The 1,153,433-nt window shown below is 41.2% G+C and overlaps 2 protein-coding genes across 5 annotated transcripts; both read right to left on the bottom strand.

Annotated features, from left to right (window-relative positions):
* Nucleotides 1–97,793: 97,793 nt before the first annotated feature.
* Nucleotides 97,794–199,245, bottom strand: NRP2 (neuropilin 2). 4 transcript variants are annotated; one of them, XM_075284282.1, is made up of 17 exons: nt 198,815–199,245; nt 170,693–170,870; nt 162,318–162,499; nt 157,730–157,960; nt 156,951–157,106; nt 155,519–155,688; nt 152,288–152,443; nt 139,359–139,503; nt 138,809–139,152; nt 137,957–138,101; nt 129,441–129,545; nt 126,933–127,073; nt 123,941–124,206; nt 119,134–119,230; nt 117,259–117,297; nt 99,972–100,028; nt 97,794–99,867 (listed from the first exon to the last, which is right to left on the bottom strand). In XM_075284282.1, the coding sequence occupies exons 1-17, from the start codon at nt 198,885–198,887 to the stop codon at nt 99,572–99,574; spliced, it is 2,781 nt and encodes a 926-aa protein (XP_075140383.1). In that variant the 5' UTR covers nt 198,888–199,245; the 3' UTR covers nt 97,794–99,571. The 4 variants fall into 4 exon arrangements, with proteins under 4 accessions (XP_075140383.1, XP_075140384.1, XP_075140385.1 ...); XM_075284283.1 differs by having other exon boundaries at nt 99,972–100,025; XM_075284284.1 differs by lacking the exons at nt 97,794–99,867; nt 99,972–100,028 and adding an exon at nt 102,204–108,457.
* A 93,079-nt stretch (nt 199,246–292,324) lies between these two features.
* PARD3B (par-3 family cell polarity regulator beta) lies at nt 292,325–1,092,270 on the bottom strand. Its single transcript, XM_075284374.1, has 23 exons — nt 1,091,629–1,092,270; nt 1,042,672–1,042,773; nt 943,798–943,957; nt 913,501–913,610; nt 867,706–867,794; nt 865,136–865,222; nt 846,469–846,594; nt 845,191–845,549; nt 844,929–845,068; nt 842,435–842,563; nt 822,772–822,960; nt 801,640–801,810; nt 782,519–782,600; nt 773,209–773,308; nt 770,036–770,103; nt 747,437–747,481; nt 709,291–709,494; nt 707,914–708,148; nt 645,547–645,666; nt 582,920–583,210; nt 458,504–458,639; nt 366,383–366,459; nt 292,325–292,678 (listed from the first exon to the last, which is right to left on the bottom strand). The coding sequence occupies exons 1-23, from the start codon at nt 1,091,746–1,091,748 to the stop codon at nt 292,354–292,356; spliced, it is 3,465 nt and encodes a 1,154-aa protein (XP_075140475.1). The 5' UTR covers nt 1,091,749–1,092,270; the 3' UTR covers nt 292,325–292,353.
* Between the last annotated feature and the right edge of the window lie 61,163 nt (nt 1,092,271–1,153,433).

The raw sequence follows: 1,153,433 nt of genomic DNA, 5'->3' as shown, positions 1-1,153,433 counted from the left end.
ATTTCCGGTCATATGCTGCCAGTGGCTATTTTTTCTTTTTTCTTTATAATCTTCTATGGCTATGGACAATATGCTATAACATTAATGTGCTGTGTGTGATATTCAGGAACCCATGGACTAAAATGGTGCTCTGTGCTCTGCAAAACAGACTATATAGAGTATCCTTTTGTTCCATAGAAAAAAAAGAATGGATGTCTGCATGATCCTATTAAAATGAATGCATGAGCATGCAAGCTGTGAATAACATATCATAGACATCACATGTCCATATAAAATGGATGTTTGAATGAGGCCTAGGGCTAAAAACAAACTGGATACCTATGCTGCTGGATTTTTGTAGTGGACATCTAGCTATGATCGAGAGGTTTTTCACCCTGAAACGCGTCAGATAGTATGTGCATCCAAGCTGTATAGTACTTTTTCTTTATGAAGCATTAAAAGTTAATTTTTAGTATTTATTCTTTTGTTGGTTGCTGGAATTTTTTATTTATTTTTTTTCTGGAGTTTTTCTTGTATTGTATTTGTCTGTGGCAAAAATTAGCTGAAATAATCTGATTCCTGGTGGTTGGCTCAGCTTTTAACCTTTGCAAATACTGTGCCAGAATTAGGGATGAGTGATCTGATTCAGACTGAACTGGATTTGACCCAAGTTTTTCAAAACTCAAAACTTTTGAGGTTCATTATCCATAAAACACTCTCTTCAGACCCCAGAATATAATAAATGGATGCCTAAGCAAGATGAGTAAACATAATAGATAGTTATACTTACCTTGACTCTCTTCTCGTGGACACTAGTGTGCATTATAATGGTTCCTGGGATTCTTTTTTTCAGTCTTTGAGTGACATCATGCACCCTGCGGTCACTGCTGAGGCCTGTAATTGAGTCTCAGTGGTCATATGGGGTGTAACAACATCATGATGCAGGGGCAAAGCAAGGATGACCAGTAAGGGTGAAACAAGGTAGGTAGAGGTCCAGGGGAGGCAAGCAAAAATAACAAACCATTATACTCACCTCTCCAGGACATCCTGTAGTCCTCTACTACTCTCTTCATGCCTCTTATAGCCTTTGTCTCATATCACATGCCCTGCAGTCTGCAAATGGGCCTCAGCAGTAACGTGGGTGATAGTGGGCCATATTGCCATGACGTCAGAGTGTCCCGGGTGACTGTTGAGGCCAATCGTACATTTGACAGCTATATTGACCCTGATATATTGATGATTTCTTTTTCTTTTATGTACCGCATATACTTGAGTATAAGCTGAATTTTTCAGCACAATTTTTGTGCTGAAAAAGCCCCCCTCTGCTTATACTCGAGTCTATGACCAGCCGCAATAGTAATGTATAGAATCTCCCATAAAATAGTGAAAAAAAGAAGCTTTAAAAAAAATTAATAAAAAAATAAAGTAAATAAAAGTTCTAAATCACTCCTTTCCCTAGAATACATGTAAAAGTTGAAAATGACTGTGAAATACATACACATAGGTATCCCTGTGTCTGAAAGTGCTCAGTCTACTGAATATAGGGTATCTGCAGTGCTCCTGTTCCAGGAAGGGGTTAATAGGAGCACTGCAAATACCCTATATTCAACCAGGCTGAATTCCAAGTGGGGGTAAAAAACCCAGTCCTCAAGCTCAGGGAAGGGGCAGACAGACAACCAAAACACCCCCTCCCCTTCCCCAGCAACTACTGCACCCAAAATCTCTGACCATTTTAATTTTTGAAATTTTCCAGTAGCTGCTGCATTTCCCCCCTCGGCTTATACTTGAGTCAATAAGTTTTCCCAGTTTTTTGTGGTAAAATTAGGGGCCTCGGCTTATATTCGGGTCGGCTTATACTTGAGTATATACGGTAATTATAAAATGTAGAGATTGCATATTCCGATGTACAGTGTATCTGTCATATATGTTCTATCAAATATCCATGAAGTATAAATGAAGGCTCCTTATATTGTATGGAAAGCCATATATGGAGACAACAGACACAGGATTTATCCTCTGCAGTTATCCACCATTTCTAGTTACGAGTAGCTTTCTTTTTTTATGTGAATGTACTAAAGACTGGCACTTAGGGAATAGGAAATCCATTAATTAATTAGCATAAAACCTTTGTCCACATCCATGACCACTGATGAAAAGCGGTTTAGTAGAATTCTCAGTTGTTTTCCACTTTTGCATTGTTCCCATTTCATTTACTGTGTCAGTTTATTAGGTTTTTTTTCCTGCTGCAATAACACTGTTACTCTGTGTGATGTGGTATAGGTGTTTGTTATGAGATAGGGGTGATGATTTATTCATTCAGTTGCTCCTTTTCATCTGAGTAAGAAGGGGGGGGGGGATTTCATTCTATGCATATAATTCTTGGTGCATCTCAAACGTTGGAGTAATAAATGTTCTATCTACCAGCTACTCCAATAAGATTGTCACCACTGTGAGGTGTAGTCTTATACATATTAGGCGCTTTTCATGCTGTGTCTGCTGTGCCTATTAAACAGATACCTCTATCAGATGCCTATTAATAGGATTCATTATCTAAAACTTTCTACTTGGTGCCTATATATGGAAACGTACAGCCTAACATACAGTTCGTAAAACAGAACCCATGGCAGGTAACCCCTAACTGAGGTTGACAAAGAATGCTCTTTTATCATTCATGGGTAGAATGGGGGCCTATGGGTTAATTTAGCATTGGTATCACCACAAGCTTTCCTGGTGCATAACATAAATGTGCACTGCAGATGAAGTGTGAAAAGACCCTTACTGGGTTTTTACAGAGCATGCATTAATATTATTAATCTTGAAATATTCATAAGACTCATCCTCATCTTCCACTAGACCATTAGGACTGACTTATAGTAAATTATGTCAAGCTGAGGGTGCTGCCACATGTTACTTCCGGTCACATGCACTATGCAGTACTTGCTGGGATGCAGCCGTACTTTCCAATTTTAAGCAATGGCAAGTACAGGTGCAGTCCATGTGTAAGGGTAACTGCCACATACTCCCATTTGTTGCTATGCTGTAACTGTACTTGGCATTTTTTAAAAATTTTTAAAATTTTTTAATGGTAAAGTATATGTCCCAGCAATAACTGTATAGCTCTTGCAATCCGGAGCATCATATGGAAGTACCCTTACGAGTAGCGTAACTACCGGGGTAGCAGTGGTAGCAGCTGCCACAGGGCCCGGGACATTACGGGCCCCACGACAGCCGCTACTGCTGCATTTTTTTTTTCTTAATAGGCCGTTACCGGCTGGACTTACTCCAGCCAGTAACGGGCCCTATTTACTTACCGATCCTGGCAGTAGCCGGGATCGGTAAGTGATGCCACGGAACCCACAGACATCATTATTATACTCAGGGGTCTTTTCAGACCCCCGAGTATAATGATCGGAGATCCAGGGGAGGTAAGGTAACATGAAGAACTATGTTACCTCTCCGAGCAGGTTCAGGCCTACTTCTGTGACTCTCCCTGACGTCTGTTACCGGCTGGAGTTACTTACCAATCCTGGCAGGGGCTGGGATAGGTAAGTGACGCCGCAGACCCCACAAACACTATTATTATACTCAGGGGTCTCGTCAGACCCCCAAGTATAATGATTGGGACCCGGAAGAGGTAACAGAACATAAAAAACACAGTTACTTACCTCTCCACACTCCAAACAGGCATCAGGCCTAGTTGTGTGACATTCCTGACGTCACTTGACTGGGATCTGTGTGACGGGTCATGTGACGTCCTGACGTCATTGAAGATGGCTGACACCACGGAGGACAGCAGTGGAGATGAGGATAGGTAAGTGACAATGTTTTTTTTTTGTTTGTATCCCCCTCGGTCTCCGATTATTATACTCTGGGGTCTAAAAAAGACCCCAGAGTATAATTGTTCATGTGTGTTCATTATGGGGCAATAATAGTGTGTGCAGGGGCCACTATGAGGCAATAATAGTGTGTGCAGGGGCCACTATGGGGCAATAATAGTGTGTGCATGTGCCACAAGGGGGCATAATACTATGTGTAGGGGTCACTATGGACATAATACGGTGTGAAGGGGCCACTCTGGGGCATAATACTGTGTGCAGGGGCCACTATGGGGTATAATAGAGCGTGCAGGAATGCGGGGGAGGAAATCGGTTAGACGGTGTCGGTCGGAGGGGGCCATGTCAAAAGTTTGCCACGGGGCCCCGCCACTCCTAGTTACGCCACTGATCCTTACCAAACTTGCCTCAAGATCTGTCACTCTTTATGAAGCTGAAAACTGTAAAGAGGCAACCAAATATCCAGATTTCATGCTTCCCATACAACATGTGATCATAGAAGTAAGGTGTCCTGTCTTAAAAATCCGATTTCGTACCCCGTAAGACTTCAGTCTTCCAATCCTGTGACTTGTAAAGTGGTGTTGACAGTATAAATATATGTGTGTATGATTTTCAAGTATTACTGTTAATCAGTGTTGATGATTAGGCAGATTGTGTTAGCTGTAATTAATAAAGCATAGCATGAACATAAACAAGGCACGGCATGGATTCCTACTAATAGTAAATGAATGCTGATGGAGACCTCTTGTCTCTCCACCTATCATATGACACATAATTATTTCCTGCCTCGGTAATTTAGTCAGTATCACTCTGAAAGTGCCTTCTCCAAGTATTTAAATAAGAATTGTTGCGTTGACTGTGGAAAGCTTTGGAAAGCAATGACAACATTGGTAAATAACATAATCCTCTTTGGGTCAATTTACAGACTCCTTCACAGTGGAGAAATTGGGTTATTAGGTTCTGATAAACGAGAGTGGGAAAAAAAGTGACTGAGAGCTAAGCATGCAATGGAGAGGAAAAGTGTGTGTTTACCAGACGGAAATGTGATGTTCAAGCAATCCGAGGTTATGCTGACAATGTGAATCAGGGTAGACATATTATATGTGCAACCAGGGACAGGGAAGGCCCAATGCAACCATAATTGCTGAGTGTCACCGTCTGTCAGATTGCAGGTAAAGACCTGAGCTAAGGAATTTCATGGCTTACAATTATTGGTGGATTTTTAGCACCAACATTTGGTGGCATGGTCCCAGGAGAAGGATGCACATTGCGTGCCTTGAAAACTTTCAGAAAAGATACCCCAAATGTGTGGTCAGGCCTCCTTTTGCTATGTGACTGGAACATGAAGGGCTAAGGTCACATAGGAAATGACAGAGAGCATTTTGCTGAGCCTGGGAGATCTGCCCCCAGTTTTGGGACTCCACGTGGTCACCACTTTTATTAGGAGACTCTCAGGCATTCCAAAAAGAGTCGGCAAGTATGAAGACAATGGAGAAGATTTATGAAACTGTCTAAAAGAAAAACTGTCTTTGTTGCCCACAGTAACCAGTCACAGAGCAGCTTTCATTTTGTATTCTGCTTTTGAAAAGTGAAAGCTGTTCTATGATTGGTTGCTATGGAGGACATAGGTAGTTTCATATATCTGCCCTATTGTCTCTCTAGGACTCCATGATAATTCATTACTAAGCAGGTGGCTATTATACTCTTGCTGTACTGTATCCATTGGTAGAGTACAGGACAGCAAACCTCTTACATAAGGACACAAACTTAATGTGGATCCTGCCATCTTGTAAAGTGGGGAAATTAATTGTTCCATCTCCATCAGGCAGCGCTGAGGTCACTGTGTGTCACAACCCCATTTCGCTGTTATGCCTGACTGACACTTGATAGGGACAACTAGTTGTACAGCAATGAACCTGGCTGCGGCATTATATAATAATAATAATAATAATAATAATAATAATAATAATACATTTTATTTATATAGTGCCAACATATTCTGCAGCGCTGGACAATTTGTAGGATTCAAGTACAGACAAAAAGATACATTACAAAGAAATAGTCACTTCACACAATGGGACTGAGGGCCCTGCTCACAAGAGCTTACAATCTATGAGTTAGAGGGGGTGACACAAGAGGTAGCAGGGGTGGCATCAGAGGTAACATTCTGGTCTTGTGATCTCCCCAACCTGGTCCAGACATTATTTATAAGACATACCGATGTAATATACTGATAACACATGCATACATACTATATTCACTAATGATATATACATGAACAATATAATTCAGTCATGATATATACAGAAGTGAACTTTCATCACATTGCTCACACCTCTTGTAACCAGACAGGTAAACCTTTCTCTGCCTACTAGTGATTGTAAAGTAATTTCTGTATCTATAACCTGAGTTTTATTACATTTTCCAATGATATGTGCCATCAATCTTCATGTATGCAAAGAACAATTCTACTCTTATTGAGCTGAACAATTCACTAGGAGGAAATGAAAACTCAAAAGATTTTAAATAATTCAGATATTGTGAAATGATCTACATTCTTTACAGTAATACTTGCAATTTGTTATACTATGTCTGGATTTACTGCTAAGTTTGATTTCTGCCGTTACCAGAATTGTGAGATTATTTTTGTTTTAGGTTCTGTTCACATCTCTTACCATGGCCGGCTAGCCACTTCAGTCATGTAATGGACACCAATGACATCTAACTGACCTTAGCAACTTACAATGGGGTCCACTGAGCCCTGCCATGTCATGGATAAAAGCAGTACTGCAATGTAATGCAGTACTATTACTGTTTTGTCTGATAAATATGTCACCAACTGCAGTAAAGGCTCCAAATGAAATGCATATGTGTACAAAACTCTTCCAAAAATGAAGTGGAGTTATACACAGTGGCGTAACTACCGCCGTAGTAGCAGAGGCAGCTGCCACAGGGCCCAGGACATTAGGGGCCCGATGACAGCCTCTACCGCTGCTATCATTATACTCAGGGGTCTTTTCGGACCCCCGAGTATAATGATAGGCGGCCTGGGAGAGGTAAGAAACATAAAAAACACTTTTACTTACCTCTGCACGATCTGGGCAGGCTTCAACCTAGTCGTCTGACGTCTCATGACCCCAGCCTGCGTCCCGGGTCATGTGAAGTCTGACGTCATTGAAGATGGACTACTTCAGAGGCCAACAGCGTAGGAGCTGGAAAATAGGTGAGTAACAGAGGGGTTTTTTATGTTTTTCTCCCCCTGGGTCTCCGATTATTATACTCTGGGGTCTGAAAAGAGTATAATAATTGTTTATGGGTGTCCACAGTGGGACATAATACTGTGTACTGGGGCCAGTATGGGGGATAATACTGTGTGCAGGGGCCAGTATGGGGGATAATACTGTGTGCAGGGGCCACTATTGGGGATAATACTGTGTGCAGGGGCCACTATGGGGGATAATACTGTGTGCAGGGGCCACTAAGGGACATAATACTGTGTGCAGGGGCCACTATGGGGGATAATACTGTGTGCAGGGGCCACTGTGGGGGATAATACTGTGTGCAGGGGCCACTGAGGGACATGATAGTGTGTGCAGGGGCCATTATGGGGTATAATAGAGCATGCAGGAATGCGTAGGAGGGGGTCGGTCAAGGTCTTCTTCATTGGTCAGGGGGGGGGGCCATTGTCAAAAGTTCGCCACGGGGCCCCGCCATTGCTAGTTACGCCACTGGTTATACACACCATACAAGCTGAGCAGCTGAAAGCAGTTTTGTAGGGATATGGCTGAATAGGGAACATAGAATGAGCAGATACAGTGGTACAGATTTACTAATGACAATATGGCAGAATTTTGCGCCAAAAACTGGTGCATATGCTTCGTACCACATGTTTTAGACACTTTTTATGAGTTGTCTGTCATTGGGATGTGTCTTACTGACAAGTGGAAGTTACCTACTGTGAAAGGCCGTGGCTTATGATGGGACAATGTATGCCAAAATTTTACATTACATGTCACATTTTCTGGTGCAAACGTTTATTATTCATATTTGTATATCTGTTCCCGTGTATACTATAGTTGTTGCTGCTTGTAAAAAAACAATAACAAAATCAGCTCTGTCCTAAAGCCATGAGCATAGACATGTGTATATACTAAGCTTCTGTGAACTCCAAAAGAGTGTCAACCTGAGGCATATCCAGTGGCAGATTCTTCCAGTGCTTATCTTTTAGACATGCTGAATCCATTTAAATTTTGCATGCAGGTGACTCTTAAAATCGCATTAAATTGCATAAATCCAAAGTGGGCCACACACAAGCAAATGTTTTTGTCAAACTGTGCCCTGTCTAATATATATATATATATATATATATATATATATATATATATATATATATATCCAGATCACCATAATCAAATAGAACATAAGCTCCCACTCACAACCATTGCTGGCTCTGTTTCCTTGTTGCTGTGCACCCTATAAACAGTCCTATAAGTTGTGTAAGATTCTTGTGTTTCAAGATGTGTTAAGTGATAGAATGCATATCCAAGTCAGTGAAGGAAGACATGAAAGTGAAAAAAAAAGCTCTTCACTTCAAGATGCATGTTTCCTGTTTTCTAGTATTCTACTTATCGGCCATCATACTTCTTAGTTAGATATTATCACCTACCTGCAGTAACATGTTCCCTGTTGTACTTTCTTCTGTGATGCTCTACCCCCTTGTAATATTCCCCTTGACTCTGGCACATTACTGTTACTATGTGAGCTTGTATGGCATGCTTTGCTCATCAATGAGCCTATTTAAACCCAGTCTTGACGCTTATTCTTTCCCAGAGCAAAGACTTAACGTTTCTGATGTTGCTTTCTGGATTGACCTTGACTCGACCTTTAGATCCCGATTGTTGCTCATTGCTTAGAACCTTGTTTGTGCCTCTGTCTGTATAAAAGTGACCTAAAACCTTGACCCATGGGTTTACTTACTTTATTCCATAATTAAGGAGAAAGTGTTTGGCTGGTATAAAGCGAGAATCAGCAATTTCCCATTGGCACTGTAACTTTTGTGCATGTAAGCTGTGGTGTATCACTAGTTTCCTGTGTGGTGGAGGAGGGGAATCAGCGGCTCATCACTGGAGAATAGTTAGTAAGTTGTCATCTTTGTAGTGTAGTGTAGAGCACAAAATAAGCCCCTGTCACCAGTGCACATGAAAGCTGGAGATTTTTACATTAAGCATGCATTGTATTGTATCATTTTTCATGTGACTGGAGTCTCAGATGTTATATTGCAGTGTGTTTTATAGCTGCTTTTATTTATTACTTGTTATTTCTGTATTTCATTTTTATTCATTTTTATTTTTTCGAATCAACACGTTGGAGCATACAAAATACAGAATACAGCAAAATAATATGCATATAATAATGTGAATATAAAAACCAGTGGGACTTTTATATACCATCCATCCGTATTTATTTAGGGCAGACCAAGTGATATTTTGACTTGCACAGAATGTTTTTTTATGCAGTGTAAATGGATAGTGTGCCAACAATGAATACCAAAAACAGGCAAGTATATGAAGCTCACAAATTAGTATAATTAGAACAATTAGCAATGTGCAAAAACGATATTCATATCCATTGTATGTCAAAGTAACAACATTAATATATGAATATATACCATACGAAGTCTATACTATCTTAATTGTAGTTTAGTGTGTGAACTGGATTCCATCCAAATTTTCAAAGGTTTCCGGATCTACCGGAAAGTAAAGGATTTCGGGTTTCTCACCCATGAACCACTTTTCTCTTCTGGGTCTTTTCAGGACTCTGTGATGTCAGGCAGTAAACCAGAATAGGGACCATCAGAAACAGTGAAGGAGCCCAGTAGAGTAAGGAGTAGTGAAGGAATACCATGCAAGGTGAGTAAGGTGAGTATAGGTGTTTATTATTTTCATGAAATGAATCTTGTGAGGTTCTCCCATATGTAATGGTAGAGAATGATCTGTACATGTTCCTAGCTCTATAGTTATCATAGTATGCATGTCTGGCACCCTAGTACACATACTGTGTATGTCTTGGTGGGGTGTATTTGGGGTTGCTTTAACTATAGGAAAAATGGTGCACCTTCACTGGGCTATAGGCAGTGTAGACCCCTAACAGCCATTCTAGATCCACCAGATTTTGAGGACTGCCCCACTATCCCTGGAGGTAAGCAGCATGTCCTGAGTTAACGCTATCTGCATCCTCAGTATGGCGTTGAATAAATTGATGGATAAGGAGACATCACCTTTCTGCTCTACGATTGAATTTATAATACCTCCAGACTGTAACTTGGCACAGTAGACATGATGCTATGAAGACGCCTGTTAATACAAGCCAGAGACTACACAGACAGGAGGAGTCCTGCTCAGCTGGAATAATACTAGGTGTTGTTTTTTTGCTATGGTTTTTGTGTGTGGGTCACTAATAGGACATTATACTGTGTGGAATCACATTAAGAGATTATGCTGTATGGGAACACTTTAGGTGGCATTGTGCTGTGTGGGGATCAATTTAGGGAGCATTTTAATGCATTGGGCACTATAGGTAATATTCTACATTGAGAGAGCACTAAGGGGGCATTATACGGTTTAAGGTATATATGGAGTCCACACTGTGTGGGAGAACTAAAGGGATACTGTTACACAAAGAAGGGCACTTTTATTGCGCAGGAGCACAAAGTGACTGAGCAGGAATTGACAGGGTGCAAGTAGAGAAGGACAGAAATAGACAGGATTAGGTGTAAGTACTAACAGTGTGGTTCCTCCTTTTATAGCTGGGATTGGTATGCCGAAGTGGTGGGAAGTTGTGCAGGCAATTCTTAAATCTTTGTGCTGGATCCACAAATGTGTTAAAACTGCTTTGAGTGTATTATAGGGGTCATCGATGTGTTTAAACATATCATTCTGCCAGCAATACTGCCAAGCCAAAAAACATTTTTAAAATGAATAACCCAAAAAACTGCCATACAAACCTACTATTAACCCGGTAAAGCTGTTATGTCTGATTTGATGTAACTCTGTGTAACTTTATGTGGCTTTGTGCTAGAATTTGTCAGTTATCCAATTCCTCTTGAAGTACGCTTGAAGTGCTGAATCAGAGTATATAGCGGCACAAACAAGCAGCAGCGAGTTGACTGATCACATCCCAAACTGTAGTGAAAGTTATTGCTTTGAAGAGATGTCTGAGGCACTTTTCCAACAAACATTCACATACTTCATCCATAAGAAACTTAGTGGAATGCCATGGCATTCCTCCAGATGACAATGAAAGGGTTCATTTACATTACACTTACTGAGCCTACATTTACTTAAAAACATTTCTTGATCAATACACTAGATTACAAAGCAGAAACTTCCTTGCAATAGATCTGGATCATAACAACATTTATATAAACTCTTGTCCAAACACAATGAATGTTGTGAATTCCTTCCCTGGTTCTTTAAAAATATGATCAAAGAATGAATTTTGTAACCTATCCAAACAACATACAACCTCATATAAAATATACTGGTCAAAATGGTCAACTTCAAAGTCAATACATAAAAGTTTAACCCCTGTCTTTGTATGGCATGGATAGCTGTAGTTTCTGCATCACATTTAGCAACGGTTCCTGTTTGTTGGTTGTGATACACAGCGTGCACTTTGCTGCACGTCCTGGGATCCCAGAGAACTTTGTTCCTGGCCATTTAGTCCCTTAGAAGTCACCTCAATAGCAACAAAACCACCTAAGTGGTATTGCAAAGAGGGGGGCTCCCTTTGTGATCCTAGCCTCATCTCTCACATAGGCTGCCTGGATTGCCTAAGGCGAGGTCTAATAGGCTGCCTGGCAGTGTAACACATTCAGGCATAATGCAGAGAAGTACAGAAGTATTGAAGTTTATTTTCTAAATGATAAAATAATTACAATTGTTCAAGCCCTAGAGTAAAATTTGAAAAAAAAAAAATCAATAAACTTTTCACAGAAATCCAGAGCAAAATATTATTATGTTATCGGGATATGATGCTACAAAATCTCTTTAATGTCAGGTTCGGTTTACATTTGTTTCAAACACAACACCAAATATATATCCAGAGATGATTGTACAGCAAATCATGTAGTTCACATATAGTATAAAGTCTTTAAAGGGATTCTACTATTAAACTACTTTTTTTTTCTAATTACCACGCCGGAATAGCCTTAATAAAGGCTATTCGTCTCCTACCTTTAGACGTGGTCTCTGCCGCGCCGTTCCGTAGAAATACCGGTTTTAACCGGTATGCAAATGAGCTCTCCGCAGCAATGAGGGCGGGCCCCAGTGCTGAAAGGCCGATGAGCGCATCCCCATTGCTGCCCGAGAGCTCTTTCCTGTGCCGTCTCCTTCTTCTGCAGCAACTCCGCCTCTTCTGGCTTCTCTTGCTCTTGTAGTTCGATACAGGAGCATAGGGAGGCCACCCCAAAATGGCCGCCGGCCAGCTCCTGTATTGAACTGCAAGAGCGGCTACCCCAAAGTGGCCTCTCTATGCTCCTGTATCGAACTACAAGAGCAAGAGAAGCCAGAAGAGCGGAGTTGCTGCAGAAGAAGGAGACGGCACAGGAAAGAGCTCTCGGGCAGCAATGGGGATGCGCTCATCGGCCTTTCAGCGCTGGGGCCCGCCCTCATTGCTGCGGAGAGCTCATTTGCATTCCGGTTAAAACCGGTATTTCTACGGAACGGCGCGGCGGAGACCACGTCTAAAGGTAGGAGATGAATAGCCTTTCTTAAGGCTATTCCGACGTGTTCATTAGAAAAAAAGGTAGTTTAATGGTAGAATCCCTTTAAGGGGGTTATCCAGAGACTTATCTATACCTGGTCTATGTATTTGTTGAAGCTGAATCTGGGGGTCCCAGGCTGGTTAAAATTTCTGGTCACTTCACCTCCTCCCTCTTCTCCTGTTTGCACAAGTAGTTACCTATAGGTGGGAGGTGGAATGACCCAGAGGACAGGAGCTGGTTCTGATCATGTGATCAGGAGTCAGAACAACTCTAAGGTCAAGCTTTAACAATACATCATATTCAACAATATAAACCGAACACCTGGTATCTCTCTGTGAGGCCCTAAACAGGAGATTTATAGAGGTTGTCCAGTTAATTTTCATTGATGACTCATTCTCAGGATAGGTCATCAATAAGAGATCAGTTCAACACCCAGGAACATGTTGATCAGCTGTATAAAGAAACCTCACAGCATGTGTTAACATTGCACATTGTGTGATAGCAGCCATGTGATATAATTACAGCTTCAACACATTCAATTCAAGCTGTAATTACATCATCATTAAAACTGAAATTTACTACCCCTTTAAAGGGAGACTATCACTGCCCCCAGCAGCATTAAATTACTCCGATAGTGCTGTAAATGCTGTTATTAGAATAAAAAAATATCTTTCTTATGTTTCAGAGCCCCGGGGATGCGTAGAAAAAGCACTTTGATTCTTCATTCAAATGAGGATATTGGAGCACAGAGGGAATTTTCTTCAGGCAATGAGCACTGCTGCATCATCATTAAACACACCCATCCTACGTTCAGTTTATCCCCCTGGGCAGTGTGAGTTGATCCTCCCTCTACCCAGGGGGAGGAACTGAATGCAGGGTGGGCATGTTTAGTGATGATGCAACCGTGCTCAGTAATAGAAGAAAACGCCCCCTGTGCTCCAAGTCCTCATTGGAATAAAGAATAAAAGTGCTTTTTCTATACATCCCTGGGGCTCTGAAACATATGAAAGGTATTGTTTTTATTATACTAACAACATCTACAGCCCTATGGGTGCAGTTTAAAGTAGCTGAGGGCAGTGACAAACTCCCTTTAATGTGACTGTGTAGGAACAAACATGGATACATCATGTCTATCCAGTAAAGAACTCTAGCACTGATGACTTATCGTTAATATAGGTCATTATATTTTACTTAGCAGGTATCCCACACCTATGATCAGAACAATTAAGGGGCAGAGATGCTCCTGCTCACACTGTGTGCCTGTTACTCTTTACACAGGCACAAGGGCTTATGTTTGGTGTTGTCTAATCAATCTTTTTATCCTATAGAGGCACTTCCTTAGGATAGGTTATCAACATCAGATCAATGTTTATCCAAAACCTCTCACTCCACTGGTCAGCTGTTTGAAAATACCATCACACTCATATGAATGCTGCCACTTCTTTACCAGGCTCAGTGCCAAACATTTATATAGACTTTGCTTGAAATTGCAGCTCAGACCCATTCACTTGAATGAAACTTAGCTGCATACAGGCCATGTGATGAATGAACATGACATCCCTGAAGTGTGAAGAGGGAAATAGCTATCACTAGAGCATGACTTTGGGTATCCCATTTGTTGGACCCCCACCTATCGGGTATTGATGACCTATCATAAACGTTTACAAGGCATACAAGTTCTTAAAAGTTTTACATGACCCGAGTTTTTTATAACTCTTAAGTTGCAGATGTATTTTTTATGGTATTCTTCATGAAGATACTTGAAGAACACTGTTATGTGTCTAAAATGTATAAAGGGATAAAGTAATACAAAACAAGGTGATACAAATGGTGGTTTCAAAAGCCAAATTAGGTGCAGTCCATGTAAGTTTGGTTTGTACCACTTACGTAGAACCTACACTGGAAAAGACATGAACTGAGTTGAATGTTGAGGTTAATATAGAGGTTATTGTAAATTCACAGTTTTCATAAGCGTCTGGTCATCCAAATTTGTCAACCTGTTATTGAATAGGAGTTAAGTTTTTTTTTATTTTTATCTCTGTTAACTTTGAGTTTTTGATTTAAAAAGTTGTCTAGGATTTGGGGTTTTATGGAATATACTTAGGATAGACCATAAATATCTGATTGGTGTGGGGCCAATAGGTGGCTTCCGCACCAATCAGCTGTATGGGGCAACTTCTGATACTATGCACAACATGGGGCTGGAAGCAGACAGTCCAAGAATGGACAGATGCCGACAATATAGATCAGCTCCAATTGCAGCTAATAAGAGCTGAGCTGCAGTCGCAGTGCCCGGTCACATTACAGGGCCTGGAGCTAACTGGTCTGGCCCCAAGTTTTGTATAGTATGTTCTTTGAAAGTAGCCTCATCAAGCTGATCCATGGGGGGCTGCCTGTTGGTTCCCCACTGATCGGATAGATATGGCCTACCCATTAAAACCTAGACCCTGGGTGACCCCATTAAGACATTTGGAAAGATATAAATGTTTTGTGACATGTTTCGTTTGTGGCTCACTGAATGCTAATTCTACATGTATTGCAATCAGATAAAAGATTAGGTTTTGCATACTACATTAATAAAGCATAAGAAAGGAGTAAAATAATTGCAAAAATATAATTCATTAAGACTCCTTAGAAGAAAGTACACGATTGAATCAGATCAAGTCGAAATTATTTGAATAGCTGTTGCAAAGCTGGTTAATTCCAGCATATCCTTAGAAGTTTCTTTCAAGGTATTTTGTATGCATGTGCCATGTTAAAGTGATATTTTGTAGCTTTTAGAGCCTTATACAAAGGATTGATTTGAACTAAGATTTGACTCAACAATGTTACTTAGGCTAGAAATGTTAAATTATCCTTCGGCTCAGCTGGTTTCCAGCTTAATTAGGGTATAGCAGAGAAGAAGCAATGGAATTCAAAGAAAACCACCTTATGTCATAACAGAAAAGGACATCAAGATTCTGAAATAAAATAAGAAGGAAGGCCGGCGGGATTCTGCGTGTTTTGTGGTTAATACACTATGATCGGCAGAACAGTATCAGACATTTTTAAAGAAAAAGACCAAGATATACAGATAAAATAGGACTTACTATATTCTTCTAAGACATCTCTATTCAGACAATGATCTGTTTGTTCCATATATATTTTAAAGGGAGTCTGTCGGGTACAAGTGTCTTGCAAACCGATAATAGTGCCATGTAGGGGCCTTTAATAGGAGCGGAAATATACCTTTGTGACCACAATCCAACAGAACAATGTAAAGATAACCATGTTTTTTATGGATATGTAAATCACCCTCCAAATGCATTGGGGGTGGGTCCACTTTGCCGGATTCTCCTACAGACAGCATAACGGAGAACTTCAGGTTGTTGGTACACAAATCTGGCAAATAAGCTCAACCACTGGAGATATGTACAGCTTGAAGAATATCTTTAAAGTGATATGAAACACCACCATAGACTAGAAACTATATATCAATGCAGTGCTCAATTAATATAGTAATACCCTGTTCAATTAATACCGCCATACGCTACTAAAATGATGATTCAGTATTCAGATAAGGTTACTATACAGAGGTAAAATATTACTGTCATAATGAACCACTATCTCTACACAAAGACATAAATATTTCTATATATTCCTCATGTATATTAGTAATACTTTGTATTGTATATTGGCATTATTTGAGCATTGTATAACGGCAGAAATTATGTAAGGTATGGTACCACTAAGAGGCTCACTATGAAGTGAAATGCAGTGGGGTGCTTAGATGCTGAAAAGGCAAATTACTTGGTCAATGTCAATGCAAATAAAATAAGCTAAATACACTATTCATTTGTTTTACCTGGCTCTTAAACAATACACTGTAGAGCATTGCTATCAGTTACAGTCCACATAGCCACTGAGGCCCAATCACAGGCCTCAGAGGTGACCCGGGCACATGACATCACTGAGGAGGCCGAGAGAGAGTGCCGGAGCCAATAAGGAGTTCCAATAGAGGTGAAGGAAGGTGAATGTTTTTAGTTTTTTAATACTCTATTATAAAAAAAATACTCTTTTATAATACTCTATTATACTCTGGGGTCTGTAGGGAAATTTGATACAGTGTTAGCCAAACATATTGGCACCCCTGCAATTCTGTCAGATGATACTCATTTTCTTCCAGGACAGAGGTTGAGTCAACTTTAATCCATTTAAACTGGCTGCAAGTGTGATTTAGTTATTGCCACCACCTGTTAGGTGCCTCAGGTAAGTAACAGGTGCCGTTAATTACACAAATTAGAGAAGCATCACATGATTTTTCAAATGGTGCCAATACTTTTGTCCACCTCCTTTTTTATGTTTGCTGTGGAATTATATCCAATTTGGCTTTTTGACAATTCTTTTTGTGGTTTTCCATTGAAGACAAATTAAATGAAGATAATAATACCAAAGAATTTGTGATTGCAATAATTTTCTGGAAGAAAATGAGTATTATCTGACAGAATTGCAGGGGTGCCACTGAAATGAAGTGCTGGGATATTTTATTTTTATGTTCTGTGTTTAGTTTTATTTTAACATGGTGTTCCGTCCTCTCACACTCATAATTACCTGCTCTTGTCATTCTGTGTTGGCACTGTTAGAGTTAACCTTTGTGTTCTTGTGATTCACAGCTTATCTACCAATCAAGCCTGATGTGGGTTTTGGGCTTCCTTAGACTGGCCATCAGCCCACACATGGTTGCTGGCTATTGTGTCTCTGACTTTGCTCTTGTATGGTATTTACTAACTCTGCATTTTGGCTTTTTGATTTGTGGAAAATAGGTAGGAGCATGGGGTGGGCCTAGGTTTAGGGCTCACTGTCTTTGTCTTCCCTTTCCTTGCAGATGTTACTGGGAATTAGCTTCGGGCAATTTTAACACATGGACTATAAACTTTTTTATCTTTTTCTCAGAACAATCTCTTCAGTAATAGGACTCCTAGATCTATGATAATTAAAGGGGTATTCCCATGACGCTTGTTCACTAACCTGCAGGCTGTTGTGCTCTCTTCACTTCCTGCTTTTCTCGGCAGATAGGTGGGCGGGGTTTCACTTGCACGGGATTGGTTGTAAATGAATTACCACAGTGTGAAGCTGATGTAGCAGAGCTGAATTTGAGTCAGCTTGCATTACATACAGAGGTAATGGACTCCCTATCTCAGCCCCTATCAGCCAAATTCAATTAAACTGACTGATAAGAGCTCAGAAATCCCGGAGCTCTCACCTTGCCTATCTGAGAAGCTCGGCTACTTAAAAGACACAAAAAGCTCAGAGCTGCTCCAAGCCCCTCCCTCCCCCATCTGAGAGCAGGCAGCTACATCACTTGACAAATGAGCAGATAATTCCAAGGGCCATAGAAACGGAGTGTAAATAATGAAGTGAATAAATTAAGATAGCAGCCAAACAAATCAGTTTTGATAAAGCAATGCATTTAGGAAAAGTCTTAAATCCACATAAACTAGCAGTATAGATAGGATCCTTGTGATGGGACAACTCCTTTAATATGCAATGGTGTAAAATCAACTATAATCCCTAGGAGCCAGGTTAGCCTTCAAACAATTCAATAAAGTCCCTCTCTGTTACGAGAACATCCTTGCTGTAGATAGCTGGCATAGGCCCAGTTCCAAAAGGTGCTTGGTTGTGGTAGGTAGCAGCATATGAATGTGAAAAGAGGAATATTTAAACATATAAAATGTTAAAAAGTGATATATCTAATATACATTCTTTTGAAGTACAGTGCATTTTGTGGACTGTTTATGGGCCACCAAGGTCCTACCTATTGGAATACCAGCAAGACTAACTAAACCTGAGGGTTTTCCTGGAAGGGGTAGGTCGATATGTCATTTACTACCCCCTAAAGTAAAAAAAAAGTCACCTCTTATACTGAATATATCATACCTTATGGGACCCTCCTTTTCCACTGTTCTTGTTCTCAGAGGGAGCTCATAGATGATGCTGAATACATTAGCAATCACCATGTATAACCACATCTACTGGATTGGCCCATGTATTGGCACTCCAGTCTCTGCACAGTTACTAGTTAAACACTTCTCTTATACTTAAATGTCTCTAGTTTTCTGCTTGTTTATATACACTGGTTGCAATCTATATTTTCATCTACCTTGTTTTGATACTTGGCTACCCCTGACTATGTCTCCTTGGTGGATGTGAGCTTGATATTGAGAACAGATATTGATTTGATTTTGCTGCCAGCATATTAATGTTCAGTGTTATAGAAACCAGAGAAAACTTAGCAGTTGCCGTATATGACAGATGTTTCAACATTTAGTTGGTTAGCAAATATTAACCTGTAACAGGAGCAAACAAGAGCAATCCTTATTCAGTATTCACAGTTGTCATGTAAGCCAATCACTATAAGATACTACATTAATGCTGCATATGATGATCACTCTATGGCTAGGTTCACACAAGACAGTTAAGGGTAGTTATATGGATTCATTTCAAAGCTTCTTATATCTATAAAAACTTTTCACATTTTACTATCATGTATGTTGAGATATGTATATAAAGAAAACAGATGGAAGTGTCATACATAACAAATAAGAATAAACGGTTATAGCACAAATCTGAGCTGTGCACGGTGTTTTATTGTGTGTGTGGTTTTATCTGGGTTATATCTTTCATTTTATGACAGTTTGAACACCAACTAACAGGAAATCTTCACACATTTTCTGTCTTTGCTAGAGAAACCTAAAGCGTGTTACACCCTGAAAAATATTGGTTTCTGTGATGTTGCTAATCAGAATATGTTATGGTAATGAATTTGTATGAGGCTTAAAGGGAACCTGTAACATTAAATAGGGTGCTCAGGCTATGGACGTAATGTCATAGAGCAAGAGGAGCTGAGAAGACTGATATGTAGATTTTTAAGAAATGATTCAGAATAACTTGTATTTTACTCATTCAACTCTCTGCTAAGGAGTCCAGAGCGAGGGTCAACCAATGATTGACAGACTTCTATGTATGTGTGTGCCCATTGCCAGGGGCGGATCCAGGGCCGGGCGAGCCGGGCAACCGCCCAGGGCCCTGCGCTTAGCGGGTCCCCGCAGCGCGGCCAGGACCTAACAAAATGGTCCCGGTCGGCATGTCCCGATTTCAACTCATCGCCGATGAGCTGAATACATAGCCGTTTAAAGCAGGAGCTGTCACAGCTCAGCTCCTGCTTTAACGCTGAGCTCCGGCATTTGTAGCCGCGATGTGATGATGTCATCACATCGCGGCTACAATATGTATATGAGTGAGAGAGCTGCGAGGGAACGAGGAAAGGTGAGTGTGAGAACGGCATGACACTGGGGCAGATGGAGAAGGGAGAATGGCATGACACTGGGGCAGATGAAGGGGGGGAGAACGGCATGACACTGAGGCAGATGAAGGGGGGAGAATGGCATGACACTGGGGCAGATGAAGGGGGGAGAATGGCATGACACTGGGGCAGATACAGGGGGGGAGAACGGCATGACACTGGGGCAGATAGAGGGGGGGAGAACAGCATGACACTGGGGCAGATGAAGGGGGGAGAACGGCATGACACTGGGGCAGATGGAGGGGGGAGAACTGCATGACACTGGGGCAGATGAAGGGGGGAGAATGGCATGACACTGGGGCAGATAGAGGGGGGAGAACAGCATGACACTGGGGCAGATGAAGGGGGGGGAACGGCATGACACTGGGGCAGATGAAGTGGGAGAATGGCATGACACTGGGGCAGATGAAGGGGGGAGAATGGCATGACACTGGGGCAAATGAAGGGGGGGAGAACGGCATGACACTGGGGCAGATGAAGGGGGGAGAACGGCATGACACTGGGGCAGATGAAGGAGGAGAGAACAGCATGACACTGGGGCAAATGAAGGGGGGGAGAACGGCATGACACTGAGGCAGATGAAGGGGGAGAATGGCATGACACTGGGGCAGATGGAGGGGAGAGAACAGTATGACACTGGGGCAGATGAAGGGGGGGAGAACGGCATGACACTGGGGCAAATGAAGGGGGAGAGAACGGCATGACACTAGGGCAAATGAAGGGGGGGAGAACGGCATGACACTGAGGCAGATGAAGGGGGAAGAATGGCATGACATTGGGGCAGATGAAGGGGGGGGAGAACGGCATGACACTGGGGCAGATGAAGGGGGGAGAATGGCATGAAACTGGGGACAGAGATAGAGGGGGGACATGAAACTAGGGGTAGATGAAGGATGTATATGAAAATGGGGGAGAGACGGAGGGGGTCATATAATTTACGGGTGACTGTAGGAGGATTATACTGTGTGGAATCACATGAAAAATGAATGAGAATGGGCGGAGTCAACATAAAAGTGGGCGGGGCCTAATTTGCTGCGGCGCGCTGCACGCGCCGCACATTTTGTTCCCTCTTTCTAGTCTTCAACAGTTGGGAAGTACAGGTTAGAAGTGCAAAATCCCCCAGTAAGTAGGGCCCTGCCAAAGTCAATTGCCCAGGGCCCCGCAAACCCTGGATCCACCACTGCCCATTACAGTCCTAAGCCGAGAAAGAGCAGAGATTTATATACAATACAATACAGTTATGTGCTGATACATAAGTGACAACAGTCTTTATTTTCCCTGAATAAGGCCAAGCCCCAAGGAATAGGAAATATAAAGGAAGTATGTCAAATGCACTCCTTGGGGCTAGTTCACACGGGGGCAAGGAGGCGGATTTTGACAGCGGATTTCGCCTCAAAATCAGCCTCCATACAATGGTGGTCTGTGGAGACCACTAGCGTTCTTTTTTCCGCTAGTGGCATGTTGCTAATAGTGGAAAATAGAAGCGAGCTGCCCTTTCTTCAGGCGGATTCTGCGGCTTGCTGAGCCATGACTTCCGCCTGGCGGCCGCAACCTCTACAGTTGGCCAATTATTTGAGCCGACAACGGAAGGGGAAGCTGTGACCGCGATGATCATGGCAGGCAGGTTTTGACCCGAGAGTTATGCGGCTCACCCCATCACTGTCGCTGCCAAAATCCGCCCAACCGCCCCCATGTGAACGAGCCTTTTCTTTAGTTCAAAAAACCGCAGCAATAAAAAAACACTGCTTTTCCGTAGTGTTGGGCCCAGGGCCACACCTCTACCTTACGTGGCATGTTGCAGAGGGCGGCAGCCACAGCAATGTGATTTTTTTTTCTAAAATAGTACAGGAGAGGGCCGCTCTGAAAACAAACCGAGTGGTCCTCTCCAGTGCTGGTTTAGACCTCTGCGTCTCAGCGCAGAGGCATCATTACGCCTCCTTTGCTGAGATGCAGACATCTTATTCCCAGGTGAAAGGAGGAGGAAGCAGCAGCAGGAGCAGCGACGAGGTAGGTAAGTAACATACTTTTGTTTTTTAATAATATGGTGCTACCTACTGGAGTATCCCTAGCAGGTAGCGGCCTATTTACCTACCTCCTTGTGCCTGCTCATTGCTGCCCCCCGCTTTCCCTTCTGCTATAGGATGTGGGGGGCAGCTATACCCACTACCGCTATTTTCAGACCTCCGAGTATAATAATCGGGCCCCATGGGAGATGAGGAACATAATAAACAGTGTTACTCACCTCTCCGGAATACGATGTTAATCCTAGCAGGCTTCTGGCCTGTATGGTAATGTCCCAGACGTCACGTGGTCTGGGGCACTGCCATATAGGCCCGAAGCCAAGTGCTACCAGTAATAGCCAGTTGCTGCTAGCACAGGCTTCAGGCCTATATGGTAATGTGCTAGAAGTAACAGGCTAGGGGGGATGAGGACGTCTTTTGATTGTCCGCCTCAGGCAGCAGAGAGGCTAGGTTCCCCACTGGTGGGGCCTTAGCCTAAATTAGATTTTCTTACCTAAATCCCATAATGCTGCTGACCAGGGCAATAACCCATTCAGTCCTGGTAACTTCACATATGATTCCATGTACTTCCTCTAACAAAAACAATTGCTCAAATACGTGTCTGCAGAACAGGTTTCACTATGCCAAGTATACACGGGTGTAACTTGAACCTTCTGGGCCCCAGTGACATATCTATAAAGGGGCCCCATTGACTATGTGCTCCTGCGATATGTTTTTTTTCTTATACTATAAAGAGGTCTTTCAGCTCCCTTAAGGCATAGGCCTATGTATATTTTTTATCTGGACATGGTATACACTATTTCTGCATGCCCTTTACAATTGAGCTTAATGCCACATACACTATTTATTTAGGTACACTATATAGAAGTCATTATTTGGATATTTAATGGAATTTTTGGTCTGCTGACTGTATGGTACTATTAATCTGGCGACTGATCTTGTGGTCATATATAGAGATGAGCGAACAGTGTTCTATCGAACTCATGTTCAATCGGATATTAGGCTGTTCGGCATGTTCGAATCGAATCGAACACCGCGTGGTAAAGTGCGCCATTACTCGATTCCCCTCCCACCTTCCCTGGCGCCTTTTTTGCTCCAATAACAGCGCAGGGTAGGTGGGACAGGAACTACGACACCGGTGACGTTGAAAAAAGTAGGCAAAACCCATTGGCTGCCGAAAACATGTGACCTCTAATTTAAAAGAACAGCGCCGCCCAGGTTCGCGTCATTCTGAGCTTGCAATTCACCGAGGACGGAGGTTTCCGTCCAGCTAGCTAGGGCTTAGATTCTGGGTAGGCAGGGACAGGCTAGGATAGGAAGGAGAAGACAACCAACAGCTCTTGTAAGAGCTAAATTCCAGGGAGAAGCTTGTCAGTGTAACGTGGCACTGACGGGCTCAATCGCCGCAACCCAGCTTTCCCAGGATCCTGAATGGAATACACTGTCAGTGTATTCCCGTATACCCGATATATACCCCGATACCCGTTCCAACGGTGTGCCCCCCCACCTTCACCCCAGAAATACCCTGCAAGTCCCCTAGCAATAGAATTGGGGCTATATACACCCACAATTTTTACTACTGGTATACAGTGCCATTGTCTGACTGGGAATTCAAAGAATATATTGGGAATACAAATACCCTCATTTCTTGCTACTGCCATATAGTGCCAGTGTCTGACTGGGAATTCAAAGAATATATTGGGGTTACGTGCACCCACAATTTTTACTACTGGTATACAGTGCCATTGTCTGACTGGGAATTCAAAGAATATATTGGGAATACAAATACCCTCATTTCTTGCTACTGCCATATAGTGCCAGTTTCTGACTGGTAATTCAAAGAATATATTGGGGTTACGTGCACCCACAATTTTTACTACTGGTATACAGTGCCATTGTCTGACTGGGAATTCAAAGAATATATTGGGAATACAAATACCCTCATTTCTTGCTACTGCCATATAGTGCCAGTGTCTGACTGGGAATTCAAAGAATATATTGGGGTTACGTGCACCCACAATTTTTACTACTGGTATACAGTGCCATTGTCTGACTGGGAATTCAAAGAATATATTGGGAATACAAATACCCTCATTTCTTGCTACTGCCATATAGTGCCAGTGTCTGACTGGTAATTCAAAGAATATATTGGGGTTACGTGCACCCACAATTTTTACTACTGGTATACAGTGCCATTGTCTGACTGGGAATTCAAAGAATATATTGGGAATACAAATACCCTCATTTCTTGCTACTGCCATATAGTGCCAGTGTCTGACTGGGAATTCAAAGAATATATTGGGGTTACGTGCACCCACAATTTTTACTACTGGTATACAGTGCCATTGTCTGACTGGGAATTCAAAGAATATATTGGGGTTATAAATACCCTCATTTCTTGCTACTGCCATATAGTGCCAGTTTCTGACTGGTAATTCAAAGAATATATTGGGGTTACGTGCACCCACAATTTTTACTACTGGTATACAGTGCCATTGTCTGACTGGGAATTCAAAGAGTATATTGGGAATACAAATACCCTCATTTCTTGCTACTGCCATATAGTGCCAGTTTCTGACTGGTAATTCAAAGAATATATTGGGGTTACGTGCACCCACAATTTTTACTACTGGTATACAGTGCCATTGTCTGACTGGGAATTCAAAGAATATATTGGGGTTATAAATACCCTCATTTCTTGCTACTGCCATATAGTGCCAGTTTCTGACTGGTAATTCAAAGAATATATTGGGGTTACGTGCACCCACAATTTTTACTACTGGTATACAGTGCCATTGTCTGACTGGGAATTCAAAGAGTATATTGGGAATACAAATACCCTCATTTCTTGCTACTGCCATATAGTGCCAGTTTCTGACTGGTAATTCAAAGAATATATTGGGGTTACGTGCACCCACAATTTTTACTACTGGTATACAGTGCCATTGTCTGACTGGGAATTCAAAGAATATATTGGGGTTATAAATACCCTCATTTCTTGCTACTGCCATATAGTGCCAGATTCTGACTGGTAATTCAAAGAATATATTGGGGTTACGTGCACCCACAATTTTTACTACTGGTATACAGTGCCATTGTCTGACTGGGAATTCAAAGAATATATTGGGAATACAAATACCCTCATTTCTTGCTACTGCCATATAGTGCCAGTGTCTGACTGGTAATTCAAAGAATATATTGGGGTTACGTGCACCCACAATTTTTACTACTGGTATACAGTGCCATTGTCTGACTGGGAATTCAAAGAGTATATTGGGAATACAAATACCCTCATTTCTTGCTACTGCCATATAGTGCCAGTTTCTGACTGGGAATTCAAAGAATATATTGGGGTTACGTGCACCCACAATTTTTACTACTGGTATACAGTGCCATTGTCTGACTGGGAATTCAAAGAATATATTGGGGTTATAAATACCCTCATTTCTTGCTACTGCCATATAGTGCCAGTTTCTGACTGGTAATTCAAAGAATATATTGGGGTTACGTGCACCCACAATTTTTACTACTGGTATACAGTGCCATTGTCTGACTGGGAATTCAAAGAGTATATTGGGAATACAAATACCCTCATTTCTTGCTACTGCCATATAGTGCCAGTTTCTGACTGGGAATTCAAAGAATATATTGGGGTTACGTGCACCCACAATTTTTACTACTGGTATACAGTGCCATTGTCTGACTGGGAATTCAAAGAGTATATTGGGAATACAAATACCCTCATTTCTTGCTACTGCCATATAGTGCCAGTGTCTGACTGGGAATTCAAAGAATATATTGGGGTTACGTGCACCCACAATTTTTACTACTGGTATACAGTGCCATTGTCTGACTGGGAATTCAAAGAATATATTGGGGTTATAAATACCCTCATTTCTTGCTACTGCCATATAGTGCCAGTTTCTGACTGGTAATTCAAAGAATATATTGGGGTTACGTGCACCCACAATTTTTACTACTGGTATACAGTGCCATTGTCTGACTGGGAATTCAAAGAGTATATTGGGAATACAAATACCCTCATTTCTTGCTACTGCCATATAGTGCCAGTGTCTGACTGGGAATTCAAAGAATATATTGGGGTTACGTGCACCCACAATTTTTACTACTGGTATACAGTGCCAATTTCTAACTAGGAATTCAAAATGCGCAAGGCTCCCGGAAAGGGACGTGGACGAGGCCGTGGGCGAGGTCGGGGGAATGGTTCTGGGGAGCAAGGTAGCAGTGAAGCCACAGGGCGTCCCGTGCCTACTCCTGTGGGGCAGCAAGCATTGCGCCACTCCACAGTGCCAGGGTTGCTTGCCACATTAACTAAACTGCAGGGTACAAACCTTAGTAGGCCCGAGAACCAGGAACAGGTCTTGCAATGGCTGTCAGAGAACGCTTACAGCACATTGTCCAGCAGCCAGTCAGACTCTGCCTCCTCTCCTCCTATTACCCAACAGTCTTGTCTTCCTTCCTCCCAAAATTCCGAAGCTTTACAGAACAATAACCCAAACTGTCCCTGCTCCCCAGAGCTGTTCTCCGCTCCTTTCATTGTCCCTCAACCTGCCTCTCCACGTCACGATTCCACGAACCTAACAGAGGAGCATCTGTGTCCAGATGCTCAAACACTAGAGTCTCCTCCATCTCCGTTCGATTTGGTGGTGGATGACCAGCAACCCACCCTCATCGACGATGATGTGACGCAGTTGCCGTCAGGGCATCCAGTTGACCGGCGCATTGTGCGGGAGGAGGAGATGAGACAGGAGTTGGAAGAGGAAGTGGTGGATGATGAGGACACTGACCCGACCTGGACAGGGGGGATGTCAAGCGGGGAAAGTAGTGTGGATGTTGAGGCAGGTGCAGCACCAAAAAGGGTAGCTAGAGGCAGAGGCAGAGGTCAGCAGCTTAGGCGAAGCCAGGCCACACCCGGAATCTCCCAAGATGTTCCAGTTCGTACCCAGCCCCGAAAAACTCCCACCTCGAGGGCACGTTTCTCGAAGGTGTGGAGTTTTTTCAAGGAATACGCCGAGGACAGATATAGTGTTGTCTGCACAATTTGCCTCTCGAAATTGATTAGGGGCTCTGAGAAGAGCAACCTGTCCACCACTTCAATGCGCCGTCATTTGGAATCCAAGCACTGGAATCAGTGGCAGGCAGCAACGGCAGGACAAAGGCCGCCTGCCGTTCACGCCACTGCCACTGCCTCTGCCACTGCCTCTGCCACTGCCACTGCTGACTGTGCTGGCGATGCACTCCAGAGGACGAGCCAGGACACCACTTCATCTGCCTCCGCCACTTTGTTGACTTCTACCTCATCCTCCCCTGGTCCTGTCTTATCTCCTTCTCCTGCACCATCAAAGGCACCATCAGGCGTTTCTTTACAACAACCCACCATCTCTCAGACATTGGAGCGGCGGCAGAAATACACTGCTAACCACCCACACGCGCAAGCCTTGAACGCCAACATCGCTAAACTGCTGGCCCAGGAGATGTTGGCGTTCCGGCTTGTTGAAACTCCCGCCTTCCTGGACCTGATGGCAACTGCGGCACCTCGCTATGCCGTCCCTAGCCGTCACTACTTCTCCCGGTGTGCCGTCCCCGCCTTGCACCAGCACGTGTCACTCAACATCAGGCGGGCCCTTAGTTCCGCGCTTTGCACAAAGGTCCACTTGACCACCGACGCGTGGACAAGTGCATGCGGACAGGGACGCTACATTTCACTGACGGCACACTGGGTGAATGTAGTTGAGGCTGGGACTGCTTCCCAAACTGGCCCGGTGTACCTCGTCTCCCCGCCTAACATTCCTGGCAGGGACACGAGAAGAACACCCCCCTCCTCCTCCTCCTCTACCGCCTCCTCCTCCGCCACCGCCTCCTCCTCCGCCACCGCCTCCTCCTCCGCTGTTAGATTGACCCCAGCTACGAGTTGGAAACGTTGCAGCACTGGCGTTGGTAGACGTCAGCAGGCTGTGCTGAAGCTGATCAGCTTGGGGGACAGACAGCACACTGCCTCCGAGGTGAGGGATGCCCTCCTCGATGAGACGGCAATATGGTTTGAGCCGCTGCACCTGGGCCCAGGCATGGTTGTTTGTGATAACGGCCGGAACCTGGTAGCAGCTCTGGAGCTTGCCGGACTCCAACATGTTCCATGCCTGGCCCACGTCTTCAACCTAGTGGTGCAACGTTTCCTAAAGAGCTACCCCAATGTTCCAGAGCTACTGGTGAAAGTGCGGCGCATGTGCGCCCACTTTCGCAAGTCGACAGTAGCCGCTGCTAGCTTAAAATCTCTCCAGCAACGCCTGCATGTGCCACAACACCGGCTTTTGTGCGACGTCCCCACACGCTGGAACTCAACGTTTCAGATGTTGAATAGAGTGGTTGAGCAGCAGAGACCTTTGATGGAATACCAGCTACAAAACCCTAGGGTGCCACAAAGTCAGCTGCCTCAGTTTCACATCCATGAGTGGCCATGGATGAGAGACCTTTGTGACATCCTACGGGTCTTTGAGGAGTCCACAAGGAGGGTGAGCTCTGAGGATGCGATGGTGAGCCTTACAATCCCGCTCTTGTGTGTTCTGAGAGAATCCCTGATTGACATCAGGGATAACTCAGATCACACAGAGGAGTTAGGGATAGCATCCGATCCGTCACAGCTGGAGAGTAGGTCCACACATCTGTCCGCTTCACTGCGTTTAATGGAGGAGGAGGAGGAGGAGGAGGAGGAAGAAGAGTTGTCCGATGATGTGATGGTGATACAGGAGGCTTCCGGGCAACTTCGAATCGTCCCATTGTTGCAGCGCGGATGGGTAGACATGGAGGATGAGGAGGAAATGGAGATTGAACTTTCCGGTGGGGCCAGAGGAGTCATGCCAACTAACACTGTGGCAGACATGGCTGAGTTCATGTTGGGGTGCTTTACAACCGACAAGCGTATTGTCAAAATCATGGAGGACAACCAGTACTGGATCTTTGCTATCCTTGACCCCCGGTATAAAAACAACATCTCGTCTTTTATTCCGGTAGAGGGGAGGGCCAATCGCATCAATGCTTGCCACAGGCAATTGGTGCAGAATATGATGGAGATGTTTCCAGCATGTGACGTTGGCGGCAGGGAGGGCAGTTCCTCCAGTAGGCAACCAAGTTCTCACCGGTCCACACAAACGAGGGGCACACTGTCTAAGGTCTGGGACACCTTGATGGCACCCCCTCGCCAAAGTGCCGCCACGGAGGGTCCTAGTGTCACCAGGCGTGAGAAGTATAGGCGCATGTTGCGGGAATACCTTTCCGACCACAGCCCTGTCCTCTCCGACCCCTCTGCGCCCTACACCTATTGGGTGTCGAAGTTGGACCTGTGGCTTGAACTTGCCCTATATGCCTTGGAGGTGCTGTCCTGTCCTGCCGCCAGCGTCCTATCTGAGAGGGTGTTCAGTGCAGCCGGTGGCATCATCACTGACAAGCGCACCCGTCTGTCAGCTGAGAGTGCCGACCGGCTCACTTTGATAAAAATGAACCACCACTGGATAGAGCCTTCATTTTTGTGCCCACCTGTGTAAAGCACCCCAACATGAAACTCCATGTCTGTACTCAACCTCTCCAATTCCTCCGCATCCTCATACTCATCCACCATAAGCGTTGCACAATTCTGCTAATACTAGGCTCCCTCCAACATGATTTCCCCCAACTCTGCTGGTTAGAGGCTCCCTCCACCCTGATTTCCACCAACTCTGCTGGTTAGAGGCTCCCTCCACCCTGCTTTCCCACAACTCTGCTGGTTAGAGGCTCCTTCCACCATGAATTTGCCCAAACTGGGCTGTTTAGAGGCTCCCTCCACCATGAATTGGTCCAAACTGGGCTGGTTAGAGGCTCCCTCCACCATTAATTGGTCCAAACTGGGCTGGTTAGAGGCTCCCTCCACCATGAATTTGCCCAAACTGGGCTGTTTAGAGGCTCCCTCCACCATGAATTTGCCCAAACTGGGCTGTTTAGAGGCTCCCTCCACCATGAATTGGTCCAAACTGGGTTTTTTAGAGGCTCCCTCCACCATGAATTGGTCCAAACTGGGCTGGTTAGAGGCTCCCTCCACCATGAATTGGTCCAAACTGGGGTGGTTAGAGGCTCCCTCCACCATTAATTGGTCCAAACTGGGCTGGTTAGAGGCTCCCTCCACCATTAATTGGTCCAAACTGGGCTGGTTAGAGGCTCCCTCCACCATTAATTGGTCCAAACTGGGCTGGTTAGAGGCTCCCTCCACCATGAATTTGCCCAAACTGGGCTGTTTAGAGGCTCCCTCCACCATGAATTTGCCCAAACTGGGCTGGTTAGAGGCTCCCTCCACCATGAATTGGTCCAAACTGGGGTTTTTAGAGGCTCCCTCCACCATGAATTGGTCCAAACTTGGCTGTTTAGAGGCTCCCTCCACCATGAATTGGTCCAAACTGGGGTGGTTAGAGGCTCCCTCCACCATTAATTGGTCCAAACTGGGCTGGTTAGAGGCTCCCTCCACCATTAATTGGTCCAAACTGGGCTGGTTAGAGGCTCCCTCCACCATGAATTGGTCCAAACTGGGTTTTTTAGAGGCTCCCTCCACCATGAATTTGCCCAAACTGGGCTGTTTAGAGGCTCCCTCCACCATGAATTGGTCCAAACTGGGCTGGTTAGAGGCTCCCTCCACCATGAATTTCCCAAAACTTGGCTGTTTAGAGGCTCCCTCCACCATTAATTGGTCCAAACTGGGCTGGTTAGAGGCTCCCTCCACCATGAATTGGTCCAAACTGGGGTTTTTAGAGGCTCCCTCCACCATGAATTGGTCCAAACTTGGCTGTTTAGAGGCTCCCTCCACCATGAATTGGTCCAAACTGGGGTGGTTAGAGGCTCCCTCCACCATTAATTGGTCCAAACTGGGCTGGTTAGAGGCTCCCTCCACCATTAATTGGTCCAAACTGGGCTGGTTAGAGGCTCCCTCCACCATGAATTTGCCCAAACTGGGCTGTTTAGAGGCTCCCTCCACCATGAATTTGCCCAAACTGGGCTGGTTAGAGGCTCCCTCCACCATGAATTGGTCCAAACGGGTTTTTAGAGGCTCCCTTCACCATGAATTGGTCCAAACTTGGCTGTTTAGAGGCTCCCTCCACCATGAATTGGTCCAAACTGGGGTGGTTAGAGGCTCCCTCCACCATTAATTGGTCCAAACTGGGCTGGTTAGAGGCTCCCTCCACCATTAATTGGTCCAAACTGGGCTGGTTAGAGGCTCCCTCCACCATGAATTGGTCCAAACTGGGGTTTTTAGAGGCTCCCTCCACCATGAATTGGTCCAAACTTGGCTGTTTAGAGGCTCCCTCCACCATTAATTGGTCCAAACTGGGCTGGTTAGAGGCTCCCTCCACCATGAATTGGTCCAAACTGGGTTTTTTAGAGGCTCCCTCCACCATGAATTTGCCCAAACTGGGCTGTTTAGAGGCTCCCTCCACCATGAATTTGCCCAAACTGGGCTGGTTAGAGGCTCCCTCCAACATGAATTGGTCCAAACTGGGGTTTTTAGAGGCTCCCTCCACCATGAATTGGTCCAAACTTGGCTGTTTAGAGGCTCCCTCCACCATTAATTGGTCCAAACTGGGCTGGTTAGAGGCTCCCTCCACCATGAATTGGTCCAAACTGGGTTTTTTAGAGGCTCCCTCCACCATGAATTTGCCCAAACTGGGCTGTTTAGAGGCTCCCTCCACCATGAATTGGTCCAAACTGGGGTGGTTAGAGGCTCCCTCCACCATTAATTGGTCCAAACTGGGCTGGTTAGAGGCTCCCTCCACCATGAATTGGTCCAAACTGGGGTTTTTAGAGGCTCCCTCCACCATGAATTGGTCCAAACTTGGCTGTTTAGAGGCTCCCTCCACCATGAATTGGTCCAAACTGGGGTGGTTAGAGGCTCCCTCCACCATTAATTGGTCCAAACTGGGCTGGTTAGAGGCTCCCTCCACCATTAATTGGTCCAAACTGGGCTGGTTAGAGGCTCCCTCCACCATGAATTTGCCCAAACTGGGCTGTTTAGAGGCTCCCTCCACCATGAATTTGCCCAAACTGGGCTGGTTAGAGGCTCCCTCCACCATGAATTGGTCCAAACGGGTTTTTAGAGGCTCCCTTCACCATGAATTGGTCCAAACTTGGCTGTTTAGAGGCTCCCTCCACCATGAATTGGTCCAAACTGGGGTGGTTAGAGGCTCCCTCCACCATTAATTGGTCCAAACTGGGCTGGTTAGAGGCTCCCTCCACCATTAATTGGTCCAAACTGGGCTGGTTAGAGGCTCCCTCCACCATGAATTGGTCCAAACTGGGGTTTTTAGAGGCTCCCTCCACCATGAATTGGTCCAAACTTGGCTGTTTAGAGGCTCCCTCCACCATGAATTGGTCCAAACTGGGGTGGTTAGAGGCTCCCTCCACCATTAATTGGTCCAAACTGGGCTGGTTAGAGGCTCCCTCCACCATTAATTGGTCCAAACTGGGCTGGTTAGAGGCTCCCTCCACCATGAATTTGCCCAAACTGGGCTGTTTAGAGGCTCCCTCCACCATGAATTTGCCCAAACTGGGCTGGTTAGAGGCTCCCTCCACCATGAATTGGTCCAAACTGGGTTTTTTAGAGGCTCCCTCCACCATGAATTGGTCCAAACTGGGCTGGTTAGAGGCTCCCTCCACCATGAATTGGTCCAAACTGGGGTGGTTAGAGGCTCCCTCCACCATTAATTGGTCCAAACTGGGCTGGTTAGAGGCTCCCTCCACCATTAATTGGTCCAAACTGGGCTGGTTAGAGGCTCCCTCCACCATTAATTGGTCCAAACTGGGCTGGTTAGAGGCTCCCTCCACCATGAATTTGCCCAAACTGGGCTGTTTAGAGGCTCCCTCCACCATGAATTTGCCCAAACTGGGCTGGTTAGAGGCTCCCTCCACCATGAATTGGTCCAAACTGGGGTTTTTAGAGGCTCCCTCCACCATGAATTGGTCCAAACTTGGCTGTTTAGAGGCTCCCTCCACCATTAATTGGTCCAAACTGGGCTGGTTAGAGGCTCCCTCCACCATGAATTGGTCCAAACTGGGTTTTTTAGAGGCTCCCTCCACCATGAATTTGCCCAAACTGGGCTGTTTAGAGGCTCCCTCCACCATGAATTGGTCCAAACTGGGGTGGTTAGAGGCTCCCTCCACCATTAATTGGTCCAAACTGGGCTGGTTAGAGGCTCCCTCCACCATTAATTGGTCCAAACTGGGCTGGTTAGAGGCTCCCTCCACCATGAATTTGCCCAAACTGGGCTGGTTAGAGGCTCCCTCCACCATGAATTGGTCCAAACTGGGTTTTTTAGAGGCTCCCTCCACCATGAATTTGCCCAAACTGGGCTGGTTAGAGGCTCCCTCCACCATGAATTGGTCCAAACTGGGTTTTTTAGAGTCTCCCTCCACCATGAATTTGCCCAAACTGGGCTGGTTAGAGGCTCCCTCCACCATGAATTGGTCCAAACTGGGTTTTTTAGAGGCTCCCTCCACCATGAATTTGCCCACACTGGGCTGGTTAGAGGCTCCCTCCACCATGAATTGGTCCAAACTGGGGTTTTTAGAGGCTCCCTCCACCATGAATTTGCCCAAACTGGGGTGTTTAGAGGCTCCCTCCACCATGAATTTGCCCAAACTCTGCTGGTTAGAGGCTCAATCCACCCTGATTTTCAAAACAAATGTTGGTGCCAACCTCAACTTACTACAAGGGCCAAATTCACTGCTGGTGACAAGCTCTCCTCACTGCAAGTGCCAAATACACATGTTTCAAGGTGTTTTCCTACTGTCAGAGAGGTGGTATTGAGTGTGTAAAGTGTGTAGTTGTTAGGCTGTGATGTTGGGGTAATAGAGGGTCTTTGGTGTGTTAGATGCCCCCAGACATGCTTCCCCTGCTGTCCCAGTGTCATTCCAGAGGTGTTGGCATCATTTCCTGGGGTGTCATAGTGGACTTGGTGACCCTCCAGACACGGATTTGGGTTTCCCCCTTAACGAGTATCTGTTCCCCATAGACTATAATGGGGTTCGAAACCCGTTCGAAGACACGAACATTGAGCGGCTGTTCGAATCGAATTTCGAACCTCGAACATTTTAGTGTTCGCTCATCTCTAGTCATATAGTACTATTGGTCAGATATTGTATGGAATTTATTGGTCTGGGCACTGTATAAGACTACATATGGCCCATGTATGATACTATGTAACATAGTTGCTTACATGGACATTATATATAGGTACTATATATTTATTTCAGTTTATATAATATGCTATTCATTGTGAGGATGGGCAGGATGACTTTGAGAGAGAAATGTATTACAGCGTTCTGCTCTTTACTCATCTTTGATATTTCTTCTCAATAAAGTACCTGAAAATCTAATCTGAATTTTGGCAACTAAGTCTGATGAATGAGTGGCCAAATATCCTGCCCAGTTCTGATGACTCTTCTCATCAACAAGTTGGACTCAAGTTCTACAATCAATAATGCTAATTAACATTTTAATAATTAAAATATAACTAAAACTTCTTATTGGTCCAATATTTATCGACTGGCACTGGTGCTCTTAGAAAATGTCCACCTCTTAAATATTTCATAAATGTGAATAATGTGACCTAAATAATAGAGGTGAAGGGAAAATGAAATGCTAAAAATGAATTAATAATAAGATGAAATAATAACTAGATGTTTGTGTTTTCATATGTTTAGGCTAAAATAGCTTTTTCCTTGCATGTTACATACATGTTTAAATAGTAATATAGCTAACTGAATAAATAAACTAAAGGAACACCTCTGCAACATTGGACTGGTCCACTAAGGGAATGGAGAATCATTCAGTGGGCCCCAGCCCTGGCACTAAATTTTTTTTAGTTTTTTTTCCCCTATCAGTATATCTTGGGGGTGTGGGAGGAAACCCACACAAACATGGAGAGAGCATGCTAATTTCTTGCAGATGTTGCCCTGGGCCAGGAGTCGAACCAGGGACTTCAATCACTACAAGGCTGCAGTACTAACCACTGAGCCACCAAGCTGCCCCCTTGGCACTAAATTTTCATCAGGGCATCACTGTGTGGTGGGCCCCTTGGAACAGGACTCAGGAGCTGTAGTAACTTACATGGAGTTACCCGACCTGGAGTTGTGCCGGCTGCCTACAATACACCATGCAGTCATGCCATCTCATGGGGGCTGCTGTGTTCTCTAGTCTGGATTACAATAACGGAGACCCAGAGAGTGGTTTTAAAAAAAAGTTACTGGGGTTTAGCCAGTGCTATTTCCATGTGCTGCAGACATAGCAACTGAGATGACAGCCAGCTCAGTGCGGCAATGGAGGAGAAGAGCAGGTAAATATGAATTCATGTTCCCAGACAACCCCTTTAAGGGAGCTCTCTGCATCACCCATAGATGAATAAGATCCTCCACCTTCCCTAACATATACTTACTTACTGACAGGAATGGGAGAGAGGCCCCTTTCACTAAGTCATGGGTGATGTAGAGCTACCTTCTTAGGTATGGATGGAGGCCCATCTCACTGACCATGGTCCATCCCTGCTATTTTGCATTTATAAAAGATCATTTATAGTACTTGGGTACTTAAACAGAAAGATGCCTGACCTAGTCACAGCACAGGGCAGGGGATGGGTGCAGTTGTGTGTTGTCCTGCTTCTATGATAGCCCGATTTGGAGCAGTGACTTCCCTAGCACATGACAGTAGCTCAGTGTAAGGTTTATTCTAGAACCACTCTCTGGCTCTTGGTTATTCTAATCCAGACTAGATAACATAGCAGCCCCATTAGTCCCACCTAATGGCACGGATGCACAGTGCACTGAAGACAGCCAACAGTGGTAAAACTCCAGGTCGGCTGTTTCTGGTAAGGGTTAGTATAGACGGCAGAAACCTTTTCCGCCATGTAGCTTTTTCACGCAGCTAGCCACGACGGGATGCTAATGAAGAGCATCGGCATCCTGTCGTGACATCCCACTCCTGATTGGGCCTGGATGCATGGGCCTAAGCAGGAGCAGCGGAGGCCGCAGAATCCGCGTAAAGATAGGACATGTCAATTTTTTTTTACACTACCTGAAAAAAAATCGCTAGCAGAAAAAAACTGCAAGTGACTGTCATTAAAATGAATGGGAGGCATTTTTGTAGGCAGATTTTGAGGCGGATTCTGCCTCAAAATCTGCCTGCAAAAAACTCTGTGTGAACATACCCTTCGTCCTGCTCCAGGGGGCCTAGTGATATCCTGATGAAAAGTCAGTGCTGGGGCTTCTCCAGTCCTGTTAGGCTGGTCTTACACGACCGTAGTTTAAGTCCGCAAATGGTCCGCAATTGAGGGTTTTCAATTGCGGACCATTTGCGGACACATTATACTCAATGATATTTTATCCGTGGTGTGCTGGGCCGCAACCGAGGTCTGCACTTTTTAAAACATGTCCATAATGGCCGCAATTCACGGCACTGCACGGACTCGTCCATAGAACTCTATCGGCGAGTGCGGCAGGTCACGGACATCTGTGGAGTGTAAGTTGATGATCAGCAACTAGTGTAACAAGTGTGCTAAAGCATTACGGTCGTGTAAGACCAGCCTTAATGGTCCAATCTAATATGGCTGCATTGTGACTATATATAGTTACCAGTTTAACATATAACATATAGTTACTAGTTTAACAGTTACCACACTTCCCACCATTACTAAATGCTGCAGGAGCATGTTCCATAATTTCACAGTTCGGCCAGTAAGGTAATGTTTCTGAACTTTGTGATAAAATTGCTCATTATATTGAATTTTTGTAAGGGCCATTTACATATTTCTATAAAGCTATCATATCTTCCCTAAGTATTCTCTTCTCTAGACTGAATAAATTTAGTTTTGATAACCTATCTTCATTTGTGAGATCTTCCATACAGAATATTAATTTGGTCACCCATAGTAATACTTTATTCACTACAAGTTATTCCTTTCCTAATACAGGCCAATATCTTGTTGGCATTGGGTGTAGCACACTGGCACAGCATACTATAATTTAGTTTATTAGCAACATTCACTCACAAATTCTTTTCCATTGTAGACTCGCCCAATCTTAATCCATCCGAAGTGTATAACCTCACACTTAGTAACATTAAATTACATCTGCCATTTTACTGTCCAATTGTCCAGTTCATCCAGGTCACCCCATAGAGATTAGCCATTCTATACTGTATCTACAGCACTACAGGGCTTTGTGTCATCTGTGAATGTATAATTTAGAAACAGAGAAGGTCCCAGTACAGACCCCAAGGGAGCTTCACTTACAACATTTGTCCAGTTTGTGTATGATTCACTTATTATTTTGCATATGGTCTTTTAGCCTATGGATTTTTCTTCTTTCAGATTCATAAAGAGGTTTGATCAGATGCTATATTATGAACATTTTCTGTCCTTTAAGCATTGTACACATCATGTTTACTATGGGACTGGAAAATACATTAAAAAACACGTTAAAAATGTATAAAATAAAAATACCACCCAAAAAGTGCTTGTAAAACACGTGAAATTCATGCCAATTTTTACAAGCCAAAAAAAGGAACCATAAACTGTGTAAGGAGGAAGCTGTAATGCAGGACATTATAACTACACTGCAGTTTAATTGGATGTAGTTTGCATTTGAGAAAATATACAAGGACTTGAGTATGTCCAAAAAGGCCATTTGTTGTAATGTTTTGCTCCCAATTGACAGAGTGACCATTACAAGGAGGAAATCAGTCTGACTACCACACCCCAATACATGTCTTTATTTCAGATTTTGGAACTGCCTCTGAGCAACATTTTAAGGTCCAGCTGGAAACATATACACAGTGGAAACAGTAAAAACTCAAGAGTTCATCTTAAAACCACAAGACCGCGCCCTTAATTATCTGTTACTTCCAATTTAGCCTCATTTATGTCGCACATCAGCCACAAGTAATGTCTTCATGTATCACTTTTGTGTATTGTAAACTCTTGGGTGTTGGTTGCTCCTTCCAAATTTGCTTTTCTGCTAACTTAAGCAATCTACTTTTTGCAGACATAAAAGTGATTTAATACTTGATAAATTAGACAATGTTTCTTTAGTTCTTCCCCCCAAATGTTAAAATAATCAAACCCTCAATACATTTACCTTTAGAATTCCTTACTGTTCAGTTGCTGCTGTAGTTTGAGTCTCAGGATTACTCCAAGGTTTACATAGATCAACATGAGTGATCTAGTGTCTGATCAATGTATACATAAGAGCTTTATTCCCTGGGATTCACTGAAATTTAGTATAGTCAATGTTAAAGTCAACATCTGGTGCTCTATGATCATGAGATGGTGCCAATGTACAAGGATAGAAGGGAACAATCTTTTTGCAGTGTAGTTTTTTCACAAAATAATCCAGGAAGTCTGTAGGCATTGGGGATATTGGGGAGGGTAGGAGGTGCATTGGGTGCCTGATTGGACTTTTCCCTGTATACAGTCCATCCTACAGGAAGTCAGGTCCCTACAGGAAGTTAAGGACCAATGTATTAAGTCCAGCAGATTTTTTTATGGTCAGAGTAAGAGTCACATGACCTTACTGAAGAGAAGGATTCAAATAGAAATTAATAAGCTGAATTCCCCTCATTGTCCCTTCCTGCTTGCCAGTCCTATCCTAAGCAATAGGTAGTAACTGGTCGATGGGCCCTTCCTATATATGTGACAAAACAGAATGCATACAAGACAAACAACAACAAAGGGAGGTCAGCTACCCAAGGGTCCGGTAACAGTCAAGCAATTCAGTACAGAATCAAAATCCAAGAGAGTAGTCAAAGGTAAGCCAGAGATCAGAGGTCAGTAATACAAAAGAAGCAGAAAGAGGAACTAGCAGGGACAAATTCTAAGGACAGAGTCTCAATAGCCAGCCAGTCAGTGAGGGCCGATCTCCTGTATATAGAAAGCCCAAGGCCCGCCCTAGGCTTGATTGGTAGACAGGTTGTCAGTCACACTGGCAAGGCTAGAATTAACCATTTAATGAACAGAGGGAAACAAGGTGCAGGAGATGGGTGTGGTGGAAATTCAATTACAGAGCTAGAGCAGTGTTCACACAGTGCAAACAAAAACACTAAGCAAAGACCCAAACTGGATACACCTCCTGCGCCACAGCGTGCCAGCAGAGGGTGGCGCAGAGACCAGATCAGGCATAGACATTACAGTAATGTCAGGATTCTTACTAATTCTCAAAACATAGCGGCTACAGTGCTGTTGATTTGGATGCATAACCAAAATCAGATTGCAGTGGCAGAACATATCATTAAGCCATAATATTATAATATGAAATTACCCCTTAAAAAGTCCATTACTGTTCTGTGTAGGGGAGTTAGTGCTAATAAAAGCAACACCAACAATTATAATAATAATTCTAAATGGCGTAATCTACACAGACTACATGATGTCACTATTGCTAACTATTGAAAAAGTAATGAATAATTTAGCCAAGCTCACCACTATCCCTTAGAAGTTAATAATTTATGTCAATGGCCTACAATCAGCAGGGAAGGTGTCTGTCCTTACAGATTTTCTGGTTAGAAAATGCATTACCATCTGTGCAGTCCACTAGTTACTTACATTATTAAAGGAAAACTCTCCTTCCCCTAAAATGTCCTGTATAGCACATAAAAATCTGTCAGATGCTGATGAAAAAGACACAAACATAAACCGGCACTGTGTAAGGAACAAGTAAAAGTGGAGTAAAACTCGCAATTAAAGGAGTTGTGCTGAAAAACAGAATACTAAAATAAAACTATTCTGCAGGAGGTGAGAAGGTTATTGGTAACTGTGATTTCTGTGATCCTCAGCTATTTTATCTGTGTCTGTTAAGATGGATGCTCAAAAGAATTTGTTAGGAGTTCAGAAAACATCCCTTAGCAGCTTATTCTAGGAGCTGACAGCTAATTGACCTTTCATGTGATCCCCTCATTCACTTCTGTGCACCAGTGAATGTGATTGATCATAGCCACCACTAAAGCGCCTACTTTTTATCTAATGGAATCCGCAAATATTAAAAAGAAAATACATTTTCATTAAAAATTGTGAAAAAATATATGCTTAATTCTAAACTCCAACCTAAACATTAAACAATAAAAAATACTTGCCAACACTCCCGGTGTGTCTGCGAGGTCCCTGAAATAAGGGGTTATCTCCTGTAGTCCTAAAAGAGCTGGAAAATCTCCTAGGTTTGGCTTCCTTATATGCTGGGCTCTCCAATGAGTGAAGAGTTTAGGTGCCGTCTACAGATGAGTGAACCTCTCAAGATTTGTTTCGGGTTTGGGTGGCTTGGGTCCCAGATTGGTTTTGGAGAAGAACAAGTTTGGTACGAACCACAACTTAAATTGCCTTAAAACACAGGGTATAACACTACCAGGGCTCCTATGAACCTATCTATCCAATTTCTAGCTCTCTAAGGGTCCATTCACATGGAGTAACGTGCCGCGTGACCTGGCACGTATATGGCGTGTGAGATTTTGAGCGCCGTAAAAGCTCCCAATGATTTCAATGGAAGCCTGGATCGTATACGCCGCGTTATTTTGCGGCCGTGATTTTGAGCCCACAAAATCACGGCCGCAAAATAACGCGGTGTATACGATCCAGGGTCCCACTGAAATCAATAGGAGCGTATACGGCGCTCAAAGTCTCACACGCCATATACGTGCCACATCACGCGGCACGTTACTCCGTGTGAATGGACCCTGCGGCAAATACAGCTGAGATTATGTCAAAGTGAACGTACATGTATGTCTATGGAAAATGAATGATAAGCAGTGGAGACAATTTCAAGAGTTTAATCAGACAATTCACTGACATTTGCTTTTACACATTTTAACATTTAAAACACTCCAAAAATTACTTGCCCATGTTTATTTAGACACCAATGGCGGTTATATTGCAAAAAACATAAGTGTTTTAATAGAAAAGTTTGCCTGTTTTGTTAACTTGAAAGCACTACCGGCTTATTGTTATTTTGGAGACAAGTTTGTGGCTGTGTGCTGAAGAATTGACTTTCCAGAAAAAAAGAAAAAATCCACCAAATATTATCCCTTCGTGGGAACAGATGTGAAATCAGAATGGTCAACACTGTGGCACCAAGAGTGTGCTATGGAATGTGATGGACCAGGCCACAGGACATGTCTAGTTGAGAGATGTAGCGGTGGCAACATGAGTGGCAGTACAGTATGGAATAATATGATGGACCAGGCTGAATGGTGACAGTGTTAGTAGCTATGGCAACATGAGTGGCATGTGCGACTGTAGCAGGCAGCATCATCAGTGCAGTAAATGGAACATGATGGAGACAGTGGCAGCTCTATATGGAGGCATCAACTGGAGGTGTGTGAAAACCTTCAAGAATCCATGCCTGATTAATTTTGACAAAAGTAATTTTTGTTCCATACTAGAAGAGGACAGTTTTGTCCATCTAGGTGTCCCAACACCACCGACAGCATTGAGCACCCTCTCGGAAATTATGCTTAAGGCCGGAGAAGATAAACTGCCATGGCAAACTAGACCAGCTCCTTCCACTGCTCTAACCTACTGGCGGTCACACTGGGATACTGTACCTCTGGTGCAGCCATCAGTTGCCTTAAATAACTGATATTTTTTCAGATTAGCAGCTTGGACACTGTTTATTAGGTGAGCAACAAAAAAATGCTTAACCCCTTTAAAGTCACCCCCTTCCACTAGAATACATATAAAAGTAAAGCCGAAGTCAGGAGTGGCTTGAAAAGGAATGACAAATATAAAAGAAAGCTCTTAGATGTTTCCCTTCTGTTAAATCTACTCCTGACTTTGTCTCAAAAAAACCATAGCAAAATCTGCAACAAAATCATTGTGTTTCGACAATGTAGGCACAATAGCCTTAAGGCTAAGGCCTCACGTTGCGGAAATGCAGATTTTTTTTGTTGCGGGTTTTTGAGCCAAAACCAGGGATGAACTGAGCAGAAGAAGTATAAGAACTTCTTAGCTCAAAAAACCACAGCAAAATCTGCAACAAAAAGCTGCGTTTACACAACGTATAAGGGGTATTCTCAAAAAGACGTAATGACATATAGCTAGGTTCTACTATTGCTTCATGATAGGGTCTGACCTCTGGGACTTGCTCCTTCGGTTTATCCCTTCATAGCGGTACGCCTGTCCAACCAGGTAGGTAACAAGGATACATAAATATTGTTTGACATGATTTTCACGAGCTATCAAAACGTATTTGCGGTCTCTCTAGTTTTGTCTACAGAGAGCAGTTTATAACAGTTTGGACTCTAAATGTGATATTAGTCATAACCCAGAAGCCCATAAGCCTATCTCATATTCACCACACTATAGAGCCTATATGCTGGCAAATACCAGGCCTAAATGTTACTCCCAGGCCAGTCATTTATGTAAGTGTATCTTACATAAAATAAAGATATAAAATGATTCTCTCCTCTCAATTGTTCTATCTGTATTGTATTGAATGCCTTATGCATTGAGTCTATTTTAACATTGTCAGCATTGCTTCTTATTGCGCTTCTTCTAGGCGCACACTAATGTAAATATCTGCCCAGATAATTATAAGATTCTGGTACTGGGTGTGTCCCACTTTCTAGCTAATGTGTCTGAAGTATCTCTGAAAAGGATTGAAATCCCAAATGCATAAAATCCCTAAGCATTTATTTATTGAAAACCATCATAGACAATTTGCCGTGACAAGGTGCCACTCACAAAGCAGCCTTTGTAGTCTCAGAAGCCCATGGGATATTACAGCCGTCTGTTGAAATGGAACAAAAAATTGGATTTGGCTGGGCCTTTAATCAATTAGGTAAAAAAAAAATCTGTTATCAAAGCATAGGATATGTTATTCAGCTCTGACCAAATCAAAGAGCTTTAGAGAGCTCTTCTGTTAGGGAATTGTTAAGTAACCAGAAGGGTTGTCATCTGCTCGCTGCTCCAGCATTTACTAGGTAATAAACCTATATCACAATACTGGATGCTATGCTATGACACAGCTTCTTTTCTCAAACACATTTTCGTTAGGACTTGGCGCAAGTCCAGCAAAGCTTTCTCATCTTTTACCAATCAATGTGTGCCAATTAACCCCACGTCTGCCAACCGGAGCTCGGGAGGCTCCAAATTTAACTAAACTTAGCAAAATATATGAATTATTAAATCCATTACTATAGGATTTGAACTGTAGTCATCTAAGGCATTTCCTCATCATCACGCCGCTGAATTATTAATGTAATTTGACATAAACTTCATTAAAGAACAATATAAATTATATTTTGTCAATTTGACTTTGAAAAGCGCATGTCATACTTTATTTGTCATAAGATAAATTTGTATAGGAAATGTAAAGGGGTTTTCCAGGATTGTCAAAAATGAGGTCAAAGGGAGGAAAAAGTGCTTAATATAAAAATAGAAGCTTTACAGATACGTTTTCTGCCACTCAAGATGTGCTGCTTCAGGGGTCCCTGACATTCATTCCTGCAGCCATGATGTGCCCCACCTGTCCACAGCATCAACCTACAGCCACAACAGCCATTCCTGCAGCATTCACATCAGTAGGCACTATATGGCCTGAGGCCTTGTAGTCACTCCAGGTGGGAAAGTTACATTGTTTGACACTATATGGCCTGATGCTTTGTAGTCGCTCCGGATGGGAAAGTCTCCCATAGGCTAAGGCCTCACATAGTGAGACGCAGCCAAAAATCCACATCACCAGCATTTTCATAGGTATAATTGACATGCTGCGAATTGCAAAAAGGCAGCATTTATGATGGGAATATTTTTCAGCAATGTGTGTGTTTACACTACGTAAACACAGTTAACAAGGCTTTAAACAAAAATATTATAATTGCAGAATGTAGGCCTGTATGGGGCTTTTTTTTGCCATAGGTCTTTGCATTTTCTTTCAGGCCAGGGCACCACGTAGAGGAAAAGTTACAACAAAGTTGGATGGGATTCTAGCAAATCACAGCATTTTAATTACAGCCGATGAACTTGCTGTGCAAAGCTCTGCAGGAAAATCCGCAATGCATTTCCCCACGCATTTTTTCCCGCAGTGGTTTCTTGCTGCGGAGTCTCCCTGATGCCTTAACCTTAGGTTTCTTGCAGACAACCGTGGCTGTGATCAGTGTGCTATCCATGTATTTCTGACCCAATAATTTTTATGGACCGGTACACATGACCATGAATTACGTGGTCACATGTGTGGGCCAACAGTCCGGGCTACAAAATATACAACAGGTCCTATTACTGTCCTGTTTTGTGGTCCTTAGTTCCTTGGCTCAAATTCATTTAATGAATGGGGCTGCGGAAGCAAACTCGTGCACAGGCGGCAGATGGGGTACATCCGTGTTCTCTCCCTGTGCCTTTAATTTATGGCCAGACGCACATGAACGTGTGCAATCAGCCTAAGTCTCAGAATATGACCACTGGACCTGCACTGCGAAAAGTCTGCAACCAGGTGGAGTCTGAATGGAGAAGTGGACAAGTCTGTACCTTGCTTAATATGCAAAGGCTATGAGACTATTGGAAACAGCTGAGCATGTTTGGTGGATAAACCCATGAATGGAACTCCCAATCTATTATTTATCTAATATCCACTTTATAGGTGATAAATGCTTTTGGCTGAATTTCACTTTTAGGCAGAAGCCCCATCTTCCAAAAATGCAGCGTTTTACAGAACCTTCTGCTAATCCCATCTGCAAATTGCAAAAAAAAATCTACATAAATGCAATTAACTGAACTATTGTCCTGCCAGCACTGAGGAAGTGACATCATTTGTCCTATCTCCCAGGTCGTGGTTATAGCAACGCAGTGTAAACAATGGGAGGAATAAGGTCACCTAGCAGGCAAACAAAGCAGAATTTCTAAAGCAATATATTTAGAAAAAGTCTTCAGTTTACATAAGCTACCAGTATAGATCAGATCCTTGAGATGGGACAACACCTTTAAGAAGAGTTTTTCTATTTGCACAATGTACTTTTGAGACTTTAAAATCTACATAAAACCGATGATTTTTTCCAAACAAGAGCACACTCAGTGTTCTCCAGGTCATCCATCGTAGACATGGACAGAATTTCGTTTGATAATCCCAGAGCAGAAAAACATTTCTAAACTTAAATAAACATTTTCCTATTTCTAGCTTGTACATTATAAATTGTGTTTCTACTCCTTGTCATTACGTTGGTCATATACTCCTCCGTTAATCCCTGGTACTACTCAGTACACTTTTTTTTGCTGTCATATATTCTTTCTAGAAGGAAAACTAGCTAAATATTTATACTTTTAGTAAGAGTTTCCTAAGGCTAAAGGCTCTGATAACACAGATCTCCAGACCACACATCTATTCACCATTCCTGTAAATCCATAGTGAAGGGATGATTGTTTTACCGGGCCTTTTACTAAATCTTCATAGATTAACATAAACACTGTCTTTTAATAATATACTAAGCCTAAAATCTACAATAAGGTAATGAAATCTCATATTGGAATAGCTGAGTAATATGAAAGTGTTGTTAACGTGAAGAAAATTAAAACATATGACAAGTTTACCTCTCACTTTCCTTACAAGGTAGACTATGGTACAATGCACAAAAACCTTTTAACAGAGTAAGGATTTATTTGTTGCATTTTTTTTAATAGCAATGAGAGTGGATGGGTTATATTCACATCTCCTTTGTTTTATTGGACTGTATTTCACTATTGTGAAAAAACCTGACATGTTCTATCTTGGTCATTTTGATGGACACAAGGACATAGTATGAATTAATGGCTCGACTTTTAGTGGACATAAAGTATAAGTTGCATCCATTAAACACAGATCAATTGGTTGAGTCAAAAATAATGCAAAATGGATGACACTCGACCACTAAACTATTGTGTGACTAAGGCTTTAGGCTTCCTTCACATGACTGTACTTTTGATCCGCAATTGCAGTTCCACATACATTTCATCCTATGGTACAAAATTGCACGTGGACTGACTGGGAGGCCAAATAGATACAGTAATTGCGGCTTTGGTATGACCGTAGGAAATGGGAAGATAAAAACAGAATGTGTCTGCGCTTCCTTTGGGTGTGGAATAGTCACCAGTGGATAATGAGTGAGTTTTGTAGCCTAACTTCTGAAGCACTGGCCACTTACTTGAGCCTTTACAGGTATTGGGATGGAAATTTGGCCAGGCAGAGGGGTCGCCACACTTTGGATGACAGCTGCCACTTTGGGCCAAGCTGTTTGAACACTCGCAGACCTGTGGGATCAGGAAGGATCCACAAAACACCAAAAAAGTAATAACAATTGTCATTTACAAAATAACTTCCCATGGTGTATAGAGCTGTAAGCCATAAATAGGTATAGAGAGTTATAAGCCAGAAATAGGAGTACAATAAGATGTTACCTTTGTCACTCTGGCTGATAAACATGCAGTATGATGGCAGGGACCCTGCATGAGGTTTTCATAGTGTAACAAGCTACGCGTTTCTAGAGTTCCTCGTCTCCAGCCTCTCAACCACAGCCTCTCTTGATCAGCTATATTATGGATATTCTACTGATTTCTTGTTTTAAAAATTTTATTTTAACCAGATCTGATGAAGAGGTGGTGTTCATGCTTGACACCAAAATCCTCAAAATGCGTAATCTCATCTGTCCTTCAATGAAGGATACAATACCTGCCATTCCAGCCTCAGTGTTGGTCTATAAGGGAGCAAGCGCCCACCAGGAATCCTTTTTTGGTGTTTGATATGAATGTGGGATGCAAAAACTTTGCTGTAAAAAAAAGATGATGAAGAAAACACAATAAAAATTATGACCTCAAGAAAATTGATTTTCTGCCTTTAGAGTCTGGCCATTCTCACTTGATGGATTTTGGTCTACATATCACGGCTGGCTGCTGCTAATTTCTATAATATATAATATTACATATGCAGATAGAAGGCTGGAAAGGGGTCTAATATATTCTGATCAGGTTCAAGAGACCAAATAGTCCATAAGGGACCATGTGGGAAGACAAATACTACATACATATCAAACTACTATATAGAAAATCGATACAGTGAAAATTGCTTTTTACGCCAGAGGTCACAATGTTGTAATTCAATAAAATGATGTATATATTTAACATATCTCTGTGTGTGTGTGTGTGTGTGTGTGTGTGTGTGTGTGTGTAGGAACCTCCAACAAATGGAAATCCAACATGGCAATGCATTTATACATATACATAGTAAAGGGTAGCAAAAGGTGTATATATACCATAATAGTCAGATAAAGCAAATCTCCAAAAAACCAAATGTAGGTGCACATCCTGGAGCTTGGCCCGTAATGTAAATAATATGCATAGGTACATACAAGATACAGGATGATACAGGAGGGGTAAATAATAAGAGAATCCTCAGATCAGCCCCCCACTATTTATAGATCACAGATACTAATAATAAAATTAACTCAGGCTACCTCCACACTAGATGACTTCAGACCCCATACAATATGCAGACTCACCAATGGTGTCATGCAATACCATAAAAAACCCCAATTCTAATCTGGCCCCATTAAAATGTTTAACGTATAATAAAAAAAAAACCAATATAATTTATTTGAATATTGCTTCCAGCCGTCATATATTTGTGCAGAAATTACTTTTTTTTTTTTTTTTACAACTGGAACCATTGTCATAACTACTTGACACCTAGTTGCAGCTCTAGGGAAAGGGCAAGAGATAGATGGCGGTATGGCAATATCTATACAATATTTACATGGTGTAAGAAGTAGCCTAAAGGATCTCAGTGACATATGGTCACACAAGACAGTGAAGGTCTGCTGTCATCTGATGTGTACATGAATTGTGTAACAAAGCAGACAAATGACTCCAACTCTTATAATAAGAACAGTACTGACTTAGGATGTCATGATTTAGGTAAGAGCTCATGTCGGGGTCTCTAGTAATAACACAGAAGTAATGATCTCAGTGTAAGAAATAGGATTTTAAGAATTAAACAAAAAGCTAATGATCTCGCTATAAATCTAGAGAGCGAAACAGTCTTAGTGCATTTTATTACTTCAGCAGATGCTTGGACCAATATCAAAATAAGGTCTACCATAAAAATAAAGCAGCACAGTGTTAGATGAGCAGACAGAACGGGCACGACTGAAGCTTGCTGTTATACAATGTACATTTCTAATTAGTTGTACTTTCCTTCCACCTACTACAGCATATATTACTGTGTTTTTAATATTTAGTGGTTTGTGGGCAGACAAATAATGTGTCACTCGAATGTTCCTGTAAGTGGCCAGAGACATTCCAGTAATAGCAATAGTCAACACTCTGTATGATATTATCAGCAGCGTCCCCTCCAGCAAACCTGTCTCTGCAATCTGGCATCTCTTCTCTCCATCTGCTACCATCTCAGGCCTCAGCGTCGCTGTATTTGGTCCTAGTTTCTATTTCTAGTATTTTAAGTAATTTGGGGGCTGGAGACCTGGGAGCATACAAGCTTTACCCAAACACATTGCTCCCTTCCTACAGCGAATGTCCAGTCCTGAGGCTACGCTCACAGGCTGTGTTCTACAGATAGTTTTGCTTCAGGCTGGGCATTTATAAGCAGCTGGGTGACATTTTACATAACTTAATATTATCCCTGTACAATAGCAGAATTTTTCTATAATAAATGGCTGTTTATTGATACACAGAGAATAATTTAACTGTGCAGCTTTATGACAAATCCTCCTAAACTATTCATATTCAGTGAAAATATGGCAACCATCACTGTAATATCAATGCAGTATATTACATTTCAAGAATTTATGGTTTGTACGAAGGAAGTAAAACTACAAACGCTGATGTAGTAAGAGATGAGACAGTGGTCACATTTATATCCATGAATGTCACAGAAGGGTTGCATCAAAGGGGTTGTCACTGATAGTATTCAGTAGTAAGAAGGAGCTGCCTATGCATCATTGATGGGTGATACAGGGAACTTGTGCTTCTTTACTGCTTCTTATTGCAGACACAGTCACAAATTTCAATGATGACAACTAGCTCTAGGTACCTATTCTTCAGAAATATAGATAGGTAATGGTTATACACAGCCGAGTGACCAAATTTAGCAGTTTTGACCCCACAAAATTGATGAGAGCTCTAGATAGATGGCAGCGAAATCAATTAAGACATACTTGTTGTGGTTCTAGTAGCTGTGTAAGCTGGAAATATAAGTTTTATTATACAGTACTTTACACTGTAAGTGCCCTCTGGGTAGCCACTTTATGTCCACTTCTTAGAACACTCTACCTTAAAGGCTTCTGTACCCCCTGTCAGACTTTTACATTAAAGGGGTTTGCCAGGCTAACATTTTTGATGACCTAGTCTTAAGTTCAGATGTGTGAGGGTCTGACATTGGACATCCCCATTCATTAGTTACACTCAGCAGCTGTTTGTTAAATATTATGATATTACAATATTCCTGGCATATATAGGGTTAACCTTCTAGTCTGCTGACTTCATGCTACATGGGTGTGGTTAGGGTACACCATTTTAGAGTTATCCTAAGATAGACACAAGGAAACTTCAGAATGAAGGACAACAGCCACTCTCAGGAACATAAATGAGTGACAGACACATCTGAGCAGCCATTGTCGTGGTCATCCTTAGGCGAATCCATGGGGGATCTATGGCGGGTCTGCCTGCTATCTCTTCTCTGTCATCTTGGACAAGATGTCATGACCATCCCAGAGTTCCACCAATCAGATGATCAAGCATGAACCAAGCTGGAACGCCTCAAGATATCCAGATGAAGAAACCTAACTATGAGCTTCTCTGATGACGTAAGCTAATTGACTGATATTTCTGTTATTCTTGAAGCTTTCACTGTTCCTGTTTTTCATTGAAGACATTAATAAATCTCCATGTTTTTTATAATCTGACTCTTCCTATCATGTTACCTTATGAGTCCTATCTCGTAAGGCCTCTCTACACATGAGTAAGGCTTACTAAATATAGTATATTTTACACTGATCCACAGAGAATGGAGCAGGAAGCAAACAGCTCTGTTCTCTGTGGTGAAACTGAGTTACTGCAGCTTAACAGAAAAACAGAAGCTGGTCTGCAGTACCTGTTCTGACCACTTCACAGAGAAGAGAGTTGTCTGCATCCTTCTTCATTTTCTCTGTATCAGTTGCTGAGAACAGGTAATGGGGGGAGGCAAGTGTTGGACTCCACTAACCTGATACTGATGACAATTCCTTACTATAGGATAGAAATATTTTCACCCCAGAAAATCCCTATAAACCATGAGCATGTTGCTATAGCACTTTATATCAATCTATACTTGGTTATAATGCCAGTTCTAGACTGAAAATTTTGGCTTCCAGTCATCCAGTTTTCGTAAAAGTAGCAATTTCAAAAATACATGTCAGGAATAGTTTATAACATGCAGTTCACTTAAACCTAATAATATATCTGCCATATTTGTAATCCCGACAGAACTGATATACTGTATTTACCTGGCTTGCTTCACTATGCCATAATGCACACTACACCCAGTTTTTCCGGGCTTATACTCCTCCCATTTCTGGATCTGCTGCTACACATACTACAAGATTATATGTCAGCCATTCTACAATTGCTAAGATACCACAGCTACTATCTATCAGTGAAATCTAAACTGTTACCGTCACCTGTCCAAAGTATTTTGCCAATTCTTTTTCCCAGGTCCGTTTATATAGCCTAACACACATTTTATCCGTAATAATCAGCGAGCGCCCATGCCCTGTATTTTTCCCCAGAACTCAGGCTTTTGCTGCCTCATTTACAATAAACCCATCATTTATTTGGTATTTGGTCCACTGCAAGGTCTAATTATGAAGAATGGCCAAAGCGCTTTAGAATTCTTAGCAATCTTGTCTTATCTGAATCCAAAAGAAGAGACATCTTTTTATTATTTCCGTGTCCCTGAAATGATAGTTTTCACAGCAGCAGAAAAAAATGATCATGCCGGCCCATTCAGTAGCGCAGAAGTCTTATATTATCTCATACAAATTGACACGAGATATCACTCAAAATCCGCCATGCAGCGTATATGATTTCCACCGAAATAATGCTTAATTACATTATACGGTATCATTGTATGTTTTGACTGCCTGCTCAACAGATGTGCAATGAGCAATATCTTGTTTCTTCCCCACAATGCTTTGGTTCCAGCCCAAGTAAAGTACAATCTAGGCAATGTATTTATTTGGAAAACATCAGTTGTCTGGGTAAAATGATTCCCTGGGTGCTCTGTGCATCATAAGTGGAATGTATTACAGCTCTCTCCATCTCTCTCTTTTTAACACCTTTCATCTCCTGTTTAAAATGTTGTGATCGCCCTCTCCAGAGCGAAACTCAATTTCCTCTCTGCGTCCTATTTTATGGTCGTTGTCAGGAATTTCAGACATTTGTCTAGGTATATGACAGATCTGCTTCAGATTCATTGCTCTTCTTATGTACCTTAAGATTGCAATACCAAGTCCATAAATTTCGTTTTTTCTCTCCTGCCAGCTCTCAGTTGTTTGAGATCATGCCCTGAAGGCTATTATAGCAGCTCATATTTGATATGGATTTGCTCAGTGCTTGGGATAAGCAGATAGCTGGGCTTTGTTGGTCAGAAATCTGGTTTGTTTTCCATAATCCCAAACTTTACGTTTCTCCTTTGTGATTTATCAAATCTTTGCACAAGCTGAAGGGCTCAGACGCTTTGTCATTAGAGTTCAACTCCATTCTTGTAGTTTTCCAATTTCTTTCAGATTTCTGTGCAGTATCTGGCTATATCATTTATCTAGAGTGATGGCACAAAACAGATATTATTTTTTAGGTGGAGAGGTTTGATATTTAACTAAATCACATGTAAAACTATATCTAGTGAAAGAATCTAGGAGCCTGAAAGTACTGGCAAGCAGAATTTATACCTTGCTCACATAGGCAGATTGACAGCATTCCCCGCACACTCATTGAACAGGGAAAGCTGTGTATCAGTCCAGGTAGGAGGGGTAAGTAGGACTCTCAATGTCTCTCCTAAGGGTCCTGCCAGGATTTACTCTGCTGATTACTAAGAATTTATGCTTCATATAACCTATATAGAGATGAGCGAACACTATTCGAAACAGCCGTTTCGAATAGCACGCTCCCATAGAAATGAATGGATGTAGCCGACACGCGGGGGGTTAAGTGGCCGGCCGCCGGCAAAGTCTGTGTGTCGGCCGCTTCCATTCATTTCTATGGGAGCGTGCTATTCGAAACGGCTGTTTCGAATAGTGTTCGCTCATCTCTAAACCTATATATCATAAAACTTAGCATTCGCCCACATATTCCGATCTCAGATATGGTAAGAGAAATCTGGCAAGTTTGCTTTAAATTTTTTTAACCAAATGCATAGTGCATCATTGTACATATATTCCAGATTATCAACAGCATATTATAGCAGTCTATTATTGGTGGGTTTTTTTTTAAATATTTTTTTTTTAATGTCTCTTTTATTAAAAAAAAAAAAAAGAAAAGAAAAAGAAAAGTATTGGACGATAATAAGAAGGAAAGGGTATGATTTTTCTTACATTAATAATGCAGATATTCCTAAAGATGTTGTCAAGAGCAGGGCAAGAGCCTCGGCAGCGCTGTGCGGAGGTTGCTGGCCCTCTCCTGTTTGGCCTCCTGAGTCCCCTGTTTCTGCATCTCAGGAGACAGGCTGGAACCTCCACAGCATTGTGGGGGATTCGCCGGATCTCCTCCTGAGCAGGATGGGGGACTTCCGGTTTTCGATCTGGCGGTGGGCCGGAGCCTATTTAAGGAAGGTTCTGGTCCCGGACTGCTGCTGGCTATTCAGTTGTACTCTTTGTCCTGATAGTAAGCGTTCCTCCTATTCTGTTGACGGTGCTCTGACCCTCTTGCCTTGACCTCTGACCCTGCCTTTGCCTCCTGATTTGTGTACTTTGCCTGTTTCTGTTTATGACCCAAGCTTGCCTTTAGACGTCTGCTTCCTGAACACCGTTTTGTACTGCTCCACTGCTCCTGGTACTGACTTGGACGTTCCCTTTCGATTCCCCACTGTACTGCATGGCCTTCTTGTTGACGACTTGGACCATATGACTACGATTTGACTCTCTGTTGCCATCTTCTGACCACTCACCACAGCCTTTTGGATTCTTGGACCTACACCGCAACCCAAAAAAATCTGTTGGTAAGGGTAAGGGTAAGTGTTTGGTTTACTGTGATTTGTGGTACATTGTGTGTTTGGCATTTCCCAACCTGTATCGCTCTTCCCAGCAGTGCAGCCAAGACCATTCCCACCATCTGGGACTTGGGTGAATACCATTGTGGGGTTGGGGTAGTTGCGACCTGGGGGGTGTTGGACACACAGCACCGTGTTAACCATTTTGATCAGTGTATCTAGTACTGGTTCTCACTTTTGGCTCACATCTGCATCTGTTATCTTAAAGACTATACACATGACTGATGAAAAATTGGTGAACAAATATATTATGTATGGGGAGCAGAATATTCAGAAACAGAATCTGGAGCAGCATGGTACCTTGTACGATTGAAAAGACTGGTGTGAGAACACTACAGTCTCACCCATTATAAATAGGGTTACCTGTACAGTGGGTACACCACCAGCAGAAGTTTGAGATGTAAGGAAAAAAACGTATGAATCTGGTCATGGGTGCTGAACCAACAAGACAAATGTTTACATCTAGGTAGTCTGTGAGAGTCTGTAGAGTGAGAAGTCTGATAAGGTAATCCCTAGTTCATGTATCCAGTTGACTTTTTCTGCTTTCAATCTTCTATACTTCTACATAGCAAGGTCTTCATGAAAGAGAGGTCTGTAACTGCAGCCATGTATCAATGTTTGCTGGGAGGTGAAGGGAGTATTTGGTACAAGCGGATGATAGTGTAAACACTATCCTCCATGTTAACCAAAGGAAAAATTCTACATGTAAAAGGAAACATTGTCAAGACAAATACATTTTTACCTAAGGAACCACATATGCCTTGGAATTATTAAAGGGATTCTGTATCAGAGTCCAACATGTCAACCCAACCCTGCACATTGGTTAGGGTCACCCATTTCCACCTGTGGTTGCCAGTCAGCACTGTCCCCTAGAAAAATAAATTGATAGACTCTAATTTTCAGGAACCAAAGGGAATATGAGGTATAGCCATAACAGAAAATAAAAACAAGGGTAAGATACTAAGTTATTAAAGGGGAAGCAGCATCAATAATATTAACGGGACTGATCTGAATAACAGCAACAAAGTAAATGAACTATGTCAGGTCGTAGACTTTCCATGCTTGTCTTAATTCTTAGGTATATGGTATGTAATGACATCATAGTAATGGCATAATAGAGTTTGTCTACATTCATTGGCTTTGTTGTATTGCTATTAGATTTGACCTGAATTTTCCAAAAGTTTTGGGTTGAGACCCCATAGTCCCAGGGGAAGTTATGCTCACCTTCCCTCATCTCTTTTAGGCATCCTCATATCGTTTGGTGCTCCCTCGTGGTCCACTTGGTAACACAACTCGCCCTAGGGTCACTGACCCAATCACAGTGGTTCTCCAACTTTATAAGACTTGTGAGCCTTAGCTGTGACTCAGGAAGAGAACCCTGAGAGAGTATTTTATGCCGTTAGGGTGCCCAGGAGAGGTAGGGGAAGGTGCATGTAACTGTTTATCAAGTTTCCATACCTCCCCTGGGTCTCCACTTATTGTACTGTGAGGTCTGAAGAGAATGAAGACATCACGGTACATAGTATCTTTGTTCCTAGGAAAAGTCCCATTAATAAGAGGTTACAATAGTGGGTTGTCGTGATTTCTTTATTGTGTTTCATTTCGGCTGTCACAATACTCTGTGTATTTAATCCTTTGCATAGTCCATAGTTACGGAGTCAGGTGGAGTCAGGTCACAGACATCTTCCGTAATTCTAAAATTGTCTTCTAGAAATCTGCTGTGCTTTCGTTGTGGCATTGTGTATCGTTTCTTTGCTTTTGGCAGCAGGTCCCCCCTGTTATTTTAATCTATGTTTGCCTTTTATAAACCAAAATGAGATGGCAGATGTCACTGCAGACTGTCTCCCTGTCATCTTCATCTAAAAACCGCCAGTCACTTTTCACCTATTACTTGTCCTTTCTACCACACCCTCTGGGCACCCTCGCAGAAATGTGTCAAATATTTCAATTGCCCACCTTCCCTTTAATGTCCCACTGCGTAGCTGGCTCTCAGTCAGTTAATACTCCCTCTTCTTCCTGACAGTAGAGCAATAATCTAGTAAGTGCTTTGAGACAATTAGAAATTAAATATGGTGACAGTCACACAGTCATTGAGGCTGAAAGAAAGATGCTTGGCTGTAAAGTTCAACTATTTATATCTGTAATAACTGAAACTTAACCAGACATTTTAGAACTCCTGTTACTACCGCTCTAGATATACAGTATAATATATTTTCGCTCCAGAGCAGCCATTGTAAATTTTCATTTTAATAACTTGAACCACAGTATATTAAACGGACTAGTCTGCTAATTCTAGTTATTAAAGGAGTTTTCCAGGACTATGAAAATGTGACTAGAGGCAGGAAATACTTCTTATATAAATGAACTAACATGTACTTTTATGTATATTTGGACAACTTTTACCATTCCTCATATTTTCAGACTCATGCCATTCTTTTTTGGTTTACAGTTCCTGGTTGTGGGACTCTCAGTGCTTTTCCAGGCAGCCTTCCTTAGCATACGCCCACTGCACCTCCTAGCACCAGTACACCCTCTGATGATATAGGCCGGGTTCACATCTGCGTCCCGGCCTTCGTTATGCAGGGTTCCGTTTCCTGCCCGAAACTGGAGAGGAGACGGAAACCTGCAGGCATTTTTCAAACCCATTCATTTGAATGGGTTTGAAAAGTGTCTGGCAGTGAGTGCCCATGAGCATTTTGTGCTCGCCGCGGCGAAACCGTTTTTTTTAAACCAGACACAAAGTTGGACATGCAGGACTTTGTGTCCAGTTAAAAAAAAAAAACGGTGTCGCTGCAGAGAGCACAAAATGGTCACGGGCGCTCACGGCCAGACACTGTCTGTCGGGTTTCCGTCTTCTGTCTGCAAAGGCGGAAAACCGACAGATGGAGATCGGGCGCAGATGTGAACGAGCGGATACGGTACCTTGCGAAAGTATTCGGCCCCCTTGAACTTTTCAACCTTTTGCCACATTTCAGGCTTCAAACATAAAGATATCAAATTTTTATTTTTGGGGAAGAATCAACAAGTGGGACACAATTGTGAAGTGGGACGAAATTTATTGGATATTTTAAAAAATTTTAACAAATAAAAAACTGAAAAATTGAGCGTACAAAATTATTAGAAAATGCATGCAGTTTTTCAAAAGACTATATCTGGTATATTTGTGATGCCTATTTGATAACTGCTATGAAAAGTTCATTTTACCCCTCCTCATCCTTACTCCTATTTCTATTACAATAATGATATTAATATTTTTTTAATGATACATTTTGTTACTAGTGTAAGCTGATGGCTGGTCAGGTAATGGAGGGGGTGCACATCTCACCCAGACTACTAAGGTGGGTGAGATGAGAAAACTCCAGAGAGAATGTTTCTCAGCAGATAATTCTGTCTGCTGAGTGTTATTTCAAAGTTCCGGTTACTAGGCTGGATTTTTAGGAATGGCAGGTAGGTTGGTAGTGGGACCTGTCATTCCACCCCCCTCCAGTCCACACTTTGGGGATGTTCCGGCAGCGACTCAGCTGTTGAGAGTCTCCTCGTCAAGGAGGCTTAAGAAGCCAGCTCCAGCAGTAGACTTTGGCAGAGCTTGACTGGAGAGCCAAAGAAAGAGGTCCTATTTTTGGAGCTGTGTCCTGAGTGATTCTACTGGCTTTTGATTTATGTTATCCTAGGTGAGGTAACCTATTCTCATGTTTAGTTAGAGCCTAGCCGGGCAGGTATTTATTTTTGTATTGTTTCCTTTTGTTGCTGCACTACCTTTTTGAGTGAAAATAAACTCTACCTTTGTTTTGGACTAAAAGAAACTGGACCTTTGTGTCTATGCCACCCCACCTAGCAACCCCAGACCCTGACACTAGATATATTATTTATTGCTTTAGATACTGCATTGGTGAACCTGTGCTATCTTAAAGAAATCTGTCATATCAAAAATGCCGTAAGATTATAGAGCAGGAGTAGCTATATACAAATTGATGTATAGATTTGTAGGAAAACATTTTGTATAATCTGTCATTTATCTGTTGAAATGTCTGTTCTTTTTATGTCGAGAAGTCGAGGAGGCGGACCTATCAGTGACTGACAGCCTCCCCTCTACGACTGTGTATACAGAGATGGCTGTCAATCACTGATAGGACCGCCTCTGTAACTTCTCAATATAGAGCAGAAATTTCAGTGGCTAAATGAAAAATTAGGTCTTATTTACAGGTCTACATTTGACGTATGTTGGCTGTCTTCATTATTCGCGGACGGCCAGCTCCATACCTCTAATGAGGCGACGTGAGGCAATTGCCTCAGGCGGCGCTATGTTGGGGGTGGCATTTTTACTGACCTAAGCCAGTCCAGGACAAGCTGTGTGCAAACTGTCCTGGACTGGCTTAGCATCACGGCAGCCGGGCAGGGGAAGCGACCGGTGGTTTGGAGTGGCCCTGTGGACGCAGCGCTGCTTTAACTCTCACCTATTAGCAGCAGCACTGCTCCAGCAGCCGCCCCTCATTCTTAGCAGAGAGCAGATCGTCTCCCTGCCTGCTCTCTGCATGTTAACACCACCCCCTCCTCCCCCTCTTTCCCCTCCTCCCCACACGCCAGGTGACGTGGCCACGTAATCAAGCCCGCACCCGACGTGTGCCTGTGCTCCTACGCAGTCTCCAGTGACAAGATCGCTGCACAGGCAAAAGAGCAGAAGCAGGTAAGCTTCTGCTGAAAAAAGTGAAGTGATTTTTCAAGTATTTATCCCCTATCCTACGGATAGGGGATAAATACTAGATTGATGATGATGATGGGGGGGTTGGAGTGCTGGGGTAGGGTGCTGGGGAAGGGGGGGGGTTGGAGTGCTGGGGGGGTTGGAGTGCTGGGGGACGGGGAGGGGGGCTTTTGGATGTCTGTCTGGCCCTTCCTTGGACTTGAGGACTGTTTTTTTCTCACCCACTTGTAATTCTTGCACTTGGGGGTTAATAGGAGCACTACAGAGTGTAGTCCCTAGAACACATATAAAAGTATGTAAATAATGTGAAATACATACATATTAGGTACCCCTGTGTCCTAAATCGCCCGCTCTACAAATCTGTAACAATATTTTTCTCGTATGGTATACACCGTAGCAGGAAAAAAAGTCAATGATGCCCTATGCAAGGAAGTATAAAAAAGTTACAGGTGTCAGAATATGGCGACTTTATATAGGGACTATTAGGGGCATTATTAATATAAGGGGGTATTATTAATAAGGGGCACTATTTAAAGAGGACCTTTCATGGGTTTGGGCAAAGGCAGTTTTACATACCACTGGAAAACCGGCTTTCATGATCTGTGCCCCAGGTGAAGAGCTAGCGGTGCCGATACCGTGGTTCTTCACAGTCAAAAGGGCATTCCTGACAGTCGTAGTGTAGGAGAGGACAATATGGGTTGGGTGCTTGGAGAAGTGAGGAGTCAAAGACGTCTGTGTTGCAAACCTTACAGAGACAAATCACAGCTGGAAGAAGTGGTCACGGCGGTCCAGAGGAACGATTAGTCAGGGACGTCTCCGATAAGTCACCACAAAATGGTATTCACTGTAGTCACTGTTAATGTTATCACTAGCAACCCCCTCCCCTGGTATTCAGTCCGGCGGTTGGGGGGGAGCCGCCTTTCTGTCGTCCGCCTCAGGCAGCAGAAAGGCTAGGTTCACCACTGTGGACGGCATAATGAAAGTCTATGGCTGTATGTCATCTGTTTTCACAAACCTAGAGGCATAAAAAAAAGTTGATCTGCTATTCACACGCATGAAAAATGGATTAACCATGGACAGTACAGCATCCGCAAATAGGCAGGGTGGGGGGCTGTCCATGAATAGCACAGACATCACATGTCCACAAGATGCAGATATGGGAATATGGTCTTGTACTGAATCTTTTCATATAAAATTATATATTGTTCTATTCAGCAATTTCTGCTCTACAACAGAATTTTCCATGTGACAGGTTTCCCTTACCAACCTTTCCTTTACTGTTTGTATAAAATTGTTCCTTTGGCTCTTCTCATCTTGACACACTACATTGCAGCATATTGTTTTTATACAGCAAATTACTGTTAAAAAGAAAAACTTATTTTTCCATAAAAAAGTAATAAGTATGAGGTCCTGCTTGGTACATGGTTTATTTGGTAATATGGAGAAACATAATGGATCATAATGGATCATCTTTGGAAGCCCATCAGACTCTGCTGTCCATTGGCATTGTTATACACCGCTATTACCCTCACATTGGACGGTGCTGCTGCCTCTATACTGCACCTGTGAGGTTGGGGGGAGGTGAATGCACTATTTCCACTATTTCCATATTCTGTGTTATTCCTTGTATAACCTATATGTAAATCAACACTTTCTGTTGAATGCTTTGACTGTTCAGTTTACAATGAAAACTTGTTCAGCAGCTACTGAGTTATTGAATTGTTACTCATGGAGAGGAACTGTCAGCACACAAAACTGAAATTGATATCAAATAGTGTTTTCTTACACTGAGGGAATACTCATTTCACTTATGAAGCTGACTACTGACTTGAGAAATAATGAAATTCCAACATCTATAAAAGAGTATGTGCTGGGAACTGTGCATGCAAGAAGATTACAGGTGGATAGGGAATCAACCTGTTGTCTAGGTCATGACTCTTCAGGCAGGGGCAATGGTTTCCACTGGCCATAATCCTTAGTTTTTGGCAGGGGAAGGAGTATGTGTGTTTGTATATGTGTGTGTGGGGGGGGGAGGGGTCTGTTGAGTTCCATTTACAACTGCTGGACACAAACTAAGCCTGTTTTATGTCCATTTAGAGAATTCAGTTGTCATAAACTGCACCCATATTCTGCTGAGAGCGCTGAGAGTAAAAGCTGCAGGGAATTTGTGTTCCCTTCTCCTGCCCCATTCACCTCCATTATCCAGATTACTGCCAAATGTACAAAGATCAATTAGCTTTCAATGGTAATGAATGTGCTTTATATCATTTGCTTTCTTCATTCCATTGCTGGTATATTCTTGTTGTTTTCTTCTATTGTTATTTTTATTATCTGTGTTAAATACCTTTTACAGATCAGATCACTATGGACATAAATCATTTTGCTGGGGAAAGTTCTTTTGTGCTTTTAAATTTATTTTTTAAAAAACATTTATTTACATGTTTTTGGTCCCATGAGGACACTTGGGATCTTCTAATTACTCATATAATACACTGCAATATTTTCTATAATACAGCATGTGTGCAAAGTATGGCTCATCACCCTCCAAAAGATCCCTATGTAGTCTCACTAAATAATGGGGCTCTACCATAGGAAGAAATATGAGGTTCATGAGAAGACGGCACAGAGAATAACTGATGGGGATTGTTCCTATTTCCCAATACTGCCACGGCCCGATCAATCAGCTTAGTAGTATTACCGCTGCTGATCTAACATTGATGACTTAATCCAAGGTTCGTTATGAAAGTCTTGGTAAACCCCTTTTAGGCTGAGGCTCCACGTTGCGGAAGCCCAGCTTCTTTTGTTGCAGATTTTGCTGCAGTTTTTTGAGCCAAAGCCAGAAGTGATCACAAAAGGAATGAGTAATATATAGGAAGCTCTTACACTTCTACCTTCTGCTCAATCCACTCCTGGCTTTGGCTCAAAAAAACGCAACAAAATCTGCAACAAAAAAAGCTGCGTTTCTGCAATGTGGGGCCTCAGCCTTAAGCTAGGGCCCCACGTTGCAAAAACGCATCAGAAGAAAAGGGCTACGTTTTACATTACCAGTGAATAAAATTTTGGTTAATCCCATCCACATATTATAGTATAAAAAAAGGCTGCGGAAAAAGTCTACGTTTTTCAAAAATGCAACATGTTATTTTTTGGGTAAAACCCCACAATGTGGAAACACAGCATTTTATGTTACAGATTTTGCTGCAATTTTCTGAGCCAAAGTCAAGAGAGGCTACAAAAGAATTGGGAAATATATAGGAAGGTCTTGAACTTCTACCTTCTGCTTAATTCATTCCTACCATTGGCTCTAAAAAACGCAGTAAAATCTACAAAAAAAATTCTGCGTTTCTGTTATGTGGATACTTAGCCTAAGGTTGCAGTCCCATGTGGAAATCCCATTCACACATTGCGGAAAAATACGCGCAGTAAACACGCTGCTATTTCTAAAACCGTTGCGGTTTTGGAAATCGCAGTATGTCAATTATACCTATGAAATGCTGGTGGTTTCCCTATAAATATAATTGAAGCAGAAGGGAATTCTCTGTGGACTTTCTGTGAAAAGCAAAGTGGGAAAAACCACAATGCAATGCCTTTGCGTTTTTTTCCGCAGCGCTTATTTTCCGCGGTCCATTATCCCATATGAGGGCAAACTTATGATCATACTTAAAGGGGTTTCCTAAATTACATCATGTGCTCCATTCAGAGCAAATTTTCTCAACACACTTGGGACCCACATCTATGGGATATCTATGGTGTATGTTGTGTATATGTTATAAATGTCCCAGATGGGAAAAATCCCTTAACTGCCTTAAATGTCAAATGTCTTCCTTTGTCAGGATAGCAATGAGAAAAAGGCTGTAGGAATTCTCCACTTCTTTACATGGGATCTTTAAACCAGAATGGCCAAAGACATGGAAAGCACAAACAGCAATAAGAGGCGGTGTCCAGCCAGCACTACAGTGAGCCACATGCTAACGTCAGAATAAATATGTGAAGCACTTGGAAGCATAAGCTGAGGCTTTCTGGATAGTCATCCTGTGGGTGATAAAAGATAAGGAGGATTTTCAGTTCCTGCAATCAATTCATTGACTCTTGTGCAGCTGTGAAATGTTAAGGCGGCCGTTGTTTGGATATGTTTGGAATTTATAATAAACAGACCACATACCAACTGTAACGCTGTACTGTAGATTCTGCTCCGGAGAAGGCGTGCTCAGAGCTGAGCAGACACTTCTGACCTCTTGCACGGTCATGGAAAAAATACTATGAATCTAGAAAAGTTTGACATTCGCTCCATTTTCTGCCAAAACAAACAGAGAACATTAAAGAAGACACATCGTAGAGTTTGGTGGAATTTGGAATTCGCATTTTGTTCATTGCTGAGAACGTAGTTTCTTCATAAATTATGTGGGAAAGCAAAACTCTGCTTTTTCATTCTTAGCTCCATAGTCACTAATCTATAATGGTGGTCCTTTGTGTTATTCCTGTGCATCATGTTTTAACAACTGCATTATACTAGGTTCACACTAGTCATGTGACCAGAATGACAGACACGTGGACTGCTAATAGGAGCAACGCACGGACTCTGATGGGTCCCATTGACTATATTGAGTTCTATTGGGTGTTCACCATTTTAAAACAGAAACTGGGAGAAAAAAACGTCCTCCATTCAGGAATTTTTCCTCCACTGGTTTTCAGAGGAAAATTGAACGTAGCCTTATGCAGTCATGGCCAGAAGTGTTGACACCTCTGAAATTTTTTCAGAAAAATTAAGTCTTTCTCCCAGAAAATGATTGCAATTAAACATGCTTTTGTTATAGCCATGTTTATTTTTGTGTGTATTGGAACAACACAAAAAGGGGGGGGGGGAGCCAACATAGAGCTTTTAGTTGAAGGACATCAGTCTACTGTTTACTGAAAATGGAATGAGGCCTATAAAGAAAAGAAAACAGTACCAAGCGTCAAATATGATGGAGGTTCAAAGACATTTTGGGGTTGTTTTGCTGCCTCTGACACTGAGTGCCTTGACTATGTACAAAGCATCATAAAATCTGAAGATTACCAAAGGATTTTGGATCACAATGTAGGTCCCAGTGTCAGAAAGCTGGGTTTGCGTCCTAGGTCATGGGTCTTCCAGCAAGACAATGACCCCAAACCCAAACTTCAAAAAGCTCCTAGAAATGGATGGAAACAAAGCCCTGGAGAGTTCTGAAGTGGCCAGCAATGAGTCTGGATACAAATCCCATAAAACATGTGGAGAGAGCTTAAACTTGCTGTTGAGAAAAGGCACCCTTCAAATATGAGAGACCTGGAGAAGTTTGCAAAAGCAGAGTGGTCCAAAATTCCAGTTGAGAGATGTAAGAAGCTTGTAGATACAAGCAGATGCTTGCAGAGACAAGCTTACTCCCTTATACCTGCCCCCCCTTTTTTTTTTCTTAACCTTGCATATCGTCATTTTTATTTTTCAAGTCTATTACGGATTTTGCTGCCTTTAGCGCTCTGTCAGTTCCCGGTTTTCCTATATATCCTTTCCATTTTTCTGCTGCAATTGGCCTGGTGGGCTCCTGACTGGAGTCCACTATTTCCACCAGACGGGCGCCAGGTCACCCTTTTTTAACTTCTCTAAGCTTATAGATAGTTATTAGAGATGAGCGAACACTAAAATGTTCGAGGTTCGAAATTCGATTCGAACAGCCGCTCACTGTTCGAGTGTTCGAATGGGTTTCGAACCCCATTATAGTCTATGGGGAACATATACTCGTTAAGGGGGAAACCCAAATCCGTGTCTGGAGGGTCACCAAGTCTACTATGACACCCCAGGAAATGATACCAACACCCTGGAATGACACTGGGACAGCAGGGGAAGCATGTCTGGGGGCATAAAAGTCACTTTATTTCATGGAAATCCCTGTCAGTTTGCGATTTTCGCAAGCTAACTTTTCCCCATAGAAATGCATTGGCCAGTGCTGATTGGCCAGAGTACGGAATTCGACCAATCAGCGCTGGCTCTGCTGGAGGAGGCGGAGTCTAAGATCGCTCCACACCAGTCTCCATTCAGGTCCGACCTTAGACTCCGCCTCCTCCGGCAGAGCTAGTGCTGATTAGCCGAAGGCTGGCCAATGCATTCCTATGCGAATGCAGAGACTTAGCAGTGCTGAGCCAGTTCTGCTCAACTACACATCTGATGCACACTCGGCTCTGCTACATCTGATGCACACTCGGCTCTGCTACATCAGATGATGTAGCAATCTGATGTAGCAGAGCCGAGGGTGCACTAGAACCCCTGTGCAAACTCAGCTCACGCTAATAGAATGCATTGGCCAGCGCTGATTGGCCTATGCATTCTATTAGCCCGATGAAGTAGAGCTGAATGTGTGTGCTAAGCACACACATTCAGCTCTACTTCATCGGGCTAATAGAATGCATTGGCCAGCGCTGATTGGCCAGAGTACGGAACTCGACCAATCAGCGCTGGCTCTGCCGGAGGAGGCGGAGTCTAAGGTCAGACCTGAATGGAGACTGGTGTGGAGCGATCTTAGACTCCGCCTCCTCCAGCAGAGCCAGCGCTGATTGGTCGAGTTCCGTACTCTGGCCAATCAGCGCTGGCCAATGCATTCTATTAGCCCGATGAAGTAGAGCTGAATGTGTGTGCTTAACACACACATTCAGCTCTACTTCATCGGGCTAATAGAATGCATTGGCCAATCAGCGCTGGCCAATGCATTCTATTAGCGTGAGCTGAGTTTGCACAGGGGTTCTAGTGCACCCTCGGCTCTGCTACATCAGATGTACATCATCTGATGTAGCAGAGCCGAGTGTGCATCAGATGTAGCAGAGCCGAGTGTGCATCAGATGTGTAGTTGAGCAGAACTGGCTCAGCACTGCTAAGTCTCTGCATTCACATAGGAATGCATTGGCCAGCCTTCGGCCAATCAGCGCTGGCTCTGCCGGAGGAGGCGGAGTCTAAGGTCGGACCTGAATGGAGACTGGTGTGGAGCGATCTTAGACTCCGCCTCCTCCAGCAGAGCCAGCGCTGATTGGTCGAGTTCCGTACTCTGGCCAATCAGCGCTGGCCAATGCATTCCTATTGGAAAAAGTTTATGTCACAAAAATCACAATTACACACCCGATAGAGCCCCAAAAAGTTATTTTTAATAACATTCCCCCCTAAATAAAGGATATCCCTAGCTATCCCTGCCTGTACAGCTATCCCTGTCTCTTAGTCACAAAGTTCACATTCTCATATGACCCGGATTTGAAATCCACTATTCGTCTAAAATGGAGGTCACCTGATTTCGGCAGCCAATGACTTTTTCCGATTTTTTTCGATGCCTCCAGTGTCGTAGTTCCTGTCCCACCTCCCCTGCGCTGTTATTGGTGCAAAAAAAGCGCCAGGGAAGGTGGGAGGGGAATCAAATTTTTTTGGAGTTTGCCACGTGATGTTCGATTCGAATCGAACACATCGAACAGCCTGATATCCGATCGAACATGTGTTCGATAGAACACTGTTCGCTCATCTCTAATAGTTATAGAAAGAGGTTGATTTTAATTATTTTTTCCAAAGGGTTTGCAACCAAATATTAAGTTGGGGGTGCCCGTAATTTTGTTTAGCTCATTTTTGGAGTTTTGCGTGAAATTATATTATTTTTGGCTTTTTTTTTAAAAAATTTTTTTGTCTTGTTCCAATACACATAAAGGAAATATACATATATTTATATATATATATATATATATATATATATATATATATATATATATATATATATATATATACAAAACATGTGTAATTGCAAGCATTTTCTGTGAGAAATACATCATTTCCTGGCAAAATTTCAGGGGTGCCAACATTTACGACCATAACTGTATGTATATGTTCACACATAGCAGATTTTTTTGCAAAAATGTTAGCAAATGTTTCAGACTGAGGCCCCATATATGGAATTTCTGGAAAAATATGTGCCCTTGCCTAAATCCAAGTATAGGCCTTGTTCAGGCTTTTATTTTCTGGGCAGTATTTTGCATCAGTTTCTGTAAGCCAAAACCAGGAATGGGTCCAAAACACACAACATGTAGAAGTCTCTCCATTATACTTTTGGTCTCTTTATGTTCCATTCCTGTATTTGAACTAGAACTACAGACAAAACACTAACTTCAGTACATAAGTGTGAATGAGGTGTAATTCTGTGTCCTCAGTATCCCTAAATTTATGAAGTGCATAGGGATATGTAACAGATGTTAAAGTAGTTTCCCACATTGGCCCACATTAAATACTTGATGATAATGTAGATAGTTATAGCTGAGACTGAGCTGTAACCACATACATTGTTCACCTTGTAAATTATAAATGATCAGACGCAGAGCTTTATGATCCGTGATAATAGTATTATAATTATAGATAAGAGTGCTGCAGTTATCATCTATATTAGCTTCTGTTCATTCATATATGGACGCTAACAAAGAAGTATCCGAATGTCCATGTAACTGTGTGCTGTACACTCATCTTCACCAAGGGCAACATCAGGATTACTGTCGCTTTCTAATGGCCATTTGTAATAGTAAGAATGCATAAATGCAATAATTTTAGCATATATTGTACGCTTTAGCTACCGAAACTACCTCATAACACAAAGGACATACCGTTTTTCCTTGAAGCACAAACATAAATTTATTTTCCCATCTTTGAAACTTTCTTCCCTCTGAATCAGTTTTCTCTTTTGGGATTATTTAACTACCCTTGTCTGAATCCTGCTTTATGCTGATGTGAAAATATTGTAATCTGTATCCTTCTGCGCGGCCAAATCAACCCTACATCTCTGTTCTGGTGTCGCCCCCTTGCCACGTGTAGCACCCGTAGAAGGGATTCCCATCATTATAGATGACTAGGATGCATTGAGGCCAATGTACACTGGATTTTCCAGCTTCATCCTTTTTTAATTTAGCTGTATAGAAACACTGATGAGCAAAAGGGCAATGTTTTGAACTTTTGACTTTCAGGCTCCATATCTCACCATCCATTGCAGCTAATAGATAATCATCATGGCTATCTCATACGTAAATTTGACTTTGTCTTTCAACACTGCTTGAATCTTTCTGGGAATGTTCTTGATCAGATTCAGGCATTTCTTGACTAAAATCTGATCCCAGATCACATTCCCAAAGTTGGTGCATACTGGTCGACTCACTTGGGAACGAATATAGTGTTTTCTACAACTCTACCCACAACTGTTTGATTGGGTTGAGGCCTGAGAACTTTGGTGGCCAATCCAGCACCTCAATTTACTGTCATCAACTATTTATTCAGTAATCTGATATATTGATATATACTTTGGGTTGTTGTTCTTTTCCTACCCATAGTACTGAAATGTACGAAGCAACTTGTCTTGTAGGATATTCCTATATAGCTCATCATTGAAACCACCGTCAATCCTGGTCAAGTATCTAATGCCTTTGGCTGTGAAACAAACTCCATATCATCAGGCTTCCTCCACCAAACTTGACAGTTCCTTCAATTTCTTGATCTCCCTTTTCCCTTGTTTCTTCTATATCCATGTGCACCCATCAGAGCCCAGTCTATTGACTTTTGTTTCATTGCTCCAAATCGCTTGTTTCCAAACTTCTACTGTCCACTTTTCATACTTTTTTTACAAACTTGAGACAATACTTCTCATGACAAAATTGAAGTCAAGGCTACTTCGCCGTTTTTTGGGCCACCATTCCAGACTTGCGTAACACACGTCACTTGCATGGTTGTCTGTGATCTCACTATTACGAAGAATATGAGCCACCTCCATTGCTGTGCTTGTCACGCCAGAACTGATAGACCTTGTGATGAGCCGACTTGTTGATTCCGATACTTTGCCTGGATATCCACCTTTTGGCCAGACGGACTTCATTTTGCATTCTCCCAGCTATCATGGCACTTACATAATGCAGTTTGGAAATTTCTTGGCTGAGAGACCGCTATTGAGGAGCTGGATGTGTTATTTCTCTTTTCTTGGGAAATCGTCTTCATGGCTTGATTTGAACCAGTGACCTTTAGCTTTGAAATCAACCTAATAATACACTTTCTTTTTCAAGAAAATAAAGAGTAGGAGTAAAACAGTAACAATGCATGTACATGACAAGAATCTGCATAACTAACCATATGCGAAATAGTTGTCAAATTATGTATGAGATAACCAAGATGATTGTCTATAAAATGATGGTAGTCTCTCATTTGAAGCTGTAGAGGATGGTGAGATATGGAGCCTGAAAGTCACAAGTTCAAAACATTGTTACCCTTTTGCCCGTCAGTGTATAGATATATAGGCCGAAAACAATAAGTATCCATCTGTTATAGCATAATAAGCGTGCATGTTATATGTATTTTGAAATAATATACTGATATATGAAAGTTTTTTTCATGGACATGTGTTCCTTCAAGTTCACTTTAAGAATAGTCTAAGCTCAGTTGAATGTTTTGAACTTTTATTTTAGTAAAACTAAGAAAGAATCCCATAAAGTGTCCTTTGATCTACCCTCCTTTCTGCGATCTAATCCCTTTTTACCTAATAAAAAAGTGAGAAGCTTGTATTCATTATATTTGTTGACTATTAATTCTTTTCTCCCTGGAGCACTCTGCGCTTCCCTACAGCCCATGCAACCTAGGCAGCCCGCAGCAATGAAACGGTGAATAATGGGAGGGCAGGCTAGACTAGGATCACGTCATATGTGGTCAGGAATCCTTACAATTAAACAAAACTGTAAGAAAGTCACCAAATTGTTGCCATCTGGTTAATAAATCTCTGTTACATTTCTTTTTTTCAAAATTGATTCTTATCTTGTAGAGATGAGCGAACACTAAAATGTTCGAGGTTCGAAATTCGATTCGAACAGCCGCTCACTGTTCGAGTGTTCGAATGGGTTTCGAACCCCATTATAGTCTATGGGGAACATAAACTCGTTAAGGGGGAAACCCAAATTCGTGTCTGGAGGGTCACCAAGTCCACTATGACACCCCAGGAAATGATACCAACACCCTGGAATGACACTGGGACAGCAGGGGAAGCATGTCTGGGGGCATAAAAGTCACTTTATTTCATGGAAATCCCTGTCAGTTTGCGATTTTCGCAAGCTAACTTTTCCCCATAGAAATGCATTGGCCAGTGCTGATTGGCCAGAGTACGGAACTCGACCAATCAGCGCTGGCTCTGCTGGAGGAGGCGGAGTCTAAGATCGCTCCACACCAGTCTCCATTCAGGTCCGACCTTAGACTCCGCCTCCTCCCGCAGAGCCAGCGCTGATTGGCCGAAGGCTGGCCTATGCATTCCTATGCGAATGCAGAGACTTAGCAGTGCTGAGTCAGTTTTGCTCAACTACACATCTGATGCACACTCGGCACTGCTACATCAGATGTAGCAATCTGATGTAGCAGAGCCGAGGGTGCACTAGAACCCCTGTGCAATCTCAGTTCACGCTAATAGAATGCATTGGCCAGCGCTGATTGGCCAATGCATTCTATTAGCCCGATGAAGTAGAGCTGAATGTGTGTGCTAAGCACACACATTCAGCACTGCTTCATCACGCCAATACAATGCATTAGCCAGTGCTGATTGGCCAGAGTACGGAATTCGGCCAATCAGCGCTGGCTCTGCTGGAGGAGGCGGAGTCTAAGGTCGGACCTGAATGGAGACTGGTGTGGAGCGATCTTAGACTCCGCCTCCTCCAGCAGAGCCAGCGCTGATTGGCCGAATTCCGTACTCTGGCCAATCAGCGCTGGCCAATGCATTCTATTAGCCCGATGAAGTAGAGCTGAATGTGTGTGCTTAGCACACACATTCAGCTCTACTTCATCAGGCTAATAGAATGCATTGGCCAATCAGCGCTGGCCAATGCATTCTATTAGCTTGATGAAGCAGAGTGTGCACAAGGGTTCAAGCGCACCCTCGGCTCTGATGTAGCAGAGCCGAGGGTGCACAAGGGTTCAAGTGCACCCTCGGCTCTCCTACATCAGAGCCGAGGGTGCGCTTGAACCCTTGTGCAGCCTCGGCTCTGCTACATCAGAGCCGAGGGTGCGCTTGAACCCTTGTGCACACTCTGCTTCATCAAGCTAATAGAGTGCATTGGCCAGCGCTGATTGGCCAGAGTACGGAATTCGGCCAATCAGCGCTGGCCAATGCATCCCTATGGGAAAAAGTTTATCTCACAAAAATCATAATTACACACCCGATAGAGCCCCAAAAAGTTATTTTTAATAACATTCCCCCCTAAATAAAGGTTATCCCTAGCTATCCCTGCCTGTACAGCTATCCCTGTCTCATAGTCACAAAGTTCACATTCTCATATGACCCGGATTTGAAATCCACTATTCGTCTAAAATGGAGGTCACCTGATTTCAGCAGCCAATGACTTTTTCCAATTTTTTTCAATGCCCCCGGTGTCGTAGTTCCTGTCCCACCTCCCCTGCGCTGTTATTGGTGCAAAAAAGGCGCCAGGGAAGGTGGGAGGGGAATCGAATTTTGGCGCACTTTACCACGCGGTGTTCGATTCGATTCGAACATGGCGAACACCCTGATATCCGATCGAACATGTGTTCGATAGAACACTGTTCGCTCATCTCTATTATCTTGGCTTTAGATATGAAAGTGAATACACATAATTCTTGATACAGTATATCCGCATTGACTATAAAATTTAAACTATATATATATATATATATATATATATATATATTCAGTATATATATATATATATATATATATATATATATATACATAGTGATTAACCATAACATTAAAAACATCTGCTTAATAATTTGTAAATCACCCTTACAATCCCAATACAACTGTGACCCATCAAGACATGGGCACCATAAGACCTTTACAAGAGTTCTCTATAATCTGACACCAAGCACTTAGTATCAGATCCTTTAAGTCATGTATATTGGATGGGGCCATGAATCAAACTTTCTGTATTTTTTTTCCAGCATATCCCAAAGATGCTTAATCATATCTGGTAAATTATAACACTGAGTCAACTTCTTGAATTCTTTACATGTTCCTTCAAACTTTTAATGTGTAGTATAGCACATTATACTGATGAAAAAAATTCACTGCCATAGGAAAATGCAGATGCAGTGTAGATGCAGTCACATACAGAAAGGGTTTTCTAAGTTTGTATTCACCAGATTCCAACACTTCGGCTTCGTTCACCTCTAAGTCAGAGTCTCGGTAAGAGATGCTGTTTTAGCAGGTGGGCTTTCTGTGATTCGGGTCCCATTACGTATATGAACGATGGACTGTAGGATGTAAGTGTGGCCTTATTGCCAATCGATCATTTATGGGACCAACTTCTGCACCCTACAAGTGTACAGCCTCTGCTGCAAGATATGTGGGCAAATGTTCCACAGGATATCATATGAAACCTGTAGGCCTACCTGAGCAGAAATATCTCCTCTTGTAGCCAGGATATAGGCAGCCTAACAGGATACTAGAGTCTCCTTTTAGTTGTACAGTTTTACCCAATAAATGTAATCTAATCTCTAATACTGTTACATTACATTCACACATATAAAGTTTTATTCGATTTCAAGAACTCCTCCTTGTTTTTGTCATATAGTGTATATTACTACCAAAGACATATCAGTATTCCTGAAATAAATGAAGATGAAGGCTGCTTTTGCAGGTGCTCATGCCGCAGCTACAGCATTCACCTCTATCTGATGGCATATTCCATAGACATGTCATGATGCTAGTGTCTCTAGTGCTCACTACTTTACATAGAGATAGGTATCAGTTAATATTCTCCTGAATTTCAGAATATTAGTCTCATTTATTATGTTTTTACTCCCTTACTAGCTGCATATTTAATAGGATCTACTGTACTGTAGCTATGGATCACTCTGATTGAAGTGGTTTATTCATTGCTGAATAAGAATGCGGCAGGGGAGAAACACTACTGATTGATTACATTGGGGTTATAGATTTCCCTTCACCTTTAGGCCTTTGGATAGTTAATGACCAAAGCCATTAATGTTTTAGAGTCACATGGAATGACTATGCAAAATTAGTTCATTAATTCACCAAACTCCCTATGGGTGAGCATCAAATAATTGACCTATTTATTTCAGGATTGCTGTCGGCTGTTCCTTATCAAACCTTTACATACGTACTGAATAGGCTAATATTAGGGCAAGAGTTCATTCAAAGGAGCCAGCATTTTAACATCCAATATATTACACCCAGTCAGCTAAAGGTGTTTCCCAATCCCATGAATCTTTTACAGATGGCAACGGTATACAATGACAAACGAAGAGATACCTTACCAATTCCTTGATATTCTTATGGCAATACTTTCTGGTCTTCGTCTAGTCTTTGTTTAGCGGGCTCCAGTTACGACGTGGCTTTCAGGACATGACTACTGCTGCCAATTGCTTCACTGAGATAAGAGCAGTGGTTAGTTGTTAGTCGCAGAAGACACATGTATAAGTAACATGACATTACAGTAGACAGGGGTTAATATCTACACTTAAAGGGGTTGTCCCATCTCGAGGATCCTATCTATACTGCTTGTTAATGTGGATGTAAGACTTTTCCTAAATACATTGCTTCAGCAAAACTGCTTTGTTTGTCCGCTATCTTACTTTATTCATTTCTCTGTTGACACAGCCCTTGACTTATCTGCTCAAAAGTCAAGTGATGTATCTGCCTGCTCTCAGGGGGGAGGGAGGAGGGGCTAAGTGCATGGGAGCGAGCCTGGAGGGGAGGGGGGGTAGTTTATACTTTGGGGGGGGGGGAAGGGGCCGCCAATACAGACCCGGCATCCGCTGTAATAGAGAGGCGGATGCGGGGAGTGTAGACACTGGCACAGGTGCCTGCAACATCGCTACGCTCCTGCCCTGCATGAAGCCAGCAGCGGCAGGAGCGATGCTGCTATTCTGGAGGGGAGGGGGGGAGGAGCAGAATAGCAGCATCGCTCCTGCCGCTGCTGGCTTCATGCAGGGCAGGAGTGTAGCGATGTTGCAGGCACCTGTGCCGGCACCTACACTCTCCGGCATCCGCCTCTCTATTACAGCGGGTCTGTATTCGCATTGTGAAGGCTGTACGTCCGATGCCTAGCTGCATCGGCAGTGCACACGCAGGGCCAGCGGCATAGGAGCGACGACTTCTCATATGTAACCCCGCCCACCAATGACGCAACAAAGCCGGAAGAAAGCATCGAAGACTGGTGAGTATGCGACGTGGGAATACCCCTTTAAGGTTCATGCACATGGCCATATAATGGCTTTGATTGGTTATGCATAGAAGTGTATAGAGGTGTAACTCTATGCTGTGTGCCTCGGACTTCCTACAGAGGTACATCAAAATTTTTCTGCCATTTTTGTCATATGTGTGGAAATATTCTTCCCTTAAAAGCATTACTTCTAAGAGCATACATGAAAGGAGACTGCTAAGAAAATTTAAAGGGAATATTAAAAAGGGAATCCTTTGGAATTACCTGGATTGGTTACTAATGAGATGTCGTTTAATCTAAATCACAATTCTAGACAAACAAAATGAAAATGACATAGTTGCATTGTTTAGAATGGTTGAAAAAACACCTACGTCCATGAAGTACAACCAAGGAATGGGAAAGGGATGAATAAATCAAATAAGCATTCTATACATTTCCATAGGCATCAATACCATTTTGCTCTAAAAAGGTAACTAATCCTTGTCTGAAGCTGTTCGCTGTGACAGCTCCTGGGGTAGGTTTAGGGTAGAGATTAAACCTTTTTTTGGCCAGACAGTGGGAGTTTACTCTTTCTTTTCCTCAGGAACAGCTTTTCCCCAAATTTCTTCTATGGATCATTTATATATTTATGCAGGTTTATTATATCTCTCCTTAAATGCCCCTTCTCAAGACTAAACAGATTTAACACCTTTAATCTCTATTTATAACTGAGGTCCTCCGTCCCCTTTATCAATTTTGTGCCCCAAAATTTAACCCTTTCCAACTCTTAGACATTAGTTGTGCATGGCGGGCAATACACTTCTGAAATATCGCTTTCTGGGCCACTGCCAAGACCATATATAACAATCTCCTCAATCCCCAGCTACAGTTTCACCAGAAACATAAAAGGGGATTCTTCACAGTAAGAACAGCGAGGCTATGGAACTTTCTGCCCCATGAAGTGGTGATGGTGGAGTCATTAAATAAATTCAAAGAGGGCCTGGATGCCTTTCTTGGAGAGAAAAAATATAACAGGTTATGGACTCTAGATTTTAAGGACATGTTGATCTAGGGTTTTTATACTGACTGCCAGGTTGGAATCGGGAAGGAATTTTTTCCCCTGAAATGGGGCAACTGGCATGAGCCAGGGTTTTTTTGCCTTCTCCTGGATTAACACTGTAGGGAATTGTAGGTTTATAGATTGGACTTGATGGACTTATGTCTTCATCCAACCTCATCTACTATGTAACTATATGTAACTATGTATATTTACATATTTTGGTCAATCCAAACAAATAGATCAGAACAGATGCCAAAGCTGTCAGTGTTTTTGTGAAGTATTCTACATGCTTCCATACAGACTGGATCACTCCGCAGGTCTACAGGTAGTGAGCCAAGTCCCCTTTAAGTTTTTTTATGTCTGTAACAAGCACCCGTAGGAAATTTCTCCATTCTGTGACCTTGCATTGGCAATATGTAACATCTGTGTAGGATCTGTGGGGTCATCTCCATGTATTTATCAGAGGGAAGGGTTTTGATTTAGTATTCTGATATATTAATTAATTCTTATATAGTAGGGCCTGGGGACATCTTGGAGTCATGCCACCATGCAAACTGTAGGGGATGTCTATTTGTATAAAAAGGTCAATATTTCACCATTAGAGTTTGTACGCAGGTTAAAGGCAAGATTAAAGGTGATGTCCCATTCCTTGGGGAGAGGGTTCATAAATAAGAAACTACTCACCTGTATATTGGTAATGTGGGGGAAGGAATTTATGTTTTAAAGTTCTGGGGCTATGTGGGGATTTATCTACAGGGTTCACTATACATGGGTCCAGGCAGTACCAAGAGTTAAAGATAGTAAGAAGCCACCTGCAATTCAGGGTAGGAGGGTAAAATGACATGTAAGGATTACATTGAGTTGATCTCTTTGATCTTGTTGAGCCTGATACATGTTTTCCTTAAAGAGCTCAAAAGTAGGTTATCTATTATGGTGACAGGAAAGTCACAATATGAAGTGTGAAGACGATTATGGAGAGACAGGGTTTAGAACAACTGCTGGTCAAGGTAAGTGTCTGTATGGAACTTGGAGAATTGGATCCTATTGCAGATATTTCACATCTGTGTGGCAATGTTTAATGTACAAATGTCTGGAAAATAGAAATCCCCATGTAGTTTGGTCTATTTCAAGTAAAGGAGAACATAGATTTTTTTATTGACCCCTATCAGGGCTCTGTACAGGTAGTTGATATATTATTTGCCTTACGGCTGTATAGAGGAGCATAGAGGCTCTGTGTGTTTAATAGAAATGCTTCACCTTCAATCTTAAGGAGATGCTCCTGATGTCTGTGTATGCCAAAGGCCTCCAGAAAGTGTCTGTCTCACAGTGTCATTAAAGTGTTGGATGAATATGCGGTTATTTTTATTTCTTTGTTGTCCATTGAGATAGCAGGGTATAAGAGTGATGTCATATGTGGCATAGGAATGGACTGATCGAGATATGAAAAAGTATTGATAAGAGGGGGCATCCCTGTTTTTTACCTTAAAACTAGTCAATGGGGTTGGTGTTTCTACCATTAATGGTTAGGACTGTGGTTGACTGCTCACAAAGGTTTTTTCAGAAGAATATAAATGAATGGCCAAAGTTACATTTTTGTAGAGTAAGGTACTGGAAGGGCCAAGAGGCGTCATCAAATGTTTTGTCTTCATCCAAACTAAGAAGCATTGACAGTGGCTGTTATCACTTTAAGGAGGATTTGGAGAGACCGTCTATTTGTTAGGAAGCCTTATTGAGATTCTGATTAAATTGAAAGAACCATCAAACTGAAGATATGTAGCCTGGGTTTTGGTCTGTATTTTATTGTCACAATTTAGTAAAACAATGGGTCCATACAACTGAGGGTTTGGATTTGCTTTGTTGTTACCAGATATTAATTCCCGAGGTGAGGGGCAAGATCTAGGGACAGTAAGACAAAGGTGTGATCAGAAGTGGCTATGGGGAGTGTAACCAAACATTATATAATCGATATAGGATTAAGTGTCATGACTATGGGAGTAACACATGTATTTCCTGCTATCCAGGTGGAGGAGACACCATTGATCACAGCCAAATGATTCAGAAGGAAGTCTAAAGCAGAAGGGGAGGGTAACATTCCGGCTAGTCAACCCTGGTTTGTCTAGGTGAGGTTGTAATGTTGTATTTAAAGGAGGGTGTAAGATTCCCAAGTGATGAACGCATTCACGCATAAAAAAACTCCCTTCCAGGTCTGCATATACATTTTCAATGGAATCTGGCAGTCTCAACAATATTACTATTCCTCTTTGTTTAGAGGAATAAGATTCCTTCAGGCATTTTGTTATTCATGGTGCCCTCAGGGTAAGGTGAGTGTCAGATTTCCAGTAGATTTCCTGAAGGAAAACCATGTCAGTTTCTAACACTTAAAGGGGCTTTCCAATTTTAGCAAATAAATGTTTATTGTTTTCATGAATAATAATAATAATAATACATTTTATTTATATAGCGCCAACATATTCCGCAGCACTGTACAATTTATAGGGTTCAGATACAGACATACATAACAAAGAACGTCATTTCACACAATGGGACTGAGGGCCCTGCTCAAAAGAGCTTACAATCTATGAGGTAGAGGGGGTGACACAAGAGGTAGCAGGGGCGGCATTGCTTATACAGTGTTCAGACAATTTTGTGCATTAGGAATTGTGATAGGCCTGTCTGAAAAGATGCGTCTTTAGTTTGAAGAAAAGTTACACAGTTTTCCAATATACTTTCTGTATCAATTCCTCATGGTTTTCTAGATCTCTGTTTCTTGTCATTAATTCTGCAGTGGATAAAGATCAGACCATGGTCATGTGATATACGGTCCAGGGTCATGTGACGGACACATTGGTGCACAGCTCATTACAGTCACAGCACAGTAATCAGACATCTGCCTGTTAATGAGCACCACATCACATGACCATGGACTGTACATCACATGACCATGGACTGTACATCACATGACCATGGACTGAACATCACATAACCATGGACTGAACTTTATCCACTGCAGAATGAATGACAACAAGCAGAGATTTAGAAAACCACGAGGAATTGATAAAGAAAGTATATTGGAAAAGTGTATACCTTTTCATTCTACAAACAATAACATTTATTTGCCGAAACTGCACAGCCCCTTTAAGGGTTAAGATTTTGCTTTTCCATTTTATTGGAGTATTTAAGCCTGCCACAACAAATAGCATTACTAAAACCTCATCCCAATCGGAAAGTATGAATGAAAGAGCAGCATGGTGCATGATGCATGATGGTTCAGTGTGTTTTGCATAGGAAATTGTAAGGATTAAGTCTAATCAACTTCAAGAGACTTTATGTGATTCAACAAGACAACAACCCAAAGTACATAAGTAAATCAACTAAGTTATAACTGAGAATATTGAATGAATTGAATATTTGTGCTTGGGAATTACCAAGTCAGGATCCTAATTTTAACCCTATCAAGACGCTGAGTGCATGAAGTGAAGGTTGTGTACACAACGCATCCCAGAATTGGTTAAACACATTTGTAGGAATGGTCCACAATTTCTATTTTAACTTTGTGAAAAACTTATTTGCAGCTACATGAAATATTTGTTAAAGATGATGTTGCTAAAGAAGGATTTGCAAGTTATTAAATTCAAGCTTTCAGTTACTTTTTCTTCCTGCAGTGTGAATATTTACTCGATGCGCTCAATAAAAGTCATGAGCAGTACAACTATGTGTGTGGTATTAGATTAGTTAGTGTTAGTAATTGTGAGTTAGATAACAATCAGACCTTAGTAATGAATACAGAAAAACAGGTAGGTCAAGGGGCAACTTGGTGGCTCAGTGGTTAGCATTGCAGCACTGGAGTCCTGGGTTCAAATCCCGTCAAGAACAACACCTGTAAGGAGTTTGTATGTTCTCCCCATGTTTGCGTGGATTTCCTCCCACACTCCAAAGACATACTGATAGGAGAAAAAAGAAAGACAAAAAAAATGTACATTGTGATCCCTATATGGGGTTCACAATCTACATTGAAAAAAAACAAAAAACAGGTAGGTCCAAAGAGCGCCTCATGAAGACTGCGGAATATGTTGTTGCTATATAAATAAAGATATGTTTATTAAAGATTTTTCAAATACAATAGAAAAGGGACATGAGCAATGTAAACAAACAAATGGCGCAATGGTGCAAAGGCACACAGGCCTGTATAAAAAAGGCTAGCGGAGAGCCCTGACCAACGCTTTGGGACACAGTACATTAACAAAGCGACAGAGGGTCCAGGTATATGAGACCATAAAAACGACACCTTCAGATAAATGGGAGTCAAACAGGTAAAGCATAAATAATAATAATAATTATTATTATTATTATTATTATTATTAACAACAACAACTCAGTATTATTTTGTGAGATGTGATGCCACTACTCTGCACACCTTACTATAACTTATGCTATGTTTATGCAGTATTGTGGTACTATCCACAATTCTTCCAGGCATCATGTAGAAAGACACATTAAGTGATATATAGGTCTCCTAAGCAATTGTTAAGTGATTGCTCGCGACTACATCATAGAATCAATGCTACAGTCAGGTGTGCCCTTTATTTAGGACTTGACCCAATCAATTATATAGCTGACTGGTGGTCTAGTCAGCACAGTTTTAGCCATCACAAGTCTGCAGTAAAAGTTTCTCCATCACAAGGGAGAATAAGGACACTGAGCTGAATGCTGAATGTTGATTTACATTGAGTGTATAGATTTTCTTCTGTCTTTAAACCTCTGGTCTGACTCCATCACAGGTTGCATAATGATCAAAGTCATTATCTCCAGACATTTTCATGGTTATGTGATACTAGTAATGTAATTTGTCTAATGGTGGATTAACTCTCTCCATGCAATGCTGTCATGTTACAGTACTTACAGTTAACTTAACCTTCTAACAGGCCTAGATAAATACCCAATACTTACATACTGCCACATTGCTATATCTGGAACACAAAGCAATCAATACATTGTTCAGACAATTCATTCTCTCATTCAAAGAAATTTAAAACGAACTAAAAAAACAGGTTTTAGGCCCAATATACATGTTGTGTATTTGCAGTGGCTAACCTGCTGTAAAGGACAGTATTAGTGCAGTGGATGGAATCTAAAGAAATCAAATCCACAAACCTGGCGGTTTTCAGACATGTAACCTGTCAACTTATCCTGTGGGTATGTCCATGTTCACAATGCAGTACTTGAAAGCCAAGACCAGCTGTCTGGGGATTGTGGCTGCCCAAAGCAGCTGTTTTTGGCAGTTTTTTGCTGTGGGCAGGTCCGCTGCTGACCCAGCACATGGAACTTTAGCCTTAAAAGGAGTCTGTCAGCAATAAAATCGATATCAGACTAATGACCATACTTTGTAGAGTGGCTTCTCCAAAGATATCTTTCTTATTCTAATAATACTATTCTGTTGACTCCAGGTTCACACTTGCACTTGGGTTTCCATGCTTTGGGTCCGCTTAGGGACCTGAAAAACAGAAACCCAATCCACTTACCATTTTCTGTGTCTTTTCTCTCTGCAATGTGTCGGAAGGCAGGGACAAGGCTTAAGATTGACAGGGGGCGTTAATCCAAACAGGGATGGAGGGATAGATGGAGGTATTTGTGCTCCTTAGCATATCAGGAAACAGAAATTGGGAAGCAGAAAAAAAAAACCTTTTATTCATGGTTTATATATAGTTACATAGTTACTAGAGATGAGCGAACACTAAAATGTTCGAGGTTCGAAATTCGATTCGAACAGCCGCTCACTGTTCGAGTGTTCGAATGGGTTTCGAACCCCATTATAGTCTATGGGGAACATAAACTCGTTAAGGGGGAAACCCAAATTCGTGTCTGGAGGGTCACCAAGTCCACTATGACACCCCAGGAAATGATACCAACACCCTGGAATGACACTGGGACAGCAGGGGAAGCATGTCTGGGGGCATAAAAGTCACTTTATTTCATGGAAATCCCTGTCAGTTTGCGATTTTCGCAAGCTAACTTTTCCCCATAGAAATGCATTGGCCAGTGCTGATTGGCCAGAGTACGGAACTCGACCAATCAGCGCTGGCTCTGCTGGAGGAGGCGGAGTCTAAGATAGCTCCACACCAGTCTCCATTCAGGTCCGACCTTAGACTCCGCCTCCTCCGGCAGAGCCAGCGCTGATTGGCCGAAGGCTGGCCAATGCATTCCTATGCGAATGCAGACTTAGCAGTGCTGAGTCAGTTTTGCTCAACTACACATCTGATGCACACTCGGCACTGCTACATCAGATGTAGCAATCTGATGTAGCAGAGCCGAGGGTGCACTAGAACCCCTGTGCAAACTCAGTTCACGCTAATAGAATGCATTGGCCAGCGCTGATTGGCCAATGCATTCTATTAGCCCGATGAAGTAGAGCTGAATGTGTGTGCTAAGCACACACATTCAGCACTGCTTCATCAAGCCAATACAATGCATTAGCCAGTGCTGATTGGCCAGAGTACGGAATTCGGCCAATCAGCGCTGGCTCTGCTGGAGGAGGCGGAGTCTAAGGTCGGACCTGAATGGAGACTGGTGTGGAGCGATCTTAGACTCCGCCTCCTCCAGCAGAGCCAGCGCTGATTGGCCGAATTCCGTACTCTGGCCAATCAGCACTGGCTAATGCATTGTATTGGCGTGATGAAGCAGTGCTGAATGTGTGTGCTTAGCACACACATTCAGCTCTACTTCATCGGGCTAATAGAATGCATTGGCCAGCGCTGATTGGCCGAATTCCGTACTCTGGCCAATCAGTGCTGGCCAATGCATTCTATTAGCTTGATGAAGCAGAGTGTGCACAAGGGTTCAAGCGCACCCTCGGCTCTGATGTAGCAGAGCCGAGGCTGCACAAGGGTTCAAGCGCACCCTCGGCTCTGATGTAGGAGAGCCGAGGGTGCACTTGAACCCTTGTGCAGCCTCGGCTCTGCTACATCAGAGCCGAGGGTGCGCTTGAACCCTTGTGCACACTCTGCTTCATCAAGCTAATAGAATGCATTGGCCAGCGCTGATTGGCCAATGTATTCTATTAGCCTGATGAAGTAGAGCTGAATGTGTGTGCTAAGCACACACATTCAGCTCTACTTCATCGGGCTAATAGAATGCATTGGCCAGCGCTGATTGGCCAGAGTACGGAACTCGACCAATCAGCGCTGGCTCTGCTGGAGGAGGCGGAGTCTAAGATCGCTCCACACCAGTCTCCATTCAGGTCCGACCTTAGACTCCGCCTCCTCCAGCAGAGCCAGCGCTGATTGGCCGAATTCCGTACTCTGGCCAATCAGCACTGGCTAATGCATTGTATTGGCGTGATGAAGCAGTGCTGAATGTGTGTGCTTAGCACACACATTCAGCTCTACTTCATCGGGCTAATAGAATGCATTGGCCAATCAGCGCTGGCCAATGCATTCTATTAGCGTGAACTGAGTTTGCACAGGGGTTCTAGTGCACCCTCGGCTCTGCTACATCAGATTGCTACATCTGATGTAGCAGTGCCGAGTGTGCATCAGATGTGTAGTTGAGCAAAACTGACTCAGCACTGCTAAGTCTCTGCATTCGCATAGGAATGCATTGGCCAGCCTTCGGCCAATCAGCGCTGGCTCTGCCGGAGGAGGCGGAGTCTAAGGTCGGACCTGAATGGAGACTGGTGTGGAGCGATCTTAGACTCCGCCTCCTCCAGCAGAGCCAGCGCTGATTGGTCGAGTTCCGTACTCTGGCCAATCAGCGCTGGCCAATGCATTCTATTAGCCCGATGAAGTAGAGCTGAATGTGTGTGCTTAGCACACACATTCAGCTCTACTTCATCAGGCTAATAGAATACATTGGCCAATCAGCGCTGGCCAATGCATTCTATTAGCTTGATGAAGCAGAGTGTGCACAAGGGTTCAAGCGCACCCTCGGCTCTGATGTAGCAGAGCCGAGGCTGCACAAGGGTTCAAGTGCACCCTCGGCTCTCCTACATCAGAGCCGAGGGTGCGCTTGAACCCTTGTGCAGCCTCGGCTCTGCTACATCAGAGCCGAGGGTGCGCTTGAACCCTTGTGCACACTCTGCTTCATCAAGCTAATAGAATGCATTGGCCAGCACTGATTGGCCAGAGTACGGAATTCGGCCAATCAGCGCTGGCCAATGCATCCCTATGGGAAAAAGTTTATCTCACAAAAATCACAATTACACACCCGATAGAGCCCCAAAAAGTTATTTTTAATAACATTCCCCCCTAAATAAAGGTTATCCCTAGCTATCCCTGCCTGTACAGCTATCCCTGTCTCATAGTCACAAAGTTCACATTCTCATATGACCCGGATTTGAAATCCACTATTCGTCTAAAATGGAGGTCACCTGATTTCGGCAGCCAATGACTTTTTCCAATTTTTTTCAATGCCCCCGGTGTCGTAGTTCCTGTCCCACCTCCCCTGCGCTGTTATTGGTGCAAAAAAGGCGCCAGGGAAGGTGGGAGGGGAATCGAATTTTGGCGCACTTTACCACGTGGTGTTCGATTCGATTCGAACATGGCGAACACCCTGATATCCGATCGAACATGTGTTCGATAGAACACTGTTCGCTCATCTCTAATAGTTACATAGTAGATTGGATCAAGACATCAGTCCATCAAGTCCAACCTATATCCTTACAATCCCATACAGTGTTGATTCAGAGGAAGGCAAAAAAAAGCCCCATGAGGCTTATGCCAATTGCCCCATTTCAGGGGGAAAAAATTCCTTCTCGACTTCATATTATGAACCCTGGCTATCTGACTGTGCCTATAGTTCAATAGGAACTGTTCTGGTGACACTTTTAACTAACTTTACCTTCTATTCTCAATTTCCTGATAAAATACAAACTATTCACACAAAATATATTCATTAATACAATAAAATTAGATATTGGTGTATTTGGCTTTATCATGTAGGCTATAATTCTGTGTTAGTACATTAGTAATAGTCACTGCTCAGTAAGTCAGGAGCTACAGCATAGGTCATATATCTGTTTATAACTCTGCATTTATAATAATTGCATATGGATTACAAATGGATATAAATATGTCTCATCTATCAAAAAACCATTACATTTATTTACATCCCAAAGCTGACCCTATAGATTCCTTCACCCTTTGGCACCAGTACAGGTTGGAACATGTCCAGATCAATACTGGCCCTTAGTCTCTGAAAGCATATAGAGCTGCCTGCTGAAATGAGAGGAGTTACTTACTCTTTTCCCAGTGGACATAGAAGCTACAAAACACATTTAGCAAATAGCGCTATGGTCTATGGTAGCACTTACTGTAGTCAAAACATGTTTGCTTGATTTTTTAATTAGCATATTATCTTTATCAAATCATCTTTGTTACATCATCCTCTCGAAAGTTCTGATCTTCGTATACTGGTAATGGTATTTTTCAATACTTCATCTGGGATGGCATTGATGTAACTTTGATAAATGTCATCCATTATCAAGTTTACCTTATTTTTGAATAAGAAAATTGTTGGCTGCAAAAAATGGGAAAAATACATTCAATACATTAAAAAAGGGGGAAAACATTGGAAATAATCCATAAATCTATTAAAGATGAAGTCATTTATGAGAATTACATGGAGTGTCCAGGTTAACTGAACACATCTGATTTCTCTTAAACTAACCTGTTTGTTTATGAGAAAGTTTACTGTACTTATAGAATTATATAGTGTGTGAATATGTACAAAGGTTAGTCGGCAATATGTTCCAAGTATGTTGTCTTTTGGAGAGGATTCACTGAAACCTCAATGTTTCTAGACTGCATGTACTGTAATTCTCTTCTCAATTTTTAATAATGTTCTGATCCTAAAGGGCTTCTCCCATCTCAGCCAGGCTGTATATAGTGTCTGCTTCTCATTTCCTGTATTTCTCTCCCCCTCCCTCCTGCTGAACGGGACAAACAAAACTTCTGCAGGTCATATAATCTGCAGATTCTTGTACAGAACAGGCTCAGAGTTATCTGTGTGTTTACTTAGAGAGATAACAGGCTCAGCTTTATCAGCACAGCTCAATTATCTGAAGTTGGCAAGAGTGGACTCACATCACTTGTCCTATCTCACAGGTCCGTGGTTATAGCAACACAGTGTAAACAATAGGAAGAATAAACTCACATACCAGGCAAACAAAGCAGAATTTCTAAACCAATATATTTAGAAAAAGTCTTCAAGTTACATTAGCTACCAGTATCGATAGGATCCTTGAGATGAGATAACCCCTTTAATCTTGCTGTAGTATGCGCTGTAGTAATGGTATTCTCAAATCAGTAGCCTTTCACTTCAACCTCAATATTTCCAGACTCCATCTAATCCTCCTCTCAACATTGAATAAATGGGAAAATTTATCAAAACTACCATTTCATACGCCGGTGTTGATCTTAAGTAGACTGAAATGGTGGTATTCTGAAATAGGTAATCTTTGGAGAAGCTTCACTCCAACGTCAAGAATCTGGATTGCTCACTATTGAATGATGGGGGAATTTATCAAGTCAACCTCAATCCTCTAATGTACTGGAGAGAAATGCTCCTGATTACATGGCCCATCTTTAGCCCTCCGGGCATCAGAAAGTCCAATCTTCTCCATGTAAGAGCTGGTCAAATTGAGCTGTAGAAACCCTATAAAAATAAAAACCGTAAAATTGCCAGGTACCAGAAAGTCACGTCCCCTTCCCTTTTTGGAAAAGAACCAAATTGGGATCAAAACAGTAAAGAGAATGGCAACAGCAGTTTAATAAATTCTCTCTGAAAAAAAGACTTTTTTCAGTCCTGGGTATAACAGACAAGTTAGAGTGGAGGAAAGGAAGTTTCTTGAAAAGTAATGTCTAAACAGGGATCAGTGATTCCAGTGACAGCCACATTCTGATGTCCATTTGTGCACATGGATCTTTAGGTCGTTCACCCCAAGATTTGCTAATTGAATGTAATGTATTGTTTTTTGGATGACCACTATAAAAAGGAAGTATTTTGTTACTTTTCAGATTATAAAGTATACACATAAACTGGAACTTGTAAACACTTCTCTTCCGTGTGCTCCATCGCTCTTTCTTTTCTTCTCTGTATGAATAATAACCATTTTTTGTTTATAATGTGATCATACAAAAGAAAGCGCATGAGGAGAACAAGAATAAAGAAAGATGGCAGAAAAACAATAGCACATAATCTGCAAATGAACAGGCTGAGGTGCAAAGTATGGTAAAACAATATAAGATTACAGTATACAGTATCCTTATGAAATGGATTCTAAAAAAATTGACTGATTCTTCACATTTCTAGCTGCAACAAAAAACTAGGAAATACATACTGAATTGATCCATGCTAAATTGCGTTTGAGAGCTAATGCACAAAATAAGCCTTATACATACTTAGAAAGATCATACAGTATTATGTCTAAAAGGAATGTATACTCTATATTTAATTGTAATTTCTCCTAGCTCGAAGACTTCGGAAAATGCCATACATCTGAACAACTAAATTACTGGGATCTACGCCAGCCAGTCTCACCACAAAATTGTACCTTTTGCTGATGACTTTCTTTTATTTAAGTCAAAACACCATATAATGTTCAAATTCTTACAAAAGGGGTAGAATTATATAAACTATATATATAACTTTTAGCTTCAAGATGTAACTTCAATGTTAGGCCTCATGTACGTGGCAGAGCCATTTTCAGAAGGCCTGACTGGCAGCAAATAGGAGTTCCTATGGTTCACTAATGCAGAGCTATAGTTACTTCATGTGCTACCATATGGTGCTCTTACACATACAGCATGCAATACAGCATTTAATGACACATGAGGCTCTTTTATATTGTACCTCCATGCAGTATGCAGATATGAGTATGACCATGGCGCTAAATATGTCAGCTATCAGCATGCTTGCACTGGCCGCCGGGGTGAAAAGGTGAAGCCCCTGCACATAGCGTGGTATAATAGACTCATTTTACTTCATACAGATACTACATCTCAACCAGACTGTGCATCAGTATAATATACTGGATAGATAATTTAAGAAACTACGTTTTTCTTTCTACATCTACGTCTAAATTTACGGTTCTCAGCCCTCACAACATATTTATGAACAGTGAACGCCAGAAAGAATATAAAAAAACAACTGGCTCACGTGACATTACACCTGCACAACTACAGAACAGAACTACTACATATCACCAGTGACTGTCGCTCTGCTGCCTCCAACATCATGTTTTCTCTTCATTTGAAATTAAATCTTTCAAAAACTGAACTTCTTGTGTTCCCTCCATCTTCTAACCCTGACACCTCCAATTCTGTCTGTGGTCTTACTATTACACTGAAGCAGTATGACTGCTTTCTCTGGGTTGTATTTGACTTAGACCCCCAGAGTATAGTGATCAGAGAGCTAGGAGAGGTGAGGGAACATAAAAACCAGTTACTTACTTCTCCTGGGCTCCAGAAGGCTTCAGACCTATTTGGTGACGTCCCTGACGTCACGTGGACCAGACTTGTGTCCTTATGCATCTCAATGCCAGCCTGGGTCAGGTAACCGTTGAAGATGGTCGACATCAGTGGGGAGTGCGCCAGAGCCCAGGAGAGGTAAGTAACAGTGTTTTTTATGTTTGTATTCTTCCCTGGGTCTCTGATCATTATACTCTTTTCAGACCTCAGAGTATGACAATTGTTCATGGATGGTCCGCAATGGAGCATAATACTGTGTGCAAGGGCCACTATAGAGCATAATACTTTGTGCAGGGGACACTATGGGGCATAATACTGTGTGCAGGGGCCACTTTTGGGGAGTAATACTGTGGGTTGAGGCCACTTTGGGGGATAATAGTGTATGTAGGGGCCACTATGGGGCATAATAGTTTGTGCAGGAATGCGGTTTGTGCATACAAGTCTGTCGGCCAGGGAGGGGGTGCATGTCAAATGTTCACCTTGGGGCCCTGTCATACCTAGTTCTGCCACTGTATAACATCTAGGTGCACAGTTAGGCAACCAGTATCCTTCCTACCTTGGCCCCATCTTCTCCATCACACTGTAGGCAGCTGGCTACTGATAGGACCCCAGACCAAAACAATTTGAGGCAAGGGCTTTGTGACATTTTAGGAATTTGCTAACAAGTGTTCCCATTTGGTCACTATGTAGAGATAGCAAATGCCTCTTGTGCAGCTGGACTGTTGACCATTATATGCGGTAATGAAAGTGTCAACTGGTAGGGGGAAATTGCATTAACTTCTGCTTTATATAAAATGTGTCCTTCCTAAAGATCTTTCGGAAATGCTGTCCTTTAGTCCAAGTAAGGTATAATATTGTAATATCTCAAGGAACTTTCTCTTTAACTCAGTTTTCAAGTTAGCTATTTTTAAGTTACACTAAATCTGTTGCAATTTCATTCCTTAGACAGCAAAAAATGAATTTGTAGAAAATGTTTTTTATAGCAATAGCAGAAGTCACCTTGACAAGCTCCAAGTAATATGAGTTTAGCTTCCTCATCCTACAATGCCAGCATGGAAAGTATAGCTTATTCCAGCGTAATGCACATTTTTCCACTTTTAATGTTTCCGTTTTAATAATACACAGCAAAATACTATTTTATCCTCTCTATAATTCTTCTTCATATTGATACGTACGGACACTTTTCTTACTGTGACTGTAAAATGCAAAAAACTGTGTAAAAATCCTGACCTTGAAAATGTTGATGCTATTCATAAAGCTCCCAACCCCACCTGGAAAAGCTGAGTAAATATGTCCACACGCTGATAAGATAAGGTGATCTATTGCAGACTGCAGGTCACAGGACATTGGAATGCATCACAGGCAGTATTAATAAAATCTCAGAACCCACAGTAAGATCGGGGGAGGGGAGGCTATATGGGACCATCTTTCGAATCATATTTCTCCTTAGCACAAATATTTAGTCAGAGCTGACATCCATTTATATTGAGAAGTAAAATAAATGCAGGACTGCAAAAATGTGAAATTTCCCTCTAGCCTGCAATGGTCCTTTATCATAGTGGAAAATAGTGATTCTGATTTTGCTATCTTGAAGTCTATGAACTAAATCTTATTTCACAAGGTGACTCATTGGAGTAAACACACTGGTGGAGAAAGTAAGTTTTGCTGCAGTCTGCATTGTGTAAATCGTGCCAAATTTATCAAATGTCACACAATGTTTAATAAGTCGAACACACTTCTGTCCTGAGATGTTACTCCACTTTCTGCGCCATTCACTCACTAGAGTGAGATTTCATTAACTGTTGGGATTGATAAATCTGGAGTACAGACATCTAGACAGTCTAGCCAGGCCCATGCAAAAAGTTGTAAAGGTTTTGTGCAAATAAGTTAAAAAAAGTTGCAAATCCTTTTTACGGAAAACAAGGATTAATAAATCTCTCTCCCCCCCACAAACACATTGAAGCGAGATGCTCATTCTTCAGGCCGTTTCGCCTTGCGATTCGGCCTGAAGACACTCCCTCCTCTCGACTAGGCCCATTCATTTGAGCCTAATCCAGAGCAGAGTGCGCAACTGGATGCTGGTGCACTGCACCGTCATCCAGTCACAGCTGCCGTATTTTGGACCGGAACCTTAGGTGGCCTCCGACTCAGGTTCTGGTCCAAAAATCCCCGTCTGAACACACCTTAATATATTTTATCAGAGGTAAATATTTCTGTCCCCTGTTATCAGCTACTCTCCTGTCTGCTAAACTGCTCAATTCACTGAGAGATCTGCCCAGTGGTGTAAAAATCGCGGTTGCTCCCCCTGCAAGGCCCAGAGGGATAAGGGGTTTGAGGAGACCACAGAGTATAATAATAGCACCAGCTCTGAAAGGGGGCTGTTGGGAGGATATAATACTGTGTGAGGACCACTGCAGAGCATATAATACTGTATGGGGGCCACTCTGGAGAACATATTGCTGTGTGGGGGCCACTGTGGATCATATTATACTGTCTCAGTATTGTTTATATGCCGGGTGCTGCTCTCTCACCATATTCTTGATCACTGCAGTTGTGGGTCCTAAAGCTGTACCCCTTTCAAGTGGGGACCCAGTCTGCTAGCTCAGCCTTTTCTAGTTACACCCCTGCACCATACTATGTGATTGTGCTGTAAAACTGAAGACTCCAAACATATTACAGAAAATTTGGCTAAACCTGGTTATTTTGGTGTAAGCTGGTAACTATTATTTATAAGGGAGCCTAAGAACTCTACCCAACAGATGAATCCTATCATGCCTGATCCTTTGTTCCATGGAATATATGCTGCTAACAAAATGGTCTGACAGAGGAAGTATTTTCCAGTCCCCATCAAAAACCAAATGAATCCTTGGTAGAGCTATGTATTTATGTGTATTGGGGACATGGGAGCACGTATGAAGGACAGCTATTGAAGGTGTATGGCCACTTTCTTTTGTTCAGGGGAATGTCAGGGGTTGTACCCTATCAGTCTGATATTGATGACCTATCCTAAAGGTGGGTTATCGATAAAAAAAATTTTCATAGTACCCCTTTAACACACCACAAAAGTCACAAAATCTTTTCTTATCACTTGATATCACACAAACCATCCTCATGTTTGGTCCAGTATCTCAGTATAAATAAATCTGAATGATCACAGCCTCCGGAATAAAACCCTATCTTCTCCTTAGTTTTTGAGGTTTTTATCCACACTAAATCCTCTTTCACTTACGCTTCTTCATGCATTTTGTGGTTATACTCGTGTAGGATGATATATGGGTAGTGGTAATGGAGCAGTTAAGAGCTTTTTCAGGCAGGAGTAACACGTGGAGTCCTGCAATATTACGGAAAGCTTTTTATGTCAGCGGCCCTACTGTAGTAAGGAGATAGGATTTGATGTGGTTGATTCTGAAAGGTGTCACCTATAATTTGCCATCCTTTATATCTTAGGAAATTCATTTGATTGATCTTTTTGAGATATTGTCTAGTCTGTAATAAGCTATTACATCAATGTTACATATAGAATATATTCACCCATTCCAAAAACGCTTCTGAAGTTAGTAGGATGGAACATAACACTGTATTACAAGTGCATTGTGCTATAGATTGTGCATGTAGGTGACAAAACCTCATCTGCAGTTCTACATAACATATAATAGGCTACCAATGATGATCTGGGAAAGCAGCTGCCCTTTGGTTGCTTAGCCTAATGGAGACCTTTAGTAGATGCTACAGCTGCAGTACCTGATGAAGAGACCACAGACTGTATTGAAATGGGTTGTAAGCCGACAATAAAAGCCGCAATTCCCTGGTCCCTGATGAGAGTATTTTCATTATCATTTCTACAAGTCTGGCAATGGCTCTGCACATTGGACGGCCCCTCCCTCGATTCCTTTTATTTGGCTTAAACCTTTCTGAATGGGCTTTTTTGTAAAATGTCCATTTAATGATTGCAGACACGTTTTCCATACTGTGTCCTAATTGTTGGACCATTGCTGCTTATAACCGCATGTGGGTAAAGGGCACAAAACACAGAGAACGGGTGCTGTTAACCCTAGCCGTGACAAGTGTGCATGTGCATCTTAAATGGCCGTCAAAGACATATAAAAGACAAACAATCTCCATAGAGTCTTATTTTCCATGAAGTAGAATTTAGCTCACATGAACAATAGAACAAGCAGAGGAGTAGAACTGTATCAGACTACAATAAAGGGTGTAGAGAAATCTGCATCAGATCTGATCAGAAAGTAAGAAAAATTCTAGAAGCATTCTGGTAATATTAAATTATCCACTGGCCACGTGATAAGAGAAATGTCCGACCACAAGAACTGGCTCTGTTTGCTCTGTAAAAATGGAGATGCAGGTCAAACATGTGAAACCTCAGCAATGGCTAACTGCAGTGGGCAAGGGGGACAATCTCCTCATCACTGGCACTGAGAATGGAAGACTGTTCCATAGATTCAGGGAGCAGCAGATAGGAAAGTGGGCCAAGGTCAGGTGGGTGCTTTCTTCCCTTAATTCTGTTTGGGCAAGAAAATCACTTTGAGGCCAAAGCTACATGTAGTGACATGAATGTTAAATATTATATATTTACAATATTCTCTAGCAGACATGGGGTTAACACTCTGCTGACATCATAGTCTTATATTCTGGGGACATGGGTGCGGTTAGAGTACACCATAGTAGAAATCTCCTTACATAGCAGCAAGATGGAAGGTAACACCCACTCTCATGAACATAAATGAGTGACAGACACACACGTCGGGGTCGTCATCCATGAGGGGAATCCATGGGGAATCTATGGCAGGTCTGTCTGCTATCCCTCTCTGTCATCCTGGACAAGATGTCGTGAATATCCCAGATGACCAGACCAGATAATCAAGCATGAACCAAGATGTAACTACAAGATATCCAGATGATTTAACTTATCTGAAGATGTAAGCTATTGACAATTGACTGATATTTGTGTTATTTGGACATTTTCCCTGTTCCTGTGTTTTCCTTCAAGATATTAATAAACCTCTACACTGATTTATAACAAGCTGACTTCTTCCTGTCGTGGATAAGGCCTACAACACGTGACACAAGTCTATCCCACAATTTCAAGGATATTTAACAGTGGACACAAGTCTCACCGGCAAATACAAGATATTTAACAATGAGTGACATGTGGTGTACACAGCTGACATGAGGAGACGTGATACACAGCTGACATGAGGAGACATGCGGTGTACACAGCTGACATAAGGTGACATGTGGTACACAGCTGACATGAGGTGACGTGGTACACAGCTGACATGAGGAGACATGTGGTGTACACAGCTGACATGAGGTGACATGTGGTACACAGCTGACATGGAGACGTGGTACACAGCTGACATGAGGTGACGTGCTACACAGCTGACATGAGGTGACATGTTGTACACTCAGGTGACATGAGGTGACATGTTGTACACTCAGGTGACATGAGATGATATGTGGTACACAGCTGACATGAGGTGACATGTGATACACAGCTGACATGAGGTGACATGTGATACACAGCTGACATGAGGTGACATGGTACACAGCTGACAAAAGGAGACATGTGATACACAGCGGACATAAGGTGACGTGGTACACAGCTGACATGAGGTGACATGTGGTACACGTAGGTGACATGAGGTGACGTGGTACCTGATATGGTTTTCCTCTGTACATGCTAATATCACTGCTGAGCCTAGTGACTGGTTGCTTCAGTCATGGCCAGAGTTACAACATGTCACTGACTTCATCATAATGTATTCTTTGTTCTCATAAAAGATATGACGTCATAGGATTTGTCAGCAGCCTATTACCCTGTCCCCAATAAGAACATAGGCACCCCATTTTGCAAAACTCAGCATGCATGTGTATGAGGGAGGTTGGCGGGTATAGCAGAACTATGGTTCTGCGGACATACAGGTGTATATGGCCACCTTTAGATGTTGAAGTTATTTAAGTTCTCTCTCACCATCTTCTACATATGACATCAGCATGGAAGAAGTATAGAGCTGCGGGAAATAAAGAACTGCCTTGTATCTGGATAATAGCAGTGTGCAGCTTACCGCTGGATTTTCTTATAGTCTCAAAAACTTTACTGTCCCTCTATAAGGAAACAATAAAATCGGTGGTAAAATCTCAGAAACAGCATAAATAAAGAAAACCCAACAATGCAAATGTCTGGCTTATTATTTTATTAAATAGTTATTTAAAAAAATGTTTATACAAATTACATAACACAGTTTACATTGTATCTCTAATTCTTTACATAAAGAATCACAGTAAAGCTCTTAAATCCATTCATTCTGGCTCAGCCAGCAAATGGAATGATGTCATTTAACCCCTATGCGACCAAAGGAGCATGCAAGGCCAAGCTATTCCAAGCCCCTTCGTGAAAGGATTAAAAAAAAGAAAGCAGCAGGTGCCAAAATGGTCAAGGCAAATTTCATATTTACATACAGATCTAAAAGAATGGAGGGAAATATAAATAGAGCGGGAGGTACAGAAATGTCTAATATAAATTATTTACATATTAGAAATCATCTTGGACTGACTACATTTGTGAAAACACAGTCGATAAGTTAGAATCGCTTATTCCCAAATACTTAGAGGCCCCTAAACATTTAAGACTGACAGAGTGACTTCTCTTCCTGAAAAGAAAATATGAAATTTGCTGAGCATATTACATTGCTGCTTTACATTACACATAAATAAACAGAACATAACATGTTACGTTATGGATGCAAGAGCAGACCCTTCGATTCTACAAAAACATTCGGACTGTCCTCAATGGAGTTGTAGCTGTTGTACTGAAGTCGATGAACCAATTACCCTGATCACATTCATATCACTAAGACGCTCATTCCATAGGAAAGCAAAAATTTTAAAACCTACTTTGTTGATTTATTTTACTCTATTAAAAAAGAACATTCCAGACATAACTGATAGATGGTATTTAGTCTAATATAAGGTCTAATGTAGTCAATATCTGATGTACTGCCCCCTTGTGTCCTACAATAGGCACAACACAACACGGCAGTTTTTGTAGAGTGTTCCTTTAAATTCTGAACAAACATGCTTAATAATAAATGTTTACGATTGCAAAATTTGATATGAAGATCAAAATCTTTTTGCGCTATCATATGATGCTTTTTTTGTGCGTTTGGAGGATGTTACCTAAAACCGATATTTTACAGACAACAATGTAGGTAGGCCATACGAAAAACAGCTGAATCAGATAAAGAAATGTACCCAATGCCAAGTGAGGTGGTTGTTAGATACAATGAACCAGTCGAATCTGGTAGAATGGAGAGATACTGACTCAATGGCATGGTGTCACTGGTACATTATCAATAACTTGGTTATACATTTTATACATTTGCTCAGTAAATGCCTGAATCCTCACAGTTGCTGTTTGTTCCATTTTTAATTTGGAATGATTTGCAATGTTATACATGCTCTGGGTGGTAAATTGGACATTAATATTGGTTAAAATACTTTCCGCATTACATCCTGATTCATCCATTATACAAATCCATAGGCATACTGTATATCATAAACCGGTTCCTTCATTTTTCTTGTAACAGTATCCATTATAATTGACTTTTGCACCTACGGATTAATATTATAGGTCTTTTGCATTTTATACTATATACCTTTTATACTCTTCTTTCTGTTTTATTTATATCTACCATAGAGTACTGTGGTTTCCCATGGAACTCATCCGAACAAACAACGCTTATTTTTCCATGTAACAATTTAAGAAAACCTGTTAAAAAGTGCCCCAGACGTGTAGACTTGAAAGATACCATTCTAGCAGCGGGGTAATTCTGCAGTGACATGGTTCAAAGATATTATTGTCTTCATAAAAGAAGAACTATGTATTGGCTTCATCAGTTCTACGACATGGGATACATTCAGAGATGGTAGCCTGGTCCTGAAGGGCAAGTAAGAGGTCTGAGTACATTCTCAAAAAGCAGTTTAACTGATCATCAGGGCATAGTAAACTGCCCTGCTGGCATAGAGGTCACATTTGTACAAAAAATCAAACAAACAAAAGAAAAAATTCCAAGCTAATCCTTACACGTCAAAACGTTGCACTTTCCACTACAGTAATGAAATTCTGTCCTGCTGCATTAGGTATAAACTTTAACCTTAAAGAGGCACTGAACAGTTGGCAACTGCAATACAACATTCACTTTTCCTTCCACTGTGGTGCAAAGTATGGGAAATGCTTCATTTCTATAAGCTTTAGCGACTGTATGGCAGTAAAGCATGTGACTGGTCTGTAACCATACTGGTGAGCGTATGCATCATTAATATACAAGTAAATGAACCTTCTACATGTACTAAGTGGAAGTCTTTAGCGTAAATAGGGACATAACTGGAACAAGCAAAAACAATGACCCTATATCCTGTATGAATAATCACCCAATGGCTCTATCTATCCATACTTTGGCAACAGGAACTACACACTTACTACATTAGTTTCCCAAACCAAGTCCTAAACATGTAGATCACATTCACATTTGAAAGGGCCCTCCGGAAATCATGGCATTAAATAATAAATTCCATCTTTGAATATCCAAGGCACTTAAGTAGGAAACAGGACTATGTCTAAAGAAAAAGTTATGAATGTAGCTGCTTCTGATATGTAAACAGCCCCTATTTCCTTAATCAAAATTACAACAAGAAAACAGCTTCCCGTAGGTATAAGACACTAGTATCAGCTATTTTACCAAAGAACAGTCATACACGGTACAATGAACTGGGCATTACAATCCATAAATATAAACCAACAAACAAAAGTCAACAATTAGGCACCAAAGTAACCGAAAAATGTCAGGTACTGCCCCTTATAAAAGCTGTAAGTGCCAGTTAATGTGAGTCTCCATCTACGGATACCTAGTGCGTGTGTATTCAGCTAATATACGGTTCTCTTTGTTAGACCAAACTCTTGTTCGGAACTGGACATTAGTGACTAGAGATGAGCGAACAGTGTTCTATCGAACACATGTTCGATCGGATATCAGGGTGTTCGCCATGTTCGAATCGAATCGAACACCACGTGGTAAAGTGCGCCAAAATTCGATTCCCCTCCCACCTTCCCTGGCGCCTTTTTTGCACCAATAACAGCGCAGGGGAGGTGGGACAGGAACTACGACACTGGGGGCATTGAAAAAAATTGGAAAAAGTCATTGGCTGCCGAAATCAGGTGACCTCCATTTTAGACGAATAGTGGATTTCAAATCCGGGTCATATGAGAATGTGAACTTTGTGACTATGAGACAGGGATAGCTGTACAGGCAGGGATAGCTAGGGATAACCTTTATTTAGGGGGGAATGTTATTAAAAATAACTTTTTGGGGCTCTATCGGGTGTGTAATTGTGATTTTTGTGAGATAAACTTTTTCCCATAGGGATGCATTGGCCAGCGCTGATTGGCCGAATTCCGTACTCTGGCCAATCAGTGCTGGCCAATGCATTCTATTAGCTTGATGAAGCAGAGTGTGCACAAGGGTTCAAGCGCACCCTCGGCTCTGATGTAGCAGAGCCGAGGCTGCACAAGGGTTCAAGCGCACCCTCGGCTCTGATGTAGGAGAGCCGAGGGTGCACTTGAACCCTTGTGCACCCTCAGCTCTGCTACATCAGAGCCGAGGGTGCGCTTGAACCCTTGTGCACACTCTGCTTCATCAAGCTAATAGAATGCATTGGCCAGCGCTGATTGGCCAATGTATTCTATTAGCCTGATGAAGTAGAGCTGAATGTGTGTGCTAAGCACACACATTCAGCTCTACTTCATCGGGCTAATAGAATGCATTGGCCAGCGCTGATTGGCCAGAGTACGGAACTCGACCAATCAGCGCTGGCTCTGCTGGAGGAGGCGGAGTCTAAGATCGCTCCACACCAGTCTCCATTCAGGTCCGACCTTAGACTCCGCCTCCTCCGGCAGAGCCAGCGCTGATTGGCCGAATTCCGTACTCTGGCCAATCAGCACTGGCTAATGCATTGTATTGGCTTGATGAAGCAGTGCTGAATGTGTGTGCTTAGCACACACATTCAGCTCTACTTCATCGGGCTAATAGAATGCATTGGCCAATCAGCGCTGGCCAATGCATTCTATTAGCGTGAACTGAGTTTGCACAGGGGTTCTAGTGCACCCTCGGCTCTGCTACATCAGATTGCTACATCTGATGTAGCAGTGCCGAGTGTGCATCAGATGTGTAGTTGAGCAAAACTGACTCAGCACTGCTAAGTCTGCATTCGCATAGGAATGCATTGGCCAGCCTTCGGCCAATCAGCGCTGGCTCTGCCGGAGGAGGCGGAGTCTAAGGTCGGACCTGAATGGAGACTGGTGTGGAGCGATCTTAGACTCCGCCTCCTCCAGCAGAGCCAGCGCTGATTGGCCGAATTCCGTACTCTGGCCAATCAGCACTGGCTAATGCATTGTATTGGCTTGATGAAGCAGTGCTGAATGTGTGTGCTTAGCACACACATTCAGCTCTACTTCATCGGGCTAATAGAATGCATTGGCCAGCGCTGATTGGCCGAATTCCGTACTCTGGCCAATCAGCACTGGCTAATGCATTGTATTGGCTTGATGAAGCAGTGCTGAATGTGTGTGCTTAGCACACACATTCAGCTCTACTTCATCGGGCTAATAGAATGCATTGGCCAATCAGCGCTGGCCAATGCATTCTATTAGCGTGAACTGAGTTTGCACAGGGGTTCTAGTGCACCCTCGGCTCTGCTACATCAGATTGCTACATCAGATGTAGCAGTGCCGAGTGTGCATCAGATGTGTAGTTGAGCAAAACTGACTCAGCACTGCTAAGTCTGCATTCGCATAGGAATGCATTGGCCAGCCTTCGGCCAATCAGCGCTGGCTCTGCCGGAGGAGGCGGAGTCTAAGGTCGGACCTGAATGGAGACTGGTGTGGAGCTATCTTAGACTCCGCCTCCTCCAGCAGAGCCAGCGCTGATTGGTCGAGTTCCGTACTCTGGCCAATCAGCACTGGCCAATGCATTTCTATGGGGAAAAGTTAGCTTGCGAAAATCGCAAACTGACAGGGATTTCCATGAAATAAAGTGACTTTTATGCCCCCAGACATGCTTCCCCTGCTGTCCCAGTGTCATTCCAGGGTGTTGGTATCATTTCCTGGGGTGTCATAGTGGACTTGGTGACCCTCCAGACACGAATTTGGGTTTCCCCCTTAACGAGTTTATGTTCCCCATAGACTATAATGGGGTTCGAAACCCATTCGAACACTCGAACAGTGAGCGGCTGTTCGAATCGAATTTCGAACCTCGAACATTTTAGTGTTCGCTCATCTCTATTAGTGACGCAAGATGACCCAAAACTAATACTGGATCCTAAGGATAGGAGAAAGGGATGGCAGAAACCTTTACACTTTAAACATGTCCCATGGGTTGGGGATAAAATTTACAAGTACATGCCATTAACCCTTATATGAACTTATGCTACATGACCACTACATGTAAACACATTGCTGATGAGTTATGCTACATATAGTTAAGGCAGGCACAGCTAAGAAGTGGTTCTTAGTTTACTCCCAGCATGCTTTGCTACCCAGTTGGTTATGCATGATTTAAGGCTGTTCATATTTAGGGGGCATGCTTTGAATGAACAGATTTTGGGCCTGGGTCAGATGGGATATGTGATCTGCAGTAGTATGGAAAATATCTATTGAGAAAATATTTCATATGACCTAAATGTATCAAAACTAATAGTTTTCTACTTTGTCTATTTTAGCAGAATGACTTTTCTATTCACCTTATCATTGTAGTAAAATCTACGAGGGCAGTGAATGCCCTATTAGGGACTCACCCAATAAATATACATTTTGGAGTCGCACTAGTAAAGGCTCAGTAAGGAAACTGAAATAATAAGAGGGCACTGTGAATATGCATGAGACATTGATCAGTGGTCAAAATGATCTTATCAGAATGTCTATAATCCATTGCACTCTGTCTGTAATTTACCTGGAAAATAAAGAACTAGATACTTTCTGAAAGTGTTTCTTTCACTTTCATTTCAAAAGGGCAGCCATTTTGAACCAGTGCTAAAGGGAAAGCAACACAGAATGTCACTGGGTCTACATAATTGATCATCCCTCTAAATAAGTGTGTCTAATTTTTGTCGGAGGCAGGTTCACTTTAATAAATCTGTCTACGGTACATTAATAGCAAATGCAGTTTAGGGGTCAAATGTAACTTGAAGAGGCTTCACCAGAAAACAATACATGAACTGTAATCATCCCAACCCACCCAAACATACAATACATAAAAGGTACAATCAAAGCCAGCTCTGAATATAAAACCTTTAAAAATGTGTCCTTTGTTCTAGGCATTTTGAAAAAAACAAAAAAACAAAAACAAAACTGTAAATAGACCGCATGAAGAAGACGGCCACATTTCCATTAGAGACCTGGCTGTAGAAAATGGCTCTGAATCACAAGTAATCTTAAGGCTCTTCTACTCATGTCTAGATGCTGTCGTGCAACTCTTCACTTGGGGCTGGGAGAAGTTGATCTCGTCCTTCTAAAAGTGCTGTTGTTCCCATAGGTCCAAGTGGTATCACTAACAGCACTGATACGAGATTTTAATGCACATCGCTCCTCCATGGAGTGATATGTCATATGTAGGAAAGTCCAAAAAGTTAGACATCAGGTCTGTAAAACTGGGAGGCAATGGAGTTTTGGGAGGTATTGGTGGAAAGTGAGAATTGTCCTTTCTTCTCAAACAATTTCCATTAGTTTTTTTTTTTTTTTTGTAGTCTGTCGAAACACAGTTTCAGTGTCTTATTGAAGAAAAGCAGCTGAAACAGCTAATTCATTGCCACCACATTTGATGGCTAAGAGACCTTTAAATGGGAATCACCAAGTGTTCAAAATCACTAAGCTGGATCATACCGTCATGCCTCAGAACAACATTTCTGTGGATTCATTTTTACCTTATGTTTTATTCCATCATAAAGCTCAAAATTGTAGTTTTCCAAAGTGGTAGAACTGCGAGAGGAGAGGCCTGTGTAGGAGCAAGTGCAATAGAGCAGCAAACCGGCACATATAGCCCCAAGGAGGACTCCGAGAGAACTCATAGCAATAATGGTTACCAAAATGGGATCCAAAGTATAAAGCCAACTTTCTTCTTTGTCAGATCTAGGAGTTACGACATTACTTGTTGGGAACGTCGTGTGGGATTCAAAGTTAACTAGAATAGAGAAAACATTTATTAGGAATTAAATTCTGTAATGAAATAGAATAAAAGAGATTTAGAACAGAGAGAGAAATAAAGAGTAGAAAATAGTTTCTTACTTATTTTAACTCCGTAGCTACCTATGTCGTGATTATTTCTTATAACTGGAACATCTACTAAAAAGAAGCACAAAATAAAATCTTTTTAGATGGCATGTAAACAAGTTGGAATATTTTAGAGCAGATTCAGAAATAAAATGCATACATTATATAACAGTCACTGTAAGTTATAGCTCAAATAACAGGGTTTTATTACTAAACAACTTAAAGGCTTTCATTTTCCTGTATCCTTGTGCAAACATTATTAATTTGCTCTCGGCATGTGTATTAATAGGCATTATTATTCTGCTCCTATCAAGTCTACTGTCCATATAACAACCGCTACTGACAATTTAACAAATTACTATTACTAGGGGTATTAAATTACATTTACATGTTGTAGGACTAATGTAGATGAAAGCAAATATGCAGCTTGAGGCAAGCAAACCAAGTCCAGAGTTTTTATAGGTAGGGCGCAAACAGAGTGACTGGTTACTATAGGCAGTAGATTAAGTTTTTTGTTGGTTCAGCACAGTTCTCTAATACATTATAAACAAGACAGACATGATCTAAAATAGTCATAAGTGGCATTTTTAAGCTGGCACCATCTTCATCATCATTCACACCACAAAAGTAGTATAAATTACGTCAAAATCTACGCCAGTAAGGGTAGTAATAGCAAAAGCCCAACCCATTGTTTATATGTCTATAATAACTTGCCTAGCCAAGGAATCTCTTAGTCATTTATGCCACATAATGGCACCAATAGATTAGTTTAGTAAAGCTATTGACGTAAAGTCAGCCATGTCGTGTCTTGCTTACATCACTCCAGTTAAAGAGGTTATCCATCTTAAATAAAATGTGAAATCAGCTGTAAATGGCATAAAAAAAAAAAATCAAAAAAAATCAGCACTCTCCATTACCCTGGTGAACCAGCACTGGACTGCTGCAGTGGTCACGTGCTGTACCCATCACTATGTTAATAATACAGCATTACGGGGGGGCCCCCACAATTACACAGTACCTACTCCGGGACAGACCCGAAACACAAACATCGTGAATGATGGAATAAATGATGCACTCCAAATCATTAATACAGCATTACCAACATAGTGATGAATATGGCACATGACCACTGGTTGGTGGCAGCAGTTACGGTACATGCATTTGGCGTACAGAGTTCAGGACTACCTTGGGATAGATAGCGCTGGATCTCCCAGGAAATAGCTCATTTCCGACTTACTTTTATAGTTTCATGCTATTTACAGCTGTTTTTTTGTTTCATAAACATGAATACCTTATTATATAGATACATGATACAGTAGTGGGTATTCACACTGCTCCTATGACAGGTGCTTATGCTACAGTTGGGAATATTATATATCTATATGTACAGGCTTTCATTTTTTTTCGACATTTTGGTCATGTATACACGTGTGTGAATGATGTGGCTGACTATAAGCATAGAACACCGTCATCCATCAGAATCATATTATAGGAGTACAGGTAGACACAATTTTCCATATTGCACCAGATAGTGTTTTCAGTTGTCTAAAAATGTTTAAAAAAAAAAAAATGGAATAACGTGTTACAGAATTAATGACATTTTAAATGTATGTGGTTTTAATCCTATAAACCATTGGCGTCCCCTCCTATTGCCTAATCTCATATAAGATGACGGAGCTGATCAGGGGTTAGAGGTCACACGTGGATCCTAGAGAAAGATAGCTATACCCCATCCGAGGAAACAACTTCCAGTATTCTTTTCCATATGACTTTCTACTCTTTTTCCACCGACCGTACCACTTTTCACAAAATACCGGATGAACATTGCACCGGCTGGGAAAGTAAATCTGGTGAGATCATCATGATAAATTTCTACTAAGCTGCTGATGTGCACCAGCGTGATTGTGTTGCTTATTTCTGCCCTTTAGGGAAAGGGAAAATGATGTCCCATTTTGTTGATTACCCCAGAGAGAGGACAATCTTCATTATAATCACATTCGGGCAATTTAGCACTTAGCAACTTTAGTAAAATCCCGGAACTACCATCATTGTTGTCTCAGGTGACAGACTGATTGAAATTTCAAGATAGTAAGTAAAATGCTGATACCATAAAAAAGAGAGGATGATGTGGAACACAAAAAGCTGCGAATTTGTTTAAGTGCTTGAAAGCCGGCATCAGTTATCGGAGCCATTTTCAGTGGTAAAGTAAAGAGAAACAGATGTTTGTACAAAAATATTATCCTTTAATTACATTCCACACATCACATGATCAAATAAGTTTCAAATTTCCTTAAGTTTTTTTTTTTTCTTTCATTCTCAGGCAGAGGACAAAGCAAGAAATGCGCAATTGTAAGGGAGGAGGGAGAAAATGATTGGATATCATCGTTTCCAATAAAGATTTTCCAGGGTTTTCATAGAAAAGAACATTATACAGCATATAGATAAGGAACAGCATTCTCCATGCCCAATTGTTTGCAAATTATTAACATGTAGAAACATGGATAACATTTATGGTGTGGTTTTATATTAAAGGGATGTATCTTCAATTAAAGCGCTTCGAATCAGATCAATATGAAAAAGCTCAAAGAAGGACCCATCTGGGCCAATGTGAAGTGCACTTGGCTGACGAACCAATACTTATAAGATGTCTACTATGGTTATAAACCAATTAATATTGTTTCAAGAGTTGTTGCTTCTATTACAAGACATGGGTGTTGGTAAACCAAATGTAGATGTTGGGCAACTAACCATTACAGAAGATTAGTTGTCCATTGGTTCAGATATAGTCTTTCCTATAGCTCGACTTTAATGTGATCATCCCTTTAATATAATACCATAACATCTCCCCCTTGCCATACGGCAACTATTTATCGAACAGTTTATGCATTTTCTACAAAGAAACTGCAGTTGACCAAATAGTTTGATTCATATTATAGGCTTCGAAAATTGTATTTATAATGTAACTTAAAGCAACCCCTTCAGAACCAGACAGCAACACGACAAACATCGAAAAGAAAAAAAGACGTTACATTGCTGGGGAAAGACAACATACATTTCATGATATTTGTCTTTTCTGCACTTTTTTGGATTTGATCATCAACAACAAGAACAACACAAGCATCTAAAAAGGCAGCAAAGATGTAGAAGAAATACACATTAATGAGGAACAGTTTCCAAAAGAAAATAGGAAACCGAGGGCCAAAAGGTGCTTTGTTGTATTTGTTCCTTTTGTTTAATCTTTTCATTTGTGCACAATGCAGCTGGTTACTTCTTTTTGTATATATATATTATTTTTCATTTGAGTCAAACAGTAAATGCTATTTACAATCATGGAACTTTGTTCTAAGCATGTGGCAACAGATGGTAAGCCTTAGATACTGCTGTTAGATTAAACAGACAAGAGAAAATTCGCAGCGTAATTACACTTACACTTTAGGACTGATGTGAGTTTTACAACAGTTACAATAAATTTCCTCCTGTAATTAGGCTCGATGAAAAAAAAACTTCGTACAAAAAAACCTCGTTCCGGAAGGAAGCCATTTTGTAAGAACCACTTTCATGCTAAATGGGTTTATAATGCATTGTGCAGCAAGTTGGCGTGACAGCAGACTAAGTGGATCACGAGAATTAATCTTGCAACATAGATCCCTGAAGAATACTGGTTATCTCTGTACATAGACTTAACAAACGGGCTTACATGCACTGCTATGTTGTCCAAGTGTTTTTTGTCATAAGACCTACATAGATCTTAAGATCCCCACATACAGTCAGATAAACTTGAAGATTTCGGTTGGGCTGGTTGACCATCTTCTGTGCATGGGGGTCTTTGAAATGTCCCTGACACAATGGGGAAAGGAGGACAGGGCATGTCAAATTTCAACGCCTGATCCTTTTAATCTCAGGGGAAAGAAGTGACTACCAATGGTGTCATGGCTTTAAGTGGTTTACTCCCCTCTACCTATTTAAAACACACGTTCGACCGAAGCAATGGGTCAAATTGAATAGTTTTAGATTGAACAAGTGTTTGATTGACAACTATTAGGCTGCCTTCACACGGAGTAACGCCATTCACAGCCGTACACGTGAGTGTAAAGCCGGCGTTACGAGTGCTCCCATTGAAGTGAATGGGAAGTGTTCAGGAGCCTTCCACAGCGCTCGCATGTACGGCTGTGAATGGCATCCGGCATTACTCCGTGTGAAGGCAGCCTTAGAGGTGTAACACCACCCATAGGTTATATCAAACAGGATAGACTAGAGCTATAAAATGACATTGAGGACCCCATCTATGGGGCACCAGTTGGACAACAGTGACATACATAATATAGAACTCTTCTTGGGAAAAATAAAGGATCCCCCAATAAAACAAAAACACAACAAGAAACAGTGAACAATAGGTTGCCTTAAATAAATAAATGCTTTTGTTTCGTGTAAATTAGATGAAATATGGGATATTTAAAGCTGGTAGAATTTAGTCTCAGGTTTCTCTCACTACACTGCCTGGTTTGCCTCCTGGTATACAGGTATTTTACAATGTACAAAATATTTCAACTTCTAGGCACATACGTATGTGCGCATTACATCACAGAAAAATAAGTAGCAGTAATGCCAAATGGACAAAACCAATCTAATACAAAAAGGCTCAAAATTATTATACACAGCAGTGAACTGTATACTAGCATTTCTGTGAGAAATACATTCAAACACCCAAAGAACAGCATGGATACAAAAAAAATATACATTTCTATGTCACTTTAGCATATAAGGCCACCCATTTGCTACCTAAAAAAATAAGTAAAACTTATTGTTCTTAAGCTCCACTAACACTGAAACTGCCAAATGTGTGAGCCACAATTGTTATGTACATTACAAAAAATAAATAAAAACACATGACAAAGGTGCATGTGTCTCATCAATTATAGATGTGTCATATAATCTGGACCAGAAAGAACGGTCAGGTGATGAGGTTTTTCCCCTGAAATGTATGACCAAAACCAAAGAGTTGTAGTACCGCAATTTTTTGGCTTATTGTGTAAGTACAGTAAACAAATGCTGCCACAATGGGTAATATTAGCTGTAGTGAGGCAGCGGTAACCTCAATAGAATAATGCAGGTACAGTTTATGGTACTGAAGAAATGTGTGGGATAAGATTAGAAGATGGGGTCTGCTTTTTCACCCCAAAAAAGTGTTATTTGGGTCCAGGGTCAGGTATTCCAGCTCAACCACATTTACTAGAATGGCGCTGAACTGAACTAGCAGACAGGGTCCATGAGCAAAAGTGGTGCAATCCCTGGAAAAAAGCACATCTTTTTATCTAGTTCAGCTTAAGGCTGAGGCCCCACGTGGCAGAAAAACAGATTTGCTGATTTTCTTGCGTTTTTTTAAGCCAAAACCAGGAGTTGATTGAGCAGAAGGGAGAAGTGCCGCCATTGTTAGCTTTGGCTGAAAAAAAAAAAAAAAATCTGCAACAAGAAAAACTGCGTTTCCGCAACATGGGGCCCTAGCCTTACCTAGGTTAAAATTAGAACCTAACTAATAAATTTGTTTTAGCATTTGCATATATACATGTGTATGTTTACGTGCTATACAGGGCCTCTTGGCATGTCCATCTTAGTAAATACATGTATGCACAATGATATAACAATTCTGGTTAATCTTTTTCTTAAAATTCTGCGCTGTGTGGTTCTTTCGTTACTCCAACTTAAACCTTATGACCTAATTGACAACTGGATGTTAGCATAGCCTTGTCAAAGAGGTGTGTCTAATTTGGTAGCATCAGAATGCATTTGGATGCACCCTCAACTGGTAACACCATGTTAGTTAATTTTTTAATATTTTTTTTTATATCAATTTCAAAATAATTTTTGAAAGGAATAATAGAAAAATTGGTGCAAAATTGAACTATATGAAAAGATGTTCCAGAATTGTTATTTTGTGGGATATATATTTACTAAAGCATATGTCAGCTCTTCATGTTTACTTGGACAGTGATATCCGATACCAATCATTTCTGACTACCAGACATGTAAACACCATATGCAGTATTTTATGCTCTGAAAAAGTGTAAAAAAAACCTTTAACATATTCATGTACTTATTGTATATTTAGGTGAGGTTGGTTACAATTAAAAGTGGCACAAACCCATTGGCTCATGTCATTTGTAGTAACCACCAAGTCTGAAATAAGCCCCTCTCTCTTTTATATAATAAATTTTATGATAGGTCTGCTGGATAATTTTTTTTAATCTGTTCCTCTATGTCATTTTTTTTTTTACAATACATCTATTATTTTTTGTCATTTTTTTCATTGAAAAATGACCCAAAAGAGTGGGGAAAAAAATGTTTGCGTCTAGTTTGCCCGCTGTGTTTGAGCAAATTCTGCCCTGCTGGTACTGTCCATTGCAGGTCACCAATGGAGCAATGACTGTTGACTGCTTTCCAAAGCCCAGATAAATAAAAAAAACTAGTTTGTCTTCCATGTAGCAATTTTACTTTTACCTCGGTACCTACTGTAGATATTGCTTTACAGCAGTGTTAACACAAATTTAGTTGCACTCTACTAATGATACAAAGCAACGACTAGATAAGGCAGTAATAATTATATCATGAAGTGATATACAATGGCTAGAAATACATTAAGCAGAAATCACTTCATTCATAGACTGGGCAAAAAGTGCCAATCAAAGATGGCTGTGAGGTAAGAATCAAATGGATCGATAGTGTAATGAAGGAAATCGTTCAGTATTCCAGTAGTAGTTCAGTACTAAGATGCATGCCCAATGACCATGAAGATCTAGACATGTAGGGGCAGCTCCTCTGACTAGGACCAAGAATAGTAAAGATAAGTAAGAAAATTATTCTTTTTTTTAATGTAGATTGTGAGCCCCATACAAGGATCACAATGTACATTTTTCCTTACAATATGTCTTTGGAGTATGGGAGGAAATCCACCCAAACACAGGGAGAACATACAAACTCCTTGCAGATGTTGTCCTTGGCAGGATTCAAACCCAGGACTCCAGCGCTACAAGGCTGCAGTGCTAACCACTGAGCCACCGTGTTGCCCCTAGTATGAATATTATTCCTAGGAAAATGTATATAAACTAGTGCAGAGAAGTAATAGTTGAGTTCCTCAATCCGATGGCATGCTTTCATTGGGTAACCTTCACTTTCTTATGGGATGCTATTGCTTTTCTTTGCATTCATTTGTACGCTATACCCCAATTATGTTCTAGTCATTTGCCAACCACTCTTGAAAACCGGCCCAATGAGAATTATTCTGTATGGTATGATGCCATAAAAATAGTTGTTTTTTTTAAGCAAAATGGATATACAAAAAGAACAGTTTCCAAGAAATAAAAAATAATTCTTATGTTTTTGTAATTGCATATATGTACTATAAGCTGTCTAAAAATGTACTGCAGTGAGCTCCACAGTATTGACAGATCTTCCCATTACTCCTTTGGTAACATTACATTTCTTAATCTGACTACCATGTTTTAAAGATATTTTCATCCAAGCACAAGCTGAAAAAATTGGCACAATCATTTAGGTGAATTAACTCATGCTTAGAAAATTCTATCCTCAAATGGTAGTGTGTAAGAGTGTGGGGAAAGAAGGATCCAGAAGTAGCAAAATAACATTACCTAGGCATTAGAGTAAATGTACATTAACATTCACAAATATAGATTTACCCATCATTTTTTACATCTTGGGTTTCACCACGGATTGTACTGAATGGCATCAGTCACGTGACTTGGCAAACAGTGTCCGAGAGCTCACTGGAATACATTTGTTTCAACTGCCTAGTTCCATTAGTGGTTTCCACCACTACTTACGTGCTATTTCATACACACAAGGGATATAGATATGTATGTATGTATACTCTTACAAACTTCCCATCATGTTTTCAGGCAATGTTTGTTTTCCACTGGGGGAAAATTCCAAAAAAAAAAAAAATTTGAAAAATAATTGTCTTTGAAAATAAAATAAAGAGCATTCAGGTTCTAAAAGGCATTGCCCCTTCATCTCAAACATTTTCCAAGATGCAGCATTAGATTTTTAGAGACAGTCAATAGGGGTCGAGATGTCTATGAGATCAAAAATATGCAGAACAAAGTTTTGTCAGGTTTATAAGGAGAGGGAGAATAAAAGTGCAAATTGAGCCAACAGTTCTTGAGTCTTTTAAGTCTAGATCCAGCGTCCATATCGCCCTCAGCAACGTGAACTGTGATCGGGATCGTCTTGCTCTAGTTTTATAGTTAAGGTAGGCTCCACTGCCAGAGGTGCCCCATTAGCGTAGTGTGAGGTTTTGTAGGTGATGGCTGGGTCGCTCTTCTTGGCCGCATAGCGGAAGCGGTGGTAGTGGAGCACCAAGGCTAGTGCGACGGAGACCAGCACCAGAACAGCGCCTCCTGCTGCCATAACGTAATACCAGTAGACTGGGATGGGCTGCACTGACACCGTATCCACTGTGGGCTCGCTCCCTGGTAGAAGGGTGCCCCCTGGTGGAGAGACACAGAAGAGCGTTGCTAGGTGGGATGTAGGAGGACTAAGATCAAGAGAAATCACACATGCTTTTAAATGCTTTTCCATTTCTATGTATAAAATACACTCCCACTAATCTATTAGATTGTAATAAAGCGAAGCTCCACCTTATAAATTCCCACAGCCACACATGTTATTATCGAAAAGCCTCCATGTTTAAAGAGAGCATTTTCTATAAGAACATCATAATATTAAGGTGGAGCTTCACTATAACGAAAGTCAATCATTTTAAGATTATACAAGCTGAGCCCAACCTCTTAAATGAAAGCAGAATGTCATAGAGTCATACACAAATCTAGGGATTTTACATCTGAGCTACGGTCCATGAACTGAACTATTTCAATGGTGGCCTTACATGGTTCTTACCAGTCATTACAACACACATATACCAGACAACACATCTAAATTACACCGTGATCTTGTTCCTATACTATTACAACCTCTCTCTCTCTCATATATACAGTGTGTGTGTGTGTATGTATATATATATATATATATATATATATATATACCGTGTGTGTATGTATGTATATATATATATATATATGTGTGTGTGTATATATATATATATATATATATGTGTGTGTGTGTGTGAGTGTGTATGCCAAACGTATAACTAACATTCAATAGATATGGGTGGTTGGATACTGTGATTTCATGATGTACTACTCGTCCTTCGCAGATTTTTGTTTTATTCAGCTAAACAAATCAGCCGCGTACTAAAGATTTTATCTCGTAACACGCTGAGCTGCTTGGGATTAATGACCACACAAACCTCCATAAAAAAACATCTTTACTTCTCTTAAGCACCTCATAAGCAGGAACCATTAATATGTTCCAAGATTGCACAAGTTCAAGCAGCCGAAGATCTCAAAAAGAATTTTGAACCAACTTTATCTACAACTATGTGGTCCGTTAATGCCTGCCAGAATTTTATGATGTGCATTAACTGAGATAGAAATGTTGACTTGTTGTGCAAGACTATTCGCAATGAGAAATGTACAAAGAGAAGGCTGCCTTTAAATCTACTTGACTAAAACAAGTACGAGTTCCCAAACTTTTGGGAAATTGCTTGTCTCTGAACTAGACCGGCCTTGGCTGCATCTAAATTTATGTTGAGCGAAAGACATCCCGTTAAATTCTTGGAGGTGAATGAAATACCACAGAATCTTAGCTGGACCTTGAAGAAATATACAGTTTCCAATAACACGGGGTCAGCCAAATCCCTTATCATGTAGATTTGTCTATATGTTGCCTGCTCAGCAATACTGTTCTCTTTCTTAATTTGTCAACTTAACTTGAACAGGCAATTCACTTTTTTTTCCTTCTCAAGGGTAAGTCAACCTCTCTGTAACTATTCATATGTCAGAGGCTGAGAGGAGCGTTGCAGACTGCATAGAATAAGATGGAAAATGTACTGCGCTTTGCACTCACCTCCGTCAAAATATGAGCTTTATTAATATTAATTACATGCAATGTAATTAAATACAAAAAAATAGGATTAGGGGAATATGAGACTATAGTAGCAGCAGAAAATATGTGCAGCCAGTTTATGAAGCAGTCGGAGGCACAAAAAATGACCTTTATCGTACAATAAATTTCTCCAACTATTTTATCGCCACTGGCAGCTTGTAACAGAAAATGCCTTACATGCTGCATGGTCTGGCTGTCAATGTCTTGTCGATATTGGCCAATGTTTTGTGAATTTAGCTCCATAGCCAGCTTACCTTGGGGGAATATTGACAGGCTTTGCTGTCAATTAATTACATTTTACCCCAGAAGGCCCAAATCGCAGCTGTTCATCTTATAGACAAGACTTTCTTATCACCAGTTAATATGGTGGTTTGGAGTGGCGTTAATATTGTCTAAGAAGTCAGCAAATCTTTTCAATATAGTTTTATTACCTTTCTTCACATTTTATGTATTAACAGTATAGAAAAATACTAAGGTGGTGGCTGGAAACCATCAACATGTTACTGTTGACAGGTCTGTTATTCCTAAATGTATTTCTTTCGTACTTTTTGTACATTCTCTTGCAGCAGATTTCTTTCTGGGACTGAAAAAGTTCGGAATTCTAAGTTCTTTCTGCAGAATGGATAAGGATTTCACTTCTACAACAAATGCGGCCTGTGTATATATCCCCTAACAATATACTGCTGTGAATGTATTGTGCGATCTGAGAGTCACTGACTCCTGAATATTATCTGTAGATATGTATAATTTTAATATCTGTCACATCATAGTGACAAGTCAGAAGTTTTGATTGTTGAGGGTCTAGGTGTGAAAACCCTTAACATTCACTAAAATAAGGGGGCAGAAGCTGAGATTCCTGGAAAGTCCATATATCTCCGTGTGCTCACATGAGATCTATGCTATTTAGTATCAGCTCCCCAAGAAAGCAGTGTATAGATTCGCTTCTCTCTCCGAACACTAAACACTTCTGCCTCTTTCTCTTAGCAATTGGTGGGATTTTTAGCACTTGACCCTTCATAAATCAAAACTTCTGTCATGGTGAGAAGCTTGATAAAATTATAGATACTTATCAGCAAGGTTAAGGGTGTTTTCACATGTGCCATTTTTTTAGGCTAATGGCAAGAGTGGTTCGTAAGTGACCTCCATCTAGAATATTCAACTGCAATCGCTGTATTAAAGAGCACATTATAGTGACAAACAGCATACCTTTGTTGTAATACGTCACTTTGGTAGATTTGCACAATCACAACTATAAGTCTTGTGCAAATGAGGCATTTGGTGCACAGAGGCCGGGCCATCAGTCCTGGGAGCTCTGATCTTGTTGCTCAGGTAGGACGGGTGATGTCATAGTAATGGGAGGTTCACCGCTCACTGCAAGGGGTGGCGCAGGAGGGAGTGGCAAGAGCAGTGCTCCAAGGGCTAAAGATCCACTGCCTTATTTGTATAAGACTTTGATGTTGTTTGGCTCCAAAACTACAAAAGTGGCACATAACAAAGGTATGGTGTTTATCACTGTAATGAGATATGTAACGCCATGGTCAGAGAAGGGTAGGTGATAAGACTCCCTTTAAACCAGATATTAAAGAAACAAAATCTGTTTTCTCTAATCATGTTCTGGTTCTGCCTTACAACTGCACATGTGAAAGTACCCTTAGCATTTTGGATGCCCATGTGTTTAGAAACGGTGCAGGATGTATAAGGATATAAAGCCAAATTCCCTGGTTTTGATAAACTTCAATGTGATTTTATCTTGAAGTGACAATGTTTTTGAAGAGTTAAAGAATGTAGCCTAAAGTGAAAAAGCAAGGCTTACATATTCACAGAACTTTACTATTATAGGAAAGAATCTGGATATAATGAAGTGCTGAAGATGTGTACTTGCACAACAGATTCATGACTATGACAATTTCCTGGCCTTGCAGTTCATTGTTCATTATTTGCAGCAATGAATGTGTCACACTGAAAGTTTCTCAGTGCCCGGCCCCCAAATATAAATTCAAAATCTGGTAACAAATAGCACCCTGTTCCTTTGTCACCTCTCCTGCATCTACCAGACATTCACTGCCATTGAAAGAGGTGTACTCAGTACAGATAATGGGTTGATAACAAGGAACAATCACTTAGAAGCAAGGTGTGGAACACAGATCCAAGGACTTTCATGTGTAACGTTCACATTTCATATTGTCTGACAAAAAACCCAAAAAACAAAGGACGGGACGCTAATTTTTTATACAAACACATCTGTTCTATGGAGCTATGAACAAAGGAATTTGAACACATAGATAAAAAACCACTTTACTCTAAATGGTTAAATTTGCTAAAAGTGTATCTAACCTTCCGGATAACATTTCAGAATAAGCTGCCATATGTGTACGTAAGGAGTAACAGTATTTCTGGACATTACATGAGTTGTATTTGGCACTGTGAGGGTGGGTTCACACCTGCGCCCGGTCTCTGCTTTGTGGGTTTCCATCTTCTGCTCGAGAACCTGGACAGGAGACGGAAATCCTGCAGTCAGTGTCCGTCCGTGAGCGTCTTCTGGTCTCCGCAGCAAAACCGTATTTTTTTTAACCGGACACAAAATCCTGCATGTCCAATTTTCTGTCCGGTTAAAAAAAAAAAAAAAAAAAAAACGGTTTCACCGCAGAGACCAGAAGTTGCTCACGGGCGGACACTTTGCAAACCCATTCAAATGAATGCGTTTGAAAACTGACTGCCAATTTCTGTCTCCTATCCAGTTTCTCGGGCAGAAGACAGAAACCTGCAAAGCGGAGACCGGGCGCAGGTGTGAACCTGCCCTAACATCTACCTTTAATGCTCAGTTTTCTCTGAGCTAGTGGCTAAAGCCCCATGTAGTGGGCCATAGCAAGAAAGCGCTGCAGGAAAATCTGTGGTCAAAACGTTTCGAGATTTTTCAGGCAGCTCTTTTTACAGAAAGCCTGCAGAGTTTTCTTCTGTGGACTTTCTACTTCAATTATACCTATAGGTAAACTGCTGGCGTTTCCGTAGGTGTAATTGGCATACTGTGATCTCCAAAATCTCAACGGTTTTTAAAATCTCTGTATTTCTGTTGCACATAATTTTCTGCAATGTGTGGATGGGATTCTCACTAGAGAATCTGCAGGGACTGTAAAACGCGCGGTTGAGAACATGGAGAAAGTAGAAGAGACTGCTCTCTAACTCTCCCACTCACTCAGGAGTGGCAGCAGACCAATTTAGGGAATTATAAAGAAATACTGAACAGTACTGATGTGAATGAAACACTTGATGTGAGATAGAACACTTTCTATTATCTGCAGCTGCCTCTGTTTGCCTGTGTCACTGCTTTCCTCTGACTAGACTCCCATTACCACTCACCTTTCCCAAGGCCATGCCTTAGTGACCTGACAGTCCATCTTGTGAAGCCAAGATGGATTCAGCAGCAATGTCAGAGTGAATCTCAGTTTAGAAGGAAAGAAGATGAATAGTCTAATAAATGGAGAAAGAGGCATTTTTCTCCAATAAAATATATTGCAAAGTTCAGTAGGAAAAGCTTTGGGCTGCATATTCTTGAGAGTATTATGGCTCTGAGTTATACAGCGCAGTAATAAAGCATCTATTGCATCTCCATATTTCTAATTTCATACTAAGGTATTGCCTGTAGGATTCTGTATCCTAGGGCACAATACCATGTAGAGGAACTGTATCTTCTTACAGCCATCACACATGCAGTCTCAAGGAAAGGGATTTCAATAACACAGATCTAGCCAATAAAGATACTATTATTATAGACCTAAATGATTATTAATCGTTACTGATATTTGGGTAATTTCTAGTTTAGTGTAACTTTATGACAAAACAGGCCATATTATGATGAATAATTCATGATTTTTAGAATAACTGTGGGAGAACGAGTTATTCTCTAACACCCAGTCAAACCGTTGCTATGTTTTCACTGGCTCTACTTTAGGTTTCAGAATTTCACTGATAAATATGGAAAAAAAAAAAAAAAAAAAAATATTTCAGACATGTATAAATGGAAAGTATCAGGGAACAGGCAGACTTAAAATAGCTAAATAAGGTGCCAGACTGCAAAGTAAAGAACTCCAAAGCAGGATTTGTCCATAACTGAGCTTTTAGGCTGATCCTCGGCAGCCGTGGCGACAAATCAAATATCGTAGATATACACAATGTCCAGTGGAAAGACCGGACAACTGAATACAAAGGCGTGAGGCTGTTGTTGCACAACTCATGATTATTCCAATCCTGCAGCACGAGTAAATATTCAACAACGGTCTTGGCACAACATTGCATTTTTTCGTGTTTGGTTATAGAAGTAACTGAAGGAGAAAAACAACATGCCAGCGAGGCCGAGGGAGGTGGAGATGTCAGTGTTAACTTAGCATATTTGTAGGACTGCATATTTACAGCAGTCTACATAGAAGGAGCTACTGCAGCTTGCTTCAAGCCGCGGCTTTGACATGAAAGCGATAGCACTCCTTCAGTAGTCTGCATTACTTAACTTGCTAGGCTTGTAAGAGTCCAAAATCAGCAACTGATCTGGGCATTGCCAGTCTATGCAACACATCTATTCCCTATTATTTTATAGCGTGAACCTACACAGAGAATAATTTTAGTATGTGAAAATAGGCTATCAGTTAGAGCTTTCCCTAATATTGTTGTGTTTTTATATGTTTAGAGTGTTCTATTTCATTGTCCCGGCAAGGTTACATTTTAACCTGTTGCCTTGCAGTCCCTTAAAAAGCAAAGGACTAGTGAGAGTCCTGCCTACCCCACCCACAAAGTGACTTACTCAGGAAAGGCTGTCAATCATCCTGTTTTGGAGGGATGAGCAGGACTCTTAGGTCTCTCTTAGGAGTCTTGCTGGGATTTAGGCTGAGTTCACACGGAAAAAAGAAGCGACATGTCTATTCTTCAGGTAAGTTCACACAGCGTTTTTTGGACCGGAACCCGAGGCGGAGGCCATTTCAGGTTCCAGTCCAAAAAATGGGTAGCCGCAACTGAATGCCAGTGCACTGCAGGTGCATCCAGTCGCACAAGCCGCTCTGGATTAGGTCCAATGAATGCGCCTAATCGAGAGGAGGGAGTGTCTTCAGGCTGAATCGCAAGGTGAAACGGCCTGAAAAATGAGCACCTCGCTTCTTTTTCCGGGAGCTGGTACAAGCCGGCTCCCATTGATTTCTATGGGAGCCGTCTTTTTGGTCAGGATTTTATTTTTCTAAACCTATTGTTTCACATTCACTAGATATTAAAGAGGGTAAAGGGATGGGAAATAAAGCAAGGAAGATGTGATTGTGAGGCGTACTAGTTCACTACAACTTCTCTTGCAATATATAAAAGTGGGACAGATAAATTGTATAGTGATGTGAAACATAAAATTATTTAGCGAATGTTGAAGCGGACAATGAAATATAAGCTATAGAGGAACTAAATAAGAGCAAAAAACTTTAGTAGAGTTACAGACAAAAACTGTATACAACTATTAAACCCCTTAAACACAGATCCTGTTTCCCAGACACAGTCTCCATCTAACCCATTGCTGTGGAGCATGGCACCGCCTGATGTTATAGATGACAAGAACAATCCCAGATTATCTCTGCCTTTAATGGACAATTTACAATGAAGTCATCTATTATTTTTCTATTAATGCTGAGATAAGGTCTAAAACCAAAAATCATATGGCTGATAGATTACGTACATTACATTGATGACTTATCTCTTACTGACATACAATTCTGAGGTCAGCCATGGTCAAGAAAATCCCTTGTATTACTACGTGAGTGCTAATATTTCATAGCGTACATGTGTAATAGCGGTATAGTAATAGCTCAGTAGTAATATAGGACTCTTTCACCTACCTATATGTTTCCCATACAATAATAATAAGTAATTGATTTACAAGAAGTAACCAACAATACGGTAACTGGTAGAACTAAAGTCAGATCAAAAATCTCTTCTATGTAATGTAGAACAAAAATAGCTTCATAGTTGAGATATATCAAGTGTTAATGACAAACAACAAGTAACACTTTTCACAAGGAACTTACACATATCTGACTCACCAGACACACATAAGACTGGTGATGAGATCTGCTTATGACCATAGCGTAACCCACCCACTCAAGAGCTAACATTTTAAGTAAATTTCAATCATTCTAAAGAAAAATATATTATATGTATGTCATTTTTTTCTATTAACATCAATCTTAACCAGTGTTCAGTCACTTACCTGCATTCACTTACAGAGACCAACCAGTATAAAATTAAAGCCAAACTTCACTCAAAACTTGAAAATTCAGGTGTGACTGAAAGTTATTGTAAAATCCAATTTCTATAAAGCATTCTCACTGCGATTCAGAAAGCTAAGATATGGGGGTTGTTAAGGGGCTTTCACAGGCGAGGCTTTGTAAAGGGTTTTTCAATGTATGGATCATAAAAGAAAAGTATAGAGAACAGTTACTGCTCCATCTGCTCTTATTCCACTGGTTGTACAAAACCTGATCAAATCCTACACTGGTAAAAGCACCCCAAGATAGATAATCCAATAGCAATTCCTCTATACCATAGAAGGTAGCTATCACTTATGATGTGTCACATGGACATGCTGTAATGTGGTCACTGGTGGTTTTATGGTTCTGGAGACACCTACCAGTTACTGGAACAAGGGGGTAAAATCGGCCACTATTAAATGAGTCATAGAATCAAGAAACAATAGTGACTGATATAGGGGGAAAAATCAGGGCTTATAATTTTCCAGTGCGAGGACCCAATCATATAAAGCCACATATCTCAGCTACCTGGACCACTGTGAGTGAATTTTCAGGTTGTGAATGCAGTGAAGCCTTTCATTAAACCTGTCAGATAATATACGCTGTCATATCTATGGCAGTGGGAGATAAGCTAAGCTCTGTGATCTATAGGGCTATATGATTTTGAAATAAAAGGCAAAGTTAATCCTGCCTGGACTCTTAGCGATAGTGAGAGTCCTGCCTACCCCACCCATACAGTGACTTACTCAGGATAGGCTGTCAATCATCCTGTGTGGGAGGGGTGAGCAGGACTCTTAGGTCTCTCCTAGGAGTCTCTTGGTCCAAATAACATACACCTATATATCATACAGCTCAGCTTCTCTCCCTTTTTCATATTCTGTGCTCAGAAGTATATATCACCCAACAGGTTCTCTTACAATCCCATTATTTATAATCCACATTGTATACCTTTATACGACTGAACAGTTTGTGAATCGCTTATGAATAAAAGTTATACATTATGGTAAAATGCTTACCTGGATATGCAGTTGGTTTGGGGAAAGCAGAAATTGGTTCTAGAATAGAAAAAAAAAGGAGGTGCAATTCAATAAAACAAATGGATCAACATTACATATGCATGACATCATTTTACACTTCTGTATTAGAAGCACTGATGCTCCTGTAAGTTAGTAAGCATCGCTCATAGATACCGTGCCGTAAACCACATTAGTGAGTTAATTTCAGATACAAGCACAAACCTCCCTCTGGATTCATTACATTTCATTTAATATGCAATGTCGATGCAAAGCATGTGTGCTAGAGATGCGTATTGATCAGCGGTTCGGTCTATATTCCATGAACAATATGCTCACTGCTGTGTCATCTTAAATGGGATAAGACAATTATGATCTCATGCCTACCGGTAATTATATCGGCACAATAGTCAGCGTAAGCATTTACAGAACTACATTTCCCATGATTCTCAGCTTGATACCGCATACAATGGACAATTTTAAGGAATTTGACATAGAGCCTAAAAGCAATTGGCAAGATTTGGAGAAAAAAAAAACTGTAGTCAATAAACTACCCTTGACTAAAGAGACAATTTTCCTGAATTGGGATTTTCAGGTCGAGAATTACACTTATCTATGTGACTGACATAGTAAAATAACAGGGGGTCCATGATGGAAATTTACTGTATAGCATGTTGTACTATACGTTATTCCCTATTCTAAACCTGATTTACAAAGGCCTTCAACATTATACCCATTATTACAATTTGCCCTTGGACCCAAAATCAATAGGCGGGAGTCTTATTATAGATAATGACAATTTGAAATATTAATAGAGTTATTCTGATTCCATATTTAGCATTGTAGGTCATGGAGGATGTGTGTAAGTACCGCTGGTTAACCAACAATCACTGCTGCCAATGCCTATAATTAGAAAAGGGTCCCATCAACCTTTACACGTGAAGACTGTGTCTGGGTCTATCTCTTGGGGGCAGGATATGACAGTGAACACGACTGAGAACTTCATGACGATACATAAGATTTTACATCTTATTGCTTGTGCGTAGCCTAATGATGCATTTTCTCCTCCTCACCAGAAGCCATTGCTTGATACTGTATGTGCCAAAAGTGATAGCATAGAAACCTCAATGGTGGGCTCAATGCTTGAAAGCTTTAAAAGCTTTCTTCAATTTACAACACTCAAGTTGACTGTAAAATTTTACATTCAATGTAGAATACATTTCCCATATTCAGCCCCCACCCTCATGTCAGACTTAATATGGTGTAATTTTTTTTATTGTGGTGTGCTCAATGTCATACCATATGATACAGGTTTAGCAGCCACCAAATAAATGCTCATCACAATAATGAACATTTGTTTTGCGTTTTCATGTTTTGTGTTGCTCAATTTGTGTCGCATAGCCAATTCCTATTCAAAGTGAATGGCGACTGCACTATAAAAGTTGCATATGTACAAAGATAAAGTTCTGTAGCACAGTCTGAATGTTCATTAGATGCCTGCTATATCTATGCTGAAAGTCCAGATTATTAGAGTCTATAAACCAGTTGGTCCAAGAGAGGAGCCAAGAGATATGCAGGGCAAAGGAAATCCCTTAACCAAGAAAAGGAGAATGGTGTTTTTAACAGATGCAAAGGCTTGACGGAACCAGATAAAGAAGTATCAGCTCTAAGATCATTACCTCATGGGCCCTTGATAAAGCTCCATATACATAAACTTATTTCCTATGTGATAGTGCACCATACACCGATAGCTGCACCGTGGACAAGTTACACCAGGCTTCACCAGCAACCTGCTATACATCTATACCATAGAACAATCATACTGTTACTAGGACAGCTTGGGTCAAGTTATGGCCCATCCAGTCCTAATCCTCTTACCCATGCAGTTTTCCGGGGGGATTTCATCAGCTATCCGAATGTCATCCACAGCAATCTCTCCAGGTTGACCTTTGCCAACAATTCCTTCGATGACAACCTACAAGATAAACAAGAAATATAAAGATATGATATCTACTTATGATCCAGCTATCTACTTACGGTTCTATAAAATACATACCTAAAATTATTTGTGTAAATTTGTTACTAGGGTAATATTATGTTGTCCATACACTAGCTGTTCAGTTAGTTGTCATTCTCCCTATACTTATGGCTGCTTAGCTCAACCATGTATGAACATGTGCTACATAGGGTAAGGGGAAGAAGGCACTGCCAGACACCTCTCTGTCATCATGGTATAGCCAAAATCACTATTTATACTCAATAAATACATAAAATGCAAAAAAAGGATTCATCCTAGGTATTTTTAATATGATCTGACTGAGCCCAGCCAGTATTACTGAGTACAATGCATTATGTCTACTGTGTCGTGGTTTAGTAAACCATCAGTGTAACGTCCATTTAATCCTTTGCCACAACAGGACAGATAGCGAATTGAAGGATTGGATCTCTGCTCTTAACGTCAATGACTTTTCTCTACCTGTTTGCATTTAACTGAGACAAAACAGATTGGAAAGGACAACTCTCCCCCTCCCGGCACGCTACAACTTGGCTCACGGTCAGTGTACTGGCTGTTTTGTTAAATCTAGTTCTGCAGGGACAGCGCTATGTACATAATTTATACTCAGGACTCATTTTTGACTATGTGCTCAGTACAACCGTGTTGCTACTGGCTACCAAGAAAAGCACAAGGAAGCCTGCTGCTCCACATTAGCTGCCGGTCCCTCTGACGGAGGACTAAACAATTAGAATTTAAAATGCAATTTCTTTCCAGCGCGGCGGCACTTCCTCACTCAGAGCTGATTAATACCGTCGCTTCCCTCTTCAATAATCAATGCAATCATGTCTGTCTTTAAAGGAACAGCGCGGGGAAAATTGACAGCTTAGCCTTCTAATAGTAAATGATAAGAAATGCTTTCAACTCTGAACTGTGCCCTATACTGAAAAGTGTCCTTAGCATGAACAGGGAGAGGATTGGTTAATTAGATGTCACATACGGACACCCATGAATTTCCTCCTAGAATCCTTCTTTCTACAGCAAGTCAGGAACCTGTGCCTGCTGCACAAATGATACTAAATTACAACATGTAATACTGAAGACGAGGCAATTGTCGCTGCAGAAAGACATGTTTTTCACTCTTTATTTACACAATGATTTGTGACATGTGACCATGTCTATATATATATATATACCCTGTTTCCCCGAAAATAAGACAGTGTCTTATTTTAAATTATCTTCTGAAATATATGACCTGTCTTATCTTCGGGGGATGTCTTATGCAGCGGCTGGAGCGGGGGACAATCGGCAGTCATGCTGGCTCTTCCTTAGCGGAGTGCCACCATGACTACCGGTTGTGGGTACACGCATGCCAAGAACGTACCAAAAACACCATAGATGTCAACATGATCATCACAGTATGTGTGTCACTTCCAAGAGCATTTTACATCATCTTCCCACCTTATTAACACTTGCTGACATTACCCATATTAGACTGATAGGGCATCTCAGGATTGTAACTGTATATGTGTGACAGACATCGAGAAACACACAGGAAGTCATTGAGTATAATTTTGCCATTTGTACCTCTCCTCCATCTTCTCTCCTTCACATTCAGCCCTAGATGTGTTAATTTCCACAATAATTAGTAGTCACACCTTCTTCATATCTGCCGCATAATTTGCATCACTTGTATTTGCTGAACTTGGTTCTTCCATTATCATGTAAATGTGTCGAAGAATGTTGGAAAAGCCTTATTTTTCTGAAGCTTCAGAGATTGTACTGCACATAGTAAGGAATACATGCAGCATACTAAGTTAGGCAAAGGGCTGCGCTGAGCCCTTGTATAGACATCCAGTGTCACCAATATAAATGAGATATTTGCGACAAATAAAATAATTGCCCAAAGTCAGAAGAGTAGTAAAATAACAAAATAAATGACATAAGTCCCAGCTGCTTTGCTGCCTCCTCTCTGGTGTCCTCAGTCAAGTATGAGTCTGTCCATACGCCTCATGTCACTACCGCAGCCAATCGCTGGTCTTACTGGTATCGGGCACAATACTGCTGGCACATCATACTATACGTGGACATTTTTTTAATTTCATTACATATCATTTTATTTATTTATATTTTTACAAATTGCAGTTTTAGATGTTAAAGTAGCTTTTCTGGGGATTAGTAATCCACCGGTCATGTGTTTCCTGCACTGGATGTATTGGAAATGACTGTACACTCATATGTATTGTCTTCATTGGAAATGACTATTTGTCGTTGCGCTGGTGAGACACTGGACTGATCAAATACAGAAGAAGTTGCAGTCAGAGCCTTCCCAGCGTCCTGAGAGTATACACAATACATGCCTTATGATGACTAATATACCACTATACTGAGGTCTGCTTAAAATGCATTCCCTTCCAGATGAATACAGAGAAAGCAGAGAGTACGTATTCACTGAAAACAAATACATTCCTGAATATCCACAGAAAGCAAGGACAAATTACAGAAATAATCCAGATATTGTGATTGCAAATACCAATTAATATGTAACATACATTATTAAAATCTGATCTGTTCACAGGGGGCGCTGTTTGACCAAAAAGTGCAGCTTTTATACATTTATCAAGTGGATACTTTTGGAGGGACATAAACATATAGATTAGATTGGATTCTTTGTTAGAATTGAATAAAAGTATCTGGTATTCCATAGTAATTTGCTGCGGAATCTGCCTCAAAATCTGCCTCAAAAAACGCCTCCCATTCATTTCAATGGGAGTCACTAGCAGTTTAGCAGGTTTTTTTTTGTTTTTTTTTGTACAAGTGATTTTTTTAAGTTAGCGGGGAAAGAAAAGCAACTTGACCAATCTTCATGCAGATTCCACTTCCAAGTCATTCATGGCGGCTTAATCAGGAGCAGGATGCTATGACAGAATGCCGATACACTGCATCGGCATACCATCGCAGCTAGCCGGGCAAAAAAGCTGGCAGCGGAAACGGAAGAGGAATTTCGTTTGAATGGGGCCTTAGGCTGGCCACACATAATTAGTCAAATCGAAAGATATTATGCCCGATACCCCCACACATGACATGGCCGAGTATTCATGTGATCTACTCTATTAGCAGAAGGGATAAACATGCCACGTTGTTTTCACAAATGTCTACAGTCAGGCGAGTACTCGGAGGCCCCATACACATAAGCTTGTTGGCTGGTCCTGCTGAAGGGTGCAACTAACATTCATCTTATATGCATGCCCCGCTAAGTGCATTAGTTTTGCTAACTAGCAGTGACTACATACTATAAGGCAGCAATTCACATGAAGTAACAGAATAACTGCGCCTGTATCAAAGTTTGACTGGATGGCATTAGTGGCACTCAGTAGAATATACACATTTTTCCTAGAGAGTGATAAGAATACTTGAAAACTCCTGCAATATCTAAGTATCATATCATAAAAAAATCACCTCTTGTAACACACTGGATAATATTCATGTAGTCTTCAAAGATTGTCTTTATACCACTTGAACTGCCTGTTTGTGCCTAGGTGTCATCTCTATTAGATTACAATCACACTTGGAAGAGAGAGCTGATACCTACACGTCGAAGCTACGGGGAGTGGAGAACACTTTTTTTTCTTAGCAAGACAAGACTTTAACATTCTGCCGAATACATCAAAAGCCTAATGCCATCCACAAAGACCCAAATGCTGCTATAGATCAGTGCTTTCTGCATAACAAGCAGCGTACCATTTAGTTGCTATAACAACACGAGAAACAGAATGAAAACAACTCTGCTTAACTGAAGTCTCCGATGGGAGCCATCCAGATTCTCCTGTAATATTAAAATAAACACTATAAATCCTCTTAATACAAATCTCTTATTGCATATCTGCCAGAACTGTCCCTTTAATTCAAATCTCCTGGAAGTTGGATTGTCTCCTCGAGCCCGTTGACAATTTATTAACCTCATGATATATGCACGCTGCAGAGCATCAGGGCTTGCAAGATCTGTCTAATGGCGCCGCGAACAAATTTAGGTCTCTTTGTAATGAAGAACCCTTTGATATATCCAGGTGACACGTGAACTAATTGCTATGATGATGAGGGGCACAACTGGGAGAAGAGATGTATCAAGAACCAAAACATTAGTTAAGACAAACCAACACAATAAAGCCTTCTTTTCTTCATTCGACGCTCAGGACAGCTTATGTAGATTTGCCGTATTAAGGCTGATAACAGTAAGCTGAGATTTCAGGCAAATTCACTAAATTAGTTCAGCCCCAGAAAGTTGATCTTGACGTAGTAAGAATTTGGCTACTCATTAGTTCTCAGATACACATAGAAGGATCTAAATAAATATTCTATATCCATAGATGTCTATATGGAAGCAAGCCATTCCACCATACAACTTCAAGCCCATCCTTCACATTTACATTATGGCTTCTATTGACAACAGAAACCACAATGAAGTGATGAACCCATCATCTACATAATCATGATGGACACCGACAGTCCTAGATGGGTTCCCCTGTAGGTTCCATCATGGTGGCCATCATTTTAACGTAGAAAATTGGAGCTGCATGTTGTGTTATTTTGCCATCTAGTGTGGAAACTCTTATTGTCTCTGCTACCCAAACCTTTTTTCAAATATGTGACAAAATGTAAGACAAGTTTACCCTAAATTACACTTCTGTATACCTGGTAATCTCCCTCATAGCTTGTTAGGAGGATTCTGCCATCTTTCCATTCACTTCCCAGTTCTTCTCTTATTTTCCACAGCAATCTGTTCTCCTGGCTGGAATTCCTTAGCACCCGTAACGTGGCACCACTGGTTCCTGTTGCTCTATAACGGAACGCCAAGCAAAAGGCACACCTAGGCTGATCAATTCTGGGGCTCAGAAAACGGGCATGTTGGCCTTCTCTTCTTCCACTGCTGGGCAGTCTCAGATATTTTTTGCTGCTGGCTATTAAGAAAGCATACATAATGCCAATGTTAATGATTTAAGAAGTTTTTTGAAAAACCAAAAGCAACATGTAAGTCTTCTTACGCTATGGCCATCACCGTGGATAAAACTTGAGGATAGCCCTTGCTTTTCAAAAACTGTGGAAGTCACAAAGTTAAACTAACAAAAAAGACATGTATTTGTTTAACGCTAAGCGACTCCCGGTCTAAACACTGATAAAACTCCTGCTTTCCATGCCCAGAGAACCAAAAACAGCTGTTTCTCCCTCTTACACGGCTGTTGTCTTTCATCAAAGAACAAGACCACCCTGAGCTGAAAGCATCTCAAGCCCCTTTACTTGTGTCTGGATCCTAAAAATAAGGTTTGAAAGTATCTCCAACTGGCAGTAAAATGTATTTCTAGAAAAAAAACAAAAAAATGTGCTCAGCATGTTCAGTTTGCAAACAGTGCGAAACAGTTAAAAAAAACTTGTTCCAAAAATCAGCTGATCTCATATCTGTACATACACGGACATGACAGCTGATCTAGAGCAAGGGAACACTGATGCACCATGCTATATATTATATATGCCCCACGTAAACTGTCTGGTGGAAGAAATTACATGACTTGGAAACTAAAACGTCCTTTAGTCATTAAGAACTGGATTGTGGAACTAAAGAGACGGTGTGTCCTAGTCACCCGAAAGTCACAAATTCTCAATGCCAATGTTGTGTGCACCCTGCTTTGTTGTAGACACACAGATGTCTCCTCTGTCCACTGTCAGATGTGGCCATTGTGGGAATTCTTGGTCCTCAAGCATAAAAGGCATTAACAGGGCCTGTAACAAATCTCTCTTTAAAGGAAGAGGCATGACAGAAGCGTCTGTAAGGGGCCAAGAACAGTAAGGGCTTTCTGTTCATATGCAATGATATCCTATATTCGATATTTCTTAACATGGCTGCAAAGATAAAAAAGTAAACTACAAAGAGCAATACAATATTAAGCACTTTAGCCTTATGACCTTATGACTCTTCACTAAACAGTAATATAGGACAGTAAAGAACTATTGCTTTGGGATAAAGTTAGTAGCATAACATATCATTTATACTATTCAACATAATAATGCAGTACAGTGAAACAAATAGGTATACAGATAGATTAACTGTAGGTGTACCTACAACTGTACCAGCAATTTCTGTACATAGAAACTCTGCAGCAGTATACAGTAGAAGCAAAGTTGATCAGATTTTCCCAAATAATTGTAAAATTTCCCCGCATAAATTGACACGTGGCACATGTTTTACATCTCTAGCATGTTAGATTTACCCCTTTACACTGCATAGAATAGTCTCGAGCACATTTACAACAAAATCTTATTACAAGTTTTTGCTCCAATTCCATTACAAAAGCCACAATGGATTTTGTATGTCCGGTGTGAATGCACCCAATTCTTAAAGCCATACAGAATGGGTTGTATAAAAGGGCGCCTGTCTTGTTTATAGGCTGTATCTGGTACTGCAGTTCATCCCTAATCACTTAGTAATGAACAATAAAGGAATGGCAGTACGTGTAACATCTTACCCACCATTCTATTGCACCCTGCATTGTTATAGAGAGAGAAATATATGTGTGTGTATGTATATATATGTACATATATGCATATATATTGTATATACATATTAAACAGGTTTCTCTCTGATATTTGAGCCAAAAGCTGCCTTCCTGAATGTACACAAAAGGTTAACAAAATAACAGGCAATTATAATATCCCAGGGGAGAGGAAATGAAAAGCGAAATCCAGCATAGGTTATAAAAATAGGTCCTTCCCTTCATGCAAAAGGCTCATTATATTAATTAAACATTATTAGGCTGATGGAGATGGGCAGGCAGTGATTTCTATCGAGACCTTTGGTAAGTAGTCGTTCTGTTGCTGAAAGAACATATTTTCTGCCTGAGGGGTCCAAAATGGATTACCGACCCCTGTAGGCAAAGGTAAAACACATCCAAACCCAAGATGCCTAGAAATACAATGTATGTTCTTGAATATGATTTATAGTTTGCTAAGATGTAACAATTTTGTGTATTTTGGGACCTAGCAGCTGCGAATGAGTAACCTCTGCTATACCGGTGCCTATGGAGGAATTGTGGGATACATAGTCCTTTACAGATGCGGCATGGAAGGTTGCCGATTCCCATGTGGAGGGTTAGTGTTAATAAATGGAAACTGTAATAAAGGCTGGATTTTATATAGAGAAGGGAAAATCTCTTCAACAAAACAGAAGAATGAGGTAAGTCATTAAAACGGGTCATGCTGAGGAGTGAGGTGTAACCGTACCTTTTCTATAAACTGTGTGTAAAGGAAAACCTTGTAGGTGGATGAAAATAAGATTTTCAGCATCATTATACAATGCAACAAATTCCAATAAAATAGAATGAGCTGTTGGAGTTTGGAGGCATATTAAAAACCTCTATATCATTATTCTCTATGAGTATTTTACACAGTGGGCGCCAGGGAATAATGGAGTGCTCTACCGAAGATTCATCACTTTGGTGTTCTAAAATTACAAGTATAGTTGTGGTTATGTAGTGGACTCATCAGTTACATTATGGATGGTCTAGGATAGACCATATATAGATGGAGGGTATCTTTTATGCACATGTAGCATTTCACAAAATGGTAGGTACATTTATATAACACCCCACATGTTTACTTTATGAACAGAGAACATGACATACAACAAACTTACTAGGAATGGAACCAAAATGTCCCATCCAGGTGCTATTGGGATGAAAATACCACGTGAAGTTAGCTTTAATATCGTGTGTCCAGCTGCAAACATCTTCAGAATGGTCAAAATTGCAATTGAATCCAGGTGGAGCCACGCAATCTTTAAGAAAAAAAGAATAAAAAATATTTTGAGTTTCTTTAGTTTACTCTACACTTAGCTAAGCCTTATTTTTCCATTGTTAAACTGCTGGAGTGTTGTGCTCTGTCTTCTGGGATCCTTTTAGTTGGCTCACATGTCTTAAACTTGACGTTAGTTTTGATAGACTGAAGCCCATCCAATCCCACCAACAAAACAAAGACAGAAAAACAATACAAAGAAGCCTTGGGGCAAATGATCAGCCAACGTCCACCATACAAAACTATACCTCCTGAAAGCTGTACTGGGATCTCGTGGAGATGGCGCTACCTACAGCACCTTTATATACGGTTATAATGATAACTGGAGCATCTGATAAGTTTTCACCTACATCTGAACTCAAAAGAAATGAAATAGTATAGACAGCGATGAAGAGGAGTTAAATAAATTGATTTGCTGAACATCTGTTTCTCAACATACTGCTTTTGTCAAGATTATCACCCATATCAGGCCAGATTTATTAATTATACTTATTTATGACATATTTATAAGTTATACAATAAATGTCTGATATGTCAAGGTGCAAACTCTGGATGGTCATCTATCAGGAGAAAGAAGGTCAAACACCTCATGTATCAATGGAAGAACAAAAGGACGGCGCTCTCAGGTCCAAAGGAATTTATTCAAAAAGAAGATTGCACAACGCAAAAACAGTTGCCGCGTTTCGGGTCGGAACCCTTTATCAAGTGCGTAACTAGTTAAAAACAATAAATATAGTATATGTATAAAAAACATGAATATACAAAGACATAATTTAAAAAACAGATTAGCTTGTCAAAGAAAAAAACAACAGACCACGACGTTATTAGGCAAGAAAATCATTTACCTATAAACCCAGAACCTATAAACAAATCCAAGGTATATTATATGAATTCTGAATTAAGCTCAGGTGATGTATTACACATCATTAGTCATAGACAAACTATTATATATTGATCATATTATTCATACTCGAGATAACTATAGATCCTTAACATCCCATATGTTCAGTGACTATTATTATATTTCATTAGAACAAGATTCCAGCAATAATATTGTCTTACCTTCACTAATCGAGCTTCACTCAAGCTAGGAAGAAATAAACTCTATCCGGAGCGCCTCGGCCTATTTAACCGTACCGCTCCATGTGCCACTTCCGGAGGAAAAAGATGCGGTCCAAGCTGGAACGCATGCTCATTAGCTAGATGTTACGAGCCTTTGTGCAAATTTTTTCGGCGGAATATTCTATCACCACAAGAGCACGGGCACTCCGCCCGCACCAGAGAAACCAACAGTACGGGCGGACGGAGTGCCCGTGCTCTTGTGGTGATAGAATATTCCGCCGAAAAAATTTGCACAAAGGCTCGTAACATCTAGCTAATGAGCATGCGTTCCAGCTTGGACCGCATCTTTTTCCTCCGGAAGTGGCACATGGAGCGGTACGGTTAAATAGGCCGAGGCGCTCCGGATAGAGTTTATTTCTTCCTAGCTTGAGTGAAGCTCGATTAGTGAAGGTAAGACAATATTATTGCTGGAATCTTGTTCTAATGAAATATAATAATAGTCACTGAACATATGGGATGTTAAGGATCTATAGTTATCTCGAGTATGAATAATATGATCAATATATAATAGTTTGTCTATGACTAATGATGTGTAATACATCACCTGAGCTTAATTCAGAATTCATATAATATACCTTGGATTTGTTTATAGGTTCTGGGTTTATAGGTAAATGATTTTCTTGCCTAATAACGTCGTGGTCTGTTGTTTTTTTCTTTGACAAGCTAATCTGTTTTTTAAATTATGTCTTTGTATATTCATGTTTTTTATACATATACTATATTTATTGTTTTTAACTAGTTACGCACTTGATAAAGGGTTCCGACCCGAAACGCGGCAACTGTTTTTGCGTTGTGCAATCTTCTTTTTGAATAAATTCCTTTGGACCTGAGAGCGCCGTCCTTTTGTTCTTCCATTGATGCATCCTCCTGGTTTTTGACCAGTGTTATAGAGACGTGCTGCCACTCTCACTCTGACGAAGCCTAATATTGCTGAAAACGGAGTTGTGAACGGAGTCACAACCCGATCAGGTGAGAGGCCACCAGGTCCTGAGTTCTTTTCATAAACACCAGATAATTCATCTATATATTTATAATAGACCATCTACACTATAAGTGTGCTCGGTATCTCTCTATTCTCTAAACACCTCATGTAGGCAGAAATAGAATATCTATGACTGTCTCGCTTAAAACCGGAGATGGTTATGGAAACTGGGAAGCCCCTTTAAGCTTATATATGTCTAAACAGTAAATGAATCATCCATGTGGTAACAGATGGGTGCAATACTACCTTCATTATTGGTGGGGTCACTGGTATCCTCTTCAAGTGCTACCGGTGTAGTCGTCTCTTCGATCTTTATGGTTGGTTTTACAGTCTCTGAGGTAGGTGCCATTTCTGAAAAAAAGTACGCAAGTTTCATTAAGCAAAATTGACAAACATGTAAAAAAGTTAATACAAAGTGAAATACTATGAGCTCCCCATTGATATGTTATGAAGCTAGGTGCAATGTTACATAGAAGATGCTGGCCTTGCCGATTTATTTCTCTCTCTGGGTCAAAAAACTCTTCAAAGATTCTTAGCAAGTAGAAGTTTTATTACTATGATTCTGACAATCTGAGGGGGTCCAAAGGACGCTCTTCATCATAGGTGAACAGTGAACACCAGTATTATAAACAGGATGTGGTAAGTGGGCGCCCTATTACAGAATTTGTATTGGGACCCAGGAACTTCAAGTTAGAACTCTACTCTGTAGTACTGGATAGAGGACTGTTATACCCCCTATTCACCCATTCATCCCCGGACATTTTTCTCCCCCCCCCTCCCAACTACCCACTCCCACAAGTCCGAACGCAATAAAGCTCTCCTGACTTGTCCAACTCTGATTGGATGATTAGAAGAGGACACTCTACATCCTACTGGGAGAAGAGGAGTTGACTGTGAAGATCGCTGCCCAATAGGTGTCCACCTGCCACCAACTAAGAGGAAGATGAAACCCCAAAGACTATTATACCGCAAATCACCAACCATACCCCCCCCATACCCACTATTCTCCCCCCAATCCCAACTCTCCCCCCCCCCCCCACTTTACTTGCTTTGGCAATGACATATCTATTCAGACATGCCAATAAAGCTTCTTTGATTTGATTTTGATTTGATTGTAGTAACTCACAATTGGTTCTTGTTCTCATTAGGCTCACGATCTAAATTAGCTGATACGTATGCCCTTGGAGTGTAGGAGAAAACAGGGGTACCCATAAAAACTGTCACATATAGGGGAAGAACATACAAACTCTATGCAGATGTTGACCTTGGTCTTGCTTAAAACTAGTACCCCGAGCTACAAGGCAAGAGTGGTAACACTGAGCCACCATTAATATTACACTGTAGTATTGCTGCCATATAAGGTAAAAGGGGAAAAGAAAAAAATATTCACTACTATTTTCAACAGAAAGAATAAAAATAACACCACAATTTAGTAAAATGTAAAATTCTAAAACAAAGTTTTTAATAAGCAGAACTTTCACTATGGAAATGTTAAGTCTTTCCCTTATCAAGAATGAGATAGACTTGAGCGGTCCTGAAAAAGTTAACGGACGACTGTATTATTACGCCCATGTGTTGTACATTGAGGAAGTTGAAAGCGAATGGAACAAAAAGCAGCCAAAATCTGTGATGTGAGGATAATTTCCCTCTTGAGTTTAAAAAAAAAGAGGAAAAAAAACAGCATCCTTTGATCTGAGCTCTTTCTTTGGTCAGATTCTTTATTTTCAGCTAACGGTAGTTCTCATTCTTTGTTCTAGTAAGCAGGTCTGAAGTTTGCAGTGAATTTGAAAGACTGAAGCAATACTATAAAAGGTAATGTATTTATAGAGTACTTAGGATTAGCAGATGGCTCACTATTTAATGCCAGGTTGTTGATTTTGAAGGCAGCAATGTCTCTTCCAGATGCTTATATAAGTTAAACTGGAACGATGTCTGTTCTGTGTCTTAAGCATATACCGGTCTTATTAATATCAACAATCAGTGGAGCTTCCAGAGAAGAGATTACTTGGACAATACACGTATATCCCTGATAAAGCATGCACTGTATAATAATGACACTATACTCCAGCTGCCTGAGAACACAGCCCCGTGGAATTGTTGGACAATGGACTTATAAAAGGAATTTTTGTTCCGTTGGTGGGATGGATTTAAGGTCCTGCACAGTAGAAGAAAACATTAGATGAGTATACTTCTCCAGACACTCAGATATTACTCATATGGGAAAACTCGAGTAAGACTACCAGTCCCTGCAATGTGTTTCTTGTAAACTCCAGGATGGGGTCTTCCGTGCTACACACCCATGTAACGGATCCTATATCTCCAACTAGGGAATTTTAAAAATGTTCAAACAGCTTTCATGTCTCCACGCCAATCAGTTTGACTAGTTTTCCCAACCAAGTCAGTTCTTAGCAAGTATTAAAGCTGACGGCTAAAACAATTACCCATACTCTTGTGGCAACTATATTTTCAGATTGTTATACAATATGTTGGCTAGTTGATCCCAGTCTCCTCGAGGGACCTATGGAGACTGTTAAGGTTAAAATGGTAAGCAAACACAAACCATGGTGAAGTATCCAGTCACAGGTACAAGAACCACCTGGTCCGTGTTATTATTAGAAAATTAATATAGATCTTTGAAACATTCAGTGAATAAGTCAAGAATGATTTCATACTTATAGTTCTTAATTTTATACTATACTATACATACTGGATGTTAAAGGCAGCTATTCCTCCCAACTTTCCCATACACATGCATATACAGTATGGCTAAGTTTGCTATTTCTCTGAAAGGTGATGAGTAAGTTGCTGCCAGGTACTTAGAACTAAAGAAGTCACAGTGGTCACCGTTGCAACAGGAGCCTTGTGGGCCCGCAGGTCATCTTCAAAACACTAGGGCTGGTTAAAATTCTCTGATCTCCCTTCTGATTTACTCTGATGGCTGTCAGTCTGTACATTCTAACTTCATTACCCTTGCCCTCTGGTGTGAAGATTTATGATACACAACCTTCCACTGTCAGCAAGGAGTAGATTACCACTTTAATGGGGGGAGGAGGGGTGATAAGCAGTATATAGTACAGGAGGGTATTCTGTGGGGCTAGACTGTGGCACTAAAGGTGGTATGATTATCGTGTGAACAACTCTGACAAGGGATGGGAATGATGGGAAGTTTTTGTGCACAGAAATGTGAACAACATATGGAGAAGAAAATGGAAATATTGGCAAAATGTACAAATGAAACGTGGGTGATGGTTCTAAGAAACAGTTATACAGGGGGCCCAAAACTGAGATTTTGCACCAGTGCCTGTAAACCTTTAGTAATGACCTTTCAATGTACATGTTCAATCACTCCATGAACTCTCGACCAAGTGAAAGTCATCAATGAATATCCAAATCGGTTTTGGAGAAACATATCTGAAATTTAACACAACTAGTACAGTAGAGAAGTTTTCAACAAGTGCATTAAAACTAAAGTACTGAGAAACCTCCGACTTCATAATGCAATTCCTGATGTCTATGCAAGATGAAGTATCAAGGTAGTCAACAAGTTGAGTTCCATAGGAAGGCTGGCAAGTGTTTAACCTCAGTACTTTGTAGTTCTGGTCATGGTGTTTGGCACAGGTTATAATGTTTCATACACAGCATGAATCTGCGTTGAGTAATAAGAGTCAGAGGTGGTTGGTGTGAATGGGAAGTAACTGAGAATAGCTGCTAATTAACAAGCGGAAGACGTTGGAGACATTTCCTTTCAGAGAAGTTCCATCTTACTTATAAATAACTGCTGTGAAAGGAAACTTGCCAACCACATGCCTAGAGGCCTCATAACTACACAACGTGGTAAAAAAGTAGAGGACATGTGGAGGAGGGCTGACATACAATGGTGTGAAAGCTCTTCAAGATTCGCAATATCATTGACTTCTACATATGGAAGATAAATGAGACAATGCCAAAATGTCTTCAATTAGACATTCTAGATTACTGGGCAGTCGCATAAAAGTGAATAGGGAACATTCAGGCCTAAATCTTCTAATATCATCTTTCTAATCAGGACTTCCGCTTAGATTATCTTTGCTCAGCAATTATGGAACCCAGGCTAGAAGTAATTCCATATATGAATTTTATTCGTTTTTAATGTATTTCCTTTGTCTAGTCTGGATCCTACATAATAGCCAGTTGGTATGCCTCTAATAACTTCCTAACATCGTCCTAATACCCCAATTACAGACAATTATACTTCTTTGCTTATAAAAACCTTGACACGCAAAAGTCCATGCAGAAGTTCACTAGGCAGATAATTATATGACCATTATATAGATATACACTATGTCTAAGGCTGAAAGACTGAATAGTCTACAAATGGCGCGCCGCATAACTCCATTTAATAATGACTCCCGCTTGTGTTTATTCGACCCCCTACATTGTTAACACAGTCCTCTATATGCAATTAGCAAGGAACTTTCTACATTTGCTACTTCAATATGCCATAGACGATGAAAATGACATCGGGGCACGTCCAAGACAAAGTAAACATATTTATTTCATGAGAAGATTCTAAAGTAATTCCTATGACAATGTTGTATAAGATTTTACTGCTGTTTACCAGCAACACTGACACCCTGAGGAATACCACAGGAGAAACAGAAGAGACTCTATTTTGTGCCATGGTATATTAAGAACCAGGCATATTTGTGGCTTTCTTCATGCTGAGAATACTAAGGATACACCCATGTCTGGAAGACATGCAGTTCAAGGGCTTTGTAATGTATATAAAGACACCTAAACAAACCTAGCCTTAAAAGAATAACATATGACAAATCCATAATGTATATAATGTGAGGCTAAAAACATATTTTTCTACAACTCCTTTTCTTTAGTGTAATCTTCAAGCACAAAAAATACGGGTAAAAGGAAACGATAAATTACATGACCACCCAAGCTGAGCGATTTTAGGGTTTGGCAATTTTTGTAACAATTGCTATAAATTGTTCACATCATAAAGTTAATCTTTTACATTAAGAGAACCTCAAGGTTGGGGCTTTTCCTTTCGATACATATAACTACTGATAAATGTTCAGAATAATGTATCAGACTAGGATGCGATATAGGTTCACAAAGAAGGCAGGAGCCCTGGCAGGAAATGTGACATTACAAAATTGGATGGGATTCTAGCTAATCCCATCTATACATTGCAGAAAAGCCACCACCTTCTTATAAATCACAGTATGTCAATAATGCCTACGGAAACACCAGCGATTTCCGTATAGGTGTAATAGAGACACAAATTCTGCAGTGGAAAATTCTGTGGGCTTTCTGTGAAAGACGCTGCGGAGAAAAAAGTGATGCGTTTCTGGAGTACTTTTCGCTGTGGCTCACTACGTGGGACCTTAGCCTAAGAGAGAAGGGGCGTAACTACTGGGGTAGCAGTGGTAGCAGCTGCCACAGGGCTCGGGACATTAGGGGCCCGGCGACATTGTGCTTTTTATTTTTTTTCTTAATAGGCCGTTACTGGCTGGAGTTACTCCAGCCAGTAATGGGCCCTATTTACTTACTGATCCTGGCCCCTGACGCCGCGGGCCCTACAAACACTATTATTATACCCGGGGGTCTTTTAGACCTCCATGTCAAAAGTTCGCCACAGGGCCCCGCCATTCCTAGTTACGCCATGGAAGAGCGTAAACTGGTAGTAGCCCATAGACTCTTACCAGTATGTGAACTAAGCTTGAAAGACTCCATCAAGGGTTCTATTGGCCCTCCTGATATTATTGACAACAAGAATAGAACAAACTGCACCGAGAGTCTGGTAGGTAAAAAAAAAACAAAAAAAAAAAACAATAACAAATTAAAGTTATTAAAATTTATGGGACTTGTCTGTGTCTATTTAATATAGTGGAGAAAAGATGTGCACCATGGAATATGCGAAACGACAGAACACAAATTTATAGATTGGTAAATGGATCAAATGATTTTATAAGCCCATCTGTCCACACTCCCCAATATTCATGTGGCTTCAATAGCAAGTCAGTTTGCCTTTACTTCTCTAATACCACCAACAAGCAGGTCATAAAAATACCCGCTTACAGCGGCAGAAGCATGTCACTGGCGGGTGACGTCAGAATTGTTTGTGTATCTCATTATTCTACTACAGCGCCAAACATTTGTCTGAGATAATGGAAAAGAAACGATCAGACACTGTGGTGTGCGAAATAGAAAGTGAAGAGGAGAAAGCCCCCCTTCTGAGCACAGACCGGCAGCAAAAAGAAATTCCAGATTGAGACGCCCAACAGTGCAGTAATTGAAAGCAGACGCTCGGAACTTCAAAAAAAGATCCATAGCAGATGCAGGGCATGGCTCAGAGCAGCGGAACACATCAGAAGGAAGCTGGACCTGGGAAGGAGTTGTCAGGTGTTCAGTACTTGGGCTGTTGCCAGTTACTCTCTTGCCTGGCAGTTATGTACCATCCTAGTCTGAAGTGATACTTCCAGGATGTATCAGCAGTTACTGACTTACAGAAAATGTCCAAGCCTAAAGGTCCGTTTACTCAGAAAATCGATTGTTACAATGTAATCAAGTTGTTACAGTTTTTACAATATTTGAAATTATCAATCTTCCATAAAAATTAATAGTCCCTTGATATGTCCCTAATGTACTATATAAGATTTATTCAGCACCATATGCTGTGAGTAGCAAATCTGCGAATCTGATCCTGAAAAAATATCTTATTTTTGAAAATAATATGAAATATCAAAAATGGACACATAACAAAAGATGCATAATAGAAAGAATACATCTTCTATGTAATTTCAGCTCTCAGATAAGGCAATGTGCAGGCAGATGGCACATCTTTAACCCTTGTTCGTTGCCTGCTAGATCCGTGATTCGGAAGTTTAATTGAAGAATCCGTCACTTCATTTAGTTCTTCTTATTTACATTAATTACATGTTACATGTTATAACAATCCATCACACAGTATACTGACAAGAAAAGTGACAGCCTCCACTGGGCATTACACGGCTTTAGAAAGGGCCAAGTCATCTGGAGTCATTAGTGTTTAGCTAAGCAGAGTTATGTGAAAGCTACAGTCTCTGGTCATGGTTTTTACCTCCCCAGTGAGCTGCCATCTGATGTTCCACCAGAGTGCCTCTTCCTTTAGTGACCCAAAGACATATGATATGTTCAACCTTTAGTAAGCCGTAACCTCAGCCTAGAGCTGGCCGGCTATTAACCCCAGGCAGCCAGTCCTATGGTATCTGAGACTGGCGGAAAAGGAAGGAACATAGAGGTGCCAGCTGTCATCCTCACTCACATAGCTTAGATCACGAATGTAATATTGAAGAGGAGAGATTTGTTTTCAAAGTTTTTTTGAAAGTAGGAATAAGGTGAGGACAGGCGGGATTAAGAAGTGAGCACTCATATTCCATATCCAAGATTCCTCAGGCCATGATGAAGTGATTCTATCATAGCCACAAATAGCGCACATCATATGTACAATGGAAAATCCCATGGTCATAAAAAAGAATAAATAAATTGTTCCAAAACAGTCGGTTTTACCACAATCATGTGGGACTTATTTAGTAATATGGTGCAAGTATGTGCTATTACTACGGCAATGGGTCCGCTTCATAAATCTACCATGTAGATGGGTATAGCGACTTGACTGTTTTGCCCAAGGACCTGCGATACGGTTCATAGTTTTGGAAATGTAAATCCTTATGAAGGAAAACAAAAGATAGGGGTGAATTATGTTTTAAGGTTGACCATTTAGAAGTCGTATATTAAGGATCAATCTTTTCTACATCCTGCAATGACAAGTAAGTGAGATGTGTTTCCCAGATGTGGTTAGTATAACTCCAGGGTCTGTCACCAAACACATCTGGTGAACAGAGATAGGTTTTCAATGTTTCATAACAAGCTTCCTTCAGAATACAATATCAAAGACCTTACTTTCAGCCACATATTTAGAAGCTGGATGGTAGAGTCTTGGTGTTTCCTTTGGTTTTCCCTTTTTGCAAAGTGTGCCTGAAAACATATCTACGGATAATCATTGGAGGTCTATGCCTACGCTTCTTTCAATCGCTGGTGTCTAGATATACACGTCTTGGCAAATGTCTAGAGGGCTGCCCCTACAGATAAACCTGTCCAAAAGATAATGTTATGAAAATAACCCGTGGATAATTCCTTTAAGATTTATTTTATTTTTATGCATCGTTTTACTTCTCAAGCCCAAGGGCGAACAGATTCCCATAACATAAATTCTATAGATATATTATGCAATGTATTTGAACATCACAGTTTCCTTTGTTTAGAAATGTAGCAGTCTCCAAATGGTTAAAATTTAATATGTATGTATATATTACCAAACTCTTAGAGAAACTGTAAAATTATAGTATGACCCTAGTTACGCTTTGAGTATAATTGGGATCAGTCTTGGTCCATAGAGATAGAGCAATTTTACAACCATGAATACCCTTAGTATACCTCGTTGAGGCAACCACCCAAAATTACAATGATAAATGGTCTTCCATAATAAGTTTTTGTCTTGTTACCATCAATGTCAAGAATTGTAAGAAAGTTTTTAAAGGTAGTCAGAAGATGACCACTAGTTCACTTTAGTAAAAAAAAAAAAAATACTGGGTATGAAAGAAAATATATTGATTTGTGAAGGTATGTTAGTAAGAAAATGTGCAGAAAAGTATGCAATCATTCATGGAATAGAAATGTGTACAACTAAGACTATGTAAGAATGTGTACAAGTAAGACCATCTTACCTGTCCTATCACAACCAAGAATCTCCATCCTCATACCCATGCCAGCAGGAGACCACCTTTCTGGATAAACTCGTACAAACTGTGCAGCAACAGCATCGAATCTGCGTACTTCAGGGGTATCATAATGCATATTTCCCTCAAACACCTGAAATGCAGATGACAGCAGACATTCAGGTTATTTCTGGATCACATCGACCTTCATTGTCAAATATAGAGTAAGCAAAGGAACTATAGATTTCTTAAGTATCACTGAAAGAAGAGGGGCATGAAGAATATTGACATTCTCAAAATGTTAAATCCCAAATAATACATGTTCAAGAAGTAAAAACACGTAATAGAAGTTTATTATGAACTTAGAATAAACTAAGAATAAATTAGCATATGAATACTGAAGATATGTGAAACTGTCTGCAAATGACTTGGCATGAAGCAAGCCAATATCTAGTCTCAAGGTCACAATAACTTTGACTTCCCAGCTAACACAGAAAAGGGCCCAAGCTCTTAGTTTTTGACAGCTTATGAAAATACCATCTTTTTAAAATTTATCAAAAATATTTCGAAATTTTTTCTTCTATGTTCCCACAATTACTTGTGATAGATAGATAGATAGATAGATAGATAGGATAGATATACCTATATCTATATATAAATATGTGTGTGTTTTAAGATAGGTCATCAATATTACACCTGCGGAAGTCCAACACCCAGGACCCCTGCAGATCACTGGCACTGAGGCAACTCTACAAGCTTTAGTAGCGTGTGTAGGTACTGCAGCACTGAAGATTGATGTCAATATTAGATATAGATAACCCCTTTAAATCTTTATTTAAAAAAAATATATATTTTCTATACCTTGGCCTGCTCTGTTTTAGAATCTTGAACATACTCAAAATTGAATCCATCCAAACTGTATGCCACTTTAAACTTCCGCACAAATGCTCTGTTCTCAGTGCTGGTATCTCCTCCTCGAGCACCTTGTATAATGATTCCTTTCACAGTCTTAAGAGTCCCAAGATCAACCTGCAACCACTCCTTTCCAGCTTGCTCAGAAGACATACGGGAATACCAGCCTGATCGACTGCTGACCAAGCGTGCCCCACCAGAAGGCCACAGATAATCCCTGGTAGAAGACGCTATGATCTGGGAGTCTGAAATAAGACCAGACATCATTCCCAGCATGTTGGAGCATGGACCATCTGAAAAAAGAAAAGAAAGATGACAGTCAAAATACAGTATATCTTCAAGTGTATACTATACGTAGTTTAATAAACCAAATTTTAAATAAATTATTTAGTAATCTTATATTATAAAACACCATGTAGACATAATAACAAATATTCTGCCTTGTGTTATAAGCTAGAACTAAGTTATATGCTAAGTATAACAAATATGTAACGCAGACCTGTGATCTGGCAGCCATAAAGCTCCACCCTCATTGCTATTCCCACATTCCATGTCTGAGGGCGGAATCGGACAAATCGAGTCAACACTGGCTGAGGGAACTTGTTCAATACCACCTCTGAGGTATCATTGTTTCCGGGGAAAATCTAGAAAATAACAGAATATGTAAATAAAGTTGTTAATTGGAAATTATTTTTTTATTATTATCATTATTTGCCTTTATTTTATTGATCTTGGGGAAAAAAAAACATTCTGTATTTGAAAAAAATGCAGTAAATTATGGTTGGCACAATAGGTTGAAGAGCTGGGAAGGCCTGGCACGCCATACAGGATATCTGTAAATGTTGTGTCGCATGAGAGCCCTGTCATACTACACCCATGGTAATCAATAACATTTGTATATGTAAAATAACCCAAAAAACATTGAATGATGGTTTATGGGAAAACACTATTTTCCCTCTCCACAAATGAGCATACACGGTTGTAGCAGCCAGAACGCTTATTTTAATTGGAAGAATTATTGAAATATCCAAACCACTAAGCAAATCCAGAAACAGAAAAAATAATGACAAGAAGGAATGCGAGATGCCCACTTGAGACTTGAACATATGCCATTCAAGCTTCATCCCTAATAGATGCAGACATAAGAAATCTCTTTAATGTAGATCAGTAAACAGAGCTCATTTTCTTGATGTAGTTAATGCTTACTGCCCTATAGTACCAGATCTAAAATTGTAAACAATCCCATCAAGCTTTCCCAAATGGAGATTGTAATGTTTCCATGAGCTTAACGTGATCAGAGAGTAGATATGCTTTCCACATACAAATGAGATGCAAAATAAATTACAAGCGACTTGATGGGAAAAGCAAGGAAAGGGTTTGGGATTCCTGGCATTAATTAGACTTAATAAGTTGAAAAGACTTCCTTTGGAGATTCAGTAAAATACCATAGCTTTGTATAAGTGGGAAAACATCCTGTCCAGTAGGACAACATACATTCTTCTATGTTGGTGTTCTATGATGTGGTAATTGTTCTCAAGAGCAATAATCCTCAATGGCTCTAATTAACGTAAATGGATCTAATTCTTTAACACAAGTGCATAGACCATTCCATTGGACCATACATTGTCTATATGTATTCATGTACCTTAAAAATATATCTATACGACTGCAATACAGCTTTATAGGTTGTATGGTATAGTGTAGTACCCATAAACTAAGACTTTTATGTGATTCTCATTTGGATGCCCCAGTTATTCTCCTCTAGAAGCATTGCTTCCAAAGGAAAATGCTTAAAATGTATGTTGCAACGTTTTATCAGCATCCTATGGGCGAACAACCATAGTCTAAGGCTTGTAGTAGGGAGCCTCAGGGACCTAGGCTAGCCATACATATGAAACAGCTATCCCTCCTAATCCCCCATACACATGTATGCTGAAATTGTAAAAGGAGAGGAGAGTAAGTCACTATAATGTTCACACGGCAAAGTTTGCATTCTGCGTAAGCATTCCGCGTGACGGATGCCAGTGTCGTCTACCAGCATCCCGACGTGGCATTCCACTCCGGATTAGGCCCGAATGAATGGGTCTAATCAAGAGGGAGTCTCACGCTGAGTCAGCCGCGGAATCCGTGGGAAGAAGGGGCATGTCGCTTCTTTATTCCACTACTAGTTAGCGGGAAAAAAAAGCGAGCAGCTCCCATTGAAGTCAATGGGAGCCCTTTTTGGCAGCGGATTTTGATGAGGACTCCATGTGAATGAGCCCTTAGGACAGCTCTGGAGAGGACGTTTTTTTTCTAGAATGAAAGATCGGGTATTGTGAAATACAAAATGGCCTAGCCTCCTCTTTCCCCAAATGCACCATCAGGTGAGAGGTGGTAGACCAACATGGTTAGTCAATTCTGCCAAAATCAGCAGATTTACCAGTCATGTTTTAATGTTAATGTGTATCCTTAGGGTGCTGTTGCACCCTATACACAGTTCTACATGTATAAATATATTATATTCCATCTCATGCTTTTTTTACTGTCTGCCAAATTACTTGAACTGATTATTTTTGGTAAGGGGGGATTTTGTTGTATATTTTAGAACTATAGTTCCTTTTTCCCCCCCATCTTCAAGATCAAAGCACTTAGAAATGATCAGACTAATAATGTCCATATCAAGATAGAGCCATACTATATTCACATTAATCAAGTCAATATGATATGATAAGAATCCAATTTACTGTCACCAAAACAGAGTGGTGTATATGATCTAACCACAAATCACAAGCTCCATCATTTACATCACTCGAGTAAAATAGAAATCTAAACTTCCAATCTTTGCACAGCAGAGAGATGAACACAGAGAAGCCAATAAGATAGATGAGCGGCACATTAAAGACTTAATCACACTTGTACTATTCAAATGTTGTGCTAACAAATTGCCCTTCCTTCTTTCCACTTACATTTTTCATTGTGAAAAGCCTCTGAGCTATTTCCATGAAGATCCTAAATCTAGCGAATGTATAATTTCTATACACCTGGCTCTAGCTGAAAGTGATTCTCAAGGTGAAGATCATAGAGGTCCGTCTGTTCTGAAACTAATATATTTTTTTACTGCATTTTTAAAGGGGTTATCTAACTTCTGAAAAAATCTAACTAGGTTATGGTCACACAGAGTAAAAGGTTGCGGAAACCTTTCCCACCTTGTGAAATCCGCGTGGCTAGCCGCATGCAGCATCGGCATTCAGTCGTGGCATACCACTTCTGATTAGGCCCGAATGAATGCGCCTTAATAGGAGCGTATCTCAAGCCGCTGATGTTACAGCTGATTCATCTGAGGAATCCACAGCAAGATAGGTCATCTCAAAAGTGAGTGGCTCCCATTGAAGTCAATGGCAGCCACTTTTGCAGAAGGATTTTCAGGTGGATTCAAAATCCACTTGGGAAAAACTCCATGTGAACTGGCCCTAATTAAAAATCACAGCAAATGTTATGTTATTACCAGTACAGTCAATCTAGTGGTCTCCAATAGTGGCACGTAACCTTTGCGGGCCAATCATTGGCTTAGATATTTACATGCTGGCAGCTCAAAAACAAAGGACGGAAAACCAATTTAGGCCGGTGTAAATGCTGCAGCTAGGCCACGGTGGAAAGGCCGCAGAAAAACCATAGCGTTTTACAGTCCCTGCATGTGGATGGGATTCTAGCACATCCCAACCACACATTGCAGAAAAATATGCACAGCGGAAACGCTGCAATTTCCAAAACTGTTGCGATTTTGGAAATCCCAGCATGTCAATTATACCTACAGAAATGCTGCCTGTATCCCAATAGGTATAACTGAAGCAGAAAGACCACAGAGGAAACCTCTGTGGACTTTCTGTGAAAAGCTCTGCGGGAAAAATTGCAGTACATTCCCGCCAGGTTTTGTTGCGTCCCTCTATGTGGGGCCTTAAGCCTTTTTCACTAAAACAAAAAATACAATTTCTGTTATCTGGTCCGGTTGAAATCAGCCTTATTCTTTGCTCCACTCCAGCCCATTTTTGTTAGAAAAGCGGTATAAAACTAGCAAAAAGTCACAATTTTGGGCATCAGATGGTATGTACCAAAAACAGTGACTTTCCCACAATGATAACTTCCTCCTTATTGGGTCTGATTTATAAAACAGATTAAAAGAAAACCTGTCTTTGTTGCCCATACCAACCAATTACAACACAGTTACTATTTTTCAAGAGCAATATAACAAAAAAAAAAACTGCGATGTGTTTCTATGGGCAACAAAGACTATTCTTCCTTTTAGATGGTTTCAGAAACCTGCTCCTTTGTATTTTCTGTATTTCTCCACATTTCCTTCTATAGGTTGCAGATAATTTCCGTTTTTCTTCAAAAGTTGTATTCATTTCAGGCCGCTTAGAAAACCTATTAATTTACGGTAACAATAAAACCCTGTTGAATCCAAACTCAATTTACGGCTTTGAACTTCCTCTCCTTTCTTTTATGCTTTGGCTATCATTATGCGGCACACTTAAAGGGTGCAGACATTTCTGATCGTTGACTTGTGGCTCTCTCCGCCATCTGTGCATTTGTACTGCACCTGTAGGCCCTTTGTAGGATTAACTGCCCCCTCCCTCCATAAATATATATAGCGAAGGGGGTGAGGAAAGTGCTTCAGAAGTCTGTGTACTAACAGGATTAGGATTTCAAAACTTCATCCGTGTGGAATTTGGGGATTGTAGGAGAGAAATTCAGATAAGAAATGGCTTCAACTGGAGGAACGAAGTAAAATGAGTAGGGTATTATTATCACGCCAGTGCTACCTGCGCGTTATTTGGTGGAGGCGTCTTATTAACACCTCTCCCGATCTGACAGAGCGAGCGTGTGTTCTTGTACTATAGTTTACGTTGGATCCTCGCTCTACATAAATTATCACCTATTAGGCCTGACTCTTTATGGTCTAATGGACATTCATTACACACGTGGGTTGTGTCAGCTCAAAGTCACAATCTGGGATGAGAATTCACTTTATTATAAGGTTTTTTGCTTTATTTTACGAGGCGTCGATTGTCAAAAGGAAGATGGCCCCTTTAATCTTATTATGACAGGAATCCTTATATAAGGTAGATGTTGTGTAAGGTGCTCACAAACACATCCTCTTAGTGCTCCCGCTGACTAAACCAGGATATCAGCTCAAGGTCCCTTTGTGTAGATAGTATGATTAAAGGAAAATATCGTTTGGGAAAAATCTATCTGCTAAAACACACAGAACTGCTTTGCTTTTTACATGAGATCTGTTTGAGGACATGATCAAAGGAGCAGATATTGCCTTGTCTGAAGGCATCCTCCACTTGATTCCATGCTTGCTAAATATTCAGTAATGTTGCAATTGCCATGGAAACACCCTGGCCCTCATGCATAAGAGAACAGTTTCAGCACAAGATGTCAGAGCTTCCCACAGCAACCAATCACATCACTGCTTTCATTTTCAAACTGTGCTGGAAAAAAAGAAAGCTAAACTCTCATTGGTTGTTATGTTAGACGTAAGACACATAGGTTTCTTATGTCTAAGATATACAAAGCTGGAATTTCTCATGTTGTAAATGTAGACCAATCTGCCGGTAGCGTGTTCTAGGGCAGATACATGGATAAGTTTGTGGAAAAAAAAAATTCAACGAGACATGTATTTTATTGGTTCCATTTATCTGAGCTTAGGAGTCCAGTGGGCGGTGCTACTCGGTGAGTGACAGTTTGACTGTCAATAAACAACCGCCCACTGGACTCCTAAGCTCAGATAAATGGAACCAATAAAATACATGTCTCGTTGAATTTTTTTTCTACAAACTTATCCATGTATCTGCTCTAGAACACGTTACCGGCAGATTGGTCTACATTTACAACATGGACTCCTAAGCATAGAAAGAGCAGAAAATCCGATCAATTAATCTTAAGGTTCAGCGAATTTTCTTTTTCCATAAAACTATATATTATTCTACTCCGCTCCTCCTGTTCTATAACATGAGGCCTATGCCCTAAACGTTTTCTAGCATACAAGGAATGTAAAAAGTCACAACTTTGTTGAGGGGCATGATATGGGTGAGGCCACCAGTCCTGCCAGGTTTATCATCTTATATGCCAGTTTATAGGCATAATCTACGCCAGCGCCAAGTGACACGCCAGAAGCTGCAACTGATTTATGCGGAAACATGTCCCTGTAAAAATTGAATATACATAGTGCGGGGCTTTGAGGGATGATAGGCAAGATGCAAGGATTTAAAGAATACCTCCAAGCATTGTACAAGGTATAATATAATGTATTCATTTTTCCTAATACTCCTTTCATTCATTACATATAAACAGAGACATGCAAAAACACAATATTCTATATAACAAACAAAGGGTGGCATAATATGGGCACTCTTGCCTATGACCCCTATAACATAACAGCAGTGCAGAAGTGACACCATATACCATACTAATGACGTAGTCACACAAGGCAGTGCTCATATATATATATATATATATATATGTTGCACACCTAATGAACTAACACTGGTGTGGTTGGGGGGGTTTATATTCTTTATTCACCTTATCTGTAATCATAAGGGACATGCATCAATATGGAGAGTAGGACCTCCCTTCTTCTTGCTATCTGAGGTGCACTACAATAAGTGTCCTTACATACTATCTAGTAGTTATACATTAGCATCAAGTTCTCAGTCATTCCTAACATCAGTGACTGTATCAACATATACTGAACAATACAATATGAGAATATAACAACAACATGGCTGCAGCAATTAATCACTGTACCTGTAATCATAAGGGACATGCATCAATATGGAGAGTAGGACCTCCCTTCTTCTTGCTATCTGAGGTGCACTACAATAAGTGTCCCACCAGAAACACACCTCTGAGACACATGGTCCCACTCTAGTGTCAGATTACAGGACCTGTAAACTGCTAGTCTGACACTAGGTAATATCCAAATTTTTGTGTGGTGGATCTTTCTGTATATATCTCACATTCTTCCCCACTAAATTAATGTCGTCCTCGACATTCCGCATTTCCACAATTATGTGGGTTGTCTTAAGGTACTTTAGTAATTGAGAACAATCAATTGGTGGTGATATCTCCAATAGAGGTCAATGCCTCATTGTAACATATGTTCCTATAAAATGTCACAAGTTACTTCTAGGTCCGTTGCTAGCTAAGAGACCTAGAAGAGCCAATGTTAGCACTGGTTCTCAGTAGTATTGGACCACCATGCATAACAATGCTACTACAATATCTGAACCTCATTTTATGAGGTGGAGATTGGTCAGGTCTAATTTTTGCATTAAATACGACCATATGACCTTGTAACCTCACAGTTTCTATCGCTAAACAACTAGAAATATTGCCAAATAAACAAACTAATTGTAAACGTAACAGTGCAATTGCTTTGAAGGTAAATAGTCTTTATATCTGCTCACAGTTCTCCAGAAAATATGCTGGTGGTAGGTACCATTCAGGTTGTTTCTCTTGGCCAATGGTGTTCACTACCTGTTTAGCATGAAAACTTCTTGGTACCCTACTTGGTTCTCCCATGGTATCATAAGTAAGTGTAACCGGCCTTCGCCTTTCTCTCGCAACAGAAGATCTTTTCAAAGTCTGTTGTCCTGAAGTTTCTGTTTCTTCATCTGTTTCTGGGTCTGTTGATTCAGATTTCTCCATCCATACTTCTTCCTCTGGAGTTGTTGCAGATTCCTCTGATGACTTTTCTGACTCTGACAGTAGACCTTCAGGTGATGCCAAGATCTCTGATGAATTTTGTGGTTCAAATTCTGCTGCGTCAGGATTAAGTTTACTGCCTTGTGCTGTATAGTTATCTGTTGTAGGTGAACTTAATGAACACATTTCATCTTCTTCATCAACACTATCAGTTTCATATCCTACATGTGATGTTGGTTTTGGTCGCTTTGCTTTGGAGGATCTCTCTTGGCCTAACAATTCAGCAGTCTGCTGTACATCTGGAAGATAGTCACAAGATAATAACAGATTACGGTGCAAAATCCTTGATCTGTTGCCACCTGACTCTGGTTTTACCTCATACACTGGACTGTTTTCGTGTTTTCTTCTCACGACAACATAAATCTTATCTTCCCAATAGGAGCGAAGTTTTCCTGGTCCTCCTTTCTCATGTAAGTTCTTCACTAGAACTCGACTTCCTGGAGTAAGTTCAGCACCATGACTTTTTTGATCATAGTATTCCTTGCTTTTACATGCTGACTTCTTTGCTGTTTCTGAAGCTATTTTATAAGCTTCTGCCATTCTCTTTTTCCAGACTGTAACATAATCTGCGTAAGTTTTGTATTTCTCTGATACTGGAGTGTCAAACATTATGTCAATTGGAAGTCTTGGTGATCGACCATACAATAGGTAGAAAGGGGAATACCCTGTTGCTTCACTTTTAGTACAATTGTAAGCGTGGACAACTTTTGACAAAGAATTCTTCCAGTCTTGCTTTTCTTCCTCTGTAAGAGTTCTCAACATTGACAACAATGTACGATTAAAACGTTCAACCTGTCCATTACCCTCTGGGTGATATGGAGTTGTATGAGAATTCTGAATTCTGCAGTATTTCCCAAGTCTTGCAAATAACTGATTTTCAAATTCTCTTCCCAGATCATGGTGTAATTTTGTTGGAAAGCCAAACTTTAGAGCAAAATCATTAAATATCTTGTCTACTGCAGTCTTACCAGACTTGTTTGTGGTAGCATATGCCTGTGCAAACCTTGTAAAGTGATCCATTACAACAAGGATGTACTCATATCCTCCTTTGCATTTTTCCAGATGCAGAAAATCAATCGATACCATTTCAAAAGGATAGGTGGAGACAATGTTGCTCAATGGTGCTCTGGTTGGTTTATTGGGACGTTTGTCTTTTAGACACTTGCATTCTCTGGTGACATAATGCTCAATATCCTTCTGCATGTATGGCCAGAAAAAGCGTTCTCTAACAAGATTGACAGTTCTTTCTACTCCAGTTTTTTCATAGTTATTTTTTTCACTTAGCAGTTCTGTATATATCTGTAGAGGAGAAATCTTAGACATTGCCTATTTCATCTGCCTTTAGGTAGAACAATGTATCAAGGCGAAAAAAAATGTTTTTGTCTTCTCCTTAGTAATTGAGAAGCATATTGGACGTGATGTATTTCACCTGATTTCTACAAACGTGTAGACATACAGTCCTTCTTGCTGCCAAATTACATCCCAGAAGCAAAGGCACCCGTTCTAAGGCTTCTCTCTTGCTATCTGCACGTACAGTCATGAGAACTCATTAAGCAGGCTTCCCCTCTCTATCCTTTTCCATTTAGTATGCTGTATTAGTGCCGTTGACAGCGGGAAGGGAATTCATTTCTGGTTTTTGCATTCAGTATCAGGCATCACTACCTCCCCGTCCATAGGCCATACAAGTAAAACGGAGTGAGAGAAGGATTTTCAGGCAATTCTTTTATTATGGCCTGTGTCTCACTCTGTAAGGAAAAAAGTACACGGGTACTATAATGTAATAACACCCCAACTCAGGGCTATTTAATGCTATTACTCATAGCAGGAGCTCCGCACACTAAATATGGTGGTTATAGAAACTGCTGAGACCATCTCCTTGGTAAATTAGGAGTTTAATTCTCTACAGCCATTTTAGATGGTACATTAAGGCACACATTCATTGCCCATGCCGTAAGATAAAACTGTAGAAGGTGTTTTCCATTCCTACATGCCTGGCACTTTCCATGCTGCGGATATAAATTTTGAGACATTCCATGGAAAATTGAAGTAGTGGAGAGTAATCAGAACGCCGAAAATATTTAGTGAACGTCAGGAAAAGAGATTATATAGAAAGTAAGCTTCAGTTTAGACTCATCAATGCGCCATTTTATGCCTTGCAAGGGATATTTTACTACAAAAAATAAATATAGTTAAACGGATGAGCAAACTATTAACAAATGACTTTATTCGTTTGCTCAACTCTTTCGGAAGCTCTAGCACATCAGAAAGAATTGGACATTCATAGACTACATGTTAAGGAAGATATTCACATTATTAAGTTACGTATAAAGCACGCAAATATTTCAAAGTCAGATCGTAAGCCCTAAAATCAAGGCTTTATATGTTCTACGTGCAAATGCTACATGATGTAAGCTTTTGTTTCGAATATATTTGCACCGCTGGATGGCGCCGTCTTATTTCTGATTTCTCAGAGCAGTTAATATGGCAGATTTGTTGTTACAGTGCAATAGTTTTTTTAAGATTTGAAAATCGCCTCAGAGGACACAATGTTCTACCCATAGCAAACATAGTTCATCTTTCAGTATCCCAAAAAAGGTAACAGTATTCTGGTAGGTACAAGTTATCCCCAAGCCATGAGATAAGGGAATAATTGTCTTATAGTTGGAAGATGGCTGTTGAAGTCCCACGTGACCCGTAAGAATGGAGCTGCATGCATGCTGCCATTACTAAGTTCTATGGGACTGCAGGAGATAGATGAGCACGGTCATTGGCCTCTCAAACAGTCTCAGACATATTAATGGAGCAGGGAATCCCTTTCCCATGTTTAGTAGGGGTTCTAGTGGATAACTTGTCACCAGGTTTGTGGGCCCTAAAAACCAGCGGTTCCATCTGCTGCTCTGTTTGCCTGTTCTCAAACATTTGAGTCTGCTGGAAAGGAGTCCTAACTCATCTCCGGCAGCTCCTGAAGTATCTGCCATGCACAGTTGAAGACGTTGAGTAAACACTTTATTCCACTACATATGTGTGAAGTAGCAAGGTGTGCATCCAATGGCGTATTTACTATGACCTGCTGGGCGGAGTCAGACTCCTGTCTGGCAGAATAAATCTTGTTAAAATGGGAGGATGGAGTGGTTGGATGGACTGGGGTCACCAGGTTTGGGGTCCTGAACCCCAAAAACATAAGGACATGCTTGTTATAGGTGAAGGTTCCCTTTCATAAATGAGAGGCAACAAATTTAGAAAGACAATAATGCTTGTAGCAACCAGACACTTAAGCATTGCAGCTTCTAAGAGTAGTCCGGACTCGGGCAGCCATGGGCAACAAGGACTTTATTTTTCTTCAAATCTGTTATCATAGAGTATCTGTACATTAGGGCAGAAAGCTATTTCAACCTTATACTTAACACGTTGGCTTTAAAATAATCCTATAAAATAAAGATATTAATATAAATTCTAGCAGCACATTAATAAATCTGTATTAATCTAAAGGATTGGGGACTATGAAATACATCACTTTGCAAGCACCCGAGATCGTGCACACGGGAAGGATTACTTACTCATTTTTTTCCCTCATCAGAGACATATTTTCACTTTTTCTATTTCTCTCTGCTAAGAAAGTACATTTAAGCTCCGATTTCTTGTTCCAGCTGGCAATGAGCCCACCCATCAGGCAGCAGGGAGTAATTCAGAGATGCCTTTAATGGCCTGACACGTATATAGACTTGTATACATTTATTTAAACGCCTGCCTCTTTCGTGGCGCTGAGTCAAGATGCGGCAGTTATGACAAATCTACTTGGCATGACTGCACAGATCATAATACTGCAGTGATCCGCCATGATGCCCTGCTCAAAGGTCCCTTGCATAAATAATCCTTCGCTTCCTTCAAGTGTATTTGATCAGCATTTTCACTTTCTGCTGAGGAAGCTTTCTTTTATCTCCTGTCACTATAGGTGTTTTATATGACTCTATAGTCTACAATGCCTGGCATAATAATATAGATAATTCATTTAGAATTTGCAAACTCATTTTGAGAGGTCAGCATCAACTCCAATTAGATATCTATTTATAAGAAGTAGAATAGTGAATAGAACCCTATAGCAAAATCTGCAGTTATATCTGCAACAATGCACAAGTCGGTAAGAAACAGGACTAATGTTTTAGTGAGGAAGGTGCATTTATCATTACACTCTGGAATAATACGTGTGTAACATGTCCAATAGGAAATGGGGTGTCATGACCCAGAACCACTACCTCATTCCTTTTAAATGTTTGTGTTCTACTGCTGGTAGAAAAACAGGGGTTAACACTCCCTTGGGAACATGCTATGCACACAGAACATAGTACACTTCCTTCCAAAATTTGCAGATGGTGGTAGCAGACGGAAGACTCAATACATCTCTGCCAAACGTGATTGCTATAACAGATCCTATTTCCCTGACAGTCTGCATCCCTTATACTCTGTACTGATCACCCTTGCAAATTTCTTGGATGAAGTACGGATGAATTAAGGCGATCCACGAATTGGAATATGGTGGCCAATATTATCACATTTGATCACACATGAAACATCTGCTCATAGTGGGAGATGTGACTAATAGGAAGCCATTGCTAGGAATTAGTACATGGCCTATAGACATGTAAAGTTTATATATTTTGCGGGCCCAGTACAAGATGGCTGCCACTACATCATCCTGGTTATTGGTCAAAGTTGGTTAGACTATAGAAAGAAGTTAAGCTTATTACATGGGACAGGCCTAGTGTAAAATAACACGCCTATTACCCGTAACCTGGTTCTTATAAGAGGGACATGCCTGTTACCCATAATCTTCTTTTTATAAGAGGGGCATGCCTATTAAGTGTGCATTCAGCTTGGGTTAGTGAAATTGTTTGCAGAAGGTCTTGCTCTCTAAGTTTTAGGCCTCGCTAGTTCCTGAACAGGCGCTTCATGTGGCTTTGTGATTGTTTTCACAGCATGTGGAGGGAAGGAGCATAAATTCTCCACAAATTCCAACCAGGGGAAGAGACTCAACTATGGGAAAAGGTTTTCCCCTTGACTTGCCGACAAGTCATGTACATCAGTTCAGAAGCACAAGGTCTGTCTGCGGCGCTGACAAGCCCTAGAAATCCATAAAGTCGGCCTTTCTATTAATATGTCTTTTTGCTGCCAGAAGAGATTGGTGACACACAGCACAGCAAATGGTTTCATTCGAGTCAATTGGAAACAGCTGCCCTAAATATCGTTTGATAGAAGGATTCGAGTGTGATGAAACATTGTAATAAAAGAGTCAGTGCCAAGAATCTAGTGGCCAGGCAGACTGTCAGAGTTACATATCAAGTCTTTATTGGTTGAGCTCAATGTCCACGTGGGCAAACAGATATGGCTGGCGTATTCCCACTATATGCCACTCAGCAGGGGTTGCTGCATTCCTCCACTGGGACAACGCTGAGCTGATGTGAGAGCTCAATCTGTCATCGCCTCTGTCAGCATCACTGAGCACACTGGTAAGATCGTGCACTTATTTATTTTTCTCGAGGGACTTCCAAACACGTTCATCCAATCACAAACCCCAATGATGCCAACCTCAACTCCCTCCTGGCTTTCCTGCCATAATATTTTGATTTGCCATTGAGTTCTATACAAAGACACATGATTAGCTGTTAGGGAATGTCGCCTTACCTTGTGATTTTTGCCATTCCGAAACATCATCCAGTCCTCACCATTGGTACTGACTTCCAGCTTGTATGATTTGACATAATAAGAAACTCCAGTATCTTTTGATACGGCGCCTTGAGTTGCCACTGCTTTTAGCAATGTCAAGAAGCGAAGATCAATCTGTGAATATATTAATGATGACATGGTGAGATACATCCAGGATATTTTCTGCAAAGACTTATTTTCCCAGCTATATTTACAGACCAAAAGCATGAAAACATTGACCAAAATACTGCCATGTGAACACAGCCTTAGTCTAACCATATATGTGTAAGCTGATAAGTCAACAATCTCCATTTTTTTTCCTATAGTTGCATTTAACATCAGCTCCTGGATGTTATGGACATGGTCCAGGGTAATGACCAAGTATACCAACATTTGGCAACTGTATTAATACAATGAAAAGGTCACCATTTCTATATGTAATACATAACGTGCTATAAACAGCAATATTTGTCATTTTACAAGATCCTTCTTATTCTCAGATGACAGAACCTAAAGAGGCCGCTGTCTTGTCCCAATAAGATTTCATACCGCAGTCAAGAGAAGAACTGTCAACTAATATGCTGACCCTAGACTAATGCTTGGTTCACATCTGCGTTGGTATTCCGTCCGGGGGAGTCTGCATGGGGAACCCCCAAACGGAATATCAAACGCAATTGCAAGCGCTGTGCAGTATTATGGGGTCTGTGTGCTTGCCGCACGCTGCCCACACAAATCATGCAGGCAGGAAAGTAGATTGTGAACTACTTTCCTGTCCGCATGATTCCTGCAGAGATCTGGCAGCAAGCACACGGAGCCCATTATAGTCTATGGGGTCCGTGTGCTTTCACTGGCACACCACTTGCAGTTGTATTCGATATTCCGTTCAGGGGGGTCCTCATGCAGAATACCAATGCAGATGTGAATGAGGCCTCACGTTCTTTTTATGCTCTGACTTGCAGACCATTTGTTTTATGAAAATATTTGGCCATTTTGGATCTTGTAAGTTTTTCTGCTCTAGTCAAACAATGGTGGAAATGTCCAGTAGAGTTTTGACCCTCTTTTTTGCTGGATGCCAAGCATGTTAATATTGGAAGTGGGGTTTATAGTTGCCAGCCAGGCAACTCTTGGCCAGAAATTGGCTAGCAAATGGCTATTACCATATTTATACTCTTATTGTCTTACTTAAGCTCCAACATCGTAAACATGACTAATAACCAGTGAAAACAGTTCCGTCTTGTACATTGTGGCGGGAGCCTTTCTTATAAACAGAATCGACTGGTTAAATAACTTTTGTAATGTTGATTAAAGCTCTTTTATCGGCAAAAAGTGAGCAGCAGGAATCAGGCTACGGCGTCTTGGCATTTTTCTTAGAAAAAAAATTTCAATGCAGTAACTGTCCAAGACACTTTGCATTTTGCTTGGTGGCTTCTTTTTCCTGCCAGATTACTAATGTGGAATAAATTATCTGAGTATTTGGCAGTGGGACACAGCCCTGCTGAGACAATGTCCTTCCCCTTAGAACTATAGGTGGGACTATGAAATATCTCAACATTTATAGCCTGACCTTCATTAAACAGGGGTGGAGAGGTTGGCAGAGAGGTCCAGACATTATCCCGTAGTCTCTTGCAGCATTCACAGAGTTAAAGCACTATCCTGTTGCTGTTGAGGAACCTCTGAAGGTTGATGTTTTGAGCTGATGTTTCGATATATAGTAGTTATGAGTATCTTATGTTATTATCATACCATATCCCCCTAAGATTAGGCTTGTATTAGTTCATTGTAGTTAGTGTATATTGTATAACTGGAAAGTACAAAAGCTACAAAGAGAGACGTGGTTATCTAGACTGTTTAAGCTAACATCTCTCACTTGTGGTAAGTCATATATATATATTATTCATATCCTGTTCTGGGAAGCTTTGAGACAGTGACACACAGTCAGTATTCACAGATATAATGCTTTTTTTTTGGTTTTTATAGGTAGTACTATATAGATAGTATAACAACCCTATTCACGACATGACGCCTTGTTCCTGTTTAGCAGAGTAACAAGTGTTTATTAACCTGCTCCTTCACGCCGTGCCATGTAGGCTGGCTCAGAAGGAGTTAGACTTTTCTGTTGTACACTAAATCCCGGTTATACTTGGCTCGCATCCTGAGGGAGCTGACTGGTGACGGGGTGATTTAAAGCGCCGCAGCCTGTTTCTGCAGAGGATCAATTCATTACGGCACTCCCACCAGCCTTAGCATTATGCCTCCTGACTAACAATTAATCCTGAGCATGGTGCAGTGAGATCCACTTAAGAGGGCTACCTTCCCAATGCAAAGCAACCGCTTCCAAAGCACTATGTTGTAAGGGATTCAAATGAGCCCTTGACAGGCGCCCAGCGTGATGCATCAATATACCTGATTTCAACCAGTTCACTAGACATTGCAGCATAAGCTCCTTCTCTCATCTATTGGCATTACTTTGCAAATGATTCTTACAGTAGCATTGCAGGTGTGTAATACAGCCTAGACACAGATTTTCAGATGTTCAATAGAATAGCTAAGGTAGGCTGAAAAGGATAACACCAATGCTTTTATGAGAACTACAAGTTAATAAAGTCTCCTCACTCAAAGTCTTGGTGGGAGACAAGGTCTTTCCTGCTGATCCTCCCATCCATTCACTACTTCTAACTGCACAATATAAATGCTAATAATATTAAAGCAACCCTCCAGTCTGGCAAAGTTCCTCTGATTTCCTCCTCATTTCTGTAAAATGGCCACCAGTTTCTCAGATTACACTATACGCACTGTGCTTTGGTAGTCTGAGATACTCCCCTTGCTCTTGAATGACCAGTCGAGCACTTGGGGACAGTTTTTCTGACAACCAAAGCACAGTGTGAAAAGAGTAGACTGAGATACTCCCCTCTGTTCTTAAAAGAACTGCTCAAAAGCAAGGGGCGTGCCTCAGACTACCATAGAACAGCATACCTAGAGTAGTCTGAGAAGCTGGTGGCCATTTTACAGAAATGAAAAGGAGCCTGGAAATTAAAAGATCAGCTGCAGAAAAACTAAATGGTGAGATCCAGATATTATCTATGAATTGTGCACGTATTGTGAAATTTTCATTGTGCAAACTACATTATAATTGCATTATATCATCTGTACCACTCAGTACAACTACAATTTGACCAACTTTTAACCTGGTTCTTTGAGAAGTAAACACACCTGCAGATATTCCCTAGTGTTGTCATGATTCGGAGCCCAAGCATTGTCATCGCTGTTCAGTCTCGCTTGTTGGGGGGTCCACCCGCCATCTGTATATGTAGAAGACGCAGAGATCTGCTCATTGGATATCCGTCTAGATTCCATTCCCAGTGGAAAATTGCACTGAAAATCTGCAGAAACACAAGGTTGGTAAAATGCATAAGCCCAGACAGAATTATTGTTCATCAGGTAATACTTTGCAGATTTTTTTTTAATGCCCTTTAATACGGTGACTAAAATGAAATTCACATTTGAGGAACATCCTCTGCAATTTGTGAATCCCCTTGAATCATTCTCTTCCTGAGCTTTCTAATGGCTAAAGACAAGCTTCACTATCTTGTGTGCCTTAATTGTGAAAATTTGCAATAGCAGAACAAATTAGGGGAGGCAGAACACCGGCTTATCACAAAGAATACCGCTAATCTTCCACATTTTAAACCTTAGCAGATTAGTAGAAATACGTATTTATGGGTCTGATCCGCAAACAAGCCTCTAGAGATGGGCACATTTGGGCCTACATCCTATCATAAGCGAATACAGTGCATGCATCTAGCTAATACATAATTATTTAGGACAACTCTGCATATTATAGTCAGATGTCTCTGCTTCTGCTTCCATCCCAGAGGTGCCTGTATTAAGTTTCAAGACTATAACTGGCACTAATGATATAAAAATGATAATTAATAATGTTGGAGAGTTGTTCCTGCCGCATACAACAGTACTGGAGAAGTTTTGCAGACAATAAGGTGCTACTGAAACAATAAGCAGAATGCATAATAAGTGGAAAATGCAGGAACAAGCTAATTAAAAAAACATCAACATCAATGTACGATTGTGTTCAATTTCATAACCTATAAACATTACAGTTTGCTTCCAAAAGATGTTCTTTAATTAAAGTTACTCTGCGGGAAAACTATTCCCAGGGCATTGTGGGAATTGGCCTGCAAATGAGGAAGCCTCGTGTTTGCACCTCCTACAAGTTTTTGTAGTTTTCCACTATAACCAAGAGTAACAAATAAATATGCAACTTGGGTAAAACTTGTATTAATGAAGACGCATGTTTGCAGAAGGAAGAATAATAATGATGATGCAGAGTGTAGCGAGACAAACATGTCAGACAATTATGCACTGAGGGGATAGCAGTGACTGACGGTGAGCTTATTGTACTGTCGAAAACGGCAACGGCTTCAATAACGTTTGACTGATACAAAACATGTAATCACAATCCAAGCTGAGCGACCTAGGACATAGCAATAATATAAAAGACACACTAAACCTAGAATAATGCAGGTATTACAAGGCAGAGATACGACAGGTGTTTGGCAGGTATACTGACAGATGAAAACAAAGGCTGCCAAGGCCTGTCAGCCAGGCAGGAAGACATTCAACTCACTTTCAGGGACCTCCTGTGGGGCAAGGTAATAGCGAGCAGAAAACCCATCTTTAGCCACCGCCATGTCAGTGTGAAAGGTGAGGGAGAGGATGCCAGTTGAAGACCGGATCTCGGAGGGGGTCTTCGTACCACAGTACCTGCCAATCAAAGGTCCCACTACAGAGAGAGAAGAACATCAGTGTTATCAGCTGAAGGCATTAGGCGCTGTCATTTCCTTCCATGTTTTACTAATAGCACTCTCGTGCTTTCTTATCACCTATGCAGGCTACCAGCTGTAATGGTATATGGAGGAGACCGCTGAAAATTCCCGTAATCTAACAAAATACATTGCAGTCCTAAATCTAGTGATTTGATTGCTTAGTATCTTGAAGAGATGAGACAGGGGAAGAGGTAGAAAGTCTAACTTAAGTGAAATACTGAACCACATTACGACCATGCTATTGAACTTGTAGAAGCACAAAGTGATAAAACATGCTATCACATGCAACTTTATTCTTTCTATGTTACGGAACCCTGACATCAAATCTCTATCTATCTATCTATCTATCTATCTATCTATCTATCTATCTATCTATCATTATCTGTATATGTGTAAAGCCAATGCTTGCACTGCAATCTATCTGTAGTGTATTTAATCTAATCTATCTGAGAAATCCATCTATACGTCCATCCACCTATTATTCTATTCCATATAAGCTTGCTGATTACTATGTGTTCATCTCTTCAAATAAGAGCCCACAGCTGGTATATGTCTTATACATTATTCCATTAGATCTTACCATTCGGAATGCCATCCCAGATGTCAAGCCAATCATATTTGCAATCTCCTTCAGCAACTTGGAGGGGGTCATGCTCTAGGTCGAAGGTCAAGAACTGCAGGATGATCTCCATCTTTGGCTTGGCCAGGATAGTAAATACACAGTCCAGGTTGTGTGGGTATTTGTCTGGATAGCCGGGAGACTCAATGGTGCCATTAGTATTGGTGAAATTCCTTGAACAATCTTCAGAGCCTACAATAATACAAACAGGAAGTGCTGACACAATGCTGGATGACCTCCATGACCTCCAGAAATCAAGGCACGTCATGATGTAAAGAAGGAGTGTACGACATTATACACAAAATCTGCAATGGTTTGGGAAATAGCTGCGGATAACGCCATGGGAAACTGATGAATCTCAAATGTAATTTTAGGACAATAAAAATACAATCCAGAATAAAAACTATAAAATAAATTCTACAAGCAAAATAATTCTTAATGACAGCAAACTGAGGATATATCTCACAAACGGCTGACATTTCACTGCCTCATTTATTCCTACTGTATAATGTCAGTAAAGTTGTCACTAATATGTCATCTCTTCTTTAATAAATGAAATCTCCAGAGATCACATGCAAAATGTTTTTCAAAAGGTGACAAACATGAAAGAGACAGAACTAGACAGTAGGAATGGCTGTTACACTGCTAAGGATTAAAGAAGGCTTTCTGCTGGCCACTAGGCCAAAGACTATTAATACAGCCTTCAACAATGGTGCCCATTGTATTGAATGTGCAGAGCATCCTGCTGTGTGTCCTATATCTCTGATGTGCCTTAAAGGGATGAGTTAGAGACTGAAATAGGGGGCATGAATCCCATTCGCATGCTCAAACTAAAATGTCAAAGAAGTGTGCGATTCACAATTAGAAATCTGTTCAGGCGCTTTCTGCAATTTCCAAAGTATTGCACTGACAAGATAGTCTGAAGAGGCTTAAAGGGGACACTTTCTTAGGGATTACATCCACTTGTTTCAGAACTATAGAAGATACATACTTCTATTTCTTGACTACATAACTTGACTGTATGAGATTTACCATTTCATTCTATCATCATTTCTTCGATGCACAGATTGAATTCTACTACCTAGTGTATTCTAAGTCCAGATTTCTTGAGTGCCAATAGATTTAAAGGGATTTTCCAGGCTGAAAATACTGATGACTATGTAAAGGTCTTCAATATAAGATCAGTGGGGGTCAGCAGTCTGATACCCGTCACAACACCCCCATTTATCAGATGTACATAACAGCTGATACCCAGCAAATGGAGCAGAAAGCAATCAGCTCTGTGCAGTTGACTGAACTAGGTCCCCGCAGTTTAGATCCCCTTCTGGTGAATAGAAGCTGATCTGCAGTATCCAGATCTGACTACAACACAGAGAATGGCGCTATCTGCTTCCTGCGCCATTAGCTGCTGAGAACTGATGATCGGTGGAGTTTAATATTTAATCCAAAAGTCCCCTGTAATCACAATATGATAAAAATAAAAAACTCCCCGCATGTGACGTGGTCTTTAAAGCAGCAGTAAATGAATCTAGAATGGTGCCTGCGGTACTTGAGTCTTGTAGCATAGCGTTCAATTAACAGAGAAAGGTGAAGTATGATGGCAGTATTACTGCATGACTATTAGAGCTGCCAACAATCCATGAAAGCTTTAATACTCTGCAACCTAAGAACTGCTGAATCAAGACCTACACCTGTACAGGAGTCAGAAACGGTTAAAGGCTTGAGCCCCATATAATGTGGCATTGTTCTAGCTGCTCTTTTCTTGACACCTCCCTCCACAATCCTCATTTACTGTGCTATCAAAATGCTACCAGAAAGCCTTCTTGAATATATTTGCGCAGTAACCTTCAACCTTCAGCTTACTATTCAATTATCCCAAGATCTTGCTTGTCTTCTATATTATGTGCATAAATATTTCACTCTGATACACACCGATACTGCCGCAAGCTGGGATATATGCAGAACCTGCTCGAAGATTCTGTTCACACACACAAGCGAATACAGAACCTAAGACCCAAGACAAAAGCTAGATCACTGATACAGCACACATCCGAAAACCTCTGGAACCGCCACGCATATCTCTAGTCTTTCACAAATGGTCCTTTTTCACTTCCATATCTTGATGAGACGGTACATTTCTACAATTCTAGCGCAATACAAATGAGACAAAGTTAACTGATATTTTCAGGATCTGCCAACAACTCAGACATTAAAAATGCATAAGGGAGAGGATGTTTCTCGTATGTACAAGACGCACGGACAATACAAATTCATGGAGTATGCAGGATCACATTTTGCTTCCACTAGAAAAGGCGTAAAGAGGCGTAAACCGATCACTTTATTTAAGGCTTGAGATTCTTAATTCTTTATGCTCTATGTACAATGTGTTCTCCTTTCATTGGGAATGGTCGTGGCCCCAGAAAGTACTGAATAGCTTTCTTTAAAGCACAGCAGAAACAGTCTTTGTCACTTCCTTCTTGACCCCTTTGCTGCCACCAATACACAGTAAAGCCCCCGGGCACAGTGACCTGTTGGCTTACCAAAAGAATACTGTCACTGATGATCTTAAATTGTGTATGCACAAAAAGGGCTGTTGACAGGCACACAAGCGCCACTTAACCCTATAGCCCTTACAACCCTCTGCATAATAAATGTATGGGAGGAAGTGGGAGTTTGTTTACATACAATGCCTCCCTTTAATTTCCCCAAAATATGTTAAGACACGTCAATTGTTCTGTATACTCTTCTATTTCATGTTTTGGCCAATATAATTTTGTCTGTATCCCATTCATGACATGGAATGGGGGACATTTAATGCCAAGTTGTAAATGTAATGATATAGATGCCACATCATGTCTTTCATCTGCTCCAAACTGCAGACATAAATGGTAGACACAAATGGCATTCTAACATGTACCATGGAATTGTACTAGAAAGGATCATGTGTCCTTAGTGCAAATGATCGCGTCAATTTTTATACTGACTGCCAGATTTGGAGTCGGGAAGGAATTTTTTTCCCCTGAAATAGGGCAATTGGCATGAGTCTCATGGGGTTTTTTGCCTTCCCCTGGATCAACACTGTAGGGATTGTAGGGTTATAGGTTGGACTTGATGGACTAATGTCTTTATCCAACCTCATCTAATATGTAAGTTATAACATCTATCAAGAGATGGCAATACGCATGGTCACTATGTAAGGTAACACAATGAATTTCCCCATGGTGGGACTATTAAAGGATTATCTTATCTTATGTCCTTACATTAGTCTACAAATCTCATATTCCTCCAAATACAGTAAACTGATCTACCAACTATTCCAATTCCCTTTTTTATTTTTATGGAGAAGATTAATAATGTTGAACTACTTGGGTTGAGGCTAGTCAATTTTTTTAGCAAGTTTTTCCAATTTTAACTATTGAGTCTGTGTTTAGCCCTTGCCTAACAATATCCATACAGCTTCAATAGCTAGCAGCTATTCCTTCCAACTGTGCCATACACTTACACAGTTGGTTGGGCCAAAAATTCATGTATTTTCAATAGGAGGAGAGGAATAACTGCTGTAAACCACCCATGACAGTGGTTTATTAACCGTGAGAACAATAGTTTGGGGTATTGAAATCTAACATGCGGCTCTTTCTTTCCCCTGACATCATCTTTCAGGGTGATTTAAGAAACCCCATACACATTAGATAGTAGGCTGATCCCACTAAAGTCAGCAGGTCCAGTGCACCTTTATGGTGGGCCTTTAGCGTATGTACAGTGCACATATCTTCGATTATTCCAATGAATGTTATCCATGATAAGATCATCAGCATCATATCTACTAGTAATAGCCATGGTCGGTCATATCTGCTAACCAACACCTTTAGATGTCTAACAATATTTCATAGACGGAATACAAGTAATTACATTTTCATCTGCAATGATTCACAGGCTGAGTAACCAAAGAGATGAGGTTGTGGGTCTAGAGGTTGTAAAACTCAATTGACCTTCAACACTTTGCCCTTGACTTCAATGCATCACCAGAATCATCACCCGATTGGAAAAGCAATAAAAGGGAATGTCCTAATGATTTGCACTGATCTAAGCGAATCCTCCGCTGATCAGCGGGAGACTTATTTAAAGCTGACTGCGAGGTAGGCATCAAAAGTCATAAACAGATATCGATTAAACATAGCATCAATGTAAATCAAAGTAGTCTTTGGGAAGAGTGATGCACGCTTCGGATAACAAGAGAAGATGCACACTTTACTAAATGATGCATTGGTTAGGTAATAACAATAACCTGCAATAGAAGATAGCATTTCTTTTTTTAACCCCTTTCAGGCACAAACCTATCGATAAATAGACAAGAGTGTATTCATTGTATGGTACCGACAAGGATAGCAACTTTTTAAGCTATAGTAGATGTTTGCAAAGTGATCTATATGTGAGGGACTGCATTTATGAGTGTACTGGTATAGACTGGGCCCCTTCCTTACTGTGGCTGCTGGATACAGATTGGTTTTACTAAAACCTATTGCAGAGTGTTCAGCTTTTCAAAACTGACCTGTCCTGAAGATCTCATAGCGCAGTGAAAATCCGGCACCCTGGCGAGCATAATCTGAGATAAAGCGGATATAGATGTGTGAGCCAGATGACGTGATTGTAGACGGTGCAATGCTTCCACAGTGTTTCCCAAGCAGATCTGCCGATTCACTGTCGCCATCCCGGATCTCAATGAAGTCATACCTGGAAGATCAAAGAGGCTAGCATTAAACCCAAATCAGGCTAGCTGCAAATAAAGCAGCCTGAAAAAATGTAAATGTTACCAAAGACAATGCATTCTACATGTAGCATGGTACATTCCCAGATAATAATTATGTGGAGCACTGCGCTGTTCTTCTTCCTGGGAATGTATAGCTAAACGGGGAGTTACCATTCCCCTGTCAAAAACGGGTGTCCCTTTACAATCTGACCATCTCTACCATGTGATATTGTCCAATTAAGTCTGAGCGGAAGGATAACCGAGGAAGGGTACAATACAGAGTATAATAAAAGATGGCACAGCTTTGTTTCATAGGTGATGCAAGTATTTCCTAAAACATAAGACTTTTTAATTTTACATGCACATACGGTATATACAAAGTTGAATCCAGTAGACAGGCTTTATCTTGTTAGCTTAAAAAGTCACACGGCTTTCCTTAACATATCTAAAATGCCTTGTGCTGTACTTCTGGAGTAACATCACCAACTCAAAATTCCCCTTGTGAAGTCCCTCTCCTAAATGTTTACACTGCTCTAAGACGAGTGCTGGAACGGTTCACTTAGATCCGTCCAAAGCCATGTGTTTTACATTGAGTATCATGTTGGAACCAGTGCAGGAAAGTACTGTACAAACTGCTGCATTTTTGTCTTTGATATCCGTTTGGATGTCTTCACTTTTATCAGCGTTCCCGAGCATGCCTTTAACCTAACTAATAACATCCCCTTCTATTGGATACATTGTGTCTGCCGATTCTGAGGAAGGCAGAAGAGGTCACATCAGGACTGGCAAAAACAAAAAGGATATAAAGACAGTATCTGGGGGCTGGCAATGCTGTGCATGTCAGTAAGGGACAGGTTATTCCATCTTGTGTTGCTATATAAACTAACCTCTGCTTTACTGCTAGAACCACAGGGAGATCCAAGGAGACTTTAAGGAGACAGGATGGTGATTAGGAGATTACATGGTGTAAATGTTCTGCTGCAAATACTGTGCATTCATTTTCTACTGCTAGCCTGGTGACATTTCACTTCTCTCCATAGTTCATATGAGACTGAGTACACATTGGCTATGCAGAGAATACATCCAGACCAAAAATGTTTAATGAATAATATATATGTAGACCTCTATGTGCAATAATCTGTAGATTTAATTAGATATTGAATGCTCTGCTAAATATTTACTTTGTACTCACAAAGAAAATGATCTATAGACGTTCTCCAGCGCTGAATAATACATGAAGTGTTGTACAGCAGAGGCAGAAATGTACTGCACTGGAGGTAACCACACAATCTATTTCCGTGCTGAAGGCAGCAAGGGTTAAACCTACTGACAGCTGTCTATGGCCACATCTCTCCCTACATCACCACTGCTGAGAGTGACACAGTAACACCTTGTAAAGTGTCTTTCTCAATCACTCCTTGGCCTCCCTGTTTGTTTACAGTGACACTGTCTTGTAAGACAACTGCACAGATCTTCATCACCGATGGTGGGCAAGGGGAAGCGCTACACCCAGGAAGGCTCTGCTCCTCTGCATGGGAATGGAGATGTGACTATAGCCGTATTGCAGATGACAGAGCTGTACTGTGTCCTGTGTCTGTGAGTTCCTTTCACTCAGCAGCTATCTTCTAAGCAATCTCCTGGAAGATGAGTGATCTGCTAGACAGCTCAAGCAGTGTGGGAATATTTCCTCTCCCCACTCATACGTACGCCTCGGGCATGAAAATAAGATGTTAAGCTCCACAGTGTATCCATCCATGGCACTTTTAAATGTTATTTTACAGTCTGCAAGTGAACATGCGCATAAATGTATAAGAAATATGTCATGGTTATTATCCACTGTACTGACACACAGTGTTTCCCCGCATGACTTTACTGCATGCAAGCACTTGAACTTGAAATGCGACTTCAGAATTTGACCCTGTAAATATGTATGCCAAATTTAGAGCGCTGACTGCAGAACGCTGGGTTTTTCTCTATAGAGAAACATCTACCGGCGTCGCAGGGCTGAGATTGGACACATTACAACTGTAAACTCTTCATTTTAAAGGGCCCATTTTGGTTACATCACGAAAGGGCTCCTTTAAAACATAAACCACCTTTAATAAATAAATAATTACTGTGTGTTTTTATGTAAAGAACTGTATAAACTTGCAGAACTTCATATAAATAATACCGCACATGTATAATAAACACTCTGATGTCTAATGATAACATTGCGGTTAAAGTTCTAAAAAGCAGAAGTTGAATCAATTAAAAACTGAACTGAAGTAACTGGAAAGATCTTTTCCACCAACACAATATTAGTACATAGATGGCCCACCCTATGATACATTGTGAGTCACCTGACACCCTACAAAGTCAGGGGTATGATATTCTCTATAATCTAATAGCAACAGCTATGGTACGTGAGATATAACTCGGCACATCCAGGACTGTAGCTATGGAGACTATAGAGGTAGCCCTCTGGTAATATTTAATGGTACATGGTAAGTGGTGGCCCTGTTACACATGTTACAAGTTAGTGGATACTGCAGATGGAATGAGGGGAGGGGCTAAGCCAGGGAGGAGTGGCTTAATCTTTTTGTCCTACTGCAGACAAGGCAGAGGAGGAGGCTCCTGCTCCAGCCAGTTGTCTTATAGCCAGACATAGCACAGTGATAAGGAGAAAGGGGTCCTGGGTCTATGCAGTTCAACTAGAGAGACTTTATTGAAATTCACATATTCAAAATCCCACAACCTGTAGTAGTTATTGTCCAAAGTTAGGATATAAGATATATATACTATGGGTTGATATCTTGGCAGGTTAATCCTTATTGTAAAACAGTATTATTGTGCCAAGATATCAACCCATAGTATCTCTTCTATCCTAACTTTAGACAATGACTACTACAAGTTGTAGGATTTCGGATATGCGAGTTTCAGTAAAGTCTCTCTAGTGGAACTGCAGAGACCCTCTGACCCCCTTCCTCCTTATCACTGTGCTATGGCTGGCTATAAGACAACTGGCTGGAGCAGGAGCCTCCTCCTCTGCCTTGTCTGCAGTAGGACAAAAAGATTAGGCCACTCCTACCTGACTTAGCCCCTCCCCTCATTCCATCTCAGTGTGCTCTGTGTTTTTTTTTCAGGAGAGCGGTTTGGTTGAGGAACATGTAGAAAATGCTACATACTGATGTATGGAAGGTAAGATTATCTCCTGTATAATCTGTATACTTATAGCATTCATCAATGAGGATATACCTTAATATCCGCCATCTATACAGGGATAGCCTACCAGGCATACACACAAAATAGAAAAGGGAAAGACTATCCCCTCTACACCCTATGTACAATTCCTTGCTAGGTTCCAGCAAGGGGAAATTGATAGCAGTTACAACCTTGTAGGCCACTGCTAAAGGCATTAGGGAAGGAGGAGACATTACCAAAAATCCACCACAATTCCTGACAGTTATTACGAGGCCTTCTGCATCCGACTGCCATTATTACACAAAGGGGAGCACATGAGCGATATTGGATCCCTGTCTCCCAGCATTTGATATGCTCTTTCATAATCTTAAGTAGGAGTTTTCTTTTAAGCGACACTCACAGAGAGCTGATAAAAAACCCATTCCAATCACAAGCAGGCAGATGTAATAGTTATAGCGAAATTTAACCTATAGACATATTGATTCCATACATATCAGCTGAATGAAAGTGGGACACGTACAGACAGGCTGACTTTTTCCTGTTTCAGCTGTTAAAAACAGGGCTCTGATATTATTTCTTATCAGTCGGTGCCAGAGACAGGGAGGAAGGGAGATAAAGAGAGGAAAACTCCTCACTGAAACACATTGCACATGACAAGCTTGGATGTAGGAATGATGGTATCAGTAAATAATCAGCTATCATATGAGCGCGTTATTTAACTGTTATATGGCGAGCATCACTGCAAGCTATTACACTGTGACCGCTGTGAGCTGGATCCGTACATTGCATGCGCCAAGGGTATATTTCTGCAATCAAGACATTCCATATCTATGTCATGCCGTATGTCTGAGATGATTGTAATGTATGGGCCAACAAAAGGAAGACTTCTTAAATGCTGTCAGCTGCTAAGAGAATGAAGCCTGTGTTTAATTTCGGGTTTTCTGCAAACTGTCATTCAGACATTATACACTTTAATTAAAGCTTATTTCTGTCCCTAAAATCATTTCTATAAATATGCTTAAACTGGAGTTTAATTACAGTTTTTAATCCAGAGCACCAGCTCCGGAACATCCTTCTGCATCAAAGGAGAGGGCATTAAATCAGCCAAAAGATGATTAATGGAAGTAGTGCCACTTTCTTCAGTGTATTTGGAAAAGCGACGGAACATATTGGTGATTTTTACATACATTATACCTCTGCCTAATAATGGTTTACGTATCTAAGAGACTATATATACGTAAATCCATAAATTTTGTATTTACACTTACAGAAAAATGCTGAAATCCCCAGATATTCCAGGAATAATATTAGAACAGTGCCACCTGCTGTTTCTATGAATAGCCTTTATTGTGCCCATCTTACCTAATGCGCCGAGGTGGACGCGCATGCTAAATCTTGCTGCAGAGGGATCCCTGGTATGGTGAACTGGCTGCTCTGACGCTACATCATCTTCTTTGCTTTTTAGAGGAGATGTTGAGCAAATACTAATAAACTTAGACAGCATTATTGCAATTGCCCTTGTTCAGCATGTCCTCTGACAAGCAGAGAGGACACAACGCTGCATCAGCATCTTGTTCACCACATCAGGGATCCCTCTGCACAATGAGAGAGTAAAAACAGAGAAGTGTCCACCTTGGCAAATTTACAGAAGTGGACAAAGCAACCTCTACTCATGGAAACACCATGTGGCGCTATTCTAATGTTAGCTGTAGAAAATCTATATACACTAGACATTTATTTTAGTAAAACATATTTCTAATTATGAATTGGAGTTCCCCATAAACAATATTTTTCATGGGATAACCCCTTTAAATCCTTGGATCAAGGGTCAATTCAAGATAATATACATCCTGGCTGGGTCATAGTTCTGTCTAGAGAAGCTAGGTGGCGTCCAAGTGGCTTTCACTGTAGATTGCCCAATGGTCTTCAAAGAAATTTACTAAACTTCTGAGTGGCAAATTTGCCTTAAAGTTATAGAATAGTTATCAGCTAGGAATTTGAAAAGCTGGATGCCAGACCCTGAAGGAACTGTAATGGCATATCCTTGATAGGAGTATGGAATGGTTGGTTGAGCAGAATTATTATTAACTTGACATAAGAGTGCAATGAATAGACTTTAATGTGACCAAAGAAGGATTACGAGACCCAGTCCACAACTATATGTAGTTTTTAGTGGAACAACAATCCCACTCCTCAGTAATAATTCCAAGGAATCTACGGACTGAAGAGAGTGATAATAAAATGTCATTTTCTTCCGTCCACCCGTGTCACTCCAGTGTGAAGTTAATGCCACTCCGACTTTAGTTGCTTAGCCTGTCATCCAATCCAGGTGTATTTAGAGGCAATTCTCACCTTCCATTGCTTTCTGTTCAGCCTCAATGACCCTCAAGGCAGGAGAATTCTCAGAGTGTAAGGAATCAATTACTTCCTGAGATACTTTATTAGAAGTCCACACTCCTCCTAGCATTCAGTGAAAGAGTGAGGGTGAACAGACAGGGAGGGGGGAAGCTCCAGGGCTTTGAGCCTTTGATATAAGCTCAGCCTGGACAATGGCGTAAATGTCAGTGTCCATACCTACTCACAGGCAAACAGTGCCCATTAACTCACTCATCCAGCAGCCTCCGTTGAGATCAAATATCACAGGTAACCTGACAGACGTGATGACATTCAATCACAGACCAATAACATTTCCAATGGAAAGAAACCTTTATTTCTTCATTTCTACCGAGAGGCTTTATCTGCCTTGTCTGGATGTGAACTGCCCTGAAAGCAATAGATCTTAAAGTGCGAGCGATGCAGTGACAGCCCTCAGCAGGAAAAGGGTTAACTACATTTATAATAAAGAATTGATGGGAGTTCTGATAATGTAGTTTATAGAGTCTCTGCCATGAGTAGGATCAGCCAGGGATGACTAGATAACACGCATCTCTACAGATTTCCCTAAAAGCTAAGTGTAATTTAGAGGATGTGAGCTACCAAAACCCTAGAGACGTACACTGACATTCCATAAATATACAGGAAGGGTCAATTTAATCCTAAATGCTGCGCGTACATGGTGCCGCCAACCTGGCAGCCAGCCATCAGACTCAAAGCCCAGTGGATTTCGCTTAAATGTATTTTTGACTTTCGCTTGGTGTGAGAGACATGTAGGAACAAACTGCTTGTTCTGCGATAGGGGTTGTCATAGATTTGTATACATGCCTTTGTAGATAAGCGTGTCCTAGACATGATATCTTGTGCACCATCATACATTTCCATGCATAATATTGTGGTTGAGATCAACCAATTACTTCCGGCAAAATGAGTTTACTTGTTTGCTATAGTTTTATACATTTCACCAGTTTGAGTGAAGATGGCGCCCATGGTTAGGACACTGTTATTCCACATATAGACATCTGATTAAAAGTTAAAGGAATACTCTAGGGAAAAGTATGCTGTCCTATGCCTAGAGTAGCGCCTGGGGAGGGGGGTACATAGCACAAGGATTAGACAACGTTCAAAGAGAATCCTTGTGCCATGTATCGCCCCTTCAGGCCTTTCACAAGGCAAATTACATTGTGACCTGGAGCTTTCTTTTAATGTTAGATATATATATACACACACACACATTTACTAGGTGATAATATTTAGATTATTCTGCCCTATATATGTATATTTGCTGGATCTATGCTCGGCCTAGGGTAAGAGGACATTGAAAGGTTCCTTGGTGTTAACCATACAAGTGCACAGATCTAAGATAACATTTTTGCAATATGGATTTTTGTTCTTTGCACCTCTCCGTGTTGCGATTCTCACTAATTAATTCGGCGACTTGATTATCACCTTTCTCATCAGAGTTGCGTAAAATAGCAATTTGCACCTAGATTTTAGCCTCACTTGGTAGCTTCAACACTTCACACCTAAAACTGATATGGATCTTACATATACTGTACATCATAGTATCAAAGGTGTATTTTACACTGTTTTATGCATTTCATTATTCTATGCATTTACAGGCCAGCAAAACTTAATGCCAAAGGCCATTAGTGGATAACACGGCAACCATAACTAACAGAGTTAACCAAGTAATTGCCAAGATGACAATCGAGTGGGCACAGATGAAGGGAATACCCTGAAGCCTTTAACCAGTTAAGTGGTAAACCATATACATGGCTCAAACATATTATTTTCCTATTAAAGGCACACATTACATAATGGAAAAATATAAACACAACTAAGCGCCAGTTTGAGATATAAAGATTTCTTTACAAAAGTACTATTTTTGACTGTATCCCACATCTACCACTACTTAGTAACCATGGGCCTTGGCATTTCAGCAAAACGTACAGATGCAAACTGGCATATATGGGTCAAAGCATCAATTATTTAAGATTTACGGTATTCTAACATGGGAACTCATTTACAGAAGACAGTGAAGTTTACCCATTGCCTGCCAAAAAAAAGAGGTCTTCCCAGGCTTGTTCGTGTTATAATGTTCACTGCGACCAAGATGCACTGCTTCTTTGTTTCTCGTAAATGCAGATGTAAGAAGACCTTATGCAGTAGGTTCCATAACTACTTTATGGCAGCAATAAAAAAAAATGTCATGAAGGGGTTAAGTCATTTATATCGGAAAGTTTCATACCCCTTCAGTGCCTTTAAAAGGTGGATTTGTGCGATGACTTCATCTGCGTATTGGGGATTGGAAAAATGCACATGCTTTAAATAGTGCATTGTGAGTAGTGGGATTGACATTCTCATGCTGGGCCAGAAACTCTCCAGTGTGCACGAGAGATCAATACTGATCAATAACTTAGTGCAGGGACCAGAGAATCCTCTGCCCAGGGGGTCATACAAGGCTTCTGGTTAATCTATAGAGTAATGACATCATGGTGCCTATGCCAAATATTAGAGTCGTCCTGGCTGAAACACTACTCTGTATTGTGTGTGTGTGTGTGTGTGTGTGTGTGTGTGTGTGTATTCCCCATACAGTTAAGCAGAAAACAATTTCTTACTTGCAATCATGTTTTTCTATTTCAAAGTGAGGATTGAAGTTGAGCACTATCTTCTGGTTTGGCTCCGGCGCGCTGACCACCCACACGCAGTTCTGATGAGAAGGATAGTCATTCGGATAACCCGGTGAGGTAATGTAACCTGCAACTTTGGCATTTAACCGTCCTCCACATGTATTCACTGGAAGAAATAAAAAGAAAAATTATACTTTTAATATAAATTATAATATAACCATAATGTCATAACACAATAAAATAAAAATCTTAAGTAATATCCAAAGCTTGCGCCAGCTACTATACACTAAGCACCTATACAAATCCATTGCTTTTCTCTGGTAAATCTGGCCATACACATAAGAGTTTGTCAGATGCCCATGGGATGGTTTGTATGAATGATCCCATTAACAACATACCGAATCAAATATAGAAAAGTGCAATGGCAAATGGTCAAGTCAATCCTGCCATACACAGATCAACCATGGTCAAAATTTCCCAACCAAACATCATTTTTTGCCACAGGTCTGCCATCCATCCATGTTTCGTAACATTTTCAAATGACAATAGGCTGAAGAAGGAAAATCAACCTAATGTTAGAAAATTTGGGGTAGAATCACATTTTATTAATCCATTGCAGACCTCGGTATTCTTCATTACCACTTTTGAAATTATCTTAACTAGAGATGAGCAAGTAGTACTGGATCGAGTAGGTATTCGATCGAATACTACAGTATTCGAAATACACTCGCTATTCGAATGTAAAAGTTTGATGCAGAACCAGCATTGATTGGCCGAATGCTATACAGTCGGCCAATCGACGCTGGTTCTTCTCCTACCTTTAGAAGTCTTCTCCGTGCAGCTTCCCCACGGCGTCTTCTGGCTCTGAATTCACTCTGCCAGGCATCGGGCCTGGGCAGAGCCGACTGCGCATGTCCGCTTGTAGTGCGGGCATGCGCAGTCGGCTCTGCCCAGGCCCGATGCCTGACAGAGTGAATTCAGAGCCAGAAGATGCCACGGGAACGCTGCACGGAGAAGACTTCTCGGAGGATCCAGCCCGATCCTCACTCGTGGACTTGGTAAGTACAATTTGATCGAATGTTGCCTACCCCTGAAACGAGCATTTTCCCCCATAGACTATAATAGGGTTCGATAATCGATTCGAGTAGTCGAATATTGAGGGGCTACTTGAAACGAATATCGAACCTCGAACATTTTACTGTTCGCTCATCTGTAATCTTAACTAGAGATGAGCGAACACTAAAATGTTCGAGGTTCGAAATTCGATTCGAACAGCCGCTCACTGTTCGAGTGTTCGAATGGGTTTCGAACCCCATTATAGTCTATGGGGAACATAAACTCGTTAAGGGGGAAACCCAAATTCGTGTCTGGAGGGTCACCAAGTCCACTATGACACCCCAGGAAATGATACCAACACCCTGGAATGACACTGGGACAGCAGGGGAAGCATGTCTGGGGGCATAAAAGTCACTTTATTTCATGGAAATCCCTGTCAGTTTGCGATTTTCGCAAGCTAACTTTTCCCCATAGAAATGCATTGGCCAGTGCTGATTGGCCAGAGTACGGAACTCGACCAATCAGCGCTGGCTCTGCTGGAGGAGGCGGAGTCTAAGATAGCTCCACACCAGTCTCCATTCAGGTCCGACCTTAGACTCCGCCTCCTCCGGCAGAGCCAGCGCTGATTGGCCGAAGGCTGGCCAATGCATTCCTATGCGAATGCAGACTTAGCAGTGCTGAGTCAGTTTTGCTCAACTACACATCTGATGCACACTCGGCACTGCTACATCAGATGTAGCAATCTGATGTAGCAGAGCCGAGGGTGCACTAGAACCCCTGTGCAAACTCAGTTCACGCTAATAGAATGCATTGGCCAGCGCTGATTGGCCAATGCATTCTATTAGCCCGATGAAGTAGAGCTGAATGTGTGTGCTAAGCACACTCATTCAGCACTGCTTCATCACGCCAATACAATGCATTAGCCAGTGCTGATTGGCCAGAGTACGGAATTCGGCCAATCAGCGCTGGCCAATGCATTCTATTAGCCCGATGAAGTAGAGCTGAATGTGTGTGCTAAGCACACACATTCAGCACTGCTTCATCACGCCAATACAATGCATTAGCCAGTGCTGATTGGCCAGAGTACGGAATTCGGCCAATCAGCGCTGGCCAATGCATTCTATTAGCCCGATGAAGTAGAGCTGAATGTGTGTGCTAAGCACACACATTCAGCACTGCTTCATCACGCCAATACAATGCATTAGCCAGTGCTGATTGGCCAGAGTACGGAATTCGGCCAATCAGCGCTGGCTCTGCTGGAGGAGGCGGAGTCTAAGATCGCTCCACACCAGTCTCCATTCAGGTCCGACCTTAGACTCCGCCTCCTCCAGCAGAGCCAGCGCTGATTGGCCGAATTCCGTACTCTGGCCAATCAGCACTGGCTAATGCATTGTATTGGCGTGATGAAGCAGTGCTGAATGTGTGTGCTTAGCACACACATTCAGCTCTACTTCATCGGGCTAATAGAATGCATTGGCCAGCGCTGATTGGCCGAATTCCGTACTCTGGCCAATCAGCACTGGCTAATGCATTGTATTGGCGTGATGAAGCAGTGCTGAATGAGTGTGCTTAGCACACACATTCAGCTCTACTTCATCGGGCTAATAGAATGCATTGGCCAATCAGCGCTGGCCAATGCATTCTATTAGCGTGAACTGAGTTTGCACAGGGGTTCTAGTGCACCCTCGGCTCTGCTACATCAGATTGCTACATCTGATGTAGCAGTGCCGAGTGTGCATCAGATGTGTAGTTGAGCAAAACTGACTCAGCACTGCTAAGTCTGCATTCGCATAGGAATGCATTGGCCAGCCTTCGGCCAATCAGCGCTGGCTCTGCCGGAGGAGGCGGAGTCTAAGGTCGGACCTGAATGGAGACTGGTGTGGAGCGATCTTAGACTCCGCCTCCTCCAGCAGAGCCAGCGCTGATTGGCCGAATTCCGTACTCTGGCCAATCAGCACTGGCTAATGCATTGTATTGGCGTGATGAAGCAGTGCTGAATGTGTGTGCTTAGCACACACATTCAGCTCTACTTCATCGGGCTAATAGAATGCATTGGCCAATCAGCGCTGGCCAATGCATTCTATTAGCGTGAACTGAGTTTGCACAGGGGTTCTAGTGCACCCTCGGCTCTGCTACATCAGATTGCTACATCTGATGTAGCAGTGCCGAGTGTGCATCAGATGTGTAGTTGAGCAAAACTGACTCAGCACTGCTAAGTCTGCATTCGCATAGGAATGCATTGGCCAGCCTTCGGCCAATCAGCGCTGGCTCTGCCGGAGGAGGCGGAGTCTAAGGTCGGACCTGAATGGAGACTGGTGTGGAGCGATCTTAGACTCCGCCTCCTCCAGCAGAGCCAGCGCTGATTGGTCGAGTTCCGTACTCTGGCCAATCAGCGCTGGCCAATGCATTCTATTAGCCCGATGAAGTAGAGCTGAATGTGTGTGCTTAGCACACACATTCAGCTCTACTTCATCAGGCTAATAGAATACATTGGCCAATCAGCGCTGGCCAATGCATTCTATTAGCTTGATGAAGCAGAGTGTGCACAAGGGTTCAAGCGCACCCTCGGCTCTGATGTAGCAGAGCTGAGGGTGCACAAGGGTTCAAGTGCACCCTCGGCTCTCCTACATCAGAGCCGAGGGTGCGCTTGAACCCTTGTGCAGCCTCGGCTCTGCTACATCAGAGCCGAGGGTGCGCTTGAACCCTTGTGCACACTCTGCTTCATCAAGCTAATAGAATGCATTGGCCAGCACTGATTGGCCAGAGTACGGAATTCGGCCAATCAGCGCTGGCCAATGCATCCCTATGGGAAAAAGTTTATCTCACAAAAATCACAATTACACACCCGATAGAGCCCCAAAAAGTTATTTTTAATAACATTCCCCCCTAAATAAAGGTTATCCCTAGCTATCCCTGCCTGTACAGCTATCCCTGTCTCATAGTCACAAAGTTCACATTCTCATATGACCCGGATTTGAAATCCACTATTCGTCTAAAATGGAGGTCACCTGATTTCGGCAGCCAATGACTTTTTCCAATTTTTTTCAATGCCCCCGGTGTCGTAGTTCCTGTCCCACCTCCCCTGCGCTGTTATTGGTGCAAAAAAGGCGCCAGGGAAGGTGGGAGGGGAATCGAATTTTGGCGCACTTTACCACGTGGTGTTCGATTCGATTCGAACATGGCGAACACCCTGATATCCGATCGAACATGTGTTCGATAGAACACTGTTCGCTCATCTCTAATCTTAACCAAGCTTCGGGCTTACTAGACAGAGTTTCCATGTAGATGTGTGTACAACACCTCCTATAACAAAATGCTACTCCATTATAGCCTACTGAGGCATTATTAACAGTACAGTGACAATTGAAAGCACCAGGGAACTACAAATTAAAAAAAACACTTTTCCATTTAAACCACCAGGGACATTAACAGTGAAACACACCTATCCGTAATTGTATATGCAGCGCATACGACTTCTGCAACAAAGCAACATTCGCTGCAAGCTGCGCTCTTTACCATATGCATCTACTTTATTTTTATAGATTCATGATTGTTTAGGCTTTTGTAAGATTTTTCCAACTTTCCTCCAACTTACATATTTTCCATATCATGGCGCATATTCCTCAGTCCCTTAGATTTAGGAGCCATCCTATTTGTAAAGGCTTAGGGAAGGGGAGTCACTTTTATTCCAGCAATAGGCATTAGGGGATATGTATTGTATGGCACTGTGCCCACTAGATTAGCTTTCAGTCATCTTCATATAAAAGAAATTAAAGAATTGACTCAGTCACCATTGAAGTAGAATTGTCACTTTAATATGCTGATATACTGTATATAAGGGCAATATATTATGATTACAGGTACGGACACAAAATGTTGTTCCATTTGCCTGCTAACAGTTCCCACAATATACATCAGACTCCTTTAGTCTGTATATGCTGTGTTATAAATCTGCATCTATTCCAGTCCTAAATACTGACAGTACATAAGTTTTACTACCCCAGCCCCTTAGAAGTGGTGTACTGTCACGCTATCCAAAATATTCGAGACATAGGTTCCATAAAACCAAGATCTCTCCAGTAAATGGTTTTACAACTAGGTAGCCCATAAAGCCCCCTGTAATTCCAGATGGAGCATATATTGCAGGTTGTATTGTTTGGTTGTGATAAAAGACACTTCCTTTCGAGTATTTACCGGCGAGCAGAGAGTGAGATTTCACTAGACTGCACATTCATTTCCTGTTGGATTCCATACATATTACAGAGCTGAAGTTCAATGCCAAACATACAAGAGGATCAGAAAGTCGCAGTGACTTTGCTGAGCTCTACAGAAAAAATGACTGTGTAAGAGCAGCAGGTACTTACTGAAACTTCGTGCCCTATCTCGGTACTTTTATTTTATAAGGGTTTATTTTGTATATTAATAAGTATCCCAATAAATGCTGATTCAAAAACAAAGAGAAGGGTCTGCACTCTTTGCGTTCTTCATATAAAATATAATTTTTAATCCATTACTTTAAAAAATAGACAGAAAACATACAGAAAATGTGAAAAAGTTAGAAAAAACAACGGAATAGTGATATAAAAAAACGCACATCTCTGACGCATTTCAGGACCTCTCACGTCTCTTACTTATAGCGCGATTAGTGTTCCTTTATCCCAATAAATGTGCACCTCTGATGGTGCCTGGTCTCCCCTGACAACAAAAGGAGCAGCATTGAAATTCAACAAGCCCAATCTGTTGTGGAAAAGTCGGGAGGGCTCTATAAAGTTGGCCGCTCCTGCCTAAATAAGTGGGTTTGGGGGATTTTGCTCTACTACATATGGCATCTGTATATCTTCCAGATGGGACTGACTCTAGAGCATTCCCATGGGTCTGGACCAACTCGGTATTATTATCTCTTTCATTCAGGCCTGCGTTCTTTAACATGCAAGGAATACGCCAATATATGCTACCATGCACCATATAGGCCTGACTTATCATATAATATCTTGCAAAACAAATCTCCCTTCCCCATAATCTATCGGTTTGATAGACATAACCATCTTTCAACTTTGTATTTTCTTTTAATCCATTTTTCTTCCCACAGAGTAATAGAAAGAAAAGCCCATAGACTTTCTCCTAAACTAGAAGTACAATTCAGCGAGACACACCATGCCTACATGTGCCTTAAGAAGACGCGTATTAATCTGACTTTTCTCTGTTACAGCAAACTGTACACTGTATTTTAGGAAATCACTATTAATAAGCTATTGTCTTCTTAGAAAATCAGGAGAATGTGATTCTGTTCACACATTGCCTTTAGAATGAGCAGTCTGGGTGAGCCGCGCACTTCTTATCTGCTGTCAAACGCGCTTTGGCTAAGCGATAACGAGTGTCGATGCTTGTTATATATATAGCCCTGATTGACAAGTCCGGCTTCTTCCAAAGATCCTGAAGAAATACAATTGAATGTGAAGAAATGAAGCACGGCTGAGCACCAGGTTAGCTTATGGGAGCTAATTACATTGTTAGATTGTGGACACGAGGTGGCTGCTGTTTCCTGATTGACTGACGTATCCAAGCCATGAAATGACAGGTGCCGCTGTACACTGGGCCTCAGAATATCTGAACAGATATGGTAGCTGGACACTGAAAAAATAAAACTGCTGCCGGTCTATTTCACTAAATATGTCTGGCAGTGCTTCCAACTGGCTGGGTCTCACCTGTTTGCACTAGACAAAAGACCAAATCATATCCTCACCCATTTATTCGGATCACATATACTGTATATGTAGCAGAGCTGAGCCCTTATCACAACGCGTTCCCATGAAAACCACACACAACACATTTTCATATCGTAATAGGGTCAGTACGAAAATGGCGACTATTTATATATTCCTGCAAAGAACATACAAGATCAGGAATGAAGATACTGGTCAATGTTGGCAAACCCTTGGTAGAGCCTTATGATTTTTTGCACTTCCTTGAGGGTAAGGGATGGGCATGAAGGCTTGAATTGTTTGCGAGCAGATGAATTGGCAGTGAGTTGTCTGTGAACTCTCCTTCCAGTCATATGTGTTTGTGACAGAACAGGAAATCTCTGTATATATTTCCAGATCCTGAGAGGCGTACAGCACTTTCTCGCTATAGTCCAAGTTATCTCAAGTAAACTTTCTTTTATCGATGCCAGTGGATGGAGGAATATACCATTGGTGCCCTATGTGCAGCTGCATACAACCCATGAAGTCAAGGGCCCAATAACCTTAACCACAGATTTCTACTACCACGACCGTAGTGGTTTTTGCGGTCCACAATTTGCGGATCCGCAACACAAATTTCACTCTAAAAATTCATTCCGCAGACGTCTGTGCCCAACCGTAAGTTGCATCAGTATTATGCGGATCCACAAAAAAACAAAACACACCACAAAACACACATGTTGACATCCGCAATTGCGGATATACACTAATGTATGTTCAGTGTATATCCGCATAACTGCATGCACCCATAGACTTGTATGGGACAGTCCGTGCCGTAAAAACACGGCCATTACGGACATGCGGTATACTGTCCGAACCATGGTTAAGGCACACCACACCATGGACAAAATCTAAGGTGGTGTAAGAGGCTGCATAGAAAACAGTGGGTCCGCAAATGGCCCGCAATTGCGGACCATTTGTGGTTTAAACTATAGTCGTGTAAGACCAGCCTAAGGGTAAGTTCAGACAGGGTTTTTTGGACTGGAACCTGAAGTGGAGGCCGCCTCAGGTTCCAGTCCAAAAGACGGGTATCTGCAACTGAAATCCGGTGCACTGCACCAGCATCCAGTCGCGCACTCCGCTCCAGATTAAGCCCAATAAATAGGCCTAGTCCAGAGGAGGGAGTGTCTTTAGGCCAAATAGCGATGCGAAACGGCCTGAAGAATGAGCACCTCACTTCTTTTACCGGGGGCCGGAACAAGTCGGCTCCTGGAAAAAACTCCTGAGCGGCTCCCATTGATTTCAATGGGAGACGTCTTTTTGGTCATGATTTTGAGGCAGATACGGCCTCAAAATCCTGACCAAAAAACTCTGTGTGAACTTACCCTAAGGCTAGTTTCACATCCGTGTTGGAGACTCTGCCACAGATTACACCTAAAATCACCATAGAGAAATGCAATGAGGTCTGTGTTATTTGTCGGTTTCAGTATAAAATCGGCGGAAACCTGATGGACCCCATTATAGTCTAGGGGGTCCATGGGGGTGCTCGGGTAACCACTTTTTAAGCAGACAGGCTATCCAAGGAACATAAGTAGAATGCTCTATACTGAGATGTTGGAAAACAAGGGACCAATGACCGTTGGGCGGACCAAGAAAACTGAGGGACCCTTTGCACAATTGATGCATCTTGAGGGGTTGGCCACATTTACCCAATTTTATGGATTTAGGAATCCCCCTCCCTAACAAGACTGGGTGTTGTCACTTGCACTGCACATAAATGTGAAATCTGGAAAATTCCCTAGTAGAACTAATGGGGAATTTGGTAGTGTCAACACGAAACCAGCACTTTGATGAAATGATCACAGTATCCATGTTACATATGAACTGACATAGCTACGGGAAGATCTGCAGATAAGCTGATTCACATGAGTAGCACAGGCCAGCGAAGAACATAAAAAATCAACAGGATATTCCATTACAGCATTTCTTTCAGTTCCCATATACCAGAGCCAAGAGTCTTTACTTCCATAACCTATTTTCAGTCTTTTTTCATGAAACATGCTAGTTTACTGTATTAACTCCTTCAGTGCCACAAGACTGTGTTAACAGAGCCATGACGCTCATGTCTTAGAATTGATTTCCACTGCCATAATTCCCTTGTATAGTGTCAATTCTGTGTCTCAGACCTTTTCCAATGTAATTTTCACGTATGACAAACTCATGATTCACTGACACGGCTTCAAAAGGATGTTTTATGACTCTACTTACTATGGGGCCATATGCTGCAATGTGGCATGTAGATTTGACACAGGGCAATAGATGACGGTTTTGTATAGTAATGTATACGAAACTCATGTAAGAAAACTGCATCTTATACATGTAGTATGCGAGTACAAAGTTTATGTCTTACGTAAAAGAATTATCTAGAACAAGTGACTTCAACAAAAACAATAATAATAATAATAATAATAATGTGGAGTTTAGACACAAACTGAATGAGGAGGGGGCTCTGAGACCTACAATGTTTTCTTAGTTATAAAGTTTAGAACTCAAATTACACAAGGGGACTGTCGAGAGAAAAACACACAAAAGAAGTTCTGAAAACATCTGGTCTGGTTCCTATGGGAAATCGTGCAGAGTCTGCCAAACATTAACAAACCAATCTCTTTGCACAAAACAACTTTCCGTAGCAGAATACAATGAGTTTGGTCTATGAAATGTTCTCTCACAACATCTCACCTGAGCGTGTAGACAGGTTGGAGTCTTTACAGAGTTGCACTTTGCTCACCTACAGCTAATCCCTCGCTGAAATGTTAATCTCATCTCCTCCAATTGCATTTTACACGCTGCGGCAAACTTTACTGTAATGAAATTCTGGGACTTTTTAGTGCAATGAGTAAAGACTTTCACACCTCGTACAAAGCGCCTTCTCCAATTGCGGTATTTCATGAAACTTCTGAGACATACTCAGCATAATATTGTTTTGTCAGCTAAACAACAGGCGATTCTGATAACCGCTATCTGGACCTGTGGTCTTAGTCACAACCTCTCTGTTCTTTGGATGAATTGTGTTATTGTTGCGTCCCATGTATACAGTATGTGGTTTTGTTCCAAGGCCCTGATAACATGCTGAAATGGTCTGTCTGATGTTCTGCGCATGATGCACCAGCTGTTGTTCATTTCCACAAAGTATTTTAACTCCTTTGTGGCTGTTAAGACAAAAGCAGGGCAATCCTCTGGAGATCCCTATAAGCTAAAGAGTAGAAGAATTATTTATAAAGTAGGGCTCATGTTCATTCCCATTTTAAGGGTTAGTTTACCATATGGATGACTTAGCTGTTAAATCTTACAGAAATACCTCCCAAAAAAAATCTATTTTCTAAACCTAACCGGTTTATAATCCCAAATCATGCATGTAAGGCCTGGTTCAGATCTGTGTTCAGCATTCTGTTCAGGAAGTCCGCTTCGGAGCCCCTGAATGGAAACCTATAGGGCTCGTTCACATGGGCACCAAGGGGGCGGATTATGGCCAAATGGAAACCAAACAGACCCCATTATAGTCTATGGGGTTCGTGTGTTTTCCCAGGTAGCCACATTTCTATGCATACAGATTTCCGTTCGGGGGGTCCCCAAGTGGACTCCCTGAGTGGAATCCCAACAACAGATGTAAACCAGGCCTAAGAGCTTTTCTTCTAGATTGGTTCTCAGCTTTTGAGTAAGGGGATCTAAACATATTACCTGATATGTTAGTTAGTCCAAGACACTATTCCTCCAATGACTTTTCCTATAATGATTTCTGTTCTTACTTTGCTAGGCAAAGCAACTTAGTAATAGCTGAAAAGTTGTCAATAGCACCATGGCGGCCATCCAAGTAGCTCCATTGACATAAGGCTAGCACACTCAAACTAAACCCAGCATACTCCAACATGGTCAAAGAATTTGTTACAAAGTGAGTACTGACCATGCTCTTGTTGGGGAGCCACTTGTACGACTGGCTGGAATAGCCAATGACAAGACGTTTTGTGAGATTCTTCATTAGAGGCCTGAATTTATGACGTAACCTTTGGCCAACGCAGATATAGACAGATATAGACAGCCTGCCATAAGCCCATCTATATTACTTTAAATCCAGGTCATATGATAATTCTCATTTCTTATTTTCATGCACCAGAATTATTTGGCCTCAAGTATCACTCAGAAAACAAAACAAGTCTACAAAGATTTCCTATAGCAGGATAATATGTCCAATATGGTACTGTATACAAATACAGCCGAGTAACACGACAGTATTTCTCACAGTGCTTTGCAGTGGTAGGTCTTGATTCACGATAGTCTTATACAAATATTTACATTGTGGGGTTCTTAATGAGACTACTATTTCCTTGTACATTAAAACGCTGGATGTAGAGAATATGGATAACAGTGTGTGTGAACTCTCTAAATAAACTAGTACAACTTAGTGAGGGTCCTGCATTTTTAGCAGACTTAGTACCGTTATAAAGACAGTAGATACCACTGCAGATATATTTGAGCATAAAAGCACTGAGCAATGGAATATAGTCAGAGCTGGCACATGCTTTGAATGGGTCCTGCAAGAGTAACAAACCTTGGCCACGCCATTTACTATTTAGTTAACTAAGTCTTTTCCCCCAGGTATAAAAGAGATTCTAATAGAGAGCCCAACCTCATTGAGAAGACCACCTCAAAAATTGCCTTGAAATGTGGTCTTCTACCGATGTTGGTCTTGATAACGGTCAGTATACATCATATGTTGGGAAACAGAAAATCTGTCCCAGGAATAAGGGAGAGGCCTTCATAAAAGGTGGTCTTTTAGAGAGAGTTTTCTGTCTCAGCAAGCACAATGTGCTTCCAAATGAGGAGAACATGTAAATGATGGCCCAGGTACAAAACAGCATGGCATAAGTGTGGGCAGGCTATGGAAACAACATGCCCATTCCTTTGTGATCCCTAGAGAGAACGCCTTCTCTCTCTCTCGGATATAATCTGCACCCATCGGAGAAGTAAGTATATAGAAGATCTAGATAAAGCCGTGGACAATTATAACTATCTTGCAAGTATGGCGGACATAAGTTTGGTCGATGCTAACAAAGGGTTAAACTCATGAATCTGATCTGAGTTTTGACCTGTGTGAAGCAAAGTGGATAAATATTGACCCGTTTCATACAGATAAAAGCCACTGAATTCTGTACACATAATGGTGAAGTGTGAATGCCTCACTTGACAAGGCTAAGAGACGGAACAGGCTACTGATGTGAATTTGCATTAACTCAATTGCAGTCAGCTTTGGCTCAAAATGACATTAGAAATATATATTAAAAATTAATGTCCCTAATAGGTTACGACTTGGAAAGAATTTTGCCTGAAAAGATGTCATCTTCCCTAAAGCCACCTTGTTCTGCCTCCATTGTTTTGTATCTAATTGCATGTCATAGTAACTGAATAATTGGAGCACAAAGATAATTATACTTGATGCACTTTTAATTCATTTCAGCTTTCTTCCCCACCAGCTTGTGTGCAGCATGACTCTGAGCAACCGAATGTAAAAAGATGACATCGGACAGACTGTAAAAGGCATTCATTTAGTGACATGATAATTTATCCTCCCCCCGCATGTGAGAACTGTGGTGGATGATTTCCTAGCACTTCATCAAACAATATGAAAATTCCTGGAAATTATAGAAAATGGTTTCAAAGTTGCTGAATTGGAAGCTTGGTAAAAGTATACACTATACAATGCTGAGTATGAGTGGAGGAGTTCAGACGTGCAAATGAAACTAAATGCAATTTAACGTTTCATTTTTCTTTGCAAAAAAAAAATAGATTTATGACAGTTTACACCATAATCATCATTTCTGTCTATAATGGAGACATAGCTGATGTGATCGTTCCATTTTGTAGTGAATCCAAATACTAATGGTGTCCTATAAAGGGGTCTGTATTCCCGTATTGTTAAACACCAAGGATAATGCAGTGGAATTAGGCTACAGCTACAAGTAACCAACGTTTGCAACACTGTTGCCTTCATTCAGGGTAATGAAAGTGAATGTGGTTGCGATGAAACGTGACAGTTTCAACAAAATAAGTGCTATACTGTGATCTTCAGCCACTTGATGTGTGTCATTCTAAAGTAGCCATATACCCTATTCTCACTGCTGTGAAAATTACTTGAAATTTGATGGAAACTTTGATGGTGTGCCATCTCCACTTCACGGGCCATGTCCAAAGGACAGGTCATTAATCTTAGAAGGCTGGAAAACCCCTTTGTAGGTTAAGGCCCCACCGCAGAAACAGCAGTAAAAAAAAAAAAAAAAAAACTGCATTTTACAGTACCAGCAAAATGAGTGAGATTCTGTCTAATCTCATCCACACATTGCGGGGGGAAAAAAAGAGCGGAAAAGCTGCAGCAAGTTAATGTTAGCAGCAGAATCGTATGAGTTGTCGCGGGGGTAAAAAAAAAAAAACAACTGAGAAATACAAAGCAAATATTCAATGAAATAGGATGTAGGAACAAAAAAAAAAATGTATATTTTTTTTCCCAGAATTTGTTAGTTGTGTTTCGCTGTGTTGAATACTTTAGCCTTAAAGTATTTTGTTTTTGGGTGGGGCAGTATGGAATCCTAAGGCCTGGCTGACATATGCGTCGGTAATCCGTTCAGGGGAGTTTGCATGGGGACCCTCCGAACGCATTGGCAAGCGGTGTGCAGTGAAAGCACACGGACCCCATAGACTATAATGGGGTCCATGCGCTTTCCGCACGGAACATGTGGACAGAAAAGTAGTTCACGGTCTACTTTCCTCTCCTCATGGCTCGTGTGGAGACCGTGCGGAAAAATACACGGACCCCATTATAGTCATCTATGGGGTCCATGTGCTTTCATTGCACACTGCTTGCCAATGCGTTTGGTAGTCTATTTGGTGGGATCCCCATGCAGACTTCCCCGAACGGTTTACCGACGCAGATGTGAACGAGGCCTTAGGCAGAAACAAGGTTCTATATTGAAAGCTACCAGGTAAGTAAGATGTCTGGGGGCAAGAGACCTTTCAAATAGAGGTCATGGTTACTTCTATAGCTTTACCATGGTTTGCGATTGTTATAGATGGTCCGGTGGTATACAATACTTTTTCCAATAAACCTATTGCCGTGAATGTGAGTTTAAATGGCTTAAAATGTTCATTTAATTTTTTCTAAACTAAAGCTTTGATGAAATATTCTTCTTCATGTAATTTCATCTGGTGAGAATCAAAGTTTTTCTAATCTCATAAGACAGACAAATGTAATTTTGTTAGGACAGAATAGATGATATAATGGTGTTAGGGAATGTTTATATCCTGCTTTCTCCGGACAGAACGGCTAATATAATTGTCCCAGCAATAATGATGGGTCTGGCATTTCAATCCATGGTCATCCCTTGTAGTCATTAATTTATTGGTTGAGATATATCAGTCCAGTCAGCACAGCAGACAAATGACTCTCTCAGACAAGCACCTTACGAGCCGTGAGCATAGAAATGATGGCATAATGGCTGGTAAGGCGGGGGTGCAGAGCTGGGGTTGGGGGGAATACTTTTTATAAAAGTCACTTATGCATATAACATGTGGCATCCAATGTGACCCTCACCGTCATCTTTTTCTTAAACTGGTAAGTAAAGCAGTGGTCAGTAACAGTAACTCAATGTTAAGACCGTTGCAGACGACTGTGGGGTAGGTCGGTGTGCAATCCCTGTTTTTCCCAGATAGCACACAGACCCATTCATTTCTATGTGCCCATGTATATGAGCAATGTGTGGGCCACAAAATATAGAGCAGGCCCTATACTGTTCAGAGTTTGCAGCACGGATTCATCCATAGAAGCCTACGAGAGATTAAAGACCATGGACGGCACACGGACGTACTCCGTGTGTCGTCAGTGTGCCGTCCATATTTGCTGTCAAGCTAAGGATATCAATAGATGGCTCCTGTGATTTTGTTTTTTGCAGATCTCTGATCACACCCTGATACACTGTCCGTTTTTGTTGATATATGGCACTAATGCTGAATACACAATGATGACACACAGTCCACAAAAAACGAACATGGATTAATAGTTTGGGGACCACAAAATACACATGGTCTTCTGCAACTAGGCTTAATGTATGGTGCATAAGTGATCAGAAACTAAAATAGGCCTGGCCACAAGTACATTCCTATGAACACAGTGTGAAAGCTAGGCACCAGGCAGTATACAGCTTAGGAAACTATGGATCTAGAAGTCGTATAGGTGGGAGCGCTGACTTAAAGTGGAACTGTGTCAGTAAAGCCCAATGACCTATCTGATAGGTGATGTCATCCTGGGCATTTTGGTGCTTTGGCTATCCAAAACTGTTCAACTATTCCAAAGCTATAAGCCTTTTGTTTTGTTTTTTGTTGACATAAATGATGGTATACTATCTAAAAGGGTGGTAACATTGCATGACATATAGCGCCCAGAGAGCTCACCCCTAGGGATACCACAGAATTACCGCCCACTTGGCTAGCATACCCTAATTTACATCAACACTAAAAGGGCTTATATCTTTGGAATGGCTGAATGGATTTGAATAAACAGAACACCAAAAGGTTTAGGGTGACAGCACCTATCAGGTGTGTATGTCATTGATGTCATTGAGTGTGTTAGTGAACTTTTCAGACCTGCTGACGTGTCTTTTTTAACTCTTCATGGGCATATGAATACCCATAGTTAAAATGCCATGTTAAGGCAGGTGTATATTTAAGTCTATATCTAAAATAATTATTGTCACCGCAAAGCTAATGCTACTGCATATAATAGACAAGGTGTGAAGTGGTAGAGTGCTTTCCACATAGCTTAAGTGGTACTGAATATACTATGAATGCTCACGAGCAGCTCTAATGGATTAGGGCTTAGGGGAGAGAACAAGGTGGGTTTTTATTCCCTAAAGAGAGGAGCATCTTCCACGGCCATTAATTGCTCATTAGAAAGACTTTGCAGCGTCCTATAAGGATTTCTATTTCAGATGGTTAATATAACAAACCATGTTCCACCAAAACTCATTTTGAAATCAGTATTACACCTCTATGCACGATATTCCAAAAACTAGATAGACTCATTTTCTTTCTCCCTGACTTATACATTTCTTGGCCTACTCCCTCAGACACGCCAACTCAGACCACAGTAATCCAAGCGTCTGTTCCTTCAACTGTGCGCCTTGCAATGAATGTTTCATTCCCCTGGAGAGTCTCGGAGAAGCTAAGGAAAGGCAGGAATAGATTTCTTGAAGTCATTGTTGGGGATTGTGACCTCCCTTGGGTGACTGCTTATTACTGTAAAAAGCGCCGTGTGACATCATGAGCTACTGCAAGGAGTCCGACTGACAGCAACCTTACTGACATAATTCAATGAATCAAAACTTCAAGCAGCCGAATCATCCATAATAATGGAGCAATCTAGATGCATTTTTTTCAACTAGCTCACAATATGTTTTCCAGACAATTTCTGCAAACACGCAGAGGTTTAGAGAGAAATGGGTATAGAGTAAAGGAAAACTGGAAAATGTTTTACAAAATCAACACAAACAAGTTGTTAAAGTACAATGTTCCTGTTTGCACTGCAAGGATAAACCTACATATCACATATACGGCACAATATCCACTGCCACATATCTGCAACATATACAGTGGCCACACTGCTCTCCATAAGAGCCCTGGAATTCAGTCTGGTCAGCTCTTGTGGACAGTCCTTGCAAGTTCAGAGTTTCCAGGGCTTTATCTGTACAAGTAGTCGCTTAGATCTTGGGGGTACAGTTTTTACTTGAGGAAACCACCAGATGGTGTAATGAGTCTTATAGGACAGGCAATGCTTTCTGGGGGGGAAAAATGCAGATTAGCTTTGTTGCAGTGTTGCAACATGACTAAGGATACTGAATGGTTTATAGAAACGTACCTACCATGTAAGCAAACCACACAGCTGCTATGGGGCCCATGGGGTGGGGTGGCCAGAACTCCCCCTGCAGCTTCCCTACATCCACTGTATTGTCTTGCAACTGCCACTAGGGGGAGTTCAGTGCAACAAGATTTTTGCAGCTTCCATTCAGTTCAATGTAAAATGTATTCATGCCAGTATCTGTTGTAAAGTCATTGAACATTACTGGGGGCAGAAGGAGAACCGGTCGCCAAATTTATAAAGCACCTGTTCCATTTTTTCTAACACGGGGGGGTTGGGTCCATGCTTAGTTTTGCTAGGAGTCCTTTGATATCTGTACATGCTCCTGGTCATGTACAGAAGGGTAAGTAACCCATGTGCAGACAGCGGATTTTCTTGCCCCCTCATCAGTACAGAGTAGGGTGCTGGCTTGATAGGTGAGAGGCCTTATGTGGAATTTGGGGCATACCTTTGGTCTGACTACTATCCTCAGTCACGGTAAAAGGCATTTTAAAGGGCTGAACATTGATTCATTGTGTAGGGACTTCCAATACTCTAGGTGGCACTAGAGACAGTTTTCTTCCCCCATGATTAGAAATAATGTGCGTAGACCACATAACTAATAAAGTGACTGCAAAGCTGGAGCCCTAATGTTAAGAATGATTAAATATTCTTAAGGTGGCTGCAAATGGTTAATTCTTACTTACAATACAGCATGTTATACATTTAAATGACCTAAAAATATAACAAATTCCCTAACTATGCAAATGAATAGTTTTACAATACCACAGCTCAATAAGGGTATACACAAGCATGCATGTGGGATACTAATGTATACATGATACTGCACATTGGTGACCTACATGAAGGTCAGTCTTTACGGGCATGCCAGAATAGTCATTAAACAGTCATACCTCTGGTATCCATAAAATGGAGGGATCAGAAGTCTACTATGAAAAGGAAATGCAGGAGATTTTGCAGGGGAACAGTTAAGAAGCAGAATGAGAGTCATCACAAATCCATATTTTATTAATTGGAATTAACTAAGTGACCACTCCGTACTTTCCTGGCAGGAGAATGTAAAAATCCATATCACATGGCTGGTGGATGAAGCAATAGAGACATTACATCACATCACATTTTCCCCACAATGAGATTCTTTTCTTTATTCTATCTGATATCCAGAAAAAAAAAGCCTTTCTAGGGAGATCCGAACCTCAGGAGAGACACTTAACACTGTTAAGCCTCCATTCTCTGTACATTCGGCAGCCGGGCTCTCTCCCGCACAGGACACACAGGGGGATATGGTGTCTAGCTCGGTGTGTCTGTTTTGTTTTAGCTCTGTAGTAGATATTACAGATTCTGAACAATGCTCTGCACAGGCTGCTGAAATACTACTGCAAATCATCATATGCCGCCTGACTCACTGCAAAATCCCCAGAATCATAAAAAACCATGACAGTAAAAATATAAGATGACACATACAACAAAGCAAAATCTCTAAAATTATATGATGAATCTAGGCAGGCAACACAAAATCTAAGCAACCAAGGGTCAACCTAACAACACAATGGCCAATGTAATGATGCAGAGGCAGATCTACACATATACAGGTCAATGCAACCACACAGGGACCAATCTAACCAGGCAAAGACTAAAATATCCATACAAAGGCCTATCTAACCAAAAATAATGTGTCTACCAATACAAGGCTCAATCTAGCAATATTGTGACCAGCGTAGAGGCCCATATAGAAAACAATTTAACTATAGAAAGAGCAGACCAATACTGTATAACTACATAATAGTCAATGATAGCCACATAAGAGCCAATGGGACCACAAAAGCCAGTACCAACCTATTAATACAAGGATCAATTGACAATTAACAATATTCTCACCTCCATAATAATAGTGCCCACAGAAATACTAATCTAGCTATATAAAGAACAATCTAGCAAACCATAAGGCCAATATAACCATAGTATTACTACAACCAATACCATTTATGTATCCATGTGATGACCAATACTAACACAAAGGGCCAATCTGGACAGATTTAGTCCAGAGCTTAGATCATATTTTCGGTAGGGTTGGCCATCACTGGTAAAGGGTGTGTGACTTACGGTCGGTATGTTTTCTTAGTTATTTTGTCATACCCAAATTAATATAAAGCTATTTTATCTGGCCTCATGCCAGTCTCAGAAAGCCAGTTGAGCGAGCCCTATGTACACACAGGTAGGCAAGTACATGGACATGTTTGTTCAGAGGCCATGCTGAGGAGCCGGATCACAGCAACATTCCTTCTGACACTTCAGATGATTAAAGAGGGACACTTAGGACTTGATGAAGGATACTCTAATGTGTCCGGGACTCCACGGTAAACCCCAGCAGTCTCTCACTTACCCTTTGTGACTCCATAGGTGACTGCTACTTGTAGAAAACTTATACTATAGAGAGTCAAATGTTAAATCATTAAGAAATATTTCAGCCAGTCTTAAGAAATCAGCAAATAAGTAGTTATTTCCGGTGTTGTGCTGGAATAAAATGACTATCCATAACATATGTCCAGCCCTATAGAAAAATAGTTATTTACGCCAATAAAAGCATTTGATAGATTGACCTGTTAATAAATGGTATTTCCACATGTTTCTCGAAATAGCTTATATCGTGCCGAATGCATACTGACACATACACGCTGTGACATTATGTCACCGTTCACATATCTATCTTTTCTAGAAAGCCTTCCAGTGTTGTAGACAATGTGTAATTATATATCTTATGTTACAATGTGTCATTGTGAGAACAAGGAACTGTAGGATATTCTACAGCAAAGCTCAGCCCACCCTTCCCTAGAGGAAAAGGAGACTTAAACACGCTCTGTTCTTGCTATCGACTCTGGTGGGATTCACAGATTTCACTTATCGAAGGTTTATTTTTACACTGCAGCTGCACCGTTGTAAGGTCACATAATTTGGCAGCCATCCCAGTAGTTAGAAATTAATTTTTTCCTTTTTAATACAAACTGGTATCCCCCAAGGGATTCGATCAAGAGCCTTATCTGTACTTGACAGTTTCCTAAACCCCCAGTAAGAAGCGTTTTATTCTGCGAGGGTCTCTATAGCACAAGACCACAATGCTTTGCGACACTGTGTTGTCCAGAGCTCTGCATTATGGGGCCATCCCATAGGCCTCCTGTTCTTGAGGCCGACACATTGTAATCAAGTGTTCGCAGCTCTATAATAACCTGTAACTGGATATTCACATCCCAAAGCCTAATAATAACCTCATAAAACTCTATTGCATTGTTTTCTTCCCTAATCTAATTGTGCTTTATATTCACAACTTGCCAGCTGTTCCCTCCATTTTCACATTAGCACTGGCTTGGTTTTCCTTGCTTTACTCTTTAATAGCTATTAACATGTAGTTTACAAATTTGGTTATGTATTTATTATGTCAAACAATCTTTTAGTGTTTTATGTGCTGTCACTTCCATTCACACAGCTCGTCTTTAGGGTGGTTTTACATGAAATACCGGGGAACAGCACAGATGATAATTACCTACGATATTGTAGTTTCAGGATCTAGAGGAGCGAGTCAAAAATAGGATCGGGCTACAACTGGGAATTCCAAATTCCTTGCATCTCTTCTGGCGTCCCATCAGTAGGCTACAGCAGGTTTATGGCAGTCTACAGTCTGTCTCATTAGCAGGGTATGGATGAGGACAAAGGGGAATCTAGGCAACTGTGGATAGGATTCCCTCTATCCAGGTTTCCACTGTGAAATCAGTGATGGCCATCTCCATATTTAATGTTAGGGAAGCAAAATCATTTCAGAGAGCTGTCCATGTGATGGCCTACTGTCAGAGTTTGACCCATGGACCCCTTGGACCAGTAGACCGCTAGGGTCCTATTCCATGCTGGAGTTCTGTGGCCCATTTGTCACCGAGGCACAGCACACAGTTCTACAGTTCAGCTTACTCAAGCAAAGGAACATACATGAAGTTGAGTTGCAGTTCCGTGCACAGCCTCAGTCATGTGTATGTCAGTATACTCAGAAAAACAATGAAGGGTGGTGGTAGAGCTCAAGTCAACTTAGCCCTTCCAATTATCAGAGTCCTGGAAGTCGGACACCAAAAACTTGCCTATGAAAATGTAAAGTAAAACCGGGATGCGAGAAAGGAAAGTCAATACATTTTTACTATATAGACCACCTTAGACCACCTCTGTGTGGCCTCACACAGTTTGATTTAAAGGGTTGTGTCATCAACACAAGCCCTTTCCATATGAGGGCGCATAGTATATAGGGGACTTGCCCGCTAGCAAAGAAGTATATTCATTTTCATGAATGTATCAGCTTCTCCGGCAACAACAGCTAACCTCTAGGTGTTTCTGGAATTGGATCCATGACTATTAACTGGGTTGCTTTCAATCTGAAAAAAGCCTCTTGAGAAAACAATCCCTTTATCACCGAGAACCCCCAAATTATTCCAGAAGTCAGATTCCAATTTGTCTTATATACAGCTCTCCTACACGTCAGCGCCATTGGCATTGCCCCTGCACTTTAGTGCTCTCAGTAAAAGTGATATCATACTTGTGTGAATAGGAGTCTATAGTCAGATACTGCTGAATACACCAAATTCTATTCTTCTAAATAATATTTTCATTTCTTTTTTTTAATGTCTCCAAATCAAACAGGAAGCTGGGGAAGGAACGGGAGGCTTTCATTATTTCACAGAGACGACTCAAGTTCTTTGTGCCAGTAAATGTATCAGCATTGTCTCTAGACTTTGACTCTCTAACTTTCATCTCACAGGATCTATAGGGGAAAAACTACGGATCACAAAGCTGAACACCCCAGAGCTGGTTTTCATTATTTGCTCTCATATATTCATATCTGAACATTTTGCTATCAATTAAATATGGAAAGTAGACTATCAGGACTGACATGTAAAACTCTTTTCTAGGAGTTGGCAGATAGTGGGTTAATCTTTAAGAACAACACCTGAGCCACTTAAGTGACATAATGGGCAGAACCCACAAGGTGCAATTATAATTAATTCTCCCTGATGCAATACACATGCGAATTACAGTATCTATAAGGACACGGTGGGCACTTTATTATCAAACCCGTGTATCTCCCACCTGAGGATAAAGGGTTAATCAGTAGGATTGTGGCCTCAGTCTTAAAACAGGGTATTCGTTCTGTCAAGTTAGGTCTGGAAAAGAAAATCCAGGCCCGAAAGGGTGTACCCTGAATAAAACATACACAGCAGTGTCACCCACTCATGTTATAAAGCCATATGCTGATCCCACATAGTGAGTGTCGTGCCCGGCCTCATAGGTATATGTTCTGTATGGCAAACTCTAAGATACTGAAGTACCCTAATCATAGGCGCACATAGAAGCAATGCCACCTGCAGGATATGCTAAGTTACTGCGGTCAAATGTAAAAATGTGAATTTACACCAAGTCATGTTCCATTTAAAAGAGGATGTGAAAAAAGTTACATTTTTAACTAACAAACCCTCCATATACCGTAATAGCGCTATAGTCAAGGAAACTGCATTGTAGGCAACTTATAATGCAGATATGAAGCAACAGTTTTATACCAGGAAACAATTCAATAGCTGAATTTCCTACAAAGTCAGTTGTGCTCTACTAGGAAAAAAGCAAGTCACCGGATAGGGCAATATCCTGTAAACACGGCTATCCTCAAGTACAATGTGATATGTAATATATTGTTAGACCCAGTTACAGGCACAGTCTGAGGATGAGGCCTAAAACAGAAGAGATTACCCAAAATCTAGGTGATCAGACTTCACTATTACTACCATATTATACCTAGATATGGAATTAGTCATCAGAATCGGACAACATTAAGTAAACAGCGTTTTATTTCCATAGCTAGCGCAAGGTTCGTATGACAAATACTATATAGAAATGATTTTACTATAGGTACGGAGTATCGTGTGAATGCAAACACTAAATTCAGACAAGCTGAAGAACATAAAAGGTAGCTGAGGACAATAGATCTCCTGAACTCACAATCTCTCATAACTTAGAGCCCAGCAACATATGTATTCTGCTTCTAAGGGTATGAATCACCTATCAACTTGTGAACATACGGCTTCAATCTGGTGAATACATCACTGCCATCAGGATGCGGCTTCCTTATGGAAAACACATTGAGATTGATGGGATGTGACGGGTGCATGCACGCCACACTGAGATGTGCCTCTGATAATTTGAGGCCAGGTGGGGAAAGCTGTTCATTGTGGTTGTAGTGACCACCTGCTGCCGAACGTCAAGAACAAGGTCAGAGAGTAGGGACATACTTTACATATCGATACAGCAGCGCTGACATCTAGCTCAATGATACCGCCGCTTAGTTAGGGCCAACCATTACTTTCCCTCATTCTTCTCACATAGATATAAGGTTCATTTTAGTAACGGAAATGATCAGTCGTGAGCGGTGGAGGGAATATAAGGGACCAAGGTGACGGTAATCCGTATTATAAGCATCACATGTCATATGTGTCAGCTGTCATCCATTGCCCATGACGTCTCCTCAGTGTCGAAATACAGATCTTATTATTGTGGTTTTATGTAGAAAAATAAAATTCACCAAAATTATCTTTTTAATCAAAAAAAAGGGGGAAACCAACCAGCACAAATTGGCCATAATGAGTTGCCGCCCCCAGCATTGAAACAGTAACTGTTTCCAGGCCTAGGTGGCGCTGTGACTTAAACTAAGCGTTTGCCTCCCTTTATCCGAAGATCTTATAAGTTCTGAAACCGCTGACTGTTCACCCACATAAGGTTGTCGCTCCTACATATATCAATACGACCAAAGCGGAGATGGACAATAGACTAAGACACTACATCTCGTGAACGTTACAGATCTCAAGTCGGCTCATACTTATTATTTATTTGAGACCCTTAGTTTTTGAAGCTATTTATAGGCTTATATGGCAATTTTGGGTATTATCATTTATTACATGTATTATACTTTAACGCTGACTTTAGAAGTTTATAGCCTGAGCAGGGACACGAGGTGATGGCAACCACCAAAAACATAGATCCGATCACAAAAATTATTACCAAGGAACTAAACAGTCCTAAACACAAGACAAGACATTCGGAGGAAATGTCTTGTCTCTGTTGCTATCATATTGGCAGCGATTCTGCTCGATCGGAATGTGCCTTAAATCCTTGCCATGAATTCTTTTCTTCGGCAATCGGAAAGGTCTCCTCCTATTTTGTGTCTCCCAAAGGGATCTTTAAATGGTTTACCCCAGATGTCCCCTAGCCAGTTTTTTCCATGGTAATAAATGGGTTAACCAGGACACAGCTGTCATTCCTAATGAGAAGAGATAAGTGTGAAAACTAAATCTGGCCAAGATGACACAGTGAGGAGGGTCTCCACATGGTATGGATAGAGCGGCTCTATTTCTGGAGCTTCATTACAGGACTGATCAGTAAACGGCATAAGGGATGTCCCTTGAGTAACACAATGGAAAGCCGTCTATACTGTACCATACCCGTAGCCAATATACTTTACAACAGAGCAAAGCGAGAAACCAATACGATGTCCACAACATGCATTCAAGACAATAACTGAAGAAAACGAAAAAGACATTCCAAGAAACGAGTACCGACCAAGGAAAAAGTTCATTGCACAAATTGGTATAACCCAATTCTTCAAAAATCTTTCTGCCCTCTCAAGAGTTGCTTTTAGTCATTTGATAAATGGATAGTTAGGGTTAAGCACGGGTCTCATATGTTAACATCCCTGAGATAACCAGTTTGTTTGCCAAACCATTCAGTGGCCCAGGACGCCCTCACCAGTATCAGTCTTTCTGACATGGCTGAAGAAGAAACCTCTACCAGATGAACTCTGCCTATCTATGGGCATTAAGTAATGGGACTCTGACACCGTGCATGACCTTAAAGTATTCAAAGAGGGTCAATAAAGTGATAACAATATAAATGATGGAGAGGGACATTAAAATGAGGCACTAAATCTGCTGCCCAGAAATGAGCTTTCCAAGCCTGCAGCCCACTCAAGTAGAAATCATTTGCCTACATAGCAGATGCAGCGGTATTGCCAGTATATCACGGCACAAGGGGAATAACCTTTTGTATGACATGCTATATCATTCCCATACTGGCCCCAGTAATAGCTACATGGTGGCATCATGAGAATATTGTGCTGAAGAATTGAGCGGGTTACTCTAGGTGAAACCAGAGGGCTTGTCGAAATCAGGCCAGTTTATGCATAAGCTAGTGCTATAGAAAGCCAGGTGGCCAGCCTTTGATCAAATAAGAATCTTACATGGCTTTATGATCCAATTATTCCACAACATAATTCAGCCAGCCAAAGGAAAATGGGCTGCTTGTCCCTGTGCGAAGATGTGGAGAGAGCAGACAAGATGGGTATTTATGGCTCAGGCACCCCCCAGGCGTGTTTTCCACCCTTTAAAGTTTTTAATCACATGGGGATCGTCAAAGAAGGATGATTGCCAAAGCCACTTAGCTAGCCAGGGATCATAAGATGCCACTGCCTTGTGAAATCCCCTTCCTACACCGAGATGGATAATCCTCTTTCTGAAATCACAGGGCTCATTTTCTCTTCTGCCAGTTCTGCAGTTTGCCGTTTCATGTCATTGCTGAGCCCTATGTGTTGTCATTTAAATGGCTAAGTTACCGGAGTCCCTGATGCCTGCGCTATAACCCTGCTCCGCTCAGTCGGGTATTGCCCCTTTCTACGCCAGTCGCAACGCGCGCAGCCTGCTATATAATTGTTCTCCTTAGGCCTTCTATAGAGGGCCATACATCAACCAGTTGTATGGAGAACTAGATAGATACAGACTTGACTACGCTGATCATTTACTGCATATCTGTAGAAATGATTTACCAATATGCTATAAAATCAGATATAAGAAAATAATGACAAAAAAAAATGGGGAAAAAAGCTACAAGGAGATTAAAGTGACAACCGCACCGCACACCACACATAATAATTTCCATCACTGGAAATGATTTCATCTTTGTCAGCTCTTCAAGAACATTTGCGCCATGTATGGGAGGAAGGAATCCTTTAAGAAGGGTTAGCTCACCACCATTATTAATATTTGATTCCTCCCATGTTACACTGGAAGCTAGCTGGAAGGGAGACGTGTAGCGTGTGTGAGGGGGAGGCGAGCAAGAAAGGAAGATCTGATATTAGGCTCCTAACCATCCAACGCCTACCATGTATTCAACCAGTGTTACAAGTCTCTGCAAAACACTACGTACACCCACTAGAATCAGTATGACACTGAGAGAGTGGGACCCAGCTCCATGTTACATCCAGCCAGTGCAGTCCTAAACGCTATGCTGTCATGTACCCAACACTACAGGTCCCTGGCACTGACACACTAAACAGTGCCATGTAGTAAACAATGCAGTGCAGTAATATAACATGTAGATGAGCCTTGTCAACCATTGATTTGCAAATCCCATTTTATCTGTGTGGAGTGTCAATTACAGATTAACAATACCCCAAAAGACCTGGTGTGCATTGTTACATTGTATCATCCCACCAGATAGTGACACAGTGTACTCTAATACAATGGGGTCTAATCTTATTTACAACTTCTATTGAGGTGAAAGAAGATTTCAGTGTGGATTGCAGCCCATGAATTCACTGAATGGAGATGTGACATTCTGTACTGTGTGTCACACTACATAATGGGGATCAATACTTCATTGCAGGATATACATGTGACCAGTCCCTGCTACAGCCTTGGAATTAACAGCATAGCATTAGCCGTGGCGGTATGTATACAGGGGAACTTTATTAGCCTGTCCTATGAGCTCCTGGACTGATGGCTCCGAATTGTACACGTCTTCTGGTACAGATACACCCCAATGTTCTCCTGTACTATCATCACTGTATCATGTCTGCTGATACAATCCTATGGTCTCACTCTCTCCTGGTGCAGATGCACTCCTATATTCTCTTGTACTATCATTATTACATCTCTGTCCTGGTGCAGATACATTATGTTGTTTTCCAGTATTCTCATTATAGCATCTCTACTTTGTTCTACAGCTTTTCTAGTGCAGAACACTATACTCTCCTATACCGCCATTATTACATCTCTCCTAGTGCCAATTGCAGATACAGTCCTATGTTCTATAACGCTCTCCTGGTTAAGATAAACTCCGATATTCTCCTTTACAGCCATTACTATACCTCTCTCCTGGTGCAGATACACTACTATCATTACTAGACTTCTCTCCTGGTGCAGACACACTATACTATCCTATACTGTCATTATTATACCTCTCCTGTTGAAGATACACTACTATGTTCTACAGCTCTCTTCTGATGTAGATAAACTCCTATATTCTCATGTAATACTATTACTACACCTCTCTCCTGGTGCAGATACCTTTCGGTCACTACTACACCTCTCTCCTGGTGCAGATACACTACAGTCACTACTACCTCTCTCTCTCCTGGTGCAGATACACTACAGTCACTACTACAGCTCTCTTCTGGTGCAAACATACTACAGTCACTACTACCTCTCTCTCCTGGTGCAGATACCCTACGGTCACTACCACACTTCTTTCCTGGTGCAGACATGCTACAGTCACTACTACCCCTCTCTACTGGTGCAGATAAGTTATCACTACACCTCTCTCCTGGTGCAGATACTCTACTGTCACTACTAACCCCTCTCTACTGGTGCAGATACTCTATTGTCACTACTACCCCTCTCTCTTGGTGCAGATACACTACAGTCACATCTACACTTCTCTACTGTCCTACAAGTTTCTGGAGTGTTAGTCTATGTGTGTGTATCTCAGTACAGATCGCTACAGTACAGTGCCATATAATATAGGGATGCTATTGTACCTCCCAGATTTTGGTTTACAATATTTGTAGTACTATCACATCTCTTTTTACCTGCCTTGGAGTTATACTGATACGTACAGAACACTGTGCCCTGGGCAGTTGTATAAAGAGCATATAGCATCTTGTGGCTGAGCCCTGCCTCCCTCCTCTGTGCCATGTATCTCCAGCACACGAAGAGTTGCAGCCACTTCACAGGGCGCTCTGATCACCCGACTTGCCCGGCAGGGTACACACATTCGCCAAGTTGGCAGGCAAAGGGCACTGCTGCCAGTCCCCACACATGCCACCCTGCCCGGCATGACAGCCAGATGTGAGTGCTGGAACTGTGGCTGAACTCCCGGGAGAGCCCTCCGTGCAGACATGAAGAGCCGCACCAGGCTTTGTAGTCTTTCTAAACCTGCTTTGATTTCCTCCAGATGTGACATCCAGCCGGAGCCTGGCTCCATACACAGAGCAGGGCACAGGGTCTGCACTACCACCATCATCATCATCATCACATAGACTAGCTGGTCTGGGGACTGCCTTACCTTCTTGTCCTGTCACTGTGCATCCTGAAAAGTGCAGATAAATAACTCCAAACACCAGCACAAGGATATCCATTGTGAACAAGCACCAATCTGTCTTCACTGCCCCTGTCAATGAGTCATGGAGATGGGACAAGGCTTGTCTTCTGCATGTGCAAAATGCCAGTAAGGTCCTGGGTGACGATGAGGATGATATTCCTGGTATAGGGGGTAATATCCACACTTGCAGAGGGATACAGAAGAGTTTCCTACCCACAGACACAGGGGATGAGGCAGAAGTGTCCAGTGGATAGAGGCTCCAATGTCCAGTGTGGTAGAGCAGTCCCTGGCTTGTCTTTGGCTGGGGTCAGGCACTTGGACTGCTGGCTAGCTTGTGAGGATGAGCGGAGTGTGAGCTGTGAGCCTGGCTCCTGCTGTCTGCGCCCTCCCAGCTACTCTGTGCTGCCTTATACAGAGAGAGCAGCATGTGCAGGGAGCGGAGGGAGGCAGAGCCATAGACACACACAGCCCGCCCCTCTGCCTGTCACTGAGCTCAGCCCTGACAAATCCTATCTATCTGCCCCCATCTACCTGCTGCACCCAGCACAGCCCTGACACATCCTATCTACTGTATCTTCCCCATCTACCTGCTGCATCCAGCACACATCTGACAAATCTCATCTACCTGCTGCACCCAGTACAGTCCCGACAAATCCCATCTATCTGCCCCCCATCTACCTGCTGCACCCAGCACAGCCCTGACACATCCTATCTATCTGCCCCATCTACCTGCTGCACCCAGCACACATCTGACAAATCTCATCTACCTGCTGCACCCAGCACAGTCCCGACAAATCCCATCTATCTTCCTCCCCATCTACCTGCTGCACCCAGCACAAACCTGAAAAATCCCAACTACCTGCTGCACCCAGCACAGTCCCGACAAATCCCATCTATCTCCCCCCCCCCATCTACCTGCTGCACCCAGCACAAACCTGAAAAATCCCATCTACCTGCTGCACCCAGCACAGTCCCGACAAATCCCATCTACCTGCTGCACCCAGCACAGCCCTGACAAATCCCATCTATCTGCTCCCCATCTATCTGCTGCACCCAGCACAACCCTGACAAATCCCATCTACCTGCTACACCCAGCATAGCCCTGAAAAATCCCATCTATCTGCCCCCCATCTACCTGTTGCACACAGCACAACCCTGTCAAATCACAACTATCTGCCCCCCATCTACCTGCTGCACCCAGCACAGCCCTGACAAATCACATCTATCTGCCCCCCATCTACCTATTGCTCCCAGCTCAGCCCTGACAAATCCCATCTGCCCCCCATCTACCTACTGCACCCAGTAAAGCCCTGACATATCCCATCTATCTGCCACCATCTACCTGCTGCACCCAGCACAGCCCCAGGCAACAAGTTGCAGCAGCTGCAGGGGATTCTCACTGCCTGTGGGGATCACAACTCCCAGCAGACTGGGTACAAATGGAAATTATTAATCTAAAGGCAATGCCTCTAGCTGTAGACCATTGGATAGACGATTCAGATTGCTGACTCCATGAAGAAATTCCTGTGAATATGTGGTGATCACAACTCCCAGCAGACTGGTGATTGTAATTGTACATTATTAATACAAAACAAGTACCACTAGATACAGACTATACAGATACATAGAGAAAGTGTGGCTATATATCTATATATATTCACTGTACAGGCTGCTGAGAAGAGTTTTGCAGAACAACCACTACATCTATTATCCTGTGATTTTCAGTGCTTTGACCTGACTATTTGTCTCAGGAACAGAAGTGCTGGCCATCTCTCATGTTCTCCAGTGTTAGATGCTGGGGAATGCAATACTCAGAGAGGATTTGTGATATTGACATAAAGATTTGGAAAATCCAATACCCAATAAATAACCTGAAATTGGTTCCTTTTCTACCACTGCAAACTATCCAGACAGAAATAGGCAGGACTGCTCTGTGCACACAATAGACGTCCATTTGATGGCATTTCTGAGTCAACTCCAGAGCCTTTCATCAATGAAAGCGTTCCGATCTTTTTCAGAATAAAATATCCTGTGAGTTATAGCTTTGTTACACATTTATGGCACAGAATATGGCCCTTGTGCAGTCATTCTAGCAGTGATAGCCTGGTTTCTGTGCATGCTATTTGTCCTGTATGATGGAGCTTCACTGAGACTGCCCAGAAAAGTAGGTTTTGAGGTGTAATTTACTTTTAGCCATAGTACAGATAGTATTTCATATACAGTTGAATGGATCTCAGTTTTCTTTGTTCACATGTAGCTGGCCTTTGTAGTTCAGGTATATGAATTCACATAGCGGAATAAACCTATACATTTTAGAATAATCAATCTTTATTAACAGCAAAGATACATTGGGATAAACAATCTGAACACCATCTTCTATATGTGCATGTCTACCTTTACTTACCTTGTAAGACTGGGGTTACATCTGAACCATTCATCCAGTTTTTCTGTGTGACCATATGCAGCAATGGATCCATAGGAAAACAGCACAGACGGCACATGGATGATATCTGTGTACTGCTCCAGCCTCCAGGGACCCATTGGTTTCCTGCTGTGAGTCCAGGATGCAAAATGACCAGGAATAGGATCCGTCCTGAGTTTTGCACCCAGGTTCAGTGCCCCTACATGGACCTGTGATAATAGTGTGAAAAACTCAGCTAGCATATTGACAAAGTATATGATCATGTATATTAGCCAAATGCTACCAACAAAGTAATAAACTTCAGCATTTAGTGATCCACTTCAGCTCTTGATAGAATATTTTGTCCTTGGAACTGATGTCTGAGCTTCATTACCACATTATAAATGGGTGGAGTCTGTCAGTTTTGGGTAGATCAGAGTCAGAGTTGGTAGAAATACTTGTTGGGGTATAGAGAAGAAAAGGAGTCCAAGCTGCAGTCGAATGTTTATCATACAAACTCCACAGCCAGATCAGCTCCCATTAACTTAAAGGGGTATTCCCACGTCGCTTGTTCAATAACCTGCAGGCTGTTGTGCTCTCTTCACTTCCTTCTTTTCTCGGCACATAGGTGGGCGGGGTTTCACTTGCACGGGATTGGTTGTAAATGAATTACCACAGTGTAAAGCTGATGTAGCAGAGCTGAATTTGAGTCAGCTTGCATTACATACAGAGGTAATGGACTCCCTATCTCAGCTCTTATCAGCCAAATTCAATTAAACTGACTGATAAGAGCTCAGAAATCTCTGAGAAGCTCAGCTACTTATCAGACACAAACAGCTCAGAGCTGCTCCCAGCCCCTCCCTCCCCCTTTGAGAGCAGGCAGCTACATCACTTGACAAATGAGCAGATAATCCCAAGGGTCATAGAAACGGAGTGTAAACAATGAAGTGAATAAATTAAGATAGCGGCCAAACAAAGCAGTTTTGATAAAGCAATGCATTTAGGAAAAATCTTAAATCCACATAAACTAGCAGTATAGATAGAATCATTGTGATGGGACCCCTTTAAGTATCAACTAAACTGCAGTGAGTTCAATCACTGCACAGAGAACAGCGCTGTCTGCTTCCTGTTGCATTCTCTGTGCATCAGCTGCTGAGAACAGTTCATAGGTGGGGGTCCAGGTGTCGGATCCTCAACAAGATATTGATATTGATGTTAGGGTAAGGATAGGACATTAGACTGGAAAACCGCTTTAAGGGTAAGTTCACACGGCAGAATCTGCATTCCGTGCATGAACATTATGCACGGCTAGCCGCGATGGGATGCAGATGCATTGCATCGGCATTCCGGCGCGGCATTCCACTCCGGATTATGCCCAAATGAATGGGCCTAGTCGGGAGCGAGTCTCACGGGGCAGCTGAGTCAACCGCAGAATCTGTTGCAAGAAGGGTCATGCTGCTTCTTTTTTCCGGTACTAGGTAGTGGAAAAAAGAAGCGAGCGGCTCCCATTGAAGTCAATGCGAGCCGGTTTTGGCAGCGGATTTTGACACTGATTCTGCGTCAAAATCTGCTGCCAAAAACCTCTGTGTGAACTCAGAATAAGGTGGATGCCTTCATAGTCACCATATGTCCAGGCAGTATTCCCCTAGCTACACACAGAGATAAGCATATTAAGATGGATGTACATAAACCTGGCCAAGCGTCTAAGTGTATGTTGACATGGCAGAAAATGAAAACGTATTTTCGCCAGTGGTAAAGCCACAATGTAATGCTGATGCAGGGCACTGACATTCCGTCTTAGCACTGCTGAGTCTTGAGCTGCAGACCCAGCCACGGAATATGCGTCCGGGACGCATATTTTTTTCCGTGTCTTGCTGCAATCACTGCCTCCCATTGAAAACAATGAAAACTATGCCCCCAAATCTGTGGCAACTTCCGCTGTGTGAATATACCGTAAACATTCAAATGTCTCAGAGTTAACCTAATCTTTTGCAATTGGTTAAACTGCTTCAGCATATCTTATCACAAATAAGCAATGAAAAGTCAGTGGAAACCCTATTTCAATGACTTTGCATTGGTTTTTGTTGTCTTTCTTGATAAGATCTCATGCTGCAGCAGTTTAACCTATTTCAGAAGTACAGGTTAACTCTGCTACATTGGTATATGTAAACAGGGCCAAGCATCACATTCCCATTTTACACTCTTCTGTTCGTTTCCAGTTTTTTCTCTTCTACATAATACATAAAGCTGTGTATATATCTGCATATGGTGGTTGACAGTTCCCCTTTAAGATTTGGGTGAGCAATTCAACTGTGTGGCTTTTTTCTTTCTAACACTAAGACCAGCGATCAGAATCACATTAGCTGCAGCATTGTGAACTAAGTGCAAGCGAGAGATTATATGAAGCAAATTCCTCATGGCGTGAGATAATCCAGTTGTTTCATGAGTTAAGGATGGCAGCTGTTCGTGGCAGTGCTGGTGTCACATATAATGTTTATATCTTTCATTTTTACTTTGTGACCTCTGGACTCCTGACATAGTTTTTCTGAGGCCGAGGTCACGCTGCAGCTTCCCTTACAGAGAATAGTTTATGTTACACTATACAACCCACACACGTATTGTGCCCAGTCTTGGCTCCATGCCGTCATGTCATGCTTTTCACTTTCTTCCACTTTCCATGCAGATAGTGCATATATGGCATTGATGTGTTGTTGTATATCAGGGTGTGGCGGTCACAACGGTGACTGATGATTGAGAATACAGAGCTGTATGTAATTTACCTACAAGCTGTACAGATACTTGAGGTTTGTCAAAAATAAGCCAAAACTCTTCTGGTCATACTCTGCTATAGTGATCTAGTGTCATACTTTCTATTAAGACTATATATACAAAGAGCATTAGCATAGAGGGTATACAGTATCTTCATATACTTGCCTCTACACATACCGTATGTCTCGCACTATATTTATACTTAGTAAAACTCTGTGCATGATGTCATCACCCCGTATAGGATACAGTATATACACAATATGAAGAACGGCAATATATAGTGCACAAGTCTTGAGAAGTAAGCATCGAGTGAGAAGAGGAGGTATCTGCATAGACAGGTGAGGTGCAGCATGGTGTACAGACCCAAATACAGCTGCTAAACTCACCCAAATAGTTTTCAGAGAAAAGTAGAGAGAATATTGTGTCAGGGTCCATGATATTTGTACTATATTACGATATTTTTACTAATTGAAGACATCTTTATGTAAAATTCTGGAAAAACCTGCTCTTTTTCTAAAGGTTGTCAAGAGATATCCATAAAGGGAGTCTGTCAGCAGTAAATTGTCTACAAACCTAATCCTACAGTTTCCAAACATACCTCTGTGATTCATGGTTGGCTCCCCATTTCCATGTAATTAACCGTTTATTGATATCCACATGAGGGAAAGTACTTGTGGGTTGCATCTTAACTTGTCTGGACTTTGGTCTCAGCTGTAGATTCCCTTGCAAAGTAATTTTCCCCCTCATTTGCTTATGAGCAAAACCGCACTTTACAAGAAAATGGGGCTCCCTATAGCCGGATAACAGATATATTTGGAAACTGTAGAATCACCTCTATAAGGTACCGGGATTAGGATTATAACCATTTTGACTCCCCTTAACAAAACTGGACTTGAAAAATTCTTGGTGCAAATCACTGATCTCAATTGTGAGATATTTATAACTGTGAGAACATATGGGCATGGATATATAGATCTGATATTACACATTTTGACATCTCTGGTATCATGGAAATGTCATAATAACCATTATTTGTCTATGATTAATATTTTAGTTTTTGTAAATTGGAGAAGATCTTCAGGACAGAGGTGAAGGGTAAACCTGATCATACAAGTTACATCATAATTTGCAAAGTCCTGCGGAAACACTGTAGGGATTGTAGGGCTATAGGTTGGACTTGACAGACTAATGTCTTTATCCAACCTCATCTACTATGTAACTATGTATAGGCTGGCGCTGTATAAATAAAATGTATTATTAATTATTATTGTTCCCAAAACGAATGCTTACATTTGTGGACAATGCATTTGCTATTCAGGTCTTTAGTATCATTGGATGATAAGGTAATTGTATTCTAAGATGTCTAGGTAGAGCCACAATGTAGTAAAAATATTAATAACCATTATTTCTGTAAATGCTTTCTTTGGATCTATTTACAGTTGTATGTTACTTGGTACATTGTTCTTAAGAACCGGCTCAAAACTAAGTGAAACATTACATATCTGATATACCCCATTAACAGTAAAATGGTTCATCCAAGTACAGATCTGTATTTCTTCTGTATCTAAGCAGTTCTGTGCAAGCTTTAAACAATACAATGATACAGGAACAAAAAAGCTGTAAGATGTGAGAGGCCTATTGCCACTAATTTAACTGTGACATTAAGAAAAGGCATTAAGTACAAGAAAAAGGAATGTCCTCTGCTGACCTCCCAGCATTGAAGACACCAGAGGGATGGGTGCCTTTACACCCACTGAAGTCATTAGTTTTCAAACCTGCCTATTTTTCACACCCACTCCGTTTGCTTGGCTGCCAATCATGTGCCATAGTGTGTTTAAGGGGCATTTATTTTCCTGCTTAGATGATGGTCTAGAGAAAAACGCCATGGGAGCTCCGGCAGAAAGATTATCGGCACTTAACAGAAGAACGCTATTAGCTGGAAAACATCTTTCATATTTTGCTGAATACATTTATGTATAAATGTGTATATTATATTAGGATTTGTTTTATGGTACTCAGGACGCAGTTGTCACATCTTAATTATTTCATATAGGCAAAATGCACTATATTCATTACTAGATTTTTTGTTTTTTAGGAAATGACCAATAACCAAAAGTGCAATATTGGAACGCATTTATTCCGTTATGCCATTTATATATATGACAGCCTGCCTGTCATACCTGTTGTTCGCAAATAAATCATGAATATCAAGTTATACAGCCTTTTAAAACCAGATTTTCTGATTATATCTGTTATCAGGAGACCCAAAATAAAGTGGTTCAGGCTCGGTTCACATCTGCGCCCGGTCTCCATATGGTAAGCAGCGCCTATCTCTTCACATTTTTCACCCTTTTTGGGCGGAAACCACGTCGACCCCATTATTGTCTATGGGGTCCTCGGGTTTCCTAACGTAACTGCTTTTTATGCGGATTAGGTTTCCATTTGGGGGGGTCTGCAAGGTTTGAAACCTGCGCATAGATGATATATTTTGTTGTTGTATAAATAACATAAAAATTTATATTTATTTATCTTAAAAAATAAATATATTGTTTTGCTAAAATACCAATTTGAATTCAAATCCACTAAGTAAAAACTTTCCGTATTTCCCTTTCTTAGATTCTGGGATTCTAGCAGTTCATTGACTATGAAGGAGCATTTTATGATCTGTTTGTTTTCCAAATAAAATGTCCTTATCCTGAGATCTGATGAGACCTCTTCCTTGTCTTCAGAGCAGAGTTTTGACAATGTTATTAGATGTAATACATGGAAATTGCCAGTAGGGGGAGCCTGTGACCAATAAAGAGCGAAGCATAGGGAATAAACTTATGAAATGCCACATCAAATTAAATTGCAGCAGAAAAAAAAAAAAAGGATAGAAAAAGTCTCGGTAACAGGTAAAATAAACAGAACTTAGCGGCAGAAAGTACTTCAGGGTGAACATAGCACTTTGCAGTGCTAAAGGACTTCTCTGTACAATTACTCATTGAATGTTTATCAGCATGGACTGAAATGAGCATAAATTAATAGCACTTAGCTACATAACAAAATATGGTAATGTGAGCGGAAATGAGTTCACATTAAATAACGTATTCTTATAGACACCTCTACTTGTATGTTACTTCTGCTCAAACAGATCTCAGTATATAGTATGAGGGAAACTGTGATTTGGCCCTTTAAAAACTGATGTGGCAGGGGCATAACTACCGTGGTAGCAGTGGAGGCAGCTGCCACAGGGCCCAGGACCCTAGGGGGCCCGGTGACAGCTGCTACCGCTGCAGATTTTTTTTTTTTTTTTTTTTAAATAGGCCGTTACCTGCAATTGCTGCCTTTACTACTGCGCCCAAGCAGGGGCCGCCTGCCGTCCGGGCCCTTGCATAGTGACAGCGGGCAGGAGAAACTTCTGTCTCCTGCCCACTGTCCCCAGGCCCTGTTCCGGCATCTATACTAGTAGATTGAAGGACCTGAGACATGACGTCATCAAAGGTTCTTTAATCTACTAACATAGACTCGGTGTCTTTTGTGGGCGGAGCTTCCCGGATTGTACAGGTCAGTGTACAATGGGGGGAATGGGTTATAGGCTGTGAGGAAGAGGGGTACATGGGTGTGCAGGCTGTGTGAGAAAGTCTGCACCCCCTTCCCTTCCTTTCTCACATACAGCCTGCACACCTATGTACCCCTCCTACTCACAGTCTGCACCCCCCATTCTGCCCTATGTGAGCAAGAGGAGGGAATGGGTGGTGTAGGCTGTGTGTGAGCAAGAGGAGTACATGGACGTGCAGGCTGTATATGACCAAAGAGGGTGACCTGGGGGCACTGGCTGTGTGTGAGAAAGAAGGGGGAATGGGGGGTGCAGGCTGTGGGTGAGCAAGAGTGTGGTGGAATAGGGGGTTCCACCACACAGCTTGCACCCCCATTTCCCCTCTTGCTTATACACACCCTGCACCCCACGTCACCCTCTTATTCACAAACAGCCTGCACGTCCATGTACCCCTCTTGGAGGGGGGCCCCATGTCAGAAGTTTGCCACGGGGCCCCGCCATTCCTAGTTACGCCACTGTGATGTGGTTATGATATATTGCATTATTCATGTTCAAGTAATAATAATAATACAGACAAATGCTAGGGCTACATGACAATTTCTGGCCATGCCCCATTAAGATTGCAAATGTCATAATGCCAGTTCAGTGGTAAAAGCGGTCAACTAAAAATCCATCAGGTTTGGATTTCTGATGGCTGTCATGACTTGCAATTCACAAGAATGACTCCATACACTATGACTAAGTGCAATGTGAACAACATTGTGATCTTATGTTGTACAATCACAAGTTGCCATGTAGTCTTAGTCTAGTCTATTGTTTGAGACTGGCCTTATTTTATTTACTCCTGGTATAAAGAGTGTGCCAGACACTGAATGCAAATAAATATCTGAGGAAATAGTGACTTGCTATGTTGGATTTTGGAAAGTTGTTTGTGCCTGATCTGCATCCCATTACTAAAAGTCCAGGACAGGTCATAGAAAGGGACAGAGATAAATCTACCAAGGATAGAGGATTTACATGGTCCAGACAATAGGGAGGTTAATACCTCACTGTGAACGTAGTCCCGGGAAACCAACAGAATTCCCTGGTGGATGCAAATGTGGCCTCGCTTCCATTCACTTCAAGTGAAGTATTGTACCTGGTTATCTCCAGCACTCTCATTGTAGTGAATGGAGGCAGCGTCACATCTGCATCTACCAAGGGGTTTGGTTGAATCTCCCATAGTTGCCTTCACAACAGGCGTAATACTCAGGATTGGTGGAGGTCTCAGTGGACTGACCCCTCTCACCGACCACATCTGTAGGATAGAGGACAAATTGTTGAACATGCCATCACATAGATTGCGAAGCTGACCCACAAGGGTCTTGGGTGTCCAACCTCTGCTGATCTTCAATGATGACCTATACCAGTGATGGCGAACCTTTTAGAGACTGAGTGCCCAAACTGCAACCCGAAACCCACAAATTATCACAAAGTGCCAACATGGGAATTTAACGTTAATAATGTGTGGATCCACAATTACAGACATCTACGGACCTGAAAAATATGGTCATGTGAATGGGGCTTTATAGAGCTTTCTGCTCCACTGTGACCCCCACACAGTCCAAATTGCTTCCCAGTGACCCCTACACAGTACAATCAGCTGCACAGTGGCCCCCACACAGAATAACCTGGTCCAAAGATGGGTGCCCAAAGAGAGGGCTCTGAGTGCCACCTCTGGCACCTGTGCCATAGGTTTGCCATCACGGACCTATATTTAGGACAAAATCTAAAAAAAATCTTTTAAGACAATGCATCTTTTTTGTTGCAGATTTTGTTGTGGGTTGTTTTTTTTAGCCAAAGCCAAAAATTGCTACAAGGGGAATGGGATATGTATAAACTACTTATACTTCTACCTTTGCTCAATCCACTTCCACCATTTAGCTCAAAAAAACGCACCAAAATCTGCTACAAAATAAGCTGCATTTCCGCAACGTGGGGCCTCAGCCTAAGGAATAAGATCACATTAAGCTCGGAAGACAAGAAAGAAGAAAATGTGTGTTAGGTAACTGCATCATACTGTATCATTTTCTGGTTTACAGTAAAAAAAAAAATTGACAATAGATAATCCCTTGAGATTTTAGTTATTTGAATTTTTCGTATTTTTTCAACCCATAGGGGATTTGAACTTGAACAACCCTTACAATGCATTGCTGTACATTGTATAAGGCACTGAGTTCCATTACAGGCAGCCAATCACAGTAATAACAGGCCTTCAAGCCTTTGATAGGTTCCCAGCAACCGATACCCAACCCTAGATCCTGCTTTATGTGATGGTGATCAGAGTCAACTTGTGTGCAACACTGAATCTCAGATGCTTTGGTTGCACTTGACTGAGGCATCAAAAAATAGCCAAAATCAGACAGTTTTTTTGTAAAATTCCCAACATCCATCATACATGTACGGCAGAAGTCAGGTAGGGGTTAAACTGACTGCTGTGGTTCTACCGAATCGCAAATACTTTACCTAAGAAAATTATCTTGAACTACCTCCAAGGCTTTACATACAACATTACGTACCATTTATATTTGTGGCCAGATGTTACTTTAAAGCATAGAGTGGAAAATAAAACATACTATATACAAAGCACTTTAGTGTGCGGTACGGTAATTTTCTGATGGTTTGGGGGCCGTGGCATTTTCATAATGCACCATGTTCTAATTTAGTGCCTAGGTTTGTCTGTTGCAAAAAATATATATATATTTTATAAATAAACGAAAAAAAAATTGTTCTTTTGTACAAATGTTGCAAAACACTGTAAAAAAGAATCATCTTGTATAAAGAATCATTATAATCAGACATTACATCACCAACATTTCTAGAGTTTCCATGTAGCAAGCAGAGGAACACGGGAATCCTGTAAGGACACAAAGACATAAAAACATTGCAGTATTAACCATGCATATGCTGTAATTGTACAGGAGAAGTTATAGCTTAAAAAAGGTTATAAAACAGAGGCAATACACAAGATATTTAAGAAGATGTGGTATGATAAAGATTAAGAAATGGGCACAACGGACTGGACATTAGAGAAGATGTGACATAATAAAGATTATAGGATAAATTCTATATACTAGATAAGGCGGGTTCACATCTGCGCCCTGATCTCCACTTTGCAAGTTTCCGTCTTCTGCCTGAGAAACTGGATAGGAGACGGAAACCAGCAGTCAGTTTTCAAACCCATTCACTTGAATGGGTTTGCAAAGTGTCCGCCCATGAGTGTCTTCTGCCTCTCCGCGGTGAAACCGTTTTTTTTTAACTGGACACATAGTCCTGCATGTCTGACTTTGTGTCCGGCTAAAGAAAACGGTTTCGCCGGGGAGAGACAGAAGATGCTCATGGGTGGTCACTTTGCAAACCCATTCCAGTGAATGGGAAAGTGGAGACTGGGCGCAGGTGTGAACCAGCCCATACTAGAGATGTCATATAGTGAAGGTTAAAAAATAGACCCAATACACAAGTTATTAGAGAGAATATGGTATAGTAAAAATTATAAGATGGATCCAATGCACTAGACCAGTAGTTCTCAAACTGAGGTACACGTACCCCTGGGGTTAGTCCTCGTTATCCGCATGGGTACGCACAGCAGTGAAAGTCCACCCCCTCCCCCTTAATGGTAGCTCATGAGGTTCGCCACCCATAAACTACTATTTCAGACCCTCAGGCTCAGGAAAGGAGAGCAAACATAACATACAGTGTTACTCACCTCCTGCACAAGTCCGCCCTCTTCTGGCCTCCTAATTGATGTCAGGGACCATAGGTCATGTGGTGTAGTGATGCTATGAGTCATTCTGACACATAACTCACGGGACCACTGAGACCCAATCACAGGCCTCAATGGCTGCTGACGTCAATTTGAAGTCTGGAAGAGGTCCAAAGAGTAACATTGTTATGTTTACTCACCTTCCCTGAGCCTACACTAAGAGACCCCAGAGTATAGTAACAGTTTGTGGGTGGTAAACCCCCAAACCTTCGGTTTCGGCTGAACTCAAAATCATTAGAAAATCAGAATGTATGTGGGATTTTTAAAAATGTTATTAAGGTACGGGCCACTCTAGGACATTACACAGTGTAGAGGGGCCGCTATGAGACATTATACTGTGTGGAGGGTCTGCTATGAGACATTATACTGAATGGAAGGCCGCTGTGGGACATTATATTGCATGGAGGGTAGTAATGGGATGTTAGAAAACATGGGACAATAAAGATTATAAGATAGACCCAATACTAGAATGAAATCATAAATCAGCAGTCACAAGACTAATCCAGAAAAGCAGAGCCATCTCAGATTCTCAATGCATCCGCCTGTAGGTTATCTGTACTGAATAGCTATATATAATACAGAGTAGAGAAAGCTGTAGAACAGCCTACTGTGTATCCTGTACAGTGGGGTCAACTGCAGGGAAATTCTGAATGAATTACCAAGCTACAGTAATACGTCATTGATATGTACAATAGTGTTGGCAAATATCCCCAAATATAAGTAAGCCAGCTCCACACAGCACAGCTGGGTATAGATACTTTTATTTTAAACCAAAACAGAATGGCAAATGGATGGCAAGTAGAGTTCTGGCACACTGGCATGAACAAATCCTTTAAGACATGAGCAGCCTATGCAGATGTACAGGTTCTGTATGTGCAAGCTCTGTTGGCTGATACATGTATAGAGATTTGTGCAGAAGATCAAATTCTGTATGATCATGTGCGTGAGCCCTATAGAAGAAGTCTTTTTTTACTCTAATCCTGCTTTGTGTACAATCCCTTTAACTCTCTAAAATAATAAAATGATAGTATAGTATTTTTTCCATGTAGAACATTTAAATCTCCCATTTTACCATAGTGGTGTAGGTGTAGTCGACGGATGTGAGGTCTTGTCACTATATTAAAAGGTCTAAGTCTCCAGCACTGCACAAGCAGAAGTAAGACTGCTATGGAGCACGCTTGCTGTTTGAAGGTATATGCTTTTTCTTCCCAGACTCTGTGCAAGGATATAACAGGTCTCCAGCTGCCTAAATTTAGCAGCATATAAATGTAGCGGTCATAAAAGAAGAGAATGGATTTCTTTGAACAGCTTACACTTCCTACAAGCTCGCTGCTCGTTTCAGCAGGTTAACTTCATTAAATCCTTTATCTGTAGATTTAATGCTTCCCAGGTCCCTCTGGGTGCATTAGCTATAAACCCAACTTGCATTTGTATAGCGGTGCTTTGGATCTTTGTAGGGGTAATGATATAAGGGAGAATCCTGAAATTCTTCATTGCTATATTATTTATTAAAATAGTGTGAGAAGTGTGTGCCCATGCTGATAATGAAGGCTGCCGTCACACATTGGTGGGCTCAGTGAAAAGGTTTCATGGCTGCCCCCATCCCCAATGTATCTTCACATACTATGAAATATCATGAGAAGATTTCTAACTATTTAGTGGCAATTACTAGACACGTAAAAAGACAGGTTAGGACTCACAGGGGCATCTTCTCTAAAGATAAGACACCCTTCTCATTTTTATCTGGCCCAGACTGCCACATTGACTTCTGCCACACACAACTCGATAGAGCCTCTGAAACAATAGTACCAGATAGTGACTGAAACAGGTACTAAAAGAAGCGAGCTGCCCTTTCTTCAGGCGGAAGCCGCGGCGTGCTGCGGGAACAACCGCGGTGTGAACGCATTGCGGTTATTCCTGCAGTGCTTTGAACAGAAAGGTCACAGAGTTTTCCTCCGCGTACTTTCTGTTACAATTATATCTATGGGAAAGCCGCCAGCGTTTCTGTAGATATAATTGAAATTCTGCGATTTTTAAAACCACAACAGCTTTGTAAATCGCAGTGTGTCCGCAATGCGATTTTGTTCCGCAAAGTGGGCATGGGATTCGCATGAATCCCATCCACTTTGCAAGTACTGTAAAACGCTGCGATTTTCCGGCCCGTGAGGCCCCGGCCTAAATAGCAAACGACCATAATTCCTTAGGATTTTCAACATAGCCTTTCAATTACCTTTATTGCACATGAGAAACTCGAGTAAAAACGCGATGCAAAACTCAATAGAAAACTCATATGAATTTCAGCAGCACAAATCTGAAAAATGCGATGAAAAATGCATGTACATGCACTTTTTTTCCACAACAAAAAAAGCGTATCCTCTGTTTTTTTTACGCAGCATTTTTTTGCTGGGTTTCTGCCCAGTGGGGCCTTAGCCTAACTGTGCTGCAATGGAGGCTCCAGGTGTGCGACTTTCTTATGGGCTTCTTTTTTACAGCGTTCCCTGTGCAGCCAAAATGACATTTCTCCTGTATACTATGATTCAGTACGATTCCGAGGATACCCAATTTATATGGTTTTATTTACATTTTAACTCCTTAACAAAAATCCAAAACTGTGACAAAATATTTTTTTTCTAAAAGTCGCCATATTTTGACAAGTAACTTTTTCATACTTCCATATACGGGAATGTATGGGGCGTATTTTTTTTGCTGGGCCGGGTGTACTTTTTAGTTATACCATTTTGGGGAATTGCTATTGCTTTGATCAATTTTTATAAAAAAGCAGCCTACAAAAAAAAAATCACTGCAGACAGGCCAGGGAGCCTTTACAAGGCTCCTGGCTGTCATGCAATGTGACGTCGGCCCTGGAGCTTGCTCCAGGCGCCACCGATCACCGGCAAAATGGTGGCAACCATATGCCACCGGCAAAATGGCGCCTCGGTCAGCTTTGACCGAGGTGCCAGAAGGGTTAATGCCCATGGCTGGTGTGGGCACCAACTGTGGGCATTAGCGCATGGTGTCTGCTATATGATAGTTAAACACCGGGCATCCGCCATACTGGTACAGCCGATGTCAGGAAGGGGTTAAGGGCACCAACGACCCTACAGAAGCTCCTTCTGTGCCTAACCACTGTAATATGTTACTATTACGACATACTTCAGGATGGCCATTTACAAACTTCAGCCTGTTCACCACCATGAGGTTTAACCTGCTCTATTAGTTAAAATAAGTCCACAATAACTTGCCTGCAACTTCCGCCTGACTCCTCAACCACCACAGAAGAGGCCATTTGACACCTTAAATGGAATCGACCGCCAGCAAGCTGATTAGCAATGCACTAGCCTCTAGAAACCTTATATTTTTAAGCTAGATCAACTCATGGTGGGTTCAGGTTTCCGTCTTCTGTCCGAAAAACTGGACTGGAGACGGAAACCGGCAGACAGTTTTCAAAGTGTTTTCAAAGTTTGCAAAGTGTCTGCCCGTGAGCCTTTTCTGCCCTCTGCGGCGAAACCGTTTTGTTTTTTTGTTTTTTTTAACCAGAAACAAATTCTGTACTTTGTGTCCCGTTAAAAAAACCCAAAACACAGTTTCGCTGCAGAAATCAAAAGACGCTCACGGGCGGACACTGAATGATGGGCAGAAGATGGAAACCCACAAAGCGGAGACCGGGCGCAGGTGTGAACTGCCCTCAGCTATGAATCAGGGGCGGATCCAGGGCTGGGCGAGCCGGGCAACCGCCCGGGGCCCCGTGCTTAGCGGGGCCCCGCGGCCCGGCCCTAACAAAATGGTCCCGGTCAGCTCGGCAGTCGGGCAAGTGCCGGGGCCCACAGAGCCTCAGGGGGCCCCCCGGCACTTGCCTGTCACGATTTCAGCTCATCGGCGTCCGTCCGCTGATGAGCTGGAATACATACGCGATTAAAGCAGGAGCTGTGACCTCAGCTCCTGCTTTAAAGCTCCGGCCCGGCTTGCGTGTGTAGGCGCGATGACGTAATCACATCGCGCCTACACACGCAAGTCGGGCCGTAGCTAAGCAGGAGCTGAGGTCACAGCTCCTGCATCACGTATGTGACTGGAGTGAGAGAGAGGAGCGTCGGGGGAACGATGGAAGGTGAGTGTAAGTGTTTGTTTTGTATTAAATATTAAGGTGGAACATAATGAAGGGGGCCCATGAAACTGGGGGGCAAATGAAGGGGAGGGGGGGGGGACGGCATGACACTGGGGAAGATGAAGGGGGGGGACGGCATGAAACTGGGGACAGAGATGGAGGGGGCCCAATGAAACTGGGGGGCAAATGAAGGGGAGGGGGGGGAAACGGCATGACAATGGGGAAGATGAAGGGGGGGGACGGCATGAAACTGGGGACAGAGATGGAGGGGGCCCAATGAAACTGGGGGGCAAATGAAGGTGGAGGGGGGATCGGCATGACACTGGGGCAGAGACTGGGGACATTAAACTGTGGGCAGATGAAGGGGGAGAATGTGATGAAACTGGGGACAGAGATGGAAGGGGGGACATGAAACTGGGGACAGAGGAAGGGTGTATATGAAACTGGGGGAGAGATGGAGGGGGGACATATAATTTACGGGTGACTGTAGGAGGATTATACTGTGTGGGAGCACATGATAAATGAATGAGAATGGGTGGAATCAACATAAAAGTGGGTGGAGCCAAATTTGCCGCGGCACGCAGAGCGCGCCGCACATTTTACCCCTCTTTCTACTCATTAAAAATTAGGAGGTATGGCGTCCTACGGACGCCGATGAGCTGAATACATAGGCGTTTAAAGCAGGAGGTGTCACAGCTCAGCTCCTGTTTTAACGCTGAGCTCCGGCATTTGTAGTCGCGATCTGATGATGTCACATCGCGCCTACAATATGTGTATGAGGGAGAGAGCTGCGGGGGAACGAGGGAAGGTGAGTGTGTGTGAGAACAGTATGACGCTGGGGCAGATGAACGGAGGGAGAACGGCATGACACTGAGGCAGATAGAGGGGGGGAGAACAGCATGACACTGGGGCAGATGAAGGGGGGAGAACGGCATGACACTGGGGCAGAGACGGGGGGGGGACATGAAACTGTGGGCAGATAAAGGGGGAGAATGGCATGAAACTAGGGACAGAGATAGATTGGGGGGAGATGAAACTAGGGGTAGATGAAGGGTGTATATGAAAATGGGGAGAGATGGAGGGGGGGACATATAATTTACGGGTGACTGTAGGAGGATTATACTGTGTGGAATCACATGAAAAATGAATGAGAATGGGTGGAGTCAACAAAAAAGTGGGCGGGGCCAAATTTGCTGCGGCGCGCTGCGCGTAGGGCCCCGCCAAAGTCAATTGCCCAGGGCCCCGCAAACCCTGGATCCGCCACTGCTATGAATGTTGCTGAAAATACATCTAAAGTAATAAGGCTGCTCTTGGAAACTAAGAGAAATAGACTATAATACTGAAATTACCATAAATCTGTATACATGGGGGATTCTGCCATACCACAAATAGGTAATGGTTAACCATTTACATATAGAAGTATATACTCCCCACCAGGGGTGAACATTCCCCTTTCGCCGCCCGAGGCGACTACAGAAAGCCGCCCCCCCCCCCCCCGGTCTGGGAGGAGGGGCGTGGCCGAGCGGAGGGGCGGGGCTGAGCAGAGGGGCGGGGCTTATCACCGTTCGCCGGCAGAGATTCAGGCCCGGAGACTGCCTGATCTCTGCCTGAGCATGAGGGGAGGCTGCTGGAGCAGCGCTGCTCCAGTGGCCTCCCCAAACCACCGCTCGGTGCTAAGCCAGTCCAGGACAGCTTGTCCTGGACTGGCTTAGGGAAGCAAAAATGCTGCCCTCCCTGATGCCCTGACATAGCGCCGCCTGAAGCGCTCGCTTCAGGTCGCCTCATGGGAGGTCCGGCGCTGCTCCCCACTTATGTAGAGTGGGGTCCTACTTATGGTGGTAACTGTGTACACAGGATATAGATGTATATACTATGTATGAGTTAACATGTCTTCAAGGAATACCATTAAAAAACTAGCACTGTCCATTTATATCCAAGGACATATACAGGCCATATATATATCAGTGCAGTCTCCATTAACATCACCACACTGTATATCTGATATCATGCTGTCCCTCTCATCACAGGGTCTCTATTACATGTCACCTCCCAGCTCCGCCACAGAGAGACCCTCAGTCCCCAGTACTTATGAACAATCTGCATTATACAGCAGTAATTTATGATAGATCAGCCATGTCTGCAGTGTGTGAGGTAAATACATGAGGGGACTCTGTGTCTGTATATATCCTGAGGTAATACTGCAGTATATATGATATATCAGTCATGGCTTCACTGTATGAGGTAAATACATGACAGGACTCTGTGACTGTATACATCTTGAGGTAATACTGCGTCATATACAGTTGTTATAGTTGGTGATACTAAACTAGTAGTGCTGTCTAATGTGAATGTGGTCACACAGTGTCCTTGTGATGAGAGAAAGGGGATGAAGATGGATGAGACAGTAAATGACATCTATTCCTAAACTTCTCCCTCCAGTAACACACTAGGCACTATATACTCCCAAGGCTGGATATATACACATATACTCATAAAGCTGAACCAGCCTCTATAAATCTACACATCTGCACCAAGAAGAAACTGCAGAAGTTATTGGTTCCCCCATCCCAAAGTCATGTCCCCCTTTGCTGCTGGCTCCGGGGGTGTCTTACCTCTATAAAGCACCTCACAGCTCCTTGAGTAAAAGAATGCCATGAAAATCCTTCCAGAGTATAGTAAATAGACAATATCAGTGGTGTAACTACCGCCGTAGCACCAGAGGCAGCTGCCACAGTGCCCGGGGCATTAGGACCCCGGCGACAGCCACTACTGCTGCTATCATTATACTCGAGGGTCTTTTCGGACCCCCAAGTATAATGATTGGCAGACCGGGAGAGGTAAGAAACATAAAAACCACTGTTACTTACCTCTTCACGATCCATGCAGACTTCGGCCTAGTCGTCTGACGTCTCATGACCCCGGCCTGTGTCCCGGGTCATGTTACGTCTGACGTAATTGAAGATGGACTACTTCGGAGGCCGACCGCGTAGGAGACGGGAGATAGGCGAGTAAGAGGGTTTTTTTTATGTTTTTCTCCCGCTGGATCTCCGATTATTATACTCTGGGGTCAGAGTATAATAATTGTTTATGGGTGTCCACAGTGGGACATAATACTGTGTGCAGGGGCCACTATTGGGGATAATAATGTGTGCAGGGGCCACTAAGGGACATAATACTGTGTGCAGGAGCCACTATGGGGGATAATACTGTGTGCAGGAGCCACTATGGGGGATAATACTGTGTGCAGAGCCACTAAGGGACATAATACTGTGTGCAGGGGCCACTATGGGACATAATATTGTGTGCAGGGGCCACTAAGGGACATAATACTGTGTGCAGGGGCCACTATGGGACATAATACTGTATGCAGGGACCACTATGGGGGATAATACTGTATGCAGGAGCAAATATGGGGGATAATACTGTGTGCAGGGGCCACTATGTTGGATAATACTGTGTGCAGGGGCCACTATTGGGGATAATACTGTGTGAAGGGGCCACTATGGGCATAATAGAGCCTGGCACAGGTGGTGCAGAGCAGTGACGTCATTGTGCCGCCTGCACTGGGGTGCTATAGTCTTGTGCTGTCACAGGCTTGGTGCAGGCGACTGGTCTGATGGCTCTCAGCTCTGCTACTTTTCAGCTGTTAAAGTGATGGCGCTGCCAGGGGGCTCATCTGCCAGAAGGCCCAGTGCAGGTGCCCTATTTGCTGTATGGTTAAACAGCCCTATTGATAGAATCCCGTAAACAAAGCAAACTCCTATGCTGGGCATAGACATTAGGTAAATGATAATGAAAGGTTTGGGACTAATGTTAGCAATGACATTCTCTGTACAGCGCTGTGGAATATGTTTGTACTATTCAAGAAACCAGAAATAAAATACACCTGATATTTTCAGAAAGCCCCTGTGAACATGGCAGAGATTGCTAACAACAATGTAATCTCTATGAGCGACTTGAGAATAGCGTTTTCATTCAATATACATTGATCTCGCTCAGTCTCTTGTGCTCTGTCTTTCACAGCACTTCTCTGCCTTGTTCTCTTGCTTTCTCCATATCACTGTTTCTTTTGTATCATTCTATCACTCTTCATTCTTATATATTAGATCATTTAGTCAGGAAATTAAAGATGCGTGATCCCATTGGTGAGGCCACTAAGTGCACCTAAACTTCTTTTGGGGGTATACAACGCGTTAGCTGGCATGGATACCGCTCGGGTTGCTATGGAGTTAGGCTGGAGCTTTAGGATTGGGATTTGGTAATGGCATTACAGACAGTCATTACCGCTACTAATTGGACAATCATCTGACAAGCACCTTATTATTTAACTAGAGGAGAGAAATGCAGTAAACAAGCAGATACCATTAAACAAGCCTTTATGACGGGAGACGCTGCCTTCTCCATTCAATGCAGAGCATTTGCAGCCTTTTCTAGATGAAACTATATGAGCATTTGGCCTTGACAGTGAGACTGATAAAATGGTATTTTATTCTGCGCATACCAGCTTGTTATAGGATCACATAAAGGAATGAATGTTCACTGTATATAAAGGTTTATGCCGGTATCCAGGGCATGGTGTCTGCACGACTAAACGTTAAGAGCCAATTAAGACGTCTGTGTGCGGTCGGGGTACGGGCTGTATTTCTTAAGTGCCCATGACTTGGCTGAACCAAACTCACTGCATCATGGCATCATACTGATCAGCTCCGCACCTCCCATGAGGTGACCTGAAGCGACCGCTTCAGGCGGCGCTATGCCAGGGCCCCAGGGAGGGCAGCATTTTTGCTTACCTAAGGGCAGCTTTCTGTCGTTCGCCTTGGGCGGCAAAAGGGGTAGGTTCACCCCTGATAGTGATCTACGAGACAGTGAGTTAACGTCAGACCTTGGGTCTACTGTCCTGTACCGAAATGATGCTGTAAGAATGGGATAGTCTGCGAAATGTGCCCATCATACAGTCCCCAAGCTGTAGTCCCGGTTCCGTGAAGTGCATACACTTTTATTTTGAGTTCCCTGAACTCTAGTACCATAACTACAGAGGAAAACATAGGAAAAATGCTTTGTGGTTTCTATATTGATCTTTCAATGCCACAGTTTTCCCCATGAGAGCTCAAGTATACAGGTTTTTCCCAAATTCTACGCAATATAAAAGCCTTAAAACACCACATCTAGAGATCACGGCAATATAAAAACATAAAAACACATATAAAAACTGCTAAAAATGCAACAGAAACGCTACGTGTGAATCTGGCACGAAGGTAAGACATAAAACCCGTCACAAAGCGGAGGACTGACAGAACGCAGAACGCCATTAACCAGTTGTGCTAGAAGGGAATAATAGACGGCTCATGTTAAATCACGCAATTATCTGTATTTCAGAAAGAATAGTTTGATATATTATAACGCTTTAAATATTTTGTGTTCATAAAACAAATATTCCCGAATTGCACGTCTCACGCAGGTCGTCCATTGTGAATAGTCTTTGTTGCTTTACATTGTATTTTTCCCTCAGGTGTGATATTTTTTGGTGAAATGACTGTTTAATGGGGACATATGTGGTCCACGAGTCACATAAAACTAAGTCCTCAGCTGCCAGTGGCAACAAAAGACGACCAGCTGGCCGCTAAATAGGGCCGTACAATTGCCATGGCAACGGAGATGGCAGCCTCGCTAGTCCTCCGCTGTTAATTAGCAGGGTGCTTTTGTGAAGAAAATCGGGGTAGTTTCCTAGAGCTGACAATGATTAGATGACGTCTTTTCTTCATGTGACTGGCCCTAGGAAAGGAAGACTGGCAGAATAAAGGCACAGAACAGGCAGTAAGTGCTGACAATTCACTTCAGCCGCTCTGTCTGTAGGGATTCTCTCCAGAGAACTGCAGAATAGGGGTTTGATGGCAGATGAGAAGTGCCTGGCGACCTCCGCCACTTGTCTCTTACTTACTTTTATACTCAAAAACACAGTTTGATCCCGGCATTCTCTTATCTTCATTGTTGTTCTTTCTTTTCAGAGCATTTACATACATGTGTACTCAGGGACCTCTGTCACAGATAACTTCTGCACAACTCACATTTCTTCTGTCTTTTTTTGTACTAAGCATCTATCTATCTATCTATCTATCTATCTATCTATCTATCTATCTATCTATCTAGGGGGAAAGTAGCTCAGTAGAAGCAGTGGTGCGATCCCAACCAGTCAGAGACACAAATCTTGCAGAAAAGCAGTTTACCGTATTTTTCGGACTATAAGACGCACCCTTCTTTTCCCCCAAAAAGGGAAAAGAAGGGTGCGTCTTATAGTCCGAATGTGGCGCCCGGCATCCGCTGTAATAGAGAGGCGGATACCGGTGAGGGATAGACACCGGGACAGGTGCCAGGGCCTGAGACATCGCTGCGCTCCTCTGCCCTGCATGAAGCCAGCAGCGGCTGGCTTCATGCAGGGCAGAGGAGCGCAGCGATGTCTCAGGCCCCGGCACCAGTGCCAGCATCTATCCCTCGCCGGCATCAGCCTCTCTAGTACAGCGGATGCAGTGTCTGTAGTCTGTATTGGCGGCCCCTTCTCCCCCGGGGCCGGTCCCCACCGGCCCCGTACCCATACCTCCCAACCGTCCCGATTTCCGCGGGACATTCACGATTTGGGTGACATGTCCCGCGGCCCGGTTGGAGGGAGGTATGTCCCGATTTCAACTCAGATCTGCGTCCAGAGGACGCAGGTCTGAGTTGAACACATACGCGGCTGAAGCAAGGAGCTGACCTGTGTCAGCTCCTCGCTTCGCCGCTGCGCGCCTCTCTCACTGACACATGCGGCTGAAGGAAGGAGCTGACACACGTCAGCTCCTCGCTTCACCGCTGCGTGTCTCTCTCGCTGACACATATGCGGCTGAAGCGAGGAGCTGACCTGTGTCAGCTCCTCGCTTCGCCGCTGCCGCCGGCTCCTGGCTTGTAGCCGCATATGTGTCAGCGAGAGAGACACGCAGCGGCGAAGCGAGGAGCTGACCTGTGTCAGCTCCTTCCTTTAGCCGCATGTGTCAGCGAGAGAGGTGCGCAGAGAGCGGCGAGGGAGCGGAGGAGAAGGTAAGTTTAATGTGGAGGTGGAACGTGAATCTGGGGGCAGATGAAGGAGAGGACGGCATGACACTGGGGGCAGAGATGGAGAGGACGGCATGACACTGGGGGCAGATGAAGGAGAGGACGGCATGACACTGGGGGCAGATGAAGGAGGGGACGGCATGACACTGGGGGCAGAGATGTGGGGACATGAATCTGGGGGCAGAGATGGAGAGGACATGAATCTGGGGGCAGAGATGTGGAGACATGAATCTGGGGGCGAAATGGGGGACATGAATCTGGGGGCAGAGATGGGGGGACATGAATCTGAGGGCAGAGATGGGGGCATATGAATCTGGGGGCAGAGACGGGGGACATGAATCTGGGGGCAGAGATGGAGGGGGGACATGAATCTGGGGGCAGAGATGGAGGGGGGACATGAATCTGGGGGCAGAGATGGAAGGGGGACATGAAACTGGGGGCAGATGAAGGGTGTATATGAAACTGGGGGAGAGATAGAGGGGGAACATATAATTTACGGGTGACTGTAGGAGGATTATACTGTGTGTGGGCACATGAAAAATTAATGAGTGGGCGGAGTCAACACAAAAGTGGGCGGGGATAAATTTGCCGCGGCGCGCGTAGCGCGCCACACATTTTGTCCCTCTTTCAGTTCTTCAAAAGTTGGGAGGTATGCCTGTACCTGTAAAGTTGCAGGCCGGCTCCTGCGCGGCGATATCGCCGGAGCCGACCTGTTCGGGTGACAGCCTGTAGCCTAATGAAGGCCCCCAGGCCTGTCACTGCTATATTAGTATTACGGCTGGGTCTATGACCAGCCGTAATAGTAATATACAGAATGTCCCATAGACGGCAATACAGTTGTATTGCCGTCTATGGGACTTGCAATAAAGCTTTAAAAGCATATTAAAAAAAAAGAAATAAAAGTTCTAAATCACCTCCTTTCCCTAGAATATATATAAAAGTGGAAAATCATATATCATAAACCGCCGGGTTTTTTTTTCAATACAAGGCGATCTAAGCAATAGATATTCCCCAAAATGGTATAACTAAAAAGTACATCTGGCTCCGCAAAAAAAAAAACACTCTATGCAAAACGTACAGCTGCAGGGTCACCTGTCAATGTGGCCTTGCAGCTGTTGCAAAACTACAACTCCCATATATTAAATATTTTACCATTTTTTGCTTCAAAATTTTTTTTCCCTATTTTCCTCCTCTAAAACCTAGGTGCGTCTTATAGTCCAGTGCGTCTTACAGTCCGAAAAATACGGTAAGTAAAACAGCAAAATAAATAAACCTTTACCCCAGGCACAGGATAAGCAAAATAAAATTTAGCCTTAACTTCAGGGAAAATAACAAACAAAATCCTGCTCGTTTGAGTACTAACTAAACAGTAAATACTAACTGTACATATGGCTTACTACCGCCAACACGAATCAACCCCAAAAAAAACACTGTACCATATCCTGCAGCGTCTTTGTTTCTTTCTTTTTAGTTGCCACTAAGGGACATAATACTGTGTGCAGAGGCCATTAAGGGACATGATAGAGCGCGCAGGAATACGGAGGAGGGGGCGGTCGGGGTCTTTGACATCGGTCGCGGGGGGGGGGGAGAGGGGGTATGTAAAAAGTTGGCCACGGGGCCCCGCCATTCCTAGTTACGCCACTGGGTCCGTGTGTTGTCCGCACGAGTCATGCAGTAAGGAAAGTAGTTCATGAAGTACTTTTCTCACCATATGATTTGTGTGGACACCGTGTGGAAAACATACTGACCCCATTATAGTCTATGGGGTCCATGTGCTTTCATAAGCTCACCGCTTGTCAATGCATTCGGTATTCTGTTCAGGGGGTCTCCATATGGACTCCCCAAACGGAATACCGAATGCAGATGTGAACCAGGCCTAAGGCCTTATTCACACATCAGTGTTTGTAAACCAAATCCAAGAGTGAAATCTTAAAGAGGACCTGGTACTATTCCGTTATCGGGCCAGCAGCAGCGCATTTCAGCACCAGCTTTCGGGACAGCAGTTCAGTTCAGCAGCGGGAATTACAATGACATCCGAGGACTGCTGGCCCGATGCTTGTGCCCAGTAGCCAGTACATCAATGACCCCCCCTCCATCTCCTCCTCCTTCCAGTGCTGCCCCCCAGCTCTCCTTACATCTACCCCGTACCCTCTCCCCGCCACATGACTAAGCCGATGCTGGCCCGATGATAGAGGCCGTGCTTGTGTGTAGTAGGCAGTACATCGATCGATGCCCTCATCCTCCTCTTCCTTCCAGTGCTGCCCCCCAGCTCTTCTTACATCTGCCCCGTACCCTCTCCCTGTAATAGGCCTCACCGTAAATCTTGAGCAATGAATGCTACTAGATAGCCGCCGGACGCTGCAGAAAGTTTGTCCCTCCGGCTCGCTGTAGCTCACCGTTCCTATAGTCGGCGTGTTTCTTGTCAGGGCCTGGATTGAGCCCCGGTGTCTTTCCTTTCGGTCTCGGTACTAGCGCTGAGGTGAGGCCTAGTCGTGTGGCGGGGAGAGGGTACGGGGAAGATGTAAGGAGAGCTGGGGGGCAGCACTGGCAGGAGGAGAAGGATGGGGGAGGGGGGTCATCGATGTACTGGTTACTGGGCACAAGCATCGGGCCAGCAGTCCTCGGATGTCATTGTAATTCCCGCTGCTGAACTGCTGTCCCGAAAGCTGCTGCTGAACTGCGCTGCTGCTGGCCCGATAACGGAATAGTACCGAGGACCTTTCATGAGTTTGGGCACAGGCAGTTCTATATACTGCTGGAAAGCCCCAGAACTGCCTGTGCCCAAACCATGAAAGGTCCTCTTTAAAGATAAGATAGACGAGAAAGATATGAACCTGATGCAAAACACTGACCAAAACATGTGTGAATAAGGCCAATAGGGTAACTATGCACAAGGCAGATACTGAAAAGCAGCTCAATTCATCTGAATAGGGTGATATTTTCAGTTGGGACTTTACTGTTTCTGTCAGTTTCTTTGCATTTTTTGTTAAAAACACAATGATTTCTTTCTTAATTTTAAAATTAAAGATGTAAAAATGTGAAGCCACCAGAAAACCTTTGTACACCTACCTTTACCACTCAGTAGGTTTGAGGCAGCTGAAAGGCCCAGGTGTTCCAGGATTATGGGGGAGGGTCTTCACACTCAGACCTGTACAATGTGTTTGCCATTAATGATACAGGGACTGCTAGTAATGGACTCTGGCTCTGTGGTACTACAAGTACCATACTGTTGAGAAAGCTCAGGCTCCCAATCCTGCTATCATTCTAGTGAAGATTACATTTCATGGAGGACTGTAGGAGCCATACTGTTGTGAGTAGATTCACATTTGGTCTTTAGTGTTAACATAAGATTTGAGGCACATTTCTAAGTACTGACAGGAATTTGGAGTAGGTATGAGGCATGGCAGGCTGTGACTACATGTGGTGAGAAAAATGTATATTTTTTGTTGCAGATTGTGCTGCAGGTTTTTTTTTTTTTTATCCCAAATCAGGAGCTTCAAAATGAATGGGAAATCTAAAGGAAACTCTTAGGGCCTGTTCACACAGAGTAAACGTGTGTGCATTTTGGCAAAATACACGTGTGAAAATAAGACTCCCATTGACTTCAATAACATTTTACACATGTATTTTGACATGTTTTTTTACATGTGTAAGAAAATGTCATTGCAGTCAATGGGAGTCTTATTTTTACACGTGTATTTTGCCAAAATACACGTGCGTTTACTCCATGTGAACAGGCCCTTATACTTCTCCACACAATTCACTCTTAGCGTTAGCTCAAAAACTGCAGCAAAATCTGTAACACAAAACAGAAGCCGGGCCCCTGTGGCGCAAACACTGCAAATTTGCTGTGGTAGAAATACTGTGGAAAAAAACATATTGTTTTACAGTCCCTGCATAGTAGATGGAATTCTAGCAAATCCCATCCACATGAGGCGGAAAAATACGCACAGCGGAAACGGCAGATTTCCATTATAGCTATAGGAAATCCACCAGCATTTCTGACATGCTGCAGCCTTGCAGCGCTGGAGTCCTGGGTTCAAGTCCTGACAAGGGCAACATCTGCAAGGAGTTTGTATGTTCTCCCCATGTTTGCGTGGGTTTCCTCCGGGTACTCCGGTTTCCTCCCACACTCCAAAGACATACTGATAGGGAATGTAGATTGTGAGCCCTATATGGGACAGTGACTGACAATATCTGTAAAGCGCTGCGGAATATAATGGCGCTATATAAGTAAGCATAATAAATAAATAATTAGAATCCTATTCATTTTGCAGGTATGCAGTGTTATCATATCATTGTGGAAACGCAGCTTTTTTAGTTGCAGATTTTGCTGCGTTATTTTTAGCCAAAGCTAAGTATGGCTACAAAAGGAATAGGAAAGATATTGTAAGGTTTTGTACTTCTACCTTCCGAGCAATCCACTCCTGGCTTTGGCTCATAAAAATGAAGCAAAATATGCAACAATAAAAGCTGCATTTCTGTAACAAGGGGCCTTAGGCTGAGGCTCCACATTGCGAAAATGCAGTGGTTTTCCTGCTGCACTTTACTCTACCAGCAAAGTGAATGAGATTCTGGCTTATATCACCCACACATTGATTGTCCATTCCATTCTGCTAGCAGAAAACGGAAACCATTGACGTCAACGGGAGGCTTTTTTTCAGCGCTGAAATTCCACACCAAATTCCTCACCATTTTCCTCCGTGTGAATAGACCCTTAAGACAAAAAAAAAAAAAAGCAGCATGTCAATTTTCCTTTTAATTTGGCATTTTCCTTATAGATTTAGTAAGGGAAGAAAAAATGCAAAGAAAATAACAGCCAAACTGCAATGAAAAACGCTGTGGAAAAAAACATGATCTGTTTGGCTGAGTTTTTTCCACAATGTGTGGGATTTTTTTTTAAGCTGCATTTCACAACGTACGGCCTTAGTATGTTCTCCTTCTTTTGGATAGTTTGGGAGGTTTGTCTCCATTTGCTACAAAAGTGCACTAAATATCAAAATATTGCAGTAAAGCCATGTTGGAATTTTTGTGTAAGTTGTAAAGTACCATAGAGAATAACTGGCACTTTCTGACTGTGAACTCGCTGCAACTGTCGCAACCGTATCATTTGTTTTCATCTTGTAGAGGAGTCTTTCTGACAAACATCAGACAGAATGCCATACCTAGAACATGCGCGAAAAAGCCGCTGACCCCAAAAATGCTTGATAGATGCCAAAAACAAAATGCTGCGCATGTAGTCTTCTCAATATTTTGCTATAGATTTGAATGTAACATTGCAGTATTTTTAAACTTTAAGCAGCAAAACAAGTTCAATGAATCCTCACGAAAAAACTTGTTATAGCACTGTGTGAACCCAGCCGAAAGGTCCACATACTGACTTTGTTTTTTTGTTTTTTTTCCTTTACAGTTACTATTGAAATTATTCCAATAGATAATAGATGTACTATGTTATACTCAGCAATAACTGATTTTTTATTTTTTTTTTCCTCCTCAGGCCAGTCTCCTGGAAATATTGTAACTGTATTGAAATATTACATCTGCTGAGCAATATCAGGACGTATCATCCTATTAAGGTCAGTGTCTTGACATAAAGTGTGACACTCCTTGGAGTTGGATGGAATCTAATAGATAATGCCCAATTGATTGTCAGTCTGCGGGGGCATTACACTATGGGTGCCCAGTAAGGGGCCATTTTACTGTGTAGAACAGTCCTATATAAAATCTAGAGGTATAGGCATAACTATCAGGGTAGGAAACCTGGACCCCCAGGTACCAAAGCTAAATTAGTCCAAGAGACCTAGGATGCAACTGGATGATGAAAGGGGATGTGGAAAATTAAACGGACCTCTATTATTTTGCTGGGAAAATATTACAAATTCATACCTCCCAACTGTCCCGATTTCCGCGGGACACTCACAATTTCAGTTTCCTGTCCTGCGGCCCCGGTTGGTGGGAGGTATGTCCCGATTTTAACTCATCGGCATCCGTAGGACGCCAATGAACTGAATACATAGGCGTTTAAAGCAGGAGCTGTCACAGCTCAGCTCCTGCTTTAACGCTAAGCTCCGGCATTTGTAGCCGCGATGTGATGACGTCACATCGCGCCTACAACTATGTGTATGAGTGAGAGAGCGGCGGGGGAGAAATGTAAGGTGAGTGTAAGTGTTTGTTTGGGTTAAACATTAAGGTGGAACATAATGTAGGGGGTCCATGAAACTGGGGGCAGATGGGGGGGGGGGGGGGAGAGAACGGCATGACACTGGGGCAGATGTAGGGGGGAGAACGGCATGACACTAGGGCAGATGATGAGGGGGGAAACGGCATGACACTGGGGCAGATGAAGAGGGGGGAGAAGGCATGACACTGGGGCAGATGAAGAGGGGGGAGAAGGCATGACACTGGGGCAGATGAAGAGGGGGGAGAAGGCATGACACTGGGGCAGATGAAGAGGGGGGAGAACGGCATGACACTGGGGCAGATGAAGAGGGGGGAGAACGGCATGACACTGGGGCAGGTGAAGGAGGGGGAGAACGGAATGACACTGGGGCAGATGGAGGGGGGAGAACGGCATGACACTGGGGCAGATGAAGGGGGAGGAAGAACGGCATCACACTGGGGCAGAGACGGGGGGACACGAAACTGTGGGATAGTGGGAATTTTTACATCACTATATACATTACGTATGTGCTGTTAAAGCATTGCATGCATTATTTGTGAGCTGTGACATCACCGTGTGCATTATTTGTGTGCGTTTTCCTGGTACTGTGGCATCGCTATGTGTATACCCCTGTCTATAAAGAAGACAGAAATAATCTTACACTTTTCAAGTTCTGAACTTGCTCCTTAAATGGATTATGGTAGAATGGCTCCATTTACAAAATCTGCTGTGGTCCCATTTTGTCCAGATATATTTCTTTTACCTAAATAAACAGGATGGTTCCTGAAACAGGGGGTGTGAAGTGTAAAGGGGAACATGGCCTGAAAATTGTGATTGGGGGGGGGGGGGGCAGTCAATTAAGCTTATCTGATATCAGTGACAAACCTAAGTGAAGCCACTTTCACATCAAAAGCCACTGCAGCTGTGTCATTGCTTGCTGTATGTACCAGAGATCAGGGCTCCCTGAGTTCGGACCCTCACAGATCAGACCCTTATCACCCATCCTATGAAGCATTTCAATCTTGGAACAACCTCTTTAAATCAAGAAGAGGTTCTCGTGGGCTGCATTTCCCTACAGAAAGCTCTTTAGTGTAATTTTCCAGAAGAGGAGAATCTCAGCTAGCCTTTCTATGTTATGTGATCGGGAACACGCTACCAATAGATGAAAGGTCTTGTTTTTTCCAGATTTTTGGAAGAGCTTTTATTTCAAAATATTTTATGTTATGAGTAATGTGATTCTGAAGTGTGAAAAGAGCTATGCGGTCGGGTCACTCAGTGCAAACATCTGGCCCCTATAGAAGAAATACCATCTGTGAGGCTGTTAGTTTGGGTATTAAGACCAGCATTTGGACAGGAACTTGAGGCCATAACATGGGCACAATATTGCCCCTATATTATGCTCCATGTTAGAGATAAGATAAGATAATAAGAGGCTAAGGCATTGAGTTTGATACTGTGTGTTGTTATAAACTATGTCCTTGCACATGTCAGTTGTGAAGTCATTGCGGCTTAGGCTACAACTGTCGCAATGTCCACCTGAAAACGGCAAAAGAAAAAGTTCTGTATGTACTTTACTATCCGAGACGTATATTGTGTATTATTGATACTGGTGGGATTTATGTTATATGTTTTCGGTAGTTGTTTGTGTAGTAGTAATAATAATTCTTCCCTGTATAGTGGTATTATATCATATAGTGGTATCAGGGTTGGACTGGGGTGTCTAGGACCCACAAGTGGAATTGTTTCTAGGGTCTCACCGTTAGGACCCTGCAGATCATTGGTACTGAGACACGACAGCTAAAGGTAAACTAATAACATGTCGTGAGCTATTCTGCTCACCCACTATACCATGTGCACTACCTAAACCTACTGCTACACCTTGTATGGCAAGTGAACAGCATGGCTCCTAGAAATGTTACAGCTGCTCTGTCCTGGAAAAGCTGATCTACAGAGGTCCTGGCTGTTGTACCATCGCAGATGTAATATTGAAAGCCTATCCTAAGGACAGGCCACCAATATTACAAACCTGGATAAATCCTTTAAGTGGTTGTCCAGGAATTGGAGCAACTCATGTGCTGGGCGGGCGGTATAAATAAAAAACAAATAAATAAAAAAGAATACTCCTCTGTCCCCAGCGCTCCATTGTGCCCCGCCAATGTCCATTCAGTTTCGTGCTGGCACCTTCTTGCTGGGAGTCCTGCACCTCCTGTGACCACTGAGACCATTTAGGTGCAGGATTTCCACAAATGAGGCCATGAGACTGAACAGACATATGCGGGGGACAACAGGGTGCTGGGGACAGGTGAGGATACTTTTTAATTTTTTTTTTTACACCTCCCTGACGGCCACCACAGTGATCACTCCAGTTTCTAGACAACCTGTTTTAAGGGGTTGTCTGGGCCAAATATTTTATGGCCACTTCTCTGATTCCCCCCCCCCCCCATACAGTGGCTTCTTCACTGGTCCCCCATAATGTATGGGGAACAGTGACGGGGCCATTATATTGTGTGGAGCAGTAATGGGATAACATCCTGTGCAGAAGGGGGACGTTAAACTGTGTGGGGCATATTAAAGCGGTTGTCCAGGGTTAATCTTTTTTATGGCCTATGCTCAGGATGGGCCATAAATACCTGAAACCTCACATTGCAGAAACACATCTTTGGCTACTACAGAAAAATAAAATTATGTATTTTGAGGTGGATTCCTGACCAAATAACTCCATGTGATCTTAGTCTTTGTAGTCCGTTCGATTAGGCCCATTCGTCTGGGAATAATCAGCAGAGATGACCTGCGATGGGATACTGATGTTCTGCATGTGCATTCTGTCCTGGGGAATCCTGCATCTGAATATAGTAGCGGAAAAAGGAAAAGGAATTTTTTTTATTTTTCTCCATATGAACTTGCAGAGTCTGACAGAGCAATGCTGTGTGAAGAGCAATGCTGTCTGACAGAGCAATGCTGTGTGAAGAGTTGTAGGCCTCATTCTCAGAAAAGCTGTGTACATAGCGTCATTATGGATATTTTTTTTTTTGTAGACTCCTATAGTCATAAAATATGAATGTCACAGGTGCCATATTATTGTTTTGTACAGCCTTGTATAAGTTACACTACAGTAGTGTATATGAAGCGTTATCACCAGCTTGATGTTGCAGTAAATGTATTGTTGTATTACGGAAATGTTCTTCGGTTCACGACACAAGAAAATGGTGATACAATTATAGGATGCATCTGACTGCATTAAACACATGACATATCTCTGAGGAAACATTACTTCTTTCTGATTCTTGGAAATCAAGGCGGATAACTTGCTATGTAATCATAAAGGACAGATGACTCATAGTACTGTACATTATTTCCATATATTCACATGACATTACCTACAGATTCTCTAACTGTACTTGCGAGATTCAGACAAAGAAAATGTCTTGTGTTTTTCGTGCCTGTCAGGCTGGATTCATACACCTATAATATGACCGTATGATATGGACCATATTACCAGTACAAATTCTATCCCAATTGCAGGTCTAATGACCCAAATTGTCAGTATAACAGGGATCTATGTTGCTTCAATTTCTCGTCATTAGACCTTTGAACAGGTCAGGATTTGTGTCCGTAATATGGTCCATGTAATAATCCTATTATAGCAGCATGGACCCCACCTAAAATCCAAATCTTCATGTCAATACTATTATACTTGCAGTTTAGAGGAGTTTCTCACACTATGACAATGATGTGCTATCCTTAGAATAGGTCGTCATTATCAGATCGTTGGGGTTGACACTCCAATCTCCCATGTTTAGCTTCTTGAAGTGGTGCTGCGGCCTCTTCACTGCTTTCCAAATGTACCATATATTGCATTGTACTTGTGCTTCATATTGGCCATTTGACCAATGAATGTAATTCCACTGGTCTGGAAAACACTTTTATGCTGAGGCCTCAAGTTGCAGAAAAACTGCATTTTTTTGCAGATTTTGCTGCAGTTTTTTGAGCCAAAGCCAAGTGGCTTCACCATTAAAGGAAATCTAATTGAAGAACTTAAACCATATTCAGGAAACCGAGACATTTTTCATGGATCTAAAGACTATTGTAAAACCAATTACATAGAGCACGTCATTTTATTTTATGGCTGTGAAACCTGACATGTGAATGGATCCATAGGCATTCATGGGTTTTTAAAATGGCCGTTATCCACCCTTTGACTAAAAAAAAACAAAACTCATAGCAAAGTCTACAACAAAAATGCAGTCTTTCGGCAATATATGATGTGGGGGGTATCTGCCATGAGGCAACTTGAGGCAACCCTTTGTAAAGTCTCCTCCTTACATTTCATACAGTCCCACATCTTATTTGATTCTAGTACTTGCGGAGCAATTGACTGTAAACAACCCCAATTTCTCACATACACAGATATATGATATATGCTCAAAATATACCTCTATTCAACATGACACAAGTTATAGGATTTTGTAAGGGACCGAGGAACTTAAAGCTACACCTCCAACTCAGATGGTTCATTTGGAGACGAAATTAGACATGAGAATACCAAACTGGTGCACAATAATAGTGAAACCTTCCTCACAAGAGCTTACAATGTGTAACATTGTGTTGAACTGGTATCTGACCACTATATGGTCACTCTATGGCAGTGATGGCGAACCTTTTTGAGACCGAGTGCCCAAACTGTAACCCAAAACCCAATAAATTATCGCGGAGTGCCAACACGGCAATTTAACCTTAAAACTCTTTGGATCCACAATTGTGGACCCACAAATTACAGTCGTGTGAATGGAGCTTTACAGAGCTTGTACTGAAAGGTCTGTACACAGTACAATCTGCCCCCAGTGGCCCCACACACACAGTACAATCTGCCCTGCAGTGGCCCCCCCACACACAGTACAATCTGCCCTGCAGTGGCCCCCCCACACACAGTACAATCTGCCCTGCAGTGGCCCCCCCACACACAGTACAATCTGCCCTGCAGTGGCCCCCCCACACACAGTACAATCTGTCCCGCAGTGGCCCCCACACACAGTACAATCTGCCCTGCAGTGGCCCCCACAGACAGTACAATCTGCCAGGGGGCCACACGGTGGCTCAGTGGTTAGCACTGCAGCTTTGCAGCGCTGGAATCCTGGTGTTCGAATCCCAAGGGCATAAAACCATCTGCAAGGAGTTTGTATGTTCTCCCGGTGTTTGCATGGATTTCCATCCCATATTCCAAAGACATACTGATAGGGAAAAATGTACATTGTGAGCTCTATGTGGGGCTCACAATCTATATAAAAAAAAAAAAAAAAAAAAAAAAAAAAGACAGTACAATCTGCCCTGCAGTGGCCCCCACAGACACAGGACAATCTGCCCCGCAGTGGCCCCCACACACACTACAATCTGCCCTGCAGTGGCCCCCACAGACAGTACAATCTGCCCCGCGATGGCCCCCCCATGGGATTATACCTCCACAGTAGCCCCCTCCCCACACAGCATGAAATGGTCCACAGTAGCCCCCTCCCCACACAGCATGAAGTGGTCCACAGTAGCCCCCTCCCCACACAGCATGAAGTGGTCCACAGTAGCCCCCTCCCCACACAGCATGAAATGGTCCACAGTAGCCCCCTCCCCACACAGCATGAAATATTCCACAGTAGCCCCCTCCCCACACAGCATGAGATGGTCCTCAGTAGCCCCCTGCCCAGACAGCATGAAATATTCCACAGTAGCCCCCTCCCCACACAGCATGAGATGGTTCACAGTAGCCCCTTCCCCACACAGCATAAAATATTCCACAGTAGTTCCCCCTCCCTAACAGCACAAAATGGTCCAGAGCAGCCCCCTCCCCAGACAATACACATATACACTAACCTGAAGGGCCGCCGGGCGTCCTCTCTTTCTCCTATACACTACGGGCGCTGATGACTTACGTCATCATGTCCGCGCCGGTGCAGAGGTCACACTCTGTATAGTCAATGTAGGCCGTGCGTACCGCGCGGCCTACACTGAAAGCTTTCAGCTGGATGTGCATTTGCACATCCAGCTGAAAGCAGCGATCGCTCGCTAACGGGGAATCCTGTACCGGATTCCCCGTTACTGAGCGATCCGGGCGACCGCAACCGTGCCAGCATAGAGGGCTCTGCGTGCCCTCTCTGGCACGCGTGCCATAGGTTCGCCATCACTGCTCTATGGCTTTACTATTGGTTGATTCTTTATTTGCCATCATTCAATTTTCTTTATTTTGGCATTCCTTCAACTGGCGAGCACTAGACACGTCTTGTAAGGAAATAATATAGTGTTGAACCCTTCATTGTAGACTACAGATTGAATAGAGTTAGTGTGATATTTTCAATCATTATGATATTTTTGGGCAAAATACAAATAACATTAGAAATATCAAGCACATAAAATAAAATACAACATGGTCTTTCTCATTATACATGTGACTCACGAATCATCTATCTGTGCAGTATATTGCTGGGAAAGTTATCATTGTGCAATAAATAACAGTAAATGAAATTATCTCTGGTCAATATGTGGCTGCAGATTAAAGTATCGCTGTAAAACTAAGGAGTGATGACTCTATTGACAGGAAGCAAAAGTGCTGAGCACCCTGAACTACGTGAGCTAGAAGGCATTCCTCTTTAGACCACAGAGTCTTGGGGTTGGAAACTTCTATCTGAAGACATTCATTCACAGATCCAGCTGATTTATTAGCATTTTAATAAGTGAAATAAGGCTTAGATTTTTATCAGCCGGTATCTGTCTTGTTTGGTTAAACGCAAAGTCCTGCAAAAATGTTTGTTTGATTCTGTGTGGTCAGGGGTGTAACTACCAGGGTAACAGTGGTAGCAGCTTCCACAGGGCCTGGGACGTTAGGGTCCTGGCGACAGCCGCTACCGCTGCATTTAAAAAAAAAAAAATAGGCCGTTACCGGAGTTACTCCAGATGGTAACAGGCCCTATTTGCTTACCGATCCTGGCAGGGGCTGGGAACAGTAAGTGACACCGCGGGCCCCACAAACACTATTATCACCTCCGAGTATAATGATCGGAGGCTCAGGAGAAGTAAGGGAACATAAAAAAACCCCAAAAACTGTGTTACTTACCTCTCCGGGCTCCAGACTAGCTTCAGGCCTACTTGTATGATGTCCCTGCCGTCACATGACCAGGGCATGCGTCCTTATGCGTTGCGACGCAGGCTCTCGGGTAACGTGACGTCCCAGATGTCATTTAAGATGGCTGCCATCATCCGGAAGTGTAGGGAGTCAGGGATAGGTAAATAACAGGGTTTTGTTTTTGTTTTTTGTTTTTAATGTTTGCATCCCCCCCCCCCCCCAGGTCTCTGAAAAGACCCCAGAGTATAATAATTGTTCATGGGTGTCCACAAAGGGGTATAATACTGGATAAAGGGCCCACAATGGGGTATAATACTGGATAAAGGGGCCACTATGGGTCATAATACTGTGTACATGGGCCACTATGTAGAATAACAGTGTGTGCAGGGGTCATTATAGATAATACTGTGCGGAGGGGCCACTATGGGGATAATACTCTGTGCATGGGCCATAATATTGCGTGCAGGAATGTGTGTGGGGGGGGGGCATTGGTTGGTCGGGATCTTCGACGTTGGTCGGGGGGGGGGGGTTTCCATATCAAAAGCTCACCATGGGGCCCTGCCATTCCTAGTCACGCCACTGTGTGTTACTGTGATAAAATATGGGGAATATTTGTTGTTCATGGTCCTCCATAGATACATTTTCTTTCCTGAATGGTGGCACGATCTGCCATCATAGACTCCTTATGAACAAAGAAGTTCTACTGGGGAAAAATATAGTTTGTAGTTGGATTGGAAACTGGCTAACAGACATGTCCAGAGAGTTGTGGTGAATGCCTGACTGTAACCTGGACTGGCCCCCAATCATAAGAAAAACATAAATAAATCCTAATGCATTTGGTTATTAGTGGCTCAGTGGTTATTACTCAGGCTTATGTTGCTGGCATAGTGGCTTAGTGATTAGTACTGTATCCTTGCAGTACTGGGGTCATGGGTTCAAAATTCGCCAAGGGCAACATCTACCTGGTGTTTGTATGTTCTCCCAATGTTTGCATCTTGGGTACTCTGGTTTCCTCACACATGCTGAAAATATACCGATGGGTAAAATTGACTTCCTGTAAAACAACTGACCCTTTGGGGTGCTGGGGATGAGCACCTATACAGTAGCCACTAACTCCTCTACTCAACAACGCTCCCTTATGTGAGAAAAGCCATTACAAATGTTTGTCATTGGCCTCTACTCTATACTGAAGCTTATTTTCTTTTGCTATAAGATATATGTATAAAATACAGAACTTTTTATGCAGAAATTCAGAGGAAGTGACAGAATAAATCAGATTTGACCTGCCTCAGCACCTTAATCCTGATTAAAAATGATCCTTATCACACCTCATTTCACAATTATATTACTTTGGTGGAATAAGATTTCTAAAATTAATAAGGCTTTAAAATAGCCGGGTACATGTATGAAGGTTCGATGTAAATTGAATACACAAATCTTGCTATAATCAACTTATGCGGAAAAAAAGAACAAGTAGCAAAGATTATATGGACGCCAGGCCACATGTCAATGAATTGGATAATTTCACTGTTCATAATCTTTGCTGAAATACCAGGATCCAATGACCATTTTGAAGTACTATGCATTTGCTTTATCAAGAGCTCAGCAAAGAATACAAATGAATGTAATGAATCATAAAACTTATTACATGCCTGAGAGGTTAATCTCAAAGCGGGCGGCTCTTTTCATACTAAGAGGGGAGTTTGTCTTAAAAATCTTCCTAAACATTGACAGTAGAAACCCCAGGTGTCTCATTTATAGTCAAACCTCAAACCGGCGAGAAGAAGCCTGCCGAGTATTAAATGTAAACCTATCTGTATTAGTTACATATAGGAATAGGGGACCAGATTTACATCTTAAGACCCCGTGCGCACATAATGTCTAATACCATAGACTATACACATCAAGTAAGCTACACCACTAAGTTATGTATGGTTTGGATAGTTCTGCCTGAACATTGCATCTTCCCCTTCCTCCCTGGATGTCATCCTCTTATCAATGTTCAACTTTCTCCTGTTACCACCTGTTGGCAGAAGACCACTTTGTCCTCACATGTTAAAAAGATTTTTTGTTTATTAGCCATACTATATTTTTTACTAGTATATTTTTCAGATTTTGATGTTTCCCGGGGTGGGAGTTCTGCTGTTGACTGGTGCATAGTACGGCATTACTTCTTAAAGGTTGAAATCTCACCTTTTATATTCCTTCTTATTTTTATTTGAGCCTAAGATTTGAAGTGGACCCTTCCTTTTGCACTGTATCTGGGATAGCTTCAGTCATACGATGAGTATGTAACAATCAAGCATGTAGTAAAGACATAACAGATGGGTTTCTTTTTTGTTTGTTTGTTTGTTTTTTTATTAATATATACATGAATTTCTAGATCCACAAAAATTTCCACACCCCAAAATTCCACTTTCTGTATCACAGACCTCATGATTTTTACATTGTTTGTGAGTAATTTTTATGAATTCAATCAATTGTAAATTAGAACTTTGCCAACTTAAAATCAAATTCTCATCAATGATTCTTAGCCAGCACTATACATGGTTCATGATGTGACCCCTTTCTCAGCAGGACTAATAATAATAAATTTTATTTCTATAGCACCAACATATTCCGCAGCACTGTACAATTTGTAGCGTTCAAGTACAGACAAAAAGATACATTACAAAGAAATAGTCACTTTACAACAATGGGACTGAGGGACCTGCTTACAAGAGCTTACAATCTATGAGGTAGAGGGGGTGACACAAGAGGTAGCAGGGGCGGCATTGCTTATACAGTGGTCAGACAATTTTGTAATAGAGGTTACTGTCATTACACAAACATAAAACTGTATGAGCCGTCAGAAGTCGTGTCCTTTAACATGTGGATGGTGCCTGAAACCACATCATATCATGTGGGGTAATGTGGGAGCGGGGACAGAGGAGGGTTAAATTTTGGGGATTCTAATGATGATACGGAAGGGATTACATTAGGACTTGCGATAGGCATGTCTGAAAAGATGTGTCTTTAGTTTGCACTTGAAGCTGTAGAAATTGGGCGTTAACCTGATTGTCTGGGATAGAGCATTCCAGAGAAGTGGTGCAGCTTGGGAGAAGTCTTGTATATGAGGGAGGTTCTTATAAGACTATACAAATCAAACGTATAAATAATACCAGGAGCCGCGATGTCCCCAAAGAGCAGATCTTCAGGGGTTTTAGCTGTCAGATCCTCACAGGTTTAATATTTATGACCATCAAGGATAAACCATTAATATTACAAATGGTATATCCCATTTAAGGTATGGAAGGGATTACGTGTACCTAAAAGATGAACATACAGAGTCCATGTAGATGCTTGTGTGCACAGATAACCAAGTGCTCCAGGGTAAATATATGAACAAATAAAGGCCCCATAGGGTGGTCCTTGGACTACTGGTGTGTTCATCTCCTTGTAAGTGAAAAGACCAATAATTTTAGTTGTGTATCATTACTGGCCATGTGGTAACAGAAAAACTGCACTGCCAGTAGTCAAATGTAGCTGCATTTAGTCTGTCCTTTCACTTATAGAGTAGTGAAAGCAATGGAAGCCCAGGGACTGGATTTATCTACTGCTGCCGCATGTTTCATGTGGAACCTGAGCAGTAAACCACACGGATCTCATTATAGTCTATGGCATCCGCATGTTTTCCCAGGTAACCACTTTGCTGTGCCCCAAGCGGACTCCCCGAATGGAATCCCGAATGCAGATGTGAACTGGGACTCACTTAAACATTGCTCATGGATATGACTTGTAATAGTGATATAATGTAATATTAAATAACCATTCAATGGCTTCTTGTATCCAATTAAATTATTACATCTACATAATATCAAAAGATTGTAGAAATAGAGGCAGAGCATATTAGGTGTATATAGCTCACACCAGAGAATTCGCACTATCACTCTGGGACTTTTAATAAGCTGTCTAATAATAGGCAGCGGCTCTATAGATTATATGGTATAATAGGTTATTAGGGGATGTCAAACCTAATTATACAATGCACTGTATGTGTAGAGGTTAATGTGTCTAAATTGTTCACCTCCTTATGCATTTATAAGAATCTAGAATGTATTCAATCCTTTATTCCTTACTCTCTCTAAGATATTATTATAACAGGTCTGCTGTTTATGAGCAAAATGTCTTCCTGCCATTACCAGATTAACATAATTGCTTCTTCGTATGCGCTGCAGTTTGTTCCTAAGGGACTCCTTGTGCAAATAATTTTTTTAAGACGAGTTTCAACATGTCTGCACTTGTTCTGTAAGGACAAGTCATAACCTGACCTGCAAGTAAGGTGCAAAAATACATCACTACTGGAGAAGGAACAAAGTGAATTACTAGACTCCGGACTGGTGTAGTCTGGACGTTTTCCTTGGCTATATGGATAGATGATTGGATCCACACATGGATATGCCACAATGACACCAGTCACAATGATTTCACAATTTTCCATTGCTGAGCTGTGAACATTATTTTGCAGTTTGAAAAAAAAAAAAAGTTTGAAAAAAAAAAGTTATTGCATGTTCTCCATCAGAGCTGCCTTCACATCCTACTGGCATCTGAAATCTTAACACCCAGTGGTTGGGCAATCTTTACACCAGGCATTGCACGGAAAATGAATTGTCCCAAAATATAACACCATGGAGATCCCTTCTCTGTTTGTGCCATATCATTTGACATGGAAGTGTCTGTCAACACGCCACTGACTGATTCCAGTAGCAATCTATATGCATTTATAGCCAGTGGCGTAACTACCGCCATTGCAGCCGAGGCAGCTGCCACAGGGCCCGGGACATTGGGGGCCCGGTGACAGCCGCTACCGCTGCTGTGATTATACTCGGGGGGGGGGGGGGAAGGGGGGGGGTGTCTTTTCGGACCCCCAAATATAATGATTGGCGGATCGGGAGAGGTAAGACACATAAAAAACACTGTTAATTACCTCTCCACGATCCTGCCAGGCCTCCTTCCTGACATCTCTGACATCACATGAAGCCGGCCTGCGTCCCGGGTCATGTGACGTGCGACGTCATTGAACAAGGACAGCAGCGGAGAAGACCGCGTAGGAGCCGGGGGACAGGTAAGTAACCGTAGTTTTTTATGTTTTTATTCCCCTGGGTCTCCGATTATTATACTCTGGAGTCTTAATAATTGTTTATGGGTGTCCACAGTGGGACATAATACTGTGTGCAGGGGCCACTAAGGGACATAATACTGTATGGAGGGGCCACTATTGGGGATAATACTGTGTGTAGGGGCCACTAAGGGACATAATACTGTGTGCAGGGGCCACTATGGGGGATAATACTGTCTTAAGGGCCACTATGGGGATAATACTGTGTGCAGGGGCCACTATGGGGGATAATACTGTCTTAAGGGCCACTATGGGGCATTATAGAATGTGCAGGAATGCGTAGGAGGGGGTCGGTCGAGGTCTTCGGCGTCGGTTGGGGGGGCCCATGTCAAAAGTTCACCACGGAGCCCCGCCATTCCTAGTTACGCCACTGTTTATAGCGCTGTGGGGCTTTCTATTCTCAGGACCTGTGAAGTCTATTTACAAAGTTTTTTTTTTTAACCTCTTCTGTAGATAACCTCTCTGTAGATTCCTAACTATGAATTTAGTTCAGAAAAATGATACAATCATAACTGTAACTTTAAGATAATGGTGCGTAATTCTCAAAGTACAAATACAAAATGTATGGCACTCGTCAAATATGACATATTTATCAATAAAGTGTACCAGAAACCCCCCAGAAATGTGAGACTGGCTAGATACTTTTCATATTTGGGCACGGCTAAGTTTTATGTAACTATTACATATATTTATGGACTTGAAAAGCCCAATTATGAATATCTGAAGTATATTTTCTGGTGCAGGGTGAGACCAAATATAAAATGATGTAAAACTGGGGAAGATTCACTTACTGTAGAAAATTATTATTATTATTATTATTAATTATTATTTTATATAGCACCATTAATTCCATGGTGCTTTACATTTGGGGGTTTACATACAATACACAAAATATACAGGTAGATATAATACGAACAGTGACCGACCTATAATGTACTATGCTAGCAATAATTCAGAAATCATATTGTAAATATTGAGATCCATACTCTGGTTAGGGTGATAATTATCATAGATGATAATGGGGTCCGTGTGTTTTCTGTACAAGTCATGCAGAGAGAGAACTACTTCAAGAACTATTTTCCTCTCTGCATGATTCGTGCAGAAAACACACTAACCCCCATTATAGTCTATGGGGTCTGTGTGCTGTCATTGCTCACCACTTTTTAAGGTGTTCGGTATTCCGTTCGGAGGTCCCCAAGCGGACTTCCCAAGTGGAATACCGAACGTAGATGTGAACCAGGTGAGGCACAATTTTGGTGCATTGGAAAGTGCACCCAATTTAAGAATGTTGGTACGAGAGAATACGTCTAAAGCTATTAATGGGATTTGTAGTTTTAGACTGTTCCAAGATAGATCGTATTGATAAACTTGGGCTAATGTTTGCTATTTAGGACCATTTGGTGGATCCTCAGCAAGGTTTACATGTATAACCTCCAGATTACCGATTTTTTGGGGGGTAAAAAAAATTGAAATTGACATGCATTTAAAATGTGCACAAAACAATTTCTATAACATGTAGATAACATTTTGCTAAATATAATCTTATTTCTGGTACTTTACTGTGTTGCAGATTTTCAATTGGAAAATCTGCAGCTAAAATGCAACATGTCCAGGCAGCTTTACAAAGACACTATAAGATGCATTAGTTGAGTAGCTGAATAATAGCTGAGACGCTTCATCTAAACCATGATACAATGCAATAAGGGGAATATAGATCTGAAGTATAATAATGACTAATAGCCATCTTAAATAAATATAATAAGTCATGTAAGCAATTGCATTTTATTATTGCTGCGCCATGGAATATAATGTATTGAATACATAATACGCAGCGTCTCTTCTGACATATTGCACTGTAGTTGTATCCCTGGGTGAATGGCAGGGATAATTTGCATGTCTATTCCATAGGCTTCTCAGACTGCAGAGGTCTGTTAATCTCAGATAAAGAGATCTCTGCTGTCTGTCTGCTTCTATTTCCCTTTTTATGGCTTGTCGTCCTTGCAGAGTGAAATGAGACTTATCCTGCTGTCATCTGTTAACAATGACCAGAGTAAGCCAGGCTTCAGAGCAGAAACAAAGCAGTAAGAGAGGAGTTTCCATGTCCTGCTTGCCTAGGTTTGCTTCTCTTGCTACATCTCTATTAAGAGTCCAACACAAGACTTTTTATTTTTCTTATTGGAATTTCAAAAGGCTTATTGTTGTGATTGTTTCTACTTTGTGTCCTGACAAGAACCTCTACTTTAGACAGTGAGTCTTTCTATGTCCTTTCTCCGACCTGGCCCTTTTCAAGACGTTTACTGTGAGATCACCCGATTATCAGACTATGGATCTCCCTTGTATTAAAATCAAGTTTTATTAAAGCGGGTTTAGCAGGAAGATCTGTTCCCTTTCTGGTGAGAATGATAGCTGTTCATAGACATTTTATTATATTATTAGACAATGTAAAATGAATGGAATGGGGATTTCTAACATCAAACCGCTCTTATACCTGTTTGATCTTTCATGCTTTATATGTAGTCCTGTCTGTGGGCAGCACAATCAGGTAGAACTGAGCAGATTGATATATAATTTTATGGGAAAAGATTCATTATATCTTGCATTTTATTTGTTTAAATGCCATTGCCTTCTATGCTTAAAGGGGTTTTCTGGATAGGTTCTCAATATCTGGTCAGAGGGGGTTGGACTCCCAGGACTTTCACATGTCCGCTATATGAAGGGGACACAGCATTTGGGCGAGTGCCGTCTCCTCGTCACTGAAAAAGAAGCACAGCAACATACATTGCGCAGGGCTGTGCTTGGTTATTACAACATTGACTTAAATGGAACTGTGCTGCGAACAGGTCACGTGATAAATCAACATGATATCACTGTCTTGTGAAGGAGAAACTTCTTTAAAGGGGTTGTCCAGGCAAAGATGGACGCCCCTTTTAACATTTAATTCAACTGGGGGCAGTAAAAATAAATAAATAAATAACATACTCACCTGTCCCTCATGCTCTGGTGTCCTCCTGCTCGTCCAGGTTTTTCTGCTCCAGTGGCGTCTTCTGGAATTCTGCTGAGGCCATTGATTGACCTCAATGGAATACTGGAAGAGACCTGAGAGACGCCGCCGGAGCAGAAGACCCGGGACCCGCGGAAGGACACCGCAGCATCAGGGACAGGTGAGTATGTTTTTTTTATTGTTTTTTTATTTACCATTGCACCCCCCCTCCTTTTTGTTTTTTTGTGATTCTTTGATCTATTCTGTGGCAGTATCAATTTACCTTACTGCACCCTATCATGGGTGAGTGTCATCTTGGGGGTATTTGAGGGTAGAAATGTATATTAAACAGGCTCTAAAGTTCTCCCTAGCAACGTTCTGTTGGAAGTTCTTCCTAGCAAGTGCTGTTAGAGTGGTAAATCCCACATTCAGCTAGTATTGCCAGAAGATGCAGATGTAGGAGACACTAAAGAGGAAGTCACTTCACTTCAAATCGACATTTCTCTGGTTTTATACCAGCTACAAAGCTGAGACTCTGCTTTCATATGCTATTAATATTGCAACTCTATTTTGATGATTTTTCTATGCTGCAGCATAGAAAAATCACATTCCTGGCTTTCTTTTAACTACTGCTTTCTCAGTTTCAGTCGGGGTCTTCAGTAAGGCGGAGGTCAGTCAGGGTCAGGAGAGGGGCCATTCCTAGTTATGCCGAGTTTGCTTTTTGCATATTGGTTAAGTAGTTCACCAAGGGTGTGCCCAAACCTCCTAGTGCATTGTCCTACACACCAATGCTTACAGCTGCGTGTGGACAAATCTGGTAGTAGACTCCCTTTAAAAACCCCCACACTGTCTTTTCCTGTACCTTTAAGGTTATACAAAACAATGTGTATACTACATGTGTGTGTATATATAGGGTGATTCAAACATTATGCAAAAGCAGTAGTCGCTGGTCTCTGTTAAAGCAAATAAATTATATATTTTCCAGTATATTCTCAATCAATTATTTCAGTTTTCTAGATCTCCGCTTGCTGTCATTCATTTTACTTATTTCCAGTGAGTAAAAATGAGTTCATGGTCATGTGACCTACAGTGTCCATGGTCATGTGATGAGCACACATGTGCACTGCAGATGTCTGATTACATCACATGACCATTTACTAAATGTAATACAGTGAGGAAAAAAACCCAAGAATGCTAGAAATCTGTGAAATGGGAAGAATATGCAAATCTGACTTCCATGATGTAATTAGGATGCCAGTGCCTCAAGTATGCACACCAATAGAGGGCGCTGACTGAGAATGTGCAAGTCCATCTTCCATGATGATGTAATTAGGAAGACAGGGTCTCAGTCAAGACATCCTTCTCAGAGGCCTTTGTTTGCAATGATGTCGGGATTATACCAGATACAGTCTCTCAGCCAAGGACAGCTGTTTCAATGTATTTGCATCTCATCAGCTTGGCGCAGAGAGGACTGATCTGGCAGAGGTGAGAGACTTAGACAGGGTTGAGGGGATATAGTCACTCCATAGGGAATTGATACAGAAAGTATGTAAGAAAATGGCACAACCTTTTGTCACACAAACAGTAACATTTATTTTCTGAAACTGGACGACTCTTTTGAAGTTAAATCAGTGTTAAATGGTCAGTGAGTGAAAATCAAAGCAAAATCAACTTGGTCACCTACAGCAACCAATCACAGCATAGTTTCATTATTCAAGATCCAAATGTGACATATTGTTATGTAGTGTGCTATAAGATGGTGATTTCTTACAAGAAAAAGCTTTTTGTGTATTGGAATTTGTAAGAAGGGGATCTGATGTAATAGTACCGTTCTGAAACTTTCAGAATAAAGTCGTCTTCATCGTTTGAAACCAGATGACAAACCGAAATGTCATTACTTTTGCAATAACATGCAGGGTCGTTCACAATGAATTTGACGGGCTAGTGTTCGGTGGTGAGGCTACCTTTCTCAGTGGGAAGGTTAATTACCACAATGGGGATTACATTAAAGACTTGGGTTATTTAGATCCTGTGGATGCGGGTGCAGATACCCCGAGACAATGCATAACTAAAAGGGTGAAGTTCAAATCTTAAATATATGCTGGTATGTGTCTGGAGAGATCTGGACTAGTGCCAACACCCCTGTCCTGTTACTAATACAATCACATAGAACAGTACAGTCTAGATAGAACTTGGATAGTTTCATAGATTTGTGCTTTATTCCCTTGGTTAAGCATATCAAAGTCTACATAATTTAGCGCTATTCTTTGAATCCCCCTGTAGGTATATCAGTGTATGTAGCCCTGTTCACAGCCAAATGTTTCCTTCTCCTAACTACTTGACAATCCCTCCTATCTTTAGCCAAGTTCTGTGTAGATAGCTGTATACTGCACCTGTGTAGCCATTACATAGCTAATGTTCCTAAATATACTTTAATCAGTTTAATGGTTCTTCCTTCCAAGTCTTACAAAGTCATCCTAAGCTTATATACATCCTTGCCAAAAAAAAAACAAAAAAAAAACTTACAAGATTTCATTTCTATATAGGAAGAATACTCTTTGACAATTTGCAGAGACAATTAGCTGTCTTGGAGAGCTCATAATGATAGAAAAGTAATCTTGGCAATGCAGATAAAACATGTAAAGAAACAGACTTTCTTATACAACCCAGGACACCTGGATGCGGGAATACATGATTAGAGTTATGCTTTTCTTCAAGAAAGTTGGACACTTGTTGTCGATTTGCTGTTGCAAAAATAACCATTATGTATAATTACTGCTTTAGTCTGTAAGAAGAAGAAGAATACTGAGAAAATAATCTCTTGTATGACTTTGTTCCAGTGAAGAACCAAGGAGCTCTGCCTATTTGCATATATTTAGGTCCTTAAGAATTCTGGCAATGTTTTCGTGCATGAGTTGCTCCTAACAGGTGAAAGGTCAGGGAGGAAGAATCAATTTAATGGAACCAATTTGGCAGTAATATCCTTTAGCACAAAGACCAATGGACTGTAGGAAGCGCCACTGCCTGAATGATCAAAGGGACGTCTCCAAAGATGATCATGTCTTACATTCCTTCAAGTCATCACATCATATGTTTCCACCATGTCCAAAATAAAGGGTAAATACACAAACAAATGTGTACATCATCTAGAGGATAACATCACAGAGAACACTGACTTGTGCCTTGTACCTTACTTTCACAGTTCACTGCTCACAATTGATGCTGTGCAGACTTTATGTGAGCATAAAACTGACTGACACAAGTAAATAATACTTTTATTGGACCTGGCACCTTGGACTTCTTGCTTTATACAGGATTGTGGCATTAAGGTGGAGGCTGCACCAGGCAGTGAACCGAGACTCTCCTCCATTTGGAATCTAGTCATTAAAGGGGTTATACATCTTTCAGAAATGTATGGCGTATCACTAATATAGGCCTTTCATTTTTTTTGACCAGTGGGGGTGTGACTGTCAGTACCGCAAATCCTGGCACTTTCTTACTTGTATTTTATATAGCAACGAATGTGGGTACTACAATGCTGTCCCATAGACTTGAACACTCTCAATCACCGTTATCAAGAATGCAGCAAGTGAGTAGCTCCCAACATGTAAACGATGGCAAGAGCTGCGGGCCCAGGGGAATAGCTGATCTGCAGGTGTCTCAGCCCAAAGTTTTGTAATCCTAGTACCCAAATGCATGCAGTGTTAGGTTACTGCTAGAGATGAGCGAACAGTGTTCTATCGAACTCATGTTCGATCGGATATTAGGCTGTTCGGCATGTTCGAATCGAATCGAACACCGCGTGGTAAAGTGCGCCATTACTCGATTCCCCTCCCACCTTCCCTGGCGCCTTTTTTGCTCCAATAACAGCGCAGGGTAGGTGGGACAGGAACTACGACACCGGTGACGTTGAGAAAAGTAGGCAAAACCCATTGGCTGCCGAAAACATGTGACCTCTAATTTAAAAGAACAGCGACGCCCAGCTTCGCGTCATTCTGAGCTTGCAATTCACCGAGGACGGAGGACAGTGCCATTGTCTGACTGGGAATTCAAAGAATATATTGGGGTTATAAATACCCTCATTTCTTGCTACTGCCATATAGTGCCAGTTTCTGACTGGGAATTCAAAGAATATATTGGGGTTACGTGCACCCACAATTTTTACTACTGGTATACAGTGCCAGTTTCTGACTGGGAATTCAAAGAATATATTGGGGTTACAAATACCCTCATTTCTTGCTACTGCCATATAGTGCCAGTTTCTGACTGGTAATTCAAAGAATATATTGGGGTTATAAATACCCTCATTTCTTGCTACTGGTATATAGTGCCATTGTCTGACTGGGAATTCAAAGAATATATTGGGGTTACGTGCACCCACAATTTTTACTACTGGTATACAGTGCCAGTTTCTGACTGGGAATTCAAAGAATATATTGGGGTTACAAATACCCTCATTTCTTGCTACTGCCATATAGTGCCAGTTTCTGACTGGTAATTCAAAGAATATATTGGGGTTACGTGCACCCACAATTTTTACTACTGGTATACAGTGCCAGTTTCTGACTGGGAATTCAAAGAATATATTGGGGTTACAAATGCCCTCATTTCTTGCTACTGCCATATAGTGCCAGTTTCTGACTGGTAATTCAAAGAATATATTGGGGTTATAAATACCCTCATTTCTTGCTACTGGTATATAGTGCCATTGTCTGACTGGGAATTCAAAGAATATATTGGGGTTACGTGCACCCACAATTTTTACTACTGGTATACAGTGCCAGTTTCTGACTGGGAATTCAAAGAATATATTGGGGTTACAAATACCCTCATTTCTTGCTACTGCCATATAGTGCCAGTTTCTGACTGGTAATTCAAAGAATATATTGGGGTTACGTGCACCCACAATTTTTACTACTGGTATACAGTGCCATTGTCTGACTGGGAATTCAAAGAATATATTGGGGTTATAAATACCCTCATTTCTTGCTACTGGTATATAGTGCCATTGTCTGACTGGGAATTCAAAGAATATATTGGGGTTACGTGCACCCACAATTTTTACTACTGGTATACAGTGCCATTGTCTGACTGGGAATTCAAAGAATATATTGGGGTTATAAATACCCTCATTTCTTGCTACTGGTATATAGTGCCAATTTCTAACTGGGAATTCAAAATGCGCAAGGTCGGGGGAATGGTTCTGGGGAGCAAGGTAGCAGTGAAGCCACAGGGCGTCCCGTGCCTACTCCTGTGGGGCAGCAAGCATTGCGCCACTCCACAGTGCCAGGGTTGCTTGCCACATTAACTAAACTGCAGGGTACAAACCTTAGTAGGCCCGAGAACCAGGAACAGGTCTTGCAATGGCTGTCAGAGAACGCTTATAGCACATTGTCCAGCAGCCAGTCAGACTCTGCCTCCTCTCCTCCTATTACCCAACAGTCTTGTCCTCCTTCCTCCCAAAATTCCCAAGCTTCACAGAACAATAACCCCAACTGTCCCTGCTCCCCAGAGCTGTTCTCCGCTCCTTTCATTGTCCCTCAACCTGCCTCTCCACGTCACGATTCCACGAACCTAACAGAGGAGCATCTGTGTCTAGATGCTCAAACACTAGAGTCTCCTCCATCTCCGTTCGATTTGGTGGTGGATGACCAGCAACCCACCCTCATCGACGATGATGTGACGCAGTTGCCGTCAGGGCATCCAGTTGACCGGCGCATTGTGCGGGAGGAGGAGATGAGACAGGAGTTGGAAGAGGAAGTGGTGGATGATGAGGACACTGACCCGACCTGGACAGGGGGGATGTCAAGCGGGGAAAGTAGTGTGGATGTTGAGGCAAGTGCAGCACCAAAAAGGGTAGCTAGAGGCAGAGGCAGAGGTCAGCAGCTTAGGCGAAGCCAGGCCACACCCGGAATCTCCCAAGATGTTCCAGTTCGTACCCAGCCCCGAAAAACTCCCACCTCGAGGGCACGTTTCTCGAAGGTGTGGAGTTTTTTCAAGGAATGCGCCGAGGACAGATATAGTGTTGTCTGCACAATTTGCCTCTCGAAATTGATTAGGGGCTCTGAGAAGAGCAACCTGTCCACCACTTCAATGCGCCGTCATTTGGAATCCAAGCACTGGAATCAGTGGCAGGCAGCAACGGCAGGACAAAGGCCGCCTGCCGTTCATGCCACTGCCTCTGCCACTGCCTCTGCCTCTGCCACTGCCACTGCTGACTGTGCTGGCGATGCACTCCAGAGGACGAGCCAGGACACCACTTCATCTGCCTCCGCCACTTTGTTGACTTCTCCCTCATCCTCCCCTGTTCCTGTCTTATCTCCTTCTCCTGCACCATCAAAGGCACCATCAGGCGCTTCTTTACAACAACCCACCATCTCTCAGACATTGGAGCGGCGGCAGAAATACACTGCTAACCACCCACACGCGCAAGCCTTGAACGCCAACATCGCTAAACTGCTGGCCCAGGAGATGTTGGCGTTCCGGCTTGTTGAAACTCCCGCCTTCCTGGACCTGATGGCAACTGCGGCACCTCGCTATGCCGTCCCTAGCCGTCACTACTTCTCCCGGTGTGCCGTCCCCGCCTTGCACCAGCACGTGTCACTCAACATCAGGCGGGCCCTTAGTTCCGCGCTTTGCACAAAGGTCCACTTGACCACCGACGCGTGGACAAGTGCATGCGGACAGGGACGCTACATTTCACTGACGGCACACTGGGTGAATGTAGTTGAGGCTGGGACTGCTTCCCAAACTGGCCCGGTGTACCTCGTCTCCCCGCCTAACATTCCTGGCAGGGACACGAGAAGAACACCCCCCTCCTCCTCCTCCTCTACCGCCTCCTCCTCCGCCACCGCCTCCTCCTCCGCTGTTAGATTGACCCCAGCTACGAGTTGGAAACGTTGAAGCACTGGCGTTGGTAGACGTCAGCAGGCTGTGCTGAAGCTGATCAGCTTGGGGGACAGACAGCACACTGCCTCTGAGGTGAGGGATGCCCTCCTCGATGAGACGGCAATATGGTTTGAGCCGCTGCACCTGGGCCCAGGCATGGTCGTTTGTGATAACGGCCGGAACCTGGTAGCAGCTCTGGAGCTTGCCGGACTCCAACATGTTCCATGCCTGGCCCACGTCTTCAACCTAGTGGTGCAACGTTTCCTAAAGAGCTACCCCAATGTTCCAGAGCTACTGGTGAAAGTGCGGCGCATGTGCGCCCACTTTCGCAAGTCGACAGTAGCCGCTGCTAGCTTAAAATCTCTCCAGCAACGCCTGCATGTGCCACAACACCGGCTTTTGTGCGACGTCCCCACACGCTGGAACTCAACGTTTCAGATGTTGAATAGAGTGGTTGAGCAGCAGAGACCTTTGATGGAATACCAGCTACAAAACCCTAGGGTGCCACAAAGTCAGCTGCCTCAGTTTCTCATCCATGAGTGGCCATGGATGAGAGACCTTTGTGACATCCTACGGGTGTTTGAGGAGTCCACAAGGAGGGTGAGCTCTGAGGATGCGATGGTGAGCCTTACAATTCCGCTCTTGTGTGTTCTGAGAGAATCCCTGATTGACATCAGGGGTAACTCAGATCACACAGAGGAGTCAGGGATAGCATCCGATCCGTCACAGCTGGAGAGTAGGTCCACACATCTGTCCGCTTCATCGCGTTTAATGGAGGAGGAGGAGGAGGAGGAGGAGGAGGAAGAAGAGTTGTCCGATGATGTGATGGTGATACAGGAGGCTTCCGGGCAACTTCGAATCGTCCCATTGTTGCAGCGCGGATGGGTAGACATGGAGGATGAGGAGGAAATGGAGATTGAACTTTCCGGTGGGGCCAGAGGAGTCATGCCAACTAACACTGTGGCAGACATGGCTGAGTTCATGTTGGGGTGCTTTACAACCAACAAGCGTATTGTCAAAATCATGGAGGACAACCAGTACTGGATCTTTGCTTTCCTTGACCCCCGGTATAAAAACAACATCTCGTCTTTTATTCCGGTAGAGGGGAGGGCCAATCGCATCAATGCTTGCCACAGGCAATTGGTGCAGAATATGATGGAGATGTTTCCAGCATGTGACGTTGGCGGCAGGGAGGACAGTTCCTCCAGTAGGCGACCAAGTTCTCACCGGTCCACACAAACGAGGGGCACACTGTCTAAGGTCTGGGACACCTTGATGGCACCCCCTCGCCAAAGTGCCGCCACAGAGGGTCCTAGTGTCACCAGGCGTGAGAAGTATAGGCGCATGTTGCGGGAATACCTTTCCGACCACAGCCCTGTCCTCTCCGACCCCTCTGCGCCCTACACGTATTGGGTGTCGAAGTTGGACCTGTGGCTTGAATATGCCTTGGAGGTGCTGTCCTGTCCTGCCGCCAGCGTCCTATCTGAGAGGGTGTTCAGTGCAGCCGGTGGCATCATCACTGACAAGCGCACCCGTCTGTCAGCTGAGAGTGCCGACCGGCTCACTTTGATAAAAATGAACCACCACTGGATAGAGCCTTCATTTTTGTGCCCACCTGTGTAAAGCACCCCAACATGAAACTCCATGTCTGTACTCAACCTCTCCAATTCCTCCGCATCCTCATACTCATCCACCATAAGCGTTGCACAATTCTGCTAATACTAGGCTCCCTCCAACATGATTTCCCCCAACTCTGCTGGTTAGAGGCTCCCTCCACCCTGATTTCCACCAACTCTGCTGGTTAGAGGCTCCCTCCACCCTGCTTTCCCACAACTCTGCTGGTTAGAGGCTCCCTCCACCATGAATTTGCCCAAACTGGGCTGGTTAGAGGCTCCCTCCACCATGAATTGGTCCAAATTGGGGTTTTTAGAGGCTCCCTCCACCATGAATTTGCCAAAACTGGGCTGTTTAGAGGCTCCCTCCACCATGAATTGGTCCAAATTGGGGTTTTTAGAGGCTCCCTCCACCATGAATTTGCCCAAACTGGGCTGGTTAGAGGCTCCCTCCACCATGAATTGGTCCAAACTGGGCTGGTTAGAGGCTCCCTCCACCATGAATTGGTCCAAATTGGGGTTTTTAGAGGCTCCCTCCACCATGAATTGGTCTAAACTGGGGTTTTTAGAGGCTCCCTCCACCATGAATTGGTCCAAACTGGGCTGGTTAGAGGCTCCCTCCACCATGAATTGGTCCAAACTGGGTTTTTTAGAGGCTCCCTCCACCATGAATTGGTCCAAACTGGGGTTTTTAGAGGCTCCCTCCACCATGAATTGGTCCAAACTGGGGTTTTTAGAGGCTCCCTCCACCATGAATTGGTCCAAACTGGGGTTTTTAGAGGCTCCCTCCACCATGAATTTGCCCAAACTGGGCTGTTTAGAGGCTCCCTCCACCATGAATTGGTCCAAATTGGGGTTTTTAGAGGCTCCCTCCACCATGAATTGGTCCAAACTGGGGTTTTTAGAGGCTCCCTCCACCATGAATTTGCCCAAACTGGGCTGTTTAGAGGCTCCCTCCAGCATGAATTGGTCCAAACAGGGGTTTTTAGAGGCTCCCTCCACCATGAATTGGTCCAAACTGGGGTTTTTAGAGGCTCCCTCCACCATGAATTGGTCCAAACTGGGCTGGTTAGAGGCTCCCTCCACCATGAATTTGCCCAAACTGGGCTGTTTAGAGGCTCCCTCCACCATGAATTGGTCCAAACTGGGCTGGTTAGAGGCTCCCTCCACCATGAATTGGTCCAAACTGGGTTTTTTAGAGGCTCCCTCCACCATGAATTGGTCCAAACTGGGGTTTTTAGAGGCTCCCTCCACCATGAATTGGTCCAAACTGGGGTTTTTAGAGGCTCCCTCCACCATGAATTGGTCCAAACTGGGGTTTTTAGAGGCTCCCTCCACCATGAATTTGCCCAAACTGGGCTGTTTAGAGGCTCCCTCCACCATGAATTGGTCCAAACTGGGTTTTTTAGAGGCTCCCTCCACCATGAATTGGTCCAAACTGGGGTTTTTAGAGGCTCCCTCCACCATGAATTGGTCCAAACTGGGGTTTTTAGAGGCTCCCTCCACCATGAATTTGCCCAAACTGGGCTGTTTAGAGGCTCCCTCCACCATGAATTGGTCCAAATTGGGGTTTTTAGAGGCTCCCTCCACCATGAATTTGCCCAAACTGGGCTGGTTAGAGGCTCCCTCCACCATGAATTGGTCCAAACTGGGGTTTTTAGAGGCTCCCTCCACCATGAATTTGCCCAAACTGGGCTGGTTAGAGGCTCCCTCCACCATGAATTGGTCCAAACTGGGCTGGTTAGAGGCTCCCTCCACCATGAATTGGTCCAAATTAGGGTTTTTAGAGGCTCCCTCCACCATGAATTGGTCCAAACTGGGCTGTTTAGAGGCTCCCTCCACCATGAATTGGTCCAAACTGGGGTTTTTAGAGGCTCCCTCCACCATGAATTGGTCCAAACTGGGCTGGTTAGAGGCTCCCTCCACCATGAATTGGTCCAAACTGGGTTTTTTTAGAGGCTCCCTCCACCATGAATTGGTCCAAACTGGGCTGTTTAGAGGCTCCCTCCACCATGAATTGGTCCAAACTGGGATTTTTAGAGGCTCCCTCCACCATGAATTGGTCCAAACTGGGCTGGTTAGAGGCTCCCTCCACCATGAATTGGTCCAAACTGGGTTTTTTAGAGGCTCCCTCCACCATGAATTGGTCCAAACTGGGGTTTTTAGAGGCTCCCTCCACCATGAATTGGTCCAAACTGGGGTTTTTAGAGGCTCCCTCCACCATGAATTGGTCCAAACTGGGGTTTTTAGAGGCTCCCTCCACCATGAATTTGCCCAAACTGGGCTGTTTAGAGGCTCCCTCCACCATGAATTGGTCCAAACTGGGTTTTTTAGAGGCTCCCTCCACCATGAATTGGTTCAAACTGGGGTTTTTAGAGGCTCCCTCCACCATGAATTGGTCCAAATTGGGGTTTTTAGAGGCTCCCTCCACCATGAATTGGTCCAAACTGGGCTGTTTAGAGGCTCCCTCCACCATGAATTGGTCCAAACTGGGGTTTTTAGAGGCTCCCTCCACCATGAATTGGTCCAAACTGGGCTGGTTAGAGGCTCCCTCCACCATGAATTGGTCCAAACTGGGTTTTTTTAGAGGCTCCCTCCACCATGAATTGGTCCAAACTGGGCTGTTTAGAGGCTCCCTCCACCATGAATTGGTCCAAACTGGGGTTTTTAGAGGCTCCCTCCACCATGAATTGGTCCAAACTGGGTTTTTTAGAGGCTCCCTCCACCATGAATTGGTCCAAACTGGGCTGGTTAGAGGCTCCCTCCACCATGAATTGGTCCAAACTGGGTTTTTTAGAGGCTCCCTCCACCATGAATTGGTCCAAACTGGGGTTTTTAGAGGCTCCCTCCACCATGAATTGGTCCAAACTGGGGTTTTTAGAGGCTCCCTCCACCATGAATTGGTCCAAACTGGGGTTTTTAGAGGCTCCCTCCACCATGAATTTGCCCAAACTGGGCTGTTTAGAGGCTCCCTCCACCATGAATTGGTCCAAACTGGGTTTTTTTAGAGGCTCCCTCCACCATGAATTGGTCCAAACTGGGGTTTTTAGAGGCTCCCTCCACCATGAATTTGCCCAAACTGGGGTTTTTAGAGGCTCCCTCCACCATGAATTGGTCCAAATTGGGGTTTTTAGAGGCTCCCTACACCATGAATTTGCCCAAACTGGGCTGGTTAGAGGCTCCCTCCACCATGAATTGGTCCAAACTGGGCTGGTTAGAGGCTCCCTCCACCATGAATTGGTCCAAACTGGGGTTTTTAGAGGCTCCCTCCACCATGAATTTGCCCAAACTGGGCTGTTTAGAGGCTCCCTCCAGCATGAATTGGTCCAAACTGGGGTTTTTAGAGGCTCCCTCCACCATGAATTGGTCCAAACTGGGGTTTTTAGAGGCTCCCTCCACCATGAATTGGTCCAAACGGGGGTTTTTAGAGGCTCCCTCCACCATGAATTGGTCCAAACTGGGCTGTTTAGAGGCTCCCTCCACCATGAATTGGTCCAAACTGGGCTGTTTAGAGGCTCCCTCCACCATGAATTGGTCCAAACTGGGTTTTTTAGAGGCTCCCTCCACCATGAATTGGTCCAAACTGGGGTTTTTAGAGGCTCCCTCCACCATGAATTGGTCCAAACTGGGGTTTTTAGAGGCTCCCTCCACCATGAATTGGTCCAAATTGGGGTTTTTAGAGGCTCCCTCCACCATGAATTGGTCCAAACTGGGCTGTTTAGAGGCTCCCTCCACCATGAATTGGTCCAAACTGGGGTTTTTAGAGGCTCCCTCCACCATGAATTGGTCCAAACTGGGTTTTTTTAGAGGCTCCCTCCACCATGAATTGGTCCAAACTGGGCTGTTTAGAGGCTCCCTCCACCATGAATTGGTCCAAACTGGGGTTTTTAGAGGCTCCCTCCACCATGAATTGGTCCAAACTGGGCTGGTTAGAGGCTCCCTCCACCATGAATTGGTCCAAACTGGGTTTTTTTAGAGGCTCCCTCCACCATGAATTGGTCCAAACTGGGCTGTTTAGAGGCTCCCTCCACCATGAATTGGTCCAAACTGGGGTTTTTAGAGGCTCCCTCCACCATGAATTGGTCCAAACTGGGCTGGTTAGAGGCTCCCTCCACCATGAATTGGTCCAAACTGGGTTTTTTAGAGGCTCCCTCCACCATGAATTGGTCCAAACTGGGGTTTTTAGAGGCTCCCTCCACCATGAATTGGTCCAAACTGGGGTTTTTAGAGGCTCCCTCCACCATGAATTGGTCCAAACTGGGGTTTTTAGAGGCTCCCTCCACCATGAATTTGCCCAAACTGGGCTGTTTAGAGGCTCCCTCCACCATGAATTGGTCCAAACTGGGTTTTTTAGAGGCTCCCTCCACCATGAATTGGTTCAAACTGGGGTTTTTAGAGGCTCCCTCCACCATGAATTGGTCCAAATTGGGGTTTTTAGAGGCTCCCTCCACCATGAATTGGTCCAGACTGGGCTGTTTAGAGGCTCCCTCCACCATGAATTGGTCCAAACTGGGGTTTTTAGAGGCTCCCTCCACCATGAATTGGTCCAAACTGGGCTGGTTAGAGGCTCCCTCCACCATGAATTGGTCCAAACTGGGTTTTTTTAGAGGCTCCCTCCACCATGAATTGGTCCAAACTGGGCTGTTTAGAGGCTCCCTCCACCATGAATTGGTCCAAACTGGGGTTTTTAGAGGCTCCCTCCACCATGAATTGGTCCAAACTGGGTTTTTTAGAGGCTCCCTCCACCATGAATTGGTCCAAACTGGGCTGGTTAGAGGCTCCCTCCACCATGAATTGGTCCAAACTGGGTTTTTTAGAGGCTCCCTCCACCATGAATTGGTCCAAACTGGGGTTTTTAGAGGCTCCCTCCACCATGAATTGGTCCAAACTGGGGTTTTTAGAGGCTCCCTCCACCATGAATTGGTCCAAACTGGGGTTTTTAGAGGCTCCCTCCACCATGAATTTGCCCAAACTGGGCTGTTTAGAGGCTCCCTCCACCATGAATTGGTCCAAACTGGGTTTTTTTAGAGGCTCCCTCCACCATGAATTGGTCCAAACTGGGGTTTTTAGAGGCTCCCTCCACCATGAATTTGCCCAAACTGGGCTGTTTAGAGGCTCCCTCCACCATGAATTGGTCCAAATTGGGGTTTTTAGAGGCTCCCTACACCATGAATTTGCCCAAACTGGGCTGGTTAGAGGCTCCCTCCACCATGAATTGGTCCAAACTGGGCTGGTTAGAGGCTCCCTCCACCATGAATTGGTCCAAACTGGGGTTTTTAGAGGCTCCCTCCACCATGAATTTGCCCAAACTGGGCTGTTTAGAGGCTCCCTCCAGCATGAATTGGTCCAAACTGGGGTTTTTAGAGGCTCCCTCCACCATGAATTGGTCCAAACTGGGGTTTTTAGAGGCTCCCTCCACCATGAATTGGTCCAAACGGGGGTTTTTAGAGGCTCCCTCCACCATGAATTGGTCCAAACTGGGCTGTTTAGAGGCTCCCTCCACCATGAATTGGTCCAAACTGGGCTGTTTAGAGGCTCCCTCCACCATGAATTGGTCCAAACTGGGTTTTTTAGAGGCTCCCTCCACCATGAATTGGTCCAAACTGGGGTTTTTAGAGGCTCCCTCCACCATGAATTGGTCCAAACTGGGGTTTTTAGAGGCTCCCTCCACCATGAATTGGTCCAAATTGGGGTTTTTAGAGGCTCCCTCCACCATGAATTGGTCCAAACTGGGCTGTTTAGAGGCTCCCTCCACCATGAATTGGTCCAAACTGGGGTTTTTAGAGGCTCCCTCCACCATGAATTGGTCCAAACTGGGTTTTTTTAGAGGCTCCCTCCACCATGAATTGGTCCAAACTGGGCTGTTTAGAGGCTCCCTCCACCATGAATTGGTCCAAACTGGGGTTTTTAGAGGCTCCCTCCACCATGAATTGGTCCAAACTGGGCTGGTTAGAGGCTCCCTCCACCATGAATTGGTCCAAACTGGGTTTTTTAGAGGCTCCCTCCACCATGAATTGGTCCAAACTGGGGTTTTTAGAGGCTCCCTCCACCATGAATTGGTCCAAACTGGGGTTTTTAGAGGCTCCCTCCACCATGAATTTGCCCAAACTGGGCTGTTTAGAGGCTCCCTCCACCATGAATTGGTCCAAACTGGGTTTTTTAGAGGCTCCCTCCACCATGAATTGGTCCAAACTGGGGTTTTTAGAGGCTCCCTCCACCATGAATTGGTCCAAACTGGGGTTTTTAGAGGCTCCCTCCACCATGAATTTGCCCAAACTGGGCTGTTTAGAGGCTCCCTCCACCATGAATTTGTTCAAACTGGGGTTTTTAGAGGCTCCCTCCACCATGAATTGGTCCAAACTGGGCTGTTTAGAGGCTCCCTCCACCATGAATTGGTCCAAACTGGGCTGTTTAGAGGCTCCCTCCACCATGAATTGGTCCAAACTGGGTTTTTTAGAGGCTCCCTCCACCATGAATTGGTCCAAACTGGGGTTTTTAGAGGCTCCCTCCACCATGAATTGGTCCAAACTGGGGTTTTTAGAGGCTCCCTCCACCATGAATTTGCCCAAACTGGGCTGTTTAGAGGCTCCCTCCACCATGAATTGGTCCAAACTGGGTTTTTTAGAGGCTCCCTCCACCATGAATTGGTCCAAACTGGGGTTTTTAGAGGCTCCCTCCACCATGAATTGGTCCAAACTGGGGTTTTTAGAGGCTCCCTCCACCATGAATTTGCCCAAACTGGGCTGTTTAGAGGCTCCCTCCACCATGAATTGGTCCAAATTGGGCTGTTTAGAGGCTCCCTCCAGCATGAATTGGTCCAAACTGGGGTTTTTAGAGGCTCCCTCCACCATGAATTGGTCCAAACTGGGGTTTTTAGAGGCTCCCTCCACCATGAATTGGTCCAAACGGGGGTTTTTAGAGGCTCCCTCCACCATGAATTGGTCCAAACTGGGCTGTTTAGAGGCTCCCTCCACCATGAATTGGTTCAAACTGGGCTGTTTAGAGGCTCCCTCCACCATGAATTGGTCCAAACTGGGTTTTTTAGAGGCTCCCTCCACCATGAATTGGTCCAAACTGGGGTTTTTAGAGGCTCCCTCCACCATGAATTGGTCCAAACTGGGGTTTTTAGAGGCTCCCTCCACCATGAATTTGCCCAAACTCTGCTGGTTAGAGGCTCAATCCACCCTGATTTTCAAAACAAATGTTGGTGCCAACCTCAACTTACTACAAGGGCCAAATTCACTGCTGGTGACAAGCTCTCCTCACTGCAAGTGCCAAATACACATGTTTCAAGGTGTTTTCCTACTGTCAGAGAGGTGGTATTGAGTGTGTAAAGTGTGTAGTTGTTAGGCTGTGATGTTGGGGTAATAGAGGGTCTTTGGTGTGTTAGATGCCCCCAGACATGCTTCCCCTGCTGTCCCAGTGTCATTCCAGAGGTGTTGGCATCATTTCCTGTGGTGTCATAGTGGACTTGGTGACCCTCCAGACACGGATTTGGGTTTCCCCCTTAACGAGTATATGTTCCCCATAGACTATAATGGGGTTCGAAACCCGTTCGAACACACGAACAGTGAGCGGCTGTTCGATTCGAATTTCGAACCTCGAACATTTTAGTGTTCGCTCATCTCTAGTTACTGCAGGTTCATCACATTGAAAACTATCTTTCTAGCATAGGTTTATGGATCATCCGCACGAGCCCTTGTTCTGTTGTATAGTCTGTGTGTCTATGGCAGAGACAAATAAGGCAATGCAATGGTTAAAGCTCCAGGTCCTTGGTGTACATGTATATACCACTTATCTTTCATCAGAGTATCTGTAGCGCTGTATGTGTGGTTATACATACGTATTCGTACATACATCCCCATTACCCTCTTTTTCCAGTCTTGCGTAAACAGCTTTGATCGTTGTAAAGCTCAGTTGGGTGTTAGTAATGGTATTTTATAGTGAACAGACGTTTAATCGGTGCAGTTTTATGTAGAGTCATTAACTAGAGTCAGTGATAAGTTCAATAAGTCGAAACTTAGTTCATCAAAACTGTTGAAAATGCCAAAAGTGACATTTTTTGATTCAGTTTACATTGGAGATCTGAGTAAATGAAAATGCTGATATAAAGAACAAAAATTACTACATATAGCTATAAACTAGCATACATAGAGCTGCTATAAAGATCAGTTGTAATTCAGGTAAGTCTAGTTCTAGAGCCACCGAAAATGGTCATATAGGGTAGTAATAATTGTCTGTCATGCAGCCAATTGATGAAGTTGGGACAGATGTTGTGGGCCCAGGTGGAAACTACCCCCACCTTCCCCCAGCAGCAGCCACCACCACATACCCACCCACACACACACACACTTGTATGCCCAGCAGTGTGTCCCCCCCCCCCCCCCACACGCACACACAGTATTGTATTGTCACCCACACACGTTATTATATGCCCAGCCACGAGAAGGTGAATATAAATAATACTCTCCTTGCTTCACCTTTTCTGTCCATCCTGGCTCCGGCAGTCTTCAGCAACTTCAGCCATTTTCCTGACTTCTCTGCTGAGGCATGTGATTGGTCCTCAGCGTTCACATGGGGGTGCATTGACATCATTATGCCGCTGTGCCCCATGTGACAGCTGGGGCCTAATAACAGGCCTCAGTGATTTGACGGAAGACACCAGAGAGGACGCTGAGCCCAGGAGACTTGAGTATTTATTATTTTAAGTCACCTGTGTTAGTAGCTATTGGAAAGGGACTCGGCAGCAACATCCCAGGGCCCCATTACATTTATAGGAGATATACAGTCCTATGAAAAAGTTTGGGCACCCCTATTAATCTTAATCATTTTTAGTTCTAAATATTTTGGTGTTTATAACAGCCATTTCAGTTTGATATATCTAATAACTGATGGACACAGTAATATTTCAGGATTGAAATGAGGTTTATTGTACTAACAGAAAATGCGCAATATGCATTAAACCAAAATTTGACCGGTGCAAAAGTATGGGCACCTCAACAGAAAAGTGACATTAATATTTAGTAGATCCTCCTTTTGCAAAGATAACAGCCTCTAGTCGCTTCCTGTAGCTTTTAATCAGTTCCTGGATCCTAGATAAAGGTATTTTGGACAAACAATTCAAGTTCAGTTAAGTTAGATGGTCGCCGAGCATGGACAGCCCGCTTCAAATCATCCCACAGATGTTCAATGATATTCAGGTCTGGGGACTGGGATGGCCATTCCAGAACATTGTAATTGTTCCTCTGCATGAATGCCTGAGGATTTGGAGCGGTGTTTTGGATCATTGTCTTGCTGAAATATCCATCCCCGGCATAACTTCAACTTCGTCACTGATTCTTGAACATTATTCTCAAGAATCTGCTGATACTGAGTGGAATCCATGCGACTCTCAACTTTAACAAGATTCCCGATGCCGGCATTGGCCACACAGCCCCAAAGCATGATGGAACCTCCACCAAATTTTACAGTGGGTAGCATGTGTTTTTCTTGGAATGCTGTTTCTTTTTGGACGCCATGCATAACGCCTTTTTTTATAACCAAACAACTCAATTTTTGTTTCCAAAATGAAGCTGCCTTGTCCAAATGTGCTTTTTCATACCTCAGGCAACTCTATTTGTGGCGTACGTGCAGAAACGGCTTCTTTCTCATCACTCTCCCATACAGCTTCTATTTGTGCAAAGTGCGCTGTATAGTTGACCGATGCACAGTGACACCATCTGCAGCAAGATGATGCTGCAGCTCTTTGGAGGTGGTCTGTGGATTGTCCTTGACTGTTCTCACCATTCTTCTTCTCTGCCTTTCTGATATTTTTCTTGGCCTGCCACTTCTGGGCTTAACAAGAACTGTCCCTGTGGTCTTCCATTTCCTTACTATGTTCCTCACAGTGGAAACTGACAGGTTAAATCTCTGAGACAACTTTTTGTATCCTTCCCCTGAACAACTATGTTGAACAATCTTTGTTTTCAGATCATTTGAGAGTTGTTTTGAGTAGCCCATGATGCCACTCTTCAGAGGAGATTCAAATAGGAGATCAACTTGCAATTGGCCACCTTAAATACCTTTTCTTATGATTGGATACATCTGGCTATGAAGTTCAAAGCTCACTGAGGTTACAAAACCAATTTTGTGCTTCAGTAAGTCAGTAAAAAGTAGTTAGGGGAATTCAAATCAATAAAATAAGGGTGCCCATACTTTTGCACCGGTCAAATTTTGGTTTAATGCATATTGCACATTTTCTGTTAGTACAATAAACCTCATTTCAATCCTGAAATATTACTGTGTCCATCAGTTATTAGATATATCAAACTGAAATGGCTGCTGCAAACACCAAAATATTTAGAACTAAAAATGATTAAGATTAATAGGGGTGCCCAAACTTTTTCATAGGACTGTATATATATGTATTAGTGGTCAGGGAACCAGGCTTTCCCCATCTCCAACCGGCCGCGGGCCCTGCACCTCACTGGGCCTGGGCACGGTCACACTACCTGTGACCACGATCGTTAAGCCCCTGGTAGTGGCCAGCGTTGAGCTTTTGTGAGATCTATTCTTCCATATGTCTTTTTATCTCAAAATGATGATCTGGTCGTGGTACTACACAAGTTAGAGAGAAAACATTATCTTACATGTTACTCTGAAGTGTTTGTCTCCCGGGGTACAAGATCCAACCAATGTAGGCTAATCTTTCAAACCTAAATAGGAAGTGAAAGGAGACTGCTTAATTGATCAGTGACAAAGACGTTGTCCTGTCTAAGTGTATAAATTCCTTTTTGGCCCAGCCTTCCACTCCTGCCTTCAGGGCATAAGATCAAGCAATTCCCCTCTCCAACAGTCAGGGTATTGTTCCTAATGTGGTATCATGCTCACCCCACTGGATGGTGTCTCAAGATGAAGCTCCTGAAGCCCAATGTAGAAAGCTACAATAAGATCCCCTGCAAGAGATCCTTTATAATACTGGTGTGTTAGGGGGCGTTCACACTACCGTTGGTGTCCGCTCAGCAGGACTTTTCTGTCGTCTTTTTGTTTTTTTGTTTTTTTAAATTGAGCTCTATAGGCAACAGACATATTATGGACAGTAACTGATAGCCAGATACAGTAACTTAAGGTCACACAGTGTATGGAGTGTGTGTTTTGTTTGGTTTTTTGCATACTTTTTACTAACCATTTAAGCGGAGTAATATATTTTTGCTATCTGAGTAAATCAGAGGTTTACAATTTAATGTCCATTATCTTACAGCAGAAATTAATAATAACATGCTACTCATTACACAATGAAAAAAAAAACAAAAAAACATGCAGTTCTTATTTAAAAAGCCCCATGTGAACTCGGCCATTAGAATCCTTCTCTATTTTTATTTAATGGGGACGCAAACATTTTAGAAATCGCTTTTAGGCGCAATATACCCTAGCCATGAAGTAGTTAAACCACTGCACAGGGAAACTGAGGATACATTAATATTACATTAGTAATAAGTGAACTATATAAAATCTTTTATTGGTCACCAGCAGCCACAGGGTTCTGTGGAGTGTTCCTAACAGAACTGTATTATTTACATAGGGTTCTGTACGTTGATTTCCCCGTATAGCTCGGAGAGGTCTGGCTAATGTGCTTCGCTGATTTCATGTTTCCCTACAGACTGTATGGTTTGTTTGTTTTTCTGACATTTTTACATTTTCATTTTTAGTTCTGAGAAGGATTGAACATTGTAACAATGACTTCCTATATATAGAATACCAGCGCTATCTAGTAATTGTAATATCTTGTCAGTCTGAACACATCCTACTTGTCTTGGACTTATCCTGTATTTACAGCTGCTCCCTACAGTGTGACAAATATTAATCACCCTGACACGTAGCGTTCCAAATGCCTAGGTTAATAAAGCTTGCAGTGGGGTATAATGAATATAACACAGGCCCAGTCAGTCGTAAAAATGTCACTTCTCATCCGAGCAATCATACACACAAATCATACACAGCCGGCTATATGCACTCGGGGACAGGCAGAGGTCAGGCAATCATACACTCTGCTTGCAGGATACATTCCCAACTTTTCTGCTATAAGCGTGATACTTTTTGTTACATACCGATACTAGCTCACTGCGTGCTGATTACTTTTATTTGTCTCGTAAGGCTTATATAATTGAGAGGATAGTGTCTTTAGGTCTGCAAGTTATTTTATGTGTAACTCAATAACTTTTCAAAATTGTACCTCCTTTTGTAGACTTTTATAGACCCATACTGTGCCTGTATAACCTCATGGATGGCTCTGCTAAAAGTATATAAGGCTTGATTTAGAGGAAAAGATTCCCTTACACATTGATGGTTGGTATTGTTGTCAGAGGTATTTCCATAACCTCTTGTTTGGTCCTCTGACTCCGCACATACTGTTCCAGGACTCACCTTGGCCCTAGACTCCTCTTTTGCCTCTTCCCTAGGTGGTATATATCTCTTTAGCTGCCTGGGTCAGTCATCACCTATATCGGGACTAGTTCTAGAAGTAGCAAACAAGTGGCCCCTTCAAGAATACTAGGTTCCGGTGTAGGGGTTAAAGGGTAAAAACCAGAGGACCACTTAGACAGTGCCCTCAGGAGTAGTTCATGTGAAAGGGACTGAGCTATAATTCCAGATACAGCTGCTACAGACTGCAAATTCATCATTGCCTCTATACTAAAAAACTGATTTAAGCTAAGGCCCCCACGCAGTGAACGCTCCAAAATAACACTGTGGAAAAGACTGTGGTGGAAAGCATCGCATTGGCATTTTGCAATTTACAAAAAATGCAAGGATTTTTTAAATCGCCAAATTTCTTTTTCAGATATTTTTTAATGCAATGTATGGATGGAATTAGCCAGAATCCAATCCACTTTGCAGGTACTGTGAAATGCAGCATTTTTTGGCCGCAGCATTTTGAAATGTTGGACATCATAGGGATTATATTGACATTGGCACAATGCAGTAGACAACGGCAGACTTGGGAGGGCCAAGACCTCAGTGCCTCGATTTATTATACAATAGAAATCTAAGCCAAATACCTAGTTCCTAAATACCGTAGCATAGAGTTCCATTCTGGCATGGGGACGGCAGACAATGAAGCACCCCAAGGCCCTTTCAGTCAGCAGATTGGTGAGTGTCTTGGAAGTTGTACCCCACCAATCTGACATTGTTGACCTATCCTAGGATAAGTTATCACAATTTAAAGGGGTTAGCCACTTTCAGACCAATATTGACAAACAAATGTACAATAAAAAGATATACAATTTTCCAATATAATTTCTGTATCAATTCCTCACGGTTTTCTAGATCTCTGCTTGCTGTCATTCATTCTGTTACTTCTAGAGGATAAAACTCTGACCATGGTCATGTGACTTATGGTCCATGGTCATGTGATGTACACACAGGTGCACAGCTGATTACCAGGCAGATGTCTGATTACTGTGCTGTGACTGTCAGGAGCGGCACCTGTGTGCTCATCACATGACCATGGTCAGAATTTTATCCTCTAGAAGTAACAGAATGAATGACGGCAAGCAGAGATCTAGAAAACCATGAGGAATTGATACAGAAAGTATATTGGAAAATTGTATACTTTCTGTATCAATCAGTCACAGCACAGTAATCAGACATCTGCCTGGTAATCAGCTGTGCACCTGTGTGTACATCACATGACCATGGACCATAAGTCACATGACCATGGTCAGAGTTTTATCCTCTAGAAGTAACAGAATGAATGACAGCAAGCAGAGATCTAGAAAACCGTGAGGAATTGATACAGAAATTATATTGGAAAATTGTATATCTTTTTATTGTACATTTGTTTGTCAATATTGGTCTGAAAGTGGCCAATATCTTTAAGTCTTGGATGCCCGTTTGGATGATTTATGGTCTCAATAAAGTACATACATTTAGAAAATACTTGTAATATCTTGTAGGAAAAGTTAAAAACAGTTACAAATAAATATATACAAGGTCACCACATAGGGATGACCCATCAGTCAGTACCAAATCCATGAGAAGATAAGGGTTACACCTATAACACAAACCCTAAAAAAAGGGACTCTACCCAAACCAAAAATATAAACTAATGAAAACTGATTTGCATCCTATTATAAAGAATATGGATGGGTGGAGACAACAAAGAAATGTGACCTAATAAGGTAGAAAATTTATAGGTGTCAGAATACGATGACGCCTATAAAGAAAATATGAAAAGTCACCGAGCATTTGCAATAAAACTACCCTGCATCCTTAAAGGGTTAAACGATCACTGGGAAGAAATGGGGTGAGTTAAAAGGACTTTGTATGGCTGCTAATCCAATGGCTGAATGAGACCATTGTATCTTCAATGGATGTATTCTATGCATATACATCTCTGGAGACGCAGTTGTTCAGGTTTTCACCAGTATTTTCAGGACTAGGACAACTTTCGAAAACTCCACCAATAGCCGGGCACCTAATATTGTTCAGACAGATTAAAGCGGAGTCAAGGTCACTGATAACAAACACTTACATAGATTAGTAACAATGCTTCTATATTTCTGTAGACACTTTCTATGTATTGGTTCTCTTTAGTAAAGCAAAGTAGTACAAATGGTGCATAAAGACATTTCATGACTATTCAAAGGCACAAAACACGAACTCTCATCGCACACAGAAATCTGAGATGTGCATTAAAAATTGTATTGGATTTCTAAAGCGGTTAAAATATTTGTGTATTCTTTGCAGGATTTTAGACTTATTGTTACGCCTATGTCTGTTGTAGTTTATAAAGTCTTTTTTATCTTTCCAATCGTTCTTTCATAAGTCTGTCAAGCTGTATTTTATTTCACATGAACAACAACTGTCATGGAGAATGGGACTTGATTTTGGTGTGTTGGCGTGATATCCTTTTCACTGATGCTGAGGTTAAATGTAAATTTGTGCAACATGTTTCTGCTAGTAGTCAAACATGGGGAAAGATGGCTGTAATAGGCGACATGTCAGATTACCGTTTTAGATCAGTAGTATATCCTTACAGTTCAAGGATCACAGATTGTGGATTTGGTTTGGAGTAATGCATTGTAAATTTTAAATATTTTTTTTAAATTTTTTCAGAAACTCTTTAGAGATGGTTGTGTAAGTTTATCAGTACAAAAGGCAACAACAACTCTTCTGAGGTCCTCAGAAAGCTCCTTTTTTCATGCAATGATACTCCTCTACAAACATGTTGTGATGATCAGACTTTGATGGACTCTTTAATGAGTATATTTCACTATCTCCACCAACTCCCTCTTTGTTGCTGTACTGATTCTAATGCAGGTTTTATTTTTATTTTTTTTGTTAATTCTATTCAATCTCCCTAATGTCAGATAGGCAGTCCTTAAATGTCTACTCCAGGACAAGACTGCCAACCTGTCAATGTTGAGGGGATATCGTCACTCTATAAGGAGAGAACCACCATTTAGGTGTGTGGAGTCATAGCCATGAGCGCTCCACTGTGCAAAAGAATATGGGAAGAATATGCAAATCTGACTTCCATGATGTAATTAGGATGCCAGTGCCTCAAGTATGCACACCAATAGAGGGCGCTGACTGAGAATGTGCAGGTCTATCTTCCATGATGTAATTAGGTAGGCAGAGTCTCAGTCAAGACATCCAATAGAGAGCGCTCCCTTTAACATCATGCCGACCTTCTCAGAGGCCTTTGGATGTCTTGACTGAGACTCTGTCTTCCTAATTACATCATGGAAGATAGACCTGCACATTCTCAGTCAGCGCCCTCTATTGGTGTGCATACTTGAGGCACTGGCATCCTAATTACATCATGGAAGTCAGTTGCATATTCTTCCCATGTTCCTTTGCACAGTGGAGCGCTCATGGCTTAATAAGACTCCACACACCTAAATGGTGGTTCTCTCTCTATGGAGTGACGATATCCTATTAACCCTGTCTAAGCCTCTCACCTCTGCCAGATCAGTCCTCTCTGCACCAAGCTGATGAGATGCAACACATTGAAACAGCGGTCCTTGGCTGAGAGACTGTATCTGGTAAAATCCCAACATCATTGCAAACGAAGGCCTCTGAAAAGGTCGGCATGATGTTAAAGGGAGCGCCCTCTATTGGTTTGCTTGACTGAGACTCTGTCTTCCTAATTACTTCATGGAAGACAGACTTGCACATTCTCAGTCAGCGCCTTCTATTGGTGTGCATACTTGAGGCACTGGCATCCTAATTACATCATGGAAGTCAGATTTGCATATTCTTCCCATGAACCTGTCAATGTGGAGCAACAGTAGCATATTGAGTTCTGAAGATATCTGTTCTGAGATATATTTGTCACTCATAGATATGTGATATTGGATCTTTTTTTTTTCTACAAATAAATGATCGTCAATTATTTTTTACGATTTGTTTTAGTTGTCTTATCTATTTTTCAGAAATTTACAATTCCTAAGGGTTCACAAACTTTCAAGCTCCACCGTATAAGGAATGATGCTTTTATAGCAGATTGTAGAGCCATCGCCAGATTTGATTTATCTGAAAATAATATATCATTTATTTATTTAAAATCTTAAAGCAACAATGAAGGCTGATCTTTCAGTAAATCTTCCTCTGTGTTTTGGGCACTTTAACAGACGCAGCAGATACAGCGAATCACAAAATACATTCTTTCAGAGCCATTGCACAACACCTGTTTTCAACCAGGTCTTATCTTGGCAGGGTGCTGTCTGTAATTCTTATTATTTTGGAGGCATAGTGGTTAGCTTTCTTCCACGTTATGGAGTGTCCTGTGAAGTTTCTTGTAGACACAAAGAATTTTGATCTCATTTTCCCTTCTGTATGTGAAGTATTCTAGATCAAGATATCTTTTGTACCTTTTAATTTGGATTGTTTATTGTGCAGAGTGTGGCGGCGCTGCAGCCAGTCTGTGTATGGAAAGCTATAGCATTGCATTGGAAACTTTATGGCTCAGGCAATGCACCTACACTCATGTGTGGGGGGGTTTAGGCAGGAATCAAACGTGACGTTTCTGTTGCATTTTTTGATGCAGTATTTTAGCCAAAGCTGTTAGTGGATCCATTTAAAAAAGGCAAAAATCTGAAGCAACCTCTTTTTATTTGTCTTTTTGTAGGCCCTCTTATGTTTGGCTCAACAAATCTACATTAAAAAAAATCAGGATTTTTGATAGGAGCCTCTGGCTAAGGCCATATGTAGTAAAAAGAAGATAAAAAGATACAAATTTTTGCAAGTAAAATTAATATGTTGAGTTATGCAATAAGGCAAGTGTGTTATTTTTGTTTCCCCACAATGTGGGGCTCAGATTAAATAAAATTTCAATCACTTTATGAGGATTGTAAAACGCAGCATTTTTCCCTCTGTTTTTCCGCAAAGGTCAAAAACATTGCCGTTCTACCTTGCGCTGCTTTCACACCGTCAGTGTTTGGTCAGCGATATTCATCAGTGATTTTGGGCTAAAATTAGGAGTGGGTTAGAAACACAGAACAGGTACAAATATTTCTATTATACCTGATGTCTGTATAGTCTCCACTCCTAATTTTGGCTCACAGTCAAAATCACTGACCAAACAATGACCGTGTAAAAGCAGTCTTACAGAAATATTTGAAGCACACGAGGATATTTTTCTGGTGGATTTACAAGACTAACTTTATACATCTGTAGATTTCAATAGGTGCATATTGTATTATCCTGCATGGTACAGTGTGACCATACTGATGAATGGTCCGACAACTACCAGCTGTCATTCCCCTAATAACAAAACTAGGGAGTAGGGTTAAAGGTCCGTAAGATACGGCACTGGTTAATAGAGATGATCGATTCCCCCCAATTTGTGTAGGGTCACATTTAATTAAAAAGTAACCTGATTGCTATTAAAAGTGGCATAATATAAGCATTTGGCAGAGAGATATTGGATAACCACCAATGGTGCACAATGAAGCCCAGGTTGACTTTTTGTGTTACTTTTTGTTTTTGGGACCACTGGAAGTTAGAACTCTGTATTAAAGGGATTAGCCATTTTCTAATATTGAAATATTCATAACCTATGCTTGGGAAATGCCATCCATAAATATTATATCTGCAAGGGTCTTTTAGCTTGGACCCCCACAGATTAGCTTCCTGGGACAGTTTGGCCCCGGTAATGTTTATATGCTGGGTGCCGCATTGCTGATTCACATACAATCTGAAGCAATGTCTTAAGGTACTTCAGAGATTCCCAATTGAAATCTATAGGTGAAAATACTCCAGTGCTGCTCCGAAAGCGCCTTCTATCATGCCAGGCCTTACCACTTCCATATTGTGTTTTGCAGACCCCTTATTTGGGACCCCAGGATTAGCCAAGCTGTTTCCTTCATGTAATTGCATTAACAGAAATGTGTTCCATTCACATTCTGCCTTCAGTTCTTTTCACAGAGAAACCTTTATGTATCATGTTGTATTTCCATTGTGCTATAAGCTGTAAGCGTTGCGAGCCTCTGCCGCGGTGAGGGTGCCAGAATCTTTGTGTGCCATGTCTAATGCATCATTCATTCAGAACGCTGCATGTTTTATTAGTGTGGTTAACATTTTCCACTGATAGGTGTTTTCTTGGCTGTAAAACCTCGATCTGTTTTGTTTCTGTGCCGCTGGAAATTAGGGGAGAAGGGGAGAGAATAGCACACATGGTTTCAATATAAACACACTTCAGGACTGTAAAAGGTATATCACAGACAATATACTTGTGTGTTCTCAGACATTTCCCTTATACCTTAGCACGACACCTGGTCATCTCCTGCGGCTCTATCTATGGCGGAGTTATATTTGCTCCTAATAACCTGGTTATATATGTTACGGCACCGCTCTTTCTCAGGCCCAGGCGCTCTAATACAACCCAAAATGTTACTTTGGGTCAAGCTTTCTTACTACTTTTTCTTTTTAATTGACTTTTTTTTGCTCTAGAAGCCCAGTAAAGAAAATGGAACATGAAACGTCTTCTGTAAAAACCTAAAAGGGGTTTTCTGGTTTGGTATTGCAGGTCACTATTATTTAAAGGCATTCGATCATTAGAATCCTTTTTCTAAATAAGCACACATTGGAACATCCTTAAGAAAAGCTATTCTTCTCTTACCTTTATTATTCTGAACCACATCACCATCGCATCTTCATCCAAAAGCGCTGATTGCGCGTCCATTGCAAATTTTCCTGTGGCTGAACGAGAAAGGCCGACAGACATGTGCAGTCGGTGTTTTTGGATGAAAATGTGACAGTGACGCGGAAGAAGATGGAGGCGTCCTGGAGAGTTTTCAGACAGCACAGGGGCGCCTCTTGTGTTGTCTGAAAACTCCTTTACATATGAAGGAAAGAAGAAATTTCTCAGGAACAGCGGTGCAGATCAGAATAATAAAGGTAAGAGAAGAATAGGCTTTATTAAGGCTATTCCGACAGGATTATAATTAAAGAATCCCTTTAATGGGGTTGACCAGTGAAAGAAAAAAAACTATTCAGTAGTTTATATCTATAAAATGATGGAATTTAGTAATATGTCTTGGCAACTTTATCAATGACTAAGTTTTATTCCATCACTATGAGAGGAGGCTGGTTTACAGTAGGTTGACACTAGCATTATCGTCTCTGATGGAGTCAGACCACTTTAATAGCTGTCACACAAGGACACTGACGGACCCCCTTGACTATAATGGGATCCACCTTGAGCCCGCCATTTTCAAACTGAATGCGGTGAGAGAAAAGTCCTCTATGTAGGTCCTCTATGGTTTCTATGATGGTGCAGATGTGAACCTAGCCTTAGAGTATGAACTTGGTCAGATATACGGCTCCTTCTTAGAAAGAAAAGGAATGAAACTGAGCTACCCATAAAGTTTTAAAACACTGAAAATACATTTCTGTTGGAGGACTCTTTTAAGTGAATGGCGCTGAGCTGCATTACCAAGCACGTTTACTCCTGCGTAGTTGTGTAAGCTATAAAGAGTACAAAGCGCCTGCTGGAGAATTGTAGCCCCATCATTGTATTGAAACTGGTGAGAATTTTACAGGTCAAGCCACCACTAATAGGCCCCCAATGTATAATCTTGTGACTAAGCCATCAAGGTTGAATTCTTTGAAAACTCCTTAAAGAGGCCAGGTTTTTAAAATGTTATAAAAAGCAAAACCTATATTTATACAGGTGTTTTTTTTTTTTTACTTCTCTACTAACCTACAGTGCTAACAACAAGTCAACATACCTGCAATGAGGAAATTGGTGGGAATGGAATATCCAGAAATGTCCATGAAGAACAGGCGGAAACTTTACCATATGACTTCTCCTGAGCAAAGTAAGCAACTTAAAAACATCACACTTAGTGAACATGCTTAAGTCTCCTTCAAACTGTTCCTTTGTAGAAAATCTGGACCTACAAGTGAACCTACATGATTATTTTCCATCTGCCGTATAAATGGGATATGTGTAGCTTTACAGGATACATATCCACATATGATACAGATATTTACAGTATGTATGGTTATGAATTATATAGGGATGCAATGAGATCCCACATACGCCAGAACACGGGGAACAAAATGTCAGATTGTACAGCATTTAAACCACGAGATTGGAATTGTATCACCTCGGCACCTAAAGGCGCATTCACAGAGCAGAGCTTTACAAATGTCAGGTTTACAATCCCTCGCTTTCATTATGAAATGTTTTCTTATTTTATTACATAACATCTGCTAGAATACTCAGGCAGATTCATTCTGTCATAAAGGAAAAGATAAAGAGCCCTGGATCTCGCCTATATCAAGTTTCAGGAGCTGAATGTAATATGCTGGCAGTCCTGGACTAGCCAATTTATCCGAGGATCAGACTAGTGAACAGACTTCCTATATGTATTCATTGGTCAGATTTTATGGCGAGCTTGTGCTCGTGATAGTAGTCTCATCACTTCCCGAATCTGTCCTCATCCATTTTATCATACATACATTTTTTTTTTATTTTTTAAATCCAGTCACTGGGAGACGATTGAACAAAACTGTTCAGAATTCACGTGACATCTTTACTTGAATGGGACAACCTCTGCAGTACTCTCTATGGCTGAAATCAAAAGTACTGCGAGTGAGAACTGCTGCTAGCATTGGCATGGAGAACCAGCTGGTCTGCATGGGTCACAGAAGTCAGTCCCCCGCCCATCTAAAATTGATTTCCTATTCTATTGATAGGACATCAATTATAAAACCTGGATGACCCCTTTAAAGCAAACTTGTCACACTGAAATACAGTCCAATGTCGAGACAGCGTGTTATAGAGCAGGAAGAGCTGAACAGATTCATGTATAACTTGTCATTTAACTCTCCACTTATCCTGAACTTAGGAGTCAAGTAGGCGGCCCTAATTTTTGGTTGATTGCTATCACCTTATAGTCAGCCACATGACCATAGTGAGACCACCCACTGGACTCCTAATCCTTAGAACGCGCAGAGTTTTAGAATATAATATACAGTACAGACCAAAAGTTTGGACACACCTTCTCATTCAAAGAGTTTTCTATATTTTCATGACTATGAAAATTGTAGATTCACTGAAGGCATCAAAACTATGAATTAACACATGTGGAATTATATACTTAACAAAAAAGTGTGAAACTACTGGAAATATGTCTTATATTCTAGGTTCTTCAAAGTAACCACCTTTTGCTTTGATTCCTGCTTTGCACACTCTTGGTATTCTCTTGATGAGCTTCAAGAGGTAGTCACCTGAAATGGTCTTCCAACAGTCTTGAAGGAGTTCCCAGAGATGCTTAGCACTTGTTGGCCCTTTTTCCATTACTCTGCGGTCCAGCTCACCCCAAACCATCTCGATTGGGTTCAGGTCTGGTGACTGTGGAGGCCAGGTCATCTGGCGTAGCACCCCATCACTCTCCTTCTTGGTCAAATAGCCCTTACACAGCCTGGAGATGTGTTTGGGGTCATTGTCCTGATTGAAAAATAAATGATGGTCCAACTAAATGCAAATTTGGACTCATCAGACCAAAGCACAGATTTCCACTGGTCTAATGTCCATTCCTTGTGTTCTTTAGCCCAAACAAGTCTCTTCTGCTTGTTTCCTGTCCTTAGCAGTGGTTTTCTAGCAGCTATTTTACCATGAAGGCCTGCTGCACAAAGTCTCCTCTTATCATTTGTTGTAGAGATGTGTCTGCTGCTAGAACTCTGTGTGGCATTGACCTGGTCTCTAATCTGAGCTGCTGTTAACCTGCGATTTCTGAGGCTGGTGACTCAGATGAACTTATCCTCCGCAGCAGAGGTGACTCTTGGTCTTCCTTTCCTGGGCGGTCCTCATGTGAGCCAGTTTTTTTGTAGCGCTTGATGGTTTTTGCAACTTCACCTGGGGACACTTTCAAAGTTTTCCCAATTTTTCGGACTGACTGACCTTCGTTTCTTAAAGTAGTTATGGCCACTACTCGTTTTTCTTTGCTTAGCTTTTTTCTTTGTATAATGCAAAGTCTAACAGTCTATTCAGTAGGACTATCAGCTGTGTATCCACCTGACTTCTGCACAACACAACTGATGGCCCCAACCCCATTTATAAGGCAAGAAATCCCACTTATTAAACCTTATCAAACAGGGCAACCTGTGAAGTGAAAACCATTTCCGGTGACTACCTCTTGAAGCTCATCAAGAGAATGCCAAGAGTGTGCAAAGCAGTAATCAAAGCAAAAGGTGGCTACTTTGAAGAACCTAGAATATAAGACAGATTTTCAATTGTGTCACACATTTTTGTTAAGTATATAATTCAGCATGTGTTACTTCATAGTTTTGATGCCTTCAGTGTGAATCTACAATTTTCATAGTCATGAAAATACAGAAAACTCTTTTGAATGAGGTGTGTCCAAACTTTTGGTCTGTACTGTATAACAAGATATACTGAATCTTTTCTGCGAAAGTTATATATAAATTTGCTCAGCTCCTCCTATTCTATATAGGAAATGTTCCCATTTAAGTGTGTTTTTTTTTTTTTTTTTTATAGCAAAATAACAACTTATCTGACTTGTTGGAAATTTGTGGCCATTGGCTGAATTTTCAGCCAATCATTTGCCATTTTGCGTGCCCTCTCATTGGGTAGTTTGGTTGTTTATTTTGCTGTGGATTAATTCGTCCTGACATCAATCAGTCAAGTTATCCGATGTGTATGGCAAGTGTAAAGGTATGCAGCCAGGACTTATTGTGAAACCAAGCAGGAGGGATTTACTGATCGTTTTGTAGTCATTAAAGTTGTATGATAGGACTAGCAAGTTCACAATCTCATAAATCAGTAGTCTTGAAAATTCTTGTGGTCTGCTTAACAATTGTTCACCTAAAAGCTATCTCACCTGATCTCCTCATACACATGCATGCTTGGTTTGGACAAGCATGACACTTTTGCTGAAGAGGGGGGGAGCTGCAGATATCTCCAGCATGTCTTCCTTAGATCAAAAGGATTGGGAGATTAAATCCAATTTCCTGATCCTTATCTCCATCAACATCTGCCTTACGGAGAGGCAGGAGGCCTCCATATCCATGATTAGATGGTCTATTCCCAATGAAATTGGTGGGTTGGGTGGATAATTGTCTAAAAAAACGTAAAGTTTCAGTATTTTTTATCATTAAGTGGCTTCAGAGATTTCACATACCGGTAATTGGTGAACAATGCCAATATAATCTATTCCAGTTGAAACATTTGCGCTTGCTGTATTACATATGGATATACTATTTTTAGACTTTTTTGCGACTCTCCGAAGCAGCATCTTTATGTATCACAAACAGAATCAAGACTGTGAGCAGGAACAGCTCCATGTACATGTTGGCCCTTGGATGACATTTGTAGTAAGCGTGGTTACTCAAATCTCTATAGACTCGCTAAACCCTATGAGGTCCTAATATTTGCTTGGTTGACCTGTTACAAGACCGCGGCATGCTGATGTTTTTCTGGTTTGAGTCTTTGAGCACAGATTGTACATATGTCTTCAATGAATCCCCCTCCACCAATCACAAAGGTGACCCTGCATTGCACTCAAATATATATATCTCTGCCTTCATGGAAATAATATAATAAGGTCTTATTAAATCTAGGAGCGTAGGATGATGATATTAGTTCTAGTTGCAGATAATACTTCTATCCCTAGGGGTATAATAACAAGCAGGTAATGAGCAGAGAAGTTTGGATCTGTGCGGATAAGGAGGGAAAAAAGCAGGATTATGGGATTATTTGGGGTGTTTATTTTTAATAATTCATAGTCTACATCACAAATCTTTATATTAAAAATATATAATCTCATCTGAAGTAGTCAAAGGATATTTGTACCGCAAACTCCCAGATTTTGGGGGCGTTACTTTAAGACTGTTCATCATTTAGGAATTAAAATAATTTCAGAAATGGACAAAACATTAAATCTACTGGTATTGTATAGATTCTCCTCTTACCTGCAAAATATCTCTGGTCCTACAGGGCATGGAGTCTGCAAGACCTCTGAAGGAGTCCTGTGGAATCTGGTACCAGATCCTTTAAGGGGTTTTTTGGGCTTCACAGTTAATGACTTGGCAACTTCTGGCACCTTATTCTCCAGGAGCTAGAGTATGTCAGAACTAACCCACTCCATATATTGTGTAGGGGACTGGAAAGATGGTGGCCTGAACCATCATGATGGCAGTCAGGGAAAGCCTGGTTTACTGATTGCTATATATACATCACCTTAATGGGAAGGGGCCTGGCATTATGTGATCTACATGTTGCTGGGCCCCTTTCCAATAGTCGCCTGCCCAGGGGTGTTGATTTTAAAAATAACAAATACTTATTCTCTCCTCTCCTGAGCGTCTGATGGACTCCAGCATCCTCTTTAGGGGTTCCAACCTGTGACTGAGGTCACACGCCCAGATGTTAATGCTGGGGCCTACGATTGACCCTTGGGCCTGCCAGCAAAGGAGGGAGAATGTCCATGAGAGGTGATGTGAGTAGAAGTCGTTGTTATTTTCAATCACTTCCCCTGGGCCTCTACTTATCATACTCTGGGGTCTGAGGACACCCCCAGAGTATAATATTAGCATCGAAATGGAGGGCTAAACCTCACAAATATTCATTGAATTTTATAGGGTTCTCCAAAAACGGCTCTTGGGAGCAGATCAGCTGTTTCCCACAACATGAAGCTCCTATCTAAAATAGATATAGTGCTGGATTATTATCATTATTATTATTATTATTATTATTATTATTCATTTCCTTTTAGTGTTTGTCGACATGACATGACCAATGAGATGATTCTTTAAACTGAAAGATTTTATGAAAAGTTGTATTGCAGCCCCTGAGCAGTAACTATAGGTAAAGGTCTGCAGCTTTAATGCAAATGTCACATGACACAATATTGCCCCTTCTATATACAGCAGGAATATATTACTTCCTCATGTACTCGGGACTTGAGATTTGATCCGGCCTACTGTGCAATTTTCCATGGCTGTTTTCATGGAATTGTATCCTAAAACACTTCACCACAATGCTAGTAATCAACCTTTGTCATGCAGAGAGCCACTTCAGCAATGAGCCTCAGAGCGGCATGCAATTGTTCTTTTGTTTTACGCTTGTCATTTCAGCTTTGCTCCATTTTCTTTTAACCAGTGCCGTGCTGAATTGCCCTGTTGTCAGGTATGCAGTCACAGCAGGAGGAGGGATATTGGCGGAGGCTATTTAACAATAATGCAGACTATTGCTTCCATCTGCCACTTCACATCATCATGCAGATTTACGTGATTAATCCGAAGGATAATAAGGATGATTTCTAGAAATAGTAGAATTTTTCCACGTGGCAATTGTGGGAGACTATGCTACAATTGCCTATTTGGCTTGCACTATGAATATGTAGTAATTGTAAGGCAGTGCATGCTGGGAGATAGCTGCATATGAACAATAGAACCGTAGACTATGCGTCTGATCAAACGTCGTCTTATTTTTCGTATTTATCGTGCCACTACTGTTGTGACTTCCTCTTGTTTATGGCTCTCTTTCTATAGATGTGTTTGATCTTTTTTCTAAAAAAAAAAGAAAAGAAGAAAAAAAACAAGCTCTTTTTACAAACTGTTTTTCATCTTCTGAATGGTTCTTATTAGGAAAACAAGTCTTAGACATGGAGGCCGAAATAATGATGAGAAAAATAATGATACTTTAAGAAAAGCTGATCGCTGAAAACCGCGAGAGAGATTTATCTGAAACAAGCTGCGGGTGTCTTCCATTAGCCGAACACTTCTAAGTCCTGCTCGTTCCCTCTGAGATTTGGAAATCTTTCACTTGGAGGGTTTGTGGCACAAACTGTCCATATTCATCTACATTTCTGTAAATGGTTATTCATTTAGCTAATGCTCCAGTCTTAAGGCATCACTATAAAACTTACCAAATGTGATATTTTTACATGTAACACTTAAATACACCATAGAGAGAACTGTAATGGGAAACCTCAAGCTGTATGGTGTGTTACTGATTCTGTAAATATTCACCCAGATGAGAAGCTTTCTGCAGGTTCTATATCCTACATGTATCTTGTGAGAAGGTAGATGGCAAAGTGCTGGAGTCCCGCTATATCAGCCCCAGATTCCTGACTTATGTGTGGTCCAGGGCAGGTCTGCAATAGGTTTCAGCCCCAGGTGTGGGTCCTAAGGCCCCATAAAAGGCTGCAGAGCCTGCACTTCCGGGCAGATCCTTGGAGGAGAGGAAGTGCCTGGGTCTGTCCGGACACTGAGAACCTTGTGATACGGTACAGTGTTTTTTTTTTTTTTATTATTGATTCATGAGACTGGTAGTAAGCCAAATGCACAGTTAGTATTTTCTGTTTAGTTATTGCTCAGACGAGCAGGATTTTGTTTGACGTTCTTTTGCCTGAAGTTAAGGCTATATTTTATTTTGCTCATTTTTGTGCCTGACGTAAAGGTTTGTTTATTTTGCTGTTTTTCATAAATAAACCACTCTGTTACAAGATTTGTGTCCCTATCCCTGACTGGCTGGGTCCGCACCACTGCTTCTACCAAGCTACCTTCCCCACAATCTATATTTCATACAACAATAACCCCTCCAAGTGCTGGGGATGTTCAGGCCAATGCCATATGATCTGTGGTCTATGGTGCCTGTATGCAGTGATTCTTGAGCAGAAGACTTAGGTTAACAAGTGTTTGTTAGCAAGAAGTAGGGGACAGATGGACTTGAGTATGACTGCAGATACAAACTGTCTAGATTTGTCATCTATCACCCTGGAGAACCTGCAGCCTCAAAATGGCATAATATCTAAATAAGATGCTTTCAGAGGGGTAACTTGAAGTTCCTGGGCCCCAATTCAAAATTTGTAATGGGGCCGCTACCCACCTTGTGCCATTTAGAATACTGGTACATTTTAGGTGGCAGACAGATTCTTGGTCCAGGGCGTGCTACAGCTGCATCCCCTATAGCTGTGCCTATGGATGCTTTGCAGATTTTTCTTGTAGATCATTGACGTAACAAGCTATGTACTCTTTGTATTTCACTCAGACAAGTGAGTTACCAGTTATATATAGATAAATCTCTGCCACTGTTCTGTAACTCTTATATATACACGGTAGTGTTTATTACAACTCCATACTACTGTATCCTCAAAATCAGTTGCCCTCAGTGTGTGAACACATACTTATTTACATTCATACGTAAACCCAGTAACTGCTAGTTTTTGGGGTTTTTTCACCTCTCCTGGCATAAATTAAAAAAAAAAAAAAAAATATATAACAAAACCTGTAAGCATGGACAACCTCCTTAACTGTACCGTATATAAGATTTTCTACACAGCTGACTGCCGCTGTATGTGGGGCTTTGGACAAAACTCCAGGGCTGGGTCTAAATGTGTACAAAATTTATCCCAGAAACTTAATCTTAAACAGCTAGTGTAGATTTAATTTTCTTTCACATGGTCAGGCAAAGATAATATTAAAAAACCAATACTGTTCTCTGCATCCATTCCCAAGCATGGTGTCAGCCGCCGTAACAATCTGGTGTATTTTAAGACTATTAGTAAATGTGAGCCTATATGTGACCTCTAGACAGGAGGACGACATCCTTACTAGTTTGACTCGTACGTTTTGTTCAGTGTTCAATGCTAAAGGGAACAGAATATTTCATTAAAAACCCTTTTTCAATGACTTTTTCAGTTTACCAAAACACAGGTTATTGTTAATAGTCTGCAGATGAATACAGAGTATGGCGGATTCCTATCATACAACCACAGATTAATATCTCTGGAAATATGCTGTTTCATTGAGACGCACTAAATACAGCACTTTATTTGCATTGCTTTGGATACGAAGCCTCTACTCATAGATAAGAGTGTTCACTTCTGCAATGTCAGACCTTGCTGAGAGGAAGTTTCCGTGGTTGGTTTTCAAAGAAGAGCAGGAATACTTTTATGATAACAATTTGCTTTGACTGTGTAATGTGCTGTGGGGTATTGTAGCTTGTGCTGAATACACACATTGCAGGGACAACCACAATGCCAGATAGTGGACCTTATCAAAAGGCACTGAGATCATTAGAAGACAAGTATCAGCGGCTGCTTGGTTGTCTGTATGTATTAATTCAATAACTAGAAGAAGCCAGAAAGTCTTTACCTTTATGTATCATATAGGATACTGACTGCATGCATCTGCCTATAAATACTAGGGTATGACCGGCTATGATGGATAACCCCTTTGCCGATCATTCATTCACTCAATAAACCCACATACAATTTGTTCATGAACGTCATTCAAATTAACCTTCAAACAACCTTGAATACTTAAGGACCAGACAAATAAGTAATAGCTTTATTCATTTTTGCTTTCCACCCAAAAAAGCGGGCTCCATGTTCCTATTTTACTAATGGTTGTACACACTTGGTTGGTAGTAGGTACTTGCCCGGGACATCTGTGCACATCACTTGACACCATCAGCACCGGGTTCTGGAACACAAATGTGATCCCACTTCGGAAGAACTCAGGCCAGGCTTGCAATGTATTGAAAGAATTTAGTATTTCCTCTAGGCCAGCAAACTGCTATAGATAGGAACAGTTGGGGCACTTCTCTGGCATGCCGTCCTTTAAGGCTCCATAGATGCAACACCTTTTTTCTGTGCCCCGATCAACACTTTTTACAAAAGTGAGCAAGTGTTATACTACACTTGTACATCTGCATTGGCGAGTTTAAGAAGTTTAGTTGCCCCCTGACCCTGGTGAGTGCACTGGCACTAGCAGCTATGGTAATATATTTATTTGTGGCCCTTCTGGGCATCAGGTGTCTGTTCATTTTTATTTTTTTGTGTATCCTTATGGGTACATCCTAAAAAAACCTACAACTGGCTGCCCCTATTGCAGCCCTATGTTCACTGACTGATTGTAATAGAATGGGAAAGGCTACACGAATAACAAATAGTTGGGACAATATTTTCTGGTGTCTGAAGACGATTATTTTTTTCTAGGTGGTGTCGCATATCCCAGAAGATAACATTTTTCCTGTTTTTAGCTGTCATTTACAGTAGTATAACAAATTGTACAAGTGCCTAGGCCAGTAGTGTTTAATGGGACAGCCATAAAATAGGATTATTCTAATTCTTCATGCTTTCTTTTTCTATTTGATCTTGGCTTGTTGCACAAAATAATATTAAACCCACAAACATCTTAATGGGTCAAGGCCTACGTGTTTTCTGATGTCTAAAAAAAGATGGTTTCCCAGGATCCTTGGATTCATCCTGATCTTTATCATTTTTATGTTCTTTGTCTCACAGTATGCAAATGCCATGGCAGTCATGCCGAGCTCTCCATTTTATAGGCAATGAAAAGAGAATGGAATCAATATTACAATAGTATTGCAGAATAGATATAATGAAGTCACTTAGCAGCTGAAGAAAAAGAAACCACACAAGCAAAACCTTTTGCAATTTTGTTGCTTTTATTTCAATGCAAAGTAGAAATGTGCCATTTGTGCAGTAATACAAAACAGTAGCGATAAGTAGTATAAAAAAAACAAACCTCTTTTCTGCTGGTTCAGCATGATTTCCAGGGATTATTTTTTACAGTAGTTATATATTTATATAAACAATACATTATGTAGTATACAAAAAGAAGTAGATAGAAAACCTAGACTACACGTTCTGCTTCACACGCACCACGCTCAGCCCTCTAATCGCTGCAATTTGGCTATAAACGTTTCCTTTGCAGTAAGTCCAGAGGAGTAATCAGAAGTAATTCACTAGATTCTTGGAAGACGAATGTGCGCCAAGCAGGAGGCAACACCTTGCCTATACACGAGAACAATTAGGCACTTCATGCAATGCCGAACAGCACCTAGGGTACTAATCTTAGAAGAGAATGTGAGCCGTGAATACTTGCTACCCTTTCCCCTACTGTACATGGAAAATACTCTACACTCTTTACATTGATCTACACCGTTCCGGCACATACTATGTGAAACCTAAGTAAGCAAACATGAAGCCATAGCCCTTTTATTACACGATACGGGATATTTCAGACAAAGGATTACAGGAACGGGAAAGACATATTAACTGTTCCCATTTAGGATTCAATTTCCTCCCAAAGAAGTGCCAAAAAGGCAATAATTAGCCCCGTCTTACATAGATTATATAGCTAAGGCCATGATATGAGTGTAAATCCTATGGAATCAGTGTGTGGCCTTTACTGTGCCCACAGAAATGTTTATCCATTCTAAATAGAAGATGGATCTGGTTTCTGTGTCAGTCACGTCTGGCCAGACCTTAGTATACACAGTGTAATATAAATGTAATGGATATTTAACAGTTACAAACAAGTCCTTTTTTTCTTTTTAAGGTCCACAAATGTCAAGTGTAAAATTGTGAGAGATTGACTTACACGACTAAACCGCAAGAAACCAAGTTAAATAAAGCTGGTCGAAGGTATAAGATTTTAGTCGGCAGTATCCAGTATCTCGAGGAATGTTAGACCATTTACCAGCATCTGTGGTTGGGGAGGGGGTGACCTACATCATATGGTTATATCATATCTATTCAATACCTCCGGCTGCTTATTACAAGTAAAATACATGTAAGGGGTGGTCGATAACAGTTGGTTGCCAAAAAAACAGTTAATAGTGGTTACGGCAAACTATCACTACTAAGGCCTGGTTCACATCTGCGTTTGGTATTAAGTTGGGGGAGTCCAATTGGGGACCCCCCAAACGGAATACTGAACGCATTGACAAGTGATGAGCAATGAAAGCACATGGACCTCATAGACTAATAATGGGGTCCGTGTGGTTTCCGCACGGTGTCCACATGGTATATGCGGAGAGAAAATTACTTCAAGAACTACTTTCCACTCCACATGACTCGTGCGGGAAAACACACGGACCCCCACAAACCCCGTTTTTTAGTTTATGGGGTTCATGTGCTTTCATTGCTCACCGCTTGTCAATGCGTTCAGTATTCTGTTCCAGGGGTCTCCAAGCGGACTCCCCGAAAGGAATACTGAACGCAGATGTGAACCAGGCCTAAGTGTTATTTGTATATCTTTCCAAGCAGCATGGATAAAGGACAGATGCACAGATTGTTTTTTCCTGCATAGGACATACAGCATAGCCCAAAAACCCTGATATATAAATGATATAAAGCAGAAATGTACAATACACAGTCAAAACCTGCAGCTAAAGGGCACATGTAAAACTGGCCAAAACCGCACATGACTAATGCCAAGTATCAATGACCATTCCTAAATCCCTCTTCACTAACATAACACATCACATCTGGCTCCTACAGAAAAACTCCACTTTTTCTCTATGTGAATGTAACCTTCTGTAAAGTTTCTAAAAAAAAATCAAATGAACCTTTGCTCGGACTGATCCCTTTTCTGTTATAGAAGAAAAGTCTGTAATGGATTAAATAGACTCTAATGGATGTCTGAAATGAGTAAAATCTGGGCTTGTTCAGCTGGCCACACACTTGGCATGGCAGGATTTGCCTCATTACTACAGCATGGAGAGCCCCGAAAATGAGGCCAATTTGTAATTATCATCCTAACAAAGTCTAAGCTAATTTATTGAGCATGTCAGAAAGTGCATTAGGAAGTCGCCCATCCTAACCACCTCCACAGTTGTTCGGACAGATTACAGAGAGTTTCTCATTATTTACCCCTTGGCCAGACTAGCTAGTGCCATAAGGGTAGGAAGATTTGGTTTGGTTTCGTTTCCTTTAAAGAGACCCTGAAACCTCCTGATTTCTTTTTACTTAAAGGGATCCTATCATTTAAACACTTTTTTTTTTTTTTCTAGCTGACACATCGGAATAGCCTTAAGAAAGGCTATTCGTCTCCTACCTTTATCAGTCGCCTCCGGCCCGTAGTTCGGTAGAAATACTGTTTTTTACCGGTATGCAAATGAGTTATTTCGCAGCACTGGGGGCGGGCTCCAGCGCTCAGAAAACTATAGGGCGTACTGCGCATGCACGCAAGAGCGGAGTGTGACCCCAGCCGGAAGAAGACGCGGTTGCTGTTGAAGATGGAGGCGTCGCTGGAGAGAGTTCTCTGGCTACATTGGAGACGCCCCCAGTTCTGCGAAAGAACTCATTTGCATACCGGTAAAAACCGGTATTTCTACCGAACGGCGGGCCGGAGGTGACTGATAAAGGTAGGAGACTAATAGCCTTTCTTAAGGCTATTCCGACGTGTCGGCTAGAAAAAAATAAAGTGTTTAAATGATAGGATCCCTTTAACTTGCTTAGTAACATTTTCTTGTGATCGCATTTGGCACCAAACAAACAAATATGGCGGGTGCTGCCATTATGAATACTTTAAAACTGAACAAGTTCTGTAGAAAAAAGCTCTGGTCCTGTTTAGCTGCTTCTTTAGGGCACTGTCCATAAGATCTATCTGCTGCATGTTCTAGGAGGAGGCAAAATATATATACATTAAACTTGTGATATACTTATTTATATCTCTGCTTCTTCTAAGCCTAGGAGTCCAGTGGGCGGTCCTCCTCGGTGACAACTGTTTGAACTGTCAGTAGGACCTCCTACTGGACTCCTAAGCCTAAAAAGAGCAGGGATGTCAATAAGTAAAAACACAGACACATCCATCTGATCTGCAGCTCCTTTTCTATAACTTTCTGCTTGTAGTTCAGGCACCATGTTCAAAGTGACAAACAGCGGCACATGCACACTCGGGCTCAGGGGATTAGTGTGTCTGTCCTTCTTTGTTTAGTAGACACAGGAGAGGAGGGAATCCTTACTGAACACTTTTTCTTTTAAGGGCTCGTTCACACCTGCGCCCGGGAGTCCGGTCTGCAGGTTTCCTTTTCCTGCACAATACAGGGCAGGAACCGTTTTTTTTTTTTTTTTTTTTAAACCGGACACAGAGTCAGACATGCAGTACTCTGTGTCCGGTTTTAAAAAAAAAAAACTGTTTCGACGCGGAGAGCATAAAACACTCACCAGCGCTCACGGCCGGACCCGGAATGACAGGTTTCCGTCTTCTGGAAACCTGAGAACGGAGTGCCGAACGCTGGTGTGAACACAGCGTAACTTCCCTTTTCTATCCTACGGTATAAATCTTTATATTAAAAAAACAACCAGTCCTAGAATCTTCACTTTGGCAAATAGCCAAACGTACCATCTTAAAAATTCTTGTGCCTATTCTCAGTACACAGGGTAAGATTAAATGAGTTTTTTTAGGGGTTTTTGTTTTTTTGCTAAGTCTGTGAATGCCTACACTCAATGTTCCTATCTAGGCCTTTCTTGTACCCCAACAAAGGTAGCGGTCGTGCGGGTAGATTAGTTTTCTCTCCAATGATCACTTTAGACACTGAAGGGGGTGTCTCTACCGCAGTGTCCTTTCCTGTTATATGCACTACATGTACCATTCTTATTGAAGTTGAAAATTTGAAGTTTTCACCAAAGTCCTCTTTTCTGTATGTGAAAGATGCACAAACGCAAAATCTCATCCAAAACAGCGCCAAAGTCATATGTAGATTGTAAATTAGGATTATCAACATTTCAAGGGTCAAAAACAAATGTTTCTTTCCATCATATGAGCTGGAGATTGGTATCGGCCGGGGCTCTGTGCTGGCCTGGAGGGCAAGTGTCCAAACATAAGTGACTCATGCCAGAGCAATGAATACACCGCCTGATACAACCACTGAAGTTGTTTTTGGATATAAAGTGGAATGTACAAGGAGAATATTTATTTCTGTCGAAAGTTTGTTAAAATGTAACTGTTGATTCACTTTTTTTTCTATTGTACAGGGAGGGGTCTGCTGAACACTTTATTATAGACTTATATTAACTTATTAAACCTTCTTATAGTAAAAGCAAATTCTATAGTTCTCACGCTAGCAATGCTGCATCTGTATATTGGCAAGACAGGGTGACTATGAGATGGATCTTTCCCATAGGGAGGGCTTTACAACAGTGGAAAAAAAGGTGAAATGACATTAAGGAGTCACAGATTTCGGTGTATCTGCTGCGTCTAGTCCTGGAGCGCACTGTAGTGTCAGCAATGGGACAATTTACTGCCAAGTCTCTTTCAGCTGAAGATTGTGCATTGAGATATGTGCAATTTAGAAAAATATTGCAATGTTTGTGAAACCTTCTGTGATAAAATTGACTTCATCATTTTTTTTATTTTTTTTTACAATTATATTAGTTTTCTAAGTAGAACAGGCGTATACTGATCTCGTGTTTGCTTATTGGAGCTTGTACGCTCGGAGTGAGAGGAGAGCATGTAATGCTTGTGTAAGCTGAGCTAACCTGACAACTGGGTCACCGGAGAAGAGGACGGGGGCAGCCAATTATCTTCATTTAGGGATCCCTATTACTATATTTATAGGAGATTTGATTAATAAAAAATCTTATATTGTTCCAAAGTGACTGGACTGTGTATAGGAAGCTATTACAATTTAGTAATGAAATTAAGAACCCCACTCAATAATAATTTTTGTGCTACTTGCTGAGCTGTAGGATTGTTTCTGCTTTGGGCTATGGTATAAAGTAATATTTTATATATCCATATAAAACCAGATAGTAAAATAATATACAGATAATGGTGCAAGATGGCTGTTTTACGCAGTTTGTCATCCGCTACAGAACCACAGTCTCCGTCAGTTTTATGGAAGCCATTACTAGTCACTGACGGGTCCTTCATAATAAAACATATTGAAAAAAATGTCATTGTGCACCTTGGTTATTTGTGCTGCATAGATGATTATCACTAAGACTATGTTCACACTACTACTCTCTTTTCGGAGACTGCATAGAGAATATGCTTGTTATTGCAGCTCAGCCTTATTCATTTTAATGTGATAAATGAACATGACTTTAGTGAGCTGCAATGGCATAACTAAATTCTTTCGGGCCCCAGTGCAATCTTTTGTCCGGGGCCCCCTACCTCATCCCTGCAGCGAATTCTTGATAGTGATGGATACGGGTGTTAAGGAGTTTAATCCACCTTAGTGTGGTTAGGGGTAATCTGTGGGTCTCCTTGGCGTATGGGCCAGATGGAAGCTGAAATCTCAATACTGATGCCAGAGCTTATGAGCCCCCTAAGGCTCCTGGGCCCCGATGCGTCTGCACCCCCTCAAGTTACATGCCTGGTGGCCTGTAAAGTGGAAATGTTTCTTTTAGCAGCAGATCCGTAGGGATCTTCATTTTAACTGACCAGATAAAGATAGGCCTTCAATATTTACTATTCAGAAAACCCCATTCACAGCGATTGGCTGTGCTGTGAAGAAGGACGTCTCTGGCTAACTGTCAGAAACGCCCTTCTGACCATTGAAGACCTACGGTACCGGACCGTAAGCTCTTCACACCGGGCACAGATCGGGAAAGCCGACAGTGTGCTGAACTCAGCGCACTGTCAGCTTTCTGGCAGTATATAGAACTGCCTGTGGGAAAAATGGTGAAAGGTCCTCTTTAAGGTTACACACCATGAAAAGTCCTTCCATTCAGCATTGTTATAGGACAAACAATATTGAGGTAGGACACACATATTTCATACTTGTTTTAATGTTTATCATGTTTCTAAAAGACCAGATAAAGCATGCCAAAATAGGGGAAAATGGAAACCCCTATAGGCTGAAACTCATACCTATAGAAAGAGAGTCAGTGTATAGTCAGTCCACAATAAACAATATTGCCTCATAGATTGGCTAAGAATGGACTGTTATGTTCTGTTTTCCCCAAAGGCATCCACATTGCCGCTTAGTAATGTAGATCAACTGATTTGGATGAAGGGTGTCTCATGAGAGGAAGAGGTCAGAACAGCAAAGGCAAGGCGGACATGGATGTAAAGAACTGGGCCACTTCCTTAATCTATGCATATTTGCTCATCAAGTTATCAGAAGTTAAATATAAGTGAAAGTCATTGGAATTATTCATTCTGACAACCACAGAGGTCGTAGATACAAACCAAATCAGTTTTTACTTGGGAAGAGGATGTAGACACAAGCAGGCCCATGAGGACCCATGGACTAAAGTATAGTGTTTCGGATGTAGTGAGACACAATGATTCACTATATGGAATCGGACTATACAAATGCGCATTGTACTTGTTGTTATGATGTTTCTAAACCCCAAACACTTACACTATAATTACTGGTTTGGTGGTGGGTGCAGGTACCACATTTGTATTGGGCCCAAGAACTTTAAGGCATAAGTCATAACTCCAAGTGCTGACAATTTTATGACTGTATTGCATATATAATGTGTATTATAATGGGGAGGGGTATATGAAAATCATCACAGTTCTCTGCTGGTGACAGGTTAAGTTGTATACATAGGTGCCAGATGTATTTCAGGTTCCGTTAAAAGTCTGAGACAGACTTGTAGAAATATTTTCTTAAAACACGAAGTCCCAAAAGACAAAAAAAAAATCTTTAGTTTAATGACTTTTTGCCTAATTCTTTCATTTTTTTTTTTAATATATTCGCCAAGTTTTAGTGTGAAGAATGGTGATGTGTGTCTGAAGGTGTGGAGTGATATAGTTAATTGCTGCTAAGAGTTCTAGCTATAGGCCCCTGATGAGCAATCCACATTAATACGGGGGGTTTTATGTAGCCAAATAAAGCTGGTGTATAGAGAGGTAGAGAAAAAGTTGGTCTTATTATTGTAATAAAAATTGACATGGCTCATGCTGTTATTCTTGGCTGCCCTGCCTGGTGTCTGACTCAGTCAAATTCTTCTAGTGACATTCCTTGTTTTTGGCTGGCCCTTCACCAGACCATAAAGCTGACCATCCACAGAGAGAAGAAAAACCCACCCAGGGGCATCTCTTTTTTTTTTTTTTTTTTTCCTCTCTCTCTTATTAATGGCCATACTGTTTAACATCCCATGTGTGCTACTAAAAGAACAGCGGGGGAAGTTTCAGCTGAAAAACGAAGAAAAAAAACCAAACTAAAAAGCATAGCCAGGGGTTTGCAATGTTCTATTGCTGTGATACATTTTTCACAGTAAAAAGCATGCAGTGACAGAAAGTATTGATTGTACACTTAGTACGGGATCAATACATTCTGCAGGCTCAACTCGCTTTGAACATGAACTATACTTGTACCTTTCAGCTCACTCCCGTTTTGTTTTTGTAGTTATTACGTTCCTGTTTAAAAAAAATTTTTTGTCTGGTATTAACTAGTTCTGTTACCGGCGCTCATTGCAATGACCGAATAACATATTGATATATTGATTAACCCTTCCAAAAATAGAAAAGCAAGAATTCAGCTACATTGGGAATTTCAGTTACCAGCTGTGTTTTTTTAGGCTGTGTAAGTACAGAATGGACAAGGTCTCTTCTGTGTTACAGACGTGTGACTTGGAATCGTTCCTTATACTACGGCAGTGTATAATAATGTAATAAGACAATGTTTTCTATCAGAGTTCTTTATAGCCCTTTATGTCATGCATCATGGTTATGTTCACAATACCCCCCCACCCCCCCGGTCCACCCTGAGGTTTCCATCCTACATGTAGGGCTTTGTGTCCGTGCAAAAAAAACCCCCTGGTTTCCAGGTGGAGAGGCCACATATGGACACTGACGGTCACCTTTAAAGACTAGAGATGAGTGAACACTGTTCCGAACAGCACGCTCCCATAGAAATGGAAGGAAGCGACTGGCCGCCGGCAAAGTCTGCGTGCCAGGTGCTTCCATTCATTTCTATGGGAGCGTGCTGTTCGGATCGGCTGATCCGAACAGTGTTCGCTCATCTCTATTAAAGACCCATTTAAATGAATAGGTTTTAAAGCTGGCTGCCAGCAAGCCGTCCCCTGTCTAGTTTCCCCAGAGTTTACGGCGGTGGTAGTGTGAACCCAGCCAAAGGCTCGGTGCAATGTTGGAGTCTTGGTGTATGTTCACATGGCAGAATTTGCCACAGAATTTGGTTCAGATTCTGTGTCCCATTGTGGGAGGTAGTTTGCAGCAGGATGCTTTAATATAAATATATGTACACACACACCACCCTACTCGATCTTGTCGCTGATTCAGCCACAAAGTCCAGGGCTCAGAACTCCCGGCAATATAGGCCCATTCATCTACCGGCTATTCACATCAAATTCCTCCTCATTTTCCCTATGCAGAGGTAGACCATGTCTGCTACACTCTCCTAAAGAATATGCATGGGATAAATGCTACACAAATAGAGGCCACAAGGACCCTTTGTTAGGTGATTGGAGCATAAGCTTTTCCTGCCATATACCTAAAATATAGTGCCCTGGGACAATGCGCACTCAGCCTTAGAAGTCTAGGCCATCAGAGTATATATGGAGTTCTGTATCCAGGTTTTCAGTGTAATAGAAGTAAATTTGCTATGATAGTAAGATTGTCTTAGAATAGGAAAATGGTCTTCAGGGATCAACTTGACTTATATTATAGTAATATGTTGAGAATTACAGCATACTTGATTTTAATGGAATTACTTTATAGAATAGTTAAAGCAGCACTAAACTGGAGCGTCACTACAGATATATCAATGTGCTCTATTGTTAATAAAATCCCTTTATATAAGTTTTGATCTAAGTTACCGATCTCCTATTATGGAGGTAAATCATTTACGCATCAAAGGAGGAAAATACACAAATTGATCCAGCCCAACATGTACCAGGGCGAACTAAGGCAAGAAACAAAAATATCAACCTATTTATATACCTATATATAGTGGTCAGCGTAAAATAAAAATCCACTTGGGAGTCAGGGTGTGTCGCCCTCAGCATACTCCAGTGAACGTTGTGCTATATCTCAGAGGTAGTCTACAATACATGGTAAGATATGAGTGGTCTTCTGGGTTCCATAGGAAAGTGGTAATGTGACCACAGACGTATGCAAACCCTACAAAACAAAAATATGCTACACCAACAATGACCTATGGACACTTCAGATTACACATTGTTGATGTAGATCTGTCTGGAGAAGACAGTAGACGGATTATGTTTAGAATTAAATCCAATATAAAAATATAGAATATAAATGTAAAAAGTAGAAATATTTCTTCTAGGAGAACATCTATTGCTGTCACTGAAAAATCGCGGATGTGGAATATATAATGCAAACATGATGCTTGTTCCTGTATCTCCAGACAGTCGTATTACTCAGTTTCCAGTTCCGTTCCATTCCTGAACTGATACCTCAATAGGGGTGTTATGGATGCCACACAACCAAACGTAAAAGAAATACCAAAAATTCCTTCATATTCAGGAAATGGAAAACCTGAGAACTGTGCATGTGGTTCTAATCTATATTCATATAAACCTGAAGACTTAATAAACGTCTGGAATGGTTATTGCTTGAGAGAAGGTTCTGGGAACATCTTATCTATCCCATAGGGTACCGCTCAATTGTTTAAGAACTTATACATTCAGCAGCGTAACATTGTTCATACATGTGACCGTTCTGGTTTTCTCTTCAGGCATATAGATTTGTATTCAGTCTATACAGCTGCAGTCATGGGGTTTTTCTGCCTTGGATCTTGGGTTCTATACTGGTATCGATCCTGGCCTGACCTTCCTCCAGTACCATAGCCTGGTAATCTGTGTGCTTGCGGTGGAGATGGTGGCACATCTTGTCGTAGAGGACCCTTGGCTGTCGGAGGATGATATGGAGGGAATCTATAGTTCTCTTCTTGATGGGACTGGGATCTGGGATAGGTACCTTTTGTGCCTGGAGATGTCACATCATAGTAGTAAGGTGGTTCTCTCTCTTTGTACATGGTGCGTGGACTAGTCATGTACTCTACAGGCTCCACTGGTCCAGGTCTGAAAAATAAAAGCAGTGCGTTACCTTTAAGATTTGTGTAATACACATTCTGACTGACGGTACTGTATGATTTGTAATACCCTGTCATGCGCACACTTTTTTACAATTTTACGGTTATTCTATAGATCTATATAGCGTTAAAGGGGTTGTCCGGTTTCAGACTAATATTGAGTGACAAATCTTATTTTTATAATAAAATGTTCTAATATTATCCGATATACTTTCTATACCAATTCCTCATGCTGTCATTCATTCTACTTACTGCCAATGGATGGAAATCGGTCCATGGTCATGTGATATATTGTCTATGGTCATGTGATATATTGTCTATGGTCATGTGATATATTGTCTATGGTCATGTGATGTACACACAGGTCCACAATTTGTTATAGTCACAGCACAGTAATCGTACATCTCCACCACATGACCATGGACTGACTTATAGCCACTAGAGCTAAACAGAACGAATGACAACAAGCAGAGATCTAGAATAACAGTAAAAGTACAACTCGAGAAATAGACCAACAAAGAGGTGATGTTTATAAAAATCCTTATTCATTATGAGTTAATGTTGATGGATTAAAGTTACAGTGACCAAATAAATTCTTAGGGAGCCTTCACACGGAGTAAATGCGCGTGTATTTTTGCAAAATACACGTGTAAAAATAAGACTCCCATTGGCTTCAAGAAGTGAGTAGCTCCCATTGAAGTCAGTGGGAGCAGGTTTTGGCAGCGGATTTTGAGGCAGATTCCACGTCAAAATACGCTGCCAAAAAACCATGTGAACTGACCCTTAATGGGAAGAGAGGAGTAGGCCACTGCCCAGCATTTCTGGATTATATCTCCTAAGAACAAAAGGATCAGACATGTTGAATTCCAACTTCTGTCTTTCAAGGTAAAGAAAGATGTAAATGATCTCCCACCATACCCATTGGATGGCTGGTCCTGTTGGTATTGCTGGGTTACCCCACAGTACTTTGATGTGTGTGACCATCTTTGTCTCTTTTGGTCCACTAAACCAAATACATTTGTTATAATACGAGCAGATTGACCACTGAAGGAAATATCTGTATGATATTTCTTATATTGAATAGTAATATAGTATTCGGAGTGCTTGTTTTGTTTTTTGTTTTTTTTATACAATTAAAGAAACTTTTATTAGAATGAAACCTAAATCTCAGTGTGATACAGTTGTCATTTACCAATTTATGCGGACACAAACAATGCCAACTGCACTCTGCCAACATGACAGGTGTTACAAAATATGGCCGTATTGGGGGGGGGGGGGAATTAATATTCACACAACCTCAGAACAGCAAGTGAATTTCTTATAACCTGAAAATAATAAACCACATTACCGAAACGGCTGTGTGTATCATCAAGTGAATGTAAATGTTAACTAGGAAATATATTAAGCAGTGGGCGAATGACTTCTCCACCATGGGGAGCTGCTTGTACAAGCAGAATAAGCTACAGGATACCAAAGTGTTTGTAGACTTTCAATAGCCCCTTCCCTTCAGTTTACATTGTGTGAGAGAAGTCCAGAAACTACAGAAGAGTCTCCAAGGACTTGACATGTAATATGTAGAAAACTCGAATGTTGGATCGCTGGTTGGAGGTCATTCTGTACAGGGCCATTGACTGCATTATGTCACTACCAGGTGTTAAATAGACTATTGACAGGCAACATACGCTTTATAAAGTGCAGGAGGATATGTAAAATGCTGCAAGCTTACTGGAATACAACTGGACAGAACACAAAATTAATACATTAGTCTATATTCTCCCCATCCAGATGTCTCTCATTTAGCACACAATAATAGAATACATTTCACTTTATGGGCTATGAGATCTTGGCAAGAAGACGATGTTCAGGTTGTAAAATGAACATTAAGAACGCTCAGCATTTCCTCTGTCTGGACGTTGCCTGCAATAGTGCAGAGATTTCTACTTTGTGGAGATAGGAAGAAAGATCGGTACTATTCCGTTATCGGGCCAGCAGCAGCGCAGTTCAGCAGCAGCTTTCGGGACAGCAGTTCAGCAGCGGGAATTACAATGACATCCGAGGACTGCTGGCCCGATGCTTGTGCCCAGTAACCAGTACATCGATGACCCCCCTCCCCCATCCTTCTCCTCCTGCCAGTGCTGCCCCCCAGCTCTCCTTACATCTTCCCCGTACCCTCTCCCCGCCACACGACTAGGCCTCACCTCAGCGCTAGTACCGAGACCGAAAGGAAAGACACCGGGGCTCAATCCAGGCCCTGACAAGAAACACGCCGACTATAGGAACGGTGAGCTACAGCGAGCCGGAGGGACAAACTTTCTGCAGCGTCCGGCGGCTATCTAGTAGCATTCATTGCTCAAGATTTACGGTGAGGCCTATTACAGGGAGAGGGTACGGGGCAGATGTAAGAAGAGCTGGGGGGCAGCACTGGAAGGAAGAGGAGGATGAGGGCATCGATCGATGTACTGCCTACTACACACAAGCACGGCCTCTATCATCGGGCCAGCATCGGCTTAGTCATGTGGCGGGGAGAGGGTACGGGGTAGATGTAAGGAGAGCTGGGGGGCAGCACTGGAAGGAGGAGGAGATGGAGGGGGGGTCATTGATGTACTGGCTACTGGGCACAAGCATCGGGCCAGCAGTCCTCGGATGTCATTGTAATTCCCGCTGCTGAACTGAACTGCTGTCCCGAAAGCTGGTGCTGAAATGCGCTGCTGCTGGCCCGATAACGGAATAGTACCGAAAGATCTTCCCAAATCCTCTGACATGGGTTTTCTATCGCCTGTCACAAATTTTTTTTTTTTTTTTTTTTTTTTTTTATATAGATGTCTGTTAAAAACTGACATATCTGTCCTACACATTGCAGCAGTGATGACTGATTTAATACTCATGAATATCTATGGGTCTATTCATATGGATTTTAGAAAGCATGTCAGTTTTTTCTTGTTTGTTTTTTTCTGCAGCCATGAAAAATAGTTCATTAACGGACATGTGAATAGACCCATAGACATTCATGGGCTTTAAAAAGGCCATCACATTGCTGTTTTTCACTGTTGTTTTTAATGTGTATTAGAAAACGTAAGTACTTTAGTGAGAAATTGGCCCGAAACTAATTCTGTTCTAACAAATTGTAACCATAACTGATGTAAATAACATAAACTATCAATGGGGAACTATATATCATATGTACGAGTATAATATAGTTCATCAATGATATCACACATCAGAATCTACAACATATGCTGGAAGAATAATTCTTCCTCTTGTTGAGTGTGACCTGAATCCTATTGCTACTGGTGATATTGATGATCACTACATGAAACAGGTCAGCAGTTCTTCACTTTAACATCACAGGATGTTTTGTGACCTCTCCATTAGTGTTAGTGTGACGACACATGACCCAGTATTGCTCTTCATAGTGTGATAGAATTAACCGGGAGGATAATCCATTTCATTTCATTTTTAATATAATCAAAAACATCAAAGGAGCTGTAATAGACTCCATAGCAGTGTCCACAATTGCTGCTTTTATGTATTTTTCATGGTCATTTATAGGACCGAGTGGAATGAATAGTTGACCTAGATTTATGGAAAGATTAAATACTGTATGTTTAGGCCAAGGGTTTCCAAAGTGAATGGTTCATTTTCTGGTCACTGCAGTGTTTATCATTTTTTGATTTTATTTTTCTTTTATAATGGTCTGCTGGTCTTAGTACATCTAGACAGTCTTGATATAGTAAATCCTAACAATTTTGCGATGCACTTATTTTATACCAATACGATACAGGTTAGATTAAGACAATGACTGTGGGACTCATAACCATCTATGTACATAGACAATGTTTTTACTAAAAAAAAGAGGGATGTTTCCAGTGGCGTAACTAGGAACGGTGGGGCCACATGGCGAACTTTTGACACGGGGTTTCCCCCTGACCGACGCCTGCTGAAGATTCCGATCGACCCCCCCCCCCCCCCCCCCGCATTCCTGTGCTCTCTATTATGCCCCATGGTGGCCCCTGCACACAGTATTATGCCCCATGGTGGCCCCTACACACACTATGATGCCCCATGGTGGCCCCTGCACACAGTATTATGCCCCATAGTGGCCCCTGCACACAGTATTATGCCCCATGGTGGCCCCTGCACACAGTATTATGCCCCACTGTGGACACCCATGAACAATTATTACACTCTGGGGTCTTTTTAAGGTCCATTCGCTGTGCTGGAGGGAAAAACCGCCTCACTGACAAAAAACAGCTTCCTAATCCTGCGGGGCCACACGGTGGCTCAGTGGTTAGCACTGCAGCCTTGCAGCGCTAGAGTCCTGGTGTTCAAATCCCACCAAGGGCATAAAACCATCTGCAAGGAGTTTGTATGTTCTCCCTGTGTTTGCATGGATTTCCATCCCATATTCCAAAGACATACTGATAGGGAAAAATGTACATTGAGCTCTTGGGGCTCACAATCTACAAAGAAAAAAAAAACAAAAAACAGCTTCCTAATCCCTGAAGCGTTTTTTTTCCGGACCAAATTCCGCCACACCCTATTCATGTGTGAACTAGCCCTTAGGGTCTGGATGTCAGACCTTACTGATCAGATACTGGTGACCTATCCTGATAACCCCTTTAAGGCTCCAGGACCAATGGAATCTCTTAGTATCCGTTTGACAATGAATGATCTATAGCCGTCATGATTACATTATAAACTGAAGCAATGCTATAAATGTGAATGGAGACGTTAGGGTATGTTCACACGGCAGAAAATGTTTGTCTCAGTGTCAACTTCTGAGCGGCTAGCTGTAACAGGATGCCGATACAGTGCATCAGCAAAACTCTGTGTGAACATAGCCTAAACATCTTTTTTTTTTTTTTCTTTTTAAACCAACATATATGTAGGTCAAATCCTTTTGTTCAGTATATAGCCCGAGTCTAAATATCCCACTTGTCACCTTTACGTCTTCTCCCTTTACTTTTCCCGCTTGTTGGTAAGCCATCTATATTGCACATAGAATAGAATATGTGGATTTTTTTTTGTTGTTGCCATGACAACTGCATCCAAATTCCTAGAGAGGCTCAGATGTAGAGCGTTGAGGAGTTGGCCATCACTTTGATATCGCTTACTTTTTTAAAGGTCATTTTAAATTCCATCGGGCAATATTGTCTTCTTGAATAATACACGACATCTGAGGGGGACTGTTACCAGCCATAGAAGGGAATTAGATGGCCTTTAACAAAATACAATAATATTGGTTCACTCTCCGTGTTAGCAAATAGGAATAATAACCAGGCAGAGCCAACGCTATGCTAAGATATGGGAAATAAGCTGTGTTCTCATCATAGGGCAATACTGAATAATTTGAAGGTTTTGATACAAAGCTGATGATTGTTTTCCGGATATATGATTCCTTCTAATACTTATTGCCATGTGTGTTTGTGATTCTTCCCGCGCTGTCACTATCTCTTTCACATGGTCCCACCTGGCCAAGGATAGGCGCCTTCCTCAAGATTCAAAGACACATTCAAGGACGCACGCTATCTGCCTTAGAATGATTTAGTAATTGTCCCATTGGAATCACTTAGTGCAAATGTTTCCTGTCTAAAGTAAAATGAGGTACAGAAGGGAGAGCAGGCTGAGCTGTGTCTGGAAATCCTGGTTACCCTCTGGGATCTGATACGGGATGAGTGCGGGGCTGGATCAGACAAGCACTCATAGTCCTCACTGAGATAGTCCAGACTAGGTGTTGAAGGAAGAGACAAAAGCTGCCCCCGACACACAAAAATGGTTCCTAAATGGCACAAGCCGCAGGACAACTGGTATCTTTACACTCACACCTACTCTTTATTCAGTCATTCCACTCATCACGTCTCTGGAAATGATTTCCTATTGCTATTGAAGTGCAGAGGATTCGACTAGGAACAACCCAAGGATCCTCCCTGCTCAACGTACGTTCAGATGAACCTGGGACTGGAACAATTCTGTATAATGAATAGAACAAGGCATCAATGTGTTATTCTGCTAAACTCATTACGACCGAGCCGTATGTTTGCATTTGCTAAAGCAGGGAGGTGAACCAAAAATGAAATGGATGAAAATAACATCCAAGATGCACGGCGTTGGCATATTACTGTTCTCTATTACGCAGTGCAAATCCTGACCTACATATTTATAAGAAGGATGGATTACGCTGTCATGATGTGAATGGGCGTCTTTTTAAGTGCTGGATTAGTTTGTCTGTAGAAGAAAAACAAGTGGCAATCCTGAACAAGTCTGTAATTGTGTCTGATTGGTCCTCGCTAATGAGAAATGTGAGCAAAATTAGAATAAGACGCAGACAAGTGTAATGCAATTTATATGTAACTGTATATGTGGAAATGTTCGCCATATAGAGTTACATTAATATCGCCAAAGTAAGTGATTGGGCATTTCACATGTTAAGTATTCCAAATGTAATTATGCTAATTAAGAATCAATCCCAGCAATTCCCGATTCCGGCCTAGGCAATATTCTGTCATCTGCATACATCAACAGCACAAGTTCTCTCCTTCCCTCATAGTTTGATGTAATGTATCCACAGGCAGAGCTATAGGGGTTGCAGAGGTAGTAGTTACGACCAGGCCCTGGACCCTGAGGTGGCCCCAAAGGTCCCTCTGACCCATAAATATTCCACTATTCTATCTTGATATAATGTAGGGGCCTATCAAAGATTTCACATTGGGGTTCAGGTGCTTCAAGTTGCATCACTGAATGTATCACTATAGCCCAGGCTGTCTTACCCACACAGGATTGTCTTGGTTATTACATTTGTATATATAAAGTGCTGACTGTGAGAAGAGATCTTTAACCCCCTTAAAGGGATCCTATCATTAGAATCCCTTTTTTTCTAACTAACACGTAGGAATAGCCTTAAGAAAGGCTGCTATTCTCCTACCTTGTAGATGTCTTCTCCGCGCCGCCGTTCAGTAGATATTCCGTTTTCCGTCTTTATGCAAATGTGTTCTCTTGGAGAACTGAAGATGGGCCCAATGCTGCCAGAGAACTCTCTCCAGTGCCACCTCCATCTTCTTCAGGAGCCAGCCGCTTGCCTTCTTGCAGTTTTCCGCAGCTGCACGAAACCGTGCAGCGGCTGAAACGGGGAGCCGGCTGTAACTACCGCTGGAGCTCCCATAGAGGAGGCAGGATGTTGAGCCTTTAAACAATGGCGCCGCTCAAGTGGTTATTTTCACTTTCTGTGCTATTTCCAGCAACTGAACAGCGGTTTGGTTACCAGTGCAACAGGAAACTTCCAAAGGCTCCCGAGTCTTCCAATACTAGGTTTGCTTTAAACCCTCCCTGCAATCCCTTCCAATATACTATTATAGGACATTGACCAAAAGTAAATGCAGGAGATAAAGTGAAGACTAACATTCCGTATGCCAGGCTTGATCTCCCCTAAGGTGGAATAATACACATCATTTATTAACAGGTTCCTGGTCTCCATGTGCCAAAATCTGAAATCTATAGTAAATCTGCCGGCCTGTACTGTATTGTGCCCTTCCCTTTACGCCACCTTTTTGGAAAAATTACGCAAATGCACTAAAAGTCTCAAATTGTGATGCAAAAACAGAAACTTGCAACTTTATCATTCATGTGTAATTCATGATGAAGCAGAGAGTCCGCTGGCGCAGGAGACTGGTCACGACTGGAGTAAAATATGCAGGTCTTCATGTATCCCCCCCCCCCCCCAATGTGTTACTACAATACTACGAAACCTTTCACTTACTATATACATATACTGCATATGTGCATGACAATATAATGATACTTTTTTTTTTCCACTTCTCATGAAAAAGGAACAAAAACAGCCCTGAACTGATTGCGGAAGACTCTTATACCGAAGGAAATGGCTTTGCTTTTTAAGTCTAAGTTTTTTAGTGCTGATTATAATTACTATCCTCTGACCTGCACTACATCTCACCAGATGTCTGGGCTCATGCAACCCATCTATACACACTCCCAATGTAATAGATTGTTCAACCTCACCTCTTCACTGCAACATATGGATTGGGGGGGGGGTGCTATACTGCAATACAAATGCCCAAACACATAATAAAGATAATCATACATAACCAAATGATACTCAAAGTGAATACTCTTTATATGAGACTCCTTGTTCTATAAAGAAAACAATCTATAGCAGAGGATCTCCCATTGAGAATGCAAACAAGGAGATTGTAAAGACAACATTCTATGTCTTGCTCACTTTGTATGCAAATACAAGAGGCAGAGAAAGCAAGTGATGGCGCTGATAAGAGGATCTAACACATCTTATGTGAACACAACAAAGGTGTTCGGCTGCATTGAGGATTAGATCAAAGAAAAGAAAGTAAGAGTTTCACTCTGAAACAAAGGGTTTTGTGGATCTATTAAGTCAGACTGTGTGCAGGTGAAAGGAGGTGACAAGTACTTGTGAAAATTATTAGGCCCTAACTTAGTATCACCAATGAACAGCCAAGGTAGACTGCCGAATATACGGACGCATTAACCCCTTGCACACCCTCCAATGAGTAAATAAAGAATAGACTTCTAAACCGTTATTTCCTTAGGCTACAGAAACTCTTCAGTCCGTACAATATTTCCATCTGAGCAACTTAAAAATATGAGCTGCATCTTACACAATGATCCTTGGTATTGGACACGTGGATGAAATTTTACACTTCTTTCTCACCAAGTAAGGAACAGAAAATCCAGTTAATTATATAAAAAGGTGAAAACAGCAAAGAGGTTGTGTAACCTTGTGAAGCCATAACAATCAATTTACATCAAGCTGCTGCCGGGCAAAGTCCAGGTGAATGGAAAGTATAAAGTGGACATGTACAGATGAGATTACATTGGAGGGCCTAAAATTCTGTCTGAGACCACTTTTTGCTGACAGCAGTTTGATGTTCACCAAAGGCTTGGGTGTTGTCGGGTTTTCAGACCGTCATGCAAACAAAATAAAGGATCTTTATCACATAACTCAAAGCCCAGACCCAGCTACAGATTCCAGCAGAGATTGACCCGCCATTTTCTTATAAATTATGGCTCTGCCAGGAATCAAAATGGCAACTTTATAAATCAACCATGGAAGATCAGGAAACGGCCATCTTAAATGTCTGCTTTATGCTTAAAAGGCCTGTCCAGGATTAGAAAAAACATGGCTGCCTTCTTCCAAAAACCGTATCACACCTGTCTACTGGTTGTGTGTTGTGATACTTCAGCTTAGCCCCACTTACTATCATTAAGCTAAGCTTTAAGGCCCAATGTACACGTGAGAATCTGGGACTGAAAATCTTCCCATCCCGAACCAAGTCAGGAGACCAGGACTCCTGGCATTAAGGTGATATATCATAGGGAAAGTTCCTGCCTGCAAGCGGCTTCACTGTCCCATACTGTATATAGTACAGACAGTATAGCCATGGGGAGGAAGGAACTCTCAGAATCATAGATCACTATGATGCAAGGAGTCCTGGCCTCCTGATTGGGTTTCCCTGTGTGTGGGGGGCTTTAGGAAACCTTACCAGGAGGCACAGGAGTTAGGGACTACCATTCTTGAGGTAGGCATGGATCCCAAAGGTGGCCACTAGTTTCTCACCATACCAAACATCAGCATTAAGTACTCTATTATAGCAAATGTCAATATGGATGATATTGGGTGGCTGACTGTGCAAAACATTCAGATGAAACCCAATTTAAGGGTGTCCTTGAATGTTTTGTCCATTTCTTTAATGTAAGCATCATATGCATTGTTGGATGGAATGGGAATGGATGTCCCTTCAAACTCATAAGCCTTTCTTCATGTGTATCCAGCCGGTGGGCCGCCAGTGCTTTTACTTCTCAATAAGTGAAACTCCAACTGATTTCAGCTTTATTATATTACTGACCATGCGGTAACACTGAAAAACACAGAAAAACAGCGCGGCCAGAAATGATATACAGATGAAATTAATTGGTGTTACTGAGAAGTAAAATCAGTGGCAGCCCCGATACTGAATATGGCAATAGCAACATCCAGGTACACAGATTGGCACTTTGATTGAAAAAGCAACAGAAATGCAACAGAGCTGCACTGTGTGAACCAGCCATGAAAGTATAGTTGTATGTTATAAATTTTGTTTGTTAGATAGGACAATCAATAACGTGGGATGAACCCCAAGTTAAGTAACCTTTCCAAGTACTCCAATCCATCCTTAACTTCTTCAGTTACTTTCTCTGAATCTGGTCCAGTTGTTCCTCTTATACACAGATGATTCCATGTATGATCGGACTACTCATATGTGTTGTTACTTACATCTATGCATATTTCCTTCATCCTGAGATTGCATTTGCCTTGGCACAGTGGCCTGGCACTGATGTTTCCAGTCAATGTTTCATGTGGTACGTCTTAGCCAGGCATCTCAATAAAATTATAGCCAGCTAAACCATAATATATAGTAAGTTGGAGTGGGGAATCCCTAGTAGCCACCTTGCAGATCTATGACCTTGTATAAATACTTAGCCTTTGCCTGGAAATACTTTCATTTAGCTATATATTTTCCATGTGCATAGAAGAGGACCTTTGGCCCATCTTCATTCAATCCTGAATGGAGACCTTCTCTCTTCGCAAAACGAGTCTGTTTTTTGCAAACAAAATATAGTCCTTAAAACGGTTCATAAACCGCCAGGTCTCCAGAATCTTGCTCTCGCTGTGGGTTACAGGAACCAGTCCATATATTATAGAATAGCACCAAAATAGCGTCCAACAGAGAGGTAACTGAGCACAATTGTTTGGTGAAGTCTTATTTTAGGACAGCCGTTCTTCCTACATCCTCCACAGTAATTGCTCTTCCAGGGCGACCATGTCCTGCAGATAAGAGACTTGTACCTACTGTTACAGATCTGTGGAAAGTAGGACTGGGTGTGTAAATAATTGCAGTCAGGTTGTAGAGATTTGATGATGTGTGAACTAAACACAGAGGTGTTTTCTTTATTTACACTGGCCATGCTGCGCTCTAGAGTTTCAAGATACCATGCTGTGTTTATCCAATTAGTCTAGAGTTAAGCAGGCCGCAGAAGAAGGGGCCCTTCACATACGCCAATGTGATGGAAACCTGAGAGCCCTGTTTAAAATACTTGTACTTAAACTGTAAGCTCCTAGGCACACCAATTCCCTTTCTTAAATGTTTACTTAAAGACGTGGCATTCCAATCAGCGCTAGCTTTTTAATTAATCCATAGGGAGTTGGGGAAGTGCGCCCACTTTCCAGTCCACCCACCACAACATCAAATCTCTGGTCAAGTAAACTGTCCACGACTTCTACCTGCTCCAGATCCGACGCCGCCTCACATTTAGCCACGGCTGCTATTCTACCTAGAGTGCGAGCGCTATCCTTTATTATGTCTATATGTCTCTAGTCAAAGGTAATGTCTAGTTGTATCTAGTGATCATGATGGATAAGAGATGTTTCGCCCACAATAATCGTGCGGCTGAATGTTAATGGCTGAGCGGTGTTGCATGTTAAACAGCTGTTTTCCATGTTATACGGCCACATAAACATCCATTATAAAACTGCATCCAAGTTACTTGGTGTCGTTCATACCCAATGCAATGCCGGTCCATGAGGTCTCATCCTAAAGCCATACATGTTACATTTTTGTCACTAAAAAAGGCAAAGAACAAGTAATTTGGCCAATTTGCACAGACTCGCTGCATTTTTTTTTTTTTTTTTAAATGTTTTTCTATAGATGATGGAACTGTTTGTATGAACAATCTTATCCATCATTTCATCCATCTGAAATGTAATGTGTATGGACAGCTTTAGGCAACATGGATTCTGTCTACTCATAAAAGCCCTGTAATCTGCTGATGGGACCTTTATAACAGCGATGGGAAATCTGAAATTACCTGAGCCCTGTGGGGCTAATATGCCTTAAGTATCTCCCACTGTTTATATAGCATTAAACATAGCTCGCAGTGCTGTATACACAGCAATATCACTTTGACACATAGAAGACACCATCTTGGAACCTAAAGTACATATGATACCAACAATTCTGGATACCATACAATTTTCATGTATGAATAAATAACAGTTTTATATTTAATAATTTAGTGAAATTCATCCACACAATACTTGTAGCAACCAAATTGTCCCAATAATTGCTACGTCATACAATATGGTGGACACGGGTGAGGTAATTGGAGAACCAAGAGGAAACTACACAAACTTCAACAGACTATGTAAACTCTATTCAGATGTTACCTTAAGGTGCCTATATGAGGTAACGAGAATTCAGCCAACAGTTAATCCTCCCAACCCCCCTATACATATACAGTATACTGTCAGTTCAGCTGAGGATGCACGTTTTCAGTGTGTAGAGTAGAGAAGGTCCATGGCAGATATTTTGTGGCAACTTATCTCCTGGGATAAGGCAAGATTCATTATGCCTCATCCTCTCTTCCCTGGAAATATGACAAATGTAACCACATCACACCCATTATATGGTTGACCGGTCTTGCAAAAATCATTGCATTTGAGTGACCCAAGTCTAATATTAATAGTCACGTTTCACTGTATCCAAATCTAGAACCCCAGGTCTGCAAGACAACAGTGCTGACCATTGACCACTCCTGCTCTAAAGTAGTCCTGGTACTAAATAAATACTAGAGCCCCCTATTAAGCGCTGCACATCGCAGAATAAAAGTAATACAAGATCAAATCAATCAATGAAATCCCCAAAAAGTAAAAAAAAAAAAGAAAAAGTTAAACACAAATAAGAAACTTCTTTTTTGATTCCTATATGAACTTCCTTGAGTTTGGAGTCTTGCCCATGCATACATTGACCTTGCACTACTCAAGACATGTTTGTCTGCCCTATTATTATGTTTTAGTCAACAGAGTTTATTTTCGATTTTTGGAACGAAGTATTACGCAGGCGTCCCAGAACACATTTATTTCCATTACTTTGATTTATAAAGAGCTTGCAAAGCTATAATTTTTTTTGTGGCTTATGGGAGCTCCAAGTGGTTAACAACATTGGCCTTCACTTCCCACGCCTACACAGCGCTGTGTGATTGTAGCAAATCACTTAATGGCCCAGTGTGCGCATTTATCTGAGCGTAATTGTCCTCCTATCACCTCCTGAGCATTGCCATCCCACTAATTTGTTCTGTTGCCATTCTGGAAGTGTGAGGCAGCTTCATTCTTTCTGGGGTGTGTAAAAAGACAAAGATCCAGTTGTGTCAATTTGTGCCACACTGACGCCTACATACCACACACTGCAGCTTTGTTATTGTACATTTGATATGGGTTTTTAACAGTGGAGAATAATTTATGAATTAGAAAACAATAAATGCCGGTTGAAGTGCCATTGTGTATCCGTGACGCCAAATGTGCAATCCTTTACAGAAGCCATATAACGTACAATACTAAGCTTCCATGTGAATGCTGCCATTCAGAACAGACCATAAATCATTTAATCTATTTTTGTAGTTGTTTTTGTTACTAACAAATGTCCATTTTAATGCATGTTTGATCCACCAATTGCAAAAATTAAGATCTTATGGATGGATTCTGCCAAACTTGGATATTTGGAAAGGTGCCCAATTATTTGATGAATGTAAAGTGACTGAAGATGTAATAGTGACTAAATACATCAGACACATAGAAGACGTCATTTTTGCAGTCAGTAAGCTTTGTTTTTCAGTTGCATCACAGGAGCACAAAAATAGAAGAATGAAGACAGACCTATAACATACCAGCAGCACCCAATGGACTTTTAATGGGATCTGTTAGGTTCTGCTGCCGTGTCATGATGGAGTCCTCTAATACAGGCTCCAAATCGAAATGTGAACCGTGCCTAATTAGCATGATGAACATTTTTATAAGGCTATGAGATATATGGATGTTTTACAAGTTATGCAAGTGGATGCACAAATAGATGATATATGAGGAGCAGATCTGAACAACAGCCAGATTATTTGCCCAGGTCCGGTGTGTAGTTGTATTTTCTATAGTCAGAATTAATTGATTCCTGCACGTACCACAAGAAATGACCGATTTTACAGGGGGCTCTGAGACTTTTAAATATGCAAATATACCTGAGATCAATGACAAAAATCGATACTTTCCATGTCAGTTGTGCTGAGATCCTTGTCGTATCCAGGAGCACTTAATGCCTAATTTACATAGTCGCACATCAATATTTGTAGGTGACCTATAGTATATAACCTGAAGGAAACTGAAATGCACTTATGTGAAACAAAGGTAACTGACTTGGACCAATACCCTAAGGTGTCATGAAAAAATGTAAATGAAGTGCACCCTTATGAAGCAGAGTCTCCTGTACAAGGAAGTACCAGCATTGTGAGAGTGGTAAGACCGGGGCAATTCAGAGATCCAAATAAATACAAATGCAAATAACAGTTATTGTTGATCAATCTCATTGTGTATGCAGTCCGGAGCAGGAGGAGCGGAGCACATTCACACTTAGCCTCAAGGGGAACATTCAAGAAAACTTTAAATCCCTGCTGTTTCTATGCTTAGGAGTCCATAGGTTGGTCCTATCCGTGACTGACAGTCCTGCCTACATGACTGTACATTGAGCATCGACTGATGGCTAATACTGAGTAGGACTTGGGGAGGGCACGTTTCGTACAGTTCCATTCTGCAGACATATATTGTGTGCAGGCTAGGTTAATCTTTTTTTTTTTTTTTCCTTTTTAATTAATTTGAAAATAATTTACATATCTAGGTTAGCATCCAATGTCTTATGTAATGGTTATAGCTAAAGAAGTCCTTTGAAGGGTTGGTAGTAGTAGTGCTACAGATTTTTATTTTAACACCTGTTTTTTGAGAAAATGCTGTTTACGCCCCAGACCGCACATGTGCAACCCATTCATACAGGGCATATGGGACCTCAGTTCTCATGACTGGGGCTCAGGGTCAGACTGATTTTTCCTATAGAAAATGACTTTGTAGTAACTGGAATACCCTTTTAAGCGCAGAAAGGACAGAGATTATAACACAGATTATACTGAATACTCTCCCTCAACACTATATATCAGAGGTCCTCAAACTTTTTAAATAGGGGGCCAAGTCACTATCCCTCAGGCCATTGGAGGGCCGAAATATAGTTAAAAAAAAAAAAGTAAGATTATATGCTGCACAGAAGCTCCCCCCACAGTATTATATGCTCCTCAGTACACCCCCCACACTGTATTATGGGCTCTTCAGTACGCTCCCCATACACATGGTATTATATGCTCCTGAAAACGCCGCCCCCCCCCCCCCCCCGAGTATTATATGCTTCTCATTACGCCCCCACCCCCGCACACACACAGTATTATATGATCCTCAGTACACCCCCCCACACTGTATTATGGGCTCTTCAGTATGCCCCCCCATACACACGGTATTATATGGTCCCGAATATGCCACCCCCCAGAGTATTATATGCTTCTCATTACCCCCCCCTGCACACATAAAGTATAATATGGTCCTCAGTACACCCCCATACTGTATTATATGCTCCGCAGTACACACACGTGCACACACACACTATTATACTTACCCATGAAGAGCCGCTAGGTGTCCTCCTTCTGACTGCAGGAGCTGATGACTTATGTCATCGCGCCTATATCAGGGCAGAGGCCACATTCTGCAGTCCGTGTAGGGCGCGGACTACGGCCTACACTGACTGCTTTCAGCATTTGCACCTACAACTGAAAGCAGCGATCGCTCACTAACTGGTAATCCTGTACCAGATTCCACATTAGTGAGCGATCTGGGCAACAGCGCAAACGACATGCGGCGGGCCATAAAAATGGCCTGCGGCCTGTAGTTTGAGGACCCCTGCTATAGATCAACTCCCCCTGCTTTATAACACCATTTTCAATGTGACAGATTCCCCTTAAGGCCGATGCCCCACGTGGTGTAAATGCTGTTGCGCAAACGCTGTGGCAAAAAATGCTGCGTTTACTTTCCCTGAAAAGTCGATAGGATTCTAGTGAATCCTGTCCACACATTGCAGGAAAATACCTCCAGCAGAAATGCTGTGTTTTTCAAAACCATTGCATTTTTGCAAATTGCAGCATGTCAATTATACCTACGGAAACATTGGCGGCTTTTCGATGCAGCCTGCTGCATGAGGCCTTAGCATAGATTTAGCAAAGAAAGGCAATGATATACTTTATCAATTTCTGTTTGCAACCTCATCATAGACCGTCATTGCTTACTTCCATGTGATAAGTTGGTCTCAGCTAAGGGCTTGTTCACATCTGCGCCTGGTCTTCGTTATGCAGGTTTCCGTTTCCTGCATAAAACAGAGCAGGATACGGAAACCTGCAGGAGTCTCTATCACCCATTCATTTGAATGGGTGAGAAAGCTGTCCGGCCGTGAGCGGTGGTGAGCATTTTACGCTCTCTGCTGCGAAACCAGGTTTTTTAATCCGGACACAGAGTCGGACATGCAGTACTCTGTGTCCGGATTAAAAAAAACGGTTTCGCGGCGGAGAGCATAAGACGCTCACCGGCGCTCACGGCCGGACCCGGTCTGTGCTTTCCGTCCTCTTGCATGTAGAAGACGGAAAGCACAGAACGGAGTGCTGAACGCAGGTGTGAACCTAGCGTCAGAGATGAATATATACAGTAGGTCATCTATATTCACATCATCCTTTACAAGTAATAATGGTTTGTGTCTGACAGTCGCTGTGTTGTTCACAGTACTGCCACATAGCAATGGGGTCCTGGATGCAGATTCAATCTACATGGAGTTTGTAAGTTTTCCTTGTGTGTTCATGTGTTTCCCAACTTACTCCAAAAACATGCTGATAGGTTTTTGTTATCCTGTAATATTTAACCAGTGTAAGTCTATGTGTTAGAGTTAAATTGTACTACAGATTATATACACGCTATATATATATATATATATATATATATATATATATAAATATATGCAATGTCAGTAAGTAGACAAGAGATAACCCAGTGCATCTTTTACAGATACTACAATGTACATAATGATGAGATAACTCTGCCATGTCAACACTGAGATTTCTGGACAATTCAGAATGCACAGGCAGAATATGTCAATTTCACCTCCCAGACCTTGCAGCCAAGCTAGTGTGAGATGTCACCTAAATGTGATAGCACTTATCTCTGACAGCAATTAACCATGGCTCCTTACACGGTGCACAGTGAGGGGAAACAGCTGGGATACACTCTGATACCAGGGAAAGAAGCTTCTCACCTTCCCTTAGGGACAAAAACACTGGGATTCCAGACATGCTGCAGAATTCCAAAGAAGATTCCGCATGTAACATGATAGTGAAGGGCGATAGTTGTTTTCTGCACAATGGACGAGCAATGATTTTTAGGATACGGTCGCTATATTTTGCACAAAAAAAATGACATAAATGCTACAACTGCTGCATACAGCTATAACCTCTAACACATATACCATTGTTATAGAGTGTTATCAAAGTCATAAGTTTACATGTATGCAGACCTCCCTTGACCTAGTCGTGCAACACCATGTCAAGTCTCATGAGTCAGACGGTCCTGCTGAAATTGGTGGCTTCAATGACATTCATCGAATATATATGGCAACTGTAATAGAAGAAATGGTTAGCCCTGCACTCAGGCTTAATAGTAGAAAAGGAGTACGAGATGTTATACCAAGGATATATTATACACTAGACAAAAAGAATGACTCTAGAATAAGTTTTACTCATTCCTTTATTTTTCTGAACATTTTGCTGTAGATCATCTGGGGAAAAAAGAATTTTCTCACCATATGGCTGCAACGTCTATACTTACAATGAATAATTTAATATAGCACAAGCAATGACTGGCTCAGAGAACAGTAGACCTAGCCGAAGTGCTAAAATTATTGCACTGGATTATTGAACTGTGAAACAATTGAAACATGGCCACTTCGGCCAACTAAAGGTTTAACTGCTGTAAACAATGAAAGATCTACATACAGATGTTACATAACTGTGAATGCAAAAAGAACTATTCACACAATGTGGGAAACTTGTCCTTCAACTCACATCCAAGCCGTTAACACCTCCCACCGACTCCAACTCAAAACATTTATCACATCGGCTCCTTCCTCCACCTTGAATCTAAAAAATTGCTAGTCCATGCCCTCATCATCGTCCGCTTAGACTACAACACCTCCCTTTTCTGTGGCCTCCCAACAAATGCTTTAGCTCCCCTCCAGTCCAACCTCAACTATGCCGCTTGTTTAATCCTCTCCTTGTTTTTCACCATCCTCCCCCATTGTTAATCCCTCCATTGGCTACCCATTGCCCAGCGAAAAGAGTTTAAAATAAAAATGGCATAGATAGCCATCCACAACCTGTCCCCTCCATACAACTGCGACCTATGCTACCTACCCAAATGTAATCTCTGACCCCCTCACGGCTTCCTTCTTTGCTCTTCACATCCGACTCCAAGACTTTCTCCTGTGAATCCATCATACTCTACAAGTCACTACCACGATACAGAAGACTGTCTCGCATATTCACTACCGTCAAGAAACCATGAAAACTCATCTATTCAAGAAAGTCTACAACCTTCAATAATTGTATTACAACTCTTTAGGCCAGGAGCTTCTAGAAACTCTACAGCTATTCCTTGGAAATACTTTGAACATTAATAGGGCTGGGAGATTATGACCTGAATCAAATTTGCAAGTAATTGGACATTTTACCTCAATTATATTTAATGGTGATTATTTTAGGCCTTGCCCCCAGGAGCAGATTATAATAACGGAGAAATAAGTTGTAGCCAGGACCCAGCAACAAGTGATTGTCTATTTGCCACCATTATAATCTGAACTTATCAACTGTATTGGTCTCCTTTTCCCTACTTAGATATTCACATGTATTTACAGCACCCCTGTTCCTTCTATTCAGCCCCAAGCCACTTAAACAACTTTCAATGCACCTGACAGCTCACCAATGGGCTCCTCAAAATTGATGGAAGTTCTGCCAGCTCTGTGACACTGACCAAGGAGCACCACCACTGTCTGATGAGGAATGAGCTCATTGGCCATTTGTCACCGCCGTGATTCTCTGCATCTGGTCCCTTCTGAATAACATTGAGCGGAGGAGGCGCCCTACACGGTTGTCTACCTCTATGTGGCCATTGTCCTAGCACCAACACACATTTGAACAAAGTCTAATCTGCTTGCTGACAAGCTTGGCCGGCTCTAAAAATGACACTGCCATTCTGCGTAGCTGGTGTAACTGCTAATCTGACATGGGACTGTCACACAGATTCCCTATACTAGGGTAAAGGAAATGAATATATAGGAGGTGAAGTCCAGCAACTGTAGTCGCTGTAAGCAGAGGAAAAGCCAAGTAATAACATGGCTCTGAGTGTTCTCCCCCTCAGTCGCTTGCTGTTAGGTCTGCAATTAACCTTCATTTGCAGGTGCGTGGCGGGCTGTCTAATGAACTCCGCTATAGGGCGAACTCTTCCTATCTTGGTCCCATTGAAGTCAATTAGATTTGTTTTAATGACTAAAAGCCATTACACTTAACCCTAAACCTTATCAGCGTATATTATACCACTGTTATGTCAGGAAGATGAAATACTGTATGAAAGCAGTAACAGTCGCATTAACATTTGATATTAGAATTTCACTATACCTTGAACCATGCTGCAAAGATTTAATAGGAGGGATAGGGGTAGTGACAGCAAACCAGACCAGAGACACATCCATACAGATCATCGATGAAACCTGTGTGTGCCACCGTTTGCAGAGGTATCCTTAAAGAGGACCTTTCATCACTTGGGGCACATGCGGTTTTATATACCACTAGAAAGCCGACAGTGCGCTGAATGAGCTATAGGCGCTGCTGTGAGGAAGGGCGATCCTGACTGAATGTCAGGAACACCCTTCTGACGATGAAGGGCTATGGTATCGGCACCGATAGCTCTTCACCTGGGGCACAGATCATGAAAGCTGACACTGTGCTGAATTCAGTGCACTGTCAACTTTCTAGCGGTATATAAAACCGCATGTGCCCCAAGTGATGAAAGGTCCTCTTTAAAGGTAATGTGACCTGCCATGAACATGACTGCTTAGTCTCCTCTCTTGCAGTATTGAGGATGGGCCAGCAAATTGGAAATTGCTCTATAGCATACACATCTTATATGGACATACATACCCTAATAGGGTACCCATAGACTTCTATGGAGCAATAATGCATATTGATATAGCTCTGATTATATACAGTGGCAGGTTATTGTGATTAGAATTGCAAGAAATTTCTCCTATAGAAAAAACAAGAGGCCTTAAAGGGATTTTCTGGGTCCCAGACAAAAATTAGGGTAATGAAGTCCTATTAATCTGTCCTCTTTGTCATCTCCAGTCCTAGCTGCAGCATCAGCTTTACCTGTACAATCATTGGTGGCCACATATGGGCCATGTTATGTCCACTACCGGCTGCTGTTGTGTTGAAACGTGACCTAAACCTGCTGCACTGCGGACAATTTTAGCAATGCTATCCCCCAGTGAGTTTTGGCTCCTCTCAGTGACCTTGATGGGGTGTCACAATTAACCAGTTGTTTTTGCCCATATGTTCTACACCCAACACCCCCAGTTTAACAAATTGCATTTTCTACAAATGTAAAAAAAAAAAAAAAAAAGTTATTTTTGTTAGTCCCATAAAAGGCAACGTGCCTGGAATGGACCTTCATCTGACTGCACTAAGTACATCATACGTTTCTAATGTGCTGTAGGAAAAGAGACATACATGTCTGTATATTTAATCCCTCATAGTTGTGAACTCAAAGCATATGTTGACAATTCAATGTATGGATTACATTACGGTTAGGATTCCAATGTGTTTTCGTTTAACACAGCAGAACGCTAAATTAGTCATTAAAGAATGGCAATGCCAAAAGTTGGCGGTTTAGGGATTCCTAGCAAGTGAAATGAAAACATTTATAGAAGTCTTAAATGTATATGTATTCCAGCGGAGTGATAGATGTGCCCCGGGATGCACATTCAGATAGAGAGTTCGTGCTACACCCAGTTCACTCTCACCCACAAAGGCCTGACATGACTTAGAGTAGTGTGCGTGCCGAGTTTTATAAGTTCTACAGCCCTGATAAATGACGCCCTGAATGTTGTGAGTTTCACGCCGCCATTACAGATCCCTGGTGTCGTATATGTTTTAAACTGAGCTTAACTTTGTCTGCCAATACTAGATCAACAAAATAAAGAAGAAAGAAAAGAAATCTGAAAAATAGATATATAAAAAAAAACAATGGCAAGAAGTGGTGAAAACACCCAAAATTTTCCTTACCACAGCACTTCATCAAAGGTATGAAATATGTTCTTCAAGTCTTTTGTTTCACAAATGTTTTCCAGCTTTCACTATGGAAATCATTTATGAGAACGTGAGTCTATTTTGATCATCTCCGTCATGGTTCTCTGAATACAAGACTGTGCACACCAGCCATTTTGGAATGATGAACTTCAGAAAATGATTCCGAGGTTCCAACTATAAGGATTCATAATACGGGCGGGCTGTCCAGTAGATCTATATCACCTTTCTCTAACCTACACCAAGGCTACGATTAAGAGGACCAGCATGTCCTCGAAACGCGTCAGCTAGATGCTTTTCTCAATATGAAGACGTCATTTTGTCGATAACCTCATATGGAATTTTGGATTTTAAGTTGATGCTAATAAAGGCTAAATTTTAAGGATTTTGTTGCGGTGCTGGATCTTTCCTCATTATACTTTCTCTAACCTACACAGGGTCACCCCTCTCCATGTTAATGGCAAACAAAGCAAGGTAGAGGCACAAACTTCTTCTAGGTACACTTGCAATGGTTTTTGAAGGGACTTGGCAGGGAGGTTTTTCCAAACATCTTCAAGAATTAAGCACAGATCCTCCATGGATGTAGGCTTACTCTGTCTCTTCATGTATTTCCAGACAGAATGGATGATGTTAAGATCAGGGCTTTGTGGGGACCATATGATCACTTCCAGGACCTTCTCCAGAGGGCTCACACACCAAATATTGATTTGATTTAGAGGTTTCTCTTTTGTTTGTTAACTTAATTTTCCTTTGTGCCATTTTTTCACATATGCCTAAAACTTATACACAGCACTGTATTAAAACTCTAAAACCCTGCTGTAAGGTTTCCTCATGTATAGTGAAGTCTGCAGCTCAAATATAGTAAGTGAAGTGCTCAGATGTAAAGGCTTTCTTCTACAGCGCCATCCAGGCACTGTCATTCTCATGTCAAAAAAAAAAAAAAAAAAAAAAAGGAGCAACTGCAACGTAAAAGCAAACATGAAGATGCAGCACTTTGTGTATGAACTATTCTCAGCTTATTCTCCACAATAGCTCATGGTGTGTACCCCTTTGGCATACCATTTGCCATACCCCAGGCAGACCCCTCCCTACAAATACCTCTGCATACAGATTTTTTTTCCCCCTTTTTTTTTTTTTTTTTTTTTTTTTGCTGAATCAGGAGCGAGTCCTAAAGAAAGATGAGTATATTAAAATAAAGTTTAAGCTTGCTATTTTTGTATTGAATCCTTGGCACTAAAACATGTATGCACAACTAGTATGACTTTGATGATGTGGCGTGGTCTGGAAGAAAACTTCTCTCCGCGTATACTGTCATTTACTGCAAGGACTGACTGCTCAGAATACACACGCGTCATTCTACACTCCATCATTTCCATGCCGGGTGGTAAGGCCTTGGCCACCCATGCGTAGCAATATACCAGAAAAATCCTCCTCTTTGGTTAAACATTATTCTTTCACGGGATCTAATCCTACCATCGCTGTACTTAGTCAAATCTAATGTAATTGTACATTTAGTAGAATGAAACCACATGTGAATCATGATGGAAAATATGGCCGCTCACACACAAAGAGACTGACAGCCTTGTGCTTTGGCCAGCTCATTGGCAAGATTTAAGCTGGTATTTGGCGAGTGCGATTTATATCTGCAGTTGGAGAAATCCTGTGTTGAAGTGGTAATTCCCCTCAATCGCTCCCAGCTTTCTTTCCCTGCCTCCACTATGAAGGTTATATGTACCACACTACTGAAAATCTTCTGGAACTCCTCCAAGCAGGTTGTAATGAAGTATAATGAGGTTTAAGATGGCTGCTACAGTCTGTTACTATAACCTTCAAAATAATTTAGCGCTTTACAATATCCCTTGTTTATACTGGACCCGTGGCTTATTTATTCCATATTACCATGATTGGTGTTTGTTGGGAGAATGTCTGCCCATTTTCTTTACATCTTGTCACAATTAGACTCTATTCACATCTGCGTTGTGGCTTCTGGATACATCACAAATGCTGCTTTACAGTATAACGGAGTCTGTCTGCTTATAGTAGGGTGGATAGTGTAAGACCAGATAATGACAAAGTTGTTGCAATTTATTTTTTTACTGTAAATTTGCCAGATTAGTAGTAGAAAGTTCTCAAAGGCGATAAATACGTAGATAAAAGCTCGTTTTTCTCTGCACTGTCATATTGTGACTGGGTGGGCAGCAGTGTGGTTAGCTGACCACAACATATGTGCACAGATACTAATGTTTGCCTGTGGTCTTGTGCCAAATGTTCACTGGTCTTTAATTTTAGCATTCTTCCCCATTTAGATATGAGGTCACAACCCAAAGAGGCACAGCATGGTGGTAACAAGTTGCAACATTTGTGTTTCAGTCTGAAATGTAACAATGTTAGAGGAAAACTTCATTTAATGACAGCAAAGCTTCTATTTGTATCTAGTCAATGGACACATAAATTCCAGCCTACTGGATCACATTCTAGTCCTGGTCTCACAGTTACATTGTGGCCAAACTTAAACCTAGGGCAATGATTTATAGCTCATGGACCCTAATAGAATATTAATTCCTTGATGCCTCAGCACAACATCCCATGGGTAGCTATTCTCCTAAATAATAATAATTCTCCAAATGTCCTTGCTGCGAAAAGCCAGTGTGATGACTATTGTGATGGCAACCCCCTTTAGAGAACAGAAAGACAAGTAAATACCGGGAGGTGGGGGGGTTACCATGAGATCACATGACTGAATTGAAGAGATATAGCTAATAAATTTTCAGATAAAAAGGAATAACTAGGCAATACAAGATGGAGAGTAACCAGAATGGTGAAAGCAGGGGTATATGACTACATTACCAAGATGGCTGGCTAAGTGTTCTATCTTTTCTAGAGGTACTCTGAACACATACTCGCCATCCTGTGAACAGAGGAGAATTATCTGATAGCCAGGAGACTCACTACTTGGACTACATAAATCAAGAGAATGGGGGTCCTTGAGCCCCCCATGAGAAAGAAGCAGTAGTGAGCAGGACTATTGCCCCTTTCACTTCTACTGGCTTATCTATATCAATCTCCCATAAAAGTGGGTTGAAGAAGTGCTGGGGTTCCAACCATTTGGGATAAATGTTTTTAGTGGGAAAATCCTTTTAACTAGGCATTTCCATATTACATAGTGATGGCATAACATCCAAAATCAAAATTGGAAATAAAGGAGTCTCAACAATGGTGTAACATATAACCCTGCAGCACTCCTGATTATTTCACTTGGCTTAGATGGAACTGCTCCAACATGGTGGGAGGCTGGAACTCTGCTCTATGGAGAACTATAGGGAAGGGTTCATTCCCTATAGGAATGGAAGGGGTCCCAAAGACCAGACCTCCACTGATTATAAAGTGATGGTATTTCTTAGTGATATGTCATCATTTTATAACATAGGAATACCTTAAAAAGTCATGGTGAAATGTTCTCAGACCATCCTCTGTATCATACCATAAGGACAATACAATTCTCTACCATGACATACAATTCTTCACATACATGATATGTATAATTCTTGCTCCAAATTATTTTTTTTATTACAATACTGAATTTTGTGTAGCCAATATATATATATTTCAGCTCATCCTACAAGTAAATGTATATGTATATATATACACACATCTCGCAGCTAAAGCAATGCTTCTTTGATGAAGATGAAACATGTTGTCCATGGCTTCTACCATTCATTATAAATGTTGTTCCCCACTGTGAATTCTGATGTCCTTTAACCTTTTCCTGACACAAGCAGAGAAAAACGGCTACAGAAAACCAGCTCTGGTCACAGCTGTTAGCAACAGAGCCGCAGAGCAATTCTGAACAAAGAACTTAAATTCTGTGGCTGCAGAATTTTTTTTATATGGTTATTAAAGACATAGAAGATTAATCTGTCACATATATGTCTGAATCAGAGTGCCTCTATACAGTGCTGGCCAAAAGTATTGGCACCCCTGCAATTCTGTCAAATAATATTCATTTTCTTCCAGAAAATGATTCCAATCACAAATTCTTTGGTATTATTATCTTCATTTAATTTGTCTTCAATGGAAAACCACAAAAAGAATTGTCAAAAAGACAAATTGGATATAATTCCACAGCAAACATAAAAAAGGGGGTGGACAAAAGTGTTGGCACTGTTTGAAAAATCATGTGATGCTTCTCTAATTTGTGTAATTAACAGCACTTGTTACTTACCTGAGGCACCTAACAGGTGGTGGCAATAACTAAATCACACTTGCAGCCAGTTGAAATGGATTAAAGTTGACTCAACCTCTGTCCTGTGTCCTTGTGTGTACCACATTGAGCATGGAGAAAACAAAGAAGACCAAAGAACTGTCTGAGAACTTGAGAAGCAAAATTGTGAGGAAGTATGAGCAATCTCAAGGCTACAAGTCCATCTCTAAAGACCTGAATGTTCCTGTGTCTACCGTGCGCAGTGTCATCAAGAAGTTTAAAGCCCATGGCACTGTGGCTAACCTCCCTAGCTGTGGACGGAAAAGAAAAATTGACGAGAGATTTCAACGCAGGATTGTGCGGATGGTGGATAAAGAACCTCAACTAACATCCAAACAAGTTCAAGCTGTCCTGCAGTCCGAGGGTACAACAGTGTCAGCCCGTACTATCTGTCGGCGTCTGAATGAAAAGGGACTGTATGGTAGGAGACCCAGGAAGACCCCACTTCTTACCCAGAGACATAAAAAAGCCAGGCTGGAGTTTGCCAAAACTTACCTGAGAAAGCCAAAAACATTTTGGAAGAATGTTCTCTGGTCAGATGAGACAAAAGTAGAGCTTTTTGGGAAAAGGCATCAACATAGAGTTTACAGGAAAAAAAAGAGGCCTTCAAAGAAAAGAACACGGTCCCTAAAGTCAAACATGGCGGAGGTTCCCTGATGTTTTGGGGTTGCTTTGCTGCCTCTGGCACTGGACTGCTTGACCGTGTGCATGGCATTATAAAGTCGGAACACTACCAACAAATTGTGCAGCATAATGTAGGGCCCAGTGTGAGAAAGCTGGGTCTCCCTCAGAGGTCAGGGGTCTTCCAGCAGGACAATGACCCAAAACACACTTCAAAAAGCACTAGAAAATGGTTTGAGAGAAAGCACTGGAGACTTCTAAAGTGGCCAGCAATGAGTCCAGGCCTGAATCCCATAGAACACCTTTGGAGAGATCTCAAAATGGCAGTTTGGAGAAGGCCCCCTTCACATCTCAGGGACCTGGAGCAGTTTGCCAAAGAAGAATGGTCTAAAATTCCAGCAGAGCATTGAAGGTTGTGCTACCAAGTATTAGGCTAAGGGTGCCAATACTTTTGTCCGGCCCATTTTTGGAGTTTTGTGTAAAATGATCAATGATTTGACTTTTTTTAAATTCTCTTTTGTGTTTTTTTTCATTGCAAGCAAAATAAATGAAGATATTAATACCAAAGAGTTTGTGCTTGCAATCATTTTCTGGAAGACAATGAGTATTATCTGACAGAATTACAAATAGTAGAAATACTTTTGGCCAACACTGTATATATATCCTTCTATCAAGAACCACATTCAGCTCTAATAATCCATTTACCAACAGAGTCCACCAATGGGGTCCCTAAAGGGTATGTAGATAAAAATTTCTTACAAAAGACTCAGAATAGCTTAAAGAAACAAAATAAGCAATATTAACCTCACCAATCCCCCTGCCATTGTGGCTGTGATCATGCCCCAGATCCCCACCAACTCCCGATGCCTCTCATTCACACCAAACATCCCATAGCAGTGATCGCCAGTGCTTGCTGAGAGATTGTGTATACAGTGGGATCAAGAAATAGATTGCTACGCAAATGGTCACTCTGGGCTAGGCTCGCCTCCCCTTACCTCAACCTTTCTAAGGATAGGGCAGCCAGGTCTCCCATTCTTATTAGTGTGTTGGTGCAGCAGCCAAGAATACATTCTATTCATACAGGCATGTTATCACCAGTGTTGATGATATTCAGCATAACACAGGTTAATGTTAGTTGCTCTTCCATAGGAAACAGTCAGGATCAACTTCAGTAATCCAACATGACAGGAACAAAACAAGAATAATGGTCCCATGGCGCACACAGCAAGTGCCCAGTTCTCAGCAACACTAAACACTTACATATCACATAGTGATTCATTGTGGTTCTCCAGCTCACAATTTATTCAACACACCAGCTATTCAAAACAACAGACTTCATAACTGCAATGCATGGAAGGAATGCTGAGGCCTGGATGGAAGACCCTTTGTTTGTGTGGCTTTCCTCTGGGCACTCCAGTTTCCTCCCACACTTTAAAGCCATCCTGATAGGGAATTTAGATTGTGAGCCTTATGTGGGTCAATGACTGTCAATGTTTGTAAAGAGTGTGGCATATGTTTGCTATACCAATCAGAAAAAAAAAATTAAAAGAAAATTAGTTAAAACCAAGACCATTAAATTAAGCCAATTTTGGAAAGTGGTGTCTCTTTCCACCTTACAAGAACACAACATGGAAGGAGACCATGAGACTATTTCCAGAAAAAATGGGCTACATTGCTCTACAAAATCAGCTACACCCTTTTGACTCCACTCAGAGCTTTCTGTTACTGGCAATACACAATGTTGTAACCAAAGTACCATTCATATGAATTGTCCCTTGTTTAAAATGTTGTGTCTAGGACTTCCAGCGACAGGAATCTGTGTGTGGCTCCCTTTTATTTTGGAAATCTGTACAATAGTTTATTGGGTGAGACTGCAGAAATGGGAATGAGTAAGAATAGGGTGTGAGAAAAAGCAAAACTAGATAGTATAGGAACAAGGACAATTGAATGCATATTCTGTGTTCCAGTTACATGGTTTTTCTATTTGTATAGGTTGTAATACCACGTTTACAGGTCTTACAAGCTACACAGTGCTGCCACGATCTTAAATGGAAGGTAGTTGAGCGCTTCCAATGTGTGGTCAGTCTGACCTTCTCACGTAAGAGCTGGGATCTTGAGGAAAGTAATGTTTTTTCAGCTGTTTCAGCTATCCATTACATAGACCTGTGGGCTGCCAAGCAACTCTCAATAATCATTACTTTTCAACTCACTTTATCTGAATTAATACACTTTGGAATAATCCGCAGCTCACTGGACGACAAGAGATAGTTCGGGAAACTTCCACAGTGACTGCTTGCCCTCTACCACAAATATATACTTCTTATTCTAGAAATTTCATTCTGATCCTGAGAGAAAAGATTCTCCTCCAAGTTCCGCCTTCTTCTGTACCAAGCTGATTGATCTCTAAAGAAACTCTCCCATCAGCAATATTCCTCCTCGCCAAGACAGTTCCTCTGCCCAGGATATTTAATTCTGTATTTTTTGGCTCTGGAGAAGGCGGTCTAATTTTCTGGATGAAGTCCACAGTGTAAATATACTGTCCAGAAAGGCCAGGGTGATAAAAGAAAAAAATGAATGTTCACTGCAGTGGAATCTGAAAGTTTTATTGTTCTCTTTACACCTCTTTTGGATGTACAGTAGAGATCAGAATCCGAAATTTACCCTTCTCGCTGTCATGGAAGTCTGCTCCACATTATGATGCTAATGTGCTTGTACTTTATGGCTCAGAATAGCCAAAGGCAATGACAACAAAAAGAAAAAGCCTTATTTTTCCTTAATTAGTTAATTGTGATTCCCAGGGGAGGGCAGAGGTCACGCTGCTTACCAGTCAATCAAAATTAGAGCAGAGATAAGAGGACTTGTGCGCTGCAGCGTAAGGCCTGCTATGGGAAGTTCACAGTCTGCAGATGCTTGCATTGATGCACACCATTCTTCATGGTGATGAAGCCAGAGAAGTATTTTACTGGACCGGAGAAGGCAGAAATAATAGCACTAGATGGATTAAAGATACAAATTAATTCCCAAGGAATATGCAGGTTTGGCTCATCAATCGCACACATTAATCTACGCCACTTATATCAGGGGTTAAACAATACTCATGGCCATGCATATGAAATATCTAATGATTTTAAAGGAACTGACCAACCATCTAATGTGTATGGGGGGTTTCACTGTGCCCCATTTTTTGGAGGAAGAGGTATCTGATAGTGGGTTTAGTCTTCTTCCTCCAGAAGCTTAAGAAATGGCCCAGAAACAAAACCTGAACAATATGTATTCCCTGACACCAAATGTCCTGATGTGTCATAGACATTCATTTCATTGTCTATAGTCAGGGCTAGCTGTCCACATAACCTTCTGCGACCAGCTCAAGACTGGCAGCCATGCTGTACATACACTGTCATTTGTGACACAGAGCTGTATATTTACACAGAGCAACAATGCTCCACCTGTCCCCAGCACAATAAAGCTAATGGATGCCTTTGTACTGAGTCAGGGGCCACATCTGAGGCCCTAAAACATGGTTGATCACCACTGCACTACAGTGAATGTCTATTGAGCTGAATATGCATATAATACGGTAATTGGAGGAACTGGGAACAATAACTGCTGGATGAATAATCTTTATGGCCGTCTTGCTCTGTATGTTGTAAAAAGTTAAAAGAACATTTTAGCAGGACTCCACCCGGAATAACCACTTCCAGGGCCTGCAGGACTGAATGCTTAATATTCTTATTACTAGACAGGACAGCTTACATGGAGGAATGCCCCAATTTACCTTTGCATCTGTTTCTGATTTCACTGAAGAGTTCATGAGATCCACCATAACTCGCAGTGATGATATCAGCGGTCTCCGCACTGGCTGCTGAGCATCTAAGTAGTAATAATCTTATTCCTGAGCGGTAACAATATAGATGTGATTTACAAGAGATCACAACTACAAAGTTCCAGCCTCAGGCTAATATTGAATAGCCTGCAAGGTTCGCTTTCCCTGAATATGGCAGGCCATGCATTTTTATAAAGGTGAGAGATAAATCCTGGTTCAGACAACAGCTCTCTTCTGTCTCCTTCATATACATGCATGCATCCTTGGCTGAGCATGCATGTCCTGTAAATAGAGAGAGGAGACTAAGCTACAGCCAGACACCTTGGACTGTCAGCTGACGCTGCCATAACAGGTTAGTCCAGTATTAATCTAATGTGGATGCCCAGTGTTAGATATCACCCTAATATTACCTATAATTGGTGGACATGAGCTATGTCCATATCTTCTGTTTTTACAAGGCATTGCTTCCTTCCATATAGAACAATTAGCGATTTATCTGAATACAAGATCAGACCAATATTTCATCTTTAAAGGATAACCTCTTGGGTGCATTCACACTACAGATACGGTGACTGATTCTGAATGTTAAAACACGTTCAGAATCAGCGCGTATAAAGCACATCCCATTCATTTCAATGGGAGCCGGCATACGAGCACTCCCCATTGAAATGAATGGGCTGCTTTTTACTCTATGAGCGCTCCCATTGAAGTGAATGGGAAGCGCTCGCGTGTACGGCTCGCCGTGTGAAGGGGCCCGGCTCAGTCCAAGCCGTACACGCGAGCACTTCCCATTTACTTCAATGGGAGCGCTCATAGAGTAAAAAGCAGCCCATTCATTTCAATGGGGAGTGCTCGTATGCCGGCTCCCATAGAAATGAATGGGATCTGCTTTATACGCGCTGATTCTGAATGTGTTTTAACGTTCAGAATCAGTCACCGTATCAGTAGTGTGAATGCACCCTTACTGCATTTTCCTTGTTACCTTAGTTTAAGCAAAGCTTTAGAGAATAGATAAACTCATACAGAACTTATGGAGTCGTCCACTTTCAGGTCTTCTTTTGCTCTACTAGAAATAAAAAATATTTTCAGGTGCAAATAGTTCTTCCTTTTTCTGTCCCTATTCTATTAGGTGCTTGGCAACTATGTGGCTTAGTAGATACACGTCCAGAATTTCTAGGTGGGGAGGGATGGAGGTCTCCGGCAGATGTGCCTAAATTAGCTAATTGTTCCATGCATAACAAACAAGAGATTACATGGTGCCTGTCAATCATTCTAACAAAAGATCTAACGCTTCATGGATTCCTCACAACTGCCACTTGGAATCCACCACCAAAGCCCCTCATTTCTCCTCATCGCTGCTGACATGTATTCATGTAGAGAACCTGGAAATGATCTTGGAACTTTAGAAAGTCTGTGCCTGGGAAATCTTAGTCTATACCCATGTGTATGGTTGTCCTCTGAACGGAAAATCACTTACACTAGATAGTCCGAGCATTCTGCAAGGTTTTCTGAATTTATGGCTCTTTAACTTCGTTTCAGGCACAGATCATTTTAAAAAAAATGAACGTGACTTTCTTATGACATATTGGAGAGTGTGGAAGTGAAGAGCTATGTCAGATAATGAATTAGAAGAACCAAAGGTGAGGCCACCAAACATAGCACTTCAAAGCTTCGTAGCTCCTCATCCCATCACAGTGCTTCAATCTTAGTTCACCTGAACCCTTCACCTTCCTAAAGCCCCTAGAGTTCAACTTCAATGGCTCTGACAGTAAAACAAATTACATGTTCCGTCCCAAAAATCTGATGATTTATCAACTGTAATGCAGATAAAAGCGTGCCGAGAAACATCTTCAGAGAATTATGTCATTACAACATGTGATAGAATGTATATATCTCCGCAGAACTAACTTCACCAACTTCTTAAAGGTCATAAGGGCCCAAGCGAAGGAAAAGAACAGATTGTCGTCACTTTTATCAGCACTAATATCTTTTATTACAATAAATTGTCGAGTTTTATTTTTAAATATTCAGACTTTCATCTATGTTTTGGACTTATGATGTAGTAATTAAAGGAAGGAATATGTGGTCAATATAATTTAGGGCACGAAATAATGGAAGAGGAAACTATGCCCAAACAATATAGCTATATTTATGAACTTATTGGTATACTAATGGCAGGGCCACAACGTCTGGAGCAACCCAAACCAGAAAGACTGACATGTGCCTTAGATGGTGATTTGTAGCAACCACAAAAATGGTGCTCCAGCAGGTGTGACCCCACGATGAGTGCACCAAACAGCTGAATATTTCAGCAGCAGGACTAGACTTGAGAAAACTATAACCATTTTGCCATTAACTGGCACTACAACATCATATAAGTGATTTAGGAGCGATTTTGGTGGCGGTAGACGCCCTTTATATTAGTGTGTATGATTGCTTAAGACAAGAGAAAAGTGCACATGTCGCTGCCAAATTCCTGGAAGGGCAAAAAATGAGGCCTGTAGAAATTAACATGCCAAGTTACCCCAAAGACACTGACAATGTGGAGTAAGTAAAGGTTCAGGTCTTGTTGCAAAAACTCAGTTTGGCCCCCTCCACAGCTTCTCACGACTGTCGGCCCATGTCCATCATTTTAGCAGCATTTCCATTGCCCTTTTCTTCTCTGTCTGGGCCCAGACCACAATGAAGACTTATTCACAACTTTTCTGTGCACACAAGCTTCCCATTATTTGCTTCCTCTACAGTAATTTTCTCCGTTTTGTGCTACAATTTCCCCCACAGACTCTGTTCTTGACTATATGCTGTTGCTCCTTTTGGCATGACAAGGTTCATTTTCCTTGGCGAAGTGTCATACATTCTCTCAGTCCAGTGCAACAGAGGGAAGGTGTAAAATTATGTTGCACAAACTGCTGGCCATCAAAGGAAATCAGAAAGGAGATCAAAATACTTTAATCATTCTTGATGGTGAGGATGACTTATGGACCCCACTGGTTTGTGGACCCAGTGGCATGTGTGACCACCGAAAATGCTTTAGGTTAAGCCAGTGCTTCTGGGCCCCCTAAGATTTCTGGGTCCATGTGCAATTGCACCCTCTGCACCCCCTTAAGTTATACCCCTGTTGATAATTGTTCAATCAATACTTCTTAAATTGTCTGGTTAACATTACTCTAATATGCAGGGATGGATTGGAGGTAGCAGAGGTACCTCCGGTGGCCCCGTGTTCTGGCTTAAAAACAAGTTCCAAAAATGTAAAGAATGGCAACCGTATTTGGTCTAGCTTTTGTTGCCAATTACTTGTCATTAGGGTCCATTTCTTATAGCTCATTACAAATACTGTATCAGACCTATTGATATGTCATGTATTATGCGCCATTAAAAGGACAAGAGATGATCTGTATTGATGGACAGTGGGCCCAAGGAAACCCAGTCCAATGCTGCCGATGTGTATATATTATAAATTAAAACTTTACTGACGTTCCAGGGAACTTTTCAGGATAGGCTGTCATACGTATGTGCAAGTAAGCGTAAGCCCTTATGGACTAGGGGTTTAGTGTTCCAAATAGCCCTATGGTAAAGCTGTTTGTTTCACGTTAAACATATCCAAATCTATATAGTTATCTGTAGACGAGTCCAGTGAGTCCAGCTGTACCCATTTCTGGTTCTGCCAAGCTCTTCAGTGACACCTCGGCACAAATTGTGTTACGATAGGGTTATTTGGAACACTAAACCCCAATCCATAAGGACCTGTGATTTGTTTAGTGTCCCTATTCGCTGTGACATGCTCCATTTAAATTCTATAATATACTAATATTTCACTGTTTTTTTTTTTTTTAATTAAAAAAAAATTCCAGAAACATCATGTCACAAATGTAAAAAAAAAAAAAAAAAATGGCACCTACATATCTGTCAAAAGGTAGTGTTTATAATTGAACAAGAATATGTGTGAAGGAGTCCTATATCACTAGTAAATGTGTGTTTACCACAATTCACACCATTGCCTTTTGGGAAAGATGTATATATTGCTGTAAGCAGGAATATTAGATGGCTTGTTAATGCTGCAGTGTTAACGATAACAATTAGCGACTGTGGATAATTTTTTTTAGCAGGTTTGATCCATTTTTAAATAGATTTCCATCAATTGGAACTAATTGTTTTGTCACTGGAGGAGCAGAGGATATTGCACCAACTGTTTATAATGTGCCGCGTCCATTCAATTATGAGCATGACTAGGACGACTCTGAGAGGACAATGACTAAGCATACGTCCCCTAGCAGAGAACGCTTCTGACCCCCAAAAATCACCTAAAGTGCGGGTATTAGATTCTAAAACACATCAGTGATGGCCAGCATGATGGATATGGGGGTCTTAGAGGGGGCCTTTAAGGACTATACATCAAGGTTAGGTATACCGGCCAATCCATACTTCTATCTAGCATTTCATCACTTAAAGCTCAGTGTGACCTTTCTCCTAGGCCTTCCTAATGCTGCTTACTTAATAATTTGGTTTATTGTGATACATAAACCGTATACACTGCTCTTTCTTTACGACCCTTTTTAAAGCAATATATACATTTATTATAATTACTGTTATTTTTTGCTACCTCTTTGCCACACTGCTTTATCCTCTGTTTACTGCCACTAAAAAATAAATCTAACAAAAGTTACCATAATGTTACATTTCAGGAACGCATTTGTTCCATTTTACACTGAAAATAAATTCAATTTAATAAACAATGAAAACAATAAAGGACGCTTTTAATTAAGCTACAAAGTAATTTTTATAAATCTCTTCTAAATAGCTGGCTCACAGTACAGCATAAAATAAGAAAAATTATTTTTCCATGGTACGAGTGCAGTAAAGGTTGTAACTGCTATAGAAATGATATTATCAGGATTTAATATATGCAGTGCTGTTGCAGAAACCTTTCCTAAGGCTGGATTCACACCTGTGCTTGGTTTCCGTTGGGGGATTCCGTTTTTCATTCTGTTTGAAGAATGTGGAGAGAAAATCCTGCTTCCAGGACTTCTCTCTCCATATTGACAGGGTGGACCCCATTATAGTCTATTTGAGCAGATTGGGTTTCCATTTTTCAGGTCCCCAGGCACATACGAAGAAAGAAAACCCAAGCGCAGGTCTGAACCTACTGTAAGATGTATCAATGATGTTAAGGAGATATCCCCCCGATTTAAGATATACAGTGTCCACCTGATTTAAAGGGAGTCTATCACTCGGAAACTCAACATCAAACCAGCCACATTACATTGTAGAGGACATTATGATGAGCAACATCAAACCTTTAGATTGCCCAATACATGCACCAAAAAAAAACTATTTAAAGAGAGTTTGTCACAAAAGACCCAGTCCAGCAAATAGATCGATTAGAGTCCCCAGATTGAACAGTGTTTACCCACTTGTAAATCATTGACTCGGATGCCAAGATCAGGTCTTTTTTGTCAATATGAAAATGGCTCTTTAGAGCCTTGCCATTGGCAATTGCCATTACCATTGCTCCAAACAACTCATTTGCATATTGATGACAATATCTTAGCAATGAGGCACTAATTCACAAGGGTACAACAGTGTTTGGTACATGTGACCCTAGTCTATTTATTTGCACTGCTGGGTTCTGGTAACAGACTTGCTTCAAAAGCCACCTGAGTTTTCAGGAAAAGTTGAAATATTTACAGGTCTTGCTGTGCAGTCTGTTCTGACTGTGTAAGCCTTCATACATAGTGTCCTATCAGTTTTCCTGCTGCTAAAATTCTCATTATAGCTACAGCACATTTTACATGTATAATAAGAATGTCTGCCCACCTCCACCATCCATGATAACTACTACTGGTTTATTTACATATAATTATGCCAGCAGTAACTGTACAATAGAGAAAAAATAGCAGAGAAAATCAATGTGACCATAATATAGGAGATTCAGGAACACTGAACTGCAAATATGGGGCAAATACACACAGGCATGATGCAGTTAAATGGATCCCTGACAAAGGAAAAGAGTAAGACTAAAGACTATCAAGTTTTTTGTTTTTTTATATTTTCTACCCACTGGCTAACACGGTACGAGAACAAACATTTTCCTTTAAAGGAAAAGAGCAGAGTCAGGAAAAGCTGTTTACTGTCTATGAATAATATCCCATCTGTTTCCACACAAACAGACTGAAGGAGATACAAGTACATGGAAAAAGTTTTTTACATTGTAAGCTGTGAAATGTGCAGAATGCCCAGTGCACAAAGAAAGTTGCAGAGGTGCTGTGAGGAAAAACAGTCCATCTCCTCTGCATTCACCCTTCCCCAGTAACAGAGAGTGAACTACAGATCAGCAGAAAACAATATTTTTCATTAATTTACATTTTGCTCACCTGTTCTATTAATTGAGACTATGTTGTCTGAAAAGTTAGTTATCAATATGCAAATGAGGTTCAACTGCATGGGGAGGGGTTGTCAGAGCATTAAAGTGGCCCTATCATTGGGAAACATCATTTTTAGCTAAGCACATCCTTGCAGAGCCTTTAGAAAGGCTATTTCACACATACCTTTTGTATCTAAATTGCCTCAGTAGTTTTTGAATAAGTCTGTTTTTATTCATATGCTGATTAGCCTTCTCTGTGCAGCGGAAGTCTCACCGTGCACCCTCTCTGCTGTTCTCTGTGTATGTATAGCAGAGGCTGCTGTGCTGATGACTCATCTCTGCTGTACATACACATAGAGAAGACGTGCACAGAGACACTTCCGGATGCTTGGAGAAGCTAATCAGCATACGAATAAAACTGACATTCAAAATCTACTGAGGCAATTTACATACACAAGGTATGTCTGGAATAGCCTTTCTAAAGGCTATGCAAGGGTGTGCTTATCTAAAAATGACTTTTCTCAATGATAGAGCCCCTTTAAGGTGTTCAAACCTGAATACAAGGCTCCTCCACACCCTCCTGACAATTGAACTTTGGGAACATTTGCAGGTAAGATTTCTAAAACACCTTGAGATGATTTATTAAGACTCGTATTTCACTTAATTCCCTGAGCACCAGCGTGAATATACAACTCAATGAACTAGCCACCTCCATGTACAAAATTACATGGGAGTAACTTATACTAAATCTGTAGGGCTGCAGTGATCCCACTAAAAATGTAGATTGGAATCCTTGAGCAAAAAAAAAAAAAAAAGTCCAAAATAAACTACCAATACAAAATAAGAACCGAACGTTCAGGATTTTTTTTTAATCATGAATGTCTTGTAATTTGTTCAGTCTCTTGCTTCTGGCATTGTGAAAGTCGACATTATCATAAAATTCTGGTTTGTAAACATACAACTTGGTTGACTTGACCCTACATGTTTCCTCTCCGTTTATGCTGCGTGATGATGATGATGATGATATATTGTGGTGAGGGTTCTTAACATGGTGGCCAAGTTGTTTCGGATGGTACTGTGATCTAATTATTTTATTCAGTTGTTTTGTCTGCTTGTGATTGGCTTGTACAACTTTTGTTACTTTCCCTTCCCCTATACATCAGCTATGTATGTTGAAATGATGATGTACGTACAGTACTTTATACTTAGTATACTTTGCTGGGCTTGATGTATTGAATGTATGTGGGTTTGGAAGGTACCATGATCCGCAGTGGGTGTTGTTTGTCCTAGAAAGGTTGTGACAGGTGTCTAGCAGAAGCTTGTTGCGCTCTTCCCAATGAAACCACATGCATACTTGGCTGAACGTGTGTGTGTGTGTGTGTGTGTATTGGGGTGAGGGGGGTTAGTCAGTGGGAATAGATGTCAAGTAATTAAACATGCAGCCGACCGCTATTGAGGGTGTATGATCATGTTTAGTGTGGTGTGAATTGGCTTCATAATCGGCACTCTTTTACACAAGTCTCTACACACATTGCATGATGTCAGATTAGAAGCTTTAAAATGTTCTGATGTCCATAAAATATAGCTTTTATATGCAGCGCTTTAGTGCATACATTTTTCAAATCACTGACTCCACTTATCCCTATATACTGTACACTGTATATTCATATAGTGATATAACTCTGTCCAGCAAGATTACATTACAATACATTCTATTCACTGGTAGGGCTGGGAAATCTATTGGCTCCCACATTAATGTATCCAGGATGCACCGGCTATATCTCCACCACCTTGTATATAACCCTCTTTATAAACACATGTAAAGCAATTATATAGTAGAGTAAACCAGAATAAACCAAGCATGACATTGTTTACTGGACACTTCAATGCTAAAAGTGCAAACAAGTGAGATGGCCAACCCGATGTTGCCAGAGTAATATGCTTAGTATGTAAAGGAGGACAATGGGACACACAATGACTGGGGGAGCAGAAAGGCTTTATTACATCAAATATATGTCCTGATGAATTTCTGGTGTTATATTTCACCTACACATTAAGATGGAATCATGTTAAAGGTTGTATATAATACATTGAGGAAAAGAGCAGATGACATGGACTAAAATGCTCTTATCTGCAGTGAAATTCTGTCCAGTCGGAGCCTGAAAACGCTGATCAATCACACTAATTGATAAGGAGAGTGTGGAATTAGGATCAGTAAAGACTTTCTGGAACTAAATTTCCCTACAACCCAGCATGTCGATGATAAATGGGGACAAAGTGGTTTCTTGTGGCCACCTGCCCGGCGCCTATTAAAATAATCAGTGCAGTAGGTTTTTTTTTTTTTTTACCTTTAACAATAGCAACATGAAGAAATATACACAGAATCCATTTAATGAATTATATAGAACGCAACAGCATCTGTCCCCCTATTGTAATCATTTTAATTCACTTATCTATCCCAGTGCATTAGTTAGACTAGTAGCATGTGGATATTTCTGGGATGTGTCTGCTCCATTTATTTGCTGTAAAAATAAAGTCAGAATCCAGGTTTGCTATGACTTTGACTGTCTCATCCACCTTTTTCATAGTTTTTTTTGTTAAAATTAGAAGCATACTAGAGATATCTGGACCTCCTAGAATTAAAATTGTGTTTGAGAAAAACTTTAAGGAGTGTAACCGGCTAAGGATAGGTTCACATCTCTGTTGGGAAACTCTGCCACAGATTCCTTCCTGCACAGAGTATAAAAGCCAAAGAAACCATGTAGACCCGATTATAGTCTATGGGGTCTGCGGGTAACCACTTTCTTAGCTCTCCATTAGATATGAGCGAGTACTGTTCGGATCAGCTGATCCGAACAGCACGCTCCATAGAAATGAATGGATGCACCTGGTACTTCCGCTTTGACGGCGGCCGGCCACTTAACCCCCCCGCGTGCCGGCTACATCCATTCATTTCTATGCGAGCGTGCTGTTCGGATCGGCTGATCCGAACAGTACTCGCTCATCTCCACTCTCCATCTTTCGGGTCCCCAAACAATGGAGAGCCAAACGCTATTGTGAACCTAGCATCAGAAGTCATAGTCCTCCTAAAGCTACAAGTACTCAGGCATTACATTGATGTTTGAACAATTTGTGCAATGCAGGTCACAGATCAATTTTCTTTGTGTACAGTTGGAAATGTGTAGAGAAAAAAAACCCTTTAATATCCTCAGACCCCTTAAGTGTTTTGTAACTTTAGACTGCTGCTTCTCCGCTGAATCCAACTACATTGGGGAAAACTAGTATTTGATACACTGTAGGTGGGAAAAATTGACAAAGAATGACGAGGTCTGTAATTTTTATCGTAGATACACTCTAATATCTGGTACAGAAACCTTTGTCAGATGTTCCTTGTAGTTCTTGACCAAATTTTCACACACTGCAGCAGGGATTTTAGAACTCTCCCCATTCAGATCTTCTCCAGATCTTTCAGGTATCGGGGCTGTCACTGGCCTACATCGAGTTTCAGCTCCCTCAAAAGATTTTCAATTGGGTTCAGGCCTGGAGACTGTCTAGGCCACTCCAGCACCTTGAAATGTTTCTTACGGAGGCACTCCCTTGTTGCCCTGGCTGTGTGTTTCGGGTCGTTCTCATGCTGGAAGACCCAGCCATAACCCATTTCAATGCTCTTACTGAGGGAAGGAGGATGTTGGCCAAAATCTTGTGATACATGACCATCCATCCTCCCTTTAATACTGTGCAGTCGTCTTTTCCCCTTTGCAGAAAAGCACCCCCAAAGTATGTTGTTTCCACCCCCATGTTTCATGGTTAGGACAGTGTTTTTGGGGTTGTAAATATCCTTCTTCTTCCTCAAAACACGGTGAGTGGTGTTAATACCAAAAAGTTCTATTTTGGTCTGACCTTCTTACTTGCCTACTCTGAATTATCCAGATGGTCATTGGTGAACTTCAAATGGGCCTGGACATGTCTGGCATGAGCAAAGGGACCTTGCATGTCCTGCAGGATTTTAATCCATGATGGCATAGTGTGTTACTAATGGTAATCTTGAAGACTGTGGTCCCAGCTCTCTTCAGGTCATTGACTAGGTCCATCCCTGTAGTTCTGGCGGATTCCTGACCTTTCTCATAGTCATCCTTATTTCACGAGGTGCAATCTTGCATGGAGCACCAGACTGAGAAAGATTGACAGTCATCATGTGTCTTCCATTTTCTAATAAATGCGCCAGTAGTTGTTGCCTTCTCACCAAGCTGCTAGCCTATTGTCCACTACCTCATCCCAGCCTTGTGCAGGTCTACAATTTTGTCCCTGGTGTCCTTAGACAGCTCTTTGGTCTGGAGAGGTTGGAGTGTGATTGAGTATGTGGACAGGTGTCTTTTATATAAGTAATGAGCTCTGGGTAGGAAAAACTAACAGGTCTGTGAGAGCCAGAATTCTTGCTGGTTGGAAGGAGAGCAAATACTTATTTCATGCAATAAAATGCAAAAGAATTATTTCAAAATAATACAATGTGATTTTCTGGATTTCTTTTGGATTCTGTCTGCCACAGTTGAAGTGTGCCCAAGATAAAAAAAAAATACAGATTTCTTTATTCTTTGTAGGGGTATCAAATACTTATTTTCTCCATTGAATGTATTTTCTGGTAGTGGCTCCTGTTGGATATTAGTGCCATTAGTTTGGCTACTGATATCATCCTATTGCCAAATGAGCAGGTGCTGAGCAGTGAAGAATACCCCCTTGGCAGGAGAAGACCATAAATGTGTACTGTTAAGGAGGGTTTCTCCATTGCCCAGCACCAGCCCACTCCACAATACAGTGATATCAGTAGCCAATGGATTCAGCAGAGGAGCAGCTGTCGGAAGATACTGAACACTTAAAGGGGGTTTCCAGGATTAGGATATTGATTGCTGGGGCCTCTTAACTACTTAGCAAGCACAGTACACAGCACGCTGTACATGTTATGAATTGCTGTGCTTGGTATTGCCGCCCAGCCACCTTCATTTCAATGTTATTGAGCTGCTGCACGACATATGACCAATGGAGGTAATTTCACTGGTCTGAAAAGAGGAAGGAAAACTCAATATCATATCCTGGAAAACCCCTTTAATGGGTTTGAAAACATTAAAAGTCTTCAATAAAGAATGTAGCTGCAAATACTCAGTTAGGGTGCATTCACACTGAGTAAACGCTAGCTTATTTTGTAGAGTAAAATTACACTTGTAAATTTTGCTATCTCATTGACTTCAATGATATTTTTTTACAAGTGTAAAAAATACGCCTGTAAAAAATACGCCTGTAAAAATACGCCTGTAAAATGTCATTGAAGTCAATGGGATAGCAAAATTTACAAGTGTAATTTTACTCTACAAAATAAGCTAGCGTTTACTCAGTGTGAATTCACCCTTAGGGTGCATTCACACTGAGTAAACGCTAGCTTATTCTGAACGTAAAACACGTTCAGAATAAGCGGCGTCTAAAGCAGCTCCATTCATTTCTATGGGAGCGGGGATACGAGCGCTCCCCATAGAAATGAATGGGCTGCTTCTTTCACTCCGTGCAGTCCCACTGAAGTGAATGGGGAGTGCCGGCGTATACGGCAAGCTCTGCTCATGCCGGAGCGTACACGCCGGCACTCCCCATTCACTTCAATGGGACTGCACGGAGTGAAAGAAGCAGCCCATTCATTTCTATGGGGAGCGCTCGTATCCCCGCTCCCATAGAAATGAATGGAGCTGCTTTAGACGCCGCTTATTCTGAACGTGTTTTACGTTCAGAATAAGCTAGTGTTTACTCAGTGTGAATGCCCCCTTAGGGTGCATGCACACTACGTAACGCCGGGCGTGTATGAGAGCCGTACACGCCGGCATTACAGCAGGGCTGCCGAACACTTCCCATTCACTTCAATGGGAGCGCTCGTAAACGCCGCTGTTACGAGCGCTCCCATTGAAGTGAATGGGAAGTGTTCGGCAGTCTGCTGTAATGCCGGCGTGTACGGCTCTCATACACACCCGGCGTTACGTAGTGTGCATGCACCCTTAGTTGAGATTTGTGCACATATACAGTACTAAAGACCTTGGTTCCTATGAGGAATTGGTTCCACAAATACCGGAAATCAAATTCTACTCCACACAGTGTTCAAAGCTGGAAACAGACAACTGCGGGAACTGTGCAGTGGTCAGCCCACACTATGGCAGGCCCAGTCACGACACAGTATAAGGAACCATCGGCTTCTGGCTCCATACCAGAACAGAACAGCTGATCAGTGCAGGGCCCAAGTACTGAATTGGATAGGCCATAAATGTAAAGTCTTGGATGACTCCATGCCGCTAACCTTGGTTAAGTGAAACCATGGATGCTGGGGACTCTCTGTATATAACCCTTTTTGCGAGTTTTCACAATAGTATATTCAGGTTTAGCACACCAAAATATTTCTAATTTACTGCAAATACAAGAGTGGACATTAACCCTTCGATGATGAACACTGACAGAGCTGTCGCAGTGGCGCTATTCTATTGTCCACAGTCAGAGATGGATCACAGATTACGATTTGGAGTTGCTACTATATTTTTAGAACAGCGACACTTACGAAGGAAGTGAATCTCATGGTGAAAATCTATAACGGCTTGTTGTTAAAAACAATCACTTACATTATTCTATAAATCCAAACAAATACAGGTGTAGCAGACTTAACCCGAACTTCTGCGCGTGGTTAAACTGCTGTAGTATGATATCTTATCACATAGGACAACAAAAACCAAGGGAAACACTTTCAAAATTTTTTTCCAATGACTTTTCATTGTTTTTTGTTGTATTCTGTGATATGATATCACACTACAGCAGTTTACCAGTTGCAGAAGTTTGGGTTAACTCTTCTACATCTACATATTTCCAATTACCTTTTATAACCCTACATGTAAGTAAACAATAAGGTTATGTTCACAAGACAGAATCTGACTGAGTATGAAAATATTAATACTGATTCTTCTGATCTTACTGAAGATAATCCACCATCAGAGGTATCTAGGAGTAGTTTAATCCCCAGTTTCTACAGAGAACACATGACTAATTTGGGAGGAATAGCGGTCAGCTAACAGATATGGAATCTGTATGAACACCTTAAATCATTGTTTTACCCTATATTATTTTCTTTAATTAAATGTGCGGCCCTGAAACGGGTGGAAGCTTGTCCTAGTGAAAAATCCCCCAAAACTCTGATCCCTATTGTGTCTTCCAACATGTTTTCTCAACACAAATCTGGTCTGTCTCGTAAAAATACAGTATAATGGTATATAGTTGTAGAGCTGTGTGCTTATTATGCTAGGTTCACACTTGCGTTTGGGTTTCCATTCCTCAGGACCGCATATGGACCCAAAAGACAGAGACCTTGTTCACTTTAAAAAGAAGTTACCTGCAGAAACCCGCAGACCCGATAGACCAGGGGTACTCACACTTTTTCAACATGTGAGCTACTTTATAAACTGACCAAGGGATAAGATCTACTACCAACTTCTTGTGGGCGGGGCCTGTAGGCAGGGCGGAGCGTGAGAGCAGGAGACAGCTCTCCAGTGTCTGCTTGTTCACAGCGCAGGCTGAGAATCATCTCTGGACACTGGCAGGACGGGGCCTTGCACTCGTTCGCAGTCAGGGCTGCAGCGGCCCCGCCTGCAAGTGTCCGGAGATGACTCTCAGCCTGCGCTGTGAACAAGCAGCACCCTGGCTCCCTTCATCCCTAAGAGCGGGGAGCGCGTCATCCCCCAGAGCTGCGGCTGCCCGGCCTGCAAGTGTCCAGAGATGATTCTCAGCCTGTGCTGTGAACAAGCAGACACCGGGGATCCCTGGCTGCATCCCACGATCGACCCATACGTCCTTCGCGATCGACTGGTAGATCGCGATCAACGTATTGGGCACCCCTGCGATAGACTATAATGGGGTCTGCCCGTGTTCCGCCGGTTTTATAGTGAAAATGGCGGAGGGAAAAGTCCTCCAATTTTAGGCAGATTCTGCAGCAGTCTCCTACGGAGACTCCAATGAAAGTGTGAATCCAGTCTTACTGTCTAGTAATATGGATCATTAATAGGCAACCCACAAGCTTCTCCTATCCAGAAACGGGCGTATTTCATGAATAAGTTACTAAAAGTTGGTGGGATCTGCTATCCAAATTCCTTCTGTAATTTTATTTCATGAATATTAAAGTACCTGAAATATATAGGATTAGAATTTTTGCTCAGATATTCTTAAGAAGTATAACTATCAGACAATGTCTCAACAACGACTTGTAGGAGAAGCCTCTTTAGAACTTATGAGCTCGACAGAAAACATAGGAGGTGAGCAGGTGTCCGAACAAGAGAGTAAGTAGTTTAACAGATGTTACTACACATTTATGCAGATAAGCATTTCCATTAGGACGGCGTCATGACATAAACATGTAAAGTGAGTCTGAATGAGTCTTTCACAGCACAAAAAGCTAGCCAACGTCAACCTCACAGTGACAAAGTGCAGAGAATGGAGTGCAGAGGCAACATGGAGTCACCATTGATCAATGACATCATCAGGCCATGGCCACATTACTTTAATTAAATGTCACGGTATAATAGTAGGATGTATGTAACACTGTGCATTAACCACAAGGATACTTAGAGAAAAGAAGAAATATTTCACTTGACAAAACAAAGGAGTCTGTGATACAAAGGCAAAGAGGCAGCGCCTGCTGAAAACACCATGTCACAGGGTTTTATTTGTGAGCTCTGGATCAACACAGATAGAACAGGTTGGGATTTGCTGGACTCTTATCTTATTCACACTTACAAATTATTTCGCTTTGTCCTACTTATACAATACAATGTAATGGAAACTGTCATGGAGCAGAATTGTTCACACTTTGCCAGTTTCTAAAGACCATAGGAAGGTGTTGACCGTTGTAACATGACTTGCTGCCCATAAATGTTGCTTAGGATTTACTCAAGATTGTGATTACCATTAATTGTTACATCTATGGTACACACAGGGCTTGTCCCATAAAGAATAGGATCCCCAACCACCATGGTTCATGACTACAGTGGGGGGGTGTTTGAGAAAATATCAGGACACTTGTCCGACCGTAAGATCATCTTTCAGTCTTTGATCAGCTTTACTTAGAAGGGCCACATTTCCAATTACAAGACACCAGAGGCGATCCTGCAGGATAGAACACTTTTTCAGACCTGAATTACATATTTAGAGAGGGCTGGTGCAAAATGTGAAATATATATGTACCTATATACATGTAATGTAGCTCTGCTGGTAAACCCACCCAAATCTAGAATGAAGGGGGTGTAGAGCACTGCTGAAAATCTCTTTGTGCACCATCTTGGTTGCTCATCGGACAAGTAAATGCATAACTTAATGACATGGCTGGGATAATCCTTTGGCTTTATTTCTAGTGGGACTGTAAATTTGGTTTCCTTTGTGTAGATGTGCCCACAGATATTACTTGAACATTGACTGAAGCTAGATATGGGATAATCGGGAAGAATGGCTGGCATCCAATGAGTGCTTGGCTGATAGGAATCTAATATGTATGCGGGCTGGTACCTTATTTACAGATATGTAAACCCTGCACTGCTGAAAGTGTATATGGCATTACATGGGAGAACATGTAAAACTACCAGGGCGCACGCACATTCTGGCATGTATACACGTGTCAGAATGTGAGCGCTCAAAACAGATCCCATTCATTTCAATGTATCGTTACGGGCGGCTGCAAAATTACGCACGCTATACGCCCGTACCGATACATTGAAATGAATGGGATCTGTTTTGAGCGCTCACATTCTGACACGTGTATACACGCGTTAACTCCGTGTGAACTCTCCCTATAGTTCTCAGAAGATCTCCTAGTTCTTAGTTCTCTATCATGCCAGAAATGCTGAGATCTGAATCTGCCAACTTTGAACAATACTGTACTAGAACCATTAAAGAATTTTTTCCCCTAACATGGGGCAATTGGTATCCACCTTATTAGAGGGGGGGAGGGGTTGCCTTCCGCTGAATCAATATGGTAGGTGCATAGATTGGACAAATTTCTTTATTCAACCTCATGAAGTACAGTATGTTACTGTGTTACCAAATGCTATTTGTCACACGTGCTCAATAGCTACTGATACATGTCTGATCAGGAAGAAGAAACGTACAGTAAAGTATAATGTCACCCGTGACTACGGTATGTGCTTTGTATTTCTGTCACCATTAGTATCAATACGCTCTTTGCTGGTTTTATATATTTCTAGCATTTGATTTGGGTAGGTTATTCACCTTGTGGCGCTTGGCATTTACATTTAATGCTATAACGACATATATGTCATGTGGAGCCGATGCCATCCTCCCGTGTTGTAGATGTCATTATCTGTAGCATGCGGTACATAGAAGAGCCATCTGAATGCAGAATGTTTCCTCTGTTCTTTGTCTGCTTTAGCATGTCTTTCTTCTGACTGTTTCTCCCAGTCATATGGCCAATTGGGCTAATGTTATGTATTTTTCTCCTGATTTCCAAAGGTCAAAGAGCAGATTACAAGGATATGTGCCTTATGTGCTTGCAGATTAAAGCTCTTTGTGATGACTGAATACAATGTAAAGAGCTCTTATTTGTAGAAGTGAATATGTATATAATGCAAACCATATAGCTTTATGTAATCCCTAGTTAATACTTACCAGACCGTGTACAATGTAGTCTTCTACTTATAGAAAGTAGGAACCATTTATGAAGTGTTTACATTTGCAGTAATAATGGTTATATGGAAATGATATGTGGTCGTAGTCAGAAACTTAGAAAGAGACAAAGTTCCTTCGGTTTCCTATTATTCTTCTGTTTCCAGCACTACTGACCCATCCTATTCCGAGCCGTAATTCAGCTAGCAATTTATATTTACAAGGAAAGGTCTCTGGACAATGTGCCAGTGAGAGTCCCATCTCTATATTACCTTTGTGCGCTGGCCATCCGCTTCACGGTTTAACCATTGCCGTGTAGGATATTTTTATATGGTTACGGTAGTTGTTACTTCAATACTGGTCATAAAATCTCTTTGCTTATATCTTGTGTAAGTATTGACAATGTTATTCATAACTGTATAGTGAGGTCTTAATGTTTGCAGGACAAATTGTTCTTCATGATGCTATCATTTATTATACTGTAAAAAAATTATTATACTGAAAATTTTTTAGATTGGGGTGGATTTGAAGAAAAAGTGCATTTGTGCTACTTTCTTATGGGCTTTGTTTTTACAGCGTTCACTCTGCAGTCAATGATATGTCACCTGTATGTTTCAGTATGATTCCAGGGACACCAAATTTATATGGTTTTATATACATTTTAACCCCTTAACAAAAATTTTAAACTTTTTCTAAAAATTGCCATATTCTTATACCCGTAACTTTTTTTTAATACTTCTGTGGGTGTTTTATTGGGGGGGGAGGGGGCAGGTGCAATTTTAGTTATACCATTTTGGGGAATGCCTATTGCTTTGACAACTTTTTCTTAAACTTTTTTAATAAAACAGTAAAAAAAATGGCAGTTTGGCACTCCCCCCCCCCCCCCCCCCCTGCTATGGTGTTTACTGTATGGGAAAAATATTTTAATAGATTGGGTGTTTTGGACACAGGGATACCTAATGTGTATGTGTTTTACTGTATTTAAGTATTTTTAGATATGTTCTAGGGAAAGGCGGGGGCGAATTGAATTTTTTTATATACCGTATATACTCGAGTATAAGCCAAATTTTTCAGCACAGTTTTTGTGCTGAAAAAGCCCCCCATTGCTTATATTCAAGGCAGCAAAAAAAAAAATTATTTTTTTAATTTTTTTTAAGGAGGGGATGGGGGGGTCTGTGACCAGCCGCAATATCAATGTATAGAATCTCCCATAAAATAGTGAAAAAAAAAAAGCTTTAAATTTTTTTTTTTTAAAAAAAGTTCTATATCCCTCCTTTTCCTGAGGGGTCTAATAAATGCAAAAAAAAAATAAAAAAAAATTATATATATATATATATATATAGAAAAAATAATATATATATATATATATATATATATATATATATATATATATATAGTATTTTTTCTGCGCATATATATACACACATATATATATATATATATAGTATTTTTTCTATATATATATATATATATATATATATATATATATATATATATATAATTTTTTTTTTTTTTTTGCATTTATTAGACTAGTCTGGTATTACATTGTGAGCCCATGGGGGGAAGGGATTGATATGGTCAGAACCTCTGTATGGGGCTGTAGAATACAATATAGTATAAGGAACAGCGACATCTTGTGGACTCATAAACATGAAAATTCCCTCAAGCTTTGTTCACATAAACTATGAAAGACGTTAAAATAGACTTTGCTTCAGAGCAATGTTCTTTTAATATTCTGTATTCACAGTCTTGCAAATGCAGAATAAATACTAGGAATATCTCGCACAAAGGCTTTGTTGCAGTTAACTGATTAATTGCGGGAAAAAGTGGCCGGACTGCTTTATGGGCAGAACGCAGTCAGGTGTAAAATAGACCAGTAAATTCTCCATCCCCATAAGATTTATAGCATTTTCAAAATGTCTTGTAATGCACTTGTAAATTAGGGGAAGAAGGGCGTCCTTGCTTATAGTTTTTCGATCTTCTATACTCCGCCGGGCTGACATCTATCAGCAGGGTAACTCAGTCCATAGATCATTACTGAGGAATATATGGATCACTTGCTCATATACCCTGCCGGGCTATTTGTAGGTCACCATTCAATTAGCCTAAGCCACAGTCGCTGGCTGAAAAAAGTGTGCCCATTGTTAAAAATCCAAGTTACTGCCATCTGTGTTGATAGTTTTAGAAAAAGAGCCATTGTTGAGTTCTAGTCGGGGTAACACCATAAATAAGACTATTTTGACACCTAATATCCTATTTAGAAATATTTCCATCTCTGCTTATGATATAAATACTGCTGCCATATAGACTTCAAACTACATTAACCCAGCTTGCCCTTTCCAAAAACTTCATAAGAAAGGAACACATGTAATTTCTCATTATTTTCCATCTTATAAATGTAAGCCATTGGAGCAGCTATAGGTTACATTGTGTCAGTAAGTTATTTACTGGTTAGGTACTGGACGGTGTAATGTGATTGAGGATTACATAGCACAGAAGGCTGCCCTGTTCTCTGTAAATGAACACAAGACAATATGGCTGTTGGTTATTTTATACTGATACTGTGTACATAAACATAATGCCTTGTGGGATTGTACCATGGTGTGCGGACCTGTATTATATTATCATACTATCGTATCTCACATGGTATTGTTGTGAGCATGTATTGCAGATGGAAGAAGGTCTTATAAAATGATAAACTGTTCACACATAGCAGTCAGCAAGAGTGGTTCCAATATGGCCATAAATCTACGTAAAACCAATTGGCCATATCGTAAAATTATATGGTGGCACCGGAAAATTGAAAAACAATCCAGGTCCAAGCTAAGATTTCCAGTGTGGGTTAATAAAATGTAGAAAGAAGCCTTTCTCAGGAAGATGTCACATGGAAGAGGAAGCCATTTCGTATACCCAAATCATAATTATAAGAATTAAAGATGTCACAATAACGTAAGTAAAAAGTGACTATCATACGGTCTCTATCCCACTTCCCTCATAGATTATAAGCCTTTGCAGGCTCTCTCTACCACTGTACCAGTTATTCACAGTATTCTAAAACCTGGTTCTGGATACCCTCTTGATATGTTCACAGGCCAGGATATATTAACAATAGATTATTTTTCTCTTAGTACTTAGGCTCGCTATATAGATGAATGATCATTGGACTGGCAATTATTCCTCTGAACCTCATCACATGCATGCATGCGTTCTCAATATGTAATAATCGCTTGTAGACACCTCTGGTGGTGGTTTATCTACTCTAAAGTTCAGGTGTGTTGAAATCCAACTTAGAGATGAGCGAGTAGTATTCGATCGAATACTACGGTATTCAAAATACTCGTACTCGATTGAGTACCACTCGCTATTCAAATGGAAAAGTTCGATGCAGAACCAGCATTGATTGGCCGAATGCTATACAGTCGGCCAATCAACGCTGGTTCTTCTCCTACCTTTAGAAGTCTTCTCCGTGCAGCTTTCCCGCGGCGTCTTCCGGCTCTGAATTCACTCTGCCAGGCATCGGGCCTGGGCAGAGCCGACTGCGCATACTTATAGGCCCTGACTATCTCAATGCATGTTCCTTGGATCTCCACCGGGGTCGAAGCACTTCTCCGGTTACTAAAGTCCACCACCATCTCCTTGGTCTTTCCAGCATTCAACAAAATCCCGGTTTAAGTCTCTGTATTCCCTATTGTTGCCATGTGATAAGGTCTACTATTGCAGAGTCATCGGAGTACGTCTGTAAGTAACAGCTGGAAGAGTTGTGCCTAAATTTAGCAGTGTACAGTGTGAAGAGAAATGGGGCAAGAATTGTACCTTGTGGTGCCCTGGTACTACAGATCACAGTGTGAGACACACAGTCCTGGGCTCTCACATACTGAGGGCAGTTTGTCAGGTAGTCTAGTATCCAGCTGAACAGGTGATGGTCCACACCACCAAAGTTCAGCTTCTCCCTCAGTAGCCCTGGCTGGATGGTGTTAAACGCACTGGAGAAATCAAAAACCATTATCCTCACAGTGTTCCCGGGTTTCTCCAGGTGAGAGAGCTCTTTGAAGAAGGTGAATGATGGTGTCATCTACCCCAAAGCCCGGCTGATAGGCAAACTGGAGGGGGTCCAGAGCGGAGCTCACTAGGGGGCGTAGGTGTGTCAGGACCAGTCTTTCTAGGACCTTCATCAGGTGGGATGTCAGTGCTACAGGTCGGTAGGCATTGTAGCCCATCAGGTTGGGTTTCTTTGGGACTGGTACCACACAAGATGATTTCCACAGTTGAGGTACCACTCCCAGCTTTAGACTCATATTGTACATGTGTGTAATAATGCCACCCAGCTGGTCACTGAAAATTTTAAGAACCCTTGTCTGCTTTAATCCTCTTGATTTCTCTACACACTTGAGACTCCTTGAGGATCAGATAGTCAGATTGCAGTTGACTGCAGGTCGGTGGGGGTTGGGTCTTGGTGTGTGAGGGGAGGTTTGGGTTTAGTACCTTTCCTATTCATCAGTTTGCACTTCTCTACTTCATTTGTACATAGAGATAGAGTCAATGACAAAAAATAATTTTGGCATGCAATGATCACTACTTATAGCTGCCCCCAAACTGAATGTCTCTTACTACTAGCTATGCTAAAACAATGATAAAATGGACATGTGGGGTGAACCAGGTACTCCTCTCTTATACAAAAGTGTTTGTCTGAGACTGTCCTAGAATGTGACGTGGGTGAGACCGTCAGGGGTTAATGTACTCCAATCACTCAGTCTGGATTCGCCCTTAACTCAGACTAAAAATTGGGTATAAATCCCACTCCAAGTACCCCATATACTGTTGCCATCTACTGATTTGGAGGTAGTAGGAACCCAACCCACACATGCACATGTTGATTAAAAGTCAATGGATCCATAGTGCATACAGGGCTATTATTATACTAAAACATTCACATTAATGAAGGTTCAATGCTAACAAAAATTGACAAACAAGCAAATGGTTATAAAAATATATAAGGGAGAAAAAATAAATGAAAAACTTTCCCTTATGTCTCCTTTCACCTTTTGGTATACATGTACAATGACAACAATGGACATTTTATAGGGGAAGACACCCCAATCACAAATATACCAAACTACACCCAACTAACTTTTAATGTATACCAAATATACAATGTTACTTGCACAAATCTATTCCGAACACATTTGCTACAAATAATCAGGCTGATTTGTAAGATCTCATTAGTACTGTTGTTTACCTCTTTTATTTTTAGCATTCAAAATCTGGAAATATGCATAAAAATAACAAATATATGAAGGCACAGAAAATTCTTATTTGATTCTCACTCAATGGATTTTAACTATATCTTGTCAAGTAAATACATAAAAATTTGTTTTGAACTGAACAACTTTTCAGTACATGGGTAAGTTCACTCCTGAGTTGTTTGGGGGCCGGATTTTGACGTGGAATCCGTGTCAGAATCTGGCTCAAAAAAACACCTCCCATTGAAATCAATGGGAGCTGATCATTTCCTTTTTCCACGAGCGGGTTGTTCCTGCTTTCAGGGAAAAAAGAAGCGACCTGCCCTTTCTTCAGGCAGATTGCCGCGGACGTCCACCTCGCGACACCTCCCTCCCAACTAGGCCCATTCATTTGGGCCTAATCCGGAGCGGAATGCCGCGACTGGATGCCGGTGCAAAAAACTCACGTGTGAACGTACCCTAAGGAGTATAAGGGGTAGTAAACTGGATAACTGCAATTTACTTGAGGAGGCCCAGACAGTGGGAGCCTTAGGAACAAAATAATTATCATTTTGCTTGTATGGTGGTATTGGAAAATTGGATTGACTTATTGCGTGAGCTTTTCAGCATTGTTTGAATACAGCATAGTATTTGGGCACTAAATGGTGATATCATGTAGGGTGCGTATGACTGTATCATTCTGTAACTATATGGTGTACGTATACTTAAAAGACAAATTGTCAAATGATGAAGATGAGCCACACTTTGGTGCCCAGGATCCAATTTTTTATAAAAACCAATCCAGCACTCACATAAATAATCTTACTACCACGGATATAGCTGACGAATAAACCATTGGTACAGGTATATAACTGTATGTTCACGTGGCAGAAATGAAAGAGGAGGAATATGAGGTGGTCTTCTGCCTCAAATTCCTTTTCCATTTCACCTCTCTGACTTCCTGTGCTGGAAACGACCAAGATTGAGTAGAATACTTATTGTTTTCAATGCGAGGGCACAATTTCGGGCTGAGTTTGAGACTGAATAAGCCTTAAAATCAGTACGAAACTCCGCCGGATAAACATAGCTCACTGTCGCATATAAATATAGTTAAGGCAATTATTTTAAAGAATATGAAATTATATTTTATGGTTCTGGGTGTGTCCCGATCTGCAGCCTAGGGTAAACCAATAGGTGTAGAACCTTCTTAGCTCGGTTAAATTTGTGCCAGCCTATGATAACTTCCTTTCCCTTTAATTTTACATGTTAGAATAGAAGCGACAACCCCCAAGGGCACTTTGAGGCTAAGGCCCCATGTAGTGGTCTGCAGCAAAAAAGTGCGGTATCAAAGCATTGCGGTTTTCCCTGAGCATTTTTCACAAAAAGTCCACAGAGGTTTCCTCTTCTGACTTTCTGCTTCCATTATACTTATAAGGAAACCGCCGGGGATTCGCAATGATTATGCAAATCGCATTGCAATCGTATTTTTCCGCAAGGTGTGGATGGGAGTTGCTATAATCCCATCCACCTTGCAGTGACTGTAAATCACCGCGTGAAGCGATGGCTATATTGTGGTTTCTAAGTAAATGGTTACTTGAACTCAATATGAACTCTTCCTAGTAGTAGAAGTTTGGGACTGATTATAGACTATTTTTACATATCGTTTTCCCATTCTAAATTGCTAAAGATATCCAGAGCCAGGCTGTTTATCCATTTAATTTGTATCTGTATATGAAGTATTTATTTTTTATGAGTTTTCTTCATTTTTCTATTTGCCTGGTTCTTCACCCCTTCTCTGGACTTTATTAATAGTAATTACACGAGCGCTGAATCTCTGTACTATCCTCGGCATTACAGGCCCTCCGAGCAACCCCAGCATTAATACTGCAGGTGATGTAGGTAGAAGCGTTTGATCTGAAACTACAATTAATGTTGTAAAAAATATCAGAGTTTGTCTTCAGCGAGACAATTTAATTGGAAGAAAATAGAGCAAGGACTGCCACCTTTTAGCATGAGAGCAGGGAAGTGGCCTTTTGAACATGCATATAAATTAGCATGCGTGTGTGTCTCCAGCGGGGAAGCAGTGCTGGCCTGACAGAATCCTTCTCCGCCAATAACGCCATCTTTCATTAACATTCTAAGTGGCGCTGTTATTATAGCAGTGGCTCTCTGCCCTGTAGCAATATTTTTCTATCTTCCCCGAGGCTTCTGAAGAGTTTAATTTAACACACAAGTTCTTTTTCTGGTAGTTAAGCTACTCGTGCTGTAGATCTCACAAGTATACGACAAAATGGTCACACCAAACTGGAGGGGTACAGTAGGAATCAGTCTGGACATACCAAGGAGATTTAGAGGGCAGCATGGTGATGACAGCCAAAAAATAAGATGGCGTATATACACACACCTGTTATAGAAACGTATACCCTGATACAACTGCCTATACACATGTGGCAACATTACAAACACGAATCTTGCTTTTACTATGTTGGAAGCCCTGTTAGCAGCAGCAGCTTATCTTTTGGGATCACAATTGTGACTCATAAGACAGGCTTTATTACACTGGTGGGGTGCATTTATTTATTTTTTACTTGTATAGCACCAACCTGCTCGGCGGTCAGTGTATCATATAGGTTCTCACAATCTAAATTCCCTATGTCATAGTAATGTGGGTGGAAACCCGAGTACCTGGAGGTACCTTCAGATTCGATCCTAGGACTTCAGCGCTGCAAGGCTATCATGCTAGCCACTGAGACAATCTTTTAAGACCCTGACCATGAACCTGACTGCAAGTGCTGGAACGATGGGTCACTTATGAGGCCTAGTAATGCTGCAGAAAGGTATGGCAGATATGAGGAGACATTGCACGGGGTGCAAGCTGAACGTTTGCCCCTGGACTACAGGTCTTAAGCTATGCCCCTGGTTAGTGGTTTTTTTTTTTTTTTTTTTTTTTTACAAATTTTGTCACTTTTATGCATGCTGTTAAATTTTTGTTGCCAAAAAAATGTCACTTTAGTGGGGCACAACCCATTGCATTGGACGTTCCTCAGGCACTATTGGTGTTTATCATGTGGTAAACCTGGCACTGCCTCATGGTTAGTGTTATAAATGTAAACCATGGTAAAAGATGTGAACAGAGATTTAGAAACATTTCTCTAGCCTGATGTCAACGTATCTGTTGCTTCTATGGCACTAACCTATTCTGTAGCTCTGTACACATCTCTGGCACACTCTAGGGTTGGCAAATGTGGAAGGAAACCATTAAATCCAAACTATACCACCTGCAGATGTTATTGGTCAGAACCCAGACGTGAAAGGTAACCAATAGTTCTTAGACAATACACAAATCTATCATGTCTGTTTTTTCACAAACTCTACAAGACTGGAAGTTATTTTATAAGCATTGCCCATATTGGAGTTTTATAAGACTAGTCATTGGAAACGTATCCTTAATATTTAGAGGCTGTGGATGTTACGGGCACTAAATCAGGATGTGGATCCAAGTGCCATCTAGTCTTTGGCACATAGTAATGGATGCCCACCTGTCAGCCTGCTGCAGTTAATGGCCAAGGATATATCCTGCAGTAAATCTAATGCTTTCCTACCAGATGTGGCCTCCAGCAGGGAAGCAGCAGTGTGCTGACAGGTGCTCCGATGTGCCATGGCTGAATTTACAGCGATGATAAATCCATGTGTCTATGTGAGCACCTTCCCACCATGGCCATAGTGGCTGCTGGGCCAGGAAAATGGTTGGCATTATTTCTCTTTAGTATCTAGGATTTTGTTGCATTCTGTACATGTGTGTAAAGAAATAGTCATATCTACTGTTAAAACAGGTTAATATGGACTGAGCTTTCCATGCCATGACTCCAGTCTGGCTGCTCAGATATGTTCAGAGATGTAGATTAAAGTTCCTGGGCTTCAGTGGAAAATCTGTCATATAACGCCCCACATAGCATATGTCATTTATAATACTGGTATCCTATGTAGTAGGCACTCTCTATACCTATGGCCCTGAACATATATAACCATCGGCTTGTGTAGGGCTCCACATTAAATATGGATTAGGTACAGGCAATATACTAAAGCAAAAAACTACATTTATTTAACACAATATCTGAAAAAGCAATAAATATAACTTGACCAAGCAAAAAAAAAAAAAAAAAAAAATCATAAAACACCCAATTCAATGATGGTTTCAGGATCTGATTAACTATATCAGGAGCGAGGAGAAAAATCTTTCTTGTGATATTGTATTTGATAGACAGGAAAAAGCATATATTAAATATGCAGCAAATAACCTTTTACACCACACAAAACTCTGAGGCCATTCATATATTCAGTCCCACAAGGCTTCACATACAGTACTGTTTGCATTCATAGAACGTAGGGCCGCCAAGTTCTACATTACTATGTACTTTTAATATTTGCTTAACAAAAGGTTTTTTGTTCAAAAGCAACTTATATATAAAATAAAAATAACATTATAAAGGTTATACAGAAAAATCACTTCTGACAGCCCTGAAATATCAAATATATGCTATGTAGAGAATTGTAAGCTCTGTAGAGGACAATCTTTGCTGCCTTACATATGGATATCAGACGAGTAACTCGGCCATGGAAATCTGTCAGCTTGGGGACCCTATATTTATTTAGTTTGTCTGCTTTTTGGTAAAAACTGGAAAGGATGAACAATATGTAGGGTAGGAAGGAGGAGAAGCTATGGATGTTATGAAGTCTAAAAATAATTCTGTAAATTACTGCAATCCTATTGATCTAGAAGATGATAAAATCCCCTATATGTTTAACATCCATTTAGCATATCCATTTAACAGATGCAAAAAACAGGGACGCAAAAACACAGTAAACATTGAACTCCCTGTAAACAGATGCAAAAAAAAACCCGGCACAAAATAATGGGCATCTGTTAACAGACGCAAAAAACAGATGGAAAAAAACGAGATGTGAATAGTCCCCAAGTCAGATGTCAACTGATACATGGGAAATTCGTTTGTGACTCTGGATACAGCAATCAAAATAAATTCAAAGATTAAAGTTACATTTATTGTCCCCTAGTATGTGATCTGTCAGGTTTTGACACCGGGACCCTGCACATATTATCTGTTCTAGTAGCCTCCGGGGGCCGGAAACTGCCAGTAGATGGAACAGCTGATATGTGCGGGTATAGGTCATCATCAATATGAATGTTTGATCAAGGTCAGGAAAATCCCTTTAACTTAATAGCAGACTTATTCACCCTCCCCCCAGTCTATGAAGGAATCCACTGGGAATCTGATCTCCAACTTTCAGGTGCTGACCTATTACAGCTTTCTATACTGTAGTCAGATACAGAGACTGCCATGGAGGTGTTTATTGGATACAATAAGGCAATAAGTTTCAGCAACAGAAAAGCCAAGTGGAAGTTCACACTACCATTTTTACAATCTGTTGCTCTCATCCGAATGAGAGTAGTGGACAGTAATGGTAGCAGAGGGATGGATGCAGACGGAGACCCTTACTTCCATCATGTTTACCTTTGTAAAGGAAGGAAAGAAAATCCTACATGCACAATGGAACATGATGGAAGAAAGTTTCAGTCATCTTATTTACATGGTGGTGAATGCAGACGGACACTAGATGGAGGGAGCTCCATATGCATCTGTTGTTAATGTCCATTGCTTTCATCTTATGATGGATGAGAGCAACAGACATGAAATAACAGTAGTGTGAATCCACTCTTACAGCACATCTGTATCTACTAAAGCACAATTCCAAAATTAGATACCAATGTTTACCTTAGAAATCCTGCAGTAGGAAGTGCCTATTTTCTCTTGTATTTCACGCCTGATTCATTGTCTTCCCTGTCTAGGCATTCTCATTTTATATACCATCCATTTATCTGCCATGTACCTCCTAACAGAAGTTGATCAGATTACTTTAATAGGACTGATCACTCATAAACCTATTAACCTCATTAAATAACATATCTAATGTCATCATCTCATCCATCTGCACCAGCCAAAGCACTACGCCCTGCTGAACCATCGGACACAATTATGCTTACAAGATGGCACCAAGGCATTTTATGGGGTCAGTAATATCATTCAAAGACCTCATAACTCCTTACAAACATGACAGAGGAGAGGGACATATGGGACGGGCTTTACTCTTAGCCCACTTATTGGCATTTTGAGAGGATGTATAATGGGTGCAGTAACATGCTATAACTCAGTGTTATTAGAGCTCTTGGAAGATGACCAAATGAATAGGGCCGTCTTCTGGTATAAGGTTCATTGTAAACTGCATGCATAGCCACAATACCCAGAAGTTACTTGTCTAGCTAGAAGACCCATTATATGTATAGCGCCAACATATTCTGCAGCACTATACAGATTTGGATTGACATAAAAAGGTAAGTGTCAATTCTTTCTTTCCACTGAAGTCTTGCCCTGCCTTTCTTCCAAGGTGAATGAAAATGAAGACGACCTCTTAGTCATTTTCTCAAAGCTAAAGCAAATTTTTGGGCACTTTTCTTTATTTTTTTAATCATACTTCGCTAACATAAAAAGATGATTCCACAAACCTGGATTGTACGGCCTCTTTATTAGTAAAGGTTGTACTATTAGTGGTCTTCTTAGTTATATGTAGTTTTCGATTTAATGTCGTAAACTTTCCCACCAAGACTCCGTAATCTCTTAATGTCGAGGTGAAGAATGCAGAATGATAAACAAATTCAGCAATGAAAGGGTTCCTGAGCTCAGTGTTTGATCGCTGGGTTATACCGCTTGGAGGAATAAATCTAAATTTCACTGACTTATTACCTTCCCAAAGGATGAAGCCGGCTGAGATTAACATCCAAAGGAGCATGGTCCACCGCTGTGTTTACTCTAAATGCTCTCCAGACAGAGATACCCATAGTTATTTTGTGCCCCACGGCTATGAAAGAATGCTGAGCTGTAGTGTATTATTAAGCAATGGTGAATCCTATCTAAACTAACCAGTGTTAAACAGACTTCGTTTTCCGGCTGTCAATCCCTTGCAGGCCTGTGTCATGGAATCAAGGGACCGGCCAATAACAGAGAAATGCGCTCATCTCAAGTGTACGGATTTCATGCAGCGAAATATTCTCATGGAAACCTAGCGAGACAGACAAGGTTCAGCGGTGGCCCAGTCCATATTCCAGACAAGTAGTTTCTAAACAGCTACTTGAACTGAAACTCTAATTGGATAAAATAAGAATTGGCCTTGAGAGATTTTATCTTATTGTTATTAAAACAAGACAGCTGTGAGTCAGCAGTTACGCTATCCCCGATCACAGAGCCAGGGAGTGAATACTAAACCTGGAAATGAATTCTACAAAAGTTAACAAGATATGGAGTTACAGTCACAGTTTGTCAGGCTGCAGCATTTTCATTACAGTACTAATACAGTATTGTACAAATCTTGCAGACAACACAGGGTTAATCTCCTGCACATCATTTACGTCTGTGACTGGTGGGGTGGCTAGAGGGGGGGGGGGGTTACAAAGGGTGGAGACTTGATGATATATTGTCCTAGCGAATACGGGCAGTACGGGGTGGCCGCTGCTCCAGCCAGTTGTCTTTAGTTGGGCACACATACTAACCTTTAGTCAGCCAGACATGGCCAATCTGATGACAGTACACGACGGACAACTTTTGTTGTTCAAAAAAAAAAAAAGTTGGCGGAAGTAAAAGTGAATAGTATGATTGTTTAATATGGCAAACTATTTTTCACTTTGCATAGACTTGATCATTTTTTTTCTACACTGCTCCTCCTGATTGGGCACTTTAGTTATTTATGTTGATGGTTCTGAACATCGCCAACATCAGTGGATGGGCCAATTGTTATGAGATGTGTATGGCTAGCCTTATAGTCATATACAGAGAACTGTGTGGCATGGCTAAACTCCCAAGATACAGATTTATTTATACAGTTCTTGATTTCAATTATAACTTGGAGCTCAACAAGATCCAGATTATAAGGGCATGGATACCACTCCCCTCCACAAAATAAGTGGGAGACTTTGAAAAGTCCTTATGTGTACAACATATGCCTGTGCTTTGTACATCTTATCGTGCACTGTATGATGTGTAATATGCAGTTTATTACTCTCTCTCTCTCTCTCTCTCTCTCTCTATATATATATATATATATATATATATATACTGATGACTTATTGCAATGTATACTATAACACTGTCACTTTGATTCTGTTTGCTGTGCCTTCTTCGGTTTCACACTTTCAGGACAGCGGGTGATGCGATGATTCTAACTAAACAGATAGAACCCAGTTCCGCATATTGGTTGCGCTGTAGGTGGTGCCCTGTTTGCACCATCTGTGGCACAGCCTTTGCATTATACAACCTGACACTTTTTACTCATGAGGGCTGGGGAAAGTATATAATATAAAAAGCCTTTGGGTCTGGAGCATCATTGCAGTCGCTGAATATAGAGTCCTTCTCCTGTAGCTGAGAATATGATAATACAGCAAATTGTACCTGTATATGCCAATATTTATGGTTATTATACTGGAGCCGCCTTACCAGTCAACAGGACACTTGTCTAAATCAGGGCTGTGTAGTAAGTGAATATACCCAACCGCTTTGTGAGGCTTGGTTCACATCTGCACACGGTATTCCATTTGGGGAGTCTGATTGGGGACTATAGACTACAATGGGGTCCTTGTGTTTTCCGTGCAGTGTCCGCACGAGTCATGTGTAGAGAAAAGTACTTCAAGAACTACTTTCCTCTCTGCATGATTCGTGCGCGGAAAACACACAGACCCCATTATAGTCTATGAGGTCTGTGTGCTTTCATTGCTCACAGCTTTTTAATGTGTTTGGTATTCCGTTCAGGGGGTCCCCAATTGGAATGCAGATGTGAACAAGACCTTATCTGATTTTCTGATGATGTCAGGTACATAACACTCATACTTGAGGAGGAAAAATTTATAAAATTCCTCGATCGTCTCAATGAAAACAAATGTTAATACTAAACCAGGAAACATAGTTAATATAAAGAGGCATACATGTAGATTTGACCTATGTCCATGTGTAAAGGTAACCTATGTAACTTTATTACTCTTTAATTAAGAAATGTTGGTATAACCTTTATTTAGGGAGACTACAAGGTAAGGTAATAATGAAGGTCCTTGCATGTGTTCCACTTGTTTGATGCAAGGGCTCTTTGTGACAAAAATGGAAGGTGCCAGACACTTGTGGGATTTATGATATGGTGACTTGTGTGGCATGGCCTTAGTAATATTGTTTATGATAGATTTGGTGTATTTATTGAAAGTCCCTGAAGTGTGGAATGTGTTAAGCTCAGCAGCGGTTTCCAGACGCTCGCCACACAACGCAGCTGCTGTAGGCAGAGTCCCAACCACTCCATCTATGCAGACAGACAATGAATACACCACCACAAAGCTGAACACCAAGCACTAGATAAAATAAACCTAAATAGAACAACAACCTCCTGCTAGGCCGCAAACACAGGAAAGAGAAATCCAGTGAAAGGCTTTCACATCAGCCAATAAACTAATTAAACTCAAGGAAAGCCGAGCAAGTAAGTGATGGAGAGCTAGCAACAGCATGTAAAGGAACTGTAATTGGGAAAATAAATTAACAGTTCCTTTAACCTAATGCCTACCTAAAGTGAACCCTGTTTAAGAACCAGAACACTTAATAGAGATGTTTTGAATGCCAATTTTAGATCAGAAAGTCACCTTCTTTTCTTCTGAATTAATGAAAACAATTTGTCTTTGTTACACCGAATCTTCTTAAAATTAATGGCACTAATAAGTAATGCTCGAGTGGTATATGCTCACTGTCCAAATTAGCGTTCCCTTGCTTAACATGGGGTTTTATGGTTGCTACCATCAAAGAATGTAAGCAACGAGTGGATGATCCAGGTTTACATTCTCCGCTACGAAGGTGAACGTGGCACCGTATGAAACAATAACTATTTCACTTAGAAAATCCATCCTGATTTCATTTCTCACCTAAGGCTCTGCTCACCTTAGCAAGATGGATTCTGTTTGCAGCGGATCCAGGACTGCTTTGATAGATCCAAACAGATACTGACGGTCCCCATTATATTTTTGCTTACTTATATAGCACCAATCCCATTACGCAGCACTTTATAGATATTGTCAAAACTGTCCCATATAGGGATCACAATCTAAGGTGCCTATCTGAATATCTTCAGCGTGTCAGAGGATACTGGATTACCCGGAGGAAACCCACGCAAGTACGGATATACAGAGGTGGTTCTTGGCTAGGACTCCAGTGCTGCAAGGCAATAGTGGGTTTGATATGTACGATGTCAAGACTAGCACTGTATACAGTATGAGGTATATAACAACCCCTTGCCGGTTTATGTTTTGGGCCCTCTGCTGAACATGTCACTGTATATTGTGTGGTGAATGTGTTAGATGCAGGACATGTGTAAATACTTGGAGCTGTAGTTCTACTGGGGACACTGGATATATGGTATATAGGAAGAGTTGATTAGCAGGAGTGGATGTATATATCTATTGTTTGCAGAGGTCTGCACCCCCAGTCTCTGGTTCTTTAAAAGAAAAATCTGAGTTTTCTAGGGGACTGTTAAAAGGAAAGCTCTACATTCATGGACCACTGCGAGTATGACATAGCATAGAGGATTCTAGCAAGTCTTATAAACCACTTTGTAATATAACTAACAAAATCCAGTAACCTTCCTAGGTTTCAGTACACCTTATACTCTATCATACAGTACAGTGCAAATGTTTTAGGCAGGTGTGGAAAAAAAATACTTTTGTGATTAGCAAATTATTGAAATTTATGGTGTAGATCTAGTTAAAAGGACCATATACAATATTTAAAGGGGTTGTTCAGGAAATATTTTTTTTCTGGAGGTTGAAGAAGGGGAAACCAAAGAAAACCCAAAACCATACTTAACTGTCTCCATTTCTCTGGTGCCTAAGGAAAAGACCTGGGATGTCACTCACATGTCACCTGTGGCATCTTGGTCTTTTCCTTATAGGCCGCTGATAAGCCTCAGCAGTCACGTGCAGCCAAGACTTCTACTGGAAGAAGCTCTGGGGCACTTTGTTTTTTTTCCTGGAGGCTGGGGAAGATTTAAAAAAAAACAAAACTATTTAATAGTCATTAGCTGTCACCAAAGTAGTGTACAAGAACGTACAGAACTGTACAAGTGCAGAAACAAATCTGCAAATCTGTAAGAATGATTTCAATAATAAAATTGCTAATAGTTTATTTTTGTCAATTAACAAAATTAAGCAAAAGATCACTCTAAATCTCATCAATATTTGGTGCGACCACTCTTTTAGGAAGAGTCCTGGAAGTGATGATATGGTCCCCACAGAGCCCTGTTCACAACATCATCCAGTCTGTATGGGATTAAATGAGGAGACAAAAGGATTCCATATCTTACCAAGTACACAATGTCAGACCTGACGTATTATATGATATAATAGCTTTCCATTACAAATCATAGCTGCTCATCCTATGTGTATACGTTTCCAGCTACAATGACCCCTACACAAGACATGTGAGATGGCTGTTGTATGACTTGTGTTGTATATGCTACACTGCATGGCAATTATATTCTACATCATTCCCATTTCCGCTGCTAGATCCTACAAGCACAAGTCTAATAGCCACATCTTATTACACCAAACATTCACAGCTCAGAGGTAGCCGTAGGGTTATGTTCACACTGTACCATATGGCATGTTAACACCGTACCCTGACGCACTTTGTGAAAAGTTATTTTGTGCAGCCTAAGAGAAAAGAATGGACAAAATGCCAGAACTAGTAGCCTCCAGCACTATATGATATAAAAGCTTAGTATATTGTGCTAGTCGCTTTTGTTACAATGCTTGAAGCCAGTGGCAACTAGAAGATTCCAGCAGAGGAGGGCAGAGGGCACGAGAGCTTCACAATATATATAGTTATGTCTTTCACCAGCGTATACACATCTTACTTGTCTTGCAGTGGTTTTAGGCTATACAATGTAAATACAATTCTGTAGGTCTTTTCTTGGGGTATTCAGGGCACATGGATGCTCAGCCTGGGCAGAGTATGTAGAACGTGTAACCAGATGTGTTAACTGTCTTGTACGTATGGCTAGCATTAGATTTCATACATATGGCTAGTCCACGTGAACAGACTCACACATTGGAGCAAACCAATGGCAGTAGCATAGAGTCAGACTAAAGAGGTGTATATTGTTAAAGGGGTCTCCCAATCCAAAAGGATTTTTTATACTGATGACCTATGCACGAGTCTCAAAATCCTTTTTACATAGTGATGGCCTATCTACCAGACAGGTAATTGATGATCTATGGCGGTCCGATATTCAGACCTCTCATACATGAGCTGTTCTGGTAGCGTTCAGGGCAGTGGATAGGGATAGCGTGGGACCCGTTCACCGCATAGTGGTGGTTCCAGGGAACTGCAGTGTGGCACCCCTCCCCCCCATTCACTGTGCTAGCTTGCTACTCTGGATGTCAGACCCTGATACATCATCAATCTATTTGGGGTTGGAGAACCCCAGTAAATAAAATCTAGCATATTTGCAGTAAGTGATAACATTGCTATATAATGACATGCACTTACACTACAATTACCAGCATATAATTAACTCAGTTACTATTTCCATGTCACATGATTATTGTATCCCAGCCACTTGACTATATAGCAATTAGTACATTTCCATAGCTAGTTAGCATAACTATTTTTCAATCTAATTAGCATTCATTAATATTAATTACATAGCAGAGATTCTCTTGTAATTTATTTAGGGCCAATAACATGGATTATACCATGAAGTTCATTTGGGGTATATACATCAGCTATATCTGCGGTCACTCAGTATCTGCTCAGAAGGAAATCTCTTATTTCTACAGACCACATACCTGTCATCATTCATGTAATTCTACAGCTGAAGCAATCCTTTCCATTGTACATGTAGAAGCGTGTATTACTGAGCCCGCTCTAACTATGTATATACACGGCTCAGTAGCCATCAGCTCTCAACTCATCCTATGTATACCTGTAGTCTGAATAAAGAGAGAGGACAAGTGCTACTTATCTCATGAAGACAAAGTATTGGGCATGTAATATTTAACATGTCCAATCCTTCCGTCCACTGGCATTACTGAATAGTTGTTGAATGTTCCTAATTAATATTCATGGGATTTTGTGGATTACTTTGTGGCTTATTTAGGAACACCCAATAACTAATCACTTTGTAATGAATTACAGGACCAAACCGTGTGATTGTACTCCAATACACAGCCAATAGCCACCCCACCAATTGACTTATGCAGCCAACATTAATAATGTTTACGGGCACCTCTACAATAGTGTCTATTCTATCATGTATATATTATATATATCTACGTACTGACCCACCACACTATAGACATTCTTCCAGACAGTTCAGCACTCTCTGGACTCTTTGGGATGGTCACCATGTTTATTACTGAAGTCATAGCATTGTAACTTGGAGACCATGCCATATTGCCTTAGAGATCTAGCCTATTGGTAGTCTGAATAGAGGCCTATATCCATGTACCTGCCCATAGCATTGCACACAAAAACAGTAATATCCATGAATACTCCCTAATATAACGTTAACCCCCTAACTCCTATAACTATTTGCTAAATTCTCCCATGTATGCAGTACCTTCTAAGAACTGGCCACTTGTATGTGTGTGTGTGTGTGTGTGTGTGTGTGTGTGTGTATATATATATATATATATATATATATATATATATATATATATATAAAGAACTTGGCTTTTGGGTTTTACTCTTAGGATTTAGTCACACTGGTTTGTTAATGCATAGGGGTAAGTCACTGAGCGGAGAATGCTTTGCTTTGAGATAGTCCAGCTATACCTGTAGCCCTATCATGTGTTTAAGGCTCTGTGTGAGTCTTTAGCTGGGGGTACATATCAGGGGGACTTCACAAAGTATACCTCAGATGGAAGGCTCCAACATATTCCCCCGTATGGGCATATACAGGATCACGCATTGGCCCGAATTGGAAAAATAAAGGTTTTTTCGCAGTGTTTTTCCGAATAAGAAACATAGCCTGCTTCATTTTTGTTTATAGTAGAAAAAAATTTAAAGTAAAACCCCGGTATCCACGCAGAATAGGTTCTAAGTCTACCCACAGATAGCAGAAACTGTGGATAGCAGCTATAGATATTCAGCACAATATATAGAAGCAGATGGCTCAGTGCAGTGTCCAGGCCATGCTGTTACAATCCATGTCACTGCACAAGGTATGAAGCCATCTGTTTCTGGCTCTATAGACTACTCAGAGAACAGCTTATCAGTGGGGGACAGGTATCAGCCCCCCAACAACCTTATAATGAATGACCTATCCAAAGGATAGGTCATGAATATAAAGCCTCGAAAAACCCCTGCTGCTAACCATGGCCTAATATGGGCCAAAGGAGACTTTATTTGGACTATATTGTGTGAATGGAGCCCTATGGATTCATTTGTCGTGTACCTAGAGCTCAGACACAGTATGCACAGAGTCTACCATAACATATATATTACTATGCATTGAGCCATGTGTATGTAGATGATTAAGAAATGACTGACATTCTTGCTACATCATAACCAAGGTTTTGCAAACATTTCAATTCCAGTAATTTCGACTAAATGCTGTATACAGAAAAATTACTTTTATGGATTATACCCTGTTTAGCCTTTTTGGCCATTAGATAGATTGAAGAACTCAACTATAATGTCCTGTCATTTCTACTCAAGGATCCCTATAAAACCCCTCTGTATTCTTGTATCAGTAACAGAGTAAGATGTAATCTTTTAATGTACTGTATTACAGAATACACTGAGTTCGAGTCTTTGCTAGGAAGTTGGCAAGGAGAAGGAGGTAAGTGAATGGACTGCTATGGCTTGCTCATGAACATGCCAAAAATCTGTTCGAAACCAATTGCTGTGAAGAGTCCATGTGAGATGCAAATGGCATAAACACAGCTCTCATCTTTTTTGGCAGGATCACAAATAAAATAATGGCCTTTGCCAGCAGCTGTAGTATATGAATTCAGGGATCATACAGCTTCTGTTCTGTTTATTGAGAACTTACAGCAATAGAACAAATCCATCTACAAATACAGTATATATCCAAAGTGGAAAGTATAGATGCAGAGAGACTATAGATGTTACAAATCACTTCATTCTTGCCATCCATAGCTATAGACTGTATACTTTGTTCACCATCAGAAATGAATTCCTTTTTTTTGTCTACATTTGGCAAGGTCATGCAGAATTTTGCCATCTATAAGACATTTGTATCAGTTTCTTGTGTTTCTGTTCCATGATAGGAGCAGGACATTCCCAGTGGTAGCCATCTTCCCCGCGTTGCACCATTTTGGCGGTGGATCGCCAGCTCCGAGAGTGATATCCGGGACCAGCCATCCGTACTGTGAGTGCCTATTTAAGTCTCCCAAGCTTGTCAAGCTTCTAAGACATCTATAGAAGTACTGCGATTTTACAATGTATTGTAATGCTTTAGCATTGTAATGCATTGTATTAGTGATCAGACCCCCTGGGATTCTAGACACATAGGGGTCTAGAAATAAAAGTTTAAAAAAATTAAAAATTCAAATAACCTTTATTATTCTAGAAGACATATAAAAGTACATAAAGTGAAAAATATACATATTAGGTATTCCTATGTCCAAAAACACTTTGTCCACAAACTTATCGTATATACTCGAGTATAAGCCTAGTTTTTCAGCAGTTTTTGTGCTGAAAGAGCCCCCTCGGCTTATACTCGAGTCAGGCAAAAAAAAAATAAAAAAAAATAAATATATATATATACACTTTTTTTTTTTTTTTGGGGGGGGGGGGGGGGAAGGAGAGGGGGTCTGTGACCAGCCGCAATCATAACTTATAGAATTTCCCATAAAATAGTGGGGAAAAAAAACTTTAAAAAAAATAAAAGTTCTAAATCACTCCTTTCCCTAGAATACATAAATGAGAAAATTACTGTGAAACACACATTAGGTCTGAAAGTGCCCGGTCTACTGAATATAGGGTATCTGCAGTGCTCCTGTTCCGTCGGGAAGAGGTTAATAGCACTGCAGATACCTTATATTCAGCCAGACTGAATTCCAAGTGGGGGAAGAAAAATCAGTCCTCAAGCTCAGGTAAGGGGCAGACAGACAACCAAAACACCCCCTCCCCTTTCCCAGCACCTACTGCACCCAAAAACTCCGACCATTTTAATTTTTGAAATTTTCCAGTAGCTGCTGCATTTCCCCCCCTCGGCGTATACTCGAGTCAATAAGTTTTCTCAGTTTTTTGTGGTAAAATTAGGGGCCTCGGCTTATATTCAGGTCGGCTTATACTCGAGTATATATGGTAAATAAGAAGTACATCTGGCCCAGCAAAAAAGGACACCTTATGCAACCCTGTACACAGAAATATAAAAAATTTACAGGTGTGAGAATACGGCAACTCCAAGTTTTTTAGATTTTTTTAAGGGGTTAACACATAAAAGCCCCCCCATAAATCTGTTATTCCTGGAATTGTATGGACCCGCAGAATACAGGTGATGTGTCCTTTTTTTGGTACAGTGAACACTACATAAAGTACAGAAAAAAGTACAAATTGTCCACCAAAACGTTCTGTGAACGGAAAAATAAAAAAAAGTTATGTCTTTTAGAAGGCAGGGAGTGAAAAAACGAAAATCAATAAGTCTGTGAATGGTAGGAAGGAATTAAAATGGTTTTCAGGGACTTAATGCTCAAAGTGGATGGACTTCTAGATACAGTCATTGCACAAAGCACAGTGCTGTGTCTGGTATACAAAGAAAGGCCACAACACTCAACCAAGCTCCACTGTCCTTTTAAACAGCTGAACAGCAGGGGTGCCAGTAATCTGATCCCCACCGATCTAATGTTAGTGACTAGAGATGAGCGAGTACTATTCGAAACTCCAGTTTCGAATAGCACGCACCCATAGGAATGAATGGACATAGCCAGCACGTAGGGGGTTAAACGGCCGGCCACCGGCAAAGTCTTCGTGCCAGCTGCTTCCATTCATTCCTATGGGTGCGTGCTATTCGAAACTGGAGTTTCGAATAGTACTCGCTCATCACTATTAGTGACCTATCCAAAGGATACGTCATCATTATTTAAGACCTATAAAAACACTGTAAGGCTAAGGCCCCATGTAGAGGGCCGTAGCGAAAAAGTGCTGCAGGAAAATCGTGTTAGAACACATCATGGTTTTTCCTGTATTGCTTTTCACATAAAGTCTGCAAAGTTTTCCTCTGCAGACTTTGTTTCAATTATACCTATAGGGAAACCACCAACATTTCAGCAGGTCTAATTGACATGCTGCGATTTCCAAAAATTAGATTTTTTTTTTGAAAACACAGCATTTCCGCTGTGGGAATTTTTGTGCAATGTGAGGATGGAATTTTCTATAATTCCATCCACTTTGTAGGGGCTGTAAAATGGTGTGGTTTACGCCACATGGGTCCCCAGCCTTACAGACTGTCTTAACTGAGTTCACACGGGGTTTTTGTGACCAGATTTTGACTCAGAATCCGGATCCAAAAAACACCTCCCATTGACTTCAATGGGAGCCATTCACTTCTTTTTTTTCGCTAGCGTTTTTTTCCCCGCTCGTGGATAAAAGAAGCAAGTTGCCCTTTCTTGGGCCTAATCTGGAGTGGAATGCTAGCCGCAGGAAGCGTTGTTTCTACTGGATTCTAAGGTGGCTGCCGCAACAAAATCCGGTCCGAAACATCCTCTATTCACCTTGTTTTATAGCACAGAGAACATACGGTAATAATATTGAGGAGGGCAGTACTTTGTGTACTTTACTTTTTAACAGTATTATTGATATTTCACATAATTATTACAGAGTGAATACAATCATACAGTGGGGGTCTAATGGGATTTAATATTCATTATTTAAGGATATAGTTTCTGTAGGCCATTGCCGATATCCTGTACATTTCTTTATAATTACTATTACTTTTATTTCTCTCTTTATTTGCAGGTTTTGTAGCCGAACAGATTGCTGACAATAAAGTGGAAGATAATAACTCCCCTTTGGTGCCAAGATAAAATTGTTACAACCATATTAGCCCGGTTAATAAAAAGGATTTTAGTGGAATTTTCATGTGCTGCAGTGTATCATATATTGATATTTTCACTCAACAATCCACACTTGGATAAAATTGGATTTTTCCCGGGATTTATTGTATATAAAATAAAATTGCAAAGAAGATATTTAATATTTACACTGCAAAATCAGTACAAATTTATCATATGTAAATGCTGAAATAATCTGTAAAAATGCATACTTATACTATACTGTGTAAAAGAAGACTAAGTTTATCTTATGTAGAATAATGCTTTCCTTCCTTTATGATTTGCTACATGCCAGTTACAAATATGTTGTCTGTGTCTAAAATCTAAAGATTACCCAGCAGCAGTCAAGGAGCAACTAAGGCCAGCAGCAAATTTCAGCAAAAGGAAGGAGTACCCTAGACCAGACTATGAATACACAGCAGGAGTAGATATTGATGGTTTATCTGTAGGTCAGATCACCAATTGTGGTGGGGGTATGAAACCTCGCACCATCACCCATCTGAAGTGATTCTGAAACTGCACAGTGTATGGAGGAGGCGGCAGACAGTGCCATAGACTGTGTAGTGGTCATGCATTGATATAAATAGAAGCTGTGCAGGAGCACCCCACTATGGCCACTGCACAATCGATAGAGCCATCTGCATTCAATTCTGAATAATCTGATATTGCTGCCTGTCCTAAGGATAGGCCATTAATATCTACACCTTTGGTATTCCAAAAAGATGACTACTACAAAAAATTCCAATATATATTCAGCTGCAGTGTTAAATATGCATGCAACCCCTTTATATGCAGTGAGAGGAATTTATCAACCCTTCTCCACATTAGTTTTCTGTTGTAGATGGGGAACACTATGCAACACAAAAGGCCCTTTCTTGCGCCAAAAGTGTAGGCATCCCCCAATTCTATAAATGTGAGTGGAATGAGGTTAGCTAGGCTGGAGAAGCGTCGGTCCATCATATTTTATTAGAAATAACACTCATTAGTTATATATGAAATCTATCCCAGTCCCTAGATCTCCATTCTGGCGCATGCGCGTGTGCCTTATTTATTAAGCCTCTTGATAATTCAGTCCGCACCTTGTACCAGTTGGGACCTTTATTAAGACTGACATACAAAATGCCATCCTTAATAAATCTTCAAAATGATCAACCTCCAGGAGAACAAACTAAGTGGCTAATTCCATTTTTAGGTAACAATATAGCATAATGAGACAAAAGACAGGTGCCTGATATACAGAGCAGCAATGGCCGTATCCCACCAAATACCATTGTATCACAATTACATTAAAGGGGCTTTTCATCAGCGATAGTTATTCACAAAAAAAGCAGTATTCAACCTGGCAATCCCTCGTGACTTTCTGTGCTTGCTGGGTTCACACTGGTTTCTACTTCCTGTTCTTGTCAGCCAGTCACCGACCTCAGTGATTGGCTGAGCAGGCACTTCCTGTGTGTTGGAACAGGACTAGGAAGTCGAGTCCAATTGGGACCTGGTAAGCACTGAAGAAGTTGATATTTTTTATGATATGAAGAACCATTTTACGCCTCATCTCTGCTACGGCAGTGCACAAGTTCTACAATAAGAAACCCTCTGCCATAAATAAATAAAATAACTGGGTAATAACTTGTGACCTGGCAATACATTTCCTGTCCTCAGTTGTTGCTTCTGAAATGATAGCTAAAACATTATTCCTTGCTCCTGAACATTCGTATGAACTACTCAGAGGCCATAACCGTTCAGAGAACATACCACTAAGAGACATAAGGCAACAAGCATGGTGTCAGGATGGATGAGTATTACTCGGCTGTCAGCAAACACATTCATCAAATGACTGCTTAGCCGTTTATGCTCCATTCCGACACTTGTTCTAACCTCACACACAAAAAAGTAGATCTTGCTTTTTGACCGAATCTAAGAGACACATTTCTGAGTTTTCTCTTGGCGAAGGAAGAAACCAGAGCTGTCTTGTAAACGTTAAAGGGGATGTGTCACCAGAAAATGACCTTTGTATTAAACCACGTTTTCATGTTAACGTATTTTTTCAGGCTTTTTGATATTTTTGACTTGTTACTATCTATATGTCAATTCACCTTTGTAGGGGTTTGCAGCTGCTTCGTAGCAGTCACCTGATCTACATCAGAGACAAGACCGCTAGTATTACGATAGAAGATAACGCCTCTGAAGAGAGTACCACTTAATACCCATAATTGCTTCCACAGCTGACAATAGATAATGTCACAGTCTATGACCCGCTCTTCCTGCCCCAACATGGACCTCCCCATTGATGACAAGAATGCAGGAGTTTTGTAGCCCAGTCTGAATAGACCGGTGACTTGGGAGATGGGTAAATTCCTTTAACTTGTTAAGTTAAACTTTGTACCATCTCTATAGTATCATAAATTTATTGGAGAAGATCAATTCTAAGACGTCTGAGCGCTTGGACCACATCATGTCTCCTACAAGTCTGATAAATGTGGACTGCAGGAATATCCATTTAACAATTGTCTTGTTCATAACTACACACTGTATATAAAATGTCTTATAGATTGTAAACCTTTCCTACTTGTATCTGGCTAGCCAGGTAGTTCTTTTGTTAAATTTTGTACTAGTTGTTATAATTGTATTATGTATGTAAATCCCTCCCCAAATGTACAGAATAAATGGTGCTGTATAAATAATTCTAGAAAGAAACCAAAATGAACTGGTGCAGAGTAATGTCTAACATTGTTCTCTTACATAATGAAATTCTCATAAGGACATCTCTATAGAAGATACAAGAAGCAAAGTTTTCCTTTTCAAATATAGACTGAAAATTCCTGTCCATCCCATGATCCTTTATTAATATGTGATCTAAGTAACAGGAACCTTTACTATTGTAGGACTCTAAGAAGGTTCCATGTCATCTCTGCTGTAAGACTCCATGTACATGACCAAGTGTGCATACGATGGCCGTACATATGATCAGAATGTGCAGTAATCCAAGTGTCATCCGAGTGTATTCTATGACGCATTCACATCTATGGAGGATTCTGATTCATTCTGTTCTGATGACATGGAGCAGGATAGGACCTTTTCTATAACCGTCCAGGTCATCGGAATGGAATACATTCGGATTTCACAACGAGTGTCATCCAAGTGCATCCGCTGCAAACTCAGCCCCACATCAGATATACACTCGCATGGGGTTTAAACGTGTATAATGTAGATTAATAGGACCTACCTAGGTAATGAGGCATACTGTCGCTCAATTCCCTCAAAACTGAGGTTGCGGGATCCAACTGGCCCTCTTGCAGGCACCTGCAAAGATATAGATAATAATAATAATAATAATACATTTTATTTATATATTTATATAGATAATATAATGAAACTTATGGTGCAATTTTGGCCATTGACTTGCAAAACATCAGTATGGTCTGTGCAGAATGTAAAGCAAAAATACACAAGACAACAGAGCAAACCTGGATTCCCTAGCCCTTAGATAGGACTTCTTGCTATTATAGCTTTTTTTTTTCTCAGAGGCATTACTAAGCAGAGCTGGCAGATCGATGCAGCAATTTCAGTTTTTCTTCTCCTTTTTTAACAATGTGAACTGATAAAATGAAGTGCACCCAAAGGTGATGGCCCAAATAGCAAGCAGGAATGCATTAGAAAGAACAGCAGCTGGCAGACATCTTAACTCCTCTGCAAGTAGATTAAATTGCTCCACCATAATATTATATGGCTTGACTCTTTCCATAACACCCATAGAAACGAATAGAGTGTGCTGTGCACATGCATGGCAGGGCTGGCAGCTATATCACAGGTAAGATAGGTGGGTGGCTAGTCCAGATCCATCCAATCCATCAGCATTCTCTTACAAAGCTATATTGATTTATTCAATTAAAATATACATAGGCAGCCATAACACTGGAGCTTTACTCCAATTTCCATGTGCATAAATGTACCAGAATTGAGTGGGTCATTTGGATGAAAGTGGCATGAAAGAACAATATATACTTGGATTCTTGAGACGCTGTAGTAGTTCATATAAAGGTTTATAATGTTTCACAACAAAGTAAAAGGTTATCTAAGGGTCTGTTCACACGGTGGAGATGGAAGATCGAGTAGGATGCTTACTTTGTCCTGTATCCGTCTCTCCCTCTCACTGAAAATCGAAGCAGATTCAGGGCAGAATTTGGTGCTTATTTTGAGGCTGAATGAGCACCAAAGTCCGCCATATGTACACACCATTCCAAATTCAGCTCTGCTACATTTCTATATTCCGATCTATAGCACTAAACTCTATGCAGGTGAATGAAAAGCTGATATGCCTTTTGCCTTATTGTTCAATTGGCAGCATAGCTTCCTTATATAAGAAAATGATGCTACTCTATATCCTCAGATGATACAGACAGCCAAGAAAGAGAAGTCAGGGTGAAAGCACTTCAGCTATTAACACTCAGCTAGAACACTAGATCCGCACTCCAGTTTGTTTTCCAAGGGGTAACCTTCGCTGGCAGATGCATAAAGCACTATGAAAAGCCTCACGCAGGGAGGGCAAACAGCACGACTACAGATGCTTTTAGGCCACTTTTAGCTCTGTTCCCGGTTTCACCTGCACAACTAGTGCTGAAGCTTTGAGTGCCTTGTTAAAAGGACGCTATTAGTCTTTTTTTTTTTTCCTTCTCTCTCTCGGTAAAAGCAGAAGTCTCACTGAGGCAATTTCAGTGTCCCTGCATTAAGAAATGTTCCTGTGTCTTGGCATTGCTAGACCCAGCAGCTTTTGTGAGGGAATATGTTAAAAGACCTCTCAGCCGCCTCCCTATCCCCAGATTAAAGCTCCAGCCTCAATCAGCCCTGTATATGGAGGTGCATTAAGGCATAAGTACTCCAAAGTAACTGCTTTTTAAAGGCTGGTTTCTAATTGTCGATAACCTTAATAGCTTTTCGCATGTGGGCATGAAAGGCCTAAGCCGGTGGCATCCATAACTGATGTGTGCATTTCATGTATTACTCTGAATCCCCAAAAATACATTTTTATTCTTTAGAAAAGCAAATGGAACAAATGGAATACATCTACAACTCAATAACCTCAAGTCTCAGCACCTGGCTAGAAAAAACGTAGTCTCCAATACATAGACAAGGGCGACTGCGGTGCGAATTTAATCTCAAACTAATATCTATTATATATGTCAATTATAGACTGATTTTAATAACATTATATATTACATGATCGTGGAAATTTCGTTTTGGCATAATATTTCTATAAAGATCACATAATGATGGCGGATCCTGACAAATATACGGAGATGACTGACACCTTTATCTTTTCCAGCAGAATGTCACAGATTTTATAGGATGTTCACGGATTGATGGGCACATAGTATTCCCTACAGCTATCTTGCCCGACTCGCCCACACACACATACAGTCTTGGCTCAGCCGAGCAGTACATGTTCACTGATCCGATAAAGGGGACACAGCCACTGCCAGACGTCTCTGGTAGCAAATGATGAGCAAAAGGACTGCGGAGCTGAAATGCAGCTGCCTGATCCTCATCTCCCCGGACATCAGTCATCTGAGGATTGCACATATAAGATACACAAGATGGTCAGACAAACTCATTTGTCCTATACCACACCAGACCAATGTGTATGGTCGGCTTGAGCATTAAAATGTTTGCTACTACTGACAAACATCAAAAACAGTTTTACATGAAGTGTAAGAGAAAAATTAACTCTACTTGCAGGTAACCCTGTACTTACAGATAACCCTATAAATGATCATTCAGATGTTGCAACGCAAGAGGAGAGCCAATATTGATATACAGTACATCTTTTTTTGTATTATAGAAACCCAAGGACCACTAGTAAATAAGTCAGAGCTGGAGAAGAAGGGTTACCATTGAAAACGATAGGCCATCCATCAGAGCAAACATTGAAAAAAATATCACAGTTTAGGGGTTTTCAGCCCCTGGTCATTTTATATATTGACTAGCTGGTACCCGCGACTTCGTCTGCGGTGATTGTAGAAGTGGGTATATACAGGCGTGGGTAAGGTTTTCGTAGTGCGTATAAGGTCTGGGATATGAAATGTAAGTTTGTATCTTGGTTTTGCTGTAATTCAGAGAATACGTGAGACTTTTGTGTTGAAGTTAATTTGTATTAGAGCTGCTATATACAGTCCTATGAAAAAGTTTGGGCACCCCTATTAATCTTAATCATTTTTAGTTCTAAATATTTTGGTGTTTATAACAGCCATTTCAGTTTGATATATCTAATAACTGATGGACACAGTAATATTTCAGGATTGAAATGAGGTTTATTGTACTAACAGAAAATGCGCAATATGCATTAAACCAAAATTTGACCGGTGCAAAAGTATGGGCACCTCAACAGAAAAGTGACATTAATATTTAGTACATCCTCCTTTTGCAAAGATAACAGCCTCTAGTCGCTTCCTGTAGCTTTTAATCAGTTCCTGGATCCTGGATAAAGGTATTTTGGACAAACAATTCAAGTTCAGTTAAGTTAGATGGTCGCCGAGCATGGACAGCCCGCTTCAAATCATCCCACAGATGTTCAATGATATTCAGGTCTGGGGACTGGGATGGCCATTCCAGAACATTGTAATTGTTCCTCTGCATGAATGCCTGAGGATTTGGAGCGGTGTTTTGGATCATTGTCTTGCTGAAATATCCATCCCCGGCGTAACTTCAACTTCGTCACTGATTCTTGAACATTATTCTCAAGAATCTGCTGATACTGAGTGGAATCCATGCGACTCTCAACTTTAACAAGATTCCCGATGCCGGCATTGGCCACACAGCCCCAAAGCATGATGGAACCTCCACCAAATTTTACAGTGGGTAGCATGTGTTTTTCTTGGAATGCTGTTTCTTTTTGGACGCCATGCATAACGCCTTTTTTTATAACCAAACAACTCAATTTTTGTTTCCAAAATGAAGCTGCCTTGTCCAAATGTGCTTTTTTCATACCTCAGGCAACTCTATTTGTGGCGTACGTGCAGAAACGGCTTCTTTCTCATCACTCTCCCATACAGCTTCTATTTGTGCAAAGTGCGCTGTATAGTTGACCGATGCACAGTGACACCATCTGCAGCAAGATGATGCTGCAGCTCTTTGGAGGTGGTCTGTGGATTGTCCTTCACTGTTCTCACCATTCTTCTTCTCTGCCTTTCTGATATTTTTCTTGGCCTGCCACTTCTGGGCTTAACAAGAACTGTCCCTGTGGTCTTCCATTTCCTTACTATGTTCCTCACAGTGGAAACTGACAGGTTAAATCTCTGAGAACTTTTTGTATCCTTCCCCTGAACAACTATGTTGAACAATCTTTGTTTTCAGATCATTTGAGAGTTGTTTTGAGTAGCCCATGATGCCACTCTTCAGAGGAGATTCAAATAGGAGATCACCTTGCAATTGGCCACCTTAAATACCTTTTCTTATGATTGGATACATCTGGCTATGAAGTTCAAAGCTCACTGAGGTTACAAAACCAATTTTGTGCTTCAGTAAGTCAGTAAAAGGTAGTTAGGGGAATTCAAATCAATAAAATGATAAGGGTGCCCATACTTTTGCACCGGTCAAATTTTGGTTTAATGCATATTGCACATTTTCTGTTAGTACAATAAACCTCATTTCAATCCTGAAATATTACTGTGTCCATCAGTTATTAGATATATCAAACTGAAATGGCTGTTGCAAACACCAAAATATTTAGAACAAAAAATGATTAAGATTAATAGGGGTGCCCAAACTTTTTCATAGGACTGTATACGGTGTTGTGAGAAACTTTACATAGTGACTTTGGGACAGAAGTATTTGAAGTTAACCCTTTCCCGCCGATGGCATTTTTTGATTTTCTTTTTTGACTCCCCTCCTTCTAAACCCCATAACTTTTTTATTTCTCCGCTCCCAGAGCCATATGAGGTCTTAATTTTTGCAGGATAAATTTTTCTTCATGATGCCACCATTAATTATTCTATATAATGTACTGGGAAGCAGGGAAAAAATTCAAAATGGGGTGGATTTCAAGAAAAAATGCATTTCTGCGACTTTCTTACGGGCTTTGGTTTTACGGCGTTCACTGTGCAGCCAAAATGACATGTCCCCTGTATTCTGTGTTTCGTTACGATTCCGGGGATACCAAATTTATATGGTTTTAGTTACATTTTGACCCCTTAAAAACAAATCCAAAACTGTTAATAAATTTTTTTTTGAAAAGTCGCCATATTCCGACAGCTGTAACTTTTTTATACGTGCGTGTACGGGGATGCATAGGGCGTCTTTTTTTGCGGGACTGGGTGTACTTTGTAGTTCTACCATCTTCAGGAAATGTTATTGCTTTGATCACTTTTTATTCAAATTTTTATCAGAATCAAAACAGTGAAAAAAACGGCGGTTTGGCACTTTTGACCATTTTTCCCGCTACGGCGTTCACCGAACAGGAAAAATATTTGCATAGCTTTGTAGAGCGGGCGATTTTGGACACGGGGATACCTAACATGTATGTGTTTCACAGTTTTTAACTACTTTTATATGTGTTCTAGGGAAAGGGGGGGTGATTTGAATTTTTAATCCTTTTTTTTTTGTTTTTAATATTTTTTTTTACTTTTTTTTTTAATTTTTTTTTGCATTTATTAGACCGCCTAGGGGTATTGACATGGGTGGGTGGTGTCGCGGATTGTCAGAGCGGTGGGGGTCGGCAAACATGGCTGCTGCGGAGCGTTAACGAGAACCTCCTGGAGTATCGTTAAGGTGAGGGGCAAAGTGGTAAAGTATATGTATATGAGATTGTGTGGGGTTAGGGGCGAGGCTGCAGAGGGCAATATGAATTTTGTGGCTTGCTATGGTCCAAAGTGTGTGAGATTGCAGAGATGGTGATGTGAGTTTGGGGTTTGTGGGGGTCCTGTGAAAAACGTATGTGCGCTATTGTGACGAAAAGTAGCCTATTGTGCAATGGGGTGTATTAACTATGTTTGTGGACAATTTCAGCCAAATCGGTGGAGCGGGTTTTGCGTGATTGACTAACAAACATCCGAACACACAAACCCACAAACATCCAAACTCACAAACTTTCACATTTATAATATTAACTAGCTGGTACCCGTGACTTTGTCTGCGGTGATTGTAGCAGTGGGTATATACAGGCGCGGGTAAGGTTTTCGTACTGTGTATAAGGTCTGGGATATGAAATGTAACTTTGTATCTTGTTTTTGCTGTAATTCTGAGAGTACATGAGACTTTTGTGGTGAAGTTACTTTGTATTAGAGCTGCTATATATACGGTGTTGTGAGAAACTTTACATAGTGACTTTGGGACAGAAGTATTTGAAGTTAACCCTTTCCCGCCGATGGCATTTTTTGATTTTCGTTTTTGACTCCCCTCCTTCTAAACCCCATAACTTTTTTATTTCTCCGCTCCCAGAACCATATGAGGTCTTAATTTTTGCGGGACAAATTTTTCTTCATGATGCCACCATTAATTATTCTATATAATGTACTGGGAAGCAGGGAAAAAATTCTGAATGGGGTGGATTTCAAGAAAAAATGCATTTCTGCGACTTTCTTACGGGCTTTGGTTTTACGGCGTTCACTGTGCAACCAAAATGACATGTCCCCTGCATTCTGTGTTTCGTTACGATTCCGGGGATACCAAATTTATATGGTTTTAGTTACATTTTGACCCCTTAAAAACAAATCCAAAACTGTTAAAATTTTTTTTTTTTTTTTAAAGTTGCCATATTCCGACAGCCGTAACTTTTTTATACGTGCGTGTCCGGGGATGTATATGGCGTCTTTTTTTGCGGGACTGGGTGTACTTTGTAGTTCTACCATTTTCAGGAAATGTTATTGCTTTGATCACTTTTTATTCAAATTTTTATCAGAATCAAAACAGTGAAAAAACGGCGGTTTGGCACTTTTGACCATTTTTCCCGCTACGGCGTTTACCGAACAGGAACAATATTTGTATAGCTTTGTAGAGCGGGCGATTTTGGACGCGGGGATACCTAACATGTATGTGTTTCACAGTTTTTAACTACTTTTATATGTGTTCTAGGGAAAGGGGGGTGATTTGAATTTTTAATCCTTTTTTTTGTGTTTTTAATATTTTTTTTTACTTTTTTTAAACTTTTTTTTTTTTTTTTTTTTTTGCATTTATTAGACCGCCTAGGGGTATTGACATGGGTGGGCGGTGTCGCGGATTGTCAGAGCGGTGGGGGTTGGCAAACATGGCTGCTCCGGAGCGTTAAAGAGAGCCTCCTGGAGTATCGTTAAGGGGAGGGGCAAAGTGGTAAAGTATATGTATATGAGATTGTGTGGGGTTAGGGGCGAGGCTGCAGAGGGCAATATGAATTTTGTGGCTTGCTATGGTCCAAAGTGTGTGAGATTGCAGAGATGGTGATGTGAGTTTGGGGTTTGTGGGGGTCCTGGGAAAAACGTATGTGCGCTATTGTGACGAAAAGTAGCCTATTGCGCAATGGGGTGTATTAACTATGTTTGTGGAAAATTTCAGCCAAATCGGTCGAGCGGGTTTTGCGTGATTGACTAACAAACATCCGAACACACAAACCCACAAACATCCAAACTCACAAACTTTCACATTTATAATATTAATAGGATAGGATGACTTATCCATACTTGAATCCCACAACATCCGACCCAACTGCCTTCAGGCACCGGAAGCAGCTCTGCTCCTATTCAACTAATAGGGCCAGAGTTACATCCAATGTACAGCAGTAGGCGCGGGATACTGCCGCTATGTGCCTATTACTTGGAGCAGAGATGTGTCCAGCCCTGGCCTTCTTTGTAGCTTCTGGCACCCGGAGGGGGATGGATCTGCCGATTTATGCCACAGAACAAAGGTCTAAACATCAGAACAGATTCTATTGTGGACCATGGTGAGATGAGGCGAATGTTCCAGAAATGGGATTCCTGTCTTTCCGTCCTCCAGCACTCTCATATACATTGGCTGTTTACTACACAATCATTTTTGAGATATCCAGACAAAATACCATACACAAAAACAACAGAAGGGAATAAAAGCACAATGTCTTCCTCCTACATCTGTGTGTGATTTGATAGACCAGCTGCCGCTTCTCCTAGCGTTTATGGGCAAGTTAAACCTTGGAATATATGAATACATTTTTTTTTTTGGACGGTATGTCTTATTAACCCCTGCTGTGTAATTGGGTAAAATCTTGAATAAGGTTTTTAGTAAGAATTGCATTTGCACTTTATTAAAAGATCTTGAGAATTTTCTTAAATGAACATTACAAACACATTAGCAATATTTGAATGAGGCAAAGGAGGCCCCAAAGCACGGATATCCCTCTTATATCCAGGCAGCACACGTAATCTGTATTCTATATTCACCCAAAAACTACAATAACAATGTACTGAATACGGTTATAATAAAATTAAATTACTTCTGTAAGTTTTCTTTGTATCGTATTGGCTGTATAAGACACAGATCCACCAGATGTTCCCGCTAGTCCAGTATAATAACAATATACACTTTCTAATATTACCGCTACCTTTTAATGTGCCTAAAAATCAAGACATATCCAAAGTACAGTAATACCTTGCGAATACCTATTATCATACATAGCACAACTACAGTCAATGAAGATAACAGTAATACTCAGAGGCTTAGCCTTCTGGGATGTGACCATATACCCTGATCCCGTATGGTGTCACCGCTGCTGATGCTATCCACACTCAATGATCCATCTACAGTGCTTATGGCGGGGCTAAACATTGCACTGGAGCTGCCAGGAATCTGTTGACCAGGGCAAAGATTCACGGATTTACAGAATTTGAAGGTATTAGTAGCAAGAAACATATTATTTCTGACTACATACATATTCTATACTAGTACTTATTTCTCCTGTCTAGGTCACTATCTATCCACCCTGTACAAGGCTGATTTTACACAATGCTTTTTTACTGAAGAACAGTGACGCTAGGTTCACACTAGCACCCGGAGTCCGTTCTCAGCTTTCCGTCTTCTGCATGCGTTTTATGCTCTCTGCTGGGAAACCGTTTTTTAAAAATCGGACACAGAGTACTGCATGTCAGACTCTGTGTCCGATTTAAAAAAAACGGTTTCGCGGCGGAGAAAATAAAACGCTCACTGGCGCTCACGGCCAGACATCTTTCAAACCCATTCAAATGAATGGGTATGAAAGAGTCCTGCAGGTTTCCGTCTCCTGCTCAGTTTTGTGCAGGAAACGGAGACCTTCATGAACGGAGACCGGTTGTGACCGATGTGAACAAGCCCTAAACAGTTTTTAATGGCAGCACATGTTGCTATGCACTTCACTTGTATGCTAAAGACCAGTAAACCAGAAGATTTATATACTGCAAGAGAGTCGAAAGTGCGCTGAATTCAGCACACAGTCAGCTTTCCCATTATGTGCCGTGGGACTGGAGATATCCGTGCCATTATAACAGTACTGCCCACTGTCAGAAGGGCGTTCCTGACAGTTTACATGGGCTGTGAGAAACTCCCCCCCCCTCCCCCCGCGACAGTACTCATCCTTAGCTCTGCACTGTCAGAGTGGTTATTGCTTACTGCCCAGCGATGAGGATAAGCTGTGAGGAACGCCCCCCCATGACTGTACTCATCCATAGATTAGTATTGGGGGGGCGCTCAGTGCTATGGACGAGTACAGTCAGGGGGTGTTCTTCACAGCCCAGCTAGATTATCAGAAACTCCCATCTGACAGTGGGCAGACATCGGTAACAGCATGGATATCTCCAGTCCTGGGGAACATAATGGAAAAGCTGATCGAGCGCTGAATTCAGTGCACTGTCGGCTTTCTAGCAGTATATACACTCACCGGCCACTTTATTAGGTACACCTGTCCAACTGCTCGTTAACACTTAATTTCTAATCAGCCAATCACATGGCGGCAACTCAGTGCATTTAGGCATGTAGACATGGTCAAGACAATCTCCTGCAGTTCAAACCGAGCATCAGTATGGGGAAGAAAGGTGATTTGAGTGCCTTTGAACGTGGCATGGTTGTTGGTGCCAGAAGGGCTGGTCTGAGTATTTCAGAAACTGCTGATCTACTGGGATTTTCACGCACAACCATCTCTAGGGTTTACAGAGAATGGTCCGAAAAAGAAAAAACATCCAGTGAGCGGCAGTTCTGTGGGCGGAAATGCGTTGTTGATGCCAGAGGTCAGAGGAGAATGGCCAGACTGGTTCGAGCTGATAGAAAGGCAACAGTGACTCAAATAGCCACCCGTTACATCCAAGGTAGCCAGAAGAGCATCTCTGAACGCACAGTACGTCGAACTTTGAGGCAGATGGGCTACTGCAGCAGAAGACCACACCGGGTGACACTCCTTTCAGCTAAGAACAGGAAACTGAGGCTACAATTTGCACAAGCTCATCGAAATTGGACAATTGAAGATTGGAAAAACGTTGCCTGGTCTGATGAGTCTCAATTTCTGCTGCGACATTCGGATGGTAGGGTCAGAATTTGGCGTCAACAACATGAAAGCATGGATCCATCCTGCCTTGTATCAACGGTTCAGGCTGGTGGTGGTGGTGTCATGGTGTGGGGAATATTTTCTTGGCACTCTTTGGGCCCCTTGGTACCAATTGAGCATCGTTGCAACGCCAAAGCCTACCTGAGTATTGTTGCTGACCATGTCCATCCCTTTATGACCACAATGTACCCAACATCTGATGGCTACTTTCAGCAGGATAATGCGCCATGTCATAAAGCTGGAATCATCTCAGACTGGTTTCTTGAACATGACAATGAGTTCACTGTACTCCAATGGCCTCCACAGTCACCAGATCTCAATCCAATAGAGCATCTTTGGGATGTGGTGGAACGGGAGATTCGCATCATGGATGTGCAGCCGACAAATCTGCGGCAACTGTGTGATGCCATCATGTCAATATGGACCAAAATCTCTGAGGAATGCTTCCAGCACCTTGTTGAATCTATGCCACGAAGAATTGAGGCAGTTCTGAAGGCAAAAGGGGGTCCAACCCGTTACTAGCATGGTGTACCTAATAAAGTGGCCGGTGAGTGTAAAGCCACATGTACCCGAGGACATAAAAGGTCCTCTTTAAGCATGGAGGTGGAGGGTAAACTTTAACCCGTGCCCATTCCTAACACAGTGGACTCAATAATACACATAAATAATATTAATAAGTAAATTAATACTATGCTTTGAGCACCACTGTTGTAGATACAGCTCGTAATACCTAATTTAGCGGTATCAATTCTCTTCAATTTGTCTTTCTATTTTATGTGACGATACTTTAATAAAGCCATTTATTGCCTCACAATTGCAATTCAGCCACAGTTAACACACACAGTTGTGCGGTGAAGTCTGCTCTACTAATCCAAATTAATTTGACTTTAATCTGCTTTAAGCTTAGTCAGACCTCAAAACATGTTTCTGTGTTGTAACATCTGTGCTAAAACATTTTATTATATTTTCAGCCTTCGTTGGAAGAACAAATACTCAATAATGAAACCCAATTGTGTGCAGCACCTGTTTACACTCTGAAACAGATGAAATGACTAAAGGATAGAGCTCTCGAAATGTTGTGCGGCTCTTCTTCAAGACTATTGTAGCAGTACTTATGAAAAGTATTGTCCTAAGAAGCGTTACTCTCTGAATTCCCCCCACTGCGCACTCCACTTCCACTCATACAGCACAGATGACAATCTGACCTTTCTCTATGCAAGTCCTCCATGGACACTTTTTCACCATTCTAATTCTAATTGTTCAGGTGTACACTTCAGATCCACAAGTGCTGGAAATGACAATGGTCCTTATGAGAAATCTGGAATAAAGCAGGACTGCCTCTGTGTTCTCTAGATCAACGCAAGTCAATCTGTGTTACAAATACAAGCCACAATAAGATAGGGAAAATTGCTTCTTATGGTTGATTCTTGCTCTCTTTAACATGCGATTTGACTTCCTACAGAAATGCATTTTTATTAAAGGGAGTTATCCAGTTTCTCACACTGGTGGCCTATCCTATATCTAGGATATCCCCATAAGTTTCATTCGCCAAGATAGGTAAAACAAACCAGACACATTAGTATCAGTTAGTGACCATTAATGTCCGTTTTTTTTGTGTTTTTTTTATTTTATTTTTTGTTGTGCTTTCTAAGCAGACATGTGGGCAGAAATAACGGACAGCATAATGGACGACCGTCCATTACCATTTGTCACAAGGCGATTAGCCTTAACAAAAAATAAGAACAGTTCACATCGGTCATAAGTTTGTTATTTTCAACGTCGCAAAAAGTCCTGCACCCTTTGTTATTCTCTTCGACAAAATAACAGGTCTGTGACAGATTTGGTGAAAATGGACACAAACAGGTTGAATCCCATTGAAATCCACAAGATTTTTAACAGATTTGTTAGTGTCCGTTGTTAACAGATGCCAGCAACGGACGCTAACAATGGCAGTGTGAATGTTCTCTTAGCCCTCCTATGGCTATGCTAACAGAAAAATAAACGTTTGATGAATTTTGTAAGCCAGAGATGGAAATTTAAAAAAAAATAAATAAAAATCACCAAGCCTTAGTGCCCAAACAACCTTGTGCCCTGAAAGGGTTATAGGACACGTGCTATAGAGCGACATGACCATTATATTTTTATCTCTATATACAAATCTTTCCCCTACTAAGTCCCTGCAGATGAGCTGATGAAACTCACTGGTCTCTCTTTGAAAGACGACATACACATTTAGAAAAGTTCCACGGAGAAGCAGACCTGCCCTGGAATATCTATTTTTATTGCTTTGAAAAAATAATAAAATAAAATAAAAAAGGCATCTCCTGCTGACTTGGTAAAGAAATGGAGTCACTATAGAAACAGTGATTATGATCCAATTTTTCATGTAGTCAAATTCATGCCGTACATCTGACAAGCTCTCTGTAGTATTGGTCTGGATTCTAGATAGTGCTAATGATGCATTAGTAGGTCTGGAAATGCTATTAGAAAAACATAGGAAACCTCCGTTACAACCCTATAACAGTGATAAATGATGGGGGTTCACATTTTACTATGCAAATGAGCATGTGGAGAGATGGATGTTAAGGAAATGTTGGTTTTTACGCTCTTAAAAACACATCACTCATGTGGACAGCTTACCGTTTACTTGCCCTCTAGCAAATATCCATCTTTATTGCTCACCTCTGGATTTTATGCCTTTAGTCCATATTTAAGAGAAACTATATTTTGTGTATTACAGTAGTAACTGATCCACATATAAGAGACACATCACGGCAGCGATAGGACTCCATGTTGTCTGCCAAGCTTAACTTTACTTTATCAATCACTAATATGATGACTCTCCATGGGTAAGACATTAAGGTTTTATGTCGTATGGTTTAATGCTATGCTTTAGGCACATGAACATTACATTTTTGTCTTTGTTCATTGAACAAACCAAAAGAAAAAGTGACAGTGTCTAATATGGCTACAAGAACGTTGATCAGGGGTTTGTATACTGACTGCTAGATTGGAGTCGGGAAGAAATTTTCTCCCCTGTAATGGGGCAATTGGCATAAGCCTTATGGGGTTTTCTGCCTTAATCTGGATCAACACTGTAGGGGACTTTAGGGTTATAGGTTGGACTTGATGGAGTGATGTCTTCAACCTCATCTACTATGTAACACCTCTATTTTGGTGATTGACATCCCCCCGCCTACTGATGTCACTGGGTAACAGCTGTAAAACCCATGCATGACAATGTCAATCACCAAGTAGGTCAAGTGCTTATTGCGCGACCTGCACTACCATCCTGGTGACAGGTATAGTATTTGCCCAAGCAGAAGATTTTTACAAGACCATGGTTGGAATACTTGTTAAAAGTTCAACAGCACAAACCATCTGTTTCATACCCTAAAAGCCAATGACAAGTTCCCATTAAATTTTATTAGTATCCTCCAGAGGTTCTCAGGTCCTGAAGGCCATGATGCTTGGCCTGGTGTCACACTCAATTCAGAAGATGTGGTGTAATAGACAGATCGCCAAACTGTACAGAAAAACTTCAACCATGTTCTTGATCTAGCGTATGAAGAGTAGGAGCACCTTAGATATCTCCACCTCCTCATGTCCATCTCCTACTTATATGTAGACGGGAGAAGCAGATACTGTAGGTAGTATATTCCTTCTGAACTTTATAGTAATAGTATTATAATGTAATGTCTAATAAATCCAAGGCCACTGTCAGTAACAAAAAACCTCAAGGTGCGTATATGGGCCTTTAGTCTTGTTGGACTGCAGGATGTCCTCAGTCCATCGGTATTGCTACAGCTAACTAATACAAGGAATAGATACAAACAAAATTTATGTAATTCATAAAATTATAACATATGCAGATTTGGTTTTGTTCTTTTTTAGAAAGTACGAAAATTCATAACTGTAGCTGGTAAGTATGTTGGAGCTCTAGATTGTAAAGTGGAGGACAACGTGACAATATGATCACAAGGAACCAATGTTTTGTTTCTAGACCACACGGTCTAGTCTTACAGGTTTCTCTGCCGCAATGTGCTATCTCTTCCTTCCCATCTAATCACTTCTAACCTCATACAAAGCTATTCCGATACCAATTTTCACCTAGCAGGCTGGAGTTATGCCTTTACACCATTTAATCAAAGGAATGACAACCAACAGCCAAGTGTGAGAGAGTTGGCAGCTTTTCCTAATCACATTTCTCAATCTTTCATTTATGGGAAATGATGACAAATAAATGGACATGGAAATCTACACTTTGAAGAAGAACAGATGAAAAAAAAATGGCCAGAAAAACTCATGATGAGGGGTTGGGAATGTAACATGGGCGAGGGAGACAGACACAGAGATGGTGATCAAGAAGCACAAGCACATGCAAATGTAATGAGATGTTCCTGTCAAATATGATAATTGCGTGGTATGATGAGAGAGGCTTTTAACGAGAAGAGGTGATAGACTGGCTGCAAATAATCCTTCAATTCCGTCACTTCTCACTGTATGTATTACAATGTTACAGTCTGGAAACCTATTAGACAATATAGCTGTTTAAATACCGTATAACATTACAGGCATTTTCTGCAACTAATCAGATTGTGAGAAAAAAATAAATGAATCTCGCACCGTGTACGGGCAGCTGGACCGCCAGTCATGTGTTGGTAACAAATACTCATGGAAAAGCTCCAGTGTTCACATCTACCCATAGATGAAACTGTATTCTAACTATATCTGTACGCAGCCACATCCACAGCACTGCCCTAGTGCACAATGTTACTAAGAACCTGGACATGTGCCTCAAATTCATCACATCGGACAATATTTTAACTTGAACAACATCATGATTTGGTAAATCTTCACGAGGGAGGTATCAAGTCATAGACATCAGATCTACCCTCAGACATGCTGATTAATAGTACAGGTCCAGATAAGACTGATACCCCAAATGTACAATCAAGCATCATCAGATTTCTTAATAAATATACCATCCAGCAACCCAAGTAACACATCTATTGTAAGAAACTACAGATTTCCAGAAATTAGGTTTTGGCCAACAGACAAACACAGTATAAGAAATTACTAACAAGCTAGAAATATAAGGGGTATGGACATGACAAATATGCTGACTGCGTACAGGGGATTTCCAAGAGTTATCTTAAAGATAACCAGAGCCGGCTCCAGGTTTATATGGGCCCAACTCTCATGGCCACAGTGTGTTTCTGTGAATGCTGCCACAGCAATATACCTGGCATTGGGTGGCTTTTATTGTTCCTAACCTTCTGTAATCATTATAGATCTTTCCACACACAATATAAAGTCCCTCTATACCCCCACACAGTACAATGGCCCCCCTTTTGTTCTCACACATTCTACAAAGCCCCCCATATGCCTCATACTGCATAATGGTATCCATATTCCCCCTACAATATAATGGCCCCCAATTGCTCCAACACACAATATAATGGCTCCCTTGTAGCTCCACATACATAATGATGTATTCCCCCACACAATATTATGGTCTCATTGTGTCCCAGGTAAAGCATAATGATACCCTTCTACCACCATACAATATTATGTTGGTTGTTTTTTTTTGCCCCCATTAATGGTCCCTTCCCTCCCTCCTGGCTCCATATGCCCAGGTAGCAAGAGGTACCTACAGAGTTCAACAGCACAACTCCTTGGACTCTCCACTCCTTCCTGGCGTCTGCACATAAGTCTGAGAGTGCTAAAACAAGGGGCAGACAGTACCTGGAACTGTGAGTGGTAAGTACTATTGTCTGCAAGCACTGTGCACTCCCCTACCAATTACAAAGATTGAAGCCCATCTGTATTGATGTAGGTGCTCATTGCAGACCCACGGTGGGCATCGATAACCACGATACAAGGTTACAAAAACTAGATAATTTCACACAAGAAACTATTTGCACACAATGCATTGAAACACCCAATGTTCGTCCTCCAAAGATGATCTTCTGCATAAGATTCCCTTCCTATTCTATGGACACATGCCTTCTCTGCATATAGAGATAGCACAACATTTTTATCATTATAGTATATAAGTAATGTAATATGCCCTTCTATATTCTGCCTGGTTATTTTTGGCACTTTCACCATCTTTTTGGGTTGAAATAACAAATCGTAAAACCACCAATAGTCTACTTTAAACTGTATTCTCAGCTGGATCAGGGTCATAGCATTTAGGCTGCTGCCCACGGAGAACTAGACAGGAAAAGGCCACTAATAGTGATGCGGGACATTCGCGTTTATGAGCATGCACTTTATTTACAAGCCGAACCCTCGTGGGAGGAAATAAGATGTCTGTAACATATGAGAAGACATGGTTTCTTGGCACTTGTGGAGCCGGGTCTGTTCTATATCGATGATCAGGAAACAATATGGTTTTATTTCTCGTAAACAAAACAATATTTACTTAATAGAATTAAAAAGTAATAGCAGAAAGCTATCTCATGGGGACATAGCAGGAATGGACACATGCATGTTTTTCCTTCCATAGTCCCTATGGAGGGGAAGGAAGACTGTTCACAGGAGTTAGCTAAAGAAATATAGTAAGAATGATGCTGGAGCTTACAGCTTGGAATACAGTGCTGTAAAGACAAGGCCAAAAGTTGCATAAAAATAAGATTTTAATATCCGTTCCAAATTGGAGCATGTGTTGGATAGATTGTTATTATTACTTATTAGAATAAATATTCCACTAATACATTGTAAATTACATGTAAGCTCCCCATGATGTTTGGAGATGAAAACAACGCAGCCAAGCCAGCATACTTTAGCAGGCCATCTACTTACTAAATAGATAGTGGGACTGGTTGTCTCAGGTCTGAGGTCAGACGCTGGCCATACACTTCAGCTGACTGTCTACCAGATGCTTGTTTGGAAGGCAGCTTACTTCATCAATCCCCCAGGCTTCCAAGCCAAGTATTCATATGTTCTCAATGGGAAGAAGGGAGAAAGCCAGTGCCAGGACCTATGCACATAAGTCACCAAAACCAACAGAAATAGGCAGTTTCAGCACACATTAAGGTGTATGGTCAGACAAATTCCTTTCAGTCCAAGCATGGCTTGCTGGTTTCTCAGCGGCTTTGAGATCCATTCTAGTATACCTAGTCAAGTACTAGAAATATTCCCATTTACTATACACGAGAGTTCACCTTCTAACCATTATTTAATTACCCAGTACATCCCTTCTCTATCCCTCAAACCATGTGTAGATTGGTGGGGTGGACAAAGGGAGCCTTGGACCCACAGGCCCTATATCAATGTCAGTCCCAAAGTTGCATAAAACTCAAGCACCAAATAGAACTATACCAAGGATACCAAGCCTCCTCAGCTCCAAGGACGACTACCCATTCCTACTGATACATGTAGGTACAAACGACACGGCCAAAAATGATTTACCAACTATCTATAAAGACTTTGAAAATTTGGGGAAGACAGTGAAGGAACTGGATGCGCAGGTAGTATTCTCATCAATCCTCCCAGTTGATGGTCATGGCATCAGGAGATGGAATAGGATACTAGAGGTAAACACCTGGCTTCGACGGTGGTGCCGAGAGCAAGGATTTGGATTTTTGGACCATGGCGTGAATTACCTCTACGATGGACTCCTTGCTAGAGACGGGATACATCTCACAAAACCTGGGAAAAACATATTTGCCAGAAGACTTGCCACACTCATCAGAAGGGCTTTAAACTAGAAGAAGAGGGGATGGGAAGAAAAAAGAAAGACAAGAACATGCAGCTAAAAGACATACTAAACAAGGTTACTAGATGTGGTAAAGAGGACCCAAGACAGGATACTCAGAAGGAAATTTCGAAAAAGGATACAACAGAGCATAATCTGAAATGTTTTTACACAAACGCACAAAGTATGGGAAACAAACAAGGAGAACTAGAGCTGATGATACACAAGGAAAACTATGACGTCATCGGCATCACAGAAACCTGGTGGAATGACATGCATGATTGGAACATACAGATGGAAGGATACAACTTATTCAAAAAGAATAGAACTAATAAAAGAGGGGGTGGAGTTGCATTGTATGTTAAAAAAGAACACATCTCCACAGAAATTACAGTTTTACAGAATGATAATCTACTGGAAATTATTTGGGTAGTAACTCAAGGGAAAAAACAATGATAAGGACATCATACTAGGCGTTTATTACAGACCACCAGGACAGACAGAAGACATGGATGAGATTTTTTCACAGCAAATGACCACGCTCTCAAAGAAACATGAAATAGTGATCATGGGAGACTTCAATTACCCTGACATTCATTGGGAAACCCACACAGCCAAGAGTAAAGGCTCCATCAAATTTTTATCCTCTCTAGCAGACAACTTCATTGCCCAGCTAGTAGAAGAAAACATGAGAGGAACATCCATTTTGGACCTAGTCCTAACCAACAAAGAGCACATGGTTAAGGGACTACGGGTAGCAGGGACACTGGGATTCAGCGATCATGCTATGCTTGAGTTTGGGGTTGCAAGAAGAAGAAGACCTGAGAAGACACAGACTTCAAGGCTCGACTTTAGCAGGGCAGACTTCAAGAGCCTGAAGGCAAGGGTTAGCAGAATTCCATGGTGCAAAATTCTTAAGCACAAAAATGCACATGAAGGGTGGGAAATCTTCCGTAGGGAAATCATTAAAGCACAGGAACTAACAATACCTAGAAGGAAGAAAAATGGGAAGCACCTAAAAATATCAGGATGGATGACCAAAAAATTACATAACCTGCTAAAAAGGAAAAAGGAAACATACAAAAAGTGGAAGATGGGAACTATACCTAAGGAAGAGTACACAGCAGTCTGCAGACTCTGCAAGACAAGCATCAAAGGAGCTAAGGCTGAACACGAATTGAAGCTTGCAAAAGAGGTAAAGAGTACGGTAAAAGGATTTTGGGGATATGTTAAAAGCAAAAGAAAAGTGAAGGAGACCATTGGAGTCCTGAAGAATGACAAAGGAGAAACAGTTAACATGATGGAACAGCAGGTGGAGCTACTAAATTCATATTTTGTATCTGTCTTCTCCCAAGAAACTAATGGAAATATCGACATTAATGGTTATGGAGATGAGGGGAAGGAGGACTCCAAGCTGACTATAAGCGAAGGTCTGGTAAGAGAGCACTTAGCCAAGTTACAGGAAACCAAGTCCCCAGGACCAGATGATTTACACCCTAGAGTCCTGAAAGAGATAGCAGAGGAAATAACAGAACCCCTTGCTATAATCTTCGGTAAGTCATGGGAAACAGGAGTGGTCCCTTTAGATTGGAAAAGGGCAAATGTTGTCCCCATCTACAAAAAGGGGAAAAGGGACGATCCAGGAAATTACAGGCCGGTAAGTCTGACCTCGATAGCAGGAAAAATCTTTGAGCAAATTGTCAAGGAACATTTACTTCGGTACCTGGATGGGAAGGCATTAATTAACCAGAGCCAGTACGGCTTTATGACCAATAAATCTTGTCAGACTAACCTGATTTCCTTCTACAACAAAATCACTGAATGGTTGGACCAAGGGAATGCCGTGGACATAGTATATCTTGACTTCAGTAAGGCATTTGATAAAGTATCACATAACCTTCTTATTGAAAAAATGATTAAGTATGGCTTTGACAAAAAATCAGTTAGGTGGATTCACAACTGGCTTAATGATCGGGCACAACGAGTAATACTAAATGGCTACACATCGAACTGGAAGAAAGTCAAAAGCGGGGTGCCGCAGGGCTCTGTTCTGGGCCCAGTACTTTTTAATATCTTTATAAATGATCTGGACGATGGAATTATTGGGGAACTCATAAAATTTGCAGATGATACGAAGATAGGAGGAATAGCCAACACTAGAGAGGAGAGAGAGTGTATTCAAAAGGACTTAGACACACTGGAACAATGGGCTGAGGCGAACAAAATGGTATTTAACAGGGACAAATGCAAAGTTCTACATCTGGGTAACAGAAATGTAAAAAACATATATAGTATGGGAGGAATAGAACTAAGTGATAGCATAGGGGAAAAGGACTTGGGCATAATAGTAGATCACAAATTCAACATGAGCCAACAGTGCGGTGCTGCTGCAAAAAAGGCTAATAAAATTCTGGGATGTATTAAGACGAGCATTGAATCTAGATCAAGAGAGGTCATTATTCCGCTGTACTCTTCCCTGGTCAGACCACACCTGGAATACTGTGTACAGTTCTGGGCGCCTCAATTCAAGAAAGACATCGATATATTGGAGCAAGTCCAGAGAAGAGCAACCAAAATGGTGGAAGGTCTGCAAACCATGTCCTATGAGGAGCGGCTAAAAGAATTGGGATTGTTTAGTTTGCACAAGAGAAGGCTGAGGGGAGATTTAATAGCAGTCTACAAATATCTGAAAGGTAGTCACAGTGCAGAGGGATCTACCCTATTCTCATTAGCACAAGGAAGTACAAGAAGCAATGGGATGAAACTAAAGGGAAAGAGATACAGATTAGACATTAGGAAAAACTTTCTGACAGTGAGGGTAGTGAGAGAGTGGAATAGGCTGCCACGGGAGGTTGTGAGCGCTCCATCAATGGAAATCTTGGCCCTTGAGGTCCTTTCCAACTCTACCAAAAAAGTTAAAAAAAAAAAAAAAAAAGTTAAAAGTTAAGAACTTCAATATCCATTCATAGGGTTATGGCTATGACTAAAAGGCGTTCAGCTTCGAAATGTGAAAGAATGTTCTGACCGCAACTCTATGGATGGATTTTAAATGAAGATTAAAAGTTATATTTTATTATAACAACATTATTTGGTGCCAGAGTTTTACACAACATTGGGACTGACGCTGATATAGACCCTTTGGGTCCGAGGCTTCCTTTGTCCACCGAACCAATCTACACATGGTTCGGTGGTGATATCTATTAGAGATGAGCGAACACTAAAATGTTCGAGGTTCGAAATTCGATTCGAACAGCCGCTCACTGTTCGAGTGTTCGAATGGGTTTCGAACCCCATTATAGTCTATGGGGAACATAAACTCGTTAAGGGGGAAACCCAAATTCGTGTCTGGAGGGTCACCAAGTCCACTATGACACCCCAGGAAATGATACCAACACCCTGGAATGACACTGGGACAGCAGGGGAAGCATGTCTGAGGGCATAAAAGTCACTTTATTTCATGGAAATCCCTGTCAGTTTGCGATTTTCGCAAGCTAACTTTTCCCCATAGAAATGCATTGGCCAGTGCTGATTGGCCAGAGTACGGAACTCGACCAATCAGCGCTGGCTCTGCTGGAGGAGGCGGAGTCTAAGATCGCTCCACACCAGTCTCCATTCAGGTCCGACCTTAGACTCCGCCTCCTCCGGCAGAGCCAGCGCTGATTGGCCAAAGGCTGGCCAATGCATTCCTATGCGAATGCAGAGACTTAGCAGTGCTGAGTCAGTTTTGCTCAACTACACATCTGATGCACACTCGGCACTGCTACATCAGATGTAGCAATCTGATGTAGCAGAGCCGAGGGTGCACTAGAACCCCTGTGCAAACTCAGTTCACGCTAATAGAATGCATTGGCCAGCGCTGATTGGCCAATGCATTCTATTAGCCCGATGAAGTAGAGCTGAATGTGTGTGCTAAGCACACACATTCAGCTCTACTTCATCGGGCTAATAGAATGCATTGGCCAGCGCTGATTGGCCAGAGTACGGAACTCGACCAATCAGCGCTGGCTCTGCTGGAGGAGGCGGAGTCTAAGATCGCTCCACACCAGTCTCCATTCTGGTCCGACCTTAGACTCCGCCTCCTCCAGCAGAGCCAGCGCTGATTGGCCAAATTCCGTACTCTGGCCAATCAGTGCTGGCCAATGCATTCTATTGGCGTGATGAAGCAGTGCTGAATGTGTGTGTTTAGCTCAACTACACCGGTGGAGTAGTTGAGCTAAGCACACAGATTCAGCTCTGCTTCAATCAGCGCTGGCCAATGCATTCTATTAGCTTGATGAAGCAGAGTGTGCACAAGGGTTCAAGCGCACCCTCGGCTCTGATGTAGCAGAGCCGAGGGTGCACAAGGGTTCAAGCGCACCCTCGGCTCTGATGTAGCAGAGCCGAGGCTGCACAAGGGTTCAAGCGCACCCTCGGCTCTGATGTAGCAGAGCCGAGGGTGCACAAGGGTTCAAGCGCACCCTCGGCTCTGATGTAGCAGAGCCGAGGGTGCACAAGGGTTCAAGTGCACCCTCGGCTCTGCTACATCAGAGCCGAGGGTGCGCTTGAACACTTGTGCAGCCTCGGCTCTGCTACATCAGAGCCGAGGGTGCGCTTGAACCCTTGTGCACACTCTGCTTCATCAAGCTAATAGAATGCATTGGCCAGCGCTGATTGGCCAATGCATTCTATTAGCCCGATGAAGTAGAGCTGAATGTGTGTGCTAAGCACACACATTCAGCACTGCTTCATCACGCCAATACAATGCATTAGCCAGTGCTGATTGGCCAGAGTACGGAATTCGGCCAATCAGCGCTGGCTCTGCTGGAGGAGGCGGAGTCTAAGGTTGGACCTGAATGGAGACTGGTGTGGAGCGATCTTAGTCTCCGCCTCCTCCAGCAGAGCCAGCGCTGATTGGTCGAGTTCCGTACTCTGGCCAATCAGCGCTGGCCAATGCATCCCTATGGGAAAAAGTTTATCTCACAAAAATCACAATTACACACCCGATAGAGCCCCAAAAAGTTATTTTTAATAACATTCCCCCCTAAATAAAGGTTATCCCTAGCTATCCCTGCCTGTACAGCTATCCCTGTCTCATAGTCACAAAGTTCACATTCTCATATGACCCGGATTTGAAATCCACTATTCGTCTAAAATGGAGGTCACCTGATTTCGGCAGCCAATGACTTTTTCCAATTTTTTTCAATGCCCCCGGTGTCGTAGTTCCTGTCTCACCTCCCCTGCGCTGTTATTGGTGCAAAAAAGGCGCCAGGGAAGGTGGGAGGGGAATCGAATTTCGGCGCACTTTACCACGCGGTGTTCGATTCGATTTGAACATGGCGAACACCCTGATATCCGATCGAACATGTGTACGATAGAACACTGTTCGCTCATCTCTAATATCTATACAATTTGTTCTCTCATATTCATGGTTAGCACAGTTTGAGCGTGTGCTACAGAATGTGAGCCAAGAGCCTCACAGAAGGGTAGACTCACATGAGGGGCATACTAGTTACATGATGTGTGGCCAAAAGGTTTTGGCTGGTGCAGTCATGAAGGTCAGACAGATGGCTGGGCACCATCCATCTGTTGATAACTAGATGTACCAGTGGAACCCCAGAGGTCCCCGAGGTATTCCATATACCCCTGTCCCCTACCCTTCGCTCAGTGAGTGCACAGCTGCAATTAGAAATTTTCACCACAATGCACACTATTTGATATGAATTTGTCACTGTGGATTTCCCTACAGAAACTTCATCTTCATCTGTGGATCCATCACAAATTTCGGACTGGAACTAATCAATGAACGCTCCGAATGACTACAAGCAGAGATCTTAAAAAAATATGTGAGGAATTGCTACAGGAAGTATATTAGAAAAACGTCTAACAACAGTGATACTCCATTAAAACGCTCTAGACATAGACAACCCTTGGTTAACTTGATGAATCCCATCCCCATGTCAGTATAAAATCTGCGTTCCCAAGAATACCGTGAGCCCCACATCAATATGGACAATCCTATAAAACACTGCATACCCAGTAGTACCATATAACGCGGAGCTGTATTTATGACGCATCTGAACCATATGTACGACTGTTTCTCACAAATGAAATTGTTATTTTTTTTTCCCAAAGCCCCAATAAAATGTTGACGCCACAATTTTATATCACTAATCAATTCTCTGTCTGATTCTGACGGTTTTTAATAAAGCTTCATTGATTCCAGTGAATGAAATTGCTCCTGGCAAAAGAAGAACACACACGCTGATTGCTAAATATGCAGCAATTATCATATTCAGCGGCGCACTTTAATATATATTTATAGATGGATCTATCTATAATTTGGTTTAATTAAGTTGCATTGATTTTAATGACAGAAACAGTCCTGAAAAAAAGGACAAGTGTTATGTGAGCACATCAATGCTTCTCCGGTGGCTGGCATACCGCAAAAGCACTTCAATAGCTCTTTGTCCTATTTGATGTGAGGCTTTTCTTTCCCAAACACACTAAGATGCGTGCGATGACAAATGTAACTATAATCCTATGAAAGGCAAAATCTTGAAATGACTGTTGTTTCTGTTATAAGCTGGTTCCATACCTTTCACAAACCAGCCAGATTCTTTCATGGGTGCGTAATTGTGTAGCATAGGCGCCCCGTCTTTGGGCGTCCTAATTAAGCTTTGAGCATAAAACCTTGTAATTATTCAATTTCAATGTATTTCACAGGAACTAAATGTTCTCTTTTCTTCTGTAAATATGTATTGTTGGAGTGCTGTGCCTTCCCATTAGATCCAGCTATATGTCTACCTTTTATTATATGTCTAGTCTATTATACAGATTGCAGCTTGAAAGAAATTGGCATTTTCATGTGACAAGATGATAAAGCGAATCCTCTTTCATTTACATGGAGTTTACGGTATATTTTCAGAACAACAACAAATACAAGAGAACAGAGTAAAAAAAATCATTCATCTCACAGACTACAGGTGGCAGTTCCAATGGGATAGGGCTGGAACTTTAACTTTGGCTATATCCAGCTTTTCAATCCCCCCAATGGTCACGAAAATGGGAGTCCTTTGTTCTGCTCCTATCATTTCTTTCAGTTCCCAAAAATAGCCAAGAGCTGTACGCTGCTCCTCTACAATCTCAAAGAGGTGAATCCAGTACATGCAAAACCTGCCTATACATTCATACTGGATAGGAGACCCAGAAATAAAGCAGGTATCCCCCCCCATTCCATATACCTTGCAGTAACCAGCATCCCCTAAGTTCAGATGACCATTTCAATGATTGTTCAATTGTCAGCTATCTCTCCCGACTTTCCCATACACATGCATGCTCAGTTCAGCCAAGTGTACATGAACGAGGAGAAGGGAGTAAGCTACTGCCTGGCACCTCTAGTGGCAGCTTATCTAATGAATATATAATGAAGTATGGTATATTGTATGGAATGACAGTATAATGCCTCCTGATTGTCAACATGGTGGTTATTGACACTTGTTGAGAACTGGGGACGACAAAATCCTTGAACCACCAATCCAGCAGATCACTAGCTCATCTGAGTCAAGAACAGCTCATAGTGATTCATTCTAAACTACAAATGAAATCAGATGTCATGTCATGACATTAGAACACGAGCAAGACATCCAACTACTTGTGTTCTATTGACCTCCCACCACCACTCTCAGACATCAGTCACACGACAGCAATTTTACCCACCATGGCAGATAAAAGTCCAGGCCCATACATATCAATGGCAGCTGGAATGCAGGTCTAACATCTTCAGTGAGTTGAGTCCTGCTTTTGTCTGGAGATTGGTCTGGAGGCCATGTGGGTAATGCCATGAATTCACAAAGGAACTTCACATGGTTTCTATTTCCAAGATTATGGAGTGGGATGGCATAACATACTGTAGCGGATCCCTTTTAGTCTTATTTTCAGGTACACTAACATATTGGCATTCTATAGATTTGGTCTTGGAACCAGTGGTACAGGCATTTCTCCAGAGTATCCAACAGGACAGCACAAGGCCGTAATGTGCTTGTGCTACTGTAAGCAGCCTAAACCTATTACCGTGGCTTGTAGAGTCTCTCACCAAGCATGTCTGGGATGACTTTAGTCAGCAATTGTGATGGGAGCTCCAGCAGCCAAACTTGATTTGTGTGCCCAAATACATTGTAAAACATTCCTCAGACAACCATTGATGGCATGCCAAGATGCATAAGTGTGTGTATTTCTGCACACGCTGCTTAAACTCGATACTGAATAAACTAAGAAGTTTTAAATAGTTTGTTTCCATTTTTGTATCATTTGCATATCATTAACTCATCTATCATCTGTAATTTCCCTAATTTCAAGAATTCTTAGTTTTGCTATTTCAGTATTGAGTATAACTTTATGATGTCTGTGTCTAAACCCCAAAGACGCAACAACCAGCTTTGCATTTAATACTGTCATTTAGGGTGCAACAGTCTTGCTGGGTTGTTCGGTGGCTCTAAGGTCATGAAGATACGCAAAGAAAAATGGAGAACTGATGCTACCCCTTTCTTGTAGCGGCAGTGGATAAAATACATCCGGATTTCTGCTGTTACTTTGACACAAGGGTATTTCCAGCCCTGTATCATTTCTGCCTATCTTCCAGGTAAAGGAGAACTGGCTTAAAGGGAGTCTAGCACCTCCCCCAAGTATATTCAAATGGCTCCACCATGTTACAGAGCACATTACACTAATAAATGACATAACATTCTTATTACATCTCTTTTGTAGATTTGGAGAAAAAAACAACAACTTTGAAGTCTTGTGCAAATGTTGTGGTGCATTAGGTGAGATCCTTCAGCCCTGCTCTTCTTGTTCAAGTAGGATGGGTGATGCCATAACAGTAAGAGGATGAACTCTCACAACACAGGGTGACCCAGAGGGTATGAGCGCAAAGAGCAGTTCTCCAGAGAGCTGAAGGTCCGCCCCCAGTGCACTAACTACCTAATTTGCATAAGACTTCAACGATGTTTTCCAAGTCTACAAAAGTGATATACTGTACATAACAAAGGTACTATGTTTATCCCTATAATGTCCTCAGTAACATGGTGATGAGAGCCGAGTATGGTTGGGGGATTTGCACCTCGCATTGCTCAACATAAATCACATACTTTTTTGATAAATCTGCAATTGTCATTTCTAGTCAGAACATACTGTAAGTCACTTCAGCCATATGCTAACAGTATGAAACATCTTTATTTTTTTGTCTTGAGGTATTTTCAAATGAAACAACATTAAAATAAACTACATCCAATTTTGAGTAATTCCTTTATTTCCTATGGGGGCAACTTGGAACTTTGACTTCTAGCCAAGGCTTCAGCTTGTGATGCTGTCATCCCAGTGTCCTGTTGCTTTACACATATGTATACTAATAAGATAGCACTACATGAGAAGTGATCATGCCACACAACGTGCCATATAGCATAAAACTAAAATTACTAGAAGAAATGTAAATTGTTTTATAATTAAACAGAAATGTATGGCTTGTTATTCTATTCTATACTCTATATAGCACCAGCTTGGTTCAGAGAATAAGATCACGGTGCTACTACCATTGAATTCCTCTATCACCGATTTAAATAGCTTTTCGAGTAATGAGTAAAGAAGACGACGATTTAGGATTCTCATATCTATTCTTAGACTAGGTCATCAATAGCAGATTGGAGGGGTAAAGGTCCCAGCATCCCCACCAGTCAGTCAAATTGAAGGGCCTCTGATTGAAGGGTTGTCAAATTAAAGGGGTTCTACCATCGGGACGCAGGCAGAGCCGAGTGCACAGGCCGACTAGTGGCCACTTTTTGGCGGCCACTTACGCATGCATGTGCAGTACGCTCCTGTAGTTCTATGGAGAACAGGAGCGTACTGCGCATGCGCGTAAGCGGCCTCCAAAAAATGTCCACTGGCTGGCTTGTGCACTTGGCTCTGCCTGGGTCCCGATGGCAGAGCCGACTGTGCAGTTGCACAAGTCTGACCCCAGCCGGAAGAAGAAGATGAAGAGGCGGTTGCTGGAGAAGATGGAGGCGTCACTGGAGAGAGTTCTCTCGCAGCATTGGGGATGCCCCCAGTGCTGTTGAGCGCTAAGGCCTGCCCCCAGTGCTGCGAGAGAACTCATTTGCATACCGTCAAAAAATGGATTTTTCACCGAATAGCAGGCCGGAGACGACTTCTAAAGGTAGGAGACAAATAGTCTTTCTTAAGGCTATTCCGACATGTGAACGAGAAAAAAAAGTGTTTAAATGGTAGAATCCCTTTAATGTGACAACCCTTCAATCAGAGGCCCTTCAATTTGACTGACTGGTGGGGATGCTGAGACCTTTACCCTCCAATCTGCTATTGATGACCTAGTCTAAGAATAGATATGAGAATCCTAAATCGTCGTCTTCCCTTTAATACCGCCATACACCATCTACATGATACCCCTGTAGACATAGCGGAAGACTGTACTATCACTGCTGCTGGGGGATGGTGGAATTATCCTTTACTTCACATACTCTCCCAAATAATCAAAGTGACCAAAATATACAGCCCGGGAGGCTGGAGGTGATCGCCTCCATTATAGGTGTGTGATACGAGCGGTCTCATATCAGCACTAGCTAGTGATACCAGATTATGTCTCCCCATGGACAGCCTGTGTGGTACAATACATGTTGTTTGAACAAAACAGTAAGGTCTGTTGTCTCTAGAGATGGGAACTTTGGCTCTTTTTAGTGATTTGGATCCATTCACTAAAAAGAGATGGCTCTTTAGCCTCCAAAACTGCCCCTCACAAATTATTACTGTCTATCATATGAAGATACTCACAAACCCCCATCCACTCCTCTTTTTAACCTAACGGTATGACATTTGGGTGCTGTCAGTTATAATAGGTTATATTGAGATTGAATGACCCACTTGGAGGCGGGGTTAACCAAATATGGGGGGGGGGGGGGGTAAGCCGACTCCCATAGTTGACTTCAATGAGTCGGCTCATAGAGCTCGCTCGTTCGTGAACAACACATCACCTGTTGCCTAAGATGGTGAACCCATTGACAGAATAAAAAAGCCATTCTCAAGGATCACCCTGAGATTAGAAGTCCCAAATAGAAAGATGATGATCCTGCATTTTCATACAGAAAGGAATAACAAAAAGTAATACTAGCTGAGTTATATACATTAGGGATATAGGTACATAATGAGTAATAAAAATTCTGTAGAGATTCTTTAAGAGACACATAACCTCTATAGGATCACCTATGGACACCATGACAAAGCTAGTAATAACACGGATTGACTGGAGTCATATCTAGCTACTCTGTTCTTATACACAAAACATCCCATTAACCTTCCAGCACAAACAAACATCTCCGTTTCCACTTTTACCTTCATAAGTCTGGAGTAGGTAAATATCACCCAACATCGCAAAGGCCAAGATATGACTGCTTGGTATTTAACTTGAATACACACTGAGAATAAGCTCATCTACGACGTGGAATGTTTTTCTCAGCTTTGACTGGTCTTGGAGATTTGATAAAATCGCTAGAGAAAAATATACATCATATGACGACGCCGTGAACACATGCTTATAGAGATTGAACAAAGGCCTTTGACTCTGTGACCATGTAACACGACACACAATAAAGTCTACACAACTCCCAATTGCCAGATATTGTTTATTTATTTGCATGGAATAAGTGACCCTTAATAAATCAATTTCCTTAGAGTCACGCATTGGATCTCCCACCCAGAGCAGCCCTAGTGACACAAGCGTCACCTTTGTATTTGTCTGTGATTCTGCGCGGCATCACATTTCACATAGCTGGAACACTTCATTGACTTTTGGGCTTGCCACTCAGGGCTGAGGCGCAGCCAACCCTACAAAAGCCAAGTCATAGACAGAGCCGCACACATGGTAAATGATTTAGCAGTCATCCATCTTCAGGAATACAACGACAGCTGTTTAAAGTCCTCAGAATAACCTTTAAAGAGCTAAAGGACACACAAAGGTCTCCAAAAAGAATGAACTCTGAAAGGGTCAGATGAAATCTTGGATAGGAGGTCCTTCAAGAAACACCAGGTGCTGCTCAAACATGTAAGAAAAGCGCAGGAAGCGATCTATTTCTAGATGGAAACAACTGAAGCCACCAGAAGCCATAAATATAAGGACTAATGGGGCATTACTATGTGGAAAGTAGTAATGTGGCAAAAATAGCATTTCTAAGCTTAATTGTAACATTATAAAGTCAATTACAAATTGCCAGACTAAGCATCATATACTCTAGTCACCATCTATGAAATATACTTAGGCTCAGCCATAAACTTTTGGTAGTGGTTCCAGCCTTCAGTTTAATTTGATTTTTACAGGGTCCCCACCTATATGTGCTACTTATATTAGTGCTACATTCCAGTGGGCCCCGGTGCAATCTTGTGTCCAGGGCCCCTACCTCATCCCTACAGCAAATTCTTGATAGTGATGGTTACGGTTGCTAGGGGGTTTAATCCACCTTAGTGTGGTTAGGGGTAATCTGTGGGTCTCCTTGGCTTACGGGCCAGATGGAAGCTGAAATCTAAATAATGATGCCAGTGCTTATGGGCCCCCTAAGGCTCCTGGGCCCCTATGTGACTGCACCCTATGCACCCCCTCGAGTTAAGCCCCTGCTACCTTCTAATGTAGCAGTTAGGCCTGTGTGTCCTTTTAGGTAGCAAAGCATAGGTGCAACTGCTGCACCCTGGTCGATTTCCGGTACCATTGCAGATCAGTGAAACCAATAACACCATGCAGGGACTTATTATAGGAGCAGAAACAGTCCTTTGTGGCCACAAACCATTGAAGCAATACAGGATAAAAATGTCATTGTCAGATAAAGTGGTGATGTAAGTTAGGGATTCTCAGAGCACCTATAGCATATGGCACCAGTCTGGCATATTGGGCCTCAATGCACATGCATGATTATTATCATATCCATAAAAAGATGATTATCTGTTCCTTTCTTTATCATGAATGTTTCTGCTCCTATTAAAGGCCCCAACATGACAGTATTTTTGGTTTGGGAGGCATTTTGGACATGACTGGCTCCCAAAATTTAAAGCTGACCACAGGGACCCTTCTAGACATTGTCACTGGTCCTTTATAGAGATGAGCGAACACTGTTCGGATCAGCCGTTCCGAACAGCACGCTCCCATAGAAATGAATGGAAGCACCTGGCACGTACAATTTGCCGGTGTCCGGCCGGCGTCACAGGTGCTTTCATTCATTTCTATGGGAACGTGCTGTTCGGAACGGCTGATCCGAACAGTGTTCGGACTCTCCATTTACCAAATCTTCACTTTCATGTATAAGGCTGTAATGATACTGGCGCCGGCTCAGGTCCGAATCACATCTACGTTCAGTATTCCGTTCGGGACGTCCGCTTGGTGACCCCCCTAACAGAAACCTATACGCATTAAATAGCGGTTGGCTAAGAAACCACACGGACCCCATAGACTATAATGGTTTCCTTGTGGTTTCCACTCGTTTCTCCGCACATAACATACAGAGAGAAAAGTGGTGCTTGCCGTACTTTTCTCTCTGCATGATTCATATGGAGACCAAATGGAAACGACATGGACTATTATTATTATTATAGTCTATGGGGTCCGTGTGGTTTCTTAGCTAACTGCTATTTAATGCGTATAGGTTTCTGTTCGGGGGGTCACCAAGCGGACTTCCCGAACAGAATACCGAACACATATGTGAACCAGGCATCAGAATACAGCATTATAATAATTTTACTATTATTTTGCTGTTAGTGTTTGCTAGTCATTATTCAACACCAAGATACTGCCTGTGTTATGCGGAAAATGTATTCATTCACTTTATTTGTTGAGCTTTACAATTTCCTTACAAAAGATTTCCACCCAGAAGGATCCTATCAATTCAGATTATTCTGGCACATGCAAAGATGTAAATTCCACATTCTTCATACCATTTTATGTCTAAGTGCCACATGACCTGAAATTATAGTCACTTTGATGGTAAGGAAAGCAAATACAACAAACACATTACAAATCATTAGAAACAATATAGTCCTCTGAGCATCGGGTGAAGCTCTGTTCACATTCCACCATGAGGAGTAAAAGATCTCCTATTAAACAATGCAAAGTAGGATGCCTGGCATATTTGTGATCACTATGACATAACTGTCAGCTGTGTTATTATCTCCGTTACAGCCAGTGAACTCCGCACTGTAAGGGTTAGAATAATATAGTCACAATTAATCACTTCTTGGCACCTAAGAAGTAAACAGACACCTTGAGCTATATACGGATGGAAACCAGCAATTTGCAATCCATTTCTGGGGGCTTCTTAAAGTGACAGTGAATGATTAGAAAATGTACAAGTTTAGAAAAACTATTTCATGATGAGAAAGAAATACTTTTACACTAGATGATGCTCTGCAAGGGGATTTATCAAGACCAGCGTCTGGTACACCCTGCACCGTATTCATGGCGAGGTGCACGCTCAGCTGAGGTGACCTGATGATGGAGGGGGGGCCGCATTTGTACTGACCTAAGCCAGGATGCTGTCCTGGACTGGCTTAGCGTTACCGTCTCGGCAGCCCGGCAGGGGAAGCGTGCGGTGGATTGGGGCGGTCCTGTGGATGCAGCACTGCTTTAACTCACCTATTAGCAGCGCTGCTCCAGCGGCCGCCCCTCACGCTTAGCAGAGAGCAGGTCCTCTCCCTGCCTGCTAACTCCACCCCCTCCTCCCACACACCGGGTGACGTGGCCACGTAATCAGGCCTGCACCCAATGGGGCGTTGGGGGTGGTGGTGGGGATGGGACGTTGCGGGGGGCGGTGCGGGCAGCTTTCTGTCGTCCGCCTCAGGCGGCAAAATGCCTAGGTTCACCCCTGCGCACGCTAACTCTCGGGCACTGAGCTGTTTATAACAAATGGTATGGACTTCCTAAACCAAAATAGGTTAAAGAGAACTGCATGGACCTTTTGTCCTAATGGAGGAAAAAAATTCAGGTTGCAATAAAAAGAAACACTACAGCACCTAACTCTATACTGGGTAACCAGGGGGCGCCTGCGCTGGAATGGCCAGGGCTCATTATATACTGGATAGATACGGCAGCACCCAGTATATAATGTGATGACACAACATACGGAGCTGCACTTAACAACATAACATAACGTTTCCTTTCTCTTTTATTCTTTTTGCTCCATAGTTTTACAGCTCCATTTGCAGACTTTTAAAGAGGTTGTAAAACAGTCTATTTCAGATATTGTTAAACTTTCTCTCAACTGTTGTGCAAAGTTTTAGAAGACAAAACTGTTAGTAATATAAAAGGAACATTATTAAAAATGTGCATGCAAAATGGAAGAATTAATTAAAAAATGCTAATTTCCTGGCTGCAAACTGAAGAAATTATGAGTTTCTGTCCTGTTGCTAGAATAATGAATGCAGAGGTGTTATTTGTGTTTTAGAATATAGACTACACCAATAAGCAGGAGGGTACGACAAGTATCAGGACTAGACAATATGGTGCTCATGCACACTGGACAGATTTGGATTTCTATTGGTTATCTCTTTTTACGTTATTATAGACTTGGGCTTTCAAGGTATAATAATGGGGCTGCAGAAGAAAAAAAATACAAAGCTAAATGACTCAACTTTATCGATTTTGCCCAATTCTTCAGCTCAAAATGCGTCTCTTGACCGCTCTCGTTGTAATCAGGGAATCAGCGTGAAGTCACAAAGTCAAGAAGGTGAAGTGAATATATTATTAAGTAAGGCCATATATCATTTGCCAGTCCTATGCAGGTAAAGCCAAATGCAGCTAAAACCCAAAGTTGGGCAATTCCCAACAAAATTGTGCTCTATGAGTGGGTGCAGTTTGACCAGAATACAACTCTGGACCATGCGGTCTTACCCGGACAGAAAATAGCAGTGTCCACAATAGATATTATACTCTGGCTGCTATGTATCGTAGATGTCTCAACTGCAATTACATTTCTTTCATTTTTTTCTATTTTATTTTCGTTTCTTTTTAACAAACCAATATCTGTGTGTTTGATAAACTTTGTAACGATCCTGTTGTATATTGATGTATAGAATAAAGAAGTAAATGTACTTACATATATAGATACATATATCTTGGCTGTGTTTAGATAACTGGAAACCAATTACAAGGCTGCTTTTATATCATGTAATGACTAGACAGCTTTATCTATACAAAGTGAGACGCCCCTTTAATTTAGATAGCATTGAAGGGAATATAATCTTTTCTCAAACACTATCTGGGTGAATAAATAAGAAACTAAAACATAAATGCATTGAAAACAGATGGATAATCTGGAGCTCTGCTGTCTCATCTATTGTTTATCCATTTGTGAATTTTCCTTTCAGGTTTGATGTGTGAATATCTATTCTATCTGCAGCCAGCTGTATTTGTAGCAAATATCTGTCACTCAGCTTCACTGATAGGCAGCGTCATACTACAGAAACCTAGTCTGTCTAAGGGGGCGTCACACTAGCGTCGGTGTCCGATAACTAGTGTCCGCTGAAGATTTTAGCCTTGGACACTAGCGGTGTCCGTTTGCAATTTGCATGATTTTAAATGGGACTCCATGTAGTGTCCTTTATTGTCCATGGGTGTCCTTAAATGTCCGTTTGCAAAGATGTCCGATTTTTCAAGCGGACAGAAAAATCCTACAAAATCCTTATTGATAACGCATCATTCAGGATTGTTGTGGACTTTTTCTATAATTCTATGGGGACAATACCTAATTCTGGATGGGCACCCACCCTAATTGGGATCCAAATATTGGAGGAAGTGCATACATTTTATTCTTTGACTAGAATGGGTCAGGAATGATCACCATAGCTGTGTAATACGCCAACCCAAACAAGTGGAAATCAACATCATCACCATCATCAGCGCTTGTTCTATACTTACACCTGTAAATAGAAGTAGGCTGATGGTGAACAAATTAATTGTCTGATAAACAACCATTTTTTTGATACAATCATACACATTTTAGTACGTCCTAGCCATTACAGTTGTTGTATTATAGCTTTATCAGCTGTGGCAGCAGCCTATGAATGCTGGAATCTGGTAGTGGATGGGAAACACGCTTAAGTACCATGGCAGCTAAGTGGTTCTACAGAGAGCAGATGATGCCAATGGATTAGGAGGGCAGCAGGTGCCCAATAATGGCCTCCGAATATTACCTTTACATAAGCCTATATGGCCCTGCCACTTGCAGGACCTAATAGGCTGCCTGTTTGTCTAACACTGAAAGGCTTAATACATCGTACTCACAGTCTATATGGCAGTGCACAGGTATCATATAGCCCCCTGTATAGAGCTGCACAGCCTCTGCACTGCTGTACCTCTGCTATTGCATAAAATTAGAAACATATAAAAGGTGTGGTAGGGACCCTAAGCACCTCTGTGAAAGCCCAGTTATGGCTCCATATACTGTAAGATGGAACCATAATATGACTGTGTGCATGAGTCCTAAGAAGACATGTTACAAAATGTGTATGTTTGTATATATAGGCCCAGTAGCTACAAATTATCTAAAATCTGATTCTATCACTTCTAATTTTGTCTAAGGCCTGGTTCACATCTATGTTCAGTATTCCGTTCAGGAAGTCCGCTTGGGGAGCCCCCGTACAGAATATTGGACGCATTAAAAAGCAGTTAGCAAAGAAACCACACGGACCCCATAGACTACAATGGGGTCCGTGTGTTTTCCATGCAGTGTCTGCACAAATCATGCAGAGAGAAAAGTTCTGCTTATAGTAATTTTCTATTCGAAAAACACAAGGAACCCATTATTGTCTATGGGGTCCATGTGGTTTCCTAACTAAACGCTTTTTAATGCGTTTGGTATTCCGTTTGGGAGGGTCCACAAGCGGACTTCCTGAATGGAATACCGAATGCAGATGTGAACCGGGCCTGAGAGAGTATAGACTGACCAGTCACCTAGATGTCATAGCTGATGACCATTGTTTTACCCATCGATAAGTGGCACTTAAGCAGTTTTTGCTCTGCACCCTCTGAAGACTGAATCAACCATGCATGTAAATGGTGGTGTTACTGCTGACCAAAAGAACTTGCCGAAGCAGTTTAATATATAAAGAAATCCATCTGAATAAATAGATCTGTCATTTTCCATAGATAGCATTCAGAACAGTTTTTTTGTACAGGGTGACAACAAAGTAAACACATTATGAACACAAAGAAACAGCTGAATATCAGATGTTCTTCAATGACGTTCAGCATTACAAGAATTCTGCATTAGTAATGGTAAACTTCTAGATGTTTTGGCAATTTGTAACCATAGATTTTGTGACGTTTTGCCTCATTTGGAAAACATGTATTGGATAAGCGCTCCATAAATAGTTTGTCTTTTTAGCACATGGCACAAGCGCAGAGCTTCATGGATTCACTAGATTACTGCGATTAGCATGAAAATTCTTTTCCAGTGTTATTGATGGGACACAGATCTTCTCATTCATCAGTTAGAAGTTGTCCATTAGACATACAAGCTATGGATATAGCGCCGCTCTCCATACCTATGATAAGACATGCATCTCTGTACAAAAAGACACTTTGTAATGGAACAAACAATGTCGCAATATAAAATAGATGCAAACAGAAAAATTCTAGCAACAAGTATAACAAAACAACTGATGTAACAATCTCCTAATACAACAGCCTACATGGACACAATGCTCAAGGGACTGACACATAAGGGTACATGTATACATACTTTTATCACTACATTTTCTTTTTTTTTTTATTGCTATAGTTACTATTTCTATGTAAGACTACAAGAGCTTGGATTTAGCACTCTCATTGACATCCAAAGAAACCTTGGGACGTCCAGCTGCCATGTAAATTGGCAGGTCGGTCTACTGATCACATGACCAGCCAAGGGACACAGTGACAGGATAAAATGGAGAATGTGGTCTATGACTGTGCTGTTCACACATCACTATGCCCTATGCTGTAGGACTAAAGATTACAATAACATCTCCAGACTATAACTTTAAGCAGGACAGTCCTGGCAAACGTAAGACTGTTAATGCCTTTGTATATTCTAGTAAACCAGGTCTCAATATCTGAGTAATAGTTGGAAGGTCCCCATACATATATCTCTCCAGAGTAGAGCTTTAAAGGGCAATTCCAGCAAATATTTGTCCTGGGCACAGTCCCATGATGCAGATGCAGTTTTTATGTAAATTAGCGATTAACTATCATATTAATACCTAATAGACGTTCACTTTTAATGCCCCACCTCTTCTCACTCCTGTATCTTGCTATTCAGGACCAACTCCCCGTTGACTCTGCGTGGCACTGCGTGACATTGGTCAGGACCAGGGTGTCACATGTAGTGGCATAGGTCAGTGCTTCTCAACCTTTTCATCTAAAGTCCCAATGGTCTACTCCCAAAGAACTCCATCTCTTAGCCGACGTCCAGTGGTTATTAGCCAAAGTGCATACCCCTCAGGACTGCAGGCCGTACCCCCTGAGTTACACATACCGCAGGTTGAGAACCACTGGTATAGACATTGTATGTCTATTCCTGAAGCCTAAGCGTAGCCTGGCCTGCTAAAGAGAAGCTAGGAGCAAACAGAATTCAATGATTAAAGGGGTGCGACTTGGGAACTCAAATCTGAGAACTGTAGTATGTATTACAGGGTCTCATCTGAGTGGTATATGGTCTGAGGTCTGAATACTGCAGTCTGACGTATAAAGTTTTTTCTAAGGTCTGAATTACGGGGTCTGGAATAATTTAGGTGTCTGATCCACATTAAAGGGTCTGCCCATACTTTATGAAAACTGAGATCTGAGATCAACATCTATTGTTAGAAACCCCCTCCTCTTATACTGTCCTCACTTTAAAGTGTATTCCAGCAAGTCCCACTGCAAGCAACGTCCTGTCCAAGATGAAGGGTCCACAGAACAATGTTGGCAACTAGATTTATTGTAAACTAAACTGTTGCTGCCATCAATGCACAGATGAAGCGATTCACACTTTTACGGTTACCCTTTTATTGTGACTTTTGAAACCAGGAGATGCAACGTTGGGGCAACATGCCAAGATTTCCTTACTTATTTCTATTGGATATGGGAAAAGTTCAGAGAATGAACAACCTTTGATTTTTGGACAGCATTTGTGTGGTTAATAAAGTTTATAATCCTTATTTGTTCCCCACCTTCTCACTGTGTATGGTATACAGGCTTGTGTGTGTAATGAGGAGAAAAAAAGAGGAGGTGTGGGGAGTCATATTAAGTAGTTATATCTCAGATATAAAACAAAGCATTGAAATATAGAGAAATATAAAATAAAAATACAGGAACTTGCAGAACATTTTTTAATAAAGTATATCAGAAATGTATTAATGATACAAATATTACCCCAAAAAAGTCAAAGTAGATTGAGAGTTTAGTTCCGCTTGAAGCAACAGACCAGAATTTCAGTATGACAACTTCTGTGCATTGGGTATCCGCCTATCATTAGCTTTACATGATTTTATCAGCTGTCCGACCTCATCAGCCCTATCACTGTTCATCCCCATTACCAGACCCTCAATGGAGGATCCTCTGGGCTTCTCTTAATATCTGTAATAAGTTTATCAATCATATTACATTGCAAACCTGTATTGTAATACACTGTAGAGCCAACTACACAGGTATTTAAATCAACCCAAAGGACACAAGGGCCAAACATGATCTATTGCTATCTGTACAGTGCAGAAACATCCCTTTTATTTACAGTTAAGGCAGTTTTTAGATAATGTGAAACCCGAATTGGCTTGTGCACCGGTCGTCTTTTTGCATTATGCATTAAGCAAGCAGCACAATAAGATTAATGTAAGCGCAGATATAATGAATATAATGTAATGGATGTTAGCTAAATTAATTCTGATACAAAGCTCTGTAGTGAGATTTTGCAAATAGTATGGCTGTATATCTTGAGAAGGCAGGAGTGGAGTTAAGGCTGCAAATACTTTTATATAGCTTTTAAATACTTCAGTAGTATGGTTTATTATGTCATAACCTGTGAATGCCAGAGGCTGCTAATGTGCGCCCTGGGACACTTTATATTACTCAGAAATACTGGCTTAGCATATGAGATTAGTTCATAAGAACGGCAAATCATACAACACAAGGTGCACCGACATCTGCATGAATAGTCTGTGTCTGGACTATCTCAAGTCAGATATGATGTCTTGATCAGCTCGAGGCTCAGTACTCTGGCTCTATGATTATAGCAGTCAACATACTTTCATGTGAAGCTTTGAAGTTAAGTAACATCACAAAATCTTCATTTACATTAAGATTTCAAGGAGGACTGACTTCTTTTATTCCTTTAAACAAGACTAAGAATGTTGAACATCATACTTTTGTTCTGTGTTTGTATACTAGGCTGGCATAAACACTGCAGACAGTGCGCCTGGAAAGTCTTAACGTCTTAAAATAATAGGTGTTTCAGGATAGAGGCGAATTAGCCCATAATCCAGGAGGGTTAGTTAGCATTCCAAGTGAAAGATAAGTAGCTTTGGGCTGCTTCCCGGACTCTAAGAACCTAGAGGGTCTAGTTGGACTCATTGTCCTTAGCTATGTGAGTCCCGTTTCCTGGCCAGATTTTCTTTTTCCCGTCTCGGTGGGTGGTTTCTCATTCTTTTAATCCTGTAATGTGATTTTCTTAATTCCATTTCTTAATTGCTTCTAATGAGCACCAGATTGGGAACTCCTCCTTCTAATACAACGCCATTCGGGATCTCAGCAGGCTTCACATGCAGGAACCCTGGAGGTTGAAAAGGCCCTTTTAAACAATAGGGGACGTCACTGATATAATTGGGCCAACTAACAACAAGCATGTAGTAGCAGCTGGATGCTACCCGAAGAATAATCTTGTGATTCCATGTGCATTTATTCTATTGATTCACCCTCTTTTTTTAGTTTTTGCTAAATTGTTAAACTTTTTTTTCGTCTAATTTTTTTTTAAAAAAAGCTTATGGGAAAAAATACTAGACCTTCAGCAGCCCAAATAAGAACACAACTGACCCCCAAAAATGCTACCAACACTTTTTAGGTGTGTTGTTCCAACCTGCCAGTTTGGCTAAAGTTTCCACATTTTAGAAAGAAAAGTGTTCCATACAAAGGGAATAATTCCGTTACCCTGGCAGCTTTGACATCCGAATAACAGACCTAAAAATGGTAGTGTGTAAAAGTACAGTGTGTGAAAGAAGCCTAATAGCGCCACACAATGGACTTTGTGTGTATGTGAAGGCACCAGACCATTGGCTGACTAGTATAATGCACACTCCCCATCACAAATAGTGTACGCCTGTGTGACCAGAGCTCTCTATAATGCATCTATCTAGTGCTGGGTTTATAGAGTTCGGATCAGTTAGAAAATATAATATATCCATAAGGTTTGTGTCCGGTGGTTGTTAATGCACAGATATGGAATGGCATATAACCAATACTTGCTTTTCTCATCTCCTTTTCACTTCTGTAAAAGGAAACCTCCTTATAATAATCTTAATATTTCAGAAACTGCTGTATGTGAATAATCACAGTACGGTCCTGATATTACTAGTAGTAAATTCTCTACTTTGTTCCTCAGGTATGTCATCCATCCTCCGCTGAGGAAAATTCTAACAATCCCATAACTAATAAGCTACGCTAGACTCCAATATAAGGCCGGGTTCACATCTGCATCTCTGTTTATCTGTTCTGTCATAGTACAGAAAATCGGAAATGATGGCAATGCCAGATCCATCACATGACTGACACCGACAGTACCAAACGACACAACCGAAATAAATGGGGCTTTTCAGGGTTCTGCTATGGCGTCTATCACTTTAGCAGAAATATAGTGCAGTATGTTACATTATATGCGCTGGCAATAAAACCTGAGACAACAGAGACTCCAAATTTATGAAAGAAGAACAGAAGAGTGGGCTATAGTGCTATCTATCATAAAGCTAATATGAACAGCACCTTACACAGCATTTGTTCTCCTGTAGTATTATTTGTAAGATACAATGTTTCCCTGATGGATTTTAAGATATTGTTCTTGTTCTACAAGATCTAGTATGATAGAAACTTAAGGCATTGTACAAATTATTATTACTAATAACATACTGCCCTGAACATGTAACACGTGGCCATTGTGAGTTTCTGGGCCATGTGCTGCTTGCGTCTCTGCTCCGGTAAGTATTGATCATCAGGATTTGTGGATATTACAGATTCTTAGAAGACAGATATTCTGTAGTCACATAACAACAGTCAGACTGTATACTAGTACACACATCATGACAGTAGAGCATATTTGCCGCTAGGGTTCTGTAGGCCTCACCAATATAAAGATATGGCACAGACGTGTAAACCAAATTCACTCAGTGACCCCCTGGCACCTAGTGGGTTAATGGCTCATCCTCAGCACTGTATACTAGTACGCACATCATGACAGTAGAGTGTATCAGCCGCTAGGTCTTCTGTAGGCCTCACAGGGATACAGATATGACACAGACGTGTAAACTAAATTCACTCAGTGACCCCCTAGCACCTAGTGGGTTATTGGCTCATCCTCAGCACTGTATACTAGTATGCACATCATGACAGTAGAGTGTATCAGTCGCTAGGGTTCTGTAGGCCTCACAGGGATACAGATAGGGCACAGACGTGTAAACCAAATTCACTCAGTGACCCCCCTAGCACCTAGTGGGTTAGCGGCTTATCCTCAGCACCTTAAGCTGCTCTGCTAATTCTCCTTCTCTAAGTAAGGAGGAAAAACTGTAGTGACAGCTCCCTGGGCTGTAATTTCACCCTGCCCAAGCAAGAAGTAACATTTCAATCTGATAGATGGCCCTTTCCAGTGATATCTGCTGCTGAGGATGGAGGATTTCTTTTTACTGGAGAGTCAGGATATAGTGGAACAATGTAACTAATGAAAACAGACAATGAAAAGGCTTCCCAGAGGCAGACTGGCTGACAGCGGAGAGTCTGCTTTATTATCTATTACAACCCCTACCAGTTAGAGGTCACTGCAAGCAAAGGGGACTGCCTAAAAGGCACTAAATCTTCTTAACAGGTTTTCCTTTTACAAAGACAAAGGCTACTTCTCAGCTGTCACCCCTTGTCCCCTCTTCTTTCTTTTTCCAGGGCCATGAAATAACCGATCAGAGGAATTGTATAATCCAATTTCCAGGCCACTTAAAGCAGCCTCCCACGTGTAATCTGTCTGAATCACAGCACATGAGGCTATGGACCATGGCTTCTACACACATGAAGTGAGATAATGACTAAATATATGACTATATATAATACATGTGTGAAATTAATTAGTTCACAAACATCTGGCTCCTGTCTTCATCTATGAGCTTTACCAAGATGACACCAACAAGATGGGTGACATATGTAAAAATAGAAGCACATTCACACCTCAACCATGTTATCTGCTCACGCCTACATATGCATTTATGATGATCCATATAACATAAGGCCACACACCTTCAGCATGGTAAACAACATATTTTCCCTTACAATTATACAATATATTATTGTTATGTAGTGGTCTACTGGAGTATGGAAGTTCTGCTTGACTTATAGTTCTGCACAATAAAAGTTAGACATATTTTGCAAAATTATATCTTAATATTGCTTAAGTGAATCTCCATCTCTAAAAGCCATTTCCCGAAATTCTGATTAATTTAATTTTTTTTCCATATCTCTTTATAGCAAAATAATTTTTTTACATGATGACTTTTTGTGGTCACCAGTAGGGGTAGCTTAGTAATTTACTGTATAACGATTTATTATAGGGAACTGTATACATCCTGATATAGAAAATTCCTCCTAGATTCATATTTTCCTTCCCCACTTTACAAAATTCATAACCTATTTCATTTTCTGCCTACATATCTATGTGAGGGCTTATTTTTGCATGATGAGTTGTACTTTTCATTGGCACTATGTTGGCGTACACATACATTATACATATGTTTTGATTAGCATTTAACAACTTTTTTTGGGGGGTGAAAAAAACAAATTCTCAAATTTTTTGCATTTGTTTTTACGGCATTCACTCTGCAATATAAATGACATGGCAACGTTTTCTGGCGGGTCATTACAATTACAGCAATAACATATTTATATTGGTACTATTATGGTTTTATTTCTTGAAAATTAACGCTTTTCCTAGGGTTACCATATTCTGAAGCCTATAACTTTTTTTTTACTGTTTTGTTAACTGAGATCTACAAAGGTTCACAATTTACGAGGCAACTAGTTATTATTTTTGATATTCATTACTTTTTGATCAGAATTTATTGCTATTTTTGAGGGGAAACGAGACCAAAATACATTAATTTGTGCATTGTGGTTTATTTATTTTTTACAGTGTTCATTGTACAATATAAATAAAGCTATTTTTATATAGTTTGGACTTATATGCACATGGGTACACCCAACAGTTTTGTTTATTTTCTCTACATATGTTTTTTAAATGAAAGGGTATTTTTTTTATTTGTTCATTTTTTAAGACTTTGAATTTAATTTTTTTTTTTTATTAAGAGGTCTTGAACATTGAGGAATTTCTGATCCTCAGTGCAATATATTGCAATAAAATGTATTGCAGCACATCACACAACGGCTCCCTATGTGTAATAGGGACCAACAGTCAAGAGACTACCATGGTAACCCCATAGACCCTGGGATCTGATCACAAGGGATTGGATTGGTGGGGAGGGAAACCATCTTGACCCCAAACCGCCCGGATGCCATGACTGCCACTGATCACACCATCCGAGGGGTTAAGCCACCAGTGTCAGAGTATTTTCTTACTCTGGCGTCTAGTCCGGTCTCAGCTGTGTAATACATCCAAGACAAAGAAGTAATGCAGCAGCCACAGCTGAGCAGAAAGGGGTTAAAAGCGCCTGTGTGAATAAGAGGAGCTTTGTAATAGAAGAATAGAGCCATGATCCTCAAAATATATAATACAAAATTAGACAGCACAGAATGTGGAAGCTGTTAGAATTTAATAAGACCTGTTACCTCTCCTGACATGTCTACTTTAGTAAATATGTGTATCCTCCATAGTATAACAAATCTGGAGTATCTTTTCTTATATCTTTGCATTGTGCTGTGTCTTTGTAGTTCCTACTAGACATTTATGAATAGACTAGAACTGCTAGATATTAAAGCTCGTGTACAAGTAATCTCACCAGAATATAAGCAGAATATATGGAAGCCTGTAGTCTGGAAATGGACTGTGGAAATGAAGGTAAACACCATACACCAGCCCCAACTCCAATTTATGACCCAGACCTATTAAGCCGTTGTACTAGATCACCTGTTACATTTACAATGATCGTAAGATCCAATGATGTATTTTTTAGTTCAGTGACAAAAACAAAGGTATTTTTTGCCCAATTTGCTTATATATAGGTTCATGCTTGATTCAGGACAATACAGAATATTCCCTGTAGTGGTCAATGCCATCAGTAGTCATGAAATACCTGGAGATACCCAATATCTTTATATGCCTCCTTCTCCTCCCAATCAGCCATCATTATAATGAAAGGTAAGTTCCTAAATGTTTGTAACCTGCCAAGCAGCTCTAAAGATAAGATGATAGAATGACTAAGTATAGATAAATATCGTCTGGTGGAGACAAATGACTGAATATTAACCAGACGTCCAGATCTGAAGGTAATGAATGTGATAAGAAGTGTCCACATGTCTTTGTGACATTTGTCTAAAACAATTAGAGAGATTATCCCAATATATAAACGTACAACTTATCGACAGTATATGTGATAAATGTCTGATTGGTGGGGCCCAACCACTGGAACCCTCACCGATCATGAGAATGGGGGCCCCGTGACCCCCCCCACACACACACACACACACAGAGGAGCAGTGGTCAAGCATTTGTATTACTACTCCATTCTTTTCTATGGGATAGCACACGAGAAGCGTAGCACAGTGCTTAGCGATCTCTGTCCCATAAAGTTGTATGTAGTGGCAGTGGGAATGGACAGTTGTCGCACATATTTTAGGGTGGTGATCTCAGTGGCTGGATCTCCACAGATTAGACATTTGTCACCTACTCTGTAAACCGATAATGGGGTAGATTTATTATTCATTTACACCAGGTATCTGGCATAAAAAGTCACAAACCTTGGTTTTGCAAATTTTTAAATCCCAGTTGTGACAACAATTGTTGAATAATTCATATAAGCAAAAGTGGTGTGCGGGTTGTGCTACATTTGATACCATTAAAAGGATTCTACCAATAAAAACTTTTTTTTCCTCCCTAACACGTCTGCCTAGCCTTAAGAAAGGCTATTTGTCTCCTACCTTTAGATGTCTTCTCCACCCCGCCATTCAGTTAAAATCTCGTTTTCCGACGGTATGCAAATGAGTTCTCTCGAAGTACTGGGGGAGGGCCCCAGTGCTCAAACAGCACTGGGGGTGTCCCCAATGCCGCGAAGCAGGGCCAGCTCCAGGTTTTTATGGGCCCTTGGGCGACAGAGCCTCAGTGGGCCCCCTTGTAAAGGAGGCGGGGGAGTCGAGACACTGTGTCTCGCAGATGAAGCGAGTGACGTCACGCAGGACTGTGGTGTCACCAACACCATACCTCCCAATTTTTAAAGAGTAGAAAGAGGGGAAAATGTGCTCTGCGCGCCGCAGCAAATTTGGCTCCACCCGCTTTTATGTTGACTCCGCCCATTCTCATTCATTTATCATGTGCTCCCACACAGTATAATCCTCCTACAGTCACCCGTAAATTATATGCCCCCCCTCCATCTCTCCCCCAGTCTCATATACACCCTTCCTCTGCCCCCAGTTTCATGTCCCCCCCCTCCATCTGCCCATTTTCATGTCCCCCGTCTCTGCCCCAGTGTCATGCTGTTCCACCCCCCCATCTGCCCCAGTGTCATGCCGTTCCCCCCTCCCCTTCATTTGCCCCCCCAGTTTCATTGGGCCCCCTCCATCTCTGTCCCCAGTGTCAAGCCGTTCTCTCCCCACCCCCTTCATCTTCCCCAGTGTCATGCCGTTCCCCCCCTCCCCTTCATTTGCCCCCCGGTTTCATGGGCCCCCTTCATTATGTTCCACCTTAATATTTAATACAAAATAAACACTTACACTCACCTTCCATCGCTCCCCCGACGCTCCTCTCTCCGCTCTCTCACTCCATTCACATAGGCGATTACAGCAGGAGCTGTGAGCTCAGCTCCTGCTTTAAAGCTGCGGCCCATCTGGCGTGTGTAGGCGCGATGTGATGATGTCATCGCGCCTACACACGCAAGCCGGGCCGCAGCTTTAAAGCAGGAGCTGAGCTCACAGCTCCTGCTTTAATCGCCTATGTATTCAGCTCATCGGTGTCCATCGGACGCCGATGAGCTGAAATCGGGACAGGCAAGTGCTGGGGCGGGCAAGTGCCCGACTATGCCGTGCGCTGACACTGGCCCTGGCCGCGAGAGAACTCTCCAGCGCCGCCTCCATCTTCTTCAGGAACGGGTCTTCACCACTTCTTCTTCCGGGGGTTGGCTTGAAACTTCTAGGCCTTGGACAAAGCCGACTGCGCATGCCCGCGGCCACAAGAAAAATGGTTGCTTACACAGTATTGTAAGCGGCCATTTTCTTGTGGCCGGCGGGCATGCGCAGTCAGCTTTGCCCTAGGCCTAGAAGTTTGAAGCCAGCCCCCGGAAGAAGACGCGGTGAAGAGGACGTTCCTGAAGAAGTTGGAGGCGACGCTGGAGAGTTCTTTTGCAGCATTGGGGACAACCCCCAGTGCTGTTTGAGCGCTGGGGCCCTCCCCCAGTGCTGCGAGAGAACTCATTTGCATACCGGCAGAAAACTGAATTTTAACCGAACGGCGGGGCAGAGAAGACATCTAAAGGTAGGAGAAGAATAACCTTTCTTAAGGCTATGCTGACGTGTTAGGGAGAAAAAAAAAGTTTTTAATGGTAGAATCCCTTTAACACTAAGTTTACCGTTGCAAATGGTCACCGAAATCTATGTCAGATACAAGCTGGTGTAGAGTCCAGCACAAATCCACGGCCTGGTAGAGGAGTCGCCACGTTTATGAGGAGGTCTGTACCTAGTAATAATGGAGCTGGCTCTTCCGACAATACAGGGGATATAAAGACTGGCACTTAATATGCCAGGCTTCAGAATTTGGGTTTGGCGCAGCCCTTTTAATGTCACCAATTCCAATAAATATTAGATATTGCTCTACTTCCATCTCAAGGTCATGGGGAACCACATCCACAGATTGTCTACATCAGTTTTTATTTAAGATACCAACAGTATATAATGTTTATAACACCAGTTCAGCTCTATGAGTCTCTATAAAGTCCTCCATTGCTGTAGAAGACTGGCTGGCACTGAAGCACATCTTCACCATGAGGCCATGAAGCTCAGAACAGGTGTCCCCATACAAGAATCATTTACTTTGTTTTCTCAGGAGTGTGTGTGTATGGATAAAAGGAACAAGTGAAACAATTTCAAGAATGTAAGAATCCCATAACCACAGCAGACGCTCATGCTGGAAAACCCGCCTCGGGACTTATTAATGTCCTAGATTTCATAACATTCCTCATCGACCTCACCTCTTTTCAGTTTGTGTTCTGGTAAGTGTTGCCTTGTGGTACAATGTAGTCACACAAGATAACAATTCTCACTGTTCTGTACTCTCTATTTTGCCTTATACAGTCACAAAGCCCAGCCTGTGAGCAATGAACTAACCACAACTGTAAAGGTTTCCCCTATTCCTAAGAACACGGCTCTTATTTTCCATAAGGCGCAGACTTCAAATGAAACATCACAGCCTTGGCGCAGGTTAAGACCTGGCACTTAGAAAGTGTAACAGTAAATTAAGACATGTGAGGTTCTTTCCAGAGGCTTCATCTCTAACAAAAGACTTTTGTCTCTATGCATGTTCTCATTGTTCTTTTACGTTCCAAATACCTTTCTTTAAGAGGGTAGGACAATGTGTTAAGTAACAGAAATATCAATGGTAAGGCCTTGTGACTGCTCAGTGTTAGTGCTGGCACTTATCCATGCAATGAGATTTATAAGATGAGATGTTTGTTAGAAGGAATTTGCAGACATATTCGCAGCTCTGGATTGTTACTATGATATAATGTATGTGAATCAGTAACACAGTGGATATTGTTTGTAAGTGTTACTATATACTACACTACAGCCTTGACAAAACTGTAAAGACAGACAGACAGATCCAGGAGTGCGGGTGTTTAGGTGGTCAGAATAACTGCGGTCTCACTGACAGCTATCAAACTTGTAATTCCAGCCTTAAAGGTACCGTCTTTCTGAGGGTACTCGAGGAGATAGATAGATAGATAGATAGATAGATAGATAGATATGATATGATATAGATATATCATAGATAGATATAGTCCCATGTGCTGTATAGGACACAGACAGAACGCAACTCCCTACAGCTAACCCATACAGGGGCCATCTGTTGGTCCTCATGATCAGATATTTATAATTTACCTTTAGGATAGTAGGCTGTAAAAAATATATAGACAACCCCTTTAACTGTAACTAGAAGGAGAATTAGAAATCAACAAGGCATAAACACCGTAGCAAAAACCTTGGCGTTTTAAAGTCCCTGCAAAGTGGTTGGGACTGTAGTGAATCCCATCCACACACTTCAGAAAAATACCTGCAGCACAAATCCTGCGATTTCCAAAACTGTCGCATTTTTGGAAATCACAGCATATCAATTATACCTATGGAAACACCGGTGGTTTCTGTGCAGGTATAATTGATGTAGAAATCTGCAGTGGAAAACTCTGCAGGCTTTCTGTGATAAGCGCTGCTGGAAAAACTGCAATGCTTTTCTGTTGTGGTTTTTTCCCGCAGCGCTTTTTGGCTGAGGCCCGGCTACATGGAGCCTTAGCTTTAGTGTACTTCTGAATTAAAAAAGAAACTGCAGCAAACATTGCATGTGTGAACCAGAGCAGCACTGTCAAGTTTCAACTCTCCTACAATAAAATGAAATCATCTGTCTTGCAGCTGTCGTGTGCAAATAAATATTGCTATCCAGCTTTCTAAAAGTCCTGAACAACAAATCTAGTCCATTAATACATTCATAGAGTGGCGTAACTAGGAATGGCGGGCCCCAAGGTGAACATTTGACATGATAAGTAACAGTGTTTTTAATGTTCCCTCACTTCTCCTAGCCCTCTGATCACTATACTCAAGATCTGAAAAGACCCCCCCCCTCCCCCGAGTATAATGATAGCAGTGTTTGTGGGCTCATGGCATTACTTACCGATCCCCCTCCTGCTCACAGCCGCCTCCACAGAAGGGGAAGCACTGGCAGCGTGAGCAGGAGCCAGGATCGGTAAGTAAATGGGGCACGTTACCTGCTGGAGTTACTCCAGCAGATATCGGCCTATTACAAAAAAAACCCAAAACATTGGGGTCCTGCCGGGCTCCCTGATGATGATGCCCTGTGGCAGCTGCTACCCTAGTAGTTACGCCCCTGCATTCAGAGATCACTCATCACATACTGCGTTCCCAGACTAATTGTCATAGACAACTGGCATGTGACCAACTGGTGTACAAGTCACTAGTGAAGCCAGTGATTGGCTGTAACAGTCACCTGACTATATGAGAATATCATCCGAAGATGTCCCCAGGGACCAGACCAGAAAATGATGACCTGTCAAGCGCGAGTTACTTTTTCTATTCACACTATTTCCAGAATAGGGGCTTGGTTTTAGTTGAACAGGACAATCCCTTTAAGCAAAGTAATCTCTACAATGGATTAATATGTCAAGTGTAACAAAAGATATTTTGACACAATATCTTTCTTATTGTGCTTCCAATTGGGAAAATAGCAGAGCAGATCTGACCACATGTGGCTACATAGCTATGTGCCCTTTCCTACCCCCTGTGGTGAATTAACAAGCAGCACAGCATTGCTTTGTATAGATTTCACTGGTAAATCAAAGCCTCTTGGTTAATCTAGATGAATGTAATTACAGACTGTTACAGTTGTTAAAGCCTCCCTTTGTTACATCACTTAGACTATAGCAGCTAGGAAGTCTAACCTTTACCAATAATCCAAACATATCCTCCTACAATAGTCTGCGGGAATCCTGAGAACAGATTAGGGTAATCTGGTGAATGTCGGCCACAGCTATATGGAAACTTCAGACGTATACAATAAACTACAAAACTCCATACGTATTGTGAATTAAATATATGCAAGAAAATATTTTATCCAATACATATTGTGAAGTAAATATGCAATAAAATATTGTGAAATAAAAATATATGACCGTATATTCACGAATGTTTAGCGATCCTTTGGAGGAAATACACCAAGTGTAATGTTTCATGGCACCATTTAAAGCTGCACTAACAAAAAAACATATTAGGGAGATTTAATACCCCATCTATGCGAGTTTTCTGGTGTACATGGGTATAACTGGGGTGTATCATTGGCACACAGACTTTTTTGTACCAATGGAAGGCTAGGTAGAAAGCAAGGCGGCCTGGGGCAGGAACTCCTCAGCCCTACAAATTTCTTTTAACTCGTGACATAAAACTGGCATACGTCATACCTGAAATCTATGCCAGTTCCTGAGGGTCTTCTAAGGTGGCATCCCCATCTATCACGCCTTTCATGTCCCCTGATGTTAGCGACATTATTACCGCTGGAAAACTGACGGTGTGCTGAATTCAGCGCTATGTGAACTTTGCCAGTATGCGCCCCAGTGCCAGAGATATGTTATGGTGCAGTTAGTTTCGGCACAGATATGTCTCCATTGTCAGCCAGGACCAGACTGTTTTATTCCTTTATTTGTAGCACCTCGCATACAGTTTAATTGCTACGTGCTTGGCATCTGATCATTTGTTCCCGCCGGGTACGTCTTCCATGCTGATGAGATGATATATACATTGCTATTCCTATCACAACAGTCCCAGAACTATTAAACATAACAACACTCCAGTTAACAAAAGTGATTTGCAATCTAGGGTATGGCTCTTGTTGTCCACTCTGTATCCTCCAGGGAGACGCTACCCAATGGTGAGGTCTCAAGGGCAGAATCATTATATTCTGTTTGCTGTATTTACTCTGGAAGACTAAACTGAATATTTAGAAGATTAAAATCTGAAAGCCTTCATTCATAAATAAAGCAACCGATAGAAAAACACTAGAGGTGACACTGACTGCACAAGGCGACTTCTCAAGAGCTCTCCAGGTATCAGAAAAGAACCACTTGAGTGGTGTAGAACAACTTGTCTGGCACCAACGATTTCAGGGGTTGTAAAAATGTGTAAACATTGGTTATCATCTAAGTGATGGAAACCGCTTCAGTGATGTCTGCAGAATTTCTATTGTTTGAATGAATATGTAAGAATTACAAGAAACAGACTAAACACCAAGGAAACATCAAAGCTGTCGACATTAATAAAAGGGAATGTATAACCAGAATGAAATAGGAGAAATCTGCTCCATGAAATCTTATTGGCATTTTGGAAACAAATTACATCCGAGATCCACAGAGTATGGTGAAAACAGGATATTTAAGGGATTAATATACAACCAATGGGAAATGGTTTTTATTAAATGTTGTGTCAAGTATCTCTTTAAAGGACAGGCTATTACTAGGACTGATGGAAAGCAACAGCTTGTCACAGTTTGTTTGCTGCCCTATTCCTGTATCTTAATACCCTGAGCATGGCTGGGCGTCATTTTGGTGTTTCCCCATGCCCAACATCTAGGGTGCATGCCACCAGCGTTCCCCTAGCCTCACCCATGCTAATGGGGATACATATATACTCTCAATCTACTCCACATACAGTATCTGTTATGCTATCCTATGCTACTTCTAAACTTGGAAAGTTTTTGGTAGTTTTTTTCCTCATTTACTACAACCAGATGGATTCCAGATGCCCAGGACTGGGCATTCCCCCAGCATGTTCCTATGAGCAACATCTTGTCAACATCCTGACACCAAACCGACATGGTAAAGTAACATGCCCAAATAACACAGCATATGTTCCTGTTCTTCCATAAAATCCATGGAAGATAACAGATAATCGAAAAGCGTCTTTCTGCAAATAAGACGAAAAAAGACAAAAAGGAAAGAACTGCTGCCAACTGTGTCACGAGCCTTTGTTTGACATCTGCTTCTTTAACAGCCAAGAGCGTGAAAAAAAGATCCAGACTAACACTCATCAATAAATGAAGAGGCCAACACATGACGTACAGCAGGCGACACATCGCCACATTAGACTAGAATAAAGGAAATATTGCTAGATCTATTTAATATTATTTGTATACAAACATTCTATTAACAATCAATCAAAATGGATTTTTCATCAACTCAAATAAATACACATTTTCAATGTAATTCTTCACATAATTTGTTTGGATTCCTTTAAGCAATTACTTATCATAAATGATATTCTAATATACATGCTGCCGGGGATTATAGAACTAATTATACAATGTCCAAAGCGTTACAGAGAAGTGGCTGTAATAACTGATAAATGGTTTCCATTCTCCTCTATAAATGAAAAATGCAACGGTAATCCATACCCAGGATGATGGACTTCAGGCAACCTATTAGCAAAGGGAATAAAGCATGAAGCAAGCAATTGAGACATTGTAGTAGACATCTGCGGCTAAAGCTAGCCAAAAACCTTGGGTAACTGTCATTAAAATGGTTGGTCTTCCTTCCAACCTCCTAAACACATGCACGCTCAGCTCAGCTGAATGAGTAAGAGTGGCGTAAGCTGCCCCTTTATTTCTAACATTGGAGTGTTGACTGTGAGGGGGCGCTTTCCTTAAAGGGATTCTACCATTAAAAAACCTTTTTTTTTCTAGGTAACACGTCGCAATAGCCTTTAGAAAGGCTATTCGTCTCCTACCTTTGGAAGTGATCTCCACCGCGCCGTTCGTTCGAAATACTGGTTTGTACCGGTATGCTAATTAGTTATCTCGCAGCGATGGGGGCATCCTCCAGCGCAGAAAATGCGATGGGGGCGTCCCCATTGCTGCTCGAAAACCGACTCCAGCGCCACCTCTATCTTCTTCTGCATTCTCCCCTTCCTTCTTTGGCTTGACATCGGACGCCTGCGCAGTACGCTCTGTTCGGCGAACTTAGCCGAACATACTGCGCATGCCCACTGCCATAGTGCCGACACCGCAATTTTGCGAAGTTCGCCGAACAGAGCGTACTGCGCAGGCGTCCGACGTCAAGCCAAAGAAGGAAGGGGAGGATGCAGAAGAAGACAGAGGCGGCGCTGGAGTCAGTTTTCGAGCAGCAATGGGGACGCCCCCATCGCATTTCCTGCGCTGGGGCCCGCCCCCATCGCTGCGAGATAACTAATTAGCATACCGGTACAAACCGGTATTTCGAATGAATGGCGTGGTGGAGATCACTTCCAAAGGTAGGAGACAATTAGCCTTTCTAAAGGCTATTCCGACGTGTTACCTAGAAAAAATAGTTTTTTAATGGTAGAATCCCTTTTACTTCTCACCACCCACTATGATAAAAGAGCTTGCCAACCTGAGCTGAAGGCTCTTTTTCCATGACCCAACAACAACAGCATTATATGTCTGAGTGTTAGGTGCTCCTTAGGTTACAACAAGTTTTTTACAACCAGACACTCTTCTATGACTTTGTGCTTTAAGGAAACAAATCTAAGGCCCCCCACTATGATATCTATAATTCATAATGGGAGATAAAGACATCCCATGAAAGTTTATTTTTTCCCACCTTATCAGTAGGAGTGTGGGAGGAAACCCATGCAAACATGGGGAGAACATACAAACTCCTTGTAGATGTTGTCCTTGGCAGGATTCAAACCCAGGACTGCAGAGCTGCAAGGCTGCAGTGTTAACCACTGAGCCACCGTGCTGCCTACATGCCATGAAAGTTGATCCTAATCTGTATATAAAGAATACCCACAATGCTCACCACTTCTATCAGTTTTCTTTATTTCAAGCCGGGATTGTGGGATACAAAGAACAAGACATGGAGGCAGATAAACCAATAAATAATCAACAGGATTCTGGCAAAACTTATGGCAATAAACTGGAGTGTATGTTCATTTTCTGTGTGTTTTAGACACTTTCTAACAGTCTCTGTGCTTTTCCTATAGTGGGCAAGGCTTGTTTATAAGGAGAGAAACTTAATATGGAAAACGGTCATGAAATGCGTCAACATTTTGGCAGAAACTAAGACAACTAATAACTGGTTTAACGTTAGACTAGACTTCAGATTTTCAGAGTGGTAGATACTTTGGAAATCTAGTGTAGTTTAAGATTGTCTAGTCTTACGTTGCAATATCTAAAAGTTGCACAATATGAGTTACTTTCCTGAAATGTTCGTTTCATGTAGAATCACACTTCCTCCAAGCCACAGCTCCATTAGCAGGTGGGACTGCTAGAGATTGCCGTTCCAATTATCCTAAAGAAGTGAATGGAGCGAAGGACACGCATGTGCAACACAACACCCTTCCATTTGCATGACTTGAAATAAAGAAAACCGATTCAAGTATATATGAAGCAAAAAACAAGCTTGGCACTGCCAAACCACATGAAATGTGTGGGTGCATGCTGCCTATGACTGCAAAGCTTTGTGCATATTCTTTATACAAAATATATCCTGGACTTTGTACAAACGCTGAACACATCTATACTTGAGATAGCAGCGATACCACGGAGTGAACTGAAGGAGATTTCCTGTGTATATGATGCGGACATAAGGGGAGATAGTAATGCCAGTCAGACTTTCTTTTCTCCTTGTTGGATGGATTCCAAGTTGACAGGCGTCGGATATATTCTCAGTTCTATCATTTGGAGCTTGGAGTTAAAACCTAAATCTCAAATGTGATATCAGCATATGGCTCATGTAAGAGTAAGATAAGCCCTGATTTGGCCTGACTTACAGGATATTAGCTAAACTTTCATCTACGTACAATTTCTCCAGTAGCTCTCCGATATAAATGTCTCCTTTGTGCTGAACAATGATTTGTGACATTAGGAGATAGTAACGTCCTAATAGAGCACTAATTTGTTTTACATTTGGCACCCATATTAACACCTTATCTCCAGGTTTACTTAAAACAATTCCTAATGGTTCCAGGGATTTATCTATTATATGAGATCTTTCGAGAAATGTTACGCATTATGACAAAGTTATTATTAGACTTCATTTTAATCAAGCAAGAAAAATCCTATTAGGTTACCTATCAAACCCCTGACTCAAAAGGTTGTGAACGGAGGATTTATCTCTACCATCATTTCATTAGTCTGGTTATTAAAAATCATTATAATATTATACCATCTTACCATGATAAGAATATTGAATTATCAGTAGTGGACACATGAAGGCAACAAATAATGGAAGGCCGAAAATATTTCAGTTTTCCAGTATGATTATAATTCATACACCGTACAAGGACGAGCAGTGAAGTAGCTAAGGAGAAAAGCCTATAAGTGCTGTGATAATCTGGAATATCACAGAACATGGCAATTAACAATTAGGCAATGTTCACACGTTCAGGATTCTGTCAGCATTTAGGTGCAGAATCCTCACACAATCCACTCTCTTTGCGTTGCTAATGCAAATGATGAATAAGGTATTAAAAACCATTCACATGAAGTGAAGAAAACTTGCGCGGAATATTAATCGCAGATTTTAATACCTATAATATGATCATTATTTAAAACACACAATATTTCACATGAAACAGCCACATATTAGCCCTAATCCCCATAGAGATCCTCTACCATATCCGTAGCAGATAACAAATTTCTGCCATGGATTCTTGAAAAAGTTCACATTAGCATGTGAACATAAACTTAGACTAGATCGCATTGCTGCTGAACTTCCATTGTCAGAAGATCAGAACAATAAACATTAAAGGGTTTATGCAGTGGTTTTTTTTAATGGCCTGAGGATAAACCATCATTATCTGATCAGCTGTTCAGCACCAGGTGCAGGACTGGAAGCAGAGGGGACTCGGCACATTGTACAGCGGCCATACAACATTACTGCAGCTCGGCTCCCATTCCCTGCAAGGGATAGGACATCAAATGAAATAGCCCAGAAGATCCCTTCAGTGTTTCCCCTTATGATGGATACTTAGCGGTGACTTTCCATTTGTACATGTCCTTTTTCACATGTTAAAATAAAAACAGAAGGTTCCTTCCATCTGCCGTCCCTTCTTTCTGGGAAAAAATCATGCTGCCTACTGACTTATTATTTCCTTACTAAAAAAAAAAAAAAAAAAAAAGACCTTCCGAATTTATTGTAATAATGAAGTGAATGAGGGCGGACATAAACAGAAAGTTGCCTATTTGTGTCTGTCAATAGGGGAAACTAACTGTAAAGAGAACCAATCACCACTCCGGACATGTCTGTGTTAGTAAATCCTTCCAATTCCCATAAAATATCAATTTTGGAGCATCTTTTCTTAGTCTTAATGTTCTAAGATTCTAAAAACCTATGATTAATTTGACAACTGGGTCTTTCCAGTTGTGGGTGTGCCCAGACATACCCTGACACTGTCCAATCAGACTGTGTTGTAGGGACACACCCTTTCGACAAGAGGAATTGTAACTCCTTATTGCCAATTTATTCATATAGAGAAATAACCGAGTAAGGGGACTGCTATTACTACTGATACAGTAACTAAGTCAGGAGTGGTGACAGGCTCTCTGTAACGGGGCGTTCACACTTGTGCCCGTGTCCGCCCTGTGTCATTCCGCTGGGTTTCCATTCTCAGCCCTGGCGAAACTAGACAGGGGACGGCTTACCGGCGGTCAGCTTTAAAACCTATTCATTTGAATGGGTTTTAAAAGCAGACCACCAGTGTCTGTATGCAGCCTCTCCATGAGGAAACCATTTTTTTGTGGCCAGACACAAAATCCTTCATGCCCAACTTTGTGTCCTGTCAAAAAATCGTTTTCCCCGTGGAGAGGCTGCAGGCGGACAGCAGCAATTTGCATTTAAAGCACATTCAAAAGAATAGATTTTAAAGCTGACCACCAGGAAGCTGTCCCCTGTAACATTTTTGCCGGGGCTGAGGACGGAAACCCAGCGGACTGACACAGGAGCGTACCCTTTTTGTCTCTCTAACAATTCACCAATAATAGTTGGCCATGAAGTTCATTATCTTAGGCATTTGTCTACAATTTGACAGACCGTAGAAATTTTTGGTTAACATAAAAGGCCCCTTGACCTACTGGGCCCCTGTGTAGCTACACAGATTACACCAACAGTATGGCTACGCCTGATATCAGACCATACCATCCATACTGTATAAACCAAGAAATATATCTTCAAATATTGTGTAATATGTATGAGGTTTAAGTTTGATCCCCGAATGTTGATGTATAAGACGGCAGCTGCAGTTAGTTGGGGGGGAGAAGAGTAGACTACTGTATGTTGGTACTTCTGTCACTAGGGAGGCCTAAAATATTGTCATTTTCTTGCTAGTGATTGACATTTTCCTTCAGTAGTTATCTATATTGCTTTCATAGTTTCTGCTGCTTGTCGCTTTATTGTTCACAGCATGTCGGATTTCACCATGGAACCTATAATTAATGATTTGCACGTTCCATCCCATAATACTTTAAGTAATGATCAAAATACCGATTTTATCTTCCACTGTATATATGAAGAAAGATAGAACAGCATACCAAGCTATGATATGTATGGCTGTGTATGGAGTGTCAGAGTCGCATTGTTTAAAAGGGCAACTGATGAGGACCTGCTATAGGAATACATGGTAAGGCATTGAGACGCTGTATAAAGGGGCGGCCAACAGGCAAATTTGGTTTTATCTTAAAATTTGTAACTAAAAACAAAACTGTGTGACTTCAATAATCTTAGGGTCAGTTCACATGAATGAATTTGCTGTGGATTTGGGGGTGGGATCCGTGGGAAGATTCATCCCGAATCCGCAACCCATTGTTTTCAATGGGAGGCAGAGATTGCAGCAGGACACTGAAATAAGAAGTGTCCTGCTCAATCTTGCCGTAGATTCTGCCCGCGGCAGGAGACTCCCACCTGATTAGACCCATTCATCTGCGCCTACTCAGGAGCGGGATGCCACAACAGAATGTTGATGTATTGCATCGGCATCCCATCGCGGTTAGCCCACGCGAAAAAGCCAGCGGAGGAAACTAAAGAGGAATATCCTCTTCAATTTCCACCATGTGAATGGAGCCTTAGAGCTAGACCACCATGACAAAATGCATAAAAATACAGTTATATCAATTACTTTTTGTCTATGGGAATTCACACAATCTAATTTACTATAATGTTTTACTTGGCCAGTCAAAAAAAAAGTTAAAAAAATTATCAAAAACATCACAGTAATGCCTGCGATATGGGTTAGTGGTAAAATATTGCCCTTGACCTCAGCTTGAAAACCCCGAAGCTGCATGGAAGCAATACAGTGGTGAGTAACATGTCCAGTGCTCAAGTGTCCACACCAGCCAATGGTTTACATGCAGTACTATATATCTCTTTAAGGCTAAGAGCCCATGTTGAGGAAAAGCTGCCTTTTTGTTGCAGATTTTGCTGCACTTTTTCGAGCCAAAGCTAGAAGTGGATTTAACAGAATGGAAAAGTGTTTCCTTTATATTTCCATTGCCCATTTCAAGCAACTCTTGACTTTGGCTCAGTTGAATGAGACTGTGCTGATAACAGGTTTAGTGAATGATGGCCAAAACATCACTGACCTTTGAAGTGGAAACTGCACTTACCCCATTGCTATTACCACTTAGATCGCTTGTGAACTAAAAACAAACACCCCCACAATAATCTGTACTGATATTACAGGCAATGGCATAACTAGGAATGGCGGGGCCCAGTGACAAACTTTTGACATGCACCCCCCCCCCCTCTTTCCTGACCGACACCAAAGATCTCGACCTACTGACCCACCGCCACATTTCTGCGTGCTCTATTATGCCCCACGGTGGCCCCAGTACACAATATTATGCCCATAGTGGCCCTTGCACACAGTATTATTCCCCATAGTGGCCCTTGCACACAATATTATGCCCCATAGTGGCCCTTGCACACAATATTATGCCCCATAGTGGCCCTTGCACACAATATTATGCCCCATAGTGGCCCTTGCATACAGTATTATGCCCCATAGTGGCCCTTGCACACAGTATTATGCCCCATAGTGGCCCTTGCACACAGTATTATGCCCCATAGTGGCCCTTGCACACAGTATTATGCCCCATAGTGGCCCTTGCACACAGTATTATTCCCCATAGTGGCCCTTGCACACAGTATTATGCCCATAGTGGCCCTTGCACACAATATTATGCCCCATAGTGGCCCCATCAACAGTATTATGCCCCATAGTGGCCCCAGGACACAGTATTATGCCCCATAATGAACACCGATGAACAATTATTATACTCTGGGGTCTTTTCAGACCCCAGAGCATAATAATTGGAGACCCGGGGGATACAAACATAAAAAACACTGTTACTTACCTATTCCTGGCTCCGCTGCAGTCGTCGGTGGTGCCAGCCATCTTTAATGACGTACTGACGTCACACAACTAGGCTCGAAGCCTGCCAGGAGTGTGGAAAGGTTAGTGATACGTTTATTATGTTCCTTTACCTTATTATACTCGGGAGTCTGAAAAGACCCCCGAGTATAATAGTGCTTGGGGGGCCCGCAGTGTCACTTACCCATCCTGGCCCCTGTGAGGATCGGTAAGCAAATGGGGCCTGTTACCGGCTGAAGTTACACCAGTTGCGACCTATTAAGAAAAAAAAACAAAAAAAACGCAGGAGTAGCGGCTGTCGCTGGGCCCCTAATGTCCTGGGCCCTGTGGCAGCCGCTACTCTTGCTACCCCGGTAGTTATGCTACTGATTACAGGGGCTGTCCAGGGAATATTTTTTCACTTACCTGGTACTTATGGATGCTCATGAACCTATGCAGATCGAGGGAGGAGTGGGCGGAGCAATCCAATGAACTGAACACTGCCTCAGATCACATGACCCAGGAGTAGTGATGTCACCAGAACCCCTGGGTCCACCAAATGCATTCCCAGAACCAGGTAAGTGTATAGATACTACCCAGACAACCCCTTTAATAACCCATCCTGCTGGTATATACCTTATGCTTAATGCACATGCTATGTACCACCAATCTATAAATATTTTATACAAATCCAGATTAATACCTAGCATCAAACACTTTATAAATATTCTGAAAAATAAGGAACCGTATTCTGTGCAAGTATTCAATGCCAATTTAACATGAGTAAAACGGAGTGAATTTCTCTAAGGTAGCAAGTTTTAAATAAACATTAAAAAAACATTTACATAATGGTTATTTCCATTTCCTGTAATGACACTTTTCTTGGATTTGTTCCCTAAGCAAAACAAATTGAAATCTAGCTAATATATTCTAAATTGAGCCTGGAATAATGCTGTGTCTTCGAAACAAAACAAAAAAAACCAAACAGCTGACATCAAAAGAGGAACTCTACCCTTCAAACTCGGCTTCCCAACATCCGCCGCGCACACATCTCTGATAAACAAGTTACTAGTTTGCACTTGTTACCATGGAAACCTTTTCTTTCCAGGCTATCCATTGACAAAAGGTAACATTTGCATTAAAATATAACTAGCTTTTCTTTTTTTCTGCGCTCAAGTGGGGTCATGCTACTTTATATTATAGCTATTATTCTAAAAACTCGCGAACAAACACAAAAGATTAGTATTTATTTATCTAGGAAAACACTTGTATGAGCAATTAAAGTATTAGCTCCGTTACTTTCTCATTCAGAGCGAGAATGGCTGCCCTCGAAGGTTTGGTTACATAGGAATGGCACTTAGCAAGATAGGCAATGGCACGGAACAGTGCTTACATATCAAGCCTAACTGGAGGCCACTAAGATACCTGGATATACAGTGGCGGCCAAAAAAAATGCACCATTTCACAAAATGTAATGATTGTAGCAAAAATGATTTCTTGTCTTTTTCCATTTGTATTCTCTTCTCTCCTGGATGACGAATATTTGGCAATTTTGTACATGATGTCACGTGACATATTTTAGTCGATTTCATAGTAGGAGGTATACATATCATTTGTATGGACTCAATTTATACGCATCACCTACATTTGACGAAATCCACTGGTGGTAGAAGGGGCCACACGGTGGCTCAGTGGTTAGCACTGCAGCCTTGCAGCGCTGGAGTCCTGGTGTTCAAATCCCGCCAAGGGCATAAAACCATCTGCAAGGAGTTTGTATGTTCTCCCCGTGTTTGCATGGATTTCCATCCCATAGTCCAAAAAAGACATACTGATAGGGAAAAATGTACATTGTGAGCTCTATGTGGGGCTCACAATCTACATTTAAAAAAAAAAAAAAAAAAAGAAATCCACTGGTGGTACTTTTTTTTTTGCTTGCCACTGTATATAATAACAATACTTATTACACCGCTATACCTTTTTTTAATGGCTAACTAATAACGATGATGACAGATTACAAGCTTTCAAAGCTCTCGGCTTCTTCCGCAATTTACCTGAGAAGAAGCCGAGCGCTTCCTACCCACTGGCTAACACGGTACAAAAACAAACGTTTTCCTTACACACCGCTATAGAAACACTCAATTGACAAGGCTCTATTATATTATTGCATAAATATTACATTATGATTAGAGTTGAGCGAGTACTGTTCGGATCAGCCGATCCGAACAGCACGCACGCATTGAAATCAATGCACGCAGTCGGCACGCGGGGGGTTAAGCGGTCGGCTGCCGTCAAACCGGAAGCACCAGGTGCTTCCATTCATTTCAATGCGTGCGTGCTGTTCGGATCGGCTGATCCGAACAGTACTCGCTCAACTCTAATTATGATGTCAGAGTTTAATGATTATACAGAGCTACATATTTCCTGCCATAGAAAAACCCACCACAGATTTTTTTCATGCGTTTTCTCCGGTGGCAACCACTAGCATGCAGTGCGATCTCTTTCTTTAAGAAGACATTCCCCACCTGCTCCAGATTCTACCCTGCCTCTTACACTACTACCACCTCCTTCCAGGATATTCACCTGTGACCACCATTTACACAACATATTACAGTGATAAATAACATGTTTATTAGATACATCGCTTTTCTTGGAGCTCCTATAGAAGTGAATGAAAGCATTGATGCCTTGTGGCACTGGAGTTCGGAGTTAAAATCCAGCCATGGACAACATCTGCAAGGAGTTTGTATGTTCTCCTGTGTGTGAATTTCCTCCGGGTACTCTGGTTTCTTGACATACTGATGCTAGGTTCATACCTGTGCTTGGGTTTCTGTTCTTCCAGTCCACTAGGGCACCCGAAAAACTGCAACCCAAGCCACTTAAAGAGGACCTTCATGGATTTGGGCACATGCGGTGTTATATACTGCTGGAAAGCCGACAATGCACTGAATTCAGCACACTGCCGGCTTTCCCGATCTGTGCCCCAGGCGAAGAGCTAGCGGTCCCGTTGCCGTAGTTCTTCACAGTCAGAAGGGCGTTTCTGACACTCTGTCAGGAACGTCCTTCTGCACAGCAGCGCATTTAGCGCTGTACTGTGTTAGCGCCCCCTCCCTTCCTGATAATACTCGTCTATGGACGAGCACTGTGAGCAGAGGGAGGGGCCGTTCCTCCCCGCTCACACTGTACAGTGCTATAGGCGCTGCTGTGCAGAAGGACGTTCCTGACAGACTGTCAGAAACGCCCTTCTGACTGTGAAGAGCTACGGTACCGGGACCACTAGCTCTTCACACGGGGCACAGATCGGGAAAGTCGACAGTGCGCTGAATTCAGCGCACTATCCGCTTTCCAGCGGCATGTGCCGAAATCCATGAAAAGTCCTCTTTAAAAAAACGGTTACCCACAGAAACATGTGGACCCCATAGACAATAATGGGGTCCACCGGGTTTCCGCCTGAAAAATGGAGAGAAAAAATTCCTGTTTGAATGGGGGTCTGAATCCTCGAATGGAAACCAAGTGTTGGTCTGAATCCAGCATAATAGGGAATTTAGATTGTGAGCTCTATATGGGACAGTGTTAACAATATCTGTAAATCTCTGCTGAATATCATGTAGCTATATTAGCAAGCTAAATAAATAAGGCTGTGAAAGAGTTTATGGATAGCCCGCCTGTTTTCCAAGGTGTCCCATCAGGTAAACAATGACTGAATAAGTGTGATCCTTCATAAATAGTGCACTAAGAATTTAGGCAAATACAGGTTTTAAGCACTACATTGTGACTGACATATCAAGGGGTTCTAAGTTGTACATTTGTAAGAATCTAAGGCCCGGTTTATATCTGTGTTCAGTATTCCGTTCGGGAAGTCCACTTGAGTCACTCAGAATGGAACACCGAACATATTAAAAAGTGGTTAGCTAAGAAACCACATGGACATCATAGACTATAATGGGATCAATGTGTTCTCCGCGTGGTGTCCACATGAATCATGTGGAGAGAAACGTGGTGCAGGATTTGTGCGGAAAGCACACAGACCCCATTATCATCTATTATCTTTTTAATGTGTTCACTATTCTGTTCAGGGAGTCCCCAAGCGGACTCTCCAGATAGAATACTGAACACAGATGTGAACCAGGACTGACAATGCATATTCCATAAATATGTAATAAGTTTCAACATATAGAAGTAGGTGTAATAATAAACCTGACCCTTCACATTAGATAGTTCTTGATTTATTCCCAATAAACATGCATATTCAGATTTTTAGACGTTCATTCTATTGCAACAAGAATAAGGCTATAAGTGGCCAATAGGCTTCCAATGGAGAAACCATCTTGAAAGTTGCCCCTCAGTAGCTATAATATTACATCCAATAACAATGGAGAAATACAAATTTGAAAGAAAAAAAAAAAAGCATGAAAATGTAGCATACGGACGTAAAAGAACACAATAAAAATGTAAATCCCAATAACAATGATTTATTGTTTTTTCAATATATTATGGAAACATAACGCAGGGACGTGTGACTGGATGTGAAATATTTAGTGAGGTGTACACTGTATACGGAGGTCCTTGCGCACATAATAAAAGAATTTCCCATAAAAAGCCAATCCATAGAAACATTCTACAATAACCCCCTTTGCTTCATTAGTTCACAAGGCACTGATGGGTTTTTTATTGTAGACCGAGCGGCTTTAATTTACAGTGTTGGAGCCCAACAACAAAACAAGCCGAGAAAATGGTGTTTATCTAAAAAATTAGCCAGTAAATTGTGTATTAGAGCCGACACGTTACTTTGTGGCTAGGCCGAATGACATAAAAACAGGTATAGAAAACTTCTTGAGAAAACAAAATGTTCCTGGATTGTGAAAGGACATTATTTCTGTTCAGTCATTACTGGTGACCTTTCATACAGCAAATCATTCAGTACTGAGGTTTGTCACTGCTTCATTAATAGGTTATCAGAGATCTGAGCTGCGGAATGTACTTTGCTTCTTACTCTGCTAAGCTCAATAAAATCTGCTTTCCAAGGTGACCTCATGTCACAGTTCACACATAGCAGTCACCCATATAGCGGCTATTGTCTACTAGTGTGTTGCAGTATTAGTTTATTACTATTGTTATTAGAGTATTTAGGTCAGTAACTTATCACCAATGACTAAAGGTACCCATACACATAAGGCTTCGTTCACATCTGCATCAAAGTCTCCATTCAGAAACTCTGTGGCAGTGTCCACCAAAATAGACAAAAAAAAAAAGTCATACTCGCACAAGTTTTTTGTCCAGTGGCTTCAGTTATAAAAAATGGACACCCAACTGACCCCGTTAAAGTCAATGTGGGTCTGTCTGGGGCTCCAGGTGTGACCACTAGTTTTACTGGTCAGGAAGCAGAATGGATATCCCATATAGACGTGAACATAGTGTTACATTAATGCCAGCAAAACCCACCAAGTGTTCTGTTATCAGGGGAGATAAGTCGCCATGTCAGAGGAGTCTCACCGTTAAGAACATATTCAAATTGATCCGGGTTGGAGGGAACATGTCAGTATATCAAATGTGATCAGAAAAGTAAACAAAGACTAGTGGCGACCACCAAGATGGCAGCGTGGGAGCGTCTGCAATTTAAACAAATAAGTCACTGTATTATTTTTTTATTTTAATGCATTTCCTGCTATTAGACATTTAGATCACATGCAGACTTGACCAAGCTATTCCAATGATAAAATGTAGTTGTCGCATGTGTAAATCCTCATGCGATCAAGTGTGAGAGGCAGGAAAATTGGAAAAACAAAACAAAAAACAAGTCAATTTCAACACGGTTTTCACACTCCATTTTTACTGCATTCATCATGCAGTATATATTGCTTTCTGACACCCATAATATTATTATTTTTCCATCTATGGAGCTTTGTAAGGCCTGTCTTTTTGGGAGGCAAGTTGTAGATTTTAGCGATACCATTATAGATACACGTTTTGATCTCTCGTGGTGTAAACACCATGGTTTGGCCACGCCACAAACATTGCAGCAAAAACTATGACATTTTACTGTCAATAAATCCCATCCACACAATGCAGGAAAATATGCACGTCGGAAACAATTATAGCGGTTTTGGAGATCTCAGCAAGTCAGTTATACCTTCAGAACTGCCAGTGGTTTCCCTATAGGTATAATGATATTAAAATAAATCTCAAAACAATGATGCAAAGGTACGATATATTACTACCTTTAGTATCCAGTGGTCAAAACAACGATCTATTTTGAAAAAATATTGGAATATTCTATTATGTGATCCGATTTTGAAATGATCCTTGGACTCTTCGCCCTCTATAACTTATAGGAGAGCGAAGAGTCTAAGAGATATGCTGGTACACAGCCATTTTGCTAGTGATGAGACACAGAAGTTCATCTTTGGACAGGGCCCTCCAGTTGGTTGTAGACCCTGTGGGCGTTGTATAGCCTGTTCGAATGTAGAGACAGCTTCAACTTTTTTGGACTCTAAACATAGACGTACTTTTGAAACATGCCAACATTTGAATTGTCTCTCTGTAGGAGTTGTATATTTTGCAACTTGCTCATGTGGCCTCATCTATGTAGGTCTTACCACCAGAGAACTTTGCAGGAGGATACGTTCTCTCCCTATTTATTGTTAGTTGTCTGTTATTTATTTTAGTGATTATTAATAAACTTTATTATATTTTATATTTGGTTGTGTGTGGGATTTTGTGTTTCTGAGTTTCTATAGGTATAATGGAAGCAGAAAATCCGTAGATGAAAACTCTTCATATTCAAACTTTATATGAAAAGCTCAGCGGGTTAAACTGATGCGCTGCTGCCATGGTTTTACCCGCAGTGCTTTTTCACTGCGGTCTGCTATGTGTGGCCTTAGCCTTAAAGTGCAACTCCATTTCCAGGCATTAAAATAAAAAGGAAACAAACCCTACAGAAAACTTTAAAGAGGACCTTTCATCAGATTGGGAACAGGCAGTTCTATATACTGCTGGAAAGCTGAAAGTGCGCTGAATTCAGCGCACTATCGGCTTTCCCGATCTGTGCCCTGGGTAAAGAGCTGTCGGTCCCGCTACCGTAGCGCTTTACAGTCAAAAGGGCGTTTCAGACAGCAGCACCTATCGCACTGTGCGAGTGGGGAGGAACGCCCCTTCCCCTCCTGATAATACTTGTCTATGGACGAGCACTGTGAGCAGAGGGAGGGGATGTTCCTCCCCGCTCACACTCTACAGGAATTCAGCGCACTGTCGGCTTTCCAGCAGTATATAGAACTGCCTGTGCCCAATCTGATGAAAGGTCCTCTTTGAGTACAGCTATTTTTTCCGAACCATTCTGCATGTCTGTTGTCGCCTGTGTTTTTCCGTCCTGTGGATATCCTGCATAGATAACAATGGTTTAAGAATCGAGAAAGTAGGTCACTAATCAAGGCAAATTTCTTATCAGGACTGCGAGGAAATCAAATCACATGAACGGACAATTTTCATAGAGAATCACATTTTCATCATAATGACTGGTGTCTTTCCGAGAGTTGCTCAGATAAAAGAATGATTTTGATGGGATAGGACTGGCGGCAGAATGTTAAATATATTGCACGAGTCTCCGGCATCCATCTGACCTAGTAACTTAAGTTGCCTTATCTCCGGCTTGCCTTGTGGTGAATTAGGCATACTTTTCTCTTTTGGGATTAGCTTAAACTTTCAAACTCAGTTGGATAACACTGACTAAAGCTCTTTATTTCCAGAAATATATAAAAAAAAAGTAATCTGGGACAATTTAGACTGCGTCTGGCTACTTTGTTAAGATAATTATATAATACAATAATTATTGTGATTCTTGCTAACCTACATATTTCTGTGTCTTTTCTTTCCTTTAGGTCATTCATTTTATGTCTCCTAACCACATAAGAAAGAAAATATAGGCCACCAGAAAGAAAAGCTTAGGTTGCCATTTAAGGCCTTGTTCTTGTTTTCTAGAACACATTATTATGATACAGGATGAAAGCCGGGCGTGGGCGCCGCCATTCATTTTATACCCAGGTGTCCAGGAAATACTACGGACTCGCCGTGCACATCCTGATTGGAAGAACAGTACAATGTCTAATCTCATGGCTAGAAAAAGCACCCCTGCTTTCCCCTAACAGGATCCAAGCCCGAGTTTGACACGAGGATGTGACATTACTCTCACACCGACCCATCCTGTGAATGAATTATATATTTCTCTGTAGTAGATCACTAGAGATTAGGAGTTGATCAGAGATTTAGTATTATAGCGATATGTTGAGTTAGGAAGGAATTTTTCTTCCCTCTACCTTAAGCAAAACTGCCTCATGCCAATAACTGCTGGTTATTGTTGTTATCTGCCCTTTATGGATAAATGCAACATGTCAACAGTCACAACCATACTGAGTTGTGTCCTGTTAAACCTTATGGCTTATGTAACTATGTTATTCAATATCAGTTTATGTACCGTATGTCTCCCATTTGTTATGGGAAACTAAAGAATGAAGCCTCTGATTTACTGAAACTGATACTGGTATGGTGGGTGGTCTGAAAAACGTGAACATTTCTTACATATATAAGAAGGTGACAGGTAAAGTGCTGGAGTCACAGTACATCTCCCCCAGATTCCTGACATAAGTGTGGTCCAGAACAGATCTTGAATAAGCTGCAGCCCAGATGTGGGTCCTGAGGCTCAATACTGGCCCAAAAAAGGCTACAGGACCTGCACTTCAGAGAAGATCCTGGGGTAGAGTGGAGGAGCCGGGTTCTGTCCCAACACCCTGTTATCTGGCAAGAGACCAGTGTGGATCATAGCCTCTGTTTTGACCGTGTAGCTGGAAGTAAGCCACACATACAGTTTGAGTACTTTTGTTTAGTTAGTTGCTCAGACGAGCAGGTTTTGCTTTATTTTTGCCTGAAGTTAAGGCTTTATTTTGTTTTGCTCATTTTGGGCCTGAAGTCAAGGTTTATTTATTTTCCAGTTTTTTTCTAAATAAACCAGTTTGCTGCATATTTTGTGTCCCTGTCTTGACTGTTTGGGTCCGCACCACTGCTTCGGTAACTTCCCTACAATATGTATACATGGACATGAAAAGGCCTCTTTTACATGGGCAGAAAATAAGGCACCCAAGCATTGCCATGTATAAACATGACCACAGTCAACTGAAAAACACAAACACTATTGACAAAACTATATATGCCCAAGCAATCGCACTAAAGATGGTATATAGATGGTATAGACACCATGGTGTAGATGGTATACAGATAGTATAGACACATACAGTGCAGCACTGATGATTGCTGTATATCAATGAAGGAAAGTGGACACATTGATGGGACTGCCCAGAATCTGGAGAAAGACATAGGATGACCCGGAGGTGTAAAATAAAAAAATAAAGCCTACTCCTCTGTCCCTGGCACTCGGTTATCTGCCACCTTTGACATTTCTGTCTCTTGCTGGAATCCCTGAGGCTCTCTTGGACCGCTGAGACCAATTAATGGCTTCCGGCAAAGTGGACAAATGAGTATGCTTTATTTTTAATTATTAGTATGCTTTATGCCCATGGGTTGCTGCAAATCCTGGAAAACTCCTTTAACCTCTTCCTGCTACGCGTGTATCACATTGAAACCAATAGGGGAAAAAGCAGCCCATTCATTTCAATGGAGAGTGCACGTATGCCGGCTCCCATTGAAATGAATGGGATCTGCTTTGTACGTGCTGATTCTGAATGTGTTTTAACGTTCAGAATCAGTCAGCGTATACTCAGTGTGAATGCATCCTAAGAATGCAATAAAAGGTGATCAAAAAGCTGTACATACCAGAGATGCTACCAACAAAACCTGAGACTTACAAAATGTCCTTGTATTTAGAAAAAACAGTATAACATAATAAAACCAATTTTAATATGGTGTCGCTGTAATCATAAAGACCTGCCAGAAAAAGATATCTTTAATGCAAAGCTAAAGCCATACAAACAAAATGGCAAAAAATAATGACAGATTTGCACTTTTTTCACACGAACTCCTGTTTGGCAACCCAATAGGAGTGAATCTAGAACTGGTCATGCAAATGGAGCAGCACTTTATGGATATTGCACATACAGGGGAATATTAGATCCTCCATTCTCCTAAACAGTTAGGGATCCCTGTGCTCTGATCCCCACAATCTGACACGTGTCTTCTATGTTGCAACAGAAAAACACTAAAGTGAAGTTCTTGATATGACTTACCAACTGATTTTAATGTTACAGATTTCCTCACCAGACACAGTCATACATATCTGCACACCAAGCACATTACTACTTGTCTAGCCACACAGTGTGATCAGGACTCTATGTCTCCAGACAGCTTAGGAGCTTCAGATAAGTGATAGTTAATAAGTTACCCCTTAAGTCTAATGACACTTTTAGAGGGCATTTATGTGAATTACCCGAGTTATTGATCTGTGTGATGAGATTATACAAAATGATTACTTTTAGTATTCTACAAACAAGAAAACTCTCTCTGCTGTCCTGAGTATTGGCTCTCATGGTTATCTCCAATATGATACGTACAATATGTAGGATCCTTGTTCAGAATCTTTCGAAATAAAAATTATATATATATATATATATATATATATATATATATATATATATATATATATATATATATCTCCTATTAATATTATAAATGTGAAAGTTTGTGAGTTTGGATGTTTGTGGGTTTGTGTGTTCGGATGTTTGTTAGTCAATCACGAAAAACCCGCTCGACCGATTTGGCTGAAATTTTCCACAAACATAGTTAATACACCCCATTGTGCAATAGGCTACTTTTCGTCACAATAGCGCACATACGTTTTTCCCAGGACCCCCACAAACCCCAAACTCACATCACCATCTCTGCAATCTCACACACTGTGGACCATAGCAAGCCACAAAATTCATATTGCCCTCTGCAGCCTCGCCCCTAACCCCACACAATCTCATATACATATACTTTACCACTTTGCCCCTCACCTTAACGATACTCCAGGAGGCTCTCTTTAACGCTCCGGAGCAGCCATGTTTGCCAACCCCCACCGCTCTGACAATCCGCGACACTGCCCACCCATGTCAATACCCCTAGGCGGTCTAATAAATGCAAAAAAAAAAGTTTAAAAAAAGTAAAAATTTTTTTAAAAACAACAAAAAAAAAGGATTAAAAATTCAAATCACCCCCCTTTCCCTAGAACACATATAAAAGTAGTTAAAAACTGTGAAACACATACATGTTAGGTATCCTCGCATCCAAAATCGCCCGCTCTACAAAGCTATACAAATATTTTTCCTGTTCGGTAAACGCCGTAGCGGGAAAAATGGTCAAAAGTGCCAAACCGCAGTTTTTTCACTGTTTTGATTCTGATAAAAATTTGAATAAAAAGTGATCAAAGCAATAACATTTCCTGAAAATAGTAGAACTACAAAGTACACCCAGTCCCGCAAAAAAAGACGCCATATACATCTCCGAACATGCACGTATAAAAAAGTTACGGCTGTCGGAATATGGCGACTTTTCAAAACAAAATTTTTTAACAGTTTTGGATTTGTTTTTAAGGGGTCAAAATGTAACTAAAACCATATAAATTTGGTATCCCCAGAATCGTAACGAAGCACAGAATACAGGGGACATGTCATTTTGGATGCACAGTGAACGCCGTAAAACCAAAGCCCGTAAGAAAGTCGCAGAAATGCATTTTTTCTTGAAATCCACCCCATTCAGAATTTTTTCCCTGCTTCCCAGTACATTATATAGAATAATTAATGGTGGCATCATGAAGAAAAATTTGTCCCGCAAAAATTAAGACCTCATATGGTTCTGGGAGCGGAGAAATAAAAAAGTTATGGGGTTTAGAAGGAGGGGAGTCAAAAACGAAAATCAAAAAATGCCATCGGCGGGAAAGGGTTAACTTCAAATACTTCTGTCCCAAAGTCACTATGTAAAGTTTCTCACAACACCGTATAGCAGCTCAAATACAAATTAACTTCCACACAAAAGTCTCACGGATTCTCTGAATTACAGCAAAAACAAGATACAAACTTACATTTCATATCCCAGACCTTATACACACTACGAAAACCTTACCCACGCCTGTATATACCCACTTCTACAATCACCGCAGACGAAGTCGCGGGTACCAGCTAATATATATATATATATATATATATATATATATATATATATATATATATATATATACACACACATATATATGTAGAAAAACACACACATATATATGCTGTGTGTTGAGTGGCATCACCACTTGATATTGCCGCCTATGCATCCGTACATACTCGAGTATAAGCCGGATTTTTCAGCACAGTTTTTGTGCTGAAAAAGTCCCCCTTGGCTTATACTCGAGTCAAGCAAAAAAAAAAAAAAAAAAAAATTTTTTTTTTTTTTTTTTTTTTGGGAGAGGGGGTCTATGACCAGCAGCAACAGTAATGTATAGAATCTCCCATAAAATGGTGGGGAAAAAAAACAACTTTTAAATATAATAAAAAAATAAAGTAAATAAAAGTTCTAAATCCCTCCTTTCCCTAGAATACATACAAAAGTAAAAAATGACTGTGAAACTCATACACATTAGGTATCCCTGTGTCTGAAAGTGCCCGGTCTACTGAATATAGGGGATCTGCAGTGCTCCTGTTCTGTCGGGAAGGGGTTAATAGGAGCACTGCAGATCCCCTATATTCAGCCAGACTGAATTCCAAGTGGGCGGAAAAAAAATCAGTCCTCAAGCTCAGGGAAGCGGCAGACAGACAACCAAAACACCCCCTCCCCTTTCCCAGCATCTACTGCACCCAAAAACTCCGACCATTTTAATGTTTGAAATTTTCCAGTAGCTGCTGCAGAGGCAGTTTCAGCTGTCCAGAGGCCAGAAATAAAAGGGGCTCTGCATCAGGAAGCCTCAATATTACCTCTCCTGATTCAAAAGAGACATCATTATTGTGGCCAGTAGGTGGCAGCAGGTGGTGCACAATGATACTGCTTTCTATTTGTATGTAAATAGGTTTGTGAGGACTCCTGACTGGAAATAATATGGACTCCACAATGGAAGGACACAGGGAGAGTGGAGGCAATCTCTTGTTTTACGCGTGTATCACATTGAAACCAATAGCGGAAAAAAGCAGCCCATTCATTTCAATGGAGAGCGCACCTATGCCGGCTTCCATTGAAATGAATGGGACCTGCTTTGTACGCGCTGATTCTGAACGTGTTTTACGTTCAGAATCAGCTCAGCGTATGCTTAGTGTGAATGCACCCTAATACTGCGTTTTTGCAACATGGGGCCCTGGCCTTACACAATCTTAAAAAGATTTTACAGCAAAACAAAAAAAATTCTGCAGAAACGAAAGATATTTTTTGCTCAGATAATAAAGTACAATACAAGCCACTATACTTATAATGCAACTTGGGAGCTGATCGACTCAGTTTCAGAAGATATGGCATGAAATAAAAGGGTTTTCCAAACAGTGTGTATTGCCTTCAAATAGACTCGACTGGGCTCCCAGTTCTCTACCCCCTTTTATTAGTCAAAGTCACTGCAAAGTGCAATTCCAGGTCTGGCAGACTTGGCATGACCATGAATTACTTAGGCGCACGTACAGCTTTGTTTCAACACTTTAGGAAAATCTTTGTACAAGGAACATACTATAGCTCTGTCCTTTTCTATGATATATTCTTGGTGTAATAGTTTGTTGGCGGATGAAAGAGGATACCAATGTACATCCCATACTGTCTGATAATGTAAATGGAGAAGAAAACAGATAACAAATGGGATAGAAAAGAAGACAACATTCAGTAAATTAGGAAACTATGATCCTTACAGCAGAGATGAAGTGGTGTACTTTCCCTATAGCAGCCACAAGCGCTGCCTCTATACTATACGGGGAGAGCAACATCACAACATCTGAAGCTCTGTTCAGGGATTGCGGTTTTCACTATTTGTTTAACATGCAGAAACCTAAGAGCAGAACTAAAAGAAGAAAGCGATAAATTGAAACTTACTCAAGGTGAAGAGAGGTACAGCCGCTTAAAAAAAGAATTTGTCTCTCTTTTTTCATTTACTTTTGCTAACAAAAATTAAAGAAATCCATGAGTTGTACATAGTGAGGATATTTCCCTTGGGTGTCGGCTCTCCAAAGCGGTAATTTACTTTGTGTTCTCAGTGAAATCAGTTGTTTGGGTAAATGAATAGTGAAGCTTTCATAAGCGCCGGGTCCGCACTGAAATATTTCCACTTTGCACTTAAATATTGTGAGCAGCAATTTGATTAAAAGGCTTTTAAAATAAACAAAATTGCAAGTTAATGGAAGTCATAAAACGCTCGGCAGGCAGGCCTGGGGCCACAACTACTTTGTTAAGATTGAATTTAATGGCAATTCTTGCCTTGGTTAGAAATTGAAGTGTCTCGCCAGGCAGCATGATAACCTGTATCATAATCCAGTGAGCAGGGGTAAAGGATGTACAGTACAGCACCCTAAGTGCCAGTATAACATGGGGAGTATGGCTACCCTATGCTCAGGGCTGCTTAAACCATAGGGCCAAAAGTGTACTCAGACCGGGACTTATGGTTGCAGTCCTGCATTTGCTATCCCTCTGTCTTGTCCTGCTTTTGCTGTCCTGATACTCCCCAAACTCCAACTCCTCTGTACGCTGATTAGTTGGTGAAGCTGGGTGGGGGTGCTGGGTGGGTTGATGCATGCAGGGGTATTTGACTTTGTGATGGGCTACTGAGGGGCATTATACAGTATGGGGCCACTAGGGAGGCATTATATTGTGTGCTGGCCACTAAGGGACATTATACTATGTGGGGGACTTATAATTTATGCAGGTCAGCTATTTGTAAGTGGTGGTGATAGAGGGGGGGCCACTTGCGAAACCTTTGCACAGGGCCCACCAATGTGTTGAAATGGCCCTGTCTACGCTAGCACAGACTTATACCATTATCGCTTCATTTATATGGACACTGTAACACAACGCTAAGCACAACACCTTCAGCTGTTAAGCTTATACCTGCTATTGTTATTACTCCACGGACATATATGCAGAGTGAAGTCTTACATAATATCCCTAGTCATGTTTCAGGGTTCTTCTAGGGGTTGAACTTTGCTTAAACAAGGCAGCAAATAGAGATGGCAACAATGGTGAGCACTGTAGCCTTGTAGTACTGGAGTCCTAGGTTTAAATCTGACCATGGACAATATCTGCAAGAGGTTTGTATGTCCTCCCCGTGTTTGTGTGGACTTACTCCTGGTTTCCTCCCACACTCCAAACACACATATGGCACAGTAAGAGAAATAAAGAAATAAATCAATCAGTGAACTGACCGAATTTAACACAAATTTTCCAAAAGTTTTGGGCTTGCCCTCTCTTCAAATCCCATTACATAATAAGGGGAGGTCAAGGAGAAGTGTACAAACATAAAAACACTTATACTCACTGTGTATCACTTGTTCTTGGCTCCCTTGGGATCTTCTGCAGTGGTCTTTAGGTTTTCTGGGTGATGTCATGGGTCACTGGGAAATCACTGAGAACTGTGTTTGGGCTCAGCAGGCACGTGGGGCATAACAATGTCATGATGCTTGCATTAAGACGTCAGGACGTCAGATGCCAGTCACAGGCCTCAGCAGTCCTCCGGGTAAGTGACATCAGCCAATAGGCCAGAAGAAACCAGAAAAGAAAGCCAAGAGAGTGTAGGATGCCTTAAGGGAGCCCTGGAGAGGCGAGGGAAAGTGAGTATAAATCTTTATTATGTTTCCGTACTTCTTGCGGCCTTTACTTATTATACTTTGGGGTCTCTTTAGACCCCAAAGTATAATAAGAGCACTTCTAGTTCAAGCTAAATATTCGGCAAATGCAAATCTTGTGACGTTTGCCCATCTCTAGTACCAACCCTGAGATAATAATAGAGATAATTCTAATTTGATTATATGTTCAGCAATGCCTTGGGGGCCCCAATCTCATGACGGGGGATGCTAGTGAGACGTAACGTGCGCAGTATTCTGCTCCTGTAGGTGGAGAGGGGGCGTACCAAATTTCACTAAAATCAGGCGAGAACTGTGGATTTGTATAGAGCGGGCTACTACAGATTTTGAGTTTTATATATCTAGTTCATTTTGTTCCAATGACTACATATGTTTCTAGAATTTTCAAGGTGAAATATATCCAAAACATGAAATGCTTTCATAGACTTCCTTGCCTTGCTATGTACTCAATGTAAGCAGGATGTAAGTAGTAACATAAGCACCTGCAACCATGATCCATTCAGTCTTTTCAAAACGAACCCATGGGACTGATGTGTGAAAAAAACAGAGCATGTCTTATTTTTTTCATAGATCATAAACACCACCAGCATAAGAAACTTGTTTGTGTGAATATAGTTTAAAGGGGTTTTCAGGATTTTAAAAAATGGCCACAAGTATAATATATAAAATAAAGGGATCAGTTCTATTCACCTGTTCTATGTCCCTGTGGACCCTACCAGAGCTGCAGTCATGACGGTACATACATCATTCATATTCAGCCTCTACAGAAATTTCTAGCAAAAATATAGACAATACAGCCAATATTGACACGCAATGAATTGTACCCATATGTTATTCATGAACACGTGAAGGCAGCAGCGCTCAAAACAGCCTTGGTTTATGTATTACCAAGAAGAATATTTTGTGTCTACAGGCGTGGTGGAAATTCCCGAATTAGAACCAGTTGTGCTTAAGATGACTCCTGAAGCCAATGACTAGACATAAGACATTTACATAGTGATCAATAGATGGCTATTATAGGCCCAAGTGCATTAACCTTCTGATGGAAACGTAGAAGAGATTAACCTCAAGAAGTTATACAACCACCTGCAAGCACATCAAGGTTTTTTTTATCCCCTTTAAGCACTGTTATGAATGGGTTAATGACTGTGTGATTTGGTATTATTGCCTCCACCCACACTGCATGCTAATTCGGTTTATTATCAGCTATGTTAGGACACAACACACAATGTGCTATATGCATAGAGGTTAATTAGCAGTAAATACATTAGATATAAAAAAAAACACGATTTCCATCATTACTTACAGACCATACAATTCGGAGCCGTATAGAAGTATATCAGTTATTTTCAACCCATTTTAATGTGCTTTGCATATTTTTGGAGTCCATTGAATCCTATGACGCTGTTATTATTTCTGACTTTACAGTCTGCAACTACAACAAAATGCCAATGGTTTGCTGATGTCATATTATAAAATGCTGAAATAATATAAAATGTCATAGCTCTTACCAAACTACACCGAGAAACTATGCCGCGTGCAATAAAAAGCCACTGAAACATTTATTGGCAGTGTGTGATTTTTACTGTCTGACTTTCTATTTTTTTGTGGTTCTACAGGCCGGCAGCTGTGGAAATGGCGTCATCTTGTAACCTGTCTCTGCTGAGGGTATAATAATACTTGTGAAAGCTGGCAGCTGGGACCAAAGGAAACGTGGCATATAGTATGACTGGCTCCACAGTAACACTATTACACCACTATAAGACACTATTATACATTACTAGTAGATAGGGCTCCACAGTAACAATATTACACCATTAGAAGACACTATTATGCATTACTAGTAGATAGGGCTCTGCCTGTAACAATATTACACAGTACAAGACACTATTATACATTACTAGTAGATAGGGCTCCACAGTAACAATATTACACCACTATAAGACACTATTATACATTACTAGTAGATAGGGCTCCACAGTAACAATATTACACCACTGTAAGACACTATTATACATTACTAGTAGATAGGGCTCCACAGTAACAATATTACACCACTATAAGACACTATTATACATTACTAGTAGATAGGGCTCCACAGTAACAATATTACACCATTAGAAGACACTATTATACATTACTAGTAGATAGGGCTCTGCCTGTAACAATATTACACAGTACAAGACACTATTATACATTACTAGTAGATAGGGCTCCACAGTAACAATATTACACAGTACAAGACACTATTATACATTACTAGTAGATAGGGCTCCACAGTAACAATATTACACCACTGTAAGACACTATTATACATTACTAGTAGATAGGGCTCCACAGTAACAATATTACACCATTAGAAGACACTATTATACATTACTAGGACTTTGCATTTAACCAAATTCATTCCATTCACAATACTTTTGATTGTAATGGCATTGGCAATGGTATCTTCCATAAATGCACAAGAAGGTGTTGGCACTTCCAGTCCTCTTCTTTGGTGGTTGTTTACATGGGTGCAATGGTGACAAGCCTATATACACCATATCACTGCTGCAGCCAATCACTGGCCTCAGTAATCCCAGGCTGTGTACATATGGTGACGTGGTATATACAGGTTTGTCACTGCTGCAGCCAGGACGATGATATCATCGCTGCAGGGCAAGAGTGTGGTGCTGAAGGCAGCGAGGGAGGAAACTGGGAAGTCTTATTTCTTTGCTATTTTAATACATTTACTGGAGGAGGCAATTTTTAATACAATTTGCAAAACCACTTTAATTTCTTAACGTCTTGAAAATATATTTTTTGCTTTGGAATAAATACACTAATAAAATGTCACTTTTTGAAAATGAGCGATTTTCCTGGGGTCACCGTATTCTGCCGTTTATAACTTTTCTACGCTTTTCTTGATAGCGATATGTAAGGACTCTTTATTTTCAGGTCAAGTTATAGTTTTTATATACAAATTTTTGGTCTGTATGACTTTTTTTGATACCTTTTATTGCTATTTTTTGAGAAAAGAGAGATGACCAAAATGTGTTAATTTGCGCATTGGGGTATATTTTATTTAATGACATTCATTGTACAGGATATATAATGCTATTTTTGGACATTGCGGCCTTATATGCACATGGAGATAACATAGCATATATATATGTATGTATATATGTATGTATATAAGTGGTGGGCTGTTTAAACTTATTATTTGTTTAGCAGTCAGGAGGCAATTGCTCGGCTTCCAGGCTGTCATGTCAACCCTTTGGACCCTGCAACTTCATTGCCGGGGATCCAAGTGGTGACAGGGAGCAATCCTGCCCCTGGACCCCCAAATGCCATGATTGCTATTGATCACAGCATTCGAGGAGTTAATCTGAGGATCTGAGTATTATCCAACTCCAGTGGTTAGTCCTGGGCCTCGGCTTTGTGATGCAGCTGAGTGCCAGAAGTAATGCCGCTGACACAGCTCCTATTAACTATATCCTCAGCGTAATGTAATAGTATGGCGCATTGTGGGAAGGGGATAAAAAGGTGAACCACAACAATAAAGCTAGAACCACACGGCAATGGGCTCAAAGTCTCATTGTGCAAGCAAAGATCAGCGAGTCACTCTGCAACGCCGTAACAAATGTTAATGAATGGAGTTGTATTGTGACCGTCAGTGTGACACCAACCGCGACTTCTAGTCACAAAAAGATCGAGCAATGTTATTAAAGCTCTGGCCAGTAGACAGGACACGATATACTATATTGTTGTCACCACTATTGACCACATTTATCACTTTATGTGATGATAAAGGTATTATGCTGTTCAGAACCCCTACACTGCAAACTTACAAGACTAATGTTCCTGGGAGCAGGGGCGGATCCAGGGCCGGGCGAGCCGGAGGGGGGGAACGGCATGACACTGGGGAAGATGAAGGGGGTGGGGAGAGAACGGCATGAAACTGGGGACAAAGATGGAGGGGGCCCAAAGAAACTGGGGGGCAAATGAAGGGGAGGTTGGAACAGCATGACACTGGGGCAGATGGAGGGGGGGAGAACAGCATGACACTGGGGCAGATGGAGGGGGGGAGAATGGCATGACACTGGGGCAGATGGAGGGGGGGAGAACGGCATGACACTGGGGCAGATGGAGGGGGGGAGAACGGCATAACACTGGGGCAGATGGAGGGGGGGAGAACGGCATGACACTGGGGCAGATGAAGGGGGGAGAGCGGCATGACACTGGGGCAGATGGAGGGGGAGAACAGCATGACACTGGGGCAGATGAAGGGGGGGAGAACGGCATGACACTGTGGCAAATGAAGCGGGGGGAGAACGGCATCACACTGTGGCAGATGGAGGGGGGGAGAATGGCATGACACTGGGGCAGATGGAGGGGGGGAGAACGGCATGACACTGGGGCAGATGGAGGGGGGGAGAACGGCATAACACTGGGGCAGATGGAGGGGGGGAGAACAGCATGACACTGGGGCAGATGAAGGGGGGAGAGCGGCATGACACTGGGGCAGATGGAGGGGGAGAACAGCATGACACTGGGGCAGATGAAGGGGGGGAGAACGGCATGACACTGTGGCAAATGAAGCGGGGGGAGAACGGCATCACACTGTGGCAAATGAAGGGGGGGAGAACGGCATGACACTGAGGCAGATGAAGGGGGGAGAATAGCATGACACTGGGGTGGATGGAGGGGGGAGAACAGCATGACACTGGGGCAGATGAAGGGGCGAGAACGGCATGACACTGGGGCAAATGAAGGGGGGGAGAACGGCATGACACTGGGGTGGATGGAGGGGGGAGAACGGCATGACACTTAGGCAGATGAAGGGGGGAGAATGGCATGATACTGGGGCAGATGAAGGGGGGGATGGCATGACACTGGGGCAAATGAAGGGGGGGAGAACGGCATGACACTGAGGCAGATGAAGGGGGGGAAATGGCATGATACTGGGGCAGATGAAGGGGGGATGGCATGACACTGGGGCAGATGAAGGGGGGGAGAATGGCATGACACTGGGGCAGATGAAGGGGGGGAGAATGGCATGACATTGGGGCAGATGAACGGGGGAGAACGGCACGACACTGGGGCAGAGACGGGGGGGACATGAAACTGTGGGCAGATAAAGGGGGAGAATGGCATGAAACTGGGGACAGAGATAGAGGGGGGGACATGAAACTAGGGGTAGATGAAGGGTGTATATGAAAATGGGGAGAGATGGAGGGGGGACATATAATTTACGGGTGACTGTAGGAGGATTATACTGTGTGGAATCACATGAAAAATGAATGAGAATGGGCGGAGTCAACAAAAAGTGGGCGTGGCCTAATTTGCTGCGGCGCGCTGCGCGTAGGGCCCCGCCAAAGTCAATTGCCCAGGGCCCCGCAAACCCTGGATCCACCACTGCCTGGGAGTTAAATATGGATAACCTATCCTTTGATGACCCTAGCGTCTGACCTGACGGGACCTGTGATTTTTTGCACTTGAGAAAGGATTTTGTTGAATCCGAAACGCGTTGTGCCTACTGTTTTTATCTCGATTAAAAACCTTCCGTTCTGGGCTGGGCCAGCTTTGGGCCCGTCTGTTCCGGCCTCTGGGCGCGGGTCCCTGATCCCACTTCATTTCCCAATACATCATATACGGCGCTGTGCTGGGTAGCACCTAAAAGACTGCAGCCTCTTCAACCAGCTGGGATTAGGGATCTCAGGGACTACCACCCTCCTAAGTATAGGTTATCAATCGTATCAAAAAAACAGAAGAAACCAATATAGGAACTCACCAACCGATGCAAGGTGCACGACCTATTTCTTCTGGACTTGGAGAAGAAAAAAGATCCAAATGTGTATGAAAGAGTTGAGGTCCGCAGCTCTTGCTCGTAATAAAAAGTATATTTTATTCCATTATTTTAAAATTTGGCAAAGAACACCATGACAAAAAAGTGAAAAAGAAAGAAAATACAAAAAGTGAAAAATAAAAACGTAAATATCACATCTCTGGCTTAGCCAAGCCAGAGATGTGATATTTACGTTTTTATTTTTCACTTTTTGTATTTTCTTTCTTTTTCACTTTTTTGTCATGGTGTTCTTTGCCAAATTTTAAAATAATGGAATAAAATATACTTTTTATTACGAGCAAGAGCTGCGGACCTCAACTCTTTCATACACAATAGGTTATCAATATTGTAATCCCAGAATACCCCCAAATAGGTTCTGTTCATATTTATAAATAGGTTACTTGGTATAAGATTACAAAGACAAAATAGTAGAATGTTGTCTGCCAAAGTAGAAAGATTAACACTTTCTAAACCCCATACAGTCTTGTGTCAACTATTGCATGACAGAATCCTATCTAGCTAGTAAATAAATATAATGCCTGCAGGGTATACATCTCAGGCGCACATAAATGGCTTATAATATACAACTAGGACGTGAATTGTGCTCTATTTTTCATATCATAACTTTTGTAATGGAACATTTGGACTGGTTTATTATTTCATCAGTCAAAAGGTTTCGGATTAGTAAGGTTCTCATGTTGCACAAACATATTGGTTCTCCCATTGCACTACAGGATAGGAATGCTCGTAACTGAAATTTTGGTTTCTATGTACGATCCAAAAATAACGTCTGAGGTTTTTCAGGAGGGCAATGTATTGAGAATCAAGCATCCTGAACGTAGAATTATTTGCCCATTAAGATCCTGCATGCCGCGTTTCTCTCCGCACAGAAGTGTGTAATGTTTTTAGAATGGAAAAATACAGTAAATCAAACCATATTTTCCTTTTCTGTTTGGAGTGCTGACAAATTAGACCTATCACATACCAGGATCGCAGACATGATGATTTATTCTCCAAAATCTCAATATATACAGAAAACTTCATGCAAAACACATGTTAAATATATATGAACATGTTTTAATAGAGCACTTATAAAGCCCTATTTAGAGCTTTTGCGTAAAATAATATTTCAGATGTCTGGTAAAAATATATGTATTAACCCACTCAGCAACGACAGTAACATTACCTAAACACACAGCAAGAGCAGTTATATGCAATAAACCTAAAGCATCAACCAAAACAAAAGTAATCGCTGTCAGAGAGGGCCTTTCATCACCGTCACCAACTCCATTTCTTTACATTCTTTAATCGGAGCCGCTCCACTGATTCTGGCGCAGTTCTAATTTTTTCTCTAGCACCCATCGATTCAAAAGGTGGGCCGTCCCTGCATGTCTGCTCCAACTCAGGACCACCCACCTGACAGTAAGGAGACTAAACAAGCATATTGGGTCCTGAAACTAACAGAGCCGATTGCTCCGGAATGGTGGGATCTAGAGAAAACCAGTTCATGAATTGTGTCTGGTATTGCATCTTACCTCTATTGAAGTGATCTCTATGGCTATAGCCCCACGGGTCGTAAACGCTGCAATTTGCCTGCAGTGGAAATGCCGTGGGAAAAATTGCGGCATTTTACAGTAACTGCAAAGTGGATGGGATTCATGCAAATCCCATGCCCACTTTGTGTTTAAAATCACAGCGCGGACACGTACGGTTTTGGAAATCGCAGCATGTCAATTAAATCTACGGAAATGCCGGTGGATTTTCCGTAGATATAATTGTGACAGACAGTCAGCGGTGGAAAACTCAGCGAACTTTCTGTTCAAAGTGCTGCGGGAAGAACTGCAATGCATTCCCGCCGTGGGCCTTAGTCTATTGAAGTCTTCTCTTTTATTGTAATCCTGTCTTAACTGTAATATAACTGAGATGCATTTAAACAGAATACTATGATGGGCATTCAGCAGTGTTATCTATAGAGGTCTTCTCTTTTATTGTAATACTGTCATAACTGTGATATGTAAAAGAGGTGCATTTTAAAATAATACTAAAGATAGTAAATGCACAAAAAATAAATATTTCAGCACCTCTTCCATTAATCTCTACTTCACTCTGATCTTATTTTTACCTCTCTTCATTTCTAGCATTTATCTTAGTGACTATGGTATAAATCCAAGCATTTGACAAAGACACAGGGTTTACATACGGTACTCATTTTTCTCTGCAGATGGTTGGCCAAATATATCAAAGTGAGTTAATGCAAGAGTTGAATTGTAGGGATCCTCTTGTGTCCTTTATTTTAGAACTGATATTTATATCCTAAAACAGATTAGACCGAGTAGAACGGGTACAAGTCGCTGTGACTATGACTACATTTAGTCTTGGAATTTATTTCATGTCCTAGTCCAGCACACATCGCATGTCGTACCTGCTCGATATGGGAGTATTTTCCAATGGGCTGTCAATTCTGTAGCAGCTCATCACTCATATGACACAGCAGGGGGTGAAGGCAAATTGCAAGCAGAGACAATGTGATTAGTTGATCAGATTTAGAGCAGCGAGGAAGGATTCCCTAGGAGACTTCTCATTAACGGAGATAGATGAAAATGATCTCACTTTAGGGTGAAATGTCAAACGTTGCATGTTCGGCAGGTGTAGGTAGCAATGTTCTCAGAGAGGAGCACAGCCATTAGTATTCTAGTCCTGTTCTCCGTACAATGTATTGCTAAGCAACTCTTGGGTTTATCTGACCCCAGTTCATGTAACCAACTGTGTCTCAACATGCCTTGTTGGTTAAAAGTTTAGAGAGAAGACATCTCACACTAGAAACTAATTTACCCAGTGGAGACTAAATCAATCTCTCCGGAGCAACCGGTATTCTCCGACTGATCCTAATATATGCCCATAACAGCTTCACCATGTAAAGACATTGTGACAAGTGTGTCTTAGACTTTGGTCTTTGGAGACAAGTTAACCCCTCACCTACCAGATGTCCTGCTTTCCTCTAATTAAAAGCATGGCCATTGCATTATTTGTCATGATGGTTGTCATTAGAAATACTGCAAGGCTGACATATTCTGTCTCCTGTGCGGTGATTTTTAGCAGCGGATGCAGAAACACAAGGTTTATGGGATGATCTGAAATGAATTACGGCCCTGTCAACGGCATGACAGTTAGTTTACGATTAACTCATTTGGACATCATTAGACAAACACCACTTCAATGAGGACATGGTGTGAACTACCTTCCTGAGAGCACAACACCGAGCAGACAAGCTCAGCATAAAAGAGACCAAGTGATTTACTGCTCACTCCAGATAACCTCAAAGTATATGGAGCATCCTCTGCATGTCAGGCCTGGGGAAGGGGTTATCTTCCAAACAGCAATAGTGACCCATCTCTACACAGTGTGAACCCTATTAAGGTAATAAAAGATGTATTATAGCCCAGTAAAGATTGCCCAGAAGCTTCTCTAATCGCCGTCAAACATATTACAGTAATAAAAGACAAAATCCACTTGGGATTTACTAGTCATATTGTGGGGAAGAAAACAAGTCTATAGAAAAACAAGTAAATACTAAGAAACTATAAAGGTGTATAGTGTTGTTCTTGTCAACTGTCTATTCCAAAACTTAGTTACAGCGAGGGATTTTCTAGTTAAAGTCATTCAATTCAACCAAGTTTGGAGGTAACTTTTAACATAAAATAGTTCTGATCCTCATCTACGTCTACAAAAACCATCTGTATTGGGAGGGTTTGGGTTAGGTTTATTAGATTGTGTGACCAAAATGTTTGATCAATTTTGTATTGCTTATCAAAATTAAAAATAAAAACCAACATAAAAACATATACTACACAAAATAGAATGAATCCATACAGACGATGCATACAATTAGTAAGTAGTGGTAGTGTAAGTGCTGGTACCCTAATAATATGCAATATACGTGATACATAAGGGCTAATTATTCGAGTGTGTAAGTATAGAACCCTTATTATACCAGCTACATCTCCTCTGTACACAAGGAACGCCCACTTGGCTATTCACAGGTTATTTGTATACAGCACGCTAGAGTTTACAAACTGATTTTATCAGCATTGCTTATTCAGAAAATGAAGGTAAGGACATTGTGAGAGAGTGAAGGGTGTAGTCTGGGAAGACAAGTATATTCCAGCCAGGCACCTAAGGGGTGTATGGCGATACCCAAAACAGGGAGGTCAGCTGACTAATCAGGCCCTAATAACAGTGTGAAGACTAGCAGGGTGGCTCCAAAGCAGGTACTGTGACACCTGTTGTTGTTGCCAAGGTGGGAGACTGGTAGCCAGTCTCCTGTATAGTCAGGGAAAAGTTTCCTTACATTTAAGTTAGTTTCTCAGCCGAGAAGGGTTTTGTTTTGCTTATCCTGTGGCTTTGCAAAAGCAATGTATGCGTCACATGTGAATAAAGCCTGAACCTGTGTGCAATCCAGTGTCTGTGTCCCTGTTTCCTGCACTGCTACAAGCATCTACCTGAGTGATTCCCCACAACTTATTTGGAAGGACAATTTAGTCCCCATAGCAGAGGTGTCAGAAACTCCCACAATGTTGATCCATGAAGTTCAGTATGATGGTTGTTGAGTAGACAGCGGACAGTTATTGGCATTGACTTATACACACTATACTACAACATGGAAGCTCAGCAGAGTCAAACAGGTAAGTCTGTAAGTAGAGCAGGATAGGGGCATTTTATTTATTTGTAATGACTACATAAATCACCACTAATGCCCCCCGTCAATGGCAGTTGCTTCGTCTACCCATGTCAATGGCAGTTGCTCCGTCTACCCAAGTCAATGGCAGTTGCTCCGTCTACTCTTGTCAATGACATGTGGCTCCATCCATCCCTTCATCTCAGCCCTGACATCACTAAAATTACAGTAGTAGAATCAGAACAGGTCCCAATACAGGATGAATAACTCTCCTGTCTGTGTTCAAACATCAGAAAGCAAAATGTTCTCTTTCCATTTAAAGATATTTACCTAAACCTTCAAAAATCCTTTAAGGATATTACGAGCAAATTAAAATTTTTATTCTTAGGTGAAATTATACCTTCCTCTGGTACTGGCTGTTATCACCATTAACCTGTAAAACTGCCTCGGATAAGATTTCAGTCGTCTCATACCCCTCCTCCCTCATCAAACTTATCCTCATTTCACCTGTCAGTCCCCTGAAGTAGATTTGTCGAAGCTGAGGAAACAAACAGCAGAGTCATCCATGTGAACGATGCCTTAATTACACATGGTAGGCGACAAATGAAACTGTGACTGTGCTGTAAACTGTGTATAAACTGCACCATTTATCTCAAAAACTATTTTTGTCCTTACAGGAACAGCTATAAACAACATTTTCTTAAGCAATCAAAATTTAGTACTTTAACCAGCAGGAAGAGCAAACAGTATTACAATGTAAAAACATCACAGCAGTTTTTAAAGGCAGATTATCTGAGAAGATCATAATTTAGGTTGATGAGCAGTAATTGTTACAATAGACAACTGTAGCAGCCATTATCACAGCCTGTATCCAGGGCACTAAAGGAGGCGTTACTGCCAGGGACCCAGGAAAAAGCTTTAAATGGGGCCACTGTCTTCCTATCAAATGCTACTCACTTGTCCTGTTATATAAGACCCCACTAAATGGATTTCATAGGATAAATTCCCCTGTTCAATTCCAGGAACCCAATAAATATGCAGATGTGGAAGAGATAAGGCTGAGTAAGTCCAAGAGTACCCAGCATGGGGCCCATATATTACATGTGGCAGCCATTACTGGGCGACAATTCTACGTATCTCATCAATTATAAGAGGTCACCAGAAATAACCCCCAATCTTCTATGTAACATTGATGTTCATACTATCTAAACACACTACAATATTACTAGGCATGAACATAACTTACAGGACTACAGACATAGCAGCTACTATGGGACCCAACATCTAGCTAATTTCCACTGTCACCTAGAGTGACATCACTGTGTTTATTATCCTTGTACGGTCACATGACTGTGTGCTTTATCCCGGTACTGTGACATCACTGTGTTTGTTATCCCCGGTCTGTGACATCACTGTCTGCATTATCTTTGTACTGTGACATCACTGTCTATATTATCCCTTTACTGTGGCAGCCACTGTGCATGATCCCTGTGCTATGACATTACTGTGTGTATTATCTCTGTACTGTGATATCAAAGTGATTATTATCTATACAGGCAAAATGTATATAGGGCTAGCAGGGAGAGAATATCCCAGGGACAGCTTAGAATTATCACTGTATGCTTTAATACATATAGCCTTGAATCCACTTATTTACCCCACCAGTGCTACTATTTAGGCTGTCGTTGATTTTGCACGCCAGCTTCATTTAGCTTTGACGGCATACTATAGGGTTTCTCACTCCGATGCAGGATAAGGCCACCATGGACCCTGCACACTGGCTTCTTCCAGGCTAAGATTCCAGCAGAGTATTGCTTCTTTGGCAGTTTTTTCATATTGTTGAGACCTTTAGTGCTAATATATTTGGGACGCACAAATTTCTGTGTACTGCCCTATATAATACAGAGGTGCTGTGCTTGATATCTCTGCTGTGAAGATCTGCATACAACTGCCAAAACAGTAGAATGAGTGCCTAGATGAATTTGGTGTATATACAGTCATACACATCAGTATTCAGCTAACTATGGTCAACCACTTGGTGCAACACATATTTTGCTGCTGATTACTTTTATTGCTGGTGACCATTTATATTTCGAGATCTCCAATAGAATTACTTATCGGGCATTATTTTAGCATTATAGCCTGCAGTCATGTCATGCATCATCACTATGCTTTTATATCCCTGTGCTGTGACATCGCTGTGTGCATTATCTGCACTATAAAATAACTGTATGTGTTAACCTTGTGTCTAAAGGAGATTAAAATAATCAAAGACTTTTCGTTCTGAACTTGTGGGACCCCATGTTTACAAATTTTGCTATGGGGCCCCATGGTTACTAGTTACGCCCCTGTTACCAGGGTTAGACTGGCTCTCCAAGGGATCCTGCAAGGAATTAAGAATCAGCCAAAATCCATTAAGCATGGTGGTATAACATATATCTATGTACAGTATATCATTGTAGTCTTGAGCTGAAGAATAATGGAGCAGATTTATCAATTTAATCACCCAACAACTAGTGCAACTGCATTGGAAAGACGGTTGAACACCATGTTTACTAAGTGCAAAATGTTGTCAGCAAATGAATACTTATGGGCCTGTAAATAAACTCATATTCAGTTTATCAACTCCACCACAATCGTTTTAAGGCCGGGGGCCCCATGTAGCGTAAAGGTTGCAATTTTACAGTACCTGAAAAGTGGAAGGGATTCTGGCTAATCCCATCCACACATTCTAATCATGTTAAATGCTATCCTATACAATTGTACTCGACCATGATCTGTAAGCGACCATCGATTTTATATTATCGGTTCGTAATGAAATATTTACATGAACTATAATAAAAAGTGGCAACCTGTAAGAGAAGAAGTAGATGCATCACAACCTGCTAAGGGAAGACAAATTGCATGTTCACGTTGCAAAACTGGGTAAAAAAATCAGTTCTAAGGACCCAAGCATACTCTCAGGGAAATACTGCCTGAAAATCTAGTAAAAGTACCTTGTTATGAGGGTGGTAAAAATGGGTGGACCCCAACTCCATTATGACAGGCCAGGCTTTGGGCGATGTGCCAGTTGTAATAGCCTTTAAATGAGGTGTGATACTTTCACACGGGGTTCCCAGCCTGGTATAGAAGCAGGTGGAGGTCGCCTGTAAGAGCCGCACCACTGACATGGACATTGTTTGATGTGTGCTGCCAGGCAGCTGGCAGATAAGGAAGCTTTGTGTTCAGGCCTAGACGGACAGACAGAGGAGTTTTGTTGATGGCTTTACTTATGTGAAAACAAGTAGTGGTGAATATAAAGCTGTCTGGGCTCAGTTACATGAGAACTGCAGCTGTAGACGGACTCGTGTGCCCACTACTCTGAACCTATTGATCGTGTCACCATCTATATATACAGTACGTAAGGTGCGTGCTGAGGTATCTCAAAGAACATTGATGCACAACCTCTCCATCAGACTATCTCTTTGTCAAGACCAACCCTGAACTATGTATTTTGAGTTCCCTTGTAAATGGCTTTAAGGTCCTTTCACATATTGTGGAGTTACACAGACTTTACCCCAAAAGTCACATCAAGTCTAAAGCCAATCTACCTGTAATGTACGTAAATGGGGTGTGGGATCAAAAAACATCTAAGTGTAAAAAATATCTGATCTAATGCTAAACCTTATCCTTATTAATCTGCACATCTGTATCAGATACCTAAGTATTAGCCTCCAATTTCTGCCATGAATCCGCTAGTAAATCTATGACGGATTTCCCCTATGCAAATTTGACATCTATAAACATTACTTTGTTTATGTTCCTATCAAACAGAAAAAAACTGAAAGAAGAAGTGCAGATGTGAACACGGCCTAAGGTGGTCGTTCAGAGAGGTTTTACGGTGTTAAGCAGACAGTGTAAACCATTGAAATGACTACCAGGCAGCATTAAATGAACAACAAGAAATCTTTCCATGAAGCGGCTTGGCACAGGGCATAAATAAGTTCCAGGAAGATGGTGAAAAGATATCCGTAAATGTGTCAAGAAGAAAAACACTTGCTTAAAATCAAGTCTTGGCGATATAGATGTGGTTATTAAAGCTATAGACACTTTTAGAGGTCCCAGCTGACTGTCACTGTTTGGCACCATCACACATATCGCACATATTTCTCTAATATACTGAAGTTCAGATGTTAATTTCATCGTAAAAACTATAAAAAACAATAAATGTAAAAGTAATGTATTATTTTGCATTCTTGCTGCTATCTTATGTATATCTCATATGATTAATGGCATAACATTGGGTTTGATAGCAATATTTACGTGTTCCTATATTACGTGCAGGGTCTAGTTAGATGTCACTTTAATCTATCATGAGCAAACATAACAATCCTATACTTACAACAGAGGTATGTTTAGTTCTGTCCATTAACATGGTTACAAAGATTGGAAGGTAAATACAACTAAATTACTGCTATTTTGTAACAATTTGTCTGCGACAATTTTGTCCCAATTCCTTGTTTTCTTCCTCAATTCCAGCATAAAGCTATAAAATGACAAATACATCGAAAATGTGTTTCTATTCCATGTGATAGAACATCCTGTAATGTTGACAGAATTTTAGGTAGAAGTTTTAATAAAAAGAGAAATGTGACATTATATGAGCTGTCTGGAGGCCCGGCGCAATAATATGTTATTTTACACGTCTCTAAATTGCACACAGCAAACAGTTTAGAAATCTGACTATTTTCATCAAATTGTCAGAAATCGTGATGCAAAATGACTTTGTTTGTTAAGTTTTCCTATGAAAAAAATAACAAGCATTAGTTGAGACAAAGGCTGGATTTGTGGTCATTTTTATTCCTCATATCATATTCTTGGATCTAGCCAATATTCTAAGATGTTATTCATACACTGCAGTTTTGGACAGCTTTCAGTACCCCAAACCAGATTTGCATCACAGAAGAAGTAAAAGTAAATCTTCTCCATATTTTGGACCTAGTCTCAGACCCAATACTAGCTGCACCCAACAAAAATACATTCAGAAACGGTGCTGTGTGAATGAAGCCTGAAGGTTATCTGGATAAGTCATGGAACACAATAATGGAAATATGTAAAAATTCAGCACTAATAATCAGAATGTAACTGGGCCGCAATGCAAAATTTCTAATGGAGCCCCTATCTACCTATATTGAATGTTAGTGTACTTTATATGGCAGAGGGGTCTTTGGGTCCAGGGCCTAGTAGCATCTGCTATCTCTGTATTACCTTAATGGGGTTGTCCAGAATAACAATTTAAAAAAACAAACAAACAAACAAAAATATAACCCATACTCACTTGTCCCTGATTCTCCAGTGTCTGGTCCTGCTGCTCCGGTGACTCTTCTAATGGAAGTCCTTGTTGCACATGACCGCTGAGGGCAATCAGCTAAGGAAAGGGACACGGGATGTCACGAGTAGTGATGTCCTGTGTCCTTTCTTTAAGCCGCTAACTGGCCTCAGTGGTCACATGAATGAGACGTAAGAGTGCATTGTGGACTTCCACCAAAACAAGACAGTGGAGCAGCAGGACCGCAACATGCTGAGAAACACTGGAGCACAAAACAAGTAGTTTGGCGCTCATTTAAAGGGGCCTTTCACCTGACCTGGTACAATTCTGTATGGTAGTGAACAATCATTATGTGATCGCGCCTTGTCATTAGGTTTGCATATTGTTTTTAGGCCATTAAAAGATACAATTGGCCAACAAGCCAGTATTTCCTCTAATGTCTGCTGACTGCATAACCTTTTACATGAGTAGTTCTATGAAAGCTAATTCACAATCACTGCCTCATGTAAAAGGCTCTTTAGGGTACGTTCACATGGCGGATGTTGAAGAGGAATTCCTCTTTATTTTCCCACAACAGGATGCCTATGGCTTTCCACTGCTGACTAGGCCCAGAGGAAGCAGAAATCCAGTATCTAAAATACAGAAATCCAGTATCTGACTGTACCTATAGATTAATAGAAGCTGTTCTGGTGACAGACTCCCTTTAAGATGACATCTTGTAGCTAGTCCAACAGGGTTACTGTATATTCAGCACAACTGCTTGAATTGGAGAGACTCTGGAAGAATACAGCAAGTGGGCTTAATATACAGAAACCGTTTAATTACTTTTATGGTAATATTAGGTGATGTGCATTACTTGTATGTATTTATGGCATGAGCATCAAGCAGAAGGATGTCCACAAGTTTCTTATCCAGGTGATAGATGGCACACTACTAGCACATTATTTTAGCAATCTTTGTGTCCATGCAGTAATTTGAGTTGTATAGGATTATTCAGTTCTTACCCAACTCTGTTCATATTCCAGAAATCGTCCTGCCACATCCTCACTTTCATACATCGAGAAGCCTTCCCGCTTTGCCTGCTGATACTCCATCCGTAGCTGCTGGATACGGTCTACATTCCCAGATGTAGGGTGGCCACTAAAAAATAAAACCAAGGCATAAAATGCATATTTATAACCAGCCTTGTTGAAAGGTACTTCTTGCTCCAATGCAAATTGTTAATGTTTACAGACATTATTTGCAATGAAGCCTGTTACCATCTGGATGTTGAATAATGCTTATATTAGGAGTTTAACTGCTGCGGAATAAAAATGAGTATTTCAGACAATGAAAATATTCCTTAGCTTATCTATAAATGTGATGGTCATGAATATTCAGTATTATGCAAACAATGGTGCAAATAGCATTCCCACTGCCCAAAAGCAATAACAATCCTGGGTGAGCAGAGACAAAAAATTATAAATCTTCATAGAAGTCAACACCTGCACGGAAGCAGTTTCTTCATGCACAGAAAACAGATTTTGCTGTAGTCTCCAAAGAAATAGGAATAAAAAAAACATCCCATTTCCCTGCAGGAAGCAGCAGAGGAGAATCATCTATCTTTTATTTGCTGCTCCCCGGTTAGATTTCATCATTCGTATACACCCGGCTTTTACATAATAACCTTTTCCAACCCACAACTAACCAGTATTGTGTTCACATCCTAAACTCTTCCAAATGTCACACAGTAGAATATAGATGGAGATGATATTGTTCTTCCAAGCCATTGGAAGTAATATACCGAGGATTCTGTCACTGGCAAAAGGATTAAAGGGAAGGTTGACAGCAGTATGACACGATAACCTGCAAAATCCATAACCTGAAACACAACAGTAATGAGTGACTAAAAAAGTGCTAGTCTCAGATAGTACATAGGCTCTAGACACTCTGTTCTCTACTCAAGACATGCTTTATGCCTTGACGTGTGAAGAGTACACTGGCTGTCTATTATTATGCATCAGAACAGCGGTAAAAAATGTATAGGGTGTGTAAACACATAGATATACCTTATATACCTTGTCCCTATATACATGTACTGCCACTGGGCTTCCCCAACAATGGCTTGTAAGCCCCAAAATATTTAAGATAGTTGACCGGCTCCACTCAAACCCCTATACCCCTGCTAACCACTTATCAGGTCCACGTAACCATCCATGATCATGCAGTAATGCTCAAGATCAGTACATAGTGGCAACCAAAAAAAAAGTTTCACAAAATGTAATGATTGTCTTTTTCCATTTCAATCTTCTTCTCTCCTCGATGACGAGTATTTGGCAATTTTGTACATGTCACGTAACTTTTTTCAGTCAATTCCATGGTAGGAGGTACACCAGGAGATATATCATCTGCAGGGACTCAATTTATATGCATCACGTACATTTGACAAAATCCACTGGTGACAGTGGATCTCTGAACACACTGAGCCATGTGGTGGTGTGTCCTACTTGATGATCAGAGTCTATGGAACCAATCTGTATCTACAGGCCTCTGAGATATAAAACACGGGGCCTTTACTATTCCAAAAAAAACCTTAACTGCACAGTGTGGCCCCAGCTACTAGACCCTTCACAAATCTCATCCTCAAACATGTCTATGTAGCCCATCAGAAAGAAAAAAGAACAGAGAAATACTTGATTCACTAAACTCCTACTAAAGAGTTTGGGTTTTATTTGCCTTGGATGGGTCTGATGTGAGTGGTATACTACATACATCCAGCAGTAGACCTGTCCTGTGTGGCCTTAGCCAGGGGTTGGCCACTTTCAGACCAAAATTGACAAACAAATGTACAATAAAAAGATATACAATTTTCCAATATACTTTCTGCATCAATTCCTCACAGTTTTCTAGATTTTGGCTCGCTGTCATTCATTCTGTTACTTCTAGGGGATAAAACTCTGACCATGGTCATGTGATTTACGGTCCATGGTCATGTGATGAGCACACAGGTGCACGACTGATTACCAGGCAGATGTCTGATTATTGTGCTGTGACTATAACGAGCGGCACCTGTGTGCTCATCACATGACCATGGACGGTAAATCACATGACCATGGTCAGAGTTTTATCCACTAGAAGTAACAGAATGAACTCCCAATTTTTTTTCACTATTTTCCTCCTCTAAAACCTAGGTGCCTCTTATAGTCCAAAAAATATGGTAATACTAAATGTTTCTCTGTCTGATGGACTTTTCTCCCCCTCCCCTCTCCATAGACTTCTATTGTACAGATTTGATTAGTGACAGAAAGAGGCAAATAAATGAAGAAACAGGCACATTTCTTATATAAAGTATATTACAAAGTTTGTTATTTTCATCTGAACTATATATTTATGGGGAAAAAAAAAGTTTGGTTATGTTTTAAAGAGTTTTGTGAATCAATGCTGGGGTTATGTCCTTTATCATACAGTCCATACATCTATGCTTTCCTCACCATACACAGCACGCTCCTGGATCTGTAGCTATCCACAAATCTGCATAATAAACAGAGAATGGCACTGTAGCTATTTAAATGCTGGAACTTCATTTTAATACTTTCATAAACATGTGGTGGACTGAACCTTTTTAGGGATCTCCACCAATATGTTGAGTGAGCTTTATTCGATGTGGCAGATGTAATCTGAAGTCATTTACATTTATAGTAGAACAATGACTGACTGCATCTTTAAAAGGCCAGACTGGCCGAAATTAAATACAAAATCACATTATTACCAAAGATAAACAATAATACCTTTATATTCTGCTTTATCACTTGCAGAAGATACTGTATAACTATTCATATTGTCTGCAGTATAGAACCAGAGGACAAGACATCGGATGTCAGATAAGGTCAGCTTCCCAGAGTTAAAGGGCTTTCCGGGCATTAAAAAAATGGATGAGCTATTGTTAGTATAGGTCATGAATAGAGATGAGCGAACACTAAAATGTTCGAGGTTCGAAATTCGATTCGAACAGCCGCTCAATGTTCGTGTGTTCGAACGGGTTTCGAACCCCATTATAGTCTATGGGGAACAGATACTCGTTAAGGGGGAAACCCAAATCCGTGTCTGGAGGGTCACCAAGTCCACTATGACACCCCAGGAAATGATGCCAACACCTCTGGAATCACACTGGGACAGCAGGGGAAGCATGTCTGGGGGCATCTAACACACCAAAGACCCTCTATTACCCCAACATCACAGCCTAACAACTACACACTTTACACACTCAATACCACCTCTCTGACAGTAGGAAAACACCTTGAAACATGTGTATTTGGCACTTGCAGTGAGGAGAGCTTGTCACCAGCAGTGAATTTGGCCCTTGTAGTAAGTTGAGGTTGGCACCAACATTTGTTTTGAAAATCAGGGTGGATTGAGCCTCTAACCAGCAGAGTTTGGGCAAATTCATGGTGGAGGGAGCCTCTAAAAACCCCAGTTTGGACCAATTCATGGTGGAGGGAGACTCTAAAAACCCCAGTTTGGACCAATTCATGGTGGAGGGAGCCTCTAAAAACCCCAGTTTGGACCAATTCATGGTGGAGGGAGCCTCTAACCAGCCCAGTTTGGGCAAATTCATGGTGGAGGGAGCCTCTAACCAGCCCAGTTTGGACCAATTAATGGTGGAGGGAGCCTCTAACCAGCCCAGTTTGGACCAATTAATGGTGGAGGGAGCCTCTAACCACCCCAGTTTGGACCAATTCATGGTGGAGGGAGCCTCTAACCAGCCCAGTTTGGACCAATTCATGGTGGAGGGAGCGTCTAAAAAACCCAGTTTGGACCAATTCATGGTGGAGGGAGCCTCTAAACAGCCCAGTTTGGGCAAATTCATGGTGGAGGGAGCCTCTAACCACCCCAGTTTGGACCAATTCATGGTGGAGGGAGCCTCTAAACAGCCAAGTTTGGACCAATTCATGGTGAAGGGAGCCTCTAAAAACCCGTTTGGACCAATTCATGGTGGAGGGAGCCTCTAACCAGCCCAGTTTGGGCAAATTCATGGTGGAGGGAGCCTCTAAACAGCCCAGTTTGGGCAAATTCATGGTGGAGGGAGCCTCTAACCAGCCCAGTTTGGACCAATTCATGGTGGAGGGAGCCTCTAACCAGCCCAGTTTGGGCAAATTCATGGTGGAGGGAGCCTCTAAACAGCCCAGTTTGGGCAAATTCATGGTGGAGGGAGCCTCTAACCAGCCCAGTTTGGACCAATTCATGGTGGAGGGAGCCTCTAACCAGCCCAGTTTGGGCAAATTCATGGTGGAGGGAGCCTCTAAACAGCCCAGTTTGGGCAAATTCATGGTGGAGGGAGCCTCTAACCAGCCCAGTTTGGACCAATTAATGGTGGAGGGAGCCTCTAAACAGCCAAGTTTTGGGAAATTCATGGTGGAGGGAGCCTCTAACCAGCCCAGTTTGGACCAATTCATGGTGGAGGGAGCCTCTAACCAGCCCAGTTTGGACCAATTCATGGTGGAGGGAGCCTCTAAACAGCCCAGTTTGGGCAAATTCATGGTGGAGGGAGCCTCTAAAAAACCCAGTTTGGACCAATTCATGGTGGAGGGAGCCTCTAATTAGCCCAGTTTGGACCAATTAATTGTGGAGGGAGCCTCTAACCAGCCCAGTTTGGACCAATTAATGGTGGAGGGAGCCTCTAACCACCCCAGTTTGGGCAAATTCATGGTGGAGGGAGCCTCTAACCAGCCCAGTTTGGACCAATTAATGGTGGAGGGAGCCTCTAAACAGCCAAGTTTTGGGAAATTCATGGTGGAGGGAGCCTCTAACCAGCCCAGTTTGGACCAATTCATGGTGGAGGGAGCCTCTAAACAGCCCAGTTTGGGCAAATTCATGGTGGAGGGAGCCTCTAACCAGCCAAGTTTGGACCAATTCATGGTGAAGGGAGCCTCTAAAAACCCGTTTGGACCAATTCATGGTGGAGGGAGCCTCTAACCAGCCCAGTTTGGGCAAATTCATGGTGGAGGGAGCCTCTAAACAGCCCAGTTTGGGCAAATTCATGGTGGAGGGAGCCTCTAACCAGCCCAGTTTGGACCAATTCATGGTGGAGGGAGCCTCTAACCAGCCCAGTTTGGGCAAATTCATGGTGGAGGGAGCCTCTAAACAGCCCAGTTTGGGCAAATTCATGGTGGAGGGAGCCTCTAACCAGCCCAGTTTGGACCAATTAATGGTGGAGGGAGCCTCTAACCAGCCCAGTTTGGGCAAATTCATGGTGGAGGGAGCCTCTAAACAGCCCAGTTTGGGCAAATTCATGGTGGAGGGAGCCTCTAACCAGCCCAGTTTGGACCAATTCATGGTGGAGGGAGCCTCTAACCAGCCCAGTTTGGGCAAATTCATGGTGGAGGGAGCCTCTAAACAGCCCAGTTTGGGCAAATTCATGGTGGAGGGAGCCTCTAACCAGCCCAGTTTGGACCAATTAATGGTGGAGGGAGCCTCTAAACAGCCAAGTTTTGGGAAATTCATGGTGGAGGGAGCCTCTAACCAGCCCAGTTTGGACCAATTCATGGTGGAGGGAGCCTCTAAACAGCCCAGTTTGGGCAAATTCATGGTGGAGGGAGCCTCTAAACAGCCAAGTTTGGACCAATTCATGGTGAAGGGAGCCTCTAAAAACCCGTTTGGACCAATTCATGGTGGAGGGAGCCTCTAACCAGCCCAGTTTGGGCAAATTCATGGTGGAGGGAGCCTCTAAACAGCCCAGTTTGGGCAAATTCATGGTGGAGGGAGCCTCTAACCAGCCCAGTTTGGACCAATTCATGGTGGAGGGAGCCTCTAACCAGCCCAGTTTGGGCAAATTCATAGTGGAGGGAGCCTCTAAACAGCCCAGTTTGGGCAAATTCATGGTGGAGGGAGCCTCTAACCAGCCCAGTTTGGACCAATTAATGGTGGAGGGAGCCTCTAAACAGCCAAGTTTTGGGAAATTCATGGTGGAGGGAGCCTCTAACCAGCCCAGTTTGGACCAATTCATGGTGGAGGGAGCCTCTAACCAGCCCAGTTTGGACCAATTCATGGTGGAGGGAGCCTCTAAACAGCCCAGTTTGGGCAAATTCATGGTGGAGGGAGCCTCTAAAAAACCCAGTTTGGACCAATTCATGGTGGAGGGAGCCTCTAATTAGCCCAGTTTGGACCAATTAATTGTGGAGGGAGCCTCTAACCAGCCCAGTTTGGACCAATTAATGGTGGAGGGAGCCTCTAACCACCCCAGTTTGGGCAAATTCATGGTGGAGGGAGCCTCTAACCAGCCCAGTTTGGACCAATTAATGGTGGAGGGAGCCTCTAAACAGCCAAGTTTTGGGAAATTCATGGTGGAGGGAGCCTCTAACCAGCCCAGTTTGGACCAATTCATGGTGGAGGGAGCCTCTAAACAGCCCAGTTTGGGCAAATTCATGGTGGAGGGAGCCTCTAAAAAACCCAGTTTGGACCAATTCATGGTGGAGGGAGCCTCTAATTAGCCCAGTTTGGACCAATTAATTGTGGAGGGAGCCTCTAACCAGCCCAGTTTGGACCAATTAATGGTGGAGGGAGCCTCTAACCACCCCAGTTTGGGCAAATTCATGGTGGAGGGAGCCTCTAACCAGCCCAGTTTGGACCAATTAATGGTGGAGGGAGCCTCTAAACAGCCAAGTTTTGGGAAATTCATGGTGGAGGGAGCCTCTAACCAGCCCAGTTTGGACCAATTCATGGTGGAGGGAGCCTCTAAACAGCCCAGTTTGGGCAAATTCATGGTGGAGGGAGCCTCTAAACAGCCCAGTTTGGGCAAATTCATGGTGGAGGGAGCCTCTAACCAGCCCAGTTTGGACCAATTCATGGTGGAGGGAGCCTCTAACCAGCCCAGTTTGGGCAAATTCATGGTGGAGGGAGCCTCTAAACAGCCCAGTTTGGGCAAATTCATGGTGGAGGGAGCCTCTAACCAGCCCAGTTTGGACCAATTAATGGTGGAGGGAGCCTCTAAACAGCCAAGTTTTGGGAAATTCATGGTGGAGGGAGCCTCTAACCAGCCCAGTTTGGACCAATTCATGGTGGAGGGAGCCTCTAACCAGCCCAGTTTGGACCAATTCATGGTGGAGGGAGCCTCTAAACAGCCCAGTTTGGGCAAATTCATGGTGGAGGGAGCCTCTAAAAAACCCAGTTTGGACCAATTCATGGTGGAGGGAGCCTCTAATTAGCCCAGTTTGGACCAATTAATTGTGGAGGGAGCCTCTAACCAGCCCAGTTTGGACCAATTAATGGTGGAGGGAGCCTCTAACCACCCCAGTTTGGGCAAATTCATGGTGGAGGGAGCCTCTAACCAGCCCAGTTTGGACCAATTAATGGTGGAGGGAGCCTCTAAACAGCCAAGTTTTGGGAAATTCATGGTGGAGGGAGCCTCTAACCAGCCCAGTTTGGACCAATTCATGGTGGAGGGAGCCTCTAAACAGCCCAGTTTGGGCAAATTCATGGTGGAGGGAGCCTCTAAAAAACCCAGTTTGGACCAATTCATGGTGGAGGGAGCCTCTAATTAGCCCAGTTTGGACCAATTAATTGTGGAGGGAGCCTCTAACCAGCCCAGTTTGGACCAATTCATGGTGGAGGGAGCCTCTAACCAGCCCAGTTTGGGCAAATTCATGGTGGAGGGAGCCTCTAAACAGCCCAGTTTGGGCAAATTCATGGTGGAGGGAGCCTCTAACCAGCCCAGTTTGGACCAATTAATGGTGGAGGGAGCCTCTAAACAGCCAAGTTTTGGGAAATTCATGGTGGAGGGAGCCTCTAACCAGCCCAGTTTGGACCAATTCATGGTGGAGGGAGCCTCTAAACAGCCCAGTTTGGGCAAATTCATGGTGGAGGGAGCCTCTAAACAGCCAAGTTTGGACCAATTCATGGTGAAGGGAGCCTCTAAAAACCCGTTTGGACCAATTCATGGTGGAGGGAGCCTCTAACCAGCCCAGTTTGGGCAAATTCATGGTGGAGGGAGCCTCTAAACAGCCCAGTTTGGGCAAATTCATGGTGGAGGGAGCCTCTAACCAGCCCAGTTTGGACCAATTCATGGTGGAGGGAGCCTCTAACCAGCCCAGTTTGGGCAAATTCATGGTGGAGGGAGCCTCTAAACAGCCCAGTTTGGGCAAATTCATGGTGGAGGGAGCCTCTAACCAGCCCAGTTTGGACCAATTAATGGTGGAGGGAGCCTCTAAACAGCCAAGTTTTGGGAAATTCATGGTGGAGGGAGCCTCTAACCAGCCCAGTTTGGACCAATTCATGGTGGAGGGAGCCTCTAACCAGCCCAGTTTGGACCAATTCATGGTGGAGGGAGCCTCTAAACAGCCCAGTTTGGGCAAATTCATGGTGGAGGGAGCCTCTAAAAAACCCAGTTTGGACCAATTCATGGTGGAGGGAGCCTCTAATTAGCCCAGTTTGGACCAATTAATTGTGGAGGGAGCCTCTAACCAGCCCAGTTTGGACCAATTAATGGTGGAGGGAGCCTCTAACCACCCCAGTTTGGGCAAATTCATGGTGGAGGGAGCCTCTAACCAGCCCAGTTTGGACCAATTAATGGTGGAGGGAGCCTCTAAACAGCCAAGTTTTGGGAAATTCATGGTGGAGGGAGCCTCTAACCAGCCCAGTTTGGACCAATTCATGGTGGAGGGAGCCTCTAAACAGCCCAGTTTGGGCAAATTCATGGTGGAGGGAGCCTCTAAAAAACCCAGTTTGGACCAATTCATGGTGGAGGGAGCCTCTAATTAGCCCAGTTTGGACCAATTAATTGTGGAGGGAGCCTCTAACCAGCCCAGTTTGGGCAAATTCATGGTGGAGGGAGCCTCTAACCAGCCCAGTTTGGACCAATTCATGGTGGAGGGAGCCTCTAACCAGCCCAGTTTGGACCAATTCATGGTGGAGGGAGCCTCTAAAAAACCCAGTTTGGACCAATTCATGGTGGAGGGAGCCTCTAAACAGCCCAGTTTGGGCAAATTCATGGTGGAAGGAGCCTCTAACCAGCAGAGTTGTGGGAAAGCAGGGTGGAGGGAGCCTCTAACCAGCAGAGTTGGTGGAAATCAGGGTGGAGGGAGCCTCTAACCAGCAGAGTTGGGGGAAATCATGTTGGAGGGAGCCTAGTATTAGCAGAATTGTGCAACGCTTATGGTGGATGAGTATGAGGATGCGGAGGAATTGGAGAGGTTGAGTACAGACATGGAGTTTCATGTTGGGGTGCTTTACACAGGTGGGCACAAAAATGAAGGCTCTATCCAGTGGTGGTTCATTTTTATCAAAGTGAGCCGGTCGGCACTCTCAGCTGACAGACGGGTGCGCTTGTCAGTGATGATGCCACCGGCTGCACTGAACACCCTCTCAGATAGGACGCTGGCGGCAGGACAGGACAGCACCTCCAAGGCATATAGGGCAAGTTCAAGCCACAGGTCCAACTTCGACACCCAATACGTGTAGGGCGCAGAGGGGTCGGAGAGGACAGGGCTGTGGTCGGAAAGGTATTCCCGCAACATGCGCCTATACTTCTCACGCCTGGTGACACTAGGACCCTCCGTGGCGGCACTTTGGCGAGGGGGTGCCATCAAGGTGTCCCAGACCTTAGACAGTGTGCCCCTCGTTTGTGTGGACCGGTGAGAACTTGGTTGCCTACTGGAGGAACTGCCCTCCCTGCCGCCAACGTCACATGCTGGAAACATCTCCATCATATTCTGCACCAATTGCCTGTGGCAAGCATTGATGCGATTGGCCCTCCCCTCTACCGGAATAAAAGACGAGATGTTGTTTTTATACCGGGGGTCAAGGATAGCAAAGATCCAGTACTGGTTGTCCTCCATGATTTTGACAATACGCTTGTCGGTTGTAAAGCACCCCAACATGAACTCAGCCATGTCTGCCACAGTGTTAGTTGGCATGACTCCTCTGGCCCCACCGGAAAGTTCAATCTCCATTTCCTCCTCATCCTCCATGTCTACCCATCCGCGCTGCAACAATGGGACGATTCGAAGTTGCCCGGAAGCCTCCTGTATCACCATCACATCATCGGACAACTCTTCTTCCTCCTCCTCCTCCTCCATTAAACGCAGTGAAGCGGACAGATGTGTGGACCTACTCTCCAGCTGTGACGGATCGGATGCTATCCCTAACTCCTCTGTGTGATCTGAGTTATCCCTGATGTCAATCAGGGATTCTCTCAGAACACACAAGAGCGGGATTGTAAGGCTCACCATCGCATCCTCAGAGCTCACCCTCCTTGTGGACTCCTCAAAGACCCGTAGGATGTCACAAAGGTCTCTCATCCATGGCCACTCATGGATGTGAAACTGAGGCAGCTGACTTTGTGGCACCCTAGGGTTTTGTAGCTGGTATTCCATCAAAGGTCTCTGCTGCTCAACCACTCTATTCAACATCTGAAACGTTGAGTTCCAGCGTGTGGGGACGTCGCACAAAAGCCGGTGTTGTGGCACATGCAGGCGTTGCTGGAGAGATTTTAAGCTAGCAGCGGCTACTGTCGACTTGCGAAAGTGGGCGCACATGCGCCGCACTTTCACCAGTAGCTCTGGAACATTGGGGTAGCTCTTTAGGAAACGTTGCACCACTAGGTTGAAGACGTGGGCCAGGCATGGAACATGTTGGAGTCCGGCAAGCTCCAGAGCTGCTACCAGGTTCCGGCCGTTATCACAAACGACCATGCCTGGGCCCAGGTGCAGCGGCTCAAACCATATTGCCGTCTCATCGAGGAGGGCATCCCTCACCTCGGAGGCAGTGTGCTGTCTGTCCCCCAAGCTGATCAGCTTCAGCACAGCCTGCTGACGTCTACCAACGCCAGTGCTGCAACGTTTCTAACTCGTAGCTGGGGTCAATCTAACAGCGGAGGAGGAGGCGGTGGCGGAGGAGGAGGCGGTGGCGGAGGAGGAGGCGGTAGAGGAGGAGGGGGGTGTTCTTCTCGTGTCCCTGCCAGGAATGTTAGGCGGGGAGACGAGGTACACCGGGCCAGTTTGGGAAGCAGTCCCAGCCTCAACTACATTCACCCAGTGTGCCGTCAGTGAAATGTAGCGTCCCTGTCCGCATGCACTTGTCCACGCGTCGGTGGTCAAGTGGACCTTTGTGCAAAGCGCGGAACTAAGGGCCCGCCTGATGTTGAGTGACACGTGCTGGTGCAAGGCGGGGACGGCACACCGGGAGAAGTAGTGACGGCTAGGGACGGCATAGCGAGGTGCCGCAGTTGCCATCAGGTCCAGGAAGGCGGGAGTTTCAACAAGCCGGAACGCCAACATCTCCTGGGCCAGCAGTTTAGCGATGTTGGCGTTCAAGGCTTGCGCGTGTGGGTGGTTAGCAGTGTATTTCTGCCGCCGCTCCAATGTCTGAGAGATGGTGGGTTGTTGTAAAGAAACGCCTGATGGTGCCTTTGATGGTGCAGGAGAAGGAGATAAGACAGGACCAGGGGAGGATGAGGTAGAAGTCAACAAAGTGGCGGAGGCAGATGAAGTGGTGTCCTGGCTCGTCCTCTGGAGTGCATCGCCAGCACAGTCAGCAGTGGCAGTGGCAGAGGCAGTGGCAGTGGCGTGAACGGCAGGCGGCCTTTGTCCTGCCGTTGCTGCCTGCCACTGATTCCAGTGCTTGGATTCCAAATGACGGCGCATTGAAGTGGTGGACAGGTTGCTCTTCTCAGAGCCCCTAATCAATTTCGAGAGGCAAATTGTGCAGACAACACTATATCTGTCCTCGGCGCATTCCTTGAAAAAACTCCACACCTTCGAGAAACGTGCCCTCGAGGTGGGAGTTTTTCGGGGCTGGGTACGAACTGGAACATCTTGGGAGATTCCGGGTGTGGCCTGGCTTCGCCTAAGCTGCTGACCTCTGCCTCTGCCTCTAGCTACCCTTTTTGGTGCTGCACCTGCCTCAACATCCACACTACTTTCCCCGCTTGACATCCCCCCTGTCCAGGTCGGGTCAGTGTCCTCATCATCCACCACTTCCTCTTCCAACTCCTGTCTCATCTCCTCCTCCCGCACAATGCGCCGGTCAACTGGATGCCCTGACGGCAACTGCGTCACATCATCGTCGATGAGGGTGGGTTGCTGGTCATCCACCACCAAATCGAACGGAGATGGAGGAGACTCTAGTGTTTGAGCATCTGGACACAGATGCTCCTCTGTTAGGTTCGTGGAATCGTGACGTGGAGAGGCAGGTTGAGGGACAATGAAAGGAGCGGAGAACAGCTCTGGGGAGCAGGGACAGTTTGGGTTATTGTTCTGTAAAGCTTCGGAATTTTGGGAGGAAGGAAGACAAGACTGTTGGGTAATAGGAGGAGAGGAGGCAGAGTCTGACTGGCTGCTGGACAATGTGCTGTAAGCGTTCTCTGACAGCCATTGCAAGACCTGTTCCTGGTTCTCGGGCCTACTAAGGTTTGTACCCTGCAGTTTAGTTAATGTGGCAAGCAACCCTGGCACTGTGGAGTGGCGCAATGCTTGCTGCCCCACAGGAGTAGGCACGGGACGCCCTGTGGCTTCACTGCTACCTTGCTCCCCAGAACCATTCCCCCGACCTCGCCCACGGCCTCGTCCACGTCCCTTTCCGGGAGCCTTGCGCATTTTGAATTCCTAGTTAGAAATTGGCACTGTATACCAGTAGTAAAAATTGTGGGTGCACGTAACCCCAATATATTCTTTGAATTCCCAGTCAGAAACTGGCACTATATGGCAGTAGCAAGAAATGAGGGTATTTGTATTCCCAATATACTCTTTGAATTCCCAGTCAGACAATGGCACTGTATACCAGTAGTAAAAATTGTGGGTGCACGTAACCCCAATGTATTCTTTGAATTCCCAGTCAGAAACTGGCACTATATGGCAGTAGCAAGAAATGAGGGTATTTGTATTCCCAATATACTCTTTGAATTCCCAGTCAGACAATGGCACTGTATACCAGTAGTAAAAATTGTGGGTGCACGTAACCCCAATATATTCTTTGAATTCCCAGTCAGAAACTGGCACTATATGGCAGTAGCAAGAAATGAGGGTATTTGTATTCCCAATATACTCTTTGAATTCCCAGTCAGACAATGGCACTGTATACCAGTAGTAAAAATTGTGGGTGCACGTAACCCCAATATATTCTTTGAATTCCCAGTCAGAAACTGGCACTATATGGCAGTAGCAAGAAATGAGGGTATTTGTATTCCCAATATACTCTTTGAATTCCCAGTCAGACAATGGCACTGTATACCAGTAGTAAAAATTGTGGGTGCACGTAACCCCAATATATTCTTTGAATTCCCAGTCAGAAACTGGCACTATATGGCAGTAGCAAGAAATGAGGGTATTTGTATTCCCAATATACTCTTTGAATTCCCAGTCAGACAATGGCACTGTATACCAGTAGTAAAAATTGTGGGTGCACGTAACCCCAATATATTCTTTGAATTCCCAGTCAGAAACTGGCACTATATGGCAGTAGCAAGAAATGAGGGTATTTGTATTCCCAATATACTCTTTGAATTCCCAGTCAGACAATGGCACTGTATACCAGTAGTAAAAATTGTGGGTGCACGTAACCCCAATATATTCTTTGAATTCCCAGTCAGAAACTGGCACTATATGGCAGTAGCAAGAAATGAGGGTATTTGTATTCCCAATATACTCTTTGAATTCCCAGTCAGACAATGGCACTGTATACCAGTAGTAAAAATTGTGGGTGCACGTAACCCCAATATATTCTTTGAATTACCAGTCAGAAACTGGCACTATATGGCAGTAGCAAGAAATGAGGGTATTTGTATTCCCAATATACTCTTTGAATTCCCAGTCAGACAATGGCACTGTATACCAGTAGTAAAAATTGTGGGTGCACGTAACCCCAATATATTCTTTGAATTCCCAGTCAGAAACTGGCACTATATGGCAGTAGCAAGAAATGAGGGTATTTGTATTCCCAATATACTCTTTGAATTCCCAGTCAGACAATGGCACTGTATACCAGTAGTAAAAATTGTGGGTGCACGTAACCCCAATATATTCTTTGAATTCCCAGTCAGAAACTGGCACTATATGGCAGTAGCAAGAAATGAGGGTATTTGTATTCCCAATATACTCTTTGAATTCCCAGTCAGACAATGGCACTGTATACCAGTAGTAAAAATTGTGGGTGCACGTAACCCCAATATATTCTTTGAATTCCCAGTCAGAAACTGGCACTATATGGCAGTAGCAAGAAATGAGGGTATTTGTATTCCCAATATACTCTTTGAATTCCCAGTCAGACAATGGCACTGTATACCAGTAGTAAAAATTGTGGGTGCACGTAACCCCAATATATTCTTTGAATTCCCAGTCAGAAACTGGCACTATATGGCAGTAGCAAGAAATGAGGGTATTTGTATTCCCAATATACTCTTTGAATTCCCAGTCAGACAATGGCACTGTATACCAGTAGTAAAAATTGTGGGTGCACGTAACCCCAATATATTCTTTGAATTACCAGTCAGAAACTGGCACTATATGGCAGTAGCAAGAAATGAGGGTATTTATAACCCCAATATATTCTTTGAATTCCCAGTCAGACAATGGCACTGTATACCAGTAGTAAAAATTGTGGGTGCACGTAACCCCAATATATTCTTTGAATTCCCAGTCAGAAACTGGCACTATATGGCAGTAGCAAGAAATGAGGGTATTTGTATTCCCAATATACTCTTTGAATTCCCAGTCAGACAATGGCACTGTATACCAGTAGTAAAAATTGTGGGTGCACGTAACCCCAATATATTCTTTGAATTCCCAGTCAGAAACTGGCACTATATGGCAGTAGCAAGAAATGAGGGTATTTGTATTCCCAATATACTCTTTGAATTCCCAGTCAGACAATGGCACTGTATACCAGTAGTAAAAATTGTGGGTGCACGTAACCCCAATATATTCTTTGAATTCCCAGTCAGAAACTGGCACTATATGGCAGTAGCAAGAAATGAGGGTATTTGTATTCCCAATATACTCTTTGAATTCCCAGTCAGACAATGGCACTGTATACCAGTAGTAAAAATTGTGGGTGCACGTAACCCCAATATATTCTTTGAATTCCCAGTCAGAAACTGGCACTATATGGCAGTAGCAAGAAATGAGGGTATTTGTATTCCCAATATACTCTTTGAATTCCCAGTCAGACAATGGCACTGTATACCAGTAGTAAAAATTGTGGGTGCACGTAACCCCAATATATTCTTTGAATTCCCAGTCAGAAACTGGCACTATATGGCAGTAGCAAGAAATGAGGGTATTTGTATTCCCAATATACTCTTTGAATTCCCAGTCAGACAATGGCACTGTATACCAGTAGTAAAAATTGTGGGTGCACGTAACCCCAATATATTCTTTGAATTACCAGTCAGAAACTGGCACTATATGGCAGTAGCAAGAAATGAGGGTATTTATAACCCCAATATATTCTTTGAATTCCCAGTCAGACAATGGCACTGTATACCAGTAGTAAAAATTGTGGGTGCACGTAACCCCAATATATTCTTTGAATTCCCAGTCAGAAACTGGCACTATATGGCAGTAGCAAGAAATGAGGGTATTTGTATTCCCAATATACTCTTTGAATTCCCAGTCAGACAATGGCACTGTATACCAGTAGTAAAAATTGTGGGTGCACGTAACCCCAATATATTCTTTGAATTCCCAGTCAGAAACTGGCACTATATGGCAGTAGCAAGAAATGAGGGTATTTGTATTCCCAATATACTCTTTGAATTCCCAGTCAGACAATGGCACTGTATACCAGTAGTAAAAATTGTGGGTGCACGTAACCCCAATATATTCTTTGAATTCCCAGTCAGAAACTGGCACTATATGGCAGTAGCAAGAAATGAGGGTATTTGTATTCCCAATATACTCTTTGAATTCCCAGTCAGACAATGGCACTGTATACCAGTAGTAAAAATTGTGGGTGCACGTAACCCCAATATATTCTTTGAATTCCCAGTCAGAAACTGGCACTATATGGCAGTAGCAAGAAATGAGGGTATTTGTATTCCCAATATACTCTTTGAATTCCCAGTCAGACAATGGCACTGTATACCAGTAGTAAAAATTGTGGGTGCACGTAACCCCAATATATTCTTTGAATTCCCAGTCAGAAACTGGCACTATATGGCAGTAGCAAGAAATGAGGGTATTTGTATTCCCAATATACTCTTTGAATTCCCAGTCAGACAATGGCACTGTATACCAGTAGTAAAAATTGTGGGTGCACGTAACCCCAATATATTCTTTGAATTCCCAGTCAGAAACTGGCACTATATGGCAGTAGCAAGAAATGAGGGTATTTGTATTCCCAATATACTCTTTGAATTCCCAGTCAGACAATGGCACTGTATACCAGTAGTAAAAATTGTGGGTGCACGTAACCCCAATATATTCTTTGAATTACCAGTCAGAAACTGGCACTATATGGCAGTAGCAAGAAATGAGGGTATTTATAACCCCAATATATTCTTTGAATTCCCAGTCAGACAATGGCACTGTATACCAGTAGTAAAAATTGTGGGTGCACGTAACCCCAATATATTCTTTGAATTCCCAGTCAGAAACTGGCACTATATGGCAGTAGCAAGAAATGAGGGTATTTGTATTCCCAATATACTCTTTGAATTCCCAGTCAGACAATGGCACTGTATACCAGTAGTAAAAATTGTGGGTGCACGTAACCCCAATATATTCTTTGAATTCCCAGTCAGAAACTGGCACTATATGGCAGTAGCAAGAAATGAGGGTATTTGTATTCCCAATATACTCTTTGAATTCCCAGTCAGACAATGGCACTGTATACCAGTAGTAAAAATTGTGGGTGCACGTAACCCCAATATATTCTTTGAATTACCAGTCAGAAACTGGCACTATATGGCAGTAGCAAGAAATGAGGGTATTTGTATTCCCAATATACTCTTTGAATTCCCAGTCAGACAATGGCACTGTATACCAGTAGTAAAAATTGTGGGTGCACGTAACCCCAATATATTCTTTGAATTCCCAGTCAGAAACTGGCACTATATGGCAGTAGCAAGAAATGAGGGTATTTGTATTCCCAATATACTCTTTGAATTCCCAGTCAGACAATGGCACTGTATACCAGTAGTAAAAATTGTGGGTGCACGTAACCCCAATATATTCTTTGAATTCCCAGTCAGAAACTGGCACTATATGGCAGTAGCAAGAAATGAGGGTATTTGTATTCCCAATATACTCTTTGAATTCCCAGTCAGACAATGGCACTGTATACCAGTAGTAAAAATTGTGGGTGCACGTAACCCCAATATATTCTTTGAATTCCCAGTCAGACACTGGCACTATATGGCAGTAGCAAGAAATGAGGGTATTTGTATTCCCAATATATTCTTTGAATTCCCAGTCAGACAATGGCACTGTATACCAGTAGTAAAAATTGTGGGTGCACGTAACCCCAATATATTCTTTGAATTCCCAGTCAGACACTGGCACTATATGGCAGTAGCAAGAAATGAGGGTATTTGTATTCCCAATATATTCTTTGAATTCCCAGTCAGACAATGGCACTGTATACCAGTAGTAAAAATTGTGGGTGTATATAGCCCCAATTCTATTGCTAGGGGACTTGCAGGGTATTTCTGGGGTGAAGGTGGGGGGGCACACCGTTGGAACGGGTATCGGGGTATATATCGGGTATACGGGAATACACTGACAGTGTATTCCATTCAGGATCCTGGGAAAGCTGGGTTGCGGCGATTGAGCCCGTCAGTGCCACGTTACACTGACAAGCTTCTCCCTGGAATTTAGCTCTTACAAGAGCTGTTGGTTGTCTTCTCCTTCCTATCCTAGCCTGTCCCTGCCTACCCAGAATCTAAGCCCTAGCTAGCTGGACGGAAACCTCCGTCCTCGGTGAATTGCAAGCTCAGAATGACGCGAAGCTGGGCGTCGCTGTGTTATTTCATACAGTCTGACCCTCAACTCTAGAGGCTAAAAAGGCTACTTTGTAATGAGAAAAAGCCCAAGAATGTTTCTTTTTCCTATGTAAAACTAGAAGGCCACATGCCAGCCGAAAACTATCTTTCAGCCTCAGACTCAAAGGGTTAGTCAATGTCCATTTCCCGTGCAAGGATGGAATTGTACTATGAGACTGAGTCAAGGCATTATTTATGTGTCACCCAGTGCCAGGTAATGTGAGAGGCATACAATGTCTGAGAGCAACAGTCCTGAATTTCATCTTGGCTCCTGACAATTATGTGAATATATGAACTGCATTGAAACCCACCAGATGAATTCAATCAGTGCTGTGCAAATATCGCATACATAATCTATTAGTTTACCCCAATGAAACCAAAGCATTGAATTCAAGCTGAATGAAGTCATCAGTAATAAAGAACACAGGACTGATAAGACAATATTAAAAATGCCCAATTTTCTCACATTTGAAGGGAAAAAAAAAGTTGACTGTGACGATAAACTGTCATCAGTTTCTTTTTACATTTCTAAATGATGAAAAATGTTTTTAATCAGATGGCACTGTGACTGGAACGGCAAACAGGAGGAAGGAACAACCCTGCTTAAGATGCAGAGGCTTGTCTCAGGTTTACATGACTATTTATACTGCTAGAAAACACGAAGTTAGAGAGAAGAATTAGTGGGAAAATGAAAATAGCTACAGAGGAAATCACTCAATTATCTGAGAGTACGGCGCTTTAAAGCCGCAGTACACACAGTGCAGCAACCTACACTAACAATATGCCAGGCTTCTAAATACACATCAGTTTACATTTAGTACTGCTTTTTTTTTTTTTTTTTGCAGATTTTCTTGCGGTTTTTTGAGCCAAAAAATGGTTACAAAAGGAATGGGAAATATACAGGCAGCACTTATACTTGTACCTTCTGCTCAATCCAGTCCTGGCTTTGGGTCAAAAAAAGCAACAAAATCTGCAACAAAAATAAGTCGTATTTCCTCAACGGTGGGCCTTAACCTAACGGGAAAAAAAAAACAAAAAAAAACATGCATTTTCATAGTGATTCAGTGCTGGTGTTCTCACTGTCTTCCTGGTATTTGTTTACAAATGCCCACCATGTGGCCACTGCAAACAATAAATGGCTACTGCAATCTTGTGCTGTTACTGGTATCAATGCTCATAGGAACCAGTAGTACCACACATAACGTCTGTAGCTCAACTGCACTTTCACTGCATCAGGGGGACAAAAACTCAGGAGAGAGTAATTTTTTTTTTCCTGTTTACACCACTTCCATAAGCTTTTCATTTTAAGTGGATAACCTGTTTATCCCATTAACTGTCAATTTTTTTTCGATAATATGGGAGCTGCATAACTCTGAAAACGACCTTGTGTGCACAAGGCAATGCATGCACGTGATCAGTTTAGGTTTCCTATCACGGGTGACATACTGCTGGAGCACATGAATGTCCTGTTTCTATTCCTCAATGACAGATGGTGTTCGAAGGCAGACTAAAGTATCCGATCCCCAATTTGGGATCATAGCAATTAATGGGTTAAGGCCGGGGCCCCACGTGGCGTAAATGCCGCCATCTGCCCACGGCGGAAACACAGAGGCAAAAATTACAGCGTTTTACAGTCAGGGCACATCGTGGTAAAAACCACACTGCGGATACACCGCGATTTCCAAAAACACAGGCGTTTTCCCCACAGCTAGAATTGAAACAGAAAGTCCGCAGAGGAAACCTCTGTGACCTTTCTGTCTAAAGCACTGAGGGAAGAACCGCGATGCTGGGTTTACACCTGCGCCTTGATACCCTTCAGGGATTCCATCCACCATTTCTCTTGAAAAACGGGGAGCGAAAAATCCTGCAAGTAGGGCCCTCCTAAATGGAGATCAAGGACGTAAGACCTTTTTTTTTTTCTTAATGTAGATTGTGAGCCCCATATAGCGATCACAATGTACATTTTTTCCCCTATCAGAATGTCTTTGTAGACTGGGAGGAAATCCACGCAAACATGGGGAGAACATACAAACTCCTTGCAGATGTTGTTCCTGGTGGGATTCGAACCCAGGACTCCAGCGCTGCAAGGCTGCAGCTAACCACTGAGCCACCGTATTGCCCCCCCCCCAAGGACATAAGACCTTATTCGTACATCTTTGTCTGTTTATTTTTATCTATTTTTTCATTAGTTTTCGGGACATTATCTGATTTTCTGTCCGTATGTCCCATGTTGTTTTTTTAAGCATACTTTACTAACAGTGGTCCTTGCTGTGTGTGTGGACAGCACTGAGAAGATTCTGACAAAGTTCCCTGATATGTTATTACACCCCTACAAACAGAGCTGTGACGTCAGTGTTCCCAGAATGTATTTTTTATTTTGACTACTGTATGTGATAAGTTCTGTATGAATACTAGCCTATACAGTATTAAGCCATCTGTATCGTAGCTGATATTACAGTGCAACAAGCTACTCTGAGCCATTTCTCCTTCTCCCTCAGGACCAATAGTTGGCAACCCACCAACGCTATACAAACCTCGCATACATATATTTTACAGCTCTTCAGAGAACTTCCATGCAAAGTGCTCAAAATGAGCCTGGCTTCAATTTCTGTAAATAACCCTCAGGGCCTGAACATTTTAGGCTTTATTCTTATTCTTTCACTAAAGTTAGCCTCAATATAAAGCCAGGCCCTGTGTATATGAGAGATATGAGAGTCATGACAAGTGACTATCCAGAGAGAAGATGAAAGCTCCACAATAGTTAATGCTGATGTTGTCTTTCATATACTCCATCCAGATACGTACGGCCGAGCTAAATAACCCTGAAATTATTTTCAAAGGTAAAACTTTTTGGTCTCGGTATTTCCAAATATTTTTGTTACCAAATTGCTATTGCTTCTCCGTTTCCATTCTCCATATATCCTTAAATTAAAGCAATGCTCGGAGATCCCGCTCGCTGCGGCAGCCACAGTCTTAAGTAATGTTTTCCAGGTGCAGCATAAATAAATCCTATTGAAAGCCAAGTAATGCTATCTGATATTTACATACTTTTATTTATGACTCTAATAATACATGACAAAGCCGGTGTCACTTGTGCCCGACTCCTCTGTTCACATCCATAAAATAAGCTTACAAAGCTCAGACTTCTTAATACTATTCTGTGAGTAGGTGCAGGCTGTCTATTACCTTTATTGTCATTTTCTTACATTTTATCACTAGATCACATTTTTACTGGCAAATGTGATTCTCTGGGAATCAGATTCGTCTGGGGGGAAAACATGTCTTTAAATCCTGAGACTGTAAGGAAAAGGAGTACAATAAGAAAGTTTGATATGATTCCTTTGGACAGTGTTTCATGACCGCATATGTGGATATCGCTATAGGCATAGGTTTCCTTCTGGCCTATCCCTTGGATTTAATCCATGGTTATGCCATAAATGTTCACAATGGGAGGACCCCTTTAATGCGGCTAAAATTATTATGTTAGTATATCAGTTATAGAAATGTGTTATTTATTACCTCTGTAATTCATTTTCAGTTTTCCAGGTTGTATGTAAACAGAAAGTCTGTCTGTAATATTTGGCAAAGTTGTCCATTAAGAAAACAAAGTAAAGTTCGGTAAACCTGTATGTATTACTATTGGTACTGTATTCTGCGCAAGGTACTAGGATGAATGGGTAAAAAGATACAGAGAAGCTGATTTTCTATCTATGCTCTTCACGCTTTGTGTTTCACATCTGCGTTTAGGTTTCTGTTCAGGGCGCCCACTTGGGGACCCCCTTGAACGGAAACCTATAAGCATTAAAAAGCAGTTACCTAAAGGAAACCTGCAGACCCCATAGACTATAATGGGGTCCGTGTGGTTTTTGCTCGGTTTTCACACAAAACTTGTGAAGAGAAAAGTGTTGCTTTTCTCTCTGCATGTTTCATGCGGAAACAACATGGACCCCATGATAGCCCATGGCGTCTGCAGGATTCCAATGCAACTGCTTTTTAATGGGTATAGGTTTCCATTCGGGTGGTTCCAGAAAGTGATAAATGAAACAAGCTTTTATTAGGTCTTAAAGGGATCTTCCAGAAGGTTTCTCCACCTCTTCCTTGCTGCTGTGGTTCAGACGCTGCCCAGGTTCCTGCTGTGCTCTGTTTCCTGGTGTCTACGGGAAATGTTTGGAGGTTCCCTCTGATTGGATAAGACCATGTCACCTCTCCAGCCAGTGATTGGCTGATGTGATCTTCTCCAAACATTTCCTGTGTGTCTGAAGAAACTGAGCACAGTGCGGGATTAAGGAGAAGTAAACTTTACCTTAACAGCAGGGGTGAACCATGGGTTTCTGCCGCCTGAGGCGGACGTCACAAAACCGCCCCCCAGAGGGGGCGGGGCCGAGTGGAGTGAGCGTCTTAAGCAGGCAGGGAGAGGACCTGCTCTCTGCCTGAGTGTGAGGGGCGGCCACTGGAGCAGCGCTGCTCCAGCGGCCTCCCCAATCCACAGCTCAGTGACGGTGACCCTAAGCCAGTCCAGGACAGCTTGTCCTGGACTGGCTTGGGTAAGCAAAAATGCCGCCCTCCCTGGGGCCCTGGCATAGCGCCGCCTGAAGCGGTCGCTTCAGGTCACCTCATGTGGGGGGGCTGCGCTGCTGTGTTCACGGGTCCCAATGAACGGGGCCGCGGTAGCATGGGCAGCACACTGATGACACGTTCAATTACAGCCGGTGACACGCAAGGAGTCGTGTGCATATCACCTACAGATATGCATTCTCAGTAGACATCTGAAAGGTGACAAATACTTTTCCACTGCGTACAATATTTTATCTTCTTACTTTCCTTTTGCCCCAAGTACCGTATTTGGTAATGACATTCAAACATAATGTTGAATGTCAAAGCCACATTACCGACAAGACCGTATACATTTCAGCTGAACAATACGTTACTTTATTGGCTCCTATTCCTCCGATAAAAGCTGTCAGAAGTAAATGTATTTTAAGCTGCAGACTGTTTTTACATTGTGAGATATTCATTCATATACGGTGTGATGTACTGTTTCTTCAGCTGCTAAGTGTCTGTATATATTAACATTCTGTGTGAAATCTGATTTCAGTAGGTGCCTGGCGCTGCACAAATCCTTGACATGTCGTAGAGCCCATGGCACTTCAGACTTCTGACTGTATAAACAATTCAGTGGCAATGGATACAACACTTACAATGATAAGACTAAAATGTTTAAGGAAAGGCTGAACAGCTAGAGAAATGCACTAAGACATATGTTCAAGAGGTAAAGAAAGCCATAAAAGCGTTTAAAAGGAAAACAAACAACCCCCCCCCCCCTTCTGTAATTTCCAGGTATAAGATTTGTTCAAGGCTCTAATGCCTTGAAAATCCAAAGCTGTCCTCAAGTGAAGTCTTTAACCCCTTCCCGCCGATAGCACTTTTTCACTTTTTTCACTTCCTGACCAAGCTCGATTTTTCAAAACGGACATGTGTCACTTTATGTGGCAATAACTTTGGAACGCTTTAACTTACCAAAGTGATTTTGAGATTGTTTTTTTGTAACACATTATACTTCATGTTAGTGGTAAATTTTGGTTGATATGTTTTGTGTTTAATAATGAAAAAATAGGAAATTTGGTGGAAATTTTGAAAAATATGCATTTTATAAAGTTTGATATGATGTGCATTGCATACAGATAGTCAGACCGCCAAAATTATATCGTAATTCTCATGGCCCAGATCTCTGCTTTGTGTCACCATCAAACTTTAGTCACCCTTTTATTTTTTACGGACATTATAAGATTTACAAGTGAAACAATAATATTCAAAATATTCAAGAAATTTCTAAAACCCATTTTTTAAGGGACTAATCCAGTTATGAAGGGGTTTTGAAAGACCCTTGTATTAAACCCCCCCATAAATCACCCCTTCAAACTGCACCCCTTAAATAATCCAAAACGACATGTACCTAGTATTTTAACCCTATAAGGGTTTAACAGGAATTAATACAAAATGGAGGTGAAATTTTCAAATTTGATTTTATTTTACTAATATTTTCGTTTAGCCCTAGAATTTGCACATTTACAAGGGGTTAAAGGAGACAACGCATCCCACAATTTATTATGCAAGTTATCCCAACTACCATAGTACCCCACTTGCGGGTGTAAACTAATATATGGGCGCACAGCGAGACGCTGGGGTGCCTGTAACTTAATGACTACATTTTATTAACTCTTTCTGGGTGGGATGTAAAAGGAAACATCAATTCTAGCATTGCTTTTAGCATTTTTTTTTTCCCGCGCAGCGTACAGCATAAGTAACATGTTACCCTTATTCTGCGGGTCTGTACGGTTACAGCGATATTTCATTTATATTATTTTTTAATGCGTTGCTATTTGTGCAGAATAAAATTCAATTTAGGGGAAAAAAATCTATTATTTTTGCATCGCCATCTTCTGAAAGGCATAACATTTTTTTTTTTTCGGTAGACGCAGCTGGTTGAGGGCTTATTTTTTGCGGGATGACCTCTGCTTTTTATTGGTACCATTTTGGTTTTCATCTGACCATTTGATTACTTTTTATTGAACATTTTGTAAGGGAAAGGTGGTGAATAATCATTATTTTCTGCGGTTTTCTACATTTTTTTTTTTATGACGTTCGCTGTTCGGGTTAAGTAATGTTTTAATTTTATTGTTCAGGTTATTACAAACGTGGCGATACCAAATATGTAATATTTTTTTCTATTTTACATAATAAAACATTGTATATGGGAAAATGGGATTTTTGTGGCTTTATTTCTAATTTATTTTAAACTTAAACTTTTTATTTTTACTTTTCTATAACTCTTTTTTTCTGTCCCCATGGGGGATTGAAGCAGTGATCTGCTGATCTCTGCTTCACTAGATGTACGCTGCAATACACGTGTTACACGTGTATTGCAGAGTACAGGAAGCTCTCTGCCCCGTGCACATGCACGGGGCTGACAGCTTCCATTTTGGCAGGATCAACCAGGAACGTGGAGGGGACGGCATGGGGCCGACCCGGGGTCACTGATCAGACACCGGGCTGCCCACTACCAACACCGGCACCCCCAAAACTGTTGCAGGGGGTGCCTATCGGTACCATTATGTACCGAAACCCCTGAGATGCCGACGGTCATGCTTGACCGCCGGCATCTCAGGGGTTAACACCCGCGATAGGACCCGGTTCTGACCGCGGGTGTTACAGGGCATTGTCAGCTGTATGTTACGGCTGACATCCACAGGGCACGGTGCGCACACAGTGTGCACTGGAGATGTAGCAATGCTGAGTGTGCGCTTATCTCTGCTACACTCTCAGCTCTGCTGCATCTCAGATGTAGCAGTGCTGAGTGTGCGTTGAACCCTGCTGCACACTCAGCTCTGCTGCATATCTGGTGTGTGTGCTGAGCTCTGCTGCTTCTCCATTTAGCAGAGCTGTGTCAGCAGTGCTACACCTGAGATCGGACCACAATGGAAACTGCAGTGGACCGATTTTAGACTCCGCCTCCTCTAGCAGAACCAGGGTTGATTGGCCGAATGCTGCATTCTGTATGGCTTAAAAAGATCCCACTGATGTTTGGATGCAATCAAAATTTATTTGAGACAATTGTAGAATTCACAACAGATGGTGTACATATGTATTCTATGTGTATTCTGCACGACATTCGGCCAATCAACGCTGGTCAATGCATTCCTATGGGAAAAAGTCAGCTCGCGCATATCGCAAGCTGACAGGGATCCTGACCAGATAGAGCTCCAAAGAGCTGGGTGAGTAACATTCCCACCTAAATAAAGCTAATCCCTAGCTAACCCTGCCTGTAGATCTATCCCTGTCTCACAGTCACATAGTTCACAGTCCCAAATTAATCAAATGTTAAATCCACCATTCGTCTAAATTGGAGGTCACCTGATTTAGCCAGCCAATTACTTTTTCCGATTTTTTTTCAATGCCTCCGTTGTCGTAGTTCCTGTCCCACCTCCCCTGCACAGTTATTGGTGCAAAAAAAGCACCAGGGAAGGTGGGAGGGGATACAAATTTTTACCGCGTTTGCCTTGTGGTGTTTGATTCCAATCAAATACCTCGAATGGCCTGATATTCGATCGAATATGTATTCGATCGAACAGTGTTTGCTCATCTCTAATAATTACCTTTGTAGCAAAGGAAATTAAAAGCTTAGTTATTGGCTACTAGAAATATCAGACCGGCAAGCAACCAATATAACCCTCATTAATTGTTAATAATCCCAGAATATTCCCCATACTTACACACAATTCCCTGACAAATTAAATCTTCGAGGACTATAAAATAAATCCCGTCAACGCCATGAGAGGACACCCCAGGAAATACACTTATATAGCGTGCAGACTGTGACAGTAATATTAAAATGAGATGTAAAATGTGCTGTATTTATCAAAAGCACCGTGCATTAGAAGACTTCAATTATAATTATAAGGTTTAACTATTCTATTAATTTCCCATTCAGCCATTTCATTGAAAAACATTAAGCCAGTAAACACATTTGCATTTGAATTAGAAGAACATTATCTACCATATTAACATTTCAACATAAATCATATCCATTACAGGTAAAGGATATTCCCACAGAAAATTTACTTTGCATGAAAAAAGAAGTGTCCATCACATTCGGTCAAGAATTTCTTATTTTTTTAATTAAGTATTAATAATGGATGTCAGGCTGCCTTCTAGACACTGGCATGCTGCTGCTACTGATATAAACCAGGGATATATGAGATAAGGATAAAATGATGAAGAATTAGGAGATCATTTATAGAGGAATATTACAAATAATGCCTTCAAATATCTTCAATCTGCCAAACACAAAATCTGTTCACGACCTCACCTACAAACAAGCACAAAGGAAAGAACAACTATTGCCACAGGACTACTTATAGTTACAATTAGAATTTGTATGACATATTGGTAAAATATTCTGCGGCACCTTCCAGTTGGTATTTGTGTCTTACCATAATCTTCAAGGACTTGTCCTGCTCAGAATAGTGTAAAGCAATAAATACAGTAATACTTATCTACTTACCCGTCTTTCTCAACATGGAAATCTGACCATCCATCCAGTTACTGGTGGCATCAGGGACCTTCTACAGCCAGCTATTGGCTGATCAGTCATATTTCCATATTGAGAGAGACCAGAAAGTACCAACACTGGCATGGGAACCTAGGAAGCCTCAGAACAGGAGCGGTGCGGGATCATTAAAGTAAGTATTAGGTCCAGTTCACATTACCGTTAGGGTTTCCATTCAGGAGTTAAATGGGAAACCCGTAGATCACATAGACTATATGCAGACTGCAAGCTGCACTTTTCTCTCTGCATATTTTGTGCGGAAATCGAGTAGAAACCACATGGACCCCATTATAGTCTATGGGGTCCGTGTCTTTCCTGTAGGGAACCGCTTTTTAATGCGTATAGGTTTCCGTTCGGGGGTTCCCCAAGCGGACTTTCCAAACGGAAAGCCGAACGCTGATGTGAACTGGGCCTGACGACTTTTATTATTTTATACCATACTGAGATTATTTTTTTTTAAGTGGCTGGACACCCCCTTAAATCTTAATGACCAAATCTATTTATACAGGTGTACTGCTTTATTGCTTTTTATATTTAACTGTAGTAACATTTACAGTGGTCATTGCTGCCTAATGTACGGGTCTTGGAACAGCTGTTTCAGTCAATGACAGGACCACCCACTGGACTCAATGATTCCTCCTAAGCGTACTGAATCTTTATTCATAAACCTATATATCAATATTCTCAGCTCCTCCTGCTCTATAACACAATGATTTCAGACTGCATCATATTTTCATGGTGAGAGGTTTCATTTCCCTGTTTCTTAGACCACTCTCCTGAGGCTCTGAAGTAAAACTTTCTTCTCATTTGTCAACTGGATTAATGGCTAGGATGTATAAATATACATTTAGCACAGATTGCATTTTTTTTCCTTTAAGGCTTTTTATATACAACTAGCAAAAGGACCTGTCTTTGCATGGGTATATTTCGTTTTTTTTGTTTGTGTATTGGCCCCATAAGAATAGGTTGGTTGCTATGGAAACCTGGTGTAAAGCTTTGTGTATGTGAAGACTGAAGAACCTGCGAGTTTCTATTGGTTCATAAGCATCAAGAAATCATGTGCATCTCAGTTTGGATATCAGTGAAAAACCTGTGATCAGTTGTTATGGAAACCTGGAGTAAAGCTGTGTGTATGCAACCTTGTATAACAGTGTTATCCACAGTGCCTTGCCCCTTTAAAGCTGACTTACAACAGTGAAGAAAAATGGCTAGGTTGTTATGGAAACGTGGAGTAAAGCTGTGTGCATGTGGAGACTAAGAACATGCAGGCTTCTATGGGCTAAGTGACATGTGATTGTGCGTATGGCGTTGGAATATAAGTGAAAGACTTGCAGGCTTGTATTGGCTAAAGCAGGTCATTGTTTTTGAAATACTGTATCTCAGCAACAGTATGTCCTAGAGAGCTGAGACCTGGCCTAAAACCTTCCCGGACACCTGATGTACACGTGTGCCAAATTTGGGGAGAATCTGTCCAGTCGTTTGGTTGCACATAAAGAACAGACAGACACAGAGACAGACACAGAGGCAGACCCAGAGATAGACAGACACTCATTTTTGTGTATATATAAGAGAAGAGATAAAGGCATCATATGTTGTAAAGGTCTAGTCATGCTAGATATATATATGTAATTCTCCATATAAACAGACTATGTTAATAGGATGAGAGGAGATGATGATATAGATGCTGAAAATATTAAGTCCAACATTACAAAAGGATAGAAACTAAAATGGGTTTAATCAGTAAGAATTCAGCCATTTTCTTGCTCTAGGCCAGTTATACAACTTTTATAGCTGTAATTCTTTATTACTCAGTATTATTATTCTAGTTACATCTTGGCCAGACACATTTTGGCTACACATTAAATAACCTGGGTTGCTTCATGGTTAGGAATACACCTGCAGCACAGATTCGAGTGATTTAAGCTAGCATATTTCTTTAATTTCCTCTTCACAGTATCCTACTAATATTATAAAGGTGAAAGTATGTGTGTATGGATGTTTGTGGGTTTGTATGTTTGTTCTTCAATCACGGCTGAATGGATTTTGTTGAAATTTCACACACACGGACATATTGCTCAGGAAGGAAGGATAGGCTACTTTAAATGTGGGTTACTCACCCCAAATTGCCACCGTGACCCTCCAAAGAACCCTCCGGCTCCACTGTAGAAGCTGGCATTCCGCCAGCGCTGGTCTGTCCACGCACCTCCTATTGGTGCATGGCTGGGTGTGGGTGGGCTCTGGAGCCAGGGCTATGGCACCATACGTTGGGGGCTGAATGTGAGCATGCCGATTGAGGAGGGAAACAGTGAGGAAGATGGCGGCAGCCCACATGATTCCGACGCCGCAGCTATCCCAGGCCGCCTACACACTGTCACGGACGGCTAAAGAGGAGTGCACATGCCCGCGGCTGCTGTACCCGACACACCACATAACTGGTCAGTGCAGCAGATACAGGGCGATGGGTGGGGGGTTGGGGGGGTGGCCCCAGGTCGGTGTCCCGGCCGGTGTACCCAGGGATCAACCACATTCACCCTGAACACCTCTGTCGGTGCAGCCATGTCCCCTCTCCACGCCAGCACCCGGAGGAGTCTCCGGGGCCGGCGTCAGGTTGCTATGGCAGCTGGGAGCCTTGCGCTGGCTCCCCAGCCTGTCAGTCTTTCGCTTCTATTGCAGCCTATGCTGCGTAGCCTGCAATAGAGGAGGCGGTATTATGCAGTGCATTGCATCAAACCGGCGCTTCGATTTCAGTCTACCTGCTATAGGCTGCAATCGAAGAGAAAGACTGACAGGCTGGGGAGCCAGCGTAAGGCTCCCGGCTGCCATAGCAACGTGACGCCACCACCCACCTTAACCTCTGGGAGCCAGCGATAACAGCGATCATGGCAGCGCCCACGCGCTGCCGGAGGAACTGCATACTACCTGTCGGTGGCCACAACGATCGCTGACATTAACCCTTCCGGCGCCTCAGTGACAGCTGGCCGAGGCGCAGGAAGAGTTAATGTTGCCGATCGTTGCGGTCACCGACAGGTATTATGCAATGCATTGCATTAAACTGGTCCTTCTATTGCGGGCTATGCTACGTGCCCTGCAATAGAAGCCCCGGTATTATGAAATGCATTACAATGCATAAGCATTGTAATGCATTACATATCAGACACCCTGGGGTTCAAGACCCCAAAACACAGTGTAGGAAATGCACAAACAAACAAAAAAGTAAAAACAGCAACCAAGAATAAACACAAAATCATTCACCACCCTTATCCCTAGAACATATACAAAAGTTATTAAATACATATTTGGTATCCCTGTCTATTACCCGCCACCCGGAGTAAGCTCTGGCCCCACCAGAGGTGAAGGGGCATGTGTGGAGCCTTTGGGGAGAGGGATTAGGGGGGACAGTGGGGTGCACAGGGCTTTGGAGCAGGGAGGACACGGAGGAGAGTTTTCAGGGCCACGCAAGACGACTTTCGGTGGCCCGCACGTACTACAGTGGCCCGCGGCCCGTGGGGGAGGAGTTCATGGTGTGCCGTGTGAGAGGGGCCAGCGCAAAAGAGGGATATGTGAATTAGCGGGGGTCCGCGGGCGCCGCAACATCGTCCCCAAGCGCGACCCGCTGACGAAATCGCGGGTAAATGCTAGTATAATATAAATAGCCATTACAACAGGCTGAGCACTGCCATAAGCAAATAATAATCATAACCTGCAACACATCTGTCTAGCAGAGCAAAACCCTTTAAAAATAAGCTTTAGGTGTAAATTGTCAGCCAGAAATAGCCCTTGTTCCTGGACAGGTGTCGGTCTATATACATAATGCACATAGTTTGCGAACATATGGAAAATACATAAACCATGGAACAGTGTGGTGATATTTTTGTTTTCTCCTTTTCGAGATGACCCCTATTACTGCATAGTTACTGCAATGACATGTTATAATAGACAAAACTAACCTAAGTAACTACTCAATACAGAATTTTTAAATTATGAGTATACTTTTGCAACTCAGGAAAAAATGTATCCATAGCCATATCATCTAAGACTAAAATATCCGCCTCCTCTTAAACTTGAACTGGTTGTACTCTGCCTTTATGACTGAAACTAAATGCTTTAAGAGTTTAAGGATTTTCAGAGTTAAGGAGCAACCACAAAGTGTCTGGTAGAATAACACGCCACATTCAAAAGACATTCCAAAAAGATGATGTTAAACTATATATCAGCATGGAAAAGGTTGCAAAGCCATTTCTAAGGCTCCTGAATGGCATAAATCCACAGTGAGAGTCATGAAAACGAAATGGAGAAATCTTGAAACTGCGGTGAATCTTCCTGGAAGTGTTTGGTCAACCAAAATTACAGCAACAACTCATCCAAGAAGAGAAGAAATGTCCCAGAAAAATAGATCTAATGACCTGCAAGTCTCTTTAGGCATAACTGTCTCCACAACAGAGACAAGAGAAAAAATAAGAGCAGAAAGGTCAAAACCACTGCTTTCCTAAAGTAACTTAAAAAAAAAAAAAAAAAAAAAGAATCTGGAACATCCTTAAAAGGATGTCCAGTTGATATTTTATGATCTCTGAAAATCGTTGCGAATCTCGGTACTCATTGAACCCCATGTTACTCTTCTGCTGCTTATTATTAGACCCTGCTGGTCTCTACATCCTGGCATATGAATAAGTGCTTGCTCAGTCACTCGATGACACAGTGCAGTCCTGCCTCAGCCAGTGAATGAATAAATGTTTTCCTGTAGGTCAAGATAAGACCAAGAAATAAAAGGTGGTCCAAAAGGTATAGAAAAACAGAATAAATGGAAAACAGTGGTTGGAAACACCATCTTATATGTGGAGTTTCACTAGAGTTATGTACGTGCATGTATCAGATACATAAGTCACATGCACCCCAAAATCAACGTCAAAGCTAGACAATACAAGAAGAGCCAGTATTATCTTATCAAGCCGCAGCTATGAGTGGGATAGGCAGCTATGTAAGCTGCAGCATGATAAGATAATACTGGCTCTTCTTGTATTGTCTAGCTTTGACCTTGCGCACACATATACTGTATCTCTCTCACAGAACATGAAGTACTTTTGGAAAAAAAAAAAAAAAAAAAAAAAAGAGGTCCAGTCCACGTACATTAAGATTGTGTTAAAGTTCATTTCTCTGACAAGTCACATTTGCTTGCTGCATTAGAAGGTTTTTTTTCCAGGGGGGAAAGACAGCACAGCCATTGTTGTTTGTTCTCCAGCACGCCCTATCCTATTTGTTACCGTTGGCAGCTGCACCTATTCTTTCATTAGGGGTGACCATCTTTAGTATCCCAGTCCCTAGCCTCTTTCAGCTCTCACCCCACCTGTCTGTTAGGTCTTCGTGTTTAGAGAGCCAGAAGTTGTCGGGGCCAAGTTTAGCTTGGGAACAGCTGACCAACACCCGCAGGCAGGGCCTAGTCAGCCAGTAGCGCCAGGGAGAGTTTTCCTACCCCATTCCCATAAAGGTGCATGCAGCATATGGTTGTTTGGGCATTGAGACAACCGAACCGTGATGTTATCAGTATCTTCAAAGGGGGGGGAGGGTGAAGAAGCCTAGGAAGAAGCCTAAGATAACTTAAGAAAATTTTGCTGATATGAATCTATTGATAACTTTTTGATTGAGCTCTATTATAGATGGTCTTATATTTGGGAAAGATGGTGGATCCTGCATCAGATATGCCACAGTCACCGTATATGAGGTAAACCAAGTGTAAGGAGACCTATTATGGGACTCCACGGGTCTCAGCTGAACTTGAAGCCATCGTTGAACATGGTACAATGTCTGAGGGTAGGTGGTTGAGATAGTAGAATTATGGTCCGATCTGGAGGGCAAGAACTTTTGTGTGATGGAGACCCTGCGGCTGCTCATAGGTTGGTATAGTCAGAAGTCATGGCACACACCAAGGCTGATACGAAAGAAAGTAGAGGTAGCATGTGGGCAGACACTGCCATTAGCCCAGCTGCGGAAGCCTAGGGGACATGTTTTACTGATAAGACCCAAACCTTTTAGCTCTCTTTTCAGGTTTTATGACACTGATCTGATGCACCGAAGATGGTCCAGGAGGAAAGGAGACTTGGAAAGAGGATGTACAAGTCCTGGTGTCCGGTGGTAAGAGAGTATGTACTGAGAACATTGTTCCCACTTATGGCATAAGCAGCTTCTTACTAAGTGCACTGTTTAGGAGTAGCCATGTGTGACCTGGTGAGCGGAGGATGGGCAGCTGCAGGATTTAGCATCACTATAGTCAGATATATATGTGAGCCCGCATGGCATGTGCTAGGCCAAAGAGCCAGGCCTGAAGCCCTTGTACCTGTTCCAGAGATTGCAGGTTGAGTATATACAGTGAGACGGTATGAGTACGTGCTTGGGTGTAGTTGTCTCCCTTCAGGATGGCTTGGGGCATATCTGGTGAGGAAAAACCATCACAAACAGTCCGTGTACAAAGGCCACTAGTTCTGGGGCAGACGTGTCTACGCGTGTCATTATTGGTTACCTGAATCTATTGTCCATTTGAAAAGAGGAAAATTGATATTTAGCCCTGTTTTTGGATTGTATTTTTTATAAACGTTCCAGATGTAATATGTTGTGCTGACTATGTGACGAATCATCAAAGACATATGATTAATGTATATTCTCGAGTTTTTCCCTTTTTCCCTCCAGATCCTAAGTCAGTGGAAGGAACTTATAAACTAAAACCCAAAGATTGGATGGTGATAAAGAGAGATATTAGATTCGATGGTCACTTCCGGTTCCTCTTGATAACCAGTACAGCTGTGAGAGTATAAGGAAAACCTTAAACCTTTGCCCACTTGATGATGTTCTTAAAAATAAATGGGACAATAAACTGTTAGAGGATATGGGCCTTGAGAAGAGAAAATTTGAAGACTGTTGGATCCATCTGAACTTATATTCCTGTTATGTTTCTATAGTTATTATATTCATATTGTTTATAGGTCTGACAATAGTCAATGTATATGCTTTTTATAAGATCTGAAGGGTACTCCTTACAGTCTGGTAGTGAGAGATAGGGACAGACATCCCACCCTGCATTCCCTTTGTCTGGAGCTGTTTCAAGGGGGGACTATTAAGGTCATGTGTATATACATGCTGGTAACTATACCTGTTTTACTGCCAATGAAACATCTGGAGTCAAACTAGGCATATTTGGCTCTGACTCCTGCATGAAAAACTCTACCACACCCTCCTCCTCTCTCCAAAACCGACTAGCTATAGATATGATCACAGCAGAAAGAGGTGGAGTCTGCTCCATGATTGGTGAAGAATGTTGTACTCACATTCCCGATAACACTGTGTAGAAATTTCAGGGAAAGAAAAATATAATTTAGGGGGGAATGTGAAGGTAGACCATGTCTATTCTTATTTTTATACATGCGTTATACTGCTTAAGAAATTATATTTTTCTTTGTGCAACGTTTATACATCAAGATGGCGCCTGTATCCAGTACCGCACCCAGATGCTGACGCACATGATCGTCATGTGGTTTACAAGAAAGACAGTATCATTTTCTGGGAACTCGAAAGCTAAAAGATGTTGAAGTTTAAGAGCCAATGACTGATCGCCAGTGTATTCGGATACAAGACGTATATGCTTACAGCCTGCCTTTTTCTTATCTTTCTTGCATTCCTGTATAAAAACTGTAACTTCCTCAATAAACCTCAGTTCTGTGTGAACAGGCATCACGCTCGTTGCATGGACTGGGATTAACCCTGACATATGTGTCAGAATTCATTCTAGTCAGCGCGCACATGCATGATTGATTTGGAGCAGGTGACTGACCACTGTAAGTGACCCATACTCTGGCGGGGATTCTCCCTCAACAGTTCCAAGATGTCAGCTTTCAAAATGGTCACAGTGTTAAACACCGCTCCACACAGATTTGCGCCCCCTTACCTTAGCTACCTGACATGGACAGGATGATGGTCCCAACCACCGTTTTCTATATACTCAATAGTCTCCATACCTTTAAAACACCCTGTAGATATCCGAAGGAACATGGTAAATCATAAGATAAGCATTGTGGAGATAGGATTAATGAGTATCACATCACAATCAGGCCAAGTCAGATGAGTGCTTAGATTTTACATGGGGATAGCGCTCGCTGACAACACTCAGTTTTATTGCTGTCAGGTTCAGCATGATAGCAGAGCTCGTCCCTCAATACAGGGTCAAACTAGGGAACCTTGAGTTAACCAAAAGAAATTTATTCTGAGAGTCCACTCTAAAGCTCTCCAAAATTTGTGAAAATTTGCTTCATTAGTTACGGCAATGAATACTATCACTAGGACTAATCTATTGCTACTTCATAGCAAGTATACTTGGATTTCCCTATACATACGTACATGGACTCGCTACATAGAATTCTTATATTTTCCTTACATTTACTACATCTTAGTTCCTTCCCATAACAAGCCCGGTATTCTAGTTTGTATTAGAAAGATTGGTACTGACTTTTTGGTTAAATCTAGAAATAACACAGGGTGTTTCTGCCTAGCTAAACCCAGGATCCGGGGTTTGCCAATGTGTCTAGAAATGTTATTGTATTAAACCTTTATTTTTGGACTGCTGGAAAGGTCATGAAACGGCTCATGAAGTCTATTAGTTGGCTTCTCTCCTTTTCTATGGTCAATATTTTAAAAATACTCACATAGTTGGAATGGCTGACAGCGTGGTTAAAAAAAAATCCTACCAAAGGTATAACAAGATAACTACGTGTAGATGACACAGCTAGCCATATTGTCAGATATTGGGGGAAATTTATCTATGCATGTATGAGAGTTTTCCAGTGATAAGATGTGTGATAATGTGACACCATCCCCCATTCTGTGCTTGGCTCAACATTTTTTTTAAATGTGGGTAACTCATACTTGTTTTATCTGTACCATGGAAGATCAATCCACACAGAGAACTAAATGATCCTGAAGTCTTTCTTTTATTTTTAGCGGTTATGACTCCTAGTATATTTTCTATCTGCTATGAGCTTGTGTGTTTTTCTTGTAATATATTACTGTATTATCCATGCTGCTGTAACTCACTGAATTCCCTATGGTGGGACTATTAACCCCTTCCCGACATGCGCCGTAATAGTACGGCGCGTGTCGGGTCTGTAACTATGGCGACCGCCCGGCCGTCATAGCCGCCGGGTGTCTACTGCTTTAAGCAGTAGACAACCGGCTCTAATACCTCCGATCGGTCCCCGGACCGATCGGAGGCATTAACCCCTCCGGCGCCGCGGTCAAAGGCGCCGGAGGCGCCATTTTCCCGGCGGCGCATGGGCGCCGCCATTTTGGCAGGGATCGCCGGCTCCTGGAGCATGCTCCAGGGCTGATGTCCCGTTGCCATGACAGCCGGGAGCCTTGTACAGGCTCCCAGGCTTGTCTGCAAAGCCTCTCTTTTGCAGGCTGGTCTATGCAGCCTGCAAAAGAAAGGATGCTTTTTTGAAATGCATTGCTATGCATTAGCATTGTAATGCATTGCATTAGTGATCAGACCCCCTGGGGTTCAACACCCCTAGGGGGTCTAATAAATGCAAAAAAAAAAATAAAAAAAAAAGTTAAAAAAAATATAAAAAAATATAAAAAGAATTAAAAGTTCAAATCACCCCCCTTTCCCTAGAACACATATAAAAGTAGTTAAAAACTGTGAAACATATACATGTTAGGTATCCCCGCGTCCGAAATCGCCTGCTCTACAAATCTATAAAAATATTTTTCCTGTTCGGTAAATGCCGTAGCGGTAAAAATAGTCGAAAGTGCCAAACCGCGTTTTTTTTTATGTTTTGATTCTGATAAAAATTTGAATAAAAAAGTGATCAAAGCAGTAACATTTCCCGAAAATGGTAGAACTAAAAAGTACACCCGACCCCGCAAAAAAAGACACCCTATGCATTCCCGTACACTTACGTATAAAAAAGTTACGGCCGTCGGAATATGGCGACTTTTAGAAAAAAAATTTTTTAACACAGTTTTGGAAATTTTTTTAGGGGTCAAAATGTAAATAAAACCATATAAATTTGGTATGCCTGGAACCGTACCGAAACACAGAATATAGGGGACATGTCATTTTGGCTGCACAGTGAACGCCGTAAAACCAAAGCCCGTAAGAAAGTCGCAGAAATGCATTTTTTCTTCAAATCCACCCCATTCTGAATTTTTTTCCTGCTTCCCAGTACATTATATAGAATAATTAATGGTAGCATCATGAAGAAAAATTTGTCCCGCAAAAATTAAGACCTCATATGGCTCTGGGAGCGGAGAAATAAAAAAGTTATGGGGTTTAGAAGGAGGGGAGTCAAAAACGAAAAACGAAAATCAAAAAATGCCATCGGCGGGAAGGGGTTAAAGGATTATCTTATTTTATGGTATCATACAGGAATTGGCATAGATATCCTATCTGGTGTATGGGAATGTGCCTGATATATTAAACAGGCCAGAGCATCTTAAAGGGGCTCTATCAGCAAAATTATGCTAAAAGAGCCCCACATATGCGTGAATAGCCTTTAAAAAGGCTATTCAGGCACCGTAAATGTTATATTAAATCCCGGTCCCGTTTTTAAATAAAAGCATTAAAACATATATGCAAATCTTACCGAACGTGCACCATGGGCGGGGATGCACGATGTGACGTCAGCTTCGGGCACGCCTGCCTCTTCTGTCTTCTTGTAGTGACACCCTCTGGTTCCGTGTCTTTTTTCGGCTTCTTCTCTTCAAATCCCACGCCTGCGTAGTAGTGCTTCCCTCCGGAATGCTACTGCGCAGGCTCACTCGCGAACTGCCATTAAGTAAAATGGCGAGTGAGCCTGCGCAGTAGCGCTCCGGAGGGAAGCGCTACAACGCAGGCGCGGGATTTGAAGAAAAGAAGCCGGAAGACACGGAAACGGAGGGCGTTACTACAAGAAGACAGAAGAGGCAGGCGTGCCTGAAGCTGACGTTGCATCGTTTATCCCTGCCCATGGTGCACGTTCGGTAAGATTTGCATATATGTTTTATTGCTTTTATTTAAAAATGGGACTGGGATTTAATATAACATTTACGGTGCCTGAATAGCCTTTTTAAAGGCTATTCACGCATATGTGGGGCTCTATTAGCATAATTTTGCTGATAGAGCCTCTTTAATAATTCAGGGGCACATTACACCAGTTGGGACCTTTATTAAGACTGCCATACAATACGCCAGTCTTGATAAATCTGCCCTACGGTTCTTCATCACATGCAGCTTTGTAATTACATGTTCTAATAAAAAACAAGCCCTACCATAGGTCCTCCCAGATTCATTGCTTTAATAAATCTATCTTTCTTGAAGTCTATCGAGCTGTAAATAAACCAGTACAGGGAGGCTTACTGGACCCAGCAGCTGAAAGCCAAGATGAGCACATTACTTGCTCAGGAGGAACTGTGCTAAGGACACATCATTTATATAATGATAGTAGCATCTCTTGTGCTGGGGGCTTCACAGAGCAGTGAGGAATCCTAAGTGTTTTTCTTCTCCCAACCGATAAATTGATGAGCTTATAATTAGAGCCATACATATGGTAATTTATTGCATTTCATTCATCATTCCAGATGAATCATGTATCATTTTAATAGTATTCAGTAATATTCTGCTCATTTATTACAGTTAGGCTAATGTTCACTAAAAAAAAAAAAAAAAAAAATCTTGAATATATGTGTGTACTCTATGTACAATTTCTAGTACCATGTAGAGAGCCTTCCCACTTTACTGTCAGAGCAGCCCAAATTCATCAGGGTATGGATCCAACAATGTGTTGGAACGATTTCTTACATATTCTGGTCCATGTTCACATGACAGAATATTAGCAGAAGATTTGTTAACTACACATTCCTGCTACAACTCTTCATCCACATGCTAAAACGCTCTATGTATTGAGATTTCATCATTGTGCAAGCAACTCACATTGCATACTAAGTCCGCTTACAAAGACATGGGATTCCAGACATGATGTGATATTTGCTTAAAAGTAACAGTTAAAAGCTAGATAGACCATGGAGAAAAAGCGAAGCGCGGCCAGATGTCAATAGTGTTTATTGTGAACAAAATACTGTATCAGTACCCCCTGATCCCCATCAAAGGCCTCTCTGCAGTGACAGACAAGCACCTTGAAAAAGTTATCTGCAGATGTTTCTGGTTTGTCTTAGGGTGCATTCACACTACGTTTACGGCAGCTTATTCTGAACGTAAAACACGTTCAGAATAAGCGGCGTATAAAGCAGCTCCATTCATTTCTATGGGAGCCGGCATACGAGCGCTCCCCATAGAAAATGAATGGGCTGCTTCTTTCACTGCGAGCAGTCCCATTGAAGTGAATGGGAAGTGCCGGCGTATGCGGCAAGCTCTGCTCATGCCGAGCCGTACACACGGGCACTCCCCATTCACTTCAATGGGAGTGCTCGCAGTGAAAGAAGCAGCCCATTCATTTTCTATGGGGAGCGCTCGTATGCCGGCTCCCATAGAAATGAATGGAGCTGCTTTATACGCCGCCTATTCTGAACGTGTTTTACGTTCAGAATAAGCTGCCGTAAACGTAGTGTGAATGCACCCTTACACTTGTTTTTTCACAGAACTGGATCATATCATATAATATATAATTACTAGTAGGCAATGAATATTTGAAACCAAAGTGGCAATCCAACGCGTTTCCCCAACAGATTTAATAATGGTTCATCAAGGAACATATATTTTTACCAGCACAAAATCACAAAAAAATCAAGAAATACCCCTGGATAATTACACACACATTAAAAAGTAGTGTGTGTGTGTGTGTGTGTGTGTGTGTGTATATTATTAGCAGCCGATAAGTTAAAGAAAACTCACAAAAGATAGAGCCTCATTAATACCAAATGACACACATGATTTAAAGCGATACACCTATTGAGTCGTTTTGTAGTAATCTACGATCATAGTCACCCCCTCTAGTCGAGGGTTGTATGTGTTCAATCACAACAAAACAAATAGCAGATCGATCACCATCATGACATTGGTGTACGTGTTTGGAGAGGGTCTTATCCTGTTTGTGTTCTATATCATTGATATGCTCACCAACACTTCTCCGGAATGCTCTTTTTGTTTTTTCCAACATAGTCTTTAGGACAAGTGCACTGGCAAAGTGAGATAATCCCCCTTACAAGACAATTAAAAAAATCACGTAAATGGTAAATGAAACCTGAGCTCACAACACTCTTATTTCATGATATAAAAGGACAAGTAACACAACCACTACATGCATCATTGTCAATTGTTCTTGGAGAAGAAATTCCAAACAAAGATGTCTAAGGCCTATTGACAGATGGATCTGTAGTTACAGCATCAGACAGGTCACTGTCCATACTCAAAATGTCCCAATATATACAGAGAATTATCAGTGCCCATTCTAGTGATCATTGGTAGTCGGCTACTTCTAAAGGACATCTACTTCATGGTTCCTTGAGTTGAGCATTCTGAAACGTTCTTAGCATACACCTGTAATATATGGTTGTTAAAGCAAAGGATTTTGCTCACAGAACAGGTTTCTTTTTTCCTATGTGCTACTAAAACCGATCAACAGTAACAATAAATCATTAGTTGAATATGCAAGTAATATATGCGAAATGTGCAAGAGTGTAGACACCATGTAAACAAAGGAACATCTGAGGCAGCTTTACCAAGGATCTGCTCATAACAAACAAAATCACTGTAGTGTATTCTATTGATTTATCCAAAGAATCCCTGAAATTACAATAAAATGAGCCCTTCTCAATTCCATTGAAATATCTTTCTGTCTTCCCAGACAGAAAGAACCACCGAGATCTGTTCATGGCCCATAGTCCAAACCTTAGCAAACAGACCTCGGAATAGCCGTTGGCTACACATTCCCCACCAAATGGTCGGCCAAGTAATACATGGCTCATGACAGCCATAGCAAGAGCCAATGTATATTAGTAGCGCTCTACTACTGACCGAATGGGGAATGTCCATAGCCGTATGATGAAACAACCCCTATAATGAATGAGATCAATATATAGTAACTGCACAGTGATTCTATAAATCAAAGACAATAGCGACTTACATAAAACTACTCTAAAATCAGCTAAAAGTTTAGAAAACTAGACTAGACAACAGTTTTAACCATAAACAGAATTTATTCTAGAAATCGTCTCTGAGAGCAGTAGTTTCTAAGACCCTTCATGTTAAAAGGAGAAGAAAATCTCATCTTTGAAGATCCTCCCTGCTTTGCTGTAATTAGATATATGTGTAGCATTTCTTGAAACAGGAGTCTGCTCAATGATCCAGCATCTTAGGTAATGTATTCTCAAACTTGTAGTTACTGAGCCTAATCGCGAGTAATCAGAGGCAAATGAAAAATAGAGTCATCGATCAGGCTCATCCCTATATCTCTCTGCAATGAATCTAAGGGCAGCCATTCTAAATACCTGCACACATCACTGATGATTACATTGAAAAAAAAAAAAGCGTACAAAGAAGCTATTAAACCACAGCATCATAATTCTATCCCTGCTTTATTCTGAAAAATATATTTTGAGCATTAGAAACAAATCATAGTCTGCAAGGAAACTTTACTGAAAAACCAGCATAAGATTTCAAGTACGTATTACTACACATAAGCCGTAGTCATTGTCATATTCTAATACATTTTCAGTGACTTTCCATAAGGGTATGATCAAACGGAGTTTTTTGCAGGCAGATTTTGATGCAGAATCCGCCTGCAAAATTGCCTCAATGTCACACATTTTTTTCCGCTTGCGATTTCTTTTTCAGCCAACGGGGAAAAAAATGCCCTATCTTCACGCGAAATCCGCGGCTGAGTTAGATGTGGCGTCCGCGGCTCGAGACTCCCTCCTGCTTAGGCCCATTCAAATTAAAAGAAAATCTTTTAAACTCAACAAAAGCTTTAACTATTTATCTTATATTTGCAAAAAAAATGTAATTGGCTATACATTTGCATATATTTATGTAAAACAGGAACACGCAGCTATATCCTTTGCCGTCTAGTAGTCACTAACATCAATTGTAAAAGAACATACCCTGAAAAGGTTAACTTTACAAAAAAAAAACTTGTAGAATCAAGAAGAACTGCACTTAAAGGGGTACTCCCTTCTCATACATTTATCGCGTAGTTACAGGATAAAAGATAAATGTCCTATAGAATTTGGTTCGGTTTCACCTCTGGATCGGCAACTATTGTGAGAACAGGGATCCTCCAACCGTTATTCTGCTGTAAGTAGAGAGATGGCCATGTATATGCTTGTCTCTCCTTTCATTTTCTATTTAAGTTTCCCAAATAGTTAAGTAATTGTATGTTTTTGGAACTTTCATAAAAATTAAAGGAGAGAACCACATGTGTTGCCATCTCTTCCTTCATAGCTGTGGGATCGGAGAACTTCTGTTCTTGAGATAGGTGTAGGTAGAGGCCTCACATGATGCAGACCTCATCAATATTAGTGCCCACTTTTCCTTTCATGCATATGATCAGCTTTAACCCCCGTTATCCTAACTCCCCATCCATGCCATTCTCACTTTGTCTGTTATTTAATGGTTATTTCTCTTGCTTATATACTACCAACTTACCAGTGTTTTACAGACATCATCATTTGCTGTCCCTAGTAGAACTACAGCATGCGCGCAAGAGTAGAGTGTGACCCCAGCCGGAAGATGCGGTTGCTGTTGAAGATGGAGGTGTCGCTGGAGAGAGTGCTCTGGCAGCATTGGGGACGCCCACAGTGCTGTTTGAGCGCTAAGACCCGCCCTCTGTGCTGTGAGAGAACTCATTTGCATATCGGTGAAAACCGGTATTTCTACCTAACAGCGGGCCGGAGACGACTTCTAAAGGTAAGAGACGAATAGCCTTTCTAAAGGCTATTCCGACGTGTTAACTAGCAAAAAAAAGATTTTTAATGGTAGAATCCCTTTAAGGATCTGTATAATGATTAAGTTGACTATCATGTCCCAGCTTTACACAAGCCTGCAAATGTTTACACAAGGCCAAATAATGTAGTTATTGGTAATTCAGCACAAACACCACACTATAATATTTTGCTATCAGTTGCATCATTCAGAACACAAAGTGATTTCACAACATCTAATCTTAGCAAGGTTGAACAAAGCTCCCATTCATTCTACTGGCTGTTCCCACATTGTGGAATGGCGATATTTATGGGTAACATCCTATGCAATGGATTACTCATCACAAGAGCCACAAATCAAGGTCTATCAAATTAATACACAACATTAATTTTACATCAATGTTTTCTGGGCAAACAATGAATTGAATATCAAGGTTCTTTTGTACACAGGATGAGAATAGACGTTTAGACTTGCCACCACCACAGAGGAAGGCATTCAAAACTGCAGTCAAAAAGCACTGTGGAAATTTATACATACACATGTGCATATATATATATATATATATATATATATATATATATATATATATATATGCACAACACAACATGCATGTGTATCTGTGTCTATAAAGCACAATCTCACAATCTGGTCTCATGATATAACACTTTCCAATAAGGCTGTGTTCACATGAAGCAGTTTTGCTCAAGAAAATGTATGTGATTTTAGCAGAAAAACAAAATATGTTTTTAAAAATACATTATTTTTTTTAAACCATGTTTAAAAAACCAAACACATGCAGAGAACCAGGTGCTGGCTTGTCTGGTGATCAGGACCAGCCCCCTCCTCCTCCTGGCTGCTTTGGCAGTCAAAGTTGAGACAAATGCTGCCTTCATCAAGGATGACATCATGCTCGTGGTGGGTGTGGCTAACAACTGAATCATATGTACAATGAACGGCACATGATCAGGACCAGTAAGGAAGTGATTTTAAAGGGGCTCTATCATTGGGAAAAGTCATTGTTAACTAATCACATCCTTGCATAGCCTTTAGAAAGCCTATCCCACACCTACCTCTTTGATCAGGTTCTCTTTGATCAGGGTATGGTCACACAGAATTTTTTTGCAGGCACATTTAGGCTAAGGCCCCACATTGCATGTACGCAGCTTCGTTAGTTGCAGATTTTGCTGCAGTTTTTTGAGCCAAAGCCAAGAATGGCTACAAATGGAATGGGAAATATATAGGAAGTTCTTATACTTCTCCCTTCTGATTAATCCACTTCTGGCTTTGGCTCAAAAAACCGCAACAAAAAAAGCTGCGTTTCCGCAACGTGGGGCTTTAGCCTTAAAAGGTTTTTCGTTTTTATAATCTGATATTCCGCAATATCAGCATATATTGTCCTTAATAGTCATAATAACCAGGCAACTAAGAGTCTTTTTAGATAACGTATGTAACTAATCAGGTGACCTTTTCTAGCAATACAAATTATACAAAATAGAAAATTGATAAATATTACAAATATTTAAAGGGGTTAAACAATTTTCACAAGAGTTTCCGAATGGGATAAAAAAGAAACTAAATTAGGCCAGATTCACACATGCGCTCATTGCCCGTTCGGGGAATCCGTTACCCATTCTGCTTGAAAAATGTCAGCAGGACTTTTCTCTCTGTATTTTTTGGGTGGAAACTGGATAGAATCCTGACTGATCTATTATAGTCTATGGGGTCCATGGGTAACCACTTTTTAAGTGGATAGTTTCTGTTTTATTTAGTCCCCAAGTGGACCCGAAGAACTGGTTTTTACCCCTCATTCTACCCCTTTAAGCCCCCTCTACATCTAGATATTAGTACACGCTTATAATCACCAGTCTTTTTATGTACAAGAATTTCTGAGCTACTTGACAATGAACGATCTGCCAGCAACTCAGAACAATAAATGCTAGAAAATAATTAGCGCCTTTTGTTTATGATGCGATATTCTGAATTCCTAGGGCATACCCAAAATAATGCCGTACGTTTCCTCCAATCGTCTTGATGCATTGTGATAGGCTGCGATATTTTTTCTAACTGTGCCTTAAGTATACAGAGAAAATTACACACCTTCAATTTAAGCATGATAAACATTCGGCGATGCTTTAAGTCAAGTATCTGTGAATGATTGTTATAACCTAAAACCATCAGCTGCCTGCTCACAGGCGCTTTATCTCTCCATCAAAATGTAAAGAGCGCGCATACGGTGGAGGCAGGGAGCACCCTTCTATTTGGGAAAACAGATCAGCATCCGAAGAGATGGGAGACAGAGATTACTGGCATCCACGTGATGGCTGCATTTATTTCCTAAATTGAAACGTCGCTGGATTTATGAAGACGTTTCCTTCAGCATAGCAAACGAAGAAAAATGTACATACATTGGGGAGAGACAAATGGCAGAGTAAACAAAATAACTGATAACTAGAAAATCCATTCCAAGAACATAATTCTACAGTTGCGGTTTCCATCTTTGTCAGGCATGAAATAAAAAATGGCAGGGGAATTAATAAGCTTTCATAGTTTGCACCGCCACGTGGTAAACAAATGACATTCTCTGATAGATTTGTCAGGTTGGAATTTCACATTGTGTTTTGAGTCTCAGGACTGACTGAATGGAAATGTTTGCTACTGTAATGGTATAAATTTGCATTAAATTGAGTGCGTCTCCTCACCTCTCCCATGTCTGCCTACACTAATCAAATTTTGCATGACTTCTCACCCATATTGGGCTTGGTAGGGACGGGAATTTAATGTCATCTGGTTACACATTGGTTTCCCTCTGTAATGATATACATTCCAAAATTAACAGGGGAAGGTAGATTTAACTGAATAGGTGCTGGTCATATATTAGAGGCCAGAAAAAACTAAATATGGTCCATACCCAGACTCCGTGGCATAGCTAAAGTCTTGTGGGCCCCATACCTCATCCCTACAGTGAATTCTTGATAGTGATGGTTATGTGAGCTAAGGAATGTAATCCACCTTAGTGTGGTTAGGGTAATCTGTTGGTCTCCTTGGTTTATTGGCCAGATGGAAGCTGTAATCTCAATACTGATGCCAGGGCTTATGGGCCTTCTAAGGCTCCTGGGCCCCGGTGTAACTGCACCCTCTGCACCCCCTCAAGTTACACCCTTGCCCAGGCCAATGGGTTGTGGTAAGTCTACAACGAGGTCACAATGCAAGACCACCTCCTACAAGACTACTTCTTGATGCAATTTTGAGTGGTCATCTCTATCAGTTTTTACTGTATATCATGGGTTCTTTTGACAGGCTCTGACATTAGCCCTAGACTGTTAGAGGGAATTATCCATGTGCTAAAATTAATAGTCTATCTGAAGTCATTAATATTAGATGGGTGGGTCCAACACCCGTCCTGCTGAGGCCAATCAGCAAAGTGGATGCGATGTCACAACCTGTGACATCACAGGTATCTTCTCGAGGCCTGCTGAGGCCAATCAGCAGAACTCAGGAAGAGACCTGGGAGAAGCTGGCAGGGCAGAAGAAACAGGACGCGCTGGGAGGACACTGGACCATTGGGTGCAGGTAAGTATGCTGTTTAAAAAAAAAAAGTCAAAGAGGTTTAAAAGTTAAAGGGGTTTTCAATTTTTGCCTGGACAACCCCTTTAAGGCCTGTGTACATGTATTACTAGAAATAACTATAAATAAAATACATATACAAAAAAAAGTCAATACTATACGTATTACATGTATTATATTGATAGGGATATCTTGTCTGATTAAATATGTTTTGATCATTTGTCAATGGCTAGAAAATTTGCCATAAGGAAGTAGAGTGTTAGGCTGCAGTTCCTCAATTTCTAATATAAAAAACCTATATAAAACCTGTTATACATCCTGATCCTGATGTACATGCAATGGTGCTAAAGGCTGAAAAATGTCCTGTGATCACAAACCTTTATCTCTTCACAAGAAAACAAGAAATATGGTCACAGAAGTCTCCTTTTCTATTTAGATGCTAATCCTTAAATCAACAATAAATAGCATGTCTGGTAGAACCAGTGAGCCAAGAAAACTGTGTACGAGGACGCCATATGTGCTTTGTGGCATTTACATCTCTTTGCAGAGTTTCCAACAGTTTCCGGGGGCACCTTGTCCTGTACTCTGTTATCCATTCCCTAACAATTGTTGGATTGTTAATATGGTCAGAAAATAATAAAGCTCATCTGAAAAATAAGAAAAGATTGGAAATTGCGCTTGATATATTAAAATGCATTTTCTGGTTCCGGTAAAAGGCTTCAACGTGTGCACACAGCAACCATTACACCGCCTAGTGAGTACTATCTCCACACCTGTCAGGTAGTCACCTGGCACTGTATAAAGATATGGCTTGCTTTATTACCCCTTGCAGCCAGTGGAAGTGTTAGTCATCATGACAACTTGCAAAAAATTATGGGAAGTCAAGTCAACCTTGCCCAATATGCATTGCCAGAGTTATATGTTAAAGAGTCATTAAAGAGGTTCCTAGGAATCACACCAAAATCGGAACCAAAGTGGAGAGAACAGGGACTGGAACGCTGGACAATAGGCGAGTATCACTTTGTTTTACATCCACCCTGGAAAATTCCTTTAAGTGGAATCTATCAATAGCTCAACCCCAGCAATGCCACTGCTGCCATGTAGCATAGCTGAATAGATTGCTAAATATTCCCCATAAGTATTAATAGTGGCTGCATTAGGTAAAATGACTGCTGTCATCACTGCCAGAGCTGTATGCTGGTTAACCAGTTGTAGTCATGGAGGTGGAGCTGCTCAGCTAGCCCCAGCAATAATGGGAATATGTATGGACCATTCACTATGACTCTCTAGCTGAATGGCTTCACCTCCATGACTGCCATTAACATTTATACGTTCAGTGTGTGACTTATTTTAGGTAATGCAGCTACCATTAAAGAGAATGTGTGATCAGTAACTCAGCTGTTTTTCATATCCAGCATTTATAAATATAAATATATCTTTTTTTTTGAACTTTTTAAAATTTGCCACTATCTATACAAGAAAATTCTAACATCCCGCAGTCTTTATGCTAACCACTAAACCTAATACTTGTATTACACTTTCTAATAGTAACATCTATCTACAGTACTCCTCTTCACTGCAGATTGATGTCTGAACAGGTCACAGGGCATGTCTAGTAATCTCTCCCATAGACCTAAATGCACTTTTTCAGGATTTTGCATCCATGTGGCTGCTTTAAAGCATATCTCTCAACAGCACCTCAGGCAAGCTGGAAGCCCCTATTGGTACAGAAAATAGAATAGAAAAATATCTAGAAAGTTAAGAAATTACAAATTAGTAAAAAATATAGGATAAACGTTCACTTGTGGGGAGATGTTTAGAAAGCTATTCAGCTACTCTATGAGGCACGGTTAATGCTCATACCAGGATCCCTTTAACAGTCTATGCGATTACTCTTATTAAGACTATATATCCACATATGTGAGTCCTATTATATATAATAGTGAACAAGCAGTGTGATCTGATTTGCTCAGCCTTTATAGGGCTTTTTTTTTTTGATTCATGGACATAAAATATTTATATTCAATATGTTTCCATAGCAGTGAAAATGGAAAATCATGAAAGTATAATCTATATCTTTGTGCCAGTAGACAGTATATTTTGCCCGTTGTACGCTCGCTGCATGTGTATTATATTACACCTTCTAGAAATTCATCTTCTCCACCCGCCAGCGTCACCGGCTTCCATACTGGCATACATAGTAACAATTATCATGCTCCTTATTGTGTGTCAGGAAATTATTTAAGGTGGGAAAAGGCGCTGTTCTGGGAACACTAACTCACATGGGAACCCCTAGATTTGTGCTACCAAACACTGAAACATCTGGCAGCAAAGAACAAGAGGCTGGTGTCATTTCTTGTTACCTAACCAGCCATGTAATCGTATATTTTCCTATGTACCATAAATTCTACGTAAACATAAGCTGCTCGTCCTTTTATGTCCGTCAAGGAATATTCCCGTCTTTTCAGGTTCCTTGTGACATTATTGAGGAATCAGATCTAATAACACGTGCCACTTGTTGCACATCTGTGTACTGTGTATCATTAGCTACACTGCACATTATGTTACTGCACCGTTGTGGGTCCCTGGCGAATGAGTTAACTTATCAATCTATGCAGTAAGCTCTCAAGTGGCTGGCAACTTCAATGTGCTCCGGAGTTAGGCAGTGTAGTACATTTCAAGGTACATTAGCTCTCACACGGTTTGCTTTATGGTGGAACAAGTTGCTTTCCCCAGAAACTAATCTTGTCTAACAAGCATCAATACATTTGATAGAACATCAAATTAAACCAGGGGAAGAAAACAGAACTTGTACACATTCTTACAAGCAAGTCCCTGCTAATAGTGATTCCTGATCAGTCAATGGAAACCGTGATTTCTCAAGAATTACCATTGGAAATGTGTCTGACCCTCAATGTCTACGGGAATAATTGTAAAAATACTGGTAAAGCATTGATACAATGTTGTAAAACGCAGTTAATTTTAGTGATTTAGTTGTGTATTTTATTTTACTTACATTTGTTTTATGAATCTTTTATTATTTGCAGGTGGTCACTTTCCCCTGTTTATCACTTACAGCGAGGGTCAGGTCCCATCATTGTTTTACTCCATATCACCATACTTTAGGTAGTGATGGTGCCTGGTACTGCATCAGACCCATTACATGAATGGGACTAATGTACAGTCAGATGCTTATGGGCAACTTGAGAGGGTGCAGTTGCATCAGGGCCCAGGAGCCTTAGGGGGCCCATAAGCACTGGCATCATTATTGAGATTGCAGATTCCATCTGGCCCATACCCAAGGAGACCCACAGATTACCCTAACCACACTAACGTGGATTAAACTCCTTAGCACCTGTAACCATCACTATCAAGAATTCACTGTAGGGATGAGGTAGGGGGCCCCCGACAAAAGATTGCACCGGGGCCCACAAGACTTTAGTTATGCCACTGACTATCAGGAACAGTTGCAACCAAAAGTAACAATATATGGGATAAGGTCCTCATAGCAGACTGCCTAGAGTACTGGATCCCCCTGATCCAAAACTGAAGCAGCACTTATGTGAAGCCTGATCCCGTATAAAAGGGATCTGACACATTTACCTATGTACCTAAAGTGCAGGTGAAAGGGGTTTCCAGGACTATGAAAATGAGCTCCACTTCTCAGGCCAATGCCTTAAAGGGGTATTCCCACGTCGCATACTCACCAGTCTTCACTGCTGTAAAATCTTCTTTCTTCCTGGTTTCTTGCATCATTTGGTGGGTGGGGTTTCACATGCAACCTGCCGTTTAGCTCCGCCCACCCATATTGGACTATGAAGTACAGGCAGCAGCAACTCCACTCTGTGTTACATACAGAGACTGCCTGTCTCTGCCATAATGAACACAATTGAATTAGCTAGCCTGATAACTGGGAGAACAGAAGACAGTTCAGAAATGCAAGCAGCTCCTCTCCCCTATCTGAAAGCAGGAAGCTAGGTCACGTGGTGTAGACACAAGAATAGCTAGAAACACAGGCTCGCTCCTGTGCACTTAGCCCCTCCTCCCTCCCCCCTGAGAGCAGGCAGATACATCACTTGACTTTTGAGCAGATAAGTCCAGGGCTGTGTCAACAATGAACTGAATAAAGTAAGATAGTGGACAAACAAAGCAGTTTTGCTGAAGCAGGGTATTTAGGAAAAGTCTTACATTCACATTAACAAGCAGTATAGATAGGATCCTTGTGATGGGACAACCCCTTTAAGATTCTTTGTTCACATGGCCATCCTGCAGCTCAGTCACATTCAAATGAAGCAGGCTCAGCTGCATGTCAAAGCACACCAAACACAAGCAAGTCAAAGCACACCAAACACAAGCAAGTCAAAGCACCAAACAGTGTACAGAGCTTGGTAAGTTGTGAAGAGTAAAGGACAAACATTATCATAGTCCTAGACAACCCCTAGCAACACTTATCAATAGCGATGTGTATATCATGGGAACAAGGATCCAGGTACCCCCCGGTGGGTCACATTTTTAAAAACTAGCACAGAAGAAAAGCCAAGCACCCAATCTGGTTACATTATACATTTTGTAAATGGCCTATGAAAATGAGAGCTTTTTAAAGATCTGATCCATTATCCTTTGCACTCATTTTAATATATCACCCTGAGCCCCCATTACAGCATTAACAGGCTTTTTGTCAAGGATACAATTAAAGTCCATATTATCTGCTTTTTATGTAAAAATCTAAGTATTGCATTGCATCCTTTTTAGGGTTTGTGGTTATAACCGGTGGAGTGCTACTGCTGTGACCAGTTTTCTAAGGTATGAATTTACATCGTCCACACAATGCTCAGAATCTGTATTGTCCCAAGAAATAGCTCATGTCTACATTTCACGTAAAGTAATATTTATATTTCCGCATGTTTGTATAAATCTCTTTGGCAATGTGACAAGCAGACCATCTTCTCAGCATGGGTTATGGATCCCCTATGGATATTAATCAAAGTACAAAACAGAAACTGTGAACAGAAATAATGGATAAACAGAAGGAGCAACTCAAATAGGATTTCTAGCCCACACTCTTTCAGTCCCACTTTCATCCAATTCTAGTAAACATGATGATCTGGACTCCACATGGTAAATGCCCTATATACGACACGTGAAGTAAATCCCCTATATACGACATGTGAAGTCAACCTGTCCTACAAAATATGGCCAATATATATTCAATGTGGACATACTGTAATATTGAACATCGCATAAAGACCAAGAATCCCATTAATAAAATGATGACTGAGTTCTGAAGGTGATAAAATCTAACTCCATGTACGCTTCTATCTTAGTTATTTTCTGCATCAAAATCGTGATGCTGCCTCAATTTGGAAGTGTTAATAGATGTTATAGTGATATAATACATTCATCCTTTTTTAGAGAACTATAAGGAACTGCACACGTAGCTTTGAAAATTACATCAAATAATACACAGAGGAACGAAATATCCTTTGGGGCCTAACTGAACAATGTATTCCCAAGGTATCCTGCACGGTTTACACTATCTATATAGGTTCCAAAAAGTTATTACTGGGAGAAGGCAGAGATAACAAAACTATGGAAAAGTACAAAGATTTACTAAATGAACCATAGCACAACCAACTATAGGATGGTGGAGTTGTTCATATAGGGGTTATAGGCAATCCCATGTTCTGTTAACCTATATGGAAATTTTTGGTAAATAGAACACTTTTAGGCCCGTCAATTATTAGCCTTAGTGAAAAGGGGCTACAACGAATATCTCTAGAGCAGGGGTGCTCACACTTTTTCAGCATGTGAGCTACTTTATAAACTGACCAAGGCAAAAGATCTACTACCCACTTCTTGGCAGCGGGGCCGGGGTGGGCCTGTGGGCAGTCCCAGGGCGGGCCTGTTGGCAGGGTAAGGAGTATCTGTGGGTGGGGCCGGGCATGTGGGCGGGTCGTGCAGAGTGTGAGAGCAGGAGACAGTGGCGTTCTGTGGCCGCCCAGGGATCCCCGGTGACTGCTTGTTCACAGCGCAGGCTGAGAGTTATCTCTGGACACTGGTAGGCTGGGGCTGCCTGCCAGTGTCCGGAGAGGACTCTCAGCCTGCGCCATGAACAAGCAGCACCCCGGCTCCCATCATCCCTAAGAGCGGGGAGCGCGTCATCCCCCGGAGCTGCTGCTGCCCGGCCTGCAAGTGTCCAGAGTGCTTGTTCACAGCGCAGGCTGAGAGTCGACTCTCAGCCTGCACTGTGAACAAGCAGACACCGGGGATCCCTGGCTGCATCCCACGATTGACCCATACGTCCTTTGCGATCGACCAGTAGATCGCGATCGACGTTTTGGGCACCCCTGCTCTAGAGGATACAGTATGTCCATATGGACAATCCATTTACTTTATTGAGAAATGTAAAATGCTTTGCTTCTCAACCTTTTCATTGCGACCATGCTACCAAATCATTTTTTTATCTACTTTTAATTTCAGAAAATATTTATGTCATATACTTTATTAACAAATGTTTGCTCCTTACAGTGAGATCCTGCATATGTTTTTTCTCACTAATCTAGTTACCACTGTATACTACTACTACACCTAGATGTCACTTTTCCCCTCTATATTTCTACCCAACTGTTTGCTTACATCAGATCTTCTCTGTAATCTGGGATCTGCTTTTGTCTATGTCAGGAACCCAGACTCTGTTATTGTAGTATACATCTGCCATTTGGCACCAATGACTATACACTTATCAGCCATGACTATACTCTATAACAACCAGAAAAATACTAACATATACTGAATTGCTCACATATCTCTGACTTTGCTTGAGCATGACATCGTCATTTCTGTTGTAAGTGGTCTTTTTGAATGACCAAAAACCTCTAGTGTCCGCTGCCTTCAAAGGGGAACCTTCATATTGAAAATGCAGTGTAATGTATAGGCAGCATGATATAGAGCAGAAGGAGCTGAGCAGATTGATATATAATGATGTTATTGAAACGTTCCAGCACACGTTATCATTTATTCATTTGGGTTTGGGCATACTTATCCCGGGCTTAGGAGTCTGGTGGGTGGTCCTACTTAGTGATTGACAGCTCTCTCTGTAGGACACTTGTATGTCGATCACTCATAGGACTGCCCACTTGACTCCTGAACCCAGTATAAGCAGAGATATAAATAGATAAATGAGAAGTTGTCCATAAACTTTTCTAACAAAACTCTATGTCGATCTACTCTATAACTTGTTCCTGCATTTTCGATGTGACAGGTTTGTTTTAGTAAATACTTGAAGAGCACAAGTACGTCCTGTTTTACTTTTGGAAATATTTTTCCGGGAAGTGTCACATCCTAGACATGCTGGAGGTTTTCCCAAGCAATTAACATAGCAGAACATAACTTTGATTCGTACTATATACAGCAACAGGAAGGGCTATCGGAATGACTTTCTAAGGTGATTCAATCAGCCGATATGAAGTGATATGTCATAGACCTTTGCTTTGACAGGAAATGTTCCTGCAGCTTAACTACCTTAATAGCCATCTGTCATCGGCTGTACCGGCTCCTAGAAGTCCTTTTCACATATCATAACGCATCAACATACATAAACAAAATGTTCTGTCTTATTTATAGCACAAAGACTTATTTTCTTTTGTTGTTTCATAACCCTCAGTGTAAATTAGTTCCAAGAACTTGGAATGAGAGGGCACTGAGATGTTCATTTGGAAGCGCATTGTAGGCATTAGAAGAAAATAACATTGCGGAGCTTCCTTATTATCGAGCACGTCTTTCTCAAGAGCTTCTTCATTACTCAAATATTTAGAGGGTAGTTCTCCGCCGACAAGATTTTCTTGGAAATAGAAGAATAACTACATTCAGTCTTCACATAAATGCTTAAAACATATGAATTTGGTAAACATATCAAAATGTATCCTTCACAAATTATCTGAAGCCGGTGGAACTAGTGATTTAGTCAGCAGTGATGACTGATATAGTCCACCTTATGCCATAGGTTTGGCACACAATAGACCACACTACAGAATAGTAATATCTTTCAAACACTCAATCTGACATGTTTGATATATTCATCCATTGCTCACTTGAAGATGTTCTGGTAGTTGAAAAATCTGCTACAACTAATGACACCAATGTACAAAAGTCATTACTGTTGTGTTCAAATTTCACCTATTCACAAGGTTGCAGAGATTAACTATACAACTATAGAGGTCTACAAACAGTATGACCACATTGTTAGTTGCCTACTGACCAGGATGAGGTAAAAATATTGTCTATTTTTATTTAATTTCTAATAAGCTAAACTGGGGTCACATCAGCCAACTTCTTTGAAGTGGCCTGCTGGGGAAGTAGTACACTAGCCAGGGACAGAAACAGACTTCCCAGGCTAGGTAGAAGGGCCATCTCTGTCCTGGGGAGCCCCCTAAATCCAGGACAGGTGGTGGGTGACAGAAGGATACTGTCCTTGGTGAGCTCCATGCTGGAGAACAACTCCCATGTATGAGACCATGACAGCACTGGGCAGTATTGTCAGTGACGGACTGCTTTTTGCAGCTCAGGGCAAAGCTGTGACAACAATCTCAGCCACTATATACTGTGATGTGCTTGCTAAGCAATGGAGAGGCCACAATGCTCACCTGAATGCTGCAGCCTCTTTAAACATCTGGTCTTACTTGAGTGTCGGACCTGTTGATGTTGAGTTGACGACCTATCCTAATATAGGTCATCAATTACTAAGCCTGGAAAAGCCCTTTAAAGCTGCCAGCTTTTACATAGTACTGTATACACTGTATATATGACTAATATATATAAGTGGTAACATTTCATCCCCATAACTGGGAGGCATGTAGCTGCCTGTCTATGGCTTGTCACTTTTAAATGAGCCCATTTTCCTTTGCACATTTCTGCATGAATCACAAGAGCAGAGTTCACAAGGTGAGCAATATTCTGACCCTTGTTTATTATGAACACACTGCAATCCCATCAGACAATATAATAAGAATATCCTTCCAAGAAAATGAAGGCAATGTAGAGTATATGTTCTGTTGCTGTGGTGATTTCCTATGACTTTGTGCATTAGACAATATTTGACATCTCGCGTCTACGTTGAAACTATCTTGGCCATCTAATATTTTACAGGCGCCATTGTGGCAGTGCGAATATTCTGCAATATTATTAAATAAATATCAAGCTTTTCAGTGCAAGATGCAAACTAGGAAGGAAGCCTGATCAAATCTCAGGATATGACATTTGGAAATGCACAAAAATGATTGCTGAAGATGCTACTGAAGTAATCTTCTGAGGATTATGAGTTAGATCTCAGGGAGGATGGCATTATGATGTAAAGCGTGGCGTTGAACACCGACTCTTCTATACATCTCACAATGGCAAGCATTAATCCTAAGCAGTTGCTCCTTTGCGTTAATGTAAACTCATTGAATCTGAACATGTTCTAGCAAGGAAGAAACTTTTTTTTTTTTTTTTTGTGTACTGTTCTCGAAGACCTACAACAAATTTAGGTTGTTCAGGTCTCTAACCTGCATTGAAATATGGCGACTTCCTTGAAAATCTCTGTATGAGGACTACTGTTCCCACCCTGTGTGTTAAATGAAGTATAAAAGCGAGCATAACCGCAGCGGGCTTTTAGATTAAAGCTGTAAACCAGCGCAGAGCGGCTTGCAGATATTTGAATAAATATTCAATATCGCATAATGACAATTTATATATCCAAAGCAATTTTGTGGGTAAAATGTGTAATACAAATTTCACCTAAACCTAATCCATCTGAAATTGAGAATTTGCTCGGTCCCTACACAGAAGATGACATATAAAATTATGGATTAGGAGTAAAATTTACATGAGGAGTACAAGATCTATATAATAAGGCATGCTTTGCTATTACACATATAGGTAGGGGGGTACAGGTGTAGTGATATCTGGGCTCGCTCTGATACTATAAAAGCCAGGCAATGATATTAAAAATGTGATAAGACAACTTGGAATTCCCACCAAAATCATTCACTGGCAGAAGCGTTTAGTTGTCAAAGAGGGACCCGATGTCATATTATCACTTAGCAAAGTCTATCCTGTGTTTAACACTTCTAATAGTAACACAATTTGTCAAATATCTTATAATGAATTGCTAGAGTAATACAATCTACAAGCTGTTCAAACCCAATTTTCACAACGACATGCTTACAAAACTCTGGCACCCATGGGAAATACCAAAAGCGTTGCACGGGTAAATGAAGAGGAAAATATGTTTTTTTAAGAGGAACGTCATACCGCAGGGTCATAAACAGATGAGTGCCAATAATTGAAAGATATTGTCTGCTTGTAGTGCCATAGAAATACTAACAAGAGATTCAGCAGAATTATTCTGCACGCACTTGCCGTCACATCCTAGATACATACAACCAAGGTAAAGGCAATGATGCCGGACATGTATTACATTAATTCAGTTAGGACTGTTCTTATATATTGGTAACTGCATTGTGAAGTCTATTAGTGTATTTCATTGCCACCCTAACTAAATTAGTGATGTAAGGTCCAGTGAATTAGAGGACAATGACCTTGGATGTAAGGCGACTTCTGTTACAGGAATTCTTTTCATGGAATTGTCACACTACATTCATCTGCTATAGAAGTCTTCTGGAAGTTGACCAAAATTGCACATTATATGTTATATTTGTATCCCCCGGCAGAAAGCCTTCATATTGGTTTTGTTGTGGCTCAGCTTCATGACAAGGTTTCCAAACCTCTGTACCAGGGATCAGAGGTTATTGAATTGTTGTTTTAAAGGGAACATGTCCAGTGTTTTTTCCATCCTCAACTGACCCCAGTAACTGCAGCATCAAATAATGACCTTTCCTATGGTTTACCTCACTAAGCTTTCTGATGCTAAAATTAAAGTTATAAAATCTTAAAATCTTACACTAGTCACAGGGGTGGAGAATAGCTTCATCTAGTCTTGCAGCATAACTAACATGTCCACTTATTGTTGGACGTCAGCCTGATACTATACCTAGCTGCTGACCTTGCAGGGTGTGATTTATTACAATGACTGCATGACTAGATGAAGCGGTTCCCCCAACTTGACTAGTTAAAGGGGTTACTCAGGATATACAGTTCTTGGCAAGGTGGAAAAAAACTCCAAAACATATTCTCCTATCCCCAGTACTGCGGTGTCTCCCACTATGGTCTGGTCTTGTTGCTTCCTGGAGTCTTGTTCCAGTGGAAGTCCTTGCCGCACGTGACCACAGAATGTCACTCCTTTCCTTAGGCCACTGAATAGCCTTAGTGGACACGTGCGGCGCGGACTTCCACTGGAGCCAGCAGGACTAGACCATGGTGGGAGATGCCACAGTACCAGGGACCACCAAAAATGTATGTTTGTTTGTTTGTTTTTGCCTTCTTGCCAAAAACTGTATATCCTGGACAAGCCGCTTAAGTTAAATTTGCATATGCTGATCTAAGGTTTTAAAAGCTTCCTTCTTGACACTTCAGTGACAGAAATCTTAGTGAGGGGAACCACAGGAAAGGTCATTACTTTGTGCTGCACAAACTGGAGTCAGTTTAAAGGTTGACAAAACACCTGACAGGTTTCCTTTAAATGGTTATGTGAGACTATAATATTGATGGCTCTGGCCTCTTCACTACTTACCAAGCACAGCACCACACATTATATAGTGGTTGTTCTTGGTATTGTAACTTAGCCACATTCATTGTAATGGGAATGAGCTTCAGCATGGCCATGTCAACAATGGATATGATGTCACACCCAGAGAAGAGGAAGCCGAGCTTAATATCATAGACGCAAACAACCCTTTCATTACAGTGAATTTTACCAATGTGTATGTCTATTACAATACCAAATAAATGGGACCATCAAGGCTTTATCCATGGACTTCGCACCCCACCTCCCATTCTCTCTTCACCTCTCTATATCCCTTCCTTTACCTCCTCTCAGCATAATGTTACTGCTTTTAATGTACATTGTGTCTATGTCTTCAATATTGTACCTTCTGTCCTTTTCAAAAGTTAAAGAATTTAAAATAAATAAATGAAATAAAATCACTGTAGATATAAAAAGAAAAATGTAAAAATAATGCACTTAATGAGTAAAATAAAGAGGATTTATAAAATGTCACTCTTACTGATCTTCTTATGTAATATAGATTATGGAATAATCAATTAATAGCCTGGGCTACAGAAGCGGCACGTGTCAATTATAATGAACTATAGCTAACACGATTCATATAGACTGTATGGGAGAAACAACAGTAACTAATCCTCCCAATAACCAATCAAGTAACCTCACCATGGCAAGGGAACAATACCCATGTCGTGCTTCACTAGTGCACAGAAACTGGCTCCTATATCACAATGAACTGGTGCAATATTGAGTTCAAGGGGATGAATCACCATTTTTTCTTTATTTTAAAAACCAGAAGAAAACCTATGAACTATATCACTTTTTCTAATCTGTTTTTAAATTTCTGGCTGTATATTTTTTTATTCTATTTTCTGTAAGATTAGGGGGTCTGCCATCTTTCCTAAGCTTGTCATATGCCCATTTAGCATAGGTTTATAGCATAGTCATGGCTATAGGTAGCAATAGTCTGGAGGATCTGACGCATTGAGGTGTATGCGTACTCAGTGCAGGGAGGGGATTAGATGAGGTGTGACATTGTCTATTGTCAGTACTGAATGCAATAATGGGCCAATCCTGTTACTTGTTTAATCTTCTATCCTGTGAAAAAATCATGCGAAACCATCTACAGAATTATCATGTGTCAGTCTATTATTAGGCTTAGTGACCAGAGTAAAACCTGCAGGATTTAGTACTTTTTTTAAAATATAGAGTGACAAAGAAAATAAAAAAAGACAATAAACATTCTTAAGAAATACTTTAACATAAAAACTTGGTTTAAAGAAAACACAAATCTCACAGTAAAACTGGAGTTCCCAGGAATAAGATGGACATTGCAATGATTATGTCTGCTTTATTCTATTCTCACCCAGTACAATAAAGATCACCCACATCTTCAAACCTGTTCCAGCTGTCCCATAACTCTGTCTCATTCTAACAAGGATAAGATGGAGTAGCTGCACAAAATTATTATAAAATATATAAAATATACACATATACATGGTCAATCACTGTCAGTGATCCAATGATCTTTATGTATTGTTATCACCTTCTCCTTAAGGAATCTTCATATCACATGTATTGTACATATCCTCTATTTGTAAGTTTTGTGCTTTTAATCCATGTAATTGCTGTTATATCTCTTATTGCATGGTTATTACCTTTCCTAATACAGGTGTGACATAATAGGTCCACCCAAATATGTTCTATACATGAAAAAATTAACACGTCATTTACAAATGCAAGTTTTGTATTTTGTATTCTATGTAAAATATTAACATAACATTAAACCGTAATATACAGGCAGTATGAGGTGAAACATTACCTTCCTGAACAGATCTTAACCCATGTAACCTCTGGCATGTACTGTATGTTATATACTTTTGTGGGAAGGACATAGTCTTCCTCCCTTCCTCCCCAGGTCCGGACAAGCGTCTGACCTGACGGAACCTGCTCTCGTTTTTTGCACTTGAGAAAGGGCCAGTGTAAGGCCAGAAACGCGTCGTGCTATATGCTGTATTTTTAACTATCCAATAAACCCTATGTGATTGGACCCTGGTTTACCATCTTCCTAAACTTACCAGTGTGCACGGTTCTCCCTCAACGGACCTTTGGTCCCCTTTTTCCTCTTCACTGTCCCATATAGGGCTCACAATCTACATTCCCTATCAGTATGTCTTTGGTGTGTGGGAGGAAACCGGAGTACCTGGAGGAAACCCACGAGCTAAAGCCCCGCCCCCAGTGCACAACTGCCTCATCTGCATTCAAGAATTCAAAGCTATTTTTCTCTAAATCTACAAAAGTGACAAATAAATCACAGGTATATTGTGTATCACCGTTATCTGCTCTGTAACACAGTGGTGACATTTGAGTATGCTTGGGGGAGGTGGTAGAACCCTTTAACTTTGCTGTTCCTTATGTACAGGGATATTAAATGGGAAGTTTAGCTTTGGGGGAAGGTTCACCTACTCTATGCTTTATTAAAATAAATTCAAAAGCAGCAGCGAAAGCCGCCAGAAGAAGCTTAAACAAGCAAGGACAACATCAATAATATTCTTCAAAGAGCAAAAATCTCTTTTCTGGCTACAGGCAATTGTTTAAAGATGTTTTGTGCTGTGAAAGTACTTTTTCTAGTCATTACCAGCGGATCACCAGCTGATACAAAGTATTTTAAACTCAGAATACCAGAGCTAAAATTTTCCTCTGCCTTGATACCACAGCGATCGCTCATCAAAGACAGCAAGCGAACAAATCTTAGAGTACATAAAATAGGTCAAAGTGTGAACGGAGAATTCAAATGAGGATGTTGAGGAATCTCTACTGCCCATATTAAATTCTATGTCCTGGGATAACACACAGAGCACTGCATATGCATGTGCTGTCTAATCCTTCATTCTCACCCTTAGGCATAACCTTTTTATTGCATATATATATACAGGGGCGTAACTACCGTGGTAGCAGCAGTAGCAGCTGCCACAGGGCCCGGGCCATTAGGGGGCCCGGTGACAGCCGCTACCGCTGCGTTTTTTTTTTGTTTTTTTGTAAAGTCCTTACGGGCCCCATTCACTTGCCGATCCTGGCTGGGCCGGGATCGGCAAGTGACACCGCGGGGCCCACAGAGGCTATCATTATACTCGGGGGTCTTTGCAGACCCCCGAGTATAATGATCGGCGGATCGGGAGAGGTAATAAACATAAAAAACACTGTTACTTACCTCTCCGCGATCCTGCCAGGCCTCCGTCATTTGTGTCTGACGTCTCTGACGTCACATGACCCAGGCCAGCTTCCCGGGTCATGTGACGTCTGACGTCATTAAAGCTGGACAAGAGCGGACAGGACAGCCGACAGGAACAGGTAAGCAACTGTCTCTGTTCTTTTAATGGTTTTAATCCCCCGGGTCTCCGATTATTATACTCTGGGGTCTTTTCAGACCCCAGAGTATAATAAATGTTTATAGGTGTCCACAGTGGGACATATGGGGACACTATGGGGGATAATACTGTGTGTGCAGGGGCACTATAGGGGTTAATACTGTGTGTAGGGGACAATATGGGGGATAATACTGTGTGCAGGGGCACTATAGGGGTTAATACTGTGTGTACATTGGACACTATAGGGGTTAATAATACTGTGTGCATTGGACACTATAGGGGTTAATACTGTGTGTGCATTGGACACTATAGGGGTTAATAATACTGTGTGTGCAGGGGACACTATAGGGGTAAATACTGTGTGTGCAGGGGACACTATGGGGGATAATACTGTGTGCATTGGACACTATAGGGGTTAATACTGTGTGTGCACTGGACACTATAGGGGTTAATACTGTGTGTGCATTGGACACTATAGGGGTTAATACTGTGTGTGCATTGGACACTATAGGGGTTAATACTGTGTGTGCAGGGGACACTATAGGGGTTAATACTGTGTGCATTGGACACTATAGGGGTTAATACTGTGTGTGCAGGGGACACTATTGGGGATAATACTGTGTGCAGGGCTTACTAAGGGACATAATAGAGTGCGGAGGAGGGGGTCAGTCGAGGTCTTCGGCATCGGTTTGGGGAGGGGGGGCCCCATGTCAAAAGTTCGCCACGGGGCCCCGCCATTCCTAGTTACGCCACTGTGTATATATATATATATATATATATATATATATATATATATATATATATATATATATATATATACACACAGTGTATATATATATATATATATATATATATATATATACACACACACACCCTTGATATTACAGTGATTGTAACTTTACAGCTCGTGTGTGTGGTCGCATGTAGAATAGTTAGTTTTAGGCTTCATCCAAACAGCCCCATACTATACCTCTATATGCCTCAAATTTTGCACAGATTCAAACAGGTTGTATGTGTGAATATATTGTGATATTTTCTATGGGATGTTATAACATGAAGGTAGATGCAATGCAATATGGCAGAAAGGTTGGCTAGTAGACATGTCCATATGTCATAAAACTGACCTGTTGGGACTCTATTAGTCGCATATGTCTGCGGTGTGCAGGAGCCTTTATCGCGCTTGAACTTTAAGATAAAATGTATTATTAATTCTTTTTACGTCTTTCATTTCATTTCATGCAAGATCTGAAAAGAACCCTCATTTACTATCCAATCCTACCTTCAGAATTCATAGACAATGAGCATATTCACAGGTCCGTTTTTTTAAAAAATTTTTTTTGATGAACAGAAAAAAAGTCTTTTAAACAATTTTTGACAAGTTCTGTACTAGTCCATTTTGACAGACAGACCCAATAGAAATTAATGTGTCCATTTTTAATAAACTTGGGTTGGGTCAAAAACCAAGAATTTTATTCTTTTAATGGTTCATTAAGAAATGAATGCAAAATGGATGACACTTGGCCATCAAAAATGAACAAACTGACATGGACCAGATGCAAAACAGCTTTTTTCACAGATGAGAAAGGGACACAATCATGTGAATACAGACTTCTAGAAGATCCAAATGTAAATGAACACAAAAGTGTGAATATAGTCTTACCCCCTCGTTCACATCTGCGTTGGTATTCCATTCGGGGGAGTCTGCATGTTGAACCCCCCCGAACGGAATACAGAACGCAACTGCAAGCGGTGTGCCAGTGAAAGCACACGGACCCCATAGGCTCTCCGTAGGGATCAATGAGGACAGGAAAGTAGTTCACAATCTACTTTCCAGTTTGCATGATTAGTGCAGGCAGCGCGCGGCAAGCACACAGACCCCATTATAGTCTATGGGGTCCGTGTGCTTTTACTGCACAGCGCTTGCAGTTGCATTCGGTATTCTGTTTGGGGGGTCCCCATGCAGACTCCCCCGAACGGAATACCAACACAGATGTGAATGAAGGGTTAGACTTCTAGACAAGCCAAGTTGATCAATTATCACGTGATACTGCAACACGGATTCTACTAAAACTGACTCCCTATATTCTCCCCATTATACTTGCCCCCATTATCTTTATATGATCAGTTGAGCTGGAATACAATCGGTGATAATTTTTTGTTTTTATATAATTTAAAAAACTATATAGTGTGCTGTATGTTATAAAAAAAACATCTTAACAACTGACCAGGCAATAAAACAGATTTCAACTGGTTGTAAAGGGTTTGTCAATCCCGATGCTTCATTTATCAGTCCACCTGGTTAATCATGCGGAATATCACAGCGTCTATGGCCAATTTAACCTGAGGAACAGATCACAAGTCGATGCTCCTCAGGCGTCTGCGCTATCTGATCATTCCATTAATCTGACCGGCTGGTACCCGGGGAGATCCTGACCAAGCAGAAACTGAATATAAGAAGATATGTGGGCCTTAATAACAAGAGACAATGATGATCAATAGCTTATCATTATTAACACCTTAACAGTAATAAGATAGTTTACCAGCAAATGCAATTCTTTTTTGGGAACATGTGTCTGATAATGTTGGTAAGGAACATCCCGGTTATGTTTCTGTGCAGTGAATAGCAGATCTTATCAGGGTTACCGATGAGAGACAAATGAGGCAATCTCCTGCCTAAAAGAAATGAAGTGCCCAAGATGAATAATGATAGGGATATTTCCCCTTCAGTCAGTAGCCTTGAGACAGACAGATAGCTTCCCCTTCTCCTGCAGTACTGCCAAGATGAAGCTGTTGGCTTGGATTAATTGAGACCCATTTCCAAAAGGAATTTTTTCATAACTTCAAATAAAAACCTGTACACACTACATCAGTCACAGTGGTTTACCTAAGGTCTAGATCCCGGCACGTGAGAAAAATGAAGGTTAACCAAGCGTCAATCATAGCATTGTAAATAGCGACACACTTTGAGTCTAATGCACTGCTATGCACTAATATACAATATCGCTATCTAGTTCAGCGCAGCCGCCACAAACAAAACCCACACAGCAGGAACTGCAAGGTAAAAAGTGCAGATCAATATCGTATAAATATGTATGTGACAAATCCAATAGCTGAATCCTACAACACTGCCACTTAAAGATTAAAGAGTGAAGTTGTACGGTAAATAGGGGTGAAAACTGAACATCATAACATGGGGTATCTGTTTAGGGCCAATATATTAATAGGAAGTGTCAAATTTTATTTGGCATGCAACAACTTCATAAACTTCCTAATATTCTGTCGTGGCATAGTGGTATAACTTTTAGAGCTACAGCACAGACAAAGTGAGCAAAAGCAGTTCCTATGGCATATACAGTAGTATATATCTATAGGGATTGTAAAGGCTGTAGTTGCACCTTGGAACAAAAGCCTGACAGGGGCCAAAATATCTTGCCACCCTATACAAACTTACAAGAACAATAAATGAAGCCTAATATTTGAGGAGCCCTGACACAGATTTTGCAGCAGGGCACAGAACTTTAAATGGTCAATAAAAACTCAACACATTTTGCATAAATCAAAAGTACAAACAAATATACAACACATTGCAATATTTCTCTTCAAAGAAAAAGGACTGTTTGTCCACTTTTTCTTTGACAGCACTCCTCTCTGTGTAGTGGCTAAATGGAGTCAGTGAAGCTTAGGTCTCATTCAAGTGCATGTGACATAATCTGCAGTACCTGGAATGGCCACTACATTAAGAACAGCACTGTCTGCTTCCTGTTGCATTCTCTGTCTACCAGCTTCTGAGAACAGATGATCCAATATCCGTAACCTAACTTTAGACTTGTAATCAATATTTATTAAACTAATTTTATTGAACTCGCAATATAATATCAATGTGATATATTCAGATAGATAGATCAGTGAACATAATAAAGCATTACATATATGCAATTATTAATTGCAAGGCCAAAAACAGTCCATACGGAGTAATCCAAGACATGTGCTAAGTTCCTGGGAATACATAAAATTAGCAGGTTCCCTCCATAATGCATCACAGTAACAATAACTATATACTGCAACATGGCACATTGTGTACAACAATAAAGAATGAAAGAGATCCTACAGAATATTACACTTGAGATATTCTCTGTGACAATATGAATGTGTACATCTGGACAGTCATCTATAATTTAGCTCTGAAAATTCATTTAATTGTGTGGACAGAGCTATAGCAACATTAAAGCTAAAGTGCCTTGCATGTGGCCACAGTAGTTGGTACCAGGGGGATGCTCGGTTTAGGCACTTCACTGCTGAACAATGCCAAGTAACCGGCCTGAATGGTATTCAGAGTGGCTGAAGTAATGAATGAATCACTACAAACCGAGATGTAGAAAACACGAGGAATTGATAGAGGAAATTGTTTAAATTTTCAGAATATAAACAACGAGCTTAGGCCTGGTTCACAACTGCGTTTGGTATTCCGTTCAGGGAATCCGTTTGCGGACCCCTAGAATGGAATACCAAATGCATTAACAAGCATGAGCAATGAAAGCACACAGACCTCATAGACTATAATGGGGTCCGTGTGAAGAGAAAAGTACCCGTATATACTTGAGTATAAGCTGAATTTTTAAGCACTGTTTTTGTGCTGAAAAAGCCCCCCTCGGCTTATACTCGAGTCAAGCAACAAAAAAAAAACAACAAACAAAAAAAAATAAAAATAGGGTTATATATACTATTTTTTTTTTTCCCCGACGTGGAATTCAGCCTGGCTGAATACAGGGTCTGCAGTGCTCCTCTTCTGTCAGGAAGGGGTTAATAGGAGCACTGCAGATACCCTATATTCAGCCAGGCTGAATTCTACGTGGGGGAAAAAAAAACAGTCCTCAAGCTCGGGGAAGAGGCAGACAGACAACCAAAACACCCCCTCCCCTTTCCCAGCAACTACTGCACTGAAAAACCATTTTAATTTTGGAAATTTTCCAGTAGCTGCTGCATTTCCTCCCCTAGGCTTATACTCGAGTCAATAAGTTTTCCCAGTTTTTTGTGGTAAAATTAGGGGGGTTGGCTTATACTCGGGTCGGCTTATACTTGAGTATCAAATCAAATCAAATAAAAAAATGCTTTATTGGCACGTCCGAATAGGTATTTGGCATTGCCAAAGCTAGTAAAGTGTGTGTGTGGGGGGGGGGAGTTGGGTTGGGTGGGTGGTGGGTATGGGGGGGGGGGGGTTGGGTTATAACAGTCCATGGAGTCTCATCTTCCTCTTCGTTGGTGACTGCTATATGGGGGGGGGTTGGAGGTGGGGTGGGGCAGGGCGGTTGGTTTGGGGTATAACAGTCCGTGGAGTCTCGTCTTCCTCTTCGTTGGTGACTGCTATATGGGGAGGTGGGGGCGTATATGGGGGAGTATATACGGTACTTCATAAACCACTTTCCTCTTCGCAGGACTCATGCAGACACCGCGCGGGGTCTGTGTGCTTTCATTGCTCACCGCTTGTCAATGCGTTCGGTATTCCGTTTAAGGGTCCCCAAGTGGACTCCCTGAACAGAATACCAAACGCAGATGTGAACCAGGCCTAAAAATTTAGCTCAGGTTACTGACCTTAGCCTACACTATTGCATAACTTATATGAGTGACAACACCGTTTCCTTTCCTGTGACTGCTGAAGACACCGATTGGCCTCATACAGCGAGGACTTCTGCTGGCATAGGCACTGGCGCACACTGGACTGGACAGCTGGGTAGACACTGGAGAGCTGGAGGCAGGTGGATATGATGATGATTATTTTTAGGTTTCTCTTTCCCCGGGCTCCTACCTTAGTGCTGGAATTCCTGGACAACCTCCTTACAGCAGCTGACCACTGGTCAAGTGCAATTTACAATCCATCAAACTGTTCATCTATAGCTATAAAGGCAAGAATCTAGAGTGTAGTAAAACAAGGAAATTCCGCTTCTAATCCACCAAATGTGTCATGGTGGAGTGATTATGTCTCATTAAATTAGATCCACACAAGTAAGAATTTATAAGCCTATCTTAATTACAATTAGCAATGTCAGGACAACTTTGTTTTGAGGAATGATACACAATTTTTATCAGATACTCCATGTAAACAACGCCGAATCTATCAAGATGATAAAACTATTGTGCGCTAATTAAAAAATGCTTTTGACATAATGTTGATTATTATTTTATTTAGCGACAGTAATTAAAATGTAATTTCGTTCTTGCTCCCCTCCCCCTTCACCCCTCTTCTAAGTAAAGTCACAGGCGGCAGCTTCTAGAACTCTCCGTCTTTCTGCCATGCCAGGGCTCTCTTGGACAGCTGGAAGAGCTTTCTGAGCTATCTTTTTAAAAAAATCCATTAGCTAATTCAAGGAACCTAATTAGTGCTGCCATTTTGATGGAGCATTACACTGAGAGTTTAGTACAGACTGGTAACACCATCAATGTTTATTAGAAATTACAAAGCAAAAGCTTTCTCTGCTTGAAATAAATATATCTGCCCATGACGCGCGGCGGCAAAGTAAATAACGTGATTATCTTCTCCAGGGTAAGTAGGTACCGTATCCAAGCTGCTAATGGAATGGACTACTACAGGCTCCGGCTCGTAATTGGGGGCCGCAGGAAAACAGACAGAAAGTCAAGCTGCACTCTGGACGCTTATTATGTGGCGTCAAAGAACAGAGATGGCAATAGTTTAACATGTCTGGGATATAGGTCGTAATGGCACCGGGATATGGAGTGGAGCAAGCTGTCCCTATCATCATAATGAGAAAAGAGACAGAATAAGTATCTGCCCTGGGCAAAGGGTTCACAGACTTACCACTTACATGGCTAGCTTATAATATCCAGTGGTCACATAGGAAGGTGTTTAATAGGAGAGCATTCTATATGTTCCTTGGCTGTGTTATATAATGCCCATTTATACAAAGCCACATATGTAGGGTTATCAAAAAGAAATAGTTTATTAATTTTCATGTCATTATCTATATTTAAAAGAAAAAGAACTACAATGTGCAATGTTCACTCTGGCCACTAAGCCTATCTAATGGAAATCACAGCATTATACCTTATAATCACATCAATTATACCTATGGAAACACCATATGTCCCATTAGGTGTCCCATAGTGGCCCTTGCACGCAGTATTTACCTCCATGATGGTCAAAGGCCTTATTGTGTATGGGTCTCTACTGGTCACTATAATATTTTGCAATGTGTGTGCTCAACAACACATTCGCACTAAGTCATTATGACAAGGCAATCTCTGTTACAATTATTATTGTTGTTTATTTATATAGCACCATTAATTCCATGGTGCTTTACATTTGGGGGTTTACATACAGTACACAAAATATACAGGTAGATATAATACTAACAGTGACCGACTGGCACAATGGGGTAGAGGGCCCTGCAGACATATAGGAGAGACCAATACTTCTGTACACAAGAAGTGAATTGTAAAAGATTTTTCCTAAAGAAATCCCAATTGTAAGTTTTTTCTTTTAAAGCCCTCTAGATATTTATTTTCGACTAACTACAAGTACCGCAGGTGATACATTTCTGAGTCAGGGATTTCCATGTGAATTACCAGTCATTGTAACGTGTCAGGCACTATTGAGACTGTTGCCGCTGTATTCTTGGCATTGTGTCTTTAATTAAAGTGAGTGGCAAAGGCTTGTCAAAAAGTAAGATATTAAAATCGCTAAAAGCCACAAGACCGATTAAAAGCAGTCATTTCCCAACCACTGGGTTAAAGGGTTAGCATTAAAGGATCTACTAATGCACTCCTGTACCATCCTTCAACTAACAATCACATTGCGCTGCCGTATTGGACACGTACCACACATTCCAGCTTAACTGGGCAGCTGAGGAGAGAGGGGAAAAAAATTACTGCTGTATCAAATTCTGGGAAGAATATTCTATTCTGCTCCAAAAATGGATCAAATGAAGTATATTAAATACTGGATATACAAGCTTGTGATTCCTTTTTAAACATGTCTATATCTATAGTTCAATGACCCTCAACAGGTCAATATACCAAAGAGACACGACCTTACGATAGGCCATCAATATTGGTATAGTGGAGGTCAGTGGCGTAACTAGCAAAGACTTGGCCCCCCAGAATACATTGACTTGGGCACTCCCCCCATGGCATAGCACCCTTTTCCTTGTCCCCAAACAGTAGAACACCTCATTTACACTTATAATGTCCCAAAGTGGCCTCCAGACAGTATAATGTCCCATAGCGGCCCTTCTACACACTATAATGTCCCACCATGGTCCTTGCACACACTATTTTGCCCCATAGTGGCCCCAGTAGACAGTATTATGCCTATGCCCCATACTGACCACTGCACACAGTATTATGCCCCATAGTGGACCAACCATGAACAATTATTATACTCTGGGGTCTTTTTAGAACCCAGAGTATAATAAAAGGGGACTCAGGGGAGGATACAAACATAACAAACACTTGTTACTTACCTCTCCTGGGCTCCGCTGCACAGCCATCTTCAATGTTGGACCACATGTAACATAATATAATAATAGCAGTGTTTGTTGTGGTTTGCTGGCCCATAGCCTCACTTACCTGTGAGCAGGAGCTAAGATTGGTAATTAAATAGGACCCATTACCTGCTAGGGTAACTCTAGCAGGTAATGGCCTATTGAAAAAAAAAAAAATACCACACACATCAGGGCCCCCTAATGTCCCGGGCCCTGTGACAGCGGCTTCTGCCCATGAATTTATGCCACTGGTGGAGGTCCAACCCATACACCCCACTGATTAGCTATCTGAAGGGACTAGGCAAGTACCCATTGTTTACATCTGTCCATAACCAGAAAGCCAATACTAAGCAATATGGCTCCTTGATAAGCGTTAATGGGTGCTAGGAGTTGATCTACCAATATCCTAATTAGTGATCTAACCTAATGCCAGGCAGTCAATACCATGACCCCAGAAATCCATTTCAGTTTGGCCCCCTGTGAAATATTAAAGGGGTTCTTCCACAAACTGAAGACTGCAGAACCTTTCTCCTACTCCACATTCAATCTGAATAAATCCAGTCTTAATGTGGGTGGCACTGGTGGTGGTTGGCATACCCATTCACTTCAATGGGAGCACTGGAGATTGCCAAATGCTGAATGTTAGTTATACCATTGAGGTGAATGGGAACTCCAACCACCATCAGGCTGCACTCAGGTTGAATGTGAAGCAGAAGAAAGGTCTCTTTCAATTCAGATGTTAGGACTGGATTATACGTAGCCATGTTATAAACTGTATATGAACACTGATGTAGCCATGGTGCATCATTTTCAGACATAGGTGACATCTATCTCCGATTCAGATTCATTTTCATGCCAGTGAATGATCCAGATCAGCGGGGTGTCTCATGTCACAAATTCTGTGGCAGAATCAGCCCTCGAATCCTTGGCAAAGACTCATTATTTTCAGGGTTCTGCATTCATCTCTGCTTTCCATTGAAAATAATGGGCGGCAGAATCAGGGTGGAATCTGTGTCTGATTTTGGAGCCGAATCTGCCTCAAGGTCATTGCCAGATTCTGCAGTGTGAACATGCCCAAACACAGTGCCAACCAATGTACCAGTCAGTAACAAAGTCTATGTGCAAGTGTCAGAATTGATTCATGATCCCTGCTGCCTTTTGAGAGATAATAAGAAAATTGGATCGTTGAAATAATGCACCATGAGCCGGATATTACCGTTATGGACTGAAATCAATGTCTAGGAATGCAATGTAATCTATATCTCATTGATAAAACCAGGCAGGACAAATTATTGACATCTCTCCAATACATCTCATGCTAATGATGTCAAAGTGTCATAATCTATCAAATGATGTCGATAACATCAAACGGTCAATAAAAAACATTTAGCAAAATGGGATTGTGCATGGTCTGACCCTGATATCTATATTTGAAGGGATATTTACGTGTTGTATACTGCAGAGAATAATGGGTTAAAGTCGCTCTCTGGTAGCTGTAAAATGAGACTTAGCAGAAGCTCATCTTTAATGCTTATTCACTGTTACTTCCCGCGCTCCTGAATAATTCTTCAGAATGGAAATCCGATTTTTAAGCATATGGGCCTAAGTAAACAAATCTATTTATTCTGACAAGAGAAAAATAAAGTATGATGCCGGAGCCTTAAAACGGCAGCAGAACAGCTTTAAGGCAATCATCATCACACGTTCTATAGAAATCCGCCAGATGTTCTGATTGCGCCGCTACCTTGAATAATTTGCCTGTTTTTTCCTGCAGGGTAAAGACCTTTCAAAGTCTAATTACAATTACACTAAGGAGAGACAGCGCGGGTGTACGAGACAGTCAGTGTTTGACTAGATGGACACAACGGGGAGGAGAGGTGAGCCAGCCATCACCGCTACAGAGCGTGGATTATGCAGGTGTGTTTTATCTATATTTAACACAGTCGTTGCTAACAGTGACAGAGCTAATAAACCCTCCCCGAGGGATCTCACATCTTCATACATTATCTGCCAGCGCTCTAGAACTTCAAACCAATATAAAGCAGCCATTTACAGATCGCAACACACTTTGCCATGTTAGATCACTGATTCATGTCTAAAGCTTCCTTTCTTCTAAGAAATACCAAACAAGCTAATAAGATTTCTTCATATCCAATTCCTTTTCTCTTGGGCAAGTCTATTCATAACTTACAGTATATCTGCAAATAAGATATTTTGTATTCATTCTGGCTCACTGGTAGTAGCTGAACGCACAATTACAATGTTATTACATACAGGTGCATAGGTAATATACCATGGGAACATTACCTGTATACAGTAGATATTGGGAGTTGCATGTTAAGCATGCATGGTAAACATATGACTGATGTTATTCAATGTGTTTTATACTAATTTATGGTGTTTGCACTTGTTTACAATACTGTACTATGCCTTTAACTGCGGGTTAAGCTATTTAGACTGAATTAATACCTGTAAGATAGGTCTGGTTAAACAGTATAAATAGGCCAGATCCAAAAGGGCAGAAATATTATGCCAAAAAATGGCAAACTTTGATATTTTTATGCTGCCAACATCACTTTCCTGAAAAAGGGACGTGGTGGGCCATCGGTCCTATAGAGGATGTCAGCTTGTGTAACCTCCATTTTGGATTTCAGGGCCATGTGGTGCCATGCCTGCATCCATTTTACACTCTTCTTTGTTTAGAGAGCTCACATCCCCCCCCCTCAGCCTTCATGGGATACGACTTCTCTCCAATTTCTTATCCAATAGCCATGTGCCTAAGCTATTTTACAACTTTGCCACCAATCATGTTATGCTAACTATACTAGTCCAACCTGTTCTTTGTCTATGCAATGTATTAAAACTTCTTTCCCTCCATTAAAGCAGAACTCACTATACAACATAGCTGTGTGTGTATGTGTCTCTAAGCTAGCGTATACATCAACTTTATTAATTCGGACTTACATACAGTGATACTTAAAGCGGATTGTGCTCACAGTCCCATCCCATTTGTCATCATTTATACCACCTTTCTAGCATAAATGTCTTAAATCTATACCAGCTATGAATTGGCGGAGGATGCACCTTATTTATCAAGCGGTGTGTGCCTCATCATAAATCAGATGTATCCTCTGACTGTGGTGGTGTCACCCCCAGCATACAAAAGTCAGGTCTTTATAAATCCCCTCCAGAGGATTAAGCAGGGAGTAGACCTGGATAGAGATGTCAAGATCCCCTAAACAGGCTACCCCAAACCATTGGGCCCCCACAAGCTCCCAAATGGTTATTCCTATTAGAGAACAGTATGGTTACTAGTGAGGGACCTCAGTCATTGTATACGTGCCTTGACTATCTCCATAAGAGGGATTCACTATATAGATCAGGGAAGGCCATAGAGCTTAGTCAGGCACAGAGATATCTGGAGTTCTGAGACTGGTCATTTGTCTTGGGTGGTCAAAGACTGTGGAGTTATTGCCAACACACTACCTCACATAAGTTGAATTGGGACTAACTTATTTGTCCCTCCATTACTGCATGGGAGTGTAACCATCAATCTTAAAGTAAAAGTGCCACAAACTTGTTACAGTAATACTCTGTTTGGGTTCCTACCTTTCCAAGACGCATGTCCGGGGGTGTTGTACATAGATATATCTAATAAAAGCCCTCTCTTTCATATTTCAATAGCACTGAAGGGAGGATGCAACTAAATTAAGCAGAACTCCCACATGTGGAAAAAAAGTCAAAGTAGTAACTACAAGGGGTGCAGAGGTAGTAACTGCATCTAAGTTGACCCCATTGGGCACCTCAGACAAATGTGGGCAAACAATTTTCTAAATGGTCCATAGTATGTGGCCATTAACACAGGGTTTTTTGAGGTGGATACGGCCTCAAAATCCTGACCAAAAAGACGGCTCACATTGAAATCAATGGGAGCCGGTCAGTTCTTTTTTCCGAGAGCCGTTTGTTCCGGCTCCTGGAAAAAGAAGCGAAGTGCTCATTCTTTCAGGCGGATTTGCCTTGCGACATCCGCCTGAAGACACTCCCTCTCGACTAGGACCCTTCATTTGGGCCTAATCCGGAGTGGAGTGCGCGCTGCACCAGCATCTAGTCGCAGCTACCCGTATTTTGGTCCGGAAAGTGAGGCGGCCTCCAAAAAACCCATGTGAACTTACCCTAAAGCCTATCTCTATGTCTCAGGTGAGACTCAGCAGGGCATAACATGGACAAGATTTCAGGCTTTTATGTACACTTAAAGGGATTCTACCATTGAAATGAATTGTTTTGGCGATCACACGTCCGAATAGGCTTTAGAAAGGCTATTTGTCTCTTACCTTTAGACGTGGTCTCTGCTGTGCCGTTCCTTAGAAATACTGGTTTTTACCGGTATGCAAATTAGTAATCTCGCAGCGATGGGGGCAGGCCCCAGCGCTGACAATGCAATGGGGGTGTCCCCCAGCGCTGAAAATGCAATGGGGACGTCCCCTCTGCTGCTTGAAAACACGCTCCAGCGACGCATCTATCTTCGGCTGGATCCTCCCTTTCTTCCGTCGTTTTCCTTTGAGTCACCTCCGACGCCTGCACAGTTGGTTCTGCCAGTGAGACACCAGCAGAGCCGAGTGCACATGCCGGCCGGTGGCCATTTTTGGGAGGCCACTCCTGTATTGAACTACAAGAGCGGCCTCTAAAAAAATGGCCGCCGGCCGGCATGCGCACTCGGCTCTGCTGGTGTCTCACTGGCAGAGCCAACTGCGCAGGCGTTGGAGGTGACACAAAGGAAGACGACAAAGGGGAGGATCCAGCCGAAGATAGAGGCGTCGCAGGAGCGTGTTTTTGAACAGCAGTGGGGACGCCCCCATCGCATTTTCAGCGCTGGGGCCCATCGCTGCGAGACAACTAATTTGCATACTGGTAAAAAACGGTATTTCTAAGGAACGGCGCAGCGGAGACCACGTCTAAAGGTAAGAGACGAATAGCCTTTCTAAAGGCTATTCCAATGTGTGATCGCCAAAACAATTCATTTCAATGATAGAATCCCTTTAAGGAAACAGGTGAAGGAGTTGTGTATTTGAGTTAATTGATAACTTGGCTAGCACCGACCTGATTTTTTTAAATCAGTGTGCAGCACTTTATTATAAGAGTCAAGTTTCAGCTTGAGAGTGGTTGGAAATGGTGAGAATTGGCTGGAGATGCTCTTTGGTTCCATTACTTTGGAGGCCTTTTTGTAAAAGCTGCATGTTTTTGGGTAAGAAATGTCCTGCCATAAGTTTTATATTTCATACCTTATCATCAATACCATAAAACTGAATCATTTTTAAGCCAAAATCATTCCATACCATGTACACTGACAAACCTGATCCCATTGCTAAATAGAGGAATATATTTCACCCTAGAATACTGCGCTCACAGATAAAATAGATCACGTAGACTGATAGATGCGGTCATTTTGGAATATGGTGATCGTTTACAAAAAGATTTAGGAACTCCCAGGTCCAAGAAATGATATAAAAATGTCGGCTAAATGGGATTAGTAGAAAAATGATGGTTTGGAAGGGAGGGTAACCTTGCTGATATTGACACATCCTACACAATGATGTTCACAAATCAACAATCGTGACCCTAGTTTGACTGGGTGGGGAAATTCCTATTACTCAATAACTCTAATGCAATTTATTAGATATACTGCAAAGTGCAGACAATTCACACATTAATGCAAACCTATCTGTCCTAGGTTCAGGAAACAAAGAACAAAAAATAACCTGAACAAATGGATTACATGCAAAATAAGGCAAAAAAGATTTCTCAGTTAAAATTCCTGACCTTTATTATCAGCCCACATATAGTTACTGGATATTGTTCTATATTGTTATTGGATGAGTCTGGGATACATCTGTACCCACTCAATGCATACAGCCCTAATAGAGGAATGGTCTATTCAGGTATGATCACAGCTGAGACCCAAAGCCAGAAGTAGTAATACTGAAGAACACCTCACAATAGAATAGCATCAGAAATATCCTTGTTCGCTCCAAAAGTGTAGGAATAATTGAATACAGGACTACTTCACATGAGCCATCACTGCCTGAGAATCTATGAGAAGACAAATGCTTGGTCTGGAACTGTACCCAGAAGTCCACTGATATTCTGCAAGTCACGACTGTAAATAAAATCTATCTAAATATAAAAAGATATTAAATGTTGCTTTAATATATTTTTTCATCTTCCTTGGAGCTTTTCAGTAAAGATTACATCAAAACTTGCATATCCAGCAGCACACATTAAATCTAGAATGAATCTCAACACATGTTCACACCTAGTAATCAGGAAACATCACAGCAAATGTAGCAATCAGCTTGAATTATCAACCGTACAAAAAAAATCTGGTATCGGCAAAGCAAAATTGAGAAAAAATGTGGGAGATTTATCATGACTGTCGTTTCTTACACCAGTCTTGCTTATAAGTCTGGAGGAATTATGTGTGTCGCCTCTTAACACTCATGCATCTTTGGCTTTCCTTGCACCCAGGGCCGGTTTTAGACAAACTGTGGCCCTGGGCAAAATAAAAGTGGGGCCCCAAATGCTGAAATACTAACAACACCATCATACAAAAAGACCTTTCACCTCCTGGGGCACATGCGGAGTAATACTACGCTAGAAAGCCGACAGTGCGCAGAATTCAGCTCACTATCATCACATTTTTTTTATTATTTTATTTTCCTTTTTTACTCCCTGCCTTCCAAAAGCAATAACTTTTTTATTTTTCCATTTACAGAGCTGATGAGAGCTTATTTTTTGTGGGACAACTTGTACTTTATATAGGATATTGCTACCGTTTATTGTTCTGTATAATGCACTCGGAAGCTGTAAATTCAGACTGGAGGGGGATTATGAATTTGGCTTTTACAGTGGCCAAACTCAAGTTACCTATATTCTGTGTTCTCACAATTATGATGATACAAAATGTATATAGTTTTTGTGGAGGAAGTATATTGAGTGAGAGCAATAAAAAACAGGTGGTGGTGTACCACGTGGAGTAAAAAAAAGAGGATGGGGGGAGACAGGGATTTTTTTTTTTTTTTTGGGGGGGTTCTTTCTATAGTTCATCTGCATATGTGATGTTGTGAATAGCACATAGACAAATGAAGAGAGGCAAATATATGAGCAGGACATAGGGCACTGAGAAAGGCTGATGCAAGACCAAGCAACTGCCCATAGGCCTCCGACTAGAGAAAGATGTATGCCCGTCCAGAAGCACCACATGGACAGCTGGAGAGTAGCAGATGTATGACCAACCAGTATGACAGATGCAGATTTTTTGCTGTTCATTCAGCAACATTATTGCTGACGCTGGGTTCACACCTGCGTTCATGTCTCCGTTCTATGGTTTCCGTCTTCTGCATGGCAGAAGACGGAAACCATAGACCGGGTCCGGCCGTGCGCGGCGGTGAGCGTTTTAGGCTCTCCGCCGCGAAACCGGATTTTTTTATCCGGACACAGAGTACTGCATGTCCGACTCTGTGTCCGGATTATAAAACCCGGTTTCGCGGCGGAGAGCGCAAAACGCTCACTGCCGCTCACGGCCGGACAGCTTTCTCACCCATTCAAATGAATGAGTGAGAAAGTCTCCTGCAGGCTTCCGTCTCCTGCATCTGTTTTATGCAGGAAACGGAAACCTGCAATAAGGACCCTACAACGCAGATGTGAACGAGCCCTAACAAAGGATTCAACAATTCAAACAAAAAAGAACAATTATCTGCAATATACAATAACAAAGCTATACCGCCTAATGTACCTGAGCTTGTTTTATCCATGCTAATCAGATTCATACTATAGATTTAGACAAAGAAGAGAGTAGCGGGTAGAAAAAGAGAAACTGAACCAACCTTAAGTGCTCTGAAAATCATCTATCCAAATGGAGCCTTCATAAATCTCATCAAATGTTACCCGTCAAGAGCTAACATGTTTTCCCCTTCAATAAGCTGGAGTTGTGGTTTACAGATTTATGATTTAATTCTGGAAATGGACTATAAAAAAGGAATACCTGTACTGCCAGTCATCTGTCTGGCACACATGGATGTAAAGATATTCTGCCGTCACATTTGTGTAAATATATTATTAATTTACAGTACAGGAAACACTGAGGCAGGGTGTCATATTTTATTGGATTCATTTTAACTTTGGACATACTATTTTAAATAGGCTAACACTGTTAGGGGCTTGTTGGGTTTGGATTAATTCTAAATATATAGCTGTAAAATGTCTTAAAGTATGTGGACTTTATTTCTTTATTTTTACATTTCTTTAATCCGATGGATAGAGACAGGCAGATGGATGTAGCAGTTTCTAGTGTACAATTCTCTTTTCTATAAAAGTTAGTTGAACTATTATAGAGAAAAAACACTTTTACTTGGTGCCAAGCCTATAGCCTATGGATTAATTCTTACCTATTCCCTTATATCTGTGCATTGAGATTCTGGAAACACTCAGCTGCATCTTATAATGGTTTACTTGCAGGTATTGTAGAGCACACAGAACACTTGAGTAACACTTCTGTAGTGTATCTGTGGGGAAGGAGTCTCCATCTCCTCCTACAAAGTCTCCTGTGGACACCTTGGCATTTCCTTGCAACATGTACAGCAGGAAATCTCTTAACTGGATGGCTTGGTAAACTTAGTTTCTTCAATAACATGCAACTGTAATACTTAGCTAAATGGATATAGTCTTTGCTCTCACAGCAAGGCAACAAGGATAGTCAGCACTCAATGCAGCAACATTAGGGTTAAACTTGCAATTGGCATAAAAGATTGACTATTAAATGCTCCCATTCTTAGTCTTTAGAACCAGAGTGATTGCCACTGGTTTCTCTGTCCTGATAGAGTACTAGTTGTCGAATCTGTATCTGTGGCTTAGCCTTTCCACTGAGTCAGGGAAAAATAGAGTCTTCTTTATGTACATGGACTTGCAGTAGAGTCCCTCCTGTAGCCATCTGACTGCTGGGTACAGTTGTTACTTGGCTGCAGGGATCTCTACAGTTCAGTCACTTTCTCTGCTTGTTCCCCTAGTTTCCCACCCCATTCTCTAGTAGTCATCTCGAGGCTTCCTGGAGTCAGAGGGCCAGCTCAGGGAACAGCCTGTCATGCTACATCTGTAGTCACAAAATATAAAGCGTTTCAGAATGCTGGCACTATATTATATATTACAGAATTGCATATACAAATTCCTAGTTCTTTTGCACTGTTTTCTGGAGAGAAACAGAAAAGACTTAAGATATCTGCTTTGAAATACAAATACAATATGGACCACATATGGATAGTTCTGACTTTAAATGGAATTCATCATCAACCCTCGCAAGTCACATTGCCAAATGTAGGCCCATTTGGCAATGAAAAATGACGCTGAAATGGGGACGTGTTCAGAGTACTATAAGTCTCTGGCTCCCCAAGCACTAATCTCATCCAGTGCTGCTCTGCATCACTCATCTAACTGGGCTTGAACCTTCTTCTTTCTCCTTGCACCACTCCTCTCCATCTTTTCTGGGCAAAGATAATTTTTTTTTTAAAAAAAGGGTCTGTTTGTATTACTATGGGGTTAATAAGTACATCCATATACCTTTAGCAGTGCTTTGAGTAATTTCTAGCTTTCTCTAGGAGCTCCTGGCACCTTCTGCATTTGTTTACAAGGTGTAGCTTTCTGTGCTTCCAGCCTACAACTACCATAATGCTTTGCTCCCTCCCTCTCCCTCTCTCTTACAACCCCTCCCTGCCTCCCTAGTTAGCCTGCCCACTACTAGCCCTTCCCAACTATCTAACTCAGCCCACACCTCCAACCCTCCCCTACCACATCATACTTATCTGACTTCCAGTCTACTCCTCTTCTTGATGTGTCCTGGAGTGCTGCCGGCTTATTAATTATAAGCATTTTAACCTTTTCACAACTTCAGAGGCTTATGGCAACATAACTAGATAACATGACTTCATTTCTCTGAGAACATTTGTTTTGGTTTTATGTAAATTAAGCTTAATCGGTGCTGAATATACATTTTGTTTTAATCTCTCATTGTTTGCAAGTTATCTGCTTAGTGTTGCAGAATGGAAACTTTCTTGTTTACATTCAGACTCGGAAAACCTGTCCATTTGATAAAGATGCACAGCTTGTTTGCAAAAACCTGCCACATTCAACATGCAGTCTGATCTGTGGGCAACAGCTTATAGAGCAGTAGGTGATCATTTAATTGATATATAGCTTTGTGTGAAAAAATTCAGACGAACTGGTCATTTATGGATCTAAATATTCTCTCATCCTCAGTCTGAGTCCAGTGGGCGGTCTTAATTAGTGACTAATCTCTGAATGTTGATACAAGGAATGCTGTCAATCACTGAGTAGGACCGCCCACCGGACTCTTAAATGCCAAAAGATCATCAGCCTCCCTGCTCTCACAAACATAGCAAACAGTGCAAACTGAGACTTCCGGTGCTCACTGGAGGCTAATAAGCATATGAAAAAAGTGGGCTCATTCAAAAATGACTGAGGGGAATAATATATAAAAGGTATGTGTGGAATAGCCTTTCTAAAGGCTATGCAAGTATATGCTTAGTTAAAAATGAGTTTTCCCAATGATAGAGACCCTTTATTTATCACACTCCAAGGTTCTGCATTGCATTTGATACATATACTTAAAGGGAATGTCGAAGACCCAAAATGAATTACTCATCGTTAGCATAGGTCACTAATCTTAGATTGGTGCGGGTCACATGTCCGGCCCATGCACTTATCAGCTTTGAGCATAGTGTATGGAGGTGGAAGCAGACTTCTCTGAACAAAGTGCAATACCTTACATTTATTTGCTGAGCTACAAAAGTGTAATCGGGCCACTATACAGTGTACTGAACTGTCCTCCCTATTATGTGCAAATAATAGCTGTTGGACCCACATCGATCTCAACTTAACCTGAGGATGGGTTATTCAGTTTTTAAGCATGGTTTCCCTATGGTGGAACTCTGATCTAGTAATATAATAAACTTGCACGTTGTTGATATTTATACTTAATAGCATACTACTATAACCTTTTTAGCTACACACCATAAAGAATGAAAGCCTTCCACCCATGGTCACAAAAATAACGTGTAGGAAGTAGTGTGATGGGGATGGGTGGGTGGTAGTCTGTAAAAGATCTATTTGGAAGGTCTATTGTTAGTTCTGTATATATTAGCTGGCTGTATTTTCTGAACAAATAATAGTTGTATCCAAGAAAAAGGCCTCATAGACATTATGAGGCAGAGGATGCCTGATTGATACTGACATAATAAGTGCATGCGTTAGGCTCTGACACATGAACTGAACCCACACCTCGCATTTTATGACCTTCTATGAAGTTTGTCTTGGAGCAATTCTAACATTTAGCTGATATACAATGGCAGCACTCAGTCTATACCAATTTTTACAGTTTCCAACACTTTTCTCAAACCTATCAAACTGTCCAAGAAAAACCAAAGCAGTTAAAAAATGATGAATCGGCAATAAATGAAATGTTTCATAAAAGTGTATTTGTCCTAAGTAAAGAACGGGAAACAGGTGCTTTATAGTCAAGGTAATGGAGGCACTTAGAATTTTTCTTAACCAGCACTCTGCTATATTAATTTACTGCAAACTATACTAGAATTAGCAGATCTGTAATTGCTATACCATATGGGACTAGGTAAAGTTTTATTGTACCCATGTGTAGAAATATAGAGCATGTCATAAATGGGGCATTTCAGTGGACTGCTAAAAATTCATGTCACACAATATTTCACGTATTTAAATGCATTCTTGACACATTTAATGTTATGGTGATAGTTTTATGAGATCCATGCTATGATTGAAACCCTGTGTTCTGATCAAGACAAGGCTGAGTCACATGTTTTATTGCAAAAAAGAAAGGTATTCAGCCAAATGAACATTATGGAAAGCACAATGAAGTCTACACTTGTGTAGATATGCATGGGCCCTATAGGTACAGATAATAACACTTTACCTTCAAGTCCTGCAAGAAGTACATGATACAAGGTACTTGGAACTGGCTCTTTGTGGATTAGTGTCAACACACACTGTAGTCTCAGCACCAAAAAAAAAAGGCAGCAAATTTTGAAAAGTTTTAATAATTAGCAAATCATTGGCAGACTATTGATTTCATGTCCGCATGAAGTGCCAACATCACTACTGACAATGATGGACTTTCTATTATGAATTTGTATCACTTTCATGTCCTCGGGCACATGCGGTTTTAAACACCGCTAGAAAGCTGACAATGCGCTGAATTCGGCTTTCCTGTTATGTGCCCCGGTGGAAGAGCTATTGGTGCCGTTACTGAGAGCTCTTCACTGTCAGAAGGGCATTTCTGACAGTCTACCTAGGAACACCCCTCCTGATAGTACTGTGTGTAGCAGTAGCACCATACAGTGAGGGGGCGTTCCGTACCGCCTCGGCCATGACACTGAGCAGTGAGGAACACCACCCTAGTACAGAGAAACAGAGAACTGGCTGAAATGCAGAGGCATGCACACCACTGCTCTCTTCCCCATGGAGAATTCAGTGGCACATCCTCTGTTCTCCTGATATTGTTTTTCCCCAAAAATAGGTCATCCCCAAAAGTAAGGCATGGGGGAGCTTTTGTTGAATTGCCTAATATAAGGCACCCCCAAAAAATAAGACATCCCCCAAAAACCATTGCACCCACACTGTGCGCGATGTTCCGTGTGCACAGGAAAGCCGGATGCTGCCCCTGCTGAGATACTGCACGTATCCACTGTTCCTGCTGCTGTAGGATGAGCTGGGAGACGCCCACTGTGCATTCACTGTGGTAAGCATTGTATGCGGCAGGGGTCCACTCTCCTGCTCATCCCCTCAGCCGGAACAGTGGATACAACAGCAGTGGTATCATAGCATAGGCAGCAACCAGCTTTCCTGTGCACACAGAACACAGTGCACAGCCGGCTGCAATGCCCATGAAGTGAGGCTCTTCAGCGCAACTCCCGGAAGCCTTGCTAAGCCCCGCCCACCACTTCTGCCATCGCAACCAACAGCAGAACCAGCGCTGCTACGAACATGGGGAAGGCAAGTAGCATACCTCCCCCCCCCCCCCCCCTCCCTTCAGTCATGCTGGCGCTCTGCTAAGTAAGTGTTACCATGAATGCTGGTTGTCCACCGCTTCATAAGACATCCCCAGAAAATAAGACAGGTCATATATTTAGGACGAGAATTTAATATAAGACACTGACACACGGTATGAGGTGATCCCAACAGTTTGACCCCAAGTTATCAGACACTTATTCTATGTGGTTAGGGGATATGTGTATGTACTACTGAGCACTCTCAACAGACTGACAAATTATTACAATTACTGTTAAAGAGACAATATTACAATAAAAGGTAATGATAATGCAGACAATAGGTAGCAGGGCAACTTATTTCCTCTTCCTCTCAGTGAGTGCTGTAGATATCACAGAGCATGCCCACAACAGTCCGCCACAGAAACTATGGTTTTTCTTCATTTCTTATGCGTAGATACTTGCTGTAAATTTCTACAAGTGCTGTTGTAACATCTCATCTTGGCTACTACCATTTTTAGGACTGCTGTTTGCCATCAGGGATTGGAAACACGCTTGTACATCCTATTGTTATACAGCCATCCTTTTGATGTCCTGCTCATACAGCTGCGTAACTCATGAAAAGCGAGAGCTTTGAGTCTAAGCACACATCTCTCTATGCTTTTTGTCAAGAGGCCTATATTTTTTCACTTTGAAAACTGACCTCTAAATAGATCCCATTGTTTTTTGTTAAGAATAAGTTTTGAGCCAAAAGTGATCAAAATTGTTAGTATCTGGCATAAATAATAGTTCACTGTGCCTGACAAGAGAAGAGTTACATGTGGCATGTATCTGGTGGGATATTGGTAATTTCTTTCGATAAATAGCCTAGACAGAAGAATTATTCAGTTTTTAAAGTACAGTAACTTATTCTCACAAAAGAAATTAACTACCTTAAAGGGGTTGGCCACTTTCAGACCAATATTGAGAGACACATATTATGGTTTGTATAATAAAAAGATATACAATTTTCCAATATACTTTCTGTATCAATTCCTCACAGTTTTCTAGATCTCTGCTTGCTGTCATTCATTCTGTTACTTCTAGTGGATAAAACTCTGACTATGGTCATGTGATTTACCGTCCATGGTCATGTGATGAGCACACAGGTGCCGCTCATTACAGTCACAGCACAATAATCAGACATCTGCCTGGTAATCACCTGTGTCCTCATCACATGACCATGGACCGTAAATCACATGACCATGGTCAGACTTTTATCCTCTAGAAGTAACAGAATGAGTAACAGCAAGCCGAAATCTAGAACACTGCGAGGAATTGATACAGCTTTTTATTGTACAAACAATAATATTTGTCTCATAATATTAGTCTGAAAGTGGCCAACCCCTTTAAGAAGAACCTGTAGAGTTGATATTTTGCTATAGTTTTATGATAAAATATTTAGTATAACTTGCCATTTATTGACCTAAATCTCAGTTCTTTTGGCATTTAAGAGTCCGGTGGGCGGTCCTACTCAGTGATTGACAGCATTCCTTGTATCAATATTCAGAGATCAGTCACTAATTAAGACCGCCCACTGGACTCTTATACCAAGAATAAGAGAATACTTAGCTCAATAAATGACAGGTTCTGAATCTTTTCGCACAAAGCTATATATCAATTACATGAGCATATACTGCTTTATAAGCTGTTGTCCACAGATCGGACTGCTTGTTGAATGCAACAGGTTTTTGTAAACAAGCTGTGCATCTTTATCAACTGGACAGGTTTTCCGACTCTGGATGTAAACAAGAAAGTTTCCATTCTCTGACACTAAGCAGATAACTTGCAAACAATGAGAGATTAAAACAAAATGTATATTCAGCACCGATTAAGCTTAATTTACATAAAACCAAAACAAATGTTCTCAGAGAAATGTAGTCATGTTATCTAGTTATGTTGCCATAAGCCTCTGAAGTTGTGAAAAGGTTAAAATGCTTATAATTAGGAAGAACAGAAAATTGGGGCAGCATTCTATTTGATATGATAATAAGCACTACAACTCAAAAGTGTAAACTAGTTTTTCTTTACTCTTAAAACATTATCTATAGGATTCAGATTTGAGATATGAGGCTTCTAAAGTTTCAGGTTGTATAATTCCATTAAATACATAAAATATAAAGGGCACCTCTAGGGCCCCACCATGAAGAAAATTTGTTTGTCTATAAGTCCAAAAACCAGTTATATGGACCGTAGTTGACCTTTTATGCTATTGCTCTCCTATAAGAACATAAAAAGTGCTACGTTAGTTTTCAAAAAAGATAGAGGTAGATGTATAGAGGTAGAGGTAATAGCGGTAGAGGTAACAGAGCTAGAGGTAATAGCGGTAGAGGTAATAGAGTTAGAAGTAATAACGATAGAAGTATAGAGGTAGAGGTAACAGCAGTAGAGGTAATAGAGGTAGAGGTAACAGCCGTAGAGATAATAGAGGTAGAAATAATAGCGGTAGAGGTAAAGAGCTAGAGGTAATAGTGGTAGAGGTAACAGAGCTAGAGGTAATAGTGGTAGAGGTAACAGAGCTAGAGGTAATAGCTGTAGAGGTAACAGAGCTAGAGGTAATAGCGGTAGAGGTAACAGAGCTAGAGGTAATAGCGGTAGAGGTAACAGAGCTAGAGGTAATAGCGGTAGAGGTAACAGAGCTAGAGGTAATAGTGGTAGAGGTAACAGAGCTGGAGGTAATAGTGGTAGAGGTAACAGAGTTAGAGGTAATAGTGGTAGAGGTAACAGAGTTAGAGGTAATAGTGGTAGAGGTAACAGAGGTAGAGGTAATAGTGGTAGAGGTAACAGAGCTAGAGGGAATAGTGGTAGAGGTAACAGAGCTAGAGGTAATAGCGGTAGAGGTAACAGAGCTAGAGGTAATAGCGGTAGAGGTAACAGAGGTAGAGGTAATAGTGGTAGAAGTAATAGAGGTAGAGGTAACAGTGGTAGAGGTAATAGAGGTAGAGGTAACAGCAGTAGAGGTAAAAGAGATAGAGGTAACAGTAGTGGAGGTATTAGTCAGTCCATTTGCTTTAGTCCTTCAGGACTTGGTTAAAACTGGTGGTAGCTCAAAAACTGGTGATCTCCTCCCATCTGTAGCTTTGTTCTGTATTGTGCGGAAAACTGTCACTGAACATAAATAGAAGATCATTTTCTGTAAATTGCACTGTCAATAGTATGCAAAAACATAAATATGGTTTGCATACATGCAGTAGTTTTCATCATAAATAGAAATAATAGTACCATATGTCTGAAAAGGTTAACACCATCAACGCCTGACAGATACATTAGACTAGGGGGCCACACGGTGGCTCAGTGGTTAGCACTGTAGCCTTGCAGCGCTGGAGTCCTGGTGTTCAAATCCCGCCAAGGGCATAAAACAATCTACAAGGAGTTTGTATGTTCTCCCCGTGTTTGCATGGATTTCCATCCCATATTCCAAAGACATACTGATAGGGAAAAATGTGCATTGTGAGCTCTATGTGGGGTTCACAATCTACATTAAGGAAAAAAAAAAAAAAAAAAAAAAAAAAGATATATTAGACTGGTACCATCTGGCTGGTAAAATTTCCTTGGTGATGGTGTTGCCTCTATTGGCCCCCTATCATGTGAAAACTTCTTTCCTACAGGGAAGGTCCAATGTCAGAAGGAACTGTCCAAAATAGTTTCTTTAAGGGCATTGTGTGTCACACTTTATACTTGCCCACAATAGCCGATCAGCTTGTATTGGATTTCTTCACCATTTAGTCCATACCACCTTCACAGGACCCACAGGCTGTCAAATGAACATTACATGGGGTCATCCAGGAGACAGGTCTGGATCTCATCACTGGTGTTTGTTTAAATGCCCTCTTGTCCTACAATTTCCCTCATGCTTTTCTCTCCACATATATATGTATGCATATATATATATATATATATATATATATATATATATATATATACACGCATATATGTGTACAGGGAAAAGAAACGTCAGAGGAACATGAACCAGTTGACATATATCATATCACAAGATACAATGCATGTAATATTAGTGAGTGCTTCCAAAAAAGGGAAGAATACATCATCTACATTTCCCTCCCATTGGAAGCGCCATGGCTTTATCAGAAGAATAGATTGCAGTATGCTAAGACTAGCATGTTTCTAAGCATGAAAAGCAAGGTTAAGGTCAGTATAGATTGGAAGACAAACTGTTTTCAATACTACTGCAATCTCCTATGTCAACAATGCTCAGTCTTAAGCACAATATCCTTAAAATTTATTAGCTTTGAAGCCCACTATTGAACATTTCATTGGGCTTCAGATCTCATCAAGATACAACATTCTTTTCTATTTCCAATCCTCTTTACTGCTCCCTACTGAAAGGCCCATAATGCAATTTTATATCTTGGACATCAAGGAACAATGCAGCAACAGAGAAAAGCTCTGCTCGCTTCCCTTCATTTTCGCCAGACAAGATTACTTGCACTGATGTATACTTTAGCTCAAAGGGTGTTATGCTGCGTATGACCCTGGCTTCTGTTGATTGGTAGAAAAACTCTTGTTAAGTCTGTGCCAGCCATATTGTTCCTTTGTTCTATGTACTCTTATCCTTCATACACTGAATACAAGCGTATGCTATGACAAGCTGAGCATGCAGCAGACAAAGGGCCCTTTCACATTAAGTAATGTCCTTTTCGTTGCAATCTTCTGCTGGTTTTGTCAGTATTAGAACAAATATAATCTATTGAATATTTGTGACATTAAATTTGTATCAACATTTAGTGATAGTAAAGTGACTCCATCTAAAACAGATCGTAAAACAAAATTATGTCTAATTTGGTTTTAGATTATTTTCCATAATGTTTTCTTACATTTTTAAAACGATATGGACTAAAACAGAAAAAAAAAAAGAAAAATGGAAGGGGGTGACTTGGAATATGAAGGGGGAATCCACATACTACCTCTGTTATAGGGAGGGATTATGTAACACCAACTTGGAGGAAATATCAATGAATTCTCAATAGTTCAAAATGTGCAACAGGTATCTAGATAGAGATTTGCAAGAGGATGGTGAAATCCCTCTTCTATAAGTGTCATAGAGGTGGCTTCCACAATTTGGTCCTCAAGAAACTTCAAGAGGTAATTTTCATAATGAAAACACATATAATAATAATAATAATAATAATAATAATAATAATAATAATAATAATGATAAAATAATAATACATAAATAAAAATAATTAACGGAATAAAACTACCTCATCCATGTAATATTAAGCAAATCCATAATGCACAATCTATTCAGTATATTGAGGGGTGGATTGAGAAATCTTGACCCATATAGGTCTTCATTCAGGCCAATATAAACAGTTTCTGAGATATAAAATAACAATTTTCACCCGGGCTCTGTAAAGCATCAGTGAGATCTATGAAGCCATACAGTGCTTTGATCAGTACTTATATTCTCCACCCATGAACCTCATATATATATTTGTGTGTAAGGCTGGGACCCATGTCAGAGCAAAGTGCAGTCAGAGCACTTTGCGGTAAAAAGCGCACTGCAGACAATCGTTGATTTCCAAAACTGCCGCGGTTTTGGAAATTGCAGCATCTCATCTACCGAAACGCTGGCGGTTTCCCCATAGATATAATTGTAACAGAAATCTGCAGAGGAAATCTTCGCAAACTTTCCATCCGTCTAAACTACTATTCTGCACCCTTTCCCTCATGTCTCTGTGCATGTCCTCCTCCCATACGTATAGCACTATTTGAGTGTGTCTCAACCATGCCCACATTTTATAACCAAGCAAACCCTTGAAATAATCTGAAATAATCTGAACATTCCTGGTGAGGTCATAGCAGAAAAACAGACTGCCCCGTGTGCGAAAACAACGTTGTCATTCCCTTATATCTCTGGTATAGCCCCATTTTCAATATTTCCCCTTCTCATGGGGTCACAAGTAGCCCGGATTAGCTTCTAGGAATTCTGATTTACAGTACAGGAAACATCTGCAGATTATTGAGATTTTTTTATTTACAATTAAAACTATATTACGTAGGTCATGAAGAAATATACATCGGCTATCAACACTCACCAGAGCAATGCTCACACATCTGAAGGGGCAGACACAGGCGCGGATGTTATCTGTTAGGGGCTGCCCTTAAAACAACATGTCACATTTAGAAAAGTGACAGAGAACATTTTCTTTCCTTTCATTTCTAATGCCGCCTGCCTACACACAGCTCTGAGAGGAGCCATGTTCTCGCTTATTCCTCGAAACAAAAAGGAAATAAATAAAACAAAAGCGCACACACAACAAGGCACTGACAACAATGCAAAGTGCTCGGCTAAGTAAACTAGAACTGACAAGTCAATTTGAAGCCTGTCCCTGGATGTTTTGAAATGCAGAAATTATCTGTGACAGGACTGATCAAAATAGAGAGCTGGTGTCACCTCAAGTCGAGTGGCCGAAAGACAGGGGGGAATTAAATGCTGCAATTCTGCCTGCTTATTAGTAACCGGACACCAGCAGATCAACTATGAATATTGGAGATTTGTGTTCTGATATGATTGCAAGAGTAGAATTGGACTGTAAAAAATACTGCTTAGAGAGTCGTAGATCTGATGGGATACAATGTAAGGGTGCATTCACACTGAGTAAACGCTAGCTTATTCTGAACGTAAAACACGTTCAGAATAAGTGGCGTCTAAAGCAGCTCCATTCATTTCTATGGGAGCGGGGATACGAGCGCTCCCCATAGAAATGAATGGGCTGCTTCTTTCACTCCGTGCAGTCCCATTGAAGTGAATGGGGAGTGCCGGCGTGTACGCTCCGGCATGAGCAGAGCTTGCCGTATACGCCGGCACTCCCCATTCACTTCAATGGGACTGCACGGAGTGAAAGAAGCAGCCCATTCATTTCTATGGGGAGCGCTCGTATCCCCGCTCCCATAGAAATGAATGGAGCTGCTTTAGACGCCGCTTATTCTGAACGTGTTTTACGTTCAGAATAAGCTAGCGTTTACTCAGTGTGAATGCACCCTAAGACAAAGGAGTTTTATGCTGAAAGTATAACAAATGTGTAAGTCTGAGGTCTCTTATGACTGTGGCGGTCATGATCTTCTGTTTTTAATACAGTTTCTGTGACTCAGTCTTCGTGAAGGTCACTCAAGTTAGTGAAGTCTAGGGAATGAGAAGTTTTCACTCTTTAACCCCTGCACTGGGATAGGGACTTTAGTGTTGTGATTCTTCAGGTTGTGTCTGAAAACTATTGTCGATCTATAGAGCAAACAGGAGAGCATAACTGTACATAGCAAGTGACACCACGAATGATCTGTGTCCCACACCACCTCTGTTCTGGGTCTAGGGCTAGTTCACACGGGGGCAATGAGGCAGATTTTGACAGCAGATTTCGCCTCAAAATCTGCCTCCATACGGAGACTGCTAGCAGAAAAAAGAAACGCCATGAAGCAATAGAAGTGAATGGGAGGTGAAAAATGCCTAGCGTTTATTTGCAAAAAACAGCGACTGAAAACGCCTAGCGGTTTTTTTTTTTTTTTTTACAAGTCATTCACTTTAGGGGAGGGGAAAGCTGCCTGGCGTTTTCAGAAGCAGTTCTTACAAAAAACTGCTCCACAAAACGCTCCAAAAAACACCTCAAGGTCAAAACACCGCTTCCTAATTAGGAAGCGTTTTTTTTTTTCAGGACCAAAATAAGCCAGGAGGTTTTTACGTGTAAACTAGCTAGGCTGGGTTCACACTAGTGCTGCTGTCCGTCCTGGGGTGTCTGCATGCAGGACTTTGTGTCCGTGGAAAAAAAACAGTTTCCAGGTGGAGAGGCTGAAAACGCACATGGAAGGTCACTGAAAACCCATTCAAAAGAATAGGTTTTAAAGCAGACTGCTCGCAAGCCGTCTGCTGTCCGTCTTACAGTGGACACCCCGGGGCGGACAGCGGCAGCAGTGTGAACGCCACTTAAGACTTCATGCACATGTTCAAGTGTGCCATCCAATGGTCTGTACTATTGAAAATAGAGCAGGTCCTATCCTGATCAGTGTCATCAGAATGAAACGGATTGGAAACCCCCATATATGTTAATGCATAACGGAATGCACTTGTATGTCACTGCAAACTCTGCCCCATATCAAAAGTACACTCGGTTGTGTGCATGGGGTGTAAGACTAAGCAAATCTTTTCCTAGGTTGAGTCAACAGATGTTATTTCATGACATTATCCACCCACTGATCTACGTCTGATGATGGGTAAGTGCAAAAGGCAAATGGGAAAGGGAAATATTGATATGGAACTTTTCCTCTATAAAAAGTAGTGTATGTCAATCAAGAGAAATTTTATTGATGATGCAAAACCCTTTTGGAGTGCTGTTCTACCTATTGTGTGTGTACAATTAGGTCCATATAATACAACCATACATATTAAAGTTATAGTTATATAATGGACATGGGCATAAATTTCAGACTTTCAGCTTTTATTTGAGGTTATTCACATTAAAATTGGATGAAGGGGTTTCAGCTCCTTCATATGTGTCATCCTGTTTTTAAAGGGACCAAAAGTAATTGGCCAATTGACTCTGTGGCTGTTTCATGGGCAGTTGTGGGCAATTCCTTCATCATATCATTCTCGATTAAGCAGAGAAAAGGCCTAGAGTTAATCTGAAGTGCAGTACTTGCATTTGGAAGATCTTTCTGTGAAGATCATGTGGTCACAGGAGCTCTCCATGCAGGAGAAACAAGCCATCCTAAAGCTGCGAAAACAGAACAAACCCATCCAAGAAACTGCTACAACATTAGGAGTGGCAAAATCTACAGTTCAGTACATCCCGAGAAGGAAAGCAAACCGACATGGATTCATCAATGCAAAAAGACCTGGATGCCCATGAAAGGCGACAGTGGAGGATGATCGCAGAATAATTTTCATGTTGAAGAAAAACCCTTTCACAAACGCCAACCAAGTGACCAACACTCTCCAGGATGTTGGCGTATCAATATCCAAATCTACCATAAAGAGATAGAGATGCATGAAAGTAAATACAGAGGGTTCAATGCACGGCGCAAGCCACTCATAAGCCCCAAGAATAAAAAGGCTAGATTGGACTTTGCTTAAAAAAAAAAAAAAAAAAAAAAAAAAAACACATCTAAAAAGCCAGCACAGTTCTGGAAGAACATTCTTTGTACAGATGACACCAAGATCAACCTCTACCAGACTGATGGAAATAAAAAAGAATGGTGAAGGCTTGGTACAGCTCATGATCCAAACCATACCACATTATCTGTAAAACACGGTGGAGACAGTGTGATGGCTTGGGCATACATGGCTGCCAGTAGCACTGGGTCACTAGTGTTTATTGATTATGTGACACAGGACAGAAACAGCCGGATGAATTCTGAGGTATTCGGAGACCTCCTGTGTTCTTAAATCCAGCCAAACTGATTGATCGGTGTTTCATAATACAGATGGACAATGACCAAAAACATAAAGCCAAAGCAACCCAGGAGTTTATTAAAGCAAAGAAGTAGAATATTCTTGAATGGCCAAGTCAGTCTCCTGTTCTCAACCCAGTTGAGCATTTCACTTGTTAAAGACTAAACTTCAGACAGAAAGGCCACAAACAAACAGCAACTGAAAACCGCTGCAGTAAAGGTCTGGCAGAGCATTAAAAAGGAGGAAACATGGCGGCGTCTGGTGATGTCCATGAGTTCATGACTTCAGCCAGTCATTGCCAACAAAGGGTGAACAACCAAGTATTAGAAATCATCATTTTATTTAATTTGTCCAGTTACTTTTGAGCCCCTGAGATGAAGGGATTGTGTATAATAAATGTTATAGAATCATTTTGTTCAACCCACTGGAGTAAAGCTGAAAGTCTGAACTTCAACTGCATCTGAATTCATTGTGTACAGAATCAAAATTAGAAAAATGTTGTCTCTGTCCAAATGTTTATGGACCTAACTGTACCTAGCAAGTGTCAATACTGGGTAAACAATAACCAACAGCAACCAAAGAGAAGCAAAGAGGGGCAGCAAAGTCAAAATCCAGCAGCAGCAGAAGTGGTAAGTAAGACAATGAAGTAAGAATGATGTCATTTACTTAGCATAAAGTAAAGAGAAATCATTCCAGGCAGTTGCACTTAAAAGTATAGATTTATTGAAATCCTGGCAATAGCTGTTGATGTTTTGGTCACACTGACTTGATGAGATGCCATGATAACAACAGAGATAGATCTTGGGAGAGGAATAAGTTGCTAGCGCACTGGAGGGCGGTGACATCGCTGTATGAAGTGCGGTATGAAGAGTTGAAAACCAAAATATCTATCCAGTCCAGTAACACTGGCGTTTGGGATTCCGTCCTTCGGCTCCACTTGGTAACACGAAAAAAGGACACCTTATTTGCTTAAAAAGCAGTCTTATGGGACGGTCCTTGCAGGGCTTTTCTCTCTTCCTATTTTAAGTGGAATGGGGGACAGAGTCTCATACTGAGACTCAAACGCTAATGTGAACCTGGCATTAATTTGTTACATAGCTACATAGTAGATTAGGTTGGATAAAGACATTAGTCCATCAAGTACAGTTTTGGTAATTTAGGTGGATTGGATCCTACTGAATAAGACTGGATATTAATGATAGTATAGGTCCAAATATATTTCATCCATAAAAATGAAAACATACCACGACCATAAGTCTGACATTTTATATAATGTACAGCTTCGGGTGGGTTCACACTACCATTGTTAATGTTCATTGCTGTCATCAGTCACAGGATGAGAATGGACATTAAATGACAGATGCAGATGGAGCTCTCTCTGTTGGGTGTCCATCTTCATTCACTCCATGTAAAAAAAAAACCCAAAACACATGATGGAAACTCTCTTCTGTAATTTTTTTCCGACAGAAGAAAAAGTTTTTTATGCGAGACTGTTTGCTGTTAGGAAAGTAAAGAAATGTTATGGAAGACGTCGTCATGTTGCTTACATAAGTGTCAATGGGAACGGACGCAGGCAGAGGGGGCTCCACCTTTGTAACTTACTCTGCTACAGTTAATGTCCCTTGCAGTCATCCATAGGATATACAATGGCAATGTGAATGCCCCCCACGAGTACTAGTAACCAGTGTACTAGATTACGCTGGGTCTACGTTATAATCTGCTAACCATATAGAATGACTTTACATACATAGCCCTGGTAGGCAGAGTCCTCTCTTCCATTGTACCAGTTATCACCAAGTTAGTTATCGTACTGGTTCTGTATTATGTACTTTTCATAAGAAATGAATGGTGCTCTAAAAATCTTTCTACTCCTACTAACGACAATAATAATGTGCATGTTATGCTTGAACAGTGTGATCAACATTAAATGTATATTCATATTCACAGCTGTAGATTTTCCCATAAAAAGTACGGAAACTATAACACGTGTGAAGAATAAAGTAAAAATGTCTTCAGGATTACAAAGAGTAATGACAATCCGTCATTGCTGCTTCTAGAATTTTACATTTACATTGTCCACATCTGTATTGTGATTCTACCAGCGATCATTTAACTAAATCCTTTCTGGTTATGCTTGGCAGACAAAAGCCGCTCTATAATTGATTGAGTAGTGGGTTTTATATGACATCCTTGGTTTTCCAGGGTAAAACTATTTCAAAAATTCATTCATCCACTAATGGCCCCCAGATTTCATTATACTGTCATCCACGGCAGCAGTAAATGGATTAAATACTAAAAGAAAAATATATATATACGTAAAAGAAAAAAACCTGCGATACTTAATGTTGTGTCATCATATCAGCTCAGTCATCTGTTAGCAGGATACCGAGACTAAAAACAGATGATGCTTATACAGTTATTGTATTCATTCTGTACAAATTATTTCATGAAATATTCTATATTTTATGATTCACAGTCACTAGTTGATATCAGTGGTGTTCATTTTTATTAAGTCACTGCTTATTTTGGCCCAAATATGTTAAGGCTCGGGCTGAAAAGTTAAGATTGAATTTGGAGAAATATACACCTGTTAAATTCCCTTCAGTGCTGGTCGCCAATCGATGTATATTTACACACATGCACTATGCTAGTATTATTGTTGTAGTAAGTGACTATAGCTATACAATTCAAATGCTGGTAAGACCTAATATGATTGCTGTGTTATATACAGAGACTAGCACAGGACCGCTGGAGTTTTGCTACATATGCAGTTATACAATTTTCTTTTTTAAGATGGACAAAGTTTTTAAAGATGTCTTCTAGACTTCATGGTCTAAATATTGAGGGCTAATGCACATTACCTTATTATGGCATTATACAGGGGTAAAATACAGCACCCACAGAGGTCTATGGCTTTACTATACCTCTAGAGGCCTTGAATTTCTTGGAAAAGCTTGCATGGTTTTTCTGTAAAATTCTGTATGGATCGGCATTACTTCTAGAGGAGAAAACCTTTACAAATGCAGCACCAGAAGTAAATGTCCGTCATAGATGTGTAGCCTACAGTATTACGATGATAGATTCTAGTATCAGTCATATAACAAAGTGTGGGCCAATGCAAGATACTATATATAATAAATCATATACTGTATGTTAGTACTAGATGCACCCAAGTAAACTACATGGCAGAAAGGTATGATAGAGTAATGAAGTTCATGGGGTTACAACAAGTAGGATAGTAATTAGAGATGAGCGAACAGTGTTCTATCGAACACATGTTCGATCGGATATCAGGGTGTTCGCCATGTTCGAATCGAATCGAACACCGCGTGGTAAAGTGCGCCAAAATTCGATTCCCCTCCCACCTTCCCTGGCGCCTTTTTTGCACCAATAACAGTGCAGGGGAGGTGGGACAGGAACTACGACACCGGGGGCATTGAAAAAAATTGGAAAAAGTCATTGGCTGCCGAAATCAGGTGACCTCCATTTTAGACGAATAGTGGATTTCAAATCCGGGTCATATGAGAATGTGAACTTTGTGACTATGAGACAGGGATAGCTGTACAGGCAGGGATAGCTAGGGATAACCTTTATTTAGGGGGGAATGTTATTAAAAATAACTTTTTGGGGCTCTATCGGGTGTGTAATTGTGATTTTTGTGAGAAACTTTTTCCCATAGGGATGCATTGACCAGCGCTGATTGGCCAGAGTACGGAACTCGACCAATCAGCGCTGGCTCTGCTGGAGGAGGCGGAGTCTAAGATCGCTCCACACCAGTCTCCATTCAGGTCCGACCTTAGACTCCGCCTCCTCCAGCAGAGCCAGCGCTGATTGGCCGAATTCCGTACTCTGGCCAATCAGCACTGGCTAATGCATTGTATTGGCGTAATGAAGCAGTGCACTTGAACCCTTGTGCAGCCTCGGCTCTGCTACATCAGAGCCGAGGGTGCGCTTGAACCCTTGGGCACACTCTGCTTCATCAAGCTAATAGAATGCATTGGCCAGCGCTGATTGGCCAATGCATTCTATTAGCCCGATGAAGTAGAGCTGAATGTGTGTGCTAAGCACACACATTCAGCACTGCTTCATCACGCCAATACGATGCATTAGCCAGTGCTGATTGGCCAGAGTACGGAATTCGGCCAATCAGCGCTGGCTCTGCTGGAGGAGGCGGAGTCTAAGGTCGGACCTGAATGGAGACTGGTGTGGAGCGATCTTAGACTCCGCCTCCTCCAGCAGAGCCAGCGCTGATTGGTCGAGTTCCGTACTCTGGCCAATCAGCGCTGGCCAATGCATTCTATTAGCCCGATGAAGTAGAGCTGAATGTGTGTGCTTAGCACACACATTCAGCTCTACTTCATCGGGCTAATAGAATGCATTGGCCAATCAGCGCTGGCCAATGCATTCTATTAGCGTGAACTGAGTTTGCACAGGGGTTCTAGTGCACCCTCGGCTCTGCTACATCAGATTGCTACATCTGATGTAGCAGTGCCGAGTGTGCATCAGATGTGTAGTTGAGCAAAACTGACTCAGCACTGCTAAGTCTCTGCATTCGCATAGGAATGCATTGGCCAGCCTTCGGCCAATCAGCGCTGGCTCTGCCGGAGGAGGCGGAGTCTAAGGTCGGACCTGAATGGAGACTGGTGTGGAGCGATCTTAGACTCCGCCTCCTCCAGCAGAGCCAGCGCTGATTGGTCGAGTTCCGTACTCTGGCCAATCAGCACTGGCCAATGCATTTCTATGGGGAAAAGTTAGCTTGCGAAAATCGCAAACTGACAGGGATTTCCATGAAATAAAGTGACTTTTATGCCCCCAGACATGCTTCCCCTGCTGTCCCAGTGTCATTCCAGGGTGTTGGTATCATTTCCTGGGGTGTCATAGTGGACTTGGTGACCCTCCAGACACGAATTTGGGTTTCCCCCTTAACGAGTATATGTTCCCCATAGACTATAATGGGGTTCGAAACCCATTCGAACACTCGAACAGTGAGCAGCTGTTCGAATCGAATTTCGAACCTCGAACATTTTAGTGTTCGCTCATCTCTAATAGTAATACCTTTTATTTAAAAAAAAATCTGTAACAAGTTAAATGTATGACTGCATGACATACTGAGAAGACTTACTGGAAATGTACTTTAAGATAAGTCAGTGGGAAGTAAGGTATTTTCACAACTCAGCAAACTGAATCAATTTCCCACAAGGGATTTCATGACTTTATAGGGTCAAAAAGACAAGCACTTCACAAGAAAAAAAATACTACACAAGTGTGCAAAGTAGGCTACCTAAGTACAAAGATTATCTGCCTCACCATTATTAAAACTAGATGTTAAAATATATCACTGATTTAAATCTGTTTTTATTTGCTAGTAGATTTTGTAAATGTATTTTCTGTACACGGTGATAGAGGATAAAGGGACGCATCTGAGAATCCATTCAATTCAATGGGGGAGCTGGAGTTAACTAAAGTATAGCACTCTGCACCAAGAGATATGCCAAAACTCAGCTAGTGGCTGCAGCCTGGCTGAATCTACAACAGGGGTAAAATACCCCCATTTTCAGGATCGGTGAGGGTATCAGTGACCCCCAAAGATCAGATATTTAACCTCTAAGCTATGGATAGAGGATAACTATATTACCGTATTTTTCGGACTATAAAACGCACTTTTTTTCCCTAAAATTTTGGGGGAAAAGAAGGGTGCGTCTTATAGTCTGAATGTGGCGCCTGGCATCCGCTGTAATAGAGAGGCTGAAGCCGGCAAGGGATAGACGCCGGGGCCTGAGACATCGCTGCGCTCCCCTGCCCTGCATGAAGCCAGCAGCGGTGATGCTATTCCGCTCCTCCGTCCCCCCGCCGCTGGCTACAGGCAGGGCAGAGGAGCGATGTCTCAGGCCCCGGCACCTGTGCCAGCGTCCATCCCTCGCCGGCATCTGCCTCTCTAGTACAGCGGATGCCGGGTCAGTATCGGTGGCCCCTTCTCCCCCGGGGCCGGTCCCCACCGGCCCCGTACCTGTGAAGTTGCAGGCTGGCTCCTGCGCGGCGATATCGCAGGAGCCGACCTGTTCGGGTGACAGCCGGGAGCCTAATGAGGCTCCCAGGCCTGTCACTGCTATATTAGTATTGCGGCTGGGTCTATGACCAGCCGCCGTAATACTAATATACAGAATGTCCCATAGACGGCAATACACTTGTATTGCCGTCTATGGGACTTGCAATCAAGTGACCGCAGGTTCAAGCCCCCGGGGGGGGGGGGGAATAAAATAGTAAAAAAAAAAAAAAAAAAAAAAAAAAGTTTAAAAATATATAATAAAAATATTAAATAAATAAAAGTTCTAAATGACCTCCTGTTTTTTTTTCAATACAAGGTGATCTAAGAAATAGACCCCAAAATGGTATAACTAAAAAGTACATCTGGCCCCGCAAAAAAAAACACTCTATGCGTCCCCGTACAGCTGCAGGGTCACCTGTCAATGAGGCCTTGCAGCTGTTGCAAAACTACTACTCCCATATATTAAATACTTTACCATTTTTTGCTTCAAATTTTTTTTTCCCTATTTTCCTCCTCTAAAACCTAGGTGCGTCTTATAGTCCGAAAAATACGGTAGGTTCTTTAAGCCTGTCCTGATATGTTTTATGCATTAGACCCTCTTACCTACCATCTTGGTAGCATCCTGATAAATGTAATGCTTCAGACCTTCCACCATTTTTATAGCCCGGCTTTGCACCTGTTCTAATACTTTCACACTGTTCCAGCTACCAATACCTACTTATCAGATTAGAAATACTGCATGTCCATTTGTATAATCTGAGCCTGAAATTAAGTAATGGTTTTAAAGATTATGGGGCATAAGCCATAGACCTGAGTACTATCCATCACCCAGTACTTGCTACGACCTGCTAACTACAGGTAGCCAGCCATTCCCAAGGTATAGCAGTTCAGATTGTGAAGTCCAGTCTTCAGATGAACTCTTTACCTGACCCTCAGTTCTTGCCAATTATAGACCAAAAGGAATAAGCCTTTGTTATGCGGGAAGGAAAGAAATCGTGTGTGAAATCAGGATGGCATAAGCGGATTAGCAGAGGGAGGAAGGAATTTTTTTTTAAACTCGTTTTATTGAAGATTACATAACAAAGCAAGTAATACAATCAAAACAAAAGAAAAACACAGGTACAGTATAAGCACAAGAAACATACAGTTAACCAGAAACAAGCCACAGCACTGGTCCATCCCGACCCCAACCCAACCACCCCGACCACAACACAGTTCTGAACACAATATCACATGACACAACAACAAAGTTACAACAGTCACATATATTCCCCACACGAGGAGTCACAAACCTATCTGGCAGTAGCTCCTATTTATGGAGCAAAGGTGTCTAGGGCCAAACGCATCATGGGAGCAGAGTATTGGGTCACGGGAGAATCACACCACGCACCCCATACCGTAGTAAATTTCTGGGGACAACCCCTCCCTTTATATATAATCTGATTAAATGGGAGAACCGAGTTAACCATTTTCCGCCATTGGGAGACAGATGGGGATCTAGGGGCCATCCACCGCAAGGCGATGGCTTTCCTAGCATAAAACAAGCACTCTCTAAGAAAAATTCGAGTATGATGCTGCCACAACTCCTCCTCCAAAACGCCAAACAGGCAGACTTCGGGAGAAAACGGGACTGGGCGGCCCAGGACATCTGCCAGAAGGTCTACCACTCCCCTCCAAAAGGTGCGAACCACCGGACAACCCCACATCATGTGCCAAAAATCTGCACGAGGATATGGACACCTGAGACAAGTCGAGCTAGACATACGGCCCATTCTGTGCAAACGGACAGGGGTCAAATAACATTGGTGTATGATAAAAATTTGGATCAATTTATTATTAGCTGAAGGAGAGACATAAAGAGGAGATTCCAAAACCTCCTGAAACAGCTCATCAGTCAATTCTGGGATGTTGGTGCGCCAACGCGTCAGAGCCGGGGACTCAGCCAGAGATACCTTTACATGAATTAGATGGTTATATAGAACCGAAATAAGACCCCCAGGGCCCTGAGAGCGTAGCACACCAATGAGCGGGTATTCGGAAATGGCACACGGTTGGGCAGGAAATATCGAGGAAAGGGCATGACGTATCTGAAGAAACCTAAAGAACTGGTGTCTTGGGATCTCATGTGATGCGGTCAAAGAATCAAAAGTAACAAACACCCCCTGTGTATATAAATTCGCTAGAGTAGACACCCCATATCGTGACCAAGACCTAGCATCAGGTAACACGAATAAATCAGACAAGCCAGGATTGTCCCACAAGGGGGTCTCTGCAGGGGTGTCCGAATAAGAAGATACTTTCCGGGCCTGCGCCCAAACCTGCGCCGCCAGAGTATGAATGGGCAAAAGCCTACCCCTGAACAACCGAGACTGGTCCAGCACAGGCCACAAGATATTCAGGTCCAGATGGTGAGCCAAATGCCTCTCCGGCCCCGGGAGCCGATCCGAGGAAAGCCAGGGCTTTATAAAGCGGAGTTGACCCGCAAGATAATAAAGAAACAGATCAGGGAGTGACGCCCCCCCGAGCTGTTTCGGCCTCTGGAGAGCAGTCAATCTCAATTTGGATCTAGAATGACCCCACACAAAAGATATCATCAAGGAGTCCATCTGTCTAAAAAATCGGAGGGGCACAGGCACGGCCGAATTACTTAAAGAATATAGACATTTGGGTAATACAATCATTTTAATCAGGTTTATCCTGCCCGCTACGGACAGGGGCAATGCAGCCCAGGTCAGGAATTTAGAGCGGAAGTGCGAGAGAAGGGGGAAAACATTAAGGTCCAGATAACTCTTATAGTCTCTGGGAATGACGATCCCAAGATACTTAAAAGCAGAGACCACCGGCAATCCACATACTACCTCCCCCTCCGCTGCTGCCGGCACCCCACCTATATGCATATAAGAGGACTTAGACCAGTTAGTGCGTAGGCCCGAATAATTGCCAAAAACATTTACCACTTCCATGGCTCGGGGCAAGGATATAGAGGGGTCAGACATAAATAGAAGGAGGTCGTCAGCATAAAGCGCAACCCTCTCCTCACTAGGGCCAATGGAGATACCTTTATAGAGAGGGTCATGCCTCAGGAGTATGGCCAAGGGTTCTATAGCTAAAGCAAATAGCAGCGGAGAGAGAGGGCAACCCTGCCGCGTGCCCCTACCCAAAGTAAAATACGGAGACAGCGAACCATTAATGGACAACGCCGCCCTAGGGGAACAGTACAAAATGGAGATCCAAGTAATAAATCCATCCCCAAACCCATATTTACGCAAAGATTGTAAAAGAAAAGGCCACTCGACAGAGTCGAATGCCTTTGTAGCATCCAACGAGGCTATTGCCCAGTCCGCCGAAGTGGCTGAGCCAATCTGGGTCACCACCTGGACACGTCTAAGATTATCAGACGTAGATTTGCCTGGCATAAAACCAGCTTGATCCGAATGAACCAGATCAAGAACCACAGTGTTAAGTCTCCTTGCCAACATTTTAGTCAGTAATTTATAATCGATATTCAACAAAGAAATAGGCCTGTAAGAACCACAGTCCAGCGGATCCTTATCTGGTTTGAGAAGAACAACAATTGTGGCATCATAAAAGGACGCCGGAAGACTGCGGTCCCGAAAGGCACGTTCATAACATTTTAGCAGCACTGGCAGGAGCGGGAGGAAGGAATTTTTCCTTTTCAGTTTCACATCAAATAGACATTTATCAAATGAATAATCGTCTTCATGTTTTGTTTACTTAAAATATTCATTTCAGATTCCTGATAAGACCATAGCAGTAACACTCAATATCAGCCATGTAAATGGTGAACTCTGGAAGACCTGCGCTCCCGAGTACTGAAGCTAGATTAGCCGCATTTCAGAGTATGAGAAAGTGGTTTTATGATACACAATAAAAAAAAGTCAGGATAGCACTGAGCATGATAATTTACACTAGTGTACATTGAATTGTATTCCATCTTTCAATAGAAGGGCAATGGTATTAGAGACTTGGAAATTTCTGTGACTGTCCCATTCATCTGACTGCCACAACACCTCTGTTCAGATGTATGGATGGGTTTTCATTCCAAATTGCAGCAAATCCATTGCAATTTAATTTACCCTTACCGCGTATCTAGCTGTAACAGAAGTATCTCCACCATATTTCATAGTCACATTGAGCACCGAACACCTTGACCAGTGCTGGTGCATCCAGACGTGGCTCAGCAATCCCTAGGTTTATGAATACGAGCGTCTTTCCTAGAGAAGGGTCTAACCCACGCTACCACTTTTCAAGAATAAAAATGCTATTTCTAAATAAATCTTGCTGCATGGTATTTTAAGGGCATTTCCATGTGGGATGCATATGGTGAGGATTTTCTATTGTGAAAAAATTCTACAGCATATCTGCCAGAAATGGCACTAAAATGTACAAGGATCTGACTGCTCACTTAATACATGTGTCAAGAGATATCTTTTCTCCACCTCTGTTTTTTACTGGACAGAATACTACAACATGCTGTTTCTCTGTCTGTCTAACTGCTACAGAACCTGATACTAAAGTATACAAATGTGAACAGATCCTTATGTACAGTAGAGTAGAAAAGCCTTCTTTGGTCCAAGCACTAGACTGAAATATTTCAAAGCCTACAACGAAATTAGATTTTCTTTTGAAACTCCATGTCCTTAACAATGTCAGCAGTAATGCTTCTCATCTGTGACAGCCCCAATACCCCCTAAATAGTGACAGAAGTATAGCGGACCCTCTGGAGTCCTCAAGCAAGTACCATGACAGAGCACCAAATCTATAATGTCCACACAGTCGTGACCGCTCTGAAGAGTGCTATGTCACAGAACTCCCAGGGCACAGATCATTCTAAATGTGGCAGCCCCTCCATAACCGATAGCCCCTGTAATGGCTTCCCTAGTCACCAATACTTCCCATGCTAGTCTTTATCAATGACGTGCAGGAAGATACAAGTAAGTGAATACAGACATATGATCAGCGCAAGAGACTTGTTCCTGCCATCTCTGTCTTTTGACAAAATACCTTAAAGACTTGTCCAAACTATATCTAAATTCATTTATTCTCTGTTAGCTAAAAACTGAATTTCCAGAAGTAACTGAAAGGGTCAAGAGATGAAATGTAAACTCCATGCTGAGCCTGTTCTTGGGCACGCATTGTTTTTCTAAAACTGTAATTGCGTTTGGCAGAACCTTCAGCTCGTAATTCCAGCATCTCAAGACTCCACCATTTTTTCCAAAGGTTCTATTTGAAATTGGGCCAACTTACCCCTCATTAGACGCCAATAAACAGATTTCTCCAAAAAGAAAACAATACTACAGAGCACCTTGGACTTTCAGCAGTAATGTGCACTTTAAGAATGCTTTTAGTCTTAGGTATGAATAGTCTAAAATAGAGAAAAACTAATTTTCTTACAGACCTATTAAAGAAGATCTCCCCAGCCATGGTAAGGAGATGGGTCAATAGGGCAAGGATGCTTTTAACCGTTTCAAACATTGTTCATGCAAATTTCTTTAGGGTGTATCCAGTATTAAGCAAGAACATTTGGAAACAAATCCTGTATTTTTTCTGACTGAGGGAACAAATTTCCATCCTACAGAATTGGTCTTTTAGCTTCATAAACATAATATTTGTTAATGTTTTTCATGATTGCTTTGTTCATTTTAATCAAAGTTTGGATGCAACTTAGCTACACAAAAAGAAGAGGTCCTTACATCACATACATAGACATTTGCTAATTGTACGAGTGAGAACGTCAGCTGCCATGTGACCATACAGCAGGAGAGGGGAAATAATCATAAGGTTTATTGCTTATGCACTTAGAGGGAGACATAACTGTCAGTCACAGTGATGCCTTACCCAAAACATGTAAGGCCTGGTTCACATCTGACGCTGGGTTCACACCAGCGTTCGGGTCTCTGCATCAGATTTCTGTCTTCTGCCGGCAGAAGACGGAAACCTATCAGTGTCTGGCCGTGAGCGTTTTATGCTCCCCACGGCAAAACATTTTTTTTAAACCGGACACAAAGTCCTGCATGTCTGACTCTGTGTCCGGTTAAAAAAAAAAAAAAACGTTAGTTTGTTACAATGTATCAGTTTTGGTAGTTTACGCTGGGTTCACAGCAGCAGGAAGACGGAAACCTGTCATGCTGAGTCCGGCCGTGAGTGCCGGTGAGCGTTTTATGCTCTCCGCGGCGAAACTGTTTTTTTTTTTAAACTGGACACAGAGTGCTGCAAGCCCGACTCTGTGTCCGGTTTAAAAAAACCCGGTTTCGTCGCGGAGAGCATAAAACGCTCACCGGTGCTCACGGCCCGGCACTTTTCAATCCCATTCAAATGAATGGGTTTGAAACATGACTATAGGTTTCCGTCTCATGCCCAGTTTCATGCAGGAAACGGAAACCTGCAGAATGGAGACCCCGGTGTATTCCGTTCAGGGAGATCGCTTGGGGACCCAAGCGAATAGCGAAAACATTGACAAGTGGTGAGCAATGAAAGCACACGAACCCCATAGACTATAATGGGGTTCGTGTGTTTTCATTGCTCACCGCTTATCAATGCATTTGGTATTCCATTCGGGGGGGCCCCAAGCGGACTCCCCGAACAGAATACTGATCGCAGATGTGAACCAGGCCTGAGAGGTCAGCTATATCAAATGATGGTGTTCCGAAACCTATCACCCCATAAATCAGCTGTTCTGAGCAGAAAATACACACAGGAAGCAGACAGCTCTGTTTAGTTTGCAGTGGCTGAACGAAGTCACTGCAGCTTAACTTCCACAAAAGTGAATGGGAGCTGATTTGCTGTAACATGGTCTGCCACTACTCATAGCAGAGATCTGTTTCTTTCCTGCTCCATTCTCAGTGTATCATCAGCTGAGAGATGGTATAAAATTCCCAGGATCTGATATAGAGGACCTAACATTAGGAGTTGGTCATCAATACTTTAAGCCTGCAAAACCCCTTGAATCAAGTGACAAGTGTCCTACGATTTTAGCTTCATCTTTGCCTGGGAGACAACTCTGAAGATCCATTCACCAGATGATTTGATCCTCATTCTTGAGGGACAGATGAGTTTTTATTTATTGAGATCCTTCATTCATTGCCTTGTCTAACCTATGTTGGAAAAGTAATCTGCATATCCCATTATTCGTCTTTTGACCCAGGTTTTACAGCTATTGATTTGCATCAAAAAGTCTCTGAAATCAACTCCAACAAAATCACTAAGGTTTTTTTTTTTTTTTTTTTTTTAAGTACTTTATATGTAGCTGGCATGGCAAACTTTACATTCTTTATACTTGAATCCGGTAAAAATGACAATTTTCGTACTTAGAAAATGACCATAAGTCTTAAAGTATTAAGAATTGCTTTAAGCAAGCTACAAAAATGAATGAAGACAAGCATATTAGGCTTTCAGAATAAAAGCCATTTTCTACATTTTGCTAGCGGTAACGGTTTAATTTTACATAAGAGTGGCACAGACGTGTTTGTGATGTGAATCCCACGTGCGGCATAGCATGTGAGTTTGAGACAATCAGTTAAAGTGAAATGCATACAGCGTTCAGGTGTAAGGCCGGCACAAAATAATCTGATAATGAGTCCACTTCAAAAATCAGTGCTAAGTGGAGTCAGGACAGAACTTTACCACATTTGGTGCCATTTAGAAATACATTTTGTACACCTGGCAGTCACACAGGAGAAGCTGAGTTGATTTACAAAGCAGGAGCTTGAAGGCAACAAGCTTGCTCTGTCATTACCTGAGTGTACCGCGAGGCACTTCAGGACCCCTGGCTAGCCGTGCACTTACTGCATACAAGTGCTCAATTACTGCAGTTCTTTCAAACAATTATGGAGCATTACAGGTAGTTCAGACAGAAAACAACCAAAAAATAGCGTGCCCTTTCCCCCTTTCTATTCAAGTGGACAATTTTCTGTCTGTTCTCGGACTGAATTAGCTCTTTAAAAGAACTCTAAAGCACACTAGAGTTTTTGTTCCCCAACTCCTGCACAGCACCCCATAAATAATACCTTGAGAAAGTTTCCTAGAATTGGAAGCACTGTTCTGCAATATGTTATTTTAGGTTTGCAAATGACCTTTAGGCAATGTAATAACACTTAGAAATATACAGTTGACATTTAGCTGGAAAAGGCGTTTTATAAAGTGTTTTTTGAAGCTTTTAGATATTTAAAATAACTTATTGTGAGTTTAGGGGAAAAAAAAGAAGAAAAAAAAAAGAACACAAGCAGATTCTCAATTGTCGAGAGAATAATAAACTGAATTTTCAGACTGTACCCACTATAAGGCTACTTTTGGGTGACTAAGGTGGAACGTGGCTGTGAAAAACATCCATTTTTACACCCAACGGGCACCCATATTGGAAGTGGCCAATAATTTGATGGTCTGTGACAACTGTCAAAAATAATGGTCATGTGAATAGCCCCCATTCACTGACATTGAATGTAATGCTGCCATGTGACATCTGTTAAAAACAGATATCACAGCCATTAATCACTGTCTTGTAGATGTAGCTTGAGGGCTTATTCACATGGTGCAGTTAAAAAGATTTCTGGGGTATTGCAAAATTTCTGCAATCAACCATTATTTGCATGTACCATGTGAATAGATTCTAAGGCTTGGCTCACATCTGCACATGGGTTACCGTTTGGAGGACCCCCTGAATGGAAACCTAATCCGCATAAAAAAAAGTGGTTACCTTAGATAAACCCACATGGTGGTGCGCGTGGTATGGGTTCCACCCAAAAAGCAGCACTTTTCTCTCTGCATTTTTCATGTGGAGAGTGGAATGTAATGTCACTGAAACCAGGATGGAGAGAAGAGGGGTGAGAGGAGAAGAGGGCAGAGATAACCCTTAGAAAACATCTTTGATGGTGACACTTGAAAGCTTTTGTTTGCTGCCATACCAGGCTCTATAGAGAAGACTCTACGAGAGAATATATCATATAATGCAGCTGTTACAATTTGGATTTCTGACAATTAACATAGGATCTGGTGTAATAAAACCCTCCACATCCTTTATATGAATTCAGAACCACAGAGAGGTACAGTTAAAGCCCATGTCACTATGGGTGCACTATTGTCGCATTAGGAACATGGATTTTATACATGTTCCTAAAACAAACTGTCTTGTAGAAATCTTGCAAACACTGTGACCAAGAGTCTGTGTATGTCACAGTACGAAGACATTATTAGGACTAGAATTTTCTTTTTGTTAGACAGAACCAAATTGCCATTTTTTTTCTTTTAGAAAAGTAAAAGGGCATGTGTCAGATTTAAAAATAAGAACAGTGAAAACATTGACATTGAAATATATATATATATATATATATATATATATATATATATATATATATATATATATATATATCTATCTCCAATCTCTTATTCATAGCAGTAGTAGAAGTCTCAGGCAGTGGGCATATACATTTACAGCTGCCTTACTGCATAAAAATAGGCAATTTTAAAAGTAGTTGGAAACTACAATGTACGATTCTTGAAGTACTTCAAAAACAAAGCAGACACGAAAAAAAAGAAAGCAAAGAAAATCAAGCGATCAAGCAAAGTGGCGAAACAATGCTCCACCAATACTTTCTCAAATATTGTATTTTTTTAATATATTTTGTTTTGTAATCCCAACTTACATTTATTACAGTGATAGGATATTAATCAAAATGCCAGAGTTTTGGCATTTACCAATTTTTAAAAATTTATTGCAGACACTATAGTATTGTACAGTCTGGTGCTAGTCATGCAGACAAGCAAGCTGACCCCTCTCCCCGTTGACATTCATGAGCATCTGCTTAAAGAGGACCTTTCATGTCCTCATAGATGTGCGGTATTACATACTGCTGGAATGCACCCCGTTGCTGGAGATACAGATATCTCCCTGCTATAAGAAGGGAACCTCCCCCGCTCCGACAGTAGAAGTCTATGGAAGAGTACAGTCAGGGGAGGTGTCCAGCACATTGTCAGCTTACAAGCACTATACAATGCTGCATACCTATGAGGACATGAATGAAATAAAGGTTTGCATGAAAGCAATTCCATACAAATAGCTTACAACTATGTGAATATAGTTACTAAATACAGTTACTAAAAAGGCATGTATTTCTATATGACTCAGACTTTATTTCTAAGAGTTTGTAAATACTTGCTGTACAATTAAGATTTTTTTTGTAAAAAGCACAATATTTTACCGCTATCCTTATTTTTAGGAGATTTCACACAAGTGGCATAACTAGCAAAGAATGCCCCCCAGCAAACTTTTTACTTGGGACCCCGCCACGGCATAGCACCCCCTATCCTGGCCCCTACACAGTATAACACCCCATTTACACAAACTATAATGTCCCAAAGTGGCCCCCAGACAGTATAATGCCCCATAGTAGCCCCTGCATACACAGCATTATGCTCCATAGTGGCCCCTGCAAACACAGTATTATGCTCCATAGTGGCTTTACACACAGTATTATGTACCATAGTGGCCCCTGGACACAGTATTATGTCCCATAGAGGCCCCTGTACACAGTATTATTTCCCCATAGCGGCCCCTGTACACAGTATTATTTCCCCATAGCAGCCCCAACACACAGTGTTATGTGCCATCTTTTCAGACCCCAGAGTATAAGGATCGGAGAGCTGCAGAGGATACAAACATAAAAAAACTGTGTTACTTGCCTCTCCTGGGCTCCGGCGCACTCCCCCCTTTTTCAATATCGGTACAAACATCACATGAGCCAGACCGACATTGTGACGTACTGGCCCGAAGACTGCCAGTGCACAGAACAGATAAGTAACAGTGTTTTTTATGTTCCCTCCCCTCGGCCTCCGATCATTATACTCTGGGGTCTGAAAAGACTCCAGAGTATATGATAGCATTGTTTGCTGGGGTTCGTGGGCCTCACCAATCCCTACTCCTGCTCACAACCGCCTCCACTTCTCAGGCGACCGAAAGCAGGAGCGAGGATCGATAAGTAAATAGGGTCCATTACTTGCTGGGGCCACTCCAGCAAGTAATGGCCTATTTTAAAAAGAAATTAAGAAAACAATCAGGGGCCCGCTGGGCCCCCTAATGTCCCGGGCCCTGTGGCAGGCACTACAGTAGCTACCCAGGTAATTACACCACTGTTTCAAACCATTCAGCCTGGCCATGGAGCACTAATGCCTGCCCTGACTCTCCAGATGTCCTATTTATACCATAGAAGGTGCATCTTAACCTTAAATAGTGACTGTGCAGATTTCTAACCATTCATGTCTGGCAAAGGTATCTGAAAAACTCCTGTGGCAATTGAGAACAAAACAAACAAATCAGAAAATGTGTCTTAATATATCTGTTATAAAATGTTGCTGCTGTACAGTCAGTTTAATTATTTTGCATTATTTATTTAAGAACCATAAATCTGCAGAATCTCTAATCATACACTATAATAAAAATGTTATTTTTTAAGACTTTACAGCCTAATAACTAACAACAAGGCATCACATGCCTAATATTGTGCGAGTCCCTCTTATGCTGATAAATGAGCGCTGACCTACCGTATTGAGTAGAGATGAGCGAACACTAAAATGTTCGAGGTTCGAAATTCGATTCGAACAGCCGCTCACTGTTCGAGTGTTCGAATGGGTTTCGAACCCCATTATAGTCTATGGGGAACATAAACTCGTTAAGGGGGAAACCCAAATTCGTGTCTGGAGGGTCACCAAGTCCACTATGACACCCCAGGAAATGATACCAACACCCTGGAATGACACTGGGACAGCAGGGGAAGCATGTCTGGGGGCATAAAAGTCACTTTATTTCATGGAAATCCCTGTCAGTTTGCGATTTTCGCAAGCTAACTTTTCCCCATAGAAATGCATTGGCCAGTGCTGATTGGCCAGAGTACGGAACTCGACCAATCAGCGCTGGCTCTGCTGGAGGAGGCGGAGTCTAAGATCGCTCCACACCAGTCTCCATTCAGGTCCGACCTTAGACTCCGCCTCCTCCGACAGAGCCAGCGCTGATTGGCCGAAGGCTGGCCAATGCATTCCTATGCGAATGCAGAGACTTAGCAGTGCTGAGTCAGTTTTGCTCAACTACACATCTGATGCACACTCGGCACTGCTACATCAGATGTAGCAATCTGATGTAGCAGAGCCGAGGGTGCACTAGAACCCCTGTGCAAACTCAGTTCACGCTAATAGAATGCATTGGCCAGCGCTGATTGGCCAATGCATTCTATTAGCCCGATGAAGTAGAGCTGAATGTGTGTGCTAAGCACACACATTCAGCACTGCTTCATCACGCCAATACAATGCATTAGCCAGTGCTGATTGGCCAGAGTACGGAATTCGGCCAATCAGCGCTGGCTCTGCTGGAGGAGGCGGAGTCTAAGGTCGGACCTGAATGGAGACTGGTGTGGAGCGATCTTAGACTCCGCCTCCTCCAGCAGAGCCAGCGCTGATTGGCCGAATTCCGTACTCTGGCCAATCAGCACTGGCTAATGCATTGTATTGGCGTGATGAAGCAGTGCTGAATGTGTGTGCTTAGCACACACATTCAGCTCTACTTCATCGGGCTAATAGAATGCATTGGCCAATCAGCGCTGGCCAATGCATTCTATTAGCTTGATGAAGCAGAGTGTGCACAAGGGTTCAAGCGCACCCTCGGCTCTGATGTAGCAGAGCCGAGGGTGCACAAGGTTTCAAGTGCACCCTCGGCTCTCCTACATCAGAGCTGAGGGTGCGCTTGAACCCTTGTGCAGCCTCGGCTCTGCTACATCAGAGCCAAGGGTGCGCTTGAACCCTTGTGCACACTCTGCTTCATCAAGCTAATAGAATGCATTGGCCAGCACTGATTGGCCAGAGTACGGAATTCGGCCAATCAGCGCTGGCCAATGCATCCCTATGGGAAAAAGTTTATCTCACAAAAATCATAATTACACACCCGATAGAGCCCCAAAAAGTTATTTTTAATAACATTCCCCCCTAAATAAAGGTTATCCCTAGCTATCCCTGCCTGTACAGCTATCCCTGTCTCATAGTCACAAAGTTCACATTCTCATATGACCCGGATTTGAAATCCACTATTCGTCTAAAATGGAGATCACCTGATTTCGGCAGCCAATGACTTTTTCCAATTTTTTTCAATGCCCCCGGTGTCGTAGTTCCTGTCCCACCTCCCCTGCGCTGTTATTGGTGCAAAAAAGGCGCCAGGGAAGGTGGGAGGGGAATCGAATTTTGGCGGAATTTACCACGCGGTGTTCGATTCGATTCGAACATGGCGAACACCCTGATATCCGATCGAACATGTGTTCGATAGAACACTGTTCGCTCATCTCTAGTATTGAGGTAAGGACTTCTGATTTCACACTAACTATCCATTTTACAGACTATTAAAAAAATCATCACATCCTAGTGCACTTCCTTGTGGTATCCATGTGTCAATTTTTTTCCAGTGTCTCTCCATCCATGAGAAACAACAAATATGTGATTAGCCCATTAATTTTAATGGGCCCAAGTGCTGTCCCATTCTTTGTCGGATAGCACACAAACAGAAAAGTAGTTAGTGTGAAGATTTCCATTGGTGTCCTGTGGTATGTGGTATCAACACATTAGCAGCAGATCCTTTAACTCTAATAAAGGGAGTCTATCACCTCCTCCAAGCATATTCAGCTATCTCCACCATCTTACAGAGTACATTACAGTGTGTGGGAAAGGTAGCTCGGTAACAGCAATGGTTCAGACCCAACCAGTAAGAGATAGGGACAAGCAAACAGGTTTATTTATTAAAAACAGCAAAATAAGTAAACCTTTACGTCAGGCACAAAAATGAGCAAAATAAAATACAGACTTAACTTCAGGCAAAATAACGTCAAATAAAATCCTGCTTGTCTGAGCGCTAACTAAACAGAAAATAACAACTGTACATGTGGCTTACCACCAGCCACAAAACTCAACCAAAAAAACCACCATACCACATCACAAGGCTCTCAGTGCCAGGACAGACCCAGACACTGCCCTGAAGTGCAGGCTCTGTAGCCTTTTCTGGCCCAATAACGAGCCCAGGACCCACTCCTGGGCTGAGGCCTACTCAAGACAAATCCTGGACCACACATAGGATAGAAACCTGGAACTGAAATATCAGGGCTCCAGCACTCTCCCTGTCACCTTCTTACAATTGATACAACATATCTGTTATGTATGTTGTTTTTGTAGATATGGAGAAAAACAAATTTCAAGTCTTGTACAAAGGAACCAGTTGGCGGACTGGGGATGGGCCTTCAGCTTCTAAAGCACTTCTTTCAATACTTAGACCATACTATCTCCTTTCCACAGTAGTAATTGATCTTCGCACCGCAATGACATTGTCCATACTAAATAAGCAACAAGAGAAATGTTCCAGGAGCTGAAGGCCCACCCCTAGTGAACCAACTGCCTCATTTGGTTAAGACTTCAAAGTTGTTTTTCCCAAAATTAACAAGGCAACATACGAAAGGTATGCTGTTTACCATTCCCTTCCAAAGGTATGCTGCTTACCATTCCCTTTAAGTTGTAAAATAGGGTCACTCGGGATCAGATTTGCTTTTCTTACACATCCACAGATTCTCTATTGGAATGAGATCTAGGAAATTTGATGACAACACCTTTAATGGGTAACATGATATTTTTTGTAGGGTGGTATGGTAGATTAACCAGCTAAAAAAAAAAAAACAGTACTATTATAGTATACCATTGCCATAACCTAAGGTTTCGTAGGAACTTTACACCACCTCTGATGACTTGAAAATAAGATTCTTCAAAACAGGCAACCTTCTTCATCTGTATCATGGTCCAGTTCTCGTTCCTATATTAGATGCTTTCAGACAAGGGGTAGCAATCTCACAAAACTGCCATGTATAGTAATGTGTATTCAGACACATTTCAATCATAGCTGGCATTATATATATATATTTTTTTTAATTTGTCTTACAGTCATTCTTCTGTGACATTGGGACAACCTTCGTTCTTCATGCACATCAATGAGTCTTGGACATCCATGATTCCAGTCAACTCACCGGTTGTCCTTCCTTTGAAAACTTTTGTTGGTAATAACCACTGTATACCCCGAACAACCCACAAGACCTACAGATTTGGAGACACACAGACCTTATCGTCTAGCTGCCACAATTAGGCCCTTGCCAAAGCTGCTCAGATTCTTAAACTTGTACAGCTTTTCCTACTTCAACCCATCATTTTTCCATTTCTACTGTAACAGGACCATCAATGCTATTCACTTCTCAGTGGGTTTAATGTCTTGACTGATCAGTGTATTATTGTATATTATTGGGGCATGTGACTGATAACTGTGCAGTTAGGCTGGGTTTACACTAGTGCTGTGAGACCATTCTAAGATTCCCTCCCCCAATCCACTTGAAAAATGCCAGCAGGACTTTTCTCTCTGCAGAAACGCGTCGGGCCCCATTAGAACGGAAACCCAAGTGCAGGTGTGATCATAGCGTTAGTAAGGACAGGTTTGGTAAACATCACCTACTCCACATATTCAGAATGTTTCTACTTCTAAACTCGGACTATCTCATTAATCTCCGGCCATTAAATGAACATTTAAAATGCCACTTTGAAATCTCAATTTTGCATATTATCAGCTAGTTGATATTTAATGTTCCTCTAGTCATCCATAAGCTGACTGAGCCTTTCCATTCTCCCTGTCTTTGGCTCTTAGAGCTCACCATGCTTATAACTAATTCTGACTCTCTTAATTAACCAACTGCATATTAGCATTTAAGCTTCAATGACATTTTTTTTTTAGGGAATTAATGTGCGCTACTTGAGAAATTGATCATTAATACACATGCTTGTTCACAGTCCACAGAAAACAAATCATCTTAGTCCCAGACAAAAATAAATCAAGATTCAGGAATAGGACAAGAAGTCTCTTCTGGCAGAACAGCCACTGCAAGAAAAGCACAGACCGAGGGAACAAACAACGATAAGAACATCATCTATTATCATGTATAACTAATAATATGGGAGTGGCACATAATATTCTAGAAAAATTAACAAACCAAAGATGTATTTTGTCACTTCATTTATAATTCTGAGGTTGATCATAGTAATGAAAAGAAAAAGGTTACAAATATGAACAACTTGTTCTCAAATGCAATTATTCCACCAAATATTAATGCTCCGTTAAGCATATGACAGATGATGCACCATGTGAGGCCCCCTTCACACTGAGCTTATGGAGATAGGATTAGGAGAAGTATCCAAATGTGTACTCAGACATACCAATAGCTTTTTTTGGGCCTAGTGTATGCCAAAATGATGTCATAACAAAAACTACAGTTCATCTGTACGTCCAAAATTAGGTGCAAAAAAAGGCTAACATAGCTCAGATTCTTAATGTTAGGAAGCAAGGAACCATACAAAGTAAATTCTAAATTCTGTATTAAGAGGAAAGACCTAAATAAAAATAGTTAGACCATGTATTAGTACCGGTATATATTAAACCCAACATTTAAGAGATGGTTTCCTTATAGAAGACTCTATAGGCCCAATTTGAAAATTGTAAAGCAGGCCATACACAGACAGGTCATATAAACCCAATAATGAATGGGATCAGTCGACGATGTGAATATTATCAGTATATAGCACCATTCAGATCCATTTAAGAGATACTAGAAAACTGATGCATAAAACTGACATTGATGGCTTTCTATCCGTATTATGCTTTAAAGAGGACCTTTCATGTCCTCGGGCACCTGTGGTTTTATATATTGCTAGAAAGCCGAAGCTGAATTCTGTGCACTATCGGCCTTCCTGTTATGTGCCCCTGGTGAAGAGCTATTGTTGCGGTTACCATAGCTCTTCAGTGCCAGAAGGATGTTTCTGACAGTCTGTGAGAAACATTCCTACTGACAGTAGAGTCCATAGCCCTAAACTGTCAGAGGGGGTGTCCACCCAGTGATGACACTGAGTAATGAGGAACGAAACCCCCCCCCCCCCCCCATCTCCTGACAGTGCTCGTCCATAGACTAGTACTGGATGACGTTCCTCACCACTCATTGTCATCACTAGCCCTGACTATACAGGGCTATGGACTCTACTGTCAGGAGGGGCCTTCCTGACAGACTGTCAGAAACATCCTTCTGGCATTGAAGAACTACGGTAACCAGAGGCATATAATGGGAAACCCGATTGTGCGTCGAATTCAGCGGACTGTTGACCCTTTAGCGGAGTATAAAACTGCAGGTACTTGAGGACATGAAAGGTCCTATTTAAAGGACACAAAAACATAGAATACCATACTGTTTCATTTGTAAAAATTATAAAACTTATTCCATTCCATTGTTCATATAGACTGAGAATTTTGAATATTTCCTGTAAAGCCCTGCCATGTGATGTTGTGAGGACCAACCCTGCTTTTTTAGTCCTGAGTACTGCGCAGAAAGTTGTTTCCAGTCTATAAAAACAATTAAAATCCTGGTACTGTGACATTATTCATGTAATGAGGGGATATTGTCACTCCATAAGTCACTCTGTCTTCTTAATTACATCATGGAAGATAGACTTGCACATTTTCAGTCAGCGCCCTCTATTGGTGTGCATACAGTCCTATGAAAAAGTTTGGGCACCCCTATTAATCTTAATCATTTTTAGTTCTAAATATTTTGGTGTTTATAACAGCCATTTCAGTTTGATATATCTAATAACTGATGGACACAGTAATATTTCAGGATTGAAATGAGGTTTATTGTACTAACAGAAAATATGCAATATGCATTAAACCAAAATTTGACCGGTGCAAAAGTATGGGCACCTCAACAGAAAAGTGACATTAATATTTAGTAGATCCTCCTTTTGCAAAGATAACAGCCTCTAGTCGCTTCCTGTAGCTTTTAATCAGTTCCTGGATCCTGGATAAAGGTATTTTGGACAAACAATTCAAGTTCAGTTAAGTTAGATGGTCGCCGAGCATGGACAGCCCGCTTCAAATCATCCCACAGATGTTCAATGATATTCAGGTCTGGGGACTGGGATGGCCATTCCAGAACATTGTAATTGTTCCTCTGCATGAATGCCTGAGGATTTGGAGCGGTGTTTTGGATCATTGTCTTGCTGAAATATCCATCCCCGGCGTAACTTCAACTTCGTCACTGATTCTTGAACATTATTCTCAATAATCTGCTGATACTGAGTGGAATCCATGCGACTCTCAACTTTAACAAGATTCCCGATGCCGGCATTGGCCACACAGCCCCAAAGCATGATGGAACCTCCACCAAATTTTACAGTGGGTAGCATGTGTTTTTCTTGGAATGCTGTTTCTTTTTGGACGCCATGCATAACGCCTTTTTTTATAACCAAACAACTCAATTTTTGTTTCCAAAATGAAGCTGCCTTGTCCAAATGTGCTTTTTCATACCTCAGGCAACTCTATTTGTGGCGTACGTGCAGAAACGGCTTCTTTCTCATCACTCTCCCATACAGCTTCTATTTGTGCAAAGTGCGCTGTATAGTTGACCGATGCACAGTGACACCATCTGCAGCAAGATGATGCTGCAGCTCTTTGGAGGTGGTCTGTGGATTGTCCTTGACTGTTCTCACCATTCTTCTTCTCTGCCTTTCTGATATTTTTCTTGGCCTGCCACTTCTGGGCTTAACAAGAACTGTCCCTGTGGTCTTCCATTTCCTTACTATGTTCCTCACAGTGGAAACTGACAGGTTAAATCTCTGAGACAACTTTTTGTATCCTTCCCCTGAACAACTATGTTGAACAATCTTTGTTTTCAGATCATTTGAGAGTTGTTTTGAGTAGCCCATGATGCCACTCTTCAGAGGAGATTCAAATAGGAGATCAACTTGCAATTGGCCACCTTAAATACCTTTTCTTATGATTGGATACATCTGGCTATGAAGTTCAAAGCTCACTGAGGTTACAAAACCAATATTGTGCTTCAGTAAGTCAGTAAAAAGTAGTTAGGGGAATTCAAATCAATAAAATGATAAGGGTGCCCATACTTTTGCACCGGTCATATTTTGGTTTAATGCATATTGCACATTTTCTGTTAGTACAATAAACCTCATTTCAATCCTGAAATATTACTGTGTCCATCAGTTATTAGATATATCAAACTGAAATGGCTGTTGCAAACACCAAAATATTTAGAACAAAAAATGATTAAGATTAATAGGGGTGCCCAAACTTTTTCATAGGACTGTACTTGAGGCACTGACATCCTAATTACATCATGGAAGTCAGATTTGCATATTCTTCCCATTATTCATGTAATGTTATATTACTATGTTTAGTACTCCTATACTGTGATATCACTGAGAGTATTATTCTCTATACTGTGATATCACTATATGTATAACCTTGGTATTGTGACATCACTTTATGCATTTTCTGGTACTGTGACATCTTTGTGTATATAATCTCTGCACTGTAAATGACTACGTGTGTTATCCCTGTGGATAAAGAAGACCAAAATAATAATAAAATTTTCAAGTTCTGAACTTGCTTTAGGTGGTCATGGCAGAGTAGGGTCCCATTACAAGTTTTGCTATGGAGTCTCATTGTCACTTGTTATGCCCCTGAAAAAATCATTTTGCAAACAACAACTTTTGATGCATCTATTTTAACATATACAGAAATAATACACAATGGAGGAATACCTATTTTACACACTGTATACTGTAGGTAATAACTGTTTATGTCATGTGATTTTAAGAAATTGTACATAAACTGACAGTAGAGAAAATCAATGTTTTATTTACACTGAAACCTAAAATCCATAGAGGAATATAAAAATAAGAATATTTCAAGGAGATCATCACTATACATATTATTTTAAACATACTGTATACAAAATGAAATTTAGAATGATTTTCATCTATTATGCAATGTAAAATATAATTTAAAGGGACCTTAGCCTAGTAAGTGATATACATGATTACAGGAAATGCCAAAACTACTATAAATATTTCATGTTCTTAGCTGAAGGAGATAAAGATTTGTGTTTAATAAAAAATCATGTCCACAAAGTTGACCTAAAATAAAAAATAAAACAAAAACACACAATTTTGGTCATCTGAAATCCAAAAAGGTAGACAAAATAGATTTTTAGATCATTGAAGGAACTGGTTACATGCTGCCCATAGAAATCTATGGGGGAAAGGGAAGGTGAAGGGAGCAGCTGGAGGGAGACAGAGGCAAAAACACACTGATGTTGCGGCCGTTCTATGGAACGTTTATAGGATTCCCATCTTACACTGCCGCTGTTTCTGAGGGCATGTTACAGAGATGGGGAGCAGGATCTCCTCTGCTATGTCTGCAGTATATGGGAGATGATACAGCAGCTAGTCTCTATCCACTAGCTTAGGAAAAAAATGAAAATTTTGGAGATGGAGCCTGTAGAGTAAAATATTGGTGGGGTGCCCCATATTGATCTGATACTGATGACCGTTTATTAGATGATATTGGGGAAGGAACAAGGAGCAAGTACAATGTAAACTAGGAGATTTGTTAAAACATTGTCTGGACTGTAGCTGTATTACATCTTTAGCATGGCACACATCGCTAACAACTTATTAAAAAAGAAAGAAGCCTGCACTGTAAAAGCATCCTGAATCTAAGCATCTAAGGGGGGTCATTTGAATGGGTTTTTAAAGGTGACCGCCGGTGTCCATATGCGGCCTCTCCGCCTGGAAACGTTTTTTTCTTTTTTTTTTTTTGCACAGACACAAAGTCTTGCATGTACGACTTTGTGTCCATGCAAAAAAATATAAAAAATCGGTTTCCAGGCGGAGAGGCCGCATATGGACACCGGCGGTCACCTTTAAAAACCCATTCAATGTGTTTTAAAGCTGACTGCCAGCAAGCAGTCCCCTGTCCAGTTTCCCCGAGGTTTATGACGGAAACCCCTGGGTGGACAGCGGCGGTAGTGTGAACGCCCCCTAAGAAAGCTGTGAAGGTTTTATTTTAAGGATACTTACCTTTCATATTCCTTGTGTGGAAAAATAAGCAAGTATGTGCATCATTCTCTACTGACTTCAGGGCCTATTAATAGCCACTAACTTTGAAATATTCAGGTACTACTTATTATATCTAGCAGATTAGTATTCATTGGAGCAAGTTCACACAGTGCAGTTTATGTGGCTTTTTAGCCAGACTTTAGTAGACTAAAGAAAAAAAAAATCACTTCAGGATCTATTGATTTAATTGAGGCTTCTCATTCATGCTTTACTTTCTGCTTTGCAAATTGACAAAAATAAAACACTTCTATTTTTGAAAGCTTTCTTATGTTGCAGCATTTCTTCATGAATCTATATCTGCTTAAACAGTTCTTACCCATTACTATAAATCGCAATGTGCCAAGATGGAAAACATTACCATAATCCAGAGGAATTTAGAATGAATATATGTAATTATTATTTTTTTTAAATATAAAATAGAATGTGTATGTACATATGGCTCTCCAGACTAGGAAGACCTAAACCATCCATTGCAAGCAGCGCCTACAGTCGCAACGGACAGGTACAAGAAAGAAGGGACTCCTGCCAGTACAGACGACTGTTTCAGATTGATTACAGATCTCAAGTGTATTTTTCTCCCATGATTTTTTCTTGAAATACATGTCAATAAAGCTTGTGTTTTTCAGCTGCATGTCATCGCTTTGCTAAACCCTACACATTCCCTTTGTTGGAAAGATGTTCTGTGGCTCTGTGTTTCCACTTATCTTGCTCTCATTTTCAGATGACAGCGAACTGCACTTTCCTGGATAAGACAAATACATTAATATATTTTTTTTTCTTCTGAAGAATAAAAAGTAATGGAAATAAACAACAAATCCGGTAAATCGGGGTGTGATTGACAGCTGCGACATGGCAGGGGAAATAGGCGGCAGAACAAGGATGCTGGCATGTTGAAAGGTTTAGCACACCGTGCAGGTTTTCTGCTGATATAAAAACTACGATGTATATATAATAGCATCTTCAGAATATGGATGTTGGCTTTTAATACAGAGTTTACAGTGATTCAGAATTATGGAAACAATGCTGACAATATAAAACAATGAACACATAGGAACAGTATGAGGAGGAGTGCTAAACCTTAGTAAGATGTAGAAAATCAAGGCAATAGAAAGGGTTGCCACTCATACTACATCTATACAGCCAATAGGCAGGGAACATTCATGGCACACACAGACACAAATCTATTGGGATTGCTAGTAAAGGTCCCTATACACCTTCAACATCCATGGTCCGAGTTACCGCCAGCTGGTTTGAGCCTGTATGCGTATAACAATGAGGACAGGTGAGTGAGCCAATGTAAGCGGTCTAGTGGCAGTTCATTTGCAAGGGGACATGATAAGATGACCAATCCGTCCTTTCTCCAAAGTCCAGAGGCCTTCCTATAGAGTATATAAAAGAGTCCCACCAAAATCCAAGTTTGCTTAGCTTTTCTCTTATGTGTACGGCAGGCAAAATGCTGGACATCCGGTTTACCTATCCACTCAACTGTGCCAATGTACAGGGCCAATATCAGATATCTGCTCTTTACATAAACCACTGACCTGATAACCATGAGCATTACCTGTCTAATAGCTGTATAGTATGATCTGGATATCGGAATTGGAGAGGAGGTGGCAACCTAATGTGCACTAAAGGCAAGGGGCAGAGAGGTCTATGGATTAGGTGGTAGCACATTTATAATATTATATAATATTATAAAATCTTAGCTACAGGTAGAAGATTTCATTGCAATATTTAATCTGACACACTATAATCATCCACATAATCTTTATTCAGGTATGCATGCAAATATGGAAGTCAATTGCTCTTTCATTATTATTACAAAAAAACAAAAAAAAGACAAACACCGAAAGAAAATACTGTAAATTCAATTTCTGTGGCGACAAAGATTTGTCCATGGAGAAAAGCCATTTTCCATGTGATCAATCACAATTGACAGCAATGATCCAATCGGCCACTTAGAGGCATTAGCTAATCACATAGCGGCGATTCCAAGAACCCGCTCAGCAGCGCAAACATTTCACGTCAGCTTATCTGGAAAGTTTGGCAAATTAAGGCCAATTTTATGGTCCCATTTCACACATGATTACAAACCAATGACAAAAACAGTGTATATCAGCAGCAAATCTGGAGCTCGTAGAAGATATTCATGTAACATACTGATTCTGCCAACAACGGTCACCCCAAGTATAGTGACTGAAGACACCAAAAACATGCTGAAGATTGCAACACAGATACACTGGTTGAAGTTCATTAAGAATACCGCTGAATATTTAAAGGGGTAGTCCAGTTAGAACAAGTTACCCACTATCCAAAACATAAGGAGTAGCTTGCTAATCAGAGGGTGTCACTGCTGGGACCTCCACTGATCTCAAGAACCGGGTTGTTTTGCACCCCAATTTCGACTGGAACACCTGGTCATACAATGTGCGCCACTCCATTTGTTTGATTGGGGACCACCAGAGATAGCAGAGTAGGCGAGTTACTGGAATACGCCTTTAACACTATATAAATGCACCAGACACCTCATTTGTAGGGAACCACAATATATTAAGTTATAAGTTGGTTGATGAGTGATATTACTAGTTATTGCCCTTTAATAATGAATCAATAAAGTAACGTTCACATGATCACACAAAGGGCTACAGCATGTATTAAAGAGAACATTTTACCATTTGCACCGACTTCAGTTCTTTTCATCCTGCTAATTGGCTCCCCTCCACTAATTCCAATGCACTGGGAATTTCTTGTACAGCCCCCACCATTCTTTTGCACTTGGTGCAGTTAATTTTGATACCCATTATACCAACTGTAGTCTAATGTCAAGTGGGTGGTGTCAGGCAGAAGCAGACAAGGGGGTGTGACTCCAATGTTAGGCAAATAGTGCAAGAGCTCTGAGTCACGTCCCTTCCCTGCCTGACACCACCCACTTGACATTAGAGAGTTAATTTTGCATATCAGGCACAGAGTCTAACGACACAGATTGCTCAAGAACATTGGGATTAGAGGAAAAATTCCAAGTGAGCGGGAATCAGTGAAGATATTCTTATTAAAGGATGGAAAGAACTCAAGTCAGAGGTGGTGAAAGGTCCTCTTCAAGCAACAGGACAGAAACCATAAAACACAATGCTAGACCCCATGCACAACAGTGATCATTCAACCCCACTGACTTGGGGTATGGAATTATGGAGTGCACTGGATTCTATCATGGTGTTTGTGGTTATAATGGGAAAAAAGCATTGTATGCAGCATTACTCCTTTAATAAAAAGGATGGCCTACTAAAGACACCTCTGACACAGATGTGAGCAGAGCCCAAGAGAGGGTTGTCCGCTCTTCTGACTTGTCTAAGTAAATACTTGTGCAGATGTAGCCTAGTTTTACTGATAACTTGCACAATCCAGCTAAGATTCTGTACAGGTTGTTAATATATATTTTTCTTTATTTATTCCTGACCCCAAATGTCACCTACATCATAAAAATGGAAATGTACTTTACGCCAGCGTCATTACTTAAGGAACTTCAACAGAAAGTTTCATCTAACGTGGAAAAACGGAAACAAAATCTTTGTAGACAGCAAGAGTCAAGGCAGGCAGCAACGGCTTAAATTATATATATATAAAAAGGAAACCCAAAAGAGAGACAAAACATGAAATGAGAATCCTCTTATTAATTTGTACACAATTACCCCATTGATATTATTACACTTCATTCCCAAACATTCATTGTGATTAGGGCACGGGATGAGCGAGGTTTAGTGAGAGCACCATATAAGTTGGATAATTACCTTAAAATCTCGTAAATTGATAGCATATTATTAATGGATTCATAATTAACCCAAAGAACATTACTGGAGCTGAAAATAGCGTGTGAAGCGCTCATTACTGCTCCGCTAAGTGCGGCCCTTTAATCAGAGCCGCTGAATCACTATAATGTTTTAATCTAGATATTTATGTACAAATTTGGAACAAGCAGGCATCAAACGGAAAAATTAGGAGAGAATAAAGGCAGCAAGATTTTCCAGCAGCAGGTACAAAGGTTGCAGGTTTTTTTTTCCCCGTTGTGGTCGTTTCTATCGTACGCTACAATCAAGCCTTTTGTCGGCTTTTTATAAATATCTGCGCGCGACTGTGCGCTTAGCAGGGTAATGCTCGCAAGCAGCTAATCAATCCCGCAGCAGTCAACATGGCCACCGCCTTTCCACAATGCGTTTGTCTGAATTTTTCTTTATCTCAAAGCTCGGAAAACTTTAACAGATGAAGAAAATATCGGCCTTTGTGTATCACGTGTTGCCTTACTGCTCAGGTATACAGCAGAAAGTGACAATAGTGAGGGGTGAACTATTTATAAGGAGATGCAATTTCTCTGATTATTGTGCGTCTAGATCGATACATGGCAGGACACAAAGTGTACCAGGCAGAAAGTCCCGTTGACGTGGCACAGCAGGAAACTGTTCATTTTACAAGAACGATTATACTTGGTATTTTTAAAATCATTAACCCATCAGTAAATGGCCAAATAGATTAAATGCTGCTGCTTCCTCGCCGGCCCCTTATACAAGAGCCTTAGAAGGGCAATCAGTCTTATGAGGGAAAGCTTAGATCCGGGATACAAATGCCACAGTTCCGCTATCTTTCCCCAGACTAATTGAAACGGCATGAGACCACACAGCAGGGAAAAAAGGTAAAGTGTAATCACATGCAATTTTTTTGTACAACTTCATTTAATGAGCATCGTGCCATCGAGGCCCAAAGAGTGATATGGTTTGTATGGTAGCGGTTATTACCTGTCAACTGCATCCGGTGCCTGCTGCTTCTTGTTTATTTTAGCGTAAAGGTCTTGGCCGTGATCCCTCTCTGAAGCAGACAATAGCGTCTCTCGAGGGTAACTGTAAGACCCAGGCACTGCAGGCGAGTAGGGCCGGAGGGAATTGTGCTGCGCAGGTGGGGGCTCCTTAAAGTGGTTCACTCTGGCATAATTAGGGTCCATGTCATCATCTTCAATATCTTGGGAAGCGCTGAAGTTCCATAACACTTTGGCCTGTTTTTCCCTTATTTCTTGGTGCTTTGCATTAATCCTGTGGATCAAAAAAAGATAAAACAGTCAATCACTTAGAGCCATGCAGAAGAAAATCCATAAACTATTTCAGGAAACAGCATGGACATTTCATAATAGTCAATAAGGGAGATGAACTGTTCATGTATACTCCACCTGCTGAACAAGACACTCAATAACACTCAGTGGAGCTTATGCTACAACAGCGTCCGCCATGCTTCCCATAACTGTGTAATATCCTTTCTCATTCATTCAATTTACTTATTTTGTCCAAAGCTAGTAGTTAAGTTATTGAAGATGTAATTGCACAATGTTTTCACGTTATATACCCCAGCGGTCCATGTATGTGATAGAACACACGGATATTCTTCCCCCAAAGCATAAAAACCACAACTAAGTGGAGAATGGTCACTGGTAATCTGTAGCACGAAATCATTAAAGGGAAGCTGTCATGAAGAATTATGTTCCCATACCACCACCAACCTCTTATCGGGATGTCCTCCTTTCTGGTAGGTTTGGCATCGAGTAATAAAATAACTTTGGACTCTGTATTTCCATGTCTGGAAGGAGTCACAGAAGTGGAGCTGACATGGCTGGTCCTTACTGCACACTTGACAACTCACAGGCCAGGTACATCATCACAAGCTACGGTCGGCACATGCATAGTAGAGTAAGATCTACTGGCTTCAGCGTCATCTATGCACTACTCATGAATTGGATAATGTAGGAGATGGCTTGTACAGTATGGATCTACCGAGTCTGCAGAGCATCATTCAAGCCAGGAGGTGGACCGGCCAAGTGGGACTTCTCTGGGGAGCATATCTGCCCCTGGCACAATATACACTGCTCAAAACAGCACATTTATTAACAATTTCCACCACAAAGGGGCAAAAAAAAGTTGCAAACCAAAGTTTTTAAAAGCCACTTGTAATAAACATTAATAAACACAAGTGACATTTTTACATTGCCCCCATCATTTTACTGAGAGGGGGCATGGTGTCGCCAGATTCATGGTCATTTAAACCAGTTTACTGGCGTAAATAATGTCTTTCAGTGACATTGAAATTGTTCTTTTTCTACATTATAATGGACCTGCCAGAAAGCAGAGCATCACCATTGTGAACCTGTTACTACAGTAGATGGTGACAGTTTTGGGCCTAATTCCTCATGAGAGTTCTTCCTTTAAGATGAGAACTGACCACAGGATTAAATCTTCATAGACACTACCAAAATAACCTCATGTCCAGGGAAGAAAAAAAAAATTTAAGAGGTTGGTACCGACAAGGTGGAACCTGGGGTTCAGCAACAGCAGAATTGAAAATAATAATACTTAAAAATAATTAGTTTTGTGACAAAAATAATAATAATTCTAACAACAACAAATAACTTGCTCTAAACAATACACTGTAACATTGAAAATGTTCTGATTCAATATACAGTATATGTTCACATGTAGCACCAGCCGCTTGATATATGGTAATTGGGAAACCCATTATGCATTGAAATCTGTGATAATGTCCACGTACATAATTTTTGGGGGGACAGATGGAAAGCACGGTGTGTGTTTTCTACCTGATCACGACATTTCTTTAAGACAAGATAAATTCATGCTGCCTGGGAAACTGATATTAAAAATACATAAAGGTAAGAATCCTTTTTCAATTCCTTCCCAGCAAAGATGTTATTTTGTATGAGATTCCTCAAGGGTATTCTCTACACTCTTACATTGTATACTATTTCTAGACAACTTACAGACACAACAAAGTTCATTGACTCGCTGAATATTTGAATGCATGCTGACCATAGTGACAAGTAGCAATGTTCTATCTATCTATCTATCTATCTATCTATCTATCTATCTATCTATCTATCTATCTATCGGGGAAGTTAGCTTGGTAAAAGCCGTGGTGCGGACCCACACAGTCAAGACAGGAACACAAAATGTGCAGCAAATTGGTTTATTTAGAAAAAACAGGAAATTAAATAAACCTTGACTTCAGGCACAAAATGAGCAAAACAAAATACAGCCTTAACTTCAGGCAAAAACAAAATAAATATCTGCTCGTCTGAGCCATTAGCTAAACAGATTGGATAACCCAACCATACATGTAGCTTAGTTCCAGAAACACAGACAAAATAATTCCAATATAGTCTCACCGGACTCAGAATTACAGGACAGAACCATCCACCACCTTTCACCTAATGGAACTGCAATGCAGGAGCTGCAGCTTTTTCTGGCCCAGTAATGAGATAAGGCTCCACACCTGGGCTGAGGCCTACTCCAGATCTGCCCTGGACCAGATATACTGTATGTCAGAAACCTGGGGCTAATATATCTGGACTCCAGCACGCTGCCTGTCACCTTCTAGATGTATTATATTTTACACACAGACACATGTACAAACCTAAAGGTATCTCTGCCACAGAAGAAGATGACAGTATCAGAAAGGGCACAAAGCAGGTGAGAAGTATAGTTACACATTCTGCGTCAGGCTTAGGAGCTTCAAGTTGCTTCAGTGACACACAAAACTGATATAAAATAAATTGCACTTGTGTAGGATAAGAAATGATGTAAACACATCCCAAGTTATGGCAGTTGAAACACACTCATAGCGTCAATTTGCAGCCAATATCAGTCTAAAAAAAAAATAAATAAAAATAAATTGTGACGCGAGTCTTAAAGGGATTTTGTTATTACAAACTCTTATTCACAAGAAAGTGGATAAGTGTTAGACTGCTGTAGCCTCTTTTGCCCCGTCTCTCGGCTTGACGTCCTGCAGCCTCTCTTGCACCGTTTCTCGGTCTGACGTCCTGTAGCCTCTCTCTTGGCTCGTCTCTTGGCCTAATGTTCTGTAGCTTCTCTCTTGACCCGTCTCTCGGTCTGACGTCCTGCAGCCTCTCTTGCCCAGTCTTTTGGTCTGACGTCCTGTAGCCTCCCTCTTGGCCTAATGTTCTGTAGCCTCTCTCTCTCGGCCTGACTTTCTGCATACACAGCCTCTCTCTCAGCTTGTTGATACTAGAGGATCAGATGTAGGCCAGAGTCACTGGGGCCCAGCTGTTGTAAGGCCATTTTCAAAGAAAAGTCCATTTTACCCAGAGAGGTAAGGCTACTCTTCCTTCCCTAGGAAAAGTTACCTCTGGGGTAGGGTCAACTGCTGGACTTTTTGGAGTGGTCACAACTTCCTATGTCTGATTGCCCATAAAGTTGTAAAGCAATAAAACCTTCATTGGCAGTATATCTGGACTTCATGGCAGGAAGAAACATTTTCACCCCATCACATACCATAAACAGATACCAATGCAATATACTGATGACACATGCATAAACACAGGGATGAACATCGCCTCTTAGATGCTTGAGGTGGACTATGCCCCACAGCCACCCCTGCACACTCTATTATTCTCCACAGTGGCCCCTGCACACTCTTTTTTGGCCCACCGATGAACTATTATAATACTCTGGGGTCTTTTCAGACCTCTGTTACTTACCTATCCTGGGCTCCTGCGCACTCCCTGCCGCTTTCATCCTTCTTTAGCGTCAACAGAAGGGGAAGCGGGAGCAGCCATGAGCAGGTGTCGGGATAGGTAAGTAAATAAGGCCCGTTACGTGTTGGGGTTACTCCAGCAGGTAGACGTCTGCACCTCAGTGCAGGAGGCACGATGACGTCATAGCATCGCCATCTACGCCGAGAAGTAGAGGTCTCCCAGGACAGGTCCTGCTCAGCTTTGTTTTCAGAGCAGCCTTCTTGGGTCGGTTTAGGATAAAAAGTAAAAATTTTGCCCCTCCGATAGTGCCGCCTGCAGCCGCCTCACTTCACCTCATTAGAGAAGCGCCCCTACATAAACATATCATCAATACTATATTCACTAAGGATACATACATGAACAATATCACTCAGCAACGATACAAACACAAGTAGGCTCCTTTCATCACGAGTACAAAATACAAGGACTTTCCTTCAGTGCCAGCTCACCCAATGCATTGTATTCTCTGCCAGGCAGCTGTTCTGTGTCACAGTATAATGGGATAGCCAACAAAGCTGAATGATTACCACTAAGCAGCAAGCATAATTCATAGTACTGGTCAATGGGCCAACTCTCACAGAGCATGTATGCATTTATATACAGCTACTATATCCTATGCCATTGCATATACTACACCCAGAACTCAGGGGGCTGAAGAAATGAATTTCCCTAATTATCTGGGAAGTAAATACCAAACTACCAAATAGGAAACATAAATTCAATGAAAATCGTGTTGAAGTCAATTCTTGTCTTTACTACTGTGGAGACACAAACACCCTGTAGAATCTGTGCCCATGCGTAACACTAATTTTTTTCCTGAGCATAAATTCTGGCAGTCACACATGAAGTTCTTCACCCACACAGGTACTGCCTGGAGCATACACACAGCTATACTCTACCCAGGGCTGGAAATATGTATTAAAATGAAAAAGAAACGTTAAAAAATAAAGCATGACGTTGCCCTGCTCACATGTCCATTTTCAAATAAATGCTAGTATTCTCAGCACTCATCTTTTCTTTCTAATCAAGTGAAATTCTAATCTTAGTGAAATTCCTCTGATATTCTTCCTGGAAATAAATAAATCAATAATTGGGTTTACCAATTCCCTTGTGGGTGTGAATCTATACTGTCAGACATTGTCTGAATGAAATCCATTATCACTGTAAAGTTATGTAAAGAGTGGAGGTAAAAGGGTTTGAGCAACTTTATGGAATATTCATAAAATATATCCCAAATGTCTGATCAATATTTGATGTGACCCCACCCCGCTTCCTTCCTTTGGAGGATGAGTCCTCCCCCACCACTTTCACCAGAGCCCTAATCTCAATACCATTGAGTCTGGCTGGGGTTACTTGAACAAGGATTTGAGAAAGCCTACATCCTTAGAAGATCTGTGTGTAGTGCTACAAGATGTTTGAAACAACCTCCCTGCTGAGTTACTTCAAAAAGTGATGGCAAGTGAACCTAGAAGAATTGATATTGTTTTGAAGACAATGGGTGGTCACACCAAAAGGGGTGGGATTTAGATTTCTCTTTTGCTCATGGTTCTCCCATGAATATAGCCATATCTAAATGTGTACAAGTAATAAAGTCAAACCGTTTTGCAAGTATAAATTATCTTTCTATGGTCTGTCACTTGTCAGAGACCTAGCCATGATTTCCGTATTGTGGCCGGGTTATCTTCTCATACACGTAGAGTTCCTGCCTGATAACCTGTCCACAATGATGAAATCATGGCTGGGTATCTGACAAGCTCCAGACCATAGAACGTTGTTCAAAGAAAATCTTTAAAAATTTTAAACATTTTGCAGTTTTAATTTCTAATAATAGTCTACAAACATAAACATGTTCCTGAGGGAAACCAATTGTTTCCCATAGTAATATATATTTAGATCAGGGAGTCCTCTGACCTCCACTATGTGACTTTAGTGAGTGGAGAGCTAGACGCACTTTTATAAAAGTGAATGAATAAAGTCTCGCATGCAAAGCCATCTCCACTCGCTGCCGGTGTGAGATGGGAGTTGGCAGACCGCCATTCCATTTGGGTGAGTATGCCATATATTTCCCATATGGGAATTTCCCTTTAAAGAGGACCTTTCACCACTTTTGGGCACAGGCAGTTCTATATACTGCCAGAAAGCTGACAGTGCGCTGAATTCAGCGCACTGTCGGCTTTCCCGATCTGTGCCTGGTGTGAAGAGCTTACGGCCCGGTACCGTAGCTCTTCTATGGTCAGAAGGGCGTTTCTGACCATTAGCCAGGAACGTCCTTCTGCCTCGCGGCGCCTATCGCGCTGTGCTGTGGACCCGGGAGGAACGCCCCCTCCCTCTGCTCACACAGCTCGTCCATAGACGAGCATTATCAGGAGTGGGAGGGATCGTTCCTCCCTGCTCCACAGCACAGCGCGATAGGCGCCGCGAGGCAGAAGGACGTCTCTGGCTAATGGTCAGAAACGCCCTTCTGACCATAGAGCACTACGGTACCGGCACCGTAAGCTCTGTACACCGGTCACAGATCGGGAAAGCCGACAGTGCGCTGAATTCAGCGCACTGTCAGCTTTCCAGCAGTATATAACACTGCCTGTGCCCAGATATGGTGAAAGGTCCTCTTTAAGCAATTACAACCCATTTCCTATGAATGTTGATTGCTCCGACTGTAAGACTTGCATGTAAAAAGATGGCAAAAAAGGCTGAGCTGACATCCTGCTTTTGGCACTTATTGCTATGGAAACCAGGTTCAGCAATGAAGAAATGTTCAGGTGAAACCCATTAAAACACAAAGAAAAAGCAATATTACAGATATCAATTAACACAAGTGAAGATGCACGCGGCTGGCACATTAATCCGGAGCGCTGGAGCGCATTGATTTTATGATCACAGAACTTCAGTGGACAAATGGAGCTTGACACTTGTTTGGTGTGTTAATTAAAGAGGAGAGGACGTGCCGCCATATAGTGATCTATACCCCACATACAGTAACACTGAGGGGCATCTACTTCATGTGACACAGCCATATACTGAGCTATGCCGCACATACAATAACACTAAAGGACATCTACTCCATGTGACACAGCCATATACTGAGCTATGCCGCACATACAGTAACACTAAAGGACATCTACTCCATGTGACACAGCCATACAGTGATCTATACTACTCATACAATAACACTAAAGGGCATCTACTCCAGGTGACACAGCCATACACTGAGCTATACTGCACATACAATAACACTAAAGGACATCTACTCCATGTGACACAGCCATATACTGAGCTATGCCGCACATACAGTAACACTAAAGGACATCTACTCCATGTGACACAGCCATATACTGAGCTATACCGCACATACAGTAACACTAAGAGGCATCTACTCCATGTGACACAGCCATATACTGAGCTATACCGCACATACAATAACACTAAGAGGCATCTACTCCATGTGACACAGCCATACACTGAGCTACACCGCACATACAATAACACTAAAGGACATCTACTCCATGTGACACAGCCATATACTGAGCTATGCCGCACATACAGTAACACTAAAGGACATCTACTCCATGTGACACAGCCATATACTGAGCTATGCCGCACATACAGTAACACTAAAGGACATCTACTCCATGTGACACAGCCATACAGTGATCTATACTACTCATACAATAACACTAAAGGGCATCTACTCCAGGTGACACAGCCATACACTGAGCTATACTGCACATACAATAACACTAAAGGACATCTACTCCATGTGACACAGCCATACAGTGATCTATACTACTCATACAGTAACACTAAAGGACATCTACTCCATGTGACACAGCCATACAGTGATCTATACTACTCATACAGTAACACTAAAGGGCATCTACTCCAGGTGACACAGCCATACACTGAGCTATACTGCACATACAATAACACTAAAGGACATCTACTCCATGTGACACAGCCATATACTGAGCTATGCCGCACATACAGTAACACTAAGAGGCATCTACTCCATGTGACACAGCCATATACTGAGCTATACCGCACATACAGTAACACTAAAGGACATCTACTCCAGGTGACACAGCCATACACTGAGCTATACTGCACATACAATAACACTAAAGGACATCTACTCCATGTGACACAGCCATATACTGAGCTATACCGCACATACAGTAACACTAAAGGACATCTACTCCATGTGACACAGCCATACAGTGATCTATACTACTCATACAATAACACTAAAGGGCATCTACTCCAGGTGACACAGCCATACACTGAGCTATACTGCACATACAATAACACTAAAGGACATCTACTCCATGTGACACAGCCATATACTGAGCTATGCCGCACATACAGTAACACTAAAGGGCATCTACTCCAGGTGACACAGCCATATACTGAGCTATGCCGCACATACAGTAACACTAAAGGGCATCTACTCCAGGTGACACAGCCATATACTGAGCTATACCGCACATACAGTAACACTAAAGGACATCTACTCCATGTGACACAGCCATATACTGAGCTATACCGCACATACAATAACACTAAGAGGCATCTACTCCATGTGACACAGCCATACACTGAGCTACACCGCACATACAGTAACACTAAGAGGCATCTACTCCATGTGACACAGCCATATACTGAGCTATACCGCACATACAATAACACTAAGAGGCATCTACTCCATGTGACACAGCCATACACTGAGCTATACTGCACATACAATAACACTAAAGGGCATCTACTCCAGGTAACACAGCCATATACTGAGCTACACCGCACATACAGTAACACTAAGAGGCATCTACTCCATGTGACACAGCCTTATACTGAGCTATGCCGCACATACAGTAACACTAAAGGACATCTACTCCATGTGACACAGCCATACAGTGATCTATACTACTCATACAATAACACTAAAGGGCATCTACTCCAGGTGACACAGCCATACACTGAGCTATACTGCACATACAATAACACTAAAGGATATCTACTCCATGTGACACAGCCATATACTGAGCTATGCCGCACATACAGTAACACTAAAGGGCATCTACTCCAGGTGACACAGCCATATACTGAGCTATACCGCACATACAATAACACTAAGAGGCATCTACTCCATGTGACACAGCCATACACTGAGCTATACCGCACATACAATAACACTAAGAGGCATCTACTCCATGTGACACAGCCATACACTGAGCTATACCGCACATACAATAACACTAAGAGGCATCTACTCCATGTGACACAGCCATACACTGAGCTACACCGCACATACAGTAACACTAAGAGGCATCTACTCCATGTGACACAGCCATATACTGAGCTATACTGCACATACAATAACACTAAAGGACATCTACTCCATGTGACACAGCCATACAGTGATCTATACTACTCATACAATAACACTAAAGGGCATCTACTCCAGGTGACACAGCCATACACTGAGCTATACTGCACATACAATAACACTAAAGGACATCTACTCCATGTGACACAGCCATATACTGAGCTATGCCGCACATACAGTAACACTAAGAGGCATCTACTCCATGTGACACAGCCATATACTGAGCTACACCGCACATACAGTAACACTAAGAGGCATCTACTCCATGTGACACAGCCTTAGGCTGTATTCACACAGAGTAACGCCAGGCGTTTTTTGTGTGTTTTTTGCACATAGCGCCGTGTTTACGCCGCGTAGCGCCGCGTTAACGCCGCGCTATGTGCAAAAAACACAAAAAAAACGCCTGGCGTTACTCTGTGTGAATACAGCCTTATACTGAGCTACACCACACATACAATAACACTAAAGGGCATTTACTCCATGTGACACAGCCATATAGTGATTTATACCGCACATACAGTAACACATTGCTAGAAGCCATGCCAGGGTATAAAGCATCTGCTGGACAAGTCACAGTAGATTTTTTCAGTATGAAACTGAAGGCACAGAAAGTTGCAAGTAATGTGAATGAAACCGAAGAATAAGCATTTAAAGCAAGTATATGGCACAGCTGCAAATCAACTTATACCCTAGAGGCTGCCAGTCAGTGACCATGAAGAGAAGGAGGCCAGTGCTAGTGTTTCCCCATGATCTTTTCCTCCTATGGACTCCGGGAATCTGCCAATACACTTTAAATAGCCATTCCTCCCAACTCTCTTACATACATGCACACTCATATCAGGTGCAATACAGACGAGAAAAGAAAACACTTGAATGTACTTATAGGATTTCTGTTCAATTAATGGAGGAATGTAAACGTTACCACGCTGGTTTTCTGACACAAAATCACCAGCATAGATTTAATTTCCTGAACATGGCACCTCCCACGGTATTTTGGAACATCTTAATAATTCTGGCAAAATTTTAAGACCGCTGCATAATGTGACGTTATTAAAGTAGATTTTATGGGCCCCAGGTGGTGGTTTTACACTGATGACCATAGAATAGGCCATCTCATCTGACCGTGTCCCAGTGCTGAAAGTTACTGTACAGGACAGGACCAGAAGCAGCTTTGCCTCTATTCACACAAGAGATGTCGGAGAACTGCAGCTCTTCTCCTATTACTCAAATAGAGACAGATCTGTTTCCCGCCCTGTACTGTAGAGTAGCATCCACCGAATCGGCTGATGGGTGTGGGATTTGGGTATTGAATACATATCAGATATTTGGTACTAAAAAAAAACCGAACAAAAACACACACCTGGGGGCTAGAAAACTCCTTTAATAAATACCCCCCAGTGAAGGTTCAATGTGTGCATGGAGTCTAGTGATTCCCGTCCTGGGATTCGTCTTCACACAAGTAATGTGATGAAGGAAAAACTTTCTGTTGACACTGTCCAACAACAACCCACAAAACTGTACATGCTGCTCTGGGCTCTAATACACAGCACCGTGCAAAAGTTTTAGGCACGTCTGGGGGAAATGCTGCAAAGATAAAATGCATTGAAAAATAGAAGTGTTAAAAGTTTATTTTTCAATAAAAAAAAAATAAAATAAAATGAATGAATGGACAGAGCTACCAATGTGTCTGATGGTGTTTAATAAATATGGCATATTATTATTATTATACTGCCCATTATTAGTTGGCTTAGTAATTTTGGAAAATATCTCTCATGTCTGGTCATCTTCAGACTGGATGATGTTGAGGTCAGGGCTGTAGGGTCACAGCAAATATTGATGTGATTTAGATTTCTCTTGTGTACAATCACTTAATTCTGTTCATTGATAAACCTGAACCATTAACACTTCTATTTCTGAAAGTATTCTTACTTTGCAACATTTTTTCTACAATTGCCTAAAACCTTTGCATATTACTGAACTCACATTCAGACATAGACTGATCTATAGCTTGGTGCATGTTGACAGGATTCGTTGGCTGCTGCCTTGGTATGCAGAGCCATGTCTCGGTAGTATTATGATAGTATGCATATGTACTACTTCTAGCTATACTAAGTAAAATAAGATAGAAGAAGAAAGTAATTGCAGCTGAATGTATTCCTACTAAATCAGAAGTAATCCATATTCAATGGGATAGAGCAAGTGCGGAAATATATACAGGTATAGTGATCGTAATAAGGATACACAGAACTTGCCGATAACAGTCTCACAAATGTAAGAGGAGGCCAGGGCGATGCAGTACACATTGAGGGAGAAGATATCCAGGACAGAGATTGTGCCGCTTTACTCAACAAAGACAATGCGCCACCATCACTGCAGCCTTCTCATATTTGACCATGTTCACATTTTCTTTGCCCACTTCAATAGTATGTGATCTATGACATTTACAGTAACTAAGCCGCTGGAACGTGCTTAGCGCCCTGTAATTTCCTGTACAATGGCGAACAATACACCTTTCAGTGTTTATTTCTCTTTATTTTTTCTAACAAACGGCAAGTGCACCTAGACCATCTCTATAGACTATAAGTACTCCATCAGACTGCACACACACAATAGACTTTGTGTATGATGTCTGGCACAGGATGCTTGGAGCAATCCTTGGAATTCATCTTACAAGAACATTCCACTGAAAAGAATCCTTTTGTTGTTAAGGTTCTTCTCAGGTCAAGAATCTGTTTAATCTTTCAATCATATGAGAATGATTAAAAAAGTGATCATCGGTGGCTCGATGTCAGTTAACATACAAGGGAAGTGAAACAGAAAAGAGACGCGTTTTGGGCCAGTTTCACAGCAGAGAGCGGCTTTTGTGTGCGCAGATGTTTTTCTAGAAGAATGACTCCTTTTTTTTCCCCTTGTCATAATTACAGTCATCTGAAGTTTACCTTTCTCTTACTGGTAGGAGGCTATGGTCTGATACAAAGAAGAGAGGAAGAGGACGTAAAGCTTTAATCTATGACTGTGTTAGCACCTGCCAAGTGGAGAGAATTATACAATGTGAAACCTAAGTACTACGCAGGAAATTGGGCATCCAATGTCCAAACTGTGCAACTATGTGTTTGTGTTTTCTATTGAGATTTACAGGCAGGCTATACAATATCGTAAGACGTCAAATCGAGTTTTAGAAACTAAATAATACGATGGAGACATTGTAAGCATCACAAACAATTCAATACAAAGACAGCAATACAAATATAGTTAACACATTCATGGTTGTACATTTTCTAGCACCGCTGTGAATCATGGCCATGTCATTCTCTCATCATGCCCCTAAAATGTGTGAGAAATATGGCGCATAAGCATTCAGGACTTTACAGCTTTAATCTATAAATCTGCCCCTCTCACTTTATATACGGTAGTACCCAGGGGCATAACTTGAGGGAGTGTGCAGAGGTTGCTATTGCACCCGGGCCCAGGAGCCTTAGGGGGTCCATAAGCACTGGCATAACTTAAACGGTTCACAGTGGTCCATAAGTCACCTTTGCCACGCGAAGACTGATTAAACTTCTTTGATTAATTTTCTGAATCCCTCTCATCATTTGCAGTTTGTGCATCAGAAATTTATTCCCCCTGTCCTCCCTGAACTGGAGTGAGACGATCTATGATACTTAGCCTTCCACTGTCTATAAAGAGAAAATTAACCTTTTAATTGCAAATGGAGCAACTGGTCAGAGTGTAGTCAAGGATGAATCCGGTGTGTGTGTGTGTGTGTGTGTGTGTGGGGGGGGGTAGCACAATAGGGATGAAAATTGCTGGGGGGCAAGCTGGCCTTTGCACCAGAACCCTTAAGCCTCTAGTTACGCCACTGAGAGTACCGCATGTGGATCTTCTGCTATGCGTGCAACGAGGCTGTTACATTACACTATTACCTTAACTATGTCATGTTAGCAAAACCTACATAGCAATACATGGGGAAAGTGACTATTTTTGGTGTTCTGGGATATAGGGATGTGTGTTTAGAAATTAGCAGAAATATTTGACAGATGGAAGTCAGACAGGATGATCTACAAAGGATGCATACTGATCCTCTGGGATGTAGAAAGAGAAAAAAGGTCCAAGGTCACTTACCTTCACTTTGTTGGAGCTTATCGGATGGGTGTGTAATTGAGCTTCCTGTCCTGACATAACTTTCATAGAACAGATCAGGAAGCACATTGCAAATGTGGAACCTTCACTGTCAGCAGGACTTAAAAAAATATTTATAATGTAGTACATGAACAAAAATGTATAGTATATACCAATATTTCATAGCAAATATCCCATGTGTTTCTTATAAAACACAGGCTAATGGATGGATGGGTGGATGGATGGATGGATGAATGGAGAGAGAGGGAGTAAGGAAGAGAAATAGCTAGATCGATGAATAAACTGGTAATGCAGAAAGAGACAAACTGGGCCAGGACAAGAGGTTGGTGACTAGTTTGCACAACTTAGTGTAAAAATGTCCTCGGTCCTCTAGAAATGAATGGAGCGGTATTCATGTGTGAACATTACTGCTCCATTCACACAGGCACTCAATGGGTTTTCATCAGTCAGACCCCCATTGACCAGACATTTTATCACCTATTTTTAAAACATTGAACGTGTTATTAATGGAAAAATTCCTTTAGGCTGAGGCTCCACATTATGGAAAAGCTGCATTTTTGTTGCAGATTTTGCTGTGGTTTTTTTGAGTCAAAGCTGAGAGTGGCTTCAAAAGGTATGGGACATAGAAAGGAAACTCTTGTACCTCTCCTTTCAGGAACGCCCTTATGACAGTGAAGAGGTATCGGTAATTGTGCCGATATGTCTTCTACCAGGGCATATAATGGTAAAGCTGCCAGCGTTCTGAATTCAGCGGACTCTCGGCTTTCTAGCGGTATATAAAACCACATGTGCCTGAGGACATGAAAGGTTCTCTTTATTCCTAGATTTCACATGGTCACATATACACAATACGTTGCTTTAGCTATCTTGCTCAGTCTGTCAGATACAACTCAGTGTTTACACCTATCCAGTTGTGCTGAAAACTCAGTCCCTGTTCCACCTATATTCTCTTCTATTTCTCTCTGCATATTGCTTTCAATTGCTGAGCCCCGACAAGGACTAGAACATTACTTGATCAATGTCTCTGTTACCTCTCTATGTATATCCACAGACATCTGTGTAGATTAGAAACAAGTATGGGACAGGAGGACAACTACTTACCATCTGTTCATGTTGCCTGATAATACTCTTGAATATTGAATATGTGGGACATGATAGCTTTTCAAATATCTAAATACATTTTTGAGTCTTTTCATAATGTATCACTCCCTGGCTCGACTGAGCAGGGAACAAGGCCAGCTTCTATGTTCAGACAGCAGCTTTACCTCCCAGCAATCTTCCATTATTGTCTCCATTGTGGAACGTTTTCTTATGTCTTATATTTTCGGAAGCTCAGGGTACAGTGTTTTGTCCCAAAGCCCATCAATAGTACAATCACTAGTATAACTTCTCGTGATCGATACTTCAGCCGTTCTGCTTTAATAACCCTAATTATTTTTTTTCGCTTTGTACTGGTATTCTTTCGTAGTGTACAGGGGTGAGTATGGTTAATTTCACTGAGATTCTCTTTTCTATGGATAAACTATGGTATAATCACTATGCAATTGTATTTTCTTCTCCAAGCCATTGTTTCCTGAAAAAAAATGCAATACATCTTGGCCTAGCGATTTGACTCTGCCAAAAGCTATTGTTCTCTGAGCGAGGAACTGGAATTGCTTCCCAGGACCATAATTTCTCCATCTCTGTCATTGCAAAAAAACACATGCATTCATTAATCTGCATTTTATTCTATAAAAAAACCCTGTCATTGGCAGCATGTTTTATTGACGTTCTATAAAACAGATGTCCAATGTTCCTCCTAACGAAAAAGAACAGACGAAACCCATGAAACTGTCTATCCAAAAATATGTAGGAAATCACATTTCTTCATTTAAACAAGAAGTTTGTGAAGTTACAAAATCCCAAACCTGAAAGACATACAAAATGAAAGTGCCACTTTTAATACAATAACACTATAGATGTTTTTCAAGAACCTTAGTCTTCCTGTTTTCAAGTTGTAATGTGCTCCTTGTAAGTATTTACATTCTCCCTTGATGTCATCCCTGAAATACATAGTCCAGCATGTCATCTTTAGCTACACCTTTCACCTGAGATATCAGTCCGATCTGCACACACAATTTTACCTTCTGTCTAAAATGAAAAAAAAAACAAGACAGGAGTAAGTTTTGTATGGCTGTAAATATGGTTATAATACTCTTTGTGAAGGGGCCCCTATGGGGCATAATACTTTGTGCAGGGGCCACTGTGGGGCATAATACTGTGTGCAGGGGCCACTGTGGGGCATAACAGTATGTGCGCAGGGGTCACGGTGGGACATTATACTGTTTGCCTCTATGGGACATTACAGTGTGTGTAAATGGGGCAATATACTGTTTGGGCACCAGGAAAGGTTGGGGTCAAAAGTTTCCTGGGTAGCCCAGTCTTTGCTAACTATGCCACTGGCGTATATGATTATGCTAGTGCTACCCACCAAATTGCTATTCTTATAGCCGCAACCATCCAGAGTTGCCCTAATTTTATAGAATAGGAGGTAAGCATCTCATCACAAGACCAAAGGTTCCCAGTACCTCCGTAGAAATGAAGTGTCAGTCCAGCAAGTATGCTTCTCTATTCTTTCTATGGAACTAAAGATAGTTGAGTGATGTATTCTTCTCTTCAGCAGTTCCATAGAGATAAATGGAGCAACCATGTATACACTCAACCGCCACTCTATTTATATCAGACATGGGGCCCTAGTACTCTAGATCAGTGAGAATGTCTCTGGTCAGACACCCAAAGATGGACACTTAAGGGATACAATTCTATCCCTTTCAGTATGGTGCAATGATTATGTGATAAATCTACCTTAGGAATCAGTAAATTCTGACTGAACTAATAATTCCTTAACATGTAAAACACAAGTGGACTGTAGATCTCTGAGTAATAAAAATATCATGCATTCCTTAAAAATGCATTGGATGAGTTGGCTCCCCCCTCCACTTGTAAAGTCCAACATAGGAGGCAGCAACCCTGGCACACGCCACAGACACGTTTTCTTCAGCGGTGCTCTAGGAACATCTTGAAGTGTTGAACGTCTATGGAGAAAATCACGTTCACCTGCAGATTTCCTCCACTTCAAATTTATGCTTAAAACATATTAGTTCTGCCCTTTACCACACCAAACAAGACTATTTCACCGCCCTCATCTCTTCTCTCTCCAGCAACCATAAAAGGCTTTTTGAAACTTTTCACTCCTTACTCACACCCAAGGTGCAGACGCCATTCACAAACCTTAGTGCCGAAGACCTGGCCACTTATTTCCATGATAAAATTGATAAGATCAATCAGGAAATAACTGCCCAATCCACAGGTGGCATTGATTTCCACTTCTACCATAGTACCGATCCCCTCACCAACCGCACTTCAGACTGTCCATTCTCATGTTTTAAACCTGTTACAGAAGAGGAAGTCTCTCAACTACTTTCTTCATTTCGTCCTACAACCTGCAGTAGTGACCCCTTCCCCTCACACCTTCTCCAATCTCCTGATGTCACGACTTACCTTCCTAAAATATTTAACCTCTCTCTCTCTTCTGGAATTTTCCCATCCTCTTTCAAGCATGCGGTTATAACCCTGCTATTGAAAAAAGCCTCCCTGGACCTGTCCTGTTATCGACCCGTCTCTAACCTCCCCTTCATCTCTAAACTCTTGTAACGCCTGGTCTATTCTCATTTATCCGCTATCTCTCTGCTTGACCCCTTACAATCTGGTTTCCGCGCTCTGCACTCTACTGAAACGGCCCTCACAAAAGTCTCCAATGATCTACTAATGACTAAATCCAATGGTGACTTCTCTCTTCTTATTCTTCTGGACCTCTCTGCAGTTTTTGACACCGTTGACCATCAACCACTCCTCACTATGCTCTGCTCATTTGGCCTCAAGGACACTGCGCTCTCCTGGTTCTCCTCTTATCTCTCAGACCGCACTTTCAGTGTATCATTTGCAGGCTCTGTTTCTTCCCCTATTTCCCTTGCTGTTGGGGTTCCTCAGGGCTCTGTCCTAGGCCCCCTGCTCTTTGCTCTCTACACAGCCCCTATTGGACAAACCATCACCAGATTTGGCTTCCGGTACCATCTTTATGCAGATGACACCCAATTATACACATCTTCCCGTGACGTTACCCCTGCACTAATACAGAACACCAGTGACTGTCTTTCTGCTGTCTAAAATATCATGTCTTCGCTCTATCTGAAACTAAATCTCTCCAAGACTGAACTACTACTGTTTCCACCATCTAACAGATCTGTCCCTGATATATCCATTACAGTCTCAGGCCTTATTATAACTCCTAGGCAGCATGCTCGCTGCCTCGGGGTTATGTTTAACTCAGACCTTTCCTTCATCCCCATATTGAATCACTCGCACGCTCATGTCATCTCCACCTCAAAAACATCTCCAAAATACGCCCTTTCCTTACCAGAGATACATTAAAGACACTTATTGTCTCTCTGATTCATTCTCGCCTTGACTACTGTAACTCCTTACTAATCGGTCTTCCCCTTACTAAACTCTCCCCTCTACAATCTATTCTGAATTCAGCGGCCAGGCTCATCTATCAGTCTAGATGCTACAGCTATGCCTCTGGTCTGTGCCAGTCGCTACATTGGCTGCCTATTCATTATAGAATAAAATACCGTATTTTTCGGACTATAAGACGCACCTAGGTTTTAGAGGAGGAAAATGGGGAAAAAAAAATTTAAGCAAAAAATGGTAAAATATTTAATATATGGGAGTTGTAGTTTTGCAACAGCTGCAAGGCCACATTGACAGGTGACCCTGCAGCTGTACGGGGATGCATAGAGTGTTGTTTTTTTTTGCAGGGCCAGATGTACTTTTTAGTTATACTATTTTGGGGAATGTCTATTGCTTAGATCACCTTGTATTGAAAAAAAACCCGGCGGTTTAGCACTCGTGATTTTGACGTTCACTGTACAGGAAAACTACTAGTAGATCGGGCATTTTCGGACACAGGGATACCTAATGTGTATGTGTTTGACATATGATTTTCTACTTTTATATATAGTCTAGGGAAAGGAGGTGACTTAGAACTTTTATTTATTTCATTTTTTATTATATATTTTTAAAGCTTTTTTTTTTTTTTACTATTTTATTCCCCCCAGGGGCTTGAGCCTGCAGTCACTTGATTGCAAGTCCCATAGACGGCAATACAACTGTATTGCCGTCTATGGGACATTCTGTATATTACTATTACGGCTGGTCATAGACCCAGCCGCAATACTAATATAGCTGTGACAGGCCTGGGAGCCTTCATTAGGCTCCCGGCTGTCACCCGAACAGGTCGGCTCCTGCGATATCGCCACGGGGGAGAAGGGGCCGCCAATACAGACCCGGCATCCGCTGTAATAGAGAGGCGGATGCCGGCGAGGGATAGACGCCGGCACAGGTGCCGGGGCCTGAGACATCGCTACGCTCCTCTGCCCTGCATGAAGCCAGCGGCGGGGGGGATGGAGGAGCGGAATAGCATCGCCCCTGCCGCTGCTGGCTTCATGCAGGGCAGAGGAGTGTAGCGATGTCTCAGGCCCCGGCACCTGTGCCGGCGTCTATCCCTTGCCTCTCTATTACAGCGGATGCCGGGCGGCCACATTTGGACTATAAGACGCACCCTTCTTTTCCCCCCAAATTTGGGGGAAAAAAGTGTGTCTTATAGTCTGAAAAATACGGTATATAGTTATCACCCTCATCCACAAGGCTCTCCACAATGCTGCACCTCCCTACTTTTCCTCCCTCATCTCTGTCTACCGCCCAACCCGTGTTCTCCGTTCACTCAATGACCTAACACTTACATCCTCTATTATGTGTTATCAGAACTTCCCATGCTCGTATACAAGACTTCTCCCGAGTTGCACCACTTCTCTGGAATGCTCTATCCTGGACAATCAGATTAATTCCCAATTTCTACAGCTTCAAACGCAAACTAAAGACACATCTTTTCAGAGCGGCCTATCAGAATTCCTAATGTAAACCCTTCCGTACCGTAAATAGAATCCCCAAAATTTAACCCTCCTCTGTTACAGCTCTCACATTACCCCACATGATATGATGCCATTTCAGGCTAACTTTATATGTCCAAGCACCATCCACACGTTAAAGGACATGACTGGTGATGGCTCATAAAGTTTTATGTTTGTGTAATGACAGTCACCTCTATTATAAAATTGTCTGACCACTGTATAAGCAATGCCGCCCCTGCTACCTCTTGTATCACCCCCTCTACCTCATAGATTGTAAGCTCTTGTGAGCAGGGCCCTCAGTCCCATTGTGTGAAATGACTTTCTTTGTAATGCATCTTTCTGTATGTATTTGAACCCTACAAATTGTACAGTGCTGCGGAATATGTTGGCTCTATATAAATAAAATGTATTATTAATTATTATTATTATTATTATTATTATTATTATTATTATTATTATTATTATTATTATTATGCAATACCTAGAATTTTGCATGGTGACAATTCATATAATTGTAAACCTACTTAGCTCTGCAAAGTCTAGTGACTGGATTTATCAGCTAGATAATGTACAGTAAGACCACTGCCAAATAGCTGTCTATGCCCCTACCTGCAGTGGCCTGGAAATAGTGCCTCAGCCCAGTTGTGGGTCATAGGTTCATTACTGGTCCATAAAAGGCTGAAGGGCCTGCACTTCAGGGCAGATCCATGAAGTGAGAGGAGGTATCTGGGTCTATCCTGATACTCTGAGGCCGGTGAGACTGTAACATGCTTATTTGTTTGTTCGTGTGGTTGTTAGTAAGCCACACATATAGTTAGCGTATTATTTCTGTTTAGTTAGTAGCTCAGACAAGCAGGATTTTGTTTCTTATTGTTTTGTCTGAGGTTAAGGCTGTATTTTATTTTGCAAATTGTTTATGCCTGATGTAAAGGTTTATTTTGCTATTTTTTTTTTTTTTTTTAAATAAACCGGTTTGCTGCAAGATTTGTATCCCTGTTTCTGACTAGTTGGGTTTCCACCAATGCTTCTACCAAACTACCTTCCCACAATATATATCTATAGATGAGCTGTCTGCCCTGTGACTATTCGTCAGGTGACCGGGTGAGGGTCCTGAGACACCCAAGTTAGTTGACATGTCAGTTCACAGTTTAAACAGATCTGTATAACTATAACTTCTTATATAAGGTGATCTTGTCCCATCTAGCAATGTGGAGCCTGAACAAAGTATCATGGGACATGCGGTTAACTTGCTGCTGCCTGCAGAAGATGTTTTCTACAACAAAGATGGCTGACACTAGCTGAACTATTTTCTTTAAGTAAGAAGGTTAGATGTGTCATGGAAGAAAATAGAACACTTTTAATTTGGTCTAGGTTAGCTAGCAGTGGAAATCATATGGCAGCTGTACTTTCTTTATTCTTCACACAAAAAAAAAAAAAAAAAAAGCTTTTCTGTATCTAGTATTTTCTGGCTGACATTTCTTCACTACTTTATTCACTATATGGAACCACAGGAAAAGACAATATAAATTTGTGACATGCCATTTTGAACCTGTGGATGGAATGTAAGGAGCCTAAACCAATTTGCTAATTGTAGACTTTGATCAGTGTAAAGTACTGTTGTGAAGAATTCAGTGTAGCTTATATCGTGTGATATACAATCAGTTGTAACTATGTGAATAACATGAAGATGGTCCATGTTTGTTATGCTTGGAGTCAGATGGTACTGGGAACACCCTGCAATATTCTATAGATCATAGATGTAATTAAATTGCAAGTAATGGCACCGCCACATACAGAGGGTTGTGCGATTTCATTAGGGGAACAGAAATAGTGTTGCGACAGAGTAGGAAATAAATCAGAAGAACTTCAAAGGATCTTTCCGAGCAGTGAAATGCTACGGGGCAACTCTTTATGAAACACCTTTTCACAAAGCATCTTTTACAAAGCACAACTAGTAATAAGAGGTAGAAGCAGACATATGACTATCTTTCTTCCTGAACTGCAGAGTCTGGCAAATAAACAGAGGCACACATATACACATAGCCTGCTCAGCAAGCAGATCAGTCTGTAAGTTAATGTGAGCCTACAAAGAAAAAAGTCAGCATGCAGGATGGATCTGAATAAACAAAGGAGAATCAACTGGAAGCTATAGATAAGTTTGTATGTAATAGGATGACAGCAGGAAAGCACAGGAGTCATGACACCTAAGCTACAGAGTTAATAATTGGCGAAAAGGCAAAAAGGTTACACAAAAAAAAAAAAAAAAACACATATCAAGGAAAACATCATTGCACTGCTGTGAAAGGCCCAGATTATGAGACATACATCGCTAGAAGCTTGAGTGACTGAAAATACAGTTTAAAGGGTATGTTCACACAATGGAATTTGGAGCTGACTTTAAGAAGGATTTTGCCTCAATATCAGTTCCAAATTCTGCCTTCACTACTCTCTATGGGGTAGACACTGATTTTTTTTAGCTAGTAGAAAGTGTCATGCTTTGTTTTTGAGGCAGATTGTAAATATGAATTTACCCTGTTCCCAACAAACCATCTGAAACAGAAAGATGAGATCTTTGCCACATTATAGGCATAGTGTGACAATCATTGCCTATAAAGACTGCACTGTAAAAAAAAAAATGTATACTGTACGATATACAAAAAAAAAATAATAAAAAAAATAAAAGCAGCTGGATTGGAATACAGGCTGACCCAACAAGACCTAAAGGACACTACTGGAATATGCTAAGTGAATGGGTGCCTTATAGAATTGTTTGCCACGTGTGCCAGTCACTTTACAGACAGTCACATGATCATGGTGCATAAAGCATAGACCTCTTCATAAATGTATATACAGTAGATTAATGAAGGTCGGGAGATTTTTATTTATTTATTTTTTGGGGGGTGGTGGTCATAGGGGGTATTATCAGTGTTTAGTGATCCTTTAAAACCACCAGACATGTTATCTTAAGAGATAGTTTCAGCCTGCTTGGAGGGCTCTCATCCCCTTGCTGAGTCTGAACGCTGACAAGCTTTGCAGTAGTGGCACAAAAAGATGCGGCCACAAGATGTCACGATTGCGGTAGATGTAAGGGGCAACACGATGGCTCAGTGGTTAGCATTGCAGCCTTGCAGCGCTTGAATCCTGGGTTCGAATCCCACAAGGAACAACATCGGCAAAGAGTTTGTATGTTCTCTCCATGTTTGCGTGGATTTCCTCCCATTCTACAAAGACATTCTGATAGGGAAAAAACATGTACATTGTGATCCCTATATGGGGCTCACAATCTACATTATAAAAAATAAAAAAAAATTGCAGTAGATGTTGTAAAGCAGGTGTAAAGCTAGGTTCACACTAGCACTCACTCTACGTTCGAGGATTCTTTTCTCCATTCCACTTGAAAAATGCAGAGAATAAAGTCTGCAAGCAGGACTTTTCAAATTTTCCAGGCGGACATCTGAAATTATAGTCCACGGGGTCCACAGGCTTCCATGGGAAACCGCTTTTTAAGCGGACTGGGTTTCCATTTTTTGGGGTCCCCAAGCGGAACCAAAGTACAGAAATCCGAACACAAGTGTGAACCTAGCGTAAGACAAGCAAGACTGGAGAAGTTGCAGTGCAAGGATGAGAGGGAGTTTTCCTTGCATTAGTTTGGTCCCTGAAGCAAGTGCAGCAAAGAAAGTCTAGATTGGGGACAGTAGTCATTACAGCTAAAGCAGGCGACACCTTTGAGGAGAGGGAGTCTCCCTATCTGAAAACTGGAGATGACAACAGCTGAGTAATGAAGAAGTGAGCGAATAGCTCCCAGATTAACCACTGTACTCAACTATATCTCCCTAAAGTCGACGCCAAGACATACCACCTTCTGCTCCGGACAGCAATACAGCACCTGAAATCTAGGACAGTGTTATTGAAAATGGGATATCTGGAAGGTATGTGCAGGAAACATGTTGACAAAACTCCTTTCTCAGTGCAGGCTTGGATATATGCGAGTGTGATGTGATTGGTAGATTGGCAGTCATTGTCTTGCACTGCCAATCAGCACAGTATTCAACACATTAAGCAGAGGACAGTAAGGAGGAGCAATGCAGCCAGGTATAAACCCTAACAATGGGACTGTAAATAGTAAACTTACTGCCATATTGGAAATGACTATTTGCCATGTTTTAAATCAGTGAGTCCTTCTGTGGATATCTCCTTTGGATTGGAAACATGCATATATTATACAGTAAAGTGATTATGCTGCAAACATTAAGGTGTGCCTCTGCTTGCACTGTGAAATCCCAGATCTGTATAACCTGCTGTGATGTGAAGGCACCTAACCGCTATTACATATTGCACTTATTGTGTTTAGGACATTAATAATGGAGACCTGTCTGTAGCATTCTGCTTCACTCACATAGTGCCAACCACAGCAGTGCCCATACAGATATGCCCACAAAGTGAAGCCCTTAGGGAGCATTCACACGGAGTAAAGTGGCACGCTATTTGGCGCGTTTGCGCCGCGTGTTTGCGCCGCGTGTTTGCGGTCGCGTTAACGCGGCGTTAACGCGACCACAAACACGCGGCGCAAACGCGCCAAATAGCGTGCCACTTTACTCCGTGTGAATGCTCCCTTAAACTGCACCACCAGTATCTTTCTGATTATCCTATGCTGACGCCTATTATCCTGATGGAAATTTACATTTTAAATGTACCAAACTCTTGTTCGGTAAGGGGTTAGGTAGTGGAGAAACTGTATAATAAATTAATAGAGTATTTCCTGGTCTATCAATAACTGATTTTTTTTTATGCCAATGCAAGAATGAACGAATCATCAACGATAAGTCGCCGACTGTGTTTACCCCAAAATATACACACTTAATTGATCAAACAAGTTCTCAGACAATGAAGCCCCAGTCTAAAATGTCCTTTAGTATACGGCATCATACACACTGTATGTGGTTAGCGATAGAACAATTTCTGACTGTACAATTTCATCATCCACTTGACTACATAGTTATATTATCTCTGTGATCCGCTGCGAATTAACACTGGTCGGGCGCATGCTGATCTATGGCTGGAAGAACAATACATGGCAATTATGTAAAGTGACATAGCTTTCATTCATAATTAACATGCCGTCTGAAGGTGAGGCATACAATAACCTGTTGTTAAACTATACTTAACAGTAGAAACATGCATGCATGGTCTATTGAATGATGGAAAACAAAGTCTACAGAAAAGATTTTCTAACAGCTGCCCATTGCTCGCAACAATATTCCCTAGCACTTATAATAAGCCAGTTTCCAACATGGCTGTGAGAGAAAAAAAAAAAAGCTGTTGCTCGCCGCCCACCAACTCGGCTGACTCGCGACTCTCGCCACTGATTGCTAATTGACTTGAACATCTTTTCTACTCTGGCTTCAATCCGTACTGGAAATGGAAAATTCAATGACAGAAGTATTCATTTTCCACCGACATGTAATGAAAGCTTGGGAGTAAATATTGATTTTCGACTGCGCTTCAAACACTCTGAAACAGCCAGAACACGTGTATATTGATCAAGGGAGGAGCCTGCAGGATACATATAAATGTGCATTGCCCACTGCAGTATGCCTTCACTAGTCTTACAATAGTCTCAAAGCCAGAAAAGTAATGGTTGAGAGGCATTGTGCTGCCAAACTAAACACAGAACACAAAGACCCCTGATAATAATTGGCCAAGTCATGATATGGTAATACCTTTCCTCCATCATTATATAGATTTACCCTTTTAAGCTATGAAGCAGTGTACGCTGATCATTGTACAGCACAGCAAGTCGCAGGGATTTCACTCAAAGCTGGTCATGCCGGGGCTTGGCTGAGCCAAGGCGACATTTATCAAAACCACTGATGCTGACAACATTGTTCTGAACCTAAAATACAGATACAGTGTATAGCTATATACACAGATTACACAGGGTCCCCTGTATAAGATAGGAATGTAGATAATAAAAGCAACATAAGTTACCCAGGAAGAGTTAAAAGATTTGGAGATGTACAGTGCCTTTAACTCAGAGTCAATGTTCTGGAAATGACTTGCAGGCACTGCTTGCAGAGAGATATGTCAGACAGTGACTTTGCTCTAGTTATCACCTTTCCAGATCCAGGAGAATTCTAGCTGGTTGTAGAGCGGGGACAGATCTTACACATACCATTAACCCCTTCCCGCTGGTGGCATTTTTTGATTTTCCAAACCCCATAACTTTTTTTTTTTTTTTCTGTTCACAGAGGGTATAATATTTGAAGGACAAATTGTTCATAATAGTGTCATTTATTATTCTGTACAATGTACTGGGAAGCTGGAAAAAATTCAAAATGAGGTGGAATTGGAGAAAATGTGCATTTGTGCGGCTTTCTTAAGGCTTAATTTTCACGGCGTTCACTCTGTAGCCAACATGATACATCAGCTGTATTCTATGTTATGGACAATTCCGTTGTACATCAACGGATAAATACGGTATATATTTTTAAGATATATATAATGATTGTGAAAGTGTATCTAACATATATGTAATGATTGTGAAAATGTATCTAACACACACACACACATTATATATATATATATATATATATATATATATATATATATATATTTATTTATTTTTTTACATTGTAAGTTTAAGGATTTTTTATTTGTAATGTTAACCTTAACACTATGGGCCAAATGCTGTGCGAACGGAGACTTAAAAGCATAGAGTTTACTTAACAATATATATCCACACTACACTTAGATCTAGAGATTTGTCCTTGAAATTGCACCTTTTTATGATAGTATATAATACTACAGTTTCAAAAGGGCAAGGTCACAATAAAATGCATTCTACTACATCTTATTGCCTTCTGCCCAGTAATGGAATAATAATTGCAGTTCCCGGGTTTGCTACAGTCTTCAATCTACAACCAGCAGCTATGGCTGAATTTATTTGGGTTCTGTTTTTTGACATTTGTGAATGCTACATCAGGACCATTGTCTAGGATCAAGTTACATGTCATCTGAAGAATTAATATGCCCTTTTATTCACATATATATGCATATTATACATAGACTTCCTCCAGGAGATTAAGGCAATAAACACAATACAGTTACATTTGTAAAAATCCACTATAGAACCAGTAAATATGGGGATAGGACATAATAGTGTGTGCAGAGGCCACTATGAGACATAATACTGTGTGCAGGGGCCACTATGAGACATAATACTGTGTACTGGGGCCACTATGGGACATAATACTGTGTGCAGGGGCCCCTATGGAGCATAATACTGTGTGCAGGAGCCACTATGGGACATAATACTGTGTGCAGGGGCCACTATGGAGCATAATACTGTGTGCAGGAGCCACTATGGGACATAATACTGTGTACTGGGGCCAATATGGGACATAATACTGTGTGCAGGAGCCACTATGGAGCATAATACTGTGTGCAGGAGCCACTATGAGACATAATACTGTGTGCAGGAGCCACTATGGAACATAATACTGGGTACTGGGGCCACTATGGGACATAATACTGTGTGCAGGGGCCACTATGGGACATAATACTGTGTGCAGGGGCCACTATGGAGCATAATACTGTGTGCAGGGGCCACTATGGAGCATAATACTGTGTGCAGGGGCCACTATGGAGCATAATACTGTGTGCAGGAGCCACTATGGGACATAATACTGTGTACTGGGGCCACTATGGGACATAATACTGTGTGCAGGGGCCACTATGGAGCATAATACCGTGTGCAGGAGCCACTATGGGACATAATACTGTGTACTGGGGCCACTATGGGACATAATACTGTGTGCAGGGGCCACTATGAGACATAATACTGTGTGCAGGGGCCACTATGGAGCATAATACTGTGTGCAGGGGCCACTATGAGACATAATACTGTGTGCAGGGGCCACTATGGAGCATAATACTGTGTTCAGGGGCCACTATAGAGCATAATACTGTGTGCAGGGGCCACTATGAGACATAATACTGTGTGCAGGGGCCACTATGGGACATAATACTGTGTACAGGGGCCACTATGGGACATAATACTGTGTGCAGGGGCCACTATGAGACATAATACTGTGTGCAGGGGCGACTATGGAGCATAATACTGTGTGCAGAGGCCACTATGAGACATAATACTGTGTGCAGGGGCCACTATGGGGCATAATACTTTGTGCAGGAATGCGTGTGCGTGCGGAGGGGGGCAGGGGGCAGTCGGTCAATTGGGGGGGGGGGCATGTAAAATCTTCGCCTTGGGGCCCCACCATTTCCAGTTATATCACTGTTTAGTACATAAAAGTTACCAATGCTCTGCCGACTCAATGGGGGAGATTTACATAGAGTGAGATTTTCAACAGCAGTTCTTGTAGCTCCTGCATTGGTGGAGGGTGGACCTGATGTTTGAGGAAGCACATGCCTCCTTATAAATCAGGCAAACCCTCTGCTGAGTACGTGCACAAGCTCATAGCTATCATAGATTTCAGCAATCATTTACACCAGTTGTCTAAACACACACTACAATGCAGCATTATTATTTTGCATATTGAGTATTCCATACATTTGGAATTATGGTAAATTATATAAGGCAGCAATCTGATGAGGTATGCATCCTATACATCTAGACAGCATACTCACTGTCTGCAATCTGTATGGCTTTGTGCAACTCAGATCTGCCTAAAAGTAATTAAATTTTTTATGTTTAAGACTCTCTGATAAAAATGTGCTTTAGTTGCAGCTCTGCAGTAATAAAGTTGCCCATTAAAACAAAAAAGCTTGAGATTGATTCTACTGCATAATATAATAAAAATACAAATGTAATAGCACAGGAACTAATACAGCAGAAAATCGCATCCCAAAACTTGACTTTAGTTATTTGTCTCTAAACAGTTGCACGTGGACAATAGACCAAAACGTCTATGCACTTAAAAGTACAGATCAAGATGGACGTGTACTAAAAGACAAAATAATACAGTACAGTATAGTAACTTGGAGACTAAACCAACGCCCCACGGGAGGAGATCTCTGCAATAGAATAATGCCAGGTTCACATGAACCATTTTAAGTTCATCTAGCCCACAATACATCACATTTAAGAAGTAATATTACATTTCAATCACTGCAAAGGAATGGCTGCCAGTGTAATAAGATGGACAGGGTGGGTAGGCAAGAGTTGCTCCATAGCAGCTAACAAGGGTATGGCTATGCATACACTGTCTATCAATAAATATTTGGACACCCATGGAAATCCAAATATCTTTGGTCGTGATGTACATCATGCTTTCCGCTGTTAAATATTTTGTAGGAAACAGCATTGGCATTAGTTGCATGCAAGATGCCACGAAGTGCAGTTGTCAGATTTCGAGAAAGGGTTAATTGTGGGATACCACAGAACTGACAAAATTGACAGTGGCCTATGTAATTACGAAGTGAAAGGTGAACAGTGATTGTCGGAATGTGCCCCGAGTCGGCAGAACCCCGAAACTGTAGACGTCCAAAATCAGTGAAAGAACTTACCTGTCTTCTCTAAGCTGAATGGAATAAAATAGCACTAGCATACAAGGACTTGTGGAAAGCAGGCGCCGCAGGGATGAGGCTGTAATTGCCGCTCGTGGAGGCTCTACCCAGTATTGAGTACGAATAAATGTTGTTTTTCTATTCTACCACAGGTAGAAAACTACCAAATACTTATTGGTAGACAGTGTATGTAGGATCTGGATCTTGGTACCTGAGGGGACCTAAAGGGCCCTTTCCAACATAGGAAAATATCTGTATTTCAAATGGTACATGGTATCCCCTGTCAATGCATGTCACATATGCTGTATTGGAACCCTGAAGCTTTAGATGATACCTCTGCTAGCTATTCACTCTAGCTCAGGACAGCCATGTGTTTTAATAAGGGATTGTAGTGATAAGAAAAACTATTCAAATGGATATCCTGACAACCTATTGTTAGAGTAGGCCATCAAAATCAGATTGGTGGGTACCTGAGACTTTGCCCCATTGCTAACTCCTGCTTGGTTTAGGAGAGCAGCCTCATCATTGTTTACATTGGTCTGTCTATCTGCATGCCATCTTCTTGGTAGTGGTAGAGGACAAGCACTACAGTCTCTTCATTCCTTACATTGGTCTATCTGCATGCCATCTTCTTGATAGCGGTAGAGGCCAAGCACTACAGCCTCTTCATTCCTTACATTGGTCTGTCTATCTGCATGCCATCTTCTTGGTAGCGGTAGAGGCCAAGCAATGCAGCCTCTTCATTCCTTACATTGGTCTGTCTACCTGCATGCCATCTTCTTGGTAGCGGTAGAGGCCAAGCAATGCAGCCTCTTCATTCTTTACATTGGCCTGTCTAGTTAAAGCTGCAATAGTCTACACTTCTAGTATATAATACACAGCTGATGTGGACAATAAAGAAACCACTGTTTTTGGCCGATCACTATGGTCCCTTTTCTCGGTCTACTGACAAGGGTAACCATAGCCAGACCCCTACTATCTAATATTGATGGCTTGTCCAGGCTTATCCTAATGATTATCAATATTGTGATTCTGGAAAACTCCTAGGCGTTTTATCCTTAAATAAATTCTGTGTATAACAGTCTATAAATAAGTATCTAAAGTTTTATTTACATACTGGTAAGACAGATTACATTGTACCAGTGTTGTGCTATGTTTTTCACTTGTTGGGGGATGGGGGGTGTTATATTGTTGTATTACTAATTTCTTAACACAAAGAACTCCAGCAGATAAAATAAATGACAAAAATCCTCACCCGCAGAAACTGACCCCAAATACATTATCAGCCTCTGCATGATTTCTGTACAGCAAGGCGCACAAAGTGTAATATCTACATTACAAAGAAGCCCAAAGTAGAACATTTGGCTCATGGACAAAGTATGGGTTAATTATGACACGAAATTTGAGAATAATAATAAAAAAAACCTTTTCTGTACAGAATAACAAATTATACCAGACATAATTATTACAAGACAGCTACTATAGTTGCATACAATAACAGATATGAAAAACAGATGAGCAATATGGACGCAGAAGAATTTCCGCCTATAATCCAGATTCAGGTCAATGCTGGCAGAAACAATGATTGTGAGAGTGAGAGCCTTTATTATTATCACTTGTGACAACACGTCAAGATTTCAGACTATTTTACTTCTTGTATAGAGAATTTGCCGTAATAGCCTACTGTGTCAGCATGTGTCACAGCGCTATACAAAAATGACAGAAAAGGTAAAAATATTAATGGGAAACATGTAAGACGGAGCTGATAATACAGAATCTCTCAAAAAGTGCTGTGTGATCATGTATGTTATTCTGTGTTCCATGACTATGGGTAAGACCATGACCAAAGGGACTTCATAAACTACAATTCCCACCATCCTCAGCCAACAAAATCAATAGTACAGGAATTAACCAACTCAATTTGTAACTGACTGTAGAAGTAATGGCCATTTCAGCTGCTAGACATACAGCAGATTAGCTGGTGGCTCCAGATAAACTCTATGTTCTCCTCCATATAACTAGATCATACTATATTGTATTTTCTGCTGCTAATAATATTACGTTCTGAAAAAAAAGCGAAGAAAAGAAGGAACAGAAATAGGCAAGTAGTGGGGACATCATGGTGTGGCTGTGTGTATTGGTGGAGGTTTATACTGGTGACGGTTTGGTGACATCACATTACAGTTTATACTATAAAACCCATATTACAGATATTATTCAGTATCTGCATAATGGAGTGAGCAAAACTACAAAAACAGAAATAAAACTTTGCATTGTTAAGGCTTACCTGTTATCAAATAGCTGTAACTCTTATTTTGCCATTGATACAGAAATAGGAGTACTTTTTTTGGAGTATTATTTTTTAAAATGTCCCACATATTGTTTCAAGAAACTATAAAGAAAATTACTTGTGGGGTGGGAGGGAAAAAACTTGAATTATCTGAGTTATTGTTTTTTACATAGTAAGTTGTAGTGGTCATTGGAACCATTTTGGGAGACAACGTTTTTCTAATGATTACTTTCAATTTTTGGAGGCAAGTAGACAAAAAAACAGCAATTTGAGGTCTGGGATTTTTCCTTTCTGCCAATGTGCTGATTAAATATTTTGGTAATATGGACTTTGTTACGCTCTAGACTCCAAGAAATAAAAGACTAATGGCTAGTGTGTCAATGTACAGATCATGTGACCAGTTTGGGATCCATTCAGAAACAATATGAATAATGTGGCAGGTGAAGGGCTGCATTATCCTACTAATATTATAAATGTGAAAGTTTGTGTGTTTGGATTTTTGTTCCACAATCACGTCGCAATGGGCGAACGGATTTCCCTCAAATTTTGCATATACCTAGAATGGCACCAGGAATAGTATGTAGGCGCCTCACCATCCACGTTTATTGTCCGGTTGGCCGACTGCGAGCACTGAATTCACGGTCGGTGTAAGCTCAAGGACCTGCTATGACGTCACGACGTCAGGCACGGCGCTCTCATTGGACCAGGTGACAGTGGGGGGCAGAGCTATACAGTCACAAGCTGGCCGCACAGCCACAGCAAAAAAAATGGCATCATGCAAGCCGACAGCCGCACACACGGCCATTGCTGGAGCCCGGTACGTGGCGTGGAGTGGTGAGTCCTTCGAGGCCCCTGGGGGTGGGAGTAGTTAGAGGGCACTGTGCCGGACTCCCGCAGACTGCTGTATACCTGTGCCATGCGCCGTGCATGGCTGCGGCACCAGCACTGCACAGTTTGCCGACCCTAGCCTCCCCTGTAACCTCGGTGCATGGAGAGCCCGGGGTGGGGTGAGGCCGGGGGCGCAGGTTGGGGTGGGTAAGGGGACACAGGGTTGGGAGGGTGGCCAACTGCAGACACAAGGAAAAAGGAAGAGCCTGCGCGGCGCTCCAGGACGAAGTCGCGGGTATTGCTAGTACATTATACATTGACATGACTTGTACTACGAGACCTGAGTTTATCCTAATTTACTGGTCCTAACTCCCTGTGTCACCAAAATCACTATTATGCTGAGACTCCACATTGTGGAAACGCAGCTTCTTTGGTGCAGATTGTGTTGCATTTTTTTTGAGCCAAAGCCAAGAATGGTTAATGAGGGAATGGAAAATATATAAGAAGCTCTTATACTTCTGTCTTCTGCTCAGTCCACTCCTGGCTTTGGCTCAAAAAAACGCAACAAAATCTGCAACAAAAGGAGCTGCTTTTCTGCAACGTGGGGTCTCAGGATTTTTTTTTTTTTTTTTGTATTTTTGACCTTGAATATAATAAGTTTTTTTTTTTTTTTTTTTCTATCTTGTTGGTGGTTAGCCCAGTAGGGGTGCATTTTGAGTGACAGACACATAAATCACTCAAGTGTAATTTGTAGATGATGCCACTGAAAGGCATGGGTGGGCCATATGTGGCTGGACAGAAGACCATTGTTGGGGTCGAGGTGAAATTTTGAACTAGGGCCCATGAGCCTTTCATATAATCAGAATATAGTCCTACTGAATCTCCTCTACTAAATGCCCTTATCTAAAATTGAGCACTACCCAGAAGCAGAAGGAAGATGAGTACATTAAATTTCCATGGCTTTCCCAGGAATACCATTAGAATGCAGAAGATAGGCTGCTACTTATAGAAGCTTGTAGTCTGACTATGGTGAAGCAACCACAGGCTGTAACCGCTGCCCCAACTTTCCTGTAGTGTTATCAGCATTACGTAAACTCTACTGTCCATAGATTATAAATTATTATACAGTAGGGTATTGCTATAAATACAATTACATAATATATAACCATCAAACCAACCAGACAAAAAGCCCAAACTCATAAAACCTTGAACATGTGACAGGTTCTCTTTAGATGTGACTTGAGTATTACCAAGTATTTATTTGAACTTCTCACCATCCATAACTTTTTACTGCACGCTCCAGCCGCCTCCCTTACCAAGTAGAACAGTCATGTCTGTTATTTGCTAGGCAATGTAGCTGTCTGCACCACTCAAACGCCTGACAGGCCGAACACTGGACAAATATTGTTGTAAGGAAAAGCTGCGACTAGGGCCATGTTAACAACTGCATCTAAAGAAATATGTCACCAAGAAATTAATCACTCACCTTTCCAAAATTTATTTCTGAAACCTTTCCAAACTTACACTGTTAGTCTCCGCTGGATATACATATTCAATCCAAAAAGTGAAAATCTCTAAAGATTTGCAGAAATCACTGCTAAGCACATGTTACAATTACAGCTCAGGCTGCTCAGCTACTAAGGAAAGCCATTCCATCAATCTGAGGTGTGGAAAACATCAGATGTGGCTAAACATATCGTGTCATTACAGTGGTGACATTTTAATACAGGACGTGAGGAGGGGGAAGGAGAGGAGAAATCATAAAAGCTCATTCTTCTCTAATGAAGGTTAGATCTCTCTGCAGCGAGCCCTTTGCACATGTACCCTCCAGTCATGTGCTATTTGTTATAGTCACTACTGTGTCAATAAAAGGCTTCACTTAGTGACATTTCACTCTAACACCAATAATCCAGCACACGGCTACAGATTAGGCTTTGGTCTCAGCAGGGACATTTTAAGGAAATCGTCCAAAACAAACAGAAAAAAAAGAATTATCCGAAAGTCAGGTTACTACCTAACCATAACGTATGAGAGGTTTCCCAATTATAAGTGGCCATAGACAAACAATCTGGCTGAAAGGATTTAAGATACAAACAGCCGTAGTGCAAAACGGGCAAGAAAAAAGGCCATTTTGTATCCGAGGGGCACCCATTTTCATGATCCCTCAGATTTGAGTCTGTTGAGGGAACCATGAAAACTAGTAAAAATAGGACACGAGCTATGTTTTTGATGGTCCATTAAAATAGAAAAATGGCCATGTATCACATTCATGTACACTGATTTTAATGCAGCTGTGCTACTCTGAAAATGGCCACCACAAAAATGACATTAAGATGAATATAGAAGAAATTACTTTAGTTCACTATTTGTACCATATGATAATGAGAAGCTCAGCTTTCTTGTGATATCAGAACCATTTTTGGAGTTGGTATAAAACCAGAGATAGAGCCATTTGAATTGACCTCCACATGCTAAATGCTTCATCTCTACATATTACATTGAGTACACTTGTACGGACATTGTCCTGGCAATGCTTAGAAGGATCATTGTTAATGGGAACTTCATAGCCTGTTTTCTACTAAAAGGAAGTTTGATAGATTAATAAAGTAAATTACAAAAATGTGTAAGATACGGTCCAGTCCTGCTGCTCGGCTCTCTTCTTTTGCTGGAAGTCATTGCCGACTGTGATGTCATGTGTCCCTTTTGTTTAGGCCAGTGATTGGCCTCATCGTCCACATGTGGCAGGGACTCCTGCCGAAAAAAAACGGAGCTGCAGGACCGGACCATGATGGGAGACACCAGGGACAGGCAAGTATGTTTTTTTTTTGTTTTTTTTTACCTGTCTCAGCTTCCGATTTAATTAGTGCACTTCATTCACTTCAATAGGAGCACCACAGATAGGTAAGTGCTGTACTTCATCAACCTCCACTGCTCTGACTGAAGTGAATGGGAGCGCGGTCCACTACCAGACACACTACAGTCAGGCTGAATGTGCAGTGGGGGGAAAAGGACTCAGTTTTCAGGATTGATCTGAGTGGTCAGACTCACAATGATTACAATTTATCCACTATATAATGGATAAAAATATTCTAGGGAGTAACCTCTTTAAACTTCCTCGTAATTTTAGGGCCACAGACAGAGAAGAACATAACTTCAGCTGCTAAGATCACTTTTTTAATAGACATGTTGTATAGGGTCTCCACTGATTCCACATATTTAATCTGATTAGTCATTACTACTGTAATTCCCGGCTGTCATATTGGCCTCTGTCCAGTACCGCAGTCACTTCAGCAGTTATAAGGGTGACATAACATGAACTCTTCCTAATCCCTCCTGTGTATTGACCATCAGGTGCCGCGTGACACAAGTTTATACTGAGGAAGAGGAAGTAAAGACCTAACAGTGAACCGTGCAGTCACTATTCAGGATGTCATAAAATGTAAATGTGAAACATATACCAAGAAGATAGCAAAGAGGTTAAAAGGATTTTTACATAAACACCAACATTATAAAAGTCAGGAAATCCTGGTACATAACATGAGCTGTATAATGAGGATTATCCCTGATAAATGATCAGTAGCAGGTCTGCCACTTGGTTCTCTGGGAGTACAGTAGGGTTACAGTGTTATAGTATGTCTATCTCATACTGGCAATATAAAACTTAAGAAAATATACAATGTCCATCATATAAGGGCTCGTTCACATCTGCACCCGGGACTCCGTTCTGCAGGTTTCCGTTTCCTGCACAAAACAGGGGCAGGAGATGGAAACCTGCAGGACTCTTTCAAACCCTTTCATTTGAATGGGTTTGAAAAGTGTCCGGCCGTGAGCGCCGGTGAGCGTTTTATGCTCTCTGTCGCAAAACCGGTTTTTTTTTTTAACCGGACACAGTCGGACATGCAGTACTCGGTGATCGGTTTAAAAAAAATGGTTTAGCCACGGAGAGCATAAAACACTCACCGGCACTCACGGCTGGACTCGGCATGACAGAAGACGGAAACCTGATAACGGAGACCCGAACACTGGTGTGAACCCAGCATCAATGACACTTTAGGTGGTACTATACTATCTGTATGAAATAATATCTAGGGCACTCCTTACATCATATGTCTACCGCTAGATTCCCACAGCCAGCCGTCTCAGCCCTGTCTTTCAGACATCCATGTGTGATTCATTTTTTCACAAACCCATTTACATCTACAGGTGATTCAGTCAGTGAAAACAGACCCAAGAGGTCAACCCACCAAAAAACAAAGCACGCTCTATTTTATTCATGGAACACAGATGGCAAACAGCCGAAGAACTCCATCATGTGAATAGACGATAACTGGGTGATTGTACCCTAAAAAAGAAGAAATTGTCCTAGGCAGGAATTATTATATTTAAGAAATTTATTTTTAAGTACTACATATATCTTGATCTATGTACCTTGTATATATTGACTCAATGCAGTATAATGTGGTCTGGCTACATACGTATGTAGTACGACTGTTGTAGAAAATTCCCATGACATTTCTGCAAGAGTCCACAGATTTTACCTGCCAAGAACAGCTGAATACCAAACATAAAAACTGCAGCAAAATCCACAGGATTCGGCACTTTCTTTGTTTTTTGACTTATTGGGGAAAAATGCATTTTCCACCCATAAATTTGCTAAGTTTACTTTACCTTTGTAAGCTAGGGCCCCACATGGCGTGAACAGTGCAGAAAAAATTGTACAGTCAGAGCAAAATCCAGGAAATGCGATGCGTTGCCACTGTGAGACGCCACGTGGGGCCTTAGCCTTATGCAGGTTTTACTTGTTATTAATGCAATTGAGTTTTACTTTTTTTTTTTTTTTTTTTTTTTTTTTTTAGCAATAATTTTAAATCTGTCTGTCACACCATTACCACTAAGGTCTCATCCACAGGCCAGCGATTTCTATTTCCATTGTATTCTGTACAGACATACCTTTTGTCTACAAAAGGTTGACCTTTGCTATAAGACTCTCTGGAAGTGACAGATGTGCAGTCAATTGACCTTCCTTTTGAAAGCTTACAGGGTATTGGGCCATTATGGCCCTTCTTATGTTTCTTAGGGTTCATTCACACGGAGTAACGTGCCGCGTGACCTGGCACGTATACGCCGTGTGAGATTTTAAGCGCCGTATACGCTCCCATTGATTTCAATGGGAGTTAGTTTCGTATACACTGCGTTATTTTGCGGCCGTGATTTTGCGGCCACAAAATCACGGCCGCAAAATAACGCAGCGTATACGGCGCTCAAAATCTCACACGGCGTATACGTGCCAGGTCACGCGGCATGTTACTCTGTGTGAATGCACCCTTACAATGTATATAAAAATGGATACACAGAAGGAAATAAACAGATATGCAAGACAGCAAACAGATGAAAAATTGGAAATTTTCACAGACGAAAAGCAGTTTTTGTATTTTTTTTTTCTGAAGGACACGGATGTGTGAATAAGGTCTAAATGAGGCATTTGCCTCATGGGGTTTTTTGCTATAGGGGATTATAGGGTTATAGGTTGGACTTGATGAACTGATGTCTTCATCCAACTTCACCTACTATGTAACTATGTGAACAAGCCCCCAGCGCTGAAATAGGAAATATGAAATAAAGTAGGCAGCAGGTGACACACACTAAACAGATGTTCTAACAAGAAATATGGACTAAAGTTACTATTTTATAGGATTATGGAGCATTACGCTGAGGAAAGGGAATTACCATTTCAGGTCATTTCTAATGTGGGACCCAAACAAGCTACACGAATGTTATTCGCCCATCAGGACTTTATTATTTGTTTCGGTTCCTGGACAGAGATATCCATTTCCCATTGTTAATCATTTTAGAGGAAGGAGAAGGGAGACAAAAACGATGATCCATCTCTTTTTAGATTTGTGCAGCTGTGTGATGTGAGCGTTGTAAGGACAGATCTAAACGCAAGCCAGATACCTGGAAGTCCTCCAAAGAACTGTAACTCTGTCCAGACCTTATCCAGTGTGCTAAGACTTAGCATATTCCAAGCTGAAAGAAATACCAGGGACTGACACTTTTTTTTAATACTGTGTGTGAAAGCATTAAGCAATATAGCAGATGCGCATGACCTAAAGGTTTAGCAAATATTACAAGTATGTTCCCATCATATACATCTATTGCTTATTCGCATGTTAAAATGTGGAATGAGTGCAAGTAACACATCTGGAACCCTCACATCTTAGAACTAGCTTCTCATAAGCAACACTTGTCAATACATGAAAGTCAGTCTACCGATGACAGTCCTACTATGGAAGAAAGGATTTCCAGAATATGAAGCTTTATATTGGTAATGTAAGGACTGCTGTTTTATCAAGACTAAAGACATAGTGAGACATCTGTCCATCATGGACTTATGGGGACTTATGGCAATTCATGGCAAGTAACATGAATCTTATTCATTATCATGAGAAAGTGGAGCATGAATGTTGCTATTTGGTCAGAAGCCTTATGTATCACCGCCATGAAATCTCTATAAAGGCCCAGACAAAGTTAATTTTTCAGGTGGAACTTGGAGGATTAATAATATATTTTAAATGGGTTTTCTGCATTCCTAAACACGGACTACAGAAACAATGCTATGGGAGTATTGGGGGATTTAACTGGTGGAAAACATGTCGTAAAACTATTTTGCAATATTTGCAAGTAGAGTCATAGTGTTTATATACTTTAATGGTACATAAAGGGCCACAGACCAGCTTCAGAACATGGGTGGATCCATAAACGCTCTAAAAATGTAAGTGGCAAAGTGATTTATTTCAGGAGAATGGCTACTCATCTTCTCAAGAGGCCAAGATCTAATCACCAACACATTTTGTAGAAACAATTTTGGTCCTGAAGATAAATGAAGCCTGAACAGAACAATACATCAGAAGCAAAAATGGTAGAGCTGCAAATGATGGATGACGTTTACTATGTGAAAGTACAATTTAATGTTACAATAAAAAATATAATTCATATAACATATTTATACTTGTGGACAAATAGCATCCTATACAGAAGTCAAGTGCTAGGCGCTATAACCTGTACAGTATATTATATATGGCTCGTGAGGCTTCCACATAAGTTAGTCAGTCTGTCTGCTCAACCTTCTGTTTAGAGCTAGCACATGGCTATGTTTTGTATGAATAAATGTGACTTTCTTGTGAAAATGAAGCAATGCCCAATATATTTCTACAGAACATTGTGAAACTGTAGGTAAGGCTACAGCCCCACGTAGTGAGCTGCAGACAAAAAGCGTGAAAAACCATGGAAGAAATGCACTGAGGTTTTTCCCCACAGAGCTTTTCACAGAAAGTCTGCAGAGTTTCCTTTGCGGACTTTCTGCTTCAATCATACCTATACTATAGGTGTAATCAATTTATATTACATTTTTCAAGGAAAAATAAACACAACAAATTAGAAAAGGCATTATGCCCCCGAAATATACAAGGCCTCGTAGGGCCAAAAAACAAACAATATACTGAGGGAACCCCCGGGCAAAGAGGGCAAGTATAAGGATCCAAAAACAAAGACGGAAAGCGAACAAGCAGAAGTGAAAGGAGGAGAGTGACGCACAAGACACACAAGAGACAACAGGAAGGAGGAAGACACCACAGACATGACACAGCAGGGGGGCCAGGGAAGGCAGGCCATGGACAACTAGGGGGACAGGACCCAGAGTCGTCAGGGGTGAAGAAGTACCAAAATTCAGCTGCAAAGGGAGGAGAAACACAACCCATGGCCGCCAGAGGGCTACAAATTTGGAAGGGTCAGGGGAATCCTATATAGTATACCTATACTATATAGTGTTTCTGTAGGTATAAATTACATACTGTGATGTACAAAAAAACGCAATGGTATTTGTCCACGGCGGATAGTACTCTGCAATGTGTGGATGGGATTAGCCAGAATCCACCATGGTTTTTGTGCGGCATTTATGCTACGTGGGGTCCCGGTCTAGAGATATTCTTCCAGGTAAATAACTCATAGGTATTCGGGAATAATAAGTCAAGTCCTAAATATTGAAGAACCCACGTAAATGTGTTTGGAAGGCTCTTCGTACTAAACTTTGTATAGTTTGGTTTTAAGGAATACAAGGTCTTTCCTAATTATATCATGAAGCTGACAAATTCTGTTTATGTAACCTTTTTTTCTAGGTGAAATCTCAAGCAGCGAAATCTTTCTCGAGACCTGTTATTGTTTTATATTTGACTGGAATACAAAATCACATTTCAAATTACAGCAGACAAAAATAAAAATAACTTCAGTGTGTATGTGACCTTACTGCTCATCTCATGTCAACTATATTGAGGTCTGACTGCACTTGTTATATTAACATGAACTTACTTGTAATATAAGTACCTAGAAGCATTAGTGACAAAAAGCTGAAGGTTGCCACTTGGCTGTGTCTATGTCCAGTAGATTAAGGTGTTAGGATCACATCTTCCATCTTGTATTCTGTCAGCCATTTTGTAAGCAATTTCTGTTCTAAGCTTCATAAGGATGTCTGTTTAGAGTCTAAGAGACCCCTTTAGGGGATAAGGCGTGTGGAATGTTAATGGTTGGGTTATAACTCCTTATCTATTTGTGGTCATCTTTGAGGGTGGGTGTAGAAACCGGTTCAAATAACCTGTTTGGTCGTTAGCCCCAAGGCCGGAGCGGACCAGTACGTGATCATTATCTCTCTTTCTGTGATACACATCTAGAACTAGTGTATGATGTTGGCTTACACATAAATATCTTAGATTCTTTTTCATGTCATGAGAAAGGTCATCCCAGGTTGGAGTGTAATAATGATATGCAGACCTCAGCCAATAGTGCCAGGCTTGTCTTATATCTCTATAACCAATCGTGTTGTACCTGATTAGAATAGCCAAGCCAGCTCTTTGTCTGTAATGTATTTAAACTACCTTTTTCTTATAATAAATCAGAACTCTTGATACACAGCCATCTTGTGTCATTAATCAGTTCTCCAGGCTTAAAAGAAGATGGCTGCAGTCCATCTAGGCCTGTTAACTAATTATTTAATTTGGAGCTCTGCAACATACTATGAGGACTCTTTAATGTCCCCGACAAATTGGCTTCCAACGTGCGGCTTGAGAAATAAGGAGACGGTTTACTGATCCCCCGGACGACCAGTGATTACAGAAGTTCCTGGAACCACAGATCCAAAGTCAGCGCTGCAGGTAAGAACTTTTATCTTACCAATCTGATCTGTGTTTCTAAGGACTTTTTGTCTTCCTGTCCGAGTGTGAGGTAAACACATATGTTCCTTATATAGATATCTCAAGCTTTTTGCAAAGAACCTAAGAGCAGTATGTTGTATGGGTGTTGCTAGATAGAAACTTGGGCTGAAATTGTTCTGCTGACTTGTTGTGGTTGTGCATTCATTGTAGTCATTTGTGTTCTGTGGAAAGTAAGTAGTCACGTGACAAAGGGACATAGTGATCAAAAAAAACCTCCATCTGACCTTAATTAGTCACTTTTGATTTAGATACAGTAGTATCTTGGAAAAAAAGGGCAGGAAAAAGGCAGAGGGACCTTAAAAGTCACTTTTGATTTAGATACAGTATATATAGTGTGCTATATCTTGGAAAAAAAGGACAGAAGGGAAGGAGGAAATCCTCTAAACTGATCTTGAAAGTCTCCATTAAATAGGAATTTGGGGCAGGAAGAGACAGTGTGTAGTAGGAAAGCACACAGAACAAAATGGGAGGAGTGCGGAGTCAGCCAGTATGGAAATCAGCTCAAGAGATAGTAGAAGAGAGAGAGTAGAGCCGTGGTGAACAGCTGTAGAAAATTGTTGAAGTTGTTTAGTATTTCTACAATATAAAGTATAAGAATCTTGATTCATGTTCTCAGACTTGACAAAGTCAGGATGTTGTTGTACTGGACTTCTGAATAGTAGTCATTGGCAAGGAACTGACTCCATCCATAGAGGCTGGGTTCAGGATCAAAAATTAAGTAAAATGTTGAAAAGTTGGACGCAGGTAAGCAGGGAAATAGAAAGGGAGGGGTATAGAAATAAGGAACATGAGGGAGTCATGTATTATGCCCCCCCTGAGAAAAACCCATCTCCCTATGGGCAAAACTCTGCACCATCTGCTCCAGGTAATCCTGGTCAGGAAAGAGCCTGTAAACCAAAATGGCGGCATAGTGAAGCCCCTGCCTTATTACAAGCTGCCAAGGGCCTTGAGTTAGATCACAGGTCTGAGAAGGAGAAAAAGGTATTGCTTGCCTTCAATAATAAAAACTCTGGCCAGAGAACTCACAACAGACAAGGAGGCAAACAAAAACACAATTACAAGTGTTATCACTGTGGGAAGCCAGGCCATTTTATAAAAGACTGTAGATCTTTAAAAGCTAGAAACCCCCCAGCTCAGGGCACTGACCAATGTGCCAACACCCCTCAATGAGGAGTTGGCAACCCTGTACCAGTCCTCCCTGCAAAAACATCAGAAGAAGGTGTGGCAATAATACATAAAACAAAGGGGAGGTAGTGGAGGAAGAAATCCCCTTCTTAGTGGATACAGGGGCTGCCATTTCTGTTGTTAAAGGATGCCACATACCTTATGAGCTGAGGACTGATAAATCTCAATCTTGTGTTGGATTAGGAGGAAAAAGAATCATTTTAAAAGAAACAGTGCCACTCAATGTGAAATTTAGAGGGCAAAATGTCACCAAATTGCTTGTTAGTGACGATATGCCAACATCTCTTATTGGTACTGAGGTGTTAACGGTGCTTGGTGCAAATATAAAATTTGATCTTAGTGGGGAGGTACAAGTGGAAACATCAGCTACTACCATTGATGAATTTTATATGCTGGCTGTCTCATTGTCTGAGTCATTTCCTGTTTCTGTACTAACTAAGGAGGAATCCACCCAGCTTTCCCAGGTACCAGATAAATTCACAATGAGTGTCAGGCCCCTCCCCCACCTCCTATTGTCCTCTGTATATCCACAGCAGAGGTATCATGTTATACAGGTTTGGTAGGAGTCAGCAAGAAGGGGGAAGGGGAGACAGCAGGTGGCTAAGTTGTCAGCTATAAGTGAGATTGTAACATTGTAACACCATTGGTATAATATATGGAGAATTATGAATATATGGTTTAATAATTTGTAACTGTATAGGGTAAGGTGGTCATATAGATGGTATGTCGAAAGAAAAGAAAAAGATATTAATATGTAATGTTGGTATCAGTATTGGCTGTTTAAATCACATTAAATGTCTTTAGATTTGGATTAATGGCATAAATGTTAGATAATCATTATTATGTTTATTTTTCAGTTATATACATTGAAGATGAAGCCATCTAATGATTTGTTTGTTTATTTTTCCTCAATATTCAGCGGTGCAGGAATTATAACTAACCCTGTGATTATTTGTAGGAAAAGAACAATAAGATGATATCACTGTACAAAATATATGAAAATTGACAAGTTCTTTATGATTTGATGGATGTGTGTTGTCTGGAGCTCCAGTGTGAAGGTTGCATGTATGTATGGAAGTAAATGGGCCCATATGTGTTACATATATTTGCTATACGCACATGCTCTGTTTATCCATGTTTGTATTGTTACATTTTTAGTCTCCACAGGGAGCAGATGAAGAAATTGAATGCTGATAGTCCCACAGAGGGTGGTGACAAGTAGATATGAGTTCCTTTCCATCGTTGAAAAAAATATATATATACAGTATATATGTCTTCTGGTGAATATGAGATGTACTTGATATACCATGTACATGTACTAGGTAATCAGTGTTTATTGGTTATGAGTTTATACTATAAACCCATGAATGTTAACAATCGGGAATTATTTTGTGAAAAAGTTTTATCTAATACTTGTAAAATGTTATTGGTCATTTCTATTCAGATTGATCCTTCTGATATGGGATTAGGCACCATAAAGGGGTAGGCAATGCATGTGAGCTATCTTAATATGTACACGCAGGTAAAGATAAATCGTAGGTTTGAAAAACAAAAAGTGGTATTTCTGCGGCATTGTTTGCTACAAGGTGATAGACATCTGACTAAGTAGATCAGAAGGCACTCGGATATCTGCTCTGTAATGTGTTTTTGTGTATAAATTCTTGTTATGACGGGGGAGGGGGGAGATAGATTGATCCCTTAAAGTTTTTGCCTTCTCTGCTGATATATTTTGAGAATTTAATGAATTAGTTGTAATTCTGGAATAATTAGAAGTTGTAGAGAATTGAATTTACTTAGGATTGTATAAATAAGTCTGAATACAGGTTTGGGAAGTTTTAGCCAGCCAGCGACTTACAATGGCTGTACCCTTAGACTACAGTGTCTTAATTAGTGTCTTAATTAGGTCTCAAAAGTTCTATTGTATATCTGCTGAGGGCAAATAGAGTATTGTATTGTCCTGTATAGCTTAAAAGTGAGACACTGGAAATCTAATTAGACAAAGGTAGTGATAGCAAAAACCACCAGTATATGAAAAAGATTAGACAAATGTTTTATGGGAGATTAAGTGAATATTATTGTGATATGTTGATAATTTTAATTTTTATTCTTTGTGCCACAGATAGACAGACATGAACCTGCTGTGTTTCCTCTACCAGAACGGTTGTAAGGCCAGTAAAGACAAGCTGCAATTTTGTAAGCAAAAAGGAGGTGTTTTTTAGGTCATTGTCTGAGCAAAAGTACCAAACATCTTTCAAATGAACAGACCATAGTGGTGAGAGAGCTGCAGGTGCCAACCCCCCCATGCTCAGTTACATACCTTTTTGGCCATGGATCAGATAAACTGTGAATGGGCTTGTAAAAACCTGTTTGACAAGGGCTTGCCTGACAGATCAGAAACCCTTTTCAAATCTATGTCACTGAGGTGGAGGGACAGGCTACTGCAGTCCTGAGGCATATTATAGTACACATTTGTATACTGTTGCAAGGGGAATGCCCTCTTGTGCAAGGGTTGTACTCTCCGTACAGGCCCTGCTTGAGACAAGCTCAGACATTGTCCTAGACCACCCCCTGGTGGTATACAAACCACATGACATCTATGCAATCCTCACACAGATAGACAGATGTCATATTTCTTTGGCAAGATAGAGCAACATGGAATTTGCTCTACATCCTCCTCAAACATTTCATTTCAGCGTTATTTGACTTTTGAATCCTGCAACTCTTTTACCAGTAGGAGTTCATGATTCAAAAGGGGGGAGTAGATAATGAGATATTTAGTAGATGAGATATTTTTAAACTCCCTCTTTTTAAACTCCCTCTCAGAAGAGGCGGCTTCAGTCATGTCACTGATGCCCCATTGGAGAATCCTGACTATGAGATGTTTGTGGACGGTTCCAGGTACCTAACAGAAAAAGGCAAATTTGAATACAGGGTATGCTGTAGTCATTACACATGACGCCATAGTATAAGAAGCCCTTCCACCACACATGTCAGTATAAGAGGCTAGCCTTATAGAAGCCTGATAGCACAGCAAACATTTACACTGACTCCAGGTATGCGTTTGGCATTGCACATGGTTATGGTCCAATATGGAGGTCCAGGAACTTCCTGATGGCACAGGGCAAACCAATTAAGAAAGGAAACTTAGTAAGTCAGTTGATGGAGGCCACATTGCTCCGTAAGCAGTTGGCAATTGTGAAAGTCAGAGCTCACACAAAGGGAAGAGACCCTGAGAGTATTGGAAATTAGAAGGCTGATTGAGCAGCGGTGCTACTACCATGGAAGGGTCTCAACCAGGTGAGAAAAATAGCAGACCCCAAGGGGCTATACTCTAAGGTGACTGGTGAGGAAATTGAGAAATGGACAAAGGCTGGTGCCAGAGAATGTGAACAGAATGTGAAAATGGGGGATAAATCAGTGCACCCCCAAATGGCTGGTTTGGCCCACGGTAAGGTGCATGCCTCTTGAAATGCCATGGAGTCACTAGTGGGTAAACTATAGTTTGCCTCAGGGTTTGGAAGGGCTGCAGGGAATCACGTAAAAGCATGTCACATAGGTGCTCTACACAATCCAGGGCAGGTAGTTAAGACACACCGCATGCACACCAAAACCCCTGTATCCATTACATACAATTGCCTGAATCTGAACCTACAAATGTGTTGGTCTGTGTATTTGTTCTCAGGTTGGATCAGCCGAGCAACGACACAGGTAACTGCCAAGAAATTGATATCTGAGCTTGTGTGTAGATTGGGGATACCTGAGATGATAGAGTCTGATAGAGGGACACATTTCACAGGTGAAATAATGAATAAAATAATGTATGTATTTCGGATTGAGCAGAGTTCAGGAAAAGTGAAAAGTTTCTTTGAGTAGAAGTAGCCATCTGTGACCTGGTGAGTGGAGGATGGGCGGCTGCAGGATTTAGTATCACTACTGACAGATATATGTGAGCCTGCATGGCATGTCGTAAATGAAAAGTGTCTTTGAGCCATGCCCAGAGCCCTTGTACCTGCTCCAGGGATTGCAGGATAACTATATGCTATAACTATAGTAACTACTAAAGGTGATACGGTATAAGTACGTGCTTGTGTGTATAGTGATTTCTCTTCAGGATGGCCTGGGGCATATCTGGTGAAGAAAGCCATCACAAGTGGGCTGCAGGTAGACGGCTATTGAAAGATGTAGAGTGTCACTTGTATTTGTATTTTCTGTAAGGTACCCTCCTGACAGAAGAATTGGTTTTAGCCCATACCAAACTTTCTTTGGGTCAGCCCCTAGGTTAGGGTTGTATTATGGTGTACTGACTGACTATGTGATGTCTTGGCAAAAACATCTGACTAATGTATAGTTTTGAGTTTTCTCCTCCCTCTCAGATTTTAAGTTAAGTGGATGGGACCTATTCATTTGAACCAAGAGATTGATGACACGTGAGAAATCCTCTTGAACCAAGATTTGATGATTCGCTCCAAGTGCTGCTAACTACTGATACTTCTATGAAACTTGACGGAAAGCCTAATTGTGTCCATGCTTCACATTGCAAAGAAGTCTCTACACAAACAGCGATGAAGATTCTCCTGATGTTACTGTTATAGATTATTCTAGCGATAAGCCTGCATAGAACATTTGACGATGAGTGGGACAATAAGTTTTTTTCTTTAAAACATCATATGATCTTGAACGAAGATCTGAATGTGTCAGACTGTAGGATATGTCCTCATATCCCCATATTAGCCTCAGTCATGTTATATAGCTGTTTTCATAACACAACAGGAAGTAATGATACATAGTATACGCAAGTGAATGTATAATCTTATGTTTATGTGTTTGAAAAATACAAAGCAGACTGAAAATAACAGGCCAGAACTATGATTGAGATTAATTTGGAATACAGGAACATATGAGGGGAATCTGGAAAGGTCCAGCAGTAGATGTTAAGTCACTGAAGTACCTAAATATGAATTCCTGTATACAATTATCTCAAAATGGGGGAACTGTTAGGATCACATCTTCCATCTTGTATTCTGTCAGCCATTTTGTAAGCAATTTCTGTTCTAAGCTTCATAAGGATGTCTCTTTAGAGTCTAAGAGACCCCTTTAGGGGATAAGGCGTGTGGAATGTTAATGGTTGGGTTATAACTCCTTATCTATTTGTGGTCATCTTTGAGGGTGGGTGTAGAAACCGGTTCAAATAACCTGTTTGGTCGTTAGCCCCAAGGCCGGAGCGGACCAGTACGTGATCATTATCTCTCTTTCTGTGATACACATCTAGAACTAGTGTATGATGTTGGCTTACACATAAATATCTTAGATTCTTTTTCATGTCATGAGAAAGGTCATCCCAGGTTGGAGTGTAATAATGATATGCAGACCTCAGCCAATAGTCATGTGCCAGGCTTGTCTTATATCTCTATAACCAATCGTGTTGTACCTGATTAGAATAGCCAAGCCAGCTCTTTGTCTGTAATGTATTTAAACTACCTTTTTCTTATAATAAATCAGAACTCTTGATACACAGCCATCTTGTGTCATTAATCAGTTCTCCAGGCTTAAAAGAAGATGGCTGCAGTCCATCTAGGCCTGTTAACTAATTATTTAATTTGGAGCTCTGCAACATACTATGAGGACTCTTTAATGTCCCTGACAAAGGCTTCATTCACACAACAGAGGTGCAAAATGGTTGTGGAAAATGTTTCATTTTTAGCAGCCATCTTGCGCTGTGGTGCACCCGTTTTCATGGATCCCCTGTACATTATAGTGTATGGAGGAATCCATGAAAACAGACAAAAATACTGTAAAACGTGGCCTATAATTTGGTGGTCCGCTACAACAGATCATGTGAATCGCCCCCATTCACAGACATTAAATTGACAGAGTTGAGTACCAGCTACAGCCGTCATTGGCTGGTATAAGGAGTCATTGATCAATGATCGAGAGTTAAATGGAAGCTGGATATAAATATTAAGCTATTAAATAGTCACCACCATTTTGAGCAATTTGTCAGAAACAAATCACAGATTTGCTTGAATTTAAAACTTTTGGGAAATTTAGCACACATTCAAATTGCTCATATTTAGAGTTAACATTGTGCCACTGCTATTTGCTTACGGGATGCATCTGTGTTAACCTCATGAAGGGTGAAATGTAGAACAGAATATAGAGACAATACATGTTGGCAAGGCTTCACTACACATCGTTACCATCTATGAAATGGTTGTTTTTGACTCTAGATAAAGCTTCCTTATCCCCAAATACCAATGTGTTATCATTGGCGATGAATAAATATCAGATCAGATGGTGGGTAACATATCACCTTGAAAATGAAACATTCTGTCCTTGATAATAAAATATCCCTAACCCATCTGCTTCATTTATTGTCACATAGCTCCCAGATTACATGGAAAGCTAGCTGTCCACCTCGAACATCTATTTATGGATATTTGTTCAATCCAAGCAGATTTTTCTCATTATTATTTACAGCACAATTTGTTGGCCGAGTTTATCCCTTTCCTCAAGAGAGCACAATTGAAGCCGGAAGTGCACAGAGAAAACACAAACCATTGGGATATGCAGTATGTGTGGCTAACAAACAGCTGGACCAATTCTTAGGTAGCCTTGGCCACTGACTGCAACCCCACACAGACCATTTGTAACTAGAAAACAGCTGGATGGATTTTAGGGGGTTTGATTGTAAAACATGTTATCCAAGTGAGAGCAGACATTTGGATGACAGTCCAGTTCCCACAATGTGCATTAATTACAACAGTTCAACACTACAGATGTCCGCTCCTCAGCCTTCATACTCCTCAATCATCTAGTGTCCAGGAAGGGACTGTGTGAGCATTAAGAGACTTTACTCGCTAGTCCCGATCTGATGGTTTGTACGTATCCTTGTGTCCACAGTAAGATGAAACATGTGTTATACACATGTCAGTTGCATGCAATTAAAACAAGAATTAAGAGTTAATGAGGATGTAGGATATTAGGTCCTCAGTGCATTGTGCTAATGGATGTATCTGATTCTAATTGAGTATTAAGTCAGCATCTGGCCCGAACTTCCAAACTCGTGAATTCAGCTCTGTTTGGACTTTTTCTTTCCAGTTTCAGGTTTTAACAATCTCACTAGTCTCGATGAGCTGATGAAACCTCAGACAAACTCAAGTCTTTCCACACTCTGTCTATGGGGGTAATGCCCAAGTATTTGGCAGCGGTGTATAAATGTAAGCTAAAAACATACTCCATTTCCATTTCTGGAGCACACAAACTCATCTCATGCAGATGCTAACCAAAAATGCATTTTACATGTTTTGTTAATATAGACCTTTAGTACAGAGCCAAGGAAAGGAATATTGGAAAAACGCAGTAAATAAATATGGTTTGAATTGTAAAAATTGAAAAGATGACAAAACTAAAAATAAATATAATTTCCTGCTTTTATCAATGTTTGTTCAAACCAAGCTGGCAGGTATGATCGCATGCACAGAAGAAATTGAAATAAACCACCATTACTTTCCACATCCAAGGGCACATATGCACAATGATTTGGTGGAAGTTTGTTCCCTATTTGTGACACAGAATGGATGTGGAGGTCCCCATTTCAAAGTAAAAAGGAAAGCTGCTTAGGGCTCATGCAAAACACAAATCCTAATTGTTCATGGAGCCAATACATCAGAGTTGTTAGGATATACTGTATGGCTGCTAAGTACAGATCCATACAGCCTCCATCAGGTGCCATATGTGTGGACATATTCACTAAAAGCAATGCTTCTGGGTGAGAATATTACCTTGCATACGTCATCTTATGGTGCCTGACAAATTTTATGGAATCAAAGACATACAAAAGGTAACGTTTTATGGTATTAGAACAAATAACATACTTGGTATCCCTACTATAATAATCAGTACAATAAAAACACCAACTTATTCACATAAACAGCTACCATATGTAACATGCAACAATGAACAATCAACCAAAATCAGAAAGACCGGGGTCTTTCAATGGCAATAGCTAATAGAGATGAAACAGTGTATTGCTACATTGGTAGAATGATTGTTAATATGGTTCAATAGCTGATCAGTTGTTAAACTGTTAATCTATCTAAGGCTAAGGCCCCACAGGATGACCCACAGCTATAAAGCGCTGCGGGAAAAACCGTGGTGGCAACGCATCACAGTTCTTCCCGTACTGCTTTAAACTGAAAGTTTGCACAGTTTTCCTCCGCAGACTTTCTGCTACAATTATATCTATGGGGAAACCGCTGGTGTTTTCGTAAATATAAACTATGTGATCAAAAGTATCCGGACACATGGCTGAAAATGACTTACAAGTTCGTAAGTCATCGGTATGCTGGAATTTATTATGGTGTTGGCCCACCCTTAGCCTTGATGACAGCTTCCACTCTTGCAGGCATACGTTCAGTCAAGTGCTGGAAGGTTTCTTGGGGAATGGCAGCCCATTCTTCAGGGATTGCTGCACTGAGGAGAGGTATCAATGTAGGTCGGTGAGGCCTGGCACAAAGTCGGCATTCCAAAACCCGTTGACGCTATGCTGTTCTATCAATCGGCTCTCTCAATCCTGAGCGGCCATTTGGTGTGGTCAACTCGTGCAGTTGACCACACCAAAATGGCTGCTTGAACACGCGCAGTCGGCTCTGCCCAGACCAAGATTGAGAGAGTCGTTTGCTAGAACAGCGCAGCGTCAGATGGCAGTGCTTGGCCCAAGTTCAGGGAAAGAGAAGGAGGGATGGAGCACAAGCATCCAAGGGACGGTGTTCATGCACGGCACAGGGAGTGCTCGGATACAATGCCCATGCTACTCCACGATGCTCATTTTCTTAATAAAGAAAAGTGGTTTTAAAAGAAACGTCGGGGGAGAATCCAAGAAGGCGAGCTAGAAGTAGAGTAGCCTTTTTAAAGGCTATTCCAATGCGTGTTTAGTGAAAACTGAGTTTTGGCAATGATAGACTCCCTTTAAAGATATATTTCTGAAAATTAATCCCCACTGTAATTATTTGTTACTAATTCATCAGAAGTTCCTATGGAATATATGATTTATGGTCCGCGCTGTATAATAGGCATGGCCACATATGTTTGGCATATTTCTTAGCAACAGGTAGAGATGGCAGTGCTGGGGCTTAATATGGCTTTGGAGACTGGCATTATTACTATAGTAACAGACGGGCAGGTAGCATATATAGATACAGACAATTTCCATCTCCTGCAATTTACAGAGATGTCTTTTAACATTGACGTTTGTTAGAGAGAGTGGGGGAAGGGGGTATGTGGAAGATTTTTTTTGTCTTTTGAGGTTTCTCTTTTCCTTTGTTAAAGAATGTTAGAAATACAAAGGTCTCTTTTTATCTGAGAACAAGCAAGATTTTTTTTTTTTTAACAGAGTTTGTTTTATCTGTCCATGAAAGAAATTATCTCCTGATTTTCACCTGGATTGGTTTCTTTTCATGGCCTGTGATCTTGCAGAAATAGTTACTTGGTACAATAGAAATATTGTCATCGGTATCTGCTTAGCATGCATGGTCGGTACGTTTTTTTTTTTCAGGTCTTTTGTCTTCTATTTGTTGCTCAGATCTTTGCAAAGTGTAAATAAAAGAATAAAAAAGATCGAATCTAGTAACCTTTTACTTTTTATTCCCCATGACCAGAGCATTACAACCTACAGTTTGCACAAATTATGTCTGTATCTTAACTTCAAGAATATTAATCATCTTTTGAAGATGGAGTCTGCATCGCTCTAGTTACATGCAGCCAAAAGGTTAATGAAAACCAATTACCAATAATGTTTCATAAGGTTTAGGTTCCATTATAGACACGGCCATTCAGTAGGGATCTCCAGCACTAATGGCTTGTTGGATAATGAATTTGAGTTGTGTACTCAGCCGCTTTGCCCTTTAAAGTCTGAAGAATAACTAAGCAAGGAGAAATCATAAAACCTCTAGTAATTGCTCTCTTTGGCTAGTGGTCTCAATTTTTACACCGTGACCTCTCATTAAGGAAAACCATAGGCCATCTTTGTTTTGGCAACTTCATTTCCCACCTATTGACTTGTGCTGCCTTGTGCAGGTCACAAGTTAAATGCTCTAGATCTTAAATTTCCAGAGCTTTAATGTTCTTCTTCCTTTCTTTACATTGCATTGCATCCCTAAGAGCAGCTTTCAGCAATGGCATAAGGAGAAAAAGCAAGTTTTGACACACATGGCTATCTTTGCTGAAAGGAGACAAGCTTATTCCTTTTGCAGAGTACCGTATATACTCGAGTATAAGCCAACCCGAATATAAGCCAAGACCCCTAATTTTACCACAAAAAACCGGGAAAACTTATTGACTTGAGTATAAGCCGAGGGGGGAAATGCAGCAGCTACAGGAAAATTTCAAAAATTAAAATGGCTGGAGTTTTTGGGTGCAGTAGACGCTGGGAAAGGGGAGGGGGGTGTTTTGGTTGTCTGTCTGCCCCTTCGCTGAGCTTGAGGACTGGGTTTTTTCTTCCCTCACTTGGAATTCAGCCTGGCTGTATATAGGGTATCTGCAGTGCTCCTATTAACCCCTTCACGACGGAATAGGAGCACTGCAGATACCCTATATTTAGCCTGGCTGTAGTCAGGCTGAATTACAAGTGGGGGGGGGGGGGGAGAGGGGGAAACAGTCTTGGGGAAGGGGCAGTTAGAAAACTTTTTTTCCCGCTACGTCATTTACTGTACAGGAAAAATATATTTATAGATCTGTAGAGCAGGCGTTTTCGGACACAGGGATACCTAATATGTATGTCTTTCACAGTATTAACAGTATTAGTTTTATATGTGTTCTAGGGAAAGGAGGAGGATTTTAATTTTTAATACTTTTTTTTTTTTTTTTTTTACTTTTTTTATTATTATTTTTTTTTTTGCATTTATTAGACCCCCTAGGGGTCTGATCACTAATGCAATGCATTGCAATGCTAATGTATTGCAATGCACTGCAAAAATTGTCATTTCTTTTGCAGGCTGCATAGAGCAGCCGGCAAAAGAAAAGCACTGCCGGCCAGGGAGCCTTTACAGAATCCCCAGCAAGAGCATTGAGGGGAATCCCCGGCAGAAGCGCTTCTGCCAGCGGCCGGCCGCAGTTCCTATTTTCAGGATCGGCCTTGAGAGAGCAGTCGCACCCGCTTCCTCCTCCCTCCAGCAGCATGGTGGCGCCTGCAGGTTCCCTTTGGAGGCTGACTTTTCAGCAAAGAAAACGTAAAGTCCTTACGGAGTCATGTCAGGTTACTGAGAGGCTTCTATAAAGGGTACACATAGCATAGAGGCAGCCTACACAACTCTGCAATAGGGATTTTGTCTAAAAGTGGCTGCCTCAAGGATCCATAGGCCCTACAATGACAGTAAACCAGCATACTAGAAATAACCTCTAGGATATTGAAGAATGCTCTTACTAAGTCTACGTGTTTAGAGTAAAAAATAAATAAAATAAAAATCAATCATCAAAAAGTGAAATTGGAAATGCTAGAATCTGATAAGTGGTATGTATCAGTACATAGATAGCAATGCTTCCTGACTTTCGATGTCTCCATATCATTTATTTAATATAAATATATAAGTTAAATGTTGAAATAGAAATCATGTTAAGTAATGCATATAGCACATTCTTTGTAATGACTTTCAAGTCCTCTTCCCTCGACAGATGGTACAGACTTGTCCGTGTGTCAGACTACTATTAATAAATAAGACCGTCTTTTTTAAAGTGGAGAACATGTTCCTGTTAACTGCCAAGTACTGAACCAATGTGAGAATCTGAAAAGTGAAAACTGAATCTCCATGTTTTACAATATGATGGATTGAACAGCTGAACCTGTCACGATGTACCGCTCAAGAATGTGGGCACAAGACATTTTCTGTCAGAATTCTGAATTTGGTATGTCACACACACGGCTTTCTGGTAAACAAATGTTCATTTCTCCTTATTAACAGCCAGCAAGTTCAACTCGGCACACAAGTATACATCTCATACTACACAAAATTGTCATGTCTTCACTTTTCTTATAATGGCTTCACAGATCAGATATACTGCCATGTCTTCATCACACCAGAACTGCTAGTGCTTTCACGATCAAGGGTGCAACCAAGGGCACAGCAAGTCACAAAATCACTATGCTGCCAAATGTTATAGTCGGTGGATCAGATGGTGATTTAGAAACCAAAGTCAAAACTGACAAAATAGCCATAGTTCAAAGGTGACTAATACTGTACTACCATAGTCTTTATTGGAAAGTGATTTAGTGCCGGACCCTCTGGTGGGCAGCAGTTTGGTGCTGAATGTTTTGGGAACTATTGCCAAAAAACCATGTCATTTTATTCCTTATCTTCTGGTGTCATTAAGCCGTCTGCTTCTTTCTAAACTTGTCCTACTAATATATATATATATATATATATATATATATATATATATATATATATATATATATATATATATATATATATATGCACAATGGGAACAGAGACCAGGAAGACGCATGTAGGGGAGGAGAAGGAAAAAGGGAAAACATCGGGGGGACGGTAAAGCGACCAGCAACCTCCGAAGAGGAAAGAAAATAGGAAATAGGAGAGTACCTCCAGTTCAGGAGAAAAAAAAAGATGAGAACTTGGATAATTCCTGAACCACCCAAGGCCGTCAGAGAACGTCAAATTTGGAGGGATTGGGGGAATCCTCCGCCACCAGGGCCTCCATTTTCCTTAACAGGAGAAGCTCCTGTAGAAATTCAACAGCGGAGGGTGCAATAGCGCTCCACTAGTGCCTGGGAATGACGGGTCTGACAGCTGTGAGGAAGTGTCATAGGAGATCCTTCTTTACCACAGAAATCCTGCCAGGGATGATTGAAAGAAGGGCCAGTTGGAGAGTTGCTGCGATGGTGCGACCACACGGCTTATCATACAGGGCCAACACAGTGTCCCAGAATGGCCTAAGAATGTCACACTCCTACCAGATGTGGTATAGCTATTTACATTTATTTAGATATGTTGTTTATAACTGCTTAAGGAGAATATAGTGGAGAGTGTTAGTAATGCCAGACCTCTAGAAACCAGCTGTATATTATGAAAAGAAGATTGTCACTCATGAATGTAAGTGAATCTCTAGTTAAAAAATAATAATAAACAGTGGGCAAACATTTTAGAGGCCTATGTGACTTTCGGCATTGCCTTCTTCATAGGTATCAATGCCTACAGTCTACTGAGGTTCCATTACTGGTCAAGATTAAATCATTTTGCTAAAAACACTTCTTAATAAGAAAACCATTTTTATTTCAAACAATAGCTCAGTCATTTGGTTATGGTTAGGAGCCCATGAGTATATACATCATTGAAATATGACAATAATGTGTTAAAAATATGCAAATCTGTTTTCCAAGATATGAATAGGAAAAACAGTGCCTCTGCTTGCTGCCCTCTAGGGGCAGCCCCCTTAAACATCATGAACGCCTTTTTCAACAATCCTTAATGGTATGATGCGAGGTTTAGCCAAACTAGTATTTCTATTCCAAAAGGATTATCCCCTGACCCTGGTCTATAGTCTCTCACTCTGCCAAATTAGCATCCCTGCGCTATGCTGACGAGGTCCAAAAGACCGAGACAGCGCTGACCATAGCTGGGAATCTGTTCCTTTTGGAATAGAAATACTAATTTGGCAATAAACCCCACATCATGTCAGTAGGCTTATTAAAGGGGTTGTCCCATCACAAGGATCCTATCTATACTGCTTGTTAATGTGAATGTAAGACTTTTCCTAAATACACTGCTTCAGCAAAACTGCTTTGTTTGTCCACTATCTTACTTTATTCATTTTTTTTTTAAACATCCCTTGACTTATCTGGTCATAAGTCAAGTGATGTATCTGCTGCTCTGAGGGGGGAGGGAGGAGGGGCTAAGTGCACGGGAGCGAGCCTGGAGGGGGGGGGTAGTTTACCCTTTGGGGGGAAGGGGCCGCCAATACAGACCCGGCATCCGCTGTAATAGAGAGGCGGATGCCGGGGACGGTTAGACGCCGGCACAGATGCCAGCAACATCGCTATGCTCCTGCCCTGCATGAAGCCAGCAGCGGCAGGAGCGGTGCTGCTATTCCGGGGGGGGGGAGGAGCGGAATAACAGCATCGCTTCTGCCGCTGCTGGTCTCACTATCTATGAGCGTGCACGCATATGTAACCCCGCCCACCAATGAGGCAACAAAGCAGGAAGACAGAAGATTTTACAGCAACGAATACTGGTGAGTATGCGACGTGGGAATACCCCTTTAAGTGAGTCATTCATGGTGTTAAGGGGGCTGCCCCTAGAGGGCAGCATACAGAGGCACTGTTCTCCTAATTGCATCCTGGAGAATAGATTTGCATATTTTTTACCCAGAATCCCTAGTGGAGCAGGAATGACTTGTAAGTCTCCGTATGCTTATGTTGGCACACACTCTCCCTAATGTGTATGATTATCCCCTGACCCTGGTCTATAGTCTCTCACTCTGCCAAATGAGTATCCCTGCGCTATGCTGACGAGGTCCAAAAGACCAAAACAGCGCTGTCCATAGCTGGGAATCTGTTCCTTTTGGAATAGAAATACTAATTTGGCAATAAACCCCGCATCATGTCAGTAGGCTTATTAACTGAGTCATGCATGATGTTAAGGTGGCTGCCCCTAGAGGGCAGCATACAGAGGCACTGTTCTCCTAATTACATCCTGGAGAATAGATTTGCATATTTTTATTCCAAAAGGAACAGATTCCCAGCTGTGGACAGCACTGTTTCGATCTGTTGGATCTCTTCAGCAAAGCGAGGGAAACTAGTTTGGCAGAGTAAGAGACTTGTGACACTTAAGTAATATGAAATTAGAAAATATGTTTAGTTGTAAATAAATGCCAATTTCAAGGGAAAATTCACCAATGTGAGGGGTGAGGAGAGGAAAAGTAAGTAACAGAAGCCTCTAAATCCCCTTACACACAAAATGATATAGAAAGGAAAAGTAAAATACTTAAACTAAGTAAAGCCAAATTACAAAAATGACAATAGTCTTGTAATATATTGCTGGTACTTGGCATATTTGCAAGTCAACCATCCAGCAATGTTGTCAAAGAGCTTACTAGTGCATATACTATATGCAATGTCGGGTGTCAAAATGCAATGCATAAATAGCAGCGATAAATATCCAATTCTGGCTTTGGTTTAAACAACTGAATCAAAAACTGCAACTGAAATCACTACTAAGGTGAGGATGAAAAATTGTGATGCTACTTGATGTCTTGCTGATCTCCTGGTCACTGTGCACACCCAGGAAATGCAGCTGCTTTAAGGTACCAGATGAAATGACCCAAACCACGTATCAACACAAATTACTGCACTTTCATTTTTTATTATTTTTTTTTGCTTCTTTGTTCTATTACATTCAGATTTCTCACAACACAAGTGAATACAACTCCCTTAGCTTATATTACAGCATGTTCAGCATCATTACATAGCTGCATATGAATATGTCCAAGTCTGGTGTAAAAAGAAAATCAAAACATTTTCAATATTTTACCTATAACTTGTCATGGAATAATATTTTGTTATTGCAACAAAGCACCAAGAGTTTTATGTCTAAACTATAGGTCTGTAGCTCAAACTGTGAAATGTGATTTACTGTTTAATTTATACTAAGGCGGCTATTCAATCTGTTCAGAAAGATTTCGGCTGCATGCAAATATAAGTGGATGCCTGTTTTACAACCCATAGAGCCATTTGGAATTATACTATGCACTCCCTTTAAGGCTGGCAGTGATTCATGTGGCATATATATATTTTAACTTTTGATTTGTGAATTCTAGAGTTTATGCTATTAAATCCACTAGGCCAAAAATATAGGAATAGTTAGTAAATTTATAGCTCAAAACAAGTACAGCTACAGGTTATTAAGTGTTATACCCAATGCATTTTACATTTCTTTTGTGCATTCTAACGAAAATGACATTATTGATTTTGTTATTAACTTGATGCAGAAATACAGTCTTTAAGAGTGTGGCCAATCCACTCTGCCATCTCTGCCTGTTTAAAAATCAATGACTCGACTTGATCATTAGTTTTTATTTGCAACTTGGCCTTTTGTGTACTGCTGATATTCTTGAAAACCTGAGAATGTGAATCAAATCCAGGAGTCTCACGCAATTCCTTTAGGAGTAAACTTTAACAGGAATGCTTTTCTATTTGTGCTGTATATGTTTGAATGCTCAATACCAATTTTAACAGTAGCAAAAGGTTAAACAGTAGAATAATGATCAGCATGCAATGTGGATTGGGTACTGGAGGCCAAGATAAGACAAGGCCCCCATACACATAAGAGCAAAATCTGCAGAACCGGCCTAATTTCTTATTTCTTTTGGAGTTCTGCTACTTTCCGCCAAAAGATGATGTCGAGAATGAGACAGACTGGGCATGCAGAATTTTATCATCTTTTGGTCCTCCAGGAGATAAGCCGCGCTGAGCGATGTCTGGCAGTAGCTTATTTTCCTCTCCCCTTTAACCCTCCCCCCCCAAAAAAATAACAAACAAAAAGACAAACAAAAACAAAATATGTGCACAATCTAGACATTCCACTTAAAATAGGCAGAGAGAAAAAGTCCTGCAAGCAAGACTTTTGTCTCTGGCGGTTTCAGGCGAAACCGGTGGCTCCCATTATAGTCTATGGAGTCTGCAGGTGTCCGCAGGTAATTGGTTTTTAAGTGGATAGGGTTTCCATTTTTGAAGAAGAATGGAATCCCGAATGTTAGTGTGAACCTAGCGTATTTATGCATGTCTATGGGAAGTTAAGATAAACAGTTGTTTGCCAAATACCTATCGAAAGCATATGAACACTTTTATTTCACATGTTGAGGATTTGCCATAGATAAATCTTATATGTATTTACAGGAGTATATGCAACAATATATTTTTGTTGTGGATATACCATGGATGTGCCAGAGGATCCACTTGAGAATTAGCCCCATTTAGGGTATGTTCACACAGAGGTTTTTGCAGGCGGATTTTGATGCAGAATCCGCCTCAAAGTCCGCCTGCAAAAACGCCTCCCATTCATTTCAATGGGAGTCACTCACAGTTTTTTTCCGCTAACGATTTTTTTCAGCTAGTGGGAAAAAAATGTGACATGTCCTATGTTCATGTGGATTCCACGGCTCGAGACACCTTCCTGCTTAGGCCCATTCATCTGGGCCTAAACAGGAGCGGGAGGCCCCGATGGAATGCTGATGCACTGCATCGGCATCCCGTTTTGACTAGCCGCACAGAAAAGCTAGCGGAGAAAAGTGATCCTCTTAACTTTCTGCCATGTGAACTTACCCTTAATGGACCAATCCACCACTTTCCCATCCATACATGTTAATTATGCTTTTACATTTTCTTTCCCACAATCTTTAGTCATTGTGGCCTCCCTCCTTTTTGGATTGTTTTATTACCAAGACAGCCTGGTCCTATAATTCGAATGCTGTCACATCTAACCTGCTTCCAGTCTATGCATTAAAGCTATGGTACAGTAGTCAGATTACTATACAGAATGAAGCAGGAAAAATATATAGGATGTATGAATGTGGTACATAGAACAGCTGCCAGGGACTTTATTGTATTATGGAAAAAAAAGAGGGACTTGAAAAATCAAATCTGCCAAATTTATGTTTCTCTTGGGAATGAGAACCATAGACATTAGATAATTAGCTTACACTGCCAAAGTGATGGGATTTGCCAATAACTGTGTTTTCTATTAATATATCCATTTTTCCACTGTACGAGAGCTTGTTTTTATGCACGTGTTAATCATTGCTACCACTCTGGGGTAGGTATACTTTATGGATTAACTTTTAGTTATTTATTAAAAAATGTTATTTGCCTTTGGAATGGGAAACATTTTTTTAATGCTGCACGCCATGCAGTACAGATGATACCTTTCTTGTACAGGATATTACAATGACATTGACACCAAATATGTATATTTTCTTTTGGATCGACTTTTCTATAATCCCTCTGCACCTCGGGTGTAGAAGGACAAAAGAGGTGTGGTGTCTTCTAACAGGCAATGTGGGTGTATAAACGGCCTAGCGTCCATCTTTTCATAATCAGAAAAATTCCTTTTTATTCTTTAGTCCTAGGGGGCGTTCACACTACTGCCGCTGTCCGCCCCAGGTTTCCATCTTAAACACTGGGGAAACTGGACAGGGGACGGCTTACCAGTGGTCAGCCTTAAAACCCATTCATTTGAATGGGTTATTAAAGGTAACCGCCGCTGTCCGCCAGCAGCCTCTCCACCTGGAAACCATTTTTTTTTTTTTTGCAAGGACACAAAGTCCTACATGTACAACTGTGTCCGTGCAAAAAAATGGTTTCCAGGTGGAGAGGCTGCATACAGACACCAGCTGTTAGCTTTAACCCCTTAAGGACCAGGCCATTTTTTGGTTTCGCATTTTCGTTTTTCCCTCCTCACATTTCAAGAGCCATAACTTTTTCATTTTTCAGTTCACAGAGTCACATGATGGCTTATTGTTTGCGGGACAAATTGTACTTTGTAATGGCATCATTCAATATGCTGTGCAACGTACTGGGAAGCTGGAAAAAAATTCAGAATGAGGTGCAATTGGAGAAAAAATGCATTTGCGCCATTTTCTTACGGGTTTAATTTTTACAGCGTTCACTGTTTGGTACAAATGACATGTTACCTGTGTTCTACGTGTCAGTACGAACGCGGTGATACCAAATTTATATAGTATTTGAAATGTTTTGATACTTTTAAAAAAATGATAAACTTTGCAAAATAGAAAAAAAAAATTGTGTCATCATGTTCTAACACCTGTAACTTTTTCATATTTCCATGTATGGAGCTGGTTGTGGTGTCTTTTTATGCGGGACAAGATGACGTTTCTATTGATACCATTTGGGGAAAGATCTGATGGTTTGATCACTTTTTATTCAATTTTTTATAGGAGGCAAAGTGTTGAAAAAAACGCTTTTTGGCTGTTTTTATTTTTTTTGCCGCTACGCCGTTCGCAGTACGGGATAAATGTTTTAATATTCTAATAGTTCGGGCATTTTGGAGCGCGGGGATACCTAATATGTTTATGTTTAATGTTCTTTAATTACTTTTACAGCTAATCTAGGGAAAGGGGGGTGATTTGAACTTTTATATTTTTTTTATTTTTTTAATACTTTTAAAAACTTTTTTTTTTCTTCTGTTACATTTATGATCAGACCCCTTAGGTACCTTGAAACCTAGGGGGTCTGATCGCTCATACTATTCACTGCAATACTACAGTATTGCAGTGAATAGCAGAATCCCAGCACTTCTATTAGACGATGCCTCTGGCATCGTCTAATAGATCTTGTGCAGAGACAAGCCTGGAAGCCTTCAATAGGCTTCCGGCTGTCATAGCAACCGATCACCGCCCTCATGTGACGTTCAGGAGGGCGGCGATCGGGGAAACATGGCGGCGCCCATGCCGCCTGCGCTGTTTACACGCTGCGGTCGCGTTTGACCGCAGTGTGTAAAGGGTTAACAGCAGCGATCGGCTCGGGCACCGACCGCTGCTGTTATTGGCAGGTCCTGGCTGTATTATACAGCCGGCATCTGCCGTGTATGGAGCGAGCTCAGCGTGTGAGCTCGCTCCATACATCCCCATGCGACCCATGACGTACAGTTACGTCAAGGGTCGCTAAGGGGTTAAAAACTTATTCAAATGAATGGGTCTTAAAACTAACTGCCGGCAAGCCGTCCTCTGTTCAGTTTCCCTGGGGTTTAGGATGGAAACCCCGGGGCGGACAGTGGCGGTAGCGTGAATGCCCTCTTACAAAGCACTAGTATATTGTTTTCTGTAGCCCCATCTTGTTTTCGAATTGTAACGTAAGACTAAGGTCACATCTGCATTGGAGTCTTCATCGCAGTGCCTGTCAAAGCGCCAGACAAAAAAACCTCAACTTTTATGTCTGGTGATTTTGTTAAAAATATGGACACCCAACAAAATCCATTATAGTCAGGGGAGTCTCTTGGGTTCCATTAGTGTCAGGATATGTTTCTGTCCATTTTTTCCTTTCTTCTCGTCATGTGACAGAGCAGAAGAACTGACAGCACACATGAATGTAGTGTACCCAAGATGCCATAGGCTTTCCTAAGAAGCCATATTACGTCAAAGCTTTCTACTTGGACCACCTCACCTATGGTATAATTTTTTCATTCCTACCTTTCTCGTTCCTCTTTCATTTTCTCGACTTCTTGCTCCTCCTCTTTCACTGTACCAGGTCTTTGGTTACCTTTTTGATCCATTTTTCCTCCTTTATCATCTTTATTCTTTTTTCCAAACCTATAAATTAAAAAAATGGGAAATTCAACTTACATGTCCTTTACCAATACGTAATTTAACTTGTACACCATGTGTGAAAAATCCAGCTGCTCTAACACAGGACAGATACAGCACTCAAGAGATCAGCCAACAAACTCTTATTGTTCCAGGAACCTATTTTGACAAGCGTCCAACAAGAGTGAAAATGTGCTTCCCAGCTCTACCATGATAAAGATTTGTGTCTATATTTAGATCCAGAGCTGCTTTAATGCTTCACTGTAATTTAATTCACTGGAGAGATTGAAACACAAAAGCTGTTAATGCTGGGGAAAAAACTATATGCTGAAGACAAACCAGTCCCCTGTTACACTTTTGTACCCGCTAAACAAAGCCTTAAAGAAAAGTCAATGGACGGAGCTGGCTATTAGCAGGAGCCTAATGCAATATTAGTTAGTGTTTCTGATAAGAAAATTAGAAAAGTACATTTATAGCGGTGACTTTGAAAGCTTCCAGCAGTGGCTGAAAAACATACCTGGGACTAATGAATTAGCCATTCACTTGTCAGCTTTTCATTTCTTGCCCCTTGTTTAGTCTAATTAATCACATATATAAATAGAATCGTTACCTTCTCTGTACTTCATTGTCATTACAGAGACAATAAATTACCGCTATCAGCAGGCTACTTCAATAAAGAGTCGGGATACTAGGAGTAGAATCAAAGTCTCTTTCTAAACTAGGCTGTCTTATAATGAGTATGAATAGCAAAACATTGACTGGACTGCGGAATATGGTCCGTGTACCATGCATATGCAAATTAACACATAGCAGCAATTTTTGTGACACCCCTCTGTAGACAGCCGTTTGGAGGGTCTTGCCACTCTTTAGTACCAAGTAAGGCTAACAGATGGCTGGACACAAGTTTAGGGGGTACAGCTTCTTACTGAAGAGGCCAGGTGGTAAATAGAGACTTATTGTTCAAGCAATGCTCCGTGAGAAGATACTTAGAACTTCAAAACACTTATCTATAGACAGTTCCAAAGTCCTAAGTATCTTCTCATGGAGCAATGCTTGAAAAATAAGTCTCCATTTACCACCTGGCCTCTTAAGTGAGAAACTGAAACCCCCTAAACTTGTGCCCAGCCCAGTCTCTGGTTTGGCTGGTATGTTTTTTTATACAATTTTCTTTGTAAGGAAAATAAGTCACCATACACCGCAGTGTCTCTTCAATGAAAAAGAGAACATACATGATAAAATGGTTCCATCTATGGTCAAAGTCTTGTGACAGAAAACAAAACAAACCATAAAACATAATTATATTGAAGGGCATTTGATCTTTAAGCCCCTGCCACACTTATGGCGCTGTGAACAGGTATATAGTATTAAACATGCATGAGAGGCCAGAAAACCTGTTTTAGGCTAAGGCCCCACATTGCGGAAACACAGCTTTTTTTGTTGCAGATTTTGCTGCATCTTTTTGTGCCAAGGCCAGGAGTGGATTGAGTAGAAAGGAGAACTATAAATGCTTCCTTTATATTTCCCATTCCATTTGTAGCCACTCCTAGATTAGACTCAAAAAACCGCAGCAAAATCTGCAACAAGACAAGCAGCTTTCCTGCAACTTTGGGCCTTAGCCTTTTGCCGCAGCATTCCACAGCCCCTGAAAAGTGGATTGAATACTGCGGGCTTTCTGCTTCAATTATACGCATAGGGAAACCACTGTATTTTCCTTAGGTATAATTGACATGCTGTGATTTCCAAAACCGCTAAAATTTTTGGAAATCGCAGTATTTAGCTGCACATATTTTTCTCATATGTGTGGCTTTGCTACAATCCCATTCACTTTGCAGGGACTGTAAAACGAAACAGTTTTTGACAACCTAAAAAATTGTAGACAAAATTTTATGGTTTCAATGTTGCAAACAAACTCTATATGTTATATATACAGATTACACACACACACACACATTATATATATGTATATATATATATATATATATATATATATATATATATATATATATATATATATATATATTAGGACTACTGGATTCAAGTCTATTGTGGTTTAACCTTTTCATTATTAGCACTTTTTATTTTTGCACAGAACTATACCCTCTCATGCAGTGTTAGGTGTCTTCAGAAACTTGTCATCTTGTGACATCTTTACACCATAATAACCTTAAACTTTAAACGTAAAAAAAGAAAACTAGATAGGAGCACATGGATTATTAAAATTTCACACCATACTAGAAAATGTGGGGGAAAAAAGCCCTTAAAGAAGCTAATTTATGCCTAGAGATGAGCGGACCGCCAGTTAAGGTAAATGCTTAAAGCTAGCCTCCGGTGATTATAGTCTTTTTGTGCAAATTACAGCACTGAGGATGTGTGTCTGTTTTATGACTTCCAGGTCATATTATCTCACTTCATTATTTATAAGGTCTAGTTGTCACTTTCTGCATAACTACATCTTAAAAGGTATCACATGAAAGACTGTGCCATTTGGGGATAATGTCATTGGCTAATTTATGCATCTGTAATCAGAGGGAAAGTAGTCCAATCTCTACATGCACTTCTCAAAGGGTATTACTAGGCTATTATTAAGCAGTATTTAGCAGTTTTACTTTTTGTTAAGAGAAAAGGGAGAAATAACGCAAAGAAAAGAAAGATGACAAAGTACATAAGAACAGAAAGATAAGAAAGGAAAAAAAGAACAGGAAAAGGTCAAGGGTAGAGAGCAGAGGGATCAGAGAAATGGTTTCTGATACATGTAGAAACTTGAGGTATTTTTTCCGTTTTTATACAATGTACCAGCTTTGGGTTGTCTTGTGTAATTACCTTCCCTACTTAAGTGTATGGGGGGAATGAAGGAAGAATCAAATATATGACCTGCCCTGAACTCCTGAGGCCTAGCTCATACTAAATACTTCAAGATTAATAGAAAGAAATAATTCAGAGTTATATAATCGGGTGACTCAAAACAAGAGCAGCAGGAGCATAACTAGGAAAGATTGGGCCCACTCACACAAACCTAGTGTAACACCCCCTTTACTGCCCATCACACAGGATACTGCCCCAGGCATGAGGATCGGGTGAGCCCTAGCATCATAAATCAGTAAAAGTTCCAAGCTCTGAACCACATTCAATGTGGCAAATGCGAGCAATATGTGGGCCATATTGCCCATGTGCATGGGCCTGAAGCCACTCATCATGCCCACTAATATAGCCATTACAGATGTACAGTATATACAATATGACTAGAGATGAGTGAATTGAAGCTGACAAAGTGGATTCTATCCGAATTTCAGGAAATATTCGATTCGCATCAAATCCAGATCTCCTCACACTTTGTGGTAATGAATGGCACAGCTCCGATCGGAGCTTGGATGCCGAAGTCAAACATGTCCCCCTCGGTACCCCACGTGGCGAGATCAGGGGGTGCTGACAGGGCATCAGCACACGACATACCCGGGCAAGTGCTAGGGCCAACGAAGATGCAAGATCTTGAGTTGACAATATTTGATAAATTTGGTTTATCTTTCGGTCTACCACTTATGCTACGTCACTTTCCACACCATTGACGTGCAAGTGCAACAATTTGTGTACCTTTATAAAAAAAACTAATAAATCTGAACATCAGCTTGTTTCTTTTTTTTTTTTTTTTTCTAGAGATGAGCAAAAACTATTCGAAACAGCCGTTTCGAATAGCACGCTCCAATAGAAATGAATGGACGTAGCAGGCATGTGGGGGGTTAAGTGGCCGATTGCTGGCAAAGTCTGCGTGCCGGCCACTTCCATTCATTTCTATGGGAGTGTGCTATTCGAAACGGCTGTTTCGAATAGTGTTTGCTCATCTCTATTTTTTTTATTTAATTATTTTTTTAAAAGCAGATTGTGAGTCCCACATAGAGCTCACAATGCACATTTTTGCCTATCAGTATGTCTTTGGAATATGGGATGGAAATCCATGCAAACACGGGGAGAACATACAAACTCCTTGCAGATGGTTTTATGCCCTTGGCGGGATTTGAACACCAGGACTCCAGAACTGCAAGGCTGCAGTGCTAACCACTGAGCCACCGTGTGGCCCCCTGCTCATCTCTATTTTTTACACATAAATCTGTGCACACTGTTGGTTAATGGGAGTCTATCAAGTCCCAAATATGAAGAAAGACCAAAGGACGAAAAGGATCACTGCGCTACTCCGTAGATCTTCAAACAATCACGCACTTTATTAGGTCTTTCTTCATATTTTACCACCCCATTGGGGTGTTGGATGTCTTTACTGCTGCTGAATCTCTCCAATTGGCTTATCCAGATTTTGTGGACTATCTATTGCCTTTGATCAATCACCAAAGGTAATTGAAGGCGGTTTGCTCGGTACACCTCCCTTTATTTATAAGGTCCCAAATGTCTCCAAAGGTAATAATAGTGATGGGTAGATGCTTTTAATGGAAGCAGAAACCTCTGCGGCCACAAACCGATAAAGCAATGCAGAAATAATCATCTTTTTACAGATATGTAAATAATCCTGCAAATGCACCAGGGCAGGTACCATTTGCACCAGCCATGACACTGACAGAGGCACAAGATATCTGTCATGACTAAAGGGGTGTCAATGCCAGAGAAGAGCTAGAGCACGCTAGCATATTAGGCCCACTCCCATTCCATCTGCAGAATAATATCCTCACCTATAAGAAGAGAATTAGACCTGCATGGCTTCATCGGTTTGTGGCCAGGAAGGTATGTTTCTGCTCCTATTAAAGTGCCCTACTAAGCAGTTTTATTTTCTTTGAGGTCATTTTGGACCTGACAAACTTCCTTTCAAAACCTTATTCCAATCTTCAGTCTCACAATTACCTTCACAAGTGCCAAATCAAGAAAACTTACACCAATGGAGGAGAAATAAAAATATGCAAATCTTATAAATGTGGTTCTTCTATTACATCCGTAAGTTTTATTGTCATCTGGAAAGCGTCTCTACGGTACAAATTCTTTGTTTAGCAGCTACATATACTTTGTAAGATCAGTCTACCTTTGCCTGGACACAATAAAATCCCATATAACACCCAATATTAAATCTTTAACATGCATAGCAAAGAAAGCGGATTAGATATATACATTATCATAGTTGCTGATATTTTAAGATATTTTACAAGATGATATAAATTTTAATATCTGCAGGCAAATACTTTGTGCTCTTAAAAAAAATACTACAACCTGAAACCCTGTCAGAAGGGATAAACTTGAGCTCTCGCTCCAACTGCTGTATAATCATGAAGGAAAAAAAACAGATATTGACCTACAACCGAGACCACTCAGAATTCATGGCTTTTGCTCTGTATATGATCTTTAAACAAAGACAGTATGCTTTTTATATTCACTGAAGGGCATAACAGGCAATCTGTAAGAGGAAAAGTCATGACAGGAAGCAAATAGCACTTTTTGAAATGTCTGACATGCTACATTTTTGGAGTTGTTTTTCAGAGTGCAGCTCTCGGTCACACCTGCCTAGCAGAAAGGGAACCTTAGAGAATCACATCCAAGCAAGATGAATTTCATCATGTGCCTGAATGCCGAGGACGTGATCTGTGAGTGGAAATTCAGCGGCAAGGCTGCTGACTTGACCACCCTTGGAGTGGCATATTTAAAGTGCCAATCTAAAGGTCAATAGATTTTGACCATCTTGAAATGTGCATAATGTCACTTGCCTTATTAAGCTTCAATAAGAAATTAAATATGGGATAAGAAACATGGAGAGGGCTCTCATCTCGAGAACAAATGATGGGTCTGTGACCATGGCAACATTGTGTTTCTGTTGTGCAAGGCTTCCCCAGATTTTCAGGATGGTGATATTTGCTAAAGGGAAGCATGATAAACATTTTGCATGTGTACACATGGAACAGACATCTGTTATGTCGCAGTAACCGGCTTACACAGATTAAACCACTGGGAGATCTTTTATTACATACTTTCCCTCATGTGGGTATATGTCAAGAGGATCGAGCCATTGCATATTCATGTGTTTGTGTGACAAAAAAGAAGGTGCAAGAAATAAGATAACACCAAACAGCCCTCAATTATGCACAACTTTTTTTTAATGATTCCTTAAAAGGGTGTCATCTCGTAGAAAGTTCAACAAATTATTCCAATGGCTTCAACACGATTGTTCGAAAGGAGACAATGTAGTTTATGTGGGTTTATCGATTCTTAAAAGAAGAGACGGAGCCGGTTGCATTTTAATGAGCTGTCTTTCTAAGAAAAGGAGCCCAAAGGGGAAGGTGAGAAATGAGTGTTTAAAGCAACAAAAAAAATTGGATAAGCTAGTAGAAAATAGATAAAGTACTAATGAGGTCTTATTTCCAATACCACATAGGGACTATAAAAAGCTTATAAATTGCCACTATAGCGGCCGTGTTAAATTGCACTACAGGTTTTCTCTGGAAAAAAACACAATGCTCCTATAAGCGGCAACATGTGTGATAAATGATGGAAGATTACATTATAGTCCATGGACCGCAGTGTCAGTTTATTATTAAGACAAAAATAAGTAAAGAAGGTTGAAACAAGAAGTCCTAAATCCAATGACTTGCATGTAACAATTCGAGCTGTATTTTTATTTAACCACTTCCATACTGGGCCAATTTGTTGTCCAGGACCAGACACATTTTCATTTTTTTTTTTTTTTTTTTTTGTATGTGCGATTTTGAGATCTGTAACATTTTTATCATTTGCATTATTCAAACAATTTCTGTGTCTTTTTTTCGGTGACACATAGGGCTTTATTTTTATGTTTTTATTTTTGTATGTGTTAAAAAAAAATTATATCCAGGGAAATACAAAGAAAAGAGGAGGCAAAACATGTCTGTTTTTTATGTTTCAGTTTTTCTTATATCACAAAGTGCTATAAAAAAAACTTTTAAAAATAGTTTTCACTCTGCGTTAAGGTAATTTTAATTTTTTATTGTGTCGTCGGGGGTGGGGCTAGAACCTGTAGTCAGGGCTTGTAATTTTTTAAATTATTTAATTTACTTTTTTTAAAAAATACTTTTCTATTCATTTTATGCTAAGTTCACACTACCACCAGGCTCTCCATTGTTTGTGTCTGTTGGAGAGCTGGATCCCTAAAGCAGTGGTTACACACAGACACCGGCGGACCTCATTGACTAAAAGCAGCGGAGAAAGAAATTCCTCCTTGCAGGTTTCCGTGACAGAGTCTCCAGTAGAGACTCCAATTGAGATGTGAACTCAGCCTCAATGGGACTAGACTACTATCTTGTGGGGAACTTTCAACTCTCTAAAGAGTCGAGGGAAGAAGGAACCAGGCATAAAACTCATCATGCACTATCCTATGTTCTTCATGAAAATAAGGTGTCATCAGAGGTATTTGGCAGTGGCATACTCTTCTGTCCCTATTGACCAAGCAAGCACATGCAAGGGGAGTTTGTTGGGAATATCTGTGGGACACCATGTACATTTAGTCAACAGATTGTGTCTCTTTTTTGTCTGAGATTGTGCCATCTTTCTCCAAAATCCAAATAAGTGGGACGTGCCACAGTAAAAAAGGTGCACAAGAATTAGATCTGTCACAAGCAATCTCTGAAAAGGGAAGTGGCGCCGACCACGCCAACCCTTTGAGCCAAAAGGCCTAAAAGGGTCAGGGAACAATGGTCTCCCCATGTTGAAGTAAGGGAGACCCATCTTGCTCCTGGCCCCCACATGGACTTTCACCCTAGTGAGCCTTCACTAAGGAGACTTTAACAAGGTGCGGCCACCTCTACAAACAAAGGTGGGCCAAGTAACAAGAGAGAATGGAACCTAATGGTCACACAACTCCTCCCTGTAGACCACAGAAGGGTCCCAAAAGGGGCAACCACATCTCTCAATACAAGTGATAAAAGAGTGACAAACTGTGAACATTAAGAAAAAAAACAAAAAACTGGGAGAGTGCCAGATCTATAAAAATTTCCATTGCAAGGCAGAAAGACAGAGCAAAAGGGGTGAGTGTTCACAAGCTTGAAAGTACAAGTGCATTGCTATGTGACTCACTTAGTGGGATCTTATCCCCAGTGTGTTTTAGCACCCCAGTAGGTTACACTCCCAATGATAAGCAGAGATACTACTACACTTGATCTTAGACAAAAGGCCAAGCAATGACAATTAGTTAACAGATTTTTATTTATTTTTCTAAGGCCAGAGATCATGCCCTCTTTCACCCATGTGCTAAAAAAGTGAGAACAAGCCAGACTAAAAAATGTGCATAAGGATGCAATGTCTTTTCAGAAAGGAATTACTATAGAAGGGCCCCCCCAAATAAACCTATACCTCCAGGTCAACAGATAGTTAATGTGTAAGGGCTCATTTATAGTAAGCATTTGAGTGACATGAACACTACCTATATAAAATTATGTTCTTTTTGTGTTGCTCACGCATTGGGGCAGATAAACTAAAACTGCCTAACTTTTAGAAAGTGATAACGTAGACTAAACAGTCTTAAACTAAACCAGATTTTACAAAGCATCTGATATAGTTTTGGAATTATTGTGCAATTTTTGGCTCACCAATTGGATTAAGCCACACCCCCTTTTCAACAATTCCCAACCACATGTTGTATGAGGTACACAAAGTGTTACAAGGTGTCTAAAACACATAGAAAAAAGTGTAAAGCAAGTAAAGCAGGTTTTTTGGCTTAAATTACTCCAGAATTCTAATGCATATCTACTAGTTTATCTGCCCTATTTGAGAAACTATGTAAATCTGAATGTTCTATCAATTGTGTAAAGCTCTTATTGTGCCTTTAATTCCTCAGCAGCACTTTCTATAAAAGTGGGAGGAGTGTTAGTAATAAATACACTAGTCCCACCTTTAGTATGTAGTAATCTGTTCACAATACTTCTTTTGTAAAACATCCAAAAATGTTTTGAAAAGGGAGTTAGTCTTTTTTTTTTTTTTTTTGTTAATCGAAAACAGACGCACCCTGCCTTATCTGGGGGCAGAATCAGTGTTGAAATCTCCAGTGAAGTCAATGGGAGGCAGAAAAAAAACAGCTGTTAAAATATTACATAATGAGATGAAAAATAAGAAAATAATAACAAAATATATGTTTAACATAAAAACTTGCTATAAACAATAAGTTACTTTCTGATGATACATGTCCTTCAAAACTACACAGTGTTGAAAGGTGCACATTCACTTTAAAGGGTGTGTACTATAAAAAAATGTTTCATCCTTTTCATCAAAGCGTTTTTATGTTAAAACACAATTTAAGGCTAAGGCCCCATGAAATGAAATGCAGCTAAAATAAACACTGTAGAAAAAATACAGTGAGTCTTTTCTGCATTATCCTCTAAGTTTACTCTCCCCCCTATTAAACATTTTGGGAAAACTCACACAAAATGGTGTGTTTTTCAAAATTAAGTGCATTTTTCAGCTTTTCTGGAGTTTTTTTTTTTATGGCATTGTGTAGATTACCTAATACCTAATTCACTTTGCTTGTACTATAAAAATCAGCAGTGGCTGTCATGTTTCAGTAATGCCTTAGCCTAAAGGGAGTCTGTCAGCAGGAAATCCAATATAAACCGCTATTTTATTTGTATGCAAATTTGGAAGAAGTCCTTCGAGGGTGCGCCTTAGCTTGCCTCAGTTCCAGCTTCCTGGGAAAATCACTTCATTACTCATTTGCATATGAATTAAAGCACAACGATTTATATGAAAATGGGGCTCCAAAGCTGAATGGAGACATATTTGGAAACTGTAGAATCACCTCTACAAGGTACAGGGAATCAATTTATAACCAATTTACTGACAGACTCTCTTTCAGAATTCTTGGTGATTGTTTTATTTATTTTATTAATATATTTTGTATGACACTATATTTAAAAAAATATCCAGCAGTTTTAAAATTCTTGCAATTTCCACCCTAGTCATGGAGCCTCATAACAGGCTTACACTTTTTGTTCTAATGAGAATACTCTTAGCCGTGATCTCATCATCGTCACAGGAAGGATTGCAATAGAAGGTAACACCTACTTATAGGTAACATGGGCTCCACCAACAATAGGTGATGGGCACAGCTTGCCTCCTGTACACAGATCGCAGAGCATATCTAGAACAGTCTCTTATAGTTTTTTTTTTGTTTTGTTTTTTTTTAAATATAGATTGTGAGCCCCATATAGGGCTCACAATGTACTTAATTTTTTCCCTATCAGTATGTCTTTGTAGTATGGGAGGAAATCCACGCAAACACGGGGGAAATATACAAACTCCTTGCAGATGTAGTTTCTGGCGGGATTCAAACCTGGGAATCCAGCGCTGCAAGGCTGCAATGCTAACCACTGAGCCACTGTGTTGCCCCTAGTCTCTCATAGTTCTGACAAGATGGCCACCCCAGACAAAAAAACCTGAAAAAAAGGAATATGTATCCGTGCCCATTTGTAAGTGGTAAACACTACAGGTGATACATTCCATTTAAGTGTAAGTAAATAATCCTTCATAGCTCACAATTCTAATGTACATAAAAGGTTGTAATAAAAAAATTAAATGGCTGCTTATTGAAGTATTTTCACTGAATAGCACCTTTCAGGACGTTAGATCTCTGCTAGATCTTCTGCACTATTATTTATCTGAAGAATATCATGTCACATGGGGTTAGATAAACAAGTCAACAGAAGCCAGAATGACCTTTTAAGTGTCCCTTTATAGTTTTCAGCACCAGCCTCAGGAAGAAATGCCAATGTGAAGAATATTTCATAAAGTCATCCACAGCTCATTTAATTGACAGAGAACTAAGGCATTTTAAACAAGGTCACTGGTGGATGTGTTAATGCATTTACCTTCATACATACCCCCTGGGTGTCTTGATTCAGCCTAAGGGGAGCAAAAATTTATCTGTATAACTCTGATTGCACCAAGAAATTATCACATCTTTGATGCCCAAATTAGCATCTTTTCTTCCCTATTCAGAATTAATCAGTTCAGTAACAAAGGCATTAGTCCAGATAGGATCAAAGTATAAACTTTACTGGTGCAGCATTTCACATGAATATTCCATTAACTATGTCACTACCGCACGAAACAAAGTACATTTCAGGCTACTGATCTAGATTTCTCTACATTGCATGATGCACATTCTTAGGGACCGTGTTTAAAGAAATATGCAAATATTCTATGATGTAGTGATAAGCATTAAGTATACAAAGCCAGAAATCATGAATATCCCTTGTAAGAAGTTAAAAGGGAGTCTGTCAGCACAAGACTGAGATATTAAATAATCACAGTACCCTGTAGGGCTGTCAGCACAGTTTACAATTATGTATTTCTTATTCAGGACTGCTGCTCCATTGTTGTAAAAACGTCCCCACAGTATCATGAAACCACACTGTCATATCCCAATAAGGTTGTCCCCACAGTATCATGTCCTCACCCCAGGTTGCCCTGACAGTATCATGACCCCATCCCCTCAGATGGCCCTATAGTGTGATGCCTAGATTCCCCCTCCCCCTATATAATGTCCTCACCCCAGGGTGCCCCTACAGTATCATATTCCCGCCACACAAACATATCCTCCTTAGGTCGCCCCCCACAGTATCATCCCCTCATCCCAGATTGCCCCCACAGTATCATGTCCCCCCAAACTAACATGTCCCCCTCAGGTTGCCTCCACAGTATCATGCACTCACCCCCGGTTGCCCCCACAGTATCATGACACCCCACACTGACATGCCCTCCTTAGGTTGCCCCCACAGTATTATGTCTTCACCCTAGGTTACTCCCATAGTGTAATGCCCCGGGGCACTTTTCTCCAAATTCTGCTTCAAATTTGCATCAGAATCGGCATCAGTTTTTGTAAAGCAGAAAAAAATCTGCATCTACAAATTTAGCATTAAATTCCTTCGTGTGAATACCACCTTACTCACCATACACCATAATATAAAGGAACTCCGCACCCACACTTCCAGCTTCCAGCACCCTTCCAGCTCACCTTTCACACTAGACTACACAGGGGTGTCTAGGAGATCGGCACAAGAAATGGACGGATTACTCTAAGCTTTGTCCCCAAAAAGTGTGACCAAGAGGTCATGCTTCCACCACATTTTTGGACCCCCAGGTCTTCTCACTTCCTGTAAGCTCCCATGTGTCATTTTTTTGTTTGTTTAAAATAAAGCATTGATACCAGCGAGCTCCCAGATTATTCACTGCCGCAATGTCTGCTATGATCAGCACATCTGACTTGCTCATTTGAGTGACCACTTCCAGGGACTTATTGACCTCTTGTCTCCTGGTTTGAGGATTGAAATTACCATAAAAATTAGCGTTACCAAAACAGAAAACTCTGGCACAGACAAGTACACAAAGGCCCAATCTCCTATACCCATGAATGAAGAAAGCCATAGCTATAAGGAAATGCCTAAATAGCCACATAACTCATAACACGATACATAGATATTTTATCACAATCATCAATATTAGGACCCTTGCACACAAACGTGTGTAAGCCGCTGGTCATGGTTGAACAGCACAGCTGATGTCATACGTGTGCTGCTTGAAGGGGGCTGCAGATATACAGCCGCAAACTGTCCTGAGGTTTTTTTGTGGACAGAACTGTCATCCCGCACAATGATCTAAGTAATACACGGTCATGCTCATGGTCATGCCGAGAGAGATGAATGGGGAAGTGCACTATCCGGGAGAAACTCAGATAGCACACTGATCTAGCAAACGGTCATGTGCAAGGGGGCCTAAAGTCCTGGAAAAGCCCTTTAGGCTCAGGCCACATGCTGCGGAAAAGCCATTGTTTTTTTTTTTTTTTTTTTTTTTTTTTTTTTGGGGGGGGGGGTTTGCTACAGATTTTGCAGCAATTTTTGGAGTTAGGGGGCATTCACACGGAGTAACGCCGGGCATGTATCGCAGCCGTACATGCCGGCGTTACGGCAGACTGCCGAATACTTCCATTCACTTCAATGGGAGCGCTCGTAACAGCGGCGTTTACGAGCGCTCCCATTGAAGTGAATGGGAAGTGTTCAGCAGTCTGCCATAACGCCGGCGTGTACGGCTGTGATACACACCCGGCATTACTCCATGTGAATGCCCCCTTTAATGCCAAGATTTGCTTAGAAAAGAACGGAAATATAAAGGAAAGCACTTTTATTTCTTCCTTCTGCCAAGTCCACTCCTGGATTTCGCTAAAAGAAAAAAGAAAACCTGTAAAAAAAAAAAAAAATGCAGCTTTTCTGCAACGTGGGGCCTCAGTATTAACCCTACTTCTGATGCTTTTATCAAATTTCAGACTTCTCAGATGAGACCTTATGACTGGTGCAATACGGCATACAGCCAAAGTAAAGGGAAAGCCCAATGGCAACATTTTTTTTTTTTTTTCTGTCAGCTATGAACTGGTTATGATAAATATCTTTGTCTTCTGATAAGTATTACAAGGAGACAAAGTGTTTTATAATTAATATCAGGCAGATGAAGTCTAAAAAGAAACCTTTAATCCCACTTCACGTGCTCTATATGGAACAGATTGCTAAATATAATGTAGCAAATAAAGCATGAAACACAGTTGATCCCTGTTCCGAAGATGGTCTTGGAGTGTGCACTGCTGCATCTGTGGAACAGAGGTGAGTAATAGCCCTTTAGTACATTCTTACCACGCTCCATTCATGCATGACCCACAAATCAATAAGGCCACAACAAAGGGGACTATTTTATGATAATCACAAGCTGCCTCTGTAACATTAGATACTACCCTATGCACAAGGCACAGTTTGTGCATCTGTCTTGTATATGAAGTGGCCCACTTTTCAGATGAACACTGATTAAACAATTTCTTGACAATGACAAGGCAAAGCGCGAGGCCTTTAATAATGCACAATAACAACAAACAGTGGTGATTTTTGTAGAAGAGAGCTTTTTATCCTTAATGGTGTGATTCATGCACCATTTGCTTTAAAAGTTGCTCCCACAAAGGGCTCTTCAGATATGCAAGAGCGAAGAGGCTTTAGAACTGCTGAAATTATGGACTCAAAGCACCTCTACAATCTGACCTCTTTTATCCGAAGCCTGTTACATTACTCCTGAACAAAGATCCGAGAGTCTCTCTGTTCCCTATATAATTCGTTTTTTTTCTGACAAAAGACAAAAAATTGCTTTGCGAAATAAATATACCTCAGTATTTGTAACATTTTATCCTTTTATTTATAATTCTATTTTTAAGCCTTTTGTTCGCAAGGTCGATACGATATGGGAATTGGGTTGTTTCAAAAAGCAAGGAAGTACACGAAAGAAACTTCGGGGGAAAAAAACCTCATCAACTGCAGACATTTGTAAAATACATTATAAGTTTATAAAAAATATTGTAAAATGTGTAACTACTACCAGATAGACTTGTACAAGAAAAGATCCAAAAATAGAGGGACTGATTTATCATGCCTTGTGCATGATTATGTGTCTGGAGTACACGGCATTAAATAAAACTGTGAGATAGTGGGGGTTTTGCAACAAAATTTTGGCTTCTTGACTCAGCTCTTTTTATAAAAAGTGAGGCATAATGCTAAGTCCATTTCCAATAGAAGCCTGCCCAGGTGAGATGAGTAAATATAACAAACGCTTATACTCACCTCTTCCTGGTGTCCAGCTTTCCTGGTCTTCTGGCCTGCAGCTGATGTTATGCGTCTTGGGATCACTGCTGATGCCCAAAATCACAAACCTCGGTTTTGACCCTGTGACATGTGACATCAGCCACAGGCCTGAAAAGGATAGGTGAGCCTCGGTGAGTATAGTATTTGTTATTTTTACTCAGCTCCCTTGGGCCTCCACTTATTATACTCTTGGGGACATTTTATACTGTGTGTGGGGCCACGGTGCAGAATTACACTTTGGGGTTCCTGGGAACATTTCATACTGGGTGGGTCCACTGTAGGGCATTATACTGTGGGGAAGGGCTTTGAGGAGCACATTATACAGTGTGGGGCCTCTGTGGAGTATAATACTGTCGGGGTATCAGGGGAGCTTCTTATACCATATAGTCTCCCTGTGGAGCAATATGCTATGGGGAGAACTTTTGGGAGCTTTTTATACCATGTGGGTTACTGTGGGGAAGTAACTGTAGTGGAGAGCTCTTGAGAACTTTTTATACCATGTGGGGCTGCTGCCGAGCATTATACTGTGTGGAGGCTCTGAGGTGAATTTTATACCGTATCCGGCCACTATGCAGCATTATATACTATGTGAGGAATTATACTGTGTGGGTGGGATAGCTGGGGAGGTTTATCCTGTGTGGGGAGCACTGAGGAATATTACATACTAGCTTTTACCCGCGACTTCGTCTGCGGTGAGTTGAGTATTGGGCGGACACAGACGTGTGAAACTGTAAAAGTGCTTTAAAAAGTTTGGTGGGCTAGCAAATGTGATTTGATGTGTTATATTGTGTATGTTGTGATACAGACAATGTGATGTGTTATACAGCCTGTGTACAGGAGTATATATGTATCAGGTACTGTATATAGCAGTGATAGGAGATACATGTAATATATAGTATATACAGCCTGTGTACAGGAGTATATATGTATCAGGTACTGTATATAGCAGTGATAGGAGATACATGTAATATATAGTATATACAGCCTGTGTACAGGAGTATATATGTATCAGGTACTGTATATAGCAGTGATAGGAGATACATGTAATATATAGTATATACAGCCTGTGTACAGGAGTATATATGTATCAGGTACTGTATATAGCAGTGATAGGTAATACATGTAATTATATAGTATATACAGCCTGTGTACAGGAGTATATATGTATCAGGTACTGTATATAGCAATGATAGGAGATACATGTAATATATAGTATATACAGTTTGTGTACAGGAGTATATATGTATCAGGTACTGTATATAGCAGTGATAGGTAATACATGTAATATATAGTATATACAGCCTGTGTACAGGAGTATATATGTATCAGGTACTGTATATAGCAATGATAGGAGATACATGTAATATATAGTATATACAGTTTGTGTACAGGAGTATATATGTATCAGGTACTGTATATAGCAGTGATAGGTAATACATGTAATATATAGTATATACAGCCTGTGTACAGGAGTATATATGTATCAGGTACTGTATATAGCAGTGATAGGAGATACATGTAATTATATAGTATATACAGCCTGTGTACAGGAGTATATATGTATCAGGCACTGTATATAGCAGTGATAGGAGATACATGTAATTATATAGTATATACAGCCTGTGTATAGGAGTATATATGTATCAGGTACTGTATATAGCAGTGATAGGTAATACATGGAATTATATAGTATATACAGCCTGTGTACAGGAGTATATATGTATCAGGTACTGTATATAGCAGTGATAGGAGATACATGTAATTATATAGTATATACAGCCTGTGTACAGGAGTATATATGTATCAAGCACTGTATATAGCAGTGATAGGTAATACATGGAATTATATAGTATATACAGCCTGTGTACAGGAGTATACAGTCCTATGAAAAAGTTTGGGCACCCCTATTAATCTTAATCATTTTTAGTTCTAAATATTTTGGTATTTGCAGCAGCCATTTCAGTTTGATATATCTAATAACTGATGGACACAGTAATATTTCAGGATTGAAATGAGGTTTATTGTACTAACAGAAAATGCGCAATATGCATTAAACCAAAATTTGACCGGTGCAAAAGTATGGGCACCTCAACAGAAAAGTGACATTAATATTTAGTACATCCTCCTTTTGCAAAGATAACAGCCTCTAGTCGCTTCCTGTAGCTTTTAATCAGTTCCTGGATCCTGGATAAAGGTATTTTGGACAAACAATTCAAGTTCAGTTAAGTTACATGGTCGCCGAGCATGGACAGCCCGCTTCAAATCATCCCACAGATGTTCAATGATATTCAGGTCTGGGGACTGGGATGGCCATTCCAGAACATTGTCATTGTTCCTCTGCATGAATGCCTGAGGATTTGGAGCGATGTTTTGGATCATTGTCTTGCTGAAATATCCATCCCCGGCGTAACTTCAACTTCGTCACTGATTCTTGAACATTATTCTCAAGAATCTGCTGATACTGAGTGGAATCCATGCGACCCTCAACTTTAACAAGATTCCCGATGCCGGCATTGGCCACACAGCCCCAAAGCATGATGGAACCTCCACCAAATTTTACAGTGGGTAGCATGTGTTTTTCTTGGAATGCTGTTTCTTTTTGGACGCCATGCATAACGCCTTTTTTTTTTATAACCAAACAACTCAATTTTTGTTTCCAAAATGAAGCTGCCTTGTCCAAATGTGCTTTTTCATACCTCAGGCAACTCTATTTGTGGTGTACGTGCAGAAACGGCTTCTTTCTCATCACTCTCCCATACAGCTTCTATTTGTGCAAAGTGCGCTGTATAGTTGACCGATGCACAGTGACACCATCTGCAGCAAGATGATGCTGCAGCTCTTTGGAGGTGGTCTGTGGATTGTCCTTGACTGTTCTCACCATTCTTCTTCTCTGCCTTTCTGATATTTTTCTTGGCCTGCCACTTCTGGGCTTAACAAGAACTGTCCCTGTGGTCTTCCATTTCCTTACTATGTTCCTCACAGTGGAAACTGACAGGTTAAATCTCTGAGACAACGTTTTCTATCCTTCCCCTGAACAACTATGTTGAACAATCTTTGTTTTCAGATCATTTGAGAGCGGGCTGTCCATGTTCGGCGACCATCAAACTTAACTGAACTTGAATTGTTTTATAGAAAGAAATGGTCCAAAATACCTTTATCCAGGATCCAGAAACTGATTAAAAGCTACAGGAAGCGACTAGAGGCTGTTATCTTTGCAAAAGGAGGATGTACTAAATATTAATGTCACTTTTCTGTTGAGGTGCCCATATTTTTGCACTGGTCAAATTTTGGTTTAATGCATATTGCGCATTTTCTGTTAGTACAATAAACCTCATTTCAATCCTGAAATATTACTGTGTCCATCAGTTATTAGATATATCAAACTGAAATGGCAGCTGCAAACACCAAAATATTTAGAACTAAAAATGATTAAGATTAATAGGGGTGCCCAAACTTTTTCATAGCACTGTATATGTATCAGGTACTGTATATAGCAGTGATAGGAGATACATGTAATTACAATGTGATGTGTTGTATTGTGTATGTATAGTGGAAAGCTATATGTAAAATGTGAGTGAGTAGAGTGAGGGCTACTCCTGAGGTGACAGTAAGGAGTGTGCAGGCAGGTTGAGGCAGGAAATGCCAGGCAGTGTGTGTGAGTCTATAGCTGGGGCTAGGAGTCCTGCTAGGAAGCCATGTTGTTTAGTGGCACCAAAAGTAGCCTGTGACTCAATCCTGAGGGAAAACTATGTTTGTGGAAAATTGCACGCAAATCCGTCCAGGCGTTTTAGCGTGATTGAGGAACAAACATCCAAACTCACAAACATCCAAACACACAAACTTTCACATTTATAATATTAGTAGGATACTTTATGGGAGCTACAGAGCAGGAAGCTGTAAGGTATGATGGGGAAAGAGGGGAGACCACACATTTTGCCAGTATAGGGCCTAAAAATTCACGATTGCTGCCCTATGTTCTATGTCACATCTCCTCACTGTAATTTTTTACATTACTCCATTACTGTGTCATTCACCATACTGTGCATGAAACAGCCAAGAATCTATTGGGTTATGCACAGTGCTATATCGAGTGAAGGCCTCAGATGTAGGCTTTTACTAGGAAGCTGTTGGGTGGGCCCCCAGAACAAGTTCCTCTGGTGGGCCCTGAGCAATTCAGTTCGAACCCATCATAGAAGACTGACTAACCCAGTTTCTGATTGTGGCCATTGGCCCTAGACAGTTGCCTTATTAGTTGCAAACAAAACATCATACAGGATAAATTTTTCAAAAACATTTAATTTTTAATAAAAATGTATCGAAAAAGAGGAATGTGTCAGGGGTGGAGATAATAAAGAAAACAGGCTGTTTGGTAATAGGACTGTTGCATAACTTCATGCACATTTACTGACAGTTTTCATCACGGTACATACAAAATCCAGTTGTAGATACAGATTTAGCAGAAAATGCAATAGCCTCAACTATAATCATTCTCCACAAAAACAACCAAAGCTCAGTCCCGTCGGGATAACAGATAATGGAGCCGTCAGCTTTTACATCATTTAATACAGAAATTTTCCTCTGGGTAAATAGTGTAAGAAATCCTAAGATGAACAAGCCCCACAGGACAAAGCAGATCCACGCTGGAGCTGGTTATATAATGTGACCCCAGGTGTTCGCAAACATCCTGCAATGCAGTGATATTTCATCTGGTTTTCTACTTCCTTTGACACAACCCAGAAACATGTCCTCTGACCCTGTATCCTGTGTATCTATGAACTGTGCTGGATAGTTCCAGGTACTACATTGTCCTCTACAAGTCTTGTGTGCTATGTTGCTATAGCCATTTTTCCTCAATAAATGAAGACATATTTTACATTGGAAATGTGTTGTTCAGAGCAAGAAGACAATGGGCTACAGCAGGAGAACTGCTAACTGCAAATCAATTAGTGACAAAGATTTCCCAGCATTTTCTTCTGGCGTCTGTGGTCCGAAACCAGAAAATTACATCACATTTGGATACATCTGTCAATGTGTTTGGATTTTGTGCATTTTACCCCAAAATAGAGTCTAATCTGCATTGTGGGACATTTATTAATCATGTATGCCAGTCTTTATTGCCATGCACAACAGTTTGTTAAAAAGAATACTAAAAAAGTTAAGAGAGGGTTTTATTTATGGCTTGGCCAGGATTTAGGTTGGTTTTACACGGCTGTGTTCAGACTCAGAAAAACGTTCTGTGTAACTGCCAAATCTACTGGCCCCATCGCAGCTTACATGAAGTGGACTGGACCGTTGCTTTTGAGCCAGTAAATCCAATCAATAAATGGTTTGTTTCCCTTGACCCAAACATGGCCACGTGTAACCATTCTTGGGCCCTGTGCAGAGTGGGTTTGAGCTTTTTGTAGATGTAGGAGTCAGTAGCCCCTTCCAAACTTTTCTGTTGAAATTGCCTTAACAGTGTTGTTTGCTGCCACCTACTGGTGTGAGGAATTATAGGCTGGGACTGTACTAATGTGAGAGACAATAATCTCCCTGATTCTGCCTGCTTAATGGTGCAATCCAAAGGAAGTGACGTGCAGAAGGAAGCTCAGAGCAGCCAGTTTGGGCCCAGATTCTGTGCTGTGAGGACCTGTTAGAGGCTATTGCTGATTTAGGACACAGTAGAAGGCCTGAAGCACTGCAGAGGCTGACAGAAAAAAGCTGCAGTGTTGCTGAGATTGTTCCAAGAGACTGAACCCCAGTTGAGAGACTTTCTATGGATGGCTGAAGCTTAACCAAAATTTGCATAGACTGTTTCCTGAAGTTGCTTTACCATTATTCCGGATTCTTGTGCGTGTTACAGAGTGTGCCTTAGACTGCCATCGCTGTGTCCAGACCTTCACCCAAGATAGAAGCAAGACAGAGTCTCCTGAGTTCCTGGACCCAGGCCTGCACCGAGGAAGCACCACAGGGAGCTAAGAGACTGTATAAATCCTGTACCGTACAATTATCTCAGGGACAGATAGGGCCCGTTTATAGAGTGTGCGTCTGTCTCTTAGTTGCGGATTCTCGTTACCTGCTGGCTCTGACTTACATAGGTTTACTTCAGGAAGATTTCCAGAAATATACTTCTGATGAAAGGCTCCAAAGTGTGTTATTGTATAGGCATACCTAACCCCCCGACTTCATGGTGCAGTATACACTTTTTTTTGCAGTGTCCCTCTATATAGGACAGTTGAAAAAAATGCATACTAATATATTCCATTGCCAAGGAGGTGAAAAGGACACTATTTTGGCTTTATTTGGTAAATTATGTGCTATGAATACATTTATCTCATACAATGGGAGAGTTTTCTGGTGTATATGGCAAATGTAGGGGTCAGACGCAGTCTGCATAGAGCCATTGACACAGTTATAAAATGCAGTTTTAAAAATAATTTAAAAAGGGGACTTTTCACCACCTCCACGAACTTCAACTCTTTGCATCTGTGTACAGCGGTCCCTATCTGTGTGCTCCAACTCAGGAGTGCCAACCTGACAAGAGAGAAACTACCTAACTTCCCTGATTACTCAGGACCGGCGGGGGCTAGAGAAAGAATTTCAATTGGAACCAGTGTATATATACAGAATTTAACTATTCCTTTCAATCCTTCACTTTATTAAGGTTATGTGACTCTCACTCTGACCAAATGGAATAATGAATAGATCTCTAACTTCCTGCTGTGAATAATGCAGCTCTGCTCCCATTGGCTTCATTTGGTCCTGAGCCGCAGTATCGGAGCTCAGCCACACAGCCACTACTTAGGGGCCAGACCTATCTGCTTCTGACTCTGTGCTGTATATATATTGGAAGCAGCCTCGTAGAGCTGATCTGTGCACCAGATACTTATGTCCTATCCTTTATATCAATAAAAATTGTTGGGGTGGCGCTATAAGTATATCGTTTGGTATTCTTAAAAAAAGAAAAAATCTTTGCCATTACAGCTTCTCTAACTATCCTAGACCTCTGAAAAGCAACACTGCCTAGTAATAAAATTATATCAGAGCAGAAGATGCTGTCAGTGCTTAACTTTTCAGGAGTCTAGGAAAGTTTGATCTCACAATGGTAGGGGCTCGAATAAGACTCATTCCAAGCGGTCAGAAATCCAGGGTCTTCTACTCACGGGTGGAATAAAAAAAAAAAAAAAAAAAAAAAAAAAGTAAATAAATTAGTAATAATAACGTATCAGGAGAAATGCATCATCTTACATAAATGCATTCTGACAGTATCACCACTGGCGGCCCTTTCATCCCACAGCAGGGATACATGACTTCTTAATCCCCCCGTGTGGATCTGGTTTATAAGTACTGATCAGTTAAGTGACAGTCATTTCTATGACAATTTGCATGGGTTTTTTCACCCACTTTGTAGCAAATGAGCATTTGTTGCTTTTGATTTTTAATATACAGATGAATCGATACCACAATGGACAGAAACACAGTCGCCTGAAATACTGAGTGCATTCTCTTTAACCTTTACTACTTAGCAGCATATATCAACGGCTAATTCCTGTAGCTAAATCAATTGGAGTTAAATTTGTATGTGTGATGTCGATATGCAGCTTAACACAACCCCGGAATTATTTTTGACAGAGAAAAAAAGAAAACAGAAGGGTGTCAAATTTAAAATAACAATACAATCTAGTGCAAGTAGGCGGCTTGGCTTTTAATCCTGGCATCATATTTTACAGCGGAATACATGCCATGCAGATGGCGCACAGGCTTATTACACAGAAAGCTTCTTTAAGTGCTATCGACAAAATTCACAATAAATTAGGGGAGAAAAAAACCCTAAAGAATATGTTATTTAAGTGATCGATTGGAGCTACGTAGATCTCAGATTCCTCAGTGTTTCCAGAATGAGGACAGATGGAGAACTTATTAGGATAAAAACAAAGTGAAGAAAATAACTTTTCACTGAGACAGAAGGGATGGAGCAGGCTAAATGTGGATGTAAGAGGGGTTATTTATATGTTAATATGTAATGACCTTGAGGCACATAGGGCCATATAATGATTTGGGTAGAAATGCTGCAGCTGTGAACATTTGGTATACAATACCGAATCTCTCATCTTCATATCTGGAGAAAATTACTATGCCGCCTCATGGAGCGGGAGCCCGATGAGTGGAGATTTATAATACACATAATACTGTAATCAGTTTTTTTTTATTCCTGGAAAGGTCAAAAAATTTGCGCCAAGAGTGAAGTTGTCTATTTCTGGAGCTAAGAATTAGTGGAGCTATGATAAAACTATTTAATGGAAAGAGATAAGAGAAGATCATTGGTCTAAGGGAAGATAGACGGGGAAAAAAACGCTCAAGTGGAAAGAGAAGTGGGTTCACCAGAAGCTACAAGAGGCTACAGGGGAAGATGTGAATCTCAAGTATTACTGCAGAAGATGGCAATAATAACTAAAGCATACGGCTAAGGAGCAACAAATCAATTTATCAACTGATGAGACAATACACTGAAAGAGCTTAACCCATGGAAACTAGTTACAAGTCCATCTCTCTTCCTCCAAGTCCCTTTCGTAATACTCAAAAAAATGTCCAGAAAGTCAAGACATATCACTGTTTGGTGCGCTTACTGCCTTAATATTACATTCAGCAGATCCTCCCTCTCATCTGCTTACATTAAAGCTGGCGCTATAAGGAGGGGTAGTGAGGTTATCAGTCTCACACCTGATCTTGTGGCCAGACCTACTTGCTGTGCCCTGAGATTCTAGCACCATCGTAGTATGTCTCAGAGAAGGAATGCACTCCCACTAGAAACACACTACTAATGCGATATCATTTGGCAACTGTCTTACATATTCTCACAATCTGCAACTAGAGGAAACAAATTCCTTTTTGGTTGCCTCTTGCAGTTTCTTCTTCAGCCTCTTATGATATCTTAAGATTTGCTAGTCAAGCTTTGGTTAGAGAATGTCTTAAACGCTATAGGGTACCATAGGGTGTTTGGATTCCCCTAGCCATCCTCCTGTAGCTGCAGATCCTGCCTGCAACAACAGTGATTCTGCTAGTAAATAGTATGGTACATTATAGTGAATCTCCTGGCAATGCTTTAAAACTGAAGTTGATCCCTCAGGATGATATATTGGGCTGCAATGATTTTGCCATAAAATACTAAAGTTTTACCTGACTTTTGTAGTAATACACTCGTACTATGAATTGCATACATAGTAGAACAAGAGGAGCCACAGAAAAAGGGGAAAAAGTCTGGAGCCTCTACACCAGGATTTAGGTTTTATAGCCTATCCTTAGGACGGGCCACTATACAGGGCATGGAGCCATCTGTTTCTGGTCCTATGCTGGAAGCGGACCTGTAGAGCTGATCAGTCCGGAAGGAACGGGGGGAACCACGTGTCAGATGTTTATGGCTTTTCTTAAAATCTGCCCTAAAACCCTTAAACCTAGGCAACACCTTGGACCTCATTACATTATAGAAAAATTACTGCTAAAATGGATGTTGTAGCCTTACTGGACTGGACCACTGGACTGAGCACTGGCACTGAAATTAAAGTAGGATTTGTGTTGGGAGGATATATAATGTGTTTTTATGAGGTTATGCTATAAACAACCATAAATCTAATATATGGGATGTACAAATGGTAGCAGCGTCTCTCTAGGAGGAATCGGCAGCAAAATCTCTAATGTAAATAGGCCATCTAAACAAACCTATCATTTTATATATTTCACAATGTAACCCTCACAATAATAATAGGGTCCCTAAAACTGTAGACTGCAAACTCTTTTCTGTCCTTTCTGCATATTAACTTTCAGTTGGAATTGTAATGAAATAGAGGCAAGGGGTCTTTTGCATGTAAATAGCTGAGAGTAGTGTATAATTCGATGAAGACGACGGCAGACTTCACTTTGTCTCTCCCTTAAACATCCAACTGCCTAATTAAATAGTGTTTTCTTTACCTATTATTCCAGCCAGCATGTGCACATATTGTTTTTACTAAGTGATTGTCTGTTTCAATTAGGTGATTGTCTGCTCCTTCACTCACAGCTCCCTCTCCACCCCCTGAGGTTTTTTTTAACTGTCTCCTTGGCACTGTTTTGTTGCATGGCGTAATAACTAGTCATTAACTTTTGTTGTTTTATGAATATACATCTTGGCTATACAGTAACCATATAGGATTACATCAAGAATGTATCCCCACTTAAGTGCAGTATTATTCAGATGATCATGTATTTCCTGAGGACAAGGCTTAAATTTGAACACTGAAGGTGCAGTAAACAAATGCAACCACCCAACACAAGTATCCGCTGTAAAAGTAGGAAATATCTGATATCTTCTCATATTGCAGATCTCCCAGGTAAGCGGACCACAGGGATTCGCTGAGAACCCCAAGATCAGCTGGAGGAACAGTATATCAATGCCAGTTTTCACTCCAAGTTCAATGCGAGGAAACAAAACATGGCAGGCAGCCCACTGAAACCGATGGGTGTTCATGGCATTCATTGTTGATAATGAACACTCTGTGGTCTTCTAATACCATAAGGTACAATGGATGCAGGTGTTCGTTTTAGATTCAGCAAAGGGGAGGCATTAAAGTTAGGATTTACTATATAGCAGATAATGCATAACACAGCTACATGAAGCTTCATCTATCAGTGAAAGTGTATATGTTAGATGTTGATCAGGCATAAAACTTTTATTCTTTATTTGCAACAAAACAAAGTGAATGGGGGGCATGTTGTGACTCACAGGCTGCTGTTAGTTCCAAACTACAAGTGCAGGATCTCCAGCTATACAGTAACAGAAGAACTGGTGGTGACCCATTGTGCCTCCATGCGGTTTTGCTTTGGACTACAAAGGCTTAGCACAAGGGCACTCCCTGTTCTTCACCCCTTAATCCCTGTTCAGGGATCTGGACTAGAGAGACCCGCAGGTTACTACTAGAGGAGTGGTCCCAGTATTTGTGATAACTGATCAGGCAAGTCAAGGAATATAGTGAAGAGCGCCAAGGCAGTTAATGCTGTAGGACCAGTTGAGAGTCCGTGGAGATACATATAAAAGATGCGTATAGGCTTTTTCTTCATTTTACAGTTTTCTACCCATAGACAATGTTTGAAAATCCTCAGGCAACCTCTTGAAATCTACAGAGGGAGATTTATCACAACTGATGTATGGTGTGGTGCTTTCTCCTTCTAACAACAGATTAATAGTTTGCATGACCCCTCTGAACTCTTGACCACTTTTTCAGCACATTGGTAAGCCTCAGAAGAAATAGTGCAGCAGGGGCTTCATAAACATGGCATTGGACTAGAAAACTGGTGTAAATCCATTGCCAAGTGTAATGTAGTATAATGTATAGTATGTAAAGCAAATATATAAACAGCAACACAAACCTGCAACAAACTGGATCCCTAACAAATCTGTCATTTGGTGACCCTCACAGCTTGCTAAACACTGTTATATATACATGACACAAGTAGCATAGAGTACTAATGATATGGCTTTAGCAGAATATATAGAAGGCAATACGGTATATGGCTGTTATTCCTGAATCTCGTTCTTTGCATTGCAGGAATGTATTGCCTTCGGGCGAGGGCGCACCCATGATTACCCAATAAATAATTTTACATACCGCATACCATTATTTCTTCCCAGTCTTGAGCGGTAACAGAGTAACCAGCCAGGAAAAATAAAAGCTTCATATCTATAAATCCACAGCTGACTTTACATGCTGAAAACTGGACTCTACTTTAATCCTTCTATACGATAAGCAAACAGAGATATTAAATATGATTTTAATATTCTGCACAGAGCGGGCATTGCTATGACCTGTGCTGTTCTGTGTAATTTTATCTGGGATTGGAGCTGCTGTAAAGATGAAAATTATTGCAGCCACAGTTTTACAATCTCCAGCCCTGACATGAAAGCTATGTGAATTATAGGAGAATATCTTTAACGGATTACCTTCATCCGCAAGCAAAACCTATTCAGTTCAGTTATACTCTTTGTCTGCGGTTTACATTCTCCGAATAATATGATAGGGACAATAAATGTCAGGGAAGACAGAAGCATGTCATCTCTGAAGGGTTAATGGCTGAAACCTTTTCAGGCTATGTTTCTTAAGGAGAGCATTGCATGAAGATTCCCATTAGATGTTTATGAAAAAAGGCTGATTTGATATTATTTAATTAGAAACCAGGTCTTGCAAAATGATTAGGGGCGCTGGGCCTTCAGACTGGCACTGGGGCTGTCGCAGGAGGGGCCGATGGGAACCGGCATGCCAGGCTGTGCATTGCTACCATTAGCTGGTTTTATGAGCGACAGCCGCAGACCGAGCACGCCTCTCCTCTAATGTTAGCAACTCAGAGACCTAACAAAATGATTTCATCACTGTAACTCTCACAGAGGCATCTTAAAGGAAGCCCCTCGTAATAGTGAATGAGTAGAAGATGGACTGCTGCTTTGTGTATAGAACCGAGACAGCAGGTCAAGAATAAATACATCATTCAGACATGCTATCTAGACACATCACTGCCTCCATATGGCAGGAGCTTTGAGATTCCCTGCAGCAGCTTCTTTGTTGGCATCACATATGTTGCAAATGGTTAAGATAAAGGGTAAGGGATAAAAGGATGAACAGAACAAAGATAGGAGGGCTGTGGAGAAAGGTGAGGTATACAGCGAGAAAGTAATCCACTAGCCAAAATCATTACTGGCTAAGGGCAACCTGGTATAAAGGTAAATAGCTTGAACCCACAGAAAGAGCAGGGGCTAGTGTAGAGAATGCCCAGGGGGGTTAAGCCTGGCAGAGGATACATTACTGGAGCAGCAGAGAACCAATATGCTGTACAATACTTGTATCATATGGTAGGATTAAGAGGGAAAATAATCTGTAGCCAAGATAAAAGAGAATACAATGCTTTCCCCAAAATACCGTACATTTAATTGACAACATTATCAAGGATCATGATAGAGATGGGGCTCTCATGTATGGCTATTAAGAAACTTCAGATTCTTCAATTCATTTGAATTTGCACAGAGGGAGGGAAAAAAAAACTATGTTTTTTTTTTCTTTACATGGGTTGATGGTGTGGATATGATTTTGTAATGGTATGGTCGTTCATATAGCTACTTATCCTGCAGAGATGAAACAACTAGAGATGAGCGAACAGTGTTCTATCGAACACATGTTCGATCGGATATCAGGGTGTTCGCCATGTTCGAATTGAATCGAACACCGCGTGGTAAAGTGCGCCAAAATTCGATTCCCCTCCCACCTTCCCTGGCGCCTTTTTTGCACCAATAACAGCGCAGGGGAGGTGGGACAGGAACTACGACACTGGGGGCATTGAAAAAAATTGGAAAAAGTCATTGGCTGCCGAAATCAGGTGACCTCCATTTTAGACGAATAGTGGATTTCAAATTCGGGTCATATGAGAATGTGAACTTTGTGACTATGAGACAGGGATAGCTGTACAGGCAGGGATAGCTAGGGATAACCTTTATTTAGGGGGGAATGTTATTAAAAATAACTTTTTAGGGCTCTATCGGGTGTGTAATTGTGATTTTTGTGAGATAAACTTTTTCCCATAGGGATGCATTGGCCAGCGCTGATTGGCCGAATTCCGTACTCTGGCCAATCAGTGCTGGCCAATGCATTCTATTAGCTTGATGAAGCAGAGTGTGCACAAGGGTTCAAGCGCACCCTCGGCTCTGATGTAGCAGAGCTGAGGCTGCACAAGGGTTCAAGCGCACCCTCGGCTCTGATGTAGGAGAGCCGAGGGTGCACTTGAACCCTTGTGCACCCTCGGCTCTGCTACATCAGAGCCGAGGGTGCGCTTGAACCCTTGTGCACACTCTGCTTCATCAAGCTAATAGAATGCATTGGCCAGCGCTGATTGGCCAATGCATTCTATTAGCCCGATGAAGTAGAGCTGAATGTGTGTGCTAAGCACACACATTCAGCTCTACTTCATCGGGCTAATAGAATGCATTGGCCAGCGCTGATTGGCCAGAGTACGGAATTCGGCCAATCAGCGCTGGCTCTGCCGGAGGAGGCGGAGTCTAAGATCGCTCCACACCAGTCTCCATTCAGGTCCGACCTTAGACTCCGCCTCCTCCAGCAGAGCCAGCGCTGATTGGCCGAATTCCGTACTCTGGCCAATCAGCACTGGCTAATGCATTGTATTGGCGTGATGAAGCAGTGCTGAATGTGTGTGCTTAACACACACATTCAGCTCTACTTCATCGGGCTAATAGAATGCATTGGCCAATCAGCGCTGGCCAATGCATTCTATTAGCGTGAACTGAGTTTGCACAGGGGTTCTAGTGCACCCTCGGCTCTGCTACATCAGATTGCTACATCTGATGTAGCAGTGCCGAGTGTGCATCAGATGTGTAGTTGAGCAAAACTGACTCAGCACTGCTAAGTCTCTGCATTCGCATAGGAATGCATTGGCCAGCCTTCGGCCAATCAGCGCTGGCTCTGCCGGAGGAGGCGGAGTCTAAGGTCGGACCTGAATGGAGACTGGTGTGGAGCGATCTTAGACTCCGCCTCCTCCAGCAGAGCCAGCGCTGATTGGTCGAGTTCCGTACTCTGGCCAATCAGCACTGGCCAATGCATTTCTATGGGGAAAAGTTAGCTTGCGAAAATCGCAAACTGACAGGGATTTCCATGAAATAAAGTGACTTTTATGCCCCCAGACATGCTTCCCCTGCTGTCCCAGTGTCATTCCAGGGTGTTGGTATCATTTCCTGGGGTGTCATAGTGGACTTGGTGACCCTCCAGACACGAATTTGGGTTTCCCCCTTAACGAGTATATGTTCCCCATAGACTATAATGGGGTTCGAAACCCATTCGAACACTCGAACAGTGAGCGGCTGTTCGAATCGAATTTCGAACCTCGAACATTTTAGTGTTCGCTCATCTCTAGAAACAACTAATGGACATTCCACAGATCTTAAAGGGGCCATCCAGGATTAGAAACATGGCTAGTCACACAGTGGCTGGCCAATGAGTGGGACAGGAAATGCAGCATGGTCTTGTGAACAACGGATGTGATGTCACTTCCTGAGAATAAGAAGTAGAGGACTATCTGAAGAGAAGAAAAAACAGCAGCCATGTTTTGTAATCCTGGAACCCTTTAATTTTCTTGTGAGTTTTGTTGTGTTATCTGTGTTGTAATCGGCATGAAAAAAATTAATAGTGTTATTTCTGGGTGTGGACCTGAGGCAGTTACAGCTGTTACACCACAAAAAAATCAGTTGTGTGAACATAGCCTTAGTAGAATTCAAAGTAGCAGACGGTGGGGTATATTTATCAGTAGAAGTCCTACACTTTTCTGTGTACTATTACGGCAAAATGTATTGTGCAGTGCATTTACGATATATTTATGAATAGTGTGCACCAGAAAGAACAGAAATGGGCGAGGTTTACAAGTATATAACTTTACGACACATTTATGAAACAGAGAAGAATGAATACGTCACAGATTTTCTTGCGCAAAATAGACCAAGTTTAAAATGGTTTAATGAATTGCCGACAATTTACTTCATGTGCCATAAATTCCCATCGTGCACCACATATTCATCTGTTTATGCTTTACCAAAAATCGCAGGGTTTTTGATGCCTGCACCAAATATTTGATCCTTACTGCATAAGAGTTAAGATTATTATCTACAGATTTTGTCCACATGTTTTGCACCAAATATTTGTCTCATGGAGAGTCAGAATTTTGGGAGCTTCTAGAAACACCCCATATTTATGAAGGTCCATACGACAGATTAATTACATGTCTAAAACTATGTAGACAAGCAAGAGCAAAGATGTACAGTATTAATAAATCTGCCCCAATGCGTCAAGTTTATTATGTAATAGCAACTGTAAGCCAATGGCCGGCAAAATAATGGAGGGGGTGTACATCTCGCCCAGACTACTCAGGTGGGCAAGATGAGAGAAAGTCCAGGAATGACTTGTTCTCAGCAGACAGCTTTTGTCTGCTTAGCATTTTGTTACATGCTCAGTACTGGGCTGGATTTTTTAGGAATGGCAGGTAGGATTGGCAGTGGGACCTGTCATTCCACCCCCCTCCAGTCCACACATTGGGGATGTTTCTGCAGCGTGTCAGCTGCTGTGGATTGTCTTAATCAGTGAGGTTTAAAAGGTCAGCTCCAGCAGCAAGACTTTGGACAGAGCTGGACTGCAGGGCCAACTGGAAGGTCAAACTGTGGGAGCTGTGTCTTGTACCATTCAATTTTGCTATTGAATCTGCTATCATAGGTGAGGTAACCTATTCAGGTGTGTAGTTAGAGCCTAGCTGGGCAGGTATTTATTTTTGTATTGTTTTCCTTTTGTTGCTTCACTACCTTTTTGTTTTGAGGGAAAATAAAACTACTTTGGTTTTGGACTAAAGAAACTGGACTTGTGTGTCTATGCCACCCCACCTAGCAACTCCAGACCCCGACACAACATTTTTTTATGGCTAAAGAACCTGGATCTTTTTGAAGTGTCCATGGAAAATTGGACAGTTAAGAGGGTCATAAATTGCATCAAATGTATTAAAGACTTTCACTATTACTTAGTGCAAGCATACACCAGCCATGAAATGGTGCAAGATTAATCTATGTAAATGGAGTATATGTAGTAAATGGCTCCAAACTTTTCATGTCCATTTTGATATATCTGGCACAGTAACAGGCATATGTGCTGACCTATAAACTGTTCCATCTTAGGATAATATTAATAAACCAGTAATAAATATGAATGAACTGCACATAAACACTAGAAAGTTTAAGCATTAGCTCTGCTTAGTCAACATATTCTTACATACAGTACTTTAGGTGCAATACATCATTAAGTCTGGATAAAATAATTCACATCCTAACAAAAGGAAGTAAGTAAATCCTATAAAATGCAATTGAAAAAATGGTAAATTTGAGAAAAATGATCGGAAACATAAAGGCTGGCTTGCCCATCTCAGTTTCCGGACTTTGTTATTAAAGAGAAAGTACAGGCACTCTGTGTCTCTACTATACATGTGCATATCTGGATTGTCTAATTTTTCTTTAAAGTCATAAAAGTTCAGTTTAGTGTGTAAAATCTCATATTACCATTGTATTATAAATCTGTTTGAAAGCTTTGGCTCCGATTCAAACAGCTCTAACATTAGAAAGTTACATGCAATCTCAGTCAACAGTCTGCAACGGATTGCATTGCTAGCACGCTTCACAAACCTTTATCTGGCAGATGAAAATATAAATGCTATTACCAGCAAGAATGGAGCATATGACACACAATTAGGATGTAGCCTTTAAAGCAGATGAATGCACATTCCAAATAATTACTAGAAAAGGGTTTAATGTAAGATAAAGAAGATAGGAAGAAAGACCTCTTATAAGAAGCTAAATCCTACTGTACAAGGGAAGCGGACGGGGCTCTCACTTTTTGTCTGTGTACATTGTTCTGTTGCACAGAAATTCAATACTTTTGTCTTTGGCTTTTCCTGTGGATAGTTTGGGTTCATATGGTCTACTTTGGTATTCTGCCAAACTGCCTTACTGAAATGAAGGATTATTGAGTTAGACTTTAAAGAGAGTCTGTCATTTCTATGATAAAGGCAGTTTTACATAGAGCCTTGTGCACTGTATATGACCTAAAAGATCTAAGTCTTTCACCGTGCCCTCCTCCTAGGAGAGAGTATGAAATACTTCTGCGTCTTGTATGCAAATACTGTATAGGGCTGTGGGGAACCATTCATGCTGATTCTGGCATGGCATCTACTTGTGGAGAAATAGCCCTATCCACAGCCAACATACTGAATTTTTCTAAAAATACAGCAGTCTTAAGCTATAGCTTGGCCCTGTAAACATCAATAGGTTTTACATTATTGTATCATACTAGCCTGCAAAAGATTGACTCGCAAAGAAATATCTGTATTTTCCGACACAACATTTTATGTTTATCCGTGTTCCACTAGATTAACAAAAGTATATACCATAGTTACAATTGTTAAGGCATTCACAATGTCATATAACTAGGGCTGTTCTACTTATCAGACTTTTATCATATCATCAATTTGTACCAAGATAAGATATGAAAATTCAACCATTGTTGTTACTTGTTTTTGGAGAATACGTCACTGGCCTTTCGGTGAGGTTTACCCCATTTTAAGCAGTGATGTAGCCAAGGCTCTGTTTACATGAACAATATTAATGTCCATCATACGGTTGTATTGAAATCAATTCTTATAAATAAGGCTATTCACACCATTCATTTTTTGACGGCCGTTTTAATGTAATGTGAAAAAATAGGACGTGTACTATTTTTGTTCATATTCACGGATCTCTCGGCAGACTGAATTCTATGAGGGATTTGTGAAAACAAATGCCTCAAAGATGCAAAATGACTGAGAAAAATGTCCATTTTTCATGACTGTTTTGACTCTGAGTCAAAGGAGCCTCTTAAGACCGGAAGCCTTGGGCATTGTCCTTATGCCTGTCTCAGATAACAATCTTGCTTTCTGGCAGTCTTTGGAATATTCTGGGTCCATCCTGAGTGGTCAATATAGGACCTTGTGTGACAGTCTAAACCTCATGGTGTGTTCTATATTCAACGGGCTTCTCTTGTAGTCATTGATGGTCAATATCCAGATCCTCTGTAAGGTAGTGATGTATAGCACTATATGTTTGTGTTAGACGCAAGATAGTAATCTATAGCGTGCTGTATTGATAAGAAAGGCAATATATGAAGATATTGTTCTTGTATAAAGCCCATAAGACACAGATACATGGTCAGCTATTGATAAATATAGGAGATAGTGATGGTTTAATCCCAGTTGGTCAAATTTTCTGATCCCTGGTAGCTAAGAATTCATCAACCTCAAGGGTCACAACTTGTGTTGCTTCCACTCCACAGACTGCTGGAAGTAGTCTACATCTGGTTTTGAGGTCTACCTAGCATGACAGAGCCCTGTTGACTTCACTTAAAATTGAAATGCTAAAGGCCTGAGGTCTTGAAGCCCCTTCATTTAATCCCAATGCAATGCGGTGTTAATAACAATGGTCTGTATTATTATCCCTACTGTATTGTTTTGTGCATTTCATAAGAATGAGTCTGGATACTGTACTAAAGTTTTAGATATAGAAAAATGTGGTCAGACCAAATATTGATGTGGCTTTGATTTTTATTTCCTTCGTCCACTTTGAATTTTGTTAATTGATAAAAATCTTAATAAAAGGCTTTTATTTTAGAAAGCATTCTTACTTTGTAATGTTTTCCACACCTGCCTAACACATTTGCACGGTACTGGACATGAAAATAGAGCGACTTCTGACCAAACGAGCTTCCAATCCAAGCCCTCATACGCAGTATTCAAACAGCATGTTCTGGCCGCTATTCTCCGCCAGTTTAAGTCTACTGTGTCAAGTAAGGAGTTTCCTTTTCAGCTTCATCTTAAACTTGCTTTGACCATGAAATTCCTAAATCCATAGGAGTTCAGAAAGTACACATCTGTGAGCCACTGTACAGTCCCATTTAGATGCGAGGTTATGCCAATTAATTAGATACAGATGGCTTCTTGGCAAAGGTCACATAAGTCCCAGGGATTGTATTCTAAACGACCATGTATATTATTACAGCAGGAATAACTAGAAACGGACGTCTTATTGTCCCTCATGTTTAAAACACTCACTTTATAGAGAGCTTTACATTTATTTCCAATTAGGTATATAAAATAATAAAAAACTGTACAAATTATTGCTATTGTGAATACATTATTGTAAAATGTATAATGCGATATATTTTACAATTTGACAAGACCTTATATTATTTTAGATTATGAATACAATCCCATACAGGTACTGTATGGTAATACACAATATTCCACAAACCAGTCTTTGTTATACCGATAATGCAAAATAAGAAATAGGGGTATACAGGGGCCTACAGAAGGGGTCTGTTACATGATTAAATCCACCCGTTGCCTCTGCAGGAGCACACACTCAGGAATAATGTGCTCTTCTACATACTCCCTGAGCTTCACATTTAAGGGGCGTTCACACTACCGCCGCTGTCCGTCCTGGGGTCTCCAACCCCAGGGAAACTGGACAGGGGACAGCTTGCTGGTGGTCAGCTTTAAAACCCATTCATTTGAATGCATTTTTTAAAGGTAACCGCTAGGGTCTCTCCGCCTGGAAACAGGTTTTTTTTGTTGTTTTTTTTTGCACAGACACAAAGCCGTACATGTCATCCGTGTATATAGTACCAGCTGGAAACAGCTTGTCACAAGGCAGACTTTATTAAGATATTATTGGCAAAGTGTAATTTCCCCTTGTATCCCACTCCTGATAATTCATTACAATACAGAAACAGTGGCCGGGTCCTCTAGGGCAATTCATTTTTCTTTTAAATGCATCTATTTCAGCCGAATAGTGAGGCTAACAGAAGAATAGCACTGCAATTGATCACTGCAAATCCAGCTCTCTAAATAACTGTATGGAGCAAACAGGCTGGAATTTCCCATTAAGAAATGTAATTGTTTTCTGCCTCTTGTTTTAACATCTACTTATCCGTACTGCGATTTGGAGAAGCCGCAGCATATTCACCTTGGGGCTTTCTCATTTAGAACTCAAATGTGTTCTCCAAAGGCAGAAAATAAAGTCATCAGCCAGCCAAGTGTACAATGGGTAAGCTAAAATGGAGCCCAATGAGTCCTTGTATGCCAGAACCACAGCACAAGGTTATTAAGGCATTCAATTTTTTTTTTAAAGATTAAAAAAATGCAAAAAATCACAAAAGCAAAACAATAAAAGGTCTTGCTATATAATAGAGTATAGGTGTATAGCGTATGATACAGTATATGTGTATATGTACATTTGGGAAAAGATTTTATACAACAACATGCCATTTGGTTTTTTTTTAAATATATAGCTCAACAACAATTTGTAAAGTGAACATATTACAAAAGTAACTAGGGGCTTTGTAAAAGCTCATGAATACATAAATGTAACCTTGCTTGGTATATTCACGTGTGTATATTGTACCAGAATAAAACTGGCTATGGCTATGGTAGATAGTCGACAGCCAGATGGTTAATTCTCTGACTCCACCTTAAGCTTTTTTTTTTTTTTTTTTTTTGCATGAAGAGAAGAATAAGTGGTGACAATTCTCTCTTTGGAACAAAGGATCAGGTTTGTGGCAATTCACAATGTCCAATCCTGGAGACTCTCAGAAAAGCCCCATACGCAAGATCATTATTGTACAAGCAGAAGATATTACACAATTGTAATAACTGGTTTGAATCTTGCTCAAAGTGATATATTTTCCACATATAAGGTTGAAGTTTCAATGCTGTGTTTTGATCACTGAGGATCTTTTATTTTTCATACTGCAGTAGACAGCATCACCAAAATGGAGTAAATGCTACCTAACATGTACATAAGACGACCCTTAGGCCCCATTCACACGGGGTGCGGATGGCAGATTTTGATCCTGATTCTGACGCTGGAAGCCGCGTCAGAATAGGGCCAGAATTCGCCTGACGCGACTTCCGACAGTCGCAGCTGTAAATAGACCGTGTGACTGACAAACATATGAAGTAATAGTAGCGTTCATAGAGCGACATCAATTCTTCAAACGGCTGAACTGGAGGGGTCCTCAGTGTTCAGCCCCCATCAATCTTCAATTGACCTACCCAAAGGAAAAGCTTTGGTCAGAAAAGAGGACCTGTTACCAAGAACAAATCGGTAAATGACATACATCATTTGCCACTGTGCCCCTGAACAATTTGCAGGGTTTTTTTAATTATTATTATTTATTTTTTTTTTGTAGGTTTTTTTTTTTTTTTTTTAATCTTTGCACTCTTTCAAAAGATATGGCCCCTGGAAGGCTATATGTAAATTAGCTCCTGTTTTACAAGTGGGTGGCAATTACCTTTTCTGAGAAAGTAAACGGTTGTCCGCCAATTGGAGATAGGGAATTTATATTGACAGTCCTATATGAAACAGCGACTCACAATGAGAAGTATGCTGATACTGTACAAAGTAAGATGAATAAATATGTAGATAAATACTTTACATATAACTAGATATGAGGGCGGCCCAAATTTTCCAAAAGTGTTGGGGTCTGTGAGCCACAAAACACTATTATACTCTGGGATCTGCTTAGACCTCAAAATATAATAAGAGGAAGACCAGGGGAGGTGAGTAAAAATAATAGTTATACTCCTCTTGTCATCCTGGCTGCATCCGATGGTCCCCCAGCATTAGGCCCTCTGGCTGATGTGCTTCAGGGTCAGAGCGTCATGATTAGAGATGAGCGAACAGTGTTCTATCGAACACATGTTCGATCGGATATCAGGGTGTTCGCCATGTTCGAATCGAATCGAACACCACGTGGTAAAGTGCGCCAAAATTCGATTCCCCTCCCACCTTCCCTGGCGCCTTTTTTGCACCAATAACAGCGCAGGGGAGGTGGGACAGGAACTACGACACTGGGGGCATTGAAAAAAATTGGAAAAAGTCATTGGCTGCCGAAATCAGGTGACCTCCATTTTAGACGAATAGTGGATTTCAAATCCGGGTCATATGAGAATGTGAACTTTGTGACTATGAGACAGGGATAGCTGTACAGGCAGGGATAGCTAGGGATAACCTTTATTTAGGGGGGAATGTTATTAAAAATAACTTTTTGGGGCTCTATCGGGTGTGTAATTGTGATTTTTGTGAGATAAACTTTTTCCCATAGGGATGCATTGGCCAGCGCTGATTGGCCGAATTCCGTACTCTGGCCAATCAGTGCTGGCCAATGCATTCTATTAGCTTGATGAAGCAGAGTGTGCACAAGGGTTCAAGCGCACCCTCGGCTCTGATGTAGCAGAGCCGAGGCTGCACAAGGGTTCAAGCGCACCCTCGGCTCTGATGTAGGAGAGCCGAGGGTGCACTTGAACCCTTGTGCACCCTCAGCTCTGCTACATCAGAGCCGAGGGTGCGCTTGAACCCTTGTGCACACTCTGCTTCATCAAGCTAATAGAATGCATTGGCCAGCGCTGATTGGCCAATGTATTCTATTAGCCTGATGAAGTAGAGCTGAATGTGTGTGCTAAGCACACACATTCAGCTCTACTTCATCGGGCTAATAGAATGCATTGGCCAGCGCTGATTGGCCAATGTATTCTATTAGCCTGATGAAGTAGAGCTGAATGTGTGTGCTAAGCACACACATTCAGCTCTACTTCATCAAGCTAATAGAATGCATTGGCCAGCGCTGATTGGCCAATGTATTCTATTAGCCTGATGAAGTAGAGCTGAATGTGTGTGCTAAGCACACACATTCAGCTCTACTTCATCAAGCTAATAGAATGCATTGGCCAGCGCTGATTGGCCAATGTATTCTATTAGCCTGATGAAGTAGAGCTGAATGTGTGTGCTAAGCACACACATTCAGCTCTACTTCATCGGGCTAATAGAATGCATTGGCCAGCGCTGATTGGCCAGAGTACGGAACTCGACCAATCAGCGCTGGCTCTGCTGGAGGAGGCGGAGTCTAAGATCGCTCCACACCAGTCTCCATTCAGGTCCGACCTTAGACTCCGCCTCCTCCGGCAGAGCCAGCGCTGATTGGCCGAAGGCTGGCCAATGCATTCCTATGCGAATGCAGAGACTTAGCAGTGCTGAGTCAGTTTTGCTCAACTACACATCTGATGCACACTCGGCACTGCTACATCAGATGTAGCAATCTGATGTAGCAGAGCCGAGGGTGCACTAGAACCCCTGTGCAAACTCAGTTCACGCTAATAGAATGCATTGGCCAGCGCTGATTGGCCAATGCATTCTATTAGCCCGATGAAGTAGAGCTGAATGTGTGTGCTAAGCACACACATTCAGCACTGCTTCATCACGCCAATACAATGCATTAGCCAGTGCTGATTGGCCAGAGTACGGAATTCGGCCAATCAGCGCTGGCTCTGCTGGAGGAGGCGGAGTCTAAGGTCGGACCTGAATGGAGACTGGTGTGGAGCGATCTTAGACTCCGCCTCCTCCAGCAGAGCCAGCGCTGATTGGTCGAGTTCCGTACTCTGGCCAATCAGCGCTGGCCAATGCATTCTATTAGCCCGATGAAGTAGAGCTGAATGTGTGTGCTTAGCACACACATTCAGCTCTACTTCATCAGGCTAATAGAATACATTGGCCAATCAGCGCTGGCCAATGCATTCTATTAGCTTGATGAAGCAGAGTGTGCACAAGGGTTCAAGCGCACCCTCGGCTCTGATGTAGCAGAGCCGAGGCTGCACAAGGGTTCAAGTGCACCCTCGGCTCTCCTACATCAGAGCCGAGGGTGCGCTTGAACCCTTGTGCAGCCTCGGCTCTGCTACATCAGAGCCGAGGGTGCGCTTGAACCCTTGTGCACACTCTGCTTCATCAAGCTAATAGAATGCATTGGCCAGCACTGATTGGCCAGAGTACGGAATTCGGCCAATCAGCGCTGGCCAATGCATTCTATTAGCCCGATGAAGTAGAGCTGAATGTGTGTGCTAAGCACACACATTCAGCACTGCTTCATCACGCCAATACAATGCATTAGCCAGTGCTGATTGGCCAGAGTACGGAATTCGGCCAATCAGCGCTGGCTCTGCTGGAGGAGGCGGAGTCTAAGATCGCTCCACACCAGTCTCCATTCAGGTCCGACCTTAGACTCCGCCTCCTCCAGCAGAGCCAGCGCTGATTGGCCGAATTCCGTACTCTGGCCAATCAGCACTGGCTAATGCATTGTATTGGCTTGATGAAGCAGTGCTGAATGTGTGTGCTTAGCACACACATTCAGCTCTACTTCATCGGGCTAATAGAATGCATTGGCCAGCGCTGATTGGCCGAATTCCGTACTCTGGCCAATCAGCACTGGCTAATGCATTGTATTGGCTTGATGAAGCAGTGCTGAATGTGTGTGCTTAGCACACACATTCAGCTCTACTTCATCGGGCTAATAGAATGCATTGGCCAATCAGCGCTGGCCAATGCATTCTATTAGCGTGAACTGAGTTTGCACAGGGGTTCTAGTGCACCCTCGGCTCTGCTACATCAGATTGCTACATCTGATGTAGCAGTGCCGAGTGTGCATCAGATGTGTAGTTGAGCAAAACTGACTCAGCACTGCTAAGTCTGCATTCGCATAGGAATGCATTGGCCAGCCTTCGGCCAATCAGCGCTGGCTCTGCCGGAGGAGGCGGAGTCTAAGGTCGGACCTGAATGGAGACTGGTGTGGAGCTATCTTAGACTCCGCCTCCTCCAGCAGAGCCAGCGCTGATTGGTCGAGTTCCGTACTCTGGCCAATCAGCACTGGCCAATGCATTTCTATGGGGAAAAGTTAGCTTGCGAAAATCGCAAACTGACAGGGATTTCCATGAAATAAAGTGACTTTTATGCCCCCAGACATGCTTCCCCTGCTGTCCCAGTGTCATTCCAGGGTGTTGGTATCATTTCCTGGGGTGTCATAGTGGACTTGGTGACCCTCCAGACACGAATTTGGGTTTCCCCCTTAACGAGTTTATGTTCCCCATAGACTATAATGGGGTTCGAAACCCATTCGAACACTCGAACAGTGAGCGGCTGTTCGAATCGAATTTCGAACCTCGAACATTTTAGTGTTCGCTCATCTCTAGTCATGATGTCAGTATGTCCCATGTTCCCGCTGTAATTGAGTTTCAGTGGCTACACAGGGCATGATAAAGTCATTACACTCTCACCCTGGGACCCGCGAGATCAGCCAGAGGCCGGAAAAACAAGGTGAGGAACCATCAGACACGTTGAGGATGCCCAGAAGAAGTAAATTAAGGGGAATGAAACAGTTTATCTTTACTCACCTCCCCTGGGCCTCCACTTATTATACTCTGGAGTTTGGGGGCAATATCTCTTAAATGTGTGGATAAATTAAAAAGAAATAAAAGGAAAATTGATCAAGGGGACAGGAACAGTCAAATGATGTAGGCCATTTAGCATTACATGTGGCATGGCAGTTCAGGTCCTCTTTAATAGATCTGCCCTAGTGTTACAGAAAACCATCATTGAAATTCAGAAAGATGCACAATATGATGGCTACAATCTCATACACTGTGTTCTATATGACATTTATCTCATATTACAGCATCCATACATCAGAATAATAGCAATGAAATAATTACACTTATATAGACTACTTAGCTCTGAACATAAACCATTTCTCTGCTTGAAACATAAGGAGGTTTTTTTTTAATAGTACATCTTAAACAGCTTGGCAGAGTAGAACAATACTGAGGCAGTCCTAGTCACAATGGCATGCTGCGATGTGCGGCACATTAGTATGACTTGCAGACACTCGGCTCTCTTGTATTTTGCGAAACTACTGGATTAACTTTCAGCTCCTGTCTCCATGTGCAATTCAGTGGGAAACCAATCACTCACTCAGCATTTTCCTGCAACCATTGGTGAATGTGCATATTTTGTGCTGATGTCACAGGCTCAGCCGTCTGCAGAGGCAGTGTCAGGCTATCTGCCAGTAAGGCGGCAGCCGCTCTACCTATCTGCCACTTGCAGCAGAGAATGATTTACACTTTCATTTCAATCTCTTTAAAGCCGGGAGAGTGATCACCATCCAACACTTGCTCAACACACATCAATCACACCAAGTTTCAGGGATGCTGGTATAAGAAAGGTATTACTGATAAATAATTCAGCCTGCTGTCTTAACCTGTTCTTGTCGCAGTGTGCAGGATACGACTTATACAGCAACACTGCAATTCGCTCAGGCATTACAATGTGAGGGGATAACGTGTCGGATGACTGTATCATCTCAGTAACATTGAGGTGACCTTCCTCTCTGGGGATTACAGTTATTAAATTAAGAAAAAAACTTTTGAGCAAAGGAAAAAAAAATTACAGATATAAATGGATCAATCCTGTATAACTTGGGTATGAATTATTAGGCAATGATCTTTGTAAAATGACTGCAGTTTTGTTCATATATTTTAATTTTGCTTTTGATTAAACCTGCCAAGATACTTCTAACAACAGAATAAATGTATGTGAGTCTCCAGAGATTCTAGAAAGGCTCCATTCTGTAATGAAGAAAAGAGAAATAGAAGTATCCTCATTTTGCTATCTGCTCTATTGGCTAGAGCTACACAGTGGCAGGCAGTCACACAGCATAAGATAGTAACGTTGCAGTACTACCTCGCACCACAAGATGATCACATTGCAAACTAAAAAGGCTCCATGACCTGACAATCATCAATCCTGCTGGATTTCTGGGCATCCACCTCAACTAACACTAGATGCAACTGGCAGGGCAATATTATCAATCTGAAAGATGTACAGCCAAAAGTTGCACTGTGGTTCCAGCCTTAAAGGGGTTACTTAAAGTTGGACATTTTCCCAGAAAGGAATAGAAAACATTTTTTTTTTTTTTTTTAAAATGAAACACTTTTCTAATAGATTTACTGTTTAGCACTTAAAGGGATTATCCACTGTTAGACCAACTTTATTGTTTGTATAATAAAAATGTAAATAATTTTCCAATATACTTTCCATATCAATTCCTAATGGTTTTGCAGATCTCTGCTTTCTATCATTCATTCTGCTTACTTCCAGTGGCTAAATATCAATCCATAGTCATGTGATGCAGTCCATGGGCATGTTATGTAAGAATCTGATGGGTGAGGGTTTTGATATTTTGGGACACAATGATCACAAGAATGGGAGTCTTGAGTCTTCTGATTCAGTTCTGTGGGTTGGGTATTGCATGAAGATGAACTTGTACTATGATTTTTTTTCTGAGCTTTTTCATGTAATAAGGGTATCACTGTTGTTCTCATCATACCACGGTATGATATAGCAGGGCCAGGCAGTGTGCATGTCAATCATAGCAGGGAGGGATAATGGGCTGGCTGCTGGAAGGTAAAACTCTTTGGTGCAATGAAAGCAACAGCGATACCTTCAGTGCACCAAACAGCTTATTAGCCTATCAGGAAATAAGCTAATATCTGAGAAATGGAGGCACAGATCGAGAAGCAGTAAAAAGCATTTTATTCATATGGACCCCATTCTGACTGACATCTGATGGTTCTTCATTTAATATGGGTAGTTCTGGTGACAGACTCCCCTTTAATGGAAGATTAGAAAAGACATTTTTATCTTGTACCCAATTAACCGCTATACATTTCAGATTATTGTACATTATGTATAGAAACATACTCTATACTGTGTGTAATATTTATATAGTTAGGCAGTTTAGTTAAGTGATACTTTCCCTATTTTCTTCTAGAACTTGATATTAGATGAAAAATGTTACATGATTCTGCAAAGGTTGTGTTTCCAAAAAGGTATCAATTAGTTTTCTGTTAAATATTCCTTTTCATTTGATGATCGTGTCCCCTTGATTGTTCTCATTTGTGAATAAATGAGCGCAGAGGCCAAGCTCGCTCATCTGATACATTAAAGCTCATATTCTCGGCTTCCACATTATTATACATTTTAGTTCTTATTACGTTGTTGAATATTTTATACTTGCCCATCTGACAATGAACTGTAGATATTACATTTGTTTTAATATAAATCATGCATTGTTTGTACATGGTTGAAAGACAAGTGACTAAATGAAAAAGGATATTTTTGGATTTATTGCAGAAAGGTGCTGCGGGCAGTATTAATATGAGATTACATACAGAGAAAATTAGCATCATAGGATTGTGTGCTTTTTTGGGGGGAAAAGGTTGTATATCCCTACTCAATATAGATTGAATGGGTTATGTAGGGAGGGATAAGGCTTACCAAAGCATTCCCTGCACTGGATAAGCTTTATTGCTAAGATATATATATATATATATATATATATATATATATATATATATATATATATATATATATCCATCCTTGTCCCCAGGAGCCCCAATGACTGGGGAGGACGGTAGACTTGTTCTCCTGTTTCCCCTGCAGATGCTCCAAGAATAGGTCACATGACCAACTCTGCTGTACTCAGCAGATCTGCAACAGGAGTAAATCGGAGTTGGCAATGTCTGAAAGAGCCAAAGCTACAGCTGGGAGGCCGATTACAGAGAATTCCAGCAACTTGCATCTTGGTCAAGGTAATTATTACAGCTTTGGGGATCTGCTTATATATTATTAATAACGTTTATCTAGAGTAAGGCGTACACCAGTAAATTCTATTTATCTGAATAACCCCTTTTAGGCTAAGGCTTCACATAGCAAAACACAGCTAAAAAACACTATTTTTTTTCCCGTGTAACTGGGACTGATACCTAAGCCCCAGTTACAGAAGGAGTACAGCCTCCTGCCCATAAATGCTGAGCTGATATGAGTCCTCTAGTCTCCTCAATGGATCATGTGACTGCTGGGTCAGAGGGAAGCCGCATTATCTCTCTTTGGGGCGCTGTGTATATATAGCCATCAGAAAGGCAGAGACCATAATAAAATCAGTCCTGCATTCTCTATACGAGCTTTGTCCTCCGGACGCTGATGAGTTGGTGCAGATCGGACCCACTGCCCTGGATAGTGGGACAGAAAATGTAGGGCTGTCCCTGTGCCCAAAGGGACCCCTGCTACTATAGGGCCCAATACAAGTGTACCGTTAGCTCTAAGGTTAAAGCGGCCCAGTCTCTACTTTTGACCAATGTCACTTTCTTCTGCACTGAAATCTTACACATGCTCCGTGCGATAGCTCTAATTTCTTGATAGTATAATGATTTCTTTATTAACTATGTATTCAGAAAATTAGGGAAATATGCTTATATATATATATATATATATATATATATATATATATATATATATATATATATATCTTAACGACTAATGTTCTGACAGTGGTAAAACATTACAAAGGAGAGATCCATTTATAAGTTGCAGCCCCCATGATGTTCAGCATCACTTTGATAAATATTATGTACAGCATCAGAATATATCTGACTCATACACAGTATTCCAATGGGATATGGTGAAGCATTACATCTTAATTGTGGTATATAGCACACTATACCTTTAAAGATATATAATCTCCTGTCATTGATGTGACAGGCAGTTAGGCGATACAAAAAACCCACCATGACACTACATGTGAGCAGCTTCATGGTCACGTGCTTAATTATACTTCAATTTTCATTATCATACTCTCAGAATATTTTTAAAGCTCTCGTGATTCAAGTGCTAGCTATTGAAAGCAGACAATACAGATAATAGACTCAGCATGCCTGGAAGGGAGGTGCGGGAGCAATGGAGAACTGGAAGATATGCAGCACCAAGAGGCAAAATGGCAAGAAAGAGCTCAGGAGCCCTCCATCTAATGAAAAGATGACTAAGGAGGATTCAGCTCATCATCATACTACATGGTAGGGGATGCACGCCACAGATTTGTACACAATGACTTGTCTACAAAACGGTTGGTGATAGGATGGCACCACATAGATTCCTCATTCTTTATTCAGTTTGCAGTCTTTTCATTTTAACCTGAATTTACAAAAAAAAAAAACAACAAAGATAAAAAGATAAAAGGTGTGGTTCAGCCAAGAAAATTATTGTTGGCCATGTCCAGAATTGTGTAAAAAAAAACAAAAAACTAAAATGCTAATACAATCTCTTTAGACCCTTCTCACTTGGGACAATACTATTACATCGTACTGAGCATATAGTTAATCCATCACGGCCTTTTCACTTGAATGTGACTTGCCATGCAGTAACCAGGGACTGCCACTGCACAATGTATGGAGTTGTATCTCTTCAACATGAACAACTCTGTACACTATGCTACGTACAATACCCATTGTGACTGCTATCAGCTGATCAGTAGGGGCGCCAGATGTCTGACTCCTCATCTGATATTGATGAAAGGTCATCAGTATTATAGTCCCAGAAAATAACAAAAATCATACAGCAAATCTTATTAAAGGAATAAACATACATGTTGAGCTTGTTTTCCTTAAAATATAAAAGAAAACATTACAGTCCTATGAAAAAGTTTGGGCACCCCTATTAATCTTAATCATTTTTAGTTCTAAAAATTTTGGTGTTTGCAACAGCCATTTCAGTTTGATATATCTAATAACTGATGGACACAGTAATATTTCAGGATTGAAATGAGGTTTATTGTACTAACAGAAAATGCGCAAAATGCATTAAACCAAAATTTGACCGGTGCAAAAGTATGGGCACCCTTATCATTTTATTGATTTGAATACTCCTAACTACTTTTTACTGACTTACTGAAGCACAAAATTGGTTTTGTAACCTCAGTGAGCTTTGAACTTCATAGCCAGGTGTATCCAATCATAAGAAAAGGTATTTAAGGTGGCCAATTGCAAGTTGTTCTCCTATTTGAATCTCCTCTGAAGAGTGGCATCATGGGCTACTCAAAACAACTCTCAAATGATCTGAAAACAATGATTGTTCAACATAGTTGTTCAGGGGAAGCATACAAAAAGTTGTCTCAGAGATTTAACCTGTCAGTTTCCACTGTGAGGAACATAGTAAGGAAATGGAAGACCACAGGGACAGTTCTTGTTAACCAGAAGTGGCAAGCCAAGAAAAATATCAGAAAGGCAGAGAAGAAGAATGGTGAGAACAGTCAAGGACAATCCACAGACCACTTCCAAAGAGCTGCAGCATCATCTTGCTGCAGATGGTGTCACTGTGCATCAGTCAGCAATACAGTGCACTTTGCACAAATAGAAGCTGTATGGGAGAGTGATGAGAAAGAAGCCGTTTCTGCACGTACGCCACAAATAGAGTTGCCTGAGGTATGAAAAAGCACATTTGGACAAGGCAGCTTCATTTTGGAAACAAAAATTGAGTTGTTTGGTTATAAAAAAAAAGGCGTTATGCATGGCGTCCAAAAAGAAACAGCATTCCAAGAAAAACACATGCTACCCACTGTAAAATTTGGTGGAGGTTTCATCATGCTTTGGGGCTGTGTGGCCAATGCCGGCACCGGGAATCTTGTTAAAGTTGAGGGTCGCATGGATTCCACTCAGTATCAGCAGATTCTTGAGAATAATGTTCAAGAAATAGTGACGAAGTTGAAGTTACGCCGGGGATGGATATTTCAGCAAGACAATGATCCAAAACACCGCTCCAAATCCTCAGGCATTCATGCAGAGGAACAATTACAATGTTCTGGAATGGCCATCCCAGTCCCCAGACCTGAATATCATTGAACATCTGTGGGATGATTTGAAGCGGGCTGTCCATGCTCGGCGACCATCTAACTTAACTGAACTTGAATTGTTTGTCCAAAATACCTTTATCCAGGATCCAGGAACTGATTAAAAGCTACAGGAAGCGACTAGAGGCTGTTATCTTTGCAAAAGGAGGATCTACTAAATATTAATGTCACTTTTCTGTTGAGGTGCCCATACTTTTGCACCGGTCAAATTTTGGTTTAATGCATATTGCGCATTTTCTGTTAGTACAATAAACCTCATTTCAATCCTGAAATATTACTGTGTCCATCAGTTATTAGATATATCAAACTGAAATGGCTGTTGCAAATACCAAAATATTTAGAACTAAAAATGATTAAGATTAATAGGGGTGCCCAAACTTTTTCATAGGACTGTATATATATTAATTCCATAACCTGCACAGAAATATTTGGTGAGAATTCTAAATGCAAAAACCACACATATCTATAAGTCACAAATCTGTACAGAGGTCATATTAAAGAGCTATTTTCCCCTAAAACCAGTATTTTTGGAAAGAATAGCTCTATAAACAAGATATTCATTGGAAAACAGCACAGACCAATAGAAAATACATCTTTGTGTCCTCATATAGAGATTGAAAACATTTGGATGTACAGTAGGGTCCTGTAGACCTTTATGGGTGTCATATTACAGTCCATATTACAAGTGAAGGGTTGTAAGGAGCTGTAACATAGCACTGGGCACAAGGTCTTAAAAGTAGGACAATAATGAGATTATTCCTCAGTCTAATTAAAAAAAATAAAACTTCGTCAACTATAAAGCGTCATTTTATATATTCAAATTTTAACCGTTATATTTTTGGTTTCGGAAACTAAGTTAAATTCAATATTTCAGATTTGCACATTATTTCCAATGAGATTAAAACCCAGTTCAGTATCCATGTACTGACTTGTAACCAAGGAGGGTGCACATGCTAATCCTTATTTCACAAGTTGTTTAGGCAAGAATGTCAAAATAAAAAATGGAAGAGAACAATGGGGAAGAAAGATAATTACACGCGAGGTTAACATTAAATGGACCTCAAGAAACTGGAGACTGACTTATTTTTTAATCAGGGACCAAGTGATTGAAAATTTAATTTAAAGGGTGATTGAATCTCTCTTAGAAAGACGATTACATTGATAAGTTCTATCATTCTTGCTGAGCTCAACCTGGGGTGACTCTCCAAGCTATGTGAGAAGTCACACTACAGCACAAATTACACTGACCTAAATATAATGGATGAAGATGCATGCTTCCCCACCAGAGACGCTGGACAATTATATGCAATATAGACTCTTATGTCATTATCTCAGGTGGAAGCCTCTCAAAACTTCTGTTGTTCTATTATTTCAAGAGCTAAACAATAGAGATGAGCGAACACTAAAATGTTCGAGGTTCGAAATTCGATTCGAACAGCCGCTCACTGTTCGAGTGTTCGAATGGGTTTCGAACCCCATTATAGTCTATGGGGAACATAAACTCGTTAAGGGGGAAACCCAAATTCGTGTCTGGAGGGTCACCAAGTCCACTATGACACCCCAGGAAATGATACCAACACCCTGGAATGACACTGGGACAGCAGGGGAAGCATGTCTGGGGGCATAAAAGTCACTTTATTTCATGGAAATCCCTGTCAGTTTGCGATTTTCGCAAGCTAACTTTTCCCCATAGAAATGCATTGGCCAGTGCTGATTGGCCAGAGTACGGAACTCGACCAATCAGCGCTGGCTCTGCTGGAGGAGGCGGAGTCTAAGATCGCTCCACACCAGTCTCCATTCAGGTCCGACCTTAGACTCCGCCTCCTCCGGCAGAGCCAGCGCTGATTGGCCGAAGGCTGGCCAATGCATTCCTATGCGAATGCAGACTTAGCAGTGCTGAGTCAGTTTTGCTCAACTACACATCTGATGCACACTCGGCACTGCTACATCAGATGTAGCAATCTGATGTAGCAGAGCCGAGGGTGCACTAGAACCCCTGTGCAAACTCAGTTCACGCTAATAGAATGCATTGGCCAGCGCTGATTGGCCAATGCATTCTATTAGCCCGATGAAGTAGAGCTGAATGTGTGTGCTAAGCACACACATTCAGCACTGCTTCATCAAGCCAATACAATGCATTAGCCAGTGCTGATTGGCCAGAGTACGGAATTCGGCCAATCAGCGCTGGCCAATGCATTCTATTAGCCCGATGAAGTAGAGCTGAATGTGTGTGCTAAGCACACACATTCAGCACTGCTTCATCAAGCCAATACAATGCATTAGCCAGTGCTGATTGGCCAGAGTACGGAATTCGGCCAATCAGCGCTGGCTCTGCTGGAGGAGGCGGAGTCTAAGATCGCTCCACACCAGTCTCCATTCAGGTCCGACCTTAGACTCCGCCTCCTCCGGCAGAGCCAGCGCTGATTGGCCGAAGGCTGGCCAATGCATTCCTATGCGAATGCAGACTTAGCAGTGCTGAGTCAGTTTTGCTCAACTACACATCTGATGCACACTCGGCACTGCTACATCAGATGTAGCAATCTGATGTAGCAGAGCCGAGGGTGCACTAGAACCCCTGTGCAAACTCAGTTCACGCTAATAGAATGCATTGGCCAGCGCTGATTGGCCAATGCATTCTATTAGCCCAATGAAGTAGAGCTGAATGTGTGTGCTAAGCACACACATTCAGCACTGCTTCATCAAGCCAATACAATGCATTAGCCAGTGCTGATTGGCCAGAGTACGGAATTCGGCCAATCAGCGCTGGCCAATGCATTCTATTAGCCCGATGAAGTAGAGCTGAATGTGTGTGCTAAGCACACACATTCAGCACTGCTTCATCAAGCCAATACAATGCATTAGCCAGTGCTGATTGGCCAGAGTACGGAATTCGGCCAATCAGCGCTGGCTCTGCTGGAGGAGGCGGAGTCTAAGGTCGGACCTGAATGGAGACTGGTGTGGAGCGATCTTAGACTCCGCCTCCTCCAGCAGAGCCAGCGCTGATTGGCCGAATTCCGTACTCTGGCCAATCAGCACTGGCTAATGCATTGTATTGGCGTGATGAAGCAGTGCTGAATGTGTGTGCTTAGCACACACATTCAGCTCTACTTCATCGGGCTAATAGAATGCATTGGCCAGCGCTGATTGGCCGAATTCCGTACTCTGGCCAATCAGTGCTGGCCAATGCATTCTATTAGCTTGATGAAGCAGAGTGTGCACAAGGGTTCAAGCGCACCCTCGGCTCTGATGTAGCAGAGCCGAGGCTGCACAAGGGTTCAAGCGCACCCTCGGCTCTGATGTAGGAGAGCCGAGGGTGCACTTGAACCCTTGTGCAGCCTCGGCTCTGCTACATCAGAGCCGAGGGTGCGCTTGAACCCTTGTGCACACTCTGCTTCATCAAGCTAATAGAATGCATTGGCCAGCGCTGATTGGCCAATGTATTCTATTAGCCTGATGAAGTAGAGCTGAATGTGTGTGCTAAGCACACACATTCAGCTCTACTTCATCGGGCTAATAGAATGCATTGGCCAGCGCTGATTGGCCAGAGTACGGAACTCGACCAATCAGCGCTGGCTCTGCTGGAGGAGGCGGAGTCTAAGATCGCTCCACACCAGTCTCCATTCAGGTCCGACCTTAGACTCCGCCTCCTCCAGCAGAGCCAGCGCTGATTGGCCGAATTCCGTACTCTGGCCAATCAGCACTGGCTAATGCATTGTATTGGCGTGATGAAGCAGTGCTGAATGTGTGTGCTTAGCACACACATTCAGCTCTACTTCATCGGGCTAATAGAATGCATTGGCCAATCAGCGCTGGCCAATGCATTCTATTAGCGTGAACTGAGTTTGCACAGGGGTTCTAGTGCACCCTCGGCTCTGCTACATCAGATTGCTACATCTGATGTAGCAGTGCCGAGTGTGCATCAGATGTGTAGTTGAGCAAAACTGACTCAGCACTGCTAAGTCTCTGCATTCGCATAGGAATGCATTGGCCAGCCTTCGGCCAATCAGCGCTGGCTCTGCCGGAGGAGGCGGAGTCTAAGGTCGGACCTGAATGGAGACTGGTGTGGAGCGATCTTAGACTCCGCCTCCTCCAGCAGAGCCAGCGCTGATTGGTCGAGTTCCGTACTCTGGCCAATCAGCGCTGGCCAATGCATTCTATTAGCCCGATGAAGTAGAGCTGAATGTGTGTGCTTAGCACACACATTCAGCTCTACTTCATCAGGCTAATAGAATACATTGGCCAATCAGCGCTGGCCAATGCATTCTATTAGCTTGATGAAGCAGAGTGTGCACAAGGGTTCAAGCGCACCCTCGGCTCTGATGTAGCAGAGCTGAGGGTGCACAAGGGTTCAAGTGCACCCTCGGCTCTCCTACATCAGAGCCGAGGGTGCGCTTGAACCCTTGTGCAGCCTCAGCTCTGCTACATCAGAGCCGAGGGTGCGCTTGAACCCTTGTGCACACTCTGCTTCATCAAGCTAATAGAATGCATTGGCCAGCACTGATTGGCCAGAGTACGGAATTCGGCCAATCAGCGCTGGCCAATGCATCCCTATGGGAAAAAGTTTATCTCACAAAAATCACAATTACACACCCGATAGAGCCTCAAAAAGTTATTTTTAATAACATTCCCCCCTAAATAAAGGTTATCCCTAGCTATCCCTGCCTGTACAGCTATCCCTGTCTCATAGTCACAAAGTTCACATTCTCATATGACCCGGATTTGAAATCCACTATTCGTCTAAAATGGAGGTCACCTGATTTCGGCAGCCAATGACTTTTTCCAATTTTTTTCAATGCCCCCAGTGTCGTAGTTCCTGTCCCACCTCCCCTGCGCTGTTATTGGTGCAAAAAAGGCGCCAGGGAAGGTGGGAGGGGAATCGAATTTTGGCGCACTTTACCACGTGGTGTTCGATTCGATTCGAACATGGCGAACACCCTGATATCCGATCGAACATGTGTTCGATAGAACACTGTTCGCTCATCTCTACTAAACAACGTTACAGAATTGAGGAAGAAAGAAATATATACTCTCTGGAGACAAAATAGCGAAAGGAAAGCGTCAGCGTGGATTAAAATGCTAAGGATATAATAAATGAACAGAGAATCAGAGATATACTTCAAAATATTCCACCCTTTCTAATGCAGACCATTTACTGAGATGAGGAAAGCATTCAATATGATTTTACAGATTTCAGACTGACAATAAATGTTTAGTAATGAATAGATATCTTAAATTTACAAACTAAAATTCTGCATTTTGTTGCAAATTTAATTTTTTTGCTTTTCAATTTTTATTTTTACCCAATGTCAAGAACAGCTTGAAAATGAATGGGACATGTAAAGTAACCACTTATACTTCTCACTTCTGCTAAAGCCACACACGGCTTTTCATTGGGATCAACAGACCATCTAATGTATATGGGAGCCCACTGATTCTCCTCAACAGATAATATGACAACACAACCTATCCTTTTCTTTTCAGGAATGATAAGCTACCTGAGGTATCTGACAGTGACTCATGTCCCTCTTCCCATTTAGAACATATTCATCTAAATTCAGTCTGCACATGTATAGAGGAGTTGGGAGGGATAGCATTTGACCTACAGTTATATAAAGTGTATGGCCACTATGACCGCTGTGGGGAAGTTAGCTCAGTAAAAGCAGTGGTGCGGACCCAAACAGTTCAAGACAGGGAAACAAAATATGCTACAAACCAGTTTATTTAGAAAAAAAAAAAAAGGAAAATAAATAAACCTTAACAAAATGAGCAAAACAAAATACAGCATTAATGTCAGGCAAAAAAATAAATAAATAAAAACCTGCTCGTCTGAGCCACTATCTAAACAGTAATGCTAACCTAACTATACATGTGGCTTACTGCCAGCCACATGAACAAAACAAGCACAACTTTGTCTCACTGGACTCAGGGTTACAGGATAGGCCTACATACCATGGATCTGCATTGGAGTGCAGGATCTGCAGCCTTTTTCTGGCCCAGTAGAGGAATATACAAATCTATCTCCCAAGATGTAAATAGGGAGACAAAGCCTTACATCTTGGGAGACAGATTTGCATATTCGTCCCATGATCCCTTACAGTGGAACGACTACGGCTGTATAAGTCTCCACACACCTAATAGGTGGTCTCTCCTTAAGAAGTGACATTATTCCCATAATCTGGCCCAGTAATGAGCCAAGGACTCACACCTGGGGCTGAGGCCTACTCAAGACCCGCACTGGACCACACATAAGTTAAAAGCCTGGGGGAGATTCCAGAAACCTGCTTGTCACCTTCTCACACAGTATATAACAAACTTTATCAAACTTCAACAAAAAAAAACACTACGTTGGGTTATTGACTATGCCACAAACTATTGACTATGACTATCTTTAGCGAGATGCCTGGTACCAGAAAACAGATGGCAGGTGAAGTAGGTAGGAGTCTTAGGCCCCATTGAGGGGAAGGGGCAATAAATATAAAAAAATATAGGTGCTGGTGTGGAAAAAGCAACAACAGACAATTAAATTAATGTCAACTTCCATGTGGACATTTGGGAACTGAGGTGTGTGCAGAAACAGAAAAATACAGGAAAACAAAAGCACTGGACTCTTATCACCAAAAATACCTTTTAGTAGGGTTTCCCTTTAATTCTGTGCAGCGATATTGCAAATGGAGATGACATTAGGATTAAAGCTATGTTCCACTCCAATACGATATTGTCATTGCTGTTGAAAAAGTGCTTATTCTTCCAACTGATATAGGACACTAACTATTCTGTCTAAAGTTGAAAAAAGGACATTTGTCCAGTCAGCAGTCTGCTTCTTCATTGTCTTTTACCAATCCATTTAATCCAATTCAGCTCTCAGTATCCTAAGCATGGCTGAAGATTTATGATGGTACAGTGAGTGCAAGATAAGAGGCTGAACTTGAAAGTAGTTTGTTCTCTCTGGTTCAAGCGGCATCCAAATAAAGTAATAAATTATTAGATATTAGAAATGATGAGATTCTACCATTCTAGGGAATCCTGCGACATAACAATAAATTACACATACATGCTGAGAATGTGCATAGATTGACTGTAAATCAGAAAGTGGCATCGCAGTACTCTGCCGCAGGATAAGTAGAACGAACATTGATAGAATCCGTAAATAAAGAACATAGAAACTCTAGAGGCAATCCTGGGGCACAACACCGCCCATTATTACTTATGGTTACTTGCAGCGATAGGAAATATACTGTATATAAATGCTTATTATGCTGATCATTATCTGAATTCCACACTATCCTGTACAGACTATTCTCACTGCCACTATTGTAGAGTGTAAACCTTATTATAGAGAACTCCCCAGTGAAGAATTTATTTTGCTAGGATGGAAACAATGTAATTATTATTTAACAATTAGCTGTCGGGTATAGACATCTGGTAAGGGAGTGAAGTCGGTAGAAGTTGCCATACATTGTATTTGTCAACACATAATTATATAATCTGTATGAGTTTCCTATTCATTTCAGTCTCCAGCTGCAGATTTGCTAAGGTTTGGAGGCAGTTGTTTGTTTCTTAACTTTTGTTATTCGGTTTATTCCCAATACCGAGGAAGCAGTAAAGCACATGAATGCTATCATTAACCAATCCAAAGCCAGGCAGATCATAAACTAATGTAACACTTTGGAAAATAAGTTTGGAGTTTTTAATTAAACAAGTTATGGATTGGTTTGTTGAATTCCAACGGTCCAATCCTTTATTTCATGGGGAGATAACCTGTTGCCGTGAAATATCTAGCAGCGGCTTTCTCTCCTCTCCTATTCACTACATATGCACTGCTCACCCGTGAAAGTATGTAGGGGAGTCGCGAGAGATGGCTATGGGCCAAACAAGTGTTACAGAAACCACCAAGCATTGTGTTGGAAATTTCTTTGAGGTCCTTATTCACAGAAATTATTTACTGTATGACCAGCCATCTGTAAACTATTTATACACCAAGCCTAAGGACACCAAACAGTTGTCAAAATGTAAAAAAAAACAGAAGCTAACAGCAACCCTGCACTATGTGAATCCTACCATAAAAAGAGAGATATTATGCTTATCTCGAGGCCAATTCACATCTTTCAAGAAGCTGGGCTTATATCAGTATCAATATTGATAATATTTCATAATAATCCTTTTGCTGTATATCTCCTTAGGGTAGTTGGTATATTTTAAGAGGAAAAAAAATGGTGCCTTAAGGTGACCGTACACATCACATAGCTAGATAGAATGAAGAATCTTTCAATGAACATTCTTTTAAGTAAAGAATGTTGGTGAACAAATGATTCACACTACCACCGCTGTTCGTAACGGGATTTCAGTCAGCTTTAATACCCATTCATATACAGCATCTCCTCTTGGAAAGTTTTTTTTCTTTTTTTGTTTGTTTGTTTGTTTTTGCATGGACACAAAGTGTTGCATGTAGGACTTCATGTCCATGCAAAAAAAAAAAACAAAAAAAAAACGGTTACCAGGAGGAGAGGCCATATACGGACACCGGCAGTCACCTTTAAAAACCCATTCAGATGAATGGGTATTAAAGGGGCTCTATCATTGGGAAAACTCATTGTTAACTATACAAATAGGGTACTTGCATACCCTTTAGAAAAGCTATTCCACACACTGGAATAGCTGCAGTAGAAGTACAAAAAAAAATTGTAGTTCACTCTTAGAAAGATGTGGAAGAGACAAGTGTGGAATGTTAGGAGTCTCATTAGATTTGCAGACAAGTCAGTTAATAAGGTTAATTAGAAGTCAGGTGGGAGGGGCTCTATAAGTAATGTGTCAACCATTCCCAAAAAAGTCTGTGCTAGGGCCTGTGGGAGCCAAAACCACATGAATGGGTACAAACCACTTTCTGGCCATACTGGGTAGTAAACCCAGGGTCTCATAGTGAGGGACACTGAATGTGTAGTCAGAAGCCAGACAGGTGAGGATTTGTCTTACTGTGCTGCACATGCTGCTTGCTCTGAAAACAGAAGAACAAAGGTGGCTGTGGTCAGTTTTGAACCAAATTCACTGTGTTGGAGTGTTAAGTTACTGGAAATTTCTCATGTGCTAACCATCCTGAGCAAGAGGTGGCGTTCCCATTAGTGTGTGTGTGTATATATATATATATATATATATATATATATATATATATATATATATATATATATATACACACACGCATGCATGCATGCATACATTAACCTGTGTGCAGTTTCTTGCAAGATGGCAAAGAGAGATTTATCCATCCTGTATATTCTGTGTACAATATGTAAGAAAACAATAGGTATAACAGTGTACATATGTCTCTGCTGTATCTGCATTTGTAGAACCTACGGTTTTACAACTGCTGCGGAATACATAACTTCTTATGAAAAGCATCATGTCTCTTTGCTGTCCCTGTCCTGCTAGCAGCGGATAGATGTATGTACAGTTCCTTTATCAACATTAAATCTGTTTCATCACATTTTACATCAATAAAGGCACACATCTCTATTAATTCACCCATAACTTTTCTTCCATCTTAAACATATTTGGAGCTTTCCCTTCAGATGCTCAACTTTGTAAGCAACTATGCTTTAAAAAAAAAATATATTTTATATATAATGTATTCCAGCCTTCACACTGCTCGGCTTAATGGAAGTCAATATCTGTATATTATACTATCCACTCTGCAATTCCATTACAGACTCCACACCGCCGGTCATAAAAAGTATCATTCTGAGCACAAGCCCATAACAGTAATGATAAAAAAGGGCCATTTCTCTTCCCCAACTAGAATGAAACATTTAAATCACCGTGGCTCTTTGCTCTAAGGAAAATTGGCAAATTAACAGGGCTAAAAAAAAGGATAAAATATTCATGACTGGTGTAAAAGGAGAAGTAAATAATTGAAAACAAATTGTCAAACAGTAAAAATTCAGAATCGTAGAAAATTAGGAGGCTAAAGATGACACCAGTGTGACATGGATTTAACAGTTCGGACAACACCAAACAGCAAAAGCAGACGACTATGTAAACAGAAATATGTGTGTGTGCATGCACTGTATATAGCTGTACAATGCGGAGAACAATGAGACAAAGATATTGAAAAAATAAATGAATAAATAAAAGGATCCTATCAGTCAGACACCATTTTTTGTAGGTACCACATGGGAATAGCCTTAAGAAAGGCTATTCTTCTCCTACTTTTCGTTGTCTTCTCCGCACCGCCGTTCACCTACAATCCTGTTCTTGTCGGTATGTAAATGAGCTCTCTGAGGGCGTCCCCAATGCTGCGAGAGAACTCTCTCCAGCGCCACCGCCTCTTCTTCAGCAGTGTCATCTTCAGCCTCTTCTTCCTGCGGTGGCTTGTAACATCTAAGGCCTCGGGCAGAGCAGACTGTGCATGCCCACAGGCCACGAGAAAATGGCCGCTTACAATACTGTGCAAGCGGCCATTTTCTCGTGGCAGTCTGCTCTGCCCAAGGCCTGAGGCCTTGCCACCGCCAGAAGAAGAGGCTGAAAATGACACTGCTGAAGAAGAGGAGGCGACGCTGGAAAGAGTTCTCTCGCAGCATTGGGGATGCCCCAGTGCTGTCTGAGCACTGGGGCCCGCCCCCAGTGCTGTGTGAGAGCTCATTTACATACTGACAAGAACCGGGATTGTAGGCGAACAGCGGCGCAGAGAAGACAACGAAAGGTAGGAGAAGATTAGCCTTACTTAAGGCTATTCCGACGTGGTACCTACAAAAAATGGTGTCTGACTGATAGGATCCCTTTAAAAATAATGTCACAACGTATCACTTATGCTTAAATATTTCTATAGTTAGAAAAAAAGGCCACAAAACTGATAAAAGGGGCGAGGAGAGATTAAAGGAGATAAATTTATTTAGGAGAAGAGGCGTTTTTATATAGGAGATATGATAAACCTATATAAATACATAAATGAATTATGGGAAAATTCTATTCTGTGTAAAATTGCCTCAAAAGACAAGGAGGCACTCTCTCAAGAGCAGACAAGCCTTCTTCGCTATAAAGGACTGTGAAACTGTGGAATAGACTACCCAAGAGCTGGTCGCAGCTGCCAGCTTCAAAAAAGATTAGATACCTTGTATGTATAGAATATAGTTATCAGCTTGGCTAATTGAATTTTGCTGATAAGGGCTGAGACAGGGAGTCTGTTACCTCTGAATGTAAACACATACCTAAAACTGAGTTTATTGCAAGCTAATCCTTGGTCCTGTAGCATGTAAGCTTGTTTTTCTCGCTCACCCCGTGTAGTATAATATCCATTTCCTGTGTATATTATTTCATCTGTATTTATATTAGATATCTAATAATGATAATCTCCCATGGAAAAGACAATGTCTATATATACTGAGGTACTTCATAGTAAAATATTGTGCATATAGTGCTCTATATAACTCTAAACATCTATAGAGTTTTCTATATACATTGTCAGGGTCTGTTGTTGCTAGGTGGGGTGGCATAGACACAGAAGTCCAGTTTCTTTTAGTCCAAAACAAAGGTAGAGTTTATTTTCACTCAAAAAGGTAGTGCAGCAACAAAAGGAAACAATACAAAAATAAATCCCTGCCCGGCTAGGCTCTAACTAAACATAGAATAGGTTACCTCACCTAGAATCACAGAAATCAAAAGCCAGTTGAATCACTCAGGACACAGATCCAAAAATATGACCTCTCTGTTGGCTCTCCAGCCAAGCTCTGCCAAAGTCTGCTGCTGGAGCTGGCTTCTTAAGCCTCCTTGACGGGGAGACTCTCAACAGCTGAGTCGCTGCCGGAACATCCCCAAAGTGTGGACTGGAGGGGGATGGAGTGACAGGTCCCACTACCAATCCTACCTGTCATTCCTGAAAATCCAGCCCAGTAACCGGAACTTTGAAATAACACTCAGCAGACAATAGTTATCTGCTGAGAAATGTTCTTTCTGGAGTTTTCTCATCTCACCCACCTTAGCAATCTGGGTGAGATATACACCCCCTCCATTACATGGCCGGCCATCGGCTTACATCATCTACCTTGCCCCCTCTCTCTACAAATATATATATATGTGTGTGTGTGTGTGTGTGTACTTATATTATAATGTACATAACAGCTCTCCAAGCTGACCATATGTATTTGAGCTAGCAGAGCTGGCTTTGTCACTTCCTAAAGACGTAATATATATATATTACGTAGAGGGCAATTCCTTACAAAAGATAGACATATGGAACCTCCCTTTTCATTAGGGCTGAGAATTCCTTTGCGCATGTACTTGACCAGCCCGGCAGTGACGTGACTTGCTCCCATCATTTTCATCATTGCAACTCTGGGATGATTACTGCTGATGATCTTTAGGTATGGTAGGATATTTCAGGATGGATGCTTACTTCCACCTTATAGCCCCAGAAGAACCTATAGCAAGAACTACATTGGGGCTTCAGGCGGAGGTCGCATTTATCTCTTTTCTATTCAGTTGATTGTTGTTATGAGGTCTGTATGTGACTAAGTTTGAAGATCATACTTGATATGGGGTTTGTATTTATAATGCTTATGAATCCAGTTCCTTTACATGTATTGGTTTTATTCTGTATGTGTCACATATTCTAATTTTGTTTACAATGATGATTGCCGATTATCACACTTGTGTCATGGTATATTTGATTCTATTTCATGGGCTTATCTGCAATCATGTTTTCTATTTGTAAACAAATTTTCAGATGATATAAAGTCATGACATGATCCTTGATCATGTTTGTTATTGATTAATTATAATACACATTTATTATCATTGATTTGCATGATTCACATCATTATCACATACATATTAGACCTATAATATTTGTATTCAGTGGTACAGTGGGAAGTAGGGTAATAACCTCTAACTATTGTTCTGTTTGTGTGCAACCCTTTGTATATTGGTAGTTGATGGAAATTCTTATAGGTTTAATGGAGTGACTGCTCTGTTAACCATAAGGAAGCAGGAGGCGATTAACAGCGAGCATACACAAACATAAAATATTTCACAAGCTGTATCTTGGGATGCCTCATTAGCCAAAACTGCACTGGATCACTGCGGTACACCCTGACCAGAAGCAACTTGTGTCAATATTTAAATAAGACTTCAGCTTTGGGCAAATGATCAAATTCCTGGGATAATGTCCATGAAAAATAGGTCTCGCAAGTTAGTTTACAAAATGAATATTAAAAAACAGCAGTCAGCAGGACGCAACTTATTTTAGGGCCATGCTCTTAACTACAAGCTAATTTATGGGATACTTAAAGAGAACCAGAAGCGGAAAACTGTGGTTTACACGACTCAAATTGTTACATGGTCACTGAACAACAGAATGTTTACACGCAACAAATACACTACACAGTATAACCTCTAGGCATCATGAAGGCTTGTTTCTATTGCTTTGAATGAGTTTGTTAAAGTACTGCTGGGATTCATTGCCATCTTCCTGAAAACACGTATTAACTGCAAATAACCTGGAGAAGCTCGAAAACATGAATGGTCCTGAGCAACTTCAGGCCTGGTTCACCTCTGCGTTTAGTACTCCATTCAGGAGGTCCATATGGGGACACCCCAAATGGACTACTGAACGCATTGGCAAGCGGTGAGCTTACGAAAGCACATGGATCCCATAGACTATAATGGGGTCCGTGTGCTTTCCGTGCGGTGTTCACACGGACGATGCAGACAGAGAAGTACTTCATGATCTACTTTCCTGTTCACATGACTCGTGAGGCCACTGCATGGAAAGCACATTATAGTCTATAGGATCCGTGTGCTTTCATGAGCTCACCGCTTGCCAATGCGCTCGGTATTCCGTTCGGGGTGTCCCCATGCAGACTCCCCAAACGGATTACCGAACGCAGATGTAAATCGAGCCTTACATAGTATTATTTCCTTACATCATCAACCATATTAACGTTTACCTATTAGTTTAGTTTATTTGCAGAAGTCTGTAGAACCTGAAACTAAACATTGTACTTCTTGCACTTATTAGTCTCATTGCCACTATCCTGCAGTAAGATGTTGCCCTTTCCCTGCCTGTACACTCCATGGAGGAGATATATTAGAATTTAATGTCAAGTATCCGCCGCAACTGGTGTTTGAAACTAAAAGTTTGCTGGTAATGGCACAAATGATCACAGAAAGCTACGCTAGCTTGTCACAGCACAGGCTCACAGCTCTGGGGGAGGAGTAACCAAATTTCTGCTGAAGACCGGGATATGAGAATATACAAGTCTTCATAAATATCCCCATGGCTCACAAACCTAACCTAGAGAGACGCAGATGGACACACATCTGCAGCACCTCTTCCTTATGTGACTGTGAGTTGGTGGATGGAAGGGATGACATCTGATTAAATATTATATGAATTTACATAAAATAGCAGAAAGAAGGGAACAGTCACATAAGGAGTAATCTGTATTCTGAAAGCGACAAGTCAGAGTTCATCCTTACAACATACAGTGCAATGTAAACAGCACGCAGAAAAGAAGAAATCCTTTTTTTCCTCCTATCAGTTTATTTTTGGAGTGTAGGAGGAAAACGGGAGAACATATAAACTCCTTGCAGATGTTGTCCTTGACAGGATTCGAACTCAGGGCTCCAGCACTGCAAGGCTTCAGTGCTAGCCACTGAGCTACCATGCTGCCTTAGAAATCCTGCTTATGTATTTATTTCTCTCATACAAAGAGAAGAAGCAGCACAGAGGATATTATATAGAAGTAGAGACAAGTTTAGCTGTGAATCCAAAATTGTGTAGTGCAAGTACAATAATCACTAAAAGCTACAGTCACAGCCCATCACGCTCCATAGATTTCAACGGGCAGCATGGAACCTGATCTCTCAATGAGCTGAAAGTCTGCCTTAGCAATGAATTCAGAGTTAGTGAGAAGTTTAGAAAGCAAGGGCAAGAGGAAAGTCTGGAAAGAGGAAAAAAAAAAAAGTATGAAAAATGGTACACATGTGTATGTATATATATATATATATATATATATATATATATATATATATATATATATATATATATATATATATTTTCTCCTTCTCTTTGCTTGTTCTATAGATTTATGCAAAGTTTGTTGAAAGTACAGTGCCTATTTAAAGCAGCTTTGTCATCAGTTTTTACCCTGTTAAATAGTAAGTGGCACATTAAGTTCATTGGTATGTAGTTTTATAGTTTATAGTTTTCATTATTAAATATATTTTTTGTAAACAGCGGTAAAGAGATGCTTTAATGCTGTCTAAATGCAGTCAGAGAAAGTCTAAGTGTTGCTCCCCCCGCTACATAACACTCACTGACAGCAGTACTACTTGGCAAATTTAGCGTTGTCAATTACTCCTTGTGGGTGGGGAATCAGGAGTTACAGGTTTTATTCTGTAAGTTTCCAGATCTGGAAATCCTTCTGTAATATTTGGAATTATATAATTGTAGTAGCTGTTACCTGAGCATTGCTCCAAATCCCTTTTTCTTGGCTTTCTTCTCTTGCTCTTCACTTTCCTCTTTCTTTTTCTTATCTTTTACTTTTGACTTGCCCTTTTCCTTCTCTTTTTTCTTATCCTTCTTTTTCTTGTCTTTCTTAGCTTTGTCAGCGTCATCCAGCTCTTGATTTCCCAGTGGGACTGGTTCACTGTTTGGAGTTTCTCGATCAGAGTGGGAACTCACATCAGAAAGGCCATCTGCAGATAAAAGTAGAAAATCAATAAGGTGGAGCATGTTCAAGACTGTTCGATGAGATCACCAAGCATTTTAGTATGAAGTTCACAATGGGAGCAGTGCATGACTCTACAGCTGGTCAATGGACCAAAACACATGCTCTATGTCATGTATGTTGATAAACAGCCCTAATTAACTTGTACGTGATCTTATCACAAGAACGTTAAAAGCTACATCTTTCTCATATTCATGGATAAGAAGGATAATTCCACAAATGTGTCCAATACAATCAATATGACACAGAAAATGTAAATGAGTCCATCTGGTGTCCTTTCCGCATGTTACAGTATATTAAATATGAAATTTGAAACTAGAATTACGGTTGATATACTTACGTTCTATACATGTCTTCATGATTTACAAATGTCAAGTCAGGGCACATTTTTCCATAGAAAAGTGCTCTTACTATGGTGGATAAGGGTAAAGGGTTTACTGGACTTTCTGGGAACTGATGGTCTACGAATTGGAGAGGGGGTGGTAAGTTGAGCCCCACCAACATCTCAGCAACAGTAAAATTATGAAAAGCTCCATTAAAATTTCACTAAGGGTCCAGAAATTATTGAAAATGTAGCAGGCATCGGAACAAGGAAACTATAATATTGCGAAGTATTATCAAAGTGTATATATGTTATATTTATTTTTTATTTTTTTTTTTACATTTAGCTCTTAATATTTGATATATACTTATATTTTATATTATATTGTTTACCATATATATATATATATATATATATATATATATATATATATATATATATATATATATATATATATTCATTTATTTATTAGAGGTGGTTAACAAAAATCTAGAAATCATAACTGTGTAGAAGAGGTCCCAAATTTATTGGAAAAAGATATATGGGAAAGATATATTTGCGATGTTCTGGACAAATTGTGTTAGTGACTCCAACAACAATATTAACTAAATATTCCACTTTGCAAACTGCTAAAAATACTCATTTTTTACGAACTACTGTCTGGTGACATCTTACTACTGCAATATACTATTTATTATCATGATATGGGAAATGAAGAAAAAAAAAAAAAAGACAAAAAGTAAAAAAATAAATAAACAAACCAACAGCAGTACTCAGTCATATTTTACCTTCTTCACTGTCTGGACCATCATAAGATTTATCTATTGCAGCCCGAAAACTTTCATTACAGCCTCTGCCACGAACCATATGTGGTCTAGGTCTATAGAAGGGAAGCTCATTCTTCTTAACTTCTGCCACAGCAGTCTGCAAACTTTCCAGGGAACTTGACTTTTTGAGACCTAACCGCGGTCCAAGATCTTTTCCAGGAGAAACTACAAAATGAATATTGTATATTTGTTTTATGATACATTAAATATTTAAAATGAAAAAAATTATTTGGTTAAACCTCCCAATATTAAAATGATACAACATCTAAAAGAATATAAACCGGGCGACATAGGAATCTAATGACTGTTATTATACAACTTATGACTATTTAAGGCTGGGTTTACATCTGCGCTGGAGACACCATTGCAGAAACCGCCAACAATAAGCAGAGAGAAATGCCCCGCATGGAGGAATTACATCTTCGCTACTTTCAGTATGAAAAAGGTGGAACCCCATGATAGTCAATGTGGTTCATTGAAGTCCATGTGCAACTGCTGTTTCAGTGGTTCACTTTATTAATAAATAAATAAATAAATAAATAAATAAATAAAAAACATACAGTATTATAGTAATACCTGTATATAGAAAAGCTTTATCAGGATAATGTATATGCAGAAAGTTATTGAAACTGCTCTTCCTTTTCCTCTCTTGATACTAATATTACTATTAGAAGAGTTAATGCTAAAGAGCTCAATTTTTGTCTCATGTGACCAATCCGGATGATTCTGAGTGCGACTGGGAGAAGGTGCGGTGGTTAGATTAGGCAAAAATTGAGCTCTTTGGCATTAACTCAACTCGTGGTGTTTGGGGGGGGGGGGGGGAGAAATGCTGCCTATGATCCAAAGTACACTGTCCCCACTGTCAAGCATGGAGATGGAAACATTATGTTTTGGGCACAGGATTACTTCACTGCATCAATGAAAGAATGGATGGAGCCTTGTACTGTAAAATCCTGAGTGACTACATCCTTCCCTCCGCCAGGACATTAAAAACGGCTTGCGGGTCTTCCAGCAGGACAATGACCCAGAACATACAGCCAAGGCAACAAAGGAGTGGCTCAAAAGAAGCATATTAAGGTCATGGAGAGGCCTAACCAGTCTCCAGACCTTAATCCCATAGGAAACCTATGGAGGGAACTGAAGCTCCGAGTTGCCAAGCAACAGCCTCAAAATCTTAATGAATTAGAGATGATCTGCAAAGAGGAGGGGACCAAAATTCCTCCTGACATGGGCGCAAACCTCATCATCAACTACAAAACCGTCTGACTACTGTGTGCGCCAACAAGGGTTTTGCCACCAAGTCTTGTTTTCCAGAGGGATCAAATACTTATTTCTCCCTGCAAAATTAACCTACCCTTAAAATTATATACTGTTCATGTCTTTGTCAGTGGGAAAACTTACAAAATCAGTAAAGGATCAAATACTTATTTCCTTCACTGTAGGTATGATATGGACACATGATTTATCAGTGAGGGACAGTAAAATAGTATGTTCATTGGTGCACACGAAAAGAAATACAATGGAAAAAAAAAACAGCATGTATAGCAAAGCCAAGGTATTGGATTACTACAATTTCATCCAACCTAAGAGATTACATATACATATATACAAAATAAATAAATCAATATGAGCATTAGGTATCCTCATATCCGAAAATACCTGCATTATTAAAACATACAAATATTTATTCCATACAGCAAATGTTATAATGGGAAACAAATCTAAATGGCTGAATCACTACTGTTAGAACTGCCTAAATTTGCTATTTATGCATAGAAGTTAATGTTCCCCTGCATAAATAACTTCTTAATATTATGTATGCCAATGTATTACTTTTTGGCATTAATGCAAATTTCATACACCTCCTCGATTAAAAAAAAATACTACTCAAAAATGCTAATAGCAGTATTTTTATGTTGCCAGGGAAAAAATGTAGAGTGATGTCTGATTTTCTATACAGTTTGTTGTTTTAAAAAAACAAACAAAAAATTACAAATGTTCTAAGTATACACAACACTGGCATTATCTGTGCCCATCTCTGCCAGAATACATGGAGCCACAGGCAAGTGACCGTCAAAGGGTGAAAGTACGTAGAAACAAGTAGGGCTGGTACATGACAAGTTTACCAGGGACAACTGATCCTTTAGTTATCATAGCAACTAAATTTTGCCCTGCCCTGGCTTCAAGGGGACATTCACATTTTGGCAAAGTCTTCAAGACTAGCGAAATGTTTATAAATAAGCAGAAATAAATAATATGGTGTAATGTCCATAGGTAAAGAGTCTCTGAGGCAGAAAATAAATAATAAATCTGGGAAGCAATAAAGGAGGTAAGAGGGGGGGGAGTGAGGGATAGGGGAGAAACAGTAACGCTCTGGCGCAGCAGAACCAATGTACGAAAACAGATCAATAACTCAGAACAATCCGTAAAAGAGGAAACTGTTGAATAGAACAAGGGACATAGACGACAAACAAAACAAACAGGTTGACATCAGACAGGGGAACGCAGCTTTTTTTGTTGCAGATTTTGCTGCGTTTTTTTGAGCCAAAGCCAGGAGTGGATTGAGCAGAAGGGAGAAAGTATAGCAAGTATAAAGAGCCTGGCCATAGACATAAGCAGACTCTCTAGCAATCCTGATTTTCATTGGTCTGTCAAATCAGATCACAAATAGGGCAATTTATCAACAGGCAGCATGTTTGTGTGGAAATGGCTCTGCAGCGTTCACACATCAGGTATGTCACTTGTATTTCTTTTCTTAAATGTAATGACGGACTAATAACATGTTGAAGCAAATTCTGGCTGTGCTGCAATGGATACAATGGAACAGTAAGGCAGAATTCATGAAGTATTCTAAAAGACTTGTATTTATCCACTGACTGCAGGATTTAGGCTGGTCTTACACGGCTGTAATGGAAGTCCGCAAATGGTCCGCAATTGAAAACCCTCAATTGCGGACCATTTGCGTACACATTATATTCAATGCGGCTTCTTACACCACCAGATATTTTATCCGTGGTGTGCCGAGCCACGACCGAGGTCCGCAATTTATAGAGCATGTCCGTATTGGCCGTGAATTAATGGGAGGGTGCGGCAGTTCACGGGCGTCTGCGGAGTCTTTGTTGCTGATCAGCAACTTGCGGACCGTAAAATCATTACGGCCGTGTAAGACCAGCCTTATCATTAGAATTAGTGGACACTGGAGCACTGTCAGGGGTGTATGTAGAAAAGATTAAACTTGAACCCCATTGTGGATAAGGCATAGGCAGTGTAAGCAAAAGTAAAATATTAATATAACATGGCTGCCAAGATGTGCAACGAGAGAGCCAGGTAGGATACCACTGGTTCAGAGCTTAGAGGGGTCATGCCACAGAAAATCCTCTATGAATACAGTGGTCTTTCCCCCAATGCATATTCAGCCGGACTGTAGCCAAGCTAAATGTAGACAGCGTTTTCATTCATTTCAGAAGGAGCACCAGAGACAGCTGAAGTAAAGCACTAGGCTATCTCCGGCACTCCCACTGAAGTGAATGAGAGCGCTGTCCACCATCAGTCATGTCTACATTCACAGCTTGGCTGCAGTAGTGGCGTACTCCCTGTAAGAAAAAAAAATGGAGAGGGAACACAACCTACCACTACAATTCATATATGGTTGCTTTCTATACTTTAATCCACCAAAGGTAAGTTCATGCAGTGTCTTTACTAACTTATTCTGGAGTAAAAACACACAAAGTTGGAGCAATTGAGTTTATTGTTCCGGCAGGGAAAGTGACTTTTTGTTAGCTGAAGTCTAAAATTATACCAATGTCTAACTTTGAGTAGTTGATTATTTATTTGATAGCGAAAGCAATAAATAGGCCCTAAAATGAGTCAGTAAAAAAAAAAAAAAAAAAAAAAAAGAAAGGAAAAAAAAACAATTTAGCAACATTTTCCCCAAATGCATTCAAAGCTCATCAAAGAGCGCAGAAGAGAGATGTGGTTGCTAGGTCACACTTTGCTCCTTTGTTCACTAATTACTATTCCAAGACCTACTATTATTCTGAAATTAGCAAGTGCAGGAATGGATTTGGAAACTTGATTTGCACAGGACAGGAAGGTTTTACTAAATGAGACAGTTCCTAAAGCATAACCTGTATTCATACCTGAATACATTGAAAAGTCAGTAACTCAGCGTGAGGCATAAAGGCCAAATCTCTGTAAAGTTTTGCGTTTCTAAAGAACATAAATGCCTTGTATGGAGACAGTCAAATAACATAAATATGCATATACCTACCAAGGATGATGTCACATGCCTGGCTACAGCGGCCACGTGTTGTCCATGTGTCATCACCATTGATGACAAGTACTAAGGAATATAGGGGGATTTAACAGGTAAGGAATACTTTTTCTATTATTTTATACCATTGCCAGTATAGTCTATGGGGTCCTTGTGGTTTCTCTGCTAACCGCTCTTTAATATGTTTGGTATTCCACAAGCAGACTCCCCAAATGGAATACAGAACACAGGTGTGAGCAAAGCCCATCAATGCTTTGTTCTGTTGCAGTACATTCAAACACAACCAAACTGAGATCATGATACATAAAGTATGCACATGATAATCTGTTGAGCTCACCAATATCGATTACCAACTAAAGATTGTTTATTGTAGGCGCACTGAGAACCATGGACTCCAGAACAATGGAATGGATTCTAACCTGCATCCCAATACAAATTCTCATCACCTGCTGTAAGTTCTCTCTAATCTAATATAAAGAAAAATCAAAGGCTGTCAACATTAATAACAAAATAACTTGGACACTTGCACTCTAATATATTGAATTTTACATAAGAGTCCTTGTATAATACAGAGAAATTACCATCTCTCGGCGATATGACTGTACATGTCAGAGGGGAATTACCATATCTTGTGCTTCAAATAATAAGGAAAAAGCACAAAACAGAGAGAACACAATGTGGATTTCAGTTTATCCTTTTAATTAAATAAATGGCTGTAAGTCACTGTAGCTAAGCCACCTAGAAGGCAGTGAGGGTTAAATGTTCACATTATAACCACCAAATATGAAGCCATAGCTAGTGACCTGAATGCAGATGTAGATTGTTCTTAATCATACATCTATTCTACTACATAAAATGCCTGATTATTGCTACAAGAATACTACAGAACCTGAGCTATTCTTATCCATTATATATAATCAAATGCATTATTAATACATAGAATTAAGGTGTATTATACAGGCTAAAAATGTCAACTTCAACTTTGTTTTCATCTTAGAATTTAGGTACTTATACATCAAATGCACATCCAAGGTTACAAGTGTTAATAAGAATTGTTAACATAGACATAGGATGACATTAACATGTTCTTCTGGTTACATTTTAAGTGCACAGTATTTAACCAGAACTCGGGAATAGGTGGCTGTCAGACACCGATGGTGCGGCTTATCTCCAAACAATAAAAATCCAACTTGCAGACTTTTTGTTCGCCACAATGGGAGTCCTAGATAAAAGGTTTGTCTGATCCCTTAAACCAAACCAGACAGGAACAAGAACAATCAATAATCTAATGTGTATAGGAATGCCTCAACCAGGTGACAGATATTGGGGGAAAGAAAGATTTTGCATTTGGATTTCCACATGTCCAATCCTTTTGTTCTCAGGTAAGATAAACTACATAGCAGCAGTGCCTTTGTCCCTTCTCCACATTTAGAAGGCAGACATGCTAAGCTGAGAAAGCACGTTGTTATCAAAAATGTACGGTCATCTTAAGACATTACACACGAAAAACTATAGCCAAGTCTAGTCTACTTTATGAACACAGGGTTTATAAAGATTCTTTAGTATCCTTGATTTTATCTGAAATGGACGTATACCTGTATATAAAACTAGACCAGACAGTAAGCGCACTGAATACAATAAATTGGTGAATATGGGTAAATATGTTACATACTTTAGCCTTTCCTGTGGCACCTCTCGGCTAGATTTACGGTAGTATTTTGCACCAAAAAACTTGTGTAAGTCAAAAACACATCTGCTGAATTACTACTACCCTCTTTTCTAGAAAGTTTCTAAAACTGTAAATAAATCTGGCGCATGTCCTGAACTACAATTTTTAGGTTCAATGTTCAATGTCTGCAAAAAAGTTGCCATATTTTTTCAGATTCAATGAAATGTCCGTCTATTACAAGTCCAAGAACCACTACGAATAGATATGAGCGAACACTATTTGGAACAGCCATTTTGAATAGCACGCTCCCATAGAAATGAATGGAAGCGGCCGGCACGCAGACTTTGCCGGCGGCCGCTCGCTTAACCCCCGCATGCCAGCTACGTCCAGTCATTTCTATGGGAGCGTGCTATTTGAAACGGCTGTTCCGAATAGTGTTCACTCATCTCTAACTACGAACTGTTTGCTTGGCTTGAAGAAAAAAGAAAAAAAAAAAAAAATCGTCCGTCCCCCGTGGCCAAGTTGACAAACTGTTGACTATCTCTTTAACTTTACGAATTAAGTTTAAACATTTTGCTAATATGTGACAAAAAGTTGTCAATCAATCGGCAAGTCCCACAAAGCACTTCCATTAATATTTTGCACAATGTCCATAAAACAATAACACTCCTGGTGGAGTGAACATACGAGAGAAGTGAGGGTGATCCCTCTTGTTACCTCCTCGCAGTCGGTGACTGCTGCCCCACTTAATTGTTTCTTTATGCTGTGTGTTAAACACAATGTAGATTGCTTTGCTCTACTGCTCATTCATACAGAAGTAGTGGAGAAGAACAGATTGGAAAAACTGCAGATTACAAAACATGTCTCCCGAGAGGGCTCTGCCAGTTTTCTAATTGATCGGTCTCAAACGAATGAGCAGTAAACATTCCACTAACGGGTGATTACTTTTGTCTGAAATTTGTCTCTTTCTGCTAAGATCCTATATAGATTTGGTTTGCTTAATTAGATATGGAAATAGGATACTGGGAAACATAAGAGATATAAATTGCTCTCTTGTTTCCACTGCAATGCGAAGGATCCCCTTGCTCATAATAACAGATATCTTGCATACTCAAGAGGTGACATGCCAAAGGGCAAAACATGGCATTCAATGTAATTATTATAAATGGAAACTCATCTCTCATTATGCCTTGGAGGAGGAGCGCTCCTCACCATCTCCACAACAATGGCGCTGACCTCCAGCCAGTCCCTTTATCTCCACGTTCCCCACATCGAGTAATCGGCGCAAATACAATTAATTACATTGCATCCAAATACATTCTGTGGCCCATTATATTTAATCTCTTCATTAGTGAGAAAAAAAACATGTGGAAGGGAAGCGGTGGACTTTTGCCTTTGACCCCAGTAACTGATGACTTTTGCGCGTAAACAAAATTAACTTAACATATAAAGTATTGGAACTTCCAAACAAGACAACAATGGCTTCATGTTAGCCAGATGAAGTAAAAATTCTCAATATAAAGGAGGAAAATTGACAACTAAAATTTAAATAACCATAAAATATCAGCATGAAGGAATAACAGCACTGTACAGACTTAATTATATGCTATGTATTAGCATCATTTAATTACTTAAACTAAATTAAGTACATGATATATTCCCTTTAAGCATGCAAAAATGTAGAGTAATGGATTAATGTATACACCCCTCTTAGGTCATATGTCAGCTTTTACCAGCTGTATATGGTCAATTATATTGTAGGTGGGAGGTGGGATCTGATCAAATAATGTGTCCTCTCAAAAGCAAAAAAAAAAGTCAGTATGTAGTTTATTCACTATGTCAGGATGTATATACAAGTCCCATTAGATTCTCAACGCCTACACAATTACTTTGGTTAAAAAATTAAAAGTGTCCATTATTGAATTTGTAGAAACAGAGAGAAATAGAACAGCGTATTTTTCAAGTCTTTATATTGAAGCAATACATATTTATATTCACTTTTTGTCACTTATGTGTTTTTGAATAATTAAAAATGAAAAACAAGCATGTAACCATGTGGTAGGGTCTGTCTAAGACTGACAACTATTAACCTATTCTTAGAATATGTTGTTACTTAGAGAACAGGATGGGTCCAACAAGCTGTCCTCAGCACAGTGTACAGAGCCAAAAGCAGACTGCTCTGTATAATGTGCAGTGACAGAATATCGCTGCTACAGCTCAGCCCAATGTATTTGAATGAGAGTTGACTTGTAACATCGCAGCTTGGATCCTACACAGTGTACAGGACCCTCTGCTTCTGGCTCCATACGCTGCTACAAACAGCTGATCAGGGCAGGTGTCAGGCCCCTGTGATGTGAAATACATTGCTAATAGACTTTCTAAAAAAAAAAAAAAAAAAAAAAAAAAAAAAAAAAGGCATATACTGCAAGTTATCCTGTTTTTATTGTACATCTTGCCATGAAATAGCATAATCTACTACCCCATTCCATACAACAATGAAGGCCACAAGGACACTTATGTCATTTGTTGAGTCAAGAGAGTACTTATGGATATATTCAGTATGTAAGCCAAGAGGGGCTAATATACAGTAGACTCAAAGTTCTGAGGATCTGTTCCCATGATGTTAAGAATTATCCCACTGCTTAAGAGACAGATATATGACAATACACAGAGGTATAGAAAATTATTATGTGCCAACTATTATACAAATGGAACAAATGGATAAAAAACATATATAAAGATACAATAATCTTATATTATAAACATAACCCTATAGCTACATGTAAAAAAGAGAAAGAAACACAGTCTTACAGGAAAAGGAAAAGATCATAATTCAAAAAGAAATATGAGGCTTCATGAAATGCTAATATAGCTTCAGAACGAAGTGGGTACATGAAATAAGCTTCCAACAAAAGTGTCAGAGGTTAATACAGTGGGGAATTATAATATACTTAGGATACTGCTATGCTGAACATAAAATAATGCTGAAGATCAAAGACTGTCTTGAGTCTTCAAGCAAATAACAAAAATGAGTAGAAATAAATGGCGTATATTTACATCTGATGAATTGTAGAGTCACAATAAAGAAAACTGAAGTCTCACAGTAAAAAGGTGTGTGTGTCTATCTATCTATCTATCTATCTATCTATCTATCTATCTATCTATCTATACACACACACACACATATATACATATATATATATATATATATATATATATATATATATATATATCCTATTAATATTATCAAGGTGAAAGTTTGTGAGTTTGGATGTTTGTGTGTTTGGATGTTCGTGGGTTTGTGTGTTTGGATGTTTGTTCCTCAATCACAATCAAACGGCTGAATGGATTTTGGGGAAATTTCACACACACACACATATTGCCCAGGAAAAGGTAATAGGCTACTTTAAATGTGGGTCACCCCAAATCGCCGTCACCCTCCAAAGAACCCTCTGGCATGGCTGTATCAGCTGGCATTCCGCCAGCGCTGGTCTGTGCACGCACCTCCTATTGGTGCATGACAGGCTGTGGGCGGGCTCTGGAGCCAGGGCTGCGGCACCATAGGTTGGGGGCTGAGGGTGGGCGTGCCGATTCAGCAGGGACACAGTGAGCAAGATGGCGGCAGCCCACATGGTCCCGGCAACGCAGCTATCCCAGGCCACCTACGCACTTCGCGGACGGCTAAGGAGGAGGCTGCTGCACCCAACACACCACATAACAGGTCAGTGCAGCAGGTACAGGGGGTTGGGGAGGGGGTGTCCCTAGGTCGGTGTCCCCAGGGATCAACCACAATCCCCAGCTTCATGTCCCCCCCCCCCCCAACACATCGGCCCCAGTGTAGTTGGACTCACCTTGCCACGCTCCCCCACCGCTCTCTGCACATAGGTGTCGGGCGGCTGGCTGCCAATCTTGGTACTTTTAAACAATTAATGTTCACTATTATATCACACAGGATCTGTTTTATAGTGATCTTGCAAAGTTATTACAGCCTGTACTAATATCACGTCTGCTATAAAATAGATATATGTGATATAAATAGTGAAGGGACCCCACACAGCACAATCTGCCCCACAGTGCTGTATAATGTGCTCCTCTGTGGCACACACTCAGTATTATATGCTCCAAAGTGGCCCACATATAGTATTATAGTCTCCACAATGGCCTCCAGACAGTATTATATGCTCCACAGTGGCCCCCAGACAGTATTATATGCTCCACAGTGGGCCCCCACATGGTATTATACGCTCCACAGTGGCCCGGACAATATTATACACTCCTCAGTGCCCACCCCAATATTATATGCTCCCCAGTGCCCCCCCCCCCAAGTATTATATGCTCCACAGTGGCCCCCAGACAATATTATACACTCCTCAGTGCCCCTCCCCCCACAGTATTATATGCTCCTCAGTTGTCCCCCCACAGTATTGTATGCTGGACGCCTCTGGAAACAGAGTGGCTAGGCTCACCCTCGGCTACAGATTAAGAAACCTGCTGCTCTAATGCATACAATCACCAAAACAACCTTTAGGAGATGTTATTTTGGTGACTATATATGTTAAAGCAGCAGGATTATTCATCAATAAAGAAACTGATATGTGCTCAAATCCCTAAAATAGAAGTGTCATAACTCATTAATTTAAAGCCTGTTCATTGAATGCTGAAGGTGTTCTCTAGCAGATATCATTTATCAGCTATGCCCACTGCTCCTACTCAGTGGTTGTATGGAATTGCAGGGTGATTGGATAGGGATAGTGGATAAATGGTATCTGGAATACCCCTTTAAACTTGTGCACGTAGAAGTAGGATTATTTTACGCTTCTCAAATACATCACTAAATTGATATGTTTTTCAATCACTAAGCTTTACACGCCGTCTCAAGCTATTAACTATATTTCCTGAGCCTGGATCTAAAATATCTCACATAAAAATTGACTTACTATATAGAAGTAGCAAAATATTAAGATGTCTTGATAAATAACTAAAATATTTCTGCAGAGGGAACAATAGGAACTAAAAGGGAAGAAAAAAACAAATTTCCTAAAGTACCTAATTCTATCCTACACATTGCTGTATATCTTCAGACCTTAGACTTGGTCAGCCACTTTACCGAAGAACTTGAGCGTGAAATGAAAATCTCAAAGACAGGGTCACGAAAGTGGAAATCTATATCTCACTTCCAGAGATTTAACCTCCAGCTGCTTATAAAAAAAATGAAAAGAAACAGGGCCGACTGCAACAATGAGAACGCTTCTTTCTTTTTCTTCTCCATAAATTAAAACACAATCAGAGAAGTCAATCTCCGAAACTAACAAGACAGAAAAGGAAGAAATCCTTTTTCTTCTGCTTAGTGCATTTCCTATATTCCCCGCTCAGGTCCTTCACACGTTTTATCATCCATCACCACTGCCACTGACTTCTCCCTTCTCTACCATCCAACAGTCATTCCAAATTAGAGTCGAAACATTGTTGCTATTGGTAACACAAGAATGTTCAGGAACAGTGAATAACTCTTAATGAAAAGCTTTCACAGAATTCCCAGCTTTCCTTACTGGTAAGGTTCCAATTTATAGGCTTTAAAATACTGTGTCTGGAGGAGGTCAGGTTAAGCGGTTCCTAGTAATAAAAGAAATCAATAAGGAACAGCAATCCTTGGCGGCCAGAAAACTGAATAAACACTTCATCTAAATCCACTTGTCCCTGAATTAAGCGAGCATAAAATTCTGTGTTTACTTTCTTTGCCCCAGCTTAGTCAATAACTCACAAAGCCTGAACCCAAGAACTCCAGGAAGGAAGCATTGCAGCTTACATTTGTTGACCAAGAGGCAATTAAAAGGGATTTGAAGTGTCTGAGTAATTATGTAAGCTTTAACCTTATCAGTACAACTACTTGTAGATCTGGAGACTGGTCCAAACATTGTAAACACTCCAAGAGAACACAATGCTAAGAGACTCTCTAAATGCAATCTAATGTTCTGCCGCCCATAAATAAAGAAATTAACTGATCGTTAAATGAGAACAATTGTTATTTCCATTATCCTCCTGTTTAAGACCTTACAACAGGATTCGTAAACTCTCTAATGAGTGGTTTCTAATTCTGCTGGATAAAGCTTGGATTTGGCCTCGCTAGGCTTTACAGGCAGGTGCTTTCATAATGGATGATTTGCCAATAACAGCATGCTCAGAAATCCAAGATATCAGCAAGAAGCTTTCAAAGCCAAAAAACAGCCAATAGAAAATTAAAAAAAAAAATGTATTCAAAGTAAATTGACCTTTCTGCAAAGAAAGAAAAATGAAAAACACTGGAAAGCACACATTAGATGCTGCCCCTACGTGATCATTCACTGCATAACACTAACCGGAATTTGTCGTGACATGTAACGTACATCAATATCAGGAAGACATATCAGAATCATCTGTGCTCAGTCATTCTAAGATACAGTACAGAGGGCCCCTTACAATCCAATGACTCATTGTGCACTCCCATAAGTTTTTCTTTTCTTATTTATTTAACATTTCACCAGTAAATGTCTAATAGACAGGTGGATGCAGCTTCTGAAGAGGACTATAAGCCCCTTTGCATACTGGGGACTTATATTGTTTTATTCTTGTTGCCCATCAACATGCCCAGTAGTAGATCTTTACCTAAGTGGGCGAGCATGTACATATTGCCGCCAATCACAACAATCTTGCTGTTTCAACTGCATAGGACACACATGCACTGCTCAGACACGCTGGTCTTATATGAAAAGATTGTCTCCTCATTAATGCTAGCACCCCTGTAATGTTCATGGAAAATGTGGTTTAACTACAAAATGAGGGATCATGTGTTCCTTATTGCAGGAAGGCCCAATCAAGCTTTGTAAATGGCCAATATTACCATAGCCATGGAAGTGCTGAACTGGAAAAGGGAAGAGGGGAGTGCACACAGTGCGAATTATACTATTTCATTGATATATGGAGTTGACAGTAAAATGGAAATGTGGGACAACCCCTTTAAATATATGTTAACGGTGTGTTAACCACAACTATGTCAGACTGATCAGATTGGAAAATCTAATAAAAGGCCAATTTACTGTAAAAAAAAAAAACTTACCGGGTGGATCTACATTTCTAGAGCACTTGCTTAACACCTTAAAATATCATGTACTGACTCATAAAAATTCAGAGGGGGGATTTATTAAGACGGGAGTGCCCTATGCCTTCTGTGTGCTGGAGCGAAATGTGCCCAATTTGTTAAGAAGCCCTTCTAATTGTTGGAAAATGTAGAGGGTGGCCTATGAACTTGCAATCTTGTTATGTGGGGTCCTTTATTTATTTGCTCTAGAGTGTTTACAGACTTAAACCTGTATGCCCATAAGTACATCAGTTTTATTCAATAAATCTTTATTGATGAGGTAACAAGAGAACACAGCTCTTGACAATGAAGGTCAGTTAAAAAGTATGGTATCTATAGGAACAGAACATATAGGAGAAACCTGTATAATACCAAGAAACAACAGACAGATCTTTATATAAGGGCAATTTGTAATCAATGCATTACAAAAATAGCATTAAGGCTGTGTTCAAATGGAGTAACGCTCCGCTCATTCTGACATGTAAACACGTATCAGAGTGAGCACAGTAAAACAGAATCCCATTCACTTCAATGGGTTCAGCCTTACGCTCTCTACCTGAACTCTATGGGAGGCTTTTTTACCTATCGTTTTCAATGTTATATGCAAGTAAGTCCGAACCCATTGAAGTCAATGGGATTCTGTTTTCTGTGCTCACTCTGATACATGTTTATGTGTCAGAATGAGCGGTGCGTTAACTCTGTGTGAACGTAGGCTAAAGGTTTGGAGCTCGTGCAAAAGGCATTGAAAAAAAAAAAAAAAATCCCCAGTCCATTCCCCTGGTTATCTAATAGTTACTCTTCCTTGATCCTTTGCTGTTTGCATCCAGTCAGTAGCCTCAATGGTCATGCGTCCTATGTTGGGAATTATGGCTTAGTGAAGAGGGTCATTATACTAGACTGGTGTTGCGACTGATTCTATTTTTTTTTTTTTTTTGTGGGGATAAAATAAACCTCTCTCAGACAATCTGTTTAATCTGCTTAGACTGTTCTCCTTAATCATCAGCACACCATGGTATACTTTATTAAAGAGGTATAAACCATATTTTAAAGCTATTGGGTATATATATATATATATATATATATATATATATATATATATATATATATATATATATGTTTTTTAAGATAGGCAAGTATAATGTTACTATTCAATCACAGAATCACAGAGAGGCCGGTAACATGAACATAGGATGCATTTAGAGGTGTATGGCTTCTTTCAAATCAGCGGCACTGTATTTATATCTCATCAGGCACAAAAACATCATCCCTCATGTTACATAATGGAGCCTATTTCAGCTTTAAATGTCCTTGGTTCAATCTCCAGCTGCAATAAACAGTCGGAGAGTCTTACAGGCTCTACTGCTCTCCAGCCTCTATCCCATTTCTCGGTGATGTGCATCTCTCAACAGTCTCTAAATGTGTCCACTCATTTCAACACATCAACTTTCAGCTGTTATGCTCGGGTGTCTCCTGGTGTTTGACCTCGAACCTTTTCTCAAAGCTATAACATTTCATCTGAAAATCACGATTTCCTTTTGCTGGTGATTTGTAATCATCACACCACCAGCAAATGTCTCTTATCAACAGGCGTTTGGCTTTCTGTTGTTCGGCATCAAAACATTCCCTTCCTTTTGATGTTTTCACAACATGTGGGCAATTGGGATAATTATTCCTGTTATGATTAGGCATTTTACTTTTTGAGCCTAATGGCTAGTAACGTGAGCCAATGTCACATACCTGTTACAGCAGGAAAAGCCCCTTTAACGTTACTGTTAGAAAAGATAATACAAGTAATATGGCATCCCACTATGCCATCACAATAAAGGTGTTAAATCTGACATACCAACAAAGGGCAAAGTTAAATTACCAAAAATGGTTACCTCCGAGTGGATCATACTTGGATAAACCTTCAACTAATGTTATATCAAAGCTAGCACAAGTGAAATCTCAGACTTTTCAGGTATATCGTCAGTCTTGATTTTTTTTTTTCCCCACTTCTAAATAAAACACGACATACAATACAAGGAAAACCTAAGTCTCACCAAGGTGATATAGTAACGGCTTGCTATAGCTAGGGTCATATGGGACATAATAACTGGAGAATTTCCCAAGTTAAGTATTAGAAAAAGCGACTGAATGAATAACCCCTTAAGTAAATGACATCTAAGAGGCATCACTAGCTGTGCACCTCATTTATGGACTTATCTGCCAACCAATCACCTACGTCAAACAATTGACACTTGGCCGCTCCATGTGAGGTGAATTCCAACACAAACCCTTCCCCTGTTTGCTCAGCTTGTGAGCTCAACTTCTTTACCAAGCACAGGAGATAACATATCTCTGAAGGAAGATTAGCACTTTGGAATTTGTCATTATAGATTCTGGTTACACATAAACTATCCTCTTTTCACTCCAGAAAATCAGATAGCAGCATATTAGGATAATGAACAGCAAGTAAATGAACACTAAGCTGAGACTTGAGCCTAACTTATTCCCCATTGTAGACCCATTAATATTCTGGTCAACGGAGAACAAGCTTCTGTGCTGATATTCTTAGGCAGCTAAGGAAAGGTTTCCAAGAAATTCTTCCATCAGTTTGGTTAAAATAAAAATAAAAAATAATGATTTGCAAATTTTTGGTTTCACAATTTTACAAAGAAAACCTGATATAGACATAATATTTAGTTTTATGAATGTGTCGTACCTATACCTAAAGAGATGATTACTACAGATCGACTCAACGTTCTACAGTAGGGTTAGTGTTTGAGACGCCTATTTCTATATATAAGACGATTTCCTGGGATCTGAGTAATAGAAGTGATATATGATCAAGAAACCTAATTTATTTTTCTATCTGTATACATGTGAAATAGTCATTTGACCTTTTCAGTCGGATCATGTAATACCTAAAAGCAGTTTCTCATACGTAAGCTATACATGTACTTAGTGTATTATAGATACCAATAATACTGTCTGAAGCTGCTCATAGACGTAGGGTGGTTGCTGGCTGACATCTATCATCCCTGAGCCCCCACAAAGAAAATGGCAACATAGCTTAGCACAAGGAACCAAATAAGTAATAAGTTGGGGTCAAATCAAATCTTTACGGGCAGTACCGTTATAACTAACGGCATGCAATTGTTCACAGATCCTGTTCAAATCGTCTTTATCATGTCTACAGTCAGTTTTAGTGAGAGGTTACCGAATGTTTTAAGAGAACTCATACTGTAAATGCTCACATATCACCTAAACAATGAGGATGATGATAATGATGATAATGATGATGATGATGATGATGATGATGATGAACAACTCAAATGTTTGCCCACCAAGCCTTACTTTAGTTAAAGGCCAAATGCTTGTTCATTGTCGTTCACTGGGAATGACCATTGTACACAGTGGATGTGCTGCCAACACTAATGTAACTGTATGGGATGAGAGGGAAGGATCAATCATAAAATCATTTATTCAAACCTCTGCAGAATGAAAATTTACGTAAAAGTGTCCCAGGAATTTTGTTATATTGCTGAACAGTATTCATTGAAACCTGTGTAAAACGTGTTCCATATAGGATTATGAATTTGCTTAAAAGGAGTTGTTGAACATAAACTAAGAATTAAACCCTAAACTAAACCCCCTCCCCCCGCCTAACTTCTAATGAAAAAAAATAATAATCATGTGACCGCCCCAGGGACACTTTCTGATACTCCGGTGACGTTCCATTTCACCGCTTCTAAAACACAACGTCACCATTACTCCCCCCTTCTGATACCCATCAATTCTTACCAGTCTGCCTGTGTCCAGGAACGGCTCCTCTCCCTCTTCCTTTCTGTTAGTAGTGGGCGGGATAACTTAGCTAGTGAGACGGGGGAGGGGCTAGCAGTGGATGGGATACCTTAACTAGGGAGACAGGGAGAGGGGTGTAATGGAGCCAACTCCATTACACCCCTCTCCCTGTCTCCCTAGTTAAGGTATCCCATCCATTACTAGCCCCTCCCCCCGTCTCACTAGCTAAGTTATCCCGCCCACTACTAGCAGAGAGGAAGAGGGAGGAAGGGGCTGAGTGAGAGGGAGGTAGTGTTGAAGGAAGTTGCACAGCAGGAAGTTACACCAAGTAAACAAATTCAGAGGATGTCCCAAAGGCACCCAGAAATCTCTCCAAACACTGCTAAATGTATATGGGTGTACTTATTAATAGAGATGAGCGAGTAATATTCAATCGAATACCTTGGCGCCATAGGTATGCGTGTAAGCGGCCAAACACCAAGGGGTTAAATGCATCGAATATTCAATGTGCTTAACGTGTTGGTGTTCGGCCGCTTACACGCATACCTATTGTGGTGATGTATTTGATCGAATACTACTCGCTCATCTCTACTCATTAACCTATTACTAGCACTAATATACTTTTAAAAAAAACAAAAACTTGGAAAACCCCTTTGAGAATAATATATAGCATAACTAAAATTATATCAATATCAATGCTATATATAATTAATAATAACTGGTCTCACCATAGAACATGGGTCTCAAGCATCCAAGTACAAAGCAGAAAATTATTACAGGTAAAATGAGGTCAGGAATCAGATAGTGACAGATATGCTATAAGGGATTTTTTTTTTGCTTTCCATTATCACATTACTCTTTCTAGGGACAGCATGCAGTTTACCACATCAGTGTACATCGGTATATCTCTGTCACTCCTTCCACACTTTTAGGCATGATTACATTTTAACAACAAACTGACACTAAAACCGATGACATCCTCTGGTACAGATATAAGCTCGATTCGTCTAGTCTTTCTGTGAAACCAGGGCATTCATTATTTCATCAATTCTTTCACTTGGAAAGGTGGTAGAAATATATCAAACAGGCCTGGGTGATCGTTATTACAGGCTGGATTCTGGTAATTGGAAAGACAGCATTTAAGATTTGATGGAGTGAAGAAAAATTTCAAGCACTTAAAACTGGAAGTGATTACACCTAATGGCTGATTTTTTCCCTTTTTTTGGTCCAGGTGAATCAATAATTGACTGTAAAAAAAAGGGGGCTTTTTATAAGAAAAAATGAGCGTTTAGTTATAGACTTTGAAATGTAGGGACCTTTGTTTCATGACAATGTAAAAAAACAACAAAAACAGAAATAATTGCTGGAGATATAATTTAGTGAGACTCGTACTTTACACCCGATTGTCCAGCTATTTGTTAAGAATCTCTTTTTCTCTTTTGAAATGATGAATGACATGACACAACTGTTAAAATACAATGTCAGGGCTGGTCTGCCACATAACCCAGACTGCATAATGTCACTCTCCAAAGGATAGGTAATAACTTGCTAACTGCTGAGGTTCTGATCATAAGAACCCCCACTGATTTCCCCCTGGTTGGAGCCAGAGGCATAACTAGGAATGGCAGGGCCCTGTAGCGAACTTTAGACATGCCACCCACCGACCCTCCCCCCTTGCACACAGTATTATGCTCCATAGTGGCCCCTGGACACAGTATTATTCTCCATAGTCACTATGGTGAATAATACTGTGTGCAGGGACTGCATCAATCTGGGTGTTGCTCACCTACAAGTTTCTTTGTAGGCAATAAATGATATGGTGTAAGTTAAAAACCTAAAATCTCCACTATTTTGCAGTTACTATAGATTGCTATGAGTTAGCTGCCGGTGAGTTCTTAGTGGTTAATGCACTGTATTACTACTAAGTGGCCTGGCCGAAGAGGGTTTTTCCATCACAAAAAGGATGACACATGCCATGAATTTCCAACTGCTGGAGCCTCAATGGTGCTGAAAACAAGGAAACAGCAGTATAAGTTTAACACTGGGGCCCCATGGCAGTTTTGACCTGCACAGGAGTGTGCCTTGCCCTTTGAACATAGTCCTATGAGCAGTGAGAACTGAAATATCTACAAACCAATCCATAGAAAGACAGAAATGAAGATAGTTATACTTATTTTATGGTTTTGAATTAAATTACAATTAAAGAGAAGACAAAGGTTTGAGAAATGCTTTTTATTTTATACAAACTATTATTGGCTAGTATCTGGAGGAAACTACTTTCACGTGTTTCGTGACAAACTGCAGGCCCTTGAAACAAACTGAAATTACACGACAAGACACAGACCAGATTTTCTTGTTCGCTAATAGAACGAATCATAATAAGAAATTTATATGGGCTATAGTGGGAGCCAGGTCAACAACATTAAATACGATATATATATATATATATATATATATATATATATATATATATATTACACACACACTAAACAAGTGTAACATTACATAACTGCTGCATTACATCCTTATTTCAAGTGAGCAGAAATTGAGAGTAATTACTAACAAACCACAAACTTTTATCTTTTATATTGTACAATTAAAGGCTTTCCAAATGGTGAACATGTGCCATCATAGAGTGCAAGTATACATATAGCTCCACACAGCCACATTAAACAGAAGTAGGTTGACTGTTGAACAATGTCCAAAATATACATTGGACATTACGGTTATTCAGTGACACTGGGGAAGGATAAATGATCTTTCACTGGAGGAAAGTTCTTTACTAGAAAGACTCAATCCATTATTGGACACACATATTAAACACCTCTACAAACTTCCTTCTAGACAACTGTTTGAAAAAACTCAGTTTGGAAAAAAAGATCACTTGGGGGCCCCAACTACCTTGTAGAAATGTATGAATGGAAAGTACAGAGATCTATCCAAAGATCTTTTTATACTGAGACCTGTAACTGTGAAAAAAAAATTTTCTACACCTAGAAGAAAAATCGATTTTGCCATAGTCAGAGGAGAGGCTTCTTTACAGTAAGAGCAGTGAGACTGCGGAACACACTGCCACACGATGTTGAGATAACTCATACAAGTTCAAGTAGGGCCTGGATACTTTTCTTGAAAGTAAGAATATTATAGGTTATGAGAGTTAGAAATGTTTGTGAAAAGATGTTGATCCAGGGACTTCGTCCAATTGCCAAAATTTTACTGGTTTCGGTGGACCCCTTGCTGCTACATTTTTACCATATTTCCAAAACTCGTCAAAAAATGTGAAGATTAGATCTTTTTTAAAATAAAAATAAAATAAATTCAATAAGATTGCTCATTGTTAAAATGCATTTGACCAACAATCCTCTTAGCTGAAATTTTTCAATATTGTACATAATGCTAGTGGCAAAAAAGAGCCACCCCCCTCTGAATTTTTATGAGTCAGTACATGATATTTTAAGGTGTTAAGCAAGTGCTCTAGAAATGTAGATCCATCCGGTAAAGTTTTTTACAGTAAATTGGCCTTTTATTAGATTTTCCAATCTGATCAGTCTGACATAGTTGTGGTTAACACACCATTAACATATATTTAACCCCTTCCCGACATGCGCCGTAATAGTACAGGTTACAGGTAAAATACGGCATATGGCATGTTGTGAGGTTATAACAGGTAAATATACTGTAACTTACAATATGATTTTCTGAGACAGAGCTTTTTTTGCCCCTGTGTTATATGCTATCTATTTTGAAGCTTTTCATTATAGGCCTTTCTGCTTTTATTTGACTCAAGCGAACATAATTCTGGAAAGTCTGTTGCAATGCTCTATTATATCAGCATCGGAATAAAGAAACATCATCAACCCATGAAATATATGAGTGGTTGACCTGATACTGACAGGGTGACAGGGAGGTCATGTCTTCAATATGGATCCAGTCGAGATCACATATTGGTTTGTTCTCTGGTTAGGTTCAGCGGGTCAAGTGATTACTGAGTGACAGATTTTTCCAGATATTGCCAGACAGGTGTTTGGAGAGAAATTAAAATTGGAGAAGAGAAGGAAAAAGGAAGACACTTTCTTTCCTCCATTTTGCTAATTAATATGTCAGAGCTCATAAAGAAGAAAGTCGTCAGCTTTTCTTGGGCACTGCATCATTTTAAAAGAGCAATGTCAGCAGAGTCTCGGCAGACAGTCAATACATATTAAAAAGAGTTCCAAGCGCTAAATCAAAATGAAATGCGAAAAGGGGAAAGGATAGGAAAGAAGATGGCTAATAAATAATAACACCAGGAACAAAAGCAACTGTATTTTATTATATTATTACTGGGAGCTTTCTTGAAAGGAAGAACATAGAAATGGCAAGAATATGGATTACAGTATAAAATATATATATTAGATGGATTTAATTTTCCATATATATGCATTACAGCAGCAGTCCATAAAGTAGCATTGTATAAATTGTGGTACTTGGAAACACATAATGCAGTATTCAATAATGGGACACGCTGCAATGTACGGACAAAAAAAACCCCTGAAAAGCCAATTTTAATAAAAGTGTAGACCACCTGCTGCTTAAAAAAACAAAAAAACAACCTGCAACATGGATAATGCTGTGTAATCTGCAGGTAGCATGTTAAAGAGCAGAATGAGCAGCGTACAATGATTTATAGTTTTATGAACGTCCTCTCTAAAGGGCAGACATGTAAATAGATAAATATCAGATTGTATCAAGTCACAACCCACAAAACTAAGTATTGATCTGCTCAGCTCCTCATGTTCTACAATAAGGGTAAGTTCACACTGGGTTTTTTGGTCAGGATTTTGAGGCTGTATCCGCCTCAAAATCCTGACCAAAAAGACAGCTCCCATTGAAATCAATCGGAGCCCGGTCAGCTCTATTTTCAGGGAGTGGTTAATTCTGGCTCCCGGAAAAAGCAAGATGCTCATTCTTTCAAGTGGATTTGCCTCGTGACATCCGCCTGAAGACACTCCCTCCCGACTAAGCCCATTCATTTGGGCCTAATCAGGAGCGGAGTGCGTCAGGTTCCGGACCAGGATATGAGTAGCTGCGACTGGATGGTGGTGCAGAGCATCGGCATCCAGTCGCAGCTACTCATATCCTGGTCCGGAAACTGAGGCGGCCTCCGGTCCAAAAAACCCTGTGTAAACTTACCCCAAGACTCCTGTAGATTGACAGGTGCCTTTAAAAGGGATTTTTTGTTTTAAATTGCAACCATAGACAAGATTAACATAATGTTATTTGGACCTAGGGGTGATTCATTGCCCCAAAAGTCAATCCACGTGCAGCCACCATTGAACACACTATTAAGCAGTATAATCACATGTTCATTGGCAGCCGCATGCAGGTACCAATATGTTGTCATGCAACCAAATGTGCATTTTATCCCGACAAAGCTTAGACACACTTTTAATTGCACTGTGTGAAAGCACCCTTAGAGCATAACTAAACTTTCAAACAGCTTTTGATTTCTTGTCAGTATTAGTCATTAATAAGATATTTAATATGTTTTATTAACTGCTTCTGGACCACCCATATATACATTCAGGCTGTCCATTCTCAACGCTGCAATGATGTACCCGTATGTCCTTGCAGTGATCGGCAGACTCAGAAGCGGGGAGCTCTTATGGGGAAGGCAAGGATGGTTACAGAAGGAATCAGCAAAAGTAAAAGAAAAGAAAGTTAAAATATCATTCCAAAGGTCTGTATGACCTTATGGGGGCAAAATATGGGTGTGAAAAAAGTGAAAAAGAGCTCTACCACACCCATGTCACAAGTTCTAGACCCACCGCCAGTGACACAAGACTATGTCTCACCTATGTAAAAATTACCCAACGAGAGAGGGAAATTATTTAACCCCTTAGCGACCCTTGACGTAACTGTACGTCATGGGTCGCATGGGGATGTATGGAGCGAGCTCACACGCTGAGCTCGCTCCATACACGGCAGATGCCGGCTGTATCATACAGCCAGGACCTGCCAATAACAGCAGCGGTCGGTGCCCGAGCCGATCGCTGCTGTTAACCCTTTACACACTGCGGTCAAACGTGACCGCAGTGTGTAAACGGCGCCGGCGGCATGGGCGCCGCCATGTTTCGCCGATCGCCGCCCTCCTGAACGTCACATGAGGGCGGTGATCGGTTGCTATGACAGCCGGAAGCCTATTGAAGGCTTCCAGGCTTGTCTCTGCACTAGATCTATTAGACGATGCCAGAGGCATCGTCTAATAGAAGTGCTGGGATTCTGCTATTCACTGCAGTACTATAGTATTGCAGTGAATAGTATGAGCGATCAGACTCCCTAGGTTTCAAGGTACCTAAGGGGTCTGATCATAAATGTAACAGAAGAAAAAAAAAAGTTTTTAAAAGTATTAAAAAAATAAAAAAAATATAAAAGTTCAAATCACCCCCCTTTCCCTAAATTAGCTATAAAAGTAATTAAAGAACATTAAACATAAACATATTAGGTATCCCTGCGCTCCAAAATGCCCGAACTATTAGAATATTAAAACATTTATCCCGTACTGCGAACGGCGTAGCGGCAAAAAAAATAAAAACCGCCAAAAAGCGTTTTTTTCAACACTTTGCCTCCTATAAAAAATTGAATAAAAAGTGATCAAACCATCAGATCTTTCCCCAAATGGTATCAATAGAAACGTCATCTTGTCCTGCATAAAAAGACACCACAACCAGCTCCATACATGGAAATATGAAAAAGTTACAGGTGTTAGAACATGATGACACAATTTTTTTTTCCTATTTTGCAAAGTTTATCATTTTTTTAAAAGTATCAAAACATTTCAAATACTATATAAATTTGGTATCACCGCGTTCGTACTGACACGTAGAACACAGGTAACATGTCATTTGTACCAAACAGTGAACGCTGTAAAAATTAAACCCATAAGAAAATGGCGCAAATGCATTTTTTCTCCAATTGCGCCTCATTCTGAATTTTTTTCCAGCTTCCCAGTACATTGCACAGCATATTGAATGATGCCATTACAAAGTACAATTTGTCCCGCAAACAATAAGCCATCATGTGACTCTGTGAACTGAAAAATGAAAAAGTTATGGCTCTTGAAATGTGAGGAGGGAAAAACGAAAATGCGAAACCAAAAAATGGCCGGGTCCTTAAGGGGTTAAACCATATGTTAATAGCACTTGTGTGCTATTAAAAAAACAAACATGAAAAAACAGACACGTCCCCCTCCCCCCATTTCCCGATTTTTTGGTTACATTTTCTTGGATATTAAAATAAAATAAAATAAAAATTAAAATATGAGATATTAAAATAAAACCCTATTTATCACCAAAAAAAAAAAAAAAAAAAAGCTAAATTATTTGAATAACCCAAAGGAAAAAATATTATAGCCCTGCATTGCAAAAAATATGCCCATACATACAACACTTACTTGGGTGATTGTGCACACAAGGTATCCCTATAGAAGTGTATCAAACCACAGTAGCTGATCAGGACATCATTAAAAAAAAAGTATGGATCATCACTTGGATTGTGCCATTGAATAGGCTTTTCATGCATGTGCCCAAAGCTTTGATTTGTTAATTTTTTTTTAGCTAGGTTAGGCATTACGTTTTTTTTTTTTTGTTTTTTTTTTAAACTCTTTGTTGAATATTATATTCTTTAAATCAAGATTTGTAGAGGCACAACCAATTATACAGAGGGTCAAAGTATAGTTGGTCTTCCATCTGTCAGTCGTTTCAAATTTCATGTCTAGCAAAGTTACTTTTGGTGCCCCATCAAATTCTTCCAGGGATGTAGAGACAGAAAAAAAAAAACAACGTATGCATCAATCATCAATCAGAGGCTCTGTTATTGTAGGATTGTGTTTCATAAAGGAGAAGAAAAAACTAATTATACAACCAGCAATAAATAGTTTGTGACTTTTTTGACTTTGATGGTTTCTCTTCCTATGGTTCTAGCCTTGCTGTAGGAGAAAATAACGTCTAGACATTTGTAGATTCCATGACAACTTCTTTTACAAGAGATACCTGGAGTATAATTTCTGCAGAGTTCATTGTAATCTTGCCGCTCAGAGATGTTCCTCAGATAGACCTATCAGCTGTAGCATTATTTTATCATGCTTCCCTTGTAACTAATTTTCACGTATCTCAATTAAATGCATATGTACTGTAAAGGTCACCACAGCTGAGAAATAGCTGAAAATGTCCCCTATTAAGCCTAAGTAGAGCTGATTTTCCCTTAAATTGGCAGAAAAACATATGTCTATAATTTATTTTGCACAGGGAATAGGCCTTTCTGCATATTTGTATGTACGCCTCAGTGGGGGCTGCTATTAACCTCTCAAGGCTCTATGAATTTTGAGGCAAAGCTGAAAATTTAGTTGCAGCTCCAAAAAAGATTATTCTCCTATAATGCAGTGATGAACAGGTTACACATTGCCTCTTGGCTGGGTCTCAAATTTATGGTATATGATAGTATTTTACAGGAATGGCATTGGAATAGCAATTTCCTAAAAAGGGTCTATCCATCTTTGTTTCCCTTCTGCTGCGGGAAATTCTCATTCCTTCTTAATGATGTGAAATGCATGACTACTATCTTGTACAGGACTCTCTTAGTATATAGTCTACAACTTTGTGCATACCCATAAGTAGGGTTGAGCCAGTCTTGAGATTTCAGGATCGTTTTTAAAATCCGATTTCCGATCATTTTCCATCTGAACTTGATCCCGATCCCAATTCTGATCCTAATGCAATTCAATGGGATTGTTTTTAATCACCGAAGATCAGATTTTAAAAACGATCCTATTCACTACACAGCATGGAGTCCAAAAATTGAACGCTTCAATTTTTGGACTTCACTCTGTGTAGTGATTTAGTGATTGGAAAAAAAAACAAAAAACGGTTACTTAGTCCCCCCCACTTACCTGCACAGATCACTGCCGCTGCCCGTTCTTCTTGCTCCTCTTCTCTCTCCTTCTTATGCCTTCAGAGTGCTGTGCGCGCCCCCACCTCCCAAGTTGTTGTTGTTGTGGCTTAGGAGAGTGTGGGTGGGGAGACGTGAGTGCATCACTCATGTCTCCCCTCCCACACTCTCCTAAGCCACAAGCCCTGCCTTCTCCCCTTCTAATACTAGCCTGGGAAGTGGGGGCACGCACGGCGCTGTGAAGGCATGTGAAGAAGAAAGAAGTGGAGTGAGAAGAACGGGGAGCAGCAGCGGATATGTGCAGGTAAATTGAGCAGAATCCCAATCTTTTTTTTAAGCGGGATTACAACCCGATCACGATCGTGAAATTTACTCCATTGCCGATCGGGAATCGATCTTTTCTGATCCCGATCGTTCAACCCTACCCATAAGCTTAGGACATGTAGCTATTATGTTTACTATAAAAAGTGCAGTGGTTAGCTTTTCTAATAAGTTAAAAGGAATGTGTCTCCAGAAAATGAAATGTTTTTTAAACATATTTTTAAGAATTTTTAATTATTTTATTTTTAAATTTCCATGTCATTATATTTATATTTCCATGTCTGTCTATATTTAAAAATAGTACTAATTCCTGCAATTGTCACTCTGGCAACAAAACATAATAACAGACGACTTACTCTTGCCAATTCTAAAGGAACTTGCTTTACAGCAGGTGCCTCATTTACATACTAGACTAGAATCACTATAGAACTGTAGACATATACACGTCTGCTTAGTTTCCTGTTGCTTTATTATTGTTGTTGTTGCTGCTCCTATACTTGTAGCATCAGAGCTCCTCTGGCTATCAATGCACTTTCACCTATTTAATGTGCTTCATCTCTTATGATTATGCTGCACTTGCTTTCCTTCTTTAGACTGTTATTGTATTGTTCTTAATAAAGCAAGATTAACCCTTGTCTGCTGCAGCCATTTTTGTTTTTTACTGATGGCAAATTTGGGAAAACATTTTTTTTTTTTTCAATTTTCTTATGGGGTTTGTTTTTGCAGTCTTCACTCTACAGACAAAATTACATGTTAACTATTTTCTGATTTTTCTGATTCCGCGCAAGATGTCTTTTTTTGCAGGGTCAGTTGTAATATTTATCTGTACCATTTTGGGGAAATTGCTGAAATAAACAGCGGTACGGCCATTTTGATATTTTTTTCTCAGCACGATGTTTTCTGTATGAGAAAAATATTTTTATATGTTCATTGTTCAGACATTTTCAGACCTTTTTAGAGACTGTGTCCAAACTGCAGTCCAAATCCCACTAAATTATAGCAAAGGGTCAACATGGCAATTTAACCTCAATATTCTGCGGATCCATAATTACGGACAGTTATGTACCCTCAAAATACAGTCGTGTAAAATGGGGCTTTACAAAACTTTCAATAATACAAACAACTTTGTACTAAAAGGTAATAGTTTGCATTGGTACTTTTGAACAATTAATGTTGACCATTTACATCACACAGGATCTATTTTATAGTGACTGCGCAATGATATCACAGCCTGTACTATCACGTCTCCTATAAAACAAATACTTGTGATACAAATAGTGAAGTGGTCCCCAGACAATAAAATGCACTTTACAGTGGCCTCCAAACAGTACAAGGGCTCCATAGTGGCCCTCAGACAGTATTATAAGTGCCACAGTGGGCCCCCACACAGTATTATACGCTACACAGTGGGCCCCCACACAGAATTATATGCTCCATACTGGGCCCCCACACAGCATTATATGCTCCACAGTGGTCCCCTAGACAGTATTATATGCTCCACAGTGGCCCACACACAGTATTATATGCTCCACAGTAGCCCCCTCCACACTGTATTATATGCTCCATTTTGGGCCCCCACAAAGTATTACATGCTCCACTTTGGACCCCCCCACACACTATTTTTACTTAACTTACCTCCCACAAAGAGCAGCCGTGCACCCTCCTTCTTCTGATTGCAGACGCTGGTGAATGATGTCATCACGCCTGCATTAGGGCAGAGGTCACACTCTGCAGTCACTGTAAGTCGTGGACCCCAGAACCATGGCCTACCCCTTAAATTGGACCCAAGCTGCAGTGACTCCGTTCAGTCACTACACAGCAAGAAGTGTTGTCTGCTTCCTGATCCATTTTATGTGTATCAGCTGCTGAGAACAGCTGATCTGTGGAGGTGCCAGATTTCAGATCCCCACTTAGAATAGGTAAATCAATATTGTTAGCCTGGAAAACCCCTTTAAGAAACCATACTGTACCTGTCATTCTAGGAACTATAGTTTATAGACAATAAGATTTACCTTGTCTAGTACCATCTTTGCTCCCCTGAAGTGGAAGTCCTGGTTATGTCATTGCTCATCCACAGCGCCTTGGAAAATTAACATTTTCCTATCTGTTATGTTAAACTGCAGTTGAGGCTGGCCTGGACATGGTTAACACAATTACTTTCGGCAACAATCACTAAGATGTAACTTTGTATTTCTTCAATGCTAAGTAACGAAAATAAATCTTCTCTTTATTGTTTTGGGGTAATGTCTTAAGTAATGTCATGTGGCATTCAGAAAGATTTTGTCCCTCGACTGTAATGGCTCTTTAAAAAGCACATAAAAGCATGTGTATATGTATGATTGACAGTCTAAATGGTCTATGGGCTACTTTTGTGTGGGTTACAATTTCAGGAATGCCTTTTGGCAAAAAGAAAAATAATTACCAAGTATGAAGCTTGTATTATACAAACTACCACCACACAAAGAAATTGCCTGGAGAGGTTGTGTCTGTGTCACAGGCAATTTCATTCAACAACTTCACAACAAAGTTAAATAACCGACTACACTTCAACATAATAGACATGCCAATCCAATGGGAAGAGTACTGAAATGCAAGAAGGAGTTAAATAAACTGGGCAAATGTGAACGATCAATGTGTTACATAACCAAGAACAAGTTATTGCATTCATGTAAGGTAATATGAAGAGGAAAACCTCATATACTGTACAGAATGGGAATGAAAATACACTACACAAGAAAAAAAGAGACTTTGGCAGACCTAAAAAATCTGATAACAAGTGAGGTGTAAAGCAGTTATAGCATACCCACAGTATGCGAATGGTCATACAAGCTGCAACTGACTCAACTTTTCACTTCTGCTCAAGAGACAGCTCGACTGTCCATCCATCGCTTTTGGTGCAGAGAGCTCAGGACACTTCACATTTAGGGATAGACCAGGGACACTCTCGTCATATAACTTCTTTACACGTCACCTCCCTAACACGATCAGCAGTCTTAAAGGGGTGAAAGTTGCTAAACAGATTCCCTTCAAATCCATACAACATGTTGCAAATTAAACCTTAGGAAACAGATCCTATTGTCCAAAGTCAGCTCCAGGTGGGCCTGTCTTGTGAGGGAGAGAGCCCTGTTGTACGGATTACCTGTAATTGTGCCATAGCTAAGGGCCATACATGACACTTATGATCCAGTCTGACTCGGTTGAAGTGTTTGACTAAGGCCTTGTACTCCATGTACCTTGTCACTATAATCTGGTATGGCAATGTACACAGCATTCCCCCAAAGCTAGAGTCTGCTTTTGATAACACGATCACAGTTACAATTTTTGCACGAGTAGGTATTCAGCTTACCCATAACGGACTTTTGCATTCTACACGGACCGTCATATTTATTTCAATATTAGATAATCTATACTAGCTGTTAATATCTCAACATCCATAACATGTAGCTTTGTAGAAAAGTTTAGCTAAACACAGAACTGTAAAGAACAAGGAGACAGAAAACCAAGTTCAAAGACAGTTCTCCAGTTACAGTGCCAGGCATGTCCTACCTCTGACCACATTCTTACACAGGCATACTTCAGTACGGACATTCTCAGCAGTCCCCAGCTGTTGCTACCTTGTATATTACCACTGCACTAAGCATTTACTCTGGTTCCATAAAAAGGAGTTCGGTCGCTCCAGCTGTCGGTAGACATCACCACCTAGTCTTAATAGTAAAGCCAAACTGTAAGCAAAATTTGTAAGACACAAACAACAAGACCAAAAAGTAAAACAGTTCTCTATCGGGAACTACTAAAATTTACTCCACAAAAAAAAAGATGTCTCGAAAGCAGCTGAGAATGCTTGTTCAAGATGGGAATACTCTTAACTAGAGATGAGCGAACAGTGTTCTATCGAACACATGTTCGATCGGATATCAGGGTGTTCGCCATGTTCGAATCGAATCGAACACCACGTGGTAAAGTGCGCCAAAATTCGATTCCCCTCCCACCTTCCCTGGCGCCTTTTTTGCACCAATAACAGCGCAGGGGAGGTGGGACAGGAACTACGACACCGGGGGCATTGAAAAAAATTGGAAAAAGTCATTGGCTGCCGAAATCAGGTGACCTCCATTTTAGACGAATAGTGGATTTCAAATCCGGGTCATATGAGAATGTGAACTTTGTGACTATGAGACAGGGATAGCTGTACAGGCAGGGATAGCTAGGGATAACCTTTATTTAGGGGGGAATGTTATTAAAAATAACTTTTTGGGGCTCTATCGGGTGTGTAATTGTGATTTTTGTGAGATAAACTTTTTCCCATAGGGATGCATTGGCCAGCGCTGATTGGCCGAATTCCGTACTCTGGCCAATCAGTGCTGGCCAATGCATTCTATTAGCTTGATGAAGCAGAGTGTGCACAAGGGTTCAAGCGCACCCTCGGCTCTGATGTAGCAGAGCCGAGGCTGCACAAGGGTTCAAGCGCACCCTCGGCTCTGATGTAGGAGAGCCGAGGGTGCACTTGAACCCTTGTGCACCCTCAGCTCTGCTACATCAGAGCCGAGGGTGCGCTTGAACCCTTGTGCACACTCTGCTTCATCAAGCTAATAGAATGCATTGGCCAGCGCTGATTGGCCAATGTATTCTATTAGCCTGATGAAGTAGAGCTGAATGTGTGTGCTAAGCACACACATTCAGCTCTACTTCATCGGGCTAATAGAATGCATTGGCCAGCGCTGATTGGCCAGAGTACGGAACTCGACCAATCAGCGCTGGCTCTGCTGGAGGAGGCGGAGTCTAAGATCGCTCCACACCAGTCTCCATTCAGGTCGACCTTAGACTCCGCCTCCTCCGGCAGAGCCAGCGCTGATTGGCCGAAGGCTGGCCAATGCATTCCTATGCGAATGCAGACTTAGCAGTGCTGAGTCAGTTTTGCTCAACTACACATCTGATGCACACTCGGCACTGCTACATCAGATGTAGCAATCTGATGTAGCAGAGCCGAGGGTGCACTAGAACCCCTGTGCAAACTCAGTTCACGCTAATAGAATGCATTGGCCAGCGCTGATTGGCCAATGCATTCTATTAGCCCGATGAAGTAGAGCTGAATGTGTGTGCTAAGCACACACATTCAGCACTGCTTCATCACGCCAATACAATGCATTAGCCAGTGCTGATTGGCCAGAGTACGGAATTCGGCCAATCAGCGCTGGCTCTGCTGGAGGAGGCGGAGTCTAAGATCGCTCCACACCAGTCTCCATTCAGGTCCGACCTTAGACTCCGCCTCCTCCGGCAGAGCCAGCGCTGATTGGCCGAAGGCTGGCCAATGCATTCCTATGCGAATGCAGACTTAGCAGTGCTGAGTCAGTTTTGCTCAACTACACATCTGATGCACACTCGGCACTGCTACATCAGATGTAGCAATCTGATGTAGCAGAGCCGAGGGTGCACTAGAACCCCTGTGCAAACTCAGTTCACGCTAATAGAATGCATTGGCCAGCGCTGATTGGCCAATGCATTCTATTAGCCCGATGAAGTAGAGCTGAATGTGTGTGCTAAGCACACACATTCAGCACTGCTTCATCACGCCAATACAATGCATTAGCCAGTGCTGATTGGCCAGAGTACGGAATTCGGCCAATCAGCGCTGGCTCTGCTGGAGGAGGCGGAGTCTAAGGTCGGACCTGAATGGAGACTGGTGTGGAGCGATCTTAGACTCCGCCTCCTCCAGCAGAGCCAGCGCTGATTGGTCGAGTTCCGTACTCTGGCCAATCAGCGCTGGCCAATGCATTCTATTAGCCCGATGAAGTAGAGCTGAATGTGTGTGCTTAGCACACACATTCAGCTCTACTTCATCAGGCTAATAGAATACATTGGCCAATCAGCGCTGGCCAATGCATTCTATTAGCTTGATGAAGCAGAGTGTGCACAAGGGTTCAAGCGCACCCTCGGCTCTGATGTAGCAGAGCTGAGGGTGCACAAGGGTTCAAGTGCACCCTCGGCTCTCCTACATCAGAGCCGAGGGTGTGCTTGAACCCTTGTGCAGCCTCAGCTCTGCTACATCAGAGCCGAGGGTGCGCTTGAACCCTTGTGCACACTCTGCTTCATCAAGCTAATAGAATGCATTGGCCAGCGCTGATTGGCCAGAGTACGGAATTCGGCCAATCAGCGCTGGCTCTGCTGGAGGAGGCGGAGTCTAAGATCGCTCCACACCAGTCTCCATTCAGGTCCGACCTTAGACTCCGCCTCCTCCAGCAGAGCCAGCGCTGATTGGCCGAATTCCGTACTCTGGCCAATCAGCACTGGCTAATGCATTGTATTGGCGTGATGAAGCAGTGCTGAATGAGTGTGCTTAGCACACACATTCAGCTCTACTTCATCGGGCTAATAGAATGCATTGGCCAATCAGCGCTGGCCAATGCATTCTATTAGCGTGAACTGAGTTTGCACAGGGGTTCTAGTGCACCCTCGGCTCTGCTACATCAGATTGCTACATCTGATGTAGCAGTGCCGAGTGTGCATCAGATGTGTAGTTGAGCAAAACTGACTCAGCACTGCTAAGTCTGCATTCGCATAGGAATGCATTGGCCAGCCTTCGGCCAATCAGCGCTGGCTCTGCCGGAGGAGGCGGAGTCTAAGGTCGGACCTGAATGGAGACTGGTGTGGAGCTATCTTAGACTCCGCCTCCTCCAGCAGAGCCAGCGCTGATTGGTCGAGTTCCGTACTCTGGCCAATCAGCACTGGCCAATGCATTTCTATGGGGAAAAGTTAGCTTGCGAAAATCGCAAACTGACAGGGATTTCCATGAAATAAAGTGACTTTTATGCCCCCAGACATGCTTCCCCTGCTGTCCCAGTGTCATTCCAGGGTGTTGGTATCATTTCCTGGGGTGTCATAGTGGACTTGGTGACCCTCCAGACACGAATTTGGGTTTCCCCCTTAACGAGTTTATGTTCCCCATAGACTATAATGGGGTTCGAAACCCATTCGAACACTCGAACAGTGAGCGGCTGTTCGAATCGAATTTCGAACCTCGAACATTTTAGTGTTCGCTCATCTCTACTCTTAACCCCTTAATACTCTGTCGTATTATTATATCACCATCAGTACATCAGAAGCTGTGTGTGTCTCATCAATGCTGGAAGATGACATATATTATATTGCATCATATTATATTAGTGATGTGAAAACAGTTGCCCCTTCAAACAGCTGACCAGGATGACTCAGAGAGTCAGTCTCCAAACACTAATGTTAACAACCTATCCTGGGGGTAGGAAGTTTCAGGAAACTTATGGCAGATAGCTTTAACCAATATGACCCATTCACACTGTGAACCTGCCTCTGATTCTGCCTACCGCTGTTGTCATTGGCAGGCAGAGGTCCATTTATCTGGGCCTAAGTGGTGGAAAGCCGCGATGTAATGCTGATGCAGAGCATTGAAATTCCAATGTTGGGAGTGGAAAATGAAAAAGAATTTGAGGTAGATGTTTGCCTCAAATTGGTCTTCATTTTCCGCCGTGTAAATGGGGCCTTAAACTTCATCAACAAGTAAAGACAACAGCCTGCTACTCTTTCACATGTCTAGTGGCTTTCACAATACCTATATTCTTAACAGAAGAGGGAGAAAGTTTGTGGGCACCAATGCAAATCTGGGTCCAAACACGGACCATTCGTCCTACTGGAGTCTTCTCATGTGGCAGAGAGGCCTTTGTGTCACTTTACGCAGCAAAGCTTGGATGTGACAAATACAGTGGCATTCACTATGACTACAGCCCTGCCGGGCAGATGATGGCTTGTATCACCCAGTAATATGGCTGTGCCATTGCATCTTGACATGGTAATCATTGTAGTTCCTGTAAGCAAAGGCAGGATTAAAATATTTAAATTTACTGGACTTGTCTTTGGAAAAATGTGAAATTTCAGCGCTGAGACGCTGCTGTTAATTACTAAAGGCCATTGTAAATGCTTACTATTGCAAGAAATTCTTTTGTCTAATTATAAACCTTCCCGGAAACAAAAAAAAAAAAAAAAAAAAAGTTATTTTCTCCGTTACATCTAATAGAAATACTGCTCTACTGAACACACAAAGTAAAATAAATTTTCCCTTGGTGAAGCCGGAATAAAAATTAGTGTGCAGGAAAGCAAGTACTTCCAAAGAGCATATTAAAGAAAACTTAATGCAGTTTGCGAAATGCAGAAGAAAAATAATAGTGGATTTATTTGCGATGCAGTATTTTATTAAAATGATATTCTTTTATTATGTAATTTATTATGTTATTATTAGTAGTTTTATACTTTTTGAGCAGTGTGCTCATTTTTAATGTACTCATACTAACGGATTTTCACTGCCAGAAATGAATTTAAACTTGACAGCCCATAATAATAAATGTATTTGTGAATTCCTATCCTTAGTTTTTCTTACAAGGAGAGAAAATAAAGCTGACATAAGTGTGATGTGTGCCTCCTATATGGGGCAACATAACTATATTTTAATTAACCTCTGATAATTACATGGAGAAATGGGGCAGTGAATTGTAGTTATTATCCTTGTCTCCAGTGCTGCATTCTGTTACTTCTTGGATCATTACATATAATATGTAACATGCTCTATTACTGCCATGACAATAGTGCGGATTGTGATACTGTTGTTCAAGTTACAGAATACAACCAGTGCATTGTTATTTTGAATTCCAACAAAAATAATAAGTTCTCCAGTTTCATTCAAACTTTTCCAAATTTATGTGTGTTATGTGTAGGTAGTTCACAGACGTGCCATAAAGTAACAATGGGGGGAATTTATTAAGACAAGCATCCTTTACGCCAAACATAATCAAATCACCAACTAGAGCAAAATGCACCTGAATTATTAGCCTCTTAATAATTCAAGCGCCAGAATTGAAATCTACACAAGTCAGGAACTGATGTAGAGTTCAGGTGTAACTATACCAGTTTTAAGGAAATGTATTGGGCCAAGGCACCTTCGTCTAAGTCCACTTTTGCCTTCATCCTGCTCACTTGGGTTACTAAATTCTCCGAAATGTCTTTCAGACTAAGGCCCCACGGAACAACCCGCAGCCAAAAAGCTCAAACGGGAAAAACTGCAGTGGCAACGCATCGCGTTTCTTCCCGCAGCGCTTTAAATAGAAAGTTTGCAGAGTTTTCCTCCGTGGACTTTCTGTTACAGCTATACCTATGGGGAAACTGCCGGTGTTTCTGTAGATATAACTTACATGCTCTGATTTCCAAAACCGCGCCTTGTCCACACTACGGTTTTTACTGCAAAGTGGGCATGGGATTTGATCGAATCCCATCCACTTTGCCCTTACTGTAAAACACCGCGATTTTTCCAGCTGTGTTTTTTCTCCAGTTTCCCAAATCCTTGAAAAATAGCAAGAAATGGGTTGACTTCTTAGAAATGGCAAAAAATATTTACAGTACCTTACACTAAGCAGGTAAAATCTAGCAGGCTATGACAAATGCTTAAGTAGCTTATTCTTTAGGCCTATTCCAAACACGTAACTGTTTAAAACAGCGGCCAACAGTGCAGATTTTCGTACACAGTGAATAGTGATTCTTGTAGACCATAACTGCTTTGGCTTTTTAAATTTTGGACGGTTTATTTTGTTGTTACATGGTCAGGAAGTATCCCATAAACCTAGACTATAAAGGTTATAATACACTCGCCATGTATGTTCTAGTACTCTCTTTTTCCTGTGAGGTTGGCAATGGTGATTGTGGTTGGTTTTAATATGTATTTGAAAAACCATTAAAAAAATACAGTTGAAAAATACTTAGTGTTTTTGCAAGTTACAGATAGAAATAACATATCCTTCGAATAGATCAATATCAGATTGGTGGGGGTCCAACAACCAGCACACCAACAGATCAGCTGTCCTGAGCAGCTTCCAGCACTAGAATTAACAGGACGCCCAGAGCTCTGGTGGCTAGGACCGTTTACTGCAGCTCTGCTCCCAAGTGAATGGGCTGCTAAAGTCAAACTACATTGGCCAATTAGCACAACATGAAGAATACCACCAATAAACAAGTAATACTGATTCATCAATAATCTTCATCTTGCTGCTGTAAAAATAATTCTTATCAGTGGCCCAAAAGATAAATGCAGAGGCGACTCCTAGAGATACAAGACATCTGTGCAGCAAATAAATGCCTTGTCCACCCAAGAGGGATATCATCTCCACTGGCTGCAAGGATTGTACTGATGGAAATCTTCCTCAGAATCTTGACAATGACTTTCTAAGCCACAATGCAACCGAATGTTATTATATTGGGTGGCAGCTAGAGATGAGCAAACGGTAAAATGTTCGAGGTTCAATATTCGTTTCGAGCAGCCCCTCAATATTCGACTACTCGAATCGAATATGGAACCCTATTATAGTCTATGGGGGGAAAATGCTCGTTTCAGGGGTAGGCAATGTTCGATCAAATTATACTTACCAAGTCCACGAGTGAGGGTCAGGCTGGATTCTACGAGCAGTCTTCTCCTTGCAGCGTCCCCGCGGCGTCTTCTGGCTCTTCATTCATTCTACCAGGCATCAGGCCTGGGCAGAGCCGACTTGCGCATGCTCGCGCTACAAGCGGACATGCGCAGTCGGCTCTGCCCAGGCCCGATGCCTGGCAGAGTGAATGAAGAGCCAGAAGACACCGCGGGGACGCTGCAAGGAGAAGACTTCTAAAGGTAGGAGAAGAACCAGCGTTGATTGGCCGATTGTATAGCATTCGGCCAATCAATGCTGGTTCTGCATCGAACTTTTACATTTGAACAGCGAGTGGTACTCGATCGAGTATGAGTATTTTGAATACCGTAGTATTCGATCGAATACCTACTCGATCGAGTACTACTCGCTCATCTCTAGTGGCAGCTGCAGGTATGAATTTGATATAAAGTATTTATTAAGCATTTTAATCCAACCTATGATATCAAAGCAGAGCATCTGTCTTATGTCTATGGTGCCTCAGCATATGAAGTCATATATTTCAGACAAATTTGACAATTTAACAGGTTATTAGGCCGGTGCATTGCCACTGAACTTTATGTCTACCTTTTGATACAAGTACTGGAGCAAAACTTTGTCAACCCATTTTTGCCAGTTTTATAGTATAAAAACAGTAGCACATTTCATTGAGTCTCATAATTGTGGTTAATTTTGGGACTTTTTAGGTTGCTTAGCGCTATACAAAAATGGCAAGAAAAGAAAATGTGGTCTTACAACAAGTAGTTGGGGCCTCTCTTGAACCAGCAGGTTTACTGATAAATTACGTCAGAAATTCCTGCAAATTAAAGTGGAAATCTATGCTTGTTTATAACAGCCTGAAATTTCTTAATTTGTTTATGTGCCTCTTAATAAGTTTGGCACCTTTGACGCCAATAAACGTCTGATTAAGACTGGCATAGGAAAAACCAGTAAAGTACAACAAAATATTTCAAAGCTTCTTTCCATTAACAACACTTATCCCCATTCTTTAAGTGTCTGATCAATGTAGACTTTACCTCTGATCACTGGGAGTTTCCGATTTAAATGGAATAAATAGACCTTCCAGAATGTAGACTGACTCCACAAAGTCCATTAGAAGTGACAGGAGTGGTGGTCATGCATACACACTACCACTCTATCACACAGGGAAATCAGGGAACCCTGCTCTCATGAGAACTTTGGGTCCCAGAGATAAGTAGGAAAAATTCTTTATAGGATTATTAGGGACATGTTATAAAAAAAATAATAGAGGACTGAATAGTGCATCAAATACTTTGTGTTATTTAAGGATCAGCAAATAATCTGGGAACCTTTCTAAAATTGCCTCTCTCACAACATAACACCACATTGAACTTCTATATTCTCCTATACCACCCCTACATTTGTCGCCAGATCATATTAAAAGCTAAAGGTATAGGAGTTGTCTCACAAAAGACAACAGGTCTGGCTTGTCATACTCAACAGCAAACAGTTGATTTTGATAGGAAAAGATTTGACCCCCACAAACTATATGTTTTGTACAACTTGTCCAGGTCAGAAAATATCCTTACCTTGCTTGCGACCATTAATGGAGGCAATATTACTTTCATCAGCCACTGTAAAAAGAAATGGCATATAAATATGATTATTTCATCTGACTAATGTTAGCATCTAATCTTCAACACTTAGCAGTAGAACGAGAATAGTTGCTGTAAATTGGTCATTATTAGATGTATACTTAAACCTCTTTACACATGATACCTAGATCACAAGATGTGGAAACTCAGACTAGCCAAGGTTTTTGGAATGCTGAGTGAAATGGTTTTATGCTTTTGCAGTCTACCATTTGCTGGGAATGGGGAGATATTTTGCTTGGACGTCGGCTGATTTTCACATAAATCATTGAGAGATCTTTGCAAGTTTATTTCATGAAAGGCTGCTGGATTTCTCTGCAATTGCAGTGGCTTTAAGCCATGTGTAAGACTTCTTCAAAGCATGAAAATAAGTCAGGCAAGGCATATCAATACGTCATAGCCACTGAACCAGAAACCGCAGGTTTGAAACTGGACAAGACGCTATTATTTATAGGTACGGCTAAAACTTTGACATTGGTGCACTTGGACTATGCATGGCCGTGTGGAGAAAACAATATAAATTCTGAAAAACACAACTTCAGCATGTCTGACCAAGAAACTTCATCAATTGGCTTCTGCAGATCAAACTTTCTTCCACATTTCTACAATGACAACCTTGTAACAAATCCAAAGTTGTCTGAAGAAAGCAGAATTTGCTTTTTTAAAGACCAGTATTGGATATCGTTCTGGGAAAATAATACAATTATGTAATGTAAGGTTGGTAAAATTCAAACCTGGATTATATGTTTTATGCTAAAATAACAGGAATATGATTTCCTAGAAAGAAAAGTCATCTTCTTTTACATACAAAAATGGTGCACAAAATGGAATATACACACAACATAAATCCACTACTATCATTGCAGAAGGGTAACCGATATTCACGGTGGCCAGAAACAAAGATCCGCCAGGTTAAATTTTACCTTGTCCAACCACTTGTCTTCCTTACCTCCGAGGTGCCTGGCAGCTTCTTATTTTACATTCTATAATATCTTGCATGTTTGGTCATATTGCAATAGTGCAATATGTTGTGGAAATTTGTTAGCCTCAGATTGTAAAGTGAATCTAGCATTACTGGTAAACTATTTTTACATTTCCAACATTGTACAATACAAAAATAGCATTGTATTTATTTTAGACATCTTGGGCATTGTTTCTATTTTTTTCACCTTGGATGAAACTTTGCCTGTCAAAAAGTTTATGAAATCTTGTGAAAGTTGAGTATATTAACATACAGCTGACTTATCTTTTGTGGGTGTTAAACGTTCATACAGATAAGAGCACTGTAAATGGGCAGGTAATGAGAATATATGCACAATTGGAGGGAGGGAGAGAGATTTATGAAGGCCTGCTCTTTAGAAACCTACCATAAAGAAGTTGAAAAATAAGGATATACAACTTTTTTAACTCATTCGTACAGAATTATTGTTGATTTTTTTTTTTGTTTTTGCACTACTCACTCCACTTCTGAGAATTGGATAGTAAAGAGCGTGTGGTTAGCGGTCTAGTTGTAAGTGCATCATATTTATCAACGACAACTTTTTATAAAGCCAATCCAGTAGGTGGGAGGCACAAAGGGGAGTAACATCTTGGGACAAAAGCACTACTTCTAGATATGCTAAATTGGTTCAAATTACACCAATCCTGACTCCAAACAACGCACTTTAAAAATGCCCCTTATGGCCCCTAAGTGATGAACACTTTAATTTTTTTCTTTAAAAATGCAAAACTGTACGGCACAAGGGACATCGTAAAAGAACGTCAAGGAGGATTTATCAAAACTGAAGGAAAGGAAAAGTGTGAAAACTGTAAGAACAGCTCAATTCCAACTATTGGAGACCCTTTGGAATAGATCAAAAGAACAACTACTCCACTTTCTATTTTGCAGCAGTTTAGATAAATCCCCCCAATAGTGAAAGAGTTTATAGACCTCCTAAAGAATTGGGAAGTGAGCAGAGTGTTCTGTGCCCAACTCTCCAGATTTTTATACCAACCACAAAGGCAAGATTGTGTTAGCGCAATGAGATATTATAATTTAATCTTCAACCAGAGCAGATGGCACATTAAGAGTGGCATTATGAGATTTCCAGACTGTTTGCTGAATTTCTTTAATGTGCAGAACACATTTATCCCCATGTCTTCCAAGACAAGTGACTGTATACCAACAATTACTGTCAATGGGATGTGACAATGCTATTCAAAGTGAACCTGATTTCTGGCAATTCCTGTTTCTCTATCTAAGAGCAGGATATAATAGATGGGATGAAGCTGAGCTGTCTTATATATAACATTATATAATTTGGAGCAGGAGTTCTTAGTGAAAAGCAGCATAAATCCTAACAGGACTCCTAGGAAAGAGTCCAACTTATTCTGCCTTCACAATGTGAGTGACAACCTTCTCTGTCACTGATGTTATGTCATACAGGGAAAGGGCTGCAGTACGTACATGCACTGCTATAGTTAGTATGCGATTGAGCAGAGTGGCCCAAGGTAAACATTCCTAAAAGCTGTACTGTCTTGCTACAGCTGATCTGCGGGGATACTCTGCAGGGGTTTTTTTTTTGTTTTGTTTTTTTCACTTTTCCTGGACAATATCATAATATTTGAAATTGAAGTAATGTGTTAAATGATTGTCTGGTCTATTATAATATGGGTGCCTAATATTTATATTTTGCACATTATTAAAGATGAGAGAATATACTCCATCGAATACCTTGGCCGCATAGCTCCCGTTGCAAAAACACTTCCGGGGCTTTGAATTTTTTACTGCCCCTCCCATCTTCTCTGAGGCCGGGAGCTATGCAGCTGAGGTATTCGATCGAGTATATTTGCTCATCTCTGTACATTATATATTTTATCTAATAAAAAGTCTTTCATTTATTTTAATTGAGCTACTTCAATCTCAGGTGTTCCTGGACAGGGTCTGATGTGAATGGAAATCATCTGATGACAGAGCTGTGCTACAATAATACACCTAAAAATCAAGGTGTTCTACCTGAAAGACCGGAAAAATTAAAGGCAAATTAATAGTTGGCACTAGTGAATCACTCCTATGTCCTTTACAATATTAGCAGGTATAATAAATGCTTTAATAATAATTTGCTGAACTTCATATAAGCGAGGTCTTCTCGGGCTTCAGACTAAAGAATATGAATAGGAGAAGTTCTAGCTGCTATGGTGAATTCCTATTTCTCAGATAATAAGCATTGGTGGGTGGAATTTGATGAGGTTAGTCTGTTTCCTGTAAGTTAGGCCTTGGAACAAAGGAAGAATTAACGTGTGACAGGAAGCACCTAACAATTTCACGGTAAAATAAACCATTGCATAGTACAGGACAGCTGCTGAACTGGCTCCACTCGGTCTGTAGAGATTATTCTACTGCTCAACATTTCTTATAGGAAACATCCAATATACGTAAAGCAGGAACAGAGATCTTATACATACCATACAGGTGTAGCCGACACCTAATGCATTAACAACACTGGCACACAACTACTTTTTAAGCTGTGATTTATGCTTCAATAACACAGTAACAATAACTGTAAGAAACAACTGCACCGTGTGGCAGCAAATTGTCATCAATTATCAGGATATAAATCTTTAGTTGAAGTGGACTAACACAGGCCATGTAACACAGGTCATACGTCAAGGCCAGTCGAGCTGCCACCAGACAAATCTTGGAAGAGAGGGCACATAGGAGGAGGGGTAAAGTCAGTGTTACTGTGCAGGTGGCTTATCTGAATGGTTGCTCAAATTAAAAAAAAGTAAAAGTTATACGTTGAAAAAAAAAACCTTTAAGGAAGCGGGAACTGTTTTATTAGGGTGATATCTAATAGAAAAGGCAGCACATCTACACAATATATATGTCAAAAACATGGTGTGTTTGTATAGTAGTTTAGATGCAGGCTGTGTTTTGTGCACCACGGATGTGCCTTTGGGACGGCTATGCCACTTTGCATACTGTACATTGTGTTGCTGATTCTCTCCTTAGGTGTTTTAGAGAGGCAGAACCTTTGTGATGGCTGGGGAAGGTTTCACGGAGTATGCTCCGGTGTCGCTACAGTCTTATGCTGGGTCTTACACAAAGGCATGGCTGCTCTATAAGTGGGAGTGTTTGCATGTCCCTTCAGCAATATTACACTTAACAACCCACCATATTATCTTTTGAAGTACAGCCAACGTAAGAAATCTGTTAAAAAGGACTGTTTGAGGAACCATACTTAAAGAGCACCTTTCATCACTTCCCCCAATTCAAGGTCTTAGCATCTGTTCATAGGCATCACTCCACTTATTCCAGCACAGTTGGAATTCTCTCTCGTTTCCACCATGGAGCAGAAACTACGAATTGATGTAAACACTTGGACTTGTTTGGAAATAGTAAAGAGTCCTCTGTAAGGATATTGCTTTAGAGATCTAGCTTGAAGAATACATTTCTAAACTTTGTGCACTGAATGTAACAACTATGGTCTCAAACCTGATCATGAGTAGAGATGAGCGAACACTAAAATGTTCGAGGTTCGAAATTCGATTCGAACAGCCGCTCACTGTTCGAGTGTTCGAATGGGTTTCGAACCCCATTATAGTCTATGGGGAACATAAACTCGTTAAGGGGGAAACCCAAATTCGTGTCTGGAGGGTCACCAAGTCCACTATGACACCACAGGAAATGATACCAACACCCTGGAATGACACTGGGACAGCAGGGGAAGCATGTCTGGGGGCATAAAAGTCACTTTATTTCATGGAAATCCCTGTCAGTTTGCGATTTTCGCAAGCTAACTTTTCCCCATAGAAATGCATTGGCCAGTGCTGATTGGCCAGAGTACGGAACTCGACCAATCAGCGCTGGCTCTGCTGGAGGAGGCGGAGTCTAAGATCGCTCCACACCAGTCTCCATTCAGGTCCGACCTTAGACTCCGCCTCCTCCGGCAGAGCCAGCGCTGATTGGCCGAAGGCTGGCCAATGCATTCCTATGCGAATGCAGAGACTTAGCAGTGCTGAGTCAGTTTTGCTCAACTACACATCTGATGCACACTCGGCACTGCTACATCAGATGTAGCAATCTGATGTAGCAGAGCCGAGGGTGCACTAGAACCCCTGTGCAAACTCAGTTCACGCTATTAGAATGCATTGGCCAGCGCTGATTGGCCAATGCATTCTATTAGCCCGATGAAGTAGAGCTGAATGTGTGTGCTAAGCACACACATTCAGCACTGCTTCATCACGCCAATACAATGCATTAGCCAGTGCTGATTGGCCAGAGTACGGAATTCGGCCAATCAGCGCTGGCCAATGCATTCTATTAGCCCGATGAAGTAGAGCTGAATGTGTGTGCTAAGCACACACATTCAGCACTGCTTCATCACGCCAATACAATGCATTAGCCAGTGCTGATTGGCCAGAGTACGGAATTCGGCCAATCAGCGCTGGCTCTGCTGGAGGAGGCGGAGTCTAAGGTCGGACCTGAATGGAGACTGGTGTGGAGCGATCTTAGACTCCGCCTCCTCCAGCAGAGCCAGCGCTGATTGGCCGAATTCCGTACTCTGGCCAATCAGCGCTGGCCAATGCATTCTATTAGCCCGATGAAGTAGAGCTGAATGTGTGTGCTTAGCACACACATTCAGCTCTACTTCATCGGGCTAATAGAATGCATTGGCCAATCAGCGCTGGCCAATGCATTCTATTAGCTTGATGAAGCAGAGTGTGCACAAGGGTTCAAGCGCACCCTCGGCTCTGATGTAGCAGAGCCGAGGGTGCACAAGGGTTCAAGTGCACCCTCGGCTCTCCTACATCAGAGCCGAGGGTGCGCTTGAACCCTTGTGCAGCCTCAGCTCTGCTACATCAGAGCCGAGGGTGCGCTTGAACCCTTGTGCACACTCTGCTTCATCAAGCTAATAGAATGCATTGGCCAGCACTGATTGGCCAGAGTACGGAATTCGGCCAATCAGCGCTGGCCAATGCATCCCTATGGGAAAAAGTTTATCTCACAAAAATCACAATTACACACCCGATAGAGCCCCAAAAAGTTATTTTTAATAACATTCCCCCCTAAATAAAGGTTATCCCTAGCTATCCCTGCCTGTACAGCTATCCCTGTCTCATAGTCACAAAGTTCTCATTCTCATATGACCCGGATTTGAAATCCACTATTCGTCTAAAATGGAGGTCACCTGATTTCGGCAGCCAATGACTTTTTCCAATTTTTTTCAATGCCCCCAGTGTCGTAGTTCCTGTCCCACCTCCCCTGCGCTGTTATTGGTGCAAAAAAGGCGCCAGGGAAGGTGGGAGGGGAATCGAATTTTGGCGCACTTTACCACGCGGTGTTCGATTCGATTCGAACATGGCGAACACCCTGATATCCGATCGAACATGTGTTCGATAGAACACTGTTCGCTCATCTCTAATCATGAGAGATCTTTTGCAACATTACTCCACTGTACTTGTATTGTTGAAGCAGCGTGCAATTGTATTGTTAAAGAGCTGCTCAAAGGAAATCATCAGTGTGTGTTGTTTGGCTTACAGTAAGCACAATTACATTCTAGTTGTTATCCTCGGCGACATCTACAAGCGGGGAAGGTACAATCATTCAACCATTTAGACACTCCCCTTGTTTGCAGGTGTTGTTAATGTGAAAAGGGGAGTAACATCCGTCTCATCTCGGTGACAGCAAAGGATCAGAATGTTATAATACAACCTGGGTCTATAGGTGTACCATACTGCATATGTTAACACCAGGTAAATAATGATAATTGCTCTGTTTAAATTAGATTTATTTTATAGGCATTCTTAGGAAGTATTTACCAACGTATAATACTGTATGACTATAGTGTCCACAGGACCCCTTTATCAAAATGTGTGCTGTATGCTTTTATTTACAGGAAGCTTCTGCATTGAATAGCATACTGTATAAAATGTACAGTATGCATACTTGCCTGATGAGGATCTATAAATACATCTTAGGTTATGTGCTGGAAGTTTTGCTGGTGTAGAGACATAGATAAATGTAATGTGGACACACACTCTTGGTATATATGTATATTATGTTTTACTTTAAATTGTTGCCCAGTTTAAGAGCAATATTGAGAGACAAAAGTTTATATAACAAAAAGGTGTAACATTTTCCAATATATACGTTCTCCTTCAATTTCTTACAGTTTTCTAGATCTATGCTTGTTGTCATTCATTCTGTTTACTTTCATTGGGGAAAAAAAATATGAGACCATGGTCATGTGATGTGAGCACACAGGTTCACGGCTTGTTAGTGACAGCACAGTAATGTGCCTGCATCACATGACCATGGTCCATATTTCACATAACCATGGAATTATTTTTATCCATAGAAAGTAAACAGAATGAGTGACAGCAAGAAGACATCTAGAAAACCGTGAGGAATTGGTAAAGTAAGTGCCGTATATATACTCGAGTATAAGCCGACCCGAATATAAGCCGAGGCGCCTAATTTTACCATAAAAACTGGGAAAACTTATTGACTCGAGTATAAGCCTGGGGGGGGGGGGATGCAGCAGCTACTGGAAAATTTAAAAAATTAAAATGGTCGGAGTTTTTGGGTGCAGTAGTTGCTGGGGAAGAGGAGGGGGTGTTTTGGTTGTCTGTCTGCCCATTCCCTGAGCTTTAGGGCTGGGTTTCCCCCCCCCCACTTGGAATTCAGCCTGGCTGAATATAGAATATCTGCAGTGCACCTATTAACCCCTTTCCGACAGAACAGGAGCACTGCAGATCCCCTATATTCAGTAGACCGGGCACTTTCAGACACAGGGATACCTAATGTGTTTGTGTTTCACAGTAATTTTCTACTTTTATATGTATTCCAGGGAAAGGAGTGATTTATAACTTTTATTCATTTTATTTTTTCATTATATTTTTTAAAGCTTCTTTTTTTTTTTTTTTCTTCACTATTTTATGGGAGATTCTATACATTACTATTGCGGCTGCTCATGGACTCTCCCCCCCAAAAAAAAAACAAACAACAAAACATGGCAAAAAGCGAGGCTTTCTACAGTCCCGGCAAAGTGCATGGGATTCTACTGAATCCCATCCACACATTGTGTAAAAATACGCACAGTGGACACACTGCAAATTTATTTAATTATTTTTTTTTATAATCATCATTATAAACCTCTGCGGACTTTCCGTGAAAAGAGCTGCGGGAAAAACTGTAATGCATTGCCGCCATGGTTTTCCCCGCAGCACTTTTTTTTTTATTGTGGCATGTTACATTGGGGCTTAGCCTTATTCTTTCACTTAATATATGAAACAGTTTAGCATCATTTCCCTTAGCAAATGCCTTATTTGTGCGCATGTAATCATGCAGACAGATACTAGTAACTTCTCCCATCCCTTTTTTCCTGGGTTTCGCCATTAACCCAGCAGATATAATTTCATATTCGACTATCCCAGTTTTTTAATAACATGAATGCCACAAGTATTAAGTCATGTATTGTGGCCAAGGGAGTTTTCTGTTGCAGTGCGATTCAAAGAGTTTCTTTAGAAATTGAGTTCTAAGAACATCTTTTCTTCTTAGCTGACTATTGTCCTGCTTATTGATTGAAATAATGACACTTTTTTTCTAGCAGACGTTTGATATTTTTATGTATTGACTTTGGTTTATCTCTGTGCATGTTATCTGTCATTCTAGCTTGTCTTTTAATCTTTCTATCGCCTGCACGGTTTTATGAGTTTGATATGCGTCAATCATTCATCGCCTAAAAAGAAAATGTATCTTTAAAATCTCCAACAAAACAACTTTTGGACTTTGGAAAGACATTCGGGTTGTTTTAATGTAGTAGAAGAAACACAATCTTTAGATGCGGACCAGAGTTATATCTATTTGATGAGACTACTAAAAGAAAAAGTTAGGTATGAATCAGATATAAAAGAAAATTGCTACAGGGAAAACAACCTGAAAATTGGGTCCACTTTATTGGAGCGTATAACAATAGACTGTAAATTTAATATGATGTAAAAACAAGCTATGTTCACGTCTACTGCATTTTACCAGTTTTACAAGCAGTTTACACACGAGATGCAGATCACAAAAAAGAATCTGCTGTTAGTGCAGCACGTTGAAGACAAAAGTACACAAAGAAATATCTCATCTGACCATCTAAAATTAGATATTCTGCATTTTATAAGTTGCTTTGATTATATACACTTAGAAGGATAGTTTCAAGAAATCAACCAGCTCTCTGAGTACAGACGCCCTGGCATTTAGCCATAGTCATAGGACTAGTTCCTGGAACCCCATGTGGAAATCTCTTTAAGACATACATATTATATTTTATACTCGCTATTTAAATGACCAACCACATAATACATCTTAGATCTAGCTTTACTTGTGCTCCCCCCACCCCTGTAGCTCACAGACTAGGTCTTCTCTCTATGACAATTAGAGGCCATAATAAGGCATATAGGCGGGATGTGTTATGAAGACAACTACTATAAAATACATATTGTCATCTTAAGATCCATTTTAAATGTATCCAACTTCAAGTAAATGGCGCAAAAACATAATACTCGACACAGTGCACAGACATAGCACTTGATGCACACCCAAAATCTCAACACCACCTGCCGCCTCTAACTCAAGAACATCCAACGAATCCGCTCCTTCTTCACCACTGAAACTACAAAGATGCTAGTCTATGCCCTTATAATCTCCCACTTAGATTACTGTAACACTCCATGACCTCCCAGCAAATACTCTTGCCCCCCCCTCCAGTCCACCTCAAACTGTGCTGCTTATACACCTTTCCCCCGCGTTCTTCATTGGCCCCTCCCCTCTGCCAATCCTTTCACTGGCTACCAATTTCCCAGCAAAGAGAGTTCAAAGTATTAACATACAAAGCCATCCACAACCTGTCCCCTCCATATATCTCTGATCTAATCTCCCACTACCTGCCCACACGTAACCTCAGATCCTCCAAAGACCTCCTACTGCACTCTGCTCTCACACAACCATCTCCAAGATTTCTCCAGCGCATCCCCAATACTCTGGAACTCATTACCCAGACACATAAGACTGACCCCCACAATCAAAGGCTTCAAGAAGGCCCTGAAGACTCACCTATTCAGGAAGGCCTACAACCTCCAGTAACACTACTGGCACCACACCACCATCTGAACAGTCTCTCCCCTCATCTTCTGTCTCTATCCCTCTTAGACTGTAAGCTCTTGCGGGCAGGGCCCTCTATCCCACTGTGCCAGTCTGCCATTGTTCGTATTACATTTGTTTGTATATTTTGTGTACTGTATGTAAACCCTCAAAAGTAAAGCACCATAGAATTAATGGTGCTAAACAAACAACAATAAAAAAATAAAAAATAAAATAATAATAATAAATAATAAATAATAATAATAATAATAATAATAATAATAATAATAATAATAATAATAATAATAATAATAATAATAATAATAGAAATGTCTGATGTTTCCAAAAAGCTATGAAAGGTAAATCTGTCCAATTGCTCCTTAATGTAGAAACAAAAGATGTATCATTACATAAGCAAGGAGCTTTACAATTTGGTTGTCTTACAAAAGTGGTCACAATCCCCGTTGGAGCACAACTGATGGCCTTATTGCTATCCCTAGTGGCTTACATGAATGAATAGTAGTTTGAATTTTAGAAGAGCAACGTCTGGACCCCCCCCACCCCCCAAGATCTCTACACATATTATAGCACATATGCTTGTTTTTTTTTAATAGTAATTGAGAACTTTTACTTTAATGGAATATACGAAACTAGAAACTATGGACTTACATGTTGGACTGACTATGCTAATACCCTAAAGAGAATATATAATATAAACTAACTTCTAGAAGAAAATGGTCCAAGAACTTTATAGGGGAATTTTGTAAGTAATCGTGAAGACTTCTTTAGGCTGATTCAATAGAATATGGGTGGTATAACCTAAAAGCTATGGCAGACTGAGCAATAGTAATCTACTAAGATTGCAGGTAACAGTATAGGGGCTATAGTTACAGACTGTAATCACTTCTAATAAAAATATGGATCAATTAAAGGTAGAGGTACAGAAGAATGTCACACTGATTTAAAGGGGAAGAGGAAAAGGCTGCAAAAAAAACATTGATCTCAAATTTCAATAGAGAAGTCTGTGCTGAAAAGCGACTCTTCCCGGTGCCCCACTAATTAGGTCATGTAACCTTGATATATTTTCTGCCTAAAATGTGCAGTTCTCCAGTCAGATGTAATCGTAGTCGCATGTTACAATAAAGGGTCCATTAATAAGCATATCCATGTTGCCGTTTAGAGTCCCTTGGTGTAGTGTGGCACAAGTAATAGATTTGGAAAATGCCATAAAAATAAGTTATTACATTAGAACCACAGTGATTTATCTTCTCTTAACTAATCCTGACCCATATTTTAGCCCCCATATTTGATTTGGCCAGTCTTCTCAAATAAAGAACTCTACAAACCAGGATGCCTTATATCAATAACCATTTGTTATTATTTAAAATCTAGTTATAGTAGCAATTCTGTGCAGTATATCACACTATAAATATATATAGAAGTATGGTTTGGAACTCTAGATATATTCAGAGTATGTGTTTTATCAGCTGTAAAGCAAAGAGTGCCTTGGTGAGTGGTCTGGTGGAGCAGCGATGGTGCTACAGCCTGTGTGACTAACCAACGTATAGGTGGGATGTGGAGAACCTAAATAATGCAGCTTTATTTATTTTCTTATAGCTATACATGGACTATTGCTCATCATATAATATGATGTTATCACAGTTATTTTTTTATATCCAAAAAAACAAAAAAACTCCAGTGTAGATGAATATGATATTCTTGGAAAATTAAACCTGCCTTTTAAGTCTTTGAATGGGCCTAATCAGCAGGGAATCTTGAGCTACAGACTCCATGGCTAAATCAGCCACGGAATCCACGGCAAGATCAAGCAGGACACTTTTTTTTTGCATCCTGCTGTGATCTCTGCCTCCCATTGACAACAAAGGAAGAATGGCAGAATCTGTCCTCAAATCCATGGCAAACCCCTCCGTGTGAAAATACTCTAATACACCTAAAGGTGCATTTGCATCACTTTTCTTCTTAAGATGCAAAAAAAACAGATGCAAACAGACATCCATTGCTTACATATTCAATTAAACAAAAAGTAGAATTATAAGCACTTCCTACATTTCCTTTTCTTTTTGTAGCCAAAATCTGCAACAACAACAAAAAACCTGTGTTTCACAATGGGGAGCCTCAGCCAGGAATAGAATTTTTTGATTTTACTTTAAATCTGTTATCAAATGATATTATTCGTTATCTGTTTGCATTTGCATACATTGAATAGATATGCTAAACAGATAAAAAAAAAAACATAATGTGAATGCTCCCTTAAACGGTTGAAATGCAGAAGTGAACTATAAAAAACTGAAATACCGTAAGTCTTTTTACGGATTTCGACACTATTAGTCAGTAATCGTAATGTTATAATTTAGCAGTCAATGATGGAAACAAAATGTTCACAATACCGATCACAGATGCAATTTTTCTAAGAAAATGATCCTCTCTAGTAATGAAATAGGGAGTATATATTATTTTCCAGAAACGAAAAAATGAAATTGTGCATGCTAACAACTGCACCAGCATATTCAAGACTACCCCAGATTTAATCAGCACAGCAATTACAGAATGACCTGGGAAGATGTATCCTATCCAAAATGTTGCAGCCATCGAAGCAGAAACGAGACACATTTAAATGTTAGATCAAGCATGTCAGACTCAAATGGTGCGGCAGGTCAGACAGACTGGCCAAAACACAAACAAGGTCATACAAGAATTCTGAAAATTAAAATTCCAAAGCCAAGCCTGAGCACTACATTGGTAGTTTACACTGTTTCCTTGCCTTGAAGTTAAATATTCATCACTATTCTAATTCTAACTCTGGCAGTCAGATTCCTGAGAAATTCTAACAGTTAAATACATAACACTAGGATGTGTTATTTGAGTGTTCCTTTTATTTATTTTTTTAGCTATATATATATATATATATATGGGATTCGCTCAGGTAGATGCTTGTAGCAGTGCAGAAAACTGGGACACAGACACTGGGTTGCACACAAGTTCAGGCTTTATTCACTTGTAGTGCATACACTGCCTTTGCAAAGGCACAAATAACAAAAACAAACTAACTGACTTAAACATAGGAACACTTTTCCCTGACTATACAGGAGACTGGCTACCAGTCTCCCACCTTGGCAACAACAACGGGTGGCACAATACCTGCTCTGTAGGTTTGGTATGGAGAGATCAGCTCTGTCAGTGAGGTGCGACACTGCTAGTCTTCACACAGAGACTGTTATTAGGGCCTGATTAGTCAGCTGACCTCCCTGGTGTGAATCTTTACCATACACCCCTTAGGTGCCTGGCTGGAATGTACCTGTCTTCCCAGACCACACCCTTCACTCTCTCACAATATATATATTATACTATACTATATTATATACTATACTATAGGTGTTTGCCCATGTCAGTTTTTCAGCAGTGCCTGGAGCAGATCAGATAATATGCTAATGCATGAACACTGAGAGTTAGCATGTGTTTACACAGAGAGATAACAGCCCTGGCTTTCTCAGAAGCTGAAATAAGAGCAGTATAATAAAGTATGTGAACAAAAATTCATAACAGTCGTGAAGCCATGTCACTTACTGGGATAAAAAGTAGACTATATTTTAATCGAGGTTACAATCTACCTATGTGGCGAATTTCATCCAAAATCCATTCAGCCATTTTTACGTGATTGACACACAAGCATCCAAACACACAAACTTTCACATTAGGATATATATATATATATATATATATATATTAGATAGATAGAGAGAAGGTGACAGTCAGAGTGCCGGAGTCCAGATCTGGAGTAGGCCAGGTGTAAATCCTGGGCTCATTACTGGGCCAGAAAAGGCTGCAGCTCTTGCATTGTGTGCAGTTCCATTAAATGAAAGGAGGTGTGTGGTTCCGTCCTGTAATGCTGAATGTGAGATAATATTGTGCTTGTTATGTTTGTGTGGCTGGAAATAAGCCACACTTATAGTTAGGTTATCTGTTCTGTTTAGTTAGTCGCTCAGACAAGCAGGTTTTTTATTTTATTTTTACCTAAAGTTAGGGCTATATTTTGTTTTGCTCGTTTGGTGCCTTAAGTCAAGGTTTATTTATTTTCCAGTTTTTTTCTGATTAAACCAGTTTGCTGCACATATTATGTCCCTGTCTTGACTATTTGGGTCCACACCACTGCTTCTACTGAGCTAACTTCCCCACAATATGTATTATTCCAGTGTTATTCTGTCCCCAGATACTTGCTAAAAAAAAAAAAAAAAAAAAGAGTAGGTAGTGTGAAGTCTGGGAGAGTAATAGTTACCACTTTGGTAATCCTGCTAGATGGTATTAACATATGCAGGTGGACACTTCATTTCTATACGGTATATACAGCCTAAACATTGTGAAGTCATCATTATGGCTGTGTGTCACTGATGACATCATTACTGTGTGGATAGGAAGGAGCCTCAAGATTTGCCTCTGACTGACTGTAGACTTTTCAACAACAAAAAGATGAAGAATCATTCAAAATACTTAGAATTTAGCTATAGAGATCTGAGTATTAAGGATGCAGCCATACACTTCATTACACCCGAAGTAAAGAATGATTACAGGTGATTTATTTGGATAAGTGTCGCTTTTCAGTCCTAAAATCTGTAATTTGACATGCCTGAGAAAGAGGATAACACTATAGGCAGAGTTACGAAATGCATCCATAAAGCACTCTGGCGTTTAATTGCTTCTTGTGTAAAAAGAAGTCGGTTTCCATTATCTTATCTGGTAATTATTGCTATTCCCCATTATCCCTTTCAACTAATTATGTTGCTATTATTAGCCTAAAAAAACAGCACAATGGGTAAATAACAATCCAAATCCCAATGAAAGCCAATACATCCTTTTTAAAAACAACCCATATAAGACTAAATTAGAACAGTAAGAGGATTACCCGACAAAGTGCACTTAGGACCTGATCCACCAAGCTGTCTCAATGATTCCAACATGACCATGGACAATAGACATTATTTGCCCTTCTGTAATGCCACATTAGTCACATTAGATATTACTCACTGATAATATCATTGCAGATCTCAGACTGCAAGTATCCTGCTCTTTTCAGTAAATCAGACTAGAAAACATGAACACAGATTATTACCTCAACCGTAAGAACGTCTATGTTACGATGGGGATTTTATACAGGAGATCAGAGCATACACAGGAAAGCCATAAAAATAAAACTTGGACTTTTTCATGCAAGCACACACTAATATCACTGAGAAAAAGGCCTGCGGTTCATTCACTAAACCTCTTAGAAAATTCAGCGGACGCTTGACTTTTGACTGCCAAATAACGTTGAAAACTTAGTATGAACAGGCGGGCAACAGACTGAAAGGTTTTGGCCATCGATGGACCAAAATACATGTATATGACATACTTAAAGGGATTCTATCATTAGAATCCCGTTTTAAGCTAAACCCATGTCGGAATAGCCTTAAGAAAGGGTATCCTTCCCCTACCTATAAGATGTCTTGTCCACACCGCTGTTCCTTAGATATCTCGTTTTTCGTTCATATGCTAATTAGTTTTCTAGCAGCACAGGGGACACCCCAGTGATGAAAACTAATTAGCATATGGACAAAAATCAGGATATCTAAGGAACGGCAGCACATAGAAGACATCTACAGATAGGGGAAGAAAAGCCTTTCTTAAGGGGGTTTAGCTTAAAACAGGATTCTAATGATAGAATCCCTTTAACCAGATATGGCTGACCACTTTGAGAAAGATCAAAGGAGTATCTTGATATGAAAATGGCACCTTAAGGTTTTATGCACAAGAGTGTATTCTTTATTAATATCATACAGAATACAGAGTCATTCTTTTCTCTGTCTCCATGTACACGACCATGTTTTTAACAGGTCGGGGGGGGGGGCAAAAACTCAAGATAGGTCCCTTTTCTATCCACTTTGCGGTCTGGGTTAATTCACTCTGGTATATGGGTTGATACAAAGCACGGAGGAAACACAGATGCCATTTGTGTAGTCCTTTCTGTTTTTCACAGACCTGTACATTGCCACCTTTGCATGCATTTAGCCTTGTGCACACAACCACAAGTTCACATGACAACGAATAACGTCCTTGTGACCCATGAATGTCTACAGGTTTTTTCACGTCAGGTTTTTTTTCTGATGGACTGTTTCAAATGGCTATCATTAAAAAAAATATATAAAAATACTTGCTCTACCTTTATCTACTTTGACAGACACAAAAAAACAAGTGTGAATAGACTCACAAACATTCTAAGTCTGTGTTCACATGGAAGAATTTGCCGCAGATTTGGGGATGGATTTTGCCTCCGAATTGGGGACAGGTTCCTCCCTAAAACCGCCTCCCATTGTTTTCAATGGGAGGCAGAAATCACAGCAGAAAAGAGAAAAAAGAAGCATCCTACTCAGTCTTGCCATGGTCCTTGGGCCGAAGCAGAAGCGGGATGCTGCAATGGAATGGCAATACCCTGCATCAGCATCATGTCATGGCTAGACCGCGGAGAAAAGGCCAGTGGCGGAAAATGAAAATGAATTCCTCTTCATTTTCCGCCGTGCGAACATACCCTGAGGTTTTAAAAGCCATTATTCACTGTTTGAATCCGTCCTAGGTCTCCTTTGCTGCTAGATGGAACAGTTTGTATAATGATCCCATAGGCAACTGCTTATTACATGCAATTGTCCTGTTTCTTCAAAAACATAGAAGTAACTACTGAGAGGTTTACATTGTCCAACAGGAACTGCAGTAGGTCAGCCATAATCTTCACAGCAACCTTATGAGAAGCCATAATTGTATGTATTTTCAGGGCAGACTTTAGTGCCCACATAAAATAACAATGAGGTGTTACTTGCCTTGGCGCTGCTCATCTACAATACAGATTGGGGCTTTCAGTCAAGTGAATAACTGTTATCTGAAATGCTTGCAGTGGTCATGCTATGCTGTAGTCAATTTCCTAGCCAATGGCCCTTTCTCCACTATATATTCAGAATTCACCGGTGCTGAACACGTAAACAGATGACTCTTCATATATTGTCTTTATACTGGCCTAGAGTCTGAAATGGCTTACAGACCATGCAGAAAACTAGCCGGTGATGGATCAATTCCAGACCAAATAAAACATACATATATCAGAGAGAGTTTCTCTCTTGGCAGAGATCTTGAAAGGTAAATCATGATAATAGGTGAATACAACTAGCAGAAAAATTTGTGATCCAGATGCATGAATGTTATATACAGCCAGGCTGCTGACCTTACTATAATGCTAGTACAGAGGATGAATCTGGAACTTGTGCTGGGGAGAGGGGTTGTTGAAGATTAGCAGATAAAGTTAATACACAGGCCTATATTATTACTATTGTTATTTTTTCTTTTTTAATATACCAGGATGGAGCGGATCCAATCATTCCATCCCTATATTGGTAAATGTCCAAAAATAACAAAATCCATTACTGCAACGTGTTAAGCTAATGGGATGCATCCAACTGACCCCCTCCCCTCTAAATAAATTAATTATTGGGATGTCAGCCCGAGTTCTGCATCTGCATGCTCAGATATTTAGCTAGAACAAGAAAAGGAAAATGTTCACATCCAAAATAACGCCCAGCATGCTGCACAAAACTTGCTGCCTGCCGTGCTGAGGGTTTATTTTTTTGTGATTTTGATGCGTTACACCTCTTCTGTTTTAAGAGGGGCAATCTTGAGAAACTATCTGTAGGTAAGTATTGGCACATTTATTTTAGGTTACTCTGTGTGGAAAATTTCTAAAGCTTGTGCACAGCATGCACATATGGTCATAGGCACTGCATGTGCTGCAACATAATACAAAGAATACGGCATGCAATTAAAAAAAACAACTTTGCATAAATTAATAGTGTACGTGAATATAAAAACATTTCTAATATAAGTTATTAACCCCTTCACAGGCATTGTTCGATTTTTGTTTTTGACTCCCCGTCTTCCAACAGTCATAATTTTTTTTAAAAAAAATTCTGCTTAGAGCTTTATTTTTTGTGGGACAATTTGTACTTCATAGTGGTATAAACTGTGCAAAGTACTGGAAAGCTAGAATAAAATTGAGAATGGGGTGGAATTGGAGAAAAACTGTATTTGCTTGACTTTCTTACGTGCTTTGTTTTTATGGCATTCACTGTGCAGCCAAAATGACATGTCACCTGTACTCTATGGGTCAGTATAATTATGGCAATACCAAATTTCTATAGTTTGAGTTTCTTTTTAGAGGCACCCCACGACAACTTCCTAAAAAGGGACTGTAGTGAGGGTGTGTAGACTTAGGGCAGCCATCACACATGGACGTCATCTACATTTACACTGTGATGCAGGAAGGGGCTAAGATGAAAAGGCATTTTTTCCATTAGCTCCTATAGTGATATTGTATATAATATTGACATCACTGACAATACCATATTCTGTTCTAATTCGTTTCAGCGAATTTCTAATGGTATTTATTTCTAACACAAAATGGATTGTAGAGAATGTATTTTTCTATTTAATTTTGACCACACAACAGGGCAAAAACGATATCTCAGTACCTACGAGAAACGGTTATTAGTATACATCATTTTAGTAATAGTATTAATTCCTTAATGTGTGATTTACTTGATCAACTAACCAAAAGTGCAATGTACTCTACAGTGAATGGTATATAGACAGCCTTGTATTAACTTTTCCTTAATTATATCCTGTGGATAAATGAAAAAAGGCATTCCATGGCAGTGGGTACACACAGGTTGGCAACTGCAGTACTTTCCATGTACTGGCAGGAAGAGAATAAAACACTTTAAAGTCTTCCAGCTGTTGGGAGTCTTAGTATTTCCTTCCCTGTTGGAGGCTTTGGAACTGAGGGCTCTTTGCGATATTTTCTGGACACCCAGTAGCAGATTGTAAATGAAAGCTGTGGCCCCAGCAGAGAGCTCAGCTGGTCTTGAATCATCAGACATTGAGGGAACAGCAGGATGGATCATAACTTCACCAGTTCATTGCTGGAGGCACTTGGCAAGAATTACGCAGCAATATGTGTCAGGTCCCTCCAGAAAGGAAAGGTTTAAAGAGAATGAGCCAGCAGAGTTAGGAGAACATGTTCAGCCAAAAAAGTCATTCATACTTTTTAATATTCATTGAGAACAGTTATTTATGTGCTTATACCACTGATTTAAATCCATAGAAAATATTATATAGCCTTAAAAGATGGAATATTTTGATAGCTGTATTGTCAAAAACACATGCCATGTTTTCTGATTCTTCAAATGCATTACTTTTCTTACAGGAGCATGGCTCTACACTTTTCCCACATGGCTTAATGATAAGCAGCACAGAAATGGTAGAAAGACAAAGATTGTCTGTCTATAGATGTTGCATGATCTTTGCGTAAGGACTGAAGAAAATATATGGGGTTTTTTTTTTGGGAATTTTTATATGAAATCTTGCAGGCAAAGCTCCCTGGGGAATTAGCTCTTCTCCAGAAAGAAGGAAATGCTCTTTTGCACCATTTATAGGTAGCTAGCCTTGTCAATGACCTGTACGTTGCACTGACAAAAAGCACGAGCTGTCTAAATAAGCCTAAAGTACCGCATAAAGATTTGTGTCTATTGTTTAGCTGATGTCAAAGCTCTTTAAAGTGATCACTTTAAAAAGCTACACCACAGAAATTTTATGACTTGGAGCAGTGATTCTGGTGTCATATGGACGATGAAATTCTCAGCTTTTATAGGACTCCAAGTACTTCTGCAGATAACAGTTGAAAACACAATAGGGACTGGGAGCAGCTGCATATTAATATGCCAATACCAACTAGTCATATCCCCAGATATAATACAGGTAGAGCTGAGATATTGGTGTCATGTGAAGGGTGTACAGTTTTCAGCTAACAAAAGAGAAATAAGGGAAAGAACGTCGATTTCATTGCAAGATTTCAAAGAAAGGGGAAAAAAAAAATTAGTTGTCAGAAATTCAAAACTTGTCCAAAGCAACATAACAAAACACTTGTCTCACGGGGATATCACGTTTACTTTATAAGAGTCCTATCACTAGCACATGTAACAATGGTCAATGCTCTAAAGCTTGTCATACACATTAGATCAGTGTTCCCTCCCCAGTGGCTTGGGGTGCATGTATGATAACCTTGTCATGTGGTTTCCCCAGTTACCTTGTCAGCTCTAGAAATTGTGTGCTAAGGCAGTAGGAAAGTCCTACCATTACTAGCCTGATGCCATGGTAAAAACCATAGAATTGGCAGATAAAGGGATTTCCTAGACTTCTACACGTATAATTTATCCTTCCAATGGATAATAAACATTAGATTGGCAGGGGACTGGCTTCAGCTGTTTGGACAGTCTGAACATTGGAAGTAACAACATTCTGTCCACCGAACATCCATGGGAAAAAGTTGTAGCTCCATTCCAGGGCACTGCACACTGGATGGATCATTGCTACTTCTGGTGCTACCATTCACCATTAGATTTGCTGAATTCTAGAGGCCCTGGAAGTCTGACCCCAGCCAAATTGATGTTGATAACTTACTTAACTTCTTATTTTTTGCAAAATATATTGCCTGCATTATATCATTGATATAATCACTTGTTGTCTGATGATATCTTTAGTTTAAGACCTATGTTCCATAATCAAACTATAAAACTCTAAAGCGATCAATAACCCAAATATAACTCCGCTACTACATGCAAATATATCTGTTTTCATAGTTTACTAACCAATTTCTTGACTTCTAAGTATTTTTTCACAGCTAAAGCCTTAAAATAGTTAAAAACAGTTTCTGCCCTATCCTCAGCACTATATGATGGAAAACATAATTGATCTTGGTGTAGGATCTTTTTATAGGTAGTTTAATATTATAACAGCCCCATTGTAGAGAAAGAACACAGACCTTAATTAGACTTCACTTTCCCCATCTCCCCTCTATAAATGGGTGCGTTGCAAATTACCAGAGTACAAATAACACTTATTATCATTAAGAGTAACTATGGTTGTTAAAATGTTCCATGTGCTCTGTGGAAATGGCTGATAGAAAAAGCTAAGAGACAAAATGATTCCATATCCTGATAAAACAAAAGTCTTACTTTGCTTCAAATAGAACATTATATTTTCCTGTACAAATTGTACAATGTACCAAGAAAATTAAATTGGTTCAAATGGACTCAAACACTAGATTTTAGAGTAGGAACAGAGACAGACTCGAAGTTGTTTTTCTTTTCTCTTTAGGGATTTGTTTTTATCAACAAATAAGAACCAAAAAAAAGTTGAAAAGTAGGATGTCTTCTGTGAATATTAGGGCTAATGACCAGCTCTGAATGGTATGAACTTATAATGCATTGGTTATGTTATACAGTAATAAAAAATAAATATTTTTTTAAAAAGTGTTATTTAGGCACTTTTAATAACCAATAAAGATTTATTAAAAAAAAAAAAAAAAAAAAAAAAAATGAATGATACAATGTGGTGATGGGTCAATAAACAGATGGATAAACCTAAAATACAGGATATACCATGTCAGTACACACCAAATACCAAAATACTGTACCATCATAGACATACAAACACTGACATCGGTACTCAAATATCTACAAACAGTACCCCACCTGTAAGTAGTTGCGCCCATCATCCAGACAGAGATGTATAAGGCAGTGGAGTAACTAGGAATGGCAGGGCCCCGTGGCAAACTTTTGACATAGAACACTAGATTTTATTTAATTCAGTAAATCAATTTCCATTCCATTCCATTTCAAGGAAAGCAATGGAACAGCATATTCCATACTGTTATGTCATAAATGAGAACGCCATCTACATCTTCACTTTATTCTCCTGAGCCCACTTAGAGATGCTGATGAAAAAGTACATGGTGTATACTGTCTTTTTCTCTTATAGCAGGCTTATAGTTTAGTTTTTAATTAAAGGGGTTATGTCATCAATATCTCATCAGTGGCGTCCAAGACCCAAACCCTCTGCTTCAGGCTCTCTATACTGTGCTGATGTGGCAGACCCTAAATAATCTGATATTCAAGACCTATCCTAAGGCTAGGCTATCAATATCTAATCTTGGACAAGCCCTTTAATTTACTGTATCTCTAAAGGTAATGCTTTTACTTGATTTTAGACAAATACAGTTTAAAGACTATGGCTCCACAGAGCGAAATGCAGCTAAAAAACACTGCGGAAGCGCACCACAGTTGTCTATGCAGCATTTTTCATTATGGTTTTTCCCTGCACATTTTCTTCCCTTATTAAACCTATAGGAAAAATGCCAACGTTTTTGCAGGTATAATGGACATGCTGCGATTTTCAAAAAATCTACCTTTTCTACAGCAGATTTTCTACAATGTGTGAACGGGATTAGCTAAAATCTCATTCATTTTGCAAAATGTAGCATTTTTTCATGAACTTACCAAGATCCATGCTCTTTGAGGTCTTCAGATTATTGGCATCGGGCTGTTGGGAACGTTCCATTCCTGAACTGTTCACAAAATAAGAGCATAAACATTTTTTCTCTTAAAGGAAATATAAGAATTTTCAGAAGTATTATTAACCAATATATTAACACTTTATTTTAGGTGCTCTAGTTAGCAAATTCTCCTCTGGGGGTTTAATCTTATATATTCACATGACCTATGTCAGCTTCTCAGCCATGAAAAAAAGGACAAATTAAGTCCTTTTTCACTGCAATCCGTTTTGGATGCTCTTCATCCATTCCGCCTCTGTCTGTTTATGATAAAGATGACAGTCATCTGTAAAACAGTCCATATAAAAAAATATGGACATGTAAATAGACTCGGTGGGGCCCAGTTATCAATACAGTCGAACTTTGCACGGTCTTAAACTACAAATCCCAATTGTAGTGTTAAACATATTGAATGAATCTTTTGTGTGTCCCTTCATAAATACAGAGTGTATCTAGAAGCTCCAAAATTCTCACTTAAATATAATTTGACTAGTATTGTTGAGATTCGCCATGAGACAAATATTTGACACATACATCAAAAACCCAGCAATTTTTGACATAAGCTTTGTATCATAGTCGTTATTTTCTGTTCCATAAATAGGCCGTAAAGTTAGACATTTGTAAATCGTGCCCATTCTGGTGCAGACTTTTCAAAAGTGTCATGCATGTTGTATTTTTCTGTTCTTTCTGGTGCACACAGTTCTTAAATATGTTGCAAATGCTGTGCACCATAAGTTTTGGTGTAAATGTAGACAGAAATTCGGGAAGGTCGGAATCCTATTGATAAATGTGGCCCCCTGACTCTCATTGTTTCTAAAACAGCTGAATGATAGCCATTCAAGTAATGGGTATCACCCGGCCTGTGAATCAGCGCTAATTTACACATGTATAGTACATGGTAAGGACACTTCAGATCTAGTAATATAATGGCCCAGGTGAGGCCTCTTGATGTCGGTCTAATGTGAAAACATTGCTTTCTCAAAAGACCTATTATTTTACATTGTATTCATTCACACCCTCTATCATGCAGTGTGCTTTTGCTATTACAGACAAATTCAGACTTCTAGGGTTACAAATGAAGCTGTTAAATATAATTGTATTTATACAGAAATTCACAGAGAGAGCGAAAAGATGACACTTACACATCTGTGTGTCTTGAAACAATTTTAACAAAAATTACTATAGCATGACAGGCATTTCTCCAGTCACGTCGTTTAGTTAGGAATATCAATTAAGCACATATGAGGATGTCAAAACGAAAATGAACTAGAGTAAAATATCTCAACAGAGATGTATGCCAAGAACGGTATTTTACTTACTGCTTATCAATCTTACAGCCTACGTACTGTACTGGCGGCTTTATTACATATAAAAAAAAAATCCCAAAAACTTACAATTCAATCTATTGGTCACATTGAAAAACATGGACAATCTTGATTAAGTTAATACAGTTTGTGGAGGACTCCATGTGTGAAGTAAGCCCAGGTGCAGGAGAACAGACCATAAGCTGAATTGGCGCTGGCAGTGTAGATTCACAATGAACAAGGTAGTTCAGCACATCTGGGAATGTCCATCAAAACATCTTTTATGCAGTGCTTTAAAACAGAATTAATAGGAGAAACTACTGTATATCGCTACAAAGACCTACTACTTTGGGACCACCTTGTATTATGGACCTTACTCATAACTGTGAGATTCCCGTATTTGCTGAACTACATTATTTTCACTGTGGACCTATAACATGCTGCCTTCAAATATGACACATTTAAATGGAGTCTACCACCTACCCCAAGCATATTCAATTGCCACTATCGTGCTAAAGAGTACATAACAGTGATAAACCTTTGTTATACATGTCACTTTTGTAGATTCTGAGGAAAAAAGAAAAAACTTTGAAGTCTTGTGTGAATAAGACAGTTGGTGCCCTCAGAGGGGTGCTTCAGTCCTTGGTGCACTGCTCTTGCTGCTCAGGTAGGATGGGTGATGTTGTGGTGGTGGTGCTGATAGGAGACGGTAGTGGTCTGAGAGGCAAGAGCAGTGCCCCAGAGAGGTATAGCCCGCCCCCAGGGTGCCATTAGCTTTATTTGCATATCACTTCAAAGTTGTTTTTCTCCAAATCTACTAAGGTGAAATACAATACATAACAGAGGTATAGTGCTTAGCAGTTTGTTGTGCTCTGTGCTCAGTGGTGATACTTGAATATGTTTCCATATGCTTAAAAACAAAAATCACTAATACTTAAAAGAACAAAAAAAACAAAAGCAAACCAAAAAAAAAACAAAAAAAAAAACTTCTCTCCTTTTGAGTCCCCCAGTATAGAAATCTAGGGCAGATGCTCCACAGGTCTCCTAGCAGAGTGTGGCATGTGACCTCATCAAACATTTCCCTTATGTATCGGCACCAGTGTTGCCAATAATATAACATTTTGTTTTTGAGGCCACTGACTGACTGCAGTAGACAGATATCAGCTTGTAGACAAAGATTGATGGTGGACCACTGAATCACTGCACTGGATCATAAAGCAATAAAAAAGGAAAACACTTGTTTTTAACTATTGTTTTACAGCATTGATGGATCCTCCTTTTTTGAGAAGTCATACAACAACTGTCTGTCATAAAGCCAATAGGCCATAAAAGACCACAGGGATGTCAGAGAGAAGGGCTCTGCTTAGAAGCTCCTCAATGAGACACAGCAAGGAGATGCTAACAAGCAGTGGCTTTGGCAGACGTGTCTACTATGTGCATTACATGTACAGTCACTTATCTCAATGGCCAACATGTAAGAACACATTTCTGTCACTGGCAACTTGTCGGGCGCTGGTATTGCAACAGCCACCACACAATACATTATCCAGGATTATCTACCGGGAATTTTAGTAAGTCATTTATATTTCAGAAAAATGTTAGAAAAAAAATAACCAAAAATGACCTGTTCTGACATATATTAAAGGGAACATAATTCTAAATGAAATAAAGATATTGCCCTAGTAAATGAACATATACCACATAAGGCAGATAAATGAGGCGCAGTTTGAGTAATCTGTATCACAATGATTTTTTATTCCTGTTCTCTAAGTTTTAGAAAGTACATGTGTGAAACAATCTTTACTGATAAACATACCTAAAGTTGGAGTAGTCCATTATTATATGCTCTTTTGGATGAGGTGGTAAAGGAGGAGGCACATCTTTCTCCAAATATCCATCATCAAAACTGGCAGATCCTGTGAATACTGAAAATATGTAAAAATGTGAAAAGACGGTATTATAAAGTCGAAATGATTGCCTATAACTAAAGGCTATTCGGCATTTACTGACCTACACGTAGCCATATTCTTCAACCAATAATAAACTTACAAAAGAACGTAAAATATAATTTGTAGATGACTATAATTTGTTTAAAACTGCTTGACATCAGAAAGAAGACAAAAATAGGACTCCTGTCTGGGTTCCACCGAATTGCTTGATAATGTCAAACGCTTCTGTGCAGTCTCTGGATTTCAGACTGTAAATTTAATTTTGTGATACTGTGTGAACATTCACCTCAACTACTATTACACATTTTGCATTTCTTGAACTTACGATTGTGACATATGTTTCTCTTAATCTTGACTGCTTATTGTCTTACTTTTCCCCTTCAGTGGTATCTCCGAAAGCAAACATGGCACAGATGGGGTTTGGCTTTATATTGTTTGATCATACGGTGAATTCTTCCTTTAAGAACACCCATAGGATATGTGAAAAATGGTCATTTGAAATGCAGTGTTCCTAAAGCATGTAATTCTTCCGTAAGAAACAACAAACAGAATTTAAAACGCTTTCGGAGGCGAAATGTTCTGTTTGATTTATCCAGAGCTCACCGCAATGCGTGTAAATTGAACACAATTTAAATCAGTAGGCTTGTCACTACAAGCAGCTCAGGAAAGATGATATGCTAGAAAGTGAAAAGATACGCTGATAAACCATACACCAAAGCAAATTGATAAATGCAGATTCAAAAAGGTACAAAAGCAAAATAACTTTCGCTCTACTCTTCAACTTAACACAGAGATTGATGCTCGGAGATGCAGAGATATACAGCGCCAAAGGAGAATTTAAAAGCATTACAAGTGCTGTGGGGTCAACATTTTTCTTGACTAAGGAATCAAAACAACCATTTTCAATACATTTCATTCCCATTTGTAAGTAATGGATTTTTTTAGCTATTGGAGAGAGTCCAGTTATGTTGGAAGACGTGCAGAGAGTACACAAGCAGCAGAAGTAAAAGTTAATAAGTTAGTACTATTTCAGGTGTCTCATCGTAGGCTGAAGCTTGCTTCAAATTCTATTTTAAGGCCAGCCATCATATCATTAACCAGATTTACAATAAAAATGAATTTCCGGCACTCAAAACTGATGCTTCCAGAAGTGTATATTTATTTACATCCGACAAAAAGTGAACAGACGTTTCGGTCTGGTATAGACCTTCTTCAGTATGTCAGTATGTTGGTGCAAAGGAGGTGGAAGCCAATATATATATAAATATGTGATAAGGGATGTTGTTATGTAACACTAGTAGAAAATAAAATTAACAAATACAGGACACGTAAAATATGACTACTTAAGTTCATTGGAACACAAGGACTGAAGGTGTCAAAACTTACGCACCCAGTCTAAATGCAACCTGATATCAGTCTTGCAGTGCCAACTGTGTATGTATATATATATATATATATATATATATATATATATATATATATATATATATATATGTTAAACTGACCACTCCGTGCAACCAACTGAATCTATGGTGCTGTATAAAAAAAAAAGAAGTCAACAGTGTAAGTTGGTCACAGTTCCTGGCCGTCTCTATGGTCCCCTACATCAGCCTGGATCCAAGATTTGCTGATCATTATATATACTGTGGTGGCGTTTTTCCATTATCACATACCTCTATCATCTATGGGAGGTGTATATAGGTAGGTGAACAGACCACAGACATCGATGATCTACCACTTGATGTATATGGGGTAATAGAGAGCCTATTAGAGTTCAGCTACATTGTGACTTAGTAAAATAAAAGCAAAAAACTGTGACTTCCATATACCTCTAATAAGTTATAGAAACTGATACCTACCTAGTTATAACTTTCCCTACCCTAAGATTTTCTGCGCTGTAAAGCGCTTCTTCAGGGGATCTAAGTTACTATAAGCCTATCTCCTGTGTAAGGCAATGGCAAAAGATACATTTCAGGACATGGAGGCAGCCACCATTTAGTGACACTGCCTCCATGCCTGTAGTTTAATGTATGAATGACCGCAAGACCTGGCCACTGTTTATCTGGATTTAAATAGTCCCTTGAGTACCCAGTAGGGCATAGCCGAAGCTCTGTGGACTAATCGGAGTATGGCCTCCTAACCCTTGTGCCAAAATGTGTATAGGTCACTTTACAAAAGGAAGAATACGGAATATCAAGGCATGTAATGAAAAACTTTAGTACCTAGACAGCCATAATCAAAAACTGCATGTTTAGCACCTATCTGAATATATGTATCTAAACAGAAGACCTGAACTCGTAGCATCTTTAGTACGTGATTTCGGACAATAAGTAAACCATTCCAGATACCGGTATTAAATAAAAATGTTTATGGGTCTACATTCCAACTGTTTAATTTGAGCTCAATAACCTATACATATCTACTCAGTACAATTTAGACAATGGATAGAAAAACTTTGTGTGTAGAGATTAAAACAAGATCATTGCTGAAAGTATTAAAAAAAAAAATCTGTATAGGAATAAAATAAATATCATCCCAGATTGCTAGAACGAAAAAACCTACAGGAACAGGGAACATGTTTAGTAACTCCGAAAAAAAAAAAAAGGTCCATTATTGGCTTCCGGATTGGAAGAGAAACACAAGTATTACATAAAGGACTTGGAGCAAGAAATATATCAAAGTGTACTGACAGGGTCAGACGCAAAATTGGGACATGAAAAAGAATCATTCTTCCAAATCGTACAAATACTGACAGTGTAGCCCTGAGACACTCAACAAAAGGATTCCCATTACATTAACCTAGACATTACAAAGGAGGCAGTCTCACTGACATGGAGTCATACAAGCACTTAGGATACTGTGCACGGTCTGAACTACTTCAATAAAACATCAATGAAGAAGGAAAGAATTTTTAAAAAGCACTTTCTCTGAAATAAAAAAAACTGAGATCTTCCGCTATCACTGTTCAAAAACTTCATGCTAAGTGCTGCTGCTCTCATAGTGGCCCCATTGGTAAGATACATTAAAAACATACACCCAAAAATGCTTCATGCGAAAGAGAATACAAAACTTTAGATATTTCATGAGCCGGTCTACCCCAGGGAACAAATCCGAACTTCAGTTTAGTTGAATGGATATAATAGCACAATGTCGATAAACAGGTGGCCTGCCTGAAAAGACAACGGTCGCCCAAATACTGTCAGTCATCTACAGATTTGGTTGCCTGCATCACCTCTCAGGACAGTCTTGCAATGCCACAAACATTTGATGCATATTGGCAAATCCGTTGCATGTATACTAGTATGGATAACTGGATGATTCCTATGAGTGGCACATATAGACACTTGGGGCACCAAGTACAGAATAATTGTCAATAGAAATCAGCCAGGGACACAATGGAGACGGGCCCCTATGGATGAAAGACGTCTTCCTGGTGTCGGTTCATTGGTTCATGCCTCATTGGCTTACCTATGCTAACATAACAAGGCCCGCTGCTTGGTTACCTTCTCACATTTCCAATCCTTTGTGAAAAATAAGAGCAGCATGTCACTTTGCAGCATTTAGATTATTTAGCTTCACCTCAGCAAAAACATGCAGTTCTTTCTTATTTATATCAATTCTGCATCAGGGTTATCAGGTTTAAAGAATTAGTATATCTCTGTCTGCTACTGTTTGGAAATTTCCTAAAAATGGGCATGTAAATACTTTTTTGTTACATAAATGACGTTTTTTTTTTTTTTTTTTTTTTCAATTCCTAAAAACTGAAAAAAAAACCCCGCCATGTAACATCCCAGATGAGAGACTGGTCTATAAATGTAACAACAACACAAGGGCAGGATATCTTTGAACTTGTCATATGGCTTCTTGTTATACGCATCTAGACAGCAAATTACGCTCATGAGGTTTACCTTAGGCAAGCTTGAAATAAATGTTACACGAGCCAGATAATTGCTCTGCGGTTCTCTAACCAGTCACGATGCAAGGATCCATATGTCCCGGCTTGTAAAGAGTTCCCAATGAGGCAGTGACTGGATTTAATCAAAGGATACGGTTTTCTAGATGATACAGGGAGGTTCTTTTAACCTGTCCACTGCAGCATACAGAAGCACGAACAATGCATAGGACATACTTTAAAGTGACAGATGGCCAGAAACGCGTGCAAAAAGTTGAAATTTCATAGTGTTGTTTAAAGACGGGACCTGTCGACGCATCACACAACTGAAATGGTTTACAAAGTAAAAGCACTAACAGTAAATCTCAGAGGTGGAACCAGCTGAACAAAAAGGTCACCCAAAAAAATAGATCTGCATGACTGCAGAATACCATATGTTATATTCACCGGCAATTACCATCCTGCAGGAAGATATAGAAAAAAAACCTATTCCTTGTGTTGCAGTGAAACACAGAATATTCTTCCCAACAGCTAAATTAGGGAAAAAGTACTTTATATTCATATAATGGAGAGAAGCATAGGTTGCATACTCAGAGGCAGAGTGTTGACCTCTATATTAAATTAACAAGGCCATGCATACAAGTGGAATAAATATCCATTTCTGTTACCGATTGGCAGTAAATTGACAGCAGATGGTATGAAGTCCATAACTAACTCAACTCTAGTAGCAGTTTTATGGGTGCACAAGCTGGAATTTATTAGACAAAACCTGGAGTTGTTTACTGTGGAATATGCTCAAAATGAAGTGATCTGATGAATAGGACTACACTATAGATCAGTCTGCAGCTTTGTTGGGGTATAGTCACACAAAGCAGAAATTCTTACCACTGGAAAAATTATTGTTATGGGAATAGTTTTAGCAGATAAATATGTCAGTCTCATAAATTTCTGCAACAAGTCTCGTGTGAATTATCCCAAAGTCTCCATTCTTCGTTTACTGTAAACTAAAGTGAAAATGTAAAAAACTAGAGACAGACGTATTAAGGCAAAGATCTAATGTCTGAAGTGACCCACTCTCATCATACTCGAAGGCTGTACTCAGTGAGAAGTGGGTCTCAATGGACAAGCAAAAGAAAAGAATAAAAAAATGCTAGATTTCACAGAAAGGAGACAAAGGGGAATAGTTATCAATAGAATTCTGACATTTTTCTGTCTACGTTTGCTGTAAAATTTAGGGTGCACAACATTTACAACACATTTATGAACAGTGTGCACCAGAAAGAACAGAAACATACGACAGACTCTTTTTAAAAGTATGTACAGAATGAACATGGTTTAGGAGTTCCTAAAACAAAAAAGAATAAATATGGCGCAGAATTTCTTGTGCAATAGTGTAAACTTATGAATTTATGACAATGTACTTAGTAGGCCATAACTTCCACGTTTGTCTCCTTTATAAGCCAGAGATAAAGGGGCGATCACACTACCGTCGGTGTCCGACAGGTAGTGTCTGCTGCTAATGTCCATTCAAAATCTCGCACGGACATTAGGAGCGGACACTAGCTGTGTCCGTGACATTTTTCATTGATTTAAATGGAGATCGGGTGCGTTCTTTTACACTCCGTGCCTGTCCTTAACTGTCCGTTCCCAAAGTTTTCCAACTTTTCAAGCGGACAGCAAAAACCTACATGTCGGGTTTTCCTGTCCGCTTGAAAAGTCGGACATCTTTGGGAACGGACAGTTAAGGACAGACACAGACTGTAAAAGAACGCACCTGATGTCCATTTAAATCAATGAAAAATGTCACAGACACAGCTAGTGTCCGCTGCTAATGTCCGCGCAAGATTTTGAACGGACATTAGCAGCGGGCGGACACTACCTGTCGGACACTGACGGTAGTGTGAACACCCCCTAACTTGTGTCTGCTTTATTTTTGATGGGAGTGCCAAATATTTGTTCCTTAGAGAGTGTTAAAGCATAATAAAAATTGTTTACGACACAAATATGTGTTACGCTTTATACTGTGATACCATTAATGACGATAGAGATACGCATTAACAGGAATGAATTGTTTCTCACCATTGGACAATAAAGTGTTGTTTTTAGAACATGAATGTATATATCATCAAATCTAAAGAGGACCATTCATCTCTCCTGACAGATCTGTATTCCCATGAAATCACAGTTCTTGAGAATGTTTTAGGTATTTTTGAAGTAAGAGGTTCCTCTGTTATTCCTGTTATATGTTACTCACAGTTCATGTCATTGCTGAGTTGTGAGGAATGGCCCCCTTTATAGCTCAAAAACAATAGAAGTGTACTGTCTATGGTATATAATATGTCACATCATAGAGGACAATGAAGGTCCTCTTTATGGTTGAGCCTGCATGTTACAGAAATGCAGCAGAGAAGAAAAAAAACCAGTTTTAAACAAAGACCCCACATAGCGAAACGCAGAAAAATAAAATGCAGTGGAAATTGCTTTTTCTCTGCAGCGGTTTTCATTGCATTTTTACAGTGTTTTCGTCTGTGGACTTTCTGCGCTTATTATTATACCTTTACAGAAACCGCCAGCATTTCCGCAGGTACAATAGATATGCAGCATTATTGAAAACACAGCTTTTTGTCAGCAGATTTTTTTCTGCAATGTATGGATGGGATTAGCCAGAATTCCATTCACTTTGCAGGTACTGTAAAATACAGAGGTTTTTTCCAGGGCGTGTCTGCCACACCAAAAATGCTGCTTTTATGCAATGTGGTGCTTCAGCCTTAGAGTTTCATCAATGTGAATGAGATTTAACTTAATCTCAGTCACACACAGCATAACAAAACACTACAGGGTTTTCAAAAAAATGTATATCTCTTTTTTTTTTTTTTTTTTTAAAGTTAATATTTACCTGTGAAAAGGCTGCATTTTCCCTACAGACTAATAGGGGGCTAGACAAAATCTCAAAACATAACAGTAAAATAGTGAAAAATACAAAGGTTTTTGCTTGTATAATGAAAGGTTCTGCAGCTTTCTAATATTCTCCTACTAATATTAGTATGTTAGGCTGTTGCCACACAGGGCTCAGGATGGGGCTATAGCCATAGCCAATGCTGGGGCTGCCAGTGCTTTAACTTTTAATTAAGTGAAACACCAGTTAATTACAGCCATATCTCATTACTGGCAGTGTCTTAACCACAATGCCATCTGCAATGAGATATAGCTGTAACTAATCAGTGTTTTTTTTTTTACTTAGGCCCCATGCACACAAATGAGTGACATCCGTGGAGTACGGTCTGGTGAGAGTCTTATGTCCTGGACTAAACTCTGCCTTATACATAGAGATCACTGCATTGTGGTCAGTTATGGCGCAATGAGCTCCTGAACAGCCTGACTGGTACTGTACAAAACTAGGAGCTCATTGTATAACTTACTAAGATCAATCAGTTCTATACACATGGCCGAGGACAGTCTGGGACATATGGTCCACAAACAGATAGCTAGGACTCAATCGTGTGCAGAAGTAACCGATGGTCCTAGCTCTGAATGCTACTATAGCTACATTGGGAACCCCATGTGGCACTACCCTTATACAACTGGCATTGCTGATAATTATACAATTAATAAGCATCATTAGATTACACAGGATACAGGCTGCACTACTATGATTTTGTAATACTGTAGATGGAAATAAACATTACACGTACAATACACAGATCTTCTTAAAACAATGGAATGATTTATGAAAAAAATAATTTTGTCCATAAAAACATAATAAATGTCAGTACTATGGAGGTGGCTAAAGATTAAAAAAAACTTTAATGCAAAGAATCTGCTTGAGCCACTAAACATACAGTAAGCTAGTGAAAATGCCAAAAAGATTTATACATATTTTTTGCTAGGGACCTCTGGCTGGAAAAGGATTTGCAAACAGCTGCAATAATGTTATTTTTCCTTTAAAAAAAAAAAAAAAAAAAAGTGACTTTTTCATTCTCCACTTTAGTGTATTTAATCTGCAGTCTCACGTAACTATAAGTGGCTTTGAGCAAAAGCAAATTCTGAGTCAGCTCTTGCCAACTACTGTCTTTCTACCTCAAGGCATCCGCTGTGAGTTAACTAGATGATTGCCATGCTGGTATGAGAAAAATTGCCTTAAAAAACACAACACAAAAATACAAATATAGAATATATAGTAATATATTACATGAGATATTATTTTATATATGAATATTTTAGGGAAAAAAAAAAAAAGACATGGACCACAAATCTCGGTATGATTTTATCTATAATGCTTTAGTACTTGCTCAAAATTGTAGGAGATTCCACATTTAGTTTATTCAAGCTACATAAGATCATTATTATTTTGTGTGTCATTAGGTCATCCACCCTCTAAATGGAGGCATAGATTTTTTTCAGTGTTGTACTTTATATGATTTATAGAAAAAGAAATCACAACCAATACTTTTACCTAAAATTCACCAAAATATCCACTATACACCAACATATTCAAAAGTGCAGCAAAGAGATTGTAAGCACTCACATCAGTCCATGTCTGGACAATCTCTTAACTCGATATCTTAAACCTTAGATACACACACTTGCCAATTACATAGGAAACAAGATGGCTATGTTTTAGGAGTGTAGTAAGAAAACCCATGCAAATACAGGGAGATAAAAACTCTATTCAGAAGTTTCCCTAAGGCCCTATTCAGACAGCTGTATTGCATTAGTATTTCTTTAATACATCTGCAAATTCTACCTCAACTGAGGGTTCAATGACAAACTCAGATATCCCTATGATGCTGCTAGTTTGGGTCCTACGGGTCGGAAACACCGTGGGAAAAATCGTGGCATTTTACAGTACTTGCAAAGTGGATGGGATTCATGCAAATACCATGCCCACTTTGCAGAAAAAAATCGCAGCGCAGACATGCTGCGATTTCCAAAACTGTCACAGTTTGAAAATCGCAGCATGTCAATTATATCTACAGAAACGCCGGCGGCTTTCCTATAGATATAATTGTGACAGAAAGTCTGCGGAGGCAAACTCCGTGAACTTTCTGTTCAAAGCGCTGCGGGAAGAACCATAATGGGTTCAAAGCGCTGCGGGAAGAACCGCAATACGTTCATGCCGCGGTTGTACCCACAGTGCTTTAACGCGGCGGTTCTGGCCCATTGGGCCCCGGCCTTAAGGTGGAAACTGCAGCCATAAATTACACATGAATATATATAAAACATACAAAGCCATTTATGTTATGAGTCATTTCAATGTAAACGAGAAAGTCATAAGACCACAATACCTCTGATCTTGTCCTGTCCATTATGTTCTACGGTAGGATTCTCTAGGTTAGTTCTTAATACAAATTCTGACTCTGAACGCTCCTAAAATGAAATACATTAAAACAGCATTAATATCACAATATTATAAATATAAACAAGATCATCTACTCAGCTAACTATGAAAATGGGGCAGAAAAATAATAATCATAATAATTATCACAATATAAAAAAACATTACAGTGCTAGCTTTCTGATAGAAAAACATGATTTGTAGAATTGATTGAATATCAGTAACATATCCACCTTTGCTTCAGTTCTTCAAATATCAATATATTCACTACATTTTAGAAAGTTGCAGACTAGAAAACCTTTATACAATGCTTTCTAAGTTATGTTCGATAAATATATCTTTTTTTATCTTCCCCAATTCTAGCTTATCCAATGATTTGAGAATTCTGCATTTATATGCTCATAACTGGTTGTCTTGCACATCAGAAACCTATCTCCATCTGGAAGAAGAGCCTACAGCATCGGCTTCAAAACACAACCAATACCAGTTGTCCAAAGCATCTGAGCTCCCGCTCCCACAGATCTAAATTCAATATGTTCTCTCAAAAGTAGAGCAGCCTCAGGGCCGTGCAAAATATCCACTTTCCAACTCTTGTGCCTGGAAGTTTTATATGCAGATTTTCTCAATTATACATACAAGATGCTAAGAAGTGATATCATTATGTTTCACAGAGACGTCCTCACATACACACTGTAAAAAAGAATTGCGGTGACTTCACTTCAGAGACAAGATCAATAAAACTAAATATTTCTTTGGTGCTGCTGATGCATTTTATTGTGAAATAATGGTTATTGTTAACTGCTGGTTAATAAGTTGCTGAAAAAGAACAGTCAACATCAAGCAAAAGCGTTATGAGCCAAAACATGGGGCTATACAGAAAAAAAGCTGTGTAGAAAGTCACAGGTTAGTACAAAACCTGCATCTAAATTAAAGGAACACTCTGTGCAAAGCTGATACACTGTATAATGTGTAATGCAGAGTCTGAGGTCTGATTCACAACTGTGGATGGATTTACGTTCGGGGGTACGCTTGGGGACCCCCCCCCCCCCCCAAATAGAAACCTAATCCGCATAAAAAAGCTGTGACCTAAGGAAATCTGCATGAAGTGCTGCTTGAAGGACTTTTCCCTCCGCATTTTTCATGCGGAGAGGGGAATGGAATGGCCTGGACGCAGATGTGAACCGGGCCTGAGGGGAGGTGACTTACATAGTAGTAACAAAGAGTCAATCTTTGTGCCATTCATCTCTTCCTAATGGCCTGAATGAACCAGAATTATGATTCAATTTTGACATTCATGCCTTACAACAGATTTACTGTTTGTGTTAGACGTTTTTTTTTTTTTTTTTTTTTTTGTCCCACTATGTTTAGAAAAGGGGTCACTGCTTAAAAAATGGCTGTGCCTCAGTGAAAACCGGCACAGCTAAATATGCACAATCTGAATATTTGGCATCAATGAAGCTAACCAAGCTGGTGGCATAAGGAACACAAAACATGTTAGGGATGATGCACCAAATTTATCATAGAGCAGCCTTTGTAATTCTGCGCATCTTCTGCAGGTCTGGCCTACTTTTAAGCTGTATACATTTAAGACCATATTACCCCCATCCCAACATGCGCTGTAAGTATAGAACGCAGCAGGAAAGGAGTTCTGGCGTAGCACCAAACATACAGAAAGAGCTGCCACAGATTCAGGCTTTGAACCAGTACCCCACATTTTGCCAAAACAGCAGTTTACTACTAAGAAAACATTGTGTAACAAATAGTGGGGTGCATTCATCCTTTTAACTCCCCATATAAATTACTTGAGGGGTTACTTTTGGAGGTATTCACTCTATAGGTAATTTAGGGTCTCTGCAAATGAGACATGAGCCCATTCCAACAAATCTGTGTTCTAAAAACCAACTGCGGCTCCTTCTGCAGTTTATGACCAAATATGAGATATTACAGAGTTTAGGTGAAAACGCATTACAATGTGTTTTTTTCCCTATATTTTTCTTGTAAAAGTTTGGAGCTAAAACAATGTATTATTGTGTTTATAACACCAGGTAGAAACTTGAGCCAATAGTCACGACATTCCTCGATGAATTCCTTGAACGGTGTTTTGACACCTCAATACCTCTGTAAACCTGATATGGCACCTAAAAAAAGATTCTACTAAAATAAAGGTCTAAAAGCCAAAAGGTGTCTTAATTTTGGAGGATTGTTTGTTAGTGAAAACAGACACTAGGCCACATATAAGATATTTCTACACACTGAAGAATTAAGTATTGAGGTACTGCAAAAAGTTCAATTCCGTTTTTAAATTTCCAATAATTTTTGCTTTTTTTTCGAGTGCAATGTCTAAAGGATTAAGGGTTGTTCACACTACCGCTGATGTCCACCCCGGGGTTTCCATCCTAAACCTCAGGGAAACTGGACAGGGGACGGCTTGCTGGCGGTCAGCTTTAAAAACCATTCATTTGAATGGGTTTTTAAAGGTAACCGCCAGTATCAGTAATGCGGTCTCTCTGCCTGGAAACCATTTTTTTTGTTTGTTTTTTTTTGCATGAACATAAAGTCATGCATGTATGCCTTTGTGTCCATGCAAAAAAAAAAAAAAAAAAAAACGGTTTCCAGGCGGAGAGACCGCATACTGATACCGGCGGTTACCTTTAAAAACCCATTCAAATGAATGGTTTTTAAAGCTGACCACCAGCAAGCCGTCCCCAAAAACCCCGGGGCGGACAGGAGTGGTAGTGTGAATGCTCCCTAACAAAGTTCCTTAATACATATTTACAAAAATGTATAATTAGCAGAAATATAATATGTCGCAAAAATAAAAAAAAAAATCACATTCACTTGGATAAGTGAAATCATTCCAAAATTATTGTCACATAGAATGACTAATGTAAGATTTGGAACAATGGGCTGTGTCAAAAGCCAAAGCTGGCAGCAGCAGCAAAGGGTTAATAAACCTTCCCCAATGACTCAATACATTGTAAGCTCCTGTATGACAGAGTAGATACACCAAATGGGCTGATTTATTGCATATATACAGTATATAAAAGGAATAGCAATATCACGTTTGACCCATCATCTATATTATGACTTTATGGTATGACAACATGGATGTGAACACAATTTTGTGAAACGATTTTATTAAATTTGCCTCTTTTTTTTCTCGGCCATCAGAGGCCTGGCTAATCTGATGACCTAGAATGTTTATCTCAGCATAGTCTTTATTATGACAATATCCATCCATATGTCTTCCTATAATGGGCAGGTACGGTCATTTTCTTCTATATCGTTACTTGTATTTCTTGTGTAATGAGCAGCAGCTGCCCATACAATGGAGCTCTGTAATCTTCCACAGTGTATCTCGCTGGAGAGAGTAATGCCAGTAGAGTAAATATATAAAGGGCTTAGCAGAGAGCAGGAATGTGGCCATATTGTGGTACTCATTACCCGCGGCAGCCAGAAATAACACAGCCTTGTTTTTAGGTAAAACTAGGGTTTTACAAAACATGCAAAAAAATGTCCATTTTGGCTCCAGAGTAAACATTTAGGCCTTATTCTTTTTTCCTTTGAGTGAAGAGTTTATGAAAGAGCTGAACAATGGAAACTTACTTGTTATAAAACTACAAATCTTAGCCTTAAGAGGAACTTTGCTTGAAAAAAAAAAATCTCTCCTTGGCAAAAGTTGTAAGGAATGAATCACCTTTATTAAAAATTGTCAGAAAAAAGCAAACAACAGATATTTTAGTTACCAGAATAAAATGTATCCATAAATGGAAATAAAGAGCAAATGCTGTCTGTAAAGGAAAGTCCGCAAAATATTCCAGCTAAAGGGACGATTGAATTTAGATGATATCGCCTTGGGAACCCATTTGTATATTGAATATATGTACTATACATGATAGGTCATCAATTGAAGGCCTGTGGGGCTGAGCTGCAATACCAGGCACAGCTGCTGCACAAATGTAGAGGCCTGTGCTTGCTAAGTACTGAAGATGCTCAGGCCTCTACTAACAGCCGATTGGCTGGAAACTTTGGTGTCAGGCGCCTGCTGATCTTTGATTGATGCCCTCACTTTTAGCCCACATTGCAGCGTTTCAGCCAATCAGTGATGTTCTGCTCATACGTGGCTCTAGCACAAAGCCACTTATTGGCTGAAGTCCTTGTGTGCAGCAGATGGTACTCAAAGACTTCGCACTGGATCCCCAGCAGAATTGACAGGTGAACATACAGTGCTTGCTAACAAGTGGAATACCCCTCTAATTAGTCCTGGGAAACTCTTACGTTTTGCCGCTTTAGCACTAACTCTTTGGTGGCCCCATGGGCCTTTATTGGCTTTGCTGCAGCTATAATGTGCCATAAATTCATGTGGGAATTGCAAATATTCAATGACATCCGTGGTCTTGGGTAACACATGCAGGCATCCCCATTGGGACCACTGTCTGGTTACAGAAATTAACTGAATGTACTGCACAGAATATTATCTCTACAGCAAAATGAAAACAGACTATTGGGGACCACCAGTGTGCTTGAGAAAAAAATGTCAGCATGTTCGCTCCTGTCATATATATATATATATATATATATATATATATATATATATATATATATATATATATATATATATATATATATATATATATATATATATATGCTATACTTATTGTACCCAGCTGTGAGAAACTATGCATATAGTATACTGAGTTATGTGTCTATTTATGAGCATTCTTATAGTTACAGTCCTATGAAAAAGTTTGGGCACCCCTATTAATCTTGATCATTTTTAGTTCTAATTATTTTGGTGTTTGCAACAGCCATTTCAGTTTGATATATCTAATAACTGATGGACACGGTAATATTTCAGGATTGAAATGAGGTTTATTGTACTAACAGAAAATGTGCAATATGCATTAAACCAAAATTTGACCGGTGCAAAAGTATGGGCACCTCAACAGAAAAGTGGCATTAATATTTAGTAGCTCCTCCTTTTGCAAAGATAACAGCCTCTAGTCACTTCCTGTAGCTTTTAATCAGTTCCTGGATCCTGGATAAAGGTATTTTGGACCATTTCTTTCTACAAAACAATTCAAGTTCAGTTAAGTTTGATGGTCGCCGAACATGGACAGCCCGCTCTCAAATGATCTGAAAACAAAGATTGTTCAACATAGTTGTTCAGGGGAAGGATACAAAACGTTGTCTCAGAGATTTAACCTGTCAGTTTCCACTGTGAGGAACATAGTAAGGAAATGGAAGACCACAGGGACAGTTCTTGTTAAGCCCAGAAGTGGCAGGCCAAGAAAAATATCAGAAAGGCAGAGAAGAAGAATGGTGAGAACAGTCAAGGACAATCCACAGACCACCTCCAAAGAGCTGCAGCATCATCTTGCTGCAGATGGTGTCACTGTGCATCGGTCAACAATACAGCGCACTTTGCACAAGGAGAAGCTGTATGGGAGAGTGATGAGAAAGAAGCCGTTTCTGCACGTACGCCACAAACAGAGTCGCCTGAGGTATGAAAAAGCACATTTGGAGAAGCCAGCTTCATTTTGGAAACAAAGATTGAGTTGTTTGGTTATAAAAAAAGGCATTATGCATGGCGTCCAAAAAGAAACAGCATTCCAAGAAAAACACTTGCTACCCACTGTAAAATTTGGTGGAGGTTCCATCATGCTTTGGGGCTGTGTGGCCAATGCCGGCACCGGGAATCTTGTTAAAGTTGAGGGTCGCATGGATTCCACTCAGTATCAGCAGATTCTTGAGAATAATGTTCAAGAATCAGTGACGAAGTTGAAGTTACGCCGGGGATGGATATTTCAGCAAGACAATGATCCAAAACACCGCTCCAAATCCTCAGGCATTCATGCAGAGGAACAATGACAATGTTCTGGAATGGCCATCCCAGTCCCCAGACCTGAATATCATTGAACATCTGTGGGATGATTTGAAGCGGGCTGTCCATGCTCGGCGACCATCTAACTTAACTGAACTTGAATTGTTTGTCCAAAATACCTTTATCCAGGATCCAGGAACTGATTAAAAGCTACAGAAAGCGACTAGAGGCTGTTATCTTTGCAAAAGGAGGATCTACTAAATATTAATGTCACTTTTCTGTTGAGGTGCCCATACTTTTGCACCGGTCAAATTTTGGTTTAATGCATATTGCACATTTTCTGTTAGTACAATAAACCTCATTTCAATCCTGAAATATTACTGTGTCCATCAGTTATTAGATATATCAAACTGAAATGGCTGTAGCAAATACCAAAATATTTAGAACTAAAAATGATTAAGATTAATAGGGGTGCCCAAACTTTTTCATAGGACTGTATGTTTGTTTTAATTTATTGAGGTAGTTAGATGATTGGCCTTTTGTGTAATTGTCTATATGGAATCTGAAGGTTTCCTGTGTCCAGTAATTCTTATTTATATGGTAATTTCAATGGAGCAGGAATTGAATTCAGTGCAGACATCTGCTAATTAGTAAGTATTTATTAGGCCCGGTTCACATCTGCATTCAGTATTCCACGAACCCCACGAACAGAAACCTATATGCATTAAAAAGCGGTTAGCTAAGAAACCACATGGACCCCATAGACTATAATGGGGTTCGTGTGGTTTTGCTCGGTGTCCGCAAGAATCATGCATAGAGAAAAGTACTGCAAAAAGCACTTTTCTCTCTCTGCATGTTTTGTGCAGAAACCACACGGACCCCATTATAGGGTCCGTGTGGTTTCTTAGCTAATCGCTTTTTAATGTGTACAGGTTTCTGTTCGGGGGTCCCCAAGCAGACCCCTGAATGGAATACCGAACGCAGATGAACCAGGTTCATAGTGGTTTCTAACAAGATCTCCCGACTCCCTTTTGCAGTCTGAATGCATAGAAGGCCAAGGCTTAGTATATTAAGCAAAGAATAATATCATACCTCTATGTGGTACCACTGAGAGTTATGGAATATGTAAACTATGTCACATATCTCAGGATTTAGCATTTGTCATTAGCTCACCCAGTAACAGGTGGGAGGTGCCAGAAAGGGAGTAGAGTCCTTAAAAAGATATAAGGTACACAAACTCAGGGTCAGTTATGTATAGACACAGCCTAATGTGTGATCTGTCCATTCCTTCCATCACACTCAAATGGCAAGGCTTGAAAAATGTCTGTTTTATTGCTTTATGTTTTATTTGATATAGTTTGCATGAATCAAATCACATCTTTTTATCACATCTTTTCTTGTTAAGTACTGTACTTTTTGGAGTATATTAAATCTAAAATTTAATAAGTTGTCGTGTCCTTGGCTGTAAAAATCCCCACAATTCTGGAGAGAGTAAATATTGCTTAGGCTTGTTACTTTTTTTGTTTGCTATCGTTGTGAGTGGCTTGAGTGTATTGGTGTCTCATCTACGTAAAAGGCAGGTGGTGTCAGCCATTTGTATGGATGTGTGCAGATGTGGGGTCACTTCTGTGTTATGGCTCAGTGTAACAGGTGAATGTAGAAAGCATTAGCCCTCTCGGCGCTGTGTTATAACCATTGTTAACAGTGTGATTTGTGGACAGGACTGTAGTTTGATGGCTGCTTACTCTTGTCCTGTTTTCACACACACATTCTGCAGCACTATGCACTTGCAGTGTGTGTGTGTGTGTGTGTGTGTGTGTGTGTGTGTGTGTGAACATAACATATTACCATACTGGTAGCTGTGTGATGTACACCCTATGAAGTAATGACAAATACAATGACAGTGAAGATGATGATGAATGCAGTGCTGCAGGCTTTGTGCAGAGATCTCCAATTCACACATGCCAATATACATTCCATTGCGTAGCAAACAAAGAACAATTTTCAATCGAACATTTATGTCACATCTTTAAGGTATATTAAGTGAGGGTGAAAACCATAAAGTAAGGAAACAATGAGACCCCTGTTAAGCAGACATTCTCCTATATAGGTACAAGAATTGTGAAGACTTGTGAATGATAAACAATACACAAAAACTGCAGGAAAAGGGTTTCTTAGCCCTCCTGATAAATGTCACAATCGATATCCCAACAACTGATCAGCAACGGGCCTAATTAAAGTATTCAGCTTGTAAAACATAGCTGTCATGGAAGCTTCCATTAGTGTCTAAGCCAATAAAAAGATAATGGATTGGTTAAAGATATTCAGTTCATCTAGTGATGCCATGCATTAAAAAGACAGATTTTTGCAGAGGGTGGGGCTGAACGGGACCGATTCTCATTTTCAAATGGAATTACAATTGAACAGCCAGCACACCATATAAAAAATTAATTTCTCTTTAAGAAGAGTTTCATTCAATCTCCGCTTCATTATACATGCACCAGGAGAAGGCATTTGAGCAGCATTTATATGGTAGTTGTAGTCATGATTCATGGGGAAAAAATACATGTTGACTGTTTAAGTAAGGCTCTTCGATTTGGTGGACCGTGGTATTCAAATCACCAAGGCTGATGTGGAATCTAAATGATTTATTGGCTTTCTGTCTTCTGTGGCATAGCAATCCCTCCCTTCCTATTAATTCACATAGACCTGGTTGTCATATGACTAAAACCAGCTACAAATTAAACAGGAGGATAAAAGTAAATCTGCATCATCCAGATTCTGCTAAACCATAAATAAGAGTCATACCAGACAATGATTCAGGGGCCAAACATGTATAAGACTCTGACCAGGGCTGGGCTACATTGTGTGGTCACAAGATCTGCATAATTGGGTTTTGTTTTTATTATTTAACAAGGGTCTTGACTTACATAATGCAATATACATAAGAACCGAATACACACTTTACATAGACATAGGAAGGTTGCAGTCCTTTATACTTTCTCTAACCTGTCTCCCATTCTCTGCTACAGACAGATTATACTAAGTTGCCTTCACTTGCTATGTTATTGTAACTAGACAAGCCTAAACTGTATGTACATCTTGCTTACAAGTGTACCACCTCAGACATCAAGGAGGTGCACGGAAACTACAGGTCCCACAAAGACAAGGTGAAAGAGAGTATGAGCAGGAACTCAACAGATGTGTATCCTCTTCACATCCACAGTTTTCTGCCCTTAGCCCCATATCAATATATCACAAAATGGTTTTATATTACATTATTTACTTTAAGAGCAAAAGTTAAAGGATTTTCGGCCTAAAAATACTGATGCCTTATCCTAAGGATTAGTCATCAATATCATATTGGTGGGAACCCAATAACAAGCACTCCTACCAATTTTTTTGGCAGGTTATTCACAGCATGGAGCAGGCAGTAGATAGCTTAGGTGTTAGTAATGGCTTTCTTTTAGCTTTTCTGTATGTAAATCCCATTTTTGAAGAGTCCTGTTTATCACTCATGAAGTCAATGCCTCAGAAACTGCTAGGAGTTATAAAAGCCAGAGGTGGTGCAACAAAGTCCTAGTGATGTGTTGGAGTGTTATTTGGGTTGTTTGTTTTTTCATGATTCCATCACTTTTTCCTCAGAATTGAGTGATTCCATAATTCATTCCTTGCGCTTGTTCTAAAAATCTAACTGTTACTGGCTACCACAATTAGTTTTCTGGATTTCTTTTTTGTGTTTCTTAAAGCCAGAAAGTTGCCTTATGAAATGCCTTTAGTTTTTTTCCATGTGATCTGCTTTTTTTTCTACAAAATTAAACAACTGAAGGAACATCCTCAGGGACTGGTGATTCCTTAATTTTTGCCAGGGGTTGTACTATACCTCACATAATTGGTTTCAGCCCTGACTCGGGTAATATATAATTATGTGTCACCTACATGAAAATTACCATAATGGAGAAGAAAAACTATATTAAATATATTTTAGAAGCACTTTGTACTATTACAAAAAAAAAAAAAAAAAAAAAAAAAAACTTAAACATGATGGACAAGAGCTCCACTATCATGGGTCATTCCAGCACCATTTAAGTCAGTTGCTCTAATCCTACGATGGACGACACCAGACTGTGAGAATGGAAATGTGAACTTCGCCTTAAATATTTTTCTCTTCAAACAGTATGTCCAACCAGATATTGTGCTATTACAGAGAAGGTTACAATCTAGAGTATTGCTACTTTATAGTGTAAATGTACTTTCTATTTATACAAGTTGCCAGGGTTCCAATGTTACATACACATTTGTATGAAAGAATGGACATAAAGTGCAGGACAGGTGCTATATTGCAGTACAGTTATACTTTGCCCTTCACTCTATTTTAGCTGTAATGGAAAATCATTAAAAATTACACATGCAAAAGTGCCATACTGTTCAGGGCAACTGCCTTTGAACTTCAATGTAGGAGCATTTATACATACACATAAAAAGTATATATAATGCATGTCTTCTCAGTATGTATTCATGATCTGTGCTCCTTTGCTCCACTGCTCCACTTATGAGTTTAGCCGTCAATACAACGCCAGGTTCATGAATCATTCTCCAGTATAAATGGATGGATCTATCCCAGTGCTATTAAATCTTGCTCATATTTATGTGCCTCTCCTACCTATGTGTGGATCATAAAGTGTGTGTGGGTTTATCAGACTCATCTGTCATGTTTGTTATCTATAAAAGGCACACGTTTTAGATTTATAGAATAGCATTCAGATGATGAGAACAATGATGATGCCGAATTTAAAGCAGAGAGTAATATTACCATTCGAAAGAACTGCACACAAGCCACTAGGTGCAGAGATATTCTATGGAAGAACTGCATTTAGCTAAAGCCTCGAAAAAGCAACACCAACTGGACTGACTTCTGTATATAGGGAAATAATATGAACGACCCCTAGCATTTTACTAGGTATGTGAAAAATAGTTCATGAAAAAATCCCTAGCACCATATGCATAGCACACTGCATTTTTTCTTCACCAGAAACTCACAATAAGCAACTCCTAGTACTACGGTAACCACTATAGGGATATTTGCACCATTACAACTATCACACATCCCAAGAAAAGTCTGCATATTCAATCACAGAAATAATACCATAAAATAGGAATTTGATGGATGACAGCCATTAACATGTCACAAATTCTAGCATATACCACAAACAAGAAGGATCATTTTTAAGGATCAACAATAATAATACATTTTATTTATATAGCGCTAACATATTCCGCAGCACTGTACAATTTTCATTGAAATAAAAAAGTCAATTCCAGAATAACGCTAGATGCTGAAGTTCTATAGCTACCACCACCCCCTTGCCAAAAATCTAATTTCACATACAGAGTCAAATCCTGACAAAGTCCCCACTGAAAACTACAATAAAAGGGAGTCAGTTTCGTAATTGTGTTAATTTTGCAGAAACCCAATAGATTTTTTTGTAGATTTCACATAAAAAAGGGGTACAAAAAGAAACTATGATCGCAGTTTGCATCTGTGGTGGTTTGGCCCAAAGTAGCTTCTGTGGCCAATACAACAGCTGTACAGGGACCATGGTGCCGTTATGAATTCTTCATCTTGCTTGAAGTGGATAATTGAACACTAAGAAGTACAACCCAATCTCATCTAGTCCCTTTCTGCCCTTCTAACGGTAATGATGCCTCCTTAGTTTGGCTCTCACAATATAAGGTCCCTTAGTCGACCCCACACAGTACAATTCTTTCTTAGTTTTCAAATACAGTAGAAAGTCTCCTTAGTGCCCATATAACATGAACCATCCCTGGTGTTCCCATTGATGTGAATAGAAACACAGATGCGAACCTTTAATTGGTGTTGGGAAGATCACTGTAAGTTGGAAACATTGTATCTTGAGACAAATATTCTATGGAATGCTAGTAATGATTTCCAATGTCCACAAAATATAACCAACTAAAGGAAAATGATTATTAAGGAAAAAATAGCAGATAACAGATATGGGACCTTGCACATAAAAATCAGAAAGCTGACCATGAGTAAGCAAGGAGACACTGTGCAAAAATAATAAGGGGCCACCCTGACTCGGTGTCCAAATGCACTTCCAAATAACTTTGACTAACTGTTGTTGCTATGTTATTGATGTTGTTACTAAGATTTCTCTTTTCCTGTGCCAGGGATGTTTTTGGCTGCATCATATCACTGTATTTGAAGTCTATTGTCTCTGTATCTCCTAGATTGTTATTTTTCAGATTTCCTCAGCTAATTGTTTGAGATTTTACATGTTACTTTACAAACTGATCAGGAAAGACTGATCCTCATTCTACATGCCCACAGACTTATACAAAAAGGCAAAATTTCCTGCAGTCGTAATGGGACTTTTAGCAGCAGAAAAAACTGTCAGGATGCAATATATGAAGGCTTATACAGCTAGAACAGATTGCCCAGGAAGACCCTTCAACTCTTCATTAACTCTCAGATACCCTATAAAGAGGATCTTTCACCACCTCCAACACATCCAGTTCATTACATCATTTAATAGGCGCTGCTCCACTGATTCTAGCACAGTTGGAAATTTTTCTCTAGCCCCCACTATTTCTGAGCAATCAATGCTGTTAGTTGTGTTATCTGATATGCGGTTTAGGCTCTATACTGTCAAGAGAGCGGTGTCAGGCAGGAGAAGACAAGGGGTGTAATTCTGAGCTCTGACACTGGCTGCTTCTGATTGGAGCTCTCAATCATAACCCTGTCTGACGCTGCCCTTCTGACATTACAGATCTTAAACAGTACATCAGGCACCAAAACTAACTATAATTCTTACTCAGGAATAATGGGGGCTAGAGAAAAAATTCTAACTGTGCTGGAATCAGTGGAGCGATGCCTATTAAGAGATTTGAAGAACTTGAATTGCTGGAGGTGGTGGAAGGTTCTCTTTAAAGGGGCTCTATCAATGGGAAAAGTCATTTTTAACTAAGCACATATATACATAGTCTTTATACATGCTATTTCACACCTATCTTTTATATGTAAATTGCTTCAGTGGCTTTTGAATGAGCCCATTATTATTCATATGCTAATTAGCTTCCAGCCAGCACAGGAAGTTCCCAGCAGCACTCGTCTCTGCTATTCTCTCCTATCTGTGTGTGCAAACAGGAAGCAGGAAGTCATCAGCAGCAGCAACCTGTGCTAAACACACACATAGGAAAGAATAGGCAGAGGGTGCACGATCAGACTTCCAGGTGTTAACCGAGAGGCGAATTAGCATAAGAATAAAAACAGGCTCATTCAAAAACAACTGAGGCAATTTACATACAAAATGTATGTGTGGAATAGCCTCTCTAATGCCTATGCAAGGATGTGCTTAGTTAAAAATGACTTTTCCCAATGATAGAGCCCCTTTAAGACTGTATTCAAACACAGCATTTGAGATGCATTTTTAGAAGAGTTTGTGTTTTTTTCTTATACTTTTTTTTTGTTAAGAATGAAACAATCAAATCATCTTTCAAGGTCTTTAATAAATACTAAAATGAATATATACATAATATGTTTTTTTGGGGGGGGTTTTAGCCTTTAATAAAAAAAAAAAAAAAAAAAAGAAAAAAACATTGAAAATGTTTGAAATGCTTGCCATTTTTTAAAACAGTGAAAAAAGTGTGAATGAAGGAGATGTAAAACATGAAAAACCTAAAGTCAGCATTGTAGTCAGAATACTACTGTACAGGAAATCATGTGAAGGTGAATACAGTTGCTGACTCTCATTAAACCATTCAGCACGTTCACATTCAGTAGGTAAACAAGGATGATATTTCATCCCTTGAGTGTGAATTGTAGCTATGTTTAGCTCTATGACATGTAAATATGACTATAATGCAAGTTAAATACCAAATCCATCAAGTCACAACGAGGGATATCCTGTGCCATATGAGACAGCAATTGACTTTCAGGAGTAACTGCCATGAAGGGCGTGATATATGCTCAGTACCTGATGACCAATTTTTCCACAAGGAATCCTTATATAAACTTTTCAGAATTTTAGTGCTCTATTTTTCAGCACACGGGTCCATTTAGAGAAAGATGACTTAGCAAGATGAATAAGCACAGTAAAATCTGAGACAATCACCAAAATGGAATTGAAAAGGGGGCTTTCTTAACATGTTCCCACACTATGCTGTACATTCACGATGGCAGGGAAAGGACTGAAAGCCTAACTTTAGTTATAAACAACTTCTCATAAATAAATAATACATGTGAATATAAGAAAATGTGTGATATATCTTATTAAGGAGATCTATTTCCGTCACCACTTATTAAGTTCTCATGCTCCTTATCTTCAGTCAAAGTGCTTGCTTACTCGTCCCCACAGCTTTTGAAAGACTATGTAGAGCCGGTACCTCTAGTAGGGGCATCATCTGACACTTACAGGCTTCTATCATCTCCAGAGGAATGACCCCCACAGACTCATAAATACAAGGTTAAGTGGACTTTGAATGGGCAGATCTCACATGGGCAATGGCAAATTATATGGTCCCGAGTAGCTAAGTCCTCATCCTGTGTAGCATTTCAAGAAACCCAAGATAACTATATACTTAGGCATTGATATCATACTTGTGCTCTGCTCCACACCATTAATCTCAATATTCCCTCCACATGCTGGCACTGGCAGGCCTTAAGGGGCACCTTCTTTCATATTTTTTTTGGAATTGCCCCATAATTTGCCCTTTTTGGGTGGAAGATAAACCTCTCAACGATGCCCTGTTCATCCAGGAAGTGCTGCTGGACCCTCTTACCTACCTCCTCAATCTGCTGCCCTAGACATCTAGGTAAAAAGACATCCAACCTGTTCTTCTATTTTTGCACAGCTGCGAAAATGCTTATTAATTTCTATTGGAAGAAGGTGCTCCCCTACACGGGGTCCGAACTAGTTGTCCGCAGAAAGATGTCCATAGCTTGGAATTCTTGACTGTCATCCTTAAAGGGATCCTATCTTTCAAGCCCTTTTTTTCTAACACGTTGGAATAGCCTTAAGAAAGGCTATTCTTTTCCTACCTTTCGTCGTCTTCTCTGCGCCGCCGTTCGCTTGAAATTCTGTTTTTTTGATGGTATGTAAATGAGTTCTTTCGCAGAACTGGGGGCGGCCCCCCCAGCACTCAAACAGCACTAGGGGAGGCCCCAATGTGGCAAGAGAACTCTCCAGCGCCGCCTCCATCTTCTTCTGGAACGAGGTCTTCACCGAGTCTTCTTCCGGCGGTGTCTTCTAACTTCTAGGCCTCGGGCCTAGGGCAAAGTCTACTGCGCATACTCACGGCCACAAGAAAAATGGCCGCTTACACAGTATTGTGAGTGGCCATTTTCTTGTGGCCGGCAGGCACAACGAAAGGTAGGAGAAGAATAACCTTTCTTAAGGCTATTCTGACGTGTTAGTTAGAAAAAAAGGGTTTGAAAGATAAGATCCCTTTAACTATACCATAGAAGCCTTCAAAGCCTCATTGGTCTCTGATATCTATCCTCCCTCTGATATCTATCCTACATCTTCCCTTCCCTTTTTTCTTGTTCTCGTTTCTTAACCCCACCCCTTCCTTATTTATTCTGCTTTTGTATGTTTGGTGCTGTTGTGCTTATTTCCTACATGTTGTGACGTTTTTTTTTTCTCTTGTTGTATATCTTATTACAAAAATCCTTACTAAAATTATAGTTTAGAAAAAAAACCTGCTTGTTTACATTATATCTGTGCAAACAGTACTTTTCTCTCTGGATGTGTTGTGTGCAAACAGAGTGGAAACCACACGGACCCCATTATAGTCTATGAGGTCCGCGGGCTTCCTTAGGTAACCACTTTTTAGGCCTATAGGTTTCCGTTCATGGGGTCCCCAAGTGGACTCCCCGAACGTAGATGTGAATAGGGTCTAACACATGCAACAGGAAGGGGTTGAGCAAGAATTTCCTGCCGGATAGTTAATTGATTTATAGCCTTATTCTGTGTAGTAGATGCCTCTAATCTAAAACCTAGTACTGCTTAAAACAAACAAACAAACAAACAAAGAATAGATTGAAACAGTAGCAATTATTTAAGTGGTTTTTTTCCCCACTCCCTCTACCTCTATTTATAGTCTAACACAGAGAAAGTAAACGCCTGATAAGTGGAGAAGAAAAGATAATTCTTTAATAAGACAATTTACGAGGTTTCATATATTAACCTTTGCTATTCATTTATGAAGTTATTTCTAACTGGAGGTATGCTTTAACCCCTTCCCGCCGATGGCACTTTGTGACTTCCTGACCAAGCTTGATTTTTCAAAACTGACATGTGTCACTTTATGTGGCAATAACTTTGGAACGCTTTAACTTACCAAAGTGATTTTAAGATTGTTTTTTCGTAACACATTGTACTTCATGTTAGTGGTAAATTTTGGTTGATATGTTTTGTGTTTAATTATAAAAAAATTGGAAATTTGGTGGAAATTTTGAAAAATATGCATTTTATAAAGTTTGAAATGATGTACATTACATACAGATAGTCAGACCGCCAAAATTATATCATAAATCTCATGTCCCAGATCTCTGCTTTATGTCGGCATCAAACTTTAGGCGCCCTTTTAATTTTTACGGACATTATAAGATTTACAAGTGAAACAACAATATTCAAAATTTTCAAGAAATTTCCAAAACCCATTTTTTAAAGGGCCTAATCCAGTTATGAAAGCGTTTTGAAAGACCCTTGTATTAAAGCCCCCCCATAAATCACCCCATTTTCAAAACTGCACCCCTTAAATAAGCCAAAACAACATATACCTAGTAATTTAACCCTATAAGTGCTTAACAGGAATTAATACAAAATGGAGGTGAAATTTTCAAATTTGAATTTATTTTACTAATATTTTCGTTTAGCCCTAGAATTTGCACATTCACAAGGGGTTAAAGGAGAAAACGTATCCCACAATTTGTTAGGCAAGTTCTCCCGACTACCATAGTACCCCACTTGTTGGTGTAAACGAATATATGGACGCACAGCGAGACGCAGGAGGGAAGGCGCGCCAAAGAGCTTTTAGAGGGCAGATCTGGCTGTGATCAGTTTCAGGAACCATGTCGCATTTATAAAGCCCTTGAGGAGTCAAAACAGTGGAAACCTCTAGAAAGTGACCCCATTTTGAAAATCGCACCCCTCAAAGTATTTATCAAGTGATGTAGTAGCATTAGTAACCCCGAAGTGAATGTGTAAGCTGTGCGGAGTAAATTGGGTACACCAAATCCCATTCTATTTTCCCACCAGCTCCTATGACGCGGACGGGGAAGAGGGGCATTCTGGGGGGTCAGCGGTGGTGTATTCTCTCTCATAAGCTCTACATATGGGGTGTCCCCTGAAAACGCTCGCACCGCTTACACATTTCCTTCTAGTCGCAGCCACTTATGTCCTAATGATTTGGCGACTTTTGGGGTTTTTGTCTTCACATTGTACAAGGTAGATTTTTATTTTTATTTTCTGGCAATGTGGCCATATGAGGGCTTGGTGTTTGCGGTATTAGGTGTGCTTTTCAATGCCACCATTTTGGGGCGTGTAACTTATTGACTACATTTTATTAACTCTTTCTGGGTGGGATGTAAAAGGAAACATCAATTCTGGCATTGCTTTTTAGCATTTTTTTTTTTCCCCGTGCAGCGTACAGCATAAGTAACATGTTACCTTTATTCTGCGGGTCGGTACGGTTACAGCGATACCTCATTTATATGATTTTTTAATGCGTTGCTATTTGTGCAGAATAGAATTCAATTCAGGGAAAAAAATCTATTGTTTTTGCATCGCCATCTTCTGAAAGGCATAACGTTTTTATTTTTCGCTAGACAGAGCTGGTTGAGGAATTATTTTTTGCGGAAAGACCTCTTCTTTTTATTGGTACCATTTTGGTTTTCATCTGACCATTTAATTACTTTTTATTGAACATTTTGTAAGGGAAAGGTGATGAATAATCATTATTTTGTGCGGTTTTCTACGGGTTTTTTTTACGACATTCGCCGTTCGGGTTAAATAATGTTTTAATTTTATTGTTCAGGTTATTACGGATGCGGCGATACCAAATATGTAATGTTTTTTTCTATTTTTCTTGATTTTACATAATAAAACATTTTATATGGGGAAAAAGGGATTTTTGGGGCTTTATTTATTTATAATTTATTTTAAACTTATTTAAACTTTTTTATTTTGACTTTTTTTTCACTTTTTTTTTCTGTCCCCATGGGGGATTGAAGCAGTGATCGGCTGATCACTGCTTCAATAGAGATACGCTGCAATACACGTGTTACACGTGTATTGCAGAGTATAGGAAGCTGTCAGCCTGTGTGGACGCACAGGCTGACAGCTTCATTTACGGCAGGATCGGCCAGGCGCGAGGACGGGGTAAGTGAAGGGGCAGACCCGGGGTCACTGATCAGACCCCGGGCTGCCCCCTACGAACACCGGCACCCCCCGAAACCGGCGCGGGGGGTGCCGATCGGCACCATATGACGTTGTAACCCCGGAGGTGCCGGTGGTCATGTTGATCACCGGCATCTCAGGGGTTAACACCCGCGATCGGACCCGGTTCCGACCGCGGGTGTTACAGGGCATTGTCAGCCGTGTATTACGGCTGACACCCGCTGTGCATGGTGCGCACACAGTTTCTGTGTGCGCACCATGCATCCGCAGTAATAGTACGGCGGTTTGCGGGAAGCCCTTCCCTGCAGCGCCGTACTATTACGGCGAATGTCGGGAAGGGGTTAATACACAAACGTATAAAAGTACATTCAAGATTATTGCAACGGCTCAGGAACTGAGCTGGCATCTGTAGGCAGTGCCTGGGATCAGAGACATAAAAATAAAAAAAGTGTCATGGTTTTGGAAGGCTAGAAGTAAAAAACTAAAACACACACAAATGCTGCATCCTCAAGGAATTAATGCCCCAGCATCTGCCATTATCATCCTCCTTTTAGCTCCCACATGAAAGCAAAAACCAGCTACATTCTTAAAGGGTTTGTGCAAGACTTGATACCGATGGCCTAGCGTTAGACCAAGTCATCAAAATCAGATAAACGGGGGTCTGATGCTCAGCTCCAACTCATTTCAAGTAATTTACTCCTGAAGAGATAGAATTCCTATGCTTAATGTATCAGATAAGAGTACAATATGCAAATCAATTCCAATGCCTCTCAACCTGATTTTAATTCATCTAGACATGTACTAAAGACATACAGAACTTACCTCTGTTTGCCTATCCAACTTGCGCAAAATAACCAGCTGAATCATCCCTCGAATGTTTCCCTCCATAGACATGGACCTCCGTAATGTTTCCATAGCTTCTCGGTTTGATTTGCTGAGCAAGCTCTCCCCATTCACAGCCACAAGTTGATCATTAACTCTTAGACGTCCATCCTATCAATGTAAGAAAAGCGGTTATCATGAGCAATATTAAAATTGTAATGACAAACACTCATAATACTATCATATATGTCACCAGAAACTCTGGTACAAGATATTGAGATAAGCCTATCCCAACAAGTGAAAGCATAAGTAGATATTGTAAATGGTATATTAGAGATATAACTTTTAATAAACTTTATCATGGCATCTCATAGACCAAATATGCCAACTAATTGTGTTCTCAAAACAAATTCCTCTAGTAAGCTTACTGTAGCCTCCTGGTTTATGATAAATTGCAGAGGGCTTACTTAGACCCATGATTTTCCTAGTGTTATGGTAATCTTATAAAGCACTAGAAAAATACATACCATATACTAAATCCTTGCCTGTGACTCCTACTGATGGCTGCAAACAAAAACTTTAGCTATAAGGCCTCTTTCACAAAACTGTATTTATTTAGTAGGCTGCGATATTCCATGCAATTGTATATTTTTTAAAAAAAATACAAATTAAATTAAAAAAAAAAAAAAAACCTATGGCAATGGATGTCACTCTATAGCTTCTGATTTCTGTCTGTCTGGAGTTTTCCTTGCACACATATTAAATAGATTGTAATGTAGTATGAGAAAAGCCTAGTCCCTTCTGAAAATGTGCCCATGGTCACACGACAGCCTCGGCAATCGGGGTAAATATCGATTTATTTTTTTTGTAAAGTAAGTTAGCTAGAAAGTAGGTGGGGGGAGGGTGTTTAGTTTCTTGTAGAATTATCATTTTAACCCAGACAACCCCTTTAAAGTTTAACAAAAACAGTATACTGCTAAAAAAAAATAAAGGGAACACTGAAATAACACATCCTAAATGTGAATGAATGAAATATTCTCATTGAATACTTTGTTCTGTACAACGTTGAATGCGATGATGACAAAATCGTCGCCATCAGTGATAAGGCCGACTATAGCAGAGTCATCGGAGTACTTCTGTAAGTAACAGCTGGATGAGTTGTGCCTAAAGTCAGCAGTGTACAGTGTGAAGAGAAATGGGGCAAGAACTGTACCTTGTGGTGCCCCCGTACTACAGATCACAGAGTCAGATACACAGTCCCGGGCTCTCACATACTGAGGGCGGTTTGTCAGGTAGTCTAGGATCCAGTTGGGCAGGTGATAGTCCACACCACCAAGGTTCAGCTTCTCCCTCAGTAGACCTGGCTGAATGGTGTTGAAAGCACTGGAGAAGTCAAAGAACATTATTCTCACAGTGTTCCCGGGTTTCTCCAGGTGAGAGACAGCTCTATGAAGAACGTCAAAGCAGTACATGTCTATTGTTTCCTAGCATTCTGAAGGAAAACAAGCCTATAATGTTGAAGAAAACTACATGATATTGTGCATTCACCCTAAAAATAAATGCATAAAAAATGGTGCAGTATAGCAGTAGCTCTAAAAGAAGCCATTTCTTTGTGTTTATCTGGGAAGAAATTACATTTTCCCAAGTGCTTCAATTCATTGCTGCTTATTTACAAATAACTGAATAGTCTATTGACTGTGATCATTGCTTCTCCCAGAGGAGAGTGCGAGTCCAGAGTGCTTCCCAGTTATCTAATTTCAGTTCTACTATATTGCAGTTTTTAATGAGGTGAAAGGGAGCAGAACTCCATTTGTTTTAATGAGCATCTAATGGTATCGAAAACATATTCATTCAATGGAATGACTATGAATATAAGTGAAATGAATGGCTGGAAACAGATTTATATTTTGTCAGACAGTCTGGAAAGTCAATATACTGTATAGACACCGCTTCTGACTTCATCAAACAAGTCCACTCCAGGCTAATTAAAACTTCAACACCACTACAGTTCATCATCAATGACCTTGTACCCATCACAAGTGCGGAACAAAAGATCTATTGCTTGTAGAAAGACGTACTGTACCCCACTGAGGAGTAGAGCGCGACAACCCATGTTGTGATTTTATCTTCTATACTCATCTACTAAAATAAGGAAGAGAGAAATTGGTTTCTAACTACTTTAAAATTAATATTAGAGAAATGGTTAGAGAGAAGTTTATTTTATATTATCCTCAGAAATGCTCCTATTACAATTGGAAGCAATTTCCTAGTATATCTTGTGTATATAGTACATGGCAGCTGAGAAAGTCTCCTAGATTGCAGGAGCTACAGGTCACTGTATTTGGCTCTGTATTCTGCTACTCTACTCTTAAAGTATATAGCATAAGTAGCAATACTCATCTCCCTGATGCCCTGCTGATTCTGTTTCAATGATTCCTGGGTCCGCCGTTAGGCTCTACTTCCTGTTCCTTTTTGACACACAGGAAACGAATGTTAAAACTGAATTTCCTGTATTGAGAGTGATCATGTAGAAGAAACTGGTGGAGAACTGAAAAGCACTGGAAGAGGATTGGCAAGGGATTGCGAGATGTATATTGCTTCCTACATTTGTCTAAACCAGTTTGAGCCTCTACTCATTTTTTTTCTTGACAATTTCAATTATTAAATGGTCTATAGCCCACAAGACAGACCAAACTGACATACAGCTAGAAAATGACAGGTAGGTAGCTTCCATATCTTCTCAACAAGTTGCTGCCAGACATCTCTGGTGGTGGCTTACCTCTGCTGAGATCTAAAAGGTCGGGAGTTGAAGATTAGTGGAGGATAGCAACAAGGAAGAGATTGCGCTCTTTCTGCTTATTAGGATTCAGCCAATCTCCCCTTAATTCTCCACAAATCTTGGGAAGGTTTGCTTGGCCTAAATAGGGTAAGGAGCTTGAATTATTCAAATAAGCTGGTAAGCAGGTACAGCATCCGTCTGGGCTGACCGACCACGTGACAATTGGGAACCAAGTAGACGGCTCACAATACCCAGGCATGATGCGCTCCTTTTCAGTAATGCAATAGGATGCCTTGGAATGGATTAAACCAGGCTTTTATTACAAACAGATGACGAGTTTCTGTGTTCACATGCGTCCAACAAAGATGCACCCCTTCATCAAGTCTTGTGTTAACAGCAGTGTTAGATTTGTTTCTAGATCAAAAGTAGAGTTGAGTGTGTTTCCCCCCCAATTCTTAATCCAGCCTGACTACCCATTATTTATTATTTTGCTTACTTCTATAGCACCATCATATTCCGCAGCGCTTTGCAGACACTGTCAGTTGGTGTCCCATATAGGGCTCACAATCTAAATTACCTATCTGTATGTCTTTGGAGTGTGGGAGGAAACCAGAGTACCGAAAGAAACCCACGCAAACATGGGGAGAACACACAAACTACTTGCAGATGTTGTCCTAGAAAGGATTCGAGCCCAGGACTCCAGGGCTGCACGGCTGAAGTGCTAACCACAGAGCTGCCCCATGCAATGCATTTACACTCCCAGTCATTTCAATAGGAGTACCAAAGACAGCTCTGGTGCTGAAGTGAATGGGAGAACGCATGTACTCCACTAACATAGAGCATGAATTCACAATAAGGGGGAGGACATCCCCGTCCTCAGGATCAGTGGGGGGGTCTCAGCGCTCAAACCAATTAACTATTTAACCTCTACGCAATGGATAGAGGATACATAATTTTTAATGGCACAACCCCTTTAAGCAGAACTATTTTGCTCTATACCACAAACATTACCAAGACATTTCATTGGTTAGTGGTGAATGAGAAGGAACAACCATCAGGTTACAGTATACTGATATCTGTTGCTCCTTTTTATATTTATGCTAAATGATTATTATGAGCTAATCCCAAAAAAAAGCCTTCAGCCAACCTCCCCGTAATGTACTAATCTTTTAGCGCATTGAAATCCACTGGGTAAGTAATTACCTCAGTTAAAGAGAAACTGAAATGTACACTGTTTAATGGAAATGTCATTTGTTCAGTAAACAGAGACTTTCTTTGGCGCAGTATGTGATAAAAGCAGTAAATGGGGGAGAGAAAAGCATAAAATGATACATTGCCTGAGATCTATATTCTTTCTACCGCAGGAACACAATGTGAGCGTTTTGGTTTATTTTACTTGGGGGAAGGTTTATTGCACAAAAGCAGGGTCTATTTTCACAACATATCACAGCTGCTTAAAATTCCACCCACAAAGGAGAGCGATATTGTAAATATATCTTCAGACCAAGAAGGGCTGTGAACTGGATGATTTCATTCTTGTCTCAGCTGTGCAATGCACAACCTCAGTGCGGCGAGAAGCAATATGTATATTAACCTTAACATCTTCAGTATCAATAAAGCCGGCGACATCCGGCGAGCACGGCGACAGATCATGTATTGACTAGAGGCTACATTGTGACATCCGCGGTATGAATGAGGGACACAATCTATGTGACAAGCCTGTGATAGCCACACTGTAGGATGTATCACCCTGGAAGCAGAGACCTGATCATTAGTGCATTGTTTTACTGAGAATAAACACTTGGCAGAGGGAAACGTGGAGCGACTTTGGTTATAAAGCCAGATATATTTCTAGGCAATATACCCTGGCGGGAAAGCTGCTATGTAAATTTTATTCCTCTGGTAAATGTAAAGTGTCTGCCAGTAAGAACATTTCCTACACAGTGTTCTAGACAAATCCAAAATCATATTGCCTTAGACTGGTCATAAATTATTCTGTACCCACAACAACCTGGAAAAGGAGATAACTTTCACTGGAGTATTTTTTCCCATCTCCGTTTTTTCAGAACGACAGTTCAAATAAATAAATCAAAGCAAATTCAATGGATGTGAATGTCTCCATTTTCTTTGCTGGTATATTAGACGGCACATTTTGTTTGTTGCTGATACCTCAGATGGCACCATTTATACCTAAGCCTGAATGGTTTTATGCTAAATACGTGCTTCTAAAGCTTCTCTTCTCACTTCTCACATACTTGCTGCCTTCTGACATACCTGGATTTCATCTATCAGGGATGTTACACTGGTCATACCATAGGTGTTTCGAATGATCAAAGGTTGTACAGGCCTTGTCAGCAGGTTACAGATTGTCTGCATTTTATTAGCGGACTGCGGGAAGGCGGCATTCAGTCTATGGTTTACTTTTTTCGCCACCAGGCGACCGTATGGGATTCAATAAAGCTTTCCCTACCTTCAGCTCATGGGTTTCTAGATTTCCGCTGTCATTCATTAAGAACCATCATTGCTTATTTTCAGGGAATAACATCTAGTCTATTCCCATAATGATCACACACGTGCATGGCTGGTTACAGGTAGTAGCTCTTCTAACTGTGCTGTAAGTGTGCATGCACATGATACGGTTGGGTGCAATTAAAAATTTCATTGGAAAAATAAATGTGCTTCACAAGGAATTTTAAGAAATTGCACCACTAACTTCATGCTATTTTCCCCGCCACAGTTTTCATGCAGTCTTAACTGCACTATGTGCTTACACCTTAGAGGTCCATCTACACGGGATACAAATCGTCACAGAAAAATTAATTCATTCGCATAGTTGACAAGGAATATGTAACAGAAACCGTGGTAACATTTTGTGATTTTATTGCAGATTTGCTGCCTTTGTCACCCTATGCGCTGCAAATCCGCTGTGGAAATCAGAAACAAAAGTAAAATAATATACTGCTAAACCACATGTTCATTTCTAGGTGTATTCTGCCAGGATTTTTCTGCAGTGTGTGGATTAGATTTGGTGCTGGTGCTGTAATACACTGTCTACCAATAAGAATTTGGACACCCATGCAAATGAAAATATCTGCGGTGTCACGCCTTTTGCTGTTAAATATCATGTAGGTAACAGCATTGGCATTAGTGCATTGGCATTAGTCACATGCAAGATGCCACGAAGTGCAGAGATGTCCGATTTCGAGAAAGGGGTAATTTTGGGGCACCACAGAAATGGTCGACCCTTAAGGGATATAGCAAGCAAACTGAGTTACCCAAAATCGACAGTGGCCAATGTGATTACGAAGTGGAAGGTGAATGGTGATTGTCAGGATGTGCCCCAAGTCGGCAGACCCCTGAAACTGGGGGATAGAGGCCGACGAGTGCTGGCCAGAGAAACCGCACCCAACCGATGGCTCACATATACCAGGAGTTTCAACAGGCATCTTGGAGCATTGTGTAGCTCAGTACCATCCGTAAGGAAGCATCTACTGGGTTCTAACAACTATTGAATAGGAATAAATATTGTTTTTCTATTCTGCCACAGGTGTCCAAATACTTATTGGTAGACCGTGTATGCATAGCATGAGAACCTACCCAAAATATACACTCACCGGCCACTTTATTAGGTACACCATGCTAGTAACGGGTTGGACCCCCTTTTGCCTTCAGAACTGCCTCAATTCTTCGTGGCATAGATTCAACAAGGTGCTGGAAGCATTCCTCAGAGATTTTGGTCCATATTGACATGATGGCATCACACAGTTGCCGCAGATTTGTCGGCTGCACATCCATGATGCGAATCTCCTGTTCCACCACATCCCAAAGATGCTCTATTGGATTGAGATCTGGTGACTGTGGAGGCCATTGGAGTACAGTGAACTCATTGTCATGTTCAAGAAACCAGTCTGAGATGATTCCAGCTTTATGACATGGCGCATTATCCTGCTGAAAGTAGCCATCAGATGTTGGGTACATTGTGGTCATAAAGGGATGGACATGGTCAGCAACAATACTCAGGTAGGCTTTGGCGTTGCAACGATGCTCAATTGGTACCAAGGGGCCCAAAGAGTGCCAAGAAAATATTCCCCACACCATGACACCACCACCACCAGCCTGAACCGTTGATACAAGGCAGGATGGATCCATGCTTTCATGTTGTTGACGACAAATTCTGACCCTACCATCTGAATGTCGCAGCAGAAATCGAGACTCATCAGACCAGGCAACGTTTTTCCAATCTTCAATTGTCCAATTTCGATGAGCTTGTGCAAATTGTAGCCTCAGTTTCCTGTTCTTAGCTGAAAGGAGTGGCACCCGGTGTGGTCTTCTGCTGCTGTAGCCCATCTGCCTCAAAGTTCGACATACTGTGCGTTCAGAGATGCTCTTCTGGCTACCTTGGTTGTAACGGGTGGCTATTTGAGTCACTGTTGCCTTTCTATCAGCTCGAACCAGTCTGGCCATTCTCCTCTGACCTCTGGCATCAACAACGCATTTCCGCCCACAGAACTGCCGCTCACTGGATGTTTTTTCTTTTTCGGACCATTCTCTGTAAACCCTAGAGATGGTTGTGCGTGAAAATCCCAGTAGATCAGCAGTTTCTGAAATACTCAGACCAGCCCTTCTGGCAGCAACAACCATGCCACGTTCAAAGGCACTCAAATCACCTTTCTTCCCCATACTGATGCTCAGTTTGAACTGCAGGAGATTGTCTTGACCATGTCTACATGCCTAAATGCACTGAGTTGCCGCCATGTGATTGGCTGATTAGAAATTAAGTGTTAACGAGCAGTTGGACAGGTGTACCTAATAAAGTGGCCGGTGAGTGTATGTGGGGCATTTATGTGATCAGCATGTAATATGACCACAAACACAGAACTTGATACACAGTATATACTGAAAAACTGTATAACGTTTTATTATAAGCACAGTCATAATTTGTTATGCAAAGTGCTGTGAAGTCTCAGGTACACTTTAGCATACAGTCAGATGGCCAGAGCAAAGAGAGAGATACATGCTGTGACGGACACTTTAAAATTATACATTCCACCAAAATCAATAAAAGAGAGAGGAAAACAAACACACTGGGATGAGAATCACATAAGAAGAACATCTGCCATCTACAAAGCCAACATTAGTTATTGATACAGTTGTATTGCCACAGTACAGTCCTATGAAAAAGTTTGGGCACCCCTATTAATCTTAATCATTTTTAGTTCTAAATATTTTGGTATTTGCTACAGCCATTTCAGTTTGATATATCTAATAACTGATGGACACAGTAATATTTCAGGATTGAAATGAGGTTTATTGTACTAACAGAAAATGTGCAATATGCATTAAACCAAAATTTGACCGGTGCAAAAGTATGGACACCTCAACAGAAAAGTGACATTAATATTTAGTAGATCCTCCTTTTGCAAAGATAACAGCCTCTAGTCGCTTCCTGTAGCTTTTAATCAGTTCCTGGATCCTGGATAAAGGTATTTTGGACAAACAATTCGCGTTCAGTTCAGTTTGATGGTCGCCGAGCATGGACAGCCCGCTTCAAATCATCCCACAGATGTTCAATGATATTCAGGTCTGGGGACTGGGATGGCCATTCCAGAACATTGTCATTGTTCCTCTGCATGAATGCCTGAGTTGATTTGGAGCAGTGTTTTGGATCATTGTCTTGCTGAAATATCCATCCCCGGTGTAACTTCAACTTCGTCACTGATTCTTGAACATTATTCTCAAGAATCTGCTGATACTGAGTGGAATCCATGTGACCCTCAACTTTACCAAGATTCCCGGTGCCGGCATTGGCTACACAGCCCCAAAGCATGATGGAACCTCCACCAAATTTTACAGTGGGTAGCAAGTGTTTTTCTTGGAATGCTGTTTCTTTTTGGACGCCATGCATAACGCCTTTTTGTATGACCAAACAACTCAATCTTTGTTTCCAAAATGAAGTTGGCTTCTCCAAATGTGCTTTTGCATACCTCAGGCAACTCTATTTGTGGCGTACGTGCAGAAACGGCTTCTTTCTCATCACTCTCCCTGACAGCTTCTCCTTGTGCAAAGTGCGCTGTATTGTTACCGATGCACAGTGACACCATCTGCAGCAAGATGATGCTGCAGCTCTTTGGAGGTGGTCTGTGGATTGTCCTTGACTGTTCTCACCATTCTTCTTCTCTGCCTTTCTGATATTTTTCTTGGCCTGCCACTTCTAGGCTTAACAAGAACTGTCCCTGTGGTCTTCCATTTCCTTACTATGTTCCTCACAGTGGAAACTGACAGGTTAAATCTCTGAGACAACGTTTTGTATCCTTCCCCTGAACAACTATGTTGAACAATCTTTGTTTTCAGATCATTTGAGAGCGGGCTGTCCATGTTCGGCGACCATCAAACTTAACTGAACTTGAATTGTTTTGTAGAAAGAAATGGTCCAAAATACCTTTATCCAGGATCCAGGAACTGATTAAAAGCTACAGGAAGCGACTAGAGGCTGTTATCTTTGCAAAAGGAGGATGTACTAAATATTAATGTCACTTTTCTGTTGAGGTGCCCATATTTTTGCACCGGTCAAATTTTGGTTTAATGCATATTGCGCATTTTCTGTTAGTACAATAAACCTCATTTCAATCCTGAAATATTACTGTGTCCATCAGTTATTAGAGATATCAAACTGAAATGGCTGCTGCAAACACCAAAATATTTAGAACTAAAAATGATTAAGATTAATAGGGGTGCCCAAACTTTTTCATAGGACTGTATTAATTACAAAGCCCAGTCTAAGGGCTCGTTCACATCTGCGCCCGAGTCTCTGTTATGCAGGTTTCTGGTTCCTGCCTGAAATTGGGTTCAAATAAATGGGCTTGAAAAGTGTCCAGCAGTGAGCGTCGGTGAGCGTTTTGTGCTCTCCGTGATGAAACAGGTTTTTGTTTTTTAACCGGACACAAAGTTGGACATGCAGGACTTTGTCAGGACTTTGTGTCCGGTTTAAAAAAAACGGTTTCGCTGTGGAGAGCACAAAACGCTCAGCGGCGCTCATGGCCAGACACGTTCTGAGAACGGAGATCGGACGCTGGTGTGAACCCAGCGTAAAATGTATCTGCTGATATTAAATATTAGACCTACTGTAAGACCATACAATGGATTTTAACTCCTAAGTTACGAGTCTATTTAGGGCATTTAAGAGCATGCATTTTGATTTATATTTTAGGGCTGAATGATCAAGATCTCATACAGCATCCATTGCTTGGACACCAAGTGATCAGCTGTAATATTTTATGGTTGACTGTACTGTATTATAAAGTGACACATTGAGACTTGCTGTGTGAAAGACACCCTTGAACCTTTGTAAACTAGACAAACATGCCAACACTAGTGTGACTGCAACTGACACTGTGCATGGCAAATACAAAAAAACTTGCAATTCACCACAACCATTTTATTGTAAAGAATATTACTGGAAACTACCTTGTGAGTCAAAGGGATGGCTAAAAATAGATCTATGGCTGGTGGACCATATTAAAATATATTTTCTAAATGTGAGCTTTCAATATATTATAAGCATGACATGGGGCCTGGAGTAGGGGGCTTATGGGCACTCACACCATTAGTTTAGAGGTAGAAGATATGGGTACACTCTACATCGAATTCATACTGTACTGTATGTAAATTTGACTTTTTAAAGGGAACGTGTCATGGGAAAATGACCTATTGTTTGAAATTATGTTATACATATTTAAGAATTTTTTTGTGAGGTTTAGTTTCCATGTCATTTAAAAAATAAAACAAAAACCTACAGTTTTCACACTACCTGCTAAGCCAAATAATAGGAGGACAATTCCAGTTCTGTACACTGTACACCATTTTGATCACTTTTGAGCAGTCATCTCATTATCATCACAGGCAGAATAACAACTATACAGTACTATAGGATCCACCAATATCACACCTCCAAAATAACACTCTCCAAGGAAGTCAGAGAGTCATCTGCAGACCACTGTGTTCTATGTTCCAGATGGCTACAATAAAGCTCATCTCTAAATGCGGTTACCAGCATCTCAGGCAAGATAACAGCCCCCAAAACATGTACAGAAAATAGAATTTAAAAAAAAATCCACAATTAGAAAATAAACATGCCTTAGAAAAAAAGTTCAAGCATTACTACATGGTATTAATTATTTAAAATGGATATATTCCCTTTAAATGAAAAACTACAGAATGAAAACAGTTTCCAAGTAAAACTGTCATTTAACCTTAGCAGCCTGAAAAACAAAAAATGCAACACAATTATTGTAAGGTCACCAGGAGCTGGCACCTGTGCTCAGAGCAGAGTCTCTTGGTGTCTTTAAGTCTGTGCTTTAAAGCCAATTTCTCAGCATACATTTGAAATGGTTACTGAAGACAGTCGATCTAAAAAAGTAAAAAGCGGAGACTTGAAAATAGGAAAAATCAACATAAGCCTATTCCAACAAAGGGGCACATCATGATTGTTACCAGTCTTCTAAACATATTACTGAATTCTTGGTTCAGTTTAGCTCAGAGACACCTTCAACCATAGAAAAAATGAACTTTAAATCTCAGTGATGGAAGTCAAATACTTGAAGCTAGAACGCAAAGCTTTTCTATAAAAACGTGTTAGGTCGCTGCTTACTAGAATGCTTGGCCCTATTTTTTATTGAAAAAATAAAAATAAAAAATTTCTTGGAGTCGCCAAATTCTGACACCGGTAACTTTTTTTTAATATTTCCATGTACATGGATGTTTTTTGCAAGGCCAGATGTACTTTTTAGGCATAACATTTTGGGAAAGGTATTGTTTTAATCACTTTTAACTCAAATGTTTATGAAAGGCGAACCAGCAAAAAGGTGGCAGATCAGCTCTTTTGACACTTTTTTTCCTGATTTTTTTTTTTTTCTTATTTTCACAAGTTTATAGACTGGGTGTTTTTCAGACACAGGGAGTGCGTGAAGAAAATTGGTTTCACTTTACTTAAGTACTTTTATGTGTGTTCTATGGAAAGGAGGTAATTTGAATTTTTTTTTACTTTTATTATTAATTTTTTACTTTGTTTTTATTGTCATTTTGATGCCAACTAGGGCTCTTGAACTCCAGGGAGTCTGATCACTAATGCAATGCGTTACAATGTATTATAAAATACTGACACTTCTATTACAGGCTGTATGGAGCAGTCTGTAATTGAAGTAAATGCAGACACTAGCCAGGGTGCTCCAATTTCTGCATGTTATGCCACTTTTATTACAGTATACCATTGTCATGATGTGCAACTTAGGCAAGTAGTATGTGTAGCCTCCAAAGGAAAGCCATGACCAAACGTTTGCCAGTAGAACATTGCCCAGAACATCACATTGCCTCTACTCACTTGTCTTCTTCTCATAATGCACCTAGTGCTACCTATTAATACATCCATCCACATAACATGAAAAAAATATGATTCCTCACAGCAGGCTCAATGATTATGTTCTTATGCTCACTTGTCCATTGTAACTGCTTTAAACTGTGGACAGAGGTCAGCTAGGGAATTTAGACATCTCTGTGACTATAAGCTTCATACAGAGTAAGATGCAAGGCATTTGTATCACAACAAGCATTAGCAAGCACATATCAAGCAATATGTGCTACAGTAGCTCTTCTGTGGGACTTAACCAGAAGGGTTTATCTTCTAATTTTTTTGTAGCAATTCCTTCACTGGATAATTGTCTCTCTTTCACTGGAGCAACTTCAATAGGCCCTAAACAGTGAATACAGGGAAACACTCCATAAGACTTGTGAATATGGCGATACTGTAATCAATTAATCCAGTGGTTCTCAACCTTTCTAATGCCGTGACCCCGCAATACAGTTCCTCATGTTGCGGTGACCCCAAACCAAAAAATAATTTTGGTGGCTACTTCATAACTGTAAGGGCTAGTTCACACAGGGGGCAGTATAGCGGATTTAGGCACAGAGTGACGCGGGGAGCCGCATCACTCTCGGGTCAAAACACGCTTGCCACGACTGTCACGGCTTCCCCCCCGGAGTCGGCTCAAATTAATGGGCCGACTCCGGAGGTTGCTACCGCCAGGCGGAGGCCACGGCTCACCGAGCCGCAGAATCCGCCTGAAGGGCAGCCTGCTTTTTTTTTCCCGTGAGACCTCCATTGTGAGGGGGCGAATTATGACGTGGATTTCGCGCCATAATCTGCCCCCTCTGTGCCTGTGTGAACGGGCCTTAATTTTGCTACAGTTGTGATTCGGAATGTAAATACCTGATATGCACTATGTATTCTCATTGCTACAAAGCAAACATAATTTAAACATAGTGATTAATCACAGAAGCTCTCTTCCACAAAATCTGCCGAACCCCCCCCCCTTGCTCACAGTCTGAACCCCCCTATCATGCTCACACACAGCCTGAACCCCACTATTATGCTTACACACAGCCTGAACCCCCCCTATCATGCTCACACACAGCCTGAAACACGCCCCCATCTTGCTCACACACAGCCTGAACCCCTCTATCATACTCACACACAGCCTGAACCCCCCTATCATTCTCGCACACAGCCTGAACCCCCCATCATGCTCAAACACAGCCTAAACCCCCCTATCATGCTCACACACACAGCCTGAACCCCCCTATCATGCTCACACACAGCCTGAACCCCCCTATCATGCTCACACACAGCCTGAAACCCCCCTATCATGTTCACACACAGCCTGAACCCTCCCTATCATGCTCACACACAGCCTGAACCCCCCCTATCATGCTCACACACAGCCTGAACTCCCACTATCATGCTCACACACCGCCTGAACCCCCTCCCCCCCTCTTGCTTACACATGCTGTCTCTTCTCTCCATCTTACCTTCCAGTCTCCATTCACTGCAGCTTCCTCTTCCTGTGTAACTCGGCACTGTACTGAATAGGTCCTTCAGCCTACTAGGATCTTGCCCTGCTGTAAAACGTAGCGCGGCTTGTCAGCTGCTAAAGCCATCGGAAATATGTATTTTTCCGATGGCTTTAGGCGACCCCTGTGTTTTGGTCGTTCGACCCCCGCCGGGGTCGCGACCCACAGGTTGAGAACCGCTGAATTAATCTATCACAGTATGGGTATCTTCCTATGGGGGAATATGGAGCTAATCCAAACACTGGAAAACACCAAAATCTGCTATTGATTTAATGGAAGGCAGGAATGGTTTCTTTTTTTTTCCAGCATGCTCGATCTTGCCACAAATTCCACGGAAAAATCAGCATGGAAACCAGGGCACAATGTCTCATGCTTGAATAGCTTCATTATTTAGGAGTGGACTTATCTGCGGCTTGGCTTCAGGTTCCACAAAGCAGGGATTTGGAGAGGATTTTAAAGGTGGAAGACCACCTCCACCACCACCTATTCCTCTACAAATTCCTCTAAGTGAGCATACCCTAACAGAGTTGCTCAGAATTCATCGTTTGCCCATTTTCCCGACTTCAACTTTAAGATGCCATTGAAGCGAGGCAATCAATATTATTTACTTTACCTGTCAGTGCGCTCAACGCTATGGCTGATCGGTGTGTACTTCTCATTTAGTTTAATAAACATTTCCCGATTTTCACTACTTAAAACCATTCATCAAGTACACGATTAGATTTCTCTAGTAATCTCATTTCATTTTTTACTCCTTGAAGCCTTCACTGATATTTATAGCAGCTGTGATTTAAGAGAGCTGCATTAACATTCAACTACTTTCTTTTACAGCAAATCATTTTGCCATTGCAGCATTCAAACAGTTAAATACGTCTCCAAACTTTCTTAGCGACACACTGTCAAGAAAGACAAAGTGTAATGGTTGCGTATTACTTAAGTATCAGTCCAGCCTAATGTCCAACTGGGAAGCACTTACCATATTAAAAAGCTGATGTTTTAATGCGCTTTACAAATTATCCTGCAATTTTCTGAGATTTTTAAATAGAGACATACTATTAACCACCTCAGTGCTGTACACAAGCAAGACCAAGATACATTATAAACATAGGACTCCTCTCAATATAAAATAAAAAGAAATAAAAATGGCATGTTTTACCAGTGCTAAAAGATAAAGGTTTAATCCCTCAACTCTTCTAGCCATCTCTGGCACTCCCATTAACATGAAATGGTGCCTGTGCTGGCGCGATCACTGTTCCATTCGGAAAGGGGGACAAAACTCCACCATTGTCCAGACCAGTGGGGGTTTGAGAAGTCAAACCTTAAAGGGGTTGTCCACTGTCAGACCAATATTGACAAACAAATGTACAATAAAAAGATATACAATTTTCCAATATACTTTCTGTATCAATTCCTCACGGTTTTCTAGATTTCGGCTTGCTGTCATTCATTCTGTTACTTCTAGTGGATAAAAGTCTGACCATGGTCATGTGATTTACGGTCTATGGTCATGTGATGAGCACACAGGTGCACAGCTGATTACCAGGCAATTGTCTGATTACTGTGCTGTGACTATAACGAGCGGCACCTGTGTGCTCATCACATGACTATGGACCGTAAATCACATGACCATGGACCGTAAATCACATGACCATGGTCAGGGTTTTATCCTCTACAAGTAACAGAATGAATGACGGCAAGCCGAAATCTAGAAAACCATGAGGAATTGATACAGAAAGTATATTGGAAAATTGTATATATTTTTATTGTACATTTGTTTGTCAATATTGTTCTGAAAGTAGCCAACCCCTTTAACTGATCTACAAAGTTATCCCTTATCCTATGGATAGAACATATATTATTACGATGGGAATAATTCAGGAGAACCACCACTGATTATTACTATTATTATTATTATTATTACTACTACTACAATTTTTTTATCATTATTATTAATTATTATTATTACCCTTTGAAGTGTTGTTGCACCAGTATACCACCCACTTTACTGACTGAAGCGGCTAGTGCCTTCACCCTGGTTCCAATCATACAACAATGCTGCCATGAAGAGGAGTCCTTTCTAGTACTGTTGATAAGTTTACTACTCCTTTCCAAGGTGTTGGCTCTGCAATGTATGAGGACATCTATATCTGTCAAGTCATGGAGGTACATATATCAGTGTAAGAGGGCATGTATGAATGGTAATATATGTGACACAGACAAGCTCGTCCTTACTTTGCAGCCTGGATCCTTAGTAAAATTCTGTTCATCAAAATTTCAGCCTACCATGTAGATCCTAGGTTTTAACTTTCCCAAATTTAATGAATGCACCGACAACATCGACCACCTGCCCAAAATATCACTATATATGTTAGGCAATGTGATAACCAAAATTTATAATACTGAAAATGCAATGTTAAAAATAATTGATTACAATAAAAGGTTTTGTTTTCTTGAGCTATGTTAGGTATTGATGTTCAATACCATTCACAGACCATTAACAAAACTAAACCAAAAAAAAATAAAGCCAGAATACACTCAAAATATACTCAAAATACAAAAAATATAAAATACATATTTTATTAAACATTCCAATTAAAAATAAATAAATACAATATAGCTCAAAGAATAGGGGAAACAGTATATAAAAGCTATGTCCGACACTTATGAAGGCGATATATTAGTATGGGACCACAAGTACATATATAAAATGGGAGAACAACCCAATACCAAAAATTTTATGGAACAAATACTACTTCATAGAAAAATCTGGTATGATTGTTCTTTAAGCCCATGATTCAAAGAATAGTATGGTATCGTTTCAGTGTGCCTTTTTCTGGGGCTACAATTCCTATTCATGGGTATGTTGTCCCTTATTGTTTTTGGAAATGGGTCTGTGGTCGGGCTATCTATTACCATTGTGGTTTAATGAATTGACACATTTGGCCACATGGACATATAAATTATTAATCCCTATAACTGGGAATTGTATTTTTTGAATCATGGGCTTAAAGAATGAGATAGATAGATAGATAGATAGATAGATAGATAGATAGAGTTGTATTTAGGAGTATTTATAATATGATTTTTTTTTTTTTTGCTATTGGGTTGTTCTCCCATTGTCTAATTTATCACCTCCACAAATGTGTGACATTCATAGGTTTAGAAACTGATGGTCCTATTCTAATAACTATATTGTGTAAACTTTTTTTTTTAATTTGCTATGTTTAATAAAATATCTCTTTTACATTTGTTGTATTATTAGTGCTTTGTCATTTTTTCAGTTCAGTATAAGATACCCTGAGGTGACAGCTCACTAGTTAAGGGCGTTCATAATTTTGATAAAGGCATTGTATCTAAGTGTGTCACTGTGATTTTGTATCTCTTAATATGTTTGTGTTATGTTATTGGTATCATTAACACAACTGTCCCATTTTATACAAAAAGTCCTTGAGCTATCATCAGGTAGTTGAAATGATATTAAAAATGTTACCCAGCAATTCTTAGTTATAGGCACATTTCTGAGAATGCAGGTTGTAAATCACTAAGGCTGTCATAATATCACCTTCACAGCTTTACATCCAAACATCTTTGCAGTCGGGGGATGCACATATCACTCCCCAACTAGACAGCTTTGTTATTCAAATCTGTAGGCAAGTTGGGTGACAACTCATATAGTAGGAGCAATGACAACCATACTGATAGTCACCAAGCTTATGTAGGAAAAAGGCTAAATGACAAGTTTACACCTCAGTAAATGCACAAAAGGAAATATTTACATTTCTTAGAAGGGAGATTTATTTAGTATAACAGATTTCCTTGTATTGTCCTTCCTTTAAACTATATATCTCTATTTCTTTAGGAACACAAGCTGAGTACAATACAGTGACAAGAGATTTCTGTGATTGATGCTTTGGCTGTCTGTTTAACATAGACTGAGAATGTGCTGTTGTGTAGTTTAATGGCAGAGATTAGCTGACTCAGCAGGTTGGTGGCAGATGAAAAACATTAACATAAACAGAATGCAAATGTTAAAAACCAAAATATCTGAATCTGCTGAGATATAGAAAAAACTTGATGCAAAAGGACAAATATCCAGGATGAAAAGCACAACAGGAGTATAGGGCACTGATGACTGTGGACCGGCTCCAAATACTAGCTAACATAACTCTTATCAGGGAAGTTCACTTTTTGATCACTACAATATTCTTAAAACAATAAAAACATTCTTGCTAAGGCTCCCTGAATGTCCAGGAGGTTACTAAAAAAGAAGATGACCTCCAGAAGTCACAGAAGAATGGAAAATCTACTGGATCCAGCGGAAAGCTCCAGCATTCACGGGTACTCTGACATTTTGTATGTAGCAAAGGGAATGTTATATAACAGTCCAGTCACAAAAAGGGATAGTATCAGCATAAAAAAGAAAAAAACTAACGCTCTACTTGGTTACACAGCATGGAATTAAGGGTGTGGTCGCACGGAAAAACACCCGACTGTTGTAGGTGAATAGAAGACAAAACTTTGAAAAATTCCAGCAATCCACTGTTTTATAAAACTTAACTTTTACTCCATATAAAAATTAAAAACATGGATATAAATCACCATTCACGGATACATGGCAGAAAAAGCCGACGCATTTCAGGACAAATATTGTTAGCGTCATTTACTCATAGCTTAATTCTTAGTATCTGTATCCTGACATACTTGCATCATCAAAAGGAGCGTGCTGCATCCAAAAGAAGGAGCACAACTTCATAAATGGAGTATTCCCTCGATAAAAAATTTCGGTTAAATCCTACTAAATGTTGGCAAGCATGTAAAAAATTACTAACTCCGCATATTGGATTAACAAATAGTCTTACAGATATGTTTCTACAGTATTACATGTCTGCGTTATTACAGACTACAAACTAATACTGCAGTTGTGTGTTACCGTACTTCATTCCTTCTGCCACCTCTTCTTGCCAACATACTAAAAAGAGAAGGTTAAGGAAAGAATATACCTATAGGATCAGACTATACACAGGGTACTCATGTGGTTTGCAACCATAGAGATACAAAGGACAAAGATCAGTGCAAAAGATCTGTAGACCATAAAGTAAAACATGTTTAATAACCATTTGTCGAGTTACTTTATTTATTTATTTGTATCAAAGCAGTACCATGGGAATTCTGATCATGGTGTTTATCTGAAGCAGCCATAAGACTTGTTCAGAAAAAAAAAAAAAAAAAAACGTCAAAAATTCAGTTTAACATTCAGATACAATCACATAATCATGAAGCTCACAGGCAAAACTACTGACTTGGAATCCATAACTATATCCAAGAAACAAATACGACTATATCTATTCTGCTAAACAGCCAGGAGTTGCTAAGCAAAGGTCTGCTGGAAAAATTAAAGGTTTACGAAAATAAAAATACTTTTGTTTCTGGTACATTTATTTCCTACATAGCGTTAATTTTCAATGAAAACTGTGAATTAATTTTGCACCACTACAGTCTCCACCAAAAGGTACACTGCAAATAGTCAGCTGTTATATTTCTGTATAACATGTTTTACATTGTTTTAGACAGTTTTTTGAAATCTGTCAACTTCATGGGCTTAAGCAACCATTTATATGATGTGTAAATTAAAATGGCTCCTACACTGAGTTTTCTAGAAGGTGGGGGGAGATACATCTTGTTCGGCAGTCCCAGCCTTTAGCCAGTGTTTGGCCCGGTTTCAGTTACTGTGTATCTAGATGTAGATGAGGGCCGTATTCTGTGATAAAGAACCTTCAGCTTAAAGTATTTTTAGTAACAGAACTTCTTCCCTGCTGTATCAGTGAGAAAACCAGGCATACATGGCCAAAACGTGCCCTGAATTTCCCCAACACTGGCTGAGACAGGTCCAAGTTTCAGGGATCTCCCTACAACACCATGGTGAAAAGGCTTGGCGGATTAGAAGAAGGAGGGAAAAGCTATCTAAGTTTGTAGAGTGCCCAAAGTGTGGATAGTGCTTGCTACAAGTTGGTTGTGCCTCAATGTTACTCTGTGACAGCATTAAACATGCTAAATAAACTGTGCCACAAGCATCGCCTGTTCACCAACCATCAAGGGCACCCAAAAACACTACCATACACCGTAAGTAGGGGGAAACTACACACTTTTCATCTTCAGTATCTGCTAGCACAAGAGAGAATAGATCTCTCATGTAGTGCAGAAGGGAAAAACAGTACAGACATGAAGGTGGACTTCTATAAAGCTAGTGAAGGCAGCATACCCTGGATGCACAGGTCTCATTTCCATTATGTCTAATACATCTGTTTAATGCAAGGTCAACTCATACATACAATTTACAAAATCAAAGGTGAATCCTATCCATCCCATAAATATAGCTATATCAACATTAGATAGTTGAAATGATTTCATATATTTCATGGCAAAAGGGAACTAAAGATATCTATTATGAAGAGAAAGTGTTCTAAAGACCAGTAGTCGGGGACCAGAACTAGCTGGAGGGCAAGAAATAACAAGAAGGCCAGCAGCTAAGTTTATCATGAGTATAGCCAAATAAGATATGGTCATACGAAGGCCCTTAACCCCTTAACGCTAAATCACGTACCTGTACGTCAGGGAATGTGGTTAGTTCCCGCATTCCCACGTACCTGTACGTGATTGAGATTGCACGGGCTCAGAAGCAGAGCCCGTGCGATCTCCACGGGAGGCCGGCTGTATCTGACAGCCAGGCTTCCCGTGTAGCAGCAGGGACGGTGATTGCGAGCTCCGATGGGGGGAGGGTTAACCCCTTGGATGCTGGGACGAGAGAAAGCTAGTCTATGCATCTGCATAGCTAGCTTCCTCTATAGACTGCAATACACGTGTATTGCAAGTCTATAGTTAGTATAGAACCAGTGATCCTCTCTGATCACTGGTTCTAGTGTGCTTACAGCACAAATGTAAATAAGTTTAAAAAAAAAATAAATAAAGTGTGTAAAACAAACAAACAAAACAAACATAGTTACATTTCTTGTAAATCTGGAAAATCGCTGTTACACTTGTAAGCCTTGTAACGTTCAAAATAAATTAAAATACAATCAAAAGATGATGCCGATATAAAGCAGAGATATGGGAGATAATATTTATTAATGTATTTGGGTGGTATGACTATCTGAAAAGCAGAGAATTTCACATTTTGAAAATTGCAATTTTTTTCCAAATTTCCATCAAATTTCCTATTTTTTTAATAAGTAAATACAAAAATATTGATTAGTGTTTACCACTAACATTGTGTTACGAGAAAACATTCTCAAAATCACTTGTGTAAGTTAAAGCGTCTCAAAGTTATTGCCATTTAAAGTGACATGTCAATTTTGAAAAAACAGGCCTGGTCCTTAACATACTTTTGGGCTGTGTCCTTAAGGGGTTAAAGATAATTGAGTTTTTTATGTAATGATCATATCAATGTTCCATACCTTGAAAGCAGCTCCTCCATGGATGATGGATTTAATGAATATTCCCAAATCCGTGCTGGTGTCTCTGGACTTGTTTCCTTTCAGACTGACTCCTAGTCCAGCGGATCCGGAGTCATTAAGTGGTATCTCAAAGGTCATCTGCGCTACCTTCTCTGGAGAAACAACATGGTTCTCTAATTCACCTTTCTGCTGAAAAAAACAAAAACAAAAACAACCCCAGTTATATGCATTTAAAGTATATATTATATATCAAATTAATATTTATTATATATATTCAAGAAAACAAGAAATAACAAATCTGGGACGGGTCTTTTGTGTTGCCTATTTCTCATCTCCAGCACTTACATGAAAGGATAGCAAAAGCCTTATACACACACCATAGAATGCCATACTGTACACCAATGTGGCATACAAATCCAGGGGTGTGATACGGGATATTTAAGACAACTGATGACATTGAGTAGGTCAGTGGAACTGGTTTAATCTTTTTTTTTTTTTTTTGAGGTTTAGACACATGGCTGCACCACGGTGTATTCACATCTGTGTTACTTGCATTTCTCATCACCATGATATGGTAATTTATCAGGGTCCATATTGTGCTCAGAGTAAAGCTAATACTTCATTTTAGCCCCCGGCTGTAACTGTAAGAGGAACCTTGTTGTTATCTATACACTTAAAAGCTTCAGATTGTGTCTTTTTGGGTTCAACGAAACAAAGCATTATATACAGTACTTTAATATCTTATATTTACATTTTTCTGATTTAGCGAATTCTTTCTTATAGATTCAACTGCATTGCTTCGTTTTAACTAAATTACAAAATCACATTTCTTTCCATTTCTTTTGCATTTAGTTCGACAAAATCATGTAAAGCTGCTGTGCTAAATGAATTATGACAAAATAAAAAGCATTCTTGGATATATATCATAAACAACCACATTATCAGCTTGAAACTCGTAAAAATGGCAGGCTAATTAAAATTCTGTTGCATTCATAAGTATTCTTGTAACACTCCAGGAATTTAAATTTGTTGGGTCATTTACATTTATTAAATTATCCTGTTTATTAAAGTAAAAGCAATTTACTTCAAATTTAATTAGCTGAGATGGTTTGGAAATATTAAACCTCATACAATGTTTTCTACAAATGTACGTTCAATATACGTAAAGCCAAACTTTTTTGTATATCTATTTACTTATCTAATACCCATCTACCTCTCATATCTACTTACCTACCCAGTGTCAAACTGGAGTGCCTAAAATTCATTCTGGGGGCTCACTATACAGCTACATGCAAATATAACCTGCCATTCATTCGCAAATAACTCAAGTGTCACCAACATAAATGTATTTTTTAGTAGTAGTTTGCTGCCTAGCCCTTGATTGTTCCCATCCTATAAACTAGGGCCCTTTAATCTCTGTGAGCCAGCAGAAGCAGCAGATGCTGCAATATGATTGTGATCGACGCCCCTGCAGTGTGACTGTGTAGTTGGGGTCAGGGAGGAAGGATACTGCTTGGTCTGATTCTGCACCTAGAAGTCATCTCAGTTGCCCAGTGTGTCTACAGCATATAAAAAGAACCTTAGCAGTTTCTTAACTAACCTAACCAGTATACAGTATTATACTGTTGCATACAAATGATTGTACTGTACCATGCTAGAGTAAGCTGGGGGCCCACCTGTCTCAGGGGCTCACCATTCACATGTGGATCAGTCCAAGATTATCTACCTAATAATAAAGATGTAGTAAACTTTACTTTGCTCCTCTCCTGATATGACAGGTAATAACCTGAGCTATAGGGACTGAATTTTCTACAGTCAGCCAGTAGATCAGGAAAGGAGGGAGGAAGTAGAGTCCATTATGAAGAATCCACCAGATGAATTAAGATAAAATTTAAAGGGGTTGTCTGGGATAAATAGAAAAAAAAAAAAAATAAACCCCCTCCCCCTGCCTAACTTCTATTCTATATTTACCTATATACCTGGGGACGTCACGTGACCGCCCCAAGCACAAGTTCTGATGATCTGGTGACGTTTCATTTTAGACTTTCCGAAAATGGAGCATCACCAAAACTGCCCTACCCCTTACATACTTACCCATCGTCATTCTTCTGACAACAAGCAGAACTTCCTCTGCTTCTTCCGGCGCCTGCACAATAAAGCTTTATTGTACAGTCGCCGGCAGAAGTGAAGAGCGCATACCACATGTGCACAAGAAGATGCCGACTGAACCAAAGATGCTGATCTCCAGGACACAGGCAAGTATGATTGTGTGTGTGTGTGGGGGGGGAGGAGAATTAGGACTGAGTAAGGTAGGTAGGTAAGTAGATAGATAGAGCTAGTAGTCCGCAAGCTAGCTAGGGAAACAGGGAGGGGGTGTGAGAGAAGGGGATCAAGGGAGTTGTAGGATAGGACAGCCGGAAGCTAGGGAAGCATATAAACAAATGCAGAGGATGCCAGGAGCTCCCACAAAAAGCCAGAAATCACTCAAAACACTGCTAAAGGTATTTTGGTGCAATTATTAACCCATTAATAGCAGTAAAATACCTTTACTAAAAAATAATAATAATAATTGCCCATAAAACCCCTTTAAGTCCCCGGAGAACCCCTTTAATACAAGAAAAGGCGCTAAAAAAAGTCAACATTTGCTGCAACAGCTAGCTACTTATTTAATTACTATTTACAAATATTTATTCCCATCTACTATTTGCTTTAATGTCATTTTATCAGGAATAAACGGAATACTCTGTAAAAAGTGCAATCCCTTAAAACCTTGGAAGATTTTCCAAGTATTTGAACTCATCTTAATTTCTGAGCATCAATTATTTAATAATCCTATAAGTTATTTTCAATTTGAGGACACTTATGTGAAGTGTAAAAAGTAAAAACTGTGAAGTGAACTCGTTTTTCATTAATATTTGCTAAATTATTTGTGTATAAATTAAATAAAGAGCTGAGAAAGGCACTATGAATGATTAATATGGTATGTGAAGTAAAATATACTGTATATACATATATTTTTGCACATATGTGTAAATATACTGTATAGCAATGCTAGAGTCCTGGGTTCGAATCCTGCCAAGGTCAACATCTGCAAGGAGTTTGTATGTTCTCCCCGTGTTTGTGTGAGTTCCCTCAAGGTACTCCAGTTTCCTATCACACTCCAAAGACATATTAATAGGAAATTTAGATTGTGAGCCCTACATGGGACAGTGGTGACAATATCTGTAAAGTGCTATGAAATATGATGGCACTGTAAATATAAGCAAAATAAAATTTAAAAAAATAAGGATATGCTACAAGATCTCACAATGAGCTAACCGTATCTCTCAGAACAGGAATAACAAGCTGTGGGACATTTATATGGAATGTATCACCCATGTATTTGTACTTTAGTATTGATTTAATTCTGTATTCTGTACATTATAGGGATGGCTAACTTGGCTCAGCACTTACAAATGTTCTTTACAGGAGGCAAATAGGCCATGCTATGTAGACTGCTAAGCACTCGTAGCAGATTTACTAATGTGACTACAACTTGACCCTAGTGTAAAAAAAAGCAGACAATTGTTGCACATTTCGGCACATCTAGTTTAGATCCAATTTTTAGGACAAGATTTTGCAGAAAAGTCTCTTAAATTAAATTAACCAAAAATTTGGCATATAACTGTCTCAAAACATTAGTCAGTATGGCACATTTTCACAACTTTCATTAACAAAAATCACCAAAAATTCTGTAAAATATATTGTATATTCTAATGAAATATTCATTTTAGGTCCATATCCATACTCAAATATCGAAAAGAAATATCATTTTTATTAAACCCAGTCTTTTTGCAGGATGGTAACGTGAATCGAAAGTAGGACTATTTGCAGGTATGTACTTAATGTTTTGCAGAAGTGACTTCAACCTATTGTTTTCTGTCATAGCTTTTGCTGTAAATCAGTGGTCCCAACCTGTGCTGTGCATACCCTAGGTAGTATGCCTTGAAGTCTCAGGGAATACATGCGGTAGCTGAGAACCATTGTTCTGGGTGTTGCAGATTCAGGTTCTGAGGTTCCTGGGGACAAGTGTCACCTAAAGCACCCAATATCTTCAAATACTCAGCCAATGTGGCCACTAAGCAAAGGCAAAACATACTGGATGAGGCTTAAGGGAGCAGATCTCCCCTACATAAGTGAATAGTCTGTGGTGAACAGACAAACAGTTTCTGAACTATGATCTGATAAGAAAAAAAGTTGGTTGGAAGTTTAAAGACTCTCAGAACTTTTAGTATATGCCTACCAGAGGTGCCCCCATAAGCAATAGGATTTTCTTGGCGCACTGGGTGTCAATTTTTCTTCAGCTCCTGATGGACACTATGGTGTTTGTTAGGTGTACTCAGTTGGAACTTTTTTTTTTTTTTTTTTTTTTTTTTTTACAGGGGAGCACTTTGTACAGGTTGAGTAATACTATTGTAGAACAAAACTCAGAAACTGTTGTTTCAGCAGCAAATGAATTGTGACCACATAGGTAAGTAAAGTAAATACAACAACAACAAAAAAAAATACCCTGAAAATCAGTAATTAATTGTTCTATGGAGTACAGAGCGTACTATGTCTGCTCGCGTAAGCAGCCACAAAAAAATGGCCGCCCGCATGTGAAGTCGGCTCTGGCAGAGCCGATTTACGCATGTGTTGAATTCTGACCCCCTGCGCGCCGGAAAAAGACGAAAGAAGAGGGTGTTGCTGAAGAAGATGGAGGCAGCGCTGGAGAGAGTTCTCTTGCAGCATTGGGGACCGCCCCCAGTGCTGCGAGAGAAATCATTTGCATACCGACAAAAAACGGGATTTCAAGTGAACGGCGGTGTGGAGAAGACAACGAAAGGTAGGAGACAAATAGCCTTTCTTAAGGCTATTCCAAAGTGTTAGTGAGAAAAAAAAATGAGTTTGAATGATATCCATGTCTTAAAATATCCATATCTTAAAATCCATAACTTAGCTAAAAAAAATATCCAATGTACAGGACAGGTGGTTCTGCTTGGCTACCCTAACTAATCGAAGTCAGCATTTTTATTTCTCTTTATCTCTTATCCCAGGACAAATGTAAAACAAGAGAGTGCCACAAAGTACAGTAAAACATATATCAAAAGGACATCTATGAAAAATGACTATAAAGATATCTTTGCAATCAAGGAAAGGTCCAGCTCTATCAAATCCTCCTCTCACCTGAAACAGAAAATAGGCCAGCAGAGAGGATGACAAATCAAGTAGATCAATGAAGCATTGCACAAGTCATTTTCAACAAGATTTGGACCAAAATGTCACTTTTGGATACTTTGAAGATGTTTTATACATACAACACCCATGAAGAAACCAAATGAAAGATCCTGTAATTTCCCCAGGGTACAGTATGTGCTAAAGGTTTATCTGTCACTCGGCTACTTAATGGGCAGATCAGCTGAGATTGAATGGGGGTGGAACTGCCGCTGATTAGATTTTATTACCACACCTGAGAGATATTTGGAGCGGCCCCCGGCAGATTACAGAATAAAAAAAGTTAAAGACTAGAAAGTGCTGCCATAAATGTTCTGCTTTAATGTTTTAAAGGTTTTACACTGAGAATTTTATTCCCAGAGAATTACCAAATCTGATTTACTATAAAGATGAATTGCCTGAGTGGTGCTGATGCATTAAAACTGAACTTTTCTGGGATGAGATTCATATAAGCTGTAGGGCAATAGAAAAATAAACTCTTATTAAGCTCATAAGCTCCTGTCTTAAGCTTTCATCAAAGATTCCCCAGAGAATGTATTCAACACCAAGGTGTCAAGAAAAAAGCAAACACAGGTCTAATTGTAGAAGTCAACACAAGACCGAAGAGTTAAAAGAAGTCCTGAAAGCTGTAATGTTCAAAGTATTATATGAATTACTACATTTGTTTATTAAAGAAGAACTTCAACAACTTTCCAGGGTTCCACCACTCAACCCAATGCCAAACCGACATCTATTACATACATTTGCCTAATTTCTATGCAGCTCAGACCTCTGTTTGCTTATAATCGCCATATTCAATTTTAGATTTCAATATGCTTTTAGTTCCTCAAAGTCACAGCTAGAGACAATACCCATAGTGGCCCCTGCACACACAGTATTGTGGTCCTTGCACAAAGTATTATGCCCCACAGTCGACCAACCATGAACAATTATTATACTCTGGGGTCTTTCAGACCCCAGAGTATAATGATTGGAGATCCAGCGGAGATTAGGGAACATAAAAAGCACTGTTACTTACCTTTCCCAGGTTCCAGTGCACTCCCCGCTTTTAGCCCTCTTCAATGTTGTCGCAGATGTCACGTGCGCCAGGCTGGCATTGCATAATGAAGCTGGCCTGGCCCACATGATGTCTGGGATGTAATCAAATAGGGCCAAAGAGTGGCAGAGCGCAGGAGAGGTAAGTAACAGCGTTTTTTATGTTCCCTCACCATTCCTGGGCTTCTGATCATTACACTCTGGGGTTTGAAAAGACCACAGAGTTTAATGATAGCAGTGTTTGTATGAGGGCCCCCCGGCCTCACTTACCGATCCCTTCTCGTGCACACAGCAGACTCCATTTCCATAGAAGCGAAGGCGGCCGTGAGTAAGAGTGGGGTTCAGTAAGTAAATAGGGCCAATTGGGGCTACTGCAGCAGGTAATGGCCTATTAAAAAAAAAAAAAAAAAAAAAAAACACCAGGGCCTACCATGCCCCCTAATGTCCCAGTCCATGTGGCAGCCGTTACCTCTGCTACCATTGTATTTACGCCACTGCTGAAAAGTATTTCTGGTGAAAGAGAATAGAATCCTGTCTAAAATGTGAAGAGGGGTCATATTTATCTATAAACCAGGACCGTCACTGAGGCTCTACAATAATGTAATGACTCTGTATCTGCCACGGATTCCAATTGCACTGCTGTGTCTCACTCCTACAAATACAAGTTTGGCAAGAAAATGGTTACCTCTACTGTTATGTAGGTGACAAGACTTAAAAAGGTCAAAATCTCTTCATTAATCTAAGTGGTGACATACTCCTGCAGCACTGAAGTGAAGGAAGAGAATAAAAGATTTTATATAAAGAGCCTTATTATGCCTTAATGAAATATTCATAATGTGGATTAAACCATTCGTCTCTATCTTTGTACTAAGCTTAAAAAGTTTCCTATTCATTCTTATTGTTTGCCTAGTGCTCAGAAAGCTTCTTTTGTCCAACCTAACCCTTATGCTCTTGACAGGCCAAAGAAACCTGGCCCTGAGCACTGTGTTATTTGCCCCTTGCCTGGCTGCTCGCTAGTGATAAGAGATGTCAAGACCCTAGAGCATTAGTAAGAACTCGGCAAGAGGCTAGTGGCAGGCGAAGGAGATATTTTCAGACACCGACTGAGATATCTGCTTCTATTCTTATAGTAAATGCTCAGATATCAACATATTTGACGTGTTTTATTGTCTTCTTCTGCCAAGATGCCAGAGTAGTCAAATACATTCAGAACATTTCCTACAGCTTTAGAACTACCAGAAATATTTTATGTACTTCATGAAAAGTTAATAGTCATTATCGTTCTTAATCCTGCTGTGGTTTAGTGTCAGCCCTGAATGACTGCCAACAGGTGTTACCTGATGACATCAAGCTCCAATAGTGGACTTGCCAAAAGGTGGCGCTTCATCATGGTCTTCTTACAACCTACTCAGAAATGTCTTGGGCCCCATGGGTTGGGTCTTAGAGGTCTGAGTTGTGCTGACGACGTCATGACACTTGCTTCAAAGTGTCCCCCGGGGGGCATGTGACGTCTCCCAGGAGAACAGAAGATGAGTGTAATGGAGCCTGGATGCCTTAAAGGAGTCCAAGATAGGTGAGGGAAGGTGAGTACCAGAGAATAACAACAATTTGTCAATAGCAGACCCCAAAAGTCTTGGGTTTGGCCGAAGTTGAGATTTTTGGAAACTTCATAATAAACCATGCTTTTTATAGACTGATTTACTCACCTCTATTGACTACATATAACATTTACTATATAGAAATTATATTTTTTAAACTGTACGGTTTTATAAAAAATAATTGTGTGCAGAGCCACCATGGTCCAAGGCCTGTGTATGGTATTGCAGATCATTCTTATTCAAGTAAATATTAAGCAATGAGAGGGATCATATATAAATATACACGCACACATATTATACATTACTAGCTGGTACCCGCGACTTCGTCTGCGGTGATTGTAGAAGTGGGTATATACAGGCATGGGTAAGGTTTTCGTACTGTGTATAAGGTATGGGATATGAAATGTAACTTTGTATCTTGTTTTTGCTGTAATTCAGAGAATACGTGAGACACTTGTGTTGAAGTTAATTTGTATTTGAGCTGCTATATATACGGTGTTGTGAGAAACTTTACATAGTGACTTTGGGACAGAAGTATTTGAAGTTCCCACTGATGGCATTTTTTGATTTTCGTTTTTGACTCCCCTCCCTCTAAACCCCATAACTTTTTTATTTCTCCGCTCCCAGAGCCATATGAGGTCTTAATTTTTCCTGGGACAAATTTTTCTTCATGATGCCACCATTATTTATTCTATATAATGTACTGGGAAGCAGGGAAAAAATTCAAATGGGGTGGATTTGAAGAAAAAATGCATTTCTGCGACTTTCTTACGGGCTTTGGTTTTACGGTGTTCACTGTGCAACCAAAATGACATGTCCCCTGTATTCTGTGTTTCCTTACGATTCTGGGGATACCAAGTTTATATGGTTTTATTTACATTTTGACCCCTTAAAAAAAATCCAAAACTGTGTTTAAAAATTTTTTTTTTGAAAAGTCGCCATATTCCGACAGCCGTAACTTTTTTATACATGCGTGTACGGGGATGTATAGGGCGTCTTTTTTTGCGGGACTGGGTGTACTTTGTAGTTCTACCATCTTCAGGAAATGTTATTGCTTTGATCACTTTTTATTCAAATTTTTATCAGAATCAAAACAGTGAAAAAACAGCGGTTTGGCACTTTTGACCATTTTTCCCGCTACAGCGTTTACCGAACAGGAAAAATATTTGTATAGCTTTGTAGAGCGGGCGATTTCGGACGTGGGGATACCTAATATGTATGTGTTTCACAGTTTTTAAGTACTTTTACATGTGTTCTAGGGAAAAGGGGGTGATTTGAATTTTTAATCCTTTTTATTTTTTTTTATATTTTTTTTCCTTTTTTAAAAAATTTTTTTTTTGCATTTTTTAGACCGCCTAGGGGTATTGACATGGGTGGGGGGTGTCGTGGATTGTCAGAGCGGTGGGGGTCGGCAAACATGGCTGCTCCGGAGCGTTAAAGAGAGCCTCCTGGAGTATCGCTAAGGTGAGGGGCAAAGTGGTAAAGTATATGTGAGTGTGTGGGGTTAGGGGCGAGGCTGTAGAGGGCAATATGAATTTTGTGGCTTGCTATGGTCCAAAGTGTGTGAGATTGCAGAGATGGTGATGTGAGTTTGGGTTTTGTGGGGGTCCTGGCACAAACGTATGTGTGCTATTGTGACGAAAAGTAGCCTATTGTTTAATCGGGTGTATTAACTATGCTTGTGGAAAATTTCAGCCGAATCGGTCGAGCGGTTTTTCCGTGATTGAGGAACAAACATCCGAACATGCAAACATTCAAACACACAAACCCACAAACTCACAAACTTTCACATTTATAATATTAATAGGATATATATATATACATATATCAATGTGCTATGCTAGTATTATAAATAGGATAAATGGGTATATATTTTATTTTTTTTAAGTTTTTAAGCTCTTGCACTGAAATAACCTTCACTCACTGCAGACATATGCGGCCATGAATGAGTTAATTATATTTATGTTGATACACTGTAATACAATTAGTCAATTTGCTGCTCTTCCTGGCATCCTTCCTGAATGTGTTGTCTGGGTTAGGGCAGGTAATTTGCCACATGAACTTTTCCATGTTAATGTCACATAAAACAATACTGTCTTTCATTGCCAAGTCTTCTTTCCAACAGCCTTGCAGTTTTCCCACCATCACTTTCAACTTTTACCTCAAGTAGCTTTGGAACATGCATATGTGGAACATCCACCATAGAAATTCCCATCATACACATGTCAATATGAACTATTTATAAGTTAAAAAAAAAAAAAAAAAAAAAAAAACCAGTACTGTGGAGGTGTTCTACTTCAATGACATGATGACAGCTTCTTTCATCTTCTTTTATGAGTCATACCTAGCATAACTAAACATAGTGCGGTAGGTTTAAACAATAACCATTCATTGTGTGTCCTTCAGGTTGTTACATTTGTCTCTTAAGGCTCATTGACACAGGGTGATAAACGACTGAACGATTGTTCACACGTGATCATTGTCCAGTTTAAGACTGACCACCGTCCACACATATTGCCAATGACACTTCCATGTAAATGGAGCTTGGAATGGTTTGTCTGCTCATGTAAATACGCCATAAATTAGTGACCTGAACTGGCCACACAGAGTTTGGTATATCTGTTCAACTTAACAATTGGCCATGTAAAATGATGATCACATGTGCTCATCATTATCATGCACAAGTGTGATGGTAAATAACAAGTGACCTAGAGACACTGGTTATCACTGAACGCTGGTCATTTATGTACTGTGGTGCAGTGACTTAGTACTAGTGATCGTGGGGGGTCCTACAAGTGAGGACTCCTAAATATATCCCTAAATATAACCTTTATCACCTATTATGTATATAGGTGTTAAATGTGTATTGCTGGAGAATGTATAGTGAAAGAAATAACATTATAATAACTAATGCCAAAGAGCTTAATTTCTGCCTCATCTGACCAATCCGGATGATTCTGAGAGTGATTGGGAGAAGGTGCTGTGGTCAGATGAGGCAAAATTTACCTCTTTGGCATTAACTCAACTTGTTGTGTTTGGAGGGAGAGAAATGCTGCCTATTACCCAAAGAAAACCATCCCCTCTGTCAAGCATGGAGGTGGAAACATTAGGTTTTGGGCATAGGACTACTTCACTGCATCAATGGGAGAATGGAAGGAGCCATGTACTGTGAAATCCTGAGTGACAACCTCCTTCCCTCAACCAGGACATTAAAATGGGTTGTGGCTGGGTCTTCCAGCAGGACAATGACCGAGAACATACAGCCAAGGCAACAAAGGAGCGGCTCAAAAAGAAGCACATTAAGGTCACGGAGTGGTCTAGCCAGTCTCCAGACCTTAATCCCAGAGAAAACTTATGGAGGGAGCTGAAGCTCCGAGTTGCCAAGCGACAGCCTCAAAATCTTAATGATTTAGAGATGATCTACAAAGAGGAGTGGACCAAAATTCCTCCTGACATGTGCGCAAACCTCATCAACTACAAAACCGTCTGACTGCTGTGCGCACCAACAAGGGTTTTGCCACCAAGTATTAAGCCTTGTTTGCCAGAGGGATCAAATACTTATTTCTCTCTGCAAAATGCAAATACAGTTAGAAAATTTATACAATGTGAATTTTCTGGATTTTATTTTTGATATTTTCTCACTGTTAAAATTAACCTACCCTTAAAATTATAGACTGTTTATGTCTTTGTCAGTAGACAAACTTACAACATCAGCAAGGGATCAAATACGGATTTCCTTCACTGTATTTTAAGCTGAGGCCACACTTATACTTCTCCTTTTTTGCTAAATCAACTCCTAGCTTTGGCACAAATCCACAGCAAAATCTGTAACAAAAAAACTACAGATTTTGTAAAGAATGACGCCTGAGTCTAAAAGGGTTTTCAAGAAGGAAGGTCATTAAAATCATATTGGTGGGGTCCAATTGTTGGTATTTCCAATGATCAGTTGTTTGAAGCAGCCAAGTATTGCATCTCCTTGGTGGATATCAAGACAATCAGACTCCCACCAATCTGATATCAATGGTCTATCTTAGTGATAGCTCATCAATATTCTTCTCCCATAAAATCCTTTGAGGCTAAGGTTCCACGTAGCGAACCACAGCCAAAAAAAACGCTGCTGAAAAACACACAGTAGAAACACCACATTTTTTTCAGCAACACTTTTCACAGAAAGTTTGCAGAGAGTTTTCCTCTGTGGACTTTCTGCTTCTATTATATCTATTCGGAAACTGCCAGTGTTTTCATAGGTGTAATTGACAACCTGTGATTTACAAAACTGCTTGCATTTTGAAATTGCAGCATTTCTGCAGAAATTTTTTTTTCTGCAATATGTGCATGGGATTAACCAGAATCGCATCCACTTTGCAGGTAATGTAAAATGCTGTGGCCAAATTTAATACAGTTTATAGTTTTAGAGTCAGAGGACAATGTACATTAGATGGTTGAACAAACGTGATGAAGTTACACATCTGGTTTGAACAGGAGCCTCTCTGCTGTGGTGACAGCAAGAGGGCAAAATTATCTCTAAAGACTCACCACCTACGTCAATCTACTGTACATCAGATGGGGCAGTTCAGCCAAAAATTAACCATTGGGTTCCCTGCATATTGACCTCTCCTTCATCTGAACCATCCTCCATTTTCAGGCTGTTTCTATATTCACTCTGATTTACCCCAAAATAATGTATTCCTTCACTCAGGTTAGTACTGTATGTTACTTGGTGCCCTGTTTAATCTGTTTCATCAGGAACAGGACATCTAGGCCTAGTCTTAGCTTTAATCCCCACTATATAAGTACTTCACAGGCGGTATATGAACCACCCTCTTTCAACTAAGTATCACAGTATAGGGTCCTGGGAAAATGTTTATCCTTTTTTTCCCCGGGACCCTATACCGTGATACTTAGCCTTAATCCCCTTTCATTTAAATATTGTTTCTGATATTTTTTTTACATAAACAGTACTTTTGTAAATGTTGCATTGCAAGTATTTTTTTCACAGCCCTCCACTAAATGGAATCTGTTAAGATACACACTTTGAGGTAATTCACACAGAGATGCATTAACACTTCCTTAACCCGTTACATATGTAATGATTGTCACATGTAGGTAACTTATAGCTAAACATGCAGTGGCAGATGGACTGGCTCCGATCATACTGAAATGCACCTTGCATGATATTCTAATTAGAGGACACTCTCAATGGTTGCCGGTAATTAAGCAAATCAAGGTTGTCTCCTGAGTTCAGCAGACAGCTCCCTCTCCCGCTGTTACATGACAACAGCTGGCAGGAAATGCTAGTAGAATTAGGATAAATGACTAATCGGATAATAGTTTAGTACTGTCTGCGGTTGGTCATAATATTGCTTTACTGATCTTCATCCTCAGTGGAAAAGGTAATCTCATCATCATTTCCTTTGTTCATTACAGAACAAAACAAGATTGTTTAAATAACTAGGTCAAGCGATTTCTAGTACCTTAAGGTACAAGGAAAATTACTGATGGCCCTGCTGTAGCCAGAAAAAGTCAACAGCATCAACTTTCCCCTGTAATGGTGCAGTGGTGTGCTACAGGGAAACAAAGTCTTTACTGAGCTTTCAGATATCGACCATTATTGCTTTTTAAGTTTGCAATCAAATCTTTTACTTAAAGTTTTTAGGATTTTTTTCCAACTAAATTACAATTTGTTTATGCTTAAATAGGTTTAACAACATATTAAAAAAAAAATGAAGGGACGCAGACATGAGTAGAAAAGGGGAAACAAAAAAATCACCTTTAAAGTTCCTGCTGTTTCAATGCAGCGGGTGCATTCCTCTGGGCTGTCTTTCTCCGTCAAACCAGAAGATGTGATGTCACATATATTGTTAACGTGAATGCTTAGCCGAATGCTTGCTTCAGATGTCACATTCAGTACATGCACCATGTAGGGGCAGAGGTAAGTGAATGGCTGAGTAGTTTCTTTTTCCACTAATGGAGCTGCTCTTCATATTTTTTTTATCATTCTTTTTTTCATAGAATCTCTATTGATACCCAAATCACACACAGAACTCTATGGAGAGGGGAGGGGGACAAGGCGACTGTTCACAGATCACCTGCTGATAGACACTCCTGAAGCATAGCAACGTTAAAATAACTCCCTATAGTGCAGGAGACTGTGGCAGCTGCTGATACTTGTTTGTATTTTTTTTCCAGCCGCTGCCTCCTCCTGCCTCTCCCCTCCTCAATGTATAATATGCAAAAAGTAACTCTGCTTGATAAATAGAGGAAACCTATTTCTTTAATTAGATATATCACAAAGTTTCTTATATTCATCTGAACTATTTATTTGTAAAAAGCAATTTATGCTTTAAATAAAAGTATTGCAATCCATTAGTATTAACAAACCTCACTACCAAAGAAGCCCTAAGATGAAAAATTTCACAGAAAAACCAAAAATAAAAAGCTAATTTTCTGAGTCAAAGAATTAATAAAATTTAAATTTTACCAAACAAATTGTTCTTACAATAACAAATAACGCAGCTATCAACCTTCCATTTCTAAGAGGTCTATACATCCAATGTTCTTCAGCTTCCTCCTCATTAAATGCGTGTCCTTTTCCTCCTCCTAAAGACAGATGAAGCTGTCCCAGTTTTCGGCAATTTTACATAGCGTTACTTTTCACTCCACAACAGAATGCTGCCAGAATTGGTTATATAATATATTCCCCTGCCCTACTCCAGAACATGACCTCTTGTTTTCAAGTTAGTTATTATTTCAAACTGCTCGCACAAATCAATACGAGGCTTTCTTCGGCGGTACAGTGGGTATCTTTGGGAGGTCATCTCTTTCCACCTGCTCTCCCAGACTATAGATGTCAGGACTGGCTAATCTCCCATCATATTTTAAACCTTCAATCATTCCTGTTGCCCTCTGCAATACCAATTTCACACTGTGCTATGTCTTTCCGTGTGGGCACACTATCCTGTAATTGAACATTACTCAGATATAGTACTGCGGATAGAAGGTATATCACTCCTGAAAAACCTTGGTTCATGCATGACCTTCACAAGTTTTGACACATCAACCTTGTTCCCGTTAAAAAATATGGTAAAGCGGATAGATAGAGAGTAAGGATTATAAGAACTACAGAGAATCTGGTTCACTGGAATCGCTGTTGTGTTATAGTATCTGCACACATCACACGAGCTCTACTACAACTTCTGACAGTTTGTACCATCCTTGGCGAAGTACATGTGTTACATGCAAATTTGTCATTGCAAAGAGTAAAATCAAAATCCACATCATAAATGAACATGTTAGTTTATGTTGCAAATATTTTCTGCAGTGTGTGAATGAGATTTGGTTACGTTTCATCCACTTTGCTGATACTGTAACACACAATGGATTAACCTCCCGCCAAATCCAGATGGAAAATCCACAGTGTGTCCACCTCTGTAAACATACCCTAAAGGGGTAGTCTGATAAAAGGACTTGTCCATGTATTACTCTCATCTGAACGGCATCAAACTAATGCTCTATTTGTCCTGCAAGGGCTGCTGCAGCGGAAACGAATGGGCAGACACTGCTTCCCTGGCAGTAGCAGCTGATTGTTGGGATTAGAGAAAAATCCTATTGACGTCATTTTTTTTTATTATCATATTTGTTATGTGATCCGACAATCCATAAAAAATATTAAAATAAGTTCCCAGCACTTTTTCTGTGCTTTTAGAAATTGCATTACCCACCTTTATCAGAAATAAAATTTGCTCTAGATAAGTTGGTTATGAAAGTCAAACATTACAGAGGTAAATGGCAGACAAACTTTATGGGATTATGTAGAAAATCACCACCCTGCTATTTTACTTAAGAGTGACATGTATGCCATACATTTTGAGAAACAGTTTTCCCACCAAAGTGAAAAATTAACTCCAGCTAATGAGTTCTTATATAATCATTAACGTGTTACCGTGTGAAATTGTCAGTCACAAATTGTGTTAAAATTGAGCAAGTAATTACAATTATTAAACTATGACAACAAAAGCTGCAAGAGCAATTGATTAAACCTGAAATACCCTCCCAACAATTCACAGATCCGGATGCTTGATAACATAATATTTTCAATAAGTTCACAGTAAACTCCACTTCTAGGCGCATATAATTTTTTTGCTTTATTTTATTTTATTTTTTTAGATCAAGGAAAGTCAACATGAAGAGACAGGTCTAAATTTCTTGTATTCCTAGCGTTAGAGAAGACAATGGAGCGGTCTTCTGCACCTCCCTGTGCCAAAGAGGCATGAACCTGAGTCAATCCCACAGTGTCCAGACAGTGTCAGAGTAGTCACAGCAGCGTAACCTCCCGATAATGAATAACCCTTATGGGATCACACTCTGCTTTAGCAGCTCTTACACTAGCTCTTACCCCATTGGCCCCTGGTAGTAGTGACCACCCAGCTATTAATTAATTAATTAATTAATTAATGTAAAGGGCACAGAAATTAACAGCACTTATTATGGGGGATTGTGCACGGCCAACAGAAAAAAAAATGTCCTAATCAATAAAGGTATGCTATTGTTTTGTTTTTTAGGGACAAGATAGGTCCTCTTTAAATACATGTCACACTTATTCAGGGCGTTATAGACTTAGACACATTAAAAATATAGTTAATATTTCTCTATTCTCTCTCTAAAATATGCAGGGTCAGAAGCCAGACGTGAAACTTTCCACCGAGCTTCCTGAGTGTGTCACTGATATATTCCCACACTTACACATATATACAGGAGAGAGTAAAAACAACAATGAAACAGGAAAACCTGGACATGTGCTACAGGGAAAATGAGGCTCAAGATAAAAGCAATTGAATGGTCATTTTATGAGAGCTGTGCAGATGACATCGTCTGGCCAATTCCTTGTGTCAGACAGGAAGAGGAAGCTTTTGAGCAGACCTTCATCCTGCACGCTCCTCAATAAGAGGTCAGATCCACACACCTACATCCATCAAGATAAAGCAGGACACCGCATTCTCCGTCTATAATAGAACTGATACATCTCGTATGGCAGACGATTAAATACCAGTGGAAACAGCTATGAGTTACTAACAGGGAGATAACACAACTAATGTAAACCTCAGTGCAGGCAGGAAATCTAAGAGCTCCGTCAATGACAAATAAAAGGTTGGAACATTAGCCATATACAAAGAAATCCGTTTGTTAATAAAAAATTGGCATATATTCACATGGACAAATCTTCTGATCAGTGGTTCATTTACCCCTGATGGACTCTACTCCCTCCTTTGGCAAAAATGTATGTGGAGCTAGAACAGACCATAAATGCACAGATATATTACTGTAATAGAATTCTTATTACTCCCTAGCAAACAATGGCAGAGAGGTGCTAAGCCTTCTGTTGGTGCCTAAGTCACCAAGGTACTGCATGAATGTCTATGGCTGATAAAAGGGTTATCTACAGGAGTAGAGGGCCAGAGGTCTGTTATGGAAGAACCACGCTCTCTGGTGTGCATAAGAGAATGGTACACCAAGATCCAAAATTGAATAATTTATTGGATAAAATATAGTACAGCACACAGCACGACGTGTCTCGGCCCTCACAATGGCCTTTTCCCAAGTGCAAAAAAGAGACAGCAGGTCACGTCGGGTTGGACACTAGGGTTATCTAGTCAGTGAAAGACTGGTGGCAGTGGAGTGCTAATAGCTTATGAAAAATAGCTCAACCCATCAGGGCGGTTCCAATGTTGGCCTCCACTTCCTGTTCCAGTCTCAAATCAACAAGAAACTGGTGGAAATGTCTGCTCAGCCAGTCACAGACTGCAGAGATAACCTTCCTCAGTCAAAGAACCGACATCCACTGTAATAGTACAACGGATGTTGCAAAGGGGTTCAAGGGAGTCTGTCAGCAGGAAAATCAGTATCAGACTAATGACAGTAGCTTGAAGGGTGACTTCTACACTTTCCAAAGAAGTCTTTCTTATTCTGCATTACAGCTCCATTTTCATGAAAATCAGTGATTTAATCTTATGCAAGGGCTTTATGGGCTTCCCTGCTCTAGATAACCACCCCTATCTGCCACCCTGCTCTGCCCCCAATTCTTCCACTCTGTCACGCTATGTCTGCAGTTATGGATAGTTATCTAGAGTGGAGCGCAGAGCCCCCAACTGGAGAGGAAAGGCCCCTAAAGCCCTTTTCAGCTAATTTGCATAAGAATTCTACACTGATTTTTATGAAAATTGAACTGCAATAGAGAATAAGACAGAAATGTATGTAAAGTGTAAAGGCAGATGATAGATACAGATTTTCCTGCTGGTGGGCTCCCTTTAAAAGTAGACAGATAAAGCCTGGAGGATAAAGCTGTGCTGCAAACCAAAGAAAGTAGACAAACAAGTAGAGTAAAATAAAGCGATTTTGTTTGTAAACGAATTTCAAGAGTGGCCTGGGCAGGTGAATTTCATAGGCTTAAAAACACTGTACTTCGTACACCCAAAGCTCACAATAACATTGGCCTCCCTCACTGCTTCCACTGGCTGCTCTGATTTATTCGTTCAAAAAACATTTCATTACTTAGTCTTCATTCTTATTTCTGTCTTCAATTCCTGGATATTATCTGCTGATTTAGAGCTTTAAATTTGGTGAGAATAAGACATGACCCTTCAATGAGGATCAAACTGCGGGGAATTTCTTAAGACTGTTGTTTCCTTAATATCATTAAGGCTGTGTTTTCATGTGGCGGTCACAGACCTGCACACTATGGAGTGGGATTTATTAAGACTGGTGTTTCTTCCGCCAGTCTTAATTCATTCCCACTTTTGCACCTGAATTATTTGACCTCTTAATTATTTTGGTGCACCTCGTGACGTCCCACGTGCCAAAATTGAAAACTATGTCCAGCAGGAGCTGTCATAGATATTAGGTATAAATCACACTGTTTTTTTGTAGGCTGCCCACCTTCATTTCCACAAATAAGAAAGTGGAGAACGTGGCAGATATCTGATACTATATGAAGTAAAAATACATTAGGATGTTGCATAACTTCATAATATAACAGATAAACTGTATTAATCTAAGAGTAGAATACACCTTTAATAAATGCACCTCTGCTTCTTCTAAAAAAGAATGATGTATTTGATATATCCTTTAATAACCCTTGCAAGAAATGAATATTAAGACCATTTCTGCAGCCTTGTCTTTTATCTCTCTGCTCTCACTTGTACACACATGCTGGCGTAACTTCCTTACAAATGTAAATGTGGAACTGTATTAGAAAGCTGACAGTGCTCAAGGAAAGGCACCCTGACGTCTGAAAAAAATCAATCGCCAGTGAAAAATTTGTTATAATTAAAGAATATCTCAAGTCTTATTAGGAATTGCACAAAGTGTTTACTGAAACCATTTGAGTAATACAATAAGAGCAGACAAGCTGAACCATGCATTTATCATGCTGGGATCAGATCAGCGTGCCACTTTACCTCGGTGTGCCTTTTAAATCCTGCAGGGTTACATTTTATGACTTGTCATGGTGCTTTTAAATCATCTATACATTTTCTCTAGAGTTGGATATATTCATGGACTTCTCCATAAATCAGGAGCTGTGTGATACCCATGACAACATCACATCCCATAGCTTATGATGTCACCAGGGGTTGAAAATCAAATTTCATGGCCTGATAGTAAATCATTGTTGATTTTGATATAGTGTACGCTGAGCTAGCAGACTATAGTCTGCCGTCTCACTGAGACCTAGTCAGTCTCACAAGAAAAAGGCATTAAGAATGTAGTGTTATTAAAATTACCAGTTCACGGGGCAGAAAGGCATCCTCTGGACGGGCCACCACTAGGGAAACGGTCTCTCCTAATTTGGTACTCCTCAGCATGGCCACCAGCTCCTCTTGTGTCTTGCCAGCAATTGCCTGGCCTTTAACCTAAATAAGGAAATAACATTTAGTTATCAGTCTAATATCATACTAAAATTTGCTCTTAAAGCAATACACAGACTATAAAAGAACATACTTGAATTTGTAAATTGCATAGAACTACAATATCTCAAAGTCTCCAAATTGAGTTAATAAGATACAATGACTGCAATATCCTCTTCTCATTAAAAGTAGTTGCATTATACAAATGAAGAGAGTGGAGGAGCAGCACACAGTCCAGATACAAAAACTCCTTTTATTGAACACGGTGCAGACAGATATCAGCTGCGGACAGACAGACAGCAACAGGCTGTTTCACGCTTACACCGTTTCTATTAGCATCTACTAGCCTCCTGGATGAAATCAGAGGCTCTGGGGCCATGAAAGGCTTGTGATTTAGCCCCAGAGATCACATGGGGCATGTTGATGGCATGACACTTTGAAACAAGTGTTAGTAAAGATGACTGCAGTGGTGGAACCCCAGAGAGGTGAGGAAAGACGTTTGTTATTTTTCCAGACCTCCCCAGTGTCTTCAATTATTACTCTGGGTTTTGCATGTATTGGCAGTTTCTCTACGGATCCCATTCCCCGCTCTAACATATAGATAGTTTAATAGGAGTTCAGTAACAATGGACCTAGTGTGTATCCAAGATAGGAAACAAAGATTGTGAGACTGAATGGGAACAGACTAATGGAAAATGGTGACAATCTCAGTAGTGCAGTTTATGTTGGCATTATACAAGTCACAGGAAATACATTAACTATATAACTTTGCCCCTTTTGATCCGGCCAGAAACTTTACACTATAAACTACAACTGAGTGTTTCTTGGGCTGAGAAAACATTTAATATAACTGGAACTGTGGCTGGGCTGCAATACCAGAAACACAGACCAAGGACAAGACTGGTATTGTTTTTAAAGAAAGCAGCCATGTTTTCTGAACTCCAGATCTCTAATGTCATATGTACATCAGCATACATGTTGCAGTAGCCTTACTATTCATATAGTATTCATAAACTCCTTTTTGGACAACACTGTTATACAGTACATAATCCTATAGGAAATCACTTTCTGGCATATCTGTAGAAGACAACCCAGTAATACAGTAAGCATTCTCTAGAACAAGAAAACTCAGACTGCATAACCAAAACACAGAAACCCAGCACTTGCTTTACAGCAAAATAATACAGCCTGTTTGCCATTATAATATAGCTGACCCTTTCCCCCCTGCACTGGCAAAGCCATTTCACAGCATGCTGAACAAGGACCATAGAGCGAAGAGGTTACATTGCTGTAAATTGGAAAACAGAACTAAAACATATAAAACATTCAAACATAAAAGAATCATTACCAACTTCGCACAGAGTTCATCCAAGGAAGGGAATGTCCAATCTATAGTCTTGGATTTATGAAGCTATAGCACTATTGAGCTATCTATATAAAAATAAAAAATACAACAGTACTCAGGTAGTTGGCAGGTGGGTGCCAGCAAGTCAAGCCCAACCAACAGACTATAACAATCCAGAAAATGGAAAAAAATATAAAAATAAAAATGTCCCAGCTGTCAAGTAGCTGCTAAGGAAAATATAAATTACTTATTTACTCATATTCAGCAATGTTTCAGTCTACCATAAGGACTTTTCTCCTAATGTATTATAGATCACACATGATATGGATGGATGGATGATAGATAGATATTAAAATTGTCTGTATTATGCCAAGCTCATCATTTACTGCAAAAGGGGCATGACAAGGGCACACTGTAGGTAGGGTAATCTGGTCAACTAGATTGAACCACCTCTTCCTTCCTTTCCAGTTTTTGAGGGGTGACGGGCTATAGTAAAGCCAGCTCCTATAGCACAGGTAACTAATGGTAAAAAAGAGAGAGAAAGGAGGAGACCGAGGGACCCAAAGGCCAGATACTGGTTGCAATCCCATGACTTAGCCCAAGGCTGAAACCAGCCCAGAACCCCTGGGTACAGCATCTAAAAGCTCTAAGAGAATGTTAAAAACAAAACAAAAAAATTTAATAAACTCCCTGGAGAGTCCCTTTAAAGAATCTCCTATATAGAGTTTGAAACCATAAAACACTTCAGACTGATGATACATACTGGATAGAACAGCTTTAAAATAGGTTTAGATTTTAACAAGTATGTTTTATCACTTGCAATCCAAACTTTATCTTACCTTATCTAAGATATTTCATGCTGATCACAAAATCCCTCCTACAATGAGTCAGTATAAACTACACATGCTAAATAAATTACACATGAATGTTGGAGTGATGAGATTTAAATGAGAATTGTGAATGTTCTTGGCCTTTGTATGAGTCTAGTTTTCCAGAAAAGGAGAACAGAACAGACAGGCCACATACCTCAATTATCCGGTCTCCAGACTGGAGTCGTCCATCCTTTATGGCTGCTCCTTTGGGAAGAATGTTCTTTACAAAAATAGGACCGGGTCCATGTACAGTAGAGTCTCTAGTGACAACTGTAAATCCAAGTCCATCTGGACCTGGAATGGATATTAACAACAAAAAAATGTGAAAGATGAACAAAACAGTTACTTAATACTATTGTAAAAGTACTTGTTGAAGGGTAAAAGTGCAGTTCATAAAGTCATAAAATTGAAATTACCTTTTTTCAGGTCAATTCTTATTCTCTTGGCATATCTCTTGCTCCCAAATCCCAAAGGTGACAAAGATGGAGGGGAATATGTACCGAGATGACTTGCCAAATCAGGGACTTGTGAAGGGTATAATGGTTGGGCAGATTCTAAGCCATTACTTTGCTCAGTCATCTTTGAATTTAACTTTGCATTAATAGGTGGAGGAGGCGGCTTTATGTTCGGAACTTCATCATCCTCATCATCATGATTGTCCGAGACTGACAAAGAAGAAATGTTGGCCCTCTCATACAGTTCTCGGTTCTGAGATGGAATCACCTCTACTAAAACACTAGGATGCTTCATTGATTGACGGAATACATCTTGAGCCCTATAAGCAAGATGAATGAAACACACAGTTTAGATGGTTTATATGTGAAACATATATAGGGTTATTGGTAGAAGGAGGCATGCACTCCTGATTCTTGTTACTTTTTTTCACTTTCCTATAAATTTGGGCTGATGGGCTGAAACAATTGAAAAATACACATGGGTTGCTATGTGAGAAAGAAAAGGGCAAAGGGCAGAGTAGAAAAGTGTCTTTTGGGATAGCAGGGTCAGAAAGACACAAATAGGAAGGACATAATAATAAGCAGAAAACTAAGTGAATATAGACTTCTTTTTCTAAATAAAAGGGAAACTTAAAAACGCAGGCTCATTCACTTGTAAACATTGCAGGTGATGGGTCACCTGGTACATGCACCAGCTGGGAATTGTATGGTAGGTACTGAACATATACAGCAGCTATATAACATCCAGTCAAGGCTGTGACTACTAGAACTTTTATAGAATAGAGGACCCTGTACAATGAATGTACTCGGCATGTTTGTGCAGTGGCTATTGGGAGAAGGGAGAACGGGGGCTGTTGTCGAATGGAGTTAAATTCTTATTAAATTCTTGGCTGTGTGTTAGCACAGGCCCGTGAGCCTTCAGGGCAACACTCAAGACAGGTTCCATTCCTGTCCATTTGCCACCAGGGCTGAATAATGAAATGTATGGGTCCATGGGGTCACAGATGGCACACTCATATCATCCATGTGTCGTCCTTGCTATTTTATCATGCAATTGTACTTGTATACATTTGTGTGCATGGAGGCTAAAAGATACAAATATTGCCCGACAATTAGACTGAACTGATGTCATGATTTTGTCATTATGGCAATCTTTGCTCTTACATTGTATCATCAATCACTTTTGCATTTCCTGTATATTCACTTTCAGTACATATAAGAATAGACCATTGTACTTACTGGGTAAATGATTTGTCTAAAAGATCCACTTTGTTAATTTTCACAATACATTCATGTTCTTGGAAAAGGCCGTCTCGTTTAGTTCTACTGCCCTCCTCTATACCACGTATATACAGGCCCAGCGCCCTAAAAACGTAAGGTTAGACTACATCATATATATTATTACACCACAGGTCTGTAGTCAAACTAGACAAATGATAAAAAATGCACAGAATAAAAGAACAAACAGTTAAACAAAACATACTTACAGTAACTAAAAAGAGAATTACAGAAAATAAAGTGAATTCACTGTAAAGTCTCTATTAAGATTTATAGTAATCCAATCATAAAACAGCTGCTGATGAATTAATAGTAAAAATGAATACAAGATACCGTATATACTCGAGTATAAGCCGAATTTTTCAGCACAGTTTTTATGCTGAAAAAGCCCCCCTCAGCTTATACTCGAGTCAAGAAAAAAAAAAATTATTTTTTTGGGGGGGAGGGGGGTGGTCTATGACCAGCCACAATAGTAATGTATAGAATCTCCCATAAAATAGTGAAAAAAGAAGAAGCTTTAAAAAAAATATATAATAAAAAATAAAGTAAATAAAAGTTCTAAATCACTCCTTTCCCTAGAATACATATAAAAGTAGAAAATGACTGTGAAACACAAACACATTAGGTATCCCTGTGTCTGAAAGTGCCCGGTCTGCTGAATATAGGGCATCTGCAGTGCTCCTGTTCCGTCGGGAAAGGGTTAATAGGAGCACCGCAGATCCCCTATATACAGCCAGAATGAATTCCAAGTGGGGGGGGGGAAAGCAGCCCTCAAGCTCTGGGAAGGGGCAGACAGACAACTAAAACACCCCCTCCCCTTTCCCAGCAACCAGCATCTACTGCACCCAAAAACTCCGACCATTTTAAATTTTGAAATTTTCCAGTAGCTGCTGCATTTCCTCCCTATGCTTATACTCGAGTCAATAATTTTTCCCTGTTTTTTGTGGTAAAATTAGGGGCCTCAACTTATATTCAGGTCGGCTTATACTTGTATATACGGTACTTTGTAATATATTATAAGATAAAAAAAAAATCTATAAAATAATAGAACAGTCTCTTGGATCTGTTAAAAATTGACATGTGCATAGCTCCACAGACTTGAATGGGCTTATTGTTCTATCTGTGATTATCAGCTTCAGATGGCTATTGGTTGGGATGAGGCTGTACTGTGGTTTCTGTAAAGGCTGCGGATCAGCCTGACATGATTTCTGAGGCACGGACCATAGCTGCACTAATACAAGATGGTGAAGAAAGACAGCCTTACTTCTTAGCTGCTCTACCATCTTTCAGTATTAGTACCTCCATTCCATAAAGAGATAGATCTCAATGCTACAACTATATTGAGACAAAGGATAGGGACAGTAAAATAGGATAATACAGTCAATAGCGAATACTTTCTTTTTTTTCCCTATCAGTATGTGGGAGGAAACCCATGCAAACACGGGCAGAACATACAAACTCCTTGCAGATGTTCTCCTTGGCAGGATTTGAACCCAGGACTCCAGCGCTGCAAGGCTACAGTGCAAACCACTGAGACACCGTGCTGCAGAAATATTTTCTTTCATGGTGTAATTTCAATATAGAAAACATGGATTTCTACTATTTTATTCACAATATATTTTAACACAATACATACCGAACAGAGTATGTACATTATACTCATATCTAAATGTGATTTCAGACATATGATGCTGTTCTGCTAAAGTCTTTTGTGCTAAATTGTAATGTTAAACTTTGCTACGTCTATAGATCTACTTTGCCTATATCAGGCACACACTATGAGATAATGCCATGGGACATCAACTGGAGTCAATCCAAGTGAAGAAAAGTCTTCGGTTATGTTCCTACAGCAGGGATTCACCTATAGCAAATCCACTGCGGATTATGTAGATAATTCACAGCAGAAAACCTAAGCTAAAACTCAAGCAAACAAGCTGTGGATTTTATAAATTGCAGTCCATTCATTATTCCAAGCTGAACTTTTCCTGAGAACGTGAAGAGGGCATAAAATAGGTGCACTGCCAGCAGAATGTTAGCAGAGTCTGTCAAAATGAGAACCAGAGACCTTGCCTAAATCCTGATTGAATTCTCAATGTGTGAGCATCACCTAAAAAGGAACTGAAATCCACTACAGGTTGTGTGTGCCATATTTCATAAAGAGTTGGGATTTTTTTAAGACTATTTTCACTTTAGACACTTTTGAAACTTGAGAATCTAAAACAGACAAAATACAGAATTGCATGGGCAAAAACATGGCCTGGGGAGAGTCTGCTGCAGTGTATCTAAAGGCCCCTTTACATCGGTCCACAGGGGAGCAATGATCAAAAACATTCATTCATTCTCAATCTAGGCCTGCTCGTGTAAACGCACCAAGCTAATGCGGCTGTATGGGGATGAAGGAATTGTTCATTCTGATGTACCGTACTTCATAACATGTTTATATGGGGTGACGTACTGCTGATAATCTAGTATCTTCTTTGACACCATCTTCAATGTTCTTATTGTATTTTTTTTGATAAATAAGGGTGGGTTCACATCTGCGCCCTTTAGCCAATCCAGCTGGGTTTCCGTCTTCAGCCCCGGCTAAACTGGACAGGGGACGGAAACTCGGCAGTCAGTTTTCAAACCCATACAAGTGAATGGGTTTGAAAACGGACTGCCAGGTTTTCGTTCCCTGTCCAGTTTCTCGGGACAAGACAGAAATCCAGCAGGATTGCTTAAAGCGCGCACGGGCGCAGGTGTGAACCCACTCTAACTTGTTTATGCACCTTTGTTACATGATTTTCATGACTTAGTACTGCTCACCGCAGCAATATTGGGCTTTTACATGTACAGTATATGTTTAAACCCAATAAAAACAGAATTTAAAACAGAACCATAATCTAGCATCTTCTATTCTACATAAGTGATGGGTGTATACTGGGCACTTGCTGGGTGATATTTATATATTGGTTGCAGTGTTTCTTTTGCTTTAGCCATTGCATACAGTTTTGTAGAGGTGCCTATAAAATAACTGCTAAAGAATAAATAATATACTATTAAAAAAATAAGATTTTCTTTTGCTTTAAGGACATAAAGAAATCAGAAAAACATTTCCAGTAAATGTATTACAGAAGGAAGATGCAGTGCATGCAGGCGATTTCCAACATTATAATTTCACGTTGTGCTGAGGTTACTTTACCACTGACTACCTGTCACTTTTACAGACACATGGGTCCGGCCCTCTACATTCATTTCAGGGTATAAGTATATGTATGGATCAGTGGGTTGGAGAGACAATATTAAGTAATTTCCAGATGACATCCCCTCTCTCTGACACAAAGAACTTTACATTGCGCCACATGTTTTAAAACGTTTTCCCCTAGAGTCTCCCTATGAAAGGTTAATTATTGGTGGAAAAACACAGGTTAAACCCCGCACTTCCAGGCAAGTAAAAATGTTTTGACTACACAAAATCTATGGTGGCACTTTGCATGAGGAATGGTAAAGGCAGAAAATCCATTAGATGCTAGAAATGCATTATGGGGATGCCGTCTAAGTAGATGATTAGTCTACTTCAGAATAATTTGATATTTCATGACTCCGAGCAATAACTGCGCCATTATTACTATACTTTCCTCTAATGGAGACACATAGGAAGCACAAATCGGGTAAGCAACACTTGAAATGTTTTGGAGGGTTACTTTCTTGTGCTAAAGAAAGGCTTCAGCAGAAACACACGGGGATTCTGGGAAAATAGGATGAGTAAGAGATACAGATCAGTTGCATGCACTGGCCAAATGGAGCCAACACTAGATTGATGTACAACTTGAGTACTGAAGAAAAAAAAACAATGAGCTGATGTAAGATAAAATGTATGAAGACAGCTTGGAAGGGAATTTTGTTTATGAAAACTGGAGACAGTTTTTAAGTAGTTCAAGCAAAGGATAAATCTTTTTTTGGCAGTAGGTAACTTATCACAAGTAATCCACATTAAGACATGAGACAACCAGAAAAAAAAAAGACAAATTCTCTGTATATTAATGTCACAGTCAGCAAGTATTACACTGGAAACCCAGTTACCATATTAGAAAAAATATGGCTCAAGCCGAACTTCACATGGGGACGGTCATAAGGGGTAGGGGTACTGCTTGTAGCAGTTTGCTGGGGGTCTGAGGTTGGGACAATGTTTAATCTACTTATTTTGGCACTTTCTCACAGTAACAATACCAATGCAAAGTTATTGTTGTTTATGTGAATTACTGTTGCTGAGTATTATAGAAGATTTTATATTGTTTTCTCGGCTTTTACAGTTTTGCTATAATATTCATATTGCAGTGACATCTGTGAAGCTGGGCTTACACAGCGCTTCTGCACTCATGAACCGCATGCAGTTTTAACCTATTTAACCTATATGCTAATGGCCATTAAATTGACAACCTCTGGTATAGTGGCATAGTGGAAATATGCTACTTGTTACTGCAAATAAGAGCTGCATGCAGTTCTTCAGCTGTGTGAATCGAGCCTCAAATGGGAGTATCAATTCTTCTATTTGTTCCAGAAAGTGGGAGGAGATCATGTTATAAATGAGCAAGTGAGGCTGAGCCCATGCCAGTTAGGGTATATTTACACAGGAGAATTTGGTGCTGAACCTGCTTCTCACTGTTTTTAATAGGAGCCTTAGACTGATGTAGGACACTGACAAAACAAGGATCCTGCTTGATGTTTACACAGATTCTGCAGCCAATTTAACAGCAGAACCCACGGTGAGAGAGCCACGTCACTGAATCCACCCAATCATCTGAGCTTAGTCAGCGAGAGAAAGCTGAAGGGGAAGCCAAAGGAGTGGAAAGTGAAGAGGAATTAGATGCAGAAGTCCACCTCAAACTCCTCTTCTATTTCTTTTGTCAGGGCATACCCATATGATGTTATGGCTAATGGATGGAAGAGTTCCCTGGTGCCTAGTGAAGCAAGTAGGCAAGAGACCTTTGGTAGTTTAAAAGGGTTCTTTAGTAGAGATGAGCGAACAGTGTTCTATCGAACTCATGTTCGATCGGATATTAGGCTGTTCGGCATGTTCGAATCGAATCGAACACCGCGTGGTAAAGTGCGCCATTACTCGATTCCCCTCCCACCTTCCCTGGCGCCTTTTTTGCTCCAATAACAGCACAGGGTAGGTGGGACAGGAACTACGACACCGGTGACGTTGAGAAAAGTAGGCAAAACCCATTGGCTGCCGAAAACATGTGACCTCTAATTTAAAAGAACAGCGCCGCCCAGGTTCGCGTCATTCTGAGCTTGCAATTCACCGAGGACGGAGGTTTCCGTCCAGCTAGCTAGGGCTTAGATTCTGGGTAGGCAGGGACAGGCTAGGATAGGAAGGAGAAGACAACCAACAGCTCTTATAAGAGCTAAATTCCAGGGAGAAGCTTGTCAGTGTAACGTGGCACTGACGGGCTCAATCGCCGCAACCCAGCTTTCCCAGGATCCTGAATGGAATACACTGTCAGTGTATTCCCGTATACCCGATATATACCCCGATACCCGTTCCAACGGTGTGCCCCCCCACCTTCACCCCAGAAATACCCTGCAAGTCCCCTAGCAATAGAATTGGGGCTATATACACCCACAATTTTTACTACTGGTATACAGTGCCATTGTCTGACTGGGAATTCAAAGAATATATTGGGAATACAAATACCCTCATTTCTTGCTACTGCCATATAGTGCCAGTTTCTGACTGGTAATTCAAAGAATATATTGGGGTTACGTGCACCCACAATTTTTACTACTGGTATACAGTGCCATTGTCTGACTGGGAATTCAAAGAATATATTGGGAATACAAATACCCTCATTTCTTGCTACTGCCATATAGTGCCAGTGTCTGACTGGGAATTCAAAGAATATATTGGGGTTACGTGCACCCACAATTTTTACTACTGGTATACAGTGCCATTGTCTGACTGGGAATTCAAAGAGTATATTGGGAATACAAATACCCTCATTTCTTGCTACTGCCATATAGTGCCAGTTTCTGACTGGGAATTCAAAGAATATATTGGGGTTACGTGCACCCACAATTTTTACTACTGGTATACAGTGCCATTGTCTGACTGGGAATTCAAAGAATATATTGGGGTTATAAATACCCTCATTTCTTGCTACTGCCATATAGTGTCAGTTTCTGACTGGGAATTCAAAGAATATATTGGGGTTACGTGCACCCACAATTTTTACTACTGGTATACAGTGCCATTGTCTGACTGGGAATTCAAAGAGTATATTGGGAATACAAATACCCTCATTTCTTGCTACTGCCATATAGTGCCAGTTTCTGACTGGGAATTCAAAGAATATATTGGGGTTACGTGCACCCACAATTTTTACTACTGGTATACAGTGCCATTGTCTGACTGGGAATTCAAAGAGTATATTGGGAATACAAATACCCTCATTTCTTGCTACTGCCATATAGTGCCAGTTTCTGACTGGGAATTCAAAGAATATATTGGGGTTACGTGCACCCACAATTTTTACTACTGGTATACAGTGCCATTGTCTGACTGGGAATTCAAAGAATATATTGGGGTTATAAATACCCTCATTTCTTGCTACTGCCATATAGTGCCAGTTTCTGACTGGGAATTCAAAGAATATATTGGGGTTACGTGCACCCACAATTTTTACTACTGGTATACAGTGCCATTGTCTGACTGGGAATTCAAAGAATATATTGGGGTTATAAATACCCTCATTTCTTGCTACTGCCATATAGTGCCAGTTTCTGACTGGTAATTCAAAGAATATATTGGGGTTACGTGCACCCACAATTTTTACTACTGGTATACAGTGCCATTGTCTGACTGGGAATTCAAAGAGTATATTGGGAATACAAATACCCTCATTTCTTGCTACTGCCATATAGTGCCAGTGTCTGACTGGGAATTCAAAGAATATATTGGGGTTACGTGCACCCACAATTTTTACTACTGGTATACAGTGCCATTGTCTGACTGGGAATTCAAAGAGTATATTGGGAATACAAATACCCTCATTTCTTGCTACTGCCATATAGTGCCAGTTTCTGACTGGGAATTCAAAGAATATATTGGGGTTACGTGCACCCACAATTTTTACTACTGGTATACAGTGCCATTGTCTGACTGGGAATTCAAAGAGTATATTGGGAATACAAATACCCTCATTTCTTGCTACTGCCATATAGTGCCAGTTTCTGACTGGGAATTCAAAGAATATATTGGGGTTACGTGCACCCACAATTTTTACTACTGGTATACAGTGCCATTGTCTGACTGGGAATTCAAAGAATATATTGGGGTTATAAATACCCTCATTTCTTGCTACTGCCATATAGTGCCAGTTTCTGACTGGGAATTCAAAGAATATATTGGGGTTACGTGCACCCACAATTTTTACTACTGGTATACAGTGCCATTGTCTGACTGGGAATTCAAAGAGTATATTGGGAATACAAATACCCTCATTTCTTGCTACTGCCATATAGTGCCAGTTTCTGACTGGGAATTCAAAGAATATATTGGGGTTACGTGCACCCACAATTTTTACTACTGGTATACAGTGCCATTGTCTGACTGGGAATTCAAAGAGTATATTGGGAATACAAATACCCTCATTTCTTGCTACTGCCATATAGTGCCAGTTTCTGACTGGGAATTCAAAGAATATATTGGGGTTACGTGCACCCACAATTTTTACTACTGGTATACAGTGCCATTGTCTGACTGGGAATTCAAAGAATATATTGGGGTTATAAATACCCTCATTTCTTGCTACTGCCATATAGTGCCAGTTTCTGACTGGGAATTCAAAGAATATATTGGGGTTACGTGCACCCACAATTTTTACTACTGGTATACAGTGCCAATTTCTAACTAGGAATTCAAAATGCGCAAGGCTCCCGGAAAGGGACGTGGACGAGGCCGTGGGCGAGGTCGGGGGAATGGTTCTGGGGAGCAAGGTAGCAGTGAAGCCACAGGGCGTCCCGTGCCTACTCCTGTGGGGCAGCAAGCATTGCGCCACTCCACAGTGCCAGGGTTGCTTGCCACATTAACTAAACTGCAGGGTACAAACCTTAGTAGGCCCGAGAACCAGGAACAGGTCTTGCAATGGCTGTCAGAGAACGCTTACAGCACATTGTCCAGCAGCCAGTCAGACTCTGCCTCCTCTCCTCCTATTACCCAACAGTCTTGTCTTCCTTCCTCCCAAAATTCCGAAGCTTTACAGAACAATAACCCAAACTGTCCCTGCTCCCCAGAGCTGTTCTCCGCTCCTTTCATTGTCCCTCAACCTGCCTCTCCACGTCACGATTCCACGAACCTAACAGAGGAGCATCTGTATCCAGATGCTCAAACACTAGAGTCTCCTCCATCTCCGTTCGATTTGGTGGTGGATGACCAGCAACCCACCCTCATCGACGATGATGTGACGCAGTTGCCGTCAGGGCATCCAGTTGACCGGCGCATTGTGCGGGAGGAGGAGATGAGACAGGAGTTGGAAGAGGAAGTGGTGGATGATGAGGACACTGACCCGACCTGGACAGGGGGGATGTCAAGCGGGGAAAGTAGTGTGGATGTTGAGGCAGGTGCAGCACCAAAAAGGGTAGCTAGAGGCAGAGGCAGAGGTCAGCAGCTTAGGCGAAGCCAGGCCACACCCGGAATCTCCCAAGATGTTCCAGTTCGTACCCAGCCCCGAAAAACTCCCACCTCGAGGGCACGTTTCTCGAAGGTGTGGAGTTTTTTCAAGGAATGCGCCGAGGACAGATATAGTGTTGTCTGCACAATTTGCCTCTCGAAATTGATTAGGGGCTCTGAGAAGAGCAACCTGTCCACCACTTCAATGCGCCGTCATTTGGAATCCAAGCACTGGAATCAGTGGCAGGCAGCAACGGCAGGACAAAGGCCGACTGCCGTTCACGCCACTGCCACTGCCTCTGCCTCTGCCTCTGCCACTGCCACTGCTGACTGTGCTGGCGATGCACTCCAGAGGACGAGCCAGGACACCACTTCATCTGCCTCCGCCACTTTGTTGACTTCTACCTCATCCTCCCCTGGTCCTGTCTTATCTCCTTCTCCTGCACCATCAAAGGCACCATCAGGCGTTTCTTTACAACAACCCACCATCTCTCAGACATTGGAGCGGCGGCAGAAATACACTGCTAACCACCCACACGCGCAAGCCTTGAACGCCAACATCGCTAAACTGCTGGCCCAGGAGATGTTGGCGTTCCGGCTTGTTGAAACTCCCGCCTTCCTGGACCTGATGGCAACTGCGGCACCTCGCTATGCCGTCCCTAGCCGTCACTACTTCTCCCGGTGTGCCGTCCCCGCCTTGCACCAGCACGTGTCACTCAACATCAGGCGGGCCCTTAGTTCCGCGCTTTGCACAAAGGTCCACTTGACCACCGACGCGTGGACAAGTGCATGCGGACAGGGACGCTACATTTCACTGACGGCACACTGGGTGAATGTAGTTGAGGCTGGGACTGCTTCCCAAACTGGCCCGGTGTACCTCGTCTCCCCGCCTAACATTCCTGGCAGGGACACGAGAAGAACACCCCCCTCCTCCTCCTCCTCCTCTACCGCCTCCTCCTCCGCCACCGCCTCCTCCTCCGCCACCGCCTCCTCCTCCGCTGTTAGATTGACCCCAGCTACGAGTTGGAAACGTTGCAGCACTGGCGTTGGTAGACGTCAGCAGGCTGTGCTGAAGCTGATCAGCTTGGGGGACAGACAGCACACTGCCTCCGAGGTGAGGGATGCCCTCCTCGATGAGACGGCAATATGGTTTGAGCCGCTGCACCTGGGCCCAGGCATGGTCGTTTGTGATAACGGCCGGAACCTGGTAGCAGCTCTGGAGCTTGCCGGACTCCAACATGTTCCATGCCTGGCCCACGTCTTCAACCTAGTGGTGCAACGTTTCCTAAAGAGCTACCCCAATGTTCCAGAGCTACTGGTGAAAGTGCGGCGCATGTGCGCCCACTTTCGCAAGTCGACAGTAGCCGCTGCTAGCTTAAAATCTCTCCAGCAACGCCTGCATGTGCCACAACACCGGCTTTTGTGCGACGTCCCCACACGCTGGAACTCAACGTTTCAGATGTTGAATAGAGTGGTTGAGCAGCAGAGACCTTTGATGGAATACCAGCTACAAAACCCTAGGGTGCCACAAAGTCAGCTGCCTCAGTTTCACATCCATGAGTGGCCATGGATGAGAGACCTTTGTGACATCCTACGGGTCTTTGAGGAGTCCACAAGGAGGGTGAGCTCTGAGGATGCGATGGTGAGCCTTACAATCCCGCTCTTGTGTGTTCTGAGAGAATCCCTGATTGACATCAGGGATAACTCAGATCACACAGAGGAGTTAGGGATAGCATCCGATCCGTCACAGCTGGAGAGTAGGTCCACACATCTGTCCGCTTCACTGCGTTTAATGGAGGAGGAGGAGGAGGAGGAGGAGGAAGAAGAGTTGTCCGATGATGTGATGGTGATACAGGAGGCTTCCGGGCAACTTCGAATCGTCCCATTGTTGCAGCGCGGATGGGTAGACATGGAGGATGAGGAGGAAATGGAGATTGAACTTTCCGGTGGGGCCAGAGGAGTCATGCCAACTAACACTGTGGCAGACATGGCTGAGTTCATGTTGGGGTGCTTTACAACCGACAAGCGTATTGTCAAAATCATGGAGGACAACCAGTACTGGATCTTTGCTATCCTTGACCCCCGGTATAAAAACAACATCTCGTCTTTTATTCCGGTAGAGGGGAGGGCCAATCGCATCAATGCTTGCCACAGGCAATTGGTGCAGAATATGATGGAGATGTTTCCAGCATGTGACGTTGGCGGCAGGGAGGGCAGTTCCTCCAGTAGGCAACCAAGTTCTCACCGGTCCACACAAACGAGGGGCACACTGTCTAAGGTCTGGGACACCTTGATGGCACCCCCTCGCCAAAGTGCCGCCACGGAGGGTCCTAGTGTCACCAGGCGTGAGAAGTATAGGCGCATGTTGCGGGAATACCTTTCCGACCACAGCCCTGTCCTCTCCGACCCCTCTGCGCCCTACACGTATTGGGTGTCGAAGTTGGACCTGTGGCTTGAACTTGCCCTATATGCCTTGGAGGTGCTGTCCTGTCCTGCCGCCAGCGTCCTATCTGAGAGGGTGTTCAGTGCAGCCGGTGGCATCATCACTGACAAGCGCACCCGTCTGTCAGCTGAGAGTGCCGACCGGCTCACTTTGATAAAAATGAACCACCACTGGGTAGAGCCGTCATTTTTGTGCCCACCTGTGTAAAGCACCCCAACATGAAACTCCATGTCTGTACTCAACCTCTCCAATTCCTCCGCATCCTCATACTCATCCACCATAAGCGTTGCACAATTCTGCTAATACTAGGCTCCCTCCACCCTGATTTCCCCCAACTCTGCTGGTTAGAGGCTCCCTCCACCATGAATTTGCCCAAACTGGGCTGTTTAGAGGCTCCCTCCACCATGAATTGGTCCAAACTGGGTTTTTTAGAGGCTCCCTCCACCATGAATTTGCCCAAACTGGGCTGTTTAGAGGCTCCCTCCACCATGAATTGGTCCAAACTGGGCTGGTTAGAGGCTCCCTCCACCATGAATTTCCCAAAACTTGGCTGTTTAGAGGCTCCCTCCACCATGAATTTGCCCAAACTGGGCTGTTTAGAGGCTCCCTCCACCATTAATTGGTCCAAACTGGGCTGGTTAGAGGCTCCCTCCACCATGAATTTGCCCAAACTGGGGTGGTTAGAGGCTCCCTCCACCATTAATTGGTCCAAACTGGGCTGGTTAGAGGCTCCCTCCACCATGAATTTCCCAAAACTTGGCTGTTTAGAGGCTCCCTCCACCATTAATTGGTCCAAACTGGGCTGGTTAGAGGCTCCCTCCACCATGAATTTGCCCAAACTGGGCTGTTTAGAGGCTCCCTCCACCATTAATTGGTCCAAACTGGGCTGGTTAGAGGCTCCCTCCACCATGAATTTGCCCAAACTGGGCTGTTTAGAGGCTCCCTCCACCATGAATTGGTCCAAACTGGGGTGGTTAGAGGCTCCCTCCACCATGAATTGGTCCAAACTGGGGTGGTTAGAGGCTCCCTCCACCATTAATTGGTCCAAACTGGGCTGGTTAGAGGCTCCCTCCACCATGAATTTGCCCAAACTGGGGTGGTTAGAGGCTCCCTCCACCATTAATTGGTCCAAACTGGGCTGGTTAGAGGCTCCCTCCACAATTAATTGGTCCAAACTGGGCTAATTAGAGGCTCCCTCCACCATGAATTGGTCCAAACTGGGTTTTTTAGAGGCTCCCTCCACCATGAATTTGCCCAAACTGGGCTGTTTAGAGGCTCCCTCCACCATGAATTGGTCCAAACTGGGCTGGTTAGAGGCTCCCTCCACCATGAATTTCCCAAAACTTGGCTGTTTAGAGGCTCCCTCCACCATTAATTGGTCCAAACTGGGCTGGTTAGAGGCTCCCTCCACCATTAATTGGTCCAAACTGGGCTGGTTAGAGGCTCCCTCCACCATTAATTGGTCCAAACTGGGCTGGTTAGAGGCTCCCTCCACCATGAATTTCCCAAAACTTGGCTGTTTAGAGGCTCCCTCCACCATTAATTGGTCCAAACTGGGCTGGTTAGAGGCTCCCTCCACCATGAATTTGCCCAAACTGGGCTGTTTAGAGGCTCCCTCCACCATGAATTGGTCCAAACTGGGTTTTTTAGAGGCTCCCTCCACCATTAATTGGTCCAAACTGGGCTGGTTAGAGGCTCCCTCCACAATTAATTGGTCCAAACTGGGCTAATTAGAGGCTCCCTCCACCATGAATTGGTCCAAACTGGGTTTTTTAGAGGCTCCCTCCACCATGAATTTGCCCAAACTGGGCTGTTTAGAGGCTCCCTCCACCATGAATTGGTCCAAACTGGGCTGGTTAGAGGCTCCCTCCACCATGAATTGGTCCAAACTGGGGTGGTTAGAGGCTCCCTCCACCATTAATTGGTCCAAACTGGGCTGGTTAGAGGCTCCCTCCACCATTAATTGGTCCAAACTGGGCTGGTTAGAGGCTCCCTCCACCATGAATTTGCCCAAACTGGGGTGGTTAGAGGCTCCCTCCACCATTAATTGGTCCAAACTGGGCTGGTTAGAGGCTCCCTCCACAATTAATTGGTCCAAACTGGGCTAATTAGAGGCTCCCTCCACCATGAATTGGTCCAAACTGGGTTTTTTAGAGGCTCCCTCCACCATGAATTTGCCCAAACTGGGCTGGTTAGAGGCTCCCTCCACAATTAATTGGTCCAAACTGGGCTAATTAGAGGCTCCCTCCACCATGAATTGGTCCAAACTGGGTTTTTTAGAGGCTCCCTCCACCATGAATTTGCCCAAACTGGGCTGTTTAGAGGCTCCCTCCACCATTAATTGGTCCAAACTGGGCTGGTTAGAGGCTCCCTCCACCATGAATTTGCCCAAACTGGGGTGGTTAGAGGCTCCCTCCACCATTAATTGGTCCAAACTGGGCTGGTTAGAGGCTCCCTCCACCATGAATTTCCCAAAACTTGGCTGTTTAGAGGCTCCCTCCACCATTAATTGGTCCAAACTGGGCTGGTTAGAGGCTCCCTCCACCATGAATTTGCCCAAACTGGGCTGTTTAGAGGCTCCCTCCACCATTAATTGGTCCAAACTGGGCTGGTTAGAGGCTCCCTCCACCATGAATTTGCCCAAACTGGGCTGTTTAGAGGCTCCCTCCACCATGAATTGGTCCAAACTGGGGTGGTTAGAGGCTCCCTCCACCATGAATTGGTCCAAACTGGGGTGGTTAGAGGCTCCCTCCACCATTAATTGGTCCAAACTGGGCTGGTTAGAGGCTCCCTCCACAATTAATTGGTCCAAACTGGGCTAATTAGAGGCTCCCTCCACCATGAATTGGTCCAAACTGGGTTTTTTAGAGGCTCCCTCCACCATTAATTGGTCCAAACTGGGCTGGTTAGAGGCTCCCTCCACAATTAATTGGTCCAAACTGGGCTAATTAGAGGCTCCCTCCACCATGAATTGGTCCAAACTGGGTTTTTTAGAGGCTCCCTCCACCATGAATTTGCCCAAACTGGGCTGTTTAGAGGCTCCCTCCACCATTAATTGGTCCAAACTTGGCTGTTTAGAGGCTCCCTCCACCATGAATTTGCCCAAACTGGGCTGTTTAGAGGCTCCCTCCACCATTAATTGGTCCAAACTGGGCTGGTTAGAGGCTCCCTCCACCATGAATTTGCCCAAACTGGGGTGGTTAGAGGCTCCCTCCACCATTAATTGGTCCAAACTGGGCTGGTTAGAGGCTCCCTCCACCATTAATTGGTCCAAACTGGGCTGGTTAGAGGCTCCCTCCACCATGAATTTGCCCAAACTGGGCTGTTTAGAGGCTCCCTCCACCATGAATTGGTCCAAACTGGGCTGGTTAGAGGCTCCCTCCACCATGAATTTCCCAAAACTTGGCTGTTTAGAGGCTCCCTCCACCATTAATTGGTCCAAACTGGGCTGGTTAGAGGCTCCCTCCACCATGAATTGGTCCAAACTGGGGTTTTTAGAGGCTCCCTCCACCATGAATTGGTCCAAACTGGGGTTTTTAGAGTCTCCCTCCACCATGAATTGGTCCAAACTGGGGTTTTTAGAGGCTCCCTCCACCATGAATTTGCCCAAACTCTGCTGGTTAGAGGCTCAATCCACCCTGATTTTCAAAACAAATGTTGGTGCCAACCTCAACTTACTACAAGGGCCAAATTCACTGCTGGTGACAAGCTCTCCTCACTGCAAGTGCCAAATACACATGTTTCAAGGTGTTTTCCTACTGTCAGAGAGGTGGTATTGAGTGTGTAAAGTGTGTAGTTGTTAGGCTGTGATGTTGGGGTAATAGAGGGTCTTTGGTGTGTTAGATGCCCCCAGACATGCTTCCCCTGCTGTCCCAGTGTCATTCCAGAGGTGTTGGCATCATTTCCTGGGGTGTCATAGTGGACTTGGTGACCCTCCAGACACGGATTTGGGTTTCCCCCTTAACGAGTATCTGTTCCCCATAGACTATAATGGGGTTCGAAACCCGTTCGAACACACGAACATTGAGCGGCTGTTCGAATCGAATTTCGAACCTCGAACATTTTAGTGTTCGCTCATCTCTATTCTTTAGGCTTAACCTTTTTTTGCCTATCTTCAGGACAGGCCATACATACCTGATCGGTGGGGGGGCTGAGAGCACACCGCTCTATACACTATACAGGGCCAGAAGCTCAGTCCACTGTACAGCGGCCCGGGAGACGTCACTGCAGCTCAACTCCCACTGACTTCAATGAGCACTGAGCTGCAGTGATGGTGCCCTGCTGCTATACAGGGGGTAGAGTTTTCTGTTTCCAGCCCTATATTGTGTATGGGATGGGTGATGTAAGTGGCTCTCCTAAAGCTGAATAACCAGGAGACCAGCTCTCAACCCCCTACTATTCAGGTATTTATGGCCTATCCTGAAGATGAGCTATACATAGCTTACGTCTGGATAACTCATTTAACAAGTGTAGCTCATGGCGCTTATTACTCAGAAATTAATTTACACATCCAGAGGTTACGGCATCCACTTACATGGCTCATGCACGGGAGAAGCATTTTCTCCTTACTCTCCCTCTAGTTCTCTGATATTTTCCTATGTAAGAAATATGGGGCAACCCCAGCTCCAAATTCCTTACTTAGGGTACACAAATGGTCCCTACAGTACAGCTCACTTTTAGGAACATTCAGGGCACATGGTTACTGGTCTTTACTGTCCTATATCAGAGGTCTCATCAGCAACAAATGCCAATTTACACTCACCGGCCACTTTATTAGGTACACCTGTCCAACTGCTCATTAACACTTAATTTCTAATCAGCCAATCACATGGCGGCAACTCAGTGCATTTAGGCATGTAGACATGGTCAAGACAATCTCCTGCAGTTCAAACCGAGCATCAGTATGGGGAAGAAAGGTGATTTGAGTGCCTTTGAACGTGGCATGGTTGTTGGTGCCAGAAGGGCTGGTCTGAGTATTTCAGAAACTGCTGATCTACTGAGATTTTCACGCACAACCATCTCTAGGGTTTACAGAGAATGGTCCGAAAAAGAAAAAACATCCAGTGAGCGGCAGTTCTGTGGGCGGAAATGCGTTGTTGATGCCAGAGGTCAGAGGAGAATGGCCAGACTGGTTCGAGCTGATAGAAAGGCAACAGTGACTCAAATAGCCACCCGTTACAACCAAGGTAGCCAGAAGAGCATCTCTGAACGCACAGTACATCAAACTTTGAGGCAGATGGGCTACAGCAGCAGAAGACCACACCGGGTGCCACTCCTTTCAGCTAAGAACAGGAAACTGAGGCTACAATTTGCACAAGCTCATCGAAATTGGACAATTGAAGATTGGAAAAACATTGCCTGGTCTGATGAGTCTCGATTTCTGCTGCGACATTCGGATGGTAGGGTCAGAATTTGTCGTCAACAACATGAAAGCATGGATCCATCCTGCCTTGTATCAACGGTTCAGGCTGGTGGTGGTGGTGTCATGGTGTGGGGAATATTTTCTTGGCACTCTTTGGGCCCCTTGGTACCAATTGAGCATCGTTGCAACGCCAAAGCCTACCTGAGTATTGTTGCTGACCATGTCCATCCCTTTATGACCACAATGTACCCAACATCTGATGGCTACTTTCAGCAGGATAATGCGGCATGTGATAAAGCTGGAATCATCTCAGACTGGTTTCTTGAACATGACAATGAGTTCACTGTACTCCAATGGCCTCCACAGTCACCAGATCTCAATCCAATAGAGCATCTTTGGGATGTGGTGGAACGGGAGATTCGCATCATGGATGTGCAGCCGACAAATCTGCGGCAACTGTGTGATGCCATCATGTCAATATGGACCAAAATCTCTGAGGAATGCTTCCAGCACCTTGTTGTATCTATGCCACAAAGAATTGAGGCAGTTCTGAAGGCAAAAGGGGGTCCAACCCGTTACATGCTAGGTGTACCTAATAAAGTGGCCGGTGAGTGTATGTGAGCTTCTACAGGCCCAGTAGTGTGGTCTGGTTAACTGCTACAAAATTGGAGACCACGACAGCTCTCAGGGTATAAACACTTGGGAAAGCCCATTGGACACCTGCAAACTCATCTAAGTATTGGATAAGACTTTTTATCTTGGATAAGATATCTTGGTAATTAGACATGTCTCTAGGGCTTTAGAGGTGTGTGCAACTGTTTGAATGTACAACCCCCTACCGATGCTGAATGGACAGTAAGGGGCTGAGACTTCCTTTAAAGGAACCTGAGTTTTCATGAAAAGTTGAAATTTGCGCAGAGTCTTTTTGGGCAGTGTACAATAAAGAGCAGACTGTCACCTCCCCTAACCATTACTGATACTACTGGTTTCTTTACATTTACTTCTGACAGGAGTAACTGTAAAATAGCAAACACATAACTGAGAAAGGTCCAAGTGACTATAAAATAGGAGATATAGGATCACTGTACTGCAAATACATTACAGCAAGCAGCTAAATTACAGGATAAAAACAATCTATGAGCAGAGTCAGGAAAGCTGTTTGCTGTCTGTGAATATCCCATCACTAAGCACAGAAGCAGACAGAAGTAGATACAAGTATATACACTGTCTACCAATAAGTATTTGGACACCTGTGGTAGAATAGAAAAACAACATTTATTCATATTCAATAGTTGGTAGAACCCAGCAGATGCTTCCTTACGGATGGTATTGAGCTACACAATACTCCCAGATGCGTGGTGAAACTCCTGGTGTATGTGAGCCATCGGTTAGGTGCGGTTCTTCCAAATTTCTCTGGCCAGCACTCGTCGGTCTCTATCTCCCAGTTTCGGGGGTTTGTCGTCTCGGGGCACATTCCGACAATCACCCTTCACCTTCCACTTCGTAATCACATAGGCCACTGTTGATTTTGGGTAATTTAGTTCGCTTGCTATGTCCCTTAAGGATTGACCATTTCTGTGGTACCCGACAATTACCTCTTTCTCGAAATCGGACAACTCTGCACTTCGTGGCATCTTGCATGCAACTAATACCAATGCTGGTTCCTATTTAATGGCGGAAGGCGTGACGTACATCACAACCGCAGAGATCTTCATTTGCATGGGTGTCCAAATACTTAATGGTAGACAGTGTAGAAGACTTTTTTGTTACATTGCTGTGAGATTTGCACAATGTTCAGCCCTTTGTACAAAGCAAATGTTCAGTCCTTTGCAGACGTGAGTGCAGGTTGTGAGGAGAAACAACCTATGATATAAGACTGAGTTGTCTGAAAAGTTAGTGATTATTTAAGCATGTAACACATTTTATAGTTGAATTAATACTACGCAAATATGAATAAGTAACAAAAACAAGAAAAATAGAAAACCTTTGTTGGATACCAATTAATGGAAACAGTTTCTTGCAGTGGGAATGTTTAGGAGATCCTATCTATATATTGTACTGTAAGTGAAAAATGTGCTTTAGTAGTAAATCACTGCCTAATCAAGAAAATAAAACATTTTCTCTTAAAAAGGATAAAACTAATATCCCAGGTTATCGGCTAAAAACGTACCGTCCACTAAGTGAAGAATAGAAAGGCACAACGTGAATGCCGAGAGGTTCATCATCCCCTGAAATTTCTACTTTTCTTGTCAACTCGCTGTAAAAGAAAAGGGAAAAACATAGGTTTTGTTAAGGTAGGAGCTGCTGAAAATTACTATTATAAAATGTGAGTGGCATTTAGTACATTTTTGAGGCTAATGGTATTACTTGACAGTTCATTGCAGCAAAACTAATAGATCTCATTGAGCAAAGGGACTGAAATGAAAATTTCTATATAATGGAGAAGCTGGCATGCTTGACCAACTTTTGATCACCATTCGCGCAAGCAGTTGATGGAGGGTTTCATTATTCACCCCTTCACTTCTGGAAAGGCCAGCAACCTTTTGCTGCAGAAAGAGGTCATGTCAATTTACTGGTGTGTTCAGAAGCTGCTATTAACGTCACTTAATTTGAGACCTTAATATCACCTCTTACCTACCCATGTGGCAGGATAAGCCTACTCTGTCACAGAAATTCAACATTATGTGACCAGAATGACAATTATTTTTTGTCGCTATCTACATTCTTGTAAGATACGTTTGATTTAAAAGACCTATTTCCTTGTTTATGCAAAACTATGCAAACACCAAGACAGCAAGTAAGACATTCACTGTGATTCAGCTCCAAAATGTGTGAAAGAGAAATCCTTAGAAAAAAAGTCAGCTGTTTTTCTGCACCACATATGTCTATGAACTGTGCCCGGTATTTCAGCTCATGTCCATTTAAGTGAGCACAGCTGAACTGCAATACCAGACACAGCCCATGGACAGACACGGTTTCTGTAAAATTAGTAGAGACTATTTTTCTATGACTAGACAAGATCTTCAAAGCAGCAATCCCTGACAGCTCATCCATATCCAAGTGAATGGGGCTTAAAGTTGTTTTCCCACAAAAGACAAACATATAATGGCATAAATGTCTGATAGATGCATGTCCTATCCTGTAGGACCCGTGCCTATTTCTAAAATATCTATATTATAATGTCCTGCTCCAACTGCCCTCATAGTATAATGCCCCTCTCCTGGTGTGCTCACAGTTTCACATCTCCCTCCGGGTTCCCCCCAACCACCCAAGGGTGCCCCAGCTGCCATAGGGCCCGATGCAAGTTCATTATTCAGACTTCTAGAATGAAAATTAAACATTAGAAGGATATTGGGTGAAGGTCAGTTAAAGGTGCCCTTTCAATACAGTGGTCATACCAGCTTCTGCACTACTTATAGAAATATTTCCTTATGCAATTGATAGCTGAAATCTATTCCCTATTTCAGAATGACCTGCCAGCCCAACTGATCAAACATCTTCATAGGTAGGAAGGATCACTGGTTTTCTGTGAATGTTCTAGAAAGTGATATTGAGAATTTATTGCCGAAAGGGCAGAAGACTTTCATTGTGTCTTTGAAGGTCAACTCAATAAGACTGGAGGATTTAAAAACATATAACTTTTAATACTCTTCAAGTTTTCAGAAGTCAAACAGATTTTCTTTGAATCAAGGTGTCAGTGTCATAAAGAATATTGGAAAACATCATTTTCCAGCACAAGTTATGGAAAGTATTAGTATACTATATATACACACACACCGATCAGCCCTAACTTATTAGGTATGTAGATAATGCATTACAAATAGCTCATGGTTGTCCCATTACCAATTTTGCATAGGGCCCAGGAACTTTTATGTTAACTTTTATTTTATCTCTCTGGTATGAGGTCTTACCCAAAAACCAATGGGGGAATTTATTAAGACTGGCAATCTTTACACCAGTCCTAATTGACATCAATCCCAGGTGCACGACTCACCAGAATTACTAAGAGGCTCTGGCCACTTAGTAATTCAATCACATGTAGGTGTAGCTAGAAGAAGATCTACGGTAGTCAGGGAGTCTCAGTAAATCTCCGCCCCGACCCACCTAGATTCCCACCCTGCTCAGCCCACTGTCTAAAAAAGTGGCGCTCAGAAGATGAGATGTATCAAAAATGTGTCAAGTTGAAAACTTCGTAAATGTGGGCCAGTGCATGGGATTTGTCCTTCAAAATTCTAAGAAAACTTATTGAAAGGAAGACTCTACATAGAATCAAAGTCTTGTAAAAGAAAAAAAAAAAAAAGGATTGGGTTCACATAACTCAACAAGCTGCATACAAAATTAGCTTTAGACTTGCTGGTTATACTTTGTGAATTTCTTTTTGTCTAGTTTATAAATTGTATTCTGTTGTCAGCTGCCATTGAGGCATAATAACTGTAATAATAGTTAATAGTGACTGTAAACCAAATGTGTTGAACAGGTCACCTGGGAACTACAAATATAAGGATCGTCTATAATCATCACTGACATGCATGTAAGTAAAGCCATATGGTTTACTTAGGTATATTCCTAAAACAAATCCATTATTTACTCTGTGCTCAATAGGGCCATATGGCAATGCACTGCAAGGCTTCTGCAATCTGACAGTATATTACTACAATGCACAGGAAAAGAAATATTACATTTTTTTTTCTGGTTTCAAACAATTCAGCACTCCCATAAACAGAACACTAGAATTATTACCTGTTCAGGTATCGGGGCTTGTGGGATGTCATGTGTTGCTCTTGCCACGTAAGTTCTCTTTGGTCCTCTGTAGGTACTCCAGATCGCCCCTGAAAAATTGGAGTGGTGTAAATTTATTAACCATGTATTGTCATGCAGCTTATGTACTATCAGTTTTAATTTCATTACTATTTTCTGCTCTTTGAACCCCGTATAGAGTGTGAGTCACAGATCAAGTCAAAATTGCCTTCCAAATTACACATTGCAGATTATTACTCTGTAGTCACAAGTACGGTATATACAAAGATATATACAAGTAAATATCTCCCTCCACTTAATTCCTCATTTTGCTTTGCCAGTGTTTCCATATTTGTATAGGAGGTGCTATCAGGAGCGCAATATGTCTGGCAAAATGACAAACACCATAATGAAGACCCCACAGACCCCATTACAGTCAATAAGGTCCATCGGAATCAGTCTGTGCCCACCATATGACAGATCCACCCTCTCTAGCATTCGGTTTTAGGAACCTGTAACAATACTAAAAAGTGCAAAGAAGTTGTGAACCCAGGCTTAGAATCTCAATGGATGTAAGGTTGTCCTAAAAAAGACCAAGTATGTTATTGTTTAATATGACGCAACATCAAAGCTGGGGTGAAGAAAGCCTTCAATAGCAAAACAAATGATCTTATATAATAAAAATATATTATACCAAAACCGTTATGCTATATTTTGTTCATAGAATCGAATCCCCCCCCCCCCCCCCCGTATTAACACTGTCTACTTACTTGGAGTGATTAATAACCCTAATCACTTATTTCTCTAAAATGTAAGGCTTTGTTTATCTGTAATGGCAAGTAATATACTAAAAGGAGTAGACTGTATGTGCCAATAAAGCAAGCATTATCTGTTTTATCCATTTTGTCTTATTAAGGAGGGGTTATCCCAAATATAGTGAAGGCAACTGACAGCAGGTGATGCATTAGCTTTAATGTACTTTACTCAGACCCCCATGACACTAATGTAAACACCACCAAATCCATAAAAGACATCTAGTTTGAAGAGGTCACTTCTGAGATGTCTGAAATTGGAAGAGCAACTATCCAGATGGCATGAAGACAAAACCATTGGATCAGACACTTAGGATCTGACTTCCTTACTTTTAGTAAACTGCAGACAAAGTATTTATTTGGCAACTGCAAAAAGCAGCCATCGAGTATGTCTTGACTACTGACAGCGTACATTGATTGAAAGGTTAGTGACAGTCTTTAATAAATGTCAGTGCCTGCTTTTAAAGTTCCCGTCCAAGCTTGCACACTAGCATTAAAACTGTTTGTTGTGAAGGTGCCCAAAAATATTAACCAAATGATAGATCATTTTAAGTAAACTTCCTGCACAAGAAAACAAGTTACATATTATACTTGTAAGAAAACAAGACGACTCCAAGTGACACTTGTACTCTCATCCAAATCTCCATTGGTAGAGGGCGCTGTACACACTCACACATACATACATATATTTATTATTATTTCTTTTTTAATACATACAATTCAAATAAAATAAAATACATAAATAAAATACACAGCTTTGCTAGGAGCAAGTATATGTAGCAAAGAAGTATGCAAGGGTTAATAAGGCATAACTGTATAATGCCAATCCTCCGCCTCCCTAATCCACCACAGGACCTGACACAATGAAGGTTTCCAGGTATTTGATGAGACTGCCAGACCAACTTTTTTGTTATATCTGCTTTTGTAGAAAGCTCTGAATTTGATTTCTAAACTCATACCAAAATACTAGATGTCTAAACATACACCCATTCTTAAAGGGGTTGTTCAAGGGATTGTTCTACTGTTAGGATACGTCCATAAAGGGGTATTCCCGTGAACATAACTATATATAAATTCACAGACAATGAACAGTTAAACAATTTTGAAAATATAATATAATTATCATTTTGCAGAGTTTTACAGATATTTTTAAAAAAATATTTTAGTTGTGACAATCTGTTGTCTTGATCAGTTATCATGGGATACGACCATGAATGCTGGAACTTTCTGTGGTCTGGTACTTCTCAGAAACTCAATATTGGTTTCCGCCTGGAAATCTCTGACCTGCCACACATAATGTGCTGTGCTGGGAGCCAAACTGAGGCCAGCCCTACACCCCACCCTGCGAATCGGCAAAAAAACACCAATGACCTGGTCCGTGGACCGGTGGTTGGGGACCCCTGCCTTACGGTTTCTAGATCTCTGCTTGCTGTCATTCATTCTGCTCATTTTCAGTGGATAAAAATCAGTCCATAGTCATGTGACATACGGTCCATGGTCATCTGACATATAGACAGGTGCACCTCACATTAGAGTCACAGCACAGTAATCAGACATCTGTCTGGTAACTTTGGCAAATGTAATTCACTATCCTTTCTTCCATTTACTGGCATTAAAATAATATTTTAATCAAGTATCTACTTCATCTATTTACCTGGAGTATTCTATGCTATTACATGACAAGGCAGGAAAAAGGGACCAAAAATACTTATCGACTATATCAACTGCAACTTGTTACATATTCTGAAACACATTTTCAGGTCTCGCCTTCGTACAAATACAAACTTGCAAATCTCTCAAAAACAAAAAAGCAAACACGCTGATCCGGTCTTCAGTATCTCAACAAATAAAAACTATTTAGAAATATTTGTGAACATTACCATTAAAAATTCATATGCAACTGAACCCAGTCCTGCATCAGACAGGAAATAAAATCCAAAGTCTGGCAGCAAATGTGTGCAAAGAAACAGTAATGTCTCATTTTGTGGGCTCACGTCAAGTGATGTTAATGGATACAAAATATCACTGCGAGCCTGTGCAACTATTTACAGTATATCTCCATATTAGCCATGGAAAATATTATAAGGCCTCCTTGATATTAATGGTTCTCAATTGATCACTGGTTTAATCACCTAAAGTAGCTTTATGCCATTCATTGTGGTGTTGAAGAACTGAATTTATAAAATTGAACATCTCAGAGGGCTTTTACACCGAGCTTCCACATTGTCCTCTCAATGATTCCACTAAGATATTGACAGAGAATAATGCAAAAGCACTACAGCTGTTATCCGCCAAATAATGAACATAACTGGCTAAATTGAACGGCTAAGAGGAAAGTCATGGAGCTGCATGTCTGTTCTTCAAAAAAACAAGGTCTTTTTTAACATCTGCCTATTTAAGTCATTTGCAGAAAAGTATGCTGTAAAATATTTTTACGGTGATTTGTAGTAAAATGCGGTAGATAGAAAAATGGCTTAATAGATCTAACATATCACATGAACACTATGCCTAACAAAATCATGCCTGGACATCTTCTCCATTAATTTAGCCCGATAAGTTATATTATTTCTATATTACACCATAATTCACACACTGAGGAAAAGACAATAATTGGGCTGTTTGGTGGGTGATGAGAAGCAGGGGTTATTTCATCACCACAAGCTTTCTTAGTAGAGCTCTTGGCCTAGATTACATTGACAAGTCTATCATAAGCTCCATTTTGTTCATACAGCCAATGTTTGGGAATTCTCATTGTTCATCTAGGAAAGGTGGCCTAGAAACACAGAATAATAAAGAGAGGGATATAATGTCTTCATAGTGCTATAGCATAAATATAACATGCTGCTGATTCTATACTCGCACTATACCTATACTGCATATTTAAATCACAGGCTTAAAGTTAAGTTGATACTTCCAGTTCCAATTTGAAATCAATTCAATACAATATGAGCTCATGCAAACAAAACCATTACAGGGCTGCAGTTCTCAACACAACCACTGGGAGGCCACACATGTAGGATATCACTTTTTGGCACAATACTGCAAACACTATTCACCTTGTGAAAAAATGATCTATACATGACCACCCAAGACGACATCTCTGTATGTGGAAGAAAAGGGAGGTGGGTTTTTTCTACATTTTTACTAAAAGGTATTGTTCCAACAAATATACTCATGATACTGCACAGTAGAGCCTAAAGATAGAAAGGCAATATTAAAATCATAATCTACAGCTCTACAACAGCAGACATCAAGCATTTTCCTCATCGCACATACCGGGCTGTATTTACTAAGTGTTTAGTTTTATAACGTCTAATTTCCTATTTACTTGTCTATATTTTGACATTATCAATATCGAGGCACATCGTTTCTAATATTTATCCTGTAAACACACATATCTGTAATATTTTTTTGTGCATGAGAGACCATCTTGAAAAAAAAAAATGCTGCACCCTTCTATATTAAATGACACTTTTTTTTTTGCAATGAACTGACTTATAAGCATTGTACGTTTTGCATTAAAGGTTGGTTACATTTCTATAAAGCTTCATAACAGTTTATTTCATTTGGTGCATTTTTGGCACAGCTAACACAGCTATGACTACATTAAAATGTGGCCCCTGTATTATAAACAAATACAGGTTTCCCTTCACTTCTTTCAGAACAGGAATTTTGGGGCATTTTATGGCCTGAAAGTGTAATAACTGTAATACGGTAGTAAATGTGCCCCATTTACTGTTATAAACCTATAGAATCTATACTATTGATAAGAAACTCAAGCAGAATTGGTTCTGTTAAGGTGACCATACACATTAGAGGAAAGCTGACTGGTGAACAGTCATTCATGGTATATATGATCATTTCACCAGTCTAGTCCATACTGACTATTATAGTTATACAAATTGGCCATACAAAGTTTAATGACCGTGGGCAAAGGACATACAATCTTTCTAGGGATGTTCTGTACCAGAACAATGGATCATAGATTAGAGACAAAAAGCTTAAATGCATCAGCTTCTTTCCGGAGTGGTTTAAAACACTGCTAGTTTATGTAGTCCCTCACTCTCATGGACCAAGTCGGAGGGGAGAAAGCACAAAGAGCTAGTTCATAAGAGGTTTGGTGTGAACACATTCCGTTGCGGCTGCCGCGATGGGATGCCGGTCAAAATCCTGACCATTTTGCCCCGTGTGAACTAGCCTTAAGGGAAAGCAAGAGACATGACATCCTAGTATCCGAGCTGTGAGCGAGCCTAGTCAGAGGGAACCAATCGCCTCTGCAATTAGGTTTCTGAACATTAAAGCAAGTGCAAACGTAAAGTATGATATGACAGCTGAAGACGCTAAAGTAGGTGTTTATTCATTAAACAAGGCTGGACAGATTTGTATGGGTTTATGCAGCAAGGAGGACTGCGCTATATGAGGAACATCCTCTGCCCCCACAAAGCTTACTCACTACAGATAACTCTGAGTACTGTGTTCAGCCAAAAGTCATATCCACCAGAGAATTAAAAAAAAAAAAAAAGTCATGGACAAGGATTGCATTGAAATAGAAGTTTAATCAAGCAGTTAATTGGTCACTGTGCATAATGGTGTGCATTATATGACTTTCATGTAGGGGTCGACATCCTTACAGTTATTGCATGGCACACTGACTGATTCATCTTTCACTTTTTTTTTTTTTTTTTTTTTTTAAATGGGTGCACAATACATAAAAGGCTGCTGACCCCTGTCTAAGGCAACAATTTTATGTCAGCAGACTTCTGCTCCCCTGGCAGAATATAGGCTTCTGTAAATGGCATCTTCTGTAATGACTTTGAAGGGCAACAGTGGAATTCTAAATATCTTGCATATATCAGCAATAGAGAAACATTCGCGCAATGTCTATGGAGTGCATGCTCCCTCGAAGGGGTTAAATAGTGAAAATGTAAATGGTGTATGTGAAAACAGAGCGGGATAGTGGTTTGAAGCTATAAATCAGCCCTCACAGTGGGGTACGGCTTCCTGAAACTTAAGAAAATCAAAGGCTCTACACTGGGCAAGTCTTATTAATCAGCGCGCCTAATGAAGCAAGTTATTCTGAATAATTCAAGACGACCAGAAGTATTAACATTTATTTAGATCTACCCGTATTATTGGAGCCACCGTCTGCTAAGGTTACCAAAGAAACAATCCCCTCCGCAGTAGTCTGGTCTGGGTCAGTGGGCCGAGGTTTCAGAATACCGATGTTCATAATTGTAACCCCAAGTAAATTAAATAGAATCATGGAGAAGAAAAGTGTTATACTCTGCAATTACCCATTACACTCTTGTGATATAACATCTATATTCACAGTGTATGTAAATACTTACAGGTTATACATCAGCATAAACATACACAGGATTCCCAATAAAAAACATTAAATGTCTACATGCTGAAAGCAAACAAGATACAGGTCTGACTGCTCAATGGAATACTCTCAATTTGCAAATCAGTCATGATAAAACACTCAGATTGTATAGATTCCTATTGCCATGCCATATTTAGACTTATTGCCTTTTAGCACCTTCCTCTTTAGGAAATTTATCACTACAAAATATAAAGTCAAGTAATCTCTTCAAGAAGGGCTCAAAATATACAATACATATTCAGCATATCCAATAATAGCCCATTGGACTTCTAAGCATAGAAAGAGCGAGGATTTAACAGGATTAAATGCAAGTTGTACTTTTTACAAAGGTGACAGGCACATTGCTGCAGTTCCGGGATATATGCTCAAGATTTCTCACATATGTGTGGCCCAATGCGGGTCTTGAATAGACCTCAGCCCCAGGTGTGGGTCAAAGGCTGCAGAGCGAGAGGAAAAGTCTGAATCCGTCCTGAAACACAGAGTCTAGCAAGACTGCATTGTGCTACTTTGTTATGTTTGAGTGGTTGGTAGTAAGCCACATGTATAGTTAGTTTTTTGGGGAGTTTTACTGTTTAGCTAGCGCTCGGATGAGCAGGGTTTTGCTTTTTCTTTTTACCTGAAGCTACCTGAAGTTTACTTATTCTGTACCTGCAATGAAGGTTTATTTATTTTTTGCTGTTTTTCCAATTGCTGTTTTTCCAAATAAACCTGTTAGCACCAGACATAGTGTCCCTGTCTCTGGCTTGTTAGGTCCGTACCATTGTTGCTACCGAGTTACCTAACCCACAGTTCGTATAGAAAAGAAAACAAAATGGTATAAGAAGGATGATAGCCTTCATGATGCTTAAATGAGAAACAGTGCAAAGGGAAACTGTTCTACGCATTCAATAGCCAAATAACACCAAATATATGGAGTTGTGGCATAGGTGTTTGGCATAGGTGTTTGCCATAGGAGTTTTCACGGTTTAAGCGGTCCACATGTCATAGGATTTTGCCATTCTATATGAATTTATATGTCTCTATGCAATATACCAATTGTATAAGAGCTGCCTTCTGCTATAATGTGGTTACCATGGAATAGCAAAGTAGGCAATGGAGACAAAATTGCTGGAAACTCATGAAACCTTAGTGCATTATGATCCCTAGTAATTTCTGCAAGGCAGTTGTATTTTTCATGAGGGGGGATTAAGTGTAATTGACATATACGATTGCTGTACTCTGCAGCGCAATGAAGGAAATTAGCCATCAAATGTGAATTGCTCTTTTAATCAACTTCCTGTAATTAGCAGACGCTGGGCTGTTTTATTCCACAGGCTGTTATCCACTGGAGGACTATGTAGATGGACAATTACAGCAAACAGTCTGCTACAGATCAGCTCTAAATAGACATATGAAAGTGGTGAGTCCTTATTATCAAAAACCTCTTGCAGATATACACCTTACACATATGCACTTCAGCAGGGCTACCAATCACAAAAAAAAACCAAAAAAAAAAAAAAATTTATATATATATATATATATATATATTTATATATATATATATATATATATATATATATATATATATATATATATATATATATATATATATATAAAAAAAAAAAAAACAGCAACAAGTCTACCCATAGGCTGCATCTGGTACTGCAGTGTGATCCCATTCACTGAAATAGGGATGAGCTGCTATACCAGACAGTGTACTTTCCCATACTGGGCACTGGCTGGGTTAGCCAAGCAACAACTTGGTTAATCGGAATAGTTTTTTTGTTTTGTTTTTTTAGTATAGAAAAGCTCATTCCCCTATTTGTAATCGCATAGGACTTTGCAAGCCATTTGAGGATGGACAACTTAACATAAATTTGATATGAGAAACATGCTGAGGGTTAGTGATCATGAGAAGTTTGGGAAACGTACATTAGTTTAGGAATTATCACATCTTCACAATATTTTTGTGCCTGGAGTTAGAGAAAGTGATCTATGATTTGAGTAATACCAAACACATTGACAATCGATGAGCAATGAAGCACACGGACCCCATAGACTATTATGGGGTCTGTGTGTTATCCACGTGCTGTCCACATGAATCATGCAGAGAGAAAATTAGTTCATGAAGTACACCACAAAGAAAATACACAGACCTCATTATAGTCTATGGGGTCCGTGTTCTTTCATTGCTCATCGATTGTCAATGCGTTCGGTATACCATTCGGGGGGAGGGGGGGGTCCCATGTGAACTCCCAGAACAGAATACCGAACACAGATGTGAACCACGCCTAGGAGAAAATGTTTGTTTAACATAAGGAGGATGGTTTAGGGGTAAAATTTAATGGGATTGTCCCGATTCAGACAAGTATTGAGAGATAAGTGTTATTGTTTGTATAATAATAATTTTTCATGGGTTTTCTACATCTCTGCTTGCTGTCATGCATTCTGTTTACTTCTAGTGGATAAAAATCAGTCTAGTCATGTGATGAATGGTTCATGGTCATGTGATGAACACGCACATATGTCTGATTACTGTGCACTGATTTTTACACACATATGTAAGTAAGCAGAGATCTAGAAAACCATGAGGAATTAATACAGAAAGTATATTGGAAAATTGTATATCTTCTTATTGTACAAACAATAACATTTGTTTCTTAATATTGGTCTGAAACTAGACAAGTCCTTTAACCACAGGTATTACATTATGTTTTCACCCTAGTCAACAATATATTTATGTTAGCAAACTACACAATAAGAACATGGAGTTTTCTTATGTCCATTTTAAAAAGTGATAAACACTGTAAACCAAACATGGGACAACCAAAGGTGGATTATAATATGGATGGTTTGGGTAGCTGCCCAGGGCTCAAGGCTCCTCATGGCAAATTCAAAGTGACCACATGATAGTCCTCCACTGGAATAGACTGATACAGGCTATCACCCACTTTGCACAAGTGTCAGGTGTTAGAGAAACTTCATCCAGCAGAGGGAGCTGTATCCAGCAAGGCTGCATACATATATTGTTGACATCCAATGGAGTGACATGCTAGTAGTGGCCTACCACAAAAAGAGCGATATGCCAGGAGCAAGCGAGAGAGGAAAATAAGAAAAGAGAGTATACATATAGGAAACAACAAGGGAAGAGGATGAGTTGGGAATCCTGCAGTCAAGAGGAAACCAAGTAAGTGCAGCAGCTGACAGGTAGCCAGGAACCAGCAATATTTTACTGTGCACCAATCTTTTCTATCAACGGATTGGGTTTGTTTTTCTCAAACTTGGCTCCCAAATGGGTCAAATTTATGAACTAAGGATTTTTTGGTGGATTTAGGCATGGATTGCTCATAAAGCAATTGTCTAATAACCTAAGACTGTCATTTCACAACCGCATATGATGTGTGCACCAGCACAACCACTAGGATGAAGAGCTTTAACAGACTGTGCACTTTTAGGGTGACCTGGCAACCTTTGTTTTCATACGTTTATAACTGCTAGGTCCAAACACACATTTATCTAGTCATTGTTTGATGACTTCCGACCATGACAGAGACTCCATTTATGCTGGGGGTTTTCAAGGCAAAAGGAATAAATAAATCAGACACATACACAGTACACAAATCAAATCTTTCATTCCTCCTGCATTTCTGGGAGAGGTTATTTTGCACTTTCTGCTGTGAAATGTATTACAGAAATATAATCCATCATTCAAAAACCATGTGATGTTTTCACCATAAGGGAAACTTCATTCAATATCTAAATTATGCTCACCTGCAAAGGCCAGATTCTGCATCACAAAATGTCACTATTTATCATATGCAAAGTACAAGACTGCATTATTCATTTCACCCACAGATAAACAATCTCCTGTAACAGCCAGCTTCATATCAGCAACTGCTTGTGCATATGTTGTTTGTTTTAGGCAGTGCCATTTGTAGCAGATTGCTTTAAGATTTTGTGCTTTTAGAAGTAGACAAAGTTATAGATGCATACATTTAAAAGTTGATGAGTAGATGAAATATGTACAAAGGTAGGCTAGTATGTATAACCTAAAGTTCTTGGAAGGCATAGATTCTTCTTGAGGAGATCCAGCTGGTGTCTTACAGACATGCTACCTTGGGAGAAAAAAATGCATGTTAGCTGTCGCTCAGAAAGAGAAGTGTCTCTCTTGTGCCACCTATAACTCTGTAAGGAGAATGATTGCACCTTCCAAGAGTTGCTTCAATGTAGGGCTGTGTAGACAGTTAACGTTAAATGTCTGAATCCAATGCCTCTATTTTTGTGTTACCCTTCGGGCTAGTTCATACGCAATTACGCGTGTGCATATTCTGTCGCGGTTGCAGCGACGGGATGCCGCTGCAGTGCACGGCATCCTGTCGTGGCTTTCTGCTCCGAATTAGGCCCAAATGAATGAGCCTAGTCCGGAGGGTGCTGTTGCAAGGCAGAAACTGCGGCTGATTCAGCCTCAATTCGTCTGAAGAAAAAGGCAGCTCATTTCTTTTTTCCGCTAGCGGCAACATGCTGCTAGCGAAAAAAAGAACGCTAGCGGTCTACATAGACCACCATTGTGAGGGGGCGGATTATGATGTGGATTCAGCGCCAAAATCCGCCTCTCTTTCCCCGTGTGAACAGGGCTTATAAGTTCTGCTCAGACTCCTTCAGAAATGCTAATGTGTAGTAGTAGTAGTAATAATAATGATAATAATAATAAATGACAAAAGAAACAAAAGCACCAAGAAGCAACTGTAGGAATGTGAATGTACTGATGATATATGTAAGTGATTACAATATTAGATCTAATTGATAAGTTTACTGGGGAAAACTGTAGAGCTGAAAGAAGTGCCCTGTTGGCTGCCCCTAGCCTGGATACAAGCCGGGGTACCGGTTGGGCATGTAGGCATACAGGTGGTGTGTGTGGCACATTAGTCTACAGATGTTGCAGCTGGCCTTCTAGATCCTGTACACTTCTGAAGCTGGTATCCCAGCTGATCCTAAAAATGCTCAATTGCCGATAAATCTGGTGAACAGACAGGCCAAGGAAGTGTTGTAATCCGAGGAAGACATTCCTTAGAAATCCTTGCTGTATATAAGTTAACATTATCCTGCTGAAAAATGCCAGCTGGAAGCCCTGCTATAAGAAACAGCACATGTGTCCGCAGGATGTCCTGCACTTATCGCTCAGCTGGTTGTGGCCCTTGTATTACTACTAGGGGTGACTGACTGTCATATAAGATGGCTCACACCAGTAGTTGACCATCACTGAATCCCATACAGAACCTGAATTCATCACTAAGGATAATGTGGCTCCAGCAGTCAAGGATTCTTTTTCATGACACCACTGCAAATGAAGGTTTCTGTTACTGGCAGGATATGCTGGGACATCAAATTTTCTTCTATTAGGCATATGGAAATGGTCTGGGCAGAGATTGGAGTGTAGGAAGCTGCACCTGTATCTGGATGGAGGATGAGGTAACTGCTTGTGCTTGTCAGAAGATCAAACTACACTCTCTACTGGTGGTCTGTCTGGACCATCTGAAATTTGTTTGCCATATGTGAATGTTATCATGTAACCATTACTCCCAACAACTAAGTCACAACCGCATAGATTGCAGGCAATTCAACAAAACCCAATGCGGTCTCCCCCCCTTAAAGTCTGTCAACTGGACTCAATTTTATTGAATGCATTATAGAGGCATATCCATCAGTTAACAATCACTCACCAAGAGATACTCTAACCAGAAAAGTATTCTATAGGAGCCTTTCTATAGCGTAGCAGAGGAAAGCATTATTGGTCCTAGTGTGACCGAATTATTAAGACATTTTGTACAACAGACTAAATAAAGGGCCTGACAGGTGCAAAGGGCCCTTGATTATTCAAGAGGCTCTGACTCTTAATAAATGAGGTGCACAGCCGTGCACCAGAATGGAGATCTACGTTAGTCAGGAACTGACGTAGATTCCCTGTATAACTCATGCCAGACAACAGGCGAGGGAAAGCCCAGAAATCCCAAAAAATGGAGAGCCCAGCGCAGGTGTGAGCCTAGCCTGAGAGGCCTACAGACAGAACCTGCAAAAGAATAAACTGCTATAAATGCTAAATACATATTTGCAAAACATAATGGCCAGAGATAGTATTACTCCTCATGTACAAACAGGGAAGTTTATCCTGAAAGTTTACCTGAAACAAAATGTGTGCTTTAAAAGGTAATGCTTTACTTTTATATCACTTCACCAAATTATGTTCTATAGTGCTCCTATAGGCATACACAGATGTGTACCTTGAAGCTCCTATGCTGAAATACAATTCATAACACGGATATCTTCTTATGCAACAGAAAGGCATTTCAGGCCCCCTTATTATAGTCTATGGGGTCTGTATGGTTTCCTAGCTAACCACTTTTTAATGCATATAGGTTTCCATTTGGTGGGAGTCCCCAAGTGAACTCCCTGAATGTAATACTGAACGCAGATGTGAACCGCACCTTAGAATTGTATATGATTTCTTTTACTACCATTTATTTATAAATATTGTTACCTTCTCTGCTCACTTATGGACATTTTGACATGACAATTTTCTAGTTATACAATAACTTACTGGAATGAAGGATTACACATCTTAACCCCCTCCCCCCAAATAAAAAAACGTTTCTTAAAGTGACTGTTACTAGACTGTTACTTTCTAAATATTAGTCTATAGAGAGGGGAAGGGGGATGAAAAGGCGGCTACAAAAGACACTCAATTGCTGCTTCTAGACTCTGCTACTCTGCTCTATTAACATTCCTAAGTTTGTAGACAAGAGGCTACCAGTGCACAGAACAAGTCAATAAATTGATTAACTACCTGACAGCAGCTCTATGTGAGAGGCTGAATATGAAGACCAATCCTATGTAAACAAGAAGTCAGATAAGGTAAAAAAATTAGCAATAGAAAAGCTTAATAAGTGGTGAGGAAAACAAATCTCTTTAATAAGATGTATAACAAGGTTGTCCCATGTGCTATTCATTTATGAGAAGTTGTTTATAATTTTGAGGACCCTTTAAACAATCACTAAGCCTAGAAATGAATTACGGCAAACAAGAAATATTTCATATGATATAATAAAATAAACAAGAAATATAGTTCCTCCCCATTTGTCAGTCCAGTATATCCTACAAGATCATGACACAGTCTTGTAAAAATCCTGAAGGGAACTTAGGGTCATCCTCCTTGCTGACCAGTTATATTTCCATCTGATGGACAGATACAGGAGGAAGGGTTTAGATAAGGGGTAAGCTTAGCAATATAGAGCTGTAGCTAGGTTTTCCTTCACCCAGGGGAAAGAGTCAGTTCACGACCCCTACTCTGTATCTAAATACATAAAAGTAGCTTGTTGGTGCCCTGCCAAAAACCAGCATTCAGGGCACATTCCCTTGCTACCCCAGTTACGTTCTGTGAAATACTTAGCATAATACTGTCATCCTAACATGTCCTAAATGGGTTACCCAGGATTAGAAGCACGTGTAGGTTTCCACTTTGTATAAGTTTACGATAAAACAATTTGCTGTCAGAATGAAGGTTGTTCAGTCAGTAACAGACGCATTCTCAGCAGACACATACCTAAAAAATAAAGTGTCATCTTACACCGCAGAGAAGGCCACTTCAGATTATTAACGTGGTTTGTATGCTAAACTGAACAATACACATGCCTCAACACTGACAGCTTGTGCACCAACTTTGCTGATGTTTTCTTCGTTTCAGCATTAAAATGTACTGGCTGATATTTTGACTGGCCATTATAAACCTTGGGGAGACAGGGGCTGAATCTCAAACCATACAGTGGAAGGCTTCTTATAATAACAAATTAAACACGGTTGGAAATGTCAACATTAATTAGCTGGCTCGGCATCACCTCGAGCATGGAGATCCACCTTAAGTGATCATAATATGCATCAATTAATTAACTTACACCAAGTAATAAAAAATCATGAAATCATTTGGAGTCTGCAGTTTTGCTTTGACAACCCTTCTGGTCCTCAGGTGCTCCCTGTTATGCAGATTAAGCACAGCTACACTGAAAGGTTATTCGATATTTCTTATATAAATAGCAACAAGGCTTATCTGGTCAAGTGGACCTCCTCGTCGCCTGCTTCACAGCACAGCTCCAGAGCTATTATCTTAAATTGTGTCTTGACACTGTCATTTCTATTAGTGACAAATAGAGGACAAGTAATACCTTAAGGTTACTAAATTCATATAATGTGTGCTAAACCTGACTAATATGGGAGTCTCAATGGAAAGCCGTTGTCTTTTATGTTGATATCACAATGTCTGAGTGAAAAAACAGAATGTGTGTGAAAGCTCTGAGCTATAACAGGGTAACAATACTCGTAGGATCTCTAGCATAATTCCTAACTAACTAGGGATGTAGAAATGATAACGCCAATAGAGAAATGATATCTTATATCTGCCCATACACGAGACTAAGAGCCTACAGAAATTGACAATATTGGTCTTTCCTCTGACCATTGTTTGGAAAAATAACTAATGTGGGCTAAAACTGTCTCATGTGTATGACAAGTCCGGCTGAACACTGCTGATCCACGAGTCCACGAGTGAGGGTCGGGCTGGATCCTCCGTGCAGTCTTCTCCTTGCAGCATCCCCGCGGCGTCTTCCGGCTGTTCATTCACTCTGCCAGGCATCGGGCCTGGGCAGAGCCGACTGCGCATGGCCACACTACAAGCGGACATGCGCAGTCGGCTCTGCCCAGGCCCGATGCCTGGCAGAGTGAATGAAGAGCCGGAAGACGCCACAGGGAAGCTGCACGGAGAAGACTTCTAAAGGTAGGAGAAGAACCAGCATTGATTGGCCGACTGTATAGCATTCGGCCAATCAATGCTGGTTCTGCATCGAACTTTTTAATTTTAATTTTTCATTTAACAAATAATAAGATTGTTCACATATACATCCTGATTACTATTATAAACAGAAATTATGACACAGCCGGATCCATTGCAGATGCATACTGGGATCATACAACATATGCATTGCAGATGCATGTTGGGCTCTGTCTGGTTCCATCAAGGTACTAGTGATTTTGGCCAGTAATACAGAGCCTTATGCAGTGGCCAAAGCTCTCCTAAGGCTAGGCTCACATCTGCACCAGAGGCTCTTTCGGAGACTCCACAACAGAAACCTCTGAAAATCAGAAAAGCCCTGAAAGAAGGACACTTTTTCCTCTGCCACCTTCAGTTTTGGATCTGTAGACACCCAGTGTACCCCGTTATAGTTATTGAGGTCTGCTGATGTCAGTGTGTAATTGCTGTTTTAGTGATCTGGCTCTCTAGTGTGAACCTAGTGTTAGTGGTCAGCACTGTTGTCTAGCAGTGGTGGAAGTCCTGGGTTCAAATCCAACCAAGATCAACATCTGCAAGATGTTTGTATGTTCTCCTGTTTGTGTGGTTTCCTCCCAGACTCCAAAGACTTACTGACAGAAAATTCAGATTGTGAGGCCTGTACGTATGTAAAGTGCTGGGACATATGCTGGTGCTATACAAGTAAATACATCAATATCAGATTACCACGGATATATGGATTAGTTGGTTATTTACACCACGAATGCTGACGTTTTTAGCAACCTTCTTACAGGTTATGTAAGTTTTTATAACTTAAGGTCAGATTGTATGGTCAAAAGTGAGATTATGCGTCTTTCACATACATAACCAGGTAGGTCCGGAGGGAGATAATCTGTCTCTCTGAACACCTGTTTTACTCTTCACCACTTTATGTTAATCCTCCATTATTGTAACCTCTGTAGATTCCCCTTCCTATAAATTAGGCACTAAGGCTGGCCACACATGTCCACATTAGATATAAAGAGCCATGACATAATGTGGTTGTCAATAACTGGTAGAATCTTGCAATCACAATGGGGTTGACCACAGGCAATAAGGGATTATTGTTATTAATGGGAACCCCTGAAAGTTTTATAGCACGTATTATGATAAAGCCAACTGGTTGCATTGTATATGTATTTCCACACTTTGTAAACATAGCCATATATTATAGCTTGTTTTTCTTTTCCTGCCTTCTGTCTCCTAGTGCCCAACAATTGTATTGTCTGTATGGCAGTAAATTCCAACAAGGTAGTAAATTTATATAGGAACAAAAAAATACCACCTAAATACAAGAATAATGAATCATTGACTTGCAAAACAGAAAGCGCAATTTTCATCATAATACATCTTCATAACCATAGTCTTACGTTTTACAATCACAGGAAGGTATAATGATCAGAGTATGCTGTCCTCAACTACTGTCTGCATATATCATTTTCTACTAATATATACAGTGTCACACCGAGTCATATTAATAGGAGATTCAAGATGACCCTTATGCCTTCCCTATTCGACACTATGTGAAATACAGCCCGGGTGATGAGACCTATTGTGTTCATAAAGATAAAATATCACAGCAATATAGAGATCCTACTTATAACTCATATGATTAATAACTAGAATTTTATATTTAGGATAAAACTAATAAATAAACATTACCACTGATGTCACACAATGCAGACATCAGTCTTCTGGACTAATCTGGTTTGCTATCTCTTTTTTTGCCTGAAGGTACAATGCCATCCAATTCCTGCTTGCATGAATACAGATGTTTACCTTGGACTGAAGGAAGAAAGATATTAAAATATGAATGATGCCTGAGATTATTTGGCTGCAAGACACAGATTTCTTAATAATCTCAAGAGCTATTGCCTTGGGTGTAACATATAATTGTATCGTGTGGAAAAATGTAAATGACACCAATACATATCAACCAGCTGACATACTAGGGGTGCTGGTAAAGGAAAAGAAAGATTGAAATATTAATGGAACGCCGCACCTGATCTGTAGTGCTGGCGGTTTTAACCCTTTCACCACCTAAGAACTATTTAATATGTTAGGACTTTAAATGCATGACAGAAGGCTAGCATCATAGAAATAGAGCACAACCTAGGTGCAATATCCAGGGCACAATACTTGTGTCACAGCTCCTTGGCTTCAAACAAGGTTTACATTCTAGTCCATTGTGTCTGGAAGAGAGGGGTAGGAGGGGATAGATATGACTATGAAGATCCCCCTACACAGCATCCAGTAACCCATGGGAGGTGATACAGGAATTTTAATTGGGAATTCAGTGATTTAAAAATGTATTCAGACCTGGATCACAAAACAAATTTGATTCTCATTGTAAAGTGCTGGGTGGTCTACTCTCAGGAAATGAGGTATATGGTCTGGGGGTATAATGTGATTTGTTTTAAACACTATCATTTACATTTGATTTTTTTTTTTGGTACTCGGGCACCGAACACTGTAATGTGCATGTGTGATATTAGGGTAAAGTTACGAGACTTAATTGGAAACTTACTTTGAAGTGGATTCTGCATCAGAACAAGCTCCAAATTCCAGCCTAATTTGTCTCCTTTCGTTTTCAATGGGATGTAGTGGCGGATGCTGCTTTTTTTTTCAGTGGCATCCTCATGGGTAAAGGGGCTAATGCTAGAATGATTTTTTTTTTTTTAATTTTCTAGATTAAAAGTGAAGTTTTATATATGCACTTATCTATGTATACTGAATACTTAAGATTGAATGTGGCTGTAGAAGCCTGCTTTAGTACAATTTGAGTTACTTATAAGTTGTATCCTCCCATGTAAGTGGGGGAAATTTATTATATCTGTTTGTTAGTTTTTGGGCAGCCTAGTGACTCTGCTGACTAGCCCCATTGGCCTGAGGATAAGCAGTGAGTGAAGCCACAGCAGAAAGCACAGGGCCAGAGAGTGGAGTGGACTCTGAGGTGGAAGACCACTTCAAATTCCTCTTTTGGTTGTGTGGACCAAGTCTTATAGAGTTATTATTTTCTAGAACAAATGCTGCCTGATGGAGCACGCCACAACCTCTGTAGGAAATAAAGAGGCATATAGCAGGTAAATAAATCCCCGTACAGGTCTATGCATGCTATAGTATAAGTGATGTTTGGATTCATAAGATGGTTGTGTCACTAAAGCCTGAAGGTACGGTCTAATGCGTAGTGTTGCTCAAATATAATATAACTCTGACATATTATACAAACTGATGTTAGAATTCCTGAATTCTGGATTATAGGGAGCATATTCAACTGCTCCCACCACATTACAGAGCACACTACAGAGATAAACAACATACCTTTGTTTGTAGGTAACTTTTGTAGAATTGGAGAAAAGCAAATGTGAAGTCTTATGCAAAAAAAAAAGGCAGTTAATGTACTTTGAGCAGCCTTCTGCACTGAAAGAACTCTTGCTGCTAAGGTAGCATGGGTTATGTGTTAGGGGTGCTGGCAGGCAGGAGCAGTGCTCCAGGGGGCTGAAGGGTCACCCCAGTGCACCAACTGCCTAATTTTCATAAGACTTCAAAGTGGTTTTCTGATTACCTACAACAGTGACACATGGTGTTGAATGTCAAGCATCTTCGCGAAGGTGGTAGACTCCTTTTAAACAGGACCTTTCATGTCCTCATACTGCTAAACAGCCGACACTGCGCTGAATTCAGGCCTTTCAGGTATATGCCCCAATGGTGGAAATATCTGTGCCATTAATTTTGGCACCAATATCTCCCCACTATTAGAAGGGCGGTTCTCGTAGTTTAGCTTCATCGATGGCCTGTGAGGAACACCCCAGACAGTACTCGACCATAGAATTGTACTGGATGGGGGGAGGGGTAGCTTCATCACTGGGTGGTAAAGAACGCCCCACTCTGAAAGTAGTGCCAGGATTAACGGCACAGATATCTCAACCGCCAGGGCACATACAGGGAAAAACGGTTTTCTAGCGGTATATAAAACCAAACATTTATGAGGACACCCTCTTTGATTTATGAGACATTTTGCTTTATATACTTCATGGGTCCAGCTCATAACTACTTTTTGGTTCAATATAATTTAAGGACAGAACTATCAGTTATTGTGTTTAAGGGTTGCTTTATACAGTATGATCCCACTCATTGCTCTGTAATGATGTAGCATTGGGCTTGTTACCATCCTTACATTGACCTATGCCTTTAAAAGCCAAGCCATATAAAGCGGCAAAATCCCATTGTGTCCTTCACTTGTTCCATAAAGCACTTACATTGTACTGTATAACATGAGAACATTTCTTTCTTCCTAAAGCTTAAAAATAAATAAAAAGTTTCTTAATATTTGCTTCACATCAGACATGTGGTGACGATTGTTCCTTATGCTTTTAATAACAGTGTAATTCAGTGGGGGAAAAAAAAAAAAATCTTTCTTTTATGATTCAGTTTTACACTGAATAAAATAAAGTTAATCTAGAGACCCTTTAAACCAAATAAATAAAAGTTTATAATGACAGAAAATTACATTTTTTTTGTAGGCCCGGGGTTTCATTAATTACAGCTAATGTGTTGTTTAGTTTACATTGTGAAGTACATATGCATCATTACCATTATGTGCTCCAAAGAACAAAGCAAGGTACTAATGCAATGGAAGAGAACATTACTAATAATTACAGGAAGTAATGCTGAAATCCAGAGCTCGGAAGCATACTTGCAGATGTTGGATGTGTGATTAGAATCTAAATGCAAAATGACAGGTAGAAAGCAGACACTAACTGCAGGAACAAGAGAGGACTTATGTGCGCTTACTGCTTACAAAGTCTAGCTACATACATGTAACACAAAGCTAATGTGATATCCAAGTATTATCATGTATTCTATTCATTCTTTAATCCTCCAATAAGTACACAATATCCTCCACACATCTATCTCCAGAACTGATTAAAGGAATACTTGCAAGTGAACCAAGAAATTCAATGACCATTGTTGTTTGATCGGCAATATGTCACTGCTCCCAAAATGGAGATGGAGAAAAACAGCACATCAAAATTAATAAGAGATCAAACAGCGGGAGAGAGAAAAAGAAGAAACTGAAGGAAGAAGAATGATATCATAGAAGTTTAAAAGCAGTGGGAAATAGTCACTGGCACAGACTACCACATGCGTCTAATTGGTGTCTTGTTTTACCAATGACTTGTTTAATAGAAGAAAAGGTATATATAAAAAAAAAAGTTGCAGGCGGATAACTTAAAATGCCGAATACATTTCCACACTCCAGCAGCCTTAGGGGTCAGGAGTGAGTGGTCAAATATCCAGGGCACAGGTAAATGACAGCAGTCCACAACAAGCTACAATAGGAAGCAATGTTTGCCTATTCACGATCATAGTCAAACATGAAAAGAGCTCTGCACCACTGGCCATGCATGGAGAGGTTCATTAAATAAGTCAGCAGGTACATCGGAGGCCTATTATTACCTGGATAAATACATTTCTTTACATATGTAAGTTGCTTCCTGCAAACAAGTAGAATGTGTTTGTTCCTTGCCAGGCTCTCTCCCCTGGGGCCTACTTACTAGCAAGGGTTAAACAGGGACAAATAAGAGGTCCTTGTAATTGAGGAATTGTCTTATTGCTCTGATCCATGTCACTACGATCTACTCAGATATCTTCAGATTAAGTAAGGAAACATTCACTATTGACAGAAGTACAATAAAGACGTTGTTCAGCACTCGCCTATGTTGGTAGATTCTAAGTGTAGACATCTGATCCCCCCCATGTCTGAAAATGACTGGACTAAGGCCCAGGAATCCCACTTGCAGGTGTCTCCAGAGGCCATCAATAAGTTAATTCAACTTTATATCACCCATCAGTGCTACATTACTTCAGGAAGGTCACACCAGTTGGGTCACTCGGATGGTGACCGCTGTCATATATGTGCTTCGGATCATGCGTCATGTTTCTGCTTCTTGGGCCTGGTTCTGGAGGAAGGCAGGTTGTTTCATGCGGAATCACTCTGTTTGGCATGTAAGACTTTGGCCAATCGTTCAGAATATTACCCTAGCTTATGAAAACATTGTATATTTGGCTGTCTTGAGAAATTTCAATGTGTCTAAGATGAATGTCATGCTTTCCCATTGACCCATTATTGCACCAGAGATTTATAAGACTCTTTACATATGGCCCAGTTGTTTCTTGCTTGAGCTTCCTTTCCTCCATGTTACTTTTATTTTTAGATTTATCCCCTCTGCTTGAGTGTAGTACCTCCATCCTACTTGCCAACAATATGCCATAGTCCATTATACACACAGCTTGTTTCATTTTACTTTATTTACCTTATTTATGTTTATGTTGGGTTTTTTCCCCCAGTTTTACTGAGGTTTGGCTCTTGTAATATCTCAATGCTCTTACATACATTCTCAATAAATCAAGTATAAAGAAAAAAAAATGTACAGGAATAGAAAAATATGGCAGCTTTCTTCCAAAGATGGATACATAGCTGGCCATTAGGGGTAGAAAGGAATAACTTAAGTTTCTGCTCCAGGAAAGAAGAATCTTCTCTTTATTCAATGGGTATGTAATAGTAGTAAGAGAGCAAATACCTTCTGTTTCAAAATTGTCTTGCTGTACTTCCTATTTGAGGAAAGTGCCCTTTATGACTTAAAAGGAACCTGTTAGGCCATAAACTGGCCCCATCATGTGCAAGATGGAATAATTCCCTTTCCATTGGTGACACCCTGTAATCTTTCTGTTGCAGCAAAATTTTGAAGTTATGAATATTTTAATGGTCCAAATGCCAAACTCCCTTTAACCAAGAACAGCTACACTAACTTTTAGTTCTTAATTTAGGGAAGAATATAGTATTTTTGGTGGTACCAGTAGTAGTACTACCACTACTTTTGGGTAGTGCCTATTTTGGCATATATATTAACACCGCTGCAAATCAAGAGATTTATTAAAACGTATGTTGACATGAGGACTATCACACGGGTCCCCATGTCACCTTCACAGAACAAAAGTAAGATTTCCGAAACAGCTTCAGTAGCTAGGAGATGCTTATAGAGCACTTCATAGTGCAGATGCCATGACTCCCATTCTCCATGCTCTTTCATGCCTGATCTCTCTCTCTGACATTTTTTCATTTTACTAAATATGATATATAATACACAATACGCTTCATGTAACAAGTATAAAAAGAACAAGAACTTGTTCCCATCTAAATGAGATATAATGAAGAAAACCTCCCATAGCTCACATCATCTATTGTGAAGGTTATAATTATTAACTCAGATTAAAGGTTGGGCCCCCTGGCTTGCACTTGAAATTCTCCTATTATATTCCCCTGCTTTCCAGAACCATGATTCACTGACTACAGATGAATATTCTAAGTATTGGACCAATCACCTGTAACAGTCACAGCTAAGACAACCAAGTTATACAGAATAAAATAAGCAGAATCTCAGCAATGTACTATGCAACTGCAAAGTTGACTAGAGAAGATTTGTTTTTGATCTATATTCAGATACAAAATACACTTGCTATGGGCCGTCTTATGGTGAAGCAAATAGTAGAGCACACACTAAAATGCATGGTCCATATAGTCACTGAATCACAAACAAACATGTTAATAATGTATACAGTTAAGTTTCATCTCCTGAAAAATGGTACATAGACAATATCCCAAAAAAGTTTGTAAATGATCTCTCCTCTAGGAGGAACAAAACGGTCTGCTAGTATAGTCTGTAGTGCCTACTATATGTAGCTACTCTACAGTCAATCTCTGGACCATAAAACAACCTTGAAACTAAATGGTATTAGCCAAACCAGGGACCCAGTTACAGCCATTTTAGGACTTTTGACCCTTGTCAGCAAAGCTGGGGAATCGGTAGGCCAAACCACTGACTCCTACTCTCTCCAATTACTTCATAAATAGCTGACAAATTTGGTCAGTAAGGAAAAGTGAAGATCTTTGCATTCATTAGAAAGATAGTGATTGAATTCCTATGAAAGTAAATATGTGGCAACCTACACATCTAAATAATTATACATGAATTATTTTTTAGAATTATATTTTATTATTTTATTTTGAAGCCAAAGTTTGTAACTTTTTTCTGATTCCACCCAAAACTGATCTCGACTCCAAGTCTGTACAGTAGTGCTGGTCAGTACAGAGTAGGGTACTGGTTGGCTACATGAGATGCCTCTGACTCAGCTCATTAGGGTGTTGGATCTTAGGGTGGGTTCACACCTGTGCCCGGTCTCCGCTTCGTGGATTTCCATCTTCTGCCCGAGAAACTGGACAGGAAACGGAAACGAGGCAGCCAGTGTCCGCCCGTGAGCGTCTTCTGGTCTCTGTGGCGAAACAGTTTTTTTTTTGTTTTTTTATTAACTGGACACAAAGTCCTGCATCTCCAACTTTGTGTCCGGTTAAAAAAACCTGTTTCGTCGCAGAGAAGACGCTCACGGGCGGACAATTTTCAAACCCATTCAAGTAAATGGGTTTGAAAACTGACTGCCGGTTTCCGTCTCCTTTCCAGTTTCTCAGGCAGAAGACAAAAACCTTCAAAGCGGAGACCAGGTGCAGGTGTTAACCCGCCCTTACTGTATAGGCCCAGTTCAGACACTTAGATATTTTGTTTACATAAAGCTAAAGAACACCTTAAGGCAGTGGGCTCCAGGTTGCAACAAATGCAGCATTTTGGCAAACCCCACATCAAAAAACGCTGAATTGTACAATACCTGCAAAGTGGATGGGATTCTGGCTAATCCCATCCCTGTGGAAAAATATCCGCAGCAGAAATGCTGCGATTTCAAACACACTTGTGTTTTGGACATTTGCAACATGTTGATTATACCTATGGAATTGTTGGTGTTTGCCATATAGATATACCGTATTTTTCGGACTATAAGACGCACCTAGGTTTTAGAGGAGGAAAATAGGGGGAAAAAAATTTTGAAGCAAAAAATGGTAAAATATTTAATATATGGGAGTTGTAGTTTTGCAACAGCTGCAAGGCTACATTGACAGGTGACCCTGCAGCTGTACGGGGATGCATAGAGTGTTTTTTTTTTTTTGTGGGGCCAGCTGTACTTTTTAGTTATACCATTTTGGGGAATATCTATTGCTTAGATCACCTTGTATTGAAAAAAAACCCGGTGGTTTATGATATATATATATATATATATATATATATATATATATATATATATATATATATTTTTTTTATTTTTTTTTTTTTATTTTTTTCTAGGGACAGGAGGTGATTTAGAACTTTTATTTATATTTTTAAAGCTTTTTTTTTTTTTTTTTTTTTTACTATTTTATTCCCCCCCGGGGGCTTGAACCTGCGGTCACTTGATTGCAAGTCCCATAGACGGCAATACAACTGTATTGCCGTCTATGGGACATTCTGTCTATTAGTATTACGGCTGGTCATAGAGACCAGCCGCAATACTAATACAGCAGTGACAGGCCTGGGAGCCTCATTAGGCTCCCGGCTGTCACCCGAACAGGTCGGCTCCTGCGATATCGCCGCGCAGGAGCCGGCCTGCAACTCTACAGGTACGGGGCCGGTGGGGACCGGCCCCGGGGGAGAAGGGGCCACCGATACTGACCCGGCATCCGCTGTACTAGAGAGGCGGATGCGGGGGAGGGATAGACGCTGGCACAGGTGCCGGGCCTGAGACATCGCTGCGCTCCTCTGCCCTACATGAAGCCAGCGGCGGGGGGACGGAGGAGCGGAATAGCATCACTCCTCCTGCTGCTGCTGGCTTCATGCAGGACAGGGGAGCGCAGCGATGTCTCAGGCCCCGGCGTCTATCCCTTTCCGGCTTCCGCCTCTCTATTACAGCGGGTGCCAGGCGCCACATTCGGACTATAAGACGCACCCTTCTTTTCCCCCAAAATTTGGGGGGAAAAAAGTGCGTCTTATAGTCCGAAAAATACGGTAATAGGGATAAAAACAGTGCAGAAAAAAATGCAATGCATTTTTGACACAATCTTTTACGCAGTGATTCGTTGCATGGGGCCTTAGAGCTGTAAAGGATACCTTGCAAATAATGTTAAAGATTTTAAAGTGGAGATAATGTGGCCACAATACTAAGAATTATCTTCCATATTATGCCCACAATATTGGACCACTCGCAGTTCAACTGAATGCAATGTGAATCCCTAAATAACCTTGTGATGATGCAAGGTCCCTTCCGTAGTACGGTGAGATGTCTGGGTGTCACAGCTGCAATACAGATGCCAACATCCATCTATACTATATTATAACTGTGTGAAACCACCCTAGGAGTAAGAATGTCTATAAAACCCCAGGAAATACTAGACTGTTTGCATGTTCAACATAACCTACAAATTGTGGTATAACAATAGTAACGTTCATTTAAATATATAATTGTATAATTTCTATTTATACAACAAGATATTTTCCATGCAGACAGGAAAAACATTTCCAATCATGGAGTTTCATTCTTTTGTTTTTGCATTCTCAAAAACAATGGTGGAATTTATTAAGACCAGCGTTTCCATGATCAGTCATAATAAAGTCCTGGGCTGGCTCTAGTCTCTTAATATATCAGGTATAGTCCCATATCTCTACACCATTCAGGAACTGGCATAGATTTCATGTATAACTCATGCAAGTTATAATAAAATTTGTTCTTGCTCTCAAGCCACTTTGCAAAAAGTGGCAAGCAAGGCACAAAAAAATTGATGTGGTGCATCTTTGAGACAAAGAAGGGCCGTGCACCAAAAATATTCCACATCTACACCAGAAAATCGGCATAAACTGGTTAATAAAATCCCCCCATTAGCTATTATATTTCAGATGATTTAAGATTTGGAGAAAGCAGAATTCATACAACAATTCCCTTAAGAGACTGTACAGCATTCAGAATATGTGAGCATGGGTATTATTAATTATTAACAGGAAGGATAGGAAAGGATATTAAAGGTAGACACATAGAGGCTGGAATAGTTTTATGAAACTGCTGATAGCTGGAAAACATGAAATAGACTGGATTTATGTTTTTACGGTTTCATGTTTTATTATTGAATGGAAGAAATCTCATTCTGAATAGATTGTGAATTTTGGCAACTATGGTAGATTACTGGACTCCTGGACAGCTAATAAGGGAAGTCTACTTTATAGGGAGAGTCCTACTTGTTCTGCCCATGAAATCCGTCAGCAATGTGGGTATGATAAGTAGCGCCCATAGGGTGCATTCACATACTGCACATTTTGTTGCAGAAATGTTTGTGAAGGAAAATGAGGCTTGAAGACATATGCTAACTTCCAATATGCCCACTTCGGATGAATCAAATTGATTATTGGTTGCCGAAATTTCTGTAACGTGTAAGCACCCTTACTATCTTCCCGTGAAATTCTGCTCCAAATCATAAAAACTTACAATCACAGAGCTCAGTTGCATTGGGGTCGGTTTACAAGAAGCTTACAAATCTTAGGGAGCCTACACATGGAGTTTACACTCGCTCATTCTAAACGTAAAACTCGTTCAGAGTGAGCGGCGTAAAAAACAGATTCCATTGGCTTGAATGGGTCCAGTATACGCGCACTCCCCATTGAAATCAATGGGAGGCTTTTTTACCTATTGCTTTCAATGTGATTCTTTCTTTCATATGTAAATGAGTTTTCAGACAGCACATGAGGCGTCCCCTGTGCTGTCCCAAAACTCTCCAGCGATGCCTCTCTCACCGACCACATCTTCATCCAAAAGCGCCAACTGCGCATCTCTGTTGGCCATTTTCCTGTGGCCTCCTACATGAGCGCCCGTTTGGCCACAGTGCCGTTGGAGCTTTTGGATGAAGATGTGTACGATGATGCGCCGAAGAGGCAGCTGGCAGAAGAAGACAGAGGCGTCGCTGGAGAATTTTCGGAAAGCACAGAGGACGCCCCCAGTGGTGTCTGAAAACTCATTTACATATGAAAAAAGGAAGAAATTTCTCAGGAACGAGAGTGTGGATCAAAAAAGAAAGATAAGAATAGCCTTTCTGAAGGCTATGCCGACGTGTACTTAGCTTAAAAAAAAAAAAAAAAAAAAAAAAAAAAAAAGGATTCTAATGATAGAATCCCTTTAAGGAATCATTTGTGCTTTTTAAATTACAAAACCGGCTTGATTCTGTCCTATTCTAAGGAAGGATTAACAGGGCAAGATAGTTCTGTATTGCAGCCACAAATCCTGTGTCTAATAACCAGAACTTATAACCTGATAGATCCATATGATGCTGCTAGCTCAGGTAATTAGGCCTGTGGCTGGGACAGGCTGTAATACACCCGGTATAATACGGATGTATTATGGATGTGAGAATCCAGCCTATCTAACACTGTTGTAGGTGTGAAATGAAGAATGTGTTACCTGGGGATACATAATCACTTACCTAAAAATCATTTGCATACAAGTGATAGGTATTTTAGTTATCGCATTAGATACTCGAACAGTAAAACTTCATTAGTACAGAAATGTAACATTCATTGTATATATTCCATTGCTTTGCCTAATCTACAAAGGGTAATTTTACTTTAAAGGACAAGGGAAATGGCACATTTGCTTAAATTGTCAAAGATGCATGATCTGTGTTAGTTTTGGTAAGCAATTTCCCCTATATTAGCATAAACTTAATTGCACATGAATATATCAATACATTACATGGAAGTAATGCCTTCAGCTTCAAAGTTCAGCAGAAACGAAACTTAGAAAAAAGACAAAAACAACAAATACCAGGAAATGTGACAATGAGTTCATTTCCATTTGTTAGCTATACCTCAATATTGAAGGCACATCCATTAAACTTGGCATGAGCGCTTGGGGCAATACTGTGGCATTATAACTAGGGAAGTATTCATTTTCCTCTTACATTTGCTGCTTTAATATACAGGGCAGTGTTGTCCTCACTCTGGTCAACCATGTCTTTCTTTAAGTTTTCTTTTGCTCTATGTACATGACATATCTATGTATATGACATAATGTCGGCTTATAGCAGCTAATGATTGGATAATAAAGACTGATGAAGAAAATTCAGACTCTCCACTAGTGCAACTATTTACTACTGTAAATGAAGCTCCTTCTGTATTTGAAGTAGAGGATAACGGTTCCTGTGAATAGGGAAGCCATGGAGAACCTGAACTCCCTGTGAACATGTTTCCCCTGGGCTGAGACCAAACTACTGACTCCTTCATAAATGGGGGGTAGTTTTTACCTCTTCTATGAAGGCTCCCCAGTTTTTAATACTGCAAGGATGTACAGGTACATCATATATAGTCTATGTGTGGTCCAAAACTGGTGAATAAGAAAGTAAATGTAACAAACTAATAAGAAAGTAAATGTAACAAACTATATATTAAATTAATCTATAAGAAATAATCATTTTATTTTGAAATCAGAGTCAACTAATTCCACGGCTCTGGTGTGCAAATGTATAGCCATGTTCTACATGAATGGTGGCTTGGTGGTTCACACTACTTTTTTGCAGTACTAGGGCCCTACATTAGATTCCAACCATGGGCAACATCTGCATGGAGTTTAGGGTTAATGGTGTTGTCCAGGGAGTTTTATTTTAGTTACATGCTTGGGGTTGTTTCTGACACACCACCTCGTGATTGGAACAAGAGACTGGTCACCAGGTCACTCAGTCTCCTTCCTCCTCTCCTGTTTTTATGGGTTGTTACCTGTGCTATAAGAGATGACAGATTATAGTTAAGAAGCCCCATTACACAGGTAACTAGAGATGAAAACAATAAACAATCCCCAGGACCAGCATTAGAAAAACCTCAAAGCATGTAAATGAAATAAAACCACTTTAATATTGTTCTTATATACGGTAGATAATATTACCCGATATGAACCACAGCAAACAATTGTTAAAGTTTCACATACACCTTCAATAGCTCTTGGTAAAATACGTGTTCAGTCAACAGCTACAGCACCTGAAAACCGCACAGAAGTGTGCACAGCCTAGCCAGTATGTGTTCTCAACAGGAACGGGTGAGTGTGTTGCCACCAGACAACTATGGCAGTGACTTATCTCCTGAAAAACAAAACTATGGTGCATGGAAAAAGTCAATAAACCCAATCATACCCTTCCCCGACAGATGACGTTGGGAGGCCCCCATACACATACTATAGTTCTGATGTTCAACTGACCTTTCTCATGTGTATGGAGACATTTACAAATAACAGCTCTTGTATATCAGGTATTTCACAGTCAACTATTAATGTAAATAGCCACAGATAAAACTACATAGATATGGAGAGCTGGATCACCAATATCAACTTTCTGCAGTAAAACCAGCTTCTTATTAAGCATGTACAATACCAGACCTGCAATGATTTTTCATATTACAAGCCACTGGAAAAGGGTTCTTCATGAGACTTAAGACTATATTGTTGTAGAGGAAAGAAAACAATGAATAAAAGGTGATCACAGGCAGATATATATTAGCAAATTGTACTAATATCAGTACGATCTGCTGATAACATATAAACATTAGACCACTAACCAACCTTTGTTTCCAGTGGTGCATATCAGGAGTTAACAGAAGCAAAAGCTGTATCTTTTACAGGTGTGACAAATTGATTTTGCCATCTCACACACTTGCATGGGGCATGCAAAGTGGCCAAAAGCCAAAATTACAGATTACATTACCCTCCTTTACACCAAGTGGTTTTCCAATAGGAACAGGTGAAAGGGTTACCATTGAGTAGAACATTTTTAGCAGTTCTCCAATGATCACTGCATTAGGCAACACATACACATTGGATAATTCCTCCAAACACCTGCAAGATCAGCTTGGTTGAGTATGCAAGTGTTGTCAATCTTATCTCCCTGACCACAATAGATTGGGCTGTTCAAATCCAATTGCTCAATCTTTATTGGTGGTGAGTCAGGGAGCCATCATAAACCTTAGAAGGTCAGTAGGTCCCCCCAAAATTTGAGTTTAGCTGCTTATAGCAAATCGCATCAAAGAAACAAAATCACATCAAGGAAAAAATAAGTCTCGGCCACTTTAAGAATTGATATTTCTTTATGTATGAAAAAAAAAAAACCATTGTCCAAGACAAATTTTATTTGCTGAAAAAAGAAAGAAAGAAAAAAAAAAAAAAAGATGGAATTGAGATGCAGTCCGCCATACCATGTGTTGAAAAATTTGTAGCTTTGTACCTTATGAAAAACACAAAAAGACAGATGCTTTTCAGTTGAAATAAAGCACTGTGTCTCTATAATCCTGTTTCTTATCCAGCTGTAAATATAAAAAGAAAGTCCAGAATCTAATGCAGTTTGGAAACTTGTTTATCCAGCACTGTTCAGAGCTTATATAGAGTAAAAAAAAAAATGGTGCCGCAGATAAACTAATTTCCACCTGTTTCTGCCTACTGCATACACACTAACTCAATTTAGATTGATCGGATTATGTGTTCAGACTTACTTCACTGGCACACGCTACTCTATCCATTTGGGTAATTTCGCAAACTCTCTCTGCGAGATGAAATAATGACACAGTGGCTTTTAATTTTATTCTTTATTTTCATTTGTCTTTTTGGTTTAGAAATGCCTATTGGCCTGCACAACTCATCACTGGAACAAAGAGAGAGCAGGACGCGAATTGATGAATAAACATTGAGTTAAAGAAATCAATAAACAGCTGCCAATTTCTTTATTGAGACCGGCACATCATGTCATTTCCTGATGTATCACAAACTGCACAATAGTTTTAATTGGCTCAAAATGGCATTTTCAGTCTGGCGAGAGGATAAGTGTGGAAACAACACGTGCATGTATTCATTATATACCACTATGTACCATTATGTATTTACAATGTCTATGAAGTTATGCTGTAGAATAATACAGCTCATTTACTAACACAGACCACACAGCTATGGGACATGGAGCGGGTGAAAAATGTGCCAACTTGTGGATTTAACAGAAATGGGCCTGACTTTTTTTCTGTAGTCTTCATTGTTCCTGAGAAATCGGTGCTGCTAATGATTAGGCTGTGTATTCTCAGGTAGGCAGTCCTAAGCTGGAGCAGACAATCCAAGAACCGCCCACCTGACAGTAGAGAGCCTACCTAAAATATCAGGTAGGGAAAAAAATTCCAATTGCACCAGAATTAGTGGAGATGCACCTAATAAAGGATGCAAAGAGTTGGTGGAGGAGGTGACAGGTCATCTTAAGACCCTACGGGACAAAAACAACACGATTCGCCTGCAGTGGAAACACCACGGGAAAAAAATCGTGGCGTTTTATAGTACAGGCAAAGTGGATGAGATACTAGCAAATCTCATGCTCACTTTGAGATAAAAACCACCGTGCGGTTTTGGAAATCACAACATGTCAATTATACGTATGGAAACTCCAATGGTTTCCCCATAGGTATAATTGTAACAAAGTCCGCGGAGAACTTCAAAAACTTTCTGTCTAATGCGCTGTGGGAAGAACTGCAATGCGTTGCTGGCGTGGCTTTTCTGCGGGTTGTCCCATGGGGCCTTAGCCTTAAAGTCGTATTTCAACTCCTTTTTATTTATATTACTTTATATTATAGATCAACAGTAACAATTCAATTCCAAGCCAACACCTGGGATATCCACTGATCAGATGTTTTTTTTTCCCCAAGTGAATGGCACAAAAAGCTACAAGTACATCACACAGCCATTACAAAATGAATGTTACGCAATGTAAACAGTTTAGAGGTGCTTGAAAGGGCTAGTTCAGACAGGGCAAAAAGGTCAGGATTTTGACATGGAATCTGCATCAAAATCCTGCTTAAAAAACCGCCTTCCATTGAAAGCAATGGGAGCCAGTTATTTCCTTTTTCCGCAAGCGGTTTGTTCCCGCTCGCGGAAGAAAGAAGCAAGCTGCCCTTTCTTCAGGGGGATTCCACGGCTGATTCAGTCTTGGACGTCCACCTTGCGACACCACCCTACAAGACTAGGTCCATTCATTTGGGCCTAATCCCTAAGAGTGCCACAGCCACTTCAGACAACTGATCAGCATGGGTTCAGGGTGGAAGAACACACTGATCTCTTATTTGTGACGCATCTTGAGGATAGGAGTCAATAAGATGGAGATGGAAAACTTTGTAATATCCTGTGACCACTCTGAGTACACTGCAATGTACTCAATTTGCCAGGGTTAAATAGGTTTGCGAAACATCATATACAAGCACATACATATATAATTACAGAAACCGCAGACCATAAGATAGCTGCAATACATTTTGCTACTCCAGTAATATAAAATCTCAGTAAACAAAATCTTCACCCTAAGTGCATATACCGTATTTTACGGACTATAAGGCGCACTAGACTATAAGCCGCATTGCCCATGAGCGCCTTATAGTCCATCTGTGTTCATATATAAGGCGCACTGGACTATAAGCCGCAGTCCGGTGCGCATTATATGTTATTGAAAGCGGCGGCAGGCAGACTTTGCCAGCGGCCGCTTAACCCCCCGCGTGCCAGCCACTTCTATTGTAAGCGCTCGGCAGGCGAGGAGGGGCTCTATCAGCAAAATCATGCTGATAGAGCCCAACCGTAAAAGTTAGATTAAACTACCCCCCCGTTTTAAAATAAAAGCCTGAAACAGAATGTGAAACTTACCGAGCGGTGCAGGGTGGGCGGGCATTCAGGCCTCCTCTTCCTCCGATGTTCCGTCCTCCTCCTCCGCCGCTCACTGATAATGGCCTGGGCGCATGCGCAGTAGTAGAAGCATTATGATATTGCGCATGCGCCCAGGCCATTAGTTCGCGAGCGCCGGAGGAAGTGGTCAGGACATCGGAGGAAGAGGAGGCCTGAATGCCCGCCCGCCCGCCCTGCACCACTCGGTAAGTTTCACGTTGTTTCAGGCCGGCGTGACAGCAGGGCTGCCGGACACTTCCCATTCATTTCTATGGGAGCCGGCATGCGAGCGCTCCCCATAGAAATGAATGGACTGCTTTTTTCCATTCATTTCTATGGGGAGTGCTCGCATGCCGGCTCCCATAGAAATGAATGGGAAGTGTCTGTCCATTCATTTCTATGGGGAGCGCTCGCATGCCGGCTCCCATAGAAATGAATGGGAAGTGTCCGGCAGCCCTGCTGTAACGCCGGCGTGTATCACAGCCGTACACGCCGGCGTTACAGCAGGGCTGCCGGACACTTCCCATTCATTTCTATGGGAGCCGGCATGCGAGCGCTCCCCATAGAAATGAATGGACAGACACTTCCCATTCATTTCTATGGGAGCCGGCATGCGAGCGCTCCCCATAGAAATGAATGGACTGCTTTTTTCCATTCATTTCTATGGGGAGTGCTCGCATGCCGGCTCCCATAGAAATGAATGGGAAGTGTCTGTCCATTCATTTCTATGGGGAGCGCTCGCATGCCGGCTCCCATAGAAATGAATGGGAAGTGTCCGGCAGCCCTGCTGTAACGCCGGCGTGTACGGCTGTGATACACGCCGGCGTTCCGTAGTGTGAATGCACCCTTACGGTGCCTTTTATGTATGTATGGAAGCGGCACGCAGTCTTTGCCGCCGCTTCCATCCATATATAAGCCGCACCGGACTATAAGCCGCACTTACGATTTCTGAGGAAATCGTAGGTTTTTATGTGCGCCTTATAGTCCGGAAAATACGGTAACTAAAATCACTGTTTACATAAACTTCCATATATTTTTTACAAATCATCTATAGACATGCCAGCCAGTATGATAAATGCCATATGCCTAGCTTAATCATATCTCCAAACTTTAATGGAGAACTTTAGTAGAGAGTCTCAAGAGATAAGCAAATCATTTGGAGATTTTTCTTTTACTTTTACATAGTTGTTCATTTCCTCTATTTTATAGCTTTATATATACAGCATTTCCAATCAGTGCTCTGATCCTCTTAGTACTACTATGACAACAAAATTCAATTGTCTCTCTGTTTAGATCAGTAAGCTAAATATCGCATTTTATTTTATGAGCAATAACCAACGCCTTAAAGTGGTAGCCTTTCGAAGCAGACTCGCTGTAGTACTGGCTCCAGAAACTTTTTTTTTATTTTTTTCTGCTAGTAAATACCAAAACACTGAGTTTTGCTGCACTGCAAATAAAATGTATGATCGACCATGTAATACGTGGATGAGCTGGGTCAACCTGTGTGAGAGCCACAGTTTGTGAATGGACCTACACTTTGGCTTATAGAAGGTCCTAAGAAAGGAACTGACTCCTGATGGCATCTATATCCTCTCAGGCTATGTTCATGTTTGTGCTGAGTGTTCAGCCATTGTGAATCTAAAAAAGCCAACCGATTCGGTATGGTATCTACATATCTCTCCATGCTGCAAACTACGTTTGCTTTTGACAATAAGAAATCTATTAATAATTTTGTAATTTTAAATCTCAAAGAAAACCTCATAAGGGAAATTATATAATTTTAATGATTAATTAATATCCTATCCCTGCCCACATCCTCTGCAAGTAAAACAAAGACAGTCATATGTTTAGCTACAGCTTTATTTTCAGATTTACCAATTGCTGACATTTATTTTTTTACCTATTTATAAAGTTTTTTTTTTATTATAAAGGTACGCCTAAAATTGGGCATCAAACTAGAGGAGTGGGTTATTTAGTGGTAAAGTGTTATTCTTTAGGCCTCATTTATACAAACACTTTCAGAATTTGTATCTATGTCAAAATAAAAACAGCATAAAATAAAAAAAAAAATAGCCAACAAGAGCAATTCACATATTTTTCAGATTTTTAAAAGGTCACTAACTTTTCAGCAGACTTTGTATAAATCAATAGTACATGCTTGAAAATGTAGCCCTCTCCACATATCTGGTTCCATCTCATTCTTAGTGGTTTATTCACGTGAATACAGATCAGTGCTTCTTTATTATGCCCCATATAATGCTGCTGCTTCTGAGGGAGAGTTTCATCCCATGTATTGGCTGGACTGACCGGCCTGGACATCATTCTGGGAGTAGGACTCCTAGCATTATAGTTATCTATGATGTATGAAGTCTACCTCCCAGTGACGTATTGTCCCTTAAAGATATCCTTTAGGCCCCGTTCACACGGGGCAAGAGGGGGCGGATTTTGGCGCGGAATCCACATCATAATCCGCCCCCTCTATGTATACCGCCAGCGTTCTTTTTTCCGCTAGCGGCATGTTGCCTCTCACAGAAAAAAGAAACAAGCTGCCATTTCTTCAGGCGGATTCCGCCTCCCGACAGCACCCTCCGGACTAGGCCCATTCATTTGGGCCTAAACCGGAGTAGAAAGCCGCGACGGGATGCCATGCACTGCACTGGCATCCCATCGCGGCAGCCATGACGGAATATGCACACGCGTAATTGCATGTGAACTAGCCCTTATGCTAGGAATCCCTCTCACAGCATACTGTTCAGACCAGTAAATCCCACTAACACACAGACTGAGTTTCATATATGATCATGTGAATGTAGGGTAAGGGACAAGAATCCCCTCCTTTCTCCATGTGAGGTATAGGGAACATCATAACAGCTAGTCTCCACTAAACAGATCAAGGAGAACTGAAAATTAAAAATAGAGACTGCAGATAAAAATACGGCCAAAACATACAAAATATAATTCATATAATGACCAGAAATAGTTAATTACTAAGTTTTAAAGATGACTTGGGTACTCTACTACAATGTTTCCTGCTGTTGTTAACCCTTTAGATGCCACGGTCAATTGTGAGTGAGGCAATTAATCTAAATAACAGCTGCACATAGGCGCCGCCATATTGGTCCCCATCACTGCCTCTGGTCAAGAGGTGTCATTCTGTTTCCATGGTAGCCAGGAGCTTAATGAAAGCTCTGAGGCCTATTATTACAGAGCTTCTTTAACACGCTGCTTTTAAATGGAGTGAAAGAATTTGACAAAATGCTGCAATACATTTGTATTATAGTATATTGTATGAGGGATTGGAATCTCTTAAGCCGATAAGTCCGCTTGGAGGTCTAAAAATGATGGTTAAAAAGTATTTTAAAAATATATATAAAAATGTTTAAAGTCATCCATTTTCACCCTAAGCCATATTAAAATAAACAAAAATAAAATATTAAACAAATAGACAAAAATTTACCAAACAAATTAGACATCGCCATGTTTGAAAATAATGAATAAAAAAAAACGTTCATCTAAATTCCATAGCGTGGTTGAAGCAATTACAAAAATGCTGACAAAAAAAAAATGGATCAAAACATTATATATTTCCCCCAAACAGTAGTAGAAATAACCACAATTAGTTTTAGGGAAAAAAAATAAACACACAAACTGAAGTTCTCTTTGACCTTAAGGGGTCAAATTATGCAATACATATAAAATAGTTGTTTTTTTTTTTTAAGAAACAAGCACTGCAAGTAAATAGATGAAAAAACTAAAAAAAAAAATTCAGCACCGTCATTAGAAAAAAAAAAAAGTCTGTTGCTGGATAAAACATGGATATGTAACATAGCCATTTAGGAATGACAGCTTACGTTCTAGGTTGCTGTGAACAGCAGAACCACTGGGGACTTTGTTTTGTATTTGAGAGTTGACAGAGACAAAGCACACATTTCTGACGCTGACAGTTTTCAGACAGCTGTATTCTTTTATAGTGGATATGGAATGAATATACACTTGGACTCTTAAAAGTTGCCATATTTCTGTCCTGCCAACATGCCAGACAAGAGGTTTCATAGGGCAACAAAGCATTGACTTGAAACCTAAGCAACTCCAGATGTGAGTGTGATCATCTAGTCAGACATCAAAAGCAAAGTGCTGACAACCTGCAAACCTGATCGAAGGAATGCAAAGCGTTCAGCACTAAAACAAATGTAAGGCTAAGTCCTGACAAACTGATGTATAGAAATCAGATTCCTTTTACCTTCGTGTCAGATTCTTACACTCTGTTTATTCTCAGGCATATGAATCATACGTAGGCGCTCTCAATATGGAACCAAAGATCAAGGTCGTCCTTTGTCAAGGAATCTTCGTGACTGTTAAATGTTTTGTGTCAAATTACAGAGAACATCTAATACAGGAAAGTATGGAAATGTTCAGATAACACAGAAAATAGCCATTAATACTATTTACTTTAATCATCAGTGTCTGCATAGAAAAAGGGACTCCATGTGCCAAGCAGAACCAAAGGCCAGGCATACAAGACATATCAGAGGTTATTTTGGGTACTTGTCTAACCATATTAAACTAAAGAGCTTCCCCCAATACAGCATTATCAGCAATCCTAATAGAAAGTTTATTATGGGAATTCTAGGGAACATGATTCGAATTAAAAAAATAAATACAAATAACACTTTCAATCCCCTTTCACGCACTTGTTGAAATCTTCATTTTACAAGATGACTATACAAAAAAGACATAATGGGGAACAATGAGGAACAGTACTAGTCTATAGGGTAGTACAGTTGGGAAGGGGTGTTCGTCACAGCTCAGCGTTATGGCTGGGCGGTCGGTAAGGAAGGCCCCCTCTGTAGCGCTACACACAGTACTGTCAGGAGGGGCATTCCCAGATAGACTGTCAGGAACGCCCTTCTGACAGTGAAGAGCTATTGGTAACTGCAGCAATATCTCTAGCATCAGGGCACATAACGGGAAAGCATTCAGCGCACTGTCGGCTTTCTAGTGGTATATAAAACCACATGTGCCCAAGGACATGAAAATTCCTCTTTACCTACTCACTTCAATAAATGTGAAAAACCTTCAGGAATTATCAAAAAACAATCCTGCTAAATCTGTAATAACAGTGAGTTAAGCATAACCCAAACATAATTTCTAAACAACTTCCAAGCAACAGCTTCAAGGGAGCCTGTCAACCAAGAGACAGCTACAGACGTCAATCAAGAGAAGAGGGGAGGGAATGGAAGCGTTCAGTACCGAGAGTCGAGTGCACTCCACATGAAGAGAACACCCCTGGACACTTGCATTCACGACATGCAGCATATTAAAACTTTTATTTCTGGCTCATGTAGCTCACTACTATGAACATCTCCACAGGTAAGCCTATCATGCTTTACCCATATAGTGCCGTCAGCAGTGCTGAGGAATCAAAATTGCTGACAGACTACCCCGTAAAGCTCTGCAGTGAATCAAAAAAACTACTACTTTACCTTCAATAGTTTTTAGGATGAAATTCCCCAAATTACAGTACAAGTGAACAGGAGTGTTTAATGTAACCTGAGACTGAATTTAATTTTCTGCGGTAACAATACTATTTGCAGACATTACAACGATAAAGAGTAATTAAAGTGTTAAGAAGGTCAAGGTTTTAAACTCCAGACAAATTCTTACAACAGTTCTGTTAGTCTGCAGACTGCCTCACCTGCCCTAAGGGCATAAAGCATACAAATCAAAGATGGAGAAACAGTCAAAGGCAAGTTTCAAGACAGGTATGAGCAGTTATCTCCAATGTAGGAATGTTTTGGGTTTTATTGTACTAGAAAAGATTTTAGTACCATATTGGCGGGATTTATTAAAATCATCTATGCTAGTTTTCTTGATAGAGAGGTATTAACAATGAGCACAACACATTCTTGCACCAACTTGAACTTTTCCATCAGGTTCTGTTTGGAGACAATATTGAAGACTAGGCTGAAAAACATTTGTATAAGTGTAAGTGGGCAGGACAAGGCAGGGCAGGGAACCCCGACCTACTATGTTTATTCTCACTCATCCATTAGATAGGAAAACTACACCTGTTTCTGACTTGTGTAGATCTCCATTCTGCAATACAGGCGTGCACCATATTTATTAAGCATTTGGAGCCTTTTAATTTAGGTGTGCCTCGAGTTTTAGGTTTACAAGGTCCAGATTTCATCTACATACCATACTGCTAGTCAAAAATAGCAGAACATTTCCACAAACCAACCAAAATAGAGTCATGTGAACTTTTATTTACCTGAATGTGTTTACCAAAAAAAAAACCTATTACTTTACTTTCAAAATGAAGAAAAAGATACCGTATGTATGGATTTCTCCAATGGGCTTTGTGCTTTGCCCAATATTTAAGCCATTACAAATATTCTCTCCATTTTTCCTATTAGATTCATTTAATTCTAATCACAATACAAGCGCAGTAAAAAACAATGTAGTGCGCGCACAACAAATGTGGCCGCTGTTGGACTGGCTCTGTCAGGCAAGGATAATATTCTCCCATCTGGTGAAATCTGAACATTTTGCCAAGTAAAGTTTCGATAGGACAAGCAGAGAAATCTGTAAGAGCCACGTGATCTGCATCTGCTCATCTGTTTGCCTGTCACTTTAGAAATGCCACTGCTGTAGACAATATAGCTTAATCATAAAAGATGGCTTTTTGTTCTTCTATCAAAAGGCACTTATGGCTCAGTAACCTCCACCTAACCATATGCTGCTAAGCACCAGAACTGAATGGGCTTTTAACTAGCCATTGCATAGCAACAATGAGAAAATGAAATACCTTCTGACAATAAGAAGCAAGTGGCCAAACGATCGGATCTTTATATTCTGTGCTAAATAATAGCCATTCTTAATAAAGGCGTTCATCTTTCTCTGCATTTTCTTCTCGAAACACATGCCAACCTGAAGTGCTTATCCTTCGCTCTCCACAAGATCTTTCTCCAATAGTTTACAACAAAATGGTTCAAGCAAATGAGGAAGTCTGAAAGCAAATTTCGCCCTGAGCAATATTCTGTCTCCTAGTAAAACAATTTCACCCACTGGACTGGCAGAAGTCTCTGGATAGAGAGATGGCATGATATGCCATCACAGCCCATTACTACCACAATATGTCACTTTGGCTCTGCCGCAGTGCTGAGGAAATGTCAGACAAAGACAACACTCGGCTTCAATTATTATGCTTGTCCGAGTCGTTCAGACAGCACCAATCTGTCTTCATAAAACACTTTACAGAATAGTGCCCCAGGTGTCCATGCTTCCAGCCAAATACCCCCTTTTAGATTATTTACACGAGAACTGTGCTCATTAAGAGAATAATAAATGAAATCGCCTTCAACTTTCTGTCATCGCAAAATCATTTGGCCTTGTCACAGCCATTGGGCAAAGGGCTTTATCCACAAAGAGCAGAGGCATATGGATGACACAGAGGTGATACCATCAGTTACCCCCTCCCTCCACTTCCATCAGGGTCCGCTAGCACTACAGCATGTGACAAGCTATTAATAAACTGTGCAACAGCGTCACCTTAAGAAGTTGCTTATTTATTACAAACTGTTGTCACAACTATATTGTGAAAAACAAATTGCTTGTATTTTCACCTAAAAGAAAAAGTCAATTTAAAGAACTTGAGCTGTCCAAAACAGTCATGTTACCATTAAGCTTACTAAGAAATGCTACTAGGAAACCAATTGACAGAAATGTAGGTTTATTTAGTAAAAAAAAAAAAAAAAAAATCACTTGAGAAAAGAATATACCATATATTCAAAACAACAAATATTCTGTCACAAGACATCTATCCTTTATCTACCTGTGTCACCACCTAGTGGTATACACGCTGAAGGTATTACTCTAGCATGTATCCATCTTGGCAAAAGTGAAGCCCCTAGCGGAAACAAATGCACGCTAAAACTTCGTTTCTTGATATCATGCTCCAAATCGCAAAGCAATTTCCACTTGTGTAAAATTACTTTTTGCAGCATTTTTTGGCGTATCTTTTCATTTATAAAACGGTCGCTTTCTTAAGTAGTGTGAAGTATGTAAACATCATAAGTGGCCGGCCGAACTTTGCTTCAGCATTATTCAGCGATGTGCACGTGCAGTATGTAAACATCATATATGGCCGAATTTTTACTTCAGCATCATTGATAGGTGCCTACTGTTTATCATATAACACAATAATGGATGCTGCTAGAGTAACATGGCTGCACATTTGCCAAGGTGGATACATGCTAGAGTACCCACGCTGAACAGGTCACTTTAAAGAGGACTCATAATCTCTCCTGCATTTACCATGATACAACAATTTTATAGCGTTTTTTCCCGATAAGGGTACGTTCATATCTGTGGCATTTTGTCCATTCTTTTTATCCATCATAGGACCAAATGAAAAGATTAACAATAAAGACAGATCTGTCTAATGACAGATAACAGATCCCAAGGGTCGCCGTGGACTATAATGGGGTCCCTCGGGTATCCATTTTCTTCTTCCTGACATTGCTATACGAATAAGTCATACTTGCAGGACTTATTTGTCTGCAATTTTTACGAAGATGTTAATGTAGCCTAACTTTATGTTTGGCTGTTCCTCTGAAATGTGCCCTGAAAACCAAGAATAAATTGACAACTGGACGCTACCATTCCCCTTGTCAAAGTAGTGTGTTACTAAACAGGCAGGCACTGTCAGTACTGATTGGACAGTATGGGAATGTATAGAGACACCACCCTGAACCTTAAGTGCCTAGTTGGAAATATACTCTTAAATACCTAGAGGAGATAAAAGCGTAATGGGGCAACATAGAGATAAGAGAAAACATTCTCCAGAATCATTATATGATGGGAACAGACTCAGACTGGCCCACAGATGAACAGGTAAATCCTGAAGTGGACACCTGAGTTGGGCCAACCAATACCCTTCCTCTCTAGGATCCATCCTCCTAACCACCAGTCATCTTGTAGAAGTCTCGCTGCATCTTGCCAATGTTTCAGCACATGATATTCCCAGCTCACAGACCTGGGAGGGCCCTAGTTCCAGGCAAGAGGACTCGGGACAAAAACAATCAGAAGCAAGAGTTAGGCAGAAAGTTACTGCTTAAAAAAAAAAAAAGAAAAACTGTTAAATTTTAGACATTTGTGAACATGTCAGGTAATATTTGCATACAGCTATGTAGTGGGCCCCCAGAATGATTTTTTAGGAACCCCAGACCTACAATGAATGGATAATGCAACTATTCACTAAAACAGGTATGTCTGTGGTGGTGACAAGTCCTCTTTAACCAAAAGTTCTATTGCAAATATACACATTTTACATTGGGCCACCTACTTGGTTTCGACAAATGTTTCTATATTCTAAACAGAGATAAGGGTCATTTGTAACTATTGTGGAAGTGTATGATGTTATGTGAGGATTCTGTTTCTTTTATGTTCTCATGAGATAAAAGAAAAACCTGGTTATCTTACATGGACAGCGCGGTGGCTACCACATTCCAGCCAGTAACAAAAGACATCGATAACTCACACAGTATTCATTCTGCTGGAGATTGAGCACACCATAGAAAAGAATTGCTCAGTCGTAGCACAATACAAGCTATCATGTACCATAGAAGGAATTTAGATATCAAACCATACAATACAAAGCCATTGTTACAGCTCCACACAATTCTAATGAATTACATGGCAGCAAGAAGGTTTCGTTTAAAGACTAAAGTCACTAAACTTTATTTTCTGTGCATATTATAGAATACCATTATTAATACTGGCTTATTGCTATCAGAAGGATGCTCTCTTGTAATGGTAGCAGCTCTTCTTCTTACCTATGTACATATCTATCTGCACTTATGCAAAAATATGAATTTACCCTAAAATATGGTCATAGGCAATAAATAACTAACTGCCAAGAGGAAGAAGTTAGGCCTGAAGTTATGACACCCTCCCATCCAACTAAGGCATAAGGGAGTCAAGTGACACACATCCATGTTCTATGGAGAGAAGATCAGCAAAATGCTGTCAGATCATTCCTGTGCTACTAAAGTCAAGCAAAAACTGCAGCAACCGATCTATGAAAAAAATTTAAAAAAAAAAAAAGGATTCAGAAAACAACTGGTATAGTTTCTGACATTAGATTCTTAGCAGATTTCACCTAAAAGCGAGGCATGTAAATATTGCTTGAGGGAAGAAAGCTTTGTATAAGCTCCAACAAAAACTGGTTACCCAAGGCAAACACAATTTTCCATACGACATTTCAGCTCGCATCTCACAACGTAGTGATCTATGGAATACGATATACCAATCCGAAATTAATAGGCAAGGATTCGGTTAAAGCTAGAAACAAGCCAATATACTAAATTCAAATCTGATTACAATGAGTGTTGAACAGGTTAACTCTGGTCAGAGGCAGTGCAATATTTTAGAGCTGGCTGAATGATATGTGAAATCCTGCTTTGCACACCCATATTGGACAAACAATCCTGTTTGGAAATGTTACAGAATGCTGCTGGGGTAGTGTTTACAGCCCTGGGGATGCAGATGAATTCAAATGTATTGCAAGCAGCTGGTTTGAGAGACCAACTGTCTCAGAGGTGCAGAGATGGGGAAGGAGGTGATGGAGCTATAAACACAGCCAGCATGAAGGTCAGTGTGAAAGCCGAGGCCATCTGTCGTCTGGGGTGCATTGAATTCTGGTGGCCTGGCTCAGTTGTATCCCAGTGAGTGACAGCCTCCCTCCCAAGAGGAAGACAGAAAAGAAACCACATGTTGGTTCAGGCTGGGAGGGATGCGCACAGCGGTGAGCAAAATATAAACAAATTAATGATTAAAGCTCCAAATCATTGTTCTTTATGTGCACAAGGACAGCGAGACGAGACATCTGACTTCTGTATTCTCTCTTCAGTATATCAGTGTTTATGCAATACAGAACCTAAGTAACCGCTTACAATCTGTTACACTCACCATTAGCCACAGAATAAGCAGTTTAGCACCAATTCAACTATCGCATGTACCACAAAATATACTCCCTGTATACTCATTGATACAATGATAATGTTACAATTTATTATAAAATACAACTGTTTACATTATGACCACTAAGGTTATGTTCACAAAGAAGAATTTGACATTGATTTTGAGGTGCTGAATTCCGTCCTATATCTGCCTCCTACTGTATTTAAAGACATCCTCTCGTATACCGTTAATAGCCGACAGTCCACTGAATACACTTTCTGCTTCTTGACTTTCTGCTGTACCTCTTACCCACTAATTCAGATGAATGAGGTTAATGTGTCTTGTATCATGTGTTATGTGGCAGAATCTGTGGCAAGATCGAGGAGCGGAAATCAACCGTTTTCCAAAAGCTATAATTGAAGCAGAAAGTCCGCAGAGGAAACCGGAAGTGCCGCAATACGCTGCCGCTGTGTTATTCACACAGAAAACTTTTTGGCTGTAGAACCTCCTATAGCCAAGCACGTGGGGAGTTTTTGAGGCAGAAGTCCACCTCAGGTTCCTCTTCACGTTCTGCCATGTGAATAGAGCCCAAGAATCTTTTCAATAGTAACAAAACATACAGTTATTACTGTGCCTTTCTACCCTTTGTCCCTGCCCTGACAAATTGCAGTTTAGTTGACAGCGCTCTCTCCCAATCCCCCTATACATATGCAAACTTTTATATGTTCTCAATAAGGAAAGTACTGGCTTACCCAAGTGGAAGTTAAAGAGGTTGGCCACTTTCAGATCAATATCGAGAGACAAATGTTATTGTTTGTATAAGAAATTCTACAATGTTACAAAAAAATTTTAAAGAATATATGTAATATCCCTCACAATTTTCTACATCTCTGTTATTATTCATTACTTTGTCTTCCAGAGGATAAATTTTAGTCCATGGTAATGTGACATGCAGTCCCTCGTCATGTGATATACGGCCCATGGTCATGTGACATGCAGTTTATAGTCATGTGATATGCAGTCCCTCGTCATGTGATATACAGCCCATGGTCATGTGACATGCAGTCTCTCATCATGTGATATACGGTCCATGGTCATGTGATGGACACACAGGTGCACAGCTCGTTACCAGGCAGATATCCGATTACTGTGCTGTAACTGTAACAAGCTGTGCACCTGTGTGTCCATCATATGGCGATGGACTGATATTTATCCACCAGCAAAGATTGTGCCTGCTCAGGAGCCAAACAGGCACCATAACCACCAGATCTTGGCTGTTTCACACAACAAAGACAGGATGGTAATTCCCGCAATGAGAGATCTGACTGCAAGCATTAACTCTTCAGATACTTTGGTCAAACATGACCAAGGCACCTAAAGAGCGTGAGCACAACCATGTTGAGGAGGATTGTTCCCCTGCACGAAATCTGGGACATCAATCTGTTACCATGACAGCCAGGCCTGTCATTACTGAGCTGCTTTTACATGATACAAATGCAAAATAGAAAAAACATACAGGAATTGAAAGCAAATGTGAATGGCAATGTAACTGCCCCCTATGTATATGGTTAGCTTGACTCGAAAGAAAGATATGTATAAAACAAATGCAATGTGTAGTGCCTTTGACCAATCTGATCTGCAAGACCCACAAGCCCCGGAAAACATACCAATAACTGTACTGTAAATCAGACTGCTACAAGATTAAAGGGAACCTGTCACATGGAAAATGCTTTTCAAGCTCAAGGCAGCAGGTCATAAAGCAGAAGGAGCTGAGAAGACTGATATATAATTTTGTGGAATAGATTCAGTATAACTTGTCATTTATCTACTGAAATCTCTGCTCTTTCTATGTTAAGAAGTCAAGGAGGTGGACCTATCAGCGAGTGACAGCCATCTCCGTATGCACAGTCATAGAAGGGAGGCCGTCAATCACGGATAGGTACGCCTCCTTTACTTCCTAACATAAAAGAAAAAAAAAAAAAAAAGATTTACACAACCTTTTCCCACAAAACTATACATCAATCTGCTCAGATCTTTTTGCTGTATAGTATGCTGCTTCGATATTTGATGGCATATTTCTTGTGACAGGTTCCCTTTAGTATAGGTCAGGCCTTTTCTATTGTATGCATGCACTGTATTTGAAGGATATCTGACATCACACTTACCTGAATGGCAAGCTTGATATTCTGCTCAGTTGCATGAGAGGATCCTGGATGAAAATCTGCCACAGGTCCCAATGTAGGATCACTACTCCGTCTGACCAGAAGAGGGGTTCCTACAACAAAGCAGAAGACAGTCATATACACAGAAACGAAAAGACAAAGCTTTGATATCTCAACGGCAGCTTCTAAAATAATATTTTTTACTGTCTGCCTCATGTGCTCACAGCGTGACAAAAAGTATGTTCTCGTCTAGAAAACAAACATAAGACACAGAGTCTAATAGGAAATCTCTTTTGAGATGTCTGGTAAATGTTAATGCTTCTCATCTGGACCTGTCATGTAGCAGAAAGAAAATAAATGGATTAAGCCACAGCATTTCAGTGGTTAGAAGGTCAATAGCCATTTAAAATTTCCAATGCCATCCCAAGCCTACCTGTGCAAGTCATAAGAATATATTAAATACCAATAAAACAAATTGAGTTAATTTAATGTGAAAGCAGGGATGGAAACCAATAAAGCCGATCCATTATGACTTGAAAAAGCTTTTCTACTGGAAGCTCCAGACAAGCCACACAGTATAACCATCTGTGCTTGCACACGGCCCATAAAGAGGATTACATGGGGGCAGCACCTTGTATCTATGTATTTATTTTTATATTGATCACTGTTCTTCACAGAAAATATTACATTGACAGCTGAGGAAACAAAGGCTGGTATTCCAGAAACGAACTAATAGAAAATTAAAGAGCTTGTGGGATCTGAACTCCACATGGCAGAAATTAGCATTCAATGATCATAACTTCAGTAGCCACGCCATGGATGTGAATTCATTAAAGAAATCACAATTTTCCATTTAGGCTCAAGAGCTTCATTATCTTAACTGGTAGCTTTGCAGTATGTATGACAGCTTGTTTGCATAATGACAGTGAAAATGAGCATTTCTTTTTTTTTTTTTATGTAAATGGAAAAGGTGGACAGCGAATAACAGAGGAAGCAAACGTGCTATTGGATATGTTTGTGAATTTTAAGTGTAACACATCATGTTAATTTAGAAATGTGGCGCTTTTTGGAGCTAAAAGAAAACAAGACCAGTTTGTGAGGCAATTGCTAATAATTTAATTATCTTATTAATAAGATAATCTTCCCTTGTGTGTTTCTCACTTGGGTGGTCAAATCTGTATCCCATACAGAAGCAACTGATCAGCAAATGGGGGCAGCTCAAAGTCATGCAAATGTCTTCTGATAGTTTGTGTCAACACTGTTTGCCCCCCTAGGCTTGGGATGTGAAGAGCAATTTCCCCTGTAAGTGCAGAATATATCAGATGATGTGTCTGTGCAGAGGTTCACCTCTGTGCACCTCCTGCTGTCATTCCAGTTCATAGTCATGGCTCACGGCTGTAGTGTTGAAGTTGGTGTGGGGTGGAGCCAGAGTCAAAAAAGTTACTCACTCCAACTTCAATATAAAATTATTTTAATTTATATTATACAATTATCAATATTGTATAATTAATTAGATGCATAGTTTGTTTCAGATTTACCTTTTCATGAATTTGAGGAGTTTCTCTGCATCTGTCTGACAATGGCTGTCAACTATTTAGGTTGGATCCTTATCAGTCAGAGAAAACCCAAAACATTTATTGCCATACATGACATTTATTCATTCATTTAGATGCTATTATCACCTCATCAACAAGGTGCATAGCTAACGGGAAAGGGGAATGGCTTATGTAACACCAACACCGCCTCTGAGGAAGTCCGCTGGGGGACAGTAAGGATTACAGGAATGGTTACAGTAGTGACCTCTTCACCAACTTGATCACACAGTGCCTCAAACCCAAATCTTCACCAAGCTTGTGAACACGGTGTTGGTTAGACTCCTCCAACAGGGGTCAATTTAGGAGAACCCCTATAGCCTACCTGTAACTTCACTTCTATGAATGACCGTAGTAAGTCAAAAAACAAACCACACCTAGAAGATTTAACCTTTTCTTAAGATGTGTATTAATAAATAGAATCAAAGATGCAATGCCTATAATACTGCAATAAACAATGAGAAAGTGTGCAGCGCTTATGGTGTACACTATTAATTGGCTGACAATATTACCATGCTAAACATCAAGGCCCTATGAGGGATGTCTATGAGCTTTGGCATACGGTAAGCAGTCAGTATATAGTCTTGTTACAGGTTTAGCCCTTGTATATGTTTAGACTCTATAGGGGCAATGCTAAACGATATGAGACTAGTTATGCAAGAAACAATTTGCTAAATTCAAAGTTTAGAGGCTTCAGCTCAAACACAGGCACCCATTCACACTGTGAGATTTGCTCTCAGAATGGCAGTACAAGATAAACAACCAAACCCTTGTCACAGGCCCCATCTCTGGCCAGGAGGGTTTTTTAGGAAAAAAAAACAAAAAAACCTGAGTTCAGGAGCGAGGGGGGAAAATGTCCTCTTAAGAGGAGGTCTTAGTCTTAGCAGGATTTACCAGCTGTAATGTCCTCCTCAATGTTGTGAAATAAACTGATAGTAAAGCTCTGGAGGTTCTCCGCACAGAAAGGATAATGCAGGTGTCCAGCAGTAACTTCTCTCAGATACTTAGTTCACTGTTATACATGAGTCCCCCTTTGACAACAATAACAAAGGATTAAGTCCCGCCCTTCCTATTTCCGGTCGAAGATCTCTTTCCGGTTTTGAGAGTTTGCCATGTCTAGCAGGGGTATAGGCATACTGTTTCGTGGTTACGACGAGCCTGCTGCAGAACCTCATTTGCTAAATGCTATACAGTATATATATTTATTTGCCGAATGCTATATATATGTATAGCATTCGGCAAATGAACACTGATTCTGCAGCAGGCACGTCCTTGCCACGGGCAGGCAAGAGTTTTTCTCATTGGAATGAATAGTCCGATGTTAGACTCCGCCTCCTCAGACGAGCCTCTGGCAGAACCAGCGTTGATTGGCCAAATCACTGGCAACTGGCCAATCAACGCTGGTCTATTCATTTCAATGAGAAAAAGTCAACTGGTAACAGCATACTTACCTGCTCGTAGCAAGGACGAGCCTGCTACACAATCAGCCTTCATTTGCCGAATGCTATACACTGTATAGCATTCAGAAAATGAGGTTCTGCAGCAGGCTCGTCGTAACCCGAGGACCATACCCTGAAGTACATACCCAGCCCTGGTTAATTCACTAAGGAACAGGAAGTCTTCTTGCCGCCCTTCCATTGCGCATGTGCCAACCGGAAGTTCGCAGGGGGACTCATGTATATTACCTCTGGTCAGACCAGGTTAGTCTTATCATCCATGAGGGGGAATTTCTGTGACTTAATATTAAATATCTCAAAAACAAAATGGAGGAGGCTCTGTCTGTGGGGTTACCTGAGGTAAAATGGTGGCTGCTTTCTCACTGTACCTCAGATGATACTGTCTGCCTTACTCTTGTTCTTCTCCCTCTCACTCTGCTTCAGGTGAAATGGAGGGGTCTTTTCTCTTTCCCCTCATATATAATGAAGCAGTCTCTCCAAATCTGCTCCCACATAAAATAGAGGATTCTTTTTATCCATCTCCTCCTCACAGCTCTGCCATTGCAGTCTCCTCAGACTCCACCCACCTCCTTCCTCAGGTAGGTTATTCAAAGTGAATATTTTGCAAATAAAGTTTTTTTTTTTTTTTGTTTTTTTTTTATTTATCGACTGCTTGACAGGATTTCACTCACATATGGATTGGTGAGATAGTTTCTGTACCCAAGATTACAGTGTTCAACCTCCCTGGTAAGCCTACTATAGTCTGGCAGGTTAACAGTGGGGGTTACATTTAAAGGGATCCTATCATTCAAACGCATTTAAGAAAGGCTATTCTTCTCCTACCTTTCGTTGTCTTCCCCGCACCGCCGTTCGCTCAAAATCCCGGGTTTTGTCAGTATGCAAATGAGTTCTCTCGCAGCACTGGGGGCAGGCCTCAGCACTCAAACAGCACTGGGGGTGGCCCCAATGCTGCGAGAGAACTCTCTGCAGCGCCGCCTCCAGCCTCATCAGCAACGGCCTCTTCATCTTCTTTTTCCGGCGCACGGTGGCTCAAAATTCAACGTATGCGCAAGTTGGCTTCACATGTGGGCGACTATTTTTTTGTGGCCACTTGTGTGAGCAGATGCAGTACATTCCTGTAGTTCTATGGAGTACAGAGCGTAGAGCCGACTTGCGCATGCGTTGAATTTTGAGCCACTGTGCGCCGTAAGAAGAAGATGAAGAGGCCGTTGCTAACGAAGATGGAGGTAGGAGATGAATAGCCTTTAAGGCTATTCAGACGTGTTAGTCATAAAAAAAAATGCGTTTGAATGATAGGATCCCTTTAAGATGATTCATTGTGGACCAAATACATCAATATTTTTCTTTATTTTATTGCTTAAAGGGGTTGTCCCATCTCAAGGATCCTCTCTATACTGGTAGCCTATGTAAATTGAAGACTTTTCCTAAATACATTGCTTTAGAAATGCTGCTTTGTTTTTCTGCTATGAGAACTTATTCCTCCCATTGTTTACACAGCGATCCATAACCATGGACCTGTGAGATAGGACAAGTGACGTCACTCACTCACTGCTCTGCCGGCAGGACAATCAGTTCAGCGAATTGCACTTTGCTGATAAAGCCCAGTCTATTAGCTCTCCATGTAAACACACAGATAACACTGAATCCCTGTGCATATTATCTGATCTGCCCAAGTATTTTGATACCTCAGTGTCCCACTGAGCAAGCTGGGAGGGTGGGAGAAATACAGAAAGTGAGAAGAAGAGACTGCAGGCAGACTGCTGAAACAGTGAGATGGAAAAACCCCTTTTAAAGGCTATTCCAGACATATGTTTAATTTGTTAATACTCTCAGTGGGGGAGATTTATCATAGAAACCTCTGCAAACTTTCTGTCTAAAGCACTGCAGGAAGAGCGGTGATGTGTTGCCGCCCCGGTTTTCCCTGCAACGCTTTTTTGTTGCGGGACACCACGTGGGGTCTTAGCCATCATGGGCAAAGAGGGCTAAAATGAGATCTCACCTGGTCGTGTCACTCAAAAAAGTAAAGCAGGAAGGAGGGCATGCTACAGCGGTGTGGGGCATGGCAGTTTGGAATAGTGCTCCAGACTGGTCATCTGCATATTCTGAAATAAGTGAATATCTCTGCAAATGAGGCACAAATTGTCGTGGGGAAAAAAAGATGAGCCTGATCTAGTGATGCTATAATAAGCTTCACCCTGGTGACAGACTCCCATTAAATAAAATAATGAATTATCACAGTGGAAAAATGATTGCTTAACAATTTTACCTTACATAGGGCCTATCGGAAAATAAAAAATGCTACATGTATATCATTTATTGCCACTGTGCTCCTGAACAATTTGCATTTGTTTATTTAAATCAGTCCAACCATTCCCTGGTATGGTCCCTGGAAAGTCATATGTAAGTTAGCTCTTGGTTACCAAATAGGTGGGAACCTTTTGTTCTGTAGTTTACATATAACTTTCCCGAGGCTGTATATTTTGAGCATTTGGAGAAACCCTAAAAAAAAATAGAAAAAAAGTAACGGCAATCAATCAATTGAGGCAAGTCATTTAGCATTTTTTATTTGGTGACAGGTTCTCTTTAAAGAATATAAGAAAGGAATAAAAATACCAGTAAATGCTGTCAGATGTGCCCTAGATAAAGCTACCCTTCAATGTTAAGGCAGCTTGATTCTGATCGTGTTTTGTTCCTGCAAGAATAGGCAAAGTTACCGCACAGAGACGACCCGTAATTTCAAGGGGGTCAGAGAGGAATGACATCACAGTCCAACACATAAAGAGAAGAAGCATCTATACTGGTGAACCACCTATTTAATTTGGTAGCTTTCAGCTATTGAAAACAGATAAAGAGAAAAGCAGCAGCTGTACCGAGATGGTTTCCTTACTTTTTCTTTGTTATACTGAATCAATAAGGAGTCTAAAAAAAGAAAAATGTTCAAAAACATGGTGGCAGGGAGGATACATAGATTAGTTTAATTTGGACTTAAAGTGGCATATTAGTAGATTTATGTTATTGTGTTGTGATAGCCAATTGCAATGCCAGAGTCAGTAGAAAATGGTTTGCAACGTTATTAAGCAAGTATAAGAAAAATAAGCACAGCATGAGGGGGTGGGTGTAATTTACCAGCGTGGGAAGATAATCACAAGTCTTTACAATTCTCTCTCTCTCGTCAACTTCTCTTTGTTATCTTTCTATTTTTCATATGCAAGATATTAGTCGACACCTCTTGACTGTGCCCCAGTTCTGCTATAAAATGGGGCTCGGCAGAACTTCATCTCTGCACACGCTAATAGGACACAACACGTACAGGTGCCAAGTTTTCAGCATGCCCTTATTTAACATCATAATATTATACAGCTCTTTATTAAATATACATTTTGTGTAATGTCTTATTCCCCTTGTGCGATATGTATTTAATAATATGCACAGTTTTCTGGGAACAAACTAACTGCAAATGAATATCTGTATGATACTTTAGCATTTAGTAAATAATTTAATATTATCATCCTGTAGTCATTGCCTCGAAAACTGGCACAATTGATAATAACACTAATGCAATTGTGTTATATCCAGGGCAAAATCTTGTTCACTGTACTCCTGTGTATACAATTACAGTATGTGGGCAAGCTCCAAAGACATACTGGTAGGGAATTTAGACTGTGAGCCCTATAAGGAGCAGTGAATGACAATGTCTGTAAAGTGCTGCAGACTATGGCGCTATACAAGTGAGAAAAATAAAAGTGTTTTTTGTTTGTTTGTTTTTTTACCAGTATCAATGTTGTATTTATTTCTTAAGAGTAAATGCGAATGATATGCATTACTCCCCCATAACATTTTTATAAAACACTCATGTGATATTTCGTAGTTTGTAGTTTCACGCATCAGAATACAACTTTTTTTCTTTTTTATACTTTTTAAACTTGTCTTAAAGGGGTATTCCCAAGAACATGATTATTTTTAAATTTGGAGATATTTTAAAGTTAAAGGGACTCTATCATAGGGAAAAGTCATTTTTAACTAATCACATCCTTGCATAGCCATTAGAAAGGCTATTCCACACCTACCTTTAGTATATAAATTGCCTCAGTGGTTTTTGAATAAGTCCGTTTTTATTCATATGCTAATGAGCTTCCAGCCAGCACAGGAAGTTCCCAGCAGCACTCGTCTCTGCTATTATCTCCTATGTGTGTGTGCAAACAGGAAGCTGAGTCATCAGCATCAGCAGCCAGTGCTGTATACTCCCATAGGAAACAGTAGCAAAGAGGGTGCACGATGCTTCGTGCACCAGTCTAATTAGCATATGAATAAAAACAGACTTATTCAAAAACCGCTGAGGCAATTTACATACAAAAGGTAAGTGTGGAATAGCCTTTCTAAATGACTTTTCCCAATGATAGAGCCCCTTTTATATTTATATTTTTTGCAAATACAAGTAATTAAACATTTTGCAGAGTTTTAAAGATTTTCTCTAAATATCTTGTGGTCACAAGTTTTTATCTTTTGATCGGTCGCCAGTGGATACGACCATGAATGCAGGAACTTTCTAAAGTCAGAAAATCAACCATGATTGCCTTATTGTGGCCAGGAAAACGTCGGATACATGTAGTGTCCATGCCCAATATTCCACCAACAATAAGAAAATCATGGCTGGGTTCCTGACAAGTCCCAGATCATAGAAAGTTTCTGCATTTGTGGTCATATCCATTGGCAACCGATGAAGACAACAGACTCTCAGCACTAAGAAAGTTCGACAAAATCTTTTAAAACTCTGCAGAATTTTTAACTACTTATATTTGCAAAAATACTTAACTTTTAATTATCTACAAATATAGATATGATTATATTCATGGGAATACCCCTTTAACTTGCTGTGGAGTGTAGTCTTTTTGTAACGCAGGGCCGCCACACCATGAATTTCTGAAGCACAGAGGCTACATTTTGTTCACTCCATCTATTCATATGGTTTCTGCAAATGCAAGACCTGGCCAGCAGAGGGAAACCTTAATCTAAAGGTTATTACCACTTTTGTTATGTCTTTTATTAACTCATAAAGGCCATTCATAGATCAATTTCTGCTGTCAACTATGACAAGTACCTGTAATAAATATTGTTACATCTGTTTAAATACTGTATTTCTATAAAGTAAAGCTGAGATTAAAATAAACACAATTGTTGCAAAAAAAAAAAAAAATAATAATTGTACAGGAGGGTCATGTATCAATAGTGATTTTGTTCATCACTAGAGATGAGCGAACAGTAAAATATTCGATATTCGTTTCAAATAGCCGCTCAATATTTGACTATTCAATCGAATATCGAACCCTACTATAGTCTATGGGGAAAAATGCTTCGTTTCAGAGGAACCCACCATTTGACTCAGGAGGGTCACCAAGTCCACTATCACACCCCAGGAACTGATTCCAACACCTCTGGAATGCAACTGGGACAGCAGGGGAAGCATGTCTGGGGGCATCTAACAAGCCCAAGTCACAGTTTTACCCCAACATCACAGCCTATCAACTACACACTTTCCACACTCAAAAAACCTCTATCAAAGTGGGAAAATACCTGGAAACCTTCTTTCTTCCCCAAATGGATGGACAGAAACCCAAATTAAACTAAAGAAACATTAACAAGCACCCCTTTAAATTACGTTGCCCATGACAACCACAGATGGAATAGGCAATGGGAAATCCAAAAGCCCCCACCCTGAACTGTCAGAGTGTGTGTGTGTGTGTGTGTGTGTGTGTGTGTGTGTGTGTGTGTGTGTGTGTGTGTGTGTGTGTGTGTGTGTGTGTGTGAGAGATGTGGTAAGGCCTTCCAAAATTCACTTTTCTGGCCCTTAACACTGAGGCCCTTTAGGTGACTTCAGCCTTTTACCTGCAGAGATTTAGGCCCTTTATCTTAGTTCAGCCTTGCACCAACAGAGTTTTTTGCCCTTTGGGTGAGTTGAGCCTTGCACCAGCAGAGTGTTAGCCCCTTTAAATTTCTTAGCCCCTATTTTGAACCAAAAGTCTCCTGATTGCGTTAATAAAAGTTCAAGTTCTTACTTAGCAAAACCTCATTAGCTCTGGGACCGCAACATATATGGGTATTGGTAACAAACAGCAGGGCGGGCAGGCAACAGGTTTGTGTGGACAATCAGGAGACTTTTGGTTCAAAATAAATTTATTCTGACTGAATTAAATCTGACAGCCGATACGATTGGATTGTTTTGGATGAATTTCAGGAAATTTGCTTTAGAGGCTGATTTATATTAGAAATTTCTGTGCACGTCCTATTTATCTTAATGGGGCATGCAGAAATTCCGTAAATACAGATATGTCCTACCTTTGCTCAACATATACCAATATATGTCAAAACCATGTTTTAATTTTTTTTATTTTTTTTTTATTTTTTTTTTAGGAAGCTGACTATTTCAGCCACACAAGATGTCTATGCTATAGCTGGCCACCCAGTGGTTGTGATGTGATCTGTGGTTTGTCAAAAGTTTATCAAGTGTGTTGCAATGCTGTATTGAATTTTTGAACACATTATCTAAATTCCAACCAGGGTAAGGCCTGAGCCCCACGTGGTATAAACACAGCAGAAAAACACATGGCATTTTAGTCACAGCAAAGTAGTACCGTATTTTTCGGACTATAAGACACACTTTTTTTCCCCCAAATTTCGGAGGAAAATGAGGGTGCGTCTTATAGTCTGAATGTGGGTTTGCAGCATGGCCGCGCTACTGCCACGGCTGGTTTTCTTCAGCGGCAGTAGCGTGGCAATCTGCAAGCCCCGGCATCTGCTGTAATAGACCGGCGGATGCCGGGGAGTGTCTTAGCTGCCGGGGCCTGCAGATTGCCGCGCTACTGCCACCGCTGGTTTCCTTCAGCGGCAGGAGTGTGACAATACTGCAGGCCCCGGCAGCTAAGACAGTCCCCGGCATCCGCCGGTCTATTACAGCAGATGCCGGGGACTGTCTTAGCTGCCGGGGCCTGCAGATTGCCGCGCTACTGCCGCTGAAGAAAACCAGCCGTGGCAGTAGCGCGGCCATGCTGCAAACCCACTCCTCCTCCGCAGGTCCCGGCAGGTAAGTTAGCCCCGGGGCCGGTCCCCACCGGCCCCATACCTTTAGTGATGCAGGCCGGCTCCTGCACGGCGAGGCCGCAGGAGCCGACCTGTTCCGATGACAGCCGGGAGCCTAATGAAGGCTCCCAGGCCTGTCATAGATATATATTACTATCGCGGCTGGTCTATGACCCTCCGCGATAGTAATGTATAGAATCTCCCATAGACGGCAATACACTTGTATTGCCGTCTATGGGACTTGCAATCAAATGATTGCAGGTTCAAGCCCCCTAGGCAGGGGATATTAAAATAGTAAAAAAAAAAAACAACACAAAAAAAATATAATAAAAAATAAAATAAATAAAAGTTCACCTCCTTTCCCTAGAATACATATAAAAGTATAACATTACTGTGAAACATACACATTAGGTATCCCTGTGTCTGAAAATGCCCGGTCTACTAATATTTTTATGTACAGTGAACGTCAAAATCAAAAGTGCTAAACTGCCGGGTTTTTCTCTCTGTTTTGCCTCTGAATTAAATAAAAGGTGATCTAAGCAATAAACATTTCCCAAAATGGTGTATCTAAAAAGTACACCTGGCCCCACAAAAAAAACGCCCTATACATCCCCGTACAGCTGCAGGGTCACCTGTCAATGTGGCCTTGCAGCTGTTCCAAAACTACAACTCCCATATATTAAATATTTTACCATTTTTTGCCTGAAAATTTTTTTTCCCTATTTTTCTCCTCTAAAACCTGCGATGCGGTGCGTCTTATAGTCCAAAAAATTACTTTGCGGGAAAATACACTCTATGGACACACGGCGATTTCCAAAACCATTGCAGTATTGGAAATCGCTGCATGTCAATTATACCTAAGGAAATGCCGTCTATTTTCCTATAGATATAACTGAAGCAGAACGTTTGCATAGGAAACCTTTGCGAAATTTCTGTCCAAAGCGTTGTGAGAAGAATTGCGAGGTGTTGCTGCCATGTTTTGTTTTTTTTTTTATCTGTAGCGCTTTTTTTTGCTGTGGGACACCATGTGGGCCTTAGCCTAAAGGGAGGGTAATTGTAATTTAGATGTAGAGAATGAAATTTTCAGAAACAGAAATATTTGCATACCGTATTTTTCGGACTATAAGACGCACTTTTTTTCCCCAAAATTTGGGGGGAAAAGAAGGGTGCGTCTTATAGTCCGAATGTGGCCCCTGGCATCCGCTGTAATAGAGAGGCGGATGCCGGCGAGGGATAGACGCCGGCACAGGTGCTGGGGCCTGAAACATCGCTACGCTCCTCTGCCCTGCATGAAGCCAGCAGAGGGAGGAGTGATGCTATTCCGCTCCTCCGTCCCCCCTGCCGCTGGCTTCATGCAGGGCAGAGGAGCGCAGCGATGTCTCAGGCCCCGGCACCTGTGCCGGCGTCTATCCCTCGCCGGCATCCGCCTCTCTAGTACAGCGGATGTCGGGTCTGTATTGGCGGCCCCTTCTCCCCCAGGGCCGGTCCCCACCGGCCCCATACCTGTAAAGTTGCAGGCCGGCTCCTGCGTGGCGATATCGCAGGAGCTGTCACTGCTATATTAGTATTGCGGCTGGGTCTATGACCAGCCGTAATAGTAATATACAGAATGTCCCATTGACGGCAATACAGTTGTATTACCGTCTATGGGACATGCAATCAAGTGACTGCAGGTCTAAATCACCTCCTTTCCCTAGAATACATATAAAAGTAGAAAATCATATGTCAAACACATACACATTAGGTATCCCTGTGTCCGAAAATGCCCGGTCTACTAATAGTTTTCCTGTACGGTGAACGTCAAAATCACAATAGCTAAACCTTGCAGCTGTTGCAAAACTACAACTCCCATATATTAAATATTTTACAATTTTTTGCTTCAAAATTTTTTTCCCCCATTTTCCTCCTCTAAAACCTAGGTGCGTCTTATAGTCCAGTGCGTCTTAGCACAGGTAAATGTACCCACAGCGACAATTTATTGTTATTAATGGTACTTGGGTGGGGTTAATAACATATAATGTCAGAATTATATATTAAAAATGAAATAAAAAATATTAAACAAACAACAGACTTAACAGGGGCCCTCCTAGGAGTATGTCAATACATTGGTGAACAATGGGTTACTGGCTGGTTCTGACACCAGGTCACATAATTGGAATCAGCCCCCTGCCCAGAGTCTCCCTGCCTCCCCTCTCATGTTCTGTGCTCACTACTAGCTACTTCTACTATAGGCAATGGCTTTACTATGGGCAATGATCTAGTTTGACAGCCCCCTAGTACAGGAAACTAGCATTACGCACAGGAGATAGGAGGAGGCAGAGTAATATGGAGGCCACGTGACCTGAGTCTGGACCAGACCAGAAAAACTTTGGTTTATCACATATAGAAACCACATTGAAACATTCCCTGGAGAAGCCCTTTAAACTATCATATACAGCATAACATATAAAACAGTCAGTCATTCTGGGACAGAGAAGATCACAGTCAAGGGAGAATTATATCCGCACAATTATAAAAAGTTGTTAGAATGGCACATTGGAAAGGTGAAAACTAGCTAAAGTGAGACTGTGTGTTTTAATGTATTTCAAGTGTTACCTAAAATAAAATTTAGACAGCTATGCAAGTAAAATCTAAAGACCATAATGGATTGAAATGTGTTTGGATCCACACTGCAGGGTAGCGCAGGATATAAATAAAAGCACCAGCAAGATCCCTGTAAAAGTTTAATTAAATAAAATGCATGCTACTTTTATTGGCAATTATTGTGCAATTAATAATTTATCTCAGTATTGAAGAGGCTATTCTGGTCTTTAAAGAATGTGGTCTGTAAAATGTCAGCGTGAGAAAAAAAAAGAGAAGAGAAAAGCGAGTAAATAAGTGAACAAAGTAAGAACATCTTTAATAAGTAATGCTGCCCGGCTAGAAATAAAAGGTTTGTCTCCATACTGTGCATATGAGGTATACCAGTTGCATTGAGAACTAATGGCATGTAAGGCATCCAGCTAAAAGGCCAGACAAGTAAGAATTTCTCTTACATAATACATTCCCAGGAGAGTAGATAGGAATGACTATATACTCATGTCTGTGGATGCTGGAAAATGCTTTAATAATGGGTTACAACATGCCTGTAACTACATATGCTAAATTATGGACACACTATAAAAAGTAATACCAGTATTGACAATTCTTGAAAAAAAGTGGTGGAGACTATATATATATATATATATATATATATATGAAAATAATAGTGTATGTTCCAATTATTACATTACATTTTTAATTTAAATAGTTTTTCAGTATTGTCTAAGCTACTTTAACCAAATCTGTATCTTTACCCTTTACTTTAGGTGATGGCCTCATGCTGCTATCCTGTAATACAAGTAGTAAATGACCTTGAAGCATTACTCCCACATTTGCAAATTGCTGCTAAGATGAGAATAACTGCTTATAAAGGGGATGTGTCACTACAGATATGTCTCCCTTACCCATAGGATAGGGAATAAGTGTCAGGTCGTTGGGGGTCTGACTGCTGCGACCCCCATTGATCAGGAGAATGGGGGTGCTCCATTCACTTCATTGGGGCTGCTAGTATTTACTCCTGTGGATAGGGGTTTGGACACATAGAAACAGCAAAGGACTGTAACGAAACAGTCTTTGTAACTCCCCTATACTGTTTCTTTAACCATGTAGCTATGGATAAAGTGTAGCTCAGCTGTGCTGTACTGTTTCTGTAGCTCCCGCTAACCTCTGTGGGAATTACAGAAACAATGTAGATTAGCACTGATCAGCTGTTCCTGCAAGTTCCCCCTACCCCAGGGGTTGGGATCTAAAAGCAGTAATTCCTATCTCGGGCGTGATTTATTTGTTATTGGAATGACCTTCTTTCTATTTAAATGGAGGCAGCAGTATTGTCCCCTCAGACACCACTTGACAGTACTACAAAAAAGAGTGGGAGAGCAGTGTAAGCAGATCTGGGGTGATGGTAAATAAGGAGGTGCATGACCAAGAGATACACATTTTATAGCCCGCAGTGCTGCAATCCCAAGTGTTCATTAGGCAGAGCCTTTAAGGGATTGGCCACTTTTAGACCAATATTGATAGTCAAATGTTATTGTTTGTATGATAAAAACTTATACAATTTTCAGATATACTTTTTGCTGTCATTCATTCTGATTACCTCTAGGAGATGAAATTCTGACCTTGGCCATCTGATGTACAGTCCATGGTCACAGCTCGTTACCTGCAGATGTCTGATTACTGTGCTGTGACTATAATAAGCTGTGTACCTGTGTGTACATCACATGACCAGGAACTGGTCCTTAGCCGTTCAGAATGAATGACAACAAGCAGAGATCTAGAAAACCATGAGGAATTGATACGGAAAGTGTATTAGAAAATTGTACAAGTTTTTACTATACAAAGAATAACATTGGTCTCTCAATATTTGCCAACACCTTTAAAGCAAAGTACCCACATCTATCTCACTGCTTTCTTCCCCTACTCCTGAATCAATGTTAATGAAGTGTGGATGTCACTACCTGTGACGCCCACTCTTACCTTTCTGTGGGCACAGCGACCACCCACTGGCCTCAGCCTGGGATGTCATAGCCAGCAAGAAGTCAGCCGACCAGAGCGCCCTGGAAGGACACTGGAGTATCAGGAACAGGCGAGTCATTTTTTTTTTTTTTACCTCCCTCAGGCTAATTATAAAATATTGTTTAGCCTGCACGAGCTCTAGATGTGGATTTCATGGTTAAGCAACCTGTATGACCATCACCCGAGCTCCATAGTGATGAAATAGCTAACAGATTCCTGTAAATATTAATGCTAAATGATTTTTATAGGTATCTAGGTTACAGATTTACTAGCTCCTTCTGTCACACAAGTTTAAGGTCCCTTCACACAAGTATATTGTGGCTTAGTACAAGTCGTACAGTTGTGTAATGTTCTTCTGTAGGGATTACTGTATCCTCCATAGGTTTTATTTGGCTCCATGAAGCTGTGCCAAACACCATTTAATAGGAGGAAAGACTGGCACGTCTTTATCTTTCCTCTATCACTACATTTGAGCAAACCGTACACAGCTTTTGAGATCATCTGATAACTAGCATGGCAGGAGCCAGCCAATCACCCTCATCATTAAAACTATTTCTGGAATCCTCCAGACTTAATGTTCACTGTAAACCAATATCTATGAAAGCAGAGACTGCTGCAAATCTTAAAACAAGAGCATGTAGCCATAAAAGGTATCACAGTGGGGACTTGCCACGTAATTCCTCAAGCCACTTACAAAATTATTTTTTATACATGCTGTGATTGAAACCCCCATGCCCCTCCCTTTACCCTGCCTGTGCACCTCCTGATAAAAACCATATGCAAGTAATATTCTTAGAGTAAAGGACTGATTGATTGGGGCCCCCGTGACTGTGGATTGCAATCACGTTCACTCCTAAGCCCCCCAAAAGAATAACATCAAACTTAGGTTTATCACAAAGTGATCAAAATAGTTTAGTAAAGAATAACATAGATCTTCTTTACATGAGATCACAGCGGCAGGATTTGCTTTCCCGCAGCGCTGTAATCACAGGTGTAATTGTGAAGCATTCCATAAACTTACATGAGGCCTGACTGTACTGTTCAGATATGTCAGAACTAACGGATAACACATGTGAGAAGGTCTTCGGATCAATCTTGTTAGACATCAAATATATGAGAAAACTGCATTCTTTTAAAGTGTGGGCATTCTTACTATACTTGTATTTTATATGTGCCTGTGTACTGTATAGATAAAACCTTTCACATGGTTCAGTAGATGCTTTCTGACATTCATCAACTGATGTTTAAGACTTCTAAGGACAAGTGCAAACATGTATCCCAATATCAGTAATAAAATGTTATCTATGTGGGACTAAGCTATATATGTAATCTATAGTGGCTAAGCTATCTGCAGTAGGGCAAGTGTCTAATTGGTGGCCACTAGAGGTAAATGCAGAGGGTACTGGGGATCTGCAGTAATAGGATTAAAATGGAAGAGAAAAAAGTTTTAAAACACGCCATGAATGGGTTAGAAACCAAAAAAGCAGTACTCACCTCAATAATCCCCTTAGGGTCCATTCACACGGAGTAAACGCGCGCTTATTTTGGCACAATGCACGTGTAAAAATAAGACTCCCATTGACTTCAATGACTTTTTTTTTTCTTTTACACGTGTAAAAATTGTCATTGAAGTCAATGGGAATCTTATTTTTACACATGTATCCTTTTCATGTGTATTGTGCCAAACTGAGCGCGTGTTTACTCTGTGTGACTGGACCCTTAAAGCTTACTCACTGCTCTCTTCCTCCTAATGCTGTATCAGCACACAGGTGCACAAGGCTCGCTTCTATCCATCACAACACTACGTGATGCTAAAGCCCAGGCACAAGACTCTGCAGTCCCTGATCAGCTAGTCAGTCAGTAGCGCCAAAGACAACAAGGAGTCCAGGAAAGTTTGTTTCTTCAGTTTGATCACTTCCTTTGGGCCTCCACTTATACATGAGTCCCCCTTTGACAACAATAACAAAGGATTAAGTCCCGCCCTTCCTATTTCCGGTCGAAGATCTCTTTCCGGTTTTGAGAGTTTGCCATGTCTAGCAGGGGTATAGGCATACTGTTTCGTGGTTACGACGAGCCTGCTGCAGAACCTCATTTGCTAAATGCTATACAGTATATATATTTATTTGCCGAATGCTATATATATGTATAGCATTCGGCAAATGAACACTGATTCTGCAGCAGGCACGTCCTTGCCACGGGCAGGCAAGAGTTTTTCTCATTGGAATGAATAGTCCGATGTTAGACTCCGCCTCCTCAGACGAGCCTCTGGCAGAACCAGCGTTGATTGGCCAAATCACTGGCAACTGGCCAATCAACGCTGGTCTATTCATTTCAATGAGAAAAAGTCAACTGGTAACAGCATACTTACCTGCTCGTAGCAAGGACGAGCCTGCTACACAATCAGCCTTCATTTGCCGAATGCTATACACTGTATAGCATTCAGAAAATGAGGTTCTGCAGCAGGCTCGTCGTAACCCGAGGACCATACCCTGAAGTACATACCCAGCCCTGGTTAATTCACTAAGGAACAGGAAGTCTTCTTGCCGCCCTTCCATTGCGCATGTGCCAACCGGAAGTTCGCAGGGGGACTCATGTATACTCTGGAGTCACTTCAGAGTATAACAGCAGTTTTGGTTTGGCTGGTCTACACAAAACCATGGGGTGAACTTTGTAAGACAAATCTCACAAGGTACGCTCAACACTTAGACATACCGGAAAAGGGGTATGGTTTAAAAAGGACATGGCATAAATAATTGCCATCGAGGTAAAGTACCAAAATATCCACTTGACCAATCTCTGACCACAGCCGTGATCAGCTTCAGCCAATGACTGCTTGAGCAGACATGTCCCATGTGGCAAGATTTACAGTATAAGGGTAAGGGAACAGTGGGACATCAGTGGGTTGAGCAAAGTGTCTTTTTGCTTTTATATAATTTTTAAACCTGCTTGAAAAAAATACCACAGATCTCATTTAACCCTACAATTACACTGTTCTTTAAAAATTTTTGGAGAACTAGAGTGTTACTTTAATGTCATATCCACACCACTCCAACATCTGTATACATTCAAATGGGCCCCCTAGGTCTCCAGGGCCCAGTAGTTACGACTACCTCTGCACTCCCCATAGGTATGCCTTGGTTTAGTACACAGGATGGGATCAGATACCGTACAGTGAAATCAGGACAGCTCAGCTTCTTTTGGTAAATCTACTACTGTGAATAACACAGCTGCATCTGGAGGAGTATGTTACTAGACATGTCACTCCGCATACTCCGTAACACACTGCATGAGACAGTGGGAAGAATTTATTAAAATTGCTATTTCTTATGCCAGTCTTAATAAATTTCCATGCTGGTGAGAGATGTGCCATAATTCTTAAAGGCACACATATGAGGAGGTCCCGTGTATCACAGATTTTAGCTACAAATCACATCAGATTTCTGGCAAGAAGCGCTAAACTATGGAGTAAAATACATTGATGCTTATATGTTGTGCTTCAGACTAGCCTTCTAGTGGCATCTTCTGGTTGCAAACAGAGTTTGGTAGTAAGGTAAAGCAGACATCTGTCAGCAACCTGCTTTACCATTTATCCCTTGTCACTGCTGCCAGTGCCTTGTCACATCATTACATTGCATCTGCTGCTCTAAGCCACTGAGAGCAAACACTCGAGTGGACTGGGGTGAATATTTATTTTATTTTTTGCATTTTACCATTTGGGGACCACAAGTAAATTGTATTATAATGTGTGTAAGCCACCAAGGGGAACATTATAATTAGTGGAGGACACTGTGTAGGTTATGCTGTATGGAGACACTAAAAGGGCATTATGCTATGTGGGGACACAAAGGGATTGGGTGGAGTTGGGGAGAGTCAACATGCTTGGAAGTGATTAAAAGTGTGGCTTAGAATACGTAAATGTGGCACTCACTGCAGTTTTTTTCGCCCCTTTTTCTATCACTTGAATATTGGGACATATGATATAAAATAATATACAACATATACTGAGAGCAGTTTAGGATAGGAGATAAATGTCACAGAACTACTGGGACCCCCAATGGACAAGGGCCCAAAATTTCTTGTTTGTGAAGGGAGGAGGGGGTCACTGCTCCATTCACTTCTATGGGGTTGTGAAGGTCATAGATCTGGCAGTCCATAGAAGTGAATGCTGTGATGACCACACATGTGTACCATTCTTGCCGTTTGGATGGAGCACCTGGTAAAACTGGGGACCTGTTCTTGTTTTCACTGCTGGCCCCAGGAAACAGACATTGATCAATATTATTCAAAGGCAAACCCTGTTGAAGAAGAACTCCCAAAAAACAGATCATCTGATTTAGCAGAAAAGAAGAATTCGAATAGAAAAGGATAACTAAAATGGTAATAGCGGCTGAATTTTTATATACTGGAGGACTAGGTACACAATGAATGAAAAAAACTGACTAAAATGAACCTAATGGCCACAACCTCTACAGTGTGATTTTGTTTCTTTCCATGCTGCTTCTCCATGGAAATTGTCTCTATAGAGATAAACACATTGGAATTGGTTTGTATAGAGCTGTCCATATAGCTGTCTTTATGGAAATAAAATGTCATTCGACAGCTCTGATATTTTTAACACTTCACAATGTGTTAGTACTACAACGCACCCAATACATATTCCCACAAGTTTGTTAACCTATAAAGCAGATACTAAGCGAAAGATTAGAAGAGGCAGATTTATTAAGACTGGTGTGTAATACACCGGTCTTAATCAGCTGCTGTGCTAGTGTGAAATTGACAAATTTTGCTGCACCTCAAGACGTGCATGTGGCATATGTAAGAAATGTTGTGTTCGGTCACTTCCTTCCCATGGAGTAAAAAAGAAAAAAAAAATTGGCGCCAAGCTGGCATACATCAAAATGTGTCTTATTTATGCCAGTTCCATACACGTATTGTTAAATACCCCCATAGCTGGGAGTTTATTAAGGCTGGTATTGCCACAACAGTGTAAGTCCATACTTTTTTGGATTACAGCCTAAATGTATTATCAAGTGCATATCACATAACAAAATTGCTGCAGTTTTGGCTGTACTTTAACTGAAACCTATGCTTGTTATGAGCATATGACCAAATGTGCGTTGACATTGTAACGATAAGGATAAGGATTCTGCTGATCAATACAAAAGACTTTTCCACCATCCTGATCACAGCCACCGTGGCTCAGTATCCAATTTACCAACCTATTACAGATATATATGTATCACAGGCAGTAGTATGTTTTTAGAATGGGGAAACAAATGCTCAGGACACCAGCTGTTACCTTAAAGGGGTGGTGCTCTTATAGACACTTATTCCATAACGGCAAGATAAAGAATAGATGTGAGATTATTAGAGATATGACTGTGGAGACACCCGCCCCCCCTCAATTGGTAGAACCAAACCCAAAAGTTCCCTTAAAGCCTTGTGAACAAAGAATTAATATACTTATATGACGGTGCTCCATTCACTTTACTTAAGCAAGCCACACAAGTGCTTCGTCACTTCATTCACTCAGAAGCTTTAGGGAACTTTCGAGGTCTGTTTCTCAAGATCAGTGGGACCCCCAGTGATCTGACATTTATCCCCTATCCAGTCTATAGCGCATCAGAGTCTGCAACTCCTTTGAAAGTAATTTCTTTTCACATTCTCAAACATACTTAGAAGTTACACATACAAATGGTAACTAGATACTAATAGTGATGAGCGACTCGGCCATAATAACCCATAAGTGTCTGTAATGGCACAACCCCTTTAAGGACTTAAACCCAGGACCACAGTAGAGCAAGGTAATGGATCTAACCACTGATCTAATACAAATGCCTCTAATAATGAAAATGCATGGTATGCTTTTCTACCCATGCTCAGGATGCTGACTATTTTTTCATGCCTGAAGTCTTTTCCTTTACTTTAATAAATTTAGGGATTATACGCCTTGGAGAATAAAATTAAGGTTTGATTTTATGTTTATTACTGGCATCAAAATGAAAAAAACCTCTCTAATGAAAGAGTGGATGGTTTATAAATACATGGACACCACTGATAATAAGCATGTCTTGTTTCATTATTTTTTTAATTGACAGCCTAGAGGAGAGTCACACATCTGCATAACAGTACAGAAGAGGAAAGAGGAGGTGAGAGATAGAAAATTAGATTTCTTTCACAGTGGCCAATGAGTGATACGGCTGGCCTCACCTTTTCAGCTTAGATTACACAAGAGACAACCACGAAAAGTAAAATGGAGGGCATGCAGAGAAAAATGACAGTAGGGTTCACTTTGGAGGGGAACCAAAAAGATAAGGGAAAAAAATGTGTGCTTGTAAGCCAGTCTTCATCCATCAGTATGCATTATCTGATAACCCAGAGCAGGAATTCTGCTGTCTTGTAGACAGAACACATCTCATATACAACGTGTCTTTGGATGGATCTTCTACAAAGAATTAATTTAGGTCTTTCACCTTTGCCTGTCTGACCTAAAGAAAACTAAATATGCAAATAAAGGGCAGAAATCACAGGAACTCATCTTGGAAAGCCGAAGCTTCTATCAGCTTTCTATATTCATGAAACGCCGTGTGGACGATCATTTAGAGCTGCTATTGTTAATACTGAAATATGACTGATGAAGTTGCCATTTGAGATTGTGTAAAGATAAACATATGTAAATGTAGGCCCATCGCCTTATACGTCTCAGTATATACTTTCCTGATATATTTTATGACAAAGTTACTATTACAAATACAGTGTGACACGGAGGTGACTCAGTGGGAAAATCGGCTATTTTAATACATTGAGAACGGAGGTGCTTAGCAGCATGATGTCACAAAGTACAGCTCCTTATTATAGACTGAGCAATTACTTAGAGAAAAAAATGGTTGCAGACATACAGTAGAATGGCACAGCAGTGAAGAACTATTTCTCGATGAGTATGAGCGGGCAGCTTCACAGTCCAAAATGCTAACTAGAATGGGGCTGAAATTATTCATAGGCTGTATCCAAAACTAAAAAACGGTGGCAGTTAAAGGGGTTGTCCAGCCAATAATGGGTTTTTTAAAAAAAAAAAAAAAAAAAAATCAGAGTCACATTTAAAAAAAGAAAAAAAGAAAAAAAAATCTCCCCTTCACTGATCCCCTGCCAATAATTTTCTGACATTGCCTGTGTCTCCTTCTGATTTGGGGTCCCTCTAAACATACAGGAATTGACCAGTCAGTTACTGACAGTAAAGTTGTCCTGACTCACCCCATGACTGGCAGAGCGGGCATGTCCTGTGTGTAAACATAAGACCAGAAAGTCTAAACCACAGGGATGCAGTGACAGTGGGAAAAATGGATACAGTGTGGAAACATTGGAGGAAAGTATAACTTTTATTTTTTTGACTTTTGTGACTCATTGAGCAGTTTTAAAAAATTGATCAGTCGCATACTCATGGAGGATTCTGTTAACAGTCTAACATTCACAGGTAGATGGGAAAGAGAATTGGGGGTCTCATTTTCACCAGACGCGTGGTCTTCGGCTTTCCAAGCGTGACATAAGTTCTCTATATCTTGCACAACATAAGAGACAAACTATAAGATCCTCTCCAGAGTCCCCTCTTTCCTGCATGTGATTTACTCCTCCACTTCGGACCGATGTTGGAGTTGTAACATCAACAAGGGCACTATGGCGCGCGTCTGGTGAGGATGTACACTCTCCATTTGTTTGGATGTCCTTCGTATCATTCAGACAGTCACTGGTATTGCTTTAGAAGGCAACCTTATTCCCCTTCTCCTCTCTATCTTCCCGAGTAAGTTTAAGAAGTATACCTGTAAGCTGTTGGGTTTCCTATTAGTAACAGTGAGGTCTGTTATCCCTAGATTGTGGAAATCTCCAATGCTCTCCTCTCTACTGTCTTGGCTTCAGTAGAAAAATTTCAATTAAACACTTAATGTTAAAAAAAATATTTTTTAAAAATGGTCAGAAAATCAATCTCTTTAAAGATAAAATAAAAGTGGAAACAAAAGATGTCAGATCCATTTTCACAGCTCCTGAGACTAAACTAGCTTACCATACGGAAACCTTACATTAGCTTCAAAAAACATCAGGATGTCCTGGGTACTCTGCGTCTATTTCTGAAATGCAGCTTGAACCCTGGAAATTACCGGCAAATGCAAGGGCCCCAATACTCCCTGCCTCACTATTTGAGCACAACATAATATAAAAGGGTTGTTCTGTTCTAGTTACTATGATACTACAATCCTGGATCACTATATTAACAGACACCCATAAAGATATGAAAAATGGCAATACAGAAATTGCTGTTTGCCTGCAACTTGACGTCTAGCACTAATACCATTCATTTTTTGCCTTTGTTTCTTGTAGATTACTTACCTTAGTTACTTACATAGAGTCCTATGCCATAGGAATTGCATGCAAATAAGAAGGAGGAGACAGAGTAAGTAGGATTAACAGAAATGTGAAAGGAAAGAAGCCCCAATAATCAATGCATCATATATATCTCTAGTATGTCATTCTGTATACACACACACACACACACACACACACACACTAATTGTATTTCTCGGTTTCGGTAAGATACTCAATTCACTACGTATCCAAGTCACTACTCTATCCATCTATCTCTCAGAGAAGCAATGATGAAAGGGGAGGCTTTAATTTAAGTCTTTTCATATTCCTCCCTCATCTGGAAGTGTAAGTAACATTGAAAGTGACCATTTAAAGCTAATAAACACATTTTCTACTGTACTGCATATTCTAATAGGTTTTAGCTAAATGGCTATATGGTTAAAAGACACAAAAATAAGGAAGATTATTAGAAAAGAGCACATGTGTAAAAGGGAAAGCCTTCTATTGGACTTGAAAGCCTTCCTTTGAAGTACTGCCTGATTTACACACCCAATGTTTGTTACTATGGAATATATGGTTTATTTACTCCAATGCTAAAACAAAGTATACCTCTATTAGATGAACATAGCCCAATGGATATATTTGGGATATACATTGGGTTCTAACATTGTGTTAACAGGGCCCAAAACAAACATGACTGTTGTAGCCAAAATATTGACTATATCCTGGATCAATCAGTCAGTCCAAATTAAATGAGCATGTTTGTGCACAAATCGCTAATAATGAGACAGAAACAGAGTTCCATATCAAACCAGCCATGCTCTTCGCCCACCTCAGCATTACTGACTCTTTATTGAAAAGTACACACACTTTAGAGACAAAGAAAGGAGGGGTTACTGCCTCCTTGACATTCCTGAGCTGCTGTCCATCTCCCATTGGCTCCAAACTTCAATGTCCAGCCAGACACCTCCTTGCTCCAGTCTGTGGAATTCTGTTACAGGGTGTGCCAAAGAGCAATCAAGCCCCATCTTGGTTTTAAGATCCTTTGTCTCTTTGACTATGCAACCTCACCAAGGAAAAATTTGTATTTCGATAACAAACATGCAATACAAAGTATAAGAATCTTGATTCATGTTCTCAGACTTGACATGACCACTTAAGAAAAGGAAAACAAAAGAAATGGTAAATGTACAATAGTACTGAAAACTGTACTCGGCACCAAAATAAACCCCAAAATCTAGGATAAATGGAAGCAGTTGATAACCCCCCCACACCCAGAAAAAAACAAAAAAAGATGACTGAAGATATCCATTGATAGATCTGTATAGTTTAAGGGGTGCTCCAGTTTCTGCAATTATAATATATATATATATATATATATATATATATATATATATATATATATATATATATATATATATATATATATATATATATACACACACACTCACCGGCCACTTTATTAGGTACACCATGCTAGTAACGGGTTGGACCCCCTTTTGCCTTCAGAACTGCCTCAATTCTTCGTGGCATAGATTCAACAAGGTGCTGGAAGCATTCCTCAGAGATTTTGGTCCATATTGACATGATGGCATCACACAGTTGCCGCAGATTTGTCGGCTGCACATCCATGATGCGAATCTCCCGTTCCACCACATCCCAAAGATGCTCTATTGGATTGAGATCTGGTGACTGTGGAGGCCATTGGAGTACAGTGAACTCATTGTCATGTTCAAGAAACCAGTCTGAGATGATTCCAGCTTTATGACATGGCGCATTATCCTGCTGAAAGTAGCCATCAGATGTTGGGTACATTGTGGTCATAAAGGGATGGACATGGTCAGCAACAATACTCAGGTAGGCTTTGGCGTTGCAACGATGCTCAATTGGTACCAAGGGGCCCAAAGAGTGCCAAGAAAATATTCCCCACACCATGACACCACCACCACCACCAGCCTGAACTGTTGATACAAGGCAGGATGGATCCATGCTTTCATGTTGTTGACGCCAAATTCTGACCCTACCATCCGAATGTCGCAGCAGAAATCGAGACTCATCAGACCAGGCAACGTTTTTCCAATCTTCAATTGTCCAATTTCGATGAGCTTGTGCAAATTGTAGCCTCAGTTTCCTGTTCTTAGCTGAAAGGAGTGGAACCCGGTGTGGTCTTCTGTTGCTGTAGCCCATCTGCCTCAAAGTTCGACGTACTGTGCGTTCAGAGATGCTCTTCTGGCTACCTTGGTTGTAACGGGTGGCTATTTGAGTCACTGTTGCCTTTCTATCAGCTCGAACCAGTCTGACCATTCTCCTCTGACCTCTGGCATCAACAACGCATTTCCGCCCACAGAACTGCCGCTCACTGGATGTTTTTTCTTTTCGGACCATTCTCTGTAAACCCTAGAGATGGTTGTGCGTGAAAATCCCAGTAGATCAGCAGTTTCTGAAATACTCAGACCAGCCCTTCTGGCACCAACAACCATGCCACGTTCAAAGGCACTCAAATCACCTTTCTTCCCCATACTGATGCTCGGTTTGAACTGCAGGAGATTGTCTTGACCATGTCTACATGCCTAAATGCACTGAGTTGCCGCCATGTGATTGGCTGATTAGAAATTAAGTGTTAACGAGCAGTTGGACAGGTGTACCTAATAAAGTGGCCAGTGAGTGTGTGTGTGTGTATATATATATATATATATATATATATATATATATATATATATATATATATACACACACACACACGTACGTGAACCAAATCTAACTTCTTTTTTTTTTTCAATACCACCACAGCGTGAGCAATGCAATCTGTGTCAGTTGATACTTCCACTGCCCAGGGGGAAGAGCTGAATTGAATGCAGGATGGGTGTGTTTTGTGATGATGCAGCAGTGTTCAGTAATAGAAGAAAACAACTTTTGTGCTCCTAGATCCTCATTTAAATAAAATAATGAAAGTGTTTTTTTTATGCATTCACAGGGCTCTGAAACATAAGAAAGGTATGGTTTTTATCTTGCTAATAGCATCTGTATCAATAAGGCAGTGTTTTACAGTAGCTGCAGGCAGTGATAGACTCCCTTTACCATTGCAAGGATGTACAGGTATGTCAATGCAGAGTTAACAATGGACTGCCGAGACATATATAGTCAAAGGTCAGTTTTGAACTGGTTAAAGAACATAAAAAGCCTCATCATTACCCAAAATCAAAACATTTGTATGTGGTCTTCCATCATTGTATTTTATTCTAGTGCTGTTGTAGTACTGCATGTACAACACTCACAAACATAGGAAAAACAGGACTCAAGCCATATACATATTGCCTACTTGCTACAGATTTACAGTCCAGATTGCACACCAAATAAAGATGGAACAAAGTAGGGGGAATGACGCTTTTTTACATACTGTGGAAACTGCTCACATTTTAAGTGCAAACTGCAGATTTATATTTTTTCATATTTTACCAACAACATAACCAACATATAACACATGCAGATATGGCCACAGGTTTATGGATACTACCTGTGACGATGGCCTTATACTTTTTGGCTGTCTTTTTATATCAAATTCTAGTTTGGGCTGAAAAAGTAAAACTGCATTATCATATAGCTTATAACATTACATTATTATAATTTCTGTGTTATCTACATGATGCTCATCTAATTTACTATAGAACCACATGAGCTAAGAAATGTCATCTAATAAACATTATGGGCAGCTACTTATATGTGTCCTAATAGCTTTACACCGCAGCATGTGGGTTTACTATAGACACATGAACATTTCAATGAACCGAAGGAAATGCTAAATATAGAAAACATTTTTACGATACCAAGTTGCTAATAGTCTGGTTCCATTTTCACAGCTGTTGACCATATAATACACATAAACACACATTTTATGTGCACAGACATTCTTCCACCTTTTATATCAGCCACTAACATGGTAACAAAGGAGTGTCTGCGCAAAGGTACCTGATAAAACTATAGATATTATAAAACTATTCCAAATATAAAAAAGCTGAGAAGGAGAAGTGTGAGAAGTAGAGATGAGCGAACACTATTCGAAACAGCTGTTTCGAATAGCACGCTCCCATAGAAATGAATGGACGTAGCCGGCACACGGGGGGTTAAGCAGCCGGCAAAGTCTGCTTCCATTCATTTCTATGGGAGCGTGCTATTCGAAACGACTGTTTCGAATAGTGTTCGCTCATCTCTAGTGAGAAGGAGATTAAAACAGCCAATTGTCCAGATAAGGTCAAAAAGGTCCATGGAAAGCCATCGTTTATATCTGCACAAGCTTTATTTATGTATGCTCCAAACACACAGAACTGCAGGGAAAGAGGCAACATAGTGGCTCAGTGGTTAGCACTGCAGCCTTGCAGCGCTGGAGTCCTGGGTTTGAATCCCAGCAGGAACAACATCTGTAAGAAGTTTGTATGTTCTCCCCGTGTTTGTGTGGATTTCCCCTCATTCTACAAAGACATACTGATAGGAAAAAAACAAAACACAGAACTGCAGGGAATGAAGCTGGTTTGTATAGGTTAGGAGTGTAATGCAAAAATTATAATAAACAGCAAAGATCTCTGAATTTACATGCGCTCATTGTGATGGTAAAAACTGTACAAAAGATGTCTGGTAAAATGATAGGGGGTGGGGAACCCATCAAGATAGTGCAAGCGGAAAACTCCAGGTGGTAATGCTTCTATAGAAACATTAGTTCATAATAACCCATCCTGATGACTGTCAAGCAGTGTAAGAGTTACATTTTCCCAAATAAGTCATCTACTGTGTAATAGATTTTTCTGCTGTGAGAAATAAATAAGGGGTTTAAAGCTGCAAACTAAATGGAATGGATGTTTGCAATTTAGTGCATTATTGCTTAACTAATAAATCATATAAATAATAACTAAGCAAAAATGCAAATCTAGTAAGCCACCATGTGACAAGCTTGTGCTGAACCACTGTGGCAGAGCTCCACGTACCTCCGAGCATGTTACAGGTCATTAACAATTAGGGATTATTGGGGATTTTGTTCTATCATTTAACCTTAAACTGGTCACATTGACAAGATAGACGCTTGCCTTCAGTCATTCTTATCACTATTACATTAGATTCCATCATTCATACTGAACGTCACACACAGAAATCTATGGGTAGGGGAGGGGGGAGGAGGATGTGCCTACCTGCTAGTAACATTGATTATCTCAATACTGCTTCAGTTCACACCTACTTCAGAGTTTTCTTTCTTTTGACTACAGCAGGAACAAAACCACAAGGGACAACACTGACTATAGTAGGGTCTGTTGGGAGTCTTATTTTATTTTTAGCAGACATCACTGAATGAAAAAGTTAGCCTTGCAAGATCTTTTGTCCGGGATTTCTACAAGACAATACAAACGCAGACTCCAATGCAGATGTGAAACTAGCATTAGTTAATTTCCTAGTACTGTATAGAACAAGTGCAGTAGTGCCAGAAGAGACCTCTCACTAGTGTAGAAGAGCTTAGTAGTAGCAATATGCCAGTCTCTTTCAGCAACTTTCGCCTCCCCTCTCCATAACCTTTCATATTAGAAGGATTTGTAAAATCAAGAAAGAGAAATCAGCCTGATAAATGGAGAAAGAAACATTTATCTTTAATAAGACATTACAATGATTCTTATATTCACCTGTCCTTTTTCAAAGTGTTTTGGCAATGTTTTCTCATCATGTTTTCCAATGTACTGGTCAAATATGGAAGTAAATACATCTAAGACGACAAGTGAACTCTTGGGACCTAGCATTTAAGTTCATATTAGTAAACCGTGTTAGTGCAGACAGTGCACCCCTTTATGGTAACCTTCGTCATAACAGCAGTGGCCGAGTAAGTAGTATAATGTACCCTGCAACTCTGAAACAAATATATTAGTTGTAAGAGGAATATGACAAAGAGTTGAAGGTATTAACTAGGAGTTTTCTGGGTCTATGATCCTGAGCTCCACTGTGCTTTGTAAGTAGTGATGTACTGTAACCTAAAGTAGGCTGTATGGCAATAGTATCTTCCATAAAGAGAAAAACTGTCCTTAGTGGCCACCGCTACCCTTCCACCCTAAACTCTGCGCTGAACCACTATTGTAGATCTATGGATAGTTAATAACCAAGTTTCACTGTTTAACTATCAAATCATTTTGCAAAAGGTGAAAAACATGGCAGATGATTAGCACTAATGGTGACGAGGGAACATCTCCTTTATTTTCTTTCATTAATACAAATTAGGACAGCATACTTATCGCCCATCAATCCTACAGCGCAGGGCAGTGTATATCCACTTTTTTCTTTTCATCTATCTTTGAAATCCATCCTACAGTTTATCATTTATTTCTCACCTAATTAGTTCTTATAATTGTAAATGCTGAGATGTTATGGAGATAATCAAAGAGCTAATTACCACTAGCTCATTCTTACAATATGATATGACACTAGAAATTGTATTATTACTAAAGTGTACCGCTCGCATTCCCGCTGATGAGCGCAGAGAGGAAGATCGGCAATGTAATTTGGCATCTAACTGTGTATTGTACAAGGACATTTAAACAAAACCAGATACTCATAGTTTCACAGTGTTTGTGCTGGCAAAAAACAAAAGGAGTAATGCACATCTTACATATCTGAACGAAGACATAATGTGTGCAAAAAAGCAAAAACAAGGTGCAATTACAAATCACTTCTTATGACTATTCTACCCACCAACCTGTAACAAAGATTTTGTGAATAACAATCTGTACAAGTGGAAGATAAAGGAAGCAGCAGTGACAAGATATAAGGACCTGGCAGAAGAGAAGTAGAGACAAGATGCGACAGGTAACTGCTTATACTTAAGGCGCAGACAATAGATGGAAATGGAGATGCTGTGTAACAATACATTCTACAACGTTTCCTTCTCTCAAAATTCAGGCTGATGCCATCATTCCGGCTTAAGATCTCTGCTGCAGTGTCATACATATTGTTTACTTCTTGTATACAATACGGAGCTTGGAGCTAATGCAGACAGAATATAAAATAACAAGCCTGAGAGAATAAGCCTAGTATTTTGTTCCTCTTAAGTATAAGCTGGAGAGACATGGCTTTTTGAAACTCCCACAAAGCTATCCAGAGAAATAAGTGAGTATCTTACAATGGTGATTCATACTGTATAAAAGCTTCTTCAAAAACAATAAGCCAAGTAACTACAGTGTGAAGAATGGAAAATGGCATACCAAGCTTCAGAGCCGAGGGAGTGACTTCAATTTCCCCCCGAAGTGGCTGATGTTGGGAGGACAACTCTGTTTCAAATGTGTCAGAAGTGAGATGATCTGCGGTAATGGGTGTGTCGTCTGTTCTACTGGAAGCGTCCTGTTCATCAAACACCGCAATCAGCTGAGAAAAGAACACAGAAATTGTTAAATATGTCACACGTACACCAGAAATGACATACAAACTAAAGGAAAAATAGCACTCACAACAATAAGCAGTGCTAGGAATTATACGCAATAGGTGACAGCTAGTCATTTCTCACCAAGGTTTCATAGATGTCATAACTGGCTATTAATGGGAAATTAATCAGCAGAGACCTAATATTATTATTGATTTCTCTTATAGCTCTTAACATGGCGTTATAATAATATGACATTTGATAGTGGCTAAGCTTTAGTGTTGGGCGCTGGCAGCCTCTGTGAAGAATTCTCAATTTTGAATTGCATACATCATAATTTCATACAAAAGTAGATCAAACATTCTGTAACGAGAACAACAAAAATGCAGGAATTTCACAAAATGTTCTTATTATTAAACGTTTTACAACAGTGGTCTCATAAGGCCATGTTCAGATGGTATAAACCAGCTTGATTTAATAATAAGCCATTTATGCAATTCTTTAATGTAGACATGTAGATGAAACTATAGGTGACTATAACCACGGTAGGAAGCAGAAGGGATTGATACAGATGATATAAAACTGAATTATAACCTAAAGGAATTATTTTCTGAATGCACCAAACATTTTTAAAGAGGCTCACTAGACAAAGTCAAATGACTGAGGTGTTTTATGGGCACAATTTTGTGGGAGAAGGACTGAATATGCCATGTACTCAGTAAATATACCCCATCAGTAGAAGCAGGGATCCAGATCTCCACTATGGGTGAGAAGCTGCCAGTCACGAGTAGTAATTTTCAATGAAAAGTGTTAAAGGGGTTGGCCCCACAGTATGTATCACCTATAAACAAGACTGGTGATAAAAGTCTTATTGCTGGTGGTCTGACTGCTTGGATCCCCACTAACCACAAGAAAGATGGCCTGTGAGTTCTCCGCATGAATAGAACTGCAGTGGACAACAGCTCCCTTCACTTGTATGGGATTGGTGGAGATAGCAAAATACAATACCTCATGTGTCCCATAGAAGTGACTGGAGTGGTGCTCCATTGCCACAGGGACTTGAGGGACCCCTAATGATATTACATCTATCACCTATCCCATGGAGGAGGCATCTGGCAACCGGCAGCTAAGCAGGTGACTAGCCCCATCAAATAAGTTTGTGGCAAATTCTAATAGGCAGTCTGGTCAGCTGGGCCCTGCATGAGGACACGGCAACATTAGGCAATAAGGATTTCTTTTTATGCTTAGCAAAAACATTTAAAATATTGTGCTCTTGAAGAGAAATCCTCCTGCCCATGCAAATTAATGCTGCGTAAAAAAAAAAATCTTCCTGCAGAACGAACAAACAAGTAAAATAAGCCAATACTAATTAAAGCCGAAAACCTATGATCACAGCTACAACCCGAGATCACAGTACAATAGTAATGGTGCAAATAATGGATTATTCAGGCTGTCACACATACACAGCTAATAATAATCTGTGACAACAGAATAAAATGGACGATTTAAAAGAACGTAAAAACAAGTAAACTAAAAACCACAGATTTTACATGGAACATAGTTCTCCATGAACAGCTGTAGGAACACAATAGAAAATATAATTAACGTCTAACTCAATGGAAACTAAAAATTCTGTTACTACAGTTAACTCTAAATATTCCATCCCACTCACAAAGTCAAAGGGAAACTGACGGGGCCTTGTTGGTGGCCATTGTACTTGCACAATAAAGTAGTAACAATATAAATTGTATAAAACAAAATGTATTCAAAAGGTTGTGTCTATGAAGTGTACAAATGTTTTTACATTTTTCGAGCAATTTACTTCTCAGGGCTCTGCTCACATCTGCAGAGTTCATTTCCGTTCTTCTTTTCAGTTATGGAGAAGTCTAGAGCAACTATATTAGGGTAGGTTGGATTATTCTCATGGTGTCATTCATGGCAAAATAGAGCAGGTGGCTGCTGCTTTTTTAATAAATAAATAAATAAATAAATATATTTGTGAAAGAGGTTCCTGATACCAGATGTAAGCACAGTCTTATATATTAAATATAGAATATCATTATGGTGCTTTCCAGGCTGGGGGCCTATTTTGGTAGTGATGACACACTCTTAGGACCTATTCTGCAGTACTCCAGCATGACCACTATACAGTGGACAGAACCTTTGGTTCTTGCTTCATTTCCTTATATAGATAACGGCTCTGGATGCCTGCCTAAGACAAGTGTTTGGTGCAGGTTGCAGTTGTCAGACCCCTACTAATCTAACATTGACAATTCCTGCACAAACCTCCTCAAACAGAGCTCAGGGTAAATGAGTAAGCTAGGCGTCAAGCGGCTCTTAGAGCTGCCGAAACGCTGGAGCAGGCGGATCATCGAAGCCAACAACACACTCATTATATGGCATCCCAGCTAGCTGTTGAGATGCCGAACAATCAAAGGCACATTACGGGGAACAACTTCAGCGGCAGACCAGCTTCAGAGTTGCTGAAACCGCAGAAGGCGGATAACTGACGCCAACAACAGGCTCATTATATGGCGTCGCAAGCCAGCTGCTGAGGTACCGGAACAATCACAGGCACGGCGCGACAAATAAGTTCAGCAGCAGGACAGCTTGACAACTGCCGAAACACCAGAGCAGGCGGATCACTGACGGCAGCAATTTGCTGAATATAGGCGGATCATCAATGCCAACAACACGCAGATGAAGTAGTGGGTAGAGGCTAGTATATACAAATATATACATGTTTATATTTTACACAGCATTTTTGCCCTTTTTCTACCACTATTAAATATATTGGGAAAACATTTGCAATTCTAGAACGAATATTAACATGCAGAATTGAATAAAAATGTAAATTTTCAGAAGCTCTTTTTTTCCACTTGGAGACCACATTAATGAAACCTCATTCACTTTGTAGTACTGTAAAACGTGGCATTTTTTTCTGTGTGTTTTGGTAACATGGGGCCTTAGGCTGCGGCCCCACGTAGCTTAAATGTTTCGATTTGTCCACAGCGGAAATACCGCAGCAAAAAATGCAATGTTTCACACAGTGCCTGCAAATTGAATGGGATTCTAGCTAATCCCATCCAAACATTGTAGAACAAAACACCCTGGTGTTTTGTCAGTTTCCATATAGGTATAAAAGATGTAGAAAGTCTGCAGAGAAAAAACTGTGTGAAAAGTGATGTGGGAAAAACCACAATGCTTTTCTGCCATATATATTTTTTTTTTCTGCAGCGGTTTTTGGCTGTGAATTGCTATGTGGGGCCTTAGATGGTTTTCACATAGGCATTGATTTAGGCATTTTTACCACAAAAAAACAAACAAAAAAACTGTAGTTCCTGGGTAGGTATGTTTTTAATCTGGAGTACTGCCCCCTAAAAACAACAACAACGTCATCATCAAGATAGTGTGGATAAGGCATATTATTAGTCCAAACAAAGATGTATACCATGTGTGTAAATAAGCTAACAAGTTATCTCAAAAACCCTAAAATCAATCCAAAAACAACCTCTCTATTAAAATTCTCTATTTTGTATACTTTCCTCTGCGTCTGCAATTTGCTTTGCTCTGTGGATTTTATCATTAAACTTGACCAGAGCAAACCAGCGCAGGACTGGACAGCTCAAGATAAGATAACCACTGTCTTTTGCACATTATTAAACCTCAGGTTTCTCTTAACATGTCATCAGTTGTAAAACTGACCATCTCATTACATGAGATTAGATCATAATGTGTCTCTAGACCCCAGCAAATGTTAGGAAACACTCTGGTTCATGGGATTGTGCTGATACAAATCTTTAGTGACAGGACTGCATAGAGCAAATTTAACTTCGATTTGATCCCGAAACACAATATCTTACCGTCTAGCAAAGTCTAATTAGTTATTTTCCAGAATAGGTGCCAGGCAGTTATTGTTCATCTGAGCAGTTCACCACTTGTAATTAAAATGAGCTTTATGGCTAATGGAGAGCGTAAGATAAAGCACTCAACACACGAGAACACTCAATCATAAAACTATTTATTGCTAGCTTTACGGATTTATGTATTTTGTCTAGCCACAAATTATTTAAAAATAAAATTCATTCTGCATTTAAAAATAATGGAATACTTGGATTATAATTAATTTGTAAATGTGTATATAAGTCATAGCTAATAGCATCTAACCGGGTAGTTTTGCCAGTAAATACAGTAGCAAAAAGAATAAGAGTGAAAATGCACAGAAATAGCTAAATCTTGCAAGGCACAATAAAAAGAAAGGTATGACTGCCTGTGAACACCATGATACAGTTTTTAAAGAGAAGTAACCCCTTTACAGTCACACCGAGATTGGAAAAAAGGACCAAAAAGAAACCCACTTTTTTTTTTTTTATTATTGGTCTCTAGGATGCTGATTTTTTTTTACCCATGAGTCCTAACATTTATTGTATCTTTCCATTTACTAAGAGTTATGAGGACTTATTTTGTAGAACGGGATGTAATTTGTAATTTTTGGCTGCAACATATCAACTCAGCCTAAAGATTTATAGCATGTCAATTTCACGCAGAATTGATACAAACAGGATAGTCTAATTCCAATTTTCTTCTATGCAAGTGACAGAACTTCAATGTTACAAGTGTGCATCTGTCCCTGACTGTACATGTGACCACACATCTGCCCCTGGTGTTCCCTATGGCAGGATCCTTGCAGTCTACCTGAGGAATAGTTGTGGACAATGCTGGAACCTGAGGAGGTGAATAAACCACTGAACTCTTTACTACTTCACTACCAATGACCTAATCATTACCATTCTAAACTGGTTCCAAGATGGAAGGAAGGAAGTGCAATTTACGTTATCTGCCGAGGGCACTAAAAGGCCTTGTCTTGGCCTAGTCTTATGGAAATGGTTTTACAGTCAGACAAGGAAACACTGTATAAAGAGTTCCCCTTTCAGGCTCTCCAAGACTCCACATAGAAGAGATTGATAGTTGAGCTTCCCTAAGACAAGAAAGCAAGGGCAAACCTAAAGCCTTGTGCGGAGTAAAAAAAACTCCATGGGCACAAAGGAGAATCAAAAAATTTGGATAATGTCTGAAGTTAAGGAGAAATCTTAGGGAACTCCTAGAGATAAAAAGGGGTTGAGGCCACAAAACAAAATATATACAGTATATAGTCTGACATCGATTTTACTCCCTAAACTGTTATCAACGCAAAAATACAACGTGCAGTTTTGCTGCTGTCTGAATATATGAATTTAAAGATTAATGGGTATTTTTAGAACATTTTTCCCTATAATTTTATTACATTTTTCTTCTATTAATCAATCAATTATGGTGACTGCTTATATCCTTATGAACATAAAATCTGGCAGGCAAGCAGTTACCTTCTAAAGACAAAAAGTTCAATAAACCTTTAACGTAATTACAACACAATGTCAATATTTTAGGCAGATCGAACAAGATGCTGTCAAGTTATGTCTGTTTTACCTATTAATTGCCAAAGAACATTATCTGACAAACCAAATAAAAATGTAAATAGGCACAGTACAGGGCCATTAATCCCAAGCAGAAAATATTTCATGCCTAGAAGATGCAGTAGTCTGAACTTTCTTCCCATTGGCTTTGTTCCCAAGCACACATTTAGCTAGTGCTCGGCTATGCTCTTACTTTCATTCCACCTTATTTATTATTTTATTGAAACAGTGCCTCTTAATTTCATTCACTAAAGTGATTATTTATCCTTCTATTCACACATGGTGTTAGGAAAAGGAGACCGCTGAATTGGAGTATTTGCCATGAATGTTAACAAAGATATGTATAGAAATGTATATCAACACAATTTAGTCGATAACACAGCCATGTAGTGAGGAAGAACTTTTCATCAGTGTCGAAACATGTTAGCGGTCCTTGATGTAAATCATGACTTAAAGGAAAAGAGAAAAGTACATGAAGAGGGAGACCTGTTAATCTTGCCAGGCTGACTGAGGGTAGACTAGCTCAGTGGGCACCTAAAGCAGAAATGTACATACAAATAGACCTTTAAAATAGGTCACATCATCAGATAGAGTATTTATAAAAAGGGCAAGGCATATACATTAGGATCAATCATCACAAATTCAAGGTTCCAAGTTTATTTAGAATCATTTCATACTGTCCCAGCGACGTAGCAATGAATCCACAAGTAAATTATAAAAAATATCCACCCAGAACATATCTAAACATGTGTGCCAAATGCATGACCAACCAACTTTCCAACAGCTGTCATATTGTAGATCAAGTGATATCTCCACATACAGGAACCTTGAACAATATTTTGATCATTCATCAAATTCTACACATAACATACATTGCTTCAATAGGATACATAAGCTTCATGATAAATCTACAGTAGATTAGATATTTACAAAGTGAATCATTCCTATTCAAGTGTGTTCTAAGGCTAGTCATGCATATAGGACAAGTGTTCGTTGACACCTCCAGATCCTCCTTCCTCCTTCACAAACTCAGTTTGGCCAAGTATACATGTTATAGCCTCTCTCCCCAAAAACAAAAGGACCAGGCATGTTAACAGCCACCTCCCCGAACGCCCCTCCAACTTGGGATACATCATGGGAGAGTTGGGGGTCAAGCTGTCCTTCTAAAATTAGCAAGTACAACAAACATTAATCTAATCACTGCGAACGTTTTAATAGGTACTGTAGAAAGAGCAAAGTTCCAGATACATGACTTTCAAATCTGGTTTCTCCAGACATAGTTTAATTACAATTATCTTCATTCTCAAATCTTAAAGAAGACATTTCACCACCTACAACAAGACCAACTCTTTGCATCAATGAATGGGCTCTGCTCCAATGATTCTGGAACAGTTAGGATTTTTTTTTCTCTAGCCCACACCATTCCCAACCAATCAATGTTGTTAGTTTTGGTACCTGATATGCTATTTAGATACAAATGAATATGAAAGTCCATCTCACCATGTAATATTGTGTCCTAAATTGTTGGATGCAGCGAGCACGGAAACCTTTGGATCTCGAAGGTCAAAGCACAATTGGTAGAAAGTAAAATCCAGCTGCAACTGAAGTCCAACGAATCAGCCGATTTTTCTTCACGTACGGCTGATTCGTTGGACTTCAGTTGCAGCTGGATTTTACTTTCTACCAAATATGCTATTTAGACTTTGTACTGTCAGGAGGGCGGAGTAAGTCAGGAGCAGACAAGGGATGTGATTCTGAGCTCTGACACTGGCTGCCTCTGATTGGAGCACTGAATCACACACCCCAGCCTGACAGCACCCTACTGACATTACAGAGCTTAAATAGCACATCAGGAATCAAAGCTAACTGTGCTCGTTGCTCAGGAATGGCGGGGGTGAGAGAGACAATTCCAACGGCATAGGAATCAGTTGAACAATATCGATTAATACTAGGAACTTGAATTGTTGGAGATGGTGAAAGGTCCTCTTTAAGAAGCAACCATCTGACTGAAGAGAGGATGTATGCGTTTGCATTATAGCATTTGTATTCTTTAGAGAAAAATGTTTAGAAACAGAGAGATGTAGAAAAGCAGCCTCATTTTCCACCATAGCATGGAATTTGATAGTAAAAGCATAGAGTTAGCAGAATGGCATCTCTGTATTAGTTCAGACAAAGTTTAAAAGCTATAGTGTAAGTATTTCATGGCTATATTGTATTGTATGCAGGGAATGTGAAAGTGCTGCAAAACTCTGTGATTAGAAAACTATACACTCAGCTTTACCTACAATGGTGAGGATTGACCCAGCAAGTTATAATGGATTCAGACCTGGGGCTGCAAAGTACACTCAACAGAAGAGTGAATATTCTCAGCTGTTATCAGATCTTCATTTCACAATAAAGATTAGTAAAAAGAATTTCAACTTCCTTGCCTTTACTCTTGATTGGACATATTCAGACAGACAAGTCAAAAGTTGACCAGATTCTCAAAACAACATGATTTTGCTATATTTTTTGACAAGATGCCCATCCTATGTGTATTTGTGTGTGTCAGCAACTGGTTGTGTTGTGATTTGCAACTTGTGACGGGTTTTGCTGGCATGATACAATACTGTACTGAATAGGTTTACTGAAAAGCCGAAGTCCTCAACCAAATTCAAGCTAAGAGAAAGGTAGACATATCTATAGGTTTGTCAGAAAATAGTAAAAACTCATGGTGATGAAAAACTGCTGCCATAACCCACTCACAAACACTGTGGCCATATGTACAATATATAGACGTACTGAAGTGCAGTTCATGGTGACACTATATAACATAGTTAAGGGGATATTGTCACTCCTTAGGGAGAGACCACCATATAGGTGTGTGGAGACTTATTAAGCCTTCAGCACTCCACTTCGCAAAGGATCATGGGAAGAATATGCAAATCTGTCTTCCATGATGTAATTCAGAAAAAAGCTTCTGCCTCAGTATTGCAAACCAATAGAGGGCGCTCACTGGAATGTGCAAGCCTGTCTTCCCTGATGTAGTTAGGAAGACAGAACTCCAGTGAAATAACCCAATAAAGGCTACTCCCTTTTGCATCATGCTCGACCTTCCAAGAGGCCTTTGTTTTCCAATGACGCTGGGATTATTACCAGGTATAGTCTCTCAATTGAGGACGGCCGTTTCGATGTACTTGCATCTCATCAGCTCGATGTAGAGAGGACTATAACCTGGTAGAGGCGAGAGGCTTAGAAAGGATTAAGGGGATATTGTCACTCCTTAGGAAGAGACCACCATATAGGTGTGTGGAGACTTACTAAGCCTTCAGCACTCCACTTCGCAAAGGATCATGGGAAGAATATGCAAATCTGTCTTCCATGATGTAATTAGGAAAACAGCTGCTGCCTCAGTATTGCAAACCAATAGAGGGCGCTCACTGGAATGTGCAAGCCTGTCTTCCCTGATGTAGTTAGGAAGACAGAACTCCAGTGAAATAACCCAATAAACATCACTGCAATGTCCAGTACACCACAGAATTAAGTTGTTTGTGAGTTTTTTAGTTTGTTTTTTGTTTTTTTAAATCAGATATGTTTTTCAGCTTTGCTTCATTAGGGGTTTTCTATGATCTGTCACTGCGGCTTTAATCAGACTTTCTAATAGGACACAAGGCAGTAATAAATCCATCTCCTACCTCATATGGGCTGCCCTGTTCTTTCACTATAACTACACAGATCTGCCTGTACACTGCTGTGGCTGAGAAAGAGGTTATCTGGTAATTGGCACAAACATACAGTATACTGTAGAAACTAAGCGTAAATAAGGGGGATCCTGTAGTTCTGCTTTAATCTACATGCCTCCAACTTGGCTGTGTATCCTTCCCATAAAACAGTTTTGTCTTTGATCTTTTGAGATTTTACAGAAAAGTAACAGCAGACATCACATTAGTAATATTTTACATTTCCCCTCAGTCATACACTAAACAGACCTCAAGGACTGTAAAACTATTGTGATTTATGTACAACAAATATCTAGAACAACAGAATCTTGGGGGAGAATGAATACTACTGCTCCTAGTTTCTTGAATAATTTTGAACTGCACTCCAAACTAAATAATTTAAACTGTGAATCTTTCTTTTGCTTTCCAATGTCTTGAGTCCAGTATTTTCCAAAGCGGCTTTTCTTTTTTTATTGATAAAGAATCTGCATGGGAAATAATCCCTTGCTGTCTAATGTGCTATCCAGAGGTTATTTAAAGTTTATTATTTCAACAAATGATAGCAAAAATAGATCACAAAATATTAGCTTATGCACTTCTGAAACAAATTTAAAGGGGTTCCACACTTCTATTACACAGAGTAAAAGGGGCTCTATCATTGGCAAAAGTCATTTTTAACTAATCACATCCTTGCATAGCCTTTAGAAAAACTATTCCACACCTACATTTAGTATGTAAATCACCTCAGTAGTGTTTGAATAAGTAAATTTTTATTCACACGCTAATGAGGCTCCAGCGAGTACAGGAAGTTGTCATCCAGCTCTCCTCTCTATGCTGTGTAATATGTATGAGAGCAGGGAGGAGGAGTCAGCAGCAGCAGCCTGTGCTTTATATACAGAAGGCGGTTCACAAAGAGACTTTCGGGATGCACGGAGAAGCTAATTAGCATATGAGTAAAAACTTGACTTATTCAAAATCTACTGAGGCAATTTACATACAAAAGGTAGGTGTGGAATAACATTTCTAAAGGCTATGCAAGCATGTGATTAGTTAAAAAAGACTTTTTCCAATGATAGAGCCCCTTTAAAAAGTGTGAGCATGTGAAGTAGTACAAGCATATTACAGGGGACTGAATCTGGATCACCTTAATAAGGTTGATCTGTTAAAGGGGAGAGTTGTAATACAAGGCACAGCCCTTATGCAATATCTGGTGCTGTATTCAGTGCTGCAGTGCTCACTGATCTGATATTAAAGGGGCTCTATCATTGTTAATAGTCATTTTTAACTAATCACATCCTTGCATAGCCTTTAGAAAGACTATTCCACACCTACCTTTTGTATGTAAATCGTCTCAGGGCTCGTTCACATCTGCGCCCAGGTGTCCGTTCTGCAGGTTTCCGTTCCCTGCATAAAACAGAGCAGGAGACGGAAACCTGCAGGAGTCTCTCACCCATTCATATGAATGGGTGAGAAAGCTGTCCGGCCGTGAGCGGCAGTGAGCGTTTTGCGCTCTCCACCGCGAAACCGGGTTTTTTAATCCGGACACAGAGTCGGACATGCAGTACTCTGTGTCCGGATTAAAAAATCCGGTTTCGCGGCGGAGAGCATTAAACGCTCACCGCTGCTCACGGCCAGAACCGGTCTGTGCTTTCAGTCTTCTGGCATGCAGAAGACGGAAAGCACAGAACGGAGACCAGAAAGCAGGTGTGAACCTAGCGTCAGTAGTGTTTGAATAAGTCCGTTTTTATTCATATGCTAATGAGGCTCCAGCGAGCACAGGAAGTTGTCAGCCAGCTCTCCTCTCTATGCTGAGTGCTGTGTATGAGAGCTGGGAGGAGGAGTCAGCAGCAGCCTGTGCTGTATATACAGAAGACAGTACATGAAGAGACTTCCGGAGTGCACAGAGAAGCTTATTAGCATATGAATAAAAAAAACAGACTTCATCAAAAACTACTGAGGCAATTTACATACAAAAGGTAGGTGTGGAAGGCTATGCAAGGATGTGATTAGTTAAAAAGACACTTTCCACTGATAGAGCCCCTTTAATGATCCACTCTAAGGAAAACCCTAGTAAGTTCTACAACACAGTGGTATTTGTAATGGTAACACAAACAAACTACAAAATAATAAGCTTTTAACTCCTTCCAAGTAGACCTGAAGAACAGAAAACCGAATGCAGGTGTGAACCTAGAGTTCATTAGAAGGATCTCAAATGGTTTCCCAAAAGTCTTCAGAAAACTCAGGGACTCAGAGCAGGGAGGAGCATGGACATTTATAATCTGTATTAGTTAGGGCTGGTTGCAAAATAACCTAAACCAAAAGTCAGCACAAACCTATGAACGTCTCCATATCAATTTTATCATTTATTTAGCAACCATGCCATCCTGTCTGACACTGCCATTGGCTATAGGATATGTCACTAGTTGTATGATATCCAGTCAGGATCACTGATCTGCGAACAACCCCCACCACCACCACCACCAAAAAAAAAATAAAAAAAAAAATAAAAAAAAATTGTGGCACATTGCTAGGGGGTGTGCCATGTAAAAAAAGGGGAGTGACCCAAAATAATCAATCATTCCTTAATAATTATCAAGGTAACATGTTATATTTTTAAGAATGAATTCCTACATTTTATAAATAAAAGTGATTATTTTTGTACCATTTATGGAGGGAATACTTCACATTGTTACTCCAATGGTTAGAATGAGAATACTACGAACACCCCAACCAGCTTCACCCCTTATTCACATCAGCACTTACCATGAATTAGTATTTTATACATATGTACGGGACATGTTTCTGAACTCCATTGTATAGATAACCATATTTCATTCAAGGACAATCCTTAAATCCCAGCGAGATATCTGTTTTTTATGAACATGACAACTCACAGAGGAAAGTGCATGGAAAACATGAACAGTCTATTAAAAGAGCGGGCTTTTAAAACTGCCCCATAAATTTTCTAAGACTTTAAACACCAAAGATGTTCCAGTGGGTATAAAACCTTAAGGACAAATTTGGAGAGGAAGCTATCAATTTCTTCTTTTGCACATGCTTTATATGACCCTTTCTAAGTACACAAGGACTAACATTCTGCAGTTTGGTATGTCCAGTTTAAGAATAATACATTGTACATCTGGCTCTGTATAGCTGAAGTAAGAGAATCTGCACGTTTACAGCAACTCACTATATCCCAGTCTACCCTATACTTTACTGTCAGTATAAGTCACTTTTTTTAACAAAATTTATTAGATTTACCATAGCCCCTCCAGAGCAAATGGTTAACACTTTCTTCTTTACCTCCCATCAAACATCGTCTCAGTACTTCATCAATTTACTCCAAATCTTCCTCAATCCATTTAATTGATGTTTTTCACCACTGTGGAATGTCTGGAGTTACAAAGTATTCAGGAATTCTAAATAACGCTAGATTCACACCTGCGTTCACGGTCTCCGTTCTATGATTTCCGTCTTCTGCATGCCAGAAGACGGAAACCATAGACCGGGTCCGGCGGTGAGCGTTTTAGGCTCTCCACCGCGAAACTGGATTTTTTTATCCGGACACAGAGTACTCCATTTCCGACTGTGTCCGGATTATAAAACCCGGTTTCGCGGCGGAGAGCGCAAAACGCTAACCGCAGCGCACGGCCGGACAGCTTTCTCACCCATTCAAATGAATGGGTGAGAAAGTCTCCTGCAGGTTTCCGTCTCCTGCCTCTGTTTTAGGCAGGAAACGGAAACCTCAAGTACGGAGACCGGGCGCAGATGTGAACGAGCCCTAAGTTTGAGGCTCCAATTTACAACACATTTAGTATGGTTATTTTGAAAGATCAATAGTAAACATTTTCCTAATAAACCAAGGGGAGCATCCTTACACCCCTGCTATAAGTATAGACCAATGGATCTTAAAACACAGACAAATCTGGTATTTGCTCTTACTAAACTGTGAACCCTTCCCGTTACCAGACATTTCCCAATGTGGTGCCATAGACCAGGTTTGAGGATACCACTTTTATGACACCTATTAGACCCCTTACAATAACTCACCAATTTCTTAGGATCAAGTACTTTGGTTTAAAGTTAATATCAAAGGTCTCATGCAATATTTTACCCTTGTGTGTGAAAAAGGCAAAAGCATTGTAAACTCTGAAAGAGCCATCACTGAAGAGCTTCATGTGTCTGACTTTATAACATTATGAGTATCTCCACATCCCTTATAGAAATTTCCTTCTAGTATTTAAGGTTAATACTCTGTACCAACCTCCTTTTATCCATTTATCTGAGATTGAAATTTTGGAAACCTCATGGGCAAAGATCTTGTAAAAATAGTTTGGTAGCCCCATATTAATATAAACTTTAGATCACAGAGTCAATACATTTCTCCATTGAAAGCAATACAAATAGTCAAGAAAAAACATTTACCACACCAGAAAAATCAAATATAGTATCATTCTCTTGATACGGTACATAAAAAACATATGCTGTGCTCCTGACATTTTGCTATCACCCACCTAGATGTTCCCCTACTGTTTAGAACCTAGTTATTAAGGGGCGAGATTCAAAACTTTACAACATACTTTTCATGAATCACAAAAGAGTGAGTACAATTTATAAAAGATAGGCAGGTCTGGAAAGCAAGCATATATCACACTTCCTAAAGTGAACAGGTTGAACAAAGATCACCAGTATACATTGAGAAGACTTTCTATATTTTGGTGGTTATTACTAAGTAAGATTTACAAATTAAAACAAAAAAAAAAAAAAAAAAGTGAGATTTTCCAAGACTGACATTACACAAGGTAGAAATGCAGATGTCGGTAAATACTGTGTAAGTCCTTGCAGTATAACTTATTAGGGGTGTTAGGGTGCATTCACACGGAGGAAAATGGTGCTGCATTTGGTGTAGAATTTCAACGCTGAAAAAAATGCCCCCCGTTGACTCCAATGGGTTCCTATTCTGCAAGTGGAAAAAAAAGCTAGCAGAACCCATTGAAATCAATGGGAGGCTTTTTTTTCAGTGCTGAAATTCCACCCCAAATTCCTCACCATTTTCCTTTGTGTGAATGGAACCTTAGCGTCAATGCACACGGATATTTATGGCGAGATTTTGGAGAGGAAAATATCCACTTCAGGAATTAGGAAATGGTTTTCTGCAGCAGTTTTAGGAGCGTTTTTTTTTTAGGCATTTTTAGTTTTTTGTTTTTTTTTTTCCCTCCAGCACAGTGTATGGACCTTGAAAAAACAGCAGTTTTTGCAAAAAGTGTCAAAAACCACATCAAAAACTGCTAGCAGTTTTTCCACCTCGCATTGAGTCCTGTTTGTTTCTCAGGCGGAATCCACCTGAAGAAAGGTCATGATGCTTTTTTTCCCACTAATGGAAAAAAAAAAAGCTAGCGAAATACATAGAACACTATGGTGAGGCATTTTTTGTAGGCAGATTCTGATGCAGATTCAGCATTAAAATCCTTGCCATTGACCCTTAACGATAAGTAATTTTTATTTTCATTGTATCTGTAGAATAACTGTTTCTTACTTAGAGCAAGACAAATTTGCCTAACCTTGTTTGATCCCAAGTCTGTAAAAATATAACACAGAATTAACAGATTTGACAGTGATATCCCTAAACTTAGACTTTCAGGATATACCGTACTTGTCATTGACACCTGAAGTATTTTCAGTACAGTTGCTGACATGTACTCTCACATGACAAGGTGATCTCAGGACTTCTTTACCAAATATACATTAAATCATCTAATAAGAGAGAAAGTGTTATCACATCAGCTCATACAGTGTGACAAAATTACCAGCAGTTTATTACTTGGTGTGAAAATCCTCTTTAATATTCCAGAAGCTGGGAACTTTACAATGTCTGTATTCCTCTATAGACGATTAAAGGCATAGATAATCTAAAAGGTTTAGTAAAAATGCTGTACTTGTGTGAACTATCACCTTTCAGAAGATACCACAGCCAGCGCCATACTGGTCAACCAAATCACCAGTGGATCCTCCAATTGGCCCAAGTTCTGACCGTGGTGGGCTTTAAAGGTCCAGCAGAAGACAAAACCATCTGAAGCCAATTTGGCGCCAACTGGCTACTCCAAGGAAGTATTATAAAATAACCTATAATAAATAAATAATTAGAATGACCTATTAGAAAATAACCCATTGGCATACAATAATTACATGACTTGTCTGTAAAGTGAAAACTAGTTTAGTCAACTGTTCAAAGTGGATGTGAAGATGTGCTGTCTGACAATAATGAACACAAACTGACATATTTAAAGGGATTAGGTTACAAAGACTCTCACCATCTATCCTGTGGGGGCCCCAGCAGTCAGATTCCCCCACAATCACAAGAATAGGAGTCATTAGTTTCCCAGTGTGAATAAAGCCGCACTGCAGTATGAAAATACTATTCCATTCACTTCCATAGTACCTGGTTAAATTCAGCGATGGTCTTGCATGTACAAAATAGTTCCATTCAGATGAGGGGGTCCAGGACCCCTGTTCTCAAAATCCCTTTTGGTGCCAGTGATTGAGCCCCAAGTGATCTGACATTGCTCGCCTGTCCTGTTAAAGGTGATGTTCTTGTGGCAACCTCTTTAAACACACACATTTGCACCAGCGTGACTTTTGGTAGAGTCAATCTGACAGCTTACATGGATTTTAAATTCAAATTACAAAACAAACAAAAAAAAAAAAAAAAACGCCATTTCATTTCAATGGGTGCCGTGCTTTATGTTCACAAGGTATATTAAAGATATTGGCTGCATTCTCTCCAGGTATCCTTCACAAATGCATAAGGCTGTTTACAGATGGTAACAAGTAACTATATAAAACGTCCTTTCTCTGACTTCTAAATAATATATGTTCATCTTGGCCTTATGTATAAGTATCTTTGTTGTGACAATCAACTGTTCTTATGGAGCAGTTTTGGCTTAAGAGACAGAAGATGGATCTATCCCAGACTTGGTACAATAATATAAATCTATAATTACTTAGGACAGATAAATATTCCCCTGTCTCCGATGTCAATCCCCAATCACAAAGAAATGCTCCAGCAACCTGGAAACTAAAGATTACCCTCTGACATTGCTCTGTCTAAAGGGAGACATCAATACAGCCAGAAATTCTGAGATAATTCCAGCTTTGTAAGAGGCAATATGTATGTCTCAAGTTGCTACACAAATCAATCGCCCACTGAAGACAGCTGAGGATAATCTAGCCTGATGGAATCGGCATGAATAGCCACGTTTTCGTAGAAGTACAACTTCTTAAGTAAGTAATAAAAAGATAGTTGATGGAAAAAATATATATGCGACATCTCCAAGCAGAAAGAATATAGTACAAACAATAAAGAGAGAGATACATTCCGGTGAGCTGCTCTTGAGGGATAACAGTTTCCGTCTAGTTGAAGCGTAACATCTCAAGATCCCCTTTGACATTTAGTCTTAATCAAATGCTGGCAGGTACAGCTTTTCTATGAAGGTCTTTGCTGGCATGAGATATGGTATTAAGCCATCACCAGTTCCTGCCTTTTTTTTTTTTTTTTTGTAGAAATCTAATTTTCTAACCAGAAAAAGTAAAATGTCTAAAAATGCCTACATGTTTAATTTACTATGTGTTCTTTACAAACGTAGAAATATAGTATCACCAGTTATTGAAAAAAGACAACTGAAGACAATGTGTGAGTTTCAGTAAAAGAGTAAAGGTAAGTTCACACAAGGTTTTTTGGATCGGTAGCCGCGACTGAAAGTCGGTGCACTGCACCGCCATCCAGCCGCGCACTCTGCTCCGGATTAGGCCCAATGAATGGGCCTAGTCCGGAGGAGGGTGTGTCTTCAAGCCATAATTGCAAGACGACTCCACTTATATAATGAGCACCTCACTTCTTTTTTGCGGGAGATCCCGGAAAAAATACCTGAGTGGCTCCCACTGATTTCAATGGGAGCCGTCTTTTTGGTCAGGGTTTTGAGGCGAATATGGCCTCAAAACCCTGACCGAAAAACTCTGTGTGAACTCTGTGTGAACTTACCCTAAGGGTCAGCAATTCTACTATATTAAAAATATAGATTTGATTTTTCTTCTGCTGTAAACAATACTTGCCTTCTCACTGCTGTCTGCTCTTTACAACTGAATTTTTGTCCCCTGCCAAACTGCTTAGATCTGACCATGCTCTGTTCATCCCGTATCTCCTCTGGTTTCTGGCTAGCCATTACTTACACCAAGACTACTCCCAGAGGTAGCCAACAAGTAGCTTCCACACAGTGAAAATCAAATCCCTGTATGGCTAAAGGATGGTTACCTAAAGTGGCACAGTGAAACTAGTTATTTGCCCCACAACCTACTGAGTACCCGCTCACTTTGTAGATCCCCACTGCCTCTCTCTGAAGTGACTTGCTGCAGCTGCCCCCTTTTTAGGATGTCACTACTGTTGCAGGAAATGCAAAGAGCAGTGGGAGATTAGGAAACTGAATATGGATTTTTTTTTAATTATTTAAACCAGTTTTGGATCAGAAATCTGACTGAGCAAACCCCAATTTACTGTATGGCAAATTATTAACGGTTTAGGAAACTTCCGAATGCAATCGATTTATTTCCCTATACTATCAGTATGAGGACACTAATAAACTGTAATTTCAGTGATGCATGAGTGGCTTTATTAACGTCCATTTCTTGCATAAATAGCCCTTAACCTCAAGGAAAAATTAGTCTAACATGTAACATCAGAAAACTAAGTCAATGTGATATTCATAAATTTTCTTCATATAAAGGCCACAACCATCACTGTATTTTTTTTTTTCTATCAGAATTTATTATAGTATTTCAGCTTGTGATCAGAAAGTCAAACTACAAATACATTGGGAAAGGAAATTAAATTTGTAAAAGAAAAAAAGAATGTCCCACTATTATTTTTGATTGCAGCGAGGTGCAAATAATCAAATACATTTTATTTTGCCTGACTTTCTTTCCTTCTCACAATTGGGGAAATAACATGAGGCACTTCAATCAAAATGTACTTGTGCGCCCTGTTTTTGAATTTCCAACTAATGCACATTGCGGGAGGTCTGCAATTACTCCACAGAAATCCTAAATTTCTGAAGCAGAAATGCAATTCACTTCATACTTTACTTTTTTTTTTTATCTGGGTTAATGAATAACTGGAGAACTTGTGCTTCTTGGCACTAAACACAGCATTCTGAAAAGCATTAAGAAACCTGAAACATTTAAGTAAAATACAAATGGTATGTTCTTCAATATACGGTACTCCAAAGGCCCCCTTATAGGATTTTACTGATACTTATACCATGAGAAATATCCCATGTCAAAAAAACAAGTTTCTAGATCTGACCAGACATTGTTGTCCTAAGAATGTGTTACTCTATCACAGGTGAAGCCTAGCTTCAATGGAAAAAGGGTAAGTTTAGGGGGTGACAAACAGTACATTTACCCAAGTTCTACAAATTTATATTGGGTGAAAAATACAACAACAATTGGAAACTTAGAAAGATTTCCTGGGACACAGTAAATACTGAAACTATCTTTAAGATGTCAGGGGTCTGAGGCCTGGCACTCCTGCTGATCAGCTGTGCAAAGTGGCAGCACACAGATTACCTCATTAGAAGGAGTGTTATTTGGATACATTACCTGGGCAGAGGTCACAGAGGACAGATTTATATTTCTCCTAATGAAATCTAATGATTTCATATGTTTTATGTATTTGATATTATTTAGGCAGTGTATGGCATTATTATTTGACATTGTAAGGCATAGTTCCCATCTGCGTTTGGTATTCCGGTTGGGGAGTCCACTTGGGGACCCCACCGAACGGAATACCAAATGCATTAAAAAGCGGTTAGCTAATAAACCACATGGACCCCATAGACTACAATGGGATCTGTGTGCCTTCCATGTGGTGTCTGCACGAATCATGCAGAGAGAAAAGTACTGCAAGCACCACTTTTCTCTCCGCATGATTTGAGTGGACACCGTGCAGAAAACACACAGACCCCATCATAGTCTTTGGGGTCTATGTGGTTTCTTAGCTAACCACTTTTTAATGCGTTCAGTATTCCGTTAGGTGGGGTCCCCAAGCAGACTCCCCAAATAAAACATCGAATGCAGATGTGAATCAGGCCTAAGGCAGTATTCAGGCAAAAAAAAAAAAAAAAAAAAAAAGTCAAATTTGTAACCCACTGCAGTATTTCTATGAACCCAAAGGAGATTTTGCCCACATTACCAAATTAGTGTATTGGCATTAGTGCGAATGATAATATATTTACCAGACAATTTACCAAATATGTTGTCAAAAGAGATGATGGAAAGAAAAACTTCTAACAATAATGGGCCCTGGATTGTTCTTTATCCAGAAAGTTTTAATATTTTTTTTTAAATAAGGATATTAACTGCATAAGACGTTAACATATCGCATCAAAAAAAAAATAATAATAATAATAATCACATGCAGGATTTTTTAGTCTAGAAGAACGATGTCTAACAACTAATGGGATCCATCAAGATCTGTTTGTGTTCTTTATACGAGGATCCATCACTGTCAGAATGTGTTTCTATACCGATATATATATATATATATATATATATATATATATATATATATATATATTTATATATATATATATATATATATATATACATACGCCTCCTATAAAGGACACAAACAGATCTTTAAATTTTAAGGCATATTTATATTATACACACAAAAAAATGCCTTAAAATTTTTGTGTCACTAGTGATTTTAACTAAGCAGTGAGCCTATGCTTCATGGTCGCTGGACCAAATGGATTTATGGCTCATTGAGCACCCTGTTAAAATATTGCATAAAATTATGATTACTTTTACTACTAAATGATTAAATGAATAGAAATAAAAAGTGTCAGCTCTGTAACTGCCTGTATGCACAAGCACAATTCCATGTATACATTATAGATAAAAGTGATATCTAAAATGTATTTCCATTTCAGAAAACATCTCAGAAGATGGTAACCAAAGAGAGGTCCGTGCTGTCTGCACACGGTATAATTGCAATATAAGAGATCCCTTTTCAACCTCCAGTGAGTACACCATCTACATTCCCATTTATCCAGCATGCCTCAATTTTTCATCTGTAATATAAAATTCATATGTGACATTGGGTCATCAATTAAAAACTGCACATCAATTCAGTGCTCCACACCCCATGAACACACATCTTTGGGCCCATATAATATATCTTCAAGGAGAGTATCCGTAAAATAATGCAGGATTTTACAATTTAAAGGAGAACATACACCAAAAACAAATATGAACTCCATGTAAAAAATATTTAATTTATTTTAAAAAGTCATTGATAATTAGCAAATGGCTTTAAACCCCCCTCCCCCCAAAAAAAAAAAAAAAAAAATAATAATAATAATAATAATCATAATAATAATCACCAGCATTGCTGAAGGAAAATACTAGAACACTAAGGGCAATGTAAAACAAATAGATTTCAACATAAAGACCTCTATGCTGCAATATCTCTTAAAAGATGATGTTATTACTAGAGATAGGAGAACCTCTCAGGAGTCATTTCGGGTTATGGTGGCTCAGGTCCAAAATTCAGGTTGAACAATTTTGGTATGAACCACACCTTAAAGGGGTTATCCAGGCAAAAACGGACAACAAGTTTATTTTTAAATCAGCCGGGGCCAGTGAAAAAAAAAAAAATTCATAGTCCCCTTTCCATGATGCTCCGCTGCCTCTCAGCATGGTCGGATACCCCTCGGTCTGTGGTTATCTTCCGGCGGACTGCATCTTTCCTGAGTAATCAGTAAGGTCAGTTTTGGTAACTGACTTATTAACAGCACTTATTGTTCAGGACTAGTGGGGGCTACAGAAAACATTCCAACTGTGCCAAAATCAATCAGTGGAAGAGTACCTATTAAATGATGTAAAGAATTGGACTTGATGGACATAGTCAAATTTATTCTTAATTGATGATCGTCCCTTAGGACACACACCGTCTTTGAATGATGACCTATCCTAAGCAGCTTCAAGGGGTTGCAGAATTTGGTAAAGCAAAGCAACCTCTTCACTACACATCATGCACAGTGCCATAAATTTGGTATCACAGGTCAACTTGTTCACGTGAATGGGACAGGGCATGTGACTGATGAACGTAACATTACGTTGCCTGTGAAGTGGGTCCTGGGTGTCAGTGCTAAAGATAGGCCACCAATTAATAAGTCCCAGAAAACCCCTTTAAAAACTGATCACTAGCCATTGGTAGTATTCGGTTGTCGTTGTGATGGCTAACAAGCAGTGATATAGATACAATATAAGAAATGATCATTTTGTGTGCTGAGGTTGTCATAGTCTTTTATGAGCACTAACCACGATAATACATTATGTGACTGCACTATAATGTAGGGGCATGGCTGGGGAGACTGTATGTGCTTGTTTCATTTCAGCTGGCATCTTTAGGACCAGGAACAGCCCCTATTAAACATGTTCCCTGGAGACAAGCATATTAAATGGGAGCATTATCTGGCATTGTTAATTTGCTCTTATTTATGGCTTCTCCAAATAAATTCATCTGCAAGAAAACCTACTTATTACATCTGATTAGAGATGTTCTGTTTTTTAGGAAAGCATTAACACTGAGATCAGTCAATTATCCATTCACATTACCAGTGCAGATGACTAGCTACCAATGCCAAAATGACTAATTCTTTGCTTTCCCTCTGCTTTACTTAACACAATCATAGAAAAGTACATTAAGGGAAATATATGCTTCTGCATGACTCAAGGCAATAAATTACCCCATAGAACTCTTCCTATGAATTCACTACATGTCAGAAATATGCCAGCGCATCTTCACCACTGATGTATGCTGTATTTATGGCACATTTTATTATCAAATACTCATGCAAGCACAGCAACCGCTAAAACTCAAAACAGCATGGTGTGGCAAGGCGGGAAACATTTAGAAAAGTTATTTTTAATTAGCTGAAAAAAATAACACTAAGTGAAGCAGAAAAAACAAAGATTAAAAACCTAGAGTTCTTACAGCCTGTAATTTCACTACCATGCTTTCCCGAAAATAAGTCATAGCAGAAGTTTTGATAAGTTGCCTAATATAAGGCACCTCCCGAAAGTAAGACATCCCCCAATAATAATCTTTCTGCATAAAGATTGTTTGAAGAAAAACATTGCAGCCGGCTCAACACTTTGCGCGATGTTCCGTGTGCACAGGTATGCTGGATGCTGACGCTGCTGCGATACGTTGTATCCACTGTTCCTGCGGCTGTAGAATGTGCTGGGAGTTGCCTGCTGTGCATACACGAAGCATCGTATGCGGCAGGGGGTCCACTCTCACAGTTCATCCCACAGCAGCAGGAACACTGGATACAACGTACAGTATCGCGGCGGCAGCCGGCTTTCCTGTGCACACACAGCACCGCACACAGTGTTCAGCTAGCTTCAATGTTTTTCTTTACACAATCTTTGCGCAGCAAGCACATCTCAGCATAGCACAGTAGTGGCAGCAGCACACAAAAATAAAATAAGACATCCCCTGCAAATAAGACATAGCATATCTTTAGGACCAAAATTTTATATAAGACACTGTCTTATTTTCGGGGAAACACGGTAGGTGCCCACTCTACATGGTGCCCATGCTGTAAGTGATCATTCATGAATAGACTTGTCACGAGGGTTCACATTATATTACATGCTAGCATTGCTTTCTCCATAGACTCATTAACCGTAGTGTTAGTGCCTGGGAATATGTCCAAAAAGCTTTCCTCAAGACTAATGCGTGGCTGGACAGCACAGACATTCATGAGTAGCGACTCCTTGATATGCTACTAAAACAAGCCCATGCACTGATTGCACACTGCAAATTCACACATTGTCGTTCATAGACAAGCCAATGTCTTAGGCCCCTCCAGCTCAAATGGCATAATGGACAAGAGCGTCATGGCAGTTGGGGGAGGGAGAAGGGGGTGTCAATCAAAATGAAAACGACTGTAGAACCTTCGAGTCAACCCCTTCACTACGTCCCATCCCTAAATTTCTACAAGACTGGAGCATGCAGAAAACCCTACAGACTAATGTTCAGTGTGAATAAGTGTATTTCTTTACTGTAATTATTCATTTACAGCTTTAATGTGTACAACAAAGAAGTTTTGTGAAAGATTTACTCTGCAAAGCACGGAGCCTTCTATTGATTCTTGCTGCGTATAATAGACCAGTAAGTTATCAATGTAGCCATATTTATCTAGGCACTAACTTTTCAGAGGACAGTCTCATTTCATAGCGTATGTGATTCTGGACAAAAATGTAATGCATTTAAATTAAAAATGTGACAACGGCCTGAAAAACCTCTCTAAAGTTCCTGCCACTAGGTGTCACCCTTCTGGCTAATTTACAGTTCACTCCCTCTTGTTAGGCTAATGTTCCCCCCTAGACACACTAGATAAGAAAGACAGAATTACAGTGATAAGGGGATATCGTCACTCCTTAGGGAGAGACCACCATGTAGGTGTGTCTTATTAAGCCATAGACGCTCCACTGTGAGTGATCATGGGAAGAATATGCAAATCTGTCTTCCATGATGTAAATAGGAAGACAGTGCCTCAGTCATGCAGCCCACTAGGGGGCGCTCCCTTTAACATCATGCCCAACCTTCCCAGAGACCTTTGCTGCAATGATGTGGGATTTTTACCAAGTACAGTCTCTCAGCCGAGGACAGCTGTTTCGATCTATTTGGATCTCTTCAGCCGGCGTAAAGAAGACTGACTTGGCAGAGATGTGAGACTTCTAGACAGGGTTAAGGAGATATCGTCACTCCTTAGGGAGAGACCACCATGTAGGTGTGTGGAGTTTTATTAAGCCATAGACGCTCCACTGTGAGGGATCATGGGAAGAATATGCACTGTATTTGGTAAAATCCCCAGAATTACAGTGAGTGAAAGAGAAAGTGCTTTTCTCTCTTTATAAAGTGAATAGAGAGGGGAGGGCTCGATTCTCTTCAGGCTCCACACACAAGTTTGCAAACTGTTGCTCTGGCCGAAAAATTCATCAAATTTCACAGCTTAACAATGTAAAAAAAAAATGAAAAATAGTCTTCTACATATTAGTATCTACTATCTGGTTGCTTGTATGCTTAGATGTGGTTTTTCCTTCTTGTCTGCATGTATTTGCAATCCAGTGTTCCTGATTCTCCGATAATATGGTCCCTCGAACTTTCCTTAGCTATTTGTTTGCTATTGTACAGTTAGTCGTGGCAGAACACTATCGTAATGGATGGGGAAGGGGGGCTGCTCCTTTGTCTATGCATCCACTGCCAGAGAGAAAAATGTAAACTGTGCTGAAGCCATAATCCTATCCTACTATTTTTATAAATGTGAAAATTTGCATGTTTGTTACTCAATCATGCAAAAACTGCTGAATGGATTTAGATTAAATTTGGCACATAGTTTGCAACCTGGATTAACACATAGGCCACTTTTTATCCCGGTAAATCACATGGTTTTAAAATGGTTATGAATTGTTGTTAACATACTATGTTAAGCCGTAGGACAATTCAGCTAATTGCAGTTTGCTGATAAAGCCTGGTCCGTTATCTCTCTATGTAAACACACAGATAGCACTGAATCCATTCTGTACAAGCATCTGCATTTTATCTGATCTGCATAAATGTTCTGTGTCCTGCTCAACCAGAGGGAGGAGGGAGGCAGCGTGCTGAGGCACTGAGAAGGGAAAACCCCTTTAATCAAAATTGGCAGTTTCCCAATTTTAAACATGCCAGGAAAACGCAAAATTCTCAAAAAGCAAGCGCTATGAAGGTAGCTAGAGAACAACAGACTTCTCCTCAAGTGGAGTTGAGGAGGATTGAGCAAGCTAGGCATCAAGCGGCTCTTGGAGCAGCCAAAACGCGGGAGCAGGCAGATCATTGACGCCAACAACACACTCATTACATGGCGTCCTAGCCAGCTGCTGAGATGCTGGAACAATCTTAGGCACGGTGCAAGTAACAAGTTCAGCAGCAGGCCAACTTGAGTACTGCCGAAACACTGCAGCAGGCAAATTTTTTTTTTATTACTCACACATTTTTCATTTCTCTCTGGACCCAATTTTTAAGTCCACGCAGACGAAGTCACAGTGGGGATATAAGCAGCAGTAAAACTGATAGGCCAAATGTATGAAGGCTTATACAATCATAGAAAAGACTGCATATTTTTCAACTTTTCATGCAAACTTGGCTACCCTTTAAAAGGGAACCAGTCACATGGAAAATACTGTTCTGCAGACGGAATGTTATAGGAGGAGAAGCTGAGCAGATTGGTAAGTAATTTTTGGAAAACATTTTGTATAACCTGTCATTTATCCACTGAAAGCACTTTCCATATTAAGAAGTAGGTGGCCCTATCTAATGAGTGACAGCTCTCTCTGTATGCAGAGTAATAGAGGGGAGGCTGTCAATCAATGATAGGACTGCCCTCTTGATTTCTTAGTATAGGAAGCGCAAAAGTTTCAATGGAAAGTCACAGGTTATACTGAATCCGTTCCTATAAACCTATACATCAATCTGCTCCGCACCTTCTGCTCTATAACATGCTGCCAACAGACGGGATGGCATTTTTCATTTGGCAGGTTCCCCTTAATTACATATTTTAATGAATTCCAAATACTATCCTCATTTTTTTTTTTTTTTTTTTTTTTTTTTTTTTTAGGTGGCATTTAGACTTTACACGTTACATGAAGAAACCTCCAAATATAACCCAAGGTTCCTATTTATTCTGTTCTACTATATTTTTTTTATTTTTTTTGTCTCTACTCTTTATTCTGCAGTATATTTCTTAGAGAATTTACAGGCTATGTTGCAGAATATTTAAAGCCTTGAGATCATATGGAAAGATAGAAATGTGAAATTATTCGTCCAGAGGTCTACCGTGTAATCAATTGTATTATTAATGATGGCGATGTAATGAGCCAGCACTGATTACAATAATTCAGGCTTGTACAAAGGTTTTGGAAGCAACAACAAAAAAAAAACCCAGCTATGCCTGTCAGTGAAAAGGAAGACTTTCATGGGCTCATATTGCTCAAAGAGCACACCTGCTACATTGTATTACAGTACCTATCTACTTTTGCTTGTATTATCTTTTGCATATCAATGGAGCTGCTTCCTATCAGATTAATACCCAAGGCATTTCAGTCGCACTGCAATCAAGTGGACATTGGAGAATATTATGCATGGCCTGCATCGTTGACACTAAGCTAGAGAAATCTGATTAGCGCAAAATTGCATCTGACAAGGAAATCAGAAAGCTGTCAAACACAATGACATGGATTCAATGCTTTCAAGGTAGACAAGGTAAAAGGCATGCAGCTGGCTTGGCATGCACACTGCTCGGTAACAAAATAAAGAGGCTTAGCGGTAGAAAAGTTTCCTTAAAAAAAAAAAAAAAAAAGAGAAAAAAATTAAATATTTCTCACAAAGAGGTTACTGATAAGGAAGAAAAATTGTCTCCATTGTGGTCTTTATTACCAGTTGCCTTTGTTCAATTTACAACCATTATTACAGAAAGAAAAAAAAAATACGCTTAGAGTGTTACTTCCGATAGACAGGACTTCTCTGATACTTCATGATAGACATTGTATAGAGCCCCTAGAAGCATGGTGTCATGAGTTTGAGCACTGACAACTAGTAATGCGACAATTATGCCATAAATGATGACCAAAGCAGTGTAGCCCTGCTGTATAAGCACCTATAATGCAAGTAGATTTTTTTAAAGTCCTTTAAAAATTTTTACATTTTTTGAGCCACAACTTTTTTTTTCTCTTTGGCAAAGCTGTAGGAGGACTAGACTCTTCAATAGGTTGATCACAAAGCATTCCAACGCATAATACTGACAGGTATGCTTCTGGTATGGCCTCATCGCAAGATGTCAATGGTAGACTAAGAGCTACGCTCAACCCATGGCTCAGAAAAGCATTGCCCCCACCCAATGATGAGCTTCCCTCCCTGTTAATCTCCTTAGATCTTGTGGTTATTTTTTAATATGGCATCAAAGAGGTTAAGCAACCTGACTGCATATACCATCCTCACTTTCGTTTCTGAACTTAGTGCAGGGAATCTGAATTTCTTGAAGAATATTTATGAAGACTAATGGACTACAGATAAGGCATTTATAATATCAGGAATAAACAAAATGCTATGGATTTTAGGAGCTGTCCAGGAGCAAGGATCCTTTTGTAGCAGCCAGTCAATACCGACTTTCTAAAGCAGTGGTCCCCAACCTTTTTTTCCACCAGGGACCAGTTTCAGCAAGACAATTTTTCTATGGCCCAGTGGGGGCGGGGAAGGGGTGTGGGCGGGGTTAAGCATGGGGGTTAACCACTTCAGTACCGGGCCAATTTGTGGTCCAGGACCAGACACATTTTAGGTTTATTATGTATGTGCGGTTTTGAGGTCTGTAAAATTTTTCTCGTATGTCTTAGTCAACTAATTTTTGCGTCTTTTTTCGGGGACACATAGGGCTTTATTTTTATGTTATTTTTATTTTCAAATGTGTTTTAATTTTTTTTATATCCAGGAAAATATAAACAAAATAGGAGGGAAATTGTGTCTGGTTTTCAATTTATAATTTTTTTTTTTATTTAATAACACAAAGTGTCACTGAAAAACTTTATAATATAGTTTTTCCTCTCCGTTACGGTAATTTTTATTTTGTATGGTGTCGTCGGGGGTGGGGCTATAACCTTTAATAACGGCGTTTTATTAGCGTATTATTTATTTATTTTTTTATTATTATTTTATTATTTTTTTAAAACTTTTTTATTATATTTTTATTTTATTTTTTTCCCAGATTGTGTCCCCATAAGGTGATAAGAGACCTTTGGGGACATCTGATCACTTTTTTTTTTTTTTGTACTGGAGGCTGATTTCTCCTATAACTGAGGCTGCTACATTTAATCTCAGTTACAGGAGAAATCCAACCTCTTGCACACTGCTACATCGTATACAGAGCTGATCTGAGTCCTGTAGGACCCAGAAGCTCTGGCAGGACACTGCTCCCGGCTGATCACATGTCTGCCGGGTCAGAGGGCAGCTGATTTATGGCTGCGTCCATAGCTGTGTATACAGCGCTCATTGAGTGCTGTATACACAGCGATCGAGATAGCAGAGCAGGTAATAAATCTGCCCTGCTATCTCTCTGGGAGCTCCGGCTGAAGTTACAGCCGGATCCTAGTGAAAGCAGCTAAACGATCTTGTGCAGCTGCTGTGTTCTGGCTTGGACGTACAGGTACGTCCTGGCAGAACTAGACAACCACTATCCGGACGTATATAGTCTATGGGCGGTCCGGAAGTGGTTAAAGGAAAGAAAAAAAAAAAAACTTTCGTCGTGGAGACCACAAAACACTCACAGGTGGAAACTTTGCAAACTCATTCAAATGAATGGGTTTAAAAAGTGACTGCCGGTTTCCATCTCCTGTTCAGTTTCTTGGGCAGAAGACGGAAACCTGAAAGCAGAGACCAGGTAGGTGTGAACCGGCCCTCATGCCACTGGGTCCATACTTTTATCCTCAGTTGTGAATAAAAAGTATAGTTATGTACATTACAGTTTATAGTAATAGCAGTTAACCCCATCATGTCCCTCACATTAACCCTTGTGTGCTTTACATAAGGGTTACTGATATGGAGGTAATAATTATCTTCATCATTGAGGTCCTTTATTAGTTTCTGCATATGTCTCACATATTAGTAAGCATTATGTGAAGCACACAGGGGTTAATGTGAGGGACATGATGGGGTTAATTGCTATCAATGTGAAGCAAATGGAGAAACTTTGCAGGATGCAGACGGCAGGAGCTGAGCTGTAGCAGCAGAAAGGCTTCACACGGCCCTCACCCATTGCTGAGCTGGAGACTGGAGGAGGTGGGGCTATAACCTCTCATACAGCAGCTCACAAAGCCTTCCCCGGAGTCTGCTTGCACGGCCTCTGCGCAGCTAAAAGTAACCACAAAGGCCAGCAGCCGCTGCACAGCAATTGCCCGGTTTGTCCCCCCTTAACGCCGGCTCTGCGGACCGTTGCAACATGCCCCGCGGCCCGGTACTGGTCCGCGGACTGGCGGTTGGGGGACCCCTGTTCTAAAGCATCAACACATCATCAATCTAAAATCGACAGTTCACATTGTGGAATCTAGCAAGGAATCTCCAAAAATCGGCTGTAGTCTGCCTACTATTGGTTTTAGCATTCTGACTAAAGAAACATCCTGCTCAAATTTGCCACAGCTTCTGTGGCAGAATCAATATGAGGTGCGAGGCCTCATACAACGCTAACGGTGCGCGCAAACCTGCGCCAGAATTCTGCCATGGGATCCACAAAGCCAGTTTTTGAAGAGGATTTTGAGGCGGACTGCTTCAAATTCCTCTCCAAACTCCTCAGGCAGTAATACAAGATTTTTACAGTAAGTTCAGTAGCTGTCTGGCTCCTGGGACTTGTCTAGTTCTGTGTTATGTTAAGAATACACTTTGGTTTCAGAAAAGAAAAAAGCGCTGTCTTGTCCACAACTGTTGTCGGCATTTCTGAAAAAATTAATAAAATAAAATCTGATGGGTACTTCTGACATGTAAGATTTCATAGCTTTAAGTTGTAAATGAATCTGGGGAGAATACCTTCCCAGGGTGAAACTTGGGTTACTTAACAGAAAGAGAAGAGTAAGTCTCTCGAGAAGCAATTAGGTTGGAGGATCCACCGCAGGATAAATGAGTCTTGGAAGTTAAAAATAGTGATCAAATACTACAGTGTCAAGTCTTGTGCTATATTTTTATGCACATATTAATCGTTAAATCTGCTTCAGTGCTCATAACACATCTATAGATTTATGTAGCTAAGAATGCAAGTTACACAGTGTTAAGTCTGCTGAATAAGGCTCAAAAATAATATTTTAAAAGAATATGGCCTTATGAATCAGACACATTCCCACAGCACGGCATTAGAATGTATTTAGATATAGGGAGCTGAAATACTAGACCTCAAAAAGCAAAACATAAAATCTACTAAAGGTAGTTTCTGGATTTTTAAAATTGGATTTTAAAATATTCAGCCGGCATACCAAGTGTTATGAAACTGCCTGGAAATGCATTTGTTTTGATTTGTGGAGCCATTCCTCTATACAGGATACAGGCTCGTTCTCTAGCAAAAATATCACAAGCTCCTTCAAAGTAATATCTGCTCGGTGAGTACTCCCTTAGGCAAAACCGGCTGTAATTACTGCAAACAATTAAATCGGAAAATCGCCTAATTTTTCTACCCCTGGCTCAAATGCCAAAATAACCAGATTTTGTCTTTAAATTCAGTACATGGATGGACGCATGATTGCAGTTTTTGACAAAGTTTTTTTTAAGGGCTATTTCACACGGGGTTCCACGTGAACACATTCCATCACGGCTGTGACATCAGTGTTATCATCTGTTATCAATAGTGGAGGTAATGATGGGTGCTAGCTATAGGAGGTGTTGTATTCTATAGTAAAGAGGGATGCTTTGTATGTTGGGTCTATAAAACCCCTACAGCTTTGGCTACTGTAAGTCCATTTTAGTGGCCATAGAAAATAAACCCCTAAAAAAAGAATATGTTAATCTTATCTATCGTGCACGGTGGGCAGGCATTCAGGGTCAGACGTCAACTTCAGCCACGCCTCCTCTTCCAGCGATGTCCTCGGGTCCTGTCTTCCTCCAGCATTCCCTAACTGCCATTGATAAAAAAAAATGGCGCGAGTGCATGCGCAGTAGCAGTAGTAGTATCAGTATGCTACTGCGCATGCACCCCCACTATGTTTTTATCAATGGCATTTCGCGAGCGCTGGAGGAAGATGGGACCCAAGGACATCGCTGGAAGAGGAGGCGTGGCTGAAGATGACGTCTGACCCTGAATGCCCGCAAACCGTGCACAATAGATAAGATTAATATATTCTTTTTTTAGGGTTTTATTTTCAAACGGGGGGGGGGGGGGTAGTTTAATATAACTTTAGCGGTGCCTGAATAATATTCACGAATATGTGGGGCTCTATCGCCATAATTTTGCTGATAGAGCCCCTTTAAGTTACAGATACAAGAGTTTACTTCACCTTGGGCAAACATTCGGTTTGTAGGATTAGACATTTATCCATCTACCCCAGCCAAGGCAAAGTGCTATATTGGGGCTACTCCCTAACATCTAACACATGCGTCATAGCCCACCAGTTACTACCATGTAACATATATACTATTCTCTCCAATTTTTACAAACTTTTAATGAAATAATACTTACACAGTAGGCACTCTCTTTAGTTCAGTAAACCCACACATCCCCCATCGAATGGGCAAGTAATGGTTATATATACTGTATATAAGATCTGTTCCAAGAGGCTATACCCTTCAAGGCATTTACATAGCAACTGGCACATTATTTGTCAACCAGAAACCTCTGAATAGCAGAAATTGTGCAAGTTTCTTTCCTGTACAATTCCACAGTGCCTGGCTTTGCAAAGCAATATGTTCATGTTCAGTAGTCATTTTACCAAGCACTTCTGTATGACAACATTCTCATTGAAATGCACTCCAGCTCTGAGCTGTGCACAGTATACATAAAACACAAGCACATTTGCATTAAAATCGGAGCAGCCACAGACCATACATTTGAGAAGTGAAATCAATTTATCTACTGTATCTTTATTTCTGATAACCCAGCTGTGAAATTATAACACCTATGATAAATATTAAGTAAGGAATGATCAGTGGCCAGTAGCCGGAAAGCAATTAATTCAACACAATTACTAAGATTGAGAGAGTCCCCTTTATAGAAGCTTTTAAGGCATGTCGGCTCTTAGACGCTTGGAAAAAATAAAAAAAAGACTTAAAAAAAAACCTTGCAATAATAAAATAAAGCTGCTGTACACTTCAAAAAGAATAAGACACCCTGTGCCAGCTATAAGTTGTGGAGAACACTGTACACAATAAACCCGAGACACAAAAGATTGTTTATAACAAAATCTTAAAATAGTTTAGGCAGGCAATGAATGTATACAAAATCAGCCCCAAATTAGTCAAACATCCTAATAATTACAGAATATAACCTGCAATGTGTGCTTTACTTGTAACCTAGTGAGGAAAAATAATATAGGGGTTTCCAGGGCATACATACTGAGGACGTATTCTTAGGATAAGTCATCAATATGTGATTGGCGAACCTGTAATCAGGGTTGTAACCAGCTAAGCCTGGGCCATAGCAAACATTTGACTTTGGGTCCCCGCATGACATAGCGCCCCCTTTCCTGGGGAACACACAGAAAAATGCCCCCTTTACTGACGCCCACATGGCAAAACACTCCTTTTACTGGCCTCCACACAGTATAATGCCTCATTTACACACAATATAATGTGCCACAACGGCGCCTGCGGTGTTCGGAACCTATTTTGCAAAAATTTCAGATTTGGAAGACCCGGAAATTTTTAGGTTCACCATATACAAAATTATTATACTCTGGCGAGGTGATCAAACATAAAGAACAGTTTTACTCACCTCTCCTGGGCTATAACTTGGGGCTTCAGACCTCTTTAATGATGACACAGACTTCTGAGGCCTATAATTGGGTATAATTATGCACGTTGCCCAATTACAGGCATCAACAGTCTGTGATGTCATTAAAGAGGCCTGAAGGCCCAAGTCAGAGCCCATGTGAGGTGAGTGACTCTAGGTTCAGAAAATCAAATCAGCTTAAAAAGCAGTTTCCCCCTGAAAAATTCAGACAAAAAAGTTTTGCTTGCATGACTTACATTCATTTAAATAGAACAGAGCTGCTCCAGTACCAAGTGATCAATGAATTTGACATCACTGACATAGGAAAGATGTCACAACACTCGTGAGCACTGTAGCCTCTTCAAACAGCCGACTGGCGGGGATCTCAGGAATCAGACCCCCAATGATCACAGATTGATCCTAAGAACAGATCACCAATATATAAATCCTGGAAAATATGATTAATTCCAAAGATCTCATTTAGCATAACAAATAGTTCCTTAGGTACAAGAATATATTATGTTTAACCCCTTAAGGGAACATAGATATTTTTAGTCTTAGGGAGCATTCACACTACCGTCAGTGTCTGACAGGTAGTGTCCGCTCCTAGTGTCCGTTCAAAATCTGGCACGGACATTAGGAGCGGACACTAGCTGTGTCCGTGACACCTGTCATTTATTTAAATGGCGATCGGGTGCGTTCTTTTGCACTCCGTGCCCTTCCTTCACTGTCCGCTTGTAAAGATGTCCGACTTTTCAAGCGGCCAGAAAAAACCTACATGTTGGGTTTTTCTGTCCGCTTGAAAAGTCAGACATCGTACGTACCCATCGTGTGTACCCGATCGCCATTTAAATAAATAAAAAGTGTCAAGGACACAGCTAGTGTCCGCTCCTAATGTCCGTGCCAGATTTTGAACGGACACTAGGAGCGGACACTGACGGTAGTGTGAACGCTCCCTTAGGAATGTGATACATTTATTGTGCTTTTCATATCCACAGTCTGAATTTTGACTATGTTATTGCTTTATCAGCACCTATCTTTTGCAGGATGAGCTACCATTTTTAAGGCCACCATATTGAGTTACATATTATGTATTTCATAGTGGGGGGGGGGAAACTGAAAGCAATATTGCTTTTGTTTTAATGCTACTTTGCAGTATAGATGACATTTTCACTTAACTTTGTGGTTAAATACAATAGCAGTTATACTTTTACGCACTAAATATACTTTTTTTTCATCAATTCTATTTTCATGTTTTTGTGTCCATGCATTCTAAAGTTCAAAACATTTTCATGTTTCTGAAAGAGCTGCTTTGGCAATACAGTACCTATTACTTTTTGATCATTTTTTTTTTTTCCTTTTTTGGGGAAAGCGTGAACAAATCAGAAATTTAGGCAAAGTTTTCTCATTTTTATTGCATTCATTGGTAGATAAGTATTGCATTAGATTTATCGCACAGATTGTTACAACTGCAATATTTTTGACATTTTGTGATAAAGAAAAGCTTTTTTTTTTTTCAGGCTAAAAATACTAAATCGCCTATAGTAAAGGATAGGTCGTCAATACTAGACTGGTGGAGCTCTGACAACTCACATACCCGCCCATTAGTTCTTCTCAGCAGATGATACAGAGAACGGAGCAAGAAACAGTCAGCTCTGTTCTCTGTGTTGTGGTCTCCTCAAGTTAATGCAGATCAGCTGCCATCCAATTCAATACTGATCTGCCTTGACTTGGTTTAGCAACTATACAGAGAAGAATGCTGTCTGCTTCCTGCTCCATTCTCTGTGTATGAGCAGATTAGGACTGCTGTTCAGTGGGGAAACCAGGTGTCAGAACCCACAAATCTAATATTAGGGACCTATTTTTAGGAAAGGTCATCAATATTTTTAACCCTGAAAACTTCTTAAGACTAAGGCATAGACATAGCACGCAGTGGCAGATATGCATGGTGATTTTTTTTTTTATAATGTAGATTGTGAGCCCTACATAGAGCTCACAATGTACATTTTTTCCCTATCAGTATGTCTTTTTGGAATATTGGATGGAAATCCATGCAAACACGGGGAGAACATACAAACTCCTTGCAGATGGTTTTTTGCCCTTGGCGGGATTTGAACACCAGGACTCCAGCGCTGCAAGGCTAACCACTGAGCCACCGTGTGGCCCCTGCATGGTGATTTTTCAGCAGTACTACCACTATTACTATAGGGAAACCGCCAGCGATTCCACAGTTATAATTGACATTCTGTGATTTCCATAAACACAACCATTTTGGAAACTGCAGAAAAATGCACGCAGTGAAAACGTTGCAATGTGTGGATGGGATTCACAGGGACTGTAAAACGCCATATTTTTTTTTTTTTTTTTTTTGCTGTTCTCAAACCGTGGCATTTTTACCATGCAGGGCCCTGGCCTTAATGTTTTTGTTGTTGTTGTTTTTTTTAAAACTTTCATCAACCCCAGTAGGGGACGCTATTGCTTGATCAGTAAAATAATACACTGCAATACAACTATGTCTATACCTATCAGTGTAATGCTGACAAGTCTGCCTCTGACAGGTAAGTACTCACCATATGTAGAACACGTCACAAGACCTGCAGGTTCTAAATGTTCTGAATCAGAGCTGTAAAGCCTGAGTGAGTTTGGGGTAGATTAGAGGTAATACTTTATTCAATGCTTAATGTATATATTGCTTTCAAGGGAATTTAGGAAAGTGTCAAAGTTAGTAAATCATACTGGTAAATAGCAAATGCTCCTCTGGATGAGTGTGCAAAGACACTCCAGAATGTGGTACAATCTTTCTACGTACAGACGTATAAGAGAGTGAGTTTTGGGCGACCTATGTTCCCAGTAGTGGGAACTGCATTTTTCAAGCATTTATGTCCCATCCGCTGAATAGCATATATATATTACCCTTTAATATAAAACATTCACAGGCAGAAAGTCCTAATTAGAAAATTTTATCTTCCATGGAAGCTTTGCATGAAGCATAGAAAAAACATCCGGAACGTGTAAGGCACCTGGCCTCCTGGACCATTAAACATCAATACAGCGCCTGTTCATATCATCTCCATACTAATCAGATCGATTACCTCTGATAGATTGCCTTGTCACACCAACACACCGCTAATCAAACAAATGGAGCCACTGGGACATGAAGCGTTGCTGGCAGGCTCTATATGTACAATGTGGACTATATAAAATAAAAAAAACACGCCACACGTACAGAGTGAGCCATGAGGCACCATGCTAGATCAATGTGTGGATACCCATCTATTATAAAGATGTGCTGCTGAGAAAAATTATGTCAACACAGTTGCTAGTGAAGCCTAGAGCACTTTAGTGATTAGCTGGCCCGTGAGGTCCCTTTACTGGAACTCTGCACAGCAAACCACATTAATTTCAAGCTTTCATTTTGCCGTCAGCCTGTACCTTAATTTTACTCGTCTGAAGCAAAACAAATGTTAACATGAAAAGTGCACATACGACAACAGAATACAAAACAAAAGAACAGGAAACTTTTCAAAAGAAAAAGGGGATTAATTGATATTACCTACTAAACTATAACAGTATGCAAACACAAAGCTGAGGCGAACCTACAGAATAAGCTGTTGTGTGTATACAGTACATGAGGAGTAGCACTAGTTTTGCCCATTAATTGACTTGGGTATGGCATTTTTCACCAGGCGCTCTCTCTCTCAATGGTCTGTGTTTGGAGACACATGCTAGGACATCTCCCATACCTTGCAAACATAAAAGCGGAGATTCCACTTCTGTAACTATATCATGCAAACCGTGGCGTAACTGGAAGCTCCTGGGCCCTGATGCAAAATCCATAATGAGGCCCCTACCTACATTGTGGCATTTAGAATAGTGGTATATAATATGTGGCAAAGGGCCACTACCTACTGTTGCATCCCCTATAGCTACAGCCCTGCATGAATACAAGTAGGAACAGCATGGGAAAGATTGCACAGCAGCACAGAGCAGTGTCAGCTTAAAGGAAATAGATCATTTGGTGCGTTCAACTGTAGTGCGTGCGTGCCTATGTGTCTGCCCCCTCCTCCCAATTCCCTATTTATGGAGTTCTGTAACCCGATACCTCTGTAAGCAGTCAAACCCCTCTTGAGCGATAGGGTCCATTTACATGGAGGAAAATGGCGCTTCATTTGGCGCAAAATTTTCAGCACTGAAAAAAAAAAAGCTTCCCATTGATTTCAATGGGTTCGGCTAGCTTTTTTTTTTCCACTAGTGGAATATTCTGCAAGTGGAAAAAAAAGCTAGTGGCACCCATTGAAGTCAATAGGAGACTTTTTTTTCAGCGCTGAAAATTTAGTGCCAAATAAAGCCCTATTTTCCTCCGTGTGAATGGACGCATAGAGTGGACTAACAGATAACTTAGAAATAGTGTAGGACGCAACGGGAAGGAAGAAAGGAAACATAAATCCACTGAGGTAACCGAAGGTCATAGTTAGAAAAGGCCAAAGATACAGTATTAGAGATTAGCGAGTAGTATTCGTTCGAATATCGAATCCTATTACAGTCTATGGGAAAAAACGGGAATGTTGTTCTGGTTTCCAAGGAAATCAAAGTTTGACACCTTGGATCTCCAAGTTCCAGAAGTAGCAGGATGAGGAGCACGAGGAGGTTTTTGTATTGAATTCAATGGATTTTTCCCGCGTGGTATTTGACCGATACGAGTATTCGATCGAATAGTTATATTCGATCGAATACTACTCGCTCATCTCTATACAGTATTCATAGAGTAAGATACTCATTAAATCAGTTTGCATCTCCGTGGTGGTGAGATATTGTCATCAATTACATATACTTAGGCTGGGGCCGCAAGCTGTGAAAACGCAGCATTTTCCCCACGGTGGAAACACTGTGGAAAAAAAAAAACACTGCATTTTACATTGCCTGGAAAGTTTATAGGATTCCGGCTAAACCCATCCACACATCGCAGAAAAAGAACCGAAGCGGAAAAGCGGTGATGTCAAAAACGCTCACGTTTTGGAAAATCATAGCATGTCAATTATACCTACGGAAATACCAGCATTGTCTGTACAGTTATAATAGAGGCAGAGAGTCCACAAAGGAAAACTTAGCGAACTTTCTGTGAAAAACACTGTTGAGAAAAACATGACTCATTTCCGCAGCAATTTTTTTGCTGCTGCTCCTTCAGTGGGGCCTTAGATTTAAATAGGCATTTCAGCTTTTGCCATATGAACAAGGCCACCTCATGCTGACATGATAAAATAATATGCAGTTGTGGTTTAATAAATACCGTTACAGTGATATTGGTTGATTTACTGGAATGGGGGGGGGGGACAAAAAAACAAGAAGGAAAACATACTACACATACATATACACATACATACATGCACTCCACAATGTGTGGATACACTGCTCCATGTAGAAACTAGTTTAATCACCTCTTTAGCTGGTTCACAACACAATACTATTCCTATAGGATTTGGCACCAGGTCTCAACTATTGCCAATATCAATCGATCAACTGCTGCCTTAAACAATAAATTATCAGATTGGTTATACTATAACTGTTATATCCACATCCAGTGTGCTATAAGAAAAAACAACCAGAACAAAAAAATAAATAAAAACTTAAAAACTCTTTAATATTGTTTTGTAATATCTGGCTCCAAATTGATTGAAAATTGCTGTATAACAATAACTTATTTTCTTGGAGTATGGCTCTACAGTGAGGACACTGGTGTGTTTGGTTTCCTTTGTTGTAGTCCTATAGACCAGTGTCTGGTACATCCGTCATGGCAGTTCTGCAGATTAGGGGTTCTGTGCCAAAGTGACTGTTCTTGACTAATCTATTGTAATGCTGTGGGTCTCTGCCACTGCTTGTCCGGCCTATATGTCACTGACAGGGAGCCAGTGACTAACCACAGTCACACTTCTCTTGGTCTGTCTTCCAGGTGTCACCTTTATCTATCAATCTCTTCTAATTGGGCACCTCATACAATGGCTGCTGACTCTACAACTGTGTTCTCTTTTTGCAGGTGCAGCTTCTGTCCCCCTTGCTGTGTACTGCTGGCAAGAAGAGATATGTGGGGAAACAGCGAGACAGAGAGGACAGAGCACACTACTACTGGGGGAGGAAACACAGCAAGGTACTATACAATTTAAATTGGTCAAGCCACCCCCCTAACAAGCTTATTCCATATATGCCAGTGGTTCCAGAGTCTTTGGCAAGATCAATCATATCATGAACTTTAAAACAAACAGCAAATTGTAACCCGCCAAAATGCCAGTGACCCCCAGAGACAAGCTAAAAGCAAGAAACAAATGATTCAGACAGATAACAAAATCAGCATTTTAGAATGACCAGACCCGGCTCTGAATTTGTCTCATTGAATGTCTGTGATCCAATCTGAGGTGAGCTAAGGATGAATACAAATGTAGCCCTGAAGGATCAGGAAAAACTGCAAAGAGGTGCGAGATGTTTCCAGCAATATAATGGTGGGTAGTCACAATAAAACTGGTGTGGAAGTATTAAAAAGGTGGACGCCAGGTGGGAACTGGAATGTCACTGTCACTATAACCCACTTCTAACTAGAGGAATTTCTATCAGTCTTACAATTGACTGCCTGACTAAATGTATACTTCAAGCCATATAGTATCAGCTTTGTATTACCACACTTAAAGGGGTCCTGCTACCAAAGACACTACATCCACAGATTCAGACTGTTGAGGGTATCAACACTGAGAGCCCAGCTATCAGGAGAAGGGGTGGCATGGGGTGAAGGTTCCCCTGTATGCTTTACCTAAGAAAACCACTATTTACCTCAATGGGGCTGCCTGGTTTGAGTGGGCAAGCTGCCAGCGATGGCAGAACTGCAAGGTACTGAGTGTGAGGACAGGATGTAGACACTTCTGAGCATGTTCCGTTTTTCTAGAAGTGATGTCGTTTTGGCAGCATAACTACCGGTAATATAGTCTAGCTGAAAAATTAGGTAGTGAAAAAAAATAAAAATCTGCTTCTGACTCCCATTGAAATGAATGGGAGAGTGGGTAGGCGCCTTTTGAAGCAGAATCCACTAAAATCCCCCTTCAGAAAACTTAGTGTGAACAAGCCCTCAGGGTCTTTGGTGTCAGCAATTCGCTTTCATAGTCTGTATTATGTTTTTACTGCCTATTTCAGTTATATAGACTTGATAAAGAACTTAATCCAGGACATGAAACACATTGCCCTGTTACTAAAAATAAAGGTGACTTATACTTACCGAATCTGGCATCTATTCATGATGTAGCCCCAAATAACATCCTGCATATCACTCCCCTATCCATAATTGAAGTGGACATGAGTGACCCAACTAAGGGTTCGTTCACACGGGGGGCGGATTTTGACCATATTTTGACTTGGGGAGCCAAGTCAAAATATGGTCAAAACCCTGCCATGATGTCGCGGTTGCGGCTTCCCCCACCCCGGAGTCGGCTCAAATGAATGGGCCGACGCCGGAGGTTGCGGCTTCCGCCTGAAGAAAAGGCAGCTCACTTATTTTTTTCAGCTATCGGCAGTTGCCGATAGCGGAAAAAAGAACGCTAGTGGTCTCCATAAACCACCATTGTAAAGGGGCGGATTATGACGTGGATTCCACTGTCAAAATCCACCCCTTTGGCCCCGTGTGAACTAGCCCTAATACAGTAGTGTTAGGGTAAGTTCAGACGGAGGCCGTATCCGCTTCAAAATCCTGACCAAAAAGACAGCTCCCATTGAAATCAACGGGAGCCGCTCAGGTCTTTTTTCCGGAAGCCAGTTAGTTCCGGCTCCCGGAAAAAGAAACGACATGCTCGTTCAGACTGTTTTGCCTCGCAATTCGGCCTGAAGACACTCCCTTCTCCCGACTAGGCCCATTCATTGGGCCTAATCCGGAGCGGAGTGCGCGGCTGGATGCCGGTGCAGTGCACTGGCTTTCAGTCGTGGCTACCCAGTTTTTTTCTAAAAAAAAAAAAAAAAAAAGTGTTAATTTGAGTAGAAAAGGCACTTCAGTAATTGAGTAGCAATTCACTAAGGAGTTCAGCTCTGTTCATGGACCACTGTATGGCACTAGGGCCCTTTTACAGTTTCTAACAGGTCACGTTATGTTGGAACATATAAATTGACACTTTGGTGATCTGCAGTCTGTCTTGGGAGACCAGGACAGAATTCAGCAGAGCTTTCAGAGTGAAGATCATTTTAGGATAGAGAATACAGGAAAGAAATTCTTATTAGTGTGAACGCTTCTGTGATGAGCTATATGATAAAGTTTCTTTTTTTTTTTTTTTTTTGCTAATGCTTTGAATTTATGTTTATGCAAAGTTTGTTAAAAGCTTAGCGGCCATGTAACACTTTATGAAGTATTAAGTGACTATCACAACCATCAATGTCCTTGTTCTTTCAGTGCATCAAAATCGCTGAGCCGGCATTGCTTAGCAGTTTACAATGACATAGCATTAGAGAAATGCAGTTTCACACGAAATGTCTATCTCCCGCAGGTGTCATCTGTTTAAGGATGTACAAATTTAATAGGCTGTAAATTACTACACATCTGCAAAAAAATGAATGTAACCCAGTTCCACGCACTCCGACCTGTCTGTCTCTAGAGTAGCTTGCCCCTGACCCTTTCACATGCTGCATTCACAATGGTCTTAGATCTGCTCTAACACACTTTCAATTCCCTGCTGTATAGCTTCAAGAATTCCACTTTGGCCTGGAGCCTAGTAAGGGACTACTAAGAATCATCTTCATCTTTCTCGGACTTACTTTGCTCTGAAATGCACCTCTCTCATCTTCCCCTTTAAACTTTTAATGTACAAATGCTGCCAATTATTCCTGGTACGAGAGATTTCATGCTTGTAATTGGGGAAAAATGTCTGAAGTCACACTGGGGCAAAGGCTAAACACTCCGTGCTATGATTCTCCACACGCGGCATCGTTCACAGCCGAAACGTCATGCTATTGTTTTTTATTTGTATAGAAAAGCAGATTGCATGAATATCTATATTTTACACAGTTTCAGATGATACAAAATTACTATTAAAAGGAGGGGAGAAAAAAGAAAGGTATAAAGACGAATTTAATACTTTATATGCATAAGGGAGGGATACATTAAAAATGGAATAGTGAATATCTGCTGTAACACCATCATTTTATCTTATTTATAATAGATCTTCATAACTGCAACTTCTTTTTCAGAATAAATGGCTTTTAATATCTACAGAGAAAAATATTCAAAAAAGAAAAAGGCATATTCTAATGCATTGAAAGGATTATTCCATAAATGCATTGATCTCCATGTACAGCAAAGGTGATAAATATATGATCTCTGAAGGCATCACTGCTGTCCTCTCAACTAATTTGGGGGACCAAAGTGGAATAAGGTACTACAAAACTTCAGTGGAGAGAAAAAGTAGAAAATTCTGTTTATTCCAACATAAATTAGGTTCAGACAAGGACTAATGGATAACTTTACTTTTCCCTTTTAAAGGGGTATTCCCATGATGCTTGTTCACTAACCTGCAGGCTGTTGTGCTCTCTTCACTTCCTGCTTTTCTCGGCACATAGGTGGGCGGGGTTTCACTTGCACGGGATTGGTTGTAAATGAATTACTACAGTGTGAAGCTGATGTAGCAGAGCTGGATTTGAGTCAGTTTGCATTACATACTATCTCCTAACTATCTAACTATCTCCTTATCTCAGCCCTTATCAGCCAAATTCAATTAAACAGACTCATAAGAGCTCAGAAATCCTGGAGCTCTCACCTCCCCTATCTGAGAAGCTCCGCTACTTATCAGACACAAACAGCTCAGAGCTGCTCCCAGCCCCTCCCTCCCCCTCTGAGAGCAGGCAGCTACATCACTTGACAAATGAGCAGATAATCCCAAGGGTCATAGAAACGGAGTGTAAACAATGAAGTGAATAAATTAAGATAGTGGCCAAACAAAGCAGTTTTGATAAAGTAATGCATTTAGGAAAAGTCTTAAATCCACATAAACTAGCAGTATAGATAGGATCCTTGTGATGGGACAACCCCTTTAAGGCTAAGGCCACATTTAGGGAGACAGAGCAAAGAAACGCTACGGAAAAAAACACAGCGGAAACGTTTTTTTGTTGTTTTTTTTTTGCAGCGTTTTTCATTGCCATTTCATAATTCCAAGGTTTTCCTCTATGGACTTTCTGCCTCCATTATACCTATATGGAGAACGTCAGTGTTTCTGCAAGTATAATGAACATGCTGCAGATTTTTTTCTGCAATGGATGATTGGGATTAGCCGGAATACTTTGCAGGTACTGTAAAACACAATGTTTTTGAAATGTGGGGCTTCAGCCTTAAGTAACAACAATTTGACAATGATGGCAAACCTGGGGGCCTTCCGTTGCAATGGTGATCCACTGCTGTTCCGCATCCACATCACAGGGGTAATAACTAGGTGGAAGAAGTCTCCCTTCCCTGTCAAACACCTTATATTCTGCACTAGCTATTGATGGCAATATCTAAAAATAATTGATATTGGAAAGAATGTAGACCCCATCACGAGGATTGTGCCATACAGCCCTGCACCTGCTATTGATCTTGAAAGTCGACTGACAGCAGCCACAACACCTTGACAAAAATGTGTATCAGAGTAGAAACAGACAGCTTGACATGATATACAGGTTTGTTTCAAGTCATGAAGGGGTTAACAATGCATACGTTATTTGCAACCAAAAGTTTTGTTTAGGATTTACCCCTATAAATTTAGATGTACTTTACATTCCACTAAAAAACTGTAGCCTTAACGAATAAACTAATGTTTAATCGATTCCTCACGTTTAAGGAGTTAGACAAGTTATAGGGGTGAGAAGTTAAAAAGAACACCTTTGTTCTAAGCAGAACTTGCAGCACTTGATAAAGCTTACACTTCATTATTTATTTATTTTCCTTTATTTTCTGAGCTCACTAGATCTTTGCTGCCCCCAGGTGGTTCATAAGGGGAATATTCAAATTCTTCAGTAAGGAGAAAGTTCACTAAAGGTGAACCTAAAGAAACATACCAGTGAAATTACGGTACCTGCACTAATTTTTTGTTTACTCTTATTATTAAAAATGCCTCTTTAAGAGAATTTGAGTAAAACTGGCCAGGACTGCTGGAAATTTTCTGTTCCCTACCAATGCCCTAAGAATAAGTTATTCATTACTCTGCATTCACCTTTGCAAGCAGAGATTTCCATAATAAAACTATGTGAAGCAAATGATCTGTGTCCTCTGCCGTGGAATATGTTGGTGCTATATAAATAGGTAGAACATACGGTATTTTCATGGATAGTAATATGCTAGTTAGGCTGTCAGGTGGGCAGTCCTCTGAGAGCCTGGAACCGCCCACCTGACAGTACAGAGCCTAATTAGCATACTGGATGATAAAACTAACAGCACAGATTGCTCAAGAATGGTACAGGCTAGAGGGAAAAAAAAAACCAACTCTACCGGAATCAGTGGACATACAACTAACGAAGGATGCAAATAGATGGTGGAGGTTGTAAAAGTTCCTCTTTAAAGGGAGTGTTGTTAGGTCTATAATGCTGCCCAATAACAGTGCTGCATGTGGGCCTTTCGCAGTAAAATCTTTTTGGCCACAAATGGATGAAGCACTGCAGAGATAATTATCTTTGTTGAATATGGAAATCAACCTTCAAGTGCACTGGGGGCAGACCCAAATTTGCCTACATATAGCTCCAAGTCTTGGATATTCCTATGGCATTATTGCCCAATGCTTCCCCTTTAGGCATGACTAACATTTCCAGCCTCTTTCTACATCATAGTTGTCTGTAGGCAAATCTGATAAACTGGCCCCACACCTGAAGCACTTGCAGGCTTTACATATCCTTATAAGAAGGATTATGTCAACCTTACTTTGTGCCCATCTCTTACTCAGGAACAAGATGGCACCAGGATGTACTATGGAAAGAACACAAGCTTCTGGGAGTAGTGTGGTACTCTGGACATTTGAAAACGTGGCGTTATGGTGGATGTTTCCTGTACCTACCTAAATATTATAGCAGACCAAGTACAGCATTCCTTAACCACAGGATACTAAATTGTGCTACGATGCAAAAAATGTCCAGGAAAAGGTTTGACTCGGCTCAGATCTGAATCCAATGAAGTATTTCTGAGATGTGATAGAAAAAACAATTCTGAACCATGGAGATCCCATCTCAGAACACACAAGACATAAAGGATTTGCTGCGGAGGTCTTGGTGCCAGATACCATAGGACAGTTTGAGAGGTCTTATGGAGTTCATGCCTCAACAAGTCATAGCTGCTGTATAGGCACCAAGGGGGCCTAGACATTACTGGGTATGTGGTTTTACTGTTATGGCTGATCTGTGTATACATAAAGAGGAGCTGAATCCCCAAAATATCTGAAATATAATGCACATTTAGAAGGTCATAGCAGGGAAAATAGCAATCCAAAATGCAAAGTGTTGTGCCGATCTGTTTGCTGAAGTAGACAGGCGAGATGGCGAGCAGGCTTGTTAGGAAATGATTTCTTGCGGCACTAATTAATGAAGCCGCTCTCTCCCCAGCTGCTTCATCTCAGACGCTGAATGCTAATCCCACATTCTGCAACTGGAATCAGGCGCAAAAGCATTACAAAGATCGATTTCTCTAGTTAAACTAAATGGGAGGAGGCATCTGGAAGTCGCTGCATCTTACAAGTTGCAAACTACATGTTCAACACCATCATATCTGCCAACACATTGACACAATTTCCATGAATGCCCTCCTTCTCCTGCCGAGCATGTCAAATAATGCAAGTTGCAAGAAACAGAAAGCCTGTAAGATTACCAACATGGCTTAACTCATTTCTTCTACAGTATGAGGCTGGTTTAAGAGGATGGAGCGCACTACAGGACGGTATGGTGAGTGACCTAAGTTCAGTGAATCTACAAGGGTCTGGTAGCCATAGGACAGATGTTAAAATGTGATCACGTCATACAGCGCTTGGTTGAAAACCGGCAATGGTGCAAAATCGGAAGGATGAGAGAGATAACACAATCTACAATCACAAACCAATGTACATATTACACAAATAAATTACATACTATATCAAGTGTATACAGCAAAAACAATACACCAGTGCTATGAAGTATACATATGAATAAGATACATTCATTTATACCATGTACATTCACTATGTATAAGCTGATGGGCTATAACAGTGGCTTGTGAATATTCAAAAAGCGATAATACAGCCAAAATACCCATAAACTTATAAGAAGGCTCTAACAAAACAGTACTGTAACTCAAGTGTCACGTGACACAGTTTCTGCCGTGAAACTTGGATGGTGTGTGCTGAATTTACCAGTCTGAACACTATGCTGGAAGTATAGTGCTAGCATGAAAAGTATCTATGATGCTAGGAGTCCTTGCCACTCCGTAAAATACTGTCCCACAGTGCTTACGATATGAGACTGTATTACAGTGGGGGGCAGAGACTCCTAGCATCAGAGATATCTATAATGCTAGAAGTATCTCCTAATAGTGTACAGGCTGATAAATTTGACATAACAAACAGGCCACATTTCACAGTCAAAACTTGGTTGTGTGAAAGCAGCTGTGGCAGTAGTTATAGTCTGTGGCCAAAATAAACCAACAGTAGGGGCAACATGGTGGCTCAGTGGTTAGCACTGCAGACTTGCAGCACTGGAGTCATGGGTTCGAATCCCGCCAGGAACAACATCTGCAAGGAGTTTGTATGTTCTCCCGTGTTTGCATGGATTTCCTCCCATTCTACAAAGACATACTGATAGGGAAAAAAAAAAAGTATATTGTGATCCCTATATGGGGCTCACAATCTACATTAAAAAAAATAAAAAATAAACCAACAGTATTGTTCAGCAGAATATAACGGTGCTATATAAGAAAAATAAAAAATTATAACAGAACCCCTTATCATTGTTAACTGAACACAAAGTTAGTCAATCATGTTGCCAAGGCGGTGTTCACACCTGCTTTAGAGACTCAGATTTTTCTGTTTGATCACACAAGGAGGAAAACGTACTGAAAATAACAAATCTGTCATATCATTGACATGAAGAGAGCCCAATGGTCCCCACTAAGTGATAGGTTCCGTTGGATGCCGTCATTGTGTCCATCATTGTACTGGGAAAAGAAACCGTACCGGAAAAGTACCGCAAGTTGTGCTTTTCTGCTGCAAATAATACAGAATTAAGCCTTGTGATCAAAACTGCCACCCCAGCTAAGTCAACTGGGGTGCAAATAACAGATTAGGAGGCCACAGGATTATATGGGCAATTTCCATTTCTGCAGCCATAAATGTGTTTAGGCTCCAAACATATCTAAATATATACGGTAAACATCCCTCTCCACTTCACAGGGAAGGGCCTTCTATGACAATCTGCATTATTCAATGCAAGAATATCACTTCTCAAAACTATTTAAAGATTTATTTAAAGTAAATTAGATTATGGAGGTCATCTCATCTTCCCAAGAGGTCAATGTGACAATACAATAGTAATGTCAATCAGTTTGAGATTATCTAGAATTACCAAGTAGTATCTATGAATAAAGCATGATTTGTACCCAAGGAATTCATATTCTTCCTAATAGATATTCAAGAGATTGCTTCTAACTGTATAATCCATCTCTGTGCATCCGAACTGAACATTTTCCACCAAAACAATTTCTACTGACATAAAACCGGTGACAGGTGAAAATAACCATTGTCCTCCTCAGATGTACAAATCACATGTATTGGGCTTGGACGCTGGCGTGAAGAGTAGTGCGGGCCTTCAATTAGTCAATTGTTCGGAGAAGCTTGGCTTCACAGAGATAGAAAAAGCCGTCAATTGGGAGGGATGCCTCGGAAGATAATTTGCTATGAAATTAATGGTGTAAATCTAGTTATTCTAGGATATGTCATCATTTTTATCATAGAAGAACAACACAGACAATGAAAGATTTACGGTGTATTTTTCGTCGTCTCCTCATGAATAATAATGCTCGTGGCCTTTTTAGTTACATTTCTGATGTGAAGAAACATAATAATGTGTAAGTGCATGCTACAAAATGAGCCGAAAATGACAAGGATACGCTGTAACCCTTCATTGCTCTGAACATATGGAATCTGTTAGACAATTAGAATGTGTTAGTGGTACAATCTGTGAAAAATCCATTCCTATCATCTTGATAAGAACACAAGCAAACAATTTGTAACTTTACACAATTTGGAGCCAGACAAATGTTGAAAACTCAGCAAAACATGCAGGAACAAGGATTGAAAGGGGTTGAACACTGCAAACACCGATCAGATTGACAGAGCACCAACTAACAGAACATACACGAGCTCTAAAATGGGATAGAAAGTAGCCGAACCTCCACAGTTTCATTCATGAGCAATGCGGGTGCACAGAAATATGGGATATGGAATACTGATGGCGTGGTAAACAAGTCACTATAATGCATGAAAGACAGTGGGGCAGATTTACTAAAAATAGATATCTACACCACCTGGTTTACTTTGTGATGAAAATTTTGGCACTCTTTGGTTTGGTGTGAAGGTGCATGGTTTAGCGGGAAGTTGTTTTTACAAATACAACAAACTCCACATGTCGGAAGATGCAAAAAGTGTTTAAAAAAAAAAAACAAACAAAAAAAAACACATAACGGTATAATGCAAAGAAAGTAGTCAAGTTTTGGGGCAAATTAAACCAAAATTCTTGTGCACTTCGCTTAGTAAATCTAAGAGAGGTTTACAATAAAATATAGGAACCAATAGGAGAAAAACAGATTGGAAAATAAAAAGACAACATGAAAAATTTGATATATGGAGTATGAAACTTATGAAAATTAGAAAAGTATGCATGTTTGTGCTCTGTAATGCACTTTTAGCAGTTGAATATGTCTGGGAAGGTGATAAACTCCCTTTAACTTATACTAACAGAAAACCATTGAACACGCTAAGTTGAAGACTATTTATTTGGCTTGTTGAGAGTCATGTTAAAGTATAAACATATATGTGTTAGTAGGGGCACTTAAAGAGGACCTTTCATCAGTTGGGGCACATGTGGTTTTATATACCGCTGGAAAGCCGACAGTGCGCTGAATTCAGCGCACTGTCGGCTTTCACGATCTGTGCCGGTACCGGTACCGTAGCTCTTCACCGTCAGAAGGGCATTCCTGGCAGTCAGTCAGGAACGCCCTTCTTCACAGCAGCGCCTATAGCGCTGTACTGTGAGAGAGGAAGGGGGGCGTTCCTCCCTGCTCACAACGCACAGCGCAATAGGCGCTGCTGTGGAGAAGGACGTACCTGACTGTCAATCAGGAACACCCTTCTGATGGTGAAGAGCTACAGTACCGGCACCGATAGCTCTTCACCTGGGGCACAGAACGTGAAAGCCAACAGTGCGCTGAATTCAGTGCACTGTCAGTTTTCCAGCAGTATATAAAACCGCATGTGCCCCAACTAATGAAAGGTCCTCTTTAAATCTTAATTCATTACTACTGATTATCATTTGTTGCCAGTAATCATCCAGTGTTTTACAACAGCTACACCTAGTTGACATACTACTGTACTTCAAAACCCTATCCACAGCAAGTGACTGTGGTCGTAGCCACATCCAGCTTCCAATGTATGATTCAGTTTGGATAAATTCAGACTGAGTGACTGAGAAGTTATGGCAAACTATAGAGTGCTACAGAACATGCCGGCGCTATAAAATTAAGATTACCGGTATTATAATTTATGGCTGACGACGTAGACAAGGATCTGCACTGAAATATAGAAGTAAACAGAAATTAATAAAATAATGACATTAACTTTGAATAACATCTGCTGCAATATTCTTCGCAAGGAACATGTTCTTCTGAAATGTTTCGGCAACCATGGCTGAACAATTCAAATATTTTCTCTCTCAAGTATTTCCAGTCTGTCCTAGTTTTAGGCAATAAATAATTCAGGTTTTAAATATTCTATAAAGTGATTGTGACCTCTGGTAAAATTCAGATGCCTGACTTTATTTCTACTTTGCTGCAAGTCATCACATTCAGTTAATAATACTATACTTCATGCATTATTTCCAACAGACCATATTGGAGATCCCATGAAGTTAATTTTCAATATCTTTTTCATCCCAGCCATTAGTAAGGCTGTATAATTTAACACACATTCTTGGATCCAGCAGGCTTATTTTATTCAAATTAAAGTTTGGGTTTTTTAAGACTAAGATATTGATGAACTATCCTTAGGAAAAGTCATCAATAGCAGAGCGGTGGGGGTCCGACAATTGATCAGCTGTTTTATGAGATGCAGAGTTTGGACAATTACTGTGTGTGGCCTTTTCACAGCTCGTAAAGCACAGAGCCTTACTTTGTATTGTGGTATTGCACACAACCCCATTCACGTGACTGTTCTGCATACAGCTTAGGAGATGGGTTCACTCATCTGAATTGTTGGAGACCCAGGTATGAGACCCCTGCTGAGCCAATAAAATATAAGTCTGTCAGGTATGTCCTTCTCCACAGCAGCGCCAATAGCGCTGTACAGTGTGAGCGGGGAGGAACGCCCCCTCCCCTCCTGATAATACTAGTCTATAGACGAGCACTGTGAGCAGAGGGAGGGGACGTTCCTCCCCGCTCACACTGTACAGCGCTATAGGCGCTGCTGTGGAGAAGGACGTACCTGAACGACTGTCAGGAACGCCCTTCTGACTGTAAAGAGCTATGGTACCGGGACTGATAGCTCTTTACCCGGGGCACGGATTGGGAAAGCCAACAGTGTGCTGAATTCAGCGCACTGTTGGCTTTCCAGCAGTATATAGAACTGCCTGTGCCCCAAACCATTAAAGGTCCTCTTTGAACAAAATTGTGTGATTTAATAAATAAAAAGAACAGATACATATAGCGTCCAGGAAAATGTGGATGGCATACATATGTAAAACTATATTGTTTATCAATCTGCTTAGCTACTCCTGTTCTCTAATACACTACCCTGGACAATGACTACATTTTGGACACGACAAGTTCCCTTTAATTATAGATGTAAAGTAGTATTAGGAATATCTTATATTTTCCTAAAATAAAAGAAATGAAATTTCACTTCAATGCAGTTTCAGAAGTTTACATTCTTGAACATTGAGAGCACAGTAAAGATATCAAGCTGCTACATCTGAAAGCAACACCACCTGTTATTTACTTGCCTAAATACCCATGGAAATGAGAGGAAGGGTGACAGCTTCCTACACAACATAGGTACTCTCCTAACATGCTGAACATTTCCCTCATTAAAAACTAGCACAAGTGTAAACAGACAGACAGTATGTAAAAGGTAAGGGTCGCACATTGCTGCAAAGAAATGTATTTCAATTTATGGATATGAGAAAGTCAAAAAAACAATAAAAGTTCTTCAGTTAAGCAGGAGTATTCTCTTATTAGTTTACTTTAGTAAGAATGATTCATAGAGACATGTTCTACACAGCCCTTGAAACATCTTCCTATGAGCTCATCACAGTAACAAGCAATGTTCTTCTGTGGTCGGGTGTCACAGATGCCAGTGACAAGACCCTGCACAAACATTCCTGGCTACATGTTTTGCAGAAGGGAAAGACTTGGTAGGTAATGAAAAATACCATTATTATGCATTAGGATTATGTACTTAATAGTAAATTACTGAGTAAGGGCGGGTTCACAACTGCGCCCGGGTCTCCGCTTTGTGGGTTTCTGTCTTCTGCCGACAGGAGACAGAAACCCGGCATTCAGCTCACTCTGTAAGCGTCCGTGAGCGTCTTCTGGTCTCCGAGGCGAAACCTTTTTTTTTTTTTTTTTAAACCGGACACAAAGTCCTGCATGTCTGACTTTGTGTCCGGTTAAAAAAAAAAAGTTTCATCGCTGAGACCAAAAGACGCTCATGGGCGGACACTTTGCAAAACCATTCAAATGAATGGGTTTGAAAACCGTCTGCCGGTTTCCGTCTACTGTCCATTTTCTCGGGAAGGAAACGGAAACCTACAAAGCGGAGACCGGGGGCTGGTGTGAACCCGCCCAAAGACTGCCAATGAAAAAGACTTGGGGATTTTGGTGGACAGCAAGCTTACTTTTAGTAACCAGTGCCAGGCAGCTGCTGCCAAGGCAAATAAAGTTATGGGATGCATCAAAAGCGGTCTAGATTCTCATGACAAGAACATAGTTATGCCTCTATACAAATCACTGGTTCGGCCACACTTAGAATATTAAACGCAATTTTGGGCCCCAGTATACAAGACCGACCTAATCGAACTTGAAAAAGTGCAAAGAAGGGCAACCAAATTTATTAGGGGAATGGGTGGAATGGAGTACAACAATAGATTAACAAACTTGGGGTTATTCAGTTTAGAGAAAAGACATCTATGGGGAGATCTAACAACAATGTACAAATATATGAAGGGACAACAAAGAGAACTTTCTATTTTTTCCCCCTGAAATGGGACAATTGGCATAATCCTCATGGGTTTTTTTTTTTTTGCTTTCCTTTGGATCAATACTGTAGGGGACTGTAGGGTTATAGGTTGGGTTTGATGGACAGAAGTCTTCTTCCAACCTCATCTACTATTTAACTAGATAACATCCACCAACAAATATTCCCAGGTCCAATATTCACCAAATTACTATTTGTGCTTTTAATAATGACAATTGTGATTTATATAGTATCAGAAGCATGCGCAGGATTTGCCAAGTGTGGGGTTCTGGGAGTGGGGATGATTTGCAGAAGTGCATATAGTGAGAGGGTCAGCACATCATCACAGCAGGACAGGACACCAGGAGGCTGCACCATGGCCTTCTGACTGGCTAGGCATGGTTCCCATAGGAACTAATGTGCGATGTTCTGCAATACTATGTATGGCAGGACATTGCACTGGGGATCTGAGGTCCCAGCTTCAAGTCCCCTTGTCAGACAGGTAAAAAGTGAAAACCACATAAACACATATTAGGTATCCCAACAAGAGTATATGTCTCCACTATCCAAAAACAGTATTATGTATCCCATACTATGAACACGCTAAAAAATGTACTGCAATGTGCTTCTCCCAAAAACATAATAAAGTGGTCAAAAAGTCATACACACCTAACATTGGTACCAATAGAAACTACAACCTGCCCTGCAAATGAAGAGCTCTGACATATCAGCCAACAGTACAGTAATAAATATATATATATATATATATATATATATATATATATATATATATATGCGCAGCAGAAAACAGGAGACCCTAGGAAAATCGTTCATTTTCAAAAAATGACGTTTTATTTGTAAGAGCAGTAAAGCATAATAAAAACCAAATATGGTATAACTGTAATTGTAATGATCTGCCAGACAAAGCTGCCATGTCATTTTTTTAATGCAGGGTGAATGTCATGCAAAAAAACATAAAAGGATAACTCAAATATTATGTGTACCCAAAAAAGGTGGCAAATGAAAGCACAACTAGACACACATAAAATAACCCCTCACGTAGTTATGTTGACAATAATTGTGCCATAAGGGGGGCTTTTAGTAAATAAATACAGAGATAACTATCTTTTTGTGGATACACAAGTTAATGCTAGGTTCACACTAGTCTTTAGGTTTCTGTTGTTCGCGTCCGCTTGGGTCCCGAAAAACTGAAACCCTATGCACTTAAAAAGCGGTTACTAGTGGAAACTAGACTACAGACTATAATGGGGTCTCCCAGGTTTCTGCCAGAAATATGCAGAGGGGGAAAAAAGGCATAACCAGGCACAGAGTGAACCAGGTATAACCTGCAAGTGCATCAGGGGCGGGGCTTGAATTGCAAGATTTTGCTTTTGTCTTGAATGACATTTTCTGTCTCTGTCTGCATTATGGTTGACTGTAGGCAAATCTGGTAAAATGAGGCCATCCCCCAGTACCAATGCATGACACCATTAATGGTTTGGGAGACATTTTGAACCAGACAGATTACCTTTAATTATTAACTACATAAATGTAAAATACAAAATTAACCAATTAGTTCCAAGTAACGAGTTATTAATGTCACATTACCCAAAATTCCGAAAATACATACAGTGATGTTGCAAGAGATAGCACGAATACAATAACAAGTCCTCACTTCTTTAGCAAATAATTCTGCAAGGTTCACTTCCTTCCCCTGGAAAGAAGTCCAGATCTTGTATTCTGTGCTGGTTGTACACCATCAAAACAAAGTTAAACATATGTACATCAGAAATGTGATGCTGAAACGCATGCAAAGTAAGCCCCTCGCTTCTCCTATTTGCATTTATGGGAATTCTCAAGTTAAACTGTACAGATGGTTTAGTTCATATCAATGACCTAGGTCTACATCCGGGGATGAATCAAAACACCTGAACAAGCATAATATGGTTTCAATAGAATTAGATTTCTATAGCTAAACGGGAAAAAACATGACATGTATGGGAATATGTCAGTGTAAAAAGTTAACAAACTTATTCCATATTTGCTGATGTGTTCAGTCTGTACAATGTTTGAGCATTGTCAGAAGTGCTTACCTGAACATATTGTATTCGTGTAATGATAGCTTTCCAATCTTTCTAACACATTACGCATGTTTCCACTACTAAAAATAGGTGACTTGGTCTTTCATACAATATACATAAGACAAGCAAATGTTTATTGCATGCTTCTTAAGTTATCACATTCTGCTTTGTTCTGCTGACTACTAACACAGTCCTGAAAACTTTTACCCTTTACACAAAGCAAAAAACATACAATAAGTCCACATAATAAGGGGAAAGGAAGGGGGAGGGGATCATGAGAGCGATGATGACATCTCTTGGCCCAGTGGAAAACACTCTTTATCCATGATTTGTTCCTCAACAATTAAGACGCTTCCTCAAAGTGCTTTTCTGCCTGGGCACAACATTCTTAATCGATGACGCCACTTCTGCGATATAAATGATAATAGTGTGGGTGGGAGTCTCCCCCACTTTCCAGAATAGGGGCGAGGATGCCACAGGAGACATGAAATAGTTGAAAATCACTGACTAGCGCCTACTTCACACCCCTTTTGAGGTGAAGCGGATTAGACTAATTCCCTCCATTATATTTTGTTAGAGCAAAAAAATACAGATCTGAAGCTTGAAAAACACTGCCCACTGCACAGCCTATAGATTTAATAGAGCTTCATGCGTTGTGGAAACTAGAATATTCTAGAATGCTCTGGTGCAATACCCTGTTTCCTACCCTGAAAAAATGCACTAGCATGATTTTTGAGAAATTTTGGAGTATGCTTGAAATATAAGCCCTAGTTGTAGTTCATTAGATATAGTGTCCAGGCAGCTATACATGTAAAAATATAAATAGAATACAGCAGTACAGATACAGTATTCTCTTCCTCAAGGAAAGCAGATAAACCCAAAAGAATCGGACTTTAAAGGGGCTCTATCAGCAAAATTATGCTGATAGAGCCCCACGTATGCGTGAATAGCCTTTAAAAAAGCTATTCAGGCACCGGTAACCTAATTTTAACCCTCCCGCCCGTTTTAAAATAAAACTATAAAAACATATATGTAAATGATACCTGAACGTGCACGCTGGGCGGTCGTGCACGATCCAACGTCATCTTCGGTCCCTCCTTCCTCTATCTTTCTTCTTCCAGCGATGTCCTCCTCTTCTGGATCTTCTCCGCCTTCATCTTATGTTTTTCCGGCGGGTTGTGTTCAAATCCCGCGCATGCGCTGTAGCGCTCCCTCTGGAGCGCTACTGCGCACGCGCCAACGCCATTTTTGATGTAGTTTTAAGTATCCTTAGAACTACACGAGCATGCGCAGAACGCTCGCAAACGTCTTCATATCCGGAAGAAAAGAAGATGAAGTCGGAGAAGAGCCAGGACAGGAGGACGTCGCTGGAAGAAGAAAGAAGAGGAAGGAGGCACCGAAGATGAAGTTGGATTGTGCACGACCGCCCAGCGTGCACGTTCAGGTATCATTTACATATATGTTTTTTATAGTTTTATTTTAAAACGGGCAGGGGGTTTAAAAATAGATTAGCGGTGCCGGAATATCCTTTTTAAAGGTTATTCACGCATGCATGGGGCTCTATCAGCATAATTTTGCTGATAGATTCCTTTAAAGGAGCTGTCTGTTCAAAAAGGCACTAGTGAGAGAGTTCTCCACAACAATAAGGATTGATTTACGGTAAGGATTGATTTACGGTTTTTTGATAAATTATGTAATTTAGAAAGTAGGCGGGGCAGGGCGTTTAGATTAGAGTAGGAATTAGTTTTTATACCAGGCAACTCCTTTAAGGAAAAACTGTGGAAGAAGGCGGCTTCCACCACCTTATGGGCCACAATGTGTACATCTATTGACAGCATCGTCATCAGGCTGTCAAGTAGCTGACATGGCCTTAAAGAGGACATTTATATAACGCTACAGACAGACTGTCAGGAGGGGTGTTCCCAGCTAGACCGTCAGAAACGCCCTTTTGACAGTGAAGAGGTATCGGTAAATGCACATTTCTCTTCTCGCGGGGCACATAACGGGAAAGCTGAATTGAGCGCAATGTCGACTTTCAAGTGGTATATAAAACCACACATGCCTGAGGACATGAAAGGTCCTCTTTAAACAGCGACTATTTCCATTATCATTGTTTGGAATCAGAATAAGAAAGAATAAAGCGTTTTACAAACTTATTGATGTCATTCCTATAATATAATGGAACAAAATGGTATTAACTTCTCCGCTTGAAGCATTTGAAAACTGGGGACAAAGACCATCTACCAGCAGCACTGCAACAATAAAAAACACTTAAGAAAAATTAACATAAAATGTTAATTATGGTATTCACAAACAGCATTCATATTTGCCAAGTATCACATTATTTTTAACTGTTACATAATCTCGTTTTTTTTCTAAAGTAAGGTTATTACCCTCTGTCATACACATAGCTATGGTAAAAAAAAATAAATTATAAATTGTATAATTTTAGCTAATAGCTACTGTTGCATCTGTTTCTATGGCAACAGAGGAAAGGGTCGCTACTTTCTGAAATAGAGTCTTTGATAATTAACCGTATGATGACAGCCTGACAACATTTAATGATTAATTAAGATAACGTGGAAAATTGTTACCAAGATAAGCAAAGAACAAGAAACGTTTCAGAAACAAAGCTATTTACCATGCTGCTTGCGTTCAGATGCTTTGCACACCAAACATACCTTGCTATACTTCCATTTTCGTGTTTCAGCGGAACGTAAGCACAGTAGTGACACTGCTCATTACGTGTTCCAGTTAATTGGCTATGTCCTGCAAGCTTGTTCTTCATTATTCTACATACATAGTCTCACATCGTACAAATCACAGTAGTATTGCACTCAATGAACTCAAACTCTTTGATACACTTTGAGCTATGATGTTAATCATAATTCTAGCTAAATATTACATTTGACTTATGAATTAACTCTAAACCAAAGCACCTACCATTAGTGACAGTATTTACGGCACTTGTGCTCAACCGGGAGCCAATATCCAGGGCACATAAATCATCCAGCTAGTGTATTTTGAATCCCTCTCCTGACTCCATTGGACATCAGCAATCCCGTACGGACACTCAGCTCAGCTCCATCTTTAGAACAGCTGAGACCGTAAATATGAAGACATTCTGGCTGGAACATGGCTAGACAGGATTGTCAGTTTTCCAATGGTGTCATTGGACTTAAGTGCAACAAGTACTGTAAATATTGCAGACATTTTCTTTGTATACCTAGTGCTGTCATAATTGGTGCTATGGTCACATGTTACAGAAAAACTTTGGTTTTTCTTGCAGATTTTGCTGCGTCTTTTTGAGCCAAAGCCAGAAGTGGATCTAGTAGAAGGGAAAAGTACTTCTTTTATATCTGCCATTCCTTTTGAAGCCATAAACTACAATGGGGTAGTATAAAGCCACCATTACATTTTGTACAGCAAGTGAGTAGCATGGCCCCCAGTTGATCTGACTCTTTTTGCACCAAAATCTGCAACAACAAAAAAAAAACTTTTATACAACACGTGCCCTTACTTTTAAGTGGTTTTAGGAACTGATGTCCAAAGTATCCATATTTTTTTTTCCAAGAATGTTCCACTTCTAATTGACCTAACTTGGCTCAGCTCACCAGCCAAGCAAAGCTAAATGATGTCTGATAATGTCTGACAAGTTGAATCTAGCAAAACTTACCAAGATGAAGATGCAGTAGAATATGTAAGATACGTGTAGAATTTCAAGAAGAGCAGACAATAGCCAAGGAATGGACTAACATTTATCATGTTTAATGCACAAAGATTACATCTTGCGAAGCAATAAAAGTAGGATTGTTCTTGCAGGCATAAACCACTGCAAAACACTCCACGGAGCACAATAGTGTAATCTATACAAATCTACCTGGAAGAATAGAGTATCATTCTCATGTAAAATAAAAAATAAAGAGAGAGAAGGAAAGAAAGATGTAGAAGACGTCTCTTTAAATCATATGTAGCAATACATCAGCCACAAACTATAATTAGCAATTAGGCTTTGCTACTGAGCAATAGAATATCCTCATTACTGTAAAGGATCTAGAAATCCATGTAAGAGTGGAAAACACTCCACTGCCACACCTGACTCTCACAAGAGGTGCGCAGCGCCTGCACGGACTGCTGATTTGTTGCATTAAAGAAAACAAGGCATCAAGACAAAAGAATCACTGAGCCGGAAAAAAAATGGCTGTAATTATTTTAATAGCCACACCGAAAGGATAATATCAGAGTCATTTTTTTCTCCAAATTATACATAGTTACAATATGCCCAGAACTGACTTCCTTTTGTAAAAAGGCTCCATTCACTAGGATACATTACACAAATGTAACACTGCTGTCTAAAAGAAAAAAAAATGGCCAAAATAAAAAATGTTCTAAAGACTGTGTGTACAACGCCAATGGAAGGTTCCAATGTGTGCTATTCATCAGGTGGTAATTTTGATGGTAAAATGTTTTTCTTAAACATTTGAAGGCCATGTATAATGACACATACTGCCCCAATAGAGGCCACGCAGATAACTATTTGGACGCTGGCAGGAAAATTGAGATTTATAGACACACTTGACATACAAGACAGAAGCTCTCTCTAGTGAATAGGCCAAAAGTAGGGCTCAAACAGTCCGCCCAGTACTCTGCATAAAAAAAATTCCTTAAATGGCTCACATCAAATAAGAACTTTACTGAATTATACTTTTACAAAGATTGCTTTGTAATTTTTTTGGAAATGGGTGTTACCACTCCTCTCATCAATTGTACCCCTATACAGTCGTTATCAGCAGCGATTATACAGTATAAGAACCCATTCACATATCGGAAATTGGAGAGGAATCTGAGGCTGTCCTCAGTCTCAGTCTTCTCTCAACTCTCTGACCCTGTGCAACCTGCAGCAGAAAGCCAAAGCAAAGCTAGACTTTCCATTGAAGGTTGACCAAAAAAAGTAGGTGCAGAAAAGAGGGACTAGGGCTACATTCACACAACAGTGATCAATGGCCACGCGATGTCTGATTTTTAACGGATGTCACACGGCAGCATTAAATTCAATGTCAGCGAATGGGGGCTGTTGTAATGGACAGTCAAAAAATAGGTGATGTACGTTGCACCTCAGTCATCTATATGTAGCCTTGGGGCAACGTCCGTCACACATCATTTTGGACAAAACATTAAATCCGATGAGTCTATTCACCTATCCATTTTTTGGTGGTCCAATTTAAAGAAATCCGACACACAGACCCAAAAGAAATCAATGGATCAGTTTTTTACTGATGTAAAACAAACTGACATCCATTTTATGATCGTTAAAAACTAGAGATGAGCGAGTACTGTTCAGATCAGTCGATCCGAACAGCACGCTCCATAGAAATGAATGGATGCACCTGGTACTTCCGCTTTGACGGCGGCCGGCCGCTTAACCCCCCGCGTGCCGGCTACGTCCATTCATTTCTATACGAGCGTGCTGTTCGGATCGGCTGATCCGAAAAGTACTCGCTCATCTCTATTAAAAACGGATCAGTGAGTTGTGTCAAACAAGAAAGACCAATGAAATTAATTTGTTTTTTCATTGACAGTTAAAAACTGATCCAAGAAAGGATGAACGCTGCCATCAAAAATGGAGCGGATGCAAAACATCCATCAAAAACGTCACTGTCGTGTGTAAGAGATCTGAAACAGCTTGAGGTTTATGCCGTGGGGTCTGTGAATTCAATGTACGATCCACAGGAAAAACTAGCAGGATGCTTAATTTTTTCAGCGCCTTCTGTCAGTTAAAAACAATTGGGGTGGGGGGCATGTTCAGTTCGGAATTTAGATCTAATGTTGAGGCAGAATTCACCTCAAAATCAATGCCAAATTCCTTCATGTGAACCCAAAGAGTAAGCAAAAAACAAAACACTGACAAGGGGAGGCTGATGGGGTGTAACTTGGTGTCTAATCACAGGGACCCCCACTTATTACAAGAATTTGGGCATTTTGAGCCCCAGTTTGAATGGAGTGGAGAGTCCAAAAAAGTTTGCGGACGTCTCATTTAGCTCAATAGAATAGCCAAGTGCTGTACGTCAAGAGGACCTTTCACCGATTTGGGCACAGGCAGTTCTACACTCACCGGCCACTTTATTAGGTACACCTGTCCAACTGCTCGTTAACACTTAATTTCTAATCAGCCAATCACATGGCGGCAACTCAGTGCATTTAGGCATGTAGACATGGTCAAGACAATCTCCTGCAGTTTAAACCGAGCATCAGTATGGGGAAGAAAGGTGATTTGAGTGCCTTTGAACGTGGCATGGTTGTTGGTGCCAGAAGGGCTGGTCTGAGTATTTCAGAAACTGCTGATCTACTGGGATTTTCACGCACAACCATCTCTAGGGTTTACAGAGAAAGGTCCGAAAAAGAAAAAACATCCAGTGAGCGGCAGTTCTGTGGGTGGAAATGCGTTGTTGATGCCAGAGGTCAGAGGAGAATGGTCAGACTGGTTCGAGCTGATAGAAAGGCAACAGTGACTCAAATAGCCACCCGTTACAACCAAGGTAGCCAGAAGAGCATCTCTGAACGCACAGTACGTCGAACTTTGAGGCAGATGGGCTACAGCAGCAGAAGACCACACCAGGTGCCACTCCTTTCAGCTAAGAACAGGAAACTGAGGCTACAATTTGCACAAGCTCATCGAAATTGGACAATTGAAGATTGGAAAAACGTTGCCTGGTCTGATGAGTCTCGATTTCTGCTGCAACATTCGGATGGTAGGGTCAGAATTTGGCGTCAACAACATGAAAGCATGGATCCATCCTGCCTTGTATCAACAGTTCAGGCTGGTGGTGGTGGTGGTGTCATGGTGTGGGGAATATTTTCTTGGCACTCTTTGGGCCCCTTGGTACCAATTGAGCATCGTTGCAACGCCAAAGCCTACCTGAGTATTGTTGCTGACCATGTCCATCCCTTTATGACCACAATGTACCCAACATCTGATGGCTACTTTCAGCAGGATAATGCGCCATGTCATAAAGCTGGAATCATCTCAGACTGGTTTCTTGAACATGACAATGAGTTCACTGTACTCCAATGGCATCTACAGTCACCAGATCTCAATCCAATAGAGCATCTTTGGGATGTGGTGGAACGGGAGATTCGCATCATGGATGTGCAGCCGACAAATCTGCGGCAACTGTGTGATGCCATCATGTCAATATGGACCAAAATCTCTGAGGAATGCTTCCAGCACCTTGTTGAATCTATGCCACGAAGAATTGAGGCAGTTCTGAAGGCAAAATGGGGTCCAACCCGTTACTAGCATGGTGTACCTAATAAAGTGGCCGGTGAATGTATACACTGCTGGAAAGCAGACAGTGCGCTGAATTCTGTGCCCCGGTATTGGGTACCGTAGCTCTTTATAGTCAGAATGGCGTTCCTGACAGTCAGTCAGGTACGTCCTTCTTCACAGCAGCGCTTATCGCGCTGTGCTGTGAGCGGGGAAGAACTCCCCTTCCCCTCCTGATAATACTCATCTATGGTCGAGCACTGTGAGCAGAGGGAGGGGACGTTCCTCCCCACTCACACTGTACAGTGCGATAAACGCTGCTGGGAAAAAGGACGTACCTGACAGACTGTCAGGAACACCCTTCTGACTGTAAAGAGCTACAGTACCAGGACCGATAGCTCTTTACCCGGGGCACAGATCAGGAAAGCCGACAGTACACTGAATTCAGCGCAATGTCGGCTTTCCAGCAGTATATAGAACTGCCTGTGCCCAAATCGATGGAAAGGTCCTCTTTAAAGGGGTATTCCCACCTCACATACTCATCAGTCTTTACTGCTGTAAAATCTTCTTTCTACCTGGTTTCTTGCATCATTTGGTGGGCGGGGTTTCACATGCAACTTGCAGTTTAACTCCGCCCCCAAATTAGTGTGTAGCTCCGCCCACCCACATTGGATTATGAAGTACAGGCAGCAGCAACTCCATTCTGTGTTACATACAGAGACTGCAAGTCTCTGCCATAATGAACACAATTGAATTAGCTAGCCTGATAACTGGGAGAACAGAAAAAATGAAAGCAGCTCCTCTCCCCTATCTGCTAACAGGAAGCTAGGTCACGTGGTGTAGACACAGGAATAGCTAGATACACAGGCTCGCTCCCTGCACTTAGCCCCTCCTCCCTCCCCCCTGAGAGCAGCAGATACATCACTTGACTCATGAGCAGCTAAGTCAGGACTGTGGCCACAAAGAATTGAATAAAGTAAGATAGGTGGACAAACAAAGCAGTTTTGCTGAAGCAGTGTATTTAGGAAAAGTCTTACATCCACATTAACAAGCAGTATAGATAGGATCCTTGTGATGGGACAACCCCTTTAAGCTATCTCTAGCAGTTCCCATTGCATTGAATAGAGCAGAGGTGAACATTTACGACTTGACGCATTGAAACACACATCTGGTTCTCATGATCAGTTGGGTTCCCTTTAATGCCAGGCACTACATGTCAATAATATGAGATCCCTTTTCAGTCAGACTGTAAATATCTTGCCCAGTTGATTAATGAGCGTCATAAACTGGCTAATTACAATTAACAAATATTTACATCTCTTTATCATTTCTGTATTTCAAAACATAGTAAGCAATTACATCCTTCTAAAGTAATCACAGAACCTGGGGGAAGATGGAGCAAGCTGCACTGGCATTGCAAAATACCTGCTGTATGGTACATCTCCTGCTGACACCACAGCTTGAGATCAAATTGGTACACTACTAAGAGTCTCAAAGCTAGATTAAGAAGAGATTAAATCTCTTTGAAGAAATACTTTGTCAACCACCACTTCAGCACCGAGAGTCAGAAAAAATATGTATCTTGTCTGTACAAGTTTTGATCTTAGAATATATCTATTAATCAGTGTTAAAGGGTTAAAGAGAAAGTGAGTACTCAGCTGTTTGAGAATCCAATATATAGTGATGCCATCTTCTTTGAGAAGACCACCTCTCCAGAAGACCACTTTTTTCATGCAATTTTGGGTGGTCGTCTCAAGAGGTTTTACTGCATTTTTATAAACCTAGGACTGTACAAGTAGTGCTCTGTAAATATCATCAATTTGATTACACAAAAATAGCAACCAGTTAACCAGTTTTGAACCACCCATAGAGATCTGGGAGGTCCACGCTTCACTCTGCAAAGTAGTACCCGTACGTCATCACAGAGTCATGCAACTGCATGAAATTGCACAGAAAGCCTAAAGTAGGGAAGTAGCAAATGAATATTAAAGTTGATAAGTTATTTATTTATTTATTAATTGTTTTTCTCACTGCTCACATAGCAACATGTGGAAGGAAAACAAAGTAAAATGTACAAACTACGATCAGATGACTAGAAATGAACCCATGGTGCCGAAACACACTAATCCTAAGCAATGTTCAGTTTAGGCTAGGCACTATGGAAGCATTTTGGGCACCTGAATATAGGAACAACATAGCAGAATAGGCAGTTTTGTGTCCTTTGGATCAACATGGTAGGGTTTATAGATTGAACTTGATGGATTTGTGTTTTTCACCAACCTTATCAACTGTAAGTATGAAGGGTACAGAGTTAAATCATCATAAGAGGCAATTACACAATAACAGCAAGGCTACGGCCACATGGCAACTTCAACTGCAACTCCTAAAGTCGCTGTGTGGATCTCGCCCATGTCTGACTGCAGGGTACAGGATTTTATCACCATCACTTCCTGTCAGAACAAATGTACTATCCACTGGGACACAATGCCGGCCATATTTATAGTACTCTGTATATAAAGACAACGACGCTAGACTGTAATAAAAGATTATACAGCTAGCAAAGCCGTATATAAGCCATCTTCTATCCCCTACTCTGTATTCATGACCCTAGCTAATAACGTGAACAGCTCCTTGAAGATCATGGAATTTTCTTGAATAAAATAGAATTTATGGCATAACCTGAAATGCATAAAAAAAACTAATATAAATATTCACTATAAATACATTACTTAAGACAGGTGCCATCCAGAGAAAAAAGCCAAGCCAACCAATATTGATGAATTTCCATTCCCATGCATTAGAATACTAGCTTAGAAGTTCTCATGCACAAGATATACGTTTACTATGCTTACACATGAAAATACAAAGAGGATCATAGAAATATTCCTTCCTAGTAGTTCTTGTCACTTTTTCTTGCACAATTAGTGGTTTCAATTGATATCATAAGTGAACTGGAATTAAAACGTTTCTTTGAAGGGAAAAACTCCGGATCAACTGTTCCTTCTAATCCTTTCACACATTTCAACCCAATTAGAGACACTGAAATATTAGCGTGAACAAGGCAGTTAATTTTAGAAAATGCATACATGGAAGCAAAATGTGTTTAATTACCATAGGAAATAAAATCCCTGTTTAACGGATTTATACTTCACATGGTATTAGAGAAACGGTTCATGTGCAGGAAAAAAAATATCAGAAATAATACTGCACATTAGATACAAAGGTGTCAGAAACATAGTGGTATAAATGATATACATGTTAATAGTTTACTTTTGTCACTTAAGAAAATTAAGTGAATGAACAACAGAGAAATTTAAAACAAATCAATGTTTGGTGTGACCTTCCTTTGGAGACACATTGTAATATATGTTAATTAAAAAAAAACATGTGTTTCCTTCTTCACTTAAAGGGGTCTTCCAGGCAAAAAAAAAAAAAAAAAATCATTTTACAAGAAAAGGTCTGTTAGTGCTATTAATAAGTGCCTCCAATACCTTTAGCACGGTTTTTGGAGTGATTTCTGAGTATCTCTCTGTGAGATCCTGGTATCTTCTGCATTTGTTTACAATTGCATTTTCCTGTTCTGTGTTTTCCTACATCTACCACGATGTCTTGGGTTTCACTCTGAACTTACTCCCTCATGCCGCCCTTTCTCACTCCCTCCCCCCCTTTCTGTTTCCCTACCTAGCCTGCCCACTACTAGCCCTTTCTAACTTACTCAACCCCTTCCTTACCCCATGATACTTATCTTCTGGTCCAGACCTACTGGGAACTGGACATCACTTCTTTGGGACCAGCAGATGTCAAGAAGAGGAAGTATCAGCCACCAAGAAGAAGAAGTGACATCCCGTGCCTAGAAAATCTGGACCAGAAGACAGGGAAGTACAATAGGGTAGAGGGTTAGTATTGGTGTTGTTCCGATTTTCCCTTCCAGAAACGGAACGTCACCAAAAAATGGGCGATCTAAGTAATTATAGATTTTTGGTACACTGAGTAATTTAGAAGGTGAGGTGGGGGCAGGGAGTTTAGCTTACATTATAAAGATAAAATTCTCCTGGACAACCACTTTAATTTATTCAGACTATTTGTCTAGGATGGTTTCTATACTCTCCTCACACACAAAATTCTATGGAGGACAGGAGGAAGCTATTAAGATTTATTGTCTCACTATGTGCATTGGTAGAGTCTTCGCCTATGATTCACACAACCATGGGTGAAAATAGGCATTTTCGTGCTGAGTAAATCTAGGCCAAGTCTTATCTTAAAGATATCCGAGTGTAGCAGAGTTTAGCAGCTGCAGTTATTTATGTATCTTTTCCAGAAACCTCTCGCTCCTCCAGCCATAGAATTTAAAATTAAGGAGAGTTCATACAGTGAACCTTCCAATTTTAGGAAAATGATCAAAATTTGCAACTGTGTAGTACAGTAGCAATATTTATTCAATTCTCAAAACTCACTGTACTGGGTCACTGCAAACGATCAATACTTTTTCCATTCCAAATCATTCGATGGTCATGCGATGGTCACACGGGTGCATGGCTCGTTACAAGAGCTCCGATTACTTATCTGTGACTGTAGAGAGTTGTGCAATTGTGTATTCATCATATGACGGTGGACTGAATTTTACCCGCTGGATGCAAACAATGAATCACAGCAAGCAGAGATCTAGAAAAGCGTGAGGAACTGATACAGACTGTATGTTGGCAAACTGTATAACTTTTCTGTATACAAGCAATAAGATTTCTTGCTAAAAACTAGACAGCTCCTTTAATTTTGTTACAGTCAGCCATAATTGTTTAAGCTCATGGGTTTAGATCTGGTCCACAATATATGCTACTACATAGAAAAGAAAGGAGTTTGTAAATCTATTCATGTTTGTAAAATGAAGCCTTGAAATAGCTACAAAAAGCAGATTGAAAAGGACAACAACATTCAAGAAAAATCGTCATCACACTTCGGTCATTATTGTAGAACAAAATCTGCTGAGAAACAGATGTTGAAAACAAACAAAACTGGTGGGCTGGAGATAGGAAGCTCATATACGGTACGGGTGTCTACCTTACAGTCCGATTAGCAAGTTGTTAAAGCAGAGATAAATTCTAAAAGCTTAAGAGTGTGTACACACTGCAATTTTTAACAACAAACTTGCATTGCTACAAGTTTTACATGTGCTTCATGTGTTCTAAGGAAGCATGATAGGACTGGTCACAGCAAAAATGGAAGGAAAAATGTGTTGTGCTTGTTTTATTTCATGTGTTTTTCAGTACAGCAGATATTGATCATGAGAATGTAGGTGCCCTTCCTATACTTCCATATAACATGAGATGTCTGCATGGCTGTCTGCATCATAGAAAGGCAAGTCCATTTGACGCTAAAAGAAAAACTAAAACAAGTAGAAAGACAGGAATCATCATAGAGAGATTCTATTACTACAAAAAAATGGCCGCTTGCACAGTAGGTAAGCGGCCATTTTCTTGTGGCCTGTGGGCATGCGCAGTCTGCTCTGCCAGAGGCCTAGAAGTTTGATCGCCCGCACTGGAAGAAGATGCGTGAAGAGGACGTTCCTGAAGAAGATGGAGGCGGCGCTGGAGAGTTCTCTAGCAGCATTGGGGACGCCCTCAGTACTGTTTGAGCGCTGAGGCCCGCCCCCCAGTGCTGCAAGAGAACTCATTTGCATACCGAGGAAAACTGGGATTTATACTGAACGGCGGCACGAAGAAGACATCTAAAGGTAGGAGAAGAATAGTCTTTCTTAAGGTTAATTCTACTTATCAACGAGAAAAAATTCTATTTTAATGGTAGAATCCCTTTAAATAAATGTGGACTCAAAACTGTAACAAAGAGTGACGTCAATGGAGAAGATTTATGAAGACAATCTCTTGGGCTTGCGGAGGATACATCTGATATATGAAGAAGTACACCTCTTCCTAGATCAGACGCAACCTCGGCCATGCCGTGCACCTATACCAGAGTCTACCATACCACATAGCTAGTGTAGATTTGGGGGACTTTTTTTTTTTTTTTGCCAGTTTTCATACGTAAATGATGATAGACCTAATCATATGATGGACAAACAAGTGGGCGGCTCTTTATAAGACAGATGTCAGATTACTGTGCTGTGACTGTATGTAACCAGCTGTGCATCTGTGCGCCCATCACATGACCACGGACTGTATATCACATCACGTGATGATTTATATCCACTGGAAGTAAGCAGATTGAACTTTTTGCCACATTTCAGGCTTCAAACATAAAGGTATAAAATTGTAATTTTAGGGGGAAATTGGACACAATTGTGAAGTGGAACCAAATTTATCGTATATTTTAAAAAATTTGAGCGTAAAAAAAAAAACAAAAAAAAACGGTTTCCCCGCGGACAGGCTGCAGGCGGTCACCTTTACAAACCCATTCAAGTGAATGGGTTTTAAAGCTGACAACCGGTTTTCCATCCCCTGTCCAGTTTTGCCAGGGCTGAAGACGGAAACCTGGTGGAATGCACATACCGGACAAGTGTGAACGGGGCCCCCTAAGACACTTAATTTTCATCATCCTGCTTCAATCTCAGCCTCCTAAAAAAGAAGGAAGAATCTGGGCAGAAACTGCGGATGATTTGGGGGCAAAAACCACCTCAAAATCACTGCAGACTCCACCGTGTGAATGGGCCCTAAATAAATATTTCTGGTTTGTTTCTCCAAGCTGGCAGAATTAAATTTTATGTTAAAGAAATTACACCACGCACAAGGAATAACTGAGGATTTTAAGTATTCAATGTGCAGAAAAAGGCAAAAAAAAAAACCTTCTAAGAGTACAAAGATGTGACAGACCTCCAGCAGGGCCACCTTGCTTAATAACATGAAAAGGTTACATTAATGGGTAACGCATAAATATTATTTGTGATCAGCATTAATCTTCAAAAAACTGGAGAGATCATACAAATGCCATTGTACTGCAGCTGAATAAGTGCTTTAGCTCGGTCTTCATCACAGTGAATCATTTCCTTTCTAATCATCTTAATAATTTTTCCGTGTTCTACTTCAGATAAAAGAGACTACATCAAATACGTTCCCTCAAATAATATTTACTTCAGTGCATACTGAATAACTTCCATTCCATTGAGAGAAAATTATGGTATCTTTCCAAAAGTTAAAAAAACATTTTGATAATGGTTCCTGTATGATGAAAAATCCTCATCTGGCAGCTGTCACTCACATCTATAACACTTCCCAGAAAACAGAAGAAACTCTTCTATTAATATGTCAGTTTAATAATACTAGTCTAACTATTTTCTGAGTGACATCTAACCAGGCATAAAACAGCAACAAAGCATGAAACCATTCATCAATGTGGGACCATCTGAACTTAAATCCCAAAATACATTAAGTAAGATAAATTATTCGATATAATATTCGTGTTGGAATAAATGACTGGTTTCACTTAAATGGTGAGTGCCGCCATATACCTTTTTAATATGTTCATGAAGCATACTTGTGCACTGTTCTGGCAGGAGCTGTCTAACACTACTTTGGCGAAATAGCAGTCTGTGTGTTGATCCGTGGGAGGGAGGTACAGGAGTCCTGTAAAGTGGGACAGGGTATGGGGGGGTGGAAAGGGGACCGGAGTTGCGGAGGGGCCAGGTTATGCGGGGGGTGGAAGGGGAAGGGGCTGGAGTCACAGGGGGAAAAAGAGGGCTGGGGTTGAGGAGGAGGGGTGGTGGAAAGGGGGCCGAGGTTGCGAGGGGTGGTAGAAAGGGGGTCGGGGTGTTGGAAAAGGGGGAATGCTGCCGCGGACGAAGTCGCGGGTACTGCTAGTGTATAATAAGGTGCACAGGTTCAGAGGTCGACTAATAACATGACAACATAAAGTATAACTCATGTAAGATCATTTAACACTTTCTCCTCCTCATTTAGCACAATACATTAAGTTTCCCCAATTTGTAAAATGTAATTGACACTTTTCTCCATATTTCCTCCTCTCCTGTTCACCCCCATAAAAATCCAATCGAAAAACTAAAATAAAACCTAGTCCAAGCAAAGAGAGCTAAATTGTGTAATAGTCATAGGTGTGCATGATATTTTGTCAGCCAATTATAAAGACACTAAATGTAATATAAGGGTTATATCAGAACTAGACATATCTTTTCTACTGGGAAGAGAATACACAGCTCATCATTAATTGAAGCTGGTAAGTGAAACCTTGTCTAGCTGGTACACTCATGAAATATTAACTAAAACACAGACTCACTAAACCAAGTCCTTTACGTCTTCACAATGGCTACCCTGAGCAGAGAATGAAAACATTGTAGTCACTTTTCACTTTCTAGGTCTCGTTGTTAATATCAGCATAAACCGGGTTATGGTTAATCCATAGCCTTGACGTTCTCGGATGCATATCCAAAATTGTACCTAAATTCTAACTAGGAGACGGCAGACCGATGTAGAACTCCAAAAGCAAAGACAATCCTATACATTCAATTATATTATATCATATTATTTGTTAGTAAAGAAAATTCAACATCAAAGTCAGAATGTTAAATGTTTTTCTACACTGGCCGTCGTTCCTGTTACGAAGTCAGAATAGACTTGCACAAATCATGACAAAGGTAACAAATGTTTTTTAGCTCCTGTATGAATAAAACAATGTTAATAAAGAAAAGGATAGAATTATATGCTAGAAAATATATTGTCAAATGGAAATCGCTCCCTGATCTATTTTGTCGTTACAGGGAAATACTAGATTTTGTTTATTACATTTCAGGGTTTACTTGCAGTAATAAAGGATGTGATACTGTAAGTATGGAAAATAAATATTTCTAAATTCCCCTTAAGATTCAACCTTATGGTATTTTACCTCAGCTGATAGGAGAAAAAACATACAGCACAAAGGCAGACAGTGGGAAACAAACGTTGCAACAATTGCTAAACAAATAAATTAGGAAAAGAAAATAAAAAGGGGAAAAACGTTAAACTTTTGCATTAATGTGAACTTTGCACTACAGACATTTATAGGTTATCACTAGTAGATGACATCAATGTGCCATAGGAGTAGGAGAGGTATGCCTGCTGGGACTCCTGTCAAATGTTCAAAGAAAGACTTGCAGGTTGACACGTTACAGAAATGCAGCATTTTTGGCTACTGCTGAAAAAGCAGCACATTTTCTGGGGCACATTTTCTTATTTCCTGGTGACATTCCGTTTCCCTGTTTTTGGAGACAGGAGGTCACCAGTACTCTACCTCCCCACCCCCCTCATGCTCACCAATGCCCACTTCCTCTTCTGCTGGGCGTTGCTTCCATCACAAGGGAGCTGGAGCCCACTTCTATGCAACACAATGCCAGCAGAAGCAAAAAGAAGAAGCGTTCTATTGCACATGCGTGGCTTCTGCTGTCGTTCTATTGCACAGGCACCAGTTACAGGCAGAAGAGAGGACAGTGGCACAAAAGTTATCTCCAGGACAAGAAGACAGGTAAGTATGACGGCGTGGGAAGGGGGATAGAGAACGGAGTTAGCTAGCTAGCTAGGTAGGGCTAGTAAGTCCACGGGCGAGCTAGGGAAATGGGGATGGGGGGCAGGGTTGTGAGGGAAGATCTGAGTGAACTGCAATGCATCATGGTAGTTGTAGGCGAAGACAACAGGAAGCTACCCATGTAAACAAATACAGAGGACACCAGAGAAAGCCAGAAATCACTCAAAAGACTGTTGAAGGTATTTGGGTGCATTTATTAACCCATTAATAGAACTAACAGACCTTTTTTTAAAAAAAAAAAAAAAAAAAAACACTTTTTTTTGACCGGAAAGCCCCTTTAAGATCTGTTTTTCTATATATTTTTAAATGAACCAACAGGGAGGCAATTATTACTTAACTACAAAAATATATTTATTTACTCAGGATATGGCACTCTTTGGGGAAATAACAGATGTTTAGAATCAAAAGAGCACTTAATAGGTAATAAGGTAAATATAGTATTATCAGAACCACATGGAAAATGTACAATGGCAAGGAGGTGTTTTTTTCCTCCCTTAAGGATATGACATGTATATATCTAGCAGGAACTAATATGGGCTATGCATGATAGAAGCTGGATGTCATTAGCGATACGCACACCTACAAATTGCTTTTGATGCTTCAATACAATATTTACAGGATATTTCAACCTTGTAAATCCTGTGCAAGGACATTTTCTTGAGTAAGGACCATGACAGTTTGAATGTACATGTTAATGCTTCATGATCAGACATTTCTAATTATTGCTAATTACGGCACAAACTGTGGTATAGAAATATTTACCAAATTCTATTGAACACCTATAGTAACAGAGTGGAATGGCAGAATTAAATAATTGGCCCTACGAGTAGAATAAAAAGACATACAGTACAGACCAAAAGTTTGGACACAACTTCTCATTCAAAGAGTTTTCTGTATTTTCATGACACTGAAGGCATCAAAACTATGAATTAACACACGTGGAATTATATAATTAACAAAAAAGTGTGAAACAACTGAAAATCTCTCTTATATTCTAGGTTCTTCAAAGTAGCCACCTTTTGGCATTCTCTTGATGAGCTTCAAGAGGTAGTCACCGGAAATGGTTTTCACTTCACAGGTTGCCCTGTCAGATTTAATAAGTGGGATTTCTTGCCTTATAAATGGGGTTGGGACCATCAGTTGAGTTGTGCAGAAGTTAGGTGGATACACAGCTGATAGTCCTACTGAATAGACTGTTAGAATTTGTATTATGGCAAGAAAAAAGCCGCTAAATAAATAAAAACGAGTGGCCTTCATTATTTTAAGAAATGAAGGTCAGTCAGTCAGAAAAATTGGGAAAACTTTGAAAAGGTCCCCAAGTGCAGTTGCAAAAACCATCAAGCGCTACAGAGAAACGGGTTCACATGAGGACCACCCCAGGAAAGGAAGACTAAGAGTTACCTCTGCTGCAGAGGATAAGTTCTTGAATCACCAGCCTCAGAAATCGCAGGTTAACAGCAGCTCAGATTAGAGACCAGGTCAATGCCACACAGAGTTCTAGCAGCAGACACATCTTTACAACAACTGTTAAGAGGAGACTTTATGCAGCAGGCCTTCATGGTAAAATAGCTGCTAGAAAACCACTGCTAAGGACAGGCAACAAGCAGAAAAGACTTGTTGCGGCTAAAGCATACAAGGAATGGACATTAGACAAGTGGAAATCTGTGCTTTGGTCTGATAAGTCCAAATTTGAGATCTTTGGTTCCAACCACCTTGTCTTTGTGTGACGCAGAAAAGGAGAACAGATGGACTCTACATGCCTGGTTCCCACCGTGAAGCATGGAGGAGGTGTGATGTTGTGGGGGTGCTTTTCTGGTGATACTGTTGGGGGTTTATTCAAAACTGAAGGCATACTGAACCAGCATGGCTACCACAGTATCTTGCAGCAGCATGCTATTCCATCCAGTGTGCGTTCAGTTGGACCATAATTTATTTTTCAACAGGACAATGACCCCAAACACATCTCCAGGCTGTGTAAGGGCTATTTGACCAAGAAGGAGAGTGATGGGATGCTACACCAGATGACCTGGCCTCCACAGTCACCAGACCTGAACCCAATCGAGATGGTTTGGGGTGAGCTGGACCGCAGAGTAAAGGCAAAAGGGCCAACAAGTGCCAAGCATCTCTGGGAACTCCTTCAAGACTGTTGGAAGACCATTTCAGGTGACTACCTCTTGAATCTCATCAAGAGAATGCCAAGAGTTTGCAAAGCAGTAATCAAAGCAAAAGGTGGCTACTTTGATGAACCTAGAATATAAGACAGATTTTCAGTTGTTTCACACTTTTTTTGTTAAGTATATAATTCCACATGTGCTAATTCATAGTTTTGATGCCTTCAGTGTGAATCTACAATTTTCATAGTCATGAAAATACAGAAAACTCTTTGAATGAGGAGGTGTGTCTAACCTTTTGGTCTGTACTGTATGTAATCATATTAATAGTAATTCAAAGAAATGTATGTCTCTTTTAGCCAATACCATCTACAATTCCAGTGTCAACCTGGCCCAAACCTATTTCTATCTCACTGTGTATATGTTATAGTTGTACATTGTTTCCCAAGGACTTTACAACACAATAATGTCTAACAACTACTGACTGCCAGTCTGACATCCGCTACAAACATTTAAATCACTTTGTGTGTGGGAGACAAGTACTTGGCACCTAACACTTCACTATTCAGCATCATTCTCCCTTATCCTGGTACATACATGACAAGTGTTATGTAATATCTGGAAACCTGCCTAACATGTCTTTCCTTCTCAGCTCACAAAACACAAATATAGACATTTATGTTCTTTTTCTCCCTTAAGCCATTTTGCCTGATGTTTTCAATTATAGTAAATAAATGGTCAAAATAACCAAATGTTTCTGAAAGGCATTGTTAGCTGGAGTTCCTGTTGAGATTTTTTTTTCTAGAGAGACTAAGGCTCTATGCACATGACTGTGTGTTTTGTCAGTTTCTAGCTGTTTTTCTTACAGCTAGCACACTGAACGATTTGTTATTATGGGCCCGTGAACATGGCAGTGAGCCCCGTGTAAAACTCAAGACAGGCCCTATACCTATCCCTTTTTCAGCCCAGGCTCACCGAGAGCAGTGAATGGGGTTGTAGAGGGATGGGTGGTGAATGGAAGGCCCGGCTACATGTTCACCTTAGTTTTAACCAAATGCATTGAGTGTAGTCTCTATTTTCAATCTTACGGTTTGTTTATTTTTCAAACCATAAAGGTGGTTTTCAAGCTAAAAATGTTGATGACCAATCTTAAAGCTACCATCTTAAAGCTACATCAGATCTGTATGTGTGGGTCTCACACCTAGAACCCTGATTAGTTCTACTCAGTAGCTGATACACAGAGAATGGAGCATGACGCAGTCAGCTCTGTTTTCTGACTAGTGCCAGAATAGAGTCAAAGCCGCTTTGGTCACATTCAAATGATTGGGAACTGATCTGAAATTACTTGATCTGGCCACTACGCAGAGAACAGAGCTGTCTGCCTCCTGCACCATTCTCTGTGTATCAGACACTGAGGGAAAAAAAACAAAACAGAAAAATTGTAAATCACCTCCTTTTCTCCAAGTCAAATATAAAAAAAACAAGCAAACAGAAACAATCATTTGGCATCATAAAATACACATTCTATAAAAATCTAAAAATATTTCACCCTTATGGTGAACGTTGTAGCAGAGGAATGATAAATAAAAATAGTAGAAAAACAGTTTTAATACGAGAGATCAAAACTATTAGCTATAAAACTAAACTTGCACCACAAAAAAAAAAAAAAGCCGCAGATACCTTACACAGCTCTAGGCAAACAGTGAAGAGCAAAAAATACAAAAATGAAGAATGTCTGCAATCAGAAGAATAGGGCCGGGTGATTGTGACCCAACTCAAAATAATTTGATCTCAATTACAATGAACATTATTTTAGGATGCTCACTTATTAACATGGCACGCCCCCAGTATATATAACACTACAACCAGACTAAATGACTAAAGTGCAACTGTCTGCCTTTTCTTATAAATGTTTTTAAATCTGAATTTCCCCTATTTATCACGGCAACTATGAAAATTTATTGGGAAATTCGTACTTTTCTTCCTTCTATAAATACGACTTTTGTATGACTACAATGGCATCTCATCAAAAGGTTCAATATCAGTCTTAGGCAGCGGTATACTAAGAATAAAAAATTATTACACATTATTTCTTTATGCTGAATGTTAAATAGTTGACACCAAAAATACAGGGAAAAGTTTAACTGCAATCATTCATGTACCTGTAACCATTACTGTCAAGTGAAACGCGCTAAGGCTGGAGACAAGTTGATTAGCGGATGCGTGATAAGACTGGAAAGCAGGTATTAATCACAGACTTTCAGAAATTGGTAGGGATCTGTTTGTTTTTAGCTCACCCTAAGTTAGCGAGTGAATTCATTACACTAAATGCTTCTGGAGTGTTTTGACAGGTGACTATCTTTGCATAAAAGTTTATTACTTCATCCTCACATAAGAACGGCAATGAGCATTAAGTCCAAATGAATTTGTATATATTACGCTCAAAGTGCAAGCGTGTCACATAACTGAATGATACATATACAGTCCTATGAAAAAGTTTGGGCACCCCTATTAATCTTAATCATTTTTAGTTCTAAATATTTTGGTATTTGCAACAGCCATTTCAGTTTGATATATCTAATAACTGATGGACACAGTAATATTTCAGGATTGAAATGAGGTTTATTGTACTAACAGAAAATGCGCAATATGCATTAAACCAAAATTTGACCGGTGCAAAAGTATGGGCACCTCAACAGAAAAGTGACATTAATATTTAGTACATCCTCCTTTTGCAAAGATAACAGCCTCTAGTCGCTTCCTGTAGCTTTTAATCAGTTCCTGGATCCTGGATAAAGGTATTTTGGACAAACAATTCAAGTTCAGTTAAGTTAGATGGTCGCCGAGCATGGACAGCCCGCTTCAAATCATCCCACAGATGTTCAATGATATTCAGGTCTGGGGACTGGGATGGCCATTCCAGAACATTGTAATTGTTCCTCTGCATGAATGCCTGAGGATTTGGAGCGGTGTTTTGGATCATTGTCTTGCTGAAATATCCATCCCCGGCGTAACTTCAACTTCGTCACTGATTCTTGAACATTATTCTCAAGAATCTGCTGATACTGAGTGGAATCCATGCGACCCTCAACTTTAACAAGATTCCCGATGCCGGCATTGGCCACACAGCCCCAAAGCATGATGGAACCTCCACCAAATTTTACAGTGGGTAGCATGTGTTTTTCTTGGAATGCTGTTTCTTTTTGGACGCCATGCATAACGCCTTTTTTTATAACCAAACAACTCAATTTTTGTTTCCAAAATGAAGCTGCCTTGTCCAAATGTGCTTTTTCATACCTCAGGCAACTCTATTTGTGGCGTACGTGCAGAAACGGCTTCTTTCTCATCACTCTCCCATACAGCTTCTATTTGTGCAAAGTGCGCTGTATAGTTGACCGATGCACAGTGACACCATCTGCAGCAAGATGATGCTGCAGCTCTTTGGAGGTGGTCTGTGGATTGTCCTTGACTGTTCTCACCATTCTTCTTCTCTGCTTTTCTGATATTTTTCTTGGCCTGCCACTTCTGGGCTTAACAAGAACTGTCCCTGTGGTCTTCCATTTCCTTACTATGTTCCTCACAGTGGAAACTGACAGGTTAAATCTCTGAGACAACTTTTTGTATTCTTCCCCTGAACAACTATGTTGAACAATCTTTGTTTTCAGATCATTTGAGAGTTGTTTTGAGTAGCCCATGATGCCACTCTTCAGAGGAGATTCAAATAGTAGAACAACTTGCAATTGGCCACCTTAAATACCTTTTCTCATGATTGGATACACCTGGCTATGAAGTTCAAAGCTCACTGAGGTTACAAAACCAATTTTGTGCTTCAGTAAGTCAGTAAAAAGTAGTTAGGAGTATTCAAATCAATAAAATCATAAGGGTGCCCATACTTTTGCACCGGTCAAATTTTGGTTTAATGCATATTGCGCATTTTCTGTTAGTACAATAAACCTCATTTCAATCCTGAAATATTACTGTGTCCATCAGTTATTAGATATATCAAACTGAAATGGCTGTTGCAAACACCAAAATATTTAGAACTAAAAATGATTAAGATTAATAGGGGTGCCCAAACTTTTTCATAGGACTGTATAACTTGCTGACAAGCTGCAAATTCAGAATTTTTCAAGAGAAAATTTGAATACTCCAGCATGTCACTGCAAAGTATCTGTGAGCAGATGCACGACCATAGGACATCAAAATCATAAGACACTGAACCAGAATCCAAAAACCTCCCCTATGTAGGTTCTATCCAAGATCAATGGTGTTGTCTGACTAGATCCTTGCGTTTACAGGGGTTTGACCAGTCGTGTTTGCTTGTTTAATAGGGTGGCTACATATGAACTTACTTTCTAGCTAAATATTTCATTACATAAATAGGAATAATTCTTTTGACAATCTAAAGCAATCATTTTGATCTTGTACTGCCTTATAGTATTTTTATGTATGAGAACACGATCTTCCTAAAGCCATTTGAGTAAGTATTCGTGCAATCTAACAAATATGAATTTTCTGGTTTTGGCCGGAGGTGCGTTTTAATATTCCACCAAACTCTGCTATGGCTTTAATATTGCCTGGTTTTAATCTAAGGATACAATTGACCACAGTTTGGTGGTGGAATCTAGAAATTTATATCTAGATTAAAATAAACTCTGTTTACAAAAATAATTAAAAAAAAAGGACACTTTATAGATACCGTACATAAAAATATAATCAATTTCCACCACTAAATAAAAATATATGCTTCAGGTTCATAAACATGTACTTTCTTGCATTTACTTTTTTTTTTTTTTTGGTCATGACTGTCATTTTAAAATTTTGATATGTTAAAAAGGAATTATGACATTAATGACCTATCAAAATGGGTTAAAGTTGTATGTAATGGGTAAAAATTAAAGAAAAAAAAAGGAGATCAGTTTGGTGGAGGTCAGACACCCAACAACCCCACTGAACTCCATCCTGAGATCTTAGCACTGTTCCTGTATTGAACAGCTGATCAGTAAGGGTACTGGACAGATCAATAATATTAAAACTCCTTTACAAAGGTGGTGTAGATTTTGTATAAATTAAGTTAACAAAAAAAACTGCAACTGCAAGTGTATTACTGCTGTGCGCCATTGTGAGGGTGACTGCTCACATAGCGGAACATGCGAGTGGTCACCTTCAAGGAAGGGTCTTTCAAAGCATCCCAGACAGAGCCATTGGTGAAATGCATGTCAGGTGTGGTAAATGAACCTGGTAACATGTTCTCTTCTTACTTCATCTGGCACTATGTTATGCTTAGGCTCAGTTCACATCAGCGTTCGGGGAATCCGCTCCCCTCTCTGCATTCACAGAGAGAGAACAGTGCGGCAAGCAGCACTTTTCTCTCCACATTTTTCGCGCAGAAACCAAACGCATCCCATTATAGTCTGTGGGGGTCTGCAGGTTTCTTAAGGTAACTACTTTTTGACACCCCCCCCCCCCCCTCCAAACACAGATGTGAACCTAACTTCAGTAGATGATGCTATTTCATAACCTCAACATCATCTCTGGTTCTCAGACTACTCTAATACTCTAACACTCCCTCCATGTTTTCTGCTGGTTCATTTCAGAGGAAAGAGGAGTCTCAGACTCCATGCACACTGTCCTATAGTAGTCATGAAGCTGGGGGCCAATTCACAAAAATAACGGAATGGAAGAAACCACACCAGAAAGACTAAACAATAAAAAAAAAAAAGCAAACAAAACGGAGGGCATCAGTTATTTTAACTAAGTATTACACACGTCTTATGTCATTTATATTGTGAACAGGAAGCCAGCTTTTATTGGTCGCACTTTGGTCACAGTCCTGCACAATCCTATATTTTCAGATCAGAAATGTTCATGTCTTGCCGAATAATCTTTTTATGTAAACAATAAAGCAAAGTGATAAATTATGCTCGACAGGCAAAATTTCCCTTCCACAGTTTACAGCAGGAGATTAGAGGACACTTTTTAATTTGATCCTGCATACATCTTCAGACTGGAGACATGTTTTCACATAACCTTTTATTATTCTATCCAGTGCGCACAGTGCAGAATTTGGATAGGTTTCAGGCAATTAGAAAGCAAGTCTCATCTGTTGATTCTATAATAACATGTCAGTTAAATGTAAAAGATAATGATGGTGCGATTCAATTTGGTTTGCAATAAACAGGGCTCCGTTCAGTGATGATACAGCAGACAGATTACAAGCAACCCTGTGGCAGCAAACTGCTGTAATTCCAGATAAATGATTCCTCATTACAAGAAAATAATAACGAGGTCACCCATCAAACTGCTTCCAAGATTAAAGAACCATCAAATAGTGCAGACATTTTGTTTGTAATATGTAGGCGAGTGAATTTAAAGGGGAGGGGGGTCCAGAATTCATAAATAAAGCTTTCTTATGCTTTAATGTTTTCCTTGCTGCACAGGATATGCCATAAATGTTTTCTAGATGAGAGTCCTGTCTCTGACAAAGTCACCATCTTGAGAAAAGGGGTTGTGCGCTACACTCATTGCTATGGGGATTCCAAAAGCATCTGAGAAGGCTTCACCAGTGTGCTATCAGAGTGACTTCTGGGCTTCCATTCCATTCTGATATTTTTGGAGCAGGTCCTATTCAGATTGGTCAGAACGGACAAACAAACCTGGAAGACAGGCAGCTAAACTTGGCCAGAACACCTGGCGGTTTACATTAAAGGGGTTGGTCACTTTCAGACCAATATTGAGACACAAATGTTATGGTTTGTATAATAAAACGTTATACAATTGTCCAATATACTTTCTGTATCAATTCCTCATAGTTTTCTAGATCTCTGCTTGCTGTCATTCATTCTGTTACTTCTAGTGGATAAAAGTCTGACCCTGGTCATGTGATTTACAGTCCGTGGTCATGTGATGAGCACACAGGTGCCGCTCGTTATAGTGACAGCACAATAATCAGACATCTGCCTGGTAGTCAGCTGTTCACCTGTGTGCTCATCACATGACCATGGACCGTAGATCACATGACCATGGTCAGACTTTTATCCACTAGAAGTAACAAAATGAATGACAGCAAGCAGAGATCTAGAAAACTATGAGGAATTGATACAGAAAGTATATTGGAAAATTGTATATCTTTTTATTGTAGAAACAATAACATTTGTATGTTAATATTGATTTGAAAGTGGCCAACCCCTTTAAGTCTCCATAGAAGTGAATGGAGAACCACACACATGATGAAGCAAATCACTGCAAAATACTTCTTGTTGGTTTCTGGGTGGTTCTGATGATTTCTATCTTAAAGCTGAATGTGACATTTTATCTTCAAGTCACGTTAACAGTGATGGACATATATCATAGCATTTATCATAGAATAAAGTTTATAAAGAAGAAGGTCTAGAGTCTAGAGAAGATTAGCATTAAAATGGCACAGACACTGTAAGTACAGATTTATTCCCCCTTATCTTGGTACAAATTTTGGTTAAAGTCAGGCTACAACTACACTATTCCCACTGAATAGCAGCACACAGAACATACATTATGATGAATTTCCTCCCTGTAATCTCAAGGCAATATTTTTGTAAGAAAAAAAACAACGTATAACATCCTTGCCTTTTTGAGCTTCGGCGCCATCCTCCGACTGCATGCTATAACGCAGGAGGCGTGTCCGGCTAAGATTATATGTTTTAGGTTCTTCAGATATTGTCTGAACACTGTTCTATTCCTTCACTGTCCTATTTTCCACCACACATCCTTCACCTTGGTTTCCCTCTGCTCCTCTAATAGTTAATCGTAGCCTTACCTGTGTGATTGACAGCCTATCTTCCCATCAAGTCTGAGGCGGGTTCTTCCTTCCTATTTATTGTTTGCTCACATTCATCTTGGTGCTTGCTATTGCATTTTGCATGCTTGTTATTTACTCTTTGCTGTTTATTATCTCCGCCCGCTGACTTTACTTTTGACTATTCTCTCGGATTTTGATTCTGCACTGCACTGCTTGACTGGTATCGACCCCTTGGCTAGCAACTATGTTGACTTTGTTTACAGAGCTGTGGAGGGAAATCTCCTAGTGTGCCATCAGAACTGGATTATTTAAGAAAATTCATGAAACCTTATATGGGTTGTGTCCAGAGAGACAACCCCTTTTAGAATGTAGGAGTCATGGCCATCAGCTGATCACTGAAGGACTCACCCCTGGCATACCTGGCAAACAGACAGGCATTTCCCTGGATATAGCTGCAAGGTATATCTGTTACATGGTGGCAATTCAGATAAATGGCCCTCCATTTAAAACAAGGACATCTGGAGGATAACACATCAGGGATCACAGTCATTGGCCAATTTCATTTATGACTCCTAGATGGGGGTCTTGACAAAGACACCCCTCTTTAAGAAGTTATCTGCATAATATGGAGAGCAAAGTACATAGTATACTTAAAACACAGCATGATTTACATAATGCAAGTGATAATTAACATGTATATGCCATAACCAATGATAAGAATCATGTGCAGAAAATATAAAAGAACCTGTGCAAGGACTTACTAATGTTAAAATAATGTAAAGTGACTGCTGACATGGAAAGAACTACATATATTTCAATGACATGTCTAACAAATCATACGGCTTCAATATTCTCTCCCTCTGCTTCGCATCATTACTGAAGCACTTAAAAACTGCAGAGGAAGCATTAAAAACTGCTTCTAGGGTGGCTGTGCTCAGTGCATTCTGCAAATAGACAATAAACATAAGTGATTGTCATCGGTGGAGCATGGAATATGTTGGAGGGTAAAAGATGTGTAATGCACTTAATGATATATTTCAGCTCCTAATAAAAACCCTAAAGCCAGCCATTCATATATGCATTATGTGTCAGTGCAACAGCAAATATGGGCTCTTTAAATCTTAATATAACTTGTCTATCAAAGGCGATGAAGAAAAGTGACAGTTTTATACTAAAATAACATTTTCTCTCTAATTTTTTTTTTTTTTTTTCAAAAGTTTGGCTATGGATAGTATTCTATCCAAAGACCTCTGCACCGTTTATGCAGACTTAAGAAATATCCACAGAGAGTGGTCGCTGGGGAAACTATTGAATAACAGTCATACAGTATAACCAGTCAAAAAAATAAATAAATAAATAGTTTACTGACTCTGACTTAGTCTTCAAAATAAAATGACTAAATTATGTTGAATTATATTATACAATTATCAATAATGTATAATCAATTTGATGATAGGTTTGTTGCATACTTACTTTTATACAAAGTCAATCACTATTTTTTTTTTGTGAAGGAGAAGAACTTTGCTGCATCCATGAAAGAAACCATGGGAAGAATATGCAAATCTGTCTGACGAGATGCAATAACATCGAAACGGCCGTCCTCGGTTGAGAGACTATACCTGGTGATAATCCCAGCATCATTGCAAAACAAAGGCCTCTTAGAAGGTCGAGCATGATGTTAAAGGGAGCAGCCTTTATTGGGCTATATCACTGAGATTCTGTCTTCCTAATTACATCAGGGAAGACAGGCTTGCACATTCCAGTGAGCGCCCTCTATTGGTTTGCAACATTGAGGCACCTGACTTCCTAATTACATCATGGAAGACAGATTTGCATATTCTTCCCATGGTCCCTTGCAAAGTGGAGTGCTAAAGGCTTAATAAGTCTCCACACACCTCCCCAAGGAGTCACGATATCCCCCTAATCCATGAAAGAAGTCAAAGTAAGGTTAAGTTCACATCTGCGCCCAAATCTCCATTAGAGACTCTGCTGCAGAAATCACCTAAGGGTAAGTTCACACAGGGTTTTTTGGACTGGAAACTGAGGCGGAGCCTGCCTCAAGTTCCAGACCAAAATACGGGCAGCCGCAACTGAATGCCAATGCACTGCAATGGCATCCATTCGCGCACTCCGCTTCGGAATAGGCCAAATGAATGGGCCTAGTCGGAGGGAGGGAGTGTCTTCAGGCCGAATCGCGAGGCAAAACGGCCTGAAGAATGAGCATCTCCAAGAGCTGGAACAAACGGCTCCCGGAAAAAAGAACTGAACGGCTCCCATTGAAATCAATAGGAGCCGTCTTTTTGGTCAGGATTTTGAGGCGGCTACGGCCTCACAATCCTGACCAAAAAACCCCGTGTGATCTTACCCTAAAGTCGGCAGAGAGAAAAGTCCTGCATGGAGTTCCAAGATAAAAACAGCAGATACTCAGTGGACTCATTTACGGTCAATGGGATCTGCTAGTGTCAATGAGTAACCGCTGTTTTGCCAGTCCAGCTCGTCATCAATTAGGTCCCTGAGCAGTCACGAACAATGGAGAGTCCAGTACAGATGTGAACCTAGCCTATGTCGGCTGAAGAAAATAGGGGACTCCGGTCTATGTTTTGTCCTACCTTCTCCCCATCCCTGGCAGTAACACTCCCCGAAGAAACCCCACTGTTACCGCCAACTCAGCTAGTGTATCATAACTACAACACTAAAAGATCTTACATTATATCTTTGAAATGCTGGACAGGTATTGATAACCTAAACCGCAAAATGCTCAAGATGACAGCATTAGATGTCATTGGGCTCTTCAGACCTGGCTACAGGCCGCCCTCTTAACCCTTTTCTGACATCCGATGTAATAGTACAGCGTATGACGGGTATTAAAATAAGGTGGGTCTCTGCTGTATTATATACCAAAGCCCCCCATGTTAATACCTGCAATCATTGCCCAAATTGAGTACTTATATTTCCATGGCTGGGACAAAAGTAGCCTAGTCTCATGGGGCAACACGGTGGCTCAGTGGTTAGCACTGCAGCTTTGCAGCGCTGGAGTCCTGGGTTTGAATCCCGCCAGGAGAAACATCTGCAAGGAGTTTGTATGTTCTTCCCGTGTTTGCGTGGATTTCCTCCCATTCTATAAAAAAAACATACTTAAATGAAAAAAAAATGTACATTGTGATCCCTATATGGGGCTCACAATCTACATTAAAAAAGAAAAAAAAAAAAAGTAGCCTAATCTCCCCCAACCTAACAGTTGGTGGTTAGGAGTTACTGAAAACATTCTTCCTACCCGATTCTGTAAGTGAGATAGTGGAGAAAAGAAGCTTTGGAAATAGTGTACAGGTTTATTTGCAATAAAGAGCCCCATGACTCCATACTAAGAACTAAAGTTCCATATAGTGCCATACTGGGGATTAGTTATGATATGTTCTCTTTTTCAAGCAATGTAATTTATGGGAGAATGTCTCCATAATATGGCACTCAATGGGCTATTTCTCAATTTTCTGTGTGTCAAATACATATGAAAAACCTGTGTGTTCCAATATATATACGAAGGTATCGTAGGTGCCCATATAAGTCTATGGGTGATCTAGTGCAGACCTCTTCAATTTGAAAGGTGTACTCTGTCAATACGGTCATGTGCATAACCTTTGGGGTTATACGATACATTAGAAATGTAACTATCAGTACATTCCTATATAAACGTCCAATTTTCTAATTCGTTTTTAAAGGTTAAAGGTTTTGTAACTACACATATAAGAAGCTTTTTTTATATACTTATTTTTTTTATACATTGTAAATATTTTCATACGCATCAAAGAAACAGCAGAACTGCAAATAAATAGATTGTCTGAACCCACAAGTAGAGGACTGTTTACTAGTCATTCCCTAGAATTCCCACCACTTTACAAATACAGCTTAGGTTGCTCAATCTTCATCTGTCAGAAACTTGGCAGAGGGCGACTTTATGTAAAGAGAAATGCAGTTATGCAATAGATTTGGCAGCACAACATAGACGGCTTTTTAATGTCCTTACAAACCACATTTGGAACATTATATTTATTTAGTGCAAAATATGTAAAAAGAAGGATTTTTTGAAAGAATAAACTTGTATGTAATTCAATGGATTCACTTAATCTACAGGAGAATACAGCAGAGCTACAACAAAGTCAGAAACGCCAGATAGTGGCTGCAATAGTGCAGGGGACTCCATGTGCCACTGTTAGGGTTGAGCGATCGGGATCGGAAAAGATTGGATTCTGATCGGTGATCGAGTAAATTTCACGATCGCGACCAGAATTCCGATCCCGATCTTTTCCGCTGGGATCGAGGTCAGAGGTTATATCAAGATTGGCTCAAACCTATTCATGTATATATCATTAATAGGGTTGAGCGATCAGGAAAGTTCGGATCCCGATCGGCGATCGAGCAAATTTCACAATCGGGATCGGCTGGAAAATGATCGGAAATCGAATTTTAAAATCAATCCTGAAATCTCAAGATCGGCTCAACCCTAGCCACTGTATAGCTTCCTGCACAGAGCTCAGCCAAATGTATCCTTAAATAGGTTTGGGTAGGGCAGGAAACATGGCTGCTTTCTTCTCAGGTGACCTCACAAACTACAGAAAAATTGAAAGGCAGCAGATTATAAAATATGCATCATGTGTCAATTTACATGTGGAAATAAATGTGCAATATCTGCATGAGAACTAGAGTATTTAATTGCTTCTAATGCCAACAATTACAGTCCAGATTTTCTGCATTGCATTTCTGATCATGTGTATGTCCTCTTAGATGGTCATGTACCTTAGAACATTATGTTTATTTAGTTCAAAATATGACACATCACATATATGCTATTGTATTTAATAACATAGTAAATTTATGTGTCAAAGTACAATCTTGCTGCATATGAATTAAATGTAGAATTCCTCAGGAATAAGCTTAAAGGGATCCTATCACTCAGACACAATTTTTTTCTAGCTACCACGTCAGAATAGCCTTAAGAAAAGATATTCTTCTCTTACCTTTCGTCGTCTTCTCCGTCCTGCCGTTTGCTTATGATCTCAGTACTTCTCGGTATGCAAATTAGCTCTCTTGCAGCACTGGGGGCGGGCCCCGGCGCTCCAAAAGTACTGGGGGCGTCCCCAATGCTGCGAGAAAGCTCTCTCCAGCACCCCCTCCATCTTCGTCAGCAGCGTCATCTTCAGCCTCTTCTTCCGGCGGTGGCTTGTAACTTCTAGGCCTCGGGCAGAGCAGATTGCACAGTATGGTAAACGGCCATTTTCTCGTGGCCTGTTGGTATGCGCAGTCTGCTCTGCCCAAGGTCCGAGGCCTTCGAAGTTACAAGCCACTGCCAGAAGAAGAGGCTGAAGATTACGCTGCTGACAAAGATGGAGACAGCGCTGGAGAGAGCTCTCTCACAGCATTAGGAACGCCCCCAGTGCTGCGAGAGAGCTAATTTGCATACCGAGAAGAACCAGGATTGTAGGCGAACGGCGGGACAGAGAAGATGATGAAAGAAATGAGAATAGCCTTTCCTAAGGCTATTCTGACGTGGTAGCTAGAAAAAAATTCTGTCTGAGTGATAGGATCCCTTTAACTTTGGCCCATTGGCAAACATGCAGACACAACAGGTGCGAACAGTGAGTTACTGCACTACTATAGCAATGTAAACACAGACTAGTAGAGAATCAGCGACACTGTTCACATGGCTAATTAAAAAAAAAAAAAAGTTCTCATCTCATTTCCTTTTTTTATTTTTTTTTTATTTTAAGTCCTAAAATAAAATCATGGCAGATGTAAATCTTTCACACATCTACAGTGGTAAAATGAAATATATAAAAGTATGTGCGTCTGCAATACTGCTGACAGTTGGCAAAGGCGCTGAAAGCCAAACACCTCTGAGGCTGGAATATAACATTTCTACTAGGAGAGATCACTTTCAGAAGAAAACTCCTTGCACATTATTCATTTCTAAATAGTCCACTAGGTGGCAACAAATAAGGACAAGAGCAGAACACATCTGAGAGCAGTGACCATGTGAACAGGATTTTAGCTGTTTTTCTTTGGTATTGTAAATCAGTGATTTTCAACCTTTTTTGAGCCGCGGCACACTTTTTACACTTAAAAAATCCCGGGGCACACCACCGACCAAAATGGCACAAAATGACACTAAAACAGTACATATTATACATATAGTTAATAATATAGATTCTAAATGTATTTATACTCACTCAGTGTGAAACCTGGGACTGTTTCGATGTACACAAAATTTCATTATCATTCATTATCTGTCCCCAGATTCATGTCCTCTCCATGTCTGCCCCCAGATTCATGTCCCCTCCATCTCTGTCCCCAGATTCATGTCCCCTCCATCTCTGTCCCCAGATTCATGTCCCCTCCATCTCTGCCCCAAGATTCATGTCCCCTCCATCTCTGCCCCCAAATTCATGTCCCCTCCATCTCTGCCCCCAGATTCATGTCCTCTCCATGTCTGTCCCCAGAATCATGTCCTCTCCATGTCTGTCCCCAGAATCATGTCCTCTCCATGTCTGTCCCCAGAATCATGTCCTCTCCATGTCTGCCCCCAGATTCATGTCCCCTCCATCTCTGCCCCCAGATTCATGTCCCCTCCATCTCTGCCCCCAGATTCATGTCCCCTCCATCTCTGCCCCCAGATTCATGTCCCCTCCATCTCTGCCCCCAGATTCATGTCCTCTCCATGTCTGTCCCCAGATTCATGTCCTCTCCATGTCTGTCCCCAGATTCATGTCCTCTCCATGTCTTCCCCCAGATTCATGTCCTCTCCATCTCTGTCCCCAGATTCATGTCCCCTCCATCTCTGCCCCCAGATTCATGTCCTCTCCATGTCTGTCCCCAGAATCATGTCCTCTCCATGTCTGCCCCAGATTCATGTCCTCTCCATGTCTGTCCCCAGATTCATGTCCTCTCCATGTCTGTCCCCAGATTCATGTCCTCTCCATGTCTGTCCCCAGATTCATGTCCCCTCCATCTGTGCAGACAGTGTACACATTACACTTACCTTTCTCCTCGTTCCCTCGCTGGTCTCTCTCTCTCTCCGCGGTCTTGCTAACAGTTAGAGACGCGATGTGATGACGTAGCCAGACTACGGAGAGAGAGAGAGAGAGCGTCGAGAAGAATGAAGGGAACGAGGAGAAAGGTAAGTGTAATTGGGGAACTTTCCCCGCGGCACACCCGACCATGTGTCGCGGCACACTAGTGTGCCGCGGCACACTGGTTGAAAATCACTGTTGTAAATGATTACTGTACCTTGCTATCTAGAACCAAGGTCCGGCCATAAGACTTAACATTTACAGCTAGGTCACTGTGCCATGACCATTACAAAACATTGTACTACCTCATTTTAATTTATACTGAGAAGTAAAATCCTGTTATTACATATCAATAGGTAAAGCACATGAAAACTCTTTACTTTACTTTCTTATTTTTTTTGCAAACCCTGATTAACGGTATTCAGGAGCGCATCATCATTGACATGCAACATCCGTAGTATGCAGGAAGAAACCGTAATCAGATTACAGGAGCTTCTCACTGTTATTATAGTGTATTCACACATCCTTCTGCCTTTATTGCTACAGTTTTGTAAAATTGGAACATTTTGTTTATGCCAACTTCACTAAATTCGTGAGAAATAAACATCACAGAACGGGCACATGTGAATATACAGTATATATATGAATATACCCACCAAGCATTATTAAATAAATTCTTTAACTTATTAATGTATCATTTACTTTAATTAAAGGGGTTACACCATGAATAATATTTATCCCCTATCCACAAATTTCTGATCAGCGGGTACCCATCCACTGATTCAAAGAATGAGGGCTTTTTTTTACTCCTGGAGCTGAACCCCTGGATGATGAAGACACACCCTTATTCATATTCACGTCAATGGGAGCCCCTAAGGGATTGTTCACACGGGGCAAAAGGGGGCGATTTTGGTGCTGAATCCACGTCAGAATCCGCCCTCTCACAATAGAGGTCTATGTACAGTAGATCGCTAGCTTACTTTTTTCCATGAGCGGTATGTTCCCACTCACGGAAAAAAAAGCGAGCTGCCCTTTCTTCAGGCGGATTCCATGGCTGATTCAGCCCTGACGTCCGCCTCCCGACAGCACCCTCCGGACTAGATCCATTCATTTGAGCCTACTCCGGAGGGCGGAGCCGCGACTGTCGTGGCAGGCGCATTTTGGTCCAATTCTGATGCAGCATCAGAATCAGGACCAAAATACGCGGCGCTTATCCCCATGTGAACTAGCCCAAAGATAGCCTTACTTGAGATAGTGTTCACAAAATCTGTAAAGCACTCCAGAATATGTTGGCGCTATATAACCAAGCAAAATACATAAATTAACCGGTTAAGGACCAGGCCCAAAAGTATGTTAAAGACCAGGCCTTTTTTTTCAAAACTGACATGTGTCACTTTAAATGGCAATAACTTTGAGACGGTTTAACTTACACAAGTGGTTTTGAGACTGTTTTTTTCGTAACACATTATACTTCATGTTAGTGGTAAATATTAATCAATATTTGTGTATTTATTTATAAAAAAAACTAGGAAATTTGATGGAAATTTGGAAAAAATTGCAATTTTCAAAATGTGAAATTCTCTGCTTTTCAGGCAGATAGTCATACCACCCAAATACATAAATAAATATTATCTCCCATATCTCTGCTTTATATTGGCATCATCTTTTGATTGTCTTTTAATTCATTTTGGATGTTACAAGGCTTACAAGTGTAACAGCGATTTTCTAGATTTGCAAGAAAATTCCCCAAACCAATTTTTTAGGGACCGCTTCAGTTCTGTAAGGAATTATAAAGGCCTGTATAATAGAAACCCCCATAAATCACCCCATTTTCAAAACTACACCCCTCAAATTATTCAAAACAGCATTTGGGATGTTTGTTAACCCTTTAAGTTTTTCATAAGAATAAAAATAATATGGCAGTGAAATTTAGACATTTTATTTTTTTTCATTAATACATTCATTTAGACCTAAAATTAACACATTCACAAAGGGTTAAAGGAGAAAATGCATCTCACATTTTGTTATGCAATTTCTCCCGTGCACAGAAATACCCCACATGTGGGCGTAAACTGATTTTTGGGTACACAGCAGTGCATGGAAGGGAAGGAGCGACACTGGGTGTGTGAACAGCAGATTTTGCTGGAATAATTTTCAGGCACCATGCCTCATTTGCAGAGCCCCTAGAGTACCAAAACAATGGAAACCCCCCAAAAGTGACCCCATTTTAGAATCTACACCCCTCACAGAATTCATCAAGGGGTATAGTCAGCATTTTGACCCTACAGTTGTTTCACAGATTTTACTAACATTGGGATGTGTAAATGAAAAATTACTAAAATGTCACTTTATCCCCAAAGTTTTAATTTTCACAAGGGGATAAAGGAGTAAAAGCCCCCCACAATTTGTTAAACAATTTCTCCTGAACACGGCAATACCCCATGTGTGGCCATATTCTGCTGTATGGGTACATGGCGGGGCTTGGAATGGAAAGAGCGCTATTTGGCTTTTGGATGGCAGATTTTGCTGGAATAATTTTAGGTGCCATGTCTCATTTGCAGAGCCCCTAGAGTACCAATACAGTGGAAACCCCCTAAAAGTGACCCCATTTTGGAAACTACACCCCCCACAGAACATATTAAAGGGTAGAGTGAGCATTTTGACCCTACAGCTGTTTCACAGATTTTATTAACATTGGGGCATGAAAATGAAAAATTACTTTTTTTCCAATAAACTGTCAATTTAGCCCCAAATTTTTCATTTTCACAAGAGGATAAAGGGGAAAAAGCTCCATAAAGTTCGTTAAACAATTTCTCCTGAACACGGAAATGCCCCATATGGGGTCATAATCTGCTGTATGGGAACATGGCGGGGCTCAGAATGGAAAGAGGGCTATTTGGCTTTTGAAGGACAGATTTTGCTGGAATATTTTTCAAGTCCCATGTCGCATTTGCAGAGCCCCTAAAGTACCAATACAGTGGAAACCCCCTAAAAGTGACCCCATTTTGGAAACTACACCACTCATAGAATTTATCTAGGGGTATACTGAGCATTTTGGCCACACAGCTGTTTCACAGATTTTATTAACATTGGGATGTAAAAATGAAAAATTACTTTTTTTCCCAATAAATCGTCCATTTAGCGCCATATTTTTAATTTTGCAAGTAGTTAAAGAATTAAAAGCCCCCCACAGTTTGTTACAAAATTTCTCCTGAACACGGCAATACCCCATATGTGGCCATAATCTGCTGTATGGGTACATGGTGGGGCTCAGAATGGAAAGAGAGCTATTTGGATTTTGGAGGGCAGATGTGGCTGGAATAGTTTTCAGGTGCCATGTCTCATTTGCTGAGCCCCTAAAGTATCAATACAATGGAAACCCCCCATTGTGACCCCATTTTAGAAACTACACCTGTCAAGGAATGAATCAAGGGGTATTATCATTTTGTGCCTAAAATGCTTCCAAAAAATGAATGTCCAAAATGAAAATTTAAATTTTGAAAGAAATATGCCATTTCGGTGCCCCATACATTGCACCCACTTTGTGTTGTCAGAGACCTGCACTCCTAAAACTATTAAGGGGCCATCCCGAGGGGCAAAAAATATATATATGTGGGTGTAAACTGCTGCTTGGGCACACAGGAGGGCTCAGAAGGGAAGGAGCACTGCGCTTTTTAGCTTTTGGGGTACAGATTTAGAGGGACTTTCTGGGGGCCATGTTCCTTTTGGAGAGACCTGGAGGTAACTGTAAACCCCATTTTGTAGGGGCAAGTTTAGGGTCTCTGCAAAAGTGTCATGGCATCCAAAAACCAAACCGTCTGCGCTCCAAAAACCCAATAACCCTTCTTCCATTCTGTGTCCGGCTGTGCCCTAATATCAGTTTATACCCACATATGACATTACGTCCGTTATCCCGGGTACACCAGTGTCATACATGTGTCATACATGTGGCATAAACTGCAGTTTGGGCGCACAGCAGGGCGCAGAAGGGAAGGAGCGCGATGAGGCTTTTGGAGTACAGATTCAGATGTTTGGTATCTGGACGCCATGCCATGTTTGTAGAGCCTGTAAGGTACCAGAAAAGTGGATTCCCCAAAGGAGTGACCCCATTTTGAAAACTGCACCCCTCAAAGAATTTCTCAGGGGGTGTAGTGAGTATTAGTATCCCGGACATGACTGCACAGCGGATGGCGAAGAGGGAATGTGTAAGCGGTGCGGAGTACATTGCAGACACCAAATTCCCTACTATGTCCCAGTAGCTCCTATGATTGGGGGAGTCACTCTGGGGCTCATTTTGGGGGTCACTTCTGGTGTCTTTCCCTTGTAAACTGTAAATCTGGGGTGTCTCCTGAAGTACAAAATAGTAGAAAAATTGGAAGGGCACTCACCCGCCTTTTGCCTTTGCATGCTGTTCTTCCCTCCCTGCACTTATTGCTTTTAGATATGTATCGCATCAAATAAAGAAGTTTTTTACAAAGACGAGCCTCGACGTGGGTGAGTGCCCTTCCAATTTTTCTACTATTTTGTTATTGCCACAGTGCTCTATTTCTGGTTGTTGAGCACCCCCACGGCTCTCAATACAAAAGGTTTTATTCCTCATATATACCTCCAGTTTACCAGGACTCACATCCGTATATTTAGCAGTGCCATCCTGTTTACTCTCCGTTTCCAGTCTCCTGAAGTACACTGACACAGCTTATACATTCCCTTCCTGACGCCGCCAGTTGTATTCTAATAATTTGGCGATTTTGGGTTTTTTTGTCTTCACATTGGTAGATGCTATATTTTCTTTATTCTTTTGGTGACGCGGCCATATAAGGGCTTGTTGTTTGCGGGATGTGATATATTTTGTAATGACACCATTTTTGGGTGCCTACAACATACTGAATACATTTTATTAACTCTTTCTTGCTGGATTTAAAAAAAAAAATAAAATCCTGGCATTGAGTTGTACCCTTTAAATTTTTCGCCATGCAGCGCACAGTAAAAGTAACATGTTCCCTTTATTCTGCGGGTCGGTACGGTTACGGCGATACCTCATTTATAGTATTTTTTTTATGCGATACTAATTCTGCAGAACAAAAACACATTTGGGGACATAAATCAGTGATTTTTGCATCGCCATCTTATGAGAGGCGTAACATTTTTATTTTTCGGTTGACAGTGTTGGTTGAGGGCTTATTTTTTGCGGGACAACCTGCGCTTTTTATTGGTACTGTTGTGGGGTGCATATGATTTTTTGATCACTTTTTATAGCATATTTTGTAAGGTGATATGGTGAAAAATCACTACTTCTGGCGGGTTTTTTCCGGGTTTTTTTTCAGATGTACACCGTATACATTAAATATTATTTCAGTTTTATTGTACAGGTTGTTACGGACGCGGCGATACCAAATATGCATTGTTTTTATTAATTTTTAGTACTTTTTTATATAGTTCATTTTGTATAGAGAAAAAGGGATTTTTGGGCTTTATAACTTTATTACTTTTTTCATACACTTTTTTTTTTTTAACTTTTTTTTTTTTTTAACTTTTTCATGTGTCCCTTTAGGACACTTGAATCAGTTGATGCTTTCATGAAAGCATCAACTGATTTTGTATAGTAGCTTGCAGGACACGAGCAGGACATGAGCCTGCTCGTGTCCTGCAAGCAGCAGAGGAAGTGAGACACATCGCTCACTTCCTCCATCGGTCGGCAGGATCAACCAGGTATGTGGGGGCTCCGGTAGTCTGGGGTCACTGGCCAGACCCCAGACTACCTTCTACTGACATCGGCACCCCCCGATCTCGCCGCGGGGGGTGCCGATCAGCTTCAATATGCGGCGGATCCCTTTCGATCGCGCCGTGATGTTTCACGGCACGATCGAAAGGGTTAAAACGTTCAGTCGGAACTGAGTCCGACTGAATGTTGTTGAGGGGGTGGTTAGGTGTTAGTAACACCTAACCCCTGCCCTCCCCCCGCCCCACCCCCTGCCTAGTGAGTCTCTGAAGACCAGCCGTAAATTTACAATCGGCTGGTCTTAGAGACCAGGACTGCTGGCCGTAAATTTACGGCCAGCGGTCCTTAACCGGTTAATATTCTAGAGATGGAGGATAAATATTTTTCATGGCATAACCCCTTTAACAATAATCATCCCCAATCCACAGGGGTCTCAGATCAGACACCCAGCAATCACAAGAAAGTCTGCAGTGTGAATAAGGCTATAGGACGCACTGACCGGCGCTGTACTCTATATCAGTCCTAGAAGTGAATGACACAGTGGTTATGCATGCACTCTAACACTCCATTCACGTAGTGGCTTTGGGAACCCCTAGTCTCATGCTCATTGTGAGTACCAATAGACAGACCCAAGGTGAGCGAGTATAGGGTTTATTAGTGGGAAAAACCCATTTAATACAGATGACACACAATAATAATAAATATAATATTGTGGAGTTGCAGGGAACCTCAGCCCTGAATCTAATATCTGATCTGACACATGTCCCAGACTCCTCCTAGGGTCACTTACAGGGAGTGGTTTTATCTGTTTGTCACACAGTAAGATATGCTATCCACACATCAAGCAGGATACAAGGAGTAAATCTGCTGATTTTATTGGAAAGCACACCGGAGATGGAAGGTAGGTAGCGTTACATGACATGTGTTATGCAAGTAGAAAAAAAGGTTGCTCAAAAATGAATCAAAGGGTATGCCAGAAAATAAATGTCAATATATTTATAAAGAACGTCAGTCTTACTGAAAATGTCTGTACAGAAACAAAAGCTATATATTCTGGACAGCCCAAGGGCCTGGAATAAAACACATTTAATTCGATGAATTAAACATATTTTCACCAACTGACCTTGTGAGAGTCAAGACTGGTATTCATCTTATTCACTGTAATATATAATGGACTGGAGCAGAAACTTAAGAGGAGGGATCTAGTTTCCTTTAAGCTCATCGACATGCCAAGGCTTCAAACTGTATAGGATGGATTGTTTATTAAGAAAAAATGGTAAAGCGTCTTTCATTTTTTGCAGATAAAGGCGGCACAGAATATGAAACCAGATTGTTAAGGAAGTATTTGTTCAGAAAAACTGAAAATGAGAACCTTTCAAATTTGCTTTTCTTGTCTTTGTACAAATTAGGTTGCGGTGATCGTGATATCTAAAGACAAAAGACTGCAATATAGAACAACCCAAAGAGAGCTCTAATGTGCAGCCAAAACTTTGCAGTGCGTAGCGATCTCGTCTGTTCTCTATGCTTGAGAGTATACAGTGTACACAGTAAGACAAGGAACATATAGCTCTTCGCAATTCTGTCCGTAGCCTATGTTTTGTTCGGAATGCAGTCAGGTTTTGGTGTAGATTTTCACTCCTATCACGACAGCTCACATTCCACAGCTATAATATGCATGTGGCTTTTCTTTTTTTGAATGTCACATTTGTCATAAACCTTACTGCGAAACTTGAGGAAACGTCATAGTTTGTAAAATGGACCGAATATAGTCATGCAGTTAATAGTCTCTTTGGACCGTCAAATCTAAGTTTGAAGGTGCTCTATACACTACAGATCCTTATATTAAATATATATATATATATATATATATATAGATATATATAGATATATATAGATATATATATATATATATATATATAGATATGTAAACAGTTTTACATTCCAGAGGAGCGATGAGAATAATGGACTGTAAAACTGTCACAATGACTGATACAGACGGATCACTTTCCATTTGTTAGTCATGATTGACTGAAATCTTAAGATAACAGATGGAAGGAACCTGACATTGGTTTTTAGATTTGTATGTTTTTTTTCTTTTTAGCAAGAAGGAAAACAAAAAAAGGAACATGCTGCGATTATTCAGACTAAGGGCATGTGTGTACGGCCAGAAGAACTCTCTAATGACAGATAATAGTGGATTCCCAAGCACCCACTGACTAAAATGTGGACCTTTGAGAGTACATTATTTTCTGAAATAAGGCTTTGCTGGACCTTTTATCCACAATTTTAGATGGACTGTATACCAGATAGACAACAAAAAAAAAAAAAGTCTACATAGCCTAAAAGAAACTCAAATCCAATGGAAAACACTTTCTGCCTATTTTCTTAACACTGTAGTCAACCGTGATATGAAATGGAAAGTGTTCTGTTTGTATCATTCATTCTAACAGTTTTAGGATCCGCTGTTCTGCTTCTGTAATGGCTCAATAGAACAAAAAGAAAAGCTGAACTAGGTTTACTGTGCTATGCAGACGATACCAAAACAACGCTCCTCATCAGACATCACTCAGTGCTCTCCTCCTATTGGCTGAGGCTTCACTGCACAGACTTCCTGTTCTCCCTTCCCCCTGCATGCACTCAGTACTTCGTCATTCTTACTTAATTCTAGTAATATTCTGCTTCATGTTTTACATAAACTGTATTATTAAATATAGGTGTAAATAAGTTGTAGTGTACACAGCACCTTGCACTTAAAGAGGATCTTTCATGTCCTCAGGCACATATGGTTTTATATACCACTAGAAAGCAGATAGAACGCTGCTTCCTCACAGCTTAGCGTCATGGCTGGGTGGTAAGGAACACCTTCTCTGACAGTACAGAATTATGGACAAGTACTGTCAGGAGGGGCGTTCCTCAAAGCCCAGCTAGACAGTCAGGAACGTCCTTCCGACAGTGAAGAGATATCAGTAACGGCATCAATATCTCCAGCCTCGGGGCACGTAACAGGAAAGCTGATAGTGCGCTGAATTCAGCGAACTCTCAGCTTTCTAGCGGCATATAAAAGTGTGTGTGTGCCCAAGGACATGAAAGGGCTTTAAGGAACCAGAGTAAACGATTTATCAGTCATATGTTAATTAACTCTTGTATAGTTATTTTACTTATTATCAAAATTAGCCCAAAGTTTCACTTTAAGAAGGCACGTTTATGAACACTGGTGTATTTATTAAATCTTGATATTTGATAAAGCAGGTCACCCAAAAACACACAATCCATTTTATACCGTTGTCAAGCATATATTTTTGATAGTACATCATTTGACCAACAGACTAGTAAAGCTTGACTCCATAAACTAGGATCTGCACAATGAGATTTGTGTTTGGTGTTCCTGAACTAAGGAGAGACCAGGAATGAGTTATTCTTCATACAAGTGAGTAAAACTTTATTGTGGAAAAGCTCACTCAAAAGTGTCACTAGACCTTTCTAGTTTATATGGATACATATATTTTGTGCCGTATATAGCAGTGTATCATTACAAAACGATGGAGGGAATTTACTACTCCATCTATACCAGAAAGATGGTAGATATGGAAATAGTTGCGGCGCAACTCTTCAGCACAGGCCTTTTTTGCGCCATGCCAAAGATACACTACTTCCCTATTCTTGCTCGCCAGTTTTCAGGGTTTTTTTCACGAAAAGTAAGCCAAAATGCCACAGCCCTACAATTTTACTATAACTTACACCAGAAAACGGTCATGAGCTATATAGGAAATCTACACCTGTTCCTTAAAGTAATCCTATCACTCAGACATGATTTTTTCTAAGTACCACATTGGAATAGACTTAAGAAAGGCTATTCGTCTCCTACCTTTCGTCGTCTTCTCTGCGTCGCCGTTCGCCTACAATCCCGGTTCTTGTCGGTATGCTAATGAGCTCTCTCGCAGCACTGGGGGCGGGCTCCAGCGCTCAGACAGAACTGGGGGCGTCCCCAATGCTGAAAATGGCCGATTGCACCGTATTGGAAGCAGCCATTTTCTTGCGGCCAGTGGGCATGTGCAGTCTGCTCTGCCCAAGGCCCGAGGTCTAGAAGTAAGAAGACGCCGCCAGAAGAAGAGGCTGAAGATGACGCTGCTGAAGAAGAGGAGGCGGCGCTGGAGAGAGTTCTCTCGCAGCACTGGGGACGCCCTAAGTGCTCTCTGAGCACTGTGGCTCACCCCTAGTGCTGCGAGATAGCTCATTAGCATACGACAAGAATCAGGATTGTAGGCGAACAGCGGTGCGGAGAAGACGACGAAAGTTAGGAGACGAATAGCCTTTCTTTAGGCTATTCCGACCTGGTTCTTAGAAAAAAATCATGTCTGAGTGATAGGATCCCTTTAATGGCTTATATTTCCATTCTGACACACTGGAGAGCACCTGAATTACTAAGAGGGCCTTTTAGCACCAGTGGAGGGAATTCTTTAAGATTGGCTTACAGAACATCAGTCTTTATATATTTCCCCAATATATCTATATGAAGAATAAGAGTTTACTTACTCACACTAATCTGAATTCCATATTAGCCGTTCAGTTTGACATCTATAGTAACTCCTCGAGAGCAAAGTGATGAAATGTGAACTAATGTGAATCAAAGCCACCTGCAGTATGACACCACTGGGATCTTGTGAACATAAACCCCAGCAATTGGTGAAAATGTGAATTCTAACAGCAAATCTGTGCAGAGGCTTGCAGAGTTTGTTCAACGCTTCTGTTGAAAATAGTTTAGTTGTATTCTATAGAATGAGTATGACATAATTTTGGCATATGGAACCAGACAAAAAAAATTACATGGCATGATACAGTGGTGCAGTAAATCCCACAAAAGTCTGTGCATGCTATAAGAGGTTGTGTCAAATGGTAATACAGAACATAAATGACAAAATGTAAAATACTGAAAGAGTAAGACTATTGTATGTACTTTAGTGGCCAACGTTAAAACTAACAGACAATCGTGGATTATTCATTGCATAAAGAAAATACATTTTATAATTTTATCCTACCTTGTCCTTGTCTTCAACAACATCTGACACAATGTCATCAGGGTCTAAGATCCCTCCATCTTTGTATTCTAAATGATGAATCTTCACCCAGTATCCTGGTTCCTGAAGACAAAAAAAATATTCAAAAGTTTGTATTAAAGTGACACTTGTAATTTAAAATGTCATCATCTACCTACAGATTATCTATTCTGTTTTGTCAAGTTGACACATTCTGACCGTCTAATGAAACTATGCCTGAAACTGAATGTACTGTACTACATAGGCTCTCCAAAGGGGGCATACAAAATGTTATCAGAGCTCTGGTTGACAATTAGACAGGTTCCCATTATAATAAAGCTCATAGTTCAGCCTTCCTAACCACATACCCGTACTTGCCTTATTATTGTTTAGATTATTTAGGAGAATATGGAGAGAAGGATCAAAAAAAGAGATGGTGCTGCCCCTAGAAGCCTACGTGATGCTGTGCTGAGGCTTTGTATGATTGAGTATGCAGGGAGAGAAATCTAAAAACCAAGAAGTGTCAAAGAACATTACAGACAGTATAAATTGTATATCTTTTTATTACACAAACCATAACATTTGTTTCGCAATATTGGTCTGAAAGAGGCCAATCTCTAAGTTTTAAAGCGCATCTTAACTTTTCGATAACATTTTAGGAATCACTATGCGTATGGTACTTTAGGATGCTCATATTTGCTTGTAATATTGATTTATGTAAAGTTTTCTTGAAAAAATCTATAAAATAACAAGATTAGTTAGTGTACTCTGTTAGCTAGCCATTTTAATAAATATAGAAGAAAAGAAACCCCAAGTCAGTCCAGCTGCCCTATGTTTTCTTCAAAATATAACATGCTTAGTGTTTTTTAACACAACCATATACATGAATCAATTTTTGATGCTTGACCTCACAAGGCATTCTATTGTATGCGTTAAATATACAATAAAAAAAGCCATCAGTAAGGCAAAGGCTACATGTGGTTTGACCGTAATGTTGAGTTAAAATTTTGCACCTAATAATAGTGAACGGTTGCGTTCTGACTCGAAAGCTGCTGCAAATGAGACAAGACGCGAAACTGGAATCCAAAGTTCTTGAAAGGAATTGAAGACCTATACACTAAAGTAGTTTTTGCTAATGAAAGTTCTCCTGCACTAACCCTTTCATGTATTGCTGCTGCCCATCGCCTTGTATTTAAGTGGCCTTTTTACACAATAAACACGATGACCGTCCATTTGGTGGAGACTACTTCTATATGTAGGAGAAATCTATTACTTTTCAATATTCAGTGAAACCTTTCCCAAAGACTACCTCTTTGAAAAGAACACTCCAGGTTTCCCGTGACAGATATTGCTCCGCCATATACTAACCATACTGCTAAACATCTTTGAGAAGACCCCCTCCCTCCCCAAAGTTCACTTTTCCCTGCATTTTTATTATGCTGCCCCCACAGAGGTTCCACTGTACACCGAATAAGATTGATTTTAATAGAATCTGAAAATGTAATGAATTATTTGCCATAGAATTATAAGGATATAAGATTAAGCAACAGGTAACCTTTAATACAGAATACATTTTCATGTCAAAATGAATTAAAATTCCTCATTTACAGGCCAGTACCAAAATACTGCTCCTAGCACAAGACAGATTGATTAGATGTATTGAATTTCTGCCTCGGCTAATCTTTTTATCAAATTTAGGTGAGAGTCTGGGCATGTGTAAATGAGAGGTTCCTAGTATGTGTTACAGCACTGTAATGTTAAGAGCGATTGCCAAAAAGCGTGGCTCAAAATCCCGAGATGCACAAAGACAGTTATATAAATGTGAAGCCGCCTGCTTGCATTCTAACTAAGAGCTAATGTATGGAAGGAGGCTTGTATCAGACAAAGACAAAATAAAGGGTTTAGTCTGTTCTAGTAATGAATAGAGATGAGCGAACAGTGTTCTATCGAACACATGTTCGATCGGATATCAGGGTGTTCGCTATGTTCGAATCGAATCGAACACCGCGTGGTAAAGTGCGCCAAAATTCGATTCCCCTCCCACCTTCCCTGGCGCCTTTTTTGCACCAATAACAGTGCAGGGGAGGTGGGACAGGAACTACGACACCGGGGGCATTGAAAAAAATTGGAAAAAGTCATTGGCTGCCGAAATCAGGTGACCTCCATTTTAGACGAATAGTGGATTTCAAATCCGGGTCATATGAGAATGTGAACTTTGTGACTATGAGACAGGGATAGCTGTACAGGCAGGGATAGCTAGGGATAACCTTTATTTAGGGGGGAATGTTATTAAAAATAACTTTTTGGGGCTCTATCGGGTGTGTAATTGTGATTTTTGTGAGATAAACTTTTTCCCATAGGGATGCATTGGCCAGCGCTGATTGGCCAGAGTACGGAACTCGACCAATCAGCGCTGGCTCTGCTGGAGGAGGCGGAGTCTAAGATCGCTCCACACCAGTCTCCATTCAGGTCCGACCTTAGACTCCGCCTCCTCCAGCAGAGCCAGCGCTGATTGGCCAAATTCCGTACTCTGGCCAATCAGCACTGGCTAATGCATTGTATTGGCGTGATGAAGCAGTGCACTTGAACCCTTGTGCAGCCTCGGCTCTGCTACATCAGAGCCGAGGGTGCGCTTGAACCCTTGTGCACCCTCGGCTCTGCTACATCAGAGCCGAGGGTGCGCTTGAACCCTTGTGCACACTCTGCTTCATCAAGCTAATAGAATGCATTGGCCAGCGCTGATTGGCCAATGCATTCTATTAGCCCGATGAAGTAGAGCTGAATGTGTGTGCTAAGCACACACATTCAGCACTGCTTCATCACGCCAATACAATGCATTAGCCAGTGCTGATTGGCCAGAGTACGGAATTCGGCCAATCAGCGCTGGCTCTGCTGGAGGAGGCGGAGTCTAAGGTCGGACCTGAATGGAGACTGGTGTGGAGCGATCTTAGACTCCGCCTCCTCCAGCAGAGCCAGCGCTGATTGGTCGAGTTCCGTACTCTGGCCAATCAGCGCTGGCCAATGCATTCTATTAGCCCGATGAAGTAGAGCTGAATGTGTGTGCTTAGCACACACATTCAGCTCTACTTCATCGGGCTAATAGAATGCATTGGCCAATCAGCGCTGGCCAATGCATTCTATTAGCGTGAACTGAGTTTGCACAGGGGTTCTAGTGCACCCTCGGCTCTGCTACATCAGATTGCTACATCTGATGTAGCAGTGCCAAGTGTGCATCAGATGTGTAGTTGAGCAAAACTGACTCAGCACTGCTAAGTCTCTGCATTCGCATAGGAATGCATTGGCCAGCCTTTGGCCAATCAGCGCTGGCTCTGCCGGAGGAGGCGGAGTCTAAGGTCGGACCTGAATGGAGACTGGTGTGGAGCGATCTTAGACTCCGCCTCCTCCAGCAGAGCCAGCGCTGATTGGTCGAGTTCCGTACTCTGGCCAATCAGCACTGGCCAATGCATTTCTATGGGGAAAAGTTAGCTTGCGAAAATCGCAAACTGACAGGGATTTCCATGAAATAAAGTGACTTTTATGCCCCCAGACATGCTTCCCCTGCTGTCCCAGTGTCATTCCAGGGTGTTGGTATCATTTCCTGGGGTGTCATAGTGGACTTGGTGACCCTCCAGACACGAATTTGGGTTTCCCCCTTAACGAGTATATGTTCCCCATAGACTATAATGGGGTTCGAAACCCATTCGAACACTCGAACAGTGAGCGGCTGTTCGAATCGAATTTCGAACCTCGAACATTTTAGTGTTCGCTCATCTCTAGTAATGAATTGTGGAAATGTAGTTTGGTGACATTTGTTAGCATGGCAATGCTTAATTCCTACTGAATTATATATTATTTTAATAATTGCACTGCTAGGATTCCTGCGTGAATGTCATGTGATCACATACAAGTAATATCAGGACAAGAGCTATCAATGTACAGTCACTCTATACAAGTATTTCAAGATCTGAACAAGCTCTAGTGTCCAACAATCACAAACATAAAAGGTCTTCAAGGCAATAAAAATGGTTTCAAAATAGCTCATACGTTAAAAAAAATAAAATAAAATAAAAAAGTAATTCTTATCTTTTGGAAACCCTCCACCAAAGTTCTCTTGACAACCGATAACCAGGTATATGGCTAGAGGGAGTGCTTGACAGTTTAGTAAACTTTAGGCTAAAGCTCCACACAGTGGCCCACAGCCAAAAAGCGCTGCAGGAAAAAAATGTGGTGGAAACGCATCACGGTTTTTCCCCACAAAGCTTCTCATACAAAGCCTGCAGAGTTTCCCCTTGCAGACTTTCTGCTTCAATTACACATTACGGAAACCACCAGCATTTCAATAGGCATAATTGACATGCTGTGATTTCCAAGAAAAATGCAATGCTGCAAGCATTTCCGTGTTTAAGCCATGTGGGTCTTCACCTTTAAAAGGTTATTCCCATCTAAGGCCACACATTACGGTAACCGTGATTTTTTGTTGCAGTTTTTGAGAAAGTCAGGAGTGAATTTAAGGGGTTGTCCCATCACAAGGATCCTATCTATACTGCTAGCTTATGTGGATGTAAGACTTTTCCTAAATACATTGCTTCAGCAAAACTGCTTAGTTTGGCTGCTATCTGAGATTATTCACTTCATTGTTTACACTGCGTTTCCATAACCACGGACCAGGGGATGATCTTATCTCTCCGCCCAGGACAAGTGACGTAGCTCCCTGCTCTCGGGAGGGGAGGGGGAGCTGAGTGATCAGTGCTTGTATTTCTGAGCTGTTATCTCCCTGCTCTTCCAGTTATCAGTCTGCTAATTGATTTTTGCTGATAAGAGCTGAGACAGGGAGCCTGTTACCTCTGTATGTAAACACAGACCTAAAATGGAGTTTATTGCAAGCTGACACTTGGTCATGTAGCATGTAAGTTTGGGATTCTCATCACCTACTAAATCCAGCTCTGCTACATCAGCTTCATATTGTGTATCTTCCAGTGATACTGTGCTAATTTATTTACAACCATCCGCAGAGCTGGCTTTGTCTGAGAGACAGCAAGTGAAACCCCGGCCACCAATTTACCGAGAAAACCAGGAAGTGAACAGAGCACACAGCTTGCAAGTTAGTGAGCAGGCGAGTTGGGAATACCCCTTTAAAAGGAGGGGAAACATCTAAGAATTTACTTTGTTGCATTCCTTTTCAAGCCGCTCTTCAGGTTTGTTTGTTTTTTTTTAAAAAAAGCAGCTTTTCCGCGACATGGGACCTCAGGCCAACGGTTTCACCTGCTATCCTTGCTCCGCTCCCCTCTACTTCCTGGTCCCAGTGACAAGCTGGTAAGCAGGCTTAGCCTGTGTGATGCACACATCAGTCCATCAGCATGAAGGACCTGGGTGTACTTGTAGCTTATAGATGATATAATTACAGCATGAAATGTCAATCAGCTGCTTCTAAGGCTAGTGGGAAACTGCCTTGTATTAAAAGGGGTACGGACTCACAGGACTGGAATGTAATATTAACACTTTAGAAGTCGTTGAGTCAGCCCCATCTGAATTATGCAGTTCAGTTTTGGGCACCAGTACATAGAAAGGATGTCCTAGAGTTGGAAAAGGTTCTGTGGAAGGCCACAAAACTGATAAGGGGCATATATGTTTAGTCTGGTGAAGAGACATTTAGGGATAGATACAATAAACCTAGTAAAAATATAAATGGCCCATACAAGAAATATGGGAAAAACTGTTCCATGTAAAATCCCCTCAAAAGAAAGGGGGCACTCCCTCTGCCTGCAGAAAAATAAGTTTAATCTCAAAAGCTGACAAGGCTTCTTCACTGAAATGACTGTGAATCTGCAGAATAGCCTACCCAAAGAGCTGGTCACAGCAGTCATAGCTGACAGCTTCAAAAAAGGATTAATTGCGTTTTTAGACCTAAATAGCACTGATGCTTATGGAAATGTATAAAACATCATAACGTTTCCCATTCCCTGGTTGAACTTTAATCAACCATACTAACAGCGGTCCTTGGCTGAGAGACTGTATCTGGTAAAATCCCAACATCATTGCAAACAAAGGCCTCTGAGAAGGTCGGCATGATGTTAAACGGAGCTCCCTCTATTGGATGTCAGACTCTGGCACTGGCATCCTAATTACATCATGGACGTCAGATTTGCACATTCTTCCTATGTAACTATGCTCAGAGACAATGCTTGGTAAAGAGTGGAGTGTTATCTTTGGATTTACATAAATTAAAAACAGAGGCACTGATCAAGTGCTGTTCTAGCCTTATTGGGGATCAGCAGTTATGTGCTCTTTGTCAAGCTGACAGAAGGTGCCATTAGCTGTCAATCACATTGAAGAGAAGGGAAAACAGGTAGGCAGGAACAGGGCCTAACATCACCAGCCTGCCAATAAACAGTGGAGGGGGTGTGAAACCTACGGCCTGGTTCACATCTACATCGGTAATACGTTTGGGGGAGTCCGCATGGGGACTCCCCTGAACGGACTACCAAATGCATTGACAAGCGGTTTACAGTGAAAGCACATGAACCCCATAGACTATAATGGGGTCTGTGTGCTTTCCATACAGACTCCGCATGGAACATGCTGACATGAAAAGTAGTTCACAATCTACTTTCCTGTCTGCGTGACTCGAGCGGAAAGCACACGGACCCCATTATGGTCTATGGGGTCCGTGTGCTTTCACTGCACACTGCATGTCAATGTGTTCAGTAGTCCGTTTGGGAAGGGGCTCCGCATGTGGACTCCCCGAACGGATTACCGACACAGATGTGAACCAGGCCTAGGCAGCAAGTTGTAAACACTAAGGAGACATATTCAGAAGCATCTGTGGAGCTAGATAGACAAAGCTATGGATTTAGTAAAAATTCAGTTAAGCTACAAAGTTAAACATGATCTTAGAGATCAGAATACCCCTTTAATTTTGTTCATGGATGTTGAACACCTACATAATGTAAACCTCACACACGTGTTCACAAGATCTTAAGGTATACAGAATTAGTGATCAGAATACAAGATGAACCTACAGACTATCATAGAGTGTATGGATAGATCATTTTGGCAAGTGAACACAGTATTTCATTTAGTCACACATTTTTAGAAGGAAGGTGAGGAACTACAGAGTGATACGAAAAGATGCTCTAGGGACACTATCCTATAGAATTTAGGACTTTGCCATCAAACACTATTTTCCAACTTGGAAACTGGAACAATACAGTTGCAACCATAACATGTTCTTGTTCAGATAACAGTGAAAAAATGAGATTTGTGCTGGGCAATAGCGCATTTAAAACTACCTCCAAGAATGCAAAATGTATTAGATTTTACATATACTGTAGAAGCAGAGCAAAAACGATACTAGCAGCTTAAGTTGATAACAAACAACCAAATCTAGCCAAGAAGATTTTCCAGAGAAAACATCTTAAGTGCTTAGTGTGCAGCTGCCAAGGGTGAGCAAAACTGTGCTGTGTGGTCCACAGGAATGCAGCAAACACTGCCAAGGTAAAGGGATTGAGGTGGAACAAGAAAGACAACTTTGTTTTATATTAATACCGGAAATTGCTCACGTATGTAACCAACACAGGGCAAACAATTTAGCTTTACAATACATTAGCTTTACAATAATCACAGGAAGTCCAGGGTATCAAAGGATCATAAACCGAAAAACACACACAAGCAAGAGTTTCAGGAATGACAGGAACCAAGTCAAGCATACTGGTAAATGAACCTTAGTAAGGTTTTGCACCATAGTCCTTTAGAGCATATCCATACTATATGCCATAAATGTCAGATACATGAAGGTCTCATCTCCTGGCAGATGAATAGGGATCCCGCACAGATCCTATGATCGACCTACTCTCGGGTTCCAGTTGTTCCTCTAGGTAGAAATCCAGTGGGATTTCAGCGACCAGAGTGGGACCGGTTGTTACCCAATCTGTAACGGATATCGCCAGAGTTGTTTCTCCTTTACGCTGCTCCTCCTACACATAGGCCTTTAAGGTAGCTGTACCCATGGTGGCTGACAGTCCATCTTTGGAAATCAAGATGGATTTTACACAGAAATCAGAGTGAGGGAGGAATGGAACGAAAGGAAAAGTGCCCGATAAGTGAAGACATTTTTCTCTGATAAGAAATATTACAAAGTTCAAGCATATAAACCTGTACTATTGATTTGTGGTAAGTTTTCTGGAACAGTAGAGCTCAGCTAACATTTGTACAAGCCTCTCCTGTCAGATTCAAACTATTTATATATGTTTTATTATATATTTGATTGACACTTTTTGTTGAACTCATGGTTACTTTATTTTTGGGAAGCACAGAAAGCTATGACAGTCAGAAAGGGACAAGTGTTGCAAAAGGTTTCATTAGTGGATAAAGCTAAGTGAAACCTAAAGAAGGGATTAAAAATCATGACTGAACAATTTCCAACAGCGCTATGAACAGCAGGAATAAAAATAAAAAATAAAAATACTGCCGGTGACTAAGTTTTGCCTTTAATGTTGATACAAATATTCTTTGACTGTTTAACCAATCTTGATGGTTCATAGCCTTGACAGACTCTTATATTGCACAATTACTTTGTGGGTAAGAAATTGCTCTAATTCCAGGAAAAAAATCCATAAGGTGACTGAGTCTGTTCTGATATTTCCAATGGATCAGCTGTAAAGATATCAGGATGGAGCACCATAACCCCTCTCCCGCTCTGTGCCTATTATAGCGCGTTGAAATTATAATTAATTCACCAGCACCATAATAATACAGTGTTTTTACACCATGGACACAGATGCCTACAGCATGACTTCTGGGTCGCGGCTGTCCTCCAAACGTTCAACCTCTCAAAATCTGTGATCCATAGCAATTATGGAATCTGGGTGGTTAGGGAGCAAGTTTGCCCGCCCGCTCTCCCTCCACTCCTCTGATCCCCTGCAAAGAGCTGGTGTAGTCTGACAGGTTGCCACAGCAGCCAGGAGACCCATCAATGGCTTCCTGACCAGCTATCCCTACTGCACATAAGGATAAGGGGGGTGGGGGGGAAGAATCAACAAGTGGGACACAATTATGAAGTGGAAAGAAATTTATTGGATATTTTAAACTTTTTTTTAACAAATAAAAAGCTGAAAAGTGGGGCGTGCAAAATTATTCGGCCCCTTTATTTTCAGTGCAGCAAACACACTCCGTTCAGCTCAGTGAGGATCTCTGAATGATCCAATGTTGTCCTAAAAGACTGATGATGATTAGAGATGAGCGAATAGTGAAATATTCGATATTCGCTTCGAATAGCCCCTCAATATTTGGCTATTCAAACGAATATCAAATCCCATTATAGTCTATGGGGAAAAAAAGCTTTGTTTCAGGGGAAACCACTCTTCGACTCAGGAGAATCACCAAGTCCACTATGGCACCTCAGCAAATGAGGACAACACCTCTGGAATGCAACTGGGACAGCAGGGGAAGCATGCCTGGGGGCATCTAACAAGCCCAAGTCCCTGTATTACGCCACTAATAATGCGGGAGCTGAATTTTTCCCATAAGAATGCATTGACCAGCGTTGATTGGCCGAATGCCATACAGAGTACAGCATTCGGCCAATCAACGCTGGTTCTGCCGGAAGCTCGTCTGTGAGGAGGCGGAGTCTAAGATCAGTCCACAGCAGTCTCCATTGTGGTCCGATCGATCACAGGTATAGCAGAGTTGACACAACTCTGCTGCACCAGAGATGCAGCAGAGCTGGCCGTGCGCTGAGCTCTGCTACACCAGAGATGCAGCAGAGTTGGCCGTGCGCTGAGCTCTGCTACACCAGAGATGCAGCAGAGCTGGCCGTGCACTGAGCACTGCTACATATATTCTTTAATATATATGCATATATTATATATACTGAAGTTACTGTCAGTAATGACTGCTGGGTCCAGAAAAAGCAACAACATGGCAGCTTATATAGCTGTGTATAAAGTTATTGGGAACTGCAGGGGTGGTAATAAGCTGCCTTCTCTCTATAATGTTCAGCTGTTAACAATGGTCGGCTTAATGCTCCTGCAGATTCCTAAAGAGGTTGTCCCAGAGGAGGCCAAGAAAGAAAATCATAGTCACCTGTCCCTGGCGCTTCGGTGTTCGCCGTTGCTGTCCACTTGTGCGTGTACTATGGCCACTGATTGGTGGCATGTGAGGTCATTGATTGGCTTCTGTGGTTGCTTGAAAGAAATTGGTGATATCACTCACATATGTCACCAGGCACTTTCCTGTGGCTGCTGAGGCCAATCGGTGGCCTCACCTGTGGCGCAAGACTTTTGGCCGTGAAGGCACACTGCACATATGGACAAACAGCAGAGGTATACTGTACACCAGAGCACTGGGAACTGAGGACTAGGATTTCTTTTTTTTTGTTTGTTTGTTTTTTTTGTTACACCTACCCTCGCCTCCTCCGGAATTTGTTCAATTTGTGGACAACTACTTTGACAATGCATAGATGCAATGCAAGGATATACAGGTGCCCAGATGTATAGAGCCAGCGGGCGGTCAGCACCTGGTTAAACATGATATACTGTGGGTAATAGCATACCAAACTTCTCTAAGACATAACAGGACTGAAAAGCAATGGTCCAATAACCAAATGTCCCTGAAAATTACTATAGACTGTTGGTAACCATTAAAATAAAATAAGTATTATAATGCTGAAGTCCTTATCATTATGCTAATTGTATTCAAGCAGAGTTTCATGATAAGCCCTGAAGATAGTGCATTGAATAATTGTAAATTTCACAGCATTTGGTCATATTATCCCGTAACACTACCTTTAAATGAACAGAACAAGTATCAGCATGTACGAAATCTGTACTGCTGTGAAAGGTCCACAAAAGACACCTGATGTAAATTCATTTAAAAACTGCAAATACCAAAATCGCATATTTGATTTTATCGCACAATTAAACATTACATTAAATTTCTGAATAAACCATTGTAACTGAGGACAAAACAATACTGGTGGTAGTTGCATACCTTCCAAATGTGAAAGGAGTGAAAGAGGGAAAAAAAACTTGGTGTGTACAGAAAATTTAGGAATTATAGTCCCCACTTCCTGCCCACACCTACTTTGGCTCTACCTGTTCCCATTCAGGTCTCTTTATGCTCCCACACAGTACAGTGGCCTTTTAGTGGCCCTGACACAATATTATGGCCCCTTGTGGTCCCCTATGTTGTCCTTTTGCAGCCCTTACAGCATAATGTTCCCTGCATTATCAAGTCCCCCTCAATGTGGCACCCACTGTATAAGGTCTCTTTAAAGAGGACCCTTCATGGTCCGGGGCACAGGCAGTTCTATATACTGCTGGAAAGCCAAGAGTGCGCTGAACGTCCCCTCTCTCTGCTCACAGTGCTTGTCCATAGACAAGTATTATCAGGAGGGGGCGTTCTTCCCCGCTCACACAGTACAGCGTGATAGGCGCTGCTGTGGAGAAGGACGTACCTGACTGACTGTCAGGAACACCCTTCTGACTGTAAAGAGCTATGGTACCAGGACTGATAGCTCTTTACCCGAGGCACAGATTGGGAAAGCCAACAGTGCGCTGAATTCAGCGCACTGTTGGCTTTCCAGCAGTATATAGAACTGCCTGTGCCCCGGACCATGAAAGGTCCTCTTTAATATAACCTCCACAATATAACATGGGCGGAACAGTGGCTCAGTAGTTAGCATTGCAGCCTGCAGTGCTGGAGACCTGGGTTCTAATCCTGTCAAGGACAACAAGGAGTTTGTATGTTCTCATATTGCATGGGTTTCCTCTGGGTACTCCGATTTTTCCCACACTCCAAAGACATATTATTAGGGTTGTCACGGAGCGAAGGTATACGTCTTCCTCCGGAAGGTCTTTTGAATCAACACGGACGCAAGAGGTCGGGAGACAACAGCAATTTATTGTAATCCACAAAGTTAGTAGCCGGCGGCGGTCACATCAACCGTAATAACAATAAGTCCACAGAAGTCACAATCCAATGATAACTTTGGTTCCTTGGTCCTGTAACTAAATTCTGGCTCTCTGCAGAGCTGTGCACAGGCCGGCTAACACATACTAACTCCAGCTACAACTATATACTAAAACTGTTACACCTATATCTGTGGGTGGGAAGGGCTGAGTCACAGATCCTTCCCCCCTCACCTATGCCAAGGAGAGCAGACTCCCTGTCTCTTTTGAACAATGCACAGTCCAACATCTTCTTGGAGACACCGATCAGATTATCTCCACCCATTGTCCTCACTAGTTAGAGGTATTTGCATACAATGTGCTAACACACTAGACCCTAATCAGCCAACTACACATTGATGTATACAACAGGTTAGAGAATACATTCCACATGAAATATATATTACACATTGCCTATAGTATAGACTCTAACCATCCCGTGACAAGGGTAAATATAGATTGTGAACCCTATATGGGACAGTGATTGTCAATGTCTGTAAAGCGCTGTGGAATATGTTGGCACTATATACCGTATATAGCCTCGGCTTATACTCGAGTCATTACAGCAATATCATAGTTACAGACCCGGCATCCAGACACCAGGGCGGGTGCCAGGCCGCAGCATTGCCACACTCTTGGCAGGAGCATGGCGAAGCTGTTCATTTCAAACTGCAGAAGTACTTACGGTACTTCTGCTAGCAAGCCACGTAACCTCAGGTCCGCACCCGGCGGGCCTGCTAGCAGAAGTACCGTAAGTACTTATGTCGTTTGAAATGAACAGCATCGCCATGCTCCTGCCAGGAGCTTGGCGATGCTGCGGGCCCGGCACCCACCCCGGTGTCTGTATACCAGGTCTGTAGCCATAATGGCGCCGCTGTGCTCCAGAGAAGTCGCCATGGCAACCAGCATTCCATGCGGGTAGTACTGGAAGCCTCAGAGGGGAACCACTGCAGGGAAGTGGCAGGCGCTGCCATGCCCCTAGAGAGAGGAGGGAGCGGGTGCGGCCGCTCTCTCGAGGGCGGCCCTGAAGCACTGAGGGAGATCCCCTAACGTCGGCAGGACCACTGAGGCTGGACCTGAAGGAAGACCTCGGCTACCGGACCTGAAGGGGAACTGCAGCCGGCCACTGGCAGAAGCGCTGAGGCGAATCCCTGGCAGCTGGGGAATCCCCTCAGCGCTCCTGCCGGCGGCCAGCCGCAGTTCCCCTTCTGGTCCGGTAGCCGAGGTTCTCATTCAGGTCCGCCCCCCCCAGCACTCCTTCCGGGGATTCCCCTGAGCCCTTCTGTAAAGGCTCCCCAGCCTGCAGTGCTTTTCTTTCGCAGGCTACTCTATGAATTAGCATTGCAATGCATTGGTGATCAGACCCCTGGTGTTCAAGACCCCTAGGGGGTCTAATAAATGCAAAAAAAAAAAATTAATAAAAAATAAAGTATTAAAAATTCAAATCACACCCCTTTCCCTAGAACACATATAATTAATAACTAATACTGTTAATACAGTAAAGCACACACACGTTCGGTATCCCTGTGTCACAAAACACCCACTCTACAAATCTATAAAAATATTTTTCCTGTACGGTAAACGCCGTAGCGGGAAAAAAAGTTGTCTAACTACCCCTTCCCTGAGACTCTTCCCCCCCCCACTTAGAATTCAGCCTGACTCAGCAACTACTGCACCCAAATACTCCAGCCATTTTATTTTTGAAATTTTCCAGTAGCTGCTGCATTTCCCTTCCTAGACTTATACTCGAGTCAATAAGTTTTCCCAGTTTTTTGAGGTAAAATTAGGGGCCTCGGCTTATATTCGGGTCATGTCTCCTCAATGGCCCCCACCCTTTACAATACTCTCCCAAATGGTAAAACATAGTAGCTGTGACCTATAAATAAATAAATAAATAAATAAATAAAGCAAAAAAAAAAAAACTAAAAAAAAACTTAACCACTCTGAAAATACTCCTCTCATCTATGGCTCAAAAGTAGCAAATGCCTAAATGGTAGAGAAGGAAGTTGCAGTCTTCCTGCTAATCCTTCTAATCACTCTACGGATACAGGCAACATCAATACATGCAGCTGATTGGCAGAAGGGTTGGTCACTAATGTTACCAAGACTAAAAAGTCTTGTGCCATTTGCAAATTCTTAGTCATATTGGGGACTTATTTTGGGTACCAACTGCAGCACCATATTGTGAGCAATAATATCCCTACTGTCAAGTGGGTGGATTGCACTGTCACAGCTCAGAATCACACCCCTTGCTTGCTCCTGTTGACTCACTTGATACCCTGTTTTCCCGAAAATAAGTCATTCCCTCAAAAGTAAGACATAGCAGAGGTTTTGTTGAATTGTCTAATATAAGGCACCCCCCGAAAGTAAGACATCCCCCAATAATATGGTAATAATCTTTCTGCGCAAAGATTGTATGAAGAAAAACATTGCAGCCAGCTGAACACTGTGCGTAATGTTCTGTGTGCACAGATATGCCGGCTACTGACACCGCTGCAATACGTTGTATCGACTATTAGAGCACCGCACACAGCGTTCAGCCGGCTGCAATGTTTTTCTTTATACAATCTTAGCGCAATCTTAACACATAAGACATCCCCTGAAAATAAGACATAGCATGTCTATAGGACCAAAATTTAATATGACACTGTCTTATTTTTGGGGAAACAGGGTAGTAAAAGAAAAAAAACCTGATTAGCAGATAAGGCACCAAAACAAGAACTATATTTTTAATGTAGATGTTTTTTTAATGAATTCCATAGGATAGAAAGTTGTACTACTTCCTCTTTTTTTGAGTATATAAGACAAAGGCCAAAAGTCACTGTTTTGGCTTCCATTTAGCTAATAGATCCCTATGGACACGATTAACACGTGCTGTATGTCAGAAGCTTCCATAAGCAAAAAAAAAAAAAAGTGTGCGCTCAGTCTACCATGGCCTAAGGGTGTATGCATTTTGGGATTTTTACATAGTCATTAATAAGTTTGAATTATCACGCAATGACACAATGTTGCTGTCAACAGTCCACCACTTTAATATGCTTTGTTTGCCTTACAGATTATTTTCTCTATCTGACGGGTACAGTACTGTGTGCAATGTCTGCATAGCGTCAAGGGCATTTAAGATAAATCTTCCAGCATTAAACAATATGGGAAAGATTATTTGGTAAATACATCCCAGCTCATATAGAACAACAGTGATTTTTTTCACAAACAAAACTAAACAAGAAATGTGCTAAATGTATTGACTTGTACTGTGCGCATGAATAAAACATACTTGGCTTGGGAATGTTCTGTAATGAGCTTGTAACCTCTTAGTCACCCTCATAAGTTCTGACATTCATTACATCACATACAGCTTTCATAGTTTACCCTATCATGATATGAAACCAGAGAAGTTTCACGCTCCAGTATAATGCATCCCTCAGGGACACAATACATAAGGAGGGGGACAAGGCTCCTTATCTTTCTAGCAAGAAATTATAATTTAGACACTTGGTTTAGCGTACAGAAAGTCAAGAGTCAGTTTTACCATAAACTCAATGTGAGCAAAGGGCAAAACCACGTGGCATGAATTCAACCTGCTCTTCTCACCTTCTGAAAATATTTCATATCTTATAATAATGCTAAAGAAAAAAACATTACAAAGGAAACCCCAAATAAATTATTAGTTAACCTCCAACAAACCAGGACTCTATAATACTCCTCCTTATGGTTTAACATTTCAGAACTGCATAAATTCCTGCTTTACAAATGCATCATTGTAAGGCAAGATTCACATCTACATCGAGAGAAATCATATTGGAAAGTGACAAATACTTTAAAAAAAAAAAAAAAAATTATCTATAGTCAGTGGGATCTGGTGGGCTTTGTTGGTGTCCATCATTGAATGGACCAGAAAACCTGAAGGAACATAACCAGCGTACATCTCTCTCCCAGAAGACAAGTCTACACATTCCCATTCCCTGTTCCTCCACACACCTATTGCTGGGTCTGTCCATAGGGTGCACACCTGTTTCCATTCTGCTGCTTAAAAGGTCAAACTATATTCACATGGCAGCATTAAATTCAATGTCAGTGAACTGGGCCTATTCACACGACCATTATTTTGACAGTCCGTTGTCATAAATCAACAAAATCTTGGTCATGTCCTATTTCTGGCTGTTTCCACAGGCAGCGAGCGCACTTAGTATTTGGTATTGTGAGGGTATATCAGATAGTGACGTAATGAAGTGACCAGATGGCCTCTCACATTTTGGAGTTGTGAATGGGTCACAACACCTAGAATCGCGTGTAAACAGGCGAGAGTGGCAGCGGTTCAACCTGCGAACGCCGGACGAGCGGGAAGATACAATGAACAGCACAAGTACTGAGGTCCGTTACAGGGAATCCGCGCTCTCTGGTGATGTAGACACCTCACAGTCCAAGGGTTCCGATTAAAAACCTTTTTATTGAGATATAGATACATCTGTAGGTACCTACTGGTGTATCTATATCTTAATAAAAAGGTTTTTATTGGACTGTTTCATGCCTACATCACCAGAGAGCGTTGATTCCCTGTAATGGACCTTCGGTCCTTGTGCTGTTCATTCCTATGTATGAGGTGGGGGTCTGTGAAAACTGGTGCCTCTCGGGGGGGCAAGACGGCCGTGAAAATTGCTGTCAAACACTCATTGTCAATCAGTGAATCAGAGGAGTAACTAATGCCATACGGACAGACCTCACAGATTAGGAAATTAAAGGGGCTACAAAGCTGCTTCGTTAGCTCCTTCAAGTTTCTACCTACAAAATGGCATTCCTGTCCATCGGCTGTGAAGGAAACCTCAAATGATAAATGTCTGCAAACAGACTTGCTATTGGTCTGTCATAGAACGTCTACATCTAAAAATCCTCTGAAAAATGGGTTTTAAATGTTACAATAATAGAATTTTCAATACTTCTTCATGAATCCTTCCAGACAAAATGTTGGGATTAGACAAATGGGAACAGAGAACAATACATTAGTGAATTAATGTCTTCTTTTTCGTTTTTCTACTTTTCCTGTAAGGGCTGCTAACATTTACACCCACACACTGGGAAAAGACAACAGAAATAAATCTTTATAACAAATCTTAATTTACCTTAGCTTTCTAATGTTCCCTTGTGCTGCCACTACCTACATCACAAATACTTTTTTCTAGATACATTAATACATTTTGTAATGAGCACCAAACAAATGCCAATTTAATCATTTGTATATACCAAGATGAATGCCAATAAATATTTCCTGGGCGCTGACTAAATATATACCTTAAAGAGGACCTTTCACCACTTTTAGGCACATGCAGTGTTATATACTGCTGGAAAGCTGACAGTGCGCTGAATTCAGCGCACTGTCGGCTTTCCCGATCTGTGCCCGGTGTACAGAGCTTACGGTGCCGGTACCGTAGTGTTCTATGGTCAGAAGGGCGTTTCTGACCATTAGCCAGAGACGTCCTTCTGCCTCGCGGCGCCAATCACGCTGTGCTGTGGAGCGGGGAGGAACTCCCCCCTCCCGCTCCTGATAATGCTGGTCTATGGACGAGCTGTGTGAGCAGAGGGAGGGGGCGTTCCTCCCCGCTCCACAGTACAGCGCGATAGGCGCCGCGAGGCAGAAGGACGTCTCTGGCTAATGGTCAGAAACGCCCTTCTGACCATAGAGCACTACGGTACCGGCACCGTAAGCTCTTTACACCCGGCACAGATCGGGAAAGCCGACAGTGCGCTGAATTCAGCGCACTGTCAGCTTTCCAGCAGTATATAACACTGCATGTGCCCAAAAGTGGTGAAAGTTCCTCTTTAAAGGGATTCTATCATTGGGAAAACAAATTTTTAACTAAGCATATATTTGCATAGCCTTTACAAAGGCATCTTTAATTTGTTAATCTTCTCAGCCATTTTTTAATTAGCTCGCTTTAATTGATATGCTAATTAGCCACCTTGCAGCATCGGAAGTTGACTGAGCACTGAGTGATGTGTGTACACAGGGGGAGGTGAGGGCAGGGAGGCTGAGGAGTCATCAGCAGTAGCAGCAGCCTCCTAGCTCTCACCTCCCCCTGTATACACATATCACACAGTGCTCAGTGAACTTCCGATGCTCTGAGAGGGTTAATTAGCATATCAATAAAAGCGGGCTAATTCAAAAATGGTTCAGAGCATTAACAAATTAAAGACATACCTGGAATAGCCTCTCTAAAGGCAATGCAAATATATGCTTAGTTAAAAATTAGTTTTCCCAATGATAGAATCCCTTTAAGTGAAAGCACAAAACAATGCAGGTAACGGGCAATTTAGCCCAATTGTAAAGAGAACTATGGAGGCATTGTCAAGTATTATTTCAGGGCACACAGCTCGCCTGCTTCCGAAACCATCAATAGCCTTGGAATGGAGTTACACAGCGCATGCTTGACTAATGCGCCATTTAAACAAGCCCTGACAGTGAGGCTTGGAGGACTGGAGAACAGAGTCCATTATTCCAAAACTGGTGAGAGGATTCCAGAAGTAAGTCTTACCTCTAATTGTCACGCCTGCTTCACAACTGCCTGCTATGCAATGAAATTGCAAAAAATAAAAAATAAAAAGTTTACTGCTTAAAATGGTTGTCTAGTTTAATACATAAACATTTTTATATATCTCAATATAAAATGGCTTTTCTGAGACTTGGGCACCAATGACTTAATCTTAGAAGAGGTCATTCATATCAGATCAGTGGTAGTCCAACTCTAGTCACCCTTGCTGATCAGCTATTTGAAGCGTTCTGGGACTTAACTGAAAACCTACCACCTGAACTGTTTTCAGAGTAGCTTCTTCACTACCTACCAAGCACAGTGCATGAATGGGACTGAGCTGCAATCAGACCATATGACCAATGAACCTGACCTCACGTGCTCTGTCCGGTGTTGGACCCCCATGAATCTTCAATTGATGTCCTTTCCTCTCAGTGAGCAGTGCTTGAACTTTATAGTCCAGTAACATCATATTAATCTGTCGTTGCCTGTGTTCAAGTGAATGGAGCTGCACTGCAATACCCAATATACAATGTACATTGCTGTGCTTGGCAAGAAATTAAGAGGCCTTACTGCTTGTTCAAAGGCCATGGTCTCTTCAAACAGATCAATGGAGGTACCAGTTGTTGGACCCCCAACAATCTCGTATTGATGAACTATCCTAAGAAAATGACTTCTGTACAAGACTCATCTTGATTTGTAGGACCCAATTACATCACAAATAAGCCATTGGACTGAAAGTATATGGGGAATATATCTGTAACTGTATACTAAAGAATAGCAGGATTCTCCTTTTGCATTGTATCGATGTATCAAAAGCACCTGTTCTCTGCCACTTCTAAAACACACCTAGTCTTGAGACAAATGTTGGGCCTCAGTGTGTATTAAGAAGTGTTCCCTGAGAGGAGATTTTGTGGTGTGCGTTAACAAATATGTCAATGGCATTTTCATGAAATTCTAAAGTTTACTGCCCTTATGTGGAATCTAGAAGAATTTTACAAAATTTCAATTTCATGATAGCTACTGTATGTGAACATGTGCAGAAAATGACAAACTACATTAGAATGCTAAATCTGATTCTTGTAATTCATTTCCATCTAATAAAAGCTAAGAATAACATAATAAACAATAGCTCAGTCATTGTCTCTTCATGAATAATACTCTAAACATTTCTGGATGACTTCCTCCTCAGGGCCCAACTGTTTCCTTGCAGTTCTCACTTTATTCCAAAACCAAAACCACGAGAAGTCAACAGTACCTAGAAGTAAAAGCTGACAAGCCTGTTTTGTTCTCACACCTGATGACAGAAGTACTGCTTAGGTTGTCACAGGGACCAACAGGTTTTGGTTTTTGCTATAGAATAGCTCTATCCCATATTTATTGCTTAAACTTCCCTAAACTACAGTAAAATAAAATAAAGGACAGCACATCTGGATTTCTTAGGTCCCATTCATACTTTATAAATGGCATGACATGTAAAAGCAATCTTTTCATGTACTTTTCCTTGGTTAAACTTTACCTAACTGCAGTCTACTGGATAAAACACCACAAGCCAGCCTAAAAAGAGTGGGCCTCGTTTATCAAAAAGGATCTTTGTTGCAGCTCCACTTCCATTCAGTTGCCAGTACCCAGGTATGACCACTAAACATGTGCAGAGCAGTCTGCAGATCTGGCAGCCACAACAGCTCATCAGTGGGGGTGCCCGGGTACCTTGTTACATTGGATTAACAACAAATCCTGCTGAAATTGGACTGTCTTGGACAACTTTTATCAATTTCTATGAACAATACTAGTGCCCTTGCCATCATTCTTGTTTGCATCATAAATTGTGATGTAACTCATATTTGGCAATACTTCAAAACGTTTACATCATGACAACAATAAAAGTCTAATATATAACATATTTTATACACATATCTCCAGCCCACAAAGGTTACATAGCGGTCGACTATAAAACATAACATATACCGGTAGGAGCGATTCACATTTCATAATCTATTTAGCAGATTCACTATAAACAGATGGACAGAGATAAGAAATAGACTACACAGAAACAATGTAAAAAAAAATAAATAAATGGGGGGGGGGTGTTATGAAGGCAACTCGACATGCTGAAATACGTGTCAGGGTGAACAGTTGCAGGCCCTGCTGTTATATCTAGGGACAAGGCAATTAAGCCAATATGTTATATTGTTTGGGCTACCTAGTAGGAGTCAGTAGGTCAAACCACCGATTTGAACTATTTTTCCACAGCCCAACTCAGACTCCTGCTCATTCGCTTGGTTCATATTAGCGCTGACTCTCCGTAACTCGGGTCCAGAAAGGCGGACTGGTAAAACAGGAGTTATACATTGAGCCCGGTAGACTATAAATGGGTCTGTCAGGTGTTGTTTTTAAACTGAAAGCGGTGGAGGGGAAAAAATGGCATATGATTAAATATACAAAATTAATAATTGTATAACAATTAACCATTTTATTTTGAAGCTGGATTCAGTAACTTCGTTCCGACCCCAAGTCCTACCATCTGCTAAATAATCGGCGACATGTAAATTCCATTGGTGCCTTTATACAGTATATAGAAAATGTTACTGATACTGTATACCATTACTGCTCCCTCACACTGTTGGTAATGTTGTAAATGAGAGTGGTCTTTATGTTGTGCATTAACCTGTGATAGCAGCGATGTTCAATGCAGTTACACTACGTCAGGGTTACAATGGTGTCTAGTTTAAAAAATGTGTCATTTAGTCTCTTTTTATGAATCAGTTTTGTATTTTTAATGTTAGCTTCCATGAAATCCTATTTTATAACGCACTTTATAATTCAGAGTATCAAGACATTGTCTTTTTGTAGGGGTTGTATTCATATAAGAGTATGCCTTGAAGCTTATATATAGGAATTGGGCTGGCAACAGGATTTGGGGGGGTTTTTTTAGTTGTTTTTCTTTGAACAAGAGACAGACGCCGATCAGCAGAACCATTGTCGGACCCGAAAAAAAAGACAGAAATGGGTTCATTTTAGAGATGAGCGAGTAGTATTCGATCCAATACCTCCCCGCCATAGGTTTCTGTGTAAGCGGCTGAACACTAAGGGATTAAACGCATCAAATATTCGATGCACTTAACCCCTTGGTGTTCGGGCACTTACACGGAAATCTATGGAGGGGAGGTATTAGATCGAATACTACTCGCTCATCTCTAGTCCTTTTTTTATGATTAACTCTGCACAAACAAATGCCCCTTTGTTTAACAAATCCACCAAACGTGGAAGAAAATAGATTTACTTAATGAATGATCAAGACATGAAGGGAACTCTGGTTACTTCAGAATCCAAGACTTCCTTGCTACATTCACAAGAACCATAAGAGAAAAGTGATATATCTCAGTATTACGCCAATAAGGAACAACATTTGCGAAATCTGTTTTTGGTAACTAAAACACTTACAGACATGTAAAGCATTAAATATTTTACTGAACACCAGTAAAATGGCCAAAATGATCTACTCCCTTCAATGACAATAAGTTATAATTGGTGGCATGGCAACTAGAATAGAGTCTCATCTTCCTTTGTAGCCATTTTAATGCAAAATGTGCAAATTATTCTTGTAGGTTTTTAGAGCTGTGTCCCAGAGGGTCTTTATGCCATAATACACTGGATATTGAATTCACAAAACATCCCTACTGGGTGTCAGCCGCATACAAAAGCACATTAAGTATGTAGTCACTAGGAAACAAAATGACTATTGTGTTGTGTTATCTATTCTGAAACCTTTGTGGAAAGAGGTTAAAGGTGAGCTTAAGGCATCATTTTGCTAAATGGCTCACTTCAAACAAAAAGCCATAATTAATCATATTATGTAAGCCTGAAATGAGGCAATAATACTATCACCCTTCCCTCCTGCTTTATGCATAAAACCCATATTGTCTGAATCTGACAATACAAAGAGGATGGAAAAAAAAACTGGTACTAAGAGAAAATGAATTTTAAGGAAGCAGAACAAAAATCACTGAAAAAGAAAACTATTCGAGGTAGTTGATGACTGAATCATAAAGGGCGTCATTTACTTTTCTGGACACATTTATTAAATAATATTTTTCTAATAACAGAGTATCCACCTATAACCACCAACAAAGAACGCCACCATTTCACCGTGAACTTTAATAGACAACATGGTCTGGCGATTGTCAGAACACTTTTGTCCTATAAAAACTGTATGCTTTGGTGGCGGAAATCTTATGGTTGTTATCAATGTGTTAGCCCAAGACCCAAATTCTAATAATAAAGAATCTAAAACCTTACCAGATCTATTCTGGCGTCACCATGACAGTGTCATAGTGTCAAAGTTACAGTAAATTCAGTGATGCAAAGTCAACACAGTCCCCACCAAAATCAAAGGATTATACAAAAGCAATGGGAAAATCACATTGGTTACACTATTTCATGAACTGGCTTGCTACTAGTAACAGAATAGCCAAAAACACTATACAGTAGTGAATCTAAAATGCGAATCCCATGCCCACTTTGCAGAAAAAAACGCAGAGCGGACACGCTGCAATTTGCAAAGCCGTTGTGGCTTTGCAAATCGCAGCATGTCAATTATATCTACAGAAACGCCGGTGGCTTTCCCATAGATATAATTGTAACAGAAAGTCCGGAGGAAAACTCTGCAAACTTTCTGTTGAAAGAGCTGCGGAAAGAACAGCAGTGCGTTCACGCCGCGGTTCTTTCCACAGCACTCTAGCGCTGCGATTACGGCCCATGGGGCCTTAGCCTAAAAGTGTAGAGTGGGGGGAGGGGGGGCAGCTTTCTGGGTGTGAATGACATCGTCCTTCCTTTCAATATGTTTATGTTCAAGGAAATCTCCTATTTTCATCAATTGCAGTGTATGGAGACATCATAGCGGTTAGTCTCCACCCACCAGCTCAGGGACAACTGAGAATTGGAGATAAAATGTGCAAAGCAGAAAACGGATTAAAAAAATGCAGAAATCAAGCCGGAAATCGTATTAATCTTCAAGTACAAGCACAGCAGCTTCTCTTGGGAGGTTTACAAAAAGTTAAGTATGCTTTATATGTAAAGACTACCTAAAGATGTGAAACACGTTTTGTAATCAAACTGTGTAATACAGGGGTCCTCAAACTTTTTAAACAGTGGGCCGGAGGCAAAGCAGGTCGCACAGACATCGGGAGCGGTGCCCTCCAATAGGTAAAGTGAAGTGTGCTCCATGGCCTGGCCCGAGCTCCCCAGCAGCTTCATTATAAATGCACGCCTGCCGGCGTTGTCGGCGGGGCCAGACAGAAGTGCTTGGCGGGCCGCATGTGGCCCTCGGGCCGCAGTTTGAGGACCCCTGGTGTAATATATCTTGTTAAAGATATATATTTCCCTCTCAACTTATTAGGTTGCACTCTTCCTCTTTAGCTTAACTGGTTTTATATAGCATAGCAACTCAAAAAAGGGGTGCTTTGGAATCCTACCAGGGGAATACTGTTTAGAAGACAATGACCATAGTTTTTTCCGCAGCATTTTTCACAGAAAGTTTTCCTCTGATGCATTTAAGCAGGTATAATTGACATGCTGCAATTTTCAAAAAAGGCAATTTTTTCATGCAATGTGTGAATGGGTTTAGCCAGAATCCCTTCCGCTTTGCAGATACTGTACAACACAGTGAGGGGCCCCCAGCCTAAACATCCCCCCACATGGGTTGTTCCAATTCCTGGACAGCCCCTTTAAGCATAGTTCACTTAGCAGACAAAAGTACACAGCTCTACACCAAGAAATTTTATTAGGGCATGATCACACAGAGGAATTTTCCGACCAGAATCCGCCTTCCATTGTTTTCAATGATAGCAGAAGGATGCAGAAAAAAGAAGCTGCACCTCGAGACTCATTCATCTGGGTCAGATCAACATCGGAAAGCCACAAAATATTGACGATCCCCTGCACCAGTATCCCATTGCAAGTAGACAGTGGGCAAAAATACCTGCAGTGGAAAATGAAGAGAAATTCCTCTTCATTTTCCGCCGTGTGAACATACCTATGAAACAAATACATTCTACAGAACTGACTGAAAGGTAAATAAGCGCAGTGATTAATAGGCAGTTTCCTATTAATGAATGCATAATTATTATTCCCCAGGCAAGGGTTACACTCAGCACTCACTGTGCAAAGGGACGCTTCCAGCTTATCCATCTCCTACACCAAACCTACATTTTCTGCTTCCTTTAAAGCCACAATATCAGAAAAATGGGAACATTGCCCAAATTCTCGGTTCCTTAAAGGCTTAAAAAAAGACTGCCGTGTCCTTAACAAGATTTGCAATAGCAGACAAAATTATTTAATCAAATATTTAGAAACTCCATCTAGCATCATTTAGTTCCAAGTCATCAGGGATTCACTGGAAAGGAACTCATTTGGACCTTAGTTAGCACAAAATTCAGATTAATCGTAATTTACAACCCTACTGAGCCTGTCCTACGATTAAGATAATATGCACCGGAGCTCACAAAGATAAAGTGCCATTAATATCAGCTATTACATGGGTGGATATGAGAGCTTCGGGCTATTCTATTTGTTTTAATGCATCTATTCTTCATGTCCTGAGTGTCATTAAAATACTGCTCTCCAACTCCCATGGAGCTCGCCGCTAAGAAGCTGTTTGAATAGCCAAAAACCATGGGGAGCATTTCACTTGACCTTTTGCGCAGGGTACCGTGTGCAACAAAGTAGAAAAATGGTTCAAAAAGTGCCTATCTCCAGCATAGAGAGAATGATATTCTGCTCCAGCTCTGTCAGTTGCATATTACCAGTCACCATAAAGAGATATGACAAGCAAACAATTTTCAGTTATATGGAACACATTGAATTAGTCATATGGAGTCTGAAGAATCCTGCAGGAACATATGGGCCCGATTTGTCAAAATCAAGTTTGAAAGGCACTAGGAAACAAATAGATTTCTATCTCTAAAATTAAATTTATACACCCTTATGAGTGATGGAAGATTTAGAAGTTTCACATAGATACATTCACCTAAGGCTAGGTTTACATCTGTTCACAGCAGAATCCATCAAATAGGACAGAAACAATATAATGCATGTGGAGATATTCTTCCTGTCAAAATGACAGATACCTCAGCGAAATCAGATGGACCCCACTGTAAGCAAATGAGATTTTTAAGTCTCAAACAGATCAAAAACGATTAGACACAGACATTTGTAAAGTTTCACAATATCATTGTTATTTTAATAAGTAAGGGGATCAGAACAACGAACAGTAAAACTGCCAGAAGGACTGAAATTCTTAGCAGGACATGTATGGTCTAATAAGTCCCTCTGCCGTCTCTCATTATTGAGATATTTTTTTAATGTAAATTGTGAGCATTTTGCACACAGAGCATTTTACATTTTATCCCCATCAGTATGTCTTTTTTGGAATCTGGGATGGAAATCCACGCAAACACGGGGAGAACATACAAACTCCTTGCAGATGATGGTTTTTTTGCCCATGGTGGGATTTGAACACAAGGACTCCAGGGCTGCAAGGCTGCAGTGCTAACCACTGAGCCACAATGTGGCCCCTAGATATAGTACCACTTCTGACCTACGTATAGACCAGTGGTTCTTAAAGGGGCTCTATCAGCAAAATCATGCTGATCGAGCCCCACATATGCATGAATAGCCTTTAAAATGGCTATTCAGGCACCGTAAAAGTTATATTAAACCAACACCCCCCCACCCCCCCGGTTTTAAAATAATACCCTAAAAAAGAATGTGATCTACTTACGCATCGTGCACGCTGGGCGGGCATTCAGGGTGGGCCGTCTTCTTCATCCATGCCTCCTCTTCTTGCGATGTCCTCGGGTCCCGTCCTCCTCCGGCGCTCGCGAACTGACATTGATTTAAAAAAATGGCCTGAACACATGCGCAGTAGCATGCGGAATCTACTACGGCTACTGCGCATGCACATTTATCAATGTCAGTTCACAGGCGCCGGAGTAAGACAGGACCCAAGGACATCGGAGGAAGAGGAGGCATGGATGAAGAAGACGGTGCACCCTGAATGCCCGCCCAGCATGCACGATGCATAAGTAGATCACATTCTTTTTTAGGGTATTATTTTAAAACTGGGGGGTAGTTTAATATAGCATTTACGGTGCCAGAATAGCCTTTTTAAAGGCTATTCACGCATATGTGGGGGTCTATCAGCATGATTTTGCTGATAGAGCCCCTTTAACCTTGTTTGAGGTACCAAACACCCCAGTTTCATATGCACATTCACCGAACCCTTCTTTAGTGATAAATCAAATATGATTTTTTTTTCCAAATTCAAGACATAGGTATATGGTTTTTTTTTACTGGTACGCAAAATGAACCGAGCATATGGCCTAGGGTTCGATCGAACCCTGGCTAAGAACCACTGGTATAGACCTTTCGTACGGCCACCAAGTATCCTCCACTGGAGAGAGGCAATAACCTTAAAAGAGCTGTGTGCAGATGAGGTCCTCTGCCTTTTAGAGACAATATCCTGGCTTGGCTATTATTCCCATGTTATTAACCCTTTCCATCATCCGCTGTAATGCACCTCACCTTCTGTCTATCTGTCTTCCCTCATAGATTGTAAGCCCTTGCAGGCAGGGCCCTCTATCCTACTGTGCAAGTTGGTTAGTATTGTATTTGTTTTGTATATTTTGTGTACTGTATGTAAACCCTCAAATGTATAGCACCAAGGAATTAATGGTGCTATGTAAACAAACAATAAATAATAATGATTTAAAATATATTGGGGAAGGGTTCCTCAATGTAGAAACTAGCCATGCGCTCCCTCGGTGTAGACAAATATCGATAAACGGATATGTAGACAAAAGTAGATTTTATTGTAAAAGATGACGCATTTTGGGGTTTTTGGTACTCCATGAGTGCCACCCTTTCATCAGATCTAATTCCAAAATATGATTTAATAATAATAATAATAATACATTTTATTTATATAGCGCCAACATATTCCGCAGCGCTGTACAATTTATAGGGTTCAGATACAGACATACATAACAAAGAACGTCATTTCACACAATGGGACTGAGGGCCCTGCTCAAAAGAGCTTACAATCTATGAGGTAGAGAGGGTGACACAAGAGGTAGCAGGGGCGGCATTGCTTATACAGTGTTCAGACAGTTTTGTGCATTAGGAATTGTGATAGGCTTGTCTGAAAAGATGCGTCTTTAGTTTGCGTTTGAAACTGTAGAAGTTGGGAGTTAATCTGATTGTCCGGGGTAGAGCATTCCAGAGAAGTGGTGCAGCTCGGGAGAAGTCTTGTATACGAGCATGGGAGGTTCTGATAATAGAGGATGTAAGTGTTAGGTCATTGAGTGAGCGGAGAGCACGGGTTGGGCGGTAGACAGAGATGAGGGAAGAAATGTAGGGAGGTGCGGCATTATGGAGAGCCTTGTGGATGAGAGTAATAACTTTATATTTTATTCTATAATGAATAGGCAGCCAATGTAGCGACTGGCACAGACCGGAGGCATCGCTGTAGCGTCTAGCCTGATAGATGAGCCTGGCCGCTGCATTCAGAATAGATTGTAGAGGAGAGAGTTTAGTGAGGGGAAGACCGATTAGTAAGGAATTACAGTAGTCAAGGCGAGAATGAATCAGAGAGACAATAAGTGTCTTTAGTGTATCTCTGGTAAGGAAAGGGCGTATTCTGGAGATGTTTTTGAGGTGGAGGTGACATGAACGTGCGAGTGATTCAATATGAGGGGTGAAGGAAAGGTCTGCGTCAAATATGACCCCAAGGCAGCGGGCATGCTGCCTAGGAGTTATAGTAAGGCCTGAGACTGCAATGGATATATCAGGGACAGATCTGTTAGATGGTGGAAACAGTAGTAGTTCAGTCTTAGAGAGATTTAGTTTCAGATAGAGCGAGGACATGATATTAGAGACAGCAGAGAGACAGTCACTGGTGTTCTGAATGAGTGCAGGGGTGATGTCACGGGAAGATGTGTATAATTGGGTGTCATCAGCATAAAGATGGTACCTGAAGCCAAATCTGGCGATGGTTTGTCCAATGGGGGCTGTGTAGAGAGAAAAGAGCAGGGGGCCGAGGACCGAGCCCTGAGGAACCCCAACAGCAAGGGAAAGAGGGGAGGAAACAGAGCCCGCAAATGATACACTGAAAGTGCGGCCTGAGAGATAAGAGGAGAACCAGGAGAGCGCAGTGTCATTGAGGCCAACTGAGCGGAGCATAGTGAGGAGAAGTTGATGGTCAACAGTGTCAAAAGCTGCAGAGAGGTCCAGAAGAATAAGAAGAGAGAAGTCACCATTGGATTTAGCCTTTAGTAGATCATTAGAGACTTTTGTGAGAGCTGTTTCAGTAGAGTGCAGAGCGCGGAAACCAGATTGTAAGGGGTCAAGCAGAGAGTTAGCAGAGAGATAACGGATTAACCGAGAATAAACCAGGCGTTCCAAAAGTTTAGAGATGAAGGGGAGGTTAGAGACGGGTCGATAGTTAGCAGCACAGGATGGGTCCAGGGAGGGTTTTTTCAGTAGCGGGATTATAACAGCATGCTTGAAGGAGGATGGGAAGATTCCAGAAGAGAGAGAGAGGTTAAATATTTTAGTAAGGTAAGTAGTGACAGCAGGGGACAGAGATTGGAGAAGGTGTGAGGGGAAGGGGTCACTACTGCAGGTTGTGGGGCGAGATGAAGAAAGTAGCTGGGAAACTTCCTCTTCTGTGACAGGTTCAAAAGATGAGAATGGACAGTCATAAGTGCGGCTGGTGAGGGGATCAGTACTATCGTAGGTGTGGGAGTCAATGCCACCTGGGGCTTGGGCAGTAATTTCCTGATGGATCTTATCAATTTTATCATGGAAATACATGGCCAGGTCATCAGCACTAAGGTCTGTGAATGGCGTCTGCACCTTGGGTGTGAGTAAGGAGTGAAAGGTTTCAAAAAGCCTTTTAGGGTTGCTTGAGAGAGAAGAGATGAGGGCGGTGAAATAGTCTTGTTTGGCAAGGTAAAGGGCAGAGCTATATGTTTTAAGCATAAACTTGAAGTGGAGGAAATCTGCAGGTGAGCGTGATTTTCTCCATAGACGTTCGGCACACCTAGAGCAGCGCTGAAGAAATCGTGTCTGTGGCGTGTGCCAGGGCTGATGCCTCCTATGTGGGACTTTACGAGTGGAGGGGGGAGCAACCTCATCCAATGCATTTTTGAGGGTATCATTATAGTGACTGGTGGCCAGATTGGGACAGGAGATTGAAGAGATGGGGGACAGGGAGGACTGTAGAGTATCTGAGAGGTGCTGGGTGTCAATAGCACGCAAGTTCCTATATGTGTGATGGATAGGGGCGTCTTGTGAAGGGGAGAGAGCACTGATGGTGAGAGATAGAAGATTGTGGTCAGAAAGCGGCAGAGAAGAGTTAGAAAATTTAGAGACTGTGAGGAGTCGATGGAAGACTAGATCAATCGTGTTACCGTCTATATGTGTGGCGGAAGAAGAACATTGTGAGAGACCAAGAGAAGTGGTTAATGAGAGAAACTGTGAGGCAGCCGGGGAGTGAGGGGGGGCAATAGGGATGTTAAAGTCACCCATGATGAGGGTAGGAATGTCACTGGATAAAAAGTGGGGAAGCCAAGAAGCAAAGTGGTCCAAAAATTGGTAGGGTGAGCCAGGTGGGCGGTAGATCACAGCTACACGTAAGGAGAGTGGCCGGAAAAGTCTGATAGCATGGACTTCAAATGAGGAGAATGTGAGTGAGGGGACCGGGGGAATGGACTGAAAAATGCACTGTGGGGACAGGAGTAAGCCTACCCCACCACCCTGCCTGTTGTCAGGCCTAGAGGTATGTGAGAATTGTAGGCCACCATGACACAGAGCAGCAGGGGAGGCAGTGTCTGCCTGCTGGATCCAAGTTTCAGTAAAGGCGAGCAGGCCGAGGGATTTACTAAGGAATAAGTCATTAATATATTCTAGTTTGTTACACACTGAGCGGGCGTTCCAGAGAGAGCAGTTAAAGGAGACAGGGGAGAGATGAGGGGAAGGAACACGGTAAATATTGATGAGGTTTGTAGGCCTTCTATGATTTAAAAAAATATATAGAAATTAAGTAAATTCATAAGATAGAGTGTTTGTGGAAATATAATATAATATGACAATTATCTCATGTATACCTCTTTATATAGAAGACAAAAAATATTTCCATAATTTCATAGTTACCTCATAAAATAAACAAAATAAATACATATATATTAAAGAGAAAATAAATACATATATATATATATATATATATATATATATATATATATACATACATACATATACACACACACATACACATATATATATACACATATATATTTGTGAAAAAGCCTTCTAGGGATCATATATAATTAATACAACTATTTCATAATGCCAAAAATAAAATGTAATTTATAAATTGATATGTCCATGTCTCATTATTATTCAGAGGAACTCTATTTCTTTTCCACATTTATAACCAATAAATAATAATAATAATATTGATAAGGACACAGTCCAAAAAAATCACTTAACTATTTTAAATGACATTAACCTATTAAAAAAAATTAAGTGACCCCACATTGCTAAAACTTTTAGTCACAATTCATAATTAAAAATCAGAGGGCAGTTGTTTCACATCTTACATTAATACATGGCAACAGCAGTAACATTGTACATAGGAAATTAAGTTTTCACATACCTCTTATTGAAGCTCTTTCAGCATGTACTACAAACACACAGATGCCAATGTCATGTTTACATAGTTAAAAAAAAGCCCGCGAACAAGTCCTTCACGTGACTTGCCAGGCTCTCCATGCAGGCTACACGACCACGCATGCTCGTAGGGTTAAAAGTGGTGATACTACAGGGTTTGCTATAACAACTATGCGGCCCCACGTGACCCGTCTGAACACACGTCCCGGCTGGATTAAAGACGCCTAGCCGTTGCTATAGTGAGCCTGGTTTAGCACGTGACAGCTCAGGACGTTCGTCATGAATAAATCAAAGGACGCTCGGACATTGCTATGATAAGCAAATCTGAGCCGGCTACACGCTCGCTCTATGCAGGAGAACTGCACGCACTTTTAAAATGAATGGAAAATTCTTGTTTAGAAAACCATAATACTTGGGCCAATGGACCCAATATATACTATATCCACTATGCTGCCCATAACTACAACTTATTTGAACAGCAAGAGTGTACATGTATAAAAATAAATAAATAAATAAAAGACATGCCCTACAACTATAAGCAATATGTCTAGTGTATGCCAGTATATCTGACCAACCTATAACTTTTAAAATGGATGCTTTGAGATGATGAGACTTTATGTACATAGGAACATTTGAAACTGAACCTTGAAGGAACACATACATGCATACACAGACACGCATACCTACATGCATACATATATATACACACCTCCCAACTTTTGAAGAACCGAAAGAGGGACAAAATGTGCGGCGCGCGTAGCACGCTGCGGCAAATTTAGACCCACCCACTTTTGTGTTGGCTCCGCCCACTCGTTAATTTTTCATGTGCCCGCACACAGTATAATCCTTCTACAGTCACCCGTAAATTATATGTCCCCCCTCTATCTCTCCCCCAGTTTCATATACACCCTTCATCTGCCACCAGTTTCATGTTCCCCTTCCATCTCTGCCCCCAGATTAATGTCCCCTCCATCTCTGCCCCCAGATTAATGTCCCCTCCATCTCTGCCCCCAGTTTCATGTCCCCTCCATCTCTGCCCCCAGATTCATGTCCCCCATCTCTGCCCCCAGATTAATGTCCCCTCCATCTCTGCCCCCAGTTTCATGTCCCCTCCATCTCTGCCCCCAGATTCATGTCCCCCATCTCTGCCCCCAGATTCATGTCCCCTCCATTTCTGCCCCCAGTTTCATGTCCCCTCCATTTCTGCCCCCAGTTTCATGTCCCCTCCTTCTCTGCCCCCAGTTTCATGTCCCCTCCTTCTCTGCCCCCAGATTCATGTCCCTCCATCTCTGCCCCCAGATTCATGTCCCCCACCGCTGCCCCCAGATTCATGTCCCCCATCTCTGCCCCCAGATTCATGTCTCCACATCTCTACCCCAGTTTCATGCCCCCCCATCTCTGCCCCCAGATTCATGTCTCCACATCTCTGCCCCCAGATTCATGTCCCCTCCATCTCTGCCCCCAGATTCATGTCCCCTCCATCTCTGCCCCCAGATTCATGTCCCCTCCATCTCTGCCCCCAGATCCATGTCCCCCATCTCTGCCCCCAGATTCATGTCTCCACATCTCTACCCCAGTTTCATGCCCCCCCATCTCTGCCCCCAGATTCATGTCTCCACATCTCTGCCCCCAGATTCATGTCCCCTCCATCTCTGCCCCCAGTGTCATGCCGTCCTCTCCATCTCTGTCCCCAGTGTCATGCCATCCTCTCCTTCATCTGCCCCCAGTTTCACGTTCCACCTCCACATTACACTTACCTTCTCCTCCGCTCCCTCGCCACTCTCTGCGCACCTCTCTTGCTGACACATGCGGTTGAAGGAAGGAGCTGACACATGTCAGCTCCTCGCTTCGCCGCTGCGCACCTCTCTCGCTGACACATATGCGGCTACTAGCTTGCAGACGTGATGTGTCACATGACACATCACGTGTCACATCGCGTCTGCAAGCCAGTAGCCGGCGGCAGCGGCGAAGCGAGGAGCTCACACAGGTCAGCTCCTCGCTTCAGCTGCATATGTGTGAGCGAGAGAGGCGCGCAGCGGCGAAGCGAGGAGCTGACATGTGTCAGCTCCTTCCTTCAACCGCATATGTGTTCAACTCAGATCTGCGTCCTCTGGACGCAGATCTGAGTTGAAATCGGGACATACCTCCCTCCAACCGGGACCGCGGGACATGTCATCCAAATCGTGACTGTCCCACGGAAATCGGGACGGTTGGGAGGTATGTATATATACATACACTCATACACTTACACATATACATACCCACTAGAAGGCTTTTTCACAAATATATATATATATATATATATATATATATATATATATGTATTTATTTTCTCTTAAATATATATGTATTTATTTTGTTTATTTTATGAGGCAACTATGAAATTATGGAAATATTTTTTGTCTTCTATATAAAGAGGTATACATGAGATAATTGTCATATATTATATTTCCACAAACACTCTATTTTATGAATTTACTTAATTTCTATATATTTTTTAAATCATATTTTGGAATTAGATCTGATGAAGGGGTGGCACTCATAGAGTACCAAAAACCCCGAAACGCGTCATCTTTTACAATAAAATCTACTTTTGTCTACATATCCGTTTATCGATATTTGTCTACACCGAGGGAGCGCGTGGCTAGTTTCTACATTGAGGAACCCTTCCCCAATATATTTTGCATCGTATACTCCGACCTAAGAGTCATCGCTGGTGGACGCTGCCCATTGTACTCGGTTAATATTCTTCTTTTGCGCCCTACCAGGCGCAATAAGAGCTTGACTTGAATTGGAATTTCCTGAAGTTCTAAGGTCTCCTAATAAGCGCGGCCATACTTGTTCAATTGCTTTATAAGATAATAATGATTTACACAACATTGTCCAGGTCTGTCCTTATCTAACATCTGGACAGGTGTAGTGACTCACAGTTCTTTAGTGGGGGTGTGGAGGCTAAGTTCTAAGGACAACGATTGGTCTCAGAGCTGTTATTTACTGCTATTATCAGGTCAAGTAACTGCAGTTTGTGGAAAAGGCTCAAAAGGTATCTAATCTCTCTATGTAAACATCTGGAGTATACTGCAAGTTTGTCTGTCCAGACAGCATGTAAGCTTTTTTCTCTCAAAACCTATGTAATGTAATATACATTTACTGTGCATATTATTTTATCAGCATTTATATTAGATTTCTAGTAAACATGGCCATGGTAAAGGCAATAACTATACTTATTGAGGTACTTCATAGTGTCCTGTCCATTCAACAAGCTCACCCACCCGCTTGTTGAAAGAAGAGACAGCAGCCAAACTGGTGAAAGGATGGGCTATACAGGCTTTTACAATTTGTTAATTTTTTTTTTTTACTGTATTTTACCAGTGTCTGTACAGTACTGTTTTTTTCATGCTTCTATTTTTTGTCTAAGATTTAAGAAGAAAAGAGAAAAAAAAGGGGGGGGGGCAAACAATGCAATAAATCATCTAAACTGCTCACCTATTAAAGGGAACCTGTCAGGTCTATTAAGGACCCTAAGCCACCCACAAGTCCATACAGACCAGGACGTTTACTGCCCCATATCGCCCTGCTTAAATCCATCTGTGTCCACAATAAAAAAAAACAACAACTTTATAGCTAAAGAGCAGTCTGACAAGTCTCATCGGACTTATTTCTGGTGCTCTGGCTTCACTGTGCATGTGCCAGAGGTGCGGTGGAAGAGCACTGGACCTGAGGCGTACTCCTCTGGCTTTGGAGAAGAACTGCGCAGGTGCAAGGAGTACCGCAGCTGGGTGCGCATAAAACTTTTTATTTTTATTGCACGCATGTATGGCTTTATAAAAGGTCAATTTTGGATACTAAACCACCCTTATGCCTGGTTCACACATCAGTATGCTATCTGTCCATCTGAATTCCGTTTAAGACTTTAAAATGGACTGATGCACATACTGATTGTATACGGACACCTTTTTATGCTCATAGCAAAGGCTGTGGTTCCCCTAGAGGACAGATAAGTATTAAAATCAGTATGTGCATCAGTCCCTTTTAAAGTCTTAAACGGAATTCAGATGGACGGATAGCATACTGATGTGTGAACCATGCCTTAAAGAATCTCTTTAATTCCCCTGCAGTACTGTTCTGATGGAAAAATATATATATAAAAATAAATAAAAAAACAACCACGCACACAAAACATTATGTCATTATGTCAAATCTTCATGCCCCCCCTTATTTATATTCATCAGGAGATGAATATGTCAAAAATTCACCCGAATAGGACCTTTAACACCCTCCACCAACTCTATTTCTTAGTATTTGATAATAGGCCCTGCTCAACTGATTTCAGCGCAATTGAAATTTTTCTCTAGCCCCCACCATTCCTGAGCAATCCGTCATGTTGGTTCTGCTGCAAGATATCCAATCCCAGTCAATCAGCTGTTTCTGTGAGTGTGGCATTGTTTACATGCTGGAAGCGTGTTATTCACTACATTCTTAATAGCAGAGTTTGTGGGTGTAGCAGCAATATCATATAGACTTGAATGAGAACTGCTGAGGTAGCCATATCTGCCACTATCAAGACTACCACTAATCTACAGTGCATCTCCAAGCATGCAAACAATGCGGAGATCTGGGCACCCAGAAAAACTAATAGGCCACCAATTATATAACCACTTAGCAAAGATAATATTTTATTGATAGACGATCGATATTTTGGAACATACATAATAATACAGCTTGCCAACTTTTGACTAGCATATTTGGTAGTTTTTAAACGTAAAATGTAGGGTGTAGTCACAATAACTGCAAATGGTGAAGGATCTAACCTATACTTTATACCAGACAGAACAGATGTTGTACATTAGGAAAATGAAACAATATGACTGCATTAAAGAAAAATGTTCAAATATACGGACGTGTACCTCAGGGAGTTTATTTCTGTTTAGTTGGATTCAGTTTGCATCATTACACCATATTTCGGGAAATATTACATTATTTCAAAATATTGCAAAAAAGCTTTTAACACTACTAGACTAAACACAAGATACAATCCCGAAAACATAAAACACAGGCCATGCATCTGCTTTTAGTTAAAATAATATCAACGGTAACATAAAAAACGGAGAAGATATCCTGTGTTATCAATACTACCATTAACATCTATTCATTTTATACAGTAAGACCTCATGCACACAAACATTATACTGATCCATACCCGCTTCATGTGACCTAATTTGGTACCATGGTGTTAATCTTGTCCTTATGAAGTTTCAATACCTAGGTGCGACACCCAAAGTATGCTCGACAGGTTTTTTTTTGTGTTTTTTTTTTCTTTTCTTAAATGTAGTATGTGAGCCCTATATAAGGATCATAATGTACATTTTTTAAATTTAAATATGTCTTTGTAGAATGGGAGGAAATCCACGCAAACATGGGGAGAATATACAAACTCCTTGCAGATGTTGTTCCTGGCAGGATTCGAACCCAGTGTTGCCCCAGTTTGGTTTTTTTCATGCAACTTCACCATTCCGAAACTAATTCTCTACGATTTCACCAGTTGTTCTATTATCTGTATAATTTTCTAATGTTACATACAGAATACCATCTCTATATAGTTTTTTTCTTTTGTATTCCTAGCAATGAAGGTTGTCGGGATTGTTTATCCACTGACTGTACACAATGGGTGCATATGTTGTTTCAATTGTCCACTACTGTACTTCATGTCATGATTTATCATATCAGTTTCTTTATCTCAGTATACTAACTGAAACTGAACTGAAAATGACAAGCAGTGGACCCCATTATAGTCAACGGGGTCCATGTTACTGCTATTTTAGTAGTCTGCCTCTGAAATCAAACAGTTTCTGAAACTGGTTAACCTTCAGGGTGCCTTCACACGGAGTAACGCTCCGCGCATTTTGCTACATTTTACACATGTAAAAAAATACGTATGGAAAATGTAGTAAGCCATTGAGTTCAATGTTTTTTTCATATAACGCGTGTCTTTTTGCGTGCGTAAAAAGACGTGCGTTAAAAAAAAAAGCCATTGAACTCAATGGCTAACTACATTTTACACGTATATTTTTACACGTATAAAATGGACAAAAAGCATGGAGCGTAACTCCGTGTGAAGCAGTTTCTAAAAATATCTCAGTTCTGTAGACACAGCATGACAATGGTAGAGCACTAAGACCCAGAGATAAGAAATGCAAAACTACAGAGATAGGGAAATAGTGACTGAAAAGCTTACACAGACAATCACACCTAGCATAAACTGTACAGGGGTCAGCAACCAGGACCACCTCAGGGATACTGACCCAGCAAAGGCCTCTCTCTGGTGCTCAAGATTGCTCCAATCTCTCTTCATGGATCATGGCAACACAGTAAGAGAGGAGGAGGCACTAGTGGAGAAGGCAAAAGGCATGGTGGCGACCTCAAATCTAAGGCCCAATGTTGTGGGGGAAAAATGCGGTGTTTTATAGGTGTATATCACTAGGTGGTTCCTTAGCCTCAAGATGGAGCTAACCAATCAGGTAACAATAAGGATATGTTCACCATACCTTCCAACCGTCCGGAGGACGCAGATCTGAGTTGAATACATACGCGACTAAGGTAAGGAGCTGTCACAGCTCAGCTCCTTGCTTTGCCGCGGTGCTCCAACTATTGGCTGTGTAAGCGCGATGTGATGATGCACTTACAACTCTGTGAGTGAAACTGCGGAGAGAGTGGCGGGGGAGCGAGGAAAAGGTGAGTATAAGTGGTTTTTTGTGTTAAACACTAAGGTGGAACATAATGAAGGTGGTCCATGAAACTGGGGGCAGATGAAGGGGGGGAGGGCATGAATCTGGGGGAAGAGATGGGGGGGACATGAATCTGGGGGCAGAGATGGGGGGGACATGAATCTGGGGGCAGAGATGGGGGGGACATGAATCTGGGGGCAGAGATGGAGGTGGGGCATGAAACTGAGGACAGAGATGGGGGGACATGAAACTGGGGGAGAGATGGAGGGGGGGGCATATAATTTACGGGTGACTGTAAGAGGATTATACTGTGTGGGGGCACATGAAAAATGAACGAGAATGGGCGGAGTCAACATAAAAGTGGGCGGGGCTAAATTTGTTGCAGTGCACCGCAAACTTTGTCCCTCTTTCAGTTCTTAAAAAGTTGGGTGGTATGTGTTCACACAGTTTTTTTGCAGGCTGATTTTGAAGTAGAATCCGCCTCAAAATCTGCCTAAAAAAAGTCTCCCATTCATTTCAATCATCTTTTTAGACTAGAGGGGGAAAAAACAACATGAGCCATCTTCAGACAAATTTTGCCTTGAAAAACCCATTAAAATCAGTGGGAGATGGAAAAAGTGTCAAGTTTTTATGTGGTTTTTGATGTGTTTTTTGGCATAGTATTTGAAAAAAAATGCATCAAAAACAGCAAGCCTTTTATAAAGAGAGGTTTCCAAGTCCATACAGTATTCTGGAGCAAAAAAAAAAAAACTCAGAAGAAAAACTTGTAAAATCATGTAAAAAAAAAAAAAAAAAAAAAGTTTCCTAATTCCTGAAGCAGATTTTTTCAGCTTGTAAAAAAAACTCAGTGTGATCTGTTTGTTTCTATCATTGTGATCATCTGACCTACACTGACAGATCAGCTGTAAAGCAGATGTCTCAACATCTGTGGCAACAGTAGGTTGAAGGGATTGTCCGATTTCAGACATATATTAAGAGACAAAAGTTATTGTTTGTATAATGAAAAACTATACGATTTTCCAATATACTTTGTGTATTAATTCCTTTTGATTTTCTATATCTCTGCTTGCTGGGATTCATTTTGTTTACTTCCAGTGGATATAAATCAGTCCATGGTCATGTGATGGACAGTCCATGGTCATGTGATATACACAGGTGCGCGGCTTGTTACAGCGGCAGCACAGTAATCAGATATCTGCCTGGTAACAAGCTGTGCAACTGTGTGTCCATCACATGACCATGGACGGATTTATATCCACTGCAAAGGTGCAGAATGAATGACGGCAAACAACTTATCATTACACAAGCTATAACATTTCTCTCGATACTTGACTGAAACTGGACAACCCCTTTAATCAAGATTGCAGAACAGCAAAAAAATAACCCTGCCCTTCATAAGTCAGGGCTGTTTCACATGGCTATTTTTGGACTGCAAAAACATATCTATATTGGGCAGATTTATTGGCCTGAATATAACTCAATCCAACTGAAATGAATAGATAGCACTGAGCTCAATACAGCTGAACCACATACAGGCTGGTAAGTCCTGACCCAAACACAGCTTCTGGATAATTGCATCAGGCCCCAGAGCCTATTCAGATTAGTGAGGTCACCTCTGTATTCAGGTACATGTGTGGCTCTCTCCATTTCGCTCCTATCGGTGTAAGGGGGAGTTCACACTACCACCTCTCTCTACGCCCTGGAGTTTCCGTCCTAAACCCAGGGGAAACTGGACAGGGGACAGTTTGCTGGCTGTCAGCTTTAAAACCTATTCATCTGAATGGGTTTTTAAAAGTGACCACCAGTATATGTCTGTGGCCTCTGCCTGGAAACCATTTTTTTTTTTTGCACGGACACAAAGTTGTATATGCAGGACTTTATGGGTTTTAAAGATAACCGCCAGCAAGCCGTCCCCTGTCCAGTTTCCACGGGGTTTAGGACGAAAACCCCGGGGTGGACAACGGCGGTGGTGTGAACCCAGCCTTAGTCAGGCATGCATACTCAGTTTTTCCATTACAGCCATAGAAATGAAGAGAGATCCTGCTACTCCTCCATTTTCAATCTGCCTGGATGTGGTGGCCAAAGCAGGGCCGGTGTTGGGGGGTAGGCAAACTGGGCAACTGCCCAGGTTCCTCGTCCTCAAGGGGATTTAGCCTGATGGCTTGAATCCCAGGAGATCCACAGCCGAATTGGCGTGCTGTGCACGACGATACTGTTTAATTCTATCACAGAGCATGGAGCTGAATAGTCTCTGCTCTTTCATAGAAGACCGCCAGTAACGAATGCGACATCACAGCGCAGGTGGTGTGATGACATCGTGGTGCCAGTCATACAAGGAGAGTCAGCAGCTGCTCCGCTCATCATGGGAGCGCGGAAAGGCGAGTACAGGATTTATTGTTTTATGGCAAGGGATAGGGATTACCTGATAAGGGGGAAATTATTATTTATAGGGGGGGGGCTAGAATTTTTAGTGGGGGAACTATTATATGTAAGGGTCACTATTTTACAAGAGGAATTGTTATATATAAGGGCTCATTCACACGGGGCAAGAGGGGGCAGATTTTGGCGCCGAATACACGTCATAATCCGCCCCCTCACAATAGAGGTCTATGTAGACTACTAGCTTACTTTTTTTCGTGAGCGGCAACAGGCAAAGGAAGCAAGCTGCCCTTTCTTCAGGTGGATTCCACGACTGATTCAGCCCCGGCATCTGCCTCGCAGCAGCACCCTCCGGACTAGGCCCGCTCATTTGGGAGACCATTATATGTAAAGGGCTATTATGTATAAGGGAGGAACTACACTCACCAGCCACTTTATTAGGTACACCATGCTAGTAACGGGTTGGACCCCCTTTTGCCTTCAGAACTGCCTCAATTCTTCGTGGCATAGATTCAACAAGGTGCTGGAAGCATTCCTCAGAGATTTTGGTCCATATTGACATGATGGCATCACACAGTTGCCGCAGATTTGTCGGCTGCACATCCATGATGCGAATCTCCCGTTCCACCACATCCCAAAGATGCTCTATTGGATTGAGATCTGGTGACTGTGGAGGCCATTGGAGTACAGTGAACTCATTGTCATGTTCAAGAAACCAGTCTGAGATGATTCCAGCTTTATGACATGGCGCATTATCCTGCTGAAAGTAGCCATCAGATGTTGGGTACATTGTGGTCATAAAGGGATGGACATGGTCAGCAACAATACTCAGGTAGGCTTTGGCGTTGCAACAATGCTCAATTGGTACCAAGGGGCCCAAAGAGTGCCAAGAAAATATTCCCCACACCATGACACCACTACTACCAGCCTGAACCGTTGATACAAGGCAGGATGGATCCATGCTTTCATGTTGTTGACGCCAAATTCTGACCCTACCATCCGAATGTCGCAGCAGAAATCGAGACTCATCAGACCAGGCAACGTTTTTCCAATCTTCAATTGTCCAATTTCGATGAGCTTGTGCAAATTGTAGCCTCAGTTTCCTGTTCTTAGCTGAAAGGAGTGGCACCCGGTGTGGTCTTCTGCTGCTGTAGCCCATCTGCCTCAAAGTTGGACGTACTGTGCATTCAGAGATGCTCTTCTGGCTACCTTGGTTGTAACGGGTGGCTATTTGAGTCACTGTTGCCTTTCTATCAGCTCGAACCAGTCTGGCCATTCTCCTCTGACCTCTGGCATCAACAACGCATTTCCGCCCACAGAACTGCCGCTCACTGGATGTTTTTTCTTTTTCGGACCATTCTCTGTAAACCCTAGAGATGGTTGTGCGTGAAAATCCCAGTAGATCAGCAGTTTCTGAAATACTCAGACCAGCCCTTCTGGCACCAACAACCATGCCACGTTCAAAGGCACTCAAATCACCTTTCTTCCCCGTACTGATGCTCGGTTTGAACTGCAGGAGATTGTCTTGACCATGTCTACATGCCTAAATGCAATGAGTTGCCGCCATGTGATTGGCTGATTAGAAATGAAGTGTTAACGAGCAGTTGGACAGGTGTACCTAATAAAGTGGCCGGTGAGTGTATATATAAGAAGGTGTCTGTTGTTATTATTATTATTATTTATTTATATAGCACCATTATTTCCATGGTGCTTTACATTTGGGGGTTACATACAATTTGGGGGTTACATACAATACACAGAATATACAGGTAGATATAATACTAACAACGACCGACTGGCACAGTGGGGTAGAGGCCCCTGCCCGCGAGGGCTTATAATCTATGGGGGAAGGGGGTAGAGACAGAAGGAGAGGGGGAGACTGTTCAGATGGCAGTGCGGTGATAGTGTTATGGGAGATTGTAGGCCTTCTTGAATAGGTGAATCTTCAGGGCCCTCTTGAAGCCTGTGATTGTGGGGGTCAGTCTTATGTGTCGTGGTAAGGAGTTCCAGAGTATGGGGGATGCACGGGAGAAATCTTGGAGACGGTTGTGTGAGGAGTGGATGAGAGCAGAGCGGAGCAGGAGGTCATTGGAGGATCTGGAGGATCTGTTATGTATAAACAGGGAGCTGTTATTTATATTGAGTAGACTATTATATATAAGGGGGTTATTATAGGAGAGAAACTATTATTTATAAGGGGGGACTAAATCTAATAAATATATATAGTGAGAGAGAGAGAGAGAGGCAGCTGTTATAATGTGGTTGCTTTTTCTAAGAGGGAAAGGGGGCTAATATTTATGGGGGTTTATTACTGAAATGGGGCACTGTTTATAAGCAGGGTCCATTATTTATAAGGAGGTGCTATAATAACTGAGGAGGGGGGATGCAAACACCTATTAGGCGGTACAATGGTGGTTATTTGAATTGTGTGTAGTCACAAGAGGTGGTGGTTGTTACTTGTTGGCCTGAAAGTGGCTGTCACTAGAAATACGTTGGTTTTATTTGGTTTTATTTAAACAGCATTTGAGGCCCTTCTTTCAATTTTGCCCAGGGCCCCAATTTATCTAAAACCAGCCCTAGATAGATGTAGGTCCCCAAAGTGGAACGTACATCTATCCAACATTTATGCCATAAAATGTGGATACAGCATAAAAATCTAAGCAAGAAATATTAGTATTTGGACCCCCACCAAACAAGACAATGGGGTCTACAAATCCTGTGTGTGCTTGGAACAGTAATGCACACGTGTGACCACAGCTCCATTCATTTTCATGGGATGAGGAAAGCATTGTACTTTGCTAACTCCTTCAGTCCCATAGAAGTAGAGGATGCAATGGTCACACATGCACACTGCTGCTCCATTTACACAGGGGGCTCAGGGACTTCCAGTCTCATGACCATTTGTGGACCCAGCGCTCTAATCCATAATAATCAGACACTTATTCAAAGGTGTTGGTGAAAAAAAATCTTTTTGAGGCCGGGCCCCACGGATCGGAAACATTGCGATTTGCCTGCGGTGGAAATGCCGCAGGATTCATGCGAATCCCATGCCCACTTTGCATTTAAAACCGCAGCGCGGACATGCTGCGGTTTTGGAAATCGCAGCATGTCAATTATATCTATAGAAATGCCGGGATCTTCCCTGTACCTGTAGATATAATGATAACAGAAAGTCCACGGAGGAAATTATTAGTTATTTATTTATTTTTAACAGTCCATTCACTTTTAGGGAAGGGGAAACCGCCTGGCGTTTTCTGAAGCAGTTATTTACCAAAAACTGCTCCAGAAAACGCCTCAAGCTTTTTTTTCTTTTCAGGACCAAAATAAGCCAAGTGGTTTTTACATGTGAACTAGCCCTAATATAGTTACAGTGGTAAGCAGTTCATGATATACATATAGCTATACTAGCTATAACCCGCAACTTTGTCCGCTGTCCCCTCTCCCTTGCGCGATCCACCTGCAGCATGGCCCGTGGCCCCCCACAGCCCTTTCCTTGCGACCAGCGCGGTCACCTCCCACAGCATCGTGGGCGGCACCTCCGGCCCTCCCCTTTCCCTCCACCCGCTCCCCCGGCTCTCCCCTTACCCCCCCACCCGCGTCCCCGGCCCCCTTTCCTCCTTTAGAGTTCCAGTCACCTCCTACATCTACCCTTTCCCCCCAGCACCACCCACCCGTGACCTCGGTTACCTCCCCCCTTTCCACATGTGCAATCTGGCCCGCTCCCCCCTACTTGCCTTCTGCCCTCTTGTGTGAAACCCGACCCCCCTGGCCCCCTCTGTAACCCCTACCACCCGCACCTTCCCCAAACCAGCAACCCCCCCCCCCCGGCCCCTACCGAGCACCTGTGCCCCCAAGCCCTCTACCCCTTAAGCAAGCCGGCGATCCCTCTTCCCGCAGCACTCACCATGTAGATGCTGGGAAGCTGTGTGTCCTTTCCGTGTGTGCGGTCCTTTCCGTACTGTGTGTGTTCCTGATCGCACAGATTAAGGGTAGGTGCGGCTGGGCTTGTTCGGGCCGGGTGCACTGCTGCATGCTACGCCGGCCTGAGGCAATGTGTGGCCGGGCGGCATGTCAGCGGCATTCGGAAGCATGCAGACAGCCGCCATGTTCAGCGAGGAGTCCCCGCGTGCTGGCCACGCCCACAATTCAGCGCCAACCTATGTGCTGTCTCCCTATCCTGCCCACACACCGCCATGCAACAATAGGAGTGGCGTCTAACTACCTGTGCTGACGTCATGCCCGGCCCGACAGTGGACCAGGCGACAACTTTGGAGGGTCGCGATGGCGTTTTGGGGTGAGTGAGACACTTTTAAAGTAACCTGTTACCTCTTCCTGGCCAATATATAGGTGTGTGTGAAATTTCTAGGAAATCCACTCAGCCGTTCGAGTGTGATTGAGGAACAAACATCCAAACACACAAACCCACAAACATCTAAACTCACAAACTTTCACATTTATAATATTAATAGGATATATCATCAGTATTTGGCTGTGTATCTACACAGTGAAAGCATTTGCAGATAGCCTAGTAAGGGCCTGGACTGCACCTGTCTGCTGAGTAAGGGAATTCCTTAATTATATCCACTACTAATTATCTGAACTGTTTTTCTATAGTGACCTTTAGCCCTTCACCTTTCAATCCTTCTGTGACATACAGTAAACCATCCTAGTGAAATCAAGTAAATCTGTCAAGCTGGTGAAAAAGCATCCTAGAAGCAAACCAATTAATATCTAAAAACATGACAAGATACACAAAAAAAATACAGTGTGAGATCACACTGTCATACAAGGTTTCATCAAAGATGGCAGTGGAGGTGAAAGACCAGCATTGGTCACCCATTATGGATCTATAATTTAACTGCAGCCATAAAAACACATGGGGGAGATTGATGAAGACCAGGACGGTCAACACCAGAACACTTGTCTTCATAACTCCTGGACTTGGGGAGGGTGCATCTGATATATCAGGACACCCACACCTCATCATACATGATACACAACCTCCACCGGAACGTGCACTTGCCCTCAAATGTACGGAAAATCTTCCGTCCCATCACAGCATGCCCTTGCTATACCCCTTTTCAGAAAATGGAGCTTTATGATCAGAACAGCACGGGCATGGGCAGCACGGTGGCTCAGTGGTTAGCACTGCAGCCTTGCAGCGCTGGAGTCCTGGGTTTGAATCCTGCCAAGGACAACATCTGCAAGGAGTTTGTATGTTCTCTCCGTGTTTGCGTGGGTTTCCTCCGGGGACTCCGGTTTCCTCCCACTCGCCAAAGACATACTGATAGGGACTGTAGATTGTGAGCCCTATATGGGACGGTCAATGTCAATAAAGCGTTGTGGAATATGATGGCGCTATATAAGTAAGCAAAAGAAAGAAGGAAAGAAAAAAAAGAAAGAAAGAACAGATCTAGAAGCCGCATAGACATAGATGTATGCGTTCGGATAGATGTACAGTCGTGTGCATGGAGCCTAAATGTAAATGACAGCCAATGAAAACACAGCACTCCACTATGTCCAGATGTCTTAGAGGGGTAGAATTATTATTGAGTGCAAAAAAAAAAACCAAAACAAAAAACACATTTCTAAAAAATAAAAACTGTGCTGCGATTGGTTGTTTGGGCATCCAAGACTTTTACTTTTAGACCATTTGTTCAAATGCTTTTTCCATTTGCAAAGAGAAGTATTAGATTTTCTTTCTTTAAAAGGGGTCTATCTGGTCACATTGCCCCTTTAAGAATAGGTACTGAGGTACAATGCAAAAGAAGAACAACAACAAAAGCCATTGCTAATCCTCTACTACATAAATTCAGTGGCTCCCATTAAAGGGGTTCTCAAGTCTCAGCAAATAAATGTTAACTGTTTGTGTAATAAAAAGTTGCAAAATTTCCCCGATATAGTTTCTATATCAATTCCTCATGGTCTTGTAGATCTCTGCTTGTTTACTTTCAGGGGATAAAGGTCAGTCCATGGTCATGTGATGGACATACACGCACAGCTTGTAACTGCCACAAAGCAGGAGCCAGAGCTAGCCCTGTCTTGTAACAAGTCATTTACCTGTGTATCAATGCTGGCTGTTGGAAAATAGCGTAGATCCCTCACATCATCTGGGCTTCTGTTATACTGGGATGCCAAGACCATAGTATAAACAGACTTATAGATGACGTTTAGTGACGATCAGCAGCGAAGTTAAATGGGATTTTCAGTTCATTTTTAAAAGACCACAATATGTTCTAAGTAAATTACAATAAATTGTTAAAAAAAAAAAAAAATTTTAGGGGATTTTTTTTTTAAACACACCTTTCCCAGGATCTCCATTTCCAGCGTGGGCAGCTCCGTGCTTCTATTTAAGTGTCCCAGGTGTTGTCAGCAATAATGTTCAAATTGAGGGGAGGTCTCTGCTCCAGCCATAGGCCTCAGCTGCGATCTCTTCAGCAATGAAATGTTATTTGTGAATGACTGGAGACCTCCCCTCACACATGACATCACCTAACACCTGTAAACCAGAAGCACCCAAATGTCCACACCAGAAACTGAGGACCTGGGAGAAGTGAGAAAGTTTTTTTTTATTTATTTTACTTTCCACTATTTTATAGCTTGGTGGGATCTTTTAAAATGAGTTGGACCACCCCTTTAAATATCCATTTATATGTCTAAATAGCACCAACATGTTTGTGTGTGTACACTTTTTTGCCTTTTTTCATATTGATCTTCATGGTAAAAATTGCACAAAAACACATCAGATTAAACATATGGAGAAACATACAGAACCATGAAAAGTATTACACTCATGTATCATCGAAGCACAACAGGGCAGTATGTCATGTGAATGCTGTCTAGGAGTTACTCACACGTCAGCCGGCCTATAAAAGTCATAGTTACCTGTAATGAATCACTAGACATCAATCTGCACGTTTCATTGACCCAAATAGTAACATAAAAGTATAGCACACGTAATACCAAGTACATCTTAATGACAGGCCTGGCCAAGCTGAAGAATGTCCTAGACTACTGTGAATCATTGAAGATAATTTAGGATTTGTTATCTCTGCATTCAGGGACTAAAGCTAGTCATACACATTAGATTTTGTACTGCTGAAGTTGAGGATTATGGAATGTCTGCTGTTGGTTGGTCGCCTGCCGTGATCTGTTGTGTATAGGCTAAACTGGCAGACCTGTGGTGGGTTTGCACTACTAACACACCCACCAAGTGTCATTTCCTTTTTCTGCCACTTTATTAGCATTGACCGACTTCATCTGCCAATTTTCCAAGTATCTGAGACGGTCGAACAGTCGTTGGGAGGTTCATGGTTGTTCATGTGTTTGAGCCAGTAAGCTGTATGAATGATCAACCACAGTTCTTTTCAGACAAGCCAGTCTAAAATCTAATGTGTATGGTGAGATTTAGGTTGTGCACACATGACCGTGATTTGTCTGGGAATTACAATCCATGTATAGGATGTACTTTCCAGACACACAGCCATGTGAAATAGAAGTCAGTATGTCATCGCAACTGTACTGAACGGACAGCTGATAAGCATCTTATTGCGGGTGGTCTCATCCCTGGTAACCCCTACTGAACACAGGAACTTGGCTTTACTCAGCCAACATTATCAGTCCCATTGATTTGGAATGGATTGGTGGTATGCACATTACCACTCTACTCCAATGAGGGGCATGGGATATCCAAATCCTGCCCTATGAGGTCAAGACACAGAGCAATTATAACCCTTTTATGTCTAAACACTTTTGTCCTGAAATGTTACTCCACAATTTTTGTGTCTTACTAAAAAGTCACATTTGACAAGTTAAAAATTGGGGTGAGTGGCATTAAAATAAATAAATAAATTTTGCAAATATTCTACAGCAATAAGCCCAAAAACTTCTAAAACAAACTTTGTGACTTTTTGATGTCAGAATTCTGGTGTGCAGGGCTTAATAGATCCATATTATTTTGAAAAAATATTCCAGCAATCCCCTCCCCACAGGATAACTGTCTGATCAATAGGGATCCAACTGCTGGTTCCTTCACCGATCCCAAATAAATGGAGCCGCAAACTGAGCATTTGCACAGCTGCACCAGTTATCTCTTTGATACTGAATAGGTGGAACTTAAAGCACCTGATCTGGGCCCCCACCTATCCTGTGCCATTTAAAATAATCCAGGGCCTGATAGGGATACCTCTGCACCCATGGATCCTGCCACGGATAAGCCAACTACATTTCTGGCCTATCCCGTAGAATAAAATAGAAAGGTAAGACGCAGGTGCATCTTGCCGTTTCCCTCATATGGGACCCCTGCTCTCTTAATCAAGCGGGGGTCCCAGCATTCAGTCCCCCACTGATCAGACACTTATCACCTATCCTGCAGCAGCATTGATAGCACAACACTTTCCCAGGGCCCTGTCCCTATAGATTGTCAAAAAAATCCAGGCCCCAGAGATGACGCATGGACAAGGCGCCCTAGAAGGACCATCATATATTCACAGTTATAAACATCTTACTCCATTTTTTTTTTTTTTTTGTTCACACCAAGAAAAACCTTTACGCAGATGTCCCCCAAATCTGACAAGGGGCCACCAAAGGCCTATAGCAGCGAACCTGTGGACCAATAGTGAAACGTACAGCACAGTGTTCGTAAATAAGAGAAGGGCTTACTTTTTCCTTGGCTTTGATGTACCTCTGTGCTGCCTGTTGGATTAACTCTCTCACGCTGATCTTGCCATCCTTGCAAGGAACGACAATTCCAGTCTTCCCAAAACATACTGTGACTTTCATATTTCCAGGCAATGGGACACTGTCACTTCCAGGATACTAAGTGTCACTTTCCTTCACCCAGCAACAGGTGTCAATGCTTGCAGCTAGCACAGAGTCAGCGCAGCATGCTCCATACTGCTAGGGATGTCTAGGAGGGGGCACAGGTGACAGGGGAAGGGGTCTCTCCCAGGCTCCAAGGAAAACTTCCGAAAAAGCTTGAGTGGATTTTATTGTAATCCCAGCAAAGTGTTAAACTCTCTCCCAAGGGAGCAATAGAAAGCCCCTTGAATGCGGAAGGAAAGGCCAGCGAGAGGCTGGAGGGAGGGGAGGGGAGGAATGAGGAAGACACATCAGACAGGTCTCTCAGGAAAAGCTGGATCCCAGCTGTGTGTATGGAGGGGAGTGCGGAGGCACCGGGAGCAGCTGGGGGTTACAGATGGACCATCCGCACCAAAGATGCTTTGAAATGTCCCGGGCTGGAAGTGTGGGTCAGGCCGGGATTCCCAGGCAGGCACTGCAGCATGGGAGGAGCACGGGACTGGAGTCACTATGGAAGGAGGAGAGGAGGGTGCGAGCAGCCATAGTCTGTGTGTGACCTGCCAGCCCTCCCCCTCACACACAGCCTGGGAAAAGGAGGGAAAATCAGAAAGACTGTGACAAAGTAGTATGGTGTCCTGAGGGGAGACCCTGCACCCTGTCACCTGCTATAATGTCCTGAGGGGAGACCCTGCGCCCTGTCACCCGCTATAATGTCCTATGGGCAGACCCTGCACCCTGTCACCAGCTATAATGTCCTGAGGGGAGACCCTGCACCCTGTCACCCGCTATAATGTCCTATGGGCAGACCCTGCACCCTGTCACCCGCTATAATGTCCTATGGGCAGACCCTGCACCCTGTCACCCGCTATAATGTCCTGAGGGGAGACCCTGCACCCTGTCACCCGCTATAATGTCCTGAGGAAAGGAGGCTCTATGACGTCACGCTGTACATTTGAATTACCTCACGTGTCCTCACACTTTAGTTTGCTTTACATTACATTACGTCACAAGTCCTCATAGCTATTCTCTTAAATATGTATGGTCATAGTCTGGACTGCCTTTATAACCGGTCACACAGCAAGTGATGGACACATTTGGCTTTGTATTAGCATAATACATAGTACAAATTTGAAGTAGAATTTTTCTGCTTGACCAAATCCCGCACGTGCCAGGCAGAAATTTTCCACCTCCCATCACTTTAATACTGCGTTTTCCATTATCTGCAACGTGGATGGGATTCTGGCGAATCTTATCAAAAAATTTAAGAAAAACAATGGCAGCATGTCCGTTATACCTACAGAACTGCTGACTCTTTCCATATACAGTAGGTATAATAGGGGTAGAAAATCCACAGAGGAAAACTCCAAAAAAAACATTCCATAGGAAGAGTATGTAAAGAACTGCATGCAAAAATAAATAAACAAATAAACAATTAGATACATAAAACTGACATAGCTCTCCAGTAGCAGATTGCCAGTGTCTGGCAGTTATAGCAGTGGATCTGTGTAAACACTGGTAATACGAGGAGTAGGTATACGTGTTATTATGTGAAATACAGAGTGCTAGAAGCAAATAGTGGTTTAAATGAATTGAAGTACATATAAAATATGTATAAAATACTGTGCAACAGAGACAGGTCATGGTATAATGCAAATCATGGTGGACTTAGATGCAGAATACACTGTCAGAGCGTGGGAACCGACTGCCCCACGCTCTGACCAGTGTAGAATAAATAAACTCGCAGACACCGATGTCTCGTGCATCTGGAGGGGAGTTTCCGTAATCTAGGGGCGTGGTTATAACTAGCTAACCGGAAAAGGAACCCATTGAAGTCAATGGGAGGCTTTTTTTTCAACGCTGAAATTCCACACCAAATTCCTCACCCTTTTCCTCTGTGTGAATGCACCATAAGGGTCCATTCACACAGAGGTAAATGCGCTTTATTTGGCGCTGAAAAAGCTAACAGAACCCATGGGAGGCTTTTTTGTCAGCGCTAAAAATTCTGCGCCAAATAAAGCACCATTTTCCTCCATGTGAATGGACCCTGTTTTACCACAGAATAGAGACCCATGCACAGACCATTGTTTCAAGATTACTGCCCCACATTAATTTGAAGCAGTTTATTGGTTGGTTAGGTAAGGGCTAGTTCACACGGGGGTTCCATGTGTGCATATTCCGTCACGGCTTTCCGTTCCGGATTAGGCCCAAATGAATGGGCCTAGTCCTGAGGTTTCTGAATCCGCTTGAAGAAAGGGCAGCTGGCTTCTATTTTCCGCAAGCGGGAACAAACCGCTAGTGGAAAAAAGAACACCGCCGGTTTTGGAAATCGCAGCGTGTCCGCGCTGCAGTTTTTACCGCAAAGTGAGCATGGGATTCACATAAAAACACTGATTTTTCCCCGCAACGATTCCAGTCCATGGGGCCTCAGCCTAAAATCAGCGATAAATGAACAACATAGATTTTTTTTTAAAAGTGAAAATTGTAAATGTAATTTAATGCAAACAGAGACCACACATTCACACAAGTGAGTTACAGCCGTGAAACTTGGTCCATGTGTTGACTGGAATTATCGGCCTAAACAGTATGTCAGGAGAGGGACTCCTATCAATACAGTTATCTATGCTGCTAAGAGTCCCTGCTTCCTCATATACTGTCCCATACTATAATTGAAATTGCAAATATTTACCCTACACCTTTTAATAAAGGAAGAAAATACAACAAAAACTCAATGACAATGAAAAAAAAATACAATTCATTGTTGGGGTACATTCACACTACGGAACGCCAGCGTGTATCACAGCCGTACACGCCGGCGTTACAGCAGGGCTGACGGACACTTCCCATTCATTTCTATGGGAGCCGGCATGCGAGCGCTCCCCATAGAAATGAATGGAAAAAAGCAGTCCATTCATTTCTATGGGGAGCGCTCGCATGCTGGCTCCCATAGAAATGAATGGGAAGTGTCCGGCAGCCCTGCTGTAACGCCAACGTGTACGGCTGTGATACACGCTGGCATTCCGTAGTGTGAATGCACCCTTACTTGGCGATTTTGCTAGGTTTTTCTGAGCCAAATCTAAGGGTCAGTTCACACGTGAACTGCCCGCACGGGCTTTGACACGGAGAGAGACGCGGTGAGCCGCGTCTCTCTCGTCAAAATCCGCCTGCCGCGACCATCGCGGTCGCGGCTTTCCCCTCCGCTGTCGGCTCAAATGAATGGCTGAGCCCGCGCGGCTTCCGCCTGAAGAAAGGGCATGTCCTTTCTTTTCTCCGCTAGCGGCAGCTCGCCGCTAGCGGAAAAAAAAAGCTCGGTGGTCTACATAGACCACCATTGTAAAAGGGCGGATTTTGAAGCGAAATCCGCTGTCAAAATCCGCCCCTTTGTTCACGTGTGAACTAGCCCTAAGAGTATGTTGACACAGCGGAAACTTCCCCGCGGCTAGCCGCGATAGGATGCCGATGCAGTGCACCACCATTCAGTTGCGACATCCTGCTCCTGATTAGGCTTGAATGATTGGGCTTAATCAGGAGGGAATCACGTGCCACAGAATCTGTGGGAAGAAGCGGCATCTCGCTTCTTTTTCCCGCTAGCGGGAAACGAATGGGAGCCATTTTTGCAGGCGGATTCTGCGTCAAAATCCACCTGAAAAAACTCTGTGTGAACTACCCTAATATTGGCTACAGAATGAGTTGAAAATGTCTAGGAAGCACTTATATTTCTGTTTCTGCTTAATCCATTCCTAGGTTTGGGAGCAAAATCTGCAAAAAAAAAAAAAAAAACAGAAAAAACAGCAGAAAAAAAAGATGCGTTTTACGGTACCAGCAAAATGAATGAGTTTCTGGCTAATCCCATCCACCCAAAACTCTGCAAAACTCTGCGTTCTGCAATGTGAAAAGTTTTTGTTGCAGATTGTGATACTTTTTTTTTTTTTTTTTTTTTTTTTTTTGAGCCAAAGTCAGGATTCCATTGAGCAGAAGTATAAGTGCTTCCTGTGTATTTCCCATTCCTTATTATTACCACTCCTGGCTTTGGCTCAAAAAAAGAACAGCAAAATCTGCAACAAAAAAGCTGCGTTTCTGCAATTGGGACCTTACACTCAGGCTAAAGCCATGTGTGTAAGGTCCACTAAAACTCCGTGGCTGAGGCCCCACGTTGCGGAAACGCAACTTTTTTGTTGCAGATTTTGTTGCATTTTTTTTGAGCCACAGTCAGGAATGGCTACAAAAGGAATGGAAAATATATAGGAAGCTCTTATACTTCTACCTTTTGCTTAATCCACTTCTGGCTTTGGTTCAAAAAACCTGCAACAAAATCTGCAACAAAAAACTGCATTTCCACAACATGGGGCCTCGGCCTTAAGCTAATCAAGATCATAAACACCAGTGTTTTCCCCTTGTAAATCGGTACTCCTGTTGCCACGATATCGCTGTTTCTGGCAATATGCAATATTAGCTTTAGGCGGGGACCCCATGTGATATAAATGTTACGATTTGCCTGCAGTGGAAACACTGCGGGAAAAAAAAGAAATTGCAGTTGTACAGTCAGAGCAAAGTGGTAAAAACCACAATGTGGACACACAGCGTGATTTACAAAACAGCTTGGTTTTGGAACTCACAGCATGTCAATTACACATCCGGAAATGCCACCAGTTTCTCCATAGGTATAATTGAATCAGAATGTCCGCAGAGGAAACCTCCACGAACTGTCTGTGTAAACCGCTGCAGAAAGAACCAAGATGCGTTGCCTATGTGGTTTTTCCCACAGCGTTTTTTGCGGCTGGACATCACTTAGCGCCTTAGCCTTATAGTGCAACAAGGGCATAATTCTTTGGGGCAATGGCAACACCGTCATTACTCTAAAGAGCTCATTTGCATATAGACAAAACTACGATAGATTTAGAACACATTTATAACCCATTCACAAGGGGAAAGACACTAATTTATTCGGGTGACCTTAACCTATCTGTTTGGGTTCTGACGATAGATGGTTACAGTATGTCAGATTTGTTTTCAAATGTATGATGGTCATTCTACATACTACACTATCCTTGCCATAAAAAAAAAATACAAAAAAACCATGAGACCCACCAGTGTGAACAAAGTCAAAGCTTTTATTTAGCATTCCTCTTTGTATGTCAGAGACTTCAACATGATGGTAAAACTTCCAGCATCCATAAAAAAATAACTTTTAATCTTCTTTGTTAAAACATGAATATAATACTTTCACATGCAAGGATCCATTGACAACAGAAAGTATGAAAATTGGCTGACATGTTTCAGGGCAGTGTCAGGTGCAATGGATCCTTGCATGTGAAGGTATTTTATTCATGTTTTAACAAAGAATATTAAAAGCTATTTTTTATGGATGCTGGAAATGTTATCATCATTTTGAGGCATTGGTTTTCCAGCTGCTAATCTGGGTTCTGTGCATCTGCATTGGCTCATATTCCTATATATTGAACAGTGGTATATCAGTCTGTGGTTGAGCGGTGTTTTACTGTTTTTGCATGTGAGAGACTTGACTCCCTACAGCAAATGTATAATCATGACGGAATAATTTTAGGTCGGCACAACTATATTAAGCAATTTCCTTCAAAAGATATCTGAATTTTCGATGGAACTTACAAATCATGCAACATCTTCCTGGGGACATAAGACATTGATGTCTGACTCTCAAAAGTGTTTCAAAATTCTAAACTTTTTCTGGGGATATTCACCACATTTTGTTTGCACCTTGATCTGCATTTTACATAGAGCAAAGGGGCAGGTAGTGTGGACCTCTGTCAGTAGTTTATTGAGGATCAGAATTGTGCACAAAGCCTTATGCAATTGTCTATGCATTATATATTGTCATGCTAGTTATGGCACTATCCAGACAGATCTTATATAAGGAATGTACTGTATCTACTAAATAATGCCTGTGGCTCTACAAATGCTAATCGTTTTACCTTCTCCTCATATCCCCATAGAGTTAACTAATTTACACTTATTCCTTGCTTGTCTGTTATCACAAACACAGGTCTCTGCTGTGATAAAAATTAAAAAAAAAACAACCTCACTATGTACACTAAGAGACCCAGCCAGGGTGCATAGAGCTGCGAAGAGATAAGAGCCTTTGCAGAGTGAATGGTTGTGAATGGAGCTGCTGGACCCACCTATCTCTCACATTTCCATCTCTGCTGATAAGAGCATGTATTGCCTAACAACCACTAGTGAACAACAACTTTAAAGGAGTGGTTTGGGATACAATGCAATTTCTATTCTAATATAAAAACACTCCACCTGCCTACTTTCAAAATTACTTACTTTAGAAAAAATGTATCATTTACCCATATCCCTGGGGTAGTACGTTTACGAAAATGGAACGTCACTACTACTACCGCCACCTCTTCACCCCATCATAGTTGTCTTTCTGTCCAGACTTCCTTCTGTGGGGATGGCTTTTCCTCTTCCTTGATGTCTATCAGCATCCACCAAGTATGGAGAGATCTCTGCTCCTGAGTCGTCTCCAGGGGTGAACCTACCCCTTTCGCCACCCGAGGCGAACTACAGAAAGCCGCCCCCCCCCCCGACGACGGGCGGAGCTATGGGGCGTGACCACGTGAAGGGGGCGTGGTCAAGCGAAGGGGGCAGGGCTTAGCGCCATTCGCAGGCAGAGAGCAGGCACGGAGAGGACCTGCTCTCTGCCTGAGCCTGAGGGGAGGCTGCTGGAGCAGCGCTGCTCCAGTGGCCTCCCCAAACCACCGCTCGGTGCTAAGCCAGTCCAGGACAGCTTGCAGGGTCCTCCTTCATACATGATCTTTACTATCATTTGCATCTGAAGAAGTGTTAGATTAGGAAATGTGATAGGCCTGTTTGAAAGGGGTTTTCCAGGCAGAATTTTTTTATTTTTAGAAAGGTCTGTTTGTAGTAGTGATTAGAGATGAGCGAACACTGTTCGGAACAGCCATTCCGAACAGCACGCTCACAGCACGCTCCCATAGAAATGAATGGAAGCGGCCGGCACGTGGGGGGTTAAGTGGCTGGCCGCCGGTAAAGTCTGCGTGCCAGGTGCTTCCATTCATTTCTATGTGAGCAGTGTTCGCTCATCTCTAGTAGTGATGGGTTGTAAGTACACCCATTATAGATTTTTTTTTTTTTAAATTGAAATAAAGTAGAAGTTAGGTAGGGTTTAGTTTAGTTTAGGGGTTAATTTTCATTTTATTCTGGACAACCACTTTAAGAGATGTGCTTTTTCAGTGGCGTAACTAGGAATGACGGAGCCCTGTGGCAAACTTTTGACATGCCCCCCCCTTCCGATCACCGCCGAAGAACGCGACTGACCCCCACCCCTCGCATTCCTGCGCACACTATTATACCCCATAGTGGACCCTGCACACAGTATTTTACCCCATAGTGGCCCTTGCACACAACATTATACCCTATAGTGGCCCCTTCACCCAGTATTATGCCCCATTGTGGCCACTTCACCCAGTATTATGCCCGATTGTGGCCCCTTCAGCCAGTATCATGCTTCATTGTGGACACCCATGAACAATTATTATACTCTGGGGTCTTTTCAGACCCCAGAGTATAATAATCAGAGACACAGGAGAGATACAAACATAAAAAAAACAGTTACTTACCCAGCCCTGGCCACGTTGAACTCCCTGCTGATGGAGCCCATCTTCAATGACGTCCGGGACGTCACATGACCCAGGGGGCCTGCGTCACAACGCATAAGGATGCAGGCCTCGGTCATGTGACGTAAGGGACGTCACAGAAGTAGCCCGAAGCCTGCTCGGAGCAGTAAGTAACAGTGTTTTTTATGTTTTATGTTCGCTTACCTCTCCTGGGCCTCCAATCATTATACTTGGGGGTCTGAAAAAAACTCAGAGTATAATAATAGAGTTTGTGGGGGCCGCTGCATCACTTACCAATCCCAGCCTCTGTCAGGATCGGTAACTGAATAGGACCCGTTACCGGCTGGAGTAATTCCAGCCGCTAACGACCTATTAAAAAAATGCAGCAGTAGTGGCTGTGTAGAATTGTAGGATTTTGCTATCCGCTTGAAAAATCGGACATCTTTGTAAACGGACACGGACAGTAAAGGACATCACATGATGTCCCATTTAAAATAGTGCAGGTTGTAAACGGACACAGCTAGTGTCCGATGCTAAAATCTTGCGCGGACATTAGCATCGGACACTAGCTGTCGGACACTGATGCTAGTGTGAACCCAGTTTAACATGTTAACTAAATATTTGGAAAAAAAAATAACAGTGAAATTAATATTTCCACACATCTTATTCACCTTCCTATAGTCATATAGCAATAAATAATAAAAATTATAATTAAAAATATTAATAATAAAACAGTAAAATCCTGAGTTGTTTATGTCTCCATGGTAACTGCAGCCACTTACAGCCAATAGGTTTGCTGGACTTGAGTTTGAAAAATCAGTTGCCCGGTGTCAGTTACTACGAGGCAGTGATGGAGATAGAGGTGAGCGCTCGGCTCTGATCAGCGAGGTGGTAACTATGGGGCACGTCTTTGGTAAAAGAGCGGGGTCTCATCGTAGTACTGAAAACCTTACCATATATTACACATATTATATGTAATGTCTGGGGGGATGGGGTGACGTGTCAGTAATGAATGGTATAGGCCTCTGTTCACCTCTCCGTACATTATTCTCCTCCACCATTTATACATGAGTCCCCCTTTGACAACAATAACAAAGGATTAAGTCCCGCCCTTCCTATTTCCGGTCGAAGATCTCTTTCCGGTTTTGAGAGTTTGCCATGTCTAGCAGGGGTATAGGCATACTGTTTCGTGGTTACGACGAGCCTGCTGCAGAACCTCATTTGCTAAATGCTATACAGTATATATATTCATTTGCCGAATGCTATATATATGTATAGCATTCGGCAAATGAACACTGATTCTGCAGCAGGCACGTCCTTGCTACAGGCAGGCAAGAGTTTTTCTCATTGGAATGAATAGTCCGATGTTAGACTCCGCCTCCTCAGACGAGCCTCTGGCAGAACCAGCGTTGATTGGCCAAATCACTGGCCACTGGCCAATCAACGCTGGTCTATTCATTTCAATGAGAAAAAGTCAACTGGTAACAGCATACTTACCTGCTTGTAGCAAGGACGAGCCTGCTACACAATCAGCCTTCATTTGCCGAATGCTATACACTGTATAGCATTCAGAAAATGAGGTTCTGCAGCAGGCTCGTCGTAACCCGAGGACCATACCCTGAAGTACATACCCAGCCCTGGTTAATTCACTAAGGAACAGGAAGTCTTCTTGCCGCCCTTCCATTGCGCATGTGCCAACCGGAAGTTCGCAGGGGGACTCATGTATAGAACAAGTAAGAATGATGTCCATTAATATCTTCCCATTTTAAGATTTTTTTTCCTCTATGGCCAATGCCATCAGTACATTCAGGTTCGGGTTGTTATGGGCAGGCAGAATAACACAGTCAGCTCTGCTATTCCACATAGTTATATATAGGTGAGAGCTTGACTTCGTGAGTTGGTGGGGGGGGGTCGAAGCCCGGGGGGGGGGGGGTTATGAGGGGGCACCTGTGACACACGAGAGGTGGGGAATGCGAGGGGGGGGGGTTGGGGGTCCGTCCCGCACCTGCGTATACCGCGCATATACATAGATGTAGCAGAATTAAGATGCGTGCGGATTATTGCCAAAACCAATTGCATACATATACACAGGTCAGTGCCAACAAACAAACCACGGACGCTAGTATGTATATATATATAGTATACTGTGTATACATTTATGTGTAAATATTTAAATATGTCTGTAAGAAGTGCTTCCCATAGAGAGAGAGAGAGAGAGAGGTATAGCATAGATAGATTGATAGATAGAATAGATCAATAGATATATAGATTGATAAATAGATCAGGGCGGGTTCACATCTGCGCCCAGTCTCCGCTTTCAGTTTTCCGTCTTCTGCTCAACAAACTGGACAGGAGACCGGCAGTCACTTTTCAAACCCATTCATTTGAATGGGTTTGCAAAGTGCCGCCGTGAGTGCCCGTGAGCATTTTGTGCTTTCTGCAGCAAAACCGTTTTTATTTCATCGGACATGCAGGACTTTGTGTCCGGTTAAAAAAAAATGGTTTCGCCGCGGACACCACAAAGTTCTCACGGGCATTCAATGTCTGCCGGATTTCCATCTCCTGTCAGCAGAAGACGGAAACCTGAAATCAGAGACTGGGGTGCAGATATGAACCCGCCCTTAGATAGATAGATAGATAGATAGATAGATAGATAGATAGATAGATAGATAAAATCACATTAATAAGTATGTAATAGATATGAATGCATGCAAAATATATATAGTAACAGAAAATTCAGGGGTGCAAATCTGAGTGAATAATTTGTTGTTACAAGGGTGGCCTATGTGTATGTATGCACCTGAGCACTATCTATATGCACCTTACTGATGGTATATAACTGACACAATATTATCTAATATTATCCTTGAGTCCATATAGAAAAAAAAGAAAGCTATAGAGGTATTACAGTACTTTATGTGTGATGTCCTCATATATATATATATATATATATATATATATATATGTCCTTATATATGTCCTTATATATGTCCTTATGTTTGTATATATTATATATATACAAACTGCACATATACTACTGTATATAAAAATCTGTACATCGTATTCATACACTATATATACTGAATCATGTTTGTGTGTATACTGTGTATACATTGCATTGCGTAAATATGTAAATATGTCTGTAAGAAGTGCTTCCCATAGATAGATAGATTGATAGATACTGATTGATAGATACTGATTGATAGATACTGATTGATAGATACTGATTGATAGAGATAGATAGATAGATAGATAGATATAGATTGATAGAGATAGATAGAAGAGAGAGAGAAATGTTTTATTTATTTCATGTATGTATAAGATGTATAAGCGTACATATGTTTGTACTCCGTAGAGAGAGAGACATGTGAATTATTGGTTATCTCTATATACAGTCACTGTCAGGTGTTTGTAGATACAATATGTTACGGTACCTTTACAGTATGTAAGCTATGCTGTTTTCACTTTTAGTATAGTAGTTTCCACAGTATTAGTTTTCACTTTTATTAAAATTTAGTGTAATTTAGGATGCTATGGTAGGAGTTCTCATTGCAATAGAAAAATAAAATAGAAAATAGAAAAAATGTACATACATAGAATAGAACATTTACATACATCTCAGTGTGTTTTTTCTTCTTCTTTTTTTTTAAACTTTATTAACACCTTATTAATAGCCATATTTTCATTGAGAACATTGATAACTAGGGTGGTGCTTAGTGTTAGATGCTATAGAAGCTAACGGTAACCCCCTATAGATAGATAGAAGAGATAGATATAAATGTTTCATTTATTTCATGTATGTATAAGTGTAATGGATTGACCATCAATATTAGAAAGTGGGTAATCTATTTAATATCAACTATTTACTATTAGTTCAGAAAATATTCTAGAACAGGGGTACACAACCTTCTGTGGCCCAAGGGCTACATTATCGGACTGTAACACTTTCAAAGACTGCGATACAATATAAAGGGGTATCCCCTTCTTAAGAATTCATGGCAATGGTCTCTATCTGGTGTTGCTGGCTCCATAGTATCCCATGGTGATAGTCTCACAGCGCTCATGGGGGCGGCAAAAGGACAGTTTTATAGGTCACATATGCTGGTTGTCTGCCCCTATTCTAGAAAGTCTACTTTACATTAATTTTACAATTTGACTTTTTTACCCTGTACAGAATGAGCTATTTTTAACCCTTTAACTGTTACATTAGCAACTAAGATAAGATAAGATAATCCTTTAAGGCTGGGGCCCCACATTGCAGATACACAGATTTTTTTGTTGCAGATTTTGTTGCTGTTTTTTGAGCCAAAGCCAGGACTAGATTGAGCAGAAGTTAGAAATATAAGAGCTTTCTACATTTTTCTGATTCCATTTGTAGCCATTCGTGGCACAGGCTCAAAAAACTGTAACAAAATCTGCAACAAAAAAAGCTGCGTTTCCGCAACGCGGGTCCTTAGCCTAGTAGTCCCACCATGGACTATTAAGCACGATTCTGTTCAGAAAGTATACTAGAAAATCTACTTTTACTTTACAAGGTTACACTGACAAATAGTTCCCCTTATTAGCATAAACCTGTAAGAACAAATGGAATAAAAATGTCTAATACATTTACAGCAATTCTGCTTGTGTTGCTGCTCCTATTGATCCTGTGTATAACTAGGTTTCAGTGAAGTTTTAGCTATAATAATGTTATAGCACAAATTTCACATGACATTTTTGAGCCCATCGACCACTTAGTGGCCTTATTACGATGGGTCCCTACACTAACACTTTACATATAGGGCAAGAGATCAACTTCTTATATACTCAATGTTACAGTGCAGTCTCTAAGAACTTGATCTCTTGAGTCTTGTCTGTAGTATAACACATAAAGTCTTAGTGTAGGGACCCATCTGAATGAGGTCGCCGTGACGTGGCAGATGGGCTCGCACAATTGACCAAACTGTGCGCTAAGAACCTCACATTTATACCAGTAGTTAGTGATATAAGAGACTGTAGGTGAAGAATTTTATCATTTAAAGCTCTGCATTAGAAGTAGAAACTCAGAATTGCGTCTAGTCCTTGAATGGCTCCTCTAAAAAATATTCTTGATTTTCATTTAATCTACCTGGTATTTTAACTTTCCCTCTAGCAAATACCTCTTAGATTGAACTAAAGGATTATTCCAGCAAGACACATTTATCAACTACTCACTGGGTACAGGGCAAATATCAGATTGGGTGACATGTAAGTAGGGTTGCCACTAGATTAGTAAATCACATGACCAACCAACATTATTGCCAGGATGTCACTCTACTATCAGATTAAGTGTAATTTATAGAGAATATGCAGGTGACTGTGTTTGTCATTTTTGTGCCTTAATACGTATTAAGCAATAAATCTCCCATGTTGGCTTTTGTTAGGAAAGATTGTAAAGACATAGTATTACAGTCAGTGGCGTAACTAGGAATGGCGGGGCCCTGTGGCGAACTTTTGACATGGGGGCCTCCCGACTGACACCGAAGACCTCGACCGATGCACACACACCCCACACATAGTGGCCCCTGCGCACAGTATTATGCCCCATAGTGACCCCTACACACTGTATTATGCCCTATAGTGGCCCCTGCACATACTATTATGCCCCATAGTGGCCCCTGCATATACTATTATGCCCCATAGTGACCCCTGCACACAAGTATTATGCCCCATAGCGACCCCTGAACATACTATTATGCCCCATAGTGGCCCCTACACATACTATTATGCCCCATGGTGGCCCCTGTACATACTATTATTCCCCACAGTGGCCCCTGCACACAGTATTATGCCCCACCCATGAACAATTGTTATACTCTAGGGTCTTTTCAGACCCCAGTGTCTACTAATCAGATACCCAGGAGGGATGCCAACATAAAAAACACTGTTACTTACCTATCCCCAGCTCCACTGCACTCCTTGGTGGTGTCGGCCATTTTCAATGACATTCGGGACATCACATGACCCTGGACTTCACATGACCCGGGACCCAGGCCCCGGTCATGTTACATTAAGGATGTCACAGAAGTTGGTCCGAAGCCTGCCTGGAGCCCAGAGAGGTAAGTAACACTGTTTTTTTATGTTCTCTTACCTCTCCTGGGCCTCCGATCATTATACTCGGGGGTCTGAAAAGACCCCCGAGTATAATAATAGTATTTGTAGGGCCTGCGGCATCAGTTTCCGATCCAGGACCCTGCCAGCCGTTACCGGCTGTAGTAACTCCAGCCCGTAACGGCCTATTAAGAAAAAAGAAACCTCAGCGGTAGCAGCTGTCGCCGGGCCCCTAATGTCCCGGGCCCTGTGGGAGCCGCTACCACTGCTACCCCGGTAGTTATGCCCCTTTGCTTTTTGGATGTGCTCACAGCTGTAGAAGTTGGGTGTTGATCTGATTTTCTTGGATAGCACATTTCACAGAACTGGTGCAACTTAGGACAAGAAGATGTTAGTCTTAGATCACAGGTAGAGTGAGAGCACTGGTAGGGTGGTACACAGAGATAACGTAACGTTTTTTGAGGTGTCTGTGGCATGAGTATGCTAGTGATTGGTTATATGGTATAAATGAAAGAGTCGAATATATCGCCGCAACAGCATATGTGCTGCCTGGGAGTTATGGCGGCTGCATCCTGAGGAGCAGGACAGTCAGAGACAGAATATAGTTCATTGATTTATGTGGGAGTTTATGTTTAACAGTGTAACTAGATGTGTTAGGGTGGTTAAAGACAGTGAAAGTGTATGAGAGGTGTACATGGTTGAGGGAAGAAGAGAGGGGCTTTGGAACTAATTGACAATGCTAGTAGTTAAATTTAAAAGATTACATTTCATATTAATGGAAAATGTGATATTAGAGACAGCAGACAAAGAATCACCAGTGTTCTATAGTAGTTCATGGGTAATATCACAAGCTGTATATAGACCATACTGAGGAAAAAAAGATAAAAACCTAGGAGCCATTGACTCTTAAACTGAAATATTTAGGAACTAAAACAAATTTGTAGTCCCCAAACAGTCTGATACTCCGGAGTTGCTCACCACAAAGCATAATGCCCTCCAGTGACCTTCTCCCCCCACAGTATAATGCTCTCAGTGGCTCACCACCCAGTATAATGACCTCCAGTTGCCCCCCATACACAGAGTAAAGTGCTCCCTAGTGGTTCCCCTCACAGTATAATGCTACCATTGCCCACACACACACACACTATATATATATATATATATATATATATATATATATATATATATATATATATATATCTCATAATGCTCTTCAGTGGCTCTCTGCAGAATTCAGATCTTTGCTTACCTTAATTCTAAGTATAAAAACAAAAAACTTGAGAGTCTTCAGTATTTGATACCTTTTTTAATGGCTAACTAATAATGATGGTAGATTACAACGTTTCGAAGCTCTCCGCTTCTTCTTCAGGTATACAGTGGGGTAAAAAAGTATTTAGTCAGTCACCAATAGTGCAAGTTCCACCACTTAAAAAGATGAGAGGCATCTGTAATTTACATCATAGGTAGACCTCAACTATGAGAGACAAAATGAGAAAACAAATCCAGAAAATCACATTGTCTGATTTTGTAAGAATTTATTTGCAAATTATGGTGGAAAATAAGTATTTGGTTACCTACAAACAATCAAGATTTCTGGCTCTCACAGACCTATAACTTCTTCTTTAAGAGTCTCCTCTTTCCTCCACTCATTACCTGTAGTAATGGCACCTGTTTAAACTTATCAGTATAAAAAGACACCTGTGCACACCCTCAAACAGTCAGACTCCAAACTCCACTATGGTGAAAACCAAAGAGCTGTCAAAGGACACCAGAAACAAAATTGTAGCCCTGCACCAGGCTGGGAAGACTGAATCTGCAATAGGCAACCAGTTTGGATTGAAGAAATCAACTGTGGGAGCAATAATTAGAAAATGGAAGACATACAAGACCACTGATAATCTCCCTCGATCTGGGGCTCCACGCAAAATCTCACCCCGTGGGGTCAAAATGATCACAAGAACGGTGAGCAAAAATCCCAGAACCACGCGGGGGGACCTAGTGAATGAACTGCAGAGAGCTGGGACCAATGTAACAAAGCCTACCATCAGTAACACACTACACCGCCAGGGACTCAGATCCTGCAGTGCCAGACGTGTCCCACTGCTTAAGCCAGTACATGTCCAGGCCTGTCTGAAGTTTGCTAGAGAGCATTTGGATGATCCAGAAGAGTATTGGGAGAATGTCCTATGGTCTGATGAAACCAAACTGGAACTGTTTGGTAGAAACACAACTTTTCGTGTTTGGAGGAAAAAGAATACTGAGTTGCATCCATCAAACACCATACCTACTGTAAAGCATGGGGGTGGAAACATCATGCTTTGGGGCCGTTTCTCTGCAAAGGGCCCAGGACGACTGATCCGGGTACATGAAAGAATGAATGGGGCCATGTATCGTGAGATTTTGAGTGCAAACCTCCTTCCATCAGCAAGGGCATTGAAGATGAAACGTGGCTGGGTCTTTCAACATGACAATGATCCAAAGCACACAGCCAGGGCAACAAAGGAGTGGCTTTGTAAGAAGCATTACAAGGTCCTGGAGTGGCCTAGCCAGTCTCCAGATCTCAACCCTATAGAAAACCTTTGGAGGGAGTTGATAGTCCATGTTGCCAACCGACAGCCCCAAAACATCACTGCTCTAGAGGAGATCTGCATGGAGGAATGGGCCAACATACCAACAACAGTGTGTGCCAACCTTGTGAAGACTTACAGAAAACGTTTGACCTCTGTCATTGCCAACAAAGGATATATAACAAAGTATTGAGATGAAATTTTGTTACTGACCAAATACTTATTTTCCACCATAATTTGCAAATAAATTCTTACAAAATCAGACAATGTGATTTTCTGGATTTGTTTTCTCATTTTGTCTCTCATAGTTGAGGTCTACCTATGATGTAAATTACAGATGCCTCTCAACTTTTTAAGTGGTGGAACTTGCACTATTGGTGACTGACTAAATACTTTTTTGCCCCACTGTATCTAAAAACAATTTCTGAAGGATGATTCTTGATCCTAAGTAGAGATGAGCGAACACTAAAATGTTCGAGGTTCGAAATTCGATTCGAACAGCCGCTCACTGTTCGAGTGTTCGAATGGGTTTCGAACCCCATTATAGTCTATGGGGAACATAAACTCGTTAAGGGGGAAACCCAAATTCGTGTCTGGAGGGTCACCAAGTCCACTATGACACCCCAGGAAATGATACCAACACCCTGGAATGACACTGGGACAGCAGGGGAAGCATGTCTGGGGGCATAAAAGTCACTTTATTTCATGGAAATCCCTGTCAGTTTGCGATTTTCGCAAGCTAACTTTTCCCCATAGAAATGCATTGGCCAGTGCTGATTGGCCAGAGTACGGAACTCGACCAATCAGCGCTGGCTCTGCTGGAGGAGGCGGAGTCTAAGATCGCTCCACACCAGTCTCCATTCAGGTCCGACCTTAGACTCCGCCTCCTCCAGCAGAGCCAGCGCTGATTGGCCGAATTCCGTACTCTGGCCAATCAGCGCTGGCCAATGCATTCTATTAGCCCGATGAAGTAGAGCTGAATGTGTGTGCTAAGCACACACATTCAGCACTGCTTCATCACGCCAATACAATGCATTAGCCAGTGCTGATTGGCCAGAGTACGGAATTCGGCCAATCAGCGCTGGCTCTGCTGGAGGAGGCGGAGTCTAAGGTCGGACCTGAATGGAGACTGGTGTGGAGCGATCTTAGACTCCGCCTCCTCCAGCAGAGCCAGCGCTGATTGGTCGAGTTCCGTACTCTGGCCAATCAGCGCTGGCCAATGCATTCTATTAGCCCGATGAAGTAGAGCTGAATGTGTGTGCTTAGCACACACATTCAGCTCTACTTCATCAGGCTAATAGAATACATTGGCCAATCAGCGCTGGCCAATGCATTCTATTAGCTTGATGAAGCAGAGTGTGCACAAGGGTTCAAGCGCACCCTCGGCTCTGATGTAGCAGAGCTGAGGGTGCACAAGGGTTCAAGTGCACCCTCGGCTCTCCTACATCAGAGCCGAGGGTGCGCTTGAACCCTTGTGCAGCCTCGGCTCTGCTACATCAGAGCCGAGGGTGCGCTTGAACCCTTGTGCACACTCTGCTTCATCAAGCTAATAGAATGCATTGGCCAGCACTGATTGGCCAGAGTACGGAATTCGGCCAATCAGCGCTGGCCAATGCATCCCTATGGGAAAAAGTTTATCTCACAAAAATCACAATTACACACCCGATAGAGCCCCAAAAAGTTATTTTTAATAACATTCCCCCCTAAATAAAGGTTATCCCTAGCTATCCCTGCCTGTACAGCTATCCCTGTCTCATAGTCACAAAGTTCACATTCTCATATGACCCGGATTTGAAATCCACTATTCGTCTAAAATGGAGGTCACCTGATTTCGGCAGCCAATGACTTTTTCCAATTTTTTTCAATGCCCCCGGTGTCGTAGTTCCTGTCCCACCTCCCCTGCGCTGTTATTGGTGCAAAAAAGGCGCCAGGGAAGGTGGGAGGGGAATCGAATTTTGGCGCACTTTACCACGCGGTGTTCGATTCGAACATGGCGAACACCCTGATATCCGATCGAACATGTGTTCGATAGAACACTGTTCGCTCATCTCTAATCCTAAGTACTATATGCGACTTGATTCTAAGCCCTGTTGGTAGCAACAATTGTTTCTCTAACAACGTTGCTGATATCTTTTATAATGCCATTGTCTTATCATACATCTAAAATTTCCATAGAGGTGCTCATACTTTGCTGGTCACTTTTCATTAACAGTATCTGGATGCTGCTTACCCTCTTGATTGCTATGGAAGCATTAAGGGTGTACTTAATTTTTCTAACACTGTTTCTGTATTTTTGCCTAGTTTTTCTTAAATAAAAACTCAAGTTTAATTTGTGAAATGTTGCTGTCTTTTGGAGGTTATATTTACCTAATTTTAAGACCCTATAAAGACTGGTTTTTTAAAAAAAAATTATGTCCTGTGTGAGGGTCTGGGGTTGCTAGGCGGTTGGCACAGACACAAAAGACTCAAAAATGTCAATCAAAATTTAGAGTTTTATTCACTCTTAAAAACTTGCAGCAGCAAAAGAAATACAAAACAAATACCTGTCAGGAGCAGCACCAACAGAAAACAACCTTCTTGGACTTTCTTATCTCGCTCACCTGAGCAGTCTGAGTGAAGTGTACACCCCCTCCATCACTTTACAGCCATCGGCTTACACCTGATACAAAAAACGGCTTTTTCCTGATCTGTTTAACTACTAGGCACTTTGAATAATATGAATCCTGTAAAAATGCCCAACCTGTATGAAATCCTTATTGTATAACCTGTGGCTAAATTTATACATAATATGGGTTTCAGAACTAATGCTAATTATTTTCAACAAAATTGGACACATAAGCAGAAAGAGTTAACGTAAGGGTGCTAGCACTCGATGTATCTCACGTGGCAGGCTATTGATCCCTGGGCCACCTGTGCTTTTACTTCTGTGTAAGTGGAACAGCAATTAATTTATGCACATAACAGAAATGAAAATATTACAAACTCGGGGACTGGATGCGGAAAAGGCTGCTTCAGGTACTTTGTGCGGCAAGCACCCTTTGGCCAGGTTCTCACAGGTTATTTGTCTTCATTTTGGGGGAAATTTTGTAAAAAAAAAAAGTTGAAAAACGCATCTGAAAAAGTACATAAACCCAGATTTACTACTGTGGTTAGAACCAGACACTGGTGTATTGTGGTGAATCTTTGGTACAATATGGCACATCTAGGTTGGTCTAAAATGTTAAATAGACATATGGAAGTGGATATTCTGAAAAAGAGGGTGTGGTTTAAATGCATCACAATGCACCAAATTTGTCATGCAAAATTCTGGCTCAAAGTAAGCCAATTAAATAGTGGTAAAAATTTAGGCAGACTAAGGCTGAGTTCACACGGGGTGTTTTGGTCAGGATTTTGGTTCAATCTGACTTTATTGAAATTTTTCAATGGGAAAAAAACATGACATAACAAAAAGGGCTTAATGCCCACAGAGTAAAAACTAGGCCCAAACAGGGCCATCAAACACAGCATAAAGAAAACCAAAAATGCTGGAGGAATGACACTCAAAACACATAAACCAAAAAAAGGAAAAAAAAAAAAGAAGGGGAAAAAAGACCAGAGAACACAAAACACGGATGAGACACGAGGGGTGGGGGAAGGACAAGACAGACAGGGGGCAACAAGAGAGAAATGAAGGGCTGCAATGGAGAAGGGGGGACCCAAGGCCAAGAAATGGACCAAACAAAAACTCAGTCAAACAAGGCGGAGAACTCAGGGGACTCCTGGAACACTACCCATGACCACCATAGGGCTTCAAACTTGGACGGATCAGGAGAGTCCACCGTAACCAGACCCTCCATTCTCCTGATAAAGAGAAACTCCTGGAGCCACTCCATCAGTGAAGGAACTGAAGGGCTATGCCAGTGCCAAGGGATGACCATCCTGGCGGCAGTGAGGAAGTGGCGCAGAAGGTCTCCTTTCACCATGGAGAGCTTCCCGGTATAAGGGAGAGAAGCGCCAGCTGGGGCGATGGAGTCAGAGGGCGACCACAAACCCTCCCATATAAGGAGAACACGGAGACCCAGAATGACTGGATCGCCCCACACTCCCACCAAATGTGAAAGGAAAGAACCTAAAACAAAACCACAATGCCAACAGAGGACTGAAACCACTGGGAAAAACTTATGAAGAAGGGACGGGCACCGATACCAGCGGGTTAAGATCTTAAAATTCTTCTCCTGCACGTTGCATGGCTGCAGCAACTTATGTGACAGGAGAAAGCAGCGATCCCAATCAGCAGCAGATAGCGATACACCCAGGTCCATCTCCAAGGACCGCGCATAGGGGGCAGCAGCATTCAGGAGAGTGTCGTACATAAATGAGAGGGTGTGGGGAGTGGTCTCGGATTGCACAAGGGCGGTTTCCAGGGCAGTTGGGGGGAGCAGAGAGAAGTGACTGGAGGGAAAACCTACCCCAGAAGGCCACTAGCTGGTGATACTCCAACCAAGAGTGGGAGGAGCCCGGGCAAGCGATGCTAAGCTGGGCAAAGGGAGGGAGAGATGAGGACAGTGAACCCAATCTAACATCCTCTGAGACCTGCCAGGTAAGGAAACGGCAGGCAGATAGGCCTGGGGGGAACATGGAGTTTCTGAAAATGGGACTTGCGGGGCCGGGGATCTTGGCCAACGAGACAGACTTACACACACAATCCCACATGATCAGGAAGTGCAAGGCGAGCGGAGAGAGGCGCACTGATGGGGGGCGGAAATGAGAGAGAATCCAGGGGAGGAAGGGCAGGTGAGCGGGAAAAAAGATCAGCCTCCAGGGAGAACCATTGTTCGTCCTGGGATCGGAAACACCAATCAAATAGGCGGAGCAGAACAGTGGCTCGGTAGTAAAGGAAGGGGTCCGAGAGACTCACACCGCCTCTAACCTTGCGAGAGGGTCCTGAAATGGAGCCTGCTACGGGAAGGGCCCCATACAAAATGCCCAAAGAGTGTCCGGAGGGCCAAGAAGAAGCATCTAGGGACAGGGATCGGAAGGGCCTGAAAAAGATATAAGAATCGTTGGACCATGTCCATCTTCAGAACATTATGTTGGTCAGGATTTTGAGGCAGAATCCGCCTCAAAATCCTGACCAAAAAAAGGGCTCTCATTGAAATCAATGGGAGCCGGTCAGTTCTTCTTTCCGGGAGTGGTTTTTTCCGGCTCCCAGAAAAAAGCGATATGTTCATTCTTCAGGCGGATTGGCCTCGCGACCTCCCCCTGAAGACACTCCCTCCTCCCGACTAGGCCCATTCATTTGGGCCTAATCCAGAGTGGAGTGCCGGGACTACTGCACCGGCATCCAGTTGCGGCTACCTGTTTTTTGGATTGGAATCTGAGGCGGCCTCCACGTCAAATTCCACTCAAAAATACCCCGTGTCAACCCAGCCAAAAGATATTCCAGATTTTTGGTTCAGCATCAGCCACTTTGATAAATCTGTCATATTTTCAGACTGTTTTTCTAATTCACACTGTTTAGCTATTAGTAAATCTGGGCCATAGAATACAAATTTTTTCATTATGTGCAACTGCTGATTTACTTTTTTTAGGCATTTTGTAATAGAAATATGCATGCAATTTCCAAAAAATGTATGTGTTTTTTTTTTTTCAGATTATTTTCTTCAGCTGTGTTTACAAAATGCCAAACAATTGTAAATGTAATGCCCAATGAGAATTTATCATCAATCAGTTTTCTATTTTTGAGTAATAGCAAATATATATATTATGTTTTAGTACTTTTACATAATTAAAGCATGTTTATTTGAAGAAAAACAAAGCAAAACTTGGATTGCAATGGCAATACTGTAACTTGCTTGTTTTTGCCAGTTTATATGTATGATGGTTTGATGAGTTCTAGATTTTATTGGAAACACTTTGGTTTACATACACTATTCTGATTTCTATGAAGGTTTTAGTAAAAAATTAAATCGACCAATATTTTTTTGTTCCTCTTTTATGAGATATGACATATGTTGTGTGCAGCTCATTACAGTCACAGAACAGTAATCAGAGTTCTGTATATCACATGACCATGGACTGTATATCAATGACCATGGACTGTATATCAATGACCATGGACTGATTTTTATCCACTGGAATTAAACAATGAATGGCAGCAAGCAGAGATCTAGAGAGCCAAGAGAAGTTCACATCAAAAGTAAATTGTATGATACTTTATTATACAAACTATAACATTTATTTGCCAAAACTGGACTGCTGTTTAGATGCTTCTGTGTTTCCCCCCACCCTTATTTGGCAAGTAGCCATCTAAACTGAATTGCCCTGCAGTCATTGACAACATCTAACTCCTGCTACAATCAACTCTGCTGCTTCAACCTCACTCCTGCTTCCAGGACTGTGCCTTCAAACATGCTACAGTCACACATATACTTAAGAAACCGTCCCTCGACCTGTCCTCTCCAGCCAACTATCATCCCATCTCACTGCTCCCGTATGCCTCAAAACTGCTTGAGAAACACTTCCACTCAGATCTCTCCTCCTATCTCTCGTCCAACCTGCTCTTTGACAGACTACAGTCAGGCTTCAGACCCCATCACACTAATGACCTTCTAACCGTCAAAGTCAAGCACCATTACTCTGTCCTCCTCCTCCTTTACCTCACCTCTGCCTTTGACACAGTTGACCACTCCCTCCTGTTAGAAATTCTCTCATCCCTTGGTATCTCAGACCTGGCCCTTTCCTGGATCTCGTCATACCTCACAGACCGCACATTCAGTGTCTCCCACTTGCACACCACCTCCTCACCACGCCCTCTCTCTGTAGGTGTCCCCCAGGGCTCCGTCCTAGGACCCCTCCTGTTCTCCATCTACACCCTTGGCCTGGGCCAACTCATAGAATCCCATGGTTTCCAGTACCGTTGTTATGCCGATGACACCCAAATATACATCTCTGGACCAGACATTACCTCCCTGCTGGCCAGAGTTCCAGATTGTTTAGCAGCTGTAGCCTCCTTCCTCTCCTCTCGCTTTCTCAAACTCAACATGGAGAAAACGGAGTTCATAATCTTCACCCCACCCTGTATGGCCCCTCCACCTGACCCATCTATCAAAGTTAATGGAACCACAATTACCCCTGTCCCACGGGTCCAATGTCTTGGGGTAACCCTGGACTCCAACCTATCCTTCAAGTCACACGTTCAAACCCTCAATACTTCCTGCCGCCTCCAACTCAAGAACATCCACCGAATCTGCTCCTTCCTCACCCCTGAAACCACTAAGATGCTCATCCAGGCCCTCATAATCTCCCGCCTAGACTACTGCAACACTCTCCTCCATGGACTCCCAGCAAACACCCTCGCCCCCCTCCAGTCCACCTTAAACTGCGCTGCTCGTTTAATTCACCTCACCCCCCGATCTTCATCGGCTGCTCCCCTCTGCCAGTCCCTCCGTTGGCTACCCATAGCCCAGCGAATTGAATTCAAGCTACTAACGTTAACATACAAAGCGACCCACAACCTGTCCCCTCCATATATCTCTGAACTAATCTCCCGCTACCTGCCCACACGTAACCTCAGATCCTCCAATGACCTCCTACTCTGCTCTGCTCTCATCCGCTCCTCACACAACTGTCTCCAAGATTTCTCCCGTGCATCCCCCATACTCTGGAACTCCTTACCAAGACACATAAGACTGACCCCCACAATCACAGGCTTCAAGAAGGCCCTGAAGACTCACCTATTCGGGAAGGCCTACAACCTCCAATAACACTATCACCGCACCGCCATCTGTACAGTCTCCCTCCTCTCCTTCTGTCTCTACCCCCCTTCCCTCATAGATTGTAAGCCCTCGCAGGCAGGGCCCTCTACCCCACTGAGCCAGTTGGTCATTGTTAGTATTATATCTACCTGTATATTTTGTGTATTGTATGTAAACCCTCAAATGTAAAGCACCATGGAATTAATGGTGCTATATAAATAAACAACAATAATTGCAGTAGATGTCGAGGCATCTGACATATTAATCGCCTGCTCCACTGTGGCTATAATAGTTTAGAAAGTGCAGCATGGTACTATGAAGAAGGCTGAGTGGTGTAACATATATAGTCACATGTGCCTTTACCTGCAGCCAGATTATGGATGAGAATACTGGATGAGATGGGCGTGAGGCAAAGTCAGAAGTACTAAAAATTATTCAAAAGTAGCAAATGAATCTATTTGCCAAGACTCTCTTATCGGGCATCCAGAGTCCAATGGCTTGGGTCAGTAGTACAACAGGTAGTAGCTGAGACTTGCGGTTCAGCGGTAGTAGCTATGACTTGCAGTGCAGTGGTAGTAGCAGGGACTTGCCGTGCAGCGGTAGTAGCTTGGACTTGCAGTGCAGCGGTAGCAGCTGGAACCTTGTGGTGCAGCAATAGTTGTTCAGGATTAGAGTGCAGCAGTAATATAGAACTGATTAGGAAGAATCGATCCTGGCTCAAGGACTGATAGAAGCTTGCTTCAAACATTACTCAGGCAAAGAGTGATCACGTGCAGGATTTCAAATAATCAACAGGAAGGAACCAAGATGGCCACAGACAGGACACACCCAAAAGCAAACTTGTTAAAGGACCCGTACTGGTTAAACAGTGTTGCGATTAGTTGCTTTTCAGTCACTTTTAATCACTTTCAATTTACCACTGATACTTCTTTAACTACAGGTCTTCACTTTTGCAATCTTCTTTTTGAATCATCCTGTATATACTCTGGTTTTTGCAATGCAGCAAAAAATATCCAGAGGTTCTAGCAGGAATGCTCCACCAAAACCACACCATTTCCCAGAGCAGAGAAAATTCATGTAGGGGTAAACTTACCCCTTTTGTCTGTCATATGAATATTTTTTACATATTTGTTACAACCTTTTCTGTGTCACACTTTAGATGTGGGGTGTTTCTTCACCCCAACGATTCTGAATAAACAATTAACAAAGAATGAATCTTTCCCAGTGTTTGCAAGAATCTATTATTTTTTCCCCATATAGAAACATTACAATTTTAGTGAAAATGCCAAATCTCATGACACATTAAAACAAATCAACAGGCCACCCATTACAAATCTTGGCAGGCAATCCTCCTGGCTGTGAATAATCTGTGGAAGATTTTTCCCATTAATCTCCAGTCCCTCATGTCCTCAGCTCTATTTTTATTGTGTCTGTCATAAACAACAAAATTGAGTTCGTTCATTTAGATTTAGCATATTTATTATCATTAAGGCAGGTAATGCTTGCCAAAATGCTGCAATCTGTCAGGGACACTTGAGTTAAATGTTCCCTTTTTCTTCCATCTGCCTCAATGAATCTAAACACAGTATATTCACAGTATAAATTTTGTGAACAAACAGGGCCTCACAGTTGAAATAAAAGACAAGAAAAAAAACCAAAAACACATTTGAGAGGAAAAAAAAAGATTAGGAAGGAAGATGTCGCGTAAATACTTGTTTACTTTTAGGTCTCGTGTGAAACATAATGGAGTCCTTTACACACCAAGTGATCATTGCTGTAAACTAACACCAGTGATCCATCCAGAAATTAACTGGACAGGAATTCTACTGAATTTTCTCTTTCACGGTCTGTGAAATTTCTGACATGTTTTTTTCCTGTATTTCACTACATGAAGCCTTAGCCTAATGCCTGGTTCACACATGCTGATGTGTTCCGTCCATAAAGGTCCGCACGAATCGTCTATGGGGCCCATGCGATTGAACTGCACAGCGTTTGCAGTTGCGCTTGTGTTCCGTCCGTAGGGGTCCTCATGCGGATCCTTACGGACGGAACACATCAGCATATATGAACCAAGTCTAAGACACTGTTCAGAAATGCCTCAAAATACCCTTCATTTTTCAGCCCTCTGGCTTCTCGTTGTGGCTTTTCCTTGCTGATTAGGATCAGACAAGATGAATCAGCGGTAGTATCACACCATAGACTCAGCAAGGTCCAGCAGGATGCTAAAGCTGAAGACTGGGGTCGCATGGGGATTTTTGGACCGGATTTTGATGTGGAATCCGCCTCAGAATCCGGTCCAAAAAAAACGTCTCCCATTGACTTCAGTGGGAGCCATTCACTTCTTTTTTCCGCATGCGGTTTTGTCTGCAGCGTGACACCTCCCTCCCGACTAGGTCCATTCATTTGGGCCTAATTTGGAGCAGAATGTTGCACCAGCATCCAGTCGTGGCTAGCCATTTTTGAACCGTATTCTGAGGTGTCCTCCACATCAAAATCCGGTCCAAAAATCCCTGTGAGAACCCAGCCTAATGCAGCTTTTTTTGTTACAGATTGTTACAGATTTTGCTGCGGTTTTTTGAGCCAAAGTCAAGAGTGGATTCAGCAGATGGTAGAAATATAAGAACTTCCGATATATTTACCATTTCTTTTGTAACCATTCTTGTCTTTGATGTTTTTCATGTTTTCATGTTTTTCAGGAAAATATGTAGCAAAAAAAAGCTGCGTTACCACAATGTGGACCTAAAGCTAGGGCCCCACATTGCTGAAACGCAGCTTTTTTTTGTTGCAGATTTTGTTGTGGTTTTTTTAATCCAAAATCAGGACTGGATTGAGCAGAAGGGAGAAGTATAAGTATTTCCTATATATTTCCCATTCCTTGTGCAGCCATTCTTGGCTTTGGCTCAAAAAAAAAAGCAGCAAAATCTGCAACAAAAAAAGCCGGGTTTCCCCAACGTGGGGCCTGAGCCTAAGGGATAGTTCACATGGCGGTGAATGAAGAGACATTCCTCTTCATTCTACGACATCGTATATGGCCAGGGTATAGTCACAACGGAATGCTGATGCCCTTACATAGGCTTTCTATTACAGCTTTCCGCTGCCTTCCATAGGCCTGAGCCACGGAATCTGTGACAAAATTTGAGGAGGATGCTGATTTTTTTCAGAGTCCTGCTGTGATTTCTGTCTCCCATTGACTCCACCCACAAATCCATGGCAGATTCCTTCATGTACCCTTAGACAAGATTCATAGGAAAGAGTTGCACCTGTCTTGCACCCGAGGGCCACCTGTTTTTATAAATCCCCTGTACAAGTGTATGGAGGAACCCGTGAAAACGGACAAAAAAGGACATGACCTATATTTGGACTGTCCATTCACTGATAATGAATTTAATGCTTCCATGTGACATCTGTTAAAAAAATGGACATAACACTGCCATTTTGACCCACTATGTGAACATAAACATAAAAAGAAATAGAGCAAATGAAAAGAATAATGGTAACATTTGACCTATATGTTGTAGGTAATAAAATGAATTTTATACATGAGCTATAAATCATAGCATCTCATACTGTACATGGTGAATCATGAACAGGAAAAGCTTATATTACCATGCTATGCAGCAGGAGCTGCTTATGAAACAAGGACTTGTCTAGGGTTACCTAAGTTTCATTCTCCATATCTGATTACAATGGTGCAAGAATCATTTAGGTACAACCACCTATAATGCCATATCCACACAAGCATTTAGAAATAGACTTAGAATACTCTTCTAACTACAGGGGGAAGTGGATTGTTTTGTCTGTGTGTGTTTACTATATGTATATGTTATGGCTATATGTATTCATTGGGTCCATATTATCTCAGTAAGCTTTGTGTCGTCTGAGGTTGTCTCTCCATTAATTTTTATGGGGGGGGGGGTGTAGGGTAGATGGATGGGTGAATGGTTAGGTGGTTTGGGGTATAATAGTTCTTGGGGTCTCATCTTCCCCTCATTTGGTGGCAGGTGGACACATGTTGGGCAGCGATCTCCACAGTCGACTCCTCTTCTCCCAGTAGGATGTAGAGTGTCGCTTCTCATCAAATCAAATTAAATCAAATCAGGAGAGCTTTATTGGTACCAAAGAGAGTGGTTGATGTGGTGGTGGTGGTGGTAGAGGGGTGTTTTGGGACATATTAGGGTGGATGGGTGATTAGAGGGGGCAGTAATGGGACGTCTGGGGGTGGATGGGTGATTAGAGGGGGTGGTAATGTCTGGGGGTATGATGGGTGATTGGAGGGTTTGATAATGGGGTATAACAGTCCATGGGGTTCCATCTTCTCATTTGGTGACAGATGGACACATATCGGGCAGCGAGCTCCACAGTCGACTCCTCTTCTCCCAGTAGGATGTAGATTTTTCTCTTCTCGTTTGCAGATCTCACAGTGGCTATTATATTAAGGAGTGTTTCAGTATTTTAATATTGAGAACCATTTCTATAATCAGCAGGGCCATGCTCAGCTTAAAAGGGCCAATGAACATTGTAACCTCTTCATTGTTTACAGTGATGTAAAGCTACTCTACAGTATATGGTAGCTGGGTATTGTAGCGCTGTCTGATTCAAGTTTTTTTTTATATCTAGTACAGCAACTACTACATGAGTATTGAGCGCATTATAAACGATATAGAGACAACTGCACCTAACAGAAGTACCACAATCCAGTAAAGTACTGAGAATTTGATAGATCTTCAATATTAAAACTGTGAGAAAAGCCATATAACATATGAAATAAAAATACACTCTGTGCTCTATGGCATCAGGACTTCAGGAGACTGGCTCCAGAGGTACAACTACTGTGCCCATAGGTATGCCCTGAGCAGTATATATCTATATTGTAAATTGAAAACCAGCCTATAGGATATTAAGGGTCCATTCACAAGGAGGAAAATGGCGCTTTATTTGGTGCTGAATTTTCAGCGCTGAAAAAAAAGCCTCCCATTGAAAAAGCGCCAATTTCCTCTGTGTGAATGGACCCTAAGAAAACAGCCTCAAGCACAAAGCACTTGAGGCACATATGTGCCACATTAGGACATGATGGGTAATGCTTATTTACATGAACATATTTGAAACTACATTACATAAGAATTTTTACTAGCAAGTAGTATCAAAATATACTAACAGACATTTTAAAGGGAGTCTGTCATTCAGATTTACGATTTTTAACTAAGCCTAGTTAAGAAGACGTGAACAGCAAGGAAGAAGAAGGAGGCAGCCATGCAGGGAGAAGATGATGACACAGGTGTGTTCGGAGCACAGAGAGAACACCCCCTGTGCTCTGTGAAGACTAATATACTTAACAGGAAAATGGCTTTTTCTAGAAATAAAAAACAGGGAAGATTCAGGAAACAAAAGGTGTGCCTACAATAACCTTGCTAAAGGTTCATGAACATAGTCTTAGTTTGAAAATCTGAATGATAGACTCCCTTTAAGGACCTAGTATTTTTAGGTTTAATAATAGCATATAACAGCAGCCTGTTAAGCAATAACTATTAGTCAGCCTGACTGCTGTCCCAGTGCACGGATTTTACTGCATGTACATTATGGATCATTGTTGTTTTGGAAGGCCCCTGTACGCTTAGGTGGAACACATTTAATTGCCAGCAAGCTGTCATTTCCATGTGTAATTAAGGCATCACTCACTACAAATAAGAGGCGAATTTCACTGCAATGTGAAATCTATCATAACAATGAAATGTTTCTGTAACTACCCTTGTTAATACGTTTTACTGATCTTATTAGTTAAACGCAGGAAATTATGGCATGAAATGCATAGAGGAACAGAGGAATTGTTGAATTGATGCAATCTAGTACAGTGTATCCCCAGGGATCTTACAGATAAAAAATATGAAATTAAGCAAAAAATGAGAAAAAGCACTTATGCTAATAGTGATACAGACCCCTTATTCTAAAGCAGAGAAGCAATATTTTACAGATCTGCCAGTTCTAACATTACATTGTAATTAGCCTCTTAGAAATGTGTAGGGCTCCAATATAGATGTCCATTAATAACCACTGATGTTGGAAAGGCTGTTCCGCCTACACGTGCTGTTTAATTATGCTTAGAGTTCTTCATTTAAACAGACAATTACGGAAAACAGGTGGCTTCTAACTCACAGATAATGAATAGATGAATTTCACTACATTTTCCTATTCCCCAATGTTTGCTTTTTCATTCTTTCTCTGCAATACATTTTTTTCCTGTGCAGCTCTATTTGCTCTTATCAGTTATGGCCTTAATCAGGACTCGCTGACTTTTTCGGTGATTAATCCTTTTGGCGCCTGAGGGACCCGCAATACATTGCCAGGCAAAAAGAAACCTTTTAATAATGTGCTGAGATGTTTAACCTTTTTGTGGAGATGATGCTCAGCGTTGCTGAATTTTGATAAAGGTTACTAGTTCAAGAAGTAGCAGAGGGGTTAAAGTAACGCAACCAAGTAGAAAGTTCTCAGTAGCACTGCATACACTTCCTTTTTTGATTCCTGCTAAAAATACATTTTAATCACATTTTATTGCCTTTAATAAGGGATCTTAACTTTTAAGTAGAATTGACGATTTCCATGTACTAGCTATTGGCTTTATAGTAAATTTGCAGAAATTAGGCACACTTTACGTCTTAAATTTTTCTTTTGTCATAAAGGCGAGCGATGCCAAAACCCAAATAGGTATTCCAACTATTATAAGACATGGAATATAATATAATCTCTAATACCTACATAAAGTATGACCTCTAATACAGAAAAAATGGTCTGCAGTGTGACTAAAGCATCTCTTTAAAGGTACTTTTTGTATGTTTAACCCCTTAAGGATGCAAAATAGTTTGTATCTTACTGCTCAGTGACTTTTTCCATATTTTTGTTCCGTCTTCCAAAATTCATAACTTTTTTATTTTTTTTGTTAACATAGCTAAGTGATGGCTTATTCTGTTTGATGCATTGCACTTTAATCTGGCACCATTTGGGGGTACATATAATGTTTTGATGAACTTTTATTAATGTTTTTTGAGGGTCCATGTTAAAAAACCCAAAAAACTACATACCGTATATACTCGAGTATAAGCCGACCCGAATATAAGCCGACCCCCCTAATTTTACCACAAAAAACTGGGAAAACTTATTGACTCGAGTATAAGCCGAGGGGGGAAATGCAGCAGCTACTGGAAAATTTCAAAAATTAAAATGGTCGGAGTTTTTGGGTGCAGTAGTTTCTGGGTGCTGGGGAAGGGTAGGGGGTGTTTTGGTTGTCTGTCTGCCCCTTCCCTGAGCTTGAGGACTGGTTTTTTTTTCCCACTTGGAATTCAGCCTGGCTGTATAGGCGTATCTGCAGTACCCCTTCACGACGGAATAGGAGCACTGCAGATCCCCTATATTCAGCCAGGCTGAATTCCAAGTGGGGGGGAAAAAAAAACAGTCTCAAGGAAGGGGCAGTTAGACAACTTTTTTTTCCAGCTACAGCGTTTACCGTACACGAAAAATATTTTTATAGATTGGTAGAGCGGGCGTTTTTGGACACAGGGTTACCTAATGTGTATATGTTTCACAGTATTAGTTTTATATGTGTTCTAGGGAAAGGGAGGGGGATTTGAATTTTCTATACTTTATTTATTTTTTTACTTTTTTTTTTTTTTTTTTGCATTTATTAGACTCCCTAGGGGTCTTGAACCCCAGGGGGTCTGATCACTAATGCAATGCATTACAATGCTAATGCATTGCAATACATTGCAAAAATCGTCATTTCTTTTGCAGGCTGCATAGAGCAGCCTGCAAAAGAAAAGCACTGCAGCCGGGGAGCCTGTACAGAGAAGCTGAGGGGAATCCCCTGACGCAGGCAGGAGCGTGGACCTGAAGGAAGACCTTGGCCGCCGGACCTGAAGGGGAACTGTGGCCGGCCACCGGCAAAAGCGCTGAGGGGAATCCTCAGCAGACTCGGCTGCCTGGATTTCCTCTCAGCACTTCTGCCGACAGTCAGCTTTTCTTTTGCATGCCGAGGTCTTCAGGTACGTGCTCCTGCCGGGGATCTCTCCTTCAGCTCCGGCGGCCGAGGTCTTCTTTGAGGTACGCGCTCCTGCTGGCAGCCGGGATAACCCAGTGCTTCAGGGCCGCATTTGAGAGAGCGGTCGCGTCCGCTCTCTCCTCTCTCCAGGGGCATAGCAGCGCCTGCCGCTTCCCCGCAGCGGAGGGCATCTCCACTGTAACTCCGGCATTACCACTGTAAGAGTTACAGTGGAGGTGCCGATTCTACAGACCACGCAGCACAGACCCTGCATCCAGACACCGGGGAGGGTGCCGGGCCCGCAGCATCGCCATGGTGATGCTGTACATTGCAAACTACAGAAGTACTTACGGTACTTCTGCTAGAAGGCCCCGGGACTTCTGCTATGAGCGTGGCGATGCTGCGGTCCGGCACCAACCCCCATGTCTGTATGCCGGGTCTGTAACTACGGTATTACCGTAATGACCCGAATATAAGCCGAGGAAGACTTTTTCAGCCCAAAAACTGAGCTGAAAAACTCGGCTTATACTCGAGTATATACGGTATTCTTATTATAATATTTTTGCATAACATGGCAGCTTTCTCCAGCAGGTCATAACGATTACGGCGATACCATATTTATATTAGGTTTTACTGCTTTTACAAATTTTTGAAAATGAATGATTTTCCTGGGGTCACCGTATTCTGATGCCTATAACTTTTTTACTGTTTTATTGAGATATGTCAGGATTCTTTATTTGTAGGACAAGTTGTGCTTTTGTTGGTACCAATGTTTTATATGCATGACTTTTTTTTTATCACTTTTTATTGCTATTGTCAAGCCAAGTCACGAAAATCTGTTTATTTGCACATTGCAGTAAAAATATTTTTACAGCGTTCACTGTATGTGATAAATATTGCTACTATTATGCTATAATGCATGAAGTTGTATCACTTTTTTCACTACAATGTTAGTCACATTCTGCTTCAGATTCTATTGTAGATTCTATTGCATATTATGTGTCAAAAAACTGCTGTATGAACATACCCTTACATTTTTTAACCTCAACAATGTCACATTTAAAAACAGCACAGTGTATGTACTCTATGACAGCCCCATTCAATTGGGAGCAACCTTGTATACAAAAAAGGTGTTCCCTCATTCTAGAATGGACACGTCCTGTGTGAATATGTCATTAAGTGGTGGAAAATACTCTTTATAAACAATTAAAATGGAAAAACAATGAGCAATCTTTGGCTAACGCTTGATGTTCCCTTTACTAAAATATAACACTTTAAAGAAAAGCTCCACATGTATCCCTATTTAACGGAATGGTCTGTGATAGTCTGGTCTACTTTGTGATATAATGTTGCTTTGCTGTTGTAGCTGACTTCTTATTGATATTCAGCCTCATGTAGCCCATTGGAATCAATCTGATAAGGAGTCTATTTACAGAGTGTCCTCACTCAGACTCACTCAGCTAGGCAGAGATTACAGCTCCTGTTAGTGTATCTTAAAGGTGGTGACAACCCCAGTTTCTCACCCCTGGCCATCAGCTGTTATCAGAAGGGGAATTCACAGACCATGACATATTACATTGTAAAAAAGTAGCATGTTTTACTACTGCCTTGAGCCTGCACAGTTAGGCCTTATTCACATCTGTGGCCATTTTGCATCTGGGTTTTTTGTTAGCAAAGGTCAGAATTTGAGATGTGTTTAGTTTTTAGTTATTTGTTGGTTTGTTTTTTCAGTCTGTGAATAATGTTTTTTTTTTTTAATTCTTAATGCTGTTCAATGTATTGCAAAATGTTAAGCATACAAATGGCATCCATGTTCTGTCTGTAATTTGCATGGATCCCTGACTTTAATATGTGTCTTTTATGTGTAAAAGGACCAGGGGTGATTTTCTCTGGACATTGAGAACATGGACACATACATAGATTGGGTCACAGTCACCACAGGGCGCCATAGGGTCAGTGCTGGGTCCTCTCCTTTTTAATATTTTTATTAATGATCTGGTAGAGGGTTTACAGAGTAGAATCTCATTATTTGCAGAAGATCCTAAGCTCTGTAAAGTGTTCAACAGAATAGAAGAATGATTTGAGGAAGTTGAAGATGACTTTTAATGTGCCTAAATGTGGAAACAAGTCCAACAAATAAACTACAAGAAAAAAGACTTGGTGATATTGGTGAACAGCAAACTTAATTTTAGGTGGCAGTATCAGGCAGCTGTTGGCCCATAATTTTTCATGGAATACAATAAGAGAGGAAAAGATGATCAAGACAACAATATAACAATATTGTTTAAACCTATATATTAATCACTGGTAAGCCACGCATATAAGGCTCCGTTCTCACGGAGTATTGCGCTTTAAATATGTAGAATTCTTTTAAACTTCACAAATATTGTTCATGTACATGTGGATAAAATTAGAAGTTCATTTCTAATTGTTTTTAAGTTTTGAAGAATACAAACAGGTGGCATATATATTACTAACATATCAACAATGCAGCAGGGTGCTAACAAAGAATAATTAATATAGCAGTGATCATAAAGTGGGAAAGAAGAACTTGCATTATTCCTAAATGATGTTTTGAAGTGTGAATCTGTGAGTATACTCGTACAACAATACTGTAGGAAGTTGGATGATCAGGCGGCTTGGATTGGCTAAGTGTAAGAGTGATGATATCTTATATTATTTAGTTGTGACCTTTAATGGAATTAACAATCTGAAATTTGTTCATCTTGGAACAACTGGTCTCACTTTTTGGGCAAGATCTATAAAGTTATCAATTTCACTAGATTTCTGAAATTGTATCCAATGATTCGATATCTCCAGGTATCTATTCTAGTTCCTTGATCTGGACCACCGCAGCTTTTAATAACTGGCGATCTTTCTCATTTTAAGCTTTACTTTTATAAGCTTTGTATTATAGTTATGTAGGGTTTATAACACTTAGCTTGGTAATCCCATCAGCAGCATCTGTAATGCTATTGTAACATCTCTGCCTGTTCGGGCCTCTGCTCGCGTCCTGCGGCGCAGGAGGCGTGTGCAGTTTGATAATCTGCTTAAAGTTTTTAGTTGCACTGTGTGAACACGGCTCTAGTTCTTAATTGGATTTGCACCACACCCGTCTTCTGCCCTTGTTCCCTCTGTCCATTCAGTGGTTTGATTTTGTCTTGCCTGTGATTGACAGCTTTCCTTCCTATCAGGTTCAGGGCGGGTTCTTCCTCCCCTATTTAGTCTTGGCTCACAGTCACACTGGTGCCGGTTATTGCCTCTTGCTTCTGGTATCGCTTGCTGTTATTTACTTGTATGCTTATCCTTGACCTCTGGCTTCCCTACTGACAATTCTTTTGGACTCTGATTTTGCACTGCATCGCTCTCCTGTTACCGAACCCTGGCTAGCTGACCTCCCTTTGTTGTTGTTCGTCTTGTCTGCGTTTTGTGTTTCACGTATTCAGGGAGGGACTGTCTTCGTGGTTGTCGCCTATTACCTAGGATAGGGTCTGGCAATAGGAAGGGAAAGTGGGGGGCTTCAGCTTAGGGCTCACTGTCCCTTGTGCCCCTCCCTCCAGGGTTCACCAGCAACTTCGGGGGAATTATCGTCTGCTATTCCCTAACAGCTATACTATAGAATACAGCTAAAAAAAAATTTTTATGTACTAGATATTTGTGCAGGTACAGTATTAAGATATACATTACCAAGGAAGATAGGTCTTATTTGAAAGTGTAAGTGGTCTGTTATATGTAACTGGTGTATTTCATTATTTGTTGAGCAAAGATGGATGCTGGTTTCTAGCCTGGTATTAAGATAAAATGTTGTGTACAATTACCCTCAAAGGGGTGTTTATTGTACATCTTGATTAATGGCCGATAAACAAGAAGAAGGAAGGATAAGAGAAAAAAAGTACAAAAATTCCTTGCTGCCTATTTTACAATTTTATCTCACTTGTACAGAAATGGATTAAATATTCATAAGTAGACAAGTTCAGACTGTTCAGGCACTGTTGCTGTTGAATAAAATATTTTTGTATTCAGATGCATGGGTAATCGTATTTCTCTTTCTTCAACAAAACTTGAACTGTGAAGTGTTTCTTTCTACTATACTTTTTTTTTTTTGTTAACAATCCATTACGAGTACTGAGTGTAAGTACTGTGTACTGTAGTAGTATGTGTTTTTCTATCGCATGTGAGGTTTATGTTGTAATATAATGATTGTCATTGTTAAGCTATTATTTTTTTGGATTTATGGATTGATGCATACACTAATAAAACAAGTTTAAAACAAGCTGCCAGTGGTTATGAGAGCGCAAATATGCCAGTTATTTTAAAAGTCTTGTAGAACATGTTGACATCTGAGGTTTATTGACATGAAACCATAGAAATGGCTTTGTAAAACCTTTTTCACTTGCTGTGTATAGAAGAAGGTATGTGTTTTTTCTTAACACCAATAAAGTACTATATATATATATATATATATATATATATATATATATATATATATATATATATATATATATATATATATTCTCACTCGATGATAGGCGGTGGTAGTAAGCTACACACTTTCAAAATGCATGTTTTTGGGGCAAATTTTTGCTGTTCTATTTTGTCTATTGTGTGGCCTCACCCTTTGGCTAAAGCCCCACATTGTGTAAGGACAGTGTTTTTGGCTGTTGCAGAAATGCAGTGGGAAAAAGCACTGCCTATTATGGTGCCAGCAAAGTCAATGAGATTTTAGTTGATCCTATGCATACACAAAAAGAGCACATTTAAAAATTGTGTGAGTTTTTGAAAAATGTGGAATGTTATTTGTAGCTGAAGAATCGCAAGCGTTTATCCTAAAGTTTTAATAGGGGAAGGAAAAAAAACTGAGCAAAAATGATGCAGAAAAAAACGCAATGCTTTTTCGCTGCGTCTTTTTCAGCAGTGTTGTTTAGCTGCATCTCCCTATGTGAGGCTTAAAGGGGCTCTATCAGCAAAATTATGCTGTATGAGCCCCACATATGCGTGAATAGCCTTTAAAAGCTATTCAGGCACTGCTAATGTTATTTTAAACCCTCTCCCCTCCGTTTTAAAATAAAACGTTAAAAACATATATGTAAATCATACCTTTCGTGCACGGTGGGCAGTGATGCACGATCCAATGTCATCTTCTGGCACGCCTTCCTCTTCTTTCTTCTTCTTTCAGTGACGCCCTCTGGTCCTGGCTCTTCCCCGGCTTCATCGTCGTCTTCTTCCGGCGGTTCAAATCCGATTGGATCAAATCCGGCATGTGCGCACTGCCTTTGAGAAAAATGGCGCTGGATTTGAACCTACTACTGCACACGCGTCGGATTTGAACCAATCGGATTTGAACTGCCGGAAGAAGACGACAATGAAGCTGGAGAAGAGCCAGGACCTAGTGGCCCTAGTGGCCCCTGCACACAGTATTATTTCCCCTAGTGACCCTTGCACACAGTATTACGCTGAGTTTTTTCAAACCCCTGAGTATAATAATCGGAGACCCAGGGGAGGTTACTTACCTATCCCTGGCTCCAGTGTGGTTCCTGCTGATGTCGGCCATCTTCAATGACATACAGAACGTCACTTGACCCGGACCTGTGTCGAGATGCATAAGGACGCAGGCCCTGGCCATGTGATGTCAGGGACGTCACAAAAATAGGGCTGAAGCCTGCCTGGAGCCAAGAGAGATAAGTAAATAGGGCCCGTTACCGGCCAGTTTTATGCCATAGAGTCATGATATGGTGATGCATATTTGGCACAAAATCTTTTCTTTCACTAAATGTGTGCCACAACCCTTGTTCACTACATTGTCATCAAGTTTTCTGGCATGAGTCATATTGGCAATATATTCCAGCTCCTAACAATCTATACACTTTTAACAATAATTATCAAAGAAATTAATATAGAAGACATAGGAAAATCTCCTAAAATCTATGGCCAGCTGCGAAGGGAATCTTTTAACTATATTTTTCTTGCTAATTAAAAATGCATAGTGCTACAATATGTCTTCTAATCTGTATATCTGGTTGAAGATTTCTTTATTTTATTTGCTGCACTTAATTATAGGGGTATATATCTTAGGCTAGGTTCACACTTGCACCGTGCTCTCCGTTGTTCAGTTCTGCTGGGGACCTGACCGACGGAGAGCCTGTCCGCCAAAACAGTGGTTACCTTCAGTCCCCATAGACTATAATGGGATCCACTGGGTTCCTATCGGGTTTCTGCTATTTTTATACTCTCCCCCAATTTTCAGCAGAATCTGCAGCGGGGTTTCCTACAGAGTAATTCAGGTGCAGACGTGAACTTATCATTAGGCCTTATTTACACAACAGTGAGGTATACAATAGGTGAGTTTTGAATGGCTGTCACTTGACTATTTTAAAACCCTTGAATGGATTTATTCAAATGTCTATTTTTTTTTTTTGCCAGACCATTTCTTATGGCTGTGAAAAATAAAAAGTGATGTGTTCTATCTTGCCCATTCTCACACACATAAAAATAGACATGTGAATGGACCCATAGATATTCATAGATATTTAAATGGACCAACAATTCAATTTCTCACGATGTTCCCTGAAAAGTGTCAGTCATGTGAATCCAGCTTTACTCTAGCTGTTTCTCTGCTTGCTTAGGCATATATTATAGGAATCTGGCAGCTGAACATGACTCAATGGTCCACATTTACTAATAATTGGACAATGTAATTTTTTTCCCCCTGAAACGGGGCAATTTGCAAAAGCCTCATTGGGTTTTTCTCTTTCTCTGGATCAACACTGTAGGGATTGTACGGTTATAGGTTGGACATGATGGACTGATGTCTTCATCCAACCTCATCTAATATGCAACTATGGAACATCGCTGCTGCATTCATATGCACAGGACTACCAAAGATAACTAAGCACTGTACTCAATGAGGGAGCATTATCGACTTGTTACTCCATTCATATAGGGTTCCTTGTTCTTTCCCCTGTTGGGGATCTCAGTAGTCAGACTTCTACCAATTAGACATTTGGAATACCCAGTTCAACCCTTTTCAAGTAAAATCAGAGTACCTTTATAGTGAAGACTGATCATCCATCTCTGTCTGAATTAATCACTATTTTTCTGAAGCTACCCTGGTCTAGAATACCAATTGTGACTTTACTGTACAAAAGCTGATCTACTTCTGAGACTGCTGCTTTTTTTTATTCAAAGGTTATGGCAAACCATCAGCATTTCCTAATTACATTACAATATAACAGGCTTATATTACAACCCTTTTATCTAGAATCTCCTTTGATTCACTTAAAGAAGATCTTAAACCACCTCCACTAATTCAAGTTCTTAGCATCTGTGAATAGGTGCCACACTACTAATTCCAGCACAGTTGGAATTTTCTCTGTTGCCCTCACCATTCCCAAGCAATAAGTGCAAGTAATTTTGATGCCTAAGGCGTTATTTAAGTAAGTAATGTCAGAAGGGCAGTGTCATGTGAGTTGAAACCAGGTCCACAACCCTTGCTTGTTCCTGCCTGACACTGCGCAGTACAGAGCCTAAATAGCATATCAGGCAACTAGAGATGAGTGAGTACTATTCAATCGAATACCTCCTCGCCATAGGTATTTGTGTAAGCGACTGAACACCAAGGGGTTAAGCGCATCGAATATTTGATGCGTTTAGCCCCTTGGTGTTCGGCCACTTACATGAATACCTATGGCAGGGAGGTATTCGATCGAATAGTACTCGCTCATCTCTACAGGCAACAAAACTCATAACATTGATTTCTTGAAAACAGTGGGGGGCTGGAGAAAAGCATTCCAACTTTGGCAGAATCAGTGGTACATTGCCTATTAAATGATGTAAAAACCTGGACTTGTTGGGGGTGGTGAAAGGTCCTCTTTAACCACTTCCGGACCGCCCATAGACTATATACGTCCGGATAGTGGTTGCCTAGTTTAGACAGGACATACCCGTACGTCCAGTCAGAACACAGTAGTTGCACGGAGATCGTGCAGCTACTGAACCTGGGAGCCGGCTCTAACTTCAGCTGGAGCTCCCAGAGAGATGGCAGGGAAAATTTATTACCTCCCCTGCCTTCTCGATCAATGAGGGCTGTATACACAGCTATGGACGCTGCCATAATTCAGCTGCCCTCTGACCCGGCGGTCACGTGATCCGCCGGGAGCAGTGTTTTACAAGAGCTGCTGGGTCCTACAGGACCCAAATCAGCTCAGTAAGCTGTATATACAACGTGCAGGAGGCTGGATTCCTCCTGCACTTGGGTTAAATGCAGCTCCAGTTATAGGAGAAATCAACGTCCAGTACAAAAAAAAAAAGTGATCAGATGTCCCCAAAGGTCTCTTATCACCTTATGGGGACAGTATCTGAAAAAAAAAAAAAAAAAAAAAAAAAAAAAGTTTTAATTTTTTTTTTAAAAAAATAAATAAATAAAAATAATTAATAATATGCTAATAAAACTCCATTATTAAAGGTTATAGCACCACCCTCGACAACACTATACAAAATCAAAATTACCGTAACGGAGAGGAAAAACTATATTATAAAGTTTTTCAGTGACACTGTGTTATTAAATAAAAAAAAAAAATAATAAATTGAAAACCAGACACAATTTCCCTCCTATTTTGTTTATATTTTCCCAGATATAAAAAAATTAAAACACATTTGAAAATAAAAACAACATAAAAAATAAAGCCCTGTGTGTCCCCGAAAAAAAGACGCAAAAATTAGTTGACTGAGACATACGAGAAAAATGTTACAGCCCTCAAAACCGCACATACAAAATAAACCTAAAATGTGTCTGGTCCTGGGCCACAAATTGGCCCGGTACTGAAGTGGTTAAGTAGTTAATGCATCACATTTTTTTCCGAGGGTTTTTCATTGCGTTTTCACAGAGTTTCTTCTGTGGACTTTCTGCCCTTAATATACCTATATGAAAAATGACAGTATTTCTGCAGGTGTAATTGACATGCTGAGATAAAAAAAAAAAAAAAAAAACCTAGATTTTTCACTGCAGGATTTTTTTTTCTAATGTGTGGATGGGATTAGCAAGAATCTCATTCATTTTGCATATACTGTATTTTTTTACTGCAACATTTCCATCAGATCAAAAACTCTACATTTATGCAGCAAGGGACTTCAACCGGAGGCCAGGGCCACACATGGTGTAAATATAATGGAAGCACAAAGTTTGCAGAGGAAACCTTTGTGGACTTTCTACGAAAAGCGATGAATTAAAAACCGCAATGCATTGCCACCGCAGTTTTTCCTGCAGCACTTTTTTTTTCTACTGTGGCTTGCTATGTTGGGATTTATCAGCAATGTGTGATAAAAGATTGAAGTCCAGCGAAACCTTCTTAAGTAAAAAATCCTTGTTTTATTAGTTCCAAAATTTTTTAAAAATACAGTATAAATCACAGACATGGATGGTATATAAAGAATGGTAGTAAATCTATTCACTACTGACGCGTTTCGAGAGGCTATGACTAAGAGAGGGTTCCTCTAGAAACGCGTCAGTTAGTGAATAGATTTACTACCATTCCTTATATATAGAGATGAGCGAACAGTGTTCTATCGAACTCATGTTCGATCGGATATTAGGCTGTTCGGCATGTTCGAATCGAATCGAACACCGCGTGGTAAAGTGCGCCATTACTCGATTCCCCTCCCACCTTCCCTGGCGCCTTTTTTGCTCCAATAACAGCGCAGGGTAGGTGGGACAGGAACTACGACACCGGTGACGTTGAAAAAAGTAGGCAAAACCCATTGGCTGCTGAATACATGTGACCTCTAATTTAAAAGAACAGCGCCGCCCAGGTTCGCGTCATTCTGAGCTTGCAATTCACCGAGGACGGAGGTTTCCGTCCAGCTAGCTAGGGCTTAGATTCTGGGTAGGCAGGGACAGGCTAGGATAGGAAGGAGAAGACAACCAACAGCTCTTGTAAGAGCTAAATTCCAGGGAGAAGCTTGTCAGTGTAACGTGGCACTGACGGGCTCAATCGCCGCAACCCAGCTTTCCCAGGATCCTGAATGGAATACACTATCAGTGTATTCCCGTATACCCGATATATACCCCGATACCCGTTCCAACGGTGTGCCCCCCCACCTTCACCCCAGAAATACCCTGCAAGTCCCCTAGCAATAGAATTGGGGCTATATACACCCACAATTTTTACTACTGGTATACAGTGCCAGTGTCTGACTGGGAATTCAAAGAATATATTGGGGTTACGTGCACCCACAATTTTTACTACTGGTATACAGTGCCATTGTCTGACTGGGAATTCAAAGAATATATTGGGAATACAAATACCCTCATTTCTTGCTACTGCCATATAGTGCCAGTTTCTGACTGGTAATTCAAAGAATATATTGGGGTTACGTGCACCCACAATTTTTACTACTGGTATACAGTGCCATTGTCTGACTGGGAATTCAAAGAATATATTGGGAATACAAATACCCTCATTTCTTGCTACTGCCATATAGTGCCAGTGTCTGACTGGGAATTCAAAGAATATATTGGGGTTACGTGCACCCACAATTTTTACTACTGGTATACAGTGCCATTGTCTGACTGGGAATTCAAAGAATATATTGGGAATACAAATACCCTCATTTCTTGCTACTGCCATATAGTGCCAGTGTCTGACTGGGAATTCAAAGAATATATTGGGGTTACGTGCACCCACAATTTTTACTACTGGTATACAGTGCCATTGTCTGACTGGGAATTCAAAGAATATATTGGGGTTATAAATACCCTCATTTCTTGCTACTGCCATATAGTGCCAGTTTCTGACTGGTAATTCAAAGAATATATTGGGGTTACGTGCACCCACAATTTTTACTACTGGTATACAGTGCCATTGTCTGACTGGGAATTCAAAGAGTATATTGGGAATACAAATACCCTCATTTCTTGCTACTGCCATATAGTGCCAGTTTCTGACTGGTAATTCAAAGAATATATTGGGGTTACGTGCACCCACAATTTTTACTACTGGTATACAGTGCCATTGTCTGACTGGGAATTCAAAGAATATATTGGGGTTATAAATACCCTCATTTCTTGCTACTGCCATATAGTGCCAGTTTCTGACTGGTAATTCAAAGAATATATTGGGGTTACGTGCACCCACAATTTTTACTACTGGTACACAGTGCCATTGTTTGACTGGGAATTCAAAGAGTATATTGGGAATACAAATACCCTCATTTCTTGCTACTGCCATATAGTGCCAGTTTCTGACTGGTAATTCAAAGAATATATTGGGGTTACGTGCACCCACAATTTTTACTACTGGTATACAGTGCCATTGTCTGACTGGGAATTCAAAGAGTATATTGGGAATACAAATACCCTCATTTCTTGCTACTGCCATATAGTGCCAGTTTCTGACTGGTAATTCAAAGAATATATTGGGGTTACGTGCACCCACAATTTTTACTACTGGTATACAGTGCCATTGTCTGACTGGGAATTCAAAGAATATATTGGGGTTATAAATACCCTCATTTCTTGCTACTGCCATATAGTGCCAGTTTCTGACTGGTAATTCAAAGAATATATTGGGGTTACGTGCACCCACAATTTTTACTACTGGTATACAGTGCCATTGTCTGACTGGGAATTCAAAGAGTATATTGGGAATACAAATACCCTCATTTCTTGCTACTGCCATATAGTGCCAGTTTCTGACTGGTAATTCAAAGAATATATTGGGGTTACGTGCACCCACAATTTTTACTACTGGTATACAGTGCCATTGTCTGACTGGGAATTCAAAGAATATATTGGGGTTATAAATACCCTCATTTCTTGCTACTGCCATATAGTGCCAGTTTCTGACTGGTAATTCAAAGAATATATTGGGGTTACGTGCACCCACAATTTTTACTACTGGTATACAGTGCCATTGTCTGACTGGGAATTCAAAGAGTATATTGGGAATACAAATACCCTCATTTCTTGCTACTGCCATATAGTGCCAGTTTCTGACTGGTAATTCAAAGAATATATTGGGGTTACGTGCACCCACAATTTTTACTACTGGTATACAGTGCCATTGTCTGACTGGGAATTCAAAGAATATATTGGGGTTATAAATACCCTCATTTCTTGCTACTGCCATATAGTGCCAGTTTCTGACTGGTAATTCAAAGAATATATTGGGGTTACGTGCACCCACAATTTTTACTACTGGTATACAGTGCCATTGTCTGACTGGGAATTCAAAGAGTATATTGGGAATACAAATACCCTCATTTCTTGCTACTGCCATATAGTGCCAGTTTCTGACTGGGAATTCAAAGAATATATTGGGGTTACGTGCACCCACAATTTTTACTACTGGTATACAGTGCCATTGTCTGACTGGGAATTCAAAGAATATATTGGGGTTATAAATACCCTCATTTCTTGCTACTGCCATATAGTGCCAGTTTCTGACTGGTAATTCAAAGAATATATTGGGGTTACGTGCACCCACAATTTTTACTACTGGTATACAGTGCCATTGTCTGACTGGGAATTCGAAGAGTATATTGGGAATACAAATACCCTCATTTCTTGCTACTGCCATATAGTGCCAGTTTCTGACTGGGAATTCAAAGAATATATTGGGGTTACGTGCACCCACAATTTTTACTACTGGTATACAGTGCCATTGTCTGACTGGGAATTCAAAGAATATATTGGGGTTATAAATACCCTCATTTCTTGCTACTGCCATATAGTGCCAGTTTCTGACTGGTAATTCAAAGAATATATTGGGGTTACGTGCACCCACAATTTTTACTACTGGTATACAGTGCCATTGTCTGACTGGGAATTCGAAGAGTATATTGGGAATACAAATACCCTCATTTCTTGCTACTGCCATATAGTGCCAGTTTCTGACTGGGAATTCAAAGAATATATTGGGGTTACGTGCACCCACAATTTTTACTACTGGTATACAGTGCCATTGTCTGACTGGGAATTCAAAGAATATATTGGGGTTATAAATACCCTCATTTCTTGCTACTGCCATATAGTGCCAGTTTCTGACTGGTAATTCAAAGAATATATTGGGGTTACGTGCACCCACAATTTTTACTACTGGTATACAGTGCCATTGTCTGACTGGGAATTCAAAGAGTATATTGGGAATACAAATACCCTCATTTCTTGCTACTGCCATATAGTGCCAGTTTCTGACTGGGAATTCAAAGAATATATTGGGGTTACGTGCACCCACAATTTTTACTACTGGTATACAGTGCCATTGTCTGACTGGGAATTCAAAGAATATATTGGGGTTATAAATACCCTCATTTCTTGCTACTGCCATATAGTGCCAGTTTCTGACTGGTAATTCAAAGAATATATTGGGGTTACGTGCACCCACAATTTTTACTACTGGTATACAGTGCCATTGTCTGACTGGGAATTCAAAGAGTATATTGGGAATACAAATACCCTCATTTCTTGCTACTGCCATATAGTGCCAGTTTCTGACTGGGAATTCAAAGAATATATTGGGGTTACGTGCACCCACAATTTTTACTACTGGTATACAGTGCCATTGTCTGACTGGGAATTCAAAGAATATATTGGGGTTATAAATACCCTCATTTCTTGCTACTGCCATATAGTGCCAGTTTCTGACTGGGAATTCAAAGAATATATTGGGGTTACGTGCACCCACAATTTTTACTACTGGTATACAGTGCCATTGTCTGACTGGGAATTCAAAGAATATATTGGGGTTATAAATACCCTCATTTCTTGCTACTGCCATATAGTGCCAGTTTCTGACTGGTAATTCAAAGAATATATTGGGGTTACGTGCACCCACAATTTTTACTACTGGTATACAGTGCCATTGTCTGACTGGGAATTCAAAGAGTATATTGGGAATACAAATACCCTCATTTCTTGCTACTGCCATATAGTGCCAGTTTCTGACTGGGAATTCAAAGAATATATTGGGGTTACGTGCACCCACAATTTTTACTACTGGTATACAGTGCCATTGTCTGACTGGGAATTTAAAGAGTATATTGGGAATACAAATACCCTCATTTCTTGCTACTGCCATATAGTGCCAGTGTCTGACTGGGAATTCAAAGAATATATTGGGGTTACGTGCACCCACAATTTTTACTACTGGTATACAGTGCCAATTTCTAACTAGGAATTCAAAATGCGCAAGGCTCCCGGAAAGGGACGTGGACGAGGCCGTGGGCGAGGTCGGGGGAATGGTTCTGGGGAGCAAGGTAGCAGTGAAGCCACAGGGCGTCCCGTGCCTACTCCTGTGGGGCAGCAAGCATTGCGCCACTCCACAGTGCCAGGGTTGCTTGCCACATTAACTAAACTGCAGGGTACAAACCTTAGTAGGCCCGAGAACCAGGAACAGGTCTTGCAATGGCTGTCAGAGAACGCTTACAGCACATTGTCCAGCAGCCAGTCAGACTCTGCCTCCTCTCCTCCTATTACCCAACAGTCTTGTCTTCCTTCCTCCCAAAATTCCGAAGCTTTACAGAACAATAACCCAAACTGTCCCTGCTCCCCAGAGCTGTTCTCCGCTCCTTTCATTGTCCCTCAACCTGCCTCTCCACGTCACGATTCCACGAACCTAACAGAGGAGCATCTGTGTCCAGATGCTCAAACACTAGAGTCTCCTCCATCTCCGTTCGATTTGGTGGTGGATGACCAGCAACCCACCCTCATCGACGATGATGTGACGCAGTTGCCGTCAGGGCATCCAGTTGACCGGCGCATTGTGCGGGAGGAGGAGATGAGACAGGAGTTGGAAGAGGAAGTGGTGGATGATGAGGACACTGACCCGACCTGGACAGGGGGGATGTCAAGCGGGGAAAGTAGTGTGGATGTTGAGGCAGGTGCAGCACCAAAAAGGGTAGCTAGAGGCAGAGGCAGAGGTCAGCAGCTTAGGCGAAGCCAGGCCACACCCGGAATCTCCCAAGATGTTCCAGTTCGTACCCAGCCCCGAAAAACTCCCACCTCGAGGGCACGTTTCTCGAAGGTGTGGAGTTTTTTCAAGGAATGCGCCGAGGACAGATATAGTGTTGTCTGCACAATTTGCCTCTCGAAATTGATTAGGGGCTCTGAGAAGAGCAACCTGTCCACCACTTCAATGCGCCGTCATTTGGAATCCAAGCACTGGAATCAGTGGCAGGCAGCAACGGCAGGACAAAGGCCGCCTGCCGTTCACGCCACTGCCACTGCCTCTGCCACTGCCTCTGCCTCTGCCACTGCCACTGCTGACTGTGCTGGCGATGCACTCCAGAGGACGAGCCAGGACACCACTTCATCTGCCTCCGCCACTTTGTTGACTTCTACCTCATCCTCCCCTGGTCCTGTCTTATCTCCTTCTCCTGCACCATCAAAGGCACCATCAGGCGTTTCTTTACAACAACCCACCATCTCTCAGACATTGGAGCGGCGGCAGAAATACACTGCTAACCACCCACACGCGCAAGCCTTGAACGCCAACATCGCTAAACTGCTGGCCCAGGAGATGTTGGCGTTCCGGCTTGTTGAAACTCCCGCCTTCCTGGACCTGATGGCAACTGCGGCACCTCGCTATGCCGTCCCTAGCCGTCACTACTTCTCCCGGTGTGCCGTCCCCGCCTTGCACCAGCACGTGTCACTCAACATCAGGCGGGCCCTTAGTTCCGCGCTTTGCACAAAGGTCCACTTGACCACCGACGCGTGGACAAGTGCATGCGGACAGGGACGCTACATTTCACTGACGGCACACTGGGTGAATGTAGTTGAGGCTGGGACTGCTTCCCAAACTGGCCCGGTGTACCTCGTCTCCCCGCCTAACATTCCTGGCAGGGACACGAGAAGAACACCCCCCTCCTCCTCCTCCTCTACCGCCTCCTCCTCCGCCACCGCCTCCTCCTCCGCCACCGCCTCCTCCTCCGCTGTTAGATTGACCCCAGCTACGAGTTGGAAACGTTGCAGCACTGGCGTTGGTAGACGTCAGCAGGCTGTGCTGAAGCTGATCAGCTTGGGGGACAGACAGCACACTGCCTCCGAGGTGAGGGATGCCCTCCTCGATGAGACGGCAATATGGTTTGAGCCGCTGCACCTGGGCCCAGGCATGGTCGTTTGTGATAACGGCCGGAACCTGGTAGCAGCTCTGGAGCTTGCCGGACTCCAACATGTTCCATGCCTGGCCCACGTCTTCAACCTAGTGGTGCAACGTTTCCTAAAGAGCTACCCCAATGTTCCAGAGCTACTGGTGAAAGTGCGGCGCATGTGCGCCCACTTTCGCAAGTCGACAGTAGCCGCTGCTAGCTTAAAATCTCTCCAGCAACGCCTGCATGTGCCACAACACCAGCTTTTGTGCGACGTCCCCACACGCTGGAACTCAACGTTTCAGATGTTGAATAGAGTGGTTGAGCAGCAGAGACCTTTGATGGAATACCAGCTACAAAACCCTAGGGTGCCACAAAGTCAGCTGCCTCAGTTTCACATCCATGAGTGGCCATGGATGAGAGACCTTTGTGACATCCTACGGGTCTTTGAGGAGTCCACAAGGAGGGTGAGCTCTGAGGATGCGATGGTGAGCCTTACAATCCCGCTCTTGTGTGTTCTGAGAGAATCCCTGATTGACATCAGGGATAACTCAGATCACACAGAGGAGTTAGGGATAGCATCCGATCCGTCACAGCTGGAGAGTAGGTCCACACATCTGTCCGCTTCACTGCGTTTAATGGAGGAGGAGGAGGAGGAGGAGGAGGAAGAAGAGTTGTCCGATGATGTGATGGTGATACAGGAGGCTTCCGGGCAACTTCGAATCGTCCCATTGTTGCAGCGCGGATGGGTAGACATGGAGGATGAGGAGGAAATGGAGATTGAACTTTCCGGTGGGGCCAGAGGAGTCATGCCAACTAACACTGTGGCAGACATGGCTGAGTTCATGTTGGGGTGCTTTACAACCGACAAGCGTATTGTCAAAATCATGGAGGACAACCAGTACTGGATCTTTGCTATCCTTGACCCCCGGTATAAAAACAACATCTCGTCTTTTATTCCGGTAGAGGGGAGGGCCAATCGCATCAATGCTTGCCACAGGCAATTGGTGCAGAATATGATGGAGATGTTTCCAGCATGTGACGTTGGCGGCAGGGAGGGCAGTTCCTCCAGTAGGCAACCAAGTTCTCACCGGTCCACACAAACGAGGGGCACACTGTCTAAGGTCTGGGACACCTTGATGGCACCCCCTCGCCAAAGTGCCGCCACGGAGGGTCCTAGTGTCACCAGGCGTGAGAAGTATAGGCGCATGTTGCGGGAATACCTTTCCGACCACAGCCCTGTCCTCTCCGACCCCTCTGCGCCCTACACGTATTGGGTGTCGAAGTTGGACCTGTGGCTTGAACTTGCCCTATATGCCTTGGAGGTGCTGTCCTGTCCTGCCGCCAGCGTCCTATCTGAGAGGGTGTTCAGTGCAGCCGGTGGCATCATCACTGACAAGCGCACCCGTCTGTCAGCTGAGAGTGCCGACCGGCTCACTTTGATAAAAATGAACCACCACTGGATAGAGCCTTCATTTTTGTGCCCACCTGTGTAAAGCACCCCAACATGAAACTCCATGTCTGTACTCAACCTCTCCAATTCCTCCGCATCCTCATACTCATCCACCATAAGCGTTGCACAATTCTGCTAATACTAGGCTCCCTCCAACATGATTTCCCCCAACTCTGCTGGTTAGAGGCTCCCTCCACCCTGATTTCCACCAACTCTGCTGGTTAGAGGCTCCCTCCACCCTGCTTTCCCACAACTCTGCTGGTTAGAGGCTCCTTCCACCATGAATTTGCCAAAACTGGGCTGTTTAGAGGCTCCCTCCACCATGAATTGGTCCAAACTGGGCTGGTTAGAGGCTCCCTCCACCATTAATTGGTCCAAACTGGGCTGTTTAGAGGCTCCCTCCACCATGAATTTGCCCAAACTGGGCTGGTTAGAGGCTCCCTCCACCATGAATTGGTCCAAACTGGGGTTTTTAGAGGCTCCCTCCACCATGAATTGGTCCAAACTTGGCTGTTTAGAGGCTCCCTCCACCATTAATTGGTCCAAACTGGGCTGGTTAGAGGCTCCCTCCACCATGAATTGGTCCAAACTGGGTTTTTTAGAGGCTCCATCCACCATGAATTTGCCCAAACTGGGCTGTTTAGAGGCTCCCTCCACCATGAATTGGTCCAAACTTGGCTGTTTAGAGGCTCCCTCCACCATTAATTGGTCCAAACTGGGCTGGTTAGAGGCTCCCTCCACCATGAATTTGCCCAAACTGGGCTGTTTAGAGGCTCCCTCCACCATGAATTTGCCCAAACTGGGCTGGTTAGAGGCTCCCTCCACCATGAATTGGTCCAAACGGGTTTTTAGAGGCTCCCTTCACCATGAATTGGTCCAAACTTGGCTGTTTAGAGGCTCCCTCCACCATGAATTGGTCCAAACTGGGTTTTTTAGAGGCTCCCTCCACCATGAATTTGCCCAAACTGGGCTGTTTAGAGGCTCCCTCCACCATGAATTTGCCCAAACTGGGCTGGTTAGAGGCTCCCTCCACCATGAATTGGTCCAAACTGGGGTTTTTAGAGGCTCCCTCCACCATGAATTGGTCCAAACTTGGCTGTTTAGAGGCTCCCTCCACCATGAATTGGTCCAAACTGGGGTGGTTAGAGGCTCCCTCCACCATTAATTGGTCCAAACTGGGCTGGTTAGAGGCTCCCTCCACCATTAATTGGTCCAAACTGGGCTGGTTAGAGGCTCCCTCCACCATGAATTGGTCCAAACTGGGTTTTTTAGAGGCTCCCTCCACCATGAATTTGCCCAAACTGGGCTGTTTAGAGGCTCCCTCCACCATGAATTGGTCCAAACTGGGCTGGTTAGAGGCTCCCTCCACCATGAATTTCCCAAAACTTGGCTGTTTAGAGGCTCCCTCCACCATTAATTGGTCCAAACTGGGCTGGTTAGAGGCTCCCTCCACCATGAATTGGTCCAAACTGGGGTTTTTAGAGGCTCCCTCCACCATGAATTGGTCCAAACTTGGCTGTTTAGAGGCTCCCTCCACCATGAATTGGTCCAAACTGGGGTGGTTAGAGGCTCCCTCCACCATTAATTGGTCCAAACTGGGCTGGTTAGAGGCTCCCTCCACCATTAATTGGTCCAAACTGGGCTGGTTAGAGGCTCCCTCCACCATGAATTTGCCCAAACTTGGCTGTTTAGAGGCTCCCTCCACCATGAATTTGCCCAAACTGGGCTGGTTAGAGGCTCCCTCCACCATGAATTGGTCCAAACGGGTTTTTAGAGGCTCCCTTCACCATGAATTGGTCCAAACTTGGCTGTTTAGAGGCTCCCTCCACCATGAATTGGTCCAAACTGGGGTGGTTAGAGGCTCCCTCCACCATTAATTGGTCCAAACTGGGCTGGTTAGAGGCTCCCTCCACCATTAATTGGTCCAAACTGGGCTGGATAGAGGCTCCCTCCACCATGAATTGGTCCAAACTGGGGTTTTTAGAGGCTCCCTCCACCATGAATTGGTCCAAACTTGGCTGTTTAGAGGCTCCCTCCACCATTAATTGGTCCAAACTGGGCTGGTTAGAGGCTCCCTCCACCATGAATTGGTCCAAACTGGGTTTTTTAGAGGCTCCCTCCACCATGAATTTGCCCAAACTGGGCTGTTTAGAGGCTCCCTCCACCATGAATTGGTCCAAACTGGGTTTTTTAGAGGCTCCCTCCACCATGAATTGGTCCAAACTGGGGTGGTTAGAGGCTCCCTCCACCATTAATTGGTCCAAACTGGGCTGGTTAGAGGCTCCCTCCACCATGAATTGGTCCAAACTGGGCTGGTTAGAGGCTCCCTCCACCATTAATTGGTCCAAACTGGGCTGGTTAGAGGCTCCCTCCACCATGAATTAGCCCAAACTGGGCTGTTTAGAGGCTCCCTCCACCATGAATTTGCCCAAACTGGGCTGGTTAGAGGCTCCCTCCACCATGAATTGGTCCAAACTGGGGTTTTTAGAGGCTCCCTCCACCATGAATTGGTCCAAACTTGGCTGTTTAGAGGCTCCCTCCACCATTAATTGGTCCAAACTGGGCTGGTTAGAGGCTCCCTCCACCATGAATTGGTCCAAACTGGGTTTTTTAGAGGCTCCATCCACCATGAATTTGCCCAAACTGGGCTGTTTAGAGGCTCCCTCCACCATGAATTGGTCCAAACTGGGGTGGTTAGAGGCTCCCTCCACCATTAATTGGTCCAAACTGGGCTGGTTAGAGGCTCCCTCCACCATTAATTGGTCCAAACTGGGCTGGTTAGAGGCTCCCTCCACCATGAATTGGTCCAAACTGGGGTTTTTAGAGGCTCCCTCCACCATGAATTGGTCCAAACTTGGCTGTTTAGAGGCTCCCTCCACCATTAATTGGTCCAAACTGGGCTGGTTAGAGGCTCCCTCCACCATGAATTGGTCCAAACTGGGTTTTTTAGAGGCTCCCTCCACCATGAATTTGCCCAAACTGGGCTGTTTAGAGGCTCCCTCCACCATGAATTGGTCCAAACTGGGGTGGTTAGAGGCTCCCTCCACCATTAATTGGTCCAAACTGGGCTGGTTAGAGGCTCCCTCCACCATTAATTGGTCCAAACTGGGCTGGTTAGAGGCTCCCTCCACCATGAATTGGTCCAAACTGGGGTTTTTAGAGGCTCCCTCCACCATGAATTGGTCCAAACTTGGCTGTTTAGAGGCTCCCTCCACCATTAATTGGTCCAAACTGGGCTGGTTAGAGGCTCCCTCCACCATGAATTGGTCCAAACTGGGTTTTTTAGAGGCTCCCTCCACCATGAATTTGCCCAAACTGGGCTGTTTAGAGGCTCCCTCCACCATGAATTGGTCCAAACTGGGTTTTTTAGAGGCTCCCTCCACCATGAATTGGTCCAAACTGGGCTGGTTAGAGGCTCCCTCCACCATGAATTGGTCCAAACTGGGGTGGTTAGAGGCTCCCTCCACCATTAATTGGTCCAAACTGGGCTGGTTAGAGGCTCCCTCCACCATTAATTGGTCCAAACTGGGCTGGTTAGAGGCTCCCTCCACCATTAATTGGTCCAAACTGGGCTGGTTAGAGGCTCCCTCCACCATGAATTTGCCCAAACTGGGCTGTTTAGAGGCTCCCTCCACCATGAATTTGCCCAAACTGGGCTGGTTAGAGGCTCCCTCCACCATGAATTGGTCCAAACTGGGGTTTTTAGAGGTTCCCTCCACCATGAATTGGTCCAAACTTGGCTGTTTAGAGGCTCCCTCCACCATTAATTGGTCCAAACTGGGCTGGTTAGAGGCTCCCTCCACCATGAATTGGTCCAAACTGGGTTTTTTAGAGGCTCCCTCCACCATGAATTTGCCCAAACTGGGCTGTTTAGAGGCTCCCTCCACCATGAATTGGTCCAAACTGGGGTGGTTAGAGGCTCCCTCCACCATTAATTGGTCCAAACTGGGCTGGTTAGAGGCTCCCTCCACCATGAATTTGCCCAAACTGGGCTGGTTAGAGGCTCCCTCCACCATGAATTGGTCCAAACTGGGTTTTTTAGAGGCTCCCTCCACCATGAATTTGCCCAAACTGGGCTGGTTAGAGGCTCCCTCCACCATGAATTGGTCCAAACTGGGGTTTTTAGAGGCTCCCTCCACCATGAATTGGTCCAAACTGGGCTGGTTAGAGGCTCCCTCCACCATGAATTGGTCCAAACTGGGGTGGTTAGAGGCTCCCTCCACCATTAATTGGTCCAAACTGGGCTGGTTAGAGGCTCCCTCCACCATTAATTGGTCCAAACTGGGCTGGTTAGAGGCTCCCTCCACCATGAATTTGCCCAAACTGGGCTGTTTAGAGGCTCCCTCCACCATGAATTTGCCCAAACTGGGCTGGTTAGAGGCTCCCTCCACCATGAATTGGTCCAAACTGGGGTTTTTAGAGGCTCCCTCCACCATGAATTGGTCCAAACTTGGCTGTTTAGAGGCTCCCTCCACCATTAATTGGTCCAAACTGGGCTGGTTAGAGGCTCCCTCCACCATGAATTGGTCCAAACTGGGTTTTTTAGAGGCTCCCTCCACCATGAATTTGCCCAAACTGGGCTGTTTAGAGGCTCCCTCCACCATGAATTGGTCCAAACTGGGGTGGTTAGAGGCTCCCTCCACCATTAATTGGTCCAAACTGGGCTGGTTAGAGGCTCCCTCCACCATTAATTGGTCCAAACTGGGCTGGTTAGAGGCTCCCTCCACCATGAATTTGCCCAAACTGGGCTGGTTAGAGGCTCCCTCCACCATGAATTGGTCCAAACTGGGTTTTTTAGAGGCTCCCTCCACCATGAATTTGCCCAAACTGGGCTGGTTAGAGGCTCCCTCCACCATGAATTGGTCCAAACTGGGGTTTTTAGAGGCTCCCTCCACCATGAATTTGCCCAAACTCTGCTGGTTAGAGGCTCAATCCACCCTGATTTTCAAAACAAATGTTGGTGCCAACCTCAACTTACTACAAGGGCCAAATTCACTGCTGGTGACAAGCTCTCCTCACTGCAAGTGCCAAATACACATGTTTCAAGGTGTTTTCCTACTGTCAGAGAGGTGGTATTGAGTGTGTAAAGTGTGTAGTTGTTAGGCTGTGATGTTGGGGTAATAGAGGGTCTTTGGTGTGTTAGATGCCCCCAGACATGCTTCCCCTGCTGTCCCAGTGTCATTCCAGAGGTGTTGGCATCATTTCCTGGGGTGTCATAGTGGACTTGGTGACCCTCCAGACACGGATTTGGGTTTCCCCCTTAACGAGTATCTGTTCCCCATAGACTATAATGGGGTTCGAAACCCGTTCGAACACACGAACATTGAGCGGCTGTTCGAATCGAATTTCGAACCTCGAACATTTTAGTGTTCGCTCATCTCTACTTATATACCATCCATGTCTGTGATTTATACTGCCTTTTTAAAGTTTTTTGGAACTAATAAAAGAAGGATTTTTTACTTAAAAAGGTTTTGCTCAACTTCAATCTTTTATCACACATTGCTGAGTCCGTGCGGTTAACCCCTTGTCTGGAAATTAAGTGTTCCATCTAGTAATTCACACGTATATTATTTTTATTTTTCACACTGAAAAACATTTGTTTATTAGTTTTGGATTATCAGGTGGCTGTGTTTTTCCCTTTTCCTTTCCCCCTTTTTGTATATATTGCAATTTTGGGATTTAGCCTTAGGCTAAGGCCCCATGGGACGATCTGCAGTGCTAAAGCGCTGCGGGAAAAACCACGTTGGGAATGCATCGCGGTTCTTCCTGCAGCAATATAAACAGAAAGTTTTCAGAATTTTCCTCTGCGGATTTTCTGTTACAATTATATCTACGGGGAAGCCGCCAGGGTTTCTGTAGATATAATTGACATGCTGTGATTTCCAAAACCATGCCAGTTTTGGAAATCGCAGCACGTCCGCGCTGCAGTATTTACTGCAAAGTGGGCATGGGATTTGCAAGAATTCCATCCACTTTTCAGTTACTGTATAATGCCGCAATTTTTCCCGCAGCATTTCCGGCCTGTGGGGCTCCAGCCTTAAAGAGTCTTTCCTATCATCCTTTTTCATCAGTTTACCTGCTGTCTCTTCTCACTTCCTTTATTCTTCAACAAGCTGGTGGATGGGCTTTACCTGTTTATGGACAGGACACTATGAAGTACTTTTAGTAGATATGGACATTATAGTAAAAACACACACAGGCACACAGCCCACTTACAATGTCCAAAGGAATCCCAGTCTGCACCATGTAGATTAGACTACTGGTGCACGGATGAATAAACCTCTTCGGCTTGAGGCATGTTGAGATGAAGGTAAAAAAAAATCAGCGCTCCAGCAGTTCCAACTTGTAAATAAAACTTAACTTTTATTCCAAATGAGCAAACATGAAAATTATATAAAAAAAAAATCATGAAGTAATTACTCCATGATATGCAGGAGAAAGATGACAGCTTACGCGTTTTGGGGAGAGAATCACCTTAATCATAGCTGAAAAACAAAACTCCCTACGTACTACTCAGTAAGCCTCTTTCCTGTATAATTTGTGTCAACAATTGCCACCCTTTACTGGTTTTGTGACATGCGCTATTGCACAAAAAGTAAATGTTGTTAAATCAGCTCCATGTATTTCTCAAAAGTGTTTGAATCCACCTGTCGGTCTTGGATGTTCATAGACACTGCTGTATATATTCCCCGATATTCAAATTTTCAACATATTGTACATTGCATATATATACAATGTGATCTGACCTGTAATTAAGAAATGTAGTGATGGTTTATTTCTTATCTGCTGTATTACCAAAAACTTTGGTTTTATTAGAATATTTGCATTCTTGGCATTTAGATGTACCACATTTGAAGAAACCCTATATGTGCAACCATGTGTCAGACTTTCCTTGTGGCTGATCAGAAAAAAAACTGGGTGATAAAACATTCCCTAGGGTTTTACCTCTTCTGGCTATGAACGTGCAACCTCCACTTAAGATAGAGTTCAAAGTATTATCTTGTTGCAAGATAGGAAGGTTTTTTCTAATAATACGAACCACTTCCTTATATTCTTTACTATAGGGAGTGGAACATGGGAAGAATATGCAAATATGACTTCCATGATGTAATTAGGATGTCAGTGCCTCAAGTGTGCACAGCAATAGAGGGCGCTGACTGAGAATGTGCAAGTCTAACTTCCATGATGTAATTAGGAAGACAGAGTCTCAGTCAAACACACCTATAGAGGGCGCTCCCTTTAACATCATGCCAACCTTCTCAGAGGCCTTTGTTTGCAATGATGTTGGGATTATACCAGATACAGTCTTCTCAGCCAAGGACAGCCGCTTCAATGTATTTGCATCTCATCAGCTTGGCGTAGAGAGGACTGATCTGGCAGAGGTGAGAGGCTTACACAGGGTTAAGGGGATATCATCACTCCATAGGGAGAGGCCACCATATAGGTGTGTGGAGTCTTATTAAGCCATTCTCAGTCAGCGCCCTCTATTGGTGTGCACACTTGAGGCACTGACATCCTAATTACATCATGGAAGTCAGATTTGCATATTCTTCCCATGTTCTTTTGCTCATGGCTTAATAAGACTCCACACACCTATATGGTGGTCTCTCCCTATGGAGTGACGATATCCCCTTAACCCCATATAGGGAGTGAAGAAATATATTTTTCCAAGTCCTGAATCTTTAATGTCATTGCTGTTAGATTGAAGGACAGATATCCTGTTTTACTTTTTTAGCCCTGTCTAGACTCCAGTAGGGATAGCCCCATTGCTGTAATCTCCTACATGCAATAGTAACCTGTTTGTTAAACATATTTTTATTAGAGCAACCCCTTTAAGTTTTGTGCTTTGTGTGCAAATTTTATTGTGTGTTTTTTTTCCCATTTTGGAGGCTTTCACACTAGGATTATCACTTTCTTTTTTTTTATGGGAAAAGTGTAAACAACATCATGTGTAAATTTATGACACTGATCACATGAGATGGAGGAAATTCCAAAACTTGCTTTTTACTCATGAGTTGAGTTATGCAGCTTTTACTATAATCCTTTAAGGCAGGCAACTGGTTAAGATATTAGAAATAGAGGAACTAAGTTGAAAGGTGAATACTACACCTGGTTTAAGGTTAATTAGAACAGGTCAAATCTGTCCGCTTATTGCTTGCAGGAAGAATGGAATGGCATGATTGCAAGAATGTTGCTATGGCAGCAAGTATCATTTGTGGCCTTATGCCGCCTGGTTATTGGTGCATCATGTTGGACTGTATTTAAATATTAGGATATTTTTCATAGAAACAAGTAAACTGAGCGTGTAGTATTTACAAGTGATTTACAAAAATCATATCTCCACTAATATTCACTGGATAATAATACAAAGTTGTTTGGTTCTAAGTGGGAACAAAATTTTTATTTCGTTAAGGTACTAAAAAGAGTGAGATACAATATATTAATCCTTTAAAAGTGAAAATCATTGAGCTTCCTTAAAGGGGTATTCCCACGTCGTATACTCGCCAGTCTTCGTTGCTGTAAAATCTTCTGTCTTCCTGCTTTGTTGCGTCATTGGTGGGCGGGGTTACATATGCAAAGCCAGCGGCGAGATGCCGCTGGCCCTGCGTGCACGCTCATAGATGGTGAGACCAGTCTAGCCTTCACAATGCGAATACAGACCCAGCATCAGCCTCTCTCTATTACAGCTGATGCCGGGTCTGTATTGGCATTGTGAAGGCTAGACTGGTCTCACCATCTATGAGTGTGCACGCAGGGCCAGCGGGATCTCGCCACTGGCTTTGCATATGTGAATACAGACCTGGCATCTGCTGTAATAGAGAGGCAGATGCCGGGGACGGTTAGACGCCAGCACAGATGCACAGATGCCTGCGACATGCCTGCGACATCGCTATGCCCCTGCCCTGCATGAAGCCAGAAGCAGCAGGAGCGATGCTGTTATTCCCTGTGTATTCCATGATTAGGGCCCTTTGACAAAGTGTAAGTTCACTTTTTGACGCAGATTCTACTTCAAAATCAGCACCAAAATTTTGAATGGGAGACAAAAATTAATATAGGATGCTGAAAAAATAGGCATGCTGTTCACCCTTGCCATGAGATTTGTGGCTGCTTCAGTGGTGCGAGGCGCTCCACCAATTAGACTCATTCCTCTAAGTCTAATCAGCAGGTGAAAGTCATGGTGGAAAGTCAAAGGGGGCATTCACACAGAGTAACAAGGTGCTGATTTGGCACGATAACTCGCGTAAGAATCAGCGCTGCAAAACAGAATCACATTGACTTCAATGGGTTCCATTTAACACGCGTAACACATTGAAATCAATGGGTTATAAAGCCTCCCATTGATTTCAATGTGTTATGCGCATTAAACGGAACCCATTGAAGTCAATGGGATTCTGTTTTGCAGCGCTGATTCTTACACAAGTTATCGTGCCAGAATCAGCGCTGCGTTACTCCGTATGAATACCCCACAAAGCTCTACTCCTTCGCCTACTGCTTTGCTTCATCTTTCCTCCACGGTATGCTGGAGGGAAAGAAATGTAACAGAATTTATGGTTTAAGTCTACCACAAATTCCATTTCCAACAAGTTAACCTACCCTTAAACTATTACCATCAGAATACATTGCAGTCAGGTATTTTTTAAGAATTCCTGTTCTTACATGATGTAGTTACAAAACATCAGATTATTCCTGCTACTTTCAGACTTCATAGCTTTCAACTTGATCAGATTTTAATTCTATTATAAAGTGTGTTATAAGGATGGTAAAAGTTCTACTTTTTTCTATTCTCATTACCACTTTTGTCATGCAATGAAATATTAGAATTTTAATGCCTCTCTGAGAGAGTGAATTACTGCTTCTTGCTGTCTTAAAACATATTCACTGCACCAGTCTGACCTTTTCAATATTCCGCTTTTTGACTGGTTGGCTATTTAATTTTTTTTTTCTCTATTTACAGCTGTACTAAACTGAAGGAAAATGTTCATCATACCCAGCCAATGGGAAGCATTATCATTAAAAAAATCAGCATTCAGTAAAACAGCTTAATATGCTGAAATAAAGTAATATAAGTGAGTAAGAAGTGATAAGCATTATAATCCATCACAAAGGTGTTACATGAAGTGTTGATGTAAACTAGTAAAGTACTTTCAAATCAGACTCTGTCTGAAAACCTATTAAGGCCCCAACTAGCAACACACACCAAGAAAAATTGCAGAAAAAAATGCAGTGGAAACGCATTGCATTTTTTTTCCGCAGCATTTTTATCTGCTTTCCTCTGCAGACTGCCCTTGTTATATCTATGCGGAAAATGCATGCTGTGGTTTACAAAAACACAACGCTTTTTAAATCGTTCCTTGTCCGCTGTGGATATTTTTCTGCAATGTGACGATAGGATTAGCCACAATCCCATCCACTTTGCAGGTGCCATAAAATGCTACAAAGTGGGGCTTATATATTGGTATTTTAAGCAAAATACTTCCAAAGCTTGGAAAATTCTTTGGCAATTACTTTGTACACATGGACAGGGTCAGGCTGAAACAAGAACGGAGCTTCTTTGAAGAAACACATATATCGCTTGTCTCTTTATTCTGTATGATTAAAATTAGCTTTCCTTGAAAATAAGGGACAGACTGAAACCTAATTATTTCTATTCTACTTTACTTTACTGTTGACACTATGGGCTTGGGCAGAAAGTATTCTTCAGACATCAATCATTGTCTTTTATACTGCTTGAGGTGACACATACATGATTCATCAGTACAGAGCATATTTCCACTTACTAGGAAAGTTTGTGTATAGGGATTACATGACTATGAATGAATTTTTTTGACACTTTTAGAGATTCTACAAGGGTGGCCAGAATGACAAATTTACATACATTTTGCCTTGTACCATATTGTGCATACATTAATAATATTTAATAAACCTTAGTAATCAAGTAACTTAACACTGGCTACTCTATAGTATTTATGTTGCATTATTTCCTAAATATTGACATGTAGCATCCATATCAAAGACAATGAACAGTGGGAGCATTTACAGATGTAACAAACTTGATATTGATACTGTAACTTGCTGCAGAATGATATCCGTTACAAAGCACAACAAAAGCCATTAGAGTTCAGTGTCGCAAACATGTTATTTAGGAATTGAACATCTGTATCCTCCCCCTTGTCAGTTTTTGTGTAAAAAAATTGGCAGTTTTGCACAAACTTTCTTTTTGCATTAATTTGAGTTTTGGGTGCATGGAAGGAGGACGAGGTGCACCTATTTTATTAAGATAAATGTGGCGCTTAATAAGTTAGGCGCATCTTACATGGCACAGAGTTTATTAATGCTGAGTTTAAAATGCCAATCTTGATTTTTCTACTACAATATCCTTATTCAAGTTCCGGTTACGTTTTTTTATTTTCTGTATACTGTTTCAACTTGAATTGTTTTGTTTAATTACATAAAGCTGTCAAGCCTCTATTCAGCTATTAAACATTAATATGGATGGCAGGTAGCATGTTTTTTTAATATTTTTTTTTTGTCTGGTATTGTTCTTGAGAAAAAATAATGAAAAATTAGACTCGGCTCTTCAATTGTATTTTCTGCAATGTGTGGATGGGATTCGCTAGCGGAACTGGCCAGAGCTCCCCTGCGTGACATGGTTGAGCTCTATGAGAACCCTCTTTACTGAATTTGCCAAAACTCAACTCTATATCCCTTGAGGAGTGCACCCTTATCCATGGGTTGAAAAGCATCTGGATGATGAGACATAATTAGGTTTATTTTAAAGCACAGTTTGGTACTGCCGTTGTGAGGGTGGGAGTACCTGGATTCCACACAGTAATGACTATTCTATTCTATTTTATTTTATTTTTTTTAAGTATTGGGTATCAATTGGATGCTATTAAATGACTATATTAGATTCCAACAGTTTTAATTACCATATTCCTTAAATTTTGTGGAGATAGGTTGTCCTTTCATAGGTCACTTTTGGTAAGCACTAACCACTGCATATACTGGAAACACTGCAAACACTGGGATCCACAATTTGGCCCTTGTCAAGCATATTCATTTTTCCTGCTGCGACAGATCAACCTATGGCTTTAAATATTTAGTTGTAGACTAAAA

Source organism: Leptodactylus fuscus, chromosome 8, assembly GCF_031893055.1.
Source record: "Leptodactylus fuscus isolate aLepFus1 chromosome 8, aLepFus1.hap2, whole genome shotgun sequence".
NCBI classification, from domain to species: Eukaryota; Metazoa; Chordata; class Amphibia; order Anura; family Leptodactylidae; genus Leptodactylus; species Leptodactylus fuscus.
This window is presented reverse-complemented; position numbering and strand designations above follow the sequence as displayed.

Bases quoted from the DNA above. Each gene is read 5' to 3' on its own strand.
- PARD3B (XM_075284374.1), bottom strand. From the start codon at position 1,091,748: ATGAAAGTCACAGTATGTTTTGGGAAGACTGGAATTGTCGTTCCTTGC. The intron at 842,564-844,928 runs GTATGTGGCCTG...TTCCTTATTTAG, and splicing joins CTGGAGACCGGATAATTGAG to GTTAAAGGCCAGGCAATTGC. The intron at 747,482-770,035 runs GTAAGTTCATGA...TTCTTTTTACAG, and splicing joins CTCAAAGAGCATGGATCTTG to TGGCTGATGAAAGTAATATT.
- NRP2 (XM_075284282.1), bottom strand. From the start codon at position 198,887: ATGGATATCCTTGTGCTGGTGTTTGGAGTTATTTATCTGCACTTTTCA. The intron at 157,107-157,729 runs GTAAGATCTAAT...CTCTCTCTGTAG, and splicing joins CTGGGATGGCATTCCGAATG to TGGGACCTTTGATTGGCAGG. The intron at 117,298-119,133 runs GTAAGAGGATTA...TTTCTATTCTAG, and splicing joins CCCCCCGGAAAACTGCATGG to AACCAATTTCTGCTTTCCCC.